General features: G+C 43.7%; 1 protein-coding gene, 2 long non-coding RNA genes and 1 pseudogene across 3 annotated transcripts; all 4 read left to right on the top strand.

Annotated features, from left to right (window-relative positions):
* The first annotated feature begins 70,919 nt into the window (after positions 1–70,919).
* Positions 70,920–89,644, top strand: LOC115460294. The gene is made up of 3 exons (XR_003940451.1): positions 70,920–70,932; positions 74,849–74,852; positions 89,550–89,644. It is a non-coding gene; the product is annotated as an uncharacterized LOC115460294 (long non-coding RNA).
* A 238,560-nt stretch (positions 89,645–328,204) lies between these two features.
* On the top strand, positions 328,205–928,055 carry LOC115475522. Its single transcript, XR_003943059.1, has 7 exons — positions 328,205–328,406; positions 453,286–453,383; positions 599,182–599,259; positions 732,773–732,829; positions 804,275–804,330; positions 923,642–923,740; positions 927,834–928,055. It is a non-coding gene; the product is annotated as an uncharacterized LOC115475522 (long non-coding RNA).
* Positions 431,661–431,798, top strand: LOC115460776 (annotated as a pseudogene).
* Positions 928,056–1,041,084: 113,029 nt separating the features above from the next.
* ATXN1 (ataxin 1) lies at positions 1,041,085–1,130,029 on the top strand. The gene is made up of 2 exons (XM_030211282.1): positions 1,041,085–1,042,956; positions 1,128,455–1,130,029. Exons 1-2 carry the CDS (start codon positions 1,041,085–1,041,087, stop codon positions 1,128,986–1,128,988), a joined length of 2,406 nt encoding a protein of 801 aa, XP_030067142.1. The 3' UTR covers positions 1,128,989–1,130,029.
* Positions 1,130,030–1,153,433: the final 23,404 nt, after the last annotated feature.

Genomic DNA, 1,153,433 nt, shown 5'->3' with positions numbered 1-1,153,433 from the left:
TCCTGTACAACATTGTTTTCAACCTCTGTGAATAATCCTGAGATTCTCTTTGTAAAACAGCTTGAGACATCTGAAATGCCGTTTAAAGTAAACGGGATCGGTTTTGCATTCGTCTGTAAGATTAGAAAACTCAGGCATCTGTGGGAGCTAAACCAAACTGTGATTCTCACAGGGAAGATGTGAGAGGCGAGACATACGTTGCTCGCCAGCAAATCCACAGAATAAATACGAGCTGCTTCATGGCTGGATGGAAGATTATTTTAAATTTGCTGGGGAATAATGGGATACTGTAGTATGGTTAGTGTCACCTGCACCATTACTGTAGGTTGTAATCTGCCCTCTAGTTCACTCTTTTTCTCGTCCTTCCCCTTTGACCTGGTCATCTCCTCTTCCCCTCCCTACCCGTTTGCTTTGTGACAGCAGTACAGATGTTGCTGGCACTCATACCGAATAAACTGGTCCATGTAGTCTTGGCAATCAGCACATTTTAAAGTATACAAAGTATCTTTTTTACTTTTCTTATAAACAAGGAGCTTCTCTCTATAGTCTCCAGACAAAAACAATCTTGGAATATGAGATTAGAAAATCGCTGTGTGTGAGATTTGGAGTGGTAGCAGCTTCATTGGACACTGTAGAAAGAGGCTTTCTCATTGTAAAATAAGTAAAAAGATATTTTGGATACTGATTTTTCGCTATTTCTGTTGGACATTCATGGTGATCTAGGGTTTTAAATACATGATTTAGAGTTAAAAGAATATGGGGGAGTTTCACTCTTGAAGTTTCACTATTGAGGATGTACTGGAGCAGGTTATGTCCCTCTTTTAAAACTTGAGGTAATGCAGCTTTTGTCCGCTGTACCTTAAAAAATTGGCTGTGGTCCAACAATCACTAATATAGAGGAGAATGCTAGCTATAGTCTCTTGATATATTTATTAGCATTCTTAGTTACAATGTTTTGTGCCTACAAGTGAGGTCAGCCAGATTAACATAGTAAATGACTGCAGATAAAGACCTAAATGGTCCATCCAGTCTGCCCTACAAGATAAACTTATTTTACATGGTATGTGATACTTTATATATGTACTAGTAAAAAAGGCCCGCTTCTGTTTTAAAGGAAACGGGCGCTAGCAATGTTTTTTGTTTGTTTGTTTGTAACCATATAGTTTGTATAAAAGTGTTTTAAGGAGATACAATACTTGTTTAATTTGTGTGGAACTGATTTCCATGACCCCCTCCTTCCCTTGCTCTAATTCCGTCTGTTGTGAGAGAGTGTGTATGCCGGAACACAGGGGCGGTCATAGACACACAGTGATTGTGTGTGTGTGTGTGTGTGTGTGTGTGAGTGTGTGTAAGACAGAGAGACAGACTGTGTGAGTCTGAGAGTGAGTGTGTGTGAGAGTGAGGCAGAGGGATTGAAAGAGTGGGTCTGTGTGTGTGTGATAGAGACTGTGTGTTTGTGTGACAGAGAGTGTGTGTGTGGAACTGATTTCCATGACCCCCCTCCTTCCCTTACTCTAATTCCGTCTGTTGTGAGAGAGTGTGTATGCCGGACCACAGGGGCGGTCACAGAGACAGTGTGTGTGTGTGATTGTGTGTAAGACAAAGACAGACTGTGTGAGTCCGAGAGTGAGTGTGTGTGAGAGTGAGGCAGAGGGATTGAAAGAGTGTGTTTGTGTGTGTGTGATAGAGACTGTGTGTTTGTGTGACAGAGAGTGTGTGTGTGGAACTGATTTCCATGACCCCCTCCTTCCCTTGCTCTAATTGCATCTGTTGTGAGAGAGTGTGTATGCCGGACCACAGGGGCGGTCATAGACACACAGTGTTTGTTTGTGTGTGTGTGTGAGTGTGTGTAAGTCAGAGAGACAGACTGTGTGAGTCTGAGAGTGAGTGTGTGTGAGAGTGAGGCAGAGGGATTGAAAGAGTGTGTGTGTCTGTGTGTGTGTGATAGAGACTGTGTGTTTGTGTGAGAGTGTGTGTGTGGAACTGACTTCCATGACCCCCTCCTTCCCTTGCTCTAATTCCATCTGTTGTGAGAGAGTGTGTATGCCGGACCACAGGGGCGGTCATAGAGACAGTGTTTGTGTGTGTGTGTGTGTGTGTGTGTGTGTGTGTGTGTGTGTGAGTGTGTGCAAGACAGAGAGACAGACTGTGTGAGTCCGAGAGTGAGTGTGTGTGAGTGAGGCAGAGGGATTGAAAGAGTGTGTCTGTGTGTGTGTGATAGAGACTGTATGTTTGTGTGTCTGACAGATACAGAGAGTGTGTGTGGTGAAGTGATTTCCATGACCCTCTCCTTCCCTTGCTCTCCTAATATCTGTGTTGCAGGCCCCACCCCTCCCACCCTCCCTCCCTCCCTCTTCGGTCCTACTTGAAGACAGGGATTATTGTATTTAGTGATGGTGCCCTACTGCTTACCTTTGTTCCGTGTTTGTGTGCATTGGCCAGCACAGCGTTAACTGTGGAGGGAGGGTGTTCATGGGTTTTTTTTTGTTTCTATTTTTTTTGCGAATGCCAGCTGAATTGAGGAGGGAGTCTGTTCAGCGCTTCACTGACGGCAGGGAGGCTTTTCACCGCTTCACTTTCGGCACCGGTGTTCCGGGGGGGGGGGGGGGGGGGAGGTTCTGCGCTTCACTCACTGCTTATTTTTTCCGCTTTTGTTTTGATTTTGGCGAGCTGAGCATTTTCCGCTTTTGTCTGAGTCCGTGGGAAGGCCAGCTGAGCGGTATGTGAGGAGGGAGGGTGTTCAGCGCTTCACTGCGGGCACTGGTGTTCTGCTGTTCAGCGCGTCTGTGCCATCAGGTTACCTGACTCAGGTAGTCTTGAACGTGTTCAGTTTGGGTTTTGGCGGGCAACTATTTTCACGAGCCAGTTGTGGGTGTGTGTGTGTGTGTGGTGGTGGGGGGGGGGGGGGGAACAGGATCAGCTGTGGGTTTTTTTCCCCTGGTTTGACAGCATAATGGGTGCAGTGACGTCAGCTGAGGCTTCGGAGACCCAGAAAGTTATGGACACAGGCAGCCAGGTTTTAGAACATTGGAGGTGAGAATTATTATATAGGATACCTGAGTTTGATTTGTCCTTGCCATTCTCAGGGCACAGACTGTACAAGTCTGCTCAGCACTCTTCTTGTACTAAGTTCTGAAGCTAACGTTAAAGTCCCTTAAAATTTACACTCCAGCCCATCCCTATTTATTCAGTCATGATCAGGGCGTAGACCGTAGAAGTGTGCCCAGCACCGGTTTTCTTTCCCAATTACCAGCATCGCCACCTAATCTCCACTAAGATTCCGTGGATCCATTCCTTCAAAACAGGATTCCTTTGTGTTTATCCCACACATGTTTGAATTCCATTACTGTTTTCATCTCCATCACCTCCCGCAGGAGGGTATTCCACATATCCACCACCCTATCCATGAAAAAATACTTCCTGACATTACTCCTGAGTCTGCCCCCCCCCCCCCCTTCAAACTCAATTCCATGTCCTCTAGTTCTACCGCCTTCCTGTCTTCGGAAAAGGTTTGTTTGCAGATTAATACCTTTCAAATATCTGAATGTCTGTATTGTGTCACCTCTGTTTCTCCTTTCCTCCAAGGTATCACATGTTCAGATCATCAAGTCTCTTCTTGTACGGTTTGCAACACAAATCCCATACCATTTGTGTAGCTTTTCTTTGCACCGCTTCCAGTCTTTTCACATCTTTAGCAAGATACAGCCTCCAAAACTGAACACAGTACTCCAAGTGGGGCCCCACCAGTGATGTGTAGAGGGGCATCAACACCGTCTTTCTTCTGCTGGTTATGCCCCTCTCTACGTAGCCTAGCATCCTTCTGGCCACGGCCGTCACCTTGTCACATTGTTTCTTCACCTTCAGATCCTCAGACACCAACATCCCAAGGTCTCTCTCCTGAGTCGAGCTTACTAATCTCTCCCCTCCTATCAGGTATCTCTCTTTTGGGTTTCTGCACCCCAAGTGCATCACTCTACACTTCTTGGCATTAAATTTTAACTGTGAAAATTGAACCAAGTAGTACAAAGACGTCAAAAATGTAGATACCAGCGCTGACACCCAAACAGACAAATACAAACAACCTATTAGAAAGTGGAGAAAAAAAGCCTCAGTAATGCCACCAAACCAGCCTGAAACAACAAACTATAAGGCTCAAAGAAAACTCCACTCCTCACTGTGTTGAAGTATTTCAAAACAGACTACTGATAAGGTGACAGACTTGTGTATACAAGTAAAACACAGAATACAGTTCAGTTCAATAATATTCCGTTCAATTTAATTCAGTACAAATCCATTCAATGCACTTCAACAATCCTGGTGAGACAGCACAAAAGCACTTAGCATAGGATTCTTCTATTTTCTCCTGTTCTCATGGCGCTCCGCTGCCCATAACATCACCAGCCACTCAGTTCATCCATCAACACAGTGAGGAGTGGAGGTTTTTTTTGAGCCATATGATGGTGCGCTGGGCCCACGCCTTATAGTTGAGGGTGGGTTCTGCAACGGCCCGCCACATCCAATCGCCTCATGCGTTTATTAAGCACTGGCAAGCTGCCCTGTGCCTCTGACCAGGATGTTTTGTCCGTTGCCCCTACCAACTTGCAGCGGGCTTGACTAAGGAGGCAAGGCCTTTACTGCAGCTCCCTCTCCAGTGTGTAATACCTGGGCTGTTAGGGTGGACCAGCCTAGCCCTGCATGCTCAGTTATGTGTAGAGGCTAGGAAGTCTCATCAGAGTTCTGAATACCAACCCTTGTGATTTGCCTTCGCCACTGATTTACCTTCTCCAAAGGTGATGCTGCTGCACACTGAACATCTTGGTAGAAGGGAGTTCTGGCTACTTTTGGAGAAGGTCCTCAGGCTGGTGATGCTTGGAGATCCCCACCAACTACAGCAAGGGTCAAAGCTGGTGTTAGACATGTTGGGACCCAGGTCAGAAAATAAAGGAAGGAGCCCTCCCATTTCTTGCCTCCTCTCCAATCTCCCCACCTACCATAACTATCATACCAACAGAACCTCACTAAATACAGAACAAGGGATCACAAAAATTGAACTGGGAACTCCGTGTGGCATGTACTGCAACACTAGAGAAATAAAAGCAGAAATGCATTTCCTTTACTACAGAACACAAAACAAAGACAACTGCTTTGCACATTTCACAAAGCTAACATATTCTATTTAACACATTCAAAATAAAATACTTTATTTCTACCTTTGTTGTCTGTACATTTTACTTTTCCATTAGGTTGGTTCCAGTTTCTCTTTTCTGCTTTTCTGTCTGTCTTCTGCTAATTCTTCTTCAAAAAGCTGCTGCCCATTTGTTTTTTCTCCTCTCGCCTGACTTCTTCTGTTCTCTCACTACACATATTGACATTTTGATATATTGACATTTCCTTTTTAGCTCTTTTTTTTCTTTACTGCTTCTCTGTTCATGCAAATTTCACCCTCTTTATCATCCTTCTCCTTTTTACTTCTCAGCTACCTATCAAATTCCATCTCCTTCTCTTACCCACTAGATGTCCCATTCCTCATCTCAGTCCTTACCCCAGCCTTCCATTCCCTTTCATCTTTTAATCAACTCCCTATTTCCTTATTTATTTATTTATTTATTCATTCATTCATGACATTTATACCCCACATTAACCCGAAATAGACTCAAGTTCAATGTGGCTTACAAACAAACAATAAAGTGAATAAAACATAATAACATCCAGAGTATAACACAAATTATAATAAGTTCAAGAAGCAAATTAATACATGTGCAGTAAATAACCAGAGATTTAGACTATCTCAAGGACAAACAAATAATTAAGGGTGGGTAGGTGAAAGCATAATTAGGCAGGACTAGATGGGAAACAAGGTTAAGAAAAGGATGTGGGTAAAATTCAAATAGAGTTCTTTGTATTCAGAAAGGCCAGACTGAAGAAATGTATTTTTAGAAGACTTCTAAAAGTTAGGTAATCATCTGTAATCTTGAATGATTTAGGAAGAGAATTCCAAATTTTGGTGCCTTGATAAGAGAAATTAGCAGAGTGGATTATTTTATATATCATATTCTTACAGATAGGGAAATGTAAAACAAGATATTCTCTAGATGATGAACCAGCATTACAAGGGGTAATTCAATAAGATTATTCATATATGATGGGTCTTGACCAAACAGAATTTGGTGAATGTAAATGCATAATTTGACAGAAATTCTATCATTTATTGGTAACCAATGTAGCTCATATAAAAGAAGAAGTGGCTTTGGCGAAGTGAGGAGATCTACATATAAGATGAGCAGAAGTATTTTGAGCTGTTTGTAAGTTTTTTTAGAAGACCACCTTTAAGTCCCGCTTAGATGGAATTTCAATAGTCAAATATGATGAGGACAAAGGATTGAACCAAAGTATGAAAGACAGATTTAGAGAAAAATGGCCTCAATGTCTTTAGCTTCCAAAGTGAGTGAAAGACACTCAAGGTCAACTTAGAGACTTGGTTTCCAGGGTGAGGAAACAATCTATTGTGACTCTCAAGATTTTCATTAAATTTATCTACCTCAGAAAAAAACTGGAATTAAGGGGAAGGGGAAAGGGAAATGGGACTTGATATACCGCCTTTCTGAGGTTTTTTTGCAACTACATTCAAAGCGGTTTACATATATTCAGGTACTTATTTTGTACCAGGGGCAGTGATGATCCCAGGTCAGCTGCCACTTGGAGCGGATCGTCGATGCGCACACCCCCCCCCCCCCCCCCGGTGCAGCACAACACTCCCCCCCTTTTGAAAATGGCTCAAAGATAATGTTTTTGCACAGAAAACATCTACAAAGAAGAGCTATTTTCCAAAGCGACATGTCCATTTTTTAAAAAAAGGCACTAGAATGTCTGGATGACTCCATTTTGAGGGAAATGGCCATACAGACATCCTTGCAGAATAGAGGAACAGCCTAGTGGTCAATGCAGTTAACTTTAAACAATGGCACCCAGGAACAATTCCCACCATAGCTCCTTTATTATGTATTGTGAGCCCTCCAGGAATAGAATAAAACTTACTTTACTTAACTGTACACCATTACAATTGACTTCCACCCTGCAGCTGTCTCCTATATTTAGGTACAGTAGATAATATGGTGGTTTGGGGGGGGGGGGGGCTCATAATTTCCACCACAACTGTACATTAGGACGCTGATTATCCGGACTAACCTCGGCAAGAGCAATCTGGATAATGGAAAATCTGGATGCTTAGACATTCCTTTTTCAGGAGAGCACACACTTTGAGTGTAATGGGGTACTCAGGGAGGATAAGGCCATAGTGGAGAGATTGAATGAATTCTTTGCTTCGGTCTTTATGGAAGAGGATGTAAGAGATTTACCTGTACCAGAAATGGTATTCAAGGGTGATGATGCAGAGGAACTAAAAGAAAAATGTATGAACTTGGAAGCTGTACTGAGCCAAATAGACAAGTTAAAGAGTGATAAATCAACTGGACCAGATGGTATATACCCCAAGGTACTGAAAAAACTCAAACACGAAATTGCTGACCTGTTGTTAGTGATCTGTAACCTCTCGTTAAAATCATCTGTAGTACCTGAAGATAGGAGGGTGGTTAATGTAACGCTGATTTTTGAAAAGGGTTCCAGGGGTGAATCTGCAAATTAAAGACCAGTAAGCTTGACTTCAGTGCTGGGGGAAATATTGGAAAATTACAGAACATATGGACAAACATGGTTTAATGGGACAGAGTCAACATGGGTTCAGCCAAGGGAAGTCTTGCCTCACCAATTTGCTTCATTTCTTTGAAGGCGTAAATAAACATGTGGATAAAGGTGAACTGGTTGATGTAGTGTATCTAGATTTTCAGAAAGGTTTTGACAAAGTTCCTCATGAGAGACTCCTGAGAAAATTATAAAGTCATGGGAGAGGAGGCAATGTCCTTCTATAGATTAGGAATTGGTTAATGAACAGAAAACAGAGTAGGGTTAAATGTCTGTTTTTCTCAATGGAGGAGGGTGAATAGTGGAGTGCCATAGGGATTTGTTTTGGGACTGGTGCTATTTAACATATTTATAAATGATCTGGAAAACAGAACCACAAGTGAGGTGATTAATGCCGATGGAACCACGAGTGAGGTACGGTAAGTCAGCATTGCTGCGTGGCAGCCACTAGTGTGGCTTTTTAAAAGGGGGGGGGGGTAAGTTTGTTAATATAAAAATTTAGCATTGTTTACAATAAAAATCAAGACATATACCCCTGGATTCTATATAGCACGACGTAAGTTGAGCAAGCAAAGCTGTCGTATTCTGGATTTCCATGCACAACTTAATTATTTAACAAAGCAATCAGTGCTGTTAATTGCCACTTAACAATCAATTATTGATGCTGATTGGCATTAATTAGAATTTGTACACAGAATTGTCTAAGAGTATTCTATGCAGAGACAAGGAAGTACAGTGATCATCAAGACATTTCCAAAAACTAAGGAGACGAGAAATAAAATAAAGTTCTTTAATGGTGGATAAGACTCGACATGGCACCGTGTTTCAGCGAACAATACCAAGTACAGACTCCAGAGGCAGGCATTGTTCACCAAAACACGGTGCCTTGTCGAGTCTTATCCACCATTAAAGAACTTTATTTTATTTCTCATCTCCTTGGTTTTTGGAAGTGTCATGTTGATCATACTACTTCCCTGTCTCTGCATTGTCCCTCGTAATGGATCCAGATTCTCTACTTTGGTGGTTGCCTTCTGTAAGCGTATTCTATAACATGATGTGCATAAATTCTAATTCACATAGTTGAAAAGCAGGCGTGGCCATGGGTTGGAATGGGTAGGTTGTGGGCGTTCTAAAATCTATGAGCGTGATTCTAGAATGCAACCAGTCTGTGTGTAATTTAGCTGTCAGCATTCACACCACGTTTTACTTCATGACTTGTAAATCCATGTGAAAAGAGTCATCACTGAACCACTGACGTTAATTTGGAGTGTATGTGGCAATGATTTGTGCAGCGCTGGCATTGATTGTTGTCATTGCCTAAATGTTGGCACTCACATGCACCCAGGCCTCACCCACATGCCCCCTAGCATTTAGGCAGCTACCTTATAGAATAGCACCTAAGGGCAGATATGCACTTCACTGCCATTTACCTCGCTTTGGCATTTAAGTTCCATTTGAGTGTCAAATGTTATGTGCCAAATTGGTGCTTAACTTGTGGCGCACTATCAAGATTTAGGGGAATTGTACAAAAGACTTGACATTAGAGAGTTGCACGGGGACAGAAATCTTACCCATCCCCGCCCGTCCCCACCTGTCCCCACTGGAATCTTACCCATTCCCACCCATCCCCGCAAGAATTTAACCCATCCCGTTCCAGGAGGTAAGAGCGATGCGCTTGGGAGGATGGGGGTGATGTGACGGGGGGGGGGGGGGGTGTTGTGAATCGCAGAAGGGGGATGATTTGCCGGGGGAGGGGCACAGTGGTGATCCATCCCAGGTGGCAGCGACCTAGGAACACCACTGAAATAATTGACTATAAGCTAAGACTATAAATGAAGAGATGTGCTAGGGGTGGATAGGAACGGGGGAAGATGGACGGGAGAAAGTACTGAACTGGGCTCTGCTGTGACTTCTAAAGGCTGTTAAGTTTATACCTCTGGCAGAAATTTCAAGATTAAAACTATGGGGAAAAGGGTTTTACACTATGGAAACTAGTTAATAAATAAAGAGGGGCATTGTTGGTACTGAGGTGTATTTTCAAAGCACTTAGACTTATAAAGTTCCATAAATCCGACTTTAGATGTTTTGCTGAAAACGTCCAAAAACCAAGTAGTGAAAATTACTATTTTCAAACCAGAAAAACGTCTATCTTTTTTCTTTGAAAATGACCATTTCCTAGACATTGTTGTGCTGAGTACATCTATCTTTTTAGGCCATTGGAAAAAAAAAAAGTGTAGTGATAAACACACAAAATCAAGTCAACTTTCCTAGTAGACTGGCCACACTGGCATCTCAGCAGAGCAATGGGGCATCCTGTGGACTTCACATAAAAGTAGATATACATCTCACCATTACCCCCTTTTATGGTATGGTGAGCCCTTCATATCCCACAAAAAAACTACTGTACCCAACTATATACCACTATAATAGCCCTTATGGCTGCTTGTGTCACCTATATGTGGGTACAGTAGGTTGGGGGGGGGGCTTTGGGGAGGGGCCTCACACTTTCCACCACAAGATGTAATAGTTAGAGTGGATTATGGGCCTAGTCACCTTCTCTACAGTTCACTGTACTGACCACTAGGCTATTCCAGAAACCTGCTTGTGCTAATAGGACTGTCCATAACATCTGAAGCTGTCATTGAGGCTGGTATGTACTGTTTCATTTACATCTTTATGAGGTGGGAGGGGGGTCACTGACCACTGAAGGAGTAAAGGGGTGTCATTACTTTATCCTTACAGTGGTCATCTGGTCATTTGGGTCACTTTTTTGTGGCTTATTCGTTAATAAAACAAGTCTAGACTAAAACGTTCAACTTATAGCCCTGGATGATTTTGTTCTGTTCTATTATGGCAGAAAAACGTCCAACTGTCAGAACACCCAGATCCCGCCCTTAACACACCCCCTTGTGGTTTGAACACACATCCAACAGACTTCAAAGAAAAATGTCTAAAATTGGTTTTGAAAATACCAATTTAGATGTTTTTATGAGAAAAACTTCCAAATGCAGATTTATGCCACTTTTTAATTTATTGTTTTTAATTCAAAGTGTCTTTATCAGTGAACCTACAATTTCCCTTTTATCCAAAACTTTAAATCACCACAGCACAGAGCAAAATAATGTTCACTTACCCAGAGAAATGTCCTCTTCTCTCAGAACCTCTCCAACATATAACCATATACCAAATACTATTCATGTTTTGATATTGTGTTTAATGATATGCATGGCCAACTCAAGTGGTGAGTGAAAGAATGGCCACCATGGGATGTTAGGCTGCAGTTTCATGAATTTCAACAGAATGATTTTTAAAAAAGAAAAAAAACAAACAAACAGTATTAAGATAATTCAACACAATTGTTTTAAAAAAATTTAAATTTAATAATTTTGAGCACATGAATACAGTTTGGTACATGGTTATATACTGGAGGTTTCGTCAGGTAATTGGCAATTGTTTCCAAGCCTCATTCTGTGTATTTTAGCTGGACAAGTTGTGAGGGTTTTTTCCTGCATGTTCAAAAATTGTAGTAGAAATATCAGTAAAATTAGGGATAAGGTTTGAAGATCATTGAGTACACTAAGGCACTGTTAAGGAGTTAGTATGCAGCAAGTATTTTAAGACTGGATGGTTTACACTGCTGTATATCTGTGGTGATGACTTCCTTTGCATAGAGAAAATTGCCATATATAATCTTACACCCTGGTACCTCAAAATCCCAGACTGCCTACCTTGTTAGGAGAAGTTTCCATCACCACGGGGGCTAACATCCTGCTAGAAGCATTGCAGATCTTGACGATTTACAACTAACTGAGCTCATGGTTTAGGTTTTCCCCAGTATAGAGGAACCCATTTATTCTCAACCTTAAGTCCAAATACCCGACAAGAAGATACAAGGAGAACATGCACGCTTTTTCTCCTACCAACCCTTTTTTAATACCCTGAAACCCAAGGTTTCAGTCCTACACTTATTGATCAGGGTGAAAATCAACCTTCTCAGGGAATTCATTCCTGATGCATTTTCTTAAGTCTAGCTAACACATATACCAACATATCTGTCTGTCTGTCTCTCTCAGCCTGCTCCTAGGTGGTTTGGCATTTGCATATAACATCCTTACATTGGTTCACAAACAGCATTTTGAAGGACACATGTAGATGATATGGAGTGTGCATAGGAAACTAAAAAAATGTGTGCTAGAAGCTGGACAGCAACTCCTGGTGGCCAGAGGCAGGATAGCATTGACAAACAGATATATTTGTTACAACTAAGAGTACTGTATATATCTTATATATAGATGGCCCAAAAATTCGCTTTCTGGCTAACTCTTGGAATTATGATGGTCAGTGATTGTCCTCCAGTGAATCTCACCTACCTCAATGCAAAGCAGAGGCTTAGGATTGCAACTGATGAACATACCCTATGATTGCTATTACAAGGATTCAGCTTGCATATCTCCAAGTTTACCTCATTGTTTTCTGTTTTATGCAGACATACAGCCCTTTTACTCTTGTTATGCTGGTTATACATTGTAAATTGCACACACAAATTGGGCACATGCAATTTTTGGTGACTTTTATAGAATTAGTGGGACAGTGCCTGCTTCAGGAGCAAAAAGCTTTTTTTTACGTCTGGGGACTGTTTTAAGTTTATATCAGGGGTTGGATACCGCGACCACCTAGGTGGATTGTTTCTCCAATTACGCTTTAAAGTTTGCCCCTGAAGCAGGCAGTATGTGCAGAAATATGGACTATTATGTAAAGTGTTTTAAATCTAATAATTCCACCTTGAATAAGGTTGTTTTCAATTAATTAAAGAATTTTAAATATAGCTACTGGCTGATTATTTAATTACGAATCGGGTTATTTTAGCACAGGGTGTCATTACATAAAATGGGACCCTGTGCTAAAATAACCCGACAATAGTAGTCCAGGTTGATAACTTCTCCCCTAAATACCTCTAAACAAAAATAAATAAATATAATATGGTAATGCCTAGTTACTGGACTAACATCATACATCTCTTGATTAGCTTTTGGAAGCTAACACTCCCCAGATCAAAACAGAATAGCATGCCAACAACCATAAGTACATAAGTATTATGTACATAAGTACATTATTGCCACACTGGGACAGACCAAAGGTCCATCAAGCCCAGCATCCTGTTTCCAACAGTGGCCAATCCAGGTCACAAATACCTGGCAAGATCCCAAAAAAGTTCAATACATTTTATGCTGCTTATCCCAGAAATAAGCAGTGGATTTTCCCCAAGTTAATTTAATAATGCTCTATGGACTTTTCCTTTAGGAAGCCTTCCAGACCACACTGCTTTATCCACTATGCTGAAAAGGAGCTGGGGAAGGGAGAGGTGGGAGGAGCTGGGCAAATCCCCACAGCGGTGAAACCTGATATTTTCACATGCAGTTCTCTTTTAAAAAGCTGCCTTTTAAAGGAAACTATTGGGAATACAAATTCTGCTAACTATTTTTTGCTCAGAGGTATCTGGACAAATCTTAACTTTTACAGTTCTTTCCCTGGCAACTGTTTAACTTTTGTCCATCAAGCTGTTTGAACAAAAAGTTAACTGCTTAAGCACTGGGGAGGCAAGAAGCATACTGGAGACGTGGAGGGGCATAATCGAATGGACGCCCAAGTTTTGCTGAGGACGCCCTCGCAAAATGTCCCAATGGAGGGGCGGGGAAGCCCGTATTATCGAAACAAGATGGATGTCCATCTTTCGTTTCGATAAGACGGTCAGGGACACCCAAATCCTGAAATATAGGTGGTCCTTAGAGATGGTTGTCCCTAGACTTCTGATTTTCGGCGATAATGGAAACCAAGGACGCCCATCTCAGAAACGACCAAATGCAAGCCCTTTGGTCATGGGAGGAGCCAGCATTCATAGTGCACTGGCCTCCCTGACATGCCAGGACATCAACCGGGCACCCTAGGGGGCACTGCAGTGGACTTCATAAATTGCTCCCAAGTACATAGCTCCCTTACCTCGTGTGCTGAGCCCCCCAAAACCCATTATCCACAACTGTACACCACTACCATAGCCCTTACGGGTGAAAGGGGGCACTTAGATGTGGGTACAGTAGGTTTGTGGTGGGTTATGGAGGACTCACATTTACCGCCACAAGTGTAACAGGTAGGGGGGTATGGGCCTGGGTCCGCCTGCCTGAAGTGCACTGCACCCACTAAAACTGCCCTAGGGACCTGCATACTGCTGTCATGGACCTGAGTATGACATTTGAGGCTGGCATAGAAGCTGGCACAAAATATTTTTAAAGATATTTTTTTGAGGGTGGGAGAGGGTTAGTGACCACTGGGGGAGTAAGGGGAGGTCATCCCCGATTCTCTCCGGTGGTCATCTGGTCAGTTCGGGCATCTTTTTGTGCCTTGGTCGTAAGAAAAACAGGACCAGGTAAAGTTGTCCAAGTGCTCGTCAGGGATGCCCTTTTTTTTCCATTATGAGTCGAGGACGTCCATGTGTTAGGCACGCCCAAGTCCCGCCTTCGCTACGCCTCCGACACGCCCCCATGAGCTTTGGTCGTCCCTGCGACGGAAAGCAGTTGGGGACGCTGAAAACCGGCTTTCGATTATACCGATTTGGGCGACCCTGTGAGAAGGACGCCCATCTTCCGATTTGTGTCGAAAGATGGGCGTCCTTCTCTTTCGAAAATGAGCCTGCTAGTATAATTTAATTAGGTAGTTCTGCTATTCAGCACAAACTGGTTAAAGATAATTGTCTAAGTCTAGTCCAAGAAATGCCTTTGCTAAAGCTAACTGGACAAAGATCCAGCTAACTTAAGGGAGTAACATAGGGCCAGATGCACTAAACTTAAGGAGCCAGCAACATGGTTTTTAAACTAGTTCATAGTAACACAGTGGATGGGGCCAGATCTGGCCCCAAGACTGATGTGGTCCATAGCGTTACCGCCATTCAGAGCAGGTTTCTTTCCCCATGCTTTATTTTTATATTTGGGGGGGGGGGGAGGGGTTGTACTTGCTACACAGTGAAGGTTTCTTTCTCCATGCCTTTGTTTTTATTCTTGGGGGTTATATCTGCTGTGCAATGCAGGTTACTTTCCCTATGCTTTATTTTTTATTTTTGTTTGGGGGGGGGGTTCAGGATATCCACAATGAATATTCATGAGTTAGATTTGCATGCAATCGAAGTAGTCAGGTCCGCTTTTACCAACGGGCAAAAGAGACAGCTGCCCTGGAACAGGAAGTAATGTCAGAGGGAGCAGGGGACCGGCGGAGCCGACAGCTGCACAACTGCACCGTACAACCCCTTGCTGTCTGCACCCAGGGTGGACCACCCCCCACCGTCCACACTTTATACGCTACTGCTTTTACCAGTTTTACACCACTCATGATTTTATAGACCTCATTCATATCCCCCCTCAGCCACCTGTTTTCCAAGCTGAAGAGCCCGCTGATGAGAGGGGTTCCATCCCATTTATCATTTTGGTCATCCTTCTTTGAACCTTTTCTAATTCTGCTATATCTTTTTTGACATATGGTGACCAGAATTGAACGCCAACCCCCATAGTCTCTTTCTAGCAGTGCCAGGCAGTTTGGTGACTAGAACCAGAGATGAAAAGCATGTACTTATAAACGTGAATTTTGTTGCAAGATAAGTTCATAGCTCTAGAACAAACACAGATTTAACTTTGTTTAAAAAAAGAGAGAGCGGAAGAATCCGTGATCCCATTAAATGTCATTAGTGGCTGGAACACAGCTTGGTGCAGCATAGGAACAATTTCAGGCTTAGATTCTCACTGAGCTTCCCCTGCTCTTCACTTCCCCCTTCCCACCTCCTGGTGGATGTGCTTACACCTATATTATTTCAAGTACTAAATTTCTGTCCAAAAGGGGACTGCACTTCAACATGTTTGTACTGTGATTACTTCGAGTCTCAGGGTGCCTGAAAGGCACTGTGAGTAACTGAATTATACCCTTTTCCTTCCATTTCATTTCTTCATGCAGGCAACTCATTGGCACGCCCTACACTCTACAGCAGGGTGCCAGGCTTCTGGCAGCTTAAGCTCTGCAGAGAGGCAGCTCTGTAAACAACCAGTGGGCAAATATGGGATGAACATCACTTATTGTAGCTTCACTGGTAATCAATTTGTTTTCCCATTAGTCGCTTTCCCTTTCATGGTCTCTGTTTCTGTGCCCTCTCTTCTGATGAGTTTTACATCTGTTTCTATATCTCTATGCCAATGGTAAAACAGAACTGTTTACTGAGTTCCCAGCTGCTGTGAAGGCTGAGGACCCAGCCAGAAATGACTGTATTCTGAGCTCATCCCACTGAATGAAGCCTCAGCAGGGTTTGTTGCAAGTTCATTTTAACTGGAGCCAAATCAAAAAGCTTTCACATCTGTGAACTTTACTACTTGAACTTTCTGAGAAATATAGAGGAAGTCACACACACACCAAATACACAAACACCCCATGCATAGCACAGGAACCGATATATACACACACAATATACCCCAATTCATACACACACACAACCATACATACACACACACAATACATACACCATATACAAAACTACCATGCACACGCACCCCACATACACACACAAACACCCCATACACAGACACCATATATACAAACACAATGTACACATAACTCATACACACATACACACGGCGTATAGAAAAACACCATGCACACACACATACACACCAACCATACACAAACACACATACCATATACAAAAATACCATGCACACACACACCATACACACACCCCCACACACCCCCCACACACAAACACCATATATACAAACACCATGTACACATAACCCATACACACGGCATATAGAAAAACACCATGCACACACCCCATACACATACACAAACACCTCCCTCACACATACATGCACACACCACATACACAAATGCCATGCACACACACCCAAAACACAGATACCCCATACACACACATACACAAACGCCCCATACACACACACACAGACATACACACACCATACACCATATACACACTTCCCATACACAGACCATATACACACCATATACTCGGCCCAATTCTCCCGTGCGTCCTGCACTGCTAAGCCCCACCCACATCCAGTGCAAGACTCTTGGCCTTGTTCTCCTGTGTGTCCTGCACTGCTAAGCTCTACCCACATCTGGTGCAAGTAAGTGACGCCAGAGGCCCGCCATGATTTATTCCATCATAGTAGTCGCATCAGCTCTTCTACCTGCTGCTAGTGTTTGCTATGGCTGCTCTCTCTACTATTGTGTGCAATCCTGCTGTGCTTTGCTTTTGTGTCTCCTTCAGGACTCTTGGCCCAGTTCTCCTATGTGTCCCGCACTGCTAAGTCCCACCCACATCCAACATAAGTGACACCAGAAGCCCGCCAGGATTAATTTCATCATAGTAGCGGCATCCGCTCTCCTACCCACTGCTTCTGCTGCTGGTGTTTATTGTTGCTGCTCCCTGCTTTTGTGTGTAATCCTGCTGTGCTTTACTTTTGTGTCTCCTCCAGGACTCTCAGCCCGGTTATCCCATGCATTCTGCACTGCTTAGTCCTGACCACATCCAGCACAAGTAAGTGATACCAGAGGCCTGCCAGGATTTATTCCATCATAGTAGTGGCATCTGTGCCATGGGCACTTGCCAAAGGAGCAAGTTGCACTCAGAAGTTCCGAGAGAAGAGGACATTCTCTGGTAAGTGAATACTAATTTGCTTTGTGCTTTGGGAACTTAAAGATTGGAGTATAAAGGTGGAATTGTAGGTTATCCATAGACAGAATAAAAATAGAAAAACTGCAAATTGTATCAACTAATCTCCATAGTCTTTTCCCCTTAGTTTTAAAACTTGAACTTGTACCACAGCATTAACAGATAGCCTCTAGCAGGCACTGCAGGATCTAGTTTAGTATTAAAGGGGAATAAAAAGAGAGAGAGAGAGAGAGAGAGAGAGAGAGAAACAAGCATTATTAACTAGTTGCCATAGTGTACAACCCTTTTCCCATAGTTTTAAACTGAACTTTTCTCTAGATATAGGTATTTTCCCATAGTTTTAAACTAAAACCTTTTCTAGAGGTAGAAACGTAACAGCCAAAAACTCTGGTTCTATAAGGCAGTTATTTTCTGTTCTTTGGTTGCTGGAGAGCTAGCACGTGCAGTGACCTCAATTAGGTGTTAACTAAGGTGTGGGGAAGTAGAATATTTGCATAGGTTGCTGAGTTAGCTTCAAAGAGCCTGTTTAAAAAAGGCCCCACAGATTCAAAACTATATAAAGAGGAAAGGTCCCACTGAACTTTCTTTCTGAGAAGTTCTGAGAGTAGAGGACATTTCTCTGGTAAGTGAACACTATTTTGCTTTGGGAACTTAAAGATTGGTGTTTAAAGGAGGAATTGTAGGCTAGAGATAGGCAAAATAAAAATAGAAAAAAAGCTAATTTTATCAACTAATCTCCATAGTCTTTCCACCTTAGTTTTAAAACTTGAAACTTGTACCACAGCATTAACATATAGCCTATAGCAGGCACTGCAGGATCTAGTTTAGTCCACCTCCCACCATTGAACTTTTTTATTATAAGGGACCCAGAGCAATCAAACCCAAATACCCCTACAAACAGACCAGCTGCACACACTCCACAACACTTATACTCCAAACAAATACCCCCTTGCACCTCCACTACCTCTCTACCCATCCCCACCCCCACCCCCCACCTCCGACGGGTGCCTAAAATGTGATTAGCCTTGCGATGTAGATACAGCAGATCCATCCAAAAAGCGACACCACAAAACTATGTAGCCTCTCTTGTCTATATGAGAGGCACGTCAATACATCTGGATTTCAAAAAGCACTAGTTCCTTCATGGTGGCCAACCATTGCTGCAACAGCAGCGGGTCTTCAGATAGAAGATAAGATTAACTTTTTAATCAGTAGAATCACATTATAAAGAAAGAGTCTCTGGGGGACAGAAAGGCCCTATGCCAACAAAGTATTCCACTGCCCCAAGAGTGGGATCCATAGTCCCACTTGAGGTTGCACTGGATAACATGCGCCAGCACCGGGAAGGTCTGGTGCCAAATGAAAAATTGAATGCTCCCACCCTGCTGGAAAATTCCAAAGTATGGAAGGGGGAAGCCTCTGGACTCTTGCCTTGTCTGATCCTCCACCACCGCCATGCCCTGCACAGTAGCACCAAAAACCAGACTGCAATAACGGGGTCACTGGCCTGCCCATGAAACAATTTAATAAGCCCAAAGGGTGCACTGCACCCAACCAGGGGGGAAAAGTTTTCCGACCCAGTGATAGTCTTAAGCATTCATCTGAACAGGGTAGCCACATAATAATCAAATTTCAGCTACATTAAGCCCACCCCAGAATTTGTCCAGTATCAGTTTTGCCATGCCAATTTTGGGAGACTTCGCTCTCCACAGAAACTTGGAGATAATTGATCGGAACTTACGTTCATCCTTATGTGTCAGCCAGAGTGGCATGATCAGTAGAGGATATTAAAGTTTAGGTACCATAACCATTTTCATCAATGCCACCCTGCTCAGCAGTGAACGAGGAAGATCATGCCATTTCTGGCAAAGCTTCTCTATGGCTTCCAAATTTCGGGTAACATTAGTCCTGTATAAAACCTCGGGATTGGCACTTAAGTACATACCCAAGTATCACACTTGGACCCCCTTCCAGTAACAGTAATTCAGATTTAGAGCAATTAACTTGCAACCCAGGAGTGCGGCAAAAATTAGTTATAGCCAGAGCGGGATCAAGGTGTCTAGTCATTTGGTCAAGATACAACAAAATATCATCAGTGAATTAGTTGATCTTATCTTCCCCCCCCCCCCCCCCCCCCCCCCATGCTCAATGCCTTGGATAGCTACCATTGAGCAGATCTTGATGGCTAAGGGTTCTATGGCTAAAAGAAACAAAAGTCATGGGATGGGAGGTAGTGTTCTATCGTGGATTAAAAACTGGTTAAGAGATAGAAAACAGAGAGTCGGGCTAAATGGTCAGAATTCCCAATGGAGAAGGGTAGATACTAGGATCCTGTAGGGGTCTGTGCTCGGACCGTTGCATTTTAACATATTTATGGGAATAACTAGTGAGCTAATTAAATTTGCTGATGACACAAAATTATTCAAAGTTGTTAAATAGCAAGAGGATTGTGAAAAATTGCAAGAGGACCTTACGAGACTGGGAGACTGGTCATCCAAATGGCAGATGATGTTTAATGTGAGCAAATGCAAAGTGATGCATGTAAGAAAGAGGAACCTGAACTAAAACAATGTGATGCAAAGTTCCCCATTAGGAGTCACTGATCAGGAAAAGGATCTAGGTGTCATTGTTGATGATACATTGAAATCCTCTGCTCACTGTGTAGCGACAGTGAAGAAAGCAAATAGAATGTTAGGCATTATTAGGAAAGGAATGGAAAACAAAAATGAGGATATTATAATGTTTTTATATCGCTCCATGGTGCGACCGCACCTCAAGTACAATTCTGGTCACCGCATCTCAAAAAAGATATAGTGGAATTAGAAAAGGTACAGAGAAGGGTGACAAAAATTATAAAGGGGATTGAAAAACTTCCCTTTGAGGAAAGGCTAAAGCAGCTAGGGCTGTCCAGCTTGGAGAAAAGACAGCAGAGGGGAGATATGATAGTGGTCTATAAAATAAAGAGTGGAATGGAACAGGTAGACGTGAATAGCTTGTTTACCCTTTCCAAAAATACTAGAACTAGGGGGCATACAATGAAGCTACAAAGTAGTAATTTTAAAACAAATTGGAGAAAATATTTATTCACTCAACTTATTAAACTCTGAAATTCGTTGCCAGAACAAGTTGTAAAAGCAGTTAGCTTAGCGGGGTTTAAAACGGTTTGGATAACTTCCTAAAAGAAAAGTCCATAAGACATTATTAACATGGCCTTGGTGAAAATCCACTGCTAATTTCTAGGATAAACACCATAAAATGTATTCTATTGTTCTGGAATCTTGCCAGGCACTTGTGACTGGGTTGGCCACTGTTGGAAACAGGATACTGGGCTTGATGGACCTTCGGTCTGTCCCATTAAACTTCCCTGCATGGCTTCCCCATCTATGAAGCTTATAGCACTGATAATAAAGTGTCTGTTTAGCCCACTGTTGCAAAATAGCACCTATCTGCCATCTAATGTCCACCAGTTCATCCTGGGTGACGGGGTCCAAGTGCATGGCACGCCCTCCCTGCAACGAGCGACACTCCAGGGTCAAGGCAAGCAAGGCCTTATCCTGTTCCTGCTTTTCGTGGGAAGTATAGACCAGAATTTTACCTCTTGGCACCGCTTTAGAGGCATTCCAGAAAAGCACCACCCTAACATTGATGGTATCATTATGTTGTTGATACTCTAACCATTTAGCTCGCAGGAATACCCTAAAATCTGGATCATCGAGTGGATGCTCCTGACTTCAAAGTAGAGAGTAAGTCTATCAGGCGGTGGAGTTTTCAAACACTAACACAAGTGGGGAAAGCATGCAGGTCTTGGCTCATGGAATTCTTTCCAGCCCCTCTGCATGTGTATGTGTGCATACTGACACTTGCATATGTGGACCCTAAAATGCTCCTCATGGATCCCATGAAAGACATATTGTTGTGGTGGTCTACGCTGCATCAGTGTCCTTCAAAGATACCTTCCTCCAAACCACGCACTCCCACTCTATCACCTGCCACTGTGCCACTGCCTGGTCTGTTGATTCTGTGCCCTGCTCTATTGCTGCTAGTAGCACTCCAGCTGCTTCCAGTGTGTCATTGCCTACCTTGCTGCTTTCAACCTTCTCTCTTTATTCAGGGTCCTGCAGTGTTACTGCTACTGCCACCCTACATAGTGGTACCTGGCTTGATCTGCTGTCCTGTCACTCACTTGTTTTCTTTTGCCTCCAAAAGGAAAATAACACAGATGCACGCACTTAAAAAAAGGGCCCCTTGGTGCAGTTTACACAATCAAAATCAAATGAAACAGAAAGGAACTCCATCAGGACAGACACAGGAGGAAAAGAGAAGAGAGAGAGAGAAAGTTCTCTGCAATCAACAGCCGACCACACTGTCCCAGGGAGCTCTGGGGAAAGGCTATGGAGAAAAGATGAGTTTTTAATGCAGAGCAGAATTTAACATAGGACTGCTCCACTGAAGGTTGAGAGGAAGCAAAGGCTTGAAAAGAAAAGGCAGAATGCCTAGTAGAGGCAAGATGGGAGCTATGCACCGAGAGAAGGGCCAAACGGTGGGCTGTAGTGGAATGGAGGGTACAGGGAGGGGTATATGGATCAAGGAGGGAGGAGAGATAAGAGGGGGACCCAAGATGGAAAATCGTATGTGCCAAAGTGAGGATTTTACGATGTATATAGAAAGAGACTGGGAGCCAATGATGCTGCATGAGAAGTGGGGTAACATGATCCTGACGGCGTGCATGGGTGAGGAGTCTGATGGCCATGTTCTGGACTAGTTTGTAGACGTGATCAATTGTCCGGTCACTTACTTGTTTCCTTCTGACCTCAAAAAGGAAAACAAAAAAGAAAATAACAAAAAAGAAAACCATATTTTCCTTCTGTGTTAGTATCTTGGGGGCTGTTCATGTCGCTGACTTTTTTTGTCATGCCCACTACTCCTGCCTCAAATTGTGCTATCTTGAAAAATGGCAGCACCGTACCCTGGACGGTGCATCCCAAAGAGGCATGCACCATGAGGAGCCTGCTGCCATGTAAGGAAATTCTTTTTGATATGGCAGCAGCCCCAAATGATGCATCCCCAGGATGCATCATGCATAGATAGATGCTGCCATCTTTCAAGATGGTGGTGCTTGAGTCATTATTGTACGGTTATTGCTCCTGCCTCTCCTATAACATACATCAGGTGGGCTTGGGTATGCTGGAGGAGGGATTGGGGTGGAAGGGTGCCACTAGACACCAAGGATTTAATTTGTTTTGTTTGAGGTAATGGATTTGGGTGCCAGGGGGAGAGCCACTACATTACCAGGGAAATCTTTTGAACTGCAAGGGGGGGGGGGGGGGAATCCAGGTCAGCTCAGGCTGTTAGAGAGGGAGCTGCTAGTCCATCAGGGTGAGCAATTCAGGCATCCGGGGCAGGGTGGTCAGGTTGTAGGGGAACCCTCCACTCTGCTCCATTATTTTTCCCATGGTAGCTGCACAGGCAAAGCTTTTTTGTTTATTTTGCATGCTGTGGGATGGAAAATGCACTGCATTCGCATTCATTTGAATGCAATTACGGTAAGAGTTTCCATGTGAGTTAACACCTGCACTGAAACCCTTTCTGCATTGCTATTCCATAGTAAACCTATGTAAAATCCACAGTAACCATGCCGGAAGCTTTCTGCATCGGACCCTATGGCAGACACAGTGCAATAATTATTATAATTGCTCTGTTTAATTATCAAAATATCAAGTGGGAAGTTAGGGGTCTGGAAGTTAATTGAAGATGCCACTAACCTGAATGTTCCCCTAGAGAGTCTATAATCCTGCCACTGGCCCTACATAAAGGGTTAACACTAAAAAATGTACCAGTCAATATTCAGCCAGCAGAGGTCAATGTTTGAATGCTGGCTAAATTATACCCAGACAGTCAGTGCTGAGTTCCAGCACTGAATATCTGGGTGTGTGGTGGCCAAGGAGGTTTTATGACAGGTGACAGCATGAGCCTATCTGGCCCAATATGTGGGCTGAAGCCAGTGGGTGCAGTTTACCACTATACTGTGTGACTCCAAACATTCACAGATGCTACTGAAACTAATAGTGGAGGAGTAGCCTAGTGGTTAGAGCACCCGTCTTGTAATCCAGAGGTGGCCAGTTCAAATCCCGCTGCTGCTCCTTGTGACCTTGGCCAAGTCACTTAACCCTCCATTTCCTCAGGTACAAGTTTAGATTGTGAGCCCTTCTGGGACAGAGAAATATCCAGTGTACCTGAATGTAACTCACCTTGAGCTACTACTGAAAAAGGTGTGAGCAAAACCTAAATAAATAGCAAACATGATGTTTATGACTGCCTATGTGTGCTTTTATTTTTGACAGTGCTTTTATTTAGTTGAAAGCTTCTCATATGTAACCCAAGGTTTTTTTTCTACTTCTTGGGGAGGGGGGGGGATCCTGGGGCATGAGCCCTGGTTCTGCCATGGGTGGGGGTGCTCCGGAGTGGCAGGCTTGTTTTTGGAACTGCAGGATTCCCGACAACTCGGCCCCGAGGCTCAGGCAGAGCTGTGGCCTTTCTTAAACCTGCCCCCTACAAAAACCAAGCCTCCCATGGCTCCAAAAACAAGTCTGCCACTCCAGAGCACCCGCACCTGCGGTAAAATCAAGGCTCATGCACCAGGTACCCCTCCCCAGAGGTTAGAAAAAAACTTCACCTCAGATTATATATGGGAAGCTTTTAAATAAATAAAAAAGCTGTCAAATAAACAAAAAAACCACACATAGGCAGTCATAAAGCTCACAAGTTTGCTGTTGTTTTCAATAGCATCTGCAAATGTTTGGGGTCACACAATATAGCGGCTGTGCAGGGGAGACGGCTTCAACTTTTTGATGTTATGCTGCCTCCTTTCATAAAACCTCCTTTGTGGTGCCACCCGGACTCTATCCGAGGATGGCCAATAGGACTGTTTTTTCTGCAGTCCAACATGACTGGTTAGCTAAGCATTGAATACTAGCTGTGCCTGGATAACTCATAGCTTGCCCTGATTCTGTCATCAGACTACCCTGGCAGTAACTGGAGAGTGCCACCATGGTCTGAGCAAATATTCAGTAGCACTGTCCAGTTAAATGCTGCTAAATATATGACCCCCAGACAGCCAGAGTGATTTAACTGGAGAGGAGCCTGTCCTGAGCGGTTAAATTGCTTGGAATATCTATACCTCAGATTACTGGCAGAATTCTCAAGCTGGGCACTGGACAGTGGTATATAGATTTAGAAAACATGCTCCCAGTCCCAAAAGATGCAAACAGACTTCTTTATTCATTCACTCCCTGGAAATAACTGTCCTTCCCCTTGTCTAAACTTGTACAGCGCTGCGTAACCCTGGCAGCGCTATAGAAATGCTAAGTAGAAGTAGTAGTTCATGCATGTAAGCATGCAGCATCTTGGCATGCATACATACATGTGTGTACACAGCCATGCAATTTTATAAACAGCCTTTTCACATAGAGAAACCTTTTACAAAATTGCTCCCATATGCAAAGTAGTTAGGTCCTCGCTTCATACCTTACATGCTGCTGCTGCCTTGGACCAGTCTTCAGTCAAGGCCAGTGCTCTCAGTTGAGCTATCCAGACAAACCTGTCTTTGTATGTTCTGTGACTCTCACATCCTTAACACAGTAGCTTAACAGAGGATGGCAGATAAAGACACCTGAACACTTTATCCAGTCTGCCCTATAGTCACATTCATTAACAATTTGTGATTAAATCAACCATCTAACAATGTTATTAACTAGCAACATTTTACTGGCTAAATTCAACATTAACTACTACTACTACTATTTAGCATTTTATACAAACATTAAGATGCCTTCCCTTCCCTGTTGAGATACACAGCACCCACACTCATAGCTTATGTTATGAATGTGGTATAAAAAAACATGTGTATTTGATCCTGATCTGTGAATATTTGATCCAAAACAGGTCACTCCTGAATAATGGATACATTATTTATGACATTGAGCACCCCTGAACCTGGGAGCCACCCACTTGTGTGTCTGATTCAGTCCTGCTTGTTGACCTGTAACTGATGCTTTCCATAAACAGGAAGATCAATCAGGCACACAGTCCCTCCCCAAGAGTCACATTCCTTCCTGAGCTATGGAACTTAAGAAACAGACTGAGGAGACCACCATGCATGGGAAGGGCTGTTCCAACCCAGTGTTGTGCGATGTTGTCCAGCTGTGTGTCTGATGAATCCTGTGGTCTACTGCTTTCTCTGTATCTCTTCCTAATTATCCACTCTTCTCAGTCTTTTGTGCCAAATATGCCACACTGTTTCCATCAATCCACATTCCCTTCAGCAATCAGATTTTTGCAGTATCTGGTATAGTATACCATCTTTAGTAAATTTTATAGCTGATCTCTGTTATCAATCAAAATCAGTTTTACCAGCCCTTGTTTTAGTTAGATCCCATTGATCTGTAGACATCATACAGTTTAATTCTTGCTCTCATGCAGATATGTATTTAGCCTTAACTTTCAGGTTTTGACCTCTAATAGCATTTACAGTTTGGGGGGTAGAGACTAAGGTATGCAAAGGCAATAATGCATGGCATATGCCTCATAATTTGCACTAAACATCATTAGCTTACATTATATTACTATAATGCACATTAGTTTAAGTCACTACAGGAAACAATAATGAGATGCAAAGCAAGAAAATGCAGGCAAAACACATTATTATGTAAATTGAATAATGCAGCTTACTATAAACACAAAAAGCTGCAATATTCCAGTGAAAAAAAAACAATCAGCTCAAAGCTGGTGTTATTTTTCCTGCCCTGTGCTCTTAGGCCCCATCATAAATGTGCTAAAGCTGAAGTGTGTTTCCCCTTCCTTGAAAGACACCCCCACCCCATAAAATCACCTCCCCTCTAGACACACTCTGCAGAGGACCCTCCCTCCCTGAAAAGACTCCCCTGAGGAGCCTTCTCCTCCCATAGAAACATCCTGAAGACTCCCACCCTTCTATAGGCCCCCTCTTTAAGGCCTATTTTTTAGAATCCCTAGTGGTAACGTGACATAGTAAATGACGACAGATAAAGACCTGTACGGTCCATCCAGTCTGCCCAACAAGATAAACTCATTTTACATGGTATGTGATACTTTATATGTTTACCCGAGTTTGATTTGTCCTTGCCTTTCTCAGGACACAGACCGTAGAAGTCTGCCCAGTACTGTTCTTGTACTAAGTTCTCAAGTTAACATCGAAGCCCCTTAAAATTTACACTCCAGCCCATGTGACTATGATAACTGAGTTTGCTAGGGGAAAAGGGGATAAGGCTACAGACAAAGGTGGGGATTGGGGGGAATGGAGAGTGATTTTTTTTTCCTTTCAAACTGCTGGGAAAGGGGGCTGTGCAATGATTTTGCTATTAAAGTCTCCACCAGGATTTACAGGCAGTGTCACCTGGAGGGGCATTTTCAATAATGCATCTAAGTTGGACTTTGGACATTTTGCGCTAAACGTACCAAATCCGAATGGGAAATATACCCATTTTCAAAAAAGGAAAATTGTCTTTTTTTTTCAAAAATATCATTTTGTGCTTTGTGCATTTACCTTTATAGGCCATTTTTGGAAAAAAAATGAACAAGTTAAAAATGCACAAAATCAACCCCTTACAGAGTTTCAAAATACCTTGCTATTTTTAAAACATTTAGTATGACCTTGAAAATATATTACTATAATGGTTTTTTCTTAGTTAATTCATAAGTACATAAGTATTGCCATACTGGGAAAGACCAAAGGTCCATCAAGCCCAGCATCCTGTTTCCAACAGTGACCAATCCAGGTCACAATTACCTGGCAAGATCCCAAAAAAGTACAAAACATTCTATACTGCTTATCCCAGAAATAGTGGATTTTCCCTAAGTCCATTTAATAATGGTCTATGGACTTTTTCTTTAGGAAACCGTCCAAACCTTTTTAAAACTCTGCTAAGCTAACCGCCTTTACCACATTCTCTGGCAACGAATTCCAGAGTTTAATTACACGTTGAGTGAAGAAACATTTTCTCTGATTCGTTTTAAATTTACTACACTGTAGCTTCATCGCATGCCCCCTAGAAACACACACTTCCAATCTAACCGAACAACCTCCACTCATTATTTTATAGACCTCTATCATATCTCCCCTCAGCCGCCTTTTCTCCAAGCTGAAGAGCCCTAGCTGCTTTAGCCTTTCCTCATAAGGAAGTCGTCCCATCCCCTTTATCATTTTCGTCACCTTTCTCTGTAACTTTTCTATTTCCACTATATCTTTTTTGAGATGCGGTGACCAGAATTGAACACAATATTCGAGGTGTGTTCAAAGTGTCCTCCATCAACCTTGACACATTCGTGAAGTCTTCGACACCACTGAGCTGTTAGCTCAATGAATTCTGGGGTTTCTTGAATTAAGAGCTCAACTGTTTTGCAAGCTTGATGCACTGGAGCTTCATCCTGTTAAAAAACAAAGTACTCAGAAATGTCTCAAATTTCAAGCAGAAATTCCAGCTGCAGTAGAACGTTTTTGGGTTATTTGGAAAAATGTTGAGGGTCCTGTATTTTTTGGACACTGTGTAGTGCCATGGCTGTCTGCTCAGATTTTCAGTAGCACTATCTAATAAGTACTACTGAACTTCTGGGTATGGACCCAGTCAGCAGGATTATCCAGGTAGGAGCCATTCATACTGAGGTAAGACCCATGTTTCACTGTGTACCTGTTTTAAGAAGTTTTATTGGTTATACCAGTGGTTCCCAAACTGTGTGCAGTGGCGCCCTGGTGTGCCGCAGCAAACTCTCTAGGGTGCAGTGGCAAATCCCGACCTCCCTCTTGCCACCACCCGAACCGCTACTGCAGACAGCAGTGGCGGCAAAACAACAACAAAAAAAAAAGCAAGCACAAGGTTGCAGCAGACTTGAAGCATGTGCTGTCAGTTCTGCCAGTCCTCTGACCCCAGAATTGGAAGCTGAAGTCAGCGGGGGCAGATGACCAACTGAGATGACAGCACATGCCTGATGATTGGTGCAGTTCCATGCTTGGTTTTTTTGTCGCAGCCACTGGGGATACAGCGTAGACGGCCTTCAGGACTCGCTTTTGCTGCCAAGGAGGTTGGATGAAAACAGAAAACAGGATGAAGTCAAAAAGTTGAAGCTGTTTCCCCTTTCCATTCAAAACAAAGCAAGCAAACCAGTAGGCTGATGCATCCACGTTGTCATTCTTTATTGTTGGTAGCATTTTTTTATTTAATTTCACTTATATTTTCAAACATGCTGGCTTGTTCAGGATACAGATGTACACAGAAGCAGTATAATAAGGGAATAACCTTTCATAGGTAGAGTAGTAATTTGTTATAAATCGTAACCAGTATGTCATTTGGAGTGACTGGTTATAGTGAAAGCCTAGCACTGTTATATTTCTGCAGAGAAAAAGATGTAGACCTGTGTGGGTGGGGGGGGGGGGGGGGGGGCAGAGAACTGTGTGGCTGGGTAGGGGAGGGGTAGAGATCAGTGTGACTGTGGGGGGGGGGGGGGGGGGGGGGGAGGTGGAGACCTGTGTGGCCGGTGGGGGAGATTGGTGTGACCAAGGGGTTGCCACAAAAAATTGTTTGGACACAAAGGGCGCCATGAACTGAAAAAGTTTGGGAATCACTGGATTATACTCAACCTGATTTTAGACAGGATGTAGAAGTTGGAATTGGCATGTAGAGGTCAGTGCAACTCAAGTTTCACTGGTACTTTGGCAGATTTTGTTCTAATGTAGAGCCTGTTCTGAAACACAGGCAAAATGGATGTTTACTTGCCGGGTGCCTGCAGCATTAACACCAAGTATAGAAAAACAAGCATATAAGATAAATTGTCAGATTCAAAAACAGCACATACTGGTTATATTGTACAATGGCAACATAACCAGTTATGTGCCAGTACTTAACTGGTTATCCTTGTGACCTTAGAAACATAACTGGATATTATCCCGTCACCAGTTTCCCCTGCCTAATCCCTCCAGTTAAGTGATGCTCTATTACAGCTGTTTACCAAATCCTAAATGTGCTTGGTAGGTAGCAGGTATAACTTCTGATGTCAATCTTTTAGAATAGAGATGTTTAGACCCCTTCTGAAATTGGGAATGAACTTGCCACACCCTTATCCTGCCCAAAACATGCTTCTTTGCCATTTGCACGCATTTGGGAATGATGTATGCATATCCTAATTTTGTAAAATGGGGACAGACATTTATGCAAGATAAACATTTCAGTGTTGGTTTATGTAGATATCAAATGCAGATAGGGCTTGTAGAATTAGGGCCATTATGTCTTATGTTTCTTGTTCTTTTACGCACATAAATTTGAGAAAGCTACTCCATTGTTATCTAAATTATGCTGGTTGCATGCAGGATGTAGAACAATCTTTAAGCTGCTTTGTTTTCATGATATTTCAGGGTCAAGTACCTCTTTTTCTTGATTAAAATGTTTTCCAGCTAATTCTAAGCAATCGTGATAGGGTATAAACTTGCTGTTACATTTCCCTGATACAAAAGGGATAATATTAAAAAGAATGTTCGTTCAAACCTTTGACTTGGAATATTTTACCATTTGAAATTAGATCTCAACATAATTATATGAGTTTTTGAAAGAAATTGAAAACTGCCTGTTTAAAAGCATAAACTTCTTTAAATGTTTTAATGATTGTACATCCTAGAAATGTCTAGCCAACTCTTTTGTAATTCGTGTAAAACCTAAAGTGGTAATTTGCAGAATATAAACTTTGTTTGTATTGTATTGCAACCAGCTCAGAATATGAGATAGACAGAAAATAAATGAATAAACTAGACTGAGATATTTCAACAACATTATATTATTGTTATTTTTTTTTCTTTCACCTTAGAGTCAGTATGGGAGGCAATTTTGGACACTGGTAAAGCTCTAATCTCTGAAATTAAAATATTCTCTGCTAAAGTCCAGGAACGGAAGTTTAAAATGAAAGAAGTGGAAGGAGTGGTGGTGAAAGTAAAAGCAGTAACTTTTGTTTCTTTCTATGAGATGTTTAAAAGGTATTTATCTAAAATATTAAAGATTCCTCAGTTTCTCACAGTATTCTTAAAGTAAGTATTTATTTATGTATTCTTGAATCCCAGTATTATGCAAAATCACATTTTGTTTCGAAGTGGCTTACAATTTACATTTTGGTGGAGTTACAATAGTGGAGAGGGCATCTATATCATCACTAGAGATCCATCTGCTAAATAAATGGCAATCACTCCTTTTTTTGCAGATTGACATCTAGCCAGTGGCGTTCCTAGGGGCGCTGACACCCGGGGCGGATCGCCGATGCGCCCCACCCCCCAGGTGCAGCGCCCCCCCCGGAACAGTGCCCCCCCCGGTGAAATAACCCCCCAGGTACAGCGCGACCCCCTAGTGAAGAACCCCCTCCCCCGGGTGCACGCCGCTGGGGGGGGGGGTGCCGCGCGCCTGTCGGCTCTTTGTTTCCATGCTCCCTCTGCCCCAGAACAGGAAATAACCTGTTCCGGGGCAGAGGGAGCATGAAAACGAAGAGCCGACAGAAGCGCAGCACCCCCCCCCCCCCCAGCGGCGTGCACCCGGGGCGGGCCTCCTCCCCCCCCTTGGTACGCCACTGCATCTAGCAGAAGTACCATGAAACTACCACTTAAAATAAATCCAGGCCTCTATCTGGAGCCAATGTATGTCCAAAATAAAGAAGACAGAGGATCAAATCTATTTAAAGAAAAATTAAATGAATGGCAGTATTTTGAACTACCTGCAGGCTTTTTAATGAAGCTTTAATACAACCTGCATACACTAAATTGCAGTAGTCAAGAATTGAGAAAATTAATGTCTGAACCACAAACCTAAAGACAGAAACATCAAAATACTTTTTTAATACAACATTTCATAAGTTGCTAAAAAGATTTCTTTATCGTCGCATTAATTTGCGGCTTCATACTTAAGGGTTCATTTTCAAAAGCAAAAAACATCCAAAAAGTGGCATAAATTTGCATTTGGAAGTTTTTCTCACATGTTGAGTAGGATCCAGGTCTGAGAAAAAGGCTAATAATTAATGGTCAAAAGTTCATGCAGGGCAGGCGAAGTGGACATTAAAGTCCCCTAAAGTGAAGAGATTACTGAAGTGGGTAACAACATCAGCAAAGCAATGCAGGAAAGAGCAGAGGAGGGCCAGTTTAGGGGAGGGAGAAAGGTAAAAAAAGGAGGAAATGGACCGAGGGAGAGCTATTGAAGCAGAGCAGGAGGACATCCGGGAAGGGGAGAAGATCCTGGGTAAAGTTGGAGAACAAGAGGACAGAAGGGGCAAATAAAGCAAGGCTGCCCCCACACTTTTGAGAGGAGCAGGCCACAGTATAGAAAGAAAAGGAAGCGGGGAGGCATTAAGCTAGAAGGGGCTCTTCCTCATCGCAAAGACAAGTTTTAGTCATGAAAAGGTCAAGGAGGTCGGAGGACAAGTCACAGGCCACAGCCGTCTTCAGCCTAAGAGATCGACAGTTCAGTAAGAAGAGGGAGAGGGAAAGAAGTGCCAGAGAGGAAGGAGAGGATGAAGCAGGAGCCAGGGGGAAGGGAAGAAACTGGACAGTCAGCCAGGACAAGAGGGCAAAGTATGGGGGGGGGGAGTGGCCCCAAACCACTGGAATCTGTGCCATTGCTGAAGAGGAATAATATACAAAAAGTGGGAGTACGACCAAGGAAACCAGACGCTGGAAGACGTACTTAAATAAAAATTTATTAAAGATTTGAAGACTCGACACGTCGTGTTTCGGCCGTGCTTGAGTTCTCCACCTTTTGGTGGATCTTCCCTCCCATTGCTGAAGAGGCCCAGGGGGTCCAAAAAAGAAGAAAACACAAGAGGGCACAGCACCAGTAAGGTTGTCACCCAAGACTTGCCCTAAAGAGCTCATCCAAAGAGTGTACATAAGTACATCTCTCTATATAAAACGCACCTCCAACGTTCTAATGAAGCCTCTCTTAGCAAAGTGAAGGGGGTGAGATCGCATTGTGTCTGCCCCGCCCACGCGTCAAACGTGATGACGTCGAGGGCGGAGCAATGACACTCAACCAATCGCATCGCTCGGCAGCGAAGCGTCAGGGAAGGAGGCGGCGCTCCCGACGTCTAGCCTTCCCTTCCATGTGTTCCGCCTTCTTCTGACGTCAAGGATGACGTCAAAAGGAGGCGGAACACAGCGAAGGGAAACCTACACGTCGGGAGCACCGCCTCCTTCCCTGACGCTTCGCTGCCGGAACCGCCACGGAGGTAAATTTAAAAACAAGAAAAAAAACAAAAACACGCATGTTGGGGGGAGAGAAGAGGGTGGCCAGTAAAGTACAACAATGGGAGCGGGAGGGCAGGGAAGAAACGACAGCATGGATGCGAAGGGGGGGGGGGAGAAGAGGGCGGGCCAGGCTGGCACATGGGAGAGAGAGGAGCATGGAAGCGAGGGGGGGTCATGGAAAGGAGAGAGGGGACTTGCTGGAAAAGGATGAATGGAGGCGCCAGGGGACAGAGGAGCATGGATGGCCATGGATTGGGAGGGCAGGGCTCAGGGAGAGAGGGCAATTGCTGGAAAGGGATGAATGGAGGGGGCAGGGGACAGAGGACCATGGATGGGCATGGATTGGGAGGGCAGGAATCAGGGAGAGAGGGGAATTGCTGGATAGGGATGAATGGAGGGGACAGATGGGCATGGATGGATATGGATTGCAGGGCAGGCCTCAGGGAGAGAGGGGTATTGCTGGATAGGGATGAATGGAGGGGCCAGGTGACAAAGGAGCATGGATGGGCATGGATTGGAAGGGCAGGACTCAGGGAGAGGGGAATTGCTGGATAGGGATGAATGGAGGGGACAGATGGCCATGGATGCATATGGATTGCAGGGCAGGCCTCAGAGAGAGAGCGGAATTGCTGGATAGGGATGAATGGAGGGGCCAGGTGACAGAGGAGCATGGATTGGACTCACACTTTCACTCTGACTCTCGAACAGTCACTCTCACATACACTCTCCCAAACATACACACTCCGAGGAAAACCTTGCTAGTGCCCGTTTCATTTGTGTCAGAAACGGGCCTTTTTTACTAGTAAATACATAAGTATTGCCATACTGGGACAGACCAAAGGTCCATCAAGCCCAGCATCCTGTTTCCAAAAGTGGCCAATCCAGGTCACAAATACTTGGCAAAATGCCAAAAAAGTTCAAAACATTTTATACTGCTTATCCCAGAAATAGTGCATTTTCCCCAAGTCCAATTTAATAATGGTCTATGGACTTTTCCGTTAGGAAGCCATCCAAACCTTGTTTAAACTCTGCTAAGCTAACCGCCTTTACCACATTCTCTGACAACGAATTCCAGAGTTTAATTATATGTTGAGTGAAGAAATATTTTCTCCGATTTGTTTTAAATTTACTACTTTGTAGCTTCATCACCTGCCCCCTAGTCCTAGTATTTTTTTGAAAGCGTAAACAGACGCTTCACATCTACCCGGTCAACTCCATTTATTATTTTATAGACCTTTTTCATATCTCCCCTCAGCCATCTTTTCTCCAAGCTGAAGAGCCCTAGCCACTTTAGCCTTTCCTCATAGTGAAGTTGTCTCATCCCCTTTATCATTTTCATAACTCTTCTCTGCACCTTTTCTAATTCCACTATATCTTTTTTTGAGATGAAGCGACCAGAATTGAATGCAATGTTCGAGGTGCGGTCGCACCATGGAGCGATACAAAGGCATTATAATGTCCTCATTTTTGTTTTCCATTCCTTTCCTAAAAGATAGACGTTTTTCATTTTTGATAATGACCTTAATCGCAGCAGCACACTGAGCAGAAGGTTTCAACATATCATCAGTGACGACACCTAGATCCCTTTCTTGTTCGGTGACTCCTAACGTGGAACCTTGAATGACGCAGCTATAATTCGGGTTCCTCTTTCCCACATGCATCACTTTGCACTTGCTCACATTGAACGTCATCTGCCATTTAGACGCCCAGTCTCCCAGTCTCGTGAGGTCCTCTTGTAATTTTTCACAATCCTCCCGCGATTTAACAACTTTGAATAACTTTGTGTCATCAGCAAATTTAATTACCTCACTAGTTACTCCCATCTCTAGATCATTTATAAATGTTAAAAAGCAGCGGTCCCAGCACAGACCCCTGGGGAATCCCACTAACTACCCTTCTCCATTGAGAATACTGACTATTTAACCCTACTCTCTGTTTTTTTTCTTTAACCAGTTTTTAATCCACAGTAGGACAGTACTTCCTATCCCACTTGCCACTACCTCTTACTCACCTAATCTAGGTGTGTACATTTACACCACATTTCAGTTGGTTCAAATGGTCACGCCTCAAGATAGGCTTGATTCCCAGGCATAAGTGCTATTCTATAAACTACACCTAACTTTAAGCATGGCTTATAGAATAACGCTTTTTTTCTGTGCCAAATGTTTTTGGCACCATATATAGAGTTCACTCCTATGCAGGAAATTCTATAAGGGGGCACATTCATAAGTGCTCCGATGACACTAGCTGGGAGTTTATTGTATCACAGCATCTGGGCACCCAGGGTTCTGTTATAGAGCACTAGTATAACTCAGTATCAGCATGCCTTGCTTTTATGCGTCCGCAGTTCCACCAGCCATAGACCTGGTGTAACACAGGCACATAAATGTGGCAAGGACACGCATAACTTACAGTATGCTATGTGTGTGAGTGGGATCCCTACCCATACCACAGCCATCTTCTGTCCAGACATATGCCCTTGTGCATCTGCACACTATCCCCCGGATTCTAGATATCACACTGAAAGTTGCTGTCACGGTCTCAGGCTCTCGCACACTGGAATAACGTGAGCCCTTGGGCTACTGTCAATGAGCAGCAGCAGCAGCAGACAAAATCTCCCAACCAGGACTGGACAAACGAGCAAGGATGGAGCTGGAATCTGGAATAGACTTGGCTTGGCTGGACTGGAACCAAATGCTGGAATAGACTTGGCTTGGCTGGAACCAAATGCGGGAATGGACTTGACTGGAATAACAGGACTGGAGCAACTGGACTTCACCTGCACTGACCACCATTCCACAGAGGTTGAGCCCCTAGGTATGGGCGGCCTGCAGGACTTACAGGACGGAGCTGGTAGACAAGAAATGCTGGACCAGACTGACTGGAACAACAGGATTCTCACACCAGACACTGGATACTAAACAAGCTTGACTAAAACAGGATTTAGGATTCAGGACTCAGGATTCTCACACAGGGTATAGGATACTGAAACAAGCTTGTCTAAAACAGGGTGAAGGATTCACAGACAGGCTAGACAGAAACGGGGCCAGGGTATATATACAAGCTTGGCAGAAGCAGGGCTCAGGATATACAGACAAGCTTGGCAGAGACTGGGTTAAAGATACACAGGCAGGGCTGGAACTAAAGCTAAAGGTAAAGGGGTAAGAGCAGGGGAGGACTGAAGCTGAATACAAACACAGGACTAAGCTCAGACAGGACAAGAACTAAAGCTAAAGGTAATGGGCAACATGGAGGCAGAACTCAAGGCAGGCCACACAGACAAACAACAGAACTAAGGCAGAGAGCTAAAAGGCTAACAGGTAGCCTCAAGATCACACAAACACACAACAGAACTCTAGACAAGAACAAACAGAAGTGCCACAGGCACACCAACTAGAAACAAGGAAAGGCAGAAATGCAAACTGCATACAAACTGACCTGAAGACCTTTGGCGTTGCAAAGGCATACTAGAAAGTTCCCAGCTGGTTAATAAAGGCAATCTCACAGCTGAGATCACAAGTAAGGGTGAGGTATAGTACCAAAAATCCCAAGCAAGTCTGGAAGACTGGAAGATCCGGACCGGATTCGAATGACTTCTGGAACATGCTTGAGAAACAGGAACAAGACAGTCCATGCAACCACAGGGTCCGGCCACCAGGGGGCAAAGTGAGCACAGACATGGAAAATAGTCACAATCATGACAGTTGCGTGCCAATGTTCATGATGTGCACAAAACTGAATTGATTAGCAAGCCCTTAACTAGCAATGGATGCTAACAACCAATTATTGCAGTTAATTGGCATTCGTCATACAGGATTCCTCAGGAGACTAAAACTAAAGCATAGCACACCATAAAATACATTCTCACAACTCATCATTCCTCCCAATGTAACCACAAAATGCACTTCTCAAACAATAAATCCCATACAGCCACAAAGTAGTACATTTAAAATAAACCAGAGAAAATATTTCTTCACTCAACATGTAATTAAACTCTGGAATTCGTTGCCAGATAATATGGTATAAGCAGTTAACTGAGCAGGATTTAAAAAGGGTTTGGATAGCTTCCTAATGAAAAGTCCATAGGCCATTATTAGGATGGACTTGGGTAAGATCCGCTGCTTGTTTCTAGAACGGGCAGCATAGGATGTATTGTACTGTTTTGGTGTCTTGTCAGGTGCTTGTGACCTGGATTGCCCACTGTAGAAACAGAATGCTGGGCTAGATGGACCATTGGTCTGAGACAGTATGGCTATTCCTATGTTCTTATGAATATCCTCCAATGCATCAGGAAACCCCCTTGATCCATTACTATCCCCTCCTAATCCATCACCAACCCTTTCCCTACTTGGTGCATCAGATTCATTCCTTATATGGAAGAATGACCCTTAGTGGTAGTACCTTGGGCTCATCAGTGCCATTTTGGAATCAGGCGCCAACCCGGACAGCAGCAGAGGGGGATTGCTTCTGCCTGGGACCTACTTTCCCTATCAGTAATGACCCCCGGTTAAGTTCTAGTGGGGAAGTCGGGAGGAGGATTGAGCTACAAGGGATGTGGTGTTACGTCCCTCACCTGTTCGACGCTCCTCCCGGCTAAGTCATTCTGCAGCTCCATCCAAAAGGGACAAGGTTCAGTCTTAAGGGTCTGTTTCAGTTTCCTAGTCTGGCAGCCGTCATCCGGCTTGGAGCAAGAGCAGCAGCCATCTTGGCTAGCTCAGGAGGGGGCAGCCATCTTGTCTAAACGAGAACAGGAAGGAACTCCATATCTGGTCTTGGGAGGATCTACTATGGGGGCTGCCATGTTGGATTCACCTGAGTTTGGTTTGCTCTGATTGCTTCACTATTTAAAGCACTGCCTCCAGGACTTCTTTGCTTCGGCCTCAGTTGTTCTGAGGAGTTGCTGTCGGAGTGCTGTTTGCCAGCTATCTTCTGTTCCTGATTTCCTGTGTACCGGACTTTGGCTAGTTTCTTGGATTTTGCTTGTTTGCTGCCTGCCTTGACCCTGGACTGATTTTTGACTATTCTTGCCTTTTCAGAGTTCTGGTGCTGGACTGTGTCTGTTTCCTGCCATCCTGGTCAGCGGCTGTGCAACCCCGCCGGTTCCAGAAGTCCTGGTGGCCACCTGCAGCTGAGAGCTCAACTCTCGGTGAACGGTGGTCGCTTCCCAGGTGAAGCTAGGGGTTGTCTGGCTGCCCGACCGAGTACGGCTTCACTCCATCTCAGCCGTGCTCAGTCGGGGCACAGGGGCTCACTACTACCGGGTCATAACATGTGGCTTATGTGACAGAGTGTAGGGCAACTGTAGGTGCATGGGATTGTTGCATCAGGGAGTTTGCTGATGCTTTCAGGGGATGGGGAAGAATTGGGGGAGGGGTTGGTTGATAGATTAGAAGTTTAATACCAAAATATACAAAACTCTAGTGAAAAAAACCTTTTTAAGAAAAGTGCTGGTTTATGGAGAAAAAGCCCTCAGAAACCATAGGCAAACAGCCGCAGGTTTTTAGCGAGGTTACTATTTTGTATTGGTAACACACGCCAGGATTCTATCATCGGGCATAAAAAACTCCACAGAACAACTGAGCGTATTTTCAGCTCTCAGTTCTTTGCTCTAGGTTATTTCTGCTCTTAAGCACTGTAGCACTGAAATAACAGCTTATTTATGAATCAATAGCATCAAAAAGATGAGCACTTAGCTTGACATCGTTTAATGAAGCACTCCTGTCTTAGCATTCGACGGGGACCACCGTTTCACCCCGAAAACAAGGCTTCTTCAGGAACGGAGCGCTGCAACGTGATGCTGAGAATCTAAAAGAACACATAAGTTGATAAAATTATATAATGAGCAAAAGAAAAATATGCACAAGAAATAGTCACGCATGGATCTGCATACTTCAAAAGGAAGCGCTGAGAGTTTAAAATGGCACTTCAGCGTCATCGGTTGAACAGCTGATTTAAATACACACATCAATTTAGGTACTGATGATGCAGGTCTGCTGGTAAACAATTATAATGATTAATAGAAAATGTGCCAATCAATGGAGCTATTGAGTCCATTGGGTTCCAGTGTGTCTAGATCAAAGATCCACTTAGCTTCTTTTCTCTGTAGTTTTAACTTGCGGTTGCCGCCTCTGTTAGATGGGTCAATTCTGTCAATTGTGAAACATTGTAATTCTTCAAATTTATGATTTTTCATAATGCAGTGTTCAACAAGTGGTTCTCTGACGGCTTGCCTACGGATGTTGGATCTGTGTTCTAGGATCCTAATTTTCAGCGCTCTTGTGGTCATCCCTACATAAGACTTCATACAGGGACAGCTGATTAGATAAACAACATGGTCTGATAGGCAATTGGTAAAGTGACGTAATATATGAGGCTTATTGGTTCTTGGATTGAAAAATTGTTTAGTTTGTTTCGTGGTGGGATAGATCTGGCAAAGACCACATTTAAAGATGCTTTGAGGGGATGGGGAAGAATTGGGGGAGGGGGTTGGGTGATAGATTAGAAGTTGTTTGGGAAGTTATTCTGTAAACAGGTAGTGCTCGGCCACCATGTTGCATGCACAAGCCAATAGTGCAAAAGGCCCACGCTATAATGATTCATCCCAATATCCTGGCATGCAACATGGTGGCCACGAGGTGCCTGTTGCCTTGTGTGGTAAATGCAGGGCACATATAGGGCACCCCTGCACGTACCACACAGGTTTTGCACTTACCGCATGTTTAACACAAAAACTAATGTGCAGTAAGTGTAAGACTTACCACATTTTAGGAGCTCAGCATTTCTTTGAATATCAAGTCCTACATTCATGTTACTATACTACCTGCTGCTCCTCTGTAATAGGCCTATTTTTGCTTGCAGCACAACCTTTCCTTTCCACTTCAGAGATCTTGTGATTTTATTTTCCCCTTTAAGCTTAACAAAGCATGAAACAACTGTGGTATGATCACCACATGCAAATCATCGATTACTGGTAGTCTACAGTATGTGCTATGTCAATGTGGAGGCTGTGATTCTGAGCCAGAAATGTCAGGCCTAGTCCAGTAGATGTTCAAACAGGCCTTTTCTGAGATGACATTTACTTCAGTGAAGATATATGGTGGATCATTTTGCAAGTCCCCGTTGAGCTGTTGTACTTATCATCCATGCTGGTGTTACATCCTGGGCCCAGGAGGACTGTTTACTGTACTCAGCTGCCAACAATTCCTTACTTTGTAACCTGACTCGGGGGGGGGGGGGGGGGGGGGGGCTGCTTGCTTGCTAAGGCTCAGCATTTGCCTCCCTGATGACCTAGTTTATGCAGGGAGCAAGAGTCCAAAAAAGAGAATCTGACAAGCAAAGCAGAAGCTGCATATTGGTCATGTAAAAGGAAATTTTTATAAAGCTTATGGCATAAGTATCCCCCAATTCTTTAAACCTGGGTGCACAATTTAACGTTCAGCATGCAAAGCTGCACATAGAATACTGTCAGTTACATGCAGGGGCATAGCTACGTGGGGCATGGGCCCCCGTAGATTTGGCCCTGCCCCCCCTGCCGCCGTCGGGTACCGAAGGCCTCTTCTCCGGCACGGCCGCGTTGCTTATCTGCAAGGGCAGGCTTCTGTTTCTGTGAGTCTGACATCCTGCACGAATGTGCAGGACATCAGACTCACAGAAACAGAAGCCTGCACGACCGCGTTACTGATGACCGCGTTACTGATCTGCAAGGGCAGGCTTCTGTTTCTGTGAGTCTGACATGAGACTTCTGTTTCTGTGAGTTCGCGCCGGAGAAGAGGAGTTCGGCTGGCGGCGGTTGGGGACCCCCACTAGCAGAGGTACCCGACGGTGGCGGTGGGGGAGGGTTAGCAGCGGCGGCCGGAAGAGGGGGTCAAAAGGGTTGCTAAAAATCAGTGGATAACCACTTCTATCGGGCGATATAACCGGCTAGCCACTAATCACACATTTTCAGCAGGTTATGGCAAGTCATGTCTTGCCAAAAATTCACAGATAGTTGGTTATGGAGCATTTAACTGGCCAGATGCTGATCTTGGCTGGTTAAATGCTTTTGAATATTGGGGGATAAAGGCATTTCAATATTATCTTCAATAAAGGCACTAGAAAACTAGAAAAGCTTCGCTAAGATGACCTTACAGGTGTATGTTGAAGGAGATCTATGTGTGTACAATTTCAGCCAAGGGAGGGGGGGAATACTTTTAGGATAAGTAAATGTTCCTCACTGAACAGTCCTTTTACTAAGCTGCAGTAAGCACTAACGCATGCTTATTGCAGCAAAAAATGGAGTACTGTAGGGTACGCAGAGGCATCCTGCGCTAATTTTGCCATGTGCGCATGTTACCAACATGGTAAAAAATAAAATGTATTTTTTGTTGCAGGGGAGAGACTGTGGGTGCATCTATGCAAATTGGTTATTCCTACTACTTATAAAATAGGTGGCGGTATGGGCTCACCTGCTAATGGAAAAATTAGTGTGACCATTATTAGAAAATTCTGAAAATCGGCCGTTTTACTGCTGCAGCAAAAATGGCCTTACTGTGTGGGAAAGACCCATGTAAGGGCGTGGTAAGGCCACTTTTTACCACAGCTTAGTACAAGGGACCCTGAGCCTGCATGAGAACTATGGCAGGATTTTTGGACAACTGCTCAGGTGAAAGACCAGATGAGAAGAGATCAAGAGGAAAAGCTGCCGGGGAGCGGGATGCATGGATGATTAGCTCTTGTCAATAAAATCTATCTGCATGTGGGGGATAATTTCATAATCGAGCACGTATAAGACATTTAGAAAAGCACTTCCGTGCTTTTATATAGCAGGCACCCAGAACTAAATTCAAATGCACAAACTTACGCCTGCTCCAAAGGAGGTGACAATGTGTGCATGAAATATGTAAGCATATGTACAACTCTGCACCGGCTCTATTCCAGGTGTGCCCCCAGGAACACTTGTGCATGATCCACAGAAAAGCGCATGTGTTCTTGTCAGTATACAGACTTATGTGCATGTATAGCTGCACAGAACTTTATAACAGCCATTTTCTATATGCAAAACATGCATGGAAATTTGGGCACATGCCTAGTTTGTGCATGCAATTTAATTGAGTAACAAGTCAATTTGTACCAATAATTGGGTACTATCAATTATTAGTGCTAATTGGCAACAATTTGGATTTACGCATGCGTCTTGCTAGGCACTATTCTATAAAGAAGTGCACATAAATCTTTTTATTTTTTTGTAGCTTTTATGTTTATTGCAATAGTGATGTTCTTGCTTACAGATACAGAGGGGGAAGGGGAGGGGTCATACCAGGGAGAGGAGGGAGGGTGCATTAAGGGTCTATTTCGGAATTTTGTTGTATACCAGAGATTATATAGAACTATACCATTGATGTCTGCATCTGTTAAGGTACTTGTACTTGACAACGGACCTTGATGCTGGATAATTCTTGTGCATGTAAATCTTTTAGTGTGCGACTGATAAGAGGCATGGGTGGGTGAGGAGCATTCACTAAAGATACATGAGGATTTACGCCAAGTTTCAGTTGATGTAAATTTGGGTGTGGATCCTGGCACTGTGCACTTATCTATAAAAAGTGCCAACTTGCCGAGCCCTTTATAAAGTAACACTCAATGCTGTTTTTTAGTGCCCAAATTTACAGAATCTAATCTGAAATGTCTAAAATGTCATGTTCGATTCTGAGAAGAAAATGTAAAAGCCAGGACCTCTGCCTATAGAATGTGCTGTAATCCATCTGGCAGAATTTAGTCCTGGATTCTATGAATGGCTCTCTAAGTTAGGTGAACAAATGTGGGTGTACACCCAAATTTATGCAATTTAATTGGATAACAAGCCAATCAGCGCTGATAATTGAGCCCTATCAATTATCAGTGCTAATTGACATTAATTAAAACTTACATGCGTAAATTTTACACATGGATCAAAAGAGGGGACACATCCATGAAAGGCTCATGGGTGGATCAGGGGTGTTCTTGTAATTTTTTTTTATTTTATTACTTTATTAAAATATTTATAAACCGCACTATCATACAACTCTAGGTGCATTGCTATAGAATAAGGGGAATCCACACCTAATTTAGGCACAAAGATTTGCACCAGGGTTCAGGTGGTGCAAATGGTTGTGTCTTTAAGTAGTCATGGATCCTGGTGCTAAACGCTAGTCTATAAACAGCACCTAACTTTGAGAACCATTTAAAGAATAGAGTTAAGCGCTATCTTTTTCAGCGCTGATCTTTCTGTGCCATTTATAGAATTTACCCATTAATACATAATCTTAGCTGGGAGGGGGCACTACTTCAGAAAAACTTTCACTTAATAGCTGCAAACAGACCACCTCCCCCCCCCCTTCAGTAACCCAAACCTAGAAGGAGTTTCTTAGAACAACAGTCCTAAAATACATGGCAGATCTAATCTAAACTAATCTCAGTACATGTGGACTGCTAGCTCCCAGTAAGGTCCAAAGCAGTTTACAGCCATGGAAACGTGGATGGACACTGTTTCCCTACAACCGTAGTGCATACAAACCAAGGAGTAGGGTAGGTTGGCTCTTCCAAAACGCTCAAGGGAGACGAAAAGATTCTGTAAGTAAAGTTTATTTAGGAAACCCCAATTTTAAAAATAGATGAAGGAATGCAACTTGGGATCTATAGCTTTTCACGTGCATATAGACACACAGAACTGTCATCATAGTCCTCATGATCCTTGTTTAACCTGCTCATTATGTGGCCCATTTAATAACAGGTAGTATGTGCTCATGCTGTTATCATATGTTTATAGTTATTTATTTATTTATTTATTTATGCATTCTTCTATCCCACTATTATCTAAAAACAAGTTTCAGTTCAAAGTGGCTTACAATGTACATTTCGGTGGAGTTACAATAGTGATTTAACAATGTGGAGAGGGCATCTGAAGTAGAGAATGACATGGGGATAAAATTTGTTCCCACCCCCACCCCGTCCCCGTCCCCGTGGGATCTGTTTCCATCCCCACCCTATCCCTGCAGGCACTGTCTCCATCCCTGTCCCGTCCCCGCAGGCCCCATCTCTGTCCCCGCTCCGTCCACGCAGGTTCTGTCCCCATCCCCGCCCTGGCCCCATGGGCTCTGATCTCATCTGCAGAAGCCTTTAACACATGATTTCATATTTAAATCTTTTTATTAAAGTATCAAAAGGAACAATATACTGTGCAAATGTTGTGTATAAATTACAAATAGAAAACAATAATAACAATGAGCAGCTATAATATACCCTCCCATCACCACTACCCTCTACCTTTCCAACCCCAACGTTATCTGACTTCTACTACCCCAAGGAATCCTAATCCACCCTGTTAAAATGTCCAGGGGTAGTGTTGGCGAGTCCTTTGATTAGCGCCGGCAAAGGAGCGTCGACGCTCTTGGACCTGGAAAAAACAACTCCATCGCTCCCGAATTATTCAACCACCATGTCCAAAGGAGTGGAGGAGTGAGTTAGAGGTATATGCTGAAACGGAGGACGTTTACAGCAGAACCCGAATCGGCGGAACCACTCCTAAACACCTATGAGAAATCAACTTGGAGTTTTTGGCTCCCGTGGAGGTTACATTGAATACCATCTGGAAGGCGCTTCGGGACCTAACGGTGGCAGTAAATAATTTTGTTTCAGATATAATTTTATTAGAGAGTTACATGGACAATTCAACTGAACCCTTTGAGAGTAAAAAATTGATATAACAAATGATTCTAGATGAGCAAGAAGTGGTTATGATTTTGAAAATGATAATAGGCCAGAAATTTTGAATAATAAAATGAATAGTGTTATAGATGATTAATATCGAGATTATTGTTTTTCCCAGAGTTCCGGGTATGACTCCTAAAGTTTTCCTCAGAAATATTTCCTCAAATTATTACTTTAAAAGGAGTGAAGCCTATGAAAACTGGGATTACTTTAATCAGTGGGATTTGAATTAGAGACTTAAGTATATGTATTGTTAAATAATTTCTGGTTTTTAAAAGAGAAAGAATGTAATCAGATGTATTATTTCTAAGTAAAATTGGACAATAAGTATGTTTTTCAATGAAATGATTTGACTATACACCTTGAAGAAGCCAACCAGATGATCAATGTGGAATAATGAATTAGACGAGTAATATCTAGGGATAATCACGTTAATACCAGGTTTTTTTTTTTGTTTACTGTTTAATTGATCTCCTTATCTTGTTTCACTCTCCCTATTTAGTGGTCTAAGGAAGAGAATAGAATTACCTGACTGAAATAATTCCTACATATTATTTTCTCTGTATTTCCAGCAAGTTGTTTTATCGCTTGTAAAAATTTAAATGGTTATAAATAAAAAATTAAAATGTCCAGGGGTACAAAATACAACCCATTCTGTATGCCCTAGAGAGGAGAAATATGCCCTGTGACGCACTGTTATGACGTTTTAATCTGTGGATGAATAATAAGTCATCAACAATCTCAGGATTGAGGTCTAGCTCTCCTGTCTTCCACAGTCCCTCCTGCAATAGAAGATGTCTTCTTAGAAGATGTACTCGTAGCAGGATGTACAGGATCCCTCATGCAAATTTTGCTAGCTGTGGCCAGAATGTTTGCTTATTTTTTTCACAAAATAAAAATATTGTCTGCATCAATCAAACATAAATAACAGTCCAGTTCATTAACAGGCTTCAAAATAGAAAGTGACACAAGGACAAAGTTTGTCCCCGTCCTCACAGGCTCTGTCCCCATCCCCGCCCCGTCCCTGTGGGATCTGTCCCCTTCCCCACCCCGTTCCCACAGGATCTGTCCCCGCCCCATCCCAGTGGGCTCCGTCCCCATCCCCACAGTTACTGCGGGTCCCTGTCCCCGTGTCATTCTCTAATCTGAAGTTTGTGTGTTCATTCTTAGTGTTTTTGATTAGATTTGGAGAGGAAAGGCTGCGGTAGCTTTGTGGTTGGTTGTGGAGTTTTCATGATTTATTCATATAGTTGTGAAGAGGTAGATTTGAATAGGAGGGTGACGACAGCTTTTGTAATCAACTGTAGAGTTTTTTGACAAGATAATCTTTGGGATATTTGTTAGTTTTAGAAGAGGTAGATTTGAGGATAAAGGTGACAATAGTATTAGTAATTAGCTGTAGACAGGGGAACCTTTTGCAATGGGTCCTGCAGCAGATAAAACACACTAACATTTAGTAAATGGTACCCTGTATGTGGTGTGTGTTTTGCATCTGCTACCAAGGCTCTTGCATCATGGAGGGCAACCAGCTTTGGAACTAGCCTGCTGGTGACCTTTGAGTATTTTCATCATGTTGGTTCATGAGACTTACAAATGTAAGGAGAGTTCTGCCTCATGCCCCCATTTCAAATCAATGAGGAATTCACATCATTCACATCTATGTAGAAAAAGAAATAAATCCACACTGATATCTTGAAATTTCGTACAGGTTCTCATTCAAAGTGTGAAGACTTCATGATCTTCTTGCTTGAGGCTAGTAAACTGTGCTGTTGGACAAATACTATTAATTGAACACTTGCCTGCTGGCACAGTGGAAAGTAACCGGGTTGTCAAGTCCCAGGTGGCTTGATGTGCATTACTCAGACTGACTAAAAGGGGAAAAAACATTACAGAGAATGGAGCTTTTCTCACTTACTGGATGAGCTGCAAAGAACGTGTTCACTGATTAGAGGATATTGACACTCATAAAGCTGCATCACTACACAGTGTGTGAAACTTCAGTTCCCCCTAATTTAGATGTGAAAAAGACCTTACAGCTGAATCTGGAGCGTAACAGAACGTAGTTCAAATTAGGAACTTAGTATCTCACATCACCAGTACCAAGTCCAGCTTTTTTACAGGTTGTCTTACTCTGTCAAAACTATAGAACTGAAAAAAGAATATTTAACTTATTACAGGGCCCTTTTACTAAGCTGCACTAAAAAGTGGCCTGTGCTATGACTAGCGTGTGGGTTTGTAATCCAACAATCTTTAATTGATGCAAATGAGAAGGGACCTGACACCATCCGTGTTTCAGCGTGTATCCACACCTACATCGGGGATTATTATTATTATTATTTATTGTACCCCACATTTTCCCACCTATTTGCAGGCTCAATGTGGCTTACAGAGTGTTGTTATGACAAAGTCAAATTACTACCTCTAGTCAAAGGTGTTGTTATTCGACTTTGCATATACATAAAATCAAAGAGTTGTTAAAAAATGGTTAAGCTATTTGGAGCACAATCGCAAGTTGAAAGCCACTGGCATTCAATCTAGGATCTGCTCATTTTCCATTTCCTCAATTAATTGCCATACGCTAATTTCCCAATTAGCCCATTAGTGCGAGACCTCTTTCCAACACCTATCTGCTGGACAGTAAGGGCCCCTGTGCTAATCGGTTAGCGCACAGTGATGTAGCTGTATTATCCAGTTAGCACTGGGCATACCTACTCTCCATCCCCCTGAACACACCCCAGCGCTAAAAAATAAAAAGTATTTTTAGCATGTGAGAAGCGCAGATCCGAAAACTACCGCAGGATGTCTGAGCGTGCAGTAGCGGATTTTAACCTGCGGTAAACACGCGTTAGTGCTTATCACAGCTTAGTAACAATACCCTTACAAGTTTTTTTTTTTTTAATACCCTTACAAGTTTAACAATATCACTGCCTTGGGTGAATCTCTTCATAAAGGCGTTTAATAAATCCCAATAAATAAAATATATGAATAAATAATATAAATAATATAAATCTATAAAAATGGAATCTTTTGCATGCCTGTATGTAGCAGTACTGTAGCATCTACTCTCTGGTTGACTTCAGGTTGACATTCTTGTTTCACCACACAGTTACAAGCCTAGCAGCAATAGAATATACAGCTCAAGAAACATCATGTATTCAAATGATGCCACAGATCAAAAGTTCATTGAACAGATAGGAAGCAAATGGTAGGACCAAATGATCATTTTTCAAAGGTGAGGAAGGGAAATGGTAGAGCCCCATGAAGATCTGTGCTGGGATCAGTGCTGCTCAGTATATTCATAAGGCACAAAAAGTGAGGGATCGAACAGTGCAGAGACAATCACACAACAAGAGGGTGAAGTTGGCCAAGAAGAAGGAGATCTTCAACCAAAGATTATATAATAATTGTATATAGAAACAACCAAACACAAACTGTTTCAGCAACCTGCCTACGTCTAAACTATACAAAAAGAAATATATAAATTTGTGTGTGTGTGTATGTATATATATTGTAGTGTCGCACAAGGAATGGTGCAGACCGTGCCACTGAGTCTAATAGTTCTTGCACTCCACATTGAAGAAAAGGCAGGAAGGCAGCAAAGTCTGCAGAAGGTGCAAAATTATTGTGGATAATCAAAGTTGAAGTGGACAGGAAACAACAGAAAGGTATTAACTGTTAGATGAGTGTCACCGTCAACAAAGGTAAAGAAATGCATATGGGGAGAAGAAAATCAATTCAAATTCTCTCACACAATCCTGGAATCTTTAAAAGCATTGCAGTAATGATTATTATAGCTATTAGAGTGTTTGGACTTACAAGATAGAATTTAGAAACAAAACGGAAAACATTATTATATCATTTATAGCAATCCATGGTGCCCTGTCATCTTGAATACTCTTTGCAGTCCTGGTCACTTTGTCTTAAAAAGGACATGTTACACCTAGATGATGTACAGGTAAGTTCAACAAAGATGACTGGGGTATAGAACAATTTCATATAAGGAAAGATTTTAAAATATTGAGAATCTTCAGCTTAACATGGTAACACAGTAAATGACAGCAGATAAAGACCAAAATTGGCCATCAAATCTGCCTAGTAGAAATTCATTCAATTTGGGTAATTGCATATATAAAATCTAGCTTCCTCCTCCCCAATATCTTTAACCTCTCCCATCAACTTTTCTCCCACCACTGTTCTTCGCATCTGTCCCGAGCATGTCTAAGATCTTCCAGTGGTCACTGCCACCTGCTTTGCTAGTAAGCATTTCAGGCCTTCCCATTGTTGATTTTGCTTCTTATTAACCAATATTTCAGCCAACAGCCTAGCCCCCTTCTCTGTCTTATTACAACACTTCGCTACAATCCCAATAGTCACCAAAGTTAGTGATGATGTTGCAAGAACCTTCAGCCTCCCTATGCTTGTAGAAGTTTGGGTTTTAACCTTGATTCCTCCAAGTTGGTCACCTCAGCCTTGGAAATCCGAGGCTGTAATTGTACTGCTGCTCATGACTGCTAGCATCACTCCATGCAGACTTGACCCAGTGCTCTCCTGGAGGTATAATGCAATCATCCTACTGCTATTTAAGGTTGTAACCTCTGCTCCATGCAGGTTATTTCAGTGCTTTCTGTTTAAGGGACCCTTCTTACTAAAGGGTGCTTAGTACATGAATAACAGACTATCACAAAACACATTAAAGCGTTTTGCAGTATTTTGCTCATTTCCGCTCGCCAATTATGTGTTTTATACTTTTGGGTACACAGGCACAAAAGAGAGGGTTTTGCAGCATACAAGCATACAGAACACACAGAAAAAAGCAACACTGGGCCTTCAAGAAAGAGATAACAGCTGTCCTTCATTGTTACAGAGACCCAACACGGGCCATGTTTTGGCACACAAGCGCCTGCCTCAGGGGTCTGAATGAAAGACAGGGAGAACAGGCTGTGAAAGGAAAGGGAGAGAGGTGGGACAATGTGGGGGGAGTTTCGGGAGGGGTGAGAATAGCAGATGGAAAGCTGGTGAGCAGTGAAAAGAGGGAGGGTGAGGACTGAAGGGTGAGAGATGAGGAAAATGAAGGATAAAACCTGAATGGGAACAAACATGAAAGAAATGCAAGAAAATGAAAGGCAAGATCAATGTCAGATGCAGAGAAGAACGGGAAGAAGGCAGGGGCAGAAAGAAGAAATGGAAAAGAGATGCTGAATAAAGAATTTAGAAGAAAACTGACACAAGAAAAGTGGAAAAAAGACTGGGACCAGACCAATTACATCACTTCTTAATGACTTGCAATTAGCTTTTGAGTCTGCCAGGGCTGCCCTAGCAATTTCCTTAGACCTGGCCTTTGACTTTATTGATCATTATTTTGTTACAGAGACCTGCCAATATCAGTATTTTTCACACAGTCCATCTTTGGTTTTCCTCTTACCTAAGTAATCATTCCTTTACTGTAAGAGTTTCTATTTCCTCTTCACCTTTACATTTGCTCCCCTGAGGAGTCCCCCAGGGCTCGGTTTTATCATCTATCCTTTCAATATTTTCCTCAGCCAGCTAGCAATTCTTATTCAGGAACACTCTGTTATTCCTTATTTCTGTGCTGATAATATTCTCTTATCTCAATACAGGACCCAGATCATCCTAACCTTGTCTCCCTCCAATATTACCTTGATAACATTTCTACACAAGCTCATTATTTATTTATTTATTTATTTTTTAAAATAATTCAAGAATGACCTACAGGTTAAACACTTGTTTAAAGAAACATGGAAATACATTAATTAGGAAAGAAACATAATTGTGAAAGAAAACAAAGAAAATCCTTTTTAGAACACCCATAAATTGGGGGGGAGCAGAATAATAAAGAAAAGGAGGGTTATAAAAGAAATACTCAGGGCAAAAAGCTCATTCTTAACTCTGCAAAGACATTTGGTTTCTGGATCACTGGGCACCTCTTGACCTTGCACTCCATACAGAGTTCACCCATAACACTTGTGGGCTCATTTTCGAAACAGAAGGACGCCCATCTTACGATATAAATCTGAAGATGGGTGTCCTTCTCACAGGGTCGTCCAAATCGGTATAATCAAAAGCCGATTTTTGACGTCCCCAACTGCTTTCCGTCGCAGGGACGGCCAAAGTTCAAGGGGGCGTGTTGGAGGTGTAGCAAAGGCAAGACATGGGCGTGCTTAACACTTGGATGTCCTCGACCCATAATCGAAAGAAACAAGGACGTCCCTGATGAACACTTGGATGACTTTACCTGGTCGTGTTTGTCTTACAACCAAGGTACAAAAAGGTGCCAAAAATGACCAGATGACCACCGGAGAGAATCGGGGATGACCTCCCCTTACTCCCCCAGTGGTCACTAACCCTCTCCCACCCTCAAAAAATATCTTTCAAAAAATTGATTGCCAGCCTCTATGCCAGCCTCAGATCCAACACAGCAGTATGCAGGTCCCTGGAGCAGTTTTAATAGGTGCAGTGCACTTCAGGCAGGCGGACCCAGGCCCATCCCCCCCACCTGTTACGATTGTGGAGGAAACAGTGAGCCCTACAAAACCCACCACAAACCCACTGTACCCACATCTAGGTGCCCCCCCCTTCACCCGTAAGGGCTATGGTAGTTGTGTACAGTTGTGGGTAGGGGGGGTTGGGGGGGCTCAGCACACAAGGTAAGGGAGCTATGTACTTGTGAGCAATTTATGAAGTCCACTGCAGTGCCCCTAGGGTGCCCAGTTGGTGTCCTGGCATGTCAAGAGGACCTGTGCACTAGAAATGATGGCTCCTCCCATGACCCAATGGCTTGCATTTGGTCGTTTCTGAGATGGACGTCCTTGGTTTCGATTATCACCAAAAATCAGAAATGACCAAGTCTAGTGATGACCAAATTTAAGGATTTGGACGTCCCTGACGGTATTTTCGAAACGTAAGATGGACGTCCATCTTGTTTCAAAAATACGGGTTTCCCCACCCCTAGATTGGGACATTTTGTGAGGATGTCCATATCAAAAGATGGATGTCCCTTTCGAAAATGCCCCTCTTGGTGATTCATTACTTAGAGATTCACATTGACTATCAACTCTTCTTTCACATACAAATCCAAATCTCCAACATTGCAAAATCCTGCTTTCAATCAGTACAGTTTATTCACTCTGAGATTATGTGGATGATTTTACTTGTGCCACATTACATCTTACTATACTATACATGTCTCATAGTCCGCTTTTATCCCAGAGAATTCAAGCCAGATTGCAGTAAGAAAAACCTTCTCAATGATGGGAATTACAATTTTCCTTGGAAAAATGATTTAAATTCAGTAATTAGTCCGAGAATATACAAACATATTTTAATCCTTCCTAAAATGCAGATAAGATGGTAATTGTCTAATTTGAGAGGGAATATCTTTCCAAACTTTTGCTCTCTGGTATGAAAACATTTGCCCCCCAATAGATTTTAGCTGAATGTTCTTCATACAAGGGAAATCAAAATCAAGTCTCTGTTTCCATCTTGAATTCAGTCGGCTAGTAGAGAATGTAAGTAAACACCCTAATCTTCAGCATTTTGGCCGTGAAATCATTTAAAAACCAAGTGTGCTATTTTAAAATACATATACGTGAATTTACTGTAAGCCAATTAAGTCTATTTCTAAGTGGTGTCACTTTTAAATTTTCCCAATTTAAAAATCAATCTCTCGGAAAGCCTTGGAAAAAGATGACTAACTAAGGGATTTAAAATGGCTGCAGTATCTGACGTGTTGCTTTCCTCCACCTTTCTTATGATCTTATTTCCTCCATAATGACCAAGCACAGAAGCAAACCCTCTGCTTGAACCTACCTGGTCCTATGGACACATTTGTAAGGAGATCTCTGACTTTCTAATTTCAGTCAGAGAGTGGCCTGCTTGAAGTGCCAGGAGAGAGAGGAGAGTTCCCAGCATCTCTAAGGCTTGACATCACCTTCAGCCCAAATCGGAGAATTCCACCTCTGCAACCACAGAGCAGCAGTCCACCACTTATGGTAATAACAGCATCCCTGCCAGGAAGTGCTTGGGACACATTTTTGTGAGAGGGTCCAAGTCAGCATGTCAGTGATAGTGGAAAATTTCATTGATATTATATCAATCTCTAAAGTACATAAGTACATAAATACATAAGTACTGCCATACTGGGACAGACCAAAGGTCTATCAAGCCCAGCATCCTGTTTCCAACAGTGACTAATCCAGGTCACAAATACCTGGCAAGATCCCAAAAAAGTACAAAACAATTTATGCTGCTTATCCCAGAAATAGTGGATTTTCTCCAAGTCCAATTTAATAATGGTCTATGGACTTTTCCTTTAGGAATCCATCCAAACCTTTTTTAAAATCTGCTAAGCTAACCAGAGTTTAATTACACATTGTTTTAAATTTACTACTTTGTAGCTTCATCACATGCCCCTTAGTCCTAGTATTTTTGGAAAGCGTAAACAGACGATTCACATCTACCCATTCCACTCCACTCATTATTTTATAGACCTCTATCATATCTCCCCTCAGCAGTCTTTTCTCCAAGCTGAAGAGCCCTAGCCTCTTCAGCCTTTCCTCATAGGGAAGTCGTCCCATCCCCTTTATCATTTCCGTCGCCCTTCCCTGCACCTTTTCTAATTCCACTATATCTTTTTTGAGATGAGGCGACCAGAATTGAATGCAATATTCAAGCTGCGGTCACACCATGGACCGATACAAAGACATTATAATGTCCTCATAATGTCCCCTTGTAATTTTTCACAATCCTCCCACGATTCAACGACTTTGAATAACTTTGTGTCATCAGCAAATTTAAATTACCTCACTAGTTACTCCCATCTCTAGGTCATTTATAAATATGTTAAAAAGCAGCGGTCCCAACACAGACCCATGGGGAACCCCACTAACTACCCTTCTCCATTGAGAATACTGACCATTTAACCCTACTCTCTGTTTTCTATCTTTTAACCAGTTTTTAATCCACAATAGAACTCTACCTCCTATCCCATGACTCTCCAATTTCCTTTGGAGTCTTTCATGAGGTACTTTGTCAAACGCCTTCTGAAAATCCAGATACACAATATCAACCAGCTCACCTTTATTCACATGTTTGTCCACCCCTTCAAAGAAATGTAGTAGATTGGTGAGGCAAGATTTCCCTTCACTAAATCCATGTTAGCTTTGTCTCATTAATCCATGCTTTTGAATATGCTCTGTAATTTTGTTCTTTATAATAGTGTCTACCATTTTATCCGGCACCGATGTCAGACTCACCGGTCTATAATTTCCCAGATCTCCTCTGGAATATTTTTAAAAAATCAGCGTTACATTGGCCACTCTCCAATCATCCGGTACCTCGCTTGATTTTAAGGATAAATTACATATTACTAACAATAGTTTCGCAAGTTCATTTTCCAGTTCTATCAGTACTCTGGGATGAATACCATCCTGTCCAAGAGATTTGCTACTCTTCAGTTTGTAGAACTGCCCCATTACGTTCTCCAGTTTTATAGAGATTTCATTCAGTTTCTCCAACTCGTCAGCTTTGAATACCATTTCTGGCACTGGTATCTCTCCCAAATCTTCCTTGATAAAGATTGAAGTGTCAGACTTGTGAGTTCTTGTACCAAGTAGAGCGCTGCTGAGCCCAGTACTCGGGCCAGGTTCTGCTTGGCAGCTGGACAACCCCGGGTTTCACCTGCGCTGACTGCCTTTCCCCAGAGGTTGAACCCCTAGGTGCGGGCGGCCTGCAGGACTTACAGGACGGAGCTGGAAGCAGGGTGATGAATGTATCGGCCAGGCAGGCAGCAGGTCAAGAGAGTAATCCAGGTACAAGCGACAGTCAGTAGGCAGGCGGCAGGCAAAAGAGTAATCCAGGTACAGGTGAAAGTCAGTAGGCAGGCGGCAGGCAAGAGAGTAATCCAGATGCAGGCAAAAGTCAGTAGGCAGACGGCAGGCAAGAGAGTAATAAAGGTACAGGCGAAAGTCAGTAGGCAGGCGTCAGGCAGAAAGGTAATCCAGGTACAGGCAAAGTCAGCAACGAGGGACAAGTAGATAAGAAGCAGACTACAGAGTTAGAAACACCTACCAAAGTAGAAGCTGAAGCATGGAGTCCAGAGAGAGCTCAGCTGATAAAGAGCTGGCACTTACATCAGCAGGGAGAAGGGGCACAGCCATAGGACAAGAGCAGGGGAAGGAGGAACCAGAAGACCAGTGGGAAAGAAGCAAGGGAAGCCAGGCAGAGGAAGAGTTGACCCAGTTGGGTGGAAGCAAAGCAATCAAGGAGCCTGGAAGCCAGGCAGAGAGCAGAAATAGGTGCATGGAAGCAAAGCAATTAAGAAGCCTGCAACCACCGTTCTCTTAACAAACCCAGAGAGGACTACACACACATGGCTCAGGCAGTGCCAGTCAAGTGTGCGTGTCGACGGGACCCCGCGCAGCCAGAGGACGCTGCTTGCGTTGAGGTAGGGGACATGACAGTACCCCCTCCTTAAGGAACCCCCTCTGCCTAGGTCTGGGTTTCAGTGGGTAGCGGTCATGGAAATCGCAAATCAGGTCAGGAGCATGGACGTTAACAGCGGGCTCCCAGGAATTGTCCTCTGGGCCAAAATGTTTCTATGATAGCAGATAAAATATTCGTCCTCTCTTGACACTTGGAGTCTAGAATCTCCTCTACCTCAAATTCAGGGTCAGGCTCGGAATCAGGAACGATGATCTTCTTGGGTTCTGGATGCCATCTGGAAGTTAAAAATGGTTTAAGCAGGGCTACATGGAAGGTGTTGTGAACCGTCAGGTTAGCTGGTAATTGGAGATGGTAAGTGACCGCCCCCACCCGAGATTGTATTGGAAATGGCCCTATGAATCGGGGAGCAAACTTGAAGGAGGGTAGGTGAAGCCTCAAGTATTTGGTGCTGAGCCAGACCTTCTGTCCAGGTTGAAAAACTGGCACAGTTCGTCTTTTTCGATCCGCGAATAGCTTGTACTTAGCCAAGGCGTGCTGAAGATGTTGCTGGACCTTGGCCCAGATATCCTGAATATCAGTGAGAGTCCGGTGGAGCAGAGGTGAGGCTTGTGTCTGAGGGATTCATCCTCCTGGAGTAGAGGCTGCAGATATTTTATGATTTTTCTTAATTTGTCCAGCTCTGGGTTGTATGTCACTATAAGGGGGATTCCCCACTATAAGGGGGAATTACTGAAAAAGATATTCCCATCCCCACCAGTGCTGGCCTTCCGACAGCCACCCAACTTAAAACACAAGCTAATTAGAAGTAAGCTCCCAACACAGACACACAGATTCAAAAAGAAAAGAATGGCACACATCTTTGCAATATATCCAGCTGCAAACTATGCCAAAACATTTCGCAGGATCCCACGGTCATTCACAAAGGAAAAATATTCAACATTAAGGAATCTTTCAAGTGCTCATCTTCCAATGTGGTATATATCATTAAGTGTAAAAAATGCAACGGAGATTGCTACATTGGAGAAACCAGTCAGATGCTACAGAAGATTTTTAATTTACATAGACACCATATGAAAAATGCCAGTACTAATAAAGATGTCATGCCAGTGGGGCAGCAATTTCCAAAACCAGAACACTGTACCAGTGACTTCATGGTAAGAATCTTAAAAGGGAACTTTAAAACAATACAGGAACGTAAGACTTTTGAAGTCAGAATGATTAAATATTTTTTCACCTACCAGACAGGACTTAACAAAGATCTGGGTTTTCTAGCCCATTATAAACCATAAAATTGTACTGCTTTGAAAATTGTACTGCTTTGTCACCCTCCTGTCTCCATGCATATTTCACCTGTCTCTCTTCCTGTCTCTCACCTATCCACCCCCATCCTGTTAGACTGTCACTGGAATGCTTTGATGTTTCACTTATATATACTGTCATCTACCAACATTTGCTTATTTCCGATCTGACGAAGAGGGGCAACCTTCGAAAGCTAATCAAGAAATGTATTAAGTTATGTCCAATAAAAAAGGTATCATCTTATTTTCTTTTTCAAGTTTTATTTTGTTTTATTTCTATTGATTACCTTTAAAAGTGGACTAACACTGCTACCACACCTCTGTACTCATAAATGGTGTAGTATCAGCCCACACCAATTTGAACCCTTGCTAACCATCATTCTCCAAAATTTTCTTCAGTGAAAATCCTCCAGCCACTTTCTTCCATCTCTTTCTCCCTACTCAGCTTTTAATTCCTTATCTTTTACCCGCTCTCTTGTGCCTCATTTCAAGTACCCTTCCTAACTCCCATCCCTTTTCATTCCCCCAGTGCTTCTTTTGTCTCTCACCCCTCAACCCAGTTTCTTTCCTCTGCCTTTGACCACATCCTAATTTCTTAGCACCATCTTTCAATCCTGCCCCACCTGCCATCCCCTTATCTTTCACTTACAATCTCACATCCTCAGTACCTGATTACAACTTTGATTCTTGTCTTACTTTCCCTCCCACAGATAGAAAAAGTAAAGAAATGAACACAGTTGCAACTGAACTGGGGGGGGGGGGCATATAGAGTACAGCAGTAGCCTATCAACCAGGGAAGCCCAGTTCACATCACTCAGTTGCACCTTATGATCTTAAGCAAGTCACTTAACCCTTCATTGTTTTAGATATAAACTTAGATAATGATCCATCTAGGGGCAGTAAAAAATCTAGGTTATCGAAATGTAAATCACCTTGAGCTACTATTGTAAAAATTATGAGCTAAATGCATAGAAACAAATTATTGAACTTGCTTTTAATTTATCAAGCATGCTTCCTTCCTTCTAATATTACTGGAGCAAATATTCAGCCTACAATAGTAAGTGGCTGCCAAGCTGCTTCCAGCCAAGGCCACTGAGAGGGGGGGCAGGGGGGCAAGATTCCCCTGGTCCTGGCCTCCAAGGGGGACCTGGCGCTGGGGTCTGTCTCTCTTCTGCTCTTGATGGACCCAAGTAATCATGTCCTGACAGGAGCAGGAGAAAGAACTCCAGCACCGGGTCCTCCTTAGAGGCGGGGGAGGAGCAGACACAGGGCTTCAGGGCCTCTGGTTTGGCTGGCAGGGATCCCCAAGCCTTGCCAGCAGAAACCTTCCTCCAGTGTTGGTTTATGCTGCATTGCCTGCTTTGCGACTGCTTTTCCTCTCATGTCACGCATACGCAGTGTGTTTTTTCTAGCAAAAAAAGGTGCCGGTACTCAAATGCCAGGCCACCCTTCAGGAATGGGGTAATCATGGAGACCCACCCCACAATAGCCAGGCCCCCTGCAACCAGTCACAAGGCAGAATTGTTGTGTAGAGCCTGAAATCTTTCATTAACACTTTGGACCATGGGTCAATTTTAGCAGACAATAGAAAAGGTGCCGGTACTCAGTACCCCCAAGTACCCCCTCAAAAAAAGCACTGCGCATACGCAACGTGAGGGGGAAAAGCAGCTGCAGGACAGGCAATGTGGCAGAGAACAGCGCTGGAGGAAGTCTTCTGTTGGCGGGGCTTGGGGACCCCCACCAGCCAAGGTATGTGGAGTTACGGCGGGGGGCAAGGAGGTGGGGCAAAATGTGCTCACCCCCACTTTGGGCTTCAGCCCCCCCTTTTAAAAGTCTGGCTAAGTGGTGGTCCGGGGGGGGGGGGGGGGGTTGGCTGCGGCAGCCCTGCCTCGGGCCCGGCTCAGTCTCTCAGCAGCCCTGCTTCCAGCCACAGGGTAAACTAGCCCTGAATACTCAATGCGAGGGCATGCACAGCTCTCTGCATTGAATATTACCGCTGACCTGGAAGTTAACTGGGCACTTCCCAATATTCAGACTAGTGCCTAGTTAACTTGCTGCATTAAGTTAGGACAACTATTTTGCTGTCCTAAGTTTATGTGGTTACTTGACCGGTTAACAGACTGAAAATCACCACTAACCTGCTAAGTTTCCGCTCAACCCCAACTTCGCTCGTGGACCACCCACAAGCTTGCCGGTTTTGGCATAGGCGGTTAGAGGGGATATTCAGCGGCACTATCCAGTTACGTGATGCTGAATATCCCCAGATAGGTCCCGCACAAGCGATTTAAATGGCCAGGAGCCTCTCTTTGAATATCGACCCCCTGAATGTCCAAAAAGACATAATGAAGCTTGAGGATATTATAAAGAGGCTAACAGTGCATTCTGCAGAGCTGGGTTTAGCATCCTCTGAACATTTTATTGTATGCTCATTACTCAGTTTTGCACTGCTATTTGGCCTTCTGAGGCTGACCTTTTCAAATTCAGTATCACATTTTTACTATTCATCCTTGCCTCTTTTTCAGCCTCTAAATGAGTGATTCAGAGCAAAAGTGAATTGGGATCCCTGCTGTATGATTCTTTCTTGTAGTTTTTCCTGCGCTTTCTTTTGGCTGCAAGACCGAGAAAGATGTCTTACATGATGTTCTTGGAAGCCAATTCACAATCTTATTAAAAGATTCGCAATGTAACGAACTAGAACACAAGAGTAGTTAATGAATTACATACAGCTTACAGTACATCTTCTACAGAGGAAACCCACTGGGTGCTTGTACTCTTGATTAATGCTCATTGCTCTCTGAGTGCCTTTGATCTGCTCCCATTCTGTCAATGGAAAGACTCAGAGGAAGTTGTGAGTGGAATCAACAAGCTCTCTCCCCTACCATTAGAAAATCCAGCATATAATCACTGCTATAAAATGCAGATTCCAGATTTCCAGGTAAGGCTCAGCTGTTGTGCACAGTGCTGAAACAACAGCCATTCGAGAAAGTGATGGATTTGACACTGTATCTAGTTCCAATTTTCCTGACATCTTTCTTTAGATTTTCTCGAGCCTCCTACAAACATGTTTTATCTAAATCTTTTGTAAGTGGAAGAACTTGTCTGCTTCATTCTACTGTGTATTAATTAAACACAGTAAAGTTTCCATAATCTTCAGCGTCTTACTAATCACCGGATTTTGTTTCTTGACATGTGAAATTAGATCTGATGAAATGGTGAAGTGGGAGGGGAGAGTCTGCCTGGTATTCTGTTTCTCCTGGAATCATGAACTGTTTGGTGTAATTTGATGTGCTTTTCATGTCAACTCATATCCTGATATTTGACATTTTTAGGTGTCTGGTTCACTTAAATATTGCTAAAATTATATTCAGCATGCAGATGTGCAGGAATACATTTATTTTAAAAAATATTTCAATGAAGGGTAACTTTAGAGGCTTCACACATACTATGGTAACATTCCTAAGAGCACACAGGGTTAATCTGATCACTATAAACCACCCTGTAACAAGAAAACAGGTGATCTGGAAAAGTAGCAATACTGTGCATAAAAACAAGTGGCAAAAGGAAGTTTCTCCAAGAAAAGTGGGTTTTTTTGGTGAAAATGTTCATAATAATTAACTGTAGTCACAAGTTGTGACACTGCTGCCCTGAATGTAGGGGGAAAGATGCAGCTTTTAATGAAAGGGTGAATTTGCATGTGCAGGATCATGAATTTATTTTATATAAACAGTAAGTTTAAACATATAAAAGACACTATACAGCAGCGGTTCCCAAACTGTGCTCCGCAGAACAATGCTCCCTACTCCCCCCCCCCCCCCCCCCCAGTAGGTCCAGCTGCATCTACCACTTCCTGCTTCTTTCCCCGCCACCGCTGCAGTGCTTGCAGTTTACATTTTTGGGCCATCCGCAATTCACACAGGCACTGCCGGGACTTCCCCCTGCCATGTCTGGCCCTCACAACAGGAAGTTGATTCAGATAGGGCCAGACGCTGCACTGGGAAGGCCCTGGAGTGCCTGTATGAATTGTGGATGGCCCGAAAATGTAAGCTGCAAGCACTGTAGTGATCCTGGACCTGCAGGAAGGAAGGTAGCGAGCAGTGCTTGATTTGGGAAAGGCAGATGGCTGCAGGGAAAGGGAGACCTATGTGGCAGGAGGGGGGGGGGGGGTGTGGAGACCTATGTGGCCATGGGGTGCGGAGACCCATGTGGCCCTGGTGTGCTGTGGAGACCCATGTGGCTGGTGGGTACCGCGATCCGCAAAAGTTTGGGAACCCCCCTGCTATACGGTTACTGTCCAGTGTTCTTGCCTCAGCAGCAGTTCACAGTTCCTCTGCTCTCACAGAGTAAGCTAGCCTCTTAGCTTTCATTTTCATGACATTCTTAACCCAAAACAACAGGAAGAAACCGGAAATTTGGGTTTTACTCTGTCATCGTTTAGACTATTACTCAAAAATGTGCACTATTTAATAATAGATGCTGCACGACTGAAGGATAATGTGCACTATTTGAACAATCGGGTGCACTATTTGAGCAGCAGTCCACAATGTTGATGATATAGGAATGGAAGTGTGCTAAACTTTGAATGATGAGCTCGGGAGAAGCTAGATAAAGGAAAGATGGACAAAGCGGTGGGGTCAGATGGCATACATCCAAGGATACTGAAGGAACTTAGGGAAGTTCTGGTGACTTCTCTGCCCATCTTTTTCAATGCTTCTCTAGAGTCAGGAGCTGTTCGAAAGGACTGGAGAAGGATGAATCTCATCCTCTCCATAATAGTGAAAGTAAGAAAAAGGTTGGGAACTACAGGCAAGTTAGTTTGACCTTCATGGTAAATAAATTAATGGAAGTGCTTCTAAAACAAAGAATAATGAGGTTTCTGGAATCCACTGGATTGCAGGACCCGAGGCAGCATGGTTTCACCAGAGGCAGGCCTTTTCAGACTCTTTGACTGGGTGACCAGAGAGCTGGATGGAGGGACAGTGCACTATATGTGGTGTACTTAGATTTTAGCAATGATGTGGACACAGTTCCGCATAGACAACTTATAAATAAAGTGAGTGCCCTCAGTATGGGCTATAAAATGACTGACTAGGTTAAGTAGTGGTTGAGTAGAAGGCAACAAAGGGTAATGGTAAATGGAGTTCATTCTGAGGAAAAGGACAAGGATCAATTCTTATGCTGATTCTTTTTAACATTTAATACATAAGTGTTGCCATACTGCAACAGACCGAAGGTCCATCAAGCCTAGTACCCTGTTTCCAACAGTGGTCAATCCAGGTCACAAGTACCAGGCAAGATCCCAAAACAGTACAATACATTTTATGCTGCTTATCCCAGAAATAAGCAGAGGATTTTCCCAAGTCCATTTTAATAATGGCTTATGGACTTTTCTTTTAGGAAGCTATCCAAACCTTTTTTAAACCCCTCTATGCTAACTGCTTTTACAACATTCTCTGGCAATAAATTCCAGAGTTTAATTACAAGTTGAGTGAGGAAATATTTTCTCCAATTCGTTTTAAATTTACTACTTTGTAGCTTCATTGCATGCCCCCTAGTCCTAGTATTTTTGGAATGAGTAAACAAGCGATTCACATCTACCCGTTCCACTCCACTCAGTATTTTATATACCTCTATCATATCTCCCCTCAACCTTCTTGTGAGTTATATTGCAGAAAGGCTGTATTATAAGGTATGGCTCTTTGTGGATGATACCAAAATCTGCAATAGGGTAGAAACCCCTGATAGCGTGGATAACATAAAGAAAGCAAAGCTTGAAGAATGATCCAGAATTTGGCAGCTAAGATTTAATGCTAAAAAAATGCAGGGTCATGCATTTGGGCTGCAAAACCTGAGAGAGAGGTACAGTTTAGGGGGTGAAGAACTTTGGTGCACAAAAAAGGAGCGGGACTTGGGTGTGATCCTAGCAGGACTTGGGTGTGATGTTGTTAAGGTGGCTAAATAATTAGAAAAGGCAATAGGAAAAACTAGAAGGATGCTGGGATGCATAGGGAGAGGAATGGCCAGCAGGAAAAAAAAAGGAGGTGATAGTGCCTCCGTTTAAGATTGGCGAGACCTCTTTTAAAATATTGTACTCAATTCTGGAGACCGCACCTTCAAAAAGATAGAAACAGGATGGAGTTGGTCCACGGGTTGGCTACTAAAATGGTCAGTGGCCTTCATCATAAAGCATATGGGGGTTGACTTAAAGATCGCAGTATGTATACTTTGGAAGAAAGGCGACAGGTGGAGATATGATAGTGAAATGTAAATAACTCAGTGGCATAAATACATAGGAAGAAAGTTTCTTTCAGTTGAAAGAAAGCTCTGGAACGAAGTAGCATAGGATGAAGGTGAAAGAGAAGAGACTCAGGAGTAATCTAATGAAATACTTCTTCATAGAAAGAGTGGTGAATATGTGGAACACCTTTCCAGTGGAGATGATTGAGATGACGACTGCATCTGATTCAAATAAGCCTGGGACAAGTACATAGAATCTCTAAGGAAGAGGATGGAATAGTAGATGGTGTGGATGGGAAGATTGGATAGGCCATCAATCACCAGACTAGGAATGTTGGTATAGAAAGACTACTGAAATAGAACAATCCCCATGTAATTGCAAATGAAGACTCATGACATTAGCAGTCCAGCCAGCACTGATAATTACATTGAAAGAAAAAAGAAGGAGGCACTACTTCCCCTCCCCCCTCCTCCTCCAAAATGACTTCTTTTGGAACTGAGAGTGGAGGATGTTTTAAGCTATACTTGGTTTGTAGGCTGGGATTAGTACGGTTATTATTGGGATGTGATGTTATTGGAATTTGTTTTTGTTATATTTTATATTATTTTAATTACTTCATTTGTTATTACTGTATTTGTTTATACGTTGATATTGATCTATGTTCATTACTGTAAAACATTTTGGGTGACAAGTCAGGGAAATGGTCTATGAGTAGTCCTTCATTTACAATTGCCTAGGGTTCCCCACCTCCACATTTAACCTTCTTCCATCTATCACAGTCACAGTCTTTTGCTAGGGATAGCAGACCACAGTTTCTTCCAAAACCCAGGAGATGTGCACCCTAAGCCTACTAACTCCACCATTGTTCAGTGGGTGAAATACCCAACCACAAGGACAGTGAGCAATGTCTTCATGGTATCACCAGCTCCAGCCTGAGAAACAAAAGCTATGTGGAAGCAGAAATCAAATCCAGATCTCACCACAGCAGATGTAGCACAGCCAATGAACTAGAGAAAACTGATTAAAAGAAGGAACTAATATCACTCACTATATAGCTGCTGTTCGCAAGACATTATTACAGAATTACTGCACATTCAACTATCTTATGGAAAAGCAGAGAAAAGTAATTAAAAACAATATCTATTACTTTTGCCCTTGGAAAGAAAACTGATTGCTCATTAGCGTACTTTCCTAGAAAGTAATTCCCTGCTATAATCAGATACTCAGAATCCTAATTAGATTTGTGCCTTGCAATTACAGCTTCTCAGTACAACAGACTTAAGTGGAATTAGGTTTTCTGTAGCCACATGTTTGGATGTTCATCTCAAACACTTTCTTATAGATTCTGTTATACGTTGGTTAAATCAGGCATTTTCAGACCAGTCCTTGGGACATACCCAGCTAGTCATGTTTTCAGGATATTCTCAGTAAATACGCATGAGATAAATTTATATGCACTGCCTCCATTGTATGCAAATCTTTCTCAAACATATACATTGTGGGTATCCTGAAAACCTGACTGGCTAGGTATGCCCTGAAGACTGGGTTATAAACTACTGGATTAAACATATCATAGGAATTACAGTGCCTTGTTAAGCTCTTTACACCCCTGTACATTTTTAACATGCTGTTCTTTGAGCGAGTGGGAAAAGCATGTGGAACACCACTCATGGAATTCTTCCTAATGTATCTGTGCATGCTTGTTGTGCCTGTGTCTCTCTGTGCGTGCATCTGTTGTCTGTATATGTGGCTCTTACCTAGGGGAGGGTGGCTTGAATAGAGCAGTTCCTGAATACTCCATTGGTTTGGAAAGAATAATAAAATGAAAACAAGTATGATAATATCTGTAACCATTAGATGCTACTGTCAACAGATCTGAAAGTATACATTGTACATTTAAACCACAGGGTACCACTATAGTAGGGCAACATTGCCAACCTTCTCCACTACTGTGGAATTATAAGGTCCCTCATGAAAGACTAGAGGAAATTAGAGGGACATGGGATCAGAGGTAGTGTCTTACTGTGGATTAAAAACCGGTTGAAAGAAAGGAAACAGAGAGTATGACTAAAAGGTCAATATTTGCAATGGAGAAGGGTAGTTAGCAGGGTCCCTCAGAGATCAGTGCTGGGACCTCTGCTTTTTAACATATTCATAAATGACCTAGAGATGGGGTAACTAGTGAGGTAATCAAATTTGCCGATGACACAAAGTTATTCAAAGTAGTCAAATCGCGGGGAGATTGTGGACCTTACGAGACTGGGAGACTGGGCGTCTAAATGGCAGATGACATTTAATGTGAACAAGTGCAAAGTGATGCATGTGGGAAAGAGGAACCCAAACTATAACTACGTCATGCAAGGTTCAGTGTTGGGAGTCACGGACCGAGAAAGTGATCTAGGTGTTGTCGTTGATGATACATTGAAAACTTCTGCTCAATGAGCTGCTGCGGCTAGGAAAGCAAATAGAATGTTAGGTATCATTAGGAAAAAGATGGAAAACAAAAATAAGGATATTATTCTGCCGTTGTATCGCTCCATGGTGTGACCACACCTCGAGTATTGTGTTCAATTCTGGTTGCCGCATCTCAAAAAGACATAGTGGAATTGGAAAAGGTGCAGAGAAGGGCGACAAAGATGATACAGGGGATGGGACAGCTTCCCTATCAGGATAGGCTGAAGAGGCTGGGGCTCTTCAGCTTGGAGAAAAGGCAGCTGAGGGGAGATATGATAGAGGTCTATAAGATAATAAGTGGAATGGAACGGGTCGATGTGGAGCATCTGTTTATGCTTTCCAAAAATACTAGGACAAGGGGGCATGCGATGAAGCTGCAGTGTGGTAAATTTAAAACGAATTGGAGGAAATTTTTGTTCACTCAACGCATAGTTAAACTCTGGAATTCACTGCCGGAAAAGGTGGTTAAAGCGGTTAACTTAGCGGATTTCAAAAAAGGGTTGGATGGCTTTCTGGAGGAAAAAGCCATAGAATGGAATGGACGAGGGAATACAGAATTTCTAGAATGGGCGGGACAAATTGCTTGTTCTTTTGGCCGCTGTCGGTGACAGGGTGCTGGGCTCGATGGACCCTTGGTCTGTCCCAGCATGGCGATGCTTATGTACTTATGTACTTATACACATAACAACTAGTAGTAAACTACATGGTTCAGTCACTAGGGTGGTGCTTCTAGAAGTGGTTACCTCATTGTAGACCGCCTGATGCCTCACGCTGAGATCCTATTCTATAATGACTTCTGGGCACCAGGATTCCATTATAAAAGGCTAATGTAACCCAATATTGCATGTCTTACATTTAGACACCCACAGTTATACCAGCCACAGACAGGCATAACTGCAGGTGCCTAAATGTGTAAAGGGCATGCATAACTTACACCCACCTCTACAGCCCCTTGCATTTCTGCAGCTATAACACATACGCATGCCCTTATAGGAAAGCACTTGGGGCTCTATGACAAATAAGTGCTACATTTTTGAGCATATGTGTGCAGAAAGAGGCACCTAAATGCAGGAGAATTATAGAATTGCCCTTCACACCGTCACTATATATAGCAGCCATTAAGAAAGCTATAAGCTTCACTCATTAGGTTTCACAATAGAATTTACAACTAAGAACATGAAATACACATCTGAATCACTAAGATCCTGTCCAGCAGGGAGATGGATGTTGCAATCAGGGAGGTTTCACTGTAGGAAAAGCATGCAGAGCATAGCTGATGGAGTAATTTCCAACACTTCTGTGTTTGTGCATGTATCTGTACATATGTATCGGTATGCATGTATGTATTTGTATATACTGTGATCAGAAAGCTGAGTCAAAACCCCTGGGAGCAGAGATTATGATTTAATACTTATCACCTAGGTGACTCTCTATTCCCAGGTAAGTTAAATGGAAAACTTTCAGCAATATATCCTTACCTGCTTGCTTCTTCTCTACTTCCAAAGAACTCCCTGTAATCAGGCAAAAAGCAGAATGTAAGGGGGAGGGGTAGTAGCAGGAAGTAGCGCACAGAAGGTACCTCCATCAGCCAGCAAGGGGCAGAAAGCAGAGCCTCTTGGGACAGGTAGTCCAGGAGCTAGTCTTTCCCCAGCTGGGGTAGATAGTTTATTAGTACCCTTTGCAGAAGCAAGAGGGTATGGCTGGAAGAATACACTGCAGGAAGTATTTGAAGGAACTTGAGACAGAACACAAGGAGAGGAACACACACAGAGGCTGAAACCAACCCACTGGGCAGTGAACAGGACCAAAAGAAAGGTGTTCTACAGGCTGAAATTCCTTGGGTAGTAAATAGACCCTAAAGCAATGAGTCATCTAGCATGGTAAAGAGAGGCTGGGAGAAGAAAGCCTTGGGGAACATTTAAAAGATATTGTAGCTTTGGAAGTGGGAGCTGGGAATTAAAAGCTTTTGGAAAAGTATAAAGGATTAATGCAGCCTGGAAAGAGAAAAGAGTTTAGGCTGGGGAAGAAAAGCTGTAGTTTGGGGAATAGAGATCCCAATAAAAAGGGCTGGGCAGAAGTATAGCCTAGACATGGATTATGTGCAGCTAGGTTTATTCACATGATGAAGGATTACAGCAATGCTAAGAATTAAGAGCACAATATGCTGGATGCAGAGAGAGAGAGAGAATGGAGAAACCTTCTTTGCAAGCCAAGGGAAGCAGCACCGGTAGGCTGAACTGGGAAATGGGTTTTGGGAGCCTAAGTGTGGCATCTGTTGTATGCAGAGAAGTAGGAAGGCTTAAATCTCTTTGAGGCCCTTTTACTAAGCTGCGTAGGTGCGTATGTGCATCCTACGCATGTCAATTTTGCCTATGCCTGTGAATTTTGAACTACCACCTGGCTACCACGAGGCCCGGGCAGTAATTTCATTCTTTACATACTTCCACTAGGCGCGCTGGAAATTTTCCGGCATGTGGCACTAACTGAGGAGTAATTGGCGTTGTACGCGCATAGACCATTACCACCCAGTTAACGCATGAGATTTTACCACTAGGTCAATGGGTGGCGGTAAGGTCTCAGGCCCAAAATGGACGCGCACTAATTTCTATTTTGCCACACATCCATTTTCAGCCAAAAAAGAAGGCCTTTTTTGCAGGTGCACTGAAAAAATGGACCTGCGCACTTCCAATACATATGTCTACACCAGCACAGGCCATTTTTCGATGCACCTTAGTAAAAGGACCCCTTTGTAAAGTGCTGTGCAAACAAGAGGCATTACTGGCAGGCTGAGTCTGGAAAAGGGGGATTGCCTATGAGCAACCAGGGAGGGGACATTGGTAGATGTTTGATGTTTGTAAAGAAGGAAAAGTATTATTTTGTTACTGGTGTTTGTGTATTATGGAAGCCCTATGAGAAAATGGCAAGAAAAAAAGCCTTGAATGTTATATCCACAATAAAAGATTGTTTGGGGGAAATACTGGGAATTGTGGATATTTTAGGAAAAGGCTCCCATAGGGTTAAGCTAGTTCTGCTGGGAAAGTACGCATAGCAGGAAGGGTGCAGCTCCCTTTCAGTACCAGCTGTAACTTTGTGAGATTCCTTCAGGGACTGCTCACTCATTTTAACCAGTCATCAGGACCGGGATTTGCATCCTAGGGTACTCCCTAGTGGTGACAATACATATATGTCTGTGTGTGTTTACCTGTGTGTGTGAGTGTGTGTGTGTGTGTGTGTGTGTGTGTGTATACATATATATATATATATATATCTGTGCAAAAAAACAACTACTGTGGAAACCAGTCTGCGTAGCTAATATGATAATTTCAATTAATACTACTCATAGGAATAGGTCAACTCACAGTGGAGAAAAGACCTCAGACACCCAGCAGTATTCAAATGTCCCTGTGTCATTTGATTAGGCTCAAATCACTGCTGTAGTGGGTAGAGTGTAATCATTGGTCAGAAGAACCTCTACCGGGTAATTTGTATCAAAAACATAATGCAAATTTCATGCAAACAAATTAAACCCTGTTAGATGCTTCTCCCCCTGCATACTCCTTGTATACTACTACTACTACTTACTACTACTACTTATCATTTCTATACTCTTCTAAGTTTTCCTATTCTGTATTTTATTTAATGTTTGTAAGCCACATTGTGCCTGCATGAGTGGGAAAATGTGAGATATAAGTGAACAATAAATAAATAAATAAACAGCACTAATCTGCGTCAGTTCCCAAAGAGGACCTGTTTTGCATAGGCTTCATCAGGGGATCATAAATAATACAGTGCTATATAGAGATTAAATGGAGGATTATTACTCATAATAATCCTCCATTTAATGGGAGGGAGAATAAGGCCAGGGAGGGATGTCTTCCATTCTATGGGGGTGGGAGGGCGAATTGGGACAGGGGGAATCGGGATCAGAGCAATCATTTTTTATGCAGGTCCTGGATAATATTCACCAGGCCCATATAAGTGTCTTCCATGGGTCACAGATGAATATCAGCTAGGAACTGTATAAGCTCCGGTGGCCAGAGTAATGTGAATTAGCCCCAGACATGGCCTGGCACTGACTATTTATTTATTTTATTATCTCATTTATACCCCACATTTTCCCAACAGCATCAGGCTCAATGTAGTGCAGTAAAATCAAGCTAATACAACAGAAAACCTACATAAGAAATAATGGGGAAGATGGGGAAGGGACGGAAGAAGCAGGGAAACCAGGGGAGAAAAGGGAAGGGTGGATGTGTCCAAAATTGTCGATAGATTGATGTGTATCAAGCAGAGGAGACACTTGCTGAGTCCTTTCGATAAGCTTTTCCAAATAACATGGTCGTAAGTGATTTCCTGAAATTGAGATGGTTGAGGATGGTTTTAATAGTTTTTGGCAGAAAATTCCATAGTTGTGAGCTGATGAAGGAGAAGGATGAAGCATGCGTGGTTTTGTACTTAAGTCCGTTGCAGCTTGGGTAATGAAGGTTTAGATATGAACAGGATAGTCTTAATGCATTCCTGACTATCCGAGACTAATTCTGACTGCAGTGGTCAGCATTAAAAAAAAGTGCTGACCAGTGAATATCCACAGATAGGTTCTGAGTAGTTTATTTAGTTTGGGGCCATTTTTACAAAGCCGCAGGAGGGGTAACGCATACCAAATTGGCACTACCACTGGGGTAGCACCTGCACCCAGTGGTAATTCTGAGTTTGGTGCACGCTGAATCCCACGGTAGAAAATATTTTTCTATTTTCTACCATGGGGGCGGTTCCCAGCAGTAACTGGCAGTGCAGCCACATTGGCGTACACTGCATGGTTACTGCATGGGTAGTGCTTGAGCCCTTACTGCTAGGTCAATGGCTGGTAGTAAGGGCTCAGGCTATAAATAGGCACACACTAGTTTTAATTTTTGCACATGTCCATTTCCCAACCCAGTAAAAAATGGTCTTCTTCTCAGCCATGGTAAAAAGTGGCCTGGGACCCCTTTATTTGTAAGGTTAGAACATAAGAATAGCTATATGGGGTCAGACCAATGGTCCATCTAGCCCAGTATCCTGTTTCCAACAGTGGCCAATCCAGGTCACAAATATCTGGCAGAAACCCAAAGGTTTTGTGTTACTTCACAAAATATTTGGCATTGGAGGATGTTGTTTTGTTGTCACTAAGGTTATGCTAGAATTTGAATATATATATATATATATCAAACATATAAAGGGCGAGTGACCGTACTCACTCGCAAATGCGCAGTAGAGACTTCCCTCTCTGCCCCGCCCCCGCTTCAATATGTGATGATGGGGGCGGGACAGAGAGGGAAGTCTCTACTGGCATGCTGCAGATGTCGGAACCGCTCCCCCTCCCCCGGAGTCGCCGCCGCCCCTCCATCTGGCCCGAGCACTGTGAACATACATCAGCACGCAGCAGCAGGCACATCAGCAAAGCTGCCGTCGGGCTTCCTTCTCTGCCTTTGTCCCGCCCTCGCCGACGTTACGTCACACGAGGGCGGGACACAGGCAGAGAAGGAAGCCCGCCCCGACGGCAGCTTTGCTGATGTGCCTGCTGCTGCATGCTGATGTAAGTTTACAGTGCTGCTCGGGCCGGGTGGAGGGGCGGCAGCAGTGACTCCGGGAGGGAGCTCGGAACCCCCCCCCCATTCCAAAAGTAGCCCGTTTTCACGGGCTCAACGGTTAGTATATATATATATTGAATGGCAAGCTATAAGGGGGAAAATCATAGCTCTGCTCTGTACAGTCTCAAAAAAGAAAGAAAAAAAAACCCTCGATGTTGACAGTTTAGTGTGAATCCTTCTAACATTCAACCCAATACTGAAAAACTGTGTGAAGGCATCAGTCCCAGATTTCTTGCTGATGAAGTAAGCAAAGATTAAAACGTTTATGACAAAAATTAAAAATGTAACAACACTGATTTCAGTGTTTTAAAAAATATACATTTTGTTAATAATTTTGATTTCTCTTGCATTATTTTTAAGTACAGCAAAATGATGTTAGGGTTCTTGTACTCTTCAGCCACAGATTTTAGTGGTGTGTACATTACGCTTTATTCTTATAGTCTGCAACAACCACCAGGTTCTATACAGATTACGAAAAAAGAGCAACTTGGACAAATCCTGATGCATTACAAGTAATAACACATAACAATTAACATGGACACGATCTATTAGGTATGTCATAACTAGAGATGGGCTGTCATTTGTAACAGCGTGTGAAATGTCAGTGACATAGCTCATTTCATAAAATAATGAAAATGAGCAGAAAAAATATGTTATTCATTTGCTAATAACAATGCACACTCTTTTGAAAGAGGGCATACTATTTAGAAACAGAGCACACTCTTTCTAAACCAGTGTGCCATTGCTTATGCGTGAACAATCGCACACGCATGAACACTGTGCATGCTATCAGGAAAGGAGTGCACCAGGGAGGTTTTATGACAGGAGACAGCATGATGTCAAAAAGTTAAAGCTGACTCCCTCACGCAGCCTCATATTGTATTGGCCCCAAACATTCGCAGACACTATTAAAATCAATAGCAAGCTTATGAGGTTTATGATTGTCTATGTGTAAGGGGGTTTTTTAAATTTATTTGACAGCTTTTTTATTTGTTAGAAAGCTTCCCATATGTAACCCGAAGTGGTTGGGATGAGCCTTGGTTGTGCCGCAGGTACGGGCATTCTGGAGTGGCAGACTTGTTTTTGGAACCACGGGAGGCTTGGCTTTTGTAGGGGCATGCTTTAAGCAAGGCCCTGGCTCTACCTGAACCTTGGGGCTGAGTTATGGGGACTCCCATTTCTCCAAAAACAAGTCTGCCATTCCTGAGTGCCCACACCCTCAGCGGGACCACAGCTCACCTCCCCAGGATATCCCTCCCCCCACAAGGTTAAAAAAAAGTTTGGGTTACATATGGGAAGCTTTCAAATAAATTTTTAAAACTGTCACATAAAACATAAGCAGTGATAAACCTTACAAGTTTGCTATTGTTTTCAATAGCATCTTTGAATGTTTGGGGGTCACAAAATACGTCAGCAAGCTCTGCCCACTGGCTTTAGCCCACAGAATGGGCCAGATATGCTCATGCTCTCTCCTGTCATAAAATATCCTTAGAGTGCACACTATTTCCAAGTACAGTGCCCTCTTTCAAAATACTGTACACTTAATGACTTTGCTCTCAAGACAAAAAAAAAAGCCCAACGAAAACAATCAAAATGAACATTCTCAGAAATGACACAAATGAAAATTTTCTGGTTGCCCATCCCTAGTCAAAACAAAAAAGGTTTCATACTACTGCCCTAGGGGGACCAGAAAACAACAAATGGACACTACAGGAAGGCAGTCCAGGAGACATTTTCTAGTGTGACACCTTTAGCTGCTGAGATCATACTGAGGGACCTTAGAAGCCCTCAAATACCAAGAGAAGGTAAATCAGCCTTGGTCTAGGATGGAGTTTTCCCTATACAATCAAGTTATAGTTCACATAGCTGGTATGGTCATGTTGCTGCTGAATTGTTTGCATCAACATTTTCGGGCCCTCAAAATATGAGAAGTGACAGAGGTATCCTTAGCCCTACTACAGGTCAGATGAAGCCCCTCCATTAGTGGACCTCAGGTCAACCTAGTAAAACAAGGAGGCATATTTTCAAAAACTTAGACTTACAAAGTTCCATAGGTTACTATGGAACTTTGTGAGTCTAAGAGCTAATGAGCCCCAAGGGGAACAAGTTCTTCAACCAAAGCAAAAGCAAGCAGGGGAACTCCTCTGCTTCTCCCCTCCCATCCCTCCACACTACCCTTCTCTTCTCTTTGAAGATCCTTAACCACCCACTCATAACCTTCACATTTAAGAAGGTCAGAGTACATAGACAGGCTTCTCAGAACTGACGGTTGCAACCTTCAATTTGGTACTTCTGAAAACTCAGTTTTACAGGGGTTTCAATATTTCCCCTTAAGGAATCCATTCTTTCAATCTTGACCTCCTTTAGAGGAGACTGAGACAAAAATATAACCTCTTCCAGAGGATACAATCCATTTCTGGGTTGTTTCATAGGACAAGGTCAAAGATGCTCCCTTACTACTTTCTCAGATGGGACACTGTCCTGCAAGATCCCTACATCTGGAGGCCTTTTCTATTTTGAACCTGAGCTTAGTCCTGAGAGCTCAGAGCTTCTTCCTCTCAGGCCCCAAGAAGTACTACTTTTACAAGCTGAATACAGAAGTTGGCATCATTGTGACCCTTGTCCCATTATTTTTATTTCAGATAAGCTCTTTGATCTATTAAAGGGTCCCAAAAAGACACAATGGGCTCTAAGGCATCTGTTTTTGGGAAAACTCATGGAGACAGTTGCCCCCTTAATCCCACAGTATTTTGTGTCCCCCAGTACCCATACTAGCAAAGCATATGGGTACTCTGATAGCATCAGAAAACATAGATGTGTGGGTGCATACAACCCCTTTTTGGGTGTTATTGGGGTACCTGACATTAAGCATAAATTCTAAAAGGAATAGGTCTCTGGTAATACCAGCCTTATACCCCTGTTTACTAAGCTGCGCTAGCAGCTGTGATGTGCTAATGCTGACACAGCCCATTCACTTTGAATGGGCTGTGTCAGTATTGCCTCATAATGTGTCAGAAGCAAATGTGTTCCATCTTATCCTTTAGATCCAAGCTTGGCGTAGCTACGGGTGGGCCTGGGTGGGCCCAGGCCCACCCAATTCCAGCTCTGGCCCGCCCACCCACTTTTCTTCCAGGCCCGCGCCAGCCCCAGCTCCCATTGCCGGCTGCAGCAGGGCCGCTACAAATAGAAGAAGTGCTCAGCTGACTGAGCTGAGCGCCAACGCTACGCTAACGCCGAGAAAAAATGTTAAAAAAAAAAAAGCGCGGCACTGCAGGCAGCCTCGAAGCATTGGCTGCTGGCTCTGCAGGCTCCTCCCATCTCTTACGTCACTGCCCCTGGAGTGAAGCAGAGGCAGTGATGTAAGAGACGGGAGGAGCCTGCAGAGCCAGCAGCCAATGCTTCGAGGCTGCCTGCGGTGCCGCGTTTTTTTAAAAACATTTTTCTCATCGTGTTAGCGTTGGCACTCAGCTCAGTCAGCTGAGCGCTTCTTCTTTTTATAGCGCCGGCCCTGCTGCTCTTCAGGAAAAGCAGCAGTGGCCGGCAATGGGAGCTGGGGCTGGCGGGCCTCAATCGGGTGGGCCTGAATCGGGAGAGGGAAAACAGATGGCAGGATGGGGAGAAAGAGGGAAAACAGACGGAAGGATGGCAGAGAAAGAGGGAAAACAGACGGAAGGATGGCAGAGAAAGAGGGAAAACAGAAGGATGGGGAGAGAAAGAGGGAAAACAGATGGAAGGATGGCAGAGAAAGAGGGAAAACAGAAGGATGGGGAGAGAAAGAGGGAAAATAGATGGAAGGATGGCAGAGAAAGAGGGAAAATGGAAGGATGGGGAGAGAAAGAGGGAAAACAGATGGAAGGATGGCAGAGAAAGAGAGAAAACGGAAGGATGGGGAGAGAAAGAGGGAAAACAGATGGAAGGATGGCAGAGAAAGAGAGAAAACGGAAGGATGGGGAGAGAAAATGAGGGAAACAGATGGAAGGATGGCAGAGAAAGAGGGAAAACGGAAGGATGGGGAGAGAAAGAGGGAAAACAGACGGAAGGATGGCAGAGAAAGAGGAAAAACGGAAGGATGGGGAGAGAAAGAGGGAAAACAGATGGAAGGATGGCAGAGAAAGAGAGAAAACGGAAGGATGGGGGGAGAGAGAGGGAAAACAGACGGAAGGATGGCAGAGAAAGAGGGAAAACAGATGGAAGTACATAAGTACATAAGTACATAAGTAGTGCCATACTGGGAAAGACCAAAGGTCCATCTAGCCCAGCATCCTGTCACCGACAGTGGCCAATCCAGGTCAAGGGCACCTGGCACGCTCCCCAAACGTAAAAACATTCCAGACAAGTTATACCTAAAAATGCGGAATTTTTCCAAGTCCATTTAATAGCGGTCTATGGACTTGTCCTTTAGGAATCTATCTAACCCCTTTTTAAACTCCGTCAAGCTAACCGCCCGTACCACGTTCTCCGGCAATGAATTCCAGAGTCTAATTACACGTTGGGTGAAGAAAAATTTTCTCCGATTCGTTTTAAATTTACCACACTGTAGCTTCAACTCATGCCCTCTAGTCCTAGTATTTTTGGATAGCGTGAACAGTCGCTTCACATCCACCCGATCCATTCCACTCATTATTTTATACACTTCTATCATATCTCCCCTCAGCCGTCTCTTCTCCAAGCTGAAAAGCCCTAGCCTTCTCAGCCTCTCTTCATAGGAAAGTCGTCCCATCCCCACTATCATTTTCGTCGCCCTTCGCTGTACCTTTTCCAATTCTACTATATCTTTTTTGAGATACGGAGACCAGTACTGAACACAATACTCCAGGTGCGGTCGCACCATGGAGTGATACAACGGCATTATAACATCCGCACACCTGGACTCCATACCCTTCCTAATAACACCCAACATTCTATTCGCTTTCCTAGCCGCAGCAGCACACTGAGCAGAAGGTTTCAGCGTATCATCGACGACGACACCCAGATCCCTTTCTTGATCCGTAACTCCTAACGCGGAACCTTGCAAGACGTAGCTATAATTCGGGTTCCTCTTACCCACATGCATCACTTTGCACTTGTCAACATTGAACTTCATCTGCCACTTGCACGCCCATTCTCCCAGTCTCGCAAGGTCCTCCTGTAATCGTTCACATTCCTCCTGCGACTTGACGACCCTGAATAATTTTGTGTCATCGGCGAATTTAATTACCTCACTAGTTATTCCCATCTCTAGGTCATTTATAAATACATTAAAAAGCAACGGACCCAGCACAGACCCCTGCGGGACCCCACTAACTACCCTCCTCCACTGAGAATACTGGCCACGCAATCCTACTCTCTGCTTCCTATCTTTCAACCAGTTCTTAATCCATAATAATACCCTACCTCCGATTCCATGACTCTGCAATTTCTTCAGGAGTCTTTCGTGCGGCACTTTGTCAAACGCCTTCTGAAAATCCAGATATACAATATCAACCGGCTCCCCATTGTCCACATGTTTGCTTACCCCCTCAAAAAAATGCATTAGATTGGTGAGGCAAGACTTCCCTTCACTAAATCCGTGCTGACTTTGTCTCATCAGTCCATGTTTTTGTATATGCTCTGCAATTTTATTCTTAATAATAGCCTCCACCATCTTGCCCGGCACCGACGTCAGACTCACCGGTCTATAATTTCCCGGATCTCCTCTGGAACCTTTCTTAAAAATCGGAGTAACATTGGCTACCCTCCAGTCTTCCGGTATTACACTCGATTTTAGGGACAGATTGCATATTTCTAACAGTAGCTCCGCAAGAGAAAGAGGGGAGATGGATGAAAGGATGCAGAGAGAAAGGGGAGAGACTGGAAGAATGTGGAGAGAGAAGGGACACTGAACAGAAAAGCGTAGAGAGATAGACACTGGTTAGAAGGAGGGAGAGAGACATTAGATGGAAGGATCAGGAGAGAGGGTAGATGGGTGGAAGGATGGGGAGAGAAAAAGGGAAGACACTGGATGGAAGGGTAGGGAGAAAGAGGTGACACTGGATGGAAGGATGCAGAAAGAAAGAGGGGAGACTATTGGAAGGATGGGGAGAGAGAGGGGAAACGCTGGAAGGATGGGGAGAGAAAGAGGAGAGCTGCTGCATGGAAAAGGGGAGTAGTGAAAGATTGGAGAATAAGAGGAAGGGGCATGGGGAGAACAAGGAATGTTAAATAGTAGTAGTAGTAGTAGTAGAAAAAGATGAAAAGCCATAAGTAGATGAAGGAAATTAAAGAATGGATAGTAAGAATGAATTAAATCTGAACACAGAGAGAGGCAGAAAAATATTGAAGAAAGCAAGAAAAAGGAGAGAAAAATGACACATGGCCAGGAAACCCTGGCAGAAGAGTTAAGCGAAAACGAAGGAAAGCAGAATCTAGAGACTGGGAACAACACAATGAGAAAAAGTAAATGGCCATACAACAAAGGTAAAGAAAATAATTTTATTTTTAATTTAGGATAAAGTAATATGGTGTTAATAAAGTTTCAGAGACCAATACTTCCTTAGGTCAGGAGAGGATACCGTAACAGCATTATACTGACCTGAGGCAGGAGGTTTTGGCCTCTGAAAGGTCACTGAAAAGGATTAGGCTATTAAATAAATTGTCTGAAATCGGATGCACTGAAAAGCAGCACTTTACCCGGTGTGACAAATACGTCTGAGTGTGACTAAATTTTGCTGGGGGGGGGGTTAGAGAGAAAATTTTGTGCCCACCCACTTTGGGTTCAGGCCCACCCAAAATTGGCAGTCTGGCTACGCCACTGGAAAGAACAAACTCCACAATCAAGTATTATAAAAATAAAGTGTGCATTTATTTACAATAGCAGCAAAGATAATGTTCAAAGAAGGCAAGAATATAGACACAGGAAGTCTTATCATAGAAATAGCTAAGACTAAACACACATAAATCCCTAACTAGACTCCTAAGAAAAAGAGTTGCACTGAACCCACAACACTTAAATAAAGGTACGTGGCACACATACAACCTGATGCAGAATTCTAGATGGCACCATGCTCTTCAGATGATCAGTGCAGGTCCGCTTCTCGGATGGAATATCAACACAGCAGTCCTTTGCCTCAGATAAGAGCCTCTTTTTATACAGAAATCATAGACTGCAGCTGTACTAGTGATGTGCATTCTGGCCTTGCACACATAACATTGTTGTCCACATTGTTGTGACTTCAGAGGCACCAATGTCTCACTGGCACCACATTGATGAGGTCACCTTGACAATAAGCCAGGGTTTCATAAACAATGTGCAATTTTGCCATTCCATAGCGTCTCTCCAGCTGCATGGGAAACTCCCAAGAGTCTTTGGCTGGACTGGCCATGATGTTGGTGCTGATGATAACATTGTTGTTTAGGTACACTAATGTCCTTGGCGGCATTCTTTTGTCTGTATGCAAGGTCGAGGCTCATTAAACAATAGGCTTTGCACTGAAAGACAGAATAAGCTTGAGTCTGCATGTACATTTGTTACATTTACATTTGTTACATTTGTATCCCACATTTTTCCACCTATTTGTGAAGTCAGGTTATTAATGCTGGATAGTGCCATGTATTACTATCCCAAATGTCTTTGTTATATATGTATCGCACTGAGATTTCTGTGCAGAAATTAAAGCGTATTCAAGGACAATGTGCATAACCTAATTGGTTAACAAGCCAATGAGCACTGATAATTGCCAATTAACAAGCAATTACTGACACTAATTGGTACTAATTAGAATTTACATGCTTAACTGTCTAAGCATATTCTATAATGTGTTGCAAGTAAATTAGTTACATAGTTAGAAAGGGAGTGTGGCCATGGGCATGGAATGGGCAGCTCATGGGCATTTCTAAAATCTATGCGCGTTGTTATAGACTACACCAGGTCTGTGCCTAACTTAGATGTCTGCATTTATACCAGGATTTACTTGGTATAACGACCTGCAACTAAAGTCACATGGACCAGCGCTTGGTGGAGTCTATAAACCGCATGAAAATTTAGGCTTATTCTATAAAGTACACCTAAATTAAGGCGTACTTTATAGAATGCACTTAGGCGAATTTCATCTCAGCGCCAAATTATTAGGCGTGATATATAGAATCTAGTCCATAGTGCTTCATAGTGCCTTGTTTTGCTCCTACAGATGTGTATGTTACTAAAATAACTGGCGTACATGTGCATATTCCAGCACATACACATGTATGTTCTTCAAATACCGACATACACGTTTATGTTGCCATGTGGACCCCATTGACAGTTTAGACTTTTATGCTTGTAAAATGGATGCTTCCACTGTGCACAACTGGCGCATACACATTCATTCCTGCAGGTATTTTAGAACAGACTCTATGCCAGCAAATCCTGTTCTAGAATTCTAGAAGAACTGACACATCCCAACCAGGACATCTCAGTTCTGATTTAGACATTTTGGGGTCAATATTCAAAGCTTGTGCAGGGTTATCCATTGATAATCACTAGCACTTAACTGAAGTAGCACAGACTGCTAAAGTGAAAGCTGGCTATTTTGTGGGCGGTCTGGAGGCGGAGTCAGCATTTACATAGTTAAGTGCCAATATTCGGCACTTAACCTCTTAAGTTAATTGGCCAAATCGACCTGCATAAAATTCAGTCCTATCTTTTTTTGTGTAGGCGGTTAATTTAAATATCGTACTTAGGGGCCCTATTACTAAGTGGGGGTAGGGCTACCACACAGGAAGTGCACACTGAATCGGCACTAACACAGGGCACCCTGAGGTATCCCATGGTACTTCTGAGATCAACGTGCACCGATTCCAGCACTAGAAAATAGAAATTTATTTTCTAGTGCTGGGAAAGAGAGTGAGTGTGCCCTGTGGTAATCGGCCAGCACGTGGCCATTGCTGCACACTGTCCAATTACCACACGGATTAGTGGATGAGTCCTTACCGCCTCCTAAATAGGTGATGGTAAAGGCTCATGCAGGAATGGCCACGCGCTAAACAGGAAATTAGTGTGTGGCCATTAATGGCACAAAAAGAAATTCAGTCATTTTAGAGCCATGCTAGAGAGTGGCCAGAGCGCACAGGAAACCCACACGCTATTTGCAGCATCAGGCACTTTTTAGTGCAGCTTAGTAAAAGGACCCCTTAACCACATAAGAAATAGCTGTCTGCATAAACCTGAATCTTGAACGCTGGTGCCTGGCTGCGGCCTGGCATTGAATGTCGGTGAATAACGTTGGCAGCAGCTAAAAAAAACACTCACCACTACTAGCTAAATATGTACTACTTTATATAAAATGTGCCTCTTTATGATTTCTATTTCCTTTACATATTTAATTGGCTTTTTTTTCATATAGTCTGTGTTTTTTTATCTTGGATTGTTGCAGTGAAAAATATTTTAAAAATAATTTCCATGTTGGAAATTATACTTTGTGTTCAGTAAACAGAAAGCTAACAATTAATTCACCTTTACAAACATTTTAGTGTTAAGAAGCTCTTTGGATTCAAGTGGGTATTTCCATTGGCTCCACTGAGGTATTTCGAGGAGTGATTTACAACAGAATTTTTATGCCCAAGGTTCACTGTAACCACATAACAGACTGCTACTTCGAAGTATTTACTGCACTACAGAAGGCAGGAAATCCATCAGTATTTACGCAACCCTGCCTTCTTACAAAATCAGATGACTGAGCTATGCTTCAAACTCCTCCAGGGGGCTGTTATCACAAGCAATCAATATCCTAATGCAGATCTGGAGAGAGGACAGGTTCTTCCGGAGAAGAGGGGTTGGGATGCCAAATAATTGTCATTATCACAAGTTTAAGAACTGAGACAGGCTGGAAAGTGAAATAGATTGTTCTTATTGATTCCTAGAAAATTTCTATAAACTCACTCCTTACTGTACCCACGCCCTCCCATTCAAAGTATATATTTGAGCCATAATATGGGGGAGATGTGCTGTGTGATAATACACTGCTGCATTATGGATGTCTGTACTCTATGAATGTGCTACCAGGGGTGGTGTTGCCTTCTTTCTTTTTACCCACTGTAAGACAATTCTTTTCTGGGGTTGGGATTTCAAAGTGCATGCATATGTGAGGGCCTCATTATGTCTGCTGATCTGACGCAACATTTGAACTTCCTGCTTGCTAATGGAATATTCACTGAACAGCATGGAAACAACTTGCTCACCCCAATTCCAAAAGACACCAAGAAAAAAAGCAATGATCTCACCAACTATCGACCGATTGCATCAATTCCACTATTTGTAAAATTATTGGAGAGCATGGTGAACAAACAACTCAACGAATATCTGAACCAGTTCAATATTTTGCATGAATCACAGTTGGGATTCCGCCTGCAGCAAAGCACCGAAACTGTGCTAGTAACACTCTTGTCCAACTTCAAAAAGGAAATAGCTGTAGGAAAAAGCATTCTACTTTTACAATTTGACATGTCGAGTGCTTTTGACATGGTGGACCATACAATCCTGCTACAGCTACTCGATTACTTTGGAGCCAGTGGAAACGTCATTGCATGGATGAAAGGTTTTTTAACATCATGAACCTACCAAGTTAAATCCACCATAAGTGTATCGCCTCCATGGTCAGCAGACTGTGGTGTGCCTCAGGGCTCACTCAGGGCTCACCTCTTTCACCAACACTCTTCAACATCATAATGACTCCTCTGACAAAAGCTCTTTCAAATCTTGGTCTCAACCCATTCATCTACGTGGATGACATCACAATCTATATCCCTTTCAGAAAGGAGTTAAGCGAAATACACAGTGAAATCAGACTGGGTGTCATTGCCTTTCCATAACAAGTACAAACCGCCCACCTTAATCACTCCTGAGCTTGCTTTGCCAATCTCTGAGACTCTAAAAATCCTAGCAGTAATAGTAGATAGAAACTTAGCACTGGAGCAACAAACAAACTTTACCACCAAGAAAGCATTCTTCGCTCTTTGGAAACTGAAACGTATAAAGCCTTATTTCCCTAGAGATGTATTTCGCAATCTGGTTCAAACACTAGTATTAAGCCACCTTGATTATTGCAAATGAAATCTATGCAGGGTGCAAAGAAATGCTTCAAACAAAATTACAAACTGCTCAGAATACTACGGCACGGCTGATCTATGGAACATCGAGGTTCGAAAGTTCAAGGCCACTACGTGAGAAACTACATTGGCTACCCGTTAAAAACCGGATCACTTTTAAAGTTTGCACCCTGGTGCATAAAATGCTCTATGGAGAAGCTCCAGCTTATATGAATAACCTTATCAACTTACCACCTAGGAACTCTGACAGATCATCTCGTTCGTACTTAACTCTCCATTACCCTACATGTTCTGGCCTCAGGTATAAAGCCACTTACGCATCCACCTTCCCCTATGTTGGTGCTCATTTGTGGAATGGATTACCTAAATCTGTAAAAACTACTCCCGATCATCTGACCTTCAGAAAAGCACTCAAGACCACCTTATTTGGAATAGCTTATGCTAAAGTCCTGCGGTTGCATCCCTAACTGTTGAACTGTACCTATCTTAATGGCATCCTCCACTTTCTTACCCCTTCCCCTTCTCTGTAATTACTTACTGATCACTCCTACTTCATGTACTTGATTGTTTATGCCAAATTAATGTATGCCTTTTCAGCCCTTTACTGTTGTAAGCCACATTGGGCCTGCCCGCGGGTGGGAAAATGTGGGATATAAATGCTATAAATAAATAAATAAAGAGGCTCTAATCCACTTGAGCTAATAAATAACTTAGTATTAGCCTTACCAACTTCTTGAGTTTTCTTTTCCTGCTTAGAGTAAACCCAGTAAAACCACAGCAAGCAGCAATGCCCCAAAACCTAGTGGGCATTGTTGCTTGCTGTGGGACTCATGCAAATTCTGCAGGTAGCTAATTGAGTGGGACTACCACAGAGCTTCAACAGACCAGCAGTGAGACAAATTAATTGCATGCATTGCAGATACAGTTCCTCTGGGACCAAAGTTGAGTTACACCCTACCTGACAGTAAGAACAGACATGCAGGGACTTCAAAAAAAGAAAAATCCCTACCACTAACCTGACATAACTTGTACAAATTTTACTTAGTGACTGGGAGTGAATTGAATCTGGGACCAGTCAGCCCAGAAAGAGTTACAGGCCAAGCAAGGCTCTGAAAAAGTTGTTTCCACTTTCCAGCACAGACATGTGCATAGAGATACCACATGACTGAGAAGTTTCTTACCCTAAGTTAAAGACTTATCCACCATTGGAGCACTTGTGGAACTGCCTAAGAGAACTAAAATCTCAAAAATCTCGCAGTAGTTACCAGATGGACAATGTGCACACCTTACCTTGTAGAGTGTTTGATTGTTTGTTTTTCCTGTTTTGAACAATTTCACCTTTTGGCTATTCTTTTGGCCTGGGGAAAATTTGGCCTGGGACTGCACTGCAGTCTTATCCCAGTACTTCAAGGCAGGAGGTTCCCTGTGCTTACAACCACTACGAATGCTTTATGTACATATCTGCTTAATGTTTAACCTGATAGTTTAATTTTTTGTAAATACCATTAAATGTTAACAATACTTGCATTCATTGTAGTTGTGGTACTTTTACTTTTTACTCAAAAAAGTATTATATTAGGCAATAACTTTTTTACTTAAGTAAATTTTAGGGAGTCTTTTACTAAGCCACGGTAACATTTTTAGCTCGCGGTAGAAATCAGCTGGCAGTAAAGGCATCTCAGCGTTTACCACCAGCAGATTTCTTCCGCGAGCTAAAAACACTACCGTGGCTTAGTAAAAGACCCCCTTGTGTTTTTCACTGTGTTTTACTTAAGTATTAAATTATACATTTATTTTTACTTTTACTTAAGTACTTTGACCTTAGACTTTGAACAACATTGGCTGTGGGCATGGGATATTCTGCACTGAAGTTGTTCACCTCGTTTTTATAGGTTAGGGTACAGAGAATTGTCATGGGAGAATTGAGCTCATCACCACGTGGAATGCCCCAAGGGTCTGTTTTGCTCTTTTTTGTTAAATTAATGTATGGTCTCACTATGTGAAATCCTAAGATTAGCAGGAGAAGTACAATATTATCTGTTTGCTGATTATCTGCCAATTATATTCCCAATTGTGAAGAGCAGAGTGGTGGAAGAACTGGACAGAACAAATCTCTTTCTTAGAAATATAGGGATCAATATCAAAGCGATTTAAACAGCATGGAGAGGTATATAAGATATGCTAGCCTTCGTCTAACTGAGTTGCCCCAGGCGTCACCCCAAGGAGCTTACCCAAGTGTGAGCTCACCCAAGTGTGAGCTCCTTATTCATGTGCCTATGGTGCATACCATGGCACAAAATGCCACAGTAGGCTTGAAGTTAAGGCCCTTAGAGGCTGACAGCAGTACCAGGAAGCTGGGTCAAGAGGGCAGAGTCTACTAACAGGCAGCAATATGCAGCAATCACAAAGGCACGAAAACAGCCTCTGCAAAAGAGCACATAGCAAGCAGTAAGTACAGCACAGTGCAGGCAGAGATTAATTCAGTCTCTGCTGACCATAGATGGTTATACTTCTGAGTGATGGATGGTTTCATGGATACCATCTATCTCTGCTGGTAATTGAAAGGGTATAAGTGAAAGAGTTTTTATGCAAAAGGATTTTCTCCTGTAGAAAAATAGTCGAGGATATGAAGCTTTCATGAGATATCACTTGGTATGTAACCCAGGTGTCACTAATTGCCCTAGCAAAAGGAAATTTTTTTTGTGCTGCTCATTCAGGGCCCTCCTAGCAGCATAGATGTATATGCCCCTAGAAATTTTCTAGCTGGGTACCCACAGGGGAGGAGGGGAGAGGCAATGTCTCAAAACTAGCTGATTTAGCACATAACATAGTAGTATTGAACCTTACTCCTAAGCCAGAGTAAGTATGTGTAATAAGATCTCAGTCTTTCAGATTTACTGCCAAGGATCACTAGAACTTGCATCATGCTACAGCGATCTTCCTTCTGGAGATCATAGGGTGCAATATGTATAAGCAACCTCTCCAGGTGTGCCTGGAAATTGCTTGAGGCATTCAATGCAATGGGAAATATTTCTGTGCATTTCTGCCACATTCTTGTGGTCTCTGATTACATTGCTTGGTACCTGAGGATCTTCTCTCTCTCCACACAATGGACAGAATAAACACTTCACACTGACACCTCCATTATCAATGTTGTTCTTATGTTTTTTCTCCTTTACCACCATGTGCGGTTTCCTTGCATCAAGCTTCTTATCAGTGTTGTTCAAAGTACTAGATCAAAGTACTTCAGTAAAAATAAATGTATATTTTAATACTTGAGTAAAAAGTATAATGAAGAATATATAAAAAAATTACTTAAGTGAAAGTAAAAATGTTGTTACCTAATATAATACTTTTTGAGTAAAAAGTAAAAGTTTTGCAACTACAATGAATGCAACTATTATTACCATTTTTATCCAAATAACTTTATTGCTCTACAATTCAATCCACTTTGCTTTTAGTAAAACTACATTTTTGAAAATGACTTGTCACTCAATGAACTGATGCAAGAACATTAAATGTGTGGGGACCTTTCAGTCTTAAGACCAGACATGCAAACCTCCTCTCTAAAGACTATCAATCCAGTGGACAGTTACCTCAATATAAAATTTTCCATACGATGACAAGTGTTGTGGTAGAGACATTTGTCTGGCACCAAGAATTGCAACTAACTTCAGCTTCATCTCCACTTCAAAGTGACCCAGTGCATCACTGTTCAGTTTGATTGAAGACCAGTAACCAATTCAACACAGACAAGGAAACTCTACTATTCTCATAGGCTATATTCATTGATCAGCAAAGCTTTAGATGAGATGATCTACTGTTTGCCTGACAAGATTTGCAATACCAAAATCCTGTTCCATTTTTCTGTTTCATTTGGTTTACCAAGGAATCATCGTTTAGGTTTTGTTTACACTTTTACTTTTTCCTTTTAACTGCATGCTTCAGATGTAACTGAGTAAAAAGTAGTAAAAATTGGTGAAATTATTACTTCAGTAAAAGTAACAAATGTTAACCTGTACTTCTTTACAAGTAAAAGTGACAAAACATTTATTTACATTTACTTATTTACTATTCAACACTGCTTCTTATCAGTTGGAATGACAATATCTCAGGTGGTCACAACCTCTTTGTTTTCCATAATTATGATTCCAGTGCAGTGATGTTGTAATGTTTGAAAAGTTTCCAGTGATGAGGAATGCCAACTTAGTGTGCCTTTCTGCATATACATTTTCTCCTGTCAGAATATTGTAGCCAGCTTGAAGATGAGTAATTGTTTATAGCTCTTTCTTAAAGAATCTATATATATATATATGTTTTTATTGTGACCCCAATCTCAAGAGTTCAAACTCACCCTACTGTACCCAAAAGTATTACCTCAGATAAGTTTAAACTAAAACGAGAAATAAGATGTACAGATATTAAATTAACCCCATACCTCAAATCCTAATAAATAGAGTAGGAAATGTTCTAAAAAAATTTAAACTCAGAGATGTAAATGAGTTAAACAATAAGAAAAGTATATAAACTTTTTATGTATTTATCTCCCTTTCTCCTCTACTTCTGTAAAATTACTTTCAAAGGTTTTTTTTCTTTATTCTTCTAACACTCTTAAATTATGATGGCAACCAGTGGCATTCCTAGGAGGGGCTGACACCCGGGGTGGATCGCAGCGCCCCCCCCCCCGGATGCAGCGCGAGACACCCCCGTGAAAGAACCCCCCCGGGTGCACGCTGCTGGGGGGTGCCACGCACGCCTGTCCTCCATTCGTTCCATGCTTCTTCTCACCCCCAGCATCGTGCACCCGGGGCGGACCGCACCCACCGCCCCCCCTAGGAACACCACTGATGGCAACTTAGCTGAGATCTTCTAGCTTTCTTGTATTAATCTTCTTTCTTGGCTTTTCTTTTAGTTGGGTACCATCACTTCCTGTTTATTTAGACTTGATAGTAGATCTGATCCAGACACCTACTACACTATCTCAAAGAACTCAAAGGGAGAGAACCTATTCCCTATTTATGAACTTGTGTGAAACTTCTTATACTAGCAACTCCAATAAAATAAATTTATAATTAAGAGTCCCTACGTTATAGCCCACCCTCAATTAATTCTTTCAAAATGAATTTTGTTGGTACTTTAATAGTTAAATAAAGATATGGGACCAACTTTTAATTCATTACTTATTAATTTTTTTTTAATTTGTATACCAGGTACCAAACTTAACAGTTACCAGGCACTAAAAATGTAATTCAGAGATCCCTTAATCAGTGGCATAGCTACTATGGGGCCATGGGGGCCTGGGCCCCTGTAGATTTGACCCTGGACCCCCCTGCCAATGAACCTCTCAACCCCCCTCCCGCCACTAACCCGCCATCAACCCGCCGTCGCCGTCTGCTACCTTTGCTGGCTGGGGACCCCAACCCCCGCCAGCCGAAGTCTTCTTCCTTCATTTTGTTTCTGAGTCTGACATCCTGCACGTACAACATGCAGGACATCAGACTCACAGAAACAGAATGAAGCCCTGCAGATCACAAGGCTTCATTCTGTTTCTGTGAGTCTGACATCCTGCACGTTGTACGTGCAGGACGTCAGACTCAGAAACAAAATGAAGGAAGAAGACTTCGGCTGGCGGGGATTGAGGTCCCCCGCCAGCAAAGGTAGCAGATGGCGACTGCGGGTTGGCGGTGGGAGGGGGATTGAGAGGGTCATCGGCAAGGGGGGTCAAAGTTGTTGTTGGTGGTGCTGGTGGCGGGAGGGGGTGGCGGCAATGGCGGCGGGGGTGGCGGCAGCGCCGGGGGGGCTAAAATGTGCCCCGTCACCTAAGGCTCTGGACCTCCTCCCACCGAAGTCTGGCTACGCCCCTGCCCTTAATTCCCTCTGAAATTTTAAAGGCACATCAATACTCATATATGTGCTTCAATTTAATTACTTTAAAAGTAAGTAATTTTTCTCTTAGAGAAGATCAGCAGACTTCAATATTAATAAACTGAGTCAACTGTTCAATTAAAACATCTCTGTGCTCTGGTTATATTCTGAATGGGTGTATGGATTTTAAATCACACCAGTTTCAAATAAATATTTTTCTTAGTCTGAGCCTTCAAATACTGAGTTATAGTAACACAGTAATAATTTATACTCAGTAAGCTACCTCAAGCTCAGTCTCTCACTCACACATCTCAGAGCCAAAATCAACCATGGGGCTCTTTTAAGTTAACTATAACCAGTCTTCACGCAGACACACAAATTCAAGTCTCAAATTACAATTTTTCTAAATTTTTAAGCAATTTTTTAAACTTTCTGGATGGACTCTCTCAGTAAATCCAGTAAATCAATACCCACCCAACTGACAAAAACAACTGTTTAGAACACTTCATATGTCATTCTCAGTTTCGAGCTGAAAGCCATGAGCCCCTGCATCAAAACAGTTCAAAACGTTTTACAATCATACAATTTCTACACAAATTAAAATAAAGATATTTTCCATACCTTTCTCTTCTTTGAAACTTGAAAATTGTTATTTAATTCTCAGCATGCACCCACTGCGCGGGACGCGCTGAGAGGGAAGCAACGCGAGAGGAGACGAAGATGAACCTGCATGCTGCATGCCTGCCTCACTGCTGCCTTCACTTCCGGACTGGTTCGCCACGACTTGGGGAGGGCAGGGGAGAGAGGGGACATGCTGGACAGGGAGGTGAGGGGAGGGGAGAGAGAATCGCTGGACAGTGAGGGCAGGGGAGGGGAGAGAGAATCACTGGACAGGGAGGGGAGGGAAGAGAGAATCACGGGAGCAGGAACGAGCGGGAGTGGGACCTAAGGAAAAAGGTGCCAGTACGCCATACCAGCGCGTACCGGCACAAAAAAAGCACTGGGTCTAGGAAACTGCTACGGGACCTGAAAACTCTGGGGCGTGAGTACCTCCTGCGGTGCTTCCCATCTTCCTCCAACATGTAAGCCACCTGTGCATTTAGTGCTTCCAGTTCCCCACACTACAGGTGCAATGCAGTGACACCAGAGCTCACCTCTTCCTACCAACCTGGTGAAACACAGCAGCAACAAGCACTCTCTGACTCAGTACAAACTCTCCTGCCACACTCTCTAGCTACTCACTTTCCAAGCAACAAACGACAGTCTTCACAAACACGCTGCAGCAGCACACAGGACAAAGAGACAAACAGAGACTACAAACAGGTAAGGGAATGAAATATGAACTTGAGGACAGTGAATGGAGAGGGATAGGGGGAGGGGATAGGGGAGATAGTGGAAGGAGTAGTGGTGTCTGAGTTTGGGGGCTAGAAGGGGTAGGGAAAGATGAAAAGGTAAAACACAAATGAGGCAGGTGAGGGTGAAAATGTTCCGACTACGGCACATAGACAAAGGTAACAGGTACTCAACAAACTCTCAGCTTTCTCTCCAAACAACAATTCAGCTTTCTCTCCCAACAACGAACTCGCCACTCTCCAACTCCACAAAATCACTAATGGGTCTAAAGACGACTTCCCCCTTACCCTGGTTGCTTTTATTTCAGGTTTAACTAAGGACGCCCATGTTCCTGCCCATGCAAAACCATTTTGCTAGCCGTTATACATTGGAGGCGCCCATCTCGTAATGCCGCCCCTAACACACATCCTGTGGGGACAACCATAGATGGGTGTCCTCGTGCTGAGGACATCTTTACAGCCCTGTTTCGTTTATTGGATTTGGACAACCTTCTTTCACAGGGACACCATGTGCCTTTTGTGTCGCTGTTTGGACACCCTTCTCTTTCGAAAATGAGCCTGAAGGTGGATGGCCAGTGTATGTAGACATAAGTCCTTGATGAATTCAGCAGCACAGCTGTGCCAAAAAGTAATTTTCTTGTGTAGAAAGCTGGTTTCTGTTGTATTCAGGCCACAGGCTGTAGAATCCATAACAGCTCAGCAAAAGATGGTTCAGGCTATAAACAGGCCTCCGTCCAGCAAAGGTGAGATAGTGGGAAAATATCCCTACAATACAGTTGGGTACAGTAGTTTTTTGGTGGGTTTTGGAGGGCTCCCCATTCAATATAAAGGAGGTAACAGTGAAATGTGAACCTGGGAGCTTTTAAGTGAAGTCCACTACAGTGTCCTCTAGGGTGTCCTACTACTCTGTTGGGATGTCTGTGTGGCCAGTCTACTAAAAATGCTGCCCCTCCCCCCCAATATCTCAATGGCTTGTTTTTGTGAGTTTCTCCCTTGGCTTTTTTTTCCCCAAAAAAATGGTCCTAAAGGATAAATGCACTGAGCAAAAAAACATATAGCAAATGGTCATTTTTGAAACAAAAAGTTGGATGTTTTTCTGGTTTGAAAATGTCCATGTTCAGTAGTGGATTTTTGGATGTTTTCCACAAAACATCCAAAATCCGATTTAGATGTCATATCAAAAATGCCCCTCTTGATCTTCAATTGAATTTCAACATTTTGGAAGTCATAAAATGCATGCCCCTATTGCACATTCTCACAAGTTTGGAAATCAAAATAATATACTGATGTTAATATTTTTCAGAAAAATAATTTATTTTCATGCTCTTGTGTCTGAAGGTTTTTATATAAGTTTTGCAAGAAAAAGAAACATCAAAACAATGTTGTTGCCTTGAACTTTCTTCCATATATTATTATTCTTGAAGATCATGGCTGTCAAGACTGTCAAAACAAACAATACACAAAAAAGTGAAAAAAATGTCCAAGCAATAGTTTTGTGTCAAGTTCCCTCCTAACAAGCAACTGATTAAGCAAGATGACAACCATTTTGATTTTGCTGTACTAAGATCTGAGCACGTCATCTTTCAAACCTACAATATAAAGGGGAAATAATGACACATTCACCCCTCATTATGTACTAGAATGCCCATCACAAATGACAAGGTTTAAGAGTTTGAAATTTTCAAGGTGTAATACACAGTTCATTCCTTTTCCAGATAGGAAAAGTGTACTCCATGATAGGGATATGCAAAAAGCAAATGTTTTGGCTCACCTTCAGTTTTGGCTTTTTTGCCCATTTTCAGACTCTTTCAATTTGTTTCACACAAACATTATAATAAAAGCTATATCTAATCTATATTAGAACATTTTAATGCCCAGGAGTTGTTAACCTATGAATTAATGCATGTTACGTCATGCATTAAATTGATTTTGAAGGCACTGAATTTCTTAGTGTGCTAACAAACTGAACACATGCTAACAAATGCATACCCCATCTCCATGGAGCACACAAACGGGGCAGTTTTGACAACTACACTAGTTCCTTGCAAACTCCGGAAGTCCTTTTTATCTAATCTAATCAAACAAAATAAAACATGGAAAAGAAAATAAGATGATACCTTTTTTATTGGACATAACTTAATACATTTCTTGATTAGCTTTCGAAGGTTGCCCTTATATACACTGTCAGCTAGCACATTTGCTTATTTCTGATCTGACGAAGAAGGGCAACCTTCGAAAGCTAATCAAGAAATGTATTAAGTTATGTCCAATAAAAAAGGTATCATCTTATTTTCTTTTCCATGTTTTATTTTGTTTGATTTCTATTGATAACCTTAAGAGTGGACTAACACGGCTACCACACTCCTCTATCTAATCTAAGAAAGACTTCTATAGTGACAAATTCCCAAAAGGGTCCAAGGCAGTTAACAATAAGAGACATTTAAGATACAATCATCAAACTAATCAAAAGCAGTACAGTCACAAACAAATTAAAATAGTTAGAGTCTAGAATTTATATAATCAATCATCACTCAGTTTAGCAAATATATATTTAGCAAACAAAAGAGTCTTTAGACCTCTCCAAAAAGACATATAGGAATAATCCAATCTTAACAATAGGAAGAGATCTCCAAAGATTAGCTGCCTGATAAGGATAAGATCTTTCATGATTTTTCTAAGAGATAAGGCAATGAACTGGAGGAAATAAGAGGGTATGGCTATTTTTTTAAATTTCCAAGTAAGCTGAGCAGAAGAGCAATAAAGGAGATCATATAAAAGTATAGATGATAAATCATGTAATGACTTAAAAACAAGGCAGGATACCTTGAAAATAATCCTAGCTTTCATTGGCAACCAGTGCAGATCTAACAACAATGGGGTAACCCTATCAAACATACTATGACAATGTATTCTGTAACAGCTACAATCTATTAATTTGTTTTTCTCGAAGAGCAGCATACAATGAATTACAATAATCCAACTGTTCTAAGATTGAACTAGGAAAAAAATGTTTGGTATCAAAGAAGGCTCGAATGGTCCTAAGTTGCCTTAGTTTAAGAAAGACCTTTTTTGACAAATTACTTATTTGAGGTTTGAATGAGAGAGTTGAGTCAAATAACACTTCCAGAACCCTTCATCACCAGTAGTGGATGAAATGAATCTGAAATAATCTCAACTGGCACTGTAGATGTAGTATTGCTAAACCAGGCAATCTTGGTTTATTAAGACATTTGTATCCTGCATTATCGCAAACAGAGTTCAGATTCAATGTGGCTTACAATCAAATTATAAGCAGGTATGATCTCTGTCTCTAGAGGACTCTTGGTTTTTATAACTGAAGCAATGGAGGGTTAGGTGACTTGCCCAGGTTCACAAGGAGCTGCAGTAGGAATTGAACCCATGCTGCTGGGATCAACGTCCACCGCAATAACCATTAGGTCACTCCTCCACTCCCAGACCAAGAGTTTAGGTTATTAATACAAGATGAAACCGCTGAATAAGTTAGCACAGTAGTTTCAGAAACAGGGAACTAAATAAAGATGCAATCAGTATTTGAGAATAAGCTAGCTCCTAACAGTAAATCAATGGAGCTCACTGTACTCATAAGTAAATTGAATAATACCAGTGAAAGTGGCAAACCCTGATTATTCCATATACCAGTACCAAGGACTGCTCCAGAGATTCCAGTCTCTGGACGAACCTCAAGTAAAATGGAGTGGTCAACAGTGTCAAAAGAATCTGAGACATCAAACTGAAGTAATAAAGATTGAATACCATGGCTTAAGGAATTTCTGATCTTAGTAGTACAAACAATAAAGATTCAGTATTGTGATTACTTCAAATACCAAATTGCAATTCATGGAGTAATGAAAATTGTTCTAGGTGACTTGTCAATCTTCTCCCTTCAATGGCCTCCAGCAGTTTAGCAAACAAAGGAATACTGGGTTTTGGCTGAAAACTAGCTGGATTAGATAAATCTGTTGGCTGGCCTTAGGAATACGAGTAAGCATTATTTGGCCTAGCTCAACTAGGAAAGAACCCATTTCCTAGTAAGATTGACTAATGTGGTAATCTATGGTATAATTTGATGAGGAACAAATTTCAACAAATATGAAGGACAACAGTCTAATAAACAGTGAGACTGAGAAAATTTATGAATTGATAGAGCAATTTTGTTATAAGAAACAAACTCAAAAACTGACCAGAATCTGTCTACAGGAATATTTGTATTCACAGTTGATGACAGAAGATATTCCATCTGAAATAGATCTGGCTGATGCATATTCTTAAATTCTGATCTTATTAACCTTAGTAAAAAAGAAATCAGCCAAAGATTGTGCATTTGGTTGAGACTGCAGTGCATGATAGTCTGATCTTGGCATTGAAGTCATATTCTAAAAAGTGTTTTAGAAACTAAAGGAGAAGTATCTATAATATCTGGATAATTTCGTTTCATAGTAGTCACACTTCTTTTATACTGAGTCATCTGTGCCTTCCACTGCAATATAACATTTTTCTGATTTGATTTCTGCCATTTCCTCTCTAAACAACAACACTCCTGTTTTTGCATTATTAACTTCTGAACATACAAAGGGGCTACATATCTGAGAACTATGTTTTTTTTAAAGGAGCAATACAGTACAGAGCATTTATAATTGAATCATTCCATATAGATAGCAATTGAGATGGATTTTCAATATCATTCTTGAGAGAATCAATAAGTAGTTGCCAAAATCTGTCTCGATCTTACCTCTTGTTAACAGAACCTCATGCACCCCAGTCGCACTCAGCCATTCTCACACACCACACTCACACTCACCCATTCAAATACAGCACTCAGCAAAACAACCCAAATCACCTGCCCCCACTTACACTCACCCCTCACTACCACACCCCCACTGACACACACCCATTCTCACACACCCCAGCACACTTCCACACACACCCTTCAGCAGTACACCCCCACTCACACTCACCTATTCTCACACACCCCTCAGCAAAACACCAACTCACACTCACCCATTCTCACACACCTCTTAGCAGAAAACCCCCACTCAAACCCTCTTCACCAGTACACCCCAATCCACACTCATTCATTCTCATACTCACCCCTCAACAGTACACCCCCATTCACACTCACCCACTCTCACACATTATTGAAGCAACAATCTTGACAAGTTGTGCCAAAGGACAGCATGCTCAGGAGGTAAAGTAAGGATCCCTTTACTAAATGCTCCTCCAGAACTACCGAATTCGTTATCTAATGGCTGAGCAACACCAACGGGGATAGCTAGTTAAAATATAAACGAGGAACTGGTGTTGTAACATCAAGTTTAGCATAATTCTCATCCCATTGCAGAGTTATCCCTAGGCTTTGCACCAATTGAAAAGTACTCCCAAAATTTCCTGAGGCATGCTTTTCATTGGTGGGGGGGAGGGGGGACAGTTATCAAAACAACCTGCCATGGTTCAAAGTCTGCAGGTATTTTGCACTTGATGACTTTCTACAGATTTTCACAGTCTAAATATGTATGCACTTTCACTTCGACATTACCCTGCCCACAAACTATCTTCAGGCATTTGCACCAGCTGTTAATGAAGGAACATTTCCCATAGTAAATAACACATATAGATTTGAAAACACAGTCTATCTGCATTATTTTCTTCTCCCTACCAAAACACATCCACAGGATCAGCTCTTCCTAAGATGGCTACACTTATGCATATTCTATTAGTGACATACACTTTGGCTACAAAATCAGACCTGGGGAGTTGAGATGGTGTAGCAAACTGGCTCACAGAGCACTGAATTGTACTCAGTATTGCTAAGACCACCAAATGCTGCCTTACTGATTACCTGACCCATCCTTCCATAACATCAGTCTTATTTGATTCCCCTAAGGAAGTAGTTAATTATTTTAAATTTGGGGGGGGGGGGGGGGTAGTGCTCGACTACTGGTTATCCTTTAGTGAACATTACTACTACTACTTATCATTTCTATAGTGCTACTAGACATATGCAGTGCTGTACACTAAACATATATGTCCCTGCTCGACAGAGTTTACAATCTAGTCGAGACAAACAGGACAAATAAGAGATTAGGGACTTACTTATTGTGGGAATGATTAAAATAGACATGGGTACTGAACAAATGAATAGGAGTTATGAATTAAAGGCAACCTTAAATAGCTTTTAGCCTAGATTTGAATATGGCCAGAGACAGAGCTTGACATACTGACTCCGTAAATCTATTCCAAGCATATGGTGCAGCAAGATAAAAGGAACAGAGTCTAGAGTTGGCAGTGGAAAAGACAGGTACAGATAAGAGTGACTTATCTGATGAACAGAGATGCCGAAGAGGGGTGTAGGGAAAGATAAGATTGGAAAGATACTGCACTTGTAAGTCGATAAGAGGAGTTTGAACTGAATGTGGAAATGGACAGGGAGCCAATGAAGTGACTTGAGGAAAAGGCTAATATGAACGTAGCAACACTAGCAGAAAATAAGTCCCTTAGCAGAATTTTGAACAGGTTGAAGAAGACAGAGATGGTTTAGTAGGAGAACTGCGAGAAGTAAGTTGCAGTAATCTAGGTGTGAGGTGATGAGTATGGATAAGGGTTTTGGTAGTATGTTTAGAAAGAAAGGGACAAATTATGGTGATAGAGAAAGAAACAACAGGTTTTAGCAGTGACGATCCTAGGTCGGCTGCCACCCGGGGCGGATCGCCACTGCGAAACCCCCCCCCCCAGGTGCAGTGGCGTCTGTCCCCCCCAGGGTGCAGCATGACACACACCCCAGTGCAATGACACCCCCCCGGCGCATCAGCACCCCCCCCCCCCGGGTTCATTCTTAGCTGCTGGGAGCAGCTGTGCGGCTGTCGGCTCTGCTGGCTCCCTGCTCCCTCTGCCCCGGAATAGGAAGTAACCTGTTCCAGGGCAGAGGGAGCAGGGAACCAGCGTAGCCAACAGGCGCGCGGCTGCTCTCTGCACCCCTCCAGCAGCATGCACCCGAGGCAGACCGCCCCACCCTCAGTACGCCACTGGGTTTTAGCCGTATGTTGGATAAGTGCAGAGAAAAAAAAGGTGTTTGAGATAACCTGAGTGAGTGTTGAGGGTGGGTCTTCAGATTATACGCCAAACAAGGTTACAAGAGTAAAGCAAAACCCTTTATTAAGTCAAAGGTTGAAGCCTGTTACTTCACAGGTACAGAAAATGAAGGGTAAAGTCTCTTGAGATTCAGAGGAAATTTGAACATAGGCCTGTGGTTGACAGTCCCAAAAACATAGTTTACACAGAGGGGCATTTTCAAAAAAGAATGTCCATATCAGAATTTGGACGTTTTACTAAGACATCCAAATTTCGAATAGGAAAGAAGCAGGCACATTTTCAAAAGAGACATAAGACAGCATTTTGACATTTATGTCACAGAAATGTCCAAATCAGTATTCTCAAAACCTCTTTTTGGACATCTTTCTTTGAAGTCTGTCAGAAAGATGTCCAAATCTCAATGGGGTGTGTCAGGGGTGTGTTCAAGGTGGGACTTTGGCATTCCTAAGACATGGATGTCTTTCAGCAATAATGGAACAAAACAAAGACTAAAGCTTAGATGTTTTGAGCTAGACCTGTTTTTATGATGGGAGTTGAGCCCACTTCCCCAGGATCAGGGTCTATGGTGCTGGCCACCAGGCTGCTCTTCTCCTCCACACAAGGGGTGCCCCAGATGACCATTGGAGAGACTGAGGGATCACCTCCCCTTACTCCCCCAAATCACAAAACATTTTTCCAAATAGCACTTTCAAAAGGAAAAGATAGACTTTCTGTTCTGATTTTGGACATTTTTAGTAAAACATCCAAATTCAGACTTAGATATCATATTCAAAAACACCCCTTGCGCATTTGACTTCCCCAAAGTCACAAAGAGTAGAAGTGGGAATTGAACCCATGTTAGCAGGATCAAAGCCCACTGCTCTAACCAGTAAGCCACTCCTCCTCTATTTTGGTTATCTTGCATTTGGGCATTGTTTGTTCAGAAATGGACCAAAAGAAAGGATGTCTAAACAGGACATCCATAGTATTTTTGAATACAAAAGATAGACTTCCATCTTTCCTGTTCAGAATTAATTCTGATTTAGACTTCTTTTGAAAACGCTCCTTTAGGGCTTCGAAAAAGATGGACGTCTATCTTTTGTGTTCCAAAAATACTATGGATGTGATTTGGACATCCTTTTTTGGCCCATTTTTCAAACGAAAGACGTCCAAATACAAAATCTCCAAGACAGAGGAGGAGTGGCTTAATGATTAGTGCAGCAGGCTCAATTCACACTGCTGTTCCTTGTGACTTTGGACAAGTCAAATGCAGCAGGGGCATTTTTGGATATGACATCTAAGTCTGAATTTGTATGTTTTTTTGTAAAACGTCCAAAATCAGAACAGGAAAGGTCATTTTCTACACAAAAAAGTCTAACTTTTCCTTTTGAAAATGCTGTTTGGAAAAATGTTTTGTGATTTGGATGTTTTATTTTTTGGTCCATTTTCAAACAAATACATCCAAATGTAAAACGTACAAAATACACAAGAAAATCCACAATTAAGTGAAATCATTCACATGTTCTAAGTGTGGTCAAAGCTTTGGTTGTAATGTAAATCTCAAAGTGCATCAGAAAGTCCACACGGGAGAGAAACCATTTGCATGTATAAAGTCTGGTAAAAGCTTTGGTTGGAAGGTAAACCTCACAATGCAGCAGATAATACACACAGGAGTGAAACCATTTACATGTCCTGAGTGTGGTAAAAGCTTTGGTTGGAAAGAAAGCCTCACATGGCATCAGACAATCCACATAGGGATGAAACCATTTACATACATTGAGGAGGTAAAAGCTTCAGTTGCATTGGGACAGGTAATTAGGGAATGTACACTCTTGCTATGAAGTATGGAAAAACAGCACTCTGGTATTTAGATATATATAATGAGACCTCCTTTTCATCTATAGATATGAATTCAAAGCCCAAACCTAATGATAAACAATAGACATGGCTCAAATGTTATTAAAAAAATAGAAAGCTTGGCATCAGGTAGAATAGTGGAAAAGTGACAGATTCCCACTTCAGGCACAGGCAGCTCCTTGTGACTCTGGGCAAGTCACTTAACCCTCCATTGCCCCATGTAAGCCGCATTGAGCCTGCCATGAGTAGGAAAGCGCGGGGTACAAATGTAACAAAAATAAAATAAAAAAATCCCAGGAAAGCAATAGGGCCTCCTTGGGGGCACTGCAGTGGACTTTATAAAATGCTCCCAGGTACACCTCTGACCATTGCTCCCTTACCTTGTCTGCTGAAACCCCCAACCCCCCCTCCCCCCCAAAAAACCCCACTACCTCCAACTGTACACCACTACCATAGCCCTTACAGGTGGAGGGAGCACCAATATGTGGGTACAGTGGGTTTCTGGTGGGTTTTGGAGGGCTCATATTTTCCTCCACAACTGTAACAAGTAGAGGGAGGTAGAAGCATGGGCCCTCCTGTCTACAGTGCACTGCACCACTACTAGACTACTCCAGGGACCTGCATGCTATTCTAATGGACCTGAGTATAACATCTGAGACTGGCAAGTAACATTTTTAATCACATTTTCTTGGGGTGAGGAGGGGGATAGTTACCACTGGGGGAGTAAGGGGAGATGATTTCTGAGTCCCTCCAGTGGTCATCTGGTCATTTGGGGCACTTCTTGTGTGGCATAGAGGAGTAGCCTAGTGGTTAGTGCAGCAGATTTTGATCCTGGGGAAGTGGGCTCAATTCCCACTACAGCTCTTTGCTATAAAAACAGGTCTAGCTCAAAACATCTATCTTTTAGTCTTGGACTTCTTTATTTTGTTCCATTATTGCTGAAAGACATCCATGTCTTAGGAACACCCGAGTCCTACCTTGAACATGCCCCTGGCATGCCCCTTGAGATTTGGACGTCCTTCTGTTTGATGGACTTCAGAGAAAGACGTCCAAAAAGAGGTTTTGATATAACCAATTTGGACATTTCTGAGACTTAAACGTCCAAATGCTGACTTATGTCACTTTTTGGATGTCTATCTCTTTTGAAAATGAGCCTGAGAGTCAGCATAGGTTCAGTGAAGGGAAGTCTTGCCTCACCAATTTGCATCATTTCTTTGAAGGTATGGATAAACATGTGGATAAAGGTGAGCCAGTTGATGTACTGTATCTAGATTTTCAGAAAGCTTTTGATAAAGTTCCTCATGAGAGACTCCTGAGAAAATTAAACAGTCATGGGATAGTCATGGTGCTGGTGTGGATTAGATTATTGGATAGAAAACAGAAGGTAGGCTGAAATGGTCATTTCTCTCAATGGAGGAGGGTGAACAGTGGAGTGCCACAGGGATCTGTACTGGGACCGGTGCTATTTAACATATTTATAAATGATGTGGAAATCGGAACAATGAGTGAAGTGATTAAATTTGCAGATGATACAAAACTATTCAAGGTTGTTAAAGCACGTGCAGACTGTGAAAAATTGCAGGAAGACCTTAGGAAAATGGAATACAGGGCATCCAAATGACAGATGAAGTTTAACGTAGACAAATGCAAGGTGATGCACATTGGACAGAATAATCCAAATCATAGTTACCTGATGCTAGGGTACACCTTGGGAGACAGCACTCAAGAAAAAGATCTGGGTGTCATTGTAGAGAATACACTGAAATCTTCTGCTGTGTGCAGTGGCGGCCAAAAAAGCAAACAGGAAATAGCATGTGGAAGAAACAGAATTACCGCTGTGCACTATCCAGCGGTAGCCCTACCACCGGTTGATAAAAGTGCCCCTAAGTGGCTACACCTACCTCTACACCCACCAGAGGCACTTAAGCTCCCTTTTGATGAGTTTCCCAGGCCCTAGGTACTGACTTTCGGGAATGGGACCAGCCAACACTGAGGTGTCTTTATCCAAAGGATCAAAGTGCCCAACCTCCCCAGGGAATGCCTCTCAACTAAACACAATATGCCCCACCATGTTTCCAAAAACTCTGAGGCCAACCAGTAATCACCACCCTACAGAGTTTTCACCAACAATGTAAAATTTTACTGAGCAGATGCTAGTTAAATGCAACAAACTAAAGCAGTGAGAAGATATACATAACATAAAAAGGGGTTTACAGAAAACTACATGGTAAGTTAGACAAAATAGGTAGTTAAGGCACTTGAAGTAAGTGTTGTTTGTTGTTTCAAATATTTGATTATTACACCTCTACAACAACTGCAGACATATTACAATAAAACCTCATAATATAATCCCATCCCATATGAACCCCATATGAACAATTATTCCTCCAACCCTTTCTACCCCCTTACAGTAAGATACAATTCTCTCTTTCAACCCCCAACACAGCTGAACGTCCATCATTATAAATCATAAAACCCTTACCTCTTTTCACTTTTTTTCAGAAAGAAAGATTCTCTCTTTCCATTCGAACATCCAGCGGCAGTGCATGCCACAAACAAGGCCCTTGAACAGCAAATGCAGCTGCTCAAATACGCTGCTATTTAGTACCATATGGGACCTTGGCTCAAATGGCTGCAACATCACTTTGCAATTACAATGGCCCTTCCAAAAAATAAAGCCTAAAAGACTAGACAAATAACTTTGAACTTAACACAGGTCTCGACTAGCAGCCAATGAAAGTCCAGTAAAGTAAGGGTGATATATTCATTTGATTTCTTGCCTAACAACAGCCTAGCAGCCGTATTTTGCACAAGCTGCAGGCAGGCATCTCAGTCAGCATGTAGGCATTCCGCAATATAGTCTATTACAATAACCTATCCTATTCATTAAGAAGACATGAATCAGTGCCAAAATTCTACTTTAGATAGACCAAGGTCTTCAGTATACGGCACTTCAGGCAGTAGAATAAAAAGGGTAAAAAAAAAAAAAAAACCTAGCCTTGTACACAAGTCCTAATGCAGTTCAGTCACAATAACAAGAGGGGGGAAGTATTAAACCTTATTCAGTCTCGTACTGGTCACAAAGGTAACTGATGACTTCACTCTCCAGATGAAATTAAAATGGAATACTGTTACTGGGGCTTGTGGAGACCCATGTATAGACAAAACTTACCTTGAATAAAAATAGGCAATCTCGGCCTACTATAGGACTCATCAACTCTGCCCTCTCCAGTTTTGGGATCTTTTTGTTGTTATCGTAGCATAGCCTCTGTGACAAACAGTACTGGGAAAAGGGGACCCAAATTCACCTTCTATCTCTTATCAGTCCTTTGCAGTAGTACAGATCACCTTTGTGTAATACCCCATGATATGGGTATTACTATAACCTATAGTGATAGATTTTTCCAGAGGTCCTGAGGGGAGGGAGGTCCCTGCCAGTGGGTTGGAGAGTGAGGTTTGGAGGCCTTCCCAGGGGAGCAGATTTGCCAGATGGTGAACATTTTTTTGGCCCAACTTGTGCCCAAAAGTAGCCCAATAATTTTGACACTGAAAATAGCTATCTGAGGAGTGGGGTAGAGGGTGGGTTTCTTCCATATTTAAGCTACTGCTGTACAGGTTTAGCACCTGGCCAAACCTACACAAAAAGCAGCCAAGATGTTCTCACACGAAACCTGAAAACTCCTATATTGAATTACTGCAAGAGCATGTTACTACCTACATCTTACAGAATGGCCTGCCCTTGACACTATTTTGCTCATTTTATTTTTTTAAGTAAATTCAGTGACATGTAGATAAGCCTCAGGAAAGAACTACCTACTACCAATTTTGTAGACATCCTGAACTGGCAGGCACAGGCCAGGAACAGGAACGTGCTGAAGCAGGCCAGGAACACTTCATGAAACTGAATTTCTTTTCCACAACAGAGCCTGGGGTGGCTCTGAAAAGAGCCCTTGGGGGCATTTCCCTCTTCTCCCTTCCCTCCTATCCAAGTGCAGCATTTTCCCTCTCCCCTCCCTTCCATCTATGTGCATTTTCCCCCTCTCCCATTCCATTAATGTGCAGCCTTTCACCCTCTCTTCCCTTCCATTCTATTCCATCCCATCCATGTGCATTTCCCTTCCTTCCCTTCCATTCATACGTAGCCTTTCCTGTTCTCCCTTCCCTCCCTATGTACCATGTGTGCGTTCTTTCTCCTCTCACTCTGCCTCATGCTCCAGTCCAGTCCCTCTCTAGTCTGCACTGTCTTCTCCACCTCCTCTGCCTGGTGCAGCAGAAGCATAGCTGTTTTCTTGCTGCTACAGTACTGTACAGCAGCACTCCGAAATCCAATTTCTCTCTCTCCTCTCCGACTCTGATGACAACCCACAAGATGGCGCCGCACTGAAACGTATTTATAAAGAGTCCAACTCTGGACTAGCTGGGAGGGAGCTTGGTGAACTGCTGCTGAACTCATTACCTGCTTCACCTTCCTATTGGTCAAATTTGACCAACAGGAAGGCGAGCAGAGACACAGCAGGAATCAGCTACCAACTGGAGTGCGACACCCATGTGAAATGCAGGAACCTGCCCAAATAGTCACAACCCATGACTATATGAAAACTTCCCACAGTCCTGGGGAACTGAGCAACTGAGTTCGATTCCCACTTCAGGCACAGGCAGCTCCTTGTGACTCTGGGCAAGTCACTTAACCCTCCATTGCCCCATGTAAGCTGAATTGAGGTTGCCATGAGTGGGAAAGTGCGGGGTACAAATGTAACAAAAAAAACCCTGCCCAATTCCTCAGGAAAACCATGGGGCTGGCAACTATTTAGGGGGAGGGGTTAAAGGAGAAGTTGCAGAGATTAAGTGTTTCTCTGTACTGAGTGACAGCAAGGGTGAAGCTGGAGAACAGCAAAAGGGATTGCAAGGAGGTACCCAAGGTCTTTGGTTGCCTGTACCCCCACCAGGACCCTTGGGAGTATTTTGGAATCCTGGAGTGAGAGAAATAAATACAGGCAGATTAGAAGAGAAATTGTTGCCCTCTAAATGGCAACTGAGAACGAGATAAAGCTTCAGGTGGACAAGGGGAATCAAGCCTGGAAGCAGGAATCAGAACAGGGGAATCCTGTTCAAGGCCAAAGTGTAGCCCTGGGAGGTACATTGCTAGAAGGAAGACAGCATAAAGGGTCTGTACCTGAAAGAATTTGGAATGGCATCAGGAATAACAGAAGCAGCCTTGGATTTATTCCTGACACAAGATGGGTAAAGGACAGGAGTCTGTGTAAATACGTACAGAGTTGGGTATCCCCAAAGAGTAAAGTGGAGTGGCTAAGATTATCACCAATAATCTTGGATGGACAACGCATACAAACAGTTTCTGAAGAGTTGACTGCTGGTTGCAGAAGTTCCAGTAAAGTTGTTTGCATTTACAAATTCTAGGAGTGCAGAGTGATTTTTGATGAGAGAGTGAGCACGCCTGCTCGGGGATTGAGAGAGGTGCCAAAGGGAGTCTCTCCTAGCCTTCCCAAACCCCAGATCTCTATTCTTGACAACAGGACCACTGACCCACTCCCAAACTCATTGGATGGAAGATGTGATGGTATGAGTGATGAGCTGAGTGGAGACAGAATAGAGCGCCGAAAGAGAAATAAAGTTTTCCACATAGGCATAGTTTGGGGGACTGAGGGGGCCATTGTCCCCCCAAACGCAGGGCCTGCGCAACCCAGCTGCAGGCAACTCTCGGTCCCACCTGCCCGCCCTCAGCTCCCTGGCAGCCCACCTCTCCGTTCCTGCCGCCCTGCATTTAAACCTTTTATTGTAAGTCTCAGTGGCAGCAGTTAAAGCAGCACAGCAGGCTCACCTCCAGCCTTCCCTCTTGGTGTCCTGCCCTCACGGAAACAGGAAATACATAATCAGAAGACGGTAGGACACTGAAAGGGAAGGGAAAGGCTGGAGGCAAGCCTCCTGTGCTGCTTTCACTGCTGCCACTGAGACTTACAATAAAAGGTTTAAATGCAGGGCGGCAGGAACGGAGAGGTGGGCTGCCAGGGAGCTGAGGACGGGCAGGTGGGGCTGAGTTGGAACTCGAACTCAGGGACTAATAAGGGGGGGCTGTGGCAAGTCAATGGAAATGGATGGGAGGGGAGAACAGGGGGCAAAGGAGAATCGTTGGACATGGATAGGAAGGGAGGGCAGAGGAGAATCGCTGGACATGGATGGATGGAGGGGGCAGGGGAGACAGGAAATTTGCTAGATTTGGATGGATAGAGGAGGGGGCAGGGGAGAATGGAGAGTTGCAGGACATGGATGGTTGGAGGGGAGAGAAGACAGGAAGGAGATGCACATGGATGGATGGAGGGAAGGGAAGAGAAGAGAGAAAAACTCCGGACATGGATGGAGTGGAGAGTAGGGAAGAGAGGAGAAATGTTGGGCAGGGATGGAGGGAAGAAAAGACAAAGAGAGGAGATGCACATGGATGGAGGGGAAGGGAAAGAGGAGAAATGCTGGACATGGATGGCGGGGAGGGAAGACAGAGGAAGTAGATGCACATGGATGGAGGGGAGGGGAGTGAGGAGAAATGCTGGATATGGATGGAGGGAAAGCTGCTGAATTTAAGGGCTGGATTGGAACACTTTGAGGGCAGATGCTTGAACTGGAGACAGGGCTACAAATGGTAGACAGGACTCATAAGGACACAGGAGGATGGTGGACATAGTGAGTGAAAAAATATCAAATGGAAAGAAGACACTGCATAAATCAGAAGACACTGGGACCAAAGCAAATAGAAAAACTAAATGCTCAAAGGTAGAAAAAAAGTATTTTATTCAGAATTTATTAATTGGAATATGTCAGCTTTTGGAAATGTGCATCTGTGATATTTTGCATGTAAGTTTCAATTTTTCTAGTATTGCTGCATGCCAAGTCTGACTTCTTGAAGTAACTTTCCAGTTCAGTATTTTGCCTTCATATCTTTTGATTTCTAGTTCCTTGTCTCATGTCTGTTGTGTCATGTTTTTCATATGTGATCAAGGTGCGGTATTCTGCTAGTGTGTAGTATTTGCAGCCCTTTTTGTTTTGCATTTTTTTTCACTAGGTTGTGTACTGGTGTTTTAGATCCCGGTGTAATTACAGTGCTGCCTTTCCATGCATAAGGTTGTAGCTCGTCCTGTGCTTGGAATTAGTGCTGTTATGGTTTGGTAAGGTTCTGAGTGGGTTTTTGCCATAGGCGTAGACTGGGGGGGGCGAGGGGGGGCAATGCCCCCCCAAACGACGATGACGTGGACTGGCACTAGAATGAAAAAAAAAACAAAAACAAGCAGGCACGCGCTCGTCTCCGTCCGCTTCGCTGCTTCCCTGCCCTCTCTGTCTGCGTCCCGCCCGAAAGGAAATGACATCAGAGGAAGGCGGGACGCAGACAGAGAGGGCAGGGAAGCAGCGAAGCAGACGGAGACGAGCGTGTCTATCTACCCCCTCTCTTCCTACCCTCCGGCGCAGGCAGCACCAATCTTCTCTAAGCCTTTCTTGTTCCTGGCAGCGGTAGCGACGTACACGCTGCCTTCAGCTCTGCCCCGAAGCCTTCTCTTCAAGTTCCTGTTCCCGCATAGGTGGGAACAGGAACTTGAAGAGAAGGCTTCCGGGGCAGACCGAAGGCAGCGTGTACGTCGCTACCGCTGCCAGGAACACAGAAAGGCTGAAGAAGACTGCTGCCTGCACCGGAGGGAGGGAGGAAGAGAGGGGGTAAACGGAGTCACGATCCTGGACCCCGAGGGGGGGGGGGCAGCAGAGGGAAGATGAATGGGACTGGGAGGGTGGAGAGCAGAGGGAAGGAGTAAGAGATGGATGAGACTGGGAGGGGTGGGTGGGGAGCAGAGGGAAGGACCAGGAATTGGATTGGACTGGACTGGGAAAGGAGGTCAGAGGGAAGGAGCAGGAGATGGATGGGACTGGGAGGGGTGGGAAGCAGAGGGAAGGACCAGGAATTGGATTGGACTGGACTGGGAAAGGAGGTCAGAGGGAAGGAGCAAGAGATGGATGGGACTGGGAGGGGTGGGAAGCAGAGGGAAGGACCAGGAATTGGATTGGACTGGACTGGGAAAGGAGGTCAGAGGGAAGGAGCAAGAGATGGATGGGACTGGGAGGGGTGGGAAGCAGAGGGAAGGAGCAGGAGATGGATGGGACTGGGAGGGGTGGGAAGCAGAGGGAAGGAGCAAGAGATGGATGGGACTGGGAGGGGTGGGTGGGGAGCAGAGGGAAGGACCAGGAATTGGATGGGACTGGGAGGGGTGGGAAGCAGAGGGAAGGAGCAAGAGATGGATGGGACTGGGAGGGGTGGGTGGGGAGCAGAGGGAAGGACCAGGAATTGGATTGGACTGGACTGGGAAAGGAGGTCAGAGGGAAGGAGCAGGAGATGGATGGGACTGGGAGGGGTGGGAAGCAGAGGGAAGGAGCAAGAGATGGATGGGACTGGGAGGGGTGGGTGGGTGGGTGGGGAGCAGAGGGAAGGAGTAAGAGATGGATGGGACTGGGAGGGGTGGGTGGGGAGCAGAGGGAAGGACCAGGAATTGGATTGGACTGGGAAAGGAGGTGAGCAGAGGGAAGGAGCAAGAGATGGATGGGACTGCGAGGGGTGGGGAGCAGAGGGATGGACCAGGAGATGGATGGGATTTGGAGAGGTCAGGCACAGCAGAGGGAAGGAGCAAGAGATGGATGGGACGGAGGGATGGTGAGCAGAGGGAAGGAACAGAAGATGGATGGGACTGCGAGGGGTGGGGAGCAGAGGGATGGACCAGGAGATGGATGGGATTTGGAGAGGTCAGGCACAGCAGAGGGAAGGAGCAAGAGATGGATGGGACGGAGGGATGGTGAGCAGAGGGAAGGAACAGAAGATGGATGGGACTGGGAGGGGTGGGGAGCAGCGGGAAGGAGCAAGAGATGGTTGGGACTGGGAGGGGTGGGGAGCAGAGGGAAGGAGCAAGAGATGGATGGGACTGGGAGGGTGGGGAGCAGAGGGAAGCCTACTGGAAAGAAGACACTGCATAAAACAGAAGACACTGGGATCAAAGCGAATAGAAAAACTAAATGATCAGACAACAAAGGTAAATAAAAGTTTATTTTATTCATAATTTATTAATTGAAATGTGTCAGCTTTTTGAAATGTGCATCTGTGATATTTTGCCTGTAAATTTCATTTCCTTCCTCCATATTAGCATATTCATTTGCATATGTATATATGCAAATGATATGCTAATATGCTCCGCCCATTCTTTGCCCCCCCAAATGAAACAGTCAAACTACGCCTATGGTTTTTGCATAAGTTTGTGTATAGTGTTTAGCAGTGGAGAGATTGTGTGTTCGCCTTACTGAGGTGGCACCAAAACATCAAAAAGGGTTTAGAGCCTAAATCATGACACACTACCTCTTGAAGGATCTACATATAGAGCTTATGCATTTCTAAGGTCAACACTGGCATGGTATGGGAAAGGGGGTGGGGAAATACTACTGGAGAGGAAGAAGGAGTGCTTTTTTGGGAATAATCATAATGAATATATATATATATATATCATACATATTCATTATATTATATATACAGTGCACTCCATTTAAGTGCACGCCAGATAAGCGCATGCTCTGTTTAACTGCATGCCATACTTCGGTCCCGTTTTTGCCACCATCAATTTCTATGAGGACAAACCAGTTTAGCGCACCACTGATAAGTGCAAGATTCGCTTATATGCATGACTTAAGACCGCTCCTCTGCAGGAAAGACTCCGCATAAGCGCGCGCAGGGAATATGGAAGCCGATTAGGGCATGACAACCAACGAGATTTCAAATTTACCACCCCTTTAACTGCCACAGGCAGAATAAGCGAAAGAATGTTGTTAGAGTGTACACTGGAGTCGTTGTGCAACTGTAAGACTTTAACACTGGCTGAACGAATAGAAGTTCTTAAAAATTTAGAAAACAAACAAAGTCAAGCATCTATTGCTAAAGAATATGGTGTCAATCCCAGTCAAATTTCATGTATCTTGAAGCAGAAAGACTGGCAAAACAATACAAAGCCACACTGAAAACGAAAATGGGCAGGAAAAGCTGAGGATGTAGAAGATGCTCTTCTTCAGTGGTTTTCTCAAGTCAGGAGCAGACAGGTTCCTGTCAGTGGTCCACTGCTTATGGAGAAAGCTAATCAGCTAGCTGAAAGTCTTGGACTAACTGAATTCAAAGCCACTGTTGGATGGTTGGAAAGATGGAAGGAGAGGAACAACATAAAATTCAAGAAACAGCATGGTGAAAAAGAAGACGCTGATGACTTTGGTGCTGAAAATTGAGTTGTTTCAGTTCTTCCTACCATCTTGAACGAGTTTGCACCTCGTGACATTTTCAATGCTGACAAAAACGGTCTCTACTGGTGAGCGATTCCTGATGGGACACTTGCATTCAAGCAAGTCGAAACTACAGAAGGTAAAACGTCGAAGGACCGACTGACGATCCTCCTTTGCTGCAATATGGATGGGAGTGAGAAGTTAGAACCACAAGTCATTGGAAAGAGCAAACAGCCCCGTTACTTCAAGAATGTTAAGCGACTTCCTGTGTCATACGAGGCTAACACAAATTCATGGATGACTGGGGAAATTTGGAAGCAGTGGCTAAAGAAGTTAGACACTAGAATGCGGGCACAAAAGCGTCAGATTTTGTTGCTTTGTGATAATTGTGCTGCACACAGTGATGATGTCAGGCTGTCTAACATCAAGGTGGTCTTCCTGCCACAAAACACTACCTCTCTGATCCAACCTATGGATCAGGGCATAATAGCCAATTTTAAACAACATTATCGGGCTCTTGTGCTACGTCGTCTGATGAGCGTTATGGATGACCAGACTGGCAAGGATAAATGTGCTGTTGAACTGGATCCTAATCTATCACTGTTGGATTCCCTACATATGCAGAAAGACACCTGGAATCATGTTACACAGGCAACCATTGTGAACTGCTACAAGCGGGCAAGCTTTGTTAGGGATGTGGAGAGGGATGAAACAGATGCAGCTGTTGCAAACGCGTCAGATGAACAAGCTATTGACATCCCAGTCGGTGTTACTGAAGAGGAGTTTCATCGCTACATAGCTGTTGATTATGATCTACAAACAGCTGACGACAGCACTGATGTCCAGATATGCGCCTACACGCAGGCAATGGCTGATGATAATGAAACATGATGAAATGAGCAGCGAGGCACATGCTGACGAAATTCAACAACCTCCTGTCACTTTTGCAAGAGCGCTGGAGAGTCTCAACACCGTGCGGGCCTATCTGAAGGCCACTGGATATCAGTGCTATGACAGTTTTTACCGTCTGGCAGACGTAGTCTATGGAACTCACAGACACAAGAGTGTACAGAGGACTATGACTGATTACTTCAAGTAAGCCTAATGTCAGTTAACGGAGACTGTATAACGTCAGTTAACAGAGACTGTACGTATAATAAACAGTACTGTACATATGTTTATCAGATGTCAAGCTTCTTTGGGTCACAACGGTTAAGTGCACGCTCTGGTTAACTGCATGTATTTCTTTGGTCCCAGACCCTTGCACTTAAACGGATTGCACTGTATATACATACAAATGAATATGCTAATATGCCCCGCCCCATCCTTTGCCCCCCCTCCCCCCAAATGAAACAGTCAAACTACGCCCATGGTTTTCCCTGTGACCTGGGTCTGGGGTTTTGCGGACTTGAGCTACTCAAGGGGTGAGACCCGGGTTACCTTTGATAGATTCTTTCTGTGTGCAATAGATGAGAGAGGGGATTTTTTCCTCTCTCTCCACATTAAAGCTGTCATGCAGCCTGAAGCCCTCTTCTTCCTCAACATCTTTTTGTAAGCCTTATTGCCTTTTAGTAAGCCCTCTAGGTACAGTGTCTATTGTGCCTATTGGATAATATGACTCTGTGCTCAGTAGCCTTCTCCCCTCCCCCTTTCATATCCAAATTGTAGCATTCCCCTCTTCTCTTCTTCCTCCCAGCCCCAATGGGAACCAGATCTTTCTCTCCCCTACCTGACACCAGCATCCTCCTCCACTCTCCTCTCTCTCTCCCAGCAACAGCAGCATTTGGGATAGCCCTACCTTCCAGAGGTGCTGGCAGCAGCAAAACTCTTCCCTCTCACTGCAGGCCCCAGGTTGTGCCACAACATTCAAGTAATCTCCATCCCTGCAGAGCTCTTCCAGCAGCATGAAGCAGATGTCAAACTCCTGTGTGCTTATGCTGCTCTCTTCTGAAGGATAAGGGCAGAATGATGCAAGCAAGGGGGTGGGAAGAAGGCATAAATAAGCACCGGCCAGTGACCTGGTGGCTTCACTACCTTTGTATTAGGGCAGTACTAAGTGAGGGTGAGCCAGTATAACAATAAGTCCTGCCACTGCAGCCTCTAAAATTGTGGCACTGTAATTGGCCTTGCTTTTCAAACAAAAGCTAACACGTAGGGGATCCAAGATGGTGCCTTGAATAGACGCTACTGAGGGAGCTCCTTACCTTCCTATCATTATTTTTGGCATGAAACCTTCAGACTCCCCTAGAAACTAGGGGAATAAGGGGAAGAGAGAGGTGAAGCAAGTTCCTCTGACACTGGTGCCTAACCCTATGTTAAGATAGATTAGTTTGGAGTGGTTTTGGGCTCCTCTTAGTGCCACAGCGATATCGCCTTTGACCATGCCGGCAATAAACATCTCTGGTGATAGTGGTCGTGGGATCTCTTTGAGTTCCCCGCAGGGGTTGATGCCACAGCAACCTGAAGGTGATACACAGCAAGGAGAGAGTGGGGCAAAGGGAGGAGATGTATTTATTTATTTGCATTATTTTCAAAATCTGTACCCCACTTTACACTAAGGAGCCCTTTTACCACTGGAGTGGATGAGTGGCCTAGTGGTTAGAGCACCAGTCTTGCAATCCAGAAGTGGCCAGTTCAAATCCCACTGCTGCTCCTTGTGAGCTTGGGCAAGTCACTTAACCCTCCATTGCTTCAGGTACAAGCTTATATTGTGAGCCCTTCAGGGACAAGAAAATATCCAGAGTACCTGAATGTAACTCTCCTTGAGCTACTACTGAAAAAGGTGTGAGCAAAATCTAAATAAACATGAGAAGTACTTTTCAGGAAGAGTTGGGAGCTCCTGTGTTGGCTGTTTAAATGCTGTAAAAACCCTCAGTGGTCATGATAGACATTTTCTCAGATGTTAGGTAGCTCCTTGTCCTTTTTAATGTAAGCGCCCCAACACTTAAAAGCATACCTTGCCTTACTTTTAACTAGATTTTAAGTGGCTTCCCAGCTTCTCAAAGAAACTAAAAGGAATAATGATAATGTTCTCCTAGCAAGAATAAGTGTCACACTTTTTGATGTTAGGTGTGTGATAATAAGATTACAGTTGTAACAATGAAAAAAAAGAATCACATACGCCAGGCCCCCTCCCTGCCCATCTTCAAAGCCTTGCTCAAAGCCCACCTCTTCAATGTCGCCTTCGGCACCTAACCACCATTCTATTCAGGAAATCTGGACTGCCCCTACTTGACGTTTCGCCCATTAGATTGTAAGCTCCTTGGAGCAGGGACTGTCCTTTTTTGTTAATCTGTACAGCGCTGCGTAACCCTAGTAGCGCTCTAGAAATGTTAAGTAGTAGTAGTAGTATGTAAGAATTGTGATGTGGTAATGGTGAATCAATGAGAATTGCAATTGTGGTAAAATTCATAACATTTATTCATCTAGATTTAAATTATGTTCAAAGTCAGTTAAAATTGTTAAAACATGTTTAAAGGTGTACAGTAATAATAATGACTAGTTAAAATTAACAAATATGTCTTTTAAAATTCAGTCAAGTGTAAATTCAGCTGAATTTGTACAGTAACACTTTCAATCCTCTTTAAAAAATCTTTACAGTGAATACCAGAGTTGTTTTAATGATAATCTTTTACTTAAACTTTTCATCTGGCTACGGCTTCAGTGTTAGATAAGTATGTTTTTCTCTAATATTAAAATTGTTTAACTTTAAAGTGAATTAACGCCAATGTTAGTGTAAATAACTGGTGCTTTCCTCAATTTTTATATCTTTCAGATAGATAAGGAGGGGTATTTTCAATATGACATCCAAATATGATTTTGAACATTTTGCAAGAAAATATCTAAAAATCTAGTGCCAAACATGGTCATTTTCGAACCAGAAAAATGTCTATCTTTTCAGTTTGAAAATCACTCTATTTTAGACGTTTTTATGCTCAGTGCATCTTTCTTTAAGGGCCTTTTTCAAACAAAAAACTTCCAAGGGAAAAACAAACAAAAACAAGCCATTGGGATATCTGGGGGCCAGCGGTTTTACTAGACCAGCCACACAGACATTCCAGCAGAGCAGTAGAGCAGCCTAGGGGGCACAGCAGTGAACTTCACATAGAAGGTCCCACATCATAACCCTTTATATTGTATGGTGAGCCCTCCAGGAATAGCAAAACATGTACTGTACCCAACTGTACACCTTATGCCTGCAGGTGTCACCTATATGTGGATTCAGTAGGTATTTTGTTGTTTTGGGGTGCTGACACTTTCCACCAGTTAAAGTGGGATATAGGACTGGGTCCCCTTTTCTATAGTCCACTGCACTGACCACTAGGCTACTCCAGAGACCTGTTTGCTGCTCTAAGAGGAATAGCCATTATATCTTCAGCTGTCCTAGAGCCTGGTATGTACTATCACTTTCACCTCTTGGGGGGGGGGGGGGGTGGGAGGGGGTCAGTGACCACTATCCCTCCAGTGGTCATCTGATCAGTTTGGGCACCATTTTTGGCAATTAGTCATTAGTGAAACAGGTCTAGCCCCCCCCCCCCCCAAAAGTCCTATCTTTACAATGTGCCATTATCGCAGAAAAACATCCAAATCGTAAGCCCACCCTAGTCCCACCCCAAACACGGTTCTAACTTGCCCCCTTGAGATTTAGACGAACTGCATAGAAAGTCTTTTTAAAAGTTTTGAAAATAGCGAGATGGGCATTTTTGCAAAAAAATGTCCATCTGGCACTTTGTACCATTTTTGGACATTTTTCTGTTTTGAAAATGAACCCCATAGCGTTTCTGATAGTCTTAGATATTTCATCGAATATACAGCATCAAATACTGAGCAAAGTATGCTTTAATTCCTTCTTTTTCTCTGTTATACTTTTTCTCTATCTCTGAACGCTTAAAGTCCGTTTGATTCCACTGGATGATTAGATTTACCCCATTTGCTAAGCCGTGCTAGCCCCGACATAACCCTTTCATTTTAAATGGGATGTATTGGCATTGCTGTGTAGCAGTCGCTAGCATGGTTTAGTAAACAGGAAGGTTACTTGTACATGTGAGATGATGTTGTGGTGTAGAATAATAATTTATCTGATGAATTATCAAGCTCTCTTGGTTCTTCAGCTCTTCTCCTTTCTTGCCTTTCATTGGGGCCCTTGTTCTGATGCTTGAGAAAAATCTGTAAGCCTGTTCTGTAAATAAATAAATAAATAACCACTGGCCCCCTGGCTCTGTGTGTGTGAGTCCCTATTACATCATATGTTCCTTTCTTTTATTCAGGATTCCTTCAACGCTGTATATTTACTAGCTTTAAAATAAAGATAATTATGTTTAAATCCCTCTTCAATTGTCTAATTCTAACTAACTTTAAATTCTCTGAGCTAAGCTATGTCGTCTTGGGCTTCTTCAGTGTGGTTTTATTCAGGATCCCATTCAAGCACCATTCTTGTTGTGTTGCAGAAATTATTTGACTCCTGAGGCAGACACATTTTGGTGCCAAACCGAAGACTGCATCGAGTCATTCATTCACCACTGCATTTTATTGTCCTTTTTACAATAAATATTCTACATTGGAACTATTCTGGTCTATCCCTGATTTATTTTTAGGTTTCCAAAAAGCCATATTTCACTAAAGACAAAATCACAACACATATACAGGTAGCAAAAATGTCCCTAAATCAACTATAGCAAGCCAGAGAGTATCTAGGGAAATCTCAGCAGGTAGGGTTGCCAACTTTTTGACAGAGAAAAAACCCGACAGCTGATCTGCTCCAGGCCCCCTACCTTGTCCCTTCCATGCCCCGCTCTAAGTCCCTTGCTACACCTACTGTTGCACCCTTCCCTCACTCTGCCCCTCTATAACCAAGAATGCCTGGTAGTTGATTCCTTTACATATTTGGAGGTAGTGCTCAACTAGTTTCATAGGGGGAACCAAATAAGACTGGTTTTATGGAAGGATGTGTCAGGTGTCCAGTAAGCCAGTATATGGTGGTCATAGTGATACTGAGTACAAGTTGGTGTTCTGTGAGCCAATTTGCTACAGCATGTAGGCATCATTTTAAGTTCCCCAGGTGTGATTTTGTAGCCGGTGTATGCTTCTAATAGAATGTCATCTGCATAAAAATATACACCAATGCCAAAATTCTTTATTAACCTAGCTAATGGGCTTAAGAAGATACTGAATAAGATTTGTGATAAACGGACCCCTGTGGCAGGCCGCATGTCAGAGGATGAAACAATGAAGATGATAAAGTTGTCTTAATAATGAAGGATCTATCTGACAGGAAAGAGACAAACCATTTCCAGACTTGGCCCCTCAGTCTATAGAAGTCAATGTATCTAGCAGTAGTTGGTGGTCTACTGACTGAAAGCTGCTGCCAGACCCATTGATACAGCTAAAACTATTCAATCCTTATCTAGCATACTATGCACTTTGCTGAGGAATGCAGTTAGGATAGTTTCTGTGCTATGGCACAAACAAAAACATGATTGTTTCTGGTGTAAAGCTTTTATGGTTTTCACATTTGTACATAATTGCATAACAACAACTCTCAGTTAATTTTGCAAGAAATAGTAGGTTTGATGTTGGTTTATAAGTGGTGGGATTTGTTGCATGCAAGAGAGGTTTTTTTTAGTGTATGGTAAATCGCTGTCTCTTTCTAATGGGTAGGGACAGTTCCAGTGATTAAACTCTGGGTTACCATGGTTAAGGTCAGTAGTAATAGACCATGTACCAGAAGTCTAATCCATTCAGAAGGGCTAGGATTCAGAGGGCAAGTTGTCCTGTGGATTGTTGCTAGCGATTTGTAAGAGGAAGTTAAAGTAGGCAGCTTAACGGCTTATCATGTGTGGGATGTGTGATCAGCTTGTGAAGTTTCAATATATTCTAATTCTTGAGAAGAATCCTTTGTTTGGGTCTGTAACATGGGAGGGGTATCTGCAGATTCCATTCTGCAGCTCAGTTGTGTCTGTGAGGCAAGAGATAGGACAGTGATTTTCTCAGCCCATTAGCAAAAAGTGCTCAAAGATAGTTAATCTTGGAGGTAAAGACCAAGGCAATTTCATTTGCTGTTAGCATAATAGAGACAGTTTTAGGAACAGTACAATTTGACACTTTTTGAATTATTGAAAATAACTTCTTGCAGGATTTATAGCTGTTCGAATAAGATTAGAGTAATAATCTTTTTGGCCAATGTAATGTGTATAACGCTGAAGATCAGCAGGTGATTATGTTTCTTTCCAAACCCTCTCTGCCTGTCTAGTCCGTTTCTTCAGACGTTTGTGATATCATGGGTTCCACTTTGATGAGGTGATTTGTTTTTCATGCAATGGTGCTATATTATTCAGTGCCTCACTTACAATCTTCACTTTATCACTTTGTTTTTATTCCGCAGCTACCTTTAAGTTCTGTGTGGATTACAAAATAACAAAGACTGAATACTTTAAATCCAAGAATTACAATTGCAATAAATCAGAACAAATAACCTAAGGCAAATACTTATCATACAATCAAGTTTTCAAAGATTTACGAAACGCCAAATAATCAAGAATAGCTCATATAGATTTTGGAAATGAATTCTATATCATAGCAGACTGATAATAAACTGAAGAATTGAACATTTTACAAGATTTAAACCTCTTTACAGATGGAAAGCATTTGATTAGGAGTTTTGCTTTTGGAATTATTATGAAGAAGAGTTGCCCAATTGCAAATATAAGGAGAAAACCAATGTAAGATCTTAAAAAGAATAGTACACAACTTGAACTTAACTCCAGCTTCGACCGGCAGACAGTGCAGTTCAATTATTGATTCAAATTTACTTATAGAAAAATTTAATCTAGCAGCTGCATTCTGAATTAGTTGTAACTTTTTTTTAGCAAAGTATTTGAACATCAAGCATAAATAACGTCATTCTGGATAAAATTAAGGCTTGAACTAATAGCCTAAAATTCACAGGATTAAGAAATTTACGAACAGACCTTAATTTCTTCATGCATAGAAAGATTTCTGAATGAGAGTTTTGACATATCAAGAAAAAAATCATCAAACTATCAACCTCTACACCAAAAATTTTGGAACAAGACTCAAACTTAAAAGAATCTGCAGCAATTTTAAAACCTCGAGTAGAGGAGTGTGGTAGCCGTGTTAGTCCACTCTTAAGGTTATCAATAGAAATCAAACAAAATAAAACATGGAAAAGAAAATAAGATGATACCTTTTTTATTGGACATAACTTAATACATTTCTTGATTAGCTTTCGAAGGTTGTCCTTCTTCGTCAGATCGGAAATAAGCAAATGTGCTAGCTGACAGTGTATATAAGTGATAGGACCTCGAGGAAATTCAGAATTACAAGGGCCCAGCCACAAAAATGTAGTCTTTTCCCGATTTAGTTTAAGATAATTAGTCAGGGTCCATTGCTCGATCAACTGAACACAATTAATGATGCTCATCAAAGTATTAGACCAATCCTGAGAAATTGGTAATAATACAGTAATGTCATTAGCGTATATAAAATAGGATATCTGGACATTAAGGACATTAAGGGGTATGTTTACTAAGGCGTGTTAGCGTTTTTAACCTACCTATACATTTCTATAGGTGCGTTAGCGTTTAACGCCACTTAGTAAACATAGGCACAAATAAAGAAGGTAATGTGGCTGAACTCTGGGGTACTCCACATCCAGGATTACAACTATCTAACAAAACAACCTTTTTCTGTACTTTATAACTTTGAAAAATTAGAAAGCCTTTGAACCAGGATGACACTCTTCCGCAGATGCCTAACTCATTTAATCTAGTTATTAAACTTTGTGCAATTAAAGCCCCTATCACAGTTTCTGTGCTATAATCTTTATGGAAACCGGACTTAGGTCTTAAGATATCATGATCAATAAGGTGATTATCTAGTAATTTAACAACATAGTCTTGCACTAACCGGGCACTAATTGGACAGCACACAGTACTGTTCGATTACCTTCGGATAAGCCCCTGGAGCGTTCAAGATCTGCACGTTTGTTCATAAAATCATTGTTCATAAAATCATTTACGGAGATGCCCCGACCTACATGCTAGACCTCGTAGACCTGCCACTCAGAAATGCTAAAAGATCTTCACGCACCTTTCTTAACCTACACTTTCCCAGCTGTAAAGGACTAAATACAAACTAACACACGCGACCAGCTTTTCCTACATGAGTACGCAGCTGTGGAATGCACTTCCAACTCACTTGAAAACGATCAATGAATTAACCAACTTCCGCAAATCTCTGAAAACTTATCTCTTTAGCAAGACCTACTACGAGAACCCATAACTAACTATATCACAACACCTATCCACCTTTATTCAGAATGTATCTTTCTATAACTGCTTGACCAAATCCTCTTGTTTTCCTTGACTTCTCTGTAACCCCAATTGTATTCTTATCCTGGTATGGCGATGCCATAACAGGTCTTTGTAAGCCACATTGAGCCTGCAAATAGGTGGGAAAAGGTGGGATACAAGTGCAATAAATAAATAAATAAAATAAAAATAATTTGTGAGCGTCGTAAATGGTGTGCATCCTTCTGGCTTTGAGCTTCGCCTTTTCTAACTGTTTGGCCACCTTAAGATCATCAGACACAATCACCCCACTCTTCTTTCATACACAGAAGTTCTTCGCCCCCTATACTGTACCGTTCTCTTGGGTTTTTATGACCCAAGCGCATGACTCTGCATTTCTTAGCATTAAATCTTGGTTGCCAGTTTTCAGACCATTCTTCAAGCTTCGCCAGATCCTTCCTCATGCTATCCACACTCTCTGGGGTGTACACCCTATATTAGAGTTTGGTATCATCTGCAAAGAGACAACCCTTAGAAGACAGCCCTTCCGTAATATCACTCACTATGTTAAAAGGAGCCTGCCCAAGGACTGACCCCTGCGGTACACCACTTGTAACATCCTGTTCCTCAGAGCAAACTCCATTTACCACTACTCTCTGTCACCTTCCATTTAACCAGTTTTTAACCCAGTCAGTCACTTTAGTTCCAAGCAAGAAACAGCAAGCATGCAGAAACTGGCACACTTTTATCCTGAATAGCGTCAGATACCGATGAGGTCACAAGATGGGCGGGGTTCAATGGCATACCACTAAGGCTTCCCCGAACGCCTCCAGAAGGTTAAATCAGAGATTTAAACACAGCTCATGCAACAAGATGGTAAAACTAGGCAGCAAAATCCAAGCAGGAAAGAACCTGTTCCTCCAAAGGCAGTGATGTAAAGTTTGGGGGGGGGGGGGGGAATAAAGAGGAAAGGTGGGCAGGGTCATAGGATCAATAAGGTGAAGTTGTCTAGAGTGAAAAACTTCATTATTAATTTTTTGGTTTGAGGGTTTTGTATACGACAAATCGAAAAGGACAGTCAAGTGATCTCACTAAGATATTTTGATGTTATTAAACCAGTATGTGTGAATATGGCTTTGTAAGGAACTAAGATGAGGTCAAGAATGTGTCCTCCTGAGTATGTAGGGCCTGATAGAAGTTGTCATAGGTCCAGATCTTCTAAGAGAGATTGAAAACATGATGCTTGCAGTGAGTGAGGGGTGTCAATGTGGACATTGAAATCGCCCAAAAATAATAGGTTAGGGAACCTTACTATGACATCTGCTATTGCTCGATAAATATTCTCCCAAACAGGACTAAATACTGATAGCAGGCAACAGAAAACTCCTAGGTGGATGGAAACCAGAAAAGCTATAGGATTTCGTTGTAAAGTAGTGCCATTGTCGAAAGTTCCACAAGTGGGAGTATATTACATCGTACATAAGTATTGCCATACTGGGACAGACCAAAGGTCCATCAAGCCCAGCATCCTGTTTCCAACAGTGGCCAATCCAGGTCACAAATACCTGGCAAGATCCCAAAAAATGTACAAAACATTTTATACTGCTTATTCCCAGAAATAGTAGATTTTCCCCAAGTCCAGTTTAATAATGGTCTATGGACTTTTCCTTTAGGAAGTCGTCCAAACCTTTTTTTAAACTCTGCTAAGCTAACCGCCTTTACCACATTCTCTGGCAACAAATTCTAGAGTTTAATTACATGTTGAGTGAAGAAAACTTTTCTCTGATTTGTTTTAAATTCACTACATTGTAGCTTCATCGCATGCTCCCTAGTCCTAGTATTTTTTAGAAAGCCTAAACAAATGCTTCACGTCTACCCATTCAACTCCACTCATTATTTTATAGACCTCTATCATATCTCCCCTCAGCCGCCTTTTCTCCAAGCTGAAAATCCCTAGCCGCTTTAGCCTTTCCTCATAGAGAAGTCGTCCCATCCCCTTTATCATTTTCATCGCCCTTCTCTGCACCTTTTCTAATTCCACTATATCTTTAGAATAAACAATTGCTACTCCTCCTCTTCATTTAGACGAACCTGATCAAGCCATGACCACATAGATGTTTGGCAGACAAAGAGCAAGCAAGGCTTCTTCCCCTCCTTAAACCATGCCTGCATGTTGTCAGTAATAAGATCAGAGATCAGGTCTCATTTTGTGCATGGTGACAGTTTCATAGTGCAATCTTGAACATAATGAAGTTATTTGAGTTACTTGTGGAAAGGATACAACGGGTGGAGGTATATTACCTCAGAGCTCAACAATTTTGTATAAGGAGCAGAGGGTCCCCTAATGGACAGGGACAAGAAGAGCATCAATATCTATAAAACAGTACCACATTTTAAGCAGAAAAGCAGTGTGAAGACAACTAAGAATGGGACTGAAAGAAGATATTGTCATAGGTAAAGACGCCATCCGAAAAACAGAGTAAAGGTCAGAAGAATTGTTTTTGAGCTTGTCCAGCAGCTTGTCCTCAAGGAGCACTACCTGCTTCTTTGGTTTGGAAATATGCTTACATTGAGACCAGGTCGCATTGCCTCCAAGAAGGCTATTGTACTCAGTGGTCCTGTAACTTTTTTTTATCTGAGACTAAAAGAGATTTCCTGCAATCACGCAAAGAGATCATGCATATTAACAGTGAGAAAGGAAAATGAGCATAAATGCCACGCATACTGTAGATGACATTTTTAAATGCTCTGTCTGAATAAATTACAGCGTACCTTGTTGTACATCATCAAATGCCAAAACCCTACAACTTTCACAACATTTTAGAAGTAGAACTCTGAGATCATCCTTGTGGAGTTTGTGATAAAGCTCTGTAGCATCACTTCACTTACCAGATTTTCAAGATCATTTAAGGACAGGCTACTGCAGCTGAAATGTCTCAGTACATGAAAAAAAATCTGTTTGCCCATGTAACAGAATATGAATGTGATGGCAGATATGAACTGCAAGGCCCAGCTAGTCTGCTCAGTTTCATTCCTACTGCAATACCATACTCCCCAGCTGACCTGCAGTTTTTCCTGAATTTCTCACCGCCAGGGACACCATATCTTTGAATTTCTTTCCTGTTTTGCGTTTCTTGCCCTCATTAAGAGGTTATTCTATGCATCCACTATTTCATCTAGCTCGTTATTAAGCAAACACATTGAGTTAAGCTTTCAAGCTAGATAAGGGTGTGGTTAACTTTCATTGGAATAATTAGTATGGGATAATTTGGTGGTGTTAACGCTCCTCTGGGAGCATCAGCTCCCTAACATGTAAGCCAATGTTCCTTGGGAGCAAGTTAAAAGGCTAGCAGGTCGATACTCAAAATGCAATGCCAGTACTAGTGAGCGCAGAATGCTCAGAGGACTATAGAGTGGGAGACAAACCAGCTTATAATTGAAAAAGAAAAACGCCTATATTGCAACCCAAATTGGGAGATAGACGTTTATCTCCCAAAAACGAATAACGCGGTATAATCGAAAGCCGAACTTGGACGTTTTCAACTGCACTCCATCGCGGAAGCGTACAAAGTTGACGGGGGCATGTCAAAGGCGTGGTGAAGGCAAAACTGGGGCGTGGTTATCGGCCGATCAGAGATGGGCGCCTTTCGCCGATAATGGAAAAAAATATGCGTTTTTAGCGAGAATTTAGGGCACTTTTCCTGCACCCTGTTTTTCCACGAATAAGGCCCCAAAAAGTGCCCTAAATGACCAGATTACCACTGGAGGGAATCGGGCATGACCTCCCCTGACTCCCCCAGTGGTCACAAACCCCCTCCCACCACAAAATATGCCGTTTCACAACTGTTTATTTTCACCCTCAAATGTCATACCCACCTCCCTGGCAGCAGTATGCAGGTCACTGGAGCAGTTATTAGGGGGTGCAGTGGACTTCAGGCAGGTGGACCCAGGCCCATCCCTCCCCTACCTGTTACAATTGTGCTGCTTAATGCTTATTAGTCGTCAAACCCCCCAAACCCACTGTACCCACATGTAGGTGCCCCCCTTCACCCCTTAGGGCTATAGTAATGTTGTAGACTTGTGGGCAGTGGGTTTTGAGGGGGATTTGGGGGGCTCAACACACAAGGGAAGGGTGCTATGCACCTGGGAGCTGTTTTACCTTTTTTTTTGTTTTTGTAAAAGTGCCCCCTAGGGTGCCCTGTTGATGTCCTGGCATGTGAGGGGGGACAGTGCACTACGAATCCTGGCCCCTCCCACGAACAAATGCCTTGGATTTATTCGTTTTTGAGCTGGGCGCTTTCATTTTCCATTATCGCTGAAAAACAAAAACACCCAGCTCACAAATTGTCGAATAAAACATGGACGTCTATTTTTTTCGAAAATACGGTTCGGTCCGCCCCTTCACGGACCCGTTCTCGGAGATAAACGCCCATGGAGATAGACGTTTTCATTCAATTATGCCCCTCAAAGTGCGCACCAAAGATTAGCACAATTAGCACGCAAATGTAGTCAAATGGATGTTAATGAGGCCATTCCTTTTCCCTCCTAATACTCAAAGACCAACGCACAAAATAAAGCCACCCTTACCACTCATGATTCTTTCTTTAAAATCTGTCAGTTTTGATTTCTTTTAAAAGTGGAAGAAAGGCCGTGCAAGCCTGTAAGTGTGGGTACCAAGAAATAAATGTGCACAAGTCCAAGCAAACCCAAAAGTGAAAGCACACTCCGGCGCCTGCTTCCTGCGCTTAAATATAAGCCTTCCAAGTAAAAAAAAAAAAAAACAATTGAAAAGCTGATATTTAAAGGCGCAGAAAACAGGCGCTAATGTGTACTTCGCTTTCAGGTTTGCTTGGCACATGTATGAGCACACAAATCTGGAATGTGCTGCCGCGCAACCTAAAAACGATCTATGATCTAACCAACTTTCGCAAACTACTGAAGACCCATCTCTTTAACAGGACATACCACAAAGATTAACACATGTGAACACCCCCACATGTATCCAAAACTGTCTTAAAATGTTCTCTTGTTATATTACTATCATGTTTTTCATTATCATGTAACCCAAAAACCTTCTGTAATACCAATCGTTTATTCTCTTCTTATTTCCACTATTCATGATGTATTGTAAGCCACATTGAGCCTGCAAAGAGGTGGGAAAATGTGGGATTCAAATGCAATAAATAAATAAATGTGTACAAGATCTGAGCTAACCACCGAGCACATTCCCCTCTTGCTTTCACTTTTACAGCATGCCTAAAATTTGAATTTCCTTTGAGCACTGGCGAGCTAGTTTTCTGCGCTTTTCTGGCAGTATGAGTTCTGTGCAGTTGACTTTACTGTGGGAGTTCTGAGCATTGGCTTGTAGTAGCCCTCGCATCCCCTAAGCCACTCACATCAAGGGTGGTCTAAGTGTAAAAAAGATCTAAGTCTCTGACTCCAACCCCTAACAATGTACACCAAAAAAGTCTGATCCTTATGCTCACTCTATTTACAAAAAGTAGTGATACATACCTAGCACCTACCATATATTCATTCTGGTGCAGTGGGGAGCAGGATCAATTTTTTTAAAAACCAAGTCTTATTGTGTGAAGGGGAAGAATAACATTTCATCATATTGGATACAGGGTCCCTCAGGGTTCCCCGCTTTCTCCACTTTAATATATATTTCAGCTCACTTGCTTCTCTTTTTGAAGGCTCGAACATTACAGCCTTATCCTATGCTGATGATATTTTTTTGTTATGTCCTGCTTTGGAATATCTAGAAGATACTTTGGTTTCTTTGAAATACTATATTTCAATTATAGATAGATGTTTAAAATTAAACTTAACAAATGAAAATCCTGTGGTTTGGAGATACCAGTAGAGGCTTTTGAAGATCTTGAGCTTCCAACAGGTGAAAAATTAAAAATTGACAATGTCCAAAGTATTAGGGATCATTTTAGATTCAAATTTGACTTATACCAAACAAATAATACACTTAGTAAGAAATGTTTCTTCAAGTTAAGGCAACTTTAGAGCTATGAGAGCATCATTCTATCCACACAACTTTAGAATTTTGGCACAAGCAACCTTGGTCTCATCATTAGATTATTGCAATTCCTTGTACGTTGGCATTTCAGCCAAATCACGGAGTCAATTGCAGCTGCTACAGAACACAGCAGTTGGATTGATATATGGCAAGGGCCACTTCGATCCTGCGTCTGCCTCTTTGAGGGATCTTCATCGGTTACCTATTTGACAGTGGATCAAATTTAAAGTGGCCTGAATTCTGAAGATGTGGTGGACTTACTGAAATTTCCAGCTTCTAGATGTAATAACTGTTTTTTTTTGTGCACCTTTCAAATGCGGTACCCTGACCCTAAGAATATTAATTTTAAACGTTTTTATGAGAGCTCATTCCCATTCAAGCTGCTAAAATCTGGAACGAGTTACCTTGGGATATCAGACTTCAACAATCTTATTTTGTATTTGGGAGAACTTTAAGGGACATTTCTGTTTGATTAATATAGTATGTTAGATATATTTGGGCTCATTTTCGAAAGAGAAGGACGCCCATCTTTCAACATAAATCGGAAGATGGGCGTCCTTCTCACAGGGTCATCCAAATCGGTATAATTGAAAGCTGATTTTGGATGTCCCGAACTGCTTTCCGTCGCAGGGACAGCCAAAGTTCAAGGGGGCGTATCAGAGGCATAGTGAAGGCGGGACTTGGGCGGGACTAACACTAGGACGTCCTTGACCCATAATCGAAAGAAACAAGGACGTCCCTGATGAACACTTGGACGACTTTACGTGGTCGTGTTTTTCTTACGACCAAGGCACTAAAAGGTGCCTCAAATGACCAGATGACCACCAGAGAGAATTGGGGATGACCTCTCCTTACTCCTCCAGTGGTCACTAACCACCCCCCCAGTGGTCACTAACCCCCTCCCACCCTCAAAAAATATCTTTCAAAATATTGATTGCCAGCCTCTATGCCAGCCTCAGATGTCATACTCAGCTCCATCACAGCAATATGCAGGTCCCTGGAGCAGTTTTAGTGGGTGCAGTGCACTTCAGGCAGGCAGACCCAGACCCACCCCCCTACCTGTTACGTTTGTTGAGGAAACAGCAAGCCCTCCAAAACCCACCAGAAACCCACTGTACCCACATCTAGGTGCCCCCCTTCACCTGTAAGGGCTATGGTAGTGGTATACAGGTGTGGGTAGTGGGTTTTAGGGGGGGTTGGGGGGGGCTCAACACACAAGGTAAGGGAGCTATGTACCTGGGAGCAATTTATGAAGTCCACTGCAGTGCCCCCTAGGGTGCCTGGTTGGTGTCCTGGCATGTCAGGGGGACCAGTGCACTACAAATGCTGGCTCCTCTCATGACCAAATAGCTTGCATTTGGTCATTTCTGACATGGACGTCCTTGGTTTCCATTATCGCCAAAAATCAGAAACGACCAAGTCTAAGGATGACCATCTCTAAAGACGACCAAATTTAAGGATTTGGGCGTCCCTGACCGTATTATCGAAACAAAAGATGGACGTCCATCTTGTTTTGAAAATACGGGTTTCCCCGCCTCTGGATGGGGACGTTTTGCGAGGACGTCCTCATCAAAACTTGGACATCCCTTTCGATTATGCCCCTCATTGTGAAATATGAGAATTTTTAATTGGTATAAGCAATTACAGGGTTTATTATTAATTTTATTGTAAACTTCTATCATACTATGAAGTTATTTCTTTTCTGTAAACTGTTTTGAATCCTTCAGGAGAACTGGCAGTATATAAAACACAAATAAAATAAAATAGGGGTGTTCCTGCCCCACCAGTGCTGGTTTTCAAAATGCCGCTACCTGCTCCCTAGCAGTACATTTTGATACTGTTTCATGGTAGTTCTATTATTAGGTTTCAGTTTACTGTTTTCAAGTTTACCTCATTTATTAACCATACAAAGAACTTGCCTTGATTATAGCTAACCATCAAATTATCCCAACTGACTCTGTACCACGCATCTTGTTCCCATCATATATCTGCTCTTGGTCCCTCAGCTATACGGTAAGCTGTATTGCAGAAAATCTTTCGCATCATATCTATATTGGATGAATGTTGTAATGCATGCTTATTAGGTGTATCATTAGTATTATATCTCTGGTATTTGAATTCCAGTGCTATTAAATGTGTATATTTTTTATACTGTTCCACGGTAGTTCTATTATTAGGTTTCAATTTACTGTTTTCAAGTTTACCTCACTTATTCTATTTATGTTTATTCTTGGTTATTTTACTATTGTTATGCTGTTAACAAAATTGTAAGTTTTATGTTGAACTGTACCTGCTGTATACCGCCTTGGGTGAATCTCCTCATAATGGCAGTTAATAGATCACAATAAATAAAATAATAATGAATTACCAGTAGGGAACAGCTGTTGTTATTTTCTGGTACTGCTGGAGAGGCAGCACTAGAAGATAATTATATATTTATTTTATATATAAGGATTTATTTGCCACCTTTTTAAAGAAATGTGCCCAAGGCAGTGTACGACAAGAATAAGGGACCGATGGAGACTGCATTCAGGAGGCTCCAGCTAGGTCGGGCCCTGAATCCAGAAGCGCCCAGTAAGGGAACATTTTACACACTAAAAAAGAAGGGGGCGGGGAGACCCCTGGGGGGGAGGGCTCCACAATCAGCCTTCCAAGAATCAGATTGAATTCCACCAACTTTTACTGTATATGAGTGGTTTATCAGAAAACCCCTGAACCAGGTCAAAATATTACAACTGAGGGTTGACAGCAAAATATCATGATCTACCAAGTCGAAGGCACATGACTGATCAAATTGCAAACTGACTGCCCTGTGCCCTCTACTCAATAAAGCTCTCCTCTCTACCCATAAAGTACCCACAACCATTTCGGTGCTAAATTTCCTATGAAAACCTGACTGAACATAATGCAAAAGTTCACATTTTTCCAAATATGATTGTAATTGATCAGTGACAATACCTTCCATAATTTTAATAAACAATGGTAGATGCCACAGCTTATAGTTCATCAGATTATTGAAGACCCATCTTTTTGAAAAAATTTACGGAAAGAATCAAAACACATAAAGTCCATACTTACTGTTCATTAATGCATCATACATCCACTTCTGAACTCTCATTCCCGTAATATCACATCACTCATACCTTTACTCACAGAAAGATATATACCATATGTCTTCATGTCTTATTATCGCCCTCTAAGCTCCCATTGCCTCCTTCCAATGTTTCAATGTTTGTATTCCATTGTTACATTCCTAACAACACCTCGATTGTCTCGCATAACTCTGCACAATGTAATCCATAACCAATCTGTAACAAATTGTATTTCCATCATTTAACTCATTTGTAAGCCACACTGAACCCGCAAAAAGGTGGGAAAATGTGGGATACAAATGAAATAAATAAATAAATAAATCACATCCTGTAATCCAATCTTAGTGGGGGGAGGTTGGAATTGGTGTGAGTATTATGTTTCCTCCCCTCAGAGGGAAGATCCCTTAATTAAGCATAAGCGAAACCCAATTAGTTAAAAGTATTTTTTAAAAAGTGCCCTTTTCATCAAATATAATGAGTTATATTTATTAAACAATTCATTAACTTCTTGTAAAGATGGTAAATCACAAGTATCCTAGATTCTATCCGTAGGGACTCCTCCATTAATAACAGAATTCAGCTCCTTAAGAGCAGGCAGTTATGACTTTTCTTGGTTTATGGAGACTATAGCTCCCATTTGCACAGGTTTCTAGGTCTCCCGGCCCAAGGCACAAACCGCGACCCAGCAGAACTAAAGAAAGGTCTCTGTCAGGTCATCAGTTGTTCAGTGATACTGAATGTTAACTTTCAATACAGTTGGGTGCTACTAGGCAGATATTTACCAGGTGGCACTAAAATCTCTGTAGGTCCACAGGTCTGAGAAAAAAAAAAGAAGACCTTTCTGCAATGTAAAACAAAACCAAGTCCGAGAAATCAAAGGCTTTCAGTACTGTAAGTCAAATGATTGTGTTTCATACTCCTTTGTGAACTTCCTCTGGAAGTCTGATACAGCTTGGTTTCAGTCTCATTCAGCAATGGCTATATACAAACATCCATATACAAGAAACCCAAAGACAAATGCAGCTACCTCCACAACTCCAGCTTCCACCCTTCACATACAAAAAGATCCATTATTTACAGCCAAGCCACAAGATACCACCGTATCTGCTCTGACCCAGGGGACAGAGATAGACATCCTGACTGTATCCTACAAACAAAAAGGCTACAACCCCAAAATAATCTCCAAGAATATTGCCTCCTCCCTCAAAACACCCAGGGAAACTCTGCTACAGTACAAGGAAAAGAAAGCCACAGACAGAATCCCCCTTATAGTGACAACCCAGAGCTGGAAAAATTAAGAAAAATCATAAAAGATCTACAGCCACTACTACAGGAGGATGATTACTGAAAGAGATATTCCCATCCCCACCAGTGCTGGCCTTCCGACAGCCACCCAACTTAAAACACAAGCTAGTAAGAAGTAAGCTCCCAACACAGACTCAAAAAGAAGAGAATGGCACACATCCTTGCAATATATCCAGCTGCAAAACTATGCCAAAACATTTTACAGGATCCCACAGTCATTCACAAAGGAAAAATATTCAACATAAAGGAATCCTTCACATGCTCATCTTCCAATATATCATTCAGTGTAAACAAATGCGACGAAGGGTGCTACATTGGAGAAACAAGCCAGATGCTAAAGAAAAGATTTAATTTACATAGACATCATATGAAAAATGCCAGTACCAACCAGGATGTCACCTCTGTGGAGCAGCACTTTACAAAATCAGAACACTGTACCAATGATTTTATGGTGAGAATACTAAAAGGGAACTTTAAAACAATACAGGAACGTAAGACCTTTGAAGTCAGAATGATTAAATATTTTGACACCCACCAGAGAGGACTTAAAGATCTGAGTTTTCTAGCCCATTATAAAACATAAAATTCTACGGCTTTGTCACCCTCTTATCACCATGCATATCTCCCTCTCCTTCATCCACCCAACCCTCCCCATCTCCCACCTTACCCACCCTCATCCTGTTAGACTGTCGCTGAAATGCTTTGATGTTTCACTTATGTATACTGTCATCTATCAACATTTGCTTATTTCTGATCTGACGAAGAAGGGCTCCCTTCGAAAGCTAATCAAAAAATGTATTAAGTTAGTCCAATAAAAAAGGTATCATCTTATTTTCTTTTATTTTATTCTCTTTCTATTGATTACCAGTAGAATATGAGAATCAAAGTCCTTCGTTGCTAAGCAAATAAAGCAGCACCACTTAGCAGTGTGTCACTATGTACCATTCGAGGACCAGGGACACCAGTTTGAAAAATTGTGCCAGAGGAGCCACGGTACCTGGGGAGTATTCTTGCCCCACTGGACCACCATGGATATTTGGTAAATCTTGAGGGAGGGAGGGGTGATGGATAGGGGTCCAAGGGGACCACCAAAGCTTTTGTAGAAGGTGTATGGTAAAGGGAGCATGCTTGTTTTACTGCAACGTAGGTTTTAAGCTCTCTGGGGACAGAGCAATAACTACTGCTTCTGAATGTAGCACACCTTGATCTAAAACAAAAAGTGTGAGCTTAATGTAAATAAATTAACAACTGAACCAGGAGTATTTCAACAGTTCAAGGCACATTTTTTGCCTAATTGAAAGGAGCCCTTCCATATTTTTGATAAAATCTTGACTGGTGCTGATTCAGAAGAGGAGTTAACTGAGATTTTGTGAGTTATACTATACTAGTAAAAAAGGCCCTTTTCTGGAACGAATGAAACGGGCGCTAGCAAGGTTTTCCTGGGAGTGTGTATGTTTGAGAGAGAGAGCCAGAGTGAATGTGCGGGTGTGTGACAGAGTGAGACTGTCTGTGTGACAGTGTGTGTGTGAGAATGAGAGTGTGTGACAGGGCCCCCTCCCCTGTTCCTAATGCCCCTCACCCCGTTCCCTCCCCTCCTTTTACTCCTCCTTCCCACACTTTGGGTTCCTTAAGGCTTTCAAAAGTCTATGTACCCCCGTGGCCCTAACGCCCAGTATCCGGATACCCCACCGCTTTCCTCCTCACCCCTCCCCCAAGATGTAATACTTTCACGTCCTTCATTTTTAAAAAAAAGTGTCCTATCTACCCTGTGTACAAATGCCCGGCATTCAGATTGTGTTCCTCTCGTAAATTTTCATTTCTTTCATTCATTCAGAACTTGCCCCCCCCCCCCCCCCCCCCCGAACACTTTTGGTTCCTTCAGTCTTTTAAAACTCTCCTGTGTACCCTGTGTGCTAATGGCCAGCATTGAGATTGTTTTCCTGTCCCAAATTTGCATGTCTTTCAGTCATTCACAACTCCCCCCCCCCTTCTCCAGTTTAACACTTTCATTTCCTTCAGTCTTTTAAAACTCTCCTATCTACCCTGTGTCCTAATGGCCAGCATTCAGATTGTTTTCCTTTCCCAAATGTTCGTGTCTTTCAGTCGTTCAGAACTCCCCCCCTCCCCCCATTTAACACTTTCGGTTCCTTCAGTCTTTTAAAACTCTCCTATCAACCCTGTGTCCTAATGGCCAGCACTCAGATTGTTTTGCTTTGCCAAATTGTCTGTCACTGATGTCACTGAGGTCAGTGCGTGCCTGCCTAGCAGACCACTTCCGGCAGGCACAGTCCCAAGCACATCCTGTTGGAGGTGAGAATTATTATATAGGATGTTTTGCATAAAATGGCTTAAAGCTATAGATGGCTAGCTGGCAGTGAAGTATATTCTAGCTAAGATCCTAAACCAGTGATTTTCTACTTTTTCATATCATAGCACACTGACAAAGTGCAAAAATTGTTCAAGGCACACCATCAGTTTTTTAAGGATATATATTTTATCATTTAACAAACAAGTATTAAGATTGTGTTTAAAGTTCAATAATTATATTTTAATCACTGTGTTAATGTTTTTATTGAAGACACAAGTTGGCAAAAGGGCAACAATATACTTCAAAGATAACAAAATTAGCTACAAATAATATGCATTCAAACTTTTTTAAAACAAATACCAACCCCCCCTTTACTGCATCCAATCTGTAGGTTTGTAGGCCTAAATTTCTTTATAAGACTTTCACCAGGTACACATTTATAGAACTATCCCCATAATGACAAAGTAATGACATCATACCAAATGGACACAATCTGAATGTCATACAATTTTTACCAGGTAATAAATCTGATTAAAATTTGTGATGAGAACTAGCAAATTGCCACAAGAACACACACATCAAACCCAAGGACTCACTATAATTGAACCAGTTAACAATGTGCGGCCAAATTAAATTAGATTTAGTATGAAGGTTCCATTAACTTTCTCATGGTATCTTGGTACACAAACTGGGCAATTTAGCCTGTTTTTCCTTCTCCTTTTTTCCTGTAGCAGGCAGCGGCAGCCATTCAAACAGCCTGTTTGCCCTAATCCAAGCTCTCTCTCTAACACTTCCCACCTATGCAGAAGCAGGAAATTACGTCAGAGAGAGACTCGGGGGTTGGCACTAGCAGGTTGTCTGAATTGCTGCCCACTGCCGCCGACCACTACAGAAAAAAATCTTATAATGCCAAGTTGCTGTCTAAGGATGGGAGTGACAGAAAATCCCTGCGACACACCTGGGGAGCAGCTGTGGCAAACGAATGTGCTGAAAAACCACTGGCTTAAACTGTTTGTGTCAGCTAAACTCTAGCATCTGATTGTTTGTGTCCATGTATGTGACAAGTGCTGACCCTGAACTCTAATATTAAACTTATCAGAAATTCTGACTTTCCTCACACACCTGAGCCACAAGACAGCAATTTGGCATTAAGGACATAGGCGCCGACTCCGTGAGTGCTGTGGGTGCTCAAGCACCCCCAATATTGCACCCACTGGAAGTTCCCTTCATCCCTCCTCCCTTCATCCCTCCTCCCTCCCTCCCTCCCTCTGAATTTTAAAAGTCATCATCTTACCTCGTCGGGGTTATGGCAGAGGCAGCAGCGGTGAAAAGCGTGCAGGCTCGGCACTTAGTTCAGTCTTCCTTTCTCTGTCTCTCAGCTTTGGTCCCGTGACTGAACTAAGCGTCAAGCCTGCATGCTTTTCACCACTGCTGCCGCCATAACCCCGACGAGGGGGCCTGGAACTCGAAGGGAGGGAGGGAGGAGGGACGAAGGGAGGGAGGGAGGAGGGGGGCCTTGGACCTCGGAGGGACCCTGAAACTCGGAGAGAGGGGGGACAACCCTGGAACTCAGAGGGGGGACCCTGGAACTTAGAGGGAGGGGGACCCTGGAACTCAAAGGCAGGGGGGCTTAAACGCGAAGTGAGGGAGGGAGGGAAAGGAGAGAGAGAGAGGGGAAGGAGGGGGGCCTGGAACTGGGAAGGACTGGAACTGGGAGGGGGCCTGGAACTCAGAGGGATGGGGAGGGGGGACAAGGGGAGAGGGCAGGGGGAATGCACCACCTGTAAAAAAAAACATTTTCAGCACCCCCAATCATTTTGAAAAGTTGGCTCCTATGAATAAGGATGAGACATGCTTGTCAGCTACTTAGTGACTGACATGAACATTTACATGACCAGCTGACTACCACCCTCATCCCTAAAACAAATCTTTTTTTGCCTTCCAGTCTGTGCTGAAATATTTAGATTGCATCTGAAATCCACAAGACTCATCCATATTACAACAGGAAACTAAAAGAAATGAGTACACAGAAGAGCTTTTCCTGTCCAAACCACACTAACAATAAACTCTGAATGCAAAACATGTGTGCCAGCTGCTCAGGAAAGGCATATTTTGTTACAGCCGGGAGGTGGCACTTTAACAACAGAAGCTAATGGATGCAAAAATCTCCTCATTTTACTCTTGTTGAGTCAGTTCACAGCAATAATAAGCAAAGCAAATCATGCATATTTGGCAATATCATGGCTTTCTATGCATTATCCTAAAATCTTCATTGATTTGGTGCATCTTGGTTTCTTCATACTCTTTTGGGGAGGGGGTATAAGGGAAGCATAAGAATTACAATATCAGAGAGGCAGCACAGTTCCTGGTCTGGCACTAGAGTTGCACACTGTCACATAGCACATCAAAGTTCATTTCTTAGACGTGACTCCTGTTAAGCAAGTTATCTAATATAATAAAACGCACCGTGAACGTTCTGAAGACAATGTTCTGAAGTCACTCAAACACTCCCTGTAGAGTTCGTGGATTCATGGTGTGAAGCCAGCCAGCCGTCTCTGCCCCGCCCTTGTGTCAAACGTCATGATGTCGAGGGCGGAAAAAAAAACAAACAAACGGATCGCACCCACGCACGGTGCATTTTATTATATTAGATTTACCTCCGTGGTGGCGGTTCCGGCAGCGCAGCATCAGGGAAGGAGGCGGTGCTCCCGACGTCTCTAGCCTTCCCTTCGCTGTGTTCCACCTTCTTCTGACGTCAAGGATGATGTCAGAAGAAGGCGGAACACAGCGAAGGGAAGGCTAGACGTCGGGAGCGCCGCCTCCTTCCCTGACGCTGCGCTGCTGGAACCGCCACGGAGGTAAATTTAAAAAGAAAAAAAAAAGGGATGTTGGGGGGAGAGAAGAGGGTGGGCAGTAAAGTTGAACAATGGGAGTGGGAGGGCAGGGGAGAAACGACAGCATGGATGCGAAGGGGGGGCATGGGTGCGAAGGTAGGGGGGAGAAGAGGGCGGGCCAGGCTGGGACATGGGAGAGAGAGGAGCATGGATGCGAGGGGGGTCATGGAAGGGAGAGAGGGGAATTGCTGGAAAAGGATGAATGGAGGGGGCAGGGGACAGAGGAGCATGGATGGGCATGGATTGGGAGGGCAGGGCTCAGGGAGAGAGGGGAATTGCTGGAAAGGGATGAATGGAGGGGGCAGGGGACAGAGGAGCATGGATGGGCATGGATTGGGAGGGCAGGGCTCAGGGAGAGAGGGGAATTGCTGGAAAGGGATGAATGGAGGGGGCAGGGGACAGAGGAGCATGGATGGGCATGGATTGGGAGGGCAGGGCTCAGGGAGAGAGGGGAATTGCTGGAAAGGGTGAATGGAGGGGGCAGGGGACAGAGGAGCATGGATGGGCATGGATTGGGAGGGCAGGGCTCAGGGAGAGAGGGGAATTGCTGGATAGGGATGAATGGAGGGGACTGATGGGCATGGATGGATATGGATTGCAGGGCAGGGCTCAGGGAGAGAGGGGAATTGCTGGATAGGGATAAATGGAGGGGGCGGGTGACAGAGGAGCATGGATGGGCATGGATTGGGAGGGCAGGGCTCAGGGAGAGAGGGGAATTGCTGGAAAAGGATGAATGGAGGGGGCAGGGGACAGATGGGCATGGATTGGGAGGGCAGGGCTCACACTCTCTCTCTCTCATATACAATGTCTTTCTGACTCTCACTCTCACACACTCTGTCTCACACTGTATCACATTCACTCTCTATGTGCCACACAGTCACTCACACACTCGCTTGGTCTCATACACTCACTCTCACAGAGAATCTGTGTCTCACACCCACTCTCTCTCTCGCACACACACACACACTCTCTCTCACACTGTATCTCACATACACACTTGCACACACTCTCATTCTCACACACACACTCTCACACAAACACACTCACACTTTCACTCTGACTCTCACACAGTCACTCTCACATACACTCTCCCAAACATACACACTCCGAGGAAAACCTTGCTAGCGCCCGTTGTGTCAGAAACGGGCCTTTTTTACTAGTAAGAACATAAGTGTTGCCATACTGGGACAGACCAAAGGTCCATCAAGCCTAGTATCCTGTTTCCAACAGTGGCCAAATCAGGTCACAAGCACCTGACAAGATCCCAGAACAGTAAAACAGATTTTATGCTGCTTATCCTAGAAATAAGCAGTGGATTTTCCCAAGCCCATCTTAATAATGGCTTACATACTTTTCTTTTAGGAAATTATCCAAACCTTTTTTAAACCCTGCTAAGCTAACTAATTTTACCACATTCTCTGGCAATGAATTCTAGAGTTTAATTACATGTTAAGTGAAGAAATATTTTCTCTGGTTTGTTTTAAATTTATTACTTAGTAGCTTCATTGCGTGCCTCCAAGTGATGGAATTTTTGGGAAAAAGTAAACAAGCGATTTACCTCTACCCATTTCACTCCACTCAGCATTTCATAGACCTCCATCATATTTCCCCTCAGCCGTCTTTTCTTCAAGCAGAAGAGCTCTAGCTACTTTAGCCCTTCCTGAGAAAGCAGCTCTCGCAGGGGGTCTTTTACTAAAGCTTAGCTCGAGTTATCTGTAACAGGGCCCATTTTATTCCTATGGGCCCTGCTGCAGATAACGCGAGCTAAACTTTAGTAAAAGAAACCCCACAGTCTCTAGAAGTAAATCCCAGGTTCATTTCTATTGATTTCTAGCATTGAACATGGCTCTTGTCCCTCATTTGGAACTTGGAAGGAATCTGCATCACTGGCAGAGTGAACCTTTAGTCTGGAACAGAAGACAAGAAGATGAACGGCAGCTTGGTTTTCAGGTGGGATTTGTTTTCCACAATAATGATGCAGTGAGAATACACACAGAATTGGGAGGGATGGGTGGAAGAAACAGAGGGACATGTTTATCCACTCCTACCCAAGCTGAGATAATATTTAACCATCTCTCTGACCTCATGTGCAACTTTCTTTAAATCAGTCACCTTACTTTCTAACTCTTCTTACTCTCTTACCTATCTATATGTTACATCTTTGCTTTACCCTTCACTACCAATTATAATGTTCTACATAGTAACATAGTAGATGACGGCAGAAAAACACCTGCACGGTCCATCCAGTCTGCCCAACAAGACAAACCCATATGTGCCACTCCCTGTGTATACCTTACCCTGATTTGTATCTGTCACCCTCAAGGCACAGACCGCAGAAGTCTGCCCAGCACCAGCCCCACCTCCCACCACCGGCTCCGCCACCCAATCTTGGCTAAGCTTCTGAGGATCCCTTTCTTCTGAACAGGATTCCTTTATGTTTATTGTGACCTGCCTTCCCTGGTAAGGCAAGCGATGTTGGCTGTGGGTTCTCTGAGAGTTGGTTGTCAGTAGTCGTGGCTCACACTCAGGAACTCTCTGCCAAAACCGGGAGGAGGTACAAAATAACTAACCTTGTCTCCTGTCCTCAAAGGGCGGGAAAGGAATAAGAAACTAAGTTTAGGATAGATTCTGAATTTGAATGAGACCAGTTTGTATAATTTGCATTATATAAATTTTATTGGTGTCCAAAAATTATGATAACTTTTTAACACAAACTTTTCTGTTGCTTAGCTCTGAACACCTAAATAACAGTACAACTGTTTCGCTTGAAAATTATAACAATGTTTCTTGTATTCTCTCTTTTTCAGGCAGGATAAGCTGTCCTACCTACAACAGCATCAGATAAGTTCCCCTTTCTTGCATTTATTTTTGCTTTCTACCCGCCCGTTGCAACTGGTTTCTTTACTATTCCATCTCCTTACACTTTCCAAGAATTTGATACTTTGTTGTCACTTTTTGTCTCCTTAGGTTAAGGACTCCGGACTTCCCCTCAGGTACGTATAGCTTGAAAATTTATTTCCCAGTTACTTAGCTGGTTTTCCTCTTCTCCCTGGAATCACTGCAGTTCCAATCTTTCTTGTGTGGGGGGCCCGGTCACCTCTTCAGATGCTGTCTTCCACGTTCCTCCTTCACCTCACACAATTAAATAAAATGGAGAGAAGACCCTACCTCCCTAACTTCTTCAAACCAAAAAACCTCTACTAGGTGACATTTAAATGGACTGCCAAATACTGGGGCTGGTAACTATTAGAAATAAAAATAATGAAAAGGCACCTCACTTCCCGGCCTATTCTATCACTTACTTCCCTATACTGAAAAGGGTGTGTTCAATCTAAGCATACACAGCATCCAATCCCATTACCTAAATCAAATTGTTATTCACACTTCACAAGATATTCACCCTTTCAATTCAGTGTTAGAATTTTAATTTCATGCACCCAGCACTCTTTTCAAATACCTATTATCTCCCTATTAATTTTTCTCTTCATACACCATGCACATCACATCCACTCCCTCCAACAGCCTTCACCCTTCTGCCCAACGGTCAACAGCGCCGTTGTTGCCCAGGTAATGGAATCTCGGCTTGAGATTCCGAGACCACTCAGTCAATCTGAGTACTCTTGGAATTCCCATTTTTTTCTCTGCAACTGTGGAATCTTGGCTAAACACTCCAAATCTCCATTTTAATTTCCCTTTCCCCATAGAAACTAATGGTAAAACTACTACTACTACTACTATTTAGCATTTCTATAGCGCTACAAGGCATACGCAGCGCTGCACAAACAATAACTAAATTATTTCAAAAAAACCCATTCAAACTTAACTCAAATTACCCCAAATTTTTCCCAACAATTAAACCCCTTACCCACTACTGAATTATGACTTTAAATTTCAAAAATACCCTTTTTTAATGTCTGCATACAATTATCTCCCCTAAAAGCCCTCTAAAAATCCCAAATTTAATTAAAACCCATATCAAAAATTAAATGACCTCATCCTCTATCACATCGAATTCAAAATTTTAATCCTTAAAGAACCCATTTTTAAGCCCCCCTTCTAAAACACCCATTAAAAATATTTAAATTCAAAATTTAACTCACCAGAAATATTCACTAAAATCCCCCGACCCCCAAAACCACAAATAGAATTTAAATCCCATTAACCAATGCAGTTTCTTCTCCGATTTCTTTGTGATCGCAAGAGGCAAGAAAGAACATAAGGAAATAGGGCATTGAAAATCTGTGTTGGCTGACTGGCATATAAGGGTTTAAATGCAAGGATGAAGATCTTAAATTTAGTTCGGCAAGCAATCAATAACCAATGACTTTCTGCAAATAAAGGAAATACATGATAAATCTGCTTTGAATAGTAGAGCATTCTGACCATGGTGCTTTGAATAATTTGGAGTCTCTTCAATGCAACTTGATGAACACCAATATAAAGTGCATTGCAGTAGTCAAGACAACTAATTATCAAAGTATGAATCAAAATAAATAGTGTCCCTATCTAGCAGTGAGCTAATAGCCTTAAATAGATAAAGAGCATATAAAAAAGACTGTACTACTGATACAATGAAGGGTTCAAATGATAGACTGGCATTTAGGATGACTCCCAATACCGAAAGTGTGGGGTCAGGGTAATAATTTGTCCATCAAGAAGGGAAAGAAGGATAGGATTGGAGTTCTAGCAAAAAACCACATTGTTTAGAACTTCTGTGGATAATTTTGAGATGACCACTGATCTGCTTGGAGTAAATAATGGTTTAATGATGTTACATCAAATGAGGAAGGGTTGACATAAAATATTAACTGAATGTATCTACAAATAAAAAAAAAACATATTCCATTTGACTGAACAATTGTAGGCAGAGGAATAAGAAAAAAGTTTAAAAGCACAAGGGCTAGCACCACACTCTGTGAGATTCCACAGACCAAAGCTTGCAAGGAAGATAGGGAAGAGTTCACCAGCTGGAGGCATATTTTCAAAGCACTTAGCCTTCCAACGTTCCATAGGTTTCTATGGAACTTTGGAAGGCTAAGTGCTTTGAAAATATGCAAAGTCTCTCAAGGATCAAGAGAACCACCTAAGAACAGCGGCAGCTAGACCAAGGCCAAGGCTGCCATATGAGCAAGAAGAATTTGGTGGTCCACTAGGTCAAATGCGGTTGATAGATCCAAGGAAATAATGATAGCAAATTTACTGGCATCGGGATATTACACCTGTCTCTAACTCAAGTTTTACTGGTCTAACATTATATGATGTATTTTAATTTCTGTTAAGACTTCCGGTGGAGCCGGGCGGCAAAATGGCAGCGCTGCCGTGAGCTCCGTCACGCCACGAATGAAGCCCCGACTCTGACGGACCAGACCCGCTCCAGCGAACCACCACAGGCTGATGAAAGGCAACAGCATAAGAAACGTGTGCCTGGACGAGCCCCGAGGTTGAAGACAGCAGCGAGAAAGCTGTAAACAACTCCGCGATCCCCAGCGCAAGATGGCGGCCTAAGGCGGGAAACAGAAGCGGCGGCGGCAACGGGCAGACTGGTGAGCCGCATAGCAGGCAACTGGACGGGAAAGGAGGTGAAGAAGAATGAGGAGGAATTGAACCCGGGGGAGCATGAAAGGAGAGTGCAGGAGCAATTAAAAAGAACGTCACGATCCACTCAGAGCCGGTACAGAGGAGACTCCAGGAGTAGCGGCAATCAGCTACCATGCAAGTACGGCTCTGAGACACATCAAGGCCATGACTTCCCATGACAAAATGCTGCTAATGCGGATGGCAACCCAAAGAGAGCGGTTCTCCTAAGTGTTAGCAAAGTGGAGAGTGGTGCAGGTAACAAGCGCCCAGAGAACAGCGGAAGCCTCTTTCTGGTACTCTAAGTTCACTGTAGGCTTTAGCCTATTAGTACAAGGACACATTTAAGGGAAGCCCTGCACAAATACGAACTTTGATCAATATTCACGGTTGCACCCGCAGTCAGGGCAAGAAGTGGCGGAGGACGTCCCTAGTTTTTGCATGGAGCAATACCTGAAGCCTATGCCCTCTGGAACCACGCGCAGGGGAACGAAGTTTGATAAGGAAAAAACATCTCCACCTAAATCCAGTCACAAAATGGCGGATCAGAAACAAACAGGTGTAGGAGAATTTACAGAAAAGCAACTCGCCCAGATTACAGCGGCGGTGAGCGCGGCCCTCAGCCCAAGATTTGACCTACTGGCGGGGCAGATGAAAAACATGGAGTCTTCAATGGCAGACACAGAGAAGAGAGTGGGCGATGCTGAAAACCGGATCTCAGCTGTAGAGGATTCAGGATCACAGCACTTACAGGAGATTGCGCGTTTACAGGAGCAGCTTAAGTTGCAGCAGGACAAATTAGAAGATATGGAAAACCGGGCACGCAGGTGCAACTTGAGACTTGTTGGACTACCAGAGAAAATACCGGAGAAGTCACTGGGTCCTCTTCTAGAAAAGTGGCTGAAAAAAGAACTGGCTTTATCTGATAGCTATGGAGAGCTGTGCATAGAGAGAGCACACAGGCTTGGACGCTGGCAGCAGGGTATGCAATGCCCCAGAATTGTCATCATTAAAGTACACAATTATTTACACAAAGAAGAGATCATCCGAGGTTTCAGGATAAAGCGAGATTCCCTTACATATGAGGGGTCTCCGATAAAAATTTTCCAAGACTACTCGGCAGGAGTCCAAGAACAAAGGAGGCGATTCCATCCAATATGCGCAGCGTTAGCCAATAAAAATATGAGATTTATGCTAATATATCCAGCCACTATGAAGATACAGCATGGGAACCAGTGGCACTCTTTTCAGAAGGTCCAAGATGCACAACAGTTCGTGGATGCAGAATTGAAAGAGCCAGACCCTTGAGAACGGATGCGGTCTAGAGGAACAAGTGCCAAAGCAGCGAACCTCCTTGAGAGGAGGTTAAGGGACTGGTAAATGCAAAATGTAGTAACAATGTATAAGATTTAATGCTAAAGTTCAGGTTTAAAGTTGCACTGTTTAAGACTTTTTTGGTTAGAATGTTAGACTGTTTCAATGCTGCATGAGATGTAAATGTGATCAAGAAATCAGATTTCATCCTGCACAAAGAATGAACGCAAAGGGGGGGGGGGGAGTAGGAATAGAACAAAGGGGGGAATGGTCACGTCAGGGGCTTCAAGTAGGTGATAGAAGTCAATAAGTGTGAGGGTTACGGTGGGAAGGGGGGGGGGAGTGGGGGAGGGAAGGACGAGACAGCAGAGGAAAAGAAGAGCACAGGGACACCATAGAGGGCAACCAGAGGAGAAGGAAGGACTTTTACAACTAAGAAACGCACTAGACAGGAGAGACACAAACAAGAACTTACTTAATCCACACTTAGTGAAGCCCGGAGCTGGAGCTGGAATGATTATATACTTAACGCGGCGGCTGGGGAAGGGCTGGGACCCAGCCGCCAACGATATAAAACAACCATGAGTAGATACAATATTATTGTCTGTACCACATTGTAAATTAATAACTTGGAACGTGGGGGGTATCACATCCCCAAGCAAGAGAAAAAAGATTTTAAAACATTTAAAACACTTAAATGCTGATATTGTGTGTATGCAGGAAACAAAACTATCAGATTTGGAGCATGAAAAACTCCAACAAAGTTGGGTCGGACAGGTGCTTTATGCCTCAGCGGAAGGGAGGAAGGGTGGGGTAGCGATATGTTTTCATAAACGTTTAGCCTATTCAGTAAAAAAGGAATTACAAGACCCCACAGGACGGTATCTTTTGGTTAAACTATGGCTACAAGGGAGGGAATTATATATATTAAACATATATGCCCCTACGCCACCGGAGAGATCATTCTTTCCTAAATTATTGAGGCAAATGACACCATATCAAGGTAAAGACCTGATTGTAGTGGGAGATATGAACTGTTTGATGGACCCCGGGTTAGACTGCACAGGGGCCAGAGATCACGCTCACACAGGTCACAAGGTAGGGAAAATGTTGAAGGAATTTGGGCACTCTCTCTCTGTGGTAGATGTCTGGAGGAATTTACACCCAGAGACCAGGGAGTACTCACACAGATCGAGAGCCCATGGAACATGGGGAAGGATAGACTATATATTTATATCAGAGGCCCTGTTCCAGCATGTCATCAACTCCAAAATAGAGGAGATATTAATTTCTGACCATAGTCCCGTCTGGATCGAACTGGATAACCCCTCTAGTTCCGCGATGACCAGACGTTGGAGATTCCCGAGTTACTTAGCTAATGAAAAATCATTTCAGAAATTTTTGAAGGCACGATGGGAGGAGTACACACATTTCAATAAAGCCCACCAATCAAACCCCCAATTATTTTGGTGCACAGGAAAGGCCGTTTTGCGGGGAGATTTGATTGCATACGTTGCGACTAGACGGAAGAAATCCGCGCGTAGTCTTATTAGTTTAAACAAACAACTGACGAAGGCAAGGCGCCGACATCTGGCGCAACCAACAGAAGTTAATAAAGACAGATACTTAGCCATACAGGCCTCCATCAATTCAATGCTACACGAGAATTTACTTAGAAATCAGACCTTCCAAAAATATAAGTTTAATAGCTTTGGTAACAGGGCAGGGGGTCTCCTAGCAAGGATGGTTAAAAGGAGGGGCGGCAACCGGACGATTCCAGTAATTCGGGATAGTAAGGGGAATATAACTAATAAGTCAGATGAAATACTTAGAACCCTACAAGAGCATTTTACACATCTATATAAGAAGGACCAATCAGGGGGGAGACGGGAAATAACAGAGTTATTACGGAAGGCCTGTATGCCACAATTTGGAGAGGAGGAGATAGCTTTGCTAGATTCTCCGATACAGCCAAAGGAGTTGCAAACCGCGATTAAGGGGTTAAAGTCCTACTCAGCACCTGGGGTAGACGGATATTCAGGAGAGTTTTATAAAATTATGCAACACTCCCTGATAGGCTCTCTATTTGCATATCATCAGGCGGTTATCCTGGACGGGAAGTTCCCACTACATGAGAACACTGCGTGTATATCCCTTTTGTTAAAACCTGGGAAAGCAGCGGAAGAGCCGGAGTCATACAGACCTATATCATTAATTAATGTGGATATTAAATTATTGGCAAAGATTCTGGCCGAGCGTTTAAAAAAGCACCTTCCCAACATCATTGGGCCAACGCAGGTAGGGTTTGTACCAGGGAGACAGTCAGTACTGCATGTAAGGAGAACTCTATTGTCTATGGCCCAGTGTAGATATCAGAAAATCCCTGGGATAGTAGTCAGCTTAGATGCTGCTAAAGCATTCGATAGGGTCAGTTGGGACTTCCTGTTTGAATTACTGGAGTGGATGAAATTGCCTACAGGGATTATGCGGGCAGTACAGGCCCTCTACACTGATATGAATGCACAGGTAGTGGTTAACGGCGGCACAATGGCAAGTTTTTCTGTGGGAAGGGGGAAACGTCAGGGTTGCCCCCTCTCACCATTGTTATTTGATCTGACACTGGAACCGCTACTTAGGCTACTAGACTTGGAAACCGGGATAAGTGGAGTGCGCTTGGGGGATCAAGAGGTGAGAGTCCTAGCACACGCGGATGACATCCTTATGTTGCTTACCGACCCCCAGCGATCATTAAAAACTGCGTTGGCGGTGATTCGGGAATATGGCAATTTGTCAGGGTTCTCCCTGAACTATGATAAATCGGGAGCAATGCCCCTTGACAAAACCGTTAAAGCAAAATGGCAGGGGGAGTTCCCCATCACATGGGTAGACTCTAAATTGAAGTATTTAGGGGTGATGATTTCCAACAGTAATGTTTCACTGTACAGGGATAATGTTGACCCCCTCATGGACATGACTAAATGTAAATTGACTATGTGGCAAGAGTTACCACTTACAATTTGGGGCCGAATTGCACTCTTCAACATGATGATAGCTCCCAAATGGCTCTATATATTTCAGCAGCTACCTCTCTTTTTAAAATCTAAAGACGACAAAAAACTCATTAAAATAATACAGGGGTACTTGTGGCAAGGGAAAAAACCTAGATTAACATATGAGCAACTTACAACACCACGGGATGCGGGAGGAATGGGTCTTTTGAATATTAAGTTCCTGACGGTTGCTGGGGGACTTCGGATTTCTCCATGACATCTGTGGAGATTTCCAGGATCCCCGGGATACATTTCAGTTCATTGCTGCATACCGGGGCTGCCTTACCTGCGGATGTATTTAAAATACATCCACTGTTGCGAGCTCTCAGGGAGACCTGGAGATGGATATGTAGGAGACACCACTTCTCGGCCCGGGTATCCCCCTGGCTGTCGATCCGTAACAATCCGGCTTTTCCACCAGGTCAAGGGGGCGGAATCTTTAGCAAATGTGAAAAACAGGGGATGCTGTACTTAGCACATATTGTGACAGAAGAAGGAAAAATGTACTCCTACCCAGAGCTTCAACAAAAGTATAAGATTTCGGGGGGCAATCACTTTGCATACTACCAATTAAAACATTATTTGGCCTCTTTAGAGTGGACAGACCTAACGGAGGATGTGGTGGAGGTCCTGTCAGAGGATTTCACCCTAGGAGCCCAACTTTCTGTTCCCTTAAAGTTTCACCATCAACAGCTTAAAGATTCAACGGCAGAGCTAGATTACACAGGGCTGGCCCAGAGGTGGTCACGGGACTTAGAATGTGAGATTTCTCCCGAAGTCTGTAAAAAGTACCTGCAATCCTTATACAGACAAAGGTTGTCAATACCACAGAGAGAGAGGTTATATAAGTGGCTCCTAAGAACCCATATATCTCCGAGTAGAGCATTTAAGGCTGGATTTGCGGAAAATGGGAATTGCCCGAAATGCAAACACGAAATGGCCTCACTGGGACATATGTTTTGGAGCTGCAAACACGCAGAAAGGTTTTGGCAACGGGTAGGGCGTGAGGTAGATCGGATTTGGCAATGCACCTTTATTAGAGATCCCCAAATACTATTTAATAACTTTCGATACACAGTAGAACCTCCTGAGGGGCTCAAGGCGTTTTTACGCATGGGAGTGTACTATGGCATTAATTCAATTTTGCAGTTTTGGAGAGACAAGGAGGAGCCTCCTCTACAGGTGTGGCGGGCTCAAATGCTTAAGCAAATGCGAGTTGACCGGTGTGGAGTCAGAGAGATAGATAGTATACTGGGCCAGCAGTTCAGGGCACAGTGGGAACCAATGTGGGAGACCTTACCCCCTAGAGGGAGGAGTTATTTACTAAACTTTTAGAACTGCTAACGCATTACAATGAACCTGTGGTTTTTAGGGGAGGAGAGGGCAGAATACGAGATTAATGTGAAACTCCATTTAATATAGACAGTGATAAGTACTTAGCTCCTTAAAGCAGGCTAACGGATTACCAAAGAGGGGCCGGGAAAGACATATGTGACAAGAAGGCCTCCCCATAACTCAAATGATAGGTGGGTTCATTTGGATACACACTTACTGGTTTAGAGGAACATGAAGGCCTCGGGCTCTGTAGCTTAAACCTGTTTTCTCTCGGATATAAGGTGGATAGATTTGGAAAGGTGTCAGACTCTGGGCAAAGAAAAGGGAAGGGGGTGGGAAGGGCGAAGGGAAGGGGGGGGGGATTTGACAAGGAACTCACTGGAGAAGGTAGGAAGATTACATAGCAGTGCAGCACTTGCCCTGTAAATTTTGTAGTTGTAAATGCTTGAGCTAATTGCGGAATGGAGGAGAGCTATCAGAGTTCAGGCTCTCTATCTATACCAGACAGTTGATGTCAGCAGGAATGTATGACAGGGTGAGTCTATGCATTCAACAATTTTAAAATACCTGATCAATTTGGCAAGGGCAGGGGGGGGGGGGGGGGTGGGAAGGGATGTAAGGAATAATGGTCAATATAAATGATTGGATCACTATTAAGGTAGCACTCAGCTAGTTGGAAGCTGAATGGATGCAATTTATAATTGTTGAATAGTTTCATGTTATGTAACCAAAGGACTGCTGATCCCCAAATGATAGAAGAAGGGAGTAATTTCCTAGAGAAAGGAAGGGCACAGGAGGGCCAGATGGGGAGAAAAAGGGGACATTTGATGACTACTTTATTAGCCAATCTCTGTTTAGTTTGTTAAATGATATGCTAATTGATTTATGTATAACATGCTAGTTGCCTGTCTACCTGATTTTGTCATCAATAAAAAAAAAAAAAACTATTAAACCTTAATTTCTGTTAATATATTTTGAACATGTTCATCTTTTCTAATTGTTATGTATGCCATATTGAACCTGAGTTCTACTTGGGCTAATGTGGGATAAAATGTCATAAATAAAATTAATAAATAAATAAATCTTGCCTTACTATTCTAGCCAAAAGTGGATGAGTAGCTTAATGGTTAGCGCAATGGACTGAGAACTAGGGGAACTGAGTTCAATTCCTGCTACAGCTCCCTATGACCCTGGGCAAGATACTTAACCCTTCATTACCCCTGGAAGAAAAACAACTTAGATTGTGAGCCCACTAGGGATAAAGTACACCTCTTTAACATTGCTTTTGACTTGTAACCACTCGCCTCCACCTACCCTCCTCTCCTCCTTCCTGTATGCATTAATTGATTTGATTTGCTTACTTTATTTTTTGTCTATTAGATTGTAAGTTCTTTGAGCAGGGACTGTCTTTCTTCTATGTTTGTGCAGCGCTGCGTACGCCTTGTAGCGCTATAGAAATGCTAAATAGTAGTAGTAGAAGTAATGTATATAAAATGTAAACTGCTTTGGTTGTGCCACAGAACGGCAATATACCAAATGCATTACCTCTGTCCTTACCTAATGTAACCCGGTTCTAGCTCTGGACCCGAACCACAAAAGTTCACTTTCTCACTTCAGACCTCACAGTCTTTCAAGGGGGCTACTCTTACCACACACATCAATTCCAGTACACTTGCAGTCGATTAGCGATCTGGGGGGTTGGGGAGACACTTTACCATTCAGGGTTCCACTCAGCTCTTCAGTCCAGGAACCATGCTGCACTCCAGAGCTTAGCAACAACTCAACTTTGATTGAACTTCTACAAAAAGCAGCTGGTAAATTAATATACTGGCAACACAACTGATTGAAGTACTTTTTGAATAACTTAAAGTCAGCTTTTGTTGTTCCGTGGGGAACACTATACCACTTGCTTCACGGGCATATTTACAAGGATATGTCAGGGCTATTTACATAGAGACAAGTGCTCCTGTCCATTCTGATTCTGGGAATTTGTGGTAAATCCCAAAGGCTGTTTTATCCTCTCTCAATCAGCTTATTTCCAGCGAGCTCAGACCCCTAACTGTCTGACCCTCCTCCAGTGATGATCCCTCTCAGGTGACCCACCCTGGACCTGGCTCTCCCTGGCTCCAATCCCACTGCTCCAGGACTGGGACCCTTTTCTGTCCACCTGTAGCACATGTAAATCACTGGTTGACACTTTGAGGAGTATTCCCCTCCTTGTCAGTCAAAGGTTACACTTCTTCCAACAGGACTTCCCTCTCTCCTCTTGATCTATTGGCAGGGAATTTTCAGACAGCCAAAAGACATCTGCAGGCAACCAAAAGACCATCCATGTGCTCTCACCTGCAACTACTTTTATTAACTCCTAACTCCTCCCATAGCTGTCACTTACCCCAATATGGGCACTGTCTTTCTGCATTTTATTATATAAACCCTCCCATGGGCTGGGTTTCCTCCCACCCAGGGACCTCTCAGCCACTCCCCCCAGTGACTCTCTCTACCAGGGCTCACTCTTTTCAGTAATCCCAACCTAGCAAGGGATTACATTAACTTTCAAAAAGCGGAAAAGGATCTAAATGAAGAAAACAGGAAGCATCAGAAAAACTAGCAAGTTAGACGCAAAGAACTGATATGGAGAATTTGAAAAGAAGTTTGCTCTTTAGCAAGGGTTAACCCAGTCCTTGAGACACACTCACAATGAATGAATATATATATATATATATATATATATATATATATATATATATGGATTTTACTCACACTTTGGAGGTAAGGCATGCAAATTTATTTCATGCATATTCATTGTGAATATCCTGACAACCTGACTGGCTGGATGTGTCCCAAGGGATCTGCTTTATTATATATTTTAAATCACCTGTCTCTGCCTGTAGCTGTAACTGCAGCATGGCATACTAAGTAAAGGTTATATTTCTTCTATTGTATTTCAGTTCAGGTTAATGTATAAAAGCCCTGCTGCTAGGATGTCCCAAGTCCTTGTACTTCTTTTATAAATAGCCTGGAAGAGGTCAGCTCTGCACAGGCTTGTGTGTAGCTGTCCGAGCAAAGAACTCCCCCCCTCCCCCCCCCCCCCCCCCCCCCCCCCCCCGCTGTGCTAGCTAGTGTCCCCAGCCCTAGGATTAGGCACAGCCCCTGTCTGCCAGAAAATCTCAGCCCTCCTCCTCCTTTGTAAATTGTGTGACCTTGGGTTTACAGATTCCCTTGGCAGGCTGCCAAGATGGAGGGTTGAGACAAACATGCCTGGTCCGGGAGGTTTCTCTCAAACTCCCAAAGCAAAGCAAGAAATAAATGTCTTTTGCCAGCTACAGCTTTCCTCCCAGATATCGAATGTACACTAACTCCCCAATACCAGGCTGCACAATTCAGTTTTGTAATCCCCCCCAGTGTTGACCTCCTTCGGAATGCCAGCCCCAGTCATGCCAGAGTTGCTGTCGACCAATCAGAGACCAAGGTCGCTGTGCCTTTCAGGTGGGTAAAAGGAAAAATAACAGTTGACGTAGCAAGTGGTAATTAATATATGATTACAGGTTCAGCGCAGTGTCAAGTGCAGTGCTGTGGTGGTATCAGCAGTACGGGGTCAAAGTCAGTGCTAAGCACTTGATTACCATGGTGCTGTTGACACCAAATATATGTCTTCGTCCTAAATGCATATTCTCTAAACTCATTGCAGATTGAGAGCTGCTCGTTTGTCACTGCAACAGCCTTAATGCACAGGAAATAAAACCTAGGAAAGGCTGAAAGGCAATGCCATAAATTTTGCTTCCCTGGTCCTTTTTTTTTTATTTTCTTGCACTGTAATTCAAAGTCAAAGAAATATGGAATTCAGCAAGGGGAAGATCAGTAGTCGCTGCAAATCCTATGAAAGAGATGCATGAGATTTTATTTGGTTTATGTAAACTAGAATAGTAAACTTAACTACATGGGGTCACCGTTGAGCATATTTAAACTGAAAAGGTAATTACCACCAACTGAGGGCAAAATAGGTCTTCAAACCCAAACCAGCAGTGCAAGCTAATTTGTGAAGTCTTAGGTACAAGTGTAGAAGTGGAGTTGTGCCAGTGTTTTCACTGTGTTATTATGTTAGTTTGGTTCTCTGGTTTTTGCAAAGAAAAGAAAAGCACTTTTTCTTATTTTGAACTTGAGAATGAAAAGCCTACACACTGAGCTACAGGAGCCAATGTTTCAAGATGATTAGGGGGCTAAAGTCATCGCAGATTATCCCTTCCTGGACACAGTGAAGGTGTTTGCTCAATTTGGAGGTTTTGAGGCACCTGCTGCAGACTAAGGCCTCATTCTTCTCAATTATCTTCCAAGCTTCTGGCCTTCCCCCTCCCCCGCCTGCCCCTTTTTGGTAATTAAACACACCAATCGGGTTCATCTAAATACCTTCCCTCCCAGAAAGCTTGTATAAAAATGCATAAGTGGCATCATACTTTTAAAAATTAAAAACTTTGTTTCATGTGTACATACATAATATTGGCATTTCTCAAGTCAGTTACACAGATAAATGGACTATTTGACACCCCCCCCTCCCCCGGATAAGAGTACAGTACATAATGCTGGTTCTTTAAGAGTATGTGGTTTTCAGGACCTATTGTTTGTCTTTGAGTGCAGGTGTTCTTTGCTGCTGCCCCTCAGAAGCTGCAGCTTTAGGCAATCGCCTAGACAATCCTAATAGTTAAGCCAGTCCAGACTACAGTCATAAAGCTGACACCTATGAGTGATCAGCTGCAGCACTGAGATTCTGGGAGGCAAGGTTGCCAGGTTGAAAAAATTTTACCCGCCCAAAACTCGTCCAAAACCCGCACAAAGGTAAACCCCGCCCCCGACATCAACCCCGCGTCTGACGTCTTTAACCCCACCCCTGACATACCCTCCGACGTCATTAACCCCGCCCCCGACATAGCCGCCGATGTCACTAACCCCGCCCTCAACGTCGTTAAGCCAGCTCTTCTTTACAGCTCTTTGTCCCGGTTCCTGGTCAGTTTTCATTGGCTTCCACCAGTGCACTTATGAAACACAGCTTCTCAGGTTTCCCTGCAATCCTAAAGGCATTTTAATTAAATCTAAAGCGCAGCAGTAAGCAATGCAGTGATGTAACCTATGTATTACATATTGCACTTGGCCTCTCAGCTAAACAGTAAGATATTTCATTGTATTGAAAGAAGAACATTAGCATCATGTCTATGTTATTCAAATGTTCTAATGCTGACATTGTATCATATCTATGTTATTTGAATATTCTTCGATGCTGTCTATTATGGTACTGTTTGTATTGTACTGACATTTATCATATTTCTGTTATATGATTGTTCTCCAGTGCTCTTAAATGTATCTGTTTCTGATATTGTTTCGTGTTTGCCATTTCCAAGTTTACCTCATTGATTGTACTTATTCTTATGTTTGGTCATTTTACCATTTTTATGTTGTTAACTAAATTGTAAATTTTTTTATGTTAAACTGTATCTGCTGTACACCACCTTGGGTGAATCTCTTCATAAAGTCAGTTAATAAATCTCAATAAAACAAAATAAATATTATCAATCTTATATGCTCCCTGTGGTAAATGATCATATTACCTGAAGGAACATAAATGGCATCCCCAGCGTAAGTTGTTGGACAGCTGATTGACAGTGTAGTGTGCATGCCAAGCCTCACAGGGGGTGGGGGCGAGGGGTAGGCTAGGTTAAAAATAGGGGAGGGTGAGACAAAACATAATTCCTTCTGGAAAGGTGAGCTCTGCCATTCACTACTTTCACCAGCTGGGCTAAAGTAGACTCCTTACTAGCTTTCTCAGCTGTTAAACAGCTATTTGTCAACCATCTGAGGGCAGGATGCAAAGGACACGAAATTGGAGCCCTTCGTCAAATATCTGCCACTTATTTTATTATGACATCCAGAGCCTTGAGTCAAGATGGGTTTTATCATTATTATCAGGATTAAAAAAATGTCCAGAGTTCCAACTTTTCCACACTCAGAAGTATCATAATATAACATAAGAGTAACCATACTGAGTCAGACCAATGGTCCATCTGGCCCAGTTTCCCGTTTCCAACAGTGGCCAAGCCAGGTCACATGTACCTAGCAGAAACCCAAATCACGGCAACATTCCATGCTACCAATCCCAGGGCAAGCAGTTGCTTCCCCATGTCTGTCTCAATAGGAGACTACGGACTTTTCTTCCAGGAATTGTCCAAACCTTTTTTAAACCTGTTACTACATCCTCCGGCAAAGAGTTCCAGAGCTTAACTATTCATTGAGTGAAAAAATATTTCCTCCTATTTGTTTTAAAAGTATTTCCGTGTAACTTCCTCAAGTGTCCCCTAGTCTTTGTACTTTTGGAACGAGTAAAAAATCAATTTACTTCTACTCGTTCTACACCACTCAGGATTTTGTAGACCTCAATCATATCTCCCCTCATCAGTCTCTTTTCCAAGCTGAAGAGCCCTAACCTCTTTAGCCTTTCCTCATATGAGAGGAGTTCCTTCCCCTTTATCATTCTTTGAACCTTTCCTAATTCCGCTTTATCTTTTTTGAGATACAGCGACCAGAATTCAACACAGTATTCAAGGTGAGGTTGCACCATGAAGTGATACAGAGGCATTATTTATTTATTATTTATTTATTTTTAGATCATTTATACCCCGCCTTTTGCCACGGAACGCAGCTCCAAAGCGGCTTACAATGAACTAAGAAGAGAATTACAATGACAGTTGATGGCAAGAGGGAAGGGAAAATAAATACAAACATTAAGCAGATGAGCAGCAGGGAGGGAAAAGAACAGAGAGGAAAGAGAGGAAAGAGAAAGAGGAAAGAGGGCAAAATCAGATCTTGACTTGCCGAGTCACAGAAGATAAGATTGTCCCATCAAGGCTAGAAACCGGACACCAGGTACTCCAGCAGGCAGAACAGCGAAGGCGGGGGTAGGGCAGAGCTCAACAGCTGTTAATCCATTCCGGTACAGAGCTCAAACCAGATCGGGGAGCAGAGGCGATCAGAAGACAGGTAGCCCCCGACAGCTGGGGCGCCAGCAGTAATGGGAATCCACGCTGGGATGAACCTGTGTGCCGTTAGTCGATGGTTGACCGCAGGATCGTCGAGAGGATGCAGGGCAGATTAGGCTAGACAACGGTTCTGGGGTCGCACAGTCCGTCGTATAGACCCCCACTCCGTGCTCCACTCCCGCTAAGAGGATCAGGACTCCGCGACCGCCGTCCTTCTTGTGACGGGACCGCAGTGCTGAGCACAGCAGTTGAACCCCACACCGGGTCCCACAGATGAGTCGTCCCGCAGCGCTGCAGGCCGCCCAATATCAGCCTCTCTCGGTGTCGCGAACAACAGAAAGCAAACAGGAATCAACCCAAAGATAGTCAGGGCTCCGCAGCGGCTCTCACGGGGTATTGGCCGAGAAGAGCTGGCCAGATCTCAGCCAGGCAACGGTCGGTTGCGGCGATGGCTTCAGGAGCCAACGGCTCCCGCGTCTGCTAACCGGCGCCCATCATGCATATACCTGATAATAATGATAAATTATAGTATTTTTAGTCTTATTCACCATCCCTTTCCTAATAATTTCTAGCACCGCACATTGAACCAGCATAAAAGACATCCACACACATAAATGGCCACATTTTGCAATGCTAGTATTTATATATGTAGATGCCATGGGATGCATAGATTCTAAGTGGGCATATTCTGGATGTGGCTTGGATGGTCCCAAAATATATTTGTCCTCCCAGTTTCGCACAGGAGTTTATGTATATATTTACAAGTTCTCCTTACTACCCCATCCCCAGACAGGTTCTCCATTAAACATCCTCCATCCCTGGGCAAGCTCTTCATTAAACCCCCTTTCCATTTCCAGACCAGCTCTCTCTTACCTGACCCTGTCCCTTACCTGTCTTTCACCCTATTGGCTGCAGGAGGAGGAAGAGGCCATCTCTAGTATCTTCCTTTTTGCTTCTAGCTGGACTGTGCCACTCTGAATCATGTTGTTCAAAATGTGATAGCCCTGCTAGAAGCAGAAAGATAGGACCCAACCTAAGGTGCCGTGTTGCCACTGGGATCACACTGCGCTGACCCCATCTCTCCCTCCCGGACAGAGCCAGTAAGGGATAGCTTCCACTTCTCCAGTCCTCTATGTTCAGTGGCAATGTGAGGAATAAAAAATTCAGCAGGATGGTCCAGATGTTGTAGCCTTTCCTGCAGTCATCAGATCACAGGAGGCTGAGTGACCTGGTTATAAATCTAAAATGGGCTGTTTCAGAATTTAAACAAGGTTGAGAATGATATAGGGGAGAGGTGGGAGTATATCAGGGGCAGTGGAATAGCATTTTGGATGGAAAGGCCAAACAAACCAATCACCAGCTCCCTCCCACCCTCCTAAGCTCTCTAGAGCTTGATGCTGCATTGGGCAAAATATTGGTAGAACTGTGGCCCTAGTGGCTCACCTCATTCTGCTGCATTCGGAATGTGGTACAGAAGTCTAGTAAAAGACACGAGTAGGAGTCAGAATTGCTTTAAGTATGGGAACTTAAAAGTTCATTTCTCCAAAGCTGAATAAAACCAAACAGGAAGTATCTGGACAGACTGCATAGCCGATTTTGTCTTATCTGTTGTGAAGTGTTATGTTACAATTCAGTTCCACAACAGAATATATCAAGATTTTCCAGGGATTGAAAAGTTTAACTTTGAGGATAAACTTTATGTTTGTTTTTTTTACATACTTATACAAATTTATTAATCACCTTGCCTAGGTAATGTACAAGCCCAGTTCAAATCCCGCTGCTATTCCTTGTGATCTTGTGTAAGTCAATTAACTCTCCATTGCCTCAGGTACCAACTGGGAAGCCCTTTTTTAAAGTTGCGCTTGTTGTATTAGGGGAGGGTTAGAAGATCCGGGATAAAATATGAACTACATGAGGGAAGGGTTAAAAGTGTGGGAAAAAAATATGAAGAGAGCAAAAATGTGCCCTATTATATTTGACATGCAGGGACAGGGTCAGGCCCCTGTCCGCAGATATGTAAGCTGGAGTTTTACTGACTTGGAAAAACTTTACACGTAATCTACCTCCCCTGGAGAAGGGTGCCCATGCCTCTGCTTGGATGAGCAACATACAGAGCCTTACTGCAGGACACAATCTGGCTTTAGGTGACAGGGCATAGGATGCAGGATAGTTTTTCAGGAGCAGGCGTTCCCCAGGTGACGTATGACATCTACTCAATATGATGGAGCAGCTTTAGGGTTCCATAGATAAGACATCTGGATGTCTGTACAACATATGTGTTCAGACATCTTGAGATTTCAATAACATAACAAGCAGACAACTCAAGGAGGGGGAAGATATACATCAGTATATAAAACATTTACAAGATTTATGGTTTGTGGAAGTTGGGAAGGAAAAGAAGCAGTGTAGACAACACAACTCTTCCAAGGACCAAGGAGACGATGTTAAGCAAAAGGCTCTTTATTGAGTCAAAGGCTCGAAATGGCACTGTGTTTCAGTTATGTGCCTGTCTCAGGAGTCTATAAATATATACAATAGTTAACTATTAAGCACAGTAAAATTATAAATATTAAAATCATCATAAAACACATACAAAGCAAGTTTAAGACACCAGGAATCAAATAAAATTTAAAATTACAAAAAAAAAAGTTTGGTTCACATGAGAGATGGTAAATTGTAACTATATTAACAAGAAGTATATAAAATACAATGCAAATAAGAACCATTACATAAATATAAATAACATAAGTAACTGTGGAAGTTGGAACAAGATGGGATGAGACAGGTCGATCCCCGGTAATATTTTACTATGTGGTTAAGAGAGGTTTACCGAAAGATGTGCAGAATAAATTGAAGGATGTTGTGGGATTGGAAGCAAAACCCTGGCCTGAAATAGTAGCCCAAGAGGGGCATAATCGACCAGAAACGCCTATCTCCATGGGCGTTTATCTCCGAGAACGGGTCCGTGAAGGGGCGGAGTGAACCGTATTTTCAAAAAAAATAGACGCCCATGTGTTATTCGCCAAGGTGTGAGCTGGGCGTTTTTGCTTTTCAGCGATAATGGAAAATGAAATCGCCCAGCTCAAAAACGAATAAATCCAAGGCATTTGTTCGTGGGAGGGGCCAGGATTCATAGTGCACTGGTCCCCCTCACATGCCAGGACACCAACCGGGCACCCTAGGGGGCACTTTTACAAAAACAAAAAAAAAGGTAAAAGAGCTCCCAGGTGCATAGCACCCTTCCCTTGGGTGTTGAGCCCCCCAAATCCCCCTCAAAACCTACTGCCCACAAGTTTACACCATTACTATAGCCCTAAGAGGTGAAGGGGGGCACCTACATGTGGGTACAGTGAGTTTGGGGGGGTTGGACGACTAAGCATTAAGCAGCACAATTGTAACAGGTAGGGGGGGGATGGGCCTGGGTCCACCTGCCTGACGTCCACTGCACCCCCTAACAACTGCTCCAGGGACCTGCATACTGCTGCTTGGGAGGAGGGTATGACATTTGAGGGTGAAAGTAAAAAGTTGTGAAACATCATTTTTTTGTGGTGGGAGGGGGTTAGTGACCACTGGGGGAGTCAGGGGAGGTCATCCCCGACTCCCTCTGGGGGTCATCTGGTCATTTAGGGCACTTTTTGGGGCCTTATTCGTGAAAAAACAGGGTCCAGGAAAAGTGCCCTAAATTCTAGCTACAAACGTATCCATTATCGGCGAAAGGCGCCCATCTCTGTTCGGGTGATAACCACGCCCCAGTTCCGCCTTCACCACGCCTCCGACACGCCCCCGTCAACTTTGTCCGCATCCGCGACGGAGTGCAGTTGAAAGCGTCCAAAGTTCGGCTTTCGATTATACCGCTTTATTTGTTTTTGTGAGAAAAACGCCCATCTCCCGATTTAGGTCGGAACTTGGGCGTTTTTCTCGTTCGATTATAAGCAGGCAAATCAACCATTTTTTGAGACAGAAACAGGAAGAGAAGGGAAAAAAGATTAATAAGCACAGGGATCTTGAAAACAGGTTCCTATCATCCCAAATAGAGCAAATACAGACACAAATGGCAATATGCAATTTAAAAATCTGGCTGTCAATAACTCCAGTGGCCAGACTGAAGGAAAGGGAGAAAGGAAGGTGATGCAGTGTTGGTCTTGTGGCAAACTGGAAAACATTGGTAAGGAATGTAGATAATGTGGAAGGGACTTTGGGAATAGCTGCTTTCAAAATGCTGGTCCTCAGTGGCAGCGGGATGACACCCATGGCCAATTTGGTCCCCATTGCTCTCAATGACTAGATTAATTGCTGTTAAAAGTTATTGTAGGAAAAGAGGAACCCACTGTTGTAGTAAATTTAAATGGAAAACCTACTGAGTTTTAAACAGACATCAGAGCGACCATTTCAAGTATTGGGGCAGGCGAAAAAGGAAAAAGTCCCTACCCGTTATCCAGTAAAACCGCTAAAACAACTGGATTTTCAGATAAATCACATTCTTTAAGATTTACCCTACCTATAGAATTGGAATTAGGAGGAGAATTAGTTACTTCTGAAATTTTACATGCTCCTGACTCCCCTGTTAATTTACTGGGCAGAGATTTGTTAAAGGAATTAAATTTGACCATTAATTGTGTAGCTGATGTAGGGAACCAATCCATACAATATGTACTACAGACGCGATTTGAGAAACTGGGAACAGGGCTCCAACACCTGCCTGAGATGACAGAATTTATTGCACAACATCTTGCTACTTTCCTAGATACTAATGAGCTAGATTTGAATCTCTGTCGTCAGTGTATAATGAGCGCACTAGATGGGGAATTTACAACAGCAGCTTTAGGAGAACCATATGCCCTATAACTAATGGGATATTCTTACAGACAAACTGAAATTGCGATAAGGGACTGTGGGGAAGATTCTAGTGACTTGTGGATGGGGATATTGTTCCAGGGACATGATACTAGGGCAGGAGATTTGTGGTATGATCTCAATCAAGGTCACAAAAGAGAGGGAAAACAGCATACAAGTACAACAAAGCAAACAAAAAAGAAGCAAAAACTGGGCCTTCAGGATTGAGAAAAAATGCAGTCCTTTAATATCATAAATACCCGACACGGGCCGTGTTTCGGCGTACAAACGCCTGCATCAGGGGTTTAACATAAAAATACATAAAAATAAATCAAAATAAAGACCATAAATTGGTTCAACAATATCAATAAAACATAATTGCACATCATTGTCATATCTTCAAACCATATACATATACATTTATATCTACTATACTATATATACACCACGCACAAAAATACGTATATATATACGTATTTTTGTGCGTGGTGTATATATAGTATAGTAGATATAAATGTATATGTATATGGTTTGAAGATATGACAATGATGTGCAATTATGTTTTATTGATATTGTTGAACCAATTTATGGTCTTTATTTTGATTTATGATCTCAATCAAGACATGCAGAGTAATGGTCTTTCCTTTGTGTGGATACCTGCAAAGGGATCTGCATTGGAGGGTACGTCTGAAACGATTTCGTTGCCATTTGGCCAACATTTGAGTAAGGTAGAGCAGGATGAAATCATACAACAGTTGATTTACACAACAGTTGTGTAAAATGATTTCTAATGTTTGGGCAAATCCTGAAAATCCTTTTGAAAGGGCTCTTACTGTTAATGCAGTGGACATACAGTTGAAAAAAACTGCAATAGTTCACGAACCCATCAAATACCCCCTTTCTCAGGCAGTGGAGGGAATAAAAGGGGAAATTGAATCATTAGTAAAACATGGCATATTGTACCGTACAAGTAGTCCTATTTGTCACGTGTGAAAACCAAGTGGGAAGTGGCGCCTTGTTCAGGATTTGAGGGATTTAAATAAAGTAGTGCAAGCATAATTCCCAATTGTACCTGACCCCATTCTGCTTAGGGTATCAGGAGAGGGTAGAAAGCACATGTATTTCTCTGTCTTAGACTTATCTAATGCATTTTATTCCGTAGGGGAGTACTTGCACAGCCGCAGTTCACCTTTGCATATGAGGGCCAACAGTACACGTGGTCCCGATTGCCTGAAAGAAATTGTGAAAGTCCTTCCATTTTCAATAAGGTTTTGAAAGCTGATTTAGAGAAGGTACTAGCCTCTATTTCACCAGAAGTGTGGGTTTCTGTGTTGATGACATTTTGATAACAGCCCTGTTCTGCCCCCATATTCATGGAGGCAGGGTATATTGTGATATGTATTTAATATTAGTATTATTTGCATTTAATTGCATTGTTTGTGTAATATATCTATTACACAAACAATGCAATTAATGCTTTTCCTATAGTTTGCATTTCCTTTGGTTGAGTTCTTCCCCTTATTTTCTTTTAATGTTACAGCTTTTCCTCTCAGCTGGGCTGAGGTTCTGGCTATCTCCTTGCCTCTAAGGTGGCTAGATACAGACTCTATGGGCAGAAGGCCACAATTCTTTTACAAGCAACTGAACTGTAAGATGGATTTTCTTTGTTTATTCTGAGTACTACAATAAAGAAGACTTGCTTACGAATTGAGAGTCTACTGGTGAAGCTTCTGCTTGGGGATGGTTTATGCTGGCTGTTTAAGCTACATTATACTTTGCCTAGAACAGTACAATCCCCCACTTGGGAGCACTGCATGGTGAGTACTGATTTGATACTTATGTGTCTGCAAGAAAATAGATATAAGGTGAATTGGGATAATATGCAGTACTGTCAAACTCAGGTAACATTTTTGGGACACACCAGGGCCGCCGAGAGGGGGGGCAGGGGGAGCAAAATTCCCCGGGCCTGGGACTCCAAGGAGGGTCCGGCGCCAGGGTCTCTTGCCCTCTCCTGCTCCCAGGCCGCCGATGTCGCAGTCCCCAGTCTCCACCTACCTACCCTCAGCTCCCTTCTGTCTGCCACCCAGTCCCCTGCATTTAAAAAAAATCTTGAAATAGTCAGTGCAGCGCCTTCTGTGTGAAAGTGGCAGATCGCCTAGGGCGGGCCTTCCCTCACTGTGTCCCGCCCTCCTCTGATTTAACTTCCTATTTCCACGAGAGCAGGACACAGTGAAGGAAGGCCCGCCCGAGGTGATCTGCCGCTTTCACACAGAAGGCGCTGCCAATTTCGAGATTTTTTTTAAATGAAGGGGGTCGGATGGCAGACAGAAGGGAGCTGAGGGTAGGTAGGTGGTGGCTGGGGACTGCGGCGCCGGCAGCCTGGGAGCAGGAGAGGGAGGCGACAGCAGTAACGATTGGAGGGAGGCGGGGCAGGGCGGGGTATGGCGGCTGCAATCCTTGGGGGTGCTGGGGGCGGCCTTGCCCCGGGTCCAGCTCAGTCTCTCGGCAGCCCTGGGACACACACATTTCTGGAATTCCAGAGGGTTAGATAAGGAAAAGATAGATGAGGTGCTCAAAATTGATATACCAAAAACTGTAACACAGCTTAGGGCAGTTCTGGGATTGCTTAATTTTTGCAGAGATTGGGTTCCATTATTCTAAAACTTTGAGAAAACATTTAAAGGGAAAAGGACCTACTGATGGACAGCATCCTGTTCATCTTTCCTCTCAAGATGCCCGGGTACTGCAAGAATTGATTAATTTAGTTGCTAACTCTGGAACTTTTTGATTTCCCCTGATTATGAGTCTCCTTTTTATTTGTTTATGGTCTCTGATTCTGATACTGCAGCTGCTGTGTTGACTCAGCGGTGTGAAGGGTGATACAGATCTATTTTATTTTGGTCTGCTTCCTTCACACCTACTGAGTTAGGATTCACCAAGTATGAGGTTATCAATAGAAATCAAACAAAATAAAACATGGAAAAGAAAATAAGATGATACCTTTTTTATTGGACATAACTTAATACATTTCTTGATTAGCTTTCGAAGGTTGCCCTTCTTCGTCAGATCGGCTACCACACCAAGTATGAGAAAACTGTAGTTGCCTGTATTGTGGCTATCCGTAAAACTGCATATATTATTCAAGATAAAAACTTGATAGTGTATGCTACCTATGCCGTAAAAGCAGTAATGTCTTTGCCCAAACCTTCCTGGTCTCTTACTAGGCTTGCAAATTACATGGCTTTAATATCTATGCCTAATGTATCTGTACACCTGTTCTCTAATTTGAATCCTGCAGAGGCACTTCTGCAGACCCTGACGGGGCCCCAGTTTCAAAGCTGTAAACCATGCCTGTGAATGCAATGCCCCTTATTGGTAACATCTACCCCACTGACTCAGAGAACTATCTATTTACTGAAGTCTCAGCCCGTGGCAATCAAGCAACACTGGAAGCTGGGGGCTTGCCGTGTTGCAGGCTGATCCAGATACAGAAATTCCACGTGCATGCCCCTTACACCAACAGGCGTTAGACCCCAAAAAATACCCCACCAATCTACTGAGGTAGCAGCTTGTGCTATGGCTATTGCTCTTACTATGAAACACCCTGTGACATCTATTCTGATTCTGCTTATGTAGTTGGGGCTGTGACTACATAAATGAAATAGTGGGTTAAGAGAGTATTCCTTGCTGGTGCTAGTATTCTATTGACTCACCAAGATCTTTTATTGTCCATTTTTAGATTATTAATCGAAAAGTAGCATTCAAACATCCCCATTGCATTGGTAAAGTGTAAATCTCATTCACCATTCAATAATAATGCTTGTTTTTGTCAAGCAGGCATGAGACTTGGAGCCTACTCCTTTAAATGTTTTGCAAATGCCTCTGTGGTCTGGTAAGGTTACCAAGGGAGAAGCTCTGGAGTGACTGCACAGCACCCAACCTAGAGCTCCAGAGTTAGAAGAGAGCAGGGTGTTATATCTCAAAAAGTGTTTGGTTCCACCCTAATGGTGCTCTGTATATACCACTTACTGCATTTCAATTGCTTATTCCCACCTTCCTCCTGCCTTTGCATGCTTCTGTTCAAGGTATGATGGACCAGATTCAAGGAAAGTGGTGCTTCCTAATATGAAATCTTTCTTACAGCAATATGTTGCTCAAAATGGGTGGAAGCCTTCCCATGTGTGTGTAAGAATCTGCAGAATGTGTTGCACATGCTTTATGTACTAATTTTTTTCCTAGGTATGGGTTTCCTGCTAGGATACATTCTGATAATGGCACTCATTTCTGGAATAACAATTCAGCAATTAACTTCCATGTTGCAATGTACTCACTATTTTGTTTGTGTTTCCAGACCACAGGTGAATGGCGTTGTAAAACGCTGTAATGGACTGTTGAAGAATTTTTAAAGAAAAATCCTTGCTGCCTTTCTTGGTTACAAGCATTACCCTTTGCTCTATTTTCCCTGAGAAATATGCCTCTTTCTCATTTTGCCTTGACCCCACACCAAATTGTTACTGGAAGAAAGTTATCCCCGTCCTCTTTGCAACCGTTACCTATGTCTTCTTCCGATGATTTTGCTTTATATTTTTCAGCTTTGTCCGTGGCTAGAGATGTGTTACTGTCACTGACTGCTTGTCTTCGTGCCTCTGACACCTCACCTCCACCAATACAGTATCAGCCAGGTGACCTGGTCTACCTGAAGTTGGCCAAGTGTTCACAGTTGTGGTTACCTTTATATCATGGACCCTTTCAAGTAGTTATTTGTACTCCTTTTGCTGTCTTGACTGACAGTGAATCATACTAATACCACTGCTCCTCAGTCAGACCCTGCCCAGCACCTGTTAGCATCAATTTACCTACATAAACTGTATACTTTGATATGGACATTCAGTTGTTTCACCCACTTAATATAGAACTGTGCATTAGAATTAGAATTATTTCATTTCTTATGTTTTCTATTATTTTTTTTCTTTTCTTTTATATTGTTTAAATCCGTTGCTATTATATCTACTCTGTTTTGTTACCCTATGGTTTTTTTGTTCTAATTCATTGTATCAAGTTGTTGATTCTATTCACAATACAAGTAATGCATATAACTGTTGGTTCTATGCTTCTTCCCCCCCCCCCCCCCCCCCCCCCTCCCCTCTGTTCACACTGGCTTTCCTTTTCTGGCCATCCCTATTCCTGACTCTTCTCTGGCTCTATCTTCCTTTTTCTGGAGTAATAGTACTACTGTTACTTCATTAACTGAGGACTCCTATACTTGGGATAACTCTTCTCTTAACCATCTTCATATGCCTTACTATGTCTGCCCAGTATTTTCTTATGATAGACCCCTTCTCTGCCTTTCTAATAATCGGTCAGGCCCCTTTTTGGGTAATTGCATATGGACTCTTCACCTAGAGTTTGAGAGTTAGAAGAGAGCAGGCTTGATATGCACAGAATAGGTCAATAATAAAAGGGTTCTGTCATATATGGAAAAAGTATCCAGATTCTGATTTCACTCTTTACATAAAAAAAGGGGAGAAATCGTAACCGAATGGACCCTAACAATCATAAGGTAGCACATTTAATTTTCCATTTCCATTTTCTGGGTATTATTCATGGGATTCTGTTTTAATTCAAGTTCCCCTCTTTTCCTTATGCTCCTCATGGTTTAGTGGGTCACTGTTTTATTTGTGGACATTAGGCTTACAGATCCCTCTCTGCTGGATGGTCTGGTTCTTGCTGGATTGATTCAATTTTGCCTGCTGTCCAAGCCTATGCTAATCATACTTTTTCCTCCAAACTGGTACATCACAAATGTGACTTAGACCAATTCTACAGCTTCCTGAATAGGTCCAAACCTTTAACTGAAGGCGAGGCAGTGGGATTTAATAATATGGGATCCGTCCCTTTCTTAGGTGGTATTACTGATGCCTACTATTGCAGAAAAATTAGGAGATTACAGACTGTTATTGAAATTATGATTCATGAATATGAATTAGCTTTTGCTAAATTGATTAACGAGACTTCCCAGCTTCATACATTTTCACTGCAAAATCATATGGCACTTGACTATCTTCTTGCTGCTTAAGATGGAATCTGTGGTGTGATACATGATCAATGCTATATGTATGTTGATGATAATTCCAAAATTGTTATGGATTCTGCTCGCCATATTACTAACCTTGCTTTTTTACCTAAGGATTATTTTCTTGATACTACTTGGTTCCACTCTATTCTTGACTGGTTTGGTTCTTTGGGGTCTTGGGGACATGGTCTCTACTGCTATTGTAATTTTCCTTTTTTTACTCTTTGTTGGATTTTACCTTCTGCCTTAATACTGCTCTATATCTAAGCCTACGTGTATTTTTGTGCAACAAGCTATTGGTTCTCCTGAAGTTAATTTTTTGATTCCTTTGATTACACTACTCGCTTCTAATTGAACTCCTTGTGCATTTCCGTATATTTATCTTGATTGGTTATCTTATCCTTTGGATTAATATGCTGCCCAGAACTATTACCTTGTGGGCTTGGAGATCTTTACCCTTCTGGAGGTTTCCCTTTGTGACGGCTATTGATCTGCCTATAAGATTCTTTCATCCCACTTAGCCTTGTTGAATATGTAACTAGGCTGCAGAATCAGACAGCAAAGCTATGTCAACTTGACCTTCTGTTGTTTCCCTCGTGATTACAGTACTTCATATCTTGTTCATCTCTGTGCTTAGAACCCATACCCAGTGGGCTCGGCCTGACTAGTGTCAGTCTCGCCCAGAGCAGGAAGGAGTGTACTGTCAGAGGTAGGCCTGGAATAACTACAGAGGTCTTGAATATTATTTCAACTAGAGAGGCCTTGATAAATATCACTGAAGAAACAGACAGAGAGAGAGAATGTGCAGACATGAGTACGTGCAGCTTGATAATAAGGCTGAATTGTGTGTTCCATATATGACATGATGATGGATGGAAACAGCATGTGCCCGCTGATCTGGCTGATTATGTGACCATGGACAAACAAAAAAGAGAAATTGATCAGCAGTAACATCTGCACAGCAAGGCAAATGTGATGGGAAAAAATATGTCCAATGTACCAAGACAACTGTAATTATAGTGACCTCTCCTGTTCCCCTTAAATTGCTTCCCACTGCATAAGTGGGGATACTCAACGGCACTTAACTGGAGAGTGCCACTGAATATCCCTACAGACCATCCAACCAAAAAGTGGGGCAGGTCAGGGGCAGCACTGGGGAGGAGCCCGGGGTTATGGCATTTCGAAAGGCAGCTGCTAGGGGGCTGTGCTCCTGCCCCCAAATACGCCCACTGGATCACCAGGGAGACAGATAGGCTCAAGGGGCCTACCTAGACATCAGGATAAGGTGAGGGCAAGGGGTCTGTTCATGGGGGAGGAGAGGGATTTAGGAAATTGCGGTGGTGGGGGTAGAAGGGAGAAGGTATTAGAGCGGCCAGGAAGGGGATTGGAAGGGTTTTATTTTTGTAAATATTTATGCAGGTCAGGAGTGTAGCCAACCATGGGTGGGCTCAGGTCCACCCAGCAGTGGTGCACTTTAACATCGCTGACATGGAGGGGAGCAGGCTGGGCTCCCATGGTCCTGCATCTCCCTCCCTTAAGCGTTGCTCTTGTGTTAATGGGTTCCCAGGCAACAGCAGCGATTCCCACACACTGCCTGCTGCTAAGCCGGAAACCTCCTTTCTGCAGCGCCTGTCCCCCTCTATCACAACTTCTTGCTTCTGACAGTGGGATGTGGCAGAAAGGAGGCTTCCGGCTTAGCAGCAGGCAGTGTGTGGGAATCACTGCTGCTGCCAGGGACCTGTTCAACCAAGAAGAACACTTAAGGGAGGGAGATGCAGGACCGCGGGAGCCCAGCCTGCTACCCTCCATGCTGCTGATGCCGGGGACCCGTTCATAGAAGGAGAGTTGTGAGGTGGGGTAGGGAAGGAGAGATGCTAGAGGGGGGCAAATGATAGAGGGAGAATTGTTGGACATCAGATGGGGAGAAGAAGGAAGAGTTGTTGGAAATAAGGGTGGCATGGAGGGAGAGATGCTGCATGGAGGGTGAAAGGGATGAGAGAGGGATAAATGTTGGACATAAGGGTGGAGGGGAGTGTGAGAATCTGCATGGAGGGTGAGAGGGGTGAGAGAGGAAAGAATGTTTGCCAAGGGTGAGAGGGGAGGGAGTGAAGCTGCATGGAGGGTGAGAAGGAGAATTTCTGGACATGGGATGGGGTGGAGAGAATTGTTGGACATAAGGATGGAGGGGAGGGAGAGATGTTGCATGGAGGGTGAGAGGTGTGAGAGAGAGGGAGAAATATTGGACATAGGGGTGGAGGGGAGGGAGACATGTGCCCAGGGGAGAGAGGAAGAAATATTGGACAAGGTAGTGGACAGAAAGAAGAGAAAAAATGCTGCATGGGGGAGGAGGCAGAGAGATTTTTGGCACAAGGGAGGGAAAGAGAGAGATGGTGAAAGACATGGGAGAGATACAGGTGCCAGAAATGGTATTCAATGCTAACAAGTTAGAGAAACAATCAAATCTCTGTAAACCTGGAAAATATAATGGGACAATTTGACAAATTGAAGAGTAGCAAATTGCTTGGACCGGAAAGTATTGAAAGAATTGAAAAATGAATTTGCAGAACTATTGTTAATAATATGTAATTTATCATTACAATCAAGCATGGTACTGGAAGATTGGAGGGTGATCAATGTAATGCCAATTTTTAAAAAGGGTTCCACAGGTGATCCTGGAAATTACAGACCTGGCATTGGTGCCACAAAATGGTAGAGACTACTATAAATATATATAAGCATGGATTAATGAGACAAAGCCAACATAGATTGAGTGAAGGGAAATCGTGCCTTAATAATCTACTATAATTTTTTGAAGGGATGAACAAACACGAGGATTAAGGTAAGCCGGTTGATATTGTGTATCTGGATTTTTCAAAATGCATTTGACAAAGTACCTCATGAAAGACTCCAGAAGAAATTGGAAAGTCATGGGATAGGATATTATGTTGTATTGTGGATTAAAAGCTAGCTAAAAGATAGAAAACAGAGAGTAGGGTTAATTGGTCAGTATTCTCAATGGAGAAGGGTAGATAGTGGGGTTCTCCAGGGGTCTGTGCTGGGACCGCTGCTTTTTAACATATTTAAAAATGATCTTGATATGGGAATAACTAGTGAGGTAATTAAATTTATTTTATTTATTTTTATTTTATTTTAGAACATTTATACCCCGCTTTTTGCCACTAAAAGCAGCCCCAAAGTGGTTTACAATGAACTGAGAAAACAATTACAATTACATTAGAGAAGGTCGAGGAACTAAGGTAGAAGGGAGGGGGAAAGAGTCTAAAATGGACGGTGGTAATCCAGACGCTGAGAGGCATCAGAGTGGCTGGAACAGCTCACAACAAGGCGCCGTAGGGATAAACATGAAGTATTCAAAGTTCTTAAATCACAAGAGGATTGTGAAAAAGTACAAGAAGATCTTACGAGACTGGGAGACTAGGCATCCAAATGGCAGATGACATTTAATTTGAGCAAGTACATGTGGGCGAGAGGAACCTGAACTATAGCTGCGTGATGCAAGTTTCCATATTAGGAGTCACCGACCAGGAAAAGGATTTAGGTGTCATCATTGACAATACATTGAAACCCTCTGCTCAGTTTATGGTGGTGGCGGAGAAATCTAATAGAATGTTAGGTATTATTAGGAAAGGAATGGAAAACAAAAATGAGGATGTTATAATGCCTTTGTATCTCTTCATGGTGCGACCGCAATTCTGGTCACCGTATCTCAAAAAAGATATAGTGGAATAAGAAAAGGTACAGAGAAAATGATAAAGGGGATGGGACAACTTCCCTATGAGGAAAGGCTGGAGCAGCTAGAGCACTTCAGCTTGGAGAAGAGATGGCTGAGGGGAGATATGATAGAGGTCTATCAAATAATAAATGGAGTGCAACGGGTAGACATGAATCACTTGTTTACTGTTTACAAAAATACTAGGACTAGGGGGCACACAATGAAGCTACAAAGTAGTAAGTTTAAAACAAATCAGAAAAAATATTTCTTCACTCAACGTGTAATTAAACTCTGGAATTCGTTGCCAGAGAATGTGGTAAAAATAGTTAGCTTAGCTCGGTTTAAAAAAAGGTCTGGATATCTTCCTAAAAGAAAAGTCCATAAGCCATTATTCAGATGGACTTGAGGAAAATTCACTGCTTATTTCTAGTATAATGTATTGTACTGTTTTGGGATCTTACCAGGTACTTGTAACCTGGATTGGCCACTGTTGGAAACAGAATGCTTGGCTTGATGGACCTTCAGTCTGTCCCAGTATGGCAATTCTTATGTTCTTATGAGAGATTTTGGACATGGAGGTAGATGATAGGGAAGGAGAGATAAACAGAAGGTGGAGAGGAGAGTAAGAGGGAGATGTTGGATCCAGGAGCAGAAGGGAGTGATGGAAAGATGCTGATCAGTGGGAGTGAGGGAAGAGAAAGGGAGAAGTATTGGACAAATAGGGGCGCAAGCAGGAGAGAAGAGAGAAGGGACAGGGAGATGTCAGGCTATGAGAGTAGAGAGGGGAAACAGAGGGAGCAGCTGCTGGGCTAGAAAGGTGGAGGGGATGATGGAACTATGTAGGAGAGGCCAGGAGGGTGTGGAAAGGACATGAATGAGAAGATAGTGATTATAGAGCGTAGAAATATGGTAATGGGGTTTAGATTAAAGATGAAAGAGAATGGAGGGCTGGGGAAGGTTTGAGAGGTAATGGGAGAGCTAGTGGGTGGGAAAAATGGAAATTTGATAAGTGGCTGAAAAGTAAAAAGGAAGAGAAGGGTGATGGAGGGTGAAATCTGAGTTGACAGCAGAAAAGAAAAAAAAGAGAGGAAAGAGCTAAAAAGGTGCAATAAATATGTCAGAGGCAGGTGCAGTGAGAGAATAGACAGGAGAGAGGAGAAAAGACAAATGGACAGCAGCCGCTTGAAGGAGAATTAGCAGATAACAGAAAGGAGAGCAGAAAAGAGAAACCAGAACCAACATGATGGAAAAATAAAAATGTCCAGACTACAAAGGTAAAAAAAAACAATTTTATTTTGAATGCTTTAAATGGAATATGTTAGCTTTGGGAAATGTGCATAGTAAATATCTTTGTTTTGTGTAGAAAAGGAAATGCATTTCTATTTTTCTTTCTCCAGTGTTTTAGTACATGCTAAATTTAACTTCTTGGTGTTCCCAGCTCAATAGTTATCTAAATATTTTTATTTCTAATTTGTGATCCCTTGTTCTGTATTTGGTGAGGGTCTGTCAGTGTGTTGATCAAGTCTCTACAATGCTGTAATCTGCATTCTCAGATAAGTGAACTGGTCGCTGTTTTGTTCTCTTTTGAAAAAGGTTTGTTACAGAAGTGCATTTTTATGTAAAAGATAAAATAAGACATTGGATGCAAATGATTAAGACAAATTGGAGATCCTCGGATCTAGAATAGCTGTGCCCTATAGGAGATCCAATAGTTCATTTTAGAGCCATATATGATGTCTTTAAAAATTAAACAGAAATTACATATGTTGATGCAATAAATTGATTCATTTATTTATTTATAACATTTGTATCCCACATTTTCCCACCTATTTGCAGATTCATAGTGTGTTTGGTTAGTAAGCGTTTGATATTTTTGCCACCGAGTGTGCACTCCTGTACCCTTTTTTGGTATGATAGTAATGGCAGGTGGGGAAATTGAAGGGGAGAAGGAAAGGAAAGGGGTTCAGGGAGGGAGGCCCGCCTTTATTTTCTGACCTGGGCTCTAGCACGGTTAACATCGGTTTTGACCCTTGCTATATAGCTGGTGGGGATCCCTAGGCATCTCCAGTTGTGGAATTCATCCAAAGATGACCAGAACTCCCTTCTCTCAAGCTCTGCAATCGACAACAGCATCCCTGAGCCACCAACAACTAAACGTGCGTGGGGTACCGGCATCAGTGGCTTAGGGGCGTTACTGCTGCCTCCCAAGCTTGGTAAAAGGGAATTCTGGCCACTTTCAGAGAAAGTGTCATTCATATTTTGAGGATGGGGTAGGGCAGGGCAGAGAAAATGTTGTGCCCACCCAAAATTGGCTGTCTGGCTATGCCACTGATGCAGGTCCCAGCTGATATTCAGGCAGGATATGCATAACTCTCTTTCTTATGCAGGGCCAGCTGAATATTGGCAGGGCCTGCATAAACTCTGGCAGCCTACCCACCCGCACTTAGCCCCCCAATATTCAGTGCCAGTGCCCAGACATGGTATTCTCATTATCAGTACATGCACAGCGGAATTATTTTACATTCCGCTATTCATTATTTATTTAATACGTAGCGAGGCGTATTTTCAAAGCACTTAGACTTACAAAGTAAAATGTTATATCTTTTGAATTAAGTATTAATGTATTATGTTTTTATGGGGGGTTATTACATAATAATAGATTCAGGATGTCTAGCAACTTATTTTTGCTATGAATTATTATGTCTAAGCTCCTTCTGATTAGCTAATTTCCCTTGACTGGAGTAGTGAGCTGCCACCCACAGTAGGTGTCCCACTTAATTCTACAGGCTATTTAATTGGGTTTCTCTTACTCTGATGACCCATAATATTAATTTTAACTTTGAGATAGCATACCTCATGAAAGACTCCAGAGGAAACTGGAGAGTCATGGGATAGGAGGTAGTGTCCTATTGTGGATTAAAAACTGGTTAAAAGATAGAAAACAGAGAGTAGGGTTAAATGGTCAGTATTCTCAATGGAGAAGGGTAGATAGTGGGGTTCCCCAGGGGTCTGTGCTGGGACTGTTGTTTTTTTAACATATTTACAAAGTTATTCAAAATTGTTAAATCGCAATAGGATTGCAAAAAATTAAAAGAGGACCTTATGAGACTGGGAGACTGGGCATCCAAAAGGCAGATAACATTTAATGTGAGCAAGTGCAAAACAGTCCATAGTCTGCTATTGAGATAGACACAAGGGAAGCCACTGCTTGCCCTAGGATTGGTAGCATTAAATGTTGCTACTATTTGGGTTTCTGCCAGGTACTTATGACCTGGATTAGCCAGTGTTGGAAGCAGGATATAGTGCTAGGTAGACCATTGGTCTGACCCAATATGGCTATTCTTATGTTCTTATGAAAGTATAAAAGGAAGAAGCCGTGCCTTTCCTCCCTGGAGGTGGTCCAATAAGGAGTATGTAGAAGTACAGGAGGTGGATTACCCCAGTCTGAAGCCTACAGAAGCTTTGGCTCTCTGCTCAATGAACTAAAGAAGAAGAAGAAATGCACAGGATTCCAGTCTGGTCCACAACTGTCTCCCGGTGCATACTGAAAAAAAGAGGCTGTTTCCAAAAAGACCAAACAAATCACGGATTGCCAGTCTAAGTGACATTTGTCTCCTGAGACACTTACCCCTAGTTTCTATATATGGCAATTTGAGTTGCATACATAAATTTGGGCATGCACCCAATTTGCGAGTGTAACTTAATTGAATAACAAGCCAATCAATGCAGCTAATTAGGCAATAACAAGCAACTATTAGGAATAATTAGAATCTACGCATGCATCTTTTCAGGCGTATTCTATAAAGAAGTGCATGCAAATTCTTGTATGTGGACCCAAAAGTGGGGGGGGGGGGTCATGGGAAGAGCATGAGTGGGTTGGGTTTTTCTTTAATTTATGTACATTGTTATAGAATTAGGGGATCCACACCTAATTTACACATGGCGATTTTTGCCAGGTTTTCATGGTTCTTCCAGGAATTTGTCCAAAACGTTTTTAAGCTCAGCTACATTATCTGCTTTTACCACTTGCTCTGGCAAAGAGTTCCAGAGCTTAATTATATGTTGAGTGAAAAAATATTTTCTCTAATTTGTTTTAAATATGTCACCACATAACTTCAAGAAGGGTCCCCTAATCTTTGAACGTTTTGAAAGATTAGACAACCGATTCACATTTACCCAATCTACTCCATTCAGGATTTTCTAGATCTCTGTCATCTCCCCTCAACCTTTTCTTCTCCAAACTTCTCCTAGTCTTTCCTCATTAAAGCAACAGGAGATAGAACTTATCCAGGATCTTATCAACTGACCTTTTCTGAAGAGAACAATAAGCACTGGGGAACATTGAGTTATGGAGGAGTAAGAGAATGTATACAAAAGTGAGGGGAACACAGAGGAACTATTCATCACCAAGAGAGACAAAAGAGTAAAATTCTGGGCTCAACTACTGCCTAAAAACATAAAAAATGGAAGATTACTGACTAACATCAAGGATGATACAGGTACCATACAGGAGAGTAAAGGTTGTTACAACTATTTAGTCTGCAAGGAGATGTGAAAGATGCCTGAGTTTGAAATAGAGAATACTGTTCAGAAGAGACTGAGTTACCAATCCATTGAAACTTTTTATTTTTTTCAACCAAACAGAAGTTAGAAAGAGTTATACAAAAGGGGGCGGAAATGTCTGTTCATCCTATTCCATTACTTTTTCTATTCTACAGAAGTTAGAACTCCTTCTCCCATAGAAATGCTTTGGGCCATTTGGGGGGGGGGGGGGGTTATTTCTCTGGAACCTCCAGTCTGATTTGGCTCATTTTTGAACTTGTGGCTTTTCGCTGGTTTTTCCCTCATGCCAAGTTTCATCTCATTCTATCAAATTTTCAGATAGTAATTTGGCCCCCAGTCAGACAGACTTTATTGACCTTTTTTTTATATATATAATTCTTTCCAACTTCTGTTGGGTTGGAAAGAATAGCCACTTGATCCCAGAAGATAATAAAAACAAAACAGTAGATTTCCACCCCCTTCCCCTTCTCTTACTCATTCGTGTCCTTCTCCTCCCACTTATCCAAAATATGAAGGCAGCAGCAACAGCAGGGATCCTTGTAGAACCCTGACACACAGTAACACAGTAAATGATGGCAGATAAAGACCCGCATAATCCATCCATTCTGCCCAACAAGGTGGCCAAAGCCATGCCCACCAATCTGTGCAGGCATGCTTAAACACTGGTTGTCAAGTCTCCACAATGCCAGCCATATAGGCAGCCAAACATGAAGGACTCTTGGTTATAACTAGTATAACTAGTTCTATGAGTTCCTGCCCCCAGAATCATACCAAGTCAGAAGAGAGAGAAGGTGTATACTGTCTGGTTACAGCATCCCCCTTCCTACGATAACTGCAGTGGTACTGCCTACATAAGTCAGAGAGTGTGTGTGGTGGATAGGAACTGTGTGGTGTCAGACTCCTCAGTGGAGCCTGAGTGTGTGTTAGGGCCCTGTCCTTGGGCATCTTTGGTCTTGTGTGAAGACCCCCTTAATCTGTTTGGTTTTGTATTCAATGTGAAGTAGAGAGTTGCACGGGGACAGAAATTTCACCCATCTCTACCTATCCCCAGTCATAGGAGCCAACTTTTCAAAATTATTGGGGGTGCTAAGCCCAATGGAAATAACCCCTCCCTGGACACATACAAGGAAGTTTCTCAATATTGGGGGTGCTCAAGCACCCACAGCACCCACAGAGTCAGATCCAATGTCCCCAGTAGAATCTAACCCATACCCACCCATACCTGCTAAGATCCATTCCATCTCACCCATCCCCACAATTAATTTCTTCCATTCCCACTCATAATGCAGGAGTTGATTATTTACTTGCTCGCTGGTCTCTGTTTCCTCCCAACCCCAACAGCCTCCCATGGTTTTTGGATGGTATTCATTATTCAACCAATGAGCGTTCCAAGACTCAGTTTGTGTTCCGGCTGGCTCCCTGGGATTCCAGGACTCATTCTGGCGCTCCAACTGCCTCTCTCCATACCTTTAAAGCTTCATTCTGGTGCTCCAGTTACCTCTCTCAGTGCATTCCAAGCCTCATTCTGGGGTCACCAGAAATTTTGACTACACTCACGAGGGAATCCCATGGCAACTTCTTCCACCTCCGTGGGAATTCCATAGTAATTTCTTCCATACCTACAGGAAACATGTGGGTTCTGTGGGATTCGCACAATTCCCATTCCCATGCAGCTCTCTACTGTGAAGTGAATGCATTAGGATAGAATCTTTCCCAGTCCTCTGCCTACCATTTATTCATTCACAATTTCCCAGCTAATTAATGTAACTCAATCCATTTTGTGAGGCACAAGAATTTTCTTCCTTTTACTTCATAGTTTTTTTATTCAAAAATGTAGAAAACCATTTTCAAATTTTCATGTACAAAAAGAGGTCATTCAATAAAAAGACAAACTTGACTTGTTTTCACTATTAAATTAACTTTTGGCACTTATCTTTTCAAATGTGGACGTCACCACCTATATGCGGCATGCTTCGCAAAAGCTGCTTCAGGGTGTGGTCCGGCAAAACTATAAAATAAAAGAAAAAATCTGTGCCAAAATAAAACTCCATTAAAAACATTATTTTCCCTTTTCTTGTGCAATATTCCTACCTTTATTTCCTTAAGCTGCACGTATTACATCAATGTCCGCTTCATCATGATTACTCAATATGACACTCTATGTGCCTTTAATTCAAACCCCATGACCCCATACCACCAATGAATGAAACGATAAAATACATGTTCCAATGAAAAATAATTACTTTGCTGCTGTCCAATCCAGCTCTAAGCTCAGGCCCCCCAGGAGTCACTGTTTTACCAGACCACACCCTGAAGCAGCATTTGCGAAACATGCCACATGTAGGTGAGAACCTCCTCCCTAGGAGAAGAGTGTGCATAAGGAAAACAAAGTGAGGAGAGGTCTGGGAAAAATTAAGTATTCTGTGGAGGGCATGGTTAAGGATTCCAGCCATGGTTATGGAGTACCCTGAGACTGAGACATCCCCCCCCCCCCCCAACAATAAACGAGGAGCCTTTGAATGTCTAGCACAACATCATAACAAGAAAAAAATATCACATGATAGGGCCCACATAAACAATAAATGTTGCTGTATTGTCTATTCCCTCTGTTTCCATATCATACTGGTCGCTCTAAAAACACTCATTAATTCCAAACTCATGTAAAGTCCCACAGACTTTGACATCATTCTTCATTATTTTCTACTCTGATCTGGCTACTTCCACTTGCTGTGGTGTTATTCTATTATTTGCTTTGTGTCTAGAAAAAAAGAAAACGTTCTTACTGAATAAGCAAATTCAACCTGGCATCCCTGCCCAAGAACTAAAAAGATTCCAGAACAAAGCTGTTTTCACCTGACAAACCAACCAGATTCCAAAGAACAAACAGAAACGAGCAGACATAATGACCCTTACTGTGGTCAAAGCTTAGTATTCCAACACAGTAGTTCTTAAAGATCCAGATGGGCCCTTGGAAACTTGGTGAAGGGGCTCGGGAGTACTGGAAGTAAAACCAGAGCAAGGTCTAAGACAAAATAAAAATCCTTCAGCTGAAATTCTAAAGTGTGATGGCTGTTTTGTATTAACACAAGAAGAGTATCATTATTAGGCAGATGGATGGTGCCAAGAAGCAGATTAGTTCAAGCAGGATGAAAATAAATAAAAACCCATGCAGCAAATCTAATGCCTGATGGTAAAAAAAGATTCTACATTTCAAATCCTGTTCAGAATCTGTGCTTGTGTACATCAAGGGAAACTAAGATCTTTGTAACCAAGAGGTCTAATTCTAAAGATATTAGTGACATGCTTTCTTGGAAAAAACATGCTGTCTGATTTTTTTTTTCTTTTTTGTGGACAATTATTCTCTTGTAAATCTCCTCTCCCCACAAAGCCATGAGGACACCATTTTTCTTCGAACTTGGCAGGCAAGTCAAATAGGTAGATGGTATATCAGTTCTACATTGCAGTATGTTATATGATTTTGATGTACAAGTAACATAGTGAATGATAGCAGATAAAGACCAATATGGTCCATCTATTTATTTTATTTATTTATTGGGATTTATTAACAATCTTATGAAGAGATTCTACCAAGGCAGTGAACAGCAGGTACAGCTTGACATTAAAAGGGCAATTCTAAATGCCCCAATGCCATGCACTTAGCGCCAATTCTGTAACCACATCTTGGTGCCAAGATTCTGTTATAGAATAGTAGTGTTAGTTCACCATTGGCACGCCCTCCTATGGCATGTCAATGGCAGGTATAAGTTGGCACACTTAGATGTGTAATGTGCATAATTTATAGTATTCTATAAACTATGGGCCCAATACTCAGCCAGCAGAGAGTAGCGTTTTGCCGACCACCCCCAGCGTTATACCTGGAAATTCAGTGTCAGACCATGTCTGGACTCCGGCATTGAATTTCTGGTTATAATTTGCCGGCTAAGTGCAATATTCAGCTCTTAACCAGCTATGAAGAACTGCATAAAGATAGGACTGTGTTTTATGCGGTCCTATTTATGCAGTTAGCGGCTATCGAAGCCAGTTCAGTGCTGAAAATTGGCACTTAAAAGTGCTGACTCCACCACAGAACGCCCACAAAATAGCTGGTTTTGGCTTGGGAACTAACTGGGCATTTTCAGTGGCATTATCCGGCAATTTAAACAGCCATAAGCCTCTCCTGGCCATTTAAATCATTTAATATTGGGCCCTTTGTATGTAACTGGGAGACACTCCCTTGGCCCAGCTATGCTCTGCCCTTGTGTACACCCCCTTGCACTTAAGTGCTATGGTATGTAGGCGTTACCTTATAGAATAGTACCTGTCATTTTCACGGCCTCTTTGATTTGCATAAATGGCATCTACCTCTAGACACCACTTTGTAGAGTTGCCTCCAAAAACCTCTAGACACCACTTTGTAGAATTGCCTCCAAAACTTACCATAAGTACATAAGTATTGCCATACTGGGACAGGCCAAAGGTCTATCAAGCCCAGCATCCTGTCTCCAACAGTGGCCAATCCAGGTCACAAATACCTGGCAAGAACCCAAAAAAGTCCAAAACATTTTATAATGCTTATCCCAGAAATAGTGGATTTTCCCCGTCCAATTTAATAATGGTCTATGTACTTTTCTTTTAGGAAGCCATCCAAACCTTTTTAAAACTCTGCTAAGCTAACCGCCTTTATCACATTCTCCGCAAACGAATTCCACAGTTTAATTACACGTTGAGTGAAAAAAAATTTTCTCCAATTCATTTTAAATGTACTACTTTGCTAAACAGTCTAACAGTAGTGAAATGATCAAACATGAGCCAAACGGGGCTCATTTTTGAAACAGAAAAACATCCAAAAAGCGGCACAAAACGGCATTTGGATGTTTTTTCCCCATAACAATATGTAATGTGTAAACAAAGGAATATCATAACCAGAATAATAGACAAACTAAGTATAAGGGAGAGGAGAAGATCAAAAATGTCAGACAAACAGTACCAACAATGAGACAAAAACAGAATCAAGTATTGAGGTGGCAATAATGGACCTCCCTACACCAAGTATACACCGATAGCATATATGTTATGATATCAGTTTAATTGTCAGGATTATTGAAATATATGTAGCAAAATTATTGATTATGCTGAATCAGATACACCAATATAAAAATACAGCTTTAAAAACTTATTGAAACTGCAGCAATGAAACTGGCTTTCATGTCAAGTCCCTCTTTCCCCTCCCTTTTCCTGGGAACTTCTGATAGCAGGGCTAGTCAATTACAAACACTTAACAGAGACAAAAGGTACTGGCTTCACAGAGATATAACTTCCTCTGCCCTCCCACCTAAAAGACCTAACAAGGACTGGTAACAAAAGCTGACTGGGTGGATCACCAAGACACCTCCAAAGATCAAAGACACAAGGAGACAGAAAGTCTGGAGAAGCCATTGAAGACAAAGGCTTCAGAGGAAACCATAAACAAAACATTTGCCTGTTATCAGATGTATACCTGCCCCCTCCCATCAGCTATCAGACAGGAAAACGCCAGGACATGTGCAGAAAGGAAAGACTTATAATGTGATCATATGAACAGACTACATTAACCATAATGCCTTGCAAATTATCCAGTGCAAACCAGGAAGCAAGTGCTGAGGTTCATGTGATCATGTCCTCCTGCAACTTGCAATGTATAAAAGGCAGAAGTTGTTCCACACAGCTCTCAGATCTCTTCTACCCTTCTGCAGCCCTGATCGTCCCCCTGCCACTGCTACAGAGACTCTCCCTCCTCCTGCAACCACGTGCTTACCTCATGCTGCTCATGCTTTGTAACAAGGACTTGTAAGTAACTTATAACTATAATTCATATTTAAACCTGCTACCTTGCTTTAAAGCACAGATTCTCTATAAGACCTACCTCTCGCTTGCAATATTATTTACATGATTTGTATTTTAAATAAACCCTTTTGAAGTTAAATGTATGGTCTTTATGTCCTGAATACATGTCTCTTTAAAACTTGCACTGCAGGTTAATGCACAATAGTTAATTCCTCTTATCATTGCAATTGTGAGTCTCATCACCTTAATAGGTGATTGGTGGAGAATAGAATTAAAAAATATAACATTTCTTACAATACCTGTAGTATTTTTAAAGTTAAATGTGCACAGCCTTTGTGTGAAACCACATGGTCGGACCACATGCTCTTAAAAGCTTATAAATATTAGCGAGTGCTCTGGAGCAATATCCCCAAGTATAAATTATTTCTTGTTACACAAACAGCTAGTGAGATTCACCGAACAGATGTCATTATGTAGAACTATCTAAAGACCTCCATTCTAAAATAAAAAAAAATGAAGTGCTCAGGATAAAGGAACTCAATATCTAAAACAGATGTACATATAAAGAAACGGCTGTGTTATTGGTATGTATAACAGTATCAAATCAAAAAGAAAAAAGGTGACCCTGAAGTGGCTGGTCAAAAAAATGTCATGTCACAGACAAATATATATATATAACTCTGAGAGATAAAGAAACTGGGCACTATCAGCCATGTGGAAGTAAAAAAATCAGACCATGAGGCCGGTATATAAAATAAAGAGTAGTATCCAAATACAAAATGACAACTGTTAACACCGCATCCGACAGTACTTTGATCCTGAGTTTAAATAGTTTGAGTATAAGAAAGTCTTGAAACAAAGTAAAATCAAGGATCGATGACAATTTGCGCATCACTGCTGTATAAAGTTCCATAAGCAACGTTGATGCAGTGCATTTTGATGATCCTATCAAAACTAACATTTAGCGTGACTTGATACCTACTTTGTTAACATATGAGAACCTATTCTGTTCTGGTAAGAAAGATGCTACTAAAATTCAAGCGGGACCAGGGCACTATGATTCTTATCATGCCTTGCTGGCTGAGACAGATATAGTTTCCTCTTTCTGGAGTTATTCTCCAAGGAAGTTTGGAGTGTGTTCTGACCCTCATGCTGAACGAGGGATCTCTTCTGCATCCCAACCTCCTGTCCCTGGCCCTCACAGCCTGGCGTTTGAGAGCATAGAATTTGCATCCCTTCAACTTCCTGATGGTATTGCCAAAGTCCTGCTGACTTTTGGGAACGTTTGCTCTACCTGATTTCTTTGAAAAAGGGATTTTTACAAAAGTTTAATATTTATTAGCTGTGCAGTTTTCTGTTGCATTAGTAGAAAGGGACTTTTTTAATATTAAGGAGCTTATCAAGGGCGCTTTACTTCCAGTACATAAAGGAATCCTGTTCAGAAGGAATGGATCCTCAGAAGCTTAGCAGAGATTGAGTGGCAGAGCCGGTGGGGGAGGCGGGGCTGGTGGTTGGGAGGCGGGGCTAGTGCTGGGCAAGACTTCTACAGTTTGTGCCCTGAAAATGGCAGATACAAATCAAGGTAAGGTATACACAAAAAGTAGCACATATGAGTTTATCTTGTTGGGCAGACTGGATGGACCGTGCGGGTCTTTTTCTGCCATCATCAACTATGTTACTATTACGTGAGAGCCAAAGGATTTAGTGCTTGGGACTGACAGTGTGTTTGTGGTTTTATATGTCCCTGCCTATTTGAAGAGAATTCTGTCCATTCTATCTGATTCATAGGAATATTATGGGCATCTACACAGCGTGTGCAAATATTTAATGCACACCTTTGCAAACAAGGGCCTAAGTATCATGTAGTGGCTAGAAACAAGGCTAACAAATTCTCTGCCACGCCTTTCTGAATTACGGCATATTACCATGATAGCTGCAAACCTCAGAGATGAAGCATATGAGAGAAATAAACTAACTGCCCGAACAGCATAAACCTTGGAAAGCACATGATAAATAAACCAAAAGAAATATATGTAATAATTTATATATATATATATATATATATATATATATATATATATATATATATATATATATATATATATATATATATATATATTTAAGATCCACCACCTTATGCTAAAAATAAAAACCTATGCTGTAAACTAGATTGAAACGTTGCAAAGCTTAAGGTATAACATAATATTTATAGTAATCTCCAATCAAAGAAACGGTCCTAAGAACTGCCAGAATGAATATCAAGGAATTAGAGGACTAAGATAAAAACCCAACCGAAAAAATATACCTTCTTACATGGTTTTATTTTTCTTCACATTGTTAAGTTTCTTCACATTTTTACTTATCTTCTCCCACTTTTTCATTTTCGTTATCATTATCACGGTAACCTTAAAGCAGTCACATTCTATTCTTATTAACTGTTTCTATTTTCATAGGTACAATACTTGCTATTAGTCTCACTGTGAAAAGTTTTCGACTACATTTTATCCTATTCATTATCAGGTAGGTTTGGACACAAGTATTGGCTACATAGGATTATTTGCACAGTATCTGTTCTGCTTAATTATCATATTATGTGTTTTTAAAGCACTTGCAGGCTTATTTTTGAAAGAGAAGGGCGCCCATCTTTTGACACAAATCGGGAGATGGACATCCTCCCAGGGTCGCCCAAATCGGCATAATTGAAAGCCAATTTTCGGCGTCCTCAACTGCTTTCCATCGTGGGGACAACCAAAGTTCACAGGGGCGTGTCAGAAGCATAGCGAAGGCGGGACTGAGGCATGCTTAACACATGGGCGTCCTCGGCCTATAATGGAAAAAAGAAGGGCATCCCTGACAAACACTTGGACGACTTTACTTGGTCCTTTTTTTTTTATGACCAAGCCACAAAAATGTGCCCTAAATGACCAGATGACCACCGGAGGGAATCGGGGATGACCTCCCCCTACTCCCCCAGTGGTCACTAACCCCCTCCTACCCTCAAAAAGTGTTTTAAATATTTTTCCAGCCTCTATACCAGCCTCAAATATTATGCCCAGCTCCATGACAGCAGTATGCAGGTCCCTGGAGCAGTTTTAGTGGGTACTGAAGTGCATTTCAGGCAGGCGGACCCAGGCCCACCCCCCCCCCCCACCTGCTAAACTTGTGGTGGTAAATGTGAGCCCTCCAAAACCCACTACAAACCCACTGTACCCACATCTAGGTGCCCCCTTGATCCCTAAGGGCTATGGTAGTGGTGTGCAGTTGTGGGGAGTGGGTTTTAGGGGGGATTGGGGGGCTCAGCACACAAGGTAAGGGAGCTATGTACCTGGGAGCTTTTTTTGAAGTCCACTGGAGTGCCTCCTAGGGTGCCTGGTTGGTGTCCTGGCATGTCAGGGGGACCAGTGCACTATGAATGCTGGCTCCTCCCATGACCAAATGGCTTGGATTTGGTCGTTTCTGAGATGGGCGTCCTCGGATTCCATTATCGCTGAAAATCGGGGATGACCGTCTCTAAGGTCGACCTAAATGTTGAGATTTGGGCATCCCAGACCGTATTATCAAAAGGAAAGATGGCCACCCATCTTGTTTCGATAATACGGGTTTCCCCGCCCCTTCGTGGAGACGTCCTGCGAGGACGCCCTCAGGAAAACTTGGGCGCCCCGTTCGATTATGCCCTTCTTGGAGTTCCTTCTCTTTTGCACTTCTTTTACATATGTTTCACACTTTTTCAGATTTATGATTACTAATCTTTCAAATACGGTGCTTCGTCTATAACACAATGTATAGCTTTATGCTGAATGTTCACATGTCTAGGCACATACCCTTTCGGACTTTCTATATATTTTAATATATATATATATATATATTTTTTTTTAACATCTCTTTGGCTCTGTCTGTTTTGTTTGATCTCCTTTATTTTCTTTTGTATTCCTTTATGATTTTTCTATTTTTGTATCCTTTATTCTAGTTTACTTATTTTTTATTTCATTTTATTGAGGACTCCTGAGGAAAGTTGGGTTGCTGAAACATGGCCCGTGTAGGGTTTGTCCATATAGCGTATATATTCACAAGTTGAGACTGATGTTCCATTGGATTTTTATTGGACTACTGTATACACTGACATGACCTTTTGTGCAGCTATGTGTTTGTGAATAAAATTATTTTTAATATCCTGGGACATCTTTTTGTGGTCATTTGCACTCCTTTTGATGGTTTTGGTTTGACTCTGTTTGTGGAAGTGCCGGTTCTCACTTTGTTTTCTTTGGATTTAATCATGACTAGGTCACAAAAAGGTGCCCCAAATGACCACTGGAGGGATTAAGGCATGACCCCCCTTCTGCCCCTGTGATCACTGACCCCCGTCCACCCCAAATAATTTCTTTGTCCTTCTCTCCTTTCCTGTCAAACATTGGCATTCCTTTTTACTTTGCTTTTAGTCTGGAAAGATGGTATAGAGAGTTCATAATAAACTATTTCAGGCTCTATGACAGCTTCAGATCTTATGGCCACTCCTATTAGAGCAGCAAGCAGGTCCCTGGAGTAGCCTAGTGGTCAGTGCAGTACACTGTGGAGAAAGGGACCCAGGCCCATAATACACTCTAATTTGTACACTTGTGGTAGAAAGTGTGAGCCCTCCAAAGCCCACCAAAAACCTACTGTACCTACATATAGGTGACCCTTACAGGCTATTATAGTGGTATACAGTTGGTACAGTAGGTTTTTGGTGGGTTTTGGAAGGCTCACCATACAATATAAGATGGTAATGGTAAGATGTATACCTGGAACATTTTATATGAAGTCCACTGCAGTGCCCACTAGGGTGCCCCCACTGCTCTGATAGGTTGTCTTTGTGGCCAGTCTACTAAGAATGCTGGCTCCTCCTACATCCCATTGGTTTGATTTTGTGCGTTTTTCACTTGAACTTTTTTTTTTCAGAAAATGGTCCAAAAATATAGACGCACTGAGCACAACAAGGTCTAGCAAATGGCCATTTTTGAGAAAAAAAAAAGACAGACATTTTTCAGGTTCAAGAATGGCCACATTCGCTACTGGAGTTTTGGATGTTTTCCACAAAGCGTCCAAAGTCAGATTTAGATGTCATATCAAAAACGCCCCTCTAAGGGGCCCTTTTTACAAAGTGGCAGTAGAGCTACCACCGCTTTCTCGAGCACCAATCTGGCGGCTTCGCATGGGAGCCAGCGGTAGTGCCGCACCCACAGTCCACGACTTCTGGTGTGCTGGAAATTATATACATTTTTTACGCAGGCGGCTTACCTGGCGGTAATCGGGCATTGGTATGCACTGCCCAGTTACCACCAGGTTAGTGGAGGAGCCCCTACTGTACAGTCATTTCCTTTTATTTCACAAAAACCCCACTACGGTAAAAGGGGCCTTGGTGCATTGAAAATCCACACACCGAGGACACCTAGATAACAAACAGAATCCTAGGGAGTAACATGATATAGCATCAGAAATATGCACATTAAACGTGTTATGCTTTCAAAAAAGAGAAAAATTTGTGACAGTTTGTGGTTTCATGTCATGGTGGTCATAAGGGCAACAGTTTAGTTGCAGTCACTGTGCAGTCTGTACCTTTGTATTACTTATTACAGTTCTATAGTATCAATCAGTTGCCTATACTATACCTGAATATTTTGATTGTGATTCAGCAGGGGTTATATATTTTGTTTCTGTAATTTGGCATACATAGCACAGACCTCCCGCACAATCCGAGTCTGTATTCAGGAACATTGGAGTTGCATTTGGAGCAGAACTATGGAGTCTCCTCTAGTAAAACACTGGATTAATCAATGTCATGAGGTGACTGATTTGCGATTCACTATTTTGGAATTTGTCCAATTGCCTCAGGGAGGTGATCTGTTCAAAATACTTTTATACAAAGAACATAATTGGATTTACATGTGGGACATGGTTACTCCTTTTGGACTGAATCAGGTGATAGATTGGCAAACTTTGTTATGACGTTAAGTGCCTTCTGAGTGGGTTTAGACAACTTGGTTATTCTTTTATTTTTAAAATCATTGCCAGGTTTGAGTGGCTACATCAGTACATAAGGTATTAGAAAGGCAAAAATGGGGCTGAAAATTGAACACCATCACACATTGTACTGAAATAACAAACTAGTGCTATGAAGGTAGGCCTAATGGTTATTTTCTTACATTATGAATGCCATGTCATGTTTGCATACTGAATGGTTACACGTTTTTCTAATTTATATGCTAGTAAGTTGGCTTGCAAGTTAAAGTGTGTGCTGTATTGAATTTTGAGTTCTCCATGATGCATCTCCTTAGTGGGGTGAAACATATCCTCACAGATGACTGCTTTAAGCCAACAGCATTATTATGATTTTGGAAGTCAAGAATACATTTGGAGATAGGTCCAACTAATCACCAGCACCAGACATAAGTACTCTGAGGGCCCTGTTTACTAAGCTGTGCTGTAGGCGCGCTAGTGTTTTTAGCACATGCTAAATATTAGTGCACACTAACGCTAGAGACACCCATACGAATATATGGGTGTCTCCAACATTAGCGTGTACTAATTTTTTGCATGCGCTAAAAACACTAGCACACCTTAGTAAACAGGAGCCTGAGTTGTCAATATTGTTGTGGCATTGCAAGCTAAGTATATATACATTTTTTCTAGGGCTGCATTTCTGAAGTAGGCTGTAAAAACTGTAAGGCTGTTTATGGATATTCTGCACGCTGTTCTACATGTTTTAATTTGTAATTTGTCAATTTGTATTTTGTATTTCTTATCTTTACATTACTTTTTATTCTTTAATTTATTTAGGGCTACATTTCAATTTAAAATTTGTAATCATGATTACTTGTGCAAGTAATTGCTCGAGTAAAGGTATGTCATTTATTTAATTTTGTTTCCACTGCAGCTCCTTGTGATTCTGGGCAGTGGAGGGTTAAGACTTGCCCACAGTCACCAGCTGCAGTGGAAAAAGAAATAAATACATAAATAAATAACATACCTTTAATCATACTATTAAACACAATATTCATTGAAATGCAGTCCTAATTTTTTCTTAATCAAAAAATGTTTCATTAAATATTTTTGGTGTACTCGTATTTTCAATGACTGCCTAATTTGCCTAATTTGGTTTCTTTAAGCTGTTATACATTTTCCATGATTATAATTTATGCTTTGTTCATTGAGAGTTTTCTTTAGCTGTTCAATTATTACATTTATCTGTGGGCTAAATGTGTTATGCTCTGTTGATTCCCAATGCTATTCAACATATATATATATATATATATATATATGATCTGGAAATTGGAAAACAAGTGAGGTGATTAAATTTGCAGATGACACAAAACTATTCAAAGTTGTGAAAACATGTGCAGACTGTGGAAAAATTGCAGGAAGAACTTAGGAAACTGGAAGACTGGGCATCCAAATGGCAGATGAAATTTAATGTGGACAAATGCAAAGTGATACACATTGGGAAGTATAATCTGAATCATAGTTACCTGACACTAGGGTCCACCTTGGGAGTCAGCACCCAAGAAAAAGATCTAGGTACAATTGAAGACAATACATTGAAATCATCTGTTCAGCGTTCAGCAGCAGCCAAAAAAGCAAACAGGATGCTAGGAATTATTAAGAAAGGGATGGTAAATAAGACCAAAAACATTATAATGTCTCTGTATGGCTCCATGGTGCGACCTCACCTTGAATACTGCATTCAATTCTGGTTGCCGTATTTCAAAAAGATATAGTGGAATTAGAAGAGGTTCAAAGAAGAATGACCAAATTGATAAAGAGGATGGAACAAGAGACAGCTGAGGAGGGCTATGATTGAGATGTACAAAATCCTGAGTGGTGTAGAACGGGTAAAAGTGAATCGATTTTTCGTTCTTTCAAAAAGTACAAAGACCAAGGGACACTCAATGAAAATACATGGAAATACTTTTAAAATAAATTGGAGGAAATATTTTTTCACTCAAAGAATAATTAAGCTCTGGAACTTGTTGCTGAAGGATGTGGTAACAGCGGTTAGTGTACCCTGGAGGAAAAGTCCATCGTCTGCTATTGAGACAGACATAGGGAAGCCTCTTCTTGCCCTAGAATTGGTAGGATGGAATGTTGCTACTATTTAGGATTCTGTATGGTACTTGGGACCTGGACTGGCCACTGTTGGAAGCAGGATACTGGACTAGATGGACCATTGGTCTGATCTAGTATGGCTATTCTTATATAATGTATTGATTTTGGGGTCCTAAATTTTGGGTTGTTTCTTTGTTATTTTGAATTCTAGTGTACTTAAACCTTTCTTTTTGGTGTTAATAAAACAAGAGTTTGCAACTCTCTTGTTTGTGACGTTCCTTAATTTTCATGCAAAGAGTGGCAATCTTTTGAGTGCCTGCACAAATATCTCTTAAGATCACTTTGAAAGAGCCTGGTCATGTTAAACTTTATTATGTAGTCCCCATTATGTTCAGCTTTTACAGTTGACCCTTGATATTAGATACATTTTGAAATGCTTTTGCCATGGCAACTTAAATAATAATGCTCTGAGTCTGAGATTTTCTTTAGTAACTTGTAAAATGTTTTTACTATACAATAGCTCAAGACAATAAGTAGTAATCCAGTTTCAAAGTCTTTCTAACCTCTTAATTATTAGTATATACGGCATTAATAGCATAGATACCCCCAACAAAAGAAGGGTAGCGTTTGAAGGTTCCTCTGAAGATAGTGGAGATTTAAGTACAGGGAGTGATCGTGAACAGGAAACTCATATGGATGAACAACCATATGATCTTCGAGATCAGAGTATAAGAACAAGAACGCAAAAAACTCAATTGAGGCAACAACAACAACAGTTACAAGGACAAAATAGATCGGGGGACTACAGAGGACGAAGAATACGGAAGCAATAGTGAATATATCATCGTTTCATCTTTCAGAGGATCAATTGGATGTTCTAAATCTCGGTCTAGGTTTTGTGCCGACTACTCGTCATGATCCTTTTCATTTGCGAGTGGCTTTATATAAGTTTTTTAGAAAGTTACAATGTAAAATTTTTTTCATGGATCAATTATCAGCTCCAGATATTTCAATTGTAAAACCATCTTCGAAATGGTACCCACCGGGACCTATTAATCCGGTAGTACTTACGTTTAAAAATCTGATACTTCGAGATTTGGATGAATTAGAGTGCTCGTTAAGTTCAGCTGACTTCAAAACGAATATGACGATGAGACAATGGATAGCTCTGGACAGTCTAATAAATGAACCTTCCATCATTGTTACAAGAGCTGATAAAGGAGGTGCTACAGTTGTATGGGATAAGATTCAATATATGGAGGAAGCTAAAAATCAATTGACTGATCTGAGCTCCTATGAACTACTGCTTCAGGATCCTTTAAATGATCTAGAAAATGAAGTAAAAGAATTGGTCTCGCAAGCCGTGAAAATTAATATGCTCACGGCTAGAGAAGGAAGATTTCTAATTGAAGAATTTCCTCAAACTCCAAAGATTTACTTTTTAACCGAAAATTCATAAACGTCTGTCTACACCTCCAGGACGCCCTATAGTATCCACGAAATCATCGATTTTGGAACCTCTGTCTATCTTTATAGACTGTTTTTTGAAGGAACGTGTGAGGAAAATGGATTCATATATTAGAGACTCTTCTCATTTTCTTATACAGTTGGAAGATATATCTGAAGTATCGAAGGTCTCCTATTTGGTTACTTTAGATATTATATCTCTTTATACCAAGATTCCGCAGAATGGTGCTTTAAGAACTATTAAAGAGATTTTGGAAGCACGTCCGGAGGGTCAAAGAATTTCTACAGAGTTTATTATGAATTTGGCAGAATTGGTTATATGTAAAAACTATTTTTGGTTTAATAAATAGTTTTACCTTCAAACCCAAGGAGTGGCGATGGGAGCAACGCTAGCCCCCTCTGTAGCCACTCTTTATATTGAAAAAATGGAAGTAGAAGCCATCTATATATCTCCATTTTTTTAAATATGTGAAATTTTGGAGAAGATTCCTGGATGATATTTTCTTTTTGTGGATGGGATCGAAATGTGAATTATTGAAGTTTTTGGACTGGCTCAATAATATAAACTCTCATATTTCGTTTACTATGACTATGAATGAAACAGCTATTGAATTTCTGGACTTGCTAGTTTCTAAAGAAGGAGAAAAATTATCTACATCATTATATCGAAAACCTATTAGTAGAAACACTCTTCTACGTTTTAATAGCTTTCACCCTTATCATCTGAAGTTTAATCTTCCTATTAGCCAATTTCTACGTGTTAGACGAGTTTGTTCTTCTTTAAATGAATTTAAGAAACAGGCTAAGGAGTTGAAAGATAGGTTTCTGACAAGAGGTTATCCAAAAGTGGCAATAAAAAGGGCTTATACTAGAGCTAGATTTGCTCAGAGATCATTGTTGCTGCAAGAAACTTCGAAACTAGAAGAAGATTGTCTCACTTGTATTTTACCTTTCACGGAGATAAGTCAGAAAATTGCTAAAGTGATTAAGGATCACTGGCATATTATGCAGCTATATTCATGTTTTGAGGATCTACCAATGATTTCGTATACCAGGGGTAAAACTCTGGCAGAACGCTTTAGCAGAAATAAATTTGATACAAAAAACTCTACAGTGAATATGCAGGGTAAGCAAACTATCTGTGGCCACTGTCAATGGTGTCCTCGAGCGTTAGTGGAGGAAAACTGGAAGGTACCAAATAGAGATAAAACTATGAAGTGTAGACTGAATACCAACTGTGACAGTAAGAATGTCATCTATGCAATTTTATGCCCTTGTGATTTAGTTTATATTGGCAGGACTTCCAGATCCATAAAAACGCGATTAAATGAACACAAATCGAAAATCTCTACTCAAAATTTACAGGCTCCCTTGGTAGAGCACTGGCTTCAAAAAAAACATACTTGGGAGGACATTAAATGGAGAATTATTGAATGTTTGGACTATCGGGAGGAGGGTGGGTCGATTAAAAAATTGTTGAACTATAGAGAGCAATTTAACATCTTTTTGTTTCAAACAGTAGTACCTATGGGATTAAATATTGAAATCGAATGGACTTCATTAACTTAAAAAATTCCCCCTTAACCACCGGTAGCGTGATTAGATCTTTTGGCTGCCGGTGGAACGCCTTGGGGGGCGGGGCTTACAATTTTGTAACATTGGAGAAACGTCATTACGTATACCCTACTTAATTAGTTTGGAAAAAAGCGGGCGCCATCTTGGCCAATAACTTTTGCCTAGCTGACGCTAAGATAAGCACGGGGTGAGTGTGTTTGGTTGGTTAAAATTGAATATATGCTAGATACTTTTTATGTAGAAGTACATCAAAATTGGGTAATGGTTTAAATAACTGTTTATTTGTATTTTAGGGGAATGTCCTTGAGACAGCCTATTATGGGCGAAACGTGCACGTCGGACGTTTGATCCCCTGGGTCCGACAAAATCATTAAATTAAGATAAGTTTTTGCAGTAAATATATTTATAGAATTACTTGAGAATGAGAAAGGGAAGAAATAAGAACCTATGAAGAATTGGATGTTTTTTTCAATCGTTCCTATATTTAAAAGGACGATTTACATCACTGAGGTTCAAAAATAACTATATTTTTGATGGAGTATCTATGCTATTAATGCCGTATATACTAATAATTAAGAGGTTAGAAAGACTTTGAAACTGGATTACTACTTATTGTCTTGAGCTACAGGATAAATCTGGTTTTAATATATATAAAATCATTTTTGCCGATTGACTAGTGCTTTACTATACAATATACATGACTAATTTTATCACTTTTACTCCCTAATTCTATAAAAATCACCACAAGTTGCACATGCAAATTTGGGCACATGCCCAATTTGCCCACGTAATTTAATTGAAAAACAAGCCAGTTATTGCCAATTGGCTTTTTAACAAGCAATTATTGGCACTAATTGGAATCAATTAAGGTATATGTGTGTAAATTTAGCTGCGTGATCCACACCTAAATTTTACACCCGTCCCAAAAAAGGGGGCATGGAAGTGGGAGATCATGGGCGATTCAGGGTGGATCATGGGCGTGGTTTTGTGTTATACACACAATTATAGAATAAGGGGGTTCTATGTGTAAATTTAGGCAGAGACATTTGCTCCACATTTTTGTTGATGCAAATGGATGCACCTAAATTTATGCGCAACCCCCGGGACTTAAGCGCTACTCTATAAATCATGCCTAACTTTAGGTGCTGCTTATAGAATAGCGCTTATTCGGCACAATTTATAGAACTTATCCCTTAATATTAGAAGTCTAAATACCTGGAAAAAATGCTGTTTAGAGAAGCAAATCTATTGAAAACTGATGTTGTCATCATCCAAGAGACACACCTAAGGAAAAGAAATTAAAAAATTGCTAAAATAAGAATTTCAAACAAAAGTATTAAAGAGGGAAGTTATTGAACAGTGTTAGGGCTTTAGGTTGTGTTTGATGTCCCTCAACGAGATTTAAAGGGCACTTGTCAAGCACTAATTTAAGTCACTGTGAGTTACATAGTAATGAGATGAAAAACATGCAAACACATGTAAAGCATGTCATTACTGTGTAAATTCAATATAAATACTATGTAAATAATGTGACTTGTGGTGAACACCAAGTTCACACCGCAAGTCACGTTATGGTCCTAATATTACCCCCCCACCCCCCCCATCAAAGGACACCATTTTGATAGATGGCCCCAGAAGGGCTAGATCAACCAGAGATAGGTCCTGCCGAGGGAACCTCTAGACCACTAGGGAATGAATATACTGGCACAGGGGTGAGGAGGGAGCATCCTTTGAGGGTGGGGTGGCTTGATCAAAGAAGCTCTATTGGGGGGGAGGGTTATCGATTGGGAGGGCCTGGAACGGCAGTCAGGCTGATTTTTTCACTCTCAAAATTTGAACATGTTTCTCAGTTTTATTTATGCCTCCATTGCCTTCCAATGGAGGCAAGGGTAATTTTCATGTTTTTTCTGTATTTTGTTCAAAATTTTAAATGATTTGGCCCCTCCTTACATGTATTCTTTATTTATATTTATATCTTCTGTAAGTCCATAGGCATTAAGACAGCTTAATACTTTTGTTTTTCCCACTCCTAAGGGAATGAGGCGTTCTCGTCTGTTTGAATCCTCTTTTTCCTTCCAAGCAGTTACACTTTGGAAATCTCTTCCTACGATTTATGGTTGACCACTGATTCCAAAACTTTTAGGATATTTTTTAAAACATTTTTATTTGAAAGATTTGAAAAATTAACCGTCTTAGCAAAAATTGTGCTGATACGGTTAATTTTGAAAGTTTTGTATGATTACTGCTGGCAGTATACTTACTTCCTCTGGCCTCAGTCAATAATATAGTCTCTTTCAGTTGCTTGGGTCAAAATCCAAAGTTGCAAGGTTCTGAACTTGCCTACCTAACTGTAGAAGTTGCAGGTCACACGTAGGTGGTGGAAGCAAATGTAGTTGGGCTTCGCTGCTTCCCTCTGTGCCTCCTGAACCTAACTGTGCCCTGGGTTTTTATACTTCCTGGACAATGCTGTCCTGTCTCCACCACTATGGGTTTTAAGGTGGCTCTGTGAGGGAGTATCCTTAAGGGGCAGTGGCAGTGTCCTATTGTTTCTTATCACCTACGGCAGCTACGAAATCTCTCTCCGTATATTTGAAAAGACGAGTCTGACTATAGTGGTTCATGTCATGATAACATCATGACTAGACTACTGTAATGCCCTCCACACTGGTCAAACCAAAAAGAGTTTGTATCAGCTCCACCTAATTCAGAATGCTGCAGAATGACAGATAGATGGCAGCAAGTGGCGTGACCACATCACACCCTTCCTGCCGGCTTTCGATTATACCGATTTGGACGACCCTGTGAGAAGGACGTCCATCTTCCAATTTATTTCGAAAGATGGGCATCCTTCTGTTTCAAACATGAGCCCAGTAGTGTTACAATACCTTGATTTCCACAAGTACAACCCAGGATAATACACACATGGCTCGTTAGTGCAAACATGTAATACTGATTAGTAACATAACACTTGCTAATCTTGCTAACTGCCTCTCACTAATCAGTAATGCTCTCTAGCACTACCTATTTTGGCAGAAGGTGCATAAAATGATACAAGCCAGACATGCATACTTGCAAAAGTCGATCAAGGGGTAGATTGAGGAGGTCAGTACCAGACCCCTCGCGTCTTCACACACTTTTGAGGAAAATATATTCTGCCCAAAACCAGTTTGTACTTGTATGATAGGGCTATACTATGTGCCAGGTATCAAACATATAAATGGCAAGTGACCGACTCACCTGCAAATGCGCAGTAGAGACTTCCCTCTCTGTCCCGCCCTCGCGTCAAGATGTGATGACTTCAGAGGGCGGAACAGAGAGGGAAACAGAGTCAGACTGGAGCCTGGAAATGAACATCGCGTGCACAAACCTCTACCTTCCCCCATCCCCGCCGCCGCTCCCTCCGTAGCAGAGAGAGATCTGCTGCTGCCTGCAGCGCTTTCACACGGAGGTGAGAGGCGCTGTCAGGTCAGTGCAGGGGGCCCGGCACGGAGGGGGGAGGGAGCGGGGTCGAGGAGGGTAGCTGGAAATCTCGCCCGTTTTAACGGGCTTAACGGCTAGTTTTATATAAGACACATCTATGTGACCATCTCATTTTGTTTCTGCACAGACCCCCTTCTGTATGCCTGCGATGGCCTTCAGTGCGAATCACTGAATACCTGCCACTACACTCCCTCACATAGTAACATAGTAACATAGTAGATGACAGCAGAAAAAGACCTGCACGGTCCATCCAGTCTGCCCAACAAGATAAATTCATATGTGTATACCTTACCTTGATTTGTACCTGTCTTTTTCAGGGCACAGACCGTATAAGTCTGCCCAGCACTATCCCCTCCTCCCAACCACCAGCACCGACTCCCACCATCGGCTCTGGCATAGACCGTATAAGTCTGCCCTCCACTATCCTCGCCTCCCAACCACCAACCCCTCTTCCCCCCACCGGCTCCGCCACCCAATTTCGGCTAAGCTTCTGAGGATCCATTCCTTCTGCACAGGATTCCTTTATGTATATCCCATGCATGTTTGAATTCCGTTACCGTTTTCATACATGCGTGGGATTCACATTCTTTTCTATGTTACACTGACTGACTGCATAATTTATAATAGCAGAAAACATATTCCTATGATTTCCTTCACTAGTAACAACACACAAGGACTAACACCAGCTGCACATTCTGTTTCAGAACTTGCTTACCTACGCCCACCCTAGCTGAGATCATTTTTCTGCACCTTTTCTGATTTCATTTGCAATTTTTTTCTAAAGTTAGTCACCCTTATTTCTATCTAACTCCTGGTGCTCTATCTTATCTGTCTATATACTCTACCTCTCCTTAACCCTGTGCTGTCTATTATGGTGTTTTAATGTATATTGTAAGTAGCATACTACATTATAATATGGACTGTTATTTCAATATTTTTACTGCTGTAATTGTCTATTGCCTGTGTCCAGTTTATTCTTGCTGTATAACCACTTGGGTGAATTTCTTCAAAAAGGTGGTAAATAAATCTTATTAAATAAATACATATGTAACATCATGAGAATTCCAGCAGTCTATGCTGAATGAATTCTCCATGCTGTGCACAGTTCATTCAAATGTCAGTGTTTCCTTTGCTGGGCTCTGTAGATTGGCCAGCCAATAGGAAGAGGCGGTCTGCATTTTGTAGCAGTGATTTTCTCTGGATCCCCAGTTCTCAATAGACAGGCAGCTTGGAGCCATTTCTGCTGTGGCCTTCCTGTGAACTTGCTCTTTCCTGCATCTGTCAGGAAATCACATGTTCTGGTACTAGAAGTTTCCAGAGAAGGATAGAACTAAGGGAATAATGGAGAAGCCTCAGTGGAACAAGAGGAGGGTTTGTGGTAATGACGGGAAGGATCTGGTGGCAGCAGTAGCCTCCTCCCTAAGTACTTCGTCCACCAAATTTTAAAAAGTGGTATATAAATCAGTGTTTTCTGCTGATTTCACCTATATTGGAACCAAATGTTGGATCTCTTTCCCAAAATCTATTAGATTTCATCCTAACTACTTACAATTCCGAAGATTGCTAAAAACTCATTTCTTCACCAATTAATTCCAAAATTCATTGCAATTGTTAATATAACAATCTTGTCTCTTTTCGGTATTGTGAATCTATCAATATGTACACTATTTGTAGTTTATTTACTAATCTGTTACTCTCAGTCACTTCATCATACTATTTCACAATTGTTGAAATTCAAACACTGTGTTTTTAATCTAAACTGCAAGCCACATTGAACTCAAGCTTGTTTTCGGGATAATATGGAATATAAATGTCAAAATAATAAAATAAATATTATAAGCCTTCTCCTTGCCTGCCACATTTGTCTTGGGTTCCTTCTCCCACCTTTGACCCAATGCAATGAGGGAGATTCCTCCTGCCCAGCCTGATGCAGTAACCTGAATGTTGTATGAGCCTGCTTTAACCCCACAGATTGGCACCCTATAGGCACTTTCTATAGAAGCAAGGATTCATTGGGCCAAGGGACAAGTAACAGACCTGAAACCTGGTTGCTGGGTTTTTTTAGTAGAGAGTTGGGGAACCTTCCCAGCCTTGTCTAGTCCTTTGAAAGGAGAGAGGATTCATTCAGAGTAACTGTTGTGTCATCCAGGCATCCCACTATTTCAACAAACACATGCAGGAGAAGTAAAGAACTGTTTCCAACCTCTAGTAACATCATCACTGCAGAGCCACTGTATCTATCTCCTATGAGGAGCTTGTATTTACCATCTGTTTAAATCTTGGTAACAGCTCACATCTGCTTACCAAATGTAAAGAACTGTGTATGCTGTGATTAGAGAATGACATGGGGACGGGGAACCGCAGTAACCGCGGGGATGGGGACGGGGGCAGAGCTCACAGGGAAGGGGCTGGGACAGATCCCATGGGGATGGGGTGGGGACAGGACAGATCCCATGGAGATGGGGCAGGAATGGGGACAGAGCCCACAGGAACGGGGACAAACTTTGTCCCGTGTCATTTTCTACTTTGAAACCTGTTAATGAACTGGACTGTTATTTATGTTTGAGTGATGCCTACAAAGATATTTTGATTTTTTGGAAAAACAAGCAAACATACTGGCCACAACTAGCAAAATTTGCATGGGAGATCGTGTACATCCTGCTACCAGCACATCTTCTAAGAAGACAACTTCTATTCCAGGAAGGTCTGTGCAAGACAGGAGAGCTAGATTGAATCCTGAGTTTGTTGATGATTTCTTATTTATCCACAGATTTTAAAAACATAACAGTGCTTTATAAGGCATATTTTTCCCCTGTAGTGCATATAGAACGGGTTGTATTTTATACCCCTGGACATTTTAACAGTGTGAATTAGGATTCCTTGGTGTTGTAGAAATCACCTATTGTTGGGGTTGGAAGGGTAGAGAGTGGTGGTGGGAAGGAGGGTTATTATAGCTGCTCATTGTTATTATTGTTTTCTATTTGTAATTTATACACAACAGTTGCACAGCATATTGTTCCTTTTTATACTTTAATACAAAGATTTAAATATAAAATCATAAGCGTTCAAGGCTTCTGCAGATGAGGACAGAGCCCACAGGAACAGGGCAGGGGTGGGGATAGAACCTGCGGGGATGGAGACAGGGCCTTCGGGGTCGGGGTGGGGATAGAGACAGAACTCACGGGGACAGGGCGGGGATGGCGACAAACTTTGTCCCTGTGTCATTCTCTAGTTGTGATCCCTCACCTATCCTGTGAACTGGCATGAGTACCAAAGGGGTCCTTTTACTAAACCATGTAAGCATCTACACGTGCCCAACGCATGCCAAAATGGAGTTACTGCCCGACTACCGTGTGACTTTTGCGGTAATTTCATTTTTAGAGTGCGTCTGAAAAATATTTTTATTTTTGGGCACACATAACAGACGCACTCCAAGTGGCATTTGGCGCATGTAGGTCATTACCGCCTGGTTACTGCATGTGTTTTTACCGCTAGGTCAATGGCTGGCAGTAAGGTCTCAGACCCAAAATGGACACATAGCAATTTTCATTTTGCCACATGTCCATTTTCGGCAAAAATTCTTAAAAAGACCTTTTTTACAGGTGTGCTAAAAAATGGATCGGCGCATGCCCAAAACCCACGCCAACACTACCACAAGCCATTTTTCAGCACGCCTTTATAAAAGGACCCCAAAGAGAATAAGGAGTAACTGAATGTATTTGACGTATGACTGGAGGACAGGAGAAAATTTATTGTATATAGTTGGCCATCTGTTTGCAACAGTTGTGGCTGTACCCGCATCAACTGAAGGACAGTAAAAGTTTTGGTTTTAGCAAAAGAACTAGCGTGGTCTCAATTATTGAGTAAAGTGTAAAGTCTGATGTAGAGCTTGCTTAGCCTCACAGGGAAATCCTAGTCCTGTCCTGGTCCAATAGCCTATAAATAATAGTATACACCCTTCTTGTCCAACTATCCTGGGCATAGTCAACCACCTTAGAATGGGGGTTCCCAGTGTTGTTCAAAGTCTAAGGTCAAAGTACTTAAGTAAAAGCAATAATAAATGTATATTTTAATACCTAAGTAAAAATAAAAATACAGCGAAAAACACATAAAAAATTTACTTAGGTGAAAATAAAAAAGTTATTGTCTAATATAATACTCTTTGAGTAAAAAAGTAAAAGTACCACAAGTACAATGAATGCAAGTATTGTTAACGGTTTTATCCCAACAACTTTATTGCTCTGCAATTCAATCCACTTTGCTTTTAGTTAAACTACATTTTTGAAAAAGACTGTCACTTATGTGAGTGTGCTTGTGAATCATTAATCCAGTGTAACTAAAAACATGTTCAACAACTGCACTATCAGAAAGTGGATTAATGATAAAAACAAGTTCCTTCAAATCAGGCCAAGCTGCAATATTACTGATGTCTTCTGACTTGGTCGACAGGTATTGATCAAGAGGATATCTGTCTGAAACACTTCACTTTACTTCCATACAGCAAAGAGTACTTTATCATCATTATTATCATTATCATCTGCCTTAGAAGTAGTACTGTCTAATTCATCACTTGCATCTTCATCTTTATCTTCGTTATCATTGTCATGCTGTCCAATTACAAAGAAAGCTTTCACAAAGTTGGAATCATTGTCTGTTGTTAATTTTTCATCTGATGGCAAACTCTGAATAGCTTCAACAACTGATGCAAGAATGTCAAATGTGTGGGAGCCCTTTAGTCTTAAGTCCAGACAATCAGACTTCCTGTCTAAAGACGAATCAATCCAGGGGACAGACACCCCTATGTAAAATTTTCCATGGGATAACCAGCAGTCTGTGGTGATAAAAACATATGTCTGTTCACCAAGAATTGGGCTTCATCTCCACTTCAAAGTGACCCAGCCCATCACTGTTCTGTTGGACTGGAGACCAGTAACCAGTTCAACCAACACAAGCAACTCCACTGTTCTCAAAGGCTGTTTTCCCTGAAGAGCAAAATTTAAGATGAGACGATCTACTGTTTTTGTGATGAGGTTTGCAAAAGGAAAATCCTGTTCCCGGTTTGCTGTTTCATTTGGTTTATTGAGGCATTGTCATGACATCTCGCTTCTGCTTTTACTTTTTACTTGTAACTACAAGCATCAGATGTAACTGAGTAAAAGTAGTAAAAATTGGTGAAATTATTACTTCAGTAAAAATAACAAATGTTATCCTGTACTTCTTTACAAGTAAAAGTAACAAAATGTTTACTTAAGTGCAGTAACCGGTTACATTTACTTAGTTACTATACAACACTGGAGGATACACATAAATAAATAAATTCTGTTTCCTGTGAGAATTTATTCTCTTCAATTCAATGACCTCTTTAAATATAGGGCTAACCCTCACCCCACCACCACCAATTTGATCCTCTATATTACTGCAATATAATTTCTACCCTGATATCACAGTTCCATTCCTGCTTCCATCTGATCTCTGAAATGCCTATTATATCTATTTCTTCATTCAGTGCTATATATTCTAACTTCCAAATTATTATTATTTTACTTCTAGCATTTGTATACAGTCTTTTGAAAGGGTTTATTTTGTTGTTGTTGTTGTTGTTGTTGTTATTGTTATTTTTCTTTTGTTTTTACAACCTGCTCTACAGCTTACAGCACTGCCCGATTACCACCAGGCACACTCCGGCACTACAAAAATAAATATATTTTTGTGGCGCAGTATATGATGGCATGCTAGGGGTAGGAAGTACCACCAGGCTGCTGCATTAGCCCAGTGGTACTTCCTGTTTCGTGAGTGGTTAGCCTGCATTGGGCTTACTGCCACTTAGTGAAAGGGGCCCAAACATAGGGCCCTGTTTACTAAGCTGCACTGTAGGCACGCTAACACTACAGACTGCTGCTAAATTCCAGTCAGCTTCTCTCATACTTTATTTACCATATACTACAAGCATTTGTATATATACCTTTGCAGATGATGCCTTTTTTCCTTTTTTTTCCCCAAGGATCCTAGTTTAAAGCTTATTTATTTTATTGTATTTGATATACTGTTCAAGCCTACATATAAGTGTAAAGTGGTTCACATAGAAATACATGTACAGGTACTTTCTAATTCAAATGGGCTCATAATCTAAGTATTATTTGTAGCTGGGGCAATGGAGGGTTAAGTGACTTGCCCAGGGTCACAAGGAACTGTGGTGGGAATTGAACTCAGTTCCCCAGACCACTGCTACAGGAGGAGTAGAGAGTTGAGTGATTTGCCCAGGATCACAAGGAGCTACAGTGGGATTCAAGCCCAGTTCCCCAGGTCCACAACCCACCACACCTAACCACTAAGCCACCACTCCACTCCACTCTCCTTAGTAGATCAGCGAGTCTGTTCTGGAAGATGCTTCTTCAATAGCATTTGTCCAGAAAGAGAATGAACATTACTTATAATCATAGGCACCAACTCTGTGGGTGCTGTGGGTGCTTGAGCACCCCCAATTATTGAGACAATTCCTTGTATGTGTCCAGGGAGGGGTTATTTCCACTGGGCTTAGCACCCCCAATAATTTTGAAAAGTTGGCTCCTATGCTTATAATTAAGAATGTTCATTGGCTTTCTGACAAATGGAAAGCATGTGACACCTATAGCCATTTTTGGTTTATATACCTGTGAACAAACAGTATGATCATGAATCCCAAATGAACCAAAAATCCATTTGTTTTCAGGACTCGTTAAAGTCTAGGGTGGCTAGGAAAATGGCACTTCTGTGTAGCAGGCTGCAAAATGTACTTTCCTATACGGCTGCAAGAAGAACATTCTGGTCCCTGCTCCAGAAACGTGCCAATCAAATCTGAATAGGTGCTGATTTGTTCTGAGAAAGGGCCCTGACAGAAATGAAGCTTATGTTTATGGAAGAAACTATACAACTCTGAGTTTAGGGAGAGATTGTCTTCCTCCCCCAGAGAGGTCCACAACTAGGAGAGATGTAGTAGAACTACAGGAGATGGGTTACCCCACTCTGAAGCCCATCTATGCCTTGGCTCAGTGCTGTAGGGGCTAAGAGGAAAGGAGAAAACACAGGGGTTGCTGGGGCTGCCAGTCTGGACCACAGCTGCCCCCTGGTGCATATTGAAAGGAGAGAGGCCTGTTTCCAAAGGAAGCTGCCAGTCTGGTCCATATCTGTCCCCTAAAGTACAGCATGCCATAAAACAGAAGGGACAGGTCCTGCACTTCTGAAGAGAAAGAAAGAGTGAAGCTGCTGTCAAAAGACAGTCCACAGGGGAAAGGACGTGAAACCTGAGAGCAGTGAAGCTAGTGAATGCCAATACCTTAAAAAGAAAATAATAGAACCCAACCTAGGTGCCGATCATCCAGCCTCTGAAAGAAAAAAAAGAGTGCAGGGGAACACAGAGCCACAAGAAAGCAGAAGAGTGAATAGAAGTGTGGCTGGGACACAGAGGACCTGTCTGCCTAAGAAGAGAGTGTGATAGGGGTAAAAAGCAGAGCATAATTCAAGTCTGAAAGCTACACTATATCCTTGAAGGACTAATTCAGAGGAGAGAGTGAGTCTACCAACCAAGATAAAGGAGAATAAAGGCAACATACAGGGAAATAAGGACTGTTGTAACTGTCCAGTCTATAAAGAGGTATGAAAGGATGTTCTCCTCTATGCAGTTCTCTTCACTTCCAAGAGTGGTGAACCTTTTGAAACTTTTTATAACTATTTACATTGTTCTTATGGACTATTTGCCTTATTGTTTGGTATTGATACAGTATTGGAGAGCCCAATAAATGGGAACACTCTCCCAGAAACATTTTTGCCCTTCATCTACTGCGTCTATCTATTACAAACTACTAACTTTTAAGCCCGCCATTAGCAGACGCTTTATGCATTGGGAGATTGGAGTTGACTCTATGTAAATTATTTATGCATTAGCCTCTAGAGTATCCCTCAACTCCACCAGTCTTAGAGGTCCATTACACTTGGTTAGCATGGCGTTCACTGAGATCAAACCTACAACCCTTGCGAGTGCTAGGAAAGGGAAGAAGCAAGAGACTTGCAGCTGGAGCCATATGCACTGCACAGACAAGATACAAGCCAGTGAATATTTACCCTCTGTGCAGCAGAAGGAAACAAGTCCATAGTGGAGACCATTGGATAAGCATTTGGTTCCTAATCAAGGACATACCCCATACTGATCAGAGGATAGCTATTCACTGGTTTCTACTTTGCCTGTGTAGCTCCTCTGGCTTTAGCTGTATGTTTCCAGCCTCTGTTCGTGGGGGTCATGAATTCAATTGATGGTGAAACTGCTAGTCAGACAGAATAGAGTGATTACTTACTCTACCACGTTCCAACTTTTTGACAAGCCTAACCCAGTCTCAATTCTGAAGCCCATGGCTGATTATGTCATCATGATTCTGAGACCAGAAGCACCATTACAGGGGGGCTTAGCCAGACAACAGATTTTGGGTGGGCCTAGGCAAGAAGTGGATGGGCACCAAGTGTTCTCTCCCCTACCCTCACCACAAAAAATCTCAGCTGGCAGGAAAACACTTCTTTCCACTTTGGCAGTCTGCAGCAGGCATGCGCTGAAAACTGAGTACGCGCATGTGCCGGTATCGTGGAGAGTAGCGTTTTCGTTACCATCAGGGGGAATTCTTCAGCTGGCGGAGCTTGGGATTCCCACCAGCTACCGCTAAACATGTGCTACTGTTGGGTGGGCCTGAACCCTAAGTGGGTTGGCCATGGCCCACCCAGGCCCACCTGTGGTTATGCCACTGATTGCCCTCCACTTTTCTTGGATTTCAGAGGGAAAAGAACATTGTGTTAAGAATGTGTAGGCTTCAGAGAAGGCAGAGTGAAAATCATCAGGCTTAGAGACAGTGAGAAAACAAAGAGCATACAGAGTTCAGGTACGGAGGGGTTAGGCACTGGTTGAGTTTGTGTGTCAGAGAAAAGATAGGCTCTGTGGTGCAAAGTAGACACTCTCCATAGCAAGCAGTTTGACGGAAGATAAATTGAAAAGAGCATTGTCAATGTTAGTAGTACTGCTCTACCCATTTTCTCTTACTTTTGGGTCCTTCTGACAACATTTGTACTGCTTTGTCCTTCTCCCAGTATCTTGGGGTCTTTATTCAATTGTCTGTGCACTTTGCCTTTCTTATGCTACCACAGACTCTTCATTTCCCTATTAGTGCCCTTTGCCCCTCTTCTGGTTTCATGGGGTCTTCATGCCACTCGTCATGTAGTGCTGTTGCTTCTGTTACAGATTCCTGCTAGCAAGTTTTTTTAAATATTTGGATTTAGCTCATACCTTTCTAGTAGAAGTAGATTTTAGGAGGGCTAAGATTTATTTCTAGCTCAGACTTTTGCAGGGAACATATTATAGATGTGTCTTACTGAGATTAATTTAACTGTTCTGAGTGTATTCCTTTTGATATTTTATAGGATGATTTGATTGCATGTTTCTTATATATATATATACATACACTGTTCTAGGCAAGGTATACTGTAGCTTAAACGGTCCGCATAAACCATCCCCAAGCAGAAGCTTCACCAGTAGACTCTCAATTCTTAAGCAAATGTTCTTTATTGTAGCACTCAAAATAAACAAAGAAAATCCAACTTACAGTTTAGTTGCTTGTAAAAGAATTGTGGCCTCCTGCTATAGAGTCTGTATCTAGCCACCTCAGAGGCAAGGAGATGGCCAAAACCTCAGCCCAGCTAAGAAGAAAAGCTGTAACACTCAAGGAAAATAAGGGGAATGACTTTGGGTAATGACTTGGGGAAAGCCTTGAGGAAAGAACTTGAGAACTGGTGAAAACTCTTGATGGAATTACAGTACATTAAAGAGGGATCAGCCCCTAGAACAGGGGCTGATCACAAAGGCAAGCTAGGAAGACTGGGCTCTCTCACACAGCCCACAGGGGGGCAGAGAGGGAGGGCTGGCCCTAGCTCAGACCTGACAGCCAATAAGGAAAGCTCACAAGGAGTCAATCACAGGAACTGCACAAGAAAATCAGTCCTAATACACAGTGCTATCTATTACACAAGCAATGCAATTAAATACAGATAATACTCATGTTAAATATGCACAACAATACACCCTGCCTCCATAAATATGGGCATCCAATAAAAAGGACAAAATATTTAGTAGTACAGGGACATAAATACTATGCTAATCCTCATCCCAGGCAACCTATTAGTTCTGCACAATCCAACAATGCAGCAGCAGAGTATAGATTGAATAAACAACCTTTCACAAATGTCTTACATCAAGCTCAACAATTTTGCCATTTTCAGATAATTCCTATAAGGATCATCAGAAATCACAGCATCAAAGTTGCTATCACACTCTTTAAAAGCAACACTGTACACATCTTCATCAATCCATCAAAATGTTTTTCTTTAAATTTTATAATTTTTGAAAGAGTATCGTTTTGATAATTTTTCTTTAAAAATATTAAAAAAAACCTTTGTCACAAACAATGGTATCACTTAACTTGCAGCTGTTTTCCAAAGTGTGAGAACCTCCAAGCGTACAATCCATAAATATGGGGGGGGGGGGCAGAACAATAGTACAAAATTTCTTTCCCCATTCACTTTGATGGAAAAGAACGAAACAAATCATTTGTTATCTGGAAACAAGCCAAATGCGTGATTGATCCTTAAATGAAAGGAACCAAACATGTTTCCCAAGCATGTCTTTACTTGGAATATCATCCCATGGTCCAGGAAGTCATTAACATTGACATCTATGCAGCCATGCATTTAGTTCCAGAATGCAAACTTCTCAGCCTCAGCTTTATTCTTAGTCAGAATGTTACCCTTGACTGAGAGAATATGTATTTGTTCCTTGTGATTTGCTTATTAGGTTTATGGGATGCCCCATTTTCTCCTCCAATCAAAAACTGTCGATTCTAGGGCTGTACCGAATATTCGTCTTCGATTCAATTTGGCCCCAAATACATTTGTATTCGGCCAAATAGTGATTTAAATTCTAATATGAGTAATCTGGGGCTGTACTGTGCTAAATCCTTCTGTAATAAACACTTGCGCTGGACTTTACTAAGCATGTAGTGCAGCTGGCTTTGCGCTAGTGCCGACCATTGGAGCCGACTCTGTGGGTGCTTGGGCACCCCCAATATTGAGAAAATTCCTTGTATGTGTCCAGGGAGGGATTATTTCCACTGGGCTTAGCACCCCCAATAATTTTGAAAAGTTGGCTCCTATGGTGCCGACATAGCCCATTCTCTTCAAATGGGCTGTGTCAGCAATGCCACGTGGAAGCCACTAGCATGGCTTAGTAAACAGACCCCTTGATCTCTGATTTCACGTTGCTTCTTTTATTATTTGTTATGTTAAAGTCCAATGTCCATTATTCATATTCTGCCAAATAGGAAAATATGCAGTTTGGTACAGATCTGGTTGATTCATCAGGTTCATGCAGCAGAACCCACCATTGTTTATTTCTGGAAGACATTGCCCCCCAGTGGACAGTTGGAGACGTCATATGTCCAAGACTGACAATTGAAAAACTTATTTCTAGAGTTGAAGGAGATCTTGAAAATCATGACTTCATTTGAAACACATATTAGAAATGGCATTCAAACTACTCTGTCCTCACTATATCTCACAGTGTAAAACTATAGAATATAGATAGAAACTCATATGTCAAGTGAGTACAAACTCATTTGATTATTGATTTCCATCATTTATTAATAGGTAGCAAGAACTAGAAAAAGTACTTCTTACTGGATGATGGCTTCTGAATTTAAAACAATGCCTGCTCTGGAGAGACAGGTATATGAAACTGAGCCACTGTCCTCTCTAAGCTACTAACACAAAATGGAGAGCTTCCCCACCAAAGTAAATTTATCCATAATACTCTGGCTGTTGCCTAAGATACATTCACCAATCAGGATTTATTTATTTATTCATTCCGTAAAATTTAATATATCACTTTACAACCAAAATATATCAAAGCGATTTACAGTCCAAAATTATTCCAGGCATGTAATCAATTAAAAACAAAATAAAAACAACAGACAAAACACGACACGATAGGATAAGAAATTTGATTTGATTTCTTCATTTGATATACCGTAGTTACGCCCAAAAGCACCAAAGCAGTTCACAATTTACAATTATTAAAACATATAAAATATCTCAAAATACAAGATTTTCATCAATTTAACATGTGCAATGCAAAAATAATTGAGCCTTCTCCATTACAGCTACCCAAAACATTGAACATAAAGACAGGTTTTCAGAGCCTTGTAAAATTGCAAATAGTTTCCCCTAACACCTGATTCCACAACAAAGGACCAAATTAACAAAATGCTCATTTCATGGTAGTTGTCAACATAATCATGGATAAAGGAGGAAGTTCCAATAAAGTTAGTTGTGAAGATCGCGGCAGAAAGGTAGTCAGAAAGTTCAACCAAAAAGCTTTAATATCAAACATAAGACCTTGAAATTGATCTCTGCTGACACTGGTAACTTAGCCAAAACAGAAGAAAAGTGATCAAATTTCTTCTTGCCAGCAATCAAACGGGCTGCAGTGTTTTGTACTAACTGTAATCTCTTTAAACCTATTGCACAACAATTCATTACCAAAAGACTATGCAAAAACAGGGACACAATAGGAAATTTGCTGCACCAGTACGTCCCCCCTTAAAATTCAACTAATCCACAAAACACTGTTGGAAAAAGCCATGTTTTTAAGGCCTTCTTAAAGCAGGGAATCGAGGATTCAATTCTCAAATCAAACAGTAAACTATTCCAGAGCATTGGACCAACTATACTAAATGCAGTGCTACTTGAAGAGCACAGCCACTGTCTAAAATAGGATGGAACAACTAAATAATTTGCCTGTGAGGATCTCAGCTGATGGGATGGATGGTATGATACCAACAAAGAATGCAGATACTGAGGAATCCTGGTGTAGTAAGCCTGGTGAGCCTGGACCAAGATTTTGTACCTAATTTCAGCTAATACTGGCAAGTCTCAAGGCTAGGAACACCCATATAACATTAAGGTCCCCTTTTACAAAGCAGTGGTAAAAGGAGCCTTGCGGTAGCATCAGCATGTGGATTTACAGTGCGCCGAGATCCCCTTGCACCACAGCAGGTTAAAAAGCTTTTTTTTTTAAAAAAAAAAAAAGAAAGAAAATGGCCGTGCGGTAAGTGAATCACTTGCCGTGCGGTCATGTCCCAGGGGAGCCCTTCCGCCAGCTATTTAAAAGGCAGTAAGGACTCCAGCACTAACCTGGCAGTAATTGGACAGGGCTGCCTGATTATTAGCCGGGTATGTCCCCAGCACAAAAAAAATTAAAAATATATTTTTAAGCACTGGAAATGGTGTACGCTGGAGGCAGGCACTACCGCTGAGCTCCTGCAGTACCTGGCAGTAGTGCCAAAATAACACATGGCAAAGTGGCAGTATGAGTACTGTCGCTTTGTAAAAGGGGCCCTAAAGCAGTTTTAGTAGCTACCAGCAGGTGGCAGAACAACATACAAACACTGTGCTAATTGCCAAAAGAAAACACAAAACTACAGAACACATAAATTACTGGTATGACAGGACTCAATAATTATAAGGACAATTCTCAGAACCATGCTCATGGGTAAAACAGAATTTTATCTCTGGAAAAGGGTTCTTTGAAAACTAGCCACCCAATAACCAAGTAAAAGTATGAACCTAGTTCCACAACAACTAGTGGAGCTATTTCCACTAGGTTAGGCACCTACATTTTTGTTTTCAACAGGCTGCGTTATTACCTGCAAAAAACAGAGTTGCAAGTGCCAAGGGCTACTTTTTCCTTTGGCAGTTTTCAAAGTGAAAGCAAAATTGACCTCTATGCCTTGTTGTTGTTTTTTTTAATAATATCTTTATTAGTTCAAAAGGTAGGCACAACATACAGCAGCAAGCCAGTCAAAATGGTACAAAGCTGGACATTGTAACAGGCAAATGTATTAAAGGACAGAAATTATACAACCACAAGATATTGTTCATCTCCCCTTGAATGTTTTCATATAAACCCCTAATGTAGCCCATCCCCCCCAGGTCTCCTCACCCCACCAGCTAGTGCCTCAGAAACTACCCTCCTCCCCAGCACCCACCACAGCATACAATGTTGTATATCTGTGCCAAATGTCTGGATATGGGCGTTGCCCCAAAGAGGTGGAAAAGGCAAACTGGGTGGATAACCACTATGCCATCTTCCTCAAAAAGTCATGCCATGATGCTATTGAGGGAGGGATGGGGGTCACCCAGGACTGTAGAATGTACTTCTTAACCAGTAAGATGGCCAAAAGCACAAATCTGCATTGTGCCTCTGTCAAACCACCCTTACACAAATGATCCCCAACATAGGTCCATTCAAATTGACATTGTAAGGTACACTCAAGAGCCCTGAGAATCTGGGAACACAAAAAGGACAGTGTAGGACATTCCAGGAATGAATGGAGAAAAGAACCCGGAACAGCATTACATTTCAAGAAGGTATCGTCATCCCACAGTCCCATTACTTTGCCCCTCTGCCTTGTGATATAGACTCTGTGCAATATTTTATGTTGGCTATCCTGCAAAACTATGTTCATAGTAATCTTAGAAACCAAGAGTTTCCCAGAGATGTCCTCCCCCAAATCCCTACCCCAAACCTGAGTTAGGTGTTCCAAGTTAGATGCCTTCCTACTATCCCTAGCCAACTGGACATGGATGGAAGGGGAGGGCAGGGGAGACAGGATAATCACTGGACATGGATGGCAGGGGAGGACAGGGGACAGAAAAGAATTGCTGGACATGGATGGCAGGGGAGGACAGGGGGCAGAGAAGAATGGATGGCAGGGGAGGACAGGGGGCAGAGAAGAATCACTGGACATGGATGGGAGGGGAGGGCAGGGGAGGGGAAGGAGACATAGAGAACAGGAATACTAGACATGAAGCAAGGAATGGGAGAGGATTCTACACACAGGGAGGGACTGGACAGAGAGAAAGCATGCTAGGAAGTAGAATTCTGGTTACAGAGAAGGGGGTGCTGGGCATGAGAGAAGGAATGGGAGAGATTATAGACACAGGAAAGGATAAGGGCAGGACCTGGGGAGGGAACAGATTCTGGATGCAGGGGAGGATAAGGATAAGGACAAGGACACAGAAGGAAGATGGATGTTGGACATTTAAAGAGAAGAAATGTCAAATGGACAGAAGATCTTGGGAAAAGAATCAAGAGAAGAAAGAGGAACATACAAATCAGAGACTGGGACAACGTAATTAGAAAAATAAAATGACCAGACAACAAAGTTATAAAGAAGACATTTATTTTCTATTTAGTGATTGAAATATGTCAGTTTTAGAAGTGTATAGAACTGGTGTTAGACATGGCTAGGACCCAAGGCAGAAATTTGGGAGTAGACCTCAAAGACTGTTAACAGGCTGTACCTTCTTCAGCCTCAGGTAGGCTTGAGGCCATCTGTGGCCTGGGGACCCAGAGCAATTGCCCTGGTTGCAACTACCTCCCCCTCCCCTCCCCTCCCCTCCCCCAGCACTGGTCCTGACATCTGATTTACAGTACCAAGTGGAATATTTTTTTTTGGGGGGGGGGGGGTGAGGTTGTTGTTATACTGCATACAAGAGTCTGGTTTCTTGGGATTTCAGCTGAATTTTTACCTATGTATTTCTGTTGGTTTATGATCACTGAGTTTGTATTTGGAGAGGGTCTCTTTGTGTTCTGTGTGAGTAGCAGAGACCAGATATTCTGTTATCATAGAGTTTATATATAACGATCTGTAGTAATCTGGCTTGTTCAAAGTTTTCCCAATAGCTGTGCTGATGTTCTAGGGCCTACTGCATGTTTATTATGCTGTTTCTCCCTAGGTATGGTCCTTGTTATGGAAGTTATAGCAAAATGGTAGATTTGCTCTAGGTCCTGAGTGAATTTTTGTACAGTTTTGCATTACTTTACAATATGCCTGGTACTGACTGAGCTTATGTTGCTGTTATCGAGATTGTATTAGAAATAAATATTTTGTGTACAGCATGTTTTATGGGGAAATGCCTTAGCTCTGCTGTACACCAGTTATAAGCTTCTCCTCCTTACCTACAAATGCACCCGGTCTGCGGCTCCTCACTACCTCTCTACCCTCATCTCCCCCTATGTTCCCACCCATAACCTCCGCTCACAGGACAAATCCCTCCTTTCTGTACCCTTCTCTACCACTGCCAACTCCAGGCTCCGCTCATTCTGCCTTGCCTCACCCTATGCCTGGAACAATCTTCCTCAACCCCTACGCCAAGCCCCCTCCCTACCCATCTTCAAATCTCTGCTTAAAACTCACCTCTTCATTGCTGCTTTCGGCACCTAACCTTTCGAGAAATACTTGTCTTTAGTTTGTACACCTGTCTTTTAGATTGTAAGCTCCTTGAGCAGGGACTGTCCTTCCATGTTAAATTGTACAGCGCTGCGTAACCCTAGTAGCGCTTTAGAAATGTTAAGTAGTAGTAGTAGTAAGCCAAGTGGTTCTGCGAATGCAAAATATATGTTTTGATTTAATACTGTATGGAGGAATAATATTTCCCCTCCGAAGGCAAGACACACTAATTCTATCTCACGTAATGAGGAGTTAATGTGTTTTGCCTTTTGGAGGACAGTTATGTATGTTGAAGCACTATGGAGAGAGCTGTGGCTCATTGGGGACTTAAGAGAGCAACCTTTTGCATTACCTCCTCCCAGCCCTCAAAGTGGCCTGCAGGTGCTCAGTCCAATACTCTGGGAAGCAGAACGGGGTACAGCAAGGGGCAGAACAGTAGTGGAGCAGGGCAGTGGCAGGTGTTGAGTTTTTAACTTTCAAAACATTGGTAACCCTAGGCATACCATTCATGTAGCTGGTAGGTATCTCCAAGCCCCACCAGCTGAAGACATCTGCATTTCTCCAAACCCTCCATCATAAAACCATGGCAGTCAGTGGTGCTGCTTCAAACTGCTGACACTGGCATCATGGGCATACTCAATTCTCATACCTGTTCAATTCATACATGAGACCTGAGCGTGCCTGGGATGCTGATGTGAGTAGAATTGACAGAAACAAGATATTTCCTCCCAACTAAAAAAGATTTAAACCAATTAAGGATTAAGCCATTCAGCCCAATAGATCAAAGTCTGTTGATCATTATGGTATGATCAACTGTATCAAAGGTTGCAGATATGTCCAAGCTTTCCAGCAGATAGCATTTACCTTTATCAAAACCCTTTTTACAGAATCTAAAATAGAAATTAGCAATGTTTCAGTATCATGCAAAGGCCTAAAACCAAACTGGTTCATATCCAAAACATTGTACCTCTCCACAAAGTCAATGAGTTAGTCATAAACCGGCTTTTCAATATGTTTCCCCAGGAAAGGGAGCAATGAGACAGCCTATAATTAAGGACTGCATCAGGAAGAACAAACAACAGATCTCTTCAAAGCATCAGGCATAAAACCTTCAGAAAATGACAAATTGAAAATATCCCTATTTACCTCCATAATTAGATGCTTCAAAGACTTAAGGATCGAAGGATGACATACATCTAAAGGGCGGTAAGACAACTTCACTCTTGAGAAATCCTGTAACACTTGGACCACTGATCGTCAAGAACCAAAGGGCAGTTTAATTCAGCAGGCAATGATCGATTCTCAAATTGTTGAATAATATTAGTCACTTAGTCCACATATCCCTGAGCAAAATCTTGATTAGACAAAGAGGAACGAGTCACTTTACTGTCAGTGCTGGGATCAGCAAAAAACAATTGCTGGGTGCTGGAAGGAGATGGCTGAATAACTGAGTTAAGATGCTCCCTTTTTGCTAACAAATATGCACTTTTATATGCCTGCAATTCTAGGTTATAGGCCATTAAGGTAATTCTAGATGGACAGCCTCTCCAACTTCTCTCAAAACGCCTCAACTTTTGCTTATGTAATCTCAAATCCAAAGTATATCAAGGAGCTCTATACTGCAGCGCTCTGTGACATTCACACATAGGGGCAACCAAACCCAGCGAATTAGACAATACTGAATTCCAAGATTTAACAGCCATGGAGACGTTCGTGCCATCAAACTTTGATCTCCTTTCTATGCAAATCTATCTCATGCATATTCATTGTGGGTATTCTGAAAACCTAGCTGGCTAGGTGTGTCCTGAGGACAGGGTTGAGAACCCCTGGGTTACCCGAATAACTGACCTTATTCTATAGCTTAGGCATGCAACTTTGAGTGTTAAGCATCAAGCTGGGTGTACAAACTTATAGAATGAGGGGAAAAGTGTCTTTTAACCAGTTTTTCTTCCATGTCAAGTTTTACCCCATTCTGTTAAATTTTTAGAGTTATTTTGACCCCATATAGACAGACAGACATACTTAACCCCTTTTGTAGAATTCTTTCCAACTTCCATTGAGTTGGAAAGAATACAAATGACAGAATCACTCCCATAGAGAAAAGGAATGGAACTTGATATAGTGCCTTTCTGTGGTTACAACCAAAGCAGTTTACATATCATATAAAGGTACTTATTTTATACCTGGGACAATAGAGGGTTAAGTGACTTGCCTAGAATCACAAGGAGCTGCAGTGGGAATCACACCCAATTCCCCAGGTTCTCAGGCTGCTGCAGTAACCAAGAGGCTACTCCTCCACTCTGTAGGGCATTGGTAGCCAAAAGCAGGTCTGGTTTTCAGAATAAGTGCCATAGGTGTGAGATATATTAGCTTGGATTATCTACAGTGTATGCAAATATATCTCATACATATGCATTGGGTTTCCTAGTAAACAGATGGTCTGTGGTGTTTGAGGATCAAAGTTGGTTATGCCAGCCATAGACAAACTGGGAGCTGTACAGATATTCCAGCCCTTGGCAGAAATATATTTGGATTTCAAGGATCTGGAAGGCAAATAAAAGCTGCATAAATATGTAGATATATGTGTTCCGATCCTTGGCACAGCAGAAGGCATTAATGGAGTTTCTATGATTTCTCTGTTGTACAATTTCCAAAGAATGTCATGTGGCATCTTAAGGCAAATTCGACAGGACATTTTATCATAGCCACGATTTTCTCTCTCTGCGTTTGTCATCCTAAATAGCTGTCAGGCAATTTATTGAGACCCTTGTCCACATGACTGGATTGTCTTTTTCTCGTTGCCACATGTGAAGACTAACATACGTCCCTCTTCAACTGAGTCAATTTTCTCCCTGTCATAGTTACACCTCAGGTTTCCATAACCAGCTTCATATGGGCACTTTGTATTAGGTAATGTTAATGACTAGTGGTTAGCTGTTCCTATCTGTTTCCAGAGTGGTTAATTGTCAGATGGTTCCTAGACAATGGTCTGGATGTAATAATGATCATCAACCATAGCACATGTTTATACTCTGGTTTTAGCTTGCATTTTCCCATGCTACTTCAGAGATGCTAAAGATGAACTACCCTAAACAGTGAGGTTAAAGTAGGACTGTTCCTAATTTCTCCTTGTTTGGCAACCATCTGTCCCCAATTTTACTAATGGGGACTGAGGTGCCATAGTACAGTTTTATATTGCTCCACCTGCCTCCCCTATCGTGATCCAGCATCTCCCCCTCTTGCCACCATCCACCGCCACTGTCAGCCCTTCCCCCTGAGCCTCCCTTAGCGCTCCCAGCTCCCTTCCCTCTAAGCTCAGCATTAGGAAGTGCAGCTCTGTGATGCAGAGGCTGTCCTCAACCAGCATGTGCGTCTCTGCTGGGTCTTGCCTCCATAGCAACAGGAAGTGTACATCAGAGGAGACAGGACCCGACAGAGATGCACAGCATGGTTAAGGAGAGCCTCTGTTATTATGTTTCTTAATCATGCTATAAGCTTAGATGTTGTGTCTGTTTTTATACCTCTTCTGACGTTTTGTGTTTTTTTTTATTTTAATAAGGAGAGCCTCTACGCTCCACATCACAGAGCTGTACTTCCTAAAAGTGGAGAAAAGGAGCCGGGATCAAAAAGAGAGGTTTGAAGGGCCAGGGAGGGGGGATAGAGGAAAGGGAGAGAATTAGATGTACCTCTGTCTCCTCTCTCTTTCCCCTTCTAGCTCTGCAAGTGCTGGACTGGGTCCGGAAGTGGAGAGAGAGATGGAGATAGCTGGTGGAAGGGGAAGGGGGGAAGAGAGAGGTGAACATAACTGGACTGGAAGGGGCGAGATAGAGAGATGGAGATGGCTGAGCTGACAGGACAGAGGAGAGAGAGGTGAAGATTATCATTTTTATGATAGAAAATTACCATGGGAAGCACTGCCCCATCTGACCCTGCCTGATCCCGCCTGGGTGTCCCAGATTTGCAAGCCAAAAATCTGGCAACCTTAGATTAAAGGCCACAGAATTAGATTTTCAGATGGTGTGTCTAAGATATAAATCTAGAAGTTGAAGTGTAATATAGTTTTGCAAATGAAAAAAAAAGCATCATAAAACAGCATGTGTTTTGCTTTGGGTCTCTGAAAGGATACAGAGAGAGTGAAGGAAATACAGGTAAATTCTCCAAGCTGAAAACCGTTCTCCACTCAGTGGCTAAAAGAAGGCACATAGGTATCAAAGCACATGCATGTCTAGGTTCAAGGAAAAGGGATGGGGCATGGGGAGGCAATGGACCGAATTCTATAAATGACACTAAGAATTTGGCACCAGAAAAAAAAAATCAGCTCTAATTACGAATCACACCTAGTGCTGATTCCTACACCTGCTGAAACCTGGCGCTCAAGTTAGGTGCACTGAGGTCATATTCCATAACTATGGGGGTCCTTTACAAAGATGTGGTAGCGTAGCGCACGCAAAACACTAGAGATGCCCATAGGAATATATGTCCCAGACATCCACAATTCTATGTGTTCCACAGTCCAAACTCACATACTCTTCATATTTTCAGTTCACTTAATAAATTTCTTTTTAAAAACGGGGATCATCAGAATAAGCAACAGCATTTCCCCTTTGGGCACAGCGCCCCATACAATTATGACGCTGTGTACATCTTCATAGATCCACCCGATTTTTTTCAAATTACTTTTTTTGCAGTCTTCAACACTCATATTCCAAAAAGCATATAACTTATAGCTTTTAAAATATGGATAGTAGTAGGGAAGGCCCAAAATTAGGACGTCTTTCAGTGATACTGGAACGGGAAGAAGCAACCAAGGCAAAAAAGGAGGAAAAATTTTTATGTAGACCTGTTTCAGTCACATCCTGTGTACAAAAAGGTGCCCTAATTGAGCAGCTGACCACTGGTGGGATGAAGGCATGACCCCTCCTTAATCTCCCAGTGGTTATTAACCCCCTCCTACCCCCCTAAGAAGTGAAAATGACAGTGGCTACCAGGCTCTATGACAGCTTCAGGTATTATGGCCATCCTAATAGAGCAGCAAACAAGTGTAAGGATTAGCCTAATGGTCAGTGCAGTGGACTCTGAAGAACAGGGCCCAGGTAGATCTCACACATTAACTCTGTTTGTTATTTCTGTACAAATATGAGAGCCCTCCTGGAACACAGAAATATCTACTGTACCCAAGTTTATAAGACACCTGCAAGCCTGATGTCTATTGGACTGATAGACCTTCAGGTACAGTAGGTTTCATCTGTTCCTGGAGGGCTTGCAATAATATGTGTAAATTAAAGGAATGCTCCTGATCCACGTAAATAATAGAATACTGTAATTTACATATGTATCTCTCCAACCTAGAAGTATATTTCTGTTACATGATTTGTCTGCAGTGCTGTTAAATGTTTATATTTCTGATACTGTTTCATGTTAGTCCTATTATTAGGTTTCAATTTGCTGTTTCCAAGTTTACCTCATTGACTGAATTTATGTTTATGTTTGGTCATTTTACTATTGTTATGCTGTTAACAAACTTGTACGTTTTATATTAAACTGTACCTGCTGTACATCGCCTTGGGTGAAGCTCTTCATAAAGGCGGTTAATACATCCCAATAAATATAATGGAATTAAGGTGGGATTTGTGCCTGGGTCCCATTGTTTAAAGTCCACTGCACTGACTACTAGGGTGCCCTTCAGTTCTGCAGGGACGTCTGTGTGGCCATTTTTGTATAAATGATGTCAGACAGATGTCTTTGTGCCTGCTTTTTTGACGTTCAGATTTTGGATGTTCATTTTGGAAAATGGCTGTTCATTTTGGACGTTTTCAGCGCAAGAACGTGCTTCTCAGATATTTTCGAACAAGAAATCCCAACAGTTTTCCTGTTCAAAAATGGCTGTGAGATGGGCTTTTTTTGGCCGTTATGAGTAAGACATTCCAATTCTGACTTGGACATTCTTTTGAAAATGCCCCTCTTTCTGAATAAATCGTAATTCATGCTAAATGTTAGTATGGATTTTAACTCACATTTAATTATTTTGGCACCAATGTTATTTCTTTTATGCTTGGAAAGATTGTTGACAATCTATGTGTTGACTAGTTGGTACTTTACATAGAAGCAGAGAAAAATGTAGGCAGATAAAGACCATATGGCCTATCTAGTCTGCTCATCCATGCCATCTATTCGCCCTATCACTCCCTTAGAGATCCTATGTACTTCTCACATGCTCTCTTGAATTCAGATACTGTTCATCTCCACTACTTCCACTAGGAGGCCATTCCACAAATTCACCACCAACTCCATGAAGAAGTATTTCCTCAGGTAACTTCTGAGCCTATCCCCTTTCACCTTCATCCTATGCCTCCTCGTTCCAGAGCACCCTTTCAATTGAAAGAGATTCACCTCCTGTGCATTTATGCCATATAAGTATTTAAATGTCTCTATCATATCTCCCCTCTCCCACCTTTCTTCCAAAGTATACATATTGAGATCTTTAATCCTGTCCCCATACACTTTATGATGAAGACCACTGACCATTATAGTAAATGCCCTCTGGACCGATTCCATCCTGTTTCTATCTTTTTGAAGGTGCGGTCTCCAGACACAGTATTCTAAAAGAGGTCTTACCAGAGTCTAGTACAGAGGTATCATCACCTCCTTTTTCCTACTGGCCATTCCTCTCCCTATCCATCCAAGCATTCTTCTAGCTTTCACCATCACCCTTTCTACCAGTTTGGCCACCTTAAGATCATCACATATGATCACACCCAAATCCCACTCCTCTTTCGTGCACAAAAGTTCTTCACCTCTAAATTGTACCATTTCCTCGGGTTTTTCCCAAATACATGACCCTGCATTTTTGAGCATTAAATCTAAGCTGCCAAATTCCAGACCATTCCTCCTTCATGTTATCCACACCATCATGGGTATCTGCCCTTTTGGTATCATCTACAAAAAGGCACACCTTACCAGACAGCTCATCAGCAATATCGCTTACAAAAATGTTAAAAAGAACCAGGCCAAGAACCAGTGGCATCGCGAGGGCAGCTGACACCCGGGGCGGGTCGCCGCTGCGCACCCCCCCCCCCCCTGGGTGCAGCGTGGCGCACCCTCCCCCCTCCAGAGCGCAACCCCCCCCCCCCCCCCCGAGAACATACCTGGAAGGCGGTGAGGGGCTGGCGGGAGAGCCAATCCGCCGAGTGCACGCTGCTGGGGGGTGTTGGCGCCTCGCTGGTTCCCTGCTCTCTCTGCCCCGGAACAACCTGTTCTGGGGTAGAGAGAGCAAGGAACCAGCGAGGCGCCGACAGCCCCCAGCGGCGTGCACCCGGGGCGGACAGCCCCACCACCCCCCCCCCTTCCTACGCCACTGCCAAGAACCAACCCTTGTGGCACACCACTGGTAACATCCTTTTTCTCCGAATGAGCTCCATTTACCACTATCCTCTGTCGCCTTCCACTCAACCCAGTCAGTCACTTTAGGTCCCATACCGAGGGCACTCCGTTTATTTATTAGTTGTCAATGCGGAACCGTGTCAAAGGCTTTGCTAAAATCTAAATACTTCACATCTAGCACTCTTCCTCAATCCACAACTCTCTGGTCACCCAGTCAAAGAAATTAATCAGATTTGTCAGACAAGACTTGCCTCAAGTGAAACCATGTTGCCTTGGGTCCTGTAATCCATTGGATTCCAAAAACTTTACCTTTCTCTGTTTTAAAAGCATTTCCATTAATTTACTTACCACAGAAGTCAGACTTACCATCCTGTAGTTCCCAACTCCTTCCTTACTTTTGCTTTTGTGGAGAGGGACCACATCTCCTCTTCTCCAGTCCTCGGGGACCACTCCTGACTGTAGAGAAGCAATGAAACGGTCAGCCAGCGGAGCTGCTAGAATTTCCCTAAGTTCCTTCAGTACCCTCAGATGTATACCAACTGGCCCCATCGCTTTGTCCACCTTTAGTTTAGCCAGCTCCTCATGAACACAGTCATCTGAAAATCTTTCAGGGACTATCACCCTACTGTTCTTGTTTGTCTTCGGTGGTCCTGCTCCCGGCCCTTCAGCTATAAACACGGAACAGAAATATTTGTTAAACAATTCCACATTGTCTTTATCAGCTTCTACATATTCCTCCCCTTCACCTTTGAGTTTCAAAATGCCACTTTTGCTCTTCTTCCTGTCACTAACATATCTACAAAAATGTCTTATTCCCCCATTTTACCATATTGGCTATATTTTCTTCTATTTGCATCTTTGCTCTCCTAATTACTCTACCAGCTTCTTTACCTTTTCCAAATACTGTTGCCCGTCTTCCTCTTTCTGTGATATCTTGTAGTTTATAAAGGCTAACCTCTTTTTCCTTACTTTTTCAGCTACTACTGTTGAGAATGAAAGCGGCATCCTTTTCCTCTTACTTTTAATTATTTTCCTTACAAAAAGGCTTGCTGCCCTTACAATATCTCCTTTTAGTTTTGTCCACTGCTTTCCAGATGATCCCATCCAAACAACAATTCCTTAAGGTTGTTTGTTTTTTTTTAAGTCTAGAAAGGAAAGGAAAGAGGACTTGATATAACACCTTTCTGTACTTTTTTTTTTGACAACTACATTCAAAGCAGTTTACATATTATATGCAAGAACTTATTTGTACCTGGGGCAACGGAGGGTTAAGTGACTTGCCCAGCATCACAAAGAGCTGCAGTGGGAATTGAACCCAGTTCCCCAGGATCAAAATCCACTGCACTAACCACTAGACTACTCCTCCACTCTTTTTACACTTGAATGAACCCTCTCCACACCTGAAATGACTGAAGTGGAAGGAGGCTGGCAGAGTCTCTACCAATTTGAAATTTAATAAAAGGTTTACTGCACACTTTATGGTGGCTTGAGAATCCTTACTTTTTTGTTTTTCTGTTTTCTCTGTCCAAACGAGTTGTTCTTCCAATGTTTGTTCTGACTGTAGCTACATTCACTCTCACATTAAGGAGACTTTTATTCTAATCCTGTAAAAAAAAATGCAAAAATGTGAATAATATTCATCTCCTCCTCCCTTGGTTTCTCTTGTAAATTCCCACTAAAGAAGGCTGGTTTCCCATAGGTGGAACATGTCTTACCTCAGAGGAGAGCGTTGGCTCCTTGTCTGAGAGCATTTCCATAGGCTCTTTTATGAAAGAGCAGTAAGTTTTTGACCCTATCATGTTTTAACAACAAAAATTAACAAGCAGAAAAGGGCAAAGGCTATTAGCATGGGCATGCCCAGCATGTACCCTGCAGATGCTGCACTGAAACATTGTTTACTGCCCACTAAGACTATTCACTACTACTACTACTATTTAACATTTCTAGAGCGCTACAAAGTGTACGCAGCGCTGTACAAACACAGAAGAAAGACAGTCCCTGCTCAAAGAGCTTACAATCTAATAGACAAAAAGTAAAGCATTTAAATTTAAAATATTTAAGCAGTCAAGCACAAGAGAACAGTCACAGAAGGACAGAAGATGTTGAAGGGTGGTCAGTGTGATTAGGTGTAACTCTGGTTGGAGTAGTGGGAGAAGGTGATAGAAGAATAGAAATGGGTGAGGTAAAGTAATGAGTGGGTTGATAGGGAGGTTATATAAGACATGTCACTCTAGGGGTGGGTGGGTAGAGGGGTAGGGTGGGTGGAAGCAGGAGAAGGTATTCTCTGCAGCCTATCTGTGAGATGGAAAATGCTCTCTGAAGCTGCTGCTATAAGTTGTTAGTTTTCTCTCCCTGAAAGAGATCCAAGCCACACCCACGAAGTTCAAACTGTCAGTGGGGAGGGTGAGGGGAGGAAATGGCAGTGCTTGATGAAAAAGAGAGCTCAGTTTGATAGGAGATATACTATAGGATGTCATTCTGTCAGTGGGGAGGGTGAGGGGAGGAAATGGCAGTGCTTGATGAAAAAGAGAGCTCAGTTTGATAGGAGATATACTATAGGATGTCATTCTGAGGCCAGGCTAAGTCTAAAGCAGGAGAAGGTATTCTCTGCAGCCTATCTGTGAGATGGAAAATGCTCTCTGAAGCTGCTGCTATAAGTTGTTAGTTTTCTCTCCCTGAAAGAGATCCAAGCCACACCCACGAAGTTCAAACTGTCAGTGGGGAGGGTGAGGGGAGGAAATGGCAGTGCTTGATGAAAAAGAGAGCTCAGTTTGATAGGAGATATACTATAGGATGTCATTCTGTCAGTGGGGAGGGTGAGGGGAGGAAATGGCAGTGCTTGATGAAAAAGAGAGCTCAGTTTGATAGGAGATATACTATAGGATGTCATTCTGAGGCCAGGCTAAGTCTAAAGCAGGAGAAGGTATTCTCTGCAGCCTATCTGTGAGATGGAAAATGCACAATTGGGGGTGATAAGCCCAATGGAAATAACACCTTCCTGGACACATACAAGGAATTTTCTCAATGTTGGGGGTGCTTAAGCACCCACAGAGCCGGCTCCTATGAGTACCCCCTCCTTACTTCCCAATACTCAGCGCTAACAGCATAGATAACATTTGCATGCCATTAGTGCTAAGCATAGGGAAGTTCATTTTCGGCGGTGTAATGGCGGTATTTTCCAGCACTATTTGGTACAGGGCCAGATTTTGAGCATCTGCCTGTCACTGCACTGAGCAGTCCACACCCATTCTCTGCCCATAACCTGCCAGGGTCCTACCACCTAATACCGTAAATAGTTAACTTGCAAATTAGCACACACTAAGGGGAATAATCGAACGGCGCTGCCGAAATAGATTGCCGACGATCTATTTTGGCAGCGCCGCAAACAGCTGGCCGGAACCGTATTATCAAAAAAGATGGCCGGCCATCTTTTCTTTCGATAATATGATTTGAGCCGGCCAAATGCCAGAGTTCGCCGGGTTTGAGATGGCCGCTTTTGTTTTTCAGCGATAATGGAAACTAAAAGCGGCCATCTCAACCCCAGCTAAATCCAAGGCATTTGGTCGTGGGAGGAGCCAGCATTTGTAGTGCACTGGTCTCCCTGACATGCCAGGACACCAACCGGGCACCCTAGGGGGCACTTCTAAAAATTAAAAAAAAAAAATAGCTCCCAGGTGCATAGCTCCCTTACCTTGGGTGCTGAGCCTCCCAAATCCCCCCAAAACCCACTCCCCACAACTCTACACCATTACAATAGCCCTTATGTGTGAAGGGGGGCACCTACACGTGGGTAGAGTGGGTTTGGGGGGGTTGAAGGGCTCAACACTTACCACCACAAGTGTAACAGGTAGGGGGGGATGGGCCTGGGTCTGCCTGCCTGAAGTCCACTGCAACCAACAAAAACTGTTCCAGGGACCTGTATACTGCTGTCAGGGAGCTGTGTATGACATTTGAGGCTGGCATACAGGCTGGCAAAAAAGGTTTTTATTTTTATTTTTTTAGTGTGGGAAGGGGTTGGTGACCACTGGGGGATTACGGAGAGGTCATTCCCCATTCCCTCCGGTGGTCATCTGGTGAGTTGGGACACCTTTTTGAGGCTTGGTCGAGAAAATAAAAGGACCAAGTAAAACCGGCTAAATAGTCATTAACGCCGCTTTTGTTTTTCCATTATGCGCTGAAGCCAGCCATCTGTTAGCCACGCCTATGCCCGCCCATGTCCCGCCTTCGCTATGCCGTCAACACGCCCCCTTGAACTTTCACCGGCTCAGCGAAGGGAAAGCAGTGATCATGTCAAAAAAGGGGGTTTTGATTATACCGATTTGGCTGCTTATGAGAGATCGCCGGCCATCTCCCGATTTATGTCGGAAGATGCCCGGCGATCACTTTCAAAAATGAGCTGGACTGTCATGCCAGCACGAACAACTCTTCCAATTTGCACATTAATGCCCTCATTCTATAAACTTGCATACCCAATGTTACTTTTATCATGCAAATTGTACACGCAGGTTAGAGAACTACACACTTAACATAACTGACCAATTAGTTGCTAATTTGTACTAACAACTAATAATTGTAATAATTGGTGTTAGCTTGTGGTAATTGGCACTAATTTCTAGTTATGCGTGTAACTGCACTTAGTTCAGAGCACAAGTTCTATACCACGTAACTGCAGGGGTGTGTGGACATGGGCGGGGCATGGGCGTATCAGGGTTGTGGCCGGTAGATATGCACTGAGGTTCTAGAATAGTCAGTTACATGCGTAACTGGCAGTTTTTAGGTATGAGCATTTATAACAGCCTTTGACATTGGTGTAAGTGCTCACGCCTAAGGTTAGACACATAAATGCAGACTTACGCTAATATTCTATAATGGCAATGATGTGCATAGTTGTCGATATAGAATATGTATTTAGCGCATGTCATCCCAGCACTTAAGCAACATGTAGAGAATTACCTCTATCAGTCAGGGCCGTAGCCAGACCTCAAGGTGAGAGGGGGCCAGAGCCCAAGGTGGGGAGGCACATTTTGATCACCACCCCGCTGCTACCACCCCCCCCCCCCCTCTCTGCCACCCACTGCCACTGCTGTACATCTTGACTGGTGGGGGTCCCCAACCTCTGCCAGCTAAAGACTTCATCCAGCACTGGTCTCTGGTGCCACCGCATTGCCTTCCCCTCCCGTCCAGCACGCTCCTTTTAGTGAAACTGAGCAAGCTCAATTTCATTAAAAGGAGCGTGCCCGGCATGAGGGGAAGAGAGAGCAGGGCAGGTGACGCAGCGGCACCGCCACAGCCAAGCAATGGACAAAGTCTTCAGCTGGCGGGGGTTGGGGACTTCCACCAGCCAACCAGGGGCCCAGAGCAATTTTGGAGGGCCCCCGTGGCCCCACCTAGCTACACCACTGCTATCAGTGGTTCCCAAACCTGGTCCTGGAGGCACCCCAGCCAGTTAGGTTTTCAGGATAGCCACAATGAATATTCATGAGAGAGATCTGCATAAGAAAGGCAGTGCATGCACATCTCTCATGAATATTCATTGTAGATATCCTAAAAATCTGATTGGTTGGGGTGCCTCCAGGACCAGGTTTGGGAACCATACTTGTTAGTAAAAGAGCTGCTAAGGCATTTATTTGGTATTTGCTTTATGAAAAGTATATGGGCTTTTGAGTTAGAAGCAGGGGCGTAGCTACGGGTGGGCCTGGATGGGCCCAGGCCCACCCAGTTTAGCCTCTGGCCCACCCAGAAGCAGATCCTTGCCGTGACCGTCTCCCACCCCTGCCGCAGCGCTTCATTTAATGTTGTCGGCGCTGCTGTTAGTTTCCCACCCCCCGCGGCGGCGCTTTACACTTTACCCGACGGCAACGCTACAGATGCAGCGCTGACGTCCGACGTCCTGCTCCGGGGCCATCCGCGTCCCGCCTCCGTAACAGGAAGTTACATCAGCATGGAAGGCCCCGGAGCAGGACGTCGGACGTCAGCGCTGCATCTGTAGCGTTGCCGTCGGGTAAAGTGTAAAGCGCCACCGCGGGGGGTGGGAAACTAACAGCAGCGCCGACAACATTAAATGAAGCGCTGCGGCAGGGGTGGGAGAGAGTGAGGAAGTCAGTGGGGTGCTGCGTGCTGGCCCAGTAAGGGGAGGCAGGGAGGGGAGGGAACAGAAGGGTGCTGGACTTGCAAGGGTTGGAGGGAAGGGAGAGAGGTTTTGGGATTTGCAGAAGGGAGGTTGGAGGGAAGGGAAGAGGTTTTTGATTTGCAGAGGGGAGGTTGGAAGGAAGGGGAGAGGTTTTGGAATTTGCAGAAGGGAGGTTGGAGGGAAGGGAAGAGGTTTTTGATTTGCAGAGGGGAGGTTGGAAGGAAGGGGAGAGGTTTTGGAATTTGCAGAGGGGAGGTTGGAGGGAAGGGAGAGAAGTTTTGGGATTTGCAGAGGGGAGGTTGGAGGGAAGGGAAGAGGTTTTGGATTTGTAGAGGGGAGGTTGGCAGGAAGGAGAGAGAGAGGTTTTGGGATTTGCAGAGGGGAGGTTGGAGGGAAGGGGAGAGGTTTTGGATTTGCAGAGGGGAGGTTGGAGGGAAGGGAGAGGTTTTGGATATATAGGGGGGGGTGGAAGGAAGGGGAGAGGTGCTGGATATGCAGGGGGGTGGAGGGAAAGGGGAGAAGTGCTGGATATGCAGAGGGTTGAAGTGAAGGGGAGAGGTGCTGGACATGTATGGGAGTTGGATGAAAGGGAAAGAGGTGCTGAACATGTAGGGGGGCTGGATGAAAGGGAGAGATGCTGGACGTGTGTGTGGTGGGGTGGGCTGAAGGAGAGGTGCTGGATATGTAGATGATGATATGCAGAGGGAAGGGAGAGAGATGCAGGGAGAAAGAGCCAGATGCATAAGGGGAAGGAAAGAGAGGAAGAGAAGCTGGTTGGGGGTGGGATCAGCAAGGAGAGGGACACATTGGTGTGGAGGAGGGAGAAAGGGGACCTAGGGAAGTATACAGATACAGAAGGGAGATGATGGGCATTAGGTGGGAGCATGGGGACAGGGACACAAATGTGAGATGCTGTATGGGGATGGCACATGGGCACAGAGGGGTAATGCCTGACCAAAGGGGGGGGGGTATAGAATAGAGATAAAATGCTGGACACTGGAGAGGGGGGTATATGGACATGGGGGGGGGGGGAGATACCAGACAAGGGAGAGAATAGGAATGCAGAAGGGATATGCTGGGCATGGGGTGCATAGGTGCACAGAGGAATGATGATGGATGAGGGGATATGAACACAGGGGAGATACTGAACAAGGAAATATAGGAAAACAGAGATGGGAGATGGATGATGGACATGAAGAAAGAAGAAATGTCAAATAGGAGACCCTGGCAAGTGAGTTAAGAGAAGACAGAGGGAAGCAGAAACCAGAGACTGGGACCAATATGATTTGAGAAAAAATGACCAGACAACAAAAAGGTATAAAAAAATATTTTATTTTCAATGTTGTGAATATAATATGTTGGATTTGGAATGTACATCTTGCCAAAGTTGATGGTAAACATGGCTGGGGTCCAGGACAGAAATCTAGGAAAGGACCCCAAATTCCATTACCAGGCTGCTCCTTCAGCTTCCAGCATGCAGGCTTTCTCTGGCCAAGGAACCAAGCACAATTGCCCTAGTTGCATCCCCTAACACCATCCCTGGCATGTGCCATCTTTATATTTTGCACAGCAGCAAGTGCCTTTCTTTCTTGTTTCTCTGGTGGTGTACTACATGCAAGGTCTAGTTTCTTGGGGTTTCCATTTAATTTATATTTCTAGAGTTTGTGGTCACTTATTCTGTATTTGGCATTTGTGTCTTGTGTGTGTGACTGAGGTATTCTGTTAGCATGAAGTTTCAATGTAGCATTCTGTAGTAATTTGGCTTGTTCAGCTTTCCTGATAAATGTATTTGTATTTTAGGGCCCTACTATAATATTTAAGGTACTTCTTTTTCATAGGTAGGATCTTTGTTTTTGGAAGTTAGTGTTGGCATGGTAGATTTGCTCTAGGTTCTGAGTGACTTTTGTTTTATAGATTTTTTAAGTTAATTTATAATATGTCTGTAATTGAGATTACACTAGAAAACAAAATTTCTTTATATGATGAGTTTTATGGTGAATTGTCCTTGCTGTGCTCTGTATCCATTGTTGGTGGACGGCCAGGAGGTTCTCTGGATGCAGAATGTGTTTGGCTTCAATACCATATATGTGTTGGAGGACCATGGCTCAGTGGGGCTGAATAGTGCAGTCTGTTGTACTTCCCTTAGCTCTCAATTGGCCTGCAGCCACTGAAGCCTGCACTGCAACCCTCATTGAAGTTATGGGGGGTGGGGTAGGGACAGAGCATGGGTGCATCAGGTTTGCTGTTTTTTTCTTTTTCAAAAAAATTGGCAACTCTAGTGCCCACCCATCCAACCTGTTGGCCCACCCAAAAATTGCCTTCTGGCTACGCCACTGGTTAGAAGTACACAATCCACTTTGATTTATGATAATTATGTGCAGCATATATTATTTTCATGGCTACACTCGCTTTGTAATTTTATGGGCTCAATATTGAAAAGGATTTAACCAACATGAGAGTTTTCTGCATGGTTAAATCATGCTGACTGGGGCAAATCCACATAGTCAGCAGTACTTAGCCAAAGAGTACTGGGTTGGTCCAGGGACACAATCTGTGCCGAGCTGGCATTTATCCAGTTAGCAGCAATTTTCAGTCTGCTAACCAGATAAGTAACTGGATAAACTATTCAGTTAATTATCTAGGTAGCAGGCCGATACTGAGCAGTAGTATCCAGCCATGGCACAGCGCTGAATTTCCAGGTATAAAAACACACTGCGGACTGAATATTGCCCCCTATATTTTTATTACAAAATTAAAGGTAAACTGCTAAAGCACTTCAGTAGCTATGATGCCATTGTAATGCTGACAAACAGTGCTTATTCTCTGCTGGGTCATGCTAGGATGCTGACCTGGAACTATTTTGAACTTCAGCTGATCCATTCCTTTTCCCAGTTGTAGCCAGAGCTGCAGCAGCTACGTCATTTCTCAATTCCCCACCAGGGCTGTCCCAGCCTCATCCCTAGTCCCCCCTCCCCCCCCCCACCCCTTTAGAAAATCCTCACTACTCACAGAGATCCAGAAATTCTAGGGCTCACTATCGCAAAGATCCAGAAAGCGTCAACATTCTTCAGCCTTACAAAGCTACCATCTCTACCCAACGAATCTGGTGATCTTTGATGGGTCAACATTGTACACTCTCTTAGTTTTATAAGACTGGGCCAAACTAATTGCTATGCAGTCAGTGTCTCTCATTGGAATAAACCCCTTTCAGCTTTATTTATTGTCACTTGCAGCATTACCGCTAGTTCTAATAATGGATTCTAAAATCTCTAGTTTAGTGCAACAGACAAGAATACCCTTTAGCAGCGCATACACAACACAGATTGATTACGATCCTAGCTACCTCACAATGAATACATTGTTTGACTGATTCTTTTTTTTTTTTCTTAACACAGAAGTGTAAACGAACATTATGCCACAGGCAGCACATTCAAGTCTGAAGTGGAGCTGGCAGAGCATTTCAATGGAAAGCTGATTCATTGCAGGGGATGACGGGAGAAAGCTGGCACTCTGCCACAGGGAGAGCCCTTCTTTTAGAAGCAGCAGAAGTTTCAATACTGCCTTCACATAATCAAACACAATTTTTAACTTTGTTTTAAGCTTAAACTGAATGTTTTCCTATAAAGGAAAGAAATGAAAGAAAAGGGCATACTCTTTCACTTTGGGAGGTGCTGTTCTGTCCTCCCAGCCAGTTGCATGACAGCCTGGCTGGGATTGGCCTGGAATATCCTAGGATTAAAGGCTAGCCTTCAGGATACTGCTCCAGGGGGTTCTCAAAAATTTTTCCAAAATTGCTTCTACCACGTGGAGAAAATGGACATCTGGGAAACAGTGATCAAACATGAACCACTTTGACGTAATAACTGAAGTCATTAAGGGATCCTTTTGCAAAGATGCGCTGAAAAATGGCCTGTGGTAGTGTAGGCGTGGGTTTTGGGTGCACACAGAATCATTTTTCAGCGCACCTGTAAAAAAGGCCTTTTTAAAATTTTTGCTGAAAATGGACATGCGGCAAAATGAAAACTGCTGCATGTCCACTTTGGGTCTGAGACCTTACCGCCAGCCATTGATCTAGCGGTAAAGTCTCACACGGTAATCGGGCGGTAATGACCTACGCGTGCTGAGTAACACTTGGCGCGTGTCTGATACGCGTGGCAGAAAATAAAAATTATTTTTCAGACGCACATATTAGATGCGCGGCAAAAATGAAATTACTGCAAAAGCCACGTGGTAGCCGTGCGGTAAGTCCATTTTGGCGCACGATGGGCACACATAGACGCTTTTGCGGCTTAGTAAGAGGGCCCCTAAGAAATCTACTGTAGCAGCAATTAATTTTCAAAAAGACAACTATGAAAACATGAGGAAAATGGTTGAAATAAAGCTTAAAAGAGTCAGTCGCTAAGTTTAGGACTTTAAATCAGGCATGGGCATTGTTTAAAAATAATAGCATCTTGGAAGCCCATACAAGATGTATTTCATGCAGTGGCGTTCCTAGGGGGGCTGACACCCGGGGCGGATCGCCGATGCACCCCGCCCCCCGGGTGCAGCGCCCCCCCGGAACAGCGCGACGCCCCCCCCCCGGTGAAAGAACCCCCGATCCCCCAGCGAAAGAACCCCACCCGGGTGCACGCCGCTGGGGGGGGGGTGCCGCGTGCCTGCCAGCTCTTCGTTTTCATGCTCCCTCTGCCCCAGAACAGGAAGTAACCTGTTTCGGGGCAAAGGGAGCATGAAAACGAAGAGCCGGCAGGCACGCGGCACCCCCCCCCCAGCAGCGTGCACCCGGGGCGGACCGCCCCCACCGCCACCCCCTTGGTACGCCACTGATTTCACATATTAATAAAGGTAGAAAGAAGAACAAATGACAGCCAGCATGGTTAAAGGGAGAAGTGAAAGCGACTATTAAAGCCAAAAAAGTATCCTTCAAAAAAGGGAAAAGGGATCCGAATAAAGAAAACAAGAAGCAACATAAGCACTGGCAAATTAGAAGCAAAGCACTGATAAAGAAGGCTAAAAGAGAATGCGAAGAGAAACTTGCCACAGAGGCAATAACATTTTCAGGTATATCAGAAGCAGAAAGTCTGTGAGGAAATCTGTGGGACCATAGCAGAGATACTAAATGAATTCTTTGCTTCGGTCTTTACTAAGGAAGATGTAAGAGATCTACCTATACTAGAAATGATTTTCAAGGGTGATGATGCAGAGGAACTTGAAGATGTACTGAGCCAAATTGACAAATCAAAAAGCAGTAAATCACTTGGACTGTATGGTATACATCCTAGAGTACTGTATGAACTCAAACATAAAATTGCTGATGTTAGTGATCTGTAACCTGTCATTAAAATCATCCATAGTACCTGAAGATTGGAAGGTAGCGAATGTAATGCCAATTTTTACATAGTAACATAGTAAGTGACAACAGATAAAGACCTCAGTGGTCCATCCAGTCTGCCCAAAAGTCACATTCATTACCAATTCAAAATTAACTCAACAATGAACGTGATATTATATACTTGCATGGTCTTTCTTTAGTGTTTCTGGGACATAGACTGTAGAAGTCCGCCTGGCTTTGTCCTTATGTTCCAACTACTGGAGTTGCCATCAAAGCCCATTCCAGCATATCTGAATCCATTTTTTAATTTGCGGGACACAGACTGTAAAAGTCCATCCGGCACTATCCTCACGTTTCCATCGAAGCTCTCTTCGGCCCATCCTACAATCAGATTGCTATATGCAGGACTCGGACCGTACAAGCCCACACATCACCAGCTTTAGTTGATACAGCCAGAGTTGCCATCTAAACACCACTTGACATGAAAACACATATGCAACACTTTAAATTTTGTTTTTTATATCATTCATTTTGTATTTGGAGATCCTCTGTGTTCATCCCATGCCTTTTTGAATTCTGCCATAGTTTTTTTTTCTCAATCACCTCCCTTAGGAGCATTCCAGGCATCAACCACCCTCTCTGTGAAAAATAATTTTCTGACATTACTCCTGAGTCTACCTCCACGCAACCTCAATTCATGTCCTCTAATTTTACCATTTCCCCCTCTCTGGAAAATATTTGTTTCTATATTAATACCTTTCAAGTATTTAAACATCTGTATCATATCTCCCCTGTCCCTCCTCTCCTCTAGGGTATACATTTTCAGGTCTTCCAGTCTCTTCTCATACGTCTTTTGGCGCAAACCCCATATCAGTTTTGTTGCCTTCCTCTGGACTGCTTCAAGTCTTCTTGCATCTTTAACAAGATATGGCCTCCAAAACTGAACACAATACTCCAGATGGGGCCTCACCAACGACTTATACTGGGGCATCAACACCTCCTTTCTTCTGCTGGTTACACCTCTCCCTACAGCCTATCATCCTTCTGGCTACGGCCACCGCGTTGTCACACTGTTTTGTCACCTTCAAATCCTCTGATACTATCACCCCAAGATCCACCTCCCTGTCTGTGCATATCAACCTCTCACCGCCTAACATATACGTCTCCCTTGGATCTCAACTACCTAAGTGCATTACTCTTCACTTCTTTGCATTGAACTTTAATTGCCAAACATTAGACCATTCGTCTAACTTTTGCCAATCCTTTTTCATGTTTTCCACTCTTTCCGGGGTGTCCAATCTGTTACAAATCTTGGTATCATCTGCAAAAAGGCAAACCTTACCTTCTAACCCTTCAACAATGTCACTCACAAATATATTGAACAGAATCGGTCCCAGCACCGATCCTTAAGGCACTCCACTGCTCACCATTCCTTCCTTCGAGTGTATTCCATTAACCACCACCCTCTGGCATCTGTCTGTTAGCCAGGTCCTAATCCAGTTCACCACTTTGAGTCCTAACTTTAACCTGTCAAGTTTATTCAAGAGCCTCCTGTGAGGAACCATGTCAATGGCTTTGCTGAAATCTAAGTAGATTACATCTAAAGCGCATCCTTGATCCAATTCTCTGGTCACCCAGTCCAAGAATTCAATCAGATTCATTTGGCAAGATTTACCGTTAGTAAATCTATGTTGTCTCAGATCTTGTAACCTATTGGATTCCAGGAAATGAATTATCTTTTCCTTCAGCATCGCTTCCATTACTTTTCCAATAAGCGAAGTGAGGCTTACTGAACTGTAGTTTCCAGCTTCTTCTCTGTTACCACTTTTGTGAAGAGAGACCACATCTGCTCTTCTCCAATTCCACTGAACCACCCCCGTCACCAAGGATTTATTAAATCTTTAAGAGAACCTCCCAGAACCTCCCTGAGCTCTCTCAATATCCTGGATCCTATCCGGTCTCATAGTTTTGTCCACCTTCAATTTTTCAAGAGTTTGATAAACACTTTCTTCCGTGAACGGTGCTATATCCGCTCCATTCTCCTAAGTACCTTTGCCAGTCAATTGTGGTTCTTCTCCAGGATTTTCTTCCATGAATACCGAGCAGAAGCATTTGCTTAGCACGTTTGTTTTTTCCTCATCATTATCCACATAGCGCTTCACAGCATCTTTCAGTCTCATAATTCAATTTTTAGTCTTCCTCCTCTCACTAAATATACCTGAAAAAATTCTTGTTGCCTCTCCTTACATTTCTAGCCATTTCTTCTTCCACTTGCAATTTTGCCAGACCTATATCTCTCTTGGCTTCTTTCAGTTTCATTCGGTATTCCTCTCTGTGTTCCTCTTCTTGAGTTTTTCTGTATTTATTGAACGCCAACTCTTTAGCCTTTATTTTCTCAGCCACTTTTTCTCTTGCTTTTATTTACTCTCCTTGGATAAAGGTTAGTAGCTATATTTATAGCTCTTTTCAGCCTGGACCACTGCCTTTCCACTTTGTCTTTCCAGCCCATCAGCTCTTTCTTCAGGTAATCCCCCATTTTACTAAAGTCAGCATGTTTGAAATCCAGGACTTTGAATTTTGAGTGGCTGCCTTCCACTTTAGGTGTTATATCAAACCAAACTGTTTGTTGATGATTGCTACCCAGATGGGTACCCATTCGGACATTAGACACACTTTCCCCATTTGTGAACACCAGATCCAGCGTCACTCCTTTCCTTGTGGGTTCCATCACAATTTGTCTGAACAAAGCACTTTGAAGGGCATCCATGATCCTACTTCTTTCCGATTCCACAGATGGAACTTTAAATCTGCATCCGGCAGGTTGAAATCTCCCAGCAACAGTACCTCTCTATTCTTTCCAACTTTTGGATATCTGTAACCAGATCTTTCTCTAGTTCCTTCAATTGTGTTGGAGGTCTGTAGACAACACCCATGTGGACAGAGGTTCCATCATCTCTTTTCAAGGTGATCCATATCGCTTCTTCTTTTCCCCAGGCACCTGGCATTTCAGTCACTATGATATTGTTTCTCACTTACAGAGCTACACCTCCACCCTTACTAAAATCTCTGTCCTTCCTAAATAGATTGTAGCCTGGCATGTTTGCATCCCATTCATGGGGATCATTGAACCATGCCTCTGTGATAGCAATAATGTCTGTGTCTGCCTCTAACATCAGGGCTTGCAGATCATGAACTTTGTTGCTTAGATTGTGAGCATTTGTGGTTATCGCTTTCCAGCTACATTCAGTGGCAGTCTCATCTTCTGTTTAGTTTTTTCTTTAGTCTCACTTCCTGCTGTGTTGGTAAGAAATGATTTGCTAAGATTGTTGTTTTCATTGTTTTCTTTACTACTGTACTACTGTCACATCTTGTCTTTAACTGGGGGTGACCACTGGAAATGACCTGCCTCCATATGCCACCGCCACCTTCTAGTTTAAATGCCTAGATTGTCTGAATTTCTCACCAAGAATTTTTTTTTCCTGCCACTGCTTGCCCCGGCATTGGTAGCATGGAATATTGCTACTAATTGGGTTTCTGCCAGGTACTTGTGACCTGAATTGTCCACTGTCAAAAGCAGGATACTGGGGTAGATGGACCATTGGTCTCACCCAGTATGGCTATTCTTATGTTCTTATGTTCCCCCTTCTCCCCCTCTCCCTCCCCTCCCCTCCCTACCACTTTATATCTCTTTTTCTTCCCCTTTGGTTCTTTTCATTCTTTCTGTTCCCATGTTTTCTTTATCCTTCATTGTGTCTTTTTTTTCCTCCTCCTCTCTGCTTTTTTACTTGCAGAGGTTATTCCCCCTTAGTATATTTCTAATAGCAGTTTCTGTACCATATGCCAATATTCCTTCTTCCCTTTTTGGTTTTCTCTGGTTCTGAGTTTAAGCTTTTTTTCTTCTGTGTTTTAACCTGATATGTTTTGGTAAACCACAGTTATATTTGTTTGCTTACATCTGCCCATTGCCCAAGCGGTTGGTGACACCTAGAAAGTATGCCTTCCTATTAAGCAGTTTATTTTTTAAGAGATGCTTTTTGAATACCTCAAAACTGTGTATTTTTCTGTAGGTTTTTGTTTTTGCTTTTAATATTCATAATGATCTTAATAAATCCAGTAATGTCTGCAGTTGTTTACGCAAATTCCTTGTAACTTCAATGAACCAATTTGTACTGATGCTTTACTAGTATTCATTATGTTTTTCTGTCATTAATATTTTACTTAATCCATATTTGGTTTAGGTATTTTAAAGCTTCTGTAGGTTGATTTACAACTGTAATTTTAATATTTCTTTTGTTTTGACTCATGTTATGTATTGAATTATTCATTTCTGTATTTATCTGTGCACTATGTATGCTCTGTTTATAGTACTGCATGACTCCTGACGCAGGCAGTGGTTGCCAAAACACAGCCGTGTCGAGTCCTTTGAGTACTCTCGTTTGTGCCACATGCATTGATGGACTGAACATTAATTGCTTTTTACGCTTTTATTAGGTTGGTTCTTCTATTTGAATAACTTGCTATTTTATTCAACAAAATAATTGGTAGATGAGTAGAATTAAGGGGACAGTGGCACCAAATACACAGCCAATAAATGTATAGCCAAAGAGTTTCAATTTTTTTTAATCAAAAATTATACTCTTCTGACCTACAGAGTCCAAAAAAGGTCATACAGTAATATATTCAGAAACCTCAGATGCCACAGGCACAGGGAGATGATGTGGCAAACCTGAATAGAGTGATCATTTTAACTGAGCTGGAGACCATGATTTGAGGTCTTCCCAGAGGAAATGTCCCAGGTGATGATGGGCTTCCAGGGGAATATGATAAAATATTACAATCTGAATGGTTGGGGATGATAACTAGGTCGTTTACTGGGTTGAATGAGTGGGGAAAGCTACCACAAACTATGTACCTACCAGGCAAATGTAGTGGTTCTCCTCAAGCCTAGGACAGATGAGGCTAATGCACAAGTCTCTACGTATACAGATATGAAAATGTTCACCAAAATATTAGCTAATTGTTTGGAGAGAATGTTACCAAAGCCTATTCACTAGGACCAAACAGATTTCATAAAGGGTAGACAGTTAGGGCCTTAGTCTTAATAGCAGTTATTCAGAGGAGAGAGGACAAAGCTTTATGTATGGCCATGGATGCTGAAGAACATTTGACCAGGTTGAGAGGGAGTTTCTATTTGATCATGGAGGATTGAGGGATCTTTCAGTCAGTGGGTAAAATCCCTATACATTCAATCTAAAAGCTTGATAATGGTGAATAGGGTAAAATTTGAAGAGTTTGAGGGGCCTTTTTTTGAAGCTACGGTAAAAGGGCCCTGTGATAGTGGCGGCCGCCATTTTTGCCGCAAATGAAAAGGTAGAAAAAAGATATGACCATGCGGTAAGATTGCACTTACCATGTGGCCATGCAGGGGGGGGGGGGAGCACTTACTGCCACCCACTGAGGTTGACAGTAAGTGCTACCATGCTAACCCAGCGGTAACCCCCTGTGGTTCCACTAGCGCCAGAAATGCTGTGCACTGGGGATGGAACTACCGCTGGCACCTGCATTGGGCTGGTGGTAGTTCCGGATTGCCGTGCAGTAAGCCCTCGATGGGCCACTTAGTAAAAAGGCCCCTGAGTTAGTTAGGGGGGTATGTCAAGGGTCTTATGTCCCATTGCTGTTTGTACTGGCAATAGAGCCATTTGCAGTGAAGATCAGAATGAATCAAAAGATTCAGCCCATAGAGTTTGGTGGGGAAGAAGACAGACTTTTGCTGTATGAGGATGACATTCTAATTTTTATGAAAAATACTGCAGTCTTACAAATTTCTTTTTTTTTTTTGTCTAATTATTTTCTCTTTATGAAATTTTACAATATAATTACAAGATATAGGGGCTCATTTTGAACAGAGAAAAACATCTCAGACACTGCATAACTGTGATTTTCAAAACATGGGTTTCAGATGTTTTTCTTCTCAACAATGCATGCAAATCACAAGGGGGCACACTGAGAGCAAGATTTCAGCACTGGACATTTTTCAGCTTTAACGGGCCAATGGTGGTCAATGTAAAACAAATGTCAATAAGAATCATGTGGGCAAGTTTTGGTTAGGTTGAATCACTAGGGTAGGCTATCTTGAAGAGATGGGTCTTCAGTGCTTTCCTGAAGGGCAAAAGGCAGTTAATGGTACAGATAGGTCTTGGTAGAGCATTCCAAAGCTGGCTACCTGAAAAGGAAAAACATGATGTTCAAGCAACGGGCAATGTCATTGGAGATATCAGAGAGATCGTTTCTGAAGGGGATATAAATTATGTTCTCATCAGCTTAAATGAACGATTGGAAGTTCTGTCCGGATAAAAAGTAGGCCAATGGGGACATCATTATATTGAAGAGAATTGGCGATAATGGTGAACCTTGGGGTAACTCCACAATGTGCATTCCACGGTGATGAAATATTTCCATTTGATTTAACTTGGTATGTTCTTGTAGTTAAGAAACAAGCCATGTCGGTGAATGGCGAAACTGAACTAAATGGTTGTGTACAGTAGATGAGGTATCTAGTCAGCCACCAAAACCAGAGAAAACAGTCTACTGAAGCACACAACACCAAAAGTAAATGCATCAAGAGATGTAGCCATGGTAGCTGGAGCTATGGACGTACATCCAGGTTGTTGTGGTAGCAGGAGTTATAGAGGTGGGTGCACAACTGTATCCATACAGGCATCCGTAGTAGCTTGTGCCATATTGAGGCATATTTTCAAAGCACTTTGGGAGGCTAAGTTCCATAGGTTTCTATGGAACTTTGGGAGGCTAAGTGCTTTGAAAATAAGCCTAATAGTCAGCCATGGTAGGGGGGTGTCATACAGGCGCTGCAGCAGCTAGTATAATACTGGTGGGTGCAGTAGCTGGTGTTAATACTGTTGGCTATGATTGATGTTATACAGGCGCTGTGGTGGGTTGAATCATATAGGCGGATGCAGCAGCTCATTCCATTCCATCATGCAGAGTAACAGAAGTAGCTGTGGTAACTGGCATCATAAAGGTGGCTACTGCACCTGAAGCCACATGCTTGCATGCTGCAATTGAAGTAATATCTATGGATGCTATGGCAAGTATGATAGCTATGGCAAGTGCATGTTATGACAGATGTGGATGCTGCATCTGATGCCCCACTTATGGGTATGCCAGTCGATGTCATGCAGTCAAGCTGCTGCCTGGGAAAACACACAAATGTGTATCTAATGTCCCACAGACAGCTGGTGCATCTGATGCAACATAGGCATAGCCATATATGCAGCTTCCGTAATTGAGCCATACAGCAGGCAGGCAGGAACTGTGCTATACAGGCAGCCAGTACCTTACAGGCTGATGCAGCAGTTGCTCAGCCATGCTACACAGCTGGCTACTAAAACAGCACTGTACAGCTAATTTGTGACTAGATCACAAACTCTGCCCTGCTCTAAACAGCGCTCTGAAGTTAGTGCTGGAACAGCGTGGTGCAATAACACTCCTATGATCAAAGTTAATAGCATGCAAATTCGTGCGAGCTGTTAGCTCTGATCATAGGGGTACTTCTACAGGAGGATTGTGCTTGGGTATGTGCCCAAGGCACAATTATCCTGCAGAAGCTGTTTGACAGATCTGGCCTGGCAAATGGTGTGATAACTGATGGCGACTCCCCTCCTGTTGGGATCAAAAGGAATGAACAACTGGGCGGACTGTCTACAGGGCTTCATACGCTCCATGTAAAAGGCCAACGCTCTCTTGCAGTCCAAGGTGTGCAAGCTGCTTTCGCCAGGGTGTGCATGAGGATGGGGAAAAAAAATGTTGGCAAGACAATCAACTGGTTCAGATTGAACTCAGACACCACCTTCGGCTGGAACTTAGGATGTGTGTGAAGGACTACTCTGTTGTGATGAAACTTAGTATAAGGTGCATCCACTACTAAGGCCTGAAGCTCACTGACCCTACGAGCTGAAGTAACAGCCACCAAGAAAACGATCTTCCAGGTCAAGTACTTCAGATGGCAGGAATGCAGTGGCTCAAAAGGAGCTTTCGTCAGCTGGGTGAGAATGACATTGAGAGCCCATGACACTGGTGGAGGTTTGACAGGGGGCTTTGACAAAAGCAAACCTCTCATGAAGCGAACTAAAGGCTGTCCAGAGATAGGCTTACCTTCTACTTGCTGATAATAAGCACTAATTGCACTGATAAACCTTTACAGAGTTGGTCTTGAGACCAGACTCCGATAAGTGTAGAAGGTATTCAAGCAAGGTCTGTGTAGGACAGGAAAGGGGATCTATGGCATTGCTGTCACATCAGACGGCAAACCTCCTCCATTTAAAAGAATAACACCTCTTAATGGAATCTTTCCCGGAAGCCAGCAAGACTCGGAAGACATCCTCCGAGAGACCCAAGGAAGCAAATTGGAAATGCAGGCAAATTGCTTCAGTATTGCAGTATTCCATTCAAAGTACAACTGCCTCATTATTCTAAAGTACCAAAATGAGGTACTAGAGCAAGCAACGCTAACATCGTGTATTGCAGAGATTATATTTTTATGGGGCCCTTTTACTAAATACCACACTCAGATCAATAATACTGCTTACTGATACTGATAACCTCAAAAACCATACTAGCAGTTCCGTAGTGTCTATACTAGATAGGGGGAAAAGTCTCAACCACTGCGGCAAAAAACCTCAATCGTTAATTGCACGCAGAAAAAGTCATCATAGACTGAAACCCCCCCCCCCCCCCCCCCCGTAGTGTATTATTTATTAATTATATTTTCTTTATTGTTTTTTTCTTTTTTTTTCTTTAAATCTCTTCATGCATCATATCCTCATGCATCAAAATCTTTCCCAAAACTTTTTTAAGGTCAAAAAATAAAAAGATGAATATGTGAACTTATCTTTCTGTTGTGAACTCCAGCTCACGTGTTAATTCCTGTGCAGTCCCAACGGTCCCATTTCGCAGTGCTTCTTCAGGGAACCACACCGCAAAGCATCATTTACTTACTAATGCTAAATGCTGGGGAACTCATTCTCATCAACCCATGTAGGCGCCTACACATGTCAAATTGGAGTTACTGCCCGGTTGCCACGTGGCCATTGCGGTAATTTCAATTTTGGCACGCATCCACTACGCGCGTCTGAAAAGCATTTTTTTATTTTCTGACGCGCGGCAGCTACGCGCATCAAGTGGAATTTGACACACGTAGACCATTGCTGCCTGGTTACCGCGTGAGACCTTACTGCTAGGTCAATGGCTTGCAGTAAGGTCTCAGACCTAAAATGGACGTGCGGCAATTTTCATTTTGATGCACGTGCATTTTCTGCAACAACAAAAAAAAGGCATTTTTTGTAGGTGCACTAAAAAATAATTCTGCACGCGCACAAAACCCACGTCTACACTACTGCAGGCCATTTTTCAGCGCACCTTAGTAAAAGGACCCCTATATGCTGGAACGTAAATGGTTATGCTAGCCATTTTAGAAAGATAGACTTCAATTTGGGCAGTAGGTAGCTATGTGCGTTTGCTGTAACAGTACAAGGTACAAGGGAAGCCAGGGTGCCAAAACTGTACCCTGTCCATTGGCTTTCCTTGCTGAAATCACACAAGTGGATGGGGCAGGAGCACTTTTGGGCCATGTCATACAGGGACGTTTGTGACACTCCTGTCTATCACAGAGCCAGTTTTGCTTTCAGAGCAAACACCAACCACTGGGGGATGAAGCAGGTGACTTCCCCTAATCCCTCCAGTGCAGCTCTGCTCAGTAGGAGCACTTTTATGAAACTGGAATGTTTCAGGTGGCAGGTCTAACTCCCACTGTGCATCTTTTTGGACACAGATATTCATTCCCTTTACGAAATGGGAAATAAACACCTATTTTTGGGCCATCCATAGTCCCACCCAACACATGCATAGATCACACCCCCTTGCCATTCGGATGTTCTTCAGTTTTAGACATCCATACCCAGCTTTGTAAAATCAGAATGTAGCTGTCTATTCATGATTGACATCTAAGTGCCAGTTTATAGATGCCCAAAATAGTGCTTCAAAAATAAGCACCATAAACACCTGTGAGTCTTTGTAAAATAGACTAAAAATAGGCACCTTCTTGCCCTTTCAACCAAGGCAACCTGTTATAATCCACCTCCCCCCCCCCCCCCCCCCCCCCCCCATTGTTTTCATTAGATTATTTAACACGGGCCACACTTCAACAGCCTTTTAATTCCACTGCTGTCTCTTTTGACCTCTTGCTCGTGTTCATCAACTTCTTCTCTCTCCCACCTATGGGAAACTAGATTTTTTTTTTAATACCATCTTTGGCACTGCACTATGTGGAAGGTTTTTCTCTGTGTCCTAAATATTGCAGCATTTGAATAAACAGAGTGCTGCTGTAATTCATTTCCATCCCAGACGGCCTTCAGCAAAAAAAAATTTATCACAAATATTTTTATAACAGAAATATTGGTTGCCATGTTTTTGGCTGAACTCAAATGCTTTTAGCTCAGCTCATAATATGCAGGCTTCTCCTGTCCACCCAGAGTCTATTTTAGGCCCCCTGCTTTCAGATAATCTTATAGAACAGAACAAATATTTTTCATTTTGTGCAGACATATGTATCCCATTTCATTGTTATAGCTTTAGAAGGAGCTTCATGCTGCTTATCATTGCAAACCATCTGGGGAAAAATTGCTCTTGTAAAGCAGCTCAGCACAAAACATGAAGGGTCTGGTTAAAAAAAAATAGTTTTGGCACGAGGAACATAGGGCTCTTCTACTAAAATTTGTTCATTTTTGAGCTTAACATGATATAACACAGAATTATAACATTCAGCAAGCCCAAACTAATGCTTTTTTTCAAAAAGGGGTGAGCCCACTATTTTTCATTACAGGTTGTGCATGAACATTCAGATTAACACACAGTATTCATAGCACTGAATATGATTGTCAGCATGTCATTCACATGCAGAGGAAGCCTGCTTATGCTAGTCTCATAAAAGTGGAAAGAAAGCTAAGATTTTTCTTAAAAAACATATCAGACATATCAGAACTAATGGGCCTGATTTATAACTCTTCCCCACAGGCACAAAGCCTTAGAGGGGCTTTTTCGACTGGGGGCGCCCATCCCCGAGGACAGCGCCAACCGTATTATTGAACGAGATGGGCGTCCATCTTTCGTTTCGATAATACGGTTGGAGGCGCCCAAATCTCAACATTTAGGTCAACAATAAAGATGGTCAACCTACATGCTGAGATCGCCAGATTTAGAGATGGGCACCCTTGGTTTTCGCCGATAAGGGAAACCGATGGCACCCATCTCAAAAACAAACAAATCCAAGGCATTTGGTCATGGGAGGGACCATGATTTGTAGTGCACTGGTCCCTCTCACATGCCAGGACACCAACCAGGCACCCTAGGGGGCACTACAGTGGACTTCGCAAATTGGTCCCAGGTGCATAGCTTCCTTACCTTGGGTGCTAAGCCCCCCCAAAACCCACTCTCCACAACTATACACCACTACCATAGCCCTAAGGGGTGAAGGGGGGCACCTACATGTGGGTACAGTGGGTTTCGGGTGGGTTTTGTAGGGCTCCCATTTTATTTATTTATTTATTTATTTATTGCATTTGTATCCCACATTTTCCCACCTATTTGCAGGCTCAATGTGGCTTACAATATATCGTTATGACATTCGCCATTTCAAAATAGAGGATAGCAATTGGTATTACATGCAGAACATGGATGTCATGGTAAAAATTAAGTAACAGAATTAGAAGAACATGGTTTCAATACAGGTTAGGTGGGGATGTGTTACAAGTGTAACAGGTGTAACAGGTGGGATGGGATGGGCCAGGGTCTGCCTGCCTGAAGTCCACTGCACCCACTAAAACTGCTCCAGGGACCTGTATACTGCTGCGATGGACCTGAGTATGACATTTGATGCTGGCATAGAGACTGGCAAAAAAAGTTTTTTAAGTTGTTTTTTGGAGGGTGGGAGGGGGTTAGTGACCACCGGGGGAGTCAGGGGAGGTGATCCCCGATTCCCTCCAGTGGTCATCTGGTCAGTTTGGGCACTTTTTTGGGACTTGGGCCTGAAAAAAAGGGGACCAAATAAAGTGGACCAAATTCTCACCAGGGACGCTCTTCTTTTTTCCATTATCGGCCGAGGGTTCCCATCTCTTAAGCACGCCCCAGCACACCCCTGTCCCACCTTCACTACCCTTCCGACACACACCCTTGAAGTTTGGCCGGCTCCGCGACGGAAAGCAGTTGGCGCCAGCCAAAATCAGCTTTTGATTATATCGATTTGGCTGGCTTTAGGAGATCGTCGGCCATCTCCCAATTTGTGTCGTAAGATGGCCGCCGATCTCCTTCGAAAATGAACCGTCAGCTCCGGGGGTCCTCGGGTATTCAATCGGTACTTGGTCGCGATTCGGCTCATTTTCGCTGGACCTGTGCTTATCTGGGTCCGCGGTGCCGAGGGGAACCTGTCGGGCTGTCGACCGGCTAGTCGGATCTGTTCTTCGCCAACGTTTCTGTGGATCAACTGCCGACCAACTGCGGCCTGACCCGTTAGTGTTGCCTTTACTCCAGGCAACCTACTATCCTGCCTGCTTTGAGACCCTAGTAGGACAGTCACTCGGTCTTGAATTGGCCCGTCTTTGCTTGATCTTTAACTGGCCGAGGTGATCCGAAGTGCAAATCATTGAAAAACAGCTGGATTTGCTCGTCTTTGATGTTTCCACGCCCCAACCGCCATCCAACTTCGACGAATTGGTCCTGATTCAGCCTGCCTCCTGGACCTCCCAATTTGTCCATTTGCCGGACAGTTAACTCCCCTTGTGCAGTAGACCTACAGCCGAAGAGCTCTCTCATTCTGGCAGGCTTGTTGGCTGCCATCATGCGGACGGATAAAGGAGCAGATTACAACTCCATTTCCATCATGCAAGGTCATCCTGGTGTGTCCAGTCCATTTACATCGCTTCCAGCCGACAGAGGTTCAGCCTACTCCAAGGATTCATTATATAACCTGAACTCCTTCCTAACAACATGTCTGCGGACCATTTTAGACTCTCTTCTCCTTTCCCTATTTTCTTCTTTCCCTTTATTTTTTGTCTATTAGATTGTAAGCCCTTTGAGCAGGGACTGTCTTTCTTCTATGTTTGTGCAGCGCTGCGTATGCCTTGTAGCACTATAGAAATGCTAAATAGTAGTAGTGGTAGTAGTAGTAGTAGATAGTCTTGTGTTAAGCGGAGCCTTTCAGGCAGTGCATTCCAGAGTGTGGGAGCTACTCCGGAGAAGGCTCGCTTGCGGGTATCACATCGTGGAATGTCTTTTGGAGGTGTGGTTAGTGATAATCCTTGAGAGGACCTTTGTGTGCTTGACAGTGTGTGGAGGATCATCCTATTCTTCAGGTACTCAGGGCCATTTCCTTTCAGGGCCTTAAAGATCAGACACAGAGTTTTAAATTTAGCCCTGTATTGTACTGGTAGCCAATGAAGTTTTTGCAGAAATAGTGTGATGTGGTCACGTTGCTTTCAACCTTCTATGAGTCTTGCTGCTACAATCTGAATCACCTGGAGCTGGTGCAGGCCCTTTGTAGTCAGACCATTCTATAGTGCATTGCAATAATCCAGTCTTGATGTTATGGCATGCACAACTGGGATAAGATTTACCTTCTCGATGTAAGGAGAGAGGCAGCGTAGCTATCGCAAATAGTAGAAGCAGCTCTTGAAGGTTGCTTGGATTTGGAGAATCAGAGTAAGTGTTGAATTTAATTGTATTCCAAGGTTCCTGACTTGTGATTTGAGGGGGAGATCGTACTTCCCAAAAGGGATTTTGATGTCAAGTATGTATCCACTTGTGTTGGGGACCCAGAGAAGCTCGGTTTTACTTGGGTTCAGGAAAAGTTTGTTGTGTTTATCCAATTCTTGAATTGATGTTAGACAGGTATTCAGGTTATTCAAGGCTGTAGGTAAGTCAGGTTCAGTGGGTATGAGTAGTTGAACATCATCCGCATAGATGTAGAACTGAGTGTCCATTGACCAAATCAGCTCAGCTAGTGGCTTGAGGCAGATATTGAACAGAATAGGTGACAGTATCGATCCTTGTGGTACCCCGCAGGTCAGTTTACATGGTAGTGATAAGTTGCTGCCAAACATTATGGATTATTGCCTGTCTGATAGATAGGATCTGAACCAGGCAAGTACTGTTCCACTGATACCTGTTTCTGTCAGTCGTGCTAGCATGATATCATGATCCACAGTGTCAAAAGCTGTTGAGAAATCTAGCAGTACTAACATTGAGGCGAATCCCTTGTCTCGGTTTCTGTGAAGATCATCTAGTAGGGATACAAGGACCATTTCTGTTCCATAGCCGGGTCTGAATCCAGATTGACATGGATCTAGCCAGTTTCTCTCTTCTAGCCAATCATTAAGTTGAACACAGACCGTTTGTTCTATGAGTTTCCCTAGAAACGGGATGTTGGATACTGACCTGTAACTTTCAAGTTTGTCCTGGTCAAGTTTGTTTTTCTTTAGCAGAGGCTGAACCATTGCCCTTTTTAATGCTGTTAGTAGTTACCCATTAAAAAGAGAGGTGTTCACAATTTTTCTGGCACCTTCTATAAGGCCCATACTTGCCTGCTGCACTATCTTTGATGGGCAGGGGTCAAGGGAGCAGGTAGTTGGTCGAAGGTCTCTTAGAATTTTGTCAAGGCTCTCCTCTGTCATTGGGTTAAAAGTGCCCCATCTGTCTCTGTCAGGAGGGGGTGAGTTTGTGCACCCCTGGTTGACTGGTTGGGAACTGGGTGGGATTGCCTGTAAATCCTGGCAGAGACTTTTAATTTTGTTGGCAAAGTATGCAGCAAAATCATTGCAGTTCAGTTTAGACTGGGCAGGCTAGTTTTGTTGTGGGGGTTAAGTATGCTGTTTACTATACTTAACAACTGCTTGGTTGAAGTGGCAGCCTGTGCAATGCATTGAGATAAATACTGTTTTTTGGTTGCTGTTAAGATTTAGCGGTACTTTGCCATGTGCTTCCTACTGTTTAGCCTGTCTTCATCCAGGCGAGATTTACGCCATCTCCTTTCCAGTTTTCATCCTTCGTGTTTAAGGATCCGAAGTTCTGGAGAAAACCAAGGTCAGCGTTTGTGAGTGGGGCATAAAACCTTTTTTAGTGGTGCTGTTTTCTCTAAGGTCTTGGCTGTGTATTCCAGATGTCAACTTGTTCTGACACTGTTGTTGTCTTTTCATCCACATGTGGATAGTCCAAGGCCTCTAGGAAATTCTCAGCGGTCAGCTTTTTTTTTTGTCTCTGATCTCCTTCCAAACTCTGGGAGGTGCCATTTGTTTCAGGTGGTCACTTAGGGAGAATTTAATTAGAAAATGGTCCAACCATGATAGGGGTGTTATTTCAATACTGTTATCCCAGAATTCTGGGATATCCACCCCTTTGTAGAATACCAGATCTAGTATGTGACTCTTTCCATGGGTTGGAGAATTGATCATCTGTGTAAATCCTAGTGCTGTTATTGTGTCAAGAAAGGCAGCTGCGGTCGTATCTGGGGTTTCGATGTGTAGATTGAAGTCTCCCATGATCACCAGCCTAGAGTTGAGTCTGAGCGGAGAATGGGCAGGGGGAACACTTGTGCATGTAATTTACACAATACTGTAAGTTATGCACATATCTCTCCGTCTAGGTACAAACATTTACACTGACTCAGGCGTAAACATATATGTGTATATATACCTGGTTACAATATAAAGGAAAGTAGGTGCCTACTTTACAATACAGGCTCCAAATAGGTGTCTTTTTAAAGAATTGTCCTCAATGGGTGCACTCTGTAACCCTTACTATTTTACTTTTAAAACTTGCAAGACTGTCATTCCAACACTAATTCCATCATGACAGTCTATAGATATTTTAAAAATATTTATTTATTTATTTATTTATTGCATTTGTATCCCACATTTTCCCACCTATTTGCAGGCTCAATGTGGCTTACAATACATCATGGGTAGTGGAAATATAATAGAAAATAGACAATATGTAATCAATGACAGCTTCAGTAGTTGGAGAATAAAGCTAGTGCTGGGCAGACTTCTACAGCCTGTGCCCTGAAAATGGCTAGGTCAAATCAAGATCAAGTATACATATGTAGTATCATATCATACCCTATGCTATGAGTTTACCTTGCTGGGCAGACTGGATGAACTGTACAGGTCTTTATCTGTCATCATCTACTATGCAGTATTTTATGTTAACTGTTTTAACACAAACCAGATATCTGCTTTTCCCTTGACAGAAGCCGCATGCAGGAGCCTCAAGACATCAAAATAAGTGCACACTTTTCCCAAAAACTGTTAATGTTCTCTTTGCTACATATATTTTCCCTTTGCCACTGTTGAAATTATAACTGACTTTGAGCTACATTAAGAAAAATTCTGGTTCAGAACAACTTTACTGGAGTCAAAGGAGTTATCGAGTGGAGATCTGTAAAAGTCTGAACTGCTTATTTGGCCTACTGGATGTTCTCCAGTCTCAGCCTTGGTGTCATAAACAATACATTTGTTTGTGTACCCAGTTCCCACTCCACGGGACATGGTCTTAGCAGCAACCTAGGCAATCACTTGCCTCACTCACTCTGAGCAGCCGCGCTGCAGATCAAGCAAGAACTAGGTTAAGCAGGAAGTTGTTATGACCATATTACTCCATTAACGGTCCTAGTTGCCATGGTGACTCTGACATACTGCATACAGGCATCCAATTTTTTTTTAACTAAGGAGCTGCTAAGATGGATCACCATTCGAGCCAATCAATTGCTCAGGATGAAGTCAGTGCAGCATGCCTGGGCTGTGTCAATGGTGATATCTGGTGATTTAGTGTCTTTCTTCAGGCTGAATATTTCTTTCAGCCCCAACTAGCAACAGCTTTCCAGGCAGACATTACTAGATGAGATAGCCTGGTCTGCACCTGCATCACCGCATAAATTGGATGCGGTAGTGGTCACAGGGGGAGGTGAAGGATCTGGCACTGATGCAGCCTCTGTTAAGCCACAGTGGGAGGATTCTTTGCCTTTGAAAACCACAGGAGGCAATTTAGAGGCGGTGGTGAGGCTACTAGTGACTTCTGTAGGAGACTCAGCTACATTTGTGTAAGATTTGCCAACATTTTAGGGAACCAAAGCCTCTTCTGTGGCTTCCTCAATAGCTGTTTCAACAGTCAGCAACTTGCTCCTTGGAGTCTATCTGGGATGCTATTCAAACTCTGGGAACTGCTTTGCACTCTCAAGTAAATGATATTAGTTAAAATTCAATCACAGGAAGAGCAGACTGTGAAGTTGAAAGAATTTGGAGTTAAGATTCAGAGGAATTGTAAGGATTGAAGGAAAGGACTAGTGTTATTCAAAATCACTAGTCTGTGATAATTAAAGATGTTTCCGCATTAAAATTGAAAATTGAGGGGCTGGAAAATTCAGTATGGAGGCTGCTTCATTTTCCTAAATCTTCATCAGTTTTGCCAAAGGATTTATTTAATAGGTATCTTATGGAAGTATTGAATATTCCTCAGCATCCTTTACCTCCTATCGCATCTACCTGTTACCAAGAACCAGAGAGATAAAGAACTAGTTGAGGATCAAGTGATGGATACTCTAGATGTTACCGCATTGTTTGAAAGATTTGATCCAGATGACTTAGTTGCTGGGACATTACATGTGAAATTAGCTTTGGTGGTGGACCGGGACTGATTACATGGAACTTAAGCAACGTGATGTGCCTTTTCTGAATTTTGTAGTTGGGATGATCAACTTAGAGTAGGATGAAGCAACTTTTCTTATTTTGTCTGTCAGTAGTTCAGTTAGGGGCACATTTTATTTCCTTGCAAATGCATTGTTAAAGACTGGAAGCGGTTCAGAGAAAAGCGATAAAAATGGTATGGGGTTTGTGCCACAAGACGTATGAGAAGAGACTTTACCCTGGAGGAAAGGAGAGACAGGGGTGATATTTTTTATTTTTATTACATTTGTACCCCGCGCTTTCCCACTCATGGCAGGCTCAATGTGGTAGGCAATGGAGGGTTAAGTGACTTGCCCAGAGTCACAAGGAGCTGCCTGTGCCGGGAATTGAACTCAGTTCCTCTGTTCCCCAGGACCAAAGTCCACCACCCTAACCTCTAGGCCACTCCTCCACCAGGGATTTGTCAAGGTAGGCCCACTGCCCCCCCCCCCCCAGGCCTACCTTGCTCTATCTTCAGGGGATGGGTATTAATATACAAACAAACCTTTTCCAGAGGAGGAAAGGTGGTAGAACTAGAGGACATGAATTGAGATTGCAGGGGGGGGTCGACTCAAGAAAAATGTCAGTGTCAGACTTGTGAGTTCTTGTACCAAGTAGAGCGCTGCTGAGCCCAGTACTCGGACCAGGTTCTGCTTGGCAGCCAGACAACCCCGGGTTTCACCTGCGCTGACCGCCGTTCCCCAGAGGTTGAGCCCCTAGGTGCGGGCGGCCTGCAGGACTTACGAGACGGAGCTGGAAGTGGGGTGGTGAACATATTGGCCAGGCAGGCAGCAGGCAAAAGAGTGATCCAGGTACAGACAAAGTCAATAGGCAGGCAGCAGGCAGGGGAGTAATCCAGGAACAGACAATGTCAATAGGCAAACAACAGGCAAGAGAGTAATCCAGGCACAGGTAAAGTCAGTAGGCAGGCAGCAGGTCAAGAGGGTAATCTAGGTACAGGCAAAGTCAGTAGGCCGGCAGCAGGCAAGAGAATAATCTAGGCACAGGTAAAGTCAATAGGCAGGCAGCAGACAAGAGAGTGATCCAGGTACAGGCAAAGTCAGCAACGAGAGACAAGTAGATAAGAAGCAAACTACTGAGCAAGTAACACCTACCAAAGTAGAAGCCGAAGCATAGAGTCTAGGAAGAGCTCAGTTGATAAAGTGCTGGCGTCTGACATCAGCAGGGACCAGCAGGGAGAAGGGACACAGCCATAGAACAAGAGCAGGGGAAGGAGGAACCAGAAGACCAATAGGAGAGAAGCAAGGGAAGCCAGGCAGAGAGAGAGCAGACATAGATGCATGGAAGCAAAGCAATTAAGGAGCCTGCAACCACCGCTCTCTGAACAAACCCAGAAAAGAACTACACACACATGGCTCAGGGCACTGCCAGTCAAGTGTGCGTGTCGACGGGACCCCGCGCAGCCCGAGGATGCCGCTTGCATTGAGGTAGGGGACATGACAGTCAGAAAGTACTTTTTCACGGAGAGGGTAGTAGATGCCTAGAATGCCCTCCCACAGGAGGTGATGGAGATGAAAATAGTAACAGAATTCAAAAATGCATGGATAAACACAAATGAATCCTGTATGGAACGCATGGAACCAAACAAACTTAGAGGTGATTAGATGGCAACATCAGTAACTAAGAAGCAAAGCCAGTGCCAGGCAGACTTCTATGGTCTGTGCCCAGTTGAATATCGGTTTGGACTCGCATACAAGATTATTTCCCAGGTCCCGAACCCATTCTCATCCTTCTTGATTCCACCCCCCCCCCCCCCCCATAACATAAAACATCCCCCAGTCCGATCCCCTCTCCCACCCATCCCCTGAAGATAGAGCAAGGTAGGCCTGGGGGGGGGGGGGCAGTGGGCCTACCTTGACAAATCCCTGGTGGTCCAGTGGTAAATAGGCAGAAGCGCTCCTGCCCACACCAGAGGCCACTTCAAAATGGCTGCTGCAACCTCTAGAAAGAGGGTCAAAGAGGATCACAACAAGCAATTCAGCAGAAAAAGTATTGTATTTTGATACCATAATTACTAAAGCTCCTTTTTCATCATATAAGATATTTAAAATCATGAGGAATTTAACTTTTGTGCCATCTGAGTCTACATGTTTTGACATTACTTGTTAAGACTTTGCTAGCTTTTTAAAGAAGTAGATCATATAGTAATTTATTTTGAAAATATTTTGCTTCCAATTCCAAATGAGCAATCGGGGAGTTCTGATGCAGTTTGGTCCTGTTTTACAAATGTTTCTCAAGAACAAGTTCTGTTTATAATGAGTAGTTTAAATCCCTCTCATTGTCCACTACATTGTTGCTCTCCAGATGTTGTTAAATCACTAAAAGAAGAACTTTCAGACCCTATCACCATCATTATTAAAAAGTCATTAACTGAAGGTGTTGTACTGGTTGATCTCAAGAAAGCATCTGTTTGTCCTTTAAAAGAAGCAAATTAAACAAGAACTATAGGCCTACTTCATCCTTAACGTTTCTAGCAAATATTTTAGAAAAGATCGTATTACATCAATTATAAGATTTTTTGGAGACTAATAATACATTAGGCATGACGCAATATGGTTTTAAGGCAAAACACTCTACAGAGACGTTGTTGATTTCAGTTCTTGATTCTATTAGAGCTGGTTCTGATCAAGGACAGAAATTTTAGAGGTCTCTGCAGCTTTTGATACTATTCATCATGAGATTAAACAGGTTGTATTCTTTAGGTATTCAAGGAACAGTCCGGAAATGGTGTTGCTCACTTCTAACAGGACGTAGTTTTCAAGTATGCCTGAGAAATGATATGTCAGATTGGGCATCCATTACAACTAGAGTGCCTCAGGGTTCTGCCCTTACAGCACATAAGCACCGCCATACTGGGGTCCATCAAGCCCAGCATCCTGTCTCCGACAGCGGCCAATCCAGGCTTCAAGAACCCGGCAAAACCCCCAAAAAATATATAAAAAAAAAAAATAATGTTCAATGGACTTTTCCTTCAGGAATCTGTCCAAACCAGTGGTGTGCTGGTAAATTTTTAACAACAGGCTCTCTCCCCAGTCCACCTCTGCGCCCCCCCCCCCCCCCCCCCCCCCCCCCCCCGTCCACCTCTGCACCGCCCCAAAATTGCAGAGCTGGCTATAGCCGGGGGAGGGGCGGCAATGCATTACTCTCTCCAGGAAAAAAATATTAAATGATCCCAGATTCCAATCTAATTCATGTTTAATGTGGGATAAAATGCCATAAATAAGTAAATAAATATAAACTTTTAATGTTGAGCACCCGATTCTCAAAGTGAACATATTCCAAATACTATAATGAAAATAAAATGATTTTTTTTTCTACCTTTGCTGTCTGGTGACTGTTTTTCTGATCATGCTGGCCCAATATCCGATTCTGCTGCTATCTGTCCTCTTAACTCCGTTTCCAGGGCTTCCTTTCCATTTATTTCTTTCCTTTCTTCTTCATTTCTGGTCCTCAACTTCTGCCTATTTTGTTCATCCATATGCAGTTTTTCTCCTCTCTTCCTTTTCCCTCATCTCATCTCCTTCCTCACTCTTCCCTCCCCTCCATCCATGTCCAGCATTTCTTCTCTCTCCCCTCCTCTCCCCTGCCCTCCATCCACCCATGTCCAGTGACCCTCCTCTCCCCTGCCCTCCATCCACCCATGTCCAGTGACCCTTCTCTCCCCCTGCCCTGCATGCACCCAGCGACCCTCCCCTGCCCTCCATGCACCCATACCCAGTGACCCTCCTCTCCCCTGCCCTCCATCCACCCATTTCCGGTGACCCTCCTCTCCCCTGCCCTGCATGCACCCATACCCAGTGACCCTCCTTTCCCCTGCCCTCCATCCACCCAATCCAGCAGTGACCATCCTCTCCCCTGCCCTCCATCCACCCATACCCAGTGACGACCCTTCTCTCCCCTCCATTATCCACCCATGCCCAGCGACGACCCTTCTCTCCCCTCCATGATCCACCCATGCCCAGCGACTCCCTAGTTCTCTCCCCTGCCACCCCCTCCCGAGTTGTTAATAGAATTCTCCTCCCTCCCTCCCGTCACCGATCTGACTCCTTTAATTCTTCGGGGCAGGCAGTCTTGCCTGCCCGCTGCAAGCACTGACTCAGTCCCCCGCTGGCGCTGCCGGTTCACGCTTCAAAATGGCCGCCGAGACTTACAAGGGCGAAGTCTTGCGAGACCGCCTCTGGAAGTCTCGGCGACCATTTTTAAAGCGCGAACCTGCAGCGCCAGCGGGGGAGAGTCTGCACTTGCAGCGGGCAGGCAAGACTGCCTGCACCGAAGAATTCATCAGGTCGGTGATGTGAGGGAAGAGGGAAGGAGGAGAGCCGGCTCGCGGGTTTCAACAACCGGCTCGCAAGAGCCGAGCAAAGTTAACAAGCGGCTCTTGCGAGCCGGTGCGAGCCGGCTCCAGCACACCACTGGTCCAAACCCTCCTTAAACTCCATAAGGACAGCTGCTGTCACTACATTCCCCGGCAGCGAGTTCCAGAGTCCAACTACACGCTGTGTAAAGAAAAACTTTCTCCTATTTGTTTTAAATCTACCATATTCTAGCTTCATCTTGTGTCCCCGGTTCTATTATTGTTTGAAAGTGCAAACAAACGCTTCACATCTGCCTGCTCCACTCCGCTCATTATCTTGTAGACTTCTATCATATCACCCCTCAGCCGCCTTTTCTCCAAGCTGAAGAGCCCTAACCATCTTAGCCTTTCCTCATAGGGAAGTCGCTCCATCCCTTTTATCATTTTCGTCGCCCTTCTCTGCACCTTTTCCAATTCTTTTATATCTTTTTTGAGATGCGGCGACCAGAATTGAACACAATATTCGAGGTGCGGTCGCACCATGGAGTGATACAACAGCATTATAACATCCTTGTGTTTGTTTTCCATCCCCTTCCTAATAATACTCAACATTCTGTGCAATTTCTTAGCCGCCGCAGCACACTGAGCAGAAGTTTTCAACGTCTTATCAACGATGACTTCCAGATCCCTTTCTAGGTCTGTGACTCCTAACGCAGAACCTTGCATGACATAGCTGTAATTTGGGTTCCTCTTACCCACATGCATCACTTTGCACTTGTCAACATTGAACTTCATCTGCCACTTGGACACCCAATCCCCCAGTCTCGCGAGGTCCTCCTGTAATCATTCACACTCCTCCTGTGACTTGACGACCCTGAATAACTTTGTGTCATCTGCGAATTTAATTACCTCACTAGTTACTCCCATCTCTAGGTTATTTATAAATATGTAAAAAGCAGCGGTCCCAGCACAGACCCCTGCGGGACCCCACTAACTACCCTTCTCCATTGAGAATACTGACCATTCAATACTACTCTCTGCTTCCTATCTTTCAACCAGCTCTTAATCCATAGTAATACCCTACCTCCGATCCCATGACTCTCCAGTTTCCTCTGGAGTCTTTCATGAGGCACTTTGTCAAACACCTTCTGAAAATCCAAATACACAATATCCACCGGCTCCCCATTGTCCACATGTTTGTTCACCCCCCTCAAAAAAATGCAGTAGATTGGTGAGGCAAGACTTCCCTTCACTAAATCCGTGCTGACTTTGTCTCATCAGCCCATGTTTTTGTATGTGCTCTGTAATTTTATTCTTAATAATAGCCTCTACCATTTTGCCTGGTACTGACGTCAGACTCACCGGTCTATAATTTCCCGGATCTCCTCTGGAACCTTTCTTAAAAATTGGCATAACATTGGCTACCCTCCAGTCTTCCGGTACCACACCTGATTTTAGGGATAGATTGCATATTACTAACAGTAGCTCTACAAGTTCATTTTTCAGTTCTATTAATACTCTGGGATGAATACCATCTGGTCCTGGTGATTTACTACTCTTCAGTTTGCAGAACTGACCCATTACATCCTCCAAGTTTACAGAGAATTCGCCTAGTTTCTCTGACTCACCTGCTTCAAATACCCTTTCCGGCACCGGTATCCCTCCCAAATCTTCCTCGGTGAAGACCGAAGCAAAGAATTCATTTAATTTCTCCGCTGTGGCTATCTTCCCTGATCGCCCCTTTAACACCACTTTTGTCCAGTGGCCCAACCAATTCTCTAGCCAGCTTCCTGCTTTTAATGTATCTAAAAAAAGTTTTACTATGTATTTTCGCTTCTAACACTAACTTTTTTTCAAAGTCCTTTTTTGCCCTCCTTATCCCCGCTTTGCATTTGGCTTGGCATTCCTTATGTTTTATCTTATTATTTTCAGTTGGTTCTCTTCTCCATTTTCTGAAGGATTGTTTTTTGGTACTAATGGCTTCCTTTACCTTACTGTTTAGCCACGCCGGCTGACGTTTGGTCTTTTTTCCTCTTTTTCTAATACGCGGAATATATTTCCATTACCCACAAATCACACAGCACTCACATACACACAATGCCTACCATAAAGAACATCCATAACAACTCACCCACAACACAACAATCCTATGTACAACCTACCAACAACCCACCAAACCAAAGACACAATAACCAACCAAAAGGAATAATCTCCGGATATGAATACCACCGACAAAAAGAGGAAAACAACAACAAACTCAACCACCGAAGAAACAGACAACTAATAAAAATAAACACATCAAACCCCCCCCACAGAACCATACCACTCAATCCAACTAGGATACATCAATGCAAGATCAGAAGTAAGCAACGCAGTAGACATACTAGACTGGATTACCACAGATAACTTAGACCTTCTATTTATCACAGAAACCTGGTTCCATAGCCCCACAGACCCCGTCATCTTAGAAACATGCCCACCAGAATACAAAATCACCCACTGGACAAGAAATAGAATAAAAAGAGGAGGCGGAATAGCTATTATTTACAAACCCGAATTCACCATCACAATCACAGGTGAATCCACCTCACCACAACTTGAAATTGCATCGACAAGAATTAATCATCCAAACCTAATAGGACACCTTAACACAATCCTATTCTACAGGCCACCAGGAAAATGGCAAGACTCCCAAACAGAACTTATGGACTTCATCTCGAACTCCTGCGTATCTGCCTCAAACATCCTTATACTAGGAGACATCAACCTACACCTAGAAGATGACACCTCACCAAGCACACGAGAATGCAAAGAATTCCTAAAACTCTGGGATCTGCAAGTACCCAACACGCAACCAACACACAAAAAAGGACACACACTAGATATCATAACAAACAAATTTTGAACCAGACTCAACTATCATACTCACTGACACAAGATGGACACACACATTATGGTCAGACCAAAATAAAGCAAACGTCTCTCTCTGCTGGCAAAAAACACACATAAACACAATCAATAAACAGAAGCGAACAACATACACAACGAGAGGAAAAATAGACCCCACAATATTCTGGCAACAGATCTACCTGAACGAATGGTCAACAAACGCTGACACCATCCAATTCCTCCAAGAATGGGACAATCTATGTACAACAACATTAGACAAAATCTCCCCAATCCAAACCAGAACATCTCACAGGAAAAAAGCAAATCCATGGTTCACCGAAGAGCTGAAAAAACTTAAAACACAAGTCAGGAAACTAGAACGAGAATGGAACAAAAAGAAAGACGAACAGACACTAAACGCCTGGAAATCACTTAGGAGAAAATACAAATACACCATAAAACAGACCAAAAGACTACACTACAAAACAATAATAGGACCAAACTACAAAGACACACATAAACTCTTCAACCTTGTGAACAAACTGCTAGACACCACACCAGTTACAAACAACGGCAAAGATATACCAGATGTTGACAACCTTGCGAAATACTTCAAGGAGAAAATTATACAACTACGACTCAAAATACCCGCTAGCCCTATTGAGTACGCCACACTCTTAGATTGTCTAGATCCAGAAGAAGGAATACACCCAGCAGACAGAACCTGGACCGAATTCGAAATACTATCAGAAGACCTCATCTCTGAAACTCTCAAAAGATATGCCAAATCCCACTGCAAACTAGACACATGCCCAAACAACCTCATGAAATCTGCTCCTCAACAATTCAAAATAGACCTAACGAAACATGTAAACTTCATGCTACAAAACGGACTTTTCCCAAATGAAAAAGGAAAAATCTTACTCACCCCAATAACTAAAGACACAAAGAAAAGCACGAGTGAATTAACCAATTATAGGCCAGTAGCATCCATTCCACTAATAACCAAAATAACAGAAGGAATGGTAACTAAACAACTCACTATCTATCTAAACAAACACTCAATATTGCATGATGCCCAATCAGGATTCCGGTCGAATCATAGCACAGAAACAGTATTAGTCACCCTTATGACTAAATTTAAACAAATAATCGCGACTGGCAACAATATACTCCTCCTACAATTTGACATGTCAAGTGCCTTTGATATGGTAGACCACGGAATCCTATTACACATACTTGAATACTTTGGCATTGGAGGAAATGTCCTAAATTGGTTCAAGGGGTTCCTAACCCAACGTTCGTATCAAGTCACATCAAATTCAACCACGTCTAAGGCATGGACACCTGAATGTGGAGTACCACAAGGATCACCTCTCTCACCAACCATTTTCAACCTAATGATGATCCCTCTGGCAAAACTCCTATCAAACCATAACCTCAACCCTTATATATACGCTGATGACGTGACAATATACATCCCTTTCAAACAAGACATTAACGAAATCTTCAACGAAATCAATAAAAGCCTACACATCATGAACACATGGGCAGATGCATTTCGTCTGAAATTAAATGCTGAAAAAACTCAATGCCTGATACTCACCTCCCAATACAACACAAAGGAATTCACTGCTATAAACACACCAAACCTAAACCTTCCAATATCAGAAACGCTCAAAATCCTTGGAGTCACTATCGACCGCCACCTAACACTCGAAACTCACGCAAACAACACAACTAAAAAGATGTTTTACTGCATGTGGAAATTGAAAAGGATAAGACCATTCTTCCCAAGATCCATCTTTTGCAGCCTAGTGCAATCCCTCGTACTCAGCCACCTGGACTACTGCAACTCACTATACGCAGGTTGCAAAGAGCAAACACTGAGGAAACTTCAAACAGCCCAGAATACGGCAGCCAGACTCATCTTTGGAAAGCCAAAATATGAAAGTACAAAACCATTACGAGAGAAACTGCACTGGCTTCCACTCAAGGAATGCGTCACTTTTAAAGTATGCACATTAGTCCACAAAATCATCCACAGCGAAGCCCCAGCCTACATGTCTGAGCTAATAGACTTACCACCCAGAAACGCCAAAAGATCATCCCGAACTTTCCTCAACCTCCACTTCCTCAATTGCAAGGGCTTGAAATACAAGACGCTACACGCGTCAACCTTTTCTCACATGAGCACGCAGTTTTGGAATACACTGCCGCGCAACTTAAGAACGATCCACGAGCAAGCTTCCTTCCGCAGATTATTGAAGACCCATCTCTTTGAAAAAATTTACGGAAAGAGCCAAAACACATAAAGTCCACATTTACTGTTCATTAATGCACTTTACATCCACTTCTGAACTCTCATCCCCCGTAATCCCACATCACTCATACCTTTACTCACAGAAATATGTATACCATATGTCTTTATGCCTTAGTATTGCCCTTTAAGCTCCCATTGTCTCCTTCCAATGTTCAATGTTTGTGTTCCATTGTTGCACTCCTTAACGACACTTCGATTGTCTCGCATTATTCTGCACAATGTAATCCATAACCAATTTGTAACAAATTGTACTTCCATCATTCAGTTCTTATTGTAAGCCACACTGAACCCGCAAAAAGGTGGGAAAATGTGGGATACAAATGCAATAAATAAATAAATAATAAATATTTGTCCTGTACCTCTAGGATGGTGTTTTTGAACAGCATCCACACCTGATGCAAGCTTTTTACCCTGTGAGCTGCTCCTTTCAGTCTTTTTTCACCTTTTCTCATTTTATCGTAATCACCTTTTCTAAAGTTAAACGCAGTATTAATCAATTTGTACATGGTACCAATTTGTAGAGAGCTCTCCTTTTTGGGTGTCCAATACCAATTATAAGTGGATAACATTCAATTTTGAAGCACTCCATTGACACTACCATGTCTTTCTTACTGATGTGCTTGCAGATGATTAGATCATGGATGTCTGCTAATAGGTTAAAACTGAATATTAGCAAAACTCAAATTTTGTTTTTCTCAGATAAAAGCGATACTATGAAAATTCCTCAGGTTATTAGGATGGATGACATTGATATTGAAATTTTGAATGAGTGTAAATATCTTGGAGTTATCTTAGTTTTTTTAGATTAAAGTTGTTGAGGCTACTGAAGACTCTACTATCTGAGATGAACTTTCGTTTGGTACTGCAAGCGTTAGTCTTTTCAATCATAGATTATTGTAGCTCACTTTACTTGGGTTTGGCACAATCCATAATTCATTCTCTGCAGTTAATTCAAAATGATGCTGCAAGATTTTGAAAGGACTCTCCAAATACAATCAAGTAATCCTGGTTTATAAAAGAACTTCACTGGCTGCCTTTGTATTGGAGAATTAGGTTCAAGGTTTTGACATTGATCTTTAAAGCTTTTAATAATGAAGCACTTCTTGCAATGGCATCCTCATTAAGAATTTATTGATCTCCTCGTAATCTACGTTCTGCAAAAAAGTTGATTTTGAATACGCCGCCATTCAGACAGATTGGACACTTATCATACTAATATGATTCAGGTGTAAGGAGCGTGTTTTTGGAACACATGAGAGATTACATCAATCCTACAATTCAGAAAATATTTGAAAGCTGTTCTGTTTAGCTTTGCTTTCAATTAAGCATCAGGTAGATACTCATATTTTTTTAAGTATGATGTTATGAAACACATGTTTCTGTCTTTGTGTTTTGTATTGTTTTATTTTATTATGTATGTCTATTTTGTTACCCACCTAGAATTATAAGATGATAGAACTATAAATATGTTAATTAAATAAATAAACTAGTGGGTTGCCATGTGTCTTTGTGGGGGAGGAAGCTTTTTTTCTCCCCAAGTCTTGCTGAGTACCTTCATGTGGTGACGCTGTTGATTAACATCTATACTAAATCTCGGTAAGGCGATACTGCTATATAAGTATGATAGGAAAGAAAAAGAAGAATACATACTGGCCACATGTCGTCCAGGATAAAAAGGTGCCCACCTCTGGCTTATGCGCTAGGGCTAGTGATGGTGGTAGTGACAATGCAAATCCTTCAGGAGAAGAAAACAACCCTGATACAGCCATAGGCTATGGTGAACCTGTTCATGGACCCACTGCAGCAGGAGATAAACCACATAAACTGATGCAAAAATTAAGAGGATTAAAAACTGTTAGCTTGACTCTTGGAAGATAAAAAGGAGATAATGTACTGCTATTATTATTCTATAAACCCTCTACTGGATTGGCCATTGTTCAAAGCAGGATACTGGGCTAGATGGACCATTGGTCTGACCCAGTATGGCTATTCTTATGTTATGTTATTTTCTTAATTACAGAGGATACACAAAGAGAGCTCATCAGAAATTGGAGGAAAGAGGAATATCAAAGGACAAGCTTCAAAAGACAACTGATGCCAATCTAAGGGGGTCTTTTACTAAGCCACGCCACGGTAGCATTTTTAGCTCACGGTAGAAATCAAATGGTGGTAAACGCCAAGATGCCCATAGGAATATAATGGGCGTCTCGGCATTTACTGCCAGCTGATTTCTACCGTGAGCTAAAAACACTACCGGGGCTTGGTAAAAGACCTTCTAAGATTGTGGGTAGACAAATTAAGGGGGTCTTTTACTAAAGATTAGCTCAAGTTATCTACAGCAGGGCCCATAGGAATAAAATAGGCCCTGCTACCGATAACTTGAGCTAATCTTTAGTAAAAGACCCCCTAAAGAACAGTACCTGAGTGAGGATGTCTTGAAACAGCTGAGTGATGCTGCAGAAAGAGAAATACAGAGGGAGAAAGGGGATTTTAAAAGGAGTGCAGGAGGGGAAATGGCACAGCAACAATGGAGGCATTTGGAGGCAGCAATAGGGAAGATTTCTGTGGTAGATGAGGTGGATATGGAAAAAGGAGCACAAGAAATGCAAGACAGAATGATAAATGAGGGACAGGAACAGAAGACAACTGAAGAGGAAGAATAATTGCAGAAGGACCTAGAGGTGGAGGAATTAGCAGCTGAGCTCATGGTTTATATAGATTTAGATACATTTGCTGGGCCTCGGGAGAGAGAAAGGTTATCCAAGTTGAGTCTAACATCTAAAGTAAGGAGTTTGATAAATAAGATGATTAAGGGCATAATTTGTATAAAAGTCAGCCTTTGGATATTACGGAAATTAACCAAATACACTACTGTGCAGCCAAAACTGTCACAGGTAGGGCTTTAGCACTGAGGATCCTTGGCCAAAAGACAGAGAAAGACTACAACTCCTCCTCAGAAAAGTCGCATTGAGGGAAAAATAAAATCTTTTTTAACGGAGGTGTCTTAGAAATATGGGTACCTAAACGGATCACTATCACCAAAGATACCGAAGAAGATCCAAAATATCAAACTGAAATATGCTGCAATGACGGAGGAAGACCTTAAATTAATATGCTCCAATAATACATTGAAAGTAAAAGCTGAAGCACAAAAATTGCGAAGATATGAAGAAAACAGAAAAGAGAGAAATCAAAATAAATTATTTAGAGAAAACCCAAAACAATTCTACAAGGAACTAGGAAAGAATATCCGTATGGTAAAAACACCATCAATTAAAGCTGAGACAGAATCATGCTGGAGAAAGTTACACGACGACCCTGTACAGCATAAGCAAGATGCAGAATGTCTACCCTGTATACAGGAGAATTTGGAACGGGTAAGCATTACCCCTATGGAATGACATAAAGTAAAAACAAAACAGTTGGAAAACAGCTTAAAGAGAGCCCCAAAGGGAAGAGTCCTGGCCCAGATGGAGCGACCATTTTTTGGCTCAGTTAACATCTCTGTACCAAGAAATGGCAAAATGCAAAACTCAATTCATCAGGCAGCCAGATCTGACACCACAATAGCTAATATCAGGCAGAACACTTCTTCCAAAGGGAGATCCAAGTAACATTCCTAAAAATTATAGACCAAAAACTTGTCTATCTACAGTCTATAAGTTATTCACTGCAATAGATGCCAATAGAATATATTAGTGGTTCCCAAACCTGGCCCTGCAGGCACCCCAGCCAGTCAAATTTTCAGTATATCTACAATGAAGATGTACATGCAGTGGAGGCAGTGCATGCAAATCTCTCTCATGAATATTAATTGTGAGTATCCTGAAAATCTGACTGGCTGGGGTGCCTCCAGGACCAGGCTTGGGAATCACTGGAATATATGATCATATAGACTCTAATAACATCATGGCAACAGAGCAGAAGCGCAATAAGAGAGGAGCATATGGAACGAAAGACCAGTTCATGTTGAATAAAGCCACCATGGCCAGTGCTAAGAAAAGCAGGAATATTAGTATAGCAGAAGGCTTAGTAAAGCCTTTGATAGTGCCCCACATTCCTGAATAATAAATTACCTTGAAATGTACAAAATCAACTCTGACATCACCACTAGATAGATAGATAGATAGATAGATAGATAGATAGATAGATAGATAGATAGATAGATAGATAGATAGATAGATAGATAACGTATTGGGGTAATTTTCAACTCTATGTTTTGATGAAAAGCCAATGAGTACTTTTACCCATGGCCTTTGCACCTATTATCAAAGGGAAGCTGACATTGTACTCTCTCTTTGAACTATACACACTTTGTTAGTTTTAGGGTGGACAGTTTTCAGAAAACCCTTTTACCTGGACTAATCAGTATTTACTGGCATAAATAGATTTTAAAACTTATCATCCTTAGGTTCAATTATGTGCCTTATCCAAATGAAAATAAATTAGCACAATCTCAAAGTGGGTGTGGCCTATGAATCTAATGTTAAGTTAATGAGGGAGGACACAAGGCTGAAGGTTCACTAATATTCTGGTACTAACCCTGCCTTTCAACAGCTTGGAATTCCCTTTACCCCTGCTTAACCTCAAGATGTGCCTTGTAGGCAGTGGCGTAGCCAGACTGCCAATTTTGGATGGGCCTGAACCTAAAGTGGGTGGGCACAAAATTTTCTCTCTACCCCCCTTCCCCAGCAAAATGTAGTCACAGTTATCAGACGCATTTGTCACACAGGGGTAAAGTGCTGCTTTTCAGTGCATCAGGTTTCAGAAAATAATTTATTTCATAGCCTAACACCCTTTTCAATGAGCTTTCAGAGGCCAAAACCTCCTGCCTCGGGTCAGTATAATGCTGTTACGGTATCCTCTCCTGACCTAAGGAAGGAAGTATTGGTCTCTGAAACTTTATTAACACAGGTACCATATTACTTTATCCTAAATTAAAAATAAAATTATTTTCTTTACCTTTGTTGTATGGCCATTTACTTTTCTCATTGTGTTGCTCCCAGTCTCTAGATTCTGCTTTCCTTCGTCTTTCTCTTGCCAGGGTTTCCTGTCCGTTCATCACCTATGGCTTTTCATCTTTTCCTCACCCTTGTTCTCCACATGCCCCTTCCTCTTATTTTCCAGTCTTTCCCTACTCTGTCCTCTCCCTCTTTCCATCCAGCAGCTCCCCTCTTTCTCTCCCCTCTTTCTTTTGCATCCAGCGTCTCCTTTTTCTCCCTACCCTTCCATCCAGTGTTTTCCCTCTTTCTCTCCTCATCCTTCCACTCATCTACCCTCTCTCCTGATCCTTCCATCTAGTGTCTCTATCTCCCCTCTCCTTCTATCCAGTGTCTATCTCTCTACCCTTTTCTGTTCAGTCTCCTCCCTCTCTCCACATCCTATAAGTTTCTCCCCTTTCTCTCTGCATCCTTTCATCCATCTCCCCTCTTTCTCTCCCTATCCTCCTATGTCCAGCAGCTCTCTCCCCTCCAGTTCCTTCTTCCTCTTTCTCCCTTGTCCAGCAGCTCTCCAGCCCCTTCCTCCTCTCCCTCCCATGTCCAGCAGCTCTCTCCCTTCCCTCCAGTCCCTTCTTCCTCTTCCTCCCTTGTCCAGCAGCTCTCCAGCCCCTTCCTCCTCTCCCTCCCATGTCCAGTAGCTCTCTCCCTTCCCCCTAGTCCCTTCCCCCTAGTCCCTTCTTCCTCTCCCTCCCATGTCCCAGCATCTTCTCCCTTCCTTCCAGTCCCTTCTTCCTCTCCCTCCCATGTCCCAGCAGCTTCTCCCTTCCCTCCAGTCCCTTCTTCCTCTCCCTCCCATGTCCCAGCAGCTTCTCCCTTCCCTCCAGTCCCTTCTTCCTCTCCCTCCCATGTCCCAGTAGCTCTCTCTTCCTTCCCTCAAGTCCCTTCCTCCTCTCCCTCCTATGTCCCAGCAGCTCAGCTACTTTCCCTCCAAGCCCGCAAATCCACATCCTTCCCGCACTGTCGCTGCCCTTTTGTCCCGCGGAGGCAGAGTTTCCTTCCTGCCCTGTCTTCTCCCCAGGCTCCGCTGCATCGTACCTGCAAGTGGAATCCTTTTCGGCCGTCGCACTGCACTGCCATACAAACAGGCAGCTTCGCTCTCCCCCGCCGCGTTCATCCAGCCCTAAACAGGAAGTGCATCAGAGAGGGCCAGAATGGATGCGGCGGGGGAGGAGCGAAGCTGCCTGTTTGTATGGCAGGGCAGCGCGACAGCCAAAAAGGATTCCACTTGCAGGGACGATGCAGCGGAGCCTGGGGAGAAGACAGGGCAGGAAGGAAACACTGAACGCTGCCTCCGCGGGACAAAAGGGCAGCGACAGCGTGCGAAGGTTCTGGATGGGCGGGCCTAGAGGGAAAATGGGTGGGCCTGGGCCCGTCCAGGCCCACATGGCTACGCCCCTGCTTGTAGGGCAAAAGTTTGCCCATCCCCCAGCTCTTATACGGTGAACAAGTAGAGAAAGAATGTGGAGCATGGCTTGAAATTCATCCCAACCCCTCTGCGTGTATATGTGCATGTGTCTATGTATCTGTGTGTGTTGGGGAGGGGGTGGGGCAGCTATGTGTGTTTCTTTGTGTATGTCAGTGTATGCTTGTGTGCGAGTTCATGTATCTATGAGTGTGTGTCTCTGCCCTGAAGAGAAGGCAGGAGGGGCAGACAGAATTGGTGTCCTGGCATGTCAGGGGGACCAGTGCACTATGAATACCATGACCAAAGGGCTTGGATTTGGTCATTTCTGAGATAGGCGTCCTCGGTTTCCATTATCGCCGAAAACTGGTGATGACCATCTCTAAGGTCGACCTAAATGTGGTGATTTGGGTGTCCCCGACCGTATTATCGAAATGAAAGATGGCTGCCCATCTTGTTTCAATAATATGGGTTTCCCCGCCCCTTCGCGGGGATGTCAAGCAAGGATGCCCTCAGGAAAACTTGGGTGCCCCGTTCGATTATGCCCCTCCACGTGTCATCTTACATGACAACCATGAAGAAAGCTATACAGTTCATTCACTAAGTTTCACAGTAGAATTTACAACAAAGAAAATGAAATACATATCTGAATCACTAACATACAACCTAGATAGGATAGGGGTGTTACAGCAAGGTATGGGGTGTATGGTGGAAACAAACATGTGGAGAATAGCTGAGGAAACAAACATGTGGAGAATAGCTGATGAAGTTATTTCCAATCCTTCTGTATGTGTAGGTCTATATATTTGTGTGTGCCTGTCTGTATATGTTTCTACATATGTATGTAAGTGTATGCATGTGTGTGTATTTGTATCCAAGTATATGTGTGCTTGTGTGTATGTTCCTGTGCCTGTTTTGTCTGTTGCTTTGTGTGTGTGTGTCTGTCTGTCTGTGTCTGTATATATATATCTTTATGTGTCTGTCTGTGTATCATCTGTGACTAGGACAGGAGAGGGAAAGGGGGAGGCAAGTTGAAAGGAGCAATTCCACTATACTTCAGTGAATTAATGTTTCTGTGCTGTAGCTGCTGGAACTGCCTCTGCCAAAGAAATGTATTGGGCTATTTTGGACGGGACTTTATTTCTCTGGAACCCCATATCTGTTCTGGACCATTTTAAAACGGGATGTCTTTTTCCTGGTTTTTCTTCTATGACAAATCTAGTCCTGTTCCATTACATTTTCAGAGTTATTTTGCCACTAGACAGACAGACAGACTTCCTTGAACTTTTATGCCTAATTTCTTTTCAGCATTCTGTAGATTTGGAGAAAAGAAAAATAAAACATCATACTGAGGATATTAAGCAAGTAACGTTTGTGTTATAAACTCAGACATAGTAAAATATTTACAGAGCAACTCCAGTTGGTTTTTATGTGGGTCATTGGCTCCTGTTGTATCAGATTTACAGCTTTAATCTTTTTAAGGAAAGGGGGCTCACTCTCCTGGCATGCAGAGAAACGGTCTTGATGTTTCTAAGATTAAAGCTATTGAGCTGAACTTTGCTTGCCATGAGCTGGGAGCATTTGGAAACCTAATAAAACATTCCATTAAAATCTTGGCATCTTTGAACCACAAAAGAAATAGCACTTTGCAAAATCCAAGTCAAATTGAAAAGTGAATCTTCTTTGTTGAGGCAACAGGATGGAGGGGAAGGAATTTGGATGTATATTGCGTCTCACAACCAATAAAAGCAGCCTGCCAGGACAACTTATCACTAGACGTTTGATGGCACTAGCAGAGTTTTAGCTGAATGTTACTTCTACCTTTTCCTGCAACCTTCTTTGTAACTGAATATTCCTTATTTTTATCTTGTTCCGTTTTGCTTCCAGCCCAGTCTGAACCAGGGATGGGATCTGGCACTATGAGCTTTCATTTGCAACTACCAGGGATTTTTTTCTCATATTTCTCCCTTTTCCCAACATACTTAGTCTGGTCCTAATAGTGACAGTCTTGAACCAAGAAATCCTCTCAGGATGCTGTAAGGTGGGCTTTGAGCCAGCCAGTAGGGGGGTAATTCTATAAAGGCCTAAAGTTAAGTGCCAGGATGATGCTCACTAAAAAAAAATAAAACGGAGAAGTTAACAACAGGAAATGCAGCAAAATCACGATTTACAACATTCATACGCTCATGGGAGCGTCTTACTTACCTATAAACAATTTTTATGCAAACAAAAAGGATGAAACAACGTGGCACACACGATGGAAAATTGCAAGCAGAAAAACCAATGAAAAATCAAGCTGGAGGCAGTACTCGCCAGTAGCCCTGTGATTGCAAAAACAAACAGTGCAGTGACGTGATTCTTACATGCCGTGGACGCACGCCTATGAGGTCACATGCGCACATTAGCCACACCGATACCGTGTGCTTTCCGAATGAATCTGTGCGCATGCGATTCCTACTCCGCTACGGGGGATTGCACCAGATTAGCGAAACTTTCATGCATCCGACATTTGAATACCGCACCGAACATTTCTGAGGTGTTTTTTTAGTGCATTCTTCGTTTTTTCAAATTCGGTAAGTTCTTTTACGTTTTAGATTCTTTTACGTTTGGTTGATGCATCTTGCCCTCAGTGTGAATTCTATAATGGCACCTGTACACATAATTGCCAATATAGAACATAACGTAAGTCTGCATTTATACACCTAACTTTAAGTGCAAGCACTTAAGCTAGCTCAATGGCTGGTGTAAATGCTAGTGCCTAACTGAAGTCAGTTAAGCACGTAAATGCTAGCATTCTAGAACCAGTGTGTGGAACTGCCTGACACGCCCCTGCTCCTCCCAGGTCCACATCCCCTTGCAGTTGTGTGTGCAGGTTATGTGCATAATTACAAATTAGAGTCAATCAGGGCCACTGAGAGACTGAGTTGGGCCCAGGGCAGGGCTGCCACTGCCGAGCCCCTCTCAGGACCATCGCTGCCATCCTCTAGCCCACCGCATACCAGACCACAAAAATTGGGGTAGCCAGAGCCCAAAGTGGGGGGAGCACATTTTGCCCAATCTCCTTGCCCCCCGCCACAACTCCACACACCTTGGCTGGCAGGGGTCCCCAAGCCCCACCGGTAGAAGCCTTTCTCCAGCGCTGTTCTCCGCCACGTTGCCTGCACTGCAGCTGCTTTTCTGCTCATGTTGCGCAAGCGCAACGTGAGGAGAAAAGCAGCTGCAGGGCAGGCAATCTGGCAGAGAACAGCGCTGGAGGAAGGCTTCTGCTGGCAGGGCTTGGGGGTCCCTGCCAATCAAACCATAGGCCTTGAAGCCCTGTGTCTGCTCCTCCCCAGCCTCTAAGGGGGGCTCAGCACTAGAGATTTCCCTCTCCTGCTCCTATCGGGATGCGATTACCTGGGTTCCATCAGGAGCAGGAGAGAGACAGATCCCGGTGCCAGGCCCCCCTTAGACAAATGAAGTAGAGGAACCTAAGTAGCTGGATCACAGATGATGAAAACAAAACAGTATTTTCAACTGAAAACAGCTTCTGTTGAGGAACCTAGATTTAAAGCAAAAGAAAAGGCCAGTAAGCTCACTCACCTTCTCAGTGGGAGGATCTGGGAAGTAAAGCAGGGACATATAGTCGAGGATTCATGAAGAATTACATGCATTTGAATCATCGTGCTACAGAACAAATTCTTAAGAGTTGCTGAACGGACATGATCTGAAAAGAAAGGGTGCATGACATCGATGGGAGCAAGACCTGGTCAAGAGAAAAATTAGATTTGCTGATAATATGTTCAGAGGTTCTGAAGGCAAATTAGCTAATGTAGTATTGCAAAGTGTAACAGAAGGCAATAGAGAGAGAGGGAGAGAGAAGGAAGGAAGGAGAAAGTTGCTTGGAGTGATGATATAAAAAATGATCAAGGTCTGGAAACCTGTTGAAAGTGGAAAGCTGAGAACAAAGAGACCTGAAGCACCACAGTTACCAAAATTTGTATCAACAATAGAACCTAATGACACATTACCAGGACATTCTGAATATGTCTAAATTTGTTTCCCCATACAGAGATGTGACCTGTATAATGATGGCCTCCCAATTTGTGAATAGATTTTGGGGAGAAGCTGTCTCTGAAATGAGTATTTTATTTTTGTTACGTTTGTACCCCACGCTTTCCCATTCATGGCAGGCTCAATGCAGCTTACATGGGGCAATGGAGAGTTAAGTGACTTGCCCTGAATCACAAGGAGCTGCCTGTGCCTGAAGTGGGAATTGAACTCAGTTCCTCAGGACCAAAGTCCACCACCCTAACCACTAGGCCACTCCTCCACTCCAGTCTAATCATGCATCCAACCCCTTTACCTGTGAGCCAATAAATACGGCATTGTAAAACAAAACAACTGTTATTTCAGAAACCAGGGTTACAATAAAGGAGGGTTAACCATTGACAAGTATGAACACGCATATCAGTTTCCAGCAATACTTTGCCCTCAGAACAACAAACCATGAATAATATGTAACCTTATACTGTATGTACTGCCTCATATACCTTTAAATTATTAGTGTGCTCATGAGCTCACTATAACCCTCAAGGTTATATATTTACACTAATAACAGGGCCCAATGAGTAGATAAATATAACTGTTCCCAATTTCTCTGAGAGCAAAAGACAATAATAAAACAGGCACAGACAGAGTTCAGCTGAGATGAGAAGGGGATGTTCTTTCCATCCCTGAGGTACAATAATGGGACCAGCAGGGATTCAAAAGTGAAATGTTTGGAAACACAAAACTTGAGGTTGGCTCACTGTATTGTTAAGGTGGTGATGAATGTCACTGCAAGAAAATCTGAGGACTCACTAATTTGTTTAAGAGCCAGCACAAACCTCTTCCCCTATGTGTGCATGCAAAGGGTTAGTAATGTTCTGAACTCTGTCTCATGGGGCCTTTATCTTCTGACAGAAATACTATCGTACAATTTACAGCATATTATATACCATATCAGTGTATCATAAATAACTATAGGTATAAATAATATTTATCTAGCCAAAAATACTTCTTTCTAGTTCCTCATACATCTGGTTATTTTTTTTAAACCATCCACTATACTTTTATTTATTCAATAGCTCTAAGATTATTATCTTCCCTCTGCCGCATCCGGCCTTCTCTGATGCAACTTCTTGTTTATGTGAGTGCTAGACCTGGCAGAGGGAAGGCCCTGGAGTGCCTGTGTGAATCACTGACAGCAACAGCCTGAAAATGAAAGCTGCAGGCAGCGGCGGGGCAAGGAGGAGCAGGAAGAGGCAACAATCCTGGACTGCTGAACCTGCAGGAGGGAAGGCAGCAAGGGATGTTAGCTAGGGGATTGTTAGGGTGGCCTCGGGCAAAAGTGGGTGGCACCTATGGCTACACCCCTGCCACATAGAAGAATTTGTTGAATGATGCTTTCAATTATATAATGATAGTTTTACTGGGTAGTTTAAACAGGCTAGAGGGGGAAGATTTCTTTTATTTATTATTTATTTATTAATTTTTATGTATACGATTGCTAACTTAAAAGAGGAGGGGGAAGGGGGTTATGAATGGACATGTCGCTTTGACTCCCCCCCCCCCCCCCCCACACACACATACATACCTAGCTTGCTCCCCCGTTGCTATCCCAAATATTTATGTGTAGAAACGCCGTTGACTTGGAGAGGTATACAACTGCTATGGGGACTCACAAGGATTTGACATAGGCCATGTTTCAGCTAGAGTGCCTGCACCAGGAGTCCACAATACATCAGTCTGAGCAAAAACAAAAGTACAAATTAAAATCACATAAATATTACTATAAAAAAATGTTTTAAAAAATTGACCTGTAAGTGCAGGTATCAATAGTGCATGTGAGTGAAACAGATATAAAATACCAAACTGGAATAATGTTTAAAACATTATTGAATCAATAAAAAATCAATAAAAGAAAGTAGATGAGTACATTTGTAAAGAATGTAAAAAAAAGACACACCCAGAGGTGCATATGTCAAATACACAAAGTTAAGTATGAACTCACAAAGTGTAGCAATGAACCTATGTGATTGCCAAAGATGGGAAAAAGCAAAGGTAAAATGAAAGTTTCTAATTGAAGAAACAAGTAAATTAAGTACACATACACCAAAGGTCAAACAATGTAATAGTGTTTAAAAGATAAATAAATAATGTTAATAAATTTACCTTGGAGCAGTAAAAGAATGGATAGTCACAAAAGGACAATCATTTGTGAGATAACACATATCTGAACATGAACTGCAGAAACCACCAGCTGGTAAGGTGCTGGAAACAAGTGAGATTATATAACATGCATTTAAAACAAGTGAGTTTCTACTGTGGCAACGCTATCATGGATGTTGAGCATGAAAAAAATGTGAAGTTTCATTCTTAAATCATGGTGGGTGATGAAGCATACATAAATTGTGGATTTACACTGAAAAGGGCTCATACCTATAGGGAAAGTTCAAAAGCACTTTCTCTTGGGTGGTAAAAAAAAAAAAACAGGCCTCAACAACAAAGAAAAAGGATCAAATTACCACGTAGAAAACAGAGCACATCTTAAAACAAACAATGGTAAAGGTATAGGAAATACAGAAATCAAAATAACTTTTTTCAAAAATAAGGAGGAAAAGACTTCATAAAGACCAAGATCAACAATACCGGGGCTCAAATTAAATGTAGCCACTTCACAATGTGATCGGTCAAAACATAATCATCAGCCTAGAAAAACCTCCAAAAATTCTTTGATAGATTCAGCAAAGAACAAAACTTTAGGAGAAAGTTTAGGCCTTTTAAAAAAAAACCTGCCTTTTATTGTTGTCCATTCACTTGTCACTGCTAATTTAAACTATTGCAATGCTCTCCTATATGCAGTTCGTTTTTTCTAGTGAAAAAGTTGCCGGTACTCAAATGCCAGGCCACCCTCCAGGGGTGGGGTGATCACTGAGGGACCTACCCCACAATAGCCAGGCCCCCTGCAACCAGTCACAGAATCTATGACAAGGCAGAATTGGTGTGTAGAGCCTCAGCTCTTTCATTAAAACTTGGGAACCATGGGTCAAATTTAGCAGACCATGGAAAAGGTGCCGGTACTCAGTACCCCCAAGTACCTCCCTCAAAAAAAGCCCTGCCTATATGGCTCTTGGCTTAAAGACATTCACAGGCTGCAATTAGTCCAAAATGCAGCGGTGAATTGGTGACAAGATTGAAGAAATTCAATCCTGTCACCCCACTTCTTCATGAAGAACACTGGCTCCCAGTTTCCCATAGGATCCCCTATAAGACCCTTGCTTTGGTTCCTAAAAATGATCATTCAGGGATCCTATTGTACCTGTCCCAATTCTTAATACCATACATCACAGGACATGCTCTGGTATCTTCCTTCAAGTTAGCTATTTCAACTGTATTAGAACTAGAATTTTTAGTGTCATCAATCCTTCTCCTTGGAATACTTTACCTTGACAGTTATGCCTAGAAGGATCCTTCAATATGTTTTTTTAAGTAATATTTGTTTACTAAGAACCAAAAAAGGGATTACAAGTGCAAACTACACGAATCAAAAACCAAGCGTACACAAAGCATAAATAACAATAATGTACTAATTGCCACATTTGTTAGCAAAATTGAACAATATAAGTTCTCTAATTACTTTTTGTTTGTTACCTTCCCCCAATTAATAATCCATCCCCCACCCCCTTAACAAAAGCAATCCAATATGAGGTCCAATTTCTATGGTGTTCCTTATGCCAGAACCAACCAAACAAACAAATGTTAGAGACCTTCGGAGTTAACAATAAAGAATACAGCTGCATGCGCTATGAGGCATCTGACTCTAGATTGACGCCCATATTGTTTTTTTAACTTGGTCTAGCAACCAGGATTTTGCCAGCCCACTCTATGCCTCTCAAGAACCATCATAGCATAAACCATGTTCAACCATTGTGTTGTATTCAGCGGAATATTGCTTCACCACTGAAGAAGGATGCATTTCCTATCTAAAGGAAACAAATAGCAAAGTAATTGCTTTTCTGTAGCAGTGGTAGACTATCAAATAACTGAACAGTTATGAAACAGAAAAAAAAAAAAAGAGGACTAAATGAAAGTTGTTTATACAAGACTGTAATTGTGTAACAATGTCCCTTTTCCAAAATCATTGAATATATTCATAAGCCCAAAATAAATTCCCCAATGTAGCTCACCACAATACATAGATCACTAGTAACAATACCCATTTTCACAGCTCTATCTGGGTGCTACATAAGCTTGAAAAGCAAATTTCTAGCTGTTATTCTCTATTTTGTTTTTCTATTTTTATTGGAGTTCTTTTCTGCATGTCTTTAATTTTAACTTTGATGTGTAAACTCCAGCACTATATCAAATAAATGTAAACTTTAATCCTGCTTCCGGGTTACAGTGCTTGGATCAGATCGTTGAACTGTTACCTTTCTCTGACCTATCAATTATGAACTTCTGTTCCTTTATCTTTCCTGGTTCCTTCCAGTCTAGATTCCCTAGACTTGTTAACAATCTTCTTAAGAGGAAACTGAAAAATGGATTCAATTGAGGAGGAAGTGTTATGGTATAAGCCAATCATCTGAATTAAATGTGTAGCATGATGTTGTGTTGGATCAGATACATATATATATATTTGTGCAGCTTTTAAAAATACACTGCAGCAGAACTGGCTTTCATTCCAAAAGCCCTCTTCCCTCTCCCTTTGGGGAATCTCATTCCTTAAACAAAAGACTTAAGACTGCTTTAAAGTTTTAAATTGACTCTATTCCTCTGATCAACACAACAAAGATTGGACCTAACCAGTAGAGAGGCAAGGAGACAAGCAGGTGGGAAAGGTGTGAATACCCCATTGAAGACAAAGACTTCAGAGGGGAAACCATAAACAGGACATTTGCTTGTCAAAGGTATACCTGCCCCTCCCATCAGCTTTCAGACATGTGCAGAAAGGAAGGACTTGTAATGTGTATCTGCTCCAGAGACTGAGCAGAAAGCCTTTTCACATCAAAAGACCATTTGTCAGCAAGATCCAGACTGCAAGTCTTGTGATGTCATAAGACATGAGACCAAGATACCACAATGCTTTGCAAATGCCCAAGGGTCGTGTGGAAACCAGGAAACCAGGACAAAGATCCACATGGCATATCCTCCTGCAGCTTGCAAGGTATAAAAGGACAAGCTGTTTCCCCAAGGCTCTCTCTCTTCTCTCTTCAAGACTCTCCCTCCAGGAGATTCTCTCTTCAGCACCAATCCAGATGCCTTGCTCCTGATCTGCAGTCCACCTGCCTCATGGCTCTTCAATGGACCACAAAATGCTTTTGCAACAGACTGCTTTGTAAGTTATAACTTTTGATCTAGACCTGCTACTCTACTTTACCTTACTTAAGCACAGATTATCTGTAAAGATCTCTTAAAACCTACCTCTCGTGTGCAATTGTATATTAAATCAACCTTTTTGAAGCTAAAAATACGGTCTCTTTGTGTTCTGAGTATATGGTATCTTTTATATATACTTAATTTATTGCAATTATCACCTTTGGTGATTGGTGGAGAAATTAATATCCTAAAACTTATAAATACAGCACCTGCTCTTAAATTATAAACAGTAGCGAGTGCTCTAGAGCTCTTTTCCCCAAGATAAATCATTTCTTGTAACAGAAGTACAGTTGAAAAACGGCACTTCCAGCTCCAAAAAGAAAATCAGAAATACTAAATATGCAGGTTAATATAACTACAGAACTAAATTCTACCAGTCCTAAATATGGAAGTTTATTCTTCCTGTCAAAGCGGATATGTACAGTTTCCAACGAACCATATGCAGCATGGATTTCAGTATCTCCAACCAAGTAGGCAATAAACTTTAGAAAACATCCACAACTCAAATTTTAAATATCAAAAATATTTTCTCCATTCCAGACTTCAGCAATGCTGCTCGCCAATATATCAAAACTTCTCAATTGACGAGTATTACAGCCCCACCTCATCATCGGTAATTTAGGTGTAAAATTTTTTTCATTATTTCATTGGTAGCTTAACCACTCTCCCAATATATAAATCTGAAAATTTAATTTCTCATATCAAAATGTATAAATATACTCATCTTTCAAATGTAAAGCATAGGGTTTAACCCAGGGGGATTTCAATGGATTTCAGTGTGCACACATGTGAGGAGATATCAAAAGGCATGTGCAATGAAAGCCTCATCTGAAGAAAATTGAAAGTGAGAAAAATCAAAAACTGCATCACTGAATAGTCCTATCTCCAAGAAAATCACATGCTGAAGTAGAAGTTACCATCCTTCCTGCTAGCCAAGTGTCTCTGTCATGGGTGTAGACTGGGGGGGGCGAGGGGGGGCAATGCCCCCCCCAAACGACGACGAGGCGCCGCTGCGCCAGTAGTTAAGAAAAAAAAAGCAGGCACACGCTCCTCTCCGTCCACTTGGCTTCCCTGCCCTCTCTGTCTGCGTCCCGCCTTCCTCTGACGTCATTTCCTTTCGGGCGGGACGCAGACAGAGAGGGCAGGGAAGCCAAGCGGATGGAGAGGAGCGTGTCTGTCTATCCCCCTCTCTTCCTCCCTCCCTCTGGCGCAGGCAGCAGTCTTTTTCAGCGTTCCTGGCAGCAGTAGCGATGTACACGCTGCCTTCGGCTCTGCCCCAAAGCCTTCTCTTCAAGTTCCTGTTCCCGCATAGGTGGGAACAGGAACTTGAAGAGAAGGCTTCCGGGGCAGACTGAAGGCAGCATGTACATCGCTACTGCTGCCAGGAACGCTGAAAAAGACTGCTGCCTGCGCCGGAGGGAGGGAGGAAGAGAGGGGGGTAGACGGAGTCACGATCTTGGACCTCACAGGGGGGGGCAGCAGAAGGAAGATGGATGGAACTGGGAGGGGTGGGGAGCAGATGGAAGATGGATGGGACTGGGAGGGGTGGGGAGCAGAGGGAAGGAGCAAGAGATGGTTGGGACTGGGAGGGGTGGGGAGCAGAGGGAAGGAGCAAGAGATGGATGGGACTGGGAGCACTGGGAGCAGAGGGAAGGACCAGGGGATGGATGGGACTGGGAGCGTTGGGAGCAGAGGGAAGGAGCAAGAGATGGATGGGACTGGGAGGGGTGGGGAGCAGAGGGAAGGAGCAAGAGATGGATGGGACTGGGAGCACTGGGAGCAGAGGGAAGGACCAGGGGATGGATGGGACTGGGAGCGTTGGGAGCAGAGGGAAGGAGCAAGAGATGGTTGGGACTGAGAGGGGTGGGGAGCAGAGGGAAGGAGCAAGAGATGGATGGGACTGGGAGCGTTGGGAGCAGAGGGAAGGACCAGGAGATGGATGGGACTGGGAGCGTTGGGAGCAGAGGGAAGGACCAGGAGATGGATTGGACTGGGAGGGGTGGGGAGCAGAGGGAAGGAGCAAGAGATGGATGGGACTGGGAGGGGTAGGGAGCAGAGGGAAGAAGGATGGGACTGGGAGGGGTGGGGAGCAGAGGGATGGACCAGGAGATGGATTGGATTGGGAGAGGTCAGGCACAGCAGAGGGAAGGAGCAGAAGATGGATGGGACGGAGGGATGGTGAGCAGAGGGAAGGAACAGAAGATGGATGGGACTGGGAGGGGTGGGGAGCAGAGGGAAGGAGCAAGAGATGGATGGGACTGGGAGGGTGGGGAGCAGAGGGAAGCCTACTGGAAAGAAGACACTACATAAAACAGAAGACACTGGGACCAAAGCGAATAGAAAAACTAAATGATCAGATAACAAAGGTAGATAAAAGTATTTTATTCAGAATTTATTAATTGAAATATGTCAGCTTTTTGAAATGTGCATCTGTGATATTTTGCCTGTAAATTTTAATTCCTTCCTCCATATTAGCATATCATTTGCATATGTTAATATGCAAATGACTATGCTAATATGCTCCCCCCATCCTTTGCCCCCCCCAAATGAAACAGTCAAACTACGCCTATGGTCTCTGTTGCAATTGCAAACCACCTCAGTCCCTTAATATGAAATATCCTCACAGATAATTCCATGGCCAGGGGTTAATCTAGTGCCAGAATAAAAACTGCCTGTATCCTGAATAGAGCAAAGAATTTCAAGAGCAACTTATAAATCACTAGTAAAAAAAGCCCGTTTCTGAAGGCAAGGAAACGGGCCCTAGGCAGGCAATTTCTCCCCTCCCCCCCCCCCCCCCCGTGCTATGGCCCTCTCGACCCCCCCCCCCCCCGTGCTGGCGAAAACCGCCCCCCGCTGCAGCGGCGCCGTTCTGGACTACCTGTGCTGACGGGGGACCCAAACCCCCAACAGCCAAAGTGCTGTTGTGCCCTTCATGTTGTTCATCTTCTCTGGAAGTTCCTCTGCGTGCGTCTGCGTGCATCTGCGTGCGTCTGACGTCAGACACACGCAGAGAAGATGAACAACGTGAAGGGCACAACAGCACTTCGGCTGTCGGGGGTTTGGGTCCCCCGTCAGCACAGTTAGTCCACAATGGCGGTGGGGGAGGTTTTCGGCAGGCCAGGGGGATCGAGGGGGCCGTAGTGTTGGGAGTGACAGATGATTCCGAGGCCTTCGAATCAGCTGTCCTGATGTCAGTGACGTCAGTGCGTGTCTGCCTAGCAGACCATCACCTCCAGGGAGCCACTGTCCCAAGCACAGAACGTTGGAGGTGAGAATTATTATATAGGATATGAGCAATCATCCTTACTCTTTGATAACCAGTGGTTCAAATGACAGCTATCTTGAGAAAATGAATCCCATTACAGTCCATATTTTTGATGTGACAAGACAACATGTTTGTGCTGAATTTAAATACAAATATAATTTAAATATAAATACAAATTTATATTTATAATATAATATAAATATAATATAAATATAAACACAATTTAAATATAAATACAAACAGTCATACGCTACTACTTTTGCGTATAAAAGCACACAGATCTGGAACGCATTACCCATGGCCCTGAAGAATATGGACAATCTAACCAGATTTCGCAAATCTTTGAAAACACATCTCTTCAACAAAGCCTACTAAAGACATCCTTAATAAATCATTCCTCAAACTACTCAGGTGCATCAAAAACACCTCTCACAACACCTTACCTAGCACCTTGCATCTAAATCACCTACCTTCAGCTTATTATCGACTGTATTTAAGATCATGTAATGACTGCATCATAACAACACTCTGTAAGCCACATTGAGCCTGCAAAAAGGTGGGATAATGTGGGGTACAAATGCAATAAATAAATAAATAAATAAAATTTCTAGATACGGACATAATCACTGATGTTAATGCTTCAAAAGCAGAAGGATAAATTTCATCAATAATTCTATGCTGGAAGAATCAAATTTTCTTGGTCAAAATGGGTATGGTTTCAAGTTGACAAAACAAGTACAAATTTGTGAAGAAGAAATTCCATCAAAACCAGGATAGTTAATAAAAATAAAACATTCTGGTCAATATTCAGCTGGTGGCAGTCAGTAGTTTTTTAGCAAGAATCACAAGACTGCCACTAGAATTCACAGCGGCCATTTTGAGGCTGGAACCATGATGGACTGGAGTCCTTAAGAGCCCCTAGATCACCTGTATATACCTGTCATAAAACTATGCAAGGAGTTTCAGAATTTCAAAACATATGCTTACAGAGGGACATGCTTTAGATGCTGTGCAGAGAACCAGATTGAGGCGATGAGAATTACAGTGTACATAAGCAGCCCACCGAAACGTGCGTTTCAAAATGACATGAACACCTCCTTTGTTTCCAGACATCACAGATGTTCCATCAAAGCTGAAGCCAACACATAACTCTGGATCTAATTCAAGCACTTCAAGCACGTTTATGATTTTATCAGAAATCCCATTTGCTGACATGTCTGCAGTATCAACAAATCCAACTGCCCTTTCCTTTATTACCCCTTTATATAGGTACCTGGCACATACTGCAACAAGCTCACGTTTAGAGAGATCTTTGCATTCATCATCCAGAATTGCATAGTATGTATTATTGGTTTCATGTATTTCGGATTTGATTTTGCATAACAGTAGTAAAGTGGCAGATTCTAACAGTTCATTCTGAATATCTGGGCTCATTAGAGTTGCAATCTTTGGAATTTTTTCAAGGTGACTTTGGATACTATTGTCATATTTGCTAGGGAGTTTCCAAAAAGTTTCCTTTATTTAAGGCTTCTTCTGTCTCTCTGTGTCCACGTAATGGAATTTCTTGCTTGGCACAGAATATCACAATATCAAGTACTACTTTGATGTGTTCACGATTCCTTTCAACTACAGAAAGGTTCATGGCATCTTGGTTTAGTTGATTGAAAATGTTTCCCGACCTCCTGATAAGTGACTTTGTTTGTAGTCTTCAGATTTTCCAGTTGTTGTGAAAGTTTCTTCAGCCCGGGTATGAGAAAAATGTCTGCATGCTTTGCACAACACTGCATCCTAGCTTACACTGAGGGACATAATCGAACGGAAACGCCTATCTTCATGGGCGTTTATCTCCGAGAACGGGTCCATGAAGGGGCGGGCCGAACCGTATTTTCAAAAAAATGGACGTTTTTGAGCTGGGTGTTTGTTTTTTTTAGCGATAATGGAAACTAAAAACGCCCAGCTCAAAAACGTCCTAATCCGAGCCATTTGGTCATGGGAGGGGCCAGGATTCGTAGTACACTGGCCCCCCCTGATATGCCAGGACACCAACTGGGCACCCTAGGTCAGTGCGGTGGACTTCAGAAAAAGCTCCCACATGCATAGCTCCCTTACCATGGGTGCTGAGCACCCAACCCCCCTCCCCCAAAACCCACAAATGTACAACACTACCATAGCTCTTAGGGGTGAAGGGGGCACCTAAATGTGGGTACAGTAGGTTTTGGAGGCCTCCCATTTACCAGCACCTGGCTGAAGTGCACTGCGGTACCCACTAAAAGTGCTCCAGGGACCTGCATACACGCAGGCCTCTAGGACTGGTTGCTGCTATATAACATTGGCACACCAGTTGACACCTGAAGACTAATCTCTCCGAAAACGTCCTTTATTGGAATAACCGCCTTTACTCACAGTTAACTGCAGATCAGAGATTGTGCCCCACTGGCAACGAGTCTCCCTGGTACTGAGATGAGCAGTAGGTCAGAGCTGGCAGAATGCTGTACAATGCCCTCTTTCAGCCACATTCAAGGGAAGAACTAAATTCTGCAGCGTGGCTAACACAGGAAAGGGAACTAAAACTGGCTTACAAAAATGACCACTACTGCATGGACTACAACAGGAAACACAACAGGGCACACTCTGACCCAGTAGGCAGGGGGAAAAGCACCATGGGAGAAGAGCCTACCAACTACCAACATCGTGAGACTGTAACACAAGCTAATGAAATCACGGAGCCCAATACCCTACACCCACCACAATGCAATGCTGATGTGACCCTGTACTGCACCGAGAGCCACATCTGACCCAGGGAAAGGCTGTGACAGGATCAAACACATTCTGCTGTCATGGAGATGGGTACGGCATTTGAGGCTGGCATACAGGCTGGGAAAAAAGTTTGTAAAGTGGGGGTTTTTTGGTGGGAGGGGGTTAGTGACCACTGGGGGAGTCCGGGGAAGTAATCCCCGATTCCCTCCAGTGGTCATCTGGGCAATTGGGGCACTTTTTTGGGACTTGTTCGTGAAAAAAAAGGGTCCAAAAAAAGTGACCCAAAATCGCGGTAAAAATGCCTTTTTTTCGATTATCAGCTAAAGACGCCAATCTCTCCTCGGCCGATAACCATGCCCCAGTTCCGCCTCCACCACGCCTCCGACACGCCCCTGTCAACTTTATTGGTTTCCTCGATGGACTGCAGTTGGAAAAGCCCAAAATCGGCTTTCGATTATACCGATTTGGGCACCTTTGCGAGATAAACATCTATCTCCCGATTTAGGTCGCACTATAGGCGTTTTTCTCTTTCGAAAATAAGCTGGACTGTATTCCAGCCAGCGAAATTTATTGTACCAGTGAGATGAAAAACTTTGGGACTTGCCACTAATTGTACAAACTGGGAAAGCCTGTAACTTTGGCTGTTTTGGTGGTTCATCAATGTCGGATAAATCTGAAAGTAATTCCATCAGTTGCACACCAGGTTTACTGATCTGTGAGCATAAAGTAGAACTTGTTGAGGGAACAGCATCCTCGCCATGCTCCTCTAGACGTGGTTTTTCAATTCTATCTGTATCCTCGCAGTGCTCCTCTACACGTGTTTTTTTTTTTAAGTAGCTTAGTACTGAACTTTGTTTTGTTATGGGGACACTGTCTATCTCAGGAACACTTCTGGGAATTTTCTCTCCTGGAAGCTAAAATCACAATAACTTCAGTAAGTTTTGTGATAAGGATCTTCTGAGTTTACTTCCAACAACATAGGTAGCAGAAGCATAATAAAGCTTAGTACCCCCACAATCCTGGAACAATGTATTAAAATTGTAATAGCACCTCAATAATAGCAACACAAAATCCCTTCATTGCCAAATACTTTGTGATCCTGCAAAGAGGCTTCTTAGAGCCTATATTGCAAACCATAACACCAGTTCCAATAACAGTACCTTTAAAAAGGCAGCAGTGAATATACACAACAGCAATGCGCATCCCATTGGAAAGCCCAGACAAGTCAGACTCATAGATCCCCATACAAACCACATTCTGCCGAGCAGAAACGCTCACCTGCTCAGTCACATGCAGACCACAGACCAACCCTCATCAATTACAGAATAAAAGACCAAAAATTAGAAATTTATTGATTTATTTTCTAAATTTTTATGCCACACTATCTCTGCAATTCTAAACAGATCACAATTCAACACACATTAATTGTAAAACATATTACAAAAACATAAAACATAAAGACCTTCCTTACCCTATCCCTACATCCCAGCAGCCTGGCATCAGCTTTTCTGTTCCATACTCCCTACCCATCCCCGTAGCTCAGCATCAGCCCTTCCTTTCTCTACCTTACTCCCCATACATCCCATAGCTAAGCATCAGCCCTATCCTACTCCCTACCCACCCCCTATGGAATTAAGTATAAAAGACTTTTTTTCATGCCCTGGGCAACAATGCAGAGCCCACCTCTGCATGCACCAGTCCACCCAGAAAAAACTGCCTACGCTTTTTTTTATTTTAACCTAGGCACTGCAGAGACCATCCCCTCCCAAAAACCCTGAGAGAAAGACAACTTTTTAAAAAATTAAGCTGGGCACTATTAAAATTTATTGTTGGGGAATTTCTGGGTGAGGATGGGCTTCTCATTGCCTAAGGCAAAAGAGATATATTTAATGACTAAATACATCTTTTTTTTTTTTGCCCTAGGCAGTGAAGAGTCTACCCCCTACCCCCAGAAGCCCACCACCAGACCGGACTCGAGCCATCATTTTGATTACAAGAGTAATGAAAACGCTGGCTGGTCACGGTGGTGGGCTTCTGGGTGGGGGTGGGCTCTTCACTGCCTGCCTAGGGCAAAAAAAAAAAGTATATTTTAGTCATTAAATATACATTTTTTTGCCCTAGGCAGTGAAGTGCTTACCCTACCCAGAATCCCACCACCACCAGCCAGCATTTTGAGTTACAAAACAAAACTACATGATGATGTTAAAAAAAAAAAAAGTATTTCAAATTTTATTACCTGCAGTGCTGGGCAGCTGCTTGCAGTAAAGTTGCAACTGCCACGTGGTGCAGAACACCCTGGCTCCTGTAGCTGACTCAGGCAGAGTGTGTTGTGGCCCACCGTGGGGCACTACTAGGATGCTGGGGAATGCTACTGCACTAAGGCACAATGTAAGATAAGCTAAGAAGTCGCGCCTGCTGCTACACACCCAGGCGGCACCAGCCTTTGCATCTGGCAGTGACACTGTGGTCCGGGCCCGGGGGGGGGGGGGGGAGGAGGAGCAGACAGTGCCGCGTGGTCCCGACTCCTGGTGCCTGCAGTGAGCATTCAGCTATTTTTTAGCCTGTTGAGAAGATGATGAATCGCGAGAACAAGGCTGAGGGGATGGAATATGAGTCATCAGCACGCAGGGGGCTAAGAAGGAAGAGGATGTTACGCGCACTGCAGGTCACCACGAAGTCAAGAACTGTGACCATGTTTATTCAGTGCCGAGTCTGCCCAAAAGGTAGGTGGGACTGGGAGATCAGCTGAGCGAACCGAGGCACAACGACGGTAGAAATGAATTAGTGAAAGGCTGCTGCTTTGGCTTTGCTCTGTGCGCTTTAAGTCAACCGCGCTTAAAACTAGGTGGGAGGGCCTGAGCTGAGATTGGATGGACCTGGGCCCGCCCAGGCCCGCCCGTAGCTACGCACCTTCTGACATGTCCCTCTGCTCTCTCCCCCCCCCCCCCAACAAGGTCCTCCAGAGTCCTGGCAGGTGACCAGCACAGGAAGTGAAACAGACTTCTGCGGCTGGTCCTGCTGGGGTCTTTCCTCTGTTGTGTCCTGCCTCACAGGAAGTTATATCACAGACGAGATGCAATAGAAGAAAGGCTCCAGCTGGAGTAGCTGCAGAAGTCTGTTTCACTGCCTCTGCTGGAAACAGATACAGAGGGATATGCTGGACATGCACAAGGTGGGGGGAGTAACTCGTGAGCAACAGCAAAGAGATGCCGAACCTGTTTGGGGGGGAGGGCAGCAGCAGATCTCTATGATTTTTCATGCAGCAGTAGCAGCAGGCTGGAGAGAATAGAGGAAATGTATGACCCTCCCAGTCCACCCCTGGGCCCCCCTAGAAATGGACTGCTAGCTATGCCCCTGCCAGGGGTGTGTACTAAAATGACTCTTTCAAAAATTTTACTTCCCTTGGCCTCTAGAATACTTGCATTTACGTGTTCTTACCACCTAAATCTAGGCAGCTGCTTATAGGATTACCCCCTTAAGTCCATAGTGCAGGCTAAGGTCTAAGAATCTTATCAGTGTGCAACTGTTGCAGTAAGAATGAACTGAGATGTATAGTATGCTGCTTAAACAACAAATACCACTAGAGAGACTGGCCCCATTTCAACATCATTTTCAAGCTCTGCTAAGGAAAGGCCCAGCTTTGCAAGACAAGACACAGCTTACGATAGAGTTGCACTAGCCAGGGAATGTATGTATGTAGGGAGTCAGGCTGTAAGCACTGCTTACAGTAGGACACCCCTAAGAACACTTAGGGATAAAGTTATCAATATGGGCTGTTGTGCCATTTTACTGTTATCCCCCATTATTAGTAGCAAAGTCTCACTGCATAAAATTGGAGCTGTGATAAAATAGCATGAGTTAGTGATAAAATAACATGTCTTAGCCCACATTGATAACTTCCCCCTTTATTTTATTTTTTTTTTTAGTTACATTTGTACCCTGCACTTTCCCACTCATGGCAGGCTCAATGCGGCTTACATACACAGGTACTTATTTGTACCTGGGGCAATGGAGGGTTAAGTGACTTGCCCAGAGTCACAAGGAGCTGTGTCTGAATTGAACTCAGTTCCTCAGTTCCCCAGGACCAGAGTCCACCACCCTAACCACTAGGAGTTTCTGTTCCTGGTAATCAGAGCTGATATTGTGATGTCATAATACCTCATTCCACCAATGCCTAAGAGCCAACCTCGGTGATGTCACAATGCCTTGATTCAGGGGCGTAGCCAGACAGCAGATTTTGAGGGGGCCTAGTCAAGAAGTGGGTGGGCACCAAGTGTTCTCCCCCCCCCCCCCCCAAATGAGATGAGGCCAGTATCAGCAGCTTAGGAAGCTGAAGTGGAGAGCAGTGTTTTCAGCACCATCAAGGGGAGGTCTTCAGCTGGCGGAGCTTGGGATCCCCACTAGCTAGCACTAAATATGTGCTGCTGTTGGGTGGGCCTAAGCCCTAAGTGGATGGGCCTGGCCCACCTGTGGCTACGCCACTGGCTTGATTGCCCTAGGCTCACATCTATTACATAGAGCCAAGATTTCTAGAGACATTTCTTTTTTCTTTAATTAAGGGGGAAAGTTATAAATGTGGGGTTGTTTTACTGTTAACCCCAGTTATTAGTATCTAGGTTTCATTGCATAAAATGGGGCCTATGGTAAAATAGCATGAGAGTAAGTGGTAAAATAATATGCCTTAATGGTAACCCACATTAATAACTTCTCCCATAAAACATGTTATTGTATTGTTAACCCCAGTTATTAGTAACTAGGTCTCACTGTATAAACTGGGACCTGTGGTAAAATAGCACAAGTTAGTGGTAAAATAACACTTCTTAGTAGAAGCCACCCTTGATAACTATACCCTTCAGTCATCCCAAAACAAAACTCAATAAAGACAGAATAAAACTGCAAAATAGAGGCATGATAATTAAAGAATTGCAAGTACTGAAAAGGATAAAGCTATAGCAAAAAAACATAATATGGCAGGCGCCACAACAGCCTGGTTTGGCTTAGAATGATAATGTAATGTCTTTGTTTTGTTTCAGTTTCACCTTGTCAGCTTGGAAAGGAAACTGAGACCTAATGCAATACTGTGATTTATACTGGCATTCACCTTCACAGAGAGAATTTGAAAGAAAGGTCTTGCTAACTGCAAAGCAGAAAGCAGAATTCTTGCTTGCTCCTCAGGCACTTTTGATACATTTCTGATACCTTATTGAAATACATTTTTTTTTAAAAGCTTTAACAACTCTAACAAAACAAATTAGGAACAGAGGATGATGACCCATCTCAATTATCAAGTGTCGCAAATTCCCAGTAACATAGCTAGGAACTTTTTACAGAGGTTGCATCTCCCCTCTCCCCCATGCTATGCCATCTCCATCTCAGTCTTGGTTGGTGGGGGGGCGGGGGGTTAGGGGTGCTGGAGACCCACCGGATCTCCAGCCCCTCCTGAACCTGTGTCGGGGGATTGGGTTGTCGGGCCATGGGCAGTGAGAAGAGACTGAGTAGCTGGAGAGATAAGTTTCTTTTCTGTTACTAGAAGTTTCTTTTCTATTGCTAGAAGTCTGGATAAAGTCAAATAAAGTGTTAACTTACTTGAAATAATCACTTCACAGTAAAGAGGAACAGGAGGTTTTTTAGCCTGTGATGAATGAACGGGCAGTGGCGTTCCTAGGGGGGCTGACACCCAGCGCGGATCGCCGATGCGCCCCCCCCCCCCCGGAACAGCGCGACGCCCCCCCGGCGAAAGAACCCCCGATCCCCTGGCGAAAGAACCCACCCCCGGGTGCACGCAGCTGGGGGGGGGGTGCCGTGCGCCTGCCGGCTCTTCGTTTTCATGCTCCCTCTGCCCCGGAACAGGAAGTAACCTGATCCAGGGCAAAGGGAGCATGAAAACGAAGAGCCGAGAGGCGCACGGCACCCCCCCCCCTCCGTGGCGTGCACCCAGGGCGGACCACTCCCACCGCCCCCCCCCCTTGGTACGCCACTGTGAACGGGGCTCCCTAAGGTTGATTAACTGATTGACAAAGGAGTCCCTTATCATTGTTTGAGGCTTTTCCTCCTTTAGAAGGGACATCACCACATCATGTATTAACAAGTAGAGATCAATTTATGTTGATGAGTTGGGTGAACCACGTGCTACTCTGCTAGCTCTATGTCGATTTATAAAGTTCAAACCGCGCCACCTGAAACATTTGTCAGAACCAGCTGAGGAAAGGCGGTGGTTCTTCTTTGATCCAACATTGCAAAAGGCTGCTTGTGTACACCCTGCACAGATTTTAACACAAATGTAACACCCAATTTTTGCTTGCCAATGCAGTAAACAAATTTTATACAAGTAGGGCCTGCAAAAAACCTGTGCGCTAAGCAGGAAGAGCACACCAGGCACATGCATACAACTTAAGGTTCTGTGCAAAAGGCAGTTAGGGGTCTTTTACTAAACCACGGTAAAAAGAGGCCTACAGAGTGCGAGTGCATCTTTTGGGCATCTGCTGGGCCATTTTTTTTACCTCATCTAGGAAAAAGGGACTTTTTTTAAGGGGCAAGAAATTGGCTGTGCGCTAAAATTGAAACCAGCGCACTTCCATTTTCGGCCTGAGACCTTACCAGCACCCATTGACCTAGCAGTAAGGTCTCATGCACCACCCACGTGGTACATGTGCAGCGCATGCCAACTGCTGTTTACCACTGGGTAAGCGACCCGTGGTAGAAAATAGAGAATTATTTTCTACCATGGGATTCGGCGCATGCCAGATTCAGAATTACTGCCCAGCTCATGCGCTAGCCAGGCGGTAGTGCTGATTTGGCACGTGCTATACACGCATAGGCCCTACTGTGACAGGAGGCGGGACGCGACAGGAAGAAGGACCTATGGCTGGCAGAGCAGAGTTAACGCAATAGTACAATAACTCTGCTCTGCTGTGCATAGGAGCAGGAAAGCCATGCTAGCGCTGGGCCCTGGGGAATTTTGCCCCACCTGCCCCCCCCCCTTTTTTCCACTTTATTTTTCCTAGAAAAGGAAATCAGAGTCATGTAGCTCATGACAGGGCGCAACTGTGTCCTGTCATAGCACCCACAAAATTGTGCACAGAGGTTGTGCTATCCCAATGCTAACGTTCGCATACTTTTGCTACATCAGACCCTTAGATTGTAAGCCCTACCCCCTGGTATAGCTGAGTGTAGCTCACCTTGAACTACTGATATAGGTATTATCCACATCCCCCCCCAAAAAAGAAAAAGTTATGTTAGTGGCACTGAATTATATAAATATTTTTTAAACACCAAGGCTCTTTACAAAAATACAGCAACACTGGCTTTGAATACTGACCCAAACGTAACTTTTTTTCTATTGCTATATAAGAAATACAAGAATATTGTGTAATATGATTAAAGTTATACATAGGATATTTCCAAAGCTTTCATATGGACGGTAATTTAGTACAGTCACTCACAGTAAAGACTTCAACTTACCGTGAATCAAAATTCCATTATATAGCTGTGAATTGATATCCGCTGTCTAGTCTTATTACTCAGAAGAACAAACAGCAGCTGGAAATAACCCAGTTTTTGAATTGCAAACAGGAACTTCTATTCCACTAATGCAGAAAATGAAAATGAAATAAAATCAGATTAGTGAAGTAGAAATAATAACAGCATAAAAGCAGAGAAGAGAGATGAGGACGAACAAGACAAGAAAGGAAGAGGAGGGGTCATGAGAAATTTGATGGAGATGAATCCAATGAGTCTCAGAAGGGAGACATGTCTTATAGAACTGTTGTGCTTTTGCTCTCATGCCACTATTCTTTTTTCATTTAGAGAGTTTGGGGGTCCTTTTACAAAAGTACGCTGAAAAATGGCTTGTGATACTGTAGGCGCGGGTTTTGGGTGCGCACCGATCCATCTTTCAGCATGCCTGTAAAAAAGGCCTTTTTTAAAATTTTTGCCGAAAATGAACATGCAGCAAAATGAAAATTGCCGCACATCCATTTTGGGTCTGAGACCTTACCGTCATCCATTGACCTAGCGGTAAAGACTCACGCGGTAACCAGGCGGTAATGACCTATGCGCGCCAAATGCCACTTGGTGCGCATCCATTATGCGTGCCCAAAAATAAAAAAAAAATTTCAGATGCGGGTATTGGACGCGCACCAAAAATGAAATTACCACAAGAGCAATGCAGTAGTCAAGCAGTAACTCCATTTTGGTGCACGCTGGGATCGTTTAGACGCTTACGCGGCTTAGTAAAAGGACCCCTTGGTGAATTGAACTTTCTCCAAAAGACAAATAATAACAGCATGCTACCATTAGTAAATGAACTGTTTTTCCCCCAATGAAAAGCAACATAAAATGTATTGTACTGTTTTGGAATCTTGCCAGGTACTTGTAACCTGGATTGGACCATGTTGGAAACAGGATGCTGGGCTTACCGCCTTCTAAATAGGTAGCATTAAAGGCTCAGGTAGTAAATGGCCAAGCACCAATTGGAAAATTAGCTCATGGCCATTAAGGACCTCAATTTAAAAATAGGGGGTTTTCCTCCATGGTAAACAAGTGTCCTCAGCACACGGTAAACCCATGTGCCCATACTCCCGTAGGCCCTTTTTATTTTTACTGCAGCTTGGTAAAAGGGCCCCTAAATTACTGTTCCCTACTCAGAAAACAATCTTCAAAGGAAATGACAATTGATTTTTGTTTTTAAATGAATACAACAAGCCAAACAGAGCTGAAATGAAAATAGCATTAGTGCCCTAAGAAGTCCATAACATGGAGAAGCCATGTCACTGTATACAGGGCCAGTCTTAGCAACTGCGGGGCCCTGTACAGACCAGTTCAGTGGGGTTCCCCGCCCATGCCCCTTGTTCCCCGCCTGCACCCGCCACCATAAGCCATAATTTATCAGAGCTTAAAAGGAGGTTTAGAGCTCTTGGAACCCCACCTCACCCCGTACCTTGATGTGCATCCACTACATTTCAGTAGAGAGAGACAGACAGCGGCAGCGATTTTCATATCCCGTCAGCTGCCGAGCCCAGAGCCTCCATTCTGCTGCATCCCGCCCTTGCGGAAGCAGGAAGTGACATCAAAAGGAGGCGGGATGCAGCAGCGAGAAGGCTCTGGGCTCGGCAGCTGATGGGATATGGAAATTGCTGCCGCTGCCTGATGCTCTCTACTGAAATGCGGAAGCACATTAAGGTACGGATCAGGGAGGTGTTCCAAGACATGAGGACAGAAATGCCAGAGATGCGGGGCCCCTAAGAGCACGGGGCCCTGTGCGACCGCCCCTATTGCCCCTGCCTAAGACTGGCCCTGACTGTATAAAAAGAAAAGAAAAGGTCTCATGAGGCAGCTTCAGGTCTTATAAGCAGGATACTGAAAAGGAGCTGAAAACAATCCAGGAACACAAGACTTTTTGAAGTTAAAAGATCAGATACTTTGAAACTGATAATAAGAACTGGTTTTCTAACACATTATAAACCATACATGTCTACTTCCTGTCATTTCTCCTCATCCGTCATCCCACCTTCCCCTCTCCTCAGGCTTTTCCCCTTCAAAATATCACTGAAATGTTTTTACTATTCAATTATCTATTCTAATTGTGCCATCTTTGGCTCTTTCTGTCCAGACCTAAGGAAGAGGGTTTCAACTTCCGAAAGCTAGTCAACTTAGTCCAATAAGAATAAAAGTACTATTTTATTCTTTGGAAATTTTGTTTGTTTGTTTTCATTTATTCATCTTTATTTCTATACATTCAAGAGGACTAAAATGGCAACCACACTCCTCTGTCATGGGATAGTCACTGAGGTTCTTATCTTGAAAGAAAAATGATATAATATTCTCCTTAAAACAATATTTTTGCAAGTCCTAGAATCCTGGGAAGAGTACAAGTCAGCATTTTTTAGACAGCAGTTAAAGTGGAGTTATACCAACATTTGTCATTTGAATTGATCATTATAAGGACTTTGCCAGATAAGTATTTTTCCAATATTTTAGGTGATACAAAAGGCATATATTATTTAAAAATTGTTTTCAAAGTTTGCATAGTTCACACAAAATTGGACTTATGCTGAGCACACAATTCCAATATAGGTTGCTTTCTGCACCTATGACACTCTGGAGGATTCTTCTTCTTTTATATTGGGAACCTCAAAGCATTTGGAGGGGGGGGGCTTTCACAGAGCGGCAGTAAGCCCAACACAGGCTTACCGCTTGCTCTTTCGGGACTGCTGCTGGCACAATGTGGCCACTGGCGGTAGTCCCGCCCCAAGCACGCACCATTTCCGGGAGAAAAAGAAAAACCCCAGAAATGGCTTGTGTGGCAGTAACCCGGCAGTAATTTATTTATTTATTTACAACATTTGTATCCCACATTTTCCCACCTATTTGCAGGCTCAATGTGGCTTACATATTTCTGTAATGGTGATTACCAGTTCCGGAAAAAAAGAAATGCACAGTTAAGGTAGAGGAGACAGAATGGAGTAAGTATTCAGGAAGGAAAGTTCATCTTATAATAAAATCGGGATAACTTAGTTTGAAACAATCATGAATCATGAATATTAAACTTCATAATAGTATGAGCGATAGGAAATAAAGAATCAAGCACCACCTACACTGCCCGGTTACTGACAGGTTAGCACGGGAGCTCTTATCGCCACCTCAATGGGTAGCGGTAAGGGCTCCCTGTCGCATGGCCATGCAGTAAGAGATCTCTTACTGCATGGCCATGTATGCTAGGGGCTTTTTTACCCACTGCAGTAAAAAGGACCCTGGTGCATGGGAAAATTGGCCCCGCTGCCAGCGCAGGGCGCTTTTTCCCACAGCTTAGTAAAAGGGCCCCTTAAATATTGTGTTTTATGAACAATTTTACCTCCCTGTTTTCCAAGTCACGTGGCAATGCCGACATAGCCCGTTCAAAGTGAATGGTCTGTGTCGGCATTAGCGCATCAGCAGCCGCTAGCATGGCTCAGTAAGCATGGGGGTTAGTGACTTTTTTGGTTTGTTGATTACTCTGTATATTTCACTGCCCCCTTTTCATTAGGAATTCATTAATATGGTGAGGATGCCATTTCTAAAATAATTAATACAATGAAATTTTGTATAAATATAGTGGCCCTGTTTACTAAGGCACGTTAACATTTTTTTATATGCCTACAATTAGTGCCAGGGGCGTAGCCAGACACCCAATTTTGGGTGGGCCTGTGCCCCACATGGGTGGGCAGAACTCCGCCCTGTCCCACAAGTGATTTGGTCTCTCTCTCTCTCGCCTGGATGCCATATGGTCTCTCAAATATCCCCCTCCCCCGCATACCTTTTAAGTAGCAGATTTTCACAGGCAGCGAGTAGCAACTAATACACACTGCTCATGTTGGCTCCACAGCCTTCCCTCTGATGCAACTTCCTGTTTCCGTATAGGCGGGACTACATCAGAGGGAAGGCTGTGGGGCCAGTGCGAGCAGTATGTATCAGTCTCTGCTCGCTGCAGGTGAAGATCTGCTATTTTCAAGGTATGCAGGAGGGACAACTGTTGGAGTTTTTGGCTGATGGGGCTTGGGGATCCCAGCCAGCCACATCATAGGTGTGCTGCTGCTGGGTGGGCCTAAACCCAAAGTGGGTGAGCCTAGGCCCACCCAGGCCCACTCTTGGCTACACCATTGATTAGCGCATGCACTAATCATGTAGGTGCCTATAGGGATATTGTAGGCGCATACATGGTTAACGCGCATTAAAGATGCTAACATGCCTATAACGTAGCTTAGTAAACAGGGCCCTTAATCAGCTGTAATAAGTTAATATAGTCAGCTCCTGCAGCACCTTACAAGGTACCAAAAATGTATATCTTCCAATTGTGGCTGCGTCATTTCTTTATCCAGAATGCAGTCAATACTTTTTCTGCTCAGTTAACTCTGCATTATGTTCCTGAATTATTAAGGGTTCTGCTTACTAAGCTGCGCTAGCATTTTTAGTGCGTACTAAAATTTGTGCACGCTAAATGCTAGAGTCACCCATATATTCCTATGGGCGACTTAGCTTTTAGCACATGCTAATCATGAGCGCGTGCTAAAAATGCTAACGCGTCCTTAGCACTGCTTAGTAAACAGGGCCCTGAATTTCCAGGCTTCCATACTTGAAAACATATGAAGGGTAATTTATAACAGGGTACTTATAGTGACTCGCACGTTACATGTGCAAATATACCAAACACTCACACGTCGGATATCAAATTCTCTTTGCAGATACCCACAAAATCCAACTGAATAGCACAAGTGAAAGTGTTGGTCAATGAACCTCAGTAGTAACGCGCTGTGCTTAAATCCACTCACACACAGTGTCTTACATACTTAAATCGTCATTGGTTCAATGGCTGCCACCTTCCTATATAATTTTTGATTATTCCATGAATTTTAATGATAATAAACTTAGGGCCCTTTTTACTAAGCCACGTTATAGGCGCATTAAAGTTTTTAACGCATGTTAGCCATGTACGCGCGTTAACCATGTACGTGTCTACAATGGCACCTACATGATTAGTGCTTGCGCTAATTGTAGGTGCCTATAGCGGTTAGCGCGTACGCTAATTGTAGGTGCATTTATGTTTAAATCTGTTTATTGACTTAACATACAGAATAGAATGCTTTTATCATCTTTCAGTCAATAACAGCACATCAATAACAGAACTAATATAACAGACAACTGTCGGTGTTCCTTCCGACGTCAAATAGTTTTTCGGTTTTCTCCCCAGGCAACCCCCCCCTTCCCTCCCCACCCCCTCAAGAAACATTTATCCATACTGTATCACAACATGGGATATAGACACTGCTAAACTTACATATAATTAATTTACCCTACAAGCCCCATACCTTGTCTTCCCACCCTTCCCTCCCTCCCCCTCCCCCCAAGCCACCAATGATGAATAAGACAAAAAAAAAAAAAAACTTCAAAGGCGATTCAAAATGAAACTGCGAGCCTTGGCTGACAGAGTTTGAATATACTGCTCCCAAATCTTCAGAAACGCTTTCCGTCTTCTAGAAGAGCATCCCACCAACCTACGTTCCTGCATCATCAGCTCATGTATGCGGTTCCGCCAGTGCCAATAGTCCGGCGGTTCCTCCTGCATCCACGCCTCCATAATAAGCTTTTTCCCTATAATTCCCACCTTTCGAATGAACTGCCGAGCCCCCCCCTTATGCTGCCCAAAGACTTCATGTCTATCAAGCAGAAATCCCTCTGGGGAAGAAAGAACACCTCCCTGTAACACTGATTCCAAATACTTGATTATATCCCCCCAATAACATCTTATTTTTGGGCACTCCCAGAGCGAGTGAAACCATGTGTTCTCTCCCAGTCCACATTTCGCACAAGTCGGATCTTGGACACCCCCAAATCGGAACACCTGACATTTGGTCATGTATGCTCTATATGTGATTCTGAATTGACATTCACGCAATGTCGCATTACCTGACAGCGTGGGAATTCGTGCAATTAATTTCTGAAAATCAAGGCTCAAATTAGGTCGTTGCAGATCTTGGGCCCAGCGTTTCAGTATGTTCCCTGTGTCCCTCCCCCCACTTTGTTCCCCCAAAGCTCTCTGGAGGCCCGAAACCGAGAGGTGCTCCCCAGGTACTGATCGAAAAAAGGCTCTAAGGCGCCGTCCATGTCCACCCCCCAACTTCCCAGGCTCCAGTGATCTAACATAATGTGCAAGTTGGCAATGCGCAAACATGGAACTATTCTCTATTCCTACCCCCAAAGCCCCCAACTCCAGCATCTGGCCTCTAGATCCCAGAACATGTTCTAGTCTTGTGATTCCCATTGCAGCCCACCTACGGAACACTATATTTTCCATCCCTGGTTTGAAACTCAGATTGCCCTGAATGGGTAACAGGTCAGAAATATCCACTGCTAAACCCCAACTTTGAACTAATTGTAGGTGCATTTAAAAAGCTAACGCGCCTTAGTAAACAGGGCCCTTAATCGACTGTCTTATATTATTCATGCTACTTAATACTAATCTTCAGAGTATGACACTTGATCTAGTTGGCTTAGGGGCACTCTTTTCTGACATGCCAAAAAGGCATGGGATAAGCATGTGGGATCGCTTAGGAACAGGAAGAATTAGGGGTTACAGAGGATGGGCAGACTGGATGGGTCATATGGCCTTTATCTTTATGTTTCTATGGCACGTGTTTCGCTGGATTGCTTTTTCAAGGAAGTCCCCTATGAATCATAGGGTAAACTGATTAAAAACCCCATCCTTATCCAATATTTAACATTATATACCAACAATATACTAAATACTGACATTATTATTATTAGCATTTGTATCCCACATTTTCCCACCAATTCGCAGGCTCAATGTGGCTTACATTTGCCGTAATGGCAATTGCCATTTCCAGGTCACAGAATACAAAAGTCGCTGCATTAAGGTGCATGCATACGTGGTAGAGAGGAATACATTGTGGTAGTGCATATTAATTTCTATGTGATAAATAGGAATTTAACATACATTAGGTCATCGACTGTAGAGAAATTATTCAACATAAGGGTTATTTATTTATTTTTTATTTTATTGCATTTGTATCCCACATTTTCCCACCTATTTGCAGGCTCAGTGTGGCTTACAATACATTGTAATGATGGAAGTACAATTTGTTACAACACAATTATGGTTACATTGTGAGGAGTTAAGTTAAAACAAGGTTAAAGTGAAAAAGGTCAGTCAGTCAAGTGATAAGAGTTCGGTTTTTCTAGTTCATGTGTAGTCTTTATTATTATGTACCCTGTTTCCCTGAAAGTAAGACATCCCCCGAAAATAAGACCTAGTAGAGGTTTTCCTGAATTGCTAGATATAAGGCCTCCCCCAAAAGTAAGACCTAGCAAATTTTTGTTTGAAAGCAGGGCTGCCGAGAGCCGGCCAAGGCCGCCCCAAGGCCGCCCCCCCCCCCCACCCACCCTCCATCGCTCCCGGAACTAACCTTAAACACCTCCTTTCACCTTCGCAGCAAGCAGCAGCAGGGCAGACCTCTCCTTCCTTCCATGCCCCACCCTCGCGGACGTTACGTCAGGCGAGAACGGGACACCGAAGGAAGGAGTGGCCTGCCCTGCTGCTGCTTGCTGCAAAGGTGAAAGGAGGTGTTTAAGGTTAGTTCCGGCAACGACGGAGAGCGGGGGGGCCAACCCCGATGTTTCCCCGAAAAATAAGACAGCCCCTGAAAATAAGACCTAGCGCATTTTTGGGGGCAAAAATTAATATAAGACAGTGTCTTATTTTCGGGGAAACACGGTATTGAGGATGAATATTATTGGTATGCCTTCTTGAATAGATCAGTTTTCAGTAGCCTTCGGAAGATAGTTAAATATTGCGTTGTTTTAATGGCCTTCGGTAGTGCGTTCCATAGTTGCATGCAGATGTAGGAGAAACTAGTTGCGTATATGGATTTATATTTTAATCCTTTGCAGTTGGGGTAGTCATTGATGTGTGCATCTTTGAACATAAGTATGTAATGTCAATATTCTGCCATAATGGCACGTATAACTTACGTGGAGGGGCATAATCGAAAGGGATGCCCAAGTTTTCCTGGAGACGTCCTCGCAGGACGGCTCTAGCAAGGGGCAGGGAAACCCGTGTTATCGAAACAAGATGGGCGTCCATCTTTTGTTTTGATAATAAGGTTGGGGTACACCCAAATCACCACATTTAGGTCGACCTTAGAGATGGTCATCCCCGATTTTCAGCGATAATGGAAACCAAGGACGCCCATCTCAAAAACGATCAAATCCAACTCATTTGGTCATGGGAGGAGCCAGCATTCTTAGTGCACTGGTCCCCCTGACACCAACCGGGCACCACAGTGGACTAACTGATGCACTAACTGAACGGAAAAAGCCCTTCCCTTACCGATCCCTTAGCGATTCGGAAAGGAACAGGCATGCACAAAGGAAATCACATGCAAATGAGCTGCTCACTGTTCACTAATTTGCACACGATTTCCTTCCTAAGAAGGGGAAGCCAGTGCAGAGCAGCCAAGCATTATGCTCTGTGCATGCCAAAGACAGCTTCATACTCGCAGACAAGCTGCGTGTATAATAGCCGTCTACAATCTTAAATAAATTGCCATCTACAACCTTAGAAAAATACAAGTCCAGGTGAAAATGTCCAAGTGCTGTGGATGTTTCTGTGAGAAGGCTGTCCATGCCTGCTATGCCTCTGACACCCCCTTTATTTATGTGGATTTTGGATCACAAGTAGCAGCAGTGGGATTTAAACCGGCCACCTCTGGATTGCAAGACCAGTGTTCTAACCACTAGGCCACTCCTCCACTCCACTCCCCTGAAATTGGGCCATCCCTGTGGGGGGGGGGGGCAGTTCAGGACGTCCAAAATGTTTAAAAGAAGGATGTCCATGCCTTCGCTATGCCTCCGCTGACACACACATACCTCCCCTCCCAGGGACCTGCATACTGCTGCGATGGACCTGAGTATGACATTTCAGACTGGCAAAAAAAGTTTTTAAAGCTGTTTTTTTCAGGGTGGGAGGGGGTTAATCACCACTGGGGGAGTCAGGGGGGGTCATCCCCGATTCCCTCCGGTGATCATCTGGTCAGTTGGAGCACCTTTTTGAGGCTTGGTCATAACAAAAAATTGACCAAGTAAAGTCGGCCAAGTGCTCGTCAGGGGCGCCCTTCTTTTTTCTATTTTCACTCTAGGATGCCCATCTGTTAGGCACGCCCGAATCCCGCCTTAACTACACCTCGGACACGCCCCGGGGAACTTTGGTCGTCCCCACAAAGGGAAGCAGTTGGAGACACCCAAAATCGGCTTTCGATTATGCCGATTTGGGCGACCCTGAGAGAAGGACGCCCATCTCCCGATTTGTGTCGAAAGATGGGCACCCTTCTCTTTTGAAAATAAGCCTGATAGGGGCCCTTTTACCAAACTATGGTAAAATGTGACCTTAGCGTGTCCTTACATGGGTCATTCGAACATGCTAAGGCCATTTTTACCGCTGGGGTAAAATGGCCAATTTTTCTACTTTACCCATTAATGGCTACGCGCTAATTTTCCCATTAGTGTATGGCCATTATGGAATGGTGCTTAGGCAGAATATTGACATTACATACTTATGTTCAAAGATGCACACATCAATGTCAGTATTTAGTATAATGTTGGTATATAATATAAGGGCTCACATACTATCCACAGGTTAGTGCAGAACACACCCACTCTCTACCCCCAGCGCTAAAAAATACATTTTATTTTTTTAGTGCAAGGGTAGCGCACACACATGGAAAAATTACTGCAGGATTGTAAGCCCTTATTACTGCAGTAAGCATGCATTAGTGCTTACTGTAGCTTAATAAAAGGACCCCATAATGTGTAAATGCAAGGAGGCATGCACAGGGGTGAAGCATGGGTGAGACATGGGTGGGGCCCTCAGCTAAGCATGTAAAATAGGGGCCCTTTTACTAAGCTGCAGTAAAAAAGTGGCCTGCGCTAGTGTGGATGCGTGAAATCAGTGCGCGTTGGGCGTTTTTTTAATGGGGCAGTAAATGGCCGTGCACTAAAATGAAAAGTAGTACGCGGTTATTTACTGCCTGAGCCCTTACCGCCACCCATTGACCTAGGTGTAAGGGCTTATGCGCTACTCACGCAGTAATCATGCAGCGTGTGCCAATGTGGCTATGTTGCCGATTACCGCCAGGAACATCCCCCACAGTAGAAAATATTAAAAACTTTTCTACCACGGGAAACAGCATGCGCCAAATTAGAAATTATCGCCGGTCACCCACGCTACCCTGGTAGTAGTGTCGATTTGACACACACTACCCGCACGTTAGCCTTACCGACTCTTAGTAAAAGGGCCCTTTAGAGAATACTGTACATTTCACAGTCACCTTTCAAATTCAGACGCCTGCACTTACTCTAGTTCTATGGCTGCCTAAATGTAAGGCACACTGGTACCAGGTTAGACTATAATGGCACCCAAGTTCCATTTATAGAATTGGATCCAACCAGGTGGCCTCGGGACACCTACATGAAGTTATCCAGTTTAGAATTGCACCCATAGTCATATTACGGCTTCATCTAGTATGAAGAGCAGCAACTGCAGCAGCAGTCGGGGAAAATTACACAGTCTTAATCCATTACCCTTAACATTGAACGTAAGAACATGAATTGCCATACTGGGTCAGATCAAAGGTCCATCTAGCCCAGTATCCTGTTTTCAACAATGACCAATCCAGTCACAAGTACTTGGCAGAATCCAAAAAGTAGCAAGATTCCATGCTACCTTCCTCCAGGATGAACAATGGATTTCTCCAGGCCTACCTTAACAATGCTTTATGGACTTCACCTTCAAAACATTTTCCAAACCTTTTTTCAAACATGAGTACAATAACTGCTGTTGCCGTTTTCTCTGGCAGTGTGTTCCAGGGCTTGATTATGCTTGGACTGAAAAAATATTTTCTCCTATTTGTATTACTATCAGGCTTATTTTCTAAAGGGAAGGACACCCATCTTCCGACACAAATCGGGGGATGGGCGTCCTTCTCCCGAGGTCGCCCAAATCGTCATAATCGAAAGCCGATTTTTTACATCCTCAACTGCTTTCCGTCGCGGGGACAACCAAAGTTCATGGGGGTGTGTCGTCAGTGTACCGAAGGCGGGGCGGGGGCGTGGTTAAGAGATGGGCGTCCTCGGCCGATAATGGAAAAAAGAAGGGCGTCCCTCACGAGCATTTGGTCGACTTTACTTGGTCCCTTTTTTTTCACGACCAAGCCTCGAAATAGTGCCCGAACTGACCAGGTGACCTTCCGGAGGGAATCGGGGATGACCTTCCCTTACTCCTTCAGTGGTCACGAACCCCCTCCCACCCTAAAAAAATAAAATAAAAAACATTTTTCCAGCCTCTGTGCCAGCCTCAAATGTCATACCCAGCTCCATGACAGCAGTATGCAGGTCCCTGGAGCAGTTTTTAGTGAGTGCACTGCACTTCAGGCAGGTGGATCCAGGCCCATCTCCCCCCCCCCCTACCTGTTACACTTGTGGTGGTAAATGTGAGCCCTCCAAAACCCACTGAAACCCACTGTACCCACATGTAGGTGCCCCTCTTCATCCCTAAGGGCTATGGTAGTGGTGTACAGTTGCGGGGAGTGGGGTTTGGGGGGGTTGGGCGGCTCAGCACACAAGGTAAGGGAGCTATGCACCTGGGAGCTTTTTCTGAAGTCCACTGCAGTGCCCCCTAGGGTGCCCAGTTGGTGTCCTGGCATGTGAGGAGGACCAGTGCACTACAAATGCTGGCTCCTCCCACGACCAAAGGGCTTGGATTTGGTCGTTTTTGAGATGGGCATCCTCGGTTTCCATTATGGCTGAAAACCGGGGACGACCATCTCTAAGGTTGGCCATCTCAACATTTAGGTCGACCATCTCTAAGGTCGACCTAAATGTTGAGATTTGGGCGTCCCCGACCGTATTGTCGATACGAAAGATGGACGTCCATCTTGTTTCAATAATAAGCGTTTCCCCGCCCCTTCACCGGCACGTTGGGGGTAGTGGGTTTTGGGGGCTCAGTAGACAAGATAAGTGAGCAACGGTGAGATGTGTACCTGGTAGCATTTATTTTAAGTGCACTGCAGTGCCCCCTAGGGCGTCCCATTGCTCTCCTGGGATGTCTGTGTGGCCAGTCTACTAAGAATGCTAGCTCCTCCTACATCCCAATGACTTGATTTTGTGCATTTTTCACTTGGACTTTTTTTTTTTTTTTCAAAAATGGACCAAAAAGATAAATGCACAGAGCACAAAAACATCTAGGAAATTCCATTTTCAAATAAATAAAAAAGACATTTTTCTGTTTTGAAAATGGCTATATTCCCCACTTGAATTTTAAACATTTTTAGCAAAACGTCCAAAGCTGGACTTAGACGTCATTAAAATACCCCTCTATATCACCTAGCTCACCTTTTCTCACATGTTTATATATGCCATCAAAAAATTATTCAAATTGCTGAGGCAAGACTTCCCTTGGCTGAGTTAATGTTCACTCTGTCCCATTAAACCATATTTGTCTATGTATTCTGTAATTTTGTTCTTTATAATATTCTTTACCATTTTTCCCAGCACTGATTTCAGGCTCATCAATCTATGGTTTCCTGATCACCTCTGGAACCTTTATAAAAAAAATAACTGGAGTTAGGTTGGCCACTTTTCAAAGTTCAGGTACAATGGAAATTTATTTTAGAGGTTACTTGATTATTCATTAACATAAGACAGATATGATTCAAAAGAGTGACCAAAAGGGTTTCTGTGCTATGATCAGCATGAACCTCAGACTGTGAAATACGCAACTCAAAGCTTAAAAACACAAAGGACCTCATTCTACTTATGGCCCCTAAAAAATTGGTGCCTATTGAAAACACGCTTAGACGTATTCTATAAGCCACACCTAAGCATAAGCATGGTTTATAGAATATGCCCAATCCTGTCCACACAATTAGAATCCATGCCCCCTTTTGAGATCCATGCAGTAGAATTTACATGGACAACGTTATAGAATACGTTTAGCAAGTAGTGCACGTAATTTCTAATTAGTGCCAATTAGTACCAATAATTGCTTTACATCCAATTCGTGCTGATTGGCTTGATAATTGAGTTGTGCATGTAAATCAGAATATGCCTAGATTTGTGCATGCAACTCTAGTCGCACTATATAGAATCTGGGGGAAATTGTCTTCTGCTAACTTAGGACTCCATGAGGTCCTTTTACTAAGGTGCACTAACAGATTTAGCATGCACTAATGATTAGCATGCACTAAATGATAAGATGTCTATAAGAATATAATGGGCATCTTATCATTTAGCGCACGCTAATCAGCGTGCATTAAATCCATTAGCGCACCTTAGTAAAAGGACCCCGATATGCATTAAAGTTTTTTTTTTATATCTTATCACCCATCTCTCCCCTTTGTGGGTAAAACCTACATAGAGGGGCGTAATCAAAAGGGGTGCCCAAGTTTTCCTGAGGACGTCCTCGCAGGACGTCCCAGCGAAGGGGCAGGGAAATCCGTATTATCGAAACAAGATGGGCGTCCATCTTTCGTTTCGATAATACTGTTAGGGATGCCCAAATCTTGACATTTAGGTCACCCCTAGAGATGGTTGTCCTTAGACTTGGTCATTTCTGATTTTCGGCGATAATGGAAACTAAGGACGCCCATCTCAGAAATGACCAAATGCAAGCCCTTTGGTCGTGGGAGGAGCCAGCATTCGTAGTGCACTGGTCCCCCTGACATGCCAGGACTCCAACCAGGCACCCTAGGGGGCACTGCAGTGGACTTCAGAAAAAGCTCTCAGGTACATAGCTCCCTTACCTTGTGTGCTGAGCCCCCCAAAACCCACTACCCACAACTGTACACCACTACCATAGCCCTTATGGGTGAAGGGGGCACATAGATGTCGGTACAGTGGGTTTCTGGTGGGTTTTGAAGGGCTCACATTTACCACCACAAGTGTAACAGGTAGGGGGGATGGGCCTGGGTCTGCCTGCCTGAAGTGCACTGCACCCACTAAAACTGCTCCATGGACCTGTCATGGAGCTGGGTATGATATTAGAGGCTGGCAAAAAATATTTTTAAAAATTTTTTTTGAAGGTGGGAGGGGGTTACTGACCATTGGGGGAGTAAGGGGATGTCATCCCCAATTCCCTCCGGTGGACATCTGGTCAGTTTGGGCACCTTTTTGTGGCTTGGTCATAAGAAAAACAGGACCAGGTAAAGTCGTCCAAGTGCTCATCAAGGACACCCCTTTTTTTTCCATTATCAGTCAAGGACGTCCATGTGTTAGGCATGCCCAAGTCCCGCCTTCGTTATGCCTCAGACACGCAACCGGGAACTTTAGTCATCCCCGTGACAGAAAGCAGTTGGGGACGCCCAAAATCGGCTTTCCATTACACTGATTTGGACGACCCTGTGAGAAGGACGCCCATCTTGCGATTTGTGTCAAAAGATGGGCGTCCTTCTCTTTCGAAAATAAGCCTGATAGTGTCACACGTTCATATATTGAAACCCCCTATTTCCCCCCCTCCAAAAAAACAGCTCTAGGTTAGCTAAACAAGCATCAACACTCAAATGTTGTACCATGGACAATTTTAATGATAGGTTATAGATTACTAATAGTAGATCTGTAAATTCATGTTTAACTTCCTTCAGGAACCCTTTTACAAAGGTACACCAAAAAGTGGCCTGTGGTAGTGTGGGCACGTGTATTGGACGCGCACTGGACCACTTCTCCAGCGTGTCTGAAAAAAAGGGGGGTTGGGCCAGGAAATGGACATGCGGCAAAATGAAAACCAACCCACCTCTATTTATGGCCTGAGTCCTTAACACCACACATTGACTTAGTGGTAAGGGCTTAGTGTTACCTGCACGGTAACTGTCCAGCATGCACCAACTGCCGATTACTGCCAGGAACACCCCGCAGTGGAAAATAGAAAATTATCTTCTACTGCATGTTTTTGGCATGAGCCAAACTCAGAATTACTGCCAGGTGCACACACTAGTCAGGTGGTAATGCCAATTTGACACACTCTGCACACGTGTAGGCCAATACAAGCCCCTGTAAAAGTGCCCCTCAGTATTCTGGGGTGTATACCATCTGGTCCAGATGGTCTACCACTCTTTAGATTGTCAATTTGGCCTATTACATCTTCCAGATCCACTGAGATTTATTTTAATTCCCCCATACTATTACCTTTAAAGACCATTTCTTGCCTGGGTAGTTCCATGTCAAACAGAGAGGCAAACCACAGTGATCAACAGATGAACCTGGTACAGACAGTCCAAGATGAGCAATTGGAGGATGAAAGAACACACTGTGTAACTGCCAGCTACAGTTAGTTCATTTATAGCCTGCTAATACCATTAACTTAGTTCATAGCAGATTACAACTAAAATACTAGATCAAAGAAATCTGGGATGTAACAAAATTAATTCAAAATTAACATAGATACTAATATCACAATTATCAGTGAATCTTACATGAACCAACTCCAATAACTATAGTATATTACTTCCTTATCACATATTTAGAAAATAACAATTTTTTTCAATTCTTCTTAAAGATACCATAACTTGGCAAATGCCTTAGATTAAATGGAAAAAAGTTTCATAAACCAGCTGCCTGACATGCAAACAGACAAGTAAACAGTTTCTTTGAAGAAATCCCCCATGTACTGGGGAAAGAAAAGGACAAAGAATTTTGAATATTATAATATTGTCCTGTTATTGAATAATAAAGAAGGGAAATCCCTGCCCGCCTTCAAATCCTTGCTCAAAGCCCACCTCTTCAATGTTGCCTTCGGCACCTAACCATTCTACCTCTATTCAGGAAAACTCTAGACTGCCCCAATTTGATTGTCTGCACATTTTGTCCATTTGATTGTCTGCACATTTTGTCCATTAGATTGTAAGCTCCTTTGAGCAGGGACTGTCCTTCGTTGTTAAACTGTACAGCGCTGCGTAACCCTAGTAGCGCTTTAGAAGTGTTAAGTAGTAGTAGTAGTAGTAGTAATCAAGTCTGCTGCGATCTTGAATAATAAACATCCTAACTTGAAAAACACTTTAGCCTCTATGGGAAGCCAGTACAGCTTAATAACATATGGAGTAATTTGATCAGACTTCTTGAGAGATAAGACCAAGCATACAACCACATTCTGGACAGTTTGAAGTTTTCTCAATATACGATTAGGTAAACCCAAATATACAACATTGTAGTGATCTAATTTACTAAGAATCAATGATTGTGCCACAAGTGTAAACAAATCTTTTGACAAATATTTTTAAATGCTTCTTAACTTTCTCATGACAAAAAAGAGAGAGAGCGCCTAACTAGAGAGTTAGTCTGATGCTCCATGGATAATGTATCATCCAGCACCTCACCCAAAATTTTAAATTGAGCAATCTAATGAGTAAGTTTCTCCATCAGTGGTAAAATTTAAGTCCATCATTGGATCCTGTCTAGGCCCCAACAACAAAAATTTTGTTTTTTTTCTCTGTTTAACTTAAGATAGCGAGAAGTCATCCAATTTGCAATAGTTGAAAAACAATAAGAAATATTGTTATGCATATCTTTTAAATCTGTAATAACAGGGAAAATTATAGTAATGTCGTCTGCATATATGTAAATAGAATAACCTTCCCTTTCCAGAAGTGTACCCAAAGAGCACAATACCAGTGATAGGGGAGATCCCTGAGGCAAAGACCAGAATTCTGATAACAATCCCTGCATCTTAACACAATAAGATCAAAAACACAGAAATTCTCTAAACCATGAAACAACATTTCCGATTATTCCAAAGCCATCAAGGATTTCAAGCAAAACTTCATGATCAACTAGCTCAAATGCACTAGAAAATCCAGTTGCTCTTTGACCCTCTGCTCATAAGTTGCCTGATATGATTGAAAAGAGTAACCAATAGGGTTTCTGTGCTATGATCAGCACAAAACCCAGACTGTGAAACATGCAACAACTCGTGGAGGGGCATAATTGAAAGGGACACCCAAGTTTTTATTTGGACGTCCTCACAAAACGTCCCGATGAAGGAGCGGGGAAACCCGTATTATTGAAACAAGATAGACGTCTATCATTCGTTTCGATAATATGGTCGGGAACGCCCAAATCTTGACATTTTGGTCGTCCTTAGAGATGGTCGTCCCTAGACTTGGTCGTTTCTGATTTTCGGCGATAATGGAAACCAAGGACGCCCATCTCAGAAATGACCAAATTCAAGCCCTTTGGTAGTGGGATGAGCCAGCATTTGTAGGGCACTGCTCCCAGGAACATAGCTCCCTTACCTTTTCTACTGAGCCCCCCAAACCCCCCTAAAACCCACTACCCACAACTGTACACCACTACCATAGCCCATATGGGTGAAGGGGGGCACCTACATGGGAGTACAGTGGGTTTCTGGTGGGTTTTGGAGGGCTCGCTGTTTCCTCCACAAACATAACAGGTGGGGGGATGGGCCTGGGTCCGCCTGCCTGAAGTGCACTGCACCCACTAAAACTGCTCCAGGGACCTGCATACTGCTGTGATGGAGCTGGGTATAACATCTGAGGCTGGCATAGAGGCTGGCAAAAAATATTTTTAAAGATATTTTTTGAGGGTGGGAGGGGGTTAGTAACCACTGGGGGAGTACGGGAAAGTCATCCCCAATTCTCTCCGGTGGTCATCTGGTCATTTCAGCCACCTTTTGTGCCTTGGTCGTAAGAAAAACAGGACCAGGTAAAGTCGTCCAAGTGCTCGTCAGGGACGCCCTTTTTTTTTTACATTATGGGTCGAGGACGTCCATGTGTTAGTCACGCCCAAGTCTCGCCTTCGCTACGCCTCCGATACGCCCCCTTGAACTTTGGCCGTCCCTGCAAAGGAAAGCAGTTGGGGACGTCCAAAATCAGCTTTTGATTATACCGATTTGGACGACACTGGGAGAAGGACGCCCATCTTCCAATTTGTGTCGAAAGATGGGAGTCCTTTTTTGAAAATGAGCCTGATAGTGATCTAAATAGGCTACCAATTGCTTTGTCACTGGGGCCTCCATTATCTTTACAAAATATGGAATTGAAGCTACAGGTCTATAACTAGCTGTATTGCAATTGGAAGCTAGTGGGTTTTTCAATATCAGTGTAAGAATAATCTCCAAGAAGTCCTTAGGAAAGTTACCAGAAGCAAGAAAATCTTCAATTCAATGGAGTAAACCTTCTTTAAATATTCTAAGTGCTGATTTCATTATGTGTGTAGGACAATTATCAAAATAACAATGCAAATTTGCAGCCTTTAAGCAGAGAGTGTCCAAGTCATCCAAAAAGATCTTATTAAAACTACTCCAGCAGCGATGAACTGGCCAACCACCATCAGATAGAAAAGCATATACTCTCATTCTTAATATGTAATGAATCAAAAATGTCTTAATTTTCATTTGAAAGTAATGGGCTAGGTGATTAGCATTAGGTGGTAATTCACTGAAGAAGAAGAATATTCCTTCTTTGCATAAACAATAGCTTTCTTATACAAATTTATTGCCTTCTTCCAGATAGACTTATTTAAGTTTGAGTCATTGCTGATTTACTTTTAAGACCAAGGTCTATGTGGCTGGGTTGACCAACAGGCTCATTTTCAAAGCACTTAGACTTACAAAGTTCCATAAGTTACCTTGTAACCTTGTAAGTCTAAGTGCTTTGAAAATACGCCTTTAAAGGGTCATCAAGCCAACTTAGCTATTGACACTGAAAAATGGCTGGCACTCACATAACTTCTGGATTTGCAGTTGACCCAGATATTCAATGCTGATGCCCGGACATGGTCCACCATTGAATGCCCAGGGTAAATTTTGCTTTAAAAACCCTGACCGCCACAGGCTGAATATCAGCCCCATAGGTTTTGTGCTATCACCTCATCTTCCCTGAGCACTCCTTTTACCCCTTGGTTGTCTGGGGTCCAACCAACTTCCTCATAGGTTTTCACTTCAGATATACTTGAAAAATATTTTAGTATTAGTTCTTGCCTCTACCGTAAGCTTCTTTCCAAAGTATCTCTTTGTCTGCATTATTGCTTTTTTATCTCTAGCTTCACAGTGCTTGTGCTTATCCTTGTTTTCTTCATTAGAATCTGCTTTCCATTTTCCCTTTCGTCATTCACTGCCTCTTCCACCTAACCATTAAACTACACTGGCCATTTTCAGCATTCTTTCAATCTTTTTTAAAGTGTAGAATATATTTTATCTGGGCTTCCAAATCGGTTCATCCCCTCCCCTTCTCTTCCCTGCAGGCTTCCTGGAAGGTAGGGACTGAAGCAGAATGCTCCTGCTGCTTTGGAGTCTAAAAAGAAGCGGGGGAACTGTGTTCCAGGATATCACCCAACAAATTAAACTTTATCCCATGAACCAGTTACTATGTACCAGTAAAGACTAGATTTAGATTTGGGATTTAATTACTTTCCTTTCCAAATCAGAGTTCAAAGCAAGTTACAAGTTCAGGTCCATAAATTATTTCCCTATCCAAGTAGACTGACAATGTCCATTGTACCTGAGGCAATGGAGGGTGAACTGACTTGTCCATAGTCACAAGGAAATCTGAAGTACTTTCGCCTCTGGTTGGTTCCTTGACCAACTGCTTTATAAAGTAGTCATGTATGGGTTCCTTTTCCATTTGTCTGATTAAAGCCTTTTGAAGGGGGTCCACAGTCTTTCAAGCAGATTAAGACCCTCCATTAACATCATCCTCTTCATTCACACCTTTTGGATGTTTTCAAATAGAGTTTTGGGAGGTTCCTCCATCAGAGACATTTGAATAAACATTCAGACTGATAGTCAAATGTGTTCCCAAGTGACCAGCAAATGCAAAACTATATGGACAGTATCGGGCTCTTTAAACATTAAACAGTCCCGTACTATCTGTATAAAAGTAGACAATATTAGGGGCAGGGTGAGCGGAGCCCCAAAAATTATTCAGATAGTAGAAAAATTCAGCTGCTAAATAAATGATTTATCATTCAGTTCAGGCTTGCTGAATAGCAGACAAACTAGATGGATCATAATGGTGCAGTCACTGGCCAAAATGTATATTCCAGGGATAAGCAACTCCAGTCCTCAAGTACCACAGGTTGGTCAGGTTTTCAGAATATGTAAAACAAGTATGCATGAGATAAGTTTGCATTCACTACCTTCATTGTATGCAAATATATCTCATGTATATTCATTTTGGATATCCTGAAAACCTGACCACGCCAGCTGAATATTGACCCCATTTTGGCAAGAGGCAGCTGGGAAACATATTTCAGCAGAAGCATGACCTAAATCCAGCCAAGAGGAAGACATCAATTTTAGAGAGAGGTTATTTTAATTGGTGGGTCCAGGTAATGCTAATCAAGAGCTTATTTATTTAATGATCTTATCCACTGCCTTTTCCCATAGGCTCCAGAATGATCCATAAGAAATGTAAAATATCAGAATAATCTTAAAACATATGGCTAGTAGCAATTTAGTCCAAACACAATGCAAAAAGCCAAGCCTTGTACTGTTTATGAAAGGCTGGTAAGTCAGCCAGAATGTTCAGGTCCAACAGCAGTGAACTCCACAAAAAGCCTTCTCTACAAGAAAAAGCTCTTTGTTGCATAATTACAAGTGAAATTCTATCTGGTGCTTGTAGCAGAGCTTGCTGAGATGAATGTAATAAACAAGGATGTAATTTTTAATTCAAGATGAGAGACAACCAGGCAAATTGTGGTGAATACATTTATGCAACAAGAACAGACCCTTGAGGCAGAAAGAGGGTTTTAGCATGAAGAAACCAAATGTGGCCACCTCTGGGAAAACATGACCAAAGTTGTGGATTCACAATATTGAGAATGGCCGGTTTTCATGACATGGGTCCAAAAGCAGTCACATGTTTAAACTTTTGTAACTTTTTTTTTTTCTTCACATAAAAGGATGGTGTTTAGACTGTTGTATTACAAATTGTTTGTTTTACTAGAATTCATTAAAACCTCATTTTTCTCTCTGGTATTTTTAGTTATTTTCTCCCAGAGACGATCACAAAAGATTAGGGCCAGGATAACCAGAGGGCTACCACGCCAGTAGGGTATTTCTATGTAAGAAGGCTATGGAAGCCTGATGGTAGGGGTTTACCTTGCAGCTTGATAGCGTATAAGTGGAAATGGATGTTTTGAGCACTGCTTGAACTTTAAACTACTCTGTATCTCTTCAACAAGGCCTACAAAGAGAACCCATAACTTTACAAACTACATCTCCAACCCACCCAGTTATTAAAGTCCACCTTCTATATTATCCTGCCCTACACCTTCTTTCTCTCTTCCCTTACCTAATCTTTGCACATTACTAATTGTATCTAATATCCTGGTATGATAATGTCGTAACAAAACTCTGTAAGCCACATTGAGCCTGCAAATAGGTGGGAAAATGTGGGATACAAATGCAATAAATAAATAAATAATATTCCATGGTGCCTCAGGAAGTAGAACTGTGTTTTTATCCGTGAAGTAGCAGATATAGGAAAAGAATAAAGATACTGTATGTGTGTAAGCTGCTTGGCCATGGGGGTGGTTTCCTGGCAATGCAGCAGACCAGTCACAGTAGTTTTATACAAAAAAAACACTCAGCAGAATAAAAATAATTGATCTCTGCCACCTGAGCTAAGACAAGGACCACAAAATTAAAATCTCTGTAAATGGTATTTTATCATCTGCCTGACACACAAAGAAATATAGGATCCCAGTAGTTCCTTACTAATCCCCCTGTTCACTAAGCCGCACTAACGGCTGCCGCGCAACAATGCCGACACAGCCCATTCAAAGTGAACGGGCTGTGTCGGCATTAGCACCAGTGGCGTAGCCAGACTACCAATTTTGGGTGGGCCTGAACCCAAAGTGGGTGGGCACAAAATTTTCTCTCTACCCCCCCCCCCCCCCCACCCCCCAGCAAACTTTAGTCACACTCAGATGCATTTGTCACACAGGGTAAAGTGCTGCTTTTCAGTGCATCAGATTTCAGACAATTTATTTAATAGCCTAACACCCTTTTCAGTGAGCTTTCAGAGGCCAAAACCTCCTGCCTCAGGTCAGAATAACGCTGTTACGGTATCCTCTCCTGACCTAAGGAAGGAAGTATTGGTCTCTGAAACTTTATTAACACCATATTACTTTATCCTAAATTAAAAATAAAATTATTTTCTTTACCTTTGTTGTATGGCCATTTACTTTTTCTCATTGTGTTGCTCCCAGTTTCTAGATTCTGCTTTCCTTCGTTTTCGCTTAACTCTTCTGCCAGGGTTTCCTGGCCATTTGTCATTTTTCTCTCCTTTTTCTTTGCTTTCTTCAATATTTTTCTGCCACTCTCTGTGTCCAGATTTAATTCATTCTTACTATCCATTCTTTAATTTCCTTCATCTACTTATGGCTTTTCATCTTTTTCTCACCCTTGTTCTCCCCATGCCCCTTCCTCTTATTCTCCAATCTTTCACTACACCCCCTTTCCATGCAGCAGCTCTCCTCTTTCTCTCCCCATCCTTCCAGTCTCTCTCCTCTGTCTCCCCATCCTTCCAATAGTCTCCCCTCTTTCTTTCCGCATCCTTCCATCGTGTCACCTCTTTCTCCCTACCCTTCCATCCAGCGTCTTCCCTCTTTCTCGCCCCATCCTTCCACCCATCTACCCTCTCTCCTGATCCTTCCATCTAATGTCTCTCTCCCTCCTTCTAACCAGTGTCTATCTCTCTACCCTTTTCTGTCCAGTGTCCCTTCTCTCTCCACATCCTTCCAGTCTCTCCCCTTTTTCTCTGCATTCTTTCATCCATCTCCCCTCTTTCTCTGCCATCCTCCCATCTGTTTTCCCTCTTTCTCTCCCCATCCTCCGTTTTCCCTCTTTCTCTGCCATCCTCCCATCTGTTTTCCCTCTTTCTCTCCCCATCCTTCCATTTTCCCTCTTTCTCTGCCATCCTCCCATCTGTTTTCCCTCTTTCTCTGCCATCCTCCCATCTGTTTTCCCTCTTTCTCTCCCCATCCTTCCGTTTTCCCTCTTTCTCTGCCATCCTCCCATCTGTTTCTCTCTTTCTCTCCCCATCCTTCCATTTTCCCTCTTTCTCTGCCATCCTCCCATCTGTTTCCCTCTTTCTCTCCCCATCCTTCCATTTTCCCTCTTTCTCTGCCATCCTCCCATCTGATTCCCTCTTTCTCTCCCCATCCTTCCGTTTTCCCTCTCTCTGCCATCCTCCCATCTGTTTTCCCTCTTTCTCTCCCCATCCTTCCGTTTTCCCTCTTTCTCTGCCATCCTCCCATCTGTTTTCCCTCTTTCTCTCCCCATCCTTCCATTTTCCCTCTTTCTCTCCCCATCCTCCGTTTTCCCTCTTTCTCTGCCATCCTCCCATCTGTTTTCCCTCTTTCTCTCCCCATCCTTCCGTTTTCCCTCTTTCTCTGCCATTCTCCCATCTGTTTTCCCTCTTTCTCTCCCCATCCTTCCATTTCCCCTCTTTCTCCCCATCTTGCCATCCATTTTCCCTCTCCCGATTCAGGCCCACCAGCCCCAGCTCCCATTGCCGGCCACTGCTGCTTTTCCTGATGAGCAGCAGGGCCGGCGCTACAAAAAGAAGAAGCGCTCAGCTGACTGAGCTGAGCGCCAACGCAAACTATGACTCACTCGACGAGAAAAAATGTTTTTTAAAAAACGCAGCACCGCAGGCAGCCTCGAAGCATTGGCTGCTGGCTCTGCAGGCTCCTCCCGTCTCTTACGTCACTGCCCCTGCTTCGCTCCAGGGGCAGTGACATAAGAGACGGGTGGAGCCTGCAGAGCCAGCAGCCAATGCTTTGAGGCTGCCTGCGGTGCCGCATTTTTTTAAAAACATTTTTTCTCGTTGAGTCGTCGTTAGCGCTTCTTCTTTTTGTAGCGCCGGCCCTGCTACTCATCAGGAAAAGCAGCAGTGGCCGGCAATGGGAGCTGGGGCTGCCGCTGGCGCTGGGCGGGCCTGGGTTGAAATTGGGTGGGCCTGGGCCCACCCAGGCCCACCCGTAGCTACGCCCCTGATTAGCACACGGCAGCTGCTAGCCCAGCTTAGTAAATAGGATAAATGTATATCTAAGCATTTGCTCTAACTCACTGTAGCCCCCTGAAACAGTGTAATCAGGCACTCCTATATATTCTTGGGACATGCTTTAAATTGTGCATGTGTTCCTTTAAGCCCTTGCCCAATAGATCATGAAATCCAGGCCTCTTTGTAGGTTTCTGCTTGATTCTGCAGGAGGAAGCCCGGTCTCGTAATTGTCTCCCCTGCACAGTTCCTGTAACAGACTCCTAGTCTGGTCTTTCAAAATACCCCTGGGAGATTCATGCATGTGTCTCTTCCTTTCAGGCATCATTTCTTGCTTGTGATCTCCGAGGACTGTAAGTCACCAATCCTCCATAGAATTTATCCGGCCGATGTTCAGCCTGCAGTGGTCAACATTTTTCACAGTGCTAATTGCTGTGGCCCACATATTTACTACTGGTACTTATCTGGGAGCTGGCACTGAATATCCAGGTATTTGGCAACACCCAGAAGTTGTCCAGGTACAGCTGATATTCAGAGCTGTATGCAGATAGCTGGGAAAAGTTAAAACTTCATTATATGCAGTTCAATATGCCCAATTAGCTATCTAGGCATCGGCATTGTATATCTGCGGTGCACAGAAAACTTCTAGGTCTGCTCTAAATCCACCTCATGAGCACCCTGGCACAAACCATATAGGACTAGATTCTATATCTGGCGCCTGAAAAATCAGCATCGAAAAAACTTCCGCCTAGGCGTATTCTATAAACCTCGCCTAGATTTAGAATACGCCTAGCGGGCTTATAGAATACACCTATGGAATGGATCCACAGAAGCTTAGCTGAAATTGGGTGGCGGGGGGAAGAGGGGTTGGTGGTTGAGAGGCTAGGATGGGGGAGGGCAGACTTATACGGGGTCTGTGCCGGAGCCGGTGATGGGAGGCGGGACTGGTGGTTGGGAGGCGGGAAATACTGCTGCACAGACTTATACGGTCTGTGCCCTGAAAAATACAGGTACAAATCAAGGTAAGGTATACACATGAGTTTATCGTGGGCAGACTAGATGGACCGTGCAGGTCTTTTTCTGCCGTCATCTACTATGTTACTATGTTACTATGTTACCTAGTGGCCATGCCGGCGCCTAACTCTAGCTACATCCATTTTCGCCAAGTAAAACTTGGTGTAAATACCGGCGCCTAAGTTAAGTGCGGAGCAGGTGTATTCTATAACCCTGCGTGTAAATTTTCAGGACGCCTACAACCCACCCATTCCACGCCCATGACCGTACCCCCTTTTTGGCAGCTCGCAATAGAATTTACACACACCACTTTGTAGAATACGCTTACCATGTTCTTCATGGAAATATCCTGCTATTTAAAAAAAAGTTGCTGACCACAGCAAACTGACTATTGACCCTTTAGTGTTTTACCTGCAAGTTGATAGATTAGATTCAGCTAATTTGTGAAAGATAACCGGTGTATCAGCTCTTGGGTTACTTCCCATCTGAATCCAGATATCCAAATAACTCAGCTCATTTGAGAACAAGGTACTGATTTATGAGTGGTGCATGGATAGACATGTATTAACAGCTTACACTGGGAGAAATGGTTAGTACATAGCTCCTGAAAAAGAAATCTTCTTTTATTTACCTGGAGTCAGACTTGCCTCCAGGGCTGCATCTGGTGATAATCGTGTTTTATTTGGCTGGCTGAATACTTATCAGAATAATCGGAAATGAAAATTTTCTATCTGAATTTTACTGGAATGTTCAAGAACTGTAGTTTATTTTTTTTGAACCTGATTAATCCTCTACTTTAATTTTAAAAGCAAAGAAGTCCTTGGGAATGATCAGACTTACCTGGGGTATTGATTTGGGAGCTGGCTTGAGGCCTGGAAGCACGTGTTTACCCACTACAGTAAAGGACCCTTGAGCCTGTATTGAGACCTCAGAGCACATGTATGATACCTAGAGACCAGAATACATATAGAGGAAAGGACAGGTAGGTTAGATATGATACAGATGATTAAGTACTTAAAAGGTATTAATATACAAACAAATCTTTGTCAGAGGTGGGGAAGCAGTAGAAACAGAGGGCATGAATTAAGGTTGCAGGGTGGAAACTTAGGAGAATATACTTTATCGAATTCCCTTCCACTGGACTTACGCCTGGCACAGTCACTAGCTGACTTTAAGGTTAAATTGAAAACCTGTTTGTTTCATCAAGCTTTGGGGACTTAGAGTCCAATCGCTGCCTGGTAGGTGGGAGGTGGTGGTTTGGCATACAGCAATGATGTTTCTCTGCTGTTTTACTGATTTTCTCTCCTTGATATTGTAGGTCCTTTCTTTCTGATTTTGGCATATTGAAAAATTGTAAAACACTCAGATAGCTTAATATACTACTCAGGAGAACCCTAATAATAAACTTGAAATGAGTAACATCAGGAAAATACTTTTTCACAGACAGGGTGTTTAATGCCTAGAATATCCTCCCAATGGAGGTGGTGGAGAAACAATATGTGGGATAAACACAAAGGATCGCTATATTGAAAGAGGATGGAATCAAATCATAATAAAACTTAAATGACCTCATGGCTATTGAGGTGTTATGGGCTGAAGTGGGTTTTGATAGCCACTCCATTAGTTGAGAAGTAAAAAGTGGGCTTCAACAGCAACACCAGTAATTGGAAAGTAAGATCAGTACTGGGCAGACTACTATAGTCTGTGTCCCAAAAATGGCAAAGACATATCACAATAAAATATGTGTATTTTATACCATAAGTACATAAATTTCACCATACTGAGAGAGACCAAGAGGGGCATAACTGAACGGGGCACCCAAGTTTTCATGAGGGCGTTCTCGCAGGACAGCCCTGTAAAGGGGCGGGGCAACCCATATTATCGAAACAAGATGGGCGTCCATCTTTTGTGTCGATAATACGGTCGGGAATGCCCAATCATGAAATTTAGGTCGACCTTAGAGATGGTCGTCCTTAGGTCGTTTTTGAGATGGTCATCCCCGGTTTTCGGCAATAATGGAAACCGAGGGCGCCCATCTCAAAAATGACCAAATCCAAGCCCTTTGGTCATGGGAGGAGCCAGCATTCGTAGTGCACTGGTCCCCCTCACATGCCAGGACACCAACCGGGCACCCTAGGGGGCACTGCAGTGGACTTCAAAAATTGCTCCCAGGTGCATAGCTCCCTTACCTTGGGTGCTGAGCCCCCAAAACCCACTCCCCACAACTGTACACCACTACCATAGCCCTAAGGAGTGAAGGGGGACACCTACATGTGAGTACAGTGGGTTTCGGGTAGGTTTTGGAGGGCTCACATTTACCACCACAAGTGTAACAGGTAGGGGAGGGATGGCCCTGGGTCCGCCTGCCTGAAGTACACTGCACCCACTACAACTGCTCCAAGGACCTGCATACTGCTGTGATGGACCTGAGTATGGCATTTGAGGCTGGCAAAAAAGTATTTTTAAACTTTTTTTATGGTGGGAGGGGGTTAGTGACCACTGGGGGTGTAAGAGGAGGTCATCCCCGATTCCCTCCGGTGGTCATCTGGTCAGTTCGAGCACCTTTTTGAGGCTTGGTTATGAAAAAAAATGGACCAAGTAAAGTCGGCCAAGTGCTCGTCAGGGACACCCTTCTTTTTTCCATTATCAGCCGAGGACGCCCATGTGTTAAGCACGCCCCAGTCCAGCCTTTGCTACACTGCCGACGCGCCCCCGTGAACTTTGGTCGTCCCTGCGACGGAAAGCAGTTGAGGGCGCCCAAAATCGGCTTTCGATTATGCCGATTTGGGCAACCTTGCAAGAAGGACGCCCATCTCCCGATTTGTGTCGGAAGATGGGCGTCCTTCTCTTTTGAAAATTCACCTGCAAAGGTCCATCAAGCCCAGTGTCCTGTTTCCAAAACAGTAAAACAGGTTTTATGCTGCTTATCTGAGGAATAAGCAATGCATTTTCCCAAGTCCATCTTAATAATGGTTTATGGATTTTTCTATTATGAACTTGTCTAAACCCGCTTTTAAAAACCCTGCTAAGCTAACTGCTTTTATCACATTCTCTGGCAAGAAATTCCAGTGTTTAATTATATGTTGAGTGAAGAAATATTTTCTCTGGTTTTAAGTTTACTAGTTAGTAGTTTCATTTTGTGCTCCCTAGTCCTAGTATTTTTGGAAAGAGTAAACAAGTGATTCACATCAACCCACTGCACACTCATTATTTTATAGACCTCTACCTTATCTCTCCTCAGTTGTCTCTTCTCCAAGCTGAAGAGCCCTAGCCACTTTAGTCTTTCCTCAAAGGGAATTGTCCCATCCCCTTAATTATTTTCATTCCCTTCTCTGTACCTTTTCTAATTCTGCTATATCTTTTTTGAGATGCAGTGTCCAGAACTGCACAAAATATTTGAGGTGCAGTTGTACCATGGAGTGATACAAACACATTAATCTCATTTTTGTTTTCCATTCCTTTTCTAATAATACCTAACATTCTATTTGCTTTCTTAGCTGCTGCTGCACACTGAGCAGAGGGTTCCAGCATATCAACTATGACACCTAAATCCTTTTCCTTGACAGTGATTCCTAATGTGGAACCTTGCATCCTGCAACTATAGTTTGGGTTCCTCTTTCCTACATGCATCACATTAAATGTCATCTACCATTTGGATGCCTACTCTCTCAGTCTTGCAATTTTTCACAATCTTCTTGTGGATTTAACAACTTTGAATAACTTTGTGTAGTCAGCAAGTTTGATCATCTCATTTGTTATTCCTCTGCCTGATATTCAGCCAGCGATGGGTCGCGCAATGACTGCCTGCTCCCAGCGTTCAACCTGGGTATTAAATGCCGGACTGTTTCCGGCGACCGGCATTGAATATCCAGGTTTTTCAAAGCTGGCTAGCACATGACCAGTTGAGTCGTTATTCAGACTTAACTGGCCATAGCTTAGTGGGTAAAAGGTAGACCTGCTTACTAAACCTGGCCGGTTAAGTTCCGAATATGGGGACTTAGCTGGTCATGCCCCTGGAACACCCCCAACATCTCTGGCTTTATTTTCGATGCTAACTGGGCATTTTCAGCAGCGCAAAAAACGGTTAATTGTTGCTGAAAATGAACGGTTATCCACTGAGTTGCGATTAACCGGTTGGCAGCCGTTCCTGGCCAGTTAACTCACGCTGAATATTGACTGGCCTGTTTCCAGATTATTCATTAATATGTTAAAATGCAGCAGTCTCAGCACAGGTCCCTGGGGAACCACACTATTTACCCTTCTCCATTGAGAATACTAACCATTTAACCCTATTTTCTATCTTTTAACCAGTTCTTAATCTACAATAAGATACTACCTCCTATCCTAATACTTTTCAATTTCCTCAATGTGGGTGTTGTGCATTTCCTTGGCGGAGGGGAAAGCATTTATGCAGTGAATGTGACTATGCTGATGCTGGAATAATAACAACACTGTTTGGACTATTGGTACAGTGGTGTGGTATTATGTTACAAGACTGCGTCATATATAACTGCTTATATGGAGTTGGCATTGTGGTTAATTGCCAACTCAACGGCCCTATTTGTGATACCAGTTTTTAATCATGAAGGGAGTATAACCTGCACAGAATGGAAGATACAATTCTGTGTTTTTGGGGGGGGGGGCAAGTGGAGGGGGTTGTGAATTCCCCAAGGAGTCAGGGTGTGGGGGTTGAAAGGTTTTGGCATCTGGATACTACTAACACAAGTTAAAGATTTTAGCTTAAAGTAAATCAGTGGCACATGTTATCAGTTCTAGCTCTATGTCTGGTTTTCTTGCATTGCGCTCTTTATCGGGTCGATAAAGTCCCTAGTGATCACGACTTCTTCATTCTCCACAATTCTGTTATTTTGTGATTCCAATGTCTTTTCTGGCACAGTGATGTTATAGTATGTACTATACATTGTCAAATGGATGAAACATGCCACTTTAGTGTGCCTTTCTGTACACAAGCTGTCTGACATCAGCACGTGATAACCAGTGACAAGATGTGTAACCATTTCCAGTTCCATTTTACAGAATCTGCATTTGTCAGTTTTACCAGTGTTTTCTGTGCTTGCTGTAAACCATCTTGTCCGTAGCCCACCATTCTGTGCTGCAGTTACCAATCTCTCATCTTTATGCTTAAGTTCACATCTGCTTAGCCTTTCTTGTGTCAAGTTTAGACTGGCATACAGTTAGTGAAAGAATTCTCTATTTCCCACTTTATTTGGGCTGAGCCAATTGTTTTTCTTGTTTGCAGACCCTGATTCTTTAAAAGGTTGCAAATTCTGTTGCTTCTTTACCCACATGTAAATCATTCTTTCTAGTCACAGAAATGCTTGCCAGAGTTGAAGGATGAAGACAGATTCTGTATAGGTCACCTAAATTTGGACAACCAGATTTGGGCGCGGATCCCAGATCCATGTGTAATCTAATTAGTCAATTAGGCGCTAGCAATCAATTACTGGAGTTAACAAGCACTTAATTGGCAGTAATTAGCAGTCACACGTGGATCTGCCCTATGCCCTATTCTATAACATGCGTACCTAAATTTCATAGCGTGCAACTCCAAAGGGGCATGGCCATGGGAGGGTCAGGGGCATTCAAAGAATTTAGGCACGATGTTATAAAATCCCTGCATTGACGCACCTGTCATCAGATGGGCATCAGCTTTTGGCAGGCATAAGGGCTCACGCCCAATGTTAGGCACAAACCCTCAAATTCTATATATTGTGCCTTGATTTCTATGTGGAAATCAAAGCGTATTCTATAACAATGCGCATAACTTCATTGGTTAAGTAATCAGTGCTGTCAATTGGATATTAACAAGCAATTATCAGAATTAATTGGCTTTGAGATTTATGCACATAACTTAAGTATATTCTGTAATGTGGTGAAAAGGGGTGTGGCTATAGGCGTGGCCATGGGCAGGACATGGGCATTTCTTCAATCTGCGGGCATTATTATTGAATACATCTGCTCTGCACCTAATTTAAGTGTCCGGATTTACGGCAAGTAAAGCATGGTGTAAATGGATGTGGCCAAATTTGGTTGTGTGGAGAGGTGCTCGGCGTATTCTATATACCGCATGGAAATTTAAGCCAATTCTATAAAATTTGGGTGAACTTTAGAGAATACGCCTAGGTGTATTTTTTTCCACCATCATACAAGAATAGGAATGGGACTTGATATACTGCCTGTCTGTGTGGATTTTGCAACTACATTCAAAGCAGTTTACATAGTACTTATTTGTACCTGGGGCAATGGAGGGTTAAGTGAGTTGCCCAGAGTCACAAAGAGCTGCAGTGGGAATCAAGCCCAGTTCCCCAGGATCAAAGTCCGCTGCACTAACCACTAGGCTACTCCTCCATATATTGAAGCTGGCCCAAAATGCACACTTAGTATTCTATAAGGGATGCTCCACGCGAGCACCATTTACAGAATTCCAGCTTAGTATGGATCATCCCATTTATTGAATCTGGACAGCTGTGTTCTTTCACACTTTTTGAGTATTTGCATCTGTTGATGCTCTTAAGGGAAGTGCTAAAGAATAGTCAATAAGATAAGTGTTGCTGTTCTTATGATTTTGAAAAATGAAAAATACAAAAATTGAATAGATTGATGGATGCAGAATAAAAACTGAGTATATATGGTAGGGAGGGAGAGGTTTTTGTGGTCGATGATTGAAATGTATGTCTGCAGGGTGCTGTATTTATTTATTTATTTATGTTACATTTGTACCCCACGCTTTCCCACTCATGGCAGGCTCAATGTGGCTTACATGGGACTTTCCGTGAAAAAGTATTTTCTGAAGTTGTATTTAAGGTTATCGCCTTGCATTTTCATTTCATGTCCTCTAGTTCTACCTCTTCCTCATCTTCGTATATTCAAGTGCTTAAACATCTGTATATTTCCCCTGTCACTCCTCGTATGAACATTTACACACTGCAGACTTCTGAGGCCTTTTCCTGTCCTTTTTTTATGAAGTGAAAGTGATTAATTGGACACTCAGTGTTTGGTCTTTTGTTCCACATTTGCATGCATAGGTATTCTTAAAGATTTGTGGATTATTCCCATTTTTTGATTATAAGAAGCTGTTAAGTAGGCATGGAGGCCTATGACAGCACCTGTGAATATATAATAAAATCAAGTCCTCCTTTAGGTCTTAAAATGTAAAGTCTGCAGCGGAGTTGTAGCCTAAGAGAGCAACAGGCTGAGAACCTGAGAAGCAAATCCCATTGATGCTTCTTGGGATTAAGAGCAAGTCATATATCCTTCCATTGCTTGAGGTACAAACTTAGATTGCAAGTTTGGGAACAGGGATTTATTTATTTATTTATTAGGATTTATTTACTGCTTTTTGAAGAATTCGCTCAAGGTTGTGTACAATAAGAATAAATCAAACATGAGCAACAGGCAATTACAGCAGTAAAAATATTCAAATAACAATACAAAGTATGGCGTGGAGGGGCATAATCCAACGGGGCGCCCAAGTTTTCCTGAAGGGTGCGAAGGGGTGGGGAAACCCGTATTATCGAAACAAGATGGGCGTCCATCTTTCGTTTTGATAATACGGTCGGGGTACGCCCAAATCTCAATATTTAGGTCAACCTTAGAGATGGTCGACCTTAGAGATGGTCGTCCCCGGTTTTCGGCGATAATGGAAACCGAGGACACCCATCTCAAAAACGACCAAATCCAACTCATTTGGTCATGGGGGGAGCCAGCATTCATAGTGCACTGGTCCCCCTGACATGCCAGGATACCAACTGGGCACCCCAGGGGGCACTGCAGTGGACTAACTGATGCACTAACTGAATGGAAAAAGCACTTCCCTTACCAATCCCTTAGCGATTCGGAAAGGAAAGGGCATGCGTGAAGGAAATCGAATGCAAATGAGCTGCTCGCTGTTAGCTCATTTGCACACGATTTCCTTCCTAAGGAGGGGAAGCCAGTGCAGAGCAGCCAAGCGTTATGTGTGGCTGCTCTGCGCATGCCAAAGACGGCTTCATACACGCAGACAAGCTGTGTGTATAATAGCCGTCTACAACCTTAAAAAAACACAAATCCAGGTGAAAACATCCAAGTGCTCATCAGGGACATCTTTTTTTTTAGTATGGGTGAAGGACATCCAAGTGTTAGGCGCCTTCGCTATGCCTCTGTCCCTGCGATGGGCAGTCCAAAATGTGGATGTTTCTGTGAGAAAGACATCCATGCCTTTGCTATGCCTCTGACACCCCCTTTATTTATTTGTTTGGATTTTGGCTCACAAGTGGCAGCAGTGGGATTTAAACTGGCCACCTCTCTGGATTGCAAGACCAGCGCTCTAACCACTAGACCACTCCTCCACTCCACTCCCTTGAAATTTGGCCATCCCTGTGGGGGGGGGGGGGCAGTTCAGGACATCCAAATTGTTTGAAAGAAGGACGTCCACGCCTTCACTATGCCTCCACTGACACACACACACTCCCCCCCCCCCCCCCCAGGGATCTGCATACTGCAGTGATGGACCTGAGTATGATATTTGACGCTGGCAAAAAAAGTTTTTAAAGTTGTTTTTTTCAGGGTGGGAGGGGATTAGTCACCACTGGAGGAGTCAGGGGAGGTCATCCCCGATTCCCTCCAGTGGTCATCTGGTCAGTTCGGGCACCTTTTTGAGGCTTGATTGTAAGAATGGACCAAGTGAAGTCAGCCAAGTGCTCGTCAGGGACGCTCTTCTTTTTTTCCATTATCGCTCGAGGACGCCCATCTGTTAGGCATGCCCCAGTCCCGCCTCCGACACGCCCCTGGGAACTTTGGTCGTCCCCACGACGGGAAGCAGTTGTGGATGTCCAAAATCGGCTTTCGATTATGCCGATTTGGGTGACCCTGAGAGAAGGACGCCCATCTCCCGATTTGTGTCTAAAGATGGGCGCCCTTCTCTTTCGAAAATAAGCCTGATAGTATCCTACTTACAATGTCAGCACAATACATAATAGAACATTTTAACTGATAGTGAAGGGTATAAGCAAAGATAGAACATATAGATAGGTAAGAGAGTAAGAAGAGTTAGAAAGTAAGGTGACTGATTTAAAGAAAGTTGCACAGGAGGTCAGAGAGATGGTTAAATATTATCTCAGCTAGGGTAGGAGTGGATACACATGTCCTGCTGTAGTATGTGCAGCCCAAGTCACTCCTTGTGTGTGTGAGTGAGACTAACAAGTTAGTTACTTCTTCCATTAGCCTGGTTGAAGAGCCAAGCTTTCACCTGCTTCCTGAAGTAGAGATAGTCTTATGTTAAGTGGAGCCTTTCAGGCAGTGCATTCCAGAGTGTATCTGTATGTAACTCACCTTGAGCCACTACTGGAAAAGGTGTGAGCTTAATCCAATTTTTAAAGATCTCTGTAGGGCCAGTCCACAGTTCCAAAGCTGTATGAGAGTACAGGAACGGAATGCTGATTGATGGCTTGTATCTTATTCCTTGCTGTTAATGCACTTTTCATTATCAATTTCAGACTCCTGCTATATTCTTTGCTGAACTTTCTCTCAGTAATTTGTGCTGGGTTGCTGAACCTTCCTCTGCTCCTAGATATTTATATACACTTTCCTGCTCAAGTTCCTTTATGTTACAGTCTTTTGTCAGATACATGATTTTAGTTTTGCTTACTCTCGGGGTCAATGTTTCCAAATGGCTGACTTTCAATCATAAATCTCTTTCATAAAATACTGTACTAAGTCAAATACTTTCACTGTAAATTTTTTAGCGGAAAGAAAAAGCTGCATAGAAAAACAAGGTACATCAGTGTTTCCGTATACCATTTGAGAGTTTTTTTTAAGTCCCAAAAATTGCATAAAAGTTTCTTCATAAATGTGTTCAGACATAAATGTACCTACTAAATCAAAAACCTTATCTTCTGTCCAAAATATCAGCTTCCATTAAGTACTCAAAGACCAAGTCTGATGATAGGGGACGGGACTTGATTACTGCCTTTTTGTGGTTACAATCAAAGCAGTTTACCTATTATATACAGGTACTTATTTTGTACCTGGAATAATAGAGGGTTAAGTGACTTGCCCAGAGTCACAAGGAGGTACAGTGGCAATCGAACCCAGTTGACCAGGATCAAAGCCCACTGCACTAACCACTAGGCTACTCCTCCACTCGGGCCAATGTTTCACAAAACTGCCTTAGGGACACTGGATTTCATAGGTCTATAAGAAAAAAATAGAATCGATTAATATCATGATGAATTCTCCAGAAACGTAGGCCCCGCTTTCAGCTGGTGTTGATCAGAGTTTTGTTGATTGCCACCAGCATTATCCCCATAAATTCAATGCCGGGCCATGTCTTCCTGGGTATATGGGGCTGGTGATAATATAGCCGGTTAGGTGCAGTATTCAGCACTTAACTGGTTATGGTGAACTGCATAAAGATAGGACTAACTTCTAAGTACGTGGTCCACCTTGGCCAGTTAAGTGCTGAATATTGGCACTTAATGGGCCAGGTGCTGACTCCAGCCCCCAGAATGCTCCCAAAATAGCCAGTTTCAAGTTGGGCACTAACCAAAGAGGGTGCATCTCCTGGCCATTTAAATCATTTTAAATATCGGGCCCTTATACATCTTCTTATCATAGTAACACATTCAAGAGCGTATGTGTTATTCTTGCTTCTTTGCGCATAACAATCATGGTGGTCCTATTTCCATTAGGTGCCATCCTTTGAATCAACCAATCAAGGACTGACAGATCAAGCGAAACTATCCAGGAAACTGAACTCTGTGCTCAGATATATGAAAAAATGTTGCCATTCAATTCTTCCATTCATAGTAACATAATAACATAGTAAAAGATGGCAGAAGACCTGTATGGTCCTCTTGTCTGCCCAACAATTTTGCTGCAGCATAGCTAATCATATGTTATGTGAAGACAACTTATAAAACAATGTGCTATGCCTAATTTTAGAGAGGGCAGGCCCCAGAGTCATACAGTTACAATATCTGAGAGGTACTACCTTTCCAATTCTTTTCCAGAATTAAATTACAAATGCATTTGCACTAACAGTAGATATTTCTAAATGACACTGTGATAACTGCGAGTGAGGGTTGAGGGTGGGCCTGCACAATAACACAGCTGAACAAAGGTGTAAAACTAAAACAAGGGCCTTATTAAACAAAAACCTGAGAACTGTTTCAGGGCCAGGAACACAAGGTGAAAAGACCCTTTGGTGCAGGGGTGTAGTCAGGCCACGAGGTGAGAGGGGGCAAAAGCCCAAAGTGAGGGTGCACATTTTGGTCTGCCTCCCCGCACCCCCCCCCCCCCACCACCACTGCCCCGCTGCCCTCTACCCACCGCTGCTGCACATACCTTGACTGGTGGAGATCCCCAAACTCTGCCAGCTGAAGCACCGTCGCCGCCACCGCACATGCCTTGGCTGGCGGGGGTCCCAACCCCTGCCAGCTGAAGCGTATTTTCCAGCGATGGTCTTGGCACTGCCGCATTTCCTGCCCTGCTCTCTCTTCCCCTCATGTCATGTCCAGCATACTCGTTTTAATGAAATTGAGCATGCGCACAGGCTTAGTTTCACTAAAACGAGCGTGCCGGATGGGAAGGGAAGAGAAAGCAGGGCAGGAAATGCTGCGGCATCGGAAACCAGTGCTGGAAAACACGCTTCAGCTGGCGGGGGTTGGGGACCCCACCAGCCAAACCAGGGGCACAAATCCAGTTTGGAGGGGGCAGGCCCCCGTGCCCCCCCCCCGTAGCTATGCCACCGCTTTGGAGTAGCGAATCCAGTCTTAACCAGGGCCTGAGGCTGACAGGGCCCAAACACAGTCTGAGGCTGTTGGCTCCCATGCCCCAAACACAGGCTGTAAGTTCTTGACTTTCATTCTCTGTCTCTGTCTCTCTCTGAGTTCCAGAGCAAGGCTTACAAGTATGAAATAGATTACCTCATAATTCCTATAATTCTATTTGTTTTCTTTTTTTTTTGACCTGCTATCACACAATGAGTTGACAATTCCAATATATTGTCCAGAATTATATAATTCTTGTATCTTTTATATTAAGCTCATGCCTTTTCCTTGGTATTTCAAAGACTCCAATATCCTGTTCTTGAATGGTGACTCCTAATATGGAGCCCAGTATTGTGTATCTTTTCAAAGACCAGACCAACTCAGCATAAAGTACAATAAACATGATACAAACACATATAAATGTCACAGACCTCTAGGTAAAGTCACTTGCACAGGAATTCAGCCAACCTGCCAGCTTTCCAGTCACTAACTACAGCTCTTGGTTATTCTGACTCTCTAGTTCAGACTTCAGGTTTCATCAGAACATATTAAATCTTTGAAATCTTCATCAGACTTTCTCCCCTGTCATTTGTATCAGTAGAGAAATCCTGACAGCCTTAAGGCCTACATCTTCATTCTTCTTATCTGATTAAAATACTGGCACAGAAACTTTTACCACACACAGATCCCTGCCCATGGACCATTACAAACAGGCAATAAAGTTCCCTCTATCAGCAGGTCTGACCTTCCATGGTACAAACTACTGTCTACAACATTAATCTGCCAGTGTGTAGCTATCATAATCTGGCTAAAGTAAGCTAAACTATGAGTTTTATCAGAATGATGTCCTTGGGGGCTAGCTGGAAATGGACTGTATGGGTGTTGTCAAACCCTGAAAGTAGCTGTGTGTATACTGTGGACTTAAGGCTGTCAGCTACAGGGCTGTGTAAAGTTGGCCTCTAAATCTAAAGAGACTTCATTCTTTTCTTTTCTTTGCTGTACCTATTGTTCCTTTCTCCCTTGTCTGGCTGTATTTATTGGGGGCTTCCCACACCAACTCGGCTCACACAATCACACACACCTGTATCCCGAACTCCAGTTTCCTCACTACATCTCCTAGACTACCCTTCTTCAATATGAATTACATCTAATAAATTTCAAACCTTCAAGGACTACATTACCCAGAATCACCATGAGCTTCTCTTCTTTTAATAGCTTTCATATATTTTCTTGAGCGCCCTCTGGTGGCAAACTGCTTTATAGCCAGTGACAGCCCACTGTGTCACAATAAAACAATAATACAAAATCAAGAATCTACCCCTTCCAATATTCCAATCTCAAGAATTACCAGTGATAAATACTTCTAGGGTTCTGGGAATTGCTTTTGATTCTACACTGACACTGCAGCCTCAAATTAATGGCTTGGTGAAAATAATATTTTTCAAGTTAAGACAATTCTGTTAGATCTTATTTATTTTTCAAAAAACACTATGCTCCTATGAGTCAATCTTTTATATTGTCACAGTTGAATTACTGCAATTCTGTCTATGTTGGCCTTCCTAAGAAACAATTAGTGAAATTACAATTATTACAGAACACTGCTGCTAAGATGGTTCTCGGGCACAACTGATCCGATAGGGTTACTCTTGTGCTGGCTCCCAGTTAGGATTCTGTATAAGATTGCCTGCTTAGTATTTAAAGCCTTACATGGCCAAAGTTCTTTTCAGGTGTATGATTTGATATATTGTTCTTCTTCTAGGCTAATATTTAAATTTAAGATTAATAATTACCTTTTGTATCTGCCTATTCAAGGCGTTAGAAACGATCCTAACCCTATCAGGCTGCTTGCTTTTGCAATTTTTTGCCACTTATTTCATAAACAGTTAAAGACTGTTTATGCATTTTCAAGTATTTTGTAAGATTCTTATCTGTATATTTCAATTACATATAGTATAAAGCATAATTGTATTTTGGGATATGTATGGGGGGGGGGGGTTGTACACTGCTTTGGAGGAATTAGTGGTTAACAAATGCTGGATTAGATTACATTAGATTAAAAAACAACAATCTCCTAGCTCTCCCCTCATCTACATTGCTACACCTCACCATTTCCCGTGACACTGCATTTAAGTACCTTGGCATTAAACTCTGGAATGACTTACCGCTTCACATCAGGAATCAACCACCACTCCCGACCTTTAAACAAGCTCTAAAGACTCATCTTTTCGCTATCTCCTTTTCTGCTACCAATTAGTTCCCCCTCCTTATCTTATCTCCCTGTTGCATGTTTTTCTTTTGTAAACCCCTTAGTTGCCTAGGTGTAGGCCTGTAGCAGTATATCAAGTGCACTGAAATAAATAAAAACATGAAGGGTAATAGTTTTAAGTTATGTGAATTTTCAGCTGATCCATGCATTTAAATGTGACTATTGAAAATGCTGGCATAGCTTTTCTTGACTAACTTATCTATTTAAAGTTATTCCTACTGTTTCTGTGCTGAGATATGAATGTGTAACTTATCCTGACAGCAAGTCAATTTCACTGCTCCACCCATAACCAGAGCCGGCCCAAGGGTACCTGATACCCTAGGTCAGTGATGGCGAACCTATGGCACGCGTGCCAGAGAGAGCACGCAGAGCCCTCTGTGTTGGCACACGCGCCGTTGCCTCACCCACCGGAAGTTTGTTCCCTCCTCCCTTCGAGCTCCAGGCCCCCTCCCTCCGATTTTTAAAAGTCATCTATTTTACCTCGTCGGGGTTAGGGCAGCAGCATGCAGGCTCGGCTTGATGCTTAGTTCAGTTTTCCCTTCTCTCTCTCTCTCAGCTCTGGTCCCTCCCTTGTGGAAACAGGAAATGAGGGCGGGACCAGAGCTGAGAGAGAGAAGGGAAAACTGAACTAAGCACCGAGCGAGCCTGCATGCTTTTTACCACTGCTGCCGCCCGACAAAGTAAGATAGATGACTTTTAAAATTTGGAGGGAGGGGGATCCTGAAACTGGGAGGGAGGGAGGGGGGCCTGGAACTTGGAGGCAGGTGGAGGGGGTATGAGGGGGAGGGGGAATGCACCACCTGTTAAATTGCCCTGTTGGCACTTTGCAATAAATAATTAGATTTTGGTTTGCTGTTTGGGCACTCGGTCTCTGAAAGGTTTGCCATCACTGAATCTCCAGCCATATCCTCTGACTGCCCCCCTCCCCCTCCAAGATACCCCAGGAGGTCCCTCTCAGAACTCTGGTTAGGTAGTAGAAAGGGAGGGAAACTTTTGTCAGTGAGAATACTAACCAGGCAGTTATTCTAAGAAAAATAATGCAATTTATATTCCCAGACTTTTATTAACTTGCCTTTGGTGAAGAGATTCATCCAAGGCAGTGTACAGCAGGCACAGCTTAACATAAAACTTACAACTTTGTTAACAGCATAACTATAGTACAATGACCAAATATGAGCATAAATACAATCAATGAGGTAAACTACTACTACTACTACTTATCATTACTATAGCACTATTATACGTATGCAGCGCTGTACACTGGACATGGAGACACTCCCTGCTCGACAGAGCTTACAATCTAATTAGGACGGACAAACAGGTGGGCATGAGAAAACATGGATACTGAACAAGTGAGTAAGGGTTACAATTTCAGAAATATACATATTAAAACAACACAGTAGAACAATCATATAAGGAAAATATGATAAATGTCAGCAGGTTACAAATGATACATCATAATAAACAGCATGGAAATCGCATTGATATAACACAGATATGATTCTTACAATTTATTTATTTTATATACTGCCTGAAAGCTATTGAAATGGTGTACATTCAGTTACAGTAGGTATCTTTCTGTCCCTGGAGAGCGTACAATCTGAATTTTAAGAAATTAAAGGTTTGCAATTACTTGTTACATTCAGCAAAAACTGTAACAGTTAAATTATGCAGTCTAGGACTCTAATATTAAAAACTAGTAAAAAAGGCCCGTTTCTGACACAAATGAAAAGGGCGCTAGCAAGGTTTTCCTCGGAGTGTGTATGTTTGAGAGAGTGTGTGTGAGTGACTGTGTGAGAGAGAATGAATGTGCGAGTGTGTGTGTGACAGAGTGAGACTGGGTGCGAGTGTGTCTGTGAGAGTGTGTGTGTGAGAATGAGAGAGTGTGCCATGGGCCCCGCCCTCCCTCCCAGTTTCAGGGTCCTCCCTCCTTTACAGTTCCAGGGTCGCCCCCTCCCTCCCTCCGAGTTCAAGGGTCATCCCCCTCCCTCCCAGTTTCAGTGTCACCCCCCCATTCCTCCCTCCCTCCCTCCGTTCCAGGGTTGTCCCCTCCCTTCGAGATCCAGGGTCGTCCATCTCCTTCCTCCAAGTTCCAGGGTCATCCCCTCCCTCCCTCCAAACTCCAGGGTCATCCCCTTCCTCTGTCCCTCCGAGTTCCATGGTCATCCCCCCTCCCTCCGAGTTCTAGGGTCATTCCCCCCTCCCTCTGAGTTCCAGGGTTGTCCCCTCCCTCCCTTCCTCTGAGCTCCAGTGTCGTCCCCCCCTCCCTCTGAGTTCCAGGGTTGTCCCCTCCCTCCCTCCCTTCCTCTGAGTTCCAGGGTTGTCCCCTCCCTCCCTTCCGAGTTTCAGGTTCCCCCCTCTCTCCCTCCCTCCTTCTGTCTGAGTTTCAGGGTCCCCCTCCCTCCCAGTTCCAGGATCCCCCCCTCGGAACGCGACATCACACGCATAAGGGTGTCGTCAACCCTCCCGTCCTCTCTCCCTCCCTTCCAGTTCCAGGCCCCCTACCTCCAAATTTTAAAAGTCAACTTCACTTACGAAGTCAGGTTTACGGCGGCTGACAGCAGCAGCAGCAGCAGCAGTATCAGGCATGCAGGCTCGACCCTTCTCTCTCTCTCAGCTCTGGTCCCACCCTCAAAATTTGGAGGTAGGGGGCCTGGAACTGGAAGGGAGGGAGGGTCGACGACATCCTCATGCGTGTGACGTCGCGTTCTGTTGCCTGGCAACTCTGCAGCGTTCCCTTCCAGTGATTGGTCTTTACGAACAAGGAAGTACATGACGTCATTTGAGGAGATGGATACAGGAGCACGAATGCTTCAAGGCTTCACTTTCTCGGAGTCAGCTTCAGAACGTTGGAGGTGCTTTTTATTATATAGGATTCTGACTCGTGATCATCATGATATTAATAGTAAACATATTCTGCTTCCACAGATGCCCCCTTTGCCCATCAATGGGTGTAGAGCAGAACTAGGACATTTCTCCATAGAACTTACAATACGAAAAAATGCTTGAGTCTGATTTCATGAGAGACCGTAAGGAATTTAAAAGCTCATGGGATAGAAGGCAATAATCTATTAGGGATAGGTAACTGGTTCAAAGATAGGAAACAGTGTGTGTGTAGACAATTTTTTTTTCAATGGGGAAAGGTGAATCATGGTGCATTCAAGGGATCTTTACTGGGGTTAGTGCTTTTTAACATATTTATAAGTGATCTGGAAATGGGAACAATGAGATGATCAAATCTGCAGATAACACACAATTATTTAAAAGTTATTAAATCACAAGAAGATTGTGTGAAATTGCAAAAGACTGGGAAACTGAGTAACCAAACAGCAGATGAAATTTGATGTGGACAATAGTGTTTAGAAGCACCTCATCAACACCATAGATGCTGACCTGCAGGGTACTAAAAGAATCCATACTGTTGCCTACTTTATTTAATACCTACCACAAGCAACTAGCCAAGCTGATTCATTTGATGAATACTCAGTTCTATGCCTACATGGATGATGTGCCTGAATACCCTGACTCAGGGGCGTAGCCAGACACCCAAGTTTGGGTGGGCCTGGACCCAAGGTGGGTGGGCAGAACTCCACCTTGTCCTACAAGTGATTTGGTTTCTCCCTCTCTCGCCTGCATGCCATATGGTCTTTCAAACATCCCCTCTCCCCCGTAAATAGCAGATTTTCACCGGCAGTTGTTGGGAGTTTTTGGCTGGTGGGGCTTGGGGTCCCTGCCAGCCACATTATAGGTGTGCTGCCACTTGGTGGGCCTGAACCTAAAGTGGATGGGCTTGGGCCCACCCCAGCCCACCCTTGGCTACGCCACTGTCCTACCTGCTTAACTACAATTTAAAAATGGGCTAAAAACAACAAACTGCCTGAACCCAAGTAAAAATCAGCTTCTGTGGGTCTCTTACACAGATGGGCAAATACCTGACATCAAAATCCATTTTTGGAGCTACAAACTCCCCCTTACATTACAAATTAGGAACCTTGAGGTATAGCTAAACTCAACACTTATGCCGATTCCCGGCCTAACCCAAGCAACTTCCAGGAGCTACCTCTATCATCTGCGACAACTACGCTGTCTCTTGCTGTATAACAAGAAGACAAGCTTTTTACTACTACTACTTATCATTTCTATAGCGCTACAAGGCATACGCAGCGCTGTACACCATACACAAAAATGACAGTCCCTGCTCAAAGAGCTAGTGTTGTATACTAACTAAGGGGTCCGTTTACCAAGCAGTGGCAACCACCTAGCCTAATGGTTAAGCCAGCCCTGGGAAAGGGTTGTGTACACATCTCCCAATAGGTCCAGGAAATGTTCCATAGTGCCCAGGCAACCGATGGATCCAAGAAAGGTTGTAAAACTCGACCCAAATCACAATGAGCAAGCATCCTTATCTGCTTTAGAAGGATTGCAGTGGAGAAGATTTTTTTAAAATTGCTCCTAGGCTAAAATTCATCAGTAGTCCTATTTACTAGAGTGCATCCAGGTGCTGCAGTTATCGCGGGTTAACAGCAAAAAACTTTAACTTGCAAATAATTGTAGAGTCTCCCTGTTAATTCTAGGGACATCCCCAACATTTTACCATTCAGTAAACAAGACTCATTAAAAATAGGTTTGCCAAGGTACACATAAGAAAGGATGTACCATAATTTTGTTCCTTAACATTCTTTTGGCAAACGAAACATCCGAAGCCCTCAAAGGTTCTTCACTAGCAGCTAAAGGGTTACATTTCTCAGCGGCTGGCCCCGCCCTTTCTCCCTTCTAAGGTCACGTTTCCCCGCCTTCTCCCCTAATTCTCGGTGGTGGTGCATCTAGCTTTAGTACTGTAGCAGTAGCATATAGTGTGCTTGGTTTAGCAGCCGTTCGGGCTTTTGTTTTATTTTTCGCCACACCTGTTGGCACGGTGAATGTTTCAGCAGGAGAGATTCCTTCCTACTGAGGCAAAGGCTGATCTCCACAAAGAATGTGTGTGAGCAGCAGGCGGCGCTTCTAGTGCGATTGCCGAAGAGTAAGGGGGCTGGCTGCCTGGCCACAAGTAGTGCTGTGTTACTTGTCCGCACTTGCCCTTCCTGGAAAGTGTTAAAAAAAAAAAAGTTATCTGCAAAGAGAATAAAGAAAGAAGGCTGCTGTCTTGTCAGATGTGGGGTGGGGTGGGGGTCAAGGCTTAACAGTGCTGGTAAATTAGTGCCCAGTGCCTTTAGGTCTGGTGGGATCCCTCTGCCCTAGAGAATTGTAGGCGAGATACTTTAGACAGCCATTCGTTTTAGGAGAGACATCTGACGTGCACGTACAAAAGATGCAAGACGTTAACACTGGCTGAGCGATCCTTAATAACGACGATACTCTTGGCCCATTAAAAAAAAAAAAAAAAACAGTAACTGCAAAACCCTCAACGCTCGTGATAAAGACGAACGCTCGGCCTGAAGAAATGCCCTGTCCTTAGGCGTTTACACACGTCTCCCTATAGAGAAAGCTGTCTGGCTTTGAAAAACGTCACTCGCAGACCAATACATATTAAGAAACTGTTAAGTAACATGTTTTGTGAATGTCGTAATTTTAAACTTCACTAAATAGACGCACGCTTCCTTGCAGAAGTGCTGCAAGGAAGCGTATGCCCTCGGTTCCCACTGATCAGCACGTAAGAACTAATACCCATTAGTTTACCACCCCCTTACTTCGCTAATTCATAGATTTTTCTGTTGCTTCGGGGGCGGCCGGTGAGTGCTCAACAACAGTTACCCAAGGTTCCCCCCTTCCTCATCATTTAACCCTGCCATAGAGACACTTCATGGTTAGGGGTAACAGATTGCGCCTCCTTTCTACACCTATTAACATTGCATCACCCTAGTCAAGCCGCTAGATGTCACCAGTAAGAGGTGGCTGAGGTTCCCTCCCCCCCCCCCCCACCCCACCCCACCCCCAAATTGTTTTTCGACCTCTGTGTACATTGTAATTTATTTTACTGTTACTTTATACATTATCTCTTTCTGTCTTTCCCCACCCCCCCTTTTTTTTAAATCTTAACTACTAAATATATGTATTTTGTAAAATTACCATGCCAATAAAGTTATCCGAAGCTGCCCACCTCCAACCTCGGTGCAGAGGGAGTGGGGGATTGCTGCTGCCGATGGCCTCTCTAGTTTTCAAATGCATCATCGTCTTCTAAGGCTAGGCGAGTGCCCGCTTGGCAGTAGCAGCAGCGGTAGTAGTAGTAGTAGTAGTAATGAGTCCGGCTGTGCAAGGGTTAAGCCTGGCTGCCCAGGCTCTGTTGTGCATATGCAATCATCTGTGCGGCTCTTTTGGCTGCCTGCCAGAGTATTGCCTTGCCTCCTTCTCCTCTTCCTCCTCCTCCTCCTTCGTCCCCCTTTCTGCATGAAGCAGGATCCTTGAGCTGTCGCAGAGGCAGACAACTGCTCCATATTTGGCTTCTCTTACACATTTACATAGAGAAAGGAGAGAGAGAGAGAGAGAGCAGCTCTACTACACAGGAGAGGAGAGGTGCCCCACCGGCTTCGCTGCTGCAGGGGGGGAACTGATCCCCCCTCTCTGCCTCCGCCAAGCGCATCCATTACACTTTACAGTAAGTCTTCCGCTTATGGTTTTCCTCTTTCTCGCTTGGGTAGTATCTATCCTCCCCCCACCCGCACTAAAATATCTAGAAAAAGCCCGAAGAAGAAGAAGATTCGTAGCGATCGTAGCACGGCCGGCATTTAATTGACATTTAAAGTCAAGAAGAACCCACTAGCGGAAGAGAGAGAGGTGTGTGTGTGCGTGTCCGTCTGTCTGACCCCGGGGGGAAGGAGGTGGGTGAGCAGGCCCTGCCGTGACTTTGCAGGTGGCGGTGGGGAGTTAAGCTCTGCCGGCTGCCCTCCTGGGGAGGAGGGGGGAGTTCTCTCAGGCTGCCGGGATGTGTGTGTATATCATGATGCCTATATGTGGTTGTGTATGTGATATGAGCCGGGAGGGGGTGTCTGTGTCCTGGCTCGATGCTGGGGCGCTGCTGCCGCTTCCGGGGCTGCTCCTATTGCCTGCAGAGCCTGCTAAGGCCCTGCTTCTGCTGCACTGCTGCCCTGTCCTTTCCAGCGACTGCCAGGGATCCTCCACTCCCTCTCTCTCCCCTCCTTTTTTTTCTCCTCTCTGTGCCCCTCCTCCCCTGGCAGGTTGTGTGTGACCGTGGCATGGATGTCTGCCGAACAGGCTGAAATGGTAGTGCCCACAGGGCGAGTCCTGTTTTCCTTCATCCCAGCCCTGCTCCTGCCAGCAAGATGTGTGTGTGTGTGAGGGAAGGGGGCAGCCTAGTACTGCTGCTGAGTGGAAGGGGAGGATGCAGCTTTTCTGTGCCCATGGGCTGGCAGGTTTGGGAGGTAGATAGATGAAGAACAGCAGAGTGATTTCTCCCCTCAACTTTACCTTTAGCGCTGCAATGAGAAGCCTCCTCGCTTCTAGTCACAGTGAAGCCTGGTGTATTTGTATTATACGTGTGCTTTGTAGTAGACCAATGTGTTCCACTGATGTTATTCTAGGAACCCCCATCTTTCAAAAAAAAAAAAAAAATCCAGCCTGGGAAAAGACTATCTGTAACTAGGATTTTCTTCTTTTAGACGCTTAAGAGGAAGGGAAGCTAGGGCTTTCAGTTTTAAAATATTCTGACAAAAATTATTATGAAAGCTCTGGGACCATTCTGGAGAGCTAGAACTGCTCAACTATCACCAGGATGACGATAATAACATGATAGCGAAGCCGTCGGAAGCTTGTTATATAACGTAGTAGGTGGATAACGAGAAAGAAGAGCTATTTTTGTTTATGGAATGTGTGCGTGCGCGCGTGCTCGCTGTACAGCAGGGACTCCTCAAACAGTAAACCACCACCACTCCGCCGTGCAAAATATGCCGGATACAATTAGCACAAGTGCAATGAGCAATGCATGTACATTCAACAGCATGCAAGAGAATTGTGATGCAAGGTTTTTGCTGAATACGCTTATGTATCTGCACATACGTATACGCGATACAGGCAGTGCAAAAAAAATAATAATTCTGAAGGTGGAGGGCGTGCCCTTTAAAATAATCCCTGTCCAGACAGGCGTATGATGTGATCGTACAGGTTACTACTGATCGCATTTTGGGCAGGGCTGGTTTCGCGACCCCTCTGGAGAGCTGCGCTCGGAATATTTTGGCCGAGGTGTTGCATCGGGTCTTCTCTTTTATTTTCAGCTCTTTTAAACTTGGCAGCGTGCGAAATAGAGCTGTCAAGTGGGGGTGTTCATGCAGTTTGGAGGCGATCCAGCCCCGGCTGCGTGGAGAGGGGGCTGTATGAATGGAGAAGAGAAGAGTAGTAAAAAAAAAAAAAAAAGTCCTACGTTGCAAGGTAGCAGTGAACACCGGCCTGTAATTTTCTGTGCCACAGAGGCTGACAAGCGGTTAACATTTTTTTTTTTTTTTACAAGAAACCGATGTGTTGAATGGATGAGCTTTAATCTTTTATGCCTAGTACGTAATAAAAAAAATAGAGCTTGATGTTCATTTGTTTCTCGACGTGTAGCTACATGCTAGCGACGTGGGCTTTCCGTGCATTTACTCTAGCCCTGATCAATCAAGTAATTAAAGCAGGCTGCCATGGCAACAGACAATATTCAGCGGCCATTCAGGAGTGCAGCTAGTGCGGGCGGGGAGGGGGGAGGAACTGTACTGCACTGGTTTAAGAGTCTGATGCCTCAGTTTCTATGGAATGCCTCACTTCACTGCTTCCAGTCAGCTGAACATGTGATTGTCACTTGGAAAATGGGGCCTGCTTTCAAAAAGTGCTGCCCCCCCCCTCCCCCGTTTTGTGCCTGGAATCTTGAGGGAACTCTGGCCCACATGCAACATTCTCCTCACTTCTGCTGCTACTGAAATTAGTTTTGTACTGATGTTATGTGTGATTCAATGTAGAAAAAGAATATCCATTTAATGCTGTAGCTTACTTATTTAGATTTAGCTCACACCTTTTATCAGTAATAGTTCAAGATGAGTTACACAGGAAAACTAGGTATTTCCCTGTCCCCAGAGGGCCTACAGGTCAAGGTCTCCTTTTATGAAGTGGCAGTACCGATTAGAGTGCGCTGAATGTGCCACTTAGTGACAGGAGCTCTAAGTTTGTACCTATGTAATAGAGGGTTAAGTGACTTGCCCAAGATCACAAGGAGCAGCAGCAGCAGAATTTAACCTGGGCTCTGTCAGCCTACAGTGCTCTAACCACTAGATTTCTATTCCACTCCTGCTTCTGAGACGCAAAACAAAGCGTATGAACATTTCATGATGTCTACTTGCTTTCTTTAGCTGTAGGCCGTTAACCAGTGGTAAGGTAGCTTTCAAAGGGCTATGACCTCCCTGAGATTTCAGCTGAGATGAGCTAGCCTGCCATGGTATGGTAGTCTAAGGAGTCAGATGCAAGAGCACCCTTCAGGGAAAGAGTGGTGGGTGCATGGAATGACCTCTATAGGGAGGAAGTGGAGACGGAAACAGAAACGTCATTCAAGAGTACATTAGATAATTGCAGAGGATTCCTAGATATAAAGATGTGAAGAAAGAGCCTGGGGATCAACTGGGATCTGTGGCTGGGCACCAGGAATGAAACAGTGCATCTTAGATGGGTCCTTTGGTCCTTTTCTGCTGTCATTTGATCTGTTTCTGTGTAGAAACAGAAAGATTCTTAAGTGTTGAAGGTAAAGTGAACCTACCAAGTGTGAGCACCTCTTTCTTCTTTGCAGCAGCAAGAGCTTGTGCATTTGCTCCACTGCTCTGTGTGTTTTCATCTGGCTGTGCCTGCAGGGCAGGAAGATTTAAAATGCAAGCACAACACAGAATGACAGAAGCAAATTCACACGCTCCTGCCACTATACTCAGGATTTCCATGTCATGCTGGGTTGATTGGGGGGGGGGGGGTCAGGTGGGGGCTAGGAGAAGCTGAGACTGAGGCTGGAAAAAGGGAGAGCTGGGGACTGGGAGAAGAGAGACTGAGGCTGGGGTCTATGGGGCTGGTGGCTGGGAGAAGGGGGGGGGGGCTGAGGCTGAAGCTGGGGGCCAGAATAAGCAAGAGCACATGCAGGGAAAGGTTGAGAGAAATAGAGAGGTGTTTTCTGGGGTAAGGAGGAGGAAAGGCAAGGTAAATGAATATCGGAGAAGGACATAGGTGGATGCTGGAGAATGGGATATGGTATGGGAATGGGTAATGGATACTGGGAAAGGAGAGAAAAGGGCAAGAAGGGCAGCTACTAGAGGCATAGGGACGTGGGAGAGCAGGGTATGGCATAGACTTGTTGCAAGTCCAAAAGACTCTCTTAAGGTTGGGTATTAGTAATGTACAAGAGGTCTAAGTGCTTGGGTGGAACTCAGGGATTTGGTAGTGTGAGTGAAAGAGTAGTGATTTAGGGATTAAATGTGGGGGGGGGGTAGTGGGGACTAGGTAATTGAATGAGGGGTATCAGTAGGGCTGGGAGACTCAGTGCAGAAATATGTGAAGAGTAGATGGTTTGAAGAACCTGGATGATTTGGGAGGCAATTAAACAAAAAAAAAAGGACAGAAAACTATAGACAGTGAAAAATAAAGGAAGGAGTAATTCTTTGAAGGAAACGAGAGAGGGTAGAAATGGGGGAGGTAACAGATGGAATATAAGCCTGGATAAGGGGTAAGCCATAAGAAAGGGAGTGGAGGTGGAGACCAGATGAGTGACAAGGAAGCAAGGAACTCTGGGGCTGGTGAGGGAATGAGAGGCAGAAGAAGGTAGATGAGACTGGGGAGGGATGAGTACAGAGGGTGGAACTGGGGGGCTAGAAAGTGGGTTAAAGATGAGAGCGAGGCTAGAGGGCTGGAGAAGAAAGGAGATGGAGGTGGGGAATGGGATGACTAGGGAAGTCAGAGTAAGAAATGGGGAGCCAGTAAGTTGCTGAAAGGTGAAAAAAGGTAGACTGAAGACTTGAGGCGGAAGAAGAAGAAATGAAATCTAGCTATAGGTAGCTAAAAAGACAGATGAGAGAAATGGAGGAAAAAAGATGAAACAGAAGGATCAATGTCATAGAAAGATATAGAGGAGGAAGGGAAGAAGACAGGGAAAAAACATAACATGGAAATGAAATTCTAGAAAAAAAAGGTGTAAAAAAAAGCAAGTTGTAAAGAGAGATCAGGATTAACCCAATGTGTAACTGAGATGGATTCTGTTAACATGTAGGTTCTGCGTAGGAATCTGTAGCAGTCTGGCTTGTTCCCTCTTTTCAACTGGAGGTGTACTGCTGGTCAAGGATATTTGCAGGGCTAACGTTTCATAGGTAGGGTATTGCAGTTTGAGTTTTTAGACTTGGTGCTGGTATGGTACCATATGGCAAGCTTCTGAGTGTCTATTTTCAGTACCTGGCAGTAGAAGCTTGTGTTTCTGTTACTACACCAGACTTTGTGACACCAGAATTTGAATAGAATTTTTGTATATGAGTTGTAAAGGGAAACATCCTACTTCTGCTCTGCATCTGTTTTTGGGAGAGATTTATTAGTCTGAGAATGTCTCATTTGAATAATTATTATACTCTTGAATCAGTACTCAAAGGCGATGATGCATTTGCCATTGAATACATAAGTACTCCATCCATGTATTTTCAAAAATGTACAGATAGTATTGGGATGTTTCAATTTAAATGGCCAAATATTATCTGCATATTAGTGGGTTGGATTAGTGGGGGAATGAGGACCAAAACATTATCTGGATAGCAGTGATATTCAGCCATTATTCAAATAAGTTTACTGGCTTGATATTGTCCTTATTTGGCAGATTGACCCTGGCAGTAGAACTGCCACCAGGGGTCGGAGCCATCATCCTGAAGCCCTGCAGCAACGGGGCAGGAGCGGATGGGGACCGCTCTTGCCCCCTACACTAGACTACCAGGCATGGCCTGGGCAAATGAAGAGGGGTCTAGGGGTGAGAGGAAGGTCTAGTTTTGAGTTATGGGGAGAATCAGATTGGATGAGGTTTTCTTGTGGGGGGGGGGGGGATTCAGATTGGGGGTAGGGGTTACAACATATTTTTTTTCCTTTTTTGACTTTGGTATGGGCAGCGGTGTGGACCCTGTTACATGTCTCAGCAGATGGCTTGGGTGCATCCATGCTATTTGCCATTGCATGTGAGTAAGTTTCTGGTAAATGCAGGGCAGATGCTTGCTGTTTCCCCCAATATTTACCACACAGACTTTGCAAAAACTTACCACAGTTTTGTAAACATGTCTCAAAGTGACTTGCACTAGGTGAAAAGGAAGTTTCACTGTGAGGAGAAATGAAATTTAAAGCCTTGCTTTGCGGGATCTCCATGATAGCTCTAAGCACTAGGCCATTCGTCCTCCAAAGCCTTGTTTTAAAGCTTTTTTGCTTTTACCTTAGCGTTCCCAAAAGTTTAACATGCTGTGTGCCATGATTTGCCCAATGCCTCCTGAACTACCACTTCTTTGCCTTTTTGTTTTCGCCCTTCCTCTTCCTTCTCTTTCCTGCTTTTCTCTCCTCTCCCCAATTTATTTGCTTTGTAAACTGCATAGAAACCACAGTTTGGGCCATTGCTGTATATCATGAACCTATAAATAAATAAATAAAATATTTCCCATTCCATGGTGGAAATTCTTTTTTTTTCTTCTTTTTTTGTAATGTTTGAAATACCACCTTTCTGTGATTACAGCCAAAGCAGTTTATCATATTATATACAGGTACTTTTTTGCTGTCCCTACTGGGTTCACAATCTAATTATTTTTGTTCCAGGGGCAATAGAGGGTTAAATGACTTGCCCAGAGTCACAAAGAGCCACAGTGGGAATTGAACCCAGTTCCCTGAGTTCTTAGCCCACTGCACTAACCATTAGGCACGCCTGATTTGTATTTCATCTGGATTTGGGAGGAGAAAGAGAAACTGCAGCCTAGCCACTATTGTGATAGTTATTACCCCAGTGCTGGTTTTGCTCGTCGGATGGTTTTTTTGCCTGGTTTGTGAAGCTCTCTTGATAGTATACAAATGGATGATGCAGAGGGTAAGGCCCAGTGACCACTGAATTTGTGCTTGCCAGTGATGGCAGACAATATCTGTTCACATGTTTCATGATACACCTTTTTTTAGGAATGCATTTATTTATTTATTGATTTATTAACAGGACTGGCTCAAAGACCTGTGGTACCCTGAGCCAACTTTTGCATTGGTACCCCACCACCCCTTGCTGGCGATCCAGTATCTCCTCCTCTTAAGCCCCCCCTCCCTTAAATCCCAGTTCAGCATCTCTCCTTCTCTCTTCCTTCCCCCTATTCTGTGGATACTGAACTGCAGACAGAAAAGGGGAAGGGAAGAGGGAGGAAGAAATGCTGGATTTTGCTGGCCCCTCAATCACTGGTTCCCGCCTGAGCCAGTGCCTCACCTTGTCCATAGGTTGAGTCGGCCATGTACCTTTTTAATAAAAAGATTCACCCAAGGCACTGTACAGGTTTTATGTCTACACAGCCTCTGTTTTGAAGAACTCTTTACAAGATAAACAAGTTTGCGTTGTAGTAGCTATATGTCATTGCTGTTGAGTAGTGTTATTTGGAAAATGCTCTTAGGTTTGGAGGGTTTTTTTTTTTTAGCTCTAGTGAACAGTCTGAGTAAGTCCTGATGCCTTCCTGTCAGCCATAATAAATCCTGGGTGTACTGGAACCCATAATTGCAAGCCTCTCTTTCACTCTCTTTTTCTCTTCTTGAGGTAGATTTTGGTCGTCAGCTGGTACTTTGCCATGATCTCTGCACTGAGCTCCTGTCCTGTTAAGCACAGAGTGTAAGCACATTGTCTTTTGCTTGGAAGGAGGTGGGTTATTTGCAGAAGGTAAAGCTTCCTGAACCAGTTGCACAGATCTCTGCTGTACTTACACAATGAAGTGGAGAGAGTGTGAGCTATGTAAGCAGTATTCCTCTAAACCTATGGTCCCTGGGTTCAGATCCTGGTATGATCAGCTCAGGCACTTCTGTTTCTAAGGCAGAGAAAGTTGCAGTCCTTTGCAGCTGACTAGTGATAACGTTCTATGTCTGATTTGGACTCGGAAGCTGTATGAGAAACCCAATGCTTGTATATTAAAATGGTCTAAGGTATGTCTGAAGTGTCATACAGGTGACAATACTTTAATTTTGTGACTTATGGCAATGTAGAAGGATAAATACTTTCTAGGTTGCACTTTTAGTTTACAACAGTGGTTGGGACACTCTTAAGACTGACGGTGGAGGGAATTCTCTTTAATAAAGCATCGGAGAAAAGTTGTTTCTTGGTAAGGCAAAGGCCTAATTGTGAGCAAAAATGTATACTTTAATCATTGGCTACAGGATTGGCCTCCAACCTTTTGGTACTGGACGAACAAATTCCATGCCTTAATGTTGTGGGAATCTTATGGTGCTCATCTCTACCCAAAAAGACACAAGTTATTCTTCTCGATTTGGGAACAACTTCAGTCGATTTCCCCAAAAGCACATAGCCAAGTATTGAATAAGTTTCAGGACGTCCAGTCTAGCTCATTGGACTTTTTGAGGCTCTGGGGTAGAGGGGTGGGTTAACTGGGAATTTGGGATTGAAATCTTACATTAAGATGGGTATGGGTTATAAGAGTCAAGACCTCAGGCCATCACATTTAGTGTTTGTGGATGGCTAAGTTACTGTTTTCCTTTGGAGGGTATTACGTCTTACGGTTTGTTTCTGAAGAAGTTTGATTTGCTTATGAGATGATGAAAATAGAATGTAATTCTCCTAATATGTGGAACCTCTTTCTGTGTTATCCGCTTGAATCCAGTTGGAATTTAGCGGACTATAAGAACCATATAGCATAGCATAGTTAGTACATTTTGTTCAAAACAAAACACACTGAGACATTGTATGATATTTTCTTGGTTTCATTCAATAAAAAGATTTTATTATACAATGGTCTAAGAGGCATAGTTATCAATGTGGGCTACTGTTAAGATGTTATTTTACCACAAATTCATGCGGTTTTAGCACAGGTCCCATTTTATGCAGCAAGATCTAGTTACTAATAACTGGGGAATAACACATCTCAACATAGCCCATGTTGATAACTTCCCCACCCCCTAAGAAGCAGAACAGTAAGCTACACCTGTAAATATGATGGCCTTTATTGAGAACACAAAAATTACATGACATTGTGCCCCATTTCAACCTGCTTAAAAAGTTTGGAGAGTCATAGTTATCATGCTATTGGATTGTCCAGCATTTTAAAGAAGGAACTGTGTGAGGATTTTGACTTTATTAGGCGAAGCCTGAAAACACATACACCTTGTTGTGTTTGTACTTCTGAAGCAACTGCAGGATGAAACGTGGCACCATATTGGGTAATTTTTGTTGTTCACAGTAAAGAACATCAGATTTTTGGTGCAACTCACTGTGTTTCTTGGATGTTTTGTGAGCTGACTTTGCCTCTATTTTTTTTGTCTGTTAAAATGATCTATCCCAAATCTTCCGACAGTTCACTACGTGTTCCTAGTACAGAAAGATAAAAAGTGTTGTTATGGGCCAACCCAGTGGCTCGGCAGCCATGTTTGTTCTCAGGTGTTAAAATGGTAAACAACATTTTTATTTGACCAGTCAAATTTCTCTTGTTGCTTTGAGGATTGGCCTCTATTGGGCTATGGAGCCATGAGCCTTCATTTGTAACTACCAGCAGTTATTCTCTTATGTAACCCTCTTCCAGCCACCCCACACGTACCCCAACTGTTGGATTACATTGAGGGTTAAAGATCAGGGGAAGCAGGGCCAACGTAGTTCATAAGCTAAATGAGGCACTTGCTCAGGGTGCCAAAAGCCTGCTTTTTACTGTCTCACTCTTCACAGTGGCTTGAGTGTGCTTCTCTGCCTTCACCACTGTGCTTCCTCCCTGCACTGCCTCCAGCACAATTACAGGTTTAAATGCGAGAGCAGGTACCTGCCGTAGCTTTTAAACCTGTGTCGGTTCTGACGGCAGTACAGGAAAAAGAGCCCAGCTGCAAGAGTAAAGGATAGGATAGGAGCTGATGCATGTGGGTGGGCAGGGAGCTGGCTGCAAACAAACTGATTCTGGCCCCAAGATTGTGGGGTGCCAAAGCAAAAGTTGGCTCAGGCCACCAAAACTCCTTCGAGATGGCCCTGAGAGGAAGATGCATGTTGGATGCTCGGACATGGTTTCTGCTTCCCAGGATAGCTGGGGGTCCAACATTCAGGGCCCGATGATCAAAAGTAAATGTGGGCGCTAGAGGCCACTAGCGCCGGACTATCACCCGCATTTTCACAACACCCAGCGCTCAGGGAATTCCACCTGTATGATCAGAGCACTGTGCTCTGATCGTATGGGCCGAATAGCGCATTAACCCCTATGCTGCCAGCTCGGCGTTAGGGTTAAGGGTCTTCCTCCCCCCCCCCCCGTCTATTCTAGGCAGCCTGGGCTGCCACCGTCAGTCCCGGGGGTCCAGTGGACTCTGGTCTCCCCCAAAAGCAAGGCTCTAGTGGCCTAGTGCCCTGCCCAGTTCATCCTGGTATGCGCTGGACGTGGCTTCCCTACCATATAAAGGGGGCACTAGACCACCAGAGCCTTGGTTTTGGGGGGGGTCCTGTGGGTCCCACAGACCTCCATCTCCTGTGTTTGACAGGTCCGGGCTTTTGACAGCCCGAACCTGTCAAACAAGTGTGGGAGGCTAGTACCTGAGCACATGCGTAGGCACAGTCCTCCTGCATTTTTCACCCAATGATCAACGCTAATAACATGCCTAAGTTAGCATGTTATTAGCTATCATTGGGGAGTTAATTCCCCGCTCTGTTCTTGTCACTGTTCTTAGGGCGCTATTTTGGAAGTGTGGAGAATTGATCATGGGCCCGTCAGAGCTCCTGGAGTGTAGAAAGGGGAAGTAGAATCAACTATTTCTCATTGATGGCACTTAACTAGTCAGACGTAGGATACATGCCTGCCAGGTTCCAGAGGAAGCTGCAGTCTGTGGCCCCTGGCCGTGGACCATTGCTGAGTTTAAGAGTGAGGGGACAAGTTTTTATCAGAGAGGGGGAAGGCACATGGATAGTTGTAAACAAAAAGTCTTAAGGCATCGTATGCCGATAGAGGTTGGTTCTGACTGAACCGGAAGCTCAAAAAGAGTGAAAGGAACTTGCCGTGTCAAAATAACCCCCCCAAAAAACAGTGGTTACTATCTTAGGACTTCAGAAACAGGTATGCATTGTTATTATTATTATTTTGGATTTTGCTCACACCTTTTTCAGTAGTAGCTCTAGGTGAGTTTACATGTGTGCATCAGAATGTGTACAGATTAAAGAAAATACAAAGCAGACAAGGTAGAAGTACTAGGAATGAGTGGCTGGAAGCAAGAGAGGTAGGGGAACATTTACACGGCCTTATGAGTCCCAGTATAGGGAGACGTATTCAGGTCATTAGCGTACTTAATGAAATTCATTCACACTGGGTTGATTTCATGATCGTTAACCTATGAATTTGTGCACACTGTGACACCATGGGGTCTTTTTATTAAGGTGCGCTAATGGATATGATGCCCATTATATTCCTGTGGGCTAATTGTTAGTGTGCGCTAAATCTGTTAGTGTACCTTAGTAAAAGGACCCACAGGGGCAATACTATAAACAGCGCCAAACGTTGTGTGCCACAGTACCATACGCTAGTTCTCTTAACAATATCTGGACATCCAGACTGTGCTCTAGAATACTAGCGTAAGTCGGCATTTAAGCGTATTTAGGCATGTCTGCTTCCGCCATGTCAGTAACAGGCATAAATGCACCCATGTGCCTCCCCTTCATTTATGCGGAGCAAGTTTGCACTAAAGTTACTGCATACATCTTAGGCCCCAGCTAGCATTTAACACACGTAACTATAGCAGCCTCAGGTGTAAGTTTTAATATGCTATGATGTCAGTGCAGAAATGGCACTTCTGTTTAGGTAATAAGGTTATAGAATGGGGAAGGGGGTATGTGCATTAAACCGAATGTGTGAAAGGAACAAACCGCATGAAAACAAGATTTCTGAAAATGTCCATCCTTATTCCAGAAACAAGTTCTCTTTGGTGCCATGCAAGTATTAAAAATCAGCAGTAGCAGTAAATTTGAGACACTAGGGGCTTCCTTTGTAAAGCCACGCTAGCGATTCCGGCGTAGCAAATGCGACAAAGCCCATAGGAATTTAATGGGTTTGTTGCATTTGCTGCGTGGCAACCAGTAGCATTACTTTGTAAAAGGAGCCCTAAGATTGTACCCTGTACACACTGGCTTAGTGTAAGGATTGTTCTTGTGATGGCATGCACTAGTGTTCACTAAATATTCAATAGATTTGTGGAGTACAAACAACTAAAGGCAATACATAAAAATTAATCTCCACCTTAGACCTGTAATCTTTTGAAAAATTTCTCCTGAACACTCAACATTCTCCTATACCAAATGTATTAGAGCTTAAGATTCTATCACCGGCATAAAAAAAAACTTTCTATCAGCATAAATCTTTTATAGCTTTTCTTTTCATTTTCAAAAATTCAGTTGCCAAAAACCTTCCCATTTGTCTTGACAGCTTTTCTCAGTCTGTCCATGTCCAACAGTGGCCAGTTTAGCTGCTTCAGGGAGCTATGGACTATCCATCAACTAAAAATGAAGCAATTTCAAAAATATTTCTTAAATTTTTAACACTTATAACATCACCATTGCATTCAGCATTCATGCTACTCAATTAAGCTACACATATATAGCAGATATATAGACCATATATGTCTGCCCAGCACTAGCCCCGCCTCCCAATCACCAGCTCTGCCACCCATTCTTTCTTTTCGATAATACGGTCAGGGACACCCAAATCCTGAAATTTAGGTCGTCCATAGAGATGGTCGTCCCTAGACTTGGACGTTTCTGATTTTCGGCGATAATGGAAACCAAGGACGCCCATCTTGGAAACGACCAAATGCAAGCCCTTTGGTCGTGGAAGGAGCCAGCATTCGTAGTGCACTGGTCCCCCTGACATGCCAGGACACCAACTGAGCACCCTAGGGGGCACTGCAGTGGACTTCATAAACTGCTCCCAGGTACATAGCTCCCTTACTTTGTGTGCTGAGCCCCCCAAATCCCCCCCAAAACCCACTACCCACAACTGTACACCACTACCATAGCCCTTACGGGTGAAGGGGGCACCTAGATGTGGGAACAGTGGGTTTCTGGTGGATTTTGGAGGGCTCACATTTACCACCACAAGTGTAACAGGTGGGGGGTGGGATGGGCCTGGGTCCGCCTGCCTGAAGTGCACTGCACCCACTAAAACTGCTCCAGGGACCTGCATATTGCTGTCATGGACCTGAGTATGACATTTGAAGCTGGCATAGAGGCTGGCAACAAATATTTTTAAAGATATTTTTTGAGGGTGGCAGGGGGTTAGTGACCATTGGGGGGAGTAAGGGGAGGTCATCCCCGATTCTTTCCGGTGTCATCTGGTCATTTTAAGCACCTTTTTGTGCCTTGGTCGTAAAAAAAACCAGGACCAGGTAAAGTCGTCCAAGTGCTCGTCAGGGACGACCTTTTTTTTTCCATTATGGGTTGAGGACGTCCATGTGTTAGGCACGCCCAAGTCCCACCTTCACTATGCCTTCGACACGCACCCGTGAACTTTGGTCTCCCTGTGATGGAAAGCAGTTGGGGACGCCCAAAATCGGCTTTCGATTATACCGGTTTGGGCGACCCTGTGAGGACGCCCATCTTCCGATTTGTGTCGAAAGATGGGCGTCCTTCTCTTTCGAAAATGAGCCTGAATATGCAATAAATCACATTAATCGGTAGTACTGGTCATACAAAATCTTAAGTCATACGAAATACCATCAGATGGAGTTTCAAACTTAGTTGTCTCGAGAGTAATAATACACATTGGAAATACTCCACAGGCATAATGGCCTTTTGTGACTTGATCACCTGTAATAATCATAATCTCCATGTTCCTCTTTGGTAGCTCAGATGGACATAAAAGTTCTGGTAAAGGCAAAATGTATCAAACTCTTCTAAACAAGGAAGAGTTGACGTCACAATCCAACAGTGCCATATAATGTTTGCCACATAGCCCACAGCAGTGCTGTATTTAAGCACACAGGTTAATATTTTATGATGATACATCTGGCATAGAAGAGCGTTCTGAGGCCTTTTCCTTCCACAGAATGTTGAATATTTAGGAAAAACATTTCAAAAGATTACAATTAATTTTTTTATTTAATTATTATTTCAATCATAATACACAAGTATCCACTTGTTACATGAAACTTATGGAAAATACATCAGAAAAATTATTACAATAAAGGAAAAGAAGGAAAATATAGTAACATATTTATCCCTTCCTTAGACCATCAATGTCGAGAGAGTGGCTAATATGACAAGGAGATCAAATTAGGTATTCATTAAAATTAAGAAGTTAGGCCCAAGCCTGAATCCTAACCACAACTATATAATCTAAACAACCGATCAAGCAGATATTACATTACTAGTCACCCTCTTCAGGTTTTAAAAGGCTTCCGGGGGGTGGGGGGGGGGAACAAAACATATTTCACTCCCAAATACCGCACCATACGGTTACAAGAGTACACAAGTAAAAAAGTTGCACCCAAAGTTTTTAGTTCTGTCATATCCAGGAAGCGTTTTTGTCTGTCCCGAGTGGATTTAGTAAGATCTGGAAATATCTACAGTTTCTGACCATAAAACATTTGTTGAGCATTCTTAAAGTACAATTTCAAAATCACATTAAAGTCCTGCTCGACTTTATGTGGCTCTATTGGTAACATCTGATAATGAATCTTACAGAATCAAAGATCTTCAGGAAACCTTCCTTATTTCTTCTTCGTAAGCAAAAAATATCTTATTAATAGGAGGAGTAAGCCGAGAAGAAATCTTTACATTTTCAATAAGATATTTTTAAAAAGATTACAATTAGACAGTGATGAATTTTGATGTATTGGTTTGAGATGCACTAAAGAAACACCCATTTTGCGGAACTACGCTGAGTGCATGTTGGCCAAAAACTGGAAGATCCCAGCATTAAACGATGTTTTGTTGTGGATTAGGAAGTGATTAGTAGATGGAAAACAGGGTAGAGTTAAATGGCCATTTCTCTCACTGGAGGAGGGTGAATAGTGGAGTGCCACAGTGATCTTTACTGGGACTTTTGACAAGTGAGGTGATTAAATTTGCAGATAATACAAAGCTATTCAAAATTGTTAAAACATATGCGGACTGTGAAAAATTGCAGGAAGACATTCAGAAATTAGACAACTGGGCATCCAAATGGCAGATGAAATTTAGTGTGGACAAATATGAAGTAATGCATATTGGGAAGAATAATCCAAATCATAGTTGCTTGATGCTAGGATCCACCTTAGGAGCACCCAAGAAAAAGATCTAAGTGTCATTGTAGACAAGTCTTCTGCCCAGTGTACAGCACTGGCCAATAAAGCAAACAGATGCTACGAATTATTAGGAAAGGGATAGAAGATGAGATAAGGAATATTATAATGCCTCTGTATCACTCCATTGTGCGACCTCACCTTGAGTAGTAGTGCATTCAATTTTGGTTGCTGTATCTCAAAAAAGATATAGGGGAATTGGAAAAGGTTCAAAGAAAGGTAACCAAAATGATAAAGGGGATGGAACTCCTCCTGTAGGAGGAAAGGCTAAAGAGGTTAGGGCTCTTCAGCTTGGAAAAGAGATGGATAAGGGGGGGGGCTATGATGAGGTCTACAAAATCCTGAAATAGAACCATTACTGCCTACTGTTTGAGTCCTCTGTGTATCAGGCCAGACTCAGTGTGGGCCTAGTAGAGCTCATTTCTCATACATCCTTCTGCTGCTCTCACCAAGTGTCACTGTCTCAGAGGAGACTTCATTTTCAACCCTTAGCCAGAAAAGAGGGGCATGGTTGTCTTGGTGTGGTCCTGGGAAGGAGCCAAGGGAGGCTGCAAAAAAAAAAAAAAAAGGATTTATCCTCCTCTCTGCCTTTTATGACTTATCTGTGAGTTCATGGTCCAATTTTTCTATTAGGGTTGTTTGTTATAAAACATTTTCATAAAACTAGCCCTCTTTAGACCCTGAAATAGGTCTATCCAGCAAGCACCCTACACTAGTCTGGTTCCATTGCTAATTATTTGTAAAAGACTCCAGGGTGGTAGCTTTTAAATGGCTTTCAGCCAGTATAATCTTGGGTAAACTTAAGGCTGTGGATAGATACATTGAGGCCCAGGGCAGAAACTAAGGAGTGGGTCTAGCTGGTGCCGGGTACTCTGAAGTTCTACCTTAGTGACATCACTCAGGTTCACAAAGACAGTGCTGCGCAACCCAGTCCTTGGGGCACACCCAGCCAGTCCAGTTTTCAGGATATCCACAATGCATATGCCTTGAGATAGATTTGCATACACTGCCTTCCTGGTATATACAAATCTCTCTCATGCATAGTCATTGTGGTTATCCTGTAAACTGGACTGGCTGGGTGTGCCCCAAGGACTGGGTTGAGAACAACTGCACTTAGTGCAGGGATTCTCAACCCATTCCTTGGGACTCACACAGCCAGTTAGTTTTTCAGGATACCCACAATGAATATGCATGAGAGAGATTTGTATGCCCTACCTCCATGGTCTGCAAATGTATCTCATGCCATATTCATTGTGGGTATCCTGAAAACCTGACTGGCTAGGTGTGTCCTGAGGAATGGGTTCAGAACCCCTGCACTAAGGTTAGGGGCCTGTGGAGGTTCTGGGGCACCCTAAGCAATTACTATGACAATTTAAACTCTGCTTACCCTATATACCTTCCAACAAAACTGGTCCTGGTGTAAGCTGTTACAGTATCTTTCTCATGTAGATTTCCCTCAGAACTCTGTGTAAGGTCCTTTGTTTAGAGATGTGCTTGTCAACCCAGTCGTTGGGGCATTCCCAGCGAGTCAGATTTTCAGGATGTCCACAATAAATATGCATGAGACATATTTGAATACCAAGGAGGCAGTGCATGCAAATTTCTCATGCTTATTCATTGTGGATTTCCTGAAAACCTGACTGGGTGGGTATGCCCCAAGGACTGGCTTGAGAAGTACTGGATATGTAGCTATTTTATAACCGTGCTTTTCAACCCAGTCCTTGGGGCATACCTACCCAGTCAGGTTTTTAGGATATCTACAATGAATATGTTTGGGAGAAAGAGTTGCACAATATGTCATGTGTATTCATGTGAAGTGATCCTGAAAAACCTGGCTGGCCTCCAGGAGAGGGTTGAAAAGCACTGTCTTAACAGACAGGGTAGAGCCTATGACTTATTGCGCAGTGTTTCCCCCCCCCCCCCCCCCCCCCTTTCTGAAAGCATCAAGAGGGTGTTTGGATTGCTTCTTTTCTTCCAGGCACACTGAAATCATTTTGTGACAAGTCACGCATAATAATGCAGCACTATTCGCTGGCTTGTCTGTAACACACAGCCATTAGTCACCCAAACATGCTTTGCTAACCCTGAAACCATTAATAAACACTGGAGTACATTACAGCGTCTAAAAATAAGGCAGCCGAAAAAGCAACAAACCATCTGAACGCAAAAATATGCTAATCACTGTATTAGTACAATGCCAGCTGCAGTGATGAAAGGTAAGTTGTATTCTCATTATGAAGGTAATATGATTTCTTTTTTTTTTTTTTGTTTGCATGCTTGAGTGAAGGGAATAATAAAGAAAAATGAGGTAGGGAGCAAGTTTCAGAAGAACTACATTCACGTGTAGAGGAAAAAGAGTCCCAAAAAAAGAAACGGAAATTGAATGGTAATTCCAGGGAACATGTAAAAGCATTGAAATGAAATTTTTTTAAAAAAGCAATCATTATAGCAGGGGTTCTCAACCAAGCCCTCGGGTCACACCTAGCCAGTCAAGTTTTCGGGATATCCACAATGAATATGGATGAGATAGATTTACATGCCCTACCTCACTTTCTGCCCGGGCTTCCTTGCTTTAATGGCTGGTGGGGAAGGCTAAGCCCTGCCAGCCGAAAAGGTCTTCTCCCCAAGTCCTGCCTGTGCTACCCAAGCAGCACTTAAGTCAGCAGGCGCACTTCGGCCTCCGACGCCTGCTCTTTCATGCATACTCAGTTCAGCAGGAGTGCCGTCACTGGCAGCTAAATGCGGTGCTGTGGCAGCACAGGAAGTCCAGCAAAGGTGTGCCTCAATGTTTCAGTTGAGGTGGGAGGATGGGAAGGAGAGAATACCTACCCACCTCAGTTCATCTTTGCACCCCTCCGCCCCCAAAATACACTTCTTTACCTCTTTCCTCTGATAGAAAAGTTCAGCAGGTTTCCATAGGAGCTCCTTATTCCTATCTGTTTGCCCTTGTACCATGCATATTTATGAAACAGGTGCACTCTGTGGATTTAAGAGTAATACTTTCATTTTTCTTATATTCATATCCCTTGTTCCTCAGGCTTTTTGACAATTTTGTCCCTTTGCCACAATTTGGTTTTGGGGTTTTGTTTTTCTCAGTTTTCCAGTGATTTGTGCACTATTTACGCATTTTTTTTTCCTGTCCCATTTGGGTATTTTGACTGGGACACAATCTTGTATCTGTGGTTGGGGGAAGATACTGAGAGGCTGTAAACAATTTGCTTATACAGGCAGGGATGTCTTCGTCATGTGCAAATGTCACACATTTTCTCTCACCTCGATGAGCTGTGCTTATATTTCTGCAGGCTTTGAGAAGAGCTCGCATATTTTATTTATTTATTTATGCATTCTTATATCCCACTGTTTTCCAAAAACAAGTTTCAGTTCAAAGTGGCTTACAATTAGCAGTTAGGTGTAGTTACAGTAGTGTTCCTCAGGTTAGGCTGTGTTGTAGAACACTGTGTGGCTAGTTATAGAACTTTTTGTATAGGTAGGTCTTCAGCTCTTTTCTGAACTGGAGATAGTGATGCTTCTTATGACTTTGGGTATTGAGTTCTACCATTTCGAACCCAGGTAGCTGAATCCTGCCATATAGATGGTTTTGTAAATTATGTTTTTGCATTTGGGTAGGTGAAGGAGAAGGTAACCTCTAGTTTCTGGGCTCGTGTTTCTTGGCAATAGTTCTATCAGGTCCAGCATGTATTTTGGAGACATTCAAAATAGTATTCAAATCTGTTTCAAAGCAGTATTTATTATCTATATGAGTGATAGCAAAAGAGTTTTGCCCATGTGTCTGCCTGTCCATATAAGTAGGGTGCATACATCAGCATGCTTGCATACCCTGCTGCATTCGCCTTCTGCCGCACTTTCACGTGCCAGCCGAGATCTGTACTTCCTCACCAGTGAAGAGTCTCTGAAACAGGGCAGGCACAGGCAGGGCCACCGAGAGACTGGGCCGGGCCTGAGGCAAGGCCGCCCACGGGCCCCCCCCCCCCCCCCGTCCACCACCAGGCCGGGCCCCCCTGAATTAAAATCATAGCGCCTCACCTCGACCTTGCTCCGTGTGAAAGAAGCGCAGCAGCGGCATTCTGCAGATTGCCTCCCTTCGGGCCTTCCCTCCCTGTGTCCTGTCCAGGCCCAGGGAATTTTGTCCCCCCTGCCCCCCCCCCCCTCTCAGCGGCCCTGGGCACAGGTGTGTCGGGGGGGGGGGTTAATAGTGTTGACTCCTACCTCTCCATCTTTCATGGCTGAGGAGTGGAATGTCAGCTGAATGGTAAGTGAGGATCACTTCATAGGAGCCATATCTCTGAGTGCTTCAGCACCCCCAGTATTGAGCAAACTCTATAACATGTCCACAGAGGGCTAATTTGCTTGGAAATTGCTTTTAATCAGGCCTGTGAGGTAATGCTACAGGGAGCATCCATGTTGTGCCACTGGTAGCTGAATACTTACTGATATCACAAGAAAATCTGTTCTAGACTCCGTTGTTTGCATTGAGCCTCAAACTTGACTTTTATCTTTGTAGTCCTCTTCTAAAAATTGTTTTGTGTACATTTGAGGGCAACCCAGTCAGCAGAGGTTGCTTGTGTAACCCGTGGGGTAAGGGAGCAGGCTGCATTGCTGGTAGCATTACCCTTTCCTCCCACTCTTCCTCTCCTTCCATGACCAGCAAAGAGCAACTGTATCTAAGTAACTACAGGGTATTTGTAGGTACTGTTTAGAGTTCAGCAGAGTACAAGGGGCCCTTTTACTAAGGCATGCCGAAAAATGGCCTGTGGTAGTGTAGATGCTTGTTATGGGTGCGCGCAGAATCATTTTTCAGCGCACCTGTAAAAAATGCCTTTTTAAAATTTTTGTCGAAAATGGACGTGCAGCGAAATGAAAATTGCCACACGTCCATTTTGGGTCTGAGACCTTACCGCCAGCCATTGCAGTAATCTTCTAAGTCCGTAGAATGATGATTACCGCCCATTTTTTGCCGCACTCCAGAAAATATAAATTATTTTCCTGTGCACATAGCAGACGCACATCAAAAATGAAATTACCGCAAGGGCCACGCGGTAGCCGGGCGGTAACTCAAAATTGATGCACATTGGACGCTCATAGGCGCCTGCACGGCTTAGTAGAAGGGCCCCCAAGTTTCCCAGTTGTGGGATGCAGAGCTTTTGACCAGGCCTACTTTCTAGCTTACATTTCAAAACAGTGTGAGATTTGTAGTCTCTGATTCTACCTATCTAAATCAGTTCTGCTGATGTGATAATGCACTAGGATGAGATTGTCAGAAATCCAGGACTGGCTAAAATCTCCCTCCTTGTTTTACATTGTCATTTGTTCAGAGGATCCATATATGTATGATTTTTATTATTTAGTGTGTATTTATTTATCAATTTTATATTCATTTATTTGGCTTGACATATTATGGTATTTATGTTCTTATTATTTATATTAATGATTGTTTATTTAATGCTATTTATCAGTGTTAAATAATACCCAGTGGCGTTCCGAGGGGCGCTGACACCCGGGGCGGATTACCGATTCGCCCCGCCCCCCCGGGTGCAGCGCCCCCCCCCGTGCAGCACGACCCCCCCACCCTAGCAAAAGAACCCCCACCGGGTGCACGCCGCTGGGGGGGTGCCACGCGCCGGTCAGCGTCGTTTGTTTCCATGCTCCCTCTGCCCCGGAACAGCTAGCCAAGACCTGTCGCTTCTTTCTCTTTAACATCAGCAAAATTCACCCTTTCCTCTCTGAGCACACCACCCGTACTCTCGTCCACGCTCTCATTACCTCTCGCCTTGACTACTGCAACCTACTCCTTACTGGCCTCCCACTTAGCCATCTATCCCCCCTTCAATCTGTTCAGAACTCTGCTGCACGTCTTATATTCCGCATGAACCGATATACTCATATCACCCCTCTTCTCAGGTCACTTCACTGGCTTCCAATCAGATACCGCATACAGTTCAAGCTTCTCCTTCTTACCTACAAATGCACTCAGTCTGCAGCCCCTCATTACCTCTCTACCCTCATTTCCCCTTACGTTCCCGCCCATAACCTCCGCTCTCAGGACAAATCCCTCCTCTCAGTACCCTTCTCCACCACCGCCAACTCCAGGCTCCGCTCATTCTGCCTCGCCTCACCCTATGCTTGGAATCAACTTCCTGAGCCCTTACGCCAAGCCCCCTCCCTACCCATCTTCAAATCCTTGCTCAAAGCCCACCTCTTCAATGTTGCTTTCGGCACCTAACCTTTATACCTTTCAGGAAATCTAGACTGCCCCTATTTGACTGACTGTACATTTGTCCTTTAGATTGTAAGCTCCTTTGAGCAGGGACTGACCTTCTATGTTAAATTGTACAGCGCTGCGTAACCCTAGTAGCGCTTTAGAAATGTCAAGTAGTAGTAGTAGGTTACTTCCTGTTCCGAGGCAGAGGGAGCATGGAAATGAACGACGCTGACTGGCGCGCGGCGTGCACCGGGGGCGGACCGCCCCTACCGCCCCCCCCCCCTTGGTACGCCACTGATAATACCGTATGTTTTGTTTTATTTGTGTCAGTTTAGCCCCTGATGCAGCCCTTACATGAGCAAAACACGGCCAGTGTTGGGCTTTTTTTTGTAGACCTCACATGAATAAAGTATTTCTTGACCTTTTCCAGTGTGATCTGCTCCTTTCATACCATAGGGTAGTTCTGATGCAGGGAACATGGAGGTCAATGGAGCCTGCAAATGAGGCAGTACACCCAGTTGGGTTTTATCTGCTTCCTGCTAGCTTCTTTTGATTGGACTTTAGCCTTCTATGAACAACACTAACTGACTTCCACTGGAGTTCATTGGAGGATCCCCGGTTCCTCCAACTCCAGCTCTTTAAACCAGATATAACCCATTTCCCACTCCTGTCTCCATGAGGCCAAGCATTGTTGTTTCTGGGGCTGTCTTGTCCCCTCTTCCCATTGTTCCATGCTCTATTGACCAGCATATTATTGGCCTCCCTTCTCCTGTGCTGCCACCAGAGCCCTCGGGCACACTCTGGTAGGGTGCCAACAGTAACCATGCACATTACGTAGAATGATTCTCTTGCTGTGGAAGGCATACCTCCAGCACTCTGATTCATATTACTGAAGTTGTGTGGCAGGGTTATTTTACCACTAATTCATGATATTTTAGCACAGGTCCCATTTTATGCAATGAGACTTCATTTCTAATAGCACGTCTTAATCGAAGCCCGTGTTTATACAACACTATAGTTCGAATTGGTCTTCAAACAATCTCTTCCGCTCTTGTCTTCCGTTATGTGGTCCTACCACATGACCCTTCATGCGGTTCCACCACATGAACCCTATCATAACATAACCTTGCATTTTGTATTTGTTTATTCCGGAGTCTGCTATCACTCTCCGGCACCATGTAAGCCACATTGAGCCTGCAAATAGGTGGGAAAATGTGGGGTATAAATGTAATAATAAATAAATAAATAATGTTGATAACTTCCCCCCTTAATTGGTGGTGCACCAAAACTTTTGCTACAATCATGTAAAAACAAATTAGGTGCGTGTTAATTATTTACATAAGGGATAATAAGCTTCCAAGCTGATGTCTTATACACAAAAATGCATTAACTATTTCATGGATCCATAATTGTGAGAAAATTGACAAGGAGGAGTGGGGAGGTAGGAAGGAAGAGTGAGAAAGGCTAGAGCGCTGACCTTACATCACAGGCAAACCCTGCTAGCCATTGTAGCATGCAAGGCAGCCCACATGCTGATCTCCTGTTATAATGACAAAAACAACAAACCTGTGTAGACATCCACTACTTCATCATATGCAAATCTCACTCAGACATTTTTGCGGAGCCCAGAGTTGGGCAATACTGGGTCTCTAGCAGTTTTATTTTATTCTTCCCCTCAAAACCAAGAATTTCAAAATGTTATTCTGTCAAAGTTCGATGACCTCCTGATATTTAGCAGTAGTTCCCTTTCCAGGAAGCGTTTGTGTCTGGAAGGCATTAATGCTTTAGAACTTGAAATTAGTAATGTAGAAATATTGCACTGCCTTTGTTAACTTGACATTAGTGATGTAGAAGCACTGCACTGCCTTTGTTACAAGCTACACACTGCCTATTTTTTAAATTATTATTTTAACTGGAAAAACCAAACATCTTGCTTTAGCTGGATCCTGGTGGCACAAGGAGATGAGAGATTGGCCCAGGATCACCCAAAGGGTCAGTGGAAAGTCTTGAGCTCTTGTTCTGGTGCTCCAACCACTATACCCCTACATTTTAGAATAGTCTAATGTTCAGAGTACCAGAAAATGTTTAAAAAATGTATACTCATAGTCATGATGAGAGCTTAAAAATATTGTCTCATCTAGAAGCCAAACCACATTTTTAGGAGCCAGGGTTGGCAGTGGAGCACCTGTAGTGCTTTGATGGTGGTGGTGGCGGCTGCTGCTGAGTGACTGAGCTCACAACCTGGCCTCTTCCACAGAACTCAGCTACTTGCCCCAATTCCAATGAACAAATATTCCCCTCTATTCTCAAGTCAGGAGGGGTCTGGGCCCTCCTCTCTGTCTTCAGTTGTTTGCAAAGTGGTACACCACTGGTGCTGAATTCATCTGCAGAAAACCCAACTTGGGGACTGAATGATTATCTGTCACATGGCAGTGCACAGTACTTACCATCTAAGGTGCTGGGTTGGCCTGTATCTTTCTACCTCTGGACATGATTGTGTTGCCTTTTGCTGCTAAAGTCACTGCATTATTTCAGTGAGTTCCCTGTAGGATTCCTTTGTATAGTAATGAACATGTGTTTTTCATTGTTGCATGTTTATATTTCATTGTCAGGACAGAAATGAAGTGGACATGCTCTGCCAGCCCATACCAAGACAGTCAGAAGTATTGCTCTTCAGAACATCAAATGGGTCCAGTCAGAGGGCTTCTACTTGATGTGGTTTGTTTTGTTGGGAATCCTGGCAGCTGCCTCTTGATTTTCTGGATTTCAGTTCTTATTATGGCTGAGGCTGAAAGCACTTTGAGCCTTCATTCAAAAATGATTAATACAGTTGCTGCAATTGGGTTGTGTCCCTCCACCAGTGGATGGAGACAGAGGAAGAAAATAGTTGTTGTGACTCGCCCCTTAAAGGTATTATGCAACATAGAATGTTCAGTATTTCTCTGTCTCCGAAGTGGATGGATGATGGGCAAATAGCCCTGCTCCTGACCTGGTTTATAACTAGTTTCAGTTGAGCTTTAACTACCATTTGGGGGGGCTTGCTCTCCTGACCCAGTTTAATGCCTAGGTTCGGTTGAGTTGGGGTGCCTCCTTTGGCATAAGTTCCTGATTAAAAAAAAGTAGCTTTTCTATGGAGCTGAGATACATCTCACAGGTCTCTGCCCCCCCCCCCCCCCCCCCCCCCCCATCACCAGCAGAGCATTGGACCACAAACATCTCCTGTGGAAGTCAGCCTGCATTTGGTGAGCCTGTTCAGATTTATTTCAATTCTTTCAGTGCTCTGGTGTCTGTGCTCTGTTTCTTATTAACCTCTCAATGGTATCTGGCTTGATGTTTTTTCTCACAGCAGGGATAACAGACAGGGACATAGTAACATATAACATAGTAACATAGTAGATGCCGGCAGAAAAAGACCTGCATGGTCCATCCAGTCTGCCCAACAAGATAAACTCATATGTGCTACTTTTTGTGTATACCTTACCTTGTTCTTCTGGTTTCTATAAGCCACTAAATGTTCTATGTTGCTTTCTATAAGCAGCAAATATTTTGTTTAACTCTCTTATGTGGAGGATTAACTACTCCTGTTTGTGTGGCATTAAACGTACCTCAGTATTCCAGACTGTTACAATTTTTCCCGCCAAAATTCTTTCTCTGCTTTGGTCAGCTGGTGTTCGTTTTGATGCACAGTAAACAAATCCAGACATTTATTAGCTCTCTTCAAGTTTAAAAAAAATATATAAAAAAGGATTTTACCCTTTACTAGGACATGTGCTCCTATTCTTTGATTCATTGATATATGCTGCAATTTGATTTAAATTTGTAATTTCTGGTAAAGTCAACTTAACAGTTACAATAGTTGTCTGAATAGTAGATACAGATTCTGCTACGTTTCTCTTTGTTGAATTTGAATATCAATTAGGCTAAGTCTGTTCTTATGTGCAGCAGTCATTAATTGCAGAACACTGTATTGTTTTTCCTGTATGAAGTTCCTGAGAATAAACTGTTCTTATCTTCTTCAACCACTGGCTATATTTTGACATAAATAGCCAAACTTGCCATTCTTCCCCCATAACCAGTATTCTTTAAAAAAAAAAAAAAATCCCAAACACATACACATTTCCTAACTGGTCAGAGCTGTACAATTCAACTCTTGGCTGTGTTCTACCAAATTTGATGGGTGCACTCTGTTTCTACATGACTTGCTCATCTGGCTTGCCAGATCAAAGTAGCAGCATTATTTTTTCAGTTATGGAAATAGTGTAGGCAAAGAAGTTTGGTAGCCACTGATGATTCAGAGCTGGCCCAATTGCAAGTTTGTCCCATTTAGCTGTGGTTCACTTCCACTAATAGTACACAGTTTCTTCTATATCTTCCTGGGTTTCTCAGTCCCTGTGTGTGCAGTTGTCCTCCTGGGTTGCAAATTTGCTCCAACCACCTGGATTCCACATTTTCACCCACTGACACGGTTGCTCAGTGGCACCAGTATTGTACACTAACTGCACCCACTGGCATTACACAGTGGTGACATCCAGTTGTGCTGCACGAATTCAGCAACCACTTGTATTGCACAGGATACACCAACCACTTTGGTTGCACAGTGGCAGCAGCCACCTGTATTACACAATTGCAGCACTGCTCTAGGTTTCTCCCCTGTCACAGCAAGCACCTCTGTTACACAATTGCAACACTTCTCTGGGTTGCTGCCCTGTAACAGCAGCCTTCTGCCGGTCTAGCTGACTACCTGCGTCACTCCTGTTACCATCACCTCTGTTGTGTAGTTGCAGCAGTCACTGTTTGCTTACCTGCAACAACTGACTAGTTCTATAGTTGCAGCAACTGCTGGTGCTTAAGCAGCCATCTGTTTTCTATGCCTTCAACAACCACATGGGTTGCATAGTACTGATATTTCATGGATGCAACAAATCAACTATACTGTATGGCTGAAATGGCTAAATTTCTTCTTTACCTTCAGCAGTGATCTACATGGCCTGGTGATGCAAGTCAGTTATATAGTGCTGTTCTAGTAGCCAGCTGTGTAGCACGACTACTTTATCACCCTGTATGTGCAATTGGTACAGCAACAGGTGTGGCACCGGCCAACTGTATGACACGGTTCCAACAACTGCGTATATGGCGCAGTTTCAAACCTGCCTATGTGGCATCAGATGTTCCAGCTATCTGTAGTACGTTGGATGAACATTTTTGTGGCATCCCAGACAGCAGCTGGGCAAGTGCATTGTATTCTCCTGTCAGCTATGGCAAGGGCATGTTATATTGTATGCAACATCCACAGATATGGCTTGAGCTGCAGCATGCAAACATATGGCTTCAGAGGGTGTCGCCAGTTACCACAGCTCCCTCTATCACTGTGCCGCCTGTATGGCGCCAGCTACTGCAGATGCTTGTATGGATACAGCTGCACAGCCACCTCTATGTCCTGCTCCAGTGGTGGTCTGTATGTCTCCAGTTTTGGCAGTATAACATCTCTTGATTATTTATTTTTTTTAGATTTTGCTCACACCTTTTTCATTAGTAGCTCAAAGTGAGTTACGTTCAGGTACTCTGGATATTTCTCTGTCCCAGGAGGGCTCACAATCTAAGTTTGTACCTGAGGCAATGGAGGGTTAAGTGACTTGCCCAAGATCACAAGGAGCAGCGGGATTTGAACTGGCCACCTCTGGATTGCAAGACCAGTGCTCTAACCACTAGGCCACTCCTTTTGCTTATGGTGCATGGCTGTTTCAGTAGACTGCCTTGGCTGGTTTTGGTGGCTGACTAGGTGCCTTATCTACTTTGCACAACTATTTAGTACGTTTTTGCCGGTCGCTCATATGGCTCAGGCTATACAAGCCACCTGCTCTGTGCGATTCTACAGTCTAGCTGTTTTGTGCCGCTAACTCTATAACATTTGCATTAGCCACCGCTGTTATAGAACTGCAGGAAGTCTCTAATATTGTAGTTTTATTCTCAGACTAATAGGCTCCCATCGTGGGTTATCCTGTCTGTATGTCTCATGGCCTTTATGCCCTCTTCTAGCTCTTACAATGACATTTGGATTTTTATGTCTGAATAGAGCATGACCAAGTCAGTCAATAGCTATTCTCATTAGTCTCCATTCTTCATTCTCAACAAAGGATGCTTCTTAATTTTCCTTGGTTGTCAAAGATGTAGATAGGGAATCACAGTGGTTTTTCAGCCCCTGATATCTTGCTTTCTATATTTCCTTCTCTGGATATTCAACTCCTCCAGGACTTCTGCTGTAGTTACAATATTCTCTTCATAGAAGTGCCTTAGTCTTAGGCTGTTGCTTTCAAAGACTGTTAAGGAAAACATCATTTAGGTTTGTTTCTTGGTCTGTGCATCTCTTCCATGGTCTGTCAGTGCTGTTTTCTATTCCTTCTTATCATGGGATTCACATCCTTACCTTCCATACCTTTTGTGTTTCCAGAGCCCTTCTGATTGCTCTTGGTTCTCTTTACTAGGTACCACTGGAGAGGACCCCAAGGCTGTTCCAGTTTATCTATCTCTCTCTGTCAGTTTACTAGACTGGGGAGATTAATGATGTGTTTATTTGCAAAATTCTTTCTCTTTTTTGAGTGCTTAGATTTTTTAGTCCTGTCATATGTTGGGGACACTGCTTTGGTACATTCCATTTGTCTGGACTGGTCTGATAGGATGCTATGGAAGGAAAAGTTATGTCTTACCTGATAACTTTCTTTCCTTTAGGCCTATCAGACCAGTCCAGAATCCCTCCCTGGTTGATTAATTTGCTTACAGATTAAAATTTTCAGATATCACTGATTTTACTTTTAAGTTTTTCCTAACCTATTGTATGTCAAACGTCTCCTGGCTCAGTCTTCACATCAGTAGAGTATGTGCCTCACCAGCTGATAAGGTTATGACCTGATTGAATCACTTGGTCTCAACGTTTCAATATTGCCCAACAGGCAGATTTTGAGCACCAATACTTGGCTATTCAAAATACTGAACACCTTAAGGGGCAAGTCACAAGAACTATTTTCTTCCTCTGTCTCTGTCGATTGGTGGAGGGACAGAACCCATTTGTCTTGGCTGGTCTGATGGGACTAAAGGAAAGAGAGTTATCAGTAATATGTAACTTTTCCTTGCAGCATACCAGCCCTGTCTAACTGAGACAGCAAAAGACCTGGCTGGGAATCCATCTCAGGTCCTCCTGCATGGCAGTGTGCACTACTGCTACTCAGCCAACCCAATGTTTGTTAGTATTACATATGAAAGTAACAATACAGTGCTAAAAGTCATTCTGTCCAGGGACTGATAGATTTTGACCAATGTGGTTCATATTTTTGCTGCCAAAGAGAACTGGAGAGTATGTCTTTTTATATCCAATAGAACCTAGCTGCCTATACTGTAATAATGAAGAGATGTAACAAAATGTAAAGCAGAGAGCACCCCCTCTCCTCCCCAACTTCCACTTCCCTTTCTCATCTATACCCTCCATCTTCTCCAGTTCTGTAGCTACAGAGCAGGGTGCAACTGCACTCTGTTCTAGTCCTGCACCCCTAAAAGCATAAAGTATCAACACGTACCCCTTGCCCTGTGTCATGAAGAGTAAAGAGCACACTCTCCTGCCCCAATAGCAAAGGTGCTCGTTAGGGATGGACACCCAGAAAGTTTTCGTTTCTTGTTCATTTGTGGGGGGGGGGTTCCCCAGTCTGGAAATAAATAGGGTGTAATTCTCAAAAGGTCGCTTAAAGATAGGTGCCAGGATGGTGCACTGTAAGTGTGAATTCTAACGGCAGTTAAGTGATCTTCTTTTATGGATTTAGTTTTGGTGGGTTTTTTCGTTATTCGTTCTGTAATTTTTTGGCTGTTGTAACTCACTATGATGCCATCAGCGATAGGTGGTATAACAAATGAATCCTAAATAAAGAAATATTGGTCTGAGCCATCATGGTAGGTTTTAAGTCCTGATGCAGATTTAATGCTGTTCTCTTGTGTGCTCTTGCAGAGCTGCTTGGTGAGTTGAAAAGCCTTACCAAGGGCTCTGGAAAGCCACATGTGACTCTTCACCTTAGTATCACTGGTAAATCTAATAGATACCTGTCTGCCCACCTTTTGACAGATCTATTGCAAGACAACTATAAAAACTGCTCATTCAGAGCACCCTCTTGGTACAGATTAGATGATGAATATCCTTGTGTACTACTGTATTTATATCCACAGCGTGGCCTAGCGTTTATTTAGGGATGATGATATTACACAAAGAGGTGGAGAGGGTTTTCGAATGAGCCTAATTTAGGTTTTCCTAGAAAGAGGAATGTTGGCAAACAATATATTGTACAACTTCTGTTGCTATTTGGCCCCCGACTCTGGGATTAATGTCCTTACGCTTCTAGGACCTTTAATTCACACAGAAGTACTTGTCACCCTGCCTTAACATTACATTTGAAGCACGTGTTCTTCCATATTTTACTGTATCCATATGACTATGAATACATTTAAATCTTATACAGTGTCTTCTAAAAATCTTCACATCCTTGTGCACTTTTTACATTCTGTTCTCTTAAAATAAAAATAAAATTCAGAATGCATTCAAGGAGTTTGTTGTGTAGATCAGTGAAACATACTCTAAACTTCCAACATGAAAGAATAATTATAGAAATATTAAAAAAAAACTAGTTAAGAATAAGAAACCAAATATGTGTTCACACCCCCTTGACTCAGTACCTAGTGAATGCCCCTTTTGAAGCAATTATAGCCATGAGCTGTTTAGGATAAGTGTCTACCAAATTGCACAGTGGGATGGGGTGGTTTTTACGCATTCTTCTTGGCAGAATAACTCTGTTTCTTTCAGATTGTCTTGCGATGGTCTGCAGACTTCAGGTTTTTACAGATTCTCCGTTGGATTCAGAACTGGGCTCCGACTGGGCCACTCTAGATCATTCACTTCTTGGCATGCTTCAATTTCTTCATGCTCTGCCACTCCATTTTTGCTGTTGCTTTGTGCTTGCCAAAAGGCTAATCTTTTCCCCGGAACAGGTTATCTTCTAGGATCTGTCTGCTCTTTTTGCACTATCCATTTATCCCTCACTTCACAAGCCTCCCTGTCTCTGCACCTGCAAAGCATCCCCACAACACAATACTGCCACCCCGTTAGGATGATGTGCCTTGTTTGTCTTATGCTATGCATATTGCTTACCATTGAGACTAAAAATTTCCAATGTGGTCTAATCAGAGCATAAAACCGTCTCTCACATGCATGCCATGGCCCCTAAATGTTCTTTCTTCAAATGCTGTGCAGCACATTATAAGGCTTTTTTTTTTCTTTTTTTGGAAGTGCTGAGCAGTCAGCATTTTCCCCAGTGTTAGTCAGAGACCTAAAGTTCTTTTTAAGTAATCTTAGGCCTCATAGTGACCTTCCTCAGCAGTTTCCTTTAACACACTCCTACTGGCTTTGAAGGGATGATGAGGCAGTATCTTGGTGGTGCCAAACTGTTTCCACTTTACCATGATAGACCTGATAGTACCTCCAGGGATATTTAGATAGCAATTTCTCTTATATCCTTCCCCCAATCTGTCTTTGTTTTTATTGCAGAGTTCTTTCATCAGCACTGTTTGTCCTGTTTAGACCTTTGCTTCAAATTTATTTTGTAGAAGAGTAACAATTTGATTCATCATCTGAGTATTTGAATCAGCTGAACTGCTGTGATTGGACACAGATGGGCTGTATTTAACTTATTATGGGCCTTGTTAAGGCAGTTTTGGGACCCAAAGCTAGTTTGGGGATGCTTTGACAAAAGGTGTAAAGATTTAATCTTGTCGCAGGTTAGAACATATTTGGAGGAAGTCTCAGGCTATTGATGTAAAATTTCAATGGAAGACTGCATTCGGATGGTATAAAATAGCTATTCAGTTAGCTAAACGGAAGTTTTATTCGTTACAAACAGAAGGCAATTATTTAGATCAAAGGAAATTGTTTAAACTTTTTTATTCATTGACAACTGCAACTTTCAAACAAAATAGTATTGAGGGTCCATACTCTTCTGCTGAAGCTTTAGCTTTATACTTTTCAGATAAGATTATGAAAATTAGATCAAATCTTCCCCCTGAGTTAAAGGAAGTAGTTAATTTTTTTGAACATCATATTTCTGATGTGTGTTCACGGATAGGCATTGTGTGTTTTTCCCACCTATAACTATTATTAACATTACATCTTTATTTTAAAAAAATTGTCTAAATTTTCTTGCCTATTATATAGTTGTTCTGCATATTTAATGGGTAGATCCACCACCCTTGATAGTTGATTGGCTTAAAGGATGCAGAATGATTATCTCCAAGACAGGCATTTTCCATCTGTTTTGGGAAGCATTATTTTGACTCCTCTTATTAAAAATGTTTCTTTGGATGCAAGCCTCCCTCTGACTTATAGACCGGTGGCAAATATTCTCGTAGTTGATAAATTGGCAGAGACTTACGTGGCAGAGTTATTATCAGAATTTTTGATGACATTTGATTGTTTACAGGTTTTAGACCGTATCACTCAACAGAATCAGTTTTATGATCTATTGTCTCTGAGATAAAAATATTGTTTGCTTGTGGTAAATCTGCCACTCTTCTGCACTTGAATTTACTGCAGCATTTGACACTGTCGATTCTGACCTATCAATATATATAAAAGGCGAGTGTCTACTCACTCACAAATGCGCAGTAGAGACATTCTCTGCCCCGCCCCCGCGTCAATACGTGATGACAGGGGGCGGAACAGAGAGGGTCTGTACTGCACATTTCTGAGGGAGGGACACCGCCATCTACCCCCACTCGAGTCGCCACCGCCTCCCACCTTCTACCCGGTCGGGCCCTCGCTCCACTATTGAAACAGCGAGGGTCCGGGAACGCAGCACTGAGCTCTGCTGAGCTGCCGACATCGCCCTTCCTTCTTCTTCTCTGCCTCTGTCCCGCCCTCGACGACATTTCGTCACACGAGGGCAGGACAGGCAGGGAAGAAGAACGAAGGCCGACGTCGGCAGCTCAGCAGAGCTCAGTTCTGCGTTCCCGGACCCTCGCTGTTTCAATAGCGGAGCGAGGGCCCGGCCGGGTGTAAGGTGGGTGGTGACGGCTCGGGGGGGAGGGGCAGCGGCGAACTCGTCGGCGGGGGCGGGCCTTTCAACCCCCCCTTCCTATAATTGCCCGTTTTTATGGGCTCAAAGGCTAGTTATTGTATAAACTAAGGGATCCTTTAACCAAGCTGCAGGAAAAAGGGCCCTGCACTAGCGGCGGGGGTAACTTCTCCCCATGCGCCAGGGACCTTTTTACCGCAGTGGGTAAAAAGCCCCCAGACAAACATGGCCATGCGGTATTGAGGTGGTGATAAGGGCTCCCGCAGTAACTGGGCAGTGTGCGACGATGCCCAATTACCGTCGAGTTACCACTATGCAAGCCGTTTCCAGGGGGTTTCTTTTGCCTCCGGAAATGGCGCGCTCGGAGCGGAGCTACTGCCGGTGGCCGCATTGGGCCGACGGTAATCCTGATTTAGCGTTCACTAAGACAGTGTTGGGCTTACCATAGCTTTGTAAAAGAATCCCTAAGTGCATTAGGTATTTCAGGTAAGGTTCTGTCTTGGATTAGAGAATTTCTTTTTCTTAGACATTGTAGAGTTAAAATGGGTGATCAGATTTCAACCAGCTGGATCCCACATTGTGGAGTACCTCAAGGTTCTCCACTATCACCATTGTTATTCAATACTTACATGACATCCTTTTGTTACTCTTGGGGCCAGTGTTTCTTCATATGCCGACATGTTTTTATTGATACTGATACAGGATTCTTTACAGGTGCCTTTATTGCAGAGTTCGCTTTGTATAAGGAAGTTAGAAGGTTGAGTTCAGCTCAAGGGTTTAAACTTAATAGAGACAAGGCCAAGTTGCTCTGGTTAGTGTCATCAAAATATACGTGAAGAACTGTTATTCTCTGATGAGTTTACATTGAAGGTTGGTAATGTTTCAAAGATACTGGGTATTCATTTGGATACATCTTTGTCTTTGAAACCTCACATTGATATGGTTATTAAAGGCACTTTTTTATAAATTGTATTGTCTTAGAAAAAGAAAAACATTTTAAAATTTTAGTTCAGGTGGTGGTTTTATCAAAATTGGACTATTGCAATGATATCAACTGTCTTCTTTCAGTCAGTCTGATTTCTAGATTGCGAATGATGCAAAATATTGTAGCTATGATTGTAGGACAGAAAAGGTCAGATCATATTACGCCTATTTTGATGAAATTATATTGGCTACCTATTAAAGCACATATTATTTTTAAGGTATTAAATGCTGGGTGTTTAAGATGTTTAATGGCCCGTGTCCAGAATGTTTGTTTTCCTTATTTTTGTTTCATTGTCACCTTCTTCGTCTCGAGCTAATGATTCTTATCTTATTTATTTTCCATCTTTTATAAAAGTTAAGTTTAAAAAGTCTTTATCAACTTCATTTTCTTATCAAGCAGTTTCTACATGGTGTTGTTTACCTGCTGATCTTAAAAGATTCCCTCTTATTTGCTTTTTCGCAAAGCAATTGAAGATGTATTTGTTTAAGAAATTATTTTATTGAGCTGGTTGTCTTATTGATGCACCTTCTCTTTTCACCCATTATCATTGTATGATTTAATCTTGATGTAATATTGTGTGATATTCCTGTAGGCTTCTTGCTCCTCAGCGCCCTGGGTTTCTTTAGGAACCCTGTCTCCTTGGGCTTATTCCCCTTGTGCTTACATTGCAGTTGATATCATTAATCTCCACTATTTGCCACTTCCAGTCTTGCTCCCGGTTGAATGGTTCCACTGATATGTTTGAGGTCCTCTTTGTTGGAATATTGCTCTCTCTTGATCTGGCTGTAGGTTGGTTTGACAGTGACAGATGCCCTATGGGTCTCTCACCCTCTGCACCCAGGCACGGAAACATGTTGCCATTCATTTGGATAGTCATGAGCTGAGCCTTCCCTTCAGAGGCTTTTCACACTAGAGCTCTAGGTTGATCTAGTGAGTGCAGCTTGATGTGTGAAGACTGTTTTGTCCCACTTGATAAATGAAAGGTTAATTCAAGTAGCAAGGGCATAAGGAAAAGGCATAGTGTCATACAGGGACAAATAACATGGCGGGGGGGGGGGGTTCTCATGTAAGGATGGGTGTTATGTAGTAGGTATCTTTTGAATTCAGTTAGTCTCTATTTAGCACTGCATAAAACTCCACCCATCTCGTTTGCTGTTCCATTGATGGAGTTTCTTTGACAGTAGCCTAATTATAATGTTAGTCCACTCGATTGTGCCAAAATAAAGGTCAGTAAACAAGAACAATTATGTAAAGTGATACCTTCTAATTGGATTAGCTTCATATCATTCTTGCCCAGCTTTCTGGAGCCAGCATGCCCTTCCTTCAAGTCAAAACAGAATATGATAGTAGCAACATAGTTTGACGTGATTATAATTGTAAAGGTGATCCTAGCTGTGATGGTTATTAGTTAACACTAGTTTTGTCTTTGGATCAGAATTCACCTTTCAGCCAGCAGTGTCAATCAGGCAGGGTTGAACCTCTAATACTTCTTTTTCTGCTATGGTTCTGGCCACCTTCCAAAACAAGGTGTTGTGCCCTTCAGTGACCTGGCTTTGAAAGTTTATGCTCTTCTTATATATATCCTCATGATAGGCAGCTTTGCACCCTTTGGTTATCTTGGGAAGTCTCCGTGAGTTGTGTATAATTGTAGAGACTAGTGTGATTGTGAAGACATCTGATGGTGTTTCTGCTGTACTGAAGCAGTTTTTTACTCCAGTCTTGTAGATATTCAAAGGACATCCCAGAACCTGTAACCAACTTGTTTGGTGCACAGTGGCATTAACTTTACTTAAGCCGCCTCCACAGTTTGTGGGGCAGGGAGAGGTAGTTGTTATGGAGACCAGCAACCCTATATTGCAACAGTGGAGGCAGAATTCTGCAACATGACTTCTTTTCTAAATATTGCCGTGCTACCTCCTGCTGGTTTTCTCCACTGAAAGTACTCTTACCCTGCCTCCCGGCATTCGAAGAAGTTAATAAGGTGCTTCTCTTCCTACTGCTGGGCCAAAGTCTTGCAATAACAGCTGTGTGATTTCATGGCTGGTAAGTGAGACTTTTGCTAAGAGGCAGGAAGTGAGGTGCTTATGTACTTCTTTAGCAGCTGGGAGGCAGGGTGAGAGTGCTGTACTTTTATTGGAGAGAGCTGGCAGGAGGTGGCGTGGGAACTTTTAGAAAATAGGTTTGCAGTGCTGTGCCTCCTTTGGGGCGGGGGCAGGGGCTGGTGGGTCTAGGGGGGAAGTGGAGAGAGGAGAAGGCCCTCTCCTCACCTCCTGCCACTGGAATAGGGAACCCTCAGCAAAATTTTGCTTAGGGGCCTTTCATTTGAACTTTACACTTGTGCTATGGTACTGCAAAACATCACATCAAGGAGACTGACAAACTAACACAATGTCATCACCTGGATGGCCATACATGGTAGATTACCCACAAAGACATCCACAAAGGCAAGAGGTCTCTGCAGGGGAAGGCACTGCAGAAGAGAGAACTCCTCATGGCTTTTGGGAGTGCCCGTTATTCACAGAGGATTTACTGGAGACAGTGGACAGAGAATCACTTTGGCAGCCATTTGAGATGCTTACAGGCTCCTCTGTTGTATCAAAAATGCTGTTTTCTTCAGAAACCAGCAGGTACTCTGGGGCAGAGGTCCTCAACCCAGTCTGGGTGACACCAAGCCAGAGTGGTTTCCATGATATCCATAATGAATAATATATAAGATATATGTAGGAACACAAAAGAGAGGCTTTTCAGGTCCACAGTAGATAGCAAGAAGTAGAAAACAAAAGTCCAAAGAATTCTTTATTGAAAAAGACCTGACATGGCCACGTTTTGCCAAAATGGCTGCATCAGGGGTAAAACACTAACCAGGAGTAAAAGCAGTGCTTCCCCTAGCTGACCAATGTATATCCAAGATTACCTAAAATAGAAATTTGTAGTTTATAAGAAACACAAAAATGGTTGGCAGCAGGTCAACAGTTAATCTCCTCTTTCCTACACTGGAATCCTTGTGCGAAATGTGGTCATGTTGGGTCTTTTTCAATAAAGAATTCTTTGGACTTTTGGTCTACTTTAAGATAAATTTGCATGCACTGCAAATCTGTCTCATGCCGGACAGACTTCTACGGTCTGTCCTGCAAATGGCAAAAGACTAGTGAAGATTCAGCAATTCTAACATTGGGGGAACAAGATGCCAGACAGAATTTTGCAGTATGTCCCCAAAATGGCAAAAGACTGGCGAAGATTCTGCAACTCCAGTGTTGTAGATCACTTTATTGTCACGTGCTACAAGTTAGGGTTACCATATGTCCGGTTTTACCCGGACATGTCCTGTTTTTGAGGACATGGCTGGGCAACCGGGCGGGTTTTGCCAGTCTATCCCGTTTGTACGGACAAACAGGCGGGTGGGCCTAGTGGTGTCCTATCCTAGTCCCCTCCCCGTTACCTTACTATATTGCCCTGGTGGTCTTGTGACCTCTTTGGGTACCAAGCTTTGGGGAGACCTTTTGGCCAGCCTTGGTTTTAAACTTACATCCGAAAGCAGTGTGGGATTTGTAGTCAGTTCTTCAGGTCCCATCATGCATCAGGATGAGGTTGTCTGAAATCCAGGACTGGCCTGGAATCTCCCTCCTGGAGCTGGCTAACTTGGAAGCTCTGGTTGTGCAGTACCTCTAGGAACAGTGCCCTTCTGCCACTGAAAATCAGAAGTGTTAAAAGACAGAGGCCACTTTGTTTGTATAAAAGCAATAAATACATATTTTAAAAAAAACCCATAATATTGAAGCGGTTTGTTGTTTTCAGTGAGTGTCTAAGGTGTAGGCACTGCTTCTGAGCTCAGGATGGTCCCTCCTTGGATATTTTGGCTGAGACTGTGAACCTGAAGACGTAATAAGCAGTGCCACAGCAGGATGATTAAAGCTACAGCTGCCAAAGAAGAAAAGTGATACTGCTTTAGAATCAAGGGATTTCCATTTCCCTAATTTGTAGTAAAAATGCTGGGGCTATTGCCTTCTGACTAATGCCACTAAGGAATCAATACAGGAATTAAATAATGGATTTTTGGGTGGCAGATTTCATGCTACATTTGATGTAATTAACCTGACCATGGAGCAAGTAAAATCCGTGTAGGGTAGCCTCTGAACCAGTGACAAGCTGGTGTTGAGAATGAATAGCAGGGACTAATGGTGCTGTGTAGAGGACTTGGGGAAGGGGAAGATGTGGGGTTTGTGAAATCATTTTAGTATGTGAAAACCTATGTACCAATCATTTTTTCCCACTGACACAAAATTGGTTGAAATTCATTAGCAGGGAGGCCTCTTAGTGCAGTATTTCGCTGAAGAACAACTGGTCAGTCTGCAGTGCCTGGCTGTGTATTTGTGAGGTATGTAGCAGCTAGTATTGAGGGCAGCAGGGTGATCTGCTTTTAAGGGAAATAGTGGGAACAGGTGCTTGCTTGCATGGACATGTCTCCGCTATCAGCTGAAAGGAGGGGGTACGATTTGGCAGCTTCAAACCTCCATGTCCGCCTTTCTTTAGATAAAATGCACTTGCACTCCCACACTCACCTGATGATAAGCTGGAAGGTGTAAACGACTTGGAAAGCAGTACAGATCTCCATGAAGTATTTATTTCCATCACACCATCAAGCTATATTGCCTTGTACATGAGAAATCACACAGTTTATGTTGAAAGCTCATTCACATCTTTTGGGATTGTGCTTGCCTTTGGGGCAGTGAAAGATATCTCATGGTCTTCCAAGATACCATTTTTTTGCAGGACTAATAGACTTTTTGAACCTTAAACATCCTCGCTCCCAGCCTATTTATTTTTATACCAGTAAAAGCATTACATGGGCTTCTACTTGTTCGAGTCATGTTAATAAATGCAAACTTCCTTTAGCTTCCACTTGTAAAAAGCTCTTTAATACAGCCGTACCTAGTTTGTGCAGCTGAGATGTGAAAAGAACTACTTGAAATTCAGAAAATTGTTGAAGTTCTGGTTATTTAAGAAAAGCTATTAGAAATTTCTGATTTTTTTTTAATTGTGATTCAATGTATGTATCAATTTATGGATGGTAAGGTGATTCTTTCTATAAACTGTCCAGAGCTATGTGGTTGAGATGGTGTAGAAAAATGTTGTTTATTATTATGTAAAACTGTCATCCCATTAAAGTAATATGAATCTGTAATACAGAGGCCCGCCCCACTTGCTCTCTCTGCTGGCTTTCTTTCTCACCCTTCTATTATCTCACTCCTGACAGTGAAGGGATGGTAGAGAGGCACAATGTTTGTCAGGTCCCATCAGAGGTGAGAGCGGTGCCAACAGAGAGAGAGAGTGGATCAGAAGAGAGGTTTGGGCTTGGGCAGTCTCTCCTGCAGCCCCACCTGTCCTTATGCATACCACTGTTGCTGGGATTGCTGTTCACCTTGCTGGTGGCTGACTACCCTATGTAGGCTTGGGCACATTGGGGCATATACCCAGAGGATCCCAACAATGCTCCTGGGGACTTCATCGCCAAAAGTCCGGCGGGGCTTCATTTTTTGAAAAATGCGTTTGAGTTAAAATCAAAATGAAATTATGCAGTACACTAGGGAGATATTTCTGTGCAGTAAGTGGGCACCTCCTTTTAGAAGCCCTGATGCATATCTTACATTTATGCTCCTGCAGTTACACCAGCCACAGACCAGGCCCGATGTGATTGCAGACAGCATCCATGTGGGGCCTTTAACCACAGACCCACGTTCAAAGCCTTTCACATCACCCCCACCCTTCCCGCCAGGGGGAGAGTCAGGGGAGTGGGGGGCAGGGAGGGGGAGAGGAGATGCTGCCATCCTAGGTGGACGCTTTGTGACAGGGATGGTCTTGTCAGCCATTCTGAAGCAGGTAGTGTTGACTATTACTTGAGCTCTCTGTAGGCCTCATGCTGGTTAATTTGGCCTGTGAATACAATATGGACAAGGGAAAGGAGATCTGTAAAAAGTAAAGGGTGGGCAATGAGAAAAGTTGTACACCTTGAATTCCCCAAAGTATAAAAATATATTAAATACAAAGTACTAGAACAAAAACAGCAACTGGAAGGAGGAAGAAGCAACAGAGCAAATGAACCAGAAAGTCAACATGTTTTGCTATCAAGCTACTCCTGTGGCTTTCAAAGAAAAAACTGCAGTCTTTGTAAGCCTAGATATTCACGGTTAAGCCTTATGGTCCACTTGGCCCCTTCTTGCTGAATCAGGGAGTTTTGTTGAAAAATTATTATTGTTATTGGGAAAAATATTCAGCTAGTGGCAGTGAGTTGTTGTTTTAGTTACTGCTGGCTTTATGTCCTGATGTTCAACGCCAGGCTATGTCCAGGCACCATCATTGAATATCCGGATTGATGCGGTCGACTGTCCCATATGTAACTAAGGAAGATATCCAGCACTTAACTGCCTAAGCGACACCACATAAAGATTGGATTTACTTTTATGCAGTTCCCTTTGGCCTCTTTAACTTAGGCGGTTAAGTGCTGAGTATTGGCAATTAATCACATAAGGGCCAACTCCACCCATGGACTGCCCACAAAATAGCCGACTTTCACTGTAGTGGCCAGTGGCACGGACCAGTTAAGTGCAGCTGAATATCAGTGGGTAGCCCCACATTATTGATTTAACCAGCCAGGAGCCTCTCCTGCCTTCCTAAATCATTTTGAATATTGACCCCATTATTTATACAGAATGAAAAAAGTAACAAATCACCACAGAGCTTTCAAGAAAAGTTCAATTTATTCACCACTAAAATCTCAAATAAATTAAAATCCCGACGTGGCCGCGTTTCACCCTCCTAAAAGGCTGCTTCAGGGGATTGAAAGCTGCTGCTTTTCAGGAGAGAAGCTGTTGTATGTCCAGCAGATGGGGTTGTTTAGACTGCACCACTGGGTTGTGATTTCAGGCCCCTGTTGCAGCCCTTTAGGAGGGTGAAATGCAGCCATGTTGGGCTTTCTGAGATTTTAGTGGTGAATAAATTGAACTTTTTTTGAAAGCTCTGTGGCTATTTGCTTCTTTTTTCATTCCATGCTGGATTTTGTAATTCATCTGCCTACTTGTTTTCTTTGACCCCTCCATTATTTATATTCTGCCTCCAAACCTGAAAGCTCTTGAAATAGTGTACATTCAGATGCACGAGGTATTTTTACTTCCTTGGAGAGCTCACAAATCTAAATTTGTACCTGAGGCAATAGAGTGTTAAATGACTTGCCCAAGATCAGAAGTGCAGGGGTGGGATTTGAATCGGGCTCCCCTGGTTCTTTGAGTATCAAAATCATACAGTTTTACTGTTTCTTTTTAACTTTACATGGAGGTATTGGCTCCTGTTGAGCCTGTGCAGTCTTGAAGGGTGTGAGATGCAGCAGAGAGAAGCACCTTGGGTTTAGCTGTCATGGCCTAGAGTATCTCCAGCTGCATGAGCTGTAAAATGAAACTGTAAGCCACTTGAGTCTAAGCGATATATAAATACTTAAATAAATGAATGAATGAATAGTTCCAAAATGGGAAAATCCAACCACCAAGTTTTGTTGTTTGTACAGGAGCACTGACAGGGGTAGTCCATTAGTGTCTCAGGTAACATGTAAAATTTAGCTGGAATACTTTGGAGTAGTTTCTCCTCGAAAGCCTCGTGTGTTTAAAAAGATAATAAAATAAGAAAGCTGATAAATCCAAGTAGGTCTTGGTCAAGCGCCTTTTCTTAGTATTTGTGAAAATTGTCACAGCTCCTGCTTACCCTCTGCCTGAATTCTTTCTCCATCCCTCAGCCCATTGCCACTTCCTCATGTCAAAAAAACCAGTATCCTTCTTTCTGCAGTAGGGTAGTCTGTAGCAATTGTCAGCAGGACCTAACAGCCAAGTGACCTGGACTAGGAGAGTCATGTCATAGGTTTCACCCAAAAGGAGCCTCTAGCAACACTGTTATTAGCATTTATAAATACTCCTCCCTCTTTTCTGTTCAATTAAAAAAGCCAGAGGACTGAAAACGAAGTTACTTACCTGTAACAGGAGTTCTCCGTGGACAGCAGGATAAGTCAGCCACATATGGGTGATGTCATCCGACAGCCCATTGGACGGAAATGCTCTCTAATAGCTCAGAGAGATTTTTTTTTTAATCCTTCTGAGCATGTGCAGTAGGTGCCCCTACCAGGTGAGTCCCCTCACTCCCACTTCCTGCCTCAGTCAGTCCCTAGCAAGGGGCGGATCCTCCTAAGGGGAGGCGGGTGGGTTGTGTGGCTGACTTATCCTGCTGTCCACGGAGAACTCCCGTTACAGGTAAGTAACTTCGTTTTCTCCTAGGACAAGCAGGATGCGTCATAAGTACATATGGGTAACTCCTGAGCCAAGGGGCGTAAGGAGGGTTAGGTGCTCCAGTAGAGTTTCAGTCCTTACGGCCCTTGATGTGCTGTGGTAGGAGGGTCCAGCCCCAGCCGCAGGAGCAGGGAGTGAAAAAGGGAGTCAGTTGTACCAGGTGTGTTGGCATTAAATGGTCATGAAGGTTTGCAGTAAACATGGTGCAGTAAGTACACTGGAGTGTCAGCGGTTTGTGGAAAAAACAAACAGCCTGACTGTAGGCACATAGTCCATATCATGGTGACCACCATTGGTTGTGTAGGCATGAAGTCCGTATCACGACGACCGGCATGTAGAAGTGAAACAGGGATAACACGGCATTGTGGAACAGGAATACAACAGGTTATTATTCTTATTCCTATGTGACCGCTAGTGATAGTGTAGGCACAAAGTCCATATCAGGGCGACTGGCATTGATAATGTAACGTAGAAGGTAGTCCTGAACTCTCATTAGTCAATATGAGAGCAGATGGAGCATGCGCGAGGTGCCTAGGAGATGGCACAAAAAGCCTTGGGGCATATGGAACCCAGCACAATGATTGTGATCGCATCCAAAGATGTGGGGGCTGTGCTGTTTCGTGATCGCGGTGCTGACTTGGTTGTTGTCTTTATCTCCATGTACCATGAGTATGGGTGGGGCCCATAGGAGCAGCAGTGCTGACGAGAAATGGTGGGTGGGGCCTGGAAGCCCAGGGTTGCCGCTGAAGGGAGTGGTGTTGAGGCCTAAAATGGCGTGGGGGCTGGGTGGGAGTTAGGACCTGTGTTAATGGCGCCAGTGTGGACAGGTCCCTCGATGTGTTCTCCTCAGACCAGGGTCCTTTCAGGTTTCCTCGGTAGTGGAGCATTATTTGTGTTGCTCCTTAGACCGGGACCATTTCAGGGTTCCTGATGGATGCGCCTTTGAACAAGCACCAGATGCAGCTCGGGCGCCAGGACCCCCATGTGGGCTGTCCTTGGACCGGGGCCATTTCAGGGTTCAGTGCGGCCCCAGGCCGTCTATGGATGCTGCACTCAACCCAGGACCGTTTCCGGGTTCCCGGTGATAGAGCATGTGAGCAGGTGCCGGCTACAGCCAAGCCTCCCCGATGTGACCCCAACTCAGAGCCAAACCATTGCTGAGTACTTGGCAAAAAGCCATGAGGGGCAAAGGAGGGGGGGTTACCTTGATATCCATTTTGTCTGAGCGCCCAAAGGGAGGGCCTGTTGGTGGCTGAGGCATGAACTGGCTGCGGAGCAGAGAAAAGTTGCTGCTGGTGCAGGGTTTTGTATCACCTCCTGCAGTGACAGTGTTGTGGAGAAACAGTCTCGCCTGTGCATGTGGGCACGGTACGTGCGGCCATAGAGCAGACAGGCAGCCTGTGCAAGTGGGCGCTAAGCTGTGTGGCCACATAGAGCAAACAGGCAAGGTGAAGTATAGACCAGACTTTCTCCTTGTGGCTTTAGCACCTTCATATCGGTGTCTGTATCACAGACGCTGTATCTTGATGTTCAAGTGATGTTGTAAGTCTGTGTTAATAGTTTGTTGGTGGAGAGCTGAAAAATCCAACCGTTGGGTATGGCGGAAAACTTAGACTGAGGCAGGAAGTGGGAGTGAGGGGACTCGGCCGGTAGGGGCACCTACTGCACATGCTCAGAGGGATTAAAAAAAAATCTCTCTGAGCTATTGGAGAGCATTTCCATCCAATGGGCTGTCGGATGACATCACCCATATGTGGCTGACGCATCCTGCTTGTCCTAGGAGAATGGCTAATTTAGGGATAATTAAACATTGTTCCATGTCTTATACCAATAAGTTTAACTGTGAGACTCACCCCCAAGCCATCAGTCTTGTTTGTTTTACTCTTGATTGGCTTCAAGTCATCCCCTCTTCTTTACTTATGCTCCCCCCCCCCCCCCCCCCAAACACATTCTCTCCAAGCTGACTCTGAAGTGCTTTCAGATTGAATTTGAAAGTGATGATTCATAGGGGTTCAGGTTCGCCGCTCATACAGATTGAATTGAGTTGTCTTTCCTGCTGGCTGGAACTTTTCTGGTTTTGCTCTTCTTTACATCTTCAGATATCAGAAAGCCCTGCTTTGGAAAAAGCAATTACTGCTCAGTAAATGGAGCATAGTTTCTGTTTACATGAAAAACAGAATATAGTTCCTTCAGGTTGAGCTGTCTTTTGACGGTTCCAGAAGCTCATTCTTTGTCTTGTACAAAAATATTCCTTAGCACCGGATTCAGCATGTTAACATATGCCTAGTTTATTGTTAAACAACTCTGTTGAAGTTACCTTTGTGCAGAGTGAGCAAACCTTTTCATCTGAGAGCCGCATTAGGAGGAATTGTGACTGTGATAGTTCTCGGTGCACTTTGTGGTCTGAGCAGCAGTGGGGGGGGGGGGGGGGGGGGGGGAGGGTGGAGCATGTCTTCTCCATTCCAGTTGTAATCCCCTCTTAGTTGGGATTACTAAGAGAGTTAGGGAGGCTAACAAACCGGGGAACACAATAATAATGGACAATTTCAATTATCCCAATATTGACTGGGTAAATGTAACATCAGGGCATGCTAGGGAGGTAAAATTCCTTGACAAAATCAAGAACTGCTTTGTGGAGCAGCTGGTACAGGAGCCAACAAGAGAAGGAAAAATTGTAGACCTAGTCCTTAGTGGAGCACATGATCTGGCGCAAGAGGTAATGGTGCAGGGGCCGCTTAATAACAGTGATCATAATATGATCAGATTTGATGTCAGCTCTGGAGTAAGTACACACAGGAAATCCAACGTTAGTATTTAACTTTCAAAAAGGAGACTATGATGAAATGAGAAGAATGTTGAAAAAAAACACTTAGAGGAGAAGCTGCAAAGGTCAAAAATTTACTACAGGCATTAATGCTGTTTAAAAATACCATCCTGGAAGCCCAGGCCAAATATATTCCGTATGTTAAAAAAGGAGGACAGAAGACCAAACGACAGCCGGCATGACTAAAAAGTGAGGTAAAGGAAGCTATTAGAGCTCAAAGAAAATCCTTCAGAAAATGGAAGAAGGATCCGACTGAAAATAAGAAACAGCATAAGGAATGGCAAATCAAATACAAAACGCTGATAAGGAAGGCAAAGATTGTGTTGGAGGCAAAAGCACATAGTAAAAATGTTTTTAGGTTTATTAAATGCAAGAAGCTGGCAAAAGAATCAGTTGCACTGCTAGATGACCGAGGGGTGAAAGGGGCACTCAGGGAAGACAAATCTATAGCGGAGAGATTAAATGAATTCTTTGCTTCGTAATACCAGAAATGGTATTCAAAGCTGATGAGTCCGAGAAACTGAATGAAATCTCTGTATTCCTGGAAGATGTAATGGTGCAATTTGATAAACTGAAGAGTAGCAAATCGCTTGGACTGAATGGTATTCATCCTAGAGTACTGATAGAATTGAAAAATTAACTTGCAGAACTATTGTTAGTAATATGTAATTTATCTTTAAGTCAAGCATGGTACCAGAAGATTGGAGGATGGCCAATGTAACACTGAGTTTTTAAAAAGGTTCCAGAGGTGATCTGGGAAATTATAGACCGGTGAGCCTGATGTGGGTGCTGGGCAGAATGGTAGAGACTATTATAAAAAACAAAATTACAGAGCATATTCAAAAGCATGGATTAATGAGACAAAGCTAACATGGAGTTATTGAAGGGAAATCTTCTTTGAAGGGGTGAATAAACGTGGTGAGCCGGTCAATATTGTGTATCTGGATTTTAAAAAAGCATTTGACAAAGTACCTCATGAAAGACTCCAGAGGAAATTGGAGAGTCATGGGATAGGAGGTAGTGTTCTATTGTGGATTAAAAACTGGTTAAAAGATAGAAAACAGAGAGTAGGATTAAATGGTCAGTATTCTCACTGGAGAAAGGTAGATAGTGGGGTTCCTCAGGGGTCTGTGCTGGGGCCGCTGCTTTTAAACACATTTATAAATGATACAGAGTTGGGAGTAACAAGTGAGGTAATTAAATTTGCTGATGACTCAAAGTTATTCAAAGTTGTTAAATTGCAAGAGGATTGTGAAAAATTACAAGAGGACACTGGGAGAGGCAGTGGTGTGCTGGTAAATGTTTAACAACAGGCTTTCTCCCCGGTCCACCTCTGCGCCCCCCCCCCCCCCCCCCCAAATTGCAGAGCTGGCTATAGCCGGGGAGAGAGCCTGGGGTGGGGCAATGCATTACTCTCTCCAGGAAAAAAAATTAAATGATCTCAGGTTCCAATCTAATTCATGTTTAATGTGGGATAAAATGCCATAAATAAGTAAATAAATATAAACTTTTAATGTTGAGCACCTGATTTTCAAAGTGGACATATTCCAAACTATAATGAAAATAAAATGATTTTTTTTTCTACCTTTGTTGTGTGGTGACTTTGTTTTTCTGATCATGCTGGCCCAGTATCCGATTCTACTGCTATCTGTCCTCTTAACTGCGTTTCCAGGGCTTCCTTTCCATTTATTTCTGTACTTTCCTCCTTTCTTCTTCATTTCTTGCCCTATATCCATAAGTAAAAGCGGGGTCCTCCGCAGACTTGACTGTCCAGTGGATCCAGCTTCTGCCTATTTTCTTCATCCATGTGCAGTTTTTCTCCTCTCTTCCTTTTCCCTCATCTCATCTCCTTCTTCACTCTTCCCTCCCCTCCATCCATGTCCAGCATTTTTTCTCTCTCCCTTCCCTCCCCTCCATCCACCCATGTCCAGCAACCCTCCTCTCCCCTTCCCTCCCCTCCATCCATCTATGTCCAGCAACCCTCCTCTCCCCTGCCATCCCATCCACCCATTTCCAGCAACCCTCCTCTCCCCCCTGCCCTCCCCTCCATCCACTCATGTCCAGCAACTCTCCTCTCCCCTCCCCTCCATCCATCCATATCCAGCAATTCTCTTCTCTCCCCTTCCCCCCCTATCCATCCATACCCAGCAATTCTCTTCTCTCCCCTGCCCCCCTCTATCCATCCATACCTAGCAATTCTCTTCTTCCCCCTGCATCTCCTCTATCCGTCTATATCCAGCAATTCTCTTCTCTCCCCTGCTCCCCTCTATCCATCCATACCCAGCAGTTCTCTTCTTTCCCCTGCCTCCCCTCTATCCGTCTATACCCAGCAATTCTCTTCTCTCCCCTGCCCCCATCTATCCATCCATACCCAGCAATTCTCTTCTCTCCCCTGCCCCCCTCCAGCCATCCATACCCAGTGATTCTCTTCTCTCCCCTGCCCTCCCTCCAGCCATCCATACCCAGCGATTCTCTTCTCTCCCCTGCCCCTCCAGCCATCCATACCCAGTGATTCTTTTCTCTCCCCTGCCCCCCTCCATCCACCCATATCCAGTAACTCTCCTCTCCCCTGCCCTCCCTCCATCCATCCATATCCAGCAATTCTCTTCTCTCCCCTGCCCCCCCTCCATCCATCCATACCCAGTGATTCTCTTCTCTCCCCTGATTACCTCCGTCGAAGCGGCCACGTCATTGAAAGCCCTGCCCGTCTCTAGCCTTCCCTTTGTGAGTTTGTTCCCTCAAATTCCCGCCCTCGTGGAAAGACGTCAGAAGGCGGGACTCTGAGGGAACCAGAAGGGAAGGCTAGAGACCGGCAGGGCTTTCAATGACGTGGCCGCTTCGACGGAGGTAATAAAAATGATTTAAACCCCCCCTCCCCCAGGGTGGCGCAGGCAAACGAGGGCAGTGGTGGGAGGTGAGGTAAATGGCGTAAGCATGGCTTGTGGCGCCCTCCTGCCATGCTTACCTCGTTTACCGGAGCCGGCTCGCCCTGCAGAACAACCGGCTCGCATGATCTTTAAAAATTTAACAACCGGCTCTTGTGAGCTAGTACGAGCCGGCTCCAGCACACCACTAGAGAGTGGGCATCCAAATGGCAGACGGCAAGTGCAAAGTGAGGCAGGTGGGAAAAAGGAACCCGAATTATAGCTACGTGATGCAAGGCTCCACATTAGGAGTTACTGACCAGGAAAAGGATCTAGGCATCATCATTGATGATACATTGAAACCCTTTGCTCAGTGTGTGGCGGCGGATAAGAAAGCAAATAGAATGTTAGGTATTATTAGGAAAGAAATGGAAAACAAAAATGAGGACGTTATCATGCCTTTATATCGCTCCATGGTGTGACTGCACTAGAATATTGTGTGCAATTCTGGTCACCACATCTCAAAAAAGATATAGTGGAATTAGAAAAGGTACAGAGAAGGGCGACAAAAATGATAAAGGGGATGGGACGACTTCCCTATGAGGAAAGGCTAACGCGGCTAGAGCTCTTCAGTTTGGAGAAGAGACGGCTGAGGGGAGATATGATAGAGGTCTATAAAATAATGAGTAGAGTGGAACGGGTAGACGTGAATCACTTGTTTACTCTTTCCAAAAATACTAGGACTAGGGATCATGCAATGAAGTTACAAAGTAGTAAATTTAAAACGAATCGGTGAAGATACTTCTTCACTCAATGTGTAATTAACTGTGGAATTCGTTGCCAGAGAATGTAGTAAAAACAGTTAGGTTAGTGGGATTTAAAAAAAGGTTTGGCTAGTTTCCTAAAAGAAAAGTCCAAAAGCCATTATTTAGAGGGACTTGGGGAAACTCCACTGCTTATTTATATGATAAGCAACATAAAATGTATTGTACAGTTTTGGGATCTTGCCAGGTACATGTAACCTGGATTGGCCTCTGTTGGAAACAGGCTGCTGGGCTTGATGGACCTTTGGTCTGTCCCAGTATGGCAATACTTATGTTCGTACTGGGGGGAGAGACTGGGAAATCCCCGGGCAGAAGGAAGCCCAGCCCAATAGGAGTAATTTCTGAAATAAAATGCAGAGATAGTGCTAAGAAAGAAGAGTGACAAGGGGGGAGGAGACTAGGAGGAGAAAGTGTTTGCCCTTTAGGGGTTTTTTCTTTGGGTCTTTTTCTTTTGAGGTTTTGGATTTCTGTTTGTAACTGTAGGTCTTTGGTTGCCTGCAAGCCCCTGCCAAGTGACCCAAAGAAGGAGAAGGGGGATCCCATTGGAAAGAAGTGAATCTTTTGCTAAAGAAAAGGAGAGTTGCTGTTAGGAGAAACAGTAACTGTGAAGCAGAGCTCTGGGTGGGCAGTAGAGAGACCCAGCCCAGGGGCACGGATAGGAATCATGGAGAGCCCATCCCGTAGCCAGGGTGAACAAATACATAGGTCACTCTGGGTGGAGGTTAGACCAAGAGGGTCTGAACCTGAAACAGAGACAGGAGCACAGCCTTTGGAACACTATCTTGGGGATAGGCATGGTCTGGAGCTGTACAAAGTGTATATAATCCTGAATTCCGAGTGCCTTGTAAAACATGCCCGAAGGGAGGAGAATACAGGAGTTCTGCTGGGGAAATACCAGAGGAAGATTTATTTTTTTATTTATTTAGCGCATTTCTATCCCACATTTTCCCACAAGCGCAGGCACAATGTGGCTTACAGTAGTTCAGGAAACATTACAGTAAAAGAAAGGTAAAACATAGGATGACAGAATTTACAGAAAAGACATGGAAAGGGTAAACTGTTCAACAAGTACCATTGGGTCAGAGTCCCTCTTCAACCGACAACTGGAGAATCAAATGGCGGGGTTCGGTAGGGAATAGGCTTTTGCAAATAAGAATTCATACAGTTGGATATACCTGTGGTTTGAAGTTGAAGAATAAACTGTTTTTTGAGTTTTAAGCTGCAGATTGTGGAGTGGTCATTTCGATTAAAAGGTGAACAGCTATCTCCCCACAGGCAGCCTATCGTAACTGCCAGTTTTGTTTCCTACAGAGATTTCGACCTTGACTTTTAGTTTTCTGGGAGAGAAGAGGGTCATCTCACCCGCTAACACTTCTTTCCCCAGATGGAGGCACCGTGCCGAGTGAGTGAGGGTCCGACGGAGTCTGCCCTTCGCGGGGTCTCCAGCCCACTCAGACCCTGGACCCAGAAGCGCCCAGCACAGTCATGTCTGCCAATCCCTTGTGACCCATAAGCCGCAAGCCTTACAGTGAAACCTTTCAAGGAGCAAGGAGCAGTGTCAAGTGTATAATGTGAGGCAGGAGCAGTGCTGGTGTGGCCGGTAGTGATGTGTATTGTTTCACGTCTGCTGTACATCGCCTTGGGTGAATCTCATTGTAAAGGCGGTTAATAAATACCAATAAATAAATGTCAAAACCAAAAACCTGAAGTCTGCGGGGTTTTCATGTGTCATTAATGGTGCACACACTTTCTGAAAGAGGATGCATTATGAACGATATTGCTCCCATACGGAAAAACTGAATTAAATTTTCTCTGTTACAACAACAACTAAATTTGGGGCAGCACACCCCTGGCGGCCAGTGCACCAGCTTCACTCTGCTGATTTCACCACTTAGTGCCCTGATTGCCCACCTTTAATGACAGAAGACTATTGGTGCGACATTAAAGACATTGAGGGCACTGAGCGATGATATCGGCAGGGCGAAGGTTAGCAGACTGGAGCCTATTGAAAAATGAAGGTACAGGACCCAGAGTGTATCCTCCTCCTGCATGCCCCCCTCTCCCCATATTCAATTGCTTTGATACTATTTTTTTCTATAAATTGCTCAGAGATACCAAGTTACCCAGTTTCAGGCTGGAGATTTTGGGACAGTTGTGGTTTTAAACTTAATCCCAAGGCAGTGTGGGATCTGTAGTGCCTGATGTTGCCCATTGAAATCCATGCTGCAAGCCCCTTAGTGCAACAGGATGGTGTAGTCAGAAATCCACAACTGTCCCAAAATCTCTAGCCTGGAACTGGGTAACTTGGCATCTCTGAGAGCTAGTGCTCCTTTTCTGCCATCGTTAACCTTCCTAAACACACTGCAGCCTTTTATGGTCTTATCCAAGAGGAAATGGGAAATGAAATCAGTAGGGTTCACTAAGGATGCAGCTAAAAAATAAAGGTAAAAAGTCAGCATTCAGAAAAGCATCTCAAAAAGAACATGGGGACAAATATCTAGCGGAGCAGAAAAAAGTGAATTGCAGCGGTAGCTGTCTCATGAAGATGGATAGATAGGGCTGGAAGGACCTCATGAGGTGATCTAGCACAGCCCCCTGTTTCTAGAGGGATCCATTATATGTGGGAACATATGTTGGATTATTTGTAGTAAATAATTAGCAGATCTTAGTACACACAGCTTCAGCTTTAGAAATGTTAATTTCTTTCTTCATCTCTCTCTCATTCACCCCTGAATAATTCACTGCTGAGTCACTTTAAAGTTGAAGTAACAAAACATCTGTTTACTCACAGTTTGTAGTTAGATTATAATCAGACAGGCTTATATATACATATTACTATACATTTGTATTATCAGCTCCTTCCATGTGCTTAGATGGTAATGGATGCTCACACCACCATAGATCCTCTCAGGTTAGGAGAGATCATGAGCTCCATGTGCTCCATGTGCTGCATCTGCTGCATCTACTGTGTCTAACCCCCACAGGAAGTTACATAGCTGTGTGACCTCTCTAAGTAATTTACATCAGAGGTCACAGAGTAATCACAGAGAAATAATAGGTGACAGGCAATGCATGTAAAATACAATTACATTCCAACAAACCCCTTCTCATGCATAACTGTCATGCAATTATTTATTCATACAAAGTCCAAGCTTTATACGCAGATTCACAAAATGTTCTCTGGGTAACGGTTTGGTCATGATGTCAGCTGTCATCTCACTGGTGTGACAATAGTGTAGACTGATGACCCCTTCTTTCGCCAACTCTCGCACGTTGTGGTATTTCGTTGCGATGTGCTTGGTGCGTGACTGAACCTTGTCATTCTGTGACAGTCGGATGCAGCTCTGATTATCTTCCATTATCTGGATTGGTCTCTGTTCAGCTATTCCAAAATCTAGCAAAAGTTTTTCAATCCACATCAGTTCTCTGCACGCTTCCGATACAGCCACATATTCAGCTTCTGTAGAAGACAAACTCACAATACTTTGTTTATGACTGGCCCATGAAATTTGTACATTTCCATACATAAACACATATCCACTTGTGGATTTATAATCAGAATGATCCCCTGCCCAATCTGAATCACAGTAACATATTAGTTTTGGATTACTATTGGCTGAAATCTTTAATTTACAATCAATGGTACCCTTTAAATACCTTACCATCCTTTTAACTGCAGTCCAATCTGATTTGGTAGGTGAGCTGACCCTTCTGCTCAAAATTCCTACTGCATTTGCTATATCAGCCCTGTATGTGGTAGCTAGATATAAAAGCTTACCTATGGCTGATCTATATTGGATGTTATCTGGTAAAGGTTCTCTTACTGTTTCATCCTTCAGAAAATCAGTGATCATGGGAGTGCTTACAACTTGGGCATCTTGCATACCTAAACTTTCAATAAGCTCATTTATTTTCTGCTTCTGGCTTAGAAGATAAGAACCATCATTTTGTTTCTCAATTTCTATACCAAGATAGTATGACACATTACCAAGTTCTTTTATCTCAACATTGAGGTTTAAACACTTTACAATGTCCTTGTACTCTTGCTCACTTTCGCTTGCAATGAGCAGATCATCAACAAAAGCTAAAATGTATGCATATTGTCCATTTGTGCACCTAGTGTACAAGCATTTATCTGCTTCACCTTGCTCAAATCCTAAATTTGTCAATATTTCATGCAATCTATCATTCCAACATTTTGCACTTTGCTTTAATCCATAAAGACCTTTGTTTAATTTACACACTAGCTGTCTTTGTTTTGTATTTATGAAACCTGTTGGTTGTTCCATGTACAAGTCCTCAGTTATATCTCCGTGAAGAAACGCTGTTTTCACATCAATGTGTTTGACTTGCATGCCTTTTGAGACTGCAATGCTCAGAAGTGTTCTTATTGTCGTGTGTTTCACTACAGGTGCAAACACTTCATCAAAATCTTCTCCATATTTTTGAAGATATCCCTTTGCGACTAATCTGGCTTTATACCTTTCCACTTTTCCTTGTGCATTCCTTTTTAACTTGAATACCCATTTGCATCCTATAGCTTTCTTGCCAGGAGGTAATTTTGTAAGAATCCAAGTATTATTTTTATCCAATGCATCAATTTCTTCTTGTGCAGCTTTATGCCATTCAGCAGCTTCTTCTGCTGGCATTTTCTCAATCTCATCCCATGTTAAGGGCTCTTGAGCTTCTGCTGACTTTGTTAGGTAAGACAGTCTTGGGGGTGGAACACCTTTGTTTTCCCTGGATGAGCGTCTGACAACAGGTTGGTCTGACCTTTCTGCATCCTCTAAATCTGAGAGTCCTTCTCCAATTGATTCCCCTTCTCCAACTGTACTGTCTTCTTCAATGATCCTTTCTGTGTCTGCTTCCTCTGCCTGTTCCTCGTTAGATACAGGTGAGTTGCTTTCAGACATCTGCCTTGGTATGGCATTTATATACACTGGCATGTCTATTATGGTTCTAGTTTCATATTCTGGATGATAAGGCTCATCTGGGATAATCCAGCCTTTATCAACCCTTTTGTTTTCATCAAAATATGTAACATGTCTTATGCCAACAATGCCAGTTTTCAGATTCAAAATTCTATATCCTTTGTGTCCTGGAGCATAGCCAACTAAAATGCCCCTTTCTGTTGTGGAATCCAGCTTATGCCTTCTTTGCTTTGGTATATGAGCATATGCTGTACTTCCAAATGTTCTTATGTGTGACAGGTTTGGCTTCCTACCATGCCATGTCTCATGTGGTGTGCGCTCAGCGCCTTTAGTTGGCATTCTGTTTTGTAGGTACACTGCTGTGAGAATGGCTTCCCCCCATAGTCTTTTAGGGAGATTGCTATCTGACAGCATACATCTGGTCATTTCCACAATTGACCTAAATTTTCTCTCTGCAACAGAATTTTGCTCTGGTGTATAAGCTACTGTTGTGATATGCTGAATGCCTTCTTGTTCTAGAAATGTGCGCATGCTTTGTGAAGTGAACTCACCACCATTGTCGGTCTGAAGAACCTTTGGTTTTCTTTCAAATTTATTGCTCACCATGGCTACGTATTTCTTCAGCATGTCTGTGACTTGACTTTTCTCTTTCAGCAAATAGGCCACACAATATCTAGAGAAATCATCCAAGAATATTAGCACAAATCTGTTATTTCCCAATGATGGGATATTAAACGGTCCACATAAGTCACTGTGTATTAAGTCCAGTACTTTATTACTCCTATTTCCTGTGTATGCAGGAAATGAGGGTCTCACACCTTTTTGAGTAACACAGTCTATGCATTTCTCCATTTTACCAGCATCTGCACTTATCTGAATGCCGGTGGCCAGTTGCTTACTGTAAAGATCCTGGATCACCTTAGAATCACGATGTCCCAGGCGGCTGTGCCAGATTTCCAGACTACATTTACCATCATTCTTCCTTACTTGCGCCATATGTGAGGCTTCACCTGAAATGCTCAGTTTATAAACATCATTATGCATAAAAGCTTCAGCATACACTTCATCATTTTTAGAGATTGTGCACTTACTGTTTTCAAAATGAATCGCAAATCCCTTCTTATCTAATGTAGATACACTAAGCATATTACAAACTGCTTGGGGAATATACAAGACATCACTTACAGGAATTTCTTTAACTTCATTAGACACTTTGCATTTTAAGAATCCAATACCTTTTGCTTGGATCTTAGCAGTCCCTGCGTTTGCAGTTTTAAGAATACCTTCCTCTGGACACATTTCCTGAAAGAAATTCTTACAATTGGTTAAATGGCATGTGCTCCCCGAATCCAAAATCCAAGTACTTTCATTTGAATTATTATTTACCATAGTCAAAGATTTTTCTGCCATTAGAAAGCCCTTGTGTTTATCTTTGTCCTTCATACATTTCCTGGTTTGAAAATTCTTTAGTTCCATTGGCTTAGGTGAGCTAGAGGGAGTGTTTTGTGTTTCCTTACACCATTTAGATACATGTCCCTCCTTTCCACATGAGTAGCAAATCAGCTTGCCCTTGGGTGGAGTTTTCCCATAGCTCCACCTTCCTCTGTTCTTTGCCAAGAAATTTGTTTCATTTCTCTCTGACTTGCTTTGAGAACACATCTCCTCAGAATCATTTATTATGCATTCCTGCCTTAGTTTTGATGTTGCCTGTTCAAAAGATTGCCCTTCAATGGCCTCATTTACAGACCTAAAAACATCAAACTTCTTTGATAGTGAGGTAAAAAAAAATGCTCTTTTCAATGCATCACACATGGGAATTCCAGAAAGTTCTAGCTTTTGAAATGAAGACATAAGATGCATAATGTGATCATTACATTTACTTTTATCCCTTAATTTGGTTTCATTCAACTCTGCTAACCAAATTGGTTGCTGCTTTGCATATGTAGTTGCATACATAGTTCTCAGTTTATATAAAATGTCCTTTGGTGTATCTTTTCCCTCCACTAATATGGCTTGTTTCTCTGAGAGAGCTTCCAAAAGCATGCACTTCACATAATAGTTTGCATTGTCCCATTCAGCCATATTTTCATCTGTTCTGTCTTGGTCTAAGCATATATTTAATCTTTTTGCTCGAAGGAGACATATGAATCTTAGTTCCCACTGCCGATAATTAAACTCAGTTAATCTAGGCACCTTGAGAGAATAGAAAAATGGTGAATTTCCTCCCTCAGCCATTTTCTTAGCCTTCTGTCTGCTGTGTGGGGGGAGAGAGAGACAAACTGAATCTTTCCTTTAAAACTTAAGAGAAAAATGTGGCCTTTTTTTCTGCCTGGTAATATTTCTCTTCTTTTTCAATTCCTGGCCCTGGGCCCATAACCCTTTTGTTGGATTATTTGTAGTAAATAATTAGCAGATCTTAGTACACACAGCTTCAGCTTTAGAAATGTTAATTTCTTTCTTCATCTCTCTCTCATTCACCCCTGAATAATTCACTGCTGAGTCACTTTAAAGTTGAAGTAACAAAACATCTGTTTACTCACAGTTTGTAGTTAGATTATAATCAGACAGGCTTATATATACATATTACTATACATTTGTATTATCAGCTCCTTCCATGTGCTTAGATGGTAATGGATGCTCACACCACCATAGATCCTCTCAGGTTAGGAGAGATCATGAGCTCCATGTGCTCCATGTGCTGCATCTGCTGCATCTACTGTGTCTAACCCCCACAGGAAGTTACATAGCTGTGTGACCTCTCTAAGTAATTTACATCAGAGGTCACAGAGTAATCACAGAGAAATAATAGGTGACAGGCAATGCATGTAAAATACAATTACATTCCAACAACATAGATGCCGCTTCTGAATGTGCGATGGGTGCTGAGCACCTCTGTACTGAATATTTTATCCAGGGATGGGTCATTTCTGCTGTGTTTAGCACATAAGCACCGCCATACTGGGAGAAGACCAAGGGTCCATCAAGCCCAGCATCCTGTCTCCGACAGCGGCCAATGCAGGCTTCAAGAACCTGACAACCCCCCCCCCCCCCCCCAAAAAAAAAATATATATATATATATATATTTATTTAATAATGTTCACTGGACTGTTCCTTCAGGAATCTGTCCAAACCCCCCTTAAACTCCGTAAGGCCAGCTGCTGTCACTACATTCTCCAGTAACGAATTCCAGAGTCCAACTACACGCTGAGTAAAGAAAAACTTTCTCCTATTTGTTTTAAATCTACCATATTCTAGCTTCATCTTGTGTCCCCTGGTTCTATTATTTTTAGAAAAGATGGCTCCTATCCTGGGGAGAGGTGCTAAATATGTTTCTCTGGTTTCACAATGTGGCTGTATTTAGCTGTGGTTAAAGTAGATATTCCCAGAGGTGTGTTGGGGGGGTCGGAGAGTAGAGTATGTGTCTGCATATACAGTAACTGATCTTTCAAATGTATGGGTTCAGTTTCTCAACCTCATACAGCAAGTGCAAAATGTGCGTAAAAATGTTCAATCATAGCAGCAGAGTACCAGGGTAATCTTATGCCCATGTACCTTCAGCCGGGTAGTTTTCTTTTTTGAAAACTGGCTAAAGGTGTACTACTACCAAAATATCCAGCATACTGTGCCCTCAGGCAACATATTGAACTTTGCCCATATAGTATCTGAGACAGATTGTGTGACCCTACTGTTCACAGTCTCCAGGACGGAGGATTCCACCACTTCCCCAGGGCACTCTTCTGAGCTTTAGCTACCTTTAACAGAATGGCTGTCTAAATGTCACTACTGCAGTTCACCATTACTTCCTGCCTTTCCTCCAGTGGAGATGGACAATCTATTTATTTTTGAAAAAATTCACTCAGGGCGGTGTACAGCAAGAATTAAGTCAAATGTAGGCAGTAGACAATCACAGCAGTAAAAATATTCAAATAACAGTACAAGGTATGACATAGAGGGGCATTTTCGATATGACGTCTAAATGTTCAAAATCTGAATAGGGAAGAAGGCCATTTTCAAAAAAGAAAAATGTCTCTCTTTTTTTTTTTTTTTAAATACCATTTTGAACCAGGTTTTGTGATTTGAACGTTTTGTTTTTTGGTCCATTTTAGGAAAAAATAAAAGTCCTAAATGCACAAAATCAAACCATTGGGATGTAGGAGGAGCCAGCATTTTTAGTAGACTGGTACCCCTGACATCCCAGGAAAGCAACAGAGCACCCTAGGGGGCACTGCAGTGGACTTCATAAAATGCTCCCAGGTACACATCTGACCATTGCTCCCTTACCTTATCTGCTGAGCCCCCAAAACCCACCACCCCCAACTGAACACAACTAACCTTACAGGTGAAGGGGGCACCTATATGTGGATACAGTGGGTTTCTGGTGAGTTTTGGAGGGCTTACAGTTTCCTTCACAAGTGTAACAGGTAGGGGGAGGTAGGAGCCTGGGTCTACCTGTCTGCAGTGCACTGCACCCACCACGAGACTACTCCAGGAATCTGCATACTGTTCTATTGGACCTGAGTATAACATCTGAGGTGGGCATAGAGACTGGCAAGTAATGTTTGTCATCAGATTTTTTGGGGGTGGAAGGGGGTTAGTGACCACTGGGGGAATAAGGAGAGGTCATCTCTGATTCCCTCCAGTGGTCATCTGGGTATTTAGGGCAACTTTTGGTGCCATATTTGTGATAAAAACAGGTCTAGCTCAAAACATGCAAGTTTTAGTCCTGGATGATTTTATTTTGTTTCATTATGGCTGAAAAACGTCTAAGTCTTAGGAACGCCCAAGTCCCCGCCTGACACGCCCCCTTGAGATATGGATGCACTTCTGACAGGCTTCATAGAAAAACATCTAAAAATAGGTTTTGAAAATACTGATTTGCACGTTTTTGTGAGAAAAAATGTCCAAATGCTGCTTTATGCCACTTTTTAGACATTTTTCCGTTTTGAAAATGAACCCAATAGTATACTACTTACAATTGAAACACAATACACAATAAAACATTTTAATAGACAGCATAGGGTGTAAGCAAAGATGGAACATATAGATAATAGATAAGATAGAGTAACAGGAGTAAGAAAATAAGGAGACTGTTAAAAGAAAGTTGCATATGAAGTCAGAAAGGTGCATGAATATAATCTCAGCTTTTTTATAACCTCCCTTTGTGCCATGGACATCATCTCGGATTGAGTATATCCAGAGCCATAACTGTAGGGAGTGGGAACAGCATGATAGATGCTGATTACACCCTTCCCTCACCTCATTTTTTATACATGCCCCACTACTTGCACTGTTGGAGACGGGATGCTGGGCCGCACTGACTTTTCATCTGAACCAATCTGGCAGTTCTTATGTACCTCAAATAAGACCCTTGGATAACTTTTATCCTTTGGGGCCCATATGGAACCCTCTACCTACCCAGTAACTATTTGTCCTGCCTGGCACTCCCTGTGAGTGAAGTGGCTCATTTGGAGCTGTTTCCTTTTGCTGACCTGTCACCCTCTGCTGTTCCAGTTACTGCAGCGTAGACAGCAATGCTTAGGGGTAAGGGTTTCAGCATTAGGGGACTATCATTTCTAGTTTCTGGTATGTCTTCTATGTAGGGTTGTCATTTGGCTCCAGATTCAGTCCAGGTTTTATTCCACTTCATACAGGAGCTTGTAGTTCTGATTTCCAAACTGGATTCGCTAAAAAAAAAAAGAGCAACAGGTCAATAATCAAAATGATTTAAGCGGGGAGGAGAGACTCTTGTCCGATTAAATCATGCTCAGCGGGCTGGCCGCAAATATTCAGCAGCACTTAACCCAAGGAAAAAGAATGGGAAAGGGGAAGGGACTTGATATACCGCATTTCTATGGTTACAATCAAAGCAGTTTACATATTTTATACAGGTACTTATTATTGACTCTGATCGGCCATTTATGACATGGGCCAGAGAGGGCGTTTCAGAGGCAGAGTTGCAGAAGAGCTGGGAGCTATGCAGGTGCCGGCACCGAATATCAACCAGCACCTGCATAGCTGTTGGTTGTGGGCCCCCCCCCCCCCCCAGAGCATTTCTGATCCCCCTTCTTGCCACTCTGGAGCATGTCCAGTGCCCTGTTCGGGCCCCCCAAGCTCCAGAAGGCCCCCTCAGGCCTCTTTGCTGGCCCTGGTAGTCTAGTGGTCCTTGGTGAAGGAGCAAACCCCACTCACTGCTGTCCCTTGTGGTTTCTAATGGAAAATGGCTGCCATGACGTCTAGCGATAGGGGAGATCAGAGGTACTTGAGGGGGCAGGGGAGATTGGAGGTGCTCTGGTGGGGCAGCAGGAGAGATCAGAACATGGGGGAAAGGGGTGCACATGGTCCACACATTGTCTGAAATTGAATATCTGGCACTAATTTAGCCAATAGTTGTTGTTTTAAAAAGCGCTGACTGCTGCCAGCTGAACCAGCACGATTACAAGTCTCAGCATGCAATGAGATAAACCTGGACTAGATCAGCCCTATCAGGCAAATCTGGAGCCAGTTGGCAACCCTGCTTGTATACATATCCTCCCTTTCTTTCTTTCCTAATCAGCCCTCACAACAATCTCCTTTTGGAATTCCTCACACTCAGCTTCAGCTTTTGCCCAGCCAGTGGATGTATAGTATTTAGTGCAGCAGTGACTGTTCTTGTGCTCCCTAAGGAATGGAAAACCAAGTCAAGAATCTTAATCTGTGTGGATCAGGTGGTCCCTGGCCTTGCTGGTACCTGTCAAGCTACACTTTGCTGTAAAAATGTTCGTCTGTCATCTGTAGTGTGTGGATTTGTTTATTAGGTGCTGTGAAATTATTTTTCACCATGCTATTAGTTCACTATAAATGTGATGTAAGGAGAGAAATCTTTGTTTATAAGGTAGAATTTAAAGTATCATCTTAACATTTTGCAACTGGTTGTATTGCCTGTCAAAAACCAGACACCAGCTCTTTTTTTTTTTTTATGTATTTTAATGTATTTTTGGCCTGACGGTTTCCTCCAGCTGCACCTCAATCAGAGCCATGTCTGGGTTCCTTTGCCCTGAGCCTTCATTTACAGCTATGGAAAGTTTTTCTCCCATTTTACAACCACCTCACCCAGTTCAGCTATTGTAGTGTAAGCCCCTGGCAAAGGGACACAGACTAGTACAGCTCTCAGTTTCACCATTAGGGGTGTCACTTTATGCATGCACATGTAAAAAAAAAATAGGAATGTACATTTGTTTGAAACATATTGTTTCATATCATTTTAAAATCAAAACAACAGAACCTCTGTTCCCCAAAATTTTGTGTTTGACTCGTCATCAATAGTGCACACTATTGATCTAGTAGCTTATGTTAAATACATAAGTACATAAGTATTGCCATACTGGGACAGACCAAAGGTCCATCAAGCCCAGCATCCTGTCTCCAACAGTGGCCAATCCAGGTCACAGATACCTGGCAAGATCCCAAAAAAGTACAAAACACTCCATACTTCTTATCCCAGAAATAGTGGATTTTCCCCAAATCCAATTTAATAATGGTTTATGGACTTTTCCTTTAGGAAGCCATCCAAACCTTTTTAAAACTCTGCTAAGCTAACTGCCTTTACCACATTTTCTGGCAACGAATTCCAGAGTTTAATTACACGTTGAGTGAAGAAAACTTTTCTCCGATTCGTTTTAAATTTACTACTTTGTAGCTTCATCACATGCCCCCTAGTCCTAGTACTTTTGCAAAGTGTAAACAGACGCTTTGCGTCTACCCATTCAACTGCACTCATTATTTTATAGACCTCTATCATATCTCCCCTCAGCTGCTTTTTCTCCAAGCTGAAGAGCCCTAGCGGCTTTAGCCTTTCCTCATAGGGAAATCGTCCCATCCCCTTTATCATTTTCATCACCCTTCTCTGCACCTTTTCTAATTCCACTATATGTTTTTTGAGATGCGGCGACCAGAATTGAACACAATATTCGAGGTGCAGTCGCACCATGGAACGATACAAAGTCATAACGTCCTCATTTTTGTTTTCCATTCCTTTCCTAATAACACCTTGCATTCTATTTGCTTTCTTAGCCGCAGCAGCACACTGAGCAGGAGGTTTCAACGTATCATCAACGACGACACCTAGATCCCTTTCTTGGTCCGTGACTGCTATCGTGGAACTTTGCATGATGTAGCTATATGTTCAATAATGCAACACTATTGAGCGATTAAAGAATAGTGCATACATAACATAGTGAATGAATTATGGCAGATAAAGGCCTGAATGGTCCATCCCTACTACTGACCATAATACTTCCTGAATAAAAAAAATTAAAAAAAAAACTAACCAAAAGGAAAAAAAAAAACCCTAAATGACATGAGAAACGAAATGATGAAAACAGGCCTGTACCCCCTAGTAAAAAATATGCACCCAGGGAAATCTTGTGCTTACATATACACCTGCTGTTTACAATGCACAAAATCTGGGGTTCATTTACACGAACACTGCACGTTTTATTTATTTATTTGTAACATTTGTATCCCACATTTTCCCACATATTAGCAGGCTCAATGTGGCTTACAAAATACCGTAATGGTGATTGCCAAGTACGGTAGGTATTAAACAAATACAATTAGAAAAAGGGTCAGGTAAGGTAGGGGTAAATGGGTATAATAAGGGACAAGGAAATACATAAAAATGTCCATTGCAATGTATGTATAGATGCATTGTAGAGTTGAGGCATTTAAGTAGAATCAATAGGGTAAGCCTTGCAAAACAGATAGGTCTTTAAAGATTGCCTGAAGTTTTGATGGTCGTGCATCGTTTTCACACTCTTTGGTAATGCATTGCACATTTACGTACTTAAGTAAGAAAAATTGGATGCATAGCTTGATTTGTATCTGAGTCCAATGCAGCTTGGATAGTGAAGGTTCAGATAAGTATGTGATGAACTGATTCTGTTTCTGGCTGGAAGATCTATTAAATCAAATATCCTGGGTCATCACCGTTTTCAGAATATGAATGTAAATTCAAATCCCTTCCACTACCAGACCACCAAGAGTGTCTCTGTGCAGTCCGGATTCTGCAGGAGGAATTCAATAAATGCCACTGGAATGATCTGTACTAAGCTAGTATTCTTCAAAGAACACTCTGTGTGGAACAACCTGTACACAATACTAGCTTGGCGCATTTCGCACCTAACTTTGGGCGCAAGCTTTTGCCAAAGGGCTGGTTTCCAACTAATTGCAGTTAGGTGCACAAATGACATTATTTTATAATATTGTGCCTACATTCTGGGGATGCCCCTGACCTGCCCATGGCCCAACCATGGCCACGCCCCTTATGGAGTTTCTAACATGTTATAGAATAGAGCGTAGGGTAGATCTGCGCATAACTCCTAATTACTGCCAGTTAGTTAGATTAATTCCTTGTATGATAATGTTTCAGCCAGGTTGCAGATGTGTTTGCATCTGCTGCAGAACAGGGCAGCAAGATTGATTCTTGGCTTGAATAGATTTTATAGTATTTCTTCTGTTTTGAGGGAACTTCATTGGTTGACAGTCCAACAATGTATCCGATTTAAAATTATTTGTCTGATATAACAAATCTATTTACGATAGGATTGGAGAGCTGCTTGTACTATCCTCTCAGGTGCGAAGTCTTTGTTTTTCTAGAACCTTTTTTTTTGGGGGGGGGGGGGGTTATCCCTCAGTAAATAAACTTGCGCTTTAAGTCTATTTGTGAAAGCTCAGGGAGCAAGACTGGAATATACTGCCTGTCAAAATTAAACAAGTGCCATTGTATGGTCTCTTTTGGAAATTTCTAGAGACATATGAAAATTAATTAGATTGCTGGCTTTTTGGTATATAGTGTAAATTAGATGTATATCCCTCTTTTGTAGCGAGCCTTTTTGGAATGTAATCCACTGTGAAGCCTTAAGGAAAGATATGCAGTATAAATGACACACAGAAATGTGTGTTAACATGAATTATTGATTATTATTATTTTGCTCACACCTTTTTCAGTAGTAGCTCAAGGTGAGTTGCATTCAGGTACACTGGATATTTCTCTGTCCCAGGAGGGCTTACAATCTAAGTTTGTACCTGAGGCAATGGAGGGTTAAGTGACTTGCCCAAGATCACAAGGAGTAGTAGTGGGATTTGAACTGGCCACCTCTGGATTGCAAGACTGCTGCTCCAACCACTAGGCCACTCCTCCACTCCACTCTAATACATAGTAACATAGTAAATGACGGCAGAAAAAGACCTGCATGGTCCATCCAGTCTGCCCAACAAGATAAACTCAGATGTGCTACTTTTTGTGTATACCTTACTTTGATTTGTACCTGTCCTCTTCAGGGCACAGACCGTATAAGTCTGCCCAGCACTATCCCCGCCTCCCGCCACTGGCTCTGCCACCCAATCTCGGCTAAGCTCCTTAGGATCCATTCCTTCTGAACAGGATTCCTTTATGTTTATCCCACGCGTGTTTGAATTCTTTTACCGTTTTCATTTCCACCACCTCCAGCGGGAGGGCATTTCAAGCATCCACTACTCTCTCTCTAATTAGCTAATTAGTTTACATGCAGATCTGGGATCCATGTCCAAATTTGTGTGCCCAACTTTGGGCAACCTACAGAGAATCCAGCAGTATGTGCATAAGTTTATGCACGCCAGGCATACAGTTCTAGACAATCCTGCTTCTGTGTGGGAAGTGCAGTGCTTCGGAAAAACGAACTCCTCGGAGTCTCCAGTCAGACAATCCCCCCCCCCCCCCCAATGCCCTCTGGCAGGAGCTGTGTGTGCTTATACATTTATTCTCCTTTCCTTCAATGAAGGGTAAAGTAAGAATGAAATGTATAGATTCTTTACTTTCTTATCAGGCAGCTAAATTAGGCAAAGAAGTTTCCCCTTTGATAATTCAGGAGTCAAGTTATAGGCGATTTTAGACGATTGCTTAAGTCTTATTTATTTAGGATCTATGGAAAGAGGTGCATGTATTAGGCTTTTTGATTAATCCTTTTGTTATTGTATTTCCCTTTTGTTATTGTATTTCCTGGGATTTCCAGTCTTTTTGTACGTAATCCGCACTGAACTGAAAGGTATTGCAGATGTTAAAGTCAGGTCTATTAGAGCAGTATGCAGGTCCCTGGAGTAGTGTAATGGTTGGTGCAGTGCACTATGGAGTGGGGGATTCAGGTCCCTATCTCCCTCTACCTGTCACTCTTGTGGTTAAAACTGTGACCCCTCCCGGTCCAAGATGGCGTCTGGAACAGACGTGTGCTCGTTTAGCTCCTGACTACCAGATGAGCGCCCAAACCCTGGGGCTTCCTTGGAACCTGTTATGGGGAAAAGGAAGGGAAAGTCCGCGGTACCTACCTCCTCAGGCTGCAAAGACTCTTCAACCATGCGACAGGCGACTCTCGATACGATGGTACTACGAGCGCCGGCATCCATCTTGAGCGCTTCGGTAAACCCACAAGATCGGGAACATAGTTTAGAGGAAGCGACGCTGAGTCCCCCTCTTCACACAGCTCCCCCGCGACCCGGTGATGAAAGAGAGGCATCGGTGGAGCGGCAACCAGGTACACCCGGAAGTGGTTTGGTCCTGGCTGCGTCTGTTGGAGGCCCCGTTGCCACTTCTTCCCCTGTGAGACTATCAGAAGCGGGAGGACAAGATTTAATTTCCTTACCGCTTCCACAGCGGGGTGAAACCGCCGAAGTGTTTCGAGGGGTAAAAAAACCAGCTGTGATAACCCTTGATACTATTTGGGAAGCGATTCAAGGGATGAGTTTCACTCTTCAACAAAATTTGCTTAGTATGCGAGCAGAGATGGCGGAGGTTAAACAAACACAGGAACAAGCTGTATTTCGGATCGAGACTATGGAATCCAAAGTTCAGGTACTGGAAAATGAAGTACAAACTTTTAAAAATTTTTCAACAGAGGTTGCTAAAGATAAAGCATTCCAGTCCCGTAAAACTGAATACTTGGAAAATCAGTTACGAAGGAATAACTTGAGGCTTTTAGGCTTCCCAAAGTCTCCAATGATTTCTCCCTTGGACATGTTTAGAAAATACCTAACGGAAGTTTTACTTATTTCTTCAGATAATTTTCCACCTGTCACTAGGGCTCAATATATATCGGGTGTTAGAAACGTAAGAGACATTGGTCCTACAGATATGAATTTAACTGATTTTCTTCAAGATTCATTAGATATTATAACTGAGAGAACAACTCTTTTGGTAACGTTTGCTCTCGAATTCGATCGAAATAATATTTTTAAGTTATACTTTCGCCATATTAATGAAAACTTTCTGGGGGCAAAAATCCAAATATTTCCTGATTTGGCCAGGGACACTCAGAAAAGACGGAAAGAATTTCTTCAGCTTAAATCCAGAGTTCTTAATCTGAATGGTACTTTTCTGCTTAGATACCCTTGCCGTTGTATGATAGTATATAATTCCACAAACTATCTTTTTTTTGACCCAGTAAAGTTACTTAAATTTATTTGCAGTAAAGAGTGAACTCATTAATACTTGAATAATATACTATGTATCGGCTGCGTTCAAAATGTATGCTTCTGTTTCTAGCATTGTTTTGCTAATTTTTCTTTTTCCTTTTTGTTAATTTCTTTGTACTTGGATCATATTGGGGACTAATTATTGGATATATTTACCTTTGTTTATTGCAAAATTTGTATATTTCTATATTTCCATATATTTTTTTGTGTAATGCATGAATATAAAATTGAAACTTATAAAAAAAAAAAAAAAAAAAAAACTGTGACCCCTCCCAAAGTCACCACAGCCCTACTGTACCCACATATAGGTGCCCACTTCACCCATAAAGGCTATTGCAGTGATGTACAGTGGGGATAGTGAGTTTTGGATGGGTTTTGGAGGGCTCAGGAGACAAGATAAGGGAGCAAAGGTGAGATGTGTACCTGGGAGCATTTTTGTGAAATGCACAGAAATGCCCTCTAGGGTGCCCCATTGCTCTCCTGGGATGTCTGGGGGACTAATCTACTAAAAATGCTGGCTCCTCCTACATCCCAGTGGCATGAATCTCTACATTTTGCACTTTTTTTTTTTCAAAAATAGACCAAAAAATAAAACAAAACTTTGTTCAAAACAGTATTTTCGGAAAAAATATAGACGTTTTCTTTTTCGAAAATGACCTTCTTTCCTATTCGGATGTTGGACTTTAGACATTATATCGAAAATACCCCTCCACTTAACTTTGTAAGTCTAAGTAATTTGAAAATACACCTCCACCTGTTCTGTAATGGCAATTACATGCTTAATACCAATAGTGATTCACTTAGCACCAGCATCCTAGTGCCACATTCATTTCCTCAACCCCCCCCCCCCTGACAAAAAACAGCAAACACATGAAAATGTCCCTAATTAATATTATTATATAAGCCCAGCTCAACTGCTACCTCTTTTCAATGAAAAGCAAAAACTGCATAACCTCTTTTGCCATATGGAACTCCCAGGGTAAGGTTTTTGTTTTCCCACTGTGCTTTCTAATTTCTCGTCTTCCTCCTTTGGGCTGTTTCTTTAGTTGAAGGGTGAATTCCGTGCATTACAAGTGATGAACAGTAACTGTTACTGATGTGCCTGGGGGATGTGAGCAATACTCCCTCCGTGACAATGTGCGAGAAGAGCTGAATAATCAAGAGGAGCAATTCCAAAGTCGCCGAAAAAAAAGTGGTGTCTGTACCTTTTATCCTGACTTCTTGAGCTTGTGGTGTGATGAGGGTGCCATCGTCATCCTGCAGGCCCTGTGCTTGGTAGGACTTCCAGCTGATTATTTGATCAATTGTTTGTACTGAAAAGAGGTGATGGGAGCTGTGTGGGTGGAAACGGTGCTATTCCTAGTTTAGACACGATGGATTTGAATAATCTAAAAATGCAAATGTACCTAGCCTGCCTTTCCTCACCTGAATTGTTCAATTCATCTGCACAGTAATATTTTTAAAAATGACATCTGTGAACTGATTCTGGAGCACCACTGTTTTTCTGTCACTTTTTGTGTTTTGTGGGAGTTTATTTATTTATTTGGATTTTGCTCACACCTTTTTCAGTAGTAGCTCAAGGTGAGTTACATTTGGATACACTGGATATTTCTCCGTCCCAGGAGGGCTCACAATCTAAGTTCTGGACCTGAGGCAATGAAGGGTTAAGTGATTTGCCCACGATCACAAGGAGCAGCAGTGAGATTTGAACCAGACACCTCTGGATTGCAAGACCGCTGTTCTAACCACTAGGCCACTTGTCCACTGGCTTTTTTTTTTTGTGGGCACCAGAGGTTCAGCCAAGCCACTGGCACTGAATCAGCTCTCCATCGCTGATACTTGGCTACCTGAGAACCTACTACTAGTTCTCCATTACTGATCCTTAGCTCCCTGACTCCCCAAATGGAATCTCAGCTGCTCAAGTACCCATTACTAACTTATAGCTCTCCAAAAACATATCAACGCACCCTGAAGCATCAGAAGTATATGAAGACAATTTAATATTTAAACGTATGGGGTTAGATTCTATGTATGTCACCAAAACAACCCTGCCTAGGCCAGTGGCATAGCCAGAAGGCAATTTTTGGGTGGGCCAACAAGTTGGATGGATGGACACTAAAGAAATACCTGCCACCTGATATGCCCTGCCCATGCCCCTACTCCTACCGCACACCTACCCCACTCCCAATAACTTCAATGGGAGTAGCAGTGCTGGCCTCAGTGGCTACAGGCCACATTGAGAGCTAGGGGAAATATAAGAGGATGCACTCTTCATCATTTTTTTGGCCTGTCGCCGGCAGCGAATCGCAAAGGCAGCTCCGCACTCCCCTTTGCAGCGTCCATCCGGCCCTCTCTGATGCACTTCCTGTTTACATAGGGCCAGATGGACGTGGCAGGGGGGAGCAGAGCTGCCTGTGTGAATTGCAGCACTGCCGGCGACAGGCCAAAAAAAGAATGTTGCAGGGACCGAGGCATTGGCAGGGAGGAGCAGAATTTGATTTTGAGGCAGGCAACGCTCCCGGCCGGCTGGACCCGGAACCATGGGAGAAAAGGCAGCGAGGGATGTTGGGTTGGGACTAGCTTGGGCGGGCGGGCCTCAAGCAAAAGTGGCTGGGCCTGGATCCGTCCAGGCCCGCCCGTGGCTATACTCCTGGCCTAGTTGTATTCTATAAACTACGCCTAAAGTTAGGCACGGTTTATAGAGTATGCCTAAGTCTAGGCATACTTAATAGAATACGCCTAGCGCCTGTTTTCTGTGACTATGTTTAGTTGTGGGTCATTATTGGAAGATTGATTTTCAAGCTTAACAATTAAAGGAACTGTGTCCCATTTTTGAGGGCTGTTGGTGCTTCTTCTTGTGTTCTGTACTTCGGACCCTCATCGTGCTGTTATATTTAGTTGTGGCCATTTCCACCAATGAAAACCTGGTGTAAATGCCGATGCCTAAATTACGCACGTAAATTCAAGGAGCATCCACGACCTGTTCATGCCCCTCCTGTGGCCACGCCCCCTTTTCAGATCCGTGTCTTAGAATTTATGAGCATCACTTTGTAGAATATTCTTAGACAGTTATGCGTGTAAATTCTAATTAATGCCAGTGTCAATAATTGCTTAAGTGCAGTTATCAGCACCGATTGGTGCGCTCAACTTATGTCACACTTTTTAGAATCCAGGAGATAATATCCAGTTCTACATTTTTACAGGATTGTTCTGGGGGAGTTCTTTGTTAGGTTCATGGATTTGGTTTTCTGCCTTTCTGTGGCACAGCCAAAGGGCTTTATATATATTATATGCAGATACTTTCTCTGTACCTAATGGGCTCACATAAGTTTTGTACCTGGGGAAACAGAGTACATAAGTACACAAGTAATGCCACACTGGGAAAAGACCAAGGGTCCATCGAGCCCAGCTGTCCATGACAGCGGCCAATCCAGGCCAAGGGCACCTGGCGAGCTTCCCAAACGTTAAGTGACTTGCAGTGGGAATCAAACCCAGTTCCCCAGTCCACTAAACTTATGCCTCTGTTGGTTGGTTCAATTATCAAAATCCTAAGGGAATTTTAAAGACCAGAAAGTTAATGGGGAGGGGGAAGAGACTCATTTTAATTCTTGGTAAATCTAAATCTCTTCTCTTTACCAACAGAATAAATCAAACATTATTAACTGCTATTCTACTCTGCTCTGCCCCAGTCCCACTTGCACTTACTACTAAAATCCTAGGATTCATCATTGACACCTCGCTCACGTTCTTGCAACAGATATCTAGAGTAGTCAGGCGCTTCTTCATTAAATTGCAGATGATTAACTATATCAAAAATTTACAACCTCCCTCTCCCCCGCCATCAACATCCTTATCTACTCCTCAGTTATTAGCCAATTAGATTACTGCAACACCCTTTATAAAAGTCTCGGAGGAAAAGATCTTCATCGCCTACAACCAATATAGAACATGGCCATCAAACTCATTACATGGAACAGGAGATACGACCGTGTGACACCACTACTCAAGTCAGCACATTGTCATTGATTCACCGCATAACAAAGTAATTCTGGTCTTCAAAATTTGTACATCTGGAGTATCCTTATTTCTTTTCCGTTTCCTGAGCCCCTACCATTCCCCTAGATCTGTAAGATCATCTCAACAAAATCTGCTCATAGTTCTCTTCCTCTGAGAAATCCTCTACGATACCACCTGACGTTCCATTTTCTCTGTGCAAGGTCCAGAACTTCGGAACAAACTACCTCACCCCCTTCGTCTTTCTCCCTCCCTCCAGCAGTTCAAATCAGCTCTCAAAACCTTTCTTTTCTCTGAGGCCTATGGTTAACATTAGGCCTTTGCACTGCGGTGGGAGCACCAACAGCTAGCCTGACTTACACATTCACCTCCTAGTGTGTATTCCCCTCCCCCCCATCACACACAGTTTCCTATTAAATGCTTTAGTTCAATCCCCCTATTCCTCTCTCTGTTTTATATATTCTGCTCTATTATCTTCTATTTATAGATATCGTTTCTGGATATCTCACAGCACAGATGCTGTTCAATTCATAGTGCAGAAACTCTGTTGCTTACCCTAGTAACAGAGGCAAGGAGATTTTTGGCTTTAGGGAGAGATGTGGTACTCCGCTTTTGATGCCATTGACCGTGGTCTGTAGTTAAATAGATCAAATGAAGTGGGATTGGAGGTTCAGTCTTTAGCTGGTTTGTTGCTTTCTTGAAGAACAGACAATGCACTGTTAGGAAAAATGGCATTAAATTGATAAATTGCAATCTAAGGGGCCCATATTATCGAAACAAGATGGATGTCCATCTTTCGTTTTGATAATACGGTCAGGGATGCCCAAATCTTGAAATTTAGGTCATCCTTAGAGATGTTCGTCCCTAGACTTGGTCATTTCTGATTTTCGGCGATAATGGAAACTAAGGACGCCCATCTCAGAAACTACCAAATGCAAGCCCTTTGGTCGTGGGAGGAGCCAGCATTCGTAGTGCACTGGTCTCTCTGACATGCCAGGACACCAACCGGGCAACCTAGGGGGCACTGCAATGGACTTCATAAATTGCTCCCAGGTACATAGCTCCCTTACCTTGTGTGCTGAGCCCCCAAAACCCACTACCCACAACTGTATACCACTACCATAGCCCTTACGGGTGAAGGGGGCACCTTGGGTACAGTGGGTTTGTGGTGGGTTTTGGAGGGCTCACATTTACCACCACAAGTGTAACAGGTAGGGGGGATGGGCCTGGGTCCACCTGCCTGAAGTGCACTGCACACACTAAAACTGCTCCAGGGACCTGCATATTGCTGTGATGGACCTAAGTATGACATTTGAGGCTGGCACAAAATATTTTTAAAGATTTTTTTCACAGTGGGAGGGGGTTAGTCACCACTGGGGGAGTAAGGGGAGGTGATCCCCAATTCTCTCCTGTGGTCATCTGGTCAGTTCGGGCACCTTTTTATGTCTTGGTTGTAATAAAAACAGAACCAGCTAAAGTCGTCCAAGGGCTCGTCAGGGACGCCTTTTTTTTTCCATTATGGATCGAGGACGTCCATGTGTTAGGCCTGTCCCACCTTCGCTATGCCTCTGACATGCCCCCATGAACTTTGGCCATCCCTGCGACAGAAAGCAGTCGGGGACGCCCAAAATCGGCTTTCGATTATACCGATTTGGACGACCCTGTGAGAAGGACTCCCATCTTCCGATTTGTGTCGAAAGATGGGCGTCCTTCTCTTTCGAAAATAAGCCTGATAGTTGAAAAGGGGGCATGGCCATGGGCGTAGAATGAGTGGATCATGGGTGTTTCTCAAATCTATGCACGTTGTTATAGAATGCACCTGATCTGTGCCTAATTTAGGCGTTGAGATTTGGTGTAACTGCCCGCAACTAAATCTAGTTGTATGGACTGGAATGTGGCTTATTCTATAAACCGCGTGGAAATTTAGGCTTATTTTATAAAGCACACCTAAATGAAGGCATACTTTATAGAATACACTATTTAATTTCTGTGCTGAGTTTTTAGGTGTGATGTATGGAATCTAGTCCCAAATGGCTGAAGGCGGAATAGAAACAATCTAATAGAATAGAATGTAAGCCACTCAGACAACCTGTTTGATGGGTGGGTAGAAACTGCGAATAAACTTGGAAACTTGGGAGGGAGCACACAACTGAAGGTCCACCTGGGATGTCTAATAGCCTCATTCCTGCCCTGACAGCTCTCTGTCATTTAATCATGGCACCTTGAGCTGTCAGTACTGGCACCCCCAAACCTCCCCGAGCCCCCAGTACTGATCTATCCTAAACTTCTCTGATCCCTGACCCCCAATACTGATTCAAGTTAACCCAAACCTCCCTGATCCCCCAGTACTGGCTCCCAACTACTCCACCTCTCTCTGAGTCTGTAGTAGGGACTCACAGCTACCCAAACCTCCCAGTACTGACTCACAGCTGCCCCAAACCTCCCTGAGCCCCCAGTACTGAATTGCAGTTATCTCAAACTTCCCTGAGCCCCCTGTACTGACTCACAGCTATCCCAAACCTTCCTGAGCCACCAGTACTGGCTCTCAGCTCTCTAGCACTGACTCTCAGCAAACTCAGCCTAATTCACAGCTCCCCAGACCTCCTATGCTGACTGTTTAGCTCCTTATCTTGAATTCTTAGTTTCCCAAACTCCCTAGCACTGACGCTTACTGCTCAAACCTCCAGTATTCAGCCTGCCCATTTGAAAAAAAATCACTCCCTTTATCAGAATTTTAAAAAAAGTTTTCAGTAGAGAATTTTTCCATACTAATATACGATTGCCACACATTTTCTTTAGAATTTCTGTGTAAAAACCGTTTCTTACTGAAGCTTACAGTGGTAACACTGTGTTACGTACTGTTATATTTTGTATGTGTGTGAAAGTGCCCTTGAAGGAGGCTTTGGTGGTGAGCCAAAACATATACGGGTTAGGGTGGGGTCTTGGAGTTTGTTTAAAGGCCCAAAAGGCAAGTGATTACAATATCATTTGGATTTTTTTGTGGAGCTGTGTCTGTAATGTGATTCTTACTGAAATACTTACATTATGCACCCACTGCGATTGTAATTTGCACTGTGATCTAACTATTCACTGTTTTGTTTGTTGTTTCTTTTTTCATAAATCTTTTGCATTTTGTTTTGTATAATTGTACAATATTACGGTTTCAGTATGATTTTTTCGGAATCCCATTGATTTTCAGTATATGTCAGATCTTAAATATTTCCATGGTGGATGCTGAGACTGTAGCTGGCATTGCCTTAATGTGGCTCATACCACTCTTTCTTTCTGTGATGTGCAAAATGCAGACAAGTTGATTATTAACAGTCTAGGGACTATTACTGCATTGAATGAGAGCTTTCCCCATATATGTGTGTGTGTGTGCGCTGTGAACTAGTGTTTATATAAAATTCAAAACCACGTGTGATCAACATTGGTTGCTGGTTGCTTAAATGTTTTGCTTTAAAATGTCTAATAATGTGCAGATAAAGTTTGCCTATACAAGTCGATATGTGGCCCAAAATTATGTGTCAGAGTAAAGGCCAGGTAGTTCTGGGGGCCAGGCTGAAAGTTAGGTGGTTAGCATTGGCATGCAGCTGTTAACTGGATAATTATATATATATTTAAGTAAATTGCATAAATAGCAGTCGTAATTTTATGCCAATATCTTATCTGTTTAAAGTTAAGACCATATATTGAGCAGTCCAACATAAATAGCCTGGCTGAATATCTGTTTAAAGGTATCTGGTTAACTTATCTGGCTATTTTTAGATGTAGCCACTCTGTTGAATATTGACTCATAATTCCGAAAAGAAAAGAGAAAAGTGCAACATTCCTAAACTTTTATCTGCCTCATAGATCAGGAGGGGTGATGAGAAAAAATGCAGTTTTCCTGTAGCAGAAAACAAACAAACACTAGACTATGTGAACGTCAGCCAGAGTGCACCCCCCCCCCTCCTTCTGACACACACACACACACACAGAGCGGATCTCAGTGAGGCCTGCAAACAGCTCTCTTTTAGAGCATATCCACTGTGAATATGAAGCAGATCTAATTGCATATGTTATTTATTTATTTATTTATTTATAGCATTTGTATCCCACATTATCCCACCTCTTTGCAGGCTCAATGTGGCTTACAATTCGTCGTGGATACTGGAAATAGAAGAGAATATACATTTGGTTTTACAGAGGGTTTTGGGTTACTTGGTGGTGAAATACATGGTTGTATTAAAGCAAAAGACATTATAAAACATTCCTATATATATGAAAGATTGTATAGTTACATGTGTTGAACTTTGTGATATATCTTGTCGAAGAGATAAGTTTTCAGTAGTTTACGGAAGTTGGTCAGTTCATGGACCGTTTTCAGGTTACGTGGTAGTGCGTTCCATAGCTGCGTGCTCATATAGGAAAAGGTAGATGCGTGCATTAATTTGTATTTCAGACCTTTACAGTTGGGAGGATGAAGGTTGAGGAATGTGCGAGAAGATTTTATTGCATTCCTGGGTGGTAGTTCAATTAGGTCTGACATGTAGGCTGGGGCGTCTCCATGGATGATTTTATGGACTAGGGTACAAAGTTTGAACGTGATGCGTTCTTTAAGTGGGAGCCAGTGTAGTTTTGCTCGTAGGGGTGTCGCGCTTTCATATTTTGATTTGCCGAATATTAATCTGGCTGCCGTGTTCTGGGCTGTCTGGAGTTTTTTAAGTATTTGCTCTTTGCAGCCAGCATATAGTGAGTTACAATAGTCCAGATGACTGAGTACTAGTGATTGTACCAGATATGTTATGGACTAGAAACAAGGCATAGCTCACTTTCATGGACAATCAAACCTGTTTGTAGCTCCCAATCACATAAAAATATCCATGCCATTACCCAGTCTGGAACTATGCAGACATACCTAATTACAAGGATTAAATGATACAAATCTCACATAGAAACAGTTCGCAGGTGGGAGATAAAGAGACTGATTAAGTCCATAGGGCTGTACTGTATTCATTTCATATAGTAACCTCTGTTACTCCTGGAGTAATTTCTTGTTGAGATCTCCACCACGCCATGATGCAGTCAGAACATGTATAATGCAGATCTTTAGTTGTGCAAATGTATGTCCAAGAGTTATACAGTGTTCAACCAAAGGTGCCTCCAGCCGATTGTGTTTAAGACAACTTTTATATTCAGAGAGTCTTGTCCGTAACATTCTTTTTGTCTTTTCAGTGTAAAGGAGGTCATGTGGGCAGACAGTCACATTAGTGGTGGAACAGTTAGAAGAACAGGAAAGTTTTCTGCCCTTAATACATTTCATAACAATCATCTAGGAGCAAAAAGTGTAGTTCCCACATTTGAAGTGTCCAGTCTGCGTGCTAGTAGGTTTTATTGCAGGTAAAGCCGAAGCTATCAGCTTATTTCTGAGATTGGGACCTTTGGTGTGAGCCACCAGAAGTCTGCTATTCTGAAAACATCCCAAACTTTATAGTATGTGCCAACGTTTCCTGAGAATACTTTTAATATTCTTAACCAAGTGAGAAAACTGAATTGTACATAACAAAGGCATATCCCTTTTATCTTTAGATTTATCCATCAAAAGCATCTTATGGTCAGTCCATTTAACTCTGTTATAACCTGCACTAATACAATGGGTAGGGCATCCTTTTTCTTTAAACCTATTGGCCATATAGTAAAAGCTTATTTTTTTGTTTCATCTCATCACTTTCTTTTTTTTTAATGTATTTTTTAATAAAATCTTTGTCAAGTGAACATTTGTTAAGAATGGTATTCCAAGTGTTTAAAAATTCAGTATTTTCTAAAAACATAGGCTTTCTCGAGACGCTCCCACTGAACAGCATTGGTGTGTTTTAACGATTCAAGTTCTTTCTATGGCGTGGGTGTGGCGCTGCATCTCGTCACTTGCTTCTTTAGCAGGTCATCAGTTTCAAGCAACTTGGGAACCTTTTTTGGACCACTCTTTCCCCTTAACATGCACCCAACACGCCCCCTTGAGATTTGGATGCACTGCAGATTAACAGCACAGAAGGTTTCGAAAATACCAACTTGGACATTTTTGTGAGGAAAAACATCCAAATGCTGCTTTATGCCACTTTTTAGACGTTTTTCTCTTTCGAAAATGAGCCCCAAAGCCAGCATAAAAAAGAGATGATTCCTCTGTACAAGTTGTTGGTTAGATCTTACTTAGAATGTCATTTTCAATTCTGAAAGGATAGAGATAAACTAGAGCCTTTGTGTCCACTCACAGTCCTCAAGAGCCACCAATGGGTCAGGTTGTCAGGTCATTCCTAATGAATATGCATGAGAGAAATTTGCATGCCTACTATTTTCATTGTATTCAAATCTTTCTCTTATGAAACCTGACTCGTTGGTGGCCCTTGAGGATTGGGGCTAGACAGTCTAGAGAAAAGCAACCAGAATAGTAAAGGATATACACCAGCAGCTTTGTGACATTGTTCCATGTTTGGGTTCCGGCCTCCTTCCTGCCCTGAGGCCATGGGTTGTGTGGTGGCACTTGATACAGAAATGTTCATGTAGCAAAGAGTCTAATAACACGTAGGCATGGGTATCTTGTGACACACAATAACACTGGCAGGTAGTACTTGCAACTCATGGTCTTAGTTAAGCACTTTGGCTCCTCTGTGGCACATTCTCATAGCTCTGGGGTTCTGTCTTGCTCCAGTTGGCAGTGGCTGTTCTATAGCCACAGTGGCTTACCTATAACAGCGCTCAGCCTCATGGAGAGGTTACCGCTAGCCCTCCCAGGGTGCATGGGTGCAGATGCCTTTTCTCTGGGTTGTCCCCTCCATCCCGTGAGGTTTCCCAATCTAGGTACCAGGACCTTCAGAGAACCCAAGCCGCCTTCCTGCAGAGCTTTAGGCTTTGCCTAACAATGACAGTTCCTAACTGTCCCTAAATATAAAGGTTACAGTCGGCAAGTCATCACATGAACTCTATAGCTCTGTTCTACTTAGTTCTCAGAAGGTTTTGTTGCAGTAGTTGAGAAGCTCTGAAATCTCCACAGCCCCCAACAGTCCTCCTCTCCTCTGCCTTGATTTCCTCTCTTTTGTTTGCCCAGCTGTACAGTAGGAACACGAAAGAAGGTAACATAGTAGATGACGGCAGAAAAAGACCTGCACGGTCCATCCAGTCTGCCCAACAAGATAACTCATATTTGCTACTTTTTGTGTATACCCTACTTTGATTTGTACCTGTGCTCTTCAGGGCACAGACCGTAAAAGTCTGCCCAGCACTATCCCCGCCTCCCAACCACAGGCTCTGGCACAGACCGTACAAGTCTGTCCAGCACTATCCCTGCCTCCCAACTACCAGTCCCGCTGCCCACCACCGGCTCTGGCACAGACCGTATAAGTCTGCCCAGCACTATCCCCACCTCCCAACCACCAGCCCCGCCTCCCGATCTTGACTAACATGTAAAAGGTAGTGGTGATGGTAGAGACTGGTGTTTTAACAATGTCTGGGCATGTTTCGGCCTTATACAGAGGGCAGCAGGACATTGAGGGAAAAGACGTGGTGGGAGTGGAACTGCTGTTAGGTTGAGAGTGGGAATTTCTAGGGTGTCTACCTAGAGTGGAAGAATCACAACTGAGCATAGATGCCAACATTTCAAAATGATTGCGGATTCCAAGGACAATGGAAATGGCCACTCCCTGAACACAATGAAAGAGCTTGCTCAATATTGGGGATGCTCGGTACCCATAGAGCTGGCTGCTATGTGAGATGGACCAATTTGATCTTTTTCTGCTGTCATCCACTATGTTACTATAGTATACAGTTCTTTTTTTTAATCATACAAAAACTTGAAAAACACATTCTCCCTCATGCTGTCTTTTTTTTTTGGGTGGGGAGGGGGTTGGCCACGTCCAGTGAAAGCATCCACAGGCTCCAGGCTGACAGAGAGCAGGAAAAGAAGGCTGGTAAAAATAGGTAAACCTTTTGTTTTCTGCATTTGTTATGAAAGAGAGGAAATGATTTTGCAGAGTTCAGGCTCAAGTTGAGTGTTCCAGGAGCTGAGGGCAGCAGGCCCTGTTAGAGGAGTTGGTGAGGATGGGGGAGGAGACAGGCATTGTTTAAGCGTGTGTCACCTCCCAAAAGAATTTGTGGAATTCCTCATTCCATTGTTCTTGTGCTGCAGCCAAGTGGATAAAACAAGTCATTTTTTACCAGTAAACTGAGCAGACATGAATGCAGGGCTGTGCCACAGCTTGCATTGGAGAAAGCTGCAGCTGTGCACTTCTCCTTGAACAATGAAAGGACAAGCGCAGAGGTGCTGCTGAGGCCATAGGTGTAGCTGATTGCCAAAATGCCAGATGCCATGTCATTGCTGTTGCAGACAGAACATTCTGGGCCCTTGCTCCCAGGACAGGCTTAACCATTGGACCAGATGAGACACTGACTCAGGGCACCTACCATAAAGGGTATCAAAATCTCCAGCCACTAAGGTCACTGCCAGTGCCTTACCTGGTGCAGGTGCAGTGGTTAAGTGTTTCTTCTCCTCCCCTCCCCACCCCGCATGATTGGCATCTCTAGTCTCTCTCTCTCTCTCTCTCTCTCTCTCTTACACTCCAGCATTACTTCCTTGCCCATGACCCTGCAAACCTGCTGGCAGCAATAATGTGAAAAGAGACAGCCTCCTCAGCTAGCATCCCACCCACAGGAAATTGCATTAGAAGCAGGACCAACAGAGGGGAACACCCAGGGGCTGGTCGGAGGCTGCCTGTTTTTAATGACAGGAGATGACATGACGTAAAAAAGGTGAAGCCATTCCCCCTGGCAGCCACCATATTGGTCATAAAAAAACAATCAACTGCTGTATCCATGTTGTTGTTCATCGTTAGGTTATCTCAGTTATAGTAAGAAACATGCCAGCTTGTGCAGCATTTGGATGTACATAGAGGAGCTATCACAACGGAATAATCTTTCATCAGTTAGAGTAGTAATTTGTCCTAAATCATAAGCATTGTGGCATTTGGAGGGGCTGATTATAGGGTCACCCTAGCAGGTATTGTATCGGTGCTGATATTTTTTGAAGGCCACCAAAACAGATATCATGTTCTGGGTGCTCGACTTTCATGTTTTTATGTTTAACTACAAAGGTTGTTTTAAACCTTAAGTAGGTTGAAACCTGGAAGCATTTAAAATCTATTTTTCCCTGTGCCTAGATCAAAAAAGAAAGATGATATGTGATTCTTTGGTTTTCTAGAATAAAGTAGTATATTATAAAAATGCACTTGATATTTTTTATTACTACTATTTAAAAGAGAGGTATTGAATAATGAGTGAAGTGCTACCTTCATGCAGAAGTCCAGAGTCAGTCTAAATGTGCCAATTCTGTTGTTATATTTATGTTTAAATCTTTTTCTCTATATATAAAACACACCTCCAACATTCTAATGAAGTCTCCATAAGTCCCAACATTCTAAATCTGTGGTGGTGTAGATCAAAGTTTGCCCATGAGTGTTTGCCCTGCCCTCGCGTCCTGCAGGCACACAGGCAGGACAGGCAGCCAGCCTGAACGTCGGAGGGAGCCAGCCAGCCACCCAACCAACCAACCAAACAACCAGCCAGCCAGCCAGCCAACACACTCTCACACAGACAGCCCCATTCTATGTCACACACACACACTCGCACATTCACTCTGTCTCTCTCTCTCACACAGTCACTATCACACACACTCTCTCAAACATACACACTATGATGAAAATCTTGCTAGCGCCCGCTTCATTGGTCTCAGAAACGGGCCTTTTTTACTAGTATTGCAATAAAAAAAGAATGCAACGGAACAAAAAAAAAATCAACTGAGCAGTCAAACAGAATGAGGGGGCTTGCTTTCTTATAGACCCCTATACCATGCAAAATCATTCATAAATCTGATAAGTACATAGGTGTTGCCATACTGGGACTGACCAAAGGTCTATGAAGCTCAGCATCCTGTTTCCAACAGTGGCCAATCCAGGTTCCAAGTACCTGGCAAGATCCCAAAACAGTACAATACATTTTATGCTGCCTATCCTAGAAATAAGCAGTGGATTTTTCCCAAGTCCATCTTGGCTTATGAACTTTTCTTTCAGGAAGTTATCTAAACCTTTTTTAAACCTCACTAAGGTAACTGCTTTTACTACTTTCAATGGCAATGAATTCCAGAGTTTATTACACTTTGAGTGAAGAAATATCTTCTCTGATTTGTACCTTCATTGCGTGCCCCCTAGTCCTAGTATTTTTGGAAAGAGTGAACAATCAATTCACATCTACCCATTCCACTCCACTCATTCTTTTATAGACCTCTATCATATCTCCCCTCAGCTGTCTTTTCTCCAAGCTGAAGAGCCCTAGCTGCTTTAGCCTTTCCTAATAAGGAAGTCGTCCCATCCCCTTAATCATTTTTGTTGCCCTTCTCTGTACCATTTCTAATTCCACTATATATGTTTTGAGATGTGGTGACCAGAATTGAACACAGTATTTGAGGTGCAGTCACACCATGGAGCAATATAAAGGCATTATAACGTCCTGTTTTCCATTCCTTTCCTAATAATACCTAACATTCTATTTGCTTTCCTAGCCGCTGCCACACACTGAGCAGAGGGTTTCAATACATCATCAACAATGACACCTAGATCCCTTTCTTGGTTGGTGATTCCTAATGTGGAACCTTGCATTGCATAGCTATAATTCAGGCTCCTCTTTCCCATATGCATCACTTTGCACTTGCTCACGTTAAACGTCATCTGCCATTTGAATGCCCAGTCTCGTAAGGTCCTCTTATAATGTTTCACAATCCTCTTGCAATTTAACAACTTTGAATAACTTTGTGTCGTCAGCTAATTTAATTTCCTCACTTGTTACGCCCATCTCTAGATCATTTATAAATATGTTAAAAAGCAGCGGTCCCAGCACAGACCCCTGGGGAACCCCACTATCTACTCCATTGAGAATACTGACCGTTTAACCCTACTCTCTGTTTTCTGTCTTTTAACGAGTTTTTAACCAATAATAGAACACTACCTCCTATCTCATTTCTCTCCAAATCTCTCTGCTATGACTTTGTCTTCCCTTAGTGCCCCTCTTACCCATCGGTCATCTAGCGGTTCAACTGATTCTTTTGCCAGCTTCTTGCTTTTAATATGCATCCCAGGTGGGGAGAAAGGCGTTAACTCTCGATAAAAATTTTAACACAAGTTAAACATTTAACACGTTAATCACGTTATTAACACGTTAAATGTAGAACCCTAGTATTTTACCATCTTTGCAATCTGCAACCCATATGAAAGATGCTGGAATCAGAAGTAAGTGAAGTTACACCAAGGAGACTTTTCAGTGTTTCTTTAATGTAGTGTTACTTATGATCATTGTTGCAACCAATATACCCTAATCCTATGGACAAATAGCCTTTTACTTTTCATTATCCTTATACTGTATGTACTTGTTAAGTACTGGAGTGCTCGTTAAAGGGACTTTTTATCTTAAAAGTAGCATGGTCTCTATTGATCCCTTGTGCCTGTTATTGTTTTACTGTATCTTACTCTTTTTGCTATTTACTATAATGAGCTTGTGAATTGGAAGGGGGACCCTTTAAAATCTGTGGGCCACAAGTAAAAGTTGAGAGGGATGAACAATAAATTTGGTAAGACACTATAAATTGATTATCTACCCAATTTGGGGGTGACCCTCAGCCACGACCAAAGAAGCCTGCTTACAAAAGTATTTTTGGTTTTAGTTCTAACCAGGCTATCAAACATATAAATGGCAAGTGACCGACTCACCTGCAAATGCGCAGTACAGACTTCCCTCTCTGTCCCGCCCTCGCGTCAAGATGTCATGACGTCAGAGGACGGAACAGAGAGGGAAACGGAGTCGGACTGTCGGCCGCCGCCGCTGCCGCCTGGAAACGAACATCGCGCGAACCAACCTCCACCCTCCCCCCATCACCACCGCCGCTCCCGCCCCCTCTGTATCGGGCCCCCTGCACTGACCTGACAGCGCCTTTAACCTCCGTGTGGAAGCACTGCAGGCAGCAGCAGAGCGATCTGCTGCTGCCTGTAGCGCTTTCACACGGAGGTGAGAGGCGATGTCAGGTCAGTGCAGGGGGCCCGGCACGGAGGGGGGAGGGGCGGCGGCGAGGAGGGTAGCTGGACATGGGGGGAGGGCAGGGGGGAGAGGGCATGGTTGCTGGACATGAGGTGAGAGCAGGGCAGAGAGAAGGGTTGCTGGACATGGGAGGAGGGGGAGGCCAAGGGAAAGAGGAGGGTTGCTGGATATGGGGGGGGGAGGATCGGTGGATGGGGTGAGGCCAGGGGAGAGAGGAGGGCTGCAATACTCGCCCGTTTTTACGGGCTTAACGGCTAGTCTTGACATAAACTGCAGCTGGTATTTGCCTGCATAACATGGTAGACATGGAGGAAAGCTGCCTCACAAATAGTTTGAAAATTAAACGAGTTTGGATTGCACTCTGCAAGACTGAATATTTAAACCTTTGGTATTTGCCTTGGCCTGTAATGCATGAAGGGTCTGTTCTACCATTTGTAGGTAGATGTTGTTTCTTAAGTGAAAGTGGAAGTAAGTGATCCACTGAGAGGAAGGCTCTAGCACTCCCTAATGGGCAGCCTGGAGATCAAAGTTGAAATGATTACTTTGTCTGTATTCCAGCATCTGTCTCTCTGATTTAGGAGCTCTATTAACATGGTAGTTGTGTTGCCAAAGTAATACGTAAAAATGATTCAACTACAAGGAAAAAAGTGAGAAAGCAATACAATGGTGAGAAAACAAGAAGAAGGAGGAAACCCTCCTGTGCAACGAAGGCGATGAACAAAAAAGTGAGGACAGCTCAAGGAGGATATCAGAAAGTCTTTAATGTAACAGCTAAAAAAACGACCTGACACGGCCGTGTTTCGGCTCCAAGAGGAGTGTAGCTGCTTGGCTTCCGTAAGTTGAGAAAATTCTGTACTGCTGTACACCATGGTGGCAAAGCGCGTTTAAGGTTTTAACATCATAGATGCGCTTTGCTGCCACAGTGTATAGCCATGGTTGTTTGTATGGCAGTATACTGCTAGTATCTTTTTAGCATTTTCTATATATTGGGTATAGAACACATTAAAGAGAGATTGTCTGTCCAAGGCATATGCAAAAGACGACATCTGTTCATACATTTCCAGCCAGCAGTCAAGAAACAGTCCTGACATGATACACATGTGTATACATCCATCTGTCCATCTCATATAAATCCAGTCACCTAGGGCCAGATTCTATATATGGCGTCAAAAAAAGGAATCTGCACAGTAAGTATTTCTGATTAAGCATATTCTATAAGCGACGCCTAGATTTAGGTGCGGTATATAGAATATGCTTAGTTAATATTCCAGCGCCTAAAACTACGCACCTCCATTTACACCAACAAAAATATGGCATAAATCCCTGTGCGTAGATTTACGTGCACTGGGCCATATTCTATAACTACATGTGTAGATTTTGGAACGCCCACGAAATGCCCATTTCCCTGCCCATGGCCACACCCCTTTTGAAGTGCACACATTAGAATCTTGGTGCAGTTCATTACAGAATACGCTTAGAGAGTTTTGTTCAAAAGTTCTAATTATTGCCAACAAGTGGCTGTTATTGGTTGTTAAGTGCCGTTATCAATGCTGATTAGCATGTTAAGCCAATTAAGTTATGCGCGTTGTTATAGAATACACCTGGATTTTGGTACAGATCTCTAGGCACGCTATATAGAATCTGGCAGCTAGCAGGCACACAGTGGGAGGTGTGAGCCCTATTTTGGGTACTCCAAAAGGGATATGTCTTTCCCAACACAAACGGAACTAGCAACCATGTATGCATGTCCTGTCATGACAGTGATTTTTATATTATATTGCTATTCTATAGATTTAATAGGGATGCACATTCATTAGTGCTTGTTCAGTTTATTAGCAATGTCTTGGAAATTTATGTGCATGCAAAATCAATTTAACACTCATTAACCTATGAATTATCATAAATGTCTGAAATTAACTGTAAAAGTCTGAAAATCAGGTAAAATGGTCATGAATGGAAAACGAACTGAAAATGTATTTTTCTCTTGGCACGTTCCTAATGTGTACACTCTGTTTATATTATTTATATATGAGGCCACCGCCACCTGTTAACTGTTTTAGGAAGCTGTATCCACATCCACTTTGACCCTTAGCTCTGGGGCCTATATCCTGGTTCTTGATTGGTGAATGGATCTTAGGTAGGGGCCAAAGAATCATGGGAGTTTTGTCTTGTAAATCAGATTTTCCTATTTTAGGGCTAGAATTCTGAAGATCATATAGCTCAACCTCTCCAGGCTTTGCTTTTTTATCTAGCAATTCAGCAGATGTGCTTTGGGGGACTCAAAACAGCTCCTGGTGGTTTGAAGATTCTGAGACTTATTCTTGATTCCATTTCCTCATCCAGTGGGCTGTACATTTTCCAGTTTTGTTTCTTGTTCTGGAAGAATTGCATCCATCCTGCATATCAGGTTGAATTTGGGTTAGCACACTGTTTACCTGCATACAACTGCAGTTACATGCAGTGATGATAGATTAGTACATCTTGCATTCTTGGCATTCTTCAGTCGCTATTTGGTGAACATGTTAAAAATGAGGCTTAAGTAAACCTGAAACGTGCTTAATCTATGCAGTTCTCCACAACACCCTTTCAATTTCCCTGATGAAGATCTCATCTCGGTAGCCTTAATTTAATGTATATGTAACCTTTGTTTGCCTGGTGAGCATCAGGGCAAATTACTATAAGTATTTTTAGGACTATTTTGTGAGGTTAGGGCCAGGACCAGCAGAAAAGGTGATGGGTGCATAATGAGAGGAATGGCTAGTAGGAAAAAGGAGGTGATGATGCCCTTGTATAAGAGTCTAGTGAGATCTCATTTAGAATATTGTATACAATTCTGGAGACCGCATCTTCAAAAAGATATAAACAGGATGGAGTCAGTTCAGAGGGCAGCTACTAAAATGGTCAGTGGTCTTTATCATAAATCGTATGGAGTCAGACTTAAAGATCTCAATATGTATTCTTTAGAAGAAAGGCAGGAGAGGAGAGATATGATAGGGACATTTAAATATCTGTGTGGCGTAAATGCACAGGACGCGAGTCTCTTTCAATTGCAAGGAAGCTCTGGAACGATGGCACATAGAATGAAAGTGAAAGGGGATAGACTCAGAAGTAACCTGAGAAAATACTTCTTCACGGAAAGGATGGTGAATTTGTGGAACAGCCTTCCAGTGGAAGTGATGGAGATGAGAACAGTATCTGAATTCAAGAGAGCTTGGCTTCCGGTGAAAGGGCAAATTATTTTTAAGCTTTGTTCAATTACTTTTTTAATCCTTTATGACTTTTCACCAGTGTATTTGACTAATTTAATTCATTCATCTTATAGGAATCTGACTTCAGCTAGTAAGTTGCCTTTGTTCAATTGTGAAGCGCTGCGTACGACTGGTAGCGCTGTAGAAATGATTTATAGTAGTAGTAGTAGTTACTGCAGTTTCCGACCCAAAAGAAGTGATTTATAAGGCCTTATTCTCCTATCAGTCCCCACATTGGTGGAATTCCTTGCCTTTATTTATACGACAAATATCTTGTTTGCCATTTATAAAGGATTTTAAAACGTTTATTAGTTTTTTTTTAAATAAATAATGCAGGTTTTTATTGGAATTCTTTGTTGTATTCTCTTTAACTTGTTATCCTGTAAATCCTGGGTCTGCCCCATATCTTTTTAGATTGTACACCGCATTGCACTTTTTTTTTTTTTAGGGAATTTGTGGTACAGAAGTTTAAATTATAATTGTAGATCTCTAAGGGAGTGATAGGGAACATGGATGTCATGGATAAGGCAGACTGGATAAGCCATATGGTCTTTATCTGCCTATATTTTTCTCTGTTTCTATGTAAATCAGGGGTGTAGCCAGACCTCGCGGTGGGAGGGGGCCAGATCCCGAGGTGGAGGGCACATTTTGGTCTGCCGCCTCCCACTCACTACCGCAGCAAATACTTTGGCTGGCAGGGGTCCCCAACGTTGCCCAGCTAAAGACTTCATCCAGCACTGGTCTCTGGTGCCGCCACATTGCCTGCCCTGCTTTCTCGTCCCCTCACATCCTGTATGCTCCTTTTAGTGAAATTGAGCATGCTCAGTTTCACTAAAAGGAGTGTGCTGGATGTGAGGGGAAGACATGGGGCAATGGAGGGTTAAGTGACTTGCCCAGAGTCACAACAAGCTGCCTGTGCCTGAAGTGGGAATTGAACTCAGTTCCTCAGGACCAGAGTCCACCACCCTAACCACTAGGCCACTCTTCCACTGTACTTATGGTGGGTTATACCCTCTGGAACTAAGTGTGCAGCATGGAGCTTATCACTGCTGTCATGCCTCTCTTGGCTGCCTTATTAAAGGGGGCAATAGAAAACAGAATTATAGCAACAATAAAGCACCCAGTAGATAATAACTACTACTACTACTACTACTATTTAGCATTTTTATAGCACTACAAGGCCCATAAAAGGCCCATAGTTCTTGACAGGTAGTCTCGTAGTGGAACTCAGAAGGAGTAGATACCATGAAGTAAGGAGGAACTAGGTGAGGATGGAGGGGGTGGGGAGTAAGGGGGAGGAGAAGATTCTGGAAAAGCAAACGTCACCAACACATAACATGTGATTGAGAAGGAAATGCATATTCAAGGGTATTGTCTGCGTAGCACATTAAAAATTCTATGTCTAGAATAATACGCTGACACCACAAGAGATATAAGGTAAATTAGAAATTTAATTTCTTATGTTGGTTAATTAATAAAATATTTGTAAACATTTTGGTGACCGTTGGAGGGAAGGGAGGGAGAGAGAAAATGATAAAAACATTGATGATGAAAATTATGGTTGTATGTATACAAGAGTGAGGAGTTATTCAACTTGTAAAATGTTAAATTTAACGATTCTGTTTAAAGTGTTGAATCATCAATAAAAACCGTTGATAAATAAAGGGGGCAATAGATATGGAATAAAACCTCTACCAGATAAGCAGCCGCGTTTTATATACAGGACATAGTGAAAGTGTTAGAAACATTGGATGACAAAACAGCTATAACAGTTCCTGCCACAATTGGTTCAATAAACTAGTCTGCAAACACTAGTTTTCCTCAACAGGGCATTCTGCTCTGTCACAAGGATGTTATTTGTGCTTCAGCCTTTTAAACTGGTATAGATTTATATCTCTTATTATTGAGGGTGTTTCTAAATTGATTTTCCCAGTTGTATTAATTCCCTTTAGGTGTGTCATTTTATCCAGTCTGGAAAGGGTTGCCATGTTTCCAATTATTTATGACGCTTTTCCCTCTGGGCATGTATAGATTTTTCCAGTGTCGCATTCTGATTAACTCCTTGCTAAGTCCAATTACTACAAGATGTCTCTCTGGTTTCTTTCCAATTCCGTGTAATCTTCAGTGCTGCAGAGAAGAATGTCTTGACCCGGTTAAGCTGATGTTGCATCTCACGGTATTTCAAGTGTAATGCACTTTGGATTTGGTCTTGTCCTTGGGATATACTTAGCCAGTTGGATTTGAGAATATCCATAATAAATATGCATGAGATGGATTTGCATACATCAGAAACAAAATATGCAAATATATCTAGTTATGTAATGTACTTCTTGTTGATGTGTAATTGATTAAAGGGCTCATTTTCAAAGCACTTACACTTACAAAGTTACGTGGAAATGCATTTTTGATATGACATCTAAGTCCAAATTTGGACGTTTTGCTAAAATCATCCAAAATTCAAGCGGCGAATATAGCCGTTTTCAAAACAGAAAAAGTCTATCTTTTTTTTTTTTTCAAAGATGACTAGTTTCTAGATGTTTTTGTGCTCTGTGCATTTACCGTTTGGTCCATTTTCAAAAAGAAAAAAAAAAGGTCCAAGTGAAAAATGCACAAAATCAAGCCTTTGGGATGTAAGAGGAGCCAGCATTCTTAGTAGACTGGCTACACAGACATCCCAGGAGAGCAATGGGGCACCCCAGGGGGCACTGCAGTGGACTTCAAATAAATGCTCACATGTACACATCTCACCATTGCTCCCTTAACTTGTCTGTTGAGCCCCCCCAAAACCTACTACCCCCAACTGTACACCAGTACAGTAGACCTTATGGGTGAAGGAGGCACCTATATATGTGGGTACAGTAGGTTTCTGGTGAGTTTTGGAGGGCTCACAGCTTCCACCACAAGTATAACAGGTAGGGGGGGAGGTTTGGGCCTGGGACCATCTGTCTGCAGTGCACTGTACCCACCACTAGACTACTCCAGGGACCTGCATGCTGCTCTAATGGACCTGAGTATAACATCTGAGGCTTTCATAGAGACTAGTAAGTAACGTTTTTAATCACATTTTTTAGGGGGTGGGAGGGGGTTAGTGACCACTGGGGGAGTAAGGGCGGGGGTCATTCCTGATTACCTCCAGTGGTCATTGGGCCATTTAGGGCACTTTTTTATGGCTTATTCGTTAATAAAACAAGTGTAGACCAAAACGTCCAACTTATAGCCCTGGATATTTTTGTTTTGTTCCATTATGGCAGAAAAACGTCCAGTTGTTAGGAATGCTCAGATGCTGCCCTTAACACACACCTGACATGCCCCCTTGTGATTTGAACGCACTTCTGATGGACTTCATAGAAAAACATCTAAAAATTGTTTTTGAAAATAACAATTTGCAGGTTTTTGTGAGAAAAACGTCCAAATGTAGATTTATGCCACTTTTTGGACTTCTTCTCTTTTGAAAATGAGCCCCATAGTAAACTATGGAACTTTGTAAGTCTAAGTGCTTTGAAAATACATCTCCATATATGTTTACTTTGTAATCCACTATGAACTTTGGAATATATGGAATATAAATGTTGTTAAATAAATAAATATCACATTCATATTCATGGTGAACATCCTGAAACCCAGACTGGTTGGGTGTCTCCCATGGCCTAGGATGAGAAGCACTGCTGTAACTCAGTGGTCCTCGAGCTGTTCCTCAGGGATCACGTGGCCAAATTGACACAAATGTCGAAATGATTTGCAGTCACCACTTCCACTGAATGCAAATATATCTCATGCATATTGATCACTGATATTCAGCAACCTGATGATAGTAAAGGATCCCCATGGACTTAATTGAGGGCTATTGCTCTAATCTGAATAGCTTTAAGGGTTTAGTATCAGAAACATTCCCACAAAATATGCTATACATTTACCTGTAGTTATCATTTATTTAGAATGTGTAGTTTAGATAGATGAGTTTTTGAAATTCAGTTGTTCTGGAAAGGTAAGCCATCCTGCCTGTCTGGGAAGCTGGGATACCAGAACTTTCAATGGCTGCTCAGTAGGTGATATTTATCATAGAACCTGCCATGCTGAGTCAGACTAGTTGTCCATCAAGCCCAGCAGTTTGTTTCAGACAGTAGCCAATCCTCACCTTGATTATGTGCAATTCTGGAGTCAGCATCTCAAGAAAGAGATAGCGGAATTAGAAAAGGGTCAAAGAAGGGTGATGATTAAGGGGATGGAACTCTTCTCATATGAGGAAAGGCTTGAGAAGTTAAGGCTGATCAACTTAGATAACATATAGCTGAGAGGGGATATGATAGAGGTCTACAAAATCCTGAGTGGATGTGAATAAATTGTTTACTCTTTCAAAAAGTACTAAGATGAGGGCACAGTCCATGAAGTTACATAGTAATGCTTTTAAAACAAATAGAATAAAAAAAAATTTCACTCAACAAATAGTTAAGCTCTGGAACTTATTGCTAGATGATATTGAACTTAGGTTTTTGGAGGAAAAGTCTGTAGTCTGTTATTAAGGTAGACATTGGGAAAGCCACTACTTATCCCTGGTATTGGTAGCGTAGAATCTTTCTAATTTTGGGGATTCTACTAGGTACTTGTGATCAGGATTGACCATTGTTGGAAGCAGGATACTGGGCTAATGGACCATTGGAATGACCTAGTAAGGCTATTCTTATGCTCGTACGTCCTTTGAAAGTACTTGACAGATCCTAATAGGGCAGTTCATTTCTTCTTGCTGACCTCCACAAGTAAGGGGTGGTGATCCCCAAGCCTGCCCAGCTAATAATTGCTAATGGGCCTCCAGAATCTTGTCTTCATCTTTAAAACTTAGCTATACTGGACTAGAGCACATCTTTCCCCAGAGGCTGTGAGTACTGCCTCCTTTAATACTGTAGGCCTCAACCAGCCTAAGGAGCAGGAGCTGGCTCTAGAAGCTGAGGTCTCCCACCAAGCAGAGCATAGTGCTGCAGTTAGGGACAGGCCACAAGTGAAGTGATGGCATGAAGGAAGGGGGAGGGGTGGTCAGCTTTAAAGGAACATTACTGATTAAGATATTCAATCTTTATGCTATGGCAAGAGAGTTATAAATCACTTCCTAAGAAGCAAGGGGCTACTCTCTGTTGAAATGTTTGGCCAGTTGTGCACATTTTCCAGGAAGTGTTCTTTGGTATAGCGGGGAAAATTTCTTTACTGGTCAGAGCTGAGTTCAGCAACTTTTGCCAGTGTTGTGCTGTTCTCCTCCCTCACCCACTGTCTCAGGGAAAACTTGACATTGGGAAAAGAGGCCTCCTGGATTTACCTAAGTCTAGGGTTGCCACTTAACCTTAGGGCCAATCAAAAAAGCTGATAGAACTCTAGAATTTCCTCATAGCATGCATTTACTTATTTGGATTTAGTTCACACCTTTTCAGTATTATCTGAAGGTGAGTTACCTTCATGTACAGTAGGTATTTTCCTGTCATGGAGTGCTTACATCCAAAAGGGCTAATGCAGAAAGCTACCTTTAGCCAAACTTGTTACTCGTCGAGCAGCGCAGACAGGGGTTGAGTGTGGGTGTTAACTTAAACAGTAAGGACTAGATTCTATGTATGGCGCCTGAAAAATCGTCATCAAAAATATTTCCGCTTGGGCATGTTCTATAAACCGCGCCTAAATCTAGGCACGGTTTTTAGAATACGCCTAGCGGCCATGCCTGCGCCTAACTCTAGGCATAGCAAAAATATTGCTTCTGATTCATTCACAACATGAGAAATTTTTTGCCAGGTGTGGGCAAGTGTAGAAGGGTTGAGAGGAGTAGGTGTCTAGCTGCACCACTCCCTCCCCTCAACCCGACCTTCCTTGTCCCAATAGTTTTCTGCAGTTGGGCATCTTTCCCAGGTGTCTAGTGTCACCCTCTCCCTACCCCCTGCCCCTGACAACACAAACCTCCCTGGTGTCTGGGCAGAGACTACCAAATAAGAGAAATATTCCCTTATTTGGCAGACTGACCCTGCTTAGTGCATTCCTGGATGCACCGTGTGGGTCAAGTGCCACCACTTTCAAAGATGGCAGCACCAGTAGGAGCAAGTGGGCATCACTGCTGCCTTTTTAAGGTACAGGAGTCTGGGGAGCCTGGGAGAGGGTTCAGGGTGGGGAACCCACTAGACACCAGGGAAAGATGTTTTTGTTTGTTTATTTTAAGTTGGTGTAGGAGGGATTAGATCAGGGGAGGGTGGGGTACCACTAGACACCAGGGCTTTTTTACAGTTGGGGAGAGGGGTCAGTCATATAAGGGTAGGTGCTGCTAGACACCTGGGAAAGATGACTAGAGAAGGCAATGGCAAATCTTCCCACTAATAGTCCACCAAGAAACTGTCACACAGGTGTAGGCCCCCATAAATTTCATACAAGGGGCTACTTTTAAGTATTAAATTAAGCTAGAATTTGTTGTAGGTTGTCATAATTTTTATAAGTGGAGGAGTGGCCTAGTGGTTAGGGTGGTAGACTTTAGTCCTGAGGAACTGAGTTCAATTCCCACTTCAGACACAGGCAGCTCCTTGTGACTCTGGGCAAGTCACTTAACCCTCCATTGCCCCAGGTACAAATAAGTACCTGTATATAATATGTAAGCCACATTGAGCCTGCCATGAGTGGGAAAGCGCAGGGTACAAATGTAACAAAAAAAAAAAAAAAAGAAAGTTATGTGAAGCAAGGACCTGCAAGGTCTCCAAAGCTGAGGTACATTAGCATTTTTTTCTGGTAGTCCTTTGAAAGGACTTGCTTTATAAGCTATAAGAATTCTGGATTTTTTTTTTCAAGGCCTAGTGCTTCTACTAAAACTCTGCACGCCTGAGAGTTGGACAGGTATTGGCAGCCTCACCTTGGCTTCGTGTCCTAGTATCTGTGGAACGCAGGCCCTGGAATACTCTTGACTTGTAGCAACGATCACATTTCTTCAGTTTGAAAGATCTTTCACCCCAATATTTTGACATAATATAGCATGAAATAAGTACTGTACTTTCTTCATGCATACGTACCTGCCACTTACAATCAAGCCAAAGCTTTGGAAGAGCCGTTATCTGAAGCTACCTAGTAATTTTCATTATGGCCGGCTGCAGGTTAGGTGTAGCAGTGCAGTTAAATAGGTATGACACTGCAGTACAGAGCTCCTTAAAATGAGTTATCGCACCATGCCTATTAAAATGCAAGTTATGATGTATATTGTTCAAGATTTATTGAACATATTTGAACCATTGGGATCAGATGTAAGTGAACTGGTAGTCTGGGTATAACTACATCCCTGGTAAGGTTATGTGTGTGGGAGACCATATGCTGACACTTGTCATTTAAAATCTTGACAGATAACTCTACCCTCCTCGCCCACCTCTCCATTCCTCCCAGATCTCCGTTTTTGAGAATCTACTCAATCTTTAGGTTATATTACAATTTTCATGTCTCCTCCCTTACAGGCCAATGCTCTGAACTCCTGCGGTAAGCCAACAGTGCAAAAACCTGCTCAAAGAATATTATATTCAAATTATATGCATACTGTAGAAGCGAAAGCAAAGGGGGGGGGGGGGAACATACTTGGCGCATGCACAGAAGAGTTTTGTGGTAAACTCAGCTCCTGTGTGCATTTGCCTTGCAAACCTGAAAGTGAAGTACACGTTGGCATCTGTTTTCTGCATCTTTAAATATAATTGTTTCAATTTCTTTTAAACTTGGAACACTTATATTTAAACGCAGGAAACAGGCTCCAATGTGTGCTTTCACTTTTGGGCTTGTTCTGACTCATATACATTCGTCTCTCATTACCAGCACTTAGGAGCTTGCATGGGCTTTTTTCTGCTTCCAAATTATGTAAAAACCGGCACGTTTTAAAGAAGGAATCATGAGAAATCCTCTCTTCAAACACCCCGATGTGTGCTCCGAGCTGGTGTTAGGCTTTCAGCGGTAAGGCGACTTTGTTTTGTGCACTTTTCTCTGAGTATTGGGAGGAAATAGGAATTGACCACATTAACATCTATTTGACTAAATTAGCATGCTATTTGCATTCATCTTTGGGTCGCATGTTGTCTCCCATGCTAGAGCCTCTGAGCATTCTGCACTCACTAATGCAGGCACTAGTTTGATGCTAATCGCGTCTAATGCCCGCATTTGGTTTATTTATTTGTAACATTTGTATCCCGCATTTTCCCACATATTAGCAGGCTCAATGTGGCTTACAAAATACCGTAATGGTGAACGCCAAGTACGATAGATATTAAACAAATATAATTAGGAAAAGGGTCAGGTAAGGTAGGGGTAAATGGGTACAATAAGGGACAAGGAAATAAGAAATAAAATATCCATTGCAATGTATGTATAGATGCATTGTAGAGTTGAGGCATTTAAGTAGAATCAATAGGTTCCGAGCATTGGCCTATTAATTCTTTAGAGGAATAGCCTAATGATTAGAGCAACAGCCTGACAACCAGGGAAGCCCAGCTCAAATCCTACTGCTGCTCCTTGTGATCTTGGGCAAGTTCCTTAACCCTCCATTGGCTCAGGTACAAACTTTAGATTGGGATCCCTCCAGTGTAAATGTGCACTTCTGCATTATAGTTATGATTTTGGCAGCTTTTGTGCTGGTATTTGATAGACATGTAGGTGCTAGTGTCTTCCTAAAATAGTTTTAAAATAGGCCACCTACTTGGACTCTCAGCCTAGGTGACCTGTTATAAAATAATCCTTAATGGGGATAATTTTATAGATGTACATTAAAAGATAAATAACATGTAACCTTCTACCATAACTAACTATATTTTTGGAATGATATGGAGTATCATACTGTTGGCCCACTAATTCTCTGTTTGTGCAGCTGAAACCTCGGGTGTTATAATCATTTACCCCAGTGCTGTTGTTTATATAATGTCCATGCCATGCATTGATAAAGACATTTACAGTGGTGGAAATAAGTATTTGATCCCTTGCTGATTTTGTAAGTTTGCCCACTGACAAAGACATGAGCAGCCCATAATTGAAGGGTAGGTTATTGGTAACAGTGAGAGATAGCACATCACAAATTAAATCCGGAAAATCACATTGTGGAAAGTATATGAATTTATTTGCATTCTGCAGAGGGAAATAAGTATTTAATCCCTCTGGCAAACAAGACCTAATACTTGGTGGCAAAACCCTTGTTGGCAAGCACAGCGGTCAGACGTCTTCTGTAGTTGATGATGAGGTTTGCACACATGTCAGGAGGAATTTTGGTCCACTCCTCTTTGCAGATCATCTCTAAATCATTAAGAGTTCTGGGCTGTCGCTTGGCAACTCGCAGCTTCAGCTCCCTCCATAAGTTTTCAATGGGATTAAGGTCTGGTGACTGGCTAGGCCACTCCATGACCCTAATGTGCTTCTTCCTGAGCCACTCCTTTGTTGCCTTGGCTGTATGTTTTGGGTCATTGTCGTGCTGGAAGACCCAGCCACGACCCATGTTTAAGGTCCTGGCGGAGGGAAGGAGGTTGTCACTCAGAATTGTACGGTACATGGCCCCATCCATTCTCCCATTGATGCGGTGAAGTAGTCCTGTGCCCTTAGCAGAGAAACACCCCCAAAACATAACATTTCCACCTCCATGCTTGACAGTGGGGACGGTGTTCTTTGGGTCATAGGCAGCATTTCTCTTCCTCCAAACACGGCGAGTTGAGTTCATGCCAAAGAGCTCAATTTTTGTCTCATCTGACCAAAGCACCTTCTCCCAATCACTCTCGGCATCATCCAGGTGTTCACTGGCAAACTTCAGACGGGCCGTCACATGTGCCTTCCGGAGCAGGGGGACCTTGCGGGCACTGCAGGATTGCAATCCGTTATGTCGTAATGTGTTACCAATGGTTTTCGTGGTGACAGTGGTCCCAGCTGCCTTGAGATCATTGACAAGTTCCCCCCTTGTAGTTGTAGGCTGATTTCTAACCTTCCTCATGATCAAGGATACCCCACGAGGTGAGATTTTGCGTGGAGCCCCAGATCTTTGTCGATTGACAGTCATTTTGTACTTCTTCCATTTTCTTACTATGGCACCAACAGTTGTCTCCTTCTCGCCCAGCGTCTTACTGATGGTTTTGTAGCCCATTCCAGCCTTGTGCAGGTGTATGATCTTGTCCCTGACATCCTTAGACAGCTCCTTGCTCTTGGCCATTTTGTAGAGGTTAGAGTCTGACTGATTCACTGAGTCTGTGGACAGGTGTCTTTCATACAGGTGACCATTGCCGACAGCTGTCTGTCATGCAGGTAACGAGTTGATTTGGAGCATCTACCTGGTCTGTAGGGGCCAGATCTCTTACTGGTTGGTGGGGGATCAAATACTTATTTCCCTCTGCAGAATGCAAATAACTTCATATACTTTCCACAATGTGATTTTCCGGATTTAATTTGTGATGTGCTATCTCTCACTGTTACCAATAACCTACCCTTCAATTATGGGCTGCTCATGTCTTTGTCAGTGGGCAAACTTACAAAATCAGCAAGGGATCAAATACTTATTTCCACCACTGTAGATGTCTGTCTTTATAAAAATAGTGCTTAAGTAGGTACCTGCTTGCCCTCTTAAATCAGGTACCTTGTTATAAAATTACACTTTGCATGGACAAGTTGTCCGTTTCAGTTAGAATTTCCAAATAGCAGCGTTAAATTTTAAACACATAGGGTGCAATTCTATAATGTGGTGCTAAGAAGGAAGTGACACAACAGGACGTGCTTAGCACCAATTCTTCTTGACTCTTTGGACTTGTGAATACATTTACTAAAAGTCCAACAGCCTTTTTATCCACTTCATTGTCATCAGATAACTTTACAGATTGCTTCTCCAATAAGGTTCAGACTCTTCCCTTAGGGGGCCTTTTACAAAGCCGCTCAAACGTATTTAGGTCACAGTAAAAATCAGCTGGTGGTAGATGCAGAGACACCCGTAGGAATATAATAGGCATCTCAGCATTTACCGCCAGCTGATTTTTACCGTGAGCTAAAAACGCTAGCATGGCTTTGTAAAAGACCCTCTTAGCGGCGTGTCGTTTGATCCTGCTACTCCTCTTAGCCCCTACCTATCTTTCATCTCTTTTCCAATGTATTTATTATTAGGATTTATTGACCGCCTTTTTGAAGGAATTCACTCAAGGCGGTGTACAGTAAGAATAGATTAAACATGAGCAATAGGCAATTACAGCAGTAAAAATATTCAAACAATACAAAGCATACCATAGTATACTAATTACAATGTCAACCTAATACTTAATAGAACATTTTAATTGATAGTCAAGGGTATAAGCAAAGATGGAACATATAGATAGGTAAGAGAGTAAGAAGAATTAGAAAGTAAGGTGACTGATTTAAAGAAAGTTGCTTCTTCTGGTCTTGTTAGGGTTGTGTCCTCTTTAAGTCCTTCTACCTCTTATACAGATTCCATGCCAGCTAGTCTCAAGCATTTTTTGGAGCTTTCATTACCATTTTTATTGTCTGCGGTGACTCTCACTCATAGCACTGCCATTTGGAGCTAACTGTTGTTTGACCTCTCTTTAAGGATCCCAAGGGGATCTGTCAGCAGCCAGCAGCTTTTGCCCAAGCTCAAATCTTGTTTCAAAGATAGTGGAGAAAATTGTGACTGACCAACTGGTCAACTGCCTCAACAGAGTAATGCACTTCTTCCCTATCAAGCTGGTTTCCGGGTCCATCATTCCACTGATCGCACGCTTCTTGGCCTTATAAATAACATCAAGCTCATGTTAAATAGTGGCAGGGAAGCTTTGCTTATTTCTTTGGACCTCACTGCTGCTTTTAACATGGTGAATCATTCCATTCCTCTCCAGTGTCTGACCACTGACTGGCTTATTTGTGGAACAGCCCATGCTAGGTTTCAGTCTTATCTTTCTGATCAGTCTTTTCTTGTTCACAGTTTTTCTGGCTCCTCAATGCTTGAACCCATGGTTTCTGCTGTTCCCTAGGGATCCTATTCATTCAGAGGCAGATGCACTAAAGCTTAACGAGCATTTAACGACCCTCCAACCAGGAAATTTTGATCCGTTGCATGCATCAAAGGGCTTTTACCGAGGAAGCTAGCAGCTAACAAAAATGGAATGCAGATGAGCAATTTGTGTACAAACCCCATTGAAACGAGATGCACTAACCTTTTCTGATTGCCTTTACGCAGGAAAAAGGCAGGAAATCTAACGAGAGGTCTGTACCTCTCGTTAGGACAGCTCTGTGCCAGGAAAAATCATAAAGTGAAAAAACAAACAAACTGTGAGCCAATCCCAGCACATTAGCAGAGCTAAAAGCGCTGTGATTGGTCAAAAGGACGTAGCAATACATATGTCCAAAAGAGCTGTGTTTAAGCTTAAAGAAAACGTGTCATAAACCACATCAATGTAGTGTTTGCGTATCCAGAGCATGTTTGAGCCTTACCCAACAAAAATCAAAAAAAGAATCGGGAGGGGGCAAAGGCGCTCGTGAGGAGCATCCTGTATGGCCGTCCTTGCCCCCCCCCCCCCCGCCCGAGGTCGCCATTCCCCCCCCCCCCCGCTTCCCCTGCATTATAAATTAAAAAGCAAAACATACCTTTAGCAGCCCCGGCCCCCCTCCTTCCTCTCTACTCTGTCTCCCCTCAGCACCGCCTCCCGACATCCTCCGCCCTGTGCCCCGCCCCCTCTTGGGGGTCGTCGCCGCCATTCCCCCCCTCCTTCTTACCGGGCCTGTGCAGCGCCTCTGTCCGAAGGCGCTGCACGGGCAAGAAGAAAAGCTGATGCCTGTCTTCGCCCAGCTTCGGTCGCGCGTCTCTCTCCTCCTGGGCCTGCCCCCGTCTGACGTCAGTAACCTACGTAGGTTACTGACGTCAGACGGGGGCAGGGGAAGCGGGGGGGGGGGGAAACGGTGACCTCGGGGGGGGGGGGGACAAGGACAGCCATACAGGACGCTCCTCACGAGCGCCTTTGCCCCCTTCCGACCCTTTTTTTATTTTGATTTGGGAGCCACGTGCTTGTGTTTGACTGTTTGTGGCATGCGCAGAGCAGCTAACATAACGCTTGGCTGCTCTGCGCATACTTTAGGGGCCGGTTACCGACGTGGATTACGATTCTTTGATACATTGTACTTTTTAATACCGATCCTAGCATGTGTGACTTGTTTTTTTGGTGCATTCTTCGTTTTTTTAAAATCGTTAGGGACATTAACGATTTAGATTTTTTAACGTTTGCTTGATGCATCTGCCTCTCAGTCGTTAGGCTTTCCTGTTTTTGTTTATGCCGATGATACTCAGATCTTGACACCACTAGATTCTTACATCTCTCAGGCTATAGCTACTATTTCTTCTGAACTGGATAGAGTTGCTGATTGGCTGGCATCGAATCAGATGAAACTTTATCTAAATCAGAAGCTGTAACTTTTCCTTCACCCTTCTCTAATTTTCTTATTCAGGCTCCACTTTCTCCTAGTATTAATGAGATTACTATCCCTCCCAAGGATTCTGTAAAAATACTTGATTTCACTATAGATACTGCTTTCACTCTTCATAAACAGATTTCCACTGTGGTCAGTAAAACTTTCTTTGCTTTACTTCAAATTCAGTCTCTTCGTCCAATGTTGGATCTTCCTTCCCTCAGAATCCTTATCCTAGCTCTTGTAATCACAGAGTTGGACTATTGTAATTCACTGTACTCTGAACTTCCACTTAAACAGGTTAGGAGACTGCAGTTTGTACAGAACACAGCAATTAAATTACTATTTGGAAAGAAAAAAACATGACCATGTTATCCCATTATTTTTGTCAGAGCATCGACTACTGATTGGTTATTGTATTTCTTTTAAATATCTTACTCTTGTTTTCTAAGATCTCCATTCAGGTCTTCCTTTATTTCTTTCTAACTTATCTCTCTATATAAAACGCACCTCCAACGTTCTAATGAAGCTGGAACCGGAAGTCTCCAACTTCTAAGTGTGTAGTTGTGTAGATCGCTGTTTGCCCATGAGTGTCTGCCCCGCCCTCGCGTCACAACGTGATGATGTCAAGGGCGGAGCACTGACACCGAATCGCATCGCTCACCATACGCACATCACACGCAGCTGATCAACCACAGGTGGGAGGGTGGGTGCACAGCGGCGAATCGATGGGGCAGGGGAGACAGGAGATTCACTGGGTGCCTGGAAGGGGGGGCACGGCCCAGGGAGAGAACAGCATCGGTGGGGGCAAGGGAAAATGGAGAATTGCTGGGTGGCTGGAGGGGGGGTCACAGGAAGAACTAGAATCACTGGGTGTCTGGAGGGGGGGGGCAGGGGAGACAGGACAATCGGTGGGTGGCTGGAGGGGGGCAGGGGACGGAGGACAATCGCTGGCTGGCTGGAGGGAGGAGCCGGGGAGAGAGGACAATCACTGGCTGGCTGGAGGGGGAGCAGGGGACAGAGGAGACTCGCTTGGTGGCGGGAGGGGGGCAGGGGATAGAATAGCATCCCTGGGTGGATACGGGAGGGGGGCGAGAAAAAAGGATAATCGCTGGGTGGCTGCAGAGGAGAGAGGAGAATCGCTGGGTGGCGGGAGGGGGGGCAGGGGACAGAGCACACACACTCACACCCAGCAGTCTCACTCTGTCACAAACACATTCACTCTCTCTCTCTCTCTCACACACAGTCACTCTCACACACACTCTCAAACATACACACTCCGACAAAAACCTTGCTAGCACCCGTTTCATTTGTGTCAGAAACGGGCCTAATTTACTAGTCCCTTATAAGCCTTTTGAAATGCCTTTTTTCATCTCACAAAGTCATTTTACTGTACCATCTCATTGTCACATGTGGCTTGATATCATTTCAACCTGTTTCAGTGTTGTGACTCCTAAATTATGGAATGACCTTCCCTTGGCTATTATCATCTTTTCATAAAGTTAAAAAAGCCTTACGACATGGTAATCTAGTAGTGGAATCTACTGATCCCCCACTCCCACCTCACATACGCCAATCTCCCACCCCTGACCCCAGAGATGCTCCCTGTTTCTTGCCCTCTTCCGACACTACCCAAACAAATCCCTGGTAGCCTAGTGAATCCCCGTCCCCAGAGATGATCCCTGGATCCGCCTGACACCCCGAAAAAACCTTGGTGGTCTAATGGACCCCAACCCCTCCCCAATTCCTCCATGTACCGCTAACAGGAGGCAAAAGTGATGCTTATTCATTCTTTTTTCTGTGCTGCCATCTTTCAAAATGGCGGTGCCTAGCTGTGAATTTTCCCCTTATTTGGTTGTCTGGGTAGGGTGTCCCAAAAAATGCTAAAATATCCTTATTTGACAGACTGACCCTGTGCACTGTCAGGCACTGCCATTTGGAAAGATGGCAGCACAGAGGGAGTGAATGGGCATTGCTCCTGCCTCACATTGAAGTATGCAGGGGAGGGTCAAGAGGGGCCTGGGGGTCATGAGGGGTGGGGTTCAGTAGACTACCAGAGATATTTTTGGGTGTGTGGGTGGGAGGTGTAGGATCTAGATGTTGTCTCTTGGTTCTGGGGTTGGGGACATCTCGGGGGGAAAAGTCCCTTATGGAGTTGGGAGGATAGGGGCATGGGGGAAGGGTCCTTTCTGGGGTCAGAGAGTAAGGGATCAGGGGGGCAGTAGACTATCGGGGGATTTTTGTGGAGTGGGTTGGAGTTGAGTTGACCCCTTGCGGTGGCTTTTTTGTCTTCCTTCTTGTCAGTGTGTGAACCAGTTACTGCTCATGCACTGTCAGGAAGGGAGACGTTTTTTTTTGTTCTTCAGCAGCAGAAGGCTACATACTACCTCCACAGTGTATGCTGTATTTTTCTGACAGCACAGCAGTAATTTGCATGCCATTAGTTTACTACTCTGAGGAACAAAAATTGTGGGTTCAGCTTGTGCCAGAAGCCATGTACTAAGCTATCAGATCATAGCTCTCATGCAAGCTTTCTGCGTTGACCCCCGATGTGGAAATTTGAATAGCTGCCTTAATTCATTCCAGCAGACCAGTGCTTAGCAAGTCCCTAATCTCAGGAGGAACCATGTCTTCTGTGCGTGTGTGTTTCATTTTAATTTGTCTTGTAACAGGAATGTGTACTCATTAATGTGCATCTGGTCTATTAGTGCGCTTTAAAACATTGAGTTTGTGCTAAATCAATGTAATGTGCACCAACCTCTGCATTAACATGCAAAAAGTCTTGCATAATATTTTTATTAACTAAAGAATTTGAAACAAAAAAAAAATACGACAAAGACCAAAAAATTACCTGAAAATACCCAAAATAGTTATCTGGCCACATCTTTAATCTTTCATACCATATGCTCATCTCTCAAAATTATTGTGAAGAAGTGTGGAACACACATGCTGGCAAGACGAGCCTTCTAAAGATTTGGCAGCAGTGTACCATGGCCAATGCAACACATCCTACCAAGGAGCAAGGCCCTGGGCTGGGGCTGGCCCTATCATTTCCAGAACTGTGCACTCCAGATTCTTTTGAACATGGTAATTCACACCTCTCCCTGAGTCCTGTTCTGCTCTACTGTAGGCACTTATGCTGGCCTAGAGGATAACCGAGGCATGGCGATCTTAAGTAAGGTGTTCATGTATAGTAATATTATCTGTTGTGAAAAGGGAGTGAACGTGTTCCTTCAGGGGCGCTGTAGCACCGACAACTGCACGGGAACATTTTAATTAATTGCAGTAAGTTAAAATAAAGGTTGAATATGGGAGCAAAAGTCTCCTGCCCCTCTTCTTCTGATTCATGGTTGCAAGAATGAGCCCATGTCTTACGTACGTTTCCACTTGAACTATTATTACAGCATAAAAGGTGAGCTGCAGAAAATCTTGGCACAGGTTCAGTATTGCTATGTTTTGGGAACCATGGCAACTCTCACTACCCCACAACCCTAAGAGACACCAGGAATCCTGTGCTAGAAGGGCTATCAGCACTAGTAATAACCTCTATTTCATGATATATACATCTGTCATTGCAGTTTGTTTATGTTTATTGCAATTCTTGCCATACTGCCCTTCGCAGGTGCAACAGAGCAGTTCCATGCAGTGTACGTTGAAAAGTTTCAAAGTAAAGAGGACAGAGAGGGACAGGAGAAGGAAGGAAACCAGAGAGAGCATGAAAGAGGGCTTCAGAAGTGCATGACATGGACAGTATTAAACAGAGAACTACTCTAGCCGTAAGAGCTCTAGCCGCTGAGGCCTGAGTTAATCAGGTCCTAAAGCCAGAGAAAAGGAATAGGCTTTTTGTCTGGCCTGAAATGTGGAGATATATCGTTAAACACAAAGAAACCATGGTAGTGAATGTCACAGGAGAGGGGTCAAAAGGTAGAAAGCTGCATTTTTTTGTGGAGTCCAGGTGAGCTTGTGTGCGATTTAAAAAGAAGAGTTACTTTATTTATTTGGATTCAGCTCATCTTTTTCAGTAGTGGCTCAAGGTGAGTTATATTCAGGTGTACTAGGTATTTCCCTGTCTCCAGAAGGCTCACAATCTCAGTTTCTACCTGAGGCATGGAGAGTTAAGTGACTTGCCCAGGATCACAAGGAGCAGAAGCAGGATTTCAGCTGGGTTTTTCTAGTTATCAGCCCAGTGCTCTAACCACTAGGCTACACCTCCACTCCTTTAACTGAAGGACCAGGCAGAAGAAGAGGGAATCAAGGCATCAGAGAAATGCTAAGGTAGACGTACCCTAAACACTTTAAATTTGAGAATGAGAACTTTATAGTTGACCCTATAAGCTGTAGGAAGCCAATAATTTGCAAGCAAGAGGGGAGAAACTTGGTCAAATATTCCAGCATGATGCATAAGCAGTATTCTGGACAATTTGAAAGCCCTTTTAGAGCACATTGTATACAGCATTACAGTAGTCGAGGTGGGCTATATAATCAGGGTATGAGAATAAGTAAGGTTGAGAAATTAACGTGTTGATTGGATGTCACAAAAGTTAAAGAAGCAGGATTTGGTTAGAGAAATTTTAGAACATTGAATGTCATTTCAAGGTCAAGCAGGATCCCCAGCACTGAGAGTGCAATAGTAAGGGGGAATTAGAGTAGAGAAAATAGGTACAACACCTCATCCTGTAAGCCACATCACTGATGATTTTGAAGGATAGAGTTTCAAATGGCAATTCTGGAGCCATTGAGCAACCTCAGACAGTGGTTAATGGGGGGGGGGGGGGGGGGGGGGGGGGGGGTTAGATTGAGCTTGGCAGGTTCAACAAAGTAAAATAGTTGGACATCATCCATAGAGAACCACTCATTGACACCCATGGATTGAACTAATGATGTGAGGGGACTGAGAAACAAGTTGAAAGAGAGGTGTGGGTGTGCCAAACCTGAATCCAGAGGAACTCTGTATTGAAGAGGCTTCGAGCTGGGAGGGAGGATGCAGCATTTCTTTCCATCTTTTTATTGCTTTTGCCATCGTACTACCTATCTGCTCTTCAGGGAAAATGAGGTTAAACCAGCAAGCCCCTCACTTTCCCTTTGGTCCCTTTGGCAGAAAAGAGGCAGGGGAGATACCATGACATTGCACTTCGGTTGGGTTAACCCCTCCGATTTCCCCAAATGTGGGAAACTCGACTGCATAATTTCTGGTAGTGGGGGACTGCGTTCACGCTTTCCCCTGAAAAACAAATATATTTATATATTTCCCTCCAAATCTTGCAATTTCTCAACTTTGTAACATCACTAGCTCCTTTTCTGTGGGGAAAACCAGCTACAAAAACTCACTCCCACGTATACTTCAATAGATACATCGAGGCAAGCAGTACTCCCTCATTACTAGTACTTAAACTAACACTGAGGCTCACATTAATGGTTAAAGTACTTCATGGCCTTGGTCACATTATCCATTGTCTTCTAATTTTAAAATCACTCCATCACGTGCTTTATCATATTTCCACAGGTATCTATTATCTTTTGTGAAGAGGGACCACATCTGCTGGTTTCCAATCCACATAACCTCTCCCGTCTCCAGGGATTGTATTAAACCTCCCTAAGTTCCCTCATTATCCTGGGATGGAACCCGTCTGGTCCCATGGCTTTGTCCACCTTCAATTTTTCAAGTTGTTCATAAACACATTTTTCCATGAACGGTTCGATATCTACTCCATTGTCATATGTACTTTTACCAGCTCATATCATGGTCCTTCTCCAGGATTTTCTTCCATGAGCACAGAACAGAAGTATTTGTTCAGCACATTTGCTTTTTCTTCATCGCTGTCCACATAGCTGTACATAGCATCTTTCAGTCTCACAATTCCATTTTTAGCCTTCCCTTTCAGTAATATATCTAGCCATTTGCTCTTCTGTCTTTGCTGTCACCAGACATAGGCTTCTTTCAGTTTTTTCTGGTATTCTTTTCTATGTTCCTCCTCTTGAGTTTTCCTGTATTTCATGAGTGTCATCTCTTTTGCCTTTATTATCTCAGCCACTTGTTTGGAGAACCGTATTGGTTTCCTTTTTTTTTTCCTTGCTTTTATTTACTCTCCTTACTTAAAGGTCAGTGGCTATTTTAATAGCTCCTTTCATTCTGTACCACTGTCTTTCCACTTCTTGTATGTCTTCCCATCCCATCAGCTTTTTCTTCAAGAAATCCCTCATTTTATTAAACTCAGCATGTTTGAAATCCAGCACTGAGTTTTGAGTGGCTCCCCTCTGCTGTAGCTGTTATATTAAACCAAACCATTTGATAATCAATACTGCCCAGGTGAGCAGCTACTCTGACATTAGACACACTTTCCTCATTTGTGAGCACCAGATCCAGTGTTGCTCCTTCCCTCGTGGGATCCATCACCATTTGTCTGAGCAGAGCACTTTGAAAGGCACCCACTTTCTCCCTACTTTCTGATTCCACAGGTGGAACTTTCCAGTCCACATCTGTCAAGTTGACATCTCCCAATAACAGCACTTCCCCTTTCTTTCCCAACTTTTGGACATCTGCAACCAGATCTTTATCAAGCTGCTCCAATTGTGCTGGAGGTCTGTAGACAGCACCCATGTGGATAGAGGTTCCATCTTCTCTTTTCAAGGTAATCCATATTACTTCTTCCTTTCCCCAGATCCCCTGCATTTCAGTCGCTTTGATATTATTTATCACATACAGAGCTACTTCTCCACCTTTACGACCATCTCTATGCTTCCTAAATAGATTATAGCCTGGTGTGTTTGCATCCCATTCATGGGAACCATTGAACCATATCTGTGTGATAGCGACAACATCTAAATCTGCTCCTGCCATGATGGTAGGGGCTTGCAGATCATGAACTTTGTTGCTTAGACTGCGAGCATTTGTGGTCTTAGCTATGTTAGAGCTAGAGCCAGTTTATTGGTGTTTGTTAGATTTAGCAGGATTTTATTTTCTTATGTGTGTTTGACTGTTACTCGCACTTGTCAAAATGAGATACGAATGTAAAAATAATAGAATAGCTAATTGGTTTAATTTAGGACAGAATATAAGCTGTTCTAAGTTAAGCACCTTTAGTTGTGCATATGGAGGGCAGTTCTATAAACAAGTGTCTATTTTAGGCGCCAACAAGGCGCTCTATAAAAGAAAGTCGGTATCTACGTTTCTTTAAAGAATATGTTCTCTCTAGGCATCCAGATATGGACACTGTATTTCAGAATTACCTGCTTTGTGCTCTGCCTAGCTAAGCCAGATCATCACCATTAGCTAAATATACCAAGAAGCCAGAGGCCAAAGGAAGCCTCTGGAGAAGAGGAATCAGGGGTTACCAATGATCCTGGAAAAGAGGAAGAGTATTCAGAGGACTAAAGAACAAAATTACAAGCTAAAGAACAAAATTACAGAGCATATTCAAAAGCATGGATTAATGAGACAAAGTCAACATGGATTTAGTGAAGGGAAATCTTGCCTCACCAATCTATTACATTTCTTTGAAGGGATGAACAAACATGTGGATAAAGGTGAGCCGGTTGATATTGTGTATCTGGATTTTCAGAAGGCGTTTGACAAAGTACCTCATGAAAGACTTCAGAGGAAATTGGAGAGTCATAGGATAGGAGGTGTTCTATTGTGGATTAAAAACTGGTTAAAAGATAGAAAACAGAGAGTAGGGTTAAATAGTCAGTATTCTCAATGGAGAAGGGTAGTTAGTGGGGTTCCCCAGGGGTCTGTGCTGGGCCGCTGCTTTTTAACATATTTATAAATGACCTAGAGGTGGGAGTAACTAGTGAGGTAATTAAATTTGCTGATGACAAAAAATTATTCAAAGTTGTTAAATTGCAGGAGGATTGTGAAAAATTACAAGTGGACCTTACGAGACTGGGTGTCTAAATGGCAGATGACGTTTAATGTGAGCAAATGAAAAGTGATGCATGTGGGAAAGAGGAACCCGAATTATAGCTACGTCATGCAAGGTTCCACGTTAGGGACCAAGAAAGGGATCTAGGTAATATTGTGTTCAATTCTGGTCGCCATATCTGAAAAAGATATAGTGGAATTGGAAAAGGTATAGAGAAGGGCGACAAAGGTGATAGAGGGGATGAGACGACTTCCCTATGAGGAAAGGCTAAAGCGGCTACATCCTTGAGAATCAACCAGTTAGTTGTATGAGTGAATTAGTGTTGGAAGACTCATCCGAAGAATGGTCATGGGCATAATGCAAGTTATTTACAGTGTACTGTCACTTGTATGGTTAGTGTGGATGCACTTTCCCCCACCTCAAGAGGATAACTCGCACTAACTGCACAGGAAATGGAAGTTATGCCTCCAGCAGTTACTGCACAGTCTTTGTCCTTATCACACGTAAATGACTGCTGTTTGTGTGTGATAGGGCCAAAAACTTATTGGACTTTAAAAAAAGGGCCTCTTAGCCATCATGGTATAATTATAAAGGTAAAGGTACTCCTCTGAATACAAGTATGAAGTCACAAATGATTATGGGGTTGCCACTTGGAAGACGATTTCTTAGTACACTATTAGTAGAGAGATTTGCTATTGCCTTCCCCAGTCTTCTTTACCTTCTGGCCAAGGCCAGATGCTCATTTACTGACTGAAATTGGATGGATGACTGAGTTGGGCCAGAGAGGCCAGCTACCTGCCTGAAATCCCAGTGTGAGATTTGAATTAGGTTGTGTGTATCTTCTTTGAATGTACTGGAGTTGTAATTGATTGTGATCTCAATTTTCAATTTCAGCACAGCTTTTTTAAACTACATATGATAGGATCAATCAGGCCTTTTCTCCAGCAATCAGCTCTTAATATTTTGATTCATTCTCTGGTCCTTAGTCAGCTTGACTAATGTAACACACTCTACAAGGGTCTTAGGTCCAAAGATCTACAACACTTACAGTTAATACAAAATAGGTCCATCAAGCTGATTGTGGGAGCTAAGAAAATTGGCCATGTCACCCCTACTAAAGGCAGGAAATTGGTTATGCATCTCCTACTGAATCACCTATAAATTCAACATTCTGGGTTTTGCTTTTCCTCAATAATCTACTAATCCCAAACACACCAGCTCGAGCCCTTAGATCCTTACAATATAATTGTTATCCCTACTTACAGATTAAATACGACATTACCGAGCACCGCATCATTCCTGTTACTGGCCCTAGTCTATGGAATGCATTGCCTCTTCATCTATGGTTGGAAAGCTCCTTAGAAAGATTCAAGGTTGCGCTGAAAACCTTTTTGTTTAATAATGTTTTTTGCTGATAACATCTTCACCTTCCCTTACAGATGCCTTAGAAGGAGTACCTCTGGTGCAAGCCTGCAGAACACAACTCTTCTTCTCTCATCTCTCTCCTTACCTTTCTTATTGATGATTATAGTTCTTTTTTAGCTTCTCTGCCATTCTTTCTTTACTCCTCATTTTTGACTTTGTAAATTGCTTAGACAAACCCTCGATGGGCAGTATAACAAATACCTAATAAACCTGGAGCTTGATACAGTAGGTAAGCAACCTACCAATTCTACCAGTAGGGCAGAACATATATTTATTTATTTGCTACATTTGTATCCAAGTAACAAAAACTAAGGGGATCACTCCGCTGTATAATAAACGCTGTATAATAAATGATACCAACCAAAACACAGCGGGTACTAAACATAAATTGTGAAGTAGTGAATTAATTGCGGAGGGGGAGAGGACCTCAGACCAGTGACACCTTTTAATCAATAAGATTATATCAGTGTGGTCACAAACGTATAATCACTGGTCCTCTACCAACCTCCTCCCTGAGTATTAATTTGTGCGCTTCTAATATTTATCAGTGCTAAACGTCACAGCCATAATGAATGTTTAATAACCACAGCTACTTAGCTTATTGCTGCTTAAACAAGGGACTTCCCAACGGTCCCGTTTCGCCAACTGGGGCTTCGTCAGGGGAAGAGCACCCTGCAACGCCAAACTGTGGTGAACACCCAGCAAGCCATTAAAGCCGCCAAAAAAATGTGCGCCCCTTGTTTAAGCATCAATAAGCTAAGTAGCTGTGGTTATTAAACATTCATTATGGCTGTGACGTTTAGCACTGATAAATATTAGAAGCGCACAAATGAATACTCAGGGAGGAGGTTGGTAGAGGACCAGTGATTATCCGTTTGTGACCACACTGATATAATCTTATTGATTAAAAGGTGTCACTGGTCTGAGGTCCTCTCCCCCTCCGCAATTAATTCACTATTTCACAATTTATGTTTAGTACCCGCTGTGTTTTGGTTGCTACATTTGTATCCCACATTTTCCCACCTATTTGCAGGCTCAATGTGGCTTACATAGTACCGTAAAGGCGTTCGCCAAGTCCGGTAGAGAAACAAATACATGGTGATGTTGTGGTCGATTAAGGTTCAGGCACAATGGGGATCGAAGAGAGGAGAGGTTATATAGTGTCCATTACGAGCTTTGGCTTTGCTGTGTTGCAGAGTGTAGGCATTTATGTTGGGTCGTCTTTTTGAATAGGTTGGTTTTTAGTGATTTCCCGAAGTTTAGATGGTCGTAGGTTGTTTTCACAGCTTTTGGCAGTGAGTTCCATAGTTGTGTGCTTATATAGGAGAAGCTGGATGTGTAAGTTGCTTTATATTTGAGTCCTTTGCAGTTTGGGTAGTGGAGGTTTAGGTATGTTCGTGATGATCTGGTTGTGTTTCTGGTTGGTAGATCTATGAGGTCTGTCATGTAGCCTGGGACTTCGTCGTAGATAATTTTGTGGACCAGAGTGCAGATTTTGAAGGTAATACGTTCTTTGATTGGGAGCCAATACAGTTTTTCTCGGAGGGGTTTGGCACTTTCAAATCGTGTTTTACCAAATATCAGCCTAGCTGCTGTGTTTTGAGCGGTCTGGATTTTCCCTTAGACAGGGAAGGTCAGTAGCACAAAAGAATTTACAATTGAAGTTTGTGCCTGAGACAACAGCACATAAAGTGAATTGCTCAAGATCACAGAGCAAATTAGGGTTTTAACTGGATCCTCTGGTTCTCATCCCACTACTCTAGCCACTAATTTTTACATTATATTATACTAAATTCTTGTATACTGCATTGGCCGACTGAGTTCAGCGCGGTTTACAGAAAAAGAGGCCAGGCTATTCCCAGGAAGATAACAAAATATACAAACACCAGGGGACACTTACTGATATTACATATAAATATTTTTAAAACAAATAGGAGGAAATACTTTTTTATTCAAAGAATAGTTAAGCTGTGGAACTCGCTGCTGGAGGATGTGGGAACAATGGTTAGCATCTGGGTTTTAAAAAAGTTTGGATAAGTTCCTGGAGGAAAAGTCCATAGTGTGTTATTGAGATGGACATGAGGGAAGCCACTGCAGTCCCTGGGATTGGTAGCATGGAATATTGCTACTAATTGGGTTTTTGCCAGGTACTTGTGACCTGGATTGGCCACTGTGGGAAGCAGGATACTGGGCTAGATGGACCATTGGTCTGACGAAGTATGGCTATTCTTATCCCAAAACAAACTGATTAATGAGAAACAAATGTTTGAAACAAAAATATATTTACAAAATGATTTATAATTAGAAGATTGTCTAATGCAGCCAGGTTGAGAATTTTACCATTTGGCTGATTAATATGAAAAAGTTTCAATAAATTGGTGTTACATACTATATTTTTGACCGTAGGGTAAGGCTGCCAACTGGATCTACATTTGCAGGACAGGGTTTACCCTAGTACATGCTGGGACTTGTACTCTTGCTTTTCTTAGGCAGTGCAATGGGGAAATCAGAACTACAAGTCCCTGCATGCAATGTGATAAATCAAGACCTGAATCAACCTTGCCCTGCAAATCTGGATCCAGTTGGCAGCCTTACTGTAGGGTAATTAAGAAATAGGTAATGTTGGGCCACGATGACACTATTACTTGGTGATTAATTTACAAGATTAAACGTAGCTTGGAACTTGAGCATGAAGGATAAGATAAATTAATGAACACAGTTTGAAAATAGATCTTGGCAGCTTGAAATATATAGGAGTCATACCTTCAAACTTACAAGCTCTAAAAATCAGTGTATTTCGGCAGTATTCTGAACTGATTGACGTCTCTTCCACACTGATTCTTGGCATCCCACATGTTATAGATTTTCTATGCAGGTACTATAAGGTGTGAATGAGTATGGAAGATATAAGAGAACATTGTTTGTGAATAAAGGTTTTAAACACACGTGAGCAGGTTTTGAAGCACACGTGTTTAATAAAGATATTTTGTATTCAATAAGACTGGAGCTATTTAGTGATTGATCCCACATGTGAGCCAAGATCATTGAACAATAAGTCTAAAACCATCAGGTTCAAAATATTTCTTGTTAGTGTTTTTAATTTTTGTATGGGAAAGGAAGGACAGGCAAAATACCCAAAATTCAATTGAAAATTAAGACATAGCTGAAAAGGAAAAATAAGCCACAGGCAGCAGCAACAAATTAAGGAAGCAGGTCATTCATATTTTGCTCTTATACCTCTCCAGACAATGAAGAGACTAACAGGCTTATTTTCGAAAGAGAAGGGCGCCCATCTTTCGACACAAATCGGAGGATGGACGTCCTTCTCACAGGGTCGCACAAATCGGCATAATCGAAAGCCGATTTTGGGTGTCCTCAACTGCTTTCCTTCGCGAGGACGACCAAAGTTCACGGAGGTGTGTCGGAAGCATAGCGAAGGAGGGACTGGGGCGTGCTTAACACATGGGAGTCCTCGGCCGATAATGGAAAAAAGAAGGGTGTCCCTGACGTACACTTGGATGACTTTACTTGGTCCTTTTTTTTTACGACCAAGCCACAAAAATGTGCCCTAAACGACCAGATGACCACCAGAGGGAATCGGGGATGACCTCCCCTTACTCCCCCAGTGGTCACTAACTCCCTCCCACCCTAAAAAAATGTTTTAAAATATTTTTTACAGTCTCTATACCAGCCTCAAATATCATACCCGGCTCCATGACAGCAGTATGCAGGTCCCTGGAGCAGTTTTAGTGGGTACTGCAGTGCACTTCAGGCAGGCGGACCCAGGCCCACCCCCCCCCCCCCCCCACCTGTTACACTTGTGGTGGTAAATGTGAGCCCTCAAAAACTCACCACAAAACCCACTGTCCCCACATGTAGATGCCCCCTTCACCCCTAAGGGCTATGGTAGTGGTGTACAGTTGTGGGTAGTGGGTTTTGGGGGGCTCAGCACACAAGGTAAGGGAGCTATGCACCTGGGAGCTTTTTCTGAAGTCCACTGTAATGCCCCCTAGGGTGCCCAGTTGGTGTCTTGGCATGTGAGGGGGACCAGTGCACTACGAATGCTGGCTCCTCCCATGACCAAATGGCTTGGATTTGGTCGTTTCTGAGATGGGCATCCTCGGTTTCCATTATCGCCGAAAATTGGGGACGACCAACTCTAAGGACGACCTAATTGTTGAGATTTGGGCATCCCCGACCGTATTATCGAAACAAAAGATGGACGCCCATCTTGTTTCGATAATACGGGTTTCCCCGCCCCTTCGTGGGGACGTCCTTAGGAAAATTTGGGCACCCTGTTCGATTATGCCCCTCCACGAGATGTTAATCATTTGCCTTTATGGAATGACACAGTAGTGCCAAAAACCAAAATATACTGTGTGCACTGACCTGTACTTAGAGCAAAGCCGGTCTCAAGATGACATCAATTTGTACTATTCCATCAGCAAGCTGATATGTACAGCTGAAGTTCACACCCCTCACTGGGTCAAAGTACTAAGAGAACCCTTCAGGCTCCCCTTTTTCTGCAGTGAGCAGGTTGGGTCACTGTTGGCAGCCAGGGTGTATATATGCTTTGTCAGGAGCACCTCTGTCCTGACAGCTGCAGGCTGTTTTTATTTATTTATTTTACATTTGTATCCCTCTTTTCCCCACCTATTTGCTGGCGATCGCCAGTTCCGGTATGAACAAATGCCAAGTGATGTTGTGGTAGAATAAAGGTCATGTGTTTTATTGGTAAACTTTCAACTGTTTGTAAAAGAAACTGTTTAAATTACTGAATGTTTGCATCCTGAGGGGAGTAGTTCTTTTAGTTTATTGCCCCTTTTCTTAAGTGCGTTTCACTCAACTGAGAGTGCTTGTTGTCAGGGGTCAGTCTATCCGTCTGTCTGTTCTTCCTTCTGTCCATAAGCAGGATTCACTTGTAAAACTGATCCTTTGGATCAGTGGCGTTCCTGGCCTGGATGGCACCCAGGGCGGATCACCGATGCGCCCCCCCTCCCAGGTGCAGTGCCCCCCCCCCCCGCTAAATTACACCTTCCCCCCTCCGGCGAAATGACACCCCCCCGGGTGCACACCGCTGGGGGGGGGGGGGTGCTGCGGCGTGCGCCTGCTCTGAGTTCGCTAAACTTCGCTTCGCTGCAGCTCCCTCTGCCCCGGAACAGGAAGTAACCTGTTCCGGGGCAGAAGGAGCTGCAGCGAATGAGTGACGAAGTTTAGCGAACTCAGAGCAGGCGCGCGCCGCGGCACCCCCCAGCGGCGTGCACCCAAGGCGGACCGCCCCCCCCTTGGTACGCCACTGCTTTGGGTACTGACAGGACTGTGAGGGCTCACAAGGCAGTGGAAAACTAGCGGTGACACAGACTGAGAGAGCATAGGCCCTGCCTCCCAAAACAGAAGCCAGCAGCAGCAGCTGAACTGAAGGAAGAGATAGTGACTGGAAGGGAGGGGGATGGGAGAGGAGTGGGATGTGGAGAGAGGTGGGATAGGGGTCACCGCATCTCAAAAAAGATAAAGCGGAATTAGAAAAGGTACAGAGAAGGGCGACCAAAATGATAAAGGGGATGGGATGACTTTTCTATGAGGAAAGGCTGAAAAGCCTAGAGCTCTTCAGCTTGGAAAAGAGATGGCTAAGTGACTTGAATCGCTTGTTTACTCTTTCCAAAAATACAAGAAGTAGGGGGCACACAATGAAGCTACTAAGTAATAAAGCTACCGATAATCCTATGCAAATGCATTACAATGAGCTCATTAGTATTAAAATGAGCACTCCACGCAATACACAGAAGGGAGTGCCTACCTTTAACATTCAAATTGTTCCGGCAGGTCTGGAACTGTGGTTGCATGAGGGTGACCTTCTCAGTGGAACAGTCTGCTTGCATTTTTTAATAGAATCTGCATGTGTGTGTGAAGTGTGCCATGTGCATATATTATTATTATTAGCATTTGTATAGCGCTACCAGACGCACGCAGCGCTGAACACCTGACACAGAGAGACAGTCCCTGCTCAATAGAGCTTACAGTCTAATGTGTATGTAGTGTTAAAAAGTTGTCGTGGAAAAAAAAATGGAAACTCCTGACATCACTGGATGCACGCCTACAATGTGATTGTCGCCTCTGATTTTTTTTTGTCCTGGGCATGCCTAGAACAGCGACACTTTCCGCGAAATTGTTCTGCGCATGTGCTAAGCGCTTTCTCTACAGAGCTGTTTGCGGAATTTCTGTGCTTTTCACTGGCATGCGATTTCCTTTGAGCATCGATCGCTGTTTCAAAATCGGTGATTTCAACCGCAGATATAGACACACTCGGTATTTAACGGTGACTTTTGAGCATTGGGACCATCTGTTTTAGAAAGCAGAGTAGTGTTTTTGCATATTGTGAAAGAAGCATTTGCCCTCACTTTGAATAGAAGTATGAGGACACTTTGCACTGCAAGCTGTTTCCTATGCTGGTTGTTGAATTTTCATGCCAAAGCAAAGCTTAACTGCTGTCTTTTGAGGGATGAGTGGAAGCACAATAATATTCTCTGTGTAGGTCAAGCTTGTCCAACCTCACAGGCCAGAGCCTGGCCCACCAAGTGCGTTTTCTTGGCCCACAGAAGCTCAGCAATTGTGGTGAAACACACATTTTTACCGCAGGATCCTCGCTTCCCTGCTGCAACTGGTCTATCTTTGAGCTTGAGCACGTAGTGCTGGAATTTCAGATTGGTCTGGTTTCAAGTCTTGCGAGGCTAGGGGGAGTACATGAGAGAAAGACTGAGACTGGATAAAGGCTGGGAGGGAGAGAGAGAGAAAGAGAGAGAGAGACTGACTGGGTGAAGGCTGGGAGGGAGAGAGAGAGAGAGAGACTGACTGGGTGAAGGCTAGGAGGGGGAGAGAGAGAGAGAGACTGACTGGGTTAAGGCTGGGAGGGAGGGGTACTTTTGTGGTCGGTCCTCTGATCGCCTCGTTTCCTCCTGCCTGAGGTGAAGCGAATATGGCGCTCCGGGCTCTGGTCTTCGCTCTGGTGGCTTTGGCGAGTCTTTCCTGGGCGGAGCTGGTGAAGTTTCATGATTGTGGTAACATAACCCATTGGAAGCGGTTTTGGAGGTGCAGAGAAGGATTATAGGGTTCTGTGGGCTGTCGTAGAGGGTTAAGGAGATGGAGCTCCTGAGGGAAGGCTAAAGAGGTTGGAGCTCTTCAGTTTGCAAAAGAGACGGATGAGGGGGGATATGATTGAGGTGTAGAACGAGTAGAAGGAAATTGATGTTTTACTTATTCCAAAAGTACATAGAAATGGGGACACTTGAGGAAGTTAGGTGGAAATACTTTTCAAACTAACAGGAGGAAATATTTTTTCTCTCAACAATTAGTTAAACTGCATTCACTGTGCAGCTCCTCAGTACCTCTCCACTCTCATCTCTCCCTATATTCCTCCCCGGGAACTCCGTTCACTGGGTAAATCTCTCTTATCTGCACCCTTCTCCTCCACTGCTAACTTCAGACTCTGTTCCTTTTATCTTGCTGCACCATATGCCTGGAATAGACTTCCTGAGCCAGTCCGTCAAGCTCCATCTCTGGCTGTCTTCAAATCTAAGCTAAAAGCCCACCTTTTTGATGCTGCTTTTAACTCCTAACCCTTATTCACTTGTTCAGAACCCTTATTTTATCATCCTCACTTTAATATTCCCTTATCTCTTGTTTGTCCTAATTAGATTGTAAGCTCTGTCGAGCAGGGACTGTCTCTTCATGTTCAAGTGTGCAGCACTGCATACATCTAGTAGCGCTATAGAAATGATAAGTAGTAGTTGTAGTAGTAGTAAAGAGAGAGAGAGCATGAGTGTGTATATGTGTGCACGTGTATTTTGGCCCTCCGAGTGTTACAAAATATAAAATGTGCCCCCTGATTAAAAAAATAAAGGTTCAACAAGCCTGGTGTAGGTGCTTGTCAGCAGAGGCATGTTGTAGGGACAGCTGTCTTTTTACATCTCTCTACATAGATGTATGTTTAAAATGTAGAATTTCCTGGGGAAAAAAAAGTCTGGTCCCATGGCCACTTTAAGGGTATTAAGCAACGTAGGTGGACCTTTTACACTGTATCCCTCTCTCCAAATTAACATTCGGGGCCCCTATCCTCCTTACCCATGAGATTTTAATAAACACAGTAATCGTGATCACACCAGTACCAGTCCTCTCGGAACCATCCTGTAAAAACGCATAATTGAACGTCATATTTTTAAATTGTGAACTTTGTTTTGTTCATTTGTGTGTATTATATAAATTGTAATCCACAATCAACAAGCTTTTACTCGGAGTTCAAAAGTGCGTGTGAGCTTGTGACTGCCTTGGCGTCCAGTAACTTCGTTAGTTGCTTCCATAGATACCTCTGATTGTTTTGGCGCATGGAGCGCTTTTTTTGTTGCTTTTTCATACTGACTACAGATATTATTTCAAGTGGACGATTCAGTATAATCCAAGAGATTCCTGATGCAGGCCTTGTCGGCTGAAACACAGCTGTGTCGAGTCTCGTTTGTTTCACAATAAACTTATAGACCATCTGAAGCATCGTCTGCTTATTCTTGAGTCAACTTCACTGTTGTGTTCAATATTTCCTCTCCTGCGAGGATTTGTTTCTTCTGTGTTTATATGGGATTTTGGCCATACATCGGCCATCCAGCTTGCTTGTTAGAGTTTTAAAAGTGTTCAGAACTGGATGATTTCAACTTTGGCTAGCTTATTACTTTAACCTTCCTTGCTCAGGATTGTTTGCTTTATTCATCAAATATTTCTGCAATTGTTCAAAATCATGAGTACTAAGTAAAAAATTATTTTTTTTACTAGAAATCTCAAGTGGGTCCCTTTCCAAGGACAAATAAACTGCATTTGACCCATGGGCCCACCTTGGACACCCTTGATATAATCTATCTGTCTATTTATCTCACACACACACAAGAAAATATTTTTTCACTTAATGAATAGTTAAGTTCTGGAACTCTTTGCCAGAGGATGTGGTAACAGCGGTTAGCGTATCTGGGTTTAAAAAAGGTTTGGACAAATTCTTGGAGGAAAAGTCCATAGTCTGCTATTGAGACAGTTGTAGTATGGAGTGTTGCCACGATTTGGGTTTCTGCCAGGTACTTGTGACCTGGCTTGGCCACTGTTTGGAAAACAGGATACTGGGCTAAATGGACCATTGGTCTGACCCAATATGGCTATTCTTATGTTCACGCACGTACACGCACAAAATGGGGGTAATTTTTAGAGCGTTTTCCATGTATTAAAGATATTATCCATGCAGAAAAGGACTCTTACAAGATTGTATGGGGGTGTACCTGAGTGAAGAAGGGCTGTCTACATGTGTAAATGGGCTATTTGAAACTACCCACCTTCCCTGAGGCTAGAAGTACATACTAATGGTTCTTCAAATTTGTCTGACTGTCCGCAGCAATGGTGGATTGAGAATGCCGCTTTTGTTCGCCACCCCCCAAAACCTGCTGCTGTAGACAGCTGTCTAGCCAGGTTAAGCCAGCCCTGAAAAATTAATTACTAGGAATTTGTTGTTTCTTAGGGGTCTTTCTGGTGCACTAACAAATTTAGTAATTGCTAACATACATATATATAGAATCTATCCCATGATGTTCCTGGAGGCCTAGTTTAGGTGGTGGTGTGACATGCACGAATATTGCTTTGATAAAATTAGGTTCCTTTTTGCTACATGGACATAGGTCTCCACTTATAAAATTATCCATAAATGAACCTATATTCACAAGAATCAAGGAAAATATCCAAATACCCCAGCAATTAAGTGTGACCTCTCACCCTGATACTCTGATATACTTCCACTGCCGTCCTAGACTCCATGCAACTTACAGCGTCCATTCTTATTGTTTCCCTCTGTGAACACAATGGTCTGCTCTTTGTATGACGTCACAAATCTATTAATGTGTTCCTATAAAAAATGTATTGCCCGTTTCTTATTCGTTGACTTTTGTATCACAAATTTTTCTTTCTGTGGCTCTTTCAATGTAAACGTGCCCTTGACCCTTGATCACTTTTGAAGCGGTGAAGCACACGTGTGTAGAAGCCTGCCCTGCTTGCACAGAGCGAGAACATGAATTACAGCAGTCAGAGAGGTTAAACTGATTTCACTGTATGAAGAACTTTCAGAACACGGGGATTTTCTGCTCCCCTTCCTCCTGAAGAGCTAGCTTTTGAAACTGCTTCATTGTCTCGTTTAAAAATACCATGGGAGTAATACAATTTAATCTTACTTTGTGAGTGGGAGGGAGTCAAGCTGCGTTCTGACTGGAGAGATATGTAAAGAAAAGGTTAGAATAATACTTGTAGCAATTCTGTACCGCATTCAAGGTGACTCGTTAGGCTGTCTTGTTACTTTTAATAGGTTTCAAAGTATGGAAATTGTTTGAAATGGCAAAGGCTTCAGAAACGATGGCTTGTGTCATGGACCAGAAGTACAACTTGCTTAAAATAAATAACCAGCACAGTTTGAGCTTATAACCGTGGAATAATTTGTGGCACCGATCAGTACAGTTCAGCCCCCTATTGTGACCAATCACCGTCTCGCAGTGTGTGGAAGCCGGCCAGATCAACAGAGCTGGGAAAACTCAGCATGCTTTAGAGCAGCTAGTTAGTGTTATAAATGTAACATGCTATTATATTAGTGACCCGTAAAAAAGCCTGCGATTAGCATTCTAACAGCAGATCCAGAGAAAATATTTCTCTATCTAAACTGCCCTGGTTGTGAACTTTGATAAAGTATTCAAGGTCGTATTTTATAAAAACGTTTTAAAAAGGCTTGTTAATGCAACCAGCACAGGCTTGAAATAGCTACAGAATTTTTGACAATGTGCATATTTTTTTTGATACCTGTAATCCAGGTATCAAAATCCAGGGACATTCTGCCCCTGCAGTAAAAAGCAACCAAAGAAACACCTGGCTGATTGAAGTACAATGTAGACCTGTTATGGTGCAGTGACACAACAGCACACTTGGGGGTCCTGTTTACTAAGGTCCGCTAGTACTTTTAGCGCCCGCTAAAATTAGCACACGCTAAACGCTAGAGTCGCCCATAAGTTCCCATGGGTGATTTGGCATTTAGCATGTGCTAATCAGCATGCGCTAAAAACGCTAGCGCGGCTTAGTAAACAGCAGGGGCGTAGCCAGACATCCAACTTTGGGTGGGCCTGGACTCAGGATGGGTGGGCAGAAGAACCCCTCCTTGTCTCACCTTCATGCCATCTGCTATTTACAAGGTATGCAGGAGGGACAGTTGTTGGGAGTTTTCAGCTGGTGGGGCTAGGGAATCAGCATAGGTATACTGCTACTGGGTGGGCCTGAGCCCAAAGTGGGTGGGCCTGGACCACTCAGGCCCACCCTTGGCTACGCCACTGGTAAACAGGGCCCTTGGCATTTAATTTTTTTTTTTTTTTTGAAGAAAGGGGTTTATGTCCAGGGGTGGGAAGGATTGGGCCACTAGACAATCAGAGAAATGTTAAGTGTGTATGGTGGTGCCACTGGACTATCAAGGAAATCATTGTGAGTAGGTGAGGGTCGGGGAAGGAGGGGGTCACTACGAAGGGTTCAGAAGGGAGATGCTGGTATGTTTTGTTTTTGTTTTTAATGTCACACTTCCTGTCAGTGCCTGAGCCAATCACCTCTCAAGCACTGGAAGGGTGATAATAATCAGTGAACTGCTTATTACTTCTGTGATTTCATTGTGGCGGTAATTTGCATGTGCATTGTGTATGGCATGCCACGGTATTTTTTATGCGATATTTTGCAGTAGGGCTGTGGCTCTACCGTGAGGCTTAGCCAGAGGTCATTTTGGTCATCTGCAATTTCTGTTTCAATTCTTTCAGTCTGGAATATATACCACTTGGTCCAAGTGATTTTCTACTCTTTAGTTTGTCAGTTTGCCCTTCTAGATTTTTCAGGTTCACTGATATTTTTTTTTGTTGTTACATTTGTACCCCGCGCTTTCCCACTCATGGCAGGCCCAATGGGCTTATTTGTTTCAGTTGTCACATTTCAAGCATAAATTCTGGCACAGGTATCTCCCTTCACCTTCCTCAGTGAAAGTTGTTGATCGCGACTTGGATGTTCAATGCTCGGTCTAATCCCAGCAGCAGGACTGAATATACGGGCTTTGCCTGATAGCCAGAAGTTTCCAATACAGTACAGTCTCAATCATCTGACATAAACGGGACCAACCCATTGGTCGGATAGATAGAAGGTCAGATAATATGGAAAACACTGCGTAAACCCCTAAAACAATGCATAAACAAAGGCATAGAGTTCCAGATTGTTCTAAAACAAAGATTTTTAATAGAAATAAATGCAATGACTTCACCGGGGGAGGGGGCTCTGTCAGATTAGCAAAGATCAGATAATCGAGACTGTACTGTATCTGGATATCTATCCGAGCAAGTTAGGACTGCTATTTGTGCTGTCCTACCAGTCCAGAGAGTTATCCGGATACCAGCACTGACTCCTTTTATCTAAACTTTCCTTCCAAATGTTTTGTACACGATCAGTCAAACATCAGCGATGCTCAGATAACTTCCAGGTTCCCCCCCGACTCTGTTCCCAGACTGCCTTGGTACTGACCGGAGCGTGCCGTGGCAGTTACGGCGGATGTTCAGTGGCATTCTTCAGTTAACTGCTGCTGAATATCTACTCTAGGGTCAGTCAACGTGATTTAACAGGGCAGGAGCCTCTCCTGCCTGGTTAAATTATTTTTAGTATCAACCTCTGTGATGTTTTGTTTTTACCCCATTTGTTTGATACTGTCAGCACAGAGTAGAGAACCTGTATTCTGTGTTGACATGGAGATTACCCTCTTTCTTGCTTTCAGTTCAGGAAACCTATCTGCATTGCTACAAAGAGTCTAAAGAATGAGGAATAGATAGAATACAGTGGTTCCTAGCTGGATGAGATCTCTGAATTGGAGGCATTTCCCCCCCACCCCCACCCCATTGATACCAATACAAAATCATTCTATATTGAGTGTCTGCCTTCAGATACTCTTGAAAAAGCAGTTGACGTCATGACAGAGTTGAAAGAAGGGAATACAAGAGTAGTTTCATAAGATCTCAGAAGACAGGATGCTGCTTCTGGTGAGGGACTCGGTCATCAGATACATTGACTTGGGGGCACAATTACAGGGAAAAGCATCCTTGGCTGTCAAGGATACCGATGGTATTTTTAGTATTACAGGAAAAAAAAGGGCATGTGAAGTTGATGTCATAGTCCACTTGGGACTAGGACCAGGTTAAAAACAATGTTAGTGTACAGGTGGTGCTCAAGAAAGTAGGAAAGGGAGTTAAATAGCAAGCAAGGACAGTAGCTTTTTTCTGAGGTATTAACCATTTAGCCTATTAGTTTACTTGCATCACATCACATCTACAGCTTCAATAGGTGTTTAGTTTATTGCTTACAATTCTGCCTCTCACTAGAAAGACCAAAGCAGGTTACAGTTCAGTACCAGAGAGGAGGAGAAGGCAGGAACAAACAGGGAAAACTCAAGATACAGGATCATGAGGTGAGTTCTAGGGCTGTATACAGAACACTAAAACTGGCACATTATTGATGGTCTACATCAGGGGTAGACAACTCCGGTCCTCGAGAACCACAGGCAGGTCAGGTTTTCAGGATATCCACAATGAATATGCAGGAGATAGATTTGCAAGCACTGCCTCCATGGTATGCAAATCTATCTCATGTATATTCATTGTGGATATCTTGAAAACCTGACCTGCCTGCGGCTCTCGAGGACCGGAGTTGCCTACCCCTGGTCTACATCATTGTGACATAGAGAATCCTACTGTTCCCTCTAAGCTGAGCGGGAGTCCTCCAACTGTGTTGCTACCAGTGGGGGGTAGTGTGTTTTTCATCGCTAGGGACAGGCAGGTTCCCTGGAGTTTTGCAGAGCTTGCTTGTCCCTCACTATTGAAAATGTGATAATGAAACAGCACCCCTCACTGGCAGGACTGTAAGTGGAGGACTCCCGCTCAGCTTGGGAGGCCATACTGGACTTGAATGGCATCAGGAAGGACAGGAAAAGTAGAAAAGAGGGAGAACTAGTACGTTCAAGAGTACTAACTAAAAATAGGGGAGTACCTTCAGGAAGCAATGACAGGGTGGGGAAATCTTTGTGTAGTAATGCAAGTGGGATAAACTAGAAGGCGCTAAACTGAAGGTGAAAAGTCTGTTAGTAAAGTAAATAAAAAAAGTGGAAAAGGAGACCAATATATTTATTTATTTATTGGGATTTATTAACCGTCTTTATGAAGAGATTCACCCAAGGCAGTGTACAGCAGGTACAGTAGTATAAAACTTATAATTTTGTTAACAGCATAAGTATAACAATAGTAAAAATTACCAAATATAAACATTAATACAATAAATGAGGTAAACTTGAGAACAGCAAATTAAAACCTAATAATACGATTACCATGAAACACTATAAAATATACACATTTAACAACATTGAAATTCAGATAACAGAGATATAATACAATGTCAGCATAGTACTAATGAAACATCTAATATGCACACATTAGAACATTCAAATAACATGGATATGATGCTAATGATTTGCTACAATATTGCTTAGCGTATAGCCATGGGGCCAAGTGCAAATATATAGATGGGGACAAGATAGATGATACAAAATCAATTGGGATGAATGGCTAAACTCAAGGCAAGTTCCTTTTACAATTAAACAAGATAAGGAACTGGTTTAAGTCACAGTGTGTGTAGCAAGCTAGTCCAGGTGCAGAGTGGTGTATAGTCAGTTGCTCTGAATTAAAGGCTTGGGAGAAGAGCCAGGCTTTCACCTGCTTCCTGAAGTAGAGGTAGTCTCGAGTTAGACGTAGCCCCTCTGGGAGTACGTTCCAGAACATGAGGGCTACTTCTGAAAAGGCTAGCTGGCAGGTATCATATCTTATTATTTATTTTGATGGGGGTACAGATAATAATGCTCTTTGAGAGGACCTTAGCAGTATCAAAGGTGTGTAAAGGGCTAAATGATTATTTAAGCACTATGGCCCATTTTGTCTGAGGACCTTGAAAATCAAACATATTTTTTATATAAGTACATAAGTGTTGCCATACTGGGACAGACCGAAGATCCATCAATCAATATTGTTTCCAACAGTGGCCAATCCAGGTTACAAGTACCTGGCAAGATCCCAGAACAGTACAATACATTTTATGCTGCATATCCTAGAAATAAGTAGTGGATTTTCCCCAAGTCCATCTTAATAATGACTGATGGACTTTTCTTTTAAGAAGCTATCCAAACCTTTTTTAAACCCTTATATGCTAACTGCTTTTACCATATTCTCTAGCAACATACTCCAGAGCTTAATTGCATGTTGAGTGAAGAAATATTTTCTCCGATTTGTTTTAAATTTACTACTTTGTAGCTTCATTGTGTGCCAACTAGTATTTTTGGAAAGAGTAAACAAGCCATTCATGTCTACCCATTCCACTCCACTCATTATTTTATAGACCTCTATCATATCTCCCCTAAGCCGTATTTTCTCCAAGCTGAAGAGCCCTAGCCACTTCAGCCTTTCCTCGTATGGAAGTCATCCCATCCCCTCTATCATTTTTAACGCCCTTCTCTGCACCTTTTCTAATTCCACTATATATTTGTTTGAGATGTGGTGACCAGAATTGCACACAGTATTCGAGGTGCAGTCGCACCAAGGAGTGATACAAAGGTATTATAGTGTCCTCATTTTTGATTTTCATTCCTTTCTTAATAATACCTAACATTCTGTTTGCTTTCTTAGTCGCTGCTGCCGCACACTGAACAGAGGGTTTCAATGTAGCATCAACAATGATGCCTAGATCCCTTTCTTGGTCGGTGGCTCCTAATGTGGAACCTTTCATCATATAACTATAATTCGGGTTCCTCTTTCCAACATGCATCACTTTGCACTTGCTCACATTAAACATCTGTCATATGGATGTCCAGTCTCCCAGTCTCGTAAGATCCTCTTGTAATTTTTTCATAATCCTCTTGCGATTTAACAACTTTAAATAACTTTGAGGCATATTTTCAAAGCACTTAGCCTTCCAAAGTTCCATAGGTTTCTCTGGAACTTTGGAAGGCTAAGTGCTTTGACAATATGCCTCTTTGTGTCATCAGCATAATTTATTTCTGGTACCGGTATCTCTCCCAAATCTTCTCAGTGAAGTCTGAAGCAAAGAATTAATTTAATCTCGCCGCTATGACTTTGTTTTCCGTGAGTGCCCCTTTTACCCCTCGGTCATCTAACAGTGCAACTGATTTTTTTTTTTGCCCTATAAGGCACTGGTAGCCAGTGTAGTTTTGCAGGAAGGGTGTGATGTGGTCACACCACTTGCAGTCTTCTATCAATTTGTACTGTAGCATTCTGAATTAGCTGAAGCTGATGCAACGCTTTTTGCTTTGACCAGGGTAGAGGGCATTACAGTAGTCTAGTTGTAATTTTATCGTGGCATGGACCACTGTGGTCAGACTCATCTTATCGATATATATAAAGAGAGATTTTGTAGCTGCCGCAGATGATTGAGACAATTTTTAAAGGTTGTTTGAATTTGTAGGATCAGAGTGAGTGATGAGTCCTGTATCCCAGGATTCCTGACCTGTGATTTTAGGGGCAGTTCATTCTTCCCAAAATGTATTTTGAAGACAGGTCAGGCAGAGTTTGTTGTTTGCCCATTCCTGAGTTGCGGTTCAAAGTAGCCCTAGCGGTAGGACAGTGAGACTACTGCTGGTATTACGTATTACTCCTGTCCAGGACCCTAGATACCAGTGAATACATTATGGTAGGCTGGGGAGGGGGTCTTTGGGAGAGTGGGGATTTCATGCTATAGGGAGAGGACTTCTGGTGGGGGAGGGCACTTTCACGTGGGCACCACTACTATGGGGACAAGTTGGATTGGGAGTGGTTGGGGGAGGCTTTTTGGGGGTGACCTTGTTGGGGGTGCTCTAGAGGGCCATTTGATTTTGTTGGAGCCCTTTGCCCACTTGTGTTTGGTCAGGTTCTAGCCCCTTCACATGCAACCTGGGAGCACCGGGCCATGGCTTGCTGTTTATTTATTTTGGCTTGATGCCCCCAGGCCGATGGACTAATGCTGCTTGTGAAGTGGCTCACAGGCAGCATTATTCCTTTACCTCAGGAGTCATCAAGCTGTGGTACTGAGATACCACAGGTTGGTGACTCCCGTGGTAAATCAAAAGTGCAGTAAAAGCTTGCCTTTTACTGCCTCTTGATATCTCCCCCCCCCCCCCCCCCCCCGTCATTGTCTGCTGTCATATTTTATTTTTAAAGCTCCAACAGAATTCCATTTTACACAGTTATGCCCCAAGGTTGGTTAGAGTATGAGGCATCTCTTTGGCAAGTCATTTCACACTCCTATTCTTTCTTTCAGTACAAAGGTCAAGAAAAGGCTTGAATTTCCGAAGCTCCTTACTGCTACACTGGTGAATCAAGGAGGAAGCAGTTTCTGTGCACAGGGTGAATTTCTCGGTGAGTGGTGTTTTCATTTGCTTGTCCAGAGGAACTAAAGTTTCCCCCTTCTCTAGACACTAGATACCTGTATGTTTTTAGGAGCTCATTTACAAAACACTTAGACTCCATAGGTTACAGTGTAACTTTGTAAGTTTAAGTGCTTTGAAAATACACCTCTTAATACCCAGGAGACCATAATAATAATAATGTAAGTGTGCTCAGAAATAAATCATTGCCCCAAAGTGATTTTTAAAGTTCTTATATGTGATTTAAAAATCACTTTGGGGCACTGACTTATTTCTGAGCACAGTCACATTATTATTATTGCCATTATGGTTTCCTGGATATTAAGTGTATACACTGTGTCTGGGAAAAAAGTGAGCTCCCTAACATTTTGCAATAACAAGCTGCACCCAATTAATTAAAATTTTATGTGCACAAAGTGACATCTGTTTCAAGCAATGTTGTGTGGTTTTGTAGAAACCCACCTTAATGATACTGAGATGTCGAATTTTAAATAATGCTGCCCAAAAGTTAGAGTTTCTAAGACAGGACTAGATTCTATATATCATGCCAATTTGGCGCCAGAATGAAGTTTGCCTAGGCGTACTTTGTAGAATAAGCCTAAATTTCCACCCGGTTTATAGAATAGGCCAAACACCCTTCCGCACAACTAAATTTAGTCACAGTCAGCTACGCCAAGTAAAACCTGGAGTAAAATGCAGACACCTAAATTAGGCACGAACTGGGTGCATTCTATAACAACGCACATAGGTTTTAGAAACACCCACAATGCACCCATGGCTACACCCCATTTTCAACTATGCAACTTAGAATTTATAGGCAGAATGTTATAAAATACGTCTAGACAGTTCTGCGCGTAAATTCTAATTAATTCCAATGTGTCAATTTCTTGTTAATTGGCAATTATCAACACTGATTGGCTTGTTTACCAATTAGGTAACGTGCATTGTTATGGAATATGCTTTGATTTCTGCACGGAACTCTCAGCGCGATATGTAGAATCCGGGGGTTAATGTCAACCTGAACAGTCCAAATGTTTAAATCAGATGTTCAAAGTGTCTCCCTTTTGCATGAATACATTTACACAGTTGATCCCGCCACTGGTTCACTGCTCTGTTGATACTCTGATCAAAGAGGTGCAACTCTTCAATTAGTCGTTCTTTCAGATGGTTGATGTCACCAGAGACGTAGCGAGGGGAGCTGACACCCGGGGCGGGTCGCCGCTGCGCACCCCCCCCCCCTGGATGCATCACAGCGCACCCTCCTCCCGCTGGAGCGCACCCCTCCCGGAGCGCATACCCCCCCCCCCCCGGAGCGCATACCTGCGTTAAGGGACGGGCGGAAGGGCCGATCCGCCCCGACTGCACGTTGCTGGGGTGTGTGGGCTCCGCGCTGGTTCACTGCTCTCTCTGTCCCGGAACAGGAAGTAACCTGTTCCGGGGCAGAGAGGGCAGTGCACCAGCGCGGAGCCGACACCCCCCCAGCGGCGTACACCCGGGGCGGACCGCCCCCCCCCCCCCCCGCCCCCCCTTCCTACGCCACTGGACGTCACAGATCTGGCAGTGGTAGACTCTCCCTTGCAAAATCCCCCAGATGTGGTAGTCCACCGGATTGAGATCTGGATTCTGAGTATTTTAATTAAAACTCAATCTTCTTTTGACTTAACATTTTGTTTGTTAATCATGAACAATGACATCACGGATGACGTCGGCGAGTAAGTAAGTAATTAAGTCATGTTGGAAACAGATTCATGAAAGCAGTTTGTAAAAATTAAAAATCTTTTAAACAGGACGAGGGATTCCTATGTAATTTGGTGTCTGTGACGCAAATAGATGTCACTTTGTGCACGTAAACTTGTAATTAATTTGGTGCAGGTTTGAGGTTGTTATTACAAAATGTTTAGGGGGGCTCACTTTTTTCCAGACACAGTGTATATGTATTATTACTTATTTCTAGGTGTGTGAAGAACTATAGATATAAATTTACTCCTATTATTCTGTGTACTAGGTACCTGTAACAAAGAATTGGAAAAACTGTTTTGGCAAGTGGTTTTTGTCAGTAGATGGCCAAATCATTACCAGTCTTCAGAGGTACTGTGATAGAAATCCCTTGCTGGTTGTGATGCTAAAAACTGGTTTGGTTGCCAGCTTTCATTAGTAGGTCTGTAGGTGACAAAATTACACCAAGGGGAGAGAGAAATTTGCTGCTCTGGTGAAAAATAAAACTGATAATTGAACTATATTCATATTACAAATAATGTAACAACAGCAATAAGAAAAAGTAGGGAAATGTACAGTATCAATAATAAAAAAAAAAATAGCAACATAGTAAATGTTGGCAGATAAAGACCTTCCTGGTCCATTCAGTCTGCCCCAACAGGATGGCACTCTGCACAGGTTCCATTTCATGATTAAACACTGGTATACTTTATCTCTGTCTCTCCTTGCCAATTTTGGGGCACAGACCATAGAAGTCTGCCTGGCACCGAGCCTACTTCCCAAATACTGGAGCTGCCATGGAAACCCACTCCAGCCTTGATCCTGATTTGTGTTTGCCATTTACAGGACCTGGACCGTACAAGTCTGCCCGGCATTGGTTGTACTTCCCAACCTCTGAAGCTGCCGTCAAAGCTTACTCCATTATGAGGTCATTTAAGCTTTGCTTTAATTGAATTCCATTCTTTTTCTTTATAGTGTTCCTTTGTGTTTATCCCACTCATTCTTGAATTCCATCACTGTTTTTGTCTTCACAACCTCCTGTGGGAGGGCATTCCAGTCATCCACTACCCTTTCTGTGAAAAAGTATTTCCTGACATTACTCCTAAGTCTCCCACCCTGCAACCTCAATTCATAACCTGTACTTCTACCATTTCCCTGTCTCTGAGAAAGATTAGTTTTCCTCTAGTGTATACATATTGAGGTCTTCAAGTCTCTTTTGACATAAACCCTATATCATTTTTGTCGCCTTCCTCTGAATCATTGCAGCCCACATCAAGGAAAGGGAAGGTGTATTTAAAACAACAGGGAAAAAAATACAATTAGGAAATCAAGGACAAAAACCCATATATGACCTTGTTATATTATCATTTCCCCCTAACCACAAATATTCATCACCTCATACTTTTTAATTCTGAAGAAAATTAACTAAGTGCTCAGGATCAAAAGGCAGAAAAGAATTAACCTTCATAGGAAATTAGACATTTGCAAGTGAACCTCAACAAAAATAAAAATAGTAATACAGTGGCTGCTATTGCTGCTGCGTAAGCTTTCATGCCAAAGAACATCTTCCTCCTTATCTAAGTGATGCTTGATACATCAAGAAAAACCTGAACAGTAAAACCACAATGGAATTTTTCACATTAAAGTAAGATTTGTGATGTGTATTGTATCTGTGTATCAGGGGTGGACTGAGACTGGTCTGGGCCCCCCCCCCCCCCGCCTGACCACTGCCTGACGCCACCCTTACCACTGCAGCCGACACCCCCACCATCCCAGTCCTTTCCTACCCGCTGCGCTGCTGCTACTCCCCCGCCTGCAGATGCAAATTTAAAAAACTGACATATTTCAATCACTGTACTATAAGTTAACAAATACACATAAAACAAAAAAATGGAAAATATGATTATACCAATGTATTTATTTATTTGCTGCATTTATATCCCACATTTTCCCACCTATTTGCAGGCTCAATGTGGCTTACAATATAATACAACTACAATCACATTGATGGAATAGAAAATCAGAGTATATATAACAGAAAAGGTGTATAGGAATATTGGTGCGATCATATTAACGGAGAAGAATTTCAGAAATATTGCTATGAAAATTATGTTGAGTAAGAAGTGGATAAATGGGTAACAACATAACATAATGATATCAGGACATGGTGTAATTATCAGTAATTAGGGTGTAAATAAAATAGGCAAATTAAAAGAGTTCCAATGTATCAAATATATTTTCCAGTTAACTTTCAGAGGCCAAAACCTCTTTCCTCAGGTCAAGACAGTGTACTGCTATTAAGGTATTCTGTTTTGACATGAAAAAGGAGGGTTGGGTCTCTAAACATTAGTCAAAAATATATTAAAATTAGTCCAATAAAGATATCATCTTATTTCCATTTTCTTTAACACAGCTACCACACTACTTTATACTAAACTAAAAATAAAATTAATTTTTCCTACCTTTGTTGTCTGGCCGTTTACTTTTTGTTAATTGTGTTGGTTCCAGTCTCTTGTTTTTCTTTCCTCGATCTCTTCTTAACTCTCGCCAGCATCTATCCCTCTCTCTCTCCCCCTTTCCATCCAGCATCTGCTCCCTCTCTCTCTTTCCCCTTTCCGTCCAGCATCTGCCCCCTCTCTCCCCCCTTTCCATCCAGCATCTGCCCCCTCTCTCCCCCCTTTCCATCCAGCATCTGACCCTTCTCTCTCCTTACTTCCATCCACTCAGGCCCCTCTCTCTCCTCAGTTCCATCCAACATCTGCATCCTCTCTCCCCCTTCCATCCAGCTTCTATCCCCTCTTTCCCCTTCATCCAGTGTCTGTCCCTCCTCTCCCTCTTTCTATCTGACATCTGTCCCCTCTCTCCTCATCCAGCATCTGTCCTCCCTTCCCCCTCCATCCAGCATCTGTCCCATCTCTTCTCCCTTCCATTCGGCATCTATTTCCCCTCCCCACTCCATTCTCCATCCATCGTCTGTCCTTCCCCATCACCCAGTCACCCTGTACCTGGGGTCCTCATCCCTACTCAATTTATATGTCCCCACTATCACCCCACCTAATTCTAATATCCCCACTCTTCCACACTACCCTCACTTACAATCACACCCTCCATCCAGTGTTGCAGTCTTTTTTTCAGCCCCACCCAACACCCAAACCCTCTCTCCCCCCCCACACACCAGACACCCCCACTACCACTGGCACACCAGGACCAGGGCTATCCCCACTCCCACCCAATACCCCCCTGCCATGGACACCACTGCTGCTGCCCTGCTGCTGTTTCAGGAGTGGCAGCAAAAATAGAAAAAAAGATCGGGGGGCTGCACCGTTCCCTTACTGCTTGCAGGTGACCGGCTCTGCCCTGGAACAGGAAATTGTTAGAGGAAGGCGGGACCAGCAGCCATGAACAGGAGGAACAGTGTGGCTCTGCGATCTTTATTTCTGTTTTTTCCGCCACTGCTGTAACAGCAGCAGCAGCAGTGGTGGCCGCAGTAGGAGGGTAGTGTGTGGGAATGGGGAGAACGGCGGGCATCCGGGCAGAGCCTCTGGGCCCTCGGGCACTGCCTGGTTGCCCGAACGGTCAGTCCGCCCCTGCTGTGTATTTAAAAGGGATACATTGCAATTTTGGGGTATGTTCTGTAGCCAAGGAGATAGTTCTGATCTCTGCGTCAACAGTTTTGCTGTTGGAGGTGCACTGCAACATGTGATTCCTTAGCAAAGGCTGAGCATCTCCTTTACAGGGTGCAGGGGGCGGGAGAAGACTAAGGGAAGTCCCTCTCCCAGATCTGATGGATAAGGTAGGATGAAACCTTTGGTGGGACCTAGGTAAAAATAGGGCATCCCTCCACCGTAACATAAAACACATGTTTAAATTCTCAGACTCCTAGCCTCTTACTTTAATGCAGGATTTCTCAGCCCAGCCTTTGGGACATACCTAAGCAGTCAAGTTTTCTGGAAATCTATAAGGAATACAGATGAGACAACTTTGCATGCCTTACCTCCATTGTATGCAAATTTATTCAGGGCTGGATTTACCTATACGCTAGACATAGTTTAGGGCCTCACATTCCAAGAGGTCTCATTACTGTTATGTGTTACTTTAATAATAATTAATAAAAATGGTTGTTTGTAATGAGGCATTTGATGCATACTCTTTCAGGAAATATTTTTTCACGGAGAGAGTGGTGGATACTTGGAATGCCCTCCCGTGGGAGGTGGTGGTGATGAAAACGGTAACGGAATTCAAAAATACGTGGGACATAAAGGAATCCTGTTCAAAAGGAATGGATCCTCAGAAGCTTAGCAGAGATTGGGAGGCAAGGCTAGTGGTTGGGAGGCGGGGCTAGTGCTGGGCTGACTTCTACGGTCTGTGCCCTGAAAATGGCAGATGCAAATCAAGGTCAGGTATACATATAAAGTAGCACATATGAGTTTATCTTGTTGGGCAGACTGGATGGACCATACAGGTCTCTCTCTGCCGTCATCTGCTATGTTACTATGTTTCACAAGCATGGAAACCTATTAAACTAAAGTTTACTTTTTACTTAATCAAAGGAAGGAGGGGCTCTTAAATGTTATGGCGTAGAGGCCAATACACATAGATCTGGCCCTGAATTTATTTGATGTAATATTAATTGTGGGTATCCTAAAAACCTGACTAGCTAGATGTTCAGAACCCCTGCTTTGATGTGAGGGTTTAAAAATACCCCTGGATGCCGAGCTCTCCCTCCACTCAGTGGTTGCGACTGATGGCATTATCTCTCTCCTGCATGGGGCCCAGGCAGGGCTGGATTAAGGAACGTTTGAGAGGGATTCCCAAATCCTTTGGATCCAAAACATGTGGCTAGTTTGCCTGTGTATTAGTCCTACCCTGCTACGAAGAGAAGGTTTTGGCATAAGAATCCCTCTCCATGATTTGTTACCCACTTGTATTAAATGCATTAATGCAAGAAGCTGAGTGGGTTCAGGTTCACATGTTTGGTCAGGCAGGGATATCCTTTTGGCACAGAAACCACCAGAAGTGGAGGTGCACTGGTTTCCTACGAAAATCAATCAGATGAAGAAAAAGAGAGTAGGACAAGTTGGCTCTTTCCAAACAATGAGGGAGACGGGAAATGGCATCAGCAGCCAGTCTGAATCAGGCCCTGCATGATACTTTTGACAGATGGAGATTTCTGTAGTTGTTCATAGGAAATCCAAATTGCACAACAAGGAATTTATCACAAAACCTGCTAGTATTTAGTGGACCCTGCTGCATGGCAGAGTTTCGCAATAGTACTTACCCTTTGTATTTTAGAGGTTAGCACATAGCAGAACCCTTTCGTGCCTTGCTTCTGAGTTGTTCCTCGACCCCTTTTGACCAGTTTTGTCCAGGGGCATAGCCAGACCTCACGGTGGAAGGGGGCCAGAGCCCGAGGTTAGGGGCACATTTTGAGTGCTGCCCTGCCGCCCCCCCCCCCCCCCGCACCGCCACGCCTCACCTCGCCTCCTCGCCCCACCCCACCCCACCGCCTCACCTCACCTCACCTCCTTGCCGCTTCCCCTCACCGCCTTGTCGCTCCCCCAACAAAAACAAATACCTGCCAAACCCTGCCAGCCGAAGCCTTCTTCAGCACCGGTCTTTGCTGCCCTGCTTTTCTTTCTTCTTGCTCCTCCTGTGCACGCTGACGCTCCTCAGTTTCATCTAAAGAAGTGTCAGCGTGCACAAGAGGAGCAAGAAGAAAGAAGAGCAGGGCAGCGAATGCGGCTTCGCCGGCGACCGGCGCTGAAGAAGGACTACCTAGTGCTATCTGGGTAGTGCCAGAGCAGTCAGTAATGATTTTCAGGGGCATTATCTGGATAATGCCATTGAAAATCGGAGGATGACTCCAGTCAGCTGCACTTAAATGATTAGGGGGTCCTTTTACTAATCTGCAGCAAAAAGTGGCCTTAGCACACCCTTGTGCGGGTTTTTCCCATGTTCTAAGGCCAATTTTAACTGCAGCTATAAAATGGCTGATTTTTCAACTTGTGTTAAAGGCCGTGCACTAATGTTACCATTAGCATGTGGCCATTAAAGAAAATTGAGAGCACATACCACCTCCCATTTTGTAGGCAATAAGGGCTCATGTGGTAATCTTGCACTACTCAGTTAGTGCAACAGTAATTTAGCTGCGTTAACCAATTAGCACAGGAATGCCCACTCTCTGACCCCTAACACAACCGAAGAAAAAAAATGAAAAAATTATTTTTAGCGCTCAAATTAGTGCTAGCTAATTTGGCAGTTACCGCAGGATGCCTAAGCGCATGCTGGGTACACCATTTTAAGCTTGTTAGGCACATGTTAGTGTCTAAATCACCCTCGTGAAAGGACCCCTAAGTGCTTTAGGATATCAGGCTGAAAGTCTTCAATTTTTTTTTTTTGAAAAGCTTATCTTAAATCTAAGGGAAGAGTGTTCCATAATACAAGACGGGACGGACTGACAACTTCTTGCTGCCTTTGGGGGTCACCCTTATGAGCCCCTCCTTACTCCTGGCACTATATGCACCTTGGAATAAGCTGAGGTATTGGCTTAAACCCTTTGCTCCTACTCTCCTCTTGTAGGGGAAACAGGCCCCACTCCTGGCTCTTCATGGACTCCTGAAAGGAAAGCTCTGTCCTTCTCCTCCTACATATTTGGTTTCAATTTAGGGAAGGAAGACACAGGGCACATCCCAACACTCACCTCTACATTTTGAAGAACACTCACTACCAAGGGTTTGTCAGACAAGCTCACCCCTTCATTATGTTTGAGTGTCCTAGAGCAGAGGCCCAGTATGTTCCTCCTGTTAATGCAAAGAAGGTATACTATGGCATGCTGCTACACATTTCTTAAAAATTAAAGAGCAACCCTTCCACCACCAGGCAGGTTTTTTTTCCTTTTTTAACTCAGCTAAGTATTCACTGTCCCTCCAGCCTCCTCCCTACCAAGCCCTGTGAAAACATGACCTCACCACCACTTTCCTGGGTCAGAAGACAGCGCTACATCAGTCTGATGACGTGTCCACCAACTCTCACACCAAACAAAAAGGAAGCCTTTTTTCGGTTTAACCAAAAAGATTGATTTGTGCGTTGGTTAAAGTGGAAATTCAAAGACTCTGCATGTACAAATACTTACAAAAAGAAAGAAGAAATAAATGAGGAGTTTCTGAATGCTTTGAGTTTAAATTTTTTCTCTGAGAAAGCTGCAACAGTGTCATTTGCTAGAGGCAACTGAAGCGGTTGTAAAGATGATATATGATTTAGGTTTCAGGTATAACTTTTGATTTACAATAAGTGCTCAGGTTACTCCCAGTTGACTTCAGAATTATTTTCTCCCGTTGCTTGGAGTGTGGCAGGTGCCAGAAGGTCATTTTCTCCTTCCCAGCAGGACCTGTCAGGGGGCTGATCCTTTCCCCAGTGCTTTCTTGACAAAACCAGCATGGGCGTAGAGACAGCAAGAGGGGAAAAAAATCAAGATAGTTGAGGAAATAGCACCAAATTAGAGCATAACTTTCTATTTCTACAGGGCTGTGGCTCTAGGCTTTAGCTAAAGTTGAGAGAGTCTTGACAGGCCTATGGCCAGCTCAATATTGCTAGCTAGTGTTGGTTCATTCTATCTCTGCCCTTTCTGCCTCGCCTCACCCTATGCTTGGAATAAACTCCCTGAGCCCATATGCCAAGCCCCCTCCCTACCCATCTTCAAATCCTTGCTCAAAGCCCACCTCTTCAATGTCACTTTCGGCACCTAAGCATTGTACCTCTATCCAGGAAATCTAGACTGCCTCAATCCTGATTGACTGCACTTTTTGTCCTTTAGATTGTAAGCTCCTTTGAGCAGGGACTGGCCTTCTTTGTTAATTGTACAGCGCTGCGCAACCCTGGTAGCACTTTAGAAATGTTAAATAGTAGTAGTAGTATCTCCCTTACAAATTTATCAATTGTAGGATGAGCCAGCACCATGCTGTCTAGTCCCAGTTACTCTCTGGTCCTGGGGAAAATAAACTGGCGTCCTTCATTTGCAAGAAATGTTTGAGGAACCTTTGCATCCAATATGATGAAGTAACAGTGTTGGGATCCTTGAAACAGCAGCCTTGTGAAACATGGTCCATGTTGGGACCAGGTAATTTTGGCAGAGAGAGTTAAGTTGAAGTTTCACTTTTTGATACTGTAATAGAGAAAAGCACATTATGGTACAAAAAATTAATTTAATCACTCTAAATGTGGAAATTTACATACCAGCTCGATAAATTGTCAGTGAATACATTTTCAAAGTATTTTATCAAAGATATATATCACAACATTCATGGATTTTCTCTTACTCGCTATATTTTGTTTCTAATACAGAGGAAAAAAGGCCCTCAGTAGTCAAAAGGATTTTTGCTGTGGAAAAGGTCACATTTGGCATGACCCACTTAATATCGTTTTCGAAAAGCCACAGCTTCCTATGTCTTAGACCAATCATTGGCCAAAAATCTTCAATCGACTTAATGCACAGAAAATGTTGCGTGTTGGCTCATGGAAGGGTTGTCTATTCCGTCCACCCCTCTAACTCTCTATGGTACCTAACCAAAACCAGTTTTCTAGTCCTCTGACAATTATGGTCAGTCTAATAGTACTTGGATCAAGAGACTTTTCACTCCTTTATCCTTTCACTGTTAGTAACTAGACTTGACTATTGCAACATAATCTACCTCAGTTACTCACACACAAACCTAACAAGACTTAAATGCATACAAAACACTGCTATAAGATTAATAACTCATGCCCATAAGTTCAATCGTGTCTCCCTTATTCCAGAAATTTCATTGGCTCTCTACTGAGAAACAGATCATTTTCAAGTTACTCACACTGGCATTCAGAGCCCACAGATTAGGTCTTCCAGATTACCTGTCATCAATAGCCATTCCATGCTCCCTGCCTTGTCTTCTACGGTCAATTAATGTTCATCTCCTTGTTCTCCCAAGCTCAAAAGCTGCCCAGTTAGAATTTACTAGGCATTGTGCCTATTTCTTTGCCACTCCTTTTCATTGGAATTCTCTTCCACTAATTCGTGCCAAATCTTCCTTCAAAAATTTAAAGACTATAAAAACCTGTCTCTTTAATCAAGCCTTTAATGTTACCCAATTCACTATAGGAGGAATTGAATTGAAACTCACAGCCTTTCTTCCTCTCCCCTCCTTCCCTCTCCTTCTCTGTTTTGCCTTCTTTAACCCTTCTTACTCGCTGCTCTATAGCTTTATGCCTCTTTCTTACATGTGTATGATTTATTCCTTTCCTCTCTTGTAGTTTCTGTCTGCCTATTTATGTACCCTTACCGCTCAGGTCTGCAAGTTAGGTTGAGCGGTATAATAAATTCTAATAAACTATAAACTATCATCAGGGGCACCCTTTTGGAGACTACGCTAGCAGGGCAATAGCGACTGGGGATCGCTCCTGCCTTTGAAGCATGGATAACCAGGTAGAGAGCCTTTAGGTCCTCAGTGATGAGGAAGCCATAGGAGGTGGTGGGTTCTGGACTAGGAGCAAGGTAGGAGTGTGATCGGGGGGGGGGGGGAATGAGGGGGAGTCTGAAATGGTTCTGTGGCCCCTTTAAGCTTTTGAGGCTGGAAGCTTCCAGCTTTTGGCTGGGGTTATTTTGCAGTGATTATAATGCCATAATCCATCTTATTTTCGAAGCAGATCGCCGGCCATCTTCCAACACAAATTGGGGGGGGGATTTGGGGGGCTCAGCACCCAAGGTAAGGGAGGTATGCATCTGGGAGCAATTTTTGAAGTGCCCCCTAGGGTGCCTGGTTGGTGTCCTGGCATGTAAGGGGGATCAGTGCACTAAAAATGCTGGCCCCTCCCACGACCAAATGCCTTGGATTTGGCTGGGTTTGAGATCGCCGGCCTCGGTTTCCATAATCGGCGAAAACCGATGCCGGCCATCTCAAACCCGGCCATCTCTGACATTTGGCCAGCTCCAACCGTATTATCAAAATGAAAGATGGCCAGCCATCTTTTTCGATAATACGGTTCGGGACTGCTCTTTGCGGCACCGGCCTAATAGATGGTCAGCCATCTATTTGGCCGGCGCCATTCAATTATGCCCCTCCATGTGACTTGAGGTGTGCATTTGGTGTTCACTGCAAGTCGCATCATAGTTTTTGCATAGTAATGAACTGCTTTATGTGCATTTGCATGTTTTGCATCTCATTACTATGTAACCTGCGGTATAAATATCGCTGCGTTGGAGCCCATTAAAATGTGTTAACGGGCAGTTGAAGTGATTTAAGACCCTAATGCAGCCTGTGCACTAATACTTATACTACGCATATTGTTACTTTGCTAACTGACTAGAAAGAGATCCATAAAAATTCTGAAATACAAAAGATTCCTCTGTTCTTTACTCATATATGCATAATCTTTTGTTGTGAGGCAAAGGAAGTACATTGTTTTGTGAGTTTTCATAGTCCTACTTTTAGGAAATTAGAATGTGTTATATGTTCTACTGTTGATACTCATGATACTATGATTACATTACTACATTTATAGTAAATTGTTTTCACACATGCTAAAAATATGCGCTTAAATGGTCCCTTGATATCCATCTTCATGTATCCGACAGAAACTATTCATTGAAGGGTTAAAATGGGGGAAATCATATCAGCCCTTCTCCAGAAGAAAGTTCACAGCTAGCTTCATTCTTTCCTTCTTCTCCAGGGGACATGCCTCCATCCTGTGGAGTAATTGTTTTTCCATTGTTCATACCTGTGATCTCTCTGGGTGAACCCCGGACATTCTGACCTTTTGTATCTATGGCTGGGTCTCTGGAGAATCACTGAGAATCTCTCTGGGTGTCGGCTGAATTGGGAGGAGGCAGCTTCAAGAAGGTCTCTTTGGTCCTTGCAGGCCAGAGAGGGGAGGAGATCTCACTGACCCACACATTCTGGAGGTGGGTTAGAGGGTGGTGCTAGACGTGAAAACAGGAAGAGGGGATAATGCTAGGGTCAGGCTTGGGAAAGAGGATAAAGAAAACGTGTATGTGTGTGTGTGTGTGTGTGTGCTTGTTCATGGGGAGAGACAGGTACGGAAGAGACAGTCTGTGCCAGACTCTCCCCCCTCTAGCTAATCTGATCAGTGCAAACTAATCAATGTGAATATAACTTGAAGGTTCTCAGGTATGCACATGACATCAGATCCCCCTGTCTCCATTTAACTCACACTTTCGGGCTCATTTTCGAAAGAGAAGGACGCCCATCTTTCGACATAAATCGGAAGGTGGATGTCCTTCTCCCAGGGTCGTCCAAATTGGCATAATCAAAAGCCGATTTTGGACATCCCCCAACTGCTTTCCGTTGCAGGGATGGCCAAAATTCATGGGGGTGTATTGGAGGCGTAGCGAAGGCGGGACTTGGGCGTGCCTAACACTTGGACGTCCTTCACCCATAATCGAAAACAACAAGGACATCCCTGATGAGCACTTGGACGACTTTACCTGGTCGTGTTTTTCTTACGACCAAGGCACAAAAAGGTACCCAAAATGACCAGATGACCACCAGAGGAAATTGGGGATGACCTCCCCTTACTCCCCAAGTGGTCACTAACCCCCTCCCACCCTCAAAAAAATATCTTTAAAAATATGTCCTGCCAGCCTCAGATGTCATACTCAGGTCCATGACAGCAGTATGCAGGTCCCTGGAGCAGTTTTAGTGGGTACTGCAGTGCACTTCAGGCAGGCAGACCCAGACCCATCCCCCCACCTGTTACATTTGTGGAGGAAACAGCGAGCCCTCCAAAACCCACTGTACCCACATCTAGGTGCCCCCCTTCACCCGTAAGGGCTATTGTAGTGGTGTACAGTTGGGGGTAGTGGGTTTTGGGGGCTCAGCACATAAGGTAAGAGAGAAATGTTCCTGGGAGCAATTTCTGAAGTCCACTGCAGTGCCCCCTAGGGTGGCTGGTTGGTGTCCTGGCATGTTAGGGGGACTAGTGCACTAGAAATGCTGGCTCCTCCAACAACCAAATGGCTTGCATTTGGTCGTTTCTGAGATGGACGTCCTTGGTTTCTATTATCACCAAAAATCAGAAACGACCAAATCTAGGGACGACCAAATTTAAGGATTTAGATATCCCTGACCGTATTATCAAAACAAAAGATGGACATCCATCTTGTTTCGAAAATACGGGTTTCTCTGCCCCTGGATGGGGCGTTTTGTGAGGATGTCCAAATAAAAACTTGGACATCACTTTCGAAAATGCCCCTCTTCGTGTGCTTATCAAGATATCTGTTTCTCAAGTAGGTCCTGAAATGCTCCTTCCAGTCTGGCGTCCACCATATCCTCAGTAAATATGTATGAGACAGCTTCTGTATGCAGGGCCTCCATTTTATGTGGTTTCATCTCATGCATATTCATTGTGGTTATCCTAAAAACCAGACTGGCCAGCAGTATCCAGGTTTAACTCGAGAAATAGTGCTTTGCTTTCCTGGGGGAATTTTGCACAATTGTACAATGCAGAATTCATGCAGGATTATGCAAGTGCCTTAAAAACATGGTGCCACGGACCAGGAGACAGCATCACTGGCAGCAGGGAGAAAGCAACAGTGTAGATATCAGGCCCTGTGTGGCTGGAAAGAGGAAAGGACAGAGGCAATATCAGGGCATGGGTTGTAACCTGAGGAGGCTGCAGTGATGGAATTGACTCTTGTGGGAAGGAGGAAGGGAGTGAGGCAGTGGGAAGGTGAAAGAGTGAGCAAACTGAGGGGTCTCAGGGATAAGCTGGCAGCAGTGGATAGAAGCCTTGTTGGAAAGTTATCAGCATATGTGGTTAGTAATATTTAAAATGGTGCCTGGGAGAGAATCAGTGAGCTGGGGGTCTTGCTGGAAGTGGAAAGAGTGAGGAGTTGGTAGTGGAAGGGTTCAGCCTGTGGGACTGCAGAGAAACAGAACTGGGGATCTTGAGGAAGACATGGGAAAGAGAGAGAGAAAACTTGGGGTAGGAGGAGAGCAAAAGTTAGGACAAAGTGGGAGGGCTTGACCCTTCAGAGGGCAGAGAGAGAGAAAGTTAGGGGGTGTTGAGCCTGTGGAACAAGATCATGCTGAGGGGTAGAGAGATAGAGACAGACAGACAGAGAGAGCTGGAAAGAGCTGAAGCTAGGAGTGAGAATTGGGAGGGGGGAAGGAGCAGGGCTGGTGAACTTGTATTAGGTGCCCTAGGCAAACCTTCAGCCTTGCACTCGCTCTCAAACAATTTTCAGGCCCTTAGCTATTAGCTCTCCCTCCCTAACCCCCCTGTTTACTAAGCCACACATTAATGCTGAGACAGTCCATTTACTTTGAATGGACAGTGTTGGTATTACCGCATGGCTTAGTAAACAGGGGAGTAAGGTTTTGATAATTAAACTCAACAATCGTGATCATCCTACCGTTCATGTTTATGTTTTACATTTCTTAAAATTCTTATATGCAGCTATACAATACAAAAGAATGATTGATCTAAGTGGTTTACATAAAAACACTCATAAAATCAAAATATTGCTAACAACAAAAAAAACCCTAATTCTAAACGTAAAAAAATACCAAAACTTCCCCAAAGTTTAAGCCATCATCCAGCAACTTTCAATTCCTCTTTAAATTAGATGGTATTGAGCCAGACTTTTAATTCTTTCTTACATTTCCTCAGATCATTTTCCAGACAAAGTTCCCTTTGAAACTGTTCCAACCAATCAGGGGCCATGACAGGGAACATCTTGACCTCACCCGACCTCCTATAAGAAGATATTATTAGACATCATACTTTTTAATATTAAATGTTAATATTAAACAATATCTCTATACACACATCCATGCACACAGATAATGAGGTGTACTTCCAAAGTAATTTGAAAATTGCCTAACTCCCTTCCTGCGGGTAAAAGTATGTACTGATGGTTCTTTGAGTTTGTGTGCCTCATCAGAATGCATTGCTTTCCTTTGATTGCAACTGCTGTCTGCTGTCCCCTAGAAATTGCTGCTCTAGGCTAATCTTGCCTAAATGGTTAGACAGGCCTTTGGCAGGAGGAAAGATGGAGTGGTCAAGCCTGGGAAAACCAAGCTTGGATAGATGGACTAGGAGATATGATCAAGGAAGTCCTGCACAGTTTTATTTTTAAGATTGTACATCTTTCAGCAATTACATAAGAACATAAGCATTGCCATACTGGGACTGACCAAAGATCCATCAAACCCAGTTTTCTGTTTCCAATAGTGGTCAATCCAGGTCACAAGTACCTGGCAAGATCCCCAAAAAGTCAAGTCCATCTCAATAATGGCTTATCGATGACTTTTCTTTTAGGAAATTATCCAAACCTCTTTAAACCCTGCTAAACTAACTGCTTTTACCACATTCTCTGGCAATGAATTCCAGAGTTTAATTATATGCTGAGTGAAGAAGTATTTTATACTTTTTTTATTTATTGTACTTGTATCCCACATTTTCCCACCTATTTGCAGGCTTTTTCTCTGTTTTGTTTTAAATGTACTACTTATTTATTTATTTTTGCATTTATATCCTGCTTCAACCAATGCTACTACTTAGTAGCTTCATTGCGTGCCTCCTAGTCCTAGCATTTTTGGGAATAGTAAACAAGTGATTCATGTCTACCCGTTCCATTCCACTCAGGAGTCCTTTTACCAAGCTGCGGGAAAAAGGGCCCTGCGCTATTGGCAATGGCCGTTTTTTTTTTCTGCAGCCGGTAAGAGCTGAAAAAAAATGGCCAAGCAGTGAGATAACTCTTAACCGCATGGCCATGCAGCAGGGAGCCCTTACTGCCAGGTGGGAATAAGGCAGTGGTGTGCTGGTAAAAGTTTAACAACAGGCTCTCTCCCCGGTTCCCCTCTGCGCCTCCCGTCCCCCTCTGTGCCCCCCGTCCCCCTCTGCACCCCCCCAAATTGCAGAGCTGGCTATAGCCGGGGAGAGAGCCTGGGGGGGGTGGCAATGCATTACTCCAGAAAAAAAAAAATTAAATGATCCCAGGTTCCAATCTAATTCATGTTTAATGTGCGATAAAATGCCATAAATAAGTAAATAAATATAAACTTTTAATGTTGAGCACCTGATTCTCAAAGTGAACATATTCCAAACACTAGAATGAAAATAAAATGATTTTTTTCCTACCTTTGTTGTCTGGTGACTGTTTTTCTGATCATGCTGGCCCAGTATCCGATTCTGCTGCTATCTGTCCTCTTAACTCCGTTTCCAGGGCTTCCTTTCCATTTATTTCTTTCCTTTCCTCCTTTCTTCTTCATTTCTGGTCCTCACCTTCTGCCTATTTTCTTCATCCATGTGCAGTTTTTCTCCTCCTTTTCCCTCATCTCATCTCCTTCCTCACTCTTTCCTCCCCTCCATCCATGTCCAGCATTTCTTCTCTCTCCCCTCCTCTCCCCTGCCCTCCATCCACCCACCCATGTCCAGCGACACTTCTCTCCCCCTGCCCTCCATCCACCCATGTCCAGTGACCCTTCTCTCCCCCTGCCATGCATGCACCCAGCGACCCTCCTGTCCCCTGCCCTCCATGCACCCATACCCAGTGACCCTCCTCTCCCCTGCCCTCCATCCACCCATGTCCAGTGACCCTCCTGTCCCCTGCCCTGCATGCACCCATACCCAGTGACACTCCTTTCCCCTGCCCTCCATCCACCCATGTCCAGCAGTGACCCTCCTCTCCCCTGCCCTGTATGCACCCATACCCAGTGACCCTTCTCTCCCCTCCATCCACAAATGCCCAGCGACTCCCTTCTCTCCCCTGCCACCCCCTCCCGAGTTGTTCGGCAAATTCTCCTCCCTCCCTCCCTCCTCCCTCCCTCTGGATCCGGTCCCTCACACCACCGATCTGACTCTTTGAATTCTTTGGGGCAGGCAGTCTTGCCTGCCCACTGCCAGCGCTGACTCTCCCCCGCTGGCGCTGATGGTTCGCACTTCAAAATGGACACAGAGTCTTACAAGGGTGGCCTCCAAGACTTCAGCAGAAGTCTCGCGAGGCCGCCTCTGGAAGTCTCGGCGGCCATTTTTAAAGCGCGAACTGGCAGTGCCAGCGGGGGAGAGTCAGCACTGGCAGCGGGCAGGCAAGACTTCCCGCCCTGAAAAATTCGAAGAGTCAGGTCGGTGACGTGAGGGACCGGATCCGGAGGGAGGAGAGCCGGCTCGTGCGTTTCAACAACCGGCTCGCAAGAGCCGAGCAAAGTTAACAACTGGCTCTTGCGAGCCGGTGCGAGCCGGCTCCAGCACACCACTGGAATAAGGGCTCCTGCGCTAACCTGGCAGTAACCGGGCAGTGCATGGCGATGCCCGATTCCTGCTGGATTATCACAGTGCAAGCCATTTCCGGGGGTTTTCTTTTTCTCCTGGAAATGGCACGCACTTGGGGCAGGACTATCGCTGGTGGTAGTCCTGGAAGAGTGAGCGGTAAGCCCGCATTGGGCTTACTGCCACTCTTGTAAAAGGGCCCCTTACTATTTTGTACACCTCTATCATGTCTCCCCTCAGCCATCTCTTCTTCAAGCTGAAGAGCCCTAGCTGCTTTAGCCTTTCCTCATAGGGAAGTTGTCCTATCCCCGTTATCATTTTCATCGCCCTTCTCTGCACCTTTTCTAATTCCACTATATCTTTTTTGAGATGCGGTGACCAGAATTGCCACAGTATTTGAAGTTCTGTCCTGCCTCCACTTCCGCCATCTTTCAAAATGACATCAGGATGCACTGCTAGGAGTCGGACATCGCCACTTTGAAAGATGATAGTACAGGAGACAGGAGCAAACGGGTATTACTCCTGTCTTTAGAATTGTGTGGCGGGGATTGGGAAGTCTGGAGGGGTTAGAAGGGTGAGCACTTGGGCCATGGATATTTTTTGTTTTTTCATGAACATAAGAGTAGCCATATTGGGTCAAGGCATTATAATATTAGTTTTGTTCTCCATTCCTTTCCTAATAATACCTAACATTCTCTTTGCTTTCTTAGCCGCTGCCACACACTGAGAAGAGGGTTTGTTGTTTGTTGTTTGTTTCAGCGTATCATCAATTATGACATTTAGATCCTTTTCCTGGACAGTGACTCCTAATGTGGAACCTTGCATCATGTAGCTATAGTTTGGGTTCCTCTATCGTACATGCATCATGTTGTACTTGACAAGCAAAAAATTGGAGCAAACCTCACCTGACCATGAGAATCGAACAACAAAGTGAGGTAGAGACAAGGAGGATATCAACCAGTCTTTATTGGTAACAACTGAAAGGTGACCCGACATGGCCGCGTTTCAGCACAATTGGCTAACGATAGAGACACCCATTATATTCCTATGCATGTCTCTAGTGTTAGCTCGCCTACAGCGCAGCTTAGTAAACAGTTATTTGTATTTATTCATTTATTTGGTCTTGTGGCAGACGTGTCGGGTCACCTTTCAGCTGTTACCAATAAAATCTGGTTGATATCCTCCTTGTTTCTACCTCACGTTGTACTTGCTCACATTAAATCATCTGCCATTTGAATGCCCAGTTTGCCAGTCTTGTAAGATCCTTTTGCAATTTTTCACAATCCTCTTGCGATTTAACAACTTAGAATAACTTTGTGTCGTCAACAAATTTAGGGCTTCTTTTACAAAACTATGCTAACGATTCTGTGCGGTAAATGAGAGGAAACCCATTCAATTCCTACAGGCTTCTTCTTCTTATTTGCTGCGTGGGAATTGCTAGCAAGGCTGTGTAAAATAAGCCCTTAATTACCTCAGTAGCTATTCCCATCTGCATATCATTTATAAATATGTTAAAAAGCAGTGGTCCTAGCACAGACCCCATGGGGAACCCCACTATCTACCCTTCTTCATTGAGAATACTGACCATTTATTCCTACTCTCTGTTTTCTATCTTTTAACCAGTTTTTAATCCACAATAGGGCATTACCTACTGTCCCATGACTTTCTAATTTCCTGAGGGGTCATTCATGAGGTACTTTGCCAAATTGCTTTTGAAAATCCAGATACACAATATCGACCAGCTTACCTTTATCCACATGTTCATTCACCCCTTCAAAGAAATGTAGTAGATTGGTGAGCCAAGATTTCCCTTCACTAAATCCATGTTGTCTTTGTCTCATTAATCCATGCTTTTGAATATGCTCTGTAATTTTGTTCTTTATAATAGTCTGTATTGTTTTGCCCGGCACCAACGTCAGATTCACCAGTCTATAATTTCTTGGATCACCTCTGGAACCCCTTTTAAAAGTTGGCATTACATTGGCCACCCTCCAAATCGTTTGTATTGCTTCTTTTATTACGCAAAACTATATCATATTGTGGACCAATAAGGTATTTAGTTAACAAGAAACATGGATTTGTTAATGTGATTTTTCAGAGCTATACCAGCTGTTTAGTCTTGGGACCCTGTTTACTGAGCTGCAATGTAGGCGTGCTAACTTTTTAGTGCGTGCCAAAAACTAGCATGAGCTGACGATAGAGGCACCCATTATATTCCTATTCGTGTCTCTAGTGTTAGTGTGGCTTAGTAAACAGGGCCCTTGGTTGTTTGTATTTATTCATTTATTTGGTCTTGTGGCAGATGTGGCCCCTTCTAGTAAACTTATCTATCTGATATAAAAATGCAGTAGTGGGTGTGTTTGTAGAAACAGAGCAAGTGTTGAATTGAATCCTTTTTTTTTTTTAAATCTTCATGAAAAGAGGAAAGTGCTGTTGCCTGATGTTGGATGCTGCCGATCTTGTTTGCTGCTCTTTCTGCAGAGAATGTTCAGCTCAAGGTTTGGTGCCCAGGAGAGGCTTTTTCCAGCCCTGCTGCTTTCCAGCACAAGCTGAAGGCTGGGGATACAGGTGGGAGGTTAGAGTGGGGAACATTATTGTGTGTGGGGGGGTGGGGGTGGGGGTGGGGAGAATAGAAGCCTAAACCATGGCTTTAATAGCAAACCTTCCTCTTCACTTAGAATGAGCTGCAAGCTGTTCCTCGCTGGCTGATGGACTAATGTGTCTGAATCTTAGAAAAATGTGTCTTGAAGGAGAGTGCTTTAAATAGATGAGTACAGTGGGGAACACCGTGTGCTCAGTGGAAGGTTTGCACCTTCTGATTTTGTGAATTCAGCACAGTATTTCTTTTTTAAGCACCGCAGAAGGTAGCGTTCAGTGTGTGTTCGCTGTTTCCTTCTACCCCTTGTCCGCCAGGGTCATTTTAACTTCTTTTGCTGACAGAAGGCTGTTCTTGCCTCTACAGGAATCGCAGCTTTAGGTGCAGCTATGTTTCCTTCGCCCAGCATTCCTGTGCATCTTCCCAGGACATGTATGTGCCCTGCAGAAGTCTCCAGCACTTGGCTTGAGCCAAGAAAGGGAATTTGCTGCCAGGAGTGAGTCATCTAGTGGCTCAGCTCATTATAACATGTTGGTGTAGCAGGCTGCACCTGATGCCCACTGTGCCCTGGCACTGAACGCCAGAAGCATCCGTTGCACCTTTCATGCTCACAGTGTTCTTTTTCTTATAACACGCAGCACCAGCTGGCCTCCTTCCTGTCTACATTGTCGTGTTTATTCTAGTACAGTATTTCAGTTTTCACACAAGCAGCAAAAACTTGTCAGATAGCTCAAGACACAAAAAATAGTCTTTTCTTATGGAGATTTGCATATTTCCCCCATGATGCTACTGTCTGACCCTTTGTACATGCTTGAAAGACTTAATCTTGTAATTCTTTCTTTTTTAATTGTTGCCGTTATTATTTTTGGGGAGGAGGCAGATAGGGTGGAAAGGATGTCTGGCATGCTTTTTTGCACCTGAACTTTCAGCCTACCCAGAACTTTCCTTAACCATGCTTAATGCTGTTTTGAGGCCGCATGGGAGTTCATTCTAGGTTGCTAGGGATTCCTCTTTTTCTTCCTCTCTATCTGGGTTAAACTTCACCTTCCCCATCTCAGTGATGGCCTTTGGAGGCACAGACCATGGCTTCCCCTTGTAATCCAGTGAGCAGTAGGTGGCGCTGTTGCATGGTGACTGGGTAGCTGTCACTCCATCTCCCAGGCTCATCCTATTGACATTACCCTAATTCTTAGTGGAATCTCTGTGTTCCTTGTGACTTGCACTTGGAAATGCAGTATAGGGAGTTCCTCTGTTAACAGTGCCACATTTCGTTCATGGGCAATCTCTCCACCCAGCAGCAATAAGCCAGGGCTGCAGAAAAGGAAGCAAAGGAGATTCAAATGTTTTTCCTGACCTTGCAGTTTTCTCCAGATACTTTGGGAATTCAGCTTATTTAGAGCCAGCCTCCACTGGGTTAGGACACCATTTGCAGTGTTTGTTCTTCTTTTATATCCCCCTTCCACCTCACTTAACCTAATGATTGCATTGACAATTCTTGGGGGAGGGGAGGGCTGTGCACCAGGACTGTGGGATCAGGGATTGGACTGCTGCTGTCATCCTTTTGGCACTGCTGCAGCTCTGTTGGGCCAAATAAGACCCAATGGCCTGAAGCTGCTACTCCCTTCACCTTGTCCTGGCTGGCCTGGCTTGGGGTCCAACTTTATGACTGCATTTTACCTTTCTAGCTCATGGCTAAACAGCTATTAGAATAGTGATTCCCAAACCTGTCCTGGGGGAACCCTAGCTTGTCCATTTTTCAGGATATCTACAATGAATATTCATGAGATAGATTTGTATACCAATCTCTTGAATATTCATTGTGAATATCCTGAAAACCTGACTGGCTGGGGTTCCCCCAGGCCAGGTTTGGGAATCACTGTATTAGAATTTCATATATTTACATCTCTAGGCCACATCACACACTGCACTGTCAAAGTTTGCACACTGCTAGATGATCTTCACAGAAACCAAGACCGGATTCACCTCGTTGTTAGTACTGCTAGATTTCTCTGCAGCTTTTGACACTATGGATGGATCATGATATCATGCTAGCACGACTGACAGAAACAGGTATCAATGGAACAGTACTTGCCTGGTTCAGATCCTATCTATCAGACAGGAAACAATCTATAATGTTTTTGTAGCAACTCATCACCACCATGGACACCAAGTCCCCCTCAAATCATAAGTCAGGAACCTTGAAATACAGTTAGATTCAACAAGCAACCTTCAAGAACTTCTTCTGCTATTTGCGACAGCTATGCTGCCTCTCTCCTTACATTGAGAAGTTAAATCGTATCCAAGTTGTGCATGCCATGATAGCATCAACACTGGATTACTGTAATGCACTGTACAACTATCTGACTACAAAGGGCTTGCACCATCTCCAATTGATTCAAAATGCTGCAGCAAGAGTAATAGAAGGTTGCAAGCGACTTGACCACATCACACCATTTTTGCAAAAACTTTCATAGTAACATAGTAGATGACGGCAGAAAAAGACCTGCACGGTCCATCCAGTCTGCCCAACAAGATAACTCATATGTGCTAATTTTGTGTATACCCTACTTTGATTTGTACCTGTGTTCTTCAGGGCACAGACCATATAAGTCTGCCCAGCACTATCCCCGCCTCCCAACCATCAGCCCCGCCTCCCACCACCGGCTCTGGCACAGACCGTATAAGTCTGCCCAGCACTATCCCCGCCTCCCAACCACCAGCCCCGCCTCCCGATCTTGACTAACCTCCTGAGGATCCATTCCTTCTGCACAGGATTCCTTTATGCTTATCCCACGCATGTTTGAATTCCGTTACCGTTTTCATTTCCACCACCTCCCGCGGGAGAGCAATCCAAGCATCCACTACTCTCTCCGTGAAAAAATACTTCCTAACATTTTTCTTGAGTCTGCTCGCTGGATGGGAGGGTGGGAGGGTTTGACCACTAGAACACTACAGGACCATTTTCTGGGGGTTTGGGGGGGCTGGAGACCCACTGGATCTCCAGCCCTCCCTGAACATGGGGGGGGGGGTGGGATCGTCGGGGGAACCGGAGGTCCACTGGTCCTCCAGCCCCCTGTTGGCAGGTGGCAGGTTTGCTTTCGGGGGGAACGGGGGCCTGCCAGCATGCAACTGCATGCTGGAAAGGGCTCACCATTCCTCCCTAATGATCGGCAAACCCTAACACCAGTTCGGAGTTGGCGTAGGGTTTGCCGTGGCCAGCGACCCAAATTTTGGCGCACTGGCCACTGATCATTGGGGAGGAATGCCTAATGCCCTGTTTAGCATGCATTTGCATGCTATTTGCGCAAAGAGCCCTCGAGCACGTTGTTTCACGCGCTCGAGGGCTCTAATCATGGGGCGGTAGCAAACGCCGGCGCTAGTATGGCGCTAACAGCCACTAGCACCGGCGTTTGCTTTTGATCATCTGGGCTTGAGGTTCTCTCAAGGACTATCTCTAACCACACCCTCTCCAAAATACATTACACGATGTGATACCCGTAAGTGAGCCTTCTTTGGAGTAGGCCCCACACTCTGGAATGCACTATCTTTACTTTAGTTAGCAGGTGAAAGCTTGGCTCTTCAACTAGGCTTTTAATGGAAGAAGAAACTAACTTGTTAGTCTCACTCACACACACAAGGAGTGACTCTGGCTGCTTATACTGCAGCAGGACATGTTTATCCACTCCTACCCTAGCTGAGATAATATTTAACTATCTCTCTGACCTCATGTGCACCTTTCTTTAAATTAGTCACCTTATTTTCTAACTCCTCTTATTCTCTTACCTATCTATATGTTCTATCTTTGCTTATACCCTTCACTGTCAATTAAAATGTTCTATTATGTATTGTGTTGACCTTGTAAGTGGTATACTATGCCACACTTTGCATTATTTGAATATTTTTACTGCTGTAATTGTCTATTGCTTATGTTTGATTTATTGTTACCGCCTTGAGTGAATTCTTTCAAAAAGGCAATAAATAAATCCTACTAAATAAATAAATAAAATAAATAATACCACAGCACAAGCTTCTCCTACTCTGCCCAGGACCCTGCCCCAATCCTTCTGATTTCTTTCTTGCTAAGCAGCACAGTGTTTCAGGCAAGGTACATGAAAACACAGATATCACAAGCAAAACAAGTACAAAGAAACGTAGAGTAATAATAATAATAATGTCATAACACAAGAGATTCTAAGGGATACGTGTACTCCGTGTTACCCTGGAAATGTTAACATTCCTAACTTGATTAAAGCAATACAGTGGGGGAAATAAGTATTTGATCCCTTGCTGATTTTGTAAGTTTGCCCACTGACAAAGACATGAGCAGCCCATAATTGAAGGTTAGGTTATTGGTAACAGTGAGAGATAGCACATCACAAATTAAATCCGGAAAATCACATTGTGGAAAGTATATGAATGTATTTGCATTCTGCAGAGGGAAATAAGTATTTGATCCCCCACCAACCAGTAAGAGATCTGGCCCCTACAGACCAGGTAGATGCTCCAAATCAACTCGTTACCTGCATGACAGACAGCTGTCGGCAATGGTCACCTGTATGAAAGACACCTGTCCACAGACTCAGTGAATCAGTCAGACTCTAACCTCTACAAAATGGCCAAGAGCAAGGAGCTGTCTAAGGATGTCAGGGACAAGATCATACACCTGCACAAGGCTGGAATGGGCTACAAAACCATCAGTAAGACGCTGGGCGAGAAGGAGACAACTGTTGGTGCCATAGTAAGAAAATGGAAGAAGTACAAAATGACTGTCAATCGACAAAGATCTGGGGCTCCACGCAAAATCTCACCTCGTGGGGTATCCTTGATCATGAGGAAGGTTAGAAATCAGCCTACAACTACAAGGGGGGAACTTGTCAATGATCTCTAGGCAGCTGGGACCACTGTCACCACGAAAACCATTGGTAACACATTACGACATAACGGATTGCAATCCTGCAGTGCCCGCAAGGTCCCCCTGCTCCGGAAGGCACATGTGACGGCCCGTCTGAAGTTTGCCAGTGAACACCTGGATGATGCCGAGAGTGATTGGGAGAAGGTGCTGTGGTCAGATGAGACAAAAATTGAGCTCTTTGGCATGAACTCAACTCGCCGTGTTTGGAGGAAGAGAAATGCTGCCTATGACCCAAAGAACACCGTCCCCACTGTCAAGCATGGAGGTGGAAATGTTATGTTTTGGGGGTGTTTCTCTGCTAAGGGCACAGGACTACTTCACCGCATCAATGGGAGAATGGATGGGGCCATGTACCGTACAATTCTGAGTGACAACCTCCTTCCCTCCGCCAGGGCCTTAAAAATGGGCCGTGGCTGGGTCTTCCAGCACGACAATGACCCAAAACATACAGCCAAGGCAACAAAGGAGTGGCTCAGGAAGAAGCACATTAGGGTCATGGAGTGGCCTAGCCAGTCACCAGACCTTAATCCCATTGAAAACTTATGGAGGGAGCTGAAGCTGCGAGTTGCCAAGCGACAGCCCAGAACTCTTAATGATTTAGAGATGATCTGCAAAGAGGAGTGGACCAAAATTCCTCCTGACATGTGTGCAAACCTCATCATCAACTACAGAAGACGTCTGACCGCTGTGCTTGCCAACAAGGGTTTTGCCACCAAGTATTAGGTCTTGTTTGCCAGAGGGATTAAATACTTATTTCCCTCTGCAGAATGCAAATAAATTCATATACTTTCCACAATGTGATTTTCCGGATTTAATTTGTGATGTGCTATCTCTCACTGTTACCAATAACCTACCCTTCAATTATGGGCTGCTCATGTCTTTGTCAGTGGGCAAACTTACAAAATCAGCAAGGGATCAAATACTTATTCCCCCACTGTATAAGAAATGTAAGTCAATCTTTTCCTTTAGCCTATTATTTTACATGCTTGCAAATTAAAAATCCTTGAATTGAGGCAAATCAGAGCCCCTGGTGCTTTGTAGCAGAACTCACACTTACTTATTTTTATTTTACTTATTAGGATTTATTTACCGCCTTTTTGAAGGAATTCACTCCAGGCGGTATACAGTAAGAATAGATCAAACAGGAGCAATAGGCAATTACAGCAGTAAAAATATTCAAACAATACAAAGTATGGCATAGTATACTTGCCATGTCCATCTGGCAGCCACTGTCTATGCAGTGGCGTACCAAGGGGTGGCTGTGGGGGCGGTCCGCCTCGGGTGCACGCCGCTGGGGGGGTGCCGCGCGCCAGTCAGCGTCGTTGGTTTCCATGCTCCCTCTGCCCCGAAACAGGAAGTAACCTGTTCCGGGGCAGAGGGAGCATGGAAACCAACGGGGCAGAGGGAGCATGGAAACCAACGACGCTGACCGGCGCGCGGCACCCCCCCCAGCGGCGTGCACCCGGGGGGGGTTCTTTCGCTGGGGTGGGGGGGTGTCCCTTCGCCGGGGGGGGGTCGCGCTGCATGGGGGGGCGCTGCACCCGGGGGGCGGGACACATTGGCGACCCGCCCTGGGTGTGAGCGCCGCTCGGAATGCCACTGTGTCTATGTATATGTTTTAGAGTGGAGTACTGCAGGGTTACCATGCAGCTCCATGTTTCCCCCAGACAGGCTGATCCAATGCAGACTTTTGCCACGTTTCAGATGGGGACTTAAAAATTCTGATTTGCTTAACAAAAGCAGGACTTGACCGTCTCCAGGCATTGCCAGGAAAGGATGAGAACAGGGTTGCATGATGCATCGGTCTGGAGGGGGGAGCCAGCCGTCCGGTAGCCCTAACATAGACAGTTGCCTTCTAGAGTATTTTAAGAATAGCTTAAATGCACAGCAGTAATTTATGTCTCACAGGAAACATAGTGGAAAAGACTGTGGTTTTGTACATTTACATAACTGTTCCTGTGGTGAAGGAATGGTATGATTTGGGCCTGTCTTATCCAACTGTCCAGATGAAAAGAAAGAAAGACCTTGTGCCAGGTGCAGAAATGGGGACAGTGCACACACATAATGGAAAATTATCTTCATTAATATTTTAATGTTTAAAATACAAACAAATCTGTTTCAGAGATGAGGAAAAGGTAGAACCAGAGGGCATGAATGGAGGTTGCAGGATGGTAGACTTAGGAGTAACATCAGGAAATACTTTTTTAGAAAGAGGGTGGTGGGGACAAAAACAGTAACCGAATTCCAAAAACACAGAGGATCCCTGTATAGAAAGACTAGAGCATGGAATTAAAGCAAAACTTAAATAACCTTGGCACGTTAAACAGGGCATAGAGAGGTATAATCTGCACAGAGTGGCAGGTGCAACTCGAGGTGCCTTATTATGCAGACTAGATGGACCATAGATAGAGACTTCATCTACCATTATTTATTATGTTACTATGTAAGATCCCATTGATAATAAGAAGAGCTTATGAGAATGGGCTGGCCCATTTTCTTAGAATTAATGCCTTGGTGAGGTTTCAGAGACTCGCCTGTGCACAGCATAGCACAGGAATGTAATTATACACTATTTCTCATCATTCTGGCCCAGGCCCTTATCTTTGGCAGAGCTTATAGCATGTTCTGTACAAGTTCTTCATATTGGACTGCACCTCAAAACCTGCCCACGCTCCATTCAGACTCTGCTTCAGTGTACCCTCACCTGCGAGTCATGTGCTGTTGGAATTGTGAGAGGAATTATAGGATAACACGTTGGCACATACGAGTGCAAGTGCACCCAAACGTGCTTTTTTTTTATAGTGTTCTACTCATTTATGCATGTAACTGTGAAAAGTTACATGCCCACTTTATAGAATTAGTCCATGCACGCGAGAGGTTGAAAGGAGGCCTGGCCCAGCCTACACAGATAGGGAAAGTCAGTTGAGAATGTTCCTTTATTTAGATTGTAAGCTCTTTTGAGCAGGGACTGTCTCTTTGTATCAGGTGTTCAGCGCTGCGTGCGTCTGGTAGCGCTATACAAATGCTGATAATAATAATAATCTGTGGCCCGGTGGAGGTGATGGAGACAAAAAGAGTGATGGGTTTCAAAAATGATTAGGATAAAACACAGATTTCTATGTAGAAAGAGCATGGCATTAAAGCAAAATTTAAATGACATTCAGGGCTGCCGAGAGACTGAGCTGGGCCCGGGGCAAGGCCGCCCCTGGGGCCCCCCTGCCGCCCCCACGGGGGCCGCCACCCCCCCAATCACTACCACTGTTGCCTCCCTCTCCTGCTTTCAGGCCGCCGGCGCCGCAATCCCCAGTCTCCACTCGCCCACCCCCAGCCCCGTTGACAGCCCCCCTCCATCCGCTACCGGGCCCCCTGCATTCAAATTGGCAGCGCCTCACCTCCGTGTGAAAACGGCAGATCGCCTCCCTTCGCGGAAACAGGAAGTTGCATCAGACAAGGGCAGGATACAGTGAGGGAAGTCCCGAAAGGAGGCGATCTGCCGCTTTCACATGGAGGTGAGGCGCTGCCGATTTGAATGCAAGGGGCCCGGTGGCGGACGGAGGGGGGCTGTCAGCGAAGCCGAGGGCAGGCAGGTGAGACCGGGGACTGCAGCGCCGGCGGCCTGGGAGAAGGAGAGAGACCCCGGCGCCAGGCCCCCCTTGGAGGCCCGGGCCCGGGGAATTTTGTCCCCCCTCTCGGCGGCCCTGATGACATTCACAATTTGCAGAGGACATAGAAAGGTGTAACCTGCACGGAGCAGCAGGTACAACTCTGGCCACCTTGTTGGGCAGACTGGATGGGCCATGCAGTCATCATTTACTACATTACTGTGTGGCCAGAGGGTATCACATGGTGCTCAGTTAGTGGCTGGGGGAGCCTATGTCTTTAGAGCCCTCAGAATTGCTTTTCATCACACAGTGTCCTCAGTGCTATGGAGAATCTAACTGAAAATTAATCAAAGGTTAAAACAGAGAATTACATTTCACTCTGGCCTCTTGATACCATAACAGCCAACGGAAGGAAACTATGGCATGTCCTGAGTTTAACAAATGTTCAAGTACATTGACAATATTTTACTGTTGTCCGAATTATTTCATAACCCCAGTGCTGTGCTCCAGCACCATCCATTAGTGAGTCTGCTACACTTTTCAGGAGAGAGATGAATGGCCTTAACCTTCCCCTCAAAGCAAGACAGTTTCACTAGAAGCAGGTGATAATTCATAGTGAATGTGCAACCTGTTGTGCCTCATTGCTTGAAGATTTAATCATTTCCCATGTCCTGTGAACTCTGTGTAGCCAAACCTCCTGATGGGGAGTACTAGAAATCCATAAACCAGTTGAGGCCTGGATTTAGAGCAGCGATTTTCAACCAGTGTGCCGTGGCAGCTCCCCTAGGTGTGCAGCAGTCGAGTGGGGATCCTGCAGGCATCTCCTCTGGCCTGCCCTTCCTTAGCTCTGCAGCTGTGTGCGCTCTCAAGAACCTGCAGCTGGCTCTAAATGATGATTTGGCTCTGGTTCAGCAGCATTTCCCTCTTCACCTCCTGTGGGAGTGTACAAGCCTGTTGGTGACCACCTACATACTCGGGGTCCTCCAAGATATCCAAGCACTGCTGCCTCCTCTTCTCTCCAATAATTCAGTGCAGCAGCACTTGCTGTATGCCCGAGCTAATGCAGCAAGGCTCACACTGACACACACATGGGCCAGCAGCGTCAAATGTCATCTGATCTATCTGGTGCATGTGTTGGGCGACCTCCATGTGCAGCTAGCTCATGTATGTGTCAGTGTAAGCCTTGCTGCATCAGCCCGGGAAGAGAGTAAGTGCGGCGCTGAATTACTGAAGGGAGGACTCAGAGGACTTGCACAGTGGCAGTTAATTGTGATTTGTCACAAAAGCAGTTAGTGTTTGTTTGATGTTATGATTCTCAGATGAGGACTCATGGGAGGGGAGTTGGAATGTGGGTACAGGAGGGGGGCTGGACTGTGGGTGTGGGGAGGGGGACTGGAAAAATATAGATGGTATGTGGATGCAAGGAGGGGTGCTGGAAAAAAATGGATGGTATATATGTGCAAGGAGGGGTGCTGGAAAAAAAGTTGGATGGTGTGCGTTTGCAGGGAGGACCTAGAAAAAAATTGGATGGCATGTGGGTACAGATAGGAAGGCTGGTGTATGGGTACAAGAAGAGGGGCTGGAAAAAAGGTAGATGGAGTGTAGGTGCAGGGAGGTGGGGCTGGAAAAATATAGATGTATGTGGTGCAGGGAAGGGGCTTTAAAAATATATATTGTGTGGATGTGCATTGAGGGGGCTTGAAGAAAGATGGATGGTGTGTTTGTGTGTGTGGGGGGGGCGCCTGGATAAAAAATGGATTTTGTGAATGTGCAGAGGGGGCTAGAAAGAAGGTGATGCAGTGTGAGTGCAAGGAGAGGGTCTGGAAAAAAGATGAATGTAGGGAGGAGGGCTGGAAACAATATAGATGTGTGTGGGTGCAAGGTGTGGGGCTGGGAAAAAAAGATAGTGTGTGTGTGCGAGGGGGCCTGGTAAAAAGGTAGTCAGAGTATGGGTATAGGGAGGGGGACTGGAGTATAGGTGCAGGTAGAGGGCTAGAAGAAATGGTGGATGGAGTGTGGGTGCAGGGAGAGGGGCTGGAAAAATATGGATGATATGTGGGTTCAGGGAGGAGGGCTGGAAAAATGATGGATGGCGTATGTGTGTGTGTGTGGTGGGGGGGAACCTAGAAAAAAATAGACAGGGGCTAAAAAAAGGTGGATGGAGTGTGGGCACAGGGAGGGGGTCTGGAAAAAAACATAACCAAGCACAGATATTTGTGGCTATAAAGATAATACAATGTTAAATTTTTTAATTATTGAACTTTAAACACAATCTTAATACTCATTTGTTAAATTATTATATATATGTTTATTCAGGTATTTATATACCGCCTTTCACTAAAAAGTAAAAGAGGTTTACAGTTTGAAACAGAAATAGAAATGTCCTGACAGATTTTACATATTGTAAGTGTGCCACAAGATGAAAAAGGCTGAACATCATTGACTTAGAGGTTTCAGGTGTCAGCATGTGGAGGTGCAGTCCAGTGTGAAGAACTTGTACAGGACATGAAATCAACACAGGCAAAACACATATGCTAGGCCGGAATCAGGGCAGGCGTTAGAGGGTGGCAGCCAGGGCAATTACCCTGGGCCCCTATGCCACATGGGGGTCCCAAGCCTTCCTCAAGCTGAAGGAAGCATACCCTGAAGGGAGGCTTTGGGGCTCCCTCCCCAGTTTCTGCCCTGGGCCCCTGCTCAACACTGACCCTGGCCAGAATCCTAAGAAGTAATTCATAATTTCATTCCTACAGCGTAGCGTGCTGTGCATGGGTGAGCTAATGAGGAGAGCATACCTCTGCAAAGTTGGTCATAGACATATTGAATTAGTCCAATTGAAAGATCTCACGTGCAGCTTGTTTGTTGACTTTTTTTTTCAGTGAAAATATAAAAATTGGATGAATTTTAATCTTCCATATAGAAAGTGATTCTAAGGAAGTTTGGTATTTTCCAGCCATGGTAGTATTTAATGAACGGTGTAATTTTGCTTGCGGTTGATGCGTGTTTTGCTTGTAGAGGCTTACCTCTGAATCTGAAAGTGATATTTAGGAAGGAGCCATCTCAGGCGCTGTGGTTCACTGCTTTTTGCTTCCATGCTTGTGATGTGTGATCATTTGTGCTCGTTAGTGATCTGTTTTGCTTGTTCGCAAGGATGAACTTTTTTAGTATCATATGTTTTGGTTGTATGCTGTTTTAAGCACTGTCTCCTGTAGTACAAATACACCATCGTGTAAACGTTTCAGGAAATACTACCTGTGGAATTGTCTCTATTTTTTCTACTTGGGTCAGGGATGTAGGCTACCTAGAATTTGGGGTTGCTTCAGGCCCATATTGAACAGCGTTAAGTAGTGGAGGCAAAAACAGTGACCGAATTCGAAATATGTGGAACAAATGCAGAGGATCCCTAAAATAGAAACAGGATAGTATGAAAACAAAACTTAATCAACAGCTACAAGTTCATTTATGATGGGCAGAAGTGGTGCTTAAATGGCAGCTCCAGCAGTGGGAAAGTGAGGCCAATGCTGGATGGACTTTTATGGTATTGTGTGCAAGTATCTTAAAAAAGAAAAGGTTCAAAGAAGGGCGACTAAAATGATTAAGGGGATGGAACTCCTCTCATACGAGGAAAGGCTTAAGAGGCTAGGGCTTTTCAGCTTGGAAAAGAGATAGTTGAGGGGGGATATAATTAGAGGTCTACAAAATCCTGAGTGGTATAGAACGAGTAGAAGTGAATCAATTTTTCACTCTTTCAAAAAGTACAAAGACTAGGGGGCACTCAAGGAAGTTACATGGTACTACTTTTAAAATAAATAGGAGGAAATATTTTTTTACTGACTGAATAGTTAAGCTCTGGAAACTCATTGTCAGAGGATGTGGCATCAACGGTTAACTGTATCTATGTTTAAAAAGGTTTGGACAAGTTCCTGGGGTTAAAGTCCATAATCTGCTATTGAGATAGACATGGGGAAACCACTGCTTGTCCCTGGGATTCTGTCCCTTCTGTCAGGTACTTGTGATCTGAATTGGCCTCTGCTGGAAGCAAGATACTGGGCTAGATTGTCCATTGGTCTGACTCAGTATGACTGTTCTTATGGTCAGTGTCAGTGGCGTAGCTATGTGGGGCCACGGGGGCCTGAGCCCCCGTAGATTTGGCCCTGGACCCCCCCTGCTGACAACCCTCTCAACCCCCCTCCCGCTGCGAACCCTCCGTCGCCGTCGCCTACCTTTGCTGGCAGGGGACCCCAACCCCTGCCAGCCGAGGTCCTCTTCTTCTGGCGCAAGGCTTCGTTCTGTTTCTGTGAGTCTGACGTCCTGCACGTACAACGTGCAGGATGTCAGACTCAGAAACAGAACAAAGGAAGAAGAGGACCTCGGCTGGTGGGGGTTGGGGTCCCCCGCCAGCAAAGGTAGGCGACGGCAGGGGAGGGTTGGAGGTGGGAGGAAGGGTCGGGGGGGGGGTCAAAATTGGTGGTGGTGGCGGCGGCAGGGGGGGGGGCTAAAATGTGCCCCCTCACCTCGGGCTCTGGACCCCCCTCCCGCCGAAGTCTGGCTATGCCCCTGGTCAGTGTCCTATATATGGCAAAACAGATTTGGCAAACTACAGTAGGTTTTGTTGGCAGCTCCAGTAGTTGGGAAGTAGGGCCAGTGCCGGGCAGACTTTTATGGTCTGAGGCCTGAAAATGGCAAGGAGCGATCAGGATCAAGAATGAATATACAGCACACAATCTGAATGTGGTGTAATGCATCTCAGTGGGCAAGGAGAATACAGCAATGTAATAAAGTGGAACTTTCAAGCAAAATTTTATAATAATAGTTTTGAATTGTTCAATAATGGTTTGATAATGAATGTGATTGTTAGGCAGACCGGATGGACCATGCGGGTCTTTATCTGCCATCATTTACTATGAACACTAGGAACTTAGTTCAAGTTTGGCTTATGAAGGGCTGTTTATTTCTTGCTCAGGAGGAGTAGCCTAATGGTTTATGCAGTAGCCTGTGAACCAGGGAAGCTGGGTTCAATTCCCACTGCAGCTTCTTGTGACTTTGAGCAAGTGAATTAATATGTAAACTGCTTTGATTGTAACCACAGAAAGGCAGTATATATCAAGTCCTATCCCCTGGGGGAAGAAAATACAATGGTGACACCTAGTGGTTGGACTTTAGACCTTGTAATAAAAGGGTTCCAAAGGTAGTTTTCATGTGGTCAGCACAATAGTTAGTTTAAGTCAGGGGTGTAGCTACGTGGAGCCACAGGGGCATGGGCCCCTGTAGATTTGGCCCTGCCCCCCCCCCCCCGCCGCCAACCCCTTCGACCCCCCTCCCGCCGCCAACCCCATCGGGTACCCTTGCTGGTGGGGGTCCCCAACCCCCACCAGCCGAAGTCCTCTTCTCCGGCGCGGCCACGTTGCTGATCTGCAAGAGCAGGCTTCTGTTTCTGTGAGTCTGACGTCCTGCCCTTGCAGATCAGCAATGCGGCCGCGCAGGCTTCTGTTTCTGTGAGTCTGACGTCCTGCCCTTGCAAATCAGCAACGCGGCCGCGCTGGAGAAGAGGACTTCGGCTGGTGGGGGTTGGGGACCCCCGCCAGCAAAGGTACCCAACAGCAGCGGCAGGGGAGGGTTGGTGGCAGTGGGAAGAGGGGGTCAAAAGGGTTGGCGCTGGGGGGGGGGGGGCGGTGTCAAAGGTGGTGGTGGCGTCGGGGAGGTCAAAAATGGCGGGAGGGTTAAAAATGGCAGGGGGGTCGGCGGCGCCAGGGGGAGGGGCTAAAATGTGCCCCCTCCTGTCGAAGTCTGGCTACGCCCCTGGTTTAAGTGAGTTTGGGGGGAGGGATATAAAATCCTGTGGATGAAGACCCATGGTGCCATAACATACGGCCCATAGTTCAATAAAGGCTTGTTCCAATTGAGCTGGATAACCAAAGGAGGAAACAAAAAATTCTGGGCCAACAGAACAAAGTGGCAGTCAATCATAGAGCTGTATGAGACTTTGTCCCAGACACTGACCTGGTGTGGCTGCTGTGCTGACCTATCTGCATCAGGCACTTAACCAGACCTCAATTTTGGGAGGGGGGGAGCTTGAGCCCTCCCTGTTGCTTGTCTGCCCCCTGCCACAACCCCACATATCTGGGCTGGCGGGGGTCCCCAAGCCCTGCCAGCTGAAGTCTTTCTCCAGTGCTGTTCGCTACCTGCCCTGTTTCCCACCATGGCATGCATGCTCAGTTTTAATGAAATTGTGATGCACAAAACCTTGCGCATGCTCAATTTCACTAAAACTGAGCATGCGTGTGGGGGGTGGGGCAGCTAGAGGAAAACTTCTGCTGGCAGGGCTTGGGGACCCTCGCCAGCCAATCCAGCAGACCCTGAGGGGCCTGAATCCAATTTGGGGGGACCCAGACCTCCCAGTGGCTATGCCACTGATCTGCATCCCAACCCGTCTAGTCAATATAAAATACCAGGGTAAATATATTCCAATTTAGTTGTATCTATTGTATCACAACACTATATCTAATACAACTATGAGAAATCACAGATTCCTTTATTATCAATTATAATTCAAATTTTCAAAGTTATTATACATTAAAACCCATACAAAAATTCACACTATTCACACAATCACTCAGCATCCTAACATAGATTGTATAATATCACACACATACTATCTTTGAAAAACCATCAGTCCATACAGTTTTTCAAATGGCACGGCTGTTAACAGAGTGTGAGAGTCTTTATACTTATCTCAACAATCCTCCAACTTGATGATAACAGTAAAACAAACGTTGCCTGTAAAATTCACATCCTCAGAATAAGTCTCAACTCATATTGCCCAGTTCACTCCATACAGACTCAAAACGCCATGGACGTGTATCACTCAATTCTGTTCCTTAAATCTTCACACTCTGTAGAATATTTGAACAGTTCATGTCCAACTAGATGCATGATAATGTTATTCAAAAAGTCTCTCAAAGATGCAAACCGCAATCGTATCCCACCTTGACCCTACACGGTCCGTTTTCTGCTCAACTGAGCGTCATCAGGGGTCAGTTATTGGCCAAAACAGGCCGCAGGAAACCCAATTACGCTCCCATGCTGTGCAGCGGGTGAGTCAAAAAGACTCAGGGGCAATGGAAGCCTTTTTGGCTGGGATTGAGCAAACAAACCAACTTCAGATCTACGACCCATCCAGTCACCTTATCCTTGTTCCTCATCAACAATCTGAGCTTCTACCATCCACCCTCCATTCCCTCTAGTCTCTGTTCACCCTTCCCTCTTCCTTATTCCCTTCCCCTTCACAAAATGCCTTAACCCTTTTCTTGCCATTGCCTCTCATTACCCTCATCCCTGCTCCTCCATAACTTGGACTATCATTTCATACCTGGCTCCTGGCTCCTGCCTCCTACGGCACCTCCAAAATCCCTGCTCCGTTCACTCCTCTCGAGTCCCAAGCCCATATCACTTCTCTGCATTCAAGCTTCTTTCTTTTTATTCCTAAGCCCCTCCCCCCTTTCGTTTCCTTCTGCTCCAATTCCTATTACCAGGGCCAGCCCTAAACCTACACCATCCCTATCTTCCTGTAGTCCAGCATCTCCCTTTCTTTACGTACCCCCCTCCCGGGTGTCCAGCTTCTCTCCTTCCTTCCTCAACTATCCTTCTCATAAGAACATAAGAATAGCCCTACTGGTTCAGACCAATGGTCCATCTAACCCAGTATCCTGTTTCCAACAGTGGCCAATCTAGGTCAAATGTACCTGGCAGAAACCCAAATAGTAGCAATATTCCAAGCTACCAATCTCAGGGCAAGAAGTAGCTCCCCATGTCTGTCTCAATAACAGACTAAGGACTTTTCCTCCAGGAACTTGTCCAGACCTTTTTAAAACCCAGATACGCTACCGCTGTTACTACATCCTCCAGCAAAGAGTTCCAGTGCTCAGAACTATTCGTTGAGTGAAAAAATATGTCCTCCTATTTTGTTTTAAAAGTGTATCCATGTAGCTTCATTCAGTGTCCCCTAGTCTTTATACTTTTTAGAAAGAGTAAAAAATCGATTCACTTCTACTCCTTCTGCACCAAACAGGATTTTGTACACCTCAATTATATCTCCCTTCAGCTGTCTCTTTTCCAAGCTAAAGAGCGCTAACCTCTTTAGCCTTTCATCATATAAGAGGAGTTCCATCCCCTTTATCATTTTAGTCACTCTTTGAACCTTTTCTAATTATGCTATATGTTTTTTGAGATACAGCGACCAGAACTGAACGCAGTACTCAAGGTGAGGTCGCACAATGGAATGATATAGAGCAGTGGCGTTCCGACCGTAGCTGACACCCGGGGCGGATCGCCGATGCGCCCCCCCCCCCCGGGTGCAGCGCGCCCCCCCCCCCCGGCGAAATGACACCCCCCCCCCCCCGGGTGCACGCCGCTGGGGGGGTGACGCGGCGCGCACCTGTTGCCCTGTTTCAGTCCGATTTCGCAATTCGCATGTGTTCACTGCTCCCTCTGAGTCTGCCCCGGAACAGGAAGTAACCTGTTCTGGGGCAGACTCAGAGGGAGCAGTGAACACATGCAAATTGCGAAATCGGACTGAAACAGGGCAACAGGCGCGCGCCGCGGCACCCCCCCAGCGGCGTGCACCCAGGGCAGACCGCCCCCATCGCCCCCCCTTGGTACGCCACTGATATAGAGGCATTATAGTATTTTCAGTCTTATTTACCATCCCTTTCCTAATAATTCCTAGCATCCTGTTTGCTTTTTTGGCCTCCGCCGCACACTGGGCACAAGATTTCAGCATATTGTCTACAATGACACCTAGATCTTTCCCCCTGTTGCCACTACCACCATACCTCCTATCCTGGTGCCATGAGTCTTGTATCCTACCCCCTCTGATGCAAACTTCTTGTTGGAGGGGGTGGGACATGGTAGCCTGAGTGTGCATAGGTACTCAAAGGCCTGCCACTGTGCTCAGCATCTCAGGTAAAAGCAGAAGTTTAAAAGTTAAGTGGGGGCTGAAGATTTCTTAGCTGGAGGCAGATTGTTGCCCCACTCCACAGAGCTTGGTGTATCTTTCTCGAGGTTGTTGTTAACCCGGGGACAGATAAGTCTCTTTCTGTAATTTTTTTTTTCTTCTTTTAATTGAGCAAGTTGTTTATACTGAAAGATTACAGAAAGCTGTTCCTGTAAATACAGTTTGCACAAATGCAAATGAAGGAAGTGATGCCCTTCTGCATGTGATTACTCACAGAAAGAGCCTATGTGAGTGAGCCCAAAATTTAGCTCCTAATTCCTCATGGTACAGTTATCTAGATAGATCCCCATACATCTTTTTATTTTTTTTGTAAAAGATACCTTAAATGGTTAACCTAGCAGACAAGTGTTGTTTCCCATCTTTTGATCTATGAGAGCACTTTCTTGCCCTATGACAACTTGGTTTCATTGGGGAAAAAACATTAAAAAGCATTTTGAAAACCAAAGTATATTACATCACATGATATCCATTATCCACCCTCTTGCTTATATTCTCAAAGAATCTTGACATATTAGGGAGATACAAAATTGAATACCCTCTATAGAAGCCATGCAAACCCCTTCCCAATGTTTCATATTCCTCTATAAAAGGTGGCGTCTAGTGCAAAGGGTTGGGCTGTAATTGTTGTGGGTATGTTTTTGTTTATTTATTTATGTATTTTTACTCTATGAACTGCTTTGGACGTATAGGACTAGATTCTGTATATCACGTCTAAAATATTGGCGCCAAAACAAAATACGCCTAGGCATATTCTCTAAAGTATGCCTATATTTAGGCGTACTTTACAGAATAAGCCTAAATTTCCACATGGCTTATAGAATACGCCAAGTGCCGGTCTGTGTAACTAAATTTAGTCATGGGCAGTTACGCCAAGTAAAACTTGGTGTACATGCTAATGCTAAAATTAGGCATGAACTGGGTGTATTCTATAACAACGCATATAGATTTTAGAAGCACCCATGGCTGCGCCCTCTTTTCAACTATGTGACTTATAATTTACGTGCATCACTTGCAGAATACGTTTAGACAGTTCTGCACGTAAATTCTAATTAATGCCAATTAGTGTCAATAATTGCTTAAGTGGCAATTATCAGCGCTGATTGGCTTGTTACCTAATTAAATGGTGCACGCAAATCCAGAATACGACTGGATTTGTGCGCGCAACTTAAGTCACGCTATATGGAATCCCGGGGATAGGGAGCAATTTTATAAGGAGCCACCTATTGTTAGGTGCTAAGAAGCCATTTACCTGCATTCTTATAATATAGTGACTATTATGAAAGTACTAGTAAAAAAGGTCCGTTTCTGACACAAATGAAACGGGCGCTAGCAAGGTTTTCTTCGGCTCCCCTGCAGCCACCCATATCCAGCGACCCTCCTCTTCCCTTGCAGCCACCCATGTCCAGTGACCCTCCTCTCCCCCTTCGTCCACTGCAGCCACCTATGTCCAGCGAACCTCCTCTCTCCCCTGCCCCCCCCTGCAGCCACCCATGTCCAGCGACCCTCCTCTCTCCCCTGCCCCCCCTGCAGCCACCCATGTCCAGCGACCCTCCTCTCTCCCCTGCCCCCCTCCAGCCACCCATGTCCAGCGACCCTCCTCTGAGTCTGGACATGGACCAGCTGTGAGGCATGTTTTTTTTTCCCCGGGTTCTGAAGTTGACATCATAATGGCTACGGTGATGTCAGCCTGATCTACGGAGCCTAGCAGACCAACTCGGAAGGAGCCACGGTCCCAGGCAGCAAGACAGAACGTTGGAGGTGAGAATTATTATATAGGATGTGCTTAAGGGCCCTGTTTACTAAGGTGTGCTACCGTTTTTAGTGCAAAGTAAAAATTAGTGTGCGCTAACGCTAGAGATGCCCATAGGAATATATGAATGTGTCTAGCGTTAGCGCTCGCTAATTTTTATTAGTAAACAGGGCCCTAAGTGTCATGGCGTGTATTTTCACTTTGGGCAGGCACTTACTACCAGATTCTATATATTGTGCCTAGCATTCCACGCTGAAATCTAAGCATATTCCATAACAATACGTGCAACTTAATTGACTTAACAAGCCAATCAGCGTTTTTAACAGCACTTAACAAGCAATAATGAGCACTAATTGGCAATAATTAGAATTTACGCACATAACTCGCTAACAGGCTCATTTTCAAAGCACTTAGCCTCCCAAAGTTCCATAGAAACCTATGGAACTTAGCCTCCCAAACTGCTTTGAAAATATGCCTCTAAGCGTATTTAGTAATGAACTGTGCCATATTTCTAAAGCACGCAGTTCAAAAGGGGTGTGGCTATGGGCAGGGAACTGGGCATTTTGTGGTCGTTCCCAAATTTATGCATGTTGTTATAGTATCCGGCTCATTTTCGAAGGAGATCGCTGGCCTTGTTCCGACACAAATCGGGAGATGGCTGGCGATCTCCTCAACCCGGCCAAATCGGTATAATGGAAAGCCGATTTTGGCCGGCGCCAACTGCTTTCCGCAAGAGCATTGTGAAAAATTGCAAGAGGACCTTACGAGACTGGAAGACTGGCATCCAAATGGCAGATGACGTTTAATGTGACCAAGTGCAAAGTGATGCATGTGGGGAAAGAGGAACTTGAACTATAGCCATGTGATGTAAGGTTCCCCATTAGGAGTCACCAATCAGGAAAAGGATCTAGGTGTCATATGATTGATGATACGTTAAAACCCTCTGCTCAGTGTGTAGCGGCGGCTAAGAAAGCAAATAGGATGTTAGGTATTGTTAGGAACGGAATGGCAAACAAAAATGAGGATGTTATAATGCCTTTATATCGCTCCATGGTGTGACTGCACTTCGAATACTGTGTGCAATTCTGGTCACTGCTTCTCAAAAAAAGATATCGTGGAATTAGAAAAGGTACAGAGAAGGGCAACAAAAATGATAAAGGGCTCTTCAGCTTGGACAAAAGAGGGGAGATATGATAGAGGTCTATAAAATAATGAGTGGAATGGAACGAGTAGACACGAATCGCTTCTTTACTTTTTCCAAAAATACTAGGAATAGGGGGCATGCAATGAAGCTACAAATTAGTAATTTTAAAACAAATTGGAGAAAATATTTCTTCACTCAACATGTAATTAAACTCTGGCATTCATTGCCAGAAAATGTTGTAGAAGCAGTTAGCTTAGCGGGGTTTAAAAAAGGTTTAGCTAACTTCCTAAAAGAAATGTCCATAAGCCATTATTAACATGGTCTTGGGGAAAATCCACTGCTTATTTCTAGGATGAGCACCATAAAATGTATTGTACTGTTTTGGGATCTTGCCCTGTACTTGTGACCTGGGTTGGCCACTGTTGGAAACAAGATACTGGGCTTGATGCAGTGGTGTGCTGGAGCCGGCTCGCACCGGCTCGCAAGAGCCGTTTGTTAAATTTTCTGGCATCTTGCGAGCCGGTTGTTGGCCCATGCGAGCAGGCTCGCCTCCGCTCCCCTGCCCCGCTAATCCATCTTCCATCTGTCCTCTGCTCCCCGATAGTAGCCCTGCTGGTTTCCTTTCTGCGCTGCCGCCCTGCCTTAAAAAAATTAATTTTCCCTCGAGGCGCGCCAGCGTTGAAGCGAAGGCAGCAGGCTCAGCTCAGTTCCTGCCTTCGTTCCGTTCCTTCGCATCATGGCTCCGCCCTTGCCTGACGTATTTCCTGTTTGCGCAAGGGCAGAGCCATGATGTGAAGGAACAGAACGAAGGCAGGAACTGAGCTGAGCCTGCTGCCTTCGCTTCAACGCTGGCCGCCTCGAGGGAAAATACATTTTTTAAAGGCAGGGCGGCAGCGCAGAAAGGAAACCAGCAGGGCTACTATCGGGGAGCAGACGGAAGATGGACGACCAGGGGAGCGGAGAGGGCTGGAAGATGGCGGAGAGGAGGGCAGGGGGGAGACGAGGATTGCTGGACATGGGTGGGTGGATGGAGGGCAGGGGAGAGGAGGGTTGCTGGACATGGGTGGATGGAGGGCAGGGGGGAGAGGAGGGTCGCTGGACATTGGTGGATGGAGGGGAGAGGAGGGTTGCTGGACATAGGTGGGTGGATGGAGGGCAGGGGAGAGAGAAGAAATGCTGGATATGGGTGGAGGGGAGGGAAGAGTGAGAAATGAGATGAGAAGAGGGAAAAGGAAGAGAGGAGAATAACTGCATATTGATGGAGAAAATAGGCAGAAGCTGAGGACCAGAAATGAAGAAGAAAGGAGGAAAGGAAGCCCTGGAAACGGAGTTAAGAGGACAGATAGCAGCAGAATCGGATACTGGGCCAGCATGATCAGAAAAACATTCACCAGACAACAAAGGTAGAAAAAAAATCATTTTATTTTCATTATAGTGTTTGGAATATGTTCACCTTGAGAATCAGGTGCTCAACATTAAAAGTTTATATTTATTTACTTATTTATGACATTTTATCCCACATTAAACATGAATTAGATTGGAACCTGGGATCATTTAATAGTTTTTTCCTGGCGAGAGTAATGCATTGCCCCCCCCCCCCCCCCGGCTATAGCCAGCTCTGCAACTTGGGGGGGGGGGGGCGCCGAGGTGGACCGGGGAGAGAGCCTGTTGTTAAAAATTTACCAGCACACCACTGGCTTGATGGACCTTCAGTCTGTCCCAGTATGGCAAACGCTTATGTTCTTACATAAATAATACAAGCTAACTTTCTGTCTGAAAAGACCCAAAGCACTGAACAGATCGTGGTATTAATTAGAGAGATCAGTACAGCTTAAGTATCTCAAACAGTAAAATTATGCTTCTTTTTAAAATAACAAACAATAGTACAACTGTAAATAGCCAAAAAATATAGAAAGGCACTCACCATTAATGCCATGATTGCAAACATACACTGGGAGTGGAGCACCTCTATACAATTAAAAAAAAAAAATTACGCGTTTGAGCAGTGCATTTAAATTGAACCACGTAAACGCCAATGGCTCAGTATTGTAAACAACTAGTGGCCTGATTGGGTCATTTTTTTCTGTGTATGTGGGGGAGGGGGGTGGCTAATATGTCTGGCCATTTTGTCAGGGGCTGCTTTGTCAGAGACTGTTATGTTGGGGACTATTATGTTTGGTTTTTTTTTTTGTCAGGGCTATTTTGTCTCTGGCTATTTTGACTCCATACCGATATTTGTGTGTTACCGGACTGGCAGGGAAAGTACTTCATTGAGTGACAGTAGGAGTATTACTGTGCTGAATGACATCTGATTACCTTAACTTCCTCAATCAGATGCTACAACCAGGAATCCTAGATGTGTGGCACGCCCGCTGGGTTTGCACATTCCTCAGATAGTTCCTCTTTATATGATACAGTAAAACACACAGTCTTTCATAGCAGTGCGTCCTGGCTCCTTTAAAGGGGAAGGGCAGCAAAACAGTGTAGCAAGGGCAGTCATCTTCTGCTCCCTGGGTCGGGCAGTCTTTCTCCAAATGTGTACATAACTGGGGCTGGGCAGCTTCTTAGAAGAATGTATTTTGACATCTGGCACAAGACCATTTCTTCTCTGTCTTACAAGTTGGGGGGGGGGGGGGGAAAGGAAGAGAGAAACTGCTGAAAACATAGCCCCACGAATTGCTGTTTATTGTTATAAGTTGATGGGTTGATGAGTTTTAGATTTTTGCTGCTTGCAAGCTTTGTGACTCATGGTGAAGCTTATAAAGAGACATTTTTAAAAAGAAGTAGAAAGCTTTATGACCCGTATTCATATTTTTGAGCCTGATTTCAAAATTTGTTTTTGATTTTGTGCCTTTGGAGGCAGTTTTAAAAGAGTTTTATGCACAATTTGCATGAGTCGAAAATGTATTTGCATATGTAAAGGGCATGTATGTCTAAACAGTGGTTTTAGAGTAGGGGCTACATATACATACATGTGGCAGCAGACAGAAATTTAAAGTAGGTGTGCCCTGCACATGGGTTGGGAGGCCCCCACCCAAAAATATCCCCATCAGAATTTTACATCTGCTTGGAGTCATGTATCATTCTGCAAAATCCTTGTTTGGACCTGGAGTTTTTTTTTTGGGGGGGGGGGGGGGGCTTGGGGTGGAACCATGCTCATCTTTCTGGAGTTTAAAGTCATCTCTAATCGCAACTAGTTTGAATTTTGGAGGATGGCTCTTTAATCATTTAGCTTCAGATAAGCGGAATGCCTGGGCACCTCCATTTAAGCACCCTGAGGGTGCGTAGTAGTAACCCTATTCTATGAAGGAGCGGGAGGACAACTGAATTTCGGTTTCAGTTCTAAAACTGGCCTGACATTGATATTCAGCCTTGATTTTGTTTCGACTGAGAATGCAGATGCATTTTCGCTTGAAACCAAAACTGTGCTGTGTCCCCTTATGCCCTCACCTCCTCCCCCTGAACAGAGTTAACCCCCAACTCCCCCTCCCCCAAAGACCCAACTGTAGACCTGCCTGGGCCTACCTTACAATCGCTAGTGGTTTAGTAGTGTAGTTGGGGCAGGAGTGATCCCCCGTTGCTCCTGCTCATGTCAAGTTCAATCTCAAAATGACTGCCAAGACCTCTAGCATCAGTCTGGCAGAGACAGCATGGGCAGGAATGACTGAGCATCACTGTTGCCCCAACTGCACCACTAGACCACCAGTGATTGTAAGGTAGGTCTAGGGAAGGGGGCGCAGAGAATAGGGTATACCTCTGTTTGGTGGAGGGGGGGGGGGGGGCAGGCTGGACTGGGCTATAGTGGCCAGTTTCAGCTGAAACGGAATAGAGAATTTCAGCTGCAGATTTGGTTTCATCCAAAACTAAAAAACTGGTTTTGGTTACCTTCTAGAGGGAACCGAGGTGCCCAGATCCTGTTATACAATACTAGCGAAATGCAGTATCAGTGCACCTAACATTTAGGCACACACACTTATGCCAGTCACAGAGTGGGTGTAAGTGTGAGCGAAGGTGCGTAATTCACCCTATTCTGTAAGTTATTTGCTTAAATTGGAGTTCCACCTGTGTCCCGACCATGCTGCTCCCCCGTGTACACACTGTGCAGATTAACTGGGTATTTGCAAAATAGCTCTTAGGTGGCATGCTGGCATTTATACATGTAAGTGCACACATATACACATATGTGCTAGTATTCAAAACATTTACATGTGTAATGCATGTGTAGTGCCTAAGTTATAGAATTACCCCATTATCCTAATAGAGCCCAACTGAAAACAGGATTTTCGATGTCTGCTGAAACCAAATCTGCAACTGAAATTGGCCACTCAGTTTCAGCAGAAAATGAAACTGCCCCCCCCCCAACAGCTGCCGCTCCCTTCCCCCCCCAACCTAAAATTGCCCCCTCCTGGATTCCTTCTCCAGTGGTAGCCCCTCCCGGACCCCCTCCCCAGCAGCAGCCTCCAGCTGGGCCTACTTTGTTCTTGATGAGTAAATAGGCGTAGAAGCCTTCCCACTCACTCCTGCACACAGCTGGCTCCAGGTCACACTTACACCCACTCTGTGACTGGCATAAGTGTGTGTGCCTAGTGGTTAGGGTGGTGGACTTTGGTCCTGGGGAACTGAGGAACTGAGTTCGATTCCCACTTCAGGCACAGGCAGCTCCTTGTGACTCTGGGCAAGTCACTTAACCCTCCATTGCCCCATGTAAGCCGCATTGAGCCTGCCATGAGTGGGAAAGTGCGGGGTACAAATGTAACAAAAAATAAAATAAAATGCCTTTCTGGACTTCCAGTGGCAGTCTTGTGAAACTACCCAGGAGCCATTTTGAGATTGGAACCAGTATGGGCAGGAACAATCCTCAGTCGAGTGGAGGAGTAGCCTAATGGTTAATGCAGCGGGCTTTGATCCCAGTGACCTGGGTTTTATTCCCACTGCATGACCTTGAGCAAGTCACTTAACCCTCCATTGCCCCAGGTACAAAGACTTAGATTGTGAGCCATCCAGAGATAAAGAAAATGTCTACATATTTGTACAGCACTGTGTACATCTAGTAGCATTATAGAAATGATTAGTAGTAGTAGTAGTTGCGCATACTTTCGGTTCCAGCAAAAAAATGCACAATCATTTTGGATCAAACTGAAATAAGGCCAAACACGGATTTTGGGCCAGTTTCATCACTGAAACCAAAATTCAGTTGGCCTCTACATCCTAATTGTATAATCTTGATGGCCTTTTTGATGCTTAGGACTAGATTCAGTAAATTGGCATGGACAAAATTATGTGTCCATCACTCTTCTATAAAGGGTATCCACACCTTATACAATAGTGCCTAATCCGCGCCTAACTTAAGTCGCCTGAACTTATGCCTGCTGAAACCAGGTGTAAATGCCAAATGCCAGTGCCTAAATTAGGTGTGGATCAGGTGTATTTTATAAAAATGCACATAACTGATAGAAATACCCCCAAAAAACGCCCCTAAACACGTCCCCTTGAAATTACACACTATAGGAGTTGCGCTCACACGGTTATAGAATACTATCCACCTTATAATTGAAAGAGAAAAATGCCTAGATTTCGACCCAAATCGGGAGATAGACGTTTATCTCACAAAAACGAATAAATCGATATAATGGAAAGCCGATTTTGGACGTTTTCAACTGCACTCCATCGCGGAAGCGTACAAAGTTGACGGGGGCGTGTCAGAGGCGTGGCGAAGGTGGAACTGGGGCGTGGTTATCGGCCGAGGAGAGATGGGCGCCTTTCGCCGATAATGTAAAAAAAGTATGCGTTTGTAGCTAGAATTTAGGGCACTTTTCCTGGACCCTGTTTTTTCACGAATAAGGCCCCAAAAGTGCCCTAAATGACCAGATTACCCCCAGAGGGAATCGGGGATGACCTCCCCTGACTCCCCCAGTGGTCACTAACCCCCTCCCACCACAAAAAATGATGTTTCACAACTTTTTATTTTCACCCTCAAATGTCATACCCACCTCCCTGGCAGCAGTATGCAGGTCCCTGGAGCAGTTGTTAGGGGGTGCAGTGGACTTCAGGCAGGTGGACCCAGGCCCATCCCCCCCCTACCTGTTACAATTGTGCTGCTTAATGCTTAGTCATCCAACCTCCCCAAACCCACTGTACCCACATGTAGGTGCCCCCCTTCACCCCTTAGGGCTATAGTAATGGTGTAGACTTGTGGGCAGTGGGTTTTGAGGGGGATTTGGGGGGCTCAACACACAAGGGAAGGGTGCTATGCACCTGGGAGCTCTTTTACCTTTTTTTTTGTTTTTGTAAAAGTGCCCCCTAGGGTGCCCGGTTGGTGTCCTGGCATGTGAGGGGGACCGGTGCACTACTAATCCTGGCCCCTCCCACGAACAAATGCCTTGGATTTATTCGTTTTTGAGCTGGGCGCTTTCATTTTCCATTATCACTGAAAAACAAAAACGCCCAGCTCACAAATTGTCGAATAAAACATGGATGTCTATTTTTTTCGAAAATATGGTTCGGTCCGCCCCTTCACGGACCCGTTCTCGGAGATAAACGCCCATGGAGATAGACGTTTTCGTCCAATTATGCCCCTCCACGTGCCCCTATCTATAAACCAAGTTCTTAACTTCTGTGGCACAGAACTGCAAAGGGGGTGTGGACATTGGAGGGGCATGGGCGGGTCAAGCGTTTAGCCCAACGTTATAGAATACTTTCATTTACACATCTATCTGCCAGGCACAAGCCTTTGAGCAGGCGTAAATGCTCTCGTCTAAAGTTAGGCATGAAATTGCAGACTTAAGCTAGTATTCTGTAACAACAGTTTCACACAGAACTGCTGTTATTGAATTCACGCAGGATTCTGGCACCTAAATTTCTGTGCCATTTCTTGAATTTACCCCCAGTTGCATTTGAGTCATCTTCAGGTACTTGAACTTTATTGTGAGTCCTGTTTGATGTTTTGAGCTTGCCTTCTTAGACTGTCATTTTCTGAGGTACGCATCTGCTCTGTCACAGAGATGGGGCTGTGGCAAACGTCAGCCTGCTACTACCTTGAAAGGCCAAGCCCCTCTTTCTGTACAATCCCCCCCTCCCCCCAACTGATGCTATATCAAGTCACTTGTTTTAATGAAACATCAGGGAAATTACACTGACAAGGAGAAATTGATGAGTATTTAATTTTGGAACCTTGCTGGTGTATTGGGTCTGATTCTGAGCATCGGGATAGCAGCACAGGACACAACTGTAAAAGAAGGCAGTGATATGATTATGAAAGGGCTGGTGAGAGACATGGTGGAAGGGGCAGCGGGCATCAGTTTCCATATGGGAATTTGTATGGAAATCTACTATAATAAGACAGAGTATGGGCTAGCAGTCTGGTTGGACCACCTTAGTTTGTATTTTCCCTCATTTACTATATTAATAAGGATGTGGAGGAGTAGCTTAATGGTTAATGCAGCAGCCTGGGGAACAGGGTTGGATTCCTACTACAGCTCCTTGTGACCCTGAGCAAGTCACCTAACCCTCCATTGCCCCAGCTATACCCCACCTAAAAAAACAAAAAGAAAGAAACAAATAAACAAAAATACAAACTTAAATTGTGAGCCCACTAGGGACAGAAAAATTCACCAAGGACAAGCAGGATGCATCAACCACATACAGATGACATCGTCCGATGGCCCCCCCCCCGGCCGAAAATGCTCTCCAATAGTTCAGAGATATACATATTTTTAATCCCTCTGAGCATGTGCAGAAGTGTAGCCCCCACTCTTCCCGCTGGGTAAGCCCAGGTACTTCCCCTTCCTTCCTCAGTCTATAGTTTCCGCCGTATCGCAACGGTCGGATTTCCTATAGCTCTCCACCATCAAGAAAAAAACCCAAAAAATGTATTTCGAAGCTCACCGGACTGAAGACTACATCATGCCAGATAAGGCAGGCTTCAAGAAGTGCCCTGGTTGCAAGAAGAAACTCAGCACACAGGACCCACATGATCTGTGTGTCCGCTGCCTGGGGCCAACGCACAAGGACTAGCCCTACTTGCACTGTGCCCCCATGTCTCTGCGCACACAAGCACTGCTGCCACACTCTGAGGGAACACCTTAAACTGAGAGGCGATCTGGACCTCTCTGCCATGCAGCAGGCAAGTCTCCACGACCCACAGGGATCAGGGCTCGAGTCCTCCAACAGCAGACCGCTGCCAAGGAGCAAAGATCCGGAGCCCACAGCTGGCCCACACCTTCCTCCTCAAAGCGCAGCACCCATGACTGGTCAGGAGCACTGCACCACGCCAGCTCCACAGGCAAGTGTCTCTGTTCCGCCCCCCGGGCCTCACGCTCAGCCCAGCCGCTTCCACAGTGCTTCTACTCCCTCCCTCACAGGCCAATCATGCAGCCTCCTCACGCTGATGTCACCGCTGATCCATCCAGGCTAACCATGACAGAACGGGAAAACTGCTGGGCAGCGACAGAAATACACCCGCCAAACAGGGCAGCAGGAGGAGAGTGCAGAGAAGCTGCTCACATGAGGCATGCACACAGGCGGCAGCAGCAAATCAGTGGTCCAGACCTAGGATACCAGGACCATTCATGGAGCCACCAAAGACACCACAGGCACAAGAGCCCTCATAGCGGATGGCAGAATACCTCACCCTCCCGCTCCTCTTCTAATCATGGGCACCACAGCTCCAGACACCACGGACACCAAAAGTAGCATCAGTTCACCAGCTGTTCAGGGACTTCGCATCACCACAGACCCAGGTATCCCTCCATGAACTCATCTTCCGCCTCTCCACCACCACAGAAGCGGCCCAGCAGATACAGCCTCAGCCATTGGGCTAGCCTCTCCTCCCACACCCACCACTTGGTGGGACACAACACCTCTTTGCAGTCCCACCAAGGCGAACCACTACCAACTGATACAGCCTCCGTTGGAGTCACACAGCAAAACCAGCAATTGCTACAGCTCCTAGCCCAGGTCCTCACCCAACAACAGGCTCTAACACAATTCACCCCCCCACCCCCACCCCCAGGGCAGGCGGAACTTCCAAGTGTAATCCACAGTGATTCTGAACCCAGCCTTCTACTGGACTACAACTCAGATGATTCATGCCTCTCTTTGCCCACAGCTTCACCGAGAAGCAGACCCAGCACCTCTACAGAGGCCAACCCCAAACCCCCGCCCCTCAGCTCGAAGACCGAACCTACCCAAAATTCCTCCAAAAGCTTGGGCCCTCCTCCAACTTCCACCGGACGGGACTTCGGTAACCACCAGGTGACCAACAGGGGCTACTTCAATGCCTGGCCACATCCAAGCACTCCATAGCGATCCCGGTGCACAAGATGCTCCTGGACTGCATGGACAAGATATGGCACACCCCTCTCACCAGCCTACCAGCGTCCAGGAAACTGGAAGTAAAGTATCACCCAGCTCCAGATTTCGACAAGAACCAACTCCCTCACAAGTCTGTTGTGGTCGACTCGGCTCACAAACGACACAGGACGTCCCACACTACATCCAAAGCGCCTCCGGGGAAAGATCCCAAAACCATGGACTCTATGGGGAATAGGACCTTTCAGAGCACCATGCTCAGTGGCTACATTGCCGCCCACCAGTTCCAGATGCTCCTGTATCATGAGGCCATATTGAACAAAATCAAGAGTAACATCCTCTCCACCACCAAGACGGTTCAAGACCTCCTCGGCCCCCTCATCCATGACCTGGAAGAATGCAGTAAACACCTCTTTAGGTCCGCCTTTGATGCCTTTGAAACATATTCCTGTACCTCCCGGATGGCTATCTCCACCCACCGCCTCGCGTGGCTTCATGCCTCATCACTTCATGAGGACTTCCATCATCCCCTGGCAAATGCCTCCTGCACCGGGGAAAACCTATTTGGAAACTAAAGGAGATGGTGGATGACATTAAAGAAAACTGTACCACACTTCAAACGCTGGCCACCGATGGCCTGGAGAGACCTGCGCCCTCCAGACAACAACAGAGTGGCTACCACTGCAGACCACTCACTACCTCAAGGCGATATCCAACAACACCAAGATGGCAATACAACAACCCTTACTTTTACAAAAAAAAAAAAAAAAGTGACCCAAAGACAGAGGACAGTAGAGACAATCCACCGTCCCAAAGCAAAACCAGAGCCTTTGACTGCCCACCAGATGCACCAGTAAGCTCCAAGCACGGGTCGACCACCCACCGTACACAGTTCTACTTGACGACCAGGCAGTGCTCTGAACCCACCTCAAGTTCCTCCTGTAGGTGGTCTCAGCCTTCCACATCAACCAGTCCATCATCCTCCCCATACTCTTCACAGAGACACAAAACACATCAGGGCTTCGTTAACGACACCTCCTGGACTATGTGAGGACCCTGTGTACCTGCATCGAAAGGATGGAATGGAACAGGACTGCCTCCCAGCTATTCATGTCCTAGGACCCCAACAGACCCGGCTGTCCAGTCACCAAGCGCACCCTCTCCTCAAGGATTGCGCAATGCATAGCATTCACCAACGGGGGCACACACACATCAACTCAGAGGCATAGCCACCACGCTGGCTCACCTCCACTCAACCCCACTACAGGACATCTGCAATGCTGCCACCCGGTCCTCCATCCATACTTTTGCAAAACATTATTGCCTTGAGAGAGTCCTCCTCAGGCCAAACTCCTTTGGAAGAACAGTACTGCAAGCTGCGCTAATCCTGGACAGCACCCACCACACGGCGACACCAAAGCTGATTGGTCATTGGATACGACACCAGAGGGACAAGGAGTCCAGGGAGCCAGGGTCTAGAACTTCCCCCTGACTCATACCGGCCTTTGGGGGCCCATGTACTTGGGTACAGACCATTCTAGTTTATTAAATTGGTGACTTTTTCTTGTTAATGCTGTTCCAATTGTGGCCATTCTTGGGGTTAACACTTCTTGTGGTCTGGTTGATATACTAAACGTTCTGCTTTTATACTAAACCGTTTCAAGTTTCTCCTGGGTCTTCACTTTGACATGTTATAAATAAACCAATTAGTGGGACCCACTTACCAAACAGTCTCTCTATTTTTCTTCTTTCTTCTCACCGGCTCCGCCAACCACAGCCATGCGAGGCCTGTGCAATGACATACAACAACAGGGTCCATCAGGCGCAGCCCTCGGCTAGGGAGTCACCTATATGTGGCTGACGCAGCCTGCTTGTCCTAGGAGAAAGTGGAGTTACTTTCCTATAATGTAGGTTTTCCATTGGACAGCAGGATAAGTCAGCCACACAACCCGCCCTCCTCCCCTTATGGTCCATCCAGGTCTAGCTACATACACACTCACTGAGGAAGGAAGGGGAAGTATCTGGGCTTGTACAGCTGGAGGGGTGGGGGCTGCACTGTTACACATGCTTAGAGGAATTTTTAAAAAAATCACTCTGAGCTTTTGGCGAGCATTTTCGGCCAGGGAGAGCAGTCGGACGATGTCACCTATATGTGGCTGACTTATCCTGCTGTCCATGGAGAATCTGCATTACAAGTAACTTCCACTGTACCTGTGTACAATTAATGTAAGACATTTTTTATTAACTGCAGAAAGATAGTATATCAAATCCTATCTCCTTTCCCTTTAAAAACTTAACTGTGAATGTGAAACAAGGCAGGGCTGTGTTGGCCAAGCAGTAAGAGGCAGCTGAGCTCTGACAAGGAGGTGGCTAGGGGAAAAGACACACCTCTCACTCCCCAGCCACTACAAAAAAGAAAGTGTAACCCGAGAAGGAGCTGAGGACTGCTGGCCTAAAAGTGCGGAGAGGTGGCTGGCTTTTCTCATAGTGAGCCGGTGTGCACACTCGTCTCTGCTACAGGTACTGTGCCCTCTGGCTTAATCCGGGAGGGGGAGGAGGGATCTTGCCTGGGGAGAAAAGGCATTCCTCTTTAATCTCATACCCATGATATCTGCAGGATCGGGCGGGGGTTGGTATTTATCTATCTTCTGCCGGGTTAACAGCCTGCAGCTGCCATGGCCACTGTTTACACTGGAAACACATTTACCAGAGTAAATGTTAACCCGGGCTAGGCAGATCAGCTGTAAGTCTCTATCTCTCTGGCATAAAATGAGAACCTTCAGGAATAGGGGCGTCAACTCAAAATTGACAACCCCGACAAGGTCCGTGTTTCGGCCACACCGCCAGCGTTGGGGGTCTTAACTAAAGATCGCAATATCCAAAGAATGCAAAAGATAGTCGAGATTGCCAAATTTTCAGAACGCTGTGAGACTCCACACAAACCACGAGTACAACCAGTGGCTTAACGTGCATCAGTAAAACAGCCAGGTACTGGCTTTAGTAAGACGCAGGTGGCTTTGCCAAAACATAGTCAGTAAATTTTGAGTTTATGCTCCTATTCCTGAACGCTCCTTGTGCTTTTGTTCTTTACTTCTGTGTGAGTGCAGATTCTGCGCCTAAATTTAAAGTAAATGCCAATTAAATCTAATTAGAGACAATAATTGCTTGTTAAAAGATTCTTATTGGCACTAATTAGCTTGCTCAATTAAATTGTGTGTGCAAATTTACATGCACAATTTTTGGCGACTTTTATAGAATGAGGGGGGTGGTACAATATTGACAAAGGGGTGGCTTTTGTGCAAGTTTGAAACTTGTCAGAGCTAAGCCTCCACTAGTCCTGAGGTTCTAAGGTGGCAGGGATCATTCTATGAGTGTCTCAGGAGCTACCTTTAGGATATTAGAAAGCAGCTACACCCTGTGTGCTTATGTAAGACATCTTGGATGTAATAATGGCTCTGGATGGCACTCCCTTGCTCAGGGCTGTGGGGGTCACCAGACAGGTTAATAGGAAAGGCTCTTCTGGAAGTGACTGTCTGGCCTCTCCCTTACACTGTCTGGGAACGGGAAGGCAGGCTGGCTTGAAGAGGGAACAGGTATGATGGATCTTACTTTACAGTCAGGCCCACCACTTCAGCCTGTTGATAATCCCGAAAGCAGCCCCTGAAGTTGCAGAGCTAATGAGAGCCTTTCTATAAAGAAATGGATAAGGCTTGCATATGGGAATACTGATTTATCTCTCAAACAAATTGAGAACTTTGCATTCTTCTCAGCAATTTCTATTAGAATTGCCACTGTTGACTATTATTAAATTAAACTACCACTCAGAAGAACCTTTTTTGTTAATCTAGTTCTGCACTTTGGAATAGCTTGCCGATTGACACATACTTTTACTAGCCATTTAAGCTTTTGTAAAGCTCTGATTTGTTTCTTCCAGCAAAATTATGGAACTGAAGTGATCAAATTTGGTATGGAACTGCTGTGGGTTGTAATGATAATCTTATCTTGTGGATTGTATTGTATATTCACTCTTTTATATTTATAATTATTATTTTTTTTAATATTTAAGTCATTGAAATTGAATTGTTTTTAGTTTCTATTGTATATGTATTAGTTTTTGTATTGTAAGGGGAAAGGGCTCCTTTCTGTGGTTTTTACAGCAACATTCAAAGTGGTTTACATAGTATATACAGGTACTTATTTGTACCCGGGGCAATGGAGGGTTAAGTGACTTGCCCAGAGTCACAAGGAGCAGCAATGGGAATTGAACCCAGTTCCCCAGGATCAAGGCCCGCTGCACTAACCACTAGCCTACTCCTCCGCTGGCTTATAAAGTAGTAAAATCAAAATTAATACCTGGGGAAACTAAGCAGCAGTCACCGGCTAATGGAAAGGGAGCAGAGTGCTGAGATATTCGAGGAGCAGAGGTGCCAGTTCTGAGGGTGCAGTGACTGCTTGAGCAAACCTCCTTTGTGGGCCGATGCTCAAAACCTAATGCCAGTGCTAGTCGGTTAGCTTCGGACTAGCGCTGGCATTAAGGCTCACAGAATGTTCAGTGAGCATTAAGCACTGGGGGATGACTGCGTGCCAAAGATTAATACAAATAGTTTGTAAATGCAGGTGAACCGATATTAATGAGGTGCTTAGCTATTCCCTCCCAATGCGCAGAAACAGTGCACAAACAAAACCCTGCCCTTACCGCTAAAAGCCTAACGCCAGCTTAGAGCTAGCATTAGGGTATTTGACCAAGGGTTTCAATGGCGCTACACCCACATGCTGAATTCCAGGCCCCTGAGCCCGCCTGCCTCAGGACCTGGGCACCGTGAAGCGGGGACAGATGCTGAACAAGGCTTGACTGAGGATCTGGAGATTTGTGCTTGTAGAGACAGAGCTTTGGGAGGACTTAGCTGAACCCAACCCTCCCCTGCCTTATCTTTCTAAACCAAAACCGAACCTTAATTATCCCTTGCAAACTGGAGACCACAGCTGTTCCCTCTTAACTATGCGCATGTGCCAGGCACTTTCTCCCCCTTACAGAAAATAACTTCCCAATCTTCAGCACTAACGGTGCACATATAATTTCCATCTATTAGTGTTGAGCATTTGGAAGTTACTTTTCTGTGCTGTTCCCATGGTATTCTCCTGTGCTTCAGGGAACAGCGCAACAGTTCTGAGCATCACCTGACGGTGTCTGCAGGGAGGGGTAATCCCCTGGAATCTGTATAGTGTGACCAGAATTGCGTGCACAGATTAGGTCGTATTCTGATTTGCATTTGGAACTTACAAATCTTAAGCCAATCAGCGCCAATAATTACCACTTCACTGGCAATTATTGACCCTAATTGGCATGAATTAGAATTTATGTGCAGAACCTGCATATTCTGTAATGGTCTGTGCGTATATTCTAAGATGCAGATCTGAAAATGGGGTGTGGCCATGGACATTTCTAAAACATATGCACACTGATATAGAATGCACCTGCTCCATACCTAACGTAGGGGTCCTTTTACTAAGCTGTGGTAAAAAGTGGCTTGCGGTAGTGTAGACGTGCATTTTTTATTTTTCAGCGCACATACCAAAAATGCCTTTGAAAATTTTTCCCCCAAAATGGACGTGCGGCAAAATCAAAATTGACACGCATCCATTTTGGGTGTCTGACCTTACCGCCAGCCATAGACCTAGCGGTAAAGAATCTGCACGGTAACGAACTGTGCATGTCCGCTACGTGCGGCAGAAAATTAAAAAAATATTTTTCAGATGCACACCAAAAATGAAATTACCGCAAGAGCCACACGGTAGTTGGGCGGTAAGTTCATTTTGGCGCACGTTGGATGTGCATAGATGCTTACGCGGCTTAGTAAAAGGGGTCCTTAGTTGCCGGCATTTGCCAAGTTTTACTTGGCGTAAATACCTATAACTACATTTAATCATGTGGATGGGTACCAGGCGTATTTTATAAATTACGTCTCACTTTAGGTGCAGTTTGTAGAATATCCCTAGGTGTATTTTTTTTTCAGTCACCATATGTAGAATCTGGACCAATATGTTGAGTTTAGCACCTTCATTCATTTTGGAAAGTTGGCCTCTATGGGAGAAGGTAAAATGTCACCTTGTAGTAAACAGACTGTATAAGTGCAGGACTCCCCCTGGTTGATTCTGAGGATTTCCACAATAAATATAAATTCAGTAGTATTGTATGCAGATTCATCTGATGCATATTAATTGCTGGAAGTTTTGAAAACCAGAATGGTTTGAAGCCCTGGAGGACTGGATTTGGACTGGTCCAAGATAGAAGGTGAAGAAGAGATTTACAAAGTCCTGTTTTGCTGTGCTGGCTCCACACTTTTCTCTCTCTTTTTTTTATTTTTGGTCTGTTTTCTTCCATCTTTAATCTACAGTTTTGATTCTTGCGCCCTCTCATCCAGTTCTCACCAAATATCAAATTGTGTCTCCAGTGTTTTTTTTGTTTTCTGCCATATCCCTTTTCATTTAGGCCAAATGCAGCACTAAAGTCCTTTGGTTGCAAGAGTAATACAGCAGCTCCAGTGCTGATCTGGGCCAGCCACAGTAGCTCACACAGAACAATCTACCTTTGTATGTTACTATAATAGTTAATGGAATTGAAGATTAGTCTTACTATAAGGATTGTCGGTGTTATTTACTGTAATAAACCCACTGTGGTGGAAACTGTTCTAAGTATAGAGTAAATAGTACCTTATCAAGTATTATGGGTAAATCATGATATAATACAGAGCTACCTCATCTAGGAACAGTGCTTGTAAGCTGAACAGTGGTATAGCCAGAACTGAGTTTTTGTTGGGGCCTGGAGTTAATCTGAGTGGGCAGAAAGTAATGCAGATGTCCACATTTACCTCCATTTCTCATGTGGTGCTGCCACTGACTGGGCAGGCCTGACTCCAAAGTGGAAGCGCAGAGGCCCACTTGAGGCTTTGCCCCTGATGCTGAATAGTAGAGGTACCAAGTTACCCAGTTCCAGGCTGGAGATTTTAGGCCAGCCGTGGTTTGGGCACTTACATTCCAAAGCAGTGTAGTGTAGGGACTTGTAGTGCCTGACTGGCCATTGAAATCACTGCTGCAAGTTCCATAATGCAACTGGGATGGGGTAGTTAGAAATCCAGGACTGGGCTAAAGTCTCCAGTGGCATCTCTGGAATAATCTTACAGCTGGCATTATGTCAGGTGGGAGCTGCCAAAACCCCAGAGGAAAACACTGCAGTATAGATTAGATGACTGTGTTGCTGAGGCTTGTTTTTCTTGTGCAGAGCTGTCAAGTTACCCATTCCAGGAGGGAGACTTTTTGACCAGTCCTGGTTTTAAACTTACATCCCAAGGCAGTGTAGTATTTATAGTCCATGATTCTAACCAGTGAAATCAGTGCGGCAGGTCCCATAATGCACCAGGATGAGATTGGCAGAAATCCAGGAGCGGCTAAAAAGGCTCCCTCCTGGAATGGGTAACTTGGCAGCTCTGCTTGTGTAAGAGACATCGGAATTCGTCCATTCAAACCCCATCACCCTGCTGTATAAAGTTTGGAGGTGGTGGGGGAACTGATACTGCTCCTAGGCTTGGCTCATGTTGCAGCGCCTGAAAAGGGCTGCTAAGCTTTGTGCTAGTGGTGGTGGTGGTGGCAGCCCTGGAAGAAGCCGAGTGCACACACAGTCAGCGAAAGGTTAACAGGCGGACTCGGGGAGGCTGGGCTGCATCTGGTTCTGCTTAGCACCTCCCTCCCTCCCTGTATCTGTGCTGCTGACTCATGCTTGCTCTCTGCCACCCCTCCTTGGAGTCACACGGCTGCTACTCTACTCCACTGCTCTCTCTCTCTCTCTCAAACTGTGACCTAGGTTGGCTTTTACAACTGGTGGTGAGCCACCACGCCCCAACAAACCAGAAGCCTGTCCATTGTGCAGATTTTTTTTCTCTCCTGGATACTTCTCTGTTTACACAGTATCCAGCAGCTCCACAAGGCTTTCAACCCCGCCCCCCGACACAAAAAAGAGACAGAAAGCAGAAACCTTTTGATAATCATCCCTTTTGTGACAGGGAGCGCTGGCACAGTGATGTGCTGAATATATCTTGGACCTCAGTGTTTGTCTGTTGAAGCAGCCCCGTTTTCTGTAAGATATTTCCAAAACCCGCCAAGGTGCTCCGTCCCAATAAAGAAATGTTAAGCCAGTGCTGCCTTTGTGAAAACCCCCATTCCCGAAGCGTTATTCGACTTTCAGCAGTAATTTCTCTGAATAGAATCTGGGCAGTGAATACCCCACTAATCAGGGATCTGACTTCTAGTTACTTAGTGGAACTGAGAAGGCTGGTAGCTCTGATGCATCTGGGCACTTTGTATTAAATAATAATACTGAATAATACTTAAATAATAATATGCTGAAAACCAGACATAGTATTGCAAGGGGAGGAAAGCAGGACTACCCTGGGGTGCCGACTGCCGAGCTGAAGGGAAGAGGGAGGGGTGAGGGCTATGCCCATGCTGCTTTTCAGAGTCTGTTGTAGCCAGCGCGGAGGGGGGAGAGTGGCCTGTTTTTTTCCACTAAGCCCTGACAGTACATCTTGTTAAGAAATGAAGAAAGCTACAGGAGTGGTAGGGAAGATGAATTACACAAGTGCAGTGTATCAACCTAATATCTTGACTTTAGTTCTGACTGTCATAAGCACTACACATTTGTAATAGCTGGAAGGGATGATAAGAGCAGTGGTAGTAAGTTTCTGTGAGAGAGCATGCCAGGACTAGATCAGCATGGCCTAACAAAATGCAGTCCAGCAGCTGTAGCACTTAATGCTGTTTGAATTTGGTTGGAATGGAGGAGTAGCCTAGTGGTTAGTGCAGGACTCTCATTCTGGGGAACTGGGTTCAATTCCCACTGCAGGCAGCTCCTTGTGACGCTGGGCAAGTCACTTAACCCTCCATTACCCTGGTACAAAATAAATACCTGAATATATGTAAACTGCTTTGAATGTAGTTGCAAAAACCTATCAAGTCCCATTCCCCCCCCCCCCCCCGTCCCACTTCAGTAAAGGTTCAAGGAAAATTACCTTCAGGTATACTAGGTAGGATGTATCTGGCCTCTGAGGGTTTTCAAGCTAAATGGGCTAATGTGGGCTGTTGCTGGCTTATGTATTTATTCATACTTGTGTCACACAATTATCTAAAAATCAGTTTCGGTTCAATGTGGCTTACATTTAACAGTTGTTAGAGATTACATTGATTCAGTTACATTTACAAGGTTGTATGATGCTGTGTTTTACGGTGGATGGCAAGATAACTACTAGTGCATATGGAATAGTCTTTGGATTTCTTGAGAAGATATGTCTTAGTTCATTTCTTAAATGAAAATATGCATTACAATTAGAGATTGTGTTGTGTATTGTTCCAGAATGATTATCGCATATTTTATTCTTAGAATTTCCTAGCCCAGTATCCTGTTTTCCAAACAGTGGCCAAGCCAGGTCACAAGTACCTGGCAGAAACCCAAATTGTGGCAACACTCCACACTACAAATCTCAGGGCAAAGTCTCAATAGCAGACTTTGGACTTTTCCTCCAGGAATTTGTCTGAACCTTTTTTAAACCCATTTACACTGTTATCTCATCCTCCGGCAAAGAGTTCAAAATATTTCCCCCTATTTGTTTTAAAAGTATTTCCACGTAACTTCCTCGAGTGTCCCCTAGTCTTTTGGAACGAGTAAAAAATCGATTTACTTCTACTTGATCTACAGTACACCACTTGGGATTTTGTAGACCTCAGTCATATATCTCCCCTCATCTGTCTCTTTTCCAAGCTGAGGAGCCCTAACCTCTTTATCCTTTTCTCATACGAGAGGAGTTCCATCTCCTTTATCATTTTGGTCACTCTTCTTTGAACCTTTTCTAATTCTGCTATATCTTTTTTTGAGATATGGTGACCAGAACAATGCAATACTCAAGATGCGGATGCAGCATGGAGCAATACAAAGGCATTATAGTATTTTCAGTCTTATTCACCATCCCTTTCTTAATCATTCCTAGCATCCTGTTTGCTTTTTTGGCCGCCACTGCACACTAAGCAGAAGATTTCAGCGTATTATCTGTAACACCACCCAGATCTTTTTCTTGAGAGGTGGACCCTAGCATCAGGTAACTATGATTCAGAATATTCTTTCCAATGTGTATCACTTTGCATTTGTCCACATTAGATTTCATCTGCCATTTGGACGCCCAGTCTTCTAATTTCCTAAGGTCTTCCTGCAATATTTCACAGGCGCAAGTGTTTTAACCAGCTTGAATAGTTTGTATCAACTGCAAATTTGATCACCTCACTCGTTGTCCCGATTTCCATATAATTTATAAATATGTTAAATAGCACTGGCCCCAGTACAGATCCCTACGGCACTCCACTGTTCACCCTTCTCCATTGAGAGAAATGACCACTTAACCCTACCCTCTGTTTTCTGTCCAATAACCAATTCCTAATCCACACCAGACCTTTGCCTCCTATCCCATGACTCTTTAATTTTCTCAGGAGTCTCTCATGAGAAACTTTTATCAAAAGATTTTCTTTGCAGCCTACATATGCTGCATTACAGTAGTCTAGTGAATTCCTTCAAAAAGGTGGTAAATAAATCCTAATAAATACATAACATAAATAGTTGGGACAGTATCGCTGGTTGTACTATAAGACGGAATGACTGTCTGGGGAAATAGTCTCTAATTCTTCTCAGTTTCCATAGTGTTTTACTGTTAATCCCAGTTATTAGTAACTAAGGGCCCTGTTTTATTAAGCAGTGCTAAGGGCATGTTAGTGTTTTTAGCGCACGCTAGTATTTAGCATTCGCTAAATACTAAGTCGCCCATAGGAACGAACATATGGGTGACTCTAGTGTTTAGTATGCGCTAATTGTAGCACATACTAAAAATGCTAGCTCAGCTTAGTATACAGGGCCCTAGGTCTCTTTGTGTAAAATGGGTCCTGTGCTAAAATAGCACGAGTTAGTGGTAAAATAATATGTTTTAGCAGTAATCCAGGTTCTGCGCTCCTAAGGTTTTGAAGAAGGATATGTTGTGCTCGGCCCTGAGGCAACAGAGGGTTAAATGACTTGTCACAATGGGATATGAACCCTGGCTCTCAGCCCACCACAGTAATCTGTAGACTACAATTCCACGTTACTGTACTTTCCTAGTCATTTCAGCCTTTCAGATATTATTTACAATAAGGAGGAGACAATTTTGGAACTAGCAATACATTTGTAGGTGGCATAATGTGAAAAGTCCCCCTTCCCTGCCTCAGCATCATTTTCTGTTTATTGAGTAAACAGTTTTACTCAAAACCAGAAATTCACATGAAGGAGAGTGATGCAGTAAGGCTCCAGAAAAATGGATATCTGGGAAATTGTACACCCTGGATAAAATAGTATGGTAACGGTGTTAGTCCACTTGTAAAGGTAATACATAGAAATAAAACAAAAAGTTGATACTTTTTATTATTGGACTGCTTACATTTTTGGGGCTAGTTGTCAAAAGCAATAGATTCTTTGAGGACCTGAAGAAGGTATTGCCTTCAAAAACTAGTCAAAAATTTATTGTTAGTTCAATAAAAAGGTGTCATCTTTTTCTGTTTTATTTGATTTCTGTTTATTATTTGTACACCCTGCAAAGCAAAAATAATAATAAAAAAAGAAAACTAGACCAAGGTAAAAGAGGGAAAATATCTGACTGCCAGTAAATCTATGCGTCTTCCTAGAACAGAGCTTATATATCATGAATGTCTTCTGTCCCTGACCTTTTGCCATCATTCAGCTTTAATTATTGTAGCTCCTTGTGTAGGTTCTGTGCAAACTGTCAGTCAAGTTGTTGGTAATGTTTTCTTAGATGAGAGTGGGCCTGCAAGGCTAGATTTAAAGATCCTTTTAAATGCAGCTCTACAAGAGGGTCGGAAAGCCACAAGTTAGTTTGCTTGCACAGTTTTGGAAACAGCCTATCCATTTCTTTCCCAAGGAGTTAATATCTGTAGCTTCTAGAATGGAACAACTTATATAGAAAAACATATAAAATGAAATAAAAATCTGGTATAGAGCAGTAGCGTTCACCATTCTTCCAACGTAGGCCTTTCTAGGAGTTTAATTACTGGTTTTCCAGTGGTGTAAAGTTTCTTATGCCCTGTTTGTCAAAGAAAACATTCTGTTCTTTTCTTAGGGAACGTGCAGGTACAGAACTTTAGAAAATGGTGTTTTTCGGTTTCTGGGACAAGCAGAGGATTCAGCAAGCAGACTGACTGGCCTGGTGTGTTTCTGTCATTTTTATGCGCGCCTTTTGCCTAGGCCTTAAATCCAGTGCTTGGAGATGCTGTTGGCTCCTTGTGTCTGCTGAAGAAAGAGTTCAGCTAAGTTTTGTTAAAGCACAGCCTACTTTGATTAGTGAGAGGTTTTTAAAGATAGAATTTCACAGACGCTTTGAAATATGTATGTTTTTTTTTTTTTGTTTGTTTTTGGAGTGTAGGATTTTGTTTGATGCTATTTTTATTTATGTGCTGTGTGAGACCTTTTAAAATGAATTTAGAGGAAATGATTTTGAATGGGGAGGGTGTTTTATTTCCTTTTCAGAAAAATTAGTTACTGTGTGTGAGGTTTGTCTCAGAGGAAGCTTTGTTCTTTGCTGTGCTGTACATGCACTATTTTAATCGGTTAAATGCTTGCACATATTTCTGAACGCATATTGTGTGTGCATTTAGATGTGCAAGAGTTTAAGTTCTATATCTATTCTAGAGGCTACGAAATTCCTGGTCTTGCAGCCCTCCAGGCTCTTGCCTTTTCCCACAGCTCTGGTGGTTAGCAGTGCAAGTGATTCTAGCAGGTTACTCCATTCCATTCCTGAAGCCCTGGTCCTGCTGGACATGGAAGGGGGCAGAGGAGTTGAAAGCAAAGGTGAAAGAGAGTGGACAAATGGGGGGGGAGAGAGAGATTGAGAGCAGATGGTGGGTAATCGAACAGATGGAGGAGAAAACTGGTGAGGTGAAGGATTGAAGAAGGATATGCTGTGTTCGGCCCAGAGGTGGGGAGAAGTACACACAGGGAGTTATGGGAGGAAGCAAGGTGTTATTCAGCTTTCGCATGGATGTGTGAGAGTAGCATAAATGATGAATTATTCACCATATGTCATTATATGAAAGATGTGCAAGAAAAGTGACTAGCTAGGGTGCTGAATTTATTTGCCTTTCCAAGGTCATGCTTAGCTACAGCAGGAATGAGGTATGTCCTTTCTCCAGAGGGCTTGCAGTCTAAGGTGGTGCCTGAGGCATTGGACCAGCATTACAGAGAGCAGTGATGGGATTTGAACCCTTGTTTCTCAACCTAATTTGTTCTTCCATACCCCTCTTCCCCCCCCTTTTTTTGTTACATTTGTACCCCGCGCTTTCCCACTCATGGCAGGCTCAATGCGGCTTACATGGGGCAATGGAGGGTTAAGTGACTTGCCCAGAGTCACAAGGAGCTGCCTGTGCCTGAAGTGGGAATCGAGCTCAGTTCCTCAGGACCAAAGTCCACCACCCTAACCACTAGGCCACTCCTCCACACCCTTCTCTCTCATCAGTCTCAGGGGGGATTGTACATAAATACCTGGGCATATGTATGTAATTAGATAGGAATATGTACACATGTGTAATATTCTAGCGTATATTTTTGCTTGTGTAAAACTGGGGAGTGGCTCAGCATTCTGGCAGTTTTGAACAGCCTGTGCAGATTCTGCTGAATGCTAAGGACTATTTGTGATATGCAGCAGTGCTGTGGTACTTGTTCTCCCAGAGAAGCTGGTCCCCTCGCTGCACTCGGTGAGTAATAACCCAGTACATTGAGCTGTTCCCTGCATTCCTGGACAGGGCCAGAGTGCAGCCTGTAGTGCAGTCGTGTAGAAGCCAGAGAGCCTTTTGTAAGTTTATTTTACTTAATGTCTTTTCAAATGGAGTGTCTTTATAAAAGAGCATAGAATTAATTTGTCTGTCGGGAGAGCAGGGCAGAGTGCCCAGTTTTCCAGCTGTGCTGAATTGTTGCTTTAAGTTTGATTTTTGTGTCCGTTGTGTACTTAAAGGGCCAATACCATACTAAACAATAACAGCGAAAGTTTTTTTTTAGGGGGGGGAGGGGAGAGTGTGCTGTGTGTGACTGAGTTTGGCTTTTGCGCCTTAAGTCAACAGGGGTTGGTTTCAACCATTATGCAGTGGCTCCACCTAGTGGCCAGGCTTGGGCTGCTGGTGTATTGGGTTCCAGAGTGAGCTGCAGTCTTTGATCCCTAGCCTAGACTGTGGAGAGGGGGAGGGGAGAGAGAGCTTTAAATGTTTTGACGTGCTTGGGTAGCCATAAAGGGAATTTCATGGCCCTACAGTTTGTCACTAAGACTGAGTTTGAATAAAAAACTATAAAGAAGAAGGAGAAAGCTTCAGGACTGCCCAAGCTGTATTTTATTTTAAAATCATAATAGGAACTGAAATTCTGTTTATGCCAGAAGCAGCTGTACCTAGTGTGCATTGCCCTGCAGGGTCCCCTTTAGTACCCTAGTAGCGCTTTAGAAATGTTAAGTAGTAGTAGTAGTAGTACTATCAGCTGCCTGCATGAATATTGTTCCCATGTTAGTAAGCAGGATTCTTACTGTTATTGCGGCTCTCGAGAGTAGAGTAATGTAGTAGAAAGTGGTACAGAAAGGCAAGCTGGCCATTTCTGTATGTGCCGCTGTGGACACGCGCCAGTTGCCAGTTATAGAATATGGCTACTTCTACAGTAGCAGTTCTTTATCCAAGATAGATTTTGTCCCCTCTGTCATTGGTTCTCTACCATCATGGATAGCTGAACATACAATATCTTAGACTTAAGCAAACCTCTAGCCCATACCCATCTAGGCTCCATCACCATATGCATCACTACCCAGCCACCGCCAACCTGAGGAACACTACCCTGCTGGTACCACCCCGGGTACTCTGTGCCCTCTGCAGCGTCACTGGTTTCTGGTGAATATGTGGCTACCACCACCCACCAGCACCAACTGGGCTGGTTTCTAGACAGTGAGTTTGTTTGTTTGCTTTTTTTTACTATTTAGCTCATGCCATTCCGGTGATAGTTCAGAGTGAGTTACATTCAAGTAAGGGGTGTGGAGGAGTGCTCTAGTGGTTAGAGCACAGGTCGGTTCAAATCCCACTGCTGCTCCTTGTGATCTTGGGCAAGTCACTTAACCCTCCATTGCCTCAAGTACAAACTTAGATTGTGAGCCCTCCTGGAACAGAGAAATATCCAGTGTACCTGAATGTAACTCACCTTGAGCTACTACTGAAAAGGTGTGAGCAAAATCCAAATAAATATTTTTTTTCCCTGTCCCTGGTGGCTGTTGAGTCTAACAATTGGCACCAAGATGTAGGTGCCACAACCAGGCGCACTTAACACCAAGTCTGTAACAGCGTCTGGTTGTATCTGAGTCATTTTGAATAGTAGGTGAAGGCCGCATGGAAAATGAGGCATGCTAACTTATATCAGTGGCTGGTGTAATCAGGCACACTGTGCAGCTAATAGTATTGGAAAAGTTGCATGTATTTATTTATTTATTCGTAGCGTTTGTATCCCACATTTTCCCACCAATTTGCAGGCTCAATGTGGCTTACATTTGACGTAATGGCAGTTGCCATTTCCGGGTAACAGAATTACAAATGGTATTGCGTTCAGGTGCATACATACATGATAACATACATGGAACATAACATATATGGAACAGGTTATGGTATATATATTGTAAAGTGTATCCTCTTCCCTCAGCGGTTGCAGCTCTCCACAACCTGCAGAACACCTTCCAGTACTGCTCCTTTTTCCCTCAGAACAATGAAGCTTTTTTTATTGCCTAGGAGGGGCTTCCCTCCTTCCCTCAGTTGTGGCACCAAAACAAAGCACAGTTATCATTCACCTTTCTCCATCCGGTTAGTTTCCCAGTCCAGGGTTCCACAGCTGCTGCCTCTCCCTCCCTCCTGGGGGAGAGTAGCAGCAAATAAAAAAAAAAAAGAAAAAAAAAATACCCTGTTCAGTGTAGCGGGGTTTTCCAAAACACAGTTCACTTTTAGCCAAGCTTTACCCCACTGCTCAGTTTAGCCCGGCTTTCAAAAACACAGTTCAGTTCTAGCCAAGCTTTCAAAAATACAGTTCAGTTCTAGCCAAGCTTTCAAAAATACAGTTCAGTTCTAGCCAAGCTTTCAAAAATACAGTTCAGTTCTAGCCAAGCTTTCAAAAATACAGTTCAGTTCTAGCCAAGCTTTCAAAAATACAGCTCAGTTCTAGCCAAGCTTTCAAAACACAGTTCAGTTCTAGCCAAGCTTTCAAAAATACAGTTCAGTTCTAGCCAAGCTTTCAAAAATACAGTTCAGTTCTAGCCAAGCTTTCAAAAATACAGTTCAGTTCTAGCCAAGCTTTCAAAAATACAGTTCAGTTCTAGCCAAGCTTTCAAAAATACAGTTCAGTTCTAGCCAAGCTTTCAAAAATACAGCTCAGTTCTAGCCAAGCTTTCCAAAACACAGCTCAATTTAGCCCGGCTTTCCAAAACACAGTTCAGTTCTAGCCAAGCTTTCCAAAACACAGCTCAATTTAGCCCGGCTTTCCAAAACACAGTTCAGTTCTAGCCAAGCTTTCCAAAACACAGCTCAATTTAGCCCGGCTTTCAAAACACACAGTAATGGCTTTGAGCGGGCTCAAAGCCTAGGGTCCCACCCTCTTGGTCAGTCATACTCCTACCTGACCTCCTCCCGCATGACCCGGCTTGGCCCCGCTACTTCCTTGGCTTTCGCTGAGCCAGAGCTGAAAAGTCCATCAGCTCTTCCAGGGTGTTCTCCGGTTCAGTCAACTCCATAGGGCAAGGCTCACTCTCTGCCTCCCTCTCCTCAGGAGCCCAATCCATATTCTCCTCGCCCCGCCCTTCTCCCAGCTGCTCACCCTTTCTTTCATTAAAGCTCTTTGGTGGCTCTTCTTTCTCCACCCACCTGTTCCACTACCTCTTCCACCAGGTTGGAGAATCAGCCTTATTCCTTCCCCTGCGGCCCTCCTCTGGAGACTCCTGGGAATGCACATAGTTTCTCTTATCCCCGGTCTCCCTTGGGGCATGCTGGGAGTTGTAGTTCTTTATTTCTAGTTTTTTCCTGGGGAATGCCTGCCTATAACGGGGGTATTCTGGCCTATCCCAGGGTTCCTTTGGGGCCTGTCCTACATACTCTTTACAATATATATATACTATGTGCATACATACATGGTAAAGAAGAGTTCAATATGGTATTGCATGAAGGTTATTGAGTAATAAATTGGATTATACCATACATTTGGTCATCTAGTGATAATGCTTGATCATTCATAGCAAAGAGGATAGTCAATCATGTGATAAGAGTTCGGTTTTGTATAGATCGTGTATAATATTATTTAGTGTTTAAGATGGTTGTTTATGGTATGCCTTCTTGAAAAGATCTGTTTTCAGTAGCCTTCAGAGGGGGTCTTGCGTTGTTTTTATGGCCTTCGGTAGTGCATTCCATAGCTGCGTGCAAATGTATGAGAAAGTGGTTGTGTATGTGGATTTATATTTTAGCCCTTTGCAGTTAGGATAGTGGAGATTGAGGAATGTGTGTGATGATCTTTTTGAGTTCCTAATAGGCAAGTCTATAAGCTCAGACCTTAGGTCGGGGCTTCCCCGTAGACGATTTTGTGGACCAGGGTGCAAACTTTGAACGCAATTCGTTCTTTTAGTGGGAGCCAATGTAGTTTTTCTCTTAGGGGTTTGGCGCTTTCGTATTTTGCTTTCCTAACACACCATGCTCACCCCCTAACAGGTGCACTAACCTCCGGATTCTATATATGGCGCCTAGATTCCATTGCGGAGATATGTGCGTAACTTAATTGCGGAACAAGGTAATCAGTGTTTGTAACAGCACTTAACAAGCAATAACAAGCACTAATTGGCAATAATTACAATTTATGCGCGGAAATCTCTAAGCGTATTCTATAAAGAACTGCACCTAAATTGCAAAGTGCACAGTTCAAAACACGCGTGGCTTAAAACAGGCGTGTATGGACATATTTATGGGTGTTTTGTGTTCGTTCCAGAATTTCCACGCGTAATTACAGAGTACGGGCCAGCATGCCTAAATCTATGCGCACGGATTTACACCAGGTTTTTATTGGCGTAAATGGATGTGTGTAGATATAGGCACTGTGGTATCAACTAAGTGTGTTCTATACACCGCACCTAAATTTTATAGAATATGCTTAGTTCCGTGCGGATTGTTTAGGAGCCATATATAGAATCTGGCCCCAAGTGATTTACATGCACTGGTCCAGAATGTGTCTCTGGTGCCAGTCACTGAAACATTTATAAGTGTTAGATTTTGGCAACATATGCATGCCATTAAGATTTGCCTCTCACCTGTGTACCTGAGGTAGTGGAGAGTTAAGTGGCTTCCCCAAGGGCAGAAGGAATATTAGTGGGATTTGAACCCTGGTCTCCCTGGTTCATATTCATAGCCTGCTGTTTTAAGCACTAGGGGGGTCTGTTTACCAAGCCGCACAGCATTGCCGACACATCCCATTCAAAGTGAATATGCTGTGTCAGCACTAGCAGCTTAGTAAACCCCAGCGTAGGTTACTACTCCAACCTGGCTTTCTTCCGGCCTGCAGTGTTGCTAGCAGTGGTGTCAGTTCCTCCCAAACAGGTCCTATAGGTCAGGGGTAGGGATCAGTCCAGAATGGGGTCCAGTGACCCCATACTGCAGCAGCAGTAGCGGCAGAATGCAACAAACACGATTTACTTTTAAATAACTTGCCATCAGTGGCATACCAAGGGGGGGGGGGCGGTCCGCCCCGGGTGCACGCCACTGGGGGGTTCCGCGGCGCGCGCCTGCTCCGAGTTCGTTAAACTTCGTCGCTCGTTCGCTGCAGCTCCCTCTGCCCCAGAACAGGTTACTTCCTGTTCCAGGGCAGAGGGAGCTGCAGCGAAGCGAAGTTTAGCGAGCTCGGAGCAGGCGCGCGCCGCGGCACCCCCCCAGCGGCGTGCACCCGGGGGGGGTGTCATTTTGCCAGAGGGGGGGCGAAGGTGTCATTTAGCGGGGGGGGGGGGGGGCGCATCGGCGCTCCGCCCCGGGTGCCATCCAGGCCAGGAACGCCACTGCTTGCCATGCTGTCTCCCTGTGGCTTTCTGTAGTAAAAATATTTTCTCCTGGCAGACAAGAGAAGCACCTCCAGCTGCAAAATCACATGGTGGTTCTTGTGAAAATTCAGCCCAGCAGTTGTTTCATTTGTTTGGACTACCACTTTTAAATGCCTTCCCAATCGTTTGCTGCATCCCATCTCCCCCGTGTTGCATCTGTGGCCTGTGGGCCTCATCCTATAGTAGGCTGAAGGGAGTCCCCTCTCATTCCTGCCTCACTGCTGCTTACTTTCAAAGTGGTGCAGGCTGACCTGGGACTGGAATAATTTTCTTGTAGGACAGATTCTGTCACACAGGGGAGGGCTTTTGTAGCGGAGAGGCCTAAGCGTTTTTTTTTTCCCTGATTTTATTTTTGTACTTTTTGATTTTACTTTTGTCTTAAAGTAACAAAGTAAAACAATAACTAAATAAGGAAAGACAAAAGAAAAAAAAAGGTGACTACCCCTACCGTCTATCATCATCTCCTTTAATGAAGTACATTTCTCCTTGGGCTTCCTCAGTCTAGCTTGTTCATTAAATTTTCTTTATTATGGAATATTTCCCCTTCCTGTCCTTTTACTGAATCCTGTGAAATATTAGATTTTCTGTCATACTCCCTTTCCCTTCCAGTGAATACATTTTAAACATCTCCATCCTCTCCTTGTAGAGTTTGTGTTCCAGGCCTTGTATCATTTCTTGTCATCCTTTGAAAGACTTCCATCATCCCGATGCTCTTACAAAGGTTTGGCCTTTAGAACAGAACACACTACTCAAGGTCAGACCTCACTAGTGTCCTAAACAACAGTAATATTACCTCCTCCTTCCTGTGAATGATATCTCTACTTATATACTCCAGCACGCTGTTAGCTTTCCCCAGTGTCTTACTACATGTCTGTGATGACTCCTAGAGTTTTCTTTTGAACAGCTTCCAGTTCTTATCCTTCCAGACTGCTAAGTAATTAGTGGAGTTTTGTATTCCAGGCACACAGTTTCACGCTTTTTTGTGCTAAAGCTCATTTTCCAAACCCTTGACCACTCCTGCCTGGTTTTTTTTTTTTTTTTTTACAAGTTCCCTTATAATTTTTTCACCCTTTCCTGGCTTGTCTACTGTATTACAAACAAAACATTGCTGTCTGTCCTAACCCTTATCCCTTACTTGTCCTGTCTGTCATAATTAGATTGTAAACTCTATTGAGCAGGGACTGTCTCTCCATGTTCAAGTGTGAAGCGCTGCGTACGTCGGTAGCGCTATAGAAATGATAAGTAGTAGTATTGCTGTCAAATCAGGGCAATCCTAAGACAAACACTATACAAGTAGAAACTCTGTTTGAGGAGGAAAAAGATCTTAGTACCTAAGAGCAATCTGCACGTGATTTCTCAGTGCTAGAACTCAGCTGAATCAATCATAGAGCTAAAAAAAACCCCCAAAAAACCTTCTTACCAAATGAAATGAAGACACATTCAACTATCATTTTTCAGCAGACAGACCACAGTGAGTCAGATTGTTACTTCAGCATTTCAGTTTTACAGTAGAAGTCCAAAATCCAGACTGCTTGGGGATTGGGTCAGTCTGGATTTTTGGATTTTCTGGATTCTCAGGGGAGGCTCCCCACACAATACAGTGTGGCTGACTTATCCTGCTGTCCACGGAGAACTTCTGTTACAGGTAAGAAACTTCATTTTCTCTCCCTCTGTTCCCAGCCCTGCACATGTGCACTCCACCCCTGGCCCTTCACTCACTCTCCCAGGCCCCCAAAGCCCCCCCCCTTCCTGCCCACTCCCCAGCTCCAAACTGTCTCCTCAGGCTCTCAACCCCTGCCCACTGCCATCCCCAAAGGTCCAAGCCCCCCCCCCCCCACACATATGGCACTAGACCCAATAAAGGGTCTACCATCTTAAACACTGGTACTCTAGGGGTTCTTTGGACAGGAGCAATGCCCAGTCACTCCTACCCAGCCCAGCGCCATCTGCAAGGGGATCGTGTTTCCATGTAAGGCCATGTGGCGGGTGCAGGGGGCTTGGACCGTTTGGGGGTTTGAGCCAAGGGGGGTGAATAAGGCTTTTGGGGGGGGTGGTAAGCCAGGGGGATGGGGGGGTCTGCTTTAGCCAGCCCGAAAGCATCGAGTTGTGGCTTTACAGCCCAGTGTTCCCAGGTGTATGACTGCAAGTCACATTATAGTATTTACATTCTAATGAGATGGTGACTTAAATCTCTGTGGTAAATTTTGTTAAGCTGCATGTTAAGCTGCAAATAACATGAATTAAAGCCCTAACGCTGCTTGATAATATCCCCCCTAAACGCTTCCTAAATCACAAATAAGGGGACCAGCTCCACAATTCTAGGTGCAAAGAATTCCAAAGTGAGGCACCAGCAACAAAAACAAAGACGATCTATAGATGGTCAGAAGGTTGTGCGATTTATTGACAATGGAGAATTTTAGAATATCAATTGCTTATTATGCCAGTGTTTGATTATTGTAACGCCTTCTTTGTGGACATGCGAGTGTATCATTTGTGGTTTTGCAGACTGCGCAGAACTCTGTTCTGTTGTTCATGTTGTATTGGAGTGGTCACGTTTTGATTATTGGTTACCAATTTATTGGAGGTTCCAATTTAAAATTTTGTCACTTGTCTACAGGGCTTTGACTAAGGATCTACCTTTGATTGTTTATACAGTAGAAGTCTGGAAATCTGGACCACCCAAAAATCCGGACCCTTTAAATTTGCGTGCCGAATGCCCGAGAATCTGGACTCCCCCCCCCCACCCCCAACACGGTACAGTTTCTCTCCTTCCATTCCCAGGCCTGTGCGCTTTCCCTCCATTCCCGGCCCTTTACTCACTCTCCCAGTCCCCAAAGCACCCCCCCCCCCCCCACCGTGTCTATGCCTCCCCTCCCTTCCCTCTCCGCATGGTCCAGCGTCTCTCCCCCCACTCCCGGCCATGCTATCTTTCTCACCTGTTCCGAAGTCTTTGGTGCTGTAGCGGCAGCCTTAGGCACTGGCTGCCTCCAGCATGCACCAGGCCTTTCCCCTCTGACCTGTCCCACTTTTCCAACAACAGAAGGGAAAAGGCACAGTGCATGCCGGAGGCTTCCGAACAGGTGAAAAAGAGAGCAGGGCCAGCAGGGAGAGCAGGGCCAGCAGGGGAGGGGGGAAAATGCCAGACTGTGAGGAGAGGGAAGGAAGGGGGGGGGGGGGGCTTTACTAGGCATTAGTAAAATCACTCCCTAAGATGGAAGCCTGCTGGAGAAAACTAAAAAGAGAGAAACCCATTTAAATGCAAACTTAATGTAAACAGTATGCATTAGATTTTTTTAACCTTTTATTTACTGCATAAGAAAGGTGTTTCTCCTGTAGTTTAGGACATCTTAAATGGCTGTTGCCTACCTTTTTAAACATCTTTATTTGCATATTAATTTACATCAAGGAAAATAACCCAGACTGTAATACATAAGCTTGGAATAAAGAAGCAACTGAAATTTGTGAGAATTGTGAGTGTGAGAAATTATCCAAGGGAAGTTGGAACAACTAGGGACTGCTGCAAAGAAAATGACACATCTAAACGTGTCCGTACTTGTCCGTAGTAATAATCCATGGAGCTGAATGCTGCTCCACCCACTGGGTGCAATAGACAAGGGTTCTTAACCAGTGATGCCTGCACTTCCCAGGCGTGTGGGCAGAGGTGAAACAGGGTGCAGAGAAGGTCTTGAAATCTGAGGCAATTTAATTAAACTCTCTAGACAGAGTAAAGGCAGTTATTAGGATAATTGGTGGTGATATAACTGTGTGCTACTGTAATGTTAACACTGTTAGCAGTTAACAGTGACATATGTAGCTGTTTGTAGTCACTAGTGGACATGTGGTTTAGGAAAGGGATGAGAAGGTTTAATTGATCAGTTAGAGGGGGTGCAGGATCCAGAAAAAGGTCAAGAATCCCTGCACTAGACACCTTTTATTATCCAGAAAATGGAAAGCTTAAGGGAAATAAGCTCTGCTGCCGGTTTTATCTCTTCAGTTCCGTTTGAAAATATTGGTTTTTATCAAAGATGGCACGTGGTAGCCAAATGACTGTACAGCAGAAGAGGAAGAAGAAGGGAGAGAGAAAGAGCTGGTGGCTGCAGATGGGAACTTTGTGGGTCAGGGCAGCTTATTCAAAATAAGATTTTAACAGACACCTGACATTTCCATGGTGAACTTTAAACATTTTTAGAGTGGATGCCTTCCGGTGCCCCTTTAAAGTTTGCCATGTTTTTACATGCTTTTCATTTGAGGGTTACTGCTATCATGGAATATTTTTTGGCAGGGTAGGGTTGCAGCCTTTTAGATCTCACCTCCTGCCTCTTCATGTTGTGACCTCACACTCTTCCCCTATTTTTCCTGCAGCCTGTTAGTTCTGTAAAGCATCTATGAACCAAACTAAACATGACCAAGACTGAGCTTCTTATCTGTCCCCCTAAACCAACCTCTCCCCCCATTCTCTATTTTTGTGGATAACAACACTCTCATCCTTCCTGTCTCATCAGCTCTAACCTTGGGGTCATCTTCGACTCCTCCCTCTCCTTTTCTGCATATATTCAGCAGACTGCTAAAACCTGTCGTTTCTTTCTCTATAATATCACTAAAATTCGCCCTTTTCTTTCTGAGCACACTACCAGAACCCTTATCCACACACTTTATCACCTCTCGCTTAGATTGCAACTTGCTTCTCACAGGTCTCCCACTTCGCCATCTCTCTCCTCTTCAATCTGTTCAGAATTCTGCTGCACGACTTATATTTTGCCAGTGTCACTATGCTCATATTAGCCCTCTCCTCAAGTCACTTCACTGGCTCCCTGCCCATTTCCACATGCAGTTCAAACTCCTCTTATTGACTTCTGAGTGCATTCACTCTGCAGCTCCTCAGTACCTCTCCACTCTCATCTCTCCCTACACTCCTCCCCGGGAACTCCATTCACTGGGTAAATCTCTCTTATCTGCACCCTTCTCCTCCACCGCTAACTCCAGACTCCGTTCCTTTTATCTTGCTGCACCATATGCCTGGAATAGACTTCCTGAGCCGGTACGTCAAGCTCCATCTCTGGCCGTCTTCAAATCTAAGCTAAAAGCCCACCTTTTTGATGCTGCTTTTAACGCCTAACCCTTATTCACTTGTTCAGAACCCTTATTTTATCATCCTCACTTTAATATTCCCTTATCTCTTGTTTGTTCTGTTTGTCTGTCCTAATTAGATTATAAGCTCTATCGAGCAGGGACTGTCTCTTCATGTTCAAGTGTACAGTGCTGCGTACGTCTAGTAGCGCTGCAGAAATGATAAGTAGTAGTAAGTTTAAATGTTTCCCAACTATTCAAGGAGAACTTAATCTGAAAACTGTTACACTGGAGATTGCTAATGTTAATAAAAAAAATCTGTTTCAGTTATTAGAATGTGTAAATCAGTTTCATATTTGGTTAGCTTCCCGTAGCTCAAACACAGCAGGCAGTTCTGGGAATAGTGGGACATCACAGAATCAGATGAAGAACCTGCTGTGAACTAAAGCTTTGGTGCCCAGATTTGTTAAAAAAAAAAAAAAAAAACCATAAAGGAGAAGATTTAAATACACACACACAAAAATCTAGAATAGGAGATGTTTGGAGGGCAGCCTTTTCAAGTTCATAACATTTGTAGTTTCCTTTTTCCGATCTGACGAAGAAGGGCAACCTTCGAAAGCTAATCAAGAAATGTATTAAGTTATGTCCAATAAAAAAGGTATCATCTTATTTTCTTTTCCATGTTTTATTTTGTTTGATTTCTATTGATAACCTTAAGAGTGGACTAATATGGCTACCACACTCCTCTACTTTTTAAAGCTAGGTTTGGAAAGCCAGATAGCAGCAACTAGTGAAAGTTAATAAAATATGAGAAATCCGGTACTACAAGAAGAATAAAAGATGAACAAAGGGTTAACAATGCTTATGCTTATGGAAGGTAGACTTTGTTTTCTGAAATGTGATTGCTTTAAAGACCATTTGCACCCGAGACTTCCGGTGACGTCATGACCGCGAGGGGTTGAAGGAAAAAGATCTCTCCGGCTTCAATCCCCCCTTCGCATGATCAGCTCACAAACCGCGATCTAAAAACGAAATTCGCCGCAGCCTGAAAAGGTAGAGAGGCCGGCAACGTACACTTTAACTTAATTGGCGGCGTAATGGCAGCGAAAAATGTACATAAAGATAAGCTCCGTGGTAGAGGAGCAGAAGACAAGATGGCGCCGCCCGCAAGTCCGCCGGGCCCGACAGTGTCATCGGCCTGGATCGCCGAAATAACCTCAGAAATGTCCTCAGTGTTAGAAGCTATGTTGGATCGCCGGCTTTCCCCCATAAATGCTAACCTGGAAAAGGTAAAAGAACAGCTCACAGATCTTTCTCGGGATTGTGCAGGCTTTCAAACACGTGTGAGTGAAATTGAGGATAGAGTAACGGAGGTGGAGACAATACAAGAAATAACTCAAAAAAGCTGCAGGCGATGGAGGAAAAGATTGAGGACTTAGAAAACAGGTCCAGGAGAAATAATATCCGAGTGGTGGGCCTGCCAGAAACGTTACCCGAACGGGGCTTGGAGGTTTTTTTGGCACGCTGGTTTGCCAGTGAACTACAATACCCAGAAGCCTCGGGGGCCGATACAAATAGAACGGGCTCACCGCATCGGGATGAAAATGACGGGCACCAATAAGCCAAGAGTGGTAATTCTAAAATTTTTGAACTATGCGCAAAAACAAGAAGTGATGAAGTTGCTGAGAGCTGGGAAAGCATTAGAGTATGAAGGAATCCCAGTAAGATGTTTCCAAGATTATTCAGCAGGGGTAGCAACACGGAGGAGACAGTTTTCGGAGGTTTGCTCAACGCTATTCCAAAAGAAAATAAGATTTGCACTACAATACCCTGCCAAATTGCGGGTCACGCATAATGGCATTACTAAGACATATGAGACGGCAGGGGCGGCTAAAGAATTTCTACAACAGCTGGGAACATTATCTTCAGATGCAAGTTGAACAGCATAGAAAGAGAACACTCTGAGAACACTGAGTAATGTCATACGGAGAGGTCAGCGGAGACCTGATTGGTCAAGATATGACACTACAGTAATCTCCCAGCCAAGAACAAAGATGGACCACTTATAGTAGCAGAAAGATTGGCAAGAAGGCTGCAGTTGGAAAGTTAAGGTCCTATGGTTTGTGAGTTAGACTTGAACGTTGATTTTTATTTTTATTTTTTTTTTTGCTGTTAATTAAGACACTATATGGCAGACACGGCCTGTGGGTGAACCGATTTGAACCCCTGGTAAGAGGGGGGAGACCCTGTAAGTGTCTGCTCAGCTTGACAAGAAAGTTATGTTTTATGTTTACTGTAACATTGTATAATGCGGAGGGGGGAGGGAGAGACGTAAGGAAGTCAAGGTCCTAATTGGTGGACCTGAGAATAAGGGATATAGGGTTTGGGGGGGGGAGGGGGTGGGGGGAGGGAAGAAGGATGCAAGCAGGGCACAAGTCTTAATTAGTAAGGATGTAGAACATAACAATGAAGTTGACACAGTGGAGGTGCAAGTGGGGGGAGGGGCAGAGGCTGGGATGTCCCCCTCGAGTACAACAGTGGACATTTATGGAGAAAGGCACACACTTTCAAATCCAAGAATAGTAAGAATACTAACGTGGAATGTAGGCGGAGTTAATTCGCCAATCAAACGTTCTAAGATTTTACAGCAATTAAATAGGCAAAGGGCGGATATAGCACTCTTGCAGGAGACGCATCTGAACCAGATTGAACATGCCAAGCTCAGCACCTGGTGGGTCGGGGATTGTATAGCAGCAAATGCACAAGGTAAAAAGGGAGGAGTAGCGATACTAATTAGAAAAGGCATAGCCTCTGTAATTAATCCACTTCTGATTGATACTGAAGGCCGCTATGTTATATTGGAAGTGGTAGTTGGGAGACAGAAACTGCTAATCTGTAATGTTTATGCTCCAAATAGATATGATCGGAAGTTTTATCAAACTTTGATAAATTTTTTGCTTAGGCAACCGCACGCAGCTATAGTGCTGGGGGGTGATTTAAATGCAACTTGGGACCCCTCCCTGGACAGATCAGCCCCGGAGACGGCCTCTTCATGTTATAATAATAGAGGCCTCTTACAGTTGAGCCAGATGTTGGGCCTGGTTGATGTGTGGCGGGTGCTGCACCCAGGTGAGAAAGACTATACACACCTGTCGCGGGCCCACTCCACTCAGTCGAGAATTGACTATATTCTGACATCACGTCAGATGTTTGGGGAAGTGACAACAGCGGAGATAGGACCGTACATGGTGTCGGACCATGCCTGGGTTAAGATAGAATGGATACCAAGCGGTACAACTCCACAGGAATACAAATGGCAATTTCCCCTGGAGTTCAGTTCAGATCCAATGCTTAAAGGCAGGTTACAAGCTTGCTGGGCGGAATACAGTACTCATAATCAAGAACACATAGAAGACCCAGTTTTGTTTTGGGAAGCGGCTAAGGCGGTTCTTAGAGGTGAAGTGATAAGTCATGCACACTTTGTGAGGAAGACACGAGATAGAAACATCTTGCGTTTGAGTACCCAACTTTGTAAGTCACGGAAGAGATATGGGGAGACACACGCGATAGGTGATAAACAACAAGTGCTGGAACTTCAGACCGCCTTAAATGTACTTTTGCAAGAAAGGGCACACAAGTCACAGTTATACTATAGATATATGCTCTATAAACATGGTAATAAAACAGGCAAGTTGATGTCAAAAATAATTAACCCCCGGGGAGGGACTAAGAATATTTTGGCACTGAGACAAAGGGGGGGAGGGCTCCACACATCAGACAAAGCAATATGTGAAACTTTTCGGGCCTTTTATCAAGAGCTGTACGCTTCCCCAGAGGAAGACGGTCTGCTAAACCAGATGTATTTAGAAAATCTGGCTTTACCAAAGCTTACAATACAAGAGCTGGATAGTCTCAATCAATTAATTACTGAAGATGAAGTCAGTTTGGTTATTGCTCACAGCCCACGACTAAAAGCCCCGGGACCAGATGGTTTAAGGGGAGAATTCTATAAATTAATGGAAGGAGGGGTTACACCTGCAATTACTAGATTTTTGAACCAAGTGATAGAGAGACAAAGGTTACCCCCAGACTTGAATAGGGCTCAAATAATAGTTTTGTTGAAACCGGGGAGGGACCCTCTAGAGCCGACATCGTACCGGCCTATCTCCCTGTTAAATTATGATACCAAGTTATTGGCAAAAATCTTGGCTAATAGACTGGCGAGGCTGCTCCCAAGGTTGATTCATGAAAGTCAAGTAGGATTTGTGGGAGGTAGAGCTGTGAGTAAAAACTTGAGAGCAATATTGACATCACTAGAACACAGCTCGCAGGCGAAGGTAGCATCATTGCTGATCAGCTTTGATGCGGAAAAGGCCTTTGATAAGGTTCACTGGAAGTTTCTTTTTGACACGTTGGAACAATATGGATTTTCAGGGAGATTTGTTGAAGCAATACATGCTTTATATGCCAACCCATGTGCCACTCTGAGAGTAAACGGGATAGAATCGGAAAGTTTCTGTATTAGGAGGGGCACGAGGCAGGGGTGCCCATTGTCCCCTCTTCTCTTTGTTTTGGTTTTAGATCCCCTTATTAGAGACATCATGGCAAACCCTTTGATCCGGGGAGTTGGCTTAGGGACACACATGTTTAAGATTGCAGCATTTGCGGACGACATTTTGGTACATCTCACAAACCCAAGGGAATCCTTAGATACGTTATTGGAAACCTTTCGTGAATATGGCGACTACTCAGGTTTCCGTATTAATCTAGACAAGTCAGAAGCGCTGGCTTCGCCAGAGGTGAACCAGAGGGACTGGGCTCCCGAATTTCCGTTGAGATGGGCCAGAGAGTCCTTTAAATATTTAGGAATCCGACTCACAATGAATACATTAGATTTATATCAGTTGAATGTTAAAATCTTACTGGAATATACAAAAACTAAATTGGACTCTTGGATGAGTCTGCCACTGTCATTAATGGGACGGATACATGTAGTACAAATGGTGTTGTTTCCGCGCTGGTTGTACGTTCTTCAAACTTTACCCATACGTCTATCGCGAGTTGATTTGAAGCGGATAATGCGCCTTTTCAGTAGATTTTGTTGGGCAGGCAAAAAGCCTAAAGTTAGCCAAAATCAGTTAATAGGGAGCTGGAGACAGGGGGGAATGGGTATCCCGGATGTGTTCCTATATAATCAGGCGTGTTTGCTGCGCCACTTAGTAGATGTGGTGAATGCCACGCAGTATTATACACCTACGGGCTTGGAGGAAGCTTTTTTTGCTCCCTATGATATATTAGCATTGCTCCACTTACCTCGAAGTCAGCTCCCCTCTAAATTTAAAAAAAGTATCATACTACAACCCCTTCGGGAGGCGTGGCAGTGGTGGATGCGGCAAATGGGGGGCCAACCACACGTTACAGATCAAATCCCAATCGTAGGCAATCCTGTTTTTGAGGCAGGGATAGATAACCCGACATTTGGCAGGTGGCAAGGGCTGGGCATCACAAGATTGGAACACCTATTGTTGGACAATGGGGAAATGATAACATTTGACGCTCTTCAAGATAAAGTGGGATCAGCTTGGGGTAATAGATTTGCCTATGCACAGGTCCGACACTATGTGAAGTCCCTGAGCCAAATATCCCTGAGAGGGCAGATGGGAGAGCTGCTAAGGGTTTTCTTTGAGGAGTTGCAGATGGAGAAACAATCTGTATCAGCACTGTATGGGGCACTGGCTAGGCGTAGGCCTCAGAGGCAATACGTTGATCTTAAGCGAAAATGGGAACAAGATTTGGGGATCTCCCTGGCAACATGGGATGTGTCAGCTACCTTGAAGGGCATACGGGCGTTGGTAACAGATGAGAGGCTGAGGGAGTGTGGTTATAGAGTGGTCTTACGGGGGTATATGTCTAGAACACAACTGGCTCATATGTTGGGGCCGGACAACTCGGGATGCTCTAAATGCGGAGGGGGTCCCAGCTCGTTATATCATGCATTGTGGCAATGCCCCAAGGTGCGCATGTTTTGGCAGAGGGTAAGAGGGTTTTTGATTCGATTGGGGAACAGAGTTCAAGGAACGGAGCGGCAGTTTCTGTTGGATCAACCAAGAGCGTTTGCCCCATTAGGAGCCCCCGCTATAATGCTATGCAGAAAGCTGAGCTTGGTAGCGCGAAAATGCATTATGCAATACTGGGTCTCATCGGAAGGGCCAGCTTACTGGCATTGGCGCAATCAGGTGCATCTCCTGGCCTCTTGGGAGGCTAGGGATTCAAAACGATCGCCTAAACGAAGAGTGCGATTTCTGCAGATTTGGACACCATACCTGCAAATGCTTAGTCCAAGGGGACGTAGTCTGCTTGTTAATGCCTGATAAATAGTAGAATAATGGAGAATACGGATAGCCTGGAGTAGATAATTTAATCTAAAGTGGAATTCTGCTTGCAAGGGGGGGAGGTATTGGGGGGGGGGGGGTTTGGAGGGGTTGAGTGAGACGTAAATGGCTAAGCTTGGCAGTGATCTAGAGCTTTGATGTTTAGTTACTGATATTTTGTGATAAGCACTATTTTACCTAATGAAGTATTCAAGAGTATGATATTAGGAACAAGAGCCACTCAAAACCTAATGTTAGCATGGGACAAGGAATTATCAAGAGGGGAGGGGGAAGGGGGGGAAAAAATTGGGGATGAAAAGTGTTTGGCGAAGTTGAATATGTTGTAAAAATGCTGTTTTATATATCAAACAATGCTATATGCATATTCTACATCACTTTGTATTGTGAGAATTGTTAATAAAACAGTTTAAACATAAAGACCATTTGCACCCTAATTCTCTAAAGGTTGCTGAAAATTGTGCACGTGAATTTAGTTTGCGTACACAATTTAATTAAATAATGAGCTAATTAGCACCAATAATTGGCCTTTTAAAAAAATTACTGGCATGGATTGATTTAATTGGGAATTTATACACAGAAATGAGAGGGTCATAGAATACAGGGGACACAGGCCTAATTTAGATGCATACATTTGCAGCACGTTTCGGTTGGTGCAAATGGATGCGCCTAAAGTTAGGGGCAAGTCCCAGGCTTAAGCGCTATTCTATAAACCATGCCTAACTTTAAGCACGGCTTATAGGATAGCACTTTTTTCGGTGCCATATATAGAATTCACCCCTTAATGTTTTTAGTGCTGGTAAAACATAGGTGTACAAGTCAAGTAATAAGAACATGAGAATTGTCATAATTGATTACACTACTGGTCCATCAAGCCCAGTATCCTGTTTCCAGCAGTGGCCAGTCCAGGTCACAAATATAGGAGGTCTTTAACTTATTTATTTATTTGTTACATTTATACCCCACATTTTCCCACTTATTTGCAGGCTCAAGATTAGCTTCAGTTATTTGCAGCAGGGCCCATTTTATTCCTGTGGGCCCTGCTGCAGATAATTTGAGCTAATATTTAGTAAATTACCCCCATAGTGTCGTGCAAATGTCTGTAATTGTTTGCAATGTGGAATTTCAGTATTGTTAGCGTTCATTTTATTTCCATTAAGACGTGTTATGTTAACCCATGTTTATTAGTAACTAGGTCTCGGTACATTAAATGGAACCCATATTAAAATAGCACAAATCAGTGGTAAAATTACACATCTTGCCTCACTTTTAATGTTATTCTTTGTAGCTTCCTGCACAATGATTGTACAATACTGTTTCAGTCATAAATGCATGTTACATATACATTGCAATTTCAGGGCCCTGTTTACTAAAGTGTGCTAGCGTTTTTAGCTTGTGCTAAAAATCAGCGTGCGCCAACGCTACAGAGACCCATGGCTTAGTAAACAGGGCTGTCATTGTGGCTCATTATTGACATATTATTAAAATAAAAGTATATAATTTGTAGGAAAGGGGATGGGATTTTCTTATGCTGCCTCTCTGTGTTTACAATCAAAGTGGTTTACGTACTATATACAGATATTTACTTTGTACCCTGGGGCAATGGAGTTGGGAGGGAGTGAGTGGTACAATGCAGGTTTTCCTTAGAAACACTCCCTCACTGGTGCAGCTTAGTCGCCTTACAACAGGTGGTGCTAGTCTGCTGAGGCCGAGTCAGAGGGGTGGGGCTCAGGCCAGGCTGTAGTCAAAATCTCTCTGGCAGAACAGGACAGAGAGGCTTCCAGGAAGGAGGTCCTGAGGCAAGAGCTGAGCAGTAGTACTTCAGGAGAGAACCAGGGAAGTGGAGTGGCTCAAGCTTAAGGCTGCAGAGTTTGTGTTGGAAGGCTGGTAAGGTAGGAGTCACCTTGAATTACATTCAGAAAGTTATTTTGTTTTTGTTACATTTGTACCCCACGCTTTCCCACTCATGGCAGGCTCAATGCAGCTTACATGGGGCAATGGAGGGTTAAGTGACTTGCCCAGAGTCACAAGGAGCTGCCTTTGCCTGAAGTGGGAATCGAACTCAGTTCCTCAGTTCCCCAGGACCAAAGTCCACCACCCTAACCACTAGGCCACTCCTACCTGTGCTGGACATAAGCCTGTGAAGTAACAGTGGTCATGTGTCAAATAATAGTCTTTTCCTTTTTGCTTGCAACCCTGGTGCGTTTGGTGTGGTGAGTTTGTGTCCGATCCAAGCCACACCCTCGATCACATTACCAGAGGAGGGTTAATTGACTTGCCCAGAGTAACAAGGTACTGCAGCGGGAATTAAATCCAGTTTTCATGACTCTCAGTCTACTGCACTAATCATTAAGCTACTCCTCCACTCCATTTGTAAACATGGGAAGAAAATGGCCAGTTTGAGTGTGTGTTAGTGATGGTTAATGTTTGTTAGATCAGCCTTGCACCATCCTGGTGACTACTTGATTCAAGGCTGCAGTGCATTCCCCCTTCCTGCTTTCTTTGATTCAGAGTACTACTTGTATATTTTCAGTGTTATTTCATGCCACGAGTTCTCTATTAGATCCAAGACTTATGACTAGGTTGGTCAATCAAGGGTAGCTTGGATTTCTTCTGTCAACAGCTACTTTTGCTCGATAGCATGGGGCATTGTTGTCCTGGAATATGTAGTCACCTGGAAAAAGTTTCTCTGCTGATGGAATCATGAACTTCTGCAGTATCTCAGTGTTCTCCTTGGATTTATCATGTCGTTGACGAATGGTAGATGTCCCAACACCACTTGCTGTCATGCAAACCCAAGCAATGATCTTCAACAGATATTTGACAGGCATTTTCAAACACTCTGGCTTGCATTCTTCGCCTGGAAAATCACCTTACATATGTGCGAGCCTGGTCTCCAAAGAGGCAGAAAATTCTTTCATCACTGAAGAGTACCTTTTCCCCACATATCACAAGTCTGTTTTGAGTACTTCTTTGCTCATTCAGCTCTGTACTTCCTCTATGCCTCTGTCAACAACAGCTTCTTGCTTTACACCCCCTCCAAACACATTACCCACTGTAGATGAAGAAGCTGCCACTCCACAAATCCCAAAAAGTAGCTAGATTCCATGCTGCTTACCACTAGGGATAAGTAATGGTTTTTCCCAAGTCTGAATTTATAATGGCTTATAAGCTTTTCATCCAGGAACTTATCTAGAACTTTTTAAAACCCAGCTACACTGTTCTGCCCCCACAGTTGTGTGGTCACGTTTTGCATTTATATTTGTAATTTCCATCGTCTTCAATGCCTGCTATCACTTTGTGATTGTCCTTATGATCTGTGCGCTGATAGGTCAGCCTCTGTATATAACCCTCTCCCTCCAGTCAATGAAGTCCTGGCAGATGCACCTAACCCTCCTCAGCGCCCTTAAGTGACATACCCAAGTTTCAGGTACTGATCCTATTGGCCTCTTTCTTGCCCTCTAGCCTTGTAGGTCATCTTCTTGCTGCCTCATCCTCCCTGCAGTACAGATTCTCTATCTTAGTTTCACTACAGCAAGACACAAGGCTAAAAGCCTCCTCTTTCCTGTCCCCACCTGGCAAATTCATCAACTTCTTTTTTTTTTTTTTTTACTGATTCATCAACGTTAACACTGACCTCCATTTATTCCCCTCTGAAGTCATTCAGTCAGTTAGCAGCCTGTCCTGACAGTGGCTGCTGAACTGGGACAATTCAGACAGGCTCTGCTACACTCTGGTTTCAGTGATCTTCAGGCAGTAAGTCCCTTGTTACTTTTGTATTAAACTGTTGGAAACTGAGTTGAGTCTCTTCTATAAATACTGAGTTGATTTAGTTCCCCATCTAATACTGCATTGTAGGAACATGGTATGAGGACAAAAAGCTAACTGCTTTTACCATGTCTTCTGGAAACCGCTTAAATATTTTTCACTCAACTTGTTTCAAATGTACTACCTAGTAACTTCATGATGTATCCTCTAACCTTTTTCTTTTCTTTTCTTTTCTTTTTTTTTTTGAAAGAGTAAACAATCAATTTGCATTTACCCATTCCAGTCCACTCATAATTTTATGGACTTCCACTCTGTCTCCCATTGGCTGCCTCTTCTTAAAGCTGAAGAGCCCTAACTTCTTTAGTCTGTCCTCAAAGGGGAGTCATTCCATCTCATTTATTATTTTGGAGGCCTTCTCTGTACTTTTATAATTCCACTGTATTCTTTTTTGAGATGTGGTGACCAGAACTGGACACAATACTTAAGCTGTGGTCGCATCAAGGAGTGATACTGAGGCGTAAAGATGTTCTCTGTTATAGTCTCCATACCTTTCATAATAATTCCCAACACTCTATTTGATTTTTGGCCACCACTTCACACTGATCAGAGGGTTTCAACTTATTGCCAGCAATGAAACCTAGATCCTTTTCCTGAGGGGTATCTCCAAATGTGAAACCTTGCATCAGAGTGGATGTGTAACCTAGTGGTTTGAGTAATGGGGTGACAACCAGAGTTGCCTAGTTCAACTCTCATTGCTTCTCCTTGCCATATTGGGCAAGTCAATTAACCTTCTGTTGCCTCAGGTACAAAATTAGATTACAAGCTCTCTGGGGACTTAGTATAACTGAATGTGACTCATCTTGAGCTACCAATGAAAAAAGTGTGACCTAAATACAAATAAATTATGTAAGCTACCATTTGGGTTATTATTCCCTATGTTTTTACTTTGCATTTATTCACATTAAATTTCTTCTGCCATTTTGTCTTGCAAGGTCCTCCTGCAGTTTCTCACAACCTGCATGTGATATAACGACTTGGAATCATTTTATGCAGTCTGCAGATTTGATCACCTAACTCGTTTCCTTTTCCAGGTCATTTTTAAATATATTAAAAAGCACCTATCCCAGTACAGATCCCCAGGGCACAAAACTATTCACCTTCCTCCATTGAGAGACTTGTCTATTTAACCCTACCCTCTGTTTTTTAAAAATCTTTTAACCAGTTCTCAATCCACATCAGGCTATTGCTGCCTATCCCATGTTTTTTTTAATTTCCTCAGGAGTCTCTCATGAGGGACTTTGTCAAACTATTGCCCACTTTTATTTTTTTCTTCATTCTTATCCTGCCTCTCCCGCTTCTTTTCTTTTTACTGCTTTTATATTGCCTGTAAACTGCTTAGGAGTGCCAAGATGCAACAGGCAGTATATCTAATTTAAATGTTCTGAATATCCAGATTCAGTATATGAATCTCCCACATCTGGGCATGTTGGCTTCAGTCCAAGCTTAACTCCATTGAGAGAATGGCTGAAGATAGTTTTGAACACAGCTTGAGACCTACTCGCTAAAGATCGCTTTATATAAAGATACAAAATGGGAACAACCTTGGAGGCAATGATAAAATAAACAAAAAAAATCTGTCCCTTGTAGTTTCAGTAGTTTGGGTTTTCACAGTCAGTGTGCATGAGCTGTCTTTGTTTAAGTGAAAACAATACATGTAAGTATCTCGTTTATATTCATTGTGGATCTGAAAATAGGAGCTGCCGGGGTATCTGAGGACAAGATTAGGAATCCATGGTTTAGAGACATCTGTGTCTGTGCTATGATTTTTGAGGGGTGTTATGTGCATGAGAAATACCACGAAAAGTCCTAAAATTACAGATGTGTTCAAAAGGTTAGGAACCCTTATTCAAATAGTTTCAAAATGAATCCCTAAGGAAAGAGAAGTTGATACAATCTACAAAGTTAAATACATCTTTCTCTGCATATTTTAATGTACAATTACTATTTGATGAAAACAGTGAATATAGAAGGTGCAAAAGTTTGGACAACCATTAAGGTACTACTTTGTAGCACCTTCTTTGGCAGAAATAATAACTTGTAAATATTTTCTGTAGCTAGCTATAATGGCCATTTTTTGGCCTGTTCTATAAAAGATCTTGTCTTGAACAGTTCCATGCAACTTCCATTTCTTAACAGTGTTTCTAACCGTTGAAATCGTTAGCTGGAAGCATGTTAGTGGTTTTTATTTATTGCCTTCGTCTGCTTTGTAACAGTGAAATATCTTCATTTTTAGATGATCAATTGTGTAGAGAAGCCCATTGTTGTTGAAAATAGACAGAACAATCAAATCTCTCCTAATTGCACCCTTCTCCATCGCTAACTCCAGACTCCGTTCCTTTTTATCTTGCCGCACCTTATGTCTGGAATAGACTCCCTGAGCCATTACGTCAAGCTCCATCCCTGGCCGCCTTCAAATCCGGGCTAAAGGCCTACCTGTCTAATGCTGCTTTTAATTCCTAACTTGTCACCTGCTCGTAACCTTTATCTTGTCTTCCTCTCTTCAATAGTCCCCTTTCCCTCCCTATGTGTCCTATCTGTCTATCCTACCCTTATCCCTTATTTGTCCTGTCTGTCTGTCCTGATTTAGATTGTAAGCTCTTTTGAGCAGGGACTTTCTTCATGTTCAATTGTGAAGCGCTGCGTATGACTGGTAGCGCTATAGAAATGATTTGTAGTAGTAGTAGAACAATCACAAGCTGAGAGTTTGGAAGGGTTAGAATATTTGTTCAACCACGGAATTGTCGTCATTTGACTAATCAAAGACCTAATAAGTCACAAAGAGGCCCTTTTTACTAAAGATGTGGTAAGCATTACCACTTGCTTATTGCAGCTTAAAATGGCATACTACCGGATACGTTCGGGCGTCCATCAGCATGCGCTAATAATTGTTTTTCTGCTTTTTTTGTGAGGGGGGAGGTGTGTCAGGGCAGAGAGTGTGCTTTCCTGCGTAAATCAGTTGGCACAGCTATATTACAGCATATTAACTGGTTAGCATAGGAGTAGCACATGAGCCTTTACCACCTACTAAATGGGAGGTGGTAAGTGGTCACACGGTTACTTTTTTTAATGGCCGCGTGCTAATTGCAGCATTAGCGCATGGCCATTAATACAAAAAATAGACAATAGGCCACTTTTTACCGCAACTTAGTAAAATGACCCCTAAAATATTTTGGACTTCTTTAGCTTTAAAAGAAAAGCATACAGTGTGACTTGGGATACCTAAACTTTTGCACACAGCTATAAATATATCATGACGTCACCTCATGCACCGTACTCTTATACTTCATTCCTCCTCCCCTTTTTTTTCTTTATCTGCTTGTGATCAAAACAGATGGTAAGGTTTTCATTACCATACAACTGTCACTAAATTTAGGAAAGTTTAGTTGCCAAAAGCTGTTCATGAAAATGACATCTCATTAAAGCTTTTATAACTGTACAAGAATTAAGACCAGCTATGTTTATTATATATTGTGATTCTGTAAATCTGCACTAAAGATTTTGAGATGCTGTTTTACGGGGATGCCCTTGCTTTGGACTAATGGGTAATTTCTGGTTTTTGGGGGATACGAACTGTCAGTTCCCTCCTTACTCTCTTTTATATCCTCTTCTACATGATTTAGTCCAAACACCTCAGCAGTAGGTGGGTGTGGGAAGAGTGTTGGATAAGAGATAAATAAATCACAGACAACAGTACAAGTGGGTGAATTAGAGGTACCTGTTAGAAGTGAAATGAGGTTGTTGGAGGTGGTGTTAGATGCCCAGTTTTGCAGTGCAAGCTCAGACTGAAAATATGAGCATCATTCAATCAGTTACATTTGCTATATCGATTAAAGCCGATGTTGACCTTATCTGACTGGTAATGTCGTACAAAGTATGGTCCTGTCGAAGGTGAACTATTGTGAATGAATCTCTTTATTTAGGAGCGTCTAGTGCTAGGGTCAAAGCATTGCAGGTGGTGCAGCATGCTGGTGTGAGGGTGGTTGTGGGTGTTTCAAAGTGGGATCATATGACTTCCACTTGGAAACAGCTAGGGTTGTGTGAGATTTAGAATCCAGTTAAAAAAAAGTTTTGTATCTTTTCCATCAGACTGTTTATGGGAGGGTTCCATGGTATTTATGTTTTGTTGTAAAGTTGTTTGCATCTGCTAGGGGTTGAGATCTGATTCTGTGAAGACTTTAGCAGCTGATTTGTTAGTGACTGCACATTAATGAGGGCTGCAGCTTTCTCAAATGCAGGTCCAGTAATGTGAAGTGCCATGCCTGGCTAATTTAGGACAAATTAGACCATTATTAAAAACTCACTTTTTTGTCCAAGCCTTTTTTACTCTTTCATGTTGGCAAGCAGTTGTTTTTGAGAGATCTGTTGTGTGTGTGTGTGTGTGTATGGGGGGGGGGGGGGGGGGGGGTGATAGTATTGCATTTGTTGTTAGTATGTTTGTGACAGTGGCGTAGCCAAGGGTGGGCTTGGGTGGGCCCAGGCCTACTACCCACTTTGAGCTCAGGCCCACCAGTAGCAGCGCACCTATGATGTGGCCGGCAGAGATTCCCAACAATTGTCCCTCCTGCATACCTTATAAATATCAGATCTTCCACCTATGCGGAAACAGGAAGCTGTATCAGTGGGAAGGATGTGAGGCCTACATGAGTAGTGTGTATTAGTTGCTCCTGACTGAAAATCTGAAATTTAAAAGGTGTGCAGGGGAAGAGGGATATTTGAGAGACCATATGGCATGCAGGCGAGAGGAGAGACCAAATCGCCTATTGGATGGGGTGGGGTTCTTCTGCCCACCCATCTTGGGCCCAGGCCCACCCAAAATTGTGTGCCTGGCTACGCCTCTGGTTTGTGATTATAATTATTATTATGTATGGGGGTTTTTTTGTTAGCCGCTTAGGTCTAAGCGTGGTACAAGTTTTAAAAATAAATAGTCCACTGCAGGGGCTCCATTTGGAACCCCCAATCATGGGCCCTGAATCCAGCTCCCGCACAATGACTGGGACTGCATCCCTGCTAGGCGCTCTGAATCTCCATTTCTGCCAGGGGCTCTGCAGCACCCCCAACCCCAGCTGAGCCAGGGAGCAGAAAACATTGAGCTAAGCATCAGATCCAGGTTTCCTGGGCCAGCCCCTGTTGAGTGATTTCTGACTTCGTGCTAACTGCATACAGAATACAGTAAGACCTCTGTTTTCGTTGACGTTGGTTATCGTCGTTTTCTGTTGTCGTCTTTTTTTTTTTTTTTCAAAAAATTTCTCGGTTTTCGTCGGTTGCCTCAGATTTCATCGGCGTGCATACTGTACTTGTGCTCTGAAGACAGGGAAAACCCTTCTCTTTTTCTCGCCTAACCTACTTCTGTAGCACACAACAGTACGACGCTTCCTGCCTTTACATCTCTCCCCCTGTGAGAGACGTCCAAAGTGAAAGGTGAAAAAAAACCCTATAAAATACTTTTCAAAATTATTGCCTTGGTTTTCGTTGGTTTTGGATTTCGCCGATTTGTTTTCGGACGGATTACCGACGAAAACCGAGGTATCACTTTTTTTTTGAAGAATGGACAAGGGAAATCCTGTATGCTTGTTTCAATAAAGCCCAACAAAATGAACTGCTGTTGATTTTTGTATTACAAAACCTCTCAATGCATCTACTTTTACAAGGATCCCAAGATGTTATGTGTTTGTGTATAAACCTACGCATACCCTTTGGAATACATGTTCTTAAATCCCATATTTTCCTCTGGCATTTGTTTCATATGCTTAAACAAGTTAGGATGGCCCTTTCTAATAATACAACTACAAAAAATATTCTCTGAAAATTGTTTTAAGCTAGAACCTTCACATCATAACTGTTCCTGCTAAGTCAATCCTTAAATGCCCTTCTTCTGTGTGTGTGTGTGTGTGTGTGTGTGTATGTGTGTGTATATATATATATATATATATATATATATATATATATATATGGAGAACCTCTCAGTATTCCACTGTACCCAAATGGCATGAACCAGTTTCTATGGTTTTAATGTGCAAATATCGAGACTGCTTACTTTTATGAACAAAGTATACCATCTTTGTGCTTTTCTATGGGCTTTATGCTCTTAGAAGCGTTTGACCCCTGAAGAAGGCTTGTTGCCGAAACACGGCCCGTGTAGGATCCCTTTTGCTAATAAATTCATCTTTTGGACGCTCTTTCTCTTTGGTTGTGCTGGTCATTTGGACTTGGTTCTGTTTCCACCCCTTGTTTTGTGGTAAAAGTAGCGGAAATACATTTTCTTCCATACTCCGCTAAATACAAAATTAGAAAAGATATATATTTCCAAAAAAGCAAACAACCATGAGCAGCATATCCCCCTTTCTTTTCCCTCCCATTCATGAGCAACATGTTTCCCCTCTCCTCTCCATCCCCTTCTATGTGCTGCATTTCTCTATTTTCCCTTCCCTCCATGTACAAGTCTCCCTCTCCTTGCCCTTCTCTCCCTTTATCCACATGCAGCTTGTCCCCCTTCTTTCTGTCTCCACATACAGTTGACCCCAAAGTTAACTGGCTCTTAATAACAGGTGTATTGATCCCTTTAAGTAAATCTGACTCCATATCTGACCAGTCCATTGGCAGCTGTTACCACTTTACTTCCTGTCCTCACCCCCCCCCCCCCTTCACTTCTCTTAGGGATTCTTTTTAAGAGGGGGAAGGGAATATTTCTCCATGAACCTCTGGTGAACGGTAAACTCTGTTGTTCATGGCAGTACCTCAGACAAGACACACTACCCAGTAATTGTGGCTCCCAAAACAGTCTCTTACCTGCCGAAAGCGGTAAAAAAATCTGTACACTTTAGGTTAACAAACTTTCCACATTTTCCTGATAAGGTTAAACAAACATGTAGGGTTCTCTTTCTCTTACCCTTCAGCTTCTTCCACTTTCTCATCTTAAGTGTGTCCATCTTCCTCCAGCCACCACCTGGCTGGATCCTTTGTGCCCACATACCTATTAAAACATGCTACCAGGGTATATTGCTTCCCACATACATCTGACTTACACAGCCCTAGTGGTCCAGTGATCAGCTGGGACAGGAGCGATTCTCCTACACTCCTGCCCGTGCAGTCTCCATTCTTTGTACTGAAAATGGCTGTCGTGAGTTTCCCCGGCAATCTCACAAGACCGTCGCTGAAACTTATGGCAGTCACTTTCGGTACGGAGAGTGGACATTGCATGGGGCAGGAGCATATGTCGGAGGATCGCTCCTGTCCCAGCTGTTCTCCCGCTACAACTGACTCACAAAATTAAAGAAAAATGAACAACTAGCTTTCGTGAACCGGTACTGGCCAGCTCCAGTACATCACTGGAGAAGAGCTTCTTTAGACTCCAGTTGAAACTGTAACTCAGGAAAGGGAATGGGACTTGTATACCACCTTTCTGTGTTTTTGTCCAACTAAATTCAAAGCAGTTTACATATTATATACAGGTACTTATTTGTACCTGGGACAATGGGGGGTAAAGTGATTTGCCCAGAGTCACAAGTTGCTGCAGTGGGAATCGAACCCAATTCCCTAGGATCAGAGTCCACTGCACTAACCACTAGGCTCTTAACTCCTTTAAGGGCATAAAAAACAGATCTCCCAAACAATGCACACTTCCTCCCTGAACCCTTTTTCTCCCCCCCCCCCCCCCAAACCAACAGAGAAGGTACATGTGTAGTAGAAAATAGCATATTTATTAAATAGATGGTTTTTAAAAATATTTTTGTTTTGTGTCATGTGGATGTCATGGCCTGTAGGGTTCTCCAGCCATATTCCTGGTAGTGGGGATGATGCTTCAATATGGTGTTTTCAATTATTAGGGACAGGCAGGTCTTCCGGAGTCTTGCAGAACTTACCTGCTCCTTGCTATTGAAAATGTGATCATGAAATAGCACTGCCGCTGGCAGGAATAAAGCTGGCGGACTCCCACACAGTTTTGAGCAGAGGTTTTCAACCCAGTCCTCGGGTCACACCTAGCCAATCGGGGTTTTTAGGATAGGATATCATGAAAACCCGCCTGGTTAGGGGTGCCATGAGGACCGGGTTGAAAACCTCTGGTGTAGAGGGAACATGTAAGCTTGGTTGTGGACATGGCAGGGTGCGTTGGCTCTTGACAGGAATGCTGCAGTTCACTTGGGGGGGGGTCTTTTAATAATGCGCACTAGCGGTTTTAGCGCACACTAAAAACGCTAGCACGCATTAGTAAAAGATACTCTTTATTTCTGTTTGTCCAGCCTCCCCCATCCGTAAGGAATTCTTTATTCAGTTTCTGTCTCAATGCACAGGTCTTGCACATTTCAGACTTCTAAAAGTCTGTTTTCCTGTCTGTTTTCAAGCATTCTGGTTTATTTGTTTTCTGATTTTTGAGGATGGGGATTGTCAGATTAGTGAAACAGGAAGGGGAAGGTAGTCTTGGAAATTTATTTGAATAGGCCCTGACTTCCTCTGGGTTGATGTGGGTGAAAGGGAGGAAGTTAGTGTGAGTGCCAGGTGCAGGGAAGAGCAGAGTTCAGACATTGGCACAGCAGTTTCGTAGAAAAGATTGAAAGTTTGAAAATGTGTGATAGTAAGTGCCTGATGAACAGGAAATGGACTGCAAGGCTATGCAGTTGTATTTGTGAAGTTCTATTCTGCTGCCATAGATGACAGAAATTATTACGTCTTCTTCCTTAGAATCAGTACATTGGTCTGAAATAATGACAACTTCTAGATCTAAATGATTTTGCATAAAAGAGTAACTTGGGCTGTAAGGATGCCTCCTGCATCGGCAGAATCACTTTGTAGTGAGTGTGCATTCAGAACCTGGACTTCATTAGCACAATAATCAAATTGGACAGCACACAGCATGTCATGAGCCTCACGTACCAGACTTTTAAAAAAAAAAAAAAAATGTTGTGTGTACAGGAAAAATATGTAGTACAACGCTCCCACCTGTCCAAGTAATTGTGTCATGAGCTGAGAGTACAAAGACCAAGCAGCATAATTCAATTTTGCTAAACAGAAGCTGAAAAGGTAAACAAGATTTTTCCAATTAAAGAAACTTGAGCACATGTAGAGCAGGGAATAATATTCAAGAACATGTGACTTTAATTCAGGCATCTAATATTTTCTCAGTGTTTGGTCATTATTGTGAAATCTTTTCTATTCTAATATATAAGCAGAGAACTTGATGGATTGTAGAATTTGGATTGTGTGACAGTCTCTGTGCTACGACTCAGTTCTCCCAGATGGAGGCCTAGATTCAGGCTAAGGTATATTTAAATATTGTTTTAAATTATCAACTTTTTATTATATAGTGCCTTGCAATAAAATCACACACTGGTTAACAATAAATAATTAATAATAATAATAATACAGTGTATAAATTAAAGTACAAATGAAATCAAAGTGATTAAAACACACACACACAAAATCTTATTTAGGAAATGCATGCATGAGAAATCATTCAAATGAGTTACATTATGAACCCAGGATGGCAGCATTCCAAAGGAAGGGGATGAACAACTAAAAGCTGTATTTATTTATTTGGATTTGCTTACACCTTTTTAAGTAACATAGTAGATGACGGCAGAAAAAGACCTGCACGGTCCATCCAGTCTGCCCAAAAAGATAACTCATGTGTGCTACTTTTTGTGTATACCCTACTTTGATTTGTACCTGTGCTCTTCAGGGCACAGACCGTATAAGTCTGCCCAGCACTATCCCTGCCTCCCACCACCGGCTCTGGCACAGACCATATAAGTCTGCCCAGCACACTCCCTGCCTCCCAACCACCAGCCCCGCCTCCCACTACCGGCTCTGCCACCTGATCTCGACTAAGCTCCTGAGGATCCATTCCTTCTGCACAGGATTCCTTTATGCTTATCCCACGCATGTTTGAATTCCGTTACTGTTTTCACTTCCACCACTTCCCGTGGGAGGGCATTCCAAGCATCCACTACTCTCTCCGTGAAAAAATACTTCCTGACATTTTTCTTGAGTCTGCCCCCCTTCTAGTAGTTCAATGTGAGTTACATTCAGGTACACTGGGTATTTTCCTGTCACTGGAGGGCTCATAATTTCATTTTGTACCAGAGACAATGGAGGGTTAAGTGAATTGCCCAAGATTACAAAGAGCACCTTTGGATCTCAAGACTGGTGCTGTAACCACTAGGCCACTCCTCCACTTTCTAGTGTGTATGGCTGATGGAGGAACTACCAAATGTTCTTCCTTGGTAGAATGTAAAATTCAACCATGTGCACAAATTGGGAGCAAATCTCATAAATTATTTAATTTAAAATGAGATGTATTTATTGCTTCCAACAAGCTGTTTTAGAGTAGGCTACCAAAGAGACCTGATCAAATTCAAGTATTTACACGTATCTACTACTACTTAACATTTCTAGAGCACTACTAGGGTTACGCAGCGCTGTACAATTTAACAAAGAGAGACAGTCCCTGCTAAAAGAGCTTACAATCTAATAGACAAGTGAACGGTCGGTCCGATAGGGGCAGTCAAATTGGGGCAGTCTGGATTCACTGAACGGTAAGGGTTAGGTGCCGAACGCAGCATTGAAGAGGTGGGCTTTAAGCAAAGACTTGAAGACGGGCAGGGAGGGGGCTAACATATATATTCTAATTAGCCCATCTTCATAATAAATACAGCCAATTCTTTTTCATATAATCTTATACATAGACATGGTCTTTCCTACAACCAAATACCTTTTATATTCGTCAACATCTCTTTCTTAAGTAATTAAAGCCAATACATAATTACAATTATCCAATCATATTTCAAACAATTCTAACAAATAACCATGCCAGAAGTAGTTAGCGCTGGACTAGTGCCGGCATTAGGATTTTGCAGAATGATTGTATGCGCCCAAGATGGCTGCAAATAGCATTAAAATATAGCCAATTCTTTGTGAATGAGGTCCTTCCATATCATCAAGCTGATCAATCCATAGACTGGTGGGTTGTGTCCATCTACCAGCAGGTGGAGATAGAGAGCAAACTTTTGCCTCCCTATATGTGGTCATGTGCTGCCGGAAACTCCCCAGTATGTTCTCTATCTCAGCAGGTGGTGGTCACACACAGCAGCAGCTCTGGCTAGGCCTCCAAGCCTAATCCTTAGGTTTTGTTGAGGCCTGGGGTTGAGGGCTCTTTTGAGCAAGTGCAAACCTGGTGGTGCCAGGTCCCTCCTTTTCTCCCCCCTCCCGCTGGCTCCGTTTAAAAAAATTTTAAACGTCTTTAAAGGCGTTTATTTTGACGTTTATTTAAACGTTCATTGCAGCTACTCACTGGGACACCAGTTCGTTACAGCTCGGAGCGGCAAGCAGGTAATTTTACCTTTTTTTAGCGGGCAGGGGGTTCCCCGATTCTTCTCCTCGTGGCATATGGCGTCGGAGGGCGAGGGCGCAAAGGGTCGCTCCCCGGATCGCTGGAGCGCTTCTAGAGGGGATGCGGGGGTTTTACAGCCTGATTCGCCCTTGATGGGTGACAGTTTAGTGACCGATGAATGTCCCGGTCCTTCCTCCGGCGTGGCGGTTTTTCCCGCCATAAACGCCCATCCCCCGCTCCTCGCCTCCGCCATCTTGGCCGGCCACGCGGCTCGGACGGCTTCTTCGGGGGCCGCCCTTGAGGTTGGAGACATTAATGCCATGAACGCCCTTAATTTGGGCGACGGCACAAAACCGGCTAATGTTAAGAGCCGTTCTTCCCGCGCGGCTCCTTCGCGGAGTTTCGCGCCGGACGCCATTTTGGATGCGCAGCATGTCTCTCCCCCGCTATTTCGAGCGCCGGTTGAGAGTGCGTCTAGGGCTGTTGCCCAGGCTGCGGAAGTGCACAGTCTGGGGGGTTTCTCCCCCGAGTTTGTTTTGCTGCTGCATCAGGCCTTCCTCATGCACAACGCTGCCCCTGCTCCCTCGTCTGGTAAAGAGGTTGAGGTTCCCAGAGGCAAACGCCCTCGGGTTGATTCCCAGGCCTTGGAGGAATTTGTCTCCTCCGATGTAGATGAGGGCAGCGTGTCTGAGGTCTCCCAACGGTCCTTTGCGGATTCCTTGGAGGAGACGGATCCCCGCTCGGTTGGAGCGGATGACCCCTCTGCAGCGCGGCTTTTTAGCCCAGAGGATTTGCCCAACCTGTTGTTACAGGCCATGGACACTTTGAAGATTTCCTCTCCGGAGGACGTCTCTCCCTCAGCCCCTGTTGGCTCTGCCATTATGCTGGGGACGAAGCGCCCGCCTAGAACCTTCCACGTGCATGATGCCATGCACACCTTAATTTCGGCTCAATGGGATGCCCCAGAAGCGAGCCTTAAAGTGGCTAGGGCTATGTCCCGCCTCTATCCTTTGGCTGTGAGTGAGCGTGAGGCCTATCTGTGGCCTACCGTGGATTCTTTAATCACTGCGGTGACTAAGAAAACGGCGTTGCCGGTGGAAGGTGGCACGGCCCTAAAGGACGCCCAAGACAGAAGATTGGAGGCGGCCTTAAGGTCGTCCTTTGAGGCGGCTGCTTTAAGTTTGCAGGCCTCAGTTTGCGGCTCCTATGTGGCCAGGGCGTGCCTGACTATGGTGCAGCGGGCTTCCCCCTCGGATCATTCCTTGAGGGCTGATTGGCCGGCCCTGGAATCGGGCTTAGCCTATTTGGCAGACTTGCTGTATGATGTCTTGAGAGCCTCAGCTAAAGGCATGGCTCAGACAGTCTCTGCGCGGCGGTGGCTTTGGCTGAAACATTGGTCTGCTGACCACGCCTCTAAATCCCGCCTGGCTAGATTGCCTTTTAAAGGCAAGCTGCTCTTTGGGGTCGAGCTGGACAAAATCGTGACCGATCTCGGCACGTCTAAGGGCAAGAAGTTACCAGAGGTCAGGGCTCGGGCTAGTGCTCGTCCCGGTACCTCCAGAGGACGGTTTCAGGAAGCCCGTCGGTACCGCCCGGGCAGGTCGGGTTCTTCTGCCCCCTCTTTCTTTAAGAGGAATTTCTCCCCCAAGCAGCATTCCTTTCGCAGAGACTGCCGTCCCGGAGGTGCTCCCTCCGGTCCTCCCCCAGGGTCTCGTACCCAATGACGGGGTCTTGGTCCACGCCCCAGTGCAGATTGGAGGACGGCTGTCCTCGTTTCTGGGCGAGTGGACCACAATAACTTCAGACGCTTGGGTGCTGGAAGTCATCAGAGACGGCTACAAGCTAGAGTTCTGCCGACCCTTAAGAGACGGGTTTGTACTCTCTCCCTGCAAGTCTCCGGTCAAAGCTGATCCGCCTGGGTGCGGTCGTTCCGGTGCCAGAAAGTCAGCTTGGCAAGGGGCGTTACTCCATTTACTTTGTGGTACCAAAGAAAGGAGGTTCTGTCCGGCCTATCCTCGACCTCAAAGGGGTCAATCGGGCCTTGAAAGTGCGGCACTTTCGCATGGAGACTCTCCGCTCTGTTATAGCGGCAGTGAAGGCAGGGGAGTACCTGGCATCCTTGGACATCAAGGAAGCATACTTGCATATTCCCATCTGGCCTCCTCATCAATGCTTTCTGCGTTTTGCAGTCCTGGGCCGACACTTCCAGTTCAGAGCCCTCCCGTTCGGGTTGGCTACTGCTCCGCGGACCTTTTCCAAAGTAATGGTGGTCATAGCGGCTTTCCTGCGAAAGGAAGGAGTACAAGTCCATCCTTATCTGGACGACTGGTTGATCCGAGCCCCCTCTTATGCAGAGTGCGGCAAAGCTGTGGACCGGGTAGTTGCTCTTTTGAGCTCCCTGGGATGGATCATCAACTGGGAGAAGAGCCAGCTGCGCCCGACTCAGTCCCTGGAGTATCTGGGAGTTCGATTCGACACCCAAGTGGGCAGAGTGTTCCTGCCAGACAATCGGATTGTCAAACTTCAGGCTCAGGTGGACCAGTTCCTAGTAGCCTCTCCTCTTTGGGCTTGGGACTATGTGCAGCTGTTGGGCTCTATGACGGCCACGATGGAAGTAGTGCCCTGGGCCAGGGCTCATATGAGACCACTTCAACACTCTCTGCTGCAGCGCTGGACTCCGATGTCGGAGGATTATGCTGTGCGCCTTCCCTTGGATCCAGCAGTGCGCAAGGCGCTGAGCTGGTGGATGCAGACAGACAAGTTGTCTGCGGGAATGCCTCTGGTGACCCCAGAGTGGATTGTCGTCACGACGGACGCCTCTTTGTCGGGCTGGGGAGCCCACTGTTTGGGAAGGACAGCGCAGGGGCTCTGGTCTCCTGCAGAGGCAAAGTGGTCTATCAACCTCCTGGAACTCAGAGCCATTCGGTTGGCGCTTTTGGAGTTCATCCCGGTACTGGTGTTGAAGCCTGTACGGGTCCTGTCGGACAATGCCACGGCTGTGGCCTATGTCAACCGCCAGGGAGGTACCAAGAGCGCCCCTCTAGCCAAGGAGGCTATGAGTCTATGCCAGTGGGCAGAAGCGAACCTGGAACAGCTGTCAGCGGCCCACATTGCCGGAGTCATGAATGTCAAGGCGGACTTTCTCAGTCGCCATACCTTGGAGCCCGGAGAGTGGCAGCTATCTGCTCAGGCGTTCTTGGACATCACGAAGCGCTGGGGCCAGCCGAGCCTAGATCTGATGGCGTCATCGGCCAATTGCCAAATGCCGCGCTTTTTCAGCAGAGGACGGGACCCTCGATCCCTGGGAGTAGATGCTCTTCTCCAACAGTGGCCGACACAAGAGCTTCTCTATGTGTTCCCGCCCTGGCCCATGTTGGGCAGGGTGCTAGACCGGGTGGCAAAGCATCCCGGCAGGGTAATCCTGGTGGGTCCGGATTGGCCCAGACGTCCCTGGTATGCGGACTTGATCAGGCTCTCAGTCGACGATCCTCTGCGGCTGCCAGTGGAGCAGGGCCTGTTACATCAGGGTCCCGTGGTGATGGAGGATCCCTCCCCCTTTGGTCTTACGGCCTGGCTATTGAGCGGCAGCGTCTGAGGAAGAAGGGCTTCTCAGACAAGGTCATCGCCACTATGCTGAGAGCGAGGAAGCGCTCTACTTCTACTGCTTACGCCAGGGTTTGGCGTATCTTTGCAGCGTGGTGTGAAGCAGGCTCACTTTCTCCTTTCACTGCTCCAATTTCTTCAGTGTTGGCGTTCCTGCAAGAAGGTCTGGAGAAAGGCCTGTCGCTCAGTTCCCTTAAAGTCCAGGTAGCGGCTCTGGCTTGCTTCAGGGGCCGCCTGAAGGGTGCTTCCCTGGCTTCGCAGCCAGATGTGGTGCGCTTTCTCAAGGGAGTTAATCACCTGCGCCCTCCTCTGCACTCAGTGGTGCCTGCGTGGAATCTCAACCTGGTGCTAAGAGCATTGCAGAAGCCGCCGTTTGAACCCTTGTCAAGGGCATCTCTGAAAGACCTGACGTTGAAAGCAGTCTTTTGGTGGCTATCACTTCAGCCAGAAGAGTTTCCGAGCTCCAGGCGCTCTCATGTCGAGAGCCTTTTCTACAGTTCACTGAGGCAGGAGTGACTATTCGCACAGTGCCTTCCTTTCTGCCCAAGATTGTTTCTCGCTTCCATGTGAATCAGCAGCTCTGTCTCCCTTCCTTTCGTAGGGAGGACTACCCAGAGGAGTACTCTGCTCTTAAATATCTGGATGTGAGACGAGTCATCATCAGATACTTGGAAGTGACCAATGATTTCCGGAAATCGGATCATCTGTTTGTCCTGTATGCAGGTCCTCGTAGGGGTCTGCAGGCTGCTAAGCCTACAGTGGCAAGATGGGTCAAGGAAGCCATTGCAGCGGCTTATGTGGCCGCGGGGAAGGTGCCGCCTATCCAGCTGAAGGCTCACTCCACAAGAGCTCAGGCGGCCTCGATGGCAGAGGCCGGTTCCGTCTCCTTGGAAGAGATATGCAAGGCGGCAACTTGGGCTTCGGCCCATACATTCTCCAAGCATTACCGCTTGACTGTGGCTGCTCGGGCGGAGGCCCGGTTTGGAGCTTCAGTGTTGCGGTCAGGGATTTCTATGTCCCGCCCTGGGTGAGTACTGCTTCGGTACATCCCACCAGTCTATGGATTGATCAACTTGATGATATGGAAGGTAAAATTATGTATAATCATACCTGATAATTTTCTTTCCATTAATCATAGCTGATCAATCCATAGCCCCTCCCAGATATCTGTACTGTTTTTATTCTGGTTGCATTTCAGGTTCAAGTTCAGTCTTCAGTTACTTCAGAAAGACTTCGTGTTCAAGTTTTTTCACTTGGATTCTTCAAGAGTTAAGACGAGTTTGTGTTACAGTGAGCTGCTGCATTCCTCTCCCCTCCGTTTTACGGGGCTGGATTGAGACTTAAAATTCTGCCGGCACTCCCTCCCGCTTCGTGCGGCTGTAGGGCAGTTTTGTACCCCTCCCGCTTCGGCGGTGTTAGGGTCAGTCAGCTCCTCCCGCGGTTGCGGTTGCAGGATAAGCCAGATCCCCCCGCATCGGCGGGTGTGGTGTCCCTCCCCCGCTCCGCGGGGATGAGCTGGACGGATTCCCCTCCCCCACTTGTGTGGGGATGAGCTGGGTTAATTCCCCTCCCCCGTTTCGGCGGTGGTGAGCTGGGCAGAGTGTCCCTTCGTGGGTGTAATTCTCTAAGTGCTGAGTCCTGCGGATGGAGCTTTGATATCGACATACTGAGGAGTTTCCGGCAGCACATGACCACATATAGGGAGGCAAAAGTTTGCTCTCTATCTCCAGCTGCTGGTAGATGGACACAACCCACCAGTCTATGGATTGATCAGCTATGATTAATGGAAAGAAAATTATCAGGTATGATTATACATAATTTTACCTTAGTTATTCCCTCCCAATTCTCAAAAATAGTGCACAAACCAAACCTTGCCCTGAACTGCTGAAAACCTAACGCCAGCTCGGAGCTGGTGCTGGAGCATTTAAAGAGAGGATTTCTCATGGAATTTGAAGGTAATGGTACAAAATCCAAGCCTCACAAAAAAAGGTTCAAACACGATTCGGGAAAGGATGAGGAACAAGAGACATCACGGATGTGAGAAATGTTCCCTCTAAGGACTGAGTGTCCTGTGAGCATTTAACAGCATATTGAACAGAAAAGTATTTGCACTATTCTGGAAATATATGCAGGTACTTTAACACTTGGTTCTCAGTCAGCCATAGCTCCCCAGTCCAGCATCTTCCTGTTGGCCATATGAACAGTGATGTGAGGTAAATGTTGAGGTAACTGGCAACCATAAAATATCAATGTTATTGGTAGAATGCCAAATAACCACCAGACTTCAACTGTTCAGTTGTAAAAACATTAGGAACAGCTAATACAGATTATATATATTATCTGTATCTAATGGTTAGAGCAGCAGGCTGAGAACCAAGAAAACCAGGACTGACATCCAGCTCCTGCTCCCTGAGATCTTGGACAAGTCATTTAATCCTTCTTTGCCTCAGGTACAAAACTTAAATTGTAAGCCTTCCAGAAACAAGAAAATGCCTACTATATCTGAATGTAATTTGCCTTGAGATATTACTGAGAAAGGTGTGGTCTAAATCCAAAATCCAGTACCAGGCATACTGTGAAGTAATACAAAACACTAAAAATGTCACTCGGGACCTACAGAGCAACTCTATCATACCATAACAGTAACTTTCTTAAGTCACACAACAAGGGTCTATCTAGGAAAAAGCAGCATCCTAACAATATAATGAGCAACCCTGCCCAAGCTCTGCCGCACCCCCCCCCCCCCCCAGCTCCAGCGTCTCCCTTTCTCTTTTACTTACCTACATCTGAACCACCACCATTGTGTCTAGAATTTCTCTCCTTCTCTGCTTCTCAAACCCCATCTTGCCATGGTGTCCAGCATTTCTCTCCTCCTCCCTCTCAATCTAACCCCGCCCCCCGTGTGGTGTCTAGTCCTTCTTTCTCTACCTCTTAAATCCCTCCTCCCTCCATAGTGCCTAGCATTTTTTCCTCCCCCTACCATGGTGCCTAGCATTCCTTTCCTTCCCTCCCCCCTTCATGGTGCTAAGCGTTTTTCTTCACTCCCCCTATGGTGCTTAGCATTACGCCCCTTCCTTTCCTTCATTTCTCTCCTCCCCTGTGCTCTCCAGCATTTCTCCCCTTCCTTTCCTATGGTTCTAGCATTTCTTCCCTCCCCCTGTGTACGCCAGCATTTCTCTCCTTTCCTCTCCCTGTGGTGGCCAACACTTCTCTCCATCTCCCTTGCGATGTGTTTAGTAACTTACCTCACTTCCCTGGGGCGGTGAATCCAATCCGCACAGCACTAATAAACATTGAGGCTGGCAGGCGTGGAGCCTTGAGCATTTATGCATACTCATGGCCTGCCTGTGAAGTTCAGAGGGGGAAGTAGTAAAACATGGTTAGAGGCAGCATTACTGTATGTTGTGGGGATGCTTTGTGGCAGAGAGGTTAGGGGAGTTTGTGAAGATTGAGGGAAAGGTGAATGGTGCAAAGTCAAGTGGATCCTGGAAGAAAGCCTGCCCTAGATCATGGACAGGGAAGCAGGAGCTCTTTCAGTAGGACAGTGAACCTGAACACAAAGCAAAAACAACAATGGAGTGGCTCAGCAAGAAGAAAGTGAATGTTCTCAGGTTGCCTAGCGAAAGCCCCGACCTGAATCCAAGTCTTGCCACAGATTTTATTTTTTGTGGCAGCTTTTGGTCTGGCTAGCCTTTTCGCCCGTTTATGTGAAACCATGTGAAATGCTTTACTGAGATACACATCAGCAGTATCTACTACTCTCCCTCCCTGACCTGCTGCTTTGAGCGAGGCAAGCTGTTCCCTTAACGAAGGTGTTTTTGCCATTACCTTGCTTATCACTGTTATTAAGCTAACAGGTCAGTTGTTTTCTGCTTCCTCCTGGTTTCCACCCTTGTGGAGCAGAACTCAAAGTTCTCCTGTTTCAAGTGGTGAGTTGGACAGAGCAGTGAGGGCTACAGTCAGTCCCTTTTTAAGCTCCCTCAGTACTCTGGGATGCACACCCCATCAAACCCCATTGCCTTGTTTGCTTTCAGTTGTGCCAGTACCTTTGCAAAAGGTTGGGGGTAATTCTATAACTGGGTGCCCCCTTTTAGGCACCTAAATGCTGCTTAGAAAGCGCCTTTCCTTGTCATCAGGCAGATGAAGCCATTACGTATGGGTTATGTCCATCAACCAGCAGGGGAGATAGAGAGCACTCAAACTTTCACAGTGCCCTCTTGGCCAGCTAGCTCCACTGCCTCTTCAGTATTCTCTATCTCCCTTAGCAGGGTGGCTGCAGCTTGTTCGAGCTCCAGAAAAATCTGCCGGGAGGTGGTTCCTGGCTTGCCAGTTGTTAACCGGGGTGTTGGAGGCTATAGCAGCTTCACTTTAAAGGCACATAGGTTAGCCCTTTCCCTGCCTTACCCATACCTCCGTGGATGTGGACATATTGCCTTGTTTTCCCTGTCCTTACCCACCAACAGTGGATGCAGGCATATAGGTTCGCCCTTTCCCTGCCTTTCCCACTCATCTGAGCCTCAGGAGTCTTCAATACCTCTGCTTTCCTCACAGCTTAAAAAAAAAAAAAAAAAAAGTCGCGTCGCGTTTTTAAACGCAGAGACGCTGGAACAGAGGTTTTTTGACCTGATTTTCAGCAGGATCGTAGTTGTACACTAGATCCTTTGAGGTAAGAGTGTTTTCCAACTCCTCCGGGGTGGGCCCGCGATTGGGGCGATTTTGTGAAACCGCCATTTTGGACTTTACCGCCGTTTTTCGGCGATGGCTGCGGACAATGTAAAGCGCTGTTCCACTTGTGGCAAGCGCAAATCAGCAGCAGGGCTCTGTAAATCATGCTGTATTGGCGTAGGAGCTGGCCCGAGCATGGCGAGCGATGTTTCTTCCCGCTCTGAGCTGGCAGCGGGCGCCATTTTGCTTACACCGCATGGCGCGGCCTCTGTGGACACGGAGAGACCTGAGCCGGGTGGGGCACCTCGAGATGAGGTTATTTCAGGAGTGGCTAGCACCGGACAGGATTTGGGTGCCCAGGGTGAGATTTTCTCCCCGGATTTTGTGCTTTTGCTGCATAAAGCATACATGATGAAAAGAGCCCTTCCTCAAGGGTCGCCTGAGGCTCCTCTGATTGCCCCCCCCCCCCCCCCCGATGGATTCTGGCCTGGGACTGCCCAGTGAGGCTTTTTTCCCGGATGCTTGGCCTAAAGATAAGCGCAGAAGGGTTAATTCCCCTTCAGATTGTGGTGCACCTTTTTCCCCCCCCGTGGTCGGGGTGTGAGGATTCGGAGAACTCTGACAGACGTTCTTGGTCTGAGGAACCAGAGTCCGGTGCAGATTTACCACAGGATCTGGATGATCCCTCCGCGGTGAGGATTTTCCACCGTGATGAGCTGCCAGCGCTTATTTCAGATACCCTGCAGGCCCTCTCGATTGAAGATCCTGACAGTGGCATGGCCTCCTCGGGTAATCCCAGGATGGCTAGTACCAAGAAAGCTGCTCGGGCCTTCCCTTTGCATGACTCCATCCTAGAGCTTGTTTCGGCTCAGTGAGCTGACCCCGAGGGACCTTTGAGAGTTTCCAGGGCTATGGGGCAGTTATACCCTCTGCGTGAGGGACATATGGCTCGTTTTCAAATGCCTACAGTGGATGCCCTAGTCACTGCGGTGACAAAGAGAACTACCCTCCCTGTTGAAGGAGGTGTTGCCCTGAAGGACGTTCAAGACCGTAGGCTGGAAACAGCGTTGAAACGGTCCTTTGAAATTGCAGGTCTCACTGTTCGGGCGTCTGCATGCAGCTGTTATGCTGTGAGAGCCTGCCTAGCTTGGCTGCAACAGGCAGTGGCTCAGCCCGGAGATGGAGCGGAGCCCTTCTTGGATGTGGCTCCGTGGATGGAGGTGGCCTTGTCCTTTCTGGCTGATGCCCTTTATGACCTTGTCAGAGCTTCGGCTAAACAAATGGCAGTAGCAGAAAGTTATTTCCACTCTCCTGCAAGCCCGCAAGCGGTCCACTTCCGTGGCTTATGCCAGGATTTGGTGCCTGTTTGAGTCTTGGTGTGCTTCCAGAGCCATTGTTCCAATGCGGGCTCCTGTCTTGCCGATTCTGGACTTTTTGCAGGAAGGTGTACAAAAAGGCTTGGCCTATAATTCCCTGCGGGTGCAGGTGGCAGCGTTGGCCTCCCTTCGTGGTAAGGTGGAAGGCGTGTCTTTGGCTGCTCACCCAGATGTGGCACGGTTTCTTAGAGGGGTGCTTCGGCTCCGACCTCCAGTGCGAGCACCCTGTCCAGCTTGGAACCTGGGGCTAGTTTTGAAAACCCTGCAGGCATCTCCTTTTGAGCCGCTTTCGCGAGCATCGGAGAAAGACTTGACACTGAAGGCCGTTTTTCTGGTGGCCATTACCTCGGCGAGACGGGTGTCAGAGCTCCAGGCGCTGTCCTGTAGAGACCCATTTCTGCAATTTTCAGAGTCCGGAGTCACGGTTCGGACCGTGCCTTCCTTTATGCCTAAGGTGGTTTCAGCCTTTCACTTAAACCAGCCTATTTTCTTGCCCTCTTTTTCAGAGGAAGAGTTTCCAGAATCTTTTGGGCAGCTGCACCTTTTGGATGTGCGCAGGACTCTGCTGCATTATCTGCGAGTTACTAACTCTTTCAGGACTTCTGATCATCTGTTTGTTTTTGCTATCCGGTTCTCGCAGAGGGTCTCCAGCGTCTAAAGCCACTATTGCCCGCTGGCTCAAAGAAACTATCTTTTCAGCTTATCTGCTGGCCGGCAGGGTTCCGCCTGTAGCCTTTAAGGCACATTCTACTAGAGCGATTTCTTCCTCTTGGGCTGAAACTGGAGCACTCTCTCTTCAAGAGATATGCAGTGCAGCAACATGGGCTTCTAAGCTCTCCTTTGCCCGACATTACAGGCTGGATGTGGCTGCCAGGAGGGATGCGCGTTTTGGTGCACAAGTGCTAGCGCGTGGTGTGGCTTGTTCCCACCCTATCTAGGGATTGCTTTGTTACATCCCATACGTAATGGCTTCATCTGCTTGATGACAAGGAAGGGAAAATTAGGTTCTTACCTTGGTAATTTTCTTTCCTTTAGTCATAGCAGATGAAGCCATGAGCCCTCCCTGTATGATTGTCTGTATGCTGTGAATCTGTTTTTCAGGTTCTGTTCTAATTTCCTGAAGTTCCTTCCTTGGGAGAAAGTTGGAAAACAATCTTCAGGATTCATGTTCAGTTTAAATTTAGGAGGATGTGTTCATTCCCTCCAGGAGGCACGTGTGTTCCCCTCCAGTTCTATAAATAGGAGGATGAGTTCATTCCCTCCAGTGTGTTGGGAGGATGTGTGATTCCCTCCAGGAGGCGCGTGTGTTCCCCTCCACTTATACAATAAGGAGGATGAGTTTATTCCCTCCAGGAGGATGTGCATTCCCTCCTTTATGAGTTCATGCCCTTGTGATGGGCCATCGTTCGCTGTGAGGAAAGCTCTTGTGATTCCCATTGCGGTTTGCCATACTGCTTTGGAAGCTTCAAATACTGAAGAGGCAGTGGAGCTAGCTGGCCAAGAGGGCACTGTGAAAGTTTGAGTGCTCTCTATCTCCCCTGCTGGTTGATGGACATAACCCATACGTAATGGCTTCATCTGCTATGACTAAAGGAAAGAAAATTACCAAGGTAAGAACCTAATTTTCCCATTCTGGGCACCCAAATTCCATTCTATAATACTAGTGTAGACACACCCACTTATGGCAGGTGTAAATGGCACACCTAAGTAACTTACAGTATTCTATGCACTGTTCCCTTTAAGCTGAGTGGGAGTCCTCCATCTCAGTCGCGTTCCTAGGCTGCCTGACACCCGGGGCAGATCGTCGATGTGCCCCCTCCCCCGGATGCATTTTTACCTGCTGGGGGGGGGGGGGGTGCCGTGCGCCTGTTTGCCGAGTCCGCTCATTCCCTCCCTGCTGCTCCCTCTGACCCGGAACAGGAAGTAACCTGTTCCGCGCAGAGGGAGCAGCAGGGAGGGAACGAGCGGACTCAGCAAACAGGCGCGCGGCACCCCCCCCCCCCAGCGGCGTGCACCCAGGGTGGACCACCCCCACCGCCCCCCCTTGGTATGCCACTGCTCCATCTGCATTATTGCCAGTGGGTGGTGGTGTTTCAATAATATGTTTTTAATAGCTAGGGACAGGCAGGTTCCACCACTTACTGGCAGGACTTTAGGTGGAGGATTCCTGCTCAACTTAGAGGGAACAGTGATTCTGTTACCCATGTAAGTAGGAGACATGTCCATGTCCCTCCCATGCTCTGCCCACCTTACAGTTATGTGCTATAGCATTTATTCACACCTTTACAGAACAGTATGTACTGCACATGCGTAGTTATAAAATTCTCCTTAATGTGTTTATTAGCCAGTCAAACAAGTATTGTTCTCCATCGCCTTACTGGCTAAATATTATTGCATATTGAACTGACTTTTACCAGATACTGTTATAGCGCTGCCCGTTCAGGTGGCTTTTCTAGTTTCTGCAAATTGCTCTGTTTTCACCAGGGAATAGCTGGTAGGGATGTAAATCTTGAAATTTAAGTGGTTGACTTGAAATGCCAAATCCAGCGTGGATTTGAGAGGTGGGAAGGCAGTCTCCATCGCTTCACTGACATGCCCGTTACTCCCCACACTGTCCATTAGAGGCCATGCCTGCTCTGTTGTGGGGAGCCATGCAGCATGCCAGGAAATGGGAACTTGGAGATCAGCCGCAAGACATCCCCTGAGCAGTTACCCAGTCAATATGGGCAGATATTCATTTTAAAGTAGACTGTGAAACCTGTAAGGCTGTTCATAGCTATTCTGCCTGCTTTTTTAGATTCTTTCATTTTAAATTTGATATTTATCTTTCCTTTCCTTTTTAATTCTTTAAATATTTAGGGCCGCATTGCGAATAAAATTTGTAGTCGCCATTAATCATGCGATTAAAATTTTAAGCGGAACTCAGCCCTGGTTTAAAGTATTAAATGGCTAATTACTATTTTACCCTAATAGCTTGATGTAACAGGAATGGTTATTGGTTCCCAAAAATAGTACTATAGAGTTGTTTCATTCACCTTCACAAAGATAATTTTCTTGCTGAAATCGAGGAAAATATTATTCAAATGTGCATGATATAATCGGAGGAAGAATTTAAAAGAGAGAAGGGTGTAGAACATTTAAAGTTTATTTCATCCTGTAAATGTTGTTACTGCTCTGCACCCGCTCCTCAATATTTCTGTCATTCTTCAGTCTTTCTTCACAACTCTTGTACCCCTTTTTTCGAAAATCTTTAATACATTTGTTTGGTATTCCTCCTTGGTTCATCCTCACTTTTTTTTCCTACATCTCATGGTGCGTGAGGTCTTTCACCTCCTTTTTTGCTGATTTAATACTTATGTACGTATCAGAACTTTGCAAACCTGCATGCCTGTTCAGAGAGATCCAGTTAAGGAGCCAATCTTCAAAATGTCATTTTATTGCTGTCTGGGGTGGTTTTGAACACCAGAAATGAAAGCAAAATGTCTCCTGATTCACTCCGCCATGCCTCTGGCCCATGTGAGCAGGTAGCTGAGAGTTCTGCGTGCCTCACTGCAGATGCAAACGCTGATGGGGGAAAATGTTTGAATTGCATGTGTATCTCTGATGCAAAATAGGGAATTTATGCCTACTTCAAAGGGCTGCCTAAACCACGTCCTGACACAGCTGCGAGCTGTAGATATACACGTATAAAGCACCAGCATTTCTAAAACCACTACTTATACACTTGTAACCATATATCCATGTCAATCGGTTTTTACATATGTAAATGATAAGGATGCATATTCAGTTGAACAATATTCGCCTTGTCGTTTTCAAACAAAAATGACAGGAAAAAAAATCAAAATGTGGCATGTAAACACTTGTGCAAAAGAGTTTGTGCTCCTTACAACCGTGCCAGAGCCGGTGGTGGGAGGCGGGGCTGGTGGTTGGGAGGCGGGGATAGTGCTGGGCAGACTTACATGATCTGTGCCCTGAAAAGGACAGGTACAAATCAAGGTAAGGTATATACAAAAAGTAGCACATATGAGTTTATCTTGTAGGGCAGACTGGATGGACCATGCAGGTCTTTTTCTGCCGTCATTTACTATGTTACTCCCATAACGAAAAATGCCAAAGCCCCCCCTCAAACCAAATATTTCCAGAAGTGCACAGGACATGACTCAACACAAACCTTTTTGAGCTGCACACTCCTAGTGAATGGTACCTAAGCCTTTTTAAATGACTTCCTAAATTTAATTTGATACGGGAACCTTATCCACAGGCTCTCCTTCAGAGGGTCAGGAGCTTGATTCTTAATAAGTTTTAAAGCAAAATAGGAATACTGGATTATACTGGCTCTGCTCACTGGAACTTATGGGAGTCACATGGAATTAGGATTGGAATAGGGACAGGAAGTGAGTTAGTAGGGTACTGGGAGGAAGGGATTATAATGGCAAGAGATGGGAGGTTATAAGAAGCAAGACTACCATCGTCTTCACAGTATGGATTGTTTTCCTAATTTGGGAATAGAAGGGGAATTCTTGTTTGTGTTGGTCCACTTTGAAGATAAGTGCATTGGGTTTAATTGAATAAGAAATGCTGTTATTTTACATCTTAATCCTCCATAAAAATGTTTAAAGTTAAAATCACCTGGCTTTGCTGTGTTCCCAGGCCTGGAAATGAAGTCTCTTGCCCTTTTGTTAGACTTCAGGTGTTAATATGGGACTAGCAGGCCACACATCAGGCTTCTCTAATTATTTTAAATGCAGACTGTATAATTTGAGATATTTAATGCAATTTGTTTTATAACTCATCTTGGGTTTTTCTTAACAGAAAGGCAGAAGATCAATTGACTAACAAATAACTGAACAAGGGCCAGTTTGAATGTTTACTGCATGCAAGTCAATGCTGTTTTTTGTTTTGTTTTGTTTTGTTTTTTTACAGCTTTGGGCAGAGGGAACAGCCTTTGAATATATCATCTTTTTATTCAGGCCTGTTGGCGAGACCTGTTTAAAGGAGGACTTTTTATAGATTATAAACACACAGTTACAAGTAGTGCAGAGCATCTGTTTGGTCAGGGCAGAACATTCCTGGGCCTCAGGTCACCCCAAAAATTGGCACTTACTGCTGCTCCAGAGAAGGAGATGCTGCCATGGCAGGCCTGGACCTGAAAACTCTCAATGCTGCAGCAAGCCCATAAAAAGCTGGGGGCTGTTCTCTTTCCTTTTCACCGAAAGCCCGAGGAAAGGGTCAGTGACACCACTCCCCTAAAATAGGTTAAAAAAAAATACCCTTCTTGAAAAAATATCCAAAAATGATAAACAAAGAATAGACAGAATCCCTTTGGGTAAAATGAAGACCCTTAGGGCTCTTTTACAAAGCCATGGTAGAGCTAGCGCGGCAATGGTGCATTGCAAATCATCCCTACCGCCGGGCTTCTGCAGGAGCCCGGCTGTAGTTCCGGTGTGTGCTGTTCGCCATTTCCGGTGCTCTGAAAATATTTTTGTTTTTAACGCCAGGGGCTTACCCAGTGGTAATAGTGCAGCGCTATGTACTGCACAAGTTACCACTGGGTTAGCACAGGAGCTCTTACTGCAGTAAGGGCTCTCTGAAGAAATGGCCCTGTAACAAGTGCTTAGCTTACCACAGGGCCATTTCCTTTTTATTAAAAAAAACAAAAACCTTCTTTTACCTGCTGCAGTAAAAAGGGGCCTCAGGGCGCAGCAAATCCACATGCTGATGTCTCCACTTAACCACTGAGGCAAAAAAAAAAAAGTTTACAAGGAAATTTTGTTTTGCCCTGACTCAACAATTTTGGCTGTCACCGAAGTTTACCCAAATATTTTTCCAGCCTTATGTTTGGTGCTGTGTGTGTTCTGTCCTCCCAGCAGCTTACACACAGTGCTGTTGTAGAGCCTGTGATGTGCTGACGAGGACAATTGCAACTCAGACATACAGTGATACCTCGGTTTTCATCGATAATCCGTCCGAAAACAATCGGCGAAATCCGAAACTGACGAAAACCAAGGCAATTATTCAGTGAGCAGGAGAACGTGTGGGTCGCCCTTTGTTTTCGCAAAATTAGCAGTGAGGTCACGTGGGCATGCCGACGAAATCCGAGACACATTTTTCGTGGAAAAAAATCTACGAAAACCGAAACCGACGATAACCAAAGTCAACGAAAACCGAGGTATTATTGTATACTGGTGTTGTAGACCATGTTTGATGTAAAAAGTGCCTTTTTTCTTTTGTTCTACTGTAGTAATTGCTTGGGATTATTTTCTTTTCCAACTCTTAAAGCAGCAGAGCCCTGAATAGCCCCCCCCCCCCCCCCCCCCAAAAAAAAGGCTCCTTCTGACTTTAACTTTCATCTTGTAATTATATGCTGTTAATTACTAATTAATATGCTAACTACTTGTACACAATTATTTGACAAGTTCTCAGTTTTTTGTGACAACCGAACTTAGATAATTGCAAATACGTTGTTTTGCATTCAACTCGACAACAATAGTATTTCTAGCAGACTAATTCCACATGCATGCAGCACTTCCAAACAGCCCACTTGACAGACAGCTGTGCTGAGTCTCTTGGAGATCCTCGCAGTTTATTTATTTTGTTTTTTGACATCATGAAGGTGTAAGTAAGGCTCTAAAGCAGGCAGAAATTACTGAGTTGACTCCAGGAAGAGTCAACAAACCCCCCTCTTCACTTTGCTCCTTCCTCGCTCTCAGGCCGATGATCAGAAGCCCAACGCTATTCCAAACAGCGCTCTAAAAAAAGCACTGGAACAGCGTGACGCTATAATGCCCCTATGATCAGAACTAATTACATGCAAATTTAGGCACGCTATTTGTTCTGATCATAGGGGTGAAGTGTGGGAGGATTGTGCCTGTCAAAAGCCTGGACCTGTCAAACTGCAGAAGAGGTTTGACAGGTCCGGGATTTTCTCCCGGACCTATCAAACCTAAGCCTGCCCCCATCCCAAAACACAAAACCCTGGTGGTCCAGAGGGACCGCTAGCTTCACCCCCCCCCCCCCCCCCCACATTGAACAAAAATGCCCTGGTGGACCGCTATCCCTCTCTCCCGATACTACCCCAATCCCCACCCCTACGGTCTACCTTGTTGTAGTAGTTGGAGGAGGGAGGGACTAGCACTCCCTCCCTCCTCTTCGGTCACTTCCTCAAAATGGCGGCACCCAGCCCGGTGCATCATGGGATGTGCTGGGTGAGGGTTAACTTCCATATAAGGGTTAAGCCCCACCCAGTACATCCCAGGATGCACCGGGCAGGACAGGGTGCCGCTATTTTGAGGGATACAGTAGCCCCGCAAGGATTAAACAAAGAATTAGAATGGTTAACTCTGTGAATTGGTTAGTACCCCAGGAGTCATGTCATAGTAAACTATTTAAAACAGGAAAGCGCCGGCGTTCACACTTTTCTGGAATTAAGGAGTTAGGCTGAAAAACCACCCAGTTGGCTGTAAGTAGAATGAGAAGCTACATGTTTATAAATGTATGGTGATTTATGATACGACATTAGAGTTGTTATCAGTATAATATATGGTTTTATTTTTTAATTAGTCTGTTCTCTTGAAGGTGCAGTCTCGGCGAAACATGACTCCTTGTTGGGAACAGGAACGAATGGCATGAACGTTTTGGTTTAATTTAGTGTCCGGTGTTCCCATCAATCTGCTCCCATATGGCTTATTACAGGAACATTGGACACTAAAGGGTTAATTCACCATGCACTCGCCATTAAGAAAGGGAAATGGGACTTTATACACCACCTTTCTGAGGTTTTTGCAACTACATTCAAAGTGGTTTACATAGTATATACAGGTACTTATTTGTACCTGGGGCAATGGAGGGTTAAGCGACTTGCCCAGAGGCACAAGGAGCTGCAGTGGGAGCTGAACCCAGTTCCCCAGGATCAGAGTCTACTGCACTAACCACTAGGCTACTCCTCCACAGTGCTGAAATTGGGAAGACACTCCAGATGAATACTATCTCAATCATCACCTGCCTGACTGCTGTTTACCACAAGATAAGTGAACTGATATGACAGATCCAGTAATTGGAAAGAGTTTTAGCATATAGTAGGCAGGAAGGGTGGTGCTACGATGTGTAGTAACAAGTGTCTGGTTTGCTTCTGAAGGTCTTCAATAAAAAGCAAGGCATCACTAAAATACTGAGCATTAAAAAATTAAAGAAGGTACTTAATTTTGATATTTTGTTTGTTTGTTAGTGGGTTTAAGATAAATATTAAAAAATAGAAATTTTCCTAAACCTAGGATATTTTGATAACTCGGTATTATATGTTAAATTTTAACTGCCAGACCTTTGACCATTCTTCTAATTTTTGGAGATCCCTTCTCATGATTTCTACTCCTTCCAGGGTATTTGTCTTTGTATCATCTGCAAAATGCAAACTTTTCCCTCAAGCCCTTCTGCAAAAGTCTCTCACAAATATATTAAACAGAATTGGTCCCAATACTGACCCCTGAGGCACTCCACTGCTCACCTTCCACCATTTACCACCACCCTCTGCCTCCTGTCGGTCAACTAGTTTCCAATCCATTCACCTCTTTGAGTCCAAAGTTCAGCTCTCTCAGCTTATTCAGGAGTCTTCTGTGAGGAACCGTATCAGAGGCTTTGCTGAAATCCAAATAGATTACATCAATTGCATGTCTTCCAGTTCTTTGGTCACCCAGTCAAAGACATCAATCAGATTTGTTTGGCAGGATTTTCCTTTGGTGAAGCCATGTTGCCTCGTTTCCTGCAACCCGTTGGATTCTAGAAAGTTAACAATTTTTCTTCACCAGTGATTCCATTATTTTTCCTACCACCCACGTGAGACTTACCGGCCTGTAGTTTCCCACTTCTTCCCTATCTCCACTTTTGTGAAGAGGGACCACATCCTCTTGTCTCCAATCCCGCGGAACCTCTCCTGTTTCTAAAGATCTATTAAATAAATCCTTAAGAGGTTCCACCAGGATTTCTCCGAGTTCCCTTAGTATTCTGGGATATATCCCATCCAGCCCCATAGTTTTGTCTGTGTTCAGATTTTCTGGTTGTTTATAAATGCTTTCTTCTGTGAACAGTGCAATATCCACTCCATTCCCAGATATATCCTTGGCAGCCAACCACATCCTCCTCGAGGGTTTTCTTCCTTGAACACCGAAGAAAAGTATTTGTTTAGCACATTTGTTTTATCCTCATCACTTTTCACATAGCTATTCTCGGTGCCTTTCAGTCTTGATTACCTTTAAAAGTGGACTAACACGGCTACCACACCTGTCTTTTGGATGATATTATATGCTCTGCTTCTAACTTTACAGGGGTTGACAGCAGCAGCAGTAGCATGAAGACAGACTACCTTCAACCAACCTCTTCTCTCTTCCCCCCCCCCCACTCCACCCACTACCTGTCTGCCATGGGTCTAGTATCCTTCTTCACCCCTTCTTTGTGGGTCCAGCATCACTCCCTCTCCTCTCTCTTTCCCCATAGTCCTAAAAATTTACATGGGTTAACAGCAGCAGCATGAAGACAGACTACCTTCAGCCAACCCCTGGGTCTTCTCTCTGCCACAACCCACCTCCTCTGATGTAATTTTCTGTGGACAGGATGTGGCAGAGGAAAGACCCAGGGGCTGGCTGAGGGCAGCCTGTCTTTGTGCTACTGTTGCTGGCAACCCACATAAAGTTTTCTGGACCGCAGGGGTTTGAGAGGAGAGGGAGCAATGCTGGACTGGGGGGGCAGCAGAAGGAGGAGATAGAGAGAGATTGAGCCGGGGAGGTGGTGGGGAAAGAGAGGGAAAGACACTGAGGGAGGGGATGGAGGGAGGGAGAGATGCTGGACCAATAGAGAGAAGGGTGGGGGAAAGAGAATGCTTAACCATTGGACCGGTTGAGTCACTGGTAGTGACGTCAGAGGCTGGGGATTTTGGTGCCTTTCATCACTAGCACCTTGAGCCAGTGCTCACTTGGTCCAGTGTTTAAGCTGGCCCTGATTTTTTGGTACCTAAGCTACATTTATAGAAGTAGATAACAGCATTTCTTATTATTCAGAGCCGGAGGTGGGAGGCCAGGCTGGTGGTTGGGAGTCAGGGATAGTGCTGGGCAGACTAATACGGTCTGTGCCAGAGCTGGTGGTGGGAGACGAGACTGGTGGTTGGGAGGCAGGGATAGTGCTGGGCAGACTTATACGGACTGTACCAGAGCCGGTGGTGGGAGGCAGGGATAGTGCTGGGCAGACTTACATGGTCTGTGCCAGAGCCGGTAGTTGGGAGGCGGGGCTGGTGGTTGGGAGGCGGGGATAGTGCTGAGCAGACTTATACGGTCTGTGCCCTGAAGAGCACAGGTACAAATCAAAGTAGGGTATACACAAAAAAGTAGCACATATGAGTTATCTTGTTGGGCAGACTGGATGGACCGTGCAGGTCTTTTTCTGCCGTCATCTACTATGTTACTATGTATTACTTGATACTTTTTTTAGTCTGACTGTACATCTAAATTATAGGTACATCTTTCACCTGGTTCCTTCTATAGATTATCTCTCCAGAGAAATGGAAAATTCCTAATGTGTCTGAATGTGTCTTGAGCTACTACTGAAAAAAAGGGTTATGGGTTTGATATACCACCTTTCTGTGCTACAACCAAAGCACTTTACATTTTTATTATATTCAGATACTTCTTCTGTCCCTAGTGGTCTCACAATCTAATTTTTGTACCTGGGGCAATGGAGGGTTAAATTTTATGTATTTATTTGTAGGGATTTATTAGCCACCTTTATGAAGAGATTCACCCAAGGCGGTGTACAGTAGGTAGAGTTTAATATCAAACTTACAATTTTGTTAACAGTTTAACAATAGTAAAATGTACAAGTATAAACATAAATACAATGATAGAGGAAAACTTGAAAACAGCAAACTGAAACCTAGTAATAGGACTACCATGAGACACCTCTCTTATACTATTTTATTAATTATTACATTTGTATCCCGTGCTTTCCCACTCAAAGCAGGTTCAATGCGGCTTACATAGTAATAGGGATTACAGATTATTGATAGTGAAACTTGATAGGGAAAATATAAGTTAAGTATAGCAGAATAATAAAAGATATAGGTGGGTAGAGATGTGCAAGTGTTGGGTAAATGGGTTCATAGGATTAGTTTGGTTCAGTTGGGTAGGCTTGCTTGAACAGATGGGTTTTTAGTGATTTCCGGAAGGGTAGATAGTTCCTGATTGATGGGATAGGTCTGGGGAGGGCATTCCAGATTTGGCTGCCTAAGAAGGAGAAGTTGGATCCATAATAGGTTTTGTACTTCAGTCCTTTGCAATTGGGGTAATGTAGATTGAGGTAAGTTCGCGAGGTTTGAGACCTATTTCTGGTGGGAAGGTCAATCAGATTGAGCATATAGTCCGGAGATTCACCGTGGATAATCTTATGGATTAATGTGTGGACCTTGAAGTTGATTCGTTCTCGGATAGGGAGCCAGTGAAGTTTTTGTCGAAGAGGTGTTGCTCATTCAAATCGTGGTTTGCCAAAAATGAGTCTTGCTGCTGTATTTTGGGCAGTCTGAAGTTTTTTCAGGATATGGGTCTTGCAGCCTAAGAAGATACTTTTACAGTAGTTGGCATGGGTAAGTACCGTGGATTGCACCAGGTTCCGGAATGTTTTCAGGGGGAGGTTTGGTTTTACACGTTTCAGTAGCCACATCATGTTGAACATTTTTTTTGTAGTGGATTTTGCATGATTTTCGAGCAAGAGGTGTTTGTCTAATGTCACTCTGAGGATTTTCAGGTTATCAGATATGGGGATTGTGATGTCGGAGGTGTTATTAGTTGGGAGGAGTGTTGAGATGAGAGAATTAGGCATTGTGTTTTCTCTTTGTTCATTTTCATCATAAAGGTGTTGGCCCAAGAGGTTAAGATGTTCATGCCCAAGGATATTTTGTCAGAGATTTTAGATTTTGCTCACACCTTTTTCAGTAGTAGCTCAAGGCGAGTTACATTCAGGTACTTTGGATATTTTTGTGTCCCAGGAGGGCTCACAATCTAAGTTTGTACCTGAGGCTGTGGAGGGTTAAGTGACTTACCCAAGATCACAAGGAGCAGCAGTAGGATTTGAACCGGCCACCTCTGGATTGTAAAACCAGTGCTCTAACCACTAGGCCACTCCTCCACTCCACTATCTTCACTGGCTTCCAAACTGAAGTCAGAGTAAAATTGAAGGTCCTCATTTTGACTCACAAAGCACTTCATTTATCAACCCCATCGTATCTAGCAAATCTTATTATACCCGGACTCACCAACACGTACACTTTGCTCACTTACAGATAACAGATTAGTAATTCTGTCACCCTTAAGGGCTAGATGGGAATCTACGGGAGCCTCAGCTTTCTCTTTTTTTATCCCCTACACTGTGGAACTGCCTTCCAAAAGCAATTAGAATGGAAGAATCATATACTTGCTTTCGTAAAGCTTTAAAAACGTTTTTTTTGAGTGTATTCGAAAACATGGTATCATATTTGTTTAGTTATTTCTTCAGTGTGGATGTTTTTTTTGTTTTATGCTTTCCTATCAAAAATTGGATTTCTTAGTTTTTAATTTTTGTGTTTTAAATGTATATTTTTTATAATGTAAACTGTTCTGATTTGCTAATGCAATAAGTGACGGTATAGTAAACAAATGATAAACAGGATAAAAAATATACACATTTAACAGCACTGAAATTCAAGTAACAGAGATATAATATGATGTCAGCATAAAACCCATGAAATATCTAATAAATCCTGCAATACAGCTTACCATATAGCTGAGGGCCAAATGATTTGCCAAGAGTCACAAGGAGGTACAGAGGGTGTTTAACCCAAGTTTTTTTGGTTCTCAGCCCACTGTACTAACCATCAGGCTATTCCTGCACTCTTAAAGTGTGAACTAAATCTAAATAAATAAATTATAAATGTAATTGCTTCTCGAGGAATGGGGGAGGGTTGCTTATTCATGGTAGTTTGAGGATGGGCATACCCTGTGCAGAGAGCCTGGAACACAGGGCAAGGTTACCAGGTTTTTGGTGGGTGAAATCTGCACTGCCCGTTCCCTACAATGCCAGTAGTTAGTATGCTTTTCATTCACCAGGGCGGGGAAGAAGAGGAAAGCAATTGCCAGTGGTTTGTTCCCCTGGAAAGCTATTGCAATATACTCTTGAAATGCTAAAAAAAAATAAAATTTTAAACTTTTTACTTACTGCAGTTTCAGACTCAATACCAAAGACTCTGGGCTGGCGGCTGTCTCCTGCATGGAAGAGCATTAATTATGTCCAGAAAAGTAAAATCAGTCAACAAAATCCAGCTGTTCCCATGATATAAATTCTATGTGGTAGACACATCCAGGTCCTGAGATGTTGAACTGAGTCCTAGGATATTTTACATTGATGAGTTATTAATGTTCTCTATCATGCACTGCCAACTTCTGATGTATCTGGCTTGATTTTATTTAAAAAAAAAAAAATTTTTTTTTTTGACTCAGCATCGTGCTTCCTTTTTCTCTTTGGTTGCAGTTTTCTCTTGTCCTTTTCCTTCAGAGTAGATATTTTATGCTGTTCTTTCCCTGTTCCTATCTCCTCCTATGTTCTGGCCTCCATAGAAATGAGACACAAATCTACTTTTGGGGTATACTGAACTTATATATTTATTTATGTATTTATTGGGATTTATTAACCACCTTATATGAAGAGATTCACCCAAGGCAGTATACAGTACATACAGTTTAATATAAAACTTATAATTTTGTTAACAGCATAACAATGGTAAAAATATCAAATATAAGAATAAAGAGAATCGGGGGGGGGGGGGGGGGGGAGGTCTTTTACTAAGCCGCCGTAGCGTTTTTAGCTTGCGGTAGAAATCAGCTGGCGGTAAATGCCGAGACACCCATTACATTAATATGGGCGTCACGGTAATTACCACCAGCTGATTTCTACCGTGAACTAAAAACAGTACCGCGGCTTAGTAAAAGACGAGGTAAAGTTGGAAAATTGAAACCTAGTTAATAGGACTATCATGAAACAGTGTCAGAAATAAACATGTTTAACAGCATTGTAGAATAATCATATAGCAGAAATATGATAAATGCCAGTATAATACAAATGATACCATAATAGACAACATGGAAGAACATTCAAATAACATAGATATGATACAATGTCATGTCAGCATGATACCAATGAAACACCTTGGTATGCACGCATTAGAACATTTGAATAAGTTAGATATATTAATGCTGTTCATACAGTACAATGAAACATCTTACTATGTGGCCGAAGGGCCAAGCGCAGATATATAGAGATGGGGCCAAGATGGGTAGTACAGAATCAATTGGGTGGCTAAATTGAAGGCACGTTCTGTGTACAGTTAAAGGAGATATGAAGAAATGGTCTGAGTTATAGGGTGTACAGCAAGCTAGTCCGGGTGCAGACTGAGTGTACGGGGTGAGGCAAAAAAAAAAAAAAAAGTAAATCCCTAGAGGTTTTGCTGTTGTTTTTTTTTTTTTTCAACAACTGCATGGAATTTCAACGTGAAATTTTACAGTTTTATTTGGTGTACCATTTGCGTTTTATGTGCTGAGTGGGATGAGATTATCTTTAAACATAAGTACATAAGTAATGCCTCACTGGGAAAAGACCAAGGGTCCATCGAGCCCAGCATCCTGTCCACGACAGCGGCCAATCCAGGCCAAGGGCACCTGGCAAGCTTCCCAAACGTACAAACGTTCTATACATGGCAAAATTAGACTTTTTAGCATGACCACCCAGCGATTCTTGTGTGTTCAAAAATGTTTGCATTGTAAAACTACCATTATTTGAAAAGAAAAGGAGTTCTAGCTTACTGTTAATGCATCACAGTGACAAGACTTTTTTTTCTGGAGAGCAACGTTAGAGGCCTATCACAAGCTTCTCCCAAAGCCGCAAACAATGAACCCAAGGAAGCGCTGATGATCTGGGACAACCTACCACAGGGACTGATCGAAAAGGCTGTTAAGAACTTCCGAAAGCAACTGAAGGCCTGTGTTAAATCTGGGGGTGGACATTTTGAGCATTCACAGTGACTGCAAAATTCTGACACATTGTTAATTGTATTATTTGAATGATGTTATTTTACTGTGTTTTAGCTCAAACATTTTTAATGTGTAAAAATTGCTAGGTTGTAACGTTATAAAATGTCAGTAACATCAACATAGCTTAAGATAATTAAATGTTGTTTAATAGTAATATGTAAGCTTGATGACTAAATAAGTATGTAAAATTTCTTGTTGAAATTCAAAGCAGTTGCTGAGAAAAAAGCAAAATACTCTAGGGGGTTACTTTTTTATTGCCTCACCCTGTATAGTCAGTCACTATTGGGCTCATTTTCAAAACAGAAAAACGTCTAAAAAGTGTCATAAAGTGGCATTTAGATGTTGTTTTTCTCACAAAAATGTCCAAATCAGTATTTTCGAAACCTATTTTTAGACATTTTTCTTTGAAGTCCATCAGATGTGCATCCAAATCTTAAGGGGGCATATCGGGGGCTTGTTAGGACGGGACTTGGGCATTCCTGAGACTTAGACATTTTTCAGCCATAATGGAAGAAAACAAAAATGTCCAGGACTAAGACGTTTTGAGCTAGACCTGTTTTTATAACGAATAAGGTACAAAAAGGTGCCCTAAATAATCAGAGATGACCGCCCCCTATTCCCCCAGTGGACACTAACCTCCTCCCACCCCAAAAAATGTGATGAAAAACATTACTTGCCAGCCTCTGTGCCAGCCTCAGATGTTATACTCAGGTCCATTAGAACAGCATGCAGGTCCCTGGAGTAGTTTAGTGGACTTCAGACAGGTGGACCCAGGCTTCTACCTCCCCCTACCTGTTACACTTGTGGAGGAAGCTGTGAGCCCTTCAAAACTCACCAGAAACCCACTGTACCCACATATAGGTGCCCCCTTCACCCATAAGGGCTATGGTAGTGGTGTGCAGTTGGGGGTGGTGAGTTTTGGGGGGCTCAGCAGAAAAGATAAGGGAGCAATGGCCAGATATGTACCTGGAAGCATTTTATGAAGTCCACTGCAGTGCCCCCTAGGGTGTCCTATTGCTTTCCTGGGATGTCAGGGGGACCAGTCTACTAAAAATGCTGGATCCTCCTACACCCCAATGGCTTGATTTTGTGCGTTTTACACTTGGACGTTTTTTTTTTTAACTGTCCAAATCACAAAACCTTCTATTTTCGAAAACAAAAGATAGACGTTTTTCTTTCTTGAAAATGACCTTCTTTGCTATTCAGATGGACATCCATCTTTTGTTTCGATAATATGGTCAGGGACGCCCAAATCCTGAAATTTGGCCGTCCTTAGAGATGGTCGTCCCTAGACTTGGTCGTTTCTGATTTTTGACAATAATCGAAACCAAGGACATCCATCTCAGAAATGACCAAATGCAAGCCATTTGGTCATGGGAGGAGCCAGCATTTGTAGTGCACTGGTACCCCTGACATGCCAGGACACCAACCGGGCACCCTAGGGGGCACTGCAGTGGACTTCATAAATTGCTCCCAGGTACATAGCTCCCTTACCTTGTGTGCTGAGCCCCCCAACCTGCCCCCCCCCCAAACCCACTACCCACAACTGTACACCACTACAATGGCCCTTACGGGTGAAGGGGGGCACCTAGATGTGGGTACAGTGGGTTTGTGTTGGGTTTTGGATGGCTCGCTTTTTCCTCCACAAACGTAACAGGTGAGTGGGGGGTATGGGCCTGGGTCCATCTACCTGAAGTGCACTGCATCCACTAAAATTGCTCCAGGGACCTGCATACTGCTGTGATGGAGCTGAGTATGACATCTGAGGCTGGCAATCAATATTTTAAAAGATGTTTTTTTCAGAGTGGGAGGGGATTAGTGACCACTGGTGGAGTAAGGGAAGGTCATCCCCAGTTCTCTCCGGTGGTCATTTCGGGCATCTTTTTGTGCCTTGGTTGTAAGAAAAACAGGACCAGGTAAAGTCGTCCAAGTGCTCGTCGGGGACGTCCTTGTTTCTTTCGATTATGGGTCGAGGACGTCCTAGTGTTAGGCACGCCCAAGTCCCGCCTTCACTATGCCTCCGATACGCCCCCTTGAACTTTAGCCGTCCCTGCAACGGAAAGCAGTTGAGGACGTCCAAAATCGGCTTTCAATTATACTGATTTGTACGGCCCTATGAGAAGGACGCCCATCTTCCAATTTATGTCGAAAGATGGGCGTCCTCGTTCAAAAATGAGCCCAATAGGGGGATATTTTACCAAGCCACGGTAGCGTTTTTAGCTCGTGGTACAAATCATTATATTCCTGTGGGTGTCTCAGCATTTACCGCCCATTTGATTTCTACCGCGAGCTGAAAATGCTTCTGCGGCTTAGTAAAAGACACCCGTACTGTGAGGTTCAATGCAGTTCACATTACAGTCTAACCAAACATAAATCGGGAATTACACAATAAAGCATTACATCAAGCTCTCCGTTAACCCAAATATTTTGTAAATAGATGAGCCTTTAAATGTTTCCTAAATTTTAAGTAGGAGCTGATTTTTCTTAATGAGATTGGAAGAGAATTCCAAATGTGCACAATTAAGTATTGTAACGAAGTATTATAGGTTCTCTTTGAACAATATGCTGTTGGATAAGGAAAAAAAGTCAACATAAGCATTCCTATTAGACTTTCAGACCCCCTCATTGCAGGAATATAGAATGCTACTAAGATAGGTTGGAGCAAGACCCAGCGAGTTTTATAAGCAGTAACAGAAATAGTGATGCTTCTTGAAAGGACCTGAGAGATCTCAAAGGCGCGTGTAGAGGGCTAACTTATTTTTTTTTTAAGTACTCTGACCCATTTTGTCTGAGAGTCTTGAAAATCATATCTAGGGGCCTTGTTTACTAAGCAGTGCAAACTTTTTAGTACGCAATAATGATAAAGACACCCATTATATTCCTATGAGTGTGTCTTTCGTTAGTGCGTTCTAATTTTTAGTGTGAGCTAAACAGTTTGCATGCCTGTAGCGCAGCTTAGTAAACAGGGCCCATAAAGTTTTAAATTTAGCCATAAAACATACTGGTAGCCAGTGCCATTTTTGCAGGAAGGGTGTGATGTGATCATGCATTTGCAGCTTTCTATTAGTCATGCGGCAACATTTTGAATTAGTTGGGACCCGAGGCTAGGGGCAACCTCCCACATGATGTGCTGGCGCGGCGCCTCTCCTGTGCTGACCCAACCGCGATGCTGACACAACGCATTATCTTATTTGGCACTTGGTGGCGGTGCTCAGTGCTCTGCTCCTGTCACCCTCTGGCCCCCTCTCTCTTCTGTGCTGACTGCGATGCTGTCGACGGACGGACGCTGATTCTCTCTCTCTACCTCTGCTGTCTGCTGTAGCTAGTACATTGACTGCCGTCGTCGATACCGGAACTTTTCTCTCCTGTGGCCTGCCTCCCTTCAGAGGTAACTTCCTTCCACTTCCCTCTGCTGTGACCCGCCCTTGCGGAAGAAGGAACTCACGTCTCACTCGGAGGAGTCAGCAGCATGGCCATCCGCGGTGGTTTCACTCACCAAAGAAGTAATTACTAAAATAACAAGTAAATGTGATTTTTCTACCTGGCCTATTCAGAGCTTTAAAAAATTACAATTGTGGATTGTTTCCTAAACAAAATTTCTCCATGCTTACTTGGATTCTGTATTGAAAACGCATCGTAGTCGTCGTACATTCTAGAAAATTGGGCAAGGTGTTTTTTTTTTTAATTTAAAAAATGCTATAGTTTATTTTCATCAATTAAAAAAGTAGGTATCCTATCAGCACAGCAATCTCACTGTCTCCCACAGTTGATGATAAGAAATGCTGGGGGTGCAAGTTTTTACCCTTGTACCCTGCAACTACTTAGACAGTAGACTCATGTTGCACACCAATCATTTTTGATTTGGTATCTGAATATTGCAATAAAATATATTTTAAAAAACTAAAACAAAAGAAAGGTGAATGAAGTCTAGGACTATTTTTGGTGGTGGCATGTAGAGGGAGAATATTGGGTTGTGTTCATTCAGCACCCCCAATCATTCTGAAAGGTTGGCTCCTATGATCAGCATAGATACAGAATTTTGCTTCCATCAACTGAAGCAGTTCAGCTAGAGGCTTGAGGTAGATATTAAATAAAATGAGGGACAGTATCAATGCCCCTTAGCGACTCTTAGAGGGTAATTTTATAAGGGACTTGAGCGTGTGGCCAAACATCATGTAGCATAAACCAGAGGTGATAATTGTCACCAAAATCAGTTTTTATTAACAATCTGTACTTAAAAGGTGCATTATGGCCCAACATGGCTGTATTTCAGCAAACGCCTGCATCAGGGGCAAATTATGCATTTTTCTCTCATGCAAGATCCACAGTCGAAATATAAAGACCCAGCTATATAACTGCAATTTTCTTTATAATACTGTGCCACTCGTAAGAGGAATCTAAGCTGAAAACACCCACTGCATAGGTGGAGCATATACATGTAGGTGTTCCCAGAGGTGGACTTGGTACATATGACTATATTTTATAAAATATACACGCAAGAATATACATGCACACACACACATGCACATACTTGTACACACATACATGCATATGTATACATGCAGGCACGCACACTCCTCTTTTTTTTTCCTTAGCACATAGCACAGTTCAAAGTTAGTGTAAATTTGTACACTTACCTCCAGATTCTATATATCACGCCTACTATTCTGCGCTGAAATCCAAGCATATTCTATAACAATGCACGCAACTTAATTGGCTTAACAAGCTAATCAGCATTGATAGCAAATCTTAATAAGCAATGATGAGCACTAATTGGCAATAATTTGAATTTACATGTACAACTTGCTAAGCGTATTCTGTAATGCACTGCGTCTAAAGGGGCAATAGTTATGGGCGGGGTTTTGTGGACGTTCCAAAATTTATGTGCACTGTTATAGAATATGCCCCAGTTAGCCTAAATTTACATGCCGGCATTTGCTGTTTCCCTTGGTGTAAATGGGTGTACGTAGTTTTAAGCGCAGTGGGTCATTGAGTTGAGCCTGGTTGGTACTGGATGAGTTACTACTTGGCAGTATTGGGTGATGATGTTGGGGGTTGGTGTTAAATGCCTATTTTTTTGCCTCTCTCACGCTGTTATGACTCCGAGTTACAAAGATGAAAAATAACATGGCAATTATGGTTGCTCTATTAGTTTAAATCATCTTTCTCTATTAGGGCCTCCCTCAGTAGACATGATTAGATTATGTTGTTGAAATAGAAATTGGTATTGTAGTAGCTTTGCTGTTTCTCAGAATCAGCGGGATAAGTAGTATGTGTCATTTCAGATCTTGGAATAATGTCATTCAGGTTGTGCCAAGAAGACAAATGGAATTTGGCGAGCAATGTTTACATTATTCAGTCCCAAAGCTCTGGAATGAGTTAGCAATTGGTTAGAGAATCCATTCATCATTGACGTTGTTGAAAGAGCTCCACTTTCTTCAATGTGATATTTCCAGATAAAAGTTTTGTGTCTAAACCTTTAAACAATACCGTGTGATAGATAAGTCCTATAAGACACTATAATTTTGCTAAGAAGGTCTCATTCATTCTTAAGATTGGAAAAGAATGAAGCAAAACAGGTTTGGAGGTCAAACGAGCAAAGGCAAGGACGCTCTTCCGGAAAGATCTTGTAGATTTATTTGAAGAATATTTATTAAATATGAAAAAACAGCAAAATATGCTGGAGGAGGTATGGGTCAGTTGATTATATTTTATCCTGTGCAATCAGTTATTACAATGACTTGTTCATATATATATATATATATATATATATATATATATATATATATTCTTCAGATTGCATTAAAGTAGAAGTCTGTTTCACTAATCTACACTGCATAGTCTAAACCTTTTAAAGAAATATTCAAAAAATGTTTTTAAGAATAAGAAGCCAAAAAGTCTTGATGTTTAAACCTGTTGACTGAATACTCAATTGGTTTCCTATCTGTAGCAATAACAGCCATTCGACCCACAGTTGGATAGTGCAGATTTTGCTAATATTGTGTAGATCAGTGAAACAAATTGTATTTTTTAGACAGTAGAATATGAAAAATGTGTGGTGACTTGTAGAAAGCACTGTATGCTAACAGTTTGTATGCTGTGTTGGAACAGAAAAGTGTCACAGTCAATTTTTTGTGCCTGTGCAGAGATAGTGGCAGTTTCATGGAGAAAATTATTTAAGCCTATTTTCTAATGCTCCCATTCAAACCCTGCAATAATTCACAACCTCCATGTTTTGGGCCATGTGTTTTAACACGTTCGCATTTGAAACATCAGCCAGCTGTAGGAAGGGCATGGGAAAACTCTGTTTCATTTTTATGTAGGGGGGTAGCTCTCAAGCAAAAAAAAAAAAAGAGCCAAGGGTGCAAAAGGTATACTTGTGTATACTCTGCCATCTGTTTCCAAGCATTCTGTTCAGGGCCGGCGAGGGGGGGGGGGGGGGGGGGCAGGGAGAGCAAAATTCCCTGGGAGATGCATACGAGTGTGTTAGTAACCTAGTTTGGCTTTGCATTACATTACATGTTGTTTACAGACACAGAATTTAATTTATCTAGTTGTTTCTCTTTTAGGATTACCATTTTTCTAGTTCGTTATTTTAAACCTTTGATTCCGGTCATTTTGATTGCTCTATTAAAAGGGTAGGTGTATCGTCTGCTATTAGTGATTGAGCTAATTTTTATTGATATGTGTACATGTATGTATTTTAATAATTTTTAAATGTTACACAGGCGCACTGGAGCAGGCGAGGACAGAGCGTGGGAGCAGCGCAACAGTGATTCAGAGACAGATGGTTTGGGGGGGGGGGGGAGGGGAAATCCAGTCCTGCCCCAGGCCTGGCTGTCTCTCTCAGCGGCCCTGTTCTGTTCACTTCTTCAAATTCAACATGAAGAACTTTTATAATGCATGGTGTTTCCATATGACCTTTACATTCTGGTTTTTATTTAGAGACAGTTGTTACACAGAAGTTCCAAATTAGAGGTGCGATAAGGCTGGACTTTCTTTTTTGTCGCTGCAGTGTGTTTGACGTGCATTTGTCTGTTTATAACCTTTTCTTGCCCTCCAGATCTGTCTTTTATTGATTTTTCGTGGAAAATTACAGCTTACAGGAGATAGCATTGACCAGGAAATGTTAGTAATAGCATAAATAATGAAGGAAAACAAACAGCAGCTGGGTCAGCCAGTTGTGTTTGTGATAATGAAGCTGGGCGATTTTTTCTATGGAAGATGGGAAAGACTGTGCACTCTGAGCTAGCTCAGACCGGCAGTGTTGTGAGAGATTTGTAGCTATAGCACAGATGGCTTTGTGGGGAATTTTGTAGGAAAAATAAATGCATTACAATTTTGGAGTAGATCTGTCGATTCTGGGATAATTACAAACTCACCTAAATACATAGGCGGTCGGTGGCCCAACTGTTTGGGGAGGCTAAAGGGGGCGGGGTTAGGGGTGGAGCCATGGGGCGGAGCTTATATCCACAATTGACAACACACAGAAAAAAAAATAAGTAAAAATAAAAGTCACAATTAATACCTTTTATTAAATTTAGATATTAGACATGTGTCATATGTCAAAGAATAAAGTGGTTGCTCAAAGCATATACTAACCACAATCGCTCAACTGTAAAACACTATGCACAAATTTGTGCAAAAGCACACTCAGAACCTTACTGTACCATAACACTAGGCATACCCTAATACACCAATATACCACCCATACGGAAAATGCAGACCGTCAACAATATGAAACAAGGGATCATAATATCACAATTCTCATGCAGAGCCACAAAACACCCTTTTAGGGTGGATAGTGTTCACAATGAGCTCCTTTTATTAACAACCATATGTAGATCCTTCAAGAGGTAGTGTGTCATGATTTAGGCTCTACACCCTTTCTGATGTTTTGGTGCCACCTCAGTAAGGCCAACACACAATCTCTCCACTGCAAAACACTATACACAAACTTGTGCAAAAACACACTCATAACCTTACCAAACCATAACAGCACTAATTCCAAGGACAGGAGGAGCACAACCTTATGCGTGGAAAGTCAGAACTGTAATTACACCGGGCTCTAAAACACCAGTACACAACCTAGTGAAAAAAAAACAAAACAAAATGCCAGCAAATACTACATGCTAGCAGAATACTGCATCTTGATCACACATGAAAAACACATGACACAACAGATATGAAGGCAAATTACTGAACTGGAAAGTTACCTCAAGAAGTCAGACTCAGCATGCAGCAATACTAGAAAAATTGAAACTTACACACAAAATATCACAGATGCACATTTCCAAAAGTTGATATTTCAGTTAATAAATTCAGAATAAAATTCTTCTTTCTACCTTGTTGTCTGCGCATTTTATTTTTGTAGTCAGGCTGGTCCAGTGTCTATTTTCTGTTTTTCCTGTTTTTGCAGTATCCCCTGTCCGTTTGACATTTCTTCTGTCTTGTCCACCATTGATTTTCCATCTGTGTCCCTACTGGTCCCGTCCAGCATCTCCATTCTGTGTGTCCCTGTCCCATCTGCCTTCTCAGTGTCTCTGTCCTCCCATTACATTCAGCATCTTCCCCCTATGTGTCTCTCTGTTGCTCTTTCCTGCATTTCATCCTGTTTGCCCCTCCCCACCCTACCCTACCTCATTGTGTCCAGCATTGCCCCTGTGTGTCCCTTTCCCTATGCTTTCTCCATGCCCTGCATCTCTTCTCAGTCTCCCTGACCTTCCTCTGTCTTTCCTTCCTCCTGCACTCCTACTCTGGGGCCTGAATGCCTTCCAGTATTGCTCACTCTTGGGTCTCCAATATATCTCCCACTTTCTTCCACTCTGTCAATCCTCACTCTCTCCCCCCCCCCCCCCATCTACCTTCTTATTCTCAGACGAGGAGGAGCGGAGGGCTGCTTCCTGCCCTTGGCTGTTTCACACCAGCATCCTGCGCCTTTCCTTTCGCAAATCTTCAGATTGGTTGGTCCTGAGGTGGAGAGGAGAGCGAGAATAAAGAAAAGCTTGATCGCTGAGGGTAGCGACACTGCAGCGATTAAGGCAGGCTGCCTCGATCTTCCCAGTGATGCCTGATGCCTCCTGCCCGCGCGGAACAGGAAGTTGCATCAGAAGAGGGCGGGAGGCAACACTGGGAAGATCGAGGCAGCCTGCCTTAATCGCTGCAGTGTCGCTAATGACAGCGATCAAGGCAAATTACCAGCACCATCAATTCGATCGGATGACCGAAGACAGATGCCCGCACCTGAAGCCTAGTACAGAGCCTGGAGATCGTGAGGGGACACACACCGATCGCTGAGTAAGAGCTGGTAGGCTGGGTTTAGTTGCTGCTGGACATTTGGAGCAAGAGGCAGGCGGGGAAGCTCACAGCTGGGCTGGGGAGGCTTAGCCTCCCCAAGCCTCTTATACGGGGCGCCTATGCCTAAATACTTGCTTTTGTTTGCTGGCTTTTGATGATCTATTTAATGACCTAACTCAGTCCTCAGGACACACCTATCCAGTTAGGCTTTCAGGATACCTGCAATAAATATGCATGAGATAAATTTGCATACAGTGGAGGTAGTGCATGCAAATATATCAACAGCGAGAAGAGGCAGGAGGGAGCTGCAGGGCTCGGTAATTAAAGAAACACAACTCCTGTCCTCTCAGTGCTTGAGAAAAACAATATACTATTTTATTAACCACAAAAAAAGCTAATTTTAACTGCGTACAGGTGACGAAAGCGGCAGCCTGCAGAGAAAGAGCTAAAATGCGGAGGCCACTGGCCACAACAGAGGCTGGGGGCAACTGGTTCCTGATCGCTATCTGGAGCCAACTATGGAATACCTTACCAAGATCCATTCGAGCATCTACCTTTCCAGAAGCTGCTAAAAAACTTACCTCTTCAAACAAGCCTACACAAATGACTTGACTTAAAACTATGAGTACAAGTGCACTCCCTGGATTTGAATATGACTGAACCTAGAATATGCTCCCTATTTAATCCTTTCTATCACATCCCTCTTACTACCCCTCCCTATACATTCTCCCATAATTAACAATACGCTATTCCATTATACACCCTCCTCCTTGTTCCCCTACTTTTCCCCTCCTCCTTTCTTGCCCATCTTACCTATCCTTACTTAAGTGACCACCTCTTTATTCATTATATTACAGCTGTATCCACCCTTTGCTACTTTGTTTCCTGATAATACTACGTAAGCCGCATTGAACCTGCTATTGAGTGGGAAAGTGCAGGGTATAAGCATTACATTACATCATATCTCATGCATGGTAATTGTAGATATCTTGCAAATCAGACTGGCTTGTGTTTCCCAGAGAACTGGGTTTAGAAATCCTGAAACCAAATAATAAAATATTATGCCTTTTTGGTAGATGTGTTTTTAGACTTTTGTAGCTAAAACCCTCTTCAAAAGTGTGTTAGTTCCTGACAGCTAGTCAAAAGGTGTATTAAGTTAGTCCAGGGGTTCTTAACCCAGTCCTTGGGTCACACTGAGCCAGTCAGGTTTTCAGGATATCCACAATGAATATGTGTGAGAAATTTGCATGTAGTGGATATCTTGAAAACCTGACTGGCTGAGTGTGATCCAAGTATCGGGTTGAGAAACCTTGGTTTATGTTTATAATAGAAAACAAACTAGAGAACAGTTCTTATACCTGGACATGTTGAATCATCAGACCCACATTTTGAGGTCTGTTTTCCAAAGATTTAACAAGCTATCTCTTGGAGTTCCCTGGTTAAACTTCTGTTTTTAAGTTTTCCCTCCTGGACTGGATAAATTTGCCCATCTAAGGTCCCAGTGTTCAGTTCCCTATGATCAGCACTAATAACATGCAAATGTATGCACATTATTAGTTCTGATCATCTGGGGACTTTTGCAGGAGGATTGTGCCTGGGCAAGCGCTTAGGCTCAATCCTCCCACAGAAGAGGTTTGACAGGTCCAGGCTGTTAAAAAAAAAAAAAAATCCTAGACCTGTCAAGCCTAAGGCGACACAAGGGCCTAGACCACCAGGCCAGCCACTGGGTGGGCGGGCGGCTAGTAGGGGTCTTACTGGACCACCAGGGTTTTTTTTTTAATTGTTGGGGGGGGGGGGTGTTGTATGTTTGTGTGGGTAGAGGGGTCTGGAAGCATGCTAATGCATGCTGAACAGGGTTTCTCCATTCCTCCCCAATGCCCTGGCAAACCCTTAATGCCAGCTCTGAGCTAGCATAGAGTTTTTACCATGGGAGCAGCATCCTTGTTTGGCACACTGTCCGCTGAGCATTAGGGAGGAATATTAATTCCCCTGTTTAGCATGTATTTGCATGCAATTAGTGTTCAGAGCTGGCAAGCTCGTTATTACATACGCTCATCGGCTCTGATCATCGGGCACTGGCAAACGCAGGTACTAGTCTGGCACTAATGGCCTCTAGTGCCTGCGTTTGCCTTTGATCATCGGCCACTCAGTTCCTAATGCGGCTTGGCTTGGTGGAAGAGGTAGCTCCCGGGTTAGGTGTAAGACCCAGGGGGTGATTAAGCTGTTTTAAGGCACTAACCTGCATGATTGTCCCTTAGCATGTGTTAAAAGGCTGTAACTTTGGTTATAATTAGGTCACCCCATATTACATAGTAATGAAATTCAAAATATGTAAATACATGTAAAGCAGCTCATTACTATGTAAATACTATACACAAGCAGGGTTATTCTTTTAAGCATGGGAATAAGCAACCTGTGGTACTGAGATTCTGCATGACTCATTTAGTAAATCAAGGTGCTGAAAACGTTTACCTTTTACTGCACCTTGTTAAATTCCTACTACTACTACTATTTAGCATTTCTATAGCGCTACAAGGCATACGCAGCGCTGCACAAACATAGAAGAAAGACAGTCCCTGCTCAAAGAGCTTACAATCTAATAGACAAAAAATAAATAAAGTAAGCAAATCAAATCAATTAATGTGAACGGGAAGGAAGAGAGGAGGGTAAGTGGAGGCGAGTGGTTACAAGTGGTTACGAGTCAAAAGCAATGTTAAAGAGGTGGGCTTTCAGTCTAGATTTAAAGGTGGCTAAGGATGGGGCAAGACGTAGGGGCTCAGGAAGTTTATTCCAGGCGTAGGGTGCAGCGAGACAGAAGGCGCGAAGTCTGGAGTTGGCAGTAGTGGAGAAGGGAACAGATAAGAAGGATTTATCCATGAAGCGGAGTGCAGGGGAAGGGGTGTAGGGAAGGACGAGTGTGGAGAGATACTGGGGAGCAGCAGAGTGAGTACATTTATAGATTAGTAGAAGAAGTTTGAACAGGATGCGAAAACGGATAGGGAGCCAGTGAAGGGTCTTGAGGAGAGGGGTAGTATGAGTAAAGCGACCCTGGCGGAAGATGAGACGGGCAGCAGAGTTTTGAACCGACTGGAGAGGGGAGAGGTGACTAAGTGGGAGGCCAGCAAGAAGCAGATTGCAGTAGTCTAAACGAGAGGTGACAAGGGTGTGGATGAGGGTTTTGGTAGAGTGCTCGGAAAGAAAGGGGCGGATTTTATGGATGTTGTAAAGAAAGAAACGACAGGTCTTGGCGGTCTGCTGGATATGAGCAGAGAAGGAGAGAGAAGAGTCAAAGATGACCCCAAGGTTTCGAGCTGAGGAGACAGGGAGAATGAGAGAGCCATCAACAGAAATAGAAAACGGGGGGAGCGGGGAGGTGGGTTTGGGGGGGGGGGGGGGGGAAATGAGAAGCTCGGTTTTGGTCATATTTAATTTCAGGTGGCGTTGAGACATCCAGGCAGCAATGTCAGACAAGCACGCTGAAACTTTGGTTTGGATGCAAGGTGAGATATCAGGGGTAGAAAGGTAGATTTGGGAGTCATCAGCATAGAGATGGTAGGAAAAGCCATGGGATGAGATTAATGAACCAAGGGAAGAAGTGTAGATAGAAAAGAGGAGGGGACCAAGAACAGAACCCTGAGGTACGCCGACAGGCAGAGGGATAGAAGTAGAAGAGGATCCACCAGAGTGAACACTAAAGGTGCGGAGGGAGAGGTAGGAAGAGAACCAGGAAAGGACCGAGCCCTGGAATCCAACTGAGGACAGGGTATCGAGAAGTATGCTGTGATCGACAGTGTCAAAAGCAGCGGAAAGATCAAGAAGAATGAGGTTGGAATATTGACCTCTGGATTTAGCCAGTAATAGGTCATTGGAGACTTTAGTAAGCGCAGTTTCAGTTGAGTGGAGAGGGCAAAAACCAGATTGTAATGGGTCAAGAATAGCATGTGAGGAGAGAAAATCAAGGCAGCGGCGGTGAACAGCACGCTCAAGTAATTTGGAGAGAAAAGGAAGGAGGGAGATGGGTCGGTAATTAGAGGGACAAGTAGGGTCAAGTGAAGGCTTCTTAAGGAGAGGTGTGACCACAGCATGTTTAAAGGCAGCAGGGACAGTCGCAGTGGAAAGTGAGAGGTTGAGAATGTGACAGATAAAAGGAATAAGAGTAGGAGAGATGGCATTAAGAAGGTGGGTGGGAATGGGATCAGAGGAACAGGTGGTACATTTTGAGGAAGAAAGGAGAAGTGTAGTTTCCTCAATAGTAACTTCAGGAAAGGAGGAAAGGGAATGAGGGGAAGGAGAGAGAGGGGAACGGACTAGTGGAGGGAGAGGTGGTGAGGTAGAGAAAGCAAGGTTTATCTTTTGAACCTTGCTGTGAAAGAATTCAGCAAGGGTCTGAGGAGATAATGAAGGGGGAGTTGGGGGAGGGGGCACCTTGAGAAGAGAGTTCAATGTGGTGAAGACAAGTCGAGGGTTAGAGCCAAGAGAGTTGGTCAGTTGGATATAATAATCCTGTTTGGCACGTAAAAGAGCAGATTGGAAGGAGGTCAGCATGAACTTGAACATGAAGTGTAACATGAAGTGTAAGAAATCAGCAAGGGCCCGAGATTTCCGCCAGAGGCGTTCAGCGGAGCGGGTACAGGAACGCAGGTAGCGGATATTAGAAGTCAGCCAAGGTTGGGGTTTTGTACGCCTTACAGGGCGGGTCATCAAAGGTGCAAGAGTGTCTAAGGCAGAGGATAGAGTATTGTTGTAAGAAGAAACAGCCTCGTTGACAGACGTGGATGGTGCCACAGTAGAGAGGAGGTTTGAAACATGGGAGGATAGAGATGAAGGGTCAATATCGTGAAGATTCCTAGATAAATTAGATAGGATAGGACGGGACTGGGAGGGAGGAGATTTAAGTGTGAAAGTTATAAGATGGTGATCAGAGGAGGGATGGTCAGAGGCAAGGAAACTAGAAGGTGAACAGTTGGAGGAGAAGATGAGATCAAGACAGTGACCATTTTGATGAGTGGGGGAGGTGGAGCATAGTTGGAGATTAAAGGACGACGTTAAAGCGAGTAACTTGGAAATATAAGAGTTGGAAGGATCATTAGCAGGAATATTAAAGTCGCCAAGGATGAGAGATGGGGAGGAAGGATCATGGAAGAAGGCAAGCCAGGCGTCAAAGTCACTGAGAAAGGATGAAAGGGACTTATCAGGGGGACGATAAATGACCGCTATTTGAAGAGGCAGAGGAGAGAAAAGGCGGATAGAGTGGACTTCAAAGGAGGAAAAACAGTGAGATTGAGGTGGAAGAAGGGGTTGAAATCTGGAGGAGGGAGAGAGAAGTAGTCCAACACCACCCCCACGGCCAGCAGGGCGAGGAGTATGTGAAAATAGATAACCGCCATGGCACAGGGCTGCGACTGAAGCAGAGTCATCAGGGCAGAGCCAGGTTTCTGTTATGGCGAGCAGATGGAGGTGACGCGAGATAAAGAGGTCCTGGATATAGGGGAGTTTGTTACAGATAGAGCGGGCATTCCATAGGGCGCAAGAGAAGGGCAGAGAAGAGGAGGGGAGTAGAGGAATAGAGATGAGGTTGGAGAGGTCACGGTGAGATCTGTAGAGTTTGGATAATAGTTGGTGAGGAGGGCCAGGATTTGGATTGATGTCACCAGCTGAGAGTAAGAGAAGGAGTAAAAGAGAGTGGAGGAGAGTAGGAGAGGTGTGGCCACGAAGGCGTCGAAGGCGAGAGGTATTTAGGTGGAATGGGGAAGGCAAAATGGAGGGAAGAAAGAGACAGAGATTAAAAGCCAAGAGGGAGGAAGAGGGTAGGAGAGAAGGTGAGGTGATGAAGTCAATGGATGGGAAGTGAGTTTCTGTAGCGGAGAGAGGTAGGGGGTGAGGGAAAAGATTAGGAAGGGACAGAGCTAGGAAGAGAATGTGAATAGGGGCCATAAACGATTAAGGTACTTTAGCAACTGGAAAAAGATTAGATACAAAGAGAAAAATGCCCCGCGCGCGGCACCTAGAGCGGAGGCCCTGAGTGGATCGGGGTGGATCTGGGTGTCACCCCGGAGAAGGCTGTAAGGATATGCAGATGAGCTGCAAGTCCTCCACAGCACCTGAAAGGCAGCCGGTGGTAGAGGTGGGCACCTCTCAGCTGAGGAAAGGCTTACCAGGGGTTAGGCCGAAGCAAGCATTCCTCCCCCTGAGGGTCGCCTGATTCCCCCCCCCATAATTGGATAGCGCTGCTTTTCAGCACAAATTGGAAAGGTTTAATCAGGCAACCCCAGATGCACAAACAGTTGACTTTAGTGAAACAACTCAAGTTTTTCTGGATTACATTTAGGATTTTCAGCTGAAAAGCTAGCCATTTATTTTTGATTGAGAATTTACATAAGGACTGGGACAGACCAAAGGTCCATCAAGGCAAGTATCCTGTTTCCATTAGTGGCCAATCCAGGTCACAAGTACCTGGCAAGATCCCAGAACACTAAAACAGATTTTTATACTGCTTATCCTAGAAATAAGCAGTGGATTTTCCCATCTTAATAATGACTTATGGACTTTTAGGAAATTATTCAAACCTTTTTTAAAACCCCGCTAAGCAAACTGCTTTTGCCAAATTCTCTTGCAATGAATTTCAGAGTTTAATTACACATTGAGTGAAGAAATATTTTCTCTGGTTTGTTTTAAATTTACTACTTAGTATCTTCATTGTGTGCCCCCTAGTCCTTGTATTATTGGAAAGAGTAAACAAGCGATTCATGCCTATCTGTTCCACTTCACTCAGTATTTTATAGACCTCTATCATATCTCCCTTCAGCCATCTCTTCTCCAAGCTGAAAAGCTCCAGCTGCTTTAGCTTTTCTTCATAGAGAAGTCATCCCATCCCCTTTATGATTTTCGTCGCCCTTCTCTATACCTTTCCTAATTCTGCTATGAGGGCCATTTTCAATATGACGTCTAAGTCGAACTTTGGACGCTTTGTACTAAACATCTCAAATCCAAATAGGAAATGTAACCATTCTTGAAACAAAAATAACGTCTGTCTGGTTTTTTTTTTTTTTTTTTTTTTTTTAGAAAATACCATTTTCAACAAGGTTTTGTGCTTTGCACGCTTATTTTTTTAGGCCATTAAAAAAACAAACAAACAAAAAAACATAAGTTAAAAATGCACAAAATCAAGCCATTGGGATGTGTGACGGGCCAGCACTTTCAGCACCCTGGTCCCCCAGACATCCCAGGAAATAATGGGGCAACCTAGGGGGCACTGCTGTGGACATCATATAAATTCTCCCAGGTACACATCTCACTGTTGCTCCCTTATCTTGTCTGCTGAGCCCTCCGAAACCAAACCCACTACCCCCAACTGTACACCACTACAATAGTCCTTATGGGTGATGGGGGCACCTATATGTGGGTACAGTGGATTTTGTGAGTTTTGGAGGGCTCACAGTTTCCACCACAAGTGTAAGGGAGCTGTGCACCTGGGAGCAATTTCTGAAGTCCACTACAGTGCCCGGTTGGTGTCCTGGCATGTGAGGGGTACCAGTGCACTATGAATGCTGGCTCCTCCCACAACCAAATGGCTTGGATATGGTTGTTTCTGAGATGGGTGTCCTCGGTTTCCATTATCGCCGAAAATCGGGGACGACCATCTCTAAGGTCGATCTAAATTTCACGATTTAGGCATCCCCTACTGTATTATCAAAACGAAAGATGGACGCCCATCTTGTTTCAATAATACGGGTTTCCCCATCCCTTCGCTGGGATGTCCTGCGAGGACATCCTCAGGAAAACTTGTAGATATGCTCCCTGTTTAATCCTTTCTATGACATCCCTCTTCCTACCCCTCCCTATACACTCTCCCATAATTAACAATACGCTATTCCATTATACACCCTTCTCGTTCCCCTACCTTTCGATTATGCCCCTCTCTGTGTCTCTGTCAGTGTCCATCCTTTTTGCTCTCTTCTCTATTAAACCCTTCCAATAATTTTTTGAATTGTTCTTGCAGTTTCAGTCACACTTTAGTCACAGGAAAAGCAGCAGAGACCCCTTGGCATACCCTTTTTTTTAAACTTTTATTTTTAACTTTAAACAAATTACATCCAAGCAAAACATTGCATGTATAGAAAAGTGTACAATGTAAGAAAATAAGCTAAACAACAACCAGAAATTATAATTATAGAAATTAGTGACATACCATTCCAATATAATGTTAGTGTGAGGTATAGCATCCTGTGAGGGAATCTATAGGACACAGCCACTTCCCCTTAAGGACACTCTTTCACAGAGTCAAAACCACCTTAAAATTCATTGTCCCGCCCACAATGGAAATGACACAGGTGGGGTGGAGCCAGGAAAGCATAGACCAGGAAGTATAAAAGCTCAGTACACAGACAGCTAGATTCAGGAGGTCCAGAGGAAAGCAGTGATGCCCAACATCATTTGCCTCCACCACATATGTATGGAGGTGGTGGGAAGCGGGGCTGGTGGTTGGGAGGCAGGGATAGTGCTGGGCAGACTTATACGATCTGTGCCCTGAAAATGACAGATACAAATCAAGGTAAGGTATACACAAAAAGTATCACATATGAGTTTATCTTGATGAGCAGACTGGATGGACCGTGCAGCTCTTTTTCTGCCGTCATCTACTATGTTACTATGTTTTTAACTGCTACATTCGGGTAAGCCAAGTTCAACTTAGAACCTTGCAACTTTGGATTTAGACCTAAGTAACTGCTAGAGACTACATTGGTAACTCTGGGGAACCAGGCCAGAGACAGGAAGTGTACAACAAAGCCCTGCAGGAGCAGTCCACTGGAGAACTTATGTCTAAGAACAGTTTTGTGTTTATTTTCTCTCCCCTACCTGTGAATGGAACAGGACCCCTATCTGATACTTATAATAAACAGTATTTTCTTTTACCTGCCCCTATTGTGTTGCTCCAGGCCCACTCTTGCTCACGTTACCACACGTCCATATTGATAAGAGCCATGCCAATAAATACATTTAATAAAATATGATAGAGGTCTATAAAATAATGAGTGGAGTAGAACGGATAGATGTGAAGCATCTGTTTACGCTTTCCAAAAATACTAGGACTAGGGGGCATGCGATGAAGCTACAATGTTGTAAATTTAAAACAAATTGGAGAAAATATTTCTTCACTCAACGTGTAATTAAACTTTGGAATTCATTGCCAGAGAATGTGGTAAAGGCGGTTAGCTTAGCAGAGTTTAAAAAAGGTTTGGACTGCTTCCTTAAGAAAAAGTCCATAGACCATTATTAAATGGACTTGGGGGGAATCCACTATTTCTGGGATTAGCTGTATAGAATGTTTTGTACTTTTTTGGGATCTTGCCAGGTATCTGTGACCTGGATTGGCCACTGTTGGAAACAGGATGCTGGGCTTGATAGACCTTTGGTCTTTCCCATTATGGCAATACTTATGTACTTAAAATTAATAAGTAAAACATAGTTTGGACTTCTTGCACCTCCCCCACATGCCCTGCACAGAAATGGTTTTGACAAGTGATGTCACAGCATCGGGCATTTGCTTTCAATAGGAGAAAACCATTGAAAGGGTCGAAGTGACGTCCGACCCTGTATTGAGATGAAGTAGCCTTCTTCTGTAGCTCTCAGGGGCTCATTCCACCCACACACTCGGACAGCTCTGAAGCACAGATAACATCTTTAGGAATCCAAAATACCCAAACTCCTGGGCTGAGTTTAAAACCTCACTGGTAGAAACGGAGGAGCCAACTTTTCAAAATGATTGAGGGTGTTAAACCTGATGGAAATTACCCTTCCCTGGACACAGTCAAAGAGTTTTGCTCAATATTAGAGGTGCTGATGCACCCACAGAGCTGATTTCTGTGGGTAGACATGGTGAGCTGCTGGGATGGCGCATTTGCTTTATTTGAACTAGGAAACAAGAGGGGGCTGTGACCTCATCAGCATGATGCCTTACACTGGCATATCTGCTTATTATGCTTGCGATAATCTGGAAACTGTGTTTGGGTAGCAATTAAGCAGTTTCTGTATGTTCTTGGACAGAGGTTCTCTAGTGATACTGACTGAGCAAAATATTTGCCTTTTGCTTATTTTCACTAATTAGTTGGCATTAACTGTGAGCTGATTTTAGTTTAGAGTAGACTAGAGCTTTGCTTAAATGCCCTGCTCCTCAGCAGTGTGCATTCTTTTCTGTTACAAACAAAAGAATTTTGGAGCAGAGAGAGGCCAAAATAAGAGGGTGGGATTCTTTTTTTTATTTCTTCATTGCTTCCTTGTTTGCTATTACTCTTTTTAGGTTCGTTAATATGATCTACACAGATTCTAATATAACATACTACCCAGCTAACTTATTTTTAATAAAGCTGTATACCAGGCCTTGACAATTTTTTATTAAAGCTAGGAGCCAGCCTAAAAACTTAGGAGCCAGCTGTCGAAACCTCTCTCGATTCTCCTTCCCCACCCCTCCAATACTGTCTGCAGCGAAAAACAAATTGGGGGGGGGGGGGCAAGGAGAGGTCAGAATTCCCTCCCAGATCAGAATAGCTCTTTAAGAAACTGATTTACGAAGGGTCTTTTCGTATTCTGTGTCTGTGAGCAAAGAAATTTCAGTAAATTGGTCTCAGAAGCCAGCAGTCACCCTTCCTAAAAACATGTTGTCAGCTATGTGACAGCAGAGCCTTAATAAGTGAAGGAAAGAGACACAGACCCCCAGCAGCACACATATGCTTCCCCTTATACAGTATTAAAATTAAACAAGTTCTGCATCCACAGAACTCCCTGCCCCCCCCCCCACAACAATGGGTGTAGAGCTAGATAATTTCCCCATAAAAATCTCACCATACAGAAACACTTCTGATTCCAGTGTAATTTCGCCAACTGCAATATAAACCTTCGCAATACCGGCATATTGTGAAGTTTGTATTACTCTATTAAAAAAAGTCATTCCGGACACAGAGCAAATCTACCATGCTGCAATAACTTCCAAAACAAGGACCCTACCTACAGAAAGGCAATGCCCTAAATATTACTGTGGATCCTAAAACATTAATACATCTATTGGGGAAAACTGAACAAGCCAAATTACTACAGATCACTAAATAGAAAATTCATGCGAAAAGAATATCTAGCCTTGATCACACATACAGAACGCAACTACCAAATACAGAATAAGTGACCGCAAACTAGAAATACAAATATGTAGACAGAATTAAACTGAAACTTCAAGAAGGTCAGACCTTGCTGCATGTAGAACACCACCAGAGAAACAGAAAGAGATGCATTTCCCCCTATTCTGTGCAAAATATAAAGATACCAGATTTTATTTATTTATTCATTCATTCATTCATTCATTCAGGCTTGTATCCCACTGTTGTCCAAAAGCAAGTTTCATTTCAAAGTGGCTTACAATTTGCAACTGATTGAAATTACAGTGATGGATGTGGTTTACAATTTGCAATTAGACTATGTTACATTAGTGCGGTATAATTACAAAGTGGTGTAGAACATTGGTTTTGCATGTAGTTAACCATAGAATTTCTTGAACAGGTAGATCTTTAGTTCTTTCCTGAATTAGAGATAGTTTGTAATGTTCCTCATGACCTTGGGTATTGAGTTCCACCATTTAGAACCCAAATAACTGAAACCAGCCGTGTAGATGGATTTGTATAAATGTTTCTGCAGTTTGGTAGGTGAAGTAACAAGTACCTGGGTTGGCGTTTCTTGGGGATAGTTCAGTCAGGTCTAGCATGTAATCCGGCGACATGCAAAACAGTATATTGAATATAAAGAGTGCTGGTTTTGAAAAGTAATCTTGCCTTGATTGGGAGCCAGTGTAGCTTTTTGGGTAGTGGTGTTACTCTTTTGTATTTTGGTTTTTTGAACATCAGTCTTGCTGCTGTGTCTGAGCGGTCTAGAGCAATTTTAATATGTTTCTTTGCACTCTACATGTGCTGCATTGCAATGGTTTAGTTGAGATAGTATTAGTGATTGTACTATTAGGCGAAATGATTGTCTGGGAAAGTAGTCTCTAATCCTTCTCAGTTTCCATAGATTTTTGAAACTCTTTGTGATTGCTGATACTTGGCTTTCTAGAGATAGATGTTTATCAAGAATAATTCCTAGTAATTTTAGTTGTGTTTCGATTTGGTACGTTTGTTGGTTGATTGTGAAGTTTTAATAAGAAGTTGGGTTGTGTGGGCTGGATAGAACCAGGAATTTGGTTTCATCTTTAGTTGAGTTTAAAGGTTTTGGCCCATTTTTCCATCAGGTCCAGACATCCTTTGACCTTGTCCAATATTTCTATGATGTTGTTGTTGTTGTTCTTGAAAGGTACATAGATAGTGACATCATCGGCATATATGAATGGATTAAATCCCACTTGTTCTAGTTTTTTGCCGAGTGGAGCCATCATGACATTGAACAGTATAGGTGATATTGGAGAACCCTGTGGTACCCCGCAGTCAGAAATCCAGGAGGCTGAAAGTTGGTTTGATATTTTTACCATGTAGGATTTACTCCTTAGAAAGCCATTAAACCAGGCTGCCACTGTGCAGCTAATTCCCATATTGTCAAGCAGGGTCAATAGTGTTGTATAATCTACTAGGTCGAGGGTGCTTGACATTTCAAGTTGAAGTAAGGCATAGTTGATTGATGTCAGACATAGTATTAGGAGCAGGGTGCAACCAGAGCAGTTCTACCTGACTTCTTGGCCAGAGGGGACCCCAAGTCTGCCTGAACCTGCCTGGTACACAGCTTTGGGGTCCCCTCCCAAATTTCTACCAATGACCTTGGCCATGTCTGTTGTACATTCCAAAAAATTACATTTTCTAATCACTAAATAGGAAATGAAATTATTTTTCTACCTTTGTTGCCTGGTCATTTAATTTATTTTTTTTTAATTCTATTGGTCTCATCTGTGGTTTCTACTTAGATCTTCTCAACTTTCTTGCCAGAGTCTTCTGATTATATGACATTTATTCTCTCTCCATATCTGTGTCCCTTTCTCTATTCTGCCCCCATGTTCAGCATCTCCCTTTTCTTGCCCAACATCTCCATTTTGTATCCCTTCACACCCCTTGTTCAGCATTACTCCTTTGTGCTCTTATCCTCCCTGTGTTTATCATCACCCCTGTCTCCCTGACCCTATGCTGCCCCCATGTCCAGCATTTCCCTTCTGTGTCCCTAACTCTTCCTCCAAGTTCGGTATTGGTCTTGTGTTTCTACCCTCTCCCTGACCAGCATTGCCCCTCTATGTCCCTGCCCCTATTCTCCCCCCATGCCCACCATCTCCCTTCTGTGTCCCTGTCCCTCCTCATGTCCAGCTTCTTCTTTCTCTATGCCCTCCCCACCCAACATGGCCCAGCATTTTTCCTATTCTTCCCATGTGGTCCAGTATCTCTTTATCTCATTCCTCTCCACACTCCTTCCATGAGTCCAGCATCTCTCTCCTCCAAACCCATGCAGGGTAGCATCTCTCTCTTTCCCTTCTATTCCCTCTCACCCCCCCCCCCCCCAGCAACAATAAACATGCAGCATGTGTCCTTACCTCTGTGCATCCAGCATCTCTCCTCCCACTTCCCTCCATCTCCCACAGTCTCAAATCTCTCAAGTCTCCCTTCTCTTTCTGGGTCCCCCTTTGGGTAGTTTGGCATCTTCCCCCCTCCCTTGCGGGTCCAGATTTTCTCTTGCCCCCTCACCCTGCCAGTCCAGCATCTCTTCTGACCCCCCCCCCCCCCCATGAGTCCAGTAGCTCTCCTGACTCCCCCCACCATTCCCTCTACCACTTGCAGGTCCAGATTTTCTCTTGCTCCCTCCCCCTGCCAGTCCAGCAACTCTCCTGACCCCCCTATGAGGGAGTGAGTGGTACAAGACAGGGTTTTCTTAGAAACACTCCCTCACTGGTGCAGCTTAGTCACCTTACAACAGGTGTTGCTAGTCTGCTGAGGCAGATTCAGAGGGGCGGGGTTCAGGCCAGGCTAGAGTCAAAAGCTCTCTGGCAGTACAGGACAAAGAGGGAGAGAACTCCATTCTAAGTTGAGCCGCAATACCTGAGAGGATCAGGGAAGCATTGTGGCTCAAGGTTAAGTCTTCAGAGTGAATGTGTGAAGACATAAGTCTGTGAAGTAACAAGGGGCATATGCTGTGTCAAATAAGTCTTTTCCTTTTTGCTTGCAACCTTGGTGTGTATGACTTGAGTTTGTGCCCGATCCAAGCCGCACCCTCAGTCATATTACCAGACCCCCCCATATGAGTCCAGCAGCTCTCCTGACCCCCACCCCTCCAATATCATCCAGCAACTCTCCTTCTTCATCCTCCAGGTCCACCACCTTTTCTGCTCCCTGTCCTCCATCCAAGGTCCAAGAGTGTTCCTAAAAATAACGTGTGTTGTTATAGAATAACAGGGGTATGTGCCTAATGTAGGCTCGTACATTTGCACCACGTTTCAGTTGGTGCAGATGGCTAGGCATGATTCCCAGGCTTAAGAACTATTATATAAACCGCACCTAACTTTAAGCACGACTTATAGAATGGTGCTTTTTTTTTTTTAGCGCCATTTGTTTTGGCTCCAGGTATTGAATCTAGCCCTAAGTATGGCAGGCATGCATGTAATTTACAGCATGCTGTAGGCTACATGTGTAAGTGGGAGCCCCGCCTATGTCCCATCCATGTTCCGTCTCTTGCAAATGCGCTTTGTAAGTTAAGCGGGTATTTGCAGTATAGGGCTTAGGTGGCATGCTAGCATTTATGCACATAAATAATAATATTATAAATAGATAACATGCATAATGTGGGCACCTAGATTATACAAGTATCCAATTATACCTATTACGTACAAGTGAACCTGTACCCAAATCCAGGCCAACTGTTCCTCCAACAAAGGAATAGATACGTTTGTCAAATCTTAGTAGTCAAAGAGTTTAAAGTCTATCAGTTGCTATGATGTCTGATGAGGCATTTACCGGGAAAACAGAGGAGAATTCTATACTGAGACAGGGCCACTGAGAGGGGAGGCAGGAATGCAAGATTCCCCAGGGCCTGGCCTCCAAGGGGGGCTCGCCTGGCACCGGCATGTCTGAGATTGGTCTCCTGAGTCCTGCTCCTCCTGTGTCCCACAGTGCTGAGTTATCGCGTTAACTCTGCCGGCCACAGGTCCTTCTTCCTGCCTCCCGTGTGAAATACTTCCTGTTTTCATAAACATGGGAGGGGATACGGCAGGAAGAAATACCTGTGCGGCAGAGCAGAGTTAATGTCCCAGCACACAGGACAAACAAGTAAGCAGATCATGGGGGGGGGGGGGGGCACAAGGGGGGAGCAGTGGCGGGGGCCTGGGTGTTGTTTGTCCCGGTTCCGGCTTTGTCTCTCGTTGGCTCTGCACTGAGAATTGCTCCCCTCTCTACTCTTCACTTAGTACATTCTTGGAACTTGTATAACATTGGCCCTAAACACCCTTAAAATGATCATTTCCCCAAGGGTATATTTTTTTGTGTGTGCAGTATGTAAGATACTACAGGCTTCAAAATATCTTGTCCCCCCCCCCCATATTTTTTTAATCCTAAATTACAAATATCTCAAGCTTCTCAGTGGGTTGTGTCGCTGCTGAGACCATTGTACTCATCACTCTTTGCCTCTTCTTTTGCAGTGCGATGCCAATGATGGTGGATTCTGCTACAGATTTCAGTTTACTTGGAAAAGCGTTAGCAAGGAAAGGCTGAGAACGGTAAGAACAATTTTTTGAAAGATTGTTTTGCTTTCTTATTGCTTTTGGCTAGAGTTTTTGGTTACATACAGGCAAAAAATATACTTGAGTAACATCCTGAGAAAGGCCAGTTTGGCTCATGCAAGTAAAATACACAGATGGCACGCAGAAAGGAGCAGTGACGCCAGATAAAGGATAGCTGTGCTGGCTGAGGCTTCTAGAACACTCTTTAAAATGTGATTAAATAGCTGTTGCACTCTGTTTTGGCATTCTTTGGTGAGAGAAGGTCATTCCTATTAATTTTGTGGTGGAATGTGAAGGATTTGGATAAGCTGTGCATTGATATCTGTTATTTGGTATGCTGCTTGTGCATGTGAAAGAATGGATCGTGAAACATCAGAAAGCTGGAATTGGTGGCTGTGGCAGAATATCTGAGAGAGTATGGCAGAAATTTCTTCTGCACTTTCTACTGTGGTGTTGAAATAATCATTCTGTCCAAGGTGTAAGGAAGGGACGTGGGGCAACCAATCCAGACAGGACACCAAAAGCTGAGTAGATATTGCTAAAGTCTTGACACGGTTCCATGTTTCGATAAATGGTTTGCCTGCCTCAGGAGTCAACGTAGTTGTGCAGTCTTGTAGCTGGAAAGCTACCTCTTCTAAATCATCCAGTCACACCTCAAAAAGCACTGCACCAAGAGTATCACTTAAAGCACAGGAAAACAATATCACAGAGAGGAAAAAACCTCTTGTTTTCCCGCGCTTTAAGCAATATTCTTGGTGCTGTGCTTTTCCTTCATAGGGAACGTTTCTTGGTGTGTTTTGGCATTGTTCAGCGTTAGGAGTCATGGAACGAGAAAGGGACCTGAGAGGCATCATTGATGATACGTTGAAACCTTCTGCTTAGTGTGCTGCTGCAGCAGCTAAGAAAGCAAATAGAATTTATTTATTTATTTACAGCATTTATATCCCACAATTTCCCACCCATGGGCAGGCCCAATGTGGCTTACAACAATGTACATAAAAACACAGCATGTCAGGGGCCAAGCAATTAATGTCCTAGAAGTATAATGGGCAAAGCGAGGTAAAGTAAAAGAGAAAGAGGAGTGGTGAGTAATGTGACACCGGGGTAAGACAGATCAGAAGGTAGAGATGCCTGGCGGGAGTGATGCATACGCTTTGCCAAATAGAAAGGTCTTGAGGCGCTTTTTGAAAGTAGGGTGATAAGTAGTAAGTTTCACCAGTTTAGGCAGTTCATTCCAGAGAAGAGCGCTAGATTAGGAGAAAGTTGATGCATAGGTGCTTTTGTATTTAAGTCCGTTTAAGTACGTTCGTGAGGATCTGTGGGAGTTCTTTGGTGGCAAGTTGATTAGGGTGTCCATGTATGTAGGGGCTTCACCATAGATGATTTTATGCACCAGAGCGCAAATTTTAAAAGTGATACGGTCTTTGACAGGAAGCCAGTGCAGTTTCTCTCACAGAGTCCTTGTACTTTCAAATCTAGATGCACCATAAATGAGCCTGGCAGCCGTATTCTGAGCTGTCTGTAGTTTTTTCAGAAGCACATCTTTGCACCCTGAGTAGATGCCATTGCAATAATCAAGACGGCTAATGACCAGTGATTGCACTAAAGTGCGAAAGACGTCTCTAGGAAAATATGGTTTTATGCGTTTAAGTTTTCAAAGAGTGAATAAAATGCTTATTAGGAAAGGGATGGAAAACAAAAATGAGGATATTATAATGCCACTGTATCGGTCCATGGTGCGACCGCACCTAGAGTATTGTGTTTAATTCTGGTCACCGCACCTCTAAAAAGATATAGTGGAATTAGAAAAGGTGCAGAGAAGGGCGACAAAGATGATTAAGGGGATGGGACGACTTTCCTATGAGGAAAGGCTAAAGCGGCTGGGGCTCTTCAGCTTAGAGAAAAGGCGGCTGAGGGGTGATATGATAGAGGTATATAAAATAATGAGTGGAGTGGAAAAGAGAGATATGGAGCGTCTGTTTACGCTTTCCAAAAATACTAGGTCGTGGGGGCATGCGATGAAGCTGGAGTGCAGTAAGTTTAAAACAAATTTAAGAGAGAATTTTTCTTTACTCAGCACGTAATTCGACTCTGGAATTCGTTGCCGGAGAATGTGGTTAAGGCGGTTAGCTTAGCAGAGTTTAAGAAAGGTTTGGACGGCTTCCTGAAGGAAAAGGCCATAGAATATTATTAAATGGACGTAGGGAAAAATCCACTATTCCTGGGACAAGCCGTACAAAAAGCTTTGCTCCGTGGATCTTGTTGGGTGATTGTGACCTAGATTGGCCACTGTCTGAGACAGGGTGCTGGCTAGATGGACCTTTGGTCTGTCCCAGTGTGACGATGCTTATGTCTTATGAAATAATCATGGCATTCAAACAATGATGTCTCAGCTTACCAGACATGTTCAGTAAATAGGGAATAAAATCAGAGCCAGCACTGTCTTACAGCCTGCACATTTAGTGTAAATAAACAGCCATACACATCATGCGACAGCTTGATGTCCTCTGCATTTTTTGTGTGTGAACACTTGGGTCATATTTTAATAAATGCTTGCCCATTCTTTGCTGACAGCAGAGCAGTTTTAAAATAGGACTCCAGGAAGTGTACTTATCACTCAACATTGGCTTTCAGGAGAGTTGGGCTTTAGCAAACAGGAAAGGCCACTTGAGACCCTTTAAGCTAGAGATTATTTTTGAAGCTATTGTGAACTAAACAGTAAGGGACTGATAGTTAGCTGGTGGCAGTCAGTGTTTTTTTAAGTTGATGACAGCCACTGGCAGAATTGAACTCAGATATTCAATGTAGGGCACTGGCATTGAATTTCTGGGGTCAGATGCAGACCCAGAAGTTATGCGGCTGTGTGCAAAAAGTAATATAAAACTAGAAAGACAGACATACAGTAACATACATAAAAAGGGGAAAAGGTCATATTTTGCTTTAGTGCCTCAAAACTTTAGGACGCATTAGGGGACCCAGTTAGTAAAGTGTGGTAAAAATTTGCAAATACTGTGCATTATTTGCAGAAATGAATGTACAGTAACGGCAAAACCTCTACATGAATTGTTAGGAGTGTTGTCAGCATCTGCCCCATTCAGGCTTCTGTAGGCGGTGACAGTATTAGAATTCAGGAGTAGCATCCGTAGAGCAGAGTTGTGAGGACAACTGCATATAGACTGCCAACTTTGTCATCAGATAAATACCATGCTCATTTCACAGGCACCGCTTCATGAGTCAATAGATAAAACTTTCTTTGGTTAGGCTGACCCTGTCGTTGACAGTGTTGCTATTGTTAAACAAGTAATTGCCAAGATAGCAGAACTTGTTAACCTGATGTGTCCAACACACACTTTTGGCATATATGGATTACTAGTGCATAATCTTGTGGTGTTTTCTTCTTTTTTTTTTTTTTTAAGGTTTACAGGCAAACCAAAATGCTGAGAGCACAATATAAAACAATTAAATAGCAGTTGAGCTTCTGCAGTAATGGATATGATGGATATTGTTGTATGTACCTTTGTCTTGCAGTTGCCTGACAGTGACAATGTCACCGTCAGTATAAAAGTGAATAGGTATGGCAAAATCGCATTTCCAGAGCCAGTGAGCAGTGTGCAGCCTAGAAATAAATACCAAGCAGCGATAAGTCAGAATACAACCCTGTCTGGTTCCACTGGATCTCTCACCTACTTCCAGCATATGTCCCAGTGGACTAGGCTGCGCGTTTGGTCATGCTATTCTTATAAAAAACTCAGGCTAAGTTAGAAGAAGAAAAGGAATCTTTATTTCTCATTAACAACAGCACAAGAAATACTATTGGCTCTTGGCATTAGTAGTTTTACAGAACAGAGTCTAACAATAGGAAGGAAAGTTTTATTCCTCATACAAATGTTACATAACAGAGAGAAAGAAAGGGAAATGGGACTTGATATACCGCCTTTCTGAGTTTTTTTTTTGCAACTACATTCAAAGGAAGAAAGAAAGAATCTTAGCTATAGAGAATTAGTTTCTATCACGTGGGGGAAGAGTACCCCCCCCCCCCCCCCCCCGGAAATAGACTGTGGCAAGGACATTGAAACTCTCCTGCCAATCCTGACTATTTCAGAGTCTCTTTAGATGAGCAGTTACTTATATACCCTTCCAAGGTTGCCAGGTGGAAAATTTTTTTCCCACCCAAACCAGCCTAAATCCAGCCCAAAACCCGCCCAAACTCAAACCCCGCCCCTGACACCCCCACCCCCGCATCATCACCCCCGCCCCCGCGGTCATCACCTCTGCCCCGCCGTCATTGGCCCCGCCTCCCCCGGCCCCGCCCCCGCTGTCATCGGCCCCGCCTCCCCCGTCACCAGCCCCGCCTCCCTTGTCATCGGCCCCGCCTCCCCCGTCATTGGCCCCGCCCAGAACGTCACTAACCCCGCCCAAAACGTCACTAACCCCGCCCCCCGCGGCCGAAAAAAATCGCCTGAAAACCGCCCAAAAGAAAAAAAAGAAGCCTAAAAAACCGCAACCCGCCGCGGGCAAAAATTTCCCGTGGCGGGTCGCGGAAAACCGCCCAATTGGGCGGTAAAACCGCCTAACTGGCAACACTGTACCCTTCCCATCACAAAGGACCACCTCATGTATCACCCAATCAGCAATCCTGCAAGTACATAGGAGTCCTATGATAGGGCCTTAGTGTCCTTGCCACACCTCTGCTTAGTAACAAACAGTTGGGATGTCATGACAACTGGGGGGGTCTGGTCAGTTTGTTTGTAACAGTCCTGACTCCTGGCCATGAACAGTGTGAAAGCTGAAGCCTTCCAAAATGTTCTCATAAACAGTGGTTTTCAGATGTCTCGAGACTTACAAGTACAAATTATGCAATTCACCATTCTTTTTTTTTTTTTTCCTGAAGCTGAGCCTGCATTTCTATGATTTTCCTTTTCATGGTGTTTTGTTTCTTTGCTGCCTTTCCTTGCTTTATTCATTTAGCTAGAATAATGGCAGGGAATAAAGTGCTACACACCTGGCGATGGTTAGACCATTTGGAAGTGTCTGACACTTAGTGACCTGATATCAGAAAGATCGTTAATGAAACAAACCAGCAGGCGCCATTGTTAGGAACATAGAGGCATATATATTACCTTGTTGAAAGAGTTTTTGGTGATGTCCAGTTCATTCAGAGAACTTATTTCGAGATGCAGTATGGAAGTGGAGCACAGAGTGGGAAAGGTAGCTCAGGTTAACATGCCTGCACTGTATTAAAACAAAAAAAAAAGTAACAAAAGAACAGTGAGTGCTGAGAGCGAATTATTTATTTCAAAACTTTTCCACCGCCTACAATAAAACAAACAAAATAATACCAAACAAAAGATACCAATTGTATCTGTACTCTGAAATGGAAATTGTAAGCCACATTGAGCCTGCAAATAGGTGGGAAAATGTGGGATACAAATGCAATAAATAAAAAAATAAAACTATCACACATTTATCTTTTACTAATCCCAGCCGGACAGTTTATACAGTTTAGAATATACTCATCAAAGCCTGAGGATTACATGTCAGAAGAAACCTGAACAATCTGACTATCCAAGCCTAGAGGTTTCATATCAGAGAATGTCTGTACAAAAAGATATGTTTTCAGTACCTTCTTAAATTGTTGTAATGAAGTACAAAATTGTACATATCCAGGCAAACTAGTCCACAATAGTGGTCCAGCAATCGAAAAGGAGCTTGCCGGCACCTCTTCATAATGTATTTTATTCAAATCAGGTACACATTCCTTCCCTTCGGTATCTGATCTCAGTTGTCTTGGCGATTTGATGAAAATAAATTTTGCTATACTTGAATCAAAACCTTGTAGAGTACCGCTAGTAACCAATGCAGTTGTTTTAACCTTGATGTCACATGCTCATACCAATACCACCAGTTATTATCATTGCTGCTGAATTCTGAATAATCTGAAGTGCATTAAGTCGTGTCTTCACAATTCCCAGATATAGCATATAACAATAATCAAGTCTACTTAAGACCAAGGATTACACTATTATCTGAAAATCATAAATAAGAATTATTGGTCTCAATTTTGCTACCATACGCAAATGCAAGATGAGAAGAACATTAGAGGAAAAGAGTCAAAGGCAGAATGGAAAGTTTGAAGGTAAGACATGGAACAGGAGTGAAGATAAAGAATGTGGGAATTGGAGTGGTGAGGTGAGAGGACATCACTGTGGCTAGAAGAGTGTAGACTGATCAGGTGTGCATGAAAGCAGGTCATTTTATAAAGTGTTTTACACCTGGAAAATTACATAAAATTGTGCGGTAGGCACATATAAACAGAGGGGGAGCTGCCTAGTTTTACATGAGAAGAACATGCATAATTGGTAGTGTTCTAGTCATGTAAGCGTGTAAGTGGCCACTTGTGTAAATGACTCTTCATAGAGAATACCGACTACCAAAAACGTACATCCCATGCCCAAGGCAATCTGCCACCTGAGGCAGGGATAAAATGGTGTCACGGCCCCCCAGCATCGCTTCCCCATTCCAACTCCTTCCTGCCCCACCAACTGCGGTCTAGCATCTCTCTCATCCTGAGCCCACCTTCGTTTTTGTTTCTGTTTTCAAAAGTCGGAGGCGGCAGCGATCCCCATATGCTGCCTTCTGCCAGCACTGCCATCTCCTCTGTACTGCGGCCCACCTCTGAGGCAACAGGAAGTTACATCAGAGAGGCTGACCACAGTACAGAAGGTGCCGGCGGCAGGGCAGCATATGGGGATCACTGCCACTGCCTCCTTTTGAAAAACAAAAGGAGGTACGCTGTGGAGGGGAGTTGAGGAAAAAAGGGGGAAAGATGCCGCTCCATTATTAATAATGCCTGAGGCCCCCGCCTCAGTTGGCCTAATGGTAGGGCTACCACTGAGGTAGATTCTATCAAATAGCAAATAGATTACTGTTTTGAAGGGAGGATATCCTATTCTCAACAGACTGAATTTGTAAAGATAATTGGTCAACCTTATTATCCATCACCTTAAATTTCAGGACAGATTGTGAAGAAAATTTACATAACTGTGGAACTCCTTCTCTCAGTAGAGTCTCGATCCAAGAAACCACTGTTCATATATCCTTGAAAGTTATCTCCTTATCCACAACTGATGGAAATACAACTTCTGTAGGAAAATCCACGGACCTAGGAGGATGAGGCCCAGAATTGCGGCTCTGAACCCCATTAGTCCCAGAGGGTGACAAGACTAAAGGTTGAGGTGGCAGAGGTCTAGCAGGAGGACTGAAGGACACCTTCTGCCAGAATTCTGCGCGACTGCAGAGTGCAGACTTTGCACATAATTCCCCAGTCACACAGAATTCAACATTTCCCAGCAGAATCTGCAGGGTTGCATTAAAGGACGGATCCCTCGCCCGACTCTCTGCCCGCTGCTGCCTGGCCTAACTTTGCATTCCCTGGTGGACTAGTGGTCTCTTGAGGGGGAGGGAGCAGGAAAGAACCCCACTTTTTCCTGCCCTGCAGCTGCTGCTCTCTTGCTGGTGCCGTGCTTTTTCAAAATGATCACTGAGACTGCTTATACAAATGTTCATACTGAATTGTATTTAAAGTCACTTGTAATCCCAAGTGCACGGTGGAGAGTAGAAGGGAGCAATCATCTATTTTGTTTCCATCAACGGAGGATCACTGAGATTACAGATAAATTTAAAATCTTTTTTTCAAATAGAGAATTAAGTCTTGTATTGTACTGAGTCCATCTTTTTGGGAACTGCATTATCACAAACACTTTTTGGGATTACAAGTACAATTCAGTATGAACATTTGTATCAGCAGTTTTCATCAGCTTATGTCATCAGTTTTCATCTGCTTTAGTGAACGGGATGGTTGAAGAGACTTTGCTTTCTCAGTGTATGAAGATGGGAATGGTGGTTGCTGCCTTTTTGGTTAGCACTTGGTCCTAAGCACACTTAATTTATTTAAATTTATTTTTATGTTTTTTATATAGTTATTAATTTAGTGTCCTGTTTACTAAGCTGCATTATAGGTGCGTTAGCATTTTTAATGCTCGTTAACCATGTACGAGTGTTAACAGTGTATGTGCCTACAATATCCTTATAGGCGCTTACACGGTTAGCACGCGCGTTAATTATAGGTCCATTAAAAACACTAACGTTCCTTAGTCAACAGGGCCCTTAGTTTATTAGACACCTTGATTTTTTTTAATAGAGGTGATAGTTGTGCAAATCTGCCTTGTTCATATTCATTAGGGATATCCTGAAAACCCAACTGGCTGGTGGTCCCCAGGGCAGGTTTGAGAACCACTGCTCTAGACATTTACACACGCAAGTGACTACTTAATGTGTGCAAAGACCCTCTTATAGAATACCAGCTAGCGGAAAAGTACGTACCATGTTCTAACGATGTGCACAAATATGGATGTAAATTATATTCTGTATTTTACACACATTCTAGTTAATGTTTTCTGCCACTTGCACTACTATTCTGTACAGGAAGCTAGGGGTCTACTTTTCTTTATAAAATAGGTACTTGGGTTTACATGGTGTGATCGGAAATTAGTTAAATATTAGAGCACTAATTTGAAAGATCTTGATAGTAGTGGAACGTTATAAGACAAATAATTGATAATGTCTCACTACAGTAGAGAATGATAAAATTCACAAACAATGTGATGAGAGATTGAATGTTGGGAGTGTGATATGACCGCTCAAACATGTAATATCTCATTAAAAGAAACATGTGGAAAGAAGGGACGGATACAGATAATGGGAGGAGAAGCGTCGTCAATGACCTGCTTCCTATGGGAAGAAGAGGGTTAATGGGGGGGGGATGGGGGGAGGGGGGAGTTAAAGGAGCAATTAACTAAGAGACTGCAATTTAAAGAAGGGAGGAGGAGAGGAACAAGTCAATGTAAACCTCAGAATCATATACTAGTGACACCGAGAGTATGGTATCAGAACAGGAGTGGCTGGAGGCTGGGCTGGCTACTCTTAGAGATACAAGTTGATCAGATGATGGGAAATCAATATATAAGAGATGATCAATTAAGGTAATATCCTGGAATGTGGGGGGAATACACTCCCCCATTAAGAGATCAAAAATCTTGCGGCATCTTAACCGTATAAAAGCAGATATTGTAATGCTCCAAGAAACACATTTATCAACAGTAGAACATGCTAAATTGACTAAATGGTGGGTAGTGGAGTGTGTAGCGGCTGCGGCAGTGGGTCGGAAAGGGGGAGTAGCCATACTTTTTCGGAAAGGGCTAACATATAAAGTAGGTAAAACGATTTCAGATCCGGAGGGTAGATTCATATTAAGTATAGTAAACATTAATAATGAAAATATAATTTTGGGAAGTATATATGCCCCTAATGTATTGGATTTAAAATTCTATAAGAAATTGTTAGCACAAATTACTCAGTTAGGGAATCTGCCCCTAATACTGGGAGGAGACTTTAATATGACTTGGGATCCGATTATGGATAGAACACACCCACCAAAAGAAGCGAGGAAAATAGATACTAGGGGTTTACCGGATTTATGTAAAATGCTAGATATAATAGATGTCTGGCGTACGTTGCATCCATTGAATAAAGAATATACACATCAGTCTAGAGCACATGGGACATCATCCAGAATTGATTATTTGCTTGTATCTCGCAATGTATTAACAGATATTACTGAGGCACACATAGATCCCTGTGTCATATCGGATCACTCGGTGGTCGGAATGACATGGAAGAGAGGGGAAGGTGAAGACATGTTGAAAAGCTGGACGTTTCCCACATATTTAATGAAAGATACACGATTTGGGGAGCATATACAAGACAAATGGGCAGAATTTAAACATTTCAATGAGGGCTCTGTTACTGAGACCAGTACTTATTGGGAAGCGGCGAAGGCTGTGCTGAGAGGTGAAATAATAAGCTATGTAGTGCAATATAAACGAATGAGAGATAGAGAAATAATGAGGCTTGAACAATTATTAGGTAAGCTAAACCGACAGTATGGTCTGAAACCCAATAATAGCATTAGACAAGAGATCTTGGCTATACAAACCACTTTAAATACTAAAATACATGAGAGAGAGGTGAAATCTCAGGCCTATTATCGTTTCCAGCTCTATAAGCATGGGAACAAGGGGGGCAAATATCTAGCGCGGCTTATAGCACCTAAGTTTGCTTCCCGAAATATAACAACTTTGAGAAATAAGAATGGGACTCTCATTCATTCCAATAAAGAAATTAGACAAGCTTTTCAAAATTTTTACCAGGAGCTTTATAAGGGATCAGATCAAGATGAATTACAAGGGGAATCTTATATGGAGGGTAGTCAAATTCCGAAACTGCAAAATGAAGACAGACAGAGGCTCAATGCTATAATCAGCACGGAAGAGGTTGGGTGGGCAATTAAACAGAGTAAATTAGGGAAAGCATCAGGTCCAGACGGATATAAAGCGGAATTTTATAAGTTGATGGGGGACTCGATTATACCTACTCTGACTGAGGTATTTAATGAATGGATAGAGAAGGGCACATTATCAGATAATATGAATCTAGCTAGGATAGTAGTATTTCCTAAACCCCAACGGGATGAGCAGCTGGTTGCATCTTATAGACCCATCTCCCTAATAAATCAAGAAGCAAAATTATTTGCAAAAATATTGGCCAAAAGATTAGGGGGGATATTACCTCAAATTATACATCCAGCACAAGTCGGATTTGTTCAAGGGAGATCAACTACAAAAAATTTGCGGAATATCTTGGCCACCCTAGAAAGCCTAGGTCATTCCAAAGAGCAAGCTTTGATGATAAGTTTTGATGCAGAAAAGGCATTTGACAGAGTGGAATGGCCCTTTCTGTACTCGGTGCTAGAAAAATATGGGTTTAATGGCACTTTTGTGCAGGCGATTAGAGCACTATATCATAAACCAAGGGCACAGGTGTTGGTGAATGGAAATGTTACGGAGGAAATTCAGATTAGTAGAGGCACCAGACAAGGCTGTCCTTTGTCACCCTTACTTTTTGCGCTTCAACTAGATCCATTAATAAGAGATATCCATGAATGTGCAGCAATCAAAGGGGTAAAAATCAAAAGACAAGAATTTAAGATAGCCGCGTTTGCGGATGACTTGTTAATGATAATTACGAAACCGAAAGATACTTTAGCGAATCTTTTGCAAATTTTTAAAGAATATGGAGACTATTCGGGATTCAAACTGAATATTGATAAGTCAGAAGCGTTACAGATTAATGTGGACATACATAAATTGTGGGGGAGAGATTTCCCATTGAAACGAGCACATAAATCCTTTCGATACTTAGGTATACAACTACCAGCTACACCAAAAGAGCTATATCAACTAAACATTGAGAAATTACTGGAACAAACTAAGCAACAACTAGACTCATGGGGCATGTTAACACTTTCGATGATAGGGAGAATCAATTTACTTAAATTGGTGATATTGCCGAGATGGTTATATATTTTGCAGATTTTACCTATAGCTTTATTGCAGAAAGATATCAGAAGTTTGTACCGAATAATGTTTAGATTTTGTTGGGCCAAAAAAAAAGCTAAAATACAACAAAAATACATGCTGGGAGGATGGAAGCATGGGGGGTTGGGAATTCCTAATATTAAATATTATAATATGGCATGTCTACTGCGACTAGTGAGGGATAGATTATTCCAAACAGATGATCACACACCAATAGAGATAGAAGATGCATTGTTTAGTCCATATCATTTTGTTACTTTACTACATATGCGACATATTGAAACTCCCCATGAATTTAGACACAACACTTTACTTAAACCTGTGAGGGAGGTGTGGAAATTTATAAGCACATTATTAGGGGGAGACCCAAGGATAACGGAGCTATTAAGTATTAGAGGGAATCCAAGTTTTAAACCAGGAATAGAGAATAAAACTTTTAATGAATGGGGAAAAGTGGGTGTGACAACTCTGACAGATGTGTTAGAAAACAATGGGGATATCAAACCATTGCCGCGGCTGCTAAACCATGAGGAAGTGAGTTGGCATGATACTTACGCATATTATCAACTCCAACATTATATACAAAAGCTAAATAAAGAAACACTTAAACTTAGGACAGGTAACAAAATTCTCAATTTCTTTGAGGAAATTACAGAAAATGCCCCTACTATATCGCAACTGTATCAGAAAGTGTGGAGCATAACCCCTGAAAAGGACATGACTCTGTTAAGACAGAAATGGGAAAAGGATATAGGAAAAGAACTGCAAGCATGGGATATAGTAGCACAAATTAAAAGCATTCCAAATTTAATTGGAGGAATGGATTATAGAGAATGTGCATTTAGAATGATACATAGGGCATATTTTACTCAGATTCAACTGTATAAATCAGGGAGAATTGAAACAGCTCTATGCTTAAAATGTAATAGTGTTGAGAACTCCATATATCATGCGATGTGTACCTGTGTATTTATACAAAGATATTGGAGACAAATAACTACTTATCTTGCAGGAGTGTTGTGTAGCAGAGTGGCAATGAATCCGTTACAACTAATATTAGACATGAAAGAGACAAGACCGAATTTAAATGTGGATAAAATGTTGTTACGACGTAAATTGTGTCTGATAGCTAGGAAATGTATTATGCAACACTGGACGGCGCATAACCCGCCAAATTTCTGGCATTGGCGGAACCAAGTACACCAATTATTGGTATGGGAAGCAAAAGAGGCTAAAGGAAATGAAAAAAGAAAAAAGCAATTTCTTAGAATATGGGGGTGTTATTTGGAACAGATGTCGCAACAGGGAAGGAGTTTGATCATCAATACTTTATGAATGAATTCTATAAGATATCAGAATGAATAGAGATTGCAGAGGGTTGCAGAGGAGATTAAGAAGAAGAAGGGGAAAAAGGGGGGGGGGTAAAGGGGGAAGGGGGGGAGGGAATAAGAAAAGAGAACTAATGGTTAAAGGTTATAAAAATGAAGAAAGGCAACATACCACCATTGTGTAAGATAAATATTGTTTTATTATGTTATTACAAGATAATTGAGGAACAGAAAATGCTTGTATTAGTTATATAATGCCAACAAGCTGTGGATGTGTTGATTTCTTTCATAATAAAAACAGTTGAAACATAAAATAGGTACTTGTGCACCCTCTTTATTCTAGGTGCTCTGTTACAGAATTACCTCTTAGGGTGCAATTGTATGTGGGCGCCTCCTTTTATGTGAGCATTTTTCTTTTTAGACACATACCATCGCTGGCTAAGTTAGATTCTCATATTCAATGCTAGGCCATGTGCGAGCACCAGCATTGACTATCTGGGCCTGACTGGATAGGAATCAGCTTGATTTGATTTGATGTCTTGATTTGATGTATTGCATTTACACAGAAAGGCAGCAAAGCAGTTTACCGTACTACAGTTACAATTTTAACGTATCAAAAAGTTTAACCACACAGGAAATAGCCTGAGCTCATCATTTACAATTGCCCAAAAATGTCTACATAAAGCCGAGTTTTCAAGGCTTTACGGAACTGCAAATACTATTGAACTCCTAATATCCTCCGGCAGCTGATTCCAAAAAGAAGTCCAAAACGACAAAAGGCCCATTTTGTGGTAGATAACTTGTGCAGGTCCTAGCCAATATTCAGCCAGGCACCTGCATGAGAGACTTTTGTGGGTCCCGGCTGAATATCGGAATGGCCCTTCCCCCCCTCCTCCCGTCCCCTTGATACATCTGACACCCCCCCCCCCCCCCCCCGACTCTGATCCCTCTCCCCCTCTGGAACAACATCTGAATATCGGCAGATGGCTGCTTAAGCGTGAATTAAGTGGGTAGGAGCCTTTCCTGCCCATTTAAATCATTTTGACTATTGGGCCCTGTTTACTACGCCATGCTGCAGGCGCAGAAACTTTAGTACACGCGCTAACACTAGAGACACCCATAGGAATATAATGGATATCTTTATTGTTAGCGCATGCTAAAAAGTTAGTGCGCCTACAGCGCGGCTTAGTAAACAGGACCTTAGTGTGCTATTCACACCAAGTTTTCCATATATGTCCTGAGATCCTAACACGGTTGGCTGGGGCAGACTGACCATTGAAACATCTGGACGGTGCCCGAGAGCCCACAGCAACAAGGGGGTCCAATCTCCCGTAGCTTCCATCTAATTTAATCACTTTTGATAGGTGGTTAGGATCCGATGACCCTTATTGACCGAAGGCCCAGATCACTATCAGTCCGTCCCTGGGTTCCTTTTCTTTTTGGATCCACATATGCCCATGAATGTGTGTGCATCTATCAAAACGTAGGCCGCATTATTCTTATTCCACTTTCTGTTCAGTCTCTTCTTTTTATTTTGTCTCATTTTGAGACCCTTTTACAGAGCGATGGTAAGCTCACTCTTCCGGGACTACTGCCAGCCCAATGTAGCCGCTGGCAGTTGTCCTGCCCTGCGCACGCGCCACTTCAGGGGGAAAAATACATCCCCCCCCAGAAACTGCTTGCATGGTGGTAATCGGGCATTGCCATGCGCTGTCCGGTTACCGCCATGTTAGCGTGAGACCCCTTATTGCCACCTCAGTGGGTGGCGGTAAGGGCTCCTCGCCGCATGGCCATACAATGAGAGTTCTCTTACCACATGGCCATGTGTGTCTGGGGCTTTTTTTACCCACTGTGCTAAAAAGGGCCCTCGTTCACGGGAAAAATGGCCCCCGCCACTAACGCAGCCCTTTTTCCCACGGCTTGGTAAAAGGACCCCTTTATGTCTCTTTCAGCAGAAACAAAGATGGGTGTACTCACCAGAATCATTTTTACTGACTTGAGCTATTTCTTATGCTAATTTATACCATCTATTCTTTACCAGACGAGAGTCTTAGAAATTTTCCCAAATTGCAGGTTAGGAAGAGGCAGATCACCACTTTAGATATTACTTGTAAGTATTTTTGAGAATTGCATAGACTACTTTAGAATGTTTGAAATTATTTTTGTTAATGGTAAATTAGTTCCTTTTTTGTAAGAAAATTTGTAAATCACAATGCCGTTTAACAGTAGCATTCATTAAAAGATTATATTTTACTCCTTGACTTCCTTTTTTCTTTAGTGCTCACACCGTTGTAGGTAAATATCTTAAAGCCTTGTTATTTGAATCTGCAGTTGTTGAATTTTGAGCTATTTTCAGGTCTGTTTTTAGTTTTATATTTTTTAGCATTTTTGCCTTTTTATTTTGTTTCTGAATGTTTGTGTTGTTTTTATGTAGTATATAGTAGGTTTGATCTTACTGTTCTCTGCCTTGGACAGTCTTTCTACCTGAATATGGCAGAATATAAGAAGGAGGAGTAGCCTAGTGGTTAGTGCAGTGGACTTTGATCCTGGGGAACTGAGTTCGATTCCCACTGCAGCTCCTTGTGACTCTGGGCAAGTCACTTAACCGTCCATTTTCCCTGGTACAAAATAAGTACCTGAATATATGTAAACCGCTTTGAATGTAGTTGCAAAAACCTCAGAAAGGCAGTATATCAAGTCCCATTTCCCCTTTCCCTAAATAACATTCTAAAGCAGGGCTTCCTAAACTTGACCCACTGACTCTATAGCTTGCCAGGTTTTTAGGATGCTCGTAATGAATATGCTGAGATGGGGCTGGTCCAGTGTCTCGGGTAACAAATACTGTGCAATGCGATGTGGAAAGCCCCTGGTTTGGTCCCAGATTTGGGTCTTCTGCTTCCTGGATCAGCTGAGAATGGGATGCTAGGAAGGTGGTGTTCTCAGCCCCTTGGGGAAGGAGGAAAACATGGTCATCGCTTGATGTGAACATCTAGTGGCAGGATTTAGGGTCCTTGAATACTGGATTCTGGAAAAAGTCCCAGTACATACTGCACTGGATGGACTAATTATAAATAGGAGAAAAAAAGTCCCTGGGTAGTTGTGAATGAAGGCTAATGACGCCAGCTCTGTTTCCAACTGAACTGGAGACCTCAAGGAGCAAGACAAAACTCTTGGGTCCAAGAAGTATGCTTGAGATAAATTTGCTGTACTGGATCTCAAACAAGTGCAAATTTATCTCATAAAGACTGCAATATCCTGAAAACTTTACTGGCCTTGGGGTTACCAGGACAAGTTTGGGAGGCTCTGTGTTAAAGAGCAATAAGCAGCATGCACACTCTTTCTTGACTTCCAGTTTGTAATGAATCCCTGTGTTCTGTCAGAGCTGCCAAGTGACCTGTGGGCAGATGATCAAAAGCCCTGCGCTGTTCCAAACAGCGCCCTAAAAATAGCGCCGGGACAGCGCAGGGCTTCTCTGCATCGATGATCAAAGATAATGCATGCAAATCTAAGCAGCGCTATTATCTTTGATTATCATGTTTAAAGTGCGGGAGAATTGTGCAGGCTGGCTGCGTCCCTCCTCCAACACAAGGTAGGGGGGCCGGGAGGGGGCCATGGGGGTGTCACGACACCACGGACCACCAGGGAATTTAAGGACAACGCTGAGGGGAGGATTTGGGGTGGGCTGGAGGCTCACCATTCCTCCCCAATGATCCGCAAAATCTAACGCCAGCTCGGAGCTGGCGTTGATTTTGCTGCGGCCAGCGACCCAATCTTTGGCGCGCTGGTCGCTGATCATTGGGGATGAATGCGTTAAGCGCCAATTAGCATGCATTTGCAAGCTAATTGCGTTAGAAGCCCTGTTTAGCATGCATTTGCATGCTACTTGCGCTGAGAGCCCTCGAGTGCACTGTTTCAGGCGCTCGAGGGCTCTGATCATGGGTCGGCTGCAAACTCTGGCGCTAGTATGGCGTTAACAGCCTCTAGCGCCAGAGTTTGCTTTTGATCATGAGGGCCCTGGTGTTTTAGGAGACATGGGATCAATTGTGTCTGCTGCATGGTGACCATTAACTGCAGGCCGTGCATCCTTTCTCCACTCTCTGTTTTGTCCTTCATACCTCTTGTGAGAGTGAAGGGTGCTATGTTAGCAATACTACAACTGCCCTTTTAGCTCAGACATATTCCTAGGTCTCCTTGCATGCGCTGCATACTTGAGAATTTCAATTTTATTAAAATTGGGGGTCTGTGAAGGCCACTCCAAAGCCTTCACTTTTCTGGCCTGTAAGTAGTTCATGGTTGACTTGGAGGTACGGTTCAGATCATTGTCTTGCTGAAATAGCTTCAGTTTTTTCACTGGCTGGGGGACATTAGCTTCTAGGGTGTGTTACAGTGACTAGTTCCTGTCAGTGATGCAACCTCCATCTCTTTAGTACAGTATGGATGGAGAGAGAGCTATCTTAGGAGTCTTTTTACTAAGGCACTAACAGATTTAGTACAAGCTAACAATTAGCACAGGCTAAATGATAAGGCAATCGTAGGAATATAATGGGTGCATTATCATTTAGCGCATGATAATCAGCACACGCCAAATCTGGTAGCACACCTTAATAAAAGGTCTCCTTAGGCTTTTAGGTACAAACTTGAGTGCGCACCATTTCCAAGGGAAAAAAGAAACCCCCCAGAAATGTCTTGTACGGCGATAACCCGGCAGTAATCGGGCATTGCCGCACGCTGCCCAGTTACTGCCGGGTTAGCGTGAGAGCCCTTATCACCACCTCAATGGGTAGCGGTAAGGGCTCTCCGTTGCATGACCATCATGGCCATTTTTTTCAGGTTTTACCAGCTGCATAAAAAAACAGCCCTGGCGCATGGGAAAAATGGCCCCAGCCGCTAGCGCAGAGGCCTTTTTCCCAAAGCTTGGTAAAAGGACCCCTTAGGCTCTTATTTACTAAGCTATGATAATGGGATTTAACACATGCAAGATAACGCAAGCCCCATTATTCTTGATGGGTTCTATTTACTAACTATAGAGGCTCACTGAATTTTGGTTTTGGTGCTGAAACTGACCTGAAATCCTAATTTGGTTCTTTCTGTTTTGGCCAAAAGTTTTGGCTGATATTGAAACTCTAGTGCTGCCCCTGCTCCCTCCCCTTCAGAACAGCTCTCATCTGATGTCCGAGACACACCCAGATGTTCCACCCCCACCCCCCACCCTGGGCTTACCTTAAAAGCAGTGGTGGTGTGAGGGAAGGGGGGCATGAGCAATCCACACTTGCTCTTGCCCCTGCCAGCTCTGTTGTCAACATAGCTACTGAGACCTCAAGCGGCAGTCTCACAAGACTGCCGCCAGAAGTCGTAGCAGCCATGTTGAGATTGGAGCCTGCATGGGTAGGACTGATTGTCTGTCCATGCCAGCTCCCATTGTCAACATGGCTGCCACAACTTCTGGTGACAGTCTCGTGAGAACATTGCTTGAAGTCCCAGTAGCCAATATTGACAGTGGAACTGGCATGGGGGGGGGGGGGGGGTGTGGATTGCTCCTACCCCCACTGCACCACCAGTGCTTTTAAGGTATCTTTAAAAAGAAACAGCAGAATTAGAAAAGGTTAAAAGAAGAACACCCAAAATGATTAAGGGGGTGGAAAGGCTTAAGAGGTTAGGGTTCTTCAGCTTGGGGAAAAAAATGGCTGGGGGGGGGGGGGAGGATATGATAGAGGTTTACAAAATACTGAGTGGTAAAGTACGGGTAAACATAAATTATTATTTTTTTTTTAATCTTTCAAAAAGTAGAAAGGCTAGAGGACACTCAAGGAAGTTACACAGTACCACTTTTAAAACGAACTGGAAGAAATAGTTTTCACTTAATAGGTAAGCTCTGGAATTTGCTGCTAGTGGATGTGGTATCAGCAGTTATTATATCTAAGTTTAAAAAAAGGTTTGGACAAGTTCCTGGAGGAAAGGTCCATAGTCTGCTATTCAGATAGACATGGGGAAAGCCACTGCTTGTCCCTGGGATCAGGAGCATGAGTTTTACTACTATTTGGGATTCTGGCAGGTACTTGTGGCCTAAATTGGCCACTGTTGGAAGCAGAATACTGGGCTAGATGAACCATTGGTCTGACCCAGTATGGCTATTTTTATATTCTTTTGTAAGCCCATGGGTAGAGGGTCCATGGGGAGCCTCACCTTAACTTTGTTCCACGGGGGGAGGGGGGGCAGGCTTCAGATTTGAACTGGCTGGGTATCGGGGGGGGGGGGGGGGAGGGATTTCAACTGAAATCAAGCAACAAAATTTGATTGCAGGTTTACCAAAACGGGAAAAAAAAATGGTTTCGGTCAGCCTCTACTTACTATGCACTTTAAATTAATGGGTACTAATACATTGATGCAGTGTAGTAAATGAAAGGGTTAGATTGTAAGCAGCTTAGATAGGGAAATACATCTATGTAATTCGCCTTCAACTCAGATTTAGAATTTCCTGAGTTGAAATGATAGATGAATGACAGTAGGCATTTGTTTTCATACCACTATTCCAGAAAATTGAAATCTTAGCCTTGTATATGTTAGCCATGGTTCTTCCTTCCTTTTAAAGCACTACAGGAGCAATTGTACAATCGGGTCATTCGGTCCTGGGAATGTGGGGTGAGAGCCTGTCGTATATGGACTCTTGGACACCCAAGTATCTTTATTGAAAACAAGTGTACACTTGCCATAGACCTGGCATAAACGGGGGTGCCTAAAAGTAGCAAAGGTATATTCCTAAATGTCTGCTCTGCCCCCTCCCCCATTTTACAAATACATTATATGCCATTTGAGAGTATAGTTGTACAACTCCACTTAAACGCCCCAATGACATTTTCAGGAATAAGTGTACACTCAGGGGCTCATTTTCGAAAGAGAAGGATGTTCATCTTTTGACATAAATCAGAAGACGGACGTCCTTCTCTCAGGGATGTCCAAATCGGTATAATTGAAACCCGATTTAGGACGTCTCCGACTGCACTCCGTCGCAAGGATGGCCAAAGTTCAAAGGGGTGTGTCGGAGACGTAGCAAAGGTGGGACTTGGATGTTCTCACCTGGACCTGTTTTTCTTACGACTAAGGCACAAAAAGGTGCCTGAAATGACCAGATGACCACCGGAGGGAATCGGGGATGACCTCCCGTTACTCTCCCAGTGGTCACTAGCCCCCTCCCACCCCCTCAAAAAAAATCTTTCAAAATATGTCGTGCCAGCCTCAGATGTCATATTCAGGTCCATGACAGCGCATGTAGGTCCCTGGAGCAGTTTTAGTGGGTACTGCAGTGCACTTCAGACAGGTGGACCCAGGCCCATACCCCCCCCCCACTTGTTACATTTGTGGAGGGAACAGCGAGCTCTCCAAAACCCACCACAAACCCACTGTAACCATATATATAAGTGCCCCCCTTCACACGTAAGGGCTATGGTAGTGGTGTACAGTTGTGGGTAGTGGGTTTGGGGGGCTCAGCACACAAGAGAGCTATGTTCCTGGGAGCAATTTATGAAGTCCACTGCAGTGCTCCCTAGGGTGCCTGGCTGGTGTCCTGGCATGTCAGCGGAACCAGTGCAGTACAAATGCCGGCTCCTGCCACGACCAAATGGCTTGCATTAGGACGTTTTTGACATGGACATCTTTGGTTTTGAAAATCGCCGAAAGTCAAAAACGTTCATGTCTAGGGACGTTCAGATTTAAGGATTTGGGCGTCTCTGACGGTAGGTTTCCCCGCCCCTGGATTTCGCAGTTTTGCAAGGACATCCAAATCACAACTTGTATGTCCCTTTCAAAAATGCCCCTCTCAAGTCACCTAAATGTTAGTATTCTGTACCTTTAGGCACACAGCTGACATGTAAATGTAAGCGACTTGTTTTAGAATTGCCCTTCACATGTGTAAAAACGTACTCATCTCCCAGCTCTGGTATAAAGGTTGCCCTTTCTGAAATAATACTGCCCCTACAAGCACCTTGTTTCCTCGTCACATTAACACCATAGCTGCAGTCAGGTTTGTTGTATCTTCCTTACAATGTTTGGAATACTTGGCCGAGGATATGGTCGTGCTTTTGAAATATTGTGTATACATTGCATAACCAGCTCTTGGAGCCAGGAAAATGTTTGGAATGCCTTAGCTGTTACTCAGACAGTGTCAGCATGAGGTCCCAGACTAATGTTGTTGCTTCCCAGGATTCAGTTTAGGAATTTTCTTCTGTACATTCTTTGCCAACCTCATGTCACTGGGTTCATTCTAATTCTCCCAAGTGATTAACGCTCAGTGATTCATGGCACCACTGGTCTGTGTAGTGTAGCACGACAAAAGTGATGGTGTTATGTATGATTCTTATCATATCAATTTGTCTATTAGGACCTTTTTGTTTAAATTCACTTTTTGATCTTACTTCATTCCATTTTAGTCCACACCTCTCTCGTAGTTTCATCTTAGTTTCCTGTGGGTAAACTGACCCAGTAAGATCACTGCATCTGTTTGTCTTCCCTCCTAGTAACTTTTGAACTATTCATCCAATTTCATTCACCTTTGTTTCAAAGATTGTAGAATACCACAGTGAATCTCAACTTACACTTGTAGGATTCCTTTAAAAAAAAAAAAAAGACTTTTGTTTCTTGTAGGGAAACGGGACAGGTTCAATTTCATTTGAAATCTCTGTGATTAGACGCATTGTGATTTTCATTTGAAATCTCTGCGATTAGACGCATTGTGATGTCGGCAAGCATTTTTAAAACTCTTCTGCTATTTGTTATAGCCTGTGGTCACCAGCCGACTCCATTTGTTGCCTTGTTTCCTGTATGGAAAAAGTGTATGGCCCAATATTCAAAAACACTTATCTGGATAGGAGCAGCTGCTCTCCAGACTCTAGTGCCAGGGCAGGGTGTGTGGGCATTCCACCTACCTCTACAGATAACAGCTGAATATCGCCAACTACCTAGACAGCTGCTTGGCTTGATTTAGGACAAGGAAAAGGCACTCCTAACTTAGATTGTGAGCCCAATAGGGACAGTGCAAAGTACTTGTAATAGAAATTGTAAACCGCTTAGTCACCTCAGGGATCACTTGGGGTCTATCAAGTGCTGAAATAAATAAAGAAAATGAATATCGATGCTATCTATTTAACCAGTGCCAGTCACTGCTCAGTTCAGTACATACATTCAGCAGCACTGTTTGTGTGGATTGTGACTCTAAATATATGTGCACTCTAAACGTTGCGGGTGATGTTTAAAACAAACATCAGCCATGGCATTTGAATATTGACCTGGTAATGTATTGGTGAGGTAGTTAGAACAAATGTTGTCATAGACATTTAGGAATTTCTGTACCAAAGAAGGAAACTAGGTAACATGAAGCATCCCACAACTCATTGTTTAATTTGTCTATAACAGGAACAATGTGCCTCTTATTATAGCTTCAGGCATTTCGTTTTCAGCCATCACTTCCTCCCATTGACATTCCAGCTGCTGAGGTGGTGTTTGGTGTGGCAGGAAAGCAGCTGTTCCTAGGCCTGACTGGCAGAAAGTCACCCTGCTATTATTGTGACTGGAGATGCCTTGGCTCTGGGAATGGTGGTGGTGGTGGGGGCACTGCTGCCAGTTTTGAGAACGTGATCAAAGTCAAAAACAAGAAAGAGGGCTGTTGATGCACTTTATTTTCCTTGCTCATTCCAACTGCCAGCTGAGTTAATTGAATATTAGGTCACTCTGCTGCTTAAGAAGATTAGTCTCTTTTAACAGCTTGTATTTCAGACAGAAATGATCATTTTAGCACAGAATAGTTTCATATCTCAAGCTAGATTAATGAGCTATATTTGTAAATGATGTATATTGCAGTCCTCATCAAGGGGCAACTAGTTGTAAAGAAAGATATACAATTTAAATGTTCATGCTTTCTATTTGTGACGTTCATTTTTGAAATGAATATGTTGGTTGTTTTGTTGTAGCTGATAAAAGCTGTGACCACAGATAAATGAGTAATGTTGGCTTTTGTGTGAAAAGAAAGGGGGAGGGGAGACGGGGATGTATGTAAATCCGGTCGCTTAGGTGTCAGTAGGCAAAGTGTGCCAGATTTTATGTGTGTATACTACTATTAACGTGGCACTACCTCCAGCTGAAGCATTAATGTAGAATCCTTCTCCCTGAACTTCTGCAGGCCTGAGTGAATGGTGAGTATCGGAGTCCTTCAGCAGAGGCCTTCTGTTGGATTAACACCTCTTTTTGTTTCTCCCATAGGACTTCTTTTTAAGTCAGGCTTGTCCAAGTTCAGTCCTTGAGAGCTGCAAACAGGCCAGGTTTTTAGGATATCCTTAACAAATATGCATGAAATGTATTTGCATGTCCACTACATCCATCTTTTGCAGATCTCCCTTGTGCATATTCATTATGGATATCTTGAAAACCTGGTCTGCTTGCACTGCAGCCCCTGACGATTGAACTTGGACAAGCCTGTTTTACATAAAACACAGTGGTGGTTCTTCTTTAACTTTTAAGTCAGGCTCCTTTGTCTTTTGGTGGCAGGTTTGAATTTTGCTATGAGTAGTCGGCACTGCCATAGCGAATGAGAGTGTCGTCTGTAGGACACTGAATTCAGCACAAGCTGCTACCTTGCAAACTGTTTTGTTTTGTTTTTAGTTTCTACCTGGAAGGATTTGATAGTTCACATTTTATTTGTTGTGTTTTGTTAATACATTGGTTTTAAAAAGCAGTAAGGGTTAACAAGTTCATTTCATTTCATTTATTGCAATTTTAGCCCCTATGTACTGATTCTAAGTGGGTAACAGTATAGCTTAAAATAAACAAAGTTGTACACACTCACAATAACAAATAAAACGTATATATGTATTCTCAAACAGTGCAAAAATGAGTAATTACATACCTGATGGTATTAAATGTTCTGCTAAAAAAAAAAGTGCACTTCCAGTTTTGAAGAAAGTTCATCAAATCTCTTTTATCATGTCAAAGGTGGTAACAAATTCTACCAACGTGGACTTATCACTGAAAAGTTATTGACCACGTTAGCTCAGAATTGTCAGTAGATTCTGCTGGCTTGAACACGATGCCTGCCCTGCACCAATTCATAAGGCTGGATTAAATTGTTCAGTTCTGTGGTACAAATACCACAAATTTCCAAATACTAAATAAAGGCACTTGAATGTGGTACAACAATGGGACCCAATATAAATCAATCAAAACTGGCAGTATATGAACCCTTTTTTTGGTCCAAGATAACCCTAGGAGCTGCATTTTGTATCAACAGAAGCCCAGCATAGATCATATTACAATAATCCAGAATTGGAAGAATTAGCATCTAGACTAGGGGTGTCTGGCCTCGGCCCTCACTAGGTCAGGTTTTCAGGATTTTCCCAATGAATATGCATGAGATCTATTTGCATACAGTGGAGGCAGTGCATCCAAATAGGTCGCATGCATATTCATTGGGGAAGTCCTGAAAACCCGACTGGATTGTGGTCCTCGAGGACCAATAGTCTTCACTAATTGTTAAGTCAGGGTCACTTGGGATCCAAAAGAACTGAAGGAGAGCGGCCAAATGTTTTTTTTTTTTTTTTTTTTTTTGTTACATTTGTACCCCGCGCTTTCCCACTCATGGCAGGCTCAATGCGGCAGGCAATGGAGGGTTAAGTGACTTGCCCAGAGTCACAAGGAGCTGCCTGTGCCGGGAATCAAACTCAGTTCCCCAGGACCAAAGTCCACCACCCTAACTACTAGGCCACTCCTCCACTCCATGTGGGGCCAGACACTGTTGACAAGCATGTGTCAATGACATCCATCCCCACCAGCCCACTTTCTAACTTTTAAATGAGGGTATCCTCAAGGAGAAGAGCATTTCTACATGCATTCTTTTTGTCAATTGAGAAATTTCTTGTCCTTCAATCATGCAGCTCTTCCCCCATTCACTTCTTCCTTTCGGTCATGATCTTGATTAGAGAGGCAGATAATAGAAGAAAAAACACAGAAAGATGATGGGGGCCGTACCAGAAGTCTTCAGGGGCCGCCATTGGATCCTGGGCCTTGCATTGAAGAACACTGATCTAGACTGCCACCCAAAAATGTTCCAGTTCCACAAAACAGGACAACCTTCGGGCCATATGTAATTTATAAAATTACCCTGGCCCACCTTATTCTCTTGTGTATGAAAAAACAATGACAGTCCAAAAGTACTCCTACATACTTAACTTCCTTAAAAGTCCGAATTACACTATTGCCCAAAAGTAATGAAAAGGGAAAATCATAATCTTTATAGCAAGAAACAACCATTGTCTTTATTTTGAGCAAATTCGCTGCTATTCTTGGACTAACTTATGGGCCCTTTTACTAAGCTGCGTTAGGTGCTCATTTATTATTATTATTATTAGGATTTATTTACCGCCTTTTTGAAGGAGTTCACTCAAGGTGGTGTACAGAAAGAATAGATCAAACATGAGCAATAGGCAATTACAGCAGTAAAAATATTCGAAAACAATACAAATATGGTATGGTATACTAGCAATGTCAACACAATACCTAATAGAACATTATAATTGGTAATGAAGGGTAAAGCAAAGTTGTAACATATAGATGGGTAAGAAAGTAGGAAGAATTAGAAAGTAAGGTGACTGATTTGAAGAAAGTTGCACATGGAGGAGTGGATAAACATGTCCTGCTGCAGTATGTGCAGCCCGAGTCACTCCTTGTGTGTGTGATGAGACTAACAAGTTAGTTACTTCTTCCATTAAAGGCTTGGTTGAAGAGCCAAGCTTTCACCTGCTTCCTGAAGTAGAGATAGTCTTATGATAAGCGGAGCCTTTCAGGCAATGCATTCCAGAGTGTGGGGCTACTCTGTAGAAGGCTCGCTTGCGGGTATCACATCGTGTAATGTCTCTTGGAGAGGGTGTAGTTAGTGAAAGTCCTTGGGAGGACCTTAGTGTCCTTGGTGGTGTATGGAGGATCATCCTATTCTTTAGATACTCAGGGCCATTTCCTTTCAGGGCCTTGAAGATCAGACATAGAGTTTTAAATTTAGCCCTGTATTGTACTGGTAGCCAATGAAGTTTTTACAAAAATGGTGTATTTGCACGTAATGCAGATAAAATGACCTAATGCAAGATGCGCTAAAGTATTCTGCATTCTTTTTGCAATTTGCATGAGCTAACCATGAAGAAATTTTAAAAAATATTTTGTAGGGGGCGTGTTAGGGATGGGGAATGGGCATGGATGTGCTTATCTAGTGCACTGACATTAGCACGAACTAACTGAATAATGCAGACTTAATGCCTCCAAATTGGAATTGATAAAAACTCCCATGTTAATTATTTTTAATGGCTGCACACTAATGCTAACACTAGCACCCCCCCCCCCCCCCCCCGCCCCAAAAATAAATAAATAAATAATGATTTTATGGCCATGATAGAAATGGGCTTAATGTTCAGGAAAGACCTGTGTAAGGGTGCACTAGGCCCATTTCTTAGTGCAGCTTAGTAAAAGGACCCCTTAATGAATATGTGCCCAGCTTATCCTCCCTTATATCTGCAAGTGGAATGATATGGCAGCCAAGTTGTTTTGGTATAGTGGAGACATGTTTTTCACAAATATTTGTAGTAAATGTCGCTGAAAAATTGCTACCCAAGATATCAGAATTGTAGTTAGGGTGATGTGAACAAGGGATATGTTTTTGTTCCGTGTTGTTACATCACACCTCTAAAATCATAGTCCTTTTCATTATATTAAACCACTAGATGAATGGGTTGTGTCTCCTACCAGCAGATGGAGGTAGAGAAACTGAACTGTATCAGTGACATCACTGATTTAAGGGTTGGTGCAATTTGGAAACCATAAGAATTTCTCTACCTGCAGCAGATGGTGTAGGTTGGGCTGATGTAGCAGGTTTGTGACTTAGACCTAACTCCCCGGACTGCAGTCTGTGGGCTTACTGTCCCTGAGGTTAAGCCCTAAACCTGCTCCTGAGCTTCTGGCCATGGTCCTTACCCTAGTTGAGCTTGGAGGGGTTTCTCCCTCCATAATCCCAAGCCTAGCCCGTGGATTTGTGTTCAAATCTTACTGTACACCGCCTTGAGTGAATACCTTCAAAAAGGCGGTAAATAAATCCTAATAAATAAATAAGGTGGTTTGGTACTAATCCCCATGGGAGGTTCATCCCCATGGCTATCGAGGGTCCCTGACGTTCAGGACCCTTTGGGTGATGAGGAGCCTTGATACAACTCTTAAAGAAGCCAAAGTGGTGGAGTGGTGGCTTGGATGTAGATTTGACCCTTTGTCCATTTGTATCCTCTCTGGAGGACCCATAGGGGTTGGAGGAAGATGACCTCAAGGGCTCCCTTCAGGATGTAGTGTCTCAAGCTAAGGGTGATCTCTCTCTGGAGGACAAGGAGGAGGAAGATTCCTCGGTAGTATAATTGTTCCAGAGGGATTTGGTCACCTGATTGACTTGGTGACTAATTTGGTGGCACTCCAAATTGAAACTGCTGCAGGTGGGGACCCCATCCTTGAGGTGCTTTGAAAGTTGTCCAAAATCTTCCTGATGCATAGGGCACTCTCTCAGATGGTGTTAGCAGAGTGGGAAGCACTGGCAGGTGTCCTTAGGGGTCTCAAGCTCTTGGGAAGGCCATAACCATTGCCTTGTGAGGACCTGGAAAGGTTTTTCCACCTGTCTAAAGTAGATGACCTGCTAAGAAAACCACAATTCCTGTAGAAGGGGGTTTGGCCCTGAAGGACACCCCTGATTGAAAGGTGGAGTAACTGCTAAAGCAGGCATTTGTGTACTCAGCAGTGGGAATTCAGTCCTCCGTGTTTGGGGCCTATATAATCTGGGCTCTTTTGAGATGAATCCAGAAGTTGCCAGTGTCCCTGGAGGCAACCTGCTTAAATTCTGGGGTAGCCTTCCTGGTGGATATACTCTATGATCTGAACCACATCTTTTCATAGGCAGTGGCATCTGAAGTGGTGGCTCATCGGTGGCTGTGGCTTTGTCACTGTATGGCTAACCCTGCTTCTAAAGCACATCTGAGCAAGCTGATCTTCCAGGGTTGTTTGCTCTTTGGAAAGGATTTAGAGAAGCATGTGAAAGACCACAGGGAAACTAGGCCCCAGTGTGTGAAAAAAGACTTCCAGAGGCCTACCCTTGGGCATCAGCACATTCCATGGGGCCAAGACTCGTTGAGAACTGGGGATAGTACCACCTGAGCAAATGGCCATCAGCTGTTTTTGCGGCCCTAAAATCACAGAAGGGTGGGCCCTTTCACAGAGCTGATAGAGCAAGAGATCTTGATACCTCCACCTGGCAGGAGTCCGACCCCAAGTGAGGATTAGCAGGGACCCTCAGGAAGTTCTGGGAGGTTAAGGGACAAATGAGACGCAGGTAACACCAGAACACAATAAAAAAAGACAGGTCCAACCTGCCAATGAAGAAATACACCAATATGGCAGAAACTTCTTTACTGATAAGCCAAATCTTGTAAACAAAAATCCAGTGGCGTAGCAAGGGAGGGGCGGTCCGCCCCGGGTGTCAGCTTGGGGGGGGGGTGTGCTCCCTGCCAGCTCCCCCCCTCGGCGCATCGACACCCCCCCCAGTGCCCACCCTCCTCCGTCCAACCAGCTCCCCCTACCTTTAAAAAAATATTGGAATCCGAAGCGAGGCGCAGCGCCTCGCGCCTGCACGTAAAAGAAATGTGCAGCGTCTCATCGGGCCTTCTCTCGCTCTGTCTGTCCCGCCCTTGCGGAAATAGGAAGTTGCGTCAGCGGAGGGCGGGACAGACAGAGCGAGGGAAGGCCCAATGAGACGGTGCTCATTTCTTTTACGTGCAGGTGCGAGGATTCCGATATTTTTTTAAAGTTAGGGAGTTGGTTGGACGGAAGAGGGTGGGCACTGGGTTGGGGGGGGGGTGTCGATGCACCGAGGGGGGGTATGTCATCGTGCTGCACCCGGGGGGGGGGGTGCAATGGCAAACCACCCCGCCCCGGGTGGCAGCCCCCCTCGCTACACTACTGCAGAAATCACTTTATTGATAAACCAACTCTTGTTTACAAGAATTGGTTTATCAGTAAAGAGGTTTCTGCTATACTGGTGTATTTCTTCATTGGCAGTTTGGACCTGTCTTCTTTGATTGTGTTCACCTCTGGTGCTACCTGCTTCTCTCATTTGTCCCTAAACCTCCCTGGACTTGATGGAAACTTATCTGTACGCTGTGATACAAAATTACAAATGTATTCTGCAAGTGGCTGAGGGATAATGGCTTAGTGCAAATAACAACACGATTTCACTAGCCATTTCTAGGAATAACACAAAATGTATACTGGTACTGTCACTGGAAGAATTTTTGTTTCTATACCATTCATCTGGACTAGTCTACTAGGATGCAAAGAAAGGAAATAAGGAAATTAAAAGGTTTGAATACATTTTCAATTTGACTCACATAAAGTCAATTTTAAGTGTGTAAAAAAAATGAAAAACAAAACAAAAAAATGAAATAATTTCTTCAGTACACCCTACTGTGGACCTTCTGTTTAGGTAGAACAGACTTCCTCTCCTGCACTTTTTCTCATTTCTATTTTGGAGAGGAGTCTGTAGAAATCATGGTTTTCAAACAGGGCTTGGAGTTCCCCCATAGCTTTTAGTGAAACCTGCAAGCAATGTGTGAAGAGCCATAAAATGGAGTGCAAGAGTATATAAGGCCAAAAGGTGCACAAAGATGAGAAAGTGAGATCTAGTGGTCTTGAAAAACTAAATACAGTACATGTAAGTCAGGAGTCCCAGGTGATACTTTCCTTTCAACTCTGCCTTTGCCTTTTTTTTTTACTCCTCATTTCAGAATGTATAAAAAGTCCTTAAAGTTCTCAAACCAACAAAGTTTCCTCCCTTTAGGACTTCATTTGGCAATAGTGGCCTAATTCAGTGTTTCTTGAGCTTCTGCTCTTTGTAAAATGCAGTAGACTACTGTTTTGTAGTGGCAAAAGGTTGGTTGTTAGGGCACAGAAAAAATATTCACTAGTCGATGATAAGAAACTGTGGGGAGCAGGAGAGGAGTTTAGTCTTGCCTCAAGGACCACTAGACCACCACAGCCAATAACTAGGCCCGAGGGGGTCTTCTATGGCTCGGGGGGGGGGGGGGGGGGGGTCAGAGATACATGGGGGAGTGGGAGGAGCGATCGGCGATGCTTGAGGAGAGTGGGGGCACTGAATATTGCCAGCACCCGCCTAACTGCCAGCTCCTCCTTGACTCCATCTCTCTCTGGCCCACTTAAAAAAATGGCTGGTGTGTGGCCCAAAGTTCAGTGACATTGCCTAGTTGAGTGCTGCTAAATATCAGTGACTGGCCTGCTGAGCATGATTTAGGTGGTCAGGAGCCTCTCCTGCCTGTATATATCGCTTTGAATATTGACCGGTTAGTTTGTAGGGGAGGATGGTAGGATTCCCTGCACATCTTTCTCTGTATGAATCTAACAGCCCTTTGCCTGCCACCTCCCACTTGTCATGCTGCCTCTGGTGGTGACATGCAAAGAGTGAAACTGCATGAAAAAGGCACTTGTGATGAATCATGGAGAATACTGATAACAGCAGCAATAAGGAAGGTAACATGTACAACTACACCTCCAATTGAGGACAGCTCTTTATTTCTAGAATAAACCCAGGGAATTCATGCATCCTTCCACTGGTGGCATGCCTGATCTTCAATAAACTAGCCTTTGAAGAAATTGTGCTTGGTATGTACAAAGCCAGCAATGTGAGGCTAATGTTCTGTGAATGCTGTCTCTTCATGGAAAGGCTAGCTGTCACTGAAGGATGGATATAAAGGTTGGAAAAGCTGATAATGTTTTGATGTGAATTGGCCTTACATACTAACAGATTTTGTTACACTGCAACTTCTAAGCTATTCACGTTTTTCTGTTTTCTAATAAGCAGTTTTCTGTTTGTGTCTTTATATGCTAGTATTTTCCCCACTGAATGCTTTGGAGCTGGGGTGAACAAGTGCTTCAGGAAATATGCAAATAAGGAAAGCTTTTGATTGACATGTGGGCATCTCTGTATGGATTTATTGCCTTTTGTTGGCAACTGATGTCACTTGAGAAACTCTGCTTGTTGGAAGAGAGATAATGAAGTTTACAAATAGAATAATAAAGATGATAATGCAGACTGTGGCGCTGACCTGGGCCAGATACAAATTCTTCATAAAATTATTGTCAGGCAATTTGCTTCCCGAGCAGATCTTACTCAAACACTTAGGGCCCAATGCACAAAGGCAGCTGTAAAATACAGCTGCCTCGGTAAAACTTACCAAGTCACAAACAGCGACTGATGCACAAAGGGGATCGCATGCAATGCAAATGGATCCCTGTTTGTGCATCAGTCGCTGTTTGCAACTCAAAGCTGTCAAATGCATTTGACAGCTTGCACAAAAATCCCTGGTGGTCCAGTAGACTGCCTCCCAACCCCCCCACCCGGTGCCTCCCAACCCCCCCCCCCAGCTTGAGACTTTCCCTGGGGGGAGGTCCAGTGGACCCCCTAAAATTTGAAATATCTTCTGGGGGGGTCTGGTGAACCCCCTCAAACTGTCCCCTCCAAAGTATGCCCTGGTGGTCCAGTGGACCCGACCCTCCTGCACCCAAACAAAGATCTACCCTGGTGATCTAGTGATCCCCCTTCCTCTCCTGTCCTGCCCATACCTTAAAAAGTTGGAGGCAGCAGGGCAGGAACAACACCACCTGCCTTGGATCCCGCCACATCCAAAATGGTAGCGCCAAGCCCATGGTGCTTAGCCCCGCGCCCATGGTGCTTTGCCCCACCCAGTGCATCTCAGAATGCACCAGGCAGGTGCTGGGTGCCGCCATTTTGGAAGTGGTGGGGCTTGAGGGAGGAGGTGTTGCTCCTGCCCTCTTGCCTCCAATTTTTTAAGGTATGGGGAGGGGAAGGGCATGAGACGGGGAGTCACTAGATCAGCAGGGGAAATCTTTGCTGGAGTTTGGGGGGGAGGCTGGGTCTATTGGACCACCAGGGTAATTTTGCTAGGGGGAGGGGGGCCGGGGATGTGTGGGGTCTACCAGACTACCAGGGAATCTTCAAAACCGGGGGGGGGGGGGTGTTGGGAGAGGAGGGGTAAGGAGCATATTCCCTTCGCTCCAGAGCAGCTGTAAAATTAGCTCATTAGAGCTAGGCGCTCTGTAGCTGTGCATCATCCAGAATACTCATTAGAATACTAATGAGCTCATTGTAATACATTTGCATTGGGTTCTCTGTGGCTGCTAACGGCACAAGTTAGAGCCATGGAAAACCCCTTTGTGCATTACTCACTTAATAACGTTTGCTTTAGACTGGCTAAGTCAGTGGCTGGCAGTCAGGGCTCAGGCCATATAATAGGCACACGCTTGTTTTAATTTTTGCGCATGCCCAATTTCCGGCTCATTAAAAAATGGCCTTTGCCCAGCCACGGTAGAATGTGGCCTAGCGTGTGCCCAAGAGACGCACCCATGCTACCACAAGCCACTTTTTGCCACAGATTTGTAAAAGGACCCCACAGTGAATGAGTAGATATAGAGAATGCAGCTGTCTGTGACGGGTCCTGCAGACCTGCTAAACATGAAGTGATGTACAGTGGCATGTGACCCACCTTACACACAAGACACACACAGTTTCACACACCGTCTCTCCTAGTAGAGGTCTATCAGCACATTGCTACTAGGAGAATTGGAAAGTAAACATGTCATCATCTTTTAAAGCAGTGTGCTTTCAGCCTAGTCCAAGATAATGCACAATGTATATGCATGAGGTAGCGTTGCACACACTGCCTCCAGAGTTAACAAATCTGTCATGCAGAAAAGCTGATTGCATCATATAACCTTTCAAGACCAAGTGTATGAACATGCACAAACACACACATACAACCTCCTCACACACACGTGTATCCTATAACATTTCAAGACTTGCATATATATGCATCATATAACATTTTAAGACCACACGCACGCTAACTTTTCAAGACCACCGAAACACATACACATGCACGCACTACATTAACTTTCAAGATATAAGTACATAAGTGTTGCCATACTAGGACAGACCAAAGGTCCATCAAGCCCAGCATCCTGTTTCACACATGCATCACGTAACCTTTGCAGACCATGCACATATGCACACACAGGCCCCTTTCAATAAGCAGAAGGTATTATCACCTGGTAAGATTGCAGTGGTTTTTTTTTTGTTACATTTGTACCCCGCGCTTTCCCACTTGTGGCAGGCTCAATGCGGCTTATATGGGGCAATGGAGGGTTAAGTGACTTGCCCAGAGTCACAAGGAGCTGCCTGTGCCAGGAATCGAACTCAGTTCTTCAGTTCCCCAGGACCAAAGTCCACCACCCTAACCACCAGTGGCATAGCCAGACCTGAAATTTTGGGTGGGCCCAGAGCTAATATGGGTGGGCACTGTGTGTATAGTAGTAGTGTTTCTTGTGATACTACAAAATAATGCCCTTGATAATGGATTTCTAAGTAGTCTGTCCAACAGCTGCCCTGAATCAACATAACCACATACATAGTTAATGGAAAAATTGATATTTTTAAATATGATTATCCCATATCTTAAAATTGACCATGCATAAGTCTACAACAACGGCAAACTTCTCAATACACATGGCAGGATCCTGCAATATAATTACATAGGAGAAATGTATTCAAATTCTGGTAGCACCTCAATAATAGCAATACAAAATCCCTTCACTGCCAGGTACTTTGTGAAGTAACACTAAAGGCTGCAAAGAAGCTCCTTAACACCAATTCTGAACACGTTTACCAACAACAGTACTTTTATAAAGGCAGAGGTGAATATACATAGCAGCAATACACATTCTATTGGAAAATTCAGACCTCAGACTCGTACCACACAAACTACATGCCAGCAGAATCTCTCACCTCAGTCACATACAGAATGCATACCAACCCTCATCAATTACAGAATAGAGGACCAAAAATTAAAAATTGTCCTGTAGCCCGGCATCAGCCCTTCTCTGCCCTTTCCTACCCCCCCAACCCATCCCCATAGCCCAGCATCAGCTCTATCCTTCCCTTCCCCACCATCTAACCCTGCAGCTAGGCATCAGCTGTACCCTAATTCCCCCACCTCTCCCTGCAGCCTAGCATCAGCCCTGTTCTACCCTCTACCTATCCCCCCATAGTCTGGCATCTACCCTGCTCTTCCCAATCTCCCTCTCCACCCTGAACCAAACCAGTATTAAATATAAAACATTTTATTTTTTAATGTCTTGGGTGCTGCAGAGACCACCCCCACCCAACAAAAAACATACAACCTTTTTAAAAATTATTATTTTAGTCTTGGCACTGAGCCCATCCCTGCCCAGAAACCCACCAACACACCTTCCCCTCCCTCCCTCCTCCTGCAGGGAAGACAAAGGGGGGGGGGGCTGGAGAGCCAAGGGAAAAGGAGGAGGCCGCACCCTGGGAGACCAGGCATTTCATGGGATAAGGATGGTGGGTTCAGCTGGGGGCACAAATCAAGGACACAACCGAACAGGGCAAAGATCATTTCTGTCAAGCTGATTCCATGTGCCCCAATGAAAGGAGAGTTTAATTCTACTTCCATTTAATTTCAAAATATTCCATCATCTTTATAACATCAGGCTTCCCAAGGTAGATTAGAACAACAGTTAAGATGAACCCATCAGGAAACAGGATATCCTCACTGAAATTTGGCCATCTGTATTGTATACAGTGTATTTATTTTATTTTTTAGTGTAGAAAAATGAGCACAAAATACAGAGTTTAAAATTGCAGTTTCTACCAGCTATAATAATTTTAAAGATGCTTTAGTGATATTCAATTGTTATTTCATGATATTTATACCTATATGGGAAGCTTTCAAATAAATTAAAAAGCTGTCCAATAAGTAAAACAAAAACTTTTGACCTCTACCTTTTAAGGCACTATCTATCCAATTGAAACAGCTTTAGATTTGTTACAGATGGACAAACAGTAAAGAACGATAAAGTGGATGCAGCAGCTCATAGGTTTGTTTCCTTTGGTTTGAGTGTACTAGAGAAGAATGACAGCTATGCGGGGGGAGTGAAAACAGAGATTAATTGGCTTCCTTGCTTACCATGGATTAGATCATTTCAAACCTCCTTGGTCTCGACTCCGGACGGTCACGGACGGTGTCCTTTGCCTGCCGCGTCCTGCCTACGCGGAAACAGCAAGTTGAATAAGATGAGGCGGGACGTGGCAGGCAGCAGAAGGACCCCGACGCCGGCATCCTGTCCTAACCCCACTGCCTGCAGGTATGACGGTAACGGTTTGGTTCAGTCCGGAGGACTACGGGGGGGGGGGGGTGGGGTGGGGAACGAGGTTGACGGAGAGAGGAAGGAGCAGATGTGAGAGGGAAGAAACTGAAAGCGGACAAAAAGTTCAACAGATGTGTCGGATGGAACAGCGCGGGAAGGGCAGCAGCAATTCTTACCAGAAGCCGAGGTTGCGCTTCTGTAGCAAGTTCAGCCCAGCAGTCCTGCCTCTTCTGAGGTAAACTTCCGGGCCAGCACAGGAAGCAGTAGCGGCAGACAGATAGACGTGATCCTGCGCCTCTGCCTTGGTTGTTATTAGCGAGGTGCAACAGGAGGGCTCTTCTGCTGCATGGCGGCCGGCGGGTGGATGAAAAGGGTCACAAATGACTGGGCGGGCCTGAGCCAAGATTGGGTGGGCCTGTGCCCACCCAGGCCCACCCGTAGCTACGCCCCTGCTTAACCACTAGGCCACTCCTCCACTCAAAAGGTTTTTCATGGTAAGCGATTTTCTTCTGTCCTTGTTGCATTTGAGCTCAGTTGTGGGATCCATTGCTGGTTATTATGATGGTATGATGCAGTGTCTTGTGTAATATTTTACTGATTTCCCTTCTGCTGCTTTTTTTATTTCCCTACATATCAGTTACTAGTGTGACTACTACAGGTTTATTGGTCACTTTGCCTCTAATGTCTAGTTCAGAGTAGTGGAGTTCAGGGCATTCAGGGCTGGAAAAGAACTTATCTGGCTAAAATTAGTTGTCTTGTATCTGCATCTGGAGACCATACTGCCAATGTCAGGGTCCTTCCTAGGTTGAGGAGCTGCTGCCAGTGATGTTGGTGGGGCCTGAGAAAGCTGCTTGTTTCCTGGCAGGGAGCGGGTGAAAGAGTGCCCAGAGAGAGGGGGTGGGGGGAAGACTGTGTGCTGGAAGACAGAGCAGAGTGCCAGAAATAATGGGGGAGAAGAGACAAAGGAGTAAAAATGCCAAAGAGGGGGGCTGGAATGTACAGGGAGACAGAGTGACTGGAGGGAATGGAAGAAGCAGAGAGATGAGATTGTGGGAGAAAACAGCAGAGAAAAGTAATAACAAAGGGAAAAAAATTTAAAAAAACAGAGAGTAAAATAAGAAAACATTCTTAAGAAGCACATTTTAACATATTTCCTGGCATCTAAGTATTCCCAATGCTGTTTGTTACTGTTCACACAGAAAAATGTGTGTGTGTGTGTATGTATGTATGTATATGTATATTCATACCAGTGATGGGTTATATCTTCGAAGGTTCTTAAATCTGGAGCTCTTTAAGGCTTTTTCCTTCCACCATTGTTCATCTTTTTAATTATCCCAGTGTGCTTGGAAATTTGTAATGATAACATTATTTATATGACTTCTAAAGTGTTTTGGGGAACAGATTTAATTTTTATTATTGAGATTTGTGTATATATATTCATACATACATTCACACGTGAGAGCTCACCATGCAGCAGCTTTATCTGTAGGCTAATTTCCTTCTTTCTTTATTAAAATACGATATACTGTTCTTCATTAAAAAAAAACTGGAAAGCAGTTCACAGTTTGTGTCATTAATGATATTCAGCTCTGCTATCTCCTTCATATGTTGTGTATATTAAATAGTAGGATAGTATCATTGCACTGTTACACACTTGTTGTCATTTTGGTTGTTAATGCTTGACTGAGTCACTGACCTGTGTGAGATCATAGCTAGTGTATGAAAAATCCCAGGCTCTGTAGCTTGGGTCTGTCGAATTGCGAATATTAGGCCCTGTAAACGCACTTGTTAACTTGTTGATAAGTGCTAACAGATTGTACAGCATGGAGTCAGTGGGAGAAGGCAGAAAATCAGATCCAGGTCATGAGAGCAGATGAACAAGCTGGCTGTCCTTGCAGGACTGTATATGGTAGTTGAATATAGAAACTGTTTATCAAAATAGAAATCTCAGTATACAGAGCACTCTAAAAGTTCCTTCAAGGTTACCTTTGTGATGGATTTTGTATTCATGTTTTAGTTACTTTTAACTTTATTCAGAGCATGTTTAAGGGATTGTGTGCTCTGTGTTTTCTATTCTATTCTCAACATTTCTCAGTTGTCTACTCCCCATTTCGATGTAGGCGACATACGTAATAAACTGGAAAATTAGCCAGGAGCATACATGCAAATATGCTACAAGCCACATAAATCAAATCAGAGAAAACTATAACATATACGAATTTTTCAAATAAATAAGTTTTCAGCGACCGTCAAGAAAGATAATGAGAAGGTTGAAGTCTAGTCTGAACAGGCAAGTTATTTCAAAATTAGATGCCTAAAATGAAGAGTTGAATGTAAAATCTGTCTGTACCGTACCCTTTCACTGAGGGAAATCCGAGTACATGACTGTATTGCATTTATTTATTTATTTACTTACTTACGTATTGGGATTTATTAGCCGCCTTTTTGAAGAGATTCACCCAAGGCAGTGTACAGCCAGTACAGTTTAACATACTGTATATGGGTTGGGGTTTTTTTTTTTGTTACTTTGGGTGTTTCAGAAATTATATGTGTGTGTGTATGTATGTATATGAGTATCCGAACCCACCCCCCCAATATATAAAATGGTTAGAAATTATTCCCATCCACGGATCACCTATATTAATTTGATCTTGATGACTTCCATATTCAAATGCAGCAGCTTTATACTTGTTTCAAAGTTCAGTGCAGAGAAGAGATATGATTACTTGTCTGTGGTAGGTAGGTAAAAGCAGTTTCTTTCTGCTCATTTCCCTCTGCATTTTCTTTGCTAACTTTTGCCTCAAAGCACTTTTGTCTAAGAAAAAAAAGGAAAATAAGTAAATATATAGACAGGGCTTTTTTTGAGGGGGTACTTGGGGGTACTGAGTACCGGCACCTTTTTCATTGTCTGCTAAAAGTGACCCATGGACCCCAAGTTTTAATGAAAGTGCTCATTCTCTATACACCAATTCTGCCTTGTCATAGATTCTATGACTGGTTGCAGGGGGCCTGGCTATTGTAGGGTGGGTCGCTCAGTGATCACCCCACTCCTGAAGGGTGGCTCGGCACCTTTTTTGCTAGAAAGAATGCATTGGATATAGATATCCATATATAAAACAAAAGTTAGGTTAGCATATGGCTGCTGTAACAAGCAGGGGTGGACTAACAGTGATCTGGGCCCCCGGGCAATAAGGATCATTGCCCCCTCCCACCCGCTGAGATCACTAAGCTTAAAAAAATAGCTGCCACTACTGACCTAATCTGCACACTGTTAAATTGTGAATCCACCTTAACACCTAGGCGCCCCTGATACTGGAATCTCAGTCCCTTCTAGAACCTTCTTCTGCCCAGAAGTTCAGCTTTTAGAATGTTCAGTACCAAGTTGTTACGATATAGCCAACCTCTTATCAACTGTGTATAAATTGTTAAACTGTATTGGAAGTCTCCCACCAATTTGTTGGTGGCAGAAAAATCTGGATATCATCTGCTTAAAAGTAAAATTGATACCCTTCTTGTCTGAACAAAGAGGAAAGAAGTTGCAATATAATGTTGAACAAAACAACTGAGAAGGAGGGGCCCAGGGATGCCCCAAATCACACATCCTTTGAGTACAGGCAGAATCCTGTCCTTTCCAAATAAAGTTCTGCTCTGTCACGTTTTGAAAGTTTTGGAACCACTTCAGTGCCACACCACCTATCCTCAGCACCTCCGAATGGGCAGACAACAACAGGAGTCGAGAATTACCAATAAAGTACTGTTCAAATGCACCTGCTGGAGATCAGCATTATTAAAAAACAACTATCCACCAACTTGTGCTGCAAGTGCCGTGGTAAAGAAGAAGCCGAGCTGCTCAGTCTGCACTTACTCCCTGGTCTGCTAATGCCTGAACTTCCCTCTGCCCAGCACACCCTTGAGGAAAAAGGAAGTTAAGTCAGAAGGAGTGGGATGAGCCGCAGCAGAGAGAAGTTCCGGCGTTAGCAGTTCAGGCCTGCTCAGGATTGTAAGTGCGCTGAGTGGACTTGGGGCCAGATGCACTAAACTTTACGAGGCAATAACGAGCCATTAACGAGCAAATAGTAAACCCTGGCATGCACTAAATACTTTTTCCGACGACGGTAGCAGCTAATACAAACGGAATTCAGATGAGCAAATTGTGTAGAAACCCTATTGAAATGAGATGCACTAAGGTTTTCCGCTTGCCCTAACGCTGGAAAATGCCGGGAAAGCTAACGAGAGGTATGTACCTCTCGTTGGGGCTGTGCAGGCTTCGAAAACTTATAAAATGTAAAAAAAAAAAAAAATCGGGAGGGGGCAAAAACGCTCGTCAGGAGCGTCCTTTATGGACGATCTTCACTTGTAGGTATTATAGGTATTATTTAAAAAATCGCAGGCATCCGCTGCACCTATGGTACGCCACTCCCCCCTCCCCCCTGCATTGAAATCAGAACTTTTACGCAGCCCCGGCCCCCCTTCCTCCCTCCCTTCCTTGAAATGACAGCTTCCCCGCCATCCTCCGCCCCTCCGTGGCCCCACCCCCGCTGCCTTCCCTGAGGTCGTCGCCGCCGCCGTTCCCCCCCCTACGTAGGTTACTTACGTCAGACGAGAGCAGGCCAGGAGCAAAGGAGGGAAGTCCGAAGAGGCGATCAACTGTTGTTGCCGGTGCAGTGCCTTCACACAGAGGTGAGAGGCACTGCGAGGGCCCGGTGGCAGATGGAGGGGGGCAGGGGAGGGGGGGAGCAGCGGCAGCGACGACCTCAGGGGGGCGGTGGGGGTGGGGCCACGAGGGGGCGGAGGATGGCGGGGAAGCTGTCGTTTCAAGGAAGGGAGGGAGGGGAGACGGGGCTGCGTAAAAGTTCTGATTTCAATGCAGGGGGAGCGAGGAGCGGCAGCGACCGCGGGGGGGGGGGGGGGAAGGCTGTCAATAAAGGACGTCCATAAAGGACGTGTTTGTTTGTTTTGTTTTTTTGACGTCTTTGGCATGCGCAGAGCAGCCAGCATAATGCTTGGCTGCTCTGCGCATGCTCTACTGGCCGATTATCCGACGGTTTTACGAAGGGTTAGAGAATGCAAGTGAGCTGCAATGAGCAACTCATTTGCATTCCCTTTCCTTCATGCATAGCTGTTCCCTACCGATTCGCTATGGAATTCGGTAGGGAAAGGCTCTAACTACGACTTTAGTGCATCCTCCCTTGGTTTTTTCTTGACTCCTTCTTACAGAATCACACCAGTGTTAGCGGGGGGGGGGGGGGGGGGGGGGGCTTTCTGGTTCCAGCAGGCACGGAGGAGGGAGAGGGATATCAGGCACATCACATGGGAGGGAGTACTAGGCCTCCCACTGCCCTGGGCCCTCAAGCACTGCCCAGTTGCCCGAATGGTCAGTTCGCCCCTGCTATGGATACTTAAAAGTTTTGGGTGTAAAATTCTAGTATAGAAAGAAAATCATAGATAAATAAAGCCCTAGTTTTTAAACTATTTAAGTGTTACAAGTAAATAAATAAAACAAGCTTTAAAAAAGCAACTTCACTTTGCAATCCTGGTCCCAAGCAACAGGCAAAGCTAAGGAAAAAACTGGAGCATGCTCATTAGGTCTGAGTGAGGCATGCTGGGAGCTACATACAGAGTATAAAATCTCCTTGACCTTCAGGCACAGATGCCAGATGGGCGGTTTTCCGCAACCCACTGCGGGAATTTTTTGACCGCTGCGGGTTGCGTTTTTTTGGGCGGCATTTGATTTTTCTAGGGCGGTTTTTTTTTTCGTCCGGTTGAGGTTTTTTGTCCCCTTTTTACCCACGGGAGGCGGGGTTAATAATGTCGGGGACGGGATTGATGGCATTGGGGGTGGGGTTAATGATGGGGGCAGGGTTTGTGATGACGGGGGTGGGGTTGATGACGGCGGGGGCGGGGTTGATGACGTCGGGGGCAGGGCGGTTTTGGGCTAGTTTGGGAACTGGTTTGGGTCGGAAACAAAATTGAAATCTGGCAACTCTGCCTTCAGGCACTCAGAATGATTCTAGGCTGAGAGAATGTGGAAGAGATCATTTGTGTTTAGCTGACTGTGAATTTCAACCATTGATAAGATCTGGCAGTGACAACATCCAAGAATGGAAAGCCAGGGCTATAAAATCAAAAATAAAATTCAGGGCCTGATGGAAGAGATACCTGGGGTGGAGGGGAGGGGGATTGGAAGTCCAGAATCAATGACATGAAGGCAGGGCAGCTGTTACCACCATGTTCCTGTTGTAGGAGAAAGGGGGGTACGTTTTGAGGGGGGAGGTGGGATTAGGGAGAGGTGCCCAGAAGAAGGGGAAAGAGAGAGGAAAGGTCCATGGATGGAGAAGTAGAGAGGAGAGGGGAAAAGAGAACAAAAAACAAAGGTAAAAAGGTGAAACACATTCCCTTCAGTCTTAAAAATTTTTGCATATCATTTCATTTTTCTAAATATTTTTTTAAACATCCAAGGGCAGGAATTCCCTGCTTTTCTTCCTGCTCCATCTCATACCAATCTTTAGATGCAATTATTTCAGTCTGAATGGACTTATTTTTCTTTCAGCAGGAAGGAGGGCATGAGGGACGGAGGAGCACGATGCTGTGACAGAATAGGAAAGCGTTTAAAATATTTTGAGGTACAGTATAGTGACAATGATGTTGTGAAAAGGAAAAGAAGGATAGATAGCGGATTTATTTTTCTGGTAAGCATGTCCTGTAAGGTTTTTAATGTAGTAGCTTGATTGAAAAGGCTTTGGCATGAGTCACCTTGAGTATATAAAGATCTTTGGGGAGATTCCACCTTGTATACAGTGTTCACATCCACAAAAGGACATAGGTGATGTGGAGGCATCTCAAATGGTGGGGCCACATGGATTGCACTAAAAGCCAAACACAAAGAGGGTGATTTTATGACAGGTTGCCTTCGTTTGGAGGTGGAGAAGGTGCCTAATGTTAACATATTTTGTAAAATGCTAGCATAGATCCTTCAGAAATAGCAGCAAGATTAAAAAAGACATTTCTCCCCCCCCCCCCTCAAAATTCTTTAAGTCACAAAAAATTGCATGCGCAATTTAATTGAATAACAAGCGAATTACCACCAGTAATTGAATGCTAACAATTAGTGCTAATTAGTGTTAAAATTTACATGTGTAAATTTTACACAAGGATCCAAAAATGGGGCGTGGCCATAGGAGGGTCATGGGTGTTCCCACAGTTTATGCGCATTATAGAATAAAGGGGATTTACACCAGGGTTTCATTGGTGTAAATGGTTGCGCTGAAAATTAGTTCTAGTTCCTGGTGCTAAACGCTATGCTATAAACTCTGTTCTGTGGATAAATCTCTCTTGTCTGTCCCCTTCTCCTCTACTGCTAATTCCAGACTCCGTTCCATTTATCTCGCTGCACCTCACGCCTGGAATAGACTTCCCGAGCCTTTACGTCTAGCCCCGTCTTTGGCTGTTTTCAAATCCAGGTTAAAAGCCTACTTCTTTAACACTGCTTTTGACTCCTAACCACTACTCACTTCCCCTGTACCCTTTTTATCTCCACCTCTTTAATTCCCTTACCTCTTAGTTGTTCTGTTTGTCTGCCTGCCCTATTTAGATTGTGAGCTCTTTGAGCAGGGACTGTCTTTTTATGTATGATGTACAGCGCTGCGTATGCCTTGTAGCGCTATAGAAGTGATAAGTAGTAGTAGTATAAACAGCGTGCAACTTTGATCACCATTTAGAAAATAGCGCTCAGCACTATTTTTTTTCAACGCCATCTATTGAATTTAGTCTTTAAGCCTGCTCAAAAGTAGGTATAAATGTTAAAGCACAAAAGTATGCATGTAAACTTTCTCATGCTCTGACCAAACTTCTTCCTTGACCCGTGCACCATGAATTCTTTTACATTTGAGTAATTCTGCAAGGCATTTACATGCATATATTGGCATATACATGTGAAAAATCCTGTCTAACATTACATCCAGAGGGACAAAAGGAGCAAAAGATGTGCTGTGTAGAAGGAAGGAAGGAAATACAAGAACATTTGAATATCAAGCAGCATTCAGTAACATAGGAGAAGGAAACATTTCCTATGGCATAAGGACACGTGATCCTCCTGTAAAACTGAAGGGCGAGAAGCTGAAAAGGAAAGTGAGAAAATACTTTATCAGTGGGAGGGTGGTGAACACCTGGAACAGACTTCCAGTCTAAATGCATGATCAGCAGAGAGGCAGAGTTGGGAAATGTTAACAGGAATTTCAGTCTTGCATCATGCTGATGGTTCATTGAACAAATATTTAGACTCCTGATTGCCCAGCAAAAATCTGTAGAAACCAGCAGATGCCTGCATTCTAAAAATATTCCAGAGCAACTTATGGCAAAGTCAAATGATGTTTAGCCAGCCCCAGATAAGTAAGACAATGTGTGTAAAACAAGCCTGCCATGCTTTAAAGTGGGCCTTTCAGAGAAATAAGCCAGGCTGTGAAAATGACAGCCTACAGGAGGCTACTCATGTCTTCTTGAGGGGGTTTTTTTTTGGTTAATTTTTCTTCCCTTCATAATAACTTCAGGCATTGGTGTCAACACTTATAGGGCTGCCAAACACAATACAAGTTATGTCTCCCTTGCTCAATAGTGGGGGTGCTGAGCTCCCACTGGCACCCATGACTTCAGCTACCAAACAGACATAATGCTGTGGTGACTTAGTTTGAGTTCTTCAGGAGTTGATACCCCTAAGCGGTATCTTCCTAATGTCTGCAGATTTCATCTCCTGGAATAATCTGAACTTTGTCAGGAGATGGAACCCTCCTCGCTCACTACGGCCAGAGGAGAAGAACTTTTTCAAGCCTAGCCCACCTCTGAAAATTACTTATTTAAAACCTGTCTCATCTATCCGTGAGAATCTTGTGGAGGTTACAATAAAAACGTAAAATTAATAATGAATAAAACACCTAAAACATCGACTAACTTAAATATAGAAACACACAGTAGCTACTCAGGTAGCAATGCTAGATTTGCAGAAACAGCCATAACTTTATCTGTTTTCTAACATAATGAATCTGTTTTCTAAAATACATTCACAGTGTAGGTGCGGCTATTGAAAATGTGTGGGTATGAACAAACACTGATGCACAACATGCACAGAAGGTATCTCCAGAACATTCTGTTGAGCAGAATGCAAATACCTAGCTATATGATGGGGAGCTAGCAGAGTTTTAAGATAAGATGAAGACGAGTAGTGCAAGTTGGATGGAAGGTTGGCAAGTTACTGGCTGAGTGTTAGGCAACTTTTAAAACAAATGAGGAAATATTTTTTTTTTCACTCAAAGAATAGTTAAGCTCTGGAACTTTTTGCCAGAGGATGTGGTATCAGTGCTTAGTGCATCTGGGTTTAAAAAAGGGTTGGACAAGTCCATTGTTATTGAGATGGATATGGGGAAGCAACTGGTTGCCCTGGGATTGGTAGCTTGGAATGTTGCTACTATTTGAGTTTCTGCCAGGTACTTGTAACCTGAATCGGCCTGCTGGAAGCAGGATACTGGGCTAGATGGACCTTTGGTCTGACCCAGTATGACTATTCTTATGTTCTTAAGTCACATTTGAATCAGCATTGCTGCAAAATGCATCCTTTTCAAGGCCTGTCCCTAAAACAGATTTCAGAGCAACTGGTGTCATAGTTATCTGTGACAAAAGATTTTGAATCACTAATTACTCATACTTAATTTACCACTATTGATAACTTTCCCCCTCATTCTGTAGTAGGGCACCTATAGTTATGCACCATCGCCTGGATTCTATATAGGTTGCCCGAAGTTGGGTGTGCTAATTTGTGTGTGTAGGGCAGATGCCCACACAAATTAATGAGTCAACATGGTGTCAACAATCAGTAATTGGAGTTAATTGGCATCAATTTGGATTTGAATACCTATCTGGTCTAGTCGCTATTCTGTAACATCCATGCCTAAATGTCCTAGCGTGCAACTCAAAAAGGGTGTGGCCATGGGAGTGGCCTTGGCAGTCAGAGGCATTCCCGGAAATTAGACACAATGTTGTAGAATACTTGGATTTGTGCGCCCAACTGATGGCAGTTGAATGCGAGGATTCACACCAGGTTTCCCAAGGCTGAACGTGGGAATCTGCTCTAAATGCAGTTCTATAAAGGTTGCTTAGGGCTGAGTGACATTTGTAGAACTGGCACTTAGCATGCATCTTAATGGTGCCTAATTTTGGTCACCATGTACTGAATCTGGCACATATGCTCACTGTGGTAATGTGATCTAGGGTGAGGCTTGGAGTCACAATCACACAGGGTTTGTAAGCAAAAGGAACTACTTTATTGCTTTGATTCAGTATGTGCACACTTGTTATTTCACGTAGGCTTTAATCCAACACTAGTAAAGTCTCTATTTCTCTCTCTCTTTCTGTCACATACCACTGTGAATACTCTTTTCCTGGGGTTGGCTCTTAGCCTAGCCCAACACAGTGGCTTCTCATGTTGTCTTGGGTCCCATCTGGACACACCCAAAAGTTAAGTACTCTCTGAATACAATTCAAGGAATTTACTACCTTGGCCATCTTCCTGACGCATACATCTAATCCTTGGAGGCTGAGAATTAAACAGTTTCCCACTCCAGAGAAACTACTGAGCTCTGACTACTTCTCTTCCCTGGCACTTCCCTCACGTATGGTAGCCTCAGTTGCCTCTCCCTTTGAGACCTCTTGGCTCGGGCCTCCCCATAGGAGACTTCTTGACTTGAGGCCTCACTGATCTGTTCTAACACGGGTCATTTTAATCACCTTCCTACCTGAGCCCCGCCTCTCTGACTCAGCAGGTAAGCTCCACCTACCCTAAGGTGGCTCGGTCTTAGTGAGGGAGTGATCCTGTGGGAACCCAGCCACGTACTACCCACTCCCTCACACGAATATACTGTAAACATTGCATGGAAGCGCAAGCTGTGCAGACAGTGGTATTCTATCACGTACATGCACAACTGCTTTAGTGAATAAATGCAAGAGGGTGTACACATGGCCAAACTGTGGGCAAGACCTGTGTCACACATAGGTGTGCCTTAAGCTGGTATAAGTGGGAGCGCTTAAATGTGCGTGTGGTTTTGCTGACTCACACTAGTATTTGATAACAGAATCTGCCCTTCCCACACTTCATCTGGATATCCAAATGAAGGTGCCCAGTTATAGAATTGCCCTATGAAGGCCAGAGGCATAACCAGACCTTGATTTGGTGGGGGGGGGGGGGGGTCTGAGCCCAATGTGGAAGGGCACATTTTGCTAGACCTCTCCACTGCTCTCCATCCCCACACCTAGGCTAGCAGGGGTCCCTAAACCCCGCCAGCAGAAACCTTCCTGTAGCGATATTCAGTTCTGCGGTGCCTACCCTGCTTTCCTGCCCTGGCTTGCATACTCAATTTCATTAAAACTGAGCATACGTGCGAGGGAGGGGGAAGCAGGGCAGGCATCATAATGGCAAATATCGCCGTAGGAAAGCTTCTGCTGGTGGGGCTTGGGGACCCACACCAGCCAAACCAGCAGGCTTTGAGGGCCTGAACCCATATTGGGGTGGCCTTGCCCCCAGGCCCCTTGTGGCTATGCCACTGGTATAGGCATAGCAGAGCAGTTCACAGCATTAATAGAGATAGAGAGAGGGAAATGAGAGATAAAAGAACTGGGGGAGGAATCAAGAAGGGGGGAGAAAGGGGAGGGGAAGCAGAGAAAAAGTGAGGAAGAGATCTCTGATATTTGTCATATAAGTATCATTCAAAAGCCATGTTTTGATTCTATCTTCAATTTATGGAACAAAGGTTTGGGATGAATTTGGGGTGGAAGGATGTTCCAAAGATCAAGACCTAGGAAAGCTGAAGCCCTGGAGCTATCCAAATGGAGACACGAAGGGTGAGGAAAAGAGAGGTGTAGCCTGGGATAAGCAGAGAGCATGACCGGATGTGTAGGGAAATAAGCAGGGGTAATGATAAGCAGTGTCTGGTGTACAAGGTCATGGATCTTAAATTTGAGGTGCGACATGATTGGGAGTCAGTGTTCATTTATCAACACAAGAGAAATATGGTCATAGCTGCTGGCACTGTGAAGACGTTTAACAGCTGTAGATTGAATGAGCTGTAGGCATTTGAATAAACAAAGGGGAGCCACTGTAGTGGGCATTACAGTAATAATAAAAAAATAATAAGCAACTATACTAGGGTTCTGAAGAGTTTGGTAGTCAAAAACAGTTTGACGAAACAAATCTGATGCAGGGCTAAAAAAGAACAGGCAACCGAATCAATTTGAGGTTTGAAAGAGAGTCTGAGATCTAAGGTGACCTCCGAGGGCAAGAGCCATTCCTTGAAAAGGCAGAACATAGTCCTTCACCACTGTGGGAGAAGGGGTGGCAGAGCAGGGACAGGAAAAGTGGATTGCCTTGCATTTTGTGTAGAGAAGTATAGGTGATCAATATCCAGCCAGCCGACCACTTCCTGGAGATAAGACTGGAGAGGACTAATATGGGAAGAAGAAGAAGTAAGGGTAGAGAATTTGAATGTCATCCGCTTAGCAGTAAGGGCATGGAGGACCAGAAGCTGCCCAGAATAGGGGTAAGAAGCGCCAACAGAGAGAGAATGGGGAAGAGAAGAGGAAGAATGTGTTTATTCACTGGTGGTGGCCTCAGCACTTGCCCCCAGCCCCCCCCCCCCCCCCTCCTGCTGCTGCTTTATTCCTATCATTACTTTCTTTAACCTGTGTGTGACAGTCCAGCTGTCTGTCAAGTGCTGGGTCATTACAAGTGTTGGGCAGGTGTTTCCAAGAGCCTCCTCATCTGGATGCATAGCAGAGGCTGCTGCTCGGTGGGGTGTGCGTGTGCAGGGATGTATCCATGTATTCTGCTGCTTGCCAACAGACACCACTTTCAGGTAAGAGATTCAAAGCACGCTCAAGTCCCCAGGGAACAGCAAATGCAAAAGAAGATGACGACAATCACAAAAATATCAAAACATGAATAGTTTACACATACTAAATATATTAGATAATAATGTGAGAGAATTAAAGTTATGTATCATATGCCTTGTCTTCAACAGCTACCCTACTTCACAGAGAATTACTGGAGAGCAGGAGATTTATTTCCTAGATAGCTGTCTTCTCTGAAGCAGTTATAAATGATGCATATGCCTCTAAAAATGTATCTAATGATTTTTTTTAACCAAATCACATATGCAAGTTAATGCAGTTGGTGTAGCAATTGAAAAAAAAGTGGAAAATGTTTTGTTTTGTTTTTTTATAAATTAAATTGTGCTGTGTGAATAAACAGACCGGAGTCTCGGCAGTAGCTGTGCCAGCTTTCCTTTTTATTCTCCAACGCAGAGCGGGGTCTGCCGAGGACTTGTATGGGTAACCTTTGCAGAGCACTGGATGTTGTAGGATAGATGGTTTCAACAGCATCGTAAGGGAGACTTATAGTATTAAATCAGTGCTACAGAGAGACAGAAGAAATGCCATCCTGAGGCAGAACAATGGTCCATCGAACCTAGCACCCTGTCTCAAAGAGTAACGGGTCTGCATAGCTTGGAAGAACAGAAAAGGCCACTCTCTGTTGGTTACTCCCAGAAGTATGAAGTGCAGACAGCCAGGTCTGCTTGGCTAATATTTGTTATGAACCTGTCTTCCAGAAAGTTGCCCAGACCTTTATCAGACTCGGCTATGTTACTAATCCTAAACTCATCTTCTGGCAACTAATTCCACAGCCCAGCTGTTCATGGATTTAATATATATTTTTTAACAATTTGATTTCAATTTTCTACCTATTAATATCTTGGAATGTCCTCATAGTCTTGGTATTGTTTGATAGAGTATGCAAACATTCCCTAGTAACCCACCCTTAGCTTTTTTTGATAGGGCAGGCATATCAAATTTTAATAAATAAATAAGCTTGTTCTGCACCCATCAGGATTTTGTAAACCTCTTGTCACATTCCCTCTGTCATCTTTTCTCCAAGCTCAAAAGTCCTAAGGTTAAGCTGTCTTATCTGTTCCTCATAAAGGAGCTTACGTCCCCATTCTCATTCTTTTCTGGTATTTCCTTCTTTTTGTGAGGTGCAGGTGTCTAGAACTGCCCATACCCCCAAATTCTATAAATGGTGTTCAAAGTTAGGTGAACAGTTACTGCTAATTAACTAATTGGCAGTAAATTGGTGATAAATACTAGTAATTGGAGTTAATTTGCCACTGCGTGTAACAGACTTACGCTCCTATTCTGTAGGCGGTGTTCCTAACTTCTCTTATGTTCAGATGTAAAAGGGGCATTAATGTGGGAGGGGCATGGGCATTCTGACTATTCGTGCTCGCATTTTCTAGAATACTTGTATTTACGTGCCGAATTGCTGCTTTTAGGCACCATCATTTACGCCAGCCATAGACATGGCACAAGTGGTCACACCTAAACTTTGGCATGTAACTGTGGACTTACACTAGTATTCTATAGCAGGGATCATATCTTACGATCTTAAGTGGCTAAACAAGTAGAAAAAGCAACAGTCAAAGCCAGAATAATGCTTGGGTGCATAGGGAGAGGAATGGCCAGCAGGAAGAATGAGGTGAAAGCCAACTCCAGGCTCCGCCCTTTCTGCCTCGCCTCACCCCATGCTTGGAATAAACTTCCTGAGCCCATACGCCAGGCCCCCTCCCTGCCCATCTTCAAATCCTTGCTCAAAGCCCACCTCTTCAATGTCGCCTTCGGCACCTAACCACTACACCTCTATTCAGGAAATCTTGACTGCCCCAACTTGACATTTCGTCCTTTAGATTGTAAGCTCCTTCGAGCAGGGACTGTCCTTCTTTGTTAAACTGTACAGCGCTGCGTAACCCTAGTAGCGCTCTAGAAATGTTAAGTAGTAGTAGTGATAATGAGTCTCTGGAAAGGCCTCATTTAGGATATTGTACACAGTGTTCAAAAAGATATAAACAGGATGGAGTTGGTTCAGAGGGTGGCTACTACAATGGTCAGTGGTCTTTCTTACAAAGAGTATGGGGATAGACTTATAGACCTCAGTATGTATACTCTGGAAGAAGGGAGAGAGGGGATATGATAGAGATGTTTAAATATCTCTGTGACATTTAATGTATGGGAGGTGAGCCTTTTCAAATGAAGGAAAACACTGGAATGAGAGGGTGTAGGTTGAAGTTAAGAAGTTATAGGCTGAGGAGTAATCTAAGCAATTACTTTTTCACAGAAAAGGTGGTAGACATGTGGAATAGCCTCAGTGGTGTGCTGGAGCAGGCTCTCACAGGCTCGCAAGAGCCGGTTGTTAAGTTTTTAAGAATTTTGGGAGCCGGTTGTTAAAGTAGGGCCCTCCATGGCTACTTTAACAACTGGCTTCCAAAATGTGGGCTTGGGCCCCCTGCTGAATTCTCTTTTACTTTGCTGATGGGGATGATGAGCCCTGCCAGCCAAGTAAATGGACTGCTGCTGCTCCCCGCTCCTTGTTTCCAGCTCTGAGCAGCAGGCTAGAACTTCTCCAGCACGTGTGAGAAGTTTCAGCATGCTGCTCAGAGCAAGACGTTGGGAGTGGTGGCAGTCCATTTATTGGCTGCCAGCAAAGATATGCCTAGCGTGCCCGCACGAAGGGAGGGAGGAGAGAGAGGCAAGTGTTGCTCCCCCTCCCCCCCTCAGCCACCCCTGGCCCTTCCAACTGCAGAGCTGGCTAGGTCCGGAGAAAGAGCCTGTTGTTAAAAATTTACCAGCACACCCCTGAATAGCCTCCTGATGGAGGTGGTGGAGACAAAGACTGTGTCTGAATTTAAGAAAGCATGGGACAGGCACATGGGATCTCTTAGGGAGAGGAGGAGATGGAGGATGGGCAGACTGGATGGGCCATTTGGCCTGTATCATGCTTCTCTGTTTCTATTTGACATGCAACTCTTCTGTTATACAGAACTAGCTTGCTGCCGAACTTTTAGTGACCTATAATAGAATTTACCACATAGTTCTTAAGATGTGGCTGATTGCAGAGACATAATTTATTCTCTGCTTGCTTTTCTATTTGTGAATAATTCCTAACATTTTTTTGGCCACTACCACTGAGCTGAAGATTTCATTGTGGTTCCCCCCCCACCCTTTTTTCTGAGTTGGACCACTTACTGTAATATGGAATTCAATATTGTATACATATGGTTAGGATTATATTTGCTGTGCTCACCACTTTGCACTTGTCCACATTTTTATCTATCATTTATATGCCCAGTCTTGCAAGGTGCTCCTTCCATTTTTCAGAATCTACTTAGATTTAAATGTAACAGCTTTAAGTAATTTTGTATCATCTGCAGATTTGATCACCTTACTTGTTCCTCCCTTTTCCAGATCATCTATGTAAATGTTAAACAGCTTTGGTCTGGGTACAGATCCCCGGGTCACTCTGCTATTCACTTTCTCAGTTGAGTGGAGGAGTAGCTTAACAATCAGAGCATCAGGCTGATCACCAGGGGAGCCAGGGTTCAAATCCCCACTGCTGCTCCTTTTGATTTTGGATGTCACTGAACCCTCCATTGCCCTCAAATGAAAATTCAATTATAAGTTTCCAGTACTGACTGTGTCTTGAGCTACTACTGAAAAGGCATCAGCTAAATCTAAAATTGACCATTTAGTCCTCCTTTTTTTTTTTTCACTTTAACCAGTTACAAATCCACTACTGCCCTCTGTCTCCTATTCTCCATTTCTTGATCTTCATAAATACCCTTCAGTCAATTAATTAAACACCACCCATTTATCCATTTAGGAGGTCATTTACTAAAGCTTAGCTTGAGTTATCTGCAGTAGGGCCCCATTTTATTTCTATGGGCCCTGCTGCAGATAACTTGAGCTAAGCTTTAGTAAAAGACCCGTCCCTCCCCCAAGTTTCTCCTGAATCCTCTTTCAGTCTGTAAGTCCCCCTTCTCCTCCCACTCAATCGCAGAATCTCCATTCTCCCTCTGCCCAACCAATCTCAGCATTTCTCCTCTCCCTGTCTCACATCTCATTCTCACATCCAATTCCCAAGTCCTCAGTTCCCCCCCCCCCCCCTTAGTTCAGTGATAGTCCCTGCTCTCTCTTTCCCACCCATTCCCTATTCTGGAATCTCCAGTCTCTCCTCCTTCCCACCCCCCCCCCCCCCCCAAATCCAAAATCTTCTAGCCTTTTCCTTCCTCTGCCCCTCTATTCTTCTAATCCCAACCCATAGCTTCTGTCATTGCTGTTGCTTTTGCGTAGGATGGCCAAGCATGTTTCTACTTCCTCTTCCTGGTAGTGTTCCATGATCATCAGATGCACAGTGTGCACAATTCAAACAGCTCATAATGAATGAACTGTTTCTGAGAGAGGAGGGAAGTGCCTGACCAGTCCACGGCAAGAGGAGCAGACATGATAGATGCAGTGGGATGGGTAATGAAGGAGAGGAGAGGTAGACAAAGACTTGGAGCATTCCAAAATAAATTTGGGGCCTCAGGCCTAGTGACAGCCCTGGTCTCCTGTGTCTCAAAAATTGAGGATGTCTGTTTAACCGAATGCTTGGTGGTGGGCAGCCCTTGTACTGGCTATACTTCTGCAGCTAAGCATGCATTGTCTTACACAGCCAAGATCAAGCATTTCTTTTTCACAAGCAGTTCCACAGTTTTCATTGACTCAAAAGATTACTGCGATTTCAGCCCCCACTCATTTTGAGTGACATTTGCTAACCTGCACCCACTTGAGTGCTCACACTGAATTTTCATATGCCGAGATACAGTGTGGCTGATAAGCATTTGGATTCTTTTTTTTTAAAGGTTGAACCTTGTAAGTGCAGGTTTTTTGTTTTTTTTTCTCCGCTTTTGCTCACTGTTGAATCACTCTGCATGTCCGCTTTCATCCAATGAAGGGGAAAAACCTGTTACAGTTTCAGATTGAAGTGAGAATGAATCACTCCCTTCCGCCTTTCAATTAACTTATCTAAATTACAAAGTAGAAATAGTCGTTTCAGTGTGGTAGAGCTGTATTATTATATCACTGCAGAGCTGATGGAATTGTAGCTGAAATGAACATAATTCTTGCTCAATTTACATCTTTAATGAGCCCCAATTAAAGCATGTGTATAAAAGTGTGCTGTATTTTTTTGGAATCTCCTTATGAAAGCAGTGTCTCTGGCGCTTGCTTAAGCAGAAGAGGTAGTGGTGTCTGCATCACTGATGTAGAGTCTCTCTTTGTCTCAGAGTGGCCCTGTTATCCCCAAAATTCTGTATAGTGCGACCCTAAGTTGCATGTGCAAATCTGGTCATATTCTGTTTTGTGCGTTCAACTTAATTGGCTTAACAAGCCAATCAGCGCCAATAAATTGCCACATAACAAGCAAGTGTATTCTGTAAAGCGATGTGTGTAAATTAAGACACAGATCTGAAAAGGGGGTGTGACCACAGGAAGGGCGTGGGCATTCCTTGCATTTACGCGCAGTGTTATATAGAATGCCCATTCTGTGCTTAACTTGGGTGTCGGCATTTACACCAGGTTTTAGTTGGCATAAATGGCTGTGACTAAATATAGTCGCAGGAAAAGGGTGTAAACTACATCTATATTTAGGCGTATTCTATAAACCACGCCTAAATTAAAGCGTAGTTTACAGAATATGCCTGGGGGGGGGGGGGGGTGCGCTCTAGGCGTCATAAATAACTTGTGCTTGATTTAAAGAACTATAAACATAATAAATAATAATAAACATAGCAATGTTATTTGAATGTTCTAATTGTGTATCTATTAGATATTTCATTAGTGTTATGCTGACATTGTATTATATCTCTGTTATTGAATTCCAGTGCTGTTAAACGTGTTTATTTTTTATCCTGTTTCATGGTAGTCCTATTATTATGTAGCAGCTTGCTGTATTTATTGTATTTATATTTATACTTTCATTGCGTCCCCAGATCAATCCAGAGACTTGTGGGTTATGTCCCTCAACCAGCAGATGGAGATAGAGAGAACTCCAAGATTGTATATGTCAGGGGCGTATCTGGACTCCGGCGGTAGGGGGGGCCAGAGCCAGAGGGAGGGGGCACATTTTAGCCCCCCCCCCCGCCGCCGCCGAGCCCCCACCGCTGAGCCCCCACCGCCACCAATGACTCTCTCCACCCCCCTCCCGCCGCCAACCCTCCCCCGCTGCCGTTCTTACTTTTGCTGGCGGGGGACCCCAACCCCCGCCAGCCGAGGTCTGCTTCCACCTGCCGCTGCCGTAAAAACGTCTTCTTCAGCCGGCGGGGGACCCCAAACCCCCGCCAGCCGCCCCGCGGTGTTTAAACTTCATCTTCGGCCTCCGTGGCCGTGCTGCTGTGATAGGCGCTGTTGAAATCCACTTCGGAGTCTGACGTCGTTGTACGTTGTACGTGCTGCGACGTCAGACTCCGAAGTGGATTTCAACAGCGCCTATCACAGCAGCACGGCCACGGAGGCCGAAGATGAAGTTTAAACACCGCGGGGCGGCTGGCGGGGGTTTGGGGTCCCCCGCCGGCTGAAGAAGACGTTTTTACGGCAGCGGCAGGTGGAAGCAGACCTCGGCTGGCGGGGGTTGGGGTCCCCCGCCAGCAAAAGTAAGAACGGCAGCGGGGGAGGGTTGATGGCGGTAGGGGGGTCCAGGGCAAAATCTGCGGGGGCCCAGGCCCCTGAGGCCCCACGCAGATACGCCCCTGGTATATGTGGACGTGTGCAGCCACATATACAATCTCAGTATTCTCTCTGTCTAGCAGGTGGAGGACATACCTGTGCAGCTCTGATTGATCTGACTCCTTCTTGGGTTCAAGTTTTTCTGTTAGTCTATGGGACAGTTAAAAAATAAATAAAGTTTTAAACTGAAGTGCAAGAGAGGAAGAAGATATCTTCTACACACCATTACTCGTGGTTTCCCTATTATGAGTTTGTCCATCCAGGAGAGGCAGGAGAGTGTGTTCTTGTTTAATTAAGGGATTCCTTTTACTGCTTTGGTATTGATCATACTGAGATTGTATTATCAGGTAAGAACTAATTTTACCTTGTACATTTTACTATTGTTATGCTGTTAACAAAATTGTAAGTTTGATATTAAACTGTACCTACTATACACTACCTTGGATGAATCTCTTCATAAAGGCAGATGATAAATCCAAATAAATAAATAAATACATAATGAGGGAGATTCTATAACTTGGCACCAAAATGTAGGTGTCACAATGGGGCATGCGTAGCGCCAATTCTGTAATGGCTTCAGGGTGCACATTGGTATGCTAAAATTTAGACATGCCCACTTGTGTCAGGTGGATGACTGGCATAAATTGGTGTGTCTAAGTGCACCATGCAATGCACGCAGCTGATAGCATTCTATAACTTGTGCATGCCACTTAATGACCTGCCTGTGTTCTGCCATGTGTACACCCCTTAGCAGTTATGCACTAAGCAGCTTTGGGGCAAACGGTATAGAATAACAACTAACACTGAACTATGTAAATACCAATTATTGGTGCCTCTGACACATGTTCTAGTATTCTAGAACTTAGATGTGCACTTGACATCTAACATTAGGTGCCAGATTAAAGAATTGGGGATGGGGGGGGGGGGGGGGGAATGTGTCCCTGTCTCCTCAGCTCGAAACCTTGGGGTCATCTTTGACTCTTCTCTCTCCTTCTCTGCTCATATCCAGCAGATTGCCAAAACCTGTCGTTTCTTTCTTTACAACATCCGTAAAATCCGCCCCTTTCTTTCCGAGCACTCTACCAAACCCTCATCCACACCCTTGTCACCTCTCGTTTAGACTACTGCAATCTGCTTCTTGCTGGCCTCCCACTTAGTCACCTCTCCCCTCTCCAGTCAGTTCAAAACTCTGCTGCCCGTCTCATCTTCCGCCAGGGTCGTTTTACTCATACCACCCCTCTCCTCAAGACCCTTCACTGGCTCCCTATCCGTTTTCGCATCCTGTTCAAACTTCTTCTACTAACCTATAAATGTACTCACTCTGCTGCTCCCCAGTATCTCTCCACACTCGTCCTTCCCTACACCCCTTCCCGTGCACTCCGCTCCATGGATAAATCCTTCTTATCTGTTCCCTTCTCTACTACTGCCAACTCCAGACTTCGCGCCTTTTGTCTCGCTACACCCTACGCCTGGAATAAACTTCCTGAGCCCCTACGTCTTGCCCCATCCTTGGCCACCTTTAAATCTAGACTGAAAGCCCACCTCTTTAACATTGCTTTTGACTCGTAACCACTTGTAACCACTCGCCTCCACCTACCCTCCTCTCTTCCTTCCCATTCACATTAATTGATTTGATTACTTTTTTTTTTGTCTATTAGATTGTAAGCTCTTTGAGCAGGGACTGTCTTTCTTCTATGTTTGTGCAGCGCTGCGTACGCCTTGTAGCGCTATAGAAATGCTAAATAGTAGTAGTAGTAGTATATACAGTATCTTTGCGGTTCTGCCCTTTCCTCTTTCAGTTTAAAAAACCTTTAAAAGCACATAATTTTTTACAGGCTTTTCAGGGAATTTAAATTGTTACAGGCCATTTTGCAGGTTTTTGTGTTATGGTTTACTGTTTTATATTATGTACATTTTTTATTGTAAGCCACTTAGGGGTCCTTTTAACTAAGCTACGGGGGGGGGGAAAGGGTCCTGCAGTAATGGCGGGGGCCATTTTTCCCGTGTGCCAGGGCCCTTTTTACCACAGCAGGTAAAAAGCCCCTAAAAAAATAAATGGCCATGCGGTAAGATAACTCTTACTGCGTGGCCATGCGGCGGGGAGCACTTACCACCACCCATTGAGGTGGTGGTAAGGGCTCCCATGATGATGCCCAACTACCACAGGGTTAGCGCCATGCTATAAAAAAAAACTTTTTTCCCAGAGTGTTGGAAATGGCACAAGCCTGAGCTGGAAATACTGCCGGCAGCCGCGTTGGGCCAGCGGTAGTTCTGGGATAGCATGAGGTAAGCCTGCGTTGGGCTTACTGACACTTTGTAAAAGGACCCCTTAGTTATTTAGGCATGTTGTAAGTTTTAAAATAAATAAATATTTATATTCTGTGTTTCAGCACTCTGCATGCGATTAGCTTTCTCTAATGTCTTATTACACTGTGTTTTACTAAGTTGTGTTCTATTGTATGTACAAAAAATGGAAACTATTAAACAAATACAGAGATTTAGGGGTAAATTAACAGTTTCCATTTTTTGTACATATACAGGAAGACAAGAATGTGAAATTAATAGACACATAAAGAGACCTAGGAGTGATCATCTCAGATGACCTGAAGGTGGTCAGCCAGTCTAATAAGATATCAGTGAAAGCTAACAGTGTGCTGGAGTATATAAGTAGAGATATCATTCACAGGAAGGAGGAGGTAATATTACTGTTGTTTAGGACACTAGTGAGGTCTGACCTTGAGTAGTGTGTTCTGTTCTAAAGGCCAAACCTTTGTAAGAGCATCGGGATGATGGAAGTGTTTCAAAGGATGACAAGAAATGATACAAGGCCTGGAACACAAACTCTACAAGGAGAGGATGGAGATGTTTAAAATGTATTCACTGGAAGGAAGAAGGGAAAGGGAGTATGACAGAAAATCTAATATTTCACAGGATTCAGTAAAGGACAGGAAGGGAAAATTTTCAGTAGAAATGTAATTTCAAGGACAAGGGGGCATGATATGAAGTTGGATGGAGTAAGGCTGAGAGGAAACATGAAGCCTGGACTGACCTAGCTGAGATGGTAGAAACTGACATGGATGAGGAGTAATGACTTATAAGCAGTCACCATCCTATTGTTAGGAACAGGGATAGGAGTGAATTATGACAGACCTGGCCCCTCCTCTCCCTCTTGTCCCACTGGTAACCTCAGTGCTGCAGCCTGTGCTGCTCCAGGCTCTACTGCTATTGCTACAAAGCCTCTGCTTCTGCTGATGTAAACAAGTTCCATCAGCACTATGTCGGCTCCACATCTGCCTCTTAAAGTGACAGGGAACTCATTTGCTGGAAGCTATTCCTATAATGCTGCCCTGCAAACTCCTGTGACTTAAGAGGAGTGACATACTGTTTGTTTACATCAGCAGTCGGGTGGTTCTCAACTCTTCCCCATAGCAGCATGGACTGGGATATGAGCTTAGCACTGTAGACAGATGCAACTAGGCACTTAGGTTGTGCCAGTTAGTCTTACCTGTTACCATAATGATAAGCTAGATAAGTAGCAATTTAAACCTCCTGAAGTTTTGTCTACAGCCTGCTCTCAGCTGCTAGCTACATGGTGCTGCATTGTTAACGGCCTTTGGCGTAATGGGGCCCTATTTCTCTCCTTCAGATCTATATATCAAGATCAATGTGTGTGTCTCTGGTCTCCTCTTCTGTCCTACCTCTCGAGCTTGCAGTGTCTGAAATTCATGCCTATTGTCCATGAAGCCAGGGTGAGTAAGGGTTTCACAGTATAGAGTGTGGGCAGATGTTCTTGGCTTCTGGCTCTACCCCATTCACATGGCCCTGTGTAGAGCACCTTCTTTGCTAAAGCTATATCCTTTTGGAGGGAGGAGCCTTGTATGTAGGACCTCCTGATTAGGTCTTCCAGTATCTAGAATTAGGCTAAGCAAGGAACAAGAAGAAAGAATCCTTTGTGGTAGAGAAGCAGTATTGCAACAAGACAGAAATCGGGCAGCCATTGCCTGCCGCTATATTCTCTATCAGAATTTCTGGCAAATTTAGAGAGCTTCCTGCTTGACTCCAGTTCTCCATTTCTTGGAAGATCATAAGAGGGTTTGGGGATTCTGCCAGGTGTTTGTGTCCTGGATTGGCCACTGTTGGACGCAAGATACTGAATTAGATGGCCCAGTGAATGGCTATTCTTATTTTCTTATGTAATGCGTGTACACAGACAGGCCTCTCTTCACTGTAGAGTTTAATGGGGATTGTTACTTTGATTATACATGCCTGAAAAATCATGTGGCCACTCAGGATACCAAGTTTTGATCTGAATGTTTTCTTTGGATTTGTTTTTTTAACGCAGCATGGCCATCCAGTGAAAAGCAAGTGTAAATTTAACATAGACATTGCTAACTATTTACTTTGCAAGGCTTTTTTTTAAATAATTTTGGCCCTTCTAAGATAGAAATCTGCAGCCATATTGCTAAATTACTGAAGTAGAGCAATAAGAAGGCCTACTGTAAGTAATTACATCCAGATCATCCCTTTTTGTGCACCATAAATCCTTTGCCTCTGCTTCTTCTGGCACCTGGAGTGCATGCATCCTGAGTCTGGCCAGTAGGTGTCGATCTTGAGCAACCTTTGAGATGTTTTTCCCCTCGGGTTGTGAGGGCTGCCTTTGCAGCATCCCCTCTACCCCAGAAAGCATGAGCCTGGCTTGTGCATGGTAGCCTGTTTCACTATCATTGTGTGAGCCCCGACTTCTGCAGTTTGTTGGATTTTAAACTTTGTTTATTGTTTTTCTCTTGCTTCAGTTTCATGTCTTGGGCAGCTTGGTGATGTCTACGTTGAATCAGGACTCAGGCTGCCAACCTTATGGATAATGAAAAGACAACTGGGGGAAAGTGAAACCTGTAGCTTAGAGGAGGCAGAATAAACCAATTCTGGCCCCAAAGCAAATAAATCCTAGACATTCTGCAAGGAAATGAACCTAGATAAACCTCTCTTAATTTCTTCCTGCAATTTTCCAATAGCTGTAACTTGGTGGCTGATGACTGTAAAGTGCATGAGCAGTTAGACAGGACAGAGTGCATGACTGCACCAAGTTTGTGGTTCCCAAACCTGGTCCTGGAGGCACACCAGCCAGTCAGGTTTTCAGGATATCTACGCAAAACTCTCTCATGAATATTCAATTGTGGATATCCTGAAAACCTGACTGGCTGGGGTGCCTTCACGACCAGGTTTGGGAACCAAAGAAAATGAATGTCTTGTGTCTGCTCAATTTATTTTTATTTATTTGTTACATTTGTACCCCACATTTTCCCACCTATTTGCAGGCTCAATGTGGCTTACATAGTACTGTAATGGCATTCGCCAGTTCGGTTGATAACAAATACAGGTTGTAATGTGGTCTGATGAGGTAGGTGTGTATCAGGCAACAGGAGGGTCGAAGGGAATGTAGGTTATATATTGTCCAGTAAGATCATTGGTTATGCTGTGTTGCTGGGTTTGTGGATTTACGGTGGTGGGTCAGTGGGGTAAGCCTTTTTGAAGAGCTTGGTTTTTAGAGATTTCCTGAAGTTTAAATGGTGATGGATTGTTTTCACAGCGTTTGGTAGTGCAGTCCATAGTTGTGCACTTATGTAGGAGAAGTAGGATGTGTAAGTTGTTTTGTATTTAAGTCCTTTGCAATTAGGGTAGTGTAGGTTTAGGTATGATCGTGATGATCGGATTCTGTTTCTGGTTGGTAAATCTATGAGGTCTATCATGTATCCTGGGACTACGCCGTAGATGATTTTGTGAACCAGGGTACAGATTTTGAAGGTGATCCTTTCTTTGATTGGGAGTCAGTGCAGCTTTTCTCTGAGGGGTTTGGCACTTTCGAATCGTGTTTTACCGAATATCAGCCTGGCTGCTGTGTTTTGGGCGGTCTGGAGTTTTTTTGTGAGTTGATCTTTGCATCCCGCGTAGATTCCGTTACAATAATCTGCATGACTTAGGATCATTGATTGTATTAGGTTTCGAAAAATTTCTCTCGGGAAGAAAGGCTTTAATTGTTTAAGTTTCCACATTGAGTAGAACACTTTCTTTATTCCCTTGTCACGTCATGATAATGGGTCAGATTTCACACTCGTATATTATCCAGGGGTGGATTTTAGAAAGGACGCACAAATTAGATTATGATTTCAAAGTTGGAACATGTCAAGTTCCACTAGTTTTTTAGAACAGTATCCATGGACACTCTAAATACATGCAAGTAGAGAGGTGTGGTAGCCGTGTTAGTCCACTCTTAAAGGTTATCAATAGAAATCAAACAAAATAAAACATGGAAAAGAAAATAAGATGATACCTTTTTTATTGGACATAACTTAATACATTTCTTGATTAGCTTTCGAAGGTTGCCTTTCTTCGTCACATCGGAAATAAGCAAATGTGGTAGCAGATAGTATATATAAGAGAAACATCAAAGCATTACTTTGACAGTCTGACAGAGTGGGGTGGGGTGGGGGTATGCATGGGGCATCAAAGCATTTCATTGATATTCTAACAGGATGGGTGTTGGTAGGTGAGAGGAGGGTAATAAACAGAGAAATACAACTTTATGGTTTATAATGGGTTAGAAAACCCAGATCCTTGTTAAGTCCTGTTTGTTGAGTGTTAAAATATTCAATCATTCTTATTTCAAAGGTCTTAACGTTCCTGTATTGTTTTAAAATTACCTTTCAGTATTCTTACTGTGAAATCACTGGTGCAGTGTTCTGGTCTTGTAAAGTGTTGGCCCACAGGGGTGGGGGCTTGACTGGCACCGGCTATTTTCATGTGATGTCTATGCAGATTGAATCTTGTCTTAAGCATCTGGCCTGTTTCTCCAATATAGCATCCTTCGTTACATTTTTTACACTGAATGATATATACCACATTGCAAGATGAGCATGTAAAATAGTCCCTTATGTTGAATATTTTTCCCTTGTGAATGACTGTAGGGTCTTGTGAAATGTTTTGGCATAGTTTGCAGCTGTATGTGTTACAGGGAAACGTGCCCTTTTCTTTTTCAGTCTGTGTTGGGAGTTTACTTCTGATCAGCTTGTGTTTTAAGTTTGGTGGCTGTCAGAAGGCCAGCACTGGTGGGGATGGGAATATCTTTCAGTAATTCATCCTCCTGGAGTAAGGGCTGTAGGTCTCTTATGATTTTCCTCAGTTTCTCCAGCTCTGGGTTGTATGTCACTACAAGGGGAATTCTGTCTGGTGCTTTTTTTTCTTTGTACTGTAGCAGATTTTCCCTGGGTGTTTTGAGGGAGGAAGCAATATTCTTGGAGATTATTTTGGGGTTGTAGCCTTTCTGTTTGAAGGATGCAGTCAGGGTTTCAAGGTGTCTGTCTCTGTCCTCTGGGTCCGAGCAGATACGGTGGTATCTTGTGGCTTGACTGTAAATAATGGATCTTTTTGTATGTGAAGGGTGGAAGCTGGAGTTGTGGAGGTAGCTGCATCTGTTTGTGGGTTTCTTGTATATAGATGTTTGTATACAGCCATCACTGATTGAGACTGTGGTGTCCAAAAAATTGACTTTTTCTGGGGAGTAGTCAATTTTGAATCTGATTGTAGGATGGTATGTATTGAAGGAATAGTAAAATTGTTTCAGAGTTTCTTCCCCCTCCGTCCAAATCATAAAAATGTCATCGATGTACCGGTAGTATTTCTATTGATTTCTATTGATAAATACATGCAGGAATGGACATGTATGTACCAGTTCCATGCAGCGGGAGCATCCATTTCACAAGCATCAACGTCTAAACAATCAATGAGTTCAACATGGTAGCATAAACTTGTATGTTGGTATTTCAGAACTGTAATGAAATAACAGATAATCACAGAAATTAGTAAAACTGTGCCAATGGCAGAAATTCACCCAGTATAGCAATTCTCTGGTCACGGGTGTCTAGGGAATGGTTTAATTTCATACTGGTGGTACCCAATGAAGAAATATGACAAAGTGGATATATATATATATTTATTTATTATAGAATAATAATTATTACTATTAATGAAATGGCAAATAAGCACACAAAATAATACTGCTAGGATTACACCAAAGATCTGAATAAGAATTATACAAAAATAGATATCTGTATGTATGTGTGTGTATATATATATATATATATATATATATTGTAAGTTTGCTCCACCTTCGCTCGCCCGGTGCAGCTCCAACAAAAAAAAAAACAAAAACACCCCCTCAGGGGCGGGTCACTTTAAAAAACAACAAGACAGCTGTTTATTGCAGAGGAGGTTAGTTCCTCCTTCTTTCAGCCTTTATTCCTCTAACGGCATACCACCCGGCCAATCTCTTCCAGCCAGTTAGTTACACAGTCCAGGCTTCAGCAGCTACTTCCCCTCTCCCTCTTTGTTTTCCTGGAGACTCAAAAAAAAAAACACAGCAACCAACTTCTTGCCTTTTTAAGTTTCAAAGGTCAGTAGCTCTGGGATCCCTCTTTTCTTTCCCCTCCCCCCCATCCGAAAAGTCCGAGGTTATAAACCCCCCAAAAAAAACAATGAGCCTCATGTCCTGCTCCCGGCTCCCAGGTTAGTTCCCTGCCCGTGACTTCCTGAGAGCTAGGGTAACTCCCCTGGGCTCCTCTCAGTCCCAGTAGTTGGTGCACACAAAAAAAAAAACCACAAAAAAAAACACAGTATCCCTGTCCACCACTCAGTCTTTCCTTAGCTTGTACAAATAAGCAGCAGTCCTTTCTCTCTCTCTCTCTCTCTCTCCTCTCTCAATGGCTCTGCGCGGGCTCAAAGCCTAGGGTCCCACCCTCTTGGTCAGTCACACTCTCATCTGACCTCCTCCCGCTGACCCGGTTTAGCCCCGCGCTTACTAAGGCCTTCGTTGAGCCAGAGCTGCACAGTCCATCGGCTCTTCCAAGGCGTTCTCAGGTTCAGTCACCTCCATCGGGCAAGGCTCTTCCTTGTTCTCCCCTTCCTCCTCAGGAGCCCAATCCATATTCTCTGCACCCCCGCCCTCCTTCCAGCTGCTGCCCCTTTCCTTCATTAAAATTCTTTGGTGTCTTTTCTTTCTCCACCCACTTGTTCCACCCTCCCCCCCCCCAGGTTGGAGAATTGTGTTTACTCCCTCCCATGCGGCCCTCTTCTGGTGACTCCCAGGGAGGCCCGTACTCTCTCCTACCCCCGGGTTCCCTTGGGGTTTGCTGGGAGTCGTAGTTTCTCATTTCGAGGTCTTTCTTGGGAAGTGCCTGCCTGTAACGGGGGTACTCTTGCCTATCCCCGGGTTCCTTTGGGGCAGGTTGGGCGTTGTAGTTCCTTCCTCTCCTTTTCTCTTTTTGTTCCCCAAGCCCTTTCTACATACTCTTTACAATATATATATATATATTCAGTTACAGTACTAAGAATTATTCCTGAGAAGAGAATACTAAAAGCCAAATATATTTGGCTAATAAACCATGTCCATGAGAGCTAACACAGCCTTTCACAGACTAGAAATAGTAGCTAACTGCCTCCAAACTACAGGAATGAACCCTGATTTCTCACCATCACAAGCCACGTGTCACAGTCTCAGGCTCTCAGACACTGGCACCACGTGAGCCCTTGGACCGCTGCCGACAAGTGGCAGCAGTAGGCAAGACCCTCAACCAGGACTGGGTAACAAACAAGGCAGGAGAAGCTGTAGACAGGCAAAGCTGGGACAACCGAACTGGAACCACAGGACTGGAACTATAGCAGTAGGCAAGAAGGGAATAAGCAGGACAGAGCAACCGGTCTTCACCTGCACTTGACCACCATTCCCTAGGGGTTGAGCCCCCAGGTGCAGGCGGCTGGCAGGACTTACGGGACCTCGCTTGCAGACAGACTAGACCAACAGGATTCTCACACCGGACATAGGATACTAAACAAACTTGACCAACACAGGGTTTGGGACTACTGAGGATACGGGATTCTCAGACAGGGAATAAGATACAGGACAAGCTTGACAGAAACAGGGTTAGGGTTCAAAACAGGAGTGCCCACAGGCACCCAGACAATAACAAAGCATACAGGTAAGACACAAGACAAGGCAGAAGTGCTCCTAACAGCACCAAAAGGGTAAGGAGGGAAGCACAAAAGGGTAAAGCAGGGAAGCTCAAACACACAAGGCAGAAGTGCTCCTAACAGCACAGCAAGACAGAAGTGCTTCTATCAGCACCAGAAGGATAAAGCAGGGAAGCTTAAACAAGCAAGGCAGAAGTGCTCCTAACAGCATAGCAAGACAGAAGTGCTCCTATCAGCACCAGAAGGGTAAAGCAGGGAAGCCAGAAGGGTAAAGCAGGGACACTCAAACAAGCAGACAGAAGTGCTCCTAACAGCACCAAACACTAACCTGGACCTTTGGCATTTGCAAAGGCAAAGCAGAAAGTTTCCAGGTGGCTAATAAGCCCATCAGCAGCTGAGGCTCAGCTGCAGCAATCTCAAGGCAGCTAAGGGTGAGGCTAGCTGCCAAACTTCCAAGCAAGACTGGAGGGCTATCAGGACCAGACTGAAAAGAGAGTCTGGAAAGTCTATGGCTGCCACTGGTTCTGGCCACCAGAGGGCGAGAGGAGCACAAACCAAGAAAAAGTCACAATCGTGACACCACATGCTTTGTAGCTGGATGAAAGGCAGGATTTTTCCTTCTGGCTCAAGCTGCATCCACAACGAGCCTACTAGTAAGCATCTGGTTAGTGTAGAGATGACAGTTAGAGATCCAGCCGGCACAGGTAAGCTGGTCTCTCACACAAGGTTGGAAACTGTAATTATCAGCCTTTACTTCTCTGTGGTGATGTTGTACAGAGAGGCCCAGTACCTAGGCATAGAGAGACAGCTGTGAAATCTGCTCTGGTCCCATGCCAAAACTCTTCTCCTTTCTTTCTTCTCCAAGTCCAGTACCAGACTTCTGTCCATTGTCCTCTGGTGACTGTTTTGGCCCAATCAGATCACGCATTCCTCCTGTCCAGCAAGACTAAATGCAGGCCTGGAGAACAATGGTGTCCAGATGAAGTGCAGATGCTGTTAGAAATGCCAACATGTCCTTGAGATGGAAGGCAGTGTAGAAATGCAGGAAACATTTATGCAACTGTGATAGTATTGTCCTAAAAAGATGGTTCGTGGCCTAGTCAGAGTTTGGTTCATAGGCCTTAGTTGCACAAAAAGTGATACACTGGGGCCATCCCTACAGAACATACACGTGTATGTCAGCTGTTTCAGAAACATACATGTTTGTTTTCTGAATCTGTGACAGAGCTCAATATTCTTGCCAATATATCGCTTTGGGCATTGGGGGATCAATGAGTACTGGAGGATTAAGGGGATAACGTGTATCTTTTTGCCCTGCCCTAATCACGCCCTTTTGCTATTCATGGTCTATGCTTATTGGCTCAACATACTGCTTATCATAGAGCTTAACAGAGTGGTGTACAATTTAAAAATGAATTAAATAAAATCAGAGGAACACCATAAAGTTAATAGGAAGTAACAGACAAAAATTACACATGCATGTACTTGAGTTTTGGATGTGCATATCTCAGCTTTCTAAAACTGTGATTTAGACATGTTGCAATAACCATCTGAATGTTAGTTTTTGCATGCCCAAAAAGGCTTCTAAAACGATCACCTCAATATACCAAATCCATCCTTCCTCCTGCCATAAAAAAGGGAAAAACAAAATTTGAGAGGTTATTCATTTTCCCCTCTCATTCTGTTATATATAGTACCTCGGTGGCTTGTGATGATAGTTAAACAGGTTATTACCCTAACAGAGTTGTAATTAGTGTTTCTTTTGATTACAATTGTTCTTTTTGGTGGTGGTATGTTATTCAGCTGCAGTGTAGTGCAATATTTCTCTGTTAAGCCCATACAGAAGAGCCCTGGATCCTTTTTGCAGAGGCTGTGGAAAAGAGCGTACTTCTTTCACTTCCTCTCTTGGGATACAAAAGCTCTCCTGCTTCTGCCCTCAGCATTGACAAGAAGTCTGGCCCTTAAGCTTTTATCTTTCTCAGTTCAGTTTTTATCCCACTGGATTGTTACAGCACACTCCCATCAATGTACAGTAGAAGAAAAAAAAAACATATGAATGATACATGTTAGAACAGTAAAGAAAATATCAAGTTTTAACTTTTATTCAAATTTGCTATCCCGCATAAGAAGAGAAATGTGATAGAACATAGTACATGACTGGGGGGGGGGGGGGGGAGAACTACAATAAATGATAGGAAAGCAGGGGAGGGACCGCATTTGAGGTTGCACTTGTGCTATCAGTGGTTGCTCAGGATGTAGGGATTAGAGATAAGCAAGGAGATCAAAGAAAAGCATCCTTAAAAAGGTTTTCCAATCTGTCTTAAACTGTTCAAGGGACGTCTGTAAACGAAGATGCTGGGGCAACGAGTTCCACAGGAGGGGGCCTTGCACTGAAAAAATTGAATCTCTTGTGTATTCATGAATGATTTCCCTGTGAGTGGACATGTGTAGACAACTTTGACTAAGGGAGTGAAGGGCACGAACAGGGATGTAGTGTATAATGACACTGTGGTTTGTCGTTTATTAGGTTTTGATATACTGCTTTTTGAGGCAAAATAGCAAGTAGCATAGTTAAAATGAATAGCAAAGTGGTTTACATCATATTCCATGAATGTTCTATTGTTCTGTAGTTTGAATGTGCACATTGCTAACGCTGTATCATATTCTTGCTATTATTAGGATTTAATTTGCCTCTCCAAGTTCACCTCATTAATTGCATCTTATGTTTTCATTTGATCATTTTACTGTTGTTATGTTGTTAATTCAGTGTAATTGAATCTCTCTTCATAAAGGTGGTCAATAAATCTTTGAATTGAATGGGCTTATGCCTACCAAAGTCACTTGCCACCATATATGGTTTTGTAGAACTACAGTATTTAAACCCCATTGCCTACTGTTTTGACCATAAGGCTTCTAAGTATTCCAAGGAACCTTGTGTTGCCTGTATAATGCTGCTGGCCCCATCTCCATTATAATAGGAAATAAACCTTAGCTAATCACTAAGGTAGCTGTTTACTGGTGTATTAATGGGCCAAAAGTAAATTGGCTTTTTGCTGTACTGAATGTTCCTGGCAACCGGTTATCCTCACAAAGAGCACCTTTGCTGCTTCTGCCTGTGGTATCAACGTGAAAAACAAGGAAATTCAAAAACGCACGTGGGAGCGCAATGATTTTCTTCCTCCTGAGGCATCGGAACAGAGGGCGCCACAGGTGTCATGGCACCACCAAAATTTTGTTTCCCTCCCTCTACCATGAAGTGTTTAGCTTCTTACCTCCCTTCCTCTGAGGCAACAGTACTACAATTAGCATTAAAGAAAATTTATCATGGCTGGCCCATGTGGGGCTTTGAGCATCTTCATATGCTCAAGGCCTGCTAGGTCACACTTTCTCCAGAACAAGAAGTTTGGAGGGGGCGGGAGCCAGCACACCTTGAGCATGCGTCCTACGCTGTCTTCTGTAATGCTGATTGTAGTGCCCTAGGGGAAGGGAAGTAAGATGTTACACAACTCAAGGGGGAGGTGGAAGAAAGGACAGGAACATTGGAGACCACGAGGAAGGAGGGAAGGAGACATGCTGGATACTGGGTGGGAGGGTTGAAAGGTAGGGAAGGACAGACATGCTGGATGCCATGGAATGGGGGACAAAAGAGATGATGCTGAACTGTGGATTGGTAGGGAAGGGGATATGCTGGGGTTGGGGAGAGCTTAGCCCCTCCAAACCAAATAATGTGCCTCTGCCCTTATCTTCCTCTCCAGTTTGCTTGATGTTCCACTCCCCTTTTGGGAGATTGCTTTTGCCCCATTTTCTTTTCTCCATTTTCAAGATAGCTCTCTGCATTCTGAAAAGTGCTGTAGAAGCATTTCCAGACACTGGGATGGAGGGGGGGAAATATGGAGGCAGGGGAGGAAGGAATCAGTCATTGAACAACAAAGACACTTAAGGATTGGGTTTATGACCTGTGATTGTAGGATACTGGCCAAGAATAGTCTCTGCGATGAGTTTGTTAACCTGGGAGATATAAAACAGAAGAAAAAAAAGTCCATGGATAGCTATGAATGAAAGCTCATGGCATTGGATCTGAGCCATAGATCCAATTGAACTGGGAGGAAACTGCTAGGCCCCTGTCCCCTAAAAAGTAATGCCGAATGACTCAAGGCCGCTGCTTACATGAATACTCTCTATTCTCTCTTCTTGCCTCTCTGTACCACTTCATTACAATAGAAAAATCTCTTCTGTTCAACAACAGTATACAGTTCCCTTGCAAATTTAGAACAACCTTGAAACTTCTGTTCATTTTTAAAGGGTTTTTCTTTGTTTCTCCCCTTTCCATTGGCAGCAGTTCTGCTTGAATCTTATTAACATAGAAAATGATGAAAGATAAAGACTTGTACGGTCCATCCAGTCTGCCCAACAAGGTAAACTCATTTTACATGGTATGTGATACTTTATATGTATACCCGAGTTTGATTTGTCCTTGCCTTTCTCAGGGCACAGACCATAGAAGTCTGCCCAGTACTGTTCTTGTACTAAGTTCTGAAGCTAATGTTGAAGCCCCTAAAAATTTACACTCCAGCCCATCCCTATCTATTCAGTCACGATCAGGGCATAGACTGTACAAGTCTGCCCAGCTCCCGTTTTGTTTCCCAATTACCGGCAACACCACCCAATCTCCGCTAAGATTCCATGGAACCATTCCTTCTAAACAGGATTCCTTTGTGTTTATCCCATGCATGTTCGAATTCCATTACCATCTTCATCTCCACCACCGCAGGAGGGCATTCCACATATCCACCACCCTCTCCGTGAAAAAATACTTCCTGACATTAGTCCTGAGTCTGCCCCCCTTCAACCTCAATTTTTTTTTTTTTAAAGGGATGTTTTTGACTGAAGGAGGTTGGGTTACATATCTCCTTTTGTTCTCTTTTATATGAACATTTGAAACTGCTTTAACAGATTTTGTTTTTTTCTAAAAGCAGACAACAACATAAAAAAGATGGAACTGGAGGTCACGTGATGCCAAGCTAGGGAGTGGGTGTCGGTGGAGCAAGATCCCAGACCCTAAGGGCTAATCCTTCCCCTGAGATAAAGATCTATCTCACTAATCACATACCAGAGCAGGAGAACCCATTTTCTCATGCACTCAATAGCAAAGCATTATTTTAGCAATGCCATGGGGCTCATTTTCAAAAGAGAAAAATGTCCAAAAAAGTGACATAATATGCATTTGGATGTTTTTTTTTTTCACAAAAATGTCCAAATTGGTATTTTTGAAACCAATTTTAGACGTTTTTCTATGAAGTCCATCAGAAGTGTGTTCAAATCACAAGGGATCTCTCAGGGGCATGTTAAGAGTGGGATCTGGGCATTCCTAACACTTGGACGTTTTTCTGCCATAATAGAACAAAACAAATACATTCAGGGCTAAAAGTTGGACGTTTTGGTCTAGACCTGTTTTATTAATGAATAAGCTACAAAAAAGTGCCCTAAATGACCAGATGACAACACTGTAGGGAATCAGGAATGACCTCCTCTTACTCCCCTAATGGTCACTAACCCCCTCCCACCCCCCCAAAAATGTGATTAAAAACATTACTTTCCAGCCTCAGATGTTATACTCGGGTCCATTAGAGCATCATGCAGGTCCCTGGCATAGTCTAGTGGTGGGTGCAGTGCACTACAGACAGGTGGACCCAGAGGCCCATATCACCCCCCACCTGTTACAGTTAAAATGGAAACTGTGAGCCCTCCAAAACTCACCAGAAACCCATTGTACCCACATATGGTTGCCCCTTTCACCCTTAAGGGCTATTGTAGTGGTGTACATTTGGGGATAGTGGGGTTTGGGGGGGCAGCATACAAGATAAGGGACAATGGTGAGATGTGTACCTGGGAGTATATATTTGTAGTCCACTGCAGTTCCCCCCTAGGGTGCACCATTGCTCTCCTGGGATGTCAGTGTGGCCAGTCTACTAAGAATGCTGGCCCCTCCTACATCACAATGGCTTGATTTTGTGTGTTTTTCACTTGGATGTTTTTTTTTCCAAAAATGGACCAAAAAGATAAACACACAGAGCACAAAAACATCTAGCAAATAGCCATTTTCGGAAAAAAAGATAGATGTTTTTCTATTTTGAAAATTGCTATATTCCCCAATTGAATTTTGGATATTTTTAGCAAAATGTCCACAGTTTGACTTAGACGTCCTATCGAAAATGCCCCTCTAAGGCTTCTAAAATCCCCGCCGTGATCAGGGATGCAGTCAACAAACGAAATCCAAGTTGGCAGAGTACAAGCTGGTGAGCCTCTCTACAGAAAACTCTGCATGAGTGATGGAGGTAGCACAGGAGATCAGAGCCATGCTAGACAGCTATTTTGATCAGAAAATGCAAAAGATTGTGGATAAGCTGGAGACAGTGGGCACTTGACTGGAATCACTCCATAAGTACTTTCAAACTTACCAACAATGTTTGTCAGATATGAAAAATGCACAGCAGACACAGGAAACCAAACAACAAACTATGCAGGCTTTACTTACTAAGCTGGAGGATAAAATTGATGACCTTGAAAATAGGTCGACGAAATAACCTTTGCTTGGTGGGATTGTAAGAGTCCATTAAAGATCAAGACCTCAGAGCTTTTCTGGAATGGTGGCTAATGCAGACTAAAGCTTACTCATGCCTCGGGCCCACTCAGAATAGAAAGGGTGCACAGATAGGGCAACCTGATGCTAGTGGTTCCAAGCCTTGCATAGTCATTTTTAAAATGTTGAACTTTGTGAATAGACAGACAACCAAATAGCAGCAGCGATCCAAGGAAGGACAAACACAGCAAGAGTTTATCCAAATGTCAACTTTAATGGAAACACACCTGGCCAAGTTTTGACAAAATCTTCCTCAGGGGTCATATAGGTTTCTACAATATATTCACAGATTCAATGCATATATTTAATACCTGCATAGAAAAAGCTCTGATCCCATTCCAAAAGTCAATAACCAGCAAGTCTCCAGCCTAAATTCAAAGACCATAAATAGGAAATCTTAAGGGCTATTTAGAGTCATGGGAAATCTCCAATAGGACAGCTATAACATCCTGTTTTCAAGATTTTTCGGCGAGGGTGTCATCAAAACTTAAGGCTTTCGATACTGTTTGCTCACTTCTCCATGCAAAAGAAAGTACCATTCGCGCTACAATATCCAACAAAATTCCATATAACTAAAGCTCTCAGCATTATTTCACTGTGGCAATAGAGGTGCTGGCATATGTGCAACAATTACCAGATTTGGCACAGGACTGTTGTTGAGGAGGCTCAGACAACTTGAGGTCACTTCAAAACATAATCCTTTTGGGCCTATTGGATAAGGTCAAGGGCATATGAATGAGGATTGTCCGTTTTCCACCAGCTTTTCGCAATACTGGCTTTTTGTGCTGAAGCTCAGCTAAGAGTTTCATTGCGCTTTCTTAATTCCTGGAGTGCCCTTGGTAAAACTGTTGACAGGACTTAAATGTTTGCACTGTGGACTTCTTTGGCTAGGGCACTCCAGGGCTTCATGTTTTTACATTTGGTCAGGTGGAGGATTGATACCCACCCTTTTCCTATTCAGTTATAGACTATTTAAACAAATTATTCTGTTGATGTTTACTTCTTTGCTTGATATTTGGACTCAGCCTAACTGATGTGTGACAGTAGCGTGATAGTGACACTGGATGAGCAATGAGGTCCATCAGGATCTGTGCGTATTCTAGCTTTTTTTTCTTTTCTTTCTTTTTTTCTCTTATTTTTCTGGGGCTCCAGTGGGGGATTGACATTTACCTGTACTATTCGTCTTTTTTTTTTTTTTTTTTTAAATTTAGCATCAGCTTGCCTTTGGAGTCTATTGAGCTTTGTTTGGCTACAACTCCTTAGACATACTATATGAAGCTAGAGCACTCATGAATGTAATATAACTTTTCGATTTCTCGGGGTGGGGAGGGTGGAAGGGGAGGAGGGGGTTCGTTTACACTGGGTCCATTGATGAACATATGGAATATGTTTGGGTTGGGGGAGTTTAAGAGGAGGAAGGAGGGGCTTTAGCGTTAGTTTGATTTCTGTGGATTTTTCTGTTGGCCAGTTGCTGGTTCAGCATTGCTCTTTCTGTAGAGCTACACTTCTGTGACATTATAGAGAAATCTAAACTCATTTTATTTTATGTTTTTGTGTTGATTGCTTCCTTTGGATTTCTTTTGTTTAGAATATGTTTTGCTTTGTTGCTATTTATTTCACTTATATTTTGATTTATACAACTAGACCAGTACACGTCTGCCTTCTTTCTTTGGTTAGTACTGCTTTCCAGGGGAAACTGAGGGCTCGGATAGTGTCTCCTGTGCTTTATTGGACCTCTCTGTTTGGAATTCTGTGTTGGGATAGTAATGTCCCAACTTAAAAATAGTGTCTTGGAATGTGGGGGTGGTGGATGAACTCCCCGATTAAACATAGAAAATTTTGCAAACCCTGCAATGACAACAGGTTGATGTGACCCTACTACAGGAAACCCATTTGTCCTCAGTAGAGCATCAAAAATTTTAGCAATGGTGGGTGGGTAAGATAGCAAAATCACCAGCAATCCAATGTAAGGCAGGAGTGCAGATTTTGTTCCGTAAAAGTTTAGATGTTCACATACTGAAAACCATTCAGAGTTCTGATGGCAAATATGTTGTAGTCCAGGCGACAATAGAGCATCAACATTTTTTGTTCTGTAATTTTTGGGCACCTAATTTTTAATAATATGGGTTTTTCTAAACTAATTCCTTTGTTGTCTGCTAATTTGATACTGGGAAGGGATTTCATTATAGGCTATGAGCCACACCTGGATAGGTCCTATCCCCCCTCCCAACAATGCTCGTTTTGAGCTGGATAAAGGTATTCCTATGTTGTGCAGTGTATTAGACCTAATTGATGTCTGGAGAATTCTACATGTGAATGAATGGGACTATAAGCATCTCTCGGGGCTCATTCTCGCCAGGCACATATTGATTATTTATTAGTATCCTGTGATCTGTTTTCTAGCAGATCTTGGGTAGAAATAGGCCCATATGAGGTATGTCTTTTTTTTATTTATTTATTTAAAGTTTCCAATATATCACCACATAAAGTGAATATGCAATCGGCATTATTTAACATTAGGAAACAAAAATGATAAGGATATATCTTTACAGCCCATTTGTCCACAAAAGAAAAAAAATACAAAAATTAATAATCAATAGATGCTTCCTCTGGTTCAGACCCCAGCCTGCTAAATTAGGGAAGGTTTACTATATTCACATCAACTCTTGCATCAATAAACTCTTTCAACTGTTTTGGATCTACAAACTGAAAATGTTTACCCTCAAGCATCACATTACAAAAACAAGGAAATCGCAAAACAAAATTTGCTCCCAATGCCACCACCCTGGGGCGAAGTTCCAAAAAGGCCCTTCGTCTCATCTGTGTAGGCCGTGAGAGATCTGGAAAGATACGGACCTTTGAGCCCAAAAACAGATTTTCTAAGTGTCTCAACGAAAGCCGTAGTACGGCATTCGTATCAGGCTCCAACGCGAAAGTGGCAAGCAGAGTTAACCTCTGAGTAACTATTTCTAATGAGCTTTCTAGGAATGAGGTAAGATTCATTCCCTCCCCTATTACGGGGGGGGGGGGGGGGGGAGGGTTCCCACCCCCACTCCAGTACTCCCGATGTAATAAGCCCGTGTAATGGGAGGGAGGGAGTCATCCATTCCCAGGATGTCCACCAAATATTTTTTAACCATCTCCAAAGGAGAAATTAACGGCGATTTGGGAAAATTAAGAAACCTAAGGTTAAGTCTTTTAGTCTGATTTTCAAGGTATTCAAGTCGTTTATGTAGGAAATTATTGTCTTTAACCAAAGCTGTTTCTATAGATCCCATTTCTTGAATTTTGATATCCACACGTTCCAATTTCTGGGTTTGCTGTGCAGTCACTTGTGCTTGAAGCAGGGCAGCCTCAGAAAGAACTTCAATATCAGAAGAATTCTGCTTTAAAGTAGTTTGCATAGAGGTTTGGATATTGTAAACCATGTCCCATAGTGACTCCAGCGTCACAATTGCTGGTCTAATCACTCCACTAGCCACAGGAGGAGATTGAGATAGACTATCAGCCCGAGCTAACTTGGAAACAATAGCTTGAGGCAAACCTTTGAAGCCTGTTGTAGTAATGTTTCCTGAAGTTGAGAATCTATCTCCGTTGCTGCAGTCACACCCTCAGACAGGACCAGCTGAGCCACTTCGGCGTCTGTCTCTGTTTGAGTAGCCAGCAACTCTCTTCCAGGCTGGGGAGGTGCAATTCACTCCACAGGGCTCAAGGAAGCCCCGTTTCCACTCTCAATCGACTCCGAAGGGCCGAGAGCTGCAGTGGGGGTCGAAGTTCCCTGAGGACCCGGTTGCTGCCTGGGAAATTGCAGGGTTGTTTGTTTTGTCATCGAGGAGGTCACAGGAACCGAGGGAAATTCCTTTACCTTCCCCCTCTGCTTCCCCATGGTTAACGAGGCTACAGAGGCACTGAGAGAAACTCACAAACACAGCAGCCTCCAGGAGCAAACACAGGTGCGTCTATTCACAGCGCCATCTTGGATATTTACTGCCCTTTTGAAAGAATTCCCATATGAGGTATGTCTTGATTTGGTTTCAGGTACAGGGGGGAGTTGGGGGGGGGATCAGGTACTTATCACTGAAGGTTTCCTTTCGACCTTTATGGGATACCCACTTTCATGATTATCTTCAACAGTGATGGCAAAACTGTTATCAGCATAACAGCCAACACCTAGACCAACTAGTGCTATTTTGGGAGGCAGCAAAAGCTGTCCTGCGAGGGGACATTATCGCATATTTTAGGCAAAAGAGGAAAATGCGAGATGTTCATATCTTAAGGCTAGAAAAACAGGTGCTCAAGCACACGGAGCTTCTCCCACAATGCGCAACAAGGCGATTTTATAAGCAAGTTAGTTGGAACTTAATGAACTTATCCATCAGCGAACTATGAAGTTTCTCCATTATTATAAGTATCAGCTTTTTCTTCATGGTAATAAAAGTGGGAATTTTGTCTCATTTGATTCAGGTGTGCTTGGGACCTAAAAATGTGCTTCAATTGACACAGTCCAATGGGCAACCCACACACTCAGATACAGAAATTAATTCTATTTTCCGAAAATATTTTGAGACACTAAATAGTTATGCTGATTATATGCCGAGATCACTGTATTTGGACAGCTTAGATTTGCCAGTCCTTAGTCCCTCTCAGATGTCACTGCTGACTGCACCTTTTACTGTAGATGAGATTCAGTTGGTGATTTGGGATAGTGCATTGGGTAAAGCACCAGGCCCGAATGGCTTTAGAGCTGAATTCTATAAGCTGCTGTCACAGGTCATTAGCTTTCATTTGGTCATTCTGTATACCACCATTATTGAGGATTGCCAGATGCCAGGCACATTGCAGTTGGCACAGGTTAGCGCTGCCCAGACCTCCTCTTATAGACCTGTATCTCTTCTTAATTATGATATTAAATTGATGGCTAAGGTGCTGGCTAATCGACTTGCCAGAGTTTTGCCATCTTTGATTGATGAGTCCCAGGTTAGCTTTGTGCAAGTGCATATGCTGTCAAAATATAATAGTAATTTTGGCTTCTTTGGAGAAAGTCCAGCATCAGGGCACGCCTTCTCTGCTTGTCAGTTTTGACACAGAGAAGGTGATTGACAGAGTTTCCTGAGATTTTCTATTTACAACTCTTGGTCGCTATTGGGCTCATTTTTGAAAGAGAAGGACACCCATCTTTCGACATAAATCGGAAGATGGACGTCCTTCTCCCAGGGTCGTCCAAATCGGTATAATCGAAACCCGATTTTGGATGTCCCCAACTGCTTTCCGTCGCTGGGACGACCAAAGTTCAAGGGGGCGTATCGGAGGCGTAGTGAAGGCAGGACTTGGGCATGCCTAACACTTGGACGTCCTCAACCCATAATCAAAAGAAACAAGGACGTCCCTGACGACACTTGGATGACTTTACCTGTCGTGTTTCTCTTACGACCAAGGCACAAAAAGGTTCCCGAAATGACCAGATGACCACCGGAGAGAATCGGGGATGACCTCTCCTTACTCCCACAGTGGTCACTAACCCCCTCCCACCCTCAAAAAATATCTTTCAAAATATTGATTGCCAGCATTTATGCCAGTCTCAGATGTCATACTCAGCTCCATCACAGCAGTATGCAGGTCCCTGGAGCACTTTTAGTGGGTGCAGTGCACTTCAGGCAGGCTGAGCCAGGCCCATCCCCCCCTACCTGTTACGTTTGTGGAGGAAACAGCGAGCCCTCCAAAACCCACCACAAACCGACTGTACCCACATCTAGGTGTCCCCCTTCACCTGTAAGGGCTATGGTAGTGGTGTATGGTTGTGGGTTTTGGGGGGCTTAGCATACAAGGTAAGGGAGCTATCTACCTGGGAGCAATTTATGAAGTCCACTGCAGTGCCTCCTAGGGTGCCCGGTTGGTGTCCTGGCATGTCAGGGGGACCAGTGCACTACAAATGCTGGCTCCTCCCATGACCAAATGGCTTGCATTTGGTCATTTCTGACATGAACGTCCTTGGTTTCGATTATTGCCAAAAATCAGAAACGACCAAGTGTAGGGACGACCAATTTCAGGATTTGGACGTCCCTGACCGTATTATTGAAAATACGGGTTCCCCGCCCCTGGATCGGGACATTTTGTGAGGGACGTCCTCATCAAAACTTGGGCGTCCCTTTCGAAATGCCGCTCCACGGGTTTCAGGGTTTTTTTTCTGACAGCTGTTCGAGCACTCTATGCACAGCCCAGGCCACTCTTTTTATAATTGGAATTAGTTAATCTCCGTTTTCCATTTGAATAGGCACACACCAAGGATGTCCCCTTTCCCTTCTATTGTTTGTTCTAACAGTAGACTCATTAATTAGAGAAATCAAAGCACACCCAGAGATACAATATCTCTATTCGGGATAGTTGTTTTAAAATCCCTGCTTTTGCAGATGACCTCCTAGTGTAAAAATATTAATAAATAATAATAAGATGTAAGATAATGGGGAATGAACTAATATATTTGTTGAATTACATTAACCTTCACTGTAAGGTTTAAGGACATGTGCTCAGAACATAAAGAACTTTAAAATGTTTATTTACAATACAGGTAATTTAATAATGTTAAACGAGAGGCAGTTTTTAGGAATCTTTCAGAAGGGAAATGTGTTTCACAAGATTATAAAGTCTGAATTATAAATTAGGCTGGATTAATGGTAACTCATTTTGATGGAGGCTGCTGGTTGGAGTGATGAAGGAGGTCCTTGCTGGACCTAAGTCTTTTTGTTGCAGAGTTGTTGCTGGAGCCTGGAGAAAGTCTTATCTTGGACTAGTAAAAAAAGGCCTGTTTCGTAAACAAATGAAACGGGCGCTAGCAAGGCTATAGAGAGAGTGAGAGTGTGTATATGTATGTGTGTCTGTGTGTGTGTGACACAGAGGAAGTGTGTGTGTGCTGGTTGTTTTCCTTCCCTCATATGCCCTCCGTGTGCGTTGTTTGTGTGGAGAGCAGAGATCTATACGGTCCTTTTAGCATTGCTGTTGACGTCGCGTTGCAACTGTTGCTGCTGGTTTTCATTGTTCCGCGATGTGTCTTATGTCACATTCCGTCGCTTAGTAACTGGTTCGCGATGCGATTGGTTGAGTGTCATTGGTCCGCCCTCAACGTCATGACGTTTTACGTGGGGGGCGGGGCCAACACTCATGGGCGAGTTCCTGGTTTCACCACCATGCATTTAGAACGTTGGGACTTGTGGAGGCTTCAGAACGTTGGAGGTGCGTTTTATATAGAGAGAAGATGTGTGTGAAGTCCAGCAAGGCTCAGTGAAGGTCCACAGGAAGGGGCAGAGAGGCAAAGAGGCAGGGCCAGAGAGAGAGAGAGAAGAGCTGAGCAAAAACTGAAATGTTCCACGTTTTTTTTATGTTTTCTTGTTGGACCATAGGCAGAAGTCAGGTGGGGTGCACTCGATCCAATGAAAACTCAGGGATAGCTGAAAACTGGTTTCATCTAGTTTTGAGATGGAGCATAGTGACTGGTCACATATTTAATGACATCCTAAGACTTTCTGTCTGGATATCTGCTGGTGGATACATATACAGGATTAAAAGAGTCATTGTCTGAGAGTACATGGGCTTCTTTTGTCAGATTAGGTGGGTAGATGAGCTTTTCAGTCTCTGAGTCATTGTCTGTGAGTTTCATCCAGTCTTTTTGATTGCTCCTCAATATGCAGACTTTTGTTCTTTGGAGATGTGTTGATGGACTGTAAGTATCCAACGGCTAGCTTTTGTTATCAGTAGTTTCCAGGGGGAAGGGGAAGGTGAAAGCCAGACCAGTTTATCTGATTCTGTTCCAATAAACCTTTGCAGCTGTATATTATATATAATATACATTTGTATCTGATCCAGCAAAATCAAGATCTCTGACAATTAAACTCGTATCATGCTACACTAGTATATCTTACTCATCCACATCAATCTTTAGTAGCGTTAATGGAAGTTTTTCAGGAATATGGGGATTTTTTTAGGCTTCAAACTATATCCGTCACTAGCTTTGGCTTCTCAGGCTCACCTTTGCACACAGTGGCCCATCTCCTTTCCACTTAAATGGGTGGAGGGAACATTTTGATATTTGGGCATTCAATTAACCTGCCATTCTCTCAGATTTATCGATTAAATGTTGATAAGCTACTACAGTCTACATCTCGCATATTAGCTGGGTGGAAACATTTACCAATTAGCCTGCTCGGTAGGGACCAATTATTCCATATGGTGGAATTTCCCTGCTGGCTCTATACTCGTCTTTGTGACTGCTGAAGACGGACCTCAAAGCTTTGCAGAAAATGTTAATTAAATTTTGTTGGAAAGGCCAGAAACCAAAACTTCCCTTCCATATATTATTGGGGCCCTGGCGTGTGGGTGCTTTTGGGATGCCTAATCTCAGGCATTATAACCAGGCCTGCCTGCTGTGTCACTTCCTGGATTAGCTCTTCGAACACCATCATTATACCCCACTGCTTTTAGAGTGCCATTATTTTCACCTGTGGCATTTTAATTATCTTATCCATGCACCATCTGGATGCCTCCCATCATATCTTAAGACTAATATTCTTCGTTGCCTCTCTGAGGTCTGGTGAATGCTCGCTAGATACAGGGAGACATCAGCCGAGGTATTGGACTTGCTTCCAATTCGGGGAAAAGCTGCCTTCAGCCAAGGCATGGACAACCCATCATTTCAGCATTGGAGCTTGTTGGGTATCCAATATTTACACCAGGTTCTGGGACCCGATGGCCATATTAAACCTTTGGCACAATTGGGAGGGGGCACTTTAGTACAGGTCCAGGATACATTATGTTTCATCTTTGCCATTGGAATATCTGAAGACCACCCTTTCAGTGTCAGTTTTACATGTATTCTTGTTAGGCATCTCCCCTCAAAAGAACTTTTTGGATCTCGCATCCAAATGATGTAGGGACCTACAAGACTTCCAGGCTATACTGACACTCCACCCTCTAATTAAATGGATTCTGAATCTTACTGTCAATGCAGATTATAGGGAGTATCAGTTTCAGGTGCTACATAGGACCTGTCTTACTAAGGTACAACTCTTTAAAATGGGTGGGGCAGAATCTCCTCTTCGTCCAAAGTACATTTCTCAAGATAATTCTTTTTATCATGTATTTTGGTCCTGGCACGGATTCTTCAATCTCCTATACCACTGTCACCAATGCACTTCTTATTGGACTATTTTGAGGTCTTTGCACTGCGTGACAGGGGTGGATGCCAATTGCTTCATAAAGCTGGCATGGTAGGGAAAAGACCATTTTTGGAGTATGGACTGGGGCCGAGCCGCCTTCTTACTGGACTTGGTGAAATAAATTTCACGTTGTGATGCTGATGGAAAAACAGGTAGCCAAACATTCTTTAAATTGTAGAAAGACTTTTCTTTTAATACAAGACAAATATATACAGTCTCTATCCCCCAGAACACGTAGCACAATACTTAATATTCTGTAATAACGGATGGGGTTCTTGATGTGGCTGGGTTTTTTTTTTCTTTTCTTTTCTTTTCTCCACTTCTTAGTTTACTGTGGTTTTTGCAGTTGTGCAGCAGAAGACCATAAGAGTCCAGGTCCTGGTACAAAATAAGTACCTGAATATATGTAAACCACTTTGAATGTAGTTGCAAAAATCTCAGAAAGGCGGTTTATCAAGTCCCATTTCCCTTTCCCTTTAGTTATTCTGGGAATAATTGAGATTTGAGGGGGTAGCTGAGGTGCATAGTACGACTAATATACTAGTTGTTTGATTGATCTGGTTTTATCTGTTCTTAAAAGCAATGTTTCAACAGACACTATATCGGAGTGTAGGGCGGGGAGGGGAATTGAAAATTTTTGATTTTGATGACTTCTGCTAAACATTTATTGTACATACTATTTCTTGGTCACCAATAAAAATGATTTAAAAATATAAAAAAAGATGGAACTGGCATCCTGTTAAAAATCTTAATACAGAAAGAACAACTTGAGAATTCTCCATCTTCCCTCCCCTCCCTTCTGCATGCCTACACCCCTGCCCCCCCCCCCCCCCCCCCCCCACGCACATATTACAGGTATATTCTCAGTTTTTTCCCCACTGCATGTAATTTCATCCACAGTAACAGATTTAGTTTCCAGGTATCTCCGGACATCGACTCTGGAAGGCAGAGGAGCAAGTGTCTGAAGTAATCCTTCTGTGCAGGCTTCTAGTGTTGCACATAGAAACCACGTCCATGAGGCCTTAGGATTGAAGAAAAACACAAACCTATTGTCTGTTTGCTCAGCCATCTTTCTGAATAGTTGTCAAGTTGTTCAACCTGATCTGCACAGCTTAAGGCTAAAAAAGTTAGTTGCTATCAGAATTACCAGAAGGCGAGTCCAGCAACTGTCAGAATAAAACCCCATAACTTGCTTTCCCTTACCCCTCGTCCTTCAGTAGCTAGGGGACTTGATGTCACACAAATGTGGCCCCATCACATTTCATTTGGCAGCTGCCAATGTAAAGTATATCATCCATTTTTGACTGTATATGGCAAAGTTGTTGGGATCAAGTTTTCTATGTTTTATTTTGTTTGACTAATTATGTTGCTATCTGCCAAGGACGTTGGATTAGTGGAATATAAATGTATTTAAATAAAAATAAAGAAATTGTGATTCAGCACTAAGGCAGGGCATTTGAAAGCATGTTCAAATGGCAGGAGCTCAGCCAGGTTTGTAGGGGTCTGCCAGACAAACACCATTCTGCACTGGCTTGATGGGATGAGCTTCCTGTAGAATCAAAAAAAAAATATCTTAACTGAGACAGGTTTAAAAAACAACAAAACATAGTGGAAAGCATTATCTAAATGACACTGAGATTCTAGTGCCAGAAAAAACTGTCACGGAGCGCTATTCTATAAACAGCACTTGGGTTGAGCGCAGTGGTGTAGCCAGACCTCAGCGTGGGGGGGGGGGGGGGGTTCCAGAGCCCAAAGGGGGGGGGGGCATATTTTGGCCCGCCTCCCTGCTGCTGTCCCCGCCACTTCCGCCTCACATACCTTGCCTGCCCTGTTCTTCCCCTCACGGTCGCTTCCATAATCGTTTTAGTGAAATCTTTACTAAAAGGGGCGCTAGAGTCATCCAGGTGTAAATTGAAGTCACCAAGAATAATTACATGGAGGGAGTGAAAGATATATTGGGAAAGAAGAGTCTGTAGGTTCTGAAAAGCAGCAGTAAAGACTGGTGGGGCAAGGTAGACAAGAAGGAAGGTAGAACAGGAGTTTAGTACCAAAGGGCCATATTTAGGCTTTATTTGACTTTCAGCCTCCCAGTTATGAGACAGATTTCCAAAGGTTCAAGGAGATAAACTGAATTGAAGTGTTCAAACAGTTAAATCCGATAAAGGTGACAACCTGCCTGTGGGAACTCTTGCCCTCAGGTTATGTAAAAAAAATTTTTGGAAGGTTATATATCCTTAGCTAACATCACTGATCTGTCTCTAATGCATAGCAGGATGCCTGATTCTTTGAAAGGAACTGTTATATAATCATATACCTGTGAAGGGGGTGAAGGCTGCCATTCCTAGTTAGATTATCGCCTGGTTTCACATCTGTCATTTCTGAGGAAAATAATGGAAACACTAATGTGCAAATGAGCTGCTTAATTATGTATAAAATCAAGACATTCTTCATCCTCGTCAATAGCGGTTTTCTACTTGTCATGTTACCGAAAATGTCCTGTTGTCCATAATCGATGGAGTACGCATGCAGCAAAGACCATGACAGAACTTTTTTTTTTTTTTTGTTACATTTGTACCCCACATAAATTTTCATGCAGATCCAAACATGCAGGGCTGCTCTTTAGTAAGCCTCTATTATATAATTGGAGGGAAAAAAAAGGGCAGCCATATATGTTTGAGTAATATCTCTTGTATTTCACATACACGCAGTACAGCATGTCCCCACACTGTTCTTGGCCCTGGATGCAGAGAAAGGCCTTTGACAGGGTGGAGTGGAGGTTTGTACATAGCCTGTTGGAAGTATTAAATTTTGACCCGAAATTCAGGGAAGTGATAAAAGCCATTTACAAGGCCTCACTGACCAGACTAAAAATTAATGACACTCTAACCAACCCCTTTGAATTGGGAAGAGGGACAAGACAGGGGTGCCCCCATTGGCCCCTGCTCTTTGCAATATCTCTAGAACTTCTTGCAGAAGCTCTCTGGCGGCACATGTATATTTAGGAAATCAGGGTAGGCGAGACGAAGCACAAACTGCTACATTATGCAGATGACACCCTGCTGTCCTTAGAAATCCAGAACAGTCACTCTCAGACTTTCTTCAGACAACTATAGCCAGGTGTCTAGATATAAATTAAATACCACCAAGTCTACGATACTCCCCATTAACATCCCAGATGAGCTGGAGGGAGAATTACGCCGATGTTCCCTTTCCAATGGCACACCAGAATCAGATACATGGGGGAGTACAAGTCACGCCCAATCTCAACAACATATACGCACTGCATTACCCCTCCCCCAAATGATAGAAACATTTAAAGCGGACCTAGAATGGTGGAATTTCCTAGTGTTGCGTTCTCGAGGGCCTTGGCATCCTGTCAGGTCCTTGAGGCAGGACTAGAGTTCGTGAGCCCTTGGGCCACTGCCGAGGAGCGGCAGGCAAGACCACCTTGGAACTGGATCCCCGAAGAGCAGTACTGGAACTCTGGACTGGAGTAGTACAAGGCAAGCAACTAGAACAGACGAAACAGGAACAGCTTCACCTGCACTTAGCCACCGTTCCTCCGGAGTTGAGCTCCGAAGTGCAGGTGGCCGGCAGGACTTGCAGGATAAGGCAGGAACTGAAGATCCAGAGGACCCACCCCGGGGTCTGGGATACACGAGGGAGACCAGTCTAGGAACTAAACACAGAAAGTGTGCTGCTGCACAGCCACTAGCAAGACCCAGAAGACAGACCAAGGAACACAAGGCGTACAGAAGCCTAGCAGGAGCAAGGACTAGGGCAGCATACACACTAGGCAGAATGGGGATCCGGGAATACCCACAGGGTAAACCCTCTAGCTAGGTGGAGACAGGTTACAGGAATAACCACCCAGGAAATACACAATAGCTAGACAGATACAGGATTCAGGATATACACTCAGGATATACATGCAGGGTAGGCACACAGGCTAGGCAAGGCAGGACTTAGGGTAAAAAGAGCAAACCAGGAAGAACAGGCCAGGGGTCTTGGGCTGGCAGCAGAGCAAACAGAGTAACCAGGAATAACAGGCCAAGGGTCTTTGGGGCAGACAGGAGAACAGACAGAGTAAACCAAGACAAAGGCTTCACCCCAACCCAGGGTAAGCCAGGGACAGAGGCTTCACCCCAACCCAGGGTAAGCCAGGGACAGAGGCTTCACCCCAAACACAGGGTAAGCCAGGAACAGAGGCTTCACCCCAAACACAGGGTAAGCCAGGAAGGACCCGCAGTCCACAGACAGACAGTGGCAGGGAAGACCCCCCACGGAAGGACAACAAAGACACAGACACAGAAAGAAGCTGGGCTGGAACCCAGAGAGAGGCTAAGCAGTAGTGCAGCAGACACTTACTAACCTGACCTGGCCTGGCCTAAGAGCATAACTCTTCATGCAAAGGCACTGACTGCAAGCACAGCACTTCCTTATGAAGGCTCTCACTGATGAGTCACCAGCAGTAGGGCAGAAGCAGGAAGTACACAGACCCCAAAGAGAGGCTTGACACACATAGGAAGTGAGCCCACAGGAAAGACAAGCAGGAGCCATCTTGGAAGCTGGCACAGAGCCGGTGGCAGCCATTTTAGATGCTGGCTCCCTAGAGAGGCATAGCCCACACAGGTGAGGTCTAGTGAAGCAATCAGCACAGAGACTAGAGACAAGACAAACACAAAGACAGACAGAAGCCAGCAGAGCTGCTGACCCCCAGAAAGAAGGTAAGGCTGAGGGTGGTCACAGCCACAGTCGTGACACCTAGCCCCCTCACTGATAACTAGAATAAAAGTAATAAAGATGAATATCCTGCCCCAGCCATTATTTCTCTTCATGATGCTCCCATGCGAGATTGTAGACACATTCTTTACAGAACTGGACTCCCTAATCTCCAGATTTCATTGGAAAAATAAAAGACCCAGAATAGCGCAGAGATTATTTAAGTTCCCATTCTCAGAGGTGGACTGGCCCTCACACACTTCAAAAAATACTACCACGAAGCCCAGTTGAGAAATGTGGTCTATTGGTTGCACAGCCACGAGGACCAGTGCTGGATACAGATGGAGAGCAGATCTCCTTCTTGCTGTTCCAGAAACAAGAATGCCTTCCAAAGGGGTGGAGAGGACACAGACTACTGGGCCCTACTATGAATATATGCCACCAAATGAACTGTCTCTTCCAATTTGACCTAACAAGCTCTCCCATAAAAGACATACTGAGTGACCCAACATTCCAACCAGGGACGATGGACCCTCAAAGATTTTGATGGATGAGAGAACAGGGGCTAACAGGAGCCTGAGACTTTATAGAACATGGGAAGTTTAGACCCCGGGAAGAACTCTTTCAGGGCACACGATAGGCCCCCTGGATTTTTTCTGTAATGCAGATTTTTCGCACTACCTACACATAAACCAGTGCGACTTCCATAGAGATTTCACTCCCCTCTAGAAGAACTGTTATATAAGGGACACACGGGGAGGGGTTTGCTGGCACTACTCTATAAGATGATTGCAATAAAAAGGGAAAACCAAGACCTTAACTACAGACAGCTGTGGGAACGGGGAGAGAGAGCTGGCCAGATTCACACTGGGAACAGTTGTGGATGGCTATCCCAAGAATCACCAAACGTCTACCTTACGTGGATGCTCAATACAAAATCCTGTTTAGAACGTACATCACCCCACTGAGACTTCACAAGATGCAGGGAGAATTACCGAACACATGCTGGAGAGGTTGCAAAGACAGAGGGGACTTTGATCATATGTTGTGGCTTTGCCCTAAAATCCAATCCTGGCTGCAAGTCAGAGACAAGATCCACTTACTTACCAGAGCACAACTCCTCAAGGAACAAACCCTAATGCTGCTAGGTGTCTCACTCAACACTGACTTCCAAAAAGGACTTGCCCTCCCATCTACTGCTTGCAGCCCAGCTAGTAATTGCAACTCAATGGAAACACTTAGAGGCTCCCACTCTAGAGGAATGCTGGAGAATACTGGAACAAATAAGGGAGAGAGCAGCCACAAAAATTCCACAACAAACCGAACTCCTTCAGATATGGCAGCCATTTATAAAAACCCAAGCTTAGAGCACACAGCAGACCCCTGGTTAATGGGGGGGGGGGGGGGGGGGGAGGGGGAAACAAGACATTTGGAACTACTGTATCAGATAACCCCCCCCCCCCCCGCATCCTCCTGAAGAAATGAATACATGGCAGGAACCCAGCTAAAAAATGGACAATACACACTTGCCTAATTTAGAAGTTATATGTTAGGTTATAATGTTGGTTGAGGATTATAGTTCAGGCATAAAACACAATAATTCTAAACATCTCCAATGAGCCCCATAGGGCAAGACCGTTTTGAAGACTAGCAGTTCCCATGCGGCAAATGCGATGAATCCCACAGGAATTGAATGGACTGCCTCACATTTACCACGTGGGAATTGCTAGTGTGGTTTAGTCGAAGAGGCCCAAAGTTTCTTAGATTGATTTAATTCTATTGCTAATCTGCAATTTTAGTAGATCTATTTTTTAAATTATTTATTTATTATTGTCATTTAATTGTATTGTTTGATTTTAGTATGGATATTTTTTTTTTTTACTAAATTTTATATGCTGTTTTTGGCAAACACCCTAAGGCGCCTGACAAAATAAATATTATTAGGTATGGAATGAAAGAACAAAATTAAGCAAAAACAAGTATGTATTCAAGCAAATACTTGGTCACAAAAACAGGTTTTGAGCAATTTGTGAAATCTAACTGATGTGATTCTGTTTGAAAATCCATAGGACTGCCATTTCAAAGAGCTGGAGCAAAACAGCTGAAAAAGCTTGTTGTTTAGTCAGTGGCAGCTGCACATCTGGATAAGATGGCATTGCTAATGCAGCTTCTCAGGAAGATCTTAAAGCTTGGACTTCCATTTCATCAAGCAGATCAATCCATAGACTGGTGGGCTTTGTCCATCTATCAGCAGGAGGCAATGAGGCATATTTTCAAAGCACTTTGGGAGGCTAAGTTCCATAGGTTTCTATGGAACTTTGGGAGGCTAAGTGCAATAAAACCAATTTCCATATCATCATGCTGATCAATCCATAGACTGGTGGGTTGTGTCCATCTACCAGCAGGTGGAGATAGAGAGCAATCTTTTGCCTCCCTATATGTGGTCATGTGCTGCCGGAAACTCCTCAGTATGTTCTCTATCTCAGCAGGTGTGTGGTCACACAGCAGCAGCTCTGGCTAGGTCTCCAAGCCTAATTGTTTAGGTTTTTGTTGAGTACCTGGGGTTGAGGGCTCTTCTTGAGCAAGTGCAAACCTGGTGGTGCCAGGTCCCTCCTTTTCTCCCCCCTCCCGCTGGCTCCGTTTAAAAAAAAAACAAACAAAACGAAAGCGCTTTGAAGCCAGGAACTAGAGAGTTGCATGGGGACAGAAATCTTACCTATCCCCGCCTGCCCCTGCTGGAATCTTATCCGTCCCCAGTGGAATCTTATCCATCCCCACAAACATTTAACCCATTCCCACACATCCCCTTAAGAATTTAATGGTACATAAAAGAAAATTCCAGTCAGCTCTCTCAGTCTCTCTCTAGATTTGAGCCACAGCACTGTAGGCAAGGAAGGAATGGAAGTTGAAACATGGAACACTCTGGTGTGCACATGTAAGATTTGTCTCTGATTTACTGGCACTGTGTTCTGAGAGGTCACTACATGCACGCGCCAGTAGGTCAGGTGACATCTGATGCTCATGCCTGTGTCATGCCTGTGTCAGAGCTGAGGTCTGCGCATCAGCCCGGGAGCAAAGAGAATTAATTGTGACAGCAAATAAAGACCTGAATGGTCCATCCAGTCTGCCCAATAGTCACACTCATTATCAATTCATGATTAAATCAACGAGTAGCATAGTAGATGATGGCAGAAAAAGACCTGCACGGTCCATCCAGTCTGCCCAACAAGATAATGGAAGTCGTCATGGCTCCATTAAATATTGTTTACATTATTACTTATGTACTTGTTTATAAACCAAAACTCTTTCAATAACATTTATACAAAAAAATAATAATTTGAGAAATGTATTGCTCTTGATTATAATTTTTCAGAGTGTGATATTATATACTAGATTATGGTCTTTCTTTTGTGTTTCTGGAACATAGACCATAGAAGTCTATCTGGCTCAATCCTTATGTTCCAACTGCTGGAGTTGTCGTTGAAGCCCACTCCAGTCTATTCGTCTTCTCATTTGTGGTACACAGACTGTAAAAATCTGTCCAGCACTGTCCTTATGTTCCAGTCACTGAAGTTGCTAAGCCCTTTCCAGCCCATCCTAAATAAGATTGTCATGTATGAGACACAGACCATACAAGTCTGCCCAGTATCGGCCCTAGTTCCTCACAGCCAGAGTCGCCATCTAAGCATCACTTGACATATCCACACACATTCAGCCATTGAAGGTTAGGTTTTTTTATAACTTCCATTTTCTTATTAGAGATCCTCTGTGTTCATCCCACGCCTTTTTGAATTCCATCATCATCATTTGTGTCTCTACCACCTCCTTAATGGAAGACTTTCCACATTCCTTTCGTTAAAGCAAGGAAGAAGAGGAGGAGGAGGAGGAGACAGCACTCAAAGAACTTGGTACTCAGTAGATGAGAGGCTGGTGCAGGTGCAACTTACACTTCTGCGGGAACCCCGCAGAACTGCTTCCGTCCCCGCGGGAATCCCATTCCTGTGCAGCTCTCTACCAGGAACCTCCTGGCTTGAAATGATGCCCTATGCGACACTCCTCCTTGTGCCCCCATCCTGCCACTGTGCTGCAGTACCACAGGGTAGTGATTATTGTTCCCCCTGTCTCCTTTGCACCCTGTGTAGCCACAGTGCCCGCATGGCCCTCAGGATGGCACTGAATGGAGCTGCCTTAGTAAAGGGGTAACATGTTCATGATTTTTTTCTTCTTTATTATTACCTAGAAGCTGTATTTGGTACTAGCTGAAGATATATCAGTTGTGCTGCCTGAAAACCACGATGTAGGGTCTAACTCACAAAAATGTTCATGGGTTAGTACTCGTTCTTGCAAAATTAAGGGACACAAGAAACTAAGTACCCTGATTGGGCAGCAGCCCTCTACTCAGTGGCGTAGGAAGGGAGGGCGGTCCGCCCGGGTGCACGCCGCTGGGGGGTGTCGGCTCCGCGCTGGTGCACTGCCCTCTCTGCCCCGGAACAGGTTACTTCCTGTTCCGGGACAGAGAGAGCAGTGAACCAGCGCGGAGCCGACACACCCCAGCAACGTGCAGTCAGGGCGGATCGGCCCTCCCGCCCGTCCCTCGCCGCAGGTATGCGCTCCGGGGGGGGGGGGTGCGCTTCAGCGGGAGGAGAGTGCGCCGTGCTGCACCCGGGGGGGGGGGGGGTGTGCAGCAGTGACCCGCCCCGGGTGTCAGCTCCCCTCGCTACGGCTCTGCCTCTACTTTCCCCAGCTCGGACTTGGGGACTAAAATATTTAAAGACACCTCCCATAAAAGCCCTATCCCCTAAGTTATTAAAAGAAAATCATGGACTGGCCCCTCTCCCCTGCCCTTGGGACCCAAGGAAATCAAGAACAAAAAGAGAAGGAGTGATCCCTACTCACTGCTGCCCTTGTGGTTCCCTTTATTCTAAGAATTTTATCCTCATTCCAGGATCTTTTTTCCCCCCGTTCAGCTTCCTATCCCTTGTACTTCTGTTTGTGCTCACCTACTGATCAACCTTTCAAGCTAGCTTCTCCCCCACAGTGTTTCTATTGACCTCTCCTCCCAGCCTGGCTTTCTACCTTACACCTTGTGCCCCAGATATTTGCTAAGTAATGTCCCCATGAAATGACCAACTCTGTCATCTTCACCCATGACTTCATTATTAATGCATTTCTATTTCCCCCTATTGACTGTAATCTTTCCCTGTTTTTTTATTTTTGTTACATTTGTACCCCGCGTTTTTCCCACTTATGGCAGGCTCAATGCAGCTTACATGGGGCAATGGAGGGTTAAGTGACTTGCCCAGAGTCACAAGGAGCTGCCTGTGCCTGCAGTGGGAATCGAACTCAGTTCCTCAGTTCTCCAGGACCAAAGTCCACCACCCTAACCACTAGGCCACTCCTCCCCATTCTTCAACTGCTTTCCTCCATCTTCAGCTGTAGTCAGTCATAGTCCTGGTGTCCTTATGTATTGGACATTTCCTTCTCCTCACTTTGCTGCGGTCACTTCCCCAGCCTCCATCTACCCAGCAGAAATCTCTCATCTACCTATGATGGCAGTAAAAAAATTTTCCAACTTGCTTAACCTGTGTTTTTAGTTCTCAGCTGTTTGCCACCTTAAGTTCTACAACTCTATTCATCCTAAAGCCACTCACCCATCAAACAGCCTTCCTCCTTGCAGAACAGTTTTTCTGTGTCAGTCGTTGGTCTTCAACTGTGAAGGTTATTATTTTTTTTTTAATGTGTGCAAGTGCTTTGTTCTGTTGTCCTTGCCAAAGGATTTCAGCAAGGTTGGCACAGCGAAAGAGCTTTTTCGTATTTATTCTTCTTTAGTTGTATAAAGTTCAGATAACCTTCCCTTCCTGCTTACTGCAAGAAGTACAAAAAAAAAAGAGCTAAATGTTTTTTTATTTTCGGTTAAGCTGTCAAATAAAAGCCAAATTGCAAGGTGGAATATATACAGAGGATCATTAGATATTATTACAAGTGGGCAGAATAACCTATGCACTTATGAGATAACATGAAGAAGGAAAATTATTTAATTTATTCCTTTTGTGTGTTCTGGCCTTGTCTGGTTCTTATTCCTTTTGTGAATAAGACCAATAAATTGTCTGTATATGAAACTGCAAACTTTTCAATCGTACTTGACAGTCTCCTCGGATTACAGTTATTTGGAACATGGTGTCTCGATAAAATGACTTTTTTTTTTTAACAACTTGGTTTTTATTTCAAGTCACTTGCTTCAGTTGATATACGTATACAGTGCGTTTTTTTTCTAGCAAAAAAGGTGCCCTTACTCAAATGCCAGGCCACTCTTTAGGGGTAGGGGGATGATCACTGAGGGACCCACCCCACAATAACCAGGCCCCCTGCAACCAGTCACAGAACCCTTGACAAGGCAGAATTGCTGTGTAGAACCTGAGCTTTTTCATTAAAACGTGGGGCCCATTGGTCAATTATAGCAGACAATGGAAAAGGTGCCGGTACTCAGTACCCCCAAGTACCCCCTCAGAAAAAGCCCTGTATGTGTGTGTGTGTGTGTGTGTGTGTGTATATATATATATATATATATATATATATATATATATATATATACCAGCTCAACGTCAAATATATGTATCTTGAAAGTTTACAAAACCAATAAAAACTCATTAAAATGCTGGAACCGCACACAGTTCAACTTCTACTATAGACATGAGCTAGTGGCATAACATTCTTAATGATCACAAAACGGCTAATGAGGCATTCTAATGTGACACTGAAAAGGGGTGTGGCTAGAATGGAACCATCCTCATGCAGATCACTTTTTGGAAACATTTATAGCCTGATTATTCTAAGGCACTTACGTTCAGATTTGGGGGCATGATGCAGTATTGAGTGGTGGCACACCAGTGACTGGTTTGTGGCTTCTTTTCCATCCGCACACCTATTCCAGATACCCAGCTTTTGTGCAGCAATTTGGAGGATTTGCAGGCATTGTAGCCAAAACACAGCTGATCTCATGTCCAGTTCTTTTTGTATCCCTTTATATGAATAGTTTTTATTCTCCAGCTGGGTGGCTTCTGTTAGTTGTGTTTTGGATCTATATCTCCACTTTTGGACTTCCTCAAAAAGGGGGTCACTTATCTCCCCACCCCACCCCCTACTTGGCACTGAAATCAATTGCCATCCTTGTGTTCCTTATGTAACAACCCTGTCAGTGGAAAAGGAGTATGCAGATAAGGTGAAAGCAAACTGTCATGCAACATTAAACATAAGTGAAACAGCCTGATCTTTTAAAAAATATTTTACCATTTTATACTTTATTTATAATCAGTTTACAAGTAGTACCAAGTCTCTAAGTTCAGTAATTACTTGGTATGAACTGGTTATACAGTGGTGGAAATAAGTATTTGATCCCTTGCTGATTTTGTAAGTTTGCCCACTGACAAAGACATGAGCAGCCCATAATTGAAGGGTAGGTTATTGGTAACAGTGAGAGATAGCACATCACAAATTAAATCCGGAAAATCACATTGTGGAAAGTATATGAATTTATTTGCATTCTGCAGAGGGAAATAAGTATTTGATCCCCCACCAACCAGTAAGAGATCTGGCCCCTACAGACCAGGTAGATGCTCCAAATCAACTCGTTACCTGCATGACAGACAGCTGTCGGCAATGGTCACCTGTATGAAAGACACCTGTCCACAGACTCAGTGAATCAGTCAGACTCTAACCTCTACAAAATGGCCAAGAGCAAGGAGCTGTCTAAGGATGTCAGGGACAAGATCATACACCTGCACAAGGCTGGAATGGGCTACAAAACCATCAGTAAGACGCTGGGCGAGAAGGAGACAACTGTTGGTGCCATAGTAAGAAAATGGAAGAAGTACAAAATGACTGTCAATCGACAAAGATCTGGGGCTCCACGCAAAATCTCACCTCGTGGGGTATCCTTGATCATGAGGAAGGTTAGAAATCAGCCTACAACTACAAGGGGGGAACTTGTCAATGATCTCAAGGCAGCTGGGACCACTGTCACCACGAAAACCATTGGTAACACATTACGACATAACGGATTGCAATCCTGCAGTGCCCGCAAGGTCCCCCTGCTCCGGAAGGCACATGTGACGGCCCGTCTGAAGTTTGCCAGTGAACACCTGGATGATGCCGAGAGTGATTGGGAGAAGGTGCTGTGGTCAGATGAGACAAAAATTGAGCTCTTTGGCATGAACTCAACTCGCCGTGTTTGGAGGAAGAGAAATGCTGCCTATGACCCAAAGAACACCGTCCCCACTGTCAAGCATGGAGGTGGAAATGTTATGTTTTGGGGGTGTTTCTCTGCTAAGGGCACAGGACTACTTCACCGCATCAATGGGAGAATGGATGGGGCCATGTACCGTACAATTCTGAGTGACAACCTCCTTCCCTCCGCCAGGGCCTTAAAAATGGGTCGTGGCTGGGTCTTCCAGCACGACAATGACCCAAAACATACAGCCAAGGCAACAAAGGAGTGGCTCAGGAAGAAGCACATTAGGGTCATGGAGTGGCCTAGCCAGTCACCAGACCTTAATCCCATTGAAAACTTATGGAGGGAGCTGAAGCTGCGAGTTGCCAAGCGACAGCCCAGAACTCTTAATGATTTAGAGATGATCTGCAAAGAGGAGTGGACCAAAATTCCTCCTGACATGTGTGCAAACCTCATCATCAACTACAGAAGACGTCTGACCGCTGTGCTTGCCAACAAGGGTTTTGCCACCAAGTATTAGGTCTTGTTTGCCAGAGGGATTAAATACTTATTTCCCTCTGCAGAATGCAAATAAATTCATATACTTTCCACAATGTGATTTTCCGGATTTAATTTGTGATGTGCTATCTCTCACTGTTACCAATAACCTACCCTTCAATTATGGGCTGCTCATGTCTTTGTCAGTGGGCAAACTTACAAAATCAGCAAGGGATCAAATACTTATTTCCACCACTGTAGCTAATAACCATTGATTTTCATTATTATTATATGAAACTCTAGTCAGAACATGTTATCGTTTGGATAGGGAAGGGTTCTTGCTTCCTGTACAGAGGGATTTTTTTTTTTTTTTTATAATACCACCTTTATGGTACAACCAAAGCAGTTTACATGTTACATTCAGATACTTTCTCTGTCCAGTTGATGGAGTGGAGGAGTAGCCTAGTGATTAGTGCAGTGGACTTTGACCCTGGGGAAGTGGGTTTGATTCCCACTGCAGCTCCTTGTGACTCTGGGCAAGTCACTTAACCCTCCATTGCCCCAGGTACAAAATAAGGGGTTCTTTTTCTAAGCTGTGGTAGTGTTTTTAGCTTGCGTTATAAATCGGCTGGCGGTATATGCTGAAACACTGAGAGAAATATAATGGATGTCTCAGCGTTTATTGCCAGCTGATTTATACTGTGAGCTAAAACTACTACCCCTGGCTAAGACCCCCTAAGTACCCTGAAGAAAACCACAGCATGGTGGCTGAAACATTGGTTCCACTTACTCAGATGCCACAAGATCCAGAAAACTGCAAAAATCATGATGCCAGCTACAAAATCTTAAGAGAACATGAAACTGAATATGGCCCAGAGAGATCTTTATATCTTTTTCCTCCTAAACCAACCTGTTCTCTTCCCACATTCTCTATTTTTGTGAATAACACTGTCATCCTCCCTGTCTCCTTAGTTCATAAATGTTGTGTCATCTTTGATTCCCCTCTCTCTGCACATATTCAACAAGCTGCTAAAACCTGTCATTTTATTCTCTATAACATCACCAAAATTTGTCCCTTCCTTTCTGAACACGCTACCAAAACCCTTATCTACACTCTCATCAGCTCCCACTTAGATTACCACATCCTGCTCCTCACAAGTTTTCCACTGAACCATCTCTCTCTCCTTCAACGTAGATGTCAAACTACAGTCACATAACCCTTCTTCTCAAGTGACTTCATTGGTTCCCTATCTGTTTCCGTGTACAGTTCAAACTCCTCTTACTGAATTCAACTGCGTTCATTCAGTATCTCTTCTCTCATCTCTCCCGATATTCCCTTCGTGGGAGCTCCATTTATCAAGTCATTCTTATCTATGCCCTTCTCTATCACCAACTCCATATGCCATTCCTTCCATCTTGCTGCACTGTATGCCTGAAATAGACTTCCTGAGTTAGTACATTGTGCTCCATCTCTGGTCCTAAAAGCACACCTTTTAAATCTTAACCTCTTATTCACCTGTTCAGTACCCCTTGTTGTTTTAATCATTACCATCGTAAATGAAACTCCCAAACCTTTTGTCCTGTTTGTCTCTCTTGAATACATTGTAAGCTCTGTTGAACAGGTACTGTCTTTTACGAGTTTCTGTATAGCACTTCATACATCTAATAGTGCTTTACAAATGATAAGTAATAATAGTAGTATCGGAGAAGGGGAAATAAAGAACTTTGGGGGGGGGGAGAACAGAGAGAATAAAAGCTGGGCGGGGGCAGAAGGTTTGGGGGAAGAGAGATGGGGGTAAGATCAAGCCATTGAGGGGTTCTAGAGAAAGGGAGGAAAGAGCTGAGCAGGAGGGAAGGAAGGCATGGACCAGAGCTTATGAGGGAGGAATTCTGCACAAAATATTAAAAATTGTAATTTTTCTTTACAACATTAAATGTTAATTATTACTCAAAGGTATGTTATTTGAACAAATAAGTGCTGTAGAATTTTAGAATTTTAATTATTTTTACCTAGAATTTTCATTTGTTTGTGCAGAATTCCTGTGAGAGTAAGACTTTGCATGCAGTGCCTTCATATCCTAAAAACTTGATTGGCTGGGAACGTGATGAGAATGAGCTTTAGAACCACTGGCCTAATGCAACTAAAGATGTGACTAAACTGCATAATTGTGTATTATGTTCTGATGATAGCTTTCCCGGTCTTCTGGTTTCTTGTGTTTTGCAATATAAAGAGCTAGATGTGTTTCCATGTGTATTTTAGGGGTGTGTTTATCAACGGGGGGTTATCATTAAGACAGGTTAGCACAGGTCCCATTTTATGCAACTGGGATTGACATTAAAATAAACCATCATAACAAGTAGTCTACATTAATAACTTCCCCCCCTATTCTGTTAAAACTGTCAGCAGTCTAAAATAGAACTTCAGTCCTGCTCGGTCTCAGTACAAGAAACCTGGTACCCTCCCAAGGCTGATAGATTTTGTGAACCAATAATCCCTTGTAAATGTAGCACTTGGCCATAACAGAAAGTATGTTTGTTTGTGTATGAGTGAGCTCAGGGAACCTTGAAATATATGAATGAGAGTATTTAGTTTTTGAGAAGGGGCCTTGGCTATTACATAGTGGTAAGATGCACATTTCTAGAGTTTCTTCAGGATGCTTTCATTCCAGAGTGTCATGTGAAGCTCACTGAATTGATTTAATGTTTAATACTGCTCATAAGTACATAAGAATTGCTATATTGGGACAGACCAAAGGTATATAAAGCCCAGCATCCTGTATCCAGCAGTGGACAATCCACTACTGCCAGGTCACAAGTACTGTACCTGGTAAGATCCAAAAAGTGTAAAATAGATTTCTTCCTGCTTATCCCAGGAATAAGCAGTGGATTTTCCCAGGTTCACATTAATAATGGTTTATAGACTTTTATTTTAGTAACTTATCCAAACCTTTTTTAAACCCTGCTATGCTAATTGCTTTTACCACATTTTCTGGCAAAGAATTCCAGAGCTTAATTACACATAGAGTGAATAAATGTTTTCTCCAATTTGTTGTAAATGTACTACTTAGTAACTTCATTTCATGCCCCCTAGTCCTTGACTTTTAGATAGATTACCTCTTCCACTCCACTCAGGATTTTGTAGACCTCATTCCAGTTGATCTGCAAACATTTAAACACATACAGAGTGTGGAGATGAATGTAATGTTGGTGCGCATACAGGGAACAGAATATACAATAGAGGTTGCTTTAATGAATGAGTCATTAGCCGTTAAATGATTGTCTTCAAACCAGGAAAAGAGCTAGCTGTTGCTTAATGAATAATATAATCTAATCTCAGAGCTGGGGAAAACCTGTAGTGTTTTGGTTTTGCTTTCCTCAGATTATTTTATTTTGGCTTCAGCTATTTAGCAAAGCCAGCTGCCGTTGTGGTGTTTGGGCTAGAATTCAGACTGTTCAAGGCCCCTGCTAGAGAGCCCTAACCCTCCCTTGCTAAATACTCCCACAGTTTCTATTCATCATTCATAATAGGTGGGAAAAGAGAACAAGCCTTCAGTACAAAATTAAACATTTTAAAGTAAAATGTATTGGTAGTGAGGGGAAGGGGGAGGTAGAGAGAGTGAGAAGGAGAAAATAGCTTCCATGCCTTTCATTGGAAAAAGCTGAAAATTCTCTCCTCTCCCCCCCCCCCCCCCACTCCTTTCCAAGTGTCTTCACACACTTTGAAAAGTAGAAAATTCTGATGCTATCTGCAAGGACTTTCCTCCATCTGCAGTTCGGTGGAGTTAGGCCCAGGTGTTTCATCACACATTACACACACATATACACCCCCCCCCCTTTTACACAGAGACATATATGTTACTATCTGATAAGCCTCTGTACTGTGGAACCAAGACTAAAGAAATGTTGAAAACTGGATGTTGGGAGTCCTTGAAGATTGCATTAATGTGTTTCTGTCACTATGGATGGGGGGATGGGCACTAAATTTTCACAAATACCCATGGTCTTTAGTTTAATGCACATTGGGGCTCATTTTCAAAGCACTTGGACTTGAACTTTGTAAGTCTAAATGCTTTGAAAATATGCATAGAAGATTAAAAACAAAAAAAAAAACCCTATATAGTCCAGATGTATAAAAAGCGGAAGTGCTATGGCATATCTGCAGCTTACAAAAAAATTATCAAGCCTAGTGTAAAAAAATGTGCATGTCATAACATGACTGAATGTCCCCCTTATGCTAGGGTATATTGGAGATGATCTCAGTCTCTCAGATTCACTACTAAGGTTCATCTGTGCACTTGGATAAAAGAAGATATAAATATTTGGAATGAAATGAAATTCCGAATCTTTTTGCCACCTATTCTTAGTCTGTGTTTGCATTTGCTGGTATGTGAGGATCTTCTCTTTCTCCATGCGCAGAACAGTATAGTCGCATGGCACAGATGCTTCTGTTAATAATGCTGTCCATTACCACAATATCTGGTTTTCTTCTACTAGGCCTATAGGAGCCTGCTCTGTGGGTGCCATGAGTGCTTGAGACCCCTAATGTTGAGCAAACACCTTGACTATGTCTAGGGGCTCGATGTACAAAGGCAGCTGTAAAATACAGCTGCCTCGGCAAAATTTAGCAACTCACTAACAGCTAGTGATGCACAAAGGGGATCACATGCAAATGAGTTGCACGGATCCCCCTTTGTGCATCGCTATGCTATTTGCGAGTCCAAGCTATCAAATGCATTTGACAGCTTTGATGAACTGGGCCACCCCCAACCCCACACTTTTTTTTGCCCCTGGTGGTCCAATGGACCCTGATTCCCCCCCCCCCCCCCCAATATTTTTTTTACAACTTTCCCTGGTGATCCAGTGGACCACGACTCCCACCCTGCACGTGCACACCCGCACCCCTCCCCTCCCCCAAAAAAGCAGCTCTCTGACTGTACCTACATAAAGTCAGTATACCAAGTGTGGAACAAACTTAAACAATCTATTAGTACCACAGAGTCAGAAGAATGAACATAAATAAAGACCATATGTCCTATCCAGCCTTACCACTCGTCTGCTCCATACAGCCATCATAAACCCCTTCCCAGCCCACAAGGACCTGTGGGCCTCCGCCTCTTAGTGGCACCCTGGTAACAGCCAAGGCCCAACAACAGAGAAGGAGCTTTGCAACTTACCTTACATTCTGCTCATCAACCACGCGCACTATAGCCAGCATGAGGGATGCCTTGGAGGTCTAAGCGCAGTCTACCTTGTGCCTTATGGAGGGAGAATCATCACTCTCCCTCCAGGCTGTTCAACTCCCTAGTGCCCATCCATACGCTAAGACAGACACACACACACACACACACACTCTCTCTCTTAATTAGAACCAAGACTGCCACCTACTTTTTGCTGAGCTCTTGGGAACTGAAATTGCAACAGATCCAGTATCACCTGCGCAAAGCAAAGGAATGACACCCAGTTGCTCCCTGTTCTATTTCCCTACCCCGGAAATTACAGGTTCTCTATCCATCCTTCTCCAAATTATCTGGGTGCATTGCTTCAAACATTACTCAGCAGTAGGAAGCCAAGGCTTCAGTCCTTCAATCCCTGGCCTTATCCTGCCCATGCCTACTATACCCTGCATCCCCCTTGCAACAGCCTACCGCCTTCCCACCACCAGTCTCATACCAGAGGTTGAATGTCACATCTCTGACCATCTAGACTTTACATAACAGGGCTCCCACTGCCAAACACACCCCCTCAGCACAACCTGACCTGATTAACACAACTTCTCCACCGTCATCCAGAGCACTGTGTTTCTAGTGATCGGGAACAACCAACCCCTTTATTTCTGGCTGCATCAGGGCTTTACATTTCTGTATTTGTTGCATCAAAGTTTTTACACTACTGTATTAGGGAGCCCAATTCACCCAACAAACTGGAACACTGCTCTTATGCAAAGGCAGTACAGGTCAAACAGGAAGGTGTTTCATATTACCCCCCCCCCCCCCCCCCCCATGTGAAAGACAAACAAAACCTTTTTGCATGGCTCTTAATGCTTTCCTCAAGGTGGGCCATGATGAGCTTCAAGGCTAATACTCAGTGAATCTACCCAGGACAAGTTTCCCTCCGCATCCCTGCTCACATCCAAGCAAATTTTGCTGAGGATAGAGAAACTATTGCGTCTAGAGGCCTCCACTACTCAACCCTCATGCACACCAAAAATAAAGAGGGCTCTTGGAAGCCACTCAACCCTTTTCGGCCAGACCACATGGACCATCGACAGCAGTGGCTACAATCCTCTGGATTGTTCAAGTTTAATATATTAACATAGGGCCTAGAAAAGTCCGGTTAGTTTCCTCCCATAAATTTTCACTGTAAAATCTCAGACCTATAGTGTCTGGCAGAAGGCTCCATTGTTGTCCTTGGCTTACATTTGCCTGCTCTCTTTATGCACTCTCATCCTACCACAGCACTCTCCACGGGCCATAAAGGGTGAACATCGCCAATATACATAACAGCCCTCAGCTTGGGAGTCGCCCATGTGTGGCTGACTCATCCTACTTGTCCATGAAGAAAGTGAGGTTACTTACCTGTAACAGGGGTTCTCTGTGGACAGCATGATTAACCAGATGAACTTGCCTAGAGCTAGAGAAAAGACTGGAGAGGAAATGGGGGGGGGGGGGCTTGCACAAGGTCAGAAGGGCCTGAAAAAAAGTCTCCTCTGCGCTTTAAGCGAGCTAATCAGTTCAGAGTGCCCTCAGATGATGTCACCCATGTGTGGCTGACTTATCCTGCTGTCAATGGAGAACCCTTGTTACAAGTAAGTAACTGCACTTTGTGCCTCTCTGTGTACTAGACTTCTGGCCTCAGCCTATTTTGCCCAGCGATGATGCATGACCGTTTCTTGTTCGGTGTTACAGAATATATATTGGCTTTATCTTTCCTGCTCTGATAACAAAGTCTTGTGGGTAGTTCTCTGTCCTGTGCAGCAGTTATCCGTTTCACCTCTCCTGAACCAAACCATTCGTGTGACCGGCTTTGATCTATTTGTGGTTTCTGATGTACTAGCAGCGTTTTCTCCTCTGCCTTGCAGCAATCATACTACAAGCAGTTAGGAGGAGGAATAAACGTAAGACTGGCAGTTTTGGTTTTATTATGGATCTTGACTAATTTTTGTATGTAAGATTTTTTGTGCTGTACTCTTGAGTTCACTGGCAGTTTACTTTCTCACACTGATGGGGTACTTTAATGGCAGGCTGCTGCCTTCAGGAAAGTTGTATTTTTGTAGAAGTTAGAAAGTATATTATGTAGGTCAACACAAACATATTGGTCAGAATTCAGCATTTCTTTCCCACCCTGTAAATTGCTACTTTTGTTTTATTTTTAAAGATCCTTCTGAAACCTCGTCTTTGTCACGTAAAACATCTGACCACTGTCTGTCCTGCTTCCCTCAGCGCTCATAGGTCAGGCTCTTTTTCTTGTATGGCCAAATGTGTCTTTTGAGCTCTGAGAGGGTCTGCCAGAAAACGATTTTGTTTTCCCTGACAGAGCACTTTTAAATAATTGCAACTTGGCATCCATTACAGATAAATCAGGCGCTGCAGTTCGGTGAAACTTTGGATGGCTTTGCATAAAGATCAGAGAGACACTTCCAAGAGTTGAAGTTTACCGCGTTATTGTTCGCTGGCTTGTATTCCTCTTTTAATCTTCGTTTTTAAGCCCTGGGGGAGTTTTCCTTCAATCAGAGGTGTTGATAATAAGCGGTTTGTTCACCGTCCACACCCCCAACAGGAGTGAGAGCCAACGTTAATGGCAGGAAGCTCGAGTACTGTTGAGACTGCTCTTTAGAAGAGCTGTAATGTCTTTGGATTTTAAGGGAGGGTCACAGCCTTCTGTTGCTTGTGGCAGTTCAGAGAGTTGGATTTTCTAGCAACAAAGAATTCTGTATTGATTTGCTTATTAGATAGTGCTGGGTTTATTCTGAGTGGAGGAGTAGCCTAGTGGTTAGTGCAGTGGACTTTGATCCTGGGGAACTGAGTTCAATTCCCACTGCAGCTCCTTGTGACTCTGGGCAAGTCACTTAACCCTCCATTGCCCCTGGTACAAAATAAGTACCTGACTATATGTAAACTGCTTTGAATGTAGTTGCAAAAACCTCAGAAAGGTGGTATATGAAGTCCCATTTCCCTTTCCCACTTCAGAAAAATAATTACCCAAGCTTGTGTATCTGGATAATTTATATTCTGGGTTTTTTTCACCCCAGGGAAAGGGATCTTAGTGATGAGTACAGGAAAGTGAGGTCTTCTCCCCCCACCCCACCCCACCCCACCCCCGACTACCCCTACTCACTGTAGAATCCCTCTTTCTTTTATTTCCAGCCCGTAGCGCTGATCCCACCTTTCATAATCCCACTGGTGCTGTTTGCCTTGTTTCTGGTGCTAGTTCCCTGTGTCACATTCTCATACCATTCACCATGCCAATCTCATGCTCTCTTACATACACACACTATTTCCTGTCTTGTGTAGACACACACCCACACACGTGCACATGTGCACTCACATATACACATGTATAGACGCACATACACCCTGTTTCCTATCTTTTGTCTCAGCCATCCCACCAAGCCAATCCTCTCAGACTCATTCTCCCAACTCATCCTCCCTTACCCCTTCCTTTTCTCATATTCTTCCAAATGACCCTTTCCCCCTCAGCTGATCTCCATTTATTTATTTGGATTTCGCTCACACCTTTTTCAGTAGTAGCTCAAGGTGAGTTACATTCAGGTATGCAACCTCCCCTCCCCCCATGCCAAATTCTTATGCCCTGTGTTGTAGGAGTTTCTCTCTGGTGCCAAGCTGGCAGTAGGAGTGTGGTAGTGTCTCGGGCTGTGTGCTTCTCCTGTGCCCTTTGAGACCAGACTCATGGCTTGAACTATCAGGGATACTGTAGTGTTGCGGTACGAATTGCGCCTCAGGTACAGTGGAGGGAAGAGTATACCAAGCCACCAGTGCTCTCCTCCTTCTCATGCTGACTTGGTTTGGGGGAATTTGTGGGGAATAGAGGCCCCTACCTTTTCGCATAGCTGACTTGGCTGCTTACCGGCCCCTCTACCCCTGGTTCTCTGCATTTCCATAGGGATCACCAGTTCTGAGCCAAGGGCCAGATTTTGCATCCCTGGCTATGAAGCCTCAGGAGATCATAAGTACATAAGTATTGCCAACTGGGAAAGACCAAAGGTCCATCAAGCCCAGCATCCTGTTTCCAACAGCGGCCAATCCAGGTCACAAATACCTGGCAACATCCCAAAAAAGTACAAAACATTCTATACTGCTTATCCCAGAAATAGTAGATTTTCCCCAAGTCCATTTAATAATGGTCTATGGAATTTTCCTTTAGGAAGCTGTCCAAACCTTTTTTAAACTCCGCTAAGCTAACCGCCTTTACCACATTCTCTGGCAATGAATTCCAGAGTTACACGTTGAGTGAAGAAAAAGTTTCTCCGATTCATTTTAAATTTACTACATTGTAGCTTCATCGCATGCCCCCTAGTCCTAGTATTTTTGGAAAGCATAAACAGACGCTTCACATCTACCTGTTCCACTCCAATCATTATTTTATAGATCTCTATCATATCTCCCCTCAGTCGCCTTTTCTCCAAGCTGAAGAGCCCTAGCCACTTTAGCCTTTCCTCATAGGGAAGTCGTCCCATCCCATCTTACCACATCACCCTGTATTTGTTCACACTGGAGCCTGCAAAGGCCTCTCCGGTACTATGTAAGCCGCATTGAGCCTACAAATAGGTGGAAAAATGTGGGATACAAATGTAACAAATAAAAAAAAAATCTTTTTCATTGCCCTTCTCTGCATCTTTCCTAATTCCACTATATCTTTTTTTTTGAGATACGGCAACCAGATTTGAACACAATATTCAAGGTGCGGTTGAACCATGGTGCAATACAAAGGCATTATAACATCCTCATTTTTGTTTTCCATTCCTTTCCTAATAATACTTAACATTCTGTTTGCTTTCTTAGCCGCAGCAGCACACTGAGCAGAAGGTTTCAAAGTATCAACGACGACACCCAGGACCCTTTCTTGGTCTGTGACTCCTAACGTGAAACCTTGCATGACGTGGCTATAATTCGAGTTCCCCTTTCCCACATGCACCACTTTGCACTTGCTCACATTAAACATCATCTGCCATTTAGATGCCCAATCTCCCAGTCTCGTAAGGTCCTCTTGTAATTTTTCACAATCCTTCTGCGATTTAAAGACTTTGAATAACTTTGTGTCATCAGCAAATTTAATTACCTCACTAGTTACTCCCATCTCCAGGTCATTTATAAATATGTTAAAAAGCAGCAGTCCCAGCGCAGACTGCTGGGGAACCCCATTAACTATCCTTATCCATTGAGAATACTGACCATTTAACCCTATTCTCTTCTATCTTTTAACCAGTTTTTAATCCACAATAGAGCCCTACCTCCTATCCCATGACTCCAATTTCCTCTTTGTCAAATGCCTTCTGAAAATCCAGATACACAATGGGGCTCATTTTCAAAGCACTTAGACTTACAAAGTTCCATAGGTTACTATGCAACTTTGTAAGTCTAAGTGCTTTGAAAATATGCCTGAATATCAACCAGCTAACCTTTATCCACATGTTTGTTCACCCCTTCAAAGAAACGTAGTAGATTGGTGAGGCAAGATTTCCCTTCACTAAATCCTTGTTGACTTTGTCTCATTAATCCATGCTTTTGAATATGCTCTGTAATTTTGTTCTTTATAATAGTCTCTACCATTTTGCCTAGCACCGACGTCAGACTCACCGGTCTATAATTTCACGGATCTCCTCTGGAACCTTTTTGAAAAATTGGCGTTACATTGGCCACCCTCTAATCTTCCGGTACCACGCTCGATTTTAAGGATAAATTACATATTACTAACAATAACTCTGCAAGTTCATTTTTCAGTTCTATCAGTACTCTGGGATGAATACCATCCGGTCCAGGAGATTTGCTACTCTTCAGTTTGTAGAACTGCCCCATTACATCCTCCAGGTTTACAGAGAATTCATTAAATTTCTCCGACTCATCAACTTCGAATACCATTTCTGGCACTGGTATCCCACCTAAATCTTCCTCGGTGAAGACCAAAGCAAAGAATTAATTTAATCTCTCCACTACGGCTTTTCCCTGATCACCCCTTTTACTCCTCGGTCATCTAGCGGTCCAGCCGATTCTTTTGCCGGCTTCCTGCTTTTAATATACTTAAGTTTTTTTTTTACTATGTTTTGGCCTCCAGCGCAATCTTTTTTTTGAAGTCCCTCTTAGCCTTCCTTATCAGCACTTTGCATTTGACTTGACATTCCTTATGCTGTTTCTTATTATTTTCAGTTGGTTCCATTTTCGGAAGGATTTTCTTTTAGCTCTAATAGCTTCCTTCACCTCACTTTTTAACCATGTTGGCTGTCGTTTGGTCTTCCGTCCTCCTTTTTTAATACGCGGAATATATTTGGCCTGGGCTTCCAGGATGGTGTTTTTGAACAGCATCCATGCCTGATGTAAATTTGTGACCCTTGCAGCCACTCCTCTAAGTTTTTTTTCCCACCGTTCTTCTCATTTTATCATAGTCTCCTTTTTTAAAGTTAAACGCTAATGTATTTGATTTCCTATGTATACTTATTTCAAAGCTAATATCAAATCCAATCATATGATCACTGTTATCAAGCGGCCCCAGAACCATTACCTCCCGCACTAGATCATGCGCTCCATTAAGGACTAGGTCTAGAATTTTTCCTTCTCTCATCGGCTCCTGTACCAGCTGCTCCATAAAACAGTCCTTGATTTCATCGAGGAATTTTACCTCCCTACCGTGCCTCGGTGTTACATTTACCCAGTCAATACCGGGGTAAATGAAATCACCCATTATTATTGTGTTGCCCAGTTTGTTTGTGTCCCTAATTTCCTTTAATATTTCTGTATCCGTCTGTTCATCCTGGCCATGCAGACAGTAGTACACTCCTATCACTATCCTTTTCCCCTTTACACATGGAATTTCAATCCATAGTAATTCCAAGAAGTGTGTTGTTTCCTGCAGAATTTTCAATCTATTTGATTCAAGGCTCTCGTTAATATACAATGCTACCCCTCCACCAATTCGATCCACCCTGTCACTACGATATAATTTGTACCGCGGTATGACAGTGTCCCACTGGTTATGCTCCTTCCACCAGGTCTCAGCGATGCCTGTTATATCTAATTTTTCATTTAGTACAATATATTCTAACTCTCCCATCTTATTTTTTAGGGTCCTGGCATTCGCATATAGACATTTCAAATTATGTTTGTTGTTCCTATTTACATCATGCTCAGTACTTGACGGTATTAATTTGCAATCTATTTTTATTTTTATTTAAGGACACCTGACTATCAGGACACCTGACTATCAGGATATATCCTATCTTCCCTGTTTTGGTGATATCTTTGAAAGATACCTTATCCCGAACCATGCACTTTTGAGTGACTGTCGGCTAGAGAGTTGCACGGGGACAGAAATCTTACCCATCCCCGCAAAAATTTAAACCATCCCAACCCGTCCCCGCAAGAATTTAACCCGTCCCCACCCATCCCCGTAAGAATTTAATGGTACATGAAAGAAAATTCCAGTCAGCTCCCTCAGTCTCTCTCTGGATTTGAGCCACAGCACTGTAGGCAAGGAAGTAACGGAAGCTGGAACTTGGAACACTCTGGTGCGCACATGTAAGATTTGTCTCTGATTCACTGGCAGTGTGTGCTGAGAGGTCGCCACATGCACACGCCAGTAGGTCAGGTGACATCTGATTCTCGTGCCTGTGTCAGAGCTGAGGTCTGTGCACCAGTCTGGGAGCAAAGAGGATTAATAGTAACATAGTAAGTGACAGCAAATAGAACTGAACGGTCCATCCACTCTGCCTAATAGTCACACTCATGATCAATTCATCATTAAATCAACGAGTATGATATTATATACTTGATTATGGTCTTTCTTTCGTGTTTCTGGAACAAAGACCACAGAAGTCTATCTGGCCCCATCCTTATGTTCCAACTGCTGGAGTTGCCATCGAAGCCCACTCCAGCCTATTTTTTTTTTTTTGTTACATTTATACCCCGCGCTTTCCCACTCATGGCAGGCTCAATGCGGCAGGCAATGGAGGGTTAAGTGACTTGCCCAGAGTCACAAGGAGCGGCCTGTGCCGGGAATTGAACTCAGTTCCTCAGTTCCCCAGGACCAAAGTCCACCACCCTAACCACTAGGCCACTCCTCCACTTCCATTCATGTTCTCATTTGTGGGACACAGACCGTAAAAGTCTGTCCAGCACTGTCCTGATGTTCCAGCCACTGAAGTTGCTATCTAAGCCCTTTCCAGCCCATCCTACACCAGATTGCCAAGTATGAGACACAGACCATACAAGTCTGCCAGGTATTAGCCCTAGTTCATCAGAGCCAGAGTCGCCATCTAAGCGTCACTTGACACATCCACACACATGCAGCCATTTAAGGTTAGCTTTTATATAACTTCCATTTTCTAATTAGAGATCCTCTGTGTTCATCCCAAGCCTTTTTGAATTCCGTCATCATTTGTGACTCTACCACCTCCGTAATGGAAGACTTTCCACATTTATGCTGTTAAAGCAAGGAAGAAGAGGAGGAGGAGGAGAACACAGCACTCAAAGAAATTGGTATTCGGTAGATGAGAGGCTGGTGCAGGTGTAGCGTACACTTCCACGGGAAGCCCGCAGGAACTGCCTCCATCCCCGCGGGAACCCCGCAGGAACTGCCTCCATCCCCGCGGGAACCCCGCAGGAACTGCCTCCGTCCCCGCGGGAATCCCGCAAACCCCATCCCCGTGCAGCTCTCTACTGTCGGCCTCCCCCCCCCCCCCCCCCCCCCCCCCCCCGTTTCTAGTTTAAAAGCTGCTCTCTTTTTTAAATGCTGATGCCAGCAGCCTGGTCCCACCCTGGTTAAGGTGGAGCCCATCCTTTCGGAATAGGCTCCCCCTTCCCCAGAATGTTGCCCTAAAGGTTCTGGATTTTAGCTTTCTACCTAGTAGTCTAAATTTGGCTTCCAGAGCCTCTGCCCCACATTTTCCTATGCCATTGGTACCCACTTGTACCAAGACAGCCGACTCCTCTCCAGCACTATCTAAAATCCTATCTAGGTGATGCGTGAGGTCCGCCACCTTCGCACCAGGCAGGCAAGTCACCAGGCGATCCTCATGTCCACCAGCTACCCAGCTATCTATATGCCTAATGATCGAATCACCAACTACAACAGCTGTCCTAACCCTTCCCTCCTGGGCAGCACTTGGAGACATATCCTCAGTGTGAGAGGATAGTACATCCCCTGGTGGGCAGGTCCTGGCTACAGGAGTACTTCCTACTTCACCAGGGTGATGCTGGCCTTCTAGGAGACCTCCCTCCTCCAAGGTAGCACCGGGGCTACCAGACTGGAGGTGGGCCTTCTCTACAACATTCCTGTAGGTCTCCTCTATGTACCTCTCTGTCTCCCTCAGCTCCACCAAGTCTGCTACTCTATCCTCAAGAGAACGGATACGTTCTCTGAGAGCTAGGAGCTCTTTGCATCGGGCACACACGTATGACATCTCACCAACTGGGAGATAATCATACATGTGACACTCAATGCAAAAGACTGGATAGCACCCCTCTCGCTGTTGGACTGCTGACTCCAGGGGCCTGAATATGGCTTGTTTACAAGTAAATGGGAGGTTTAAAATATTGTCCCACGTATAAAGTCATTCACATCTGAAGAAAAAGATCTGTGTGGCCTTGAAAACTCATTCATAACTACATCTTTGTATAATATATACATTGGTCCAACATAAAAGTTGTCACAAATTCAAAATAATTCAAGAGTAAAGCCTCACAAATCTTTTGCTTGGCCTAGTTTTGATGGGATTTGTGCCTGTTTTTGGCAAGGAGAAGCTTATTGAAAGCTTAAATGCAAATGAATGAAGCAGGCACACACTCGGGCTGAAGGATAGGAGTTACTGTGCCTGCTTGCCCCCAGAGTTTTTATTTTTATTTTTTAAAGTATATTCTTTGAATATTAAATTCACTGATATTTAAGGAAGGTGTTTCAAATTAAGGTTTGGTTGTAGTTTGACGTCTGTTAGGCAGCAATAGTCTTAGAGCCATTCTGACCTTGAGTGTTCTCCTTAAGACTTTTAGCCTTCCAGGCATGTCATGACAGTTATGTTCATGAGCTCGTTTATAGATAACAGAAGCTAGTAGCTAGCAAGCTCTTCAGATGCATATCAGTGACATGATTTTGGCCGAGAACCCCACGGGGGGCCACTTGTATGGTGTTCTTGGTTTTCAGAGAAAAGAGGCTTTCGTAAATGGGGCAAAGTTGTGCCCTCTCTGCCTTTTGCAGTGTATGAAAAGTACACATAGGGCTAAATTCTATATATGGCACCTGAAAAATCCACACGGGAAAAAAATATGCCTAGGTGTATTCTCTAAAGTATGCCTAAATTTTATAGAGTAGGCCTAAATTCCTGTGCGGTATATAGAATACGCCGAGCGGCTCTCCATGCGACCAAATTTGGTCACGTCCATTTAGGCCATGTTTTACTTGGTCTTAATCCTGATGCCTATATTAGGTGCAGAGTGGGTGTATTTTATAATAATGCACATAGATTTTAGAAATGCCCATTCCATGCCCATAACCACGCCCCCTTTTCAACTGTGCAACTCTGAATTTACATTCACCACATTACATAATACATTTAGTGAGTTGTGCATGTAAATAGTAATTAATGCCAAATAGTGCTAATAATTGCTTGTTAACATCCAGTTGACAATGCTGATTAGCAAGTTAAACAATTAAGTTGAGCGCATTGTTATAGAATATGCTTCAATTTCCACGTGGAAATTAAGGCCCGACATATAGAATTTCGGGGATAATTCTGATCACATAACATAGTAACATAACATAGTAGATGGCGGCAGATAAAGATCTGCACAATCTATCCAGTCTGCCCAACAAGATAAGCTCATAGCATATGATATGTTTCTTCATTCTTTATTCAAATTTGCTATACCACTAGTGAGGACAGAACAAAGAGGTTTACAGACTAATAACAGCAAGAAAGGAACTCCATAATGTAGACAGGAAAGCAAATCAATCAACCAACATAACTTAAGAGAGAACGGAAGAAAAGAAAACAGGACAAAAATGTTCTGTGTTCGCTTCCGTTTCCTGCTATTTACTGAAGGCTTGCATAAGTAGCCAGGTCTTAATGGCAATTTTAAATTGGGGTAAAGAAAGTTCTGCTCTAATTTCTAAGGGGTGACTGATAGTGGCAGGAGCAAGAAAATAAAAAGCATTGTATCTGGTGCTTTCGTACTGAGCAAGCTTTGGGCTGGGCAGAACCATACGGTGATCATTTAGGGAACGCAAAGTATGGGAAGGGGAGTAAAAGAATGGTAAGAGAAGAGAGGTAAGGAGGGAGCTTGGAATGCTAAGAAAAGGATCTTATATTTCACCTGATATGAGACTGGCAGCCAGTGATGGTCTTTAAGAACTACTACTACTACTTAACATTTCTAGAGCGCTACTAGGGTTATGCAGCGCTTTACAAATTAACAAAAAAGGACAGTCCCTGCTCAATGGAGCTTACAATCTAAAGGTCGAAATGTCAAGTTGGGGCAGTCTAGGTTTCCTGAATAGAGGTATAGTGGTTAGGTGCCGAAGGCGACATTGAAGAGGTGGGCTTTGAGTAAGGATTTGAAGATGGGCAGGGAGGGGGCCTGGCGTATGGGCTCAGGGAGATTATTCCAGGCATGGGGTGAGGCGAGCAGAAAGGGCGGAGCCTGGAGTTGGCGGTGGTGGAGAAGGGTACTGAAAGGAGGGATTTGTCTTGAGAGCGGAGGTTACGGGTAGGAACGTAAGGGGAGATGAGGGTAGAGAGGTGGGGGGGGGGGGGGTTGCAGATTGGGTGCATTTGTAGGTGAGCAGGAGAAGCTTGAACTGTATGCGGTACCTGACCGGAAGCCAGTGAAGTGACTTGAGGACAGGGGTGATATGAGTATATCGGTCCAGGCGGAAGATAAGACGTGCAGCAGAGTTCTGAACAGACTGAAGGTGGGATACTCTGTCATGCATGATGCGATTATAATATATACACTCTTGATCCGCCATTTCCATTTTTGGGGGACAGACCGTAGATGTCTGCCCGGCACTAGCCTTATTCCCCAGTTACTGGAGATGCTATCTAAGCAACATTAAGTTTGTTTTGATCTTGTTCTCTTTCCATATAGGCGCCCTTTGTGTTTATCCCATGCATTTTTGAATCCCATTACTGTTTTTTATCTCTACCACCTCTTATGGGAGGGAATTCAGGTATATACCACCCTCTCTGTGAACAAGTGACCCCCTTTTCTTCTACCACTTCCCTGCCTCTGAAAAAGGTTTGTTTGTATATTGATACGTTTCATATATTTAAATCTCTATATCGTATCACCTCTGTCCCTTCTTTTCTCTAGGCCAGAGTTCCTCAAATCCCCCATCCTCAAGGTTTACAACCCAGGCTAGTTTTCAGAATGAATATGTATGAGATCTATTTGCATTCACTGCTTCTATTGCATGCAAATAGATCTTATACATATTCATTGTGGAAATCCTGAAACCAGGCTGTGTTGTGAACCTTGAGGACCCTTGCTGTAGGGATATATGTGTATGTGTGTATATATATTACTGCTACTTATCATTTCTATAGCACTACTAGATGTACGCAGCGCTGTACACTTGAACATGAAGAGACAGTCCCTGCTTGACAGAGCTTACAATCTAATTATACATATATATACTAGCTGTTAAGCCCGTTAAAACAGGCAAGATTGTGTTTTGCAAAATGTAATAATTCTCACCTCCATCCATCCATGTCCAGCAAACCTCCTCTCTCCCCTGACCTCCTGTATCCCCTGGCCTCCCCCCGTCCACCAACCATCCTCTTTCCCTTGGCCCCCTCCCCTGCCTCCCCCCATATCCAGCAACCCTCCTCTTTCCCTTGGCCCCCCCCCCCCCCCCCCCGTCCACCAACCCTGCTCTCTCCCATGCTCTCCCCCCCATGTCCAGCAACCCTTCTCTCTCCCCTGCCCTCACCCCATATCCAACAACCCTCCTCTTTCCCTTGGCCTCCCCCACCTGTCCACAACCCTGCTCTCTCCCATGCCCTCCCCCCATATCCAGCAACCCTCCTCTTTCCCTTGCCCTCCCCCCATGTCCAGCAACCCTCCTCTCTCCCCTGCTCTCTCCCCATGTCCAGCTACCCTCCTCGCCACCGCTCCCTCCCCCTCCATGCCAGGCCCCCTGCACTGACATGAGAGCGCCTCTCACCTCCGTGTGAAAGCGCTGCAGGCAGCAGCAGATTGCTCTACTGCTGCCTGCAGCGCTTCCACACGGAGGTGAGAGGCGCTGTCATGTCAGTGCAGGGGGCCCGATATGGAGGGGAGCAGCGGCGGCGACAATGTTGGGGATGGGGGGGTGGAGGTTGGTGTGCCGGCGATGTTGCTTCATCTCTAGGCTCCAGCAGCAGCGTCTGTTTCCCTCTCTGTTCCTCCCTCTGATGTCATCACGTCTTGACGCGAGGGCGGGACAGAGAGGGAAGTCTCTACTGCGCATTTGCGGGTGAGTTGGTCACTTGTCATTTATATGTTTGATATATATATATATATATTTATATATAATTTTTTTTTTTTTCAGGTAGTCAAGTCTCTTCTCATACGTCTTGGGGCATGAACTCCATACCATTTTTGTTGCTTTTCTCTGAACAGCTTCAGGTCTTTTTAGTGAGATATGGCTTCCAAAACTGAACGAAATATTTCCATTATAAATTTTTAAAATAGCTGTTCATTTAATTCCTCTGTAGTTCTGGGACATTAAGTGGCTCATTTTCAAAGCACTTAGCCTTCCAAAGCTCCATAGGTTTCTATGGAACTTTGGAAGGCTAAGTGCTTTGAAAATATGCCTCTACATGTCATAATTTGATTTGATTGATTGGTCATTTTTGACTATGCTGGAACAAAAAATCTTATTAGGACCCTACACGGTCCGTGTTTTGGCCAACCAGCCTTCTTCAGGAGTCTAAAATCAAACAGAAACATAATGTATCAAAATGTATACAAACTTATATATATATAACAAAATTTGCAAGTATAAAACCATATACATCAAATATATAAGTGACATAAAAAAAAATATTTAAAAACAATTAAAAACAAAACCATCTTAACAAATTTATGAAAACATCCAAAATGATCTAAAAACACAATGGCAATGGAAATTAGAACTAATAAATAAAGCTAATAAATATAAAAATACAAATACACCCATCCAGACGTGCCTGTAAAAATGTGATTATGATAACGTATTTGAAAAGTATACTTAAAAATGTCTGAAAGTTTTTCATATTATATATGGATAAAAATAAAAAATGACTGATGTGTTAATCACTGTACAGACATACTAGCTGGAGTGCCTCCGGGGCCAGGTTTGGGAATCACTTCATTATAGAATAAGCAACTTCCATGCGTCCTTGGGACACCTAAATGGAGGTGTAGTTATCTGTGCAGTTATCCAGTTGGTGGCTTGAATACCACCACTAATCCCGGCTCTGCCCACACTGCCTGTACACCGCCTAGACTTTCAGCGTCTTCACTCAAGTAAGTGCTACTAAAAATCTGGGTATGACCCAGTCAGCTTCATTTATCTGGGTGGGAGCATCTCCTCCTGGATAAGGCCTGTTGACTATCGGCCAGACGGTTTTTAGACTTTGATTCGTTTCAGGTAATTGGATAAAGCAAAAGGACATAGCACAGTCCAGCTTCCTGACTTTCCATGAAAGGGCAAAAAGCAGTAACGTTTTTCAATCCGGTATGTTATGGGGACTGGACAGTCAAAAGGCAGACAAGCTGGATTCGCTCTATTCTGAACTACAGTAAAGATTTTCTGGGTACAGGACTCTGGGAGCCAAATTAAAGTTGTATATCTAGAAAATAATCATTTGTGAGAAGAAATGGAAGTAGTGTGCAGTTTGATAATGGAGTATAGCTGGACTACATTTCTGAATAACTTTTTGTAAGTTGGAGAAAATGAAAATTTAGTGGTGAAATTCCCTTTTTACAGGAATAGATATTAGAATCCAAAACCATGAGGGGTGAGATGACCCAGAGTGAATTTTAGCTGTGTTTGGTCTCTGAAATTGTTTTCTTTTCAGCGATACTGACAGTAAGCTGTGAAATTGCTGAAAGTGGAGTGTTCACAAGCTAATAATGTGCCATGCAGTGATATTGCATGCCGACTTACGTTATGTATCACCATCATCATCATTGTAAAGGTTTATACCACTTTTTGGACAAGCATTGTAAAGAGGTTTATGTTATTAACAAAAGACAGACAGTAAAAGAGAGAACAAAAGAAGATACCAGCCAGAAATTCTAATCTCTCAAAAACCCTCAGTTAAGCTACTAAATAAAATAGCATAATATCACATATTAAACGTAGAAACATGACGGCAGATAAAACCATATGACCCATCCAGTCTGCCCATCCTCTGTAACCCCTAACTCTTCCTTTTCCTAAACTATCCCACATGCTTATCCCATGCCTTTTTAAATGCTGGAACAGTCCTCGACTCCACAACCTCTACCGGGAGGCCATTCCACGCCTCCACCACCCTTTCTGTGAACTAATGCTTCCTTAGATTACTCCTAAGCCTATTCCCTCTTAACTTTGTCGTATGCCCCCTCATTCCAGAGCTCTCCTTCATTTGGAAAAGTCTCTCTTCCTGTACATAAATGCCCTTCAGATATTTAAACGACTCTATCATGTCTCCTCTCTCTCCCTCCTCTCTTCCAGCGTATACATGTTGAGGTTCATAAGCCTGTCCCTATAATTTTTGCGTTCATGACCGCTTACTAATTTTGTGGCGGCCCTCTGGACCGACTCCATCTTGTTTATATCTTTCCGTAGGTGCTGCACGCCGTACTCCAAATGGGGCCTCACTAGAGATTTATACACTGGCACTATCACCTTCTTTTCCTGCTGGTCATTCCTCTCTTTATGCACCCAAGCATCCTTCTGGCTTTGACTGTTGCTTTTTCTACCTGTTTGAAAGCTTTAAGGTCATCAGACACAATCACCCCCAAGTCCCGCTCTTCCTTCGTACAGTGAAGCACTTCACCTCCTATACTGTACCGTTCCCTCGGATTCTTGCGACCCAAGTGCATGACCCTACATTTTTTGGGATTAAACTTTAGTTGCCAAATATCAGTCCATTCCTCTAGCTTCGCTAGGTCCTTCTTCATGTCATTGATGCCCTCCAGGGTGTCCACCCTGTTGCGGAGTTTAGTATCATCTGCAAAGAGACAAACCTTACCAGACAGCCCTTCTGCAATATCGCTTACAAAGACGTTAAAAAGAGCCGGCCCTAGGACCGATCCCTGTGGTACTCCACTGACGACATCCTTTTCTTCAGAGCAAGCTCCATTTACCACTACCCTCTGTCTCCTACGATTCAGCCAATTTTTAATCCAATCAGTTACTCTAGGTCTCATACTGAGGGCACTCAATTTACTTATCAGTCGCCTGTGCGGAACCGTGTCAAAGGCTTTGCTGAAATCCAAGTATACCACATCAAGCGCCTCTCCCACATCCAACTGTTTGGTCACACAGTCGAAGAAAGGTATGTTTTTAAACCCTTCCTAAAAGAAGCTAATGTAGCCATTTCCAACAATTCAATAGGCAGTTTGTTCCAATAACTCAGGCCTAGCATAGTAAAAGCCTTATTCCTCCATTTTAATCTTGGGCAAGAAGCTTTATTTGGGCTTTCTAATAATATCTTTGAGGATTTAGGCATACTGGATGGTTCATAGTGGTGAGTAATCCTTAGTAAATAGGTTGGTGTTTGATAATGTAATAGTTTGATATTCAAAACCATCAACTTAAACAGAGTTCCCTAATAGCCAATGAAGTTCTCTAAAAAGAGGGCTCTAGCACTTTCTCAGTTACTTGTTCCCACAAGCAATCTAGCTGCTGCGTTTTGAATTGTCCGTAGTTGTTTAAAAAGTTTTCCAGTAATCCCTAAATAAAATACTTTGCAATAGTCCAACAGATTTAGCAAAAGGGCCTGCAAAGCTTGTGTGTCTAAAAGAGCTGTCTTATCAAGTTCAACTTCCAAAAGCCCTTTTTCGTAATGCCAGATATCTGCTTTTAACCTGTGCCATCTTTTTTAAAGTCAGAGCCAATACTTTTGTCTCTTCTACCCTTCCTCACATCCAGTACGTACTTTTACTCCATATGTGGGAGCTGTGACATTACTGTGGAATAAACTACGTGACAAACTTATTGCATTTTAAGAAATTATCGAAGATCCGTTTTGTTTTTCTGGGACAGTTTCCTGTGTAATTATGTGATGGTGTTATAGCTTTAGTGCAGTTTAAGAAAATAACGAAGATCTTAGTATGTAAATGCTCTTGTTGGTGTGCTATGATGTGAATGTATTCAGTTTTTGTATTTATGTGTTTGTTTTGGGATTTTATGTATGGTTTTATTGTGCGCCGCCTAGTTATAAGTGGGTTATAAATTCTATAAATTTGGGTGGGGGTGGGTGGGGTGGGGGTGGGTGGGGGGGGGGTTGCTTTATTACTTTGGTCCTACTACCTTTGTGTTTGTACTTCTGTTTATTGTCTTAATACTAATAAAATGATGTAAACATAAATTCAATAAATAATGCACATGGGCAAGCAGTTACGTTTTTTAGTATTTCATGTTGCATCAAGCTGCAAGCTCCTTAATAGCTGGATGGCCAAGGTCTTTATAATGTAATGGAGGTAGCCTTGTGAGGCTTACAATAGGATTTTTAACATTTGGACATTTTTCAGCCATAATGGAGCAAAACAAAACTGTCCAAGCTAAAACTAAGATGTTTTAAGCTAGACCTGTTTTTATAATGAATAAGGCACAAAAAGGTGCCCTAAATGAACAGATGACCACTGGATGGAATCAGGGATGACATCCCCTTACTCCCCCAGTGGTCAATGTTCCCCTCCCACCCTCCAAAAATGTGATTAAAAACATTACTTACAAGCCTCAGATGTTATACTCAGGTCCATTAGAGCAGATTTATAGTAGTAGTAGCAGCATGCAGGTCCCTGGAGTAGTGTAGTGATGAGTGCAGTGCAGTGCACTGCAGACAGGTGACCCAAGCCCATACCTCCCCTTATCTGTTACACTTGTGGTGGAAACTGTGAGCCTTCCAAAATTCACTAGAAACCCACTGTACCCACATATAGGTGCCCTCTTCACCCATAAGGGCTATTGTAGTGGTGTACAGTTGAGGGTAGTGGTTTTTTTTTTTTTGGGGGGGGGGCTCAACAGACAAGGGAGCAACAGTGAGATGTGCACCTGGGAACATTTATTTGAAGTCCACTGCAGTGCCCCCTAGGGTGCTCCATTGCTCTCCTGAGATGTCTGTGTGGTCAGTCTGCAAAGAATGCTGGCTCCTCCTATATCCCAATGGCTTGATTTTGTGCGTTTTTCACTTAGACGTTTTTTTTTTAATGGACAAAAACATCTAGCAAATACCCATTTTCAAAAGAAAAAATAGACGGTTTTCTGTTTTGAAAATGGCTATAATTCCCCTCGTCCAAAGTTGGACTTAGACATCATATCGAAAATGCCCCTCCAAGTGTAATTCCTGCTGCCCAATTTGGGCACACATTCCTGGTATTCTATAACACTGTGTGCAAATTTTAGGAATGCCCCTAATCCTCCCATGCACCCTCAATAACCACGCTTACTTTTGGGTTGCACACTTTGTAATTTGGGCGGGCATTGTTATAAAATAGTGAATAGCAAGATGTGCACTCAAATTCAGATTGGTGCCAGTTAGCATCCAATTATGGCACTAATTTGCTGGTTAGACAATGTAGTTGGGCACACATCTTGGACTGGCACCCAAATATCGTTGCCCAGTTTGGGGCCGTGTTTCGCCACGCAAATGCTGCTTCAGAGGCTAAAGTACCCAAGCGATATGGCAACCTCACACAGCATTTCAGTAATGTAACTAGGTGTAGTGGCTTGTAAACAAAGCTTGGTTACTTTAGCCCCTGACAACCCTTGTGTGGACGAAACACGGCCAATGTCGGACTTTTTTATAGACCTAACATGAATAAAATATTTCTCAAAGGATCTTTTCCTGTGTGATCTGCTCCTTTCGTACCACTTTTTTGGATCATGTGGATCGCTTGCCCTGTTGTTTCCTTGGGGGACTACCAGCCTTGTCAGAGATATCCCTAATGGATGTGCATATTTATGGTGGATATCCTGAACACCTGATTAGCTTGTGGTCTCTCAAGACAAGTTTGAGATCTACTGTCCTACAATAAATTAGATGCACTAATATATGAGCTCACTAGGTGAAATAGTATAATGTTTCAAATTTTCTTAGCTTGAGCAGAGACTTCTGCTGCGAAGAACAAAAAATGAGATTTCTGGCATTTTAAAATAACCTTGGGAGTTGCATCCTATATTTCAACAGTGCTCTTCAAATGTAGCTTGTAACTCCAAGGGATAAGAGTAGAGAACTAATTAGTAAGGCCTCATTAACCATTCATTCACAGTAATGTGTCAACAATATATTCTCATATCTGTTGTGGCTGTATGAAATGTACTAATTTATTGGTATCAAACTTTTCTGTTGACTTTGAACATTGCTACACATACTAAAATTAAACAGTAATAATCCGTAGCTTATTAAATGATGTTACAGGGTTTATGATAAACATGAGCTTCTGAGGCCTTGTGTCTCGTCAGCTTTTTGCAACACACAGAATGCAAAGAGGCCTTTCATTCCATCAGAGTATTTCATCTGTATTTGGTAAAGCAATTGAGAAGCACTCCTGAGTGCATAGCTAGTGCTTGGAGGGATGAAGATAAAAGGTATAATATTCTGTCTCCTAACTATGTTTATGCTTATTACACAACTTGATATACCGCTGTTTGTTATATACCACAGTGGTTCACAACATACCAATAAGAGGGAATTTGGACTTACCTGTTAATTTCCTTTCCTTGAACTCTACCAGACCAGTTCAGATGAATGCACAATGCCCCTCGGCTAGCAGATGGACCCAGAGGAAAACAGCTCAGAGATGACTTCACACTTCTATAGGGTGCTGGTGCTGACTTCAACTCCTCAGTATTCTATATCAAAGCAAAGACTACTGAAGGCAGTTCTTATGTTTTAGGTTTCCACTCCAAAGCCAAGATTGGTACAGTCAGTGCTTACTGATAGCTTTCTGAATTTGTCAGACCCAGAACCCTTGACTGCCATGGTTTCCATGGGAAGGTTGAAGACTTGTTACTACCAAATAAATATTTTAATTATTTTAGAGAGGTAATATAAATTAGATAGTCATTATAGGAAAGCTAATATTATGTTGTTGTGGTTAACTGTTTATTTGACCACATTTAATATGCAAGTTGCATTTGGCAGTTTGTTTCCTTTTGAAATAGTGTTGCAAACTATTGTTCTTCCCTTTCCAGAGATGGCCTTTTGTCCTTAGCAAGCAACCAGTACTTTATTAATAAGACCCGACACGGTCCGTATGTCGGTAAAATCACCTTCATCAAGGGGCAAGTAGCAGTCTCAAACTTATAATGTATCAATCAGTCGACAGAGAGATACAGTCATGCAAAATCTTGAAAACACACAAAGGGGCTCATTTTCAAAGCACTTAGACTTACAAAGTTCCATAAGATGCCATGTAACTTTGTAAGTCTAAGTGCTTTGAAAGTATGCCTCAAAGTCACCAACAATTGAGCGGACTAAAACGCTACTCTTCAGGAAACTTTTGTTGAGCATTTCTACTGTTTTTCTACTGTTGGTGTCTTGTTTTCAAGATTTTGCATGACTGCATCTCTCTGTCGATTGATTGATATATTAGAAGTTTGAGACGGCTACTAGAACCCTGACGCAGGTGGTTTCGCCGAAACACGGACCGTGCCAGGTCTTATCAATAAAGTACTGACGTGACGCCCCCCCTCTTGAAGGCTCCTTGTGCTCTTTTTGGCTGCTTGCTTTTGCTTGTGTGCTTCTCAGACTCCCTCCTACGTATCCTTTAGTTCTCAGAGCAGTATATGGTAGTTGCCAAAGAGACAGTCTTTAGTACAGGCAAAAAAAGTGGGAAGTGGACCAATGACTCCAGGAAGCTGTGATAATGGTAGTATAAGATGAATAAACTTTATTGTAGACTCAGTTTATTCATCTTATACTACCATTACCACAGCTTCCTGGAGTCATTGGTCCACTTCCCACTTTTTTGCCTTTACTTCTTACTTCGTGGGAGTTTTGTGTTCTTCCACCTAGGTGGATTGCTTACAAAGATACAGCCTTTAACATCCAAATAAAGCTAAGGCAAACATTTGCGTAAATCCGTGAAACGTGGTCTCCTTGATTATTTGCCACACACCCTTATTTCAGTGTTCTTCCTGTGTATTTTTGGGACCTATTTACTAAACAAGGTTTGGACAAATTCCAGGAGGAAAAGTCCATAGTCTGCTATTGAGACAGACATGGGAAGCAACTGCTTGCCCTGGGATTTGTAGTATCGAGTTTTGCCAGGATTTGGGTTTCTGGTAGGTACTTGTGACCTGGCTTGGCCACTGTTTGGAAAACAGGTCGCTGGGCTAGATGGAACATTGGTCTGACCCAGTATGGCTACTCTTATGTTCTTCTTATGTAAACTATAGTAAGGTTTTGCCATCAATGCATAACGATGGAAGAACTTAATACACATTAGCAGCAAATCCTCCATGGTTGTGTTTAGAAGTTAAGTTCATCTCTGGAGATATAGTTTCATTTCCACAGTAACTGCCTGGCTTGCTATTAATATCTGTGCAGTTGTCCTTGCCCCTTCCCTGCCCTTTCCCACTCCCTTCTTGTCGTCAATATAAAATTCATATCAGGTATATAACATGGGATTTACCATGCATTAATTGTATTTACTATTTAACAGATTTTTTTTACCATTTAAAAAAAATATGCATTAACCACTTCATGAAGTCCTAGTGCGCTTGAAAAGGTTCCTTTATACTCTAAAATATGGCATATTGAAAAGAATTGATGTCCCTCTCTCTATGTGTCTGTCCATAGGTGCAATAATGTTTCAAAAAGAAATGACAATATGCCAAATTTAAGGGCCCTTTTACCAAGCAGTGGTAAAAAGTGGCCTGTGGTAGTTTTGTCACCTGGAATTGTTGCTCACTAGGGCCATTTTTACCATGATGGGGAAAAGACATTTTTTCTATGGAGTTGTTAATGGCTGTGCGCTAATATCAAAATTATGTACGGCCATTTACTGCCTGAGCCCTTACCTCCACATATTTAAGAGGTGATAAAGGCTCATGGGCTAACCCCACGGTCAGGCAGCGCACAGCAATGTGTCCTAATGCCTACTCCCCGCCCCCTGTGCCAGAAAATAATTTTTTTTCTTAGCACAAGAAACGGCGCATGGCAAACTCAGAACTACTGCTGGGCACCTGCAATAGTGTTGTTTTGCCACAGGTGATAACCCTACCGCTGCTTGGTAAAAGGGACCCATAGAATTAGAATGTAGGAAGAAAATGCCAATTTCTTGGATGACTTTGAAAACCTGTAACAAAGAACCGAGGCTGTACCCCCCCATCCCACCCACACACTTTCTGTAGAAAAGTGTGAGAGGTTATAGAATATTGTCTGCTGCCTCATTCCAAAAACCCCTCTCTCACCCTCCAGGAGCTTCACCCAAACAATCAGACAGAGAACAGGAGAAATAACTGGAGCAGCTGGTTGTGCCCCCCACCCCCCCCCCCCCCCCCCCCCCAACCTGGCTGCACTCAACTGACAAGTTATTTATTTATAAAATGTTTTTCAGAAGGTCACCTACACTCACCCACAACTGTCCATACACGTCATATCATCTCTTCTCCCCACAAAGATCTGTGCCTCCTATTCTCCCTCACAACCCACCTTTGCCATAAACACACCCTCCTACCACACATAACCCTTTAAAAAGTCTGTGTTGGAAAGCATTCCTAAAGCTATATCTCTGTATGCTTTCCCTTCTGGTTTTCTATTGATTTTTGCAGAGCTGGTTCAAGGGATTGTGGCACCCTGAGCCAACTTGCTTTGCCCCCCCCCCCCCAACATTGGTGGCTCCTCTCCTTCCCCAGCATTGGTGGTTCCATCCTCTCTGGCTCCCTTCCAACCTCTTCTCTCTCCCTTCCCCCTCACTACCTGCCTGCCATGGGTCTGGCATGCTTCTTCACCCCCTCCATATGGGTCCAGTATTGCTCCCTCCCCTCTCTTCCTCCCCATAGTCCTGAAAACTTTACATGGGTTGACAGCAGTAGCATGAAGACAGACTACCTTCAGCCAGCCTCTTCTCCCCCCCCCCCCCCCCCCCCCCCCCCCCCCCCACTACCTGTCTGCCATGGGTGTGGCATCCTTCTTCACCCCTTCTGTGTGGGTCCAGCATTGCTCCCTTTCCTCTCTCTTTCCCTGTAGTCCTAAAAACTTTACATGCATTGACAGCTGCAGCATGAAGACAGACTACCTTCAGCCGGCCCCTGGGTCCTCTCTGCACAACCCACCTCCTCTGATGTAATTTTCTGTGGGCAGGATGTGGCAGAGGAAAGACCCAGGGGCTGGCTGAAGGCAGCCTGTCTTCATGCTACTGTTGCTGGCAACCCACATAAAGTTTTCTGGACCGCCTGGATTTGAGAGAGAGAGAGAGGAGAGGGAGCAATGCTGGACTGGGGGGCGGCAGAAGGAGGAGATAGAGAGATTGGGCCAGGGAGGTGGTGGGGAAAGAGAGGGAAAGACACTGAGGGAGGAGATGGAGGGAGGGAGAGAGAGAGAGAGAGAGATGCTAGACCCATAGAGAGAAGGGTGGGGGAAAGAGAATGCTTAACCATTGGACCAGGTGCGTCAGAGGCTGGGCATTTTGGTGCCCTTTATCACTAGCGCCCTGAGCCAGTGCTCACTTGGTCCAGTGTTTAAGCTGGCCCTGATATTTTTGGTAGCTAAGCTACATTTATAGAAGTAGATAACAGCATTTCTTATTATTCAAGATAAGACAGTCATAAATTCTGAACTAGTAGAGTAGCTGATAGCTTTTGCATGGGCCCTGTTTTAGTACGTCTTGTAACTATTGCTTTTTACTTCGTTTTATTTTTTATAATTTTTGAATATCTATAAAATTCTAGCTTGAATGAACCTTATTCAGTAAATATTTTTTTCCATAGGTACTAAAGGGTGAAGGTTCTTTCTGAATAAGGCCCAGTGAATTTGATTCACCTCCACTGTTTGCCTTCTCTTGATCAATAGTGTCAGACAGACAGTTTTGTCTGAACAGCATCTGTTGTAAAGGGTTATGTGGAAAATATCCAGGGCAAACTGCAACCTGTTTGGCACAGCTTGTAGAGATATTCAGGGTGTGTAGGACATGGAGCGATTCTGCACATTCTTTGATTGATCTCTGCTCGTTCTGTGAAGCATTTCTTGGCCAGACTGGTGGCTCAGGGCCAGCAATATGAACCTCCATACAAAGGAACAAGATTTGTTTGCAGGGCCAGGACTTTGTTCTCCAGATTGGCTGGTTTGGGCTATGGATGCTGCAGAGGCACTGTTCACAGCCCTTGTGGCAAGGGCGTAGCCAGACAACAGCTTTTGGGTGGGCCTAGGCAAGAAATGGGTGGGCACCAAATGTTCTCCCCCCCCACCACCAAAAGACATCTCAGCTGGCAGGAAAATGCTTCTTTCCACCTTGGCAGTCTGCAGCAGGCATGCACTGAAAACTGAACATGCGCAGGTGCCAGTATTGTGGAGAGTAGCATTTTCATTACCATCAGGGGGAAGTCTTCAGCTGGTAGAGCTTGGGATCTCCACCAGCTACAGCTAAACGTGTGCTGGTGTTGGGTGGGCCTGAGCCCTAAGTGGATGGACCCAGGCCCACCTGTGGCTATGCCACTGCCTTGTGGGGAGGAATTTGTTCACTACATTTATCAGGAACACCCAGTGCCCAGATTCACAGACTGTGCTTACCTGTTATAAAGATAGCCAAGGTACTTGATCCCATCCTGAGAACCATCTATCCCTCAGTGATGTAACCACCGGAGAGCCTCGGGGGCCTAGGCTCCTCACTTTGGGCTCAAGCCCCCTTTAAACTTGCAGCATCAGATTTATGGCTGTCGGGGATGCTCAAGCCCCACCAGACAAAGACATTCACTGCTGGAGCCCCCATCCTTACTGCCTGAGCAGCAGGCAGTCGACAGGGTGCTCCAACCACCGATGCCAACAACTTCCGTGCACACTCAGTTAATGCATTAACTGAGCATGGGCAGAAGTGTCAGCGGCAGAGGCTAGAGCACCCACTGGCTTCCTTGCCAGTATGACAGCATGGGCGGGGGCTCCAGCGGTGAATCTCTTCAGCTGGCAGGGCTTGAGCAACCCTGCCAGCTAAGGTATAATGTAACTTCAGTGGGGGTGGGGGGAGAAAATACCTAGCCCCTCCCCAGTCCATCCCCTGGGTCTCCTGCTCCAGCCCCTGGGACCAGCTATTTGCAGATTGTATATAAGGGGGTGCTATCTTACAGTGCACCAACTTTTCATGAACATACCCTTGCGGAGTTTTTTTTATAAGAGCCACTTGCTTCAAGTGCAACTCTTTTTTTCTTTTTTTTGCATTTCAACAGAAGCTGCCATCCTAGATTGCTGCCTAGTCCGGCCTTTGTTTAAGCTGACCCTGGTAGTAAGGCCATGAAATCGTTGACATACACTCCTTCTTAGGAGCTCTTTTGCTGTTGTGTGAAATCCTGAGGAGCCGCTTTCCAGTCTTGGGGCAACATTTGTCTAGATATTCAAAACAACAATATAGCATTGCTACATTTCTGGCATCTAAATGGGTGAACGGACAACAGTATTTTGACTATATACAGATTTTTGAATTTAGTGCCCTTTCACTCCTGAACTTTGACCTCACGCATTGTCTCTAACATACCCCATCTTCTTTCTGGTGTGAGATTTTGTGGAACATGTTAGCTGATGTAAGACCTAATCCTACCCTAATCACAACACCTTCAGCTCTTTTTCTCTAAAAACTTATTAGTGCCTGGTACAATATTGACTCCTCTCCCACCCTAAATAGTAGAGCAGAAAAAACCCTACCCTGGATGAGTGTAAGTGGATAATAACTTCTTGTAATTGTCTGGCACAGTGCCTGAAACTGAATGATTCTGTTCCTTTCAGTTTGTAGATTTATGCTTCTGGGTTTCATTTATCACAGGATATTGTTGTCACTGCTGGAATAAAGAAGGTCTCTTGCAAATTCTGATATATGGCAACATGTTGTTTTGGGGAACGTAGTTTTCAGATGTTTCCATCCAAGCCCTGTTCGTGAGCTACAAGAAAACCATGAGGTCAACTCCCTCTCTCCTCCAAGATAAAATGTCTTCCCTGCCCATCAAAATATGCTGTTTTTTTTTACATTTACAAACTGTTGCCATGCTGCTTGCAGTTAATGTTTAATTGTTTTAGTTAAGTGTTACCTCTTCAATGGGAAAGTCACCTGAGAACCTGCATAAAAATTAGCTTAAGAGCATATGCCTTAAAAATCTGAAGGGGCTCTCTTTTTTTTTTTTTTTTTTTTTTTTACTAAAGTGCATTAAGCTGTTAACTCGCAAATCAGGGAGCTTTAACTGCTACTGCACCTAACACCTAACAGCTATCACAGTGGCATCACCATTTGCATGCACTAATTCGCAGGTTAACTACATATTGTGTTAGGTGTAGGAACTAGGCAGGCTATGGGCAGAGAATGGGCATGGACTAGAGGCTGACTGAATTTTGGGTTCGGGTTTCGGCCAAAAATACCAGTGTGTTTTCAGCTGAAACTGAAACTCCATGCTCCCCGTAAAATCAGTCTCTGCCCCCCACCCCCATCCCACCCATAGGCCCTCCCTGGACTTATCTGAAGAAGCCCTGGTGGTCTAATGGCCTCTTTGGGGATAGGAATGAGCTCCATGTGTTCCTGCCTTATGCCACTGCTCAGTAGAAATGGCCGCTGAGACTTCCTGTGGCAGCTTTACCAGACAGCCGTGGGAGGTTCTGGAAGCCATTTTGAGATTGGAGCCAGCACGGGCTGTCAGTACCTCCCATGGCAGTCTTGGCAGCTATTTCTACTGGAACTGGCCATATACAGGAGCAAGTGGGGATGCTCCTGCGCCCACTACCTGTCAACAATGAGGTAGGCCCAGGAGGGGGCTATGCTCGGGAGGTAGGGTTTTTTTGGTCGAGTGCAGCTGTTGTGGGGACCGGTTTGGTTTTGGTTTCTGCTGAATCCAAATGACCAATTTCAGTCGCAGATTCGGTTTCAAGAGAAACTGAAGATCCTGGTTTCACTTAGGCTCTCACATGGACTGCTTAATACAGTGAGCACATGGTACTTAAAGTGCACTAACTTTCACTTGTGCAGGTAGTAGGGCTTCAGTTAGAATCTCCTCAATAGGAGGAGTGACCAGATTCTTTATGCACTAATTTACATATTCATTTGTTTCCACATGCTGGCCACACCCCAAACAATTGGTGTGCACTTATCTCCAGATTCTGCATAGGTAACCCAAAGTTGGGCACACAAGTTTGGGTGCAGATCACAGATCCGTGTGTCACTGAAGAGTGGAGGGTAGCCAATGTAATACCGATCTTTAAAAAGAGTTCCGGGGTAATCCTGGAAATTACAGACTGGTATGCCTGACTTCAGTGCTGGGGAACATAGTGGAAACTATTATAAAGAATAAAATTACGGAACACATAGAGAAACATGGTTTAATGGGACAGAGCATGGGTTCAGCTGAGGGAAGTCTTGCCTCACCAATTTGCTTAATTTCTTTGAAGACGTGAATAAACATGTGGATAGAGGTGAGCCGGTTGATGTAGCGTATCTAGATTTTCTGAAAGTTTTTGACAAAAGCTCCTCACAAGAGACTCCTGAGAAAATTAAAAAGTCATGGGATAGGATTCAGTGTCCTTCTGTGGATTAGGAATTGGTTATTGGACAGAAAACAGAGGGTAGATTTAAATGGCCATTTTTCTCAGTGGAGGAGGATGAATAGTGGTGTGCTGCAGGGATCTGTACTGGGACCGGTGCTATTTAACATATTTATAAATGATCTGGAAAAAGGAACGACAAGGTGATTAAATCTGCAGATGACACAAAACTATTCAAAGTTTCCTTAGGAAACTGGAAGACTGGGCATCCAAATGGCAGATGAAATTTAATGTGGACAAATGCAAAGTGATCCACATCATAGTTACCTGATGCTAGGATTCACCTTGGGGGTCAGCACTAAAGAAAAAGACCTAGGTGTCATTGTAGACAATATTCTGACATTTTCTGTGCAGTGGCAGCCAAGAAAGCAAACAGGATACTAGAAATGATTAGGAAAAGGATGCAAAACAAGACCAAGAATATTATAATGCCTCTGTACTGCTCCATGGTGCGACCTCACCTTGAGTATTGCGTTTCTAGTCGCCGTATCTAAAAAAACATATACTGGAATTAGAAAAGGTTCAAAGAAGAGGGGATGGAACTTGTATGAGGAAAAGCTAAATAGGTTAGGGCTCTTCAGGTTAAAAAAGATGTGGATGAGGGGAGATATGATTGAGGTCTATAAAATCCTGAGTGGTGATGAAGTTTTTCAGCTGAAAATAGGACACAAATTTAGGAAGCTAACTTAGGACCATAAATTTAGGGGCTTGGCATTTTCTGAATACTGTGCCCAGAGTCCCCTGTGATTATCCAACATGTTTTTGAATTTCATCACCGTTTTTGTTTCCCCCCCCCCCCCCCCCCTCCACCTGGAGGGTTTTCCTGGCAACTATCACCCTCTCTGTGAAAAAGTATTTCCTGATGTTACTCCTGCAACCTCAGCTCACATCCTCTACTTGTACCTCTTCTGTCTCTGAAAAAGATGTGTTTGTGTAGTATAGCTTTCAAGTATTTAAATGTCAGTTTCATAACTGCCCTATTCCTCATTTAGACAGGTAGTACATTCTTCTCACCTGACTTCAAGAGAGATAGAGATCCAAATGCCTTTACCAACAGTCATGTTTACCTGTTCTTCCTAAAAGTCAGTAGAACAGAATTGACCCATGTTTCTTTTGGCGGTGACTTCATATAGATGGGACAACACACAAAAATACTCATTTTCAGTCATTCGTTGAGAAATAGTTCATTTCCATGTAAGGCGCAGTCAGGGGAGGTGTGGAGGAGTAGCCTAGTGGTTAGAGCAGCACACTGAGAGCCCGCAATGCCAGGCTTCAAATCTCTTCTTATTCTCCTTGTGACCTTTAGCTAGTCAATTTACCTTCCACTGTCTGAGGGCTAGATTTAGCAAAATGCATTACTGCACACCAGCATACATTAATGGACATTATTTACTACAGATTCCATTTTATACAGTCGGACCTGTTTACCATCAATAACATTAGCATGAGTTAACCTGCTAATGCATTTTAGTAAATCTAACGCTTGCATGTAAGCTCTCTGTGGACCTGAGTAGAGCTTGCCTTGATTTTCCACTGAATACGGATGAACTAAATTCCCTCACCCCCCACCACCCCCCAAAAAAAAAAATTGTTGTTGAGAACTCCAATAGACTAGTTTAGCATCATACCTCTATAACAATGTTCTTGTATGTTTCTAAGCAATTGTAGGGTGTAAATTATTTTATAACCTTTAGAGCCATGCTGCTTAATGTGATTCAAGCATAACACTAGTCTTTCAACATGTTTTAGATGGAAAAGAAAGATATATGTTCTTAAAAGTAGGAGGCATTTAACAGGTTACAATGGCACTTCAGCTGAGAGCAATTTGGATCTGGGCAACTATACAATTGTTAGAATTGATGGAATCAGCAGCCACTTTACACTTACAAAAACAATTTATAAATTGACAATATAAACATCAATCCTCATCGTTAATGGAAACAGTACTTAGGCGAAGCAGTTTAAAACTAAATCATATTCTTGTCTTCTTCTCTCTTTTATTTTTTTTTTCTTGGTTTTGTTTCTCTTTCCCTGTAAGCCCTCTTTCTTTTCTTTAATAGATCCATAGCAGCATCCAGTATTTTTCCAGTTTCAGGCCCCTCCGAGACAGAAAATACTTCGTCCCATACTCTCTTTACTTGTATAGACTCTCTTCTGGTGGCAACTGTCCCACATCAAAAGGAACCGAAAAGAAGAGTTAAAGACAGCATCAAAAGAAGAGAACAAACATTATTTTGTTTCAAATCTATAAAATGTTTTGCAGGTACTTCATTTTAAAATGTTGGGATATTTGTACTATTTAGTTAATATGAGATCTGTTCCTCTTCTAAACACCTGTGGTTCATTTTATTGATTTCTTTCCCACCCCATCTTTTTTCGATAATACGGGTTTCCCCCCCCTTCGCCGGGACGTTTTGCGAGGACGTCCTCAGCAAAACTTGGGCGTCCCTTTCGATTATGCCCCTCTTTGTGGCCTCTGTGCATGTCTGAGTCACTGAGGGGTCCTTTTACAGAGGCGGATTAAAAATAAGTATGCGCTAAACACTATAGATGCCCATATATCCCTATGGGCGTCTTTAGCGTTTAGCGCACACTAAAAATGCTACTGTGCCTTTGTAAAAGGACCTCCTGAGTGGGGTGTTTGAACAAGTGTCTGGGAATAAGTAAGGGGGAATGTATATGCGAACTACTGCCGTACCGTTCATTCACACACTGGATGGGTTCTACGTTTGTGAATGAATGGTTAGGGTAGTGGTTCCCAAACCTGTCCTGGGGAAACCCCAGCCAGTCAGGATTTCAGGATAGGGAGACAGAGCATGCAAATCTAACTCATGAATATTCATTGCAGATATCATAAAAACCTGAATGGCTGGGGTTCCCCCAGGACAGGTTTGGGAACCACTGGTTTAGGGTGTGTGAGCAGCTGGGATATGTATTTGTGTGTGTGTGTGTGTGTGTGTACAACTGGATGAAGTATGTGAGGTCCTCTCCACATTCCTCTGCACCGTAGGTTTGTGGCTTCCCTTCTACCTTCAAGTTGTTGTCATGACACGTCTGTCCTTCATGGCCTTCTTTAATCATTCTCTCTCCCACTCTTGTACTCTTTTTACCTCTTTGTTCTACATGGTCACCTACTCCAGCATTGCCTTATTATTTTGTGTGGCCTTAGGGTCTGCCTCCCCCCCCCCCCCAACACCAGCTGCATTGTGCAGGTCTCCCAGCACCCCCCTTCCTTCAACAGGTAGAATCAGACGTCCCTGTCTGCTGCATCACTCAGCCCCTGCAGTGCTGTTCACTCAGGGGTCTCACGTCTTTGCATCCACTTGGGCAGAAGGAGCATGGACTCTCACCTTCTACACAGATTAGCTCCTCTGACTGTAGCCTGCTGTATACTACTTGCGGCCCACCAGGGCTGGTGCTAGACATGATGGGGCCCAGGGCAGACGCTAAGGAGGGAGCCCCAAATCTTGTTTGCAGGCAGTCTCTCTTTCAACTTCAGGCCGGTTTGGGGCCCCCTTGAACATGGGTGCCCAGGACAGTTACCCCGTTTGTCCGCCCCTAACACCGGCCGTGCAGCCCACACTTGTACAGGCTACACTGACTATCACCAAGCACAACTTTCTCTTACAATTTTTGACACAGAACGTGCATCATGGAAGCATGAACGTGACTGTTGGAAGTCCATCCTAGGAGAGGAATTACGTAGGCTTTAGTCTTTTGAACCAGATTCTGCTGAACTGAGTGCTGTCAGTATCCCCTTGTTCTGACTCAAAGGCTGAAAGCCGAAGTAAGTAGGAAGGAGAGCATGATGACACATGAGTCGGATTAGATCTGGATCAGTGACTGACTGGAGCTCGAGCCCAGTAACAATTTGTCTTCAACTTGCATGAGCTGTTTAAAAATGAGAACTGGCATGTAGTAAATTAAAAAAGAAAATAAACTTATACCTGTGGAGCTTCCCAGTAATAGACAGCTCTCAAAATGAGAGGTGTCCTTAATGTATCTTGGATTTTCTATATATAAGTTGTTCAAAGGCCTTAAAATGAATGTGTAAATGGATTGGAAAATTCGTTAGCGAAAGTAAATCTGAGCCAGATGGAAGCCACAAAAGGAAACAAAGCGAAGCAAGAGAAGGTTGTGTCAGCTATTGCTGTTACTGCCACAGGTCAGGGCCACCATAAAAGCAGCCCTGGATGTGGATCCTTTGCCCTCTTAGGTATAGGAGATTGATGTACTACTTGGTCCGTGCATGAAAATGAATATGGAAAAATTATAGAGGTCAATATTGAAAGCGATTTAACTGGCTGGAAATGGCTCCTGGCTGGTTAAATCACCTGTTCGGAACTAACTGCTAATTTTTAGCGGCACTTAACCGGTTAGTGCAACTGAAAAAACCTGAAAGTCAGCTATTTTGGGGGCATTCCAGGGGCGGAGTCAGCACTTGGATGATTAAGTACCAATATTCAGGACTTAACGAGCCAGGTTAAACTGCATAAATAGGACCATATAAAACTCAGTCCTATCTTTATGCGGTAACACGTAGCCGGTTGGGTGCTGATTATTGGACGTAACCTGCTATGCATTAGCCAGCTCTGAAAACCCGGATATTCAATGTTGGTACTTGGATATGGCCCGGCATTGAATTTCTAGGTTTAATGCTGGTGACGGTCCTCAAAATGCTGATAGCTGCCTGCTGAATATCGGACCTATAGTGTTTTTCACCCATGTAGAAATGAATGACTGCATGCTAGATGCATGTAAAGCTGATATGCACTGAAACACATGTGAGCTGTGCACTGTAACTTAGACACAATTTTGAAATACACTAGCGTGACCATATAAATAGAATAGCTTAGGTACTATTTATTGACTGGTGGGGCCTTAAACTGTGTGCTCTCTGGTCCTTCTTGGACAATCCAAGGGGTTCAACTTCAACAGCATCATACTTTCACTGGATGCACATCATTAATGGTTCAGCACTGTTTCTTCCAGCCATGTAGACTATATTCTGTGCACATCTGCTCACATCAGCCTTGAGAGTGCTAGTGCATGCTTTTATGTTTATTAAAATGTTCAATTATATATTGTGTTGACATTGTAAATAGTATACTATTCCATACTTTGTGTTGTTATTTGAATATTTTTACTGCTGTAATTGTCTGTTGCTTATGTTTGATTTACTCTTACTGTACGCCGCCTTGAGTGAATTCTTTCAAAAAGGCGGTAAATAAATCCTAATAAAATAAAAAAATAATAAATGTCATCTTGACCTCTCGTAATGCCTTATTTAATGGTATCAAAGCCTCAGATATCAAAAAGTTGCAAATAGTTCAAAACATAGCTGTCGAATTGATAACTGTAGCCAAAAGATTTGTCCATGTGACCCCATTGCTGCATGAAGAACACTGGTTACCAGTTCGCATTTAAAGTTTTCCTTCTAGTCTATAAAGTTCTTATCTCGGGGTTTCCAGAATACTTATCATGTCTTCTGATCCTCTACAATCCTTCCGGAACCCTGAGTTCCCTCCAGCAAAATCTTATGATAGTTCCATCTTTCCGCATTATTGGCTTGGATACTATCAGAGCGAACATTTTTAGGGTTTCCGGGCCTTCATTGTGGAATGCCCTTCAGACACCTCTAAAAAGGGAACAATCATTGGCCGTATTTAAAAAGAACCTAAAAACATTCCTGTTTATGGATGCTTTTGAATAGTCTTCAAATTCGTTCCCTTGACTCCTGATTTTGCACGTTGTTGGTAGCGAGGCAGAGTCGCTGCTGGTTTGTTATTGTTTGATGCTTCTTTAGTTTTGTTTTATGTCACTTTCTTATCATTTGTTGTATTTATTTTCCCTCTTGATATTTTATAGTTTTGTGAACCACTCACAAAGTCTAGTAATTGGGCGGTATATCGAGTATTAAATAAACATAGAAACAAGCAATGTCTTTTTTTTTTTTTTTTTTTTGGTGTATATAATCTGGAGCAAGGGTTTTCAACTCTCCCCTCAAGTACTTCCTAACCAACCAGTCTAGTTTTCAAAATATCCACAATGAATGTATTGACACGTACTGCCACCGTTGTGTGTAAATCTATCACATAGGTATCCATTGTGAATATTCTGTGGGGAAAAAAAGTATGCTTTCAGTCTTTTGCTGGTATATTGTTTCAAACTCCAAGTCATTTGGGCTAGTTAACGCTTCTTCTGGAGCCAGCTGGGCCAGATAGAATTGGATCTAAGGTAGTTTGGAATGATACAGCATTTTGTGAACATAATGCCTGCATGAATAGTTATAACACAGTTTTGTTTCTTTTGATCACAGTGTAGAATTCCAAGAAGAAGATGATGAATAGAGGTGGAACACATCCTACAAGGAATGGTAAGTACAGTATATCTTTGTCCATTGACTTGCTAATTCTTGCTAATTTAGAAAAGAGAACTTTCAGTCCAGTTCCTTGGGCAGTACTGATAAAAGCTGACAGGTTAATAAATGGAATGAAATCATGGGACTTGGTGGGGGGGTGGGGTGGGGGTTATAGTATTTAATACCTACCCAATAACTCTTTATGGGAGGGGGGTTACAGTATTTAACACATGGATGTAATGAATTAGGGGCAGGGTAGTTAAAAAATCAGTTTGACAAGAAATCAGGTTTTAAAATTTTAAGTTAGATTAAAATACATTTTGAGAAGATGTTATTAAATAAAGAAACCTAGCTCAATGTATTATAATGAATAGTAATCCTAACTGCTAATTATATTCTGTGAACCTGCTTGTTAATGGCAGCATATGGAGATGAGAGCCATTGCTGGTGATGTTCACATGCACACACATGGTTAAGTCTTCACTTCTTTCTCTAAAAGTTCAAAAACAAGGAAATGAACAGAGCATTTTATGGGATGGAGAAGACGTCTGGATATAAATGCCAGAAACGGGGAAGAATAAAAAATCAAAGAAAACGTGAACAGAAGAACATAGAGGGGCATAATCGAAAGGGACACCCAAGTTTTGTTGAGGACGTCCTCGCAAAACATCCCGATGGAGGGGCAGGGAAACCTGTATTATCGAAACAAGATGGACGTCCAGCTTTCGTTTCGATAATATGGTCAGGGACGTCCAAATCTTGAAATTTAGGTCATCCTTAGAGATGGTCGTCCCTAGACTTGGTCGTTTCTGATTTTCGGCGATAATAGAAACCAAGGACGCCCATCTCAGAAACAACCAAATGCAAGCCCTTTGGTTGTGGGAGGAGCCAGCATTTCTAGTGCACTGGTCCCCCTGACATGCCAGGACAGCAACCAGGCACCCTAGGGGTGGACTTCATTAATTGCTCCCAGGTACATAGCTCCCTTACCTTGTGTGCTGAGTCCCCCCAAAACCCACTACCCACAACTGTGCACCATTACCATAGCCCTTATGGATGAAGGGGGCACCTAGATGTGTGTACAGTGGGTTTGTGGTGGGTTTTGGAGGGCTCGCTGTTTCCTCCACAAACGTAACAGGTAGGGAGGGGGATGGGCCTGGGTCCACCTGCCTGAAGTGCACTGCACCCACTAAAACTGCTCCAGGTACCTGCATACTGCTGCGATGGACCTGAGTATCACATCTGAGGCTGGCACAGAGGCTGGCACGACATATTTTCAAAGATGTTTTTTGATGGTGGGAAGGGGTTAGTGACCACTGGGGGAGTAAGGGGAGGTCATCCCTGATTCTCTCCGGTGGTCATCTGGTCATTTCGGCCACCTTTTTGTGCCTTGGTCGTAAGAAAAACACGACCAGGTAAAGTGCTCGTCAGGGACGCCTTTTTTTTTCCACTATGGATCGAGGGTGTCCATGTGTTAGGCACGCCCAAGTCCCCCCTTCGCTATGCCTCCGATACGCCCCTTGAACTTTGGCCGTCCCTGCGACGGAAAGCAGTTGGAGATGTCCAAAATCGGCTTTCAATTATACCGATTTGGATGACCCCGTGAGAAGGACACCCATCTTCTAATTTGTGTCAAAAGATGGGCGTCCTTCTCTTTCGAAAATGAGCCTGATATTCTTGCAATCATAAGGAATAAGTTTCTGATTCTGAATGTACCGTTCGTTGGTTTTTGAGTTCTGCTGAGGATACTGTAGAAGGGAAAACCTATCATGGCTATAAAAGTTCTGAGAGCAGAGATAGCTCTCTGTTACCACCATCTCATTTTCTCTATAAAGGTCTTTTTCAAGACCATTTTCTCATCCACTGTTAACAACCACCATTTACCCATTTGTGTTTCACACATATTATATGAAGACTCCTGAAGCTGGCTTATTGCAGAAACACAGGTCTGTGTCGAGTCTCCATAATAAATGTTTTATCATTAATAGAAAATTCTGCGTTGTTCCTGGGCAGCCTGGTCTACTTCCCACTATCTTTCTTTGTCAGAAACATAGGCATCAGAATGGGAGGAGCCACGAGTACCATGGCACTCCCAAAAATCGGCGCTTCCTTTAAGCACAGCAGGCACAGCAGGATCTCCCCATTCTCACCTGACACTCTGCCGCTGCTTCTCCAGACGAATAACAGCAGCAGCAAAACAAAGCTAAAGCAATTGCGGGGTCATTCTGTTCATCCTCGCAACTGCTGGCCCATCCCCTCTGATATCACTTCCTGTTCCAAGCAGAGATGGCCCTTAAGTCGGGGCTCAGACAGAGCTTCAGGCTGAGGCTGCCATCATGATGATGGCATTAATGGAAGTCCCCTTGTAGTGTTTTGTATTACTTCACAGTATGCCTGGTACTGGATTTTGGATTTGGATTTACATGGCACCTTTCTCAATAACATTTTAAGACAAGTTTCAAGTAGGTATTTTCCTGTCCCTGGAGCGCTTACAATTTAAGTTTTGTACCTGATTCAGTGGAGGGTTAAATGACTTGTCCAAAATTTCAAGGAGCAGCAGTGGCCTCCTGAAGCTGTATTAGGTACATATGTTATCTGTATAAGTACATAAGTGTTGCCTTACTGGGACGGACCGAAGGTCCATCAAGCCCAGAATCCTGTTTCCAACAGTGGCCAATCCAGGTTACAAATACCTGACAAGATCCCAAAACAGTACAATACATTTTATGCTGCTTATCTTTCTCTCTCTCCATAGAGGCTGGCAGATGCGGGGCCTTGAACATCAGCGCATGCCCAAGGCCTGCCAGCTTCTGTCTCCTCTTCAATAGGAAGTTTGGAGGGGGAGGGAGCCTGCAGGCCTTGAGCTTGCACAGATGGTCAAGACCCCACGCCTGCCTGCCTCTGTGCTTTTGATGCTGTGCCAGTTGGAGTATTGCCATCCCCGATGGGGAAGATAAGACACTAAATACGTCACTGGGAGGGGGGGAGGGCTGGCAAGTGGAGAGAATTGCTGCAGACCATGGGAGGGAGGGGGTTGGGAGGGAGAGAAGTGCTGGAGACTACAGAGGAAGGGAGGAGAGGAATGCTGGGCAACATTGTTGGGGGGGGGGGTGTTCAGAGGTAGGGAAGGATGCTGGACATAGTGATGGGTGGGGTGACTATAGGATAGTAGATAAGGGAAGGGGAGATGATGGAGCAGGGGGAGGGGCATGGGTGGGGTTGGGGACTAAGCTTGGCCTTCCTCAAACAAAAGTGGTCTGTTGCTCCTGATCAAACAGGCATGCATATAAAACACAAACGAGTGGCTCAGTGGTTAGAGTGGTGGACTTTGGTCCTGGGGAACTGGGTTCGATTCCCACTGCAGGCACAGGCAGCTCCTTGTGACTCTGGGCAAGTCACTTAACCCTCCATTGCCCCAGGTACAAATAAGTACCTGTATATAATATGTAAGCCGCACTGAGACTGCCAAGAGTGGGAAAGCGCGGGGTACAAATGTAATTTAAAAAAAAAACAAAGAAGGGCGAAGTCCTAGTCAGGGCTGCCGAGAGACACAGCCAGGCCCGGGGCAGGACTGGACGGTCGCACGCACACCTCTCTGTGCCCCCCCCCCAATCAGGGCTGCCCCCACCCCCGATCCCCCGCACTTGGGCTGCTGCCCCCGCACCTTTCTGTCTGCTCCCTTGCTCTATCCTCTCCTGTGCTGCTCCTGTTCGTGCCGTGAGAAAGGAGCCGGATGATTGGATACCACATTAATGCAGTCTTCTGTGTCCTGGGCGGCACGCAGGCAGGAAAGCAGGCAGGAAGAAGCTTGCTGGCACCGGACCCAAGCCTGGGTCCCTCCTTAGAGGCCAGACCTGGTGAATTTTCCTCCCCCTGCCCCTCCTCTTCTCAGCAGCCCTGGTCCTGGTTGCCCATGAAACAGCATCATGAGAACTGCTTTTGCTTTGCAAATGTCATTCTGTTTGTTTTCTTATGAACTGCCTGTCTTGCCTGGCCATAGTTTTTCAGTGGTCTTCAGAATTTCATATTTGAATTCTCAATTTTGTCTGTAAATTATGCTTCTATTCATTTTAATGCAGTTGAAATAAAACAGGTAGATACTCCTTTTAATGTTTTACTTTTCTCAGTGCAAAACATGCCTAATTATGATTTAAAACAAATAAAACAGTGGATAGAAATTAGAAGACTATGGGTGAAAAGGACAAGAGTCTTCAGGGATTAATGACTGATGCAATTTCTAGGAATGAATAAATAGGAAACAGAGGGGGGAGTGGAAAATTATATATACAATTGCATGTTGTCTAACAGAATCATTGAGTTAGAAGCCACCGAACACAGAACATTGATGTGGTTGCAGTCACTGAAACACAGTTCATAGGTAATCAAAACTAAGAGGCATTTGTAAGAGGATATATTCTTTTCAGAAAGGAAAGGATGTGTAAAAATGGAGAAGTAATAGCTTTACATTTTAAAGATAACATTAAAGCCAATGACAGCTGCCCCAGTTCTTCTCTCTGTTTGATCCCGCACAGAGAAAGTTGCATCAGAAAAGGTGGGACCAAGCTGAGAAGACCGGGGGGGGCAGCCGGAAGTAGCATGTCTTCAGTGGTTTTTGAGGACTGCGGGGGAGGGGAGTGAGGTGCTGGACCCATAGCGCTGGGGGGGGGGGGGGGAGAGGGAGAGATGCCAGACAATGGGATAGCAGGGAGGATACCAGATACCTGGGAGCAGGAGAGGGAGAGATGCTAGACCTGCAGGATGAGGGGGAGAGAGGTAGAGATTATAGACCCTGGAGGGGATGCCAGACCAGCGGTATAGTGGAAGGGGTAGATGCCAGACCTGCAGGGGGGAGCAGAGGGAGGAGATATACTGGACTTGGAAGGGCAAGGGAAGAAAGGGGGAGAGATGCTGGACTCTCAGGGTGGGGGGAAGTGGAGGGAAGAGAGTGAGAGACCAGACCATAGAAGGGGAGAGAGAGAGGGAGAGATGCTGGGAAGGGGGAAGCGGAGGGAAAAGATAATGTATTTGCATGTGGCAGTTTTTTCTTCTGAAAGGGCAACCCTAGGGTGGACAGTTGGTTATAGAGGTTTGGGGAAGTGGAGGGTAAACAGTAGGTGTGGTAAAAGATTTGGGGCAGGGCATGGGGGAAGGATAAGTTAGGGGCATGGGCAAGGCAAGAGAGGAACTTGGAGTAGGGTAGGTGTCGGGTTTTTCTTTCTCAAAAAGTTGGCATATCTTAGGATGCATACCTTCTGGCTAATTTTCAAATGGAAACCATCTGCATTCTTTTATTTTGAAAATTATCAGCCACAAGGTATGCACCTTAAAGTTGTCTTGTGTGTTCTGCACCTCCTGTTTGTGTGTGGGTGGTCAGGCGAGTGCAGAATAGCATGTCAACTTTTGAAAACTGAGTTTACACACAAAGGAAACCTGAATGTACTTTTAGCAGGGCTGAGGAGAGCATTTTCAGATAGGCCAGTTTACTTGGGTAAATTGCTTTGGACCTTTCCTCAGTGGATAATTTTATAACAGGATGCTTGTGTCAAATGTCTTATTGTACACCTATTTTACAAAGACAGCATATGTCCCTATGTGTCCTTATATAATATAGGTTCCCAGAATCAGCCCCAGTAATGCATAAATCATCACACACGAATTTACTCCTGCTCTGAAGCACAGTTCCCTCTAAGCTGAGCAGGAATCCTCCAAATAAATTTGCTGTCAGTGTGGGCTGCTGTTTCAATAATGTGTTTTCAATAGCTAGGGACAGGCAGGTTCCCTGGAGTCCTTCAGAGCTTGCCTGTTCCTCACTATTGAAAATGTGATAGTGAAACAGCACCACCTACTGGCAGGACTGTAGGTGGAGGACTCCCACTCAGCTGTAGAGAAACAGTGCTCTGAAGAATGTGTAAGTAATGCAAATGTATTGTATGTGTGGATATGCATTATTTTATGAAATATGTGCATACGTTGCAGCTCTGCTTAAAATATGTCCCATCCATGGCGCACATGTAAATATACACAGTTATTGGGTTTTGTAAGAGCCCCAATGTTTTACACATGGAAAATTCTTTATAAAATAACCCAAACCTCCCCCGCCCCCACCCCAATGGGCTGGCACAAATGGGTGGACATGAACCTTGTGACCATCTTCCTCTAACATCTGAGGGGTTGATACTCAGCTGGCGGCAGTCAGTGTTTTGCTGAACGCCGCTGGCGTTATTCTCAAATATTCAATACCAGGCCATGTCTGGGCTCTGGCATTGAATATCTAGACACACACGCAGCTGGCTAAAATGTAGCCGGTTAAGTGCAATTATTTGGTCCTATGTATATGGTTATCTTAGCCAGTTAAGGGCTGAATATTGGTGCTTAAACGGCTAACTGCCGACTCAACCCTGGAATGCTCACAACAGGGCCGCCGAGAGGGGTGGGGGCAAGATTACCCGGGCCCAGCCTCCAAGGGGGCCCGGCGCCAGGGTCTGTCACTCTCCTGCTCCTGACGGGACCCAGGTGATCATGTCCTGACAGGAGCAAGAGAGAGAGAAAATTCCGGCACCAGGCCACCAGAGGTTGGGGAGGAGTAGACACAGGGCTTCAGGGCCTCAGGTTTGGTTGGCAAGGGTCGCCAAGCCCCGCCAGCAGAAGCCTTCCTCCAGCACTGTTCTCCACCGCATTGCCTTCTCTGTGGCCTGCCTTTCCCCCTCACATTGCGCTTGCACGACTCGAGCGGAAAAGCAGTTGCAGGGCAGGCAATGCAGCAGAGAACAGCGCTGGAGGAAGGCTTCTGCTTGGGGATTCCTGCCAGCCAAGATATGTGGAGTTGCAACGGGGAGCAGGGAGGTGGGGCAAAATGTGGCCCCCCCACACACACAATTTTTATAGTCTGGCTGCGGGGGGGGGGGGGGGGGGGGGGCGGTTCTGCTCCGGGCCCGGCTCAGCCTCTCAGCAGCCCTGGCCCACAAAGTAGCCAATTTTAGCTTAGGTGCTACCTTGGCATTTTCAGCGGCACTGTCTGGTTAAGTCTATGCGTAGTTAGCCCCGGACAAGCGATTTAACCAGCCTGGAGCCATTTCTGGCCACTTAAATCACTTTGAATATTGACCCCTGAGTTTCTCAGATGGCTGCAGGGGTGTAGCCAGACAACAGATTTTGGGTGGGCCTAGGCAAGAATTGGGTGGGCACCAAGTGTTCTAGCCCTCCCCCCTCCAAAAAAAAAAATTTATCTCAGCTGGTGGGAAAACGCTTCTTTCCACCTTGGCAGCAGGCATGCACTGAAAACTGAGCATGCGCAGGTGCCGGTGTCATGGAGAGTAGCATTTTCGTTACCATCAGGGGAAAATCTTCAGCTGGCGGAGCTTGGGATTCCCACCAGTTACCACTAAACACGTGCTACTGTAGGGTGGGCCTGAGCCATAAATGGGTGGGCCCTGGCCCACCCAAGCCCACCTGTGGCTACGCCACTGGATGGCTGGTGTAGAGTTCTTTTTGGTTCTAGGATCTTATGCAGGGTAGCACTGCATCACATTGCTGATGGGGCGGTGCAAGTTCTGTAACACAGATACATTTTCATGAGTAATTAGATGAGAACTATCCCCATGGGGTTTTCCTCCTTCTGAAAGTGTAACTCCAGAGGAAGCTGTGTGCCATTGTACTGCAAATTTTATTCTCCTTCTCTTTCTGACAAATAGACTCCTCCCCCCCCCCCCCCCCCCAAAAAAAAAAGGACATTTTAATTTCTCATAAATACTTTATCACAGATTTAGTGTGTGTTTTCTTTTTGGGAAAAAGATCAAAATGTAAAATTTTATCAGGATGAATTTAACAAGGTAATGAATCTGGGCCTTCTAAAATAAATTTACTAGTCTATGAGACTTCCTTTTTTGGATTTCTGGATATCTGTGAAACTTCCTTCAGGGTGATAAAGGAACAGAAGGTAGGGCCAAACGGTTTAATTTTCCAACTGAGTAGACGTGACTAATGAAGTTCCCAAAGGTCTGTACTGGGGCTAGTGTTCAATTTATTTATTATCTGGAAAAAGGTGATTGAGGTGTTCAAATCTGTAGGTGACACAAAATTATTCAAAGTAATTAAACATGAGCAGACTACGAGGAATTGCAGGAGGATCTCACCAGACTGGGGATGCAAGCAATCTAAATGGAGTCAAAATACAATGTGGAGAAAAGTAAGCCTAACCACAGGAGTGGTATTTAAATAGCCAATGAGATTGACTGCATTTTACTGGACATACCTTATAGCTGATTTTCAAAAAGAAGTTATCTGGGGTTTTTAGAGAGGCCAGGAGAAAATATTTGGGATAGGAGGTAATGTCCTATTGTGGATTAAAAACTTGTTACAAGATAGAAAACAGAGAGTAGGTCAGTAATCTCAATGAAGATGGGTAGATAGTGGGGTTCACCAGGGGTCTATACTGGGACTGCTGCTTTTTAACGTATTTATAAATGAACTAGAGATGGGAATAACTAGTGAGGTAATTAAATTTGCTGATGATACAAAGTTATTCAAAGTTGTTAAATCACAAGAGGATTGTGAAAAATTGCAAGAGGATCTTACAAGATTGGGAAACTAGGCATCCAAATGGCAGATGCTGTTTAATGTGAGTAAGTGGAAAGTGATACATGTGGGAAAGAGAATCCCAAAATATAACTATGTGATGAAAAGTTCCGCATTAGAAGTCACCGCCCAAGAAGAGGATCTAGGTGTCATCGTTAATGATATGTTGAAACACTCTGCTCAGTGTACAGTGGCGGCTAAGAAAGCAAATGCAATGTTAGGAATTATTAGGAAAAGAATGGAAACAAAAATAAGAATATTATAATGCCTTTGTATTTTGCCACATTTCTAGTGGAATTAGAAAAGGTACAGAGAAGGGTGACAAAAATGATAAAGGGGATAGGACAACTTCCCTATGAGGAAAGGCTAAAGCAACTAGGGCTCTTTAGGGGAGATATAATAGAGGTCTATAAAATACTGTGTGAAGTAGAATGGGTAGACGTGAATCACTTGTTTAGTCTTTCCAAAAATACTAGGACTAGGGGGCATACAATGAAACTACTAAGTAGTAAATTTAAAACAAACCAGAGAAAATATTTCTTTAATCCACGTGTAATTAAACTCTGGAATTCGTTGAAGCAGTTTAGCAGGATTTAAAAAAGGGTTGGATAATTTCCTAAAGGAAAAGTCCATAAGCCATTATTGAGATGGACTTGGGAAAATCCACTGCTTATTTCTGTTTTACTATGCTGGGATCTTGCCAGATACTTGTGAACTGGATTGGCTGCAGTTGGAAACAGGATACTGGGCTTGATGGACTTTCGGTCTGTTCTTATGTTCTTAAAACATAAGTATTGCCATACTGACACAGACCAAAGGTTCATCAAGCCCAGCATCCTGTTTCCAACAGTGGCCAATCCAGGTCACAAGTACCTGGCAAGATCCCAAAACAGTACAATACATTTTATGCTGCTTATTCTAGAAATAAGCAGTGGATTTTCCCGGTCCATTTTAATAATGGTCTATGGACTTCTCCTTTAGGAAGCCATCCAAACCTTTTGTAAACCCTAGGGGGCACTGCAGTGGACTAACTGATGCACTAACTGAACAGAAAAAGTCCTTCCTTTACCGACCCCTTAGCGAATCTGAAAGGAACGGGCATGCATGTAGGAAATCGCATGCAAATGAGCTGCTCATTGTTAGCTCTTTTGCATACGATTTCCTTCCTAAGGAGGGGAAGCCAGTGCAGAACAGCCAAGCATTATGCGTGACTGCTCTTCGCTTGCCAAAGACTGCTTCATACATGCAGACAAGCTGCATGTATAATAGTCGTCTACAACCGTAAATAAATTGCCATCTACAACCTTAGAAAAATGCAAGTCCAGGTGAAAACGTCCAAGTGCTTGTCAGGGACGTCTTTTTTTTTTTTTTTTTTTTTTTAAGAGTATGGGTGAAGGACGTCCTTCGCCATGCCTCCGTCCCTGCGATGGCAGTTGAGGACGTCCAAAATGTGGATGTTTCTGTGAGAAGGATGTCCATGCCTGCTATGCATCCGACACTCCCTTTATTTATTTGGATTTTGGATCACAAATAGCAGCAGTGGGATTTGAACCGGCCACCTCTGGATTGCAAGACCAGTGCTCTAACCACTAGGCCACTCCTCCATGCCACTCCCTTGAAATTTTGCCGTCCCTGTGGGTGGGGGGGGGGGGCAGTTCAGGACGTCCAAAATGTTTGAAAGAAGGACGTCCACGCCTTCGCTATGCCTCTGCTGACACACACATACCTCCCTTCCCAGGGACCTGCATACTGCTGCGATGGACCCGAGTATGACATATCAGGCTGGCAATAAAGTTTTTAAAGTTTTTTTTCAGGGTGGGAGGGGGTTAGTCACCACAGGGGGGAGTCAGGGGAGGTCATCCCCAATTCCTTCCGGTGGTCATCTGGTCAGTTCGCGCATCTTTTTGAGGCTTGGTCGTAAGAAAAAATTGACCAAGTAAAGTCGGCCAAGTGCTAGTCAGGGACGCCCTTCTTTTTTCCATTATTGCTCAAGGACGCCCATCTGTTAGGCACACCCCAGTCCCGCCTTCGCTACGCCGCCGCAACGGGAAGCAGTTGGGGACGGCCAAAATTGGCTTTCGATTATGCCGATTTGGGCGACCCTGAGAGAAAGACGCCCATCTCCTGATTTGTGTCAAAAGATGGGTGTTCTTCTCTTTTGAAAATAAGCCTGTTAGGCTAGCTGCATGTAAATGTATATTTGATGTGATGTAATGTGAACACATGTACTCTTACCTGCACAGAGGGTGGGTAATTTTTAAATAGCCCTTTTAGCTGCAAAGACGTTGTAGAAGGGCTGTTTGAAAATAGGCTTTTGACAGTTGTTCTTCCTGTGTAGATATTGCTGAGTTCCATATTAGTAGTTACCACCTAGAAAAAGGAATTTGGTGGTATTGTGGGCAGTAGATTAAAAGATCCCCTAACTGAAGATTTCACAAATGTGCGCTAGTGTTTTTTTAGCACGTGCTAAACGCTAGGGACACCCATATATTCCTGTGAGTGTTTCTAGCATTTATGTGTGCTAATTTTTAGCGCATGCTAAAAACGCTATCACATCTTTGTAAAAGGACCCCTTAGTGTGCAGCCATGGTCAAAAGAGCAAGTGGAGCATTAATATAATCATTCAGAAAAGAATAGAGAATAAACTTGCAAATATCATATTGCCTCTGTGTAAGTCTATGGTGTGGTAGCTGTTTGAGTAACATGGACCATGTCAAAGATAGAGCAGAACTAGAAAAGGTACAGAGAAGGGCAGTAAAAACTGTGAAATGTTTTCTGTAGCCACTGCTTTCAGATTCTATGACAAGAGCTTGCAAATTGAGGCACATTTTCATAAATTTGCGTATGTTGCATACTGTGTTCTACCTTTTTTAAATCTTTATTTTTTTTTAATCATTTTCTGGCATTTCTCATGTCTTGTTACTTTATTTGGCTTTTGTTATGATCGTGGTCAGAACCCCTCTCAAACTTACCTTTTTCCTGGGGGTCAGCTTCTTAGCTGGCTTCTGTTTCTTTTGTCTGTCCTTTCTGAGCTATCTCTCTCTCTCTCTCTCTCTGCTGGCAGCTTCCAGCAGCATGACTCTAATTGTTTCACTTTACTACAGCTGTGTGTGTGGGACTGAGTTAGCTCTACCTCTCTTTGGGTGTAATGGCTTCAAGTGCTTCACGGTGCTGCATTGGTGTGGGTTGGGCCTCTCTGGGTTTCAGTGTGCTGTATGCCTGGGGCTAGGGAGTGTGACATCATCTGGGAGGGCCTTGATAAGGAAGTGGTGTTCTTTACTTCAGGGCCTTTGCAACGTTTGCTTTAGGTAAGGTGGTGCAGTGTGCACTTCTGACTTTGTGTCTAGTTTCCCTGCTTGCTTTTGCTAAAGGTCCAGGTTAGTGTTAGTGCAGTGTGCACTGGTGACTGTGTGTTTAGCTTTCCTGCTTTTTCCTTGTGGTTCCCCTGCTTTTTCCTCTTGGTTTTGGAAGCATTGCTGTGTGTAGGGCTTTGGAAGCTCTGTTGCTGATAGAAGTACTTCAGGGTTTGGTGTTGTTAGGAACACTGCAGATTTGGCTGTTAGAAGTACTTCTGGTGTTTGTGCTGTTGGGAGCATTGCAGTCTTTGCTGTTTGTGTTTGGTGCTTTAGAAGCACGGTTGGGTCTGGTGCTTTGGAAGCACTTTTGGCTTATGTGTTTAGCTTCCCTGCTTTTTCCTTGTGGCTCCCCTGCTTTCCCTTTTGGTGCTGTGAGGGGCACTCTTGTTAGTTTAGTGCCTAGGGGCACTCCTGTTAGTATAGGGCTTAGGAAGTCCTTTTGTTAGTTTACTGTTAGGAACACTTCTGCTGGTTTAGGGCTTGGGAGCACTTAGGTCAGTTTAGGATTTAGGAGTACTTCTGTTTCCAGTCCTGGTCCCTGTGTCATCCGGTATCCGGTAAGTCCTGCCGGCCACTCGAACCCAAGGGCTCAACCCTTGGGGGGCAGTGGCTAAGTGCAGGTGAAGCTGTACGGACCAGTCCAGTGTGTTCCGGTCCGGTGTGTGTTCCAGTCCTGTGTCCTCCAGTCCGGGGGATTCCAGTCCGTGTGTTCCGGCTCGCTGGGCGGTGCCTGCAGTCCCTGCCGGTGCCGGTGTGCTTGCCCAGCGTTGGTTGGTGGGTTTTGCCTGCTGCTGTCGCTCCTCGTCAGCAGCCCAAGGGCTCAAGTTTGCTCCAGAGCCCGGCCCCGCGGGCTCTGAACCTGAGAACCTGACAGCTTTTTGCTGGGGGAAAGGGAGTGCTTTGTGCTTGGAAGGGAGGAGGGGGACAGAGAGTAGGAGAAAGGCTGGGGAGAGAAGATGGAATCAACAGGGGGAGAATGGAAATGTGAGTGAGATTTAGAGGCATAGAGGATGGAGAAGAAAAGGGAAAATTGGGGAGGAGTGGAAGGAGGGAGATAGGTCAGAGAGAAGGGGAGGGGGGATAAGAAGGGGAGAAATCTGGGATGAGGAGAGGGAAGGACAATCTTAACTTCCTTCAGAAACTGATCCTTCTCTCACTTGCACTCCAGAAACCCTTAAATTATTTCATACATTCTCTCCCCTCATCACTCCTGTGATTCCTGCACTCATATTCCATCGTCTGTCAAATGCCTTCCTCCCCATGCACTCATTCATTTGTTCTCTCTCTTTGTGCCCTCATCTACTCACTCTCCCTTGCTCCCGGTGTCCCTCACTCGCCCTCCCATCACAGCTTGGAGAAGGGGGAGATGGTGGTAGTGGAAGGGAAGGAGAATTTTGGAACCGCAGGGTGTGGGTGTCAGGTTTTCTTCACATTCTTGGAGACTGATTTTGGGTACAGTGTAACTTATCATTGCCTTTGTTTTTTACCTTATAGCAAGGGGAGCCCTTAGCACTGCAAATTTCTGTTCAACCTGAGAATAAGTTTACAGGATGATGAAGAGCTAGGAAGTTAGTTGTGAATTACTGTCTATACCAGTGATGCCCAAACTTGTTACTATGACAACCACTAAAATATTTTTTCATACACCGAGGAGCCCTCAATTTATGTAAGCATATATATGTTCATAGAGACAGATTCTATAATCTAATTTCTTAAGGAACCTGTGAAGAGAGATCGAGGAACCCTAAGATTCTCAGAAATCCTAAATAGTGCTCAATAAGGGTAAATGAGTGGGAGAGAAAGATATGTCTGAATTGGTGTTTTCTGTTAGACTAAACCTGTTGTCATGCTGCTGCTACATGTGTTCTGTGTAGTGGAAATTATTCAGACTTACTAGTATTTTGATGGATTAAAAAAAAAAAAAAGGATTGGGATTTGAGAAATGGCTACCAGTCTAGAGGATTCCTGAGAGTAGCCTCTGATACGGGTAAAAGTCCAAAGTTCTCCTGGACATGTCTAGGTAGAGTTAAGCAGACTGTGAATGGATTCTGGCTGAACATCTGGATAAAGTCAGCCTTAATAGCCAGTCTAGGGTTATCCAGGCAAAGTTGTCTGATTAATCATGCCTGCTATGTTGTCTGCCTGAGTTCCCCAGACATGTTTGGCTGGCCATCTCCAGATAAAAGCAATGCCTGGAACTGAGCCCTGGAAATACCTCCAACTTGCCTGTTTATGGTAAATATGAGTTTTGTCCAGGAAACTTGTAATTCATTAACAATGCAGGGAGGCGAGAATTTCACTGATTGGGCTTTGTCCTGTTGTCTCCAAAAAAATTGCCTGCAAATCCTTTTAATTTAGAACTCATAGTAAATGATGGCTGAAAAAGACTTGTCCAGTCCACCCAAATTATATTGACTACCCAACTGAGGATACGTCCCAGATGCCACTCATAGAATGCAAGATTTCTTATCCAGGATGGTGTCTCTTTATTTCCTCCTTCGTATGCTGCCATTTTGATCAGAAGAGCATACAAGGTCCCTACTTAGTTTCCTCCAGCACACACTTTCCCCATTCCTAACCACAATATTCTAATTAACCAGCAATATTACCATAGTCATTGTACAAAGGTCCCCTGTATAGCCTGCTAGACAGACATTGCTAAGGGAGTCCTTGTAGTTCTGCTAGGGCTTCTAGGTAATTACAGATCCTGCAGCCTGCTGATTTGGTACTATCAACACCATATTCGCTAAATAGCTACCATTATTAGTGAGCCTTGTGGGTTCCCTGCTTAGCCTGCCAGACAGACCCAGCTATGCAAGCACCTGTGTCTTCACTCGGATTTTTAATTATTACAGAGCATGCAGCCTGCCAGTCAGACCTAGCTGCCCATCAGATCTACCAGTGCAGCCTGTCGGCAACTTGGCCATATGGATGCCTGTGTTATTACTAGGATTTTGATATTGCTTAATAACCATATTCTGGTAGCCCCAACACCCGCCACCGAACCAGGCAGATAGATCACTTGGACATTATACTTGCCACATCTGTATCAGGTGAATTCAGTATATTGGTTTGAAGTCCCTTTTACATTCACAGTCACCACATTTAGAAGACAGAAGATACTGGTTATGTTGTGTGGAACACCATTAGAACAGCACAGAGTTCTGGTAGATGGATCGATTCTGGAGAAACTGCCATTTTTATTTATTTTGTTCTATTTATGTTCCACTCCTCTGCAATTTCTGAGCAGATTGCAGATGCACACAGTTAAAGATAAAACTCAAAACAATACCTCAACCTATCCCCTTCCCTCAGAAATCTAAAAACACACCTATGCCACCTTGCTCAGATTAAGCCCCAAGGAAACACTGCTCCCAGGTTTTTTGGAAGTGGGTCGGAGTAGCTCTAGGACGGACTGCTCTGAAGGGGAGGAATCTTTTATGGGTTGAAATAACCTTTGATTGGACCAAGGTGAAAATAATCTAGAGACCGTGTTGCACATGACCTCCAGGACCGCCTTAGAGTCCTTCAGAAGTCCTCTCCTGCCAGTTGAGGAATGGACCTGTCTAGTTCTGAGAGATCAGGTCCAGTATTTCTGAATTATTATCTGTCATACCATAGTAACAGATGGCAGATAAGAGCCAGCATAGTCTGTCTAGTCTACCCAACAAGGTGGCTAGAGTTATCTCCTCTATCCCTTTTTTACAATTGTACCTGCCTCTCCGTGCAGTTACATTCCTGTGTCATTTGTTTTCCTTTGCTCCCATCCTTTTGCTTATTTAGTTATTTATTGATTGATGTCATTTCTATCCTACATTAGCCCAAGTGGAACTCGGGTTCAATGTGGCTTACAATAGAAACATAAAAGAAATAAATTAGAGTTACATTTAAAGAATACATCAAAAAATATTATATAGGAAGTGATGGGGCAAATTCAGTGGAGCATCAGGAAGAAGTGAAATATAAGGAACTAAATAATATTCAGCACTGAGTTCTAACATTGTTGAAGATTGAGCTCAAAATGTTTCAACAAATTATGAAATAACCCATAATCATTAGTATATCTAATTTGTTTAGGATGAGAATTTCACATTTTGGTGCACTGATAAAAAAAGCTAGCATTGTGGATTGTTTCGTAAGATACATTTCTGCAACTGGGGAACTGTAAAATGAGATGTCTCTGAATGACACAGAAGCATTGCTTGGACCTTATAGGACGGTGGCAAGCAAAATAAAAGTTGATGGACCAATGCACATAGCTTGAATGAAATTCTGCTCTTTATAGGTAACCAGTGTAGATTATGAAGGAGTGGGGTAGCTTTAGCAAAGCGTGGTGAAGATAAGCAGTTATGTTTTGAACATTGGTATTTTTTTAAGAAGGCCGCATTTAATTCCAGCATAGATGGAATTACAGTAGTCGATTTTTGTTAGAAAAAGAGATTGGGTTAAGGTACAGAAGACTAGTCTTGTGGAAAAAAGATCTCAATCTCCTTAGCTTCCAAAGCATTTGGAAGGAACTACAGACAACATTCAAGACTTGACTTCTACGGATAAAAACTGATCAGTTGTAACCCCTAAGATTTTCACTGAAGATACAAGAGGATAGGTTATATTATCAATTGTAAAATCTTTGAGAATAGTTGGATGATAAGAATTTGTAATTAACAAAAATTTCGTCTTCTCAGTATTAAATTTCAATTTAAAATTAGAAGCCCAGGATTCGGTTAATGTGATAACCTAATCTGATTTTGTTAATGATATCATAAGGAGTTTTGGAAAATGGGATGTAAATAGTGGTGTCATCAGCATAAATAAATAAAAGCAGAAAGACCATTGCTCTCAAGTAGATTACCAGGAGGAATCATCATGATGTTAAATAAGATGGGAGACAAGGGAGAACCCTGCGGTACTCCACAACTAGAAAGCGAGGATGAAGAGAGAGTGCCTAATTGTTTAACTTGGTATGATCTAGATTTCAAAAATTCTGAGAACCAGTTATGGATAGCACCACAAATACCATAATGGTCAAGAATATTTAAGAGAATTTTGTGGTCGACACTATCGAATGCGCTAGACATATCGAATTGAAGTACTAGAACAAAAGTAGATAAGCATTGTCATACTGGGACAAACCAAAGGCCCATCAAGCCCAGTAAGGTCCTAAAAGAATAAGAGAGATTCCATGCTGCTTTCCCCAGGCATAAGCTGTGGATTTTCCCAAGTCCATCTTAATAATGGCTTTTGGACATCTTAGGAACATTCTAGATGGGGATCCTCTATTTATCCCATGCTTTTTAAAAATTCTGTCACTGTTTTTGTCCCAACCACCTTCACTGGGAGGGCATTCCAGGCACTTACCAGCCTTTCGATTAAAGGTGTCACAACCTGTGAATAGCCCACTGACCTTATCAGACTAGGAATGTCTTGGTGATGCTTTTGCAGAGGGTTTGGCAAATGTGAAACACGTTCAACATGCACATACCTGACGATTTTAAGAACATAAGAAAAGCCACGCTGAGTCAGACCAGCATCCTGTCTCAAACAGTGGTCAAGTAAGGTCATAAGGATCCAGCAGATCCCAAAACATAGTCCTGTTTCCCATTGCTGCTTTCCAGGGATGGTCAGAAATCTTTTTAGCAGGTGGGGAAGGAGGTGGCTGAAAGGGGGAGAAAGCCTAAAATGGATAGACAGTAAGGTTACTGTGAGTGAGGAGGAGAGACCCTCACTTTTCGAAACACATCAGTTCTAAGTTCTGCGCTTTTAACCAGACATCAGGAAACACTTCAGCTTCTTTTTTTTTTTTTTTTTTAGCTTTGTCTTAATCTTCTAACAAAAGACTTACAAATAAGGTAGCTAAGTAGATTCCTTTTTTTTTTTCCAGAATTTAAAAAAAGAAGAGAAACCCAGCTTATAAATAGCAAAGTCTAAGAAAAAAAAAAGGTTCTAGGACAGCAGAGTGTAGCACTGTGTGCAGGGGATGCTGATTGACATTAATTAGGAGTGGGTGATGCCAGGCAGTGAAAAGGAAAATTCTCTCTGCGGTGCTTGCTAGCTGCCATAAAAGTAGCTGATGTTAAGAGTGGAGCAGGGTAGGGGGAAGAAACCTCACTCTCTCTGCTGGGAACAATAGTGGGAGTTAAACACTAACAGGTTGGAGTGTCAAATAAGATTCTAGGAGTACAAACTCTCACTCTGTACTCTTCCACCGCCAGCCCACTTCTCTCTCTCTCTCTCTCTCTCTTTTCACTCCCTGGAAGCAGAATGCTTTGCTTAAATAATATAATGCAGCAGATTGCAGTTTCTGGCAGGAAAATTGCCCTAAAACTACTTTGGCTTTATTGCTTTTGATTTTTTTTGAACTAATGTATTTTATGTGGAAAAGGGGCAGTTTAGCTTGCAAGCCTGAGAGGGTGGTTAACATGTTAAAATAACACTGTCGAATTGTGCCTAAGTAATACTGTCTCTTTTTTTTTTTTTTTTTTTTTTTGCATCAAACGAGTGAGTAGAAGGGATGAAATGTCTGTTGAAAGTGGCTAGATGTGCATGCTTTTGTTTTAAATGTGTGCTTGTGAAAGATGTTAGGTGAAGAGCCTTGGTGTACAGGTTCTGCAATTTGTTAATGGATAAAGGTACAGTGAAAGGGGTTTAGCTGCCTGCCAGGACTGACTTAACCATTAGGTAAACTTGCCAGTTGCTCATAGGTGGCAAGTTGGGAGGGGAGAGGGCAGCAGCAAGGACCAACTGCATTCAAGGCAAAACAACAGGTCTTGAAAGTCACACAGAGACACAGAACTATTAGTACATACAGTAAAACCTCGGTTTTCGTCGCCTTTGGATTTTGTCGTTTTCGTCGTCTTTTTTTTCATCAAAACATTTGTCTCGGTTTTCGTCTGTTGCCTCGGATTTCGTCTTCAGCTGGCTGCAGATCCATCAAGACAGGCTTGCCAAAACCCAGGAATGGCATAAAATCTCCTTCCTGGTGGTACTTGACAGTGCCAGTAGCACAAGTGACGTAACTGCTGCAACTTCAAAATCGCCATCTACCGAGCACCGTCTACTGTACTTTCTGATTGCCTCGGTTTTCGTTGGTTTCGGATTTTGCCGATTGTTTTCGGACGGATTACCAACGTAAACCGAGGTATCACTGTACTTTTAAACCCAGGGAGAGTGGACACTTTTCACATAGATACTTTACCTGAGTAAAGTTACTTTTGAAACTTGTCCTCATTATGGGCCTTGTTTACTAAGCCACGCTAGAGACACGTTAGTGCTTTTAGCGTGCACTGTGTAGGCACCCACAATCTTCCTATGGGTGCCTACACAGTTAGTGCACGCACTAAAAATGCTAGTGCACCTTAGTAAACAGAACTCTACGTAAATATATACAAAAAGAGTATGACATCCAGGAGCCCTTTTACTAAGCCACATAGGCGCATACACGCATCAATTTTGAACTACCACCCGGCTGCCACGTGGCCCAGGCAGTAATTTCATTCCGGTGCGCAGCACTAACCGGGCAGTAATCATCATTGTACACGCACTGATTACTGCCTGGTTAACGCATCAGACCTTATTGCTAAGTCAATGGGTGGCGGTAAGGTCTCAGGCCCAAAATGGACACATGCCAATTTTCATTTTGCTGCACGTCCATTTTCATCCCCCCCAAAAAAGGCCTTTTTTGCAGGTGCACTGAAAAATGGACCTGTGTGCGTCCAATATACGTGTCTACACCAGCACAGGCAATTTTTCATCGCATCTTAGTAAAAGGACCCCCCAGTGCAGGATTGTTTTGGTAAGATGATGTTGGGGTAATCATGATTGTTGTGTTATCAAAATCTCTGAGGAGGAAGGGAGAGGCTAAAGACTTAATAGTTAATTGTGTGTGGGGGGAGGGTCAAAGCTGAAGGTTTGCCTAGAGCACAGTTTCTCAACCCATTCCTTGGGGACTCCCAAACCAGTTGGGTTTTTAGGATATCCACAACGAATATGCATGAGATATATTTACAAACAATGGAGGCAGTGCATGCAAATATATCTTTTGCATATTTATTAATATTTTAATTGTTTATACAAATTTAATATACTACCTTTCTAAAAAGTTGATTTACAATAAAAAATACAAAAGAAAAATAAAAAGGAAAAGGAACGCCAATAGAATGATAGAAAAGCACATACAGTACAAGAGCAATCAACCTTTCATACTCTCACCATACCTATGTAATTCGTAATCAAACCCAACAGAAACCCTTGCTTTTAAGTCTTCCCCAAAAGCTTTCTGAAAAAGATAAGTTTTCAACCTCCCCTTAAACGGTTTCAGAGAAACCTCCATGCATAACTCAGTAGCAAGCTATTCTACAAAACTGGAGCCTAACAAGCTCATTTTCAAAGCACTTAGCCTCCCAAAGTTCCATAGAAACCTAGGGAACTTAGCCTCCCAAAGTGCTTTGAAAATATGCCTCTAAGCCTTCTTTCTAGTGGATGCTAGACACTCATTAGAGTTAGAAGGAATAGTGAGCATGCGGGAACCACCTGATCTCAAAGATCTTCTTGGTATATATAACTGAATCAAGGGCAGTAAATACAGTGGCAGTCCTTCATGGAGGGCCTGATGTACAAAAATTAATACTTTATAAGGTGCCTTAAATTGAACAGGCAACCACTGAAAATATTTATATAAGGATGTTGCATGCTTCTTTGAGCTTACTCCCCTGATAATCGTGTAGTACTATTTTGCAGCATTCTATTTTGAACACCCAGGTACAAAACATTGCCATAATCTAGCTTGGCAATGACAAATGAATGCAACAAAACATGCCATGCTGAAGAATGAAAATATGACCTAACTGCTCTCAGCATACACAGTGCCACAAACCCACCCCACAGAACTTGCGATATATATTGTTCAAATCACAGCTTACTGTCCAGTATGACCCCCAGATATCAAAAGGAGTTGCAAACAGATATCTTCTCCTGCAATATTGTAGGAAGTAGATTGAAACGAGGCAGATGATCTGATAGCCAACATACCTTAAACTTCTCGGCAATCAGTAATCATTAATTGACAATCATTCATCGGAGTCAGGTCCAACCAACTTACCCGGGGGGGGGGGGGGGGGGGGGAGGAACCCAATCAGAAGAATGTTGTTGACGTACACATATACTTTAACCAACAATCAACCAATCAGCATAATCAGGGGGACCAAAAACAAATTTAAAAGAACTGGGATAAAGAGGGTCCTGGGGTACTCCACAAGGGAGCAGATATCATTCAATGATTGCATTCCTTGATCCTGTACAAAATAGGACCTATCCTTCAAAAATGAACAAAACTATTTCAAAACCTGCCTCTGCAGACTTATCACCGCCAACCTATCCAAATGATGGTCCAGCAAGTCAAAGGCAGAGATTAAATCCAGTGAAACATCTAGTTCACATTGACTGGCATCCACTGTGGATATGTCAAAAACCAGACTAGCTTGGAGTTTCCTGAGAACTGTGTTTTGAAACCCAGACCTAGAGGGCCTAATAACCTTGCACTTTACCAGTTCTGCAGCCTCCCTTCCCCCCCCCCCCCCCCCACTCCTCATGCTGCCTCTGTCCTATGCTTTTAGGAGGAGGTCTATGGTGGACAGAGCAGTTTAGCGCCCTCTCCATGCCTGCTTGGTCCCTGGCCCATCCACTGAGACTGACAGCCTGTCACGAAACGTCTAGTCACCTGCCTGGGGTTATCCTGCGGCCACTTAGAAGGTCTATCCCCAGCACAGCTCAGGGCAGCCTGCACCTGCTGCTTGTGCTCTACACTAGCACCCTCCTCCCACCGACTGAGTCACAACTGCCTCTGAGCAAGTCTCCCGCTCTCAAATTATCCCCCGTGGTTTCTAGGTTACTGGATCCAAACTCCCAGTGGTCCCACAGTTCCCAGAAAGCACTTACAGACCCAACACACAAACCACCAAGATTCTTTATCAGTCCAGACAGGCAGAATGAAGAAACAAATGTGTTTATTCTTACACTGGAGCAATGAACAAAAAAATGTGCAATTAGTATACAATAACAGGTAACTGAAATATGGATCAATTATAACACTAACTAAACATCTATCTACTGTCTAAACAGTACTTGGGAAAGTCAAGACATAACTGTTCACAGAGCCTCAGCAAAGAGATCTGCCTCTCTTTCCTTCCTGGCTAGGACTGGAGCAACAGTCAGCACTACTGGGTAATTTTCAAAACTCTAGGCCAATCAGAGCCCAGAACAGTAAAGTTTCAAATAAAACTGGTTACATCACTACAGACACTTCCTATTATCTGTGTGCCAAGTAAAGAAAGACAAGTCAGTTCTCTGTAACAGCTTTAAGCATAAACATGCACCATCTGCTGGCCTAACAGGAGAAATACACTTGAGAACATTACGCTGGAAAATATCCAATACATTTTACATTCTTATAACACACAGTTTCTTCACACAGCCAGAATGTCAATCCAAGTGGTAGATGTGGGGGCTTCGCCAGTGGGAACTGGGACTAGCTGATTTCACACAGGCCACTGAATGACCATCAGATGATAGTAACTTTCAGTCATGGGCAAACCTGGCCTTCCATAGGTTTGTTTGGTATTTGCTCCCCTTCACCTTTCAGATGTGCAATTGAATAAGTACATTCAAAGGTATGGAGAGAAAAGCAGCACAGACCACTGTTTTCCAGTCTACCCCTTTTCTTCTCACGTCATATGGATACTGAAGCATTTTAATAAGTATATAATGATGATGAAAGAAGGCACAACTAAGTACAAACCCAGCATTTCCCTGCTTAAGCCTAATTTCTGCTGTCTGTTTCAATAAGCGTTTAGTGGTGTGGCTTTTCTAGTTTGCGTCTTGAGCCTTGGGTTTGTGATATAAGAGACTTGAACAGACAGCTGCTTTGCAATTATCTGCTGCTTCAACAATTATGCAAATCAGCATTATGTTTCCTGAGCAGTGTGTGAAGTCAAACCACCATGCACACCCCTGCAAATCAATCAGACTGCAGAGCTCCCTAGATCTGTTTTGTAACGAAGGGAAGCTAACATTCTGTTTCAGATTGAGTTATATGGAAAGTCCTTATTTGGGTTAAGAAGGGTTCCTTAACTTTTGATCAAGGGACTTAATTTAGGGGCCATGCTAGCTTACCAAGATCCTAAATGGGGAAAACAGCCTCAGTCAGTATATTTAATGGACTTTTTTAACTGTTCACATGGGTATTGTTTTGCTTTAACAGTGTGGTATAGGTTTGTGAGTGAGTAGTACACTAGGGTTTTTCATTGTTGGCTCCTTGGGCCACCGACAACCAAATTAACCTTGATAGATCAGTGATTTGCAGCCTTGTTTGTTTCAAGGCATACTTTTTGAATTTGATTGATCTTCATGGCTCACCAAACAAGAATTTGCAGTAATCAGCTGTAGCATGACTATTTGGGATAGGGTTTATTTTTTTTGTTTGTTTGTTTGAGGGGTGTGGCAGCATGGCTAGCAGCTAGCTACAGGACCTCACACAGTTGTGGCACACACACAGGTTGCAGGTAAAACTCAAAACACTTGGTTTCACTGCTATTCAGCCGCAACTTTGTGCAACAGTGCTCCTGCGTTTTTGTATACTTTTCTGAGGTCTTTTGCTTTTGTCATTTGCAGATCGCTATATTAAAACACGATTCATGTCAAGTCCACTTTATTTTAAATAAAGCATCTGATGTGAACTTTATAGTCCATTGGACCTGCTTTGTTCTGCATCATCATTCGTGTCACCCCCGCTGTGTTTGCCTATCAGTGTTTTTGTGCAGAAGACATCGGTTCTTCTGTGGTTTTCGTTTCGGCTCACTATCAGCACCAGTGAGAGTGTCTGGCTCAGCTGATTGTAAGGCATTCCTTTAAGGGTGAATTTTCAGTGTTTTCAGGTAAGGTTTGGTACTTGTTTGCTAGATGTGCTGCTTATTCCACAACCAGGAGGATGAAATGAGTTTAACTTGGTTTAATAATAAGTTATTGTTTACAAATTGTACACCATGGCACATTGGTATGCCTCAGAAAAGCACTGTCCAGACCAGCATATGAGTTCTGCTTTCAGCACCTGCAGGATCTCCTTTCTTCAATCAGCACCTGCAGGATCTCCTTTCTTCACACATATGTATGCACACACACTTCTCTCCTTCTTAGATACCGCATGAACCCAGGGTGAGGGAATAAATAGGCAGCATGTGAGGCACGAATAACCAGGCCCTGCTTTACACAGCATGCACGTTTTCTTTAGTATTTACCTCATGCCTTTCCAGTGGTAGTTCAAAGTGAGTTACATTGATGTACAGGAGGTATTTCTGTGTCCCCAGAGGGCTCTCAATCTAATTTTGTACCTGAGGCGATGGCGGATTAAGTGACTTGCCAAGACTGCAAGGGATGTCAGTGGGATTTGAACCTTGTTCTCTCTGGTTCACAGCCTGATGCTCTAAGCACTAGGATCCTGATGCTCAGAAATAAACGCGGGTGCTAGAGACCATTAGCGCTGGACTAGCACCCGCATTTACCAGCGTGCAATGCACAGAAGCCCTTACTGCTGGAAAGAAGATGATTGCAAAGGAACAACACTAATAGGGTGCTAATGTAGTCAAAAGATGAAAATAGGGGCATTTCCTACTTCCTCTGATGATCAGAGAATAGCACTGTTCACAAGGGCAATTCACATGTGACTGGATAGCAGCAAACCAACAGCTTCAGTCAGAAGCAGAAGATTGGGAGTAGGTGGGGATTTTCCAGACGTGGACCGAAGTCCGGTGATTGCCGACTCACTTTCCTCGTTCTCGGGGACACTTTCCTGCCTCTTCTTTTTTCACTCTTGTTCGCTCTTTCCCTGCCAGCCCTGGGATGGGGAGAGAGAGTAAATTTTACCCAAGTCAGGAAGGGGCTTCTTCCTCTATAGCCGGGCTAGATCTCAGTGTGAGAAGGCTGTGAGGCGGGAGAAATGTTAAAAGTGGTCCACATCCACCTCTTCCCCCTGGCTACTCATGAGCATAAGAGCTCTTGTACACATGTGCTGGACATGTTTCCCCTCCTCTTCAAGCAAGCCTACCCAAATGGCCCGACTTAACCTTATAACCCCACCTGCATGACTCCTGCACTGATGTTGATTATATCTTAGACCATTGTCTCCCAATCTCCTTCTTGCTTATCCCCTAGTCTTTTCTTTTACCATCTTCCCCATACTTTGCCCCTCCCATCCCCTCTTACTTTTGCTTATCCTATCTTTGTTGCACCTTCTATGTTCAATCCACTTATTATTAAGGTCTTCTATTACCATGTTTATCTCAGTTTGTAATACTCTTCTTACAAGACTTTGTAATTCTATTTACTATGTAAGCCGCATTGAACGGAACCTGCTTTGTGTGGAAAAGCGCGGGGTACAAATGTAATAAATAAATGTTCAACACTAATAGCACGCCTATATTTGCATACTACTAGCGTTGATCATTAGGGAGCTGTTTTGCCACACTGTTATTTTTCCGGCCCTGTTCCGTACAGTGCCAGAGTTTTAATCATCAGGGCCTAGATACACAGCATCTGCTCTTCCCCTTCCAAAGCCACCTTCTTTGAGATCCTCCAGCCTCTGTTGAGACTTTCAGTGATTCCCCAGCTTTTGTCTTCCCATGTCAGTGTACCCCATACTTGTAAAGGTTGGGAAACAGGCACGGTATTTTCTAGACGTTTCGCAGGCAGGGTGGTACACTGGAGGGATTACATGCAGACCCTATTGAAAACAAAATATGATCACATCCCAGTGCGGCATTAATCAGATTATCTTACCACATTCTGAGGTGATGTGAAGTCATGATGAAGTCTGAGAGCACCAAGCATAATCCGTGCATCTAGCGCTGTGAGTTGTCTAATACTGATTGTATTTACGGGAAAAAATTTAAAATAAACTAACAAAACTCAAAGATGACAAGTAAACCCTAACATACTGCATCTGTTTCTGTTCAGTCCAGTCCTTGCTCCTGTACACTGCCATGTCTGAAGCCTACAACGCACCCAAGAAAATGTGTTGATTAGTGCATGTGATAATATGCTACCCAGCTTTTAAATATAGATATGTCGACAAGATAATTGCCTGTGTGATAAGAGTCTACTTGTTGCAAAATATTAGAGTAGGTAGTTCTGTTATATTAGAATGATCATTAATTTTAAATACATTTACTCATAGCTTTGAATCCATGAATAATAGGAAGGTGAATTACTTCCTTACTAGTGTACAAACAAAGAGCTCTGTTATTTTGTGGTTCACCATGCAGGTGTTCAATCATTTTGATTAACCTTGTTCCCATCTTAAAACTGACCTAGGTACAATAAAAAAAAAAACAACAACCTTTTCTGCATGTATCATTTTGCTGATCCTACTGTAAAGCTATTAAAACAGACTAAGGATGTAGATGCTGCAGAGGAAGCTTTCACAAACCCTGGGAGGAGAGGGAGGCTCAGGCATTACACAGCAGTGACACCTAGAGGCGTATTTTCAAAGCACTTAGCCTTACAAAGTTCCATAGGTTACCATGGAACTCTGTAAGTCTAAGTGCTTTGAAAATGAGCCCCCTAGTGGCAAAATGTGGGATCCACAATTAGAACATGAAATAACCATTGGTAGAACCCCCACCATCACCACCACCAGCAACGGCCAGAAGAGATCACATAGTATTGGGCAGTCTTCATGCAGTCCAGAAAAGGGATATTTATTCCACACACAGTGATGATGTTATTGTAACAGCCTGTACACTTCCTGTGACAAGGGACAGGATAAATAAGTCCTGTTTCAGTTTGAGGCAGGCTTGGAGCCTCCTGTGGCATGGGATCCCAAGGCAGTTCCCCTGTTTGCCACCCTCTAATGCCAGCCCTGGTTAGTCCCCCTCCCCTGCCTGTAAAGTTGTAGTTGGTAGATGCAATGGGATGGTCTCAGCCTGTGATGTGATTCTGTTGGGGGAGGTTATGCTGTAGGAGAAATGTAGGAGAATAGGTTTTCTAAAACTCTGCTTCACATGAACTTTTGCAATCCTGATGGCTCTTCCAGCATGGAACTGAAACACTGGTCTGCATTTTACATAATAATCATTTGAAATAAATATTCCTTTATGTCTGCTGAACATTGATAACTTTTTTTGCAAATTAAAATGCTGAATTTTAATTGCAAAATGAGTGTTCAGTTAAATGAGAGTTTTAAAAATTCGCAGCTATGCCCATTACAGTAGAGCAGCTGAATGCTTTTAATCGTGCAATTTATCCAGTTAGGTTAGACAAGCGCAGTTCTCCTTTGAATGCTCGGTAGAAACTGTGCCAGCATGAATGCACAGAACATAAAGAGGTCACGTATAGAAAACAGTGGGAGGAAGAGTACGGCTTCGTAGAACACTGATTTCTTTCTTCTCCTTTAATAACCCAGCAGCAGAGATGAATCTGTAAAGATCAGCTCAGACCCACTTCAGTTCTTGCAGTAGAATATAGCTCTGTGTTGCAGAGATTCTTCTGTTTTGCTATTTTGTAATCTCCAGAAATCCAGGCTCACAGGGCGCTACCTTTGCTGTCCTTAATGTATCTGGCAGACATTACTAGATGAAATCAGCTGCCTTTCATTAAATGCCACATGTGAGAAGGGACTGTAAGTGCTGTGCAGATAGTCTCCCTACAGGAACTGTATGCACTTCATCAGCACTAGTGTAGGACTCACTTTAGAGAACATTCAGGTGTGATTCACTGGAGCGATTTGGAAGGGTCTGCCCATCTGTCTCTCGGTCTGTATGCACAGATTCGGTGGTACATGTGCATAAAGTGTAGTAGGAGGTAGTGCAGAAAAAAAGGAGTGCCAGTTGCGGCAAAAAGTTTGTTGTGGGGTTCCCAAGCCTCACAGCACTAGAAGAGGTCAGTCTGCTGTGGTCAGATCTGTGGCTCCAATACTATGTGCTGAGGGCAGCAGAAGAAAATTCAACAGAGAGAAAGAGGGAGTGATCGGAATGGGGGAAGGACTCAGGAAGTGCAGGAGGGAGAAGAGAGGGAGAGAGTGCAAAGGTAAGGGGCAAGAGCAAGGGGAGGGAAATGGGGAAAAATATGGGAGGGTGAAGAGGAATGAGGACAGCCTGAAACATATACTCAACAAATCGCTGCTTCCCTCCCCAAGTCTGCACACCCAAAAAAACACTCTCTTTTAACCCCCTCACACACACATCCAACACATGCTCTCTCCCTCCCTCCCTCTCTCTCACACACCATCTTGCAGGACAGCTGGTCAAGAGGATTGCAAGAGACAGCAGTGGACTGTAATACACTGAGAGCCATGATTGTTGCTACCCAATTCGTTGTACCGATGACTTGTTCTCTATTGGACACACTCAGTTGTGGCTGCCTGTGGGGAGGGGGAGGAGAAGAGGCCCTGAGAATGGATGTGTGCATCCCTCATGGTCAAGGGCTCCCCATTCTCTGTATGTTCTCTGCATTCAAATCTTACCTCTATTTTCACCAGGTTCATGGTTATCCATCTGGTAGTTTTTCTCCCGCTTTGCACCTCATGTGTCTCCCCGCTAGGTTCAATTCTTCTTTATGTGGTGAACCCCAATTCCCTTTTATGAAGTGCCCACCCATTCTCAAGGTTGCTGGAGGAGGGGGAAGCATATATGCACTGAATGGCTTGTCCACATTATTCAACACAGTCCTACAATCCTCCATAGTTATGGAACAACAACAGTTTGCAGGATAGAATTTAGAAATATTTTCTAGGTGGCCACAGTTGCGTGCCTACCACGGCCTTGGGCCCTTAAGTCATGGTGAGGGAGAGGGGTTCTGGTTACAGTTCCTATTCTAAATTACCTGCAGGTGGCTACAGCCCGGTGCCTATATAATTCCCCTAGCCTGTGCCCTTCTGTACCTGATTATTATATTGCAATTGTGATGATGTAAACATCCATCTAATGTTTTTACCATTGTTTTCCCTTTTCTCCTCATCACTATACACCATTGCTGATACATTCAATGTGAAAAGATGACTCAGCTGTTTCTAGCTCCTTCCTCGCCCTTACCAGTGTGGTTTGGTTGTGGGTAAGGGTGTCTGGTGATCAGAGAGCAAACATCGTCTATGCGCTACCTATGGTTATCTGCAAATTTCTACTTGGCAGATCACCAGTGCTAGACAACATACCTATTATTTATACAACTCTGTGCTGTGGGGCACTATGGTAAAAGGGGGAGAGGCTGGATGGGCATTTCTGTTCCTCAACAGAAATGCCTACCCAGCCTCCCCTCCTTACCCATACAGCCATGCTGTTTGGAAGGAACAGGTGGCCTTTTGTATGGCCACACTTATGACACATATGTACCATAGTTTCTCTGTCACAGTTCACCTGTCATGCAACCCAGATTGCTGACTCCTCTCACATCAACCCCAACATTTGATAATATGTAGGTCAGAAAGTAGAGAGACACCCTGTTATATGAAAAATATGAAATTGTGTATTTAAGTAAATGAAAAAAATATAAATATTTACAAATTGTTCCCCCCCCCCCAAAGTATTTTAAGGGAGGCCACGTCCTCATCCCTGCAAGGCGTTGTGCAGCAGGCTAACGAGCATCACCAGGAGCAGCCTCTGCGCCCTGAAGTGCTGCTCGTTAGCCTGCTGCATTGCCAACACCTCCTTCATTGCTGACACCACCTGTAGCAACTGGTTTTGGCTATTCACCAGTTGCTGCAGGAGGCGCAGTGCTGGGGATGGGGCTGGTGCTGGGGATGGTGTGGAGAGGGCTGGAGATGTTGGGCCCTCCTCCTTGAGGGGAGGCATATCATGCCAGGAATCCTCCTCCTCCTCCTGCTGAACCACCGCTGCAGGCAGTCCTGCTCCTCCTCCTCCACCACTGCCGCTGCAGGCAGTCCTCAGGGCCGTGCCTAGGGTCTCTGGCGCCCCCCTGCAGACTATAAGTTGGCGCCCCCCTGCAGACTATCAGTTGGCGGTGGTGGCCTTCCCTCCCCCCCCCCCCCCCCCCGTAAAAATGATCGCTCACAACTTGCTACACTGACAGGAATTGTCAGCAATATTCTTAGAAACAAATTGCTATACATTGCAAAATAAGATAGCAGATGTAAATTCTCAAAGTGGACATATTCCAAACACTAAAATGAAAATAAAATGATTTTTTTCTACCTTTGTTGTCTGGTGACTTTCTTTTTCTGATCATGCTGGCCCAGTATCTGATTCTGCTGCTATCTGTCCTCTTAACTCCGTTTCCAGGGCTTCCTTTCCATTTATTTCTTTCCTTTCCTCCTTTCTTCTTCATTTCTGATCCTCAGCTTCTGCCTATTTTCTTCATCCATGTGCAGTTTTTCTCCTCTCTTCCTTTTCCCTCATTTCATCTCCTTCATCCCTCCCCTCTATGTCCAGCAATTTCTCCTCTCTCCCTGAGCCCTGCCTTCCCATCCATGCTCCTCTGTCCCCTGCCCCCTCCATTCATCCCTATCCAGCAATTCCCCTCTCTCCCTGAGCCCTGCCCTCCCAATCCATGCCCATCCATGCTCCTCTGTCCCCTGCCCCTCCATTCATCCCTTTCCAGCAATTCCCCTCTCTCCCTGAGCCCTGTCCTCCCAATCCATGCCCATCCATGCTCCTCTCTCCCCTGCCCCCTCCATTCATCCTTTTCCAGCAATTCCCCTCTCTCTCCCTTCCATGACCCCCCCTCGCATCCATGCTCCTCTCTCTCCTCTCGCTCCCATGTCCCAGTTGGCCTGGCCTGGTCCGCCCTCTTCTCCCCTCCCCCTTCGCATCCATGCTCTTGTCTCTCCCCTGCCCTCCCGCTCCCATTGTTCGACTGCCCGCCCTCTTCTCTCCCCCCAACATCCCTTTTCTTTTTTTTTCTTTTTAAATTTACCTCCGTGGCGGTTCTGGCAGCGCAGCGTCAGTGAAGGAGGCGGCGCTCCCGACGTTCTCTAGCCTTCCCTTCGTTGTGTTCCGCCTTCTTCTGACGTCAAGGAAATGACGTCAGAAGAAGGCGGAACACAGCGAAGGGAAGGCTAGAGACGTCGGGAGCGCCGCCTCCTTCACTGACGCTGTGCTGCCGGAACCGCCACGGAGGTAAATTTAAAAAAAAAAAAAAGAAAAGGGATGTTGGGGGGGGGGGGGGAGAAGAGGGCGGGCAGTCGAACAATAAGAGCGGGAGGGCGAGCGAGGTGAGCATGGTGCGGCGGCGCCCCCCAGAGGGAAGCGCCCCCCTGCCATGCTTACCGTGTTGGCACGGCCTTGGCAGTCCTGCCTCCTCCTGCTCCTCCTCCTGCTGCTGGTGCCCTGTGTATGTAAAAGGATTGTCCTTGAGATCAGCACATTCAACATGGCTTGCATAGTGCAGGAGCTGGCTGGCATGAGGCAGGAATGGGGAAAGGTGGGGTCAGTGGTGAGCCCCGGGCTAGACACATGGGGTGTGAGATGCATGAGATGACATGACAGGGAACCCTGGAAGCTGGTCTGAAAAAGGAGTACACTATAAGATGTGTTGGCAGGGAACACTCATTCCTCAGCAGCATGTTAGCATTTTGAGTTGTGACTATGGTAAGATGACCATTTTTGGGGGGGTGGGAGGATGAGGGGGGTGGAAGCACTATTTCTTTACATTACTTTCAAATCATGCTATGACATCCACTAAGAGTAGGACCTCAGGCAGGAATACCATGAAACAGTATCCACCCCAGAAAGGGGGCTACAGAAGTGAGGCATGTCATCTCATTCATCTCAGAGGAGGTTAGTTGGAAGTTACAGCCACACTCATGGGAGGGTAGCAGCAACCTCAGGCCTTGATCTGGGACAGAGGTGTTATGACTTACTAGTTGCCTATTAGCCACGTGGAAACTGATATTGTACACGACATTTGCATTATTAAATAAATACATTTACAAATGAGTAGAGATGCCCTGTTTACAATGCTTACATTGAGCCCTGAGGCGCCGTCGCACACTCCTAACAAGATTGGGGCTATCCCGCCGTATATGCCAGAACCGGCGTCACAGGGACTCCAGGTCCCTCTGAATTCCAAAACGCAAGATACAAGTTTGTACACCAGGAGTCAGGGGATGGCCCTTCTTGCTTTCACAACACAAATTCATTTGGCAGCCAAATTGTAGAGACACACAACAGTGATTGTTGGGGGGGGGGGGGGGGACGACATTACACTGGTACAGGTGATGTCATTGAGGTGGACATGAGGACAGAGACTACCATTTGTGTGCAGTATTGTAAGGATGTGGGAATGTTTTTCCTTTCTAGTACATAGATTCTATTAATGAATGTGCATGTGCACGTATTACTGATTACCCTTGAATGCAGACTACAGTTAGTTCTTACATTGCTGAGGGAGCTCTTAAATGTGGTGCTACAGGAGGGGGACCTGATAGCCTAGGAACAGTGGGGGGGGGGGGGTGTGAAAAAAGCACTTACTTTCCAGCCTTTCTAGTATCTGTGTCCATGTTCTAATGGACAGAGTCCTGGGGGGGCAGGTGGTGGTGGTGCATGAAGAGCCTGCTCCGGTGCCTCAGGCAAAGCTGCACCAGGAGCAGACTCTCCGCCAAGCTAAAGTTGGGTTCTCTACAAAGCACCATGTTTCTCAGTGAATAACTGTTGGAAAACGTACATTGCCTTATATGGATGCCCATGCGTGATGGACGTCCTTACATGCACAGTTCCATATATGGACGACCATCCCATATATGGACAAGTGAGCACGTGGACGTCCTGTTCCATATATGATGGGTCGGCACGTGGACGACCATGACGCATGGACTGTCGTCACGCATGCGGGGCCTTATTTGGATGAGTACGTGTTCATATGTGCGGAGCCTTCCTTATATAGATCATTATCAAGTGTGCAAACGTCTTCATATATACACAATAAAATATGTATGTTCCTTATATTTCCCATAGCTGCATGTTGCGCAAATACAGTGCATGTAGTTGCGGACATCCAGGCACGGGAAATATAAGGAACATTCATAAGTGTAAAGTACAGTAACAAGGACGTGTTTCTCACAGAACTGCTGAAGGACATCCCTCTTACAGGCCTGACGTCCTTCAGCAGTTCTGTAAGAAACACGTCCTTGTTACTGTACACTTATGAATGTTCTTTATATTTCCCATACCTGGATGTCCGTAACTACTTGCACTGTACTCGCAGAACAACCAGGTACATCAGAGAAGTCCAAAGTATAGTAAGGACGTCTTTTTCGTAGAACCGGCGAAGGACGTTGATATGACAAATTGGCAAGTACAGTGAATGTTTTAGGGATGTCCTTTCGCGGTTCTGGAAGATGGGCATCCTTTTTACTATACTTTGGGTGTCCCTGATTTGGGCGTTTTGCACTGTGATAATGGAACATCTAAGGACGTCCATACTATTTTTCAATTATACCTACCTGATTTTGGCCGACTTCACAAGGGCGTCTTAATTTATACTTGGATGACCTTTCGAAAATGCCCCCTCCACGTTAGCATGTAACGGCGGATAGGTCGAGGAGGATGAGGATGGAGTAGTGACCTTTGGATTTGGCAAGGAACAGGTCATTACAGACTTTAGTGAGTGCCGTTTCTGTCGAGTGTAGAGGGCGAAAACCGGATTGAAGCAGATCGAGGATGGCATGAGAGGAGAGAAAATCAAGGCAGCGGCTGTGAACGGCGCGTTCAAGTATCTTGGAGAGGAAGGGTAGGAGGGAGATGGGGCGGTAGTTGGAAGGGCAGATAGGGTCTAGTGATGGTTTTTTGAGGAGTGGTGTGACTACAGCATGCTTGAAGGAGTCAGGGACAGTTGCAGTGGAGAGAGGTTGAGGATATGACAGATTGGGGGGGGGGTGACAGTAGGAGAGATGGTGTTTAGTAAGTTAGTGGGGATGGGATCAGAGGAACAGGTGGTGCATTTCGAGGAGGAAAGAAGGTGAGCGGTTTCCTCCTCGGTGATATTAGGAAAAGAGGAGAAGGAGGCCTGAGTTGGTTGGTTGAGGGAGTGGGTTAAAGGGTGAAGAGGAAGAGGTAGCTTGGTAGTGAATTCGAGGTTGATCTTCTGCACCTTGTCGCGGAAGTAGTCAGTCAGTGATTGAGGAAAGAGTGAAGGGGGGGTGGGAGCGGAGGGCACTTTGAGGAGGGAGTTAAGGGTGGCGAAAAGACAACGAGGGTTGGAGCCGAGAGAATTAGTCAATTGGGTGTAATAGTCCTGTTTGGCAAGGAATAGGGAGGACTGGAAGGAGGATAGCATGAATTGTAATGAACGAAGTCGCTATGGGTGTGAGATTTCCTCCAGAGGCGTTCAGCAGATTGGGCACAGGAGCGAAGGTATTGGATGCAAGGGGTCAGCCAGGGCTTGGGATTAGTACGCCTTGTGGGACGGGAGATGGATGGTGCAAGGGTGTCCAGAGGAGAGGAGAGAGTGGCATTGTAAGTACAGACAGCCTTGTCGACAGACTCTGAGGACATGATGGACAGGAGGAGATTAGAGATACTAGAGGATAAGGTGGGAGGGTCGACAGCCTGGAGATTCCTGAAAGTAGTGGTTAGTGTTGGGCGGGACTGAGGGGGAGGGTGATGAAGTGTGAAGGTGATCAGGTGATGATCTGAGAGAGGAAGAGCAGAGGCGCAGAAATTGGAGGGTGAGCAGGTAGAGGAGAGGGCGAGGTCAAGACAATGGCCAGTTTGGTGAGTAGGGGTGGTGGAGCTCAGCTGGAGGTTGAAGGAGGATGTCAGAGTGAGGAACTGAGAAGCATAAGAGTCGGATGGGTCGTCAGCGTGTATATTAAAGTCTCCAAGAATGAGGGACGGAGATGAGGGTTCAAGAAAAACAGAGAGCCAGGCATCAAAGTCAGTAAGGAAGGAAGAGGGGGACTTATCAGGGGGGCGGTAAATGACTGCAACTCTGAGTGGCAGCGGGTAGAATAGACGGATGGAGTGAACTTCAAAGGATGAGAAGCAGTGAGACTGTGGTAGGAGGAGGGAAAAGAGGCTAGATTTGAGAAGAAGGCAGAGAAATCAAACAAAACTGAATATGAACTATCAGTGCCAAACAGACATAGGGCAGGAAGTGAAAAAAGAAATAACAAATGGAACGGAGGCCTTGGAAACAGAGTTAAGAGCAGGAAACCGGCCAAAGAGTCGGTTGGGCCACTGGACGAAAATGGTGTTAAAGGGGCGATCAGGGAGGACAAAGCCGTAGCGGAGAAATTAAATGAATTCTTTGCTTCGGTCTTCACCGAGGAGGATTTGGGGGGGACACCGGTGCCGGAAAGAATATTTGAAGCGGGGGAGTCGGAGAAACTAAACGAATTCTCTGTAACCTTGGAGGATGTAATGGGTCAGTTCAGCAAGCTGAAGAGTAGTAAATCACCGGGACCTGATGGTATTCATCCCAGAGTATTAATAGAACTAAAAAATGAACTTGCGGAGCTACTGTTAGAAATATGCAATCTGTCCCTAAAATCGAGTGTAGTACCGGAAGACTGGAGGGTAGCCAATGTTACTCCGATTTTTAAGAAGGGTTCCAGAGGAGATCCGGGAAATTATAGACCGGTGAGTCTGACGTCGGTGCCGGGCAAGATGGTGGAGGCTATTATTAAGAATAAAATTGCAGAGCATATACAAAAACATGGACTGATGAGACAAAGTCAGCACGGATTTAGTGAAGGGAAGTCTTGCCTCACCAATCTAATGCATTTTTTTGAGGGGGTAAGCAAACATGTGGACAATGGGGAGCCGGTTGATATTGTATATCTGGATTTTCAGAAGGCGTTTGACAAAGTGCCGCACGAAAGACTCCTGAAGAAATTGCAGAGTCATGGAATCGGAGGTAGGGTATTATTATGGATTAAGAACTGGTTGAAAGATAGGAAGCAGAGAGTAGGATTGCGTGGACAGTATTCTCAGTGGAGGAGGGTAGTTAGTGGGGTCCCGCAGGGGTCTGTGCTGGGTCCGTTACTTTTTAATGTATTTATAAATGACCTAGAGATGGGAATAACTAGTGAGGTAATTAAATTCGCCGATGACACAAAATTATTCAGGGTCGTCAAGTCGCAGGAGGAATGTGAACGATTACAGGAGGACCTTGCGAGACTGGGAGATTGGGCGTGCAAGTGGCAGATGAAGTTCAATGTTGACAAGTGCAAAGTGATGCATGTGGGTAAGAGGAACCCGAATTATAGCTACGTCTTGCAAGGTTCCGCGTTAGGAGTTACGGATCAAGAAAGGGATCTGGGTGTCGTCGTCGATGATACGCTGAAACCTTCTGCTCAGTGTGCTGCTGCGGCTAGGAAAGCGAATAGAATGTTGGGTGTTATTAGGAAGGGTATGGAGTCCAGGTGTGCGGATGTTATAATGCCGTTGTATCGCTCCATGGTGCGACCGCACCTGGAGTATTGTGTTCAGTACTGGTCTCCGTATCTCAAAAAAGATATAGTAGAATTGGAAAAGGTACAGCGAAGGGCGACGAAAATGATAGTGGGGATGGGACGACTTTCCTATGAAGAGAGGCTGAGAAGGCTAGGGCTTTTTAGCTTGGAGAAGAGACGGCTGAGGGGAGATATGATAGAAGTGTATAAAATAATGAGTGGAATGGATCGGGTGGATGTGAAGCGACTGTTCACGCTATCCAAAAATACTAGGACTAGAGGGCATGAGTTGAAGCTACAGTGTGGTAAATTTAAAACGAATCGGAGAAAATTTTTCTTCACCCAACGTGTAATTAGACTCTGGAATTCGTTGCCGGAGAACGTGGTACGGGCGGTTAGCTTGACGGAGTTTAAAAAGGGGTTAGATAGATTCCTAAAGGACAAGTCCATAGACCGCTATTAAATGGACTTGGAAAAATTCCGCATTTTTAGGTATAACTTGTCTGGAATGTTTTTACGTTTGGGGAGCGTGCCAGGTGCCCTTGACCTGGATTGGCCACTGTCGGTGACAGGATGCTGGGCTAGATGGACCTTTGGTCTTTCCCAGTATGGCACTACTTATGTACTTATGTACTTATGTACACAGACAGGGGAAAGCAGAATCAAAGATTGTGAACAAGATGACTGGAATAATAAAATCACCAGGCTATAAAGGTAGGAAAATTTAGTTTATTTTCAGTTTAGTGTTTGATTATTCTTTTGTACTGTACAGGAGGACATGCATTTCTTTATATTTCTCTGGTGTTACACAACATGCAGAGTCTGGTATCTCTGCTTACAGTTTTTGTCTCCATGTTTTACGGGTCCCTATTTTGTATCAGGTGAGAGTCATGTTCTGCATCTGCAACCGAGGTGAAGGATTCTGCTGGCATGTGGTGTTTGTGTAGGAGTCCTTAACAGTCCTAGTTTCCCAGTAGCAGGTATATTGGTTCTCTAACGGTATTTCAGTAGCATAATTAAATGAAATAACTACTTCTGAAGTAGAGAGCTGCACGGCTTCCGTCCCCGTGGGAATCCCGCGGAACCCGCGGGATTCCCGCGGGGACGGAGGCAGTTCCTGCGGGGTTCCCGCGGGGATGGAAGCAGTTCTGCGGGGTTCCCGCGGGGACGGAGGCAGTTCCTGCGGGGTTCCCGCGGGGATGGAACCATTTCTGTGGGCTTCCCGTGGAAGTGTAAGCTGCACCTGCACCAGCCTCTCATCTACCGAATACCAATTTATTTGAGTGCTGTCTCCTCCTCCTCCTCTTCTTCCTTGCTTTAACAGCATAAATGTGGAAAGTCTTCCATTAAGGAGGTGGTAGAGTCACAAATGATGACGGAATTCAAAAAGGCGTGGGATGAACACAGAGGATCTCTAATTAGAAAATGGAAGTTATATAAAAGCTAACCTTAAATGGCTGCATGTGTGTGGATGTGTCAAGTGACGCTTAGATGGCGACTCTGGCTGTGATGAACTAGAGCTGATACCTGGCAGACTTGTATGTTCTGTGTCTCATACATGGCAATCTGGTGTAGGATGGGCTGGAAAGGGCTTAGACAGCAATTTCAGTGGCTGGCACATGAGGACAGTGCTGGACAGACTTTTACGGTCTGTGTCCCACAAATGAGAACATGAATAGGCTGGAGTGGGCTTCGATGGCCACTCCAGCAGTTGGAACATAAGGATGGGGCCAGATAGACTCCTGTGGTCTTTGTTCCAGAAACACGAAAGAAAGACCATAATCAAGTATATAATATCACACTCGTTGTTTTAATGATGAATTGATCATGAGTGTGACTATTGGGCAGAGTGGATGGACCGTTCAGGTCTATTTGCTGTCACTTACTTTGTTACTATTAATCCTCTTTGCTCCCAGACTGGTGCACAGACCTCAACTCTGACACAGGCACGAGAATCAGATGTCACCTGATCTACTGGCGCGTGCATGTGGCGGCCTCTCAGCACACAATCCCAGTGAATCAGAGACAAATCTTACATGTGCGCACCAGAGTGTTCCAAGTTCCAACTTCCGGTCCGTCCTTGCCTACAGTGCTGTGGCTCAAATCCAGAAAGGGAGCTGACTGGAACTTTCTTTTATGTACTATTAAATTCTTACGGGGATGGGTGGGGATGGGTTAAATTCTTGCGGGGACGGGTGGGGACGGGTTGGGATGGTTTAAATTTTTGCGGGGATGGGTGGGTACGGGTAAGATTCCAGCGGGGATGGGTGGGGACGGGTAAGATTCCAGCAGGGACGGGCGGGGATGGGTAGGATTTCTGTCCCCGTGCAACTCTCTATTCTGAAGGTTACGGGTGGGGATGGAATGGATCTTAACGAGGATGGCGGGTGTAGGTTAGATTCCAGTAGTGTACCTTATCAATTTTTGCGCCTTGTCAGTGTTCTGTGAGATGAAAAAGGTTGAAAATCATTGCTGTAGTGTGTAGTACTACAGATGTTCTTGAGTGATTTTTTTTGTTGTTGTTGTTGGGTAAAAAAGGATCATTAGGACAAATGCTAAAAGTCCAATAATCTTAAGAGCAAAAATTCAGCTTACAGTGCTATTACTCATCAGCCACATACTGTTACAAATGAGTGGGAAGCTGGCAAACCCACCGAAATGGTTAAAAGAAGATGTGAATAGCTTATTTCCGTGCGGGGGTGGGAACAGCAGGAATAAATCTTGCTGCCGTTGCATGTTTTTTTCTTTCTTTCAAAGTATCAGTCCTACAAGGAAACAAGCAGTGACCTGCTTCACGTCTGTTGTAAAAATAATGTGCCTGTTACTCGTTTTAGTCTGAGCCTATTCAGTGTACAGCTGCAGGGGGAAAGTATTTCATGTGAAGTAAAATGAGCGTGGCGATTCGAGTCTTACCTAAATTTGTACCGGAGAAGAGGTGGGAGAAAAGCGGAAGAATAAAGACCTGTTTACTTTGATATCAGTGCTAGGCAGAATCATGGAAAGACTACTGAAAAACAAGTGTAACACCATGGAACCAGAGGGCTACAGCAGTGTATTCCAACTTTTCAAGCCCAAGGCACACCTGCATTAACAAAATGTGATATGGCACTCAGGTTTCTACAGAGCAAGGAGTTCGAAGATGGAGAAGAAACACATGGCTGCAAAATAATAAAACTAGAGAAGCACTGAAAGCCAACCAGCCTCCTTCCAAATTTTGAAACTAAGAGGCAGAGATCATATTGAACACATTACAATGGCACAGCAATCAGTGACTTTTAATATTAACTGATGTGCTTGCGTCATGGCAGGAGGCTCTGATGACACCGCCCCCCCCCCCCCCCCCCCCCCCCCCCCCATAGTATACTATTCCCACTGTTGTATGTAGAGAAGTTTTTCCTCCTCTCCACTCTCAGATGTTCTGACTGGGCGTGTGACCCATTTGCTCCAGCTCCTCAGCCCGTGCTCTGTTCCTGCTCCCTCTGCTTCTCACCACCTCTGGTTCTGTTAGCCTCAGCTCTTCGCCATTCATGGACTAGCATCCGCTCAGTTCCTCACATTCCAGCTCCCTCTCCCTGCAGCAGGAGATTGCTGAAGTGTGTGCAGCGTGGGCAGCTGGCTTAGCTACCTTGGCTGCTGCTGCATGTGGCTGCCAGAGCTCCACCACAGCTGCTCCTCTCCACTCTCAGGGTGAGTCACATACGGGTGCTCACTGTACGGCTCTTTCCATCTCATAGGGCCTGGGAAGAAGAAGACGTGGAAGGATTCCAAGGAGGCCGGGTGCTGTATGCTATGTGCTCGTATTTCCTGAGCAAAAATAGGGGCCAGCTATCTGTTCCCTGCGTGCTGCCCATTAATTCCCGCACTGTGTTTCTTGCTGTAGCCAGAGGCACGCACGACAAAAGAGGTACTGCTTCATGTTTTAAAATACACTGCTGGTGCTTTTTGTAGCCGCAAGGTTCTTGGATCAGAGCCTGGGTGCTGTTCTGCCTTTGAGCATTAGGCAGTGGGTGACTTTTCCACAGGCTTTTTTTGAGGGGGTACCGAGTACCGGCACCTCTTCCATTGTCTGCTAAAATTGATCCATGGACCCCAAGTTTTAATGAAAGAGCTCAGACTCTACACACCAATTCTGCCTTGTCATAGATTCTGTGACTGGTTGCAGGGGGCCTGGCTGTTGTGGGATGAGTCCCTCACAGGGGGATAATCAAAAGTCAATGCGAGCACGCAAGCCCATTAGCGCCGTTTTTGCGCACACATTTAACAACGTGGGGTGATCAACATGGTTACCACCATAAACTGCAAGCACGCCAGGCACTTGTGCACATGACATTTAAATGCGTAAATAAAGTCATTTTGCGTGATCACCCCTGAAGGGTTGCCTCACATTTGAGTACCAGCACCTTTTTTGCTAGAAAAAAACACACTGCTTTTCCATGACACACCTGATCACATCTATTGGCACACTGGTTGGAAAACTCCAGGCTACAGTATTATAGAGGTGGAACATTTTGCAAAACAGTCTTCATTGGTTTTGATGGGTTGAACAGAGTGTGGGGGGGGGGGGGGGCGGGGGCGGTGCAGTAGATGTAGCCTGTCTTGATTTCACTAAAACCTACATGGAAGACTGGGGAGCAAGCTATCTAGTCTGGGAGTTTGAAGAAACATTATAAACCGGGTCTTTGAGATCCATTCTGGTGAAGAGAAAGTGCCACAGGATCTGTGCTTCCAGCAGCTGTGGAAGTGTGTTATACAAATCTGCTGGAACAGAGGCAGAGGGGAAGATGGTGGTTGTCAAGGTGAAATATGATGTTTTGGCAGCTAAATTTTAATGCAAACTAAAGCAAAATCATGCAGTTGATACATTAGAAAAACAAACAAACCCCAAATGGGCTAATTCTTATGAAGTAACCAAACATGAGAGAGACCTTAGAGCAGAAATTCAAATTAAGGGTCCTTAAACAAAGTATCTGAAAATGCCTGAGGAATATTGCAGAGGTTGCTTACTTTGAATTTACACTAGGGATGTGCACCTTGAAAATTTTATGTCCTGTCATTTCCCATGTCATATTTATTTTGTTTGGTCTCGCCTCATGACTCTAGTTTGACTCCAGTTTGAGTATTGAATGCAATTCTGAAGACCATAGGCAAAGTGGCTCAGTTCAGAGGAGGGCTGACAAGAAGATGCATGACCTGCAGGGAGAGACTAAAGGAGAGTGGGCTATATGTTTTCAAATAAATAATAAAGGTATACTTTAGAAGGAAGAGGGAAAAGGGGAGATAAATACTGTATGTAGCAAGTTCAACAGATGGTAGAATGAAAAGCTAAAAAACGAAAGGGTTGTCGTCAGTGTTTCTTGTAAGGAGTGGCCTGGTGTGTGCAAATTATTTTTTTCCGGGTGAGCTACAAGTTTTAAAAACCAATAATTTATGAGCACCAGTATTAGCAATGCATTTCTGTATATAGTACAAAAAAACCCCATTTTTATGAGCAGCCATGCAAAATCTGTGAGCAGCGCTCTTAAAATGTATGAGCAGTCACTCATACTTAGAGGGAACATTGGCGGACATATGAAACTGAAACGAGGGAAACTGAAAAACTACCTTTTCTGAAGAGGGAGGTAGCTATCTGGATCAGACTTTCAGCAGAGGTTGAGGCTGAGGGATTAGGCAGAAATCAGGCATATATGGGATAGTGTAAAGGCCCTTTGGTAGGACAGGAGAAGACCACAGATTGAATAAGGCACAGCAGGCAGGTGTAAATGGGCAGATTGAGTGGAACAGTTTGCCAACACTTTCTGTCATTCTTTTCCGATAAATTAGATCAGCTAGGGGTTTCAGGTGGTTGTCAGTAATTTAGCAGACTAGTAATTTAGCCAAGAAAGTACAGTATCTAATTCAGGAAAAAAGTAAACTCTGCTGTAACTTGATATCCTTCTCACTGCCCGTTTAAGTAGGCTGTATAAAAATGTCAAAAATATTACCAAAAAATTAAAAATCAGATTTTTAAAATGTAATGTAGGGTTTAAAACTTTCCTAAAATACTTTAAAAAAATAAACTTACAAGACCTTATCATGAAGGGTCATCATAGGGGCCCTTTACACCCTGACCACATATTTAGCGGCTTTGTTGGATATGGACCTGATCAGTGAGCCTTATCTGGGTAGGAGCCATTCCTGCCCTGAGTAATCCTGTTGGAAATTGACCCCTTCCTTTCCACATGTTAAGTTCATTTGCTGAATTCACAAGTGACAGCATGTGCTAACTGCAGTGTGCAGTCCATGCCCAGTCTCTGTACTTAAACCTCCAGTCTGTGCTTCATCCCTGTGCCAAGCAGTTACAGTGAGATTTTTAGCACACTGTCTATTTTTAGCGTGTGATAACCAGATAGCACATGCTAAATCCCGTGCTAAGCGCTTAGCACACTTGAATAAACATGCATCAAAGTCAATGAATTAATAGAGGATTTTAGGAGATGGAGTAGATCTGAATAAGAAGGAAGGAGGAGTCTGGCCGTGAAAGCAAGGAACAGGGAAGAAGAAAAAGTGAACAGAAGAACGTTTTCTTGCGGTCCTGAGGAACAAGTAGAGAATAAGTTTCTGATTCTGAATGTGCCTTCCATTGTTTTTTTCGAGATCTACTGAGGATATTGTACAAGGGAAAACCTATCATGGCTGCAAGGGGACCTTTAGGAAATATATTAAAGACGTTCAGGCCTGGCTATCTGAATGGAAGCAACCTGCGAACTGCTCCTGCTTTGAAAATCCTGAAGGAAGCGTATTTGTTCAGGTTAATAAAGGTTCTTGTGCCATACTGTTTTTTTTTTTTTTCTTAGGGATTGTCTGTCTTTCTTGATCAAAGCTTGTGGGGGGGGGGGGGCTTCTGAAGTTACTACTTGAGTTCAAATTTGAACCAAAATGTACTTGTTACTTTATGGCAGAGCTTTTCAGCCCAGTCCTTGGGACACACCCAGCCAGTCAGTTTTCAGGATACCCCCAATGAATGTACATGAGATAAATTTACAAACAATGGCGGCAGTTCATGCAGATTTCTCTTAAGCATATTCATTGTGGATATCCAAAATCCCTGACTGGCTGGGTGTTCCCCAAGGACTGGGTTGAGAAGTACTCTCTTTTTTTTAATGGTGTTAAAATGAAACAGGCAGTTAGTCCTCTTACAGCTTTTAATTAGGTCACGCACTGCATAATACAAAGAGCTACATTTTCTAAAAGATGCTACTGCATTACGACACACTAACATGTATTTATGTGTGTTATTTACCTCAAGTCCTATTTTCTGTAGTTGGATCTATTTGCCTTGCACGGAGTAACACCTTTAGTAAAATGTAGCCCTAAGGCCCCAATGATCAAAAGTAAACGTGGGAGCCAGAGGCCATTAGCACCATACTCATGCCCACATTTACCTGCGCAGAATGATCAGAGGGGTCTAGCGCAGATAGCATGGAAATGTAGTCAAGCTCATTTAAATGAGGTCATTTTGTATTCCTCCCCAACGATCTGAAAAGAGCACCCGAAACAAAGGTGCCTTACCGCTGCAAAAAACAGCCAGGTCCGCGCAGGCATTAGGGTGTTGGAAGAGAGGATTTCTCATGATTCTTTCTGCAAAATCTACCGGTTTTGATTGCGTTTGGAAGCAGAAGGAAGCCCGCGGAAGCCCTTGCATGCTGGTTGTGAGAAACAGCAATCCCGAACGTGAAGCACATATTGGCATTCTTCTGCATCTAAATTTAAAACAGCCATACTTTAAAAAACAAAAATCCAAAACACACATTGGCGTCTGTTACTTGCATGTAAATATAAGCATCCAGACAAAAAAAATAATTTAAAACGCTTATATTTAGGCTGCAGAAAACAGACGCCAATGTGTGCTTGACGTTCAGGTTTTACCAGGTGCTTTCGCATTTGAGCTGAACTTAACATTGAACTCTTCTGTGCGTGCACCAAACTGCCTAATGCTCAAAGCTACGAGCAAGCCTATATTTGTATCTCATTAGCTTTGAGCATTAGGGCATTGTACTTCTGCGCTGTTCTGGCACTATTTTTATGTTGCTATTCAGAAAAGCGGCGGAATTTTGATTGTTGGCCCCTAAATAAGCAGTTTGATACTGTCTGGCAGTAGTGGCTTCTTTTATTTAGGAGAATCCATCCTGGAATCATGATTCTAATGGCTGTATGTCTGCTCCACCTCTAATGCCATCATTATGCACCATTTCAGAGTTTACCTGATATTAGAGGTCTGGCCACATTGCATACATTAGGATGACCTGTAAGAATCAAATTAGTCAGGTCCTTAAGCCTTGATAGTAGATTTGAATGGAAATATAAATTTATACCCAACACTACACTTATTCTTAATGTGAATTTTAACGATCAGAAGTGCAAAGGTTTCACATAACTAGTGACCTCAGTGGTGTCGCTAGGATCTCAGTCCTATGGCTTGCCGACATCATCATCAGTCAGTGGAATTGTTTATTGACACTTGATAACTATTTTTTATATTTTTTAAATATCTATATAAAAAACTTAGCACCACTGTTCACTTATCTTTTAATATAGAAGGACATGCAACCAGCATGAATCATGTTTCACCCTCAGCTGCATCAGGGTATGGTCCTGTAAAATAGAAAAAAAACAGATTAGCAGTTTAAAAAAATCACTATTATCCAAAACAAATTTCAGCTATCACCCTAATCTACAAATCACAACTTTCAGTATTGTTAAATTCAAGTGTTCAAAATGGCTGCCGCTCAAGAATGTCAACATTTAAATAAATCACATGGTCAAATACAACCTGTCAACAGGCAGTGCAAATTAGATCAGCAAGGCCCAATCAATGTCCAGATTCAGACCCCTCAGACTCCTCGGAGCTACTCTATCTAACAAATAAATCCATGTCTAATCCATGTATAATTATTTAGTCTAGAATACCACCCTCCCACCCAATCTCAATCTTATCAATAATTGTCCACCGAATTTCAGTTATTGAATGTTTCTTCAGCCAGCCAGCCAGCAGCTGCATTCAGTAACTCCTGTTCCCTCTTTTGGAAAGTTTCAATTTGCTGATATGAGAACTGCTGTTTTTTTCAGTAACACTCCTCTTATTGTGGAACAAATTTCCTCCTAGTTTGTGACAATCTAGAGCAGGGGTGGGCAACCTTTAAACCCAGAGGGTCACATGAATGTCAGTACTGTCCCTAACAAGCTGCAACATTACATAATGCTGGAACTGGAAATGCACAGAGAACCCTAGACCACCTGTGGTAAATAAACAAGTAAAAACTTTACTGAAAATAATGGAGAAACACTGCTAGAGTAGCTTGTGAAATACGGTATTTAAAATCGCCAGAACTCTGGTTAATTATGTTTTCTATGTATATTTCCCATGGTGTCAGAGTCTTTATAAAATTCAGTGGTAGGCCACAGGTTGCCCACCCCTGCTCTAGACACATGTTTATTTAGAACTCGAAGGCAGCTGAAAATGCTCCTATTTTTATAGGCCTTTCATACTTATGTTTATGTGTATTTAAAATTTGATATACCACCTTTCAAACAAAACCAAAGTGGTTTACAATTTAAAACTCAGAAAGAGTGGAGAAAGAAATATAGTTGTTGACAGGACAGATAAAACTGAATAAAGAAATTCAGTCAAAGATTTTATATGATTTAGGGGCCCTTTTACCAAACAGCAATTTATGGCCTTATATGGGTCATTCCAGCGCACTAAGGCCAGTTTTACCACATAGGAAAATGGCTGCTTTTTCTATTTTTCGAAGTAATAGCTACACGCTTATTTTCCCATTAGCGTGTGGCCGTTAGTGAATGAGCTTCTACCACCACCTATTTTGTAGGCAGTAAGGACTCGTGTGCTTATCAGCACGCAGCAATGTAGCTGCATTAACCGATTAGCACAGAATACGTCTACTCTCCGCCTCACCCCTAGCCCTAAAACATAAAATGTTTGTTTAGTGTGGGAAGTGCGCACCAATCACAAAATTACCGTAGGATGCCTAACCACACCCTGTACTTAACCGCAGCTTATTAAAAGAACCTATGTTTTGTGTTTGTTATGGCTTTTATTGTTTTTCATTGTTATGTATGTTGTTTTGTAACCTGTCTAGGTTTTAAGTGGTCTAGAAATGAAATAAATAAATGTCTCCTCTCATCACTCCACATACAGCATTGCCAGTGAACAAGGGAACACATGCAGCAATTAGTAACATCTCGCAACTTTCATCTGTGTAGGCTAAGCTTTCACCTTCAAAATATCAGCTGTAACTCCATAATACCACCAAATAAACTTAGAACAATCTGTGACAGTCGGGGCCAGATGTACTAAGCCTATTCCTCATAGATCAAAACAAAAACCTTTAGTATCTCTACACCTACTACTAAACTACTAAAGACTTATCTCTTCGAGAAAATCTATGGCAAGGATCAAAACACATAAAGCCCATACAATCTCATAGACACGCACCAATACACTCTCTGAACCTCTACTCCCGCGCTCTCACCGCTCTTAAACCCTACCCACAGATAAAATTGTCAGACCTCCCTGTTCCCTCGATGATGCTTCGCCCCCCTCTCAACTCACCACTGTTATATTCCAATGTTCTATCTCCTAGAATATCCTGAATTTACTCTGTCTTATTTAATTCTTCACAATGTAACCCATAATTGTACTGCAACCAATTGCACTTCTATCTTTTACAATGTATTGTAAGCCACACTGAGCCCGCAAATAGGTGGGAAAATGTGGGATACAAATGCAAATAAATAAATAATAAATAAATAAATAATTATTGGCCAGTAGACGAATGTCCTTGATCCAGTGTTTCTCGAATGAGACTTTGACAGCTAAAAGGGGTGATGAAGGAAGTTCAGCTCTACGGAGAATACATCAGCAATTGAGAAATATCAATGAATAGTAATGAAACTAAAGAGAGTATTTAGTCATAAACTTTGCAGAGCTATGAAATCCTCCTGAAGAGTGATGTGAAGGCAAATTCTACATAGAATGTAGAGATCAGAATTTGAGACATTCAGGCTGGACTGTGCTCATTTCTAGTGGTATTTTAGAAAGTACTCTGTCGATACAGAGCTTTTTCTAAAATTCCTGTTAAAGTGCACGGGGTTTGTCCTGGCATGTATGTTTGTCCTGGGAGCAGCCATTTTAGAAATATAGACGTGGATAAAATGACAGTTTCCACCTGGAAGTGGCGATTTCACAGATTCCATGTGTAAGCAATGCCATTTCCATGTAATAACTGCTCCATTTTACAAACATAATTAAGTGGTGAGGCTGCAGTTTTAATTGGGTTTCATTTTGGAGGCAGAAATGAAAAATGGAAGATTAATACCTCCATATAGAGTTCTAGCTAAAACGAGCACCTTTTAAAAATATATGTAAAACCCAACGAGGATGTTTTCCCCATATGCATGTATTCCCTGTGTGAAATGGGGAACACACAAGTGTCTTTTTACTTACCCAAACCATGTCTGCACCATGCTCACTTGAAATCTCTGCGTGTTGTGGATCTCCACGTCTAAATAGCGGCTTTCTAAAATCGCTGTTTACACATATATGTGATCTACATGTGTAAATGCTTTCAAATTAAGGCCTACATGTGTGAAACTTGACTTGTTCTAGTAAGTTGGGAACCATTGATATTATCAGGCTTATTTTCGAAAGAGAAGGGCGCCCATCTTTCGACACAAATCGAGAGATGGGCGTCCTCCCAGGGTCGCCCAAATCGGCATAATTGAAAGCCGATTTTGGGCGTCCTCAACTGCTTTCCGTCGCGGGGACGACCAAAGTTCACGGGGGCGTGTCGGAAGCGTAGCGAAGGCAGGACTGGGGTGTGCCTAACACATGGGCGTCCTCGACCGATAATGGAAAAAAGAAGGGCGTCCCTGACGAGCACTTGGGCGACTTGGTCCATTTTTTTTCTTACGGCCAAGCCTCAAAAAGGTGCCCGAACTGACCAGATGACCACCGGAGGGAATCGGGGATGACCTCCTCTTACTCCCCCAGTGGTCACCAACCCCCTCCCACCATAAAAAAACAAACTTTTAAAATATTTTTTGCCAGCCTCAAATGTCATACCCAGCTCCATGACAGCAGTATGTAGATCCCTGGGCTATGGTACTCGTGTATAGTTGTGGGTAGTGGGTTTGGGGGGCTCAGCACACAAGGTAAGGGAAGCTATGCACCTGGGAGCAATTTGTGAAGTCCACTGCAGTGCCCCCTAGAGTGCCCGGTTGGTGTCCTGGCATGTGAGGGGGACCAGTGCACTATGAATGCTGGCTCCTCCCACAACAAAATGGCTTGAATTTGGTCGTTTCTGAGATGGGCATCCTCGGTTCCCATTATTGACGAAAATCGGGGATGACCATCTCTAAGGTCGACCTAAATTTCGTGATTTGGGCGTCCCCGACCGTATTATCGAAACGAAAGATGGATGCCCATCTTGTTTCGATAATACGGGTTTCCCCGCCCCATTCGCCGGGACATCCTGCGAGGATGTCCTCAGGAAAACTTGGGCGCCCCTGTCGATTATGCCCCTCCACGCAATCCAGTGAGGAAGTAGTCATACATTTTTCTCTGAATTTCATTGCATGACAATTTTTTTAGAATCGCTAGTGGTGTATCCAGGACTGAATGGGTCCCGGGTAGAAAAACTGACATGGACCCACTATAACATCTCTTCCAAAGTGGTGGGAACCAGGGAGGTGGGGTGAGATGAGATACCCTTTCAGAGTTCCAGTAAAAAGACCCTGCGAAAAGTAAACACATTACACAATATAGAAAACCTGTCACAGTAAAAGAAACAGAAATGGAAGTGCAAGATATCAGAGATGCACATTTCCCAAAACTGACATATTAGACTTAATAATTTCAGAAAGAAAAAATAATTTTTTTTGTATCTTTGTCTGAGCATCACTTGGTTCCAGTGTCTCTTTTTTACTTTGCTCTGTTTAACTCTCGTCCTCCTGTCTTCTTAACATTTCTTTTCTCTCTGTCTCCACCGACAGCCTTTCCTCCGTATCCCTATCCATCATGCCCAGCATCTCCCCTCTGTGCCCCTGTCCCTATCCCTCCCCCCTTGTTCAGTATCTGCCTACTCAGTGTCCCTATCCTCTCTCCATATTCAGCATCTCCCCCCTATGTCCTTATCTACTCTGTCCACCATCCCCCTATGTCTCTGTCCCTCTTGTGTCCAGGAATGCCCCTATGTGTCCCTGTTCCTCTGTGCTCCGTTTCCTGTGCTCCCTCCACAAACCAGCATCCCTTCTGTGTCCCTGTCCCTCCCCATGGCCAGTTTCTTTCTCTTTCCATCCTCCTGCACCTCCACCTCCGAACCCCCTGTGTGATGCAGCACCCCTCTCTCTCCTTCCCTCTCTCCTTCCTTGGTACAGGATCTCTCCTCCTTTCTCTCTGTCTCTCTGTCTCTCTCTCTTCCTGCTGTTCCCCCACCCAAGTTCACCGTCTGCCTCCTCTCCTCCCCCTCCTCTTTGGTCTAGCTCTCTCTGTTCCCTCTGCTTACCCCCTCGCCAGTTCCAGAATCTCTCCCTCTCTCTCCCCCCACCTTTGTTCTAGGTGTTTCTCCCCCCCCCCTCTCTTCCTTCTTCCTTGGCCCATGATCTCTCCCTCCCTCTCTCTCTCTCTTCCTTCCATCTGTCCCCTCTCTTCCTCCTCCATTTTGTCCAGGTCTCTCTTTTTTTTCTCTTTGCTCTGCTTTCTCCTCCCCCTTTACTCCAGGTCTTGTCTCTCTCCTTTTTTCCCCTGCACCAAGGTTCAGCATCTCTACAGCTCTCTCCATCCCCCCCCCCCCCCCCCAGCTGGTCCTCAACACAGCCAGGCAACTTGCAGCAGATACAGCACTGAAGGTGACCTCTCTTTTTTCTTAGGCTGGCAGAGCCTTTCTTCTGCCACGTCCCACCCATAGGAAGTTGCATCAGAGAGGCAGGACATGGGAGGGGCATAGTCTGGTCCGGGGCGTGCCTAGGAGTTACACGAAAAGATTATAGAATACTAGGGGTTACATGCTTAACTGCCAACAGTTAGATGCAAGCACTTACACCAGCCTTTGGCATGGTGTAAGTGCTTGAAACTATGGACTAGCATTCTATAATTCCAGATCCATACAGAGCTGCCGTTATAGAATTTGTTTCTTAGCCTACATCATAGTAAAATATAACATAGTAACATAGTAAGTGACGGCAGAAAAAAACCTGTATGGTCCATCCAGTCTGCCCAACAACATAAACTCATATGTTCTACTTTATATGTATACCTGACCTTGATTTGCCAGATCTTGTCTGTGCCATTTTCAGGGCACAGACCATAGAAGTCTGCTCAGCACTAGCCCTGCCTTCCAACCACTAGCCCCACCTCTTAACCACTGGTGCTGCCACCCAATCTCTGCTGAGGATCCATTTCTTCCGAACAGGATTTCTTTCTGTTTATCCCACACTTTTTTAAATTCCGTTACCGTTTTCATCTCCACCACCTCCCTTGGGAGGGCATTCCAAGTATCCACCATTCTCTCCGTGAAAAAATACTTCCTGACATTTTTCTTGAGTCTGCCCCCCTTCAATCTCATTTCATGTCCTCTAGTTCTACCACCTTCCCGTCTCCAGAAAAGGTTCATTTGCGGATTAATACCTTTCAAATATTTGAATGTCTGTATCATATCACCCCTGTTTCTCCTTTCCTCCAGGATATACGTATTCAGGTCAGCACGTCTCTCCTAATAAGTCTTGTAATGCAAATCGCATACCATTTTTGTAGCTCTTCTTTGCACCGCTTCAATTCTTTTTACATCCTTAGCAAGATACAGCCTCCAAAACTGAACACAATACTCAAGGTGAGACCTCACCAACGACTTGTACAGGGGCATCAACACCTCCTTTCTTCTGCTGGTCACACCTCTCTCTCTATACAGCCTAGCAACCTTCTGGCTACGGCCACCGCCTTGTCACACTGTTTCGTTGCCTTCAGATCCTCAGATACTATCACCCCAAGATCCCTCTCCCTGCCTGTACATATCAGACTCTCACCACCTAACACATACGTCTCCCGTGGATTTCTACTCCCTAAGTGCATCACTTTGCATTTCTTCGCATTGAATTTTAATTGCCAAACAGACCATTCTTCTAGCTTCTGCAGATCCTTTTTCATGTTTCCCACGCCCTCCGGGGTGTCCACTCTGTTTCAAATCTTGGTATCATCGGCAAAAAGACAAACTTTACCTTCTAACCCTTCGGCAATGTCACTCACAAATATATTGAACAGAATCAGCCCCAGCACCAATCCCTGAGGCACTCCACTACTCACCTTCCCCTCATCCAAGTGAATTTCATTAACCATCACCCTCTGGCGTCTGTCTGTCAACTAGTTCCTAATCCAGTTCACCACGTCGGGTCCTATCTTCAGCCTGTCAAGTTTATTCAAGAGCCTCCTGTGGGGAACCGTGTCGAAAGATTTGCTGAAGTCTAAATAGATTACATCTATAGTATGTCCTTGATTCAACTCTCCTTTCACCCAGTCAAAGAATTCAATGAGATTCGTTTGGTATGATTTACCTTTGGTAAAACCTTTTCCTCCTATTTGTTTTAATAAGTATTTCCATGTAATTTCATTGACTGTTCCCTGGTCCTTGTACTTTTTGAAAGAATGAAAAAAAAAAATTGATTCACTTCTACCCATTCTACAACACTCAGGATTTTGTAGACCTTTATCATATTCCCCCCCTCCCCCAAGCCGTCTCTTTTCCAAGGTGAAGGCTAACCTCTTTAGCCTTTCCTCATATGGGAGGACTTCCACCCCCTTTTATCATTTGGGTTACTCTTCTTTGAACCTTTTCTAATTTTTGAGATACAGTGACCAGAATTGAAAGCAATACTCAAGGTGAGGTCACACCATGGAGTGATACAGAGGCATTACAATACTCTTGGTCATATTTTGCATCCATTTCCTAATAATTCCTAGGATCCTGTTTGCTATTTTGGCTGCCGCCACACACTGGGCAGAAGATTTCAACATTGTCTACAATGATACCTAGATGTTTTTCTTGAGTGCTGACTGCTAAGGTGAACCCTAGCATCATGTCAATAGATCAGCCTTTGAGGAGCCAAAATGTCTCTCCTGCTGGACCTGGTGCAACCTCTGTGTCCTCAACTGCATTTTCAAAAAGAAAGAACAGGAATTAGGGTAATGGTTAGAGGCCCAAGGCACCCGATGCACTAAATGTGCGGGTTCGTCACCAAAGTCACCCAATTATATTGGGCGCACCTCTTGAAGCCACTGGGGGGGGGGGGGGTCTTCTTGAACATCAAAAAAAGAATCATGGCCAAACTGAATTTCTCAATTTTGGATTACAAAAAAAGGAGCAGAGCCCAAATCGAGGTCACACCCTGGCACCTATAGTTCGGTGCTCTCTCTAGAATGTAACCATAAATGCCTCATTGTCTGAGAATTTGCTGCCTGCTTTGCTTAAGAGGGGTGTTAGTTTGCCTGGTTTTGAAAAAAAAAAAACCTATCTTGGACCCTGAGTTCTTAGGCAGTTATTAGGTAATATCAAATTTAACAGTACTGGCCAAAGTTATTGATCAAAAAATATTACCGCAACGTCAAGAGTTCACTGGTGATCTGCAGACTCTAGATGTGTATCAGTCTGGTTTTTGTTTTGGTTTCAGGACCAAATCCCATCCTATTTCAACCCCTAGATGTGGATACATATTCTGGAGTCAAAGTGAGCCATTGTGGTAGGCCTTCTTGGACATTTCTGTTGCATGTGGTACAAAAAGAGGAAGGCTAGACTGCCCCAATTTGATTGACTGCACTTTTTGTCCTTTAGATTGTAAGCTCCTTTGAGCAGGGACTGTCCTTCTTTGTTAAATTGTACAGCGCTGCGTAACCCGGGCAGTGCTTTAGAAATGTTAAGTAGTAGTACTGTGGCTCTAACTCAGATAATCAAACAACAAGTGAAGAGTCCAGTATAAATGCTTAATCAAATAATCAACACGATGTATTTAAAATTCCAGTCTTCCTTTATTTTCAAACATGCTCTTCTTTTTATGTAACAAACAATTGTTGAGCACTTAGCTATGTACACATTTTGACATTTAAACTACAAATATCACAAGTGGTTAAATGTTGCATTTTTTAAAAAACTAAACTCTGTTGGTTACAGTGGATTAAACTGGATTTAGATTATGCTGATTTTCAAACAACTTGTTTTTTTGACCCTAGGGACTATTTTAATTCAGTCCACCTTGAACTTCCTGCTGCATCCTCAGTCGAAGCCTTACAGTTGGTTCTGAATGCTGTGGCCCATCTTCTAATGCATTGTAGATAGTTTGATTACAGTTCCTGCTGTTTATATTTGCAGCATGGGCTCCTAATCAAATGGCAAGGCTTACAGTGCGGTGTAGCTATACCTCTATTGATGTCCATTGCAATCTTGTTCTGACAAGCAGTGTAAAGTCTTCAGAATCAGAAATTAGTGAGCATTCTTCCCCTCTGAAAGCAGATTCTGGGTTGTGGAATGATCTGACAGTGTAGACCAGGACTGGGTTATTTGTTTTCTAAAGGGTGAAAACCTTCAATTTTAATTGGTGCTTTCAGAGCAAAAGTGTTAGCTGATGGTTTGGTAGCACAGAAATTAATGTTGTTCTGGTTATACTAAGAGTAATATACCAGTGAGAGTAAACGTTCATATCTTTTGGGGGGGGAGATGATGAGATTGTAGGTTGATTTGTTTTTTTAAGACGAAGGTGTAAGTATAGGGTCTGTTATTTGATCTCATGGTTTTATGTTGTCTTTTTATTATGCTGTATGTTCCCTTGTAATCTAATGAGAACCACGGCATATTATGAATGTACCTAAATAAACAGTTTGTTGCTCCATTAGTTACTACAGGGTCAGTATTCAGCGGGAGTTTTGTGTGCCTGCGTTGCCAACCCCTTGAATGCTTCGTGGTTGTTTTTGGTCCTGAAAGTGTAATAGGAAAATGTTGTGTAGTAGCAGTGCGCTTTTTCCAGCAAAAAAGGTGCCGGTACTCAAATGCCAGGCCACCCTTCAGGGGTGGGGTGATCACTGAGGGACCCACCCCACAATAGCCAGACCCCCTGCAACCAGTCACAGAATCTATGACAAGGTAGAATTAGTGTCTGGAGCCTGAGCTCTTTCATTAAAACTTGGGGTCCATGGGTCAATTTTAGCAGACAATGGAAAAGGTGCCGGTACTCAGTACCCCCAAGTACCCCCTCAAAAAAAGCCCTGTGTAGTAGCATTATGAAGCAGTAACAGTAACAAACAGGGAGCACTGTCATATCTCAGTTCTTATTAATGCCTGAGTGTTAATTTCGGTGTAATTGGTTGCTCGATCTGTCATCTTGGTGACCTGTTAAAAATGATCCTAACACACAGATACACAGGGATATATACTGTATCTATATCTAACAACTGTCTATCTATAAAGAGAACGAAAATGTATAGTTATATGCATCCCAAAGTGAGAAGGGGATACAATTTTTTTTTAATAATAACATTTCTGTTTTCCTGTTCTGTAACTAACATAAGTTTTTCTCTTCTGTCTGAAAGGCAGCTTTTGTTAGGTTCAACAAGGACATTTTCTGTGAAATGGATTTTTCTAGACATGCCTTCAGCTTATAAATTTCTAACTCAGTTCTTCTTTACAGAGGGATGACTCTTTGAAAGTGTAATTGCTAGGGTTTGGCAGAAATCTCCTTTATTGATTAGTGATATAATTGTACTTGCATAGGGGTGATGTCATCGCTTAGGTTACGGAGTCAGCGACCTTGAGGTGGCTCAGATGACTAAGGCTTTACACATTGTTTGGATCACTGCCTTTTTTTTCATTTTTATGATGTCATGACCACAGCGTTTATTTAGTGACTATAAATCAATTTTCTAATATGTTCTCAGAGGTTAGTTTATTAAATCTCTTTGTTCTGTAGCTGTTGTGTCTTCGTTTTTTCATTTTTAATTTTGATTCAGTAGTGCTTGCAGTTTGTTCCCTAAGCAGGGGTTCTCAACCCAGTCCTTGAGACACAGCTAGCCAATCAGGTTTTCAGAATACCCACAATGAATATGCACAAGATAGATTTACATATGATGGAGGTACTGCATGCAGATTTATCTCATGTGTATTCATCGTGAGTATTCTAAAAAATAAAATAGGACTGAGTCGTGTTGGATAATATGGAAAACAATGGTAACCCTTTAAAAAATGTACGGAAAACATACTTTATGCATTAAAGAGCAGACATAGAGGGGCATAATCGAAAGGGATGCCCAAGTTTTGCTGAGGACGTCCTCGCAAAACGTCCCGATTCCTGGGAGCATTTTATGAAGTCCACTGCAGTGCCCCCTAGGGTGTCCTGGCATGTAAGGGGGACCAGTGCACTACAAGTGCTGGCTCCTCCCATGACCAAAGGGCTTGCATTCGATCGTTTCTGAGAGGGGTGTCCTTGGTTTCCATTATCGCCGAAAATCAGAAACGACCAAGTCTAGGGATGGCCATCTCTAAGGATGACCAAAATTTCAAGATTTGGGCGTCCCCCACCGTATTATCAAAATGAAAGATGGATGTCCATCTTGTTTTGATAATATGGGTTTCCCTGCCCCTCCATCGGGACATTTTGCGAGGACGTCCTCAACAAAACTTGGGCGTCCCTTTTGATTATGCCCCTCTAAGTATCCTAAGGACTGCAGACCTGCACAGAATGATTCCATGGTATATGTAGCAAGTCATTACCTGTTGAAGAGAGTCAGTATTCTACCCCTTGGCATCAGGAGAACAGTTGGCAAAGGAGATATTACTAACCAACTTGCCTTAAGTCACTCTCTTTCAAGTTTGTCTTGGTGTTTTATCTGCCCTGTTAACTCACTTGATCCTTTAGGTTTTCCAGAAGTTTCCAGTTTTTAGTGTAGCTCATAAAAGGGGGGTATGACTCTTGAGCTGCTGCTGCTTCAGCATACTTCAGATAATTAATGGAAATCTGAGTTGAGCAAAGGGCTGTGATGGTTTTTTCCTGAGCCAGGACACAGAGGTTTGGATTTCATCCAGATCATATCAGTTCTCAGGCAGCTTCACCTTGGATGCACCGCTTTTAATTGTACAGTTCCGTCCCTCTGGAATACTCTTTCATGTATTTGTTCTTTCCATAGAAATAATCTAAGTAGGCCCATCTGTAATTTGTATATGTGGATCAATGTGTTATTGTTTTATGTGAACCATTTACTTTTATTGTGTTCACAGGAGTTCCCCCAAACGTGCAGATTAGAAATTCTGCAAAGAAAATAAATGATAAATAATCCTAGATGTAGCAGACTCTGTCTCTTTCCGGAGCTGGAAGAAGTCTGTGTTGAATACACACTTGTTCTTCTATTGCTGTTGAAGGAATGATTGCTTGTAAAATGGATTAGCTTTAGTTTTATTTTTGTTACATTTGTATCCTGCGCTTTCCCACTCATGGCAGGCTCAATGCGGTGGGCAATGGAGGGTTAAGTGACTTGCCCAGAGTCAAAAGGAGCTGCCTGTGCCGGGAATCAAACTCAGTTCCTCAGTTCCCCAGGACCAAAGTCCACCACCCTAACCACTAGGCCACTCACTAGGATAACTCATTTGGGAGTATTCAGCCAGCATGCATTATATCAGGATAGTCTGTCTGGGCACTGGCATTGAATATCTGGGTATATGCAGGCGGCTATTACATAACTGCATAAGTCAAATTGGACAAAGATAGGACTGTGTTTTATGTGGTACAATTTGTCTAGTTAACTTATGTGGTTAAGTGCTGAATAAGAACATAAGAGTAGCCATACTGGGTCAGACCAATGGTCCATCTACCCAGAGTCCTGCTTCCAACAGTGGCCAAACCAGTTCATAAGTACCTGGCAGAAATCCAAATAGTAGCAACATTCCATGCTACCAATCCCAGGGCAAGCAGTGGCTTCCTCATGGCCATCTGAACAACAGACTATGGACTTTTCCTCCAGGAACTTGTCCAATCCTTTTATAAACCCAAATACGCTAACATCTGTTACAATATCCTCCAGCAAAGAGTTCCAGAGCTTAACTATTCGTTGAGTGAAAAAATATTTCCTCCTATCTGTATTTCTGTGCAGCTTCATTGAGTGTCCCCTAGTCTTTGTACTTTTTGAAAGAATAAACAATCGATTTTTTTTACCTGTTCTACACCACTCAGGATTTTGTAGATTGCTATCACATCCCTCAGCCGTCTCTTTTCCAAACTGAATGAACCTTATCCCTAACCCTTTTCTCATATGAGAGGAGGTCCATCTCCTTAATCATTTTGGTTGCCCTTCTTTGAACCTTTTCTATTTTTGCTGACTCTGCCCCCGGACCACCCGCAGAATTGCCGGTTTTGAGTTTGGCAATTAGTGCCGATATTCAGCAGTACTATATCTTCAGATAGCCCCGCACAAGCTCCTTCTCAGTTAAATCACTTTGGCTATCAACCCCCTTAGATGAGGTCATTTTTAATGACAACTAGAAGCTGTGTTCAACTCGCTCTCCCTCATATCTTTTGCTTGCTTAATTCTTATAGGGGCCCTTTTACAGTGCGGTGCTAATCTGGAACTACCACCGGCCCAATACGGGCACCGATGGTAGTTCCACTCCATCCCCAGCACGTTCCATTTGCCTTTCTAGAGAAAATAGCTGGCGATTTTCTAGTGTGGCGCTAACCTGGCAGTAATTGGGCAGCACCGCATGGTACCCGGTTACTGCAAGAGCCCTTACTGCCACCTCAGTGGGTGGCAGTAAGAACTCCCCATTGCATGGCCATATGGTAAGAGCAATCTTACTGAATGGCCATGGCTATAAAAAAAAAAAAAAGAGAGAAAAAAATTAAACATCACAAAAATACGAAGATTTTCAATGATTGAGAAACTTATCCACCCTCTAGACCTTAAGGGGTGGCATTCTGCTTGGGTGAGTTATTACTCTGAGAATTTCTGCTGACATTTTTCTGGATGTATTTGGTATTTTTTATGCTTGTATTTTTGATTTATCCATGACATACAGTATTCTCAGTCGATTGGGTATTGAGAAAGTTTCTTATGTCCTTTCTGATACTTGGCATTTAGCACTTTGGTTTGTTATTGTTACATGGCTGTTTTCAGGCATTTTTACCGGCTAAACAGCCCCCGCTTCTACTACAGGGCCCTTTTTACTGCATCTTAGTAAAAGGACCTCATAGGGACTAGTAACTGGGAAAAGGTGGCGTAGTCACTGTACCACCCCCCCCCCCCCCCCCCCCATAGTAGGCAAATCTCTGCACTCAGAGACACAAATTTCAGAAGGTGAGAACGTCATAAAATACATTCCTTTATTGAAAGTACAGCCTGAGCAAAGAGAAGATCCACAGAAATCTTCTGTTAGATTTCACTGCTCCCTTTCTGCAAGCTGCCCCTGTGCTAGCCATATTTAAGTTTGTAATGCTGTGTTATATAAAATACTTACATCCTGCCTAATCCCTACGTTAGGTTGATAGCGCGTAACAAAAATAAGAAGCTGATTACAAATCAACAGAGACAAAATTAAAATTAGTATTAAAAAAGATATTACAAAATAAATTTATTAAACAAATGGGATTTTAGTGCTTTCCGAAATAAAAAAATAACTAGGATTCAATGGAATGTTTTGTGATAAAGAGTTTCACATCTTTACAGAATTTTCATGAATAGATTTATATCTCAAACCCCTTACAGAAGGAAACAGCAACAAAAGATGGTCAAAATTATGACAGTTATTGGCTGAATCTAATAACTGAATCAAAGAAGATAAACTCTCAGGTGACTTACAGAATAAAGTAATTCTGCTTGAACTTTATGCCCAAATGCAGGGTTTTTCCAGAAGATTGTTTGATGTTCTGTTGTATTTCTGGCTCCCGTGTGGCTATCACACTTTGTAGAGTAGGAAGTTTAGCCCTTTGTCTTCAAGGGTCTTTCTCTTGGATCAGCCTCTTAAATAGCTTGCTTTTTACATACTGTGACATGCTGATGCTGGATATGATCACAATCGATCAGATTTACTGCTCTACTTTTCTCTTTTGGGAGTCTTCATTCACAACCATGTGGGAGGACGGAGCATAGGTATAACTATAACTACCCTTAGTCACTATTCTAGTAGTTGCATGCTCAAATTCCAGGGGTTTGGACGAGTCAGACAGTTATGCATGTGGACTATGCAATACTATAATTTCTGCACCTACCTGCCTACAGTTGGATGTGAGCATCTACGCCAGTCAGGGGGGGGGCCTGGCGGCGGGTGCGGCGGCAGTCTTGCCCTAGGCCCAGTTCTGTTTCTCGGCGGCCCTGGGTGCCAGCACTTACATCTGCTTGAGGGATGGTGTAAATGTTAGCATGTACTTTTTGCAAATACGAACATATATTAAGCAATGTTATCTACGTGTGTAAGTGCACACGCCACCCTCATGCACACCCATAGTGAAAGTACATCATGAAGCCTATGGTGCTCAGACAGTGAAAAGGGAAATGGGACTTGATATACCACCTTTCTGAGGTTTTTGCAACTACATTCAAAGCGGTTTACATATATTCAGGTACTTGTACCAGGGGCAATGGAGTGTTAAGTGACTTGCCCAGAGTCACAAGGAGCTGCAGTGGGAATTGAACTCAGTTACCCAGGATCAAAGTCCACTGCACTAACCACTAGGCTACTCCTCCACTCTTTTACTTGAGTATGAAGAGTGAGGTTGGCATCCCAAGGGTGGAGGAGCAGCATAAGACTGTAAGGCTGGATAGGAAGCAAGATTAGATGGATGGCTGGAGGGAACGGGAGCGCAAAGAAGTCAAAACAAAAATTAAAACAGTGTGGAATAGGGGCATAGCCAGACAGCAGATTTTGGGTGGGCCTAGGCAAGAAGTAGGTGGGCACCAAGTGTTCTCCCTCCCCCACACACACAAAAAAAAAATATCTCAGCTGTCGGGAAAATGCTTCCCTCCACCTTAGCAGTCTGCAGCAGGCATGCACTGAAAACGGAGCATGTACAGGTGCCAGTATTGTGGAGAGCAGCGTTTTTGTTACCATCGGGGAAGTCTTCAGCTTGCGGAGCTTGGGATCACCAACAGCTACCGCTAAACATGTGCTACTGTTGGGTGGGCTTGAGCCCTAACTAGGTGGGCCTCGGCCCACCCAGTCCCACCTGTGGCTACGCCACTGGTGTGGAAGAAAGGCAAGGAAAAAATATTACAATGCCCACTGCCCCTGCGTTATGATTTATAGGAGAGCATTCCTGTGTTTGAGACCGTCTTGTAGTAAGAGTCAGTACAGTATTAGCTATGCAGTTCTTGTGTTTTTGTGTGGAGGAGAAGCTTAATTGTTAGCACAGTGGGCTGAGAGCCAAGGGAACGGGGTTTAATTCCTACTTCAGCTCTTTGTGACTTTGAGCAAGTCACTTAATCCTCCATTGCCCCAGGTACAAAACTTAGATTATGAATCCACTAGTAAATGGAAAGCACCGCTTTGGTATATCATATGCATGACTCTTTACTTCTGTCTGCTTTACTGGCATTAGCCTTTTTATCAGTTGTATGAGGAGAACGACCACTTCATCTTTGCAGTCCTGTCACAGTCATTATCCCAGTGTTTCTGTGGTACCTCGTGCGTGCTGTAGTGTTTTACACAGTTTCCAGTGGCTGAGTCACGCTGGTTTATCCTGCCTCTTTGTATGTAGGCGTTCTGACATTGGCATGCCACACTCTTTGGGAGACTTGTAATATATTATCAGAAAGGGCAAAAAAGGTTAGCAGAAACCTGGGAAAAGCTAACAAGCCTAATGAAGGTTTTGAGTTACTGAGTTTAGATCATGATAGTACGGTTCCATTTTTGAGGGGCACGAGCAGAAAGAAAAAAAATGTATGGCTTTAGATACAAGCACTCTCCGCACTTAGCAGTGATTTTCGGAGGCAGGCTTTTATCTGTAATGTTCAAACCCTTTTTTCCCCCCTTCTTTTTCTTATTTTGACCTGTGTCACCTGTTAAATTGCTTTTCCTTAAAAAAAAAAAAAAAACACAAGATTGCTCTGCGATCAGAGCAAATGCTTTTCCTTTAGAGAGAGGAGCCATTAGCAAGTCCACATGGGCTTTTAAAGGACAGTTAGACTTTCCATGGCCCTAGAAACAGTTTTAAGCAAAACCTTCCTGCTTTAGAGGGTTCTGTGCAAGGCTGACAGTGACTATAAACATTTTGGTCAATTGGTAGGTCATTTTTTTCCCTCCTTATGGAGCATTATCAAGTCAGTGATGGATCAGTGGTGCTGAGGAGCTCTTTATGGGCAGTAGAGCTGTCCCTGACAGGTCCCACCAGTGCATCAGCTAACCCTGGAGAGAGAGCGTTCTGGGAGCATATTCTGTTGGAGTACATCGGCTAACTACTGTAAGCAGACAGGAATTTTCAAAGATATTTCTAAGCATAAAACTGGGGTTTGTATGTGGACATGGGTTTTTTGAAAATTGCCCAGCTTGTATGTGGAAAGAGATCATACTTACAAGTATACTTGTGTGTTTCCTGAACTATACATGTAATTTTAACTGGGAACAGAGGGCACATTTGTCTGTGTACTTTGGTCTTGTTAATTTTGGAAGGGAAGCCGTTGTGTGGTGGTGTTTTGTCTGTTTATCATTGAATTTTGTTGACTGATAATTATGCTGATGATGTATATATAATTCTTATCCTTCAGGGACCTTGGGATTGAGTGGAATATAAGTTTTTAAAATAAATAAATCTACTGGGAAAAGCTGCCTGCAGGCTTTACACAGTTTGAAAGTGGGCCCCTCATTGTAACAATTCATTTTGGCAGGCTCAGTAAAATAGGCTGTTGAGTTTGTTTTCTTCAAAGTGGAAGAAAGGTTAAGTAGATCCATGCCTGCAGGTGAGCATAAGTGAGGTGAGCAGGGAATAAAGAAAGCCCAGAAGCATTACAAATGATCAGAACAGCACTACCCCATGGTTGAAACAGTTCTTTTGTCAGTTCTTACAATCCCCCTTTTCAGCCTCATTTCTGAAGGAGAAGTTTTAAGAGATCACATTTTGTGTATATGTATGAATACTGAATAACTTTTGTGTACACCACAGAGAGAGAGACAACATGAGGACACTGGTTAATTTCTTATACCTGTGAAATTTTGAGTTCTGCTTCATACAGATTATTGGGCAGGGGCGGGTACAGATGAGGGTCTGTGTAGTTTTCATTCTTCCCCGGCAGATTTATCCCACCCTGATCCTCCCTGTTCTCTCACCCAGTTCCTTCCTCTTCCCTCTTGCCACCTTTCTCGCTCTTTCCCTCCTGTTCTCCCACTCTGCCCTTTCTCTTCCGCCTCTCTGCTGCTGCTGCTGCTGCATCCTCCTCCCTTCTCTCTTTCCCCCTTCCCAGGTTGCCCTTTCTTTATTGCTCTTGCCTGGTGCTTCTCTGCCCTGTCAGTCAGTGCCTATACACACAGGTTCACAGATGCAGAAAGAAAGCTCATTCCGTCTATGTAGAACTTTCTGTTCTTTTATGATTCTTAAGTCATTCCTGAGATAAAATAACTGTAATTCTAGGCTTTTGCAAGCTTTTTCATTTGGAAGAACTCTGTGTACAGATTAAAATAAATGTATGCTGCTCTGCTCTGTTCTTCAGTGCACTGCTTCTCAATCCTGTCTTGGAGGCACACCTAACTAATCAAGCTTTGATGATGATTGCAATGAATATGCATTAGACAGTATAGTACAGGCTTGTCCAGCCTTTTTCTATCAGGGGCCAAATTTTATATTTTGATGCATGTTTTATCGAATAGTGGCAAAATATGATGGTGTTTCATCTCCTCTCCAGCCTTCACCTAGTCTCTGTCTCTTTCAGGAACTCCCCCATCAGCTTTCACCCAGTCTCGTTCTCTCTCTGTCATGTACCCCCATCTTTCACCCAGTCTCTCTCACAATCTATCTTTCTCTCATGTACTCCCCAGTCTTCACCCAGTTTGTCTGTCTCTCTCATGTACCCCCTCAGTCTCTCTTTTTCATGTACCACCCCTACCCCAGCCTTCACCCAGTCTCTCTCAGGTACCTCCTAGCCTTCACCCATTTCCCCCCCCCTCATGTACCCCCAGCCTTCACCCAGGCTCACTCTCTCTCATGTACCCCCCAGCCTTCACCCAGTCTCTCTCAGGTACCTCCTAGCCTTCACCCATTTCCCCCCCCCTCATGTACCCCCAGCCTTCACCCAGGCTCACTCTCTCTCATGTACCCCCCAGCCTTCACCCAGTCTCTCTCAGGTACCTCCTAGCCTTCACCCATTTCCCCCCCCCATCATGTACCCCCAGCCTTCACCCAGGCTCACTCTCTCTCATGTACCCCCCAGCTTTCACCCAGTCTCTCTCCCATTCTATTTCTCTCTCGGGTACTCCCCAGTCTTCACCCAGTCTGTCTGTCTGTCTCTCTGTACCCCCTCAGTCTCTCTGTCTCTCATGTACCCCCAGCCTTCACCTAGTCTCTCTCGCCTGTCTGACTTCAGCTGCATCAAAACCCCACAACTCTGGCTTCTCTGCTGTGACTCAGGAAGTTCAGGTTGGTCTTGCGAGACTTGTGAGAGCTCCCAAACTTCAGCACCGCTGAGCTTAAGCGTGAAGAGAGCCAGAGTCACAGTGGGGAAACCAGTTTTGAGCAGTTTTGATGCAGATAAAGCCAGCCAGGTGCGGAGCCAGATAGAAGCACTTGGCTGGCTGGGGTTTGGCCCATGGAAGCCCACGGTATGCAAATCTGTCTCATGTATATTCATTGTTGCATGCCTCAAAACTAGACTGGCTAAGGATGCCTGCAGGCGAGGCTTGAGAAGCAGTGCTATAGTGACCCAAGATAACACCACCCACATTTGTTCATAGTGTAGAGGTTCTCAACCCAGTCCTTGGGACACATGAAGCCAAGCTGGTTTTCAAGGTACCCACCATGAATATACATAAGAGAAATTTGCATGAATTACCTCCATTGTATGCAGATCTATCTCATGCATATTCATTGTGGGTATCCTGAAAACCTGACTGACTTTGTCCTGAGAACTGGGTTGAGAACCCCCGCTGTAGTGTGAATCCTATAAACAGCTAACCAAGAATTGCAAGGGGGTTCTAATACAGGGCATGATTTTATAAAAAAAAAAAATGTTCCCTAATTGTGCAAAACTAAAAGTTCTAAAATGAGAAACAAAGGCAGATAGAACAGCATATGGGGAAGGTCATAAGAAATGAATGCTCTTGTGCCTAAAGATAGTTTAGCCACTATAAGTAGGTTGGGAATTCTTCAGAATAATTTTAAGAGTTAAAAATATTTAGATAATTAACTTCCCACAGTTCAATTGATTTCTGGTATCCAATTCATCCCAAAAACAAATTAGTTGGCTTGCTTAAAAAATCCCTAGGGTGAATTTATCTCCCACTACAAAGATCAAATTTTGGGAGAAGCTGAAAAGTCCCTTTCTTTAAAACAGGATTTGTAATTTCCCTTAGAAATCTTGTGCCACATGTTCAGGAGTCATAACCATCTGTATAAAAATGCACACACCAGAACAGGCATCTATCTACTGTATACACACATTGCAAAAGTAAACAACAACTTCTTCAGAGTACATCCAAAGCTTAATTTTTATTTTCTCATTTCCATCTTCCAAAATTCTAGACAGCAAATGCACAAATCAGCAGGACCCAAAGCATCCAAAACAAGTAGAAACAACCCAGTTTATATCTAATTGTTCAACCACCCTTAGGATTCACCTTTGGGTTTAAAAAGCAAAACCGTGTAACATAGTAAATGACGGCAGATAAAAACCTGAATGGTCCATCCAGTCTTCCCAACAAGATAAACTAATTTTACATGGTATGCGATACTTTATATGTACACCCAAGTTTGATTTGTCCTTGCCATTCTCAGGGCACAGACCGTAGAAGTCTGCCCAGCACTGTTCTTGTACTAAAAGTTCTGAAGCTAACATTGAAGCCCCTTAAATTTACACTCCAACATATCCATATCTATTCAGTTACGATCAGGGCATAGTCCGTAGAGCTCTTCACAGCACTGGTTTTGCTTTCCAATTACCGGAGTTGCCATCCAATGTCCGCTAAGATTACGTGGATCCATTCCTTCTAAACAGGATTCCTTTATGTTTATCCCACGCATGTTTGAATTCCATTACCGTTTTCATCACCACCTCCCGCGGGAGGGCATTCCTTGTATCCACCACTCTCTCTGTGGAAAAATACTTCCTGACATTACTCCTGACTCTGCCCCCCTTCAACCTCAATTCATGTTCTCTAGTTCTGCCGCCTTCTCGTCTCCGGAAAAGGTTTGTTAGCAGATTAATACCTTTCAAATATTTGAACGTCTGTATTGTGTCACCCCTGTTTCTCCTTTCCTCCAAGGTTTCAGGTCGGCAAGTTTCTCCTCATACAGTTAGCAACACAAATCCCATACCATTTTTGTAGCTTTTCTTTGCACCGCTTCCAGTCTTTTTACATCTTTAACAAGATACGGCCTCCAAAACTGAACACAGTACTCCAAGTGGGGCCTCACCAACAACTTGTAGAGGGGCATCAACACATCCTTTCTTCTGCTGGTTGTACCCCTCTCCATGCAGCCTAGTATCCTTCTGGCCACGGCCATCACCTTATAAGTACATAAGTACATAAGTAGTGCCATACTGGGAAAGACCAAAGGTCCATCTAGCCCAGCATCCTGTCACCGACAGTGGCCAATCCAGGTCAAGGGCACCTGGCACGCTCCCCAAACGTAAAAACATTCCAGACAAGTTATACCTAAAATGCGGAATTTTTCCAAGTCCATTTAATAGCGGTCTATGGACTTGTCCTTTAGGAATCTATCTAACCCCTTTTTAAACTCCGTCAAGCTAACCGCCCGTACCACGTTCTCCGGCAACGAATTCCAGAGTCTAATTACACGTTGGGTGAAGAAAAATTTTCTCCGATTCGTTTTAAATTTACCACACTGTAGCTTCAACTCATGCCCTCTAGTCCTATTATTTTTGGATAGCGTGAACAGTCGCTTCACATCCACCCGATCCATTCCACTCATTATTTTATACACTTCTATCATATCTCCCCTCAGCCGTCTCTTCTCCAAGCTGAAAAGCCCTAGCCTTCTCAGCCTCTCTTCATAGGAAAGTCGTCCCATCCCCATTATCATTTTCGTCGCCCTTCGCTGTACCTTTTCCAATTCTACTATATCTTTTTTGAGATACGGAGACCAGTACTGAACACAATACTCCAGGTGCGGTCGCACCATGGAGCGATACAACGGCATTATAACATCCGCACACCTGGACTCCATACCCTTCCTAATAACACCCAACATTCTATTTGCTTTCCTAGCCGCAGCAGCACACTGAGCAGAAGGTTTCAGCGTATCATCGACGACGACACCCAGATCCCTTTCTTGATCCGTAACTCCTAACGCGGAACCTTGCAAGACGTAGCTATAATTCGGGTTCCTCTTACCCACATGCATCACTTTGCACTTGTCAACATTGAACTTCATCTGCCACTTGCACGCCCATTCTCCCAGTCTCGCAAGGTCCTCCTGTAATCGTTCACATTCCTCCTGCGACTTGACGACCCTGAATAATTTTGTGTCATCGGCGAATTTAATTACCTCACTAGTTATTCCCATCTCTAGGTCATTTATAAATACATTAAAAAGCAACGGACCCAGCACAGACCCCTGCGGGACCCCACTAACTACCCTCCTCCACTGAGAATACTGGCCACGCAATCCTACTCTCTGCTTCCTATCTTTCAACCAGTTCTTAATCCATAATAATACCCTACCTCCGATTCCATGACTCTGCAATTTCTTCAGGAGTCTTTCGTGCGGCACTTTGTCAAACGCCTTCTGAAAATCCAGATATACAATATCAACCGGCTCCCCATTGTCCACATGTTTGCTTACCCCCTCAAAAAAATGCATTAGATTGGTGAGGCAAGACTTCCCTTCATTAAATCCGTGCTGACTTTGTCTCATCAGTCCATGTTTTTGTATATGCTCTGCAATTTTATTCTTAATAATAGCCTCCACCATCTTGCCCGGCACCGACGTCAGACTCACCGGTCTATAATTTCCCGAATCTCCTCTGGAACCTTTCTTAAAAATCGGAGTAACATTGGCTACCCTCCAGTCTTCCGGTATTACACTCGATTTTAGGGACAGATTGCATATTTCTAACAGTAGCTCCGCAAGTTCATTTTTTAGTTCTATTAATACTCTGGGATGAATACCATCAGGTCCCGGTGATTTACTACTCTTCAGCTTGCTGAACTGACCCATTACATCCTCCAAGGTTACAGAGAATTTGTTTAGTTTCTCCGACTCCCCCGCTTCAAATATTCTTTCCGGCACCGGTGTCCCCCCCAAATCCTCCTCGGTGAAGACCGAAGCAAAGAATTCATTTAATTTCTCCGCTACGGCTTTGTCCTCCTTGATCGCCCCTTTAACACCATTTTCGTCCAGCGGCCCAACCGACTCTTTGGCCGGTTTCCTGCTTTTAATGTATCTAAAAAAGTTTTTACTATGTATTTTTGCTTCCAACGCTAATTTCTTCTCAAAGTCCTTTTTTGCCCTCCTTATCTCCGCTTTGCATTTGGCTTGGCATTCCTTATGATCTATCCTGTTACTTTCAGTTGGTTCTCTTCTCCACTTTCTGAAGGATTGTTTTTTGGCTCTAATGATTTCCTTTATCTTACTGTTTAGCCACGCCGGCTGACGTTTAGTCTTTTTTCCCTTTTTTCTAATACGTGGAATATATTTGTCCTGAACCTCCAGGATGGTGTTTTTAAACAGCATCCACGCCTGATGCAAGTTTTTTACTCTGCGAGCTGCTCCTTTCAGTCTTTTTTTCACCATTTTTCTCATTTTGTCGTAATCACCTTTTCTATAGTTAAACGCTAGCGTACTTGATTTCCTAGTTTCACTTCCTTCAATGCCAATATCAAAACCGATCATATTATGATCACTGTTATCAAGCGGCCCTCGTATCGTTACCCCCTGCACTAGATCATGAGCACCACTAAGGACTAAGTCTAGTATTTTTCCTTCTCTTGTCGGCTCCTGAACTAGCTGTTCCATGAAGCTGTCCTTGATTTCATCAAGAAATCTTATGTCCCTTGCGTGTACAGATGTTACATTACCCCAGTCTATATGCGGGTAATTGAAATCCCCCATTATTATTGTGTTGCCCAGTTTGTTTGCGTCCCTGATTTCCTTTAACATTTCCGCATCCGTCTGTTCGTCCTGGCCAGGCGGACGGTAGTACACTCCTATCACTATCCTTTTCCCCTTTGCACATGGAATTTCAATCCACAGTGATTCCAAGGAGTGTTTTGCTTCCTGCAGAATTTTCAATCTATTTGATTCAAGGCTCTCGTTAATATACAATGCTACCCCTCCACCAATCCGATTCACCCTATCACTACGATATAATTTGTACCCCGGTATGACAGTGTCCCACTGGTTATCCTCCTTCCACCAGGTCTCAGAGATGCCTATTATATCTAATTTTTCATTTAGTGCAATATATTCTAACTCCCCCATCTTATTTCTTAGGCTCCTGGCATTCGCATATAGACATTTCAAACTATGTTTGTTGTTCCTAAGTACATCATGCTTAGTACTTGACAGTATTAATTGGCAATCTTTTGTCTGATTTTTATTGTTATTTAAAGATACCCGATCTACTACAATCTCTTTTGCAACCTCACTATCAGGATACTCTATCTTCCCTGTTATGGTGATATCTTTGAAAGATACCTTATCCCGAACCATGCTCTTTTGAGCGACTGTCGGCCTTCCCCCCATTTCTAGTTTAAAAGCTGCTCTATCTCCTTCTTAAACGCCGATGCCAGCAGCCTGGTCCCACTCTGGTTAAGATGGAGCCCATCCTTTCGGAATAGGCTCCCCCTTCCCCAGAATGTTGCCCAGTTCCTAACAAATCTAAAGCCCTCCTCCCTGCACCATCGTCTCATCCACGCATTGAGACTCTGGAGCTCTGCCTGTCTCTTGGGCCCTGCGCGTGGCACAGGTAGCATTTCAGAAAATGCTACCCTGGAGGATCTGGATTTCAGCTTTCTACCTAAGAGCCTAAATTTTGCTTCCAGAACCTCTCTCCCACATTTTCCTATGTCATTGTCATTGTCCTTGTCACATTGTTTCTTCACCTTTAGATCCTCAGACACCAACACCCCAAGTCTGTCTCCTACTAATCTCTCCCCTCCTATCCGGTATCTCTCATCTGGGTTTCTGCACCCCAAGTGCATCACTCTGCACTTCTTGGCATTAAATTTTAACTTTTTATCTATCACCAGTAAATTATTATTTTTACTTTCCCTGTCTTTAAACATATATTTATTTTAATTTTTTTGGTTCTCAGTGTAAATAAAGTGCATATCACTTGAGGTGCAGAATCACATTTTACTGCACAATATGATCATCTATCATTGCACCAACCTCCTTCCTCCTATCTTTTGTCAAAAACGTTTTTTTTTTAATTTTAATAATATTTTGATAGGTTACTATCAGGCTCATTTTCGAAAGAGATGGACGTCTATTTTTCAACATAAATCGAAATATGGGCATCCATCTCCCAGGGACATCCAAATCGCTATAATCGAAACCCGATTTTGGACGTCTCCAACTGCAGTCCATCACAAGGACGTCCAAATTTCAAGGGGGTGTGTCGGAGGCATGGTGAAGGCAGGACTTGGGCATGCCTAAGACTTGGACTCTTTGAGCCATAATTGAAAAAAAGCAAGGACATCATAAAGTAAAACTTAGGTGTTTTCACCCGGACATGCTTTGTTTACGAATAAGGCACAAACAGGTGCCCAAAATGACCAGATGACCACCGGAGGGAATCGGGGATGACCTCCTGTTACTCCCCCAGTGGTCAGTAACCCCCTCCCACCCTTTAAAAATATTTTGTGCCAACCTCTATGCCAGCCTCAGATGTCATACTCAGGTCCATAACAGCGCATGCAGTTCCCTGGAGCAGTTTTAGTGGGTGCTGCAGTGCACTTCAGACAGGCGGACCCAGGCCCATACCCCCCCCCCACCTGTTACATTTGAGGAGGAAACAGCGAGCCCTCCAAAACCCACCAGAAACCCACTGTACCCACATATAAGTGCCCCCTTTCATCTGTAAGGGCTATGGTAGTAGTGTACAGTTGGGGGTAGTGGTTTTTTTGGGGGGCGGTTTGGGGGGCTCAGCACACAAGGTAAGGGAGCTATGTACATGGGAGCAATTTATGAAGTCCACTGCAGTGCCCCCTAAGGTGCCCGGTTGGTGTCCTAGCATGTCAGGGGGACCAGTGCACTACAAATGCTGGGTCCTCCCACATCCAAATGGCTTGCATTTGGACGTTTGTAACTTTGGACGTCTTTGGTTTCAAAAATTGTCGGAAGTCAAAGACACTTCTAAATGCAAGGACGTCCAAATCTAAGGACGTCCTTGGATTTGGACGTCTTTGACGGTATTTTCGAAACAAAAGATGGACGTCCATCTTTTTTCGAAAATATGGTTTTCCCCGCCTCTGGATTTGGACATTTTACAAAGATGTCCAAATCCAAACTTAGACGTTTCTTTTGAAAATGCCCCCTCCACGGGGCTCATTCTCAAAAAAGTCCAAAAAGTGGCTTAAATCAGGAGGCCGCTTGGCTGGCCAATAAGCCGATAAGAATTAAGAACTGTAAGTGATCAAATGTATTAACTGCGATTATTTTTGTGATTACGGTTAATGAATTGGTGTGCTCATCGTGCATTAATTGCAATTCATGTGCATCCTTAATAATGATGTGATGTGAGTCTTTTTGTTCAGTATATGTTCTCTTTCTGAAACTGAGCTTCACCATTCTGTGCTCAACAGCTGCTCTCATAGTCTGTTATGGGATGCAGCCACTTGCACAATATATATTTTACCAGAGGTGTACATATTAGAAAAGAAGAAAGAGGCAAGCAGCAGAACCATTAAATAGTATATATATATATATAACTTTCTCGATGTTTTTTTATTTCAGTTTTCTGAAGAACTTTGAACTCCTGCATTGGAACCATACCATACCATCTGTGCCAGGTCAGTACACATTTAAACTTTGGTACAAATCTTTTACAACATTTTGCCAGCAAAATTCAATGTAGAAGACAAAGTACTGAGGTAAATGCTTATTTCATTGTACTCCGTCCTGACGCACTTTAGTGGTAAGGGCAGTCTAGTAAGTTTTAATAAAATGAAAAATGGTCTTGTTTGATAGATTCCCACCAAGCGGGCTTCATTAAGGGACGTAATTCAGTGAGTAATGTCCGCAGGCTGTTGGGTGCAATTTCTGCTATTCAGACAGGGGAGGTGGATGCTCTTTTGGTGAATTTTGATATCGAAAAGGCATTTGACCATGTTTCTTGGCCTTACTTGTGAGCTGTTTTACACCAATTTGATTTTGAAGGGAGTTTTCTAGTGATGATATGATTACTTTATTGTTAACCCTGAGCACAGGTACCATTAAATGGAGTCCTTTCTGCGCCCTTTGATGAGCAGAGGGGGACATGCCAGGGGTGCCCCTTATGCCCCCTTTTGTTTATACTTTGCATGGAGCTCCTGGCATGTCGACTACTTCATAACAGGCATGTAAGGGGAATTCTGGTGGGGGATTCCAGCTTTACGTTAGCTTTGTTTGCAGATGATTTATTGACAACATTCACAGAACCTTGTATCTCTCTTCCTCGGACCTTAGAGCTTCTTGCGGAGTTTGGCCAGATGTCAGGATTATGGATTAATGTAGATAAATCTCAGGTCCTTAGTTTGTCTGAGAATTTGGAGCACCGCTGGGGAGATCCCTTCCCTCTCCAGTGGGCAAGACAATCAATAAAATATCTGGGCCTCAACATCCTAGAAATTTGTCACATTTGCACTGCGCTAATATTGGACCTCTTTTGAAAGTGACTGGGAGGCTCTGTGGATGTTGGAGTTCATTGCCAGTTTCACTAAGGGGTAGAATACTTGTTAAAAATGATTATGTTAGCGCTCACTCATGGAATGGTTTACCAAAATTTGTAAAATCTATTCAAGATCATTTGTCCTTCAGAAAATTTCTAAAGACCCTATTATTTGGAAATGCTTACGCTAAAGACCCACCTAGCATCTCTAACTTCTGAACTGCTGCAGTCAGAACGACATATTGAACTCTATTACTCTTTTTCCTTTTCCTCTCCTTTGCTGTTACTCACTAATCTTTTTAACTTCAAAATATTTGATTGTTTGCTGAATTGATGTAAGCCACATTGAGCCTGCCCGTGGGTGGGAAAATGTGGGATATAAATGCTATAAATAAATAAATAAATTATCCTACCAAAGTGGTTATATGTTCTCCAACATTTACCCTTAATATTGAAAACAAAGGATTTGAAGCTGTGGAACAAAATCCTCTTTCAAATTTTTGTGGTCCAATAAGAAACTGAGGCTAGGAGTAGCCTAGTGGTTAGTGCAGTGGACTTTGATCCTGGGGAACTGAGTTCAATTCCCACTGCAGCTCCTTGTGACTCTGGGCAAGTCACTCAACCCTCCATTGCCCCTGGTACAAAATAAGTACCTGAATATATGTAGACCACTTTGAATGTAGTTGCAAAAAAAACCTCAGAAAGGCAGTATATCAAGTCCCATTTCCCTTTCCCTTTTCTCAGCTTGGCTTACTTTATAGAGAGGATGGTCTGGGTCTGACAGACTTGAAATATTACAATGTTGTAAATAATATGCGTCAAGTAAGAGACTGGATTTTTCACACCTCCATTTTATAGTGATATTGAATATGAGGGACAATTTTGTGATAACCTATCTCCTACTTATTTAATCCGTGCTTGGACACTGGCCGTCCCAAAATTCTTGAGGAAACATGATTTGTTGCGGGCACTGTGTTGGGCCTGGTATCATTTCAGGAAATGTTATGGCTTTATGGCAATAAGTTCCTGATCTTTGCCAATTTTGGATAATGCAGACTTCCCTCCTGGACAATCGCCAGCGTGCTTTGGGGAATGGGCATGGCAGAAGATAATAAGACTCCAACATGTTATTGGTGAAGAAGATGAGGTGGGGCTGATTATCTTGTCCTCTGCTGAGTTTAAAAGGATCTGTGACCTTTTGAATTGTCCTTGGTATTATTATCTGCAACTATGACATTATGCAGATCTTTCCCAGCCGCATTTACAGACTCTGATTTTGATGATATCTGGCCGATGCCAGCAGTAACAGAGGGACTTCAGCGACATCATTATTTTGCTTTGATGAAACGCTGAGGCCTCCATCCGTTTTATCAAGTAGTTGCTTTGTGGATAACAGATTTTGGATATCAGGATATTAATCTATTTCTACGTAGTTTACAGACTGTCTCTCAATTGGCGGGGAGTATTCAATTACAAGAACTCCATTACAAATTTCTTTTGAGAATGTACATTCATCCATCCAGGGCTCTGAAGATGGGATGTCCTACTTGATGGATCCTTTGTTAAATGTGGCATTCCTGATTCCTCTTATAAACATTATTTTTGAGATTGCTAACATAGTCAAAATCATGCAAATGAAGCCATTTCCTATTCCCTCCAATGCTCGGAGAACAGCACACAGAACAAGGGCGCCCTTACCTCTGCAAACCCTATGCCAGCACAGTTACCGATCTTTCAGTAGAGGAGAGAGAAGATATGCACAGGATTGTAAAATAAGTAATGAACTTTAGTCTGGTTCTTTTACCTTCCCAAATCTGTGCTCTGGTGACCTCCTCACTCCCTGCACCCCATGCGTGACCTTAACCCGCGCTAGCAGAGAATTTCACAGTCGTCCCAACCTCCAGGAAGGGAGTCTTGTTTGAAAACTACAACATCAACTTGTCTCCCTGCTCCCGGCCTATCTGTGGATCTTTCTCCTCTTGTGCACATGCCCAGGCACAATTCCTCCCCCTTAACTTCTTAATGGTCAACGCTAACAGTGCGCCTATATTTGCATATCATTAGCTTTGAGCATTTGGAAGTTGTTTTGCCGTGCTATTTTTCCAGCACTGTTCTCTACAGCTCTTTGAGCATTGGGGTCTCAGTAACTGCATACGAATGCCCTGATGTGCAAAACTCCGGCGCTGTGCGGACTAGCTCCAGAAAAATAGCGTTGGAACAGTGTGGCAAAGCAACTTCCTAATGCTCAATGCTAATGATGTGCAAATATAGGCTCGCTGTTAGCGTTAACCATTAGGAAGTACCATTAGGATTGTACCTGGGCGTGCGCACAAAAGCTGTGCAGTGGAGCAGGGAGTGGGACAGGATTTGCATTGTTTAGCCAACTGAAGAGGCGGTAGTTTAAGACAATGAGATACACACTTACATTGGGACATTTCCCATAACTTTCACCTAGGCGGCATGGAAAAGGGGTAGGTAGGGTTGGGTGGTGGAGAGGTGAAGGCTTTCATGGAAGAGTGCAACTGACCTTCTTGCAGAAACACCGTGAGGTCCTTTTGTTTCCTCCAAAGTTCCATGCTGGAATTTAAAAAAAGCCAAGAAACGTCTTGTTTGGCATCAAGGGGAATCAGGTCGCATCGGACCAAAACGGACCTGATCCAAGTGGACACGTTTCGGACACCCTAACACTGGCGTAGGGTTTCCAGCAGTGGGGTGCCCTTGTTCATGAGAGCTGTTCTTTGAGCATCGGAGGGAGTAGAAAATGACCCCATTTACATCATTTCGACTACATTAACGTGCAATGGAATGGAGGAGTGGCCTAGTGGTTAGAGCACCGGTCTTGCAACCCAGAGGTGGCCAGTTCAAATCCCACTGCTGTTCCTTGTGACGTTGGGCAAGTCACATAACCCTCCGTTGCCTCAGGTGCAAACTTAGAATGTGAGCCCTCCTGGGACAGAGAAATATCCAGTGTACCTGAATGTAACTCACCTTGAGCTACTCCTGAAAAGGTGTGAGCAAAATCCAAATCCCAAAAAAATTAGCACTGATTGTTGCTGAGCTCTTTGTTTGCCAAGGTAAGGGCCTCTGAGAATTGTGCACTGCTAAATGCAGGCGCTAGTCCGGTGCTAATGGTACATTTGCTTCTGAGCATCGGGGCCTTATAGAAGGGAAGGGGTGGGTGACCTACACTGGAGTGCCATAGGTTGACTGGCAAGAAGCAATGAAAAGCTGCTGTGCCAGTCACCATACTCCCTCTAGTCCAGAGCTTCCCAAACAGTGGGTTGGGGCTCCAAATGGAGACACAAGACTCATGTTTGGGGTTACAACCTGGGTGGGCTCTCTATAGGTGCATCATGCACTTCTGTATGTATGTGGGGGTGGGGGGGGGGGGTCACACAGTTTTATTTGGCCATAATCATGGGGTCACATCCACAAAAAGATTGGTAACTATTGCTTTAGTTTCTGGCTACACAGCAAGAGTTTAGACCCAAATAAAAATAATTCAGATCACAGTATGGGAAACGATAACTTTTAAATAATGTGAATGAATTAAAATAAGTAATATCTTGAGAAGGCCTTTATGTCATATGACCCACATGTTTTTGATGAACAGCATTAGCCAATTCAAAAACATATGTCCACAAACATAAACGTATTTTTTTTTAAAGATCCTTCAGATGGGAGCGGGAATCATCCTACAGTAGATCAAACAGCTCCTTCAATTCCCAAATTCCTCATTGGTCCTAAGAATAAGTGCCAAAAAGTGTCCAAATCTCTTAAACAAAATCTCTGTAGTGTTTCAACTCAAAAACAAATACAACACAGTCACGTTACTTATAAGATGACGATTTACAGATGTTCTTCCAGCACAAACATAGATCTGACCAAAATCCAACACATGGTGCTGGGTTTCACACTCCCTTTGTACTTCAGTGATTCTGTTAAAAAAAAAAAAAAAGTATTCAAAATGTTCTAGTCCATGAACTGGAAACACTCTAAACTATCAGTTGCAGTAACTCCATAGAACCACTACTCGGTTAGATCCAAGGAGGTTTTAGGATAGGAGACAGCATATTATCAAAAAGTTGAACCTGTCTCCCCCGTGCAACCGTCATATTGTGTGACCTCAAACATTCGCAGATGCTATTGAAAACAATAGCAAACTTGTAAGGTTTATGATTGTGGTTTTTTTTTTTATTTGTCAGCTTTTTTATTTATTTGAAAGCTTCCTATATGTAACCTAAGGTTTGTTTGGTTTTTTTTTACCTCTTTGGGGGGGGGGGGGGGGAGGTCCCCACAACTAGGCCCTGAGGCTCAGGCAGAGCTGGTGCCTTTCTTAAAGCTGCCCCCTACAGAAAGAGAGCTCCCGTGGCCCCAGGCCTCCCTCAGAAGTAAAAACAAAACAAAAAAACCCTTGGGTTGCATATCAGAAGCTTTCGAATAAACCTCACACACACACACACACACACACACACACACGCGCATAGGCAGTCATAAACCTCACAAGTTTGCTATTGTTTGGGGTCACATATTATGGCGGGAAGCTCCAGCCACTGGTTTCAGCCCACAGAATGGGCTGGATAGGCTCCTTCTGTCTCCTGTCGTAAAACCTTCTTGGTTAGATAATCAATCTACATAAGAAACAAACATGGCCTCTGAGCATTCTTTAGAGTTCAGTTCCAATCACATGCACATCTCTCAGCAATTACATCAAATCAAAGACATCCAATTAAATTCCTCATTCATACCATTTGGGTAAACAGAATGCAGGGTGAAAGTCTAGCAACGTTCCTGATAATTTTTGAAGTTATCACAATCTCCCAATTCAGATGTTAGAAGGGTTATGATCAACAATGTGCCACCTAATGTCTTCACTTAGTTACCCGTGGAGCAGATAATGCCACCATGGGCAGGCTGCTTTTATGTTTGTTCAGACTCGACTGAATGATCATCTTCGTGTGCCCCACATAAATATACCTGCAAGGATAAATGATCATATATATGTGGAAGTACAATCTGTATTAGAGTGGGCCATTAACCTCGACCCAGAGCCCTAAAGTGTCGGTTAAAAAAAACAAATTATCTGTTTTTGCCCGTTAATTACTTTATTTGGAAGTTATCTGGTCAATTGATTTATTTGGAAGTTATCTGGTCAGTATTCATCTGACCGTGGTCAGTGTTTTTTAAGAGGCTGTTGCTGGCTAAATTAGGCCTCCATATTCAATGCCAGGCTGTGTTTGGGCACCAGCATTACATAGCAGCGTCTGATACTGTCAGACCACTAGCTCTTGAGTCACAGCCAATATTTATCTGGGACCTGCATACATATGTGGATCCTGCACTTGTTCTTGAAAATGTTTCAACTGAGCCCTTTGTAGATACGGATCCAGCAGCTGTTGTCTGTTCTAGCCTCACCCACTCAGATGGTAGCATATTTTGAAACTGTTCCAACAGCCACCATGGTGTCATCCTACCACACTACGTCCTTGACTCCTTCTACCATGCCACCAGAGACCGTCTTATCATCTGCTCTCACGATTCCAATTGTCTCCACATTGCCCATCGTGTCCAGTCATGCTGCTGCCGCCACCACCACTGCCATACCGCCTGAACCTCTGGTTGTAGCAGCAGAAGAAATGGATTCTGCCAAGACTCTGCAGGATCCTTTGGAAGAACAGCCAGAGGATTACAGATACAACAGGAACAATGTGACCACAGAGCAGCTGCTGTCCGTAGTCATGAGCTTGCAGAAGAAAGTAAAAGTTCTGCAGCAGTGGCATCGCCGGCATTGCTCTAAGCTTGGAAACTATGGAGGGTATCGTGGAGCAGCTGAGGAAGAAGAACTTGTTTTCGGAGGAGAAGCTGAAGCTTTTGGAGATGGTAGGTTGATGTATGTGATTAGAATTTTTATACATTTTTGTGTACTGAAATTTACATGCCATACGGATCCTGGTGAAAACTGGATTTATTTTCAGGTTGTATGATACATTGGTCTAGTGCAGGGGTTCTCATTCTGAACTCTGGGACGCACCCAGACAGTTAGATTTTCAGGATATCCATAATGAATGTGCATGAGATAAAATTTGTGTACAATGCATACAAATAGTTAAGCTCTGGAACTCTTTGCCGGAGGAGGTGGTAACAGCGGTTAGCGTATCTGGGTTTAAAAAAGGTTTGGACAAATTCCTGGAGGAAAAGTCCATAGTCTGCTATTGAGACAGACATGGGAAGCAACTGCTTGCCCTGGGATTTGTAGTATGAGTGTTGCCACGATTTGGGTTTCTGCCAGGTACTTGTGACCTGGCTTGGCCACATTTTGGAAAACAGGATACTGGGCTAGATGGACCATTGGTCTGACTCAGTATGGTTACTGTTATGTTCTTATGTTGAATATTGTCTGGGACCCACATTAGTGGAGTTTCCATGTCCCCACTCCAACCTCCCTCAGTGAGCTACAATCCCCCTCCCAACACCCCTTGTGCTTGAGGGATTGGGAGGGAGATTGGAGCTGGCATCAGTGGCATGAGAGGGTTGGGAGGGAGAGTGCAACTGGTGTGGGGGGGTTGGGAGGGGATTTCAGGAAATGGGAGGGGGATTGGAGCTCGCTGGGGGGTGTTGGGAAAGGGATTGGAGCAGGTGCAGAGGATGGTTGGGAGAGGTATTGGAAGTGGTGCAAGGGGGGGTATTAAGGGAGTAGAGCTAGTGTGGGGGGTTGGGAGAGGGATTGGAGCTTGCTGGGGTGGTTGGGAGACAGATTGGAGCTGGTGCAAGGGGGGTTGGGAAAGGGATTGGAGCTAGTGTCGGGGGTTGAGAGGAGGATCAGAGTGCGCCAGGGTGAGAGGGAGGGCTGGACAGTGTGCACTGCAGGCTGGTGCCTGGATGTTGTGCAGGTAGCAGTCAATATTCAGTGCTGGCACCTGCATAGCTAAGTGACCAAAGTTAGGACTTCTATTTCTACGATCCCATTTGGTCGCTTAGCTACATGGCTACTGGCACTGAATATTACCGGCACTCACATAGCTGCCAATTCTTCTCTGACTCCACTGTTGGAACACCCCTGACCAGTCCACTTTTAAAATGGCCAGTTGGAGCTAATATTCATCAGCACTGCCCAGTTAATTGCTGCTGAATACCAGCGGCTGGGCGGGCGCAAATGAGTTAAGAGCCTCCTGCCCATTTAAATCGCTGGTATATTTTTCTGTCAGCAGTCATATTCCCCTTGGTTTCTTTTGTTTTCTGAATCTGCACCCAAACATTCTTTTGATTTGTTTTGAGTGTAAGAATATCAACTGGTGAAATGTCAGAGCTGCTGCCAAAGACATGATGAGAACAAAATAATATACAGCAAATGCAATTATACTGATATTTAAATTCCGGCAGAAGAAGCATGAGGATCTTTTGAGATTGTACTGCAATTCCTCATCTCAGTAGTGAGGGTTTCTTTCAACAGCTGCTGTTCTCTATGATCATTTATGCTTAATTTTAATACATGTGCATAAGGACATAAGAATTGCCATATTGGATCAAAGCAAAGGTCCATCAAGCCCACTATCCTGTTTCCTGTAGTGGTCATCCAGCTCACAGGTACCTGGCAGGGTCTCAAAAGGTAAATAGATTCTATGCAGCTTACCCTCAGGGATAAGCAGTGCAATTCCGGTAATAATGGCTTATAGAGTTAAAATGAGTCCAGTCCTTCTCTAAAGCCAGCTACACCAACCAGTTTTACTACATCCTCTAGCAATAAATCCCAGAACTTAATTATGGGCTAAGTGGGAAAAAAATATATTTTTCCGATTGGTTTTAAATGTATTACTTTGCAACTTCATGTCTTGTCCCCTAGGCTTTGTACTTTTTGCAAGAGTAAAGAATCAATTTATGTTTATCCATTCCACTGCACTCGGAATTTTATAGACCTCTATCATGTTTCCCCTCAGCCATCTCTTCTGCAGACTGAAGAACCTCTAGTAGCCTTCCTTGATAGGGAAGTTGTTCCATCCTTTTTATCATCTGGTTGCCTTTCGCTGTACATTTTCTAATTCAGCTATATCTTTTTTTCTTTATTTATTTATGTATTTATGTATTTGCTGCATTTGTATCCCTCATTTTCCCACCTATTTGCAGGCTCAATGTGGCTTACATTATGTTACAAAGGCGGACACCATTAACAATATAAAATATTGTTGCAAATAAGGTACAAAGAATAACAGGTAAATTAGAAGTAATAAGTAAGTAATTCAGAATATGTGAGTGGGAGTAAGACAAGGTATAATGTTCAGTAATGATAGTGTGGATTAAAGTGTCTAAATTAAGAGAGTTCAGTATTGGCTAGTACTGATGTAGATTAGTCAAGACATTATGGAGGATTCTCTTTGTAAGTCTCTTTGAAGAGGTAGGTTTTTAGTAATTTTCGGAAGGTTGCCAGATCACGCGTTGATTTTATGGTGTTAGGTAGTTTATTCCATAGTTGCGTACAAGAGATGCATCAACCAAAACACGTTTCTCAAGATGCTGTTGCACCACAGAGTGGTACAGAGGCATTATGATATTCTCCGCTTTGTTCTCCTTTCCTTTGTAAATAGAATGGGAATTAAGATTCGTGGCTGCCACTGTGCACTGAGCAGAGGCTTTCAACATATTATCCACAATGATGCCTAGATGGAACGTAGCATCATGCAGCTGTAGTCTCTTATATCTGGGGCTTTATCTATAACCTAATTTTTACCTCTAAGGATTGCTGGATATCGGGACATTTTTTATGGTCTGATAGGAAAAGTGTAAGAAATGAGATGTCCTCATCATACTTTACTGTTATCTAGCTGTCATGCTTTGGATGCACTAAAACTGGGGCAACATCTTGATCTTAGGTTTAATATGTTTACTATGTTATATATCTAATCTATTTTTTTAAAATCCTGGTATGCTATTTGCCCCCATCTTGTCTTGTGGCCAAGTGTTCTACAGATTAGTTATGTATTGTATTATTAGCTATGCTAGACAGTTTTCCAACTTCCAGTTGTGGCCAAGATTCTGGAGGCTTGTGTGGTGCAACAGACAGGGAACCACTTGGAAATAATTGATACCTTGACTGTGTCCAGTCAGGGCCTGACCTGTTTAGCATGGAGTCTCTTCTGGTGGCCCTCTTAAATTATGTGAGAATGGCATTGGATTGAATTAGGATTAGGAATTACACTGTCTCCTCAGTCAATCTTCTCCTCAGTCAATCTTCTGCCTTCCAGATGGTTAATCACCAAAGTTCACTGAAAATGGGATTCTGTGACCTAGCAGTAGGGACGTAGCAACAGGGGGAGGGACCTTGGGGTCCTGCGCTGCCTCCCTCATTTGTGGTTGGGACCTCTGGCTGGCAGGGGTCCCCATGCCTCACCAGTGGAAGTGCTCCTCCACTAGCGACCACCACTGCCACCTCACTGGGCCTCCCCCCCCCCCCCCCCCCCCGCCACGCATGCACAGTTTTTGCTAAACTGAGCATGCGCAAGGGGCGGGGCTCTCTCCCATGCATGCTGAGTTTTGCAGAAACTGAGCATGCGCTGGAGGTGACAATATTTGGTGTCCCCCCACCTTATGCTCTGGTACTCCTGAAATCCAAGGTCTGGTTTCATGCCTGCCTTGTGGTAGGTTGGTTGCATTCCTTCCTCCCTAGGAAGAACTGCTCAGAAGCTTTGTATCTCTACTGTGGTGTCATACGGGGCCATCTTTATCCCACATGTTTTTTTTTTTAACATTTATGTTTGTCCATTAGATGGTATTATTAGATTTGGAGTCAGTTGTTATATTTATATATACACACACACATACAGAGGATATACCAATTCTTATTTCCAAAGGAGGAGACAGAGTTCATATGTTGAAGAACCTAAGTATGTGCTTCGAGCAGTAAGTTTTTAGCTAAATTTCAATACACTGAAGGCTCATATTGATAGGACGGATTTTGTAGGTAGGCCATGAGATGGTTCCAACAATGGGTGCAGAGTGTACTTTTATTTTAGTGTCAAAATCCCATTTCTAAAGGAGGTGAGACGACTGGGAATTATTTTCAAAGTAGCACTCATTTTAGAACCTTGGGTAACAGCCAGGGGCGTAACTAGGTGGGGTCACAGGGGCATGGGCCCCCGCAGATTTAGCCCTGGCCCCCCTTCTTTTACCCCCGCCAACCCTCCCCTGCCACATTCGACTCCCCCGTTTCTACTGTCAGGTACCTTTGCTGGCGGGGATCCCCAACCCCCGCCAGCCGAAGTCCTCTTCAGCGCTGGTCTCCGGCGCGTTGCTGATCTGGATTCTGTGACTGTGAGTCCTGACGTCCTGCACGTAGGAACGTGGAGGAGTCAGGACTCACAGAAACAGAATCCAGCTCAGCGAACGCGCCGGACTCGGAGACTGACGCTGAAGGGATCTTTGGCTGGCGGGGGTTGGGGACCCCCACCAGCAAAGATACCTGGCAGTGGCAGGGGAGAGTTGGCAGTGGCGGGAGGGGGGTTGAAATGGACGGGGGAGGGGCGCCGCTGCCGGGGGGGGGGGGTCGGCGGCACTGGGGGGGCTAAAATGTGCCCCCTTACCTCGGGCTCTGGACCCCCTCCCGCCGAAGTCTGGCTATGCCCCTGGTAAGAGCATTGGTCAAAAGGGCCAGTACTGGTTGTGAATGGTATGACCAGGGCATTCTTATTGAAGACCACAAGATTTAACGAACAGTAATGCAGGCAGCAATGTGCCACTTCTGTGTGTGGTTATTTTATTTTATATATATTTATGGTTATTTTTTCTTATGTGCTAGGTAAGCTGCTTCGAACTTTAGATAGACAATATAGAAAATGTCTGGAATAATTCAATTTGACACAACTTTGTATAAACCCTGTTATTTTTTCACCATGCTAGAGAATCCTAGCTTTTCAGATACCTTCTTGTAGGGAAGTTGTTCTGTTTATCAGCTTAATGTAAGGATGCTGAGATCTCCTGCCTGGGCGCTGGTGGTGATGGGGAGAGAAGTGACATGGATGTTGGCTGCTGCTGGCGTTCTTGAGAGGTTTTCTTGGCATGGTACCACCGTGTCTTCCTATAAGTATTACTCTGCTTTAGTAGTGGTGGGCAAAAAGATCATGGTCACAAACCAAAGCCCTGCACTTAATCTATACCCTTACTACTGGGCCACAATTTGTTGATCAAAGCAGTTAGAGGTCCTTTTTCTAAGCTGCAGTAAAAAGTGGTCTTAGTGCACCCTTGCATGGGTTTTTACCACAGTCGTAAAATAGCTGATTTTCTACCTGGGGCTAATGTTGCTATTAAAAAAAATGACTGCGTGAGTACTTAGCACCACTCATTTTGTAGGTGATAAAAACTAATGCGATAATCTTGCGCTAATGTGGAGGCGGTAACTATTTAGCGCATAAACGCCCACTCCCCCCCCCCCCAAATACAAATATTTTATAACACCAGGATTAGCATGCACTGATTTGACAGTTGTCACCTGAGCACATCCTGTCTAGTGCAGCTTAGTAAAAGGGCCCCTGAGTCTCTTATATCTGGGGCTTTGTTATATTTAACCAAATTTTTACCAAGTTGTTTTAATCTGTTCAGGGATCGCAATCTGACAAACCCTGCTAGACTGTCAATGAGGCTGGTTTTCCTGTTCATGACCACATTTAATTTTGGCATAGGTGAGGGAGCTGGAGCTTTAATATAAGCAAAAGACCTTGGCCACTTCTGATCTGTCTACAAATATTGTGCAGTACTGAGGGGCCGATACACTTATGTCCCCAGAAAGAACTGCCTGCTATTTTCACCCTGGTAAAAATTACTGAAGTGTAAATAGTGGGGACTCACTAAAGAAAGCACATGCAAATGAGCGGCACGGACTTTTACCATGCTGCTCGGTAGGAGAAAGTGCCAGGGTATGTGCATAGCAGTCAGTTGGTAAGCGTGGCTGCTATGTACATGCCCTGAACACGCCTCCACAGTGTTTCACACACATTCAGAGAGGGGGAGTAATGCTCCTACTCTGCCTGGCTCTCGTAAAGAACGAATGTGTTAATAATGATACAGAACAAACTGAGGAGGAAAGAAAATTATATATAGTGATTGGTTTAAGAAACGTCTGATCTGCAATAAACACTCACGAGTGACTATGCTTTTTCTGCCTCACAATAGCCAGACTTTTGGGTGAGGAGCATTCTTCTCCGATCAAGCGCTGATCAGGAAAAGAAAAGAAGTTATTTTTAATTTGTAGCTCCTTCTTGGGAGTGTTTGCATGCCCTGCTTGCAGTGCATAAAGCGAAATCAACTCCCCGGTGTTTTTTTTTGTTGTGGCGGGAGAAACACTTGGCAGGAGAGGACAGGAAGAACTTCTGCCAGGGAAGCTGTGTAAACCGGACAGGCTGAACAAGAAGAGAAGCTACAGGATCCCAAGAAGCTATTTATTTATTTATTTGTTTGTTTCATTTGTACCCCACATTTTCCCACCTATTTGCAGGCTCAATGTGGCTTACATAGTTCCTCTAACAGCTATGGCTGTTTCAGACCTCTTATACAATTTCTCTCAGTGAAGGTGGGCGGGTCTTTCTGTGCATCACTCTTAAACAGCTGTGCATCCTTTGGAATGCACATCTGAATGCTGAGAATATTATTATAATATATTAGCATATGATTCCCATTAGCTGCTACTTTGGACGGAAAACTGCCCACAGATCCTCTTTGTGCATTCATCACTGGATTCTCTTCTTGCTAAACCAGCTGAACGGATCAAAAAAAACACGTTGCTGGCCCAGTAAGTTTAGTGTATCGGGCCCCGAGTGTCTAGTTAGACTGGATTGACAGAAATCCTGTGTTTATAAGCTTCTTAGCAGCTGGTCTTTCATGCAGGCACTGGAAACACCAAATTAAAACTCTCCCTGAAAGTTGCTGACAGTGTCTGTTTAGTTTGAATAACTCTCAGAAGTGTTACATTTTATGGGCAACGGAGGGTTAAGTGACTTGCCCAGAGTCACAAGGAGCTGCAGTGGGAAATCAATAAATAGCATACCTTCAATCACACGATTAATTATTATTAAAATTTTTATCAAAATGCAGCCCTAAAATAAAGTGTATAATATTTCTTCTGGGTAACTGGATTGACTGGAGATTGTGTTAAACCTTAACTCCGTATTACAAACAGGGTCATAGTTTGATTTTAGCGTGCATTGTGATAGAAGAGTGAGGTGCAGATTTGCATACCTAATTTTGATGATGAGAATCAGGATTTCCTGCCTTGCAAAGTGCAGTTAATTTGGGGTGGCATGGGGACAGGCATTCGATGGTTAGCCAAGCTTGTGCTCAGTGTCTGTGCTGCTGGTTCTTCAGGCTGCAGAGTGCAGGGCAGACAGGATATTCCATTAGCTTTGGGAGCTTGCCTAGGAGTATATCAAATCCTTTATTTAAACAAAAACAAGCAAGTAACTTGACTCCTTGTCCTGTTCTCTTGCTGGGTAAATTGCTCTGCTGGATTCTGTGCAGAATGTGAAATCTTTTCCAAGATAAAATCTCAGGGGTCTAGGGCAGGATTAATCCAATTTTATGGGCTCTAGACAAGTGAGTTGTCCATCCCACTATCATAGGAGACTCTGTGGCTGCTGTGGGTGCTTGAGCACCCCCAATATTGAATAAATTCCTTGTATGTGTCCAGGGAGGGGTTATCTCCACTGGGGTGAGCACCCCAATAATTTAAAAAAGGTGGCTCCTATGCCCACTATAATGTATTTGTAAATTGCCCAGACCCCTAGCAAGAATTTCCCACCTTCTTCCTTTTCTCCATGATTCCAGCAAACATTCCCCTCCTTCCTCCCAGATCCCATAAAGCACCCCCACTTTTTACCCCAACCCCAGACCTCAGCAGGCATACTTCCTTCCCCTTCTCAAACCAGAATGAGCTCTATCTCTACCTCCCATGACTCCAGCAAGCAGTCTTTTAGGGTTATCATATGACTGTGTTTCCCCGGACACATCCTCCTTTCAAGAGTCACTGTCGGGCATCCGGGCGGTTATCTCCATGTTGACAGTTTGTCTGGTTTCCGGGCCCAAAACACATACACATACACATACATGCCAGTATTAATGAGGTCATGGTCACCTGATCTACTGGCACATGCATTTTGTGGCTGAGTCAGCTTGTGGCGTGTGAAGATCCTCCGTCCATCCTTCGTGCACTGCATGCAGTCCGGTCAACAGCCGCAGTAAAGAACACAGGAGGACTCGTCATGGTTGACGGACTCACTCAATCCTCGCTGCGCCGTCAAGTTTGCACTGTTACCACCTGACCTGCTGCAAGTCTATGACTGGACTGAGGGCCAGATGCACTAAACTTAACGAGCCATCAATGTGGTTTTTAAACTAGTTCTAGCCGGTTTAGCACACAAGTAGTAAACTGGGACATGCACAAAAGGTTCTCCGAGCCATTTTCCTGTCATGGTAGCAGCTAACGAAAACGGAATGCAAAGCTATTATAATGAGCTAATTACTATTATACTGTGCATGCAATGTGGTGCACTACCGTTTCTGACCCCATGCACAAAAGCAATCCATACCTTTACCGTGGAAATTTTAACGGGAGGTCTGGACCTGCCAGTTTTTCATTATCACAAGTAGGAGAATGGGAGAAACAAGGCAGGGAAGATGGACTACCAAAAAAACCCCGACTTACACACAGCTTCTTTGCGTATATGAAAGCTGTACCATGTTTCTTTTTCAAATGACATTTTACTGGCAAGAAATTGGGGGGGGGGGGGGGGGGGCAGTACCAAAATGTAAAGCATAAAAGTAATGGTGACTTACCAAGAATGCAAGGAAGACAAGGGTCCATCAAACAGTGTCTGTGGGAAACACTCAGGGCTTGGTTTCACCCCCAGCTGTTCTTGCTGCTTCCTTCTATTGGCCGGCTGACATCCTAGAACGCCCATCTCCCTGAAGATGGACTCTCATTGGCTGACTGCTGTCCCAACTCCTCCTCGCTGCAGGGCTTCCCTGATGACATCACTTTAGAGCTGTGAACTGATTGGATCCGAACTCCTGCTGTCCCCCTCCAGTAGTGAGTGGGTGGGACATCCCAGGCTGATGCTGTCCAATCGGTTTATCCCCTCTCTGTGGAGGGGGACACCAGGAAGTTAGCTCGGATCCAAGTGGGAATGCTGGCTATACTTCTACTACCACTACTAATTTCTATAGCAGTACTAAATGTATGCAGTGCTGTACACATTATATACATGTACTTTCTCTGTCCCTAGAGGGCTCACAATCTAAGTGTTTGCACAGAGGAGAGATAGGTTTTCTTGGTTTGTGTTTACAGCGTTTTCACTGCACAGTAAAGTCATAAAAAGTGAGCTACAAGCTTGAAATGCCAAAACAAAGCTGTTCATTTACTGGCATGATGAAAGCGAAATACCTGTGTTTTTATGCAGGTCAATATGGCTGGGAAGCGGAATGCATAACATGTAGTGGTGGGACTCACATTTCTGTTGAGCATATAGGTGCGCTTGATTTAGAGGTGCATGTCAGAATGTCGAAGCATCTTACCAATGTTCGGGGAGAAAGTTCGACTATGGAACTTACCGATTTTTTTCATAACACCGTGTTTCAAAATCGATGATTCTGTTTCGGCTCCTGAAGGAACATTGGCGTTTCATGCTGTTAAACATCATCATAGCCATAAATCAATGGACTGCAGTTGCAGGTTAGTAAAAACAATATTACCTGACTCCAACATTGAAACAAAACTAGAAGCAATTGTTAACAATGTGCTGGCTCCGCATTCCATTGATGTGGTGGTGAAAGCACTAAGCTGTGTATGCTATTGTAGGGTCACGACAGATGGCAGTAATCATGAGGCGTTTTCCAATTCTTATTTACTGCTTTGATTGGAAAATGATGGTTTACAGTCAAAACTCATTGACATGCATAGCACTCCAGATGAAACTGCAGAAACAATTTTGATACGAATTAAGAACAGCTTGGACAGACATCACTTATTTCGGAAGTGTATAGCCTTTGCAGGAGATAATTGTAATACTAATTTTGGAAGTGTCCATTGTAGGACTGCTGGCAAGAATGTGTTTGCTAATTTAAAGAAGGTGAAAGGAAAGAGCAGCGGCAATGATACGTCAGTTGGCATTGGCTGTCCAGCATGATACACTTAGTCCTGATATCAATTTACACTTTTCGAACTGAACATTTGAAAGAGTTCTGCAAGTTTGTTGAAGTGGAATATTGTCAGCTGCTTTATCACAGCAAGACTTGATGTAGCCTACCAATCCCAATGGCAATTCTCGTGAATATTTTTGTGGAACCACACTTGTAATCCAATTTTCTAAACTAGCTTTCCAATTATTCTGTTTATGCACAATCAAAGTTCATAGTCGCCTATATCTTTTAACAAAACTAATAGTGACCTCAGCAGTGCTCATTACTAATACCTGAATATTTTCAGGTATTACTAATGAGCACCACTGAGGTCACCATTAGTTTTGTCTTTGTATCCTGGCATCCTCCGGCTGTTGCAGATGTTTCCAACCTTGAAATCTTTCTTTTTGTCTCAAGAAAAGCCACCTGCTGTGATCTGAAATGTCTTTGAAAATAATCTGAGTGAAATTTACCTTTGGCAAATGCATTCACTGCTGAATGTGTTCCACTCACACATGAAAATAACTCACTACTGAAGGATATAAACTACCTTAAATCTGTTCAGTCTGTTCTCAGATGTCACGCACAAGACTGTTCCATGTCACTAAAGGTAAAGGAGTTGTTAATGAAGTTGTGTCAAGATGGACTGGATGAGCACTGTGATGCTTTTTGTTCACAAGTAGTCTTTGTGTACACCACATGTTTGCACTATTTGGAGATGTGGACCATGCCACTGGAGGAATTCACCATAGTTGTGTAGATGGTTTTAACTACAATTCCAGGTTGGGATGAAGTCGTTGCAACTGTGGTATATCTGAAAGAAAAGGAAACAGAAATTGACAATAGCAAATATTTCCATCAGTTCTGCAACTTGAAGAAATTTGTTGTCAAATCGAAATGGAAAAGACTTTGAAAAGTTATTGTTGCGTGAGAAATGGGTGACTTATTTAAACAGCTGCAAGACTGGGGAATGTTTCTCAGCACTTCTTATCACTGCAAAGTTTTTCTTTACGATTCCGTCACATAATGCTAACACTGAATGAATTTTTTCTTAATGCAGAGCCAGTGGACAAAGGACAGAAACACGTTGCTGGTTGAATCTGCCAAAGGAATTTTATTCATGCTCCACAACTTTAAGCATATGACGTGCAAAGGCTTTCACACATACCTCAGAAGCCAGACAAAGTTGCTTCGGGATATCCGCGCTTCTGATAAGTATGCTTGAGCTCAGACTCAGTCAAATTCAAACCCAGAAATATTAGAAAAGTAGATTGTCTATTGCTGTACTGTTTTCCCAATCCCAAATGCGCCATACTAGATTCTACTAAACACTGTGCTTTCTATTTCACAAAAAAAGTGAGGCCAGGAGAATGAGGATTCTGAAATGAAAGTCTTTATTCTTCCAGCCAATACAAAAGCTTATTGTAGAGTAGGCTTGACATGGCTGCTTATCAGCTTTTTGCAGTTTTTCTGCTCTAAGTTGTTTTACACTTCATTCGTTCCTGTGTGGTTGATATACCGCTGCTATTTTAAGTCACCATTCCATGGTTGGTTAGATGGTGCCACAATTGTTATTTTCACAGGACTCACTGAATCCTGTGTTACAAACTTGACTAAATTGCTATTGGCTCCTGAGGAAGGCGCTTGTTGCGTTGAATCTTCTTTCAGTTTGTTGTGCTTTTAGACGTTATTAAAACAGAACCCTTGTGTTGGAACTTTATTGGTCTACCCTCATTTTTTTGTGTTCTGTGCCCATGCAAATGGGGTTATGAACTGCCTTAAATCTGTTTAAAAAAAATTAAAATCTGCCATAGAATCATGGCTCTTTCACCAAGCATATAATTTAATGTAGGATTGTTTGCTTCTAACATCATCGTCTCTTCCATTGTCCTTCCCTCCCCACCCAGCCTCCCTTCTTTTTCCCCTCTTATTTTTCTCCCTATACTCCCAGGCCCTGCACCTCTCCCTATCTTATTGGGTTTTGATTGCTTCTAAACAAACGGTTTGCCCTCACCTGTTTATATTGTAGTTCTTTTCTTCCTTTTGATTGCTATGATTTTAGATTGTAAACCACCTAGAACTACTAGTTAGGTATAGCAAATTTCAGATAACCGTAAACACACTGTAAATCAGTCACTGTTTTTTGTGTGTTAATTAGCTAAAAGCCATTTACACATTTGCTACAATTAAATATTTCTTTAGCAAAGGTAGCAACCATTTTTTTTGTGTGTCCCTTTTTTGGTCTCCACAAATATGGTAACCGTCTTCCAAGTCTCTAAAACTCCTGGTTGGCTGCTTCTGGGCCCCTAAAAGTCCCAGGTACCCGATTGGCTGCTTCTGAGGAGCCTCTAAAACTCCCAGGTGTTTGATTGGCTGCTCAGGGCTTCCTATTTCTCTTAGCATGTGAGGGCCAGTAACATTCTTAGAATTCTCTAGGTACTTTGAAGACTCTATCAGACTGATACAGGCCTGCCTGAGTGCTGTCCTAAGGGCAGATGTTAACAGCCACTGTTGATGACAGTCACCCAAAGCATGAGATCCAGGCAGGGCCAGATTTATTTATTTATTAGGATTTATTTACCGCCTTTTTGAAGGAATTCACTCAAGATTAATACTAGGAATCTGTATTCGTTTGAAATGACATAGGAAATGTGAACATTTCCCATGTAGTTTCATGCCGCTGTCAGATGAAAGTGAGTAGGAAAATACCAAGAAATGTAGTTATTTTCTTGTGCCGTTAATAATGCACACTTTTTCAAAATAGAGTGCAAACTATTCAGAAAGAGTGCACCCTTTTTTCACACTGTGCATACTCTTGCCAAATAGTGCACACACCTATGCACACATCAGGAAAGATTGTGCACTCTTTCTGAAAGAGTGTGAACTGTTTGCATAAAGGGCACATTCTTTGTTTAGCTATCCCCCCCTAAAGGGCAAAAAGAAGCTTTCTTTTTAAGCAGCTAGAATTGGTAAAGTTATCCTAAATTTTTTATTTTCCTCCTCAGATTATAGATACTTTAGAAGTATGATTAAAAGGTATCTGTTTCGGAAATTTATCTTAAAACTTGTGAAATAATGTTACTAATTATGTTCAGTATTTACCTGATTTCATTTTAATTGGTTGTCATTTGATGTTAATCTCCATTGTATTTAATAGTATCATTTGGTTGCTATTGTACTTCTCTGGTAATGTCCAGACTTCCTTTTGTAATCCACACAGAACCGCAAGGTGGATAGTGGTCTATAAGACATTATGTTATGTTACAATCTCTTTTGGAAGAGTACACACTGTTTCTGAAATGTGCACTCTTAATGACAGTGCTCCCGTAATAATGAATGAAAGAACCCCCACACATTCCCAGAAATGGCACGACACAAAGATTGTATGACTGCACATCTGACTTTTCCCCCCCCACCCCGGCCCAAACACTTTCATTCTAGGCATGTGTCTAATTTGCCTTTGCTTATTGAGGCCTTAAAAGGGCCCAGGTCTATTGTGATCATTTTATGAGGAATCCTGTTTGCTGCTCCTTACCATTTGCAATAGGAAATATTCTGCTGTCAGTAGACTGCTGTGCCTGTGCTTATGACTGCAGAGCCTGCCTACAATGTCTTGGTCACAGGATGAGGAATCTGAGAGCCCTTGTTAGACATGAGGCAGCTCCAAATGCTGATTTCATTGGAAAACAGCCCAGTCTAAAGGTGTTTCCTGTGAAGTTCTTTCAGAGCAGTACTCGCAACACTTTTGGGATATGTGTAGGCATAGAAGGTTTAGCTGAGGAAAGTACGTGATTAGCATTTGACTCATGGCATGAAAAATCGTATGCCAACTTTAAGAAATCTCCATAGGTGTATTCCCTCGCTTTCTATCCAGAAGCTTGGAGGAGATGAAGAAAGGAGAGGCCCTATCATCCTATAACTCCATTTGATTGGTTCTGGGCAGCTTTTTGGTAGTGGAACCTGCCAGTCAACTCAGGAATTTCACAACTTTTTCTGCCTGCTACTATAGCCTGGTTTTAGAAGTCGGGGTTTATTCTAGTCCCTGGGGACGCTCTGTGCCGTCGTCGTGCAGTGTGGAATTTGTGTGGGATGACTGTTTACTGCAGAACTTCACGCAGAGTTTGAAACTCGCATTCTTTTAACAGTATGAGTTGTGTTCTGCCCGTGCCTGCTGCCCCGTTAATCTATTTTCGCATGGCTCTCGGTCTGTTTCAGCAGTGGGTGCCCGTGTACTTGACACCATTCTGGCAGTGTGAGGCACTGTGTGGCTGTATCCTGCTTACAACCATGGACAGGAGAGTTAGAGAGAGATTGATGAACTAGGAGAGGGGCTCTGGAGGACGGAAGTGATGGGAATTGGCTGTGGTGAAAGGAAAAACACAAAATAATGTGCAGATTTTTGTACAATGAATTGCCCTTTGATTAGTTTGTGCCTGTAAAGATAATTCTTGATTTCTGTGGATTTCTCATATTGGTCACCTAACTGTTAGTTATTTGGTACGGGGGGGGGGGGGGGGAGTGTTTATATAGGCAGGAAGGACTAAATGACTCCTATCATGTAACAAGATCTTATTGTGAATTTTAATTAATCTTGCCTGAAAACAAGCAGTCCTGAGCTGTACATTTGTTTTTAAAGGCAGGTGAGTAACTCCCCCCCCCCCCCCCATAAAAAATTCTCAGATGTGTTCAAATAAAGGTAAAACTAATTAAGTAACTGGAATAGCTAAAAGAGCTGCACAGTGGAGCCATACTGGGTCAGACCAATGGTCCATCTAGCCCAGAATCCTGCTTCCAACAGTGGCCAATCCAGGTCACAAGTACCTGGCAGAAACCCAATTAGAAGCAACATTCCATACCAAGATAATCCTTATGCATTGAATATCTAGTAAAACTGGAAGAGGTCGACATGTGAAAAGATTTTAGAACTAACTATATCAATATTTTTTTTTTTATTTCAGAGAAGCCCAATGCATATCTCTTGGCCAGACATACCAAAAGCCCTGTCCCCTGATACTGAACCAGCAGCAGGCTGTGCGGTTAATGTGGTTAGCTGCTGCCAGGAGGGCTGAGCCTGGATATTCAATGCTAAACTGGTTCTAGTGACCAGCATTGAATATCTGGAGTTTTTTTGACCGGCTGTCACTTAATCAGCTATGTGAATATTCAGCGCTGGCCGGTTAAATTAATAGCAGGCAAAGATAGAACCATTATTTACGCACTTCACTTTGCCCACTTCTTGAAAATTTGCAGATTGCCAATTATATTGCATGATTTAGCTGGTTAGCCACTATGTGCTAAGCACTAATATTCAGCAGAGATAACCGGCCAGTGAAATAGCGCTGAATATCGGGCCCAGGGCCGCTAAGAAACTGAACCAGGTCCGGGGCAGGGCCGCTTCTGCCGCCAGCCCTGGAACAGGGCCACCGCCCCCCGCCATCGCCGTCTGCTGCTGCTGCTCCCCACCACGATCATTGCTGCCCCCCCCCCCCCCCCCCGGATCACTGCTTCAATTCAAATACCTTGGCTGGAGAGGATCACGAGGCCCTGCCAGCAGAAGATGTCTTCCTCCAGCACTGACTCTTCACTCTGCCGATTGCCTGCCCCTGCAGCTGGTTTTTCTCTCAGGGCATGCTCGGTTTCAAAACCAAGCATGAGTGCCTGAGAGGAAAAGCAGCCGCTCAGGAAGCAATGAGCAGAAGAGCAGTGCTTGATGGAAGACCTGCAGTGTCTGCTTCTCTGGGTCCTCCCCAGCCTCCAAGGGAGGCCTGGCACTCGAGTTCTCTCTCTCCTTCTTCTGTCGGGACACGATCACTCGGGTCCCATCAGGAGCAGGAGAGAGAGAGACCCTGGCGCTGGACTCCCCTTGGAGGCCCGGGCCTGGGGAATTTTGCCCCCCCCCCCCCCTCGGTGGTCCTGATTGGGCACATAGTGATCATTTACAAACGGTTAGCATTCACTAATTACATTTATTCCTATGGACTTTGCAGCAAATAGAACGTGCTAACCCTGTGTATGTGTGTGTGTGGGGGGGGGGGGGAGGGGGGGGGTCCAGATAACTTTATCTGCTCAACAGGAGTGTGGAAATAACTGTTCTAACTTAATAAATAGGGCCACTGAACATCCATTGTAAGTCATGGTGTTCAAACTGCCCTTGGGAGATTAAAGTAATTCTTTGACCATAGTTCATTTCAGGTGCAAAGTAAAACTGTTTCCCACTTTCTGCTCTCAAATGTTGCTCTGGACTGTCAAATGACAACATTTTTGTTACAAATTTATGAAGTCTGTGCTCTTCTGTATTACAAGTTTCATTGTTGTAAAGTTCTGCCGTGCATTGGACAGTGCTTAGTGTGTAAGTCTAGCAATTGGGAAAACAAACAGAACGACTGGGAAACTTCCGGTGTTTAAGACATGGAAAAACGTTGACAGACTTGTTTAGAAGTGGAGATAGAGCTCCCACGTCTGTAAAACATATATCCATCAGGACAGCTTCTCTCACTATAAGAGAAACTGTCATCTGTTTTGCTCATTAACACGTGCAAGTTGAAATCAGGATAGGGCCTGTAGCATTCTGTTCTATGGTCACAACTAAACCGACGGCCACAACTGCCACAGGCCATGGATTTTCACAAGGCCTCTTTTGCGGAGTAAGCACTGATGCTCTTCTGTTCAGACTAATTGCTTCTCCACTGTTGGTGGGTGGTGGGTTTTCTACAAATTCCACTGGGATTGTTGTTAAGTGGATACTGTTTATACCATATACCATGCAGTTCTTGCTAAGTGACTGGAGGCTGCAGGGATAGAGAATGTTATTGTTTTAAAATGTACAAATGTAGTGTGGTGGTAGCGGTGATTGGCACAGAATATTCAGGACTTTGCCGGACTACAAAATATTTTCTTGGTCGCTTTGAAGTGAGTCCAGTTTGTTCTGCTGGAGAAAATTTGAAGACCAAATTTTTTTTTCCATCTGTCAAGTTGACTCCATTATTATGTAGCATTCCCTTAGCGATGTGTTTTTCATAAATTAATCAAGTAGAGAGTGGGTCACCAGAAATTTTTCACAATAGCTAATGAACCCAAACAGACTTGGGGGGAGGGGGGAAAGCCCTTTGCTTTTACCTGGGGTAAGCAGCATGAAATGTTGCTGCTTTTTAGGATCCTGCCGGGTACTTAAGACCTAGGTTGGCCACTGGGGGAAATAGAAAGCTGGGCTCAGTGGATCTTTGGTCTGACCCAGTTTGGCATTTCTTCTTCTAAAGCTTCAGTTCAGGTAGTATATAAATTGTGTACAATGCAGTAGCATTTCTCATCACAGGTTGTCGATACTATGAGCATTTTGCAGTCCTTTTAAAAAAGACGCGCTAGCGTTTTTAGCACATGCTAAAAATAAGCACATGCTAAACGTTAGAGATGACCATATATTTCTGTGGGCATCTCTAGCACAGGCTAAACGCTAATCATTAGTGTGCACTAAAAATGCTAGCGCACCTTTATAAAAGGGCCCCATAACTTGTTAACATAGTAACATAGTAGATGACGGCAGAGAAAGACCTGTACGGTCCATCTTGTCTGCCCAACAAGATAAACTCATATGTGCTACTTTATGTGTATACCTGACTTTGATTTGTATCTGCCATTTTCAGGGCACAGACCGTAGAAGTCTGCCCAGCACTAGACCCGCCTCCCAACCACTAGCCCCGCCTTCCTCCACCGGCTCTGCCACCCAATCTCCGCTAAGCTTCCGTTAAGTTTCTCCAATGGTTACCACTAAATCATCAGGTAAAATGCAAGCTACAGACTTTAATATTCTAGTTAGTACATAGACAGACACCTGAATATTTACTAAAATTGCTAAAAAAATATATTAAAAAAATGTAGTGCCATCTGTTCAGCTGGGAGGCAGTTAGTAGTGATCCCATCTTGCTTCAGACATAAGTTCATGGGTTCAGGCCTTTTCAGAATGGGGCCAATGATGTGGAATCCTTTGCTTCAGGAGCTGAGGGACAAGGGAAATTTTCTTTCCTTTCATAAAATCTTGAAGGCAAGTTTGTTTGTAAGAAGTATTTGAGATTTGTAGCTGGAAATACTGACAAAAGGCTTTGTTTTTAATAGGTGCTGGGAGAGTTCTAGGATTTTATATCATTTTTTTTGTTTTTTAATTGGGGGGCAAAAAGACCACAAAAAGTGGAAAGAACACAAAAGTCCCACGGGATAGACAGAGCCAAAACAAGGAATGGGAACTGGATCAGGCTGTTCAAAACAGACCACGGACTCTCAATGTGGAATTGAGTCCGTGGTTTGTTTTGAAGAGCCTGATCCAGTTCCCACTCCTTATTTAGGGGGCAGGCAGAGTGTTAGTCCTTATTCTATGTTTGTCCTGTTATGTTTGATTTAAGGTTATATGGTATTGTTTGTTGAGATGTTTTCTAATCCACTGAGAAAAGAATGGGTGAAATATACATTTTAGCAAAATAAGGGCCCTGTTTACTATGGTGCACTAGCGTTTTTAGTGCGTGCACAAAATTGGCACGCTCTAACTGTGTAGGCGCCCATAGGAATATTGGGGGCGCCTACACAGATAACACAAGCTAATGGTTAGCACACACTAAAAGTGCTAATGCGCCTCTAGTGCAGCTTAGTAAGGGGGGCCCTAAATATGTATATTCCTGGGAGCATCGACTCGTATGTTAGCAGGCGAAAGCTCCCAAGGGAAGTTAACCAAACCTCTTGAGGAATTATTAACTGCCAGTGAATAATGCAAGTTTCATACAAGCTGTGTTCTTTATTTTACATAATAATAATCTCTTTGTATGCCTTTGTATATTTTGCAGCTCATTATTATTAAAACTCCACTGCATTAACTACTACTACTACTACTACTATTTAACATTTCTAAAGCGCTACCAGGGTTGCGCTGCGCTGTACAATTAACAAAGAAGGACAGTCCCTGCTCAGAGGAGCTTACAATCTAAAGGACAAAAAGTGCAGTCAATCAAGATTGAGGCAGTCTGGATTTCCTGGATAGAGGTACAATGGTTAGGTGCCGAAAGCGACATTGAAGAGGTGGGCTTTGAGCAAGGATTTGAAGATGGGCAGGGAGGGGGCTTGGCGTATAGGCTCAGGGAGGTTATTCCAAGCATAGGGTGAGGCGAGGCAGAAAGGGCGGAGTCTGAAGTTGGTGGTGGTGGAGAAGGGTACTGAGAGGAGGGATTTGTCCTGTGAACGGAGGTTACGGGTAGGAGCGTAAGAGGAGATGAGGGTAGAGAGGCAGTGAGGGGCTGCAGATTGAGTGCATTTGTAGGTTAGTAGGAGAAGCTTGAACTGTATGCGGTACCTGATCGGAAGCCAGTGAAGTGACTTGAGGAGGGGGGTGATATGAGCATATCGGTCTAGGCGGAAGTTAAGACGTGCAGCAGAGTTCTGAACGGACTGAAGGGGGGATAGATGGTTAAAGTGGGAGGCGAGTGAGGAGTAGGTTGCAGTAGTCAAGGCGAGAGGTAATGAGTGAGTGGATGAGAGTTCGGGTGGTGTGCTCAGAGAGGAAAGGGCGAATTTTGCTGATGTTATAGAGAAATAAGCGACAAAATCCCGCATTAAGTTGCAATTACTGACAAATAATACGCATTATTGCCTTGACATTATTTAGTACAGGGGTAGGCAATTTCAATCTTCAAGGGCTGCAACCCAGTCGGGTTTTCTGGATTTCCCCAATGAATATGCATGAGATCTATTTGCATACAATGGAAGCAGTGCATGCAAATAGATCTCATGCATATTCATTGGGGAAATCCTGAAAACCCGACTGCATAGGTGCCTGGTGTAAGAGACCTGGCATCCAAAAGGCTCTGGGCCCGATATTCAAAGGATTTATTTATTTAATTTTTGGGTCCTTTTAGTAAGATGAGTTAATACACGCATAATGCAGCAAGAAATGCAGTAGCATGGGACGCGTTCAGAGTCCGGCAGTATCATTGAAATCTGCGCACACTAACCACGCACAAAAAAAAGTTTTCTAATTTTTTTTTTTGTTTTAGGAGGCTGAGAGTGGTCATTCCTTCATTAACTAGTTAGTGCATCTACATTTCCTTGTGTTAACTGGTTAGTGCGGGGATAGTGCGTGAGTCCTTGACACCTATAAAATAGGTGGTGGTGCGTGCTCATGTGGTACATTAGCACATGGCCATTAATTCAAAACATAGGGTAAAATGCATTTTTATAGCTGTGGTAAAAATGGACTTAGTGCATGGGAAAGACCCGTGCAAGGACGATTTAAGGCCATCTTTACTGTAGCTTAGATGGCGGACCTCTGAAAGTAATGCTTCTAAATTGGCCTCTTTGGAAATTGACTCAGACTAATCCCCAGATTTTATACAGCATGCCTAGAGATCCGTGTCAAAATCCAAGCATATTCTGTAACAGCGCGCATAAGTTGATTGGCTTAACAATTGGCAATAATTAGAATTTACATGCACAACTCTGTAAGCATATTCTATAATGCACTGCACTTAAATTCTAATGCGTGCAGGGAAGAAAGGGCATGGTTATGGGCAGGGAAATGGGCGCTCTGAAATTTACACGTATAATTATAGAATATGGCCCAGTGCGAATAAATCTACGTGCCGGGATTTACGCCACGTTTTCATTGGTGTGAATGGATGCGCATAGTTTTAGGCGCTGTAATATCAACTAAGCATATTCTTACATACAGAGCCTAAATTTAAGTGCTGCTTATAGAATATGCTTAGTCAGCACTATTTTCCGTGTGGATTTTTTTAGGCGCCATATATAGAATCTCCCCCTAAATGCCTAAATTTATATTTAAAATTCCACTAGTCAACTAAATTTAGGAGCATATAAAGTGGGGGCCGATGAGTCATATTTAACCGGTGGGGGGGGGGGGGGGGGGGGTGAACTGTTAGAAGCTTAGCATTGATTTTCAGCACAAGGTTCATAAAATAAACTCATAAATCTAGACAAATGAATGTCAGGCCTAAAATTTATAAGTATAATGTTAAGCTCTAAATTAAGATGAATTTTCAGCTTAGAACGTGGAGGGGTATTTTTGAAAAAATGTCCAAGTCAGAATTAGGATGTTTAGCTCATTACATAAAAAAAAAACCTGTCCATCTTAGAGCCATTTTCGAACAGCAAAAACGTCTGGGTTTCCCTGTCAAAAATGGCTCTAAGATGAACGTAGTTGCGCAGAAGATGTTTACAAAGCAGAGCCATTTTCTAAAGTGACATATCCAAATTATAAATGCCAAAGAAACAGGCACTAGAACATCTGGCATAAGTTTAAGAGAAATGGGCCACACAGACATCTCTGCAGATCAGAGGGGCAGCCTAGTGGTCTTTAAACAATGGCACCCAGGTACAGTTCCCACCACAACTCCATTATTTTGTATTATATTAGGATTTATTTGCCGCCTTTTTGAAGGAGTTCACTCAAGGCGGTGTTCAATAAGAATAGATCAAACATGAACAATAGGCAATTACAGCAGTAAAATATTCAAAAACAATACAAAGTATGGCATGGTATACTACTTGCAATGTCAACACAATACGTAATAGAAGATTATAATTGATAGTGAAGGGTAAAGCAAAGATGTAACATATAGATAGGTAAGAAAGTAGGAAGAGTTAGAAAGTAAGGTGACTGATTTGAAGACAGTTGCACATGAGGTCAGAGAGATGGTTAAATATTATTTCAGCTAGGGTTGGAGTGGATAAACATGTCCTGCTGCAGTATGTGCAGCCCGAGTCACTCCTTGTGTGTGAGTGAGACTAACAAGTTAGTTACTTCTTCCATTAAAGGCCTGGTTGAAGAGCCAAGCTTTCACCTGCTTCCTGAAGCAGAGATAGTCTTATGTTAAGCAGAGCCTTTCAGGCAGTTCATTCCAGAGTGTGGGGGCTACTCCAGAGAAGGCTCGCTTGCAGGTAATGTGAGCCCTTCAGGAATAGAATAAAACCTACTGTACCTAACTACACACCATTAGTTGCCTTCCACCCTGCAGGTGGAATGGAGGAGTGGCCTAGTGGTTAGAGCATCAGTCTTGCAATCCAGAGGTGGCCGGTTCAAATCCCGCTGCTGCTCCTTGTGATCTTGGGCAGGTCACTTAACCCTCTATTGCCTCAGGTACAAACTTAGATTGTGAGCCCTCCTGGGACAGAGAAATATCCAGTGTACCTGAATGTAACTCACCTTGAGCTACTACTGAAAAAGGTGTGAGCAAAATATAAATAAATAAATAAATTTAGGTACAATAGGTAATTTGGTGGGCTCACAATTTCTACCACAAATGTACTAGAGAGGGAGTGGGATTTGGACCTGGTCACTGTCCACTGCACTGACCACTAGGCTGCTTTTGGGAGCTGCTTGCTGCTCTGTTGGGTATGCCTATAATCAAGGTTGCCAGGTTTAAAACATTTTCCCAGCCCAAAACCGCACAAAATCAAACCCTGCCCCCGACGTCATCAACCCCACCCCTGACATTAATCCTGCCCCTGACAACGTCATTAACCCCGCCCCCAACACCATTAACCCCGCCTCTGACGACATCATTAACCTTCTGATGTCGCCTCCACTCCGACCATGGTAGACCTGCGTTGATTTAAACCTGCGGGTATTCTAGATCGCATGGAGAACAACAGAAACACGGGTGTTGGGACACAAAGCGGTGGCTGGAGAAGGGTGGGATGAGGCAGGCTGCCGGGATGGAAACAGGTTCTAGTGGCAATTGTGAGGGCAAAGGAGCCAGTCCAAGTGCTGCCCGCACGCAGCCTCCCACCCCCTATCGTCAATGCAATCCACAGCACTTACTTCTGCCCAGTCCTGCCGCCTTCCACTCCATGTCCTCCATTGCCCCGTAGTTTTTGGCCGCTTTTTCCGTCTCCTTGCTGGCCGAGAGGGATTTCTTTAGCTCCTTGGCACTCTTGGCTCCTGACCAGACTGGGGGAACCATTCACTCCATCCCCTGCGGCATGCACCTTTCTCGGCTCAGCCACAGGCCAAGCCTTAGCTGCTCAGCGTGCCACCAAGGAAGAAGGAGCAGGACTCGGAGAGAGGAGAGTGACGTGAGTGTGACGTCGCTGCAGGCATTTAAGAGAAGCCTGCAGCCCACCTCCGTCGGGCTGGACCAATAGAAGCCTCGCAGAGGTGGGCTGCAGGCTGAAGAGGGGAGGGAAATTAGGGAATGCATTGCTGGGCTTCTGGACCAATAAAAAACCCTGCTGCCCGGCGGCCGGGAAAAGCGCCCAAACCCGCACAGCAGCCGCGAAAATGCCGCCCAATTTCTCGCAACCCGCAGCTGTCAAAAATTGCCCGCAACCGGTTGCAGGAAGCTGCCCAATTGTGCGGGAAGCCCGCAGCCCTGGCAACACTGCCTATAATACCTGATGCTGTCATAGCAACTGGTGTCCCTTTTCAGTTTCAGTTCTTGAGGGGGGGAGGGGGACAGCATCCACTGGGGGATTAAGGGGTGGGGGGTCAAGCCTTAATCCATTCAGTTGTCAACAGGTTATTCAGCTTTTAATTTGAACATGATTGAAGCAGGTCTAAAGTAATTCATTTTAGACTTAATTTTGGGGCTACCTTAGTCCCACCCACAACATGCCCCCTTGCTGTTTGGACAAATTCTTTGGCAACCGTCCAAATTCTGTCGGTTCAAAAATCATGATGTAGATGTTTTCGGCAGATGGACATGTTTTTGGCTATTTTGAGACATCTATCTGCTTCAAAAATGAACACCATAGGTTCCTAAGTTTGGCTGAAAGTAGTGCACAAATTTAGGATTTGAATTTAGGAGCATAAATTTAGGTACTCAGCTTTTTTCTGTGTCATAATAGTTGTTCTGCGAAGGTAGCCTGAAAAGGTGTAATGTGTGGGATTGCTTTTGAAGGCTTCCAGTTTATTTGATCTTCCATGTATAAAGAACCTGTTGCAGGAAAATGATCCTTTTTCCTCAGAATTATTATTAGTATTGTTTTCAGCGCTTGATATATCACAAGTGATCCCTGAGGCAACTATGCGGTTTACAGTTTTTGTCACAGGTACTTTGCACTGTCCCTAAATGGGATCACAATCTATATTTATACCTGGGGCAACAGAGGGCTAAGGGGCCTTTTTACTAAGCCACGGCAAAAAGTAGCCTGCGGCAGTGCGAGCACATCTTTTGGGAGCGTGCCGGGCCAGTTTTTACCACGTCCTGGAAAAAGGGCTCTTTTTTTAAAGGACCGGAAATGGATGTGTGGCAAAATAAAAACCAGCGTGAGTCCATTTACGGCCTGAGTCCTTCCTGCCTCCCATTGACCGGGAAAGTCTCACTCGCTACTCAGGCGGTAGGCATGCAGCACGCTCCCACTGCCGTTTACCACCGGTTAAGTGCCACATGGTAGAAAATAGAAAATATTTTCTACCTCGCGTTTTCAGAGTGCAGCAAATTCAGAATTACCGCCCGGGGCATGCGGTAGCTCCCCAGCTCCGCAATCCGCTGCACTAACCACTAGGCTGCTCCTCCACAATTAGTGTAGCCTGAGGCAGCCTTCATTTTGCTGTCCTGAGACTGGGGACGTAAATATAAGCAAATTCACCCTCTTTTGGGACTGGTGAAGCTGAGGGCAAGATATCCTCCAGTCTGCATTTCAACATGTGAGAAGTAGTTTAAACTTCCTAAATTCCTGTATCAGTGCCACCATACTCTTTATGCTTTTATCAAGTGTACAGACCCTGAGGCTCTGCTCCCTTAAAGAATTGCAGAGCTTCTGTGGCTCTACCTGACTTTTACTCACACAAGGGGCTTGCTCTCTCACCAATGAAGGACAGTGGTAGAAGACACCTCTTTAAAGGAACCTGTGCTAGTTTAAATAGCCTAGGTGCAGTTTCACCCAGGCAAGAAAGGGTTGCATAAATATATTGCTTTTTATCTTCCACATCTGATCCTGGATCCTCTCACTCCTTTGGATCCTGGATAGTTAATGTGTCAACGCTTTCCAGATGGTAATTGTGGTTGCACTTTGCTCAGCAGGAAAGTAAGAAAATGTAAAATGTTCTCTCCCTTACCACCCTTTCTACAATTCTTTGCAAATACAGCAAGGTTGAGTTAAAGTCTGTTTCAAATTTAGAGGTCATTGCTCTTTTAATATGACACAGGATATTATTTGCTCATTTTCATGCCTAACAAAACCGCGCTAGTTTGAATTGAATGGGCTGTGTCGGCATTACCGTTTGACTTTGTAAAATGGGATGTGTGTTTGGGGGGGGGGGGGGTAAATCTTAACAGATGAAGTTGTCTTCTTTAGAATTGCAAGAGGATGCTGATATATTATTTGGAAAATATTAAATTCTTCCATAGGTGGAAAGTTTTGTCCTTGGTGCTCGTGAAAAAGGTCTCCATCTCCTGATGGATTCATTCTTACATCACTGAGTCTTACAAGAAAGCCTGTAAGACTTCTCCGAGTGTCCTTAGAGCATATTTCATGAAAGTAAAGAAGGTATGTGGATATAGATACAGATATATACATATCTCCATGTGGAGGAACGTGGTAAAAAAAAAAAAAAAACTAAAACTAGGGAGTTTTATTCATATGTACCCAAACTTTTACAGCATGGATGAATAGACATCATCAAATAATAGCATTTGGAACATGGGTTCCCACACTGCTGCTGATCCTGTTATGAAGACTGAACTTCTTTTCTGACCTTTCCTGCTGCTGCTGCTACACGTTACCATCACTTCTACTGGGGAGAAACACCTCTGAGGAAGGCTTTACAGCCGAAACACGGACCGTGTAGGGTCCGAATAAACTGTATTTTTGGTGGTCTTACCACTGTGGTTTCAGTACAGGTCTTTTGGACTTGGTTTTCTTCCACTCTTGTGTACTTTGCTTCTTTTGGCTTGTTTGTGGAAGATTAGGATCCCCTTTTCTTTGTTGCTATGCAGTGTCCCACTGTGTCCAGACACTGAGTAATATAATAATTGTCCTTATTATCAGTTCCTGTTCTGTTATCTTCTATAACAGTTTAGATGCTACTGACCTCAATAAGATCTGTTTGCATGATATGGATACCAATATGATGGACTAGACCTGTACTGTGAAGATGTTTCAAGTGCCAGAATGCTGAAGGAGTGCTCAGTCCGAGCTGTGAAGGACTGATAACTGAGGTGAGGAAGTAGGCCCAGGGGTCACATTACATATGACAGTTCATTCCCTACCAGTAGTAACCCACAGGTCCTGACCGTTGCAAGAGTTAGTACGCCAGGACCTGATATGGAAATTTTCCATTTTTGATGTCGTCCATGCTGTGATTCTGCTGCATCCTTTGCCGATTTTTGCGCAAATGAGCGTACATACAATGAGCTGAATATTTGATCCTGCACCGTACAAAATGTTTGCATGAAAAAAAGCAGCATTTACACAGCTGAGTAAAAACGTTTGAATTGGAAGCATAATTACAATGCAATTATGTCAGAGTAATTTAGACTGTACCATAATCCTACAGAAGTGTCACAGAAATGGAAAGAGATTGGGTTCACCATCCTTTTCTCTTCACTGGCAGGGTCAGTTCTCTAAGTAAATCCAATTTTATTCCTGCCAGGCCTGTATGGGAGGAATGCTGATATCTGTATAAAAATAGCATATGGATGTCCTCCCACACATGGCAACTGAATGCACTGAACGCCTTTTTAGAAAGGCAATCTAAACACTGCTGTCTCCTCATTTCTATAATGGAGTCATTCCCAGGAGTCGTGCATTCTTATAGCAATACAAGTTGATTTTTTTTTTATTTTGTAAAATGCTTTTTATTTTTGTGTTCGCAAATATTGTTGTTTTAAATTGTGTTGTGTAGAGCATTTCAGCCAAACCATATCATCGACTTGTAAGACAGCGCATGATAATTTGAAGAAAATATCCACCTGGAATACTCTGGGGACATTTCAGCTGTCTGAAAGGAAGCTGTCACATCCGCCTCTAAGCTTTTTGGTGCTCTTGCATAAAATGAGGTGGTGGTCTCTGTCTGTATCACATCAGAAGTGTCCCACAACACAAAAATCACCCTCACTGTTTGGCCTTTCAAGGGAGGCTCTCAACAATGGAGCAGATCAAGGGCAAACACTTCCTACGTGTGAAAGCAGAATTGCTCTTCTCCTGTGGTAGTGGTCCCGCTGGAGCCGCTTTGGAAAAGTTCATTTTGTCATCATCACACCTTTGTACTTCAGTTTCTGGTGCTGTCAATCAGGCAACTTCCGTTAACACCAACTTCACTGGATGGGGGGTAGGGGAAGGTAGAAGAAGGAAGCTGTATCTTCTATGTATGCTTAAATATTTCAAAAATACATCATAACAGTAATAACAACCCTGTGCGGATTAAGGTTTTTACAGCTCAGTCGCTAGTTTTGCAAATTCTGGGAGTGGCCATGTGAGCAAGGAAACCACAGTTTACCCCTTGCTCACTGGATCTGATCAGTCTGTAATCAGTCTGTAATGGTTATAGCGTTGGAGATGGTATCAGCTTCACTGTATGAATGGTATGCTCTGTATGAGTGGCACTCCCAGGAATTCTAGGGGCTACTTTAAGAATTTCAATAATATTTACTCTTTTTTAATATTTTATTAATTGGTGAAGGCTAACTAGCAGGATTTGTCATTGATACTTTTTGAAATACTTGTCAGTACACAGATGTAATGTGACTCTAGGAATGGATAGAGACAGGATATTCTTTGAATATCGGATTTGATGTTATGACTGTTCAAAACACATCTTTTTCTTGCTTGCTGTTATTACTACAGTGCTGCTAAGTGAAACCCGTTTTTGACTCAAGGGTGGTGACTGTTTCATCTTCTATTTTTTGCAACACACAGTAAATGAAGCACCGTACTGAGTTTGCCTGTTGCGGATTTACTCTCTACAACCACAATGACAATGTGAAGCCTGAGTTGTAAAGAGTTTCCTGTGAAAAAGATAAGAAAAGGGTACAAGATAGAAATTACACTACGCCCTATAGCAAATTCTTCAATCCCAGATTTGTAAAGTGAAAAGTAAACTGTGTTCACAGCCTTTGTTGCCCTTCCTCCACACCAAAGCAGATTGGTAGAGAGTGTTTTTATAAATAATCCCTGTGGCATTTTTTAGTTGCAGCGGTAAAAGTCTTACAAATGTCTTCCCTTCCAATCTTTTTATCTCAGTCAACAGTCTTTGAATGGGGGCCATCCACTAGGGCTTCTCCTGCAGTCATGGACTCTAAATCCAGCCAGAAGGCGCTGCCGTTGTGTGGTGACTGAATTATGAGTGCTGCTTTTGCAGGACCCCAGCCAGCACTGGGAGTGGAAGGCCTGATATGGGAATTGGACCCCCGTTCTTCTGCTTGACAGTGCAAAGCACTGCTTCTGAGCAGCAGGGCTGGCTTTCTGGAAACATTTCATTGATCAGTAGCTGAAAGGAGTTAGAATTTCTTTTTTTTTGCCTCTAAACTGAGCCCATAGGTCCTGAAGGTCATAATACAGTGCCGTGTTTGTATTTTGCAAGAGCAGAGAGCTTGTACCAGTCCTGCACTGCTGTCAGTAAGAAGGTGTTTGACTTCTGCACAGCTGTGAGCTGCAGTTTAGCAGGGCAGGACTAGGAAGACAGCTAAGAGTCCAGCAGCTGGACTGCTGGGGCTCCTGGTTGGTGAAGGTTGGGCAGGGGGAGACTAAAAGCGGTGGAAGGAGCAGAGGAGTTGGCAGAAGGTGGAGAGCAATTGCAAGGTCTGGAGGTGGGTGAGAGGAAAAGTGGGGTAAACTGCCAGTTTACCGATTCTATGGCAAGAGGAAAATTGTGCAGCTGTTGCCATGGATACAGTGTAAATGAAGTGATCACGACTACAGGGAAGCCAGCATCTGAAAGGTCTGGTGAGCACCCAACAAAAATCTCCTGGTGGAATTTTGCAAAACATAGACATTTTAGGACAGTGGTCTCCAACCTTTTTCATGTAAAGGGTCGCAAAGTGGATATGAGAAAGCTCCTGAGGCAGCCAAAAGATTTTAGGCTTACGTGTAACTGTAAATACTAATTTTGATTCTACAAATATATTTTTTTAAAACCTCTTATTCTTATTTATGATATTTATACAGTATTGACTGCTTTTTGCAGTCCCCGGGGGACAGAAAGGGGTTGAAGAGCTGAACAGTTGGTTTGGTTTAGCAGACTAGAAAGGGGACAGCAGATATTTCCTTTCCTATCCAATTGTTTTTAATTCTAACCGATAAGCGGTTAATAACTATGACAGAAAAATTGAATTGGCTTAGCTGAAGGATGCAGCACCGTCAGGAGGCGGGTAGAGAAAAGGCCCCGCGAAGTTCCACTGGGTAGTGTATACCTCATATTGGTGCACATAGGTGTCAGTGTGACCACGCATGGTATGCAGGCACTTGCAACCCTGTGGAGCTTGGCAGGACCTCATCTCTACTCGCCTCCCGATGGTGCCACATCTTTCAGGTGAGTCAGTTCAGTTTTTCTGTCTCAGTTATGGGGCTGCAAAAACAAACTGCCAGGGCCGCATGTTGGAGACCACTTTTTTTTGGAGGGTATGTGCATTTTTGACATTAAACGTAAACTTGCTGCATCTTTGTGATACCCAGCGACACCACTATAAGACTTTGGGCAAGGTACATACAGAGAACTCTAGTGGCTCTTCCTGGTAAAAGACATTAAATAAATCAAAAAACTACTACTAATAATTTCTAAAGCGCTACTAGACGTACGCAGCGCTGTACACTTGAACATGAAGAGACAGTCCCTGCTCGACAGAGCTTATAATCTAATTAGGACAGACAAACAGGACAAACAAGAGATAGGGGAATATTAAAGTGAGGATGATAAAATAATGGTTCTGAACAAGTGAATAAGGGTTAGGAGTTAAAAGCAGCATCAAAAAGGTGGGCTTTTAGCTTAGATTTGAAGACAGCCAGAGATGGAGCTTGATGTAGCAGCTCAGGAAGTCTATTCCAGGCATATGGTGCAGCAAGATAAAAGGAATGGAGTCTGGAGTTAGCAGTGGAGGAGAAGGGTGCAGATAAGAGAGATTTACCCAGTGAACGGAGTTCCCGGGGAGGAATGTAGGGAGAGATGAGAGTGGAGAGGTACTGAGGAGCTGCAGAGTGAATGCACTTATAGGTCAATAAGAGGAGTTTGAACTGTATGCGGAAACAGATAGGAAGCCAGTGAAGTGACTTGAGGAGAGGGCTAATATGAGCATAACGACACTGGCGGAATATTAGTCATGCAGCAGAATTTTGAACAGATTGGAGAGAGAGATGGCTAAGTGGGAGACCTGTGAGAAGCAAGTTGCAATAGTCTAAGCAAGAGGTGATAAAGAGTGTGGATGAGGGTTCTGGTAGTGTGCTCAGAAAGGAAAGGGCGAATTTTGGTGATATTATAGAGAAAAGAAACGACAGGTTTTAGCAGTCTGTTGAATATGTGCAGAGAAGGAGAGGGAGGAGTCGAAGATGACCCCAAGGTTAGAGCTGATGAGACAGGAAGGATGAGAGTGTTCTCCACAGAAATAGAGAATGGGGTAAGAGGAGAGGTTGGTGTGGGGGGAGGGGTTCACCAGTAGGTAGAAAGGCACAGATCAGTGTTGCCAGGTGGGCGGTTTTACCGCCCAATTGGGCGGTTCTCCGCGACCCGCCGCGGGAAATTTTTGCCCGCGGCGGGTTGCGGTTTTTTGGGCTGGTTTTTGTGCTTCGGGCGGTTTTTTTAGGTGGCTTTTTCGGCCGCGGTGGGCGGGGTTAGTGATGTTTTTGGGCGGGGTTAGTGACGTGGGAGGCGGGGTTAGTGACGTGGGAGGCGGGGTTAGTGACGGGGAAGGCGGGGTTAGTGACGGGGAAGGCGGGGCCGATGACGGCGGGGGCGGGGGGTGATGACGGCGGGGGTGATGACGCGGGGGCGGGGGTGTCAGGGGCGGGGTTTGAGTTTGGGCGGGTTTTGGGCTGGATTTTGGGCTCCTTTAGGCTGGAAAAATATTTTCCACCTGGCAACCCTGGCACAGATAGGAGGAGTCCTTGCCAAAAAGAGAAGGAAGGCTGGACTGTATAAATACTGCAGTCCAGACATAATCTTGTCTGTCTGGCTAAGGCGTTGTATCACAGTGCTGTTCTATTTTGCTAACTAAGCCCATACTCCACCTGTGCCTTTGTGAAAGAAGTTGGAAGCTGGAGAAAGCAAGGAGGAGTTTTTCTGATTCTATGAAAGGAAGCCAGGGTAAGTCAGAATCAACCACAGGATCCGAGTTAAGGAGGGCAGGACCACCTTGAAGACTAAGGGACACTAGCTTGGCCTTGAGATTTGACCTACATAAAGCTTTTATTGAGAGAATTCTTTTATTGTTTTTCAAATGTTCAAATTTATTAAGACATGACGTAAACTTTTATTGTCTCAGAACTAAAATCTAGACTGTGCATTTTGTGAGGTGAAGTGATACCTGGGGCCAACAGTCTCCTGGTGCTTGCAGGTCCCATCCCGTAAACGCTGTATCTCAGGAGCGAGCTGAGTCCCTTCAAGTGTATTTCCCCAAAGAGTGCACTACCAGGTGAAAGTTGGCAGACTTTACTCCTGGGGGATTTCTGTGCTACTACGCAAGGCAGAATTTGTGCGTAATTCCCCACGTCCACAGACTGTGCAGAATTCTGCATTTCCCACACAGAATTCTGTACAGTCTGCTCTCCTTCCTCCCAGCACACTTACCATTTCAGCATGGCAAGAGAAGGAGCTGCACAACCGCAGGTCTCTGGCAGTTACTTTGAGCCATGTAGCTATATGGAGGCCCACAAGGCTGAAAGGAACAGTCGGGCCTGAGACAGGAGAGGATCAGGAAGCAGCCCAATGTGTGGCCTGCAGCTCCTCCTCTTTCCACACTGGAGCAGTTGAGTGTGTAGGAAGGGAGGCAGGGAATTTGTGGGGGCTCTGAAAAAAATGTAGCTGGAATCAGGGGGGGGGGAGCTGAAAAAGAAGGTGGATGGGGCATGGGGGGGGGGGTGGAAAAAAGTGGAAAAAGATAGATGAGGTGTGTATGTTCCATGGGAATGGGGTGGAGGTCTGCAGGAGGGTGTGTAAGAAACTCTTGCATGGCGGGGGGGTATTTCATGACTGGGGAGGGAGATGTCAGCCCTTATAATGGGGGAATTCTGTGCAAAAAAAATTACAAATCAGTGTGTGCAGAATTTTGTAGAATTTTCAATTTTTTTGTGTACAATTTCCCCAGGAGTAAGACTTGGAGGGGAGAAAGGGAGGGAGCTGTGTAAAATCAAATGCTGTGTTTTGGTGTTTAAGAAGTGTTCTGTGGTTTTTCTGGTAAGCTTTGACCATTGCTTAAGTAGCGGGATTTCCACAGATATTTGTTGTTAGCAGAAAGCACTGTTTTCATTAGGTGCTGCCAGTGAGGAAATGTGTTGAAAGGAATAGAGAGAGATACCTCAAAAGCTAATGTCTATCTGTAAAAAAATGTGAGACACCTGATTAAGAAATGTTAATTGAATGAAAAACAAGGCTGTGGAACTACAGGGTATTTTCTTTTTTTATTTATTTATTTATTTATTTATGTTTTGCAATACATTCACAAGAATTTCTTGCAATAGAAACATGAGGGTAACACCAATAATACAAAGCAAATACATTTACTAGAAATTAATCCTCTCTTCTTAGACCACTAAAAGAAGAAGGGGAATTCTTAAAGTTGAGAAGAACACTAAAGTAATATTTTAAATAAGCAAACAGGCCTGAACGCTAATCCACGGTTATACTATATTTCTCAAAACTTTCCCTAGGGGTCACTTGACAATTTTCTTTAATTCAACAAAACATTTCAGCTGGTCCGGATCATAAAATATATATTTGTTACCCTTATATTTTACCAAACATTTACACGGATACGATAATAGGAAACTAGCTCCCAGCAATTTAGTCTCTTCTCTCAATGCAAGAAATTTTTTACGTTTTTCTTGAGCAGTCCTTGTCACGTCCGGATATATCCACACTCGCGCACCAAGGAATTCTTTAAGAGCATTTTTAAAGTATAGTTTCATAATAGAGTTAATATCCTGCTCAAAAACAAAGGATACTAGCAGAGTAGTGCGAGACTGAACATCGCTCATAGACTGTTCCAAAAAAGCTGTCAAGTCTTGTAATCCAGTAGGTTGTATAGGTTGATTTTCTGATTTTCTCTTCTGCCCCTCTTTTTGCGGAATTGGGAGATAATATATTTTGTTAATCGGAGGCATCAAATCAGGGGAGTAATTGAGAACTTCAGAAAGGTATTTTTTAAATAGTTCAAGTGCACTCATCTCTGGAATTTTTGGAAAATTTATTATTCTCAAATTAAGACGCCTGTTAAAATTTTCAAGCTGATCTAATTTATTATGTAAAATAATTTTATCCTTAATCAGGCTGTCTGTAGAGTTTTTTAACAAGTCAATTTCTTGCTGAAAAACAGTTCTCTGAGAACTCACTTCCTGCCGTATCTTTTCTACAGAGTCATTCAGGAAATCAACTTTTGTTACTAAAGAAGTTGTATCCGAAGCAGCTTTCATAGTCATTGTAGTTAAATGCTGTAACATTGCCCAGATACTTCCCAGGGTTACCTCCGCTGGAGCTAAAAGCTCCCGTTGTAAATCTTCTGCAGTCTTTCTGGGTGAGGCTCCATCTACTGAGGTTTCTTCGTCGCCATCTTCAGACGACGCCAAAAGCTCCACCTTCCCCCTAAGGTCTGCAGGACACGGAGGAGGATTGAGATCCGGGGAGGAAAGTGTGGTATCGTGCTCCAGGGGAATCGTCGCTCCTCCGAACGTTCCCTCAGCAGAGCTCCCTTTCGCCCTCTCCCGTGGAGTACTCGTGGCGAAACCATCGAGGGTCGTCTGGACTGTTTGGGCAGCCGCAGTCGCAGATGGTAGGCTTTTGACTACCCCCTTTCTTTTTGTATGCGGCATTTCTAATCGCTGAAACTTTCAAATAAAGGGTAAGTCCAGGGAGCCTCGGTGATCGCTTCCGAGTTGCGTCCGCCATCTTGGAACCTACAGGGTATTTTCATTCTGTCTCCGGCTGTGGCAACACATGGTGATGTAAGGCTTCCAACTGGATCCAGATTCGCAGGACAGGGTTTACCCAGGCCTTGGCTTACCCCAGTGCATGTTAGGACTTGTCATCTTGCTTTTCTTAGGGACTGCAATGGGGAAGTCAGAACTACAAGTCTTTATACGGTCTGTGCCAGAGCCGGTGGTGGGAGGCGGGGCTGGTGGTTGGGAGGCGGGGATAGTGCTGGGCAGACTTATACGGTCTGTGCCCTGAAAAGGACAGGTACAAATCAAGGTATACACAAAAAGCAGCACATATGAGTTTATCTTGTTTGGCAGACTGGATGGACCGTGCAGGTCTTTTTCTGCCATCATCTACTATGTTACTATGTTCATGCAATGGGATAAACCCAGGGCTGGATCCAGTTTGCAACTTCTTCATGTTATCCCTAGCCTTCACTAATATTTTACCAAAAGCCGGTTTGAAAGTGTGCTGTATTGACAGGGATACTAACCAGTGGTGTACCTACTACTATGTGCCTCTCCGCATCACCCTCCCCCCCTCCCCCCGTGCATCACCCCCCCCCCCTGAACTGCTTCACCCACCTCCCCCCCCCCCCCCCCCAGAAGTGCATGATCTTCACCACCTGGGTGTGCATGGAGCAGTTGCTCGGCTGTCGGCTCTGCCGGTCCCCTGCCCCACAACAGGAAGTAACATCAGAGGGGGCAGGGAACCGGCAGAGCCGACAGCCAAGCAACTGCTCCATGCACCCCCTTGCTGCCTGCACCCGGGGCGGACTGCCCCCACCGCCCTGCCCTTGGGTACACTACTGTAGCTAACAATAGCTCTGCAAGTTCATTTTTCAGTTCTGTCAGTACACTGGGATGTATACCATATAGCCCAGACGATTTACTACTCTTTATCAAATTATGCCATTATGTCTTCCAGGTTTACAGAGATTTGCTTCAGTTTCTTTGACTCATCAGCATTGAATACCATTTCTGGCACTGGTATCTCCCCCACATCTCTTCCTTGGTGAAGACCAAAGCAAAGAATTCATTGCTTTTCTCTTGTATGGCCTTGTCTTTCCTGAGTTGCCCCTTTTACCCCTCGGTCATCTAGTAGTCCAACCAATTCTTTTACCGTCTTCTTGCTTCTAATATACCTAAAAAAGTTTTTATTAGGTATTTTTGCCTCTAATGCAATCTTCTTTTCAAAGCCCCTCTTTGCCTTCCTTATTTATTTATTTATTGCATTTGTCTCCCACATTATCCCACCTCTTTGCAGGCTCAATGTGGCTTACAATTCTTCATGGATGATGGAGGTAGAAGAGAACATACAATTGGTTTTACAGAGGGTTTTGGGTTACATGGTGGTGAAATACATGATGATTTTAAAGCAAAAGACATTAAAGAACATTTCTGGATATATTAGAGATAGTGCAGTTATACGTGTTGATCTTTATGATATATTTTGTCAAAGAGATAAGTTTTCAGTAGTTTGCGGAAGTTGGTCAATTCATAGACCGTTTTCAGGTTGCGTGGCAGCGCGTTCCAGAGCTGTGTGCTTGTATACGAAAAGGTTGATGCATGCATTGATTTGTATTTCAAGCCTTTGCACTTGGGAGGATGAAGGTTAAGGAATGTGCGAGAAGATTTTTTTGCGTTTCTGGGTGGTAGTTCTATTAGGTCTGACATATATGCTGGGGCGTCACCATGGATGATTTTATGGACTAGGGTACAAAGTTTGAATGTGCTGCGTTCTTTGAGTGGGAGCCAGTGCAGTTTTTCACGTAGGGGTTTTGCGCTTTCGTATTTTGGTTTGCCGAATATTAGTCTGGCTGCTGTGTTCTGGGCTGTCTGGAGTTTTTTAAGTATTTGCTCTTTGCAGCCGGCGTAAAGTGAGTTACAATAGTCCAGATAACTAAGTACCAATGATTGTACCAGGTTGCGGAAGACACTCCGTGGAAAAAATGGTCTGATTCTTTTTAGTTTCCACATTGAATGAAACATCTTTTTAGTTATGTTTTTTGCGTGATTCTCAAGTGTTAGGTGTCGGTCGATGGTGACTCCAAGAATTTTTAGGGTATCCGAAATTGGTAGACTTAGTTTAGGTGTGTTGATGGTGGTGAATTCAGTCTTGTTGTATTGCGAGGTGAGTACTATCAGCATTTTGCATTTGACTTGCCATTCCTTATGCTGTTTTCTATTATCTTCAGTTGGATCCTTTTTCCATTTTCTGAAGGATGTTCTTTTAGCTCTAATAGTTTCCTTCATCTCACTTTTTAGCCATGCCGGCTGTTGGTTGGCCTTCCACCTTTTTTTAATACATGGAATATATCTGGTCTGGGCTTCCAGGATGTTATTTTTGAACAACATCCACACCTGATGTAAATTTTTGACCTTTGCAGCTGCTCCTCTAAATTTTTTGTTTTGTTTTTTTACCATTCTCCTCATTTTATCATAGTCTCCATTTTGAAAGTTAAATACTAATGTTTTTTTTTTTTTCATTTTTTATTTATGCTTTATTCAAATTTACATTTATGCAATACAACATAAATCGATCAAGACAAAAATAAAGAAAATTCAGTTCAAGGCGGAAATTATCCAACATTATATCGACCACACATTATGATCCAAGATCTAGGAAAATAACTGTAAAATCAAAGAATAGTCAATTTAAGTGAACAGAGAGAGGTGACGGTAAGTCGCATACGAGAAGCACCTAATACAGTGCCTATTACAACATTATTCTTTAGAGGAAATAAATTTTTGTAATTTTTCTGGGTCAAAGAAAATATATGATATGGAATTAATAGTAATGAGACATTTACAGGGAAACCTCAATTGAAAGGTTCCACCTAAACGGAGAACTCTTTCTTTTAACAACAGGAAAACTTTTCTTCTTCTCTGGGTATCCTTGGAAAAGTCTGGAAAAATCTGTATTTTTGACCCAAGAAAAGTGGAGTTCATATGGCGAAAATAAAGTCTCAAGATATTATTACGATCTGTTTGCAGAGCAAATGTAACAAGCAATGTGGTTCTCTCAGTTATGACCTCCATAGAACTTTCTAGGAAGTCAGTTAAATTCGTAGCAGCTTGAGGGTTTTGAGGAATATCACCCCTTCTTGCACCAGAAATATATTGTAGTCTAATAATAGGTGGGAATCCCTCAGAGGAGACCCCCAATATCTCATGCACATATTTCCTCAACATTTCCAGTGTAGGGATGAGTGGAGATTTTGGATAGTTAAGAAAATGTAAGTTATTAATACGAATTTGGTTTTCAAGGAAATCTATTTTACACTGCTGAAGATTAGAACTTTTCATCAACATTTCTGTTGAAGATTTTACAGCTTTAAAGTCATTGTCCAAAACATTCAATTTAGTTGTATGCTCTGCAACGTTAAGAAAGATATCTATTTGAGTTTGCTTTACCTCCGCCAGTTCTCCCGTTAGGATTTGGGCAATCTGTTGTACGTTGGAATTTAGGCCTTGTATCGCTTCCCATAAAGCTTCTAGGGTAATAGCTGTAGGTCTTTTCAAATCTCCCAGCACTACAGAGGGGACGCTCAGATTCACTGCAGGCGATACACTCTGGTGTTGAGGAAGCAGCGGGGTCTCCGCAAACGAGCGCAGGGGACCGACTTCCGGATACCTCACTCCGTTCCACCGCTGAATCCTGCCTCTTTCCTGGCCTTGGGGGTACAGCCGTTGGGGGAGGACTCAATGAGACTCCCTCGGCGCTCAGGTCAGTAAGGTTGTCCGGACCGCCCGTAGCGAGACCGCCAGCTCCCGTCGTCAGCAATCCCACTTCTGCCAGAGTCATCTGCCGCAACGGAGCTGGTTCCACCTTGCCCATGGAGACAAGTGCACTGGGTTTACCCTTTCGCTTCCCCATAACGGTAAGCGAATCTCCATGTGCAAGTTTCAATGGAGATAGGAGAGAGCTAGAAGCACGTCCGCTCAGCTAGACGCCATCTTGGATCGGAGTCTTGAAGCATACATTTCTTCAGGTGCTGCTCTCCCCCAGGCTCTCAAGCTCCCATTCCATTCCAATACTAATGTATTTTATTTTCTATTTGTGTATTATTGCAAATTTTATGTTATGATCACTGTTATTAAGTGGCTCCAGCACCATTACCTCCTGCATCAGATCGTGCGCTTCACTAAGGACTAGGTCTAGAATTTTTCCCTCTTTTTGGTTTCTGAACCATCTGCTCCATAAAGCAATCCTTGATTTCATATAGGAACTTTACCTCCCTAGTCTGCCCTGATGTTGCATTTATTCAGTTAATATTGGGGTAATTAAAATCACCCATTATTATTGTGTTTATTTAGCCAATTTATATCCCACTCCATTCACAGTTCTGAGTGGGTTAGAAAAGAATGAACAGCCGAGAGGATGGAGTTTTGCATTAAGCTCCACGGACCCTGATGCAGACCACTGAAACTTTGGCCATTGTCGACCGTGGAACAATTGCTGACGGAGTCATTGGCACTTTAAGTTAAGTGTTGTTCTACATTAAAAAATGTTGTATTATTAAAATAATGTTTACAACAGGAGGATTTTTACGCCAATGATGACGATGAGCACTCCTGTATACTAAAAGTCTTTTGATGGTGTGGCATCTATTGAGGCTTTTTCCTCTCTAAAAATGTTTTCTCTCTGTGTTGAGTGTTGCTGACGGATTCTATGAGTGTACTCACAAGAAGGAGGTTCATATTTAATTTGTTTACAAAAGAAACATACACAATCATTAAAAAATAACATTACATACAGTGACAAGACTGACACTGATTTTAAAAATAGCATACTAATCACAACAAATATACTGATTAGTAAATTGCATTACCATATGCCTTTTGAAATAACCATATTTTGAACTCTTCTTTAAACTGAACGAAAGAGGTAATCCTATGAAAAGAAAGTTTGTCAGCCTCCCTAATTTTTGCATCTGTCTAGTGGCATTCCTGGGGGGGGGCAGTGGGTGCGGGCCACCCCGGGTGCATGCCGCCGGGGGGGTGCCACGCGCGCCTGTCCTCCGTTGTTCCATGCTTCTTCTCTGCCCCGGAGCAAGTTACTTCCTGTTCCGGGGCAGAGAAGAAGCATGGAACAACGGAGGACAGGCACGCGCGGCACCCCCCCCCCCCCCCCCCCCGGCGGTGGGGGGGTTCCTTCGCGGGGGCGCTGCATCGGGGGGGGCGCTGCACCCGGGGGGGCGGGGCGCATTGATGATCCGCCCCGGGTGCCAGCCCCCCTAGGAACGCCACTGCATCTGTCTGTTCATCCCGGCCATGTGGACATTAGTACACTCCTGTCACTATCTTTCTCTTCGTCACACATGGAATTTTGATCCATAGGGATTCCAAGGTGTGCTTTGTGTCCTGTAGAATTTTTAGTCTATTTGATTCAAAGCCTTCTTTAATGTATAATGCTATCCCTCTACCAATTCGGTCCACCTTATCACTATGATATATTGGGGAAAGGAGAAAGGCTAGAAATGGAATTGTAAGACTGAAAGATGCTGAGAACAGCTATATGGAGAGCGATGAGGATAAAACAAACATGCTAAACAAATACTTCTCTTTGGTGTTCACTGAGAGGGTGGTAGATAACCTGGACTGCCCTCCCGCGGGAGGTGGTGGAGATGAAAGCAGTAGCAGAATTCAAAAAATGCTTGGGATAAACACGAAGGAATACTATATGGAAAGATCAGAACCAAACAAACAGCGGTGATATAGATGGCAAGTCCAGTAATTGGGAAACAGAGCCATTGCTGAGCAGACTTCTATGGTCTGTGCCCTGATCGTGGCTGGATAGATTTGGATGGGTTGCAGTGGGGCTTCAATGACAGCTTGAGTAGTTAGAGGACAAGGATGGGCTGGAGTGGGGCTTCAATGGCAGCTTCAGTAGTTAAGAGGACAAGGCCAGTGCCAGGCAGACTTCTACGGTCTGTGCTTTGAATATGACAAGGACAAATCAAGGTCAAGTATACGTATGTATTATTGCATCATACCATATGCTATGAGTTTATCTTGTTGGGCAGACTAGATGGACAGTACAGGTCTTTTTCTGCCATCATCTACAATGTTTTAGGAAGGACCCATGTAAAAGGGCAGGTAGAAATTGCATTACTTTCACCTGGTGCGTAATCAATGCAAAACCATTTGACTATTCTTTGCCTTGATTATTACAGCAAACTCTGCAGGTGGCTACTACCTGTATAGTTTGATACCTCGTAATGTAAACCGTGAGCTTTGCTGTGTTTGTTTTCCTTTGCATTTGTTTTTAAGAAAATGACAGCGCATTCAAGCATGGGTCATTGTACTGCTCGAAACGTTGCGTACTGCTTTGTCACCTGCCCTCATTCTCCCAAGTGTTCAGACATACTCTGTATGCCCTCTGCAAAAGGCTGCCCAAATCCATCAGGATTAAAAAGAGGTTGAATCCAAAGCAGGCATTTGAAATTACTTGTCCATATTTTCAGATCTTTCATCTATAAGGGCATGTTCTTAACTCTGGTTAAGTGCCTCAGGGTTGTGAGCGCTTTAAGCTGATTTGGAAGGTAAAGAGATATGCGTACTTGCACGTAAAGGGAAGAAGTTGTTAGAAAGCAAAGGTTCTGTAGTTGTGTAACCACTTGTCCTGTGTAAATTTGAACTTTCTCTTAAACTGGATCCAGATTTGCAGGACAAGGTTGATCCAGTCCTATGGTTTACCCCTTTTCATGCAGGGACTTGATTTCCCCATTGCATTCCCTACAAGTCCCAGCATACACTAGGGTAAACCCAGGACTGGATCAACCCTTTCCTGTGAAACTGGATCTAGTTGACAGCCTTATAGTAAGACATGTAGCTGGGGGCCTTTCAGTGTATTAATAGTGCTCCATGAAGTGTTGGTCCCCTCAACAGAGTTGGTGTCACTTAAATCCATTTCTTAGTTTCCACTCTGAGCCTTACTGTGTCTAGCACAGGCTGCTGTCTGGGGACAGGGCTGACTTTCACATTTCTCTTCAGGTTTTATACTACATCAGGAGTTTCATTAAAATTCCTGTGATTCCAGGAACAAAACGAGCCCCTATTACTGGCTGTGCCCCCCCCACACACACACACACACTTAGAGGGGCATAATCGAATGACGCCAGCCATCTCCGGGGCCGGCTCCGTAAATGGGCAGTTGGTGCCGGCTAAATCGCAACATTTAGGTCGAATGTTGAGATGGCCGGGTTTAGAGATGGCCCGGCCATCTCAAACCCGGCGAAATGCAAGCCTTTTGGTCGTGGGAGGAGCCAGCATTTGTAGTGCACTGGCCCCCCTGACATGCCAGGACACAACAGGGCACTGTAGTGGACTTCAAAATTGCTCCCAGGTGCATAGCTCCCTTACCTTGGGTGCTGAGCCCCCCAACCCCCCCCCCCCAAACCCCACTCCCCACAGCTATACACTACTACCATAGCCCTAAGGGGTTAAGGGGGCACCTACATGTGGGTACAGTGGATTTTGGGTGGGTTTTGAAGGGCTCACATTTTCCACCACAAGTGTAACAGGTAGGGGGGATGGGCCTGGGTCCGCCTGCCTGAAGTCCACTGCACCCACCACAACTGCTCCAGGGACCTGTATACTGCTGTCAGGGAGCTGGGTATGACATTTGAGGCTTGGCATAGAGGCTGGCAAAAAAAGTTTTTAAAGTTGTATTTTTGAGGGAGGGAGGGGGTTAGTGACCACTGGGGGAGTCAGGGGAGGTGATCCCTGATTCCCTCCGGTGGTCATCTGGTCAGTTCGGGCACTTTTTTGGGACTTGGACCCCTACCTTAGTTGGAGGAGGGACGCAGCCTGCCTCCCTCCTTTTCCTTCGACGCTGCAAAATGTCGAAGGAAAAGGAGGGAGGCAGGCTGCGTCCCTCCTCCAACTAAGGTAGGGGTGGCGGGAGGGGGTTCGTGGTTATTTTTACCAGGGATTCGGCGGCAGACAACTCTGGGAGTTGGGGTGGGCTGGAGGTCCGCCCACCCCTGTCGCTCGCTGGGAGGGAGGGAGGGAGGGGAGGGGGATTGACCGGCGGCGGTGGCCACCAGACCACCAGGGAGTCTTTTTCTGGGGGGTTGGGGTGGCTGGAGACCCACCGGATCTCCAGCCCTCCCTGAACCTGGGGGGGTAGGATCGTTGGGGGGGGGGGACCGGAGGTCCGCTGGACCTCCAGCCCCCATCGCTTGGGGCAGGGGTAGTCAGGGCCTGGTGGTCCCATGGACCTCCAGCCCCTGTGTTTGACAGGTTTGGGATTTTGACAGCCCAGACCTGTCAAACAGGTGCGGGAGGATTGTGCTGAGCGCATGCTAGGCACAATTCGCCCGCACTTCTACCCCATGATCAGAGATAATTGTGCTGCTTAAATTTGCATGCATTATCTCTGATCATCGGTGTGGTAAAGCCCCGTGCTGTTCCAGCGCTAGTTTAAAGTGCTATTTGGAACAGCGCAGGGCTTTTGATCATCTGCCTGCAAGTGACTTGAAGAGGCACATAGACAACTCACGATTTTGTGTCATCCAGCACCCTGTGGTCCCTGGAAACCAGTCTGGGAATCCCTTAGGGCAACCTCTAGTGTGTGTTATGAATGCTGAGTGAGCTTAATTATTGCTGACACCCTTGGATGCTGCTTAATTTCTCGAGAACTTGTGTCACGAATCTGACCTAGAGCAATTTTCCCTGTAGTGCCTGCATTTGATGATCCCAGTATTAAGACACTGAGATGCTGGGGAATGTCAGCAAAAGGGTTGGGATGCAGATACTATCATCTATTTGTAATATTAGCTAAAACAAATTTTTAATAATGCACTTCTTAAACTGATACATAGATAAATGGTACCAGTGGCTGTTTTCTGAATATGATATCTAGATGTTAGTAACTTTTACACAGGATTTAGTATGTTTTAAATCTTTATTGAGGTTCCAGTATGTCTGGCTGCTTTGAAGGCTTTTTAAAAGAGTCTCACCCTGTATTCAAGAGATGGAGTGATAATGTTTTCCCCTAGTGATGGCATATCCAGGAGACTGACTGCCAGAAATCTGCATTCCTGCACAGCATGGCAGAGTTGGGATGGATGTGCTCAGTCCTGCAATGGCTTTTCTAACATCCAAATGGAACTGGGAGGGGGAGGGGCATAAATAGTTGACTTTGGATAGATGCTGCAAAACATTTCCAGAAAATCATTGGCGGAGCAGAAGAGAGTTAGAGAACAGTGAGGGCACCAATCCAGCTAGAATTTCAGACCTACCTGTTAAACTTCGTTGCTTATTTACAGGGTTTTTTTTCTTTTGGAAATTAGATATACACTTTTAAAACATATTTTTAAATCGTATACACTTACAGCAGTTTTAAGTGTGCCATCATTTAGTCTCATTGTCTTGGTTTTTAATTCCTTCTCCTCTAGCCAGCTATCATAGTGACCGGCATACCTTGCCTTCCTCTGCAACTTACTGCATGTGGACTCTGAGCTCAGCCACTAGATGTCACCTGCGGAATGGCTGAGACATAACTCTCCCACTTCCTCTTGGGTCTGTGAACTGTGTCTAAAGAGCTTCCACAGCTCTTTCTAACCTAAGAGGGAAAATCTAGGCCTAAGGATCAAACTTATATCTTCTATATAGCTGTGCAGTCAGTAGCACTGCCACTGGACCATTGGGTAACATCAATTTTAAAGTTTAAGCTTATAAAGTCTGAAATGCTGAACTTGACTGACAGAGATAATGCATTTGTAGCCATCCTTACAAAAAGACCAAGAGCTGGATTCAGCTTTTTAAGGATTACACACATCCCTCACAGACAGGGAACTTTCATGCCAGGGAAAAAGCAATGTGACAGTCTGAATGACTAGCTCAGCATTATCCAGTGCCTAAATCTTCCCTACTGGAGAGAGATCTGCAGCCTCTAAGGATTTAAAGTGAAAAGACCTCCAGTATCTTTTGTGACAGCTGTGACTTTAAAGATATGCTTGCTACTAACAGGATGTGTGAAAACTAGAGTTTTGGAATTTCAGGCTGAAGACATCACCTTTTGTGATAATTTACTCCACCAGCGGACCAAATGTTTAATAGACCACAGCATCAGATGCATGCATGTGTTTCACCAGTTCTATAAAGGGAACATAGGTGCATATTTGCCTTTATAAAATTGCCATGTGATCTGAGGCATGCAGAACTTTCCCATTTTATATGCTTATGACCAAGGACTCCATCCCTGGCTCCCCATGGATTCAGTGAGACATCGTAGTACTCAGGATGGGGGGGGGGGGGGGGGGGTAAAGAGTAATTCTGAAAAGTGGATGTGCAAAAATGTTTAGAATAATGGCATATACACTACCTAAGTGCTAGTCTGTAAATACGCACCTAACTTAGGGGGTCTTTTTACTAAGCTGTGGTAGAAATCAGCTGGGTTCTCGGCGTTTGCCGCCAACTGATTTCTACCGCGAGCTAAAAACGCTACTGCGGCTTAGTAAAAGACCCCCTTATATAGCTGGACATAGCCATCAACGTGGAACCGATATTGAACAACCAGAACTTGTGGGTAAATCAGAGTAAGCGAATTTCAACTAGCCATTAAAACTCAGTATCTACTATAAGCCAATTGAAGTGAAGAAATCTTTTTTTAGGACTAAAGCATACAATACAAGCAGCAGACCTTAACACTGCACAGTTTCAGTAACTTCTATATATGGCGCTGAAAAATTAGTGCCAATAAAAATGAGCACTATTCTATGTTTCAACTTTTTTTATTTTATCATAATGGCAAAACCGTTATACATACACCAAAAGTAGTACATATACATCTGAATCAACTAAGTATAACATCAACAACGCTTTGTAATGATTCCCCCCTCCCTTTCCCTTCCCCCCTCCCTCCCCGTCCATCCCCTCTTAAAGGTTGACATGCTATTGTAAGATTATTGACAAAGAATATCGCTTACATGATAAAATAGTATCATCCACTATTGCCTTATATTTTCTTTTGCTACCCATTGATCTCAGCAGCATGATATAACCAATATTACAACTTAATCCAGGGCCCCCATCCCCCCTAGTGACCTATGTATGTACCTTCTGTTATCACAATTGATACCCAAATATGTTACAAAGTATTAAGAATTCGACTTCTCCCTCTGTGAGTCATCCCGTCCAAATAACACCCCCATATTTTTAGAAAGCGCACTTCTCGCGTGTAGGTGCCTTTAGCCTCTCTCGCTTCCCAAGTGAGCAATTGGTGTAATGAGCACTATTCTAAAAACAACCAATTTTGGGGTGTACGTACACCAACTGAAACCTGGTATAAATTCTGATGCCTAAATTAGACATGGATCTCCCTTCTACAACACTGCACGTAAATTCCAAGAATACCTCCCGATCTGCCCACGCCCCTCCCACGGCCCTGGCTTCTCTTCGGCACACAGATCACAGCGCCTAAAGATGCACATGCAAATTTAAATTAATGCCAATTAGCGTTGATTGATTATTAGCACCCAGTTATTGATGCTAATTTATTTATTTATTATTTATTTATTGCACTTATATCCCACATTTTTCCACCTATTTGCAGGCTCAATGTAATTGGCTCATATATCAATTAAATTGTGCGCTCAAATTGGATGCACTCTCAACATTGCGCACAAAATTTTGAGCACCATATATATAATAGTAAAAAAGGCCCGTTTCCAACAGAAAGGAAACAGGTGCTAGCAAGGCTCCAGGGTTCCCTCCTCCTCCCCCTTCCACCAGGACCTCGCCACCCTCTCTCGTCTGAGGACCGCCACCCCTCCCACCCCTCCCCCCTCTCGTCTCAGGACCCCCTCCTCCGATTTCCGCCGCCCAGCGCCTCCCTCCCTCTGTCTCTGTGGCCTCCGAGTGCAAAGAGGACACGTGCATGTGCCCCAGCCCTTCGTACGTGGCAGCTGGTGTTTAAAAAGTTTTACCTCCTGCTCGGATGGCAACACTCAAGTCCACCAAGTACAGACGCCACTTCAGACAGGCTGTGGTTCGCTGTTCCTGTGGTCCCGCCATCATTTCCTGTTTGCGGAAGGGTGGGACCACAGGAACAGCGAATCACAGCCTGTCTGAAGCAGCGACTGTGCTTGGTGGACTTGTGTTGCCGGCCGAGCAGGAGCCCTTCGTACGTGGTACAGCTGCCACGTACGAAGGGCTGGGGCACCCACATACGTCCTCCTTGCACTTGGAGGCCACTGGAGGCCACAGAGACAGGGAGGGAGGCGCTGGGCAGCGGAAATGGGAGGAGGGGGGTGTGGAACTCGAACGGCAGTGGGGCCGTCGCGGCTCGTGGAACTCGGACGACGAGAGTGGAAGGAGGGAGGGAGGTTGGGGATCATGGAACTTGGGGGGGGGGGGGGGCGTTTGGTTACTCACCTCCGGTGGCTGCTGCTGGGTTCCCTGCCCTCTCACTTCCCATTGGTTCGCCCTGTGACATCATCCGCCAATAGGAACTCGGTTACGAACCCAGGCAGCCAGACAGAAGTGCAGAGGTCCAAATTATTATATAGGATATGGGTGAAGCACTCTCATCTCAGCCCAGAGAAAAGTGTTGCAGCCTGCAGAGGATCCACCTTATTCATTGCAAGTCGAAGGTTCCAGGACAGTGCACCTCTTGTTTTAATTAATAAATATGTTTGGCATTCTCCCTTAGAGAAGTGCTCCCCTCTTTTTGCCTTGCCCCTGCTGAAACTCTGTTTCTGCCTGTCCCTTTTTAATCTGAGCAGTGGGATTCCTGTTACATACTCTTTACTGATGCACTTTAAGCCAACAGTGATTTTTTACATTCTTTGCAATCCAACGTGTTGGGGGCAAATCATTTAACAGAACAGGAACACATTTGGCACATTGAGTTTGAAAATGAGCTAGATTGGACGAAATGTTCAGAGAAATAAATTCTTCAGAAAAATGGGGACACTGAGAAAAAGCATCAGGAATGTATTCCCTGGGAAGGTTGTCTCTTACCCCAGTTAAGGTTTATAATATGACTGAAACCTTGGACAGCTGGTTAAAAAGAACAAAAAAAAAGGTTTTTGCAGGAATAAGAGCTTGCACGTTCTTCCTGTATCATCTTGTCTGGTTCTTGATCTATGGCTGAGAAAGAATGGGTTTCTCTATGCTGGGAGAAACCTAAACCGTAAACCCTGAACAGATCATTGAGATCTGCAACTTGAAAATGCTATAACTGGTGAGCTGTGGATCAAGCAAGATTAGGGGGAGGGTGGGGTGAGAAAATAATTCAATGAGGATCCATGGTAGAGGCCCAAAGTAAAATCTCTCCTTTTATATCTGGTCACTAATCACCGATAATTTCATATAATATGACACATGGTTTATTATTTTTATTATTCTTTCCAGCCCAACAGAATTTTTGGGACACACACACACACACTCACTCACTCACTCACACTCACTCACCCCACGTGTTTTAGCTATTCAGTCTTTTCCACCCACTCATCCTGGCTCCTCTAACTCTTCTTTCATTATACCATCACTCTCTACCCCTTTGCTTCTCTAGCACTTTAACCTTTGGCAGACTCTGTGCAGGGAGTAACTCCTTCTAGAGCTGCTGTCACTGCAGCTTCCTAAACTGGCTGGCAGGGTTCCCAGCAGTTCAGACACGCCCTTTCCCTAGAGCACACCCTCCTCCATGCTCCAGCAGCACCAGGAATGAGAACCAGCTAGGAGAGTGGAATGCAATTATGATTTTACAACCCTACTTTGAGCACAGACGGATTCCCTGTTTGATCCTGCAGACTGAGTTGCTGTATGTGGGAACAAGGTGCTTTATGAGTAATATATATGGAAAGGTTTGACATGCTGTATAAGACTCGCAGCCTTTTTTTTTTTTTTTTTGCACTAGAAAAGGTCCTCCAGTTTCTTCAGCAAAATGTCCTGATCCCAGATGGGGGGAATAGAAGCTGAAATTTCAGACTTCTCTGGTCTGGCAGCTTGTGATGAGGCACCTCCTCTGCATGTGTGCCTAAGGAATGGCAAGAACTGCAATTAGCTGAGATAATTTGGCATAAACCTACAGTGGAATCATGTGCAAAACTATTTCAGTTTCATGATAGTGAGCAAAGCTGCAGAGTTTGGCACTGCAGTTCTTGACCTCTTATTTTGCTGGGGATAAGGCACCCCACTGCTAACAGAGATCTGGGGATAAATCGGAGGATTCATACTTCTAACTTTGGGCTCCTTTTACAAAGCCACGCTAGTGATTCCTGCACGGCAAATGCGACAAAGCCCATATAAATTGAATGGACTTCATCGCATTTGCCATGCCAGAATCGATAGCAAGGCTAAAGGATTCCTTTGAGAATTATGCTCCTAAATTGGTGTCTTTGAAAATTTATTAGGGTTGAGTGCCTAAATTTTTTCCAAAACTTTACAAAATTCCTAAATATAGGAGCATATAAAGTGGGTGGCAAAGATGGGTAGTTTTAGGGCGGGGAAAAGGAGCTTAGCACTGATTTTTAGCACTAGATTCATAAATTTAGGCAAATGAATGGCAGGTCTAAATTTATGAGTGTAACTATTAAGCTCTTAAATTAAGACAAATTTCAGCTGTTATGCTCTTAAGTTTGGCTGAAAATAGGGTACAAATTTAGGAGCCCTAACCTAGGAGCATAAATTTAAGCGCTTGGCTTTTTTTGAATATTGAGCTCTGTGTTTTCAATGGAAGAATGCAGTGCTTTGACCAGCTATGCGCAAACCACATGAGCATGCATGTGAGTATTCAGCAGTACCTGCACCTATTGTAATTTTAATTTACTGTTCCTCCTCCCAAGCCTTCTAGCCACTTGTGTGCTACCCCACTAGGATGAGCCTCTGTTGCAAATCTAGGTGAAGCCCTGTAAAATCACAGGTTGCTGCAAGCTCTCTCTGCCTTTTAAGGTCTAATTCCGGTACTGGAATGTTGGATTCAGACAGTAGCTTATGCGTAATTTAATACATGTCTTTGTGTTCTTGCAGTTTGTGAGGAAGTAAATTCAAACAGTTCTCGAAACTGTAGAAGAAGACATATTGTTTAGGAATCAAGAGACGAGTGATGTTGTTTGGTCAGGTGTGGCCATGAAGGGTTAAGTTTTAAAAAGCATGGAACCACATAATATAGCTCTTGTAGACAATCCTCTTTTTATTTTGGGAGGCTGCATAAGCTGTGTATCAAGAAGAAGGCAAGAGATTGTGAGATTTTAAGATTGGAACAACAGATTAGAATGCACTGCCGTTTCTATGGGGTCCATCAAGTTTATTTATTAATTTACTATCCCATCCTTTGGAGTACCTTCAAGGTGGCTTACAATCCTACTCCCCAGTGTAGAGCTGGTCTGCTAGCCTTCCAACAGGCACAAGCTCATACATACTCGAACTTTAAAATCTTTAGCTTTTAAGTGTCAATTTTACCTTCATGGCAATAAAAGTGGGAAAATGCTTGCCAAAGTAGTCAAGAAAGCAAAGGGGATATCTTCTATTCTATAACTGGATAACAGTAGAGGTACATTGGTATGAACTGGCATGGAGATCAATAATATTTTTAAAGAGTTTTATCAGCAACTTGATACTAAACCTTCCAACACTTCATTAGGTAATATGACGTACTTAGAAAGTATACCTCTTCCTTGTGTTTTGGAGGACACTAAACAATTCCTGAATGCTCCGTTCTCAACAGATGAACTTGCCCTAGCTATTAAGCAAAATGCTCTTGGTAAGGAACTGGGTCCAGATGGATTTAGGAGTGAATTTTATAAAATGTTGCAATCGGCAGATACCTCATCTCTGGTAAATATGTTTAATCACATTGTAGATATGGCAGAGATGCCTCCTTTGCTTAAGGTGGTTCAAATTGTAGTGCTGTTGAAGCCGGGGATAGACCCGAGGTAACCAGCTTCTTATCATCCACTATCTTTGTTGAATATGGAGGCAAAGTTATTTGTGAAAATTATGGCCAGCCATTTAGCACGAGTGGGCTTTGTTAGAGGTGACACTGCCACAAAACATTTGAGGGTGATTCTGACCTTTCTAGAATATATAGAAGGGCCTTCCTTGCTGAGGTGGACTGCGCTTGAGTTTGCTCCATAACAATCAGACAATACAACTGCTACTCTTGGACTGCAAAACTTTGCTCCCCCTCTGATCACTGCGCTTTCTCCAGGTTTTTGCGCTTCCTTCATGTTTGGTCCTGAGTGGTGGAAGCAGCAGTCATTGTAAAGGTATAGTTTGCACAACTGCTAAACATTCCACATATTGCAGTTTTAGCCCTAAGACACCCAGTTTGAAGTTTCTTGTGCTGTTGATTGCCTTGTGTTGGCTTCCTGTGTGTACAGTCCCTCCTTCTTCCACTCCCTTCCCCTGAATGTACCTCTAAATCTAGGGCTCCCACTCAGTATCAGGACTAAATTCTTTGGGTGGGGAGGAGGGGAAGAGTGCAGGGGACAAGGAAGAAATGATTCCAAGGAGACTTAGGCGCTTATTTTCAAAGCACTTAGACTTACAAAATTCCATAGGTTACTGTGTAAGTTTCTAAGTCTAAGTTATTTGAAAATACATCTCACTGTGTACAATATTTGATGTTTCAAAACAAAGTGTTATCTGGAAACATTTTATTCCAAAGCAAAATAGTTTCAAATTGTCATATTATGCACATTTTCACAGTTACAAGTTACAAAGCAGACTAGGGATGTTTAATCCTTGCTGTTGCACTCTTCCTGGGACATCCTCGCTTCCCTTGTTTGGTCTTTGGAATGGCTTTGGTCTGGTATTGAGCTCTCTTCATTCCAAGGCATGGAGGACTGGTGTAATGCTTTGAACAGCAGGCTGAGAATCGGGGAAGCCCAATTCAACATCCCGCTGGTCTCTTGGGAGTCACTTCATCTTCCACTGCCTCAGGTACGTACTTAGGTTGTGAGCTGTTCAGGGACAGGGGAAAAACTTACTATACCTTGAGCTACTACTGAAAAAGGCATGAACCAAATCCAGATAAATAAATACCTTTTTCGCCTTTACAGTTCTCTGGACTCCTGGACCAGAGTACTAGATAGACAGCTCTGTGCTTTCTGCTGTCTCCTTCCTACCTCTGTATAGGCACCAGCCACTCACACTTCTCACCGCTCTTGCTTGAAACTTAGAGCAGGGTCCTTTTACTCATTAGACAGAGAGTCTGAGTGACAGGTTTACTCCACAGATTGGGGATATTCACAACAATCCACTGCTTGATTGTTCAGGAACAGCTACTTCTAGTGAAATACCTGAAACATTTATTGAGCAGCCTTCTACACACCTCTTACAGGACATGGGACAAAACATGGGCTAAGAGAGAGAAGAATAAACTGTGGAGTGGAGGAGTGGCCTAGTGATTAGAGCACCACTCTTGGCATCCAGAGGTTCCTGGTGCAATTCCCACTGCTGCTGCTTGTGATCTTGGGCAAGTCACTTAACCTTTCATTGCCTCAGGTACAAACTTAGATTGTGAGCCCTCCAGGGAAATACCCAATGTACCTGAATGCAACTCACCTTGAGCTACTCCTGAAAAAGGTGTGAGCAACATCTAAATAAATAATAAACTTTCCCCAGGTGCAGAGCTTCTAAGCAGAGTTTTTCTGTTTTTGCTAGTTTACAGTATGGGCAGTGCTAAGGGGCAGAGGAGGGTGCCATAGAAAACAGATCTTTGCACAGAGTACACCAACAACCACAAATATCCTTTGCTAAGAGGAATATGAGAAATAAAAATGGACAAAATGCCACATTCGGGCAGTTCAGTTTCGGGAAGCTTATGGGCAGCTATTTCAGAATTGAAAAATGCGTCCATTTATTACTTGTTTCTGAGTGGTTTACTGGATTGGTAATTCCTGTCCACAGCAGCCTTGTGTTCAAGTCGAAAGCACAGTAGGGCAACAGAGCAGGTGATAGGAGAGAAAATGGCTGCCAACACTGTGGAAGCTCCTGCTGATCCTAGGACCTAGAGGAGCACTGAGAGATAGCCACAGAGGACACTGTTCTGTGGCCCTGGGACTGGCAAGGGTTTCTTTCTGCTTTCTAAGAGCACTGTCTGGAATGGGAGAAAGGGGGTGGTTAAACTGAAGGAAAAGTAAAGGAGAAAGGGGAAAGTAGTCTTGGAAGACTGGAGGGGGAGTGGGATAGCCATCAGGAAGCACTAGTGGTCAACTAAAAAAAAATAACATAGTAGGGGGGGGACTGGGGTTCTTTCCTGCCCCGGGGAGTCCGCTAGACCACCGGGGCGGCTTCCTTTGGGTGTGTGCTGGGACCCTGCGGCTTGGGGGAGGAGAGACAAACCATCTCGCCCTGCCTGATCAACCGGCTCGCAAAATGCTACAAAAGTTAGCAGCCGGCTTTTGCAAGCCAGTGTGAGCCGGCTCCAGCACACCACTGCATTAAGGGCTCCTCCCGGAAATGGCCACACATCAATCCCTGTGATTAGCGCAGGGCCATTACTTTTTGAGGGAGGCCGAAACCACCTTTTACCGCAGCCTGGTAAAAAGAGGTCCAAAGAGAGCTATACCAAAGCATAGCCCAGGACTCAAATTCTAAAGTCAAATTCAATTAAAGCACGGTTATTTCTTTTCTATGTCTTCTGGAAAGCACACGTACATTTTTAATGGTATAGGCCCCTATTCATTTTAGTTTCTCTTTGCCACAGGCATAGGAGTAATAAAAACTGCATTACTTCAAGGTTTGTATACATAGTTTTTTATTTGACATATTATAAATCTTTTTATTGCTGAGCCATCACACAATTACTTAACCTAGTGTTGCACACTCCCACTTTTAGTACAAAGTGCCATTTTATAGGATATCACGTAGCTGGAAAATTGGCATTTATGCATGCATGTGTACACATATGTGCATACACGCCATGTGCATACACGCCAATATTGTGGCCATTTACATGCATTCCTGGTGTCTAAATCTTGGCACCTTCTTTACAGTATTACTCCTATAGGTCTCGATTCTGTGAATGGCGCCAAAATGATGCACACTAAGCTAGTATTCTGTAAGGGTGCAGATCAACCTTACGGCATATCAGTTAGTTTGCATTTCACGCATTTTTGTTCCCATCATATATCTGGTCTTGGTCCCCTCAGCTGTATGGTAAACCGTATTGTAGAAATCTTTAGCATCATATCTGTCTATGTTAGTTGACTGTTTCTAATGCATGCTTATTAGGTGTATTATTAGTATTATGCTAACATTGTATTATATCTCTGGTATTTGAAATGTGTATATTTTTGATACTGTTCACGGCAATTCTATTATAGGTTTCAATTTACTGTTTTCAAGTTTACCTCATTTATTGTATTTATGCTTATTCTTGGTTATTTTACTATTGCTATGCTGTTTTGTAAGTTTGATGTTAAACTGTACCTGCTGTACACCGCCTTGGGTGAATCTCTTCATAAAGGTGGTTAATAAATCCCAATAAATAAATAACATATGTACAGGACAGTGCTTTTTACAGGCACACCCCCAACTTGCCTTCCTTCTGTTACTGTCCTTCTTCCAGCTTTGTATCAAAACGAAAGTAGATTTTCTTGTAGAATAAGGGTTTTTAACCAGGGGTCCATGGATGGGATTCTGGAGGTCTTTGAGCTGCAGGCTTTCTTTCAAAATAACAGCATTTACTCTTGTTTTTTTTGAGGTTTTTGAGGAAGGGGGTTGTTGGAGGAGAACCGAGATGCCTTTGTTTGCAGAGTAGCACTGGGCAGACTCCACATTGTCCCATCATAGATGGGCGTTAATGTGTTTGAACACGCAGCAGCACTGCCAGCCCAGGTGCATGTCAGTGGGAGACTTTGCTCTCCTTCTGATTTTGTAATGACAGTCTCAGTGCAGGAAGGTCAACTAGATTGGACCAAAATGTGGTGATGTGGCGTCTGGTGGGGCAGTGCAGATGACAACATTTAATAAGCTGTCCTTCAAAAGGTGAACTCCAAAATGCGAACTGCGAGTCTTCCCCAAATGAGATTTTGAGCCAAAACATGCTGTCTGATTTCCCTTAGCTCTTGCTATTTTAGAAAGATATTAGGCACATTTTTGTACAAAAGAAACATTGGGCCCAATATTTTTAAAAAACCCAATCTGATTCCTAAGTTAAGCTCCTAAAATTTGTGCCCTATTTTCAGCCAGACTTAGGAGCGTACTTTACACACCCCTTTGCAGTTACACAATATAGAACTCAGGCCCTGATTTATAGAATAGCTTAGTAGTCTTCACTAATTTTTAAGTCAGGGCCACTTTGGATCAAAATGACGTGAAGGAGAGCTTCCATATATCTCCCCAGGCGGTCCATGAACCCGCTTAGCAGCATGTATCGATGGCATCATGACTTCCAGCCCACTTTTGAACTTTTCGTTGGAGGTGTACTCTCTCTGGTTTTGTTTTCTTATTGTAACCCACTTTGAACCTTGTGTTGGGAGTTGGTGGGGCTATATAAGACCCATAATCCCATCACATTTCCAAATGCATTCTCATCTATTGAGAAATGCCTTGTCCTTTAAGCAGCTCTCCCCCCCCCCCCCCCCCAATCCAGTTCCCTATTTCTGTGACAAGCTTGAGTAGAGAGGCAGAAAGCAGCAAAAAAACAAACCCCAGAATGACAGTGAGAGCTGCCCCAGAGGTCTCCAAGGGCTGCCACTGGCCCCCCCCGGGCCTTGCATTGAAGAACACTGTAATAGCACCAACTAACTGCAAATTGGTACCAATTAATGCTGCTTAACGGTCATTATTGGCAGATAAAGCCAATTAGTGCCTACTTAATTAAGTTAGGTGCTATTCTATAACTTGTGTGTGCAGTTTTCTGCACTAGTCGCAAAATTGTGCACCAAAGGTTATAGGGTTAAGGGATTTCTGCCTACAACTGTCAGTGTGTCTTTAAATTCACTGACTGCTACGGCCTCAGTGTTGGGGGATGTAAAATGTATTTTAAATTTCATGAGTGTAGCAGGGTAGAGGAGGTTTACCAAGCAAGGGAGTAAAGCAGGTAGCTGACCAAAAGAACTGAACTTTAAGAACAAGGTAGCTGGTCTGCTTCATTAGTAGTTGAAGGGGAGTTACATTGAGGTACATTGTATTTCCCTGTCCCCAAAGGGCTTACAGTCTAATCCCCGTGTTTACTGAGCCACGGGCTAATGTCAATTGAATGGGTTGTGTCGGCATCGCTGTATAGCTTAATAAATAGGGGGGTAAGTTTGTTCCTCAGGCAGTGGAGGGTAAAGTGATTTTCCCAAGATCACAAAGAGGTTTGCTGAGTTAAGGCCATCATTTTGACTAAGGGAGTCACCAGAAAATCGCTTGGGCCACCCACTACCCACCAGGGAGGCACCCAGTGGGTGCCAGGATGTGGGATGAGTCTGATTTGAAAATGGATCATAGGGTGAACTTGATTTGGAGTTCCCAGGGATCTGTCCTTGGACCCCTTCTTTTTTCAATCTACACCTCTTCCCTGGGCTCACTGATCTCATCTCATGGTTTCCAGTATCATCTTTATGCAGATGACACCCAGCTATATCTCTCCACACCAGATATCACCGCGGAGACCCAGGCCAAGGTATCGGCCTGCTTATCCGACATTGCTGCATGGATGTCCAACCACCACCTGAAACTGAACATGTCCAAGACCGAGCTTATTGTCTTTCCACCAAAACCCACTTCTCCTCTTCCTCCACTCTCTATCTCAGTTGATGGCACCCTCATCCTCCCCGTTTCATCTGCCCGCAACCTCGGAGTCATCTTTGACTCCTCCCTCTCCTTCTCTGCGCATATCCAGCAGATAGCCAAGTCATGTCGCTTCTTTCTCTTCAACATCAGCAAAATTCGCCCTTTCCTCTCTGAGCACACCACCCGTACTCTCGTCCACGCTCTCATTACCTCTCGCCTTGACTACTGCAACCTACTCCTTACTGGCCTCCCACTTAGCCATCTATCCCCCCTTCAATCTGTTCAGAACTCTGCCGCATGACTTATATTCCGCCAGAACCAATATACTCATATCACCCCTCTGCTCAGGTCACTTCACTGGCTTCCAATCAGATACCGCATTCAATTCAAGCTCCTCCTTCTTACCTACAAATGCACTCAGTCTGCAGCCCCTCATTACCTCTCTACCCTCATTTCCCCTTACGTTCCCGCCCGTAACCTCCGCTCACAGGACAAATCCCTCCTCTCAGTACCCTTCTCCACCACCGCCAACTCCAGGCTCCGCTCATTCTGCCTCGCCTCACCCTATGCTTGGAATCAACTTCCTGAGCCCTTACGCCAAGCCCCCTCCCTACCCATCTTCAAATCCTTGCTCAAAGCCCACCTCTTCAATGTTGCTTTCGGCACCTAACCTTTATACCTTTCAGGAAATCTAGACTGCCCCTATTTGACTGACTGTACATTTGTCCTTTAGATTGTAAGCTCCTTTGAGCAGGGACTGTCCTTCTATGTTAAATTGTACAGCGCTGCGTAACCCTAGTAGCGCTTTAGAAATGTCAAGTAGTAGTAGTGGGGAGGGATGTCATTATTCCATAAGAGATCAGGGGAGGGCATGTTTTATTTTGCAATCTCCATCTTGGGGCCTACTATCTTTGTATTGTTGTGACTGGGAACGTGTGATAGTCCTATCTGTAGTAATGCAAAAATAAAATTATTGTGGGATTCACTAACCTGCAGTACAAAGGATAGTTAATCCTGTTGTAAAATAGCACAACAGTGCACTATGTTACTGTGGCTTAATGATTAGGGGCCTTAGATTGGAAACCCTTTAAGAAGAACATACCAAAGGGACGTAAATTTGTCCCTTTCCCTTAGCTGAGATTTGAAAAGGTAAGTGACTAAGGCCCTGCCTCCTGAACAGAACCAAGTGGCAAGAGGGCCATTATGTAGCCAGTGAGTGTGCTCCAAGTTAGTCCTTGCAGCAGCATGTGGCTGGTTTAGTCCTTTCTCTGGACCAGCCCCTTCAGATTCCCTCACTAGAGAGATGAGCTTAAAGGGCGCTGCTTCGGCCTGTGCCTGCTCCAATCCTAAAATGGCTGCTGCAACCTCCAGCGGCAATTTTGTGAGACTGCTGCTGTAAGTTGTGGCTGCTATTTTTGCTAGGGAGATGGTATAGGCAGGAGCGTGTGGGGATTGCTCTGGCCCCAGCTCACCACTAGACCACTAGGGCAGTATAGTAGGCCGGGAGGGCCTATGGGTGGGCCAGGGATGGGAGCTTTGTCTGCTTAGAAGGAGGGGGGTGGGCTTCATCTGTTTGGTAGAAGGTGGGAGGGGTGGTAGAGGAGCAGGGAAGGGGCAGGCAGCGGCAGTGGAGGAAAGACTCCATGAGAGAGGGAGGGAGGGAAGGTGGGACACCACAGGGAAGAGGGGAAGAAGAGAAAACTTGAATATAAATCCTCAGTTTATATTTGATTTAACACCCCCCCCCCCCCTTTTTAGAGGAAAAATGTTATCTCAGTTTATATTCAGATGGCTTTATATTTGAGTGTATAAGGTAATTCTTATCAGAAGTGTGAAGCATCCCTACAGCAGGACAGAGATATTTTTTTTCCCTTACTATCCCAGATGTTCCCTATTTCTTCATTTCAGTGTGATTTTTTTTTCCCTACATATCTGAACCCACAAATATTCTTCCCATCTACCAGCTACATAATTTCTCTTCGGTGATAAATTCCAGATTGTTTTCTTCTTAAATGTGACTGATATACACTATAGAGAATTTAGGATTTAGATTTGGCTACCCACCTTTGCAAATCTCAGCTCAAAGGTGAGTTACATGCAGATGTAGAAGGTAGTTCCCTGCCCAGGAGAGCTTACAGTCTAACCAGTGAAAGGTTAAGTGACTTACCCAAGGTAAGAAAAAGTGTCTGAGAGAGCAATGGCTTGGACACTGGCTTCCTTGGTTCTGAGCTAGCTGCTGTAACCAGTAACCGCGCTTGCATTGCACTGCACTGCTTCACTCCAGTGGTGATTACAGGGGAGCAGCTCGATCACTATTCATCACCCAGTGTATGTGGAGTTTTCATGTCACATAAGGGGGTGGGGGGCGGTGGCAGAGTCTAGATGACACGTCCTATGACAGTTCTCTGCACACTTTCCTTCTCTTACCTCCTCGTTATGGTAAAACGAGCTACCTTCTGAGTTGGGTCCGAAAAACTGTGTGTGCAGCGAACTCAGGACTTGGCAATTACTGGTGCTGCAGACTTGCTTGAGTGTCCTCAGGAAGCAGGTGCTACTTGAGTCCTTTTAGGGAGTAGTCTCCAACATGGGGCATGCGATAAAGCTACAAAGTAGTAAATTTAATTCAAATTACAGAAAATGTTTCTTCACTCAACATGTAATTAAACTCTGGAATTCGTTGCCAGAGAATGTGGTAGAGCTGGTTAGCTTAGCGGGGTTTAAAAAAGAAGGTTTGTACGGCTTCCTAAAGGAAAAGTCCATAGACCATTATTAAATTGACTTGGGGAAAATCTACTGCTATTTCTGGGATAAGCAGCATAAAATGTATTGAACTTTTTTGGGATCTTGCCAGGTATTTGTGACCCGGCTTGGCCACTGTTGGAAACAGGATGCTGGGCTTGATGGACCTTTGGTCTGTCTCAGTGTGGCAATACTTACGTACTTATGTGGTCTGCGGGCTGCCTGCAGCCCCGGCAGTCCATTTTTGCAGCCCCATAACCATTGGGAAGCGGGTAGAGAATAGGCCCCACGAAGCTTCTCTGTGTTGTGTGTGCCTGCATCGTGGTGACATTGACGCACTTGTGTGTCAATATGAGGCACACGCCACCCAGAAGAGCTTCATGAGGCCTTTTCACTACCCGTCTCCTGATGGGGGCCGCATCCCTGGTTGATGAGACTCTGGAAAACCTCTCGGCTGCAAGAGGTATTGGACAACCATGGTGTAAGGTGACCGTGAAAACCCCATTTTTGGAGCAGAAACGGCAGAATTGGTAGAAGTTACAAACACTATTAGCCACATAAGAGGTAATTTTATAAACCTTTTCAGTGTTTAAAATGATGATTTGTAGTCATGCCTAAAAGTACATGCAGTGCTGTAGACGTATACTAGTAAAGTAGGAATGCTCCAGAGAGGAGTTTGCTTTAATCAAACATTTCAGTTTGACTGTGCCAAGTTGAATCCCCTTCCATTCCCTGTTAGGCAAAAGGTCTCATTTATGGGTTTTGCAACTGTTAATAATCCAAAATAAAGTGAGGTTTAAAAATATATATATCCTTGTAGAATCAAAATTAGTATGTAAAATTTCATATGTAAGCCTAAAATGTTTTGGTGGCTCCCCGGAGCTTTCTCGTGATCATTTTGCAGCCCTTTACATGAAAAAGGTTTGAGACCACTGCTCTAGGACATGATCCAGCTTATTTTCGAAAGAAAAGGCCGGCCATCTTCCGACACAAATCGGGAGATGGCGGGCCATCTCTCAAGTCTGGCGAAATCGGCATAATCGAAAACCGATTTTGGCTGGCCTCAACTGCAGTCCGTCACAGAGCCGGCCAAACTTCAAGGGGGTGTGTCGACAGGGTACAGAAGGCGGGACGGGGGCATGCTTAAGAGATGGCCGGCTTCGCCCGATAATGGAAAAAAGAAAGCTGGCCCTGACGAGCATTTGGCCAACTTTACTTGGTCCCTTATTTTTCACGACCAAGCCTCGAAAAGGTGCCCCAACTGACCAGATGACCACCGGAGGGAATGGGGGATGACCTCCCCTTACTCCCCCAGTGGTCACCAACCCCCTCCAACCCAAAAAAAAACCAACATTTTTTTGCCAGCCTCTATGCTAGCCTCAAATGTCATACCCAGCTCCATCAAAGCAGTATGCAGGTCCCTGGAGCAGTTTTAGTGGGTGCAGTGCACTTCAGCCAGGTGGACCCAGGTCCATCCCCCCCTACCTGTTACACTTCTGGTGGTAAATGTTGAGCCCTCCAAAACCCACTGTACCCACATGTAGGTGCCCCCCTTCACCCCTAAGGGCTATGGTAGTGATGTACGGTTGAAGGTAGTGGGTTTTGGGGGGGCTTTGGGGGACTCAGCACCCAAGGTAAGGAAGGTATGCATCTGGGAGCTATTTTTATTTTTAATTTTTAGAAGTGCCCCCTAGGGTGCCCGGTTGGTGTCCTGGCATGTCAGGGGGAACAGTGCACTACGAATGCTGGCTCCTCCCATGACCAAATGCCTTGGATTTGGCCGGGTTTGAGATGGCCGGCATTAGTTTCCATTATGGGTGAAAACCGATGCCGGCCATCTCAAACCTGGCCATCTTTGACATTTGGCCGGCCCCAACCATATTATCGAAACGAAAGATGGCCGTCCATCTTTTTCGATAATACGGTTCGGGACCGCCTTTTGCGGCGCCGGCCATCTTGATAGCCGGCACTGTTCGATTATGCCCCTCGATATCTCGTTAAGCCCAGAAATGAGGATCGCTCCAATACAGCTGCAGAGTCCTAATGAAAAAATGATTTCACCTGGCCTTCTCCCTACCTAACCAGCTGTGGAAGTCCCAGGAAGAGGTGAAATAATTGGAGCAGGATTAGCATCTAGCTCCCTGCATAGGATAGTGACAAATGGAGCGCACCGGAGGGAAGAGATGCCAGCCTCAAAGGAGAGAAGTAGTGTTGCTGGTGTAGAGGGGTCTGGTATAGACTTGTGGACTGTTGAGACTATAGAGGTAATATCAACTAAGACATTGATACCTACAATGACTGTATTACACTTGCTTGTTCAGTTTTTAAAAGAAAAAGTGGATAAGATTACATTACATACACGTTGATGACCAATCCGACCCTCACGCTTCTCAGTTCCTCACTCTAACATCCTCCTTCAACCTCCAGCTATGCTCCACCTCCCCTACTCACCGAGACGGCCACTGTCTCGACCTCGTCCTCTCCTCCTCCGGCTCTACCTCTAATTTCCACGCATCAGCTCTTCCTCTCTCCGATCATCACCTAATCACCTTAACACTTCTTCACCTCCCCCCCTCAGCCCTGTCCAATTTTAACCACTACCTCCAGGAATCTCCAGGCTATTGACCCTCCCACCCTATCCTCTAGTATTTCTAATCTCCTCCCCTCCATCATGTCCTCCGAGTCTGTCGACAAGGCTGTCTCCGCTTACAATGCCACTCTCTCCTCTGCTCTGGACACTCTCGCACCATCCACCTGCCGTCCCACAAAGCGTGTTAATCCCCAGCCCTGGCTGACCCCTTGCATCCGCTACCTTCGCTCCTGCGCCCGATCTGCTGAACGCCTCTGGAGGAAATCTCACACCCATTCAGACTTCCTTCACTACAAATTCATGCTATCCTCCTTCCACTCCTCCCTATTCCTTGCCAAACAGGACTATTACACCCAATTGACCAACTCTCTCAGCTCCAACCCCCGTCGTCTCTTCGCCACCCTTAACTCCCTCCTCAAAGTGCCCTCCGCTCCCACCCCCCCTCGCTCTCTCTCTTCAATCACTGGCTGATTACTTCCGCGACAAGGTGCAAAAGATCAACCTTGAGTTCACTACCAAGTCATCTCCTCTTCACCCTTCAACCCTCGCCCTCAACCAACCAACCCAGGCCTCTTTCTCCTCCTTTCCTGTCATCACCGAGGAGGAAACCGCTCGCCTTCTTTCCTCCTCGAAATGCACCACCTGCTCTTCTGATCCCATCCCCACCAACTTACTTAACATCATCTCTCATACTGTCACCCCCTCCATCTGTCACATCCTCAACCTCTCTCTCTCTCTCTACCGCAACTGTCCCTGACACCTTCAAGCACGCCGTAGTCACACCTCTCCTCAAAAAACCATCACTTGACCCTACCTGTCCCTCCAACTACCGCCCTATCTCCCTCCTACCCTTCCTCTCCAAAATACTTGCGCGTGCCGTTCACAGCCGCTGCCTTGATTTTCTCTCCTCTCATGCCATCCTCGATCCACTTCAATCTGGTTTTCGCCCTCTACACTCGACAGAAACAGCACTCTCTAAAGTCTGTAATGACCTGTTCCTTGCCAAATCCAGAGGCCACTACTCCATCCTCATCCTCCTCGATCTATCCGCCGCTTTTGACACTGTCAATCATGACTTACTTCTTGCCACACTGTCCTCATTTGGGTTCCAGAGCTCTGTCCTCTCCTGGTTCTCCTCCTATCTCTCCCACCGCACCTTCAGAGTTCAGTCTCATGGATCTTCCTCCACCCCATCCCCCTATCTGTTGGTGTTCCCCGGGGATCTGTCCTTGGACCCCTTCTCTTCTCAATCTACACCTCCTCCCTGGGCTCCCTGATCTCATCTCATGGTTTCCAGTATCATCTCTATGCTGATGACACCCAGCTGTATCTCTCCACACCAGATATCACCGCGGAGACCCAGGCAAAGGTATCAGCCTGCTCATCTGACATTGCTGCCTGGATGTCCAACCGCCACCTGAAACTGAACATGTCCAAGACCGAGCTCATCATCTTTCCAGCAAAACCCACTTCTCCTCTTCCTCCACTTTCTATCTCAGTTGATAACACCCTCATCCGCCCCGTCTCATCTGCCCGCAACCTCGGAGTCATCTTTGACTCCTCCCTCTCCTTCTCTGCGCATATCCAGCAGATAGCCAAGACCTGTCACTTCTTCCTCTTTAACATCAGCAAAATTCACCCTTTACTCTCTGAACACACCACCCAAACTCTCGTCCATGCTCTCATTACCTCTCGCCTTGACTACTGCAACTTACTCCTCACCGGCCTCCCACTTAGTCATCTATCCCCCCTTCAATCTGTTCAGAACTCTGCCGCATGACTTATATTCCGCCAGAACCGATATACTCATATCACCCCTCTGCTCAGGTCACTTCACTGGCTTCCAATCAGATACCGCATTCAATTCAAGCTCCTCCTTCTTACCTACAAATGCACTCAGTCTGCCGCCCCTCACTACCTTTCTACCCTCATTTCCCCTTACGTTCCCGCCCGAAACCTCCGTTCAAAGGACAAATCCCTCCTCTCTGTACCCTTCTCCACCACCGCCAACTCCAGGCTCCGCTCATTCTGCCTCGCCTCACCCTATGCTTGGAACAACCTTCCTGAGCCCATACGCCAAGCAACCTCCCTGCCCATCTTCAAGTCTCTGCTTATAACCCACCTCTTACCGTTCAGTAAATCCAGACTGCCTCAATTTGACCGTTCACTTGTCTACTAGATTGTAAGCTCTTTTGAGCAGGGACTGTCCCTCTATGTAAATTGCACAGCGCTGCGTAACCCTAGTAGCGCTTTAGAAATGTTAAGTAGTTGTAGAAGGCCCTTCTTTAAGTTCTAAAGTTGAGACACTGGAGACAGAGTTTTCAAATACTCAAAAGTTACAAGAGAATTTAATGAAAGATAATATGAATTTAGAATTACTTTACTTTAGATTTCTAGGCCGCTTGTACCCAAGATTTCTAAGCGGTCTACAAGGATTGAAAGAGATGTCGAGACAATCTCTCGGGATTTACAACATGCTTCAATTTGCTGTCAGTTCAGGTACGTGAGAACAGAGTAGCATTAGCACAGGAAGTTTTTGAAGAGGGTCGTTTTTACTTGTTTTCTGAATTGTGTATAGTTAAAGATTGATTTTCTGTAATCTAGGGCATCTAATTTAAGATTCTTGAATTTTCCTAAGCGCTCTGCTATCCTCATGATATGTTTAAGAGCTATGTAATAGAAATTTGGGGAGCTACTTCAGAATTAATGCCACTTATTATACGGACATATTATTTGCGTACACCTAAGAAGCAAGAATTACAATCTTAAGTGGAAACCAGTGGAAATGGACATATTAAATGTCTCTAATAGTCTAGAACAGTCAAATTCAGAAAATGTTAGACTTGCTTGCTTTCATATCAGATAAAGTATGGCTATTAAAGTTGTATTTTGTCATTATTGTGATAAGTTGTTTCTGAATATGAGAATCAATGTCTTAATTTATCTTTTTAAAAAAGTTTCCTTCTAAGTATATAATTACCTGTCAATCTGTGCAATATATTTTTTTTTGTTCCAATATATTTAACCAGTTTTCTGGCTGCTAAAAGACCTGTAGTACCCTGTGATTGAAGCCGGAAAACCTCACGGTTAAGAATATACCCTTGTGTTATACCATATTTTCTTTTATATAATTGTTAGCACTATTTATATTTGTAATTTTCCTCGATCTGGTCCCCACTAATTGTTGAATTTGTTCGTGACTCATTTCATTTTTTTGTTGTATATTTATAGAATATGTATTTTCTTTGAATTATTTTCTTTTGCGTTGAGCTATTCTGTACAAGAATGATTTCCCAATTATAATTTTCATTATTTTTAGAAATCCACTCCAAAGAAGTGTTACCTTTGAAAGCTCATCAAAAAATATATTGTTAGTCCAATTTTTTAAAAAAAGGTATCATCTTTTTTTTCTTTGTCTGGTTTTATTTCTGTTTATTACCTTTAAAAGTGGACTAACATAGCTACCTACCACTTTCAACTTTACCCAAGATTTTTATAAACAAAAAATAATTAAAACAAACCATAATGGGCGGGGGTGGGGGGAGGAGGTGAAAAGAACACACTACAGATCAGTGCAGGGGAAGGATGCACTTGGACCATGGCAAGGTAGGCAAAGAGGATGAATTTATGGTTTGTTAATTTTCAAATTCATTTCCATCTAAATTGATTGTCGTAAAATTGCCTACCCTTTGCAAGCATAAACATTTGGAAACAGTAGAAGAACAAATGTGCCTTTACCTGCCTTTGGTGAAGCTTTTCTGAGAGTTGTTACTGCAGGGACTTAACACATCCGTCAGTATTTTCAAGAGTACATATGTTTTTTAGTTGAAAAATGTATCCTTACAAACCAGAGGTGCAAACACATCTGTGTACTTTTTTTGGAGACAACTTTCAAAGTGGCAGTTTCTGTCTAAAAAAAATACAATACAAAAAATGCATCACAGTCGGAATTTTTTCAACTGATCTATGCAATGTACCCTACACTTTCAGCGAGAGGGAGCAATTATAGAAATATTCAAAAAGTAATCAAGAAACAAAACTGTCTTGATTCCATAAGTTTGTACACAGGCCCATAATAGGGAGCTGATGCAGGTAAGCTGTGTTAAGTGTTAATACAGCAGTTTACACTTCATTGTCCTGTGGGAATCTTACTCCAGATGCAGGAAGAAAGATTAGCACAGGAAAATTAGTGTAAAGCCACTGCAGTGGGTCCCGGAGGAGGTCGTGGAGACAGGAACTGTCAGAATTTAAGAAAGCGTGGGACAGGCATATTAAACTGCTCTCAATTAAAAAAAAAAGATATACTAAGATCTAGCATTTTTTCACTCATTTTGTAGTGCTGAATCTTTACAATGCAGTGTGGGAGCAGAGAATTCCCCCTGACCCCCAAAACATCCCTGGTGGCCCTACTAAGCCTTCAGGACCTTCCCAACCACACAAGTAACCCTGGTGGTCCAAGTGGTTCCCCTCCTGGACTCCACAGACCCCCCCAGCCTCCTTCCTACATGCCTTTAAGATGGGAGGCAGGAGCATTACTTCTGCCTCCTCATTGCCATTCTGGAAAATGGTGGCACCTGATCCCACATTCTGATCAGTCAGGTACCATGATTTTCCAAGATGGCAGCATTGCTCCTACCTCTCAACTTAAAGGTACTTGGGAGGGTGGCAGTCCAGGGGGCCCACTTGGATCACCAGGGACATTTTGGGGGTCAGTGATCTGGGGAATTATTAGGAACAAGGTGTTGTGAGTATTTTGGAGAAGATCAGGGAGTCAGGTCTTCGATAGTATCAGCTGGAGGTGTGGTAGAGCAGATCCCTGTGCACGTGTCCGGTGCGCTGTGCTCTGTTAAGTGCATATGTTTTGTGCTGGGCTTCTTTCCATCATATTTGGTAACTGCACTGAGAAGCTAAAGTTTTGTGTTAGGCTTGCATTAGGAAACTGTGAGCTAAATGTTTGTACAGAGCTCCAAAGCAAACTTACTGTGTAACAAAACTAACCTTAACAAGGCCCAATAATAAGTTTAATAGAGCCCACCTATGTCCACTAAAATGAGTTGATCTGATTTAAATACTCCTGGATAAAGAATCAGGAAGTATTTTGTGAAGTATCATACAGGTCTAGTCATGTCGACTATGTGTTTGAATATTCTTTGCTACGCTGCTAAGAACATCGTTAATAAGTGGAAATAATTTGGCACCACCAGGATTCACATTTCACCCGGACAGTGATCCTAAGCACAAAGGAGAAGTAAATGATTTGACTCAGCAAGAAGAACATAACTGTCCAAATGGCTCAGTCAAAACTCAGATCTGAATCCAACAGAAAATTTGTGGCAAGACTTGATGAATGCATGTGTGTGCGTTCATGTGTCTGAAAAGTGACAGTGCATGCCTGAGGAAATGTGTATGTCTGAAGAACAAGAGCATGCATGTATGTGTGTGTTTCTGTGTCTCTGGTGGGGACAGTCTTGTATAGTTAAATTTGGGTTGAAGTGGAGAAGTGCACTAATACAAATAAACCTGTTCTCATACTAAGATTTAATGCTAAGGAATGCAGGGTCATGCACTTGGGTTACAAGAATCCAAGAGACCAGTACAATTTAGGGGGTGAAGTGCTTCTGTGTATGGAAGAAGAACGGGACTTGGGGGGTGGTTGTGTCTGATGACCTTAAAGTGGCCAAACAGAAAAGACAACTGTCAAAGCATGGCGGTCGGTGGCCCAACTGTTTGGGGAGGCTAAAGGGGGCGGGGTTAGGGGGTGGAGCCAGGGGCAGAGCTTATATCCATAATTGTCTGATAGCACACAAAAAATAAATAAAAATAAAATAATCACAATTAATATTTTTTATTACATTTAGATATTAGATATGTATCATATGTTAAAGAATAAAGTAGTTGCTCAAAGCATATTCTAAGCACAATCGCTCAACTGCAAAACACTATGCACAAATTTGTGCAAAAACACACTCAGAACCTTACTGTACCATAAATATTACACTTGGCAGAACCTAATACACCAATATACCACCCATACGGAAAATGCAGACCGTCAACAATATGAAACAAGGGATCATATCATCACAATTCTCATGTAGAGCCACAAAACACCCTAATTCATGTTTAATGTGGGATAAAATGCCATAAATAAGTAAATAAATATAAACTTTTAATGTTGAGCACCTGATTCTCAAAGTGGACATATTCCAAACACTATAATGAAAATAAAATGATCTTTTCTACATTTGTTTGGTGACTTTTTCTGATCATGCTGGCCCAGTATGATTCTGCTGCTATCTGTCCTCAGTGCAGGTCAGGAAGTCATCCTTGTTAAATATCTCCCTGGCAACCCAGGACACCTCCAGCCAACCCCCCCCCCCCCTCTCCCAGCAGTAAGGTAAACAAACCATAAACCAATTTCTACAACTGGACAAGGCAAGAGGGCTTTCACTGCAGCTCCTGCTGTGAGGATGGAGGTAAATCAACAATTTAAACCCCTCAGAGCACAGCAGGGGAGGCTTAGCCTGTCCAAGCCTCTTATACCAGGCGCCTATGTGTCAAAGCCAGAAGGTTGCTTGGGTGGATAAGGAGAGGGATGACCAGCGGGGGGGGGGGGGGGGGGGGGGGGGAAGAGGTGATAGTGCCTTTGTATAAGTCTCTGGTGAGACCCCATTTAGAGTACTTCATGCAATTCTGGAGACTGCACCTATGGAAAGATATAAACAGGATGGAGTCAGTCCAGAGGGTGGCTACAAAAACTGAGAGAACATACGATGAAGTTAAGAGGAATTAGTCTTTAGAAGGAATCTAAGAAAATGTGTGGAATGGCCTCCCGGTGGAGGTTGTGGAGACAGGAACTGTCAGAATTTAAGAAAGCGTGGGACAGGCATGTGAAATCTCTAGGAAAAGGAGATTGGTAGTAGTTACTGAGGATGGGCAGACTGGATCGGGCTATTTAACCTTTATTTGCCTTTATGTTTCTATACAGAGTGAAATGAAGTTTTCATCCTGGATAATCTACCCATCTAACTATTAAGTTACCTGGGCAAATACCTATGAAAGCGGTCCTAATATTGCTTCCACTCTGTCTATATCCCTTCAGAAGCACTAAAGAAAGATAAATATTTTGTTTTGCTTCTTCCATCAGTAAACCTTTTCTCAGATGTAAAATTATGTAATTGTTAAAGCAGTTTCCTGTGAACCAAGGCAGAGAACCTATGTGCAGGCTCTACCTATGAGTTTTGCAGTGTAGAATGGAGTGGAGATGTAGTTTAGTGGTTAGAGCCCTGGGCTTGACATCCAGGGGTGCCCAGTTCAAATCCTGCTTTGCTCCTTGTGATCTTGGGCACATCACTTAACCGTCTATCATCTCGGGTACAAAATTAGATTGTGAGAATGTAACTCACATTTAGCTACCACTAAAAAAGGTGTGAGCAAAATCCAAATAAACAAACTTATAACAGATTTCTATGATCTATGGCAAGACAGATCAGGATCGCCTGGAGTGGGTTTTGATGGCAACTCCAGTAGTTGGGAAGTAGGGCCAGTGCAAGTCAGACTTTTTTATGATCTGAGCCCTGAAAATGGCAAGGACGAATCAGGATTATACATATTTTATACCACATTCATATCGTATGCTTTGAGTGTGGGTGCTATATATGTCGGTGCGGGTGGGGAAGACATCATAAACTGGAACTTATTGAGTAAAATGTTGTAATAATATTATTGGATGTTGGTTCAATAACGATTTGTCAATGAATCTGACTGTTGGGTAGACTGGATGTACCATTCAGGTCTTCATCTGTCATCATTTACTATGTTATACCGTAGAAACATTGCCTGTAAAGCTCACATTTTGGAGTAATCCACTCCTGGCATCTCTGTGTTCCAGAGGCAAAGGAGGGTGAAAATGACGGGTCCAGCTACTCTGGTTCTCAGTCCACTGCATCAGAGCTGCCAAGTTACCCAGTTCCAGGAGGGAGACTTTTTGGTCAGTTCTGTTTTTGAACTTTACATCCCAATTCAGTGTGCTGTTTATAGTCCCTGACTTTACCTATTGAAATCAGCACCTCTGGACCTATAATGCACCAGGATAGGGTTATCAGAAATCCAGGACTGGCCTGAAATCTCCCTCCTGGAACTGGGTAACTTAGTAGCTCTTCTGTTCTAACCATAAACCCACGCTATTTGAAGCATATGCGTTCCTAGTCTTCATATCCACTCTCAAACTATTATTGCTATTATACCCACAGCTAGGCTCTGCACTTTTTCCTACTGCCTCTGTGAGGTGAAATAATGGAGGTAGGAGTGCTGATGAGAAAAGATATAAATTGTGAGGTCCATGGTAGAGGGGGCCCAGTAGAGTGTTAATTTGGATCTGTATAAAAGGGAGATTTACAGATGCAAACAAACACTGTACTAATTACTCATTACTAAGCTACACTAAGAAATGGGCTTGGCGCGTTCTTACATGGGCCTTTCCTCCATATTAACCCTAGTTCTAGTGTGGCCGTAAAAGAGTCAGTTTTCTATTTCTTGAGTATACAACCATGTGCTAATGGTAACGTTAGCGCGTGGCCATTTGAAAAACTTAACATGGGAGTACTTACCTCCTCCTATTTAGGTGCATTATGGATGTGTCAACCAGTTAGCACAGCAGTAATATCAGCACACTAGCTGATTAGTGCATCCATGCCTATTCTCTGCCCAATATGCTGTCTCCAAATAAAAAATAAATACCGTGCACTTAGCACACTATGAGGGGCTTTATAGAACACTGCCCCTTTCCCCTAACAATAGTTCCTCAGGTAGTCTTAGGGTTACCATATGTCCGGATTTACCCGGACCTGTCCTCTTTTTGAGGACATGTCCGGACGGGTTTTGCCAGTCCGCCCGTTTGTCCGGATTTCTGGACAAGCGGGCGGTGGGCCTATCCTAGCCTCCCCTTCCCTTACTTACTATCTACTGCCCTGGTGGTCTTAGTGACCTCTTCGGGGCAGGAAAGAGCCCCCTCTTTCCTGCCCGGAGCGCTGCCCTTGCCCTGCATCCTGTTGCTGTGACGGTCTCGGGATTCAAAATGGCCGTCGAGAGTTGAAGCAGCCTCGCGAGACTTCAACTCTCAGCGGCCATTTTGAATCCTGAGACCGTCACAGCAACAGGATGCAGGGCAAGGGCAGCGCTCCGGGCAGGAAAGAGGGGGCTCTTTCCTGCCCCGAAGAGGTCACTAGACCACCAGGGCAGTATATAGTAAGGGGGGGGGCAGGGGAGGGGAATATGTGACCTGGGGGGAGGGGAATATGTGACAGGGGGTGGGGCGAGGATGTGAAAGGGGCGTGGGTGGAGCAGGGGGTGGAACATGTGTCCTCTTTTTGAGAGAACAAAATATGGTAACCCTAGGTAGTCTTAGCCTTAAAACCACTAGGCCTGCCCAGGGAGAAAGTGAGATTGGGTGGGGTAGAGCCAGGAAACAGGAAGTATGAAAGGCAGGGCCAGGGTGGGGTTGAAGAGGCCCAGGGAAGGAAGAGGTGTGAAGCAATGACCTGGCTGAGGTAGCCAGCTTTTGATTTGAAGACTTGTAAACCTTGTTCTGAGACCTGGCTTGGATCAGATCTGGAAACCCATAGAGAGAGAGAGCAGAACTTGCAGTGTTTGGGGTGTGACAGTCACAAGCTACAGACTGTGTTTGAGCCCTTCCAGCCATGGCCCTGGTTAAAACTGTTCTCTGAAGTAAAGAAACTTTACCTTTGTTGCTGGGCTTATGAAGTAACAGGCATCAGATTGAAGTTTAATAAAGCACTTATTTCATGTTTACAACCTTGTCTGGCTGTGTTATTAGAAAGGTCCACCCTCAACCCTCACTTACAGTATCTCACACACTCAGGTGGCAAAACTAATGTGGAACACTTTAGCATATCCCACGTTAGGCCATTCTTGCTGGGTTAAGCACATGTTAGCGCTTAATGCAGCTTAGTAAAAAGGCCCCTAAATTAGTTGCATAAAATTGATTTTACTTTTGTGAGCATTTCCTCCAGTCTTTCTGGATTTATGCGCCACCAGGCGAACACATTTCTTTTCAGAATCCTGGCCAGGCCCAGTAGGTGGCATGTCCTGTGCAGAGTGCCTGGGACCTCCTGCCTGTGCAGGGAATAATTCACTGGCATCTAGCTAGCTGTTCTTTGAAACAGCTGCTCTTTGAAACCCAGCTTCTCATGCTAGCACAGGTAGATGGGCAGAGAGCTTGCCTGTGGCCTGTGTTGCTATAACAGCTCTGACATGAGAAAATGTGTTGCTTTTCCAGTAAAGGAAGGCTGGAGGTGGTAAAAAGTAATTAGAATTTGTTGTTGGAGCAATTACTTTCTTTAAAAGCAAGATTACCAGTTCTTTCCATCAAAACATCACATTGGCTGATTCCTAGTTATTTTGTTTTCTACAGTTAGATGCATTTCCATATCTCTTTCCTTTGACATTTAACTTGCTTCTCTTTAGTCCTTTAAATATGTCAGCACTCTTTATGGAATGCTAATATCCCGGTCCTAATGTTTCTTTTAAATGCGTGTATTTAAACAGAATGTAAACATACTTGGGACAGACACAGACCAAAAGTTATTCTGTCGTTTGAGCATAGATTTATAACCCTCACTTTCCTGAACCAGTGGTTCATTGAACTTTACCCATTAAAGCCCCTGCTGAAAATTCCCAGAAACTTGGCACTACTAGCTGTCCAAACCTTTTTTAAACTCCGCTAAGCTAACCACCGTACTGTAAAATACAGTATTTAAAATCACCAAAACTCTGGTTAATGATGTTTTCTGTGTATATGTCCCATGGTCTCAAGGGCCATCTAAAATGTAGTGGTGAGCTGCATTTAGCTCACGGGCCACAGGTTGCCCAGCCCTGTTCTACAGTTACTTTGGCAGCTCTGTGTTAGGCATGTTTAGACCTTTGCTTCAAATTCTGTACAGACTGATTCCTCATCACAGACACAGTGGGCTCTGCTTAACTTATTATGGGTCCTATTAAGACCATTTTTGGAAACAGAGCTAATCTGCGTTTGTTATGACGTGCATGAAGATCTATGCAGTGAAAGCGTTTTGATTTCTTATTTTTAATTTCTTTTTAATATTCCTGTAACTGTTCTTTCACATTAAAATGCAGGGGTCAACAGTGGCGTTCCTAGGGGGGCGGACACCCGGGGCGGCGCCCCGCCCCCCCGGGTGCACGCCGCTGGGGGGGTGCCGCAGCGCACGCCTGCTCAGAGTTCCCTGACTTCGCGCGTTCGCTGCAGCTCCCTCTGACCCGGAACAGGAAGTAACCTGTTCCAGGGCAGAGGGAGCTGCAGCAAACGTGCAAAGTCAGCGAACTCAGAGCAGGCGCACGCCGCGGCACCCCCAGCGGCGTGCACCCGGGGCGGACCGCCCCCACCGCCCCCCCCTTGGTACGCCACTGGGGGTCAATATTCAAAGCGATTTAACTGGCCTGAAACTGCTCTTGTCTGGTTAAATTTTTGTTTGGGGCTATCCACTGATACTCAGCAGCACTTAACCGGTTAGTGTTGCTGAATATTGCCACAGACTGCTAAATTCAAAGCCGGCTATTTTGTGGGCAGTCTGGGGGTGGAGTCGGCACTTACGCGGTTACCAGTATTTATTTATTTATTTGTAGCATTTGTATCCCACATTTTCCCACCAATTTGCAGGCTCAATGTGGCGGTTGCCATTTCCGGTTAACTTCATTACAAATAGTAATGAACATAACCGCATATGTTTAGTGGTTAAATTGGACAGCATAAAAGTCAGTCCTATCTTCATGCGGAGTCACTTATGCAGTTCAGTGCTAATTATTATCCATTCCTTTCCATCTTCCTACGCCTACCTCCCAATGCTCTTTTCCTTCTGCACCCAATTCCTTCTATGTTCAATTTACTTATCCGTTAACCCCATTATTCTGCGTTTACTACAAATTGTTTATTGCTCTTATGACTTTGTAATTCTTTATATTGTTACTATGTAATCCGCATTGAGCCTGCCATGTGTGGGAAAGCGCGGGGTACAAATATGATAAATAAATAAATTATTGCACTTAACTGCATGAGAGAGAGTTGGCTGTGTAAACCCGGATATTCAGTGCCACTTCCTGGACATGGCCCGGCATTGAGTATCTGGGAATAATGCTGGCAGTGGCTAAAAAAAATGCTTACTTCCACCAGTTCAATATTGACCCTGTAGTGTTGGTTGTATAGATTAGTGAAACAAACTCCTACCTTAGGGGTCCTTTTACCAAGCTGCAGTAAAAAGGGCCCAGCGGGGGTTGTTTTGTGCACGCCAGAGCCCTTTTTACCACAGCGGGTTAAAAAGCCCTTAAAAAATACATGGCCGTGTGTTAAGATTATTCTTACCGCATGGCCATGCGGGGGAGGGGGACCCCTTACCACCACCCATTGAAGTGGTGTAAGAGCTCCCACGGTAACTGGGCAGCGCCACTGGGTTAGCACCACGCTAGAAAATACGGTAATGTTTTCTGTAGCACCAGAAATGGCGCATTCTCGAGGCGGAATTACCACTGGCAGACGCATTGGGTTGGTGGTAGTTCTGGCTTGCCACCTGGCAACCCTTTAGTAAAAGGAACCCTTAATGCATCATGATTGTATATATGCTCGCATTTACTGATTAGGTTTGAGCTCAAGCCTTTCTTAGTCCTAACTCAAGGTGAGTAACATTCAGATTCAGTAGGTGTTTCCATGTCCCCAGAGGGCTTACAATCCAAGTTTGTACCTGAGGCAGTGGGGGGGGGGGGGGGGGGGGGGTTAACTGACTTACCCAAGGTCTGAAGAAGCTGCAGTGTGGTTTTGACCCTAGCTTCCTGATTCTCAGCCCATTGCTCTAACCATTAGGCTGCTTCAGATTTGTATGTTTTTAGACATCAGAATCTGAGAAAATGTACATGGATGTGAAGACTTTTGCAAGGCACCATGGCTCTAACTGCAGCATTATTCAGGCTGAAGGTAATTTTCTAAAAGCATTTTGTGTGTGTGTGTCAATATATGCGCATAAAACACAATTTATAAAAGTACTACTGCCCCGCATACAGGACCGGCGTTAGGGGGTGGCAAGCAGGGCATTTGCCCTGGGCCCCCATACCATAGGGGGCCTCAAATGTGCCTCAAGCTAAAGGAGGCCTAGGCTGAAGGCCAACTTTTGGGCCCCTTCCTGAGTTTCTGCCCTTCTTGCCCATATCTTAAGGTATGTGCAGTGACAAGAACACATATAATACAATGTGACTCAGGTGTAGGCATGTTCAGGGCAAATCTTGGTTGGAACTACAGTTTAAGGATATACTTTATTTGTGAACATTTAAACTTTCCAAGCAGCTGTAGATGAGCTGTGATTCCTACCACATTTGTGGGGACATTTTATAAAAGACCCATAAGAGTCTGTGTCTTTATAAAATAGGCCCAAACTTGACAGCTGACATCCTGTTATAATTCACTGTGCTGAAGCCGTTGTTCGCTGGTTCTCAATATACTTACTGCTTAGTCTCATTATGGAAATGTGGCCCTATCAGGAGCAATTTTGAGACCCTGCAGATAGCTTGCAGGTCTCAGAGACTCCAGTTAGAGCTTCCTTTGAAAACGTTGAAGCTGCAGGGACTTTTCATCTGCCTTAGACAAGTGCAAAAAGCAGAGGATTTCTAAATGCAGGTTACCTCCCTCAATCTCCCCACTGTCCATAGCCCTTGGCCAAAATTGTGTGTACTATTAACCCTTGTGCATATTTCTGGTCCCTTCCAGGAAGGCATTTTTAAGCCTTGTTAACCAGGCAAAGTCCTTTGAAAATTGTCCCCATAGTGTTTCCATAATATTACATTATCCTATGTGTGTCCTGGATTCTGAAATCACTTCCTAAAGCTTTGTTGCAATCCAAAAACAGGGCTGGTTTAAACTTTTCCTCCTATTTGTCTTTTGTGTCATAAGCTGTTAGAATGACCTTTGAACGGGAAGTCTTGTACATTTTGTTTTCTTGTAGTTCTGACTATACTCAGACCTGACAACAAACCCAGTGGAAACAACAAAAAAAAAATGAAGAACACTTTTGCCCGCTATTAGTCACTGTTCATAGAGAAGGCGGAATATCCCTTTCCCATCTCCAGGAATGGTGCCCTAGGCTATGCTGGGAGGAGTTCAGAACTGCATCCTGTTGCACTACCCGGTCTTTGCAAGTGTTACAACTCAGTGCTACACTGACCTGCCTTAACAGCCTGAAAGACAAGTGTGGCTGTGCCCAGACCGATGGTTTGCATTTATACCAAGCTGTGGCTGTTGAGCATGTCTCAGATTTTGATTATGTAAAAACATTCAAACCTGTCCCTTTTTACTGCTTGCAAATGGTGAAGAGGCAGTGTGCAGTTACCAGGAGCTGTGTTTAGGCTGTAACAAGTTAACATAACTACAGAACTTGATTGAACTTTTCCAGACGATTTGGTAATCACCATCTGTTCTTCCTTTAATAACTGAGAATTGTACTCTTTGCATGCTAACCATTTTGAATAATGTCGTGAGATGCTGTGTTTTGCAGTAGTGATGTATCAAGGACCTCATTTGATCCTGGTGAAGTTTACCAAGTGCCAACTTTTTTCCCTTCTGTTGTTTTTTTTTTTTTTTCGGGGGTGGGGAGCAGTATGTGGGGGTGGGAGGCCAATCTATTGGGGCTTAAAGAGCCCTGATGTCAAAAGACCTTATCTCATGCTCTTCTCTATCTTATGAACACTGGGCTTCAAATATAGAGCCATGTAAAAGACTTAATTCCCTTGTATATTTTTCATATTCTTCTATCCAGGACTTTTGTCAGAGGGTATTTGTGTGTGTGGGGGGGGGGGGGGGGGGGAATTGACCCATGGTCCCTGAATCTTAGTGAAAGAGCTCAGGCTCTGCTCACCAATTCTGCCTTTTCATAGATTATGTTCCTGGTTGCAGAGGACCTGGCCATTGTGGGTAAGCATCCCTTAGTGATCACCTCCCCCCCCCCCCCCCCCCAAAAAAAAAAAAAAAAAAAAGAATAGCCTGGCATTTGAGCACTTGCTCCTTTTATGTATTTTATTTTATGTATTGTATGTAATACATGTAATGTATTACCACAACTGTGAGTTATTTCAAAAATATTCATTGATTATTGCAAAATATACTAAAACACTATAAAATCTGAAATCATATCATTTTAGTGCTGTTATCCAAACAACCTAAGAACCTAGACACATGACACTAATAAACATCACTCATTTTAAACCACATGGTACCCACACCATGCTAATCAACGGGATTAATAGAAGTCCAATCAAACATTGATGTACTTACCCAATGATTTTCCAGCAGTCTGTCTTGAAAAATCCAAATTGAATCTCACCACAATACCGGATGTAAAAGATGTAAAAAGTAAATATCCAGACGCTGTTCTGTAGTCAATATTTGGATTAGATGATTCAACTTTGCAAATGAAAATAATCCCATAATCATATGTGCAATCGAGTGCCATGCTGTTCTACTTGAAGGTAAAGCAAGCAGTCATATTAGAACCAGAGTCCGGTTCTGCTAATTTATTGGGATTTATTAACCGTCTTTATGAAGAGATTCACCCAAGGCGGTGTACAGCAGGTACAGTTTCATATAAAACTTACAGTTTTGTTAATAACGTAACAATAGTAAAATGACCAAATATAAATATAAACATAAATACAATAAATGAGGTAAACTTGAGAACTGCAAATTAAAACCTAATAATGGGACTACCATGAAACAGTATCAAAAATATACTAATTTAACAGCACTGAAATTCAAATCACAGAGATATTATACAGGGTTAGCATAATATTAATGAAACATCTAATGAGCATGCATTTATGCTAGAAAAAATGCACTGCTATCAAAAAAATAAGATTGAAAGGGCCAATATTCAGACCGTGGGGGTCCAGGCTGAATCCCGCAGTCAATGCTAGCCCAGATATTCAATGCCAGGCCGTTTCTGGTGACTGACATTGAATATCCAGTTTATTTTACTCCGATTTCAACTTAATATTCAGTGCTGGCTGGTTAAGTTTAAAGTAGCCAAAGATAGGCCTGCTATTTCAGCAACTGAATTTGGCCACCAAAGTTTGCCGGTGATGCGCTGAATATTAGCGGATAGCCTGTTACATCACACGATATAACTGGTTATCGGCTAAGCGCTACCCAGCAATATTCAGTGGGAGATAACTGGCGACCTCCCGCTGAATATTGCCGGATATATGGTTAAGTGCCATTTAACCGGCCAGGGCAGTTAAATGGTTTTGAATATTGGGCGGAAAATGTATTAAAGTCAGATTTTGTTTTGTTGATCTATACAATGTATTCTACACTTACAATATGAAAAATAAGAATGGAAGTATTCAAAATGCAATTATGCATTAAGACTTTTTGTTGTCTTATCATTAAGTCTTCAATCCTCTTGACTCAATATGTGATAGAAGCTCCTTATGCAGAAATAACAGCCATGGGTCACTTAGGATGTGTCTACCAACTTTTCACAGAGGGATGGGGCAGTTTCTGCCAATTCGTCTTGGCAGATTAGCTCAAACTCTTTCAAATTTGCTCAGGATTATCACTGGACTGCAGTGTTCAAGCCTTGCCAAAGAGTTTCTACTTGATTCAGGTCTGGATTTTGATTGGGCCACTCGAGGACATTCACTTACTTCTTGCCAAGTCACTCCAGTGTTGCTTTTGCTCTATGCTTAGGATCATTGTCCTGCTGAAACTACGGAAGACTGGAACAGATTTTACTATACCATGCTCGCTACCCCTGCGGCTGCAAAGCATTCTCACAACATAAAGCTGCCAGCTCTGTGCTTTACAGTAGGGATAGGTTAGGGTGATGTGCTCTGTTTATTTTATTTTTTATTTGTAGCATTTGTATCCTACATTTTCCCACCAATTTGCAGGCTCAATGTGGCTTACATTTGCCGTAATGGCGGTTGCCATTTCCAGGTAACGGAATTACAAATGATATTGCGTTAAGGTGCATGCATGCATGGAACATAACATATATGGAACAAATCATGGTATATATATATATATCATGTGCATACATACATACATGGTAAAGAAGAATACATTATGGTATTGCATGAAGGTTCCTGAGTAATACATTGGATTGTAGTGATTCTCAAACCTGTCCTGAAGGACCACCAGCCAGTTGGGTTTCTGGCATGAGACAGATTTATGTGCCTGTCACCTCCATTATACGCACATATCTTGTATGCATATTCATTGGGGATAGTGAGAAAATAGAGCTGGAAAAAAATACAAATAATTAAAGCAATAGGGTAAAAAGTCTTTAATAATGTATAGTTCATTTGCTAGTACAAATGTCACCTGCCCGACACAGCCATGTTTCAGCTCGCGCATGGTTCAAGGGCAGTGAAAGGCGGCCTCGGTAAGCGGCAAACCCATGTCCTGATACCACTTCAGGGCTTGGTAAAAGAAGCCCTTTATGTGGCCTACTACAGACTAGCAAGTCCACATTGCCTATATGTTTTCTCAGTTAGTGGGAAAACAGTCAATATTTATATATCAGGAAACTTATTGCATGAAGTTAAAAAAATGTTTTAAATTTGTTTTGTGAAGAAAAGCTGTTACCTATGCAAAGAGTGGGCCTTTTGCTAGTCCAACTTTTATCAAACGTATGTGCTGCTTCTGATTTTGGTTTCTACTAGGATAGATACACTTGAGAGGCTGGAATGCGCAGCTGGAGAAAACAGAGATTCTGTTGTATTGTTAACCACACAAACCCAAATGTGAAATTCCCACCTGTTTCCAAGCAGCAGAGTAGTACTTCTTGTGTATTCAGCCACAATGAGTGAACTTGCAGGGGAGGAATAAGCTGTGCACTGTCTTTCTCAGCAGCAGTTGGGACTATTTATTGAAAAATCAAAATCCAGAGACGCTCAGCATGTTTGAATGTCAGCCAAAGCACTCTACTGGCAGTCTTCCATTCAGTTATCGACTGGAGTAAAATGTGTACTCAGTGGCTGGGATCAGGCCCTTCAGAGTTTGTCTGCAAGCAAATATTTCGGCTTTCCCAGATCACAGCAGAAAAAGGTTAAACATTGTGGAATGGTGTGACTATGTGTGTATGAGAGCGACAGGCAGAGATCTGGGATACTGGGACATCCTCCTGTGACCTGAAAGTTTGCCTGGATTGCTGAAGCTCGACTTTGCACTCTCCCCCCCCCCCCCCCCCCCCCCCCCACCTTTGACAACTGAAACAGTTTTCTTTAAAGAACATTGCACTAAACAATGGCAAATTAAATGAAGCTGTCATTTTCATATGAAGGCTTCAAAATCAATGAGTCTATGCAACTAAGATTTAGCGTACAGAGCAAGGCAGGATTCAGCATAGGCAATTTAGGCACATGCCTAGGGCCCAAGAGTTTTGGAGAGGCTCTTTTCTATGTGTTAATTCTGGCCTTGATGGTTAATTGCTGGCAGAAAGAAGCGTTGGAAGAGGGGCACAGCCACCACTGCTCATAGGTCTCTGTTTATTTTTCTTACTTCCCGTGCATTGGCCTCATCGGCAGGAGTAGTCGGTGTGCAGCGCTTCTTACCTGCCTCTTCCTCCTCTGCTGTTTTTCCTCTGCAGTTAGGAACGTGGAGTGTAATTTGTGAGAGTTTTGTAATGTCTTTATATTACACTGGGAGGCCCACTAAATGGTAAATCATTCCCTCTCAGGCTGAAGTGTGCGGCATGGACCTGTCAGAGCTGCCAGTTCTTCACAAGGTCAGCATGCTGGTGGGGGTGGCCTTCTGGTCCTGTAGAGTCTCTTTAGCAAGCAGAACAATGTGAATTTTCAGAACCAGTGAGCAACTGGGAGGTTGAAATAGTGACTAAGAGAGAGAGAGAAAAAAATATATCAATCTTTTAAAAGTAGGAATAAGTGCTCTACAAATGTAACGTGCTGCCAGAGTTAATTGAGTAATCCTAAGTGCTGGTACTATTCTGTTTTCTAAAATAAATCAACCTCTCTGTTTTATTGCTGGCTGTTGTCTCTCACAGAGGAAGCCGAATTCAATCCATGTACTGTAATAGGATTCACTGTACTTTTTAAGGTTCATTGCTTATTAGATTGGTGTACCTCTCTGCCTTCCTCAACCCACCACATTAAAATTAACACCTTGGCTGATGGGAATGCCCAAGCACCCCCATGCTGTCTGAACTGAGTATGCGCGGGGAGTGCCAATGTTGGCGTCTGAAAGCACGCCGCCAATTTCCCCACTGCTCAGACGGAATGGAGGGTTCAGGCAGAGGTCATCTTTAGTTGGCGGTGCTTGGGCATCCCTGCCAGCAACACCAACCATGTACGTTGCGCTGGGTGTGCCTGGACCCAAAATGGTTGGCCATGCCTGTGTTATGAAGCCCTCTTCAAAATCATAATGTAAGGATGGGAGTTACTAGATTGTTTCTCTTTCTGACCTCTTGCCCCTGTTTTCCCCTCCCCTGAGACTGCTGGTATTTCATAGAATCAAGAAAACAGTTTTCAGTTGGCAATATAACCTGGTCTGTTCTCTGCTCTGAGCCCATTATAGTAACCTGCTTCTTTATCTGAAGAACCTTCAGAACATGTACTTAAAATGAGGGTCAACAGGCAAATTGTAGGTGATAATTTTTATAGAACTAACTTAGTATATCAGAGATAAGCTTTGAAGCATCATCCTGTCTTCATTAGGATAATGGTCAAAAGCTTGTCACAGATAATATTAAGTGTCAAGTTTATTTATGCTTTATATACCGTGTATCGTCCTACATCTATGTGGTTTATGTAAGCTTCATCTCTAGTCTTGTACTTTGGTTCCTTTCTTTGTCCACTTCTCAGAGGCAATAAGGGTGTAGCACAATAAGACAGACAACAAATGGGTGTGGCTTAGAAAAAAGATATTTCATATAGAAATAGGCTTCTTACAAGAGTACAGCACTTAGAACAGAAGGTTGTTATAGAGCTACTTTTGTGTGTGCCTCAGTGTCTGCGTTTCCCTCTGATTCTGTGTATGTGAGGGAATGATGTGTCTGTCCTTCTGTCAGTGGCTGAGGAGGGGAGTGTGTGTAAAATGGCTATCTGGACATGAGTGTCTGTAGGTATGAATGTGTGTGTGTGTGTGTCTGAATGTGGTGTATATGTATCTGTCCCCCTGATTTTCTGTGTTTATATATATATACCTGAATTCCTTCCTGTTACCACATCCTCATTGCCAGAGAACATAGTTATTTCGTTGTGCATTCTGATAGTGATTGGTGATTTTCTAGCTAATTCCTTTGCTGTCAGCCAATCGATTCAAAAATAATTAATGTTGATCCTCTATTTTACTTTTTTCATTTTCTTAATAATAATAAAAAAATATATATATACACTTTTTAATTTGCATTATATGCACATCTATCTACCCCTATCATACAGCTCAGATAAGTAGCGCTTATCATGACGAACCAGTATTGCTATAATGCAAATTAAAAAGTTTATATACATATATTTTGGTTAAGAAAACAAAAAAAAATATATAAAACATTTAAAAAGATTTCAGATTGTTAAAGACAGAAGATGAAACACCTATTCGCATTATTTCCCAAGCCGATGGCTTAAATGGAAGGTCACCTCTGAAGATCCATTTTCTATATTCTTGCTTATATGTTTGTTAGATTTTTTACAACAGCAATCATTATATAGTACTTTGATGTTGGTTTATAGCTGTTGTTTGTGCTATTTTTATATATTTAGAGCCAGAGAAATTTACTTGTTGAAGGATCCTGTATTTTATTGCGCATACATATACAAGTAAAAACACAGGGCACCCTTTTGAGATGATTGTTTTCAACTACAAGACATACAAATTATTGTTGATAAGAGACAAAATGTTTTATTTGAAAGATTTGTCACGGCTGACATGTGCCTAAAAATGTGCTCTGCTCTGTTCTAATTACATGAAATAATTCTTGATTTATGTTACAGCTGCATGCAGCTTACATGCTGGGAAAAAATGTCAAGTTTTGTTTTCATAGCCAATGTTATCAGGAAACCATTACCGCCCATTTGTACGGTTTTGTCAGTCATTTGTACGAGATTTGGAGTAAGCAGAGTAGAATAGTTCAAAGCCTGTAAATTAAAAAAAAATAATAATAATAAGCGATGTCATCTTTGTTGTAACTAAGGTCAGGGTTAATTTGCAGTAACACTCCCTGGTTTGAGAAAATGGAACCATTTGGGTAAACACAATGGATTACTAGATCTGGAATGAGTTGAATTTGTATTTGGAACAGTGAGCATGAATCCTTATAAAGGTTAGGTATGATAATCTAGGTTTAGTGATGAGATTTAAAAAGCAGGTGAAAGTTTGAAAAAACCCAAACAAGTGCAAAGAACCAGCAAGTCAGTTTTCTTAACTATGAAGCAGGTTTTAACTTCCTGGAACTTCAGAAATCTAATGTCACAGGAAAAAAATTTCTGAAGGCGAAATTAGTGTAAAAAAATAAAAGGCTCTTATGAGTTTTGTACAGAAAGGCCAAATTTACAGGTCTAGCAGAGAAACAGATTTCATGGGGCTGTTTGCATAAGGCTTTTTCTTGTGATTTCAGAAGATTGTATTAGCTGAAGTATTTCTATGCATTCACCTACCCAGGATGTAGCAGGTAAAATCCCTTTGGCAGGAAATATGCCTGTGTTCTCATATATCGGAATGGTGTATCATTAGTATAGTGGCTCCCTTTCTTTGCTAATCTGTGTTTTGTTGTTTGTATAATCAGAGAATTAAAAACAAGTTGCAGATCTGTAAGCCGCCCTCATTTTTATATTTTTAAACATGACCCATGATTAAAGTTACGTGCTTCAGATTAATTCACACTTGCTGGCCCTATATTTATTGATGGCTTCAGGGATGTCCTTGTGGAAGCTAACAACTGGGAATATTTAAATATAGGAATTAGGGGCGTGCAGTGTGAAAATGTTCATGTTGTGTCATTTCAGAGAATGTTGGTTCTGTTTGGGAGTTTTGGGGGCGTTTTTTTTCATTACAGGAGCAGGGTGCACTACTTCAGAACACTGCCGCTAGGCTGATTTTTGGAAAGGGTAGATACGAAAGAGTCTCTCCTTTGCTTTTAGATCTTCATTGGTTACCAATAGAACAACATATTACATTTAAAGTTGCCACCCTTATTTTCAAATCTTTGAATGGATTGTACCCTATTAGTTTGTTCAGTATTTGAATTTTTTTTAAGTTGTCCGCGATGTTTCTCGTTTTAAAACAGCACTCGGATTGGGCTGTTCCACTATGAGGAATGTCCATTATAAATCAACGTTGGAACATTTTTAAGGTTCTAAAATTTCGGATAGTATTCCTGTTTAAATTAGACAACTTCAATCCTCTTTAAGTTTTCGAAAGGCGTTAAAAAACAACTTTTTTCTGATTGGATTAATAAATGATTAATTAGTATCATGTGGGTTGTTGTTACATCTCTTCTGACTTGAATCTTTTCATGGAAATAGGTAGATTATAAATTGCTGAATAGAAAAGAATGTGCAAAGTGGGATAAACACAAAGGAATCCAAACAAGCTTAGTGGTGATTAGATGGCAACACCGGTAATTGGGAAGCAAAGTCAGTGCTGGGCAGACTTCTACGATCTGTGCCCTGAAAATGGCAAAGACAAATCCAGATCAAGTATGCATATGTAGCATCACATCATACCTTATGCTGTGAGTTTATCTTGTTGGGCAGACTGGATGGACCGCACAGATCTTTATCTGCTGTCATCTATATAAGAATAGCCATACTGGGTCAGACCAATGGTCCATCTTGCCCAGTATCCTGCTTCCAACAGTGGCCAATTCAGGTCACAAGTACCTGGCAGAAACCCAAATAGTAGCAACATTCCATTCTACTATGTTAGGACACACGTACAAAAAGAATTCAGTCTTTTCTTGATAGTGCATGCATGTACACACTGTTTGCACATGTGCACACTGTCAGGAAAGAGTGGGCACTCATTTTTGTGTACTAGTGGAGGAGTGGCCTAGTGGTTAGGGTGGTGGACTTTGGTCCTGAGGAACTGAGTTCGATTCCCGGCACAGGCAGCTCCTTGTGACTCTGGGCAAGTCACTTAACCCTCCATTGCCCCAGGTACAAATAAGTACCTGTATATGTAAGCCGCATTGAGCCTGCCATGAGTGGGAAAGCACAGGGTACAAATGTAACTAAAAAAAAAAATATTAACCACACACTAAAAACGTTTCTTCCTGTCATTTTTGTTTGAAAAGAACACGGGGAATGCGGTTTCAAATGAATGGAAGAAGATAGATTTATTGATGAGGATATTTGTAGTTTATCATCCCTGATTGGGAGATTTTTTTTTTCTTGCCCTATCTTTTCTGTTGCTGTACCAGTGTATCAAATGCTCAAGACTTTGACTTCTAGGAGCTGGATCCCAGATATAGGACAAAGAGGTTTATCACTTCACCCCCTTCCATAAGAGGTAGCGGAGCTTATGGAATACACTGTTGGATTCTCTGGAATGTGGTCCTCAGCGCAAGCAGCCTAGGCTTCAGAGGAAAGTGTTTTTGAGTCTTTTGTACCTCTGAAAATCACCCTATGAGGAATCAGGGCTCAGGAGAGGGTTCTGAGGGCTAGGATGGTCTATGGACTGTCTAGAATTTAGGGGGGGTTTGTGTCCACATCTCCTGATAGTGCAAGGAGCCTGAGAAGAGTATAATTTTTTTTTTTTTTTTTTTTGGGGGGGGGGGGGGGGGGTCTGTCCATGTGGATTCCTTAGCGGCCTCATGAGCCTGAAGGCATGCAGAGCTACTCTGTGTGAGGAGGCTGGAGAGTATCTATTTTGGGGAACCTGTCTTTACAGCTGCCTGCAGGTTCCAAGTGCCTTTGACAAGAAGAAAGGAGTCATTGTATTTGAAGAGAGAGATGAAGAGGAGTGTGTTACCACAGGATACTGTCATGTGCCAACAACAGAAGAGAAGAACAGTCTACTTCAAAGCAGAAAATTTCAGATACTATGCCAGGCTGGGTGTATTACAAATGAGAGATTATCTACCTCAAAAGAACTGTTTGTGTATATATTTTTTAATATCCTAGGTTTGCACTCAGTAAAAGTTTTCTTGTGTTCAACCAAGCTGCTACCTGGACATACAACCTATCTACTTATCTTTTTATTTGTTTGGGTGTTCAGGGTGGGTAACAGTAAAATACTCAGAAATGTAATCACACAGCAAATAGGAAGCAGCGTGAGAGACCACGGTGAAGACAGGGTCCCTAGAGTGATCTTCCAGCCTCTTCTTACACAGCCGAAAAGCACTGGCATAAATACCACCAAAGCCGGGCCTCAACACGTTTTTTGGATTTAGAAGCCAACACAAAAAGTTAGGAGCCAGTTACTGAGACCTTTCAGCTCTCTCCCTCCACTGCCATTCTGTCCACTGACGTGAGGAACATTGGAGGGGAGAATGTCTTCTGAGACCTACTGCATTTAGGGCCTGATTTTACTATTACTTTATTTATTTTATTTATTGCATTTGTATCCCACATTTTCCCACCTCTTTGCAGGCTCAATGTGGCTTACAATCATCGTGAATAGTGGAAGCATGTAAGAAGATATATAATTAGTATTATAGAAGGATCTTGGGTAACATGATAATGAAAAAACATAATAGTAGTTTAACACGCGAACATGATAATGATGAAACAAACTAGTAGTTTAACAAGCTAATATTGTAAGGCATTTCTGGATAGTTGTATTGGGGGTCAAATTTGTTGTTTTTTGTGGTATGCCTTGTTAAAGAGATGGGTCTTCAGTAGTTTGCGGAAGTTAGTTAGTTCATAGAGCGTTTTTAGGTTGCATGGCAGCGCGTTCCAGAATTGTGTGCTCAGGTAGGAAAAGGTTGACGCATGCGTTAATTTGTATTTTAGTCCTTTACAGTTGGGGAAGTGAAGATTGAGGAATGTTTGGGATGATTTCTTGCCATTCCTGGGTGGTAGGTCCATCAGGTCTGACATGTAGGCTGGGGCGTCTCCGTGAATGATTTTGTGAACTAGGGTACATACTTTGAACGTGATGTGTTCTTTAAGTGGGAGCCAATACAGCTTTTCTCGTAGGGGTTTAGCACTTTCATATCTTGATTTACCGAATATGAGTCTGGCTACAGTATTCTGAGCTGTCTGAAGTTTTTTGATTATTTGCTCTTTGCAGCCAGCATACAGTGAGTGCATTGCAGTAATCTAGATGACTGAGTACCATTGATTGTACCAGGTTGCGGAAGACAGTTCTTGGGAAGAAAGGTCTTACTCTTTTTAGTTTCCACATTGAGTGGAACATCTTCTTGGGAGTGTTTTTAGCGTGATTCTAAAGTGTTAGGTGTCGGTCAATGGTAACTCCAAGAATTTTTAAGGTATCCAAAACTGGAAGATTCAATTTTGGTGTGTTAATGGTGGTGAATTTGTTCGTGTTATGTTGCGAGGTTAATATTAGGCATTGGGTTTTTTCTGCATTGAGTTTCAGTTGAAATGCGTCCACCCATGTGTGCATGATGTGTAGGCTTTGGTTGATGTCATTGGATATTTCCTTTAAATCTTGTTTAAATGGGATGTAGATCATTACGTCGTCTGCGTATATGTATGGGTTGAGGTTTTGGTTTGATAGTAGTTTCGCCATTAAGTTGAATAAGGTCGGTGAGAGGGGGGATCCCTGTGGGACTCCGCATTCAGGTATCCATGCAGCTGAAGTAGTCGAGTTTGATGTCACTTGGTATGATCACGTGGTTAGGAATCCTCTGAACCAATTGAGAATGTTGCCTCCAATTCCGAAATACTCGAGGATAATAGTATTCCGTGATCAACCATGTCAAAGGTGCTGGACATATCAAATTGTAGAAGTAGTATGTTTTTACCGTTTGCAATCGTTTGTTTAAATTTGTTCATGAGAGTAACTAGTATTGTTTCCGTACTGTGGTTAGATCGGAATCCTGACTGGGAATCGTGTAAAATTGAGAATTTGTGTAAGTAGTTTGTGAGTTGTTTGTTTACCATCCCTTCCGTTATTTTGGTTATTAAGGGAATGGATGCTACTGGCCTGTAGTTGGTTAATTCACTAGCACTCTTCTTTGCATCTTTGGGTATGGGGGTGAGTAGGATGTTTCCTTTTTCCTTCGGGAAGAGTCCAATTTGTAACATATAGTTCATGTGATTCGTGAGGTCTGTTATAAATTGTTGAGGGGCAGATGCCATAAGGTTGTTTGGGCATATGTCTAATTTGCAGTGAGATTTTGCGTATCTTTTGAGCGTTTGTGAGATATGATCATCCGATAGTATCTCGAAATTGGTCCAGGTTCTGTCTGCAGGGTATACCCCAGGGTCTGGATCTAGGCAGTCAAGGAGTGTGGCGTAGTCGATGGTACTGACTGGTATTTTAAGTCGTAATTGTATGATTTTCTCATTAAAGTATCTTGCAAGTTCGTCTGCTCCTGGTATATCTTTGCTGTTGGATGTGATTGGTTTGGTATCTAGTAGTTTTTTCACAAGCTGAAAGAGTTTATGTGTGTCTTTGTAGTTCGGTCCAATTTCCGTTTTATAAAATAATCTTTTAGTTTGTCTTATGGTATATTTATATTTTCTTTGAAGTTGTTTCCAGGCGTTAAGTGTGGTGATGTCTTTCTTTTTATTCCACGCACGTTCTAATCTTCTAACTTGCATTTTAAGTTTTTTCAGTTCTTCGTTGAACCATGGTGTTGACTTCTTCCTGTGTGAGGTTCTGGCTTGGTATGGGGCAATGTTGTCTAGTATTGTTCTGCATCTATCGTCCCATTCTAGGAGGAATTGAATTGTGTCTGCCTTTATTGTCCATCCGTTGTGGTAGATCTGTTGCCAGAATATTACCGGGTCTATTTTTCCTCTCGTGGTGTAGGTCCTTCGTTCTTGTTTGTGTCTTTCATTCGCCATTGGAGGGAGATGTATGCTTTATAGTGGTCTGACTGTTTACCCATTCCTAAATCTGACCCTTAATACTGCCATGAATGCCATTGGCAGAATACACAGCCAGCAGTCTATTCTCCACCCAGTCTCACCCCCACTTTCTCGCCCTCAGCTCTGTAGTCACCCAGCCTTGTTCTCCCTCTCTCTAACCTCACCCCCATCCTGTTTCATCTAATCTCACCCTCTTTCTGTTCCACCCTGTCATTTCCCAGTCATATTCTCTTATCTCACTCCCTCCCAGCCCCTGTCATCACCCAGTCTCACTACTACTACTACTATTTAGCATTTCTATAGCGCTACAAGGCATACGCAGCGCTGCACAAACATAGAAGAAAGACAGTCCCTGCTCAAAGAGCTTACAATCTAATAGACAAAAAATAAAGTAAGCAAATCAAATCAATTAATGTGTATGGGAAGGAAGAGAGGAGGGTAGGTGGAGGCGAGTGGTTACAAGTGGTTACGAGTCAAAAGCAATGTTAAAGAGGTGGGCTTTCAGTCTAGATTTAAAGGTGGCCAAGGATGGGGCAAGACGTAGGGGCTCAGGAAGTTTATTCCAGGCGTAGGGTGTAGCGAGACAGAAGGCGCGAAGTCTGGAGTTGGCAGTAGTGGAGAAGGGAACAGATAAGAAGGATTTATCCATGGAGCGGAGTGCACGGGAAGGGGTGTAGGGAAGGACGAGTGTGGAGAGATACTGGGGAGCAGCAGAGTGAGTACATTTATAGGTTAGTAGAAGAAGTTTGAACAGGAAAACGGGTAGGGAGCCAGTGAAGCGACTTGAGGAGAGGGGTAGTATGAGTAAAGCGACCCTGGTAGAAGATGAGACGGGCAGCAGAGTTTTGAACCGACTGGAGAGGGGAGAGGTGACTAAGTGGGAGGCCAGCAAGAAGCAGATTGCAGTAGTCTAAATGAGAGGTGACAAGGGTGTGGATGAGGGTTTTGGTAGAGTGCTCGGAAAGAAAGGGGTGGATTTTACGAATGTTGTAAAGAAAGAAACGACAGGTCTTGGCAATCTGCTGGATATGAGCAGAGAAGGAGAGAGAAGAGTCAAAGATGACCCCAAGGTTTCGAGCTGAGGAGACAGGGAGAATGAGAGAGCCATCAACAGAAATAGAAAACGGGGGGAGCGGGGAGGTGGGTTTGGGGGGGGGGGGGGAATGAGAAGCTCGGTTTTGGACATATTTTCTCACTCTTTTTTTTAGCTCATCCCTCCACAATCCCCCTGCCCCATCCCCCCATTCCCACCATAGCCTGAAAGCTAATTGTAACCTGCCTTGAGCTGCTACTGAAAAGGTCTGACCTAAATCCAAAATTGCTTCCCACTTCCCTATGATGATCCTTTCATTTTTGTTTTTTTTCATTTTTAATTAGGATTATCACAGATCTGTTTGTCAGTATCAGATGGGGTAAAGGATTGACTTTTCATAATTCTCTTGGAACTGTTTTGTCTACTCTGGATTCACAAAAGTGCTTTTTTTCTATGATTTCTAACATAATCGGAATGTTGGCATTTACACATGTATATGAGACATATATGTCAGTTAATCAGTCAGTAATTCATAATCAGAACCCTGGACTGAGTGGAACTCGGCTTTGTCGCTACACACGGCTCCTAAACATGTAACCTCTCTCTCCACATGTAGCCTCACAAGGAAACCTTTAGGAAATTGCTGTAAAAAATTCCAAGAAAAAATGCGGAGATACAAGCCGACAACAGAGAGCACCCATGAGGCCCTTCTCACTGCACAGTGAATGGCAGAGAGAGCTGTGGTAACGCAGCTCTCCAGACCCTTTGGAAAGATGAGAAAAGTGAAGTTGTTAGCATTAGGCACCTGGATAACCGGATTTTATTATCTGCAGAATGAAAACATAGATTTTGCAGCACTATGCCATACTCTGCTTTTCTAAAAAAGATTTGTGTTTCTGTGTTGCTAGATCTGCTGATACTAGCAGGGTGTGCTGTCCTTGCTAATACACTGGTCCATGCTCCCCAAAATAATTAGGTTTAGATTTATTATTTATAATCCGCCCTTATCCAGAGTGGAGAAAAAGTGAAACATGCACAGTCATAAATACAAACAACACCAACAATGAAAAGTAATCTTTACAAAAGCTAGAACTTCAGGTACATTAAGTCAAAATGGCACCTGTCAATTTAGTCAAGACAATTCATATGCCAGACATAGTAAACGTTGTTGTAGCGAACGCTTAGAAGCTGTCAGGTTTCTCTCACACCAGATCTCCAATGGCAATATGTTCCACTCCAGAGGACCAGCAACAGTGAAAATACTCTGTCTCGTGCTTTCAAGACGAATAGCACGAAAGTCCGGAACACTGCGATACTTTGCAGGTAGCATCTCTCATTGTTATCACAGCAGCCTAGGTGGAAATTCTGTGATCAGCACCCTCTGCTAGGGCAGTGGAATTAGGAACCATACCACAGCAAGAAAAATGTAAATCAACTTATTTCTTCTCTAAATGAATGATGTGATAGATATGTTGGAGGGAAAAAAAATCTCGGTGTGTTTCTAATTTGTTTTGTTAAAGCTAGAACTGCACGGTAAATTCCATTATTGGTCTAAAATGCCTCCAGTTATTTAATTGCTCTTATTTTCCTTTATGTTTTTATTACTTTACTAACAGATATCCACTGAAAGAAATGTCTAGTGAAGTAATACAAACATAACAAAGGAAAATAAATGCAGTTAATAGCTGGAGGTATTTGATAGAATTTATTATGCAGCTGCTGTAGTAATAATAGTGTTTATTTTAGAAGCTCTATCCTTATTTTGGATGTCTGAAAACTGGCATTTAGATGTCCTTATTGCATGGACATCCAAATCCCAATTTTACAAAGGCCGAATATGGACATCTAACATTGCAGTACGTCCATATGGCAAGGGGGCGTGGTTTGGGCGGGACTAGGGAGGGCCTAAAATATGGACATTCAACTCTGATCACAGAAAGAGGACATCTGTATTCAGTCCTGGTACTGGACACGTCCAGGTTAATCCCCCAGTGGCTGCTGTCCCCCTCCTTCTCCCCTGAATCTGAATCCGGCAAGGGATATCAGGCTGTATGACAGATTCAGGTACTATGGACATTCTTAACAAAGCAGTATGCAGATCTGAGGAGTAGCCTAACGGTTAGTATAGTGGACCGAGCACCAAGGCACCCAGGTTCAAATCCCACTTCAAATCTTTATTTTTTTTATTGTGAGCCCTCCAGGGACAGAAAAATACCTAATGTACCTGAATATATGACACCTGCAAGCCTGAATGTATTGAAGTGGGGTATATTCAGGCACAGCAGGCATTTTTCTATCCCTAGAAGGCTCACAGTTTACAAGATAAGAGTTACATAGTAACATAGTAGATGACGGCAGAAAAAGACCTGCACGGTTCATCCAGTCTGCCCAACAAGATAAACTCATATGTGTTACTGTTTGTGTATACCTGACCTTGATTTGTATCTGCCATTTTTAGGGCACAGACCGTAGAAGTCTGCCGAGCACTAGCCCCGCCTCCCACCACCGGCTCTGCCACCCAATCTCGGCTAAGCTTCTGAGGATCCCTTCCTTCTGAACAGGATTCCTTTATGTTTATCCCACGCATGTTTGAATTCCGTTACTGTTTTCATCTCCACTACCTCCCGCGGGAGGGCATTCCAAGCATCCACCACTCTCTCTGTGAAAAAATACTTCCTGACATTTTTCTTGAGTCTGCCCCCCTTCAATCTCATTCTGCCCCCCTTCAATCTCATAAGTTAAAGTGGGATTTGAACCTGGATCACTTGGTTTCAGTGGCATAGCCAGACAACCAATTTTGGGTGGGCCTGAGCCCAAAATGGGTGGGCACAACATTTTCTCTCTGCTCTGCCCCCTTCCCCCTAGTCTCCACCCCTCCCCGGCACCTCCCAGCTCAAAATATACTTTATAAAGATCCCCAAGCTCTGTCAGCTGAAAACTTCCACCGAAGACAGAAATCCCTTTTGACAACTTGGCAGGCAGCAGTAGCAGCAGCAACTCCTTGAGTCACCAATGCTGGCACCTCATGCAATCTTAGTTATCAGTGGCTCAAGGATGTTGCCGCCATCTGCCAAACTTAGGAGAAGGCAGTATTGGCTGCCTTTAGAGGAGGTCAGCTTGGGGATTGCCACCAGCTACAGCAAGGGTAAGCACTAATGTTAGACATGCTAGGGCCCAGGACAGAAAATAAAGAAGATACCCCCCCCCCCCCTCCAATTTCCTCTTTTCACTGACTCCCCTCCAATCTTCCTACCTACCATTACAATCACACTGACAGACTCTCACCAAATACAGGACAATGGATCACAAATTAGAAAACAAAATATGTAGACAAAAATTGAACTCAGAACCTTGGCATGTACTGCTACAGTGGAGAAATAAAAATAGAAATGTATTTCTTTTTCTATAGAACACAATAAAAAAGCATCTGATATGAACATTTCTCAAGCTAACATATTTCAGTTAGTAAATTCAAAATAAAATGCCTTTTCTACCTTTGTTATCTGGTCATTTTATTTCTCCATCACGTTGGTTCAAGTTTCTCTTTTCCACTTTCCTGACTTTCTGTTAATTCTCTTTCAAGCAGCTCCTGTTCATTTGTCTTTTCTCCACTCTCGTTACATTCCCTCACTACACTTCCCTCTGACATATTGATCTTCATTTTAGCTCTTTCCTATCTTTTTTCTTTCCTGCTCTCTGTCCACTCAAATTTCCTGCTCTCTGTCCACTCTAACCCCTTTCCTTCTTTTTACTTTTCAGATACCTATCAGATTTCCATCTCCTGTTACCCCACTAACTCTCCTATTCCCCCATCTCAGTCCTTCCCCAGCCTTCCATCTTCAATCTACTCCCCATTATCATATTTCTACCCCCTGTAATCACTATCCTCCTTTTGTTCATTTCCTTACCACCCCCCTTGGCCTCTCCCACATGGTTCCACCATCCCAATGTCTCCCTCCTTCCAACCCAGCATCTACTCTCTCTTTCTCCTCTCTCCACCCTCTACCCTATCCTATCATCTTCCTGTCCCTTTTCTCTTTCCTCTTGCCCTTTCCCCCAAGGGCCAGCATTTCTCCCTTTCTTCTCTCTCACCCATAGTCTAGCATTTCTCCCTAACTCCCTTCTACACCAGGATCCAACATCTTCTTCCTTCTTCCCCTCTCCTGTGCATCATCTCTTCTTCCCTCTCCTCCACCCTCATGTTCAACATCGTTCCCTCTCTTATTCCCTCTCTTCCATTGTCCACCATATCTCTCTCTCTCTCTCGCCCTTGCATCTCAAGTCTAACATCTTTCCCCTTTGCAGCATCTTTCCATCTCTCTCTTCCTTTCATCACCATGTCCAACATTTCTCCCTCATACCTCTCTCCCCTGTACAGCATCTTTCCCTCCCCTTCCTCCCAGGTCCAACATTTCTTCTTCTCTTGCCCTTCACCCCTCATTCCCTCCCTTCCCTACCCTACCCTACATCCAACAGTTATCCTTCTCTCTCCCTCTCTCCCCCCGTGTCCCGTGATCCCTCTCATGCATCTCTCCCTCCTCTCCACTCCCTTGCCCAACAATTTTCCCTCTCTCCTACACCCCCTGTGCAGCATCTCTCTCCAAACCCCCCTCCAATCCCATGCCCAAGCAGCCCATCAATTTTCCTCTCTTTTCACCCCCCACCCACCCACCACCACCATCAATGCAGGTTTGGTAGCATCACAGCACCGCAGCACCTTTCAAAGGGTCGCTGGCAGTATGTAAGAAAGAATCGCTGCACTGCTGCTGACTGACCCAGAAGCCTTCCCCCTGCCGCGTTCCAGGAAATTACAAATTACGTCATAGTTGGAGGGGGGGAAGACTCGGCAGAGGGAAAGTTTACGAGTCAGCCAGCAGCAGCGATTCTTACATGCTGCCGGCAACCCTTTGAACAGGCACAGCGGAAGAGGGGACCTTACAAGACTTCTACGGAAGTCTCATGAGGTCGCCGTTGAAACTTTTGGCAGCCGTTTTGAAGTGGCACTGGCAGCAGGCGGTCTGCAACAGCCCCGGGCAGGAAAGAGGGGGCTCTTTTGTCCTGAAAAGGTCACTAGACCACCAGATACGGGAGGAAAGGGGAGGACACCCTGAGGCCCACCAGTCTGCCTGCAAACCTGGACAAATGGAAAGGCTGGCAAAACCCGCCCGGACGCCTCGCAGTCTCCTCAAAAAGAGGACATGTCCGGGTAAACCAGCCATTTTGAGATTGGAACCAGCCTAAGCAAGAGTGACTGGAGATTGTTCCCGTTTATGCCAATTCCAATCTTCATTTAATTGTCTTCTGGGCCCAGAGAATCTTCCCTGCCCCCACTTTCAGCAAGCCTGACGGACATTGACGTTTTTTCTGAACATTGGTTCTAGTCGGAATGACTAGTGATTTTTGCATTGAATGTTTGAAGGCTGAGGGCTTTTGGAGGTGACCTGAGAACAACACGTGAAAAAGGAGTAAAGTGTGGCTGGTTGGTACTTGATGCAGTATTATCCATGCAAGGGCCTCTGCTGGATGTGTTGGGCATGACTCCGGTGTGTGATTAAAATATTGGGCTCCTGTCTGGCCTGAATTAGGACCGCTGGCTAAGGACAGCTATTCTGGGGCAGTGGTGGCAGCAACATTTGGGGCATGAAAATCCTGAATGCCATGGTGACCTGGAACCCAGAATTTGAAAAGGCCTACTTTACCCTAGTTGTACATAGGAGGAAATATTTTTTCACTCAAAGAATAGTTAAGATCTGGAACTCGTTGCCGGAGGATGTGGTAACAGTGATTAGTGTATCTGGATTTAAAAAAGGTTTTGGGCAAGTTCCTGGAGGAAAAGTTCATAGCCTGTTATTGAGATGGATATGGGGGAAGTCACTGCTTGCCCTGGGATTTGTAGCGTGGAATGGTGCTACTAATTGTGTTTCTGCCATGTACTTGTGACCTGGATTGGCCAGGATACTGGGCTGGCTGGACCATTGGTCTGACCCAGTATGACTGTTCTTATTGTTCTCTGTTTGCATTTCTAAAACAGAACCAAGTGTATTGCAGAATGCACACAAGTGTTTTTGTCTTTGGCCTGTTAGTGGGGTTCATGTGCATGTTGCTGTCAGTTAACTGTACTAGAAACCAGTCAAGAACAAGCAAACAAATTTGTCCATAAAAATAGTTTCATGTCCATGAAAACATCAACTTGGTATTACTTCATCTCTCACATTTCTATGCTGTGCATGTGTAAGGAAAAAAGGTTTGTCAGTGTATCGTAATAGCACGATTGTTTGCAGGGTGTGTTGGTTCTTCATCTCCTAACCACTATACTATGTTGAAAGCATAACTAGAGTGAGAACATTGGATGTGAGAGAGCGCAGTGTCAAACAAATTTCTGCTAGATTTATTTTTAATATTTTGCAGGCCTTCACATTATGCAAAAAATACAGCTGTTAAAAAAAAAGTTAGGAAAGCAGTAAAAATCTGGCAGAATGTTAGTAAGGAAAAAACAAAGCCTTTTCTGTGAACAGTCCTGTCTTTTTGTGTTGTGGAGGCGATGCTAGTGGTTTGTGATGCTGCCAGAGTGATCATGGGATTTTATTTTGATGCTTTCACAAGAGAAGAACTGGAGCATCGTTGTGTTATGCAAAAAGGGCGCTTGACAATTCTTGCACTTAAAAAGCTGCTTATCTTGCTCCGCAGCCTAACCCTACGTTTTCTGCCCCAGTTTGACAGCAGAACAATTAATATGAGCAATGGAACAGTCAGCAGGGCAAGTTCTCTTCTGAAATCCTTCGTTTATTTGCCTGTTTCCTCACATCACATTTTTCTGAGAACGACAGTCCTTTCTCTCTGACCAAGAAACATTTTAAAAATCTATCTGAGCATTATGTAAGTAGATTTCATCATTTTGCTGATCCATAGCTGACTCAGCCCCTGCTTTTAGGAATAAAACACGTCTTTACAAGAGTCATAATCTTTTTATAAAAGGAGGGAAATTGCTTGTATTTAGGCCCAAATACACAGGTAAATAGCTTTTTGTACAGAGCCTTGTAAAAGTCTTCACGCCTGTATACATTTTTCACATTCTGCTGTTTGAAAAATACAGTTCAGAATGCATTAATGAAGGAGTTTGTTTCACTGATCTACAAAACATTTGTACACTTTTACCCCCTAATTCTATAAAAAGTGCTAAAAGCTGCATGTGCAGATTTGGGCACAGATTTTAATTGAATGATGAGCTAATTAGCACCTGTAATTTGGCTTTTTAACAAGCAATTATTGGCACTAATTAGATAATTAACATATGCGAGTCGGAAGAGGGCACAGAAATGGGAGGGCCATGGGTGGATCAAGAGTGCAACGTTTTTGTTGGTGCAAATGGCCACGTCTAAATGTAGTCACAATCCTTGGGCTTAAATGCTGTTCTATAACCCAGGCCTAACTTTAGGTGCAGTTTATAGAATACCACTAGTGCTTTTTTGGCACCGATTTCTTTTATGCGCCATTTATACTATTCCCCCCTTAATGTGAAAGAATAATATTAAAAAGTAATTAAGAATAACAGAAACAAGAAATCTGGATTATATGATGATCACACCCATTGACTCAGTGCTTATTAGAAGCAGGGTCCATTAGGATAAGTGCTTACCAACTTGTACAGCAGGATAGTGTCAATTATGCTCATTCTTCTTGACAGAGTAGATCAGGCTCTTGAGTCTTCTGGGGATCCCTGGTGGACTGCAGGTTTCAATTCCTGCTAGAGAATGACACGGGACAAAGTTTGTCCCTGTCCCCTCCCCATCTGTCTCCATCCCCGCCCCGTCCCCGGCCCCGTGAGCCCTGTCTCCATCCCCGCCCCATCCCTGTGGGCTCTATCCTCAGAAGCCTCAAACACTTCTGATTTTATATTTAAATCTTTTTATTAAACTATAAACAGGAACAATATGCTGTGCAATTGTTTATAAATCACAAGTAGAAAACAATAATAACGAACATCTATAATAACCCCACCACCACCCTCTACCCTTCCAACCCCAACAATAGCTGATTTTCTACTACCCCAAGGAATCCTAATCCATCCTGTTAAAATGTCCAGGGGTACAAAATACAACCCGCACTGTATGCCCTAGCTGGGGAGAAATATGCCCTATGAAGCACTGTTACGATTTTTTAAAATCTGTAGATGAATAATAAGTCATCAACAATCTCAGGATTCAGTCTAGCTCTCCTGTCTTCCACAGTCCTTCCTGCAATAGAAGATACCTTCTTAGAAGATGTGCTGGTAGCAGGAATGTGCAGCATCCCCCATGCAAATTTTGCTAGTTGTACCAGCATATTATTTTGATTTTTTTTGGAAAAACAAGCAGTCACCATCTGCATCACTCAGACATATTGTTCAGTTCATTAACAGGCTTCAAAGTAGAAAATGACACACAAAGTTTGTCCCCGTTCCCACGGGCTCTGTCCTCATTCTTGCCCTGACCCCACAGGATCTGTCCCTGCTCCATCCCCGTGGGCTCTGTCCCTGTCCCCACCCCAATCGCTTGGGATCTGTCCCCACCCCCATGTCATTTTCTAATTCCTGTCTCAGTTTCTATTGGATTCAGGTCTGGGATTTGACAGGGACACTTGAGGAAATGCACTTTCTTTTTGCGGAGTCACTCATTGTTTCTTTTGCTTTGTGCTTAGGATCATTATCCTGCTGAAAGGTGAATTTCCTCAGTCCAGTGGCGTAGCAAGGGCGGGGCGGTGGGGGCGGTCCGTCCCGGGTGTCAACGGGTGGGGGGCTGCATCCGTCCACCCCCCCCCCCCCCCGACACTGTCCCTACCTGCCTACGAGCTCCATCCATCTGCAGCGCTGCTGTAAAGAAGAAATCGCTTCGTCGGCCCTTCCCTCACTCACTGTGTCCCACCCTTGAGGAAATAGGAAGTTACGTCAGAGGGCAGGACACAGTGAGTGAGGGAAGGGCCGACGAAGCGATTTCTTCTTGACAGCAGCGCTGCAGATAGATGGAGCTCGTAGGCAGGTGGGGACTGTGTCGGGGTGGCGCTATGCCGGTGGGGGGGGGGGGGGTCCATGCCGGTGGGGGAGTGTCGTGTTGGTCTGCACCCGGGGGGGGGGGGGTGCAGCAGCGATCCGCCCCGGGTGGCAGCCGCCCCCGCTGCGCCTCAGTCGCATGTTTTTTCTCTGGGATCTTTTTGTACTTTGTACCATCCATATTTCCCTTGATCTTCACAAGCTTCCCTGTCCTGCTGCTGCAAAGCATGGTAAATTTTGGGTGGGCCAATGTGTAGAAAGGGTGAGCACAACATATTTCCTCTCTTCTCCCTACTCAACTTAAAAATTAAATATTTTAACTAGTGAGGATCCCTAAGGACCCACCTGCTGAAGACATCTGCTGCCTGCCCAAACTCTCTCAGTCAACTGCAGCAGACAGGAACAGCACAAGAACTGAGCACGTGCAAGAACTATGCATGAGCAGGTTGCTGGCATTCGCGGCTTGAAGGACTGTCACTGACTGCCACAGTTTTTCGGAGGGAATTATGGCAGACTGGGGAGCTCTGCCAGCTACACCAATGGTGCACTATTGGTGGTGGGCCAGAAAGTGGACAAGCGTAGGGTGCACCCATTACTTCGCCCCTGATCTACCATGATTATCTATAAAATAGATTAGATAAATTTGCATACAGTGGAAGAGATGCCAAGGGTGACCCATCCCAACGCTGGGGATTTTTCTCGTGAGCCCTAGCCATATCTAAAACTAGTCCTGGCAGATGCACATTCCAAAAACTGACATAAAGCTATTCAGTTACCTCACTCATTGTTCTGTGTTCCAGATCACTTATAAATATGTTAAATAGCATTGGTCCCAATACAGATCCCCGTGGCACTCCACTATTCATCCTCCTCCACGGAGAAAAATGGCCATTTAACCCTACCCTCTGTTTTCTGTCCAATAACCAATTCCTAATTCACAGAAGGACATTGCCTCTCATCCCATGAGTTGTGGGGAGTGGGTTTGGGGGGATTTGCGGGGCTCAGCACCCAAGGTAAGGGAGCTATGCACCTGGGAGCTATTTGTGTATTCTTTAAACATTTTTAGAAGTGCCTCCTAGGGTGCCCGGTTGGTGTACTGGCATATCAGGGGGACCAGTGCACTACAAATGCTGGCTCCTCCCACGGCCAAATGCCTTGGATGTCGCCGGGTTGGAGATGGCCAGCATTTTTTTCCATTATCGCTGAAAAACAAAACTGGCCATCTCAAACCTGGCGAACTCTGGCATTTGGCCGGGCTAAACCGTATTATTGAAAAAAAAAGATGGCCAGCCATCTTTTTCAATAATACGTTTCTGGCCAGCTGTAGCGCTGTCGCCAAAATAGATCGCCGGCGATCTATTTCGCTGGCTACGTTTGATCATGCCCCTCCACATATCACTTCAGTCTACACCTCCGACACCTGGTTCAGGAGAACTCACTCAGGACTTGGCTCACAGAGTTGCTCACTCCTTTGAGGCCCTGTTGAGTCATGACCTCAGGTAATGTAAGATGATATCCCAGTTGTATAAACTGTTGGTGGCCCAGGCCATGAACCTAAATTTATTGCACAGTGGGAAAGAGACCTAGGGTATCTCCTGGTGAACCAGGAATGGGCTATGACCTATCACAGTACATTTCAACTTTTCTGTTTTGACAAATCTGGTGGAAACTGGGGTGAAATCTCTATAGGTGGTATATGATCCTGTCCTGAATTGCTCGTTTTCTCCCTTAAGGGGGAATCTCTGCTGGAGAAGTTGTGAGCAAGAGGGCATATGCATGCAGATCTGGTGGGATTGTGTTATGATCCATCAGTTTTGTGAGGTGTACATAATTTTTCATCACTATGTTTGCCCTCCCCATAGGTGCCAACCCTACTCTTTTATCTGCTACACCTCCCATGGGCCTCCATCCCTGGTGATGTTGTTAAGGTGCTTCCCCCCTGTATTGCGGTGATCCACTAGGAAGTGGCAAGATGCTGGCTTACAGAGGCCTTGCTGACACCCACTCAATTGAGTAGTGCATTATGGGATGCATATTATTTGAGTAGATTGACAGCCCTGTGTTGAGGAAGTGTGTCCAATTTTGATAGATTGTGGACACCCTTTCTGTTGTGGCACCAAGAGTATATTGACCTAGTGGCCTTCAGCCTCCTCTCATGCACTTGCATTTGACTGTATCACTGATGTTCTTGACGATGTCATTCTTAAGCCTCCAAGGAGTGTGTTTGGGAACTGCCTCGGGTCTGTGTATTCTTATGGTATAATTTCCTTTTTCTGTTTTGTTTTAGTTGGAGGGTTATTTGTTGTAGGGGTTTGGAATTTCACGTTTGTATACCATTTAAAAGTTATTATAAATAAAGTTAAAAAATATGCATCAACAACACCACCACAGCAAATCAGATCTGCAATATCATGCCAGGAAAAGAGCAGCCAAAGACAAGGAATTCAAATATGGCTGGGATTTTATATCAGTCACAGTATCTTCCATGAGAGACCTCTTCCTACCATTACTTCGCTGGTCAGGAGAGCCATCCCCTTCTTCTGAAATTGGTAGGGGCATTCACAAGTCAAAGTCCAGTATTTTAGCAAAGCCACGAGAGGTCACTGCTAACCACATGGAGCAGAACCTTAGAGGTCTCTACACATAGATCAGGATGAAGTCTTCAATCTATCAGACACTATGGGGCTCATTTTCAAAAGAGAAAAATGTCTAAAAAGTGGCATAAAGCAGCATTTGTATGTTTTTCTCTCCAGTACTTCCAAATCGGTATTTCCAAAACCCATTTTTGAGATGTTTTTCTATGCTGTTCGTCTCCAGTGCATCCAAATCTGAAGGGGGCGTATTAAAGGCAGGGTGTTCTTAAGACCTGGACGTTTTTCAGCCATAATGGAACAAAACAAAAACATCCAGGTCTAAAACTAATACGTTTTGAACTGGGCCTGTTTTAATAATGACTAAGCACAAAAAAGTGCCCTAAATGACCAGATGACCACTAGAGGAATAAAAAAATGTCCTCCCCCTTACTACCCCAGTGGTCACTGACCCCCTCCCACCCCCCGAAAGATGTAAAAGAAACAGTATATACCAGCCTTTATGACAGTCTCATATGTTATAGTCAGTCCTATTAGTGCAGGTTGCAGGTCCCTAGAGTAGCCTAGTGGTTGGTGCAGTGCACTGTGGAGAAGGGGACCCAGGACCATAATCCACTCTAACTGTTACACTTGTGGTGGAATGTGTCTGCCCTCCAAAACCTGCTGTACCCACATATAGGTGACACCTGCAGCCAATATGGGCTATTGTAATGGTGTATAGTTGGGGTCACTAGATTTTTGGTGAGTTGTGGAGGGCTCACCATACAATATAAGGGGGTAATGGTGAGATGTGTAACTGGGAACATTTATGTGAAGTTCACTGCAGTGCCCCCTAGGGTGCTCCACTTCCCTCCTGGGATGTCTATGTGGCCAGTCTACAAAGAAAGCTGGCGCCTTTTACATCCCAATTGCTGGATTTTGTGCGTGTTTCACTTGAAATTTTTTTTTTCAAAAATTGACCAAAAAGATAAACACACAGAGCAAAACAACATCTAGCAAGTAGCCATTTTTGAAAAAAAGAAATTTATGTTTTCTTTTTCAAAAATGACTATTTGCTATATGGATTCTGGACTTTTTGAGCAAAATATCCAAAGTTGGACTTAGGCGTCATATCGAAAATGCCCCTCCACATCTGAGACACTTTTGGAAGTGATTTTAGAAGACTTGCATGCTGTTTACAAATCTAAATAGTTATACATATATCTTGACAGGACACAGAGATCTGAAGGAGATACGTTATGGGCATGCTCAAGATATTCATGTATACTGTATTTTAAAATGGCAATACATTTATATCCGGTAAAATTTCCCTGGTGGCATTTACACCTGCTTTCAGTGACACAAAACTGTCCGCCAGCTTCTTCCTTGGACCTGCAGTTTAGAGGAGAGCTTGAGAAGAGAATTGTGCTTCGCCCTCTGGCATTCACAACCACTTTGTTGCCAAAAATTGGAGTTTTGGAGCATGGTTTATTATTCTGAAGACATGCAGATTTCCAGAATCCACCACTTACATGTGTGAGTAGCAAAAATCACTGGTTTATACATCAAACGGTGCTACTTACTCATGCAAAGCTCTGAGTGATGCTGCTCCTCTATTTGAACATTTTTCTTTTGTGAAATGGCTTCTTCTGATATGAATCCAATCCAGTACACATACTTCTTTGGCAGTCCTATACATATATTACATGTGGCTCCACATTTTCCAAGCTGTATATAAAGTACTGTGATTGTTAAAAATGCATGGACCTAAGCATCAGCTTTGCTACCTAGACATCCTATATAAAGTTATCCTCTTTGTGTAATAAGGACTTGAGCTAAACTTCAGTCTGGGTAGCTGCAGTAGTTTATAGTAGCAAAAATAACCACAAGGCTGGTGATAAACTAACCAATTTATTGAGGCATGAACTTTCAAGGTTAAGAGTTCACTTCATCAGATGCGTGATATATATTAAGAAACTCTAATATAAAGGATGCGCTGTAGCTGTTTGGTTGGTTTCTATGTCTGCATTCAACTTGTTTGTCTCCCAGTTCCAGGGTCTCATAGTCAGCACATAAAGGGAGAACATCTCATGGCCTTCCTGCATTTTTTGCAGTGAACAATCTGACTTTTAACGTGTGGATTTTTGCTCAGTTGTGGGATATCACTGGTTTTCAAGCCCAGCTTGTGGACCAGCACAGGACAATACATTCTTAAACATAAACCCCTGGATTCTATTTAAAGCGCCTAGAAATCTGCATTGAAATTGGCACGGGTTCTATAACAACATGCATAACTTAATTGGCTTAACAAGGTAATCAGCATAGATAACAACTCTTAACAAGCAATAATAAACAATAATTGGCATGGATTACAATTTACTCGCACAACTCTCTAAGCATATTCTGTAGCGAAGTGTGCCGAACTTCTACCGCGTGCAGGCAAAATGGGCATGGGCAGGGAAATGGGCGTTTCATGGTGTTCCGAAATTTATGTGTGTACCATAGTAACATAACATAGTAAATGACGGCAGATATAGTCCAGTGTGAGTAAATATGTGCTGGGATTTATGCCACGTTTTCGTTGGTATAAATGGATGCGCGTAGTTTTAGGCACTGAGATATCAAGTAAGCATATCCTCTATACCATGCCTAAATCTAGGCACCGATTATAGAATATGCTTAGTCGGCACTAATTTTAGCACTGATTTTTTAGGTGCCATATATAGAATCTCCCTCAAAGAGGGTAATGTTCTGCCAGCAGTGGTGGTCAGCCTTTCTGCTGTGCTAAGTTAATTGGATATGTATCTGAGCACCCCTGCTAAATATTGGCAGTGTCCAAGTAGCTACCAACTCTGCCCAGACTCCGTTCGCTGACAACCCTGGCACTAACCAGATGGCACATTGCACGGCACTCTCTAAGCTGAGTGGGAGTCCATTGCTGCCAGTAGGGGTTGGTGCTTCAAATGTTTTCAATTGCTAGGCACAGGCAGGTTCCCTGGAGTCCACAAGGAAGTTTTATGACAGGAGATGGCATGAGCCTATATGGCCCATTCTGTGGGTTGAAGCCAGTGGGCGGAGCTTGCCACCATATTGTGTGACCCCCAAACATTTGCAGATGCTATTGAAAACAATAGCAAACTTGTGAGGGTTATGACTGCCAGTGTGTGGGTATTTTTTTTTTAATTTGAAAGCTTCCTATATATAGCCGAAGGGTTTTTAAAAATTAACCTCTGGGCAGGTCTTGGGGCTTGAGCCGCAGTCTGCTGGTGCTCTGGAGCACTACACTTGTTTTTGGAGACGCAGGAGGCTCAAGTTCTATAGGTAGTAGATTTAAGGAAGGCCCCAGCTCTGCCTGAGCCTTGAGACCAAGTTGTGGGGACTCCCCAGAGGTTAAGAAAAAAGTAAACAACCCCCCCCCCCCCCCCCAAATCTCAGGTTACATATGGAAAGCTTTTAAATAAAAAAAGCTGTCAAATTAAAAAAAACCCACACAGGCAGTCATAAACCTCACAAATTTGCTGTTGTTTCAGTAGCGTCTGTGAATATTTGGGGATCACACAGGGGAGGGGAGTGCAGGGGAGACAGCTTCAACTTTTTGAGGTCATTTGTCTCCTGTCATAATGTTGCAGGAATTGATGCATGAATTTATGATACTTCAGGAGTCAGACAGCACACCAGAATGAGAGAGAAATCTTCTTTATTTGCCAGCAAACAAAGTAGAACATCAGCATTAAGTCTCTTCTTCTCTTTCTCAGCTCTCTGTGTCTTTGTGGCTTCTGTCTCAGCTGCTTCTCTTCTTATGCTGTCTTCTCCTTCTTCTGTCTGTTCCTTCTGTCCTTCTCTTTCTTCTGAGCTCCTTCTTTTTCTTCTGAGCTCCTTCTGACGTAAACTGCTTCTTCTCCCACTTAAATACAGTTCTATCTAGCCTAGCCTAGCCTAGCCCCCTTACTCTCCAATTGGTTAAGGAATAGATTGATTACCTTGCCTCAACCAATCAGCTCTATACAAATATCAGTTACATAGGTTCCAGACATCCTAAACTGACCTATGACCTGGGGCCCCTTACACCAGACATTTGGGCTCCAGTCTCTTACATGTTATTATGATTGATTTCTCATCTATAGCTTAACCTGGGTTCACTTAGAGGATAATGGATATTCTTACATTTATTATTCTCATATTCCTAGTACTAACTGCTAACTAAACTCTGGCATTCATTAAAGGGGTCAAGGGCCAATCTTACTTAATGGCATACATATCAGTTATTACTTTCAAGACCATTTCTACATTTTACCTATAATTAATCAAGGAGAAGAGAGCTGACTAGTCCTGACCTCTTTTCACCTATCAGCTCCATACATTAAACCAGCCAGAACTGCAGAATAACTTAAAACACATGTTGGCCTCTTCACTGCAGTCCTTGCTTGACCTCTCAAACAGCAGACAAAGAGTAATACAGAATTTAACAGACATTCTACACAGACACAAAACTTATTAATTTACACAGAATACATATTCTAAAATAAGCATCCTTATAAGACATATTCTACATACTTATAATGGTCTCTATATCTATATCTAAGCTATCTCCTTATAACAAAATCTACATATTAAGCACTTCTAAATAGTATTTCAGCCTATTCCTTAAACTACAATATGTCATATGTCTGGCTCATGCCTGCTTGCAAAACTATTCAATATGCCTAATAGTATACAAATGTTGAGCTAGCCTTCATCATTCACAAGGGACAGAGTTTCATTTCTCACTGACCTTTCTAACCTTTGGCTTAGCCAAGCTAGACATTGAAAATAATCTGAACCATCTGGCATTCCTTCACTTTAGTTGCAAGGTAAAAAATTGAACTTTTTAAACACCAGACTTTTAATATCATTTCTTTGTCCACTGCCTCAATAAAACCTCATTGGGAGTCCAGCAGAGCTTGTGTGTCCCTCACTATTGAAAATGTGATAATGAAACAGCACCCTCCACTGGCAGGAGGACTCCTGCTCAGCTTGGAGAGAACAGTGGGTGGTCTGCCCAGATTTTGAGCAACATTATCTGGTTTTGTACTTGTAAATTCAAGTATGACCTGGCCAATGCTACTTAACTAGACTGGAGCCTCTCTTATCTTGTAAGTAGCACTGAATATTGGGCCCCAAATTCTCTTCCTCTCCTCAAAGACACAACAGAAATTACACAGCTAAATGCAGGGCAGCAAAGAAAGTATTCCTGCCCTTTCTAAGTGCCTTTACAATGAGCTTTCTCTCCCCCCCCCCCCCCCCCCCCCCCCCCATGTATAAGACCATACTACATTCAAACTTTCAGCAACAGCAGGCTTGCTATGTTGGGTTTAGGAGGATATTTATTATGTATGAAAATAAAAAGATCTTTTAAATTAACATTAGACTGGAACAACCAGCAAAGCAGCATTCAAATATTTTAAAATGTCAGTGATACCTAAAGTGGTACTGTGAAAGGATGTGGGCGAGTTTCATATCAGTGTTTCAGTCTCTGCTTTGCATTTTAGGCAAGGTGTCTGGAGTGTGAGAGCCTGCTTACAAGATGATGGGGGTTTTTTTTGGTTTATTTTATTTAGAAGGGAGTCTAACTACAAAGGTCAGCAGGAGTACTTCTCTTTTTCATTGTTCTTCCTCGTGGTTTTAAGCCAGCTTGCAGTTGCCCTGGCCGCTTAGGAGTTTTGCATGTTCATTTCTTCTTGCTGTGGCACTGGGAGCCTCCCTCGCTACAGAATCACAAGGGAGCAGGGCTGCCTGCGTGCACAGCTGTGGTTCTTCACCACAAAAAAAAAAAAGGAGGAGGTGGACATGAGAAAACAAGTTTCTTTTGCTTGTGGATAGTACTCCCTGAAGAGTCTAGCAGTTGAAAATTAATTTCTGAGGGTTTTTTTTAATAATTCCCATGGATATTTTGCAAGCTAAAAGCAAATACTTCAGAATGAAAGTGTGGGCATTGACTTTTTTATGATCATTTTTTGTAATTGTAAAATGTAAGGAAATATTTACTTTCTAGTATGGATATCAAGTCTTTAGACTGGAATCTCCAACTATAACATAAAGGACAAAATGAGTAACTGTTAGATAAGGTGTTATGCTTCCTGGGAGAACACGTCCTGCCTGTCCTGGGTACAAAGCTGGATTAAGACATAGGTGAACTAGGCACCTGCCTAAAAAGATTAGGGATCCCTGGCAGATGTGCTCAAGACTCAGGAAGCTAGGGCTGCAAACTGTTTAGGTTTTCTCAGGCTTTTACAGATGTCTAAAGTAACTGGAAATCAGAATGATGGCTAAAGTGCCTGGATATTTTTCAGTTTAGCACTCTGCAGCTTTCCACCCCTCCCCTCTTTCAGCATCATCTCTAGACAAAATTATTTGGAGTGGCAACAGGGGGGTGGGAGGTGCAAGCCAAACTGACATTTCTGCACATCAAACCCATCTTTCCCCACACTTTTAAATTAGCAGTATAAAACAACATGTCCTGAAACCCTCCACCCTTCTGTCAGTTTCAGCTACTCGGTGGTAAAGCCATCATCATAATTGATATTATCATTCTAGAAATTCTTCTTTGTGGGAATGGAGTCTGGATTCTCTACAGGATTGGTCAGAATCTCTGTATAAACCCTGAAGCTCCAGTTCTGTATCCATATTCCCCAGCAATGGAGCTTCCCCCTTACAACTTCCCACACAAAATATATTCAAATTGTGATTATCACCTCAGGAACAGCGCACACTCCTTCCAGTGCCGGACAGTTTCTTTAAAACAAACAGTGTTGCCAGGTGGGAAATTTTTTTCCCACCCAATCCAGCACAAAAACCGCCCAAAACCCGCCCAAACTCAAACCCCGCCCCTGACACCCCCACCCCGCCCCCGCCGTCATCAACCCCGCCTCTCCCGTCACCGGCCCCGCCTCCCACGTCATCGGCCCCACCTCCCACGTCATCGGCCCCGCCTCCTACATCACTAACCCCGCCCAAAAACGTCACTAACCCCGCCCCCCGTGGCCGAAAAAGCCGCACAAAAAATCGCCCTGAAGCCCAAAAAACAGCCCAAAAAACCGCAACCCGCCGCGGGCAAAAATTGCCCGCGGCGGGTCGCGGAAAACCGCCCAATTGGGCGGTAAAACCGCCCACCTGGCAACACTGAAAACAAACAGGTTTTTGTGTAGTGATTCAACAGGATGCGGAGACCACTGGCCTTGAGCATTTTTATTTTGGTGGCAAGGGCTCTTATTGGCAGCTGTTGCTTCAGAGCTTGCTTTCAAATACAGCCAGTCACTTTGCAAAATATTACAAAACACTGCAAAAAGATACTCAAAACCCGTATAGGATTCTTACCACACCATAACAGCTCTAACTCACCCATGAAAAGACTGTGCTATATATATTACACTGGGCTCTGAGCACCAGTGTACCTGCTACTGAGAAACTAGAACAAGCTGGATTATTATACATTTCTACACAGACACTACATGCTAGTAGAATCCTTCACCTGTTACACATGCAGAACATGGACAGATCCTCACCTGATACAGACAGACCTGGGAATCACAAAATACATGCAGACAAAAACTGAAATGGAGGCCTCTTCCCCTCCATCCAAGAAAGCCAGACTATAAGCAGTGCAGTACTGGTAAAAGAGAAACAGAAATGAATTTTCTCCTGTACTCTGCTAAATACAAAAATAGAAAAATGTCCCCAAGGAGACACATTCCAATCCTTAAAAAGTATTAAATAAAAATAATTAGTTTTCTACCTTTTTTGTCTGGGCATTATAATGCCAGCTGTCCCATCCGGAAGCATAAAATGCCAGTTTATAGTTTACATTTCCTACTGTAATCCACATCTTACTATCACTCATCTGAAAACTGCAATTGGCCAACAGTACTAGCATTTGGCCTTTCTTCTCTTTCCGCTTTAGAAATTGTCAACTAAGACTTACATTTCAATCAATTACATAAACATGTTTTTTATTGTTCAATTCCTAGTTATGTATTGTTTTTCTTTTTATTGTTAACCGTGTTGAACCAGTATTTTGAGTTATAGCAGTACTAGCTGTCCCTGCTGTCATTGCTCAGCGATAGGTTAGTACTTTGACTCATCTGCCTCGAAGGGGGGCAGACTCAAGAAAAATGTCAAGAAGTGTTTTTTCACAGAGTGGTGGATACTTGGAATGCCCTCCCGCGGGAGGTGGTGGAGATGAAAACAGTAACGGAATTCAAAAATGCGTGGGATAAACATAAAGGAATCCTGTTCAGAAGGAATGGATCCTCAGAAGCTTAGCCGTGATTGGGTGGCAGCACTAGTGGTTGAGAGGCGGGGCTAGTACCGAGCTGATACAAATCGGAAGATGGGCGTCCTTCTCTCAGGGCCGGCCAAACCGGCATAATCGAAAGCCGATTTTGGCCGCCCTCAACTGCTTTCTGTCGCGGGGACAACCAAAGTTCAAGGGGGCGGGATGGGAGTGTGGTTAAGAGATGGCGGTTCTCGGCCAATAATAGAAAAAAGAAGGGCGTCCCTGATGAGCATTTGGCCGACTTGGTCCCTTTTGTTTCACGACCAAGCCTCGAAAAGGTGCCTGAACTGACCAGATGACCACCGGAGGGAATCAGGGACGACCTCCCCTTACTCCCCCAGTGGTCACCAACCCCCTCCCACCCAAAAAAAAACAATTTTAAAAACATTTTTTGCCAGCCTCAAATGTCATACCCAGCTCCATGACAGCAGTATGCAGGTCCCTGGAGCAGGTTTTAGTGGGTGCAGTGCACTTCAGATAGGCGTACCCAGGCCCATCCCCCCTACCTGTTACACTTGTGGTGGTAAATGTGAGCCCTCCAAAACCCACCCAAAACCCAGTGTACCCACATGTAGGTGCCTAAGGGCTATGGTAGTGGTGTAGAGTTGTGGGTAGTGGGTTTTGGGGGGCTCAGCACACAAGGTAAGGGAGCTATGCAGCTGGGAGCAATTTGTGATGTCCACTGCAGTGCCCCCTAGGGTGCCCGGTTGGTGTTCTGGCATGTGAGGGGGACTCGTGCCCTACGAATGCTGGCTCCTCCCATGACCAAATGCCTTGAATTTGGTCGTTTCTGAGATGGGCATCCTCGGTTTGCATTATAGGTGAAAACCAAGGCCGCCCATCTCTAAGGTCGACCTAAATGTTGAGATTTGGCCGTCCCCGACCGTATTATCGAAACGAAAGATGGACGCCCATCTTGTTTCGATAATACGGGTTGCCCCGCCCCTTTACAGAGCCATCCTTAGAGATGGGCGCCCCGTTCGATTATGCCCCTCTATGTTACCTGTGGCAGAAACAGATGCTAACAATAGTAAGTTAATTCTCTGCTGTATATGTTCTGCACTACAGCTGCTTTATCTCCTTGGGATGATGTGGCCCGAGTGTCAGGCTGTTGCAATGAAGCTGGAACAGCTAATACGAATGTCCTCTGGGTGGGACTGTAAACCTGCAACTCACACCACTAGCAGAAGAAAACTGGGTTAATATCCTGCAGGTTGAGAAATGGTGCTCTCTGAGTTGAGAAGGTATTATAACCCAACAGATCCAAGGCTAGATACATTTGGAAGATCAGCTGCATATGGCACCTTTAAAAGCAAGGGCAGTCGGCAGGCATGCTTGTTGTTTGAGCCTCATGTTGGTAGACACAAAGAGGAATGCAGAAGGAGTTCCTTCTCGCCTTCCTCCCCAATCCATCCATTTAATACTAGTTTTGGGTTGCCATCCAAAGGCCTGGCAGGCTTTTATTTGCCAGAGGCAGAAGACCAATAAGACCTGTGACTTAGCTGTATGATGATTGATAATCTGACCCAATAGCAGTCTGGAACACAGGCTAAAACACTTTTGAGTATGGGCACAGGGTAAACCACTTTGAGTGGTTTCTGCCGCCATCCTTCCTCCTCACTCTGATCAGGAAATCAGTGCAAGAAGAAGAGCCCTTGCTGGAATAATTTGTATGCAGTTTCACAGCCTTATACAAGGCCAACCCAACCATTAGCCAAGGCTAGGCTGTCACCTAGGGCAGCAGCAGCAGTCAAAGCAAATCAATAAATTCTGACAGTCGCATAAAATCCAAAAGCCATTAGCATCTACGTTTACCCACAGGGAGAGCGAGCACACACATATATAAAGAGCAAACTCTAATATTTGAAAGTATGGTTTCCAGTTATGCATTTTTATAGGATTCTTCTGGGGGAAGCAACATTGGGATGTTTATGATTTAATTCAGGGGTGTAGGAAAAGGCCATTTTTGGGGGCTCCCGAAGGTGGACTGAAGGGGCCCAATATTCTCTTCCCCCTCTCTTCTGCAACCACTGCTGCAACAAAACATTACCTTTGCTGGCTGGGATGCCAAGCCCCACTACCCAAAGACTTCTCCTGCCTGAGTTGCACCCGTGCTGAATGAGCAGCACTTAATTCAACACGTGTGTTTCAGCCACTAATGCTGGTTGTCCTGCGCATGCTCAGTTCAGGTCTAAATGCCATGAAAGTAGAGGGGGTCCTGGCCCCTGAGGGCCTCCTCATGGCTACACCACTGGATTAATTATGAAAATCTTGGAGGGGGGGAGCAGCTAGGGCACTCAGTATCCTTGCACTGGCCCCGGCCCCATGCTGTTACCTATATCTCCTAGAGCTCAGTTCTGTCCTGGGACTCAGCAGGCGGCAACCACTGTGAACCAGTGGCATGATGCCCATCTACAGCAACAAAATTAGAGGGAGAGTTGCCCAGATACGTCTTCACTGGAATTGGCACCTTTATCATGGATTAGTTTGGTGAAGAGAAATAATGTTTATAAAGTAGAAGCCATCTGCTCCCTTGCTCACCTCATGCTTTGTCCCCTTTCTCTCCATGTCTACACCTAGAAATGATAAATAGTAGTAGTAGTACACCCCAAAAGGGTTCCAGCAAAGGTTGCTGGTTACAAAGCCATATGTTAGTTGCTGCTACCTAAGAAAAGTTCCTTTATGGGCTGCATTTGTGTCTAAAGAAACAGTGCAAATGCTGGGACTTGCCCTAAGTCAGGAAAGAATTTTTGTATATTAGATTTTACAGCTCAGGGAGAAACAAAATGTGTTGAAAATGGTTCACTAAACATTGCTTTTTTGAAATAAGTACATGTAGGCTCCTGCCCTTGCCCTTCCTACTGAAGCAGAATCTGGCAAGGTGAGAGGGAGCGTTTTAGAAGATCATGAAACAAGCCAACTTGTCTTAGTATAAAAAGGAAGAGAGCGAGGCTCATATGGTACTGCATGGCATAACATGGTGGTGAGGGGAGTATTGTTTGAAGTGGGAGGAAGTGAAGAACTGAAGTTTGTCTTGACAGAGATGACAGTGTGTGACAGTGAAGGATAGATTCCATGCTTAAAGGTAAAAAAAAAAGAAAACTGCGGTGACAGATGAGTTGGCAGGAGGCACAGAGAAGAATTACGCTGATGAATTCTCTCAACCATGTCCATCTGGTCTCGCTGTGCCAAGGCAGGAAGTTCGGGAATACTCAAATAATTATTTCACTTCAGCAACCATATTTCCTGTTCTTTTTTTTTTCCAGTCAAGTTGGGAAAAGGATCGAGCGAAGAAGCTGAAAACGAAAGCAGTGTGTGGGATGAGAGGATGTGTTGAGTAACCCGAAGGAAGTTTGGAGCACCAGGTATCTTGGTTATCAGTGTGTGTGCACAATTCAGCTGTGAAAACAATAAACTGTGCTAATGAATTTGGTGATTTCCAGAGATAATAACATTTCTGCCTTACACCAGGAATGCTGTACTTAGTGCCTCTCTTTTACGTGCACATAAAGCAAAAACGGGGAATAAGTTTCATTTTTTGTAATGCTCTCAGCATCTTTCATGGGCTGTATTAAATTGTGAAACTGCAATTCCAGAAATATGAGATTTTTTCCCCATGTTTTTCTTATTCCCTCAGTTAAAAGCGAACTGTGAAAGATCAGTAGCTGGCACAACCAGACAGAGAGAAGTGGTTATGACTCTGAGGGGTCTGTTTACAAAGCAGCGCTAGCGGCTGTCCATGCACTAGATCGACACAGCCCATTAAAAGTGAATGTTATAAGTCTAGGAGCAGAACTTGCAAAGGTCCAAGATTTATGTTTTAGTTATTGAAAAATTGGTGCTTCATATTTAGTAGGTGCACCAGTTAACTCTTTAATCAGCTTCTAGCTCTTTCTAAACTCCTTTCCACCCCTACCCCCATTGTTAATCAGCCAAACTTAAGGTGGCATGAACAGGGATCAGTTGTTATACAATATGAATTATTATCACCTGGAAAGCAGGGGCATAGCTATGGGTGGGCCTAGGCCCACCCAGTCTCAGCTCAGGCTCGCCCTGTCTCAGCCTCTGCACCAATCAGGGGCTTTATAAACTGGTAACCCTGTGAACTTGCACATCCATAGAACTGCTTCTTGTGCTGCTGTTTGGTCTGCCCTGGAGTCAGGAGTCGGGCTTTGGGACGGGGGGGGGGGGGGGGGGACCTCCACTACAAGCTTACCTCTGCCAAGTCTGCTTTGCTTCAAGTTCCCTGTGGATGCTGCTGCTCTGTTGAAAATAGCACTTCTAGCCTCTGCTCCTGCCACCATGCACCAGGTACTGCACCACTCCTGCTCTGCAACAAAGTTGGCCTGGGAAGTTTTGGAACTCGGAGCTCTGGCGCTGCTTGTTTATAACTTAGCTGCTACCCCCTCCCCTCTTGCTGTGCCGTGCCGCTGAAGAAATGTGGGCACCAGGGGCATAGCTAGGTGGGGGCATGGGCCCCCACAGATTAAGCCCTGGCCTCCTGTAAATTTGACCCCCCCCGCCACCGCTAGGTACCTTTTCTGGCGGGGGTCCCCAACACCCGCCAGCCGAAGAGTCTTCTTCAGTGCCGGTCGACTCCAGCGCCTTCTCTGATGATGTCTTTCTGATTCCTTACATCCTGCGTGTGTAACCCCGTGCAGGACATGTATGCAGGACGTAAGGAGTCAGTAAGAGATCATCAGTGAAGGCGCCGGAGTCGACCGGTGCTGAAGAAGACTCTTCGGCTGGCAGGGGTTGGGGATCCCCGCCAGCTAAGGTACTTGGTGGCGAAAGGGGAGGGTCGGCTGCGGCAGGGGTCCAAAGTGGCGGGGAGTCGGCGGCTGGGAGAGGCGGGCTAAACAGTGCCCCCCCCCCCCACCTCGGGCTCTGGACCCCCCTCCCACCAAGGTCTGGCTACGCCCCTGGTGGACACTTATCAGCCCCAGACGCCAGGCCTGGCGTCAAGGGCTGATGAGTATCCAGATTTCTCCAGCGGCACGGGACAGCACGGGAAGGGGTGGGGGGCAGCAGCTAAGTTAAAAACAAGCAGTGCCAGAGCTCCAAATATACAAGTTCCCTGTCCGATTTTGCTGCAGAGCAGGAGCAGTGTCATACCAGTTCTGGGCTTACCCCAATTCATGCAGGGACTTGTAGCCTTGCTTTTCTTAGTGAATCCAATGGGGAAATCATAACCACAAGTCCCATTCAGTGGGATAAACCCAGGACTGGATCAACCCAATCGGGTGAATCTGGATCTAGTTGGCCTTCCTAGATGGGAGTAGGGTAGGGAAGGGTAGTGCTGATGCCAGGCTACAGGGAAGGATGGGGAGGGGGAGTAGGGAAGGGCAGTATTAATGTTAGGTTATAGGGAGGGATAGGGGGTAGGTAAAGGAAGGCAATTATTTATGCCAGGCTACAGGACAATTTCTAATTTTTGGTCATTTATTCTGTAATTGGTTGAGGTTCTCTGTATTCTTCATGTTTCCAAGGAGAGAGAGTCTTCTGGCATGTGGTTTGTGTGGGAATCTATATCAGTCTGAATTGTCTGGCTTTTCCAATGGGATGCATATTGCTGTTATGTATATATTCATTTGCTTCCTTTTTAAAGCTATTGCTGTTGGTATTTGTGTGTTCAGAATTGATGGTGTTAAGGTTTGCAGCATATGCTCTCAGAAGCTTCTTCGCAGGATTTAGTGTAACTTCACAAAGCAGATCTTTTACTAATGAATAGCTCATATTTTCTGCTGCAGGGCCCCTAGGAATAAAATGAGTTATATGGCAAATAACACAGCTAATTGTTAGTAAAAGACCTCCAAAGTATCTGGCTTTGAAGGGATTTTGTGCTGCTATTATTGAGGTGCTACCAGATTTGAATAATTTTTTTTCTATGGAAAGCTGTACTATGTTCTGTATCCTATAGATTCCGTAGTTGGTGGTAAAAAAAATCTTGATGTTGACAGTGTGACAGTATGTGGTTTATGTTGATGCAGAAAAACCAAAACAATAAAAAAGCCAAAGTAACCCCTTTATAAATCCAAACAGCGAAGAACAACAAAACGAAAAGGGGAACAACCAAGAAAGTGCCAGCCAAGGGATATATATTAAAAATATCAAAAAAGTCAACTAAAACGTACAGTCCATAAGGATATGTAAAAATGGTATCAAGAGTCAGTTTCTTTGGTTTTTTGTTGCCAAAACAAATTGTTCAGGTTGTTCATCAGCTTTAGCTGTTGTCATTTTGCCATCACAGCCCAATTGTGTGGGTGGCTGTTTGTGTTGTGTTCATAACTGTCCTTTAACACTACAATGGACTTACAAGTTCAACTGAAGTTGAGACTCCTGAGGCAGGTGCCCTGTGCGCTGAAACACAGGACTGCACTGAGTCTTGATACCCTTTTTTTATAGATCCCTATGGGCTGTATGTCGTTTTAGTTGACCTTTGTTTTTGATATTTTTAATAAATATCCCTTGGTTGGCACTTCCTTGGCTGTTGTTCTGCGCTGTGTATGTTGATGCAGGACAGCTGTTGGGCAGACTGTTTACTTAGAAATCTATCATCAAGTGCATTCTAAGGCATTATTTAATAGTATTCCAAGAAACACTACTCACACCTCTATACATATCCCCCCCCCCCCGATATTCAGTGCTATTTAACTGGTCAGCAACGGCCACTGACCGCTTAAATAGCATTTAACCCAGCTATAAGAGCCAAAGCTCTCTACTTGGGTTAATTCCTTTATTGGCTGTTGCATGCTGGAAGTATTGGTTGTTGTCTATATACGATAATTGTTGTGTATTCAATACCACTGTTTATTTGACTTTGTCAATAAAAAGTTTTTTTTTTTTTTTACATAAATAGCATTTAACCCATTAGTGCCCGATGTTCCCATAATAAGCCAGATGGGAACAAATTGATGGGAACATTGGGCACTAATGGGTTAACCAGTTAACTGCAAGTATTCAGCGGAAGATAGCCTGTTATGTCCATTGAAAATTTGCAGCTCACGCATAGCGGCTAACTGACTATATTGCCTGATATAGACAGTTAGTGCCGATGGTCAGTGCTGAGTTTAAGCAGTTAAATAGTACCACATAAATAGCTGTCCTATATTTAACTGCTAGGAACTTAACCAGTTAGCGCTGAATATCTGTTAACAGATTTAAGTTCCAGCGGCCAAAAATGAAACCAGAAATTCAGTGCTGATCGTCGGATACAGCGCAGCATTGAATTTCCGGGTTCAGCACCGGCAGCGGGCTTTAACTGCGCAGCCTGCCAGCAGCTGAATCTCAACCCTATGATGCTCATCTATTTTAGTTCTGGGCCCACCCAAAATGTCATGTCTGGCTATGACACTGCTGGAAAGGAATATTATCTTCATAAATTCACCCCAGCATGAATTGTTACAAGTATCTGGGAGATGAGGAGAAGTTGAAACAATTTGTATTTCTGTTTCACAGCTTCGCTCCAGCATTGCTTCTCATCACCCTGTGATCAGAGACGGGAAGCTGAACCGATGTGCATTGTGTGTCTCTTATTCACTTTCTCTTTGCATCTTTTCCTCTCCCTTTCTATTTCTTTGTCTCTTTGTCCCTCCAGTTTGACTTTGCTTGTTTCATTCACAGTAATAACTGAAAAGATAGATGGGAGGCAATTGCCAATAATCTGTTAACAAGCTACAAGAATGGACCTCACCCACATCAGTCAATAAAAGTCTGTAGTGTTCAGAAGAAAAACAAGAACTGTTGTCACATATGCAGCCACCCTCCCCTACCTAGTAGGTTTCTGAAATTAGAAGAAAATGTGCAATTACCAGATATCTATAAGTGATAGCCTGATAAGTATAGCATGATTAACCATATGGCAAAGTAGTTAGAAAGGATGTCTTTAGACTGAGTGAAAAAGTGAGTGTTTAGTTATGTCTGGATATAGAATGGGGGATGTCTTAGCTTGCAAACAGCCATGGATCAGGTCTAAAAAATTTGGAGTCATGTTAATGGACAGACCACCTGTCCCAGAGATGAGAGCCCAAGACAGATCCACAGCAGCTGTGTATCACAGATTCCAGAAGGGCAGCAACCACCTGGCACTGCTCTGTCCTGGCCACAACCAGCCGTCTTACGTTCCAAGGCAGTGCTTTAGTCCAGAGTCTTGGGCCTCCTGCATTTTGGAGAACCACGTAGAAACACCAGAGTGCCACAGACTGAGACCCCGAGCCTAAAGCTGGGCCATCCAGATCAATGCATGTCACTCTCCTGAGGAACAGTAGTATCCAGAGATAGGAAGGTAGGTGTATCCACTGCTAGTCACAGATATAACAGTATTGAAAAATAAAATTCACGTTCCTGCATGGAGACAAAATCAGAGGTCAAAAAGAAGACTCAGAATGGTCTCTACCCAAATAATGGAGAATGGATGTACCCTACCAGTGGCAGTTCTTTATCATCAGTCTGTGATTGGGTAGCTTGAGAGACCGCAAAGTGACCAAAGAGACCTTATGGAGGGTTGGGAGTGAAAAATGAGAGCTTGGACCCCTCTACTTTAGCCTCAATGAGCAATTCAAGACGAGTTAAGGTCTTGCCTGAAAATCTCCAACTCCAGACACTTCTAGTAGAATGAGTAGGAGGGCTGGTGTCTTAGTCCCTTTTGTTCAGAGTCCTCCATTCAGAAGATTATTTCAAGAATTCTCAGGGTGAGAGGTGAGGGTAAAGCTCCTCCCAAGTTGAAAGGGTGACCAGAATGCCTTGCTTAGTCAGAGAATCAGAGGTGGAACAGTTAGATAGGATGTATCCGGGGGAGGGGGTTAGAGGGAAAGCATTCTGATGACAGAAAGGCAAGTGCAGAACTTTCTTTTTTTCTATTCATCCATAGGTTGCCTGCTTACATTGGGGGAGAAGGAGAAAAAGGGTAAAGAAGTCATATTGGTAGTAAGAGAGGGGAATCAATTCAGTATTAGTGATCGTGACATATATTTTATTTATTAGGAGGTATTTATCACCTTTTTGAAGGAATTCATAAGTCAAACATAAGCACTAGACAATTACAGTAGCAAAAATATTCAGACAGCAATACAAAGTATGGCATAGTATACTACTTACAGTGTGAACATAATACACAATAAAACATTTTAATTGACAGCATAGGGTGTAAGCAAAGATGGTGGAACATATAGATAGATAGAATAGAGTAACAGGAGTATGAAAATATGGGACTAATTTCAAAAGAAAATTGCAAATGAGGTCGGAAGGATGCTTGTATATTATCTTTGTTGCAGGGAGGAGGGTGGGAGAACTGCTCCTCTCAAACTGTGCCTATGTATTTACCCTCTAATAAAGGGGACTGTACATGGTATCTGTCAAAAAAGGGACTCCTTACATAGTTTCAAAATACTTTGCAATTGTTTAAACATGTACCCCCTCCCCACCTTTTACAAAGCCATGCTAGTGGCTACCGGTGCGGTAATGCTGACACAGCCCATTCAAAGTGAATGGGCTGCGTCTGTGTTAGTGAGCGGCATGGGGGTTTAGTATGACCTTTGAGAATACATTAGTATAATGGGGAGTTTTTCTTAGTTCATTCATAATTTGTGTTCAAAGTGTCCTTCTACCTTTGTCACATGCATAAAGTCTTCAGCGCCACTGAGCTATTGGCTCAATGAATTCTGGAGTTTCATGAATTAAGAGCTCAATTGTTTTGTGAGCTCGGTGTGCTGGAACTCCATCCTGTTGAAAAATAAAGTACTCGGAAATGTATCAAAATTTAGACCACAGTCTGTGCTGCAGTAGGGTGTTTTCGGATTATTTGAAAAAATGTTGGGGACCCTGTTTTTTGTCTGGACAACATATAGAGAAGCAGTCTACTCATGTGGACTGCAATGAGCAATTCCTAAGCATCTTTCCAAGCTGATCAGGCTGCTAAGGCAAGGCATGGTTCCCTGAGGTTGATCGTTGAATTTTGACTATCAAAGTGCACAACTGGAGCTTCCCCTGAAGGACAGCATGGAGATGTGCATAGGAGAGGCTCTAAAAAGGATTTATGGAGTAATATTATGGGTTGGAGTGGCCTCAGCATCAGTGTCCAGAGCTACTGTGAAATGGACTTAGGAGGTAGAAAGAGGGCAGAAGGTGAGAGTGGGGGAAGAGGGGCTGAGAATGGGGATCTCTTCCCCATCCCCTGGTCCCATCCGCTGCTTCTTTTCTCTTTCCCTGACCAAAATCTCTATTCCCCCAAAATTGATTTAGAAGCCCCTTTTACTAAAGGTTGTTGAGCCCTAACATGCTGAACACGTGAGAAAACCCTTATGTGTTTTGCGGCAATATCCACTTTTCCAATGCTAACCACACAGGTTTACAGGATTACTTTTTTAAAAAATATATTTTTGGAAGGGGGCATGTTACGGGCAGAGAATGGGTGTAGAAGTGTTAACTAGCTAGCACATTCGCATTAGTGCATGCTGATGGGCCAGAGCTAAGTTAACAAGGGAGCACTTTGTGACTCTTAAATAGGAGGCAGTTAAAAAAAATCCCTATTTTATTTCTGCGTTAAAAATGGGCTTTGTGCAAGGGAAAGTCCCATGTGAAAATCGCTAAGCCCATTTTGTAATATGTCTTAGTAAAAGAGTCCATAAGTGATCTGAAGACCCGAGAAACGTCATAAAACAACTTATTGTTTGAAAGTATAAGAGAAGTGTACATTTAATATGCATGCTAGATCTTGACTGCTGAATAGCCTTCTCTGACATTTCATTTTCTTATGAGCATTAGAAAACTTCAATTATAACAGAATAGTGGTTAACTCTTTTTGACTATTTCTGTGGCACTTGTTCTGGAAAGTGAAAAGCTGCAGCTCTGGTTTGAGCAGTAGCATTCATGCAAACTCAGCGTTTGTGCCCTTTTATGTAGTGCGTGCTGCACAGCGGTGAGTTCCCCTAATGGTAATAATGAGCTTGATGCATGTTAGAATGTGCTGAAAGTTCTGTTGAGCATGACGCCTTCGTCCTGAGCTCAGAAAATGCACATTAGCAGCAAGCTGTGTGCTCCCAGGCCCAGTGGTTAATGAGTTGTGCTGGAAAAGCCCATTTCTGGGCAAGCAATCTTCAGATTTTCCCAGGATTTGGACATAAAATCAGTATAGACATACTGAGACTATGACCACGTGTGCTTACCAGATAAAAAATAGCAATTTTACTTTGCCAAAGAGTTCTGAAGAAACAATATGTATGTTTTTTTGTTTTGTGCAGGGAGGGGGAGGGAAAGAGGGGACATTGGCGAGGGGGCTCAGGGGCTTTAAAATAAAAAAACGTTATTCAGTGCTGGTGCTCGGACATGGCTCCGGCATTGAATATCAGGAGATACTTTAGCTGGTGACAATCAGATTTTTAAAAAACGCTGACCGCTGTCAGCTGAATATTGGGAGGACTGTTTCTATCCCTTCCAGTTCAGCCTGGTCCATCCGTACCACAGACACTGTCCACTCCATATACTTTCTCTTCCCCCAGACCATCCCCACTTCTTTATCAACATCCCCTTTCTCTTAATCTGTTGTTCTTTCTCTTCTTGCCTTCTTGTCCTGTTTTCCACTTGCTTCTTACACCCTATCCATAGTTTGACTTATATTTGGGGGCAGTGTGTTTAATACTCCTCTACTTGTTCCACTCCCAGTCCTAAACGTTTCTGTTTTCTACTTCCTCCTGACATGACCTGCTATGCTCCCCCTTCTAGTTCTTTTCTCCATTAGGTTCCCCCTCACCCCTCCCCACAGGCTAGGTTGACCCATCCTCTCACTGATCCCTGTCTCTGACTCATCTAGAGCAAATTAAGCTCACATCCCCCAGTTTATTTCTCTTTCCTCACAGGCATGGATCACCACTTGCTCCCTTTTCTAAGAGCCCCTAGATATCTCTGTTTCTTGGAACAATTCTTGTCTTCTCACCCCATACAACATTTCTCATGGATTTTCAGGATAGCAGCAGTTCCATTTCCAGAAAGATCCTGCTAGCTGCCAGGACTGTTCCAAGGTGGAATCACACCATGCGCAACTCACCCTTGGTGCGCCCGCCCTGCCCACTGTACCAGAATCAATAATTGAAGTCAGTGGATAGGGGGGTGCAATTTTGGCATCCATACCTCAATTGCACTCTGTAAAGCTGCACAGCCCTTGGTATGGCCCTGCTAGCCGCTCCACCACCTGCGTAACCAAGCCTTGGAAGCTCAGCATTCAGCAGCTCCTCAGCCCCAGGAAGACTGTAGCTGAACATGCTGCCTCCTGCCCTCAGCCTGAAAATTCCAGAGATCACATTCTGAGTGGAAGAACCCTGGACACATATGCATGCATTTCATATCAACCCGTTGGATGCCAGCCCACCCGATAAGGCTCTAATAGTCACAGAGTAAGTGGCTGGCCTGGGAAGCTTAGTTAAAACTGGCTCTAGGCCAAGCCTCAACAAATTTTCATTAAATCTAGGAGCCAACTCAAACATTTAGGAACCAGCAGCTGAGACCTCTCTGGCTTCTCCTTCCCCATCCCTCCAACATTGTCTGCAGTGAATTTTATTTTTTCTTGGGGGTGGAAATCCCCTTCCAGATCACCAGTAGCTCTTTCAGAAACTGATTTACTAATGCGCTTTTCCTATTCTATGTTCCTGAACAAAGAATCTTTAGTAAATCAGTTCCTCCAGGTACCTTTGCAAGTCATCAGCAGAGGCCAGCTGTGTGACAGCACTGCCTTGATAGGTAAAGCAAAAAGTCAACTGCCTCTTTGTTTCATATATTACCATGGCCTGTGCCTCTCTCTCTCTCTCTCTCTCTCTCATATGCCAGCCCCGATCAGTCTCTCCCATCCCCCCTCCAGCCTCCCCCCCCCCCAAGTCAGTCTTTCTGATGTCCCACCTGTCGTGCCCTCCCCCTCCATCTTTCACACAAGTTTCTTTCTCTCATACTTACCAACTTTTGCCTCCCTATTCGCAGTGCTGCCTCTGAAACATCTTTCCTGACTCGGCACAGCGAACGAGCTCTCCACATACTGGAGCCACACTTTGCAGGACATTTGCAGTTTCCATTCCCGTGAGACTTCCCAAACCTCCTGCACAGCACGGCTCAAGTATGCGGAGAGCCCGATCACTGTACAGAGCCAGGAAAGCAGTTTCAGAGGCAGCACTGCAAAAAGAAAAAAAAAATCTTTTGGGGGTATGAAATCACGGGTGCCAGAGTTCAATTTCTAGGTGCCGTGGAGGGGCATAATCGAACGCAAACGCCTATCTCCATGGGTGTTTATCTCCAAGGACGGGTCCGTGAAGGGGCGGGCTGAACCGTATTTTCGAAAAAATGGACGTTTTTGAGCTGGGCGTTTGTTTTTTTTTAGCGATAATGGAAACTAAAAACGCCCAGCTCAAAAACATCCTAATCCGAGACATTTGGTCGTGGGAGGGGCCAGGATTGGTAGTACACTGGCCCCCCTGATATGCCAGGACACCAACTGGGCACCCTAGAGGTCAGTGCGGTGGACTTCAGAAAAAGCTCCCACATGCATAGCTCCCTTACCACGGGTGCTGAGCTCCCAACCCCCCTCCCCCAAAACCCACTACCCACAAATGTACAACACTACCATAGCTCTTAGGGGTGAAGGGGGCACCTACATGTGGGTATAGTGGGTTTTGGAGGCCTCCCGTTTACCAGCACAAGTGTTGCAGGTGGGGAGGGGGGTGGGCCTGGGTCCATCTGGCTGAAGTGCACTGCAGTACCCACTAAAAGTGCTCCAGGGACCTGCATACACGCAGGCCTCTAGGACTTGTTGCTGCTGTATAACATTGGCACACCAGTTGACACCTGAAGACTATTCACTCCGAAAACATCCTTTATTGGAATAAGCACGTTTACTCACAGTTAACTGCAGAGGTTGTGCCCCACTGGCAACGAGTCTCCCTGGTACTGAGATTAGCAGTAGGTCAGAGCTGGCAGAATGCTGTACAATGCCCTCTTTCAGCCACATTCAAGGTAAGAACTAAGTTGTCTAACTTGGCTAACACAGAAAAGGGAACTAAAACTGGCTTACAAAACTGGCCACTACTGCATGGACTACAACAGGAAACACAACAGGGCACACTCTGACCCAGTAGGCAGGGGGAAAAGCACCATGGGAGAAGAGCTTACCAACTACCAACGTCGTGAGACTGTAACACAAGCTAATGAAATCACGGAGCCCAATACCCTACACCCACCACAATGCAATGCTGATGTGACCCTGTAGTGCACCCGAGAGCCACATCTGACCCAGGGAAAGGCTGTGAGAGTATCGAACACATTCTGCTGTCATAGAGGTGGGTACGGCATTTGAGGCTGGCATACAGGCTGGGAAAAAAGTTTTTAAAGTGGGGGGTTTTTTTGGTGGGAGGGGGTTAGTGACCACTGGGGGAGTCCGGGGACGTCATCCCCGATTCCCTGCAGTGGTCATCTGGGCAGTTGGGGCACTTTTTGGGGACTTGTTCATGAAAAAAAAGGGTTCAAAAAAAGTGACACAAAATCGCGGTAAAAACGCCTTTTTTTCGATTATCAGCTACAGACGCCCATCTCTCCTCAGCTGATAACCACGCCCCAGTCCCGCCTCCGACACGCCCCCGTCAACTTTATTCGTTTTCGTGACGCAGTGCAGTTGGAAACACCAAAAATCGGCTTTCGATTATACCAATTTGGGCGCCTTTGCGAGAAAAACGCCCATCTCCCGATTTGGGTCGAAATATAGGCGTTTTTCTCTTTCGATTATAAGCTGGATAGTGACCTGGTGCCAGGGATTTGTTGAGCCCTGCTCTAAGCTAACCACTGCCCTCTTTGATAATGGCTGCATTGGCACAGCACCCCCCCTCCTCCTTTAGTAATGGTGGTGACCATAGCACAACATCCCTCTTTCTCTCTCCTTGTACTCAACATCCCTTTGTGTTCCCCACCCTCTGCCTAGCACCATTATCCCCCACAAACCCCTTTTTCACCTGCACATACTATGTGAAGGACACAGGGGTGGCATTCCAGTGCAGCAGTATACCCTCACTCAGGTCACACTCATAGTAACATAGTAAATGATGGCAGATAAAGACCTGAACGGTCCATCCAGTCTGCCCAACAAGATAAACTCATTTTACATGGTATGTGATACTTTATATGTATACCCCAGTTTGATTTGACCTCGCCATTCTCAGGGCACAGACAGTAAAGTCTTCCCAGCACTGTTCTTGTACTAAAAGTTCTGACGCTAATGTCGAAGCCCCTTGATATTTACACTCTAGCTCATCCATATCTATTCAGTCACGATCAGGGTGTAGACCATAGTAGTCTGCCCAACACTGGTTTTGCTTCCCAATTACCGGCGTTGCCATCCAATCTCCGCTAAGATTCCGTAGATCCATTCCTTCTAAACAGGATTCCTTTGTGTTTATCCCATGCATGTTTGAATTCCATTACGGTTTTCATCTCCACCACCTGCCGCGGGAGGGCATTCCACATATCTACCACCCTTTCCATGAAAAAAGTACTTCCTGACATTACTCCTGACTCTGCCCCCCTTCAGCCTCAATTCACGTCCTAACACCTTCCCATCTCCGGAAAAGGTTTGTTTGTGGATTAATACCTTTCAAATATTTGAACATCTGTATCATGTCACACCTGTTTCTCCTTTCCTCCAAGGTCAGCAAGTCTCTCGTACGGTTTGCAATGCAAATCCCATACCATTTTTGTAGCTTTTCTTTCTAGCTCTACCATGTGCTGCATTGCGGAAGGACCCAAGTTAGCTCCATGACTCAGGTGTTTCTCTTTCCGGTTCAGTCAGGACTGGCCCTGTGGAAGGAGGACGTTTCAGTCTCGGCTGGATTTAGAGATCATGACTGAAGGATTGCAGACAGAGCTCCGGTGTAGGCAGTGGCGTTCCTAGTGAGGCAGCCATGGGCAAAGAAAGTGTTAACTCTGAGAAATAATTATATATATATAAGAAATGATATTAAAAGCTTGAAGTTTGAATTCTCTTCAGTTCTGCAAGTAGTGAAGGAATGCAGGCTGGAGTTAATTAGAGTCTAGTTTGGCCGAGCTAAGGTTAGGAAAGGTCAGTGAGAAATGCAACTCTGTCCCTTGTGAATTGCCAATGCTAGCTGGCACATCTGTAAATTATTAGGCTTACTGAATAGTTTTGTAAGCAGGCACGAGCCAGATATATGACATATTGTAGTTTAAGAATAGGCTGAAATACTATTTAGAAGTGCTTAATATGTAGATAGCTTAGATATAGATATATCTTATAAGATATATCTGATTATGCTTATTTTAGAATATGTTGTATTCTGTGTAAATTAATAATTCTGTGTAGGATGTTTGTTCAACTCTGTGTTACTTTTAAAATGATCCTTTGTCTGCTGTTTAAGGCTACAGTGAAGGGGGGCCAACATGTGTTTTGAATTAACTATGGTCTTAGCTAGTTCTGTGTATGGAGCTGAGAGGTGAAAAAGGTCAGAACTAGTCAGCTCTCTTCTCCTTGATTAATTATAGGTAAAATGCAGGAATGGTCTTGGAAGTAATAACCTGATATGTATGCTATTAAGTAAGACTGACTTTTGACCTCTTTAATGAATGCCAGAGTTTAGTTAGCAGTTAGTACTAGGAATATGAGAAATCAATCATAATAACATGTAAGAGACTGGAGCCCAAATGTCTGGCTTGAGGGGCCCCAGGTTAGAGGTCAGTTTAGGATGTCTGGAACCTATGTAACTGATATTTGTAGGGAGCTGATTGGTTGAGGCAAGGTAGCCAATCAATGTCTTAACCAATTGGGAGTAAAGGGGGCTAGGCTAGGAGGAGGGCTTAGGACCCTATTTAAGTGGGAGCAGAAGCAGTTTACGTCAGAAGGAGCTCAGAAGAAAGAGAAGGACAGAAGGAACAGACAGAAGAAGGAGACAAAGACACAGAGAGCTGAGAGAAAGACCCAGAGAGCTGAGAGAAAGACACAGAGAGCTGAGAGAAAGAGAAGAGAGCTAGAACTGATGTCCTGCTTTGTTTGCTGGCAAATAAAGAAGATTTCTCTCTCATACTGGTGTGTGCTGTCTGACTCCTGAAGTATCACAAATTCATGCATCAATTCCTGCAACAATTCTTGGTGGCAGCGGTGGGATTATGAATCCTGCATTAATCCCAGTACCTAACTGACTGGAGAACATTCGCCGGGTATGTATTTTGTATTCTGTATTGTAATCCTAGCTAGGAAGTTGTAAACCAGCCCCTCAAGAAGGAGGGAAGGAGAATCTGATCAATTCTCAGCAAAGGCCCTAGTACCTTCTAGTCGCGGGGACTAGAAGCGAAAACGCTTGAGCTTATCTGTATTTGAGAAATCTGAAATTGTTGGGTGGGATTTTCTGTATGGAATGTGTGATGAGTGAATGATTAAATGAGTGCGGACTTCTTATAGCTGCATTTCCAATTAACGCGAGTTCAATTGGTCAGCAACGGAAGGAAGCGATTGTTGTCTGTCTACCTAGTGTCTCGAGAGTGCAGACCCCTTACTGCATTCTCAAAATTCCCTCCCTTTTTGTGTGTTGTAACTGTAAGCATTATGGGTGGGACATCATCTAGACAAATTGTTACCCCCCTAGATTGTATGCTTAGAAATTTCAAGAAAGGCTTTTTAATTAATGACTATGGACAGACTTTAAGCTCAAGTACTTTAAGAACCTTGTGTGAAGTTGAGTGGCCATCTATGGGAGTGGGGTGGCCCCCTAGTGGCAGCTTAGATATTGAAGTAATCCGGAAGGTCTATAGCATAGTAGTAGGAGAATCAGAATATTCTGAACAACTCCCTTATATAGATTCCTGGGACAGCCTTGTGACTGACCCTCCCTCCTGGTTGAAAACTTATATGGGATCCCCAGTAAAATTCATGTTAGGTCGTGTTCAAAGAAAGATTAGAAAATCTAAACTAGAAGAGGGAAAGAGCCCCAGGAAGCTTACCACCCAATCGGTGGCTTCCGCCCCTACCCTGTCTGAGAAACCCATACTCTCTGATGACCCCTCAGACCTTGAGCCACCACCTTATGGCCCATTGTTGGGGTTCCGTGCCACCCCCAGAGATCCACGCCGCCCAGCCCAAGCCTCTCCAGCACAGGCTTCTCCGGATAGTTCTTCCCCTCCTGTGCCAAACCTGCCACACCCTAGGTTGGACTTTTCACCTGGCCTCTACCCTTCTGTGCCACATCCTCCCCTGTTAACCTCTGTAGACCCACTTTGGGCTCCACTCCCTGACTCCTCAACTCCTGACAGCCCAGCCTCTCCCTCTAGTACCCCTACCCACTCATTAGGGGCCCGGCATCCCTTTCAATGGACTGACTCACCTGTGACCACCTCTCAGTCTATGAGTACCCCTCCCCATCCCTCAGGGGTTCAACACACCTCCACTGAATGGGTTAGACCTGCTGCAATCACCTTTGAGCATGATAGGAGGGTAGCTCCTAGCTCTACCTCAGGTTCCATTCCCACCTCCTCGAGAGTTCTGCCACTTCGTCAGGTAACTACCACTCGACCGGATCCTAATAATCAGGGTCAGGTTATACAGGCACAGGCCTACCAGTATGTACCCTTCACAACCACTGATCTCCTGAATTGGAAGACGCATTACCCCTCTTATACTGAAAAGCCTCAGGCAGTGGTGGACCTAGTGACTAGCATTATGGCCACCCATAACCCAACCTGGACTGATTGTCAACAACTTCTCCTGACCCTCTTCACAACTGAGGAGAGGCGGAAGATTTTGCAAAATGCTGAGGCCATCACGCGAGAGCGTGTTCCCGACGGGACACAGGATCCAGAGGGATGGGTTAGAGCTCGGTTTCCTCGCGCAGCTCCAGCTTGGGATCCAAATGATGGGCAGCACTATGAACTGTTGTCTGGCTATTGCCGGGACTTACTGGAAGGTATGAGGAAAGGCATAAAGAGGCCCATTAATCTGGCAAAGGTCTCTGAAATTCTCCAAGGGGCAACTGAATCCCCTGGGGCCTTTCTAGAGCGACTAATTGAAGCCTACAGAACATACACCCCATTTGACCCTGAAGCCCAAGAAAACCAGAGAATGGTGAATAGCGCATTGGTGGCCCAGAGTATGCCAGATATCCGGAAGAAGTTGCAGCGTCAGGAGGGATTCGCAGGGATGAATACCACCCAGCTAATTGAGATCGCAACCAAGGTTTTCATTAATAGAGATCAGGAGGTGCGCCGAGAGGCTGACCGGAAGATGCAGAAGAAGGCCGACCTTTTAGCGGCAGCCATTACTAATTCCACCCTTAACCGAGGTCGACTTCTAGCTAATGGGAAGCCAAAGTGGGACCCCGGACCACCAGCCAGGGCCCGAGATTCCTTCAATCAATCCCGGCCAAGGGGGGAGAATCCCAGACCAAGATTGGAGAGGGATCAGTGTGCCTATTGTAAGGAAAGAGGGCACTGGAAAGATGAATGCCCCCAGAGGCGCCAGGGACTGAGAAGGGGACCAGGAGATCGAGGAAGCCGAGGCCGAGTTCGAGAGGGAAGATATGAGCCTCCTGAATCTGACATCATCGGGATAGCCGAGATGGCAGAATGGGACGAATAGGACAGACCGGGTTCCTATAAACTGGGCTCCCAGGAACCTATGGTCAAGCTAACTATAGGGAGCCGCTCAATTCCATTCATGATTGATACAGGAGCTGAACATTCTGTTGTGACGGAGCGATTAGCGCCTGTGTCTGGAAAAACTGTCCGAGTGGTGGGTGCCACGGGGGTGCAGAACCGGAGGCCCTTCCTGACAACCCGTAGATGCCAATTAGGCTCACACATAGTCACTCATGAATTCCTGTATATGCCAGACTGTCCAATCCCTTTGTTAGGTCGAGACCTGCTGTCCAAGCTTAGGGCCCAAATTTCTTTTGACTCTGATGGCCAGACTTCAGTCTCCTTTCGGCCCCCGACATCCAGCCCTAAGGGTATATTGAGTTTCTGCTGCCCTCTTGAAGAAGAATGGCGGCTGCATCAGTCGCATGGCCAAGTTGACCTACCCCTGGCAGACAGCTTTCAGGTCAGTGGGGTATGGGCAGAAGATAATCCCCCAGGGTTGGCCCGAAATATTCCTCCTGTACATGTAGACTTACTTCCAAGTGCCCGGCCAATCCATCTTCGCCAATACCCAATTCCCAGAAAGGCTCTGGAAGGGATTCAAGCACATTTGAATCGTCTGTTATCCCATGGAATTATTCGACCTTGCCAGTCTCCATGGAATACGCCACTATTGCCAGTTCAGAAGCCAGGGACTGAGGACTACCGGCCAGTCCAAGACTTACGAGTGGTCAACAAATCCACTATCTCATTACACCCTGTAGTGCCTAATCCATATGTCCTGCTAGGATTGATACCTTCTGGAGCTACCCATTTCACGACACTAGACCTAAAAGATGCCTTCTTTTGTATTCGGGTGGCCCCCGCCAGTCAATTGCTTTTTGCCTTTCAATGGGAAAACCCAGTAACAGGAAGGAAGCTTCAGTATACATGGACCCGCCTGCCACAGGGGTTCAAGAATTCCCCCACCATTTTTGGGACTGCCCTAGGACAAGACCTTAAGACTTTTAAATCTGAGCCTTCCAGGCGAGTTTTACTCCAGTATGTAGATGACCTCCTGATTGCAGCAGTGACCCAGGAAGAGTGTTTTGAGGCTACCAGAGAATTGCTGGAGCTACTCTTGGATGCAGGCTATAAGGTCTCACGCTCAAAGGCCCAACTCTGTCAGTCAGAAGTGAAGTATCTGGGTTTTTGCATTTCCCAGGGAAGTCGGAGACTGGATGCTAGTAGGAAGCAAGCGGTAGCTGCAATTCCCCAACCCAAGTCCAGAAGAGAAGTTAGGGAATTTCTGGGAGCAGCTGGATTCTGCAGAATTTGGATTCCAAATTTTGCATTGATGGCGAAACCCCTTTACCAAGCCACAAAGGGGGGTGAAAAGGAACCATTTGAATGGGGACCTACTGCTCAACAATCCTTCATTGCCATAAAGAAAGCCCTACTCCAAGCCCCTGCGTTAGGCCTTCCTGATGTGGAGAAACCTTTCTCATTGTATGTCCATGAGCGACAGGGGGTTGCTCTGGGTGTGCTGACCCAGATGATGGGATCCTGGCAGAGGCCTGTTGCATACCTGTCTAAACAGCTGGATGGAGTGGCTAAAGGATGGCCAGCCTGCATGAGGGCCATTGCAGCAACAGCCTTACTGGTCCAGGAAGCTGATAAGTTGACCTTGGGGCAAGAACTGGTTGTTAAAGTCCCCCATGCAGTTCTTACCCTCATGGAGTATAAGGGCAACCACTGGTTTACAAATAACCGCATGGTTAAGTACCAAGCCAGCTTGTGTGAGAATCCACGGATACACCTGGAAACAGTGGCTACATTCAATCCCGCCACTCTTTTGCCAGCATCTGAGGGACCACCAGATCATGACTGTATCCAAACTATGGATGAAGTGTACTCCAGTCGACCAGATCTTAAAGATGTTCCATGGAGGGACCCAGATGTAATTTATTTCACAGATGGAAGCAGTTATGTGGAGAACTCCAAGCGATTGGCAGGCTATGCTGTGGTGACAGAGGACAAGGTGATAGAAGCAAGAGCCCTGCCCCAAGGAACTTCAGCCCAGAAAGCAGAACTTGTGGCCCTCATACGAGCTCTGGAGCTAGCAGCAGGACTGGTGACTAACATTTATACTGATTCCAAGTATGCCTTCACAACTCTACATGCTCATGGAGCTTTGTATAAGGAAAAGGGACTCATAAATGCTGCAGGCCAACCTGTTAAGTATGGACCTGAAATACTTCAGCTGCTAGAGGCTGTGTGGGCCCCTAAGAAGGTAGCTGTCATTCATTGCAGGGGACACCAAAGAATAGATACTCCAGTGGCCCGAGGGAATCGCCATGCTGATCGGGTGGCCAAGGAAGCTGCTCGAGGACCCCCAGCAACTACTGTGACTCCCCTGTTCCAAATTCGATTGCAAGAATGGACACCTATGTATACCCAAGTGGAAGAGAAATGGGCTCAAGAAGAAGGTGCAGTAAGGAGACCTGATGGCTGGTTACATCTCCCTGATACCAGAGTTCTGGTGCCACGCCACCTAGCTTGGCCTGTAGTGTCTCAAGCTCATGACCTATCACACTTAGGGAAAACAGCACTAGCCCGCCTACTCAGTCGAGTAGTGGTGCTGGAAGGATTGGATAGTCTGGTTGCCACTGCCTCTGCCCGATGTACTCTCTGTGCCCAGAATAATGCTCGTCAGGGACCCCGTATTCCACCAGGAGTTCAGTCTAGAGGTCTAACACCCTTTGAGTCCCTAGTTATAGACTTCACAGAAATGCCCAGGAGCGGTAGGTTCCGATACCTCTTAGTCATGGTCTGTACCTTTTCTGGGTGGGTGGAAGCATATCCTACAGTCACTGAGAAAGCCACAGAAGTAGCTCGAGCTCTCCTTAGGGATGTCATCCCCAGGTATGGACTGCCCCTTGCCATAGGTTCAGATAATGGTCCCGCCTTTGTTGAAGCTACACTTCAGGCCCTGTCCCGCGCATTGCGCATTACCTGGAAATTGCATTGTGCCTATCGTCCCCAGAGTTCAGGGCAGGTTGAGCGAGCAAACAGAACCTTGAAAAATAGCCTAGCAAAGATTTGTCAGGAAACCCAACTGAAATGGCCACAGGCACTGCCACTAGCCCTCTTCCGCCTCCGATGCACCCCAACTAAAGGAACAGCCCTCTCTCCCTTTGAAATTGTGTATGGGAAGCCCCCAGCCATTTTACAGGGAATTAAGGGAGACATAGGGATTTTAGGGTCTGCCCAGGTGCAGGAGCAGGTAGCCCTCTTGGGGAAGATAATTTCTGAGCTTCAGTCTTATGTGAGAGAAATAAACCCTGTCCCCTTCCAGGCTCAGGTACATTCCTTCCTGCCAGGGGATAGAGTTTGGGTGAAAGACTGGAAGCTCCAGCCTTTGGGGCCCCGATGGAAAGGACCTTTTACTGTTTTGCTTTCTACCCCTGCAGCTGTGAAGGTCGCAGGGATAACTCCATGGGTCCATTGGTCTCGAATTAAGTCTGCTGACCAGACTGAGCCCAGCACGGATCAGACGGAGCCTAAACAGTGGAGAGCAGAAAGAGATCCAGCGGAGCCATTGAAGTTGCGCCTGACCCGAACCAAAGAATCTACTAGCTGAAAAGAAGGGTCAACTGCATACTGCAGGAGCGGCTGAACTTCGGCTTCATACTGAGACTCTTTCTTGCCGGATTCTGGCTTTCTTGGAATTTGAGAGCTTGATCCTTGTCAGTTGAGGGTCTATCCCAACTGGTATAAGAACTCAAAGACTGAGAACATTATATGAGAGTAATCTGTGATTAGCACAGACTGTTGAAATATTATTGCTTAATTAGTTTGCTGTATTTGTTTTAGATTAGGAAGAAAGAAAATGTTAGTAGTTTGGATGCTTTTGTTGTTTTCTACTCCTTGCCTCCTTGTTCCTAATACCCCAACTCGCTCCAACCTTTGGTTACACTCAGTCCAGGAACTAATTAGCCAGGCAAAGATTACTTCCCCTTGTATTGTGTGTTCCCGATTTTCTCCTTATACCACAGATGTCCCAGCTGTTCCTGTTCCTGTGCAACTCCCAGCTCTTATACCTCCCTACTTTTCGAGTTCAGGTCCTTGGAGCCAGGATTATACTTGGTGGTCCTTTTATAATGCTACTTCCCCCTCTGACTCTTCTCTAAGGCCAGTTTTTACGTCTCCCTATCCAGCTTCTGGAGTGTTTTGTTTAACAAGAAGCATCTCAACTGTTCTTCCCATTCCCTGTAACTATACTAATGTTCTCCTAGAGAAGGAGGAACCTGTGTGGGTAGTTTCTCCAGGTACTCCTATGTGCCCTACTACCATACCTGTAGATTATGACCAAGGTGATTATCTGGCTCCTAACTATACTACTGAGAAGACTATAGTGTCCCATCCTATTTTCTACTTTCATAAGTCCCCGGGGGATGAAGGGGTTGCATCATATGAGCGGTCTGTTACAATTGGGGATTGGCACCTATGGTGTGCAAAGTCTCCATTTCTTCTTCGTTCCCCCTGGGATAGGGGCTCGCATTATGGGCATCCTAATCTCCATCCTGTGCCTACATTTATTGGGAACTTTCGTCGCCCTCTCCTTGGTCATTACTGGCTCTGTGATAATGTCCTCCACATGATTCTTCCCTCCACATATGATTTTTGTGTATTGGTAACCTTGAATTATTTTCCTAAAGTTATTCCTCTTAAGCCACTATCCCCGCACCGCTCTAAGCGAGAGGCTTTGTCCTTACCCTCCTCCGTTGCCACAGAGGATGAGGCGATTGAATTAGCCCTCCAGTATATTAATTCTACTTATCCTCTGACTAAAAAGAGACTTGTAGCCCTTTCTGCCACGGCCTGGATTCCAATTGGAGGCCCGGTAGCGGGTATTACTGAACTAGGTATGGCTACCCGGAGACTTCAATCCCTACTCCATGTTTTAGTTCATGAGCTGAACGTGGTAGTCAATGCATTGCAGGATCAAATTAATGAATTAAGTATAGTTTCTAGATATAACCGTATGGGCCTTGACTATCTCTTTGCAGCTCAGGGTGGCCTCTGCACAGTGCTAAATTCTTCAGAGTGCTGTACTATTGTCATAAATAGGACGCATGTAGTTAGGCATGCCATGGATAAAGTCCTACAGTTGGCCAGCCTTAATGTGGAGGATTACCGAGGAGGATTAGATCTTACCTCCTGGTGGTGGTCATTGACCTCCTGGATACGTCCCTTGTTCATTTCCCTAATAGTCTTAGTTTTAGCAGGGTTTTTGTTTTGTTTCTTGGCCTCATGTGCTTCGGCAGTATGCCGTCGGACCTTAACAAGTAGGGTAATGGTGATTCACAAGTCTATTCCTAATTAGGATCACTATAATCTCCAGAGTTTGAGTTGTGAGACTTATCTCTGCATAAGCTGATTTTAGTCTCAAAGGGGGGAATGAGGCAGCCATGGGCAAAGAAAGTGTTAACTCTGAGAAATAATTATATATATATAAGAAATGATATTAAAAGCTTGAAGTTTGAATTCTCTTCAGTTCTGCAAGTAGTGAAGGAATGCAGGCTGGAGTTAATTAGAGTCTAGTTTGGCCGAGCTAAGGTTAGGAAAGGTCAGTGAGAAATGCAACTCTGTCCCTTGTGAATTGCCAATGCTAGCTGGCACATCTGTAAATTATTAGGCTTACTGAATAGTTTTGTAAGCAGGCACGAGCCAGATATATGACATATTGTAGTTTAAGAATAGGCTGAAATACTATTTAGAAGTGCTTAATATGTAGATAGCTTAGATATAGATATATCTTATAAGATATATCTGATTATGCTTATTTTAGAATATGTTGTATTCTGTGTAAATTAATAATTCTGTGTAGGATGTTTGTTCAACTCTGTGTTACTTTTAAAATGATCCTTTGTCTGCTGTTTAAGGCTACAGTGAAGGGGGGCCAACATGTGTTTTGAATTAACTATGGTCTTAGCTAGTTCTGTGTATGGAGCTGAGAGGTGAAAAAGGTCAGAACTAGTCAGCTCTCTTCTCCTTGATTAATTATAGGTAAAATGCAGGAATGGTCTTGGAAGTAATAACCTGATATGTATGCTATTAAGTAAGACTGACTTTTGACCTCTTTAATGAATGCCAGAGTTTAGTTAGCAGTTAGTACTAGGAATATGAGAAATCAATCATAATAACATGTAAGAGACTGGAGCCCAAATGTCTGGCTTGAGGGGCCCCAGGTTAGAGGTCAGTTTAGGATGTCTGGAACCTATGTAACTGATATTTGTAGGGAGCTGATTGGTTGAGGCAAGGTAGCCAATCAATGTCTTAACCAATTGGGAGTAAAGGGGGCTAGGCTAGGAGGATGGCTTAGGACCCTATTTAAGTGGGAGCAGAAGCAGTTTACGTCAGAAGGAGCTCAGAAGAAAGAGAAGGACAGAAGGAACAGACAGAAGAAGGAGACAAAGACACAGAGAGCTGAGAGAAAGACCCAGAGAGCTGAGAGAAAGACACAGAGAGCTGAGAGAAAGAGAAGAGAGCTAGAACTGATGTCCTGCTTTGTTTGCTGGCAAATAAAGAAGATTTCTCTCTCATACTGGTGTGTGCTGTCTGACTCCTGAAGTATCACAAATTCATGCATCAATTCCTGCAACACTAGGGGGGCTGGCACCCGGGGCGGATCGCTGATTCTCCCCGCCCCCGGGTGCAGCGCCCCCACCCCGATGCAGCGCAGACCCCCCCCCCCGGGTGCACACTGCCGGGGGGGGGGGGGGGGGTGCCACGTGCGCCTCTCCTCCGTTGTTCCATGCTTCTTCTCTGCCCCGGAACAGGAAGTAACCTGTTCCGGGGCAGAGAAGAAGCATGGAACAACAGAGAGCAGGTGCGCGCGGCACCCGGGGCAGACCGCCCCCACCGCCCCCCCCTAGGAACGCCACTGGGTGTAGGGCCTCTGGCCTGGGACTCATACTGTGATGGACTGTAGTAAACTGGGGAAATCCCCCTGGGCAGTTGCGAATAAAAGCTTATGCTGCTCATCTCCCCAGAAAAGCTGCCGTTTGAAATAGCAATAGCTCTTCCTACTCCATCATTTGATTCTTTGAAATCTCTCAGATTACAGGCTCTTGTGGGCGAGAGGTTTAAAACTGACAACCCGTTAGCACATTTCTTTGGTTTTATCGGTTGTACTAGTTTTATCTTTGGTGGAGCACTTGTCTAATATGCTCATGCTCTTATCTCAATTGTTTGTATGGATAATCTTTATTTTATTAAAGGACAATTTAAAATTACATAAGCAAATAAAAGCCACAGGGCTGAATTTACTAAATTCTTATAACTCTGAAGAAACCCACCAGCCTAGGTGTGACTGTTTAGACTTAAAATAGGGAGCACTTTTTGCAGCCAGCTTAAAGGTGCAACCCTTCTGTATGCCAAGAAGTGTGCTTGCACCCTACTCCTCCTGTATATGGCAACACTTCTACTCAAAAATCTGTAAAATAGAGAACTTGTGAAAGGAAGCTGATCTGGCTGCTTGTACATGCAAGAAAAGAGATGCCTTTTCTAGCCACAAGAATGCCTTCGAAATGCAGACAAAAAAAAAAAACAAAGGATAGTGCAGCACCAGGCCTCTCCTTCCATCATCACAAAAGAAAGATTGGCAGCTCTGGTCAAAACCAAATTTTAACTGAGAAAAACAACACTAGTATTTTAGACCGAGGCACACAAATGGTGTGTTGAGCAAAGTGATGGAATTAGATATGCTGTTCTTGACAAGGAAATGGCAGTTGTAGCAAAAAACAAAAATACTGATGTGCAGATGCTCAAAACTCTAGCGCTGTTCTGAACAGCACTGGAGAAATTTCACGCAGTTAGTGCTGCAAAACAGCTCTCTAATGTTCAGTGCTAATGACATGCAAATTTAGGCATAATGTCAGCGCTGAACCTTAGGGAGATGTTTTAAGTTCTGCAGGAGAATTGTGCCTAGGCATGTGCTCAAGAGCCCAGGCATGATCCTCCCACAGAAGTTTGACAGGTCCAGGCAGGATGCACTTGGCAGGGCAGGATAGGGAGTGCTAGTCTCTCCTCCTGCTTTAAGGTACAAGGCGGTTGGGGGGAGGAACCACTACTAGACCACCTTTGGGGGGAGGGGAAGCCAGGTCAGCCTGGCAAGGGTCCCACTGGACCACCAAGGGTCTATATATTGTGGTAGGGGGAGGTTATGTGTTTGGGGGGTGAGGAGTCTGGGGGTCTACTGGACCTCCAGGCCCATGTTTGGGGCGGGGGGGGGGGTGCCTGGGGATTCCTCAAAGCATGCAAATGCATGGGGGGTGCCTGGGGATTCCTCAAAGCATGCAAATGCATGCTAAACCAGGGTCTCCCCGTTCCTCCCCAATACTCCAAACTGGCATAGGGTTTGCTGCGGGAGCAGCACCCTTGTTTGGCATGCTGCCAGCTGAGCATTGGGAAGGAATACTAATGACCCTGTTTAGCGTGCATTTTCATGCAAATAATGTTCAGAGCTTGTTGTTTCACGCACTCGTTGTCTCTGAACATTCCGCGGGAGCAGATGCGGGCGCTAGTCCGGCGCCAATGGCCTCTTGCACCCGCATTAGCTTCTGAGCATCGGGGCCTCAGATAGGCAGAGAGATCCGTAATAGAGAGAAATTCAGAGTCTGGATGAGAGAAGTTCCACCATGTCACGGAAAACAAAAGAAATTAGTCCCTGTCACTGCTTATGTGAGATGTGACAGTACTGCATACCAGCACTGAATTGCGTGGTGATAATATTGGCAGCACTGTGTAAGGCAAGCAGCTGTCATGGAAGGTTTTGGGTGTGTAAAGAGAGAACTAGCTTTCTCCTTCTTTCAGACAGGTGATTGTTGTACTTATCTGTTTTTTTTGTAGGCAAAGTGGTCTCTCTTGGCAGCACCACAGTTGTTGCCAGCACTGTACATGTTACTGATTGTTCCAGACAGTGGCGTAGCCAGACCTGAGATTTTGGGTGGGCCCAGAGCTAATATGGGTGGGCACGCACTGTCTATATAAGTATGAGTAGTGTCTCTTGGGATCCTACAAAATAATGCCTAAGAATTCACTTGATGATGGATTTCTAAGTAGTCTGCCCAACAGCTGCCCTGCATCAGTATAACCACATACATACTTAATGGAAAAATTAATATTTTTAAATATAATTACATTATCCCACAATCTCTCCACTGCACAATGCTGTACACAAACTTGTGCAAAAACACACTCATATCTTTAAAACCATAACAGCACTAATTCCAAGGACAGGATGAGCTACAACATTATGCTTGAAAAGGCAGAACTGTAATTACACTAGGCTCTAAAACACCAATACACTACCTCGTGAAAAAAAGCAAAACAAAAAGGGCTGCGAATACTACATGCTAGCAGAATACTGCACCTTGATCACACTTGAAAAACACATGACACAAGGAACTAAAGATCAAAAAATATGAAGCCAAAATACTGAACTGGAAAGTTAACTCAAGAAGTCAGACTCAGCATGCAGCAATACCAGAAAAATTTAAACTTACATGCAAAATATCACAGATGCACATTTCCAAAAGATGACATATTCAAATTAATAAATTCTGAATAAAATACTTTTTTCTACCTTTGTTGTCTGATCTATTCGCTTTGGTCCCAGTGTCTTCTGTTTTACGCAGTGTCTTCTTTCCATTTGATATTTTTTCACTCACCATGTCCACCATACTCCTGTGTCCTATGTGTCCTGTCTACCATCTGTAGCCCTGCCCCTATCCTTCCTCGAGTTTCAGTATCTGCCCTCAACGTGTTCCAAACCAGCCCTTAAACTCAGCAGTTTTCCCTCCATCCATATCCAGCATTTCTCCTCACTCACCTCCATCCATGTGCATCTACTTCCACTGTCTTCCCTTCCCTCCATCCATGTCCAGCATTTCTCTTCTCTCCCTTCCCCTCTCCATCCATGTGCATCTCCTTCCTTTGTCTTTCCTTACCTCCATCCTTGTCCAGCATTTCTCCTCTCTTCCATCCCCTCTATCCATGTGCACCTCCTTCCTGACTTCTCTCCCCTCCCTCCATCCATTCGTCCAGCAACTCTCCATTCTCCCCTGCCCTCTCCTCCAGCCATCCATCTCCAGCAAATTTCCTCTCTCCCCTTTCCGCTCCATCCATTCATGTCCAGCAATTTTCTTCTTTCCCCTGCCCTCCGCTCCATGTCCAGCAACTCTCCATTCTCCCCTGCCCTCTCCTCCAGCCATCCAGCTCCAGCAAATTTCCACTCTCCCCTTTCCGCTCCATCCATTCATGTCCAGCAATTTTCTTCTTTCCCCTGCCCTCCGCTCCATGTCCAGCAACTCTCCATTCTCCCCTGCCCTCTCCTCTAGCCATCCATCTCCAGCAAATTTCCTCTCTCCCCTTTCCGCTCCATCCATTCATGTCCAGCAATTTTCTTCTTTCCCCTGCCCTCCGCTCCATGTCCAGCAACTCTCCATTCTCCCCTGCCCTCTCCTCTAGCCATCCATCTCCAGCAAATTTCCTCTCTCCCCTTTCTGCTCCATCCATTCATGTCCAGCAATTTTCTTCTTTCCCCTGCCCTCCGCTCCATATCCAGCAACTCTCCATTCTCCCCTGCCCTCTCCTCTAGCCATCCATCTCCAGCAAATTTCCTCTCCCCTTTCCCCTCCATCCATCCCTGTTGTCCAGCAATTCACCTCTCTCCCCTGCCCATCTTGTTTCTGTCCATCCCCTTCCCCCTTCTATCCAGCGTGTCCCACCTCCCCCTTCACAGCATCTCCAAGCCAACTTCCATTCCAGTCTACTCCCGAAGTCGCAGCGACGAACGGGCAGGCAGCGCTGCGGTAGTAAAAGCAACAAGGAGACTGGTTCGACTCTCCGTCCTTCACTTCCCTTTCGGGCGGGACGCAGAGGGAGGGAAGTGAAGGACGGAGAGTCGAACCAGTCTCCTTGTTGCTTTTACTACCGCAGCGCTGCCTGCCCGTTCGTCGTTGCGACTTCGGGTAAAAGTCGCCGTTCCAGTCGTCGTCGCTTGGGCGGGCCTGAGCCAAGATTGGGTGGGCCTGGGCCCACCCAGGCCCACCCGTAGCTACGCCCCTGGTTCCAGACTCCCTTGTGAAGCCCACATTGCAAGTGCTTCTCTTGCTTTTGCTGCATTAGTTTTGGCATATCACTCCTCAGTTAGGGAGACATGCATGATCTTGCAGGAAACTAGGCAGAGCTTGCTGTTGTCTGGCTGGTCAGTTGAGCTCCCCCAGTGGTATTAAAAGTAATTGCAGCTATTCCAACATTCAGAAACCCTGAGATTGACTATTTAATTGATACAAACGTTATGGTGTACTAGGAAACTGTTAATTTTTTTTAATGGGTTAAAAAGTAATGAGCAATATTGTAGCTACTTATTGTAAAGTTAAACTGGAATTATTGACTATTAAATTTATGCTTATTTTGGCACGCTGAAGTATAGGTTATACCGGTGGTCCTCAAGGTCCATAACCTAGCCTGGTTTTCAGGATTTCCACAATGAATTTTTATGAGATTTATTTGCATTCAGTGCTTCCATTGCATGCAAACAGATCTCATACATATTCATTGTGGAAATCCTGAAAACCAGGCAGGGTTGTGGACCTTGAGGATTGGATTTGAAGACCACTGGGATATACAGATGGTTACAGCAAGGTCCATGTATTCAGAGGAAATGTGTTGTTACTTGATGTTTGAACTAGAGTTATGAATGTGTACAGCCATGTTAGCACATGTTCTCAGTGAGCAGTAAAATAACACACATTAACGGCAGCTCACAATAGAAGCACTAGCCCAGAGTTATAAGTGTTTTCTTACAAACGCTAGGTGTTAGTGATACAAAGTGAAGACAAATTGTATGATATTAAAATTAAACATTGTGTTCCGGGGGAGGTAGGAATTTAGGTGGAACATACTAGAGAGCTACCAGGTTGTATAGGAACCTTTCAGATGGAACAGAGACCACTTGGAAGAAACTGAGAGAGAGTGAGGTTGTATGGACATTTCAAAGTAGATATTCTATTTTAGCATGTTTTGAATGTGATAAGGATAAATGTGTCCTGTTTCATAATTTAGATATATAGCATAACCATATGTGTAATTCTGGGGTTTCTGTGAAAAAGTAGTTTTGTGTTTGTTATGATTGTAAATTGCTTTGTGCAGTGTGTACGGGGGGGGGGGGGGGGGGGCAGCTCAAAAGATGAAATAAATATATAAGTGTTTTAAACAGGCAAATCTTACAGCCCATTCTCACTACTAAGTACATGTAATAATAGGGTGACCCATCCAAGAGCTTGATCATCTGTCTCTGAGGAGGGAGACAGGTGAATGTAGTTGTATTTCTAATCTAATTTAATCTAGTCATTTATATTCCACTTAACCAAATTCTATGGCTCAAGGCAGATCACAAAGCTTGAAAGAAGTGGGCTAACTTCCCAGAAATACATAAAAATGTAAGGGGGTATTTTACTAAAGCTTAGCTCAAGTTATCTACAGCAGGGCCCATAGGAAGAAAATGGACTCTGCTGCAGGGTCCTCTGCCGCTCCATCCTGCTTCATCCTTCTCCCTCACATTTGCATCTGGGGGGCAGCTTTTCAAGTGTACCAGGGAGAGATCAAGGAGATGGGGAGAGCTGAGGTGGCAATTCCCCCCCCCCCCCCCCCAAAAAAAAGCTACACACACGACAGAGTAGAAGTTTTTAAAAAAATAATACAGCTTTCATTCACGCAGTATATATGAAAGCCGTGACAATGCTGTGGAGGGCTCTTCTGGGTATGTTCAGGGCAGCCACGCTTAATGATTGGCTACCTTACACATGCGCCGGCTTGAGCTGCATAGTAAAAGTCTGTGCAGCTCATTTGCATTTGATTTGTTTTGAGCATCCCTCACTATTTCCACTTTGGTAATTTTTCCTGAGGTGGAAATATTGAGCAGATGTTACCTGGGCCTTTGTTGCATCTCCCACTAAGTACTCTATGCAATCCACTGAGATATATGCTAAATAAAATTGTGGAGAGAGGGGAGCCCTGAGGCATACATCAAAGGGTACTCAAATAACTCAAGCATGAAATTGATGATCTGCTGTTAGTAATATGTAACCTGTCATTAAAATCGTCTGTAGTACCTAAAGATTGGAGGGAGGCCAATTTAAAAAGGAAGATTTGTGAAAGTCACTTTAAAGCTTGGAAATTTTTCCACTTTTTTTTTTCCAAGTTTTTGTGGTTTCATCCAAAGTTTTGTGTTCAAGCTGTAGTTGTAAAATTTTAAAGGTAAACTTTTCCAGGAAATGTTCTGCATAAATGGAAAATCTCATCTTTGCTTCTTACACAGCAAAAATTTTCATACTTCTCCTAATAATTATATGCAAGTTTAGTGGGCCTCTCAGTTAGTGGGGGGCTGAGGGATACGCCAGAAGGCCAGTGCACAAACAAATTACTTTAACATCAGTGGTAAAACACATCAAATTTCCCCAAAACCTTCTTGGTCAGTATTCAGCCCACAGCGATCAGCATGTTTTTAAGTGCTATCTGAGGATTCGGAAATTACTTAAGTCTCGTTTTTTTCTAAATATTATTCCTGAATTATTGTATTATATTATTTGAATTTAATATAATATTTAGATTTTTATGTTATATGTACATTATTTTTTTTCTGTTGTGAACTGTTCCAGGCTTTCAGGTGTTGAAATGTATACAAAATCTGCTATGATGATATTGACTACCATGGACAGAATTAGCCCCAAATATTCACTGGCACTGATTATCCGGGGTTATTTGCAGTTGTTTTGGCTGCCGGAGCTTATGCGGGTCCTGGCCAGTATTCAGCCAGGAACCACATAAGACACTTGTGCAGGTCCCAACTGAATATTGGCTTGGACCCGTGTAAGAGGAAACGGGTGCCTTGGCCCCTCTGATTCCTCCTGGTCCTGATCCCCTTTTCGTCCTTCCTCTCCCAAAGACAATAATAGTCCCTGCCTCAAAATGGCCACTGCAACCCTAGCAGCAGCCCTTTTGCTGTCCTAACTTTAGCCACTTACTTAACTGGTTATTAGTCTGAATAACACCAGTAAAGTACCTGCTCCTCCTAAGCTCCACCCCATTGACCGCCTCGATATTTACCAGACAGTGCAGGCGATATTTAGTGGCACTGTCTGCTTAAGTGGCGCTCCTTGTGCTTTTTTTTGTTCTTTGTTTTGCCTTTGTGCTTTTAGATTCCCTCTCCTGGTTGTTAAGCGGTGCTGAATATCAGCAGTTAGACAGACACAGGCGATTTAACCAGGCAGAAGCCTCTTCTGACCAGTTAAATCACTTTGACTATTGGGTGATTCCTTCCCAATGCACACAGACTATCAAAGCGCCCCTTAATGGCAGGCGTAAATATTGCTGGTTAGCATTAGATAGGCATAAACATAGCTGGGAGACTTATGAATTATAATAAAAATCCCATTTATTGGGCTCTCCAAAAGTGCACAAATATCTGCAAAAGAAAGAGAGAGAAAAACAATGAGAACCAAAATAAGACAGCTGCAAAAAATTTAAATGGGTTGGTAAATCCTGGTTTCCTCTGAGCATTGCTCTTTACTGTAGACACATGCATCGCTGACACTTCTTTGCAGAATGGACCACTATTAAAATCCTCACTCCACAGCAGTGTGCCTTTAGTCTCCTTTAAGTCAGTCAGTAGCCTCTCTCCCCAGCCCTTCACAATTATACTTTGTTTCCTGGGTATAGGATAAGCCCTGTACTTCACTCCTCTCCCTTAATTTAGGAGTGCTGCAGTCACTCTACTCTCCACTCTCAGGGGTAGATGCACTAAAACAATCGTTAAAGCCCTTCCCTTTCTGATTCCTTAGCGAATCGGTAAGCAACGGGAATGCATCAAGGAAATCCCATGCAAATGAGCTGGTCGCTACTAGATCATTTGCATGGGATTTCCTTCCAAGCCAGTCGGCCAGCTGAGCATGCGCAAAGCAGCCAGCATAACATCCTTTTTTTGCTACTGAAGGATGTCCATGTTAGGCACTTTAGAAGGACAGACCTGACGAGCACTTGGACGTGGCTAGGCAAAGGTTTCCTGCTGGTTGCTTTTTTTTGTTGTTGTTTTGAGTGAAGGACGTCCATAAAGGACGTCCCTGATGAGCACTTAGATGTTTTCTTTCCCAATTTTTTTTTTGGGTTAAATTTATAGAAGTTTTTAGAGGCGAATAAATCCCGCGCAGCCCCAATGAGAGGTACAGACCTCCCATTAGATTTTCTACGGTTAGGCAATCGGAAAACGGTAGTGCATCTCATTACAGTACGATTTATACACATTATAATACTAATTTGCTCATCTGCATTCCGTTTTTGTTAGCTGCTACCGTGATAGGACAGTGCCCTTTTGTGCATGTTCTGGTTTACTACTTGCACGTTAAACTGGCTAGAACCAGTTTAAAACCCACGTTAATGGCTCGTTAAGTTTAGTGCATCTGGCCCTCAGTCCTTTTTTCCCCAGTGCTGAAGCATTGTTATCGGTATTTTATCGATAATCACTTTTGACTAGTGATGATGCTGTGACAATCATCTTTTGCTAAGATACAGTTATAGTGGACCATCAGAGTCTTGTTCACCAGTAAATGACTTACTGATTGATTGATGAATGACTTGACAATGCTGGGTCTGTCCAGCTAATCTAAAATACAAAATGATAAAAGGTTGGAGTGGCTTCCCTATGAAGAAAAGCTAAGAGGGGCATTTTCAATATGACATCTAAATCCAATTTTGGACGTTTTCAGTAAAATGTCCAAAAATCAAGTTGTGAATGTAGTGATTTTCAAACAAGAAAAAGTCTATCTTTTTGTTTTGTAAATGGTCATTTCCTAGGTGTTTTGTGCCGAGTGTGTTTTTCTTTGGTGACCATTATCCAGAAAAAAAAAGACCAAGGGAAAAACGCACAAAAGAAGCCATTGGGGATGTATAGGGGGCCAGCATTCTTAGTAGACTGGCCACACAGACATCCCATCAGAGCAGTGGCTTCCTAGGGGTCACTGCCGTGGAATTCACATGAAAGTACCAGGTACACATCTCGCCATTACCCCTTTATATATTATGGTGAGCCCTCCAAAAACCCAGAAAAACCTACTGTACCCAACTATATACCACTATAATAGACCTTCCAGATGGAATATTTGGAAGGCAGCAAAGAACACCCCAACCTTTGGGAGCTGTGACACAGTTCACCCTGTATGCACTTTTTATACCATAAAAAAAATGACAAGAAGTAACTGTAGAAAGTGTGGAAGTTTCATCTCATCCTGGTAATGTCATCCTTTAGGATCAACCGTAGAACCAAATGATATTTGTGGAAGAGATACCAGTGCCAGAAATGGTATTCAATTACTGATGAGTCAAAGGAACTGAAACAAATGTCTCTAAACCTGGAAGATATAATGGGGCTGTCTGACAAATTGAAGAGTAGCAAATTGCCTGAACTGGATGGTATACATCCCCGAGTACTGAGAGAATTGAAAAATTAACTTGCAGAGCTATCAATTGTAATATGTAATTTATCCTTAAAGTCAAGCATGGTTCCGGAACATTGGAGGGTGGCCAAAGTAATGCCAATTTTTAAAAAGGTTTCCAGAGGTGATCTGGGAAATTATAGACTAGTGAGCTTGATGTCAGTGCCAGGTAAAATGGTAGGGACTATTATAAAGAACAAAGTTACAGAGCATATACATAAGCATGGATTAATGAGGCAAAGCCAACATGGATTTAGTCAAGGGAAATCTTACCTCACCAATCTACTACATTTCTTTGAAGGGGTGAACAAACATGTGGACAAAGATGAGCTGGTCAATATTTGAGGGGCATTTTCGAAAGAAAAGTCTAAGTCAGAATTTGGATGTTTTACAAAGATGTCCAAATTCCGAAGCGGGGAGAGTGTAATTTTTGAAAAAGATGGATGTCCATCTTTTGTGTTCAAAAATAACATGGACGTCCTATGATTTGGACGTCTTTGATTTTCGACCATTTTCGGAAAAAAGCGTCCAAGTCTAAAATGTCCAAAGTCAAGCCATTGGGACGTAGGAGGAGCCAGCATTTTTAGTAGACTGGTCCCTCTAACATGTTAGGACAGCAGTTGGGCACCCTAGGGGGCACTGCAGTGGACTTCATAAAATGCTTCCAGGTACACAGCTCCCTTACCTTGTGTGCTGAGCCCCCCCAAAACCCATGACCTCCAACTGTACACCACTACCATAGCCCTTACGGGTGAAGGGGGCACCTATATGTGGGTACAGTGGGTTTCTGGTGGGTTTTGGAGGGCTCACAGTTTCCTGCACAAGTGTAACAGGTAGGGGGGTATGGGCCTGGGTCCACCTGTCTGAAGTCCACTAAACTACTCCAGGGACCTGCATGCTGCTGTCATAGACCTGAGTATGACATCTGAGGCTGGCAAGTAATGTTCTTCAACACACTTTTTGGGAGAAGGAGGGGGTTAGTGACTACTGGGGGAGTTAGGGGAGGTCATCCCTGATTCTCTCCAGAGGTCATGTGGTCATTTGGGGCATCTTTTTGTGCCTTATTCATAATAAAAACAGGTCTACCTCAAAACGTCTAAGTTTTAGTGCTGGGCATTTTTGCTTTGTTCCATTATGGCTCAAAGACGTCCAAGTCTTAGGAACACCCAAGTCCTGCCTTGAATACGCCTCCTTGAGATTTGGACGTCCTTCCAACAGACTTCGAAGAAAGATGTCCAAAATGAGGTTTTGATTATACCAATTTGGACATTTTTGTGAGATGGATGTCCAAATGCTGATTTATGTCACTTTTTGGACGTCCATCTCTTTCGAAAATGAGTGTGATTGTGTATCTGGATTTTCAAAAGGCATTTGACAGAATACCTTGTGAAAGATTCCAGTGGAAATTGGAGAGTCATGGGATAGGAGATAGTGTTCTTTTGTGGTTTAAAAACTGGTTAAAAGAAAACAGAGAGTAGGGTTAAATGGTCAGTATTCTCAATGGAGAAGGATAGATAGTGGGCTTCTCCAGGGGTCTGTGCTAGGACTACTGCTTTTTAAATGATGTAGAGGTGGGAATAACTAGTGAGCTAATTAAATTAGCTGATGATATAAAGTTATTCAAAGTTATTAAATTGCAAGAGGACCTTACAAGACTGGGAGATTGGGCATCCAAATGGCAGATGACGTTTAATGTGATCAAGTTCAAAGTGATTCATATGGGAAAGAGGCTCCCAAACTAGCTATGTGCTGCAAGTTTCCACATTAGGAGTCACCTCCTAGGAAAAGGATCTAGGTATCATTGTTGATGATATGTTGAAACCCTCTATTCAGTGTGCAGCAGCGTCTAAGAAAGCAAATAGAATGTTAGCAATTACTAGGAGAGGAATGGAAAACAAAGATGAGAATATGTCACCGCATCTCAAAAAAGATACAGCGGAATTAGGAAAGGTAAAGAGAAGGGCGACGAAAATGGTAAAGGGGATGGGATGACTTCACTATGAGGAAAAGCTAAATTGCCTAGGAGTCCTCAGTTTGGAGAAGAGACGCTGAGGGGAGATATGATAGTGGTCTATAAAATACTGAGTGGACTGGAACAGGTAGGGGTGAATCTCTTGTTTACTCTTTCCAAAAATACTAGGACTAGGTAGCATGTAATGAAGCTTCTAGGTAGTAAATTTAAAACAAACTGGAGAAAATATTTCTTCATTCAGCATGCAATTAAACTGGAATTTGTTGCCAGAGAATATGGTAATAGCAATTAGCTTAGTAGGGTTTAAAAAAAGGTTTGGATAGTTTCCTAAAAGTCCATAAGCCATTATTAAGATGGACTTGGGGGAATCTACTGGTTATTTCTAGGATAAGCAACAAAAAATCTGTTGTACTATTTTGGGATCTTGCCAGGATTTTATTACCTGGATTGGCCACTGTTGGAAACAGAATACTGGGTTTGATTAATCTGTCCCAGTATGACCACACTTATATTCTTAGTTTGTAACACCGTTGGATTGCTGACTTCTATATAATTCCACAACTCGATGTTTTGTCAGTATGATGCTCTTTGGGCAAATGTACGCTGAATGGAATAGCTTTTCATCTGGCATGCTTTCTTAAAAATCATGAAACGCTTTAGTTTACAAGCATGAAAACCAATAGCCTCTGAATGGGCCTGCCTCCCTCACTTAATGGATTTCAGGAAAAGCACAAGAGGTCTAGCTCCCTTAATCATCTACAGTTTTCATTTCCTCTAGGCTTAAGTAACTGTGCAGCAAATCTAATAATAAGTGTGCCATTTATATATAGTATGCCTTCCTGTAAGTAGAGGTGTCATAATGTTAACTCGCAGGCAACAGAACACCAGTGTTATCTTGCACGGAATAAGAAAAAATCTGGTTTATTTGCCAACAAAATCCAACTCGTCAGGGTTAGTTTGAGCAGTACCTGATATTTTAATATCCTGTTTCACAATCTGTTCTCATTCTTATCACAGCAGTTTCACTTGTTTTTCTCAAAATTACCAACCTGCCTGTTTCTTGTTCTGAGCCGCATTGGTCTCACTCATGCTTCTCCGTACTTGTTTTAAGCAAAACTATTTCGTTTCTTGAATTGCTTATATTTTTCTGACTAAATGGCGTAACGCTTTATTTGGTGGCAGCGTCCTTGAGCTTGCTCTTCAAATCTTCACAGTGTTTTTTTAAAGGTAATTCTGACTTAAGGGGCCCTTTTACTGAACTGCGTTGAATGATAGTGCAGAGCCCCTTTAAGGAGCTTTCTAGTAATTTAGCAATTACTGTATGGTAAATCACAGGTTAAGTACTTATTGTGGTAGAGACATGGCATGGGCAGAAAGTGGCATTGAAAGCGTTTGGCACTTACCGCATGCTGATTTACTAACTGCAATAGAAGATATCGGGCACGACCCTCAATAGCTGCCACATTAAAGGAGCCCTTTTACTAAGTGCCGGTAAGCTCACCGTGGGCGTACTGCATGACAAACAGGGTAAAGTTCCACTAACAGCAAAATCTACCATGGCCCTTAATTATTTAAATGCACTGTAGTCCCGGTGTGCTCTTTTTATTCTCGTGAAATTTGTTATTTCTGAAGGAAGCAACTTGCTTTTCAAACCGAAGTCTTCCGTGTATCCAGAGGACAAGTATGGTAGGAGAAACAACTGAGCAACCTTCCTCTCTCACAGCTCTGCCAGTATGCACTAAACTCTTGTTTTCCGTATCAGCTATAATGGTTGGAGGGTAATTTGGTGGTCATGCCTGCTCAGCCCTTGGCTACTTCCCGGAGACTACCAGCAAGTTGGGGCTAATTCTAAAGGGGATCTGGAAACTGGATCGAGGTTCCCAATAAACTTGTTTAGACCAAGTAATGCTTCTGCTTCCTAGAGGACAAGTGCAGTCATGAGCTGGGCTGGGTGGACTGAACAGAAATGTTTAAACTAATAGCTTGATAGTACATTGTAGAGTTGATGCAATTCAGTGCTGCAAGTGATTTGAACCTGTATTAAGCTTTGCTGTTATATAGATTATCATTCACCCTCTGAATGCAAAATAGCAGGAAAGACTTGGGTTTAGTCAAATAGCACTTGTTATAAGAAGAGATACCTACAGAATATTGACTACTTTAAATTACTCTGTTCTACCTACAGATGTGCCTGCAAACACCTAGCCACCTAAATGCCTAGCTGTCTAGTTTTGACTCCCTCAAGCATAAATGTATTCACTTCTGCTCAAGATTGGTAAATGTCTTGCACACAGTACTGATGCCATGGGAATGATTTGCCTTTTTCACTTGGGAAAAAGAAGAAAAGCTAATTGTAGCAAACTCTCTTATGTTACTCTTAACAGATAATGACCACAACCCCCCCCCCAAAAAAAAAAAACTATCAAACAAAAAAAACAACCCCCCCCCCCCAAAAAAAAAAATGTAACTGCCTGCTCCAAAATACTCCAAAATGTGATGATTAAAGTTTCACATGCTAAAACTGCTTTTAAAGCATCAAAACATTTGTCAGTGAAAGAAAATCATAACCAAACAAATCCAACCACATAGTAAAAAAGGAAAGGAAAGCTTTGTAACACTTCAAAGAACAAGTGTGTACACAAGACTGGCTGGCCTAGTGGTTAGGGTGGTGGACTTTAGTCCTGAGGAACTGAGTTCGATTCCCACTTCAGGCACAGGCAGCTCCTTGTGACTCTGGGCAAGTCACTTAACCCTCCATTGCCCCATATAAACCGCACTGAGCCTGCCATGGGTGGGAAAGCGCGGGGTACAAATGTAACAACAACAACAAAAAAAACTCTACTCCTTCCCACAGCAATACACACAGTAAACAATGAACACATACTGCTGCTATATGCATGCAGTTCACATGACAGATCAACAGATAATGCTACTGTGCCACAAACTGGATGATCTCATATGCAACAGACCAGATGCTGCAGACTACTCTTACTACTGCTTACTATTTTAAAAGCGTTGTACAGATTCACTTAAAACAATACATCCTCTTTGGAGTTTACAGTCTATTAAAGACACAGACAAAACAAGTAGGAGGAATAATATTGCAGAACAAACAAACCACACATGATATCTTGCTTTTATGTACCCACATATAACATACCTCCCTATTGTTTGCCAATGTTCCCTCTAGGCTGAACGGAAGTTCTCCACCTACTGTCCTGCCAGTAGGTGGTGCTGTTTCACTGTCACATTATCAGTAGTGAGGGACAGGCAAGCTCTGCAGGACTCCAGGGGACCTTCCTGGCCCTAGCGATTGAAAACACAATTTTGAAGCTCCACCCCCTACTGTTAGCTGTGCAGTTGGAGGACCCCCGCTCAGTTTAGAAGGAACAGTGCTGCTGGCCTGCTAGCAAATGAAATTTTGTGGACCTTTTGGCAGTCTCAAGAATGGCTGCCATGCTAAGCACACAGTCTTTGTAGCATGATGTCTCTGCCAATCCCTGGATAACGAAAAGGAGCTGGGCTTCACCAGGATCCACTGAAAAACAAATCCAATTTGAATCACATCATACAGCTGAGTGACCTCCAGTATTAGATAACCATCAGCTCTTTATGATACTTTATTCCTAAATATGGAACTTGTATCCACTGAAAGGTCTCCTATGAGGGCATCTGTATCATATCACTCTGTGGAATAAATGGATGGAGCAGTGATAAATCTAGCATCATAGCCAGCAGCTACTACTTAGCTTTGAAATAATACATCGTATACCCTTTGGTTTCCACTGCTTAGAGTCCTGTATGAGTTTTTATTTTTGTTTTATTTTTCTTTGATTGTTTTTTGTTTTGGCATTTTTCAATGCAGTTAAGTTGCTTAATAATGTTTTCTGACAGTTACAATATCAAGTCCATTGATTGCAACCCTGGAATTGGTACGCTTATCACCAGATACAACACTGTATTTCAACACTTTTGCTCTCTCATCCTGTGGACTTTTCTGAATCTCAGTTCGATGAAAAATAACCATAACCTGCAGTTCAGAAAGGATTGGTAGGTCAATACTATGCTGGGATCCAGAAATCGCTAATCACGTCACGTGCATAGACCAATGTTCTCGGGACTTTGGGTCTTATACAAAGGAGGCTTGTCTTAATAGTTTGAAGGATGGTTCACGATTGGCTCATAGTATCCAACTCCAGTAACTCCATTATAAATTCCTTACGCACATGTTTATACATCCATCCAGAGCAAGGAAGGTGGTCTCCCTTCTGATGGGGCCTGTCTCAAATGTCAAGCAGCTGAGGCAGCATATAAACATTATGTTTGGGATTGTCCTGGCACACAGCTTTTTTGGCAACATATCTGGACACATTTGAATGATATATATCATTGTGCCTGGGTGCCCACACCACAGCTTTGCCTTTTGAATGATACCTCTGCTATCGTTGAGGGTACACATGTTTTGAGTCTTTTCCTTCATAAGGCTACTCTAATTGCTAAATGCTGTAGTCTGCTTCATTGGATCCATCTGGATTCACCTACGCAGATGCATGAACTTCTCAACATGGAACATATGTCACTTGATCTGACAGGACCTAAGACAAAGAAATGATTTTTGAGACTATGGCTGCTTATCTAAATACTATGATTATTCAAGTTAGATTGGTCTATTTAAATACATTGGAGGTCGGACAAATTGGGACCTCATAGCCTGGCCTGGGGGTGATTCTGGGCTTTTGAACTTACTGTCTTTGTTTGACACCTGGGTATGTTTACTTTTTGCCATGGGATGATGCTTGAGGGAGAAGGTAGAGCATAGGGAGGGAGGGGATGGGGGGAGACAGGGAGGTTCTTGAGGGAATGTTTTCATGTTCTGTATTCTTTCATAATGTTCATTTTTCTCTGTTTAGCTATATACCAATAAAGAAAGTTATTGACAAAAAATATCAAGTCCTCGGAATGAAAAGTACTGTGAAAGTACTTCCCTGAGGAAGATAATCCCAAAGTCTTTGTTCCATTGTGTATCTCCGCTGAAAATGCCACCATGTGATCTTTCCAAACAGTTGTGGTTACAACTTATATAACCAAGCACTGGCTTGCTTCAGGAGTTGTCCTAAACTTTGTGGAGGAGTAACCTAGTGGTTAGTGCAGTGGACTTTGATCCTCGGGAACTGGGTTCGATTCCCACTGCAACTCCTTGAGACTCTGGGCAAGTCACTTAACCCTCCATTGCCCCAGGTACAAACAGTAGCGTAGGAAGGGGGGGCGGAGGGGGCGGTCCGCCCCGGGTGCACGCCGCTGGGGGGTGTCAGCTCCGCGCTGGTGCACTGCCCTCTCTGCCCCGGAACAGGTTACTTCCTGTTCCGGGACAGAGAGAGCAGTGAACCAGTGCGGAGCCGACACACCCCAGCAACGTGCAGTCGGGGCGAATTGGCCCTCCCGCCCGTCCCTCGCCGCAGGTATGCGCTCTGGTGGGGGGGGGCTATGCGCTCCGGGGGGGGTGCGCCGTGCTGCACCCGGGGGGGGGGGGGTACGCAGCGGCGACCTGCCCCGGGTGTCAGCTCCCCTCGCTACGGCTCTGGGTAAAAGTAAGTACCTTTATATACTATGTAAACCACTTTGAATGTAGTTGGAAAAACCACAGAAAGGTGGTGTATCAAGTCCCATTCCTGTTTTTTAAACCTCAAATAATCAAATAAGTAAATAAAACACATGTAGCATAGGTTATCATTTATCATGTTAAACTTAAATACTAGATTACCATTGATTATATCTATATTTGTATATCCACACATATAATAGTAATGCAGCCAGAGATCAAATATGAACTTTGACAGAATGATATATTTGGGTATTGGCAAAAGGACCTACCAGGCTGCATCCTGTGGGCTCCATTAGGACAACCTTTGCCTCTTTACAGTCATTCCTTCCCTTGGTATGAGTCAGGTAATGCTGAAAATTGTGTTAGGGACACATGACACCACCATATATGAAGGAACATTTTGTAGTCAAGTGAGTTATCCTATCACAATTGTAAAAAAACACTCTCAGTCCGCAGTTCTTTTACTGATCTACAGGGTGCGTGATTAGTGAAATCAATAGGAGAAATGACTGTCATGAAGGGATATAATTGAACGGGGTGTCAAAGTTTTCCTGAGGGCATCCTCGCAGCACGTCCCCGCAAAGGGGCGGGGAAACCCATTTTATCGAAACAAGATGGGCGTCCATCTTTCATTTTGATAATACGGTCGGGGATGCCCAAATCTCAACATTTAGGTCGACCTTAGAGATGGTCGTTCCCGGTTTTCGCCGATAATGGAAACCGAGGACGTCCATCTCAGAAACGACCAAATCCAAGCCATTTGGTCGTGAGAGGAGCCAGCATTCGTAGTGCACTGGTCCCCCTCACGTGCCAGGACACCAACTGGGCACCCTAGGGTGCACTGCAGTGGACTTCATAAATTGCTCCCAGGTGCATAGCGCCCTTACCTTGTGTGCTGAGCCCCCCAAACCCCACTATCCATAACTGTACATACAACACTACCATAGCCCTTAGAGGTGAAGGGGGGCACCTAGATGTGGGTACAGTGGGTTTGTGGTGGATTTTGGAGGGCTCACATTTAGCACCACAAGTGTAACAGTCCATCCAGTCTGCCCAACCAGGCGGCCAGAGCTGCAGAAGAATGTTGCAAGCTGACATTTTACTCACTGTCAACCAAAGAGATGCCAGGTACTGAGGCATGGTGCCAAAGGGGGCACATTCTGCCTCTTTGTACACGTCTTTGGATGTTGATTTGGATATTTTTTCTGGTATGCTGTTTTAATTTTTTAAGTATTTCTTAAGTTATTTTGACTAGGGAGGTTTTCAACCTTGTTTTTGCGATTTTAAGATTTGTTTATTTTTTTTAATTTAGTCATGTGTTTGTTTATTCCTATTGAAGTAGTTATGAGGAGGAACCTTTATAGCTCCTTCACCGTTAACTCAGGATGTCAGAGGCATTGTCCAGGTGTTAAACCAGCATTAAAAAATTGGATGTAAGTGTGATTCAAGGTCAAGGCTTTTGAATGCCCGGACTGTGTGCAATAAAATGATTTGATTGTATTTTGCGTTACTGAATCTTGACATTTGAAATTTGATTTGGTAGTAGGCAATGCTGTCCTAAAGAATATAGCTGGGAATGGGGTTGTAGGTCTTATAAGAGGAGTGGTGGAATAGTTTTAAATAAAAAGTCTGTCTCTCAAAGTTTTTTTTTTTTGTTTTTTTTTTTTTGCTGAATCTACAGAATTTGCTGAGATTTTAGTTTTAGAGAGGAATCTGCTGCATTAGTTATTAGACCTAAGTTTGAATCATCCATCTGAAAAGTTGTTGATTGTAGATGATATTGAGTCAAAAAGAGATGATTGAGCATTGGGTTAACTTGCTAAATGAATGTTCAGATTCTGTAGCCCCAAAAAAGTTTGTTAAAGCTAGGAGTTCAGTTGATATTTGCAGATAGCATTCATCTTTTCTGAAAGAAGTCTTATGTGATCAAGTTTGGTTGAGTATAAAGGATGTTGTAAAGAAACTAGGAATGCATACTTTAAGGGTAAGGTTAAAACATTGTATAAACTGAGGGAGCTTTTTCAGACTAAATTTTCTGGTTAGTGGTTTAGGCGATGATGTTCAGACTTTGGATCCTCAAGTATATGCTGAGTGGTTACATATAAATTTACATACTGATGAATCTCAGGTTTTGGATGTTAAGTTGAATAATTTCTCTTTGGAAGATGAACTATTTAAAGCTGTTTGGAAATATTTTGAAAATACTGTTATGACTATTGTGACAAGTTTATCACCTACTAGAGCTCAGTCAGATTCGTGCTCTTCTGCACGGATCTGATTGACGAGAATTGTTAATAAATCTTTGCAGGATGGTTTTTTATTGGAGTCTTTAAAATATGCTACAGTTAAGCCACAACTTAAAAAGTCATCTCTTGATGATACAGTTTTTTTTTGGTTTTTTTTAAAATAATTTATTTATAATTTTTCATTTTACAAGGATCACTTGCAAACTGTAATACAGAGATGACTGTACATTAATACAATATTAGAAGAAAACAATCTCAACTAGATAAATAGATTATATACAATCTTTCTCTTTCTTAAACCACAAAATAATAGGGAGAGTGAAACAAGACAAGGAGATCAATTAAACAACAGTAAACCAAGAAAACGTGGTATTAACCTGATTATCCCCAGTTATTATTTATCTGAATCATTATTCCACATTGATCATCTGGTTGGCTTCTTCAAACCCAAGACGGCATATAGTCAATTAATTTCTTTGGAAACATACTTATTGTCCAATATTAGTGGAAATAATACACCTGATTTCATCTTCCCCCCTTTTAAAACCAGAAATTATTTAACAATACAAACACTTGAATCTCTGATCCAATTCCCATTGATTAAAGTAATCCCAGTTTCACAGGCTTCACTCCTTTTGAATTAATATACTAAGAGGAATCATTTCAGAGGAAAAAAAACTTTAGGAGTCATACCCGGAACTCTGGGAAAACAACAATCTCGATGTTAATCATCTGTAATAATATTCATTTTGTTCAAATCTTTCTGGTCTATTAACATTTTCAAAATCTTAACCGTTTCCTATTCCTGTAGAACTTCATTTGCTGTAGCAATTTTTCATTCTCAAAGGAATCAATTAGATTATCCATGTGGCTCACTAATAAGATTATATCTGAAGCAAAATTATTTACTACCATCATTAGGTCCTGGCGCGCCTTCCAGATGATAGTCTATGTAACCTCCACGGGAGCCAAGCTGATAGCTCTTACGGGTTTAGGAGTGGCACCGCCGACATGGGTTCAGCTGTAAACGACTTCCATTTCAGCATACACTCCTAACTCACTCCTCCACTCCTTTGGACATGGTGGTTAAATGATTTGAGAGCGATGAAGTTGTTTCCAGGTCCAAGAGCATCGATGCTCCTTCGCCGACGCTAATCAAAGGACTCATCAACCCAGTCATCTGTGGGCAGCTCGTCATGCAGCGGTCCCCCACTTGCTGCACAGGGGACAAAACGCTGGCCATCGGTGGCTGACCCCCCATTGTCCCCTTCCTCTCAGTTAAGGTAATTGCAGATGCAAAGAGGAAATTTCAAGTAAACAAAGACAGAACTTCAGAGGACAGCTGGGCCGTTGAGCGTACGAGCTTCAGGTCACCATCTTTCCACTCTCCCTAGTTTGGGACACTCTTTGTCTGGTTTCTCCTCAGAGGCCTGTCTGATATGGGTAACCCTTCAGCATAGCCCTCTGAGTCATTGAAACACAGAAGCCCCTCCACCACTACAAGGTGGTGTCCCTTCGAAGGGGATGATACAGTTTTGAATAACTACAGACCAATTTCTCTTTTACTGTTTTTGGCAAAAGTAATTGAGAAAGTAGTGTTACAACAATTGATGGATTTTGTGGCAGAAAGACATGTATTGGATGATCACCAATATGGTTTTAGAACACATAGCGTAGAATTCCTGTTATTGTCTATGACTGATGAGTTAAGAATTGGTATGGATCAGAATCTTTGCTTCTGCATTGTCACATTAGATATTGCATCTGCCTTTGACACTATTGATCATCAGCTTGTTCAATCTAGGTATCCAAGGTCATGTACTTTCATAATTTAAATCTTATTTACAGGATCGTTCGTTTCGTATTCAAATACAGGATACTATCTCAGCAAATTTCTCTTATTACTCGGGGCGTGCCACAGGGTTCTGCCCTGTTGGCAGTACTCATCAGCTTGTTTATGGTCTGTCTTGGTACTGTGCTTCAGGAATGTATTCAGATGCTGTACAGCTTTTTTTCCCCTTTTGGAAACAAATATGTTTGATCCTGGCTCTAAGTTGTTGGAATGCTTGGATAAGACCATGAAATGGATGTTGCAACATAAATTGCACTGTCAAAAACTGAGATTATGCTTGTTGGTAGAACTTTAGATCCAGGTTTACCCATGGCTTCGTATATCGTGGGGTGATCTTTATTGTTAAACCATTTATTCGAAGCCTTGGTGTTACACTAGATGCAAACTTAATCATGCAAAAGCAAGTAGATCAAGTCATTTCTGCAGCATTTTTTCAGCTTTGATTATTTAACAAGTTAAAGGGGATGGTGCCGCTGTCAGATTTCTGGACGATCATGCAGAATCTGGTTGTGCCAACCATTGGTTACTGTAACTCTTTATATTTGGGTATGTCATCATCATCCAGATTCCAGGCTCTGCAGATCTTCCAGAATGTGGCAGCACGGTTAATTTCTGCACTGTCGAGATCAGCACATATCACTCCAGTGCTAAAAATCTCCACTGATTGCCTGTTAGGTATCGAGTTATGTTTAAAGTTCTTGTTTTGATACATCAACATATATATGGGAAGGTACCTGTATATTTAGTAATGTTTAAAGATTTATTGCCCGAGGTGATCATTGAAGACAGAAAGACTGCAGCAGTTGTATTTACCTTCTCCTCTGACGACGTATCATTATGCTTAAACAAGAACATGTGCTTTCTTTGTTGCTGGACCTTCACTTTGGGGCAATCTTCCTGGTCATTCTAAGATTGGCATTCTTATTTTCGAAAGAGATGGACGCCCATCTTTCGACACAAATCGGGAGATGGGCGTCCTTCTTGCAAGGTCGTCCAAATTGGCATAATCAAAAGCCAATTTTTTTACACCCTCGACTGCTTTCCATCGCGGGGACGACCAAAGTTCATGGGGGGCGTGTTGGCAGGGTAGCGAAGGCGGGACCGGGGTGTGATTAGGAGATGGTTGTCCTCGGCAGATAATAGAAAAAAGAAGGGCGTCCCTGACGAGCAGTTGGCCGACTTTACTTGGTCCATTTTTTTTTCATGACCAAGCCTCAAAAAGGTGCCCGAACTGACCAGATGAACACCGGAGGTATCGGGGATGACCTCCCCTTACTCCCCCAGTGGTCACTAACCCCCACCATAAAAAAACAAGTTTAAAAATACTTTTTTACCAGCCTCTATGCCAGTCTCAAATGCCATACTGAGGTCCATCGCAGCAGTATACAGGTCCCTGGAGCAGTTGTAGTGGGTGCAGTGTACTTCAGGCAGGTGGACCTGGGGGGGGGGGGGCTCAGCACTCAAGGTAAGGGGATTTTGTGGCAGATTTTGTGCACCTGGGAGCAATTTCTGAAGTCCACTGCAGTGCCCCCTAGGGTGCCCGGTTGGTGTCCTGGCATGTGAGGGGGACCAGTGCACTACAAATGCTGGCTCCTCCCACGATCAAAGGGCTTGGATTTGGACATTTTTGAGATAGACGTCTTTGGTTTCCATTATTGCCGAAAACCGAGGACGACCATCTCTAAGGTCGACCTAAATGTCAAGATTTGCGCATCCCCGACCGTATTATCGAAATGAAAGATAGACGTCCATCGCGGCACCGCCCTTAGAGTTGGTCCTTAGAGAAGGTCGTCCCCATTTGAAAATGCCCCTCCATGTGATAATATTCAACAGTTCAAGCGACTCTTAAAGACTCATTGTTTTTTAAAGGCCTTTCTAGAGGAATGAAGGATACTGAAGTGACTGACGTGAGTTTTTGCACCGTCTATGGAGGGGCTTATATCATTTAGATGTTATTTATTTATTTGTTGCATTTTTACATAGTACCGTAATGGAATTAGCCAAGTCGGTTGATAACAGATGCAAGGTTATATTGTGGTCTGATGAGGTAGGTGTGTGTCAGGCACCATGAGGGTCGAAGGGAATGTAAATTGTTTATTGTCTTGTACGATCATTGGTTATGCAGTGTTGGGTATGGTGATTTACGGTGGATCGGTGGGGTAAGCCTTTTTTGAAGAGGTTGGTTTTTAATGATTTCCTGAAGTTTAGATGTTCATGGATTGTTTTCACAGCTTTTTGGGAGTCCATTCCATAGTTATGCGCTTATGTAGGAGAAGCAGCATGCGTAAGTTGTTTTGTATTTAAGTCCTTTGCAATTTGAGTAATGTAGGTTTAGATATGATCGTGATAATCCGATTCTGTTTCTGGCAGGTAGATCTATGAGGTCTGTCATGTATGCTGGGACTACGCCATAGATAATTTTGTGGGTCAGGGTGCAGATTTTTCTTTGATTGTACCTTTAAGATTGTTCTTTTTTTATTATTGTTTGTTTTATTGTTAGCATCTTTGGGTTAAGGCAGGATACAAATGTAAAAATAATTGGCCTGGTTTGTATGATCCCTACTGCAAGCAAATAACATAGTAGATGACAGCAGAAAAAGGCCTGTATGGTCCACCCAGTCTGCCCAACAAGATAAACTCACGTGACATTTTTTTGTGTATACCTTACCTTGATTTGTACCTGTCTTTTTCAGGGCACAGACCGTATAAGTCTGCCCAGCACTATCCCCACCTCCCAACCACCAGTCCCGCCTCCCACCACCGGCTCTGGCACAGACCATATAAGTCTGCCCAGCACTATCCCCACCTCCCAACCACCAGCCCTGCCTCCCACCGCCGGCTAAGCTTCTGGAGATTCCTTCCTTCTGAGGAGGATTCCTTTATGTTTATCCCACGCATGTTTGAATTCCATTACCATTTTCCTCTCCACCACCTCCCGCGGGAGGGCATTCCAAGCATCCTCCACTCTCTCCGTGAAAAAATACTGCCTGACATTTGTACCAAAGTGACTTATTTATTTATTTTATTTATTGCATTTGTATCCCACATTTTCCCACCTCTTTGCAGGCTCAATGTGGCTTACAATACATAATGAATGGTGGAAATACATTAGAAAATAGATATTTAGTATTACAGAAGGATCTTGAGCAACATGATAATGAAAAACATGATAGTGGTATGACAGTAGATATTGTCGGACAGTTCTGTATATATGTGGAGGAGTTGTGTATATTTACGTTGGTTGATCTTTGGGGTATGCTTTGTTAAAGAGGTGGGTCTTCAGTAGTTTGCGAAACCTTTAATTGTAAAAGTATGTTTTGGAAGGCACCTGTTCTGTCGCCTTGTGGGCAAACTGTACAGTGTCAAAATTGTGATAGCTGGATCTCTCTAGTCCTGACTGGTACATACGAGTATTACAGAGGCAGGAGCCTCTAACCAAATCCCATGTAGATTAAGGTGCGTGAGATTTGATTGAATCTTTTTTGTTAATTCATTAAATTCTGTGCAATAAAAGGCTTTTTTTTATATAACGTACCCATTTACTTATGAGAAGAAAAGATCACTGTTTGCTTTTATTTACGGATTCTGGCTCTCGCTGTTGTCTCTCTTACACTGAGTGCCTGTAGTAGACATGTAAACAGCCTTCCTCATCGCCTCCCAGAGCTGGGTTTCAGTTTGATCTGATTAGGTCACAGTGCTGGCATTCGGCAGGGAACCTCTGCATCTATTGTAGACTAGACAGCAGATGCAGAGGCTGTGGGAGGGAGCCTGAGCAAGCTTCTTACTAGAACTGATAATGTATGTTAGGACCGAGCATGAAGCTAGCATGTGACAGTGCTATGTTCAGACGTTTTACAAAGCACTAGGCAGCTCCTCCCCTAGGCTATTCAGGGTTCTGTAAAAGCATTTCACCAAAGTATTTTTTTTACCCTGCCTGGCTGTTATCCACACTTGGCTATGTTTTCCTTATGTTCTTGTTTATATAAGCTATATAGGGCTAGATTCTATATAGCATTCCTAAAAAAAAATCAGCACCGAAATGAGACGCCTAAGCATATTCTATAAAGTATGCATAAATTTCCATGTGGTTTATAGAATACACCAAGCACCCGTCGACACGACTAAATTTTAGTCATGGCCATTTACGCCACATTTTACTTGGTGTAAATGCGGACGCCTAAATTACATGTGGGGCGGTATATGTTGTAACAGCGTGCATAGATTTTAGAAATGTCCATGACCCGCCCATGGCCATACCCCATTTTTAACTATGCAACTTAGAATTTATGCTCATCACCTTATAGAATATGCTTAGACAGTTGTGCGCGTAAATTCTAGTTATTGCCAATTAGTGTCAGTAATTGCTTAATTAAGTTGTGTGCGCAAATATAGAATAGAACTATATTTGCACACGCAACTTAAATCACACTATATAGAATCCGGGGGATAGTGGATGAGTTTGTAACACCTGTTGGAGAAGTCCAAAAAGGTGCCTATGGTAAGCCTATTTTATAAGAGCAACGTAGGCACCTATATATCTGTATAACGTGGAGGGGCATAATCGAAAGGGATGCCTAAGATTTGCTGAGGACGTCCTCGCAAAACGTCCCGATGGAGGGGCGGGGAAACCCATATTATCGAAACAAGATGGACGCCCATCTTTCGTTTTGATAATACGGTCAGGGACGCCCAAATCTTGACATTTAGGTCGTCCTTAGAGATGGTTGTCTCTAGGCTTGGTCGTTTCTGATTTTCGGCGATAATGGAAACCAAGGACACCCATCTCAGAAACGACCAAATGCAAGCCCTTTAGTCATGGGAAGAGCCAGAATTCGTAGTGCCCTAACATGACAGGACAGCAACCGGGCACACTAGGGGGCACTGCAGTTGACTTCATAAATTGCTCTCAGGAACATAGCTCCCTTACCTTGTGTGCTGAGCCCCCCAAACCCCACTACCCATAACTGTACATACAACACTACCATAGCCCTTAGAGGTGAAGGGGGGCACCTAGATGTGGGTACAGTGGGTTTGTGGTGGGTTTTGGAGGGCTCACATTTAGCACCACAAGTGTAACAGGTGGGGGGGGGGGGGGGATGGGCCTCGGTCCGCCTGCCTGAAGTGCACTGCAGTACCCACTAAACTGCTCCAGGGACCTGCTTACTGCTGTGATGGACCTGAGTATGACAATTGAGGCTGACATAGAGGCTGGCAGGACATATTTTGAAAGATATTATTTGAGGGTGGGAGGGGGGTTAGTGACCACTGGGGGAGTAAGGGGAGGTCATCCCTGATTCCAGTGGTCATCTGGTCAGTTTAGGCACCTTTTTGTGCCTTGGTCATAAGAAAAACAGGACCCGGTAAAGTCATCCAAATGCTCATCAGGGACGGCCTTTTTTTCCATTATGGATAGAGGACGCCCATGTATTAGGCACGCCCAAGTCCTGCCTTTGCTATGCCTCTGACACGCCCCCGGGAACTTTGCTTTGGTCGTCCCCACAACAGAAAGCAGTTGGGGACGCCCAAAATCAGCTTTCGATTATACCAATTTGGGCGACCCTGTGAGAAGGACGTCCATCTTCCGATTTGTGTCAGAAGTTGGGCATCCTTCTCTTTCGAAAATAAGCCTAATAGTGTCCCAGTAGAGCACAAATACCCACACGCAAATTTCCATGCTGTGCTATGCGCGTACCCATGTATTTTATACATGTATACATAGTGTCCCAGTAGAGCACAGATACCCACACGCAAATTTCCATGCTGCGCTATGCGCGTACCCATATATTTTATACATGTATACACTGCAACGCCATCTCCGTTCCACTGTCCAAAGACTGCCTACGTGCAGTCTCTTCCCCATGCCTACATGTTACGCATTTAAATGACTGCAATTTTATAAAAGCCTCTTTCAGTTGTGGAGAACAGGCTGTGTTAAATTGCTCTTCTATTGTGCACGCTCAAGTGAATAAGAATAAGAGTGTTTATTTTAGAAGCATCTCCGTGAGTGGAGGAGTTGCCTAGTAGTTAGTGCAGCAGACTTTGATCCTGGGGAACTGGGTTGGATTCCCACTGCAGCTTCTTGTGACTCTGGGCAAGTCACTTAACCCTCCATTGCCCCAGGTGCAGAGAAGTACCTGTATATACTATGTAAACTGCTTTGATTGTAATAAAGCCCCATTCCCTTTCCCTAAATAGCAGCATCACTTACTTGTGTAAATGATGATTTCAGCAAGCTGCTGTTTACAGGTGGAGATTGCAGCAGGCAGATATCTCTAGGGGGCATGGTTTGGGCAGGCCAAACATCTACCTATGTTTTACCCATTTTATACTCAGAATACATGTATATAGAGGGAAAAACTTCTGTTTCTGGTTTTGCACCAGCTTAGAGACATGCCAGATTTTTCAAAAGTGTTTCTTTTGGCCAAGTGTTACTTGAGGGATTAGGAGACCAATTCTCCTTAACTCTCTGTTGTCCTTCCTCCAAAATGGGAAAAAAAGCCATTACGTCCTTACTGCTTAATTGGCAGCACTTACGCAGAAGCGGAGCCAGGTTGACGGCGCTTGCACACATTTTCAGTGCAAACCGATGAAAAAAATAGGCGCCGGCAGAACTCCATTTGGGGGAGCGGCCGCTCCCCTGGCGCTCCACCTAGCTACGCCACTGCACTTACGTATAGGTTTGCAAAATGGGATGGCTACACATGAAAGCAATGCCATTTATGCATGCACTTTGCAAAACTACTGCTTACTTTTGAAAGTATTTGGGTGATTATTTTGGTTCTTTGGCCATGTGGAAGTGCCACGTGGAAGCTGCCCAGTTCATGCTGCTCATTTTTTCCCCATTTGATTATAAAATGCCTGCTCCCACCTTGCATACTGGCAAATACACATACACTCCTGCATGTGCTTGTAAGTATTTTACAGGCTTCTCGTTTGGCAGAGCCTTTTGTAAAATACTGCTGGAACTGAGCCCATCCCAACCTAGACATCTCAGTTCCAACCTCAGTGGTTTTCATAAAGTGGACTTTCAAATGTCATTCTTGTGTTGCTCTTTGAATGAGCTCTAGATGTCAGTATAGGAGCATCAATTGACTGTTCTGCTGGTGGAAGCTATTGGCACTTTTGCAGAAGCATTCTGGCCCCCAGGCAAAGAAAAGGAACTGGAGCCATTGTTTTCTTTTTCTCTCTTTCCTTTGGACCTCTGGTTCTAATCAGAACAATCACACATCAGTATTGATCTCTCCTGCGAATAAGCTAAGTTTATAATCCACATCTCGCACCCAAATCCCAGAAACCATAGCATGATTTCTCACAGACTGAGTCAATGGTTCAATTACTAAAGCAAAACATACGGGAGACAATAGGCAGCCCTGCCTCATCCCTCTACACAACTCAAACGCCTGAAAATATTGACCTTTTCTGATTTGAATTCCTGTTATAAATTTTTTTGTATTGTTTTGAAATGAAAAATAAAATAAAAGGTTTAATAACAAATACTGATCTCTCCTGAAGGATGTATGATGGCCCCTTTCAACCACAAACAGGAGACTTCAGTCTAAAACCAGAAGTTTATTAGACTTGATATGGTGCTGTGTTTCAGTGTATCTGCCTGCGTCAGGAAGTCTGTAAATGTGCAACCTAATTAGACAAAAGATAATCAATGCTGTCTTCAAAGGAAAAGACAAATGTTTATACCTTTTCATTTTAAAAAATGCACTTGGCAACGATAATAACATCTCTGCATGTAGCAGGGAAAGGCTGTCCCCTACTGGTCATATACCCTACTCCATCGTATTTGTTTTCCTCTGTGAACTATTCAAGTGGTGTTTTTGTTCTTTCACCTTCGGGTGATTATCCTGCTCTTCTGATGGATGCCATGTCTGATCTGTTCTGCACTGCAAAGGGTGATTCCATAACTTAGGTTCCCCCCGTTGATGCACGTTATAGCATAAATGTTTAGAATAATGGCATATATGTACCCATGTATGTGAATGCAAAAAGTTTGCCTAAGTGCAATTCAGCAAATGCTTCACCTCCATAGTACCTGTTTGCAAGGGGGGAGTACACAGTGGTGGAGCATGGGTGGTACATTGGCAGGCTCCCATTTATATGCATAACTTACAGAATACTGTAAGTTTTATATGGGTACTCACTATATTTAGGCCAGATCTGTGGCTGGTGTAAGTGTGAGTGCCTACATCAGGCTTGTTCAGGTTCATTCCTCAGTGGCTACAAGGAAGCCAGATTTTCAGGATATCCCTGATGAATATGCATGAGAGACATTTGCATGCCCACAACTTTCATTATATGCAAATGTCTGCTATGCACATCCATTAGGGATATCCTGAAAACCTGGACTGTTTACGGCCCTTGAGAACTGAACTTGGAGAAGTCAGGCCTCAATGTTAGGCATAAACCAATATTGTAACCAGGGATACCATCACCTTTCTCAGAAGCAATCATACAAAAAGGGAAAAGAAAGGAAAAAAAATTTATCCTGCGGCACATAAATAACTATATAAACAACTCTGTTGATGATCCAAGATGGCCAACACGATGTAAAGTGGTGTAGGCTTCTTCTGATTTTCTCTGACTGTTTCCTTGAAATTTTCATTGGCGATGCCTAAGAGGAGTGGGAGAGTAAGAGAAACCTTACTTGGTGCCCTTGCTCCGGTGCAGACTTCAATATTGCGTTATGCTGCCATTCCTCAGTCGGAGATTGGAGGCGTCCATTAGAGCTGCTGTTGCTTGAAGACGTCCGCCTGTCCAAGTTCTACCTCAGCCCCTGTCAAGCAGTTCTGACCCCACTGAGGGTGACTGGAGAGCAATTTGCAGCAGTGTCTGCGGATGTTAGCATCATCCTTGAAGCGGCCGGACCCCTAACGAGATCTGGATCTGACTCCCCCCCCCCCCCCAGGAGGATATGGGAGGTGGGAAGGAGCTGTAGGAATTGCTCCCGCTAGAAGCAGTTAGCAGACTTAGATCCGTTGCAGGAGGCACAGCGAAGGAGCTTAGATTGTCTGAGGTGGTGGAAGATCCAACTGAGATTACCATCACTTCTATCTGGAGGGCAATAACTTCATTGAATAAAACCGTAACAAGTTAAACAAAGTGAAGCATGCAGTGGACAGTGTAACATCAAGAACTGTTAAAGTTGAAACATCATATGAAGATTATCATGGGAAAATGAAGGGTTTGGAAAAAGGTGTTAAAGATAAAGATCTATCTGAGGGGCAAACTAATTTGGTTAAATGTTCAGAGGCTATCCAGTTTAAGTTGAAACAATACATTTTCAGAAAATTCAGAAACCAAAGATTACAGGCACTCATGATATTTTCCGATTAAGTTAGTCCAATAAAAAAGGTATCATCTTATTTTCTTTTCTATGTTTTGTTTTATTTCTATATCTTACCTTTAAAAGTGGACTAACATAGCTACCACATCACTCTACTCCTAAAATTCAGATATTATCAGCCAGAGCACTGTTTAAGTATATGTTGGAGATTCTGGAACTGCCCATGGAGTCACTTTCTCCTATAAAAGAAGAGACAGCCATTGGGAACATCTAGAGTGGACTTGAATGCTGGATTGGAAGTGGTTTCCCCGATAGTCTAAATGTATCTGAGTTTTTGGGGACCTCTCAGGATTTGGTAGAGACCCATACAACACTACTAGTGTCTTTTGTGTTTGAGTCTGATAATTTAAAATTTAATTTTGCGACTTTTTCAAGAATGAAGTGGCTTTGTATATGGACCAGAAACGGTGGCGTTTCCCTGATGTAGGCAGAGATGCAAGTCTTTTCTGGACCTTCGCCTGCGAGTTCCAGTAAAGTGTTTGGTTACATTTTAAAATGTTAAATATGTATTCTATGACCCAATACATTTAAAACAATTTCTTGATAATAAATTTTCTTTGCAGTTGGTGAATGTGCCCCCTATTTAGAGGTATTAAGAGGTATATCTTACTCGGGTATTAAGATTATCGTTGTTTAGGCATAAACTTTGGAAATGTGTTTTCTTTTTTTTATTGTTATATATCTCTCTGTAATTTCTGTGAGATCCTGTATTGGGGACTACAAGAATATTATTACATTGCTTGCTTTTTAATTAGTTTCCTTTTTATAGAATGGAAGGTATTTTCCTTCCTTGTTTCCTTTCCTATTTACTGTACAAATTTATGTATTTTATTTGTTTGTTTGTTACATTTGTATCCCACATTTTCCCACCTATTTGCAGGCTCAATGTGGCTTACATGGTACCGTAGAGGCAATCGCCAATACCGGTTATAACAAATACAAAGTGTGGTTGTGGTAAAGTAAAGTTCATGTGTGACAGACACATTGGGGAATTGTAAGAAGAAGAGTTAGGTAATGTCCATTATGTCCAATATGAGCTTTGGTTTTGTTGTGTTGCTGGATTAAGGCATTCAAGTTGGATCGTTTGGGTATGCCTTTTTGAACAAGTTAGTTTTTAGTAATTTCCGGAATTTCAGGTGGTTATATGTTGTTTTCATGACTTTTGGTAATGCGTTTCATAGTTGTGTGCTTATATAGGAGAAGCTGGATGCGTAGGTTGATTTGTATTTTAGTCCTTTGCAGCTTGGGTAATGGAGATTTAGGTATGTTCGTGTTGATCTTGATGTGTTTCTGGTTGGTAATTACTTGGTTCTACATGTATAATCTAATAAATAAAATAAAAAAAACAACAACTTTGTTTATCATTAAAATCTTCACAAAAAATGCATATAAAACTATCAATACGCACAGTAGGAAAGGAGAGGGAAAGACATCAGTAATCATTTTTGTTTGAATTGGGATTTGTTAACCGCCTTTATGAAGATGTGAGGGAGTGGATGGTATAGTGAAGAGCACTCCCTCACTGATGATACAGTTCAGTCACCTTGCAGCAGGTGGCGCTAGTCTGCCAAGGCTGAGGCTGATGCTGTCAGAGGGGCGGGGCTCAGATCAGGCTGGAGCTAAAAGCCCTGAGGCTGAATAGATAAGGGAGGCCCTGATACAGAGGTTTCCAGGAGGGAGGTCCAGAGAGGAGAGGACTCCACAGCAAGCTGAGCTGTAGTACCTGAGGTGACAACCAGGGAAGTGGTGTGGCTCAGGCTTCATTGGTATCAGAGTTGTATTGGAAGACTGGCAAGGTAGGAGACACCTTGAGTTACGTTCAGAAAGTATTTGTTTTGATGTGAATAAACAGCATGTTGGACTAGGCTGGGAGCTAGTCCTAATTTGAGACTGGACTTGTGCTGGATGAAAGCCTGTGAAGTAACAGGGGGCACATGGTATGTCAAATAATAAAATATTTTCCCTTTTTCTTGCAAACCCTTTGTGTCTGAGTTTGTGCCGGAGACAAGCCACAACCTTCACCACATTACCACAGAAGAGATTCACCCAAGGCAGGATCTCCTACGACACACAGTTGTTCCAGATCTAGAGACCTAGTTAAAAGTTTCCATCACTTGTCTAAACCCACCTTCCTCCAAAAGTTAGATACTAATACTACTGTTAAAACATACATTTATTAAAGTATATTTAATAAATCCAATCTGTGTGAAAAATGGGGACCACTTATCTGTTAACCATAAAGCAGCACTGCCACTTGAGTCAAACACCCGACGCTAACAGCAAACAAGCGTTTCAGTTGAACCTGCTTCTGGACTAGTTACATGAATCCACAACCAAAAACCTTCAAAATGGCATTACGCCACTTCTGAAACTCAAGGCACACAGGGCATGTCAATACCGGGTTACAGTAGCATAGTATAATACGACCTGGGTTCACAGGTTCCTTTTTAGAAAAGGCTTCTGTCCTTGGGGCACCTAAATGATGATACCCAGGTATAGAATTGCCTTCACAATGTCCAGGAACTACAGAGTAGAAGAGGGGCTCCACTGTCTGTGCCACAGGATACTTGGATGCATACATAGTCCCTCCTCCTATTTTCTTCCTCTTCCTGTAGTAACTTGCTCGGGGTGAGAGACTAGCCATGGTTTTCTGCCTCCTTTTCTTTATTTCTGCTTTTAAATTGTGACAGCCCTTGTGACTGCCTCCTCTAATGTTGTTTGTAGCTTCAGTCACTCACAGGGCAGCGGGTTGCACTCTTGCTGAGCTGTTGGCATTGTGCCCCTGTGCTGCTGGTTTATCAAGGGCTTGCACACTTCTCCCTTCACAGCATGTCTCTGGTGCATGCCTGGGTTGGGTTTCTTAGAAAACTCATTTCTGATTAGTTTGCCTGCTGTATGTACGTACAAGCTCTGTAAAGCTCCCTGGGCTTTCTCCTCCTTTGGATCTTCCTCAGCTATTTCCCAAGTGATAGGGCTTTCTGGCTAAAGAAAATACTCTGGAGGACCAGGTTGGTGCCTGTCAAGTTGCAAGTTAACTATTTTAGCTGTAGTCTATGACTCAGGACATAAATAATTAAACTGACCTTCCCTCACCCTTCCAGCACACTGTTCCTGCTTCATTTTATTAATAGCCTCAGACATGTGCATTTGTAGGGAGTGGTTAAGGGATCTGCATGTTTGCAGCACAGGAAAGCCCTGCAGTTGCTGCCTACTTTATCAACCTTGTGGGGCTTTCCCCCTCCTGGCAGTGGAGATGCAATCCCATCCTCCTCCTCCTCCAGTGAGACTGCAAGGGATGTATTACTGTACCATTTCCAATGGACTGAGATTTGGCCAACCAGGCTAGCTTCTGCTAATGTACAAACTTAGACCGTGTAAGCTCTCTGGGGACAGGGGCCCTTTTACAAAGTGTCAGTAAGCCCAATGCAGACTTAACCGCATGCTATCCCGGAACTGCTGTTGGCTGAATGCGGCCGCCGGTGGTCGTTCCAACTCGAGTGTATGCCATTTCCAGTGTGCCGGAAAATATTTTTTAATTTAATAGTGCAGCACTAACCCACCACTGGGTTACCACAGGAGCCCTTACTGCCATCGTAATGGGTGGCGGTATGTCCCTCCCCCCTGCATGGCCACGCGGTAAGAGTACTCTTACTGCATGGCCATTTTTTAGGAGCTTTTTACCCGCTGCAGAAAAAAGGGCCCTGGCAAGCAGGAAAAACAGACCCCACCGCTATCGCAGGGCCATTTTTCCCACAGCTTAGTAAACGGACCCTATAGTATAACTAAATGTAACTCACCTTGTGCTACTACTGAAAAAGGTGTGAGCTAAATCCATATTAATGAAGGAGGCTGCTACGCCAGCAAGATCATTGCAGACAATCCACTAGCCACCTACCCTCCCCCCCCCCACCAACTCTTGATGTGCTCTGTCACTCCTCCTCCACCCGTTCTTTGCAACCAGTTCAGCTGTGTTAGGAGGCAGCAGCAAAACTACAGTACTAGAGTGCAGGAACTGTAAAGGCCATAATGCCTATCCCCTTTCCACAACATTTCTGTACAACAGAAAGCCTTCTTCCCCTGGGAAAGGGAGGTGGTGAACTGCAGGGACTGTGAGTGTGCCAGCTCATGGTCTCTGCCTTCCTTGACTGCAGTCCCTGTGTGTACAGTGGGGCAGTGATTTTCAGCCTTTTTCATTTCCTAGCACACTTACAAGGCACACCATCAGATTTTTAAGGATATATATTTTGTCATTTAACAAATGAGTATTAAGATTGTGTTTAAAGTTCAATAATTCAATTCTTAATCATTGTTTTATCTTTATAGTGGAATATTTTTTTTTATTGAAGACACAAGTTGGCAAAAGGGCAACAATACACTTTAAAGATAAACAGAATTAGCCACAAATAACATGCATTCAAAAACAACAATATTAATTTGAGTACCCCACCTACCACAGGCTGGTGGTGATCACATCCCTTCACTGTTGCATGCATTTCCCAAACATGGCATCATAAATTACAGTCATGGGCACTGCACCGTCTCCACTGTGATGCTGTAATTGCTCCTACTTGATTCCACCTCCTTTCTACTTCCTGTCTTCCCATACAATGTACTATATGGAATTAGTCTATTATTATTATTTATTGCATTTGTATCCCACATTCCCCCACCTATTTGCAGGCTCAATGTGGCTTACATAGATTTGTTAATAATGTCATTTCAGGATATCAAATACAGTTAGTAATGTCTAACTACTGTAAACCGCACTGATCCCTAATAAGGGGATTTTAGCAGTATATAAGTCCTAATTTGAATTGAATTCACTGCATCCAGTCTGTAGGCCTACATTCCTTTATAATAGACTCCCACCAGGTACACATTTCACTCGTAATGACAAAGTAATGAGATCATATCAAATGGACACAATCTGAATGTCATACATTTTTTTTACATTTCTTCACTATGTAGTCAATAGAAATAGAATAAAATTAAACAGAGAAAAGAAAATAAGATGATATCTTTTTTATTGGACTAACTTAATACATGTTTTGATTAGCTTTCGAAGGGAGCCCTTCTTCGTCAGATCAGGCCAACTGTCACTCCTGCATACCTTGTAAATAGTAGATCTTTGTCTGCAGTGAGCAGAGACTGATACATACTACTCGCACCGACCCCACAGTCTTCCCTCTGATGTATTCCCACCTATGCAGAAACAGGAAGTTGCATCAGAGGGAAGGCTGTGGTGCCAACATGAGCAGTATGCATTAGTTGCTGCTCGCTGATAGTGAAAATCTGCTATTTAACTACTAACTAACCACTACTTCCAGGAATCTCCAGGCTATCGACCCTCCCACCTTATCCTCCAGTATCTCTAATCTCCTCCCCTCCATCATGTCCTCCAAGTCTGTCGACAAGGCTGTCTCCGCTTACAATGCCACTCTCTCCTCTGCTCTGGACACCCTCGCACCATCCATCCCCCGCCTCACTAGGCGTACTAATCCCCAGCCCTGGCTAACCCCTTGCATCCGATACCCTCACTCCTGCGCCCGATCTGCAGAACGCCTCTGGAGGAAATCTCGCAGCCACACTGATTCCCTCCATTACAAATTCATGCTATCCTCCTTCCAGTCCTCCCTATTCCTTGCCAAACAGGACTACTACACCCAATTGACTAATTCTCTCAGCTCCAAACCTCGTCGTCTCTTCGCCACCCTTAACTCCCTCCTCAAAGTGCCCTCCGCTCCCCCCCCCCCCCCCCACTCTCTCCTCAATCACTGGCTGACTACTTCCACGACAAGGTGCAGAAGATCAACCTTGAGTTCACTACCAAGCCACCTCCTCTTCACCCTTCAACCCACTCCCTCAACCAACCTATCCAGGCCTCCTTCTCCTCTTTTCCTGATATCACTGAAGAGGAAACCGCCCACCTTCTTTCCTCCTCGAAATGCACCACTTGTTCCTCTGACCCCATCCCCACCAATTTACTTAACACCATCTCTCCTACTGTCACCTCCCCCATCAGTCATATCCTCAACCTCTCTCTCTCTCTCTCCACTGCAACTGTCCCTGACACCTTCAAGCACGCCGTAGTCACACCACTCCTCAAAAAACCATCACTAGACCCTACCTGTCCCTCCAACTACCGCCCCACCTCCCTCCTACCCTTTGTCTCCAAGATACTTGAATGCGCGCCGTTCACAGCCGCTGCCTTGATTTTCTCTCCTCATGTGCCATCCTCGATCCGCTTCAATCCAGTTTTCGCCCTCTACACTCGACAGAAACGGCACTCTAAAGTCTGTAGTGACCTGTTCCTTGCCAAATCCAAAGGTCACTACTCCATCCTCATCCTCTTCGACCTATCCGCCGCTTTTGACACTGTCAATCATGATATATTTTTCGTAGAGTGAAACACTAATAGCAAATAATTACAAAGCCTAGAGCTAGTCCTTGACTGTAAGACTTACTAATTGAGATCCATCCTTAGGACCTAGTCCATACAAAATTTTAAAAACAAAACAAAGCGATCCTTTGAGGGCTGAGCAGGGGTTTTCCATTTTTTGTTTTTTTGTTTTTACTACATTATTCTTGTTATTACAGTCCTAAGGATATGGGATCCTCCACCTTGGAAATAAGTTCCTGGAATGCTGCTGGAATCAGTTCTCCTTTTAAACGTACTAAGATACTGCTAGAGTTGAAAAAACAACAGGTTCATATAGCTTGCCTTCAAGAAACCCATACACTGAACACCAGAAACTGCATAAGAGCTGGGTGAAGGAAGTTTTTTACTCTAATATGGGTACTACGCATAGTGCAGGTGTGGCTGTCTTGTTCAGTAAATTTCTTCCTTATACTATTCATAAGGTTGAACATGACTTATCTGGCAGGTATGTTTAGGTACGCTTTGATGTTCAGGGTACTGAACTGTTTTTATTGGGTGTCTATGCGCCAAATGTGTTTAATGAAACTTTGTGGTCCACGTTTGCATTGCCGTTGGTGGTAGTTGGTGACTTTAATTCTATTTTGGATCCACAAATGGACCGCATGGGTGGTGTCACTCCTGGGGATCACATGTCGATTCATGGGCTGAGTCAGTTCTGCAGGGTGTTAAGATCTGGTGGATTCCTGAAGAATTTTGCATCCACTAGATTGGGCCTACACCCATGTGGCCCGTGGACATTTGTCAATGTCCTCAATAGATCTTCTGTTGGTTGCCTGTTTGTTTTCCAGGGTTCTATGGGTGGAGATTGGACTTCCTCTACTGACCATGCAATTGTTTCGTTGACACTACAAGGTTTTCCAATTGGGCCTTCCACAAACAATTGGTGATTTCCAAATTATCTGTACTGGGATGAGGCATGACACACCTTTTAGAAGATAATGTAGAACATGTTTCTGATTATGTTTTGCTCTGGGAAACTGCTAAAATGGTGCTTAGGGGAAAGACAATAGCATATGTTGCTGGGTAGCATTTTCTGAAATGCTACCTGTTCCACGCGCAGGGCCCAAGAGATAGACAGAGCTCCGGAGTCTCAATGCGTGGATGAGGCGATGGTGCAGGGAGGAGGGTTTTAGATTTGTTAGGAATTGGGCAGCATTCTGGGGAAGGGGAGCCTATTCTGAAAGGATGGGCTCCACCTTAACCAGGGTGGGACCAGGCTGCTGGCCTCGGCATTTAAAAAGGAGATGGAGCAGCTTTTAAACTAGAAATGGGGGGAAGGCCAACAGTCACTCAAAAGCGCATGGTTCGGGATAAGGTATCTTTCAAAGATATCACCAAAACAGGGAAGATAGGGTATCCTGATAGTGAGGTTGCAAAAGACACTGTAGTAGATAAGGTGTCCCTAAACAAAAATAAAAATCAGACAAAAGATTGCAAATTAGTACTGTCAAGTACTAAGCATGATGTAAATAGGAGCAACAAACACAGTTTGAAATGTCTATATGCGAATGCCAGGAACCTAAGAAATAAGATGGGAGAGTTAGAATATATTGCACTAAATGAAAAATTAGATATAATAGGCATCTCTGAGACCTGGTGGAAGGAGGCTAACCAGTGGGACACTGTCATACCGGGGTACAAATTATATCATAGTGATAGGGTGGATCGAATTGGTGGAGGGGTAGCATTGAATCAAATAGATTGAAAATTCTGCAGGAAACAGAACACTTCTTGGAATCACTGTGGATTGAAATTCCAGGTGTAAAGGGGAAAAGGATAATGATAGGAGTGTACTACCGTCCGCCTGGCCAGGATGAACAGACGGATGCAGAAACGTTAAAGGAAATTAGGGACGCAAACAAACTGGGCAACACAATAATAATGGGTGATTTCAATTACCCTGATATTGACTGGGTAAATGTAACATCAGGACACGCTAGGGAGGTAAACTTCCTCGATGAAATCAAGGACAGCTTTCTGGAGCAGCTGGTACAGGAACTGACGAGAGAAGGAAAAATTCCAGACCTAGTCCTTAGTGGAGCGCATGATCTGGTGCGGGAGGTAATGGTGCTGGGGCCGCTTGATAACAGTGATCATAATATGATCGGATTTGATATTAGCTTTGAAGTAAGTATACATAGGAAATCAAATACGTTAGCGTTTAACTTTAAAAAAGGAGACTGTGATAAAATGAGAAGAACGGTGAAAAAAAAAACTTAGAGGAGCGACTGCGAGGGTCAAAAATTTAAATCAGGCGTGGATGCTGTTCAAAAACACCATCGTGGAAGCCCAGGCCAAATATATTCCGCGTATTGAAAAAGGAGGACGGAAGACCAAACGACAGCCGGTGTGGTTAAATAGTGAGGTGAAGGAAGCTATTAGAGCTAAAAGAAAATCCTTCAGAAAATGGAAGAAGGAACCGACTGAAAATAATAAGAAATGGCATAAGGAATGTCAAGTCAAATGCAAAGCGCTGATAAGGAAAGCTAAGAGGGACTTGGAGAAAAAGATTGCGTTGGAGGCAAAAACATATAGTAGAAAAGTTTTTAGGTATATTAAAAGCAGGAAGCCGGCAAAAGAATCGGTTGGACTGCTAGATGACCAAGGAGCAAAAGGGGCGATCAGGGAAGACAAAGCCGTAGTGCAGAGATTAAGTGAATTCTTTGCTTCGGTCTTCACCGAGGAAGATTTGGGTGGGATACCGGTGCCGGAAATGGTATTCGAAGCTGACGAGTCGGAGAAACTTAATGAATTCTCTGTAAACCTGGAGGATGTAATGGGGCAGTTCTACAAACTGAAGAGTAGCAAATCTCCTGGACTGGATGGTATTCATCCCAGAGTACTGATAGAACTGAAAAATGAGCTTGCAGAGCTATTGTTAGAAACATGTAATTTATCCTTAAAATCAAGCATGGTACCGGAAGATTGGAGGGTGGCCAATGTAACACCGATTTTTAAGGTTCCAGAGGAGATCCGGGAAATTATAGACTGATGAGTCTGATGTCGGTGTTGGGCAAAATGGTAGAGACTATTATTAAGAACAAAATTACAGAGCATATTCAAAAGCATGGATTAATGAGACAAAGTCAACATGGATTTAGTGAAGGGAAATCTTGCCTCACCAATCTACTACATTTCTTTGAAGGGGTGAACAAACATGTGGATAAAGGGGAGCCAGTTAATATTGTGTATCTGGATTTTCAGAAGGCGTTTGACAAAGTACCTCATGAAAGACTCCAGAGGAAATTAGAGAGTCATGGGATAGGAGGTAGTGTGTTCTATTGTGGATTAAAAACTGGTTAAAAGATAGAAAACAGAGAGTAGGGTTAAATGGTCAGTATTCTCAATGTAGAAGCGTAGTTAGTGGGGTTCCCCAGGGCTCTGTGCTGGGACCACTGCTTTTTAACATATTTATAAATGACCTAGAGATGGGAGTCACTAGTGAGGTAATTAAATTTGCTGATAACACAAAGTTATTCAAAGTCGTTAAATCGCGGGAGGATTGTGAAAAATTACAAGCGGACCTCACGAGACTGGGAGACTGGGCATCTAAATGGCAGATGACGTTTAATGTGCTTTCCCATGTTTGATGCACGTAGGAAAGAGGAACCCAAATTATAGCTATGTCATGCAAGGTTCCACGTTAGGAGTCACGGACCAAGAAAGGGATCTAGGTGTCGTCGTTGATGATACGTTGAAACCTTCTGCTCAGTGTGCTGCTGCAGCTAAGAAAGCAAATAGAATGTTAGGTATTATTAGGAAAGGAATGGAAAACAAAAATGAGGACGTTATAATGCCTTTGTATCGCTCCATGGTGCAACCGCACCGCGAATATTGTGTTCAATTCTGGTCGCCGCATCTCAAAAAAGATATAGTGGAATTAGAAAAGGTGCAGAGAATGGCGACGAAAATAATAAAAGGGATGGGACAACTTCCCTATGAGGAAAGGCTAAAGCGGCTAGGGCTCTTCAGCTTGGAGAAAAGGCGGCTGAGGGGAGATATGATAGAGGTCTATAAAATAATGAGTGGAGTTGAACTGGTAGATGTGAAGTCTGTTCACGCTTTCCAAAAATACTAGGACTAGGGGGCATGCGATGAAACTACAATGTAGTAAATTTAAAACGAATCGGATAAAATTTTTCTTCACTCAACATGTAATTAAACTCTGGAATTCGTTGCCAGAGAATGTGGTAAAGGCGGTTAGCTTAGCGGAGTTTAAAAAAGGTTTGGACAGCTTCCTAAAGGAAAAGTCCATAGACCATTATTAAATGGACGGGGAAAATATACTATTTCTGAGATAAGCAGTATAAAATGTTTTGTACATTTTTGGGATCTTGCTGAGTATTTGTGATCTGGATTGGCCACTGTTGGAAACAGGATGCTGGGCTCGATGGACCTTTGGTCTTTCCCAGTATGGCAATACTTATGTACTTACGTACTTATGTAAGCAGAAGGAGGCAACTATAGAAATATTTTATTTACAGGCCCAAATTGACAAATGTAAGATGCAATGGCTACTTACTAGAACTCAAATTGACAGGGACAATTCACCCACCTAAGCTTATGCGAGCCCTGGCTGAATATTGCCAGCACCCGCATAAGCCCTAGCTCCTCTCCAACATATCTCCTGACCCGCCCCTGACTGGCCCACTTATTTTTGGGCGAGTCAGAGGCGATATTCAGTGGCACTGCCCGGTTTAGTGCCGCTGAATATCGGCAGTTAGGTGGGGACAGCCGATTTAAGCAGGCCAGAGCCTTTCCAGCCCACTTAAATCACTCTGAGTATCAGCCTTTTTGGCTTTATGGACTCTATTACCATTAAATTTAAGAGGTTGCATAGTGGCAAAAATGGTTCTATTTCCTAAATGGTTCTATGTGATGCAGACCTTTCTGATGTATTTGACAAATAATGACCTCAGCCAGTTTTGTAAAGTGTTATGGAAATTTACTGGGAACAAAAAGAAACCTCAGGCTATATTAGAACACACTGCTTCTGGAGCGAGGCGGACTGGCTGTTCCGGATCTTCAGAAATATAATGTTGCTTGTCTGATGAGACACATGGTGAACTGAATAAAGAGTACTCAATATTTTACTCCATTATCATTGGAACAACAGTTTATGGTGCCTGTACGTATTTTGTCCTATTTACATGTTAAAAAACCTAATCTTATATTTCCCATTCGTCAACATTTCGCTCCTGAAATCTATTCGGCAAGAGTGGCACTGGATTTGTTGGAGACTGAAAATTTTGCCACACACTACAGTTCTGTTGCCTTTATAGGGTAATAAAGACCTTGACCTAGATGCCTCGAAGCTCTATTTGAAACAGTGGCATAGATACGGTCTTTGCTGTGTTAAGGATGTGGTTACTGACCATGGCACCAAGAAGGCATTTGATGCTTTGAAAGAGGATGACTTGTTACAACCTCAGGATTGGTATGCTTATTGTCAAGTGAAAAATTATGTTGATTCCTTGGATCGATTGGCCTTGAATGAAGATATGGCTGATTTACTCTCAGAAACTTTTACTGTGACAAACTAAAGCTAGTCTATAGTTTTATCAAAGAAGTCTTGGTATTTTCCAAGTGCCCTGGGACTATGATGCTTTGGCATGGAATGCAGAACTTTCACCTAATGAGCACACGACAGATGAGAGCCTTCGTCTTCTTATGAAACATGTTAGAATTCTTTCCCGATTGGTGACTATCCAGGAGCAAACGTGTACGTTTTTACTGTGGATATTTGAAGCTCCATGCCATGCCTTCCAGACAGGAATCTTAAGTACAGCGCAGTGCCCTCGGTGTAAATTCTCTCCAGCCAATTTAATTGACATGTTTTGGTCCTGTGAGAGAATACAACTTTTTTTTTAAAAAGCATGATGGCATATTTATATATAGTGTTGCATAAATTAATACCTTTACTAGAGAAGCCCCTCATCAAGTTTCTTCATCTCAAAATGATTTCAACCTTTTCAGCTTGCTGAGTTCTCTAAAGAGAATGTTATAATAATTTCACTGGCATTTGCCGTGTACTGTAATGTAGTTATATCTGTGTCTGACATTTAAACAAGGTTTGCACTGTCTAGCTTATAAAGTAAGTGATCAGGAAACATTAATTTCATTGTTGGCGGATGGTAGACGTGCCTGTGTGATGACTACACTAGATCAGCAATGCCAGCCAACTCCAAACTGCCAGGTTAATGGTGGAACAGTCCCAGCCCTACACCAGTAAGATTACCAGGTGACTCCATGTCACGTGGGGCAGGCTATGCTAGTCCTGGCTTTCTCCATTGCATGCATGAACTTGTCCTGAATTAGTCAAGAAAGCACATAGAGCCAACTAGTAAACATCTCTAAGCTGGCTAAATTTCATAGCCTTTGATTTTACTGTACTATAAATTGCCTATAAATCAATTTATTACTAGTTGGCACACATGACAATTCCCTGAAGCTCCATAGGTCTCCTATCCATAAGCTGATCCCAAAAGCTCAGTCCAAGGAAACCCTGCCCTATTTTCCAGGTTTTGGTCCCATCCAGCATGTTCATTCCTTTCCTCCCTTTCTAATCCAGCTCAAGCAGCCTCTCCTCTTTCTTTCCATTCCAACTCTCTTCATTTCACACATAGTTCTGGCATTCACAGCTCTCTTATCTTGTGCCAAAAGCCATAGAAATTGGCCAGAGGCTCTCCCCCCCCCCCCCCCCCCCCCCCCACCAACCCAGCCTGTCCCCAGCAGTTCCAATACATTCAGGTTCTAGTCCTACTCAGTACTCTGATCCCTCCCCTCTCCACCCAACCTGAGCAGCCTCCCTTGTTTCTGTTCTTCATGACTCTCTTCCTCTTTCTGGACCCTTAGAGCCTTTGGCTCAGCACTGGCCATTGATCCCACAGATCTCTTGTCCTGTGCCCCATTGATAGCAGAGGAACATGTCTGCATTGTGGTACACAGCTATGGAACGCATTGCCGCGCAAGCTAAAAATGATCCACGAACTAACGGACTTCCGCAAACTACTGAAGACCCATCTCTTTAACACGGCATACCACAAAAAACAATCAATGTGAATATACAGTACTCCACCACATATATTCTTAACTGTCTTAAAATAACTGTTTGTTATACTGCTACCATGTTTTATCATTATCAAAATCCTGCTGTAATACTAAATGTCCATTTTCTGATATATGTCCATTACTCATGATATATTGTAAGCCACATTCAGCCTGCAAAGAGGTGGGAAAATGTGGGCTACAAATGCAATAAATAAAATAAATACATATGCAACACATTAAATTGTTGCATGCTGCTACCCCACCTGAAGCTGTTAAAATAGAAGAACTGAATAAACATTAAGAAATCCTTACCTGAAGCAAGTTCAATGTTTTCAGCTATTTCCCTTTATCCTTTGGTGTTTCAAGTAATAACAAGAGTTTTACTTCTGTCCTCCATCAAACACCCCTTCCCCCTTCTCTCCCCATCATGCAGTCCCTTTTCCTCATGCCCCATCCAGCACCATTCTTTATCCCATCATCTATCTAGCCCCTTCCACCCTGAGGTTCCACCCTTCCATCCCCCTTCCCATGACATTCCTGCTAGCAATTACTGACTCCATGGCAGACTGCCTTCCCTCCCCTCCCCCCAGATAGTGCCAATAAGGCTGTTTCCAAGCAACCACAATCAATTCCAAGACAGCTACCCAACTGACAGCTAGTAGCATCTTCCACAGAAGCTGGAGCCATGCCCATGTCTGATTCATCCTTGCACTTGGACCATTAAGTCTTTGCTCCCAGCCTGTGCATCAGTCTGCATTGTGAGGGAAATCCCAGCCATCTGCACTGCAAGAGAATGGTTTTGCATTGGGGTGTGCAGGCATGCTGGTGCACCTGCTGACTGACACCATCTAAGTGCAATTTATGTACATAGATAGATCTCTCTCCTCCCCCCTGTATACTTACATATGTGTATAGATTTGTATAGAAAAATAAAGGATAATATAAAAAAGAAACAAATCCCAGTAATCTGAAAGTATCCTCGATGGACTGGAAGTAGTTTGAGTTTATTAAAATTACTGCTGCTGAATTAGGACTGCATTTTTTACATAATTGTAGATGTTGTTACTGTTTACTATTTTTGGAGTGAGGATTTTTTTTTTTTTGTAAATGTGCATTTTGAGCATTGTGAATGGTTTTTTAAATGCAGTGTAAATCTGCACAGAGCAGGCTACGAGTTGGGATTGGCAGCATGTAAGTGTTAAATTGAATTACATTTTTGCTACGTCTACCTTTTGTATCAGATTGTAATCATGGGCATTACGTGGGCAGATAATACAAAAACAGCTTTCCGGTGCGCTCCACATGGTGTGCTCAAAGACTGCAGTGCCAGATGCAAGCATGAGCACTGTCGTGTCATATTTGCCACACTGGTACCAGTGTTTGGTTTAATTAAGGTCACAGTGGGCTTCCGAAGACATCATTCAGTGTCAGTGTTTAATTGACTCTAACAAAGTGATCTGTGTGAACTTGATATTTTTTTATAAAGCTGCAAGGCAGGAAAATAAATGCCTACACATCTCCACCATCCCACACTCCATCATAATAAGAACATCTGAGCCCACTCAGGGCTGCAGTTTTCTGATCTGCTCAGCAATTTTGGGTCAGCCCAGCATGTCAGATTAACTGAAAAGGAAACATGTTGCCTTGTAGTTTGTGCATACAGAGCTGTAAACTTGCAGCCTTTTGAAAGGAAATAATGAGGGCTGGGAAAGTGTCCCTTTTGTTTCTATTTGCTGACAGTTCATGCATGATACAGCACTTGCCTCAAAGCCCAGGATTCTGTACGGCAGCCACAGTCCCCTGTCTCTCACCCTAGTTGGGTCTCTGTCAGCATTACTTCTTGTTTTCTTCAGTTCTTATAGTGATGGGCAGTTGTAGTATAAGGACCCGCCCCCACATCCCCTCTTCTGGGTATTCATATTAGACTAGGGAGTCACTGGGTCTATGGGTCAGAGATCTGATATTATCTGTAAAATTCTGGCGTGGAATTTTCCACGTCAGGGCCGAAGATGCACTATTGGGCACACCAGGAAGGATAATGAGTCTCCATGAGTAGTTTTTGGGGGTTTGTTTCTAACCAAAGTCGATAGCGATAAGTGCCAAGCATACAATTACACCAAAGTAGACTAGGAGTCAGATCTTCTCTTCCACATACTTCCAGATCACCTGCCTTCCCTTTCTTTGGACTTTGAGTTCCTTCTGGACCTTCGCTGTACTTCTTTGTGAATTCACAAAGACCATTCTTAATAACTGATACTCCAAGTACTCGAGTATCTCTTTTGCAGATCATTTTTTCTTTTCCACCTCTGGTCTCCTCTTGAGTGCTTTCTTTTCCCCCCTCACAGTTGGGAACCTTCAATAAGTGAAGAATGCAAGGACGACCAGTAGAAACCTCATCCTGTGGTCCTTCACTTCCACTGTAGGAAAACTCAGGACCACAGACAACCTAAATCCCTCTCTAGCTCCATAGTCAATCCAGAAGCGGTTGCCAAGCTTCTCCTTTCTGATTTCTTTCCAGGTACAAGGAACAGGAGAATGGTGATTTTTTTTCCTCCCCAACCCAGAATGCAAACATAAATGTTTAAAATACCAACATATATTTGCATATGTATGCACATATGTGCATAAATTTGAAAATCCACTAAAGCACTATTCTGTAAGTATACATTCACATTCTGTCTTACATACATATCAAAGTGATTTACAATTAAGACCATGTAAAAAAGGGGAGGGGTGGAAGACAAGATAGAAGACAAAAGGAAGCCTAAGTTACAATAATGTATATTTGCAGATGCTTACAAATAATTAAGAAAAAGATACTAAAATATCTCAAGAAGAGGTAGGTGACATATAAACAGTACAGATGCCCCTTTACAATTGTGATCGTTGGCCTTGTTCGCAATCCTTTTGGTCATCCCTGGTGTGACGTAAAGCACTGGGGAGCCCCTGACCTCAAATCCCACCGTGTAGTTTCTCTTGCTAACAATGAACAGCCAGCTGAACTTTGACAACACAGAGGATAGAGGGCACAGGCCTGTATTTGGGTTGGAATAAAATTCAGAACCAGCTGTGGAAAAAGAATTGTCAAAAATGTTTTGTTTATAAGTGAAAATGCGCTTGTGCACTTGAGCAGATTTGCTTTTAAGCCATCATGCACCATTGTACCACAATCTACCCTAGACAAACCACTCTCTGTTTTGTTTTTAAACTCTTTCTTGGCTTCTTTCAGGGTTTGAAAAATGGAGATGCAAAGGAGTAGAAGTATTCATACCAAATATATTTGAAGCACAAAAAAATTACCAAAATATAATGGTTATAAATATAAGTGGGAAGCCTTCCTGATTCCCAATCTTGTCAGCTCAGACTGAGTGCTGAATGTGTGATGAGGGTGACAGTGCACAGGGTGGCACAGATGGTATCTGCTCCACAGGAAGGTGCCACAGCTGCTTGGTGGCATCACTCAGGAGTAGGCAACTCCGGTCCTAGTCTGCTTCAAGCCGGTTAAGTTTTCAAGATATCCACACTGAATGTGAAATGCATTTCAGTGGATTGCATGGACATGCATCTCGTTCGTATACAATGAGGAAAGCTGGGTGGGCTTGCTGTGCTCGAGGAGCAGACTTGCCTACACAGAGAACGTCCCAATAGAAGATATTTGGCAATATCAGGATAGTAATAGAAAGTAAAGAATAAGAAAATTAAGAATTTTTTTTTTTTTAATTTTCACTGAACAGAGGTTTTTCTGGCTGATGAAGTTCGCACAGCAGTTCTGGTTGGAAAATTTACAACGATAAGCCGAGCATCTGAAGCCTTTTCCTCCATTCTAAGAGAGAAGTAAGATCTGATATACTTGCTGTAGTTTATGACTACACAGAGAACTGCATTCTGGTGTTGTGCTCCCAGTGCCCCAGTCCACCCAGCTGAAAGTAATTTCTGAATCCAAGTCTGAGATCACTGTTTTTGAAGAGGATGGGGAGAAAGCTACTTACCATGTGTGGGAGGCAGTGCCGCTTCACTTCAGTTTCACATTGCCACCTTCCCCCTCAAAATGTATCAGGAATGCTCAAGTGGAGACCACGCTGATTTTCAAACAGAATGTTTCAGAAGCAAAGGTTTCCTTTTGAGTTCCCTCTTCAGTTAGTCTTGGTGTGCTTTAAGTTGTATGGTCCCCGCATGGTTGAAGATGATGATGGAATAGTGGTGTTCTGCTGTTAGATATTTTTTTTTCTTTTGATTCATGGTGGTCATTCTCATCTGTGCCCTCCCCCCAAAGAGATGCCCTGAGTTCTGGCTGTTAGGTGTCCTTTTGGGTGCACAAAGAGGAGCAGTTTTCAAGTGGCCCGCTTTCCTTAGGTAACATTTTTACTCCTGGGCTTTGCACCAGTTTTCAAAGTGCATGATTAGTTTTAAGTTCAACATTGCCAGGAGTACAAACTACCAGTGGACATTTCTATCTTGGTTTTTCTGCAGATTCTTTTCAATGGAAAATAACATAATATATTTTATAATGCAATCAGCTGGGTTTAGGGGGAAAGTTTTCAGACAGTCCTCCACTGCCAACTCCAGACTCCATTCCTTTTATCTTGCTGCACCATATGCTTGGAATAAACTTCCTGAATCAGTATGTCAAGCTCCAGCTCTGGCCATCTTCAAATCTATGCTAAAAACCCACCTTTTTGAGGCTTCTTTTAACTGCTAACTCCTGGTCACTTGTTCAGTACCCATGTCTGTTTTATAATTCCCACCTTAAGTAATTCCCTTATCCCTTATTTGTCCTGTTTGTCTGTCTTGATTAGATTGTTAGCTCTGTCGAGCAGGGACTGTCTCTTACATGTTCAATGTACAGCGCTGCCTAAGTCAAGTGGCGCTATAGAAATAAATAGTAGTAGTAGTATCCATCTATGTCACGTCTGTGGCCGTGACCCCTCTCAGACTCACCTTATTTCTGGCGGTCAGCTTCTGAGCTGGCTCCTGTCTGTTCTTCCTGAGTTAGTTCTGTATCTGTCTCCGTGTGCTGGCTGCATTGGATTGTCTGTGTGCTGTTTCCTGTTCCAGACTTCAGCCCAGTCCAGTCCAGATCTTCCTGCTTCCAGACCTGCTTGGCTTGTTTGAGCCTGCACAGCACCTGTAGTTGCCTTGTGATTGCTGCAGTGAATCTCAGCTGCTGCTGGGCTTATTAGCCATTTGGAAACTCTCTGCTTTGCCTTTGCATCACCTAAGACCCTGGTTTGTTGGTGCTTGTGGCACTTCTGCCTAGTCCAGTTTATAGTCTGTATTCTTGCCTGATTCTAGTGTAGTTTTTGTGTGGCTTTGTGTTCTGTATTGCTTGTTTATTGTATTGCTTGTTTCCCAGTCTTGTTTCTTGTTTGTATGTCTTTGTCTAGTTCTAGGTTGTCTGTGTTTCTTGTTCAGTGGCTGCCTGGCAACTTTCAGTTCTGCCTCTTATCTATCAGTGTTTTTTCCCTGTTTCAGTGGCAGCTTGCAGCTTTCAGTTCTGTCCCTTGTCTGTCTGAGAGTCCTAGTCTAGTATTCCGCCTAACCTCCCTGTGTGTTCTAGTCCCTGTGTGTATCCTGCTGGTATCCAGTTCCGGCCCTGTCCAGTAAGTCCTGCCGGCCACCTGCACTCAGGGACTCAACTCCTGAGGAATGGTTGTCAAGTGCAGGTGAAGTCTAGCTGGCCCTGTCAGAGTTCTGCATTATCCCTGTGTGGGGTGGTTTTGCCTGCTACTGCCGCTCCTCGGCAGTGGCCCAAGGGCTCACAAACCTAATTCCTGTTCTTGGAAAGCGTGACAATCTACTCTTGTGTTTACGGTGAAACTCTGAAATAATGGGGGTTTAGTCCATCTTGCTGTGATGTCTTCTGTCTTTGGTTTAGTAATCCCACATTAGCTTTCTCTGTGTCTCTTGAGACTTGATTCTCATCGGGGCAGGGCTGTAGCAAACTATATGTGGGTGGGACGGCTGCACAGGTTGCAAGGAAGGTGAGAGTGCCAAAATTGTACACTGTCTATTGCCTTCCTTGCTTGGCTGTGATGCAGTGGGGTGGGGGGAGCGCTAAGGGACCTGCCACACAGGGGTGCATTTCTGCTTTGGGACACTCCTTCCTCAGGGGGCCATCAGACTTATCATCCAGTTTTCTTCAACCCTCCTCCAGTTTTAGTTAAATGCTAAACCAGCTTCTTGCATATTGCAAGGTTCTTCCACTACCATCTGCCAACCTCTTCTCTTTCCTAAGAAGCAAGTGACTGAATCAGTAGCTGATATTTGACTGCAGCAAAGCACCGATCCTAATGGATATGCAAGGGAAGTACAGGTGGCAGCAGCGGCATCAGATGCCCAGGAGAAAACGCATCCTTTTAGCACTTCCCAGCAGAGCTGGTATCCGATTGGGTTAGCTATGCACCCAAGTTGGTGTGACAATCATGTAGCCACAGAAGTTTCGCAGAACAGCAGTGATTCTTGGGAAGGTGAATGTGACACTTGCCATCCAGAGAGCACTGTCAGGTCTGCACGCATCACTCAGTGACAGGAGGAGACCAGTGAAGCTGCAGTCACTTCTTCCTCTGCCAGTGTCCCATTGAAATCAGGAACTACATGAAACTTTAGAGTTTTATGGCCCTGATTTCATAATGAAGCCAGCAGAGGAGGAAGAAGTGGCAGGTAAGAACTACTGATTTCTTCCTGCTGGAAAGAAAGGATCATATGGGAAGTGAAAGGGTGGGGGAGGGATTGAGAAGAGTGACAGCATTTTGGTTCCCACACATTTCACAACTTTATCAAATGCCAACCCTGCACAAAGACAGTGACCAATCAGTTACCTAGAGTGGCGACTTCTTGGAGCAGCAAAGAGCAGCTGTAGTCAAAGCAAAACAACAGGGACATTAAAACAAGGATAGACATTAGGATTGGCAGGAGTTTATTTTGACTATTGGGACATAAAAACAACAATAGAGTGCTGTGATTTTGTATGGCGCCTTTTATAACAGATCCACACAAACAATGGAGGGTATGAAATTTAAACTGTTATATTTGGCACTTATTTTCCTGTTGATTGATGATAAGGTGATGTGTAATATGGGAAGTTTCAATATTCCAGATATTATTAGTTGATATCGGAATTATGTACCCCAGCCATTGTATCATATATCTGCTTTGATAGATGTGGAGGGGCATTTTCAAAGGGGCGTCCAAGTTGTGATTTGGACGTCCTTGCAAAATGGCGACATCCAGGGGCGGGGAAACCCGTATTTTCAGAACAAGATGGAATTCCATCTTTTATTTTGAAAATACCATCAGGGATGTCCAAATCCTTAAATTTGGTCATCCTTAGAGATGGTCGTCCCTAGACATAGACGTTTCTGGCTTTCGGCAATTTTCAAAACCAAAGACGTCCATGTCAAAAACGTCCTAATGCAAGCCATTTGGGCGTGGGAGGAGCCAGCATTTGTAGTGCACTGGTCCCCCTGACATGCCAGGACACCAACTGGGCACCCTAGGGGGCACTGCAGTGGACTTCATAAAATGCTGCCAGGAACATAGCTCCCTATTGTGTGCTGAGCCCCCCAACCCCCCCACCCCCGCCCAAAACCCACTACCCACAACTGTACACCACTACCATAACTCTTACGGGTGAAGGGGGGCACCTATATATGGGTACAGTGGGTTTGTGGTGGGTTTTGGAGAGTTCGCTGTTTCCTCCACAAATGTAACAGGTGGGGGTATGGACCTGGGTCCACCTGTCTTAAGTGCACTGCAGTACCCACTAAAACTGCTCCTGGGACCTGCATGCGCTTTCATGGACCTGACTATGACATCTGAGGCTGGCATAGAGGCTGCCATGACTTATTTTTAAAAATGTTTTTTGAGGGTGGGAGGGGGTTAGTGACCACTGGGGGAGTAACGGGAGGCCATCCCCAATTCTCTCCAGTGGTCATCTGGTCATTTTGGGCACCTTTTTGTGCCTTAGTCGTAATAAAAACACATCCAGGTGAAAACGTCCAAGTGTTCGTCAGGGACGTCCTTGTTTTTTTCGATTATGGGTCAAGGACGTCCAAGTGTTAGGCATGCCCAAGTCCCACCTTCGCTACACCTCCAACACGCCCCCTTGAACTTTGGCCGTCCTTGCGATGGAGTGCAGTTGGGGACGTCCTAAATCGGATTTCGATTATACCGATTTAGACGTCTCTGGGAGAAGGACGTCCATCTTCTGATTTTTGTCGAAAGATGGTGTTCCATCTGTTTCAAAAATGAGCCCAAGAGACCTTACCGCTTAAACCTATTGCGGTTATTAATACTAGAAGTTTCAAGGGTAATGGATGATTTAGACTTAAATGTGCGAGAGGACCCTCTTTTAGGGTCAAGGTGCTAAGGGAGTATAAATGTCCAGAGTTCTTATATCCAAATACCGATTTATTATATCAGTGCTAGGTTGGTGGTAAATAAACCTGCGTTGATAAGAGATTGGATTGAGGAAGGACAACCTGAGATGGAAGATCAGTTGAGGGAAGATCCAGTTCTTTATTGAGTTATGCCCATATGGTTACAAAATTCAGCATGTAATTAGAGAGGGAAGAAAAGGGGGGGGGGGTTAGCTGTAATATATAGGTCTTTTATTCATATACAGTTGGTGTCTAGCCACATTTCCTCTTCTTTGGAAGTGATGGCTTGCGCTATTCAAGATGATACATTACAAGGGAAATTGAGCTGTGTATTGTTTTATTGCCCCCTAGGGAAACAGAAATCAGTGCCAGATGACTTTAGGGATTTAATTTCTGCAATCAATTTAACAGCTGCTAATGTACTGTTATTAGGTGGTATTAATGTTCAATTAGATAATCAAGAAGATTCTGAGTCTCAATTGGTGGAAGACATGCTGCAATACGTGGGGTATCATAGGTTGAGAGCAGGTCCAACTCATGATAAGAGACATAAGAGCATAAGAGTAATGCTTATGCAATGAATGGTGCAATAAGGAATGGGAAAGAAAGGGATGAATGAGCTGAATGGATGTGGGGGTTTTGAAAAAGCCGATACACATAAGGGATAGTACAGTCTAAACTGTTGGATTTTTGTCTAGTACTGAATGTTGTTTGGGATATACACTGTACTGAATGGCATTTGACAACATTCGCAACATAGTGGATGTGATTTTGTATTGTATTGGTGACAATAAAAATTAATAAAAAAAAAAGAGCATAAGAGTAGCCATATTGGGTCAGACCAATGGTCCATCTAGTCCAGGTGGTGTATAACAAATTTATTTTCTAGTTCTTTTGCACTTTTGGCAGCTAGTCATTGGAGTGAATTTAACTTTAGAAATTAAAGTGCAATCAAATTATGTAGTATTTCAACAATTGTTGAAAACTTTGTTATTTAGAAAATATTTGAGTAAGAGTTAATAGTTCCTGAAGTTAGCCCAGTTTATTCTTCTCTTTTTTTTTTTTGTGAGCCACACTGACATTTTTTGGTATGTGTGGGTTACAAGTATCTCTCTATATAAAACGCACCTCCAACGTTCTAATGAAGCCTCACTTACCCAACGTTCTAAAAGTGAAGGGGGTGAGATCACTTTGTGTCTGCCCCGCCCACGCGTCAAACGTGATGACGTCGAGGGCGGAGCAATGACTCAACCAATCGCATCGCTCCGCCCTCAACGTCATCAAGTTTGACGCGAGGGACGAGCACACATCGAACACACACGTTGCTAGGGACTTTTGGAGGCTTCAAAACAAGTATGCAGCTTCCCCTCGCCACCCTCACCCCCTAAGGTCGCCTATTCAGTTCGACGCTTCCACTCTTCAAACGCCTGCAAGCGAGGTCGCTGCTTCCCCCATTCCCCCCCAAAGGTCGCCTCTTTCAAACACAACTCCCCCCGAGTTTGCAGCTTCCTCTCTCAAGGCCACCCCCCCCCCCCCCGAGGTTGCCGTTTCACATATCCACCCTTCCCCCTCAAAGATCGCCGCTAATCTTAACAACAACAAAAAAGAAACACAGACAGCTTTCAGCCATTGGCTGTCTGCGCTGCAGCCACTCATCTCTCACTGGCCCTGGAGCACAGGAACACGAACGTCAAAACAACTTCCTGGTACCTGCGCTCCTACGGAGACAGAAAGAGGAGAGAGGAGCAGCACAGCAAACAAATCAATGCATGAATGCTGCATGCACTGCCAGGGAGGCAGCACAGAAAAGAGGGAGGGGGGCTTGGGGGAGGGACAGCAGACTGGAATGTCGATGGTGAACACAGGGGAGGAAGAGGAGCACAGAACGGGAAGGGGAATGCGCCACCTGCTTAAAACACTCACACATACACATACATACACACACACACACACACACAATCTTTCAAACACATACACTCACTCTGAGGGGGAGGGGGAGGGTGGCCTGGAACTTGGAGGGTGACTGGGGCGGTGAGAGGAGGGGAAAGAACAGCGGCATGGTAGGGGGAGGGGAATGCACCACCTGCTTAAAACACTCACACATACACACACACACACACACACACTCTTTCAAACACATACACTCACTCTGAGGGGGGGGGAGGGTGGCCTGGAACTTGGAGGGTGACTGGGGCGGTGAGAGGAGGGGAAAGAACAGTGGCACGGTAGGGGAGGGGAATGCACCACCTGCTTAAAACATTTACACATACACAGAAACACACACACTCTCTCCCTCAATCACTCACACACAAAGTCTACATATATCAAACGCACACTCACATTCTTACACACACACTCATTCTCACACACACAGCCTCACTCTGTCACACACACTCGCACATTCACTCAGTCTCTCTCACACACACACTCTCACGATGAAAACCATGCTAGCGCCCGTTTAATTGGTCTCAGAAACGGGCCTTTTTTACTAGTCCTGTAATAATAGTAATCATAACAAAAACCATCAGCACATACTCTAACCTGCATTTTTGTAGGATTTGGTGTAATGATCATGATAGGGAGAGGGTTGCACACCAAGGGTTTGAAAGTTAATTGAGGGGAGATGTAAGGCTGAAGTTTCACCTAGGGCACTCTGCAGCCCCACACCGGCCCTGACAGCAAGAATGACAGCTGAAGCTGTCTGTTCCTTGCAGGTAGTGACACCTGTAACATCAGATTAAGAACCTGAGATACGTCGTACCCTTGCACCCTGTTTCTGACACTGTTCAGCCCAGGTCATTTCGAAGGAGCTGGCAGATCCCCCCCCAAAAAGAAAGTCCATTCCATGTCCGCTTCTTGAATCAGCTGTTGGACCGGACCTTTACAAATGTGTTATATTACTAGCCTTGACCACCCTCTTTGGTAACAGATTCTACAGCTTAATTATGCAGTGTCTTAAATAAAGAATACTTTCTAAACTTTGGTTTATATCTGCTACTAATTACTTTCATGGAGTGTCCCCAAGCACTAGTTCTGCTGGAATGAGTAAGTGACCATTCCTCATCCAAAGATTGAGTATTACATCCAGAGAGGGGGAGGTGAAAGCAGAGGAGGAACAGAGTGCGAAAGAGGTAGGAATGAGTGAGACCAGCTTGCTGGTGAAATCCCATTATTTTCAGAAAAACAAGTATTGCATTTTGGATGTATTTTGTACACAGAAATTCTTCTTTCAAACTGAACAGTTTAGAAGAGAGACTGAGAGCTGAGAAGCAGCTAAGTCCCTTTTGAAGCTGTTGCCTGTTTATTTGAACAGAGTGGCACGTTTATTTTGTGCCCGCCACTAAAATATCTGACTTCTTGAAAGAAGACTTCCGCTGAAAGAAAGCTGCAGTGGTTAATGCCTGATGGAAGTGCATTAGCATTGTTATCACTGCCTCTTCTCTAGAAAACATGGTTTATTGGCATGGAATAACATACCTATAATGTAAATATGTTTTTGTATTATTTCTGGTAAATGTCAGCTTGGAGCTGCCACTTTTCAGTGTTAGATGATTAGGGCTCCCCCCCACCTCTTCTATTAGCATACTAGAATGATGACGTGCAAATTTTTTTTTTTAAAGAAAGGTTTATATCCTACTTTCTGGAGAAATGCAAAGAAAAAAATCAGTCTGTTTGTACCAAGTCTACTTTCAGCATGCCACATTCCCATAGCCTCTTTATCTTTTTTTTTCTTGTTCAGTCTATATCCTTCTGCTCCTCCTGGCTTCCTGCTTAGTTAGAACTGGTCTTTACTGGTCCTGTAACTCCAGGAGTTGTCATTTGCATTGATCTCAGATTTTCTCTGATTTTTTAACCACCTTCTCCTGTCCCGTGTAGCCCAGGAGGCTGCAGCTCTTTCTGAAACCTAGTGTACACTTAAGTCACAAATCTGACTTTAAGGTATCAGACTTCTGTGATGACTGATATTTCCTCCCCCAGGGATGTTTCAGTGCTGCCTTGCCAGGCCCAGGATTCGAACCCAGATCTTTTTGTATGGTAGAATTTGCATTCAGCCATTAAGCATAAGAATAGCCATACTGGGTTAGACAAATGGTCCATGTAGCACAGTATCCTGCTTCCAACAATGTCTAATTCAGGTCACAAGTACTTGACAGAATCCCAAATAGTAGAGGAGGAAGTGAGGTTAGCCTTGACTATGGCAGCTCACAGCTGAAGGTCTGATTGGGCTCAGTCTATATTGAGATTTTTCCTGCCTTCATAGCCCCTCTATTTGGGCGAATGTCGCAGTAAGCATACAAGAACTCATGTTAGCTCAGAAGAAAGCAGATCTGTTCAGATATGCACTCCTGTAGCGCAAGAAGGTCATACAACAGATAGTGGCTTTAGACTCTGAACCGGAAGAGGAGACAGGATCAGAATCTTGAGCGGTTGAGCACTACGTTCACTTAGAGAGGCATGAATAAATGGATGGCGGAAATCAAATTGGAATTCCAGTTAGTGAGACATTTATTTATTGCATTTGTATCCCACATTTTCCCACCTATTTGCGGGCTCAGTGTGGCTTACAATACATTGTGAATGATGGAAATACAATTTGTTACAGTACGATTATGGGCAGAGTGGGAGCATGGAACAAATGAAGGACAGGCGCGTGTGGAACCCCCCCCCCCCAGCGGCGTGCACCTGGGGGGGGGTTCCTTCACGGGGGGGGGTCCTTTCGCCAAGGGGGCGCTGCACCCGGGGGGTGGGGCGCATCGGCGATCCGCCCCGGGTGTCAGCCCCCCTAGCAACGCCACTGAAGGGAAGGCCTTTTTACATTCAGTTAGTGGGACCAGTGCACTACGAATGCTGGCTCCTCCCACGACCAAATGGCTTGGATTTGGTCGTTTCTGAGATGAGCGTCCTCGCTTTCCATTATCGCCAAAAACCAGGGACGACCATCTCTAAGGTCGACCTAAATTTCATGATTTGGTTCGAAACAAAAGATGGACGTCCATCTTGTTTCAATAATACAGGTTGCCCCGCCCCTTTACAGGGCCATCCTTAGAGATGGGCGCCCCCATTCAGTTATTCCCCTCATGGCCACCCAACAGATGGTGAAAAATATTATATTAGACAAGTGAGAACCTAAGAAAGATTGCACATGTTTTTAAAAATTGGGATCCGTGTTTGTATGTTCCTGATTCATACGAAGAAGTGTGTAATGAACTGATTTCTCACTGGGACTCCGGGTTCATGCTGCGGGAAAGAGATCCTCTGACTTCCAGCTGTGAAGTCGGAATAGATTCACTGACCCAACTTCCTCAGCAGTGGGATTTCCCTCCCAGTCCTAGGCTCAGTCCCTCTTCCTTTTTAAAAACTGATGCATACGTTCGAGTCATTAAATTCATTCATCATAGTGATGCTATTTTTAGATTGAGGACTATAGGAGCTAATTTTCTTTCTTTTTTAATGTCAGTTTTGCCAATAAACATTATTTCAGCATGGATGTGCTGAAGCAGATTTGCTCTGATCACCTCCTTAGGATCAGGAAAGAATTTAGTTTTTAGTATAGCCTTCATCATAATTGGCTTGTGTAGTGTGCTGCAATCAAGTCATGGCACACAGAGGACCCTCAATTGACTGGTATCTTTTTTTCAGCAGAACTCATAGTAACACCTTGTAGGTTTAGTGAAAACTATAACAGTGTCCATCGGAGCCAACATTTCAAAATGTTTGGGGGTGCTAAACACAATGGAAATTACCCCTCCTTGGACACAGTCAAGGCATTCGCTCAGTATTGGGGGAGCAGCTGGCTCCTATGAACAGTGCTACACTTGTAGTACTGCTGTCTAACTTGGATTTGTTAGTGAAATGTATTTCTGATTGCAGTACCTAGTGCAGTTTTCTGTGTGCTCTTCTCCTTCCCCTTTCTTCCCTAACAATGTTACTCAGAGAGGTGAGAAGGTTGGGCATGTGCTGTGTATTAAATACATTGTTAGAACATGGCAATTTGAAGATTATTTCCAGAGTGTAATGTTCTTTGGGAATAGCTTTATTTCATAAGCAGGACGAAATGTTCAATTGTAATTAAATATAGGAGCATTTGTTTTCATTTTGCCATACAGTAGGAGACCCACCGGATCTCTAGCTCTCCCTGAACCTGGGGGGGGGGGGGGGGATCGTCAGGGGGACCAGAGGTCCGCCAGACCTCTAGCCCCCATTGCTCGGGGCAGGGGTAGTTGGGGCCTGGTGGTCCCATGGACCTCCAGCCCCTGTGTTTGACAGGTTTGGGATTTTGACAGCCCAGACCTGTCAAACAAGTGCGGGAGGATTGTGCTGAGCACAATTCTCCCACACTTCTACCCCATGATCAGAGATAATTGCGCGCTTAAATTTGCATTCAGTTATCAATGATCATAGGTCTAATAACACCCCGCGTTATTTTTGAAGCGCTGTTTGGAACAGTGCGGGGTTTTGATTTTCTGTCTGTGACTGCACTACAGCAGAGTGTCTGTATTTCACTGACCTTGTGCTGCTGGTCAGGTTTTAAGAGTGGCTGCGACTAAAAGATGGGGGGAGGGGGGGGAACAAGAGACACCGGCACAGTCAGTGGTAGATCATAGTAAGGCATATATAGAACATCTATATATATAAAAGGCACTTTGAAGCCTCAAGCCGGAAACTTGAGGCGCCCGAGATATCTGGTTTGGCCTGCAGGCTCCAGTCACTGTAGCTCCGCCCTCGCGTCAAAACGCGATGATGTTGAGGGCGGGGCGGCCCTCACGTCAAAACGCGTTGACGTTGAGGGCGGGGCGGCCCTCGCAACCACGTCACTGAGGGACGAAGGGACGATGAGGAGAGGTGTGCAACTCGGAACGAAGGCACGGAGGGGGTGTCTGCAACTCGGGAGGACGGGGCGGGGGGGGGGATTACCCTGCTAGCGCCCGTTTCATTTTTGCCAGAAACGGGCATTTCCATATCATCAAGCTGATCAATCCATAGACTGGTGGGTTGTGTCCATCTACCAGCAGGTGGAGATAGAGAGCAAACTTTTGCCTCCCTATATGTGGTCATGTGCTGCCGGAAACTCCTCAGTATGTTCTCTATCTCAGCAGGTGGTGGTCACACACAGCAGCAGCTCTGGCTAGGCCTCCAAGCCTAATTTTTAGGTTTTGTTGAGTGCCTGGGGTTGAGGGCTCTTTTGAGCAAGTGCAAACCTGGTGGTGCCAGGTCCCTCCTTTTCTCCCCCCTCCCGCTGGCTCCGTTAAAAAAAAAAAAAAAATTTTGAACGTCCTTAAAGGCGTTTATTTCGACGTTTATTTAAGCGTCTATTGCAGCTACTCACTGGGACACCAGGTCGTTACAACTCGGAGCGGACAGCAGGTAATTTTTACCTTTTTATAGCGGGTAGGGGGTTCCCCGATTCTTCTCCTCGTGGCATATGGCGTCGGAGGGCGAGGGCGCAAAGGGTCGCTCCCCGGGTCGCTTGAGCGCTTCTAGAGGGGATGCGGGGGTCTTCAAGCCTGATTCGCCCTTGTTGGGTGACAGTTTCGTGACCGATGAATGTCCCGGTCCTTCCTCCGGCGTGGCGGTTTTTCCCGCCATAAACGCCCATCCCCCGCTCCTCGCCTCCGCCATCTTGGCCGGCCACGCGGCTCGGACGGCTTCTTCTTGGGCCGCCCTTGAGGTTGGAGACATTAATGCCATGAACGCCCTTAATTTGGGCGACGGCACAGAAGCGGCTAAAGTTAAGAGCCGTTCTTCCCGCGCGGCTCCTTCGCGGAGTTTCGCGCCGGACGCCATTTTGGATGCGCAGCATGTCTCTCCCCCGCTATTGCGAGCGCCGGTTGAGGGTGCGTCTAGGGCTGTTGCCCAGACTGCGGAAGTGCACAGTCTGGGGGGTTTCTCCCCCGAGTTTGTTTTGCTGCTGCATCAGGCCTTCCTCATGCACAACGCTGCCCCTGCTCCCTCGTCTGGTAAAGAGGTTGAGGTTCCCAGAGGTAAACGCCCTCGGGTTGATTCCCAGGCCTTGGAGGAATTTGTCTCCTCCGATGTAGATGAGGGCAGCGTGTCTGAGGTCTCCCAACGGTCCTTTGCGGATTCCTTGGAGGAGACGGATCCCCGCTCGGATGGAGCGGATGACCCCTCTGCAGCGCGGCTTTTTAGCCCAGAGGATTTGCCCAACCTGTTGTTACAGGCCATGGACACTTTGAAGATTTCCTCTCCGGAGGACGTCTCTCCCTCAGCCCCTGTTGGCTCTGCCATTATGCTGGGGACGAAGCGCCCGCCTAGAACCTTCCACGTGCATGATGCCATGCACACCTTAATTTCGGCTCAATGGGATGTCCCAGAAGCGAGCCTTAAAGTGGCTAGGGCTATGTCCCGCCTCTATCCTTTGGCTGTGAGTGAACGTGAGGCCTATCTGTGGCCTACCGTGGATTCTTTAATCACTGCGGTGACTAAGAAAACGGCGTTGCCGGTGGAAGGTGGCATAGCCCTAAAGGACGCCCAAGACAGAAGATTGGAGGCGGCCTTAAGGTCGTCCTTTGAGGCGGCTGCTTTAAGTTTGCAGGCCTCAGTTTGTGGCTCCTATGTGGCCAGGGCGTGCCTGACTATGGTGCAGCGGGCTTCCCCCTCGGATCATTCCTTGAGGGCTGATTGGCCGGCTCTGGAATCGGGCTTAGCCTATTTGGCAGACTTGCTGTATGATGTCTTGAGAGCCTCAGCGAAAGGCATGGCTCAGACAATCTCTGCGCGGCGGTGGCTTTGGCTGAAACATTGGTCTGCTGACCACGCCTCTAAATCCCGCCTGGCTAGGTTGCCTTTTAAAGGCAAGCTGCTCTTTGGGGTCGAGCTGGACAAAATCGTGACCGATCTCGGCACGTCTAAGGGCAAGAAATTACCAGAGGTCAGGGCTCGGGCTAGTACTCGTCCCGGTACCTTCAGAGGACGGTTGCAGGAAGCCCGTCGGTACCGCCCGGGCAAGTCGGGCTCTGCCCCCTCTTCCTTCAAGAGGAATTTCTCCCCCAAGCAGCATTCCTTTCGCAGAGACCGCCGTCCCGGAGGTGTTCCCTCCGGTCCTCCCCCAGGGTCTCGTACCCAATGACGGGGTCTTGGTCCACGCCCCAGTGCAGATTGGAGGACGGCTGTCCTCGTTTCTGGGAGAGTGGACCACAATAACTTCAGACGCGTGGGTGCTGGATGTCATCAGAGACGGCTACAAACTAGAGTTCTGCCGACCCTTAAAAGACGGGTTTGTACTCTCTCCCTGCAAGTCTCCGGTCAAAGCTGTGGCAGTGCAGCAGACCTTGGACAATCTGATCCGCCTGGGCGCGGTCGTTCCGGTGCCAGAAAGTCAGCTTGGCAAGGGACGTTACTCCATTTACTTTGTGGTACCAAAGAAAGGAGGTTCTGTCCGGCCTATCCTCGACCTCAAAGGGGTCAATCGGGCATTGAAAGTGCGGCACTTTCGCATGGAGACTCTCCGCTCTGTTATAGCGGCAGTGAAGGCAGGAGAGTTCCTGGCATCCTTGGACATCAAGGAAGCGTACCTGCATATTCCCATCTGGCCTCCTCATCAACGCTTTCTGCGTTTTGCAGTCCTGGGACGACACTTCCAGTTCAGAGCCCTCCCGTTCGGGTTGGCTACTGCTCCGCGGACCTTTTCCAAAGTAATGGTGGTCATCGCGGCCTTCCTACGAAAGGAAGGGGTACAAGTCCATCCTTATCTGGACGACTGGTTGATCCGAGCCCCCTCTTATGCAGAGTGCGGCAAAGCTGTGGACCGGGTAGTTGCTCTTTTGAGCTCCCTGGGATGGATCATCAACTGGGAGAAGAGCCAACTGCGCCCGACTCAGTCCCTGGAGTACCTGGGAGTTCGATTCGACACCCAAGTGGGCAGAGTGTTCCTGCCAGACAATCGGATTGTCAAACTTCAGGCTCAGGTGGACCAGTTCCTAGTAGCCTCTCCCCTTCGGGCTTGGGACTATGTGCAGCTGTTGGGCTCTATGACGGCCACGATGGAAGTTGTGCCCTGGGCCAGGGCTCATATGAGACCGCTTCAACACTCTTTGCTGCAGCGCTGGACTCCGATGTCTGAGGATTATGCTGTGCGCCTTCCCTTGGACCCAGCAGTGCGCAAGGCGCTGAGCTGGTGGATGCAGACAGACAAGTTGTCTGCGGGAATGCCTCTGGTGACCCCAGAGTGGATTGTCGTCACAACGGACGCCTCGTTGTCGGGCTGGGGAGCCCACTGCTTGGGAAGGACAGCGCAGGGGCTCTGGTCTCCTGCAGAGGCAAAGTGGTCTATCAACCTCCTGGAACTCAGAGCCATTCGGTTGGCGCTTTTGGAGTTCATCCCGGTACTGGTGTTGAAGCCTGTACGGGTCCTGTCGGACAATGCCACGGCTGTGGCCTATGTCAACCGCCAGGGAGGTACCAAGAGCGCCCCTCTAGCCAAGGAGGCTATGAATCTTTGCCAGTGGGCGGAAGTGAACCTGGAGCAGCTTTCAGCGGCCCACATTGCCGGAGTCATGAATGTCAAGGCGGACTTTCTCAGTCGCCATACCTTGGAGCCCGGAGAGTGGCAGCTATCTGCTCAGGCGTTCTTGGACATCACGAAGCGCTGGGGCCAGCCGAGCCTAGATCTGATGGCGTCATCGGCCAATTGCCAAGTGCCGCGCTTTTTCAGCAGAGGACGGGACCCTCGATCCCTGGGAGTGGATGCTCTTCTCCAACAGTGGCCGACACAAGAGCTTCTCTATGTGTTCCCGCCCTGGCCCATGTTGGGCAGGGTGCTAGACCGGGTGGCAAAGCATCCCGGCAGGGTAATCCTGGTGGGTCCGGATTGGCCCAGGCGTCCCTGGTATGCGGACTTGATCAGGCTCTCAGTCGACGATCCTCTGCGGCTGTCAGTGGAGCAGGGCCTGTTACATCAGGGTCCCGTGGTGATGGAGGATCCCTCCCCCTTTGGTCTTACGGCCTGGCTATTGAGCGGCAGCGTCTGAGGAAGAAGGGCTTCTCAGACAAGGTCATCGCCACTATGCTGAGAGCGAGGAAGCGCTCTACTTCTACTGCTTACGCCAGGGTTTGGCGTATCTTTGCAGCGTGGTGTGAAGCAGGCTCACTTTCTCCCTTCACTGCTCCAATTTCTTCAGTGTTGGCGTTCCTGCAAGAAGGTCTGGAGAAAGGCCTGTCGCTCAGTTCCCTTAAAGTCCAGGTAGCGGCTCTGGCTTGCTTCAGGGGCCGCCTGAAGGGTGCTTCCCTGGCTTCGCAGCCAGATGTGGTGCGCTTTCTCAAGGGAGTTAATCACCTGCGCCCTCCTCTGCACTCAGTGGTGCCTGCGTGGAATCTCAACCTGGTACTAAGAGCATTGCAGAAGCCGCCTTTTGAACCCTTGTCGAGGGCATCTCTGAAAGACCTGACGTCGAAAGCAGTCTTTTTGGTGGCTATCACTTCAGCCAGAAGAGTTTCCGAGCTCCAGGCGCTCTCATGTCGAGAGCCTTTTCTGCAGTTCACTGAGGCAGGAGTGACTATTCGCACAGTGCCTTCCTTCCTGCCCAAGATTGTTTCTCGCTTCCATGTGAATCAGCAGCTCTGTCTCCCTTCCTTTCGTAGGGAGGACTACCCAGAGGAGTACTCTGCTCTTAAATATCTGGATGTGAGACGAGTCATCATCAGATACTTGGAAGTGACCAATGATTTCCGGAAATCGGATCATCTGTTTGTCCTGTTTGCAGGTCCTCGTAAGGGTCTGCAGGCTGCTAAGCCTACAGTGGCAAGATGGGTCAAGGAAGCCATTGCAGCGGCTTATGTGGCCGCGGGGAAGGTGCCGCCTATCCAGCTGAAGGCTCACTCCACGAGAGCTCAGGCTGGCCTCGATGGCAGAGGCCGGATCCGTCTCCTTGGAAGAGATATGCAAGGCGGCAACTTGGGCTTCGGCTCATACATTCTCCAAGCATTACCGTTTGACTGTGGCTGCACGGGCGGAGGCCCGGTTTGGAGCTTCAGTGTTGAGGTCAGGGATTTCAATGTCCCGCCCTGGGTGAGTACTGCTTCGGTACATCCCACCAGTCTATGGATTGATCAGCTTGATGATATGGAAGGTAAAATTATGTATAATCATACCTGATAATTTTCTTTCCATTAATCATAGCTGATCAATCCATAGCCCCTCCCAGATATCTGTACTGTTTTTATTCTGGTTGCATTTCAGGTTCAAGTTTAGTCTTCAGTTACTTCAGAAAGACTTCGTGTTCAAGTTTTTTCACTTGGATTCTTCAAGAGTTAAGACGAGTTTGTGTTACAGTGAGCTGCTGCATTCCTCTCCCCTCCGTTTTACGGGGCTGGATTGAGACTTAAAATTCTGCCGGCACTCCCTCCCGCTTCGTGCGGCTGTAGGGCAGCTTTGTACCCCTCCCGCTTCGGCGGTGTTAGGGTCAGTCAGCTCCTCCCGCGGTTGCGGTTGCAGGATAAGCCAGATCCCCCCGCATCGGCGGGTGTGGTGTCCCTCCCCCGCTCCGCGGGGATGAGCTGGACGGATTCCCCTCCCCCACTTGTGTGGGGATGAGCTGGGTTAATTCCCCTCCCCCGTTTCGGCGGTGGTGAGCTGGATAGAGTGTCCCTTCGTGGGTGTAATTCTAAGTGCTGAGTCCTGCGGATGGAGCTTTGATATCGACATACTGAGGAGTTTCCGGCAGCACATGACCACATATAGGGAGGCAAAAGTTTGCTCTCTATCTCCACCTGCTGGTAGATGGACACAACCCACCAGTCTATGGATTGATCAGCTATGATTAATGGAAAGAAAATTATCAGGTATGATTATACATAATTTTACCTTCTTACTAGTCTGTCCATAAACTCCAGTACTGCTAGCTATACTGCACCATCTGCTAATCTTGTGGGTCCCCACTGATGGCATGCACAGTTTCACTTTCATAACATAGCATTGGTAATAATGCTCAATATTTGCGTTAATGCACACATTTTTATCTTATACACACATTATTCAGTCATTCTCCTCTCTCCCATATGTCCATGCAGCATGTATGTGTACAGTGTAAGACACTAAACACGAACATATAGCTGTGTGTCCACTGATCAGTTTGCCCCAGTCTATGTATATGAGAATCTATCATGGTTGCCTGACACAGCCTTTCCCTTCCAACCAGGGCTGTAATGTTGCACTTTTAACAAGGTGGTTCTCTGCTCAAATGTAAGGCAATACAAAGGAAAGAGAGCCTTGTTAACAGACATGAACCAGATAAGATTATGGAGGGGCAACTATGATTTTCCTTTAAATACCCCCTATCTGCCCTTCTGAATGCATGTCTTTGTTAACCTCTTACCCCTGCCAAAGCTCTTGCCATAACCTGTTGCCCTATCTGAGTTTTGTTGTAGTTTGTAAGGGAGTGAGTGGTATAGCAGCAGGTGTTCCTAAGATCACTGCCTCACTGAGGACCCGATTATAAAATCCCTGCACTGTTCTGAACAGCACTGGAAAATTAGCATGCAAAATTACACGTGCTATTAGTTTTGATCATAGGGGTACTTTCGTGGGAGGATTGTGCCTGGGCATGCACCCAAGGCACAGTCCTCCCGCAGAAGCTGTTTGACAGATTCGGGCTCTCAAATAAAAAGCCTGGACCTGTCAAACAGGAGGTCTCCCCCCACCCCCACATGGTCCAGTGGACATCCAGCCCCCCTAACCTCCCCATTCTTGAGTTTCCCTGGTGGCCCAGTGGCCTTCTACCCAGGAGCGTATCTGCGTGGGGCCACAGGGGCCTGGGCCCCCGCAGATTTTGCCCCGGACCCCCCTACCACCGTTAACCCTCCCTCCCTTGCCTACCGCCGTCACCTACCCCGAGGTCCGCTTCATCCGGCTTTTTAAAATATTGCTTCAGCTGGCGGGGGACCCCAACCCCCCGCCAGCCCAGCCGCGATCTTTAACTTTTTCATCCTCGTCGTGCAGCGCGCTGTGAAAGCTGCATGCATCTTTAGATCCAGTTGGATGGAGTCTGACGTCAGACTCCATCCAACTGGATCTAAAAATGCATGCAGCTTTCACAGCGCGCTGCACGACGAGGATGAAAAAGTTAAAGATCGCGGCTGGGCTGGTGGGGGGTTGGGGTCCCCCGCCAGCTGAAGCAATATTTTAAAAAGCCGGAGGAAGCGGACCTCGGGGTAGGTGACGGCGGTAGGCGGGGGAGGGAGGGAGTGTTAGCGGGGGGGGGCTATAATGTGCCCCCTCACTCTTGCCCCTGCCCCCCCTACCGCCGAACCTCAGATACGCCCCTGCTTCTACCCCAGTCCCTCGACACAAGGGCACAGAGGGCTGAGGTCAGATGGATCTCTAGCCAATCCCCAACACCACAGAAGACCGACCCCGTGCATAAATTTTCAGTGCTGGGCAGGGCACCACCATTTTGGAGGCGGTGCTGGAAGGAGGATGGGGTGTATTACTCTCTCCTCCCTTCTCAAGATACGGGAGGGGGTTTGAGGCACTAGGCCACAAGGGCAGGTGGGGAGTGGGGGTAGGGTCACCCACTAGACCACCTTGGATGCACTAGGCAGGGCAGGGTGCTGCCATTTTGGAGGTGGCGCTGGAAAGAGGATGGAGTGTTACTCTCTGCTTCCTTCTCAAGGTATGGAGGGGTTTGGGAGGCCATTAGGCCACCAGGGCAGGTGGTGAGTGTGGGTAGGGTCACCCACTGGACCACCAGGGTCAACTTTTTGTGGTTTTGGGGAGGTTAGGGGTCCACTGGACCTCCAGCCCCCCTGTGACCTTGTGTCAGGGGGACGGGAATGGGGGCAGAATAGAGCCTTAAAGCCTTCACCCTAACGCCATCTCCAAGCTGGCATAGGGTTAAGGCCCTATTCCACCCATATCAGTGCTCTGATCATATGAGCAGAATACTGAAGAGCTGCATTTAAATATAATTTAAATGAGCTCTGCAGTATTCCCTGGCACTTGCGCACCAGACCCTTCTGATCATCTAGGTGCCCCCCTTCACCCGTAAGGGCTATGGTAGTGGTGTACAGTTGTGGGTAGTGGGTTTTGGGGGGCTCAGCACACAAGGTAAGGGAGCTATGTACCTGGGAGCAATTTATGAAGGCCACTGCAGTGCCCCCTAAGGTGCCCGGTTGGTGTCCTGGCATCAGGGGGACCAGTACACTACAAATACTGGCTCTTCCCATGACCAAATGGCTTGCATTTGGTCATTTCTGAGATGTATGTCCTTGGTTTCGAAAATCGCTGAAAATCAGAAATGACCATGTCTAGGGACGTCTATCTCTAAGGACGACCAAATTTAAGGATTTGTATGTCCATCTTGTTTAAAAAATACGGGTTTCCCTGCCCCTGGACATTTTGCAAAGATGTCCAAATCGAAACGTGGACGTCCCTTTCCAAAATACCCCTCTCAACAAACAGGGAAACAGAGAAACCGATCAGCAATTTTTTTCTCTCTTTAGCACCCCCATGTGTCCAGACTGACTAATAGGCCACACATGATTTCTCTCATTATGTGGGTAGTTGTGTTGGTCATAAGCATATAAAGAAAAAGAGGACATTTTTCTAAACATGAAAAAACCTGGAGGACATATCTGAAGAAGTCCAAAAGGTGGGCATGTCCTCTTAAAAGAGGAGGTATGGTAATCCTAGATGCCAGGGATTGCATGAGAAGCAGAAGACTGCAAAGGTAAAAGAATGCCTTTATTTATCTGTGAAGACCCAGGTCCTGAGTATCCTAGCTGGAGCCAGGCCTGGATTTATGAGTGAGTAACTGGAACTATGCTGAAGAAGCCTAACAAGATAGAACTGTTAAGAGAGGAGGAGGTAAATGTTAATGTGGTTGTTGCTCAGATTGGAACCCAGTCTAACAGGAACAGACTGTATTGCTTTGATTACTGGTTCACTAATAAAGCCTTTTGACTTTACACTACATTCTATCTGTGTTTATGAGGGCTCCTAGCCTGTCTGCTAGCCACTCTATCACATAACTATTGATGAATCCTCAACTCCAAAACAAAAGAACTTTACTTCCAGTTTCATCTCCCCAATTCTCTTTAATTCTCTGCCCACTATGTACCCTGGAGAAAACTCTGCCTTGGTGACTGATAGCAGAGAATGCAACTAAAATATTAGCAAAGGTCAAACAAGCCACAGTGCCATATCTTTCAGCCCTGGTAGTTGCCATTTAAGTCTGCTCTGTTGGGATATCACCCTCATAGGATTCAAACTCCCTGAAGACCTTGACTCCTTGTAGCAGAACTTTAAGCATTAGTGCATAGGTCTTATTTCTTTGATATATCGCCAATCACGTTGTATCTAAGCAATTTACAGTTAAGAATTGGAAATGAAAAGGGGAGAGGGCCAAGGACAAGGGGGCCTCAGTTACATTAAAATATCAATTATCTAGCTAAAAACAGCAGAGAATGAAGCTGCAGAAGTTGGCCTGGCTAACAGGATGGATATTGATGCAATGTAGAGCACCTGTACTTCTGAATGTGTGACTACGTCGATGCTCACAGCACACGCTGACAGAAAAGACAGTCGAAATCACTCAGGAGTGGACAGAAATTGATTATATGAGCTGCAATCTCATAGCCCAAAGGAATGATTTACAGCTGAAGCATGAGAGAGGGGGAGACAGTTGTTGAATCTTTAAACCGAAGGCATTGAAATTCTGTTGGAATTAATTGAAACTGTTGAAAAATCTGATGTCTCAAGTTTGACAAATTTCCCCAGTGAATGTGGGAAACAACCTGAAAAATCAGACCAACGCAAAACATTTTGAACTCAGTCGAGCTTAAATTCCGGCTCAGACAGTTCGCACATCACTGGCGACAGCTGGAGATGGAAGCTGTGTCTTTCTACACGTGAATGGAAGGAATTAGGTAGCTATAACAAAACAAAATTAGTCCTGAGAGCATCTGGAACCATGCATACAACTTAGGAACAAGCAGTATAAAGAAGAAAGAGCTGTAAACACAGCAAGGCACAGCTTACAGAGAATTTAAATGTACAACGATGAAGATCGAAATATAAAAACAAAAATATAAGGTGAACCCTTTTTTTTTAATTAACTTAATATACTTCAAGATCCGTAGCATAGAATGTATAGGTTAGAAATGGATGTCCAAGTTGGGACATTCAAAATCTCTTGGGTATTTTATAAAAGGCTATCGAAATGCAGAGCCTTTTGTCCTTCTGCAATCCTTATATTATTATTAGTATTGTTATTAATGGGGTTTAACCACCTTTATGATGAGATTCACCCAAGTGAAAATATGTATGTACTTTGCACTTGCATTTGTCAGCATATACAATGGGAACCATCATACAAAAAGCACATGCAAAAAAAGAGTGGCTTCACTTGGGATGTTACATGTGTATGCGGTGGTACATGTGAATGCCTGGTTTTGTAATAAGAAGGTAAGAGAAGAAGTGCCTCCACAGGTAAACAGAATGAACACAGGAGTGGTGACAACCCAGCAAAGGACGCCAACCATAGGAGTTCCACAACAAACATATAATAACAAAATTATAGGACTTAGAGGCATATTTTCAAAGCACTTTGGGAGGCTAAGTTCCATAGGTTTCTATGGAACTTTGGGAGGCTAAGTGCTTTGAAAATGAGCCTCATAGTAACATAACTATAGAAATGATAAGTAGTAGTATAAGTGCGAAGGGCGACTAAATGATAGCGGGGATGGGACGACTTCCCTATGAAGAAAGACTAAGAAGGCTAGGACTTTTCAGCTTGGAGAAGAGATGGCTGAGGGGAGACATGATAGAGGTATATAAAATAGTGAGTGGAGTGGAACAGGTGGATGTGAAGCGTCTGTTCACGCTTTCCAAAAATACTAGGACTAGGGGGCATGCGATGAAACTACATTGTAGTAAATTTAAAACAAATCAGAGAAAATGTTTCTTCACCCAACGTATAATTAAACTCTGGAATTCGTTGCCGGAGAACGTGGTGAAGGCGGTTAGCTTGGCAGAGTTTAAAAAGGGGTTAGATGGTTTCCCTAAAGGACAAGTCCATAAACCACTACTAAATGGACTTGGGAAAAATCCACAATTCCAGGAATAACATGTATAGAATGTTTTGCACGTTTGGGAAGCTTGCCAGGTGCCCTTGGCCTGAATTGGCCGCTGTTGTGGACAGGATGCTGGGCTCGATGGACCCTTGGTTTTTTCCCTGTGTGGTATTACTTATGTACTTATGCATAACTTGTAGCGTTCTATAAGTTATGCACGTAAATGAGTTGTCTTTGTGTATGCCTTCCTGTAAAATATGCACTATGGAAGATAAGCACATATTTACAGAATAGCTCTTAGGCAGAGATGCACATCTATGCCATTATTCAAAACATTTATGCATGTAATTAGCGCATACATTTTCACCCACCTTTTTAGAATTAGTCCTAGAGTGCCCACATGCATGAAGAGGGATAGGGTCATTAGGGATACCTGATCCTCTGAAGCAGAGGGTAACAGAGTGAATCTGCTGTTAAAAGACCATCCTTATCAGGGAAATGACCTGAAAGCTGGGAGCAGTGGAGCTGCTACCTTAAGTAATAGGATATAGAACCCACTCAAAGTCTTAACCACTTACCTCCCCTCTAAGGGAAATAAGCACTGGGGAACATAGAGCCACAAAGGAACGAGAGAGAAAACCCAAGTGTGAGAGAAGTACAGAAGAACTGATGAGAAAGAGAGGAGTAAAACAATGGGCTTAACCACTACCCAAAAGACCATAGTCACTGGTAAAAGAGAGGGCCACCAACTAATACAAAGAAGTATAAAACCACTGTATGTGAAGTAAACATTGTTACAATTATTCAGACTGAAAAGAGATGGAAAAGATGCATGAGTTTGAAGTAGAGAACACTCACTGCTCAGTGGAGACCAAGTTACTTAATTCATTGAGGCTTTCTGATTCATTTTGTACCTGTTTAATTTTAGGTATTTGCCTCATCTTCTTTCTGTTCTTACCTGGCCGTTATTGGCGAGCTCAATAGAAGGGTGTTTTATTATATTAAAAAAAACAGTCTGCCAGTTACTGATTTGCCTTTGAATCTTATTAATCTGTGTGCATGGTGAGAGAAGATTTTGGAGAATTGGAGTTCACTGTTATGCTTGTCGGGAAGCATGGTATATCAAATAAACCATTTTGGCCATAGCCCTTAAATAAATTGGCATAGACCTTAGAGGTATCCCTCAGCCCCAGTATCTGGGAGGTCTGCTACACGTATATGCCCACTTACGTATTTAAGTTCTGGCTAAACTCTTCTAAAAAGACCTCCATCTTGCACTTAGTCCAGTAAGAAGGTATCACCTTTTTTTGTCGGTGGTGTTTTGTGTCGATTGTATGTGTTTACCTGTAACTGCATTCAGGTGACCTGGCATGCAAACACACTACATTATCCAAAGAACTGAACTAGAGGCTGTATTTCTTGAAGGATTAGATGCAGCAGTGAGCCGAACACCCTGCGATCTCACAATCTTTATTTTGTTACAGATATTTATTTATGTATTGGGACTTATTAACTGCCTTTTATCTTGTCCTATAAGCTGGTAGGTTTTTTTGTGTGTATATATGCTTGAGGGGAGCTCACTGCTGTGTACGTAGAGACCTCATGTAATCCAGCGTTAACCATCTTTAGTCTGTACTAACAACCAAAAAACACTGTCCCAAAGCTCCATTTTGAAGCAAAGTACAGTCATCGACTGCTCTCTTGTGCATATGCCGCTGGCTACCTGCCAGCCCTGGTATAAAATCTTTCTGAATGAGTACCTGATTTTGTTTAATCAAGCAGTGCAGGCAGAGGGAGGAGTAAGCGTAGCAGCTGAGTGTTGGAGGGAGGGAGGAGTAGCAGCAGCTCTGCTTTGGCTTAATTTTTACTGCAGGGCTCTAGGCAAATCACAGGGAAAAGCCATAGTTGGACCAAACTGCCCCCCTCCCCCAGCCTCTGTCAATTTTATTTCTGTCCTGGATAGAAATTACTTGCATATTATTGGCACAAGGGCGATAAATAAATAATAAGTAAACTGAATAAATGGTTGGGGAAACCTTTCTATGCAAAACTTTAATGAGCATTTGAGACCAATAGCCCTATGCTGAGAATCAAACATGGGCAGTAGAGGTGATTAGTGCCGGAGGAGTGCCCGCATTAGTGAGCACAGAATGCTGGGAGGCTCTAGCGCAGAAAACAACAAACGCACTAACGATTAGTGCAAATATCATGCTAATGTAGTCTGATGGATGTTAACGAGGTCATTTCCTATTCCCTCACAATACTCAGAGAACAGCCCACAAAACAAAGCCACTCTTACTGCTGAAAAAATGACACCAGCTCAGGGCAGGCATTAGAGTGTTTGAAGAGAGGATTTCTCATCATTCTCTCTTTAAAATCTGCCAGTGTTTCTTTTTCGAAGCAGAAGGAAGCCCATGCAAGCCTCTATACTGGTGAGAAACAAATGTGCACCAGTCTGAGCAAACCCAAAAGTGAAAGCACATGTTGGCGCCTGTTTCCTGCGTTTAAACACAAGCCTTCCAAGTAAAAAAAAAAAAAGAATTGAAATGCTTATATTTAAAGGCACAGAAGACAGACACCAATATGTGCTTCATGTTCGGATTTGCCTGGCACATGCACACAGGAGCTGGACTTGCAGAACTCTTCTGTGTGTGTGCCAAGCATGTTCCCTTTCCTTGCTTTCGCTTTAACAGCACGCATAGGGGACCCAAGTAAAACCGAGTTTCTCTGGGTCCCTAACACAAGTGGCTATATACCTGACATCAAAATCCCTTTTGGGAAGTACGAACTCCCCCTCAAATCACAAGTCAGGAACCTTGGAATACAGTTAGATTCAACACTTACTCTGATTCCCCAAATCCAAGCAACTTTCAAGGTATACACAAAAAGTAGCACATGTGAGTTTATCTTGTTGGGCAGACTGGATGGACCGCGCAGGTCTTTTTCTGCCGTCATCTACTATGTTACTATGTTACTATTTGTGACAGCTACGTGCCTCTCTCCTTACATCAAGAAGGTAAATCTTATCCCAGTTGTGCATGCCATGGTAACGTCAAGACTGGATTATTACAATGCACTATACAATGGTCTGACTACAAAGGGCCTGCACCAGCTCCAGTTGGTTCAGAATGCAGCAGCAAGACTCATAGAAGGTTGCAAGCGACGTGACCATATCACACCATTTTTGCAAAAACTTCATTGGCTACCAGTACAATACAGGGCTAAATTTAAAACTCTGTCTGATCTTCAGGGCCCTGAAAGGAAATGGCCCTGAGTACCTTAAAAACAGGATGATCCTCCACACACCCTCTCCAAAAGACATTACACGATGTGATACCTGCAAGGGAGCCATCTCTGAAGTAGCCCCCCCCCCCCCCCCCCCCCCCCCCCGCACTCTGGAATGCACTGCCTGAAAGGCTGCACTTAACATAAGACTATCTCTACTCCGGGAAGCAGGTGAAAGCTTGGCTCTTCAACCAGGCCTTTAATGGAAGAAGAACTTGTTAGTCTCACTCACACACACAAGGAGTGACTTGGGCTGCATATACTGCAGCAGGACATGTTTATCCACTCCTACCCTAGCTGAGATAATATTTAACCATCTCTCTGACCTCATGTGCAACTTTCTTTAAATCAATCACCTTACTTTCTAACTCTTCCTACTTTCTTACCTGTCTATATGTTACATCTTTGCTTTACCCATCACTATCAATTATAATGTTCTATTACGTATTGTGTTGACATTGTAAGTAGTATAACATGCCACACTTTGTATTGTTTTTGAATATTTTTACTGCTGTAATTGCCTATTGCTCATGTTTGATTCTACCACCTTGAGTGAATTCCTTCAAAAAGGCGGTAAATAAATCCTAAAGTGGCCATGGGAGCAGAATGAGTGAGTCAGGGGCATTCCCAAAATTTAGGCAGAGGGTTACAGAATACTGGGGTTATGCATCCAACCTGTGCCCCAGGATTTATCCCAGGTTTTAGCAGGCGGAAATTCTTGCGCCTAAAGTTGGGTTTGAGAATCTGTGCTAAGCACTATTGCACTGGTTCCCAAACCAGGTCCTGGAGGCACCCCAGCCAGTTAGGTTTTCAGGATACCCATAATGAATGTTCATGAGGGAAATTTGCATGCACTGCCTCTACTGCATGCAAATCTCTTTCATGAATATTCATTGTGGATATACTAAAAACATGACTGGCTGGGGTGCCTCCAGGACCTGGTTTGGGAACCAGTACAATAGTGCTTAGCACAGATTCTCACACCCAACTTTAGGCAAAAGGATTTACGCCTGCTAAAACCTGGGATAAATCCTGGGGCACAGGTTGGATGCATAACCCCAGTATTCTGTAACCCTCTGCCTAAATTTTGGGAATGCCCCTGACTCACTTATTCCGCTCCCATGGCCACTTTAGGCACACAATGTAATAGCATGCACAAATCCAAATTAGTGCCAATTAACCTATATAAAATCCAGACATATGTGACTTCCTGATTTCCACGTATTCTTCTGCAAAAGCTGAGTTACTGCTGTTGATCCTGCTTTTAGATTCATAGTCTGGAAACTGAATTGACATGACAGTTTGTACAAGTATTTCCAGAGTAATACAGAGGAAATGTAGTTTCCTACTTCCACAAAATTGCCCATCCCGGGGGTAATTCTGTATAGATCACCCAAAGCTATGTGCCAGGATGCTGCACACTAAATATGGATTCTGCATCAGCAATTGCGCATGCAATTGCCATTATAGTATACTAGTGTAAGTCCACAGTTATGCACCTAACGTTAGCTTCGAGCTCTTAAGCCAGCTCAGTAACTGGGCAGTTGGTGCATAACTGTCAGAATTCTAGGACCCACATGTGTAAGTGCTAGGCACGCCCATGCCCCTCCCACTTCTGCACTTCTCTTGCAGGTGTACATAATGGGTTTTGTGCATGCAATTTAGAGAATATGGAGTAATGGCAATTATGCACACAACTGTTCTAATTAGTGTCTGTTAAGACCAGTTATAGTCAATAATTTGTTAATGCCAATTAGCAGCTCGTTAACTTTTTAAGTTTTGTATGCAACTGACTGTATTCTATAACTTGCGCATGCAACTTTGCACACTAAGGGATGAATTCTATATATGGCACTGGAAAAAAGTGCTATTCTGTAAGCCATGCTTAAAGTCAGGCACGGTTTATAGAATAGTGCTTATGTCTGGGAATTATGCCTAATTTTAGGCATGGGCATGCTCACCACTGAAACATGGTACAAATGTACATACCTTAAATTAGGCATGTATTCCCCTTCATTCTATAACAACATGTGTAAATGCTAGGAACACCCCCATTCCACCCATGACCCTCCCATTTCTGCACCACTTTTATTTTTACTCATAAAATTTAGGCGTGGATCCTGTGCTTAAATTTACACTTGTAAATTCCAGTTAAATCTAATTAGTGGCAATAATTGCTTGTTAAGACAATTGGTGCGAATTAGCTAATTATTTAATTAAATTGTATGTGCCCAAATTTGCTCTTGCAATTTTTGACAAACTTTATAGAATTAGGGAATAAGTGTAAAATTGGATGTAAGAATATAAGACTAGCCATACTGGATCAGACCAGTGGTCCATCTAGCCCAGCATTTTGCTTCAAACAGTGGCCAATCCAGGTCACAAGTACCTGGCAGAAACCCAGGTAGCAGCAACATTCCATACTACCAATCCCAGGGCAAGCAATGGCTTCTCCCATGTCCATCTTAATAACAGACTATGAACTTTTCCTCCTGGAACTTGTCCAAACTTTTTTTTGTGCTCACTACTTCTCCTGTTCTGACCCCTCCCCCCAAATTATTAAAATTCCCTGGTGGTCCAGTGGACCCCCAACTCCCCCCCCCCCAAGTTACAAATCTCTGGTGGTCAGGTAGATCCCAAGCACCCCCTCATGACACCCCCCCCCCCACGCAAGCAATCCCCGGTGGTACAATGGCCCCTGACCCCCCTGAAGCAAGAACAGTTCTGTTGGCCCACCCCCCTCCAAAGCAACAATAGCCCTGGTGGTCTAGTGACCCTCTCCCCTTCCGCCCCCCTCGTACCTGGAAAAAGATGGAAGCAGGAGGGGGGAGAAAAATTTCCCACCCTCCTGCCTAGGCATATTCTACACACTAAGCTTAAAGTTAGGTGCAGCTTATAGAATACACCTAAAGTTAGGCATAGTTTATAGACTATGCCTAGCTCCCGTTTCCCACGACTAAATCTAGTTGCAGCCATTTACGCCAACTACAACCTGGTGTAAGTGCCCACGCCTAAGTTACACATGGAATGTGCGTATTCTATAACACCGCATGCCCATGACCTGCCCATGCCCCTCTCATGGCCATGCCCCCTTTTCAGATATGTATCTTAGAATTTATGTACATCACTTTACAGAATACGCTTAGAAAGTTGTGCGTTTAAATTCTGATTAAAGCCAGTTAGTGTCAATTGCTTATTAAGTGGCAATTATCGGCGCTAATTGGCTTGTTAAGCCATTTAAGTTGTGTGTGCAAAACAGAATATGACCAGATTTACGCGTGCAACCTAAGACACACTGAATAGAATTTGGGGGTTAGCGAATTGAATATATCTGCTAACCAGGCAAATATCAGTGCTGTCTTGACTGTGCCCCCAGACCTCCCCAGCACTAACTATATGGTGCCGTGGTGGTCTCATCTGATATTCAGAAGCACTGTCCAATTAAATGCCACAGATATCAACTTAGTTGCTAGCCATTCAGGTATAAGTGGGTTGCAGCCTTTCTACCCAGTTAAATCTATTCTCCCTGAAATTCGGACACCGCGGTTAGCTGCCGCCAGCAGCGCTGACCCCAGATATACAATGCCTGGCTTTTTCCGGTGACCAGTATTGAATATCTGGGGGGGGGGGGGGGGGGGGTTGGCTAGCTCTAACTTAACCGGCTATGTGATTATTCAGCACTGGCCGGTTAGGCTAATAGTGGGCAAAGACAGGACTGCTATCTATGCACTCTGATTTGTCCGCTAAACATAGCCAGCCAGGGCTTGAATTTTCACGGATAGCCGATTATCGGCCAGCCACTAAGTGTTAATATCCAGCGGAGTTAACTGGCTGTTTCAGTCTGAATATTAGCGCTTAGCCGGCTAAGAGCTATTTAACCAGGAGGAGCCATTCCTAATTAGGCTCAATGACGAGCCTTGAACGTTCCTGTTCTCAGATTTCAAATCTTCTTCAGTTGCAATGGCAACAGAAGCTGCAGAGCAGCAGGAGTGAATGAACAAACTCCCACCGCTACAAAGGATGAACCAGTGATATAGGGTTTTGACATCCTTACCCTTTAATCGGGCCCTGGATGTCAATATGGTGCACCCTCCCCCCTTCTGCAGAAATGTACCATGCTCACTTTGATACTATTTTCAGCCAATACAGTATGTATGCTAGAAAAAAGCCTCATTGAATTTGCCCCTTTCTCTAATCCAAACCCTACTTGCCCCCTAGCTCTCCTTGCTTGGACCTGGCTTTAATTTTTTTTTTAAGTAAGCATTCAAGCTTTCATTTTCTATAGTCCCCCATAGCATATTTTGAAAGAGCTGAGAGAGATGGTTAATTGAATAGCACTAGCTGATCAAAGATGGTGCCATTTTCTTGTTTGTGAAAAGGAGAATTTATTTATTTATTTACTAATGTGTTCGCTCTTGTATCCCAAATTATTTAAAAAAAAACAAGTTTCGGTTCAATGTGGCTTACAAGTATCAGAAGATGTTACATTCTTTTGTAATTATCATTACATTACAATCATTACAATTTGTACTGTGTGTGTCTCTCTCAGACATATACATATATCTTTGGACATAGATATTTCATCATCATTGGCACAGCATATTTATGAATCAGAAACCTTGCGGCAAAGACATATTTGTGCACTCAGTAACCATCGCTAGAGAAATCTACTTATCAGCGACCTGCCAAAGAAGCACGCAGGAAGGATGACATAAGCGTCTTTGTTTACAGAGCTGCAAGCACTGTTCTTAAATTAGAACACGATGATGCAACACACCATGTCTGGCTGTCATTTATGATTGATGCCACAGAGCTAGTTGTGGCTGATAACATCACAAAGGCAGTCTCGATAGTTGTTGTCAGATCAAAACAGCTTGCAGTAGCAACATAAGGTATTATCATTTTAAACTAAAAACCAGTGCTAGGTCATGTGTTCTGGGCTTGTCCAGCGTTGCAGCTTTTTGGGGGGAGGTATTGTAAAAAGTTTTTCAGGTCTTCCGATTGCACCTGTCCCTGCAGCCGCAGATTTTCTTGTTTGATAATTATGATAGATTGTGAGCCCTCTAGGGACAGAGAAAGTACCGCATATAATGTGTACAGCACTGCATACATCTAGTAACGCTATATAAATGATTAGTAGTAGTAGTACTACTACTAAGTTAACCAAGTTGATGTCAAGCTTCCTAATATTCATTTCCCCAGCTGTAAAGGTCTAAAATATAGAGTAATACATGTGTCCAGCTTTTCATACTTGAGTTCGCAAATGTGGAATGCTTTACCACTCAACCTGAAAATAATTCACAACCTAATTAACTTCCGTAAAGCACTGAAGACACATCTCTTTAACGTTACATACCATAATGACTCATAATTGGAACCGTAATTCTCCATCATCTACTTAACAATCAAATTATTTTCTTCCTATATATAATGCCTAATTTATCATGTAATTCATGTTCAATATGTGATACCAATTGCATGTTCTCCCTTTTTTATCTGATTGTTCATTATATTATCCATGTTTCTATATATATTACCAATTGTATCTGTACTCTGAAATGGCATAAGTCATGACAAAAAATTGTAAGCCACATTCAGCCTGCAAATAGGTGGGGAAATGTGGGACACCAATGCAACAAATAATAAAATAAAATGATACGTTTAACTTTAGATGGTATAGATGTAACATTATCTTGTTACTATGGTGCTCATTTTCAAAGCACATAGATTTACCAAGTTACAAACTTTGTAAGTCTGTGTGCTTTGAAAATGAGCATCTTTGTTTTTGGCTACACGTAGAGTGATTCTCAAGCAAAGGTTGAGTAATTTGGCGCCTAATCTGACTCAGTGGCTTAACTTGCTTTATGCTGTCATAATTTTGAAATTCCATAAAGCTAGATGGATTTTGCCATTTTGGAGAAAGTTTCAACAGATTTGGGAACCTTTATGGACTGCTATGCCACACCAGCGCACACTTACTCTTGCGCTTCTGGTTGTTAGCACTCACCTGAACTTCCTTTCTCAGAGTTGGATAAGAGTCCACCAAGTCTGGGAGGATTTCTTCTAGGTCTTGGGGAGGGGGGAGGAAGGTGATACAACATTTAGTTGCAATAAAACCAAATTTTGTTCTGCTACTGTTTCCTTAATAAACCAATTTATTTAAAACCTAAATACATAAGAACACCTGAAGGTTGTGCATCAGGGGAGTAGTTTTCTAACATGCTGCCCATACAAAAAGTCTAAAAAAGGTAATTATTTTAAACTCTTTTTATAAAAGTAATATAGGTGCTGATATACCTTCATAAAATAGGCTCCCAAAACCAGCTCCACTGGCATGCGCCCTTACAACCAATACATAATTTCCATCTGCACCAAAGAAAATGGAAATATGTGCATATAGAGGGGTATTTTCGAAAGATACATCTAAGTTGGGATTTGGACATCTTTGAAAAACGTCCAAATCTGGAAGCGGGTAAAAGCTCATTTTTGAAAAAAGATGGACGTCCATCTTTCGTTTCGAAAATACCAAAGACGTCCTTGGATTTGGACCTCTTTGACTTTCAGCGATTTTCGAAACCAAAGACGTCCAAGTCAAAAACGTCCAAATGCAAGCCAAAACCCACTACCCCCAATGGTACACCACTACCATAGTCCTCATGGGTGAAGGGGGGCACCTAGATGTGGGTACAGAGGGTTTCTGGTGGGTTTTGGAAGGCTCGCTGTTTCCTCCACAAATGTAACAGGTAGGGGGGTATGGGCCTGGGTCCACCTGTCTGAAGTGCACTGCACCCACTACAACTGCTCCAAGGACCTGCATGCGCTGTCGTACACCTGAGTATGACATCTGAGGCTGGCAAGTAATATTTTTAATAATGTTTTTTGAGGGTGGGAGGGGGTTAGTGACCACTGGGGGAGTAAGGGGTCATCCCCAATTCCCTCCAGTGGTCATCTGGTCATTCCAGGAACCTTTTTGTGCCTTATTCGTAATAAAAACAGGCCCGGGTGAAAATGTCCAAGTTGTAGTCATGGACGTCTCTGCTTTTTACGATTATGGGTCAAAGACGTCCAAGTGTTAGGAACGCCCAAGTCCTGCCTTCACCACGCCTCTGATACGTCCCCTTGAAATTTGGACGTCCTTGCGACGGACTTCAGTTAGAGACGTCCAAAATCGGGTTTCGATTATACCGATTTGGACATATCTGAGAGATGGACGTCCAAGTGCCGATTTATGTCACTTTCTGGACTTCCATCTATTTCGAAAATGAACCTGCTACTCTATTTGTGTGCCAGTGTATTTTATAAAATTCATACATACATCACAACTGCACCCAAACTAACCCCCCCCCCACCCAAGCAGATAGATGTGGACAAACTGATATGTGTGTGTTTGTCCACAATTTTATACAAGTACATGTATTTGTTTAAAACAGAAAAAAAACTTTATAAATTACCCCCTGAATGCAGGATTTACTCTTCAGGAGAGAAAACATTTCTTTTTAGAAACATAAGCATTTGACAAAAAAATGTGAACTATGAATGAAGCTATAAAATGGAAACTTTTCATTGATTTCCAGTAAGAAAGGTAAACATAGAAAAGATAAGATAAAAAAGATTTTTAAAAGATGTCATGCTATTTTCTTTTCTTTGTTTTATTTTATTTTATTCTATTTCTACTGATTACCAGTAAGAAAGGGGATCCAGTGGTCCTGATAGGAATTCTTGCTGACTGATAGAATTACTTGTGTCCTTTGAGTTGTTCAAGGGTGTGCAATTTGTTAAAGTGCGCTGAGGTGGAGTGATGCATAGATGCAGAAAAAATAACAACAATATTTAATATGTTGGTCAGATAGTCTTTGTGGAAATACATTGTACTTTTCTAACAAAAATAGCGACATTCTTGTCTCCTGGGGGGTTAATTCACCCCCCCCCCCCCCCCCCCCCCCCCCCACTGGTGGCTTTTTACAAACTATTAGTTCTCAGGCTTGAATTCTTCCAGGAACTCTAGGGTTTGGCAGGTTGCCTTAGGCCAGAGTTGAATAAAAACTTGTTCACTTGTCTGATGTATGTAGGCTGCTTCTGCAGGGTCCAGAATGTAAGCACTCTCAGCATGCTCCCCCGCAGTATGAATACTATGCAGGAAGCACCACTCCATCACGCTCTTGACAAGCTGAGTATACAGTCCAGCATAGAAAAGGGCTCTGATTCAGACCCCTGCTCATGGCACCTCATTTTAGCTGTACCTCATCAGCTGGAAAGCTCCATGTTTTCACATTTTGAAGCAGGTGCACCCTTTTCCCATAGTTTAATAAAATCTGAATTTTTCTATTTGAACCAGCATTACTTTAAATTGGCAACAGAATCACCCCCAGGCACTCTTCCATGTACTCGACTCTATCACACCTTCCTCTTCTGTATCCCCTGACTGCGACCCTTCAGTACTTCCCTTCCACACTCTTGCATCTGCTTGGCAGTCAACTGACCTGCTTCGTTCCACATTGATTCCTGTACCTTCAATTTTCTCAGCCTTCCCTTCTTTTTCTCTTCCAGCCTCACCTCCACTTGTAGTCAGGTTGTCACATTTCTTCTCATTAGCTCCTCTCTCCCTCTGCCTTCTCCTCTCTCTATCCCTCCCACCTTTTCTAGTCACCACCGTTGACTACTCCTCCTCCATTCTGGCTGCCATACCTCCTGTCACCGCTGTTGAAAGCTGCCTGTCTGTCTTCGTCATGGTTGTCATTTTACTTGCCTTATGCCTTTTCTCTGCAAGGCCATTGCCTCTCTTACTCTTACTCCATTGCTGACCCTTGGCCTCCTGCCCTAATGAAACATATTGCCCTTTGCATCACCCCCCCCCCCCCATCTTCTCCCACCCTCTCTCACAGAAGACACAGTTCCCCCTTTTTGGAAGCACGCTACTGTTTGCCCACTTCTTTAAAAACCCAACCTGATTATTGCCTCCCCTTCTAGTTTTCATCTGATTTCTAATCATCTGTTCTTCGCCAAAATCTTGGGAAGGCTTGTTCATTCACAACTGGTACAACACATTGAAAAGAGCAACATCTTACACCCCTATCATGCTGGATTCTGACCACATCACAGTACTGAAACCTTGCTGTTATCTCTCAGAGATCTAATTCATACTTCAATTGACCAACATTGTTCTGTCATCTTGGTTTCTCTGGACCCGTCTTCTGCTTTCGATCTTGTTGATCACACACTTCTACTCTAGCGTTTGTGATATTAAGCACAGTTCTTTCCAGGTTCTCTAGTTACTTTTTGGACCTCTCTTACCATCTCTCATTCAATCACTTCTCCACTCCCTCTCTTCCGCTTCTTATTGGTGTCCCTCGAATTTATTCTTGCCCCAACCCTCTTTAACATGTTCCTTGCTCCCCTTCTCACCATAATCCAAGACCACTCATGCACCCCTTTCTGTTATGCAGACAATATTCAAATCTTATTTAGGACCACCATTTCCTCTTCTATTACCACTCTGAACGACTGTATTCCAAAAGTCTCTTGCTGGCTTAAATCGAATTTCCTCTTCCTTATTTCCTCCAAATGTGAAGCCATTCTCTTTCCTTGCTCACCACAAATCTCTCTCCCTGCCCCTGCCTGAATGTTCAGCCCCTCCTGTAGAAAGCCTCAGTCAAGATTCTTGGAGTGACATTTGATTCCTATCTTACATGTAGGTCTGGTTATTCACTCCGCCTTCTTTGCACATTTCCATGTCCATTACATTAGTTCCCTTCTTCCTGGATCCTTGCTTCATTCCTTTCTCCTTGCTTTTGTCATCTCATGGCTCAACTACTGCAATTCTCTTCTCGACAGCCTCCCTCTTTACAGTATTACACGTCTACAGTTAGTTCAGTCCACTACTGTAAAACTCTTGCCAATGCCCATTGGTTCAACCATTCCCCCCCCCCTTCCACATACAGAACAGTGGCTTCCAATCTCTGCTCATATTAAATTCAAGATACTCCTACTAATTTACAAATTCAGACTCCCGGATGCCCCTTCCTATCTCAATAAGCTACTCATACCATACTTTCTCCTTCGCTGTCTCAGATCTGCTGCTAACAATCTCCTTACCCTCCCCCCACCTTATTTGTCTTACCAGCACCTGTGACACTGCTTTCAGCTACATTGGCCCCAGACTTTGGAATGACCTGACTCGCCACATCTGTAACCAACCCACTATACCCACTTGATTTCTTCTTTTTCCTCCTCCTCATAGACTGCCCCCACTTTTACAGCATTTAGCCGCCCTTTAGTATCACTTTCTTTTTCCCTCTCCTCTCTCTGCTTTTTATTTGTGAACCGTGTATTGCCTTCAGGGCCGGTCAAACCCAGTAAACGGAGTAAGCACTGCAGGGGGGGCGCCTGCCTTCAAGAGCGGCGCTGCGCCGCTATACTGCGCCGCCCTTGGAGGTTTAAATCTTTTGTTTACCTCTGTCCCAGTGGCTGCGTCATTTCAAAGCCCTGCCCGTCTCTAACCTTCCCTCCCTTCGTGAGTTTGTTCCCTCAGAGTCCTGTCCTCGAGGAAAGAGGAAATTACATCAGAAGGCGGGACTCTGAGGGAACAAACTCACGAAGGGAGGGAAGGCTAGAGATGGGCAGGACTTTGAAATGTTGCAGCCGCTGGGACGGAGGTAAATTACCATGCAGGGTGGCAGGAAGAAAAAGGGGGGAATGTTGGGGGGAGTTGGAGAAGAGGGCGGGCAGGTGGCCATAAATGCGAGGGGGATGGGGGCAAAGGAGAATCGCACTGGGCTGAAAAAGGGGGCAGGGTGGGAGAAGAGGGAGGGAGAAGAGAGAAAGGAGATGCTGGGGGGGGCGCCAACTGATAGTCTGCAGGGGGGCACCAGAGACCCTAGGACCGGCCCTGATTGCCTTCGCTAAGACCCTCCGCAGTATATCAAGTTATTGGAAATAAATAATAAAATATAGCCTCGTCATTGAAGCACAGAAAAATGGGTTTCAGTTGGATGTTAATAGTTGGCAAGATGATAATATGAACAAGTTGTGAACAATCAATCTTACTAATTTTGACACTTTGTTTTGCTTCTGGTAAGAATTTCTAGGAGTCTGAAGAATTATCTGAGGCAGTGGACTAGAGGGATACAGGACAGTCCATATTGATTTTCATGGAACTGTGTGTTCCCCTTATCTAGCAGGCACTAGGTAGAAAGTGTCTTCTATAAGGAGTCTGACATCTGGGCTCCACATGCAATCTGGCAACATCACAAGCCACAAGCTGTCAGCCTTGACAGCATTTCAGGGTGGCTGCAGCCCTTGTTTAACAGTGCTGTCATACTTTGCATGTTGTATGCTGCTTACTGTCTTTTCTGGATTTGGTTTTGCTAAGTTCAGCATCAAACAGATTTGAAACGAGTTGGACTAAGTAGGGCTCCAGGATTACATACCAGCCACACATGCACAGCTGTGTGCTACTCTTAGAGGGCTGACATTGCATCCAATAGAGCTAAGATTTATTGCCATTTTTTAGCAATCCATTTAACCTCCTTTGATGCTTACAAGCACTGTGCACACCTGGTACAAAATTGAAACACAGCCACTGAACAATCCATACCAGTTGTTGCTATAAGCAGAACACATTAGGGTGAATAGCTAACAAGGTACAGCCACTTGTAGTTCCCAGTTTCAGGTCCCTTGTTCCTCCTTGTCTGATACATAGTATGTGTCAGAAGTTTTCCTTAGTGCTTCCTTGCCATGCTTCGAGGCAGTGTGCCAACATTTCAGTGGTTCTTTCCTCATTCCAGCTCAACAAAAAGCCCTACACTCTCTCGCATTTGTAATCACTTTACCATTCTGTCACAGGCAGCATACAAAACCCACAGTCATTTCTTGAACTTTTTAAGCTTTCTTTACTATGTAACTCTATACCACTGCCACCCCCCCCCCCCCCCCACACACACACACACACATTTTTCTTAGTTTAATTTAGCTTTAAAAATGATTATGGATCACCTTACTATTTGCCACTGGATCATTCTGTGCCAGTAGGCTCAGTACACACATTCAAGCTCTTAGTTTTACATACGCCAGATCAGTAGAGCAGGATTGAAGAATGCACATTTGCCCTACCCCAGCAAGATTCCAAATCTGACCTCCTAATATTGGATTACTTGTTTGCCTTCCAGGAATCATTTCTGAGGGTGCAGAACAGACATCCTGTTTGTCCAACCCATGAGCCAAAACCCCACCCACAACTTAATTTTTCTGTCCCACAGAAGCTCAATAGAAACAGATTCCTCCAACAAGATCCATGCTTTCCTGCTGTAACTCCTCTAACTGTACGCTTGAGCCACACAGCACTGCAAGTTCAGAACCTGCAGTTTCAAGTCTCAGTTACGTGCAAATCTAAATAATGAATATTCATTCTGGATATCCTGAAAACCCAATGAGACTAGGTGAGCCCCGAAGACTGGGTTGAGAATGGCTGATGTAGGAGCAGGGGCTCCAGAATGTTTCTCTTTGTAAACACAGAGGGCACACTTCCAAGGCCTCTGGTACTCTTTGCTGGAGCTCAACCCAAAGCTAATTACATGATACATAGCAGTAAGTTATAGAAATAATACTAAATTCAAATGCATCTGCAAGTGATAAACATTTATAGCTAATCGTTATTGCCCAGTTAAAATTGGGAAAGCTGAGGCACAGAAAGTGTTTTTGGTTGGGATTTGGAGCAGTGTCGTGGTAATTTTTCAGTGTCACCCTCTAATTACCCCCTATCAGTTAGAAGTGGTGCCAAAAACAAAGAGGAATCCTGTTGTGTGCAAAGAGACTTCTCTACAAGTGTGAATCGAGAGGGCTACCCAGTTATTGCTGGGCTGTCCCTGTCTCCTTGCTCCACAGGCAGCATTGATTCATAGCTCAGTGGTTACTAAGAGACACTGAAATAGGAGCCAGTGGGAGCCAAGTCCAGGGTCACTATACAGCATTCTGTTCTGCTGAGGGCTGCACAACTGGCTCCTGCCTAGAGTACTAGAATTTTGTGCAGACACTTTCCTTGCATATGGGAGTAACCAAGAAGGTGTGTGAGATGGAGGGGCAGACAAGATTTGCAAAGCAGAAAACTCATTCACCACCGAGCTGCTTGACGGCCTTAAGGTAGGATGAGCTGGGCAGTTGCCCAAGATGCTGTAAAATGAAGACCTTGCCAGAATCACCCACCGGGCTGGTCGGCAGCACTGTGGCACCCAGTATAAGAAGCTTGGGGAGGCTAAGCATCTTCAGAGACTGGTGATGTATACCTTCCTGCCACACGTGCATCTAGAAATAGGATTGATGCTTAGTCATATGTCGGCTTCCTCTTGCTTAAGGCAGTATAAAATGCAAGATTGGCTCTAGGTGGGAGAGAAATCCAATACACTATTAGTGTCATTTCTGCCAGCTATGGTGGTCATAGTGGGGTCCAAAGAAGAGATTCGGGGGGGGGGGGGGTATGGTGGCCAGGGAAGGAAGAGGAGATCAAGAGTTGTGGGAATTTAGGAAAGGGAGACTTATTGTTGGGGGGAGGGGCAAGGACAGGGAAACTTACATGGGATGCTAGAGGCAGAGAGGAGACCTTCCATGGGGTGGTGGAGATGGGAGAGGGAGACCTACATTAGATGGTGGTAAAGATCAGGGAAAGGAAGACTTACGTAGGATGATGTGAGAAGCGAGAAGTGGAGAGAGATGTTGATTGTGCATGTGATGGGGGGAAGGGGCAGAATGAGAGCCCTGCTCAACTGGCTCCTTCCCAAGCTTTGCTTGCTAGAGTTTATACAGGCAAGAAAACTGGTATCCTATCCACTGTCCCAAGGACGTGAAGAGGAATGGTGAGGTGACTGCTCTGCATTTGCCAGGCAGTGTGGCACAAATTGAAAGTAGCAGAGTGACTGCTTGGATATTGTAGGAGTTTAGCAAATATGCTGCATTCCAACCTCCTCCACCCTCCTTTTCTGGCTTCTAATTACAAACTTCTGGAGGGTGTGAGTGTATTTCAATTGGTTATTCCCTGCCCACCCCATCGGAGACACTGTGGTGGGAATTCTCTGCTTTGCTCTGCATTGTGTCTTCCTCTCCCCACCATCATCACTTGACAGCTTTTAGATAAAGAATAATCTGCCAACTGCCCATCCCTTTGGCCTTTTGCCCCTGCTCTGCTCAGCCCTGTATGTCTCTCCCTCCCTTTCCCGATCCTCTTCAGTAGACAGGCAAATTATTAACACCACAAAACTTTTACATGCAGACAGGCTGGAAAATAATTAAAGCCCCAATTTTGCCAGGTGAAATGCTATTTTCCTTGAGGACAAGCAGGCCACTAATTCTCACAATTGGGTAACGCTGTGTCGCTTTGCCCGGTCTGAAGCTTATAGCAAGCTTTGTGGAGCGCAAGAGACATGCTCCTCCTCGCATGCGGGAGGATGCGGTTGTCGCAGTTCTCTTTCTACCATGGTTTTGCAACAGATATAGCTGTTTTTTGTTATTTTAAACCTAGACATTAATTTAAAAACTACTTTTTAACATATTTTTCTATATAAAACACTCATAATCATGGCTATATTTCTCTAATTAAATCAGACTACACAAAGGGCACTGTTTGCTAAGAGGTGCACTAGCGTTTTTAGTACGCGCTAATGCTAGAGACATCCATAGGAATATATGGGTGACTCTAGCATTTAGCATGCACTAAAAACTTTAGCACTCCTTAGTAACTCCTTAGTAAACAGGGCCCTAAGTAAAATACACACAAAATGGGATTTAATAATTGATAGCTTTCCAACTTTCCTTTCAAATACCTTTAGCGAGTCTAGGTTTTTCTGTTTCCTGCAGTCGTGCCCAGGGGAGGGGCTGGGCAGATTGACCATTCAAGCAACCAGGCGATGCCCAAGGGCCCAGAGCAGTTGGGGCCCCAGCATTTCCTGCCTCATTGCCCAGCATCTCTCTCCCCTCTGCCTCTGGGTTGAGCACTGCACCTCTCAACCCCTCTCCCTCCATCCACAGACCGGTATCCCCCCCTCCCCTACTTCAATCTTACCACTTGCATTTCTATGAAGAAGTCACCTGCAGCAATCTGTTTTAAGCTGTCTGCTGCTGAGCCTGTTCTCTGCTGCCCCCTTCTGATGTAACTTCCTATTTCTGCAAGGGCAGAAGGCAGCAGAGAGAAGGTTCTAGGCTCAGCGGCAGTCATCTTAAATGGATCGCTGCTGCTGGTGACCACTGTGCAGAAATGCAGGTTTTAAGGTAAATGAGGGGAGGGTCATAGGGGGAGATACCAGTCTGCGGTGGGGGGAGGAGGGTTTGAAAGAAAGGAGCAATGCCCGACCTAGGAGTGGAGGGGAAGGAGAGAGAGATGTTGGACATGTAGGTTAGGGGGTAAGCGAAGAAAGAAAGATGGAGAGACATTTAACCTAGAGCAGTGGGGAGGGAGGGAGGTCGGAGTTAGGAAACAAAGAGGGAGAGGTGCTATACACAGGGAGGGAGGGAAGGAAGAGAGATGAAGACATATTGGTCCTGGAGGAAGAAGAGAAGGAGAGAGAGAGAAAGAGAGAGAGAGAGGGAGATGTTGGATATGCAGTCCAGGGTAGAAGAGGAAAAAGAGATGGAGAGATGTTGGACCCCCGAGGGCAGTGGAGAAGGAGGAAACAGAGAGCGTGAGATGTTATATGCAGGGAGGGAGGGAAGGGAGATGGAGAGCTGTTGAACCTGAGGGTGGAGGGAAACAATGGAGAGATGTGGCCCCAAGAGTGGAGGGGAGAGAGGAAGAGATATTGGACCCAAGTGTGGAGGAAGGGAGGCAGAAAGAGGGAGATATTTTGGACCCTGAGAGAGAGGGAGGGATGATGGACCCAAAGGAAAGGAAGAGGGATGTTGGACCCTGAGAGAGGGAGAGAGAGACATGTTGGACCCTGAGGGAGGGAGAGAGAAATGTTGGACTTCAAGGGAGGGAGAGGTTGGATCCAGGAACAGGTGGAGGGAAAGATGTTGGACCAGGGGTTAGAAAGGCGGAAGGGAGAGATGTTGGACCATGGGTTAGAAAGGTGGGAGAGATGTTGGAACCAGGGGCAGAGGGGTGGATGGGAGAGAGGGAGGCATGTTAGACCTAGGAGCAGAAAGGAGGGTGGGAGAGATGCTGGATAATGAGAAGAAGAGATTGGGAGACACGCAGGCCCATGGGTGGGGAATAGGGGTGGAGGGAAAAGGATAGAAAGATATCAGCTACCAGTTTGGGGAGAGGAAGGGAGAGAGAGAGATAAAGGGAGGAGATGTCTGGCTATAAGGATGGAGAGAGGAAGGGGAGATATTGGGAATGGTGGAACCATATGAGAGAGCCCCGGAGGTTGTCAAGGTAGAATAGTGAATACAAAGAGTAGAAATGTAGTACTGGGGAGTAGATAAAGATATAATGCAATAGAAGGCAGGGGAAAGGGTGAGATCAGAAATGAGAATGCTATGGGGTGAGAGAAGGAGATGGAAAGTTGACAGGTAGGTGAAAGTAAAAAGGAGATAAAGAACTAAATGATGAGAGAGAGGGTGCAGCTTGAGTGGTTAGAGAGGCGGAAACGAAAAAAAGGGAGGAAAGAGCTAAAAGGGAAAAATTAGTGTGTCAAAGACAGGTGTAGTGAGAGAATGGAACAAGGCTGGGAAAGAGAAGAGAAATGACAAATAGACAACAACATGGAAAGAAAGCAGAAGGCAAAAAAAAAAAAAAAGAGGCAAGACGCTCCATATTGATGCTTCTCCAGTTTGGTTTTACCAGCACTGCTGGATTTGGGATTTGTCTCACCATTTTTTCCATGACTTATAATACATGTTGACAGAGCATTTGTAATTCTTGAAGCAGGCGGGTCTCAGCCGAAACACAGCCCCATGTTGGGTCCTTTTGTTAATGGTGCTTTGTCAGTAAAAGTGCATTTTTTTCAATATTGTCTGCTGGAAGGTTTTTTGGTCCACCCTACTTCACCTATGGATGCTTTTTACGTAGGTATTTTCCTTCCCTTTTAGTTGATATTTCGGGAAAATAAAATGTCCAGACAACAAAAGTAGAAAATAATTGTAAATTTATCAGCTGAAATATTTTAGCTTTGGGAAATATGCATTGAAAATGGGTTTTTATTATGTCCAGTATAACAGGAAAAATGCATTTCTATTACTACTACTACTACTACTATCTAACATTTCTAAAGCGCTACTAGGGTTACGCAGCGCTGTACAAGTTAACATAGAAGGACAGTCCCTGCTCAAAGAGCTTACAATCTAATGGACAAGTGTACAGTCAGTCAAGTAGGGGCAGTCAAATTGGGGCAGTCTAGATTTCCTGAAAGGTATAAAGGTTAGGTGCCAAAGGCAACATTGAAAAGGTGGGCTTTGAGCAAGGATTTGAAGATGGGTAGGGAGGGGGCTAGGCGTAGGGGCTCAGGAAGTTGATTCCACCCATAGGGTGAGGCGAGGCAGAATGGGCGGGGCCTGGAGTTGGCGGTGGTGGAGAAGGGTACTGAGAGGAGGGATTTGTCCTGAGAGCGGAGGTTCCGGGGGGGAACGTAGGGGGAGATGAGGGTGGAGAGGTAATGAGGGGCTGCAGACTGAGCGCATTTGTAGGTGAGAAGGAGAAGCTTGAACTGTATGCGGTATCTGATCGGAAGCCAGTGAAGTGACCTGAGGAGAGGGGTGATATGAGTATATCAGTTCAGGCGGAATATAAGACGTGCAGCAGAGTTCTGAATGGATTGAAGGGGGGATAGATGGCTAAGTGGAAGGCCAGTGAGGAGAAGGTTGCAGTAGTCAAGGCGAGAGGTAATGAGAGCGTGGATGAGAGTTAGGGTGCTGTGCTCAGACAGGAAAGGGCGAATTTTGCTGATGTTAAAGAGGAAGAAGCGACAGGTCTTGGCTGTCTGCTGGATATGCGCCGAGAATGAGAGGGAGGAGTCGAAGATGACTCCAAGGTTGCGGGCAGATGTTTTTATTCCTTCAGTGTTGTGATACATGCCAAGTTTGACGATTTGGGGTTCCTAGTTCAATTTTTGTCTTCATATTTCTGTTTGTAATTTATGATCCCTTGTGCTATATTTGATGAGGTCTGTGTAGATTAAAATGTGGTATTCTGTTTCCATGTAGTTTCTGTGTAGAGATATGTAACAGTCCCCCTTGTTCTATTTTACGTGTAGTAGGTGTATTGGTATTTTAGGGCACAGTATAATATTTATTTATTAGGACTTATTTACCGCCTTTTTGAAGGAATTCACTCAAGGTGGTGTCCAATAAGAATAAATCAAACATGAGCAATAGACAATTACAGCAGTAAAAATATTCAAATAACAATACAAAGTATGGCATAGTATACTACTTACAATGTCAACGCAATACATAATAGAAATAAATAAATGACAGTGTAGGATATAAGCAAAGATGGAACCTATAGATAGGTAAGAGAGTAAGAGGAGTTAGAAAGGTGACTAATTTAAAGAAAGTTGCATGAGGTCAGAGATATGGTTAAATATTATCTCAGCTAGGGTAGGAGTGGATAAACATGTCCTGCTGCAGTATAAGCAGCCTGAGTCACTCCTTGTGTGTGTGAGTGAGACTAACAAGTTGGTTACTTCTTCTATTAAAGGCCTGTTGTAGTGCTGCCTATTCATAGATAGGGTTCTTGCTGTTTGAATCATAGGATTAGTGCTACTGTCATATGACATTTTTGCTACATGTGTGCTGAGTTAGGATTTTTTCAAGTTTTGTGTTACTTCATAATGTGTCTGGAAGTGGAGAGATTTATGTTGCTGTTGCTCAGATGACATGATAATCAGAATTTTTTTTTTTTTAATGGTAACTTCCATGGAGAAATTTCCCAGTTCTGATCTGCATCTGTTGTTGAGGGGAGGTTGGATTTTTGTGAATGCCAAGCATATTTACATTTAACTCATAAGAACTGCTATACTATGATAGTCATGTATGCGATGTGTCACATCTGTGAGCATCATCTGTCAGGTATGTCCAAATGAAAAACGGTTGAACCTTAGCAGCATTTAGAAAGCAAAACATGCAAATCATCTAGTGGATCCACCACTAGTTGATTTAATATCTTTGTATATTTGTAGGTTTTTGCCTAAAGTGAGTTTTAGAAATATTATGACAGGTGCAGAACCAGTAATATCTGTTGGATGGGAGGCTTGGGGTGGGGGGGGGGGGGGGGGGGGCTATGATCCTTACTACCTGAGGGGCCCAGATCTCTGTTAGTCCACCCCAGGTGGGGTAGGGGGTAATCTTGGACTGCCCATTCTCTTCACTAGTTAGCTGCATTCTGTAGCAGAGAGTACAGTGATTGTAACTATAAAGTGTAGCTTGAGCAGGTCACATTGGATCATGGACTGCGCCCCCATCCTCCAGGCTTCAGCCATGACAGTGCTTTTGCTGCTGGTGGCGCCACCTAGGGTCTTGGGGGAATCATAGCAATCCATGCTGCAGCTGCTGCTGCCTGATCGTCACTAGCTCAATTGCTGCTGTGCTATACAAAAGCCAGCTTTTCTCATGCCGGTTTTAAAACTTTGCCAGCAGCCAACCAGGCCTGCTGAAAATCGGACAGATAGCAACCCTAGGTCAGCAAATGGAAGCCAAATGGGGTAACTGTTGACTGTGCCTGGAAAATTTGCTTCTGAAGTTTATAGGTGAATGGATTTCTAGGATCAAATTCTACTGTGGGTGTCTCTGACTGTCCTCACTGCAGTGATGTGGAATACCCACCAGCCACAGCCAGGCCAAAACAATGGTTCAGCCTGCCTGCACAGTGCTCTGGACAAACCAGTAAATAAAACTGCAGATTACTAATCAGGCCAGTAGTGATCTGTATGTAATGTGCCCTTCAACATTCAAAATTGCTACTTTTATATTTTGGAAATGGAAGACCTTCTAGTGAAAGTAAACAAAACGGCTTTAAGAGCCTACGCTCTTCCAGCGGAGCACTGTTAGCCACAGCAAGGTGTAATCACCAGAGAGTTAATTTGTGCAAGGACTTTATACTTTTCACAGTGTGTTAACTTTTTAACGTGGCTAGTGGCTTAGATATGTTTGTTGGAGACTGCATTATACTGCACTAAAAGACTGTAAATTTTGCTGTTTTATGGGAGGGGGGTCCCATTGTTAACATTATTTTCTTAACCTTTTTTTTTTTTTTTTTTTTACTTGTTACAGAATCCACAGCGGCTGTTGGAATACAGTGATCACAGGGAAATGATTCCTCATGAAGTCTCTGGATCCCTTTCAGAAATCCAATGTGATTTTCCATTCCTCAGACAGAAGTCAGAAGCAGCCAGCCAGTGAGTGAGCGGCGGCAGTGGGGGTGGGGGGGAGGCGGACGGCGCAAGATGAAATCCAACCAAGAACGGAGCAATGAATGCCTGCCACCCAAGAAGCGTGAGATCCCTGCCACCAGCCGGCCTTCTGAGGAGAAGCCAATCGGACTGAGCACTGAAAACCATCGGACAGAGAGCTTGGCATGGCTTCCCAGCACACCCTGCAGCCAGAGCAGCATGGGTGGCCAGCATGGGGCCATAGGAATTTCAGTGGAGGCTGGCTTACCGCAGCGGATTGGTTTACATAAATCGCTGTCTGCAGGGATGGATTATTCACCACCGATTGCTCCCAGGTCAGTCCCCACAACAACAACACTTCCGGCAGTTTACCAGTCAGTGCTATCTCAGTCGGGACCTCCTGTCTCTCCCATGCAGTACACTCACCTGCCACAGACTTTCCAGTTTGTTGGTCCCCCATACAGTGGGTCATATGCAGGGTTCCTCCCCACACAGCTGATTCCCTCAACCTCTAATTCCTCAACCGGGGTTGTGGCCTCCACAGCCGCTGGTGCACCTGCTCCATCCCAGCCCTCTCACATGGAGGCTTATTCTAGTATGCTGGCCAACATGAGGCAGTCTAAAGGCGAGCCACATTTAGTGAGGACATCTGGATTACTCAGTGCAGGGTCTCCTCCACTCCCCCAGTCAAACCAGTATGTTCATATTTCCAGTTCACCCCAGAATACAGTTAGACCTTTATCACCCCCAACCATCCCAGTCCATGTGCATTCGCTGCCAGCAGTGATTCCACATACCCTCACCCTCGGGCCCTCCTCCCAAGTGCTTGTGCAGTATGCAGATTCTGGAGGCCATTTCATCACCAGGGATCCCATGAAGAAGGCCGAGGGCATCAGGCCGCAGGCCATTCAGGTGAAAGAAATGCTAAATGGAGAGATTGAGAAAGGCAGGAGGTACAGTGTAGCACCATCGGCAGACACGCACATACTGAAAGCAGGCAATAATAAAGCACCCTCCCAGCATTATGAGACGAGGCATGTCATGGTTCATCCGAGCCCTGCCGAGTACAGTGCCCGGGATTCCTCAGGCATCAGGACCTCTGTCATGGTAGTACCCAACAGCAACACGCCTACATCAGATATAGAGGTTCCACTGGCGATTAGCAGAGAAGCTTCACCCTCAGCGGTTCATAACAAAGGAAGCTTACATTTAGGGAAAACTCACCGGTCATATGCTTTATCTCCACAACAGACTGTATGCCACGAGAGTGTGAAAACAGTTGCCACACTGTCTCCTCACACTGTCATCCAAACCACCCACAGCGCACCAGAGCAACTTTCAGTTGGGCTCCCTGCCACTGCTTTCTACGCGGGTACACAGCAACCACTGATTGGCTATCTCAGCAGTCAGCAGCAAGCTATTGGCTATCCTGGAAACCTGCCACAGCACCTAGTAATACCTGGCACCCAGCCCCTCCTCATACCAGTTGGCAGCGCTGATGTTGAAAGCACGGGAGTAGCACCTTCATTAGTAACTTCATCTCCCCAGTTTGCAGCGGTGCCTCAGACATTTGTCACTACGGCCATTCCTAAGGGTGAGAACTTCAGTGCTGAGTCGCTCACCAACCATCCAGCTTACCAGGCAGCAGTGGTACAGGCTCAAATCCACCTCCCAGTGGTACAGTCTGTAGCGTCTCCTACAGCAACTCCTCCTACACTGCCCCCTTACTTCATGAAAGGGTCAATCATTCAACTGGCCAATGGGGAGCTGAAGAAGGTTGAGGACTTAAAAACTGAAGACTTTATACAGAGTGCAGAAATTAGCAACGATCTAAAAATAGATTCCAGCACTGTGGAGAGGATTGACGACAGCCATAGCCCAGATGTCGCTGTAATACAGTTTGCAGTCGGAGAGCACAGAGCGCAGGTAAGCACAAGACAGGACGGCTAGAGTTCAGAAGAATTGGTCTTCTGTCTTCTACAATGATAATATTCTCATTTATCACAGGTTTGGCAGGAGTGATAACAAGAAAAATTCCTTTTGACCATTAACAAAAATGATACAAAATAAAAAAGACAAAACAACATGAATTTCCATGTAATGCTAATCACTTCCTCCAGGCTCTGGTGGTCAAATGACTGGGATATTTTTCTTGAGTTTCTCCTTCTCCATAAGACTTCTTTCCTCACCTTTTCTAACCATTTTGCAGGGCTTCAGCTGTTTTCTTTCTTCTGAATGCCATCTCATAAATTGTGAACCCACAGAAAAAAGGGAGTTTTGAAAAGCTGCTCCGAATAACCTTACATTTTGCCTGGAGTTTTTTTGTTTGTTTGTTTGGTTTTTTTTTTTGAGGGGACAGTGGGCACAGTTTGTATGTAAGCTCTTCTTGTAAGGTTTGCGTTTTGCTGAAATGTGATATGTGCTATGAATTATTGGACTAGAACTTGAGTCGATATTCAAAGGGGTTTAATCGGGCAAGAGAGGCTCCTGCCCGGTGAAACCTTGCTGACCTGGCCAGCTGCCAGTATACAATGGCACTTAAGCAGTTAGTACCACTGAATATTGCCACTAACTAGTCATTCCCCTAACCAGTAAGGTTAGGGGCGGAGTTTGGGCAGAGCCACATTAGCCAGTTAGTGGTGATATTCAGTTTGCTAACTTGCCAAGTAAGTACATAGAGTTAGCAAGAAGGCGGCTCTAACTTTATGCACAAGTTAATCAGGCACCGGTCTGAATATTGCACCTACCCAGATATTCAGTGCCAGGAGCCATGCATGCCGTGGCATTGAATTTCCACAGTTAGGTCAGCCCAGGCTGTGAGCAGCTTACAAGCCATTTACCGCTGTGGGCTAAATATTACCCCCTAAATCTTTACTGACTTGAACTCTCTCTCAGAATTCTCCATGAAAGGTTTTGGTGCCATTGGATAAATGAAACAGTTGTCTCTCACAGGACTACATTTCTGCAACATGGTCTACCTCAATTGCCAACATGTGATAATGTATGCTAATGTCATTTAACTAGGGGAAGGCAACAATCAAGAATTCTAATTGTGATTAATCGCACAATTAAAATTTTTTAGCTCGTGATGTAGAAAAGCATGCATTTGGGACCATAAAGTGTAATTCCAACAAAATGTTATACTGGAGCTGTGCTGGAGGGGGGGAGGTGGTAGAAGTGCCAGGACCTTCAGGGAAAGACTTTTTGGTTACAATACACCACCTATTTCTGTTCATAAGAGGTGCCAGGCATAAGTGGTGTACTGTAACCAAAAAGTCTTCCCCTGAAGGTCCTGGCACTTAGCTCCTCCTGCCACCCTCTCTCCCAGCACAGCTTCAGCCATACCCCTCTCCCTCCCTTTCCCTCACTGTTTCCCAGTACAGTCCCAGCCCTCTCCCTCTCTCCAGCACAGGTAAAAGGCAGGAAAGTATGCAATGCACTTGCATTTTCAAAACCCAGCACACATTTTCTGCAGACTCATCTACATCTTTTTCAAAGTTTCAAAACAGGGAGCAAACACTTGCGCTCAGCTTTCAGCATTGTACCCTGTCAGCTTTTGTTTTCAAATTGCAGCAGTGCCCCTCCACCCGTCCACACCCCCCCCCCCCCCGATATAATGAATGCTACAGAAGAATTGGTCACCCTTCCAATGCTGCCAGGGTGACTTAGGTTTTTTTACGATTTACCTCCTTTCCTTCCTCCCCTTCCCAGCAGGCAAAATAGAAGGCGGTGAACTTAAACGTGGTGATAATTTAGTACATGGATTGGTGAAGATGAAAAAGATTTAAATCAAGCCTTACCTCATAAGGATGTGGACAGCCCAGAGAAAATTGGGCACAGCGTCTACATGCTTCCTCTACATACTTCTCTCAAGTGCTGGCCCAGAAGCCTTGCTGGCACACATAGGAAATTGTGTTGGGGGGGGGGGGAAGGATGGGATGAGGCACATCTTTCAGGTCAGCAGGATAGTGATCAATACTGCTACCCAAGACTGAAAAGGAGATGAGGTAAACGCGGGGGTGCGGGTGGAGGGTGAGGGTGAGGGGCGGGGCTGCATTAAAAATGCCAGTCACCATTAAAAAATGTTCTTTCGTTAAAATTTAACACATTAGTCGCATTGTTAATTGCCTACCCCTACATTTTACACGTTAAATAATGCAAGCTCCGTTGTTCTCAATGTAGCCTATTAATAAAGTAAGCGCAAAAATCAGAGGGCTTAATAAGCAAGGCTGGTGTTCATCCCATACCTCTGTAAACTTCTGTAATCCGCTTAGTGTCCTCGGCAGGGGCGTATCTGGCCTCCGGCGGTAGGGGGGGCCAGAGCCAGAGGGAGGGGGCACATTTAACCCCCCCCTGCTGCCACCGACCCCCCTCCGCCATTACCGGACCCCCCCACCGCCACCAACGACTCTCTCCACCCCCCATGCCGCCGCCAGCCCTCCCCCGCTGCCGTTTCTTACTTTTGCGTCCGCTTCCTCCTGTGCCTTTAAAAATATTTCTTCAGCTGGCGGGGGACCCCAACCCCTGCCAGCCAACCCGAGGTGACAACTTGCAAGTTCTTCCTTCGCCGTGGCCAACATGCTGGAGTTGAGCGGCTGAATCTAGTTCAGAGTCTGACGTCGCAGACTCCGAACTGGATTCAGACGCTTTCAACTCCAGCATGTTGGCCACGGCGGAGGAAGAACTTGCAAGTTGTCACCTCGGGTTGGCTGGCGGGGGTTGGGGTCCCCCGCCAGCTGAAGAAATATTTTTAAAGGCGCAGGAGGAAGCGGACGCAAAAGTAAGAAACGGCAGCGGGGGAGGGCTGGCGGCGGGAGGGGGGCCAGGGCGAAATCTGCGGGGGCCCAGGCCCCTGTGGCCCCATGCAGATACGCCCCTTGTCCTCGGGACATACCCAGCCAGTCACGTTTTCAGATACCCACAAAAAAAAAATATGCATGAGATAAATTTGCATGCACTGTCTCCACTGCATGCAAATCTGTCTCATATACAGTGCACTCCATTTAAGTGCACGTCGGATAAGTGCATGCTTTGTTTAACTGCATGCCGTACTTCAGTCCCGTTTTTGGCACTATCAATTTCTATGGGGACAAACCGGTTTAGCGCACCACTGATAAGTGCAAGATTCACTTATATGCATGGTTTAAGGCCACTCCTCTGCAGGAAAGACTCCGCATAAGCGTGTACACGGAATATGGAAGCCGATTGGCATGTGACAAAGGGGCGGTAAATTTGAAATCTCGGTTAACTGCCACAGGCAGAATAAGTGAAAGAATGTTGTTAGAGTGTACACTGGAGTCGTCGCGCAAGACTTTAACACTGGCTGAACGAATAGAAGTTCTTAAAAAATTAGAAAACAGACAAAGTCAAGCATCTATTGCTAAAGAATATGGTGTCAATCCCAGTCAAATTTCATGTATCTTGAAGCAGAAAGACCAGCTTCCTTGTCATCAGCAGCAGATGAATCCATTAACTGATGGGTTGTGTCCGCCTACCAGCAGGTGGAGATAGAGAACACTAAAAAAACATAGTGCTCTATGGACAGCTAGCTCCATCTGCCTTCAGTATTTCTCTATCTCCCAGCAGGTGTGGGCGTAGCTTGCTCAGCTCCTGGAAAAAATTCTGCCTAGGGTGGCTCCTGTGCTTTGCCAGTTGAAGCTGGAGTGTTGTGGCTGGTGGTGCCCACTTTGAAGGCATATAGGTTCGCCCTTTTCCTGCTTTACCCATCCCCCTGCCTACCAGAGTACCTCTGTTGCTGCCTGCCTCCAACTTTCCTCACAGCGTTAAAAAAAAAAAAAGGAGTACGCTTTGGTTCTGCATAGCTATTCTGAGGGTATTTTCAACGTGCAGCTTGACCGGAGCTCGTTTGACTCGGTCTTTTGAGGTGAGAGTGGTGCCCAGCCCCTCCGGGGAGGTCCCGCGGACGCCGTTCCGAACGGGGTAAGTTTTGGTGCGAAGCCACCATTTTACTTATATAATTCCGTCTGGTTGGACGATGGCTGCTGAAGCAGTTAAACGCTGCTCCCATTGTGATAAACGCAGATCAGCAGCGGGGCTCTGTAAGAAGTGCTCTTTAGACGCTAGAGCTAGTTTGAGCTTGGCGAGTGGTGATTCTTCCCGCTCAGTGGAGCTGGCAGCGGGTGCCATTTTGGAAGCGCCGCATGTTTCGACCTTCGCTGTTGCGGAGGAGTCTGAGTGCAGGGGGACGCCTCGGTTAGAGGCTACCAGAGGAGCTCCTATTCCCGTTACTCCTAATTCGGAGTCAGAGGGTCAAGGTGAGTTTTTCTCCCCGGAGTTTGTGCTTCTAATGCATAAAGCCTTCATGCTGAAAAGAGCTCTGCCGCAGGTGTCTGACACTGCGCTGCTACCTGGTTTCCCCCCGGGTGTTGATGGCCCGGGGCTGGCTACTTCCCCTGAGCATTGGAAGGACACTAAACATAGACGGGTAAATTCCCCGACTGAGAGTAACGCACTTCCCTTTTCCCTCCCATGGTCGGGCGGTGTGGATTCTGAGGGTTCTGGCAGGGCTTCATGGTCTGATGAGCCAGAGGAAGGTGACGGTTTGCCACTGGATCTGGACGATCCCAATGCGGTGAGGATTTTCCACCTCGATGAGCTGTCAGCGCTCATTTCTGACGCCTTGCAGGCCCTCTCGATTGATGATCCTGCCAAGGGCGAGGCCTCCTCTGGTAATCCGAGGATGGCGAGTACTAAGAAGCCTGCTCGAGCCTTTCCTGTGCATGACTCCATCCAAGAGCTTATTTCAGCTCAATGGTCTGAACCCGATGGGCCTTTGAAAGTGGCCAGAGCTATGGGTCAGCTTTACCCTCTAAGTGAGGAGCACTTGGCCCCTTTGGGGATGCCTAAAGTGGATGCTTTGGTCACGGCGGTGACTAAGAGGACCACCCTCCTCGAAGAGGGAGGGGTTGCCCTGAAGGACATGCAGGACCGGCGGCTTGAATCCGCGTTGAAACGGTCCTTTGAAATATCGGGCCTCGCCTTAAGGGCGTCTATTTGCAGTTCCTATGCTGCCCGGGCCTGCCTTTCTTGGTTACAACAGGCAGTGGAGCAGTCCACGAATGTTGCGGAGTCCCTCGCTGAGGTTGCACCGCGGATGGAGTTGGCCCTGTCATTTTTGGCTGACGGCCTCTATGATCTGGTCAGAGTTTAGGCTAAATAGATGTCTGTGGCGGTTGTGGCCCGCCGCCTTCTATGGCTACAGCATTGGGTGGCTGACGTGGCCTCTAAGCACAGGCTGGTGAAGCTTCCCTTTCGAGGCCACCTGTTATTTGGAGAGGAGCTGGAGAAAATTGTTAAAGACCTGGGGGACCCTAAGCCCCAGCGGTTACCCGAGGATAGGCCGAGGCCTTCTTCCAAGGGTTCTGTGTGGCCCTCCTCTTCCAGACCTCGCTTCCGTGAAGCTCGCAGGTATCGCCCGGGGCGCTCTGCTGGGTTTTCTCAACGTGCCCGTTTTCAGCAGAGGAACTCCTTTCGCTCGGACAAGCGACTGGTTCAAGGCCTGGAGTTCAGGGGCATCCCCCGCAATGACGGGGCGCCGGTCCATTCCTTGATTCCTGCAGTCGGAGGACGTCTTTCCCTCTTTCTCGAGGAATGGACCAAGATTACCTCCGATCAGTGGGTCCTGGACCTGATCAGAGAAGGTTATTGATTGGAATTCAGCGCCTCGGTGAGAGACGTGTTTATGGAGTCCCGATGTGGTACTGCCATCAAACAGGCAGCGGTAGAGGAGACCTTACAAGTCTTGTTGCACCTTGGGGCAGTGATCCCTGTGCCTCCCGCCAAACGCGGCTGCGGTCTCCATTTACTTTGTGGTGCCTCGAAGAGGCGGGTCTTTCCAACCGATCCTCGACTTAAGGTCAGTCAACAAGGCACTAAGAGTGCGGCATTTTCGCATGGAAACCCTGCGCTCTGTCATTGCGGCGGTACAGCCAGGAGAGTTTCTCATGTCTCTGGACCTAAAAGAAGCTTACTTGCACATTCCTATTTGGCCCCGCATCAACGGTTTCTCCACTTTTCCAATTTCGGGCCTTGCCCTTTGGCCTCGCCACAGCTCCCCGCACCTTTTCCAAGGTAATGGTGGTAGTAGCTTCCTTTCTCAGGCGAGAGGGTATCCAGGTTCACCCGTACCTCGACGACTGGCTCATCAGAGCGGATTTGGCAGACGAAAGTCGTCTGGCCACAGCCAGAGTGGTCTCTGTACTGCAGTCTCTAGGCTGGGTCATCAATATACCCAAACGTCACCTGACCCCCCCCCCCCCCCCCCCTCAGTCTCTCGAATATTTGGGGATCCGGTTCGACAAGGCGGTGCAAGCTTCAGAATCAGGTCCGTCTGCTCCTGTGGATGCCTCGCCCGCGAGCTTGGGACTTTGTCCAGCTGCTGGGGTCGATGACGGCCACCTTGGAGGTAGTGCCATGAGCGAGAGGGCACTTGAGACCACTGCAGATTGCCCTGCTTCAACGATGGTCTCCAATGTCCCAGGATTATCAACGTAGACTAACATGGCTCCCTGCGGCCCGGCTCAGTAGGGGAGTGGTGGCTCGCTGACAGCATGCTGCAGCGAGGAATGCCGCTGGCGCTTCCCTCTTGGTGCCTGGTGATAACCGATGCCAGCCTGGTTGGCTGAGGAGCACATTGCCAGGGAAGCTGTGCCCAGGGTCTGTGGACACATGCGGAAACGGGGTGGTCCATCAATCGCTTGGAACTGAGAGCGATATTCCAGGCTCTTCTGGCCTTTCACAAGACTCTGGAGGGGCTGGCTGTCAGAGTGCTGTTGGACAACACGACAGCGGTGGCCTACATAAATCGACAGGGCGGCACTCAGTGCAGAGCTCTGGCCGCGGAGGCCGCTCAGATTTGCCACTGGGCCGAGCTACACCTGCAGCTTCTTTCTGCAGCATATATAGCAGGTCAGAGCAACGTGCAAGCCGATTTTCTAAGCAAGCATCAAATCAACCCAGCGGAGTGGGAACTGGCAGACGAAGTGTTTCTTCAGATCTGTGCCAAATGGGGAATGCCTGTAGCGGATCTAATGGCGTCAAGCGCCAATGCCAAAGTCCGTGCTTTTTCAGCAGACGGAGAGATCCGCGCTCGACGGGGTTGGATGCGCTGGCTCAACCCTGTTCCCTCCTTGGCCCTTGATAGGGCTACATCAAGGAGTGGTGATTCTCATTGCCCCGGATTGGCCCAGGCGGACCTCCGGCGGATGCTGGTGGAGGCCCCTCTTCCTTTGCCTCTGGTGCCGAACCTGTTGATGCAGGGACCGGTGACCATGGAGGATCCCTGCCGCTTTGGTCTTACGGCATGGCTCTTGAGAGGGCGCAATTGAGAGACAAAGGCTATTCTAACAAAGTCATCTCCACTCTCTTGCAGGCCTGCAAGCGGTCCACTTCTGTTGCTTATGCTCGGATCTGGCGCCAGTTTGAGGCATGGTGGGTTTCAAAGGCGATCACACCCACGCGGGCTCCAGTCTCGCCATTACTAGACTTCTTGCAGGATGGCTTACAAAAAGGCTTGGCCTACAATTCCCTGCGTGTGCAAGTGGCAGCATTGGCATGCTTTCAAGGGAAGGTCTCTGGCTTGTCCCTGGCTGCTCATCCTGATTTCTAAGAGGGGCACTTCGGCTCCGCCCGCTGGTGCGGCTGCCGTGTCCGGCTTGGAACCTGGGGCTGGTGTTGAAGGCTCTCCAGTGTTCACCCGTCGAGCCGCTGAGAAGAGCTTCGGAGAAGGATGTGACGCATAAGACAGTCTTTTTGGTGGCCATGACATCAGCGAGATGGGTGTCTAAGCTCCAGGCGCTGTCCTGTCGAGACCCTTTCTTACAATTTTCAGAGTCCGGAGTAACAGTGCGTATGGTACCTTCCTTCCTGCCTAAGGTGGTTTCAGCGTTTCACCTAAACCAGCCCATTTATCTGCCCTCCTTTTACTAGGAACCACTTACCGCATGGCCATTTCGAGGGGAGCACGTATCGCCACCCATTGAGGTGGCAGTAGGGGCTCCTACGCTTGCCCGGCACTACAAAAACAGAAAATATTTTTGTAGAGCCAGAAATGGTGCGCGCCCATTGTCATTCGCCAAATCTTTAGTAAAAGAGCCCCTCAAGCAGGTAGTGTCATTGAATATTACCTCTGACCTCCCAAAAGTGTCCAGCTCATTACGGGGTGGTCTTGGGACGCAGCTAGTGAGAAGCTGGCACCTAATCTGTTAGTGACAGTATTTAGCAAAATAGGCTGTCCTACCTTTATGCAACAAGCTAACTGGGCTGCATGTACCTGAATATTCATTGATTATCTGGGTCTAACATTGCGGGCACCAGTCACCATTTAATTGCCACTGGCTCAATATTGATCCCAAAATAAAGCTAATAAATACATTAAAAGTAAATTACAGTTAAAGCATACAAAGTAAAAATATTAACACATACATATTATTCTTAAACCGTTAAGCACCAAGATATCCTTTTTCAGATAGCTAAGCTTTACACAATTTGTAGACATGCAGAACACTGCCCTCATAAGGAAGTGTGTTCCAAAATTTTGGGCCAACTCATGGGAAGGAACTTTACATTATTTGGAAAGGTTGTCTTTAAATTTTACTGCTGTGAAGAACGTGAGTCATAAATTGATTTGGAAACGATCATTAATTTTTCAATGTTGCTAAAATTTGGAATAGTATTCCGGTTCAGTTACACTGTAGTTCATCTTATATTTTATTTAGGAAAGGATTTAAAACTTACTTGTTCTCAAGGCAAAGGCAGGATTAATTTTAATGCAGAATGTAATTGTTTCATTAGTTGTTAGACTGTGATGCTATTGTATTAGAAAATGTTTTACTCTTTTGATCTGAAAATCCCTCTTGAATGAGCAGCTCTTATTAGTCTGCCTAGAAGCTTTATGTTAAAGAGCGGAATGTAAATCTGCTATTGCATTACAATAGAAAACAATTCTAACGCAGCTTAAAAATGGCATGTAGCACATGCTAATCCACATGCTAGAATAAAATTAGAGGGCGTATCGGGGGTGTTCCTGCGCAAATCAGCAACACCACACTAACTGGTTTGTACAGGATTACTGCATGAGCTTTTACAGCCTACAAAATGTGAGGTAGTAACTGCTTTTGCGGTAATTTTTTAATGGCCACATGCTAATAGCAACTTTAGTACATGCCAAATTATAAAGGAAACTCCTTACGTCAAATATGTTGAAAAACGACCCAACAGGCTGAAGGAACTCTCAAACAATAAACTATTGTATTCTGACTCTTCAGTTGATCTGAACAATTAATCAGAAAAAGTAGGAGGGAAAAGACCTCTGTAGTTTCCACCATAACACCCTTCATACAACTTGGTCAGGTTTACTGGACTCCATTCCATTCATTTAGCTTTTAATGCTTATATTTGACATTATTTATGCTGCAAATTATTAATTGAACAAGTGCATATTCAGAAATTATATTAAAAATCATAAAATAATAAAGATTTAAAGGAGATTTTTTATGACCAATGATTGGAATGGAGTCCAGTAAACTTTTGCTCCTTAAGTCTCACAGATTCCCTCACAGACTTTCTGCTTCTAATGTACCTGAAAAAGGTGTTACTATGAGTTTTTGTCTCCACAGCAAGTTTTTCTTTATATTCTGTTTTAGCCTTCTTTATCAATGCTTTGCATCTAGCTTCACACTGCTTATGTTGCTTCTTATTTTCTTCATTCAGATCGTTTTTCCATTCATTAAAGGATGCTGTTTTGGCTCTAATAGCCTCTTTCACTTCACCTTTTAACCATGCTGGCTGTTGTGTGTTCTTCGTTCCACCTCTGTTAATACGTGGAATACATCTGGTCTGGGTTCCACGATGGTATTTTTAAACAAAATCCACACCTGATTTAAGGTCTCGACCTCTGTGGCTAACTCTTTTATCATCTTTTTATTTATTTATTTGTTACATTTGTACCCCACATTTTCCCACCTATTTGCAGGCTCAATATGGCTTACATAGTACCGTAATGGTGCTTGCCAAGTTGGTAGATAACAAATACAAGCTTATATTGTGGTCTAATGAGGTAGGTGTGTATTAGATACCATGAGGGTCGAGGGGAATGAAAATTGTATATTGTCCAGTACGATCATTGGTTATGCTGTGTTGCTGGGTGTGGGGATTTGCGGTGGATCGGTGGGGTAAGCCTTTTTGAAGAGGTTGGTTTTTAGTGATTTCCTGAAGTTTATATGGTCATGGATTGTTTTCACAGCTTTTGGGAGTTTAAACCATTTTCCTCATTTTGTCATAGTCACCCTTTCAAAAATTGAATTCTACTACAGTAGATTTTTTTAGTGACTTGACTTCAGACATCAGCTCAGCTTTGATCTTGTTATAATCACTGTTTCCCAGTGGATCCAACTGCCCTGCATTCCACTAAGGACTAGATCTGAAATAGCTCCCCTTCTTGTCAGTTCTTAGACTGCTCTAAGATGCAGTCATTTATTACATCTAAGAATTTGACCTACCTAGCGCTCCCTGATGTAGCATTTATCCAGTCAATATTGGGTAATTGAAATCACCTATTATTATAATGTTGCCCAGTTTGCTAGCTTTGTAAAAATTTGTTCATCAGTCTGTTCATTCTGACCTGGCCGACGGTAGTAGAGCCCTACCAGTATACTCCTTCCTTTCACACATGGAATTTCTATCCACAAGGATTCCACACTGCTTCATGTAGAGTATTAGTTTTGTTTGACTCAATTTCCATTATAGCGCAACCCCCCCCCCCCCCCAATTTCTGCTCCTACTTTTTTTGATTGATCAGATCAATTAAAGAGACAGAATACAATAGGTCATTGTTTGAGAGTTTCTTCAGCCTGTTGGTGGTAGTTTTTCAACATTTGCACATGGCTGCTATGAGAAAAAAATAGAAAATCTGCCCTTTTACAGCTAAAATGTGCCATTTTACAGCTACGGTACAAATGGCCTTAGTGTGCGGAGAAAACCTGCACAAATGCATGCTAAGGCCACTTTTTGACATAGCTTAGTAAAGGGGCCTCTTATTAATTAAGGCATTTAATGGAAGGTCTTTATTATGGTTGTACAATACTGATGATAACTTAGATGCAGAGCTGTCACAAGGAATTTATAATCTAAGCAGGAGAAAAAATGTGCATCCGGTATGACAGCGGGGCCCATTTCATGCATGGATGTGAGGTAGATCACAGAAGAGGTGTAAATTTCAGAGGCTGATGAAATGCCTCCTCAAAGATGTGTCTTTGGTGGCATTTAAAATTGGAGAAGGGAGAATGTTGGAAGAAAGGAGTTCCACTGAAGCAGAGAACACTAGGAGGAAAGAGTGAGCTGAGAAAATTATGATGGGAGTTGAGGGGTGGGGGGTGGGTGCAGGAAGACCATATTAAAATGTGTGAAGAGTGAAATGACATCAGAAAGTGTAGAAATGAGCTGTGAAGCTCTTAAAAATTCCTCATATCATCTTAACACTGAAACTTGCTCAACAGTGCCATCTACTGTGTGAAATCCAATACTGCAGGTCACATGATTTGAAATAAATTTCTGCAGCACATATTACTGAAACACAGTAATAGAAGGATTATTATTTTAGAAAATAATGTGAAAGTGGGAGGAGGGTGGGGAGGAAAGGCCTGGGTTCTATGTATGGGAGTGAGTTGAGGCCTTGTGTGTTAGGCTCTACACTCAGCCTCCTATTGAATGAAGTAGTTGATACCAATAATGCAAATAAACGTGGGGGAGACACAAGCACCTTCTCCAGCCCCAAATGTCAGCCTTTTCTGTCCCACCACCTATTTTTCCGTTGTAGCACTCTTACGGTAGGAGAGGTGATAAGATACAGAAAAGAGGATGCGTGGAGGAGTGGCCTAGTGGTTAGGGAAGTGGACTTTGGTCCTGAGGAACTGAGTTTGATTCCCGGCACAGGCAGCTCCTTGTGACTCTGGGCAAGTCACTTAACCCTCCACTGCCCGCCGCATAGAGCCTGCCATGAGTGGGAAAGTGCGGGGTACAAATGTAATAAAAAATAAAAATAGAGACTGTCTAGTGCTGCGAAGGTCTTTCCTCTTCTTTTTCTCCACACATGGCTCCCCCCCAACCCCCTCTCTTTAGCGAGTTTATTAGCAGTGGAAATTTTCTGAAATATTCAGCGTATAGGAGCATTGAAAGGTCCGCACAGATTACATGTGATGCTGGAAAGCAACGAAAGAGGGAGGTACTCTGAGGGTGGCCGCGTTTGCGTGCACCGAGAGAAGGGTGGAGGGTTTGGTTAGAGAAACAAGGCTTGTCACGCCCCCTACCCACATGGCACGTGGAAGTTTATGGGTTTAAACATGAGCTCTGGAAGTCTTGATAAGTTTTTGTAGTAATTTGGGGTCACATTTGGTCTTAAAAGCCCGCCCACTGGTGGTGGATAACACACCCACCCACACATGAAAAAGGTTAGGCGGCTGTGCAAGTTTTAGTGCACTCCAATGTGGTATACCCAGTAAAATTCTGTTAGGATTTTGGTAGTACAGGTAGCTGAACTCACTTCTAGTATGGGTATATGTTTTGAAGGGACGCATTGTGTATATATACATCACGTGTTTCATACGCAGCGTTATACCACTTTAAGCATAAGAAGGTTTATACCAAACTATGGGTATCAGGGTGGAATGAGTGCTTCAGAACTAAACTGAGACTGGACCTCTTGTAACTACATACATCTGTTAAGCTCTTTCAGTGGGTTCACACCTATAGGTTATATGGCACTGATAGCTGAAACATGTAAAATGGCTACTACATATCCAGTGGATGGGTGCCCAAATGCCTGAAAATTCAGCTGCTATGCTCAAATCGCCACTGTCATTGTTGTGGACCCTTATTTTGAATACGACCAGTTTGACGCCTATTTATCTATAAAATGTTACCATCATTTCCAGTGACCCCTGATGCAGGCATTGTGCTGAAACATGGCCACGTTAGGTCGGTGTGTTAATAATGATTTGTACATATTTGTCCTGTGGTCATCTATTCTCTCTCAGGCCATCTTCTCACTTTTTTGTTTCTCTCGTGAGTTTGTTTCTTTTTCTTCTTTTCATATATATTTAGCCCTTCTATTCATTTGCCTAGATTTATGAGTTTAATGCTGAAAGTCCATGCTAATCTCCTAACTTATTTTCCCTGCCCTAAATGTGCCCATTGGCACCCACTCTTTATGCTTGTAAATTTAACAGTTCAATGAAATTTTGAGTATAAACATATTCATTCAGAACATGGTGGAAACCTGTTTTGTAGCAGTTTCAGAAAGAAAAAGCTCCAAAACAAGGAAAGCTGGGAAAGAGGAACCCAAACTATAGCTATGTGATGCAAGGTTCCACATTAGGAGTCACAGATCAGGAAACGGATCTAGGTGTCATCGTTGATGATATGCCGAAAACCTCTGCTCAGGTTGCGGCGGTGGCTAAGAAAGCAAATAGAATGTTAGGTGGGTATTATTAGGAAAGGAATGCAAAACAAAAATGAGGATATTATAATGCCTTTGTATCACTCCATGGTGTGACCACACATCAAATACTGTGTGCAGCTCTGGTCACGGCATTGCAAAAAAGATATAATGGAATTAGAAGGTACAGAGAAGGGCAACGAAAATGATAAAGAGGATGGGATGACTTCCCTATGAGGAAAGGCTGAAGTGGCACTCAATGTGTAATTAAACTCTGGAATTCATTGCCAGAGAATGTGGCAAAAGCAGTTAGCTTAGTGGGGTTTAAAAAAGGTTTGGATAACTTCCTAAAAGAAAAGTCCATAAGCCATTTAAGATAGACTTGGGGAAAATCCACTTCTTATTTCTAGGATAAGCAGCATAAAATGTTTTGGGATCTTGCCAGGTACTTGTAACCTGTATTGGCCACTGTTGGAAACAGGATGCTGGGCTTGATGGACCGTTGGTCTGTCCCGGTATGGCAACACTTAATTATGTTCTTATCATAGGTTTTGCCTGATCATGTATTTTCTGCACTCCTTTCTTTTGTTCACTAGTGTTCTTAAGTCATCCCAGCTGATATTCAGCCCGCAAGAGGCAGGCCAGCTAAGTGCTGCAATCGGCAGTGAGACCAGATATTCAGTGCCAGATCGTTTCTGGTGGCTGGTATTGAATATCTGGTGGTTTTTTGGCCGGCTTAAACTTAACTGGCCAAGTTAATATTCAGTGCTGGTCGATTAAGTTTATAACAGCCCAAGAGAGGACTACTATTTAGTCCGATTTGGCCGCTAAACTTGGCGAAGGGTTGAATATTCACAGCTAGCCAATTATATTACGTGACACAGCCAGTTAGCCACCAAGCACTAATATTCAGCGGAAATAACCGGCTATCTAGTGCTAAATATTAGTGCTTAGCTGGTTAAGTGCTATTTAACTGGCCAGAAGCCGTTCCTGACTGGTTAAATAGCACTGGATATCGGCCGGATCATATTTATCTTTAGGGAAAAAAAACCCTTCAAGGACCATCTACTGTTTCAAGACTATTAGGTCCATGAAGAGCTAGTAGGAAGCTAGAGAAGGGGTGATCATAGCTTTCTAGAAATGTTCTTACAAAGAAGATCCAGGGTATAAGCATCCCTCCCAAGGTATATTGAAGAATGTGGTCTTTTCCAGTAGACTTTGTTGAGGGCTGACTTGACCACTGACTGATGTAGTAGCTGCTGCTGCATTTTGAATCTGGAAGATTTCTGGACTCTGTACATAAGAGTTAACCTTCTTGTTGACAAGTGTGTGTTTGAGGGGCTGAGGGCTCCTCCATCTTCATCTGTTCAACATTAAGGATGTTGTGAATGGATATTAGAGGCCAGGCAAAGTTAGAGGATAACCAACTTTTCTGCCCTAGATGCTAGTTCTCTCCAACTTATCTAGAGACACAACTATGAGAAATCACTCTGAATGTGTGAATACTTTGAAAAGTAAACATTTTAGAATATGAAGATTCAGTGGCAAGAATTCTGACTTGGGACACTCAAAGATATCCTGGAAACATTTTGTACTTCAGGAGCGATTGCGGTTAATCCTTATAGAAGACTTTTTGAGAATGTGAGACTTACCCACCTTGTGGTGACTACCATGCAAGTCAGTGTTTACCATCCACTCAGACAGATCCTGCTATATTTCACCATATTTTAGACGTCAGAAGATAAAAACTAAGAAAAAAAAATCCACTGAGAAATCAAAGGAAAAAGCAAAGAAGCCAGGATTTAAAAAATGTCCACAGTGCAACAAAAAATTGACTCTTTCTGATTTACACCACATATGCATATATTGCCATAGCCCAGACCATGATGTCATGGCTTATTCCAAGTGCAGCCGCATGTCTCCCAGGGCAAGAAAAAGCAGGAGTCATATATTAAAAGAAATTAGCAAAATCAAGGAACAAACATGCTGATAAATTGCTACCAGTCAAGAAGCCCACCCATCCCAAGACAGTCACCAGTCCTATTCTCAGTTTTCAAACCTTGAGAAGCATTGCCCAATCAGTTTTTTGCTGCCATACCTGGACTATTGCAATTCTTTATATGGAGGTATTGCTGGAAATCTGTTGAAGAGATTGCAGCTGCTCCAAAACATAGCAATGAGGTTAATATTTACAAAGAGCAGATTTGAGAGAGTTATCGCCTTTGCTTAGAGAGCTCTGTTGACTTCCAGTTTCCTCTCCTATATGTTTTAAGATGGCATGTTTTGTTTTTTAAATTCCTTTCTGGTTAAAATGTGGTTGGAGTAACAAATTATTGTCTTTTACTGAGATCTAGCAAGTCCTTTTGATTGGCTCAAGCTTTTACTACGTCATTTCCAAGCTGCAGAGGGGTTAAACTAAAAAAATATTTGAACTTTAGTACAAGAACAGTCTGGGCAGACTTCTACAGTCTGTGCCCTCAAAATGACAAGGACAAATCAAACTCGGGTATACATATAAAGTATCACATACCATGTATAATGAGTTGATCTTGTTGGGCAGACTGGATGGACCGTACAGGTCTTTATCTGCCATCATTTACTATGTTACTATGTAATTCTTCTTTCAGATATTTAGCTGCTAAGGTTTGGAATGGGCTGCCAAATTTTGTAAGATTGACTTTGAATTATCTCTTATTTAGGAAACGCCTTAAAGCTCATATGTTTTCTGTCGTTGGTATTAGGTCTGATTTCTGGGTGCTATGATTTTTTTTGCTTTTTTATGTAATGTAATTCCACCTGACTAGGGTGATTCTTTTCCTTCATTGGAATCCGCAGTGAATCCAAATGGAGATATTGCAGAATATAAGTCACCCATAGCATAGCACCAGAGGACAGGTCGGTTTTAATGCTTATCAACAGGCTTCCACCATACCAACAAGTTCAACCCAGTGGCATAGACACAGGCCCACCCAGCAGCTGCACAGCAATGATGTGGCTGGAGGGGGTCCCCAAGCCCCGCTAGCTGTAGAGTCCCAGCATCTCTCCCTCCAGGAAAGTGGGAGTCACTTAATTCCACTCTCCTGGTACCTTTAAATATTTTAGGTCATTGCTGGCAGCTAGCAGAATACATTCCCCCTGCTCGCCCTGGCCTGAGCCTTCCCTCTGACACCACTTCCTGTTCGTGGGACCAGGAAGTTGTGCCAGAGGGAAAGCTTGGAGCCAACAGGATCAAGTGCAATGAGTCGCTCGCTGCTGGTGAGGACCCAAAGGATTTAAATGTACTGTGGGAGTGGAGTTAAGTGTCCACATGATCGCTTGGGGTGGGGGTTTGTTGTGCCCACCCACTTTGGGCTAAGGCCTGCCCAGAATTGGGTGTCTAGCTATGCCCCTCGTTCAACCAATGCAGCTCATGAAACAGAACCCACACAGAGCCACTCTGTGCACTCTTTGGCCACCATACCTGCACAAACTGCTCCGCTCACTGGATCTTCAGCAAAAGGCTGCAACAGCTGACCAACTCTGCCATCCATTGTTGGTCGCTAAATGAGTACCCGGCCCTCATCTGGGGAGGGAGGAGATGATGGATTATTTTGAAGTAGCTGTTTCCAAAGTTACCTCATTCATGTGTCTGTGTGATTTTATGTTTCCTTAGAGAAAGAGAGTGTTGTTTTTAGCCTGACTGCTAGAATGCTTCTTTTAAATGAATTTAACTATGGGGGAGAACAAGGTTTTGAAAGCGTATTTATTGAAAAGGTGTTAATGAGTGTAGGGTTTTTTTTTCCCCCAAGGCTTGCATTAGAAAGCTGATATACATTGCGTGTATACAGGTTTAGTAACATAAATTTATTTTCAGCAATTATTGTGAAAAAAGAAACAAGTACATTTACTTAATTTGACAGCATTTTCATTAGTTTTTTGGAAGGCATTACAAATCCTGAGGAAGCTTAAGAACTCGAAATATAATGAGAATTACTAGATCTTACCATGATACCGTTGTTTAACTGAAACCTGTCTTATGCCCAAGTTCAGTCTTCAAAGGCTGTAAACAAGCCAGATTTTCAGGATATCCCTAAGGAAAATGCGTGAGAGATTTGCATACAGTCCATGCAAATCTATCTCATGTATATTTATTAATCAAAACATAAATGCGTATCCTAATTCCAATCTGGTTACAAGAATAATAATATTACACAACTAGTAACCACTAACAGCTTATAATTTCCATAAATATATTTTTATTAAACAATTCTTTATACCACTTGCAAAATATAGATAATTGTATAAAACCTCATATTCTCCTCACTATTCACTATACTTCATTCATACCACACACACACTCAACATTTAGCTTTAGGACTCCAAATCATATTGCTTATGTCCTAAACTGTGTGCAGCTCATTTGCATGTGATTTCCTTCGAGCATTACTCACTATTTCGAAATCGGTAACTTCAGCCGTAGATCTGGTGCCCCCATTTTCCTTCCTCTCTACTTCTGCTCTCTCATTCCCATGCTAGTTTTTCTCTTTCCCTTCTCTACATCAGCCACTACAACTCATTTCCCCCCACATATAGTAGAAATGAATAAAAAGTAAAGACTAGCTTAATTGGGCCCAATTCCATATCTAAAAAGTGCCAAAAAATGGGCATTTAAGTTAGTATTCTGTAATGGCAGAACTGTTCACCAAATCTGTTCCAGAATGTGAGTGTAAGTCCGCAGGAATGCACTCAACTTTAGGTGTGACCACGTGTGCCATATCTATGGCTGGTTTAAATGGTGGCACCAGAATGCATCAGTTACACACGTAATTCTATAAAACGAGCGTAAGGTTAGTTGGAATGCTCCTGAAGTGCCCATTCTTCTCCCACAGTAACTCCTCTTTGCAGTTGCTCATGAGAGAACATAGGCATTCAATTTACTGAATAGAAACGAAGTCAGTTATCTCCAGTTGGCTGATTACATTACACACATAACTGACCCTATTCTGCTACTTAACTACTACTTAACATTTCTAGAGCGCTACTAGGGTTATGCAGCGCTGTACAAATTAATAACTAAGGACGGTCCCTGCTCAGTAGAGCTTACAATCTAAAGGACGAAATGTCAAGTTGGGGTAGTCTAGATTTCCTGAGTAGAGGTGTTGTGATTAGGTGCCGAAAGCGACATTGAAGAGGTGGGCTTTGAGCAATGATTTGAAGATGGGTAGGGAGGGGGCCTGGCGTATGTGCTCAGGGAGTTTGTTCCAAGCATGGGGTGAGGCGAGGCAGAAAGGGCGGAGCCTAGAGTTGGCAGTGGAGGAGAACGGTAACTGATCCAAGAAAATAAATAGGCAGACAATCTGCAATATCCAGAACAGAGCTAAAAATGGAGTAGATCACAAGGCTAGAAATAAAACGTACAATTTATTCACCACACATATGTGAATCATAAATCATTGAAAAGGCCCAACACGTTCTTGTTTCTACCCTAACCTGTTTTGTCAATGAAGCCTCTGACGCAGCCCTGGTTAATGCGAAACAAGGTCTTGTTGGACTATTTATTTATTATTATTATTATTAACATTTGCATAGCGCTACCAGACGCACGCAGCGCTGAACACCTGACACAGAGAGAGACAGTCCCTGCTCGATAGAGCTTACAATCTAAAAATACAGACAGACAAGACAATTAAGGGTGAGGAAAGTACTGGGTGAGAAGGAACAAGGATAAGGGAATTGAGTAGTGGTTAGGAGCGAAAAGCAGTAATGAAATGGTGGGTTTTCAGCATAGATTTGAAAACAGGCAGAGATGGAGCTAGGTGTACAGGCTCAGGAAGTCCATTCCAGGCATAAGGCGCCGCGAGGGAAAAGGAACGAAGCCTGGAATTAGCAGTGGAGGAGAAGGGGGACGACAAGAGAGATTTGTCCAGCGAGCGGAGTTTACGGGGAGGGATGTAGGGAGAGATGAGAGAGGAGAGGTAATGGGGGGGCTGCAGAATGGATGCATTTAAAGGTCAGTAAGAGAAGTTTGAACTGTACGCGGAAGCGGACAGGGAGCCAGTGAAGTGACTTGAGGAGTGGGCTAGTGTAGGTAAAACGATTTTGGTGGAAAATAAGTCATGCCGCAGAATTTTGGACAGACTAGAGAGGAGAGAGATGGCTGAGCGGAAGACCAGTGAGAAGCAAATTGCAGTAATCCAAGTGAGAGGTGACAAGGGTTTGGATAAGGGTTCTGGTAGCGTATTCAGAGAGGAAGGGGCGAATTTTGCTAATGTTGTAGACAAAGAAGCGACAGGATTTGGCTGTCTGCTGTTCTATAACTGGACATGCAATTGTGTGCCTGACTTTAGACATCATTTATAGTATTCGGAGGGGTATGTGTCGTAATTAGCGTTCAAGAACTGATACTTTTCCTCTTGTCTGAAAGCATAGTATGTTATATAAGGTAAAACAGAATTTGATGATTTTGTATGCAAATCTGTGCAGAATGATTGCAGAATCTACCCTTAAGGATGTGAGTGTATGTTAATATCTGTGAATGACATCAGAACTATTAATTTCTCCTGAAGACTATTCTTATTTGTATATTCTCCAGAGAAATGATCAGGGACATTTTTTCTTATTTGGAATTTTTCACATCAGTTGATTTCTGATTTTTCAAATGTCATAGTCACATCCCCTCAGATGGGCAGACTCCCAGATAATTGGTGTGGTTTGTGAGCACAGTCCTAAATCATAAGTTTGTAGCTCACCTGCTCTCATAATTCCAGAGTCAGGGTTTTGTCAAGTCTTGTTACCAGGGGCAGATTGATAGTGGTCTGCACCCCAGGCAGTAAGGGTCATGGGCCCCTAACTGCCTATCAAAAATGATTAAACTAAATAGAGGCTAGGGGTAAGAGGGCCCCTTGTTGCTGTGGGTCCTTGGGCACTGCCCTGTTGTCCCAATAGTCAGTCCGCCAGTTCTTGCCACACTTTGATTTGGCAGAGCGTATTGTGTTTCTAAGTGCTTACGAGGATTACGAAGCTGAAATGTGTTCTTACCAAATGCATAGTGCAACTGTCTCGCTGTGGTATGCGTGTGTCTGCCTTCTGTTGACATACCGCATGATTGTCAAGCTCAGCCCTCAGTTCCTGGAATTAGTTGGACAACATATCTATCCAGCACAGAGAGTTTTCATAGTGACAGCTGGGAATTTATTCTGCAAAGTTCACCGTAGAGAGGGTGCTGAAATTCAGTCCTTGTGTATGATGCCCATCTGGGACTTCCTTGGGCCATTCCTAAGGCGATTGCTGTTTCTTTCTATGCAGTGCATTTCTGTATGCGTGGTGAAGGGAAAAAAGAACAAAAATGTTCAGATCTGTATAATTCAGGTGTAACTGCAGGTGTTCATACATCTTCCTGAATTTCTGGTTGGTTGGGTTATCTTTCGTTGGATCAGCATAAGAAATAGCCTGCCAGGTTATTGTGTTGAATGGGTTTTTGAGATTGTACAAGTTTCTCTGGAGTCAGTATGACCTCTCAAACTCTGGTCTGCATTTCTCTGCACAAGGCACCCAAACTAGGGCATCTGGCTCCTTTAAAGATTTGGTCCATAATGTCACATATTGAAGCCTCTAGCCTCCATTCCGGTTTTCAGTGACACCATTAGCACACGGTAAAGTGAGAGCCCCATGATTCCAATCTATGATGAGCCTAGCAGATTTATTAACAACGGTACCTGAGACTGTTTTAGTGCACCCCCACAAATACATTAAATCGCTAAATAACGCAGAGTTTTTGTCCTTTGGGCAAAAAGTTTATGGCTGAAGTTTTATTTTCCATCAATTGAAATAAAAACTCACACCCAAGCCATAACACAAGCAAGCTCAGATAAATCATCTGCTTCCCCTGGCACAGGATCAGCTACCCACCATGCTACTAGCGGGGCAGCCCTCCCCATTAGGCATCTGTCAAAATACAGTCCTCTTCTAGTCCCGTTCTTCCTCTAACCTTACCTGGGGTAGGAAACAGCAAAGGTACCAGTGGTTTGCAGACAGCACACAAGGGTTCAAAAAGGAGCAGATCACACGTCAAGATGGTAAAAATATTTATTCAGCACAGGATATCTCACAATAAAAAGCCCAGCATGGACCATGTTTCGCCCAAACTGTAGATACAATAATATCAACTTATAAATAACATATATATAATTATACATTATAAATCAAAATAAAAAGTGATCTTCTATAAAATACATATAAAAAATACAAATAAACTCTCTTGAGAATTCAGATAAGCTAAAAAAAACCCCCCACATACATATTCAATTAAGATCACCATTAGAAATAATAAATAAGAAAACTTAAAAGTACATATGGAAAATGTACTGAAAGCTATCAGGTAGCAACTCATCCAGCAGTACTTCACAATCACATAGAGATGGCAGCATCTACTAAGAACAAGCAGAATCTGGCAAGCTTGCTATGAGTGATGCTTTTGTGCACTTCCTCTCTCAGGGTCAAAGTTTAAATTTAAAACAACAGCTTAAAATGTTGAAAAGCAGTAAGTATTTGTCTTGTAAAAGAAAAAAATCTATCATTTTGAGTTCCCTTGTAAATTTATACTAGAAGTTCACATTTTGCACATCTAGGAACAAATTCTATAAATTGTGCCGTAAAATTGGGGCTGAAAAAATAGTGGTAAACACTATTCTATAAATGGCACTGTAAGTTAGGCACCGTTTATAGAATCGCGCTTAGTGCTGGGATCTGCAACTAACTTTAGCCATGAGGATTTACACCAACTGAACCCTGGTGTAAATTCTCATGCCTAATTAGGTGCGGATTCCCCTTAACAGCACATGTAAATTGAAGGAATGCCTATGACCCTCCCATGGCAAAGCCCCCTTTTTGGTGCTTCATGTAAATTTTATGTGCAGTTCCCAACGTGTAAATTTAAATAAATTCTAATTAGCACTGATTATTATTATTATTATTGGCGCCAATTGGCTCTTTATTAAGTTAAATTGGGTGTGCGCAATTCTTAGCACCATAAATAGAATTCGTGGGCTAGAGGCTAGTAGCATAGGGGAAGTGTTTTTATACAAAATCGCATCATTTTTACTTTATCTGTCTCTGATCATGTTCTATTGGTTTTCAGTGTCAATACTGTTTCTTATGCTTTTATGCTTCCATCATTTGTTTTTATTTGTTTTCATCAATATACTCCTTTAAAAATACAGTGGAAAACTTTTCAATTGGGTTGTACAGTGTATGACATCACTGGAACGCATGTGCGTCTTTGGAATACATAGCATTTTTCACTTTTTAACCTGCTTTTACTAAGTAAAAACGGTGCAATTTTTGCATAAAAACTGTTCCCCTGTGCTACTAGACTCTAGGGAGCCATTTTACTAAGCTGTGCTAAAAAGTGGATTGTGTATAACTAGCAGGTGGGTTTCCCACATGCTGAGGCCACTTTTAGCGCAGCTGTGAAATGGCTACGTTTTCCTTTTCCTCAATTGCCACATGCTGATTACCTAATTAGCGCATAGCTATTAGTGCAGGAGCCCTTACCAACCCTTATTACTGGGCGGTAAGGGCTCCCACTCTATCTACTTGCTAGTGATGTAGTTGTGCTAACTAAATAACGATGGGCACACCCACTCTTTGCCCTCAAACACGCCCCCAGTGCTAAAAAATAAAAAGTATTTTTTAGTGTGTGGGAAGCTTGCGCAGACCTGAAAACTACTGCGGGATGCCAGAGCGCACCACGCAGTTGTGGATTTTAGCCTGCTATGAGCACATTAGTGCTTACCATAGCATAGTAAAAGGGCCCTTCAATGTTCAAAATGTGAAGTTCTAGTATAAATTTACAAGGCAGCTCAAAACGTTTGATTTTTTTTTTTACAAGAGAAACACTTCCTGCAGTCATGTTAAACTGCTTTTAATGATTTCTTGCTGTTTTAATCTCACCAGATTGGCAAGATATTTTTGTATATATTATTTATTATTGTTTTTCAACATTTTAAGCTCTTTGAACTTTTGACCTTGAGAAATGGTTACCATATTTGTGGGAACAAAAAAGGGGACAGAAAAAAACAAAAATGGTTGCTACCTTTACTAAGGAAATATTTAATCTTAGTTAATGAACACACATCAAGCAATGACTTACTTACAGTACAGCAATAGACAATCTATGTTCAAAAACTTCTGGATTTGAGTTTGACTGAGTCAGAGCCCAAGCATACTTAGCAGAAGAGCACATATCCTTCAACAACTTTGGCTGGCTTCTACTACTACTACTATTACTACTATTTAGCATTTCTGTAGCGCTACAAGGTGTGCGCAGCGCTGCACAAACATAGAAGAAAGACATGCCCTGCTCAAAGAGCTTACAATCTGCATGACATATGCTTAAAGGTGTATTGCACAAACAAAATTCTTTTGACAGATTCAACCAGCAGGGGAACAGAGAAGGGATCAGCACTGCATTTCCCTCTCTTTAGCACCCCCATGTGTCCAGACTGACTAATAAGCTAGAGATAGTTTCACTCATTATGTGGGTAGTTGTGTTGGTCATAGGCACATAAAAGAAAGAGGACATTTCCCTAAAAATTAAAAATCCTGGAGAACAAATATGAACTCCTGTACACATACCCAGAACTGCCCTTACAATATCTGACTGCCAAACCACTATCATGTTTTTTCACTATTACTAAATGCACATTTTCTATATAATTCTTATACAATTCTTAAATATTTCTTACTATGATTGCTTGCTAATGTACTATCATGTTCTACCATTCATGTTACCTAAAATCCTTCTGTTATACTAAATGTATACTTTCTCATGTATTCTCACTATTCATGATGTATTGTAAGCCACACTGAGCCTGCAAAAAGGTGGGATAATGTGGGATACAAATGCAACAAATAAATAAATAAACATATCTGAAGATGTCCAAAAAGAGGAAAGAGGACATACGGTAACCCTGCCTTGAGAGAGGAAGTGCATAAAAGCATCACTCACAGCAAGCTTGTCAGATTCTGCTTGTTCTTAGTGGATGCAACCATCTCTATGTGATTGAGCAGTATTGTAGAGTGAGTTGCTATCTGTTAGCTTTCAGTACTTTTTCCGTATGTGCTTTTTAAGTTTTCTTATTTATTATTTGTAACAATGGTAGTAACTGAATGCTTATGTGGGTGTTTTTTTTAGCTTACCTGAATTCTTCAGAGTTTTTTTATATGCATAGTCTGATCTCCTAGGAGTCTGGGTTTTTTTTATAGATATATCTATTTTATGGAAGGTATATTTTTGAATTTGGCTTTATTTATTGTTAAAGGTATATATTATTTATGAGTTGATATTACTGTATCTTGTCATCCCCCAGGGATACTCCTGTGTGCTGAGGGCCCTCTTTTGGCTCCTGTCCAGCATTACAAGCCCTCAGCCAGGGCTCACTAGTGCTTTGCTTCTGAGGAAGACTCAGAGACAGTTCTCCTCTACAGCCGCCTGTAATCCCAGTCTCAATGTTTGGACTCCCCTTTTAACTCAGGTTGACTGTTCCCCATTTATCACCAATTCTGAGAATCGTTCCCTGCTGTATCCTCTGGTAACTGGTCACATTTCTGATACCCCTGATGGGGCCCCCTGTCACCTTTCTTGGGAATATAACCCTGGTTTCTCAGCTTTCACAAATATGCAAATTGGATACACCAGATGCAAATCCACTTTATTAGCAAGTTTCAGGGGGCCCCATCTCCTCTCTCTCTTCGTGGAGGGTGCTCTTTATAGGGTGACTAATAATCCTCCCCACCTCTTCAGGTCCCTCCCCCTGGTTCCAGAAAGGTCCAGGCCCAGAACTCCCTCCACCTTTCCCTCACCTACTCTGAGAGCTCCCCCTGGTGGCCCTTCAGGGAGGGGCAGGTCCTATACCATGAGCACCCCCTAGCTGTCCCTTCAGGTCATTACTTGAACATACCCCTTTTGGCTCCCTCTAGTGACCAGATCAGGGCATTTTCCAGACTTTTCCCTGGGACAGCGCCCTCTGGAATTACCCTTTAGGTGAAACTTGGCCCACATCGGACTTTTTATTATGTGAGATCTCCAGTGCTGAATAAATATTTATACCATCTTGATGTATGATCTGCTTCTTTTTGAACCCTTAACCTTGCCCCGCCATATCACTAGCTAGGGACCTAGCTGGGTTGACATGAAGAACTCTTATGCTCCAAGGCCCCATTTGAGGAGAGCTCCCATGAGACTTCCACTCACCCCCCCCCCCCCCAGTAACAGCCATGAAACCCCAAAACTCAGCTATCACTCCAAGGTTCAGGTGACCCCCCCCCCCCACAATGAAATCCCCAACTCTTCCTTTTTTTTTCCATAATCCCCACTCCTCCATTACCCCCAAATCTATCCAAAAGAAGGGAGAGCGGGTACATTAACCATTAGCTTACCCCTATAACCTTCCATTCGCTTTCGCTCGCACCCTGCATTCCTGGCCTCCTTTCCTTGCAATTTCAACCAAGGAGTCCATCAACTGGTAGGCTTTAAAATTCAAAACTAAACACGCCCAAACTATCCAATCACCCCATACTGAAGCACTCCCAAAACACCACCTCAATAATCAGCATCTCCCCCAAGCAGACACGAAAGACTTCATATTAAATGGGATGAAATAAGCAAATGTATTCTTGACCATTTGGCTCCTCTAAAGACCAAAATTAAAACAGTTCAAAGAGTTTCGCCCTGATTCAATCAAGTGCTGAAAACTAGAGAGGTCAAAAACCAAATCGGATGACAATAAATTACTTTGGAAAAAGACAATCAATGTTTATAAATCTAAAATAAGAGGCTACACTTTTTTTTTTATTATAATGAACAAGTAGGAGACATCTCTTTGAATACCAAAAAGCTATACAACCTAATAGGTAGTCTCTTAAACACCAAGGCTATAACTAAAGCCAACATGGCTGCCCCCTCTGCTAACAGCTTGCCATTTTGAACAAAAAATATTAAAGATTAGAAACAGTGTTCTGAATCTTAATGTTGATCCTACAGTCAATTTTGATGCATCAATAAACTCATGTGGAGGAATAATAGCTGATAGAATTTGGTCCTCCTTCACATTACCCTCTCAGGAAACAGATCATTTATATTAAAATACTCCACCTCACATTGTACTTTAGATGCCTGCCCAAGTTATCTCTTAAAAGCTGCCCCTAATGCATTCATTGAACACGTTAAAGCAAATATATCCTTTTTGTTGACTTATGATTTATTCCCAGAGAATAGAGGATCCATTATATTAACTCCAATTCCTAAGAATCCTTTGGCCTCAACAAGTAATGTGATCAAGTATAGGCCAGTAGCATCCACTCCCCTATTAACCAAGGTCATGGAAGGTATAATCGCAGTCCAACTTATGGACTCTCTCACTTCCTTCTCTCTTCTGAACAAATCCCAATCAGGTTTCAGGCCCTGTTACAACACAGTCCTAACCACATTAATTTCTAACTTCAGTAAAGAAGTTAGCTTAGATAAAAAGATTATACTGATGCAATTTGATATGTGTAGTGCTTTTGACGTAGTGGGTCATGACATATTACTAAATTTACTTGATCACTTTGGTTTAAGCGGAAAAGTACTCCAGTGGTTCCAAGGCTTTTTAAAGGCTAGATCTTACCAGGTAAAATGGAAGGGTCCATATCACCCCCCTGGTCCCCTGACTATGGTGTCAAACAGGGTTCTCCACTCTCTCTAATATTGTTTAATGTTATGATGGCTCCGTTGGGTAATAGACTTGAGGCTGCAGGGTTTTATACTTTTATCTATGCGGATGACATCACCATCTATAGTCCTTTTAAAAACATCATTCATGAAATTTTAAACACAATTAAACTGGGATTTGACCTGATTGAATCCTGGGCCTCTGAATTCAAATTGAAACGAAACAGAGACAAAACCAAATTCCTAGCAATAACCAATCCCTATGATCACACTTCTTATAATAACTTCATAATAGACCAAATCTCTTACCCTTTGGAACCCACACTAAAAATTCTAGGTGTGACCATCGACTGTCAGCTAGCTAACATTTGAACCTCATGTATCTACAGTAATAGCAAAATCAGGGTATAAATGTCTTAATAAATATGATATCACCTGCATGCGTCAAAAAGAACAGTGCCTCACAACCTTCCCTTTGTCTCTGCCCACATTCCACCCCTCCCCATCCCCTTTGCCCACAACCCCCAATCAAGGTGCCCATCAATTGTCAACCTTTAGATTGTAAGCTCCTTTGAGCAGGGACTGTCCTTCTATGTTAAATTGTACAGCGCTGCGTAACCCTAGTAGCGCTTTAGAAATGTCAAGTAGTAGTAGTAAAATTAAAAATTAAATATTCTCAAACTATCTATATCAAAACACTGCCCCACATCACTCACACTTTCCTTTCTCAAACCTCTCACCCAGTAGCACTGTGGAATGCTGTGGCCCATACCAGGCCTCTGTTACCAATGGCAACAGGGGCAAGCTGCGTTACCTCCTGCATTAGTTTGTCTAGACCTCCTTCCCAGTTAAAAGATCAACCAAGGTGGTTTACAGTAAAACAACCAAAAATAAGCCAGAACAGATTGATTCTTGTAATTTGTCTCTGTATGTAAGTGAGATTAGAAATGTGAATCTAACACATTCAAGCTTCCCTTCCTTTTACATTCAGCTATGAAGCCACTAATGTGTGTCAATTTCTCTTTCTCTCCAGCGAGAAGAGGTGCAAATGAATAGATGATAGTTGCATCAGCTCTTATGCCCAGAAGCGTTCGTTCTGCAGATTTCAGAATCTACAGCAGTGGGGCCCAGCATTAGCGAGTGAAGGGTCTTACTACAGACGATTGTTGGGAGGCTGATACCATAATAGCTAACACATACCAGCAGCTGTGCTTCCTACACGAGACAATTTTAGCATTCAGAGAAAGTCTAACTAAAAAAAAATGTGATTGAAATGTGAGTTCATTCAAGGTTTCCTGCCAAAGCTCTTTTCAAGACTTGGGCATCTTCCCAGTTTAGTAGTTTAGTAAGTACTATTCTTTCACTATATAATACTTTTGGCCTTCAAACTTCTGGTATCCCTCTGTCTGTGTTGTTCTGGATCTGACTCACCTGTAAAGCACACCTCCTCCACACGTAAGTGAAAAGAAGATGGAGGACTATATATACCACTGAGATTTCACTGGGTTGTAGCTAGTAATAATTATCCTGTTCACCTTTTTTTTTTTAATTTGTATTTCAAAATTACAGTAACAAAGACTCATCTTTGAAAGAAATAACAAAAATGTTACAATTAAAAAATAGCCCAATCTAGGATGAGATCTAATAACAGTCCACAAACAGTGAGGGGGACAAGTATCACAACTGTAAGCGTAAGGATTCTTTATGAATGTTTAACAAAAAGAAAGAGTAATAATCTTGCTACCTATAACTTATATGGACCCGTTTTAGACAAGAGAGTGTGACAACTCAGAAAGTGATACCTTTTCCTTCCAGGAAAAATCTCAGCTGAGATAGATCAAAGAAAACATAGTGGACATTTTGATAGGAAATAATACGCTTGCAAATTGATTTGCCCCTAGGTTGTCTCAGTTCTAAAAATGTCTTCAATCTGTCTTGTGTCCACCTGGAAATATCAGGGAAAACTTGAACCCTCGAAACAAGGAAAATAGTATCTCTGGCACAATAAAATAAGTTGAGAAGACTCTTTGGGGGCCAATACTCAAAAGTCCCAGCTAAAAACTATGTCCATTTACATCCACGGCAGAAGTTATCAATTTTTGAAATAGTGAGCAATGCTCAAAGGAAATCGCATGCAAATGAGATCTATGTAAATTTAGCAAGCAGCTCGGTAGAGAAAGCGCCTAGAACGTGCACAGAACAGTCTCTCTAAAAGTGTCCATGTTCTGCCACATGCCCAGGAATCCTTCTGCTGTACTTCCTTTCCCCTGCAGTACTTGCTGGCTCCACTTTCCTCCTGCACCTACCTCATGCAACTTACTTGCCTTCCCTCAAGCTTCCCCCATAGGCACCCCGTATAAGAGGCTTGGGGAGGTTAATCCTCCCCAACTCAAACTACAACCTTTTCTGTCCACTGCCTTCTTGTACTACATTGCCCTCTTTCTCTATCCCGCTGCCGCCTTATAGCACATTTTAGTTCTCTTCCCCCCATTTCTACCTCTGCTAGGTCTGCGCAAATAAACAAGGAGTAAAGATGTGCGGGGCCGCAACTCTTCCTGCACCACTAATGCTTCCTCTGCCAGTCCCATCTCCTCTGACGTAAACTTCCGGGATCAGCAGAGGAAGCATTACTGGTGCAGGGAGAGTCACGGTTCTGTGACTCTCACTCCTTGTTTATTTGTGCAGACCTGGCAGAGGTGAGACTAAGAGGAAGAGAGCCAAAAGGGTGCTGCACGGTGGTGGGGGATAGGGGAGTGAGACAGAAGGAGAATGGTGGAAGAATGCTAGCTCATGGTTGGGGAGGGGAGGACAGAATTGGGGCAAGACTGGATGGGAAGGGAGAGTGAAGGAGCAAAAATAGGGGCAATGCTAGATGGGGTAAGACCAAGGAGGTTTGATAACATGGGGCAATACTGGATGAGAGGGGGCAGAGAGAGGCAGAGCTTGATGGGATGAAGATAGTACAGATACAGTAGAGAGGGTAAATACCAGTGCTTCAATGACAACCTTACATTAGACACATAGCTAAGTGGCCAGATAGGACTGTACAAAAAGCTATACTATCTTTCACCACTTAATCATTCAGGTGCCAGCACCGACTATCGTCTGGCATCCACATAACTATTGTCACCAATCTAATCCCCCCTTTCTGATCCACCACTCCATTTCCCAACTCCTCTTCTCACCTAGTTCTGATCCCCCCCCCCCCTCTCCACACACACACACTCTGTTCCCCAACCCTCAAGCACTCCTCAGTCCCCCGGAAGATCCCATGACTTATCTGAAGGTGAACCCTGGTATATAGTGGGATGAGGCTGGAGCAGTCCTCATTTCACTCCTGCCCTGTTGGTTCAGGGTTTCAATATGGTGGTGCTGATCCTAGCAGTAGTTTCATAGTACCAATGCTATAGGTTAGCCTTCCACATTGCCCTTATATGGAACACTAACCCCCTAGCTGTAGTAAAACCCATAGTCAATGGATCAGGAACAGAGAGGGGACTGCTCCAGTCAAGTCCCATTAGACACCAGGGAACACTAAGTCCCAGGAGTGTCTCAGGATCTGAGTGGAGGTTGGGGGGGAGGGGATTGGGGAAGTGTGTGTGAGGTGGGGGCGTGGGTGAACTCACTCCCTTATGCAGATCTCAGGTGATATTCAGCTGAGACCTGCACAAGCGTCTTTGGCAGGTACTGGCTGACTATCGACAGGGACCCGCCTAAGTACTGGCAGCCACCAGATTCCTGGTCATTCTTGGATTTTTAATGCCTTTGCCCTGACATGGCCTGACATTAAATACCTGGGTTTAATTTAGCCAGCAGAAGTCAGCCAGCATGGTCTGTCTAACTTGTACAGCGCTGCGTAACCCTGGCAGCGCTATAGAAATGCTAAGTAGTAGTAGTAGTAGTCTGGTGCAAGGTGGCTAGAGTCATATCTGCTGCTCTGTGCAGAACACTCAGGTTACCTCCTCTGTGCCTTTGTTTAGGGTTGTACCAGCCTTTCCATGCAGTTACACACCTCTATCTCATTTGTTTTCTTTTGATCCCATCCTCATGCTAGATGGGGATCTTCTATCTCCCATGCCTTTTTGAATTCTGTCTCTGTTTTTGTCCCATTCACCACCGCTAGGAGGCCATTCCAGGCATCCACCACCCTTTCTGTGAAAAAGTATTTCCTGATGTTGCTTTTAAACTTACCTCCATGTAGTTCCATTTTGTGTCCTCCATTTCTATAGCTTCCCCTTCTTTGAAAAAGATTTGTTTGCTCATTAATATCTTTCAAGTACGTAAATGTCTGTATCATATCACTCCTGTTTCTCCTCTCCTCTCCTCTCTTCGTCTCTTCCCACACATCTTCTGGTGCAAATCCCGTCCCGTTTTTGTCGCCTTCCTCTGAACCGCTTCAAGTGTTCTTATATAGTACTCTAATACAGAGATTATTTGGAGACATGAAATGATTGGCTTGGCGCTGCATGTACTCGTGGTCACCAGCTCTATTACTTTATAGCTGAAATCTAGAATACTATAATCTCTACACAGTCCACTTGGTGTTAACAAGATAAACTTGACTTCAGATCCCCGGTGCTGTTATAAATGTTTGTAAACTGCACCGCTCCACTATACCGCTGGGTATTATTCTCCCAGTGCGGTTTCACGCGGAAATACTAATTAGTCTCAAATATCTTTATTATACACTTTTTTTGAAATTTTTTCTTTTTCTATACTAAGACAAGGAGGTTCTAGCAAGAAAACAGGGCAATTCAAAGGTTCAGCTCCTGAAGAAGATAATACGAAACAGGAGCTCGCTGTAGAGCGAACCAGTGAGAGAGCCCGAACATTAAGATAAGTGCGAAATTAAGAAATAGTTACTTATCTTAGTATATAATCTTAGTATATAAAAAGAAAAAATTTCAAAAAAAGTGTATAATAAAGATATTCAAGACTAATGAGGATGTCCGCGTGAAACCGCACTTGGGGAATAATACCCAGCGGTATAGCGGAGCGGTGCAGTTTACAAACATTTATAACAGCACCAGGGATCTGAAGTCAGGTTTATCTTGTTAACACGAAGTGGACTGTGTAGAGATTATAGTGTGCTTTTGGAGATTTAAAACATTGAGTTGAAGTGATTAAGCACAAGTGAAGAAGTGAAATCTAGAATAGCCCTGTGGTTGGAAATAAGGTGGGATAATCAACATTGCCCCAGTGCTTCATAGTTCTTGTGTCATAAAACTATCACACAAGTTTAGTCCCTCTAATCAATTTCTTTTTCAGTGTCAGAAATGTGTATAAAGCAGCTACCGCTAGGATACATTTGCATTGCTGGTCACAGTGGGGATGTTTTAGGTTAGGAAAAGAATACCGTCTGTTAAACATTATGGTACTCATTTTCAAAGAGCATAGACTTAGAAAGTTAGATGTTAGTGATCTGCGCAGGAAATTGTATTGGCAGGACCAGCAACCAGTGTTCTTGTTCTATTCTTGCAACATTTTGTAGAGCACTTTACATCACAGTGCTTCGCAAAAATGTATTTCTCATTGTAGGCTGCCCTCCACCCATTTTACTGTAATGTGCATGAAAATTCATGCGTGCTAAGCCAGTTTACCATGACCACCAATGCTAGAAAGTACTTTGGGGGTTTATTATAAAAGCAACTGTTTTATAACACGTCTGTGTTACAGCATGCAAATTCATTTGCTACTAAAAACAACTAGTGAGCAGATGGTCACAGTGAAATCAACATAACTATTCCATATAAATGTTGGCATTTTTGATGAAGGTTTTGGACTCTTAATTATTGTTCTCATGTTGTATAATAACCCGTGGCACGCTGCCTGCTAAGCTTCTATATAAAGAAGTAGTGCAGCCATCTGCAGCAGCCAGCCCAGGGCACATCAGGCCTCTTCCACTTGCCTTTCTCCAAGGTACAGGGTGAGCTCCTAGCAGCAGTGGGACTGCATGGGCCCCAGGCAGAAAATCTGAGATTCCATCTCTCCCAAGGGGAGGGGGGAAGGGGAGATACCCTTTCAGAGCTCCAATAAACAAACCCTGCGAAAAGCAAACAAATTCCAGACCTCCAGAACCTGCCACAGTAATAGAATTTGAAATTCAAGATATCAGAAATGCACATTTTCCAAATCTGTCATATTACAATTAATAAATTAACAAACAAAAAAATACTTTTTTTTTTTTACCTTTGTTATCTGAGTATTGCTTTGGTCCCGGTGTCTCCTGCTTTTTGCTCTGTTTTTTCTTAACTCTCTTTCCAGGGTATCCAGTCTTTTTGGAATTTCTCTGTGTCCATTATCCATCTCTCCTCTATATCCTCTATCCATCCTATCCAGTATCTTCCCTCTGTTTCCCTGTCCCTATCATCCTCCCTTGTTCAGTATACAAAGGAATCCTGTTTAGAAGGACTGGATCTACGGGATCTTAGCGGAGATTGGGTGGCGACACCGGTATTTGTTTTTTTATTTTTTTTTATTTGTACTTTTATAACTTTACAGAAGCATAAATCTTGTTACATGTAACTCAGGATACATAAGATATCAAATATATTTAAATCAAAATATACTCTTCACAGAGATTATAATAGGTAAACAAGAACATTCACTTTTGTCCCTTCCTTAGACCTCAATAATAGAAGGGGAAGTGAAAAAAGGGATAATCAGGGAGATCAATAAAGGGAAAAAAGAAAAGGAAAGGCTATATGCCCACCCACCTTTTATTTCTTATGCCTTACTGATATTATAACTCAGTTACTCTTTTCAGGTCTATGAAAGCTTTCAATTGGTCTGGTACAAAGAAGATATACTTAATTCCCACATATTTTACTATACATTTGCATGGATATGCAAGCAAAAATGTTGCTCCCAAAAACCGCATCTCTTCTCTTAACTCTAGAAATTTCTTTCTTCTCTCTTGCGTAGCTCTGGTGACATCAGGAAAAATCCAGAGTTTTTGACCACAAAATTTTTGATGCATATTTTTAAAGTATAATTTTAATATTTCATTAAAGTCTTGTTCAAAGACAACTGAAATAAAAAGCATAGCCCTCCCTACTAGTTACATCAGTCAATGAGTCTTCCAAAATTAAAGAAATATCTTTCAAATCCTCAAATTTATCTTGTTCCAGGACTTCAGGAATCCTCTCTTGACTCTTTTTTGTCTGCAGGAAAAATACCTTATTTATTGGCGGAAACTTTTGAGGAGAAATCTTCAAAATTTCAACTAGGTATTTTTAAAATAATTCCAAGGGGAGGATTCCTATCGGTTTTGGAAAGTTCAAGATCTTCATATTCAAGCGTCTATTGTAATTTTATATTTGTTCAATTTTTTGACGGATACTTGAATTATCTTTAATAACCACTGAAACATTTTCTTTAATTTTAGCAATGTCATTTTGAGAACTCTGTACCTGTTCATTAAATTCTTACTTCAAGCTGTTCATCGATTTAGAGAGCTGGTCTACCGTGGAAATCAAATTCATCATTTCTTGGGTTGATTTTGTAATCAGGGCTTTCATATTTTCCATAGCCTGCCAAAGAGTGTCGAGTGTAACCACCATGGGGGGGGGGGGGGGGGGGTTCAACAAACTTTCCCTTCCCCTGTTCTAATTAGCTGCCAATAACTGTTCCAAGGGAGAGCCCCCTCCGCAGGGCCCAGTCTTCGCGACTTCGGCATCCTCTAGTCCCGCATTCTCCTCTCGCGTTATGGCAGGGCATGGTGGATTCCCAGGCGCCGGGGTAGAGAGTGTAACCTCATGTTCCAAAGACGTCGGGTTCCCTTCCCTGACGTCAAGCGTAAGCTCAACTCCGGTTTCTATCGGTGGGCGCCGAACCACAAAGCTGTCCAATGTTAGCTGCTTCGGGTAAGATGCACGAGCTGGAGAGGGTAACACTCTGATAATCCCCTTTCTTTTAGAGTGTAGCATATCGGTAACAGGAAAAATATGCAGCGAATGTTCGGTCAGTCCTGCTCTTCTCAGTGTGTCGGCGCCATCTTAGCCACGCCCCCCATCCGCGACACCGGTATTTGGAGAGTAAAACCGGTGCAGGGCGGACTTCTAGAGTCTGTTCCCTGATTGTGACTGAATAGATATGGATGGGCTGGAGTGTAAATTTTAAGGGGCTTTGACGTTTGTCCAGCACTGTTCCTGTAATAAAAGTTCTGAAGCTGACTCTTACGGTCTGTGCCCTGAGAAAGGCAGGGACAAATCAAACTCGGGTATACATATAAAGTATCACATACCATGTAAAATGTGTTTATCTTGTTGGGCAGACTGGATGGACCTCTCAGGTCTTTATCTGTCGTCATTTACTATGTTACTATGTTTTTCTGTGTCCCTATCATACTCAGTCCAACATCCCCATCTGTTTCACTATCCCTCCCCTTGTATCCAGCATCGTCCATCTGTCGCATCCTGCTGCTCTGATGCTACTTCCTGTGGGTTTAATACAGAAGAGGAAAGGCTCTGCTGGCAAAGGAGGCAGCTTTCAGCACTGTCTGTGCCACAACTCGCTGCAGTGTTAGAAGGAGTAGCAAGCGGGTGAGGAGCTGGAGAGATGCTGACCTGGGCACGGGGAAAGGAGAGGAAGAGATGGTTTGCTGGTGACCTATACCATTGGGCAGCCCTTGGTATGGGTCACCAGCTATGCACCTGGTAGCTATGCCCCTGTCTGGCAAGTACCTGGCAAGATCTGAAAAGAATAAAACAGATTTTATCTGCTTATCCTAGGTATAAGCAGTGGATTTTCCCAAGTGTGTCTTAATGACTTATGGCCTTTTTTTTTTTTTTTTTTTGAACTTGCCCAACTTTTAAACCCTACTATGCTAACCGCTTTTACCATATTCTCTGATAATGAATTCCAGAGCTTCTTTACATGTTGAGTGAAGAAATATTTTCTCTGATTTGCTGTAAATTTACTACTTACTAGCTTCAATGCGTGACCCCTAGTCCTTGTATTTTTGGAGAGAGTAAACAAGTGATTCATGTCTACTTGTTCCACTCTACTCAGTATTTTATAGACCTTTATCATATCTCCCCTGAGCCATCTCTTCTCCATGTTGAAGAGTCCTAGCCTCTTTAGCTTTTCCTCATACGGAAGTTGTTTCATCCTCTTTATCATTTTTTTCTCCTTTCTCTGTACCTTTACAAATTCTGCTATATCTTCTTTAAAATGTTAAATTTATAGCTTTTTAAACATGCAACCAACCCATCACTTGTACAGAAAAGTTACATAGGAAAACCAAAATACAATCCTATTCCAACAAATCCTTAAAGAAACATCGTCACTTAAGTCCACATTAACATGATCCAAGATTTAAAAAGAGAAGAAACATCGTATAACAATTTAGAGAAAACTAAGCATCTAAAAACGTTATGGGTTTGCCATTATTTTACAGTGAAGAACTAGGATCTATTCTCCTAACACTCGTTTAGTAACCAAAAAGCAGAAAGGTGTGAAGGTTCAAAAAACACGTATTTAGTGGACTTATATCTGATTATACATTTACTAGGATATCTTAAGGAAAAGGTTGCTCAAATTTGAAGTGCAACTGGTTTTAATAACAAAAACTGTCTACGATGCCGCTGGGTATCTCTTGACATATCAGGAAATAACTGAATCTTGAAGCCCAAAAAGGCCTTCTCTCTGTTATTAAAATACATCCTCATTATTCATGCCTTGTCTGGTGTTAAAGTCATTCTGGCTATCAAAGTACCGACAGTAGCTACTTCTGAGTTCGAAGTTTCTAATACCACAAAAACATCCAAGTTTTGGGATAACATCTCCTGTTATCCCAAAGATTTCTCAGGAGGATAATAAGCTTATGAAAAAGGGAGAAGTATTCCTTAGAAATTTTCAACCTTGTATCAAATACTGTTTCAACATATTTCTGGCTGTAGCGGCAAACACGTGGGGGAAATTCAGAAAACAAAGATTATTGCTTCTAGCATGGTTTTCTAAGACTTCATATTTATTCCTCAAATTGGTCTTATCCTTTACCATAATAGATTGTAAGATTTGAGTACCAGTCAAGACCTTATCTATCTGATCAACACGAGTTACCAAAGCCTTCATCTCCACATCTGTTTTATCAGTTTTTATTTCAACCTGCGTTATCTTCTGTTAAAGAGCATGAAATTGGGGAAAGAGAGTCTTACCCAGTTCTCAAATCAATAACCACAATGAATCCAGGGTCACTTCAAGAGGCTTCTGTAAAAATTCTGGAACAGGTACCTCAGACATCTGTTGTGATTGAGAACCTTCTGAGTTCTCTTTGGTGACTCCTCCTCCACTGTTGATGAAACTTGCCATGGTAGTGCTCTTCCTAGGGGAGACTACAAAAAAATTCCCTTGGCGCCAGCCTTCTCATTCAGCACAATGCCACGTGCACTTACAAGCATAGGCACAGCTGACTTGGAAAGCAGGGAACTACATCCCTGTGGCTGTGGGGGAGGGGCTGTTCAGTCAAGGCTCAGCATGGTATCTAGCCATGGAGATGCCGCCAACTCCTGTCTTAATGATGGCCATCTCAAGTGGGCTGCCTACTGACCCCTCCACAAACCAGATGATTCTCTCATGAAAATCCATCAGGCCCACTACAGAGGTTACCGACCTCTGGGAGGTTCGAGCAGCTGCCTTACCTCATCATTTAGGTATTGAAAAGAGAAAGCACATTCAAGGAAAACCGAGAAGATGTACAGCATACTTCAGATGTGTGCAGCCATCTTGCATCTATATAGCCTCTGCTTTATCTTTTTTGATTTGCAGTGACCAGAACTGCACACAATATTTGAGATACGATCACACCATGGAGCAATACAAATGCATTATAATAATCTCAGTTTTGTTCTCCATTCCTTTCTTTATAATTCCTAATATTCTATCTGCTTTCTTAGTTGCCGCTGCACACTGAACAGAGGGTTTCAATGTGTAATTAACGACACTACCTAAATCTTTTTCTTAGGCAATGACTCCTAATGTGGTGCCTTGCATCATGTAGTTATAGTTTGGGTTCCTCTTCTGTACATGCATCACCTTGCACTTTAGCAACATTTATAGAGATTTTTCATTCTGTTAAAGGGTCGTGGATTTGATATACCGCTTTTCTGTTGTACAACCAAAACAGTTTACATTTTTATTATATGCAGGTGCTTACTTACTGGTCTCATAATCTATATATTTTTTTTGTACCTGGGACAATGAAGGGTTAAGTGACTTGCCCAGGTTTACAAGGAGCTACAGTGGGAAACAAACCCAGTTCCTCAGGTTCTCAGCCCACTGCACTAACCATTAGATGACTGCTCCACTCCAGGTTCATAAACAGGTGAATCTTGGTTTATTTGCTAGTACTTTATACTAACTTTCTGATAAGCACCAAAACAGGAATGAACCAGTTACCCACTCTGGTCATTCTGTATACCTTAGTCCTGCTATGACAATATTGGTGGAGGCAGGAATTTACTGTCCAGGAGAACAACCTTTACTATCTACATACCAGCTTGCAGATTCCATAGGTAGAATACTAGGTGCTGCTTATTAGTCCTGGAGAAAATGTGATTCGTTGTAACTTATGATAAGTTTTATTGGAGCAACATAAGAGATACTCAGAGACAATGATGTACCAAAGTTTTCAAGACCACGTATGCTTTTCTTTAGATGCATGGAAAAATTAATTCTTACCTGATAATTTTCTTTCCATTAGTCCCAACAGATCAATCCAGAGACTTTTGTGGGTTGTGTCCCTCTACCAACAGGTGGAGATAGAGAGAACCTCCAAGGTTTGCTATATGTGGACCTGTGCAGCCAAGCAGTGGAATGGAAACAATAGAAAACTATCCTGACATTGTCAGACCAATTGCCCAACATACTTCCACCACTTCTATATTTATTTATTTTATTTTATTTTTTAATCAAACGAAGGAACATTCAGAACAACGGAACCCGAAAAAAACTAACCAACCGCAACAAAGCCGCTGACAATCCCGAACTCGCACACCACGAATCGACGGTACACCACACCCTAGCATAAGCTAACGAGGTGGATGTTTTCCGAGCCTACAGCATCGTAGCGATAACTGCGTCTGGATACCCTTTTCTTCTCAGCCGCAACAAAACCGCAGACAGTAAGCCCAGGGGGAGCCTCTGGATTGATCTGTTGGGACTAATGGAAAGAATTATCAGGTAATAATTAATTTTTCCTTCCATGGTGTCCCACAGATCAAGGCAAACGATCTGCGAAATCCAACGTGGAAAATGAGCAAGCAGATCAGTATATAATCCAAAATATTTTATTGAAGATATCGTATATAAGACAGTTGCCTCACACAGGCCGTGTTTCGCCCACAAAAGGGCTGTGTCAGGGGTTATAATAAACAAACATATTAAATTATAGAATCTAAACATTATAAAAACAAATCAATGATATTTAATATTAAAAATTACAAATTAAACCAAATATAAAATATGTAAAACATAGACATGATTTATAAAATGTATATGTAAAACATAGACATGAATTGTTAACAATGAGCGTCACTTTCAATTTAAAAAATGGATAAAAACTTATAAAATATTTATAAATATACAATTATAATAATCAAATGAATTAGACATTAACATAGGAAAATATATATATATGAAATTAAAAAAAAAATATATATATATATATATATAAAACGCACCATTCTGAAGCTGACTGCATGGCTGAGGCATTCCTGCTCTCTGTATCCATCTTCTGAATTGACATCATGTACTTCCGGGTTCGTCACAAGCAGAAGTGACCAACCACACGAGGTTTCTCGGCTTCAGACTGTTGGAGATGCATTCTGTTAAATAGGATTGGTCAGTTCCTTGAAGCACAGCCAGAGCTCAGCGTCCTGCACAGTAACGCTCAGACACCAGAGAGAGAGAGGGGGGGGGCTGACACCAGAGAGAGGGAGGGGGGCCTGACACCAGAGAGGGGGGGGGAGGTATCTCTGTCACACACACACACTCTCTCACACACTCTCTCTCTCACAGTCAATGTCTTTCTCTCGCTCACTCTCACACACTGTCTCTCACACACTCTGTCTCACACTGTATCACATTCACTCTTTATGTGTCACACAGTCACTCACACACTCTCTTGGTCTCATACACTCAGTCTCACAGAGAGTCTGTGTCTCACACACACTCTCTCGCACACACTGTATCTGTGTGAAACACACTCTCTCTCACACTGTCTCACATACGCACTTGCACACACTCTCATTCTCACACACACCACTCTCTCTCTCACAGACACACTAGCACCCAGACTCACTCTCTCTCTCTCACACACACACACGCTCGCACATTTACTCTCTCACACACAGTCACTCTCACTTACACTCTCTCAAACATACACACTCCGAGGAAAACCTTGCTAGCGCCCGTTTCATTTGTGTCAGAAACAGGCCTTTTTTACTAGTATATACATATATATATATATATATATATCCTATATAATAAAACTCACCTCCAACGTTCTAATGCTTGGGACCGTGGCTCCCTCAGCACAGAGGTGGTCTGCTAGGCAGCATCGAACTCAATGACATCAACAAACACAGCTGAACGCAGGAACTGGCTGCTGGCACGTGGGGAAAAAAAAGGCACCAGACCCACAGTAACAAAAAAACAAACAAACCCAAAAGGGTGAAGAGAGAGCCTCCGAGCAACTCAGCAGGGACCTGGACCACACTGCAAGCTGCAGGAAGCTGAATCGCCCTCCAGTCCTGCACTAACCAAAAAAAAAAAAGTGAACACACAGGCTCCAGGCACCTCAGCAAGCAGCAAGAAGCTGATCAGCCCTCTGGACCCGCACTAACAAAACAAAAACAAAGGTGAAGACACAGCCTCCGGGGCATCAGCAGGGGATGTCGACTATAACGCAAGCTGCATGAAGCCTAGCAGACGAACCAACTTTCCTAACAGCAGGTACACTTATGGGAGAGAAAGGGCAGGAAAAAAAAAAGAGCACAATCACGAGATTAAAAAAAAAAGAAAGAAAAGGAACTGAAAAACCAAAGGGGGGGCGGGGGGGAAACTACCCTGCACCTCAGACAGAAGGAAGGGGTCATACACACACACACTCACAACACAGTCTTTCACTCTTTGTGTGACACACACTCTCAAACACACACACTCTCTGTCTGACACACACACATGTTCTCTCTCACATGCAGGGAGGGGGGGAGGAAAAGAGAGGGGCCTGGAACTTCAAGGGGAGACAGACAAAAACACATGGAGAGGGGGGAGAGAACAGAATGAGAGGGAAACGGGAGAGGACAAATGTTACACATGTATGGATGGAGGGCATGGACAAAAGAGCACAATCGCAGGATTAAAACAAGGAAAAGTTACTGAAAATACAAACATGGGGGGGAGGGGACGACCCTACAACACGGACAGAAGGAAGGGGTCATGCACACACACACAAATACACACACACAGAGACAGACACACTCTCTCACACACACACACTCACACTCAGACTCACTGCTCACCCCTGTGGTCTCAGAACTTCAAACACAAAAGTTGGGGGTAACTGCACATCGGACAGAATGAGGGGGTCATGCACACATGCAGACACATACTCTGGCACACTGTAGCTCTGTGTCACACACACACACACTCTTTTCCACTCTCTGTGTCTCACTGTGACACACAATCAAACACACACACTTTACTAACAACTCTACAGATACCAAAAAAACAAAACAAAACCCATTGCTAGCGCCCGTTTCCTTACAAACAGAAACGGGCCTTTTTTACTAGTATAATATATTACCAGCAAAGAAAGGGCACAGGTGCAAACATATAAAAATGACTATCAAACATCTTTTCAAAATATTGTATATTAAAATTGTCAATTGATCAAATGATAAAAGGAAAGAACATATACCTAGATATATATATCTTATTCGTAGAGATACAGACTAGGAATGTGTAAATAGGCCTCTTTGAGATCGAGAGAGGTCAAAAACTCCCCTGGCTGTACCGCTGTGATCACTGATCGGAGGGTTTCCATGCAGAAAAGCCGAACCCGTAAGGACCTGTTGATGCACTTGAGATCTAAGATGAGTCGCCAAGAACCGCCCTTTTTTGGCACCACAAAATAAATGGAGTATCGACCACTCCCTCTTTCTGCTGGGGGGTACAGGCTAGACAGCACCCAGCCGTTTTAAGTTGAGGAGGGTGTGTCAAACGGCCCGCACCTCGGCGGGACATTTGCAAGGGTATTCCAGAAAAGAGTCTACTATCGGATGAGCCAATTCTCACTTGTAGCCATCTCTGATAACCTCCAAGACCCATTAGTTGGATGTTACCCTGGTCCACTCCACCAGGAATAGAGACAGTCTGCCCCCAATAACCGGCTGGATATGGACCAGGGCCCCATCATTGGATGGACCTGGCTGCGGGCTGGTTTCTGTTACCGGAAAGGAAGGCCCGTCTGTCACCTCAAAAGGGCTGAGGTCTCTGAGAAGACGTTGCTCTCTGAAAAGAGGCCCCGTGACCTGGATGGTAACGCTGTGTATCCCTAAACTTAGGTCTAGGTCCCGCTGGTTGTACAAACTTGGACCTGTCCTCCGGGAGATGCTGGCCTTTAGAGTCACCGAGGTCCTTCACAATCTGTTCTCAGTCTGTCCCAAACAAAAGCTTTCCCCTAAAAGGAAGCCTTGCTAAACATGACTTAGAGGCCACGTCTGCAGCCCAATGCCGCAACCACAGCCAGCGACGCGTGGTGACCGCTAGGGAAACCTCCTTCGCCGAAGCCCTCAAAAGATCATAAAGAAGATCTGCAAGGAAGGCTAAACCGGACTCCAAGGCTAGAAAAGCAGCCACGAGATCTTCCAGAAAGGAGGCTTTCTATACCCATGATAAGCATGCCCGCGCCACATAGGAGCCACAAACTGAGGCCTGCAGGGAAAGGGCCGCTACTTCAAGGACAGCTTTAAGCAAGTCAACTTACGATCCTGAGGGTCCTTGAGTGCCGAGCCACCCTCCACAGGGAGAGTGGTTTTCTTAGTGACCGCTGTGATTAAGGAATCCACCGAAGGAACCTTCAGCAAGTCTAAGTCAGGAGCAGGTAGTGCTTAAAGACGCAACATAGCTCTAAGCAACCTTAAGCCTAGTGTCTGGCATATCCCACTGCGCCGAAATAAGGATCTTCGTGGCCTCATGCACATGAAAGAAACGAGGTGGGTATTTGGTGCCAGACATAATAGAGGGCACCGGACCTGTTACCCCTGACGATTCAGGGGGGAAATGGCCAAAACCTCATAAGCCCTAACAATCAGGGAAGGAAGCTCTTCCCTGCGAAAAAGGCGGGCAACTGTCGGATCATCCCCCTCAGAGGGCAGGGTGACCTGCCAAATCCAAAGATTCTGAGGGAGAGCCCGGGGAGAAAACTGGGCCATCTGTGTCAGATAGCTCATCGGGATCCCAAATTTCCACCCGGGGACGTTTTGGCAGGAAAGACTGAGAGGCTGCAACAACCAAAGTTCACTGAGGAAGAGACGGGGCTGCCTGAAGAGAAGCTCCTGACTTCTTCTAAAGAAAGGCATTGTGCATTAATAAAACAAAATCTGGGGGAAAAGGAACTGTAAGGGACTCCTCTGCTCCCTTTAAATCACTTCCCTCCATCGGAGCCTGTGCCACAGAAGCGCGCTGCACCTCTTGTCTATCAACCACCACGTGCGGAGCGGGTCATGCCTGAGAGGAATATGTGATGCCTGCCAACGCGCACTGCACTAACTGCCCCAAGGAAATCGCCGAAATTATCCCCTGCACTTCCGACTCACCGGACGCCTGAGGGGAACACCCGTCACGCTGAACACCCGCTGCGGGCTGACGGCGGCAGGACTCACACTCCCCGGATGCTGCTCTCCGGCTCCCACACCGGGATCAGCGCTTAGCCGCCTCAGAAGGCACTGGCATGCTCCACAAACTTCTGCCCCAAAACTGACTCGGCAGAACGTCTAGTTCATCTGTATGATTAAACAAAAACAAAGTCACTTACCTTTTTTTTTTTTAGTCAGGAGACAAAAGAAACACCCAATCAGGCCAACAGCCCCGGACAATGGAGGAAAGGTAGGGGGAGACCGGAAGGGACCTGGCACCAGCAGGTGTACACCACAAGCTGCAAACAGCTACTCAACCCCTGTCTGTGCTAAACTAGGCCCAAAGGACACCAGTAGCCAGATCAAACCAGAGCTGCACAGAGATGTCCCTCCACCTGCTAGATAGAAAGAATACTACTGAGGTTCAGCTGCCTGCACAGTTCCACACAGGGGCGTATCTGCGTGGGGCCTCAGGGGCCTGGGCCCCCGCAGATTTCGCCCTGGACCCCCCTACCGCTGCCAACCCTCCCCCTCCGTTGCTCGCTTACCTTCGCTGGCGGGGGACCCCAACCCCCGCCAGCCGAGGTCCGCGTCCTCCTGCCGCTGCCGGCTGCCTTTGGTGCTTTCATTTGTCCATTGAAGCTGGCGCCGATGAAAGTTTCTTTTGAGTCTGACGTCGCTGCACGTTGTACGTGCAGGACGTCAGACTCAGAAACATTTTCTGAGTCTGACGTCCTGCACGTACAACGTGCAGCGACGTCAGAGTCAAAAGAAACTTTAGTTGGCGCCAGCTTCAATGGACAAATGAAAGCACCAAAGGCAGCCGGCAGCGGCAGCGGCAGGAGGACGCGGACCTCGGCTGGCGGGGGTTTGGGGTCCCCCGCCAGCGAAGGTAAGCGAGCAACGGAGGGGGAGGGTTGGCAATGGTAGCGGCTGGGGGGAGGGGGATCGGCAATGGCGGCGGCGGCGGCGGGGGGGGGGGCTATAATGTGCCCCCTCACTCTGGCCCTGGCCCCCCCTACCGCCGCAGTTCAGATACGCCCCTGGTTCCACATATAGCAAACCTCGGAGGTTATCTCTATCTCCACCTGCTGGTAGAGGGACACAACCCACAAGTCTCTGGATTGATCTGTGGGACGCCATGGAATGCATGGTTGGAAGTAAGATGAGTTTGTTGCTGAACTTTTGGCCTAGTTTGTGCTCATCTGCTGCAGCAACTTGTTCCCTTATGTTGGAACAGTATGAATGTCTTATATTCAGCTTCTCCTGACTGTCTTCTTTTAATGTTGGATATGTGCTTCTGGCTTTTAATGTACTACAATGCTCATTTTTGAAATTTGATTGCATTGTAGATTGCCTCTTCAGTATTGGCTTTCTGTGTGTAGTGGATTAGTCAGTGCCCATAAGTAACTGCAGGTCAGTGCTGCCTCACCTTCTTGTAGGCTGCTAGCAGCAGTCCACAACAGCTTTCATGCTATCCCCCTACATGCAGGGTGCTTCCATAGTGTTGGCCAGTCAGATTTTTCAGCCACTGCGTGTGAACTTAAAACTGCAAATGATGTTTCTTATAGGCTAAGGACCAAATGTACTAAAGGGTTTCTCCCATTAACTGAAAAAGCTTAGCAGAGTGTATATAGTTCGGTTGCTTGTCCATTCTGCAGCCCACTCACAAATGATTGATTCAGTGAACCTCACTTATGGAGAAATGTGTTTTATTTTGTTTAGGCAGCCTTCTCCCACTCATTGGGATTCTGGCTTTGCTAATCACCATTAATGGTTAAAAATTCAAGGCAGAGGTATTTGTAACTTTCTTTTTATCCTTCTAGGCCAGCCATTGTGTCATCAGTGCTGTGACCAAGGGGCACATACCACAGTTCCTTCCAGAACCTGGCATAGATGCTTCTATAGGTCAACCAGTAGGTAACACTGTTGGGTGATGGCTGGGAATCTGTTTTCTCCCAAGGGCCATGAACACCTTCTTTGCAGTATCCCCAACTAGTTGAGGAGCAGGAGCTAGTTCTGTTAGTCGACTGTGGGACTTGCACACAAAAAACAGCTGCTGAATGGACTTCTTAGTTTGCAGTATCAAGATGGTGAATATCCTTGACTTCAAAAAAATGTTCTATTTTGTCATTTTTGGTCTGGCAACTCGTTTGTACTTCCAGCTGAATCAGAAAAAAATGAATCTTCATTTACAAGCACTTGGGGTCCCCCCCCCCATTTTTTTTTTATTAAATCTTATTTATTGCAATCCAAACGTGGTCCATTTACAATCAAAATGAAAACAATACGATACAAAAGATAAACAGTGTCTGGTTTGCATGCTTTTAAACTTTATCCCCGCTTATCTCCCCTCCCCCTCCCCTATCCTCCCTCTCCCCATCCCTCCTTTGCTTCCCTCCCCTACCTATTCCTAATCAGCCAGAATCCTATCTGAATTAACAATTCAATATCTTGCTACGTGCTACCGGAGTGAGAGAGTCCCAAAAGGGAGACCAAATATTACAGAACTGTTCGCCTCTTTTAGAAGCCAAAGCCGGGATTCCTATCTTCTCAAGTGCACAGGCTTGTATCATAGCTGATCTCCAGTGGGAAATGGTCGGGCGGTCCCCCGCCAACCATAACTGCAAAATGACTCGCTTTGCCATCACCATTGTACGCTTCAAAAAACTTTTAAATCCTGTTGGAGCTGGGCTTTATAGTCCAAATAACTCAAACAGCTGCCTCGGAGAAGACTTCCACGTCGTGTTCCAGAGCTGAGACACATGGTTGTTTAGTTCAATCCAAAACATTTTAACTCTGGGACAGCTCCAGTACATGTGTCCCAGGTGTGCATTGGTTCCTCCGCATTTTGGGCAAGAGTCTGACTGCCGAAGCGTTGCTCTATACGCTCTGTGAGGTGAAATGTGCAGCCGAAGTAAGAACTTATATTGTAGCTCCCACCAGGCCGCATTGTCTGTGATTGTATACAGTGATTTAAGGCATGCTCCTATATGTTCTGGTTGGAGGCGTAGCTGTAGTTCTTTATTCCAAGCCTGGATTATCTCTCGGTGGTCTAGAGGCTCCAGTGCTTCTCTCAGATGGCGATGGAAATAGCTCAACGGCACTCTTAATTGCGCATCTAATCCCAATAGTTCATTAAGTCTTTCAAAAGAGTCAGCAGTCAAGGCAGTTGAGGGCAATGAACCTACATAATGTTTCAACTGTGCATATGCAAACCAATCATTCCCATTCAGCCCATACTCCTCTTTCAAAGCTTCAAATGATTTCAAGTTCCCTTGTTCAGTAACCACATGGAACAAATACTTGATTCCCGCCACGGCCCACCTCTGGAAGCTAAGTGAGGAACTCCCCACCGGGAATGCTAGGTTCCCCTGAAGCGGCAAAAGCACCGAAACAGAGGAGTCCAGCAATTTTAATCGACCAAGCCGTTTCCAGGCGTTGCGTAGCGGGCCCAATATGTACTTGAATGGTCCCAGTTGCGTCATGTCTATTGAGGGCGCATGTAACCAGTATGAAAAGTGAATTTCCCCCAAAAGCTTGGTTTCTGCAGTGGTGCAAGAAAAGTAGTGGGTATTGCGAAACCAATCTGATAGATACCTCATATTGCTAGCCATAGAAAAAGACTAAGGTCCAATAATCCTAACCCCCCCTTCGCTCGGGGCATCATAATTTTGGAGAGTGGTAAGCGGGCCCTCTTTCCCTGCCATATAAAGTAATTCAGTTTTTTTCTCATCCACTTTCCCTCCTTAAGTCGTAATAAAAGGGGGAGCATCTGCAACACATAGGTCCATTTAGGAAATAAAGCCATATTATAGAGAGCTATGCGGCCCAGCATAGTAATCGGGAGTGCCTGCCATCTCTGCAGAAGTTTCGTGGACTGCTGTTTTAATGGTACAATGTTTTGTGTATAGATCTCTGACAGGTTATAGGGATATAAACCCCCAAGTACTTAATCTGGGATTGTTCCCACTGAAAGGGGAACTGTCCCGCCCACCCCGCCCGAATCTCAGCTTGTAGTGGAAGAGCAACAGATTTTTGAAAATTTAGGGAAAAACCTGTGAGAGAACTAAATTCATCTAAGGTCGACAATAAGTGCTGCACCGATTTCTCAGGTTGTGTCAAAGTCAAAAAAATATCGTCTGCAAATGCTAGTACTTTAACCTCCTGTGTCGGCATTATGATTCCCGCAACGTCTGGATCCTTCATGAGTGTGCGGAGCAAAGGTTCTAGGTACAGCAAAAACAACAATGGGGAAAGTGGGCAACCTTGTCTTGTCCCTCTCTGTAGCCGGAATGCTGCAGATACCGTTCTGTTCGTCGCTATGCGTGCCGAGGGGTTGGCATACAAGGCCGCAATTGCTTCCATAAACCAACCCTCCAGCCCTACCCATTGTAGTACTTTAAAAAGGTAGTTCCACTGTACTTTATCAAACGCTTTTTCAGCATCTAAACTCAACAATAATAGCTGTGTCTTGGTGTTGTGACCATGTGCCATGGAGAGAAGGACTTTACGCACATTGACCGTCGCCTGGCGCCCCCGGACAAAGCCCACTTGGTGTTCACCAATTAAGGATGGCAAATGCTGCGCCAATCTTTCAGCCAATACTCTTGCTAAGAGTTTAATATCAACATTGAGCAATGAGATTGGCCTATAAGATTCTACTTGGTCTTGAGGCTTACCAGGTTTCGGAATGAGGGTGACTAAAGCTTCGTTCTCCCCCGGAGAAAAGAAACCACGGTCTATCACTGCCTCATAGTACGACACAAGGGGCCCCATAACTTCCGAACCTAACATTTTATAGTATTCGCCCGAAAACCCATCAGGGCCGGGAGCCGACCTAAGCTGGAGGGATTTTATGGCCTTTTGGAGTTCCTGTGCTCTTATAGGTAATGCCAGCTGGTCTTTTACTCGTTGTTCTAATCGCGGCATACCCGCATCTGCTAAGTAGTCATCTATAAAAGACGACTGGGGTTCTCCGCTCTGGGAATAAATTCCCTGGAAGTAATCTTTAAAACCTTTTGCTATCTCTGCTGGTTGCGTGATGTATTTTCCAGCCTCTGCAGTGATATGAGAGATGTAATTCCGCGAGGTTTTTGCTCTTGCTACTTGTGCCAGCAATCTTCCCGCCTTATTGCCGAATCTCTGAAAATTTAGCTGTCTAGCAAACAATTGTCCCTTATATTTTTCATGGATCATAGAATTTAACGCCGCCAGGGCAGTTGCTATTCTTTCCTGGTGATCTTTAGAAGGGTTAGCTATATGTTGTCTTTTCGCAGTCTTATAAGCTGATTCTAACCGCATAATGCCTGCTGCTAGCCGTTTGGCTCGCGCACTCATGAATGCAATAACCTCACCGCGAAGTACCGCCTTTGAGGCTTCCCAAAACAAGGTTGGTGATGTGCAAGAGGGCTCATTAGTCTCTACGTAAAATTGCCATCGAGTTCTAATGTGTTCTATGAATTGTCGATCTTGATATAAGTGCGAAGGGAATCGCCAGGATCTCATCGTGGACTCTCCTGTGCCAACCGTCAACTCTATCCCAATCAGAGAGTGGTCGGAAATCTCCGTGGGACCAATGAATACCTTGCGCGTCCTAAAAAACCAAGTGTTTGTCAGTAGTATGTAATCAATGCGGGACCACGATTGATGGACCCTGGATTGGTGAGTATAATCTCGCGTCGTAGGGTGCAACAAGCTCCAGGGGTCAACCAACCGTAGGGAGTTACACATAGCAGGCAAGCCTCTCCCTCCCCCAACCGCCGCTACTACTCGGGGTGAGGATCTATCCAATGCAGGGTCCATTACTTGGTTAAAATCCCCGGCCCACACCCATGAGGCGTCTGTGTGTTGCAAGCCCAATGCCACCAATTGCTGAAAAAAGGGGGGAGAGAATGTATTGGGCCCATATACTGTGCACAAGTAAAATTTTGTTCCCTGGTAATTTACATGTAGTAACACCACTCGCCCATCAGAGTCCTTATACACAAGTTTGGCTTGGCAAGACACTCCCTTTTTTATGAGGACAACCACCCCATTTCTGCGTTTCCCGGAAGAGGAATAATGACATTCCCCCACCCACCTTTGGCACAATTTTGCATGTTCACTATCTGAAAGCTTGGTCTCTTGGAAGCAAGCAATGGTAGCTCCATGCGCCCTCAACTGTGACAAGATCTTATAGCGCCTGATTGGCGACGTTATCCCCGCCACATTCCAAGATAATATTTTAAGAGTTGACTTCCCAATCTTCGATTGTTGTCACAAGTTCCCATGTCAACTTCATTCGTTCATTATGTAGCTCCCGGGACCCAGCCTCTCCCCGGAGCATCCTCACCCCCACGTTGTTCCTCTGAGACTCCCTTTCTACTCTCTTCAATCTCCCATAAGTTTCCCTCTCACTTCCATACTTCCTTCCACTATTCCCACCCCTTTGACCCCTCCAACCTCCCTCCCCCCTCCCCCCCTCTTCTTCTCCCTTGAACCACTCAGCCTCCCAACACAGCCTCTGCTGCATGGAGAGTACAGGTCACTAGTGATAAGGGGCCCCCCCACCCTCCGCGCCTTCTCATTCTTGCCCCATACACACATGATCAATCAAGTCATACTTACATTCAACCGTGCACATTCTGCCCTCTACATAATGTTACATAGCCTTAATAAAGCTCAGCCTCCAATTGCCAGCATGCCATCCTCACTCCTCAGTCCGGTTGTCCAGGGCTTGGTACTGGAGAATCCTGCAACATCTTTTTTGCTTCTTCAGGGGATTGAAATGTTTTCCATCCGCCTTCCATTAAAACTTTCAACTGTGCCGGATAAAGCAGCATAAATCTCCGGTTTTTCTCAGCCAAGTGCCGACACAATGGCCCATAAGCTTTCCTGCGTGCTTGTAGGGCCACAGAATAATCCTGAAATATTTTAACTCCCACTCCATCAAATGTTAGAGTGTCCCATTTCGCCCTCGCTCCTCTCAGTATTTCTTCCTTGTGTAAAAAATTATGTACCTTTATGATCACCGCTCGAGGCCTGTTGCCAGTGATCCTGCGCCCCAATCTATGCGCTCTTTCCAAGCACAAGGGTCCAATACTATCAGATAGGGCAAACTCCTGCTTTAGCCAACGCTCCAATTGTGCAGGTAATTGCCGCTCCTGCACCGATTCTGGTATGCCTATCAGGCGTAGGTTAGCCCGCCTTGATCTGTTCTCCAAGTCATCCAGGTGCTGTGCCTGTTGTTTTAGGTGGTTTTGGAGTTCCGTGATTAGGCCCTCTCTGCCCTGCGCCGTGTCTTCCAGCTCAGACACCCGTACCTCCAGTTCCCCCGTGCGACGAGTTGTCTCTCCTAACAGCATTTCGACTCCCTCAAGTCGTTCGGATATTTTGGTAAGCTGCGGCTCAAGTGCAGACTTGACTGCTTCCGTGATTTGTTGTAGCTACATCGGGTGGAACTGCGGAGGTGGGTCCGTAGGCGCGCTCGACGCCATCTTGGGATCTCCCGAGCCTTGCAGTTTGTCTGCTCCTTTTTTCGCTGTTTTTGCTGGGGTTGCTCTCGTTTCTCGGGTCACAAATGTATCCATAGGCTGCTCCTAGTTAGCACACCGATTTTGGGGCGATTTCGCTGCTGTGACTAGCCGTTAACGGCGCGAAAGCAGAGGGGGAACCCTGGAGAGATGAAAGCTGCGACTTCCTCCCTCAGCTCATCACGTGACCTCCCCCCCTCCCCCCCCCCCATTTTATAATACCACCAAAATATCTAATGTGGCCATTTCAGTATTAATCCTGGTTCAAAGGGCTGTACACTAGAGTTTATTCCAAAATCCTGCTATTAAGGGCCCTAATGCAAGCACTAGATGTTACTCTTAAACAGTTACTATGATGCCTCCTCTTCTCCCATGCCTTTGGGGGGGGGGGAGGCAGTGTACAGTGCATAAAACAGCTGGACTGGATTCTTGAGAACCAGATTTGCAGCTGCAAATTGTTCCTTGTGCTACTTCCAAAGGAAACATTTGAGTAGTGTAAATTCAGTGATAACTCACAGAGAATTTACAAAATCATTGCTAACAGCCAGCATATAAACCACAACTCAAGTGTTTCATCTGGAGGTAACACAAGAAATATTTGCAGCTGAGGATCTGGTTTTCAAGAATTCTGTCCAGTTGTTTTACTTTTTAAAGGAGATACATCTGGCATATGACTCTTAAGAAAAGGCTTTTTCTTATTTATGTTCTTATGTTTCTCTACCTATTTATCTCTTGTGAGAACTTGCCTCTGTTTTTGACTGTTACTCATAAAAAATGCAATTGTATGGCATTCATTTTTTTAATAGTTAAAAAAGTATGGCATTTAATATATCATTCCCTATTGTTCTTCTATTACAATCATGATCTTATAAAGCAAGTAAAATTTGGTCTGCAGAGGAGTATGCACAGCACTCCGCAGTGGAGAAGACCAAAACGTACCGCACATCAAAGATGTTCAAGTAAACTTTATTCAAATCTTCCTCAAGACTTAGACATCTTTGGTGTGAGGTACATTTTGATCTTCTCCACTGTTGAGTTCTGTGCGTGTTGCCTTCCATGGAGGCTAGTTCTTATGTGCTTTGTTCTGCAGAGGAGTACAGCTTAATTAGGGAGTACAGGAGGAGCAGTCACTCTCTCAAACAAAGAAAATAATGCTTGTGCACCAGAGGCGCCCCATACTACTAACTTCTCCTTCCAGCCGCTGCCTTCTCGAGTCCGCGGTGACCTGGAGAAACCACAAGCTTCTCTGCCTTGCCCATCCCCTCACTCACTGGTTTGTGCTGCTGCCTCCCCCACTTAGCTCCAACAAAATAAAACCATGGGGCTGAAGCCCTAAGCGCGCTATTGCCAGTTCTGCTGGTTTTTTTCTTCTGCCCCAAGCTCCATGATATAACTTTCTGTTTTGAGGAGGGGGGGGCAGAGGAGGGAAATCAGCAGAGCTGTCAGTGCCAGACAGATGTAGAGAAGGAAAGGAAGAAAAGAGTTGAGAGAAGAAATGGAAAGGCCAACCTGGAAAATAATTTGAAATACTGACTCATGGAAAGTGGAAAAAAAGACTGGAACCAGCTAAAATTCGCAGACAACAAAGGTAGAAAAGAAGAATTTATTTTTATTTAGTACTTTTTAAGGACTGAAATGTACTTGCTTTCTGACATGTACATTTTTTCTTTTTTTCTTTTGCAAAGTACAGGAGAAAATGCATTTCTGTTTCTCTTGTACAAGTATTGCACGGTTTATAGAGTCTGGCTTGCTTGGGTGGGGAAGAGGGGGGTCTTTATTCCAATTTGCATGTTTTTTTGTGGTTCCCTATTTTGTATAAGATGAAGGTTTGTCCACGTTCTGCATGTGTGACTGAGATGAAGGATTCTTCTAGCATGTAATGTCTGTATAGGAATCTGTAACAGTCTAGCTTGTTCCAGTTTCCCAGTAGTTGGTATATTGATGATTTAGGGCCCAGTGTAATATTAATAGCACTGTCTTTTCATAGATGTGTTGTGGAAGTTTGTTGCTCTAGGGCAGTTCTTCCCAAGTCTGTCGTAGAGTACCCCTTGCCAGCCAGGTTTTCAGGATATCCACAATGGATATGCATTGATTTGCATACACTACCTCCATTATATACAAATCTTTCATCCATATTCATTGTGGATATCCTGAAAACTTGACTGGCAAGGGGGTACTCCTGGACTGACTTGGGAAACACTGCTCTAAGGCCAGTGTAATGTTTATAACACAGTCTTTTCATGAGTTGGGGGTGTTATGGTATTTTAAGTTTTCAGTTTAGGTTTTGGGTGTCTTTGCAGGGTTTTGTGTTATTTCACAAAGTATCTGGCCCTATTTGAAAGTAGGCTCTTAGGCAAGGGCCACCAAAATAAAAATGCTCAGGACTAATGGCTTCCACATCCTGTAGAGTCACCACACAAACAAAAGCCCGTCTGATTTAAACAAAGCATCTAACAGTGAAAGGGATTGTGTGTGCTGTTCCTGAGGTGATGCTCACAATTTGAATTTCTTGTAGTTAAGAAGACAGGTTGCCTGCTCTGGCCAGTCCCAGGATCTCTGCTACGTCCTGCCTCCTGATGTAACTTCCTGTTTCTTCATAGGCAGGATGCAGCAGAGGTAGCCTGTATTAATCACTGCCCGCCACAGCCACCACACCTGGGCGACAACACCTGCACTGCTGCCTAGCCGACACCAACCAGCGCCTATGTTACAGAAGTCTGCTCCCCCTTATGTCAAAACCTTGCCAAGCCTCTGCAACTTAACCTAGTGCCCCCTCCCACAGTCTGCCCACTAATGTTTCAGCTATTTTATTCTGTGTATGCTTTTATATTGATTTACAAAGACTTCTTCTGTCTCTGTTCACCCCTCTTTCTGTCTAATATTATTTTCTTTCCACCGTCCTTCACCTTCCCTACTCATCCTTTCTCCTCTTCCATCCATTCCTTCCCTCGTTCTCTTCCTTCACATCTTTCCACTCCCTCCCCTCACTTCAGCTGTGCTATCTCTGCTCCCTCCTCATCTCCTACTTTTTTCTTTCCAGAATTCCTTTGGCTAAATATCTCACTTGCTTTTCTTCCCCTTTCTTGCTCCTCCTCCTCTCCTTTCCCTCTTGTCTCTGCCCCTTCTGCACCTGTACTTTTGTTCAGAGCCCCATGGATTTTTAAGTGACTTGAAGCAACCACGCAGGTTATTTGGATCCAAACCCAAGTGGGCTCACAGATTAAAATGAACAAGGATCCCTAAACTAGAACTTCTTGTGAATGTAGTTAGTGATCATTCAAATTTTAACTAGATAGCTTTTTGGCAGTCTTCAGTGCTGAGTAATAATCTGGGCCTGACAACGTACTGTCATGTGAACATCCACACGGCAGCTTATTAAGACCAACTAATATTATGTCTCCTCAGTGGTACTGTGCAATCCCGTACATCCATGCTGACAGCGTACCATTCATGCAGACAGCACACTGATGTGAACAACCCCAGTAATAAATGCCTGTCTCTATAACAATATTTCATTGCTGTAAACATGTCCACCATGTGCTCAGAAATAAACCTAGGGGTTAAGTAGGACTTATTTTTAGCTGTTTTCACAGAGGATAACACCTTAACTTCACCTCCAGGTTTCAACTCCTCTGGACAGCATGGGATATGCTAGGTAAGGCCATGTCCTTTTGTAGGCAACATGGAGTACTGTATTGATCTTGAAATAAAATTAATCTCTGGTGAAATTGTGCCACATGTCTACCTGCTAACAAGGAAAGGCCAGGGCATCCATTAGCTATTTGCCTCCAAGCCCATAGCTATAAAATGCATTGGCTTACTATAGGCAATGACTGCTGTTAGTATAGATACTGATATTGTGACAATAATATATTTGCGAGCATTGGTATTAACAAATTGGTGTTGGTGGACAGGATATATATGGATACTTATTGTGACACCGAGGTAATGAGTATATTTGTGATAATGCACCAGTGTAGTGGATAACATGTATAGTGGGGCTGAGGTTTACCCCAGAGGCAGATACATAATGATTGCAGTAAGATCCGTGGCCAAAAATGTACTTTAGTTCTTCTTTCTCTCTTATGGCACACAGACTAGTAAAGGGTCCTCTGCTAGTGAGCTTAATATATTAGGTGGAATAATAGTTAGGCATAATAAGTTAGAAAGATACTGGAGAACATTAAAACAAAAACTTGCTTTTCGTGGGTTCTCCAGTAATGTACAAGTATATACAAAAGATGCCTTAATGAAAATGGAAAGAGAACTAGTCCATAAAAACAAAATAACATAGTTGCAAAAAACAATCACATAGTTTCATTAGAGAAATAATTCTTGGTTCCTGGGTTGATCACTTTTGGAAGCAGGATATTGGGTTAAGATGGACTATTGGTCTGATCCAGTATGGCTATTGTGTTCTTAGAGTCATTCACCTTAAACTCCAGCATCGTTCATACTTTTCACAGACTAGACAGTTGTAAACTCTTACTCTTTACTATGGTGGTAATATACTCCTCAGTGTTATTATGTAGCTTTTCTTTATTTGATGGTATATTTTAGAACTTTGGGCAACAATTAAGCCCACTTTATTTCATCTCTCCCTCCTCTGTTTATGGCAGCAGTGTTTCAGTGCTCCATCTCTGGTGTTCCCTCTAGTTCTTCTTTCTGGCTCTATGTTCTCCAATGTTTGGAACAGGTTAGCAGATGAGACCCTGGGTGGACTGGTATCCCCTGTTTAAGGTAGCAATAATCAGTACCCCTGCTGCTTCCAGCTTGTAGTCCCTTCCCCCATAGGACTGTCATGTGGTAGCAACTTCACTGTTTAGGTCTCACCATGACCAGCTTGCTCCCCCTTCTAGGCATGCCACGCCTCATGAGACAGCTGTGGACCAGACTGGCAAACCCTGTGCTTTTATCTCCTCTTTAATTCCTACAGCATGGAGCCAAGGCTCAGATCTCTCTCTGTTTTATACTTGCTTCCAAATGCTCAACCTTCATTGCTATTGAGCCTTTTTCTCTGAATAGACCTCCTCCTATTCAGATTTGATTGACACCTTTCTGGAGCAGGAGACCAGAATGTTTTTCCTGCAACTGCAAAGGAAAGCACATGTTAGCAGCCTTCTACATAAGGAACAAAAATTGGACTGAAACGTAATGGTTGTGTCTCTACCAATACTGTTGGGAAATTTGTAAGGATTGCGTATAATTGCATCACATACGTTTCTTCATTCATTTTACAAATAAATTCACTAAATTTGAATGTAGTTACACACAATTAAGGTTCTCTTGTGTGTTTTGACTTTTCTCCTTTATCATGTACCAATACTGTGTCACCATAAACATTCATATTAATGTTATTACATTTCCAGAAAGCAGGCAATCCACCACTGGAAGCAGTGATTGGCAGCCTTCAGTCCCCATAGACATCATTCTTGGGTTTTCAGGATATCCCTAATTACTCAGGGGCCATTTACTAAGGTGCATAGGCACCCATGCGTGTCCAATGCACGTCAATTTGGAACTACCGCCCAGCTACTGTGTGCCCCGAGTGGTAATTCTATTTCTTATGTGCGTCCAATATGCATGGCTGAAAATATTTTTATTTTCTACCGCGTGGCGCTAACTGGCGGTAATCAGCAGTGTACGTGCGCTGACAATTACCACCCAGTTAACGCGTGAGACTTTACTGCTAAGTCAATGGGTTTGCGGTAAGGTTTCAGGCCCAAAATGTACGCATGCCAGTTTATATTTTGTTGCATGTCCATTTTCGGCACGCTGAAAAATTGACCTGCGCCTGTCCAATATATGTACCTACAATAGCGCAGGGCATTTTTCGGCACACTTTAGTAAAAGGACCCTTCAATGAGTAACTACACTGTGGAATTCTTTGCCAGAGAATGTGGTGAAAGCAGTTAGTTTAACAGGTTTTTAAAAGGGTTTAAATAATTTCCTAAAAGAAAATTCCATAAGCCATTATTAAGATGGGCTTGGGAAAATCCACTGCTTATTTCTAGGATATGCAGCATAAAATCTGTTTTGCTGTTCTGGGATCTTGCCAGGTACTTGTAACCTGGATAGGTCAGGATACTGGGCTTAATGGACCTTCGGTATGTCCCAGTATGGCAATGCTTATGTTCTTAAAACACAAAATAAATATTTGTATGCACATTTCTTCAACTGTATGCAAACCTAGCTCCTTCATAGTAGGGACATCCTGAAAATCCTAGTTGGCTAATGTCCACAGTGACTGGAGATTCTCTTCTTGGGCTGGGGGAGTTAAAAGCCCTTCTGTACTCATCATGTGCTGCAGTAGAATAGATTTTTACCATTTTTCATTGTGCAGATGACAAAAACTCTCAAAAACTGCAAAAGTTTGACTTTAGGATGTTTTTAAAAGCACTAATGTTTGGTAAATTGTCATAGTGTGGGGAGTGTGTGTTTCAAAATCAAATCTGACAGGCTGAAAATTTATGAAGTTTTTGCACTTGGTTTTAAAAACCACTGACCCAGTTTTCTGGAATATTTTTTTTACTGACAGAGATTAAGAATGACAGCATGTGAAATATTTCAGGTTAAAGAGATTTTCTTTCGACAAGCAGGACTGAGTTAGGCACACAAGTGGGGACATCATCTGATAGTGCCAGGATGGAACCTGCTGTTACAGAGCTCGAACTTTAGTGTAAATTTGTGAGCATACATGACCCTTCCTGCATTGCAGCAGACTCCTCAGCTCAGTGCTTTTATTTTTTTTCTGCTCAACTGAACAGAGCTCTCCTGTGTTGTTTTTCCACACTTTTTCTTTTGTCATGTTTACTTAAAACTTGTTTCTGTAAAAGACAGAAGACTGTGGGGTTCATTTTCAAAGCACTTAGACTTACAAAGTTCCATTGTCTAAGTGCTTTGAAAATACGCCTGGTCACATCTACTAAGAGTAGGGTAGTTAAGTGATTTACTCAGGGTTGCACGGTGAGCAGTGGTTTTAACCACAGTGTTATGCTACCTGCACTGTCACTTGTTATATTTCCAAAATAGTACTTCTTTCAGATTTCCACAGGATGTGGTCAATAGTAAACTCAGTCAGGGAATAAGAATCTTGTGTGAGTTGCTAAGCAACAAAATTCAAAATAACTAGCAACACAAGGGCTGGGGGGAGGGGGAGCACCAATTTCAATTCTGTTGATAAAATGCCAAAGTTATAATTAAACAGATGCCATAGTAACTGCTGGATTAGCTGATAGTAGTCCCTGTAGGTTTTGAAAAAAATACCAGTCTTGAAGTGATACCCTGGCCCTTAATGTTAGTGACTTTTGAAAACAGTTGATTTGCTTATCTCTCTATATAAAAAGCAACACCAACGTTCTATGAAGCCTCCAGCCGGAAGTGTGAAGGGGGCGAGATATCCGGTTTCCCTATGAGTGTCTGCCCCGCCCTCTGTGTAACACAGTCAGTGAAGGAAAACAGCAGAGCACGAAATCAAATCGCTGGCTCTGTAACAGTGAAGGACTCAGAGGGGGGAGGGGAGAGAGGCCAGAGGGCAGGGACGCACACACTCCCACATGCACACAGAAGAAAACATTGCTAGCCCCCGTTTCATTTGCATCAGAAACGGGGCTTTTTTACTAGTTTGCTATATTTCCTGAGGGCTGTAACTGTCATTACAAGTGTATAATGGCAGCAGGTAACCCATAAAGTGCAGTCCACTTAGATTGAGAGATCACATGATCTGCCTTCCTATGCAGTTATGCTGTTGAGATTTGTGGTTTCAGGTTGTAACTGTGAGGTGTGGATTCCGAACATGCTTAGAGTTGTGTATACCTTTGTGCTCTATGGAGCTAATTTTCTGAAGTGTATGGGACATAATTCTAAAAAAAACTGGTGCCTAGATGTATGTGGTAATAAAAGGAAAAGCAACCTCTGCAGAAAGGGGATGGAACAACTTCCCTATGAGGAAAGGCTAAAGCGACTAGGGCTCTTTAGCTTGGAGAAGCTTACTCTTTCCAAAAATACTAGGACTAGAGGGCACGCAATAAAGCTACTAAGTAGTACATTTACAACAAACCAGAGAAAATATTTCTTCACTCAGTGTGTAATTAAACTCTGGAATTCATGGCCAGAAAATGTGGTAAAAGCAGTTAGCGTAGCAGGATTTAAAAAAGGTTTGGATAATTTTCTAAAAGAAAAGTCTATAAGCCATTATTAAGATGGATTTAGGAAAATCCACTGCTTATTTTTAGGATAAGCAGCATAAAATCTGTTTTACTGTTCTGGGATCTTGCCAGGTACTTGTGACCTGGATTGTACTATTGGAAACAGGATATTGGGCTTGATGAACCTTTGGTCTATCCCAGTATGACAACACTTTATGTTCTAAAGCAAAGCCAACACAGACAGCAGAAGTGATCAAAGGAAGAAAGGGTCACCAATACAATCAGACTGCAGATTTGACCACCTCTGCTGTCTGCGTTGGTCTAGATACATACGCCACTTATGTGTGTCATAGGTGCCCATAATTGGTAGTTATGTGCAAAGATGCACTAGGTGCTATTCTGTAAAGGTTACCGCCTCTGTAGTGTAAGACTAGATTCGGTAAATGGCATCCAAATTTGGGCATTCAAAAAAAATCCATTCGGAGCGCTATTCTATAAACAGCGCTCTGAGTCATGTCCCGTTTATAAAATAGCGCTTAGACACAAGTTCTGTGCCAAACTTTTGGCACATTGATTCACACCAACTGAAACCTAGTGTAAATTTTAGCATGTAAGTTAGGCGCAGATCCCCGGTATTCAGTAACATTGCTCGCATCTTTAGTGAATGCCCCTCCCATGACAACGCCCCCTTTTGAGTTGCTAGTGTTGCAGGAATTGAGATAGGAATTTGTGATACTTCAGGAGTCAGACAGCACACACCAGAATGAGAGAGTAATCTTCTTTATTTGCCAGCAAACAAAGCAAGACATCAGTTCTAGCTCTCTTCTCTTTCTCTCAGCTCTCTGGGTCTTTCTCTCAGCTCTCTGGGTCTTTCTCTCAGCTCTCTGTGTCTTTGTCTCCTTCTTCTGTCTGTTCCTTCTGTCCTTCTCTTTCTTCTGAGCTCCTTCTGACGTAAACTGCTTCTGCTCCCACTTAAATAGGGTCCTAAGCCCTCCTCCTAGCCTAGCCCCCTTTACTCCCAATTGGTTAAGACATTGATTGGCTACCTTGCCTCAACCAATCAGCTCCCTACAAATATCAGTTACATAGGTTCCAGACATCCTAAACTGACCTCTAACCTGGGGCCCCTCAAGCCAGACATTTGGGCTCCAGTCTCTTACATGTTATTATGATTGATTTCTCATATTCCTAGTACTAACTGCTAACTAAACTCTGGCATTCATTAAAGAGGTCAAAAGTCAGTCTTACTTAATAGCATACATATCAGGTTATTACTTCCAAGACCATTCCTGCATTTTACCTATAATTAATCAAGGAGAAGAGAGCTGACTAGTTCTGACCTTTTTTCACCTCTCAGCTCCATACACAGAACTAGCTAAGACCATAGTTAATTCAAAACACATGTTGGCCCCCCTTCACTGTAGCCTTAAACAGCAGACAAAGGATCATTTTAAAAGTAACACAGAGTTGAACAAACATCCTACACAGAATTATTAATTTACACAGAATACAACATATTCTAAAATAAGCATAATCAGATATATCTTATAAGATATATCTATATCTAAGCTATCTACATATTAAGCACTTCTAAATAGTATTTCAGCCTATTCTTAAACTACAATATGTCATATATCTGGCTCGTGCCTGCTTACAAAACTATTCAGTAAGCCTAATAATTTACAGATGTGCCAGCTAGCATTGGCAATTCACAAGGGACAGAGTTGCATTTCTCACTGACCTTTCCTAACCTTAGCTCGGCCAAACTAGACTCTAATTAATTCCAGCCTGCATTCCTTCACTACTTTGCTGGCAGAGTGAAAAGAATTCAAACTTCAAGCTTTTAATATCATTTCTTATATATATATAATTATTTCTCAGAGTTAACACTTTCTTTGCCCATGGCTGCCTCATTCCCCCCTTTGAGACTAAAATCAGCTTATGCAGAGATAAGTCTCACAACTCAAACTCTGGAGATTATAGTGATCCTAATTAGGAATAGACTTGTGAATCACCATTACCCTACTTGTTAAGGTCCGACGGCATACTGCCGAAGCACATGAGGCCAAGAAACAAAACAAAAACCCTGCTAAAACTAAGACTATTAGGGAAATGAACAAGGGACGTATCCAGGAGGTCAATGACCACCACCAGGAGGTAAGGTCTAATCCTCCTCGGTAATCCTCCACATTAAGGCTAGCCAACTGTAGGACTTTATCCATGGCATGCCTAACTACATGCGTCCTATTTATGACAATAGTACAGCACTCTGAAGAATTTAGCACTGTGCAGAGGCCACCCTGAGCTGCAAAGAGATAATCAAGGCCCATACGATTATACCTAGAAACTATACTTAATTCATTAATTTGATCCTGCAATGCATTGACTACCACGTTCAGCTCATGAACTAAAACATGGAGTAGAGATTGAAGTCTCCGGGTAGCCATACCTAGTTCAGTAATACCCGCTACCGGGCCTCCAATTGGAATCCAGGCTGTGGCAGAAAGGGCTACAAGTCTCTTTTTAGTCAGAGGATAAGTAGAATTAATATACTGGAGGGCTAATTCAATCGCCTCATCCTCTGTGGCAACGGAGGAGGGTAAGGACAAAGCCTCTCGCTTAGAGCGGTGCGGGGATAGCGGCTTAAGAGGAATAACTTTAGGAAAATAATTCAAGGTTACCAATACACAAAAATCATATGTGGGGGGAAGAATCATGTGGAGGACATTATCACAGAGCCAGTAATGACCAAGGAGAGGGTGAGGAAAGTTCCCAATAAATGTAGGCACAGGATGGAGATTAGGATGCCCATAATGCGAGCCCCTATCCCAGGGGGAACGAAGACGAAATGGAGACTTTGCACACCATAGGCGCCAATCCCCAATTGTGACAGGCTGCTCATTTGTTAGTAACTCTTCATACCCCGGGGACTTATGAAAGTAGAAAATAAGCTTGGACACTATAGTCTTCTCAGTGGTACGCTTAGGAGCCAGATAATCACCTGGGTCATAATCTACAGGTATGGTAGCAGGGCACATAGGAGTACCTGGAGAAACTACCCACACAGATTCTCCTTTTTCTGGGAGAACATTAGTATAGTTACAGGGAATGGGAAGAACAGTTGAGATGCTTCTTGTTAAACAAAACACTCCAGAAGCTGGATAGGGAGACGTAAAAACTGGCCTTAGAGAAGATTCAGAGGGGGAAGTAGCATTATAAAAGGACCACCAAGTATAATCCTGGCTCCAAGGACCTGAACTCGAAAAGTAGGGAGGTATAAGAGCTGGGAGTTGCACAGGAACAGGAACAGCTGGGACATCTGTAGTATAAGGAGAAAATCGGGAACACACAATACAAGGGGAAGTAATCTTTGCCTGGCTAATTAGTTCCTGGACTGAGTGTAACCAAAGGTTGGAGCGAGTTGGGGTATTAGGAACAAGGAGGCAAGGAGTAGAAACCAACAAAAGCATCCAAACTACTAACATTTTCTTTCTTCCTAATCTAAAACAAATACAGCAAACTAATTAAGCAATAATATTTCAACAGTCTGTGCTAATCACAGATTACTCTCATATAATGTTCTCAGTCTTTGAGTTCTTATACCAGTTGGGATAGACCCTCAACTGACAAGGATCAAGCTCTCAAATTCCAAGAAAGCCAGAATCCGGCAAGAAAGAGTCTCAGTATGAAGCCGAAGTTCAGCCGCTCCTGCAGTATGCAGTTGACCCTTCTTTTCAGCTAGTAGATTCTTTGGTTCGGGTCAGGCGCAACTTCAATGGCTCCGCTGGATCACTTTCTGCTCTCCACTGTTTAGGCTCCGTCTGATCCGTGCTGGGCTCAGTCTGATCAGCAGACTTAATTCGAGACCAATGGACCCATGGAGTTATCCCTGCGACCTTCACAGCTGCAGGGGTAGAAAGCAAAACAGTAAAAGGTCCTTTCCATCGGGGCCCCAAAGGCTGGAGCTTCCAGTCTTTCACCCAAACTCTATCCCCTGGCAGGAAGGAATGTACCTGAGCCTGGAAGGGGACAGGGTTTATTTCTCTCACATAAGACTGAAGCTCAGAAATTATCTTACCCAAGAGGGCTACCTGTTCCTGCACCTGGGCAGACCCTAAAATCCCTATGTCTCCCTTAATTCCCTGTAAAATGGCTGGGGGCTTCCCATACACAATTTCAAAGGGAGAGAGGGCTGTTCCTTTAGTTGGGGTGCATCGGAGGCGGAAGAGGGCTAGTGGCAGTGCCTGTGGCCATTTCAGTTGGGTTTCCTGACAAATCTTTGCTAGGCTATTTTTCAAGGTTCTGTTTGCTCGCTCAACCTGCCCTGAACTCTGGGGACGATAGGCACAATGCAATTTCCAGGTAATGCGCAATGCGCGGGACAGGGCCTGAAGTGTAGCTTCAACAAAGGCGGGACCATTATCTGAACCTATGGCAAGGGGCAGTCCATACCTGGGGATGACATCCCTAAGGAGAGCTCGAGCTACTTCTGTGGCTTTCTCAGTGACTGTAGGATATGCTTCCACCCACCCAGAAAAGGTACAGACCATGACTAAGAGGTATCGGAACCTACCGCTCCTGGGCATTTCTGTGAAGTCTATAACTAGGGACTCAAAGGGTGTTAGTCCTCTAGACTGAACTCCTGGTGGAATACGGGGTCCCTGACGGGCATTATTCTGGGCACAGAGAGTACATCGGGCAGAGGCAGTGGCAACCAGACTATCCAATCCTTCCAGCACCACTACTCGATTGAGTAGGCGGGCTAGTGCTGTTTTCCCTAAGTGTGATAGGTCATGAGCTTGAGACACTACAGGCCAAGCTAGGTGGCGTGGCACCAGAACTCTGGTATCAGGGAGATGTAACCAGCCATCAGGTCTCCTTACTGCACCTTCTTCTTGAGCCCATTTCTCTTCCATTTGGGTATACATAGGTGTCCATTCTTGCAATCGAATTTGGAACAGGGGAGTCACAGTAGTTGCTGGGGGTCCTCGAGCAGCTTCCTTGGCCACCCGATCAGCATGGCGATTCCCTCGGGCCACTGGAGTATCTATTCTTTGGTGTCCCCTGCAATGAATGACAGCTACCTTCTTAGGGGCCCACACAGCCTCTAGCAGCTGAAGTATTTCAGGTCCATACTTAACAGGTTGGCCTGCAGCATTTATGAGTCCCTTTTCCTTATACAAAGCTCCATGAGCATGTAGAGTTGTGAAGGCATACTTGGAATCAGTATAAATGTTAGTCACCAGTCCTGCTGCTAGCTCCAGAGCTCGTATGAGGGCCACAAGTTCTGCTTTCTGGGCTGAAGTTCCTTGGGGCAGGGCTCTTGCTTCTATCACCTTGTCCTCTGTCACCACAGCATAGCCTGCCAATCGCTTGGAGTTCTCCACATAACTGCTTCCATCTGTGAAATAAATTACATCTGGGTCCCTCCATGGAACATCTTTAAGATCTGGTCGACTAGAGTACACTTCATCCATGGTTTGGATACAGTCATGATCCGGTGGTCCCTCAGATGCTGGCAAAAGAGTGGCGGGATTGAATGTAGCCACTGTTTCCAGGTGTATCCGTGGATTCTCACACAAGCTAGCTTGGTACTTAACCATGCGGTTATTTGTAAACCAGTGGTTGCCCTTATACTCCATGAGGGTGAGAACTGCATGGGGGACTTTAACAACCAGTTCTTGCCCCAAGGTCAACTTATCAGCTTCCTGGACCAGTAAGGCTGTTGCTGCAATGGCCCTCATACAGGCTGGCCATCCTTTAGCCACTCCATCCAGCTGTTTAGACAGGTATGCAACAGGCCTCTGCCAGGATCCCATCATCTGGGTCAGCACACCCAGAGCAACCCCCTGTCGCTCATGGACATACAGTGAGAAAGGTTTCTCCACATCAGGAAGGCCTAACGCAGGGGCTTGGAGTAGGGCTTTCTTTATGGCAATGAAGGATTGTTGAGCAGTAGGTCCCCATTCAAATGGTTCCTTTTCACCCCCCTTTGTGGCTTGGTAAAGGGGTTTCGCCATCAATGCAAAATTTGGAATCCAAATTCTGCAGAATCCAGCTGCTCCCAGAAATTCCCTAACTTCTCTTCTGGACTTGGGTTGGGGAATTGCAGCTACCGCTTGCTTCCTACTAGCATCCAGTCTCCGACTTCCCTGGGAAATACAAAAACCCAGATACTTCACTTCTGACTGACAGAGTTGGGCCTTTGAGCGTGAGACCTTATAGCCTGCATCCAAGAGTAGCTCCAGCAATTCTCTGGTAGCCTCAAAACACTCTTCCTGGGTCACTGCTGCAATCAGGAGGTCATCTACATACTGGAGTAAAACTCGCCTGGAAGGCTCAGATTTAAAAGTCTTAAGGTCTTGTCCTAGGGCAGTCCCAAAAATGGTGGGGGAATTCTTGAACCCCTGTGGCAGGCGGGTCCATGTATACTGAAGCTTCCTTCCTGTTACTGGGTTTTCCCATTGAAAGGCAAAAAGCAATTGACTGGCGGGGGCCACCCGAATACAAAAGAAGGCATCTTTTAGGTCTAGTGTCGTGAAATGGGTAGCTCCAGAAGGTATCAATCCTAGCAGGACATATGGATTAGGCACTACAGGGTGTAATGAGATAGTGGATTTGTTGACCACTCGTAAGTCTTGGACTGGCCGGTAGTCCTCAGTCCCTGGCTTCTGAACTGGCAATAGTGGCGTATTCCATGGAGACTGGCAAGGTCGAATAATTCCATGGGATAACAGACGATTCAAATGTGCTTGAATCCCTTCCAGAGCCTTTCTGGGAATTGGGTATTGGCGAAGATGGATTGGCCGGGCACTTGGAAGTAAGTCTACATGTACAGGAGGAATATTTCGGGCCAACCCTGGGGGATTATCTTCTGCCCATACCCCACTGACCTGAAAGCTGTCTGCCAGGGGTAGGTCAACTTGGCCATGCGACTGATGCAGCCGCCATTCTTCTTCAAGAGGGCAGCAGAAACTCAATATACCCTTAGGGCTGGATGTCGGGGGCCGAAAGGAGACTGAAGTCTGGCCATCAGAGTCAAAAGAAATTTGGGCCCTAAGCTTGGACAGCAGGTCTCGACCTAACAAAGGGATTGGACAGTCTGGCATATACAGGAATTCATGAGTGACTATGTGTGAGCCTAATTGGCATCTACGGGTTGTCAGGAAAGGCCTCCGGTTCTGCACCCCCGTGGCTCCCACCACTCGGACAGTTTTTCCAGACACAGGCGCTAATCGCTCTGTCACAACAGAATGTTCAGCTCCTGTATCAATCATGAATGGAATTGAGCGGCTCCCTATAGTTAGCTTGACCATAGGTTCCTGGGAGCCCAGTTTGTAGGAACCCGGTCTGTCCTATTCGTCCCATTCTGCCATCTCGGCTATCCCGATGATGTCAGATTCAGGAGGCTCATATCTTCCCTCTCGAACTCGGCCTCGGCTTCCTCGATCTCCTGGTCCCCTTCTCAGTCCCTGGCGCCTCTGGGGGCATTCATCTTTCCAGTGCCCTCTTTCCTTACAATAGGCACACTGATCCCTCTCCAATCTTGGTCTGGGATTCTCCCCCCTTGGCCGGGATTGATTGAAGGAATCTCGGGGCCTGGCTGGTGGTCCGGGGTCCCACTTTGGCTTCCCATTAGCTAGAGGTCGACCTCGGTTAAGGGTGGAATTAGTAATGGCTGCCGCTAAAAGGTCGGCCTTCTTCTGCATCTTCCGGTCAGCCTCTCGGCGCACCTCCTGATCTCTATTAATGAAAACCTTGGTTGCGATCTCAATTAGCTGGGTGGTATTCATCCCTGCGAATCCCTCCTGACGCTGCAACTTCTTCCGGATATCTGGCATACTCTGGGCCACCAATGCGCTATTCACCATTCTCTGGTTTTCTTGGGCTTCAGGGTCAAATGGGGTGTATGTTCTGTAGGCTTCAATTAGTCGCTCTAGAAAGGCCCCAGGGGATTCAGTTGCCCCTTGGAGAATTTCAGAGACCTTTGCCAGATTAATGGGCCTCTTTATGCCTTTCCTCATACCTTCCAGTAAGTCCCGGCAATAGCCAGACAACAGTTCATAGTGCTGCCCATCATTTGGATCCCAAGCTGGAGCTGCGCGAGGAAACCGAGCTCTAACCCATCCCTCTGGATCCTGTGTCCCGTCGGGAACACGCTCTCGCGTGATGGCCTCAGCATTTTGCAAAATCTTCCGCCTCTCCTCAGTTGTGAAGAGGGTCAGGAGAAGTTGTTGACAATCAGTCCAGGTTGGGTTATGGGTGGCCATAATGCTAGTCACTAGGTCCACCACTGCCTGAGGCTTTTCAGTATAAGAGGGGTAATGCGTCTTCCAATTCAGGAGATCAGTGGTTGTGAAGGGTACATACTGATAGGCCTGTGCCTGTATAACCTGACCCTGATTATTAGGATCCGGTCGAGTGGTAGTTACCTGTCGGAGTGGCAGAACCCTCGAGGAGGTGGGAATGGAACCTGAGGTAGAGCTAGGAGCTACCCTCCTATCATGCTCAAAGGTGATTGCAGCAGGTCTAACCCATTCAGTGGAGGTGTGTTGAACCCCTGAGGGATGGGGAGGGGTACTCATAGACTGAGAGGTGGTCACAGGTGAGTCAGTCCATTGAAAGGGATGCCGGGCCCCTAATGAGTGGGTAGGGGTACTAGAGGGAGAGGCTGGGCTGTCAGGAGTTGAGGAGTCAGGGAGTGGAGCCCAAAGTGGGTCTACAGAGGTTAACAGGGGAGGATGTGGCACAGAAGGGTAGAGGCCAGGTGAAAAGTCCAACCTAGGGTGTGGCAGGTTTGGCACAGGAGGGGAAGAACTATCCGGAGAAGCCTGTGCTGGAGAGGCTTGGGCTGGGCGGCGTGGATCTCTGGGGGTGGCACGGAACCCCAACAATGGGCCATAAGGTGGTGGCTCAAGGTCTGAGGGGTCATCAGAGAGTATGGGTTTCTCGGACAGGGTAGGGGCGGAAGCCACCGATTGGGTGGTAAGCTTCCTGGGGCTCTTTCCCTCTTCTAGTTTAGATTTTCTAATCTTTCTTTGAACACGACCTAACATGAATTTTACTGGGGATCCCATATAAGTTTTCAACCAGGAGGGAGGGTCAGTCACAAGGCTGTCCCAGGAATCTATATAAGGGAGTTGTTCAGAATATTCTGATTCTCCTACTACTATGCTATAGACCTTCCGGATTACTTCAATATCTAAGCTGCCACTAGGGGGCCACCCCACTCCCATAGATGGCCACTCAACTTCACACAAGGTTCTTAAAGTACTTGAGCTTAAAGTCTGTCCATAGTCATTAATTAAAAAGCCTTTCTTGAAATTTCTAAGCATACAATCTAGGGGGGTAACAATTTGTCTAGATGATGTCCCACCCATAATGCTTACAGTTACAACACACAAAAAGGGAGGGAATTTTTGAGAATGCAGTAAGGGGTCTGCACTCTCGAGACACTAGGTAGACAGACAACAATCGCTTCCTTCCGTTGCTGACCAATTGAACTCGCGTTAATTGGAAATGCAGCTATAAGAAGTCCGCACTCATTTAATCATTCACTCATCACACATTCCATACAGAAAATCCCACCCAACAATTTCAGATTTCTCAGATACAGATAAGCTCAAGCGTTTTCGCTTCTAGTCCCCGCGACTAGAAGGTACTAGGGCCTTTGCTGAGAATTGATCAGATTCTCCTTCCCTCCTTCTTGAGGGGCTGGTTTTACAATTTCCTAGCTAGGATTACAATACAGAATACAAAATACATACCCGGCGAATGTTCTCCAGTCAGTTAGGTACTGGGATTAATGCAGGATTCATAATCCCACCGCTGCCACCAAGAATTGTTGCAGGAATTGAGATAGGAATTTGTGATACTTCAGGAGTCAGACAGCACACACCAGAATGAGAGAGTAATCTTCTTTATTTGCCAGCAAACAAAGCAAGACATCAGTTCTAGCTCTCTTCTCTTTCTCTCAGCTCTCTGGGTCTTTCTCTCAGCTCTCTGGGTCTTTCTCTCAGCTCTCTGTGTCTTTGTCTCCTTCTTCTGTCTGTTCCTTCTGTCCTTCTCTTTCTTCTGAGCTCCTTCTGACGTAAACTGCTTCTGCTCCCACTTAAATAGGGTCCTAAGCCCTCCTCCTAGCCTAGCCCCCTTTACTCCCAATTGGTTAAGACATTGATTGGCTACCTTGCCTCAACCAATCAGCTCCCTACAAATATCAGTTACATAGGTTCCAGACATCCTAAACTGACCTCTAACCTGGGGCCCCTCAAGCCAGACATTTGGGCTCCAGTCTCTTACATGTTATTATGATTGATTTCTCATATTCCTAGTACTAACTGCTAACTAAACTCTGGCATTCATTAAAGAGGTCAAAAGTCAGTCTTACTTAATAGCATACATATCAGGTTATTACTTCCAAGACCATTCCTGCATTTTACCTATAATTAATCAAGGAGAAGAGAGCTGACTAGTTCTGACCTTTTTTCACCTCTCAGCTCCATACACAGAACTAGCTAAGACCATAGTTAATTCAAAACACATGTTGGCCCCCCTTCACTGTAGCCTTAAACAGCAGACAAAGGATCATTTTAAAAGTAACACAGAGTTGAACAAACATCCTACACAGAATTATTAATTTACACAGAATACAACATATTCTAAAATAAGCATAATCAGATATATCTTATAAGATATATCTATATCTAAGCTATCTACATATTAAGCACTTCTAAATAGTATTTCAGCCTATTCTTAAACTACAATATGTCATATATCTGGCTCGTGCCTGCTTACAAAACTATTCAGTAAGCCTAATAATTTACAGATGTGCCAGCTAGCATTGGCAATTCACAAGGGACAGAGTTGCATTTCTCACTGACCTTTCCTAACCTTAGCTCGGCCAAACTAGACTCTAATTAATTCCAGCCTGCATTCCTTCACTACTTTGCTGGCAGAGTGAAAAGAATTCAAACTTCAAGCTTTTAATATCATTTCTTATATATATATAATTATTTCTCAGAGTTAACACTTTCTTTGCCCATGGCTGCCTCACTAGTAAAAAATGTTTGTACAGATCTTTATAGGATAACACTTAACCGGATGTGTGCACAAATCCAAATTGTAATTCATGCCAATAATTGTTAATGCCAAATTATTGGTGCTGATTGGCTCATTTGCTAATTTAGTTAGTCGTGCATCTCAGAATAGTACAACATTTTGTATGCGTAAATTTGTGCGCTATCTGTGAGATAGTGTGTAACTGTAGAGGGCACATACGTGGGCAAGCATCGGGAGGCTATGCTCCTGTTTCCAAGTAAGGCACATGTAGGCATCCCATTGACAAGGTGTAAATGGTCGCATCTGACCTGAGGCACACCCTCCCCGACTAACGCTAGTTTTCTATAATGGACTTTGTCAGTGTAATCTTATAAAGGCCTTTTATAAAATTGTACCCCGGCTTTGGTATATGTCCCCCAAATTTCGGCCCAGATCTCAGGTCTGCATATACACTAATTAGGCTCTAACAGTAACTTATTGGAATTAACAAGCACTTAGGACCCCCTTTACTAATCTGCAGTAAACGTGGCCCTGCACTAGCGGCGGTGTAAGTTTTTGCTGCATGCAGAGTCCCCTTTTACCGCAGTAGGTAAAAAGGTGAGAAAAAGAAATGGCTGTGTGGTAAATTTGCACTTGCCTTCTGGCCATTTCGGGGGGGTGGGGTGGTTAAGGTCTTCCGCGCTAACCCAGCGGTAACCGGGTAAGTGCCTGTGGTGATAATTTTTGAAAACTTCCAGCAGCAACGGAAATGCCACGTGCTGGGGGTGGAACTGCCGGTGGTAGTGCTAGGTTACTGCGCGGCAACCCTATAGTAAAAGGGCCCCTTAATTGATTGTACTTAGGAGTTACGGGCCGATGTACCTATGCTCTAAATTTCATAACGTAAACTCAAAAAAGGTTGTGGCCATGAGAAGGACATGGGTTGGTTAGGGGGGCATTCCCAGAAATCAGATGCGATGTTTTAGACTACCTGCATTTGCGCACCTAACTGCCATCAGTTGGGGACCAGCATTTATTATTATTATTATGACATTTGTATCCCACATTATCCTGAACAAGCTCAGGTTCAATGTGTCTTACATTCAAAAATATAATACAGTCAGATAATTAATTATAACATTTTAGCATATTAGGAATAATTGTGTGTTTGTCATGAAGCTAGGCTAGAGCATTGGTTATGTTGAAACATATAAGAGAGACAGCAACATTAGTTTATTGTCTTTTGATAAGATATGTACTTAATAGAAAAGGCTTTAGTAATTTACGGAATCTCAGATAGTCTTCTAAGTACTTTAAATGCTTAGGTAGATAGGTGGAGCCTGCGACAAGGATTGATTTGTAAGAATGACCTTTGCAATTTGGATAATGGAGCGTGAGATATTCTCTAGATGTTTCTACTGTATTAGGTGAAGGTAAATCAATTAGTTGTTCATCATTTATCATCATTTATTCCTTTTTATATACCGTTTCTTATTGCAATTACAAAACAGAATGGTTTACATTAAAAAATACATCTCATAACCAAACAAATAGGAACTCCAGTCAATAATAGGAAAGCACAACAAACCAAAAAATAATAAGAACATAACTAATAAAACAGTTATCTAAATTAAATACAATCAAATACAGTTTAACCTGGATTTTAACACCTACCCTACTCTTATAGATTCTGATTGGTAAAAAGAAAAGTCTTCAGCAGTTTTCGAAAGTGAGTGTAGGATTTCTCCAATCTATTCTCTTTTGGAAGTCCGTTCCAAAGAGTAGGAGACAGAAAGAAGAACGCCGATGCACGCGTGGATTCCTATCGAGCCTTAGTAGGCGAAGGAATGACTAGCCTATTGTCTGTTAGTGATCTGAGAGTCCGTGCAGGAGAATAAGGAATTGTCAGGTTAGATAAATAGCTAGGATTAAGTACATGAAATGCCTTATGTGTTAAGACAAGCATTTTAAATTTGACTCTTGTTTCAATCGGAAGCCAATGCAGTTGATATAATAAAGGTGTTATAATGTCATCTCTCCGTGCCCTACAGATCATACGTGCTGCTGTATTTTGAATTCTTTATATTCTTTTAAAATTCACTTTGGTAATCCCTGCATAGATAACATTACAATAATCTAACCGTGATGTAATATACGCATACGTCAGTGTTTCTAAAGAGTCTCTACTTATTAAATTTCTAATTGAACGGAGCTTCCTTAAGTGAAAAAAGGACTTTTTAACTACATCAGATATTTGTTGCGTGTAGGAGGGTGATAAACCATATATCATTTATATACGCCTGTTGGCAGGCCTAAACTCTCGCACATAAAATTAGGTGCGAAAAGCACCCCAAGCTAGTATTTTGTAAAGGGTGTTCTGCGCAGAGCGTTCTTTACAGAATACTCTTAGCTCATATCATAACATCACCATTTACTGAATCTGGCCCTGTGTGATCATATATGCATATAAGAGGTACAGACCTACTCTTATGTGATCTGTGTGTGCAAAGGCCTTTCTGGAGATGTAATTAGGAGATGGAGTGTAATGTATTCACATATTCTAGAACATACACTTGTGCATGTATAGTGTACATGTGCACATTCGCACCTTTTTCAGCCCAGATGTGAATGTTTGCAACACGATTTGCCCTCTACTGGGGCTGGTTTGGGGAACTTATTTTATAAAAGCCAGTAGATGTTTTTGTGCTTTTATAAAATAGGCTTAAAAGAGGTCCCTTTGTTTGGAGCTTTCACCTAGGTGTCCTGTTATAAAATTAAGCCCTTTGGGCCTGATGATACTCAAAAAGAATTTTTGAACTCCTAGATTTGTGGCCTATATTCAGCCAAACTAGAGATCCTAAGTTTTCAACTGAAAAGCCATATTAATTTAGGAGCTTGAAAGTTACACTTACAAATTTAAGACAGTCATTCATTTGCCTAAAATAATGAGCCTCATTTCTGAGTCTATTGCTGAACATCGGTGTTAAGCTCCTAACTTTTTTCCCCCACCCCACTCTGTCAGCACCCACATTTTATGCTCCTAATTTTAGAAGTGTGAAGGGCACACATGTAGTTACGCACGCTGATATAATTGGTACTTATGTATGTTCAGTAAGGGGGATTCTATATGTAGCACTGAACTGATCCGTGCTGAGCCCCTATTTTATAAAGGGCACCTTAGCTTCATAGAATGCTGGCATAGTGCACAGGTGGGAGGTTAATTTTGGGTGCCGGACTTATGCCTGATAGAAGCAGGTGTAGGTCCGGCACCCACTTAGGTGCAGATTGGCACAATTCTATAATTTGGTGCCTAACGTTTGGGAATGTCCATGACCTATCTATGCCCCTCCCATGGCCATGTCCCCTTTCGAGTTGTGTGCAGAAAAAGTGAGGTGCTAAATTACAGAACAGCATGCAGGGGAGATCCGTGCACAACTTCAATCCAGCACCGATTAGTTCCAGTTAAGTGGATCTCAGATCCGCACACAAATTCCAGTGCCTCAATTTTGGCGCTATCCCCCGGATTCTGTGTAGCACGACTGAAATTGCACATGGAAATCCGGTCATATTCTGGATTTGCGCGTGTAATTTAATTACTTAACAAGCCAGTTGCTGTCGATAATTGCCACTTAACAAGCTCATTATTGATGCTTAGTGGCATTATTTAGAATTTACATGCACAACTTGCTAGGCATATTCTGTAAAGTGGTGCATGTAAATTCTAATGCATGCTGCCAAATAAGGGGACATGGTCATGAGCTTGGAATGGGTGGGTTTTCTGAGTCTTACACCCAGGGTTGTAGAATACACCCACTCTGTGCCTTACTTAGGCACTGGTATTTATACTATTACTTGGCGTGAATGGATGCATCTGGAGTTAGGTGCAGGCATGGCTGCAAGGAGTATTCTATAAACCCTAAATCTAGGTGTGGTTTATAGAATGCACCTAAGCAAAAATTTTCTTGGCACTGATTTTTCAGGCGCCATATGTAGAATCTATCATAATCTGGGGATAAGCGCTATTCTCTAAAATAGCACATAACTAGAAGGGAGTGTACATGTGAGGGGACCATAGGAGGGGCATGGCATGTCTTATAAATATGTGAGGTATAGAAATTGTAAGTTATACGCATACCATGGCACGCTTGGGTGTAAACATTTACGCCTGGCATAGCTAACATTAGTATACCAATGCCAACTTACACTAGTTGGCATATTGGTGCTCGGTGTTCAGCATCAGTAACTACCTTGAGCCACTCTCTTAGTGAAAGATTATAATTTTATGCAAATTTTGAAAGAGGCCAATTTGTGAGCATAACTCTCAAGGTCTGGAGCATATTGGGCCCTTTGTTTCTATTCATGTGTGTTGCTAAGTTATATATTTGCTTTGTCTAATTTTCTTCAGTTTATTTATTAATTTCAAAATGACAAGTCCACTTAAACAGAAACAAATTGTATTGTGTTTGAATATTTTTATTATTCTAATTCAAAAGCTAAATTACCAAAATCAACTGAATCAAATTTACAAACAATATCATTAACAATTAACGAGAAGAAAAACCAGAAAAGCCTCTTTAGCTTCAGTTAATATATAACAATCCAGCAAATCCCAGGAACAAACCATTAAAAATTAGAGAAACGGAATTAGATAATAAGAACTAAATCTGTGGTAGAGCTGAGAGAGAAGGGAAAGGAAGGCTGAAGCGCCGAGCCTGCTCGCCTTTCACTGCTGCTGCCGGACCCCAAGGTAAGATGACTTTTAAATTCTGGGCAGTACGCAGGAAGGCGAGGGGCAGGCGGTGGACTGTTGAGGGAGAAGAGGGCGGGCAACATAGGTCGGGCTGGCACTCGGAGGAGAGGGAGGAAGATGGGGGAGGGGGTCCTGGAACTCAGAGGAGAGAGAGGGGGGCTGGAACTCTGAGGAAGGGGGACCTGGAATTCAGAGGTGGGGAGAAGGGGGAGGGGAATGCACCACCTGTTAAAAAAAATCAGCACCCCCAATTATTTTGAAAAGTTGGCTCCTGTGCTCAAACTTACCTGTTCAAAAAGTTCATACCCACAGAAAACAAAAACCGAACATGCTAGCTCACTTTACCCTGACTCTCTCCAACTCAACCATCTGCCCCCTCACTCCCTAAGACCTCCATTTGATCTTCTAGGCACCAATCTAGTCTCTCAATCTGCATTTCAATGAAAGTCTATCAAAATGTAGTTCTCTTGTTCCGCTCCCCCTTTCTATCTTCTTAAAATCTATTTCTCTATCTGTACCAGGGGCGTATCTGGAATCCGGCGGTAGGGGGGGCCAGAGCCAGAGAGGGGGGGCACATTTTTGCCTCCCTCCCCCCCCCCGCCGCCGCCGCCTCTCTCCACCCCCTCCCCGCCGTCAGCCCTCCCCCGCTGCTTACTTTTGCTGGCGCCGAGGTCCCGACCCGCAGTCTCCGTTTTTCGTCTTCCTCCGTGGCCATGCTTCCAGGAAGTAACGCTGCAGTGCTGATTCGTTGACCCCAGTTCGACGTCTGACGTCAGACGCCGAACTGGATTCAACGAATCAGCACTGCAGCGTTACTTCCTGGAAGCATGGCCACGGAGGAAGACGAAAAACGGAGATTGCGGGTCGGACCTCGGCGCCAGCAAAAGTAAGCAGCGGGGGAGGGTTGACGGCGGGGAGGGGGGCCAGGGCGAAATCTGCGGGGGCCCAGGCCCCTGTGGCCCCACGCAGATACGCCCCTGATCTGTACTAACCAAATTTGTAAGCCACATCAAACCAAACTTGTTTGGAAAATGCTGCTATAAATAAATAAAACAAATAAAAGGAAGAGGACCATAATAAAACACAAACTACGATTAAACAGCCATGCCAAGCAGGTATTTCTAAAACCATATAAACACAGGAAGTGTAAAAAAAAGGCATAAATTAATGAGAATGTAAATGATAGCTGATTAACATTAAAAAGGCACTGAAATCCACAGTTCAAAAAGACTCAGTTAAAAGTACGTATTGCTCCCATAAAAACTAACCACATGAACTCATAAAAAGGAGTATAGATAAACCTATAAAACAAGGCATAAAACTGGCTGAAATTAAAAGTTGAGACTTTAGAGTCAAACATTAAGAGGAGCAAAACCCGGTCAAATCTAAAAGATTGGCTAAGTAAAAACCTGCTGAGAAAGGAACATCTATAAATGGCACATTGACAGCTGCAGCTCAAAAAAAAAAAAATAACAAAATTTAATAAAACTTATCAAGGAGATGAACTGGTCAAACAGAGCAGCCGAAGGCAGCCACTTTGTTATAAGAAAAATGCCGTGCCAAGGATATAATCTATTTAAATGCATGCTCCATGCATATTCAAATAGTGCTCTTTATAATGGATGTATCGCAGAAAAGGCAGCTGAAACCGAGTAAAACAATAACTAGTTAAAGCTGGCTAAAATAACCGGTTAAAAAGATACCAGATGAAACATGATAAAATTAATAATAAATAAATAAAATAAAAGTAAAACAGTCAACATAGGGACTAAAATGTATACAGCAGGCAACAAAGATGATGAAGATGGACCCACAGGTAAAACTATAAGGAAATCATAAATAAGTAAATAGCAATAAGGACAAATGGCAGATAATATAATAATCAAAAATGAATTATAAGAAATGTGTAAGTTCCAAATCAGTGTTTAAACCTCGTGGACTTAATAGATTCATGTAATAAATGGTCCTCCGTTCCTCTCTTAACAGTTTTTTGTCTACATCATCCACATACTGGTAGAGAATACCAACTAAAACACACTTCTAACTGCAACACAAGTCAGGTTGTGTATATAATCATCTGTCCATGTCCATTGATATACGTGGGAGATACCAAACGTATTATAAAGACTCGCATTATTGAACACAGAAGTTGCATTAGTCGTCATATAATTAATGCACCCCTGGTCGAACATTGGTATGATAAGAATCACACAATTGCTGACCTGAAAGTTTTAGGGGCCCTTTTACAGAGTGGTGGTAATATGATCCAACAACTCCCACTTGCTTTTTCATTTAGGCACCAGTAAGCCCCTTTTCCTCTAATATCTTCTCATATTTTCTAAATAAACAGACCCATTGCCACCATAGAACAACATGCACATCACTATGATCCTTCCAATGATTTACAGTAACTCTTAGTGCCACTGTAATTCAAAAATCAAAGAGTCATTTAGTAGGATTTGGAATGGTAACTGAAAGAAGTAAGGACTTCCAAGTAATGACTTTCAGCGACAAATTAATGTTATGCTTTGCCACACATCCTTCTAATAGACTTGCAAATTTGGACACTCGTATATCAAATGAGTCAAAGTTCCAATTGCCCTCTTACTAAAGAGTCATTAGTTTCTTTTCTACGTTTTTTTTTATTTAAGGGGTGTCCACAGAGAATGATCTGAGCTTCATTTAGCCCTTTAGTATTCTGGGATGTATCAATCAGGTCTCATGCTCTGTTTAATTTGTTCCAGTATGTTGAATTCTGCACCTACATTTTATGGTAGTGTATTTTCTTCACAGGCTCTTATGTCCTTACCTTTTATGCATTACAGTTGGTCTCTAATGTGAATACTGAGGGGAAGTCTTTGTTTATGATATCTGCCTTCTCCTGACCCTTCTCTTAACTGAAACTGTTCTCCCCTTTAATTTTTACTATTATCCCATTGACCGTCCCCTCTTCCCTTGCATACATAAAGTTCCATCCCCTGTCTTTACCTATTTTACTCGCGTCTTCACATTTTTAATTACCCTTTCTACCTCACTTTGGTTTTCTAGGTAACGGTATGTATTTATTTGTGCTTATAAACAACATACCTGTAACACCTCTGTATAGTACAAAAAATTAGATTGTGTGCCCACTAGGGACATAGGAAATACCTGTATATAATATGTAAACTGCTTTGGTTATAGCACAGAAAGTTAGTATATCAAATACATGACTCTTACCCATACATCAATCAATGTGATCTGTAAGACAGGATTTCTGAAATCATATCTTAACTGTACCTGCACCCATCCAACCCAGAGCCATCCCTAATAACCATCAATCTCCCCCAAAACACAGCAAAACAACCCAGTCTTAAACCTTAAAATGAATCAGACTCCCCATGTAACTCTAGAGGGAGAACATTCCACATTCCTCACATTGTCCTCCTAGTCTTGTGTCTGTTCAGTGGTGTACCAAGGGGGTGGGGGCGGTCCGCCCCGGGTGCACGCCGCTGGGGGGTGCCGCGGCGCGCGCCTGCTTCTCCGAGTTCGCTAAACTTTGTTCGTTCGCTGCAGCTCCCTCTGCCTGTTCCGGGGCAGAGGGAGCTGCAGCGAACAAAGTTTAGCGAACTCGGAGGAGTAGGCGCGCGCCGCGGCACCCCCCCCCCCCAGCGGCGTGCACCCGGGGCGGGTGTCATTTCCCCGGAGGGGGGGAGGTGTCATCTAGCGGGGGGGGGCGCATTGCACCCGGGGGGGGGGGGCGCATCGGTGCTCCGCCCCTGGTGCCATCCAGGCCAGGAATGGCAGTGTGCCTGTTTTCCCAGAATGAATGCTTTTTTTTTTTTGCTTTCACCTTTTCTCCTAATTCTTGGGTAAACCATAGAGATCTTTTCATCCTCATCCTCTTGCTAATGCTCTAATGCAAAGATTTCATGCCTGTCAGTACTGCTTTTTGTTGCTGTCCATAGTTCCTCTCTGTTGCTTAGATGTCCTGCTCCTAACCAGCCTAGCAAAATTATTCATTTTCTTAACGATAGCCCTTCTGAAATCTAGGATCCTTGTTTTACCATAGTTTTGCTCTGATTCAGTGTTTGTGGTGGGCCATGCAGTCTGATGATCAGTATGGTGTCCTGTACCATAACCTTAGCTAAACTGTCTTTGTCAGTACCAAGTTCCTTATCACTTTAACATGAGAGGACTTTATTTCTAGTTGAATTGTTTGAGTAAGGGCTCTTCAAGCTCTTAAAAACGTGCTGCAAGACTGTAATTCCACAATCTCTTCACATTTTGCGACTAAGGATCCATTCTGCTTAGCTGATTCTTTCTGAAAGTCTGCTAACAGTTTTAGTCTCCACCACCTGCTTTGAAAGGTTGTTCTGCACATCCAAAGAACGCAGCGAAGGAGACAGAATGTATGATGCCAAAAAAGTTCACAGCTAAAGTTTTATTGATACAATCTGGACTCGACAGGAGTCGTGTTTCAGCCGCTCAGGCCTGCCTCAGGAGTCCCTAAAAAACAATACATAATATGAGCATGATAAAGTCTTGAAACTGTGCATGACATATATATATTAAAATAATAAAATCTTACAAATGTACATGACATATGTCTAATAAAATGGTAAAGCTAATCGCGGAAGACCAAAAATAAACATGCAAATTAGTTCATAATAAATTGTAAAAAATGTATAATAAAATTATAAAATCTGGTACGTAAATAATCTTGCAACAGAGAGTACATATATAATCCTACAGAAATGATACAGGATAATTGAAAAATATCAAAATCTGAAAACTCAAAAGCAAGTACATGTATAATCCTGGAAAACATGAAAACAAGTACATGTATAATTCTGGAAAACAAATCCAGTCACGGTCACAGTTTACATACTTCATCTCTATTACATCCATTAGACTATTGAAATATTAAAAACAAAATTATGATTAATCATAAAGCTATCTTAAGGGGAAGACAAATCATGAAAACAAGTACATGTATAATTCTGGAAAACTTTTGCTGTGAACCTTTTTTGAGTCCAGTAGAAGTTTTTTAGCATCATCCATTCTGTCTCCTTCGCTGTGACTTTGTTCTTTGGTTTTACCAGTGCGGAGGTTTGTTTTCTTCTCGGTTTGTCTCTCTATTCTGCACATCCACCAGGCTTCCTGTGAAATAATGTTTTGATGTTACGCCTGCAGCAACTTCCTCAGAGCCTTATTTCATGATATCTTATTCCAGAACATCCCTTCATTTACATCTCTCCTGTCCTATAGGGTGCACATACCTAGGTCCTTAAGTCTCATTTTGTAGGACTTTTCAAACAAATCCTGGGCCATTTTGATAACCACTTCTCTAGATTGCCTCTACAATATCTGTGTCCTTCCTGAGGTGTGGCCTTCAGAACTAGAAACAATCTTACTCTGGGAGGTCTCATCAGTTATCAGTACAGTTCTATTACATATGCCTTCCCTGTGCACCATAACATCTTCCTGGCTTTGGCCATTGCCCGTTTTGCCTTGTTGTACTGTTTCAGTACTTCGAAAATCATTGGCTGTAATCACCTCAAGGTCCCTTTCTTGATTTATGGCCATTGTTTTCTGTTGTGTCCTGCTCCCTCATATTTTTGCATGCCAAATGCATAATTCTTGGCATTTTTCAGTAATGAGTGTTTTATAAAAGCAAGATGTTATCTGCATAGAAGTGGAAGGAAATCCCAGATTGTTGAATGAGTAGTGCTAGTGGACTAACACCCAGATGATCAGAAGCCCCTTGCTGTTCCAAACAGCGCTCTAAAAATACCAGGAAGGGGATGGGTCTCTGAAGGGGTTGAGTGAGGTTGGAAATGGGGTTAAAAGATGGTGAAAGAGAGGCAATAGGACATGGAGTGTAGGGTAAGAGAAGAAGACTGACCTTGGAAGGAAGGAGAGATGGGGACAGAGCTGGGTGATAAGATGCAGTGGAGGGTACAGAGGATGGAAACGGGGGACTAAGGAAGTGGGTAGAAGAAGGGGGGGATAGGAGACTAGGGAAGTAGATAGACAGAGGGGGCAATGGGAGTGCTGGAGAGGGGATGGGAAAGCCAGTAGGTAAAGGAGAAGTGAGAAGTGAAAAGGAGACTCCTTAGTCTAGAGGGTGAGAGAAAAGGAGAATGAGGGTAAAATCAAATGGGCAGATGTAAATGAAGAGAAAAGTGAGGAAAAAACATAAAATGAAAGATCAGTGCCAAACATATGTAGAGAAGGAAAGGAAGAAAAGAGGAGAGAAGAAATGGAAAAAAACAACTTGGAAAAGAATTTAGAAGACACATGGAAAGTGGAAGAAACTTAAGACCAGACCAATTAGAAAAATAAAATGCTCAGACAACAAAGGTAGAAAACAAAAAAAATATGTTTTTATTTAATACTTTTTAAGGATTGGTATATGTCTGCTTTGTGAAATGTACAATTTTTCTGTTGTTATGTTTTGCAGAGTACAGGAGAAAATGCATTTCTGTTTCTCTTTTGCCAGTATTTGCCCTGCTTATAGAGTCTGGCTTTCTTGGGAGTCTCCATTTCATTTTTTTTTATCTTCATGTTTTTTGTGGGTCCCTATTCTGTATTACATGAGGGTCTGTCCATGTGCTGCATGTGTGACTGAGGTGACAGATTCTGTTAGCGTATTGTGTCTGTGTAGGAATGTGTGACAGTCCAGCTCGTTCCAGTTTCCCATACTGGTGATCTAAGGCCCAATGTAATATTTATAGCACTGCCTTTGTTTTCTGTATAGGCTTTGAGTGTCTTTTTGCAGGGTTTTGTGTTATTTCGCAGTCTGGCCCTATTTGAAGGCAGGCTTTGGGGCAAGGGCCACCTTGCCCAAAATAAAAATGCTCAAGGCCAGTGGTCTGCACATCTTGTAGTCATCACACAAACAAAAACCTGTCTACTTTAAACAAAGTGTCCGGCAGTAGAAGGAGCATGTGCTGTTCTTGAGGTGATGATCATAATTTCAATATTTTTATATGGTGAGGGAGATTGAGCTCCTTTTGTTGGGGAATATGAAATTTGTGATACAGAACTGGCTTCTGGGTTTATATTGAGATTCTGACCGAACTGTAGAGCAGTGGTTCTCAAGCCTGTCCTGGAGGATAACCAGTCAGTTGGGTTTTCAGGATATCCACAACGAATAAGTACTGTATGAGAGAGATTTTCACGCCTCCACCTCCATTAGTTATTTATTTTTTATTTTAGTTACATTTGTACCCCGCGCTTTCCCACTCATGGCAGGCTCAATGCGGCTTACATATATAGGTACTTATTTGTACCTGGGGCAATGAAGGGTTAAGTGACTTGCCCAGAGTCACAAGGAGCTGCCTGTGCCTGAAGTGGGAATCAAACTCAGTTCCCCAGGACCAGAGTCCACCACCCTAACCACTAGGCCACTCCTCCATTATGTGCTATTCTCTGTCATACATATTCATTAGAGAGATCCTGAAAACTGAACTGGCTGGTGGTTCCCCAGGACAAGTTTGAAAACCACTACTGAAGAGAATTCAGACTTCACTGCCACACAGAAGAATTTTGACAGTATGAATTATAATGGCAGTTTTATCGAGTAACTGAAATTGGCTGGAGGGAGAATGGTTTCTTTATGCGTAGAAGGCCCTGGTGTCTTATATTGCTACTTTAATAGGACTTTGATGTGCAGAAATGCCATTTTGTCTTGCCACCACCCTCATACCCCTGTTGCCACCCCAATTATTTCTGTCTAGAGCAGGGGCGTATCTGCGTGGGGCCTCAGGGGCCTGGGCCCCCGCAGATTTTGCCCTGGACCCCCCTACCGCCATCAACCCTCCCCCGCTGCCGTTCTTACTTTTGCTGGCGGGGGACCCCAACCCCCGCCATACGAGGTCTGCTTCCACCTGCCGCTGCCGTAAAAACTTCTTCTTCAGCCGGCGGGGGACCCCAAACCCCTGCCAGCCGCCCCGCGGTGTTTAAAATTCATCTTCGGCCTCCGTGGCCGTGCTGCTGTGATAGGCGCTGTTGAAATCCACTTCGGAGTCTGACGTCGCAGCACATACAACGTACAACGACGTCAGACTCCGAAGTGGATTTCAACAGCGCCTATCACAGCAGCACGGCCAGGGAGGCCGAAGATGAATTTTAAACACCGCGGGGCGGCTGGCGGGGGTTTGGGGTCCCCCGCCGGCTGAAGAAGAAGTTTTTACGGCAGCGGCAGGTGGAAGCAGACCTCGGCTGGCGGGGGTTGGGGTCCCCCGCCAGCAAAAGTAAGAACGGCAGCGGGGGAGGGTTGGCGGCGGGAGGGGGGGGTGGAGAGAGTCATTGGTGGCGGTGGGGGCTCGGCGGAGGGGGGGGGGGGGGCTAAAATGTGCCCCCTCTCTCTGGCTCTGGCCCCCCCTACCGCCGGAGTCCAGATACGCCCCTGGTCTAGAGACACCACTGCTTGGGAGCCTCTCTGTCTTTATTTATTTTAGATTTTGCTCACACCTTTTTCAGTAGTAGCTCAAGGTGAGTTACATTCAGGTACACTGGATATCCCTCTGTCCCAGGAGGGCTCACAATCTAAGTTTGTACCTGAGGCAATGGAGGGTTAAGTGACTTGTCCAAGGTGCAGCAGTGGGATTTGAACTGACCACCTCTGGATTGCAAGACTGGTGCTCTAACCACTAGGCCACTCCTGCTCTTTTGTTTTCTGGCCTTAGGAATTGCACCACTCCTTCTACTGTTGCTTTCCCCAGTTACAATCTGATATTTTAAATGCATTCTGATTTACTACTGGCTTAGTGTATTTGCCTGCCGATGTGAATTTCTCTGTACATATCCCATTCCCAGTACTTCATTCCAGTAACTGTGTGTCCTGCTTACCTGTGGGCTTTGGTCACTATCCCCTGAGGCAAACGCTAGAAGTCGCAGCAGCCATTTTGCTACCAGAGCTACTAGGAGCAGAATTGAGTGGGGTGTACTCCTGCCTGCAGTAACCACTGGACCACTAGGGATGGTCAAGTAGGCCTGCAGGGGCCTACTGGGATGTGGAGTGGGAAGCATCTTTGGGTGCAGAGGCATAAGGTCATGTGGAGCGGTGCTTGAGTGGGTTGAGAGGGGAAATTGGGTTATTTGGGGGATTTCTTGACTATTTCAGGGGGATGTTGGGAGGTTTGTTGCTTTCGGGGGGGTATGCTTCTTTTGGGGACGATCAGGAGGGGGATGAGAACGATGCAAAGCTATGTGGATGCCAGCCAGTATTCAGTGCCAGCACCCACATAGCTAAACTGGCATTGTAAGGACTGCATTTTGTACAGTCCTATCAGCTATGCAGCCACCAGCACTAAATATTGTCAGCATCCGTATAACAGCCAGTTCCTCCCCAGCTCCACCCCCATAACATCCATCTGCTGCCCAGTTTCAAGAAGGCCAGATATTCAGTGGCACTGGCTGGTTAAGTACTGCTGAGTATTGGCAGCTAGCCTGCTGAGTGTGATTTAAACAGACAGGAGCTCTTCTGCCTGCCTAAATTGCCTTGGACATTGGGCCCTTTATATCTTTGTTATCAAATTACAGCAAGGAATACGGATAAACTGAAGCTTAAATCAACATAGAGTGTACGGCAATCCTTCAATGCTTAGTATAATGCTGTTTTTTAAATACCTGTGAACAGAATTCAAAATGAGTATCAAAATGTGGGTACGTTTTTGCTTTGTGGGTGACTTATCCAAAAAGACATTCTATCCTGTTCATGAGAGCAGACGTCAAATCCGTTTCCTAGTGTAGTGGCGTGAATAAGAATGCTGAATAGGTTCTTAGTGGAAACGGATTCATCCCATAGATGTAGCAGCCACTGATAAAGTGACTGCAACAATTGACTAACCATGTCTTTGTCATGGTATATGCAAAACTAACCCATTAGGAGATAATGCCCCTGAGTGAAAAATAAATACAATAGAAATCTGGAGGAACACAGCCATTCTCATATCTTTCTGTTGCCTTTTTCTTTCTTACACAGGTCAGCGTGGAAGTGTTGATAGAATACCCTTTTTTCGTTTTTGGACAAGGCTGGTCATCCTGCTGCCCTGAAAGAACCAGTCAGTTGTTTGATTTGCCATGTTCCAGACTCTCGGTTGGGGATGTTTGCATCTCACTCACTCTCAAGAACCTGAAGAATGGCTCAATTAAGAAGGGCCAGCCCATGGATTCAGCCAACATTTTGCTGAAGCACCCAAAGAGTGACAGTCTAGCTGGAAGTAGACGCAGCAGGTATGTGGAGCAGGAAAATGGGATTAATCAGGGAAGTGCTCAGATGTTATCGGAGAATGGCGAACTGAAGTTTCCCGACAAAATAGGATTCTCTGCTGCACCCTTGCTTACCAAAACAGAACCTACCAAGCCCATGGCAACAAGGAAGAGGAGGTGGTCAGCTCCCGAAACACGGAAATTAGAGAAGTCTGAAGAGGAACAGCCTTTGACTCTTCCCAAGCCTTCTTTTATTCCTCAGGAGGTTAAGATTTGCATTGAAGGTCGCTCGAATGTAGGCAAGTAAAGGCAATTAGGCGTACCCCTTGTCATTTTTGTATCCAGATTACTGTACTGTAGGCTAAATAACCCAGTATTTACCAGTTATCTCATTCTAGGTTTATGTTATAAACTTGTTGTTATAGTTACCGCTGGTATTATGCAGGAGGACTGGTGCATCTGTTCTTTCCACAAGTGTTTTGTCAGTGACTAGGTTTCTTGAGAGCTACAGAAGGGGCAGTATGGCCTTTTAACATCTCTGGTGAAAACAAATGTGTTCCCATGGCTCCTGTGGTTTTCTTACACTGCTTGACCATCAAGGGTACAGTTTTCCCACTGTGCTGCTTCAGGATATGCAGGGATTTGCAGTGAGAGGAAGAACTCAGTGCTATGCATGTGTGCAGTTTTGCCTTTCAGTGAGGGGTTGCAACTCTGTGACAATGTCATTTGGCAGTTCTGTGGCACAAGAAACAGAACAAGAACCCATGCATTATGCACCATCAGTGTTGAATGATTAGAGACTATTAGATATTGTCATGCTTCAGTTCTTATTCCCCACACTTCTTAGTAAAACTAGTGTTGTTGGGTGGAGAGGATATACGTACAGTACAGTCTCGATTATCCAACATAAACGGGACCGACCCGTGGTTGGATAATACGGAAAACACTTCTCAAACCCCTAAAACAAAGCATAAACAAAGACATAGAGTTCCTGATTTTCAAAAATGATTCTAAAGCAAATATTTTTAATAGAAATAAGACAATGACATCACCGGGGAGGAGGGTCTATCGGATTAGCGAAGGTCAGATAATCGAGACTGTATTGTGTATGTATATCTGCATGCATACACCCAGTTAAAGTTGGTTTTACTGAGGAATGTGTGGAACACAAAACATTACGGTGCTCATTTTCAAAGCACATGGACTTACAAAGTTACATAGAGGCGTATTTTCAAAGCACTTTACAAAGTTACATAGTAACTTATGGAACCAACGCCTTGTTTATCTTTCTGCCATATAAACAGCCTACGTTTACTAAGGTACGCTATAGGCGCGTTAGCGTTGTTAATGCGCGTTAACATGCATTAAATACTAATGTGCCCATAGAAATGTATAGATGCGTTAGCGTTTAACATGCCTTAACTTTAAAGGCGCATTAAAAACGCTAACACACCTTAGTAAACATACTCCTAAGTGCTTTGAAAATGAGCCCAGTAGTAACCTATGTAACTTGTTAAGTTTATGTCCTTTGAAAATGAGCCTCCACCTAATTTTTTTTTATAAATTTCACAATCTGCACCAGTTTTTCACTGAGCAGCTACCTTTCCTGGATGTCCATAATGCTCAGGACAGTCAGGTGTCAGATGATCATGCTTTGCATGGAATCCTGAGTGTTTCAGGGATTTTTTAATTTTTCTGTAGGCTTACATTGCTGTTATAAGGACAGGAGGAGCTTTTTGTTGGATCACATGGTCTCCCTTATGCACCTTTTTAGACGTTGTTAGAAAAACACATGCATGCCATGGCGTGAGAGTTCGCTCCCACAAGGTAGAACTATACTGCTCCTTCAGAAGCGCTAACACATTCTTTTGCATTTAGGTTGCAGATTTTTGTCTTTAAATGCTAGTACTGTTTTAATTCATGACTACGGACAGCTGGAGCCACTTTTTCAAATTTCCATGTGGCACCACAAAAGGAATTGGCCGACGAAAAGGAGAGAAACAAAAGAATGTCTTTAAGCACTTAAAATGCTGTTCACACAACTTATTGCCGAGCATCTTGGTGTAACATTCAATAAGTACTGTATCTCACTTTACTCTGTGTTTTTACAAAAAAAGAAAAAAAAATTTCTTCTATACTGTTAACTACATACAGCTGTGTAGTTTTTCACAAGCAAGATGGTGAAAAGTTTTAATGTAGTTTCAAAGAGATGAATGTGAATTTTGAACTAGTATGTGACAGTCAGTGTCCACAAAGAACTACTTAAATAGGAGGCACTTTTAAACTTTGATGCTTGAGAGAGTCATTTGCGAGCTGACAGATAAATGTAATAAAAAGAGAGAGGAAGAGAGAACAGAGTGCACGAGAGTGAGAGAGAGAGAGAGAGAAGACATTTTTGTCCAGTGTTTTTAAAGATGGACTTAAAAAAAAAAAATCTTGCAATTTGCACATCTTGAGTTTATCATTTGTGTGGTATTCCTACGGTTTTTACCTAGCAATGTTGTGGTGGGGAGGGTTTGGGTGGGTTGGGGACAACTATAAAAAGCATATATAAATGTAGCAATTACTTTAACCTGCCTAAGCTGTAGGCCGTTCGAAAGGTTTATGCTTCTTTACAGTTCTGTTCAGTCAGGCCATCATACAGAACCAGATGTTAGAAGGAGGGCTCCGGAGATTTTCTTTCCAGTTTCTTGAATGGGTTTTCTGCAATAGCTGTTTCTAAATATAATGGAAAGTTTCTTAGGATGGAAGATTCTTCCCTCCCCACTCCCTTTTTGAACCGAAATTTAGATTTCAAAGCAGAAATGTTTTTGCACAGGGAACTCTTGCGCTCTCTCGGAGACAGTTGCATTCATTTTTTTCTACCCTTACATCCATACTTTCTAAGGGAATTTTTTGTAGAAAAGTTCTACCATTAGGAATAATTTAAAACAAAGAAAAAAAAAAGAATGGTTTAAAAGCTTTTAATTGGGAGTGTGAAAGGAGTGAATCATTGAAATGAAAATACACCTCTTGCCGCTAAGCACAGTACTTCCATTGCCACCACACTTTAAGCTTTTCTTTACTGTTACTTGGATAAAGGAATGTGGTTGGCATGTTAGGTCTGCTTGAGTGCGTAGAATCAGAGGCCAATTAACCAACAATACCTTTTTTTTATTTGACTTATGTGAATGATTGGACTAACTTCATCCATTTCTTGACTAACGTCCGAGAGCTAACACTCGGCTCATCAAATGCCAACAAAATGAGCAGGACATGCCTGAACCTAGAGGTGAATTACAAATTATATTACAATGATGGTGCCAAGGAGAAGACAGAAGTGGGGGATTCAAGTTTATCTAAAATTTGACATACCACCCAATGGAGGCCATCTAAGCAGTTTAAAACAATAAAATGTTACACAGGAATGAAAGGAACTCCATTTATAACAGGATAGAAAAGCAAAGAATGAGGAAACGAGATGGAGGGAGAGGCATCCTAAACAGTAATAAACAGCATTTAATACTTCATTAAAAAAAAAAAAGTCAGCAGATTCGGAGTAGCTAGAACTAACACTCATCCGGGCTCAGTGGAACGGGGGATAGTTTCCAAAGGCAGCCGTGAAAAGAAAGGCCTTCAGATGTTCCTTAAAATGAGGGAGAGATGTCTGTAACCATACAGTTAGCAGTAGTGTGTTCAACAGAGAGGGATCAGAGACATTAAATAGTTTAGTCCTTAAGGTGTCGGGCATAATTGCCCGAGATGAGGGGACTACCAGTTGGTTCTGTGAGGATGATCTAAGTGTTCTTGTGGGGGCATACAGAAGTAAGAGGCTCCAGAGATAACATTTCGCAGAGTGATAAGGAGGTGAGTGAGAGGCAGTGGAATTGTGTCTGTTAAAGGATTAAGGAGGTTGTTTTAGAAACCTTTTTCACACATGAAACGCTTCTTGGAAAATGAAGTCTGTGCGGTGCAGGTAGGTTGTTCTTGTAAAGTAAGGTGTGGTGGATTCATGATTTATGCATGTTCTTTACACACTTAACATTTACACCTGCACTCAAGCAGACATATATATCGGTGCTCAGAAATTAGCCGCTATATCTACAGGATATGTGCCAGTATTGACACATAGGCACCGATGCGTCTTTCTAAAGTAGGGCCTTGCTGCCATATTATAAAATTACCCTCAAAAAAAGTCCAAATTTCTATTAGGGAAAGGAGTTTAGATTTAACTTGTGCCTTTTCCATTGGTGGCTCCAGCTGAGCTACAGTCAGATACTGTGGGCATTTTCCTGTCCCCAGGGTGTTTGGAATCTAGGTTTGTTCCTGAGGTAGTGGGAGGGTTGGGTGACTTGATCAAGATCATGAGGAGCTGCAGTGGGATTTGAACCCTGGATTCCCTGGATCTTGATCCACTGCTCTAGCCACTGGGCTATGCCCCCCCCCCCCCCCCCCAACTCTGCTCCAAGTTTAAATGAAGTGCTTTTATAGTGACACAGCTTGAGGCATGCCAGGAACCTGATTATAAGTTATCCAGATAACAGCAATATTCAGTGCTATTCAGTAAAGTCATATCAGGAAGTAACAGGTCAAAGTTAGCTGTGTAAAATATCCCTTAGCTTTGGCTCTTATATTTGACAGTGCTGACTTAAATGGTAAAGGGATTCTGGATTTAGCCCATGGTCTCTTTAAATCTCTAGCGCTGCTCAATTATTGACCTCATGGTAGAGGACAGCAGGTAAAGGTCAAAATGGCAGTCTGGTAGGGTAATTAAAGTTTAACTGCTACTCCTTGTAGGTTGACCCTCATGTAGTGTTGCTCCATGTAGGGTTATAACTAGAACTTCATGCAAGTTACTCCTAATTCTTCCTAATGTTTCTTTGGAAGTGTTTGATCATTCTAACTTCATTTCACATCACCACTGTAACATAGTCTGTGATTCACTTGTGTATTCAGGCAATAACATTTAGCTCTAACTCATTTTGCTTTGGCCAGAGGAAGAATGCACCACCTCTCAAAAGCTTATCGAGAAGCTTGTTGTCAGTCCAAGAAAAAAGTATCACTATATCTTATTCTGTTTATTGTCCTTGAAATAGTTACTTGAAATTTAGCTCACACCGGAACCAGTTTTCTTTCTGGGGTACACTCGAAGCTTTCGGAAACTTTTCTTGGAGTTCCTTGGTGGATGTTATTAACCTCTCAGCATGTTACCAAATGGCTGAGCATGCTTCTTTCTTGCAACTGCATTGCTTAGCGCCGTATTGTTTAAGCGTTTCCGCTCAGAGAATTTGCTTAATTTTCTATATACTCTGCTCAGGGCATTTGTGTTTTATTTTCAACCTCTGACAGTAAGAGGAGAAGAGAAAAGGAGGGTGTGACGTACTGTTTTAGTTCATGCTTGTACCACCTCGTACGATGCACATTTAATCGGGAAAAGGAAAAACAGAAAAGCAAAATCGTTTGGTGGTCACAGAAGCAGGGACAATGAAAGTGACTGGCATCTACTGAACGAACACTAAAAACAGAAGACAAAAAAAAAAAGAAGTCTGGAGCAATGGGAATGTATTAGTTAGTTTTATGTCACGGTATAGGAGCTCTGCAATATTATTCTCCTAAAACTTCACCCCTCTCTCCCATTTAGCTTTTTTAGAATGTGCAATACTTTATATGTGCCAATTTACATCCACCTGACATGGTGATAGCAAAGCTTCATATTGTTCACCTTCTGTCACCTTGTTTTTCTTTGACTCTGTATCTAAGGAACTTGCACTTTGTAATCTCTCTTTTTTTAATATATCTATTTGAGTTCCATCTCCTTGACTTTCAGGACATCCAGAAACAGAAGACTGGATGGATATTTCTGCTCTACCAGATGCATTGAGAGATGGGGAGGGTGGAGTTCATGAAAGTGACAGACCCAGTAAAGTTTGTTACAACCTGTTTAGCCATGAGTAAACTGCAGGATCTGGTTTATGATTTAAAACATCCTTCAGGCGTATTATGGCTGTCATGATCCATTCGTTCTGTGGCTGGCACTGTTACTGTGTGTATTATACCTGTAGCATGTGTGCAGAGAAAGCCAGGGGACAAATGAAACCTCATTCGTATACACATTAGTGGGAACAGATACATTAGAAGGATGTAGGTAAACAGTACATCATTACTCAGCTACTGTAGGTAGCATGTCGGTGTATGTCTCCCTTCTCTGACAGTCAGTTTAAAAGAGACCTTGATGGTTTGGTTATTGCACAGGAAAAGAACAATGTATGCATGAGTATGAATGAACCACACACAACGTGCAGAACCCGTTTCAAAGGGTATTTAGCTAGTTAAGAGTGCCCTGCCTGAAAACTGCCCTCCTTGGGGCAGCTGAAGGAATGTGTGGATTTTCACACTGCCGGTATGGGGTTTGCTTAGGTCAGCTTACTGTTTCACCCTTGATCAGCTGTCCACAGTGCACTTTGGGGGGGGGGGGGGGGGAGGGCAGTTCGCTAACAGAGTGCTTACATTTAGGTGTACATAAAGGTACAGAATACTGACATTAATGTATGCACATGTGCATTTATGCACATAAATGGCTGTATTTTGCCTAAGCGCTATTCTTTCATAGTGTGTATGACGCATGGTGGGACGTGGGTGGGGCTCCTGCCTACATGCATAACATCCAAAATACTGTAAGCTGTGTGGGCAGCTGCTGTCTGTAGGTGCTTACACTTATGCCAGCTCTAGGGCTGTTTTATCTGCGCGTGCCTACGTTAGGCTTGCCAGTACCGGGTTATACTAGTATTCTATCATGGAACCTAGAGCAGGTATCTACCATACAGCCTTGGGGTGCCTAAATGGAAGCACCCAGGTAGAGACATGCCCCCTTTGAGGGTAATTCTACAAGGGGGTGCATAGATGTAGCAACCATTCTATAAAGAAAAATATTCTGTATAGAATGCTAGCGTATGCTACCTTACGCGCACCTGCTTTACAGGTGCAGACATTTACACCAGATGTACGATTGGAATACTTTATCAGCTATGCCTGTTACTGTGCTCCCCTGCCCATGTGAATGCCTGCATCTTAGCACACACTTATAGACACGTATGTGTCCACATAATGTGTGCTAATCACCAGAACACTGGCATTTATGTGCATTCTTGCCACCAAAAATTCAGTGGCACCTTATAGAATTACCCCCTTTGCCCTGTTCCCTCTCAGCTGAGTGGGAGTCCTCCAACTGCATTGCTGACAGTGGGTGATGGTGCTTCAATATTATGGGTTTTTTTTTTTGTCACTAGGAACAGCAGGTTCCCTGGAGTCTTGCAGATCTTGCAGGTCCTTCATTATTGAAAATGTGATAGTGAAACAGCACCACCTACTGGCAGGACTGTAGGTGGAAGATCCCACTCACCCTTTTGTACATACATACCTTGTTGGCCACTTTCAAAGGGACACCACTAGGGTAGTTTGGAAATGAGCACGTAGTACAGTGCAGGCATATTTTGCAGCAGCTGGGGGTGTTCAAAATTATCTCCTTTAGTAGATCTACCAAGGTATGTGGTAGATCTTGTTTCACATAAACATATCTTACATATAGATATTATATCTGCATTTCCAAGATATATATTACATCCACAATCCACAGATATGATAAATGGATTTCCATTAATATATAAAAACACCAAAAACACCATCAGATTGTCACTTAAGATTTTGCCTATGTCATTGTAAAGGCAGTACTTCCCATGCTAGACACAGTGAACACATCACCCTTCCAAAAGTTGGCTTTTCTAATGTGTGTCAAAAAAAAAAGGGGGGGGCAGTAGAATGACACCAGTGCCAGGGAGAAAAATCTCATGGGTTTAAAAAAGGTGAGCTGCTGACTCTTCTGATATACCTGCTCCTCCCTCAGGGGAAAAAAAATCGTTGGGCTTTTCTCAATGAGGGTAATTGTATAATAGGCTAACAGGGTGTATATTTTTTTTATTTGGTTGGATTTTTGCTCACACCTTTTCAGTAGTAGCTCAAGGTGAGTAACATTCAGGTACACTGGATACTTCCCTGTCCAGCTCACAATCGAATTTTGTACCTGAGACAATGAAGGGTTAAATGACTTGCTCAAGATCACAAGGAACAACAGTGGGATTTGGTGCTCTAACCACTAGGCTACTCCTCCACTCCTCATATCACATATGATGTGCCTATTTCGTATAAAATTAGCCCAGGGAAAGTAGATGCACATATGTGACCTGTTCCAGTGCAGAAATAACTTTGTGCTTGTATGTGCTGGGAAGAATGGGTACATATAACATAACATAACATAAATATTTTTCAGTTAGACTTCTGGTCCAGGCTGTGATCTTGTCCCAACTGGATTACTGTAGAATCATGTATTTAGGATGCGCTCATCAACAACTGAAAAAAATTGCAATTCAGAACTCAGCAGTTCGTCTGATTTTCTGCTTGAAAAAGGTCAGAGGGGCTCATTTTCAAAACAAAAAAAAAAAGTCATAAGGTGCTAGATGGACGTTTTTTTCTCAAAAACATCCAAGTTGCGATTTTTGACACTCCGTGTTTAGACATTTTTCTCCACAGTTCATCCAAAGTTAAAGGGGGCGTGTTTTGGGTGAGACATGGGCTGCACCAAAAGATAGACATTTTTCTGCTATCTTGAAACAAAATTAAAATGTCTAGGGCCTAAATTAAGACATTTTTGGCTAGACCTGTTTCAGTCACAACTAAGTGACCAAAAGGTGTCTTAAATGACCACTGGAGGAATTAAGACATAACCTCCTTACTTTCCCAGTGGTCACAGACCCCCTCCCCCCTCCTACTGTCCTAAGGTGTGACAGTACATAACAGGCTCTATAACAGCTTCAGAAAAGATAGCCATTCCTATTAGAGCAGCAAGCAGGTCCCAGAAGTAGCCTAGTGGTCGGTGCAGTGGACTGTAAAGAAGGGGACCCAGGTCCATATCCCACTCTAATGGCTACACTTGTGGTGGAACCTGTGAGCCCTCCAAAAACCACTAAATACCTACTGTGCCTACATATAGGTGACACCTGCAAGCTTGAGGGCTGTTGTAGTGTTGTACAGAAGTCCTCTGTTCCTGGAGGGCTCACCGTACAATAAAATGGAGTTATGGTGAAATGTGTACCTGAGACCTTTTATGTGACATCCACTGCAGATTTCCCAGGATGCCATACTGCTCTACTTTGATGTCTATGTGGCCAGTCTACTAAAAATGATGGCCTCCAGAAAATACCAATGGCTAGTTTTGGGGCGTTTTTTTCTTGGACATTTTTTTTTCCCAAAATGGTACCAAAAGAAAAATGCACTAAGCACAAAACATCTAGAAAAAGGCGATTTTCAAACCAGACAGACAGACGTTTTTCAGGTTCAAAAATGGCTACATTTGCCACTTGACTTGGGGGCATTTTTAGCCAAATGTCCAAAATCGGGCTTAGATGTTTTATCGAAAATGACCCTCAGAATATCAGTTTATTTTAACCATCTTCAAGCCAGTATTCACTTTAAACTGACTTGTTTTATTTTTGTTATTTCAGGGTTTAGTACCTGCATATGTTTATGATCACATCCACTTTTCTATTCACTTAGGAAACTGGATCGCTCATTTTTGAAAGAGAAAAACATCCAAAAAGTGTCATAAAGCACCATTTGGACATTTTTCTTCTCAAAACATCCAAATCGGTATTTTTGAAACCTATTTTGCAGATGTTTATCTCTGCAATTAGTCTGCAGTATGTCCAAATCACAAGGAGGCATGTTGGGGGTGTTTTGAAGACGGGATTAGGGCGTGCCTAACATTTGTACATTTTACAGCTATAATGGAACAAAACAAAAACGTCCAGGACTAAATCCAAGACGTTTTTGTGCCTTATTCGTTCTGAAAACAGGTCTAGACCAAAAGGTGCCCTAAATGACTAGATGACCACTGGAGGTAATCAGGGGTGACCCCCAATACCCCCCCAGTGGTCACTGGCCCCCTCCCACCCCGCTCAGATTTTAAAGGCAGGTCCATTAGAGCAGCATGCAGGTCCCTGGAGTAGTGGTCAGTGGCGTACACAGTGGGGGGACCCAGGTCCATATCTCCCTCTACCTGTCACATTTGTGGTGGAAACTGTGACCCTTCCCAAACTCACCAAAACCCTAATGTACCCACATATAGGTGCCCCCTTCACCCAGAAGGGCTATTATAGTGGTGTATAGTGGATTTTGGGTGGGGTTTGAAGGGCTCAGGGGATAAGAAGGTGAGATGTGCACTTGGGAGCATTTTCATCAGGTGCACAGAAGTATCTTCTAGGGTTCCCCATTGCTCTCCTGGGATGTCTGGGGGACCAGTCTACTAAAAATGCTGGTTCCTCCTACATCCCAGTGTCATGAATCTCTACATTTTGCACTTATTCAGGGTTTTTTTTGAAAATGGACCAAAAACCAAAACGTCCGGTACACAAAACCTTGTTTGAAATGGTATTTTCTGAAAAAAAAAAAAAAGACGTTCTTTTTTCGAAAATGACCTTATTTCCTATTCATATTTTGGATGTTGTGCAAAATGTCCAAATTCGGACTTAGATTTCATATCTAAAATGCCCCTCTGTAGTTCCAATAATTCTGTTTCATTTTCCTTCTGTAAGGGTTGAAAATGTGTAAAACAGGTTGAGCTCTCTCTGGGTTTCCAAGTAGCTATATTTTGGATAGATCTCTATTCTATCTATCAGATCTTGTGTTCTTATTTTGATTTTTAGGAAAAATCTTAAAACTTTTTTATTTCAAAAAGTTTGCATTATGAAGTAAGTAGGCTTGAATGGCTTTGTATAATTTCAAATCCTGATATGGTCAAGTACATTTTTTTCTTTTATGTTTATATTATATGATTCATAGTTTTGAATTTAACTTTGATTATTCCAGGAGTTTGCTCCTGTTCTTGCTCTGTTAACTGCTTAGAACGGCAAGGTATTAACGGTCTAAAAGACTTTTTGTTAAGTTATGTTATGTTGTACATGTTTGGTTTCCCTATAAGATTACCTCCTTTGAGGGTAAGTCTAAAAAGTATGCACTATCAGTTACCTGCTAATTATGCACATTATTTATTAGAATATCAGCATATGCGCATTTATGTCTGCACATACGCACATAAATGCCAAAATTCCACTTCAATATGCACATATCTTACATCAGTGGCATTTGAGTGGAGAATGGGTGAGGCTCACACATATGCTTGTGCTGTATAGAATGCTATAAGTTACACCTGTGGTTCCCAAACCTAGTCCTGGAGGCACCCCACCCAGTCAAGTTTTCAGAATATCCACTGCCTCCACCTCATGCAAATCTCTCTCATGAATATTCATTGTGGATATCCTAAAAACCTGACTGGCTGGGGTGCCTCCAGGACCAGGTTTGGGAACCACTGAGTTACACTGTACACCAACCCTGTGGCTGATGTAAGTGCTTGCACCTAACTTATAGGTGTGTATTTTTACTGTATTCTGTAAAGGAAAGTAGGCACCTAGGTTCCTGTACAGAATGGGCTTCTACCAGACGCCCAGTTATAGAATTAACCCTGTTGTGGCTAGTACATCTGACCCACTTTTACATAAATATATTATCACGTGGCTGCAATAAAGTATGTATTTACAGGCTCTACTTTTGCTTACCTGTAGGATCGTGTTGCTTTGCTTGGCCATTAGTTGCCAGCTCTGAGCACACCTTCTAGTCCTAGGAAGAAGCCTTTACCCAGTATTTGGCCTTGGTTTGCTGAGGGTTGCTACTGAGTGAGAAACACAGGGTGAAGAACTGAAGTGCACTAACTGCAGAGGTCTAACACATAGAGGCAACTGGGCTTGCATTAGATACATAAGCAGGTTTAGTATAGTGCAGGGGTTCTCTACTCCATCTTGAGGACACACCCAGCCAGTCAGGTTTTGAGGATTCCCACAATGAATATGTATGAGAGAGGATTATATACAATAGAGGCAGGGCATGCAAATTTATCTCATGCATACTCATTGCAGATATCTTGAAAACCAGACTGGCTGGGTGTGTCCCGAAGACTGGGCTTGAGAACCCTTATATAGTGGCTAGCTGAATTCAACAAGAGGGACAAAATAGAATCTTTAGCGTGGGTTGGGGTATTCACTAGGACTTGACCATACACAGCTTTCCAAACCATTCATAAGCAGTACACTTATCACAGCCACATGAATAGAACACTAGAAATTTTAAACATGAGATTAGATCTGTCAAGGGAGAGGTGAGAACCACAACAAAATAATAGCAGACCAGAAGGGCTGGTGATTAGATGGGGGTACAAATATATAATACAATAATTTAAAAACAAGTATTAGTGTACCGGTAATCAGTAAATAATGCAACATGATTTTGTAAACAGAAGCCAACAAGCATCACAAATGATTTTAAAATGTTTGTTGGCTTCTTTTTACAAAAGTAAATAAATAAAAATGAACACTAAAAGAAAAAGTAATTTTTTCATAACAACTCAACACGACCTACCTGCATAATGGTAAAGAAAAAAATCCCGTATTTCTTGTACTATATAGAAATATGTCAGGGAAAAAAGTGGCAATGTACAAAGTGCAGAAGGTTGAAATATAATGTTCCTTTTTAACAGATTGACCCCGCATTGCTTATTTCACCATTTATAAGTAATGATCTCACCACTTCCACATGACTAGAACACTACAGGGACCCTTTTACTAAAGCTTAGTGCACGCTAATAGAGTTAGCATATGCTAAATGCTAAGACGCCCAATTTATACCTATGGACTTCTTAGCATTCAGCACATGTGCTGATGCCGTTAGCTTGCACTAAGCTTTAGTAAAAGAGCCCCTTTAAGTCTTAAACGTGGTATCATGAGACATTCTACATCTGGGCAGGTGCTATGGCCTGATAGCCCTGCAGGAGAAATAGAGGCAGTGCTGAGTGTCTTAGGGGTCCTTTTACTAAGCTGCAGTGAAAGTAGGCCTTAGTATTCTCTAAAGTGAGTCTTCCCGCACACTAAGGCCATTTTTACCATGGCTGTAAAAATGGCTTTTTTTTTTCTATCTTTTGCATTAGCACATGGCCATTTTAAAACATTAATTCAAGAGCACTTACAGCTACCCATTTTGTAGGCAGTAAGGTCTCCTGCAGTATCTGTGCGCTAGCCAGTATGTGTTAAAGTAGCTGCGCTAACTGGTTAGCGCAGGAATGCCCACTCGCTGCCTCTGACAGGCCCTCTCCCAAAAAATGAGAAAAATTATTTAGGGGCCCTTTTACTAAAGAGTTGCCGCTGGTTTAACACGGGTGCTGGCGGTAGTTCCACCTCTAACATGTGTCATTTCTGGGTGCCAGTGTTTCCCCCCCCCCCCCCCCCCCCGAAGCACATCCCGCAATACTCCATTTTTTGCTGCATTAGGCGCATGCAGCTTAGTAAAAGGACCCCTTAGAGAGGTCAGCTTGTAGCACTTCACAGTGAATGGCCTAACAAGAACTCCCAAACTCACCTCGATAGGCTGCTCTGGAAGGAAGATTGCTTTGGCGTAATACAAGTACTAAAATCCTGAGAGGTGGTGATTGTACCTGACATGCTGTGGCTTTAGAGTAAGGTTCATTTTTGTCATGGTAATGCACTAAGCAAGCCCATGTGATGACACACTGAGCAGGGGAGCCACAAGCGTCATCGTTTGGTAGCACTTGCAGATCAGAAGGATGCATTTGAGCCATGGGGGAAGCAACTGCATGCCCTGGGATTGGTAGCATGGAATGTTGCTACTTTTGGGGTTTCTGCCAGGTACTTGTGACCTGGATTGGCCACTGTTAGAGAAACAGGATACTGGGCTAGATGGACCATTGGTCTGACCCAGTATGGCTATTCTTATATAAAAATTCACTGGCATTATGCTCAGACATGTACCTTAAACCCCTAGTGAGCTAATGGCTAAGGTAAAACCTGACATGCACCCTTCTTAGCTATTAAAAACAGCTTCTGAGCTGTAGTGCAGGAGGAATGGGGGAGTAAAGAGAGCAGTGTAGATAAGGCCCTTTCAAAGTGGTTCTACAGAGTTCAAGCCTCTACCCTCCCTCCAGGCAGATGTGTGGAGGCGTAGAATCTCATTAGATCCGTATAATACATGCATGGATGAAAGGGAGAAAAGCTACTAGGCAGTAACGAGTTCTGATGCATTTTTAGGCAATATTTTATTTTGATCTCTTGTAAAGTCACTTTGCAAAATGATTTGAAATTCATCACATGTTTTAGATGCATCTATAAGTAAAATAATGTCAGTTGCCCACATGCTGTTCGCAACATAAATAAAACTCCCATAATGGAGAGAGAGAGAGACAGACAGACAGACCATTACCTATAGCATACTTTAAAAGCATTAGTCTATAGTGTAAGCTTTGGTGTGGGAGCTTGGTTCCATAGTCTGCAGCTGATTTCTCTTTTGCAACCCCAACTTTGCCTTCATGGCTTTAGTCTGACAGCCACAGGCAGAGACATCTTGAAGGAAAATTTAGCATCAGCAGGTTAACAGATGTGCCTCGCTATAATGTCCACTTTGCAATACTAACTGACAATAGCCTTCTTTTCAATTTTCTAATTTGTATTTTTTTTTTTTTCGTACCAGACCTTTAGTTTACAGTGGAACACAATCACCATGGAATTAGTCAGGGTGAAAACAAAAACCTCTTCCTAGGGATTTCTAAAAAATAAAATTTAAAATAAAAAAAAAATAAATAAAAGTAATAGTGACGTTTCCTAAAATAGTTTAACTTAGGAATCGTATCCAGTTTCCCTAGGCCATGTCGTAGGGAACCAATGTGTGATGTCATTACCTTTCATCCCTAAGTTGAAATTGGTGTTTAAAGTCTCTGATGATTTGTACATTCCCAGTCCTCCAAATGATTTGCGCTATTTGTTTCTGCTTCCCTTTGTTGGCAGTTATTGAATTCTGTGCTGGTTATTTCATTTTTGGAACAGGAAGTGACATCATCATTTTGGGCTCCCTTTTAGAGAACATTTAGAAACCTTTCACACACCTCTTACTCAGGGATGGGGCTGGCGTATGTGTGGTACACTGATGTGACCAGAAGCAGCACTTTTACTGCTCTGGAGTAGGGATGTTCATTTTCAAGGAAAGTTTGGATTTCCTATGTCTTACAGAGAACTTTTTTTTAAAGGTATGTCCGACTGCAGTATGAAAAGGCAGTAGAGTCTGTGTGCTGATTCATAATAGCATTAGATAGCATAGAATCCACTTTACATATAGAGACCCGAGGATGTTGCCAAAATTAAAATACAAACACCGGTATGAGAAATGAGACCCTGCTTATTGCCATAAGAGTTGAACCAACAAAAGCAATACTTAAGTGCTTTGAAGATACCAACGGATGTGCTACCATTGGCGGAGAGAAGTAAAACTAAAAGCCTTCAAGATATGGTCACCTAACATGGGATCAGGCTGTTGTCAAATTGGACTAAAAAAGTAGGGACTTTTATTTATTTCACAAAACACAGTTCATATTCTCTGAAAATCTGTTACACTTTCTTTCCTTACCCTGCCTGTTTCAGGCAGAGATATACGCAGATAGAAGCCGTCTAGCTTTTGAGTTGAGGCATATAACTGAAAGGAAATGTTAGCCTGATTTTTGGTAGAGTATGGGCGGTAACTTTGCTTGTCAACATTCTGGCATAGATTATCTATCATTGCATATATATATATATATATATATATATATATATATATATGTGTGTGTGTGTGTGTGTGTGTAGATAGATACAGTATAAGCAGTTTTTAGCAAGAAATTAAAAAAGCACATACATATTATGTTTGACTGGTTTCCCATTTACTAGGGCAGTCTAGTGTTTGTGTTGTATGGATGATAGAGAAATTCCAAACACCTTGCACACCTCTACTCCGGAGCTTATGTTCTTTGACATAGATGACCTCGCTTCAGATGTGTTACCTTACTGATAGGATCTTTTCTTGTAGCACTATACGTAATGGGGGTTTTTTTAGTGTAAACCTGATCTGAGAGGCTTAAGATGTCTTGAAGCACTCACATTAAGGAGTATAGATTATGTTTTAGAAAAAAAAACAAAATTGCACAAAAGAAAAAATGAATGTTGGAGTGATAATTCAGTGTTTTGAAAAGACGTGGAATCTGTTGAAACAATGAGTTTCATACCTTTGTAAAAAAAAAATGAAATAAAATTATATATATACAAAACAGGTTGAAAGTTACATGTATTTTTTGTATATAGAAAGCTGTCATATCTAGGCTGTGGCCTGAAAAGCTATTTGTAAAGTGAGGGCCAAACGTTGCTACTTCAAATGGTTGTAAAATGTAAAGAACAATTCTGCAGAATTTTATTAGTACGAACCTCCCTAAAGAGGGGGAATTTGTTGAGTAGAGGCAACTACTGCATACTGGATATATATTCTTTTTTTTTCAGTGTTCATCACAGGTCACCAAGCAAGCAGCATAGCTTATAGACAAAGCCATTTGTCACTAAAATGTGCTTTTTTCACAATGCTTCCTGTCCCGAGAAACCCAAAGAATAAAATCTTAAACAAGAAGTGTTGACAGGAAGGGGTCCTGTTGAAAAATACCATACAAAGTATACCTGCCCTGTCCCTACCTCATGCCCTACGTCACCTTCTTTAAGTGAGGGATCAGTGAAGACAAGACTAACACTGACATTCTCAACTTTGCTTTCACAATTTTTTATTCTTGAAGTTAGAGGCGCATGTGTTTTCATGGGCCAAAATATGGAAAGTTGGGGAGAAGACCCTTCATTTGAATGCAGGTCACTGGCTTAGCAAGAAACAAGAGTTAATAAAGGTAGCCCTTGACATTTTACATACTTTCCACTTGCCTTGAGTCTCTGATTAACTTCATTTGGGAAGAGTTAAAATCCATCAGTACATGCAGAAAAAAGAGGCCCTTGATAGCCCAACAGATTACTTTATCCTAGTAAAATTGAGTGGATTTGTTCTTTATATTACCTGGTCATAAAAAAAAAGATAGTAATTGTACAATTAGTCTTTTAAGATTACTATTATTTTTCTCGTCATCTGAAAGGACTAAAGTCTTCCATTGAGAATTAATTGGAGGCTTCATCCAAGTTATTTCTTTGTTCATTTCTGTTTTGACTGGTCTAAGCTCTGTTAACGTTTTCTCACCTGTGGTGGTGGGCCTCCCTTGGAAGTGTTGTTTATAGGAGACCCCGTTCACCAAAGCAGAACCCATAACTCATTGTCAATGACCTTTTATCGAAAGTATAAAAGCACCTGATGAAGCACGCAAGGTTTCAAAGGCCTAAAAACAATGCAGTCACTCTTAAAAATAAACCATATTCAAGAGTCCTGAAAAGCATTGTTCTCCAGGCCCTCTGCAGGGTGCCCCACTCTGCCACAGTACAGTACCAGTCATTGAAGCTTTGGTGGCATTGTGCTAGGTGTTATCAAGCTCCCATTAATAATCTATATTGAATTTAATGGGCAATGTCCTCTTTGTAGTATAAAGAGAGTGCAAATCTCAGGTATCGAGATTGGCTACTGAAGAAAATTTTTACTAGTCTAGTCAGTATTTTTGGAGGTCTGGGGGGGGCTCTAAGAATAATGCCCTCTCATTTCAGTAGTACAGGACACTTTCAATGAAGGCCCATGCGGAATGGATTTTTTGCAATTTAGTGTTGGTTTGAAACTGGGCTGACAAGGCCAGTACAAAGGAGAAATAGGGGAGGGGGGGGGGGAATAATGTTCTGCACCTTATTGAGGAGAGTAGAGAATTTTAAGTGCATACAGACCTAGTTAAGAGCTATTATTGTGACAGGAAAACTTTTCCATATGCGTGCATACTCTGTAATTCCAGTGTAAAATATTGTACTTGCACTAGCTTTTTTAAAACAAATATTAAAAAAAATGGAGGAATTCATATTCTATTTTCTAATTGTGGTGTGTCTATTTGTAGGATACACTCAAGTCTGTTTATTGAATTTTATGGTCCCTTTCTTTGATGGTGCTTGCAGGTTTTCTAGGTAGAAATTATTTCATTATTATAATAAAACAATGTTTGATTCAAAATTTGAACAAAATTGTTTTAAAGAAATTGTCTGTATACCAGTACAAGTTTATTGTTTCAGTATACTCGTACTAATAAAAATAACAGTGCCAATTGCAACTCTGTGTCTGCGTTTAACTAAAACCAACCTAAGCTCAATTTAGAAAATTAACAAATAAAAGACAAAGAAAGATAATCTAATGAGGAGCGAGTGGTAATTTGTTCATTTTATTTCCATTAATGTTTAAAGAGATAACAGTATTGCAAAGGAATGGCTTTCATCCGTAATGAATATATACTAGCATGCTCATTGTTTTTTTCATATAACACACAAGACGCCTTCAGAAAACTGAAGCTATTCATTGCTGAATCATAAGGGAATACAGTGTCATCACTGACCACAGCATTACATGAGTTTTTACTAATGACTGACAGCAGCGGACAATTCATGCCAAGATCATCTGTGCACAACTAGATTTCACATCAGTTTACAGTGCGATATCACTGGCACCTCTGTTTATTACTGACAACCACTTGTTTATCGACAAGGCAAAATTCCTGATAGGATGGGTCCAGTTTATCAAAGATTTCCTCCCGTTCTTTATCTATAGCAAACATCCTTGATAAAACTGGACCATAAACATTCTTCTACATTGTACAATTTAGCTGTGAACACGTATCGGTCTGCTCTCAGATACACCGAGCAGGGGTGATGAAGTTCCTTGTGCTAATCATTTTGGAAAGCAAAGTATAGAGAAAAGGCTTCAATTATCAACAGTACCAAACTTCCAAGATTGGAAAAATCTTGACATTTGCATATCTCAGCTCATCTCTACTACTACTCTACTCTTTTACTGTTCCTTACTGGGGTCATTATTGCCAAATTGCAAAGCTAAAAATGGAGCTTAAATTGGCCACGAAAGGAGGAATGAAAATCTTGCATTCTGATTGGCCATCTTGCCCAAGCCCTGCTACTGAGGACTGAAAAAATAGATGCTTAACCACATCCCATTTTACACATATCAGTCCAGGCCTGGAAACTAAAAATGGATGTCTGTAATCCTTTTGCTGTGGAATGCAAGCTCTGCCAATACTGTGTTTTTCCCTTTCAGTTTTATTAAACATAGAAACAGAAAAATGTAGACAGATAAAGACCATGTGGCCTATCCAGTCTACCCATCCATGCCATTCTACTCTCCCTTTCACTGTCTTAGAGATCTATAAACTTGTCCCAAGCTACCCTTTACATAGGTGAGGTAGGTAAAAATCACAAAAGTGGTTACTGTGTCTACAAAAAGCAGGCACAGTTCAGCCCAGCATCCGTGTAAAGTCTGTCAAAAAAAATCACATAACTATTTCAATATGCCAATCTGTATTTTCATTATTGCACTCATGAGGTTGCCCGAACAGCTTGAGTCATAGGTGCCAATATTTGAAAATCATGGGGTGTGCCAAACACAGTGCAAACTGCCTCTCCCTGGACACAAGTGAAGGAGGTTGCTGAATATGGGGCGTGCTTAGCACCCACAGTGCTGGCTCTTATGAATCCAGTCCAGTTTTGTCTTATTGTCTGCATGGAGTTGCAGTTTTATTTAAAGGAAATCCATCGGACAATAAGAATTTTAATTCTTGGCATGTAAAATGGCAAACCCAGGACTACATGTGCCAACTTGGTTGATCTGGAGTGATTTGGCAGTCGTGGAAGCTTACTCTTACATTATTTCCATCCACTCCCAGATCACCCCTGGCCAGGAGAATCTCATACTTGTTGTGCATCAGACTGCTCCCATGGGCTCACTTCTGTCAGGTTGCATCTAGCCAAGTGGGCAGCTTTAACACTTAAGAATCACAGCAACAGATCCCACAAAATACAGGGAGAAAGTCCGTGACTCAGCATTTTAAAAGCAATCTTCAAAATGCTGTAACTAGGACCAAAAGAGGTTTTAGCTGTTTTCTCCACTGACAACCCCTTCTCATTGGTTCTTCCTGCGAGAGCTGCCCATAAATTTTCATTAGTTTGCAGATGATACCTGTATGTGTATTTTTACCAGCACTCTTCAGGGGCGTTCCTGAGGGGCAGAAGTGAGGTTTCTCTTTACGTGAATAGAGTTTGATATAAAAATAATATTTCTACAAAAATAGTGCCCACATTTTAGCAGGTGTATATGGCTAATTTCGCCGGGGTAATTTTCAGAGCAACATAACTTCATCTTGAAAATGAGCATACAGTTCATGAATAAAAAATATTCATGTACTTTGGACCTCCCTGGGCAGTTGTAAAATTAACCCTAAAATGTAGCATTAGATATGCTAGACAAATATGTAAAGAGTAATGCCCATGTTTTCATAACTTCTTGTTGAGCTACTTTTGAGTATGTTTTAAGGGAGGGGGCTTGCATTACCTATAAATGCCCTAGGTATTCTTATAAGACGAATGAATAAGGCAGTTGATTGAGTTATGCATTTTGGGTGACTATCTTGTGAGCTTTTTCAAAAAGACTATATTTTTGTAATTTCAAATCAGTGCCTAGTGGGCTCATTTTCAAAAGAGAAGGATGTCCATCTTTCAACACAAATTGGAAGATGGACGTCCTCACAGGGTTGTCCAAATCGGTATAATTGAAAGCTGATTTTGGACATCCCCAACTGCTTTCCGTTGCAGGGATGGCCAAAGTTCAAGGGGGTGTGTTGGAGGCATAGCGAAGGCGGGACTTGGGCGTGCCTAAAACATGGATGTCCTCGATCCATAATGAAAAAAAAAGGGCGTCCCTGACTAGCACTTGGAGGACTTTACCTGGTCGTGTTTTTCTTACTACCAAGGCACAAAAAGGTGCCCGAAATGACCAGATGACCACCGAAGAGAATCGGGGATGACCTCCCCTTACTCCCCCAGTGGTCACTAACCCCCTCCCACCCTCAAAAAATATCTTTAAAAATTTGTCGTGCCAGCCTCAGATGTCATACTCAGGTCCGTGACAGCAGTATGCAGGTCCCTGGAGCAGTTTGTGGAGGAAACAGAGAGCCCTGCAAAACCCACCACAAACCCACTGTACCCACATCTAGGTGCCCCCATTCACTTGTAAGGGCTATGGTAGTGGTGTACGGTTGGGGGTAGTGGGTTTTGGGGGGGGGGTTGGGGAGCTTAGCACACAAGGTAAGGGAGCTATGTACCTGGGAGCAATTTATGAAGTCCACTGCAGTGCCCCCTAGGGTGCCCAGTTGGTGGCTTGCATTTGGTTGTTTCTGAGATGGACGTCCTTGGTTTCCATTATCGCCAAAAGTCAGAAACAACCAAGTCTAGGGATGACTATCTCTAGGGACGACCTAAATTTCAAAATTTGGAAATCCCTGACCGTAGTAACGAAACAAAAGATGGACGTCCATCTTGTTTCGATAATACGGGTTTCCCCACCCCTCCATCGGGACGTTTTGCAAGGATGTCCTCAAAACTTGGACGTCCCTTTCGATTATGCCCCTCTACGTGAAACAGAGAGTATGCATGGAAAAAGGCAGCTATTTGCAGGTATTTCAGATGCAGACATTCCCTGCTCTAATGGGCTTTTAGAAAGTTGCCTGCCCTATGTCTGACTGAACTTGCACACTTCAAGCCTTTATGAACTTAAGGCCTTTCAGGAAGTGACATATGCACATAGGGCCCTGTTTACTAAGGTACGCTAGCATTTTTAGTGCGTGCTAACCATGTAGACGCCCATAAGATTATGGGCATTTACACAGTTACCCCCAGATTCTATACAGTGCGCTTAGATTTAGGCGCCGAAATTCTATAACACCACATGTAACTTAGTTGGCTTAACAAGCTAGTGAGTGCAGATATCAGCACTTGACAAGCAATAATGAGCACTAACTGGCACTGATTAGCATTTAGCTGCACAACTCGCTAAACATTCTGTAATGATGTGCGCTGAACTTCTAATGTGCGCAGTCGAAAAAGGAGCATAGTTATAGGTGGGGAAACTGGAGTTTTGTGGGCTTTCAAAAATTTAGGTGCCTCGTTATAGAATACTAGTAAAAAAGGCCCGTTTCTGACACAAATGAAACGGGCGCTAGCAAGGTTTTCCTCGGAGTGTGTATGTTTGGGAGAGTGTATGTGAGAGTGACTGTGTGAGAGTCAGAGTGAAAGTGTGAGTGTGTGTGTGTGTGTGAGAGAGAGAGTGAGTCTGGGTGTGAGTGTGTTTGTGAGAGTGTGTGTGTGAGAATGAGAGTGTATGCAAGTGTGTATGTGAGACACAGTGTGAGAGAGTGTGTGTGTGTGTGTGTGTGCGAGAGAGAGAGTGTGTGTGAGACACAGATTCTCTGTGAGAGTGAGTGTATGAGACCAAGCGAGTGTGTGAGTGACTGTGTGGCACATAGAGAGTGAATGTGATACATTGTGAGACAGAGTATGTGAGAGTGAGAGTCAGAAAGACATTGTATATGAGAGAGAGAGTGTGAGCCTTGCCCTCCCAATCCATGCCCATCTGTCCCCTGCTCCCTCCATTCATCCTTTTCCAGCAATTCCCCTCTCTCCGAGCCCTGCCCTGCAATCCATGTCCATCCATGCCCATCTGTCCCCTCCATTCATCCATATCCAGCAATTCCCCTCTCTCCCTGAGCCCTGCCATCCCAATCCATGCCCATCCATGCTCCTCTGTCCCCTGCCCCCTCCATTCATCCCTTTCCAGCAATTCCCCTCTCTCCCTGAGCCCTGCCATCCCAATCCATGCCCATCCATACTCCTCTGTCCCCTGCCACCTCCATTCATCCCTTTCCAGCAATTCCCCTCTCTCCCTGAGCCCTGCCCTCCCAATCCATGCCCATCCATGCTCCTCTGTCCCCTGCCCCCTCCATTCATCCCTTTCCAGCAATTCCCCTCTCTCCCTGAGCCCTGCCATCCCAATCCATGCCCATCCATGCTCCTCTGTCCCCTGCCCCTCCATTCATCCTTTTCCAGCAATTCCCCTCTCTCCCTTCCATGACCCCCCTCGCATCCATGCTCTTCTGTCTCCCATGTCCCAGCCTGTCCCGCCCTCTTCTCCCCCCCCCTTCGCATCCTTGCTGTCGTTTCTCCTCTGCCCTCCCGCTCCCATTGTTCAACTGCCCACCCTCTTCTCTCCCCCCAACATCCCTTTTTTTTTTTTTCTTTTTAAATTTACCTCCGTGGCGGCGGTTCCGGCAGCGCAGCGTCAGGGAAGGAGGCGGCGCTCCCGACGTCTAGCCTTCCCTTCGCTGTGTTCCGCCTTCTTCTGACATCATCCTTGACATCAGAAGAAGGCGGAACACAGCAAAGGGAAGGCTAGAGACGTCGGGAGCGCCACCTCCTTCCCTGACGCTGCGCTTTGTTTTTTTTTCCGCCCTCGACGTCATGACGTTTGCCCTGGACGTCATGACGTTTGACGCGAGGGCGGGGCAGAGACGGCTGGCAGCCTGGCTGGCTTCACACCACGAATCCACGAACCCTTCAGGGAGTGTTTGAGTGACTTCAGAACGTTGTCTTCAGAACGTTCACGGTGCGTTTTATTATATTAGATGGCCCAGTGCACCTAAATCTACGCACTGGGATTTACACCATGTTTTAATTGGTGTAAATGGATGCACGCAGATTTAGGCACTAAAATGTCAATTAAGTATATTCTATAATCGGTGCCGAAATCTAAGTGCCGATTATAGAATACGCTTAATCAGCACTGATTTCTGCGCCGTTTTTTAAATGTGCCATATATAGAATCTCATCCTTAGCACCTGCTAAAAATGCTAACATGCCTCTAGCGTGGCTTAGTAAACAGGGCCCATAGTTTATATTTTTAAAGTGTGCACTTAAAATTTCTCAAGGAAACCATGCAGGCTTATTAGCAGGTAATGTGTGTATTTTTCCTGAGGTAATTTTCAACATGGTAATACCTGAGCCTTCATATGCACTGCACTGCTTTCAGTGAAAATTAATGTAAAGCTCATGGATAACATTTACTCACAGCTTTTACATGTACAGTACTGAGGAAAAATTTCAGAACCTCCAGCCCCCCTAAAAAAGTTTTTATTAGAACCTAATATACACCCATGTATGGGATAAGGATAACCCTACTGAATAAATAGCTCAAACAAACAGGATTTATTTTGGTCATTTACTCAACAAAAAGTTTCAACAGTTAAGTATCTTGCATGAAAGAGTATTTGAACCTTTCATTCATTAACTGGTGGCACCATATTGAGCTGCAATTAAAGTCAGTTAAACTTTTTCTATAGCTTGATCATTCTCATGTCATCCTTGAAAACTTTTGCTCATTCAACTCTTGTGGCATGGGAGGGCTTCCCTGCATGAGCAGCTCACTTGCCACATTTCTATAAGGTTTAACTTGGCCAGTCTGAAACACAAGCTCTTCTTCTGTCATTGCGTAAGACATTTACTTTAATGTTTGCAGTTGTCCTACTGCAGGACCTACTTTTAGCTCAGTTTGAGCATGTGAATGATGGCCTGACATTCTGCTCTAGAATTTTCTGGTACATTGTAGAATCTGTGATTCCATAAATGATGAAAAAGCACCTCCACAACTTTGTCTGACTGTTGGAATGAGGTCAACCATCAAGAAAAAAAATGGAATGATGTCCATGGGAGGATAGCTAGGAAGAAACCACTGCCCTCTAAAATGAACATTGCTGCCCACCTCAGGTTCACAAAAGAGCTTCTGGATGATTCACAAGA

Source organism: Microcaecilia unicolor, chromosome 1, assembly GCF_901765095.1.
Source record: "Microcaecilia unicolor chromosome 1, aMicUni1.1, whole genome shotgun sequence".
Classification (NCBI taxonomy): domain Eukaryota; kingdom Metazoa; phylum Chordata; class Amphibia; order Gymnophiona; family Siphonopidae; genus Microcaecilia; species Microcaecilia unicolor.
This window is presented reverse-complemented; position numbering and strand designations above follow the sequence as displayed.

Bases quoted from the DNA above. Each gene is read 5' to 3' on its own strand.
- ATXN1 (XM_030211282.1), top strand. From the start codon at position 1,041,085: ATGAAATCCAACCAAGAACGGAGCAATGAATGCCTGCCACCCAAGAAG. The intron at 1,042,957-1,128,454 runs GTAAGCACAAGA...TTTCTTACACAG, and splicing joins TCGGAGAGCACAGAGCGCAG to GTCAGCGTGGAAGTGTTGAT.